The following is a 1,021,239-nucleotide window of genomic DNA, read 5'->3' as shown; positions in this document are numbered from 1 at the left end:
TGTGTGTTTTAAAAAGATATTCTCGGGTTAAAAAAAAATCCCTGCATATAGACAACTAACACATCAAGGAGAACTAACTAAGTAACTTAATTAACTAACTACTAACACATCAAGGAGAGGAGAGCTGGTCTTGTGGTAGCAAGCATGACTTGTCCTCTTGGCTAAGCAGAGGCTGCCCTGGTTGCATATGAATGGGAGACTTCATGGAGGAGAGGTCCATCAATGGCTACTAGTCGGAGGGCTGTGGGCCACCTCCAGTCTCAAAAGGCAGGATGGCTCTGAGAACCAGTTGCAGAGGAGTAATGGCAGGTGAGAGGGCACGCCCTCAACTCCTGCCTGTGGCTTCCAGCAGCATCTGGAGGGCCACTGTGAGAAGCAGGATGCTGGACTAGATGGGTCTTGGGCCTGATCCAGCAGGACTGTTCTTATGACTACATGAGAGCACTGTAAGATATCCCCCCTAGGGGATGGACGGAGCTGCTCTCTGGGGAGAGCAACTAGGTTCCAAGTTCCCTCCCTGGCATCTCCAAGATAGGGCTGAAAGAGATTCCTGCCTGCAACCTTGGAGAAGCCATTGTCAGTCTATGAAGACAATATGGAGCTAGATAGACCAGTGGTCTGACTCAGTATATGGCAGCTTCCTATGTTCCTATATATGAGAAAGGTGTCACATATGCTATAATTGGCACATAAGGATGTTTTCCCCCAAATAAAAATCTTCAGAGAGGACATTGACCATTACTTAGCCAGCATACATAAAGACTAGTGTAAAACATTGAGAGAAGAAATCCATAATTTTTTTATTTCTTCTTTCTGCTCTTAGAAAGAAGAAATCAGGGGCGTAACTACCATTAGGCAAGGGGAGGCGGCTGCCTGGGGGCCCCCACGCCTCAAGGGGCCCCTCAGAGGCAAGTCGCATGTGAAGTGAGTGTGTGTGTATCAGCGAGGGGCCCATTTTAAAATTTTGTCTCTGGGCCCACTCCAGCCTCGTTACGCCCCTGGAAGAAATAAAATGGCATGATAACTGAAACTTCTACAATAACTGAGTTTTATATCTCTCAGAAGACTTTGGAGCAGGTGGATCAGTGTTACTTTATCAAGACAAACTTCCATTTGAGCAAGATCTATTTTTAAATGGAGGTCACACAAATTGATCAGGTTGGTAGTTCTTGGCAAAAATGAATTCAAAAAATCACAGTCTTACTTCTAGGAAGTACCTGTTAGCCATGGTGTATAAAGTTGTTTTGATTTCAGTGTAAGTATCAGAATTGTCTTTGCTAAAAGTATATTAACATTCTACCTCAGATTGAAAATCTTCGCTAAGAACCTAAAGGTAGTTCAACCACAATTTCAGATTGCTTACTCTATCTAGAGCAGGCGTTGATAGCCTTTCAGAAGTGGTGAGCCAAGTCTTCAGGTTTTGTGTGCCACAGATCCATAACATTTAGATTCTAACCCCCACTCCTCCTGCCTTCTGCCCCCCTGATATCCAGCATGTAGCCTCTGAAACTCACCCCTAGAGCTAGTGCTGTTGATTGGACAAGCAGTGTAAGTGCCACTCAAAATCATTTTGCACATTAATGTGTGCACGCAAAATGAGGAGCCTTTGTATTTTATTTATTTGTTTGTTTGATTTTATTTCGACACTGCCCTTCCAAAAATGGCTCAGCGCGGTTTACACAGAGAAATAATAAATAAATAAAATGGATCCCTGCCCCCAAAGGGCTCACAATCTAAAAATAAACATAAGATGGACACCAGCAACAGTCACTGGAGGCACTGTGCTGGGGGTTTATAGTGGCTGTACAAAAGCTTCTAGATTTGAAGCAGGAGATTGTAGAGCTGAGGACTATTCTTGCTGTCTGGAAACTCAATATTATGTAAACTCAGGTCTAGAGTAGTGCGCTTCTTAGAGACATCTCGTGGACCACTGTATGATACGGGATGCTGGACTAGATAGGTCTTGGGCCTAATCCAGCAGTGCTATCCTTATGCTGTCATGTTTTGTTTATATACTGGCCTGCATGTTAACTAAGGCAGTCTGAGTGGTACATGAGAAGTTCTAGTCTGCTGCTGAGTTCCCCACTAATGCACTGCTGCTCGTGCACATGGTGCTGTGTGTCGGATTTTGATGACATCTTTTTCTCTCCGATGCACTTTGTGCACTCGAATATATGCCCTTGAGGACATATTTTTGGGTGGTACCGAGTGCTTCTGGGGAAAGGGAAGCCGTCAAAGTTTGAACCCTCACCCCCACATGAGCACCAGTGTGTTAGTGGGGAATGCTTCATAAGTCGGTATGTCAGCCTTTGATTCTTGTTACTGTAGTTTTTAAAAAAGCTCACCATTCAAGTTTCAAAAAATATAGTTAGTATTATAAACTGGAAAAGCCCACACTGACAAATAAAGATTTAGGACTCTGATGATGAAAAGCCTCAGTTCTGAAAAACCATAGGAGAGCAGGTGGAATGCTTTAAGTAGTCAGTCACACAAAGTACCCAGATTCCACTTGTATTAAAAACAAAATCATTTCCCTTCACAGCATAACCTGAAGTAGCTAATAAAAAAAAAAGTCAAGCAACTGCACTGTTTTATCCACCATTGAAAATACGAGCATGTTCATTCAGTGTTTTCTTAATCACAGGAGCTTGCTGTCAAAACCAGACTAATGGAAGAGTAGATTTTATTTTACTAAGCTTTCAGTTACATTCTTCTCCTGATATTATAACCAACCCAGGTGAACTGTGTGCATTAAAGCTTTATATTTTACAATAAAAAGATTGCTCATCAAAACACCTGCCTCTTCAGCTTTTCTGTGGCATTTTGAAAAGATCTTCTGCTAAAGGATGCAGTCTATGTGGATATTGATCATTTGAGGGGCATATAAATATGTCTCACCCCAGTGTTACAGAACAGAGAATATTGAGGGCATATCTACACTGCACAACTACAATGGTTTTATACCAATGTAACTATCATGGCTTCACCAATAGAATCCTAGGAATTGTACTTTGGGAAGGGTTCTGAAAGTTCTCTGAAGGGTTAGAAGGGGCACTAAAGTGTGGAGAGATGGCTTCCTTGGTAAACAAGCAGAAATAGGTGGGCAAAGTCAATAGTGAGCTTGGGCACCCAGCAGTTTCCATCACAGTGAACATTCATCTCTTCAGAACACTATCTGTGTGGAGACCAGGAGGCAAGGCAGGCCTCCAAGGGTTGGGACTTTTTCCAATAGCATTTGTATCTGGGTACACTTTTTACAGTTACACAATACCTGATGAGGGCTTATGAGAGACAGCTTAACTGTGTAATTCTAGCCCTATTCAGATATTATGTTGTATGAGTGCACAAATGTCTGTATACTCATACATGTCTTTGTATGAATGACTGTACCTGTGTTCATTTTTAAAAGTGAACCTGAGCACAGGTCCCTCAAATGCATGGTACAGATAGGAAGTGTACTGCTGTGCTGGTGTTCAACATAATGCATTATCTTATGGGTGTTGAGAGCACAGTGTTTGAATAGGGCTACAGTCTTTATGGGACTGTAGGCCTATACTTTTAAATGGATACAAACTTGCCCAAGCTCTCAGGAACAGAGAGGCTATAAATCTAAATCAATAATCACAATGAACCTTTGTGTAAATGACTGCTTTAACTTGTTTTGTTATCTTGGCTTTGAAGATTTCTAATATTCTAATAGTAGTTTAAATCAGTTCCGCAACAGACCTGATAATTACTACTCATAAAAATGTATGCTGAGGAACAGTGTTAAGGGCCGTGAATGATCAGGGAACTGTTTCAGAAGGTTATCTGAAAGTGACAAAGGCAGATTTTTTGTTGTACTTCATGGTTCAATGTACTTTTGTCTACTTTTTATTATTTATTTATTATTTATTTATTTGGCTTATTTATTTCATCTTATTTATTATTGTAATTATTATTATTGTATTAGTGTAAACCGCCCTGAGCCATTTTTGGAAGGGTGAGATAGAAATTGAATAAATAAATAATAATACTTGGAACCAGTAGACATCAAAGCTTCAAACACTGAAGTAAAGCTGCAGACTTGGTTCCCCATGTGTCTAGCATTATCATCTTTCTGCCTATTAAATCCCGCATTTCAAAGCCATCTTTTCTGTAAGTATCCATTTAGTTCTAGAGAAAACTCAGTGGGCGATTGCATCAACTGTACAGAACACAGCCTAATGGCCCAAAATGTCAGGCTTTCTTTTCTAAGGATTATGGCTGGAACTTAGATGCCTACTGAAAAATTGGAGTAATTCCATTCCCTAAGCCCTACAGGCATCTCAAAAGAATAGTGGTCAGACACTTACATCTTAATCATGTGTCACTAAGCGCTCTTGTTTCCACAGTAAGCCTGGCAGAATGAGCTCTGTGCTTCGAGACTGCCAACTTAGCTGAGTTCTCATTTAGCTGTCCCTCAAGGGTCAGTTTCTGCCCAGCAAGGCCTTATGAAATCCTAAGCCTTAGAGCTTGCTCCTCAGACTGAGCAACTTCTGTCTTATGCAATGAAGTGTCTCCTTCCTATATTTGATTAATGTCTTGGCACTTGACTGGGACATGCATCTGTACAGAGGCGTAACTATAATAGGGCAAGGGGAGACAGTTGTCTGGGGGCCCACTGCCTTGGGGGGGCCCCCAGAGGCAAGTCACATGACTGACTCCCCCAGCTGCACACCCACCCGGGCTTCCTTCAGTTGTATTCATCCTCCGAAATTGATGTGAGTGTTAAGACCTGGAGCTACCAGAACAGCATGTCTTTCTCTAGTACTTAGGATGATGTTCTATTGCGGCACATAGGTTATACACACACACACACACATAGATAGATAGATATAGATATAACTATGCTTTTTGTTACTACTATTCAGCCTCATTTTAAGATTTCTTTGCTTCATGAGCTGAGCTTCAGTGAGAGGGCGACCATTTTAAAATCTTGTCTCTGGGCCCACTCCATCCTTGATACGCCCCTGCATCTGTACTTTTCAAAATGTGGGAACTTTAAGGCCTTGATGCCTTCTCTCTCCAATCTGGCTCTCATTGTAAATTGACTGAAAATAAATGGTACATAGATTCTTTGGGAATCATTTTTATACCTGTTTTGGCTGCTTTGATTCCTTGTCACTTTGTTTGTTTAAAACAAACAAACACGTGTAAACAATCAGATTTAGGCATGCATATACTTGCATTTTAAAGAGGTATGCTTAAACTTGGAAGCGCCATTTATTTCATGCTCATGTGCACACCCCTGAAGGAGACCCACTCCTGACCAAGACTATGAGACATGGGAAGGCTAACTCTTTGGGGGAGAAACCCAATTGTGTGTGTGTGTGTGTGAAATTTCTATACCGCCTTTCATTAAAGCAATCTCAAGGCGGTTCACACAAAAGTTAAAACAAGACTATAAAAATCACACCATTAAAATATTAAGCTAGAATATAAAAATACAGATCTGACTAAAAAGATAAACAAGCACAACATAACCATTAAAAATACAGAGCAGCAGCAATAGAAACAATTGTATAAAAGCCTGGATTTAAAAAGCCAAGATTTCACATGCTTTCTGAAAACTGTGATGGATGCTGAGGAGCAGATGGGCCAGGAGGGCATTCCAGAGTTTGTTTGTGGCATCCGCCACTTCAGGGGCAAATGAGAGTTTTGAGAAGGTGATTTTCAGAGGGAAAATGGCATGAGAGGAAAGAAGTAGTCTCCCTCTCCCTACACATCACAGTCCCACTCAGGATTGGGGTCCTCAGAGCTGCTTTTTGCTTAAAGATTGCAGCATTGACACTGTGTGAACATTGCACCACTATTACGCTTCCTTGTCTGCAAAGTATTCTTATTAAAAATATTTATATTCTGCTTTTCAACAAGTCATTAAATAAATAAAAAGAGGCTCCCTATCCTAAAAGGATCCACACCCTCAACCAAAAATAAACCACCAGCAGCTGCTGGAGGAATGCTGTCCTAGGATTGAAAGGGGCAGTCGCTCTCCCCCTGCTAAATATTTATTTAATGTATTTATTTTATTTAAAGTATTTCTATACCACCCAAAACTTGCATAAATATGAAGGAATCACCACTTTGAAAAGGTGCCTCTTTGCCCAGTTAGCATGTGTAGATTTAGTGCAGCTTTGGCATGAACACACATTTTGTCAATAGCTCATTTCTAGTTCTGGAACTGACAAATCTGTGTTGGAGACTCTTAGGGGGACTGAGGGAGCCCAAGATGAAATCACAATTTAAGAAGAAAACATGTGCTTTTAAAATTCAAGGAATGACTTGTTTTGTACTTCCTGTTCAGCTGAAAGGCTCGAAGAAAACAGTTGAGTGCCTTCTATGAGAAATCATGGTTGGCCAACATGATGTGCAGTTCTGATGGGGCCGGTAGAACTTGCAGTGCTGCTGCTACAGACCCAGAAGCAGATTTGCCAGAACCAGGAGGTAGCATTGGCAGCATTACTGTCTTTATTCCCATTCATGACAATGGGGCAATCTCTTGCTGTAGCTGCTAAATGATTTGAGAGCCATTTCCATCCTCGTGTGGATAAAAATAGTTCAAAATGGGAGGTTCTTAGAACACAATCTACACCCTTTTGTGCACCAAAGCCTATAGAACAAAGACAACTGTCTACTCTAACTTTGCCAGCCTTTTCTGCAAGGTGCAATTCCATGGACAGAAGTTTAAACAATATCATACCAAACTGGAATTATTTGGAAGCAGAGCTCATCCTACGTAAGCCCCTAGACCTTGGAGGAAAGGAAAGGTTGCGCCATCGAGTCGGTGTCAACTCGTGGCGACCACAGAGCCATGTGGTTTTCTTGGTAGAATACAGGAGAGGTTTACCATTGCCATCTCCCATGCAGTATGAGATTATGCCTTTCAGCGACTTCCTATGTCGCTGCTGCCCAATATAGGAGTTTCCCATATTCTGGGAAACACACCAGCAGGGATTTGAACCAACAGCCTCCTGCTCTCTAGGCAGGTTACTTCCCCGCTATGCCACTAGGTGCCAGAGACATTGGAACACAACAGTAAGTGTTTGATGGGGGAAAACCTACAGGTAGCTGTGCTGCCCATTAAAGCCAGATGTCTCTAAGAAGCAAATGATTTCTGAAGATGCAATCCTATGATTACTGACTTGGAAAGCGGGAAAGCCACCATTTTTACTGTCAGCCCATGGAACTCAATGGGACTTGCTTCCTAGTAAATAAGCACAGGCTTGAGCTTTAACCAGTAATAGTAATATACTTTATATAAACTTTGCTCTCTGCATTTTTCAGCTTGTTCACAATAATTGTTCTGCAGCGGGGAAATGACTTGTCTAGGAAGCAAGAGGTTGCTGGTTCGAAACCCCACTGGTATGTTTTGCAGAATATGGGAAACATCTATATCGGGGGGGCAGCGATATAGGAAGAGGCTGAAAGGCATCATCTCATACTGCCTGGGAGGAGGCAATGGTAAACCCCTCCTGTAGTCTACCAAAGAAAACCACAGGGCTCTGTGGGCACCAGGAGTCAACACTGACCTGAGGACACAACTTTACCTTTACTATAAATAAAATAATGGAGTGGAGAGAATGAACACTGACTTTACTGAACTATGGAGGAAAGTATGTCACCGCAGTTTGCAAGTCCCATAGTACTAATCCTCCCGCCACATTTGTTATGCTCTTTGAGTTCATTATAAACTCAAGAGTGCTTTCCGATGAGAATCTTTATTTTTTTAAAAAGCATTAACCTTTTTGTTATGACTATTCCTGTCCTGTGGCCGTTGCATATTTACTCCCCCCCTTTTCATATACAAAAAATTCTTTCTAAGTGAGTGACATTTCGGTCATGAGCCCTTTTGGGTCAGTTAACCATCTTCTATTTGCTTTTGCTACATACACCCCTTTGGAAACCTTTTGTTGAAAAGTGGTGTGTGTGCATGTGTATATATGTTTGTAGTAAATATGGTATAGATCAGTATTTCTCAGCCGCTGGTCTGTGGATCGGTGCTGGTCCATGAGGCATCACTAATAAAAATCACCCCCCCAAAAACAATTTCGGGTTGGCGGAGGCCACCAGCAGGAGCTTTCTGGAGCTCATTTCCAGATAGCCCTTGCTGCTGGATAATGTTCATTTCAAGGAAGCGAAATGAACGTTATGCAGCAGTGAGGGCTGTCAGGCTAAAAATGAGCTCTGGAGAGCTCGCCTGGGCTCCGTGGACCCTGGGCCCTGCCCCCTTTGCGCATGACATCACTGGGGGAAGGGGTGGCAGTGAGGGGGAGAACCCCTTTACTAATTGCTGGTTCAGGAAACTGCACAAAGACTGTACCAGTCCATGACTCCAAAATCGTTGAGAAACACTGGTATAGATGCATATACCAGTCTCTCAGAGAAGCAGTCTCTGCATGGTCCCTAAAACTTATCCCGTGGTCCCCATATAATCTGAATGTGAGGACTCCCAAGGGTGCAACTAGCCAGTGCAGTCTCAATCCCCTTTACCTGGTATTCAGTGAATGCTGGGAAATGCCTGAATACGGCTGTTTCTGTGAACACAGGCTTAAGGAACGTGCATCATTGTTTTTATATAATGTCATTGTGTAAACACATGGCTTCTCTATTATATCATTGTATATTTTTATTTGCTTGGTTATTTTTAGCCCAGTTTTCAATTTGAAATACAATTCAAGATACAAGTAATGAAAGAATGAACATGACGACAAAAAATGCTAAGAACAAAACACAGAACAGCAGAGTGAAGCAGCTAAAAATATTTTAAGAACATGGCAGCAGAGCAAGAATTAGTAAAATAAAAGAATGAACTAACATTCAGGCACTTCTAGGCACAAGAAATTTAGCTAGTGTTGGATAAATAAATGTCTGGACTTAATGAAACAGAAGTGAGGGGATCAGGCAGGTCTCCTAGAGGGTGGGCATACCATATGCAGGTTGTGACTTTCCCCTCATCTCGGAGGAGGGGGGCACCTGAAGGAGGATCTAAAATTCAGGTCACAATTCCAAAACAAGGTAGCGTGAAAAAACCCTCAGCTACCTCGGTCCCATGGTCACCTTAAGTGGCACAATGGGGAAATGTCTGACTAACAAGCAGAAGGTTGCTGGTTTGAATCCCATGCTGAAAGGCATCATCTCCTCATGGGAGATGACAATGATAAACCACTCCTGTATTCTACCAAAGAAAACCACAGGACACTATGGGCGCCAGGAGTCGAAATCGACCTTACCTTGGTCTCACCTTATATAGGGCTTTGAAGGTTAAATCCATCATTTTGCATTATGCCTGTGTCTGGCGGGGACCCCCGCCAGCCTTACCAGCTCCGATGTTCCCTCGGCAGCCAAGGCCATAGAGGCCCTAGGCAGGGTGGGTGGTCTGCCCAACGAGTGGTCAGCCGAAACGCTGCAAGACCAAGGAGCCGGGCTAGAGGGGCCGGGGGAAGGGCAGGGGTGAGTGAGGGAGGAGGCAGTGGCAGACAGAGGCACAGCTGAGGGGGATAAGGGTGAGAGTTTCCTGATATGAGAGCAGCTGCGTCCCTTTCTCGAGAAGGCAGATCTGGCCACAGTTACCCATGCCTTAGTCACGTCACGGCTAGATTACTGACACGCGCTCTACGTGGGGCTGCCCTTGAAGAATATCCGGAAACTGCAGCTAGTGCGGCCGCTAGGGTTCTATCTGGAGCTGCCCGGTGTGATCATATCACACCTATTTTGAAAGAGCTGCACTGGCTACCAATGTGTTTCCAGGTCTAATTCAAGGTGCTGCTTTTGACTTTTAAAGCCCTTAATGGTTTGGGCCCAGGATATCTGAGGGACCGCCTGCTCCCAAGGGTTGCTACCCTCTTGATGAGATCATCTGAGGGGGCTCTGCTCCGGGTGCAAGCAGTGAGGGAGGCTCTGTTGTCGTGGACACGGGACAGGGACTTCTCTGTTGCTGCCCCCAGACTTTGGAATGCTCTACCAGTGGCCATTCGCTCCTTGAACTCCATCACAGTTTTTAGAAAGCTTGTTAAATCTTGGCTTTTTATCCAGGCCTTTACATGATTGTTTTTATTGCTGCTTCTGTGTGTTTTACCCATGTATAGTTTTTATGTTTGTATTTTATATATTTTAAATCAGATTTATTTCATATTTATGGCTTAATATTTAATTGTCATTTTTATTGTATGTTTAACTTTTGTAAACTGCCTTGGGATTGTTTTTAATGAAAGGTGGTATATAAATTTAACAATAAAAATAAAATAAATATGACAGGGCGGAGGTCCAATCAGCGGGGGCGTGGGATTCATCAGTTGTCAGGTGGGATTTAAGGCAGGCTCAGCCAGTGATGAGGGGCAGTTGGAGGGCGAGTGGTGGAGGCCTCTGGAGAGAGATGGCCACAGTGACCCCAAGGAGCCTGGGAGAGGAGAACTCGGGTGACCCAAACCCCTTCCCCTCAAAAACTCTTGATGCCCTGCCTAGGGAAGGTGAGAAGGAGAAGTAAACAAGAGAACAGCCATGGCGTGGAGAGACCAGGGTCGTGACAGCCTGGAATAACAGATAGCTAGCAAAGCATATTCAAAACTGAGGGGTACGATTGGTACCAGCTACCAGGACCAAGGATGGAGACACCACATGCCCATTCCCCTCTTATCTCAATATGCCTGGGTCTTAATACTTAGAGGCGTAACAGTATTCGTTCACCTCCTGAAAACAGAAAAGAAGCGACTATTTCTGCATTTTTTAAGAGAAACTCTGGGACAAAACTATCCTGTGTATGTTTTCCATCTTTTGTCCTTTTTACCAGAACGCTGTTCTCTGCTGGTCTCCTGCTTTCTAGAACAATGGTTCCAGCCACTTTCCTGATTGCTATGTTCACACTTCAAGTAGTTTGGAAAGGTTTTACCAAGGGAAACTTTCAACACAGTAAATAAATTATGATCTTTTGAGTAGCATTTTCCACTCTGTTACTTCCATAGCATTCAATTTTTAAAAGTTCCCTCTTGTGGATTCGGATTATCACGTTCAAATACTCAATTACGCAAGAGGTGAAAAAGCAAAATGTGGTGCTGGAAATGGCCTGCGTTTCCAAAGTAAGTGTTTGAGCTTATTGCTGGTGTGTGAGACACAGCATTGCAGAGAATTTTGCTCTTTTGGTTCTGTGTCATGGTCTCACATGAATCCCCATCCTGCTTTGCCTCATTCATTGCTGTATCTGGTTTTATTTGTTCCGCTGGTGAGGAAGTTGTGAGCAAGGTCATCACCAGTGCTGAATAATGCAGCATGAACTTCTTCCAGCTGTATGCTTTGCCTAGGCTTAAGTATGCCCTTGTTACTATGACAACCCTCTCTAATATGAGACTACACAGCAAGATGTTTTGTGTGTTAGCAATAATACTTAATGCAAAGAAACTAAGAAGCACCAGGGATCTGGAGCAATTGCTATACAAAAATCATAAGACAACCAAGGCTGGATCAGGTCAAGAGTCCATCTCGCCCAGTGTCCTGTTTCACAGGTGGCCAGTCAGATGCCTCCGGGAAGCCAAGAAGCAAGGCTTGAAGACGAGTCTCCACCATGGTTTGTCCTTCAGCATGTACTGACACAATTGCTTCTGAACCTGGAGACTCCTTTCACAATTATTGCTAAAAACTGTTGGTAGCTCTATTTTTCATGAACTTTTCTAAATCTGCTTTTAAAGCCAAAGCCAATGACCATCCCCATATCAGATGTGGCAGTGTACTCCATATGTTATACACAACGTGAAGAAAAGAAATCTTACTAGGTTTTGTCACAAATAGGAAAAAGCTAAAGGCAGGGCATGTGCATTCTACAGTTCCTGAATCACAAGTTCAGGAATTGGTAAGCGGTACACAATTCAGCACTTGTGTGTATATAAAAATGTGCGTTTCTAACCTGACTGTGAAGGTAAATGTCAACGATTAACATTTAACTAATAGGCATAATGTATACGGTTTAGAGAACCCAAACCTGTCATGGCATAGAACAGACATTTGCACCTGCAGGAAGGAGGGGAACAGATACAGTTGTGAATATGGCTTTACTTAACCTTTCCCCAACCCATTTTTTCCAGTTTGCATCCAGGCATTATGCTTATGCTGGTGGAATCCCACCCCCCTTTAAAATGTTACAGTCTTACTATCAATGCTATTTTCTCCCTTTTTGATCAAGAGTTTAAATTAATTTGGAGTTTAGGCATTGTGGAGTGGGTGTACACTATTTATTAAGTGAACCATATAAGTGAATATGATACAGCACATGGTTGACATTTTGATCTCATTTGAATGGATGCGAATAGCAAATAATTGATGGTAGTTTGTCGACAGGATGTCAGGCACACCTGAGCAATTTGGCAGGTGACAACCCCACCCCCAGGTGAAGTTCAAAAAGCATGCTCTGATTGGCAAGATCCATGTTTAAATCCCTCCTCAGCCAAAAAGCTCACTGAGCAACCTTGGGCCTGTCACTGCTTGCCATCCTAACCTACCTCACATGACAACTGAAATTGAGAAAGGGACAGGGTTAACCTTATGCACTCCCCAAAGCACCTTGGAAGAAGGCTACCTTAAGGGGCCTTTATAAGGGCCAGAAAGCAGAAAAATATTTGGATAAATACAAATAGTTTAAGAAATGTTTAGAATAATGGTTGAACCTACCAACCCCAATATTCTACTTTCTCTGTATAATGGGAGACTAAACAAAAACAAGTAGCCACCTAATGGGGCAGTGGGGAAATGACTTGACTAGCAAGACAGAGGGTGCTGCTTCAAATCCCCGCTGGTATGTTTCCTAGACTTTGGGAAACACCTATATCGGGCAGCAGCGATATAGAAAGATGCTGAAAGGCATCATCTCATACTGCACAGGAGGAGGCAGGCAATGGTAAACCCCTCCTGTATTCTACCAAAGACAACCACATGGTTCTGTGGAGTTGACACCAACTTGATGGCACACTTTACCTTTAAACAACAACAACAACCCTACACATATACAAAAACAGATTTCTAGTTTTCCAGGTCTTTAGGAACCACTGAGCTTGGAGGATGAGAGATCTATTAGTTTCTAGACGTATATAATGGGTAATTAACTGTCAGACCTAGATAGCAGACAAACACATCCACTGTATGTTGTTCTAAACTGTTGAAGTCCAGATTAATTTCATAGCACAACAATCAAATTAATGCAATTTGGAATCTAAGGTCAAAATCAGAAACATACAGGAAATACAGATGCAATCTCTCCTTCAGTCTCTCAAACAGGTCCACTGTGCCTTTTCCCTTATAGCATCATTTCATGATACCTTTTCCTCCTGATAAGAATTCTTGACACTCCTCAGTGCACTTAGTGCTTACTTGACAGTTTATAGTAATCATATAATCACAAATAAATTGATTAGGTAGAATACACAAGGAGGGGAAATAAAACTAATTTTACATTTCCCTTTACTGCATGATTGCTTACTGCAGATCAGCCCAATCCCATGGTGAATACAGAGCTGTAAGCATCAAACATAGAAGATGTGAGGCACATCAGAAAACATGTGCAGCTACACTATACCACAGCTTTTAAATAAACAGTAGCAAATCACAAGTAGTCTAATGATCGTTCTTGTCCAAATACTTTTGCCTGTCAATTGTGACTGAGCAAATAGGGTTTCCATTACTAGTACAAAGATACCAGATTAGAGGAGGTTGAAGTTTGTTCTCTTCCTTGGTGCCAATAAGGTTGCCTTCTGAACATCTGATAATCCCAACACGCGTTTCTTGCATGTGCACTAATCTAAGTGTTACGTTCAGGATTGTGTAAGCAGCTTGATTATTGACCCCTGGACTTCCCATTATTTGCACCATTAACACTCACCCAGTGGTTATGTATTCCCCGAAGAGGCAGTTGTAATCATTCACTTCCAAAGATACCCCTCCTTACATTATATGTGTTTTTTTCTAAGTGACCTAGCCTTACAAAGGAATGAAGACTTTTAAAGATTGGACTCCTACATTCCTTTATTAGACTGATGTAAATTTCACCAGAAGAAAAGTTAACCCTCAAACCTTACTGTAGAAGGCCAGCCAGTGAGCTAAACTTCCTTTAGATCCTCACTGCATTTTTGTATGGCTTCCCTTTTTAAGGCTGCAGTCTCCTCTGCTCTATGAGCAAGCAGTCAACACTTAAGATTCAAATCAAGGCATCTGTCTTTTTAATTTTTAAACAGGAAGTAATCACTGTTGCACCCCTACACCTAAAACTACAAATACAGTTTACAAGTCCATATGAGTGCTGATAGACACTCTTCTGCAAGCAGTACTGTACAACTAACATAAAAATGTGTACTATCCCAGTGAGCAGGACGCAATAGCAGATGAGCCATTGGCCAGGATTTGTTTGGAAAAGCTTACGTACATTGGAGACTCTCATGAATGTTGCCATAGCAGCAACCTAGTGTGCGTGGGCTGACAGTAAATGTTCCCTACAGGAACACAAACTTGAGTTGGACTATTTAATAACCACATGCTTCCACTGCAAAGGAATTAAAACTTAAGAAATGGAGCAGTGAAAAATAAGCTGAAGGAAGTTTATGCACAGTGTATCTGGCAAACAAGAGAGACTCATGCAGAGGTTTTACCAGATGTCCTCTGACATAGCTATGCAACACACCTCCCTGTGCCCCAACAGTCACACTTCTTCTATCAATTCCCAGTTGGAGATCATCCATCAGGCCAACCAAGGCAGTCTTCCACCTGAAAAAAATAGCCTGCCCGAAAGCCAGTTTGAAATGGGTCTAGATAATCAGTTTCTTACAAGACCATCTGGAGGTGAGAGGCCACCACTCTCAATTACCTTGCCCAGCCATGGGAGGCTGGAGACAGGCATATTAACCCTGAGGGATCTAATGCAGGCTTCTTTAGAATAGGTCTAATAATTGCCGCCTTAAGACAAGGAGGCATCCTGCCCTCCTTTAGAGAAGCATTTATGATTTCTACCAGGCCTCCTACAACAGCCTCCCTGCTAGATAGAACAAGCCATGTTGGACAAGGGTCAAGAGGACAAGTGGTAGGCCTCACCGCTCCAAGCAGCTTGTCCACATCTTCAGGAATCACAAACTGAAATTGATCCAGTCGAACCACATAAGAGGAGTCGTTGGGCACCTCCAGCTCAGACAAATTTGCAAATAAATAAATTATAAGATCATCTTGTAGATAGCTGTAGCAATACTGTAGCAATGCCCACAGGACTGACTTTACTTCCTGAAACCACCTTTCACTATTTTCCACACCGTAAGTCTGAGGGTATGAGCATCTGGGTGTGTCAGAGAGCCCCAATTTTGCATTACAAAATGGGAATGACCTGGTAGGCAATGGTAAGTACTGTTGGATAGCCAGAACAGGTGAGTAAACCAGGGTCTCCTCAGCAGCAGGGTGTAACTAGTATGCAGGAGGCCTCGTCTTCTTTGATTTTTTGCAAGACTTGTGGCAGGAGCAGAATCAGGTGGGGAGGGAACATGTAGAGGAGGTGAGTGCCCCAATGGAGAGCAAAAGCATCTCCTGGGGAACTCTGATCAAGTTCCTGACAGAACATGCAACATTGTGTGTTTTGTGGGGGTCACGAAGAGGTCGAAGGATGATGAGCCCCATCTCCTGAAAATGTCCCATAGGGACCCTCCAGCTAGGGTCCATTCATAAATCCACTGGAGGCAGTCCTGCTTAGGGAATTTGCCAATGTGTTTTTCTTTCCTTTTATGTGTATGGACAAAAGTGTAAGGTTCCAATGAATAGCTCACTACCAAATAAGGAGGATGAGGTGTAGCAGGCCTCAGGGCCCCACACCACCTTGGCGGTTGAGGTATGCCTTTACTGTGGTATTGTTGGTTCTGATCTGAACCTTCGGGCCTCATATATGCTGGGTGAGACTTGAGGGCCCAGCATACACCAACAGTGTTTCTGGGGATATGCAGGAAATGTGTAGCTAGGTTGTGGATAGTCCAAATTCACTCCGCACTGAACAAGGTGGCCTGCTGAACTGAGTTGAAAATGGTTCCTAGGAATCATTTCCCTAGTCTAGGACATAGATAGGCAGTTGTGGCTTGTTCAGTTAATAATGTCATTTGCGGTATGGAGTCATTCTAGACTGCCGAAAGGAGTGGTCTGAAGAAAAGAACTGAGTTGCAGGGTGTAAAGAAGAGCGTTTGCCAGTCTTTCGCCTTTGCTGAATCTATATGATGATTGTGTGGATGTCATAGAATTAGCTGCATTTTTCAACTTCTGAATATGTTCCATGGCTTCATTGGTCTTGTCCCCAAAGAGTGCTTGACAATTAAAGGGCAGGTTCTCAATTCGGGTCCTTGTTTCAGAGGCCATGTTAGAAGAACACATCCAGGTATGGCAACATCGTTACTGCAGCATTACTGCAGCTGCCATAGAGTGAGCTGTGCAGTCTGTGGCATGAGGTGTGAAGCAGTTGTTGGAAAGTCTACATGCTTCCTTGTGGAAAGCCAAAGCAGATTTTTTTTAAGTCATTTGGAATGTAGTCTAGGAATTGTGCCTATTTTACCCATAAAAAGAAGTTATATCGGGCCATGCAGGCTTGGTAGTTAGCAATTTTGAGATGGAGCATAGAAATGGAGCAGATCCATCTCACGAGACAATCCAACTTTCCTCCCTCTCTGTCAGAAGATGCAGAGAGCACTCTGTTCTTAGGTTTGGATTGTGCTGCCTCTACTATAATGGAGTTAGGTGTAGGGTGTTTTTTGCAAAAGTTGGTTGTCCTCCACCTGGACTTTGTAGAAGTTTTCTAATTTCTTCAAGGTTGGTGGCAACATAGCTGGTCTCTCCCAAAAAGTCTTAATGTCCATTAAGGATAGGCTCATTGGTAGAAAAATAGAATGTCATGTCAAAGTCAACTGGGCTGAGTGCTGGATCTGGAGAAGGTTTTGGTGGCTCCTTAGTTTGGATGCCCAATGAGGTAGCCATTTGTATCACTTGTTCTGAGAATAATTTGAGGACTTTGCATGGAATTGGAAGTTTTGGATCTTCAATCCAGTCAGATGGTATTGAATCGGATACCAAATCCAGTGATGCCTCTTCCTCCATGCCATCATTTTCCGAGTCCGAACCTGGTTCGGAAGATACTGCTCCTTGAGAGCTACCTTCTGTGCCTTCCTCATGTGACTGGGGTTGTGAGTGCCATGGTCTCACATGAACCCCTGTCCTGCTTTGCCTCATTGTTGCTTAGCTGGTTTTATTTGTTCTGCTGGTGAAGAAGTTGTGAACAAGATCACCCATTCTGATAGGGAGTATGCATCTCTCTGTTGCTCCTGGTATCGAGATCTATGGTCATAGTCTGAGTATTTGGGCCTGGGCGAATCCCATTGATGTTCCTGTTCCTTGGGGTGGATGGGCTCCAGTTCATATTCTCTTTCCTGAACTGGTTAGGTCGATCCTGGAGTGGAACTTCCCGAGTCGTCTTGTTCTAAGACCATGTATTTTGGGGATGTAGTCTCCAGGGGCCTGTCCGGTGATGGAGAAGGCTTCAGATCCAATGTTATGGGCATTGGTACCAGCTCCTTTTTAGGGATTTGGGGCAGTTTCAAAGTTAGTTTAAGTCTGTGTATGGCTGTAGGAGCAACTAATGATTGACCTTAGACAGTCAATTTCTTCTTTTTAGGTCCTTGGTCTTATGTAGCCATTACCTTTTCTTTTTTCAGAGTGGTGGCACGCCACTCGTGAACAGCTCCTTGTTATAAGAAGCAAGGAGCTCGGTGTGAGAACCATCAGAGATGGGATTTTAACTGGTCCTGAATTTCATTTGGAAATCCAACTGAAGTGTTGGATTTCCTCATGCCCTCTGATGGTTCCATTGGGGTTTTATCTGGACAAGCAAGGAAAGTGGAGGATAGGCCAGGTACTGAGGCGGATGTTGATGAGGCCACCATAGCTGGAGATGCGGAGAGTGACATTTCCCACGATAAAGCCTGTAACTGAGATGCTTTGTTCCGACTGGCTTGTATGATAAAATTTTGATAGTGGAAGCAATTGTCCACAATATGTGCTTCTTCAAGGCAGACTAGACAGTGTTGATGCCCATCTGATGAAGGCTATTTAGCCCTTCACTGCATACATCTTAAAAAATATTTGTCACCATACAAACAAGAATAATTCCCGCCGACAAGAGGGTGTGTGGGGGAGTGTAGAAATAAAGTGCCAAACACCAAAGAGAGAAAACACAGAAGAGTAAAGAGAGTGGGGGGTGGGATTGAAATTAAATAAGGGGGTCACTTAGCCAAGGAAAGTTATCCCACTGGACGTAGTGAAGTGCAGCATGTGGCGGATAGTAAAGAACTGAAGGAATAACTGGGAATAGCCTCATTTTAGGCAGGGAATGGGGGCGTGGCTAACACCAAAAAGAGAATGCAGAGTAGCTTGGAAGGTTCCCGATCAGGCTCCAGCACGTGCTCAAAGTCCATTTGTGTGAAGTACAGGGACCACTAAAAAGAACTGGATTGTATTCGTTTGTAAGTCAATTAGCATAGCATTATAATCAGAAAAAGGATTGCCAGATCAAGAACTCCTAAGCAAGCAGCAGTTTAGAAGTAGGGTTAAAGTGGGGATAGCCATGCAGGAAGGGCCCACCCTTCAAAAATATGGGATGCCAGGCAATTCAGGCAGCAAATATGACTAGAATGAATAATCTGGTTAAATATAAAGCTTCTGCTTAAGCAAAAATAAAAATATTTGACTATAATGCAACCCTCTCATTCTTTATTAGTCTTATACAAAAAATAATTGCGTGTACAAAATTGAAATTTTTGTATAGTTTACAAGGATAGTTATTTACAGTAAGATACTACAGTTTTATGATATCAGTACTACTGAAATCAAGCATTTTCCTGAGTTAACAATGTAATGTATGAAGTCATATTGTATTAAAATATTTTACAATAAAGAAGTTATAATAAAGTACTGTCTCTATAACCAAATAATCAGTGCAAAGGGATGCTACTAAACCTCGTCATTCGAGGTTCAACACAAAATTAATGGTAATCATTTATTTACTACTAAAATATTCTAGTTTTTTACATAGTAGCAAAAATAAATACATTTCAAAGCAGCAAAATATAAATTATCCCCACCAAAGGTAACAGTTCAAGTAATCACATTAATAAAAGCAAGTATTCATGCATAATGTTTTTCTCTCAGAACTCAACAGGAAAAAAATAAAATTGGCATATGCCAACTGGGGTTCTCCTGTTGACTCTTTAGGCTGTAAAACAATGTATTTCTTCACCAGAGATCCCAAGATCTTGCAGAAACCTGAAATTTTAAAAAAGGAAGTGATGCACTGGAAAATATATTGGCAAAGCAGGAGCAGCAAAGATGAGCACAATTTGTGTTTCTTAGAATACTCTTGTTCTTTTGGCAATAAAACGCCATTAGTTTAGATTCTGCTCTAATTTTATATTAAACAGTATTAAAACAAAGAACTTTGCAGACATTTCCTTAAGATTTAGAAAGAAACAAAATGTGGAGAAATGTCTTCACACACGTTTAAGCTGGTCTTGTGGTAGCAAGCATGACTTGTCCCCTTAGCTAAGCAGGGTCCACCCTGGTTGCATATGAATGGGAGACTAGACGTGTGAGCACTGTAAGATATTCCCCTCAGGGGATGAAGCCGCTCTGGGAAGAGGAGAAGGTTCCAAGCTCCCTCCCTGGCATCTCCAAAAGAGGGCTGCGAGAGATTCCTGCCTGCAACCTTGGAGAAGCCGCTGCCAGTCTGGGTAGACAATACTGAGCTAGATAGACCAACAGTCTGACTCAGTACATGGCAGCTTCTTATGTTCCTATGCACTATCCGTATTGCATATCATTCACAGCCACCTAATGGTGCAGCGGGAAATAACATGACTAGCAAGACAGAAGTTACCAATTCGAATCCCCGCTGGTATATTTCCCAGACTATGGTAAACACCTATATCGGGCAGCAGCGATACAGAAAGATGCTGAATGGCATCATCTCATACTGTGTGGGATGAGGCAATGGTAAACCCCTCCTGTATTCTACTAACAACAACCACAGGGCTCTGTGGTCGCCAGGAGTCAACACCGACTCAATGGCACACTTTACCTTTATCCATATTATTCTCCACCACCATCACCACCACTACATTTTTGCCTAAAATTTTGTTCAGGATCAAGCTCAATTTATACATTGCATTAAAGATGTAGTAGTTGCCGGCAGGGGGTGGTGTGGTGTTTTTCCTTCATTGTGAAGGTTCCACATTGCACATGTGTGTTTTTAAAATTATTAATATTAAATATTTTTAAATGGCCAGGGCAACAATCACAGGCTCACTTATGCCTTGCACTTAACTCTGCCATGACATTTCTTTGGCATTCAGGCAACATGCTGTTCATACATGTGGGCTGAGACCCTGCCCTTACAAATCCGTGTTAAATAAATGCTGCAGCCTAATTTACCCTAGCTTGGAGCACATTAGTCTCTTCCATCTTTTTCCTATCTCACTCATTCATGATCTGCTCAAATGGGCTGAAGCTGCTATGTTTAATAGATACCTTTTCCCAAGAAATATCTTAAATATAAGTTGTGAAAGCCTACTGTAAAGGAATCACATTAAAGAATCTAACATCTAGACAATGTGAGGAGCTGCATCACTATTTCCCCCTTTCACTTACTGTATTCCTTGTTCCATGAAGGGTAATGGACCACAGATACAGATAAGTATCTTAGAATCACATTTACTTCTTTTCACAAACTCAGAGAGAAGGGAGGAAGAAATGTTTCCTTGTTTGCCTGTCCATTCTTTGTTTGGTTTCGAGAGAATAAACTCTACATCAAACCTGGAAAATAAAATACATAGATGTTCACATGCCTGTGTTTTATTGCTGATGTTTTGAAATCTACTACTAACACTACATTCAGGTTTACCCAGATGCCTACAGAAAGTCGGATTTAGACCATTAATTCAAGCTAAGTATTCCATATAACTAGCTTTTGGAGCAGACTATTAGTACAGCAACAACCTTTATTCTCAGGAAACTCCTGGCCTCATACTCTCAAATGCTCATTGTATAAACATACCTTGGCAACAGACTAATCACCTTTGCAGGGAGGAAAAGAACATGCCCACTCTCTCCTTCCTTCGTCTTCCTCCTGCATGCATGAGGCATTCCATGTGGACACCTAATTGACATAATCATTCCCTCTTTCGTTTAAGAGGATTAATTGTGTAATAACTGTGTAAATGAGGCCTCTGTTCACAGCACTGATGGAAAGAGGGTGTGGGCTTAATCATCCTCCATGCAAAGAAGTTCGTCAGCTGGGTTAAACACATGAACAGACCCTCATTTTGCCCCTGTAATATTCAGTCACCACAGCTGATTTTCAAGATGATCTCAACATTTGTGGCCAGTTATTCGAGAATGCCACAGACTTCAGGGAGACCCATGCTCACTGGCTGAAATGTCTTGCAGTATAATGTGGACAACGGAGACCTGCCTGTTCACCCATGCCCAACTGGAGGTTGCACTGGGAGCAGTGCAAGGAGCGTGCAACCTGTGATTGTGCAAGGGCAAGCAGCACCGGAACAGCCCTCCTGCACAGCAGCATTTGTGTTAGTGCTCTGCAGTGAGGCAGGCAGGTCTGCATTGCCCCCATGACACTGCAGGACATGCCAGCCATTGTCTCCATTGCATTTGGACAGTCTGAAAGTTGGCTACAGTGAATTCAAGCTTTCCCCTGCTCTGGATTTGAGAAAAAGGGTAAAATGTTATATACAAGCAACTCTGAACAATGAGGCTCACTGAGTTAACGGCAAAAAAACACAAACACAGACAAGTATAAGGTCTGTATTCCCTGTCAAAAAGTCAAGAAAAATACTCCTATTTTGTCATTAACGTCACACAGAAAAGCCATTTCCCCCCACAGTATGCAGTTTATGAGGCATCCAAGATGAAAGCAAAAATGTTTTTACACAGTTCATTCCGTAACAAAACTGAATTGTTTTTATATCAAACAGTGCTATGAAATTGGTCATGCAGAGCTGAACACTTAACTCTGAACTAGATGAAAAATTATAACATAGGCATTCCAACAGCAGCCAGAAGGACCTCATGAATAATCTGAATATTACACTTGGGAAATAAAGTAAACTTGGATGACTAGAAAAGAGGGACACAGCTCTTACCCAAGAATATAGTAAGGGGGTGGGGGACAAGCAAGCCATCCAAGGCATGCCCACTAGCATCTTATAAGTCTCACCACTGCAATTCAGGGACACAGAACACTATATAGGAGTGTGACTACTGAGTGATGGGGACAGAAGATTGAACAGCAGGACTGCAAGGCAGCATTTATGGTGTGGTATAAAAGGGAAATGAATGGATGAGTAAATGAAATAATTTAGGCAATTTATTCCCCACCACATCAACTGCCCTCTTACCTATTGGCACATAGGACACATATTGTTTAAAGCTCACCAGTATTTCCCAATGGGGCTGTATTTGTAAATTTAATCTTGCAGCATTAAAATACTGTTCCAGCACTGTTTATTCTACACTCTAGGATCAGTAGTTACTGATGTATGCTCCTCCCTACCACGTTTGTTATGTTCAGGCAGGCACTCATTGCAAGGGAGAAGAGGAACAAGTCTCCTCTCTGCTCTCCTCTCCTCTCCCTGCCCCAACCAAAAACAAAAGAAAAGACACAACTTGTGTTGCAGCCTCTGCCTGGCTACAAAAAGCTGGAAGGAAGAGTATTGTATCATGCAGAGTAGGAATGTTTCATTGTCTCATGCAACAATGTTTACCAAGAAATAATTGCACAAACTTATTTCACAAGTGAGTTTCTGCAAGTCAGTACCTTGCATCATTTAAGGCTAATTGCTTCAGCTGATTTCTCCAAAGTATGTCATCTTCTGTTTTGTTGAAGAACATCAGTTTCACTGAGCTTAAAAAGATAGCACAGCTTCAATATTTAATCACAGTTATCAGAGATACCATATAAATTATCAGAAATACCATATATTGAATTATGCAAATTTTAATAATCATGTCAGTTAATATACAATGAGGCTATTCCCACAATCAGCCGAAATCGGGCTAGGGGAGCCAAGTCTGATTTCGGCTGATCGTGGGAGACACCAGGCTTGCAGGCGAGCCTGGTTGCCTCCCGGTGGTTAACCCACCAAAGTAATCCTCCCCTTAAACCAGGTTTGCAGAGCGAGCACGCCGCAAACCTGGTTTTAAAAACTGTGAGTAGCCACGGTTACTCACAAGCAGCCTCCCGGCTCGAGGGTCTCCCCAGTATGCCTTGCGCACTCATGCAGGGCATACTGGAGCTTCCAGGGGCTGCGCGGCCCCCAAACTCCCCAGCCCCCACCAGCTCCATCACAGAGCCAGCAGTCATTTGGGCAGCTGATCCATCTGCCCAGGGCTCCCGCCCTGCTCGTCTGCAGGGAGAGCGGGCTTAGCCCGCTCTCCCCGCTTCCCTTCCCAAACCGAGTCTCACTGATTGTGAGACCCGGCTCCTTGTCTTTTTTTCCACCAACAGAAAAAGGTACTCAACATTTAATTCTGGTGGTGTCAAGACAGTGATGAAAATTATTATGAATTTCCTATAGCTTGTAGGCAGTTGTTTTTGTTCATGCTGATCATTTAAGCCCCTTTGCCTCCATAATCAAATTTATATCAATTATCTTCCCTGCAATCACCACGTGGTCTGCAATTCTAGATAGCAATGTGCATGGACCGGTCCAGAGGCCATTTTACAGGCCTCTGGACCAGTCCAATCTTGGAGTGGTTCAGCGGTTCGAGCACCAGGGTGGGGGGTTCCTTTAAGGGCGGGGGGAGGGTGTACTTACCCCTCCCGCTGCTTTTTCCCCGCCGGCGCACGGTATTTTTGTAAGCATTTTGGACAGCAGGATACCTCCCTGCTGCCCCTTCCCCCTCTCAGCAGCAAAAGGCTTCAGAAAGCCTTTTGCGCATGCGCACGTCGCATGTGTGCATCACGTCTCTGTAACGTGCGTGCAGCGGGAGGGGTAAGTACACCCTCCCCCTGCCCTTAAAGGAACCCCCACCCCAGTGCCAGACTGCAGCTCCGCCGTTCTGTGCACATCCCTAATTCTAGATTGGCATAATGTTAATTCAGAATGCTTTATTGTAAACAACAGCTGGTGCAGCAAGTCTTTGGAATGGGATGTTTAAAGGCTAAGGCTGCAATCCTATGTGCACTCACTTGGGAGTAAGTGCCATTTAACACAGAAGTGAGTAATCGTGCTTTGGCTTTAGATATAACATCAACTGGTGTTATAACTTCTGGTAATAAAGGTACCTGAGACTACTGCTACTCGTCAAAACATAGTTTAGCAGTTTAACCATTGGTGTAAATCCTGTTCCCGCAGCCAATAAGAAGAGATCTTCTACATCTTCAGCTTGCATCTTTATGAAGTTACCTTCAGGATTACTCAAAGAAATATACTCCCCTAACAGAAGAAAACAAAATAGTGCAATAAACCTTGAAGCAAGGGGGATAAAAGTGTTTTGAACATCCATCAAAATAAACACATTTGTATTCGTTCACATTTTATAGAATCAGAGCAGCAACCAGAGCAGAAGCTGAGCAATCTGACTTCTGCCTAAGCAACAGGGGAAGGGCTGATTTTCAACATTTCTCCTTTCCCTCTGCAGCCCAGAAAATCAGCTTTAGAGGCCCCCCACCAACTCTCAGGAATATATTCTTGGGGGATGGGGACACGACTGTAGGGGGAAAAGGGGGAATTGCCCAAATCTGCCACTCTCTGCATTGCACAAGCAGAGGCTTTCTGCTCATGCAGCTTTTACTTTGGATGCTTACTCATAAGTGGTATAAACTATCATTCTTTATGAAAACACTAAAAATAAACATTTTTTTGTAAACAGATAGTGGCTTGATTTTAAACCATCTTACAATGCTTACCATTTTTATTTTGCTGAAGTTCTATATATGCTATTAACACATTTTAACAATTCAAAGAGAAAGTATCAACACAAGATTAATGGCACAAAAAAGCCTTGGGATGTCCTGGAAGGAAAAAACAAACACTTACCTATTTCTATAGAATCAAGTACTGGTGTGAATAGTCCACTAGGGTAGATTTTGATCATAAAAAATATATGCATCTTATCATTGTGAGAGGGATCTTTAAATGTCGATACTAAGGAAGATGACACAGGTGTATATGGCTTCACTATCTCTGTGCCTAAGAAAAGGAAAAAATGAAATGTTAAGCATCTGTTCTCGAACTTGGGTCCCCAGATATTGGTGGACTACAACTTCCATCATTCCCAGCCCCAATGGCAAAAGGCATGCAAATCAAAGGCCATTGGGGCTGGGGGTGAAGGGAGTTGTAGTCTAGCAAGATCTGGGGACCCAAGTTTGAGAACCCCTGGGTTACACCAAGTTTAGATAGTGCTGGCCAGAAACTAAAGATTTATAATAATTGCCCCACAATCAGTCCTGAAGAGGTGAGGAATGCTGCTACTTTGATGATCCCTTACACCCCTTTGAGGAAGGGGTGTAAGGCACACCTTAACATAATGAAAAGCTTCCTACTTGGTGTACAGGCAAACCTGATTACCCATGTGGGTAAGTATTCCATTCCTCACCTACTACCACAGGTAATGAGGCATTATGCCTATGGGAAACGGGATTATGTTCCAGAATGGAGGGGAAATGTTGGAACACAACTTTAAAAACAACACCACAAAATTGTTCACTGTTCTATGCTCCGCGAGGGTCTGCGTGTGCAGGAATGCTGAAAATGCCCCCCCCAAAAAACTGCAAAAAATAATGGAGGGGGGAATCCATTTTTTAAAAAGAAATAAGCCACAAAATGGCTCCTATAGACAAAATGGCAGCCAGAAGTGACCTCCATGGACACTTCCAGGCCTCTAGGAACCGTGGATGCAGATAATGAAAATGGGTACCAATTAGACACCTGTGGATATGCGAAACTGCGGATGGTGAGTCTGCAAATAGTGGGGTTTCCCTGTACTGCTCATTGTGGGTGAAGGTAAAAGTGTCTCCCCTTTCCTAGAAAGAAACAGAAGAGCCTACATATATGAACTTGTGTGTGTTATAAGGGGCTGAACAAAAATATCTTTAAGATCAACCACATCAAGGACGTCATTGAGAGTGTCTACTTTTTCTAGATCTGCCTCTATTGCATGGTGCTATTGTCTGAAGTTTCACCAGACATATTTATTTATATTTATATTTATATTTATATTTATATTTATATTTAGAGAGAGAGAGAGAGAGAGAGCGCAGCTGCACTAAATTTCAACAGTGTTTTACTCATCCTGGTGCCTATAGCACATTGCTATTTTCATTTTGACTGTCATGCTCCCAAAACCTACAATATAATCTTATCTTATGTGTCATCTTATCAGAACAGCAGCCAGGATCCAAGGGATATACAGCAGCCTTCCACACATGCACCAAAGATTTTCAGGCCTATTTTCATCTCCACTCTGTGTCCCACACAGAAGCCTAAACTTGGAAAAGTCTCTGGATTGACATTCAAATGTGTGTGTGTGTGGGGGGGGGGGAATTAATGACTCTCTGGAGCATATGCAAAAGTGTCTGAGACACACACAAGGGACTCATTTGGGACTCTGACAATTATAAACATGTCTGACTTTCCTGGTTTTCACTTGTTTTTTCAGACTTATCTGGAATGTGTTTTGCATTTATACAGGCTCTCTTTTACCAGAAGACAAACTGCTGTCCCTTCAAAACATTCATCGCTGACAGCCTCTCTCTAACTGGAACATTCCAACAGAAGCTCCCTAGATCAACTGATAATACAAATCTGTTGTCCTTATAAAGCCAATAACTTTCCAGAACAACTTTATGTTGGGACATTCCACCACACCTGACTCCACAAGCTGCTACTCTCCTCATACAAATGTATGCAGTCTTTAAAGATGTTAGCCCGATCTATATAATATTTTTAAATGGACCTCTAAGATGAAGTTTACATTGCATATCTATCCATGAAAATAGGATACCAACTTTCCTCATATACAGAATATGTGACATTTGACTGCCATTTCTCCTTATAAGTACTTTTATTTAGCTGAATCCAGGAGTTCCCTTCCTCAGACAGAAGTCCTTCCATTGGGAAGGATTACAACGTTTGTATCCAACCCATTATAATTTTGACTTGTTCTAACAGAGCCTTATCTAATGCAGGGACGGAATTAGATAAGGCAGCCAGGGATGGGCTGAGGTTGGATTTCTGTGGTGAGAAAAACCTCCCTGAAACAGGAAGGTGCCGCCCCAACCCCCACAACAGCTAAAGTTGGTGATCATTAGGCCCTACTCCTGAAAAATACATTCTTGGATCCAGCCACCCTGAACAACTTTTGACCAGTCTCTAAGTTGCCATTTCTGGGCAAGGTGTTGGAACATGTGGTAGAGTTCATCCTGGCAGTTCTTCTGTAAGAATGCTTGTGGATGATAGTCACTACACCACTGTTCCCCTCTTAAGGCGTGCGCACATGCGCACGCTCACAAGTTTTTGGATGTCCGCTCAGTTCATTTTCAGTCCTGCTCAGGTTGAATCAGGAAGGCCCCATTCGGAATTCAATGCCCTGATACTGCTGCCCAGAACAAAACTCATTCCGCAGAGAGATGGGGGAAAAATTAGAGGGACCACTGCACTTCCCAAGTGTCACATCCATCCTGTGGCAGTTTCATTGGCTGCTACCTTGCTTCCAGGTCAGATTCGAAGTGCTGGTTTTGAGCTTTAAAAGCCTACATGGCTTGGGACTAAGAGATCTATTAGACCACATTCACCCATATCTGCCAGAGTCCTTAGATTATCATCTTAGGCCCTGGTCTCAACCCTGCCACAGACATAACAATCTCCCTCCTTGATTAGTTTTTTAAAGTATCTGAAAATACTTTTTTTTTAAAGAAGCATTTTAAAATTTGTTTTAGTTCAGATTCTGGTTTTAATTTCAGAAACCGTTTTAGTCTTGTCTGCTATTTTATCTTGCTGATTTGTTTTTATATTTTATTACAATTTTACTGTTTTAATGATAGCCACCCAAAGATAGTGCTGGAGAGGCAAAATAGAAATATTTTAAATAAATAAAAATAAATACATCCAGAAATGCAATATTTGCTTTAAAATCTAAGAGTGAACACAATTACTAGCTCTTCAAAAGTTATATAATAGGAACTATTACTTTTGAAAGTAATTACTTTTACTATTACTTTAGAGCAGACACAGTTTGAGGAGGTGAGCAAGCTTTTCTAAACAGAAGATCTGGCCTTTCCCGCCTTCAAACTAACTAACAGGAGGAGGGGAGATTTTGAGGGGCTAGTTTCTCTTTAAGGGATCTCTCTCTCTCTCTCTCTCTCTCTCTCTCTCTCTCTCTCTGTGTTATTTGCCAGGGCTAGCAAAATCCAGTGTTTTTGTTTGTCCCTGCCTGGAGGGGATGGAGTCAGCTACGGCTGTGGGAGGCCTCACATTCCTTTGACATTCATTTGACCCACATCCTGTGCCTCAGTTGGAAGCCTACTCTCTACATAAGAGCTGAAGGCCAGAGAGCATAGTGAACAGAGCATAGCGAACAGGATGTTGGAGTTTTGTAGGAGTTTAGTGGGAAGTGTGCAGGGGAGCCTGGAACAAGCCCCTGTGATCACAAAAAGCCCAGTGGAGAAGAGCACATAAGTACAAATCACTCCCTCATATTCTTGAGAAAGAAAGGCTGTTTGGACAGTTAAATAGCTGACCATTACAGCTGAGACCTATCCTTCTAAAAAAACTATAAATCCTGTAAACAGCCAAAAAAAAAAAAACAGTATGAAGATAGAAAGTCAGCAGGGGAGGGGGCACTTCCCAGTGTATTGCACAAAGTGCCACATGTATGACTATTTGCCCCATGGGCAGAAGTGTTTGCTCGGTGAAATGAGCTCTTTGCTCTCTGAGGTGGCGGGTCTGGAGAAACTCAGAGAGACAGAGAGGTACGCGGACGATGTCAGTAATCTAGGCACCCAGCAGGGGAGTCTAGGATGTAGCTCACAAAAGACCAGTCTGGGTTGCAGAGGCTAAAGCACACTCGGAATCTCTCTCTGGCTCAGGCTGTAGGCTGTCGACACTACAGATGACGTACGTTGTCTTCCAGCGGCTAACTGCAAGCTGTAGATGTGCTTTAAAGTCCAAGCTGATAATTCTCAGCTGGTAGGGATTCAAGGCTTATCAACCCTCTGCAAGAGGCGTTTACTTTTCCTGATGGATTCCAACTGCGCGAGCCATCTCGTGACCCGTCTTTGCTGTGGAGTCAGTGGGGGTTGCCTGAACAACTCATCCTCCAGTTCGTCAGTCCCTGTCTCTGCTGCCTCAGACTGCTGTGCCTGCTCTGATGCTTCAGCCATCTCTTGGTAACTGACAGTCAGGCTCTGCCCCTCAGGCACCCCTGCATAGGCTGGAGGGCAGTTAGCATCCCCTTCCTCCTCGCTATCTGAGACCGAGGGTGTGACAGACGAGACCTTCAGGGACGTAGTAGAAGCATCCCACTCCAGGGCTGATAGCTCCTCTGCTGTCAGGGAGAATGAAGGTCTCGAGCAAGGAGGACATCTGTCTGAGGAAGAGGGAAATGCTCCTTTAGAAGGGACCCCTTCAGTGGAAGATGAACCCATATCCTAAAACAGGGGGTACTCCTCTGGGGGGTGGGGGCCTCCTTTTAGTGGGTGAGTCGATCATTAGATGGATAGAGAGATGGGTTTGTGATCCGCGTGTTGACTGCACAGTGACTTGCCTGCCTGGTGCAAAGGTTGCGGACATCACACAGTGTATAGATAGGCAGTGCTGGAGAGGAGACAGCTGTTGTGGTGCACGTTGGCATCAATGATCTGGAGAAATGTAGTCGGGAGGTCCTGGAAGCCAAATTTAGGTTGATAGGTAGAGTATTGAAGTCCAGGACCTCCCAAGGTAGCATTCTCAGAAATGCTACCTGTTCCACATGCAGGTTCAATGAGACAGGTAGAGCTGAGGGGTTTCGATGCGTGGATGAGACGTTAGTGCCGGGAGGAGGGGTTTAGATTTGTTAGGAACTGGGATTTATTTTGGAGCAAGCAAGGACTGTACAAAAGGGATGGGCTGCACTTGAACCAAGATGGAACCAGACCGCTGGCGCTTAAAATCAAAAAGGTTGCAAAGCAGCTTTTAAAATGACGCCTGGGGAATAGCCAACAGGAGCTGGGAAGTATCTGGTGGGCAAATGTCATCCTTTAAAGTGTGAGGGGGCAAAGGATTCAGATCAAACAGAAGGGGGCAGAGCAGAACCACATAAAGAGCAGACAGAAGCCTGTGCCAACTGGTCAAAGAGTCAAAAGAAAGATAGCATACACCAGGTGGGAGATTCAGAGTATAGGTGCTTATATGCCACTGCCAGAAGACTCCGAGCCAAGATGGGTGAGCTGGAGTGCTTGGTTGCTAATGCACAAATAGATATAGTGGGCATAACAGAAACATGGTGGAACAGTGAGAACCAGCAGGACACCGTTATCCCTGGATATAAACTCTATAGAAAGGGCAGGGACAGGCACCTTGGAGGTGGAGTAGCACTATACAGTGGTCCCTCTACTTACGAAATTAATCCGTTCTGAATGCACATTTGTAAGTCGAAAAGTTCGTAAGTCGAAAAGCGGTTTCCCATAGGAATGCATTGGGAACAGATTAATGCGTTCCGGAGCCTAGAAAAAAGACCCAGACCCCCAGTAAGGCTTGCAAACTGCACAGGAACATTTCTTTTCAAGAATAAACAGGCAGTAAACAGGCAGGCAAGTCAAGGAAACCGCATGTAAAATTCGTAAGTCGAGGAAACCCCATCTAAAAAATTGTAAGTCGAGGAAACCCCATCTAAAAATTTGTAAGTCGAAAAAACCGCATCTAAAACCGGATCTAAAACTGCCGTTTGTAACTCGAAAAATACTTATGTCAAGTAGTTTGTAAGTCGAGGGACCACTGTATGTTAAAGAAGGGATAGAATCTAACAAGCTGGAAAACCTAGGTGGACTGGAATCCTCCACAAAAAAACTGTGGGTGACAATACAAGGCCTGAAAGGAAACATACTACTGGGGATGTGCTATTGCCCTCTGGATCAAAATGCTGACAGTGACTGGGAGTTGCAGGAGGAAATCAGGGAGGCATCAAGGAGAGGCAGGGCTGTAATAATGAATGACCTCGATTACCCACACATAGACTGGGTAAATTCACAGTCAGGTAATGACAGAGAGGTCAAATTTTAAGATACGCTGAATGACTGTGCCCTAGAGCAGCTGGTCTTGGAACCAACCAGAGAGAAGACGACCTTGGACTTAATCCTGAATGGCATCCAGGACCTGGTGCGTTATGTCAGTGTCATCGACCCTTTAGGGAACAGTGGCCATAGTGCGATCAAATTCAGCATACAAGCAAGGAGAGAATCACCAAGGAAGTCTAACACAGACATTTTGAAGGTCAGAAGAGGAAACATCTACAAAATGAGGAGTATGGTGAAAAGAAAACTGAAAGGGAAAATCAGGAGAGTCACTTCGCTCCAGAATGGAGTTTACTCAAAACTGCAATACCAGAAGCCCAGTTAGATAGTATACCCCAAAGGAGGAAAGGTACCACTAAGTCCAGAAGGATGCCAGCATAGGATAACGGGACAAGTACATGTATGGATTGCTAACTGGCTGAAAGACAGGAAACAGAGGGTAGGTATAAATGGAGAGTTTTCACAATGGAGGGAAGTAAGAAGTGGGGTCCCCCAAGGATCTGTACTGGGACCAGTGCTTTTTAATTTATTCATGAATGATCTACAAGTAGGGGTAAGCAGCAAGGTGGCCAAATTTGCAGATGATACCAAACTCTTTGGGGTAGTGAAATCCCAAACGGATTGTGAGCAGCTCCAAAAGGATCTCTCCAAACTGGGGGAGTGGGCAACAAAGTGTCAAATGCAGTTTAATGTTGGCAAGTGTAAAGTGATGCAATAGGGATGAAAAACCCCAACTTCAAGTATACGTTGATGGGATCTCGGCTGTCAGTGACTGACCAGGGGTGGTATCTTGGGGTCGTGGTGGACAGCTCGTTGAAAGTGTCGACAAAATGTGCGGCAACTGTGAAAAAGGCCAATTCTATGCTAGAGATCATTAGGAAGGGGATTGAAAATGAAACGGCTAATATTATAATGCCCTTATACAAAACTATGGTGTGACCACACTTGGGAGTACTGCGTACAATTCTGGTCACCACATCTAAAAAGGACATTGTAGATCTGGAAAAGGTGCAGAAGAGGGCAACCAAGATGATCAGGGGCCTAGAGCGCCTTTCTTATGAGGCAAGGCTACAACACCTGGGGCTTTTTAATTTAGAAAAAAGACGACTGCGGGGAGACATGATAGAGGGCTATAAAATCATGCATGATGTGAGAAAGTTGATCGAGAGAAATTCTTCTCCCTCTCACATAACCCTAGAACTAGGGGTCATCCCATGAAACCGATTGCCCGGAAATCTAGGACCAACAAACGGAAGTACTTTTTCACACAACACATAATCCACTTGTGGAATTCTCTGCCATAAGATGTGGTGACAGCCAACAACCTGGATGGCCTTAAGAGGGGTTTGGATAACTTCAAGTAGGAGAGGTCTATCATCGGCTACTAGTCGGAGGACTATAGGCCACCTCCAGCCTCAAAGGCAGTGTTCCTCTGAGTACCAGTTCCGGGGAAGTAACAGCAGGAGAGAGCGCATGCCCAAAACTCCTGCCTGTGGCTTCCAGCGGCAGCTGGTGGGCCACTGTGTGAAACAGGATGCTGGACTAGATGGGCCTTTGGCCTGATCCAGCAGAGCTGTTCTTATGTAAAGTATTTCCCGCAAAATATTTAATTTACTGTTAGCTGTTCGCCTACCTCATTTAATCGAAAACCTGTTTTTTAATTAACTTTTAAGGAGGACTAAAGATTTATCTTCCCATGACAACTAGCAGAAAGACAACAATGTTGTGGATTTACAGCAATCCAAATGATGAATAAATTTGTCCCCCTATGAATGTGCATACATCAGTACAATGGAACTGTCATGATAAAAGGCAGTTTTAAGCATTGCTTTTCATTGGGCTTATTCTCTTTGCACACAACGCCAATCAGCTGGACAAGTGTGCACTAGCGATGTGCACAAAACTGCTTTTGTTTTCTTTCAAGCGCAATACGAAATGCAAAACAGCCCAAACATTTCATCAAAACAGTGGTCGAGCTGGCTGTTTTGACCAAACTCAATTTCCCCCTCCAGTGTTTCAGACTTATGGAACAATGGGGAAACTCAAAACACCCCATTGTTCCCCATGGGTAGATGCTAGGCACACCAAAGTGGGCTGGGTGATAGGGCATGATGGGTGATACCTACCACCCAACCAACAAAAGAAATGGGCAAGTGAGTGGTTTTTTAAAAGTATTTAAACTTTCCCCAAAAGGCTCATAGGATTCTATGGGGGTTATGGAGACAGGTTAAAAATAATTTTGTTAATGCCCACTTGCCCATTTCTTTTGTGGGTAGGTAGTACCCATCATGCCATACCACCCAACCCACTGGTGTACCTAGGACATACCCATGGGGAACAATGGGGTGTTTTAAGTTCCCCATTGTTCCCTATGCCTGAAACAAGCAGAGTGAACAAGGTTTGCAACCCTGCCTTAAAAACACTGCAGAACAGATGCACACAGTCCCTCCCAACACAGAACACCACATTTTGCCAAACACACAGTACAAAAACGGCCAAAAAAGAATCACTGACGCAGAATCCACTGCCAGAGCTGCAGTATCATCATTGGCACTGGTTGCCCTCTCACACACAATAATGACTCCTTACTTCAGCATTGCAACAGCTGCCCAGCAGCACCTTTAGCAGCCAGTAAGTATAGCCATAAGCTCAACTAGAACAACGTATTCAGCCACAATTTGACCAAGTACACCTTACAATGCAGAATGAAGAGCAGACCAGAGCAGTGAGTAAAGCACAAGTTACTCTCAAGGCCAGACATGGAGCTCATCTCAACCACCACCAAGAAATGTTACACACACACGCACACGCACACACCCTGAGCTCCCATTGTCCACTTCTCATCATAACACCATCTCACAAACAGACCAAAACACAACTCAAGGAAGGCACCCATTTTCTGCTTTTGTCAGTCTGAGATCCAGAAAAACCAGATAGTTAATATATAGCAGCAATAGGACAGCATATTATACTCAGTGCTGAGAAAATAAAACCACAAAACCATGCCTTCCTTGATTCCTTCCTTCCCTCTTGATGTAGCCTCTTCAAGGGCACACTAAGGGCTCTCTCTGCCTCCCCTCCCCAGGCCCTGTGAAAACATATGAAATTCCCTTTTTTGTTCCTCCTCCTCCACCAAGCCAATGGGGACACAGTTGCCCATGACAACACTTGATTTGTATGATAAAAAGCCAACCAAGAAGCAAGCCAATCAGAAAACAGAGCCAAAAAACCAATTAGCAAGGTGTGGGGTGGGGAAGCCCACCAGAATGACATTCAAATTAGGGTCAATTCAATTTAAACTTGAAGCTTGCCTTTTATTCTAAGGGCGATTCGAGTTCGGATCACTCGAACTGGCCTGATTCGAGCTCAAATCAGTTTGATTCTAATTTATTTGTACAGCTCTACCACCTGCCACCCAACCAAGGATATGCAAATTGTTTTGAGGTAGAATCAATTTTAATCTGATTCGACCTCAAAACGAATCTGCACTGGCACCCCTGGCCAAAAGCAGAACTTGAATCAAATTTCCCCAGATTCTATTCAAATAAATTCAAGATTCCTTTAGTAATTGCCATTTCATCATGTCCCATTATTACGCACGAGAAATAATAGGGCTGCTTTGAATCCCCATTATTACAAAATAATGCAACCTATAATAATACTAATACAAAATAACTTAAAACTAAAACATTCTTTTAAAAATAAACCTTTTGCCTGGTTGCTTTGCGGTTTTAGTGGTAGGCAGCACCCATGGTGCCCTGCCATCCAACCCACCTTGCTGCCCCTAGCCTATTAAAATCGAATTTGAATCAACTGGAATCTAATCGAAATCGAATTGTATCTACAATTGTATTTTCTGATTCAAGGGCAGCAGATTCAAGTTCTAACTGAATCAGACTGATTTGATTCAAACGTGAATCTAATTGCAAAAATAGTTTCGTGCACATCCCTATACCCAACCCTCCATTTCTATTATTATTATTATTATTATTATTATTATTATTATTATTATTTAATAATAATTTGATTTCTATACTGCCCTTCCAAAAATGACTCAGGGGGGTTTACACAGAGAAATAATAAATAAATAAATAAGATGGATCCCTGTTCCCAAAGGACTCACAATCTAAAAGCAACATGACACCAGCAACAGTCACTGGAGGTACTGTGCTGGGGCTGGATAGGGCCAGTTACTCTGATTAACTGGCCCCCTGCTAAATAAAGAGAATCACCATGTTAAAAGATGCCTCTTTGCCAAGTTAGCAGGGGTTTGGTGGGTTGGATGGTAGGTAGCACCCATTGTGCCCTACCAACACAACCCACTTTGGTGTCTCTAGGAGTTATCCATGTGGAGCAATGAGGTGTTTTGAGTTTCCTCATTGTTCCCTATGGCTGGAACAAGCTGAACTCAGAGTACACTGCAATGCAGTTTTGCATTTAAATTTGCAATGCATTTTGAAACCCTGCCTTGAAAAACACTGAAGAAGCACACAGTAAAAGGGAATCTGCTCCTCCCAACACAGAACAGATATTTCAAACACAGTCTAAAGATGGCCAAAAAAAAAAAGAAAAAGAAAAAGAATCACTGACCCAGAATCCACTGCCAGCCACAGTGCCTGCACTACAGTAACATCATTGGCACAAGTTGCTCTCTCACACACAATTATGACTCTTCATGTTACTTCCTAGCATTGCAACAGCTGCCACAGCAGCAGCCGTCACAAAAAGCATAGCCTTAAGCTCAACCAGAGCAATGTCATCCACATTTTGACTGAGTACACCTTGCAGTGCAGATTGCAGAGCAGACCAGAGCAGTAAGTGAAGCACAAGTAAGTCTCAAGGCTGGACATGGATGGAGATTGCTTGCACTCCCTCCCTCCCCCTCTCTCACACACTCACACACACCTGCCACTGTCCATTTCTCACCACAACACTATCTAAAACAAAACACAACACAACTCAAGGAAGGTAGGCACCCAAGTTTTGCCTTTGGCAATCTAAGATCCAGTAAATCCAGTTAGTTATAGCAGCAATAGCACAGCATATTAGTGCAAAGAAAACTACAACAATCATACCTCCCCTCCTGATATAGCCTTTTCAATAGAGGCATAAGGGCTCTCTCTGCCTCTGAGTCCCTTTGAAAACATTTTACAATTCCCTCCTTTTGTGTCCCCCCCACACTCCTCCCAGCCAATGGGGGCACAGTCACTCATGACAACGCTTGATTTCTATTACAACAAGCCAACCAAGAAGCAAGGCGATTGCAAGCCAATTGGAAGCCACTGAAGAAAACCAATCAGCAAGGGAAACACAGGTCTCCAAAATGGTGCTCGAAATTTCAAAACATTTTGATTGAAAGGGGGTTGTTCTGCACCAAGCTCAAAAAAGGCCCTTTTTTAGAGGGTTCAAGCTCAAAACAGCCCATGTAGTCGAAACATTTCACCATCGAAACTTTCCACAAATCCCTAAAAATCCCACTTTGGTTCACAAAGTAATCTTAAAGAAAGTATTTTTTAAAAAAATTGAAATCCACAATTTACATTCTCCTTTCAAAGCGGGAAGCACTTAAGGGTTAGCTGCTCATTTAGAGTGCAACTAGAGATGTTCTTAAAAGAAGGAACACAGTATCAACGTGTACAGCCACTTTTGCACGTTTTCATTTGGAAAAATCAGAACTGGGGCTGACAAGTACTAGAAGGAATAAGATTGTGTTTTACAATATTACCTGAAATTGTTTGTTTAAGATAAATGTGGTGTCCAACTGGAACCTGAAGGTGAGTTCCTGGTAGTAACATTAAACAAAAGAGTCTAGTATCATGAGTGACATTTGCCTTTGATATCAATTTGCATTTTCTGTAGTACAGACCTTAAAAGTACAGAAACAGAACGATTAATTCATTTCATACAACTCAAGGTTTGCACTCCTAAACAATTATAAATGACATTTTATCTACATAGACCACACTTATAAAACATATTTAACCATTTATTAAACGTATAACCTGCCCTTCAGATTAAACCCCACCCTCCACCGGGTATCTTAAATAAAATATAGAATAGAATAAAACGCCATTTAAAAACATTAAAACAGAAAGTCATTAAAAATAGCATGAAACCAGCAAAATCTAGGTCTATACAAATGAGAACATTTTCACTTGGTATCAGAAAGAGTGAGCAGCATCGAGACTAAGAATGCACTTGAGAAAATATGTTTCCCTTATGCAAGCAGGAGTGTGTGTGTGTGTGTGTGTGTGTGTGTGTGTGTGTGTGTGTGTGTGTGTGTGTAAAATCCCACCCACCCCCGGTCCCACAACCCTCAGAGACATTTTCAGAGGGGGCAAGGGGGCAGCATAGGGAAGGCGAGAATGGATAAAAGAAAAAGAAAATGCCCCCCACCCCGCCTTGCAGAAAGAGAATGAACTTCCCAAACAGATTGTATGTCTGGATGCTAACAGTATAAAGAAAGTGTCAGGCGATTCCTAAAGTCCATAGTCATAACATGAATAGCATCTTATTATTCTCTATCATTAAGAGTCTTAAAACCATGTTAATAGAAGAATATACTTCTGTGTCAACTATATGCTGTGTCAATGATATGCAGAATACTAATATAAGAGACATTAATCACAGTGTTAAAATGTAACAAGTTTCTTATACTTTGACTTTTGTAGAAGCACTGTCCAATAGGCTGATAACACAGCAGTTAGAACTGAACGAGCTGCTCATCACTCAGTTTACAGCATGGATCCTCTCCTTTCTAAGAGGGAGTGGTCAGAAGCAGTTCTTTGGCTAAAGCTCTAGAAGTTTTATTTATTTATTATTTATTTATTGTTGCATTTATACACCGCCTTTCATTAAAAACAATCACAAGGCGGTTTACAAAAGTTAAAAAACATACAATAAAATGACAATAAAAGTATTAAGCTAAAAATATAAAAACAAACCAAATTTAAAATCTATAAAATACAAGCATAAAAATGATACACAGATAAAAACACACAGAAGCCACAATAAAAACAATTCTGTAAAAGCCTGGATAAAAAGCCAAGATTTAACAAGCTTTCTAAAAGCTGTAATGGAGTCCGAGGTTTCCAAATTTGTTTCCAAATTTGGCTCTATACAAGCTCACATTCAAGGGCTACAAAGAAAAATGTGAGTTTCTGAATGCAAGTTATACAAATCTGAAACATTTTGGTTTTTTGTAGCTTAGCTTTGTACTCCACATAACGTTTCTTAAAAGGTGGGAAGAAAGAACTATACAGAGTTTTTAGCATCATACAAAAGGCAACAAATTTTGCTGGTTTCATGGACGGGGAAACACACACCTCTATGCAAAACACCTCTATGCAAAACTGCTTCTGTCAAAACTAATAGATCTTTACAACTGGCTGTTTATTGCCTTGACACAGAGTGAATACTATTTTAGTGTCTGAAAGGCAAGTTCAGGAGGAAAGGAAGGGTATTACCTCTGTCTGTGCATTTGACAAAGGAGTTATGACCCTCCAGTGGTTGCCCAAGGTTTTTCCAAGAGAGAGTTTCTTTCTTCTTCAGGACAAACTCCACCTTTCCCACTTTTTCAGAGACCTGTACTAAAAATATATGTAGTGTTGTTCTATACTTAATATGCACAAGATATTGCACAAGAATACAATTACAGCATTTGCAATCCACCAGCAATGCTGTTTGGCAATCTCTGTTGAGTTTAATGCAGCGTGCAAGACCCATGGAAGTCTCACTTCAGTTTTTTACTTTTTTGTAATAATTATTATTTTAAAAGTCTTTAAAAAATATCCCAGGACATGAGCTGTATGCATATGATGCAGCAATCTTGCTGAAGCTAAAAAAGTTTGGTCTGATCAGTACCTGCATGGAACCTGTGAATACAGTATTCCAAATACAGTGCTGGACTGTATTCCAAGAATATAGTCTTGTATTCTTGGAATACAAGACTGTATGGATCTTGTATTCTAAGATAGCTTTAAAAGGAAACTCTGTGTGTGCTGTCTTGAGTTCCATGATGGAAAAAGGTGAGATATAAAGTTAAAATGTGAGGAAAAATCTGATACCAGACTTAAATATAGGAAAATAAGTGACTAAACAATAGAGTACAATGCCCATTTAACTAGACATTTTTGGAATACATTATATAGCAAAAGCCGTCAAATATTTATTATCTATACAAACAAGGATGATAGAGACTGTCTTTGTTATGAGACATAATACACAACCCACCCACCCCCCACCCACCCCCAAAAAACCACCTGTGGAACTGAGAACTCCAAAGTGGCTTTTAACTTGGCTTTTCTTGAGCAGAAGTCCCTGATGAGGCATGACAAACTGCTTTGAAATGAGGGGAGTTTCAAAATTAATTTGTAATAAGGCATGGGAGTCTACAGAAAAACGTTCAGCTGAGCTAGCACAAACTGCTCCTACAAGCTGAAGCAGCTCTTTGGAACTGCAGACAGTATTTTAACATAATAATAGAAAGAACTCAAAATAATAATGAAACAAAAAGGCATCAGGTCATTAAAGATTCCTGCAAAAATATGAACGCATTACAAAGAATAAAGTGACTAACAACAGATCTAGAAGCTTTGTAAAGCGGTGGTTCAATATGACTTGTCCAGTTCTAAAGTTTAGCAACAACAAATCATTTTCATTCTGGTAACTGAACAGTACTTGACTTGCATAAACTTCTATCCCTATAAGCATGTATATGTATTCTGTGGATCATGTACAGTACACTGTTATACTCCCAAGTGCTGTATCAGCAAATAAATCTATAGGTTTGATATATCCATTGCTTTACACAAAAAATTAATTTGATGTATCAGCAGACAAACATTTGAGGGAGGAGAACATTCTACCATACAAGTTCCTCATATAAATCCCTAAAATAGGCAGTTATGCATGAAGTATCTGCCATTAAATTATACATGAAATTAGCTGACAATTATGCATTAAGAATTAGTAACCAGCATGACACAGAACACAAGACATACATTATAAACAGTTTTGGAGCATGGAATATTTATATTGCTAATCCAATAAGATTGTATCAGCTATTGACCATGCTAACTAGAGGGAATATAAAACCATGTCTGTACCATAAAAAGATGAAATGTACTTACTTACCAATCATATCCTCATGAACTGCACAACTCAGTTCTAAAATGGAAATACATGCGTAAGTTGAATAGCATCCAGACTAACAGTGCAAGCAGAAGCAGCTTTCTCCACCTCTCCTCTTCGCAGCCCCTGAACTCCCCAGAAAGCCAATCCAGGTCCAATGACCCTCGACAACAATGCAGGATGCATCATCAGAGGCTGCAGGAGAAGGCAAGGGGATCTCAAGAAGTCATGCAGAGACACCTTTAGAGAAGCGAGTGGCTTCTCGGTGGGCTTTGAGAGGAGGGGGGCAGGAAAACTGCTTTCACTAGTGCCGTTAGCCTAGATGCTACCAAATGATTACTGTCAATAGTTTATAAGTATGCCCATTAGTATGACGATGACAAAGAACAGATTCTATACATGAAAGTTTGAACGGCTGCCACATGTAAACTAAATTAAAGTGTTCTGTACATTGGAAACCAATACAGTTCAAATGCTCCATTCTAACAACTAACAAATAAGCTCATTTTACTGCTACATGAATAAGCCAGGGGTTTGGGCAATCCTTTATCCTGCTTATTTATTTAACATATTTATTTAACATGCTATTAAACTACTTGCCCTTGGCATGCTGAGATTCCCTCCCTCCCAGTTTGTGAGCAAACTGCAGATTGCCATCACATGAAAACTAAACAAACTATGACTTGTGCCAACCAGTTTGCCAGAAAACCAGAAGTTCATATGATTTGGTGCCATGTGTGAGGGAAGATCAGGTGCATGATCCAAAAGCACAAATTCACAGAGACCCAAGTTTTGGGCAGTATAAAAATATAAAAAAATATAAAAATAAATTCATGGATTCGGGTTACACTTAAACCAAGTCATAGACTTATGTCGGGATTAAAAGATCTGATGTGCATACAAAACTGGAGCACTGATAATGACGTGTTAATGTCAAAATATCTGGTTTTACAGAAACCTTTTGGATTAATTTCCTTTTTATATATGCAATAAAAAGGGTATTTAAAGGAGTATTATTGCAGGTTTGTCACCATGAGTATTTCATCGCCACTATACCAGCAGCTTCATTCATTTGTTTTCTGCACAGCTGTCCCTAGAGCTGGCCCGAGACATTTGTGCATCAGAAACAAATATTCCAAATGATGCCCCTCTGCCCATTGTGTTTCTAGTCAGTAAAATATATTAGGTTCCGTTTCTGACCATTTGCCACCTGATAATGGTGCTCAAAATCCATTGTTTGAGGTAGCCTTCTTACTAGGCCCAGCTGTTCTCACTGCTGAGGAGAGGTTGCTTTTTAAAAGCAACGCTGGTCTCTCTCGATAGAAATGGGACCCACTGCAAGAACAAAGCTCCAACTGCACATTTTGCATCTTTTCAATCCTGGTCTTAAAAATTTAAATGCTGTATGCAGGAATATGGTATAGTAGACCACAGTTGAGGAAGACCACTGAAGTCGGGGGCATCCCACATGCCACTGAAGTCAATGGAAAAATATGTATATGTCTTTTTAAAAAAATCTTGCACTAAAATTATTTGACAGTAAAGATCTTACCAACATGTATAAGATATGAGTAGTCTTTCACAATGATCTCTCCTCGCAGTCTATCTTCTTGAAGATCTGCTATCACCAACTCAGAGTTCATACTCTTATAATACAGAGAAAAATTGAGCTATTTCAAGGAAGTTGTTATAACTGAGGGATTGTTTTTAGTATCATCTATGTAAGCAACATAAGTGTACATGGCACAATTTGTAATAACAAACAGCTCCTGCTGTGAAGAGCTTACAACTGAAAATCTGACACAGGGGAGGAAACAGGGGGAGGGCAGGACCACAGAGGTGAACCGTGGACCATGGAGGAGTGCAAGTTGATTTCAATTTCATGTAATTTGCTGATTTCAGCAGGGGATGAGGGATTGTGCCAAAGAAGTGGATTGTAAGGGACAGAGAAAGTGGAGGTATCCAAACACAAGAGAAAAGAAGGATTTGTTTAAGGGAACAGAAAACCTTTCAATAGTTGGTGGCAGTAGAACCAAAAGGACTATCTAACTGCAAATTGTATGCTGTACACTGCCTTGAGCCAGCAACAAAAGGTGGTCTATAAATTTAAAAATAAAATATGTTGGGAAATGAATTCAGAGACAGAGTAGGGCAAGACCATGGAAAACCTTGGAGATAAGGATGAGAAATTTGTGCTCGATGTAGACGCAGACAAGAAATTAACTGTAAATATACAAGCAGGAGTGCCACAAATATACAAGTATGCTAGATTCACAGGGGGAAAACAAGCCTGTAGGATTTGATTAGTTAATATCAAATACATTTACCTTTTGTTTAGTGTACATGACCACTGTAACTGAACCATCTGTCTGGAACCAATCATAACTGAAACACATTGAGAAAGCTATAAATGTTTAGAAACAGACAAGGCATATAAATAGCTCATCATACACATGCTGAAGAAATATGCCTGGATCACTGTACACAGAAAAATGAAGTGGTAGAAGAGATTGTACCAATTCTGACTGCAGGTGGGAGATGACATTTTTGAACGTTTATCCACATACTTCATATTTGTTAAGTTAAGAACACTAGCGCACTAGAGAGAGAGGATCTGCCCCTGTGGTGATGGGGAAGTTGAAACAAGCGAACAGGGTTAGCAAACAGGACGTAGGAGTTTTGCAGGAGTTTAGCGGGAAGTGTGCAGGGGAGCCTGGAACAAGCCCCTGCGATCACAAGGATCACAAGGAGCCTGGTGGAGAAGAGAACGTGAGTACATATCCCTCCCTCATTTCCCTCATATTCTTGGGAAAGGCTGTTTAGACAGTTAAATAGTTGGCCATTACAGCTGAGACCTATCCTAATAAACTATCTAATAAACGGACAATAAGCTCCCTAAATACTGTAAACAGCCAACAAAAACAGTATGAAGATAGGTCAGCAGGGGAAGGGGCACTTCCCAGTGTATTGCACAGAATGCCACATGTATGACTATTTGCCCCATGGGCAGAATAGCAATAGCAATAGCAATAGCACTTACATTTATATACCGCTCTATAGCTGGAGCTCTCTAAGCGGTTTTACAATGATTTAGCATATTGCCCCCAACATTCTGGGTACTCAGAAGTCGTGGGTGTGTGCTTGGTGCAAGGAGCTCCTGGCTCTCAGGGAACAAATCCGTTCCCTTGAGACCAAGGTGGATGATCTGGAGAAGCTCAGAGAGGCATGTGGACGAGACCTTCAGGGATGTGATAGAGGCATCCCACTCCAGGGCTGGTAGCTCCTCTGCTGTCAGGGAGAATAAAGGTCTTGGGCAAGGAGGACATCGGTCTGAGGAAGAGGGAAATGCTCCTTTAGAAGGGAACCCTTCCGTGGATGATGAGCCCATATCCTCTCGCACAGGGGATACTCCTCTGGGGGGTGGGGGCCTCCTTTTAGTTGGTGATTCGATCATTAGAGGGATAGAGAGATGGGTTTGTGACCCGCGTGTTGACCGCACGGTGACTTGCCTGCCTGGTGTGAAGGTTGCGGACATTATGCAGCGTCTAGATAGGCTCCTAGGCAGTGCTGGGGAGGAGACAGCTGTTGTGGTGCACGTCGGCACCAACGATGTGGGGAAATGCAGTCGGGAGGTCCTGGAAGCCAAATTTAGGCTGATGGGGGTCCTGGACTTCAAAATGCTACCTAAGGTAGCATTCTCAGAAATGCTACCTGTTCCACGCGCAAGTACAGTGAGACAGGCAGAGCTGAGGGGTTTCAATGTGTGGATGAGACGTTGGTGCCGGGAGGAGGGATTTAGATTTGTTAGGCACTGGGACACATTTTGGGACAAGCAAGGCCTGTACAAAAGGGATGGGCTGTACTTGAACCAAGATGGAACCAGACTGCTAGCGCTTAAAATCAAAAAGGTTGCAGAGCAGCTTTTGAAATGACACCTGGGGAACAGCCGATGGGAGCTGGGCAGTATCCCGTTTGGCAAAAGCCATTCTTTAAAGTGTGAGGCTGCAAAGAATACAGATAAAACAGAAGGGGACAGAGCAGAACCGCATAAAGAACAGACGGGAGCCTGTGCCAGCAGGTCAAAGAGTCAAAAGAATAGCATACATCAGGGGAGAGATACAGCATATAGGTGCTTATATGCCAATGCCAGAAGCCTCCGAGCCAAGATGGGTGAGCTGGAGTGCTTGGTTGCTAACGCAGAAATAGACATAGTGGGCATAAAAGAAACATGGTGGAACAGTGAGAACCAGTAGGACACGGTTATCCCTGGGTATAAACTCTATAGAAAGGACAGGGAGGGGCGCCTTGGAGAAGGGGTAGCACTGTATGTTAAAGAAGGGATAGAATCTAACAAGCTAGAAAACCTAGGTGGACTCGAGTCCTCCACAGAAACCCTGTGGGTGACTATACAAGGCCAGAAAGGGAACGTGCTACTAGGGACGTGCTATCGCCCTCCGGATCATAATGCCGACAGTGACTGGGAGTTGCAGGAGGAAATCAGGGAGGCGTCAAGGAGAGGCAGGGCTGTAATTATGGGTGATTTCAATTACCCACACATTGACTGGGTAAATTCACATTCCAGTCAGGACAAAGAGGTCAAATTTCTAGATATGCTAAATGACTGTTCCCTAGAACAGTTGGTCATGGAACCAACCGGAGAGAAGGTGACCTTGGATCTAATTCTGAGTGACACCCAGGACCTGGTGCGTGTCATCGACCCTTTAGGGAACAGTGACCACAGTGCCATCAAATTCAGCATACATGCGGGGAGAGAATCACCAAGGATGTTTAACACAGACATTTTGAATTTCAGAAGAGGAAACTTCTCCAAAATGAGGAGTATGGTGAAAAGAAAGCTGAGGGGGAAAATCAGGAGAGTCACTTCACTCCAGAGTGCATGGAGTTTACTCAAAACCACAATACTAGAAGCCCAGTTAGATTGTATACCCAAAAGGAGGAAAGGTTCCACTAAGTCCAGGAGGATGCCTGCATGGCTAACGGGTACCGTCAAGGAAGCCATAAAAGGGAAGAAGACTTCCTTCCGAAATTGGAAGGCCTGTCCAAATGAAGAGACCAGAAAGGAACACAAACTCTGGCAAAAGAAATGCAAGGTGACAATAAGGGAGGCAAAAAGAGAGTTTGAGGAACATTTAGCCAAAAGTATCAAGGGGAATAACAAAAACTTCTTTAAGTACATCAGAAGCAGGAAACCTGCCAGGGAGGCAGTTGGACCATTAGACAATGAGGGAGTGAAAGGGATTATTAAGGAGGATATGGAGGTTGCAGAGAAGCCGAATGAGTTCTTTGCATCTGTCTTCACGGCAGAGGATACTGAGCATATACCTGTTCCTGAACCAGGCTTTTTAGGGATGGAGGCTAGAGAGCTGAGTCAGAAGTGACAAGGGATGATGTTCTAAACTGTCTAGAAAAACTGAAAGCTAACAAATCACCAGGGCCAGATGGCATCCATCCAAGAGTCCTCAAAGAACTCAAATGCGAAATTGCCGACCTCCTTGCTAAAATATTTAACTTATCCCTGCATTCGGGCTCTGTACAAGAGGACTGGAGAGTAGCAAATGTAACACCGATTTTCAAGAAGGGATCCAGGGGCCATCCGGGAAATTACAGGCCGGTTAGCCTAACGTCTGTTCCAGGCAAATTGATGGAAAGCATCCTCAAGGATAAAATTGTAAAGCACCTGGAAGAACAGGCCCTGCTGGGAGTAAGCCAGCATGGCTTCCGCAAAGGTAAATCTTGCCTCACCAACCTTTTGGACTTCTTTGAGAGTGTCGACGAGTGTGTGGATCAAGGTGATCCAGTTGACATAGTCTACCTGGACTTCCAAAAAGCTTTTGACAAAGTTCCTCATCAAAGACTCCTGAGGAAACTTAGCAGTCATGGGATAAGGGGACAAGTACATGACCCCAACTTCAAGTATATGCTGATGGGATCCGAGCTGTCGGTGACAGACCAGGAGAGGGATCTTGGGGTCGTGGTGGACAGTTCGTTGAAAGTGTCAACTCAATGTGCGGCAGCTGTGAAAAAGGCAAATTCAATGCTAGGGATCATTAGAAAGGGGATTGAAAATAAAACGGCTAACATTATAATGCCCTTATACAAAACTATGGTGCGACCACACTTGGAGTACTGCATACAATTCTGATCACCACATCTTTAAAAGGACATTGTTGAACTGGAGATGGTACAGAAGAGGGCAACCAAGATGATCAGGGGCCTAGAGCACCTTTCTTATAAGGCAAGACGACAACACCTGGGGCTTTTTAGTTTAGAAAAAAGACATCTGCGGGGAGACATGATAGAGGTCTATAAAATCATGCATGGTGTGGAGAAAGTGCAGAGAGAGAAATTCTTTTCCCTCTCACACAACACTAGAACCAGGGGTCACTCCATGAAATTGATTGCAAGGAGGTCTAGGACCAACAAACGGAAGTACTTTTTCACACAACACGTGATCCACTTGTGGAACTCTCTGCCACAGGATGTGGTGACAGCCAACAACCTGGATGGCTTTAAGAGGGGTTTGGATGACTTCATGGAGGAGAGTTCTATCAATGGCTACTAGTCGGAGGGCTGTGGGCTACCTCCAACCTCAAAGGCAGGATGCCTCTGAGTACCAGTTGCAGGGGAGTAATGGCAGGAGAGAGGGCACGCCCTCAACTCCTGTCTGTGGCTTCCAGCGGCATCTGGTGGGCCACTGTGCAAAACAGGGTGCTGGACTAGATGGGCCTTGGGCCTGATCCAGCAAGGCTGTTCTTTTGTTTTGCTTTATTGCTCATTTTATAGGGACTTATGTTTAGAACTAATATCTCCACTGCTGTCTCGTTTCCCAGGAAATTCGCCTAGCCAACAAGTGGCTTTCCTGCTTGAGGACAGCATACCTGCCATTACTCGGAAAGTGGCGGGCTTTTGTGCAGCAGCTCGAAGATTGCATCAGTTTTTAATTAACAGTTCTAGTGCTGCTCTATAACCTTTCAGTTATAACATTGTTGATGGGTTAGACTGTTGACTACTTTTATTATTATTATTATTATTATTATTTATATTTTAATTGTATTTCCCCCCCTTGTTGTGCTGGCCATAGACCGTAATAAACTTTGATTGATTGATTGAGAGAAAGGATCTATCCCAGCTCACTCGTCACCGTGCTAGTTTTGAGATTATAGAACATTTTTACACATGGGGGGGGGGGCGGCATTCAAAAATGTATTGGCCCACCTGCAGTCTAAAGTGACATATGTAGTCCATTTTACCACCTCAGAATCCTCCCATCTCATTCTGCTGCATGTATAGGCCAGGCTTGTGAAAAGAGTTCTTTAAAATATTGTACTAAACCACTCCTGGTGACATGGACCTGAGCTAAAGTCTGGCAATTGAATGAAAAATGCAGCTTAATGTCTTCTGCGTCATCATCTTAGTTTACCTTAGACTCAGAGGCTTCATCACAAGATGTATTGAGTTACTTTGTTTTAATTTACCATTTGCAAGTCATTTAATTTAGTTGTCCATCTCCTCCTCACTCTCACTATCTTTATATTATAAAGTAATTAATATGTCTAGACATTCTTGCATTGCCATTAAACCATCAGAGAACAGGCTGTAATAATGGATCACAGCATTCTAGCTGTTTATGGGAATTCTCTAGGCAAGCCACCAAGTTGCTACCAGTGGTGATTGGGACCGATGCAGCCTTATGATGGCTTTTTCAGTCAGAAGCAGAATCAACGTATATCTGAAGATAAAACATAACATTCTGTTTGACTCTCCTGTTGAGATACTTGAAGACCATTGCTACACTAATGTGAAAAACAAAATTACTATCAAATGACTTTGTCAAATAGTTTATTTAAAAGTATGACCACATTACACATAGCTAATAAAATTGTGTTCAATCCTTATATAAAGATGTACATAAAGAGTGACAGAAAAACGGTAAGAAACTGAAATATAGTACCTGGGAATGACCTCTTTAGAAATTTCCAAGACTTTATTTTTAGGAAGCATACCTACAAAAAGTGAAAAATGTATATACATATGAGTTAACAGTTTGCTTTTTAGATTTATTATATGTTACAGCAGACATACAAATTTTAAATGGCTATGGTATTAGTTTTTTGCTTTTATACCAACACTGGGTATATCAGAACTATTGGAATTCTCTCTCTTTCTAAAGGAAAATATCCTACATTTTGAACTTACCACACTAGTTTCCCAACTTTTAAATAGACCATATGTAATAGTGTATGCAGTGTCACTATTCCCCAGTTCTCATATATTTGCTTAAGTTTCTGAAAACTAGTTTTAACTAGCCTAAGTATCAGCTCAGCATCTTTGCAGCTGGCCCCTGGGATTGCAGCCAACTAGTTACTGTCTTCATAACCTTTCAGTTCAGTTTTATTGTGGCTGTGCAGTAGTGGACAATGCATCTGACTGATCTGGGAGACCTGGGTTCAAATACCTGCTTAATAATGAAGCTCACTGGGCAACCCTACTCTCAGTCAAACGTATATCAATGTTGTAATGATAAGAGAAGGGGGAAATTATGTATGCTGTCCTGAGGAAGAGCAGGACAAAAATCTAACCACCACTACCATTTGGTTCAGGTAACATACACTGGCTGGCATCCTGAACGACAAAGAACATGTTTTAGTAGGGTCTGTGGGGGTGCAGTGGGAGCCCTTGTGAAACTCCTGCACTCCTCTTGCACACAAGCTGCTGTGCAAGAGCACTAATATTTCTAAGCACTACCTGTGCTCCAGAAGTGCTCAATAACAGCCTTTGTAACATTCCTTTGGGCACAAAAGCCTTTGTACTATGTGTTCAGACATGGCTGCTTGTCTCAATTAGAGACTTCATCCACTTGATCTCACAGTAGTCCTGTTTTCACATACAACAAGAAACTATGCTAGGTAAGTCTCACTTCAGTACAATTCAGAGAAGTGTGACACTATCCTCCAAGTTGGGTTTTATGGTGGTGTTTGGTGCAGGGCACAAAAAGGTGTCCAGAAATCACAATTTTACACCTCTATTACTAACAATCTGCTCATACTAGTGCCCATCTCCACCACAGCATATCAACTATAGTATATTTGGTTCAGGGACATTTGCCAGGAAAAGGACCATACTCCACTGTTTCAGCATAAGTCATTATTTACAATGCCGCAGCATAAGCCTTTTCATAGGATTTCTGTAGACGGCTACAATCTCTGGTGGTAAACTCCTCTGAAATAAGTGGAACTTCTTTGCAGAAAACAATTTAAAGGATCAATGTGAATGCTGAATACACTGAATTCAATTACATGCAGGCTATGATGATATCCCCTGCAAGAGTTACAATGGCAGCAATAACTACAGTGCCAACATAAAAGAGAGAATATTGTTATGAGCATCACACCTACACATCTGCACCACACCTACAGCATCACACCTACACATCTGTATTGGCTTTCAGTTTGTTTCTGGGTACAATTCAAGATGCTGATTATTCTAAATAAAATTAGAATAAAATAAAAATTCTAAATGATTTGGATCCAAGATACCTAAAAGGACTGCCTACTTCCATACGTGTTTGCCCATCCATTAAGATCTTCCTAGGAGGCTCTGCCCTGGGTCTGAGCACATAGGGCAGGGCCTTTTCTGTTGTGTACCCCAGCTCTGGAACTGCCTTCCTTAGGAAGCTTGACTGGCGACTTCATTTTCCAATTTTAGCAGCATGTAAACATACGGCTGTTCTGTAGGGCTTTCACCTCTGGCAAGGGCAGAGGGAGAGCTTTTGTCATGGCTCCATTTTAATCTGACAGACAACTATGTTTTCTGTTTTATTTTGCAATTTGTATTGTGTATTTTTATTACAGTTCGCATTGCTTTGCAAGACACCTTGACTGCAAATATGCAGAAAACTGGTGCACAAACAGAAAAACAAAGTAAAACATACTACAATAGGTACAAAATGAAAAACCACACTCATACAATTAGCCACCTGATGACTATTAGGCATGCCTTCTCAGTTCTTCCATCTAAATATAGTTCTGGTTAGTTAAAAACATGCTCTTCACAAAAGTGACATTCAAAAGTGTTGACCTTAAGAGTCTTCGATACTATCAGACAAACCAAATATAAACAGTAAATAATGAGTTGAACAAAACAAAAGCAATGCAAAGCAAAAATGGAACACTAAAATATAAATAGTTAATAGTCAGCTTCTTTGTTCCATTACTGTATGGGAGTGTGTGTGTTCTAACAAGTCTAAATGCAGCCAAATTCTACATTTTAATGGAAAATATTCCATTTTTAACCATTGCTCTTAGGATGGTAGATGGATATTGTCCAAGATGTCCTGTGGCCCATTTTGTTTAATTTTAGTTTGCTACTAATAAAGAAAGATTGTGCCATCGAGTCAGTGTCCAGTCTAAATTCCTTAGGGATATCTTTTCAACCCCCTGCTGTGTGTCAAATGCTAAGCTGCATTTGGAACTGGGCTTGTCAAGCTTGGAGTCCTGTGCCTGGACTTATATTTTCAACATTTGGTTGAAACTGATTTATTCACCTTCTGGTCTAGCTCCCCTAATTTTGAAGGATGAATATCCCTCTGATTGGATGCACCTAATTACTGAAAAGTTAAAATCATATGGGTTGTCAATGGAGTATCTTCTCCTTCTGGGCTACATTAACGCTGAAGTGGTCCTTATTTTATTTATTTGTTTGTTTGTTTGTTTGATTGATTGATTTATATACCGCCCTTCCGAAATGGCTCAGGGCGGTTTACAATTAAAACAGAAAACATTAAAAACAATTAAAACAGAGATACAAATATAAATATCAATTCAAAACAACTTAAAAAACAATTAAACTAACAAAACAATTAAAACCCTGAAAACCAGGTATTAAAACAACTAAAACTGATTAAAAACCCTGAAAGGCCAGGCCAAACAGATAGGTTTTAAGGGCTCTCTTGAAGGACAGTAAAGAATCAAGATTACGAATTTCCGCCGGACATTAAGCAGCACATTATTGATATGGGACACCAGACAGACTTAGGTCAGGCACCAAGCTTCGCGAGACTTGGAGCTACCAAGCCCTCACAAAAACCAGCTAAATACCTGTATGACCTGATATATCCAGCACACAGAAGAGCCCTGACATTGGCTCAGCTAGAAGTGCTGCCTTCTGTGGTAGCAGAGGGTAGGTTTAGGAGAGTTCCCTATATGGAGAGACTGTGTCCTTGTGGAAATTGAAATATTGAGACAGCTAGCCATGTGCTTTTGCATTGTTCTTTCTATCATGAGCTGCATTCCAAATATATTACCCCTCTCATTCTTAGATACCCTGATAATTCAGATGAATTTTAGATAAACTTATTTCTTTCTGATAAACACTCTAAGGTCTCATACACAGTAGCCAAATTCTGTATGGCTGCAATTAAGATCCGCACATGGTGTGCCAGAAATGGTCAATTTTAATCATCCCCCCCCCTTTTCTTTCTTTTTAATTTTGTTTTATCCTATACTATTTTATCTCAATTTTCTATGTGATAGATTCTACATGTGCATATGAATATATGTGTTTATACTGATATCTACCTTCAAGGTTTCTTTTATTTGATCTGGATTGTATATTTGATCAAAGATCGCAATAAAATGGAACCTATAACAATACACAGCACTTACAAAAAAAACAAACCAACCCATTCTAAAACGACTTTCCCGAGGAAGAGGTATTTAAAGTGGCCTTTAGTTACAAGCTGCAAATGCTATTCAGAGAGTTTTGTTAATTGATTATAATGTATGTCTTGCTTGTTTACAGAGAATACAAATATTTATTATTTTTATTCTATATTTACTGTTCTAAGAGTTCCAACATTGTATCTTATTTACAGAAGCCATAAAATTTCACAACTGGAAATTAATGGAACAGGTCTTTCAATTAACAGAAGGTGATCCAGACCTAGTTTACTGCAAGAAGTTTATCTCTAAAGGCAGTCAGTGTCAGAACTGTTCAGTTGTTGGAAGGCTAGTGCACTGTTTGGGTATGTTTTTTCAATATCTCTCTCTTAATAGGTGATGTTTTAGTTTCTTAATAAATGTTTATTTTTTTGAACTAAACCTACTGTCTCCAGATAATTTATAGAGAGATTTATACAATTATAAATGGCCTGAAAAATAGAAAATTGTTTATTTTTCAAGTTCCAAATTTAGGAACATTCAATAGAACCCACCAGTTGCACAGGATAAACAAACATCTTCACACAATACATTAGTGAAAATGAATTATTTGTGATGGACGCTAAACTCAGGAATCTTTATCTTTCCTTTCCTTCCTATGTAGGATGAATATGGGAGTGGGAGTTATGATTAAGAGGGTGGAATCCAATAATAATGGAGAACTGAATATGTTGTAAGTGAGAAGTGTTCAATAAACCTACTACTAATAAAAATAGATTGAACAAATCCATTCAGTAGCCATTAGCTTTGGATTTCGTTGATTTTTTTCTGCTACAGGTTGGCAGTTACTGTATGTTTTTATTTATATCCAAAGTTTAAAATAAAAACATAATCAAAAATGTTTTATATGAAAGTAGGCACCCTGATCTCTGTTGTTGAGGCAGGGGCTAAGATACATTCTCAGAGCTACTTCACTCATAAGGCTGGCTCATTGATTTTAATGGCATGGGCAGACAAATGCTCACCCCTCTGTGAACACAGCTGTCTCTTACATTTGAAGGAAAGGGGCAGCCCCCACCTGCCATGCTCTTTGGGTACATAATACACAGGAAGCTATGAATCAGGCACATCCTTTGATCTGACCACATCCTTTGAAAAGTCTTCATTCCTGTGTAAAGGGTGCATTCACATATCATTGGTTTAGTAGGAAATTAAGGTGCACATTAGGATATTTCTGTATGTAGGTTAAGTGTCCAACTACAACATTAATTTTAAATGTTTTATCCATTCATGCTCATGTAGTTCCTAACATGATAAGACAAAAGCAAAGGGATTTCAATCTTTTCCATTATGAACAACCAACTAGAAGGTCAGCCTATCCCTTAAGTGTAAAGCTAGCTTTTTCCTATACAGAGTTACTTTCCATTAGATATTATTTAGATAGATAAACTTTATTACAGTCTTTGACCAGTACAAATGCATGAATATTTAAACTTGTTTATTGCTTCAGGGAAGGAACTCATCTAATCAGACCTAATCAACAACATTAGCACAATTGTAAAGATAATAAAATTAGGAGAGACAAGATACCATAGGAGAAGCAAAATCATACTGTTCTGAGTTCTGAAAACATTATGTGAAGGACACATATTCTAGCAATTAGGAAAGCTGTAAAAATTAGGCAACAGGATGATTATACAGTATGGTGGACAAATGGGTACACTTGGCCAGAGCAAAATGTGTTCACTTCCCCGCACCTTATTTGCCTGATTCTAAATTTTGTATATCCTACTGTATCTAATAAGTATCAAGGCAGCAAACAAAATGATGACAGCACATCACTAAACACATGGAAACCCTGTAAAAATACAGCAGTTCTCTGAAGGTAGGGGCACAGCAGGTAGACCTGCTGAAGCTAAAAAAAGATGCTGCATGCTATAATACCACTTAAGCACCAAGTAGCATTGTTTCTAACCAAACAAATGGTAGTTTGTTCAGTTGTGTGAAATGATCCACTTGGGGTGGGGGAGAAATGGCATGAATGAAGCGGGGGAAAGAATAACATCTAAGACTCTAGACTCTTGGTGATAAGGCACAGAAGATCCAACTTTGCTTCTTTACCTGAAACTTTCAGCAAGATACAATTATCCATGAGCTAAAATGATAGAAGACTAGGAGTTTTATTTTTTTTAAAGGCAGCCAGTCAATCCCATAGGAAACAATCAATTTGTAGCCATTCTATTGGGTAGGAATGGATTACCAAAATAAATAAATAATAATAATCCCTGATTACAGTCTAAATTAAGTTGTGGCTAGAAACATAGGAAGCTGCCATATACTGAGTCAGACCATAGGTCCATCTAGCTCAGTATTGTCTACACAAACTGGCAGTGGCTTCTCCAAGGTTGCAGGCAGGAATCTCTCTCAGCCCTATCTTGGAGATGCCAGGGAGGGAACTTGGAACCTAGATGCTCTTCCCAGAGCGGTTCCATTCCCTAAGAGGAATATCTTACAGTGCTCACACATGTAGTCTCGCATTCATATGCAACCATTCATATGTAACCCCTGCTAACTTGACAAAGAGGCACCTTTTAACATGGTGATTCTCTTTATTTAGCAGGGAGAGAGTAACTGGCCCGATCCACCCCCAGCACAGTACCTCCAGTGACTGCTGCTGGTGTCTGTCTTATGTTTATTTTTAGATTGTGAGCCGTTTGGGGACAGGGATCCATCTTATTTATTTGTTATTTCTCTGTGTAAACCGCCCTGAGCCATTTTTGGAAGAGCGGTATAGAAACTGAATTATTATTAATAAAATAATAACAACAACAACAACAACCAGAGTAGACCCTGCTTAGCTAAGGGGACAAGTCATGCTTGTTACTACAAGACCAGCTCTCCTCATGCTACTAGATTAAGCAGCATGAACTTCCAGTTAGACATTAGCACCAGCTTTAGCAGAACCGAGATGTTTTTTGTAAATTATTCAGATCTATCCTGCAAGTTGTTCTGAAGTTTGCCACATATAGATCAACCTGTGGTGTATAGATGAAAAAAGAAAATGGCTACAATTACTAGGATTTCTTCTGCAGCAAGCAACAATGAAGAACCCTATTGGCTAGAAACTTGAACACAGATACAGAATCATCATCACATTGTCTCATTTATGCACATAAACACCACATTTCTGATAGTTTGCTTCATGTGGGTTTCCCCACTAGAAAATCAATCTATGTGGACCTCAGTATCAAAGTGGCATTTAAGGAAGATGATGTGAAAACAGATAGGCAAAAAAAAGGGAAGTCAAGAATATTGTCATTAAGATGAGGAGTGAAGGGACTGAGATGTGAAAAAAAGGTCAAAGGTGAGATCTCTCTCTAGCTATACTGGTATTTTTAGAATGAGGAATGAAGGGACTGAGCTAAAGCAAGAAGAGGCTATGACAGAATTAGCCCCTTTATCAAGAAGTTAACATCTACAGATTGGCAGTTGTAATTTTCTGGAGTTCTGACAGCTACTATTGCAGAACCACAAGATAAGTTTTCTAGCATGTTAATCACTGCAGAAGTCTTGGCTGCTAATGCTGGTGACATTTCACTTCTCCTGCAGCAGGGATGATGTGAGAATTTGATACAGGAATTATCAGTTGTATGACTATCCCTGCTTGAGTTCAAGCAAGCAGGATCAAGACAGTCATAGTTCACTTCCAGCAGACTCACCCTACCTTGATTCTGCCTGCTCACCCACTACGTACTTGGCAGCATGGGACTTGGTTCTCTTACTTAAGCTGCCTAAAGCTCTCTGCAAATAACTTTCTACTGTGCATCAGCTAGCTCTCTGCTTGTGGCACATGGAAGATTTTGTGGCTGGAAGTGAAGAGTCCTGCATTTGGTCAAGTAATCAAAGTAGGACTTCCAAGACTGAATTGTACATCTCTTATTTATTTTTATTTTATTTTATATTTATTTTATTTTAATTAAAAATATTTTTTTAAAAGAGAACAGAGATTTTGGATACCGTTAGCATTAAGACTTACCATTTAAGACTCTCTCTTCTTCAGATACAGTGGGGCAAGTCTCTGCAAGTATTCAAGAAAAGTGCCGTGATCATGATGACAGAAAACCCCCACTGTTATGATACAATATGGAAACATTCAGGCAAAAATAATATTTACTATACATAGGAAGCAAATAAGGGTTAATGAAATAAAATAGAGAAAGTACTAGTAGGTATGCAAAAAATCAGTATTAAAGGAATGGAGGGCTGGATCAGCAAGGCCCCTCCCCCCTGCAGCCCCCTTGCCTCATTCCATCCCCCCACCCCACCACTGGAAGGTACCCTAATCCTTAATCTTTTTGGGAAGTACAGGGGACTGCTGTGGGGGAAAGGAATGAGTTGTTTTGTCCACAAAACTAAATACTGCAAGCAGGTGTGATGGCACAAAGTGCTTTGGACTGGAGGACTAGAGAAGGATTCGCAAACTATATTAGAGAAGGGGTAGAATCCAAACAACTAGAATGCCTAAGAGGACTGAAGTTCTCCATAGAATCATTACAGGTGACAACACAAGGACTGAAAGGAAATGTGTTACTAGGGACATGCTATTGCCCTCCAGATCAAAACACTGAGAGTGACCTGGAGTTGGAGAAGCAAATCTTACTTAGCAATCATGGGATAAGGGGACAGGTTCATGTGTGGATCAGTAACTGGTTGAAGGACAGGAAACAGTAGGAAAAAACAGACAGTTTTCACAATGGAGGGAAGTAAGAAGTGGGGTCCCACAGGGATCTGTACTGGGACCAGAGTTATTTAACTTTTTCATAAATGATCTAGAAGTTGGGGTAAGCAGTAAAGTGGCCAAATTATCAGACGACACTAAACTATTTAAGGTTGTGAAATCCAAAACAGATTATAAAGAGCTCCACAAGGATCTCTCCAAACTAGGTGAGTAGGCGAAAAAATGGCGAGGTTCAATGTAAGCAAGTGTAAAATGATGGATATTGGGGCAAAAAAAGCCCCTCAATTTCACATATACACTGATGGGATCTGAGCTGTCAATGACTGACCAGGAGAGAGATCTTGAGGTCATGGTGGACAGCTCTTTGAAAGTGTCAACTCAGTGCGTGGCTGCTGTGAAAACGGCAAATTCCATGTTAGGGAGCATTAATAAGGGGATTGATAATAAAAATGCTAATATTATAATGCCCTTATAAAAATCTATAGTATGCCACATTTGGAGTACTACACACAGTTCTGGTAACTGTATCTTAAGGAAGACATAAAACCAGAGAAGATCCAGAAGAGGGCAACCAAGATGAGCAAGGGCCTGAAGCACCTTCCTTATGAGGCAGGGCTACAACATCTGGGGCTTTTTAGTTTGGAAAAGAGGCAACTATGGGGAGACATGATATAGGTACATAAAATTATGCATGGACTAGAGAAAGTGCAGAGAAAGTGGACTAGAGAAAGTGGAGCCAGCGTGGTGTAGTGGTTAGAGTGCTGGACTAGGACCAGGGAGACCTGAGTTCAAATCCCCATTTAGCCATGATACTAGCTGGGTGACTCTGGGCCAGTCACTTCTCTCTCAGCCTAACCTACTTCACAGGGTTGTTGTGAGAAGAAACCTAAGTATGTAGTACACCGCTCTGGGCTCCTTGGAGGAAGAGCGGGATATAAATGTAAACAAACAAATAAATTCATGGAGGACAAGTCTATCAATGGCTACTAGTCAGGTGGCCATGGGCCACCTTAAGCCTCAGAAGCATGATACCTCTCGATACCAGTTGCAGGGGAGCAACAGCAAGAGAGAGGACATGCCTTCACCTCTTGCCTGTGGGCTTCTCAGGGGCATCTGGGTGGCCACCGTGTGAATGCTGGACAAAATAGGCCTTGGGCTTGATACAGCAGGATTATGTTTTACTCCTACTGAGTGCACATAAGCTCTTGAACATGTGCAATGTAAATCTCTTTAATGTATTCCCAATCTATTTAGCACAAATTATATTAGCTATTTTTTTCTTGAGTCCAATGTACGGTTTGAAATTGCAACTGTTTTTGAAATGAAGGTGGAGGAGATAAATAGCTGAATTAGAAGGAATGATCTTTCTAAAAGGCAAGAAAACCCGTAACTAATAATAGGTATCTTAAATGAAATGCAGGTGTATATAAGCAGCTGACTGATGCAAGTCGAAACTGGAGAAGCTATTTCATATCATTAGAACGTGACAAATACATTAAAGCAGGGTTCTGAACCATGCCAATTACATTAAATATAAATTCCACATTCCTGGTTTGAAGGCGGGCTAAATAAAACCTATTTTCTTACTGAGCAAAAGAGTTTAAAAATAAGGTTATATGCTGCAAGAACCGAGGAGTGGGGGAAAGGCAGCTCTTAGCTTCTCACAGTGAGCAAGAAGTCACTGAGTCAGAAGACTGCACGGAAGTGCTCTGGAGCAAGCAGGAGATTCATCGTAGAGCACTTATTTTTTCAGCTTTAGACCATGCGTCACTCACAACCTGAAATTCATCTCAGGAAGCCAGTTCTTTTATGTTCTTTTAGTCACATAAAAGTGATATACCTCAACCAAGACAATTCCGTGTTGAAAATGTTTTGTTGTACTTAAAGAGTGCCACACTATTTAGCTTCTGCTATTTCTATGCAGTGAGAAAGCTACTCAGTCTTGTAATGTTCATAGTATAGATTCCAGTAATACCAAAAGCACCTAATATCATCATCATTATCCAGTCCCCTGGGTTCAATCTGTTGAGCTGACGAGGCAGGCAGAGAGGAACCTACAACAGTGCCTTTTAAATGAACTCCTCACAGAGCGGATGCTGTTAAGCATTAAAACATCTGCCAATGCTAACAAAAAGCTTGTTACTTAATATCCATTTTTAAAGAGAACCCGCACCTAGTTGCAAAGTCGATATAATGATCAACCATCTGGTTTTACATATCAAGAGCAATATAGTAAGCACTGTTGCAGAAGCAAATCTCATGAGATTTTTTGCACCATGAGGAATTCAACCCCTCTAGTTACCATAACTTTATCATTTTAAAATGATGTATTCATTTATCATTTTAACCTGAGGTATTACTTTCAACCATATTGGAGCTGTAACTTGTTTATGGTGTACAATTCAGAGTTAGTATAAGCAGTTGTATGATCAAGTTCATAGAACTTTATGTGGTGGGGTTGGGGAGATTGTGAACCACTCAGGGATTTTTTTGGTAAAGTACAGTATAGAAATATACTAAATAAAACATTTTAGGACAACCAAACTTGACCAGAACCTCCACATTACCTTCTAAAAAAGACCTTCTAAAAAAGAGCTTCCAATTGATTAAATTTGTAGCACACACCCCAGTTTTGGATGGATGTTTTAGCCCTATGATTCATGACCAAGTATTTGTGGCATGAACACATTACCCATGTGTGTCCATTTTACAATTAGAATGACGTTAACCTTGGTACTCAATTGAGATAGTAGGCGGCAATAATGATGTAGGAAACTAACGGCGTTAGTATACTCCTTGAAGGAAGAAGGCATTAAAATGTAATAAATATAAACACCTTTAGAATTAGGGTGTTACTGAAGTTCAAAAAAAAAAACACTAGATCAAATGAAGAAGTATGATTTCTAGTAAGTAAAATATCTAAAGCAGTATCCCTTCTAAGGTGAACGCATGTTCGTGCACATAAACGTTTTTTGATGTCTGCTCAGTTCATTTTAGATCCCGCTCAGGTTGAATCAGGAAGGCCCCAGAACAAACTCATTCTGTGCACAGATGGAAAAAAATTAGAGGGAACATGATCTGAAGCTCAAGATAGCACTGGTTGTTCAGCCTTTCTGCACTGTCTGCACAGCTTTTAGTCATAGGACATTAATGGCTATCTTTAAAGAGGAAACAGTAATCTCCAAATGTGCACTGTAGGCAAGGGCAGCTGGCCAGTAAGGATGCGGGGGGGCTATACCCACCCACCCTCCCTCCCACAAACAAAAACAAACACAGGATTCAGCCGAATGTTAGACTTCCCAGCAGCCAGAGAACTCTTTCAAGCAGGAAACCTTCTCTAGCCCCTCCTCCCCATGCCTGTAATTTCCTGGCTGTACAATTGAAAATTGCTCTGAGATTTTATATAGGGCGGCATATAAATGCAATCAATCAAATCAATCAATAAAATTTAAAAAACAAGACAGCTGCTAAACAAGCTGCTCCAGCTTCTGAAACCTAGTGTGCTGCTCCTGACATCGCCCACTCAAGGAAGTAAAAATCAGTTGAAAATATAGCCCCTGAAGGCAAAAGGAACTGTCTTTTTCTACCCCAATTTCTACAGCCTTTTGGGGCAGGGCCAGGGCCAGGCCTAGCAATCAGACTGGCTGGAGAAGCTTGATGATCAGGCTGTTCCAGCCAGTAAGCTCAAAACAGGAAATTAGGGGGAGGAGGGATTGGAGCTCTCTGCTTCAGAGAGTTCACTAGCTATTCTAAGTCCAATCTTCCTGCGTTTGTTTTTGTTGGGGGGGGCAGGCGGGGGGGAGGGAGGGAGAGAGAGAGAGAGAAGGGGGGGATTGGATGGCAAGGCTTGGCAACAGAGAGAGAGAGAAGGGAATTGTTCAGCGTCTTGGTGAGAGAAAAAGAAAGGCTTGGAGAAAGAGAAATTAGGTATGGCAACGGTTGGAGAGAGAGAGAAGAGTGGCTTGGTGTTTGAGGGGGTGTTTTGTCTACCACCATTTGTATTTCCTTTATAAATAAAGTTTCTAATGGAGATAGCCATTAGAACTTTGGAAAGGTGAAATATACATATTTTAAATAAATTGATATTGCCAAGGCAAAGAGCAATGGTGGCAGGGAGCAGATTTGTTGCATATCACTATTTAAGAATAAAGATTGTAATTTGCAGTTATGCAGTCCCAAGAGAATTATAGTCGGCCTTAATTGTCTGTGTGTATATATACACACGTGTACACACACACACACCATTTTAAAAGACAAAGTGCTTTTTCTAAAAAGCCATTCTATACAGTCCAAGGCTACCTCCACATCTAGAGCCAAGAATGCTTATGAATGACAAAAACCCTTAGCCATAAGGACAAAATAAAGACATCTTTGGCTATGAGTTATCCTGGGATAAAATGTTTGAAAATGACACCCCAGTTTACTGAGAACATTGAGAATTGATTCAAGTACTGTTGGTCTGTTGACTATTGAATTGGTTCAGACTGCATTGGTTTTATTGTTTAATTAACTGTACCTTGCAGTTACATTGTTGTGAAGAATTTAATGCTGTGAACTGCTTTATAGATCAGATAACTGAAAAGTGCCAAAGTATAGTTGGTAAATAAAGATACCCGTAAAAACTTAGCTGCCATGTTTTGTGTTTTGGCAATTGCAGTCAAAGCTGGAGGTAGCCTTACTAAATCAACTAGCTGAAAAAACATTAAACAAAACATCCCACAATGGGATGCAACCATTGTCCTGGCCCACATCCCATTTCATCCAATACCTACAGCACATAAGATTGGCAGCAAATCTACCAGTCTATTTACAATCAGAGTTTAACAAGGCAAACTAGTACCAGACACCAGGGAGGTGGAAATCAAGGGCTCTTCCTGCAGCACACACAATATTAATATCTTATTAGGCACAAATCAAGAGCCATTATAGGCTATAAACAACATGCAACAGCCTGAACTACAATATCTATTGGGGGGGGGGATATGAACACTCAAAGGGAAAGATAAAAATGATGATGCATTGCAAAGATTGGGTTTAGCATATGGCCATGTCGATTCTTGAATGGGCCATGTCGATTCTTGAACAGCTGCCAGATGAGCCAAGGATTTTGCAAGTGCCTTGCCCCCACTGTGCCCAACTGGTCTCAGATCTTGTTGAGACTACCGTGTTCACCTTCACTTTCTATTTCTCCTTTACAGATCAAGCAAAAATCCACTCTGGTGCAGCGATAGCCAAGCTGAAGGCTGCTTGACCCAAAAATGAATCAGACAACCTCAAGTGTTCAACTTTATCTCCAGAACACCTTGAGTGGGGCTTTCATTGTTCTAAAGAATGTTTGAAGGGATCTATTTCCCCTCAGCCACCTTGTCCTGGTTCCCAACACAGAAAAGGCTTGCCTGGAGGACCAGGATGGGTAGCAGGCGTTGGCTCCAGTGTGTTCTCTTTAAAGCTAGTGGGGCAGACTGGGACTTGCCACCACTGGAGCATGCATGCCAGAATTGAAAGAGAGCCTTCCAACAGCTTCCCTTTCTTTCCTAGAATGTTGTTTAATGTTCACTCTTGGCAGAATTAAGGCAACTAGCTGAACCTGTACATACCATCTGCGCCCTTAGTTCATCCTGCTTCCCCTTATTGCTACATCTTCAATTTTCAGGATTAATCTCAGTTCAGAGATTTCTCTCTTTCCATTTCAAGGTTTTAACACATTTCTACAGGATTACACTGGCATTTAAAGTTGCCTTAACTAACTCTTCTACACCTCTAATATGGCCAAGTGAAAGAAATTAGCTGCTCCCAATGGCCTTAAAGGTCCCCCCCCCGTATCATCCTGCACCTTGCAAATCTCACTGAAGATTTAATTGAATTTACAGCTAGAGCCATTTTCCATTTGCTGCTGCAGTCTTATGTAGCTGCCACCATCTTAGAAGGAGGTCAGCAGTATGGATGCCAGGTTTAGCAACTCATTTCAAATAAATGTTTAATAATATTGCAACATCACTTGGGGCTCAGGCTTCTGAGAACCACATCTGGGTACCAAAGGGTTCAGAAACAGTTGTTGTGTACATCTATCTTCTATGTATATAATTCTCCTAAACGTACCTGTCGCTAATCCCATGCATGGCAGCTCTTGAGAGAGTTTGCGAGCAGCTGCCTGGGGGATAGCGACAGGGAGAAAATGGCAGCAGTGGCCTGCTGGCTGGGAGGGAAAGCTCCTGCAGCCCAGCCTGGGCGGGAAGGAAAGCGCCAGCCATGCCAGCCGGTAAGGAAAACCGCAAGGCAGGGAGGGAAAGGAAAGCCAAACACAGAACAGACTGGGGCTGAAGGGGGGGGGGAGGAGAACGGACTGGGGATGTAGCAAGGTGGGGGGGGGGATGACAGGGAGAACTAGGAGCACAGATCATCTGCGCAGGTTCATCTAGTTAACTTAATTCTGCCAAGAGTTAAACAAGGAGAAAGCCCTAAGCAGTCATTTAGTGGGTTTTGAGATTGGCATTAAGGATTCAAGGATCTAATTCATCTTGGACAATACTAATGGCCAATTCACACATTACACATTCTAAGTGTTCTCAGTGTACACCTATACATACAAAATGTAATGCGATAAACATGTTTGTAAATCCAGTTATCATGCCGAGAGCTAGGATCGGCTACAACTCCCCATCATGTATACGCTTTGTGGCAAACACAATTTTGTCCTATACAATACAAAACACTGATCACAATGGGTTCAGAGTTATATTTTTCAATCTTGGGCTTTGGGGACCACATCTGGATACCAAAGGGTTCCGAAACATCTGTTCTGAAACTTCCTACAAGGTATTAATTATAGCTCCTCTGATTGTATTGATATATAGGACATACCTTTGAAAGAAGCAACAGGCTTGAGTGCCATTCTTCCAACCAGACACTCTTTCAACATAGATTCGTAATTGACCCAGCGATGAACCTGCATGTAAAGAAACAGCACTTTATTTATTACATTTCTATACTGCCACATACCAATGTCTTGTGGTGGTTTACAAAACAATTAAACACAGTTATATTTTTTTTCATCAATTAAAAAGTGGCAGAACAATAAAAACCTTTAAGCTGCTGAAGAGATGAAATCTATGCCACTACATTACACTCTAAGTCCTTTGAAGACACTGGCTGACATACTACGCAAGTTTATACAGGCAGCTGGAGCACCCCGGACCCCATGGGAGTGTGAGCACCGGTGATGGGGCTGCACTGCAGGGCAGCAGAACTCTGTTGCAAGTGCTCCGTGATGCAGCCGCACAACTTAAGACCCATTACTTCCAATGCAATACAATGAGTGTCACACAACTGCATTCGTGCATTGCTTATGACAGAGCACTGCTGCCATGCAGTACAGCCCCATTAGTGGTGATGACACACACACACACAGAGGTTTGAGCAGTGCTCCAATCAGGAGGCAATATGGTCTTGTGGAAACAAGCATGAATTGCCCCCTTTGCTAAGCAGGCTCGATCCTGGTTTGCATTTGAATGAATAGACTATGTGTGTGTGTGCACTGTAAAGATATTCCCCTCAAGGGATGGGGCCGCTCTGGGAAGAGTAAAAGGTTGCAACAAGTTCCCTCCCTGGCATCGTCAAGATAAGGCTGAGAAAGATTCCTGCCTACAACGTTAGAGAATACAGTCTGGGTAGACAATACTGAGCAAGTCGGACAAGTTGTCTGACTTGCTATAAGGCACCTTCCTATGTTCCTAACCACCCACCTTCCCTTGTGCAGTATGTCAGCCAGTGAGTAATATCCAGGCATTACTTACTCAGTCATCATGACGAAACACCACTTAAATCAGAGACAAGTCAGTCATGAACTAACTGAGGTCACATTAATTTCAATAAGACTTAAGCATGACTAATAGTTTTAACATTGTGTTCAATTTTTAAATTTAATGTTTTAACATTATAATTGTTTTTTAATTTATATTTTATTGTGAACCACCCAGAGATATAAGTACTGGGTGGTATTCAAGTGTGTTAAAAAATAAATAAGTAAAAGTCTGGATGTTGCCCAGCGACACCTCAGTATATCAATATTGCTTCTGCACAACCAGACATGTAACCCACTCACTACATCTAAGCCAACCAACTGTATTAAAAAGCATATTTTATTATCTCTTTTTGGGAGATATCGTTATATTTCTCTTTGGTTCATAAAAAGCAAATCTTGCGTTTCTGGGGTGAACTTACCCATTATCCAAAAAGCATTGATGTTTCTGGAATTATTGACTTAAAATTGCAGATTTTTTGTTTTTAAATACACAGGCTAAAAATAGGGACAAGATAAACATGTAGACTTGAAGCTAAGTTTCCAACTCAAGTGAATACTGTGTTGAATTTTTACTCATGTCATCAACACACAAGTATGCAATATAAAGTTAATTAAATGCTTCAAAAATAAAACTAAACTACTAGAATAATTTAATTTTGTTCTCATGTTATGACTGAAGGTTAATCCTATTATCCATAGTAATGTAACACACAAACAGAAAATGGAATAGCAATTTTGTTCCTCAGGCAGTACAATTTTTAGATTAAGTTTTTTATTAACCGAGTACCTCCTGCATGGTTTTTACCTGATCAAACAGATCTGTGCCATCAGTTCCTGCTGCTTTCATTAATTCATCCTCACCACCAGGATGATATTCCATATATGGTGTGACATTATATACAAGACCTGCAAAGTAAAGTAGTAATTATTTTTAAGAGTCAAATTAAAATATGCAGACTTTCCTTCAAATAAAATATTGCTAAACCTATATAAACTGGCCCTTTTAATAATACAGGTTAAAATAATAGCTGTATGATTAAACAGATTATATTCCACAAATAAGATGATAATGTTATATTAGGAAGTAGCAGGTAAAGCCAGAGTTAGGCAGAGTATTAAAGAAATGCAAGATTTTATATTTTGGCGATTAAGCCCTGTTGATAATTTGGTTTTACTGTTGCCTGATACTGGATTTTATTGGTTTTACTATTGTTGTAAGGTGCCTTGAAACTACTTGTGGCAAAAGATAGGATATAAGTTCTACAAATTCTTTTGACAAGCCAAAGATACAGGCTTTTGAGGTGCCTGTAAGATCAAGATGTTAAATACTGTTTAATCCGTTTTATGTTGTTGTAAACCATCCAGAGACAGACATTTGGGGCAGTCTACAAATCTGGAAAATAAAATAAAAAGTTGTTCTAATAAGAACTAATCAGCCTACTTTTCTTTCACTGTCCCTACAACTGGACTAAATCTGGTCCAGATCAGTTAGGCAGTTCACAAGTTAGCCCACTTATGCTTCAAATGTCCGCCATCTTGAATTGGGGTGGATGACATCACAAACAATGCATTTGAGGTGTCCCTATGTGTCTCTACAACTGTATGAAATTTGGTCCAAAGCGATTCCCACTTACACCTCAAAAATGTTCATGGGTATGCAATCTTGAATCAGTGTGGATAACATTACAAACTACACCCTTGAGCCATCACTATGTGTCCTTACAGCTGTAGCAAATTGGGTTTAAATCCGTTAGGTGGTTCACAAGTTTGCCCACTTGTGCCTCAAACATTTACACTTCTGCCATCTTGAACTGGGGTGGATGACATCATCACAAACTATACCATTGAGGTGTCCCTGTGTGTCACTCACTACATCTGTACCAAATTTAGTTCAAATCAGTCAGATGGTCCACAAGTTAACCCACCTGCTCCTCAAACGTTCATGTGCCCACCATCTTGAACTGATGATGCCATCATCACAAACTACATCATTTATTTCTTTTATTCTATTCAGTACATTTATATACTGCCCTATCCAAACAGCTCAGGGCACTTCACAGCAGCAAAGATAAAACCAATGAATTAATCATTTAAAAACAATCATTACAAAACAAAATTTAAAACTGTTTAAAACCATTAACAATTAAAACATTTACAAGTTTTAAAACCCTGGAAGGTCAGATCAAACAGGCTGGTTTTAAACGCTCTTGAAGGCCAACAATGAACTGAAGCTACAAATTTCTGCTGGGAGTGCATTCCACAGCCGAAGAGCAGCTACAGAAAAGGCTCACCACCGAGTCACCACCAGATGTACTGGTGGTAACTGGAGACAGACCTCTTCAGATGACCTTAATGTGCAGTGGAGATCATGCAGAAGGAGTTGCTCTCCAAGGTAACCCAGACCCCTTGAGGCGTCCCCATATGTCTCTCACTACAATTGTGCCAAATTTGGTTCAAATCGGCTAGACAGTCCACAAGTTATCCCACCTGTATCTCAAACAATGACGTGTCCGTCATCTTGAATTGGGGTGGATAATATCCTCACAAACTACGCTGTTGAGGTGTCTCAATGTGTCCCTACAACTGTACCCGATTTGGTTCAAATTGGTCCAGACATTGTGAAGTTGATGGTGTGGGACGCACACACATGCGCACGCACACACAGAGAATGTCAGGTCATCTCATAAGCCTACTGGGAAGTAGGCCAACCAACATTTGTGGGTTGTAATACAAAATATAAGCCGCTCAATCCAGAGCCAAATATACACTTATTCATATGAATGTGGAGGTTCTGCACTCAATTCAGAGGAGACAGCTTCATGTGTATGGACAAAATGAATGGGTAAGCATTTACACATGGAATAGTTCTAGGTATACACTGGCACTCCTACTGGAAACCAGGAAACATACGTAACATACTGTCCAATCCACTACTGAATTAGCATGATCGAGGCAAGATATTTTTTCACAACTGTCAGGATGAAAGACTCAAGGTAGAGCATCTGTGGGCTATACCCTCAGCAAATACAATGCCCAGTCAGTGTCTTTCCTCCCTCTGCAGGATTCCCTCCATGGTGGCAACACTTGTTTCTCAAAAGGCAATCAGGGAAATTACAGGCTGGTTAGCCTAACATCCATTCAAGGCAAATTGATGGAAAGCATCCTCAAGGATAAAATTGTAAAGCACCTAGATGTCACGTTCTCGATCTCAGACAGCGAGGAGGAAGGGGAAGCTGTCAACTTTTCAGCCAATGCCAGGGTGTCTGAGGGGCAGAGCCCGGCTGTCAGTTTCCAAGAAACAGCTGAGGCAGATGATTCAGAGCAGGCACAACAACCTGAGACAGCAGAAACTGTGACGGACCAATCAGAAGAGGAGCTATGCAAGCAACCTCCACTGACTCCACAACAGAGGAGTATTACAAGGCAAAGAACTCAGCTTGAAACTATCAGGAGGAGTAAATGCCTCTTGCAGAGGGCTGATAAGCCTTGAATTCCTGCCAGCTGGGAGCTCTCGGCTTGTACTATAAATTATGTCACCAGCTTTCTATTCACTGCTGGAAAGCAATGTTTGTCAACTTCCGTGTCGACAGCTTGCAGCCAGGCCCGATAACGAAGAACTGTGTCCGAGCCGTATCTTGTTTCTGCAGCTCCGTCTGATACTGTGAACTTCTCTGCCAGGTGGCCAGATACTGACACTAGAAGAACAGGCCCTGCTGGGAGTGAGCCAGCATGGCTTCCACAAAGGTAAATCTTGCCTCACCAAGCTTTTGGACTTCTTTGAGAGTGTCAACGAGTATGTGGATCAAGGTGATCCAGTTGACATAGTATACCTGGACTTCCAAAAAACCTTTGACAAAGTTCCTCATCAAAGACTCCTGAGGAAACCTAGCAGCCATGGGATAAGGGGACAAGTACATGTGGGGATTGCTAACTGGCTGAAAGACAGGAAACAGGGTAGGTATAAATGGAGAGTTTTCACAATGGAGGGAAGTAAGAAGTGGGGTCCCCCAGGGATCTGTACTGGGACTGGTGCTTTTTAATTTATTCATAAATGATCTAGAAGCAGGGGTAAGCAGCGAGGTGGCCAAATTTGCAGATGATACCAAACTCTTCCGGGTAGTGAAATCCAAAACGGATTGTGAGCAGCTCCAAAAGGATCTCTCCAAACTTGGGTTGTGGGCGACAAAATGGCAAATGCATTTCAATGTTAGCAAGTGTAAAGTGATGTACATTGGGACAAAAAACCTCAAATTCAAGTATATGCTGATGGGATCCGAGCTGTCGGTGACAGACCAGGAGAGGGATCTTGGGGTCGTGGTGGACAGTTCGCTGAAAGTGTAGACTCAATGTGCGGCAGCTGTGAAAAAGGCAAATTCAATGCTAGGGATCATTAGAAAGGGGACTGAAAATAAAACGGCTAATATTATAATGCCCTTATACAAAATGATGGTGCGACCACACGGAGTACTGCGTACAATTCTGATCACCACATCTAAAAAGGACTTTGTAGATCTGGAAAAGGTGCAGAAGAGGGCAACCAAGATGATCAGGGGCCTAGAGCGCCTTTCTTATGAGGCAAGGCTACAACACCTGGGGCTTTTTAATTTAGAAAAAAGACGACTGCGGGGAGACATGATAGAGGGCTATAAAATCATGCATGATGTGGAGAAAGTTGATCGAGAGAAATTCTTCTCCCTCTCACATAACCCAAGAACCAGGGGTCACTCCATGAAATTGATTGCCAGGAGGTCTAGGACCAACAAACGGAAGTACTTTTTCACACAACACGTGATCCACTTGTGGAACTCTCTGCCACAGGACGTGGTGACAGCCAACAACCTGGATGGCTTAAAGAGGGGTTTGGATAACTTCATGGAGGAGAGGTCCATCAATGGCTACTAGTCGGAGGGCTGTGGGCCACCTCCAGTCTCAAATGCAGGATGGCTCTGAGAACCAGTTGCAAGGGAATAATGGCAGGAGAGAGGGCACGCCCTCAACTCCTATCTGTGGCTTCCAGCAGCATCTGGTGGGCCACTGTGAGAAACAGGATGCTGGACTAGATGGGTCTTGGGCCTGATCCAGCAGGGCTGTTCTTATGTTCACTCTAGAGAAAGATAAGTTCACCCAGATCGGCTGCAGCTACTCCATCTAGTGCACATTTCACATGCTGCCTAGAGCAGTTCAGTTCAGGGTTTCCTTCCTCCCACTCCCCACCCTAACCTTTGCTACCCAGTCACAGTGTCTAGGTCCAGGTGCTGAGAAGACTCTTGTGCCTTCTCAGCCACCATGGCTGAGTGGAAACTCAATGGGGGGACTAAGTCCACCCTTAGTTCCCCCCAAAGTATAGAATATTTATCTAAAATACTCCATGGCACAATACAACCATGCCTTTGACATATGTGTATCTGGAAATGCTTCTCATCTGATGTGTGCCAAGAATGCCATCTAGCGTAACTTACTGAATGCTGCATATGAAGAAATTTAGACAGATTTGGAGTATTATATGCTGCTTCTATCAGCAATTTCACATATGCACTATCTAGTCATTTCTACTCTGCAGGGTACTCCCAAGCAGTCAAGTGGAACATAGGAAGATGCCATATACTGAGTGAGACCGTTGGTCCATCTTGCTCAGTTTTGTTAACACAGAGTGGCACCAGCTTCTCCAAGGTTGTAGGCAGGAATCTCTCTCAGCCCTATCTTGGAGATGCCAGGGAGGGAACCTGGAACTTTCTGCTCTTCCCAGAGTGGCTCCATCTCCTAAGGGGAATGTCTTACTGCGCTCACATGTAGTCTCCCATTCATATGCAACCAGGGCAGACACTGCTTAGCAAAGGGGACAAGTCATGCTTGCTACCACAAGACCAGCTCTCCTCCCTGCATATAAGTGAAGTTATATCATCATCACTCTTCCACTTTACAGCATCACTGAAAAGCAGAAGCTGAAAATGTTACTGTACTTTACCTCTCTGAATGATACGAGCACCACACAGAGACCAACAAGCAAAAATAATACATACCTTGAAACACACTAATTTAGATCATATGACTCAGAGCAAACACATAATACATTGTGCAAATTAGAGAATATGTGCAACTGTTATTAAAATATGCTTCTGGCTATCATTTATACGAAGTTTAATGAAGTTTAAAACCCAAATGCCACAGTAGGGCAATACCTTTATTAGGTACCTTTATCAACTGAAATGCTACAGAATAGTAAGTGTTCAAGTTCTATAGAACTCTTCTTCAGAACTGATATTAAGCAAAAGAAAGGTGGAGTGGGGAGAAAAAGAAAGTGCTAGGCACGATGAAAAAGCCTGAAAGTCAGCAGTTGTAAGTGCCAGAAATGCCCTGTAGATGTAACTGATTAGATTGTACTAAAGACAGAATAGATTTCAGGTTATACAAAAGGCTACTGGGACAAACCATGGCTGTTTCACCATGTTTCTGAGAACACAATAGCTAGCAATTGCTTAGATCTATAAATTCCAGATACTAGTATCAATCAATCAATCAATCAATCAGGGTTGACAATCACCTTCAAGTCCTGCTTGTGGGTTTTCAGAGGCATTTGACTTGCTACTGCTAGAATCAGAATGCTGCATCTTGGTTTGATCTAACGTTGTTGCACATACTGTGCAGTTCGAGTGTTCCAAGCTCAGAGCAGAATGTCCTTCAAATGAAGGGCCTGTTCAGAGCTCGGAGTAGAATGCCCTTCAAATGAAGGGCCTGTTCAGAGCTTGAAGAGAACGACTCCAATCCAAGTCGGAACATTCCAAATGTTCTTGCCACCATTTTGAACTCCAAAATGGTGCTCTCCTGGACTCTGTGCATGCATGACAGCCATTTGTGTGGTCAGCACCACCACACAAATGGCTGCCAAATGTGTGCAGAAGCCAGGAGAGTGCCATTTGGGAGTCCAAAATGGCGCATGGAACCTTCTGACTTGGAATGCAGTTGTTCCATTGGAACAACCGACTGTTCTGACAGAACATTACAGGCATTTGTGTTCCGTTCGGAACGGAATGGCTTTCCATGCACATCCCCACTTCTTAAACCAAAAGTCTTACAGAGTGAAAATATAAAACAGGATTGCATTTTAGTAGAACTAGAGAAGAAAACAATGGGATAAGTTGCTTTATTAGCTATAAATTATCCATGAAATGCAGTTGCATGTAACCCATACCTCTGTTTAAGAATTTTATATCACCCATATTCTTCTTTAAAAGCACTACAGTAGAGTACACAAAGCATGTAAGGATCCTGAAGTATCATATGACAACAGGAGCTCAAACATAAGCTGCAACCTAATTTTTTTAAAGTAGAAATCCCCAAAATATAGCATTTGGAGCCAATTAAGGTGCAGTGTAGAAAATACTAAAAAAAAAAAGTAACATCTAATTACTGGGTGCTCTCTCCCTCTCATTGCTTAAAAAGTCCAGTACTTGTTGCAAAGTGGGTGCACTACTCTCTGCCATAGGGCTTGAGTACAGTGTCTGATCCTTTGGTACTGAGCTCACCTATTGCATAGGAGTCCTGATCAGGAAGAGAGCTTTGAGGAGAAAGGACAACTCAGAATATTTGTTTGTTTGTTTGTTTGTTTGTTTGTTTGTTTGTTTGTTTGTTTGTTTGTTTGGGTAGAGTAAAATCGAGTTTGCAATGTGTAGGATATATGTTTTGAATTACTATAGCAATGGTTGACTTGTATAGTTAATGAATCGTGCTGATTGGTGAGCGGGAAGTCAATATTTACTTAAATAACAATTAACAATTTTAAAACATTTTAAAACAACAATTAAACAATTACAGTGATTAAAAACTTCAAAATTGGGTTTTGAATTTTAAAATAAACCAGATATTAAAACCCCAAAATTTAGTAAGCTGAGAAAGCTTGGGTGAGAAGATGGGTTTCCAGGTGTTTTTTTGAAAATTGCCAGAGATAGGGAGGATCATATCTCAGCAGGGAGTACATTCCACAATCTCAGGGTAGTGACTGAGAAGGCCCGTCTCTGTGTAGCCACCAAACGGGTTGGCGGTAACTGGAGACAGACCTCCTCAGATGACCTCAATAGGCGGTGGGGCTCATAATGAAGAAGACGCTCTCTTAGATACCCAGGACCTAAGCCGTTTAGGGCTTTCATAACTAGCACTTTGTATTTTGTCCGGAAACCTATTGGCAGCCAGTGTAACAGTAAAGAAGTAACATGATCTCTCCGAGATGACAAAGAGACCAACCTGGCTTCTGTGTTTTAAACCAACTGAAGTTTCCGGACTACGCACAAAGGTAGCCCCACGTAGAGCGCATTACAAGAGTCAAGTCTGGAGGTTACCAACAGATGTACCACAGTTTTGAGGTCATTGATCTCGAGAAACTGGCGTAGCTGGCGTATCAGCCGGAGCTGATAGAAAGCACCCCTGGCCACCGCCTCAACCTGAAAAACCAGGGAGAGGTGTGAATCCAGAAGTACTCCCAGACTGCGAACCTGTTCCTTTTGGGGAAGTGTGACCCCCATCTAGAACAGGCAGATCAAAATCGTTTCTAGAGTTCTGACCTCGCACAATAAGTACCTCCGTCTTATCTGGATTCAGCTTCAGTTTATTCTCCCTCATTCAGCCCATTACTGCTTCCAGTCAGGCATTTAGGGAGGATATGCCAGCTCCTGAAGAAGCTGACATGGAGAAGCAGATCTGGGTATCATCAACATACTGGTAACACCTAGCTCCAAATCCCCTGATGATCTCTTCCAGCAGTTTCATCTAGAATGTTAAAAAGCATTGGAGAAGGTATGGACCCTTGAGGGACACCATACTTAAGCTCAGATTTTGAAGAGCAACAGTCTCCAATCGACACCATCTGGAATCTATCTGAGATGTAGGAGCAGAACCACTAAAAACAGTGCCTCCCACCCCCAACCCCCTCAGACGTTCCAGAAGGATACGATGGTCGATAGTATCGAAAGCCGCCAAGAGATCTAAAAGGACCAACAGAGTCACACTTCCTCTGACAATTCCCAATTGGAGATCATCCATCAGGCCGACCAAGGCGGTCTCCACCCCATAGCCCGCCCGAAAGCCAGATTGAAATGGGTCTAGATAATCAGTTTCGGCCACCACCCTCTCAATTACTTTGCCCAGACATGGGAGGTTGGAAACAGGCCTATAATTGCTCAACTCTGAGGGATCTAATGCAGGCTTCTTTAGAAGTGGTCTAATGATTGCCTCCTTAAGACAAGCAGGCATACTGCCTTCCCTCAGAGAAGCATTTATGATTGCCACCAGGCTGTTTACAACAACCTCCCTGCTAGATCAAACAAGCCATGTTGGACAAGGGTCAAGAGAACAAGTGGTAGGCCTCACCACTCCAAGCAGCTTGTCCACATCCTCAGGAGCCACAAACTGAAACCGATCCAGTCGAATCACATAAGAGGAGTCGTTGGGCACCTCCAGCTCAGACATCAAATTAATTGTGGAGTCTTCACAATTAGGTCGGCCCAAATCCAAGAGATTTTATCTGCGAAAAACTCTTTAAACACATCACAGCGGGTAACTGATGACTCCAAATTCTGGTTCGGGGGGGGGGGGGAAGCAGATACTAATCCCCTGACAACCCTGAACAGCTCTACTGGACGTGAACTTGCAGAGGCAATACAGGCAGAAAAGAACCGCCTCTTTGCCACACGCATTGCCTGAGCATAGAACTTTAGATGTGCTCTATGTTGCAATCTGTCAGATTCGAATCAAGTCTTCCTCCACTTGCGCTCCAGTCGCCCACCTTGCCGCTTCAGCCCCCGTAGATCTTCCGAATACCAAGGGGCCAAATTTGAAGCGGGTCGGAGGGAACGCTTGGGAGCAATCGTGTCTACTGTCTTGGTGAGCAAGCAATATCAAATAATTATTTTTGTCCAATTCACAAAAAAAAGTTCAGTCTGATATTTAGTTCAGGTTCTGTTCTCCCTCATTTCAAGCACATTGAAAGTAAAAACATTTGTTGCTCATGCAATTCCTGCTGCCCTCCCCTCCTGCATGTGACAAAGGAGGAGAGGGAAGAGCACAAGAATGCAGCTTTACAAGGCTCATTCACAAAACACTAAGCCATGGTTTAGCATCACATCCAAACCATATCTATGTCTCAATACGATCACAAACACCTACCACAATTCAGTGCACAAAGTATCACCAAAACTGGACAAAATGCACATAAACACCATCAACAGAAGGACAACACACCTCTTATACATATCCAGCAGTCATCCTTCTTATTATGTTTGGAAAGCTCTTCCTCAGTCACTTCTATTAATCTTCCTTTTAGACCAGTGAGATCTTTCCCACTTTTAGTTAACCGAATCCAGTCCATAAGACTTCGCCCTGGTTTTAAAGGTACCTAAAAAGGGATGAGAGGAGACAGAGAAATACATTAAACTAGCAAACCAAAAAAGCAAATAATAAGTCTGAAGTCTTGGCACCCTCTATGGCAGGGCTATACAACTTTGGCTCTTCAGTTGTTTTTGGACTACTGCTCCCATAATCCCCAGCCACAGTGGCCAATAGTCAGGAAGGGCCAAAGTTGAGCAGCCCTGCTTTATGGTAATAGCAAACATCCTCTTCAGTGTTGTTTTTACTAAAAAGTAATAAAACTATAGGCACAGCACAAAATAGGTAACCTGAAGTGGAGGACGGGAGTGATTCAAGAAATTTAGCATGTAAGCCACCCCAATACCTGGTATCAGATTCCCTGCAGTAAAAGGGAAATTTTTGTGAAGTCAAATATTCCAATCAAATCCTGATATCAAAACACAGACTCCTAACTAACTGCAAAAACATCTTAGCAGGAACTTTTGTAAAACATGTAATTAGGGATGTGCACAAACCATGGTTCAAGAACATTTTGGGAGCGGGGCCTGGGCATTTTAAGAAAGAAGAGAGCAGATCTTTTCCTGCTCAACGCCACCCTATGCAGCTTCCTGCTGGAACAGTGTGCGTCCCTAGAAGCCCCGTGCAGCATCAGCACGTACATAGCACCCGTTGCTGACCCACATTGTGTGCTGACCATGCAGATGACACCTGTGCATGTGCAGATGCCATGTGCATGCTGACGCCATGCGGGGCTTCTAGGGATGTGTGCCGCCCCAACAGGAAGCTGCATGTGGCAGCAGAGGGTAGGTAAGGATCTGCTCTCCTCTTTCTTCAAGCTCCCTTCTACTCCCAAAATGTGCTCTAAATCTAAATCTCTTTATTTCGGTCAGCGACGAGCATGAGATTAAAACAAATGTAGAAGAGAAGACAATCAAACTTCTACTACAAACAATAAAACCAAATAAAATTTTATAAGTCCTCCTCAGCAAAGATCAAGGTACTGAAAATACTACTAAAAATACATAATTAAAAATAAAAGGAGGCAGCAGTATTTCATACTTATGAGACTATTACACACAAATCAAAACTCAAACAGTTGCCTTCTCGACTCCTAAATCTGAGAGGGGTTAAACAATTCAGGAGCTTGGGAAAATTTTGTTGTTAGGTTTACTGATGATATACAGGTGATACCAATACCTGCAGTTAGCCACATTATAGCTTCATCATCATCAATTTTATTACGGCCATTGGCCAGCAGAGCATTATAGCTACAAAAGTTGCTCTGGCCTTAAATCCATCACCTATTCTCCCTCTATTAAACTCTTACGCAAACGGAGAGCTGCACTACAAAATTTAGCTACCTGTCTGGTGGTGCAGGAACTACTTCCTTCCAACAGCCTACCAATCATCTGAGGAGAATCAAGACCTGGGCATTTAGCTAACAAAGGGTAAATGAGACGCAGGTCTCTATAGAACAAACATTCCAATAGCACGTGGGTGACGGTTTCCACTTTACCCTCCCCACATGTGCAGAGCCTCTCCCCATAGGGAATCCCTCTATATCTGCCCTCTAAGAGGGCTGAAGGCAGGGCATTGCATCTTGCCAGGGTAAAAACTCTTCTAAGTGGGGGCAGCTCCAATACAGTGAGATAGGATGCTGGGGCCAAACTATATCTGACTGATTCCTGGCTCTGAAAGTCAGGTACCCTTGCTATATCTGTTTGTCTCTCAATATCCTCAATTCTCTGTTTAATGAGCTTCCTGGCTGTCTCCAAACTTTGCAAAAGCAAGGCAGGCTGATCGAGGCCCAAAGTGGTCATCTTTTGGTTCAGAGCACACTTCCAGGTCAACAGATAGGAATCCTCTAACACTAAGTGGCTCAGCCCTGTGTCCGAGGAAAAAACTCAGCCAATAAAACAGCGCCATTTGCCAGCATCTGGCCTCAACTCTAATGAGATCCGCCTCCAGTCTGAGCCTCGCATTAGAGGTACACTTGGGTGTCTGAAATACTGCTCTCAAGAATTTAGACTGCACCACTTCTAGGGGGGACAGATCTGGGTAAGGACCCAATTGGGCACCATACAGTAACTGTGCCAATGATTTTGCTTGAAAAGGTTTTAAGGCCGTGGGGATAAAATACTCTCCCCTGGTTCTATAGAACTGCAAAATAGCTCGAGCACTGTTTTGGGCAGCAGGGGCTACATGAGAGGCATGGGCCCGTCTTGATCCCGATGAGTGAACAGCTACCCCCAAGTAAAAATGTGCTCAAACAACGGTTTGGGCACATCCCTACACATTACCCTCTTTATTGTACCAACTTAACACAAAACCCCTCTAACAAGTAATATAATATAAATAATACTTTTTTTTTGTCTTGACACATTGGCATTTTAAAGGCAGAAGTGTATAAGACAATAAGCATCTGATGTATACTCTAAATACAAACAAATGTTTTTGAAAAGAAATACTTTTGTGTGCCAGATGCCTCTGTCAAATGAAATGCAGTTTAAAGATACTAGGATGCTTCACAAATGTCTATATACACAGGTATTAATATTGAAACATTTGATGTATTCACCTCTGAACACACACAGAACAGTTTTATCTTGCTGCTATTGACACATTGTAATACACATCCTTTTAAATAATACCAGTAGAAAGTGTAGAGCCGACACAAACTAGGAAGCAAACACATCAAATATAAGGTTGGTTATTCTAAGAACTGCAATAAAAGCCTCCACTGAGTTTAGAGTAGCAGATATGAGGGGTACTTTCATGTCAGTAAATGCCTTAAGGGGTTAATTGCAGTTCTACCATGCATCAAGTACAAAAGTTCTTCTTATCGTTTGTGAGGGAAAACTGATAAATCACTAAAATGGTCCTAGAGCATCTGCTACACCGCAACCATCCATGCATCAATTGCCATGTCTATGCAAGCTAAGCACTATGTGTACAAGTAAGGCTTAGGTTTTGCTTCTATTTGAAGTCAAACTAAAACAAGCTGTAGTAAAACCTACAAAAATACATTTTAAAATATACATATACCTGTGGTGATGTGATTTTAAATTACTGTTCCTTTAACACGGGGGGGGGGGGGTTGAGCATGAGAACCAGCTGAAAGGGATCAGTGTATCTAATGTATAAAAGAGAACAGAGAGCAATGAGAGAGTAGTCTTGTTTTGGCTTGACTGACTGCTTGATCAGGTCCTGATGGCTGTACTATCTTAAGAGACTGATTACAATAAAGGACTTGGTAGACCCTATCTCTTGTGTGTCCTGGATACAACAAATTGGCAATGAAGCGGGATGGCTTGTTTTGCAATGAATCCACCAGTGCCTTTTCTTCAGAACTCAGGTGAGCCACCTGTTGTGTTTCCTGTCTGGATTTGGATGTTTGAGAATTATATTTTGGCAATAAGGAATGAAGAGATTCCCAAAGCAGGAAAATGTGCTTTACTCCTCTACGGCTTGGGAACAAAAGGTCAACGCATATTCTATACCTTGCCACTTGCAGATGATAAACATGAGACAGAACTTTCAGCTTTAAAGAAATTTTGTGCCAAGAGTAAATGTGGTAGCTAATCATTATAAATTTCATCAGTGGGAACAGAAGTGGAGAATCTATACTACTGCTTTAAGAGACTTGGTGGGCTCCTGTAACTTTGGAATAATGGCAGATGAAATGATTAGAGACCAACTGATTGAGAAAACATCTGTGCTATGTACTCAAGAATGTTTGCTGCTAGAGATTTGACCTTGGAAATCTATAGTGATTGCAACACAACTGGAGACAGCTGTGGCAGAAGCTAAAACTATGAACTTGGATAAAGGAAATGGAGTACACGCTGTGGATTCTACATATAGGAGCCATATGACGAAGTCGTGAAGAAAAGAGTAACAGATTGGTGCAACAAAACCAAGGTCAGAAAGCTTGCTTTCACCGTGGGTCATTGCAGCATTTGGCAAATAGAGGATATCCTGCTAGGATGGTTCAGTGTAAAAAGATGGGACATTTTGCTGAAGTATACCGTAGTAATCAGTATAGTCAGCAGGTATAAGTAGTTTCAGTTCCAGATGTGTTCATTTTTAATGTGGATAACCTTAGTCCTGCTTGTTTGGCAGAAAAAAGTATGTGCAGTATTAATGTTTTGGTTACAACTGTGGGGATATTGAAGAATATGGATTTAATGTTGGATACAGGATCAGCTATGTCTATATTGCCAGAGTCATTGTGTGTTCAATATTTTGGAGATATACCATTTAATAAACCTAAATTAGTTGGTATGCTATTTAAACCAGTGAAGGGATGTTTACCTGTAAGGATAGCATTTGGCCCATTTAGTACTGTAGCAGAGTTTTATATTGCTTAGGAACATAGGAAGCTGCCATATACCAAGTCAGACCATTGGTCTATCTAGCTCAGTATTGTCTACACAGACTGGCAGTGGCTTCTCCAAGGTTGCAGGCAGGAATCTCTCTCAGCCCTATCTTGGAGATGCCAGGGAAGGAACTTGGAGCCTAGATGCTCTTCCCAGAGCAGCTCCATCCCCTAAGAGGAATATCTTAGTGTTCACACTTCTAGTCTCCCTTTCGTATGCAACCAGGGCAGATCCTGCTTAGCTCAAGGAGACAAGTCATGCCTGCTACCACAAGACCAGCTCTCTTCCCAGTAGTATTCTTGTAGTATTCCTATTCTTGGGAGAGAGACTTGCTGCATTAAACTTGTAGGTAATAGATGGAAAGGTAGTGCCTCTCTAGTTAAACAGCTGCAAAGACCTATCTATTGCAACTACAGGGGAGGAGCAGTATCAGAGTGGGTTGTGCTAAGGGGTATTCATAAACTCAAAATGAAACAGAATGTGGCACATATATAAAACAACAATTACTATTTATGCGCAGGGAAGCAATATCAGAAGAACTTAAGGAAAGGAGGACAAACGATATTATTGAAGAGGTAGAGTCCTCAGAATGGGTTCCACCAATAGTAGTGACAAAGGATGGTGGTATCTGTCTTTGTGTGAACTTAAAGAGAGCCTCATAAGGCCATTGTAATTAATAGGCATCCGCTCCCCAATATAGAGGAAATTTTCTCAGAATTATGAAGGGCAAAGATGTGTTCAACCCTTGATTTACAAAGTGCATATCAAGTTCTGTTGCATGAGGATAGCAGAGATCTTACATTTATTACTCATGATGGACTCTTCTGGCTTAAATGTGTTCCTTATGGGCTTGCCTCAGCACCTAGTGCTTTCCAGAAAATGATGTCTATTTTGAAAACAGAAGGGGGCATGATGTTTGGATGACATAATTGTATTTGGGGAAACAGTGGAAGAACATGAAAATTGAGGTCAGTTTTGGATTGCATTAAGGCAGCAGGGTTGAGGCTTAATTTGGAAAAATATAAATAGATAACTCTTCTTCTTGGGACATACCATTTCAGTACAGGGATTGAAGCCTAAGAGTGATCATGTGGCAGCAAACCTAGAGGCACCTTCCCCAAGGGATATGCAGACTTTGTGTTCCTTTTTGGGTCTGACCTCGCGGTATGCTAAACTCATTCCAAATAATGCATCTGTAGTAGAGCCTCTTTGAGAGTTAAGGGAAACTGAAAGTTTGAATTGGACAGTAGCAGCACAGACAAGTTTTGAGAATGTTAAGAGGTTAATTGTTGATAGCCCTGTGTTGATATTGATCTGATGTCACCTATAATTATAACAAATGCATCTGATTATGGGCTGGGTGCTATACTTACAGAGGTACATGAAAGAAATGTTGAGAACTGTTGCATTTGCATCAAGAACACTTACTGATGCAGAAAGGAAATTCAACTGTTGAAAAGGAAACCGTTGCATGTGTGTGGGCTGTTGAAAAATGGAGAACCTACCTGTGGGGTCAGATGTTTAAGCTTTGTACTGATCATAAACCATTAACAGCCTTATTGACCACAAAAGGAATGGGACAAGCAGGTAGACTTATTGCTAGGTGGTCTGCAGAATTGCTTGTTTTTACTTATGACATGGAATATAGACCAGGGAACAGACAGAATTTCAGAGATCTTACAAGTCACACAACACTACTAGCAAAGATTAATGGTCAGTGCTAACAGTATTTACCTGAATCCCAAGACTAGTTTCCCCCAAGTTCTTTTTTAAATAGAAATCAGGAGGTCATCTTAAATTCAGAGTCCTGTTCCTTTCAAGTAAATTCAGGTATAACCTGTATTTAACCTCTACTCTTCAAGGGAATCGTCTCAAATTCAGTCTTCAGTTTAGAGAAATACAGTACTTAATTTTGTAGCCTGTTCAGCTGTCATGCAAAACCACAATTAAATCTTGGTTACTCGCAATGTCCCCAAGACTTGGAATGGGAGCCCCTCTCCCTGTGAGCCTGACAAATGTACCATTCTGACCATGATTGGAAATGAATCAAGATCTGACACCGGAGCTGAACAATCTTGATTTATTCTTATGTATCATATCTTAATACTCCCCGATATGCACATCTCTGTAGTAACAAATAACATTGAGATATATCTGAACCCAAAGTTTGAAGCAGGTTTGAGAGATTTTAGGAAATTTTGTTTCAGAATACATCGAGATCAGTTGGTTTGGATGTCAGAATTGATATTAGTTGGTTTCTAATCATTATCTGAACTAGAATTATTCTAAGCCTCACTGAAGAAGCATGCTCAGCCAAGGCTTGGGGATATAGCATGCAGCCAAGATTTAACCATGGCCCTGTATAACATTCTAACTAGCCCACTATGTTGCACAGAACTTAATGTAATATTTGTCCACATTACCTGCAAGGGCCCCACAATTCCCCCAATCTACTACATGGCTGAGCAAGAATCAAACAACAGATTGGCAACATTGGCATGTGACTTACAGCATTGATTTCAAACTGTAGTTCGTGTAACTCTTAAGGCTTTCCGGGAGGTACTTCATAGGTCCCTGCAGGTCAGCCTCTTTCTGTTCCAGGCCTTTCTTTTGTCTGTTGCTTAACTGCTTTTGTGGTTACACAAACACAGTACCCTCTCTTGCACTAGTTTTGGCAAGTTGTTCTGTCTCACTATTGCTGTTACTAATTAGGCATATTTCTACATTAATGTGGAAAATGTCAGCCCCTTATAGGATAGTATAGACAAAAATGCAAGTAAAAAAAGAATTATGCCAAGACTTTGGAGGTATGCCATTTGTAGTTGTCTGAAGTCTTGAGAGGGATACACTACCTAATGTTCAGGAATCACATGCTTACAGCAATCAGATATAGTAGGCTAGCTCAGTGATACTAGGTTAATAGTCCAGAATCACATTGTTTAAAATAACAGATCTAAATACTTACCCTCTTCACCTTCCCGTACTTGTCATTATTATGTATTCAACTGCACACAGGAAGTGCAAGTATCTGACAACTTCTTTACCACTTCCTTATAGCAGTTTAAATATCCTTAAGCATGTGAAAGAACCAAGGGCCACTAAGCCTTTGCAGACTGATTGCCCTGAAGAACCAACAGAACTTGCTTCCCAGAAAGAGTTGTGTGGCCCTCTTTTAGAAACTAACTGCACAACATTTCCAAAACCTGAAGAAGAGGAAGTAGTGAAACCCATTTTGGGTAACATACCAAAAGACAGAGAAGATCAGCTCAATTACTCTCCATCAACAATTACCTCTTCTCGTCAAGGACTGCTCTTTTCCTCCCCTACCTCAGGCAGGATTCCTGCCCCTTTCAAACAGCTGCAGCCTGCACGAAGAGCAGACATTACAGGTGCAGCTTCCCCATATTATCATCATCTACACTTTATATCCCGCTCTTCCTCCAAAGAGCCCTGAGCGGTGTACTGCTACATGCTTAAGTTTCTCCTCACAACAACCCTGTGAAGTAGGTTAGGCTGAGAGAGAAGTGACTGGCTCAGAGTCACCCAGCTAGAATCACAGCTGAATGGGGATCTGAACTCGGGTTCTCCCCGGTCCTAGCCCAGCACTCTAACCACTACACCACGCTGGCTCCCACATCACTGCATCTCCAGGCCAAAAAAGGCTCTCTGCCTGATGAATCTCTGTCTGCCACGCAGCAGGGAGCTCAAGACACAGAGCCCTCTCCAGACACGAACACCAGCCAGTGGCTTTCTCTTAACTCAGCATCTGCCCGACCCATCGCACTGCCAGCCTCCCGTGGGGCACAGTATCCCCGCCCCAAACAACTGCCCCCCCGCCCCACTCACTGAGGGCAGGATCCGAAGAAGCAACCGACGCTAATCCCCGCTCCGTACCTTGCTACGTCCTGCCACGGCCACCCTCTGCTGAGAGCCGGGGGCAGGAAAGGCCTGAGATGGGATGTTCAACATCCTGCCTTCACAGACAGAGAAACTATCTCTTCCTCCGTCCTCACAATATTCTGCAGGCAAAGGAAAGCCGCCGCCGCTAGTCGTAGCTCTGCCTGCCGGCCGCTTACGGGTCCGGCCTTGGTGGAGGAGTCAGAGCGGGGTTTGTGCGCAAGCGCGAAGCTGGAGGGGCGAAGGAGAACGGACGGCGAGCTGTAGTTTGTCTCTCGGACGTGGGCGACGTCGCAGGGCGCGCGCGCGCTCCTGTACTTGCGCACCACCCGCTGTCGTTGATTGACGGAGAGAAACGCGGCACCGCAGGGAGCTGTCATGCAGGTTGTCCTGAAGCGAGCGAGGCTGGCAGACATTGTGCTTCGCTCGCGAGACGCAAAGGACCACGTGGCGCAGGGCGCGCACTTTGTTTTCTCATCGGCCTGCCTCTGTTGTTGTTGCTGCTGCTGCTGCTGTGCACATTGCTTCTGTATTTATTTTAAATATATTCTGCTTTTTCAAGGGGAGGAGGGCGGGGAGGAAGCCTTATCACATAAAAGCAATACAAACCGAGTTAAGAACACCCGGAATAAACAGTGCTTTGCAACCTTGTGAGCTGCAATCCTACAGGGAGTTACATGGGGCGGGAGGAAAATCTCTTTGAACACAGTGGGGCTTCCTTCTGGTTAAACATGTATAGGATCGCACTGTTAATTATTAACATTTAATGGCAAATTAATTTTCGTGCAGTAGCCTGCCTGATCCTATTTACCGTATAGAAGATGAGTCCGAATTTAAGATGATTCCTTTAAAAAAATGAGACTAAATAAATGCAGGCTATATATTTACCTGAAAGGAACAGGACTCAGAATTAAAGATCTCCTGATTTCTAGCATAAAGGTACATGGGGGAGAAACCTAGTCTTGGATTCCGTTAAATACAGTATCTGTATTTGTTTGGAAGAAAGTAAGGTAAAGTGCCATTGAATCGGTGTCGACTCCTGGCGACCACATTGCCCTGTGGTTGTCTTTGGTAGAATAGAGGAGGCATTTACCATTGCCATCTCCTGCGCAGTATGAGATGAAAGTACTGACAGGTTTTCAGGGACAAACTTCAAGACTATGCATGTCTACTCAGAAGTAAATCCCACATAATTCAGTGGAGCCTAGTAGCCTACTCCCTAGCAAGTGTGTTTAGGATTTGCAGCCTTAGTCTACAATCTTAGACTTCGTGGTTTAAATTCAAGCTTCATTGAATTGATTTAGTACTTCTGAGCAAATGATTGAGCTGCAGGGCTACAATACATATCCACATTTATATTTACATTGTGGGAAATGTAGCTCAGTCATATGTGTATTTGCTCAGAATTGTCACGAGACTTATTCCTGATTGTGTAAAGATACATGGCTGCTCAACTGAATTCGATGCTTCCAAGTAACTGTGCATACTTATGCACACTCATCTGATGTAGAAAGACAGCTCTTTGCAATTCTTAACTACTTTGGAGAATACCAAATTTAGCTGTCCATGAGGGGGATCTCAGAAATGGAGATAACTTTAGTTTCTGTCACTTAATGATGATGGGACTCATGGTGGTATCATGGCTCAGTTTGGTTTCTATTACATGCTATGGCTAATGGACCATCAATCGGGTGCTGCAGGGTATGGTAATAGCCACTAACTTAGATAGCTTTAACTGAGATTGGACAAATTCATGGAGGTCTGTCACCAGCTATTAGTCTATGTGGAACTCTCATGTTCAAATTTAGTATACCTCTGAATACCAGTTTATTTATTATTTATTTATTTAACACATTTGTATACCACCCAAAACGCAAGTCTCTGCAGCATTACTGGCCAGCCTCCAGTAACATGGAAGCAGCAGTGCAGGCCATCAACTCTGCTTGAGGGCTTTCCAAAGGGATTTAGCTGGCCACTGTGTGAAACAGAATGCTGCATTTGATTGACCTTTCCTCTGATCCAGCAAAGATATTCTGATGACCTAGAATTAATATCCAGGTTTTTCCTACTTCTGTTCTATTGGACATCATTGCTGGTGTCAGGCACTTCATACTCCCCACTTTGATTTGGGTCTCAAAGACCAAGGAAAAGTGTGGGTGCATGGGAGGCAAGTTGGAAGCGAGCACAATTGGTGACACTGCCCAACATAGGAAACTGCCATATACTGAGTCAGACCATTGGTCTTTCTAGCTCAGTGTTGTCTTCACAGACTGGCAGCGGCTTCTCCAAGGTTGCAGGCAGGAATCTCTCTCAGCCCTATCTTGGAGAAGCCAGAGAGGGAACTTGACACCTTCTGCTCTTCCCAGAGAGGCTTCATACCCTGAGGGGAATATCTTGCAGTGCTCACACATCAAGTCTCCCATTCATATGTAACCAGGGCAGACCCTGCTTAGCTATGGGGACAAGTCATGTTTGCTACCACAAGACCAGCTCTCCTCTCCCAGTAACATCATTACTGATCATGTGGCATGTCTGTTAAGGCATCAAGCCTTAGGTTCCAATTTCCTGGCTTTGTGGAGCCTGAGCCAAAATGAAACAGCCTTAACCCTGGTCTGAAATTGGCAGGGTTTTTTTAAACTATTTATATTTTTAAAATAAAGGCTACCACATATTTTTCTGCTTCTGTTTTCTGCCTCCTAAGGGACCTCCCTCCCACCACCCCATTCTGTTCCAACTGGCTCTAGTTGGAAGCAAAATGGACTGGAACCAAATAACTGCTATTCTTTAGCTTTTCAAAGTGAGACCAGTCATGTTTCTCTGTCCTGCAGCTCTTGGCGCAAGATTTTTATTTTATTCATTTATTTATTTTGCACAGAGCATGGCCTAACCTTATTAAATCTCCATACACCTCCCTCCTTCCAATTAGAAACTACAGGTCTTGGGCTTTTATACTATACAACAAGTATTTGTATACCGCTTTTCAATCAGTGTTCCCAAAGCGGTTTACGTAGAGAAATAAAAATAAATAAGGGTGGATCCCTGTGTCCTCAAAGGCCTCACAATCTAAAAAGAAACATAAGACAGACCAGCAACAGCCTTGCTGTTTATAACCGTGAGGAGGGATGCTGTGCTGGGGCTGGACAGGGCCAGTTGTTCTCCTCTCAGTTAATACATGGATAGCATACACTGAACACTTCACAGATTGCAATAGAACTTGGTGGTGAAAGCTATTTAATAACTGGCCTAGAAGTTATTAACTTAGTTTAAGTCTGCAATCCTAGGCAGTCTCTTCACTAAACAGTGGAACTTCCTTTTGAGTAAGATGTGCTTAGGACTGAGACTGCAGATCTGTCCCCTTAACAACATTGTGAATCTCCCTATTTCACTTGAGACAGGGATGCAATTCTCAGTCACTTTAGCCCAAAGGAATCCCTTTAAGGTTAATTGGTTGCTTTACAGTAAGTAAGTAGCCATACAGTCTGAACAGTATCAGAATTCACACAATCCATTATCGGTAACAATTCTGAGAGGGTTCATACATTATGCATTTCCGAACTACCGAGTGTTCTTGCAATGTAAGTTTCCTAAATAGGAAGCAGGAAGATCATTGCATGTAAAAGTCGAACACTCGTGTATTTTACTGCATGTATACACATGGGAAAGCTAAATGGGCTGCAGATTACCGTTGTATGTGGAAGCCAAATCCTCAGACCTGTTCCACCATAAGCTCATGCAGCAGCACCCATGTGTATGAAGTGTGAATCGGCTCTAAATTATCACAGTGTTTATTAAAGCTAAATTTTACAAAAACCTAATTTGAGTCCAAGGTCTAACCCCTTTACAATACAGCCTTGTATGTGTTTACTCAGAAGTAAATCCCATTATGTTCAATGTGATTAGAGCAGTCCAAGACATTTTGCTGCCAGAGGCGAAGGATAATATGGCAGGCCTGTGCTCAACATCCTCAGGTCATCCTGCTGAGGCAGGAGCAGTGGCATGTAAGCGCTCTCAGACTATGCCACCAAGCAGGCAGTAGTAGCAACAGTCTTCCTCTCATGTTTGGGTGGTGTAAGAAGAGGTGAGGAGGGAAAATGTGGTTGCAGCAGATGGCAGGGAAACCTGGAGGTAACACCCATGGGGGTGGGGGGATTTATTGCCCCCCAGTACCCCTCCTAGTGCCTGTGTCTGAGATAATCACCTCACCCTGTCTCCTACCCCTGAATGGGATTCTCTTCCATGCAAGTGCATGTAAGATGGCAGCCTTAGGAACTTACATGTCTCTTCCCTCATGGTTTATGTATGACCTCTGGATTGTATTCATAAATATTATCATTTGTAACTTGGAAAATGTTACTCAAAGCTGAGGCCCTACACACATTTCCATGGAAGTCAGTTCTGCTGAAATCAATAGAGCTTCCTTCAAAATAAATATGTTCAAAATCAGGGATAGGAAACAAAACTTTAGTGTTTTTTCTTCTTCTTGCAGAAAGAAAATAAACCTCCACATTCCAAAATGCAATGGCTCTAATTCTGCCAGCTATTCATCTAGCTACCTCTGCAGCTGCATCCATGAATTTTATGACACTGCTGGTATAGCAAAGTTACTTCAGAAGTCCATATTTGAGTGTTATGCCTCCCACATTAAAAGAAATGCTATGGGCATAATAAAAATACAAAATACTTCAAGATTTTATTTATCATATTCATATACTGCCATATATATATATGATAGATATCTATTATTTAATTAAGAATAACTTACATATAAATTAGATTAAAATGCTATGATAGCATGTGGATATTCATATTAAATTAATAAGTACAAACAGTGGTATTAGCACTCAGTACAACTATAGATCCAGTTCTGTTCCTGAATCTTGCTCCAGTTCATCAGTGTCGTCCTCACTCTCTGAATCTTCATAAAAGGAAATTGTGGCTTGAACAGGAAAGTTCCTCAGAAGTGCTTCAGCTTCTTGATACAAGTAGTCAAAGCACCTTGATTTAGGCCAGAATAACCTAAAACAAATGTACAACATGTTTTGTATTAAATATTTAAAGGATGATTCCATCAATTACCCTGGAATTAATTTCAGTTAAGGATGTGCAAGAACCAGAATCTGAGCACAGGTTTGGCACCGCGGGGAGGGGAGTGGCGGCCAGGAGCTTTAAGAAAGAGAACAGGTCCCTACCTGTTCTCTGCCACCCCAAGCAGCTTCCTGCTGGGGCAGTGTATGTGTGTTCCAAGTACCCATGTGTGGCGTCAGTGTGCACATGGCATCAGCGCATGTGCGGGCACCATTTGTGTGGTCAGTAACACTATGCTGACCATGCAAATGGTGCCCGCACATACACGGATGCCATGTGCATGCTTGCGCACCGCCTGGGTACATGGGGTGGTGGAGAACAGGTAAGGACCTGCTCTCCTCTCTCTTAAAGCTCCCACTTGCTGCTCCCCTCGCTGTGGCGCCAAACCCGTGCTTGAACCTCGGTTCATGCACATCCTTAACTTCAGTTTGATTAACCCACAGTTAAGAATCACTGAATTATTCCTTTAGGTTTTAGACATATACAACAAAGTAACAAAACCACAGGCAAGTCAGGATATCTTATTATGTTATGCAAAGAAGCTCCTCTAAGTCAATGCATATTTAGGTTTGCTGAAATATTTTCTTTATGCTCTCAAGACTAATGGATTGTTTTCAGTTTGTTGACAGAAGCATGAGAGCAATTCTGCATTCACATCCTGCCTCAGAATCTTTCACAAAATATTCTGGACTAATATGTGAAATGCTGATGTTCAGATCTCACACCAAAACCATTAAAACACAAAGACTGACATTAGCATCCAAGAACTACAATTAGTATTGGAGACCTTTTGACAATACACTCTATCACATGTTAACAGAGAGCAGAGCTGTTTCCCAATCAGTTGCAGCTCCAGCCCTTCTTCCAAGATCAGAAACTGTTTTTAGAACTTGGAGGTTAAAAACAAAAACCAGCTTGCACCACAATGGAGCGTGCTGCTGTCCAGAAAAGGACACCAAATGACCATAAAACTGCACAGTAACATGCAAATACATATACTGGAGGCAGAATTATATATTCCCTTGGCAACAAATATTTGTATAGCAATTTCAAGTGTATTATTTTGTTGTAATAACTATCAAGTTAAGTAAAGAGTATCCCCATATTTTTCATTTGGGGGACTGAGACTGAGAACGACTGGCTTGAATATGGTTATTTACTGTAGTGAACTTATAGCAGAGATGAGATTCAAATCAGGCGATCCCATAACTTAGCCTCTTATAGTCACTACGCTGCATCAGCTCTCCACACATTCTCAAATCCACACTTACAGAGAATGGGTAGGAACTGCAAATATGAATTGCCATGAAGGAAAATTCAGCGTTTGGAAATTCGTAATATGCACTTCTGTCCTTATGTTCCATTAACTAAAGCTGCAAAATTAGAGCTCAAAATGAAAATCAGATACATTGATGTCCAAACTTAATTAGCATTTTGCACCTAAGGTTTCCCCATAAGAGAATATATTAAATGATAATTCTAACAATAGAGAAATACTCTATAAAAACTTCAAATCAGTAGTAATATTTGTGCATACACATTTTGGATGCTATTGTTATGCATAGACAGGAGTTAACTGCATGCTTAAGGATAGAGCCTGTTGCCAAAATGAAGTAGTTTGAACCCTGATTCTACAGGGGACGTCTAGTTGGTTCACCACTTGTAAGACGACAGCCTTGTTCCACTATGGAAAATTCCCTGTCCTTGACTAAAATACTTAAAACAGACATTCTACATAACCAGATTCCCAATATACTGTAAAACTGGTAATCACTCAAATATGACTGTTGTACAAGGTCAAGCAATTATCTTGAATTACAAATATATCAAATATGGTTTAAGGGCATTGGATGGAAAATTCGAGCTATGATCCTGAATGCACTTGGGCACATACATAAAGGTTATGCCATTGAAATGGTGTTGACTCCTGGCGACCACAGAGCCATATGATTTTCTTGGTAGAATACAGGAGTGGTTTACCATTGCCTCTGCCCTCACAGTATGAGATTTTTCCTTTCAGCACCTTCCTATATTGCTGCAGCTGGATTTAGGAGTTTCCCATATTCTGGGAAACACACCAGTGGGGATTCGAAACAACAGCCTCCTGCTCTCTAGGTAGGTTGCTTCCACGATATACATATATAATGCTGCACCATTAGGTGGCTTGGGCACATATATACCCCACAGAAATCACCAGGATGCACATAAGTTAGCTTAGTCCTTGAGACTCTGCCATGATTTTCACTTTATTTTTATGTCTCCATAGGATGCTTCTCCATTCCCAGGGAGGGAGGAACAACTGTGGTAAGTTATTTTGAAGGTGGGAGGAGAGATGTAATGTGGTATAGCATTTCCCACAATATATCTCTGATGCCATGCAGGCTGTGCAGTCCAATTATCAAGTACGGAAAATGACCAGATAAAAGACCTGAAAAAAACCTTCCATGGGGGCTTAGTTCAATTACTATAGCTCAACATAATAAACTTCATAGGGACCCTGCTCCTTAGTAGAATGGTGGGCACATGCTTTTCTTTGCCCCCGGGAAAGCCGGTGCACAATACAAGTGACAGCTTCATGGATAAGCAGGCCAGAGACATAGGTTTATACTGCAACTCCCTGAGATCTAAAAAGAATGTCTAGGAAAGATACTTAGGAAATATTTAAAGAAATAATTTAACGTACTAAAGTTATAGAAAACACAATCACAAGACACATGGAAGGCTTGATAAATAAACACATCAGAAACAAGTTTCCCAGACACCAAAACTCTTCTTCAAGCTTCAGTGGGGCAAGATGAGGATGATGAAGGGAGAAGACAATGAGAAAATCATACTGAATAACCTATATAACGTGTTTTGTTATATGTTGATCTTTCTCGCAAAAATGGGAACTCAAGGCAGTGTTTGTAGTATTTAAAATCTTCTAGCATTTCAAATGTTATTTCAAATGAAGATACTGCCTCTTTCTCTTAGAATTGCCACTTCCTTTCTGGCAGAACTCCTGCTCATTTAACTGCTGCCTGGCAGGCAAAAATCAAGCAGGCAGAAAACTCCCTCTTTTAAAATACCAGAAGCATTTTCACCTATTGAATTTCTGCCCACCAAGGCAGTTGTTAATGGTACAGGGATGCTGCTAGGAAAAAGCAGAGAGAATAACTGCTGGATAATAACAATTAGGATAACCGGATAATAATAATTTTACTGATATTATAAGCAATATTCAAGTTTCCCTCTTACCTGACTGGGTGTGTATACTGTGTGAGTTTTGCAGAATCTTCTGTAGTCTCAAGAGGGTTGCACAACTAGGAGTTTGAGCAAGAGACAATGGTAAAATAAAATATATTAACCATATAGATTAAAACATTTTTACAGGTAATGTCAAAAATGCCCCAAGTCTGGAATTAATCACTTGTGAATACTAATAATGTAGGACATACAGAGAAAACCTGAAGAGAACCAATCTCACATCAACTATACAGAACAGTCAATCTAGGCTTTACACTCGAATAACACATGTGAATGCAGAAACTGAATTAGGCATTCCTGCTGAAAACAATTTTGGTCTGTTGTGACAGTCAAAAACAAATATCGCAGATGGCTCCTTTGAAAAGCAGGAAGGTAGCCCGCAATTGCTCAAGTGGTAATATCCCGATACACTGCCTTGGATGTGGCTGGAGGGGAGAGCTGATCATCATTTCTTTAGGTACTATTTTAACAAGTAGTTACTATTTTATTATTATTATTATTATTATTTTATTATTATTATTATTCATATTTTATATCCCGCACTTCCTCCAAGGAACCCAGAGCGGTGTACTACATACTTAAGTTGATCCTGACAACAACCCTGTGAAGTAGGTTAGGCTGAGAGAGAAGTGACTGGCCCAGAGTCACCTAGCAAGTCTCATGGCTGAATGGGGATTTGAACTCGGGTCTCCGCGGTCCTAATCCAGCACTCTAACCACTACACCACGCTGGCTCTGTAACAACTCTCTCTTGCGGACATGCAAGAAACCTGGAAGTTGGGGACCCTCCTCAGCCAGCACAACCCCACGTGGGATTGTTGTCGCTTTCGCCATACTCACCGCGCTGTAGTTTTGCTTGCGTTGTATTTCTGCCTCTTTTAAGGTGGGCATCCAAGGTCTCCAGAATCCTTCGGACCTGCAGAATCAAGCAATAGTGCCGTTTTAGTTTAGCTGAGCGGGCTCGATTTTTCCCGCGCGACCAGAGAGGGAGAGATCAGCGACAGATAAAGAGGGGCAAACAACAAGCCCCAACGCGTCTGATTTCAGGCGCAGGCTGCTAGTTACGGCGGCCGCGTGGTGGACGTGCTGGAGAAGAAAGCCCAGGTACCGTTGTTGTGCTGCTTTGCTGCAGACCCGGGAGTTCCGAGCTCCAAGTGGAGGAGAGCTGCAGAGGCAGAGCGGTGAACTCTCCATGCTCTTCTGTCCCTTGCAGCACGCAGCTCGGTCTGAGTGCTGCTGCATGCAGATGCTTTGCAGTTCTCTCCGGGACTGGGCTATGGATCGGCTGTTGCCCAGGGGTCTTTATATTCCTTTCCTCATTGTTTAAAAGCCTCCCAGCCGCCTTATCTCAATTTGCTGGAGAAGTAAACAAAAAGGCTGCGCGTGAAAGCCGCATCAGGGTAAACAAGGAGCGTGGACGCGTGCAAGCTCCAAATGGCCCAGGGAGAGATTTGGCAAGAAAGTGTTAATCACACTTGAGCAGACACATGGCGGTTGTCATTAAGCGGGGAAGCACACGCTTAATTTGGCCTCCTCTGGCTGCAAAGTGTCCACCGTGAGAAAGAGCCAGGGAGTCTCCATCGTTTGTGTATCTGGGTCCTGCCCGCCTCGCTTTTTGTTTATTTCTTTCTCTTGCTGGGAAGAAGGGCCACTTCCTCTGCTGCGAAAGTAATACCACTCTGTTTGTACGAATGTATTTTTTCAAATATTGATTCCACCGATCGTCTCCAAAATGGCAAACAAGAGTCAAAGACGATAAAATGAAACAATTCAGATAACAATGTATACCTGTTAGAAATACAGCTGCAAGATTACGAATCAGCAAGGAATCCAGCCAGGCAAAAACTGCCAAAGGTCCGCTAATTTTTACCAACAGGGTTTTACTTGGCATCTAAACTCTAACAAAGCCCCAAACAAATTGGGGGTGGGGGGGGAGGATTCCATGATGCCACAAAAAAGAAGAAGCAATCTAATCCTTTCCCTCATCTCAGGACGGGGTTCTGGAGAAGGGCCTCCAAAGCAGATCTGAGTGAATGGACAGGCTCTTTCCAAACAAGACCATCCTTTAAGTACTCTGGGTCCATGCTGTTTAGGGCCCTAAAAACTAATGCCAGCACTTTGAATAAATACTTGAATCAAATCAGAACCAGAATCCAGAACTGGTTCAGTTGTGTGTTTTTTATGAACTAAAATTGAACCTGAGCCTAAAATCTCCTGATTGCCTTGAATCTGAACTTAATTCCTAAACACAAAAAGTCATAACCAGTTCAAAGTATGCAATGTAACTTAATCTGGCACCCAGCTTTCAGTTGTACTATTCATTTTATATTTCTTTTCTTGCTCTGTTCATATTTTTTCAAGCCAAATCATTACTATTGCATTTATGCTATAGATTTATATTGCAAGCAAAACAGTTTGATATTATTCTGCATTAAATGTTCAAAGTGTATGAACTGGTTACTGAACCACTTCTTAAACTTGATATCTGAACTGGAGAGCTAAAAAACAAACAAACAAAACTTTATGAACTGGACTGGAAATGACCCATCTTTTTAATGCTTCAACTCCAGAGTTTAAACTGCACTCAAAAACACACTGGACACCAATGCAGGTTTTGCAGAATAGGGGCAATGCGTACATTGCAGGCTGACCCAATGAACAGTCTTACTGTTGCATTTTAGAGCAATTGAAGTATCCAAATGGCCTTCAAAGACAGCCTCACATGCAATGTGCATTACATTCATCTAATTTTGATATGACCAGAGTACAGATAACTGTGACAAAGTAATTCCTCCCCAAGAATAATTGCAGCTGGCATATACTGTACTATCATGGAAGCCACTACTTGGGCCTCTAGATACAAAGCTGAATCTAAACCCACCCCCAAGCTGTGAACCTGTCTCTTTGGGAGAGTGAACCTGGAGCCTACCAGCACCTCCATCATGTCTAGATTAAGCTTCATTTTGTTAGCTTTTGTCCTGTCTATTACTGACTCCAGACACCTGTTCAGTACATCTACTGTGCCATCTGACTCACAGCAGTGGAATGAAAACTAGTGGGGCAGGATTCCCTTGGTAAACACCTGTACACATATATGCCTGTACACATGAAGCAATTGCCACATGGTTGTCACTAGCTTCCATTATTGTAAATCATTCTCTCAGCTGCTAAAATTTCCAGCACCTCTTTCCACCTGTACTTCAAGTAGCAGTGGGAGCAGTGTTCATGGGAGCACAGTGATTCCTGTCCAGAAAGGCAATTTAGGATACCCTGGTAAATGGTACTAAAAGCTACTGAAAGGTAGGAGAAAACAGGATCACATTCCTTTCCCCTCTTCTGAGACTCCTGATGCCTTAGAGTCAAGCAAGGAGATAGTAGTAGGCACTCTTCCAGTCTCTCTATCTGCATCTTTACTGTAATAACTAAAACTTATCCAAGCTGCAGCAGCAGCAAACAAATTCCAATAATATTTAGGTATATGTTCTGTATGACAAGTAGAATCTGGATCGGCACAGATACTCAAAATTTTATTTTCCAAGAACATAAGTCACTGCAGGCTACCAAGGAGCCAATGCAGTTATTAAAATTTGCATAAAAATCAAGTGGGTTTTTTTTTAAATCTCTTGAAACAGCTCTGTTAGATGGCTCTGCATAGGCATGATAGTAGCAAAGAAAGAATTATGTGTAAAGCAACCCACAGATCAGGGATGATCACTAGTACTAACATTCAAGCATTCCTTATTCCAAAATTACTTAGGACATTTGCAAAAGTGATGCTTGTTATGTCTGGAATTACAAACACTTCATATGAGTGCATGTTAAAAACCATGGGAGGAAAGCCAGCTCCACATGGAAATGGAAATAGAAAGCAATGAAAATGAGGGGGGAAATTGAATGTCATTTTTATTTATTGTTAGATTTATATACCGCCTATCATTAAAAACAATCCCAAAGCAGTTAATACAATGATTGACACTTTTTCTGTGTGGAAAAACAAAACCTCAGTTGTCTTAAAAATTAGTTTTTCTTATATCCAGGATTTAAACCATCTTCAAGAATACAAAGGAAAAGAAAATGATAAGAAAATCATGATTATTATTTTTTAACTTAAAAAAACCTCTTTGGAATTAGAGCAAGTTCTTCATCCTCTGTGGTAGGATTATTTTGAACTGCACAGGGTGTTTGGTGGGGCGGGGGATGGATTATTGTTAATCTTATCAATAATACTTCCATGCATCGAGTGCTTCAATAGTCTAATTTTCTCCTCACAAACAATTTGTGAAGTAAGTTGGGTTAAAAGATAATTATGGCTTTTTCAATGCTTTCTAGTGAGCTTCATAAGTGAACCCAGGTCTTCTAACTTTAAAAGCAGTATTCTATTCATAGTGAAAGCCCAGGTCAGTCATGACCAATGGGACTTTAGTTAGTCATGACTAATTTGTCTTCTTGATCGTGACTAACTATTCTGCCTGACTGCCGTTTACATGCAAATGTGTAAATGGTGATTCTGCCTGATTCCTACTTCCCTTATGGCTTCCAGCAAAGGAGAATACGGGAAAGATTTGCTTAAGCTTTGTTCTGGTTGTTCAAGTCTGGATCCAACCCTAGAGATTATGGGAACCTGTGTGTTTTGATTAAGTGCTGCCAGGTAGCTGGACTGAGTAACTTCCAGATTATGTATTTATTTCCAAAATAAGGGAGAACAACCATATGTCTTATCCCACAGCCCACTGTGTGTTTCATATCTATCAGAAGCTGATCCAAGCCTGGATAAAACACCCTAAACGTAATCTTCAGATTCTACGAAGCGCAGACCACTGGGGCACTTCCAACATGTCCTCCTATTTACCATCAAATCTGGTGAAGAGTTCTGTAGAATTCAAAAGCTTGCTGTTCCATGCAGTGGGACTCTGAATTTGGACCTAATAAAAGTATTCCCTCCCCCTTGGATTCTGATTTATTAGAAGCCCTATTCGCACATTATGTTCAGCACTCATACAATCTGTGTACAGTGTACATGGGGACAGATCTGCACAAGGTATATTTATTCACGTCATGCTGAATGTGGGTACAGCAGGACACTTTGGTATAGCTGGTCTTGTGGTAGCAAACATGACTCGTCCCCTTAGCTAAGCAGGGTCTGCCCTGGTTGCATTTGAATGGGAGACTTGATGTGTGAGCGCTGCAAGATATTCCCCTCAGGGGATGGAGCCACTCTGGGAAGAGCATCAGAAGGTTCCAAGTTCCCTCCCTGGCAGCATCACCAAGATAGGGCTGAGAGAGATTCCTGCCTGCAACCTTGGAGAAGCCGCTGGCAGTCTGTGAAGACAATACTGAGCTAGATGGACCTGTGACCTGACTCAGTACCGCCATTCACACAAAAGCCAGTATGTGTGCACAGAGATCTGAATGTAACTACAGCACAATGTCTGAATAGGGCTAGGGTCATTGATCTTACAAATCTTAAAATATGTTTCTCTGAATGGAGTGATGGAAACTTCAAGTCACCATCACATAATAAGGGCTATGGTGAACTGCACATCTGCCTCTTGTACTGCAAGTCTATATTCTCTCCTTTATACTGACATGCTATGGTCCAGAGCCAGATTCCTATATGATATTACAGGGAAATGGCATGGGAGCCAGAGCAGTAGTGTGAAAGGGGAAATAGAACTGGTTCAGTAGTTACCTTATGAATATTGCTAAAATTAAAAAGTAGAGTATCTATATCATAAACAAGGAGCTTCCCTGTTGCTGGGCCTCTGACACAAAAGAATCAGGAACAGGCAGCTTCTCGCTGATGTGGCTCAGAGTGCCTGAAAATTATTTCCTGCAGAAAATTCTTTCTTTCATTCTTTTCTTGGCTGCAGGAATCTTTACATCCAGTGCCCCCCAGATTGCATGGAGAGTGACCATGCCAGGACCAAATAATGGATGCTGATTTAGCTACTTGCACATTGGCATCTAAAGCTGCCAACCATGAGATTAGAGTATAAAGCTTTAGTCCAAAGCTCAACTATTTGGAAGAAAATTGCACAGGAATAAAGTGTTTTCCACCAGGGTGCCAATTACATAGATGTAGCTTGTGTTATTTATGATGCATTTGGCTCCAATTTCCCACATTTATTGGGTCACTAGGAATATTTAATCGGTTAGGGGTGGTTCATGCAGCCTTTGAATTGGAGCTGTTGATTAGCTGCAGGAGAGTTTATGAGTTAAGCACATAGTAAAACAAAATAGTACTCAAGGCAAAGAGCGAAAACTCCATACTAACAGAATATTAACAGTGTTTCAAGTATTTAATCGGCAAAATGGCATTCTATAATAATATTTGGACTTCAACAGATTGTGAAGGGCAGTTCTAAACATGTTTACTCAGAGGTAAGTCCCACTGAGCACAATGGGGCTTGTTCTCTGGTGTGATTAGGATTGCAGTGTAATAATATTTATGAGAACAATAACAGTGTTTGAGTGATAAAGTCATCACTTCCATTATTTAAAGCAGATTAGACATTGCATATAACAACACAGTCCACATGAAGCATTTAGTATCACAGAGTTGGAAGGGACCTTGGAGGTCTTCTCGTCTAGTCCCCTGTTCAGTGCAAGAATCTGCTACAGCAAGAGGGGGCATCAGGTTGCTTGGGAGCTACTGGTAACTCCCAATATTCTGGTAACTCCAGATATTCCCCTCAGGGGATGGTGTAACTAGCAGTGCTTTTCTGCCGGCTCCCAGGAGCCCCTCATTTGTGTTTGAGTCTCCAGGCTTGGAGATCTCACTCTTGACATGCTCAGGAGCCTCACAGCCAGAGGCGTAACTATAGGGGGGGCAGGGGGGACACGTGCCCCGGGCGCCATCTTTTTTGGTCACATGGGGGGCGCCACCATGACAAAAAAAAAATTTTTTTTAATTTTTTTGTTAATACAAATGTTTCCTGCTCAGTGCAGCAGCACTGCAGCAGTCAAGGGAGCGCGTCGGCGCCCCCTCCCCCATGAGCGGTCCCTTCCGCGCTGCCCGCGCCCCCCCCATTGCTTTGCTGGCGCCTGGCGGCCAGTCAGTGGCCTGGCTTAGCGGCGGCGGTGGGCGCTTGTGAGGAAAAACCTAAGTATAATGTAGTATGTTGGGGGCGTGGGGGGGGCGCCATTTCAATGCTTGCCCCGGGCGCCATTTTCCCTAGTTACGCCTCTGCTCACAGCAGCATGGGCTCTCCATTTTTGGCACATGGGGACAGGTCACTTAGATGACAGTGGGCCTGTCATCCCTAGATTTGGCTCCTAACAAGCAAATTAGAAAAGGGAGCAGATGCATACCCTCCCTATGTTGGGACACCCTAAGTAGACCCCAGAAGTTAAGTAAAGTGGGTGAACTTCCAGCCAAGGCCACTCTGCACTCAGAGTGAACCTGCCTCACCCTCCCCTCCTTTCGCAAAGGATAGCAGCAAGCTAATGCACCGGTTAACTCAGGAAGAACACAGATAAGGCTCGTGGAGGTAACTCTCCCCCTTCACAAAAGAGTTGGAGTCAGCGATAAGAACCTCAAGATGCACCCATTAAAAGTACTGATTGGATTATTGGACTATCCGTCCATGCAGATTTCCTCTTCTCACGTCCTTGCAATCTATTTTCATGACAATCAGCCTTGGCTTGCCTCGGCAATTCCCACATTGTTACACTCGGGAAGAGCGATCAGCAACAATGGAATCCTTGCTGGTTTTACCCAACATACCCATTCAATAGAAAAAGTCAACTGGAATGTTCACCCAGGACATGTTTTGGACAAACCCCAATTCCATGTTCCAGTGTGCTCTATGCGTACCATCTACTTTGGAGTCACCAGCTGCTGCTTGGGCAATTTATTATTCACAGGCCACCACGCTAGGCTGTGTTCTGTTCTTCGTCCCACTCCCCAGATCGGCTTTCTTGCCTAGCCTGATCTGCCCAGTCTTCCTTGCTAACATAGGATGCTGGTTCCACAGAGGAAGCACCGTTGCAGATTCACCTCTATCAACTAACCCCTCCAGCCTCCAGGCCCCTGCCTCTGATTGAGCTGTCCCTGAGGAACAAGGTCCTTCGGTTGTTCCAGGAGCCCTGAGGTTTCTTCATCCAGATCAGGTGATATGAGTGTTTCCCCCTCACTGGGCCCATCTCTATCCCTATTCATTTTTCCTAAATCCAGCCACCTCCCTCTCTAAAAGCCACTTTCTTGTGCCCGCTTGGGAATTTGTACAATTAGGACTTTAAGCTAAAACACCTCATTGCAGTTAAAAGTATTTTAAATAGTAATATTGCTTTAACCACACATTTCTTTCTGCTGTATGCCTCCCTCCAATAAAGACTTTCTGTTGATTTTGAAACAAGTCTTGCCTCAGTTCAATCATTTCCTGGGTCCACAACTTTGCACAAATCTAATCTGACGTGGCATTGTCCTTTCTAAGATAATTTCCCCACACAAGCCCGAACACACATTTAGAGGTGTTCACCAATCATTAACAATGGGGCTGCTCTGGGAAGAGCACCGGCATGCTTGCATGCAGAAGGTTCCAAGTTCCCTCCCTGGCATCTCCAAGATAGGGCTGAGAGAGACTCCTGTCTGCAACCTTGGAGAAGCCGCTGCCAGTCTGTATAGACAATACTGAGCTAGATGGACCAATGGTCTGATTCAGTATAAGGCAGCTTCCTGTCTCCCCAGCTTATCTGAAGTAGCTGTTCAGGTGTTTGAACTTCTGTTCTCCCTCCCTCCCTTTCCAGCTATTCATGCAAATCTGATAGGCTGGCTGAGTGGAGGCACGACTGCGCCATTTTTAATCTCTCTTTGAGTGCTCAGGGTTGCTTTTACTCTTTCTCTGATCCATTCATCTCAATTTCTCCTCCCCACAAAGCAGACAATCTTGTTCCCCTTCTGTCCTGTGGCAAACGTGTCCTGGAACTCAGGGATTTTGGTGTTAAAAAAATCCCTTCATCAGTAGATGTCAATTTCTGTACCAACTGCCATTTTGTGACTGACTCTGCTTCCTGAAGCTGCCATTTCAAGCTCATCTGTTTCTGAGCATATCTCAAAGTACTGGCATTGACTTTTAAAACCCTATGGACTTGGGACCTAGGTATCTAAAAGACTTGCCCCAATACTAAAGTCATTTTCTGAAGTCCTTCTCTGGTGTCCCCTTTTAGCAAGTAGTGGGTGAGAACTGGAGAAAGAGCCTTTTCAGTGGAGATCTCTATCTATGAAAAGTCTCTGCAGGGAGACTTTGCTGGCACCTAATGTTATGTCCTTTCCCCACTAGGCAAAGACCCTTTTATTTAAACTTGTCTTAAATTGGTTTTAACTTGTTTGACATGCTGTTTACTACACTGCTGATTTAAATTGTGCTTTTGTAACATTTCACTGATTTTTGCCTATTTTTTATTATGTTCATGATAATTAGAAGCTTCCTTGAGGATGGCCACACTGAAGAACAGGTTATGATTATGTTAAAACGAACAAACAAATATGTCAGGAAATCTAGTTTCTAAGCAACTTTTAGGTGCATGAAGGAATTAGACATTTAAGCCGTCATTCTAACATTACCTTTTATATTTTTAGATGAGAACTCTGTGAAAGCATGTATTGGGGAAAATACACTTATTATGTATGGGGGGAAATACACTTATGCACTTATGATATATAAGTGCATATGGTGTGCATACATTATGATGAATGTCCAAAATGTGATCATTATTGACATTTATGTGTTGGTGCTGAAAATCCCAGATATGTTTTGTGAAACTCCAAAGATACATATCCCTGTTTTCCAGACATGCACCAGTGAATGCTAACAATTACATATTAGTTGGGATGGAATTTGTTTCGATACATAGTCTCATTGTCATCATTTATTTTACAATACTATGCAGTGACACACAAGAATAGGCAATGAGATCTGGGCAGAGTGTGTTATTCCAAAGGAGGACTGTGCTCACAAATGGCTCAGGGTGAGATTTGGCAGGATGGTGCTAATAGCACTTTGACATGGGAATATCTGGATGGAAAACACTCCACTGTTTCATATTGACCTCGGAGTGCACAACACTAGAACACAGCCCTTGATTGCCATTGCAACAAGCTGCATTTTGTGTTGTGTATGTCAATTTGTCTATGTCTAACACAATTCATTTAGATACACAAAGGGCTCAATGTGTGTGTTACAGATCTTTTGCCGCCAGCGTCCTGCTCTGCTTCACTGAGGATGGCAGGAAAACAGCCGAGGTAATTGGTTTATCACCTCTTCATCACTCATGATGACCCTCTGAGGTTGAGAACCTTTTATTACTGAAGACTCCACGGTCTTGATAACTGGTCGTTTTCAGCTCGAGGCCAATTTACAAAAGCTTTTTCTGTTGTTCTAAAGGAAAAAAGAAAAGTCGGTATGAGTTAAATCATCCAATATATTTTGCTGATTCACAATCTAGATATAGTGATGCATTCACATTCATGGCTGCTACAAATGTGACATCCAACATGGAAGGCACTTCCATGTAGGAAATAGCATTAATGTGTGAACCAGACAATTGTTCATAAAGTTATTCTCATGACTCCTGGGGGGAAAAAACATATAGATCTGTGATTCTCACATTATGTTTGTTCATGAAATGACATCCCAAAGGAACAGCTCTCAAATACAGCAAAATATTTTGTGTGAACCAGACCTTGGCAAACAAAATGAGATTGGACTGGATTCTATCTTAGCACTCCATAAATAAAAAACCCTTCTGTTCATGGAAGGAGACTTGCATTGACATAAGGACTGCTTCTGCTTACAGAAGTACTCCTTCTGTGAGTGTAACTCTCCTTCCGTGAACAGAAGGAGCTAAGTTAGGATCCAACCCAATGAGTACAACTGAAAAAGTGAATTTAATTTACATCTTCAGAAAACACAATGAGCTGGGTCTCACGATCCGTGAGACCCAGTTTGGGGCAGTGAGTGGGGAGAGGGAGCCCTCTCCCGATTGCCGGCTCTGTGACGGAGCCAGCGGGGGCTGGGCGGAGTGGGGGCCATGTGGCCCCCACAAGCCCCAGTGTGCCCTGCGCAAGTGCGCAGGGCATACTGGGGAGACCCCCGGAGACAGGAAGCGACTTTTCGCCTCCCCTCCGGGGGGTCTACTCATGAGTAGGCGAGGCGCGAACCCGCACTGTGGCTACTCACGATACTAAAAATCAGGTTTGCGGACTACTTGCTCCGCAAACCTGGATTTTACCAGGGGTTCTTGAGCGGGTTACCCACTCTAGAACCACTGGGCTCGCAGCCGAGCCTGGTGGTTCTTACGATTAACAAAAATCGGGCTAGGCTCTCCTAGCCCGATTTTTGTTAATCGTGAGAATAGCCCCAGTGTTTTCAGCAGTTTTAAACTATTACTACTAACAATAGTACAGTAATCTCATTAGTCTGCATTTGTGTCTGTCTGCATTTCCCACTGGCTCATCTGGTGGCCACTCAGGGATGGGCCTTCTTTGCTGCTTCCCTGAGGCTTTGGAATGTACTCCCTACTGAAATAAGAGCCTCCCCATCTCTGACAGCTTTAAAAAAAGTCTTTAAAGATGCATCTGTTCACCCAGGCTTTTAATTAATATTGTTTTCATGGTTTTAATGCTCTTTTAAAACATTGTTTTTTAAAAAATTAAATTGTTGTTATGGTTTAAACTTTTTGTTTTTGTTTTAACTAACGTTTTACTTTCTGTTTTTATTTTGTTGTAAACCACCCCGAGACGTAAGGTTTGGGCAGTATAAAAATATGATAAATAAATTAGAAATGATAAGCCAAATGGAAACTTTCCTAAAGAACATCAGTTTTCAGGGTGTGTGTGTGTGTTTTTAGTAGAGAAACAGTAGAGGACTGTGCATGGGTGTAGTGTCAATTGGACAAGGGGGGAACAAATGTCCCCAGACCCAAAGGGTCAGGGGGCCCACAAGGCTCTCCCTGTCTTGGGGATGGGGTGTGTGTCCTGCCACTGCCACCTCTTCCGCCTGGCGCTATATGAGTCTGGGCCCCTCCTCCTTGATCCTTTCTCCCCAGTGACTCCCCCTTTCCCACTCCTCCTTCTCCTCATCCGGGCACCCACTTCCGCCAGCCCTTTCCTTTCGCCTTCAGGAGCTGCGGCTCTCCCTCTCTTCTCTCCCCACTTCCGGGTCCTCCTTCCTTTTCTCCTCCAGCTGAGTTAAGGGCAGGGGCATTGCCACCAGAGCAGCATGCGGATGCATGGGCAGGGTGCTCTTGTCCTTCCCGGGGTGAGAGTAGCTGTCTTGCTTCTTCCCCCCATCCCCGTGGCAGAACAAGGCATGCATATGGCAAACAGGCCAGCCAAGGAGCTCATGCCAGCTGCCCTGACAGGCTGGGGTCAAGGCGGCAGCTGAGAGGGAGAGAAGGAGGGAGATGTGCCCTGCTGGGCTTGGCTGCTGCCGCTAACTGAGCAGGATCCATCACACTTTGCTAATTGCCCCACCCCTTTGCATCTGACATCAGATGCAGGGCGCGTGGCTTGGGGCACTGGAGCATGTACATGCTTTGTGTGCACAACGGAGGCCCCCTGCCAGCACTTTCCCCCTGCCCTGCCCCACCCCCGAAGCTTGCTACGCCCCTGGGAGCATGGTATACTTAACTCTTTCCATGTCTGCCACTTCACCATTCAGCATTGACCACCCCCACCCCCCGTTACATTTCTTCTCACAGATTTCCTGATGAGTTTGCAAACACCTTTGCAAACACACATTTTTAACTGTGTGGGTGGAAAGCCAGTCTAGGACACTGGGACAATGGAGACAGCTCCATTGTTCCAGGGACAAGATTGGCAGCAAGATTAAAAGGCATTCTGTTGTTTATATTCAATATTAATTGCAAAATGATGGGCATGATCCAGCCAGACTTAAGCACTTGGAAATCCTGCTGATTTCATTACATACACTGCACTCTTCTGTTGAGATCAATGGGAAACCACAGTGCCTATCTTCATCAGGATGTTTTGATCTTACAGAGCTAGATGAGCCTTGGTGTTCTTCACACAGCAGGCTTTACCATGGATTTACTGCGAGGCTTTACTGCGAACCCAAAGTTGTCCCAAAAAGTCAATGCAAAAAAGTTGCTTTTTAAAATCCTGATTATAAATCGGACTACACTCTAAGGTGCAGTGAAAACCCCGAATTGTGTGTGAAGTGCTCCCCGATAGCTTGCAGGGACTTCGAGGTAAATATGCCTGATATGTGAACACATACTCCTTCCATTCCAGAGGAGATGCGAGATAAAGGACTTTAAAAGTCCTGTGTGAAAAATGCCTTTGATTTTTCTTAATTTTCCAAATTTCAGTGAAAATTTGTTGCACTTGCTATAAATCTGACTTCCTGGAATTAGGTACGTTGCTCACCTCAAGGCTTGTAACATAGGTATACGCTTTAGAATTACTCAAGGGGAAACTCCCAGTTGACTGACAATTCCTCCAAACATCTACCTCCAAATGATTCTGATGCTCATTTGCAGCTGAAGATGAAGCAAGTCCTTTTCTCAAAGGTGAATATCCCTTTGTCAGAGATCTGTTAAAGATTGAACAGTGGTCAAACAACGAAGGGGGAGAGGATGACGATGCAAGTCCCGCCCGGGGGATTTCTACCTGGCCCTGGCAGGGACTGGGGGAATCCCTGCCTGATGACAGCATAATTGTGCGAGGCTGGGGGAGGCTGTTGCAAGATCTCTACCCGAGATCTTGTGTGGCATCGAGATCTTGCAAGACCTGCCCCAAGTGTTAGGGGCAGAGGCGTAACTATGGGGGGGGCAGGGGGGGCACGTGCCCCGGGCACCATCTTTTCTGGTCATGTGGGGGGCGCCGCCATGACCAATTAAAAAAAATTTTTTTTAAATTTTTTGTTAATACAAATATTTCCTGCTCAGTGCAGCAGCGCTGCAGCAGTCAAGGGAGCGCGTCGGTGCCCCCTTCCCCACAAGCGGTCCCTTCCGCGCTGCCTGCGCCCCCCCATTGCTTTGCTGGCGCCTGGCGGCCAGTCAGTGGCCTGGCTTGGCGGTGGCGGCGGGCGCTTGTGAGGAAAAACCTAAGTATAATGTAGTATGTTAGGGGGGCGGCAGGGGGGGCGCGGTGGGGGGGCGCCATTTCAGTGCTTGCCCCGGGCGCCGTTTTCCCTAGTTACGCCTCTGGTTAGGGGCTATATAAGGGAGGACTGGCCAATGAGGAGGAGCCAGTCCAGGAGGGCAGAGGCGTAACTATAGGGGGGGCAGGGGGGGCACATGCCCCGGGCGCCATCTTTTCTGGTCACGTGGGGGGCGCCGCCATGACCAATTTTTTTAATTTTTTAAAAAATTTTTTTGTTAATACAAATATTTCCTGCTCAGTGCAGCAGCGCTGCAGCAGTCAAGGGAGCGCGTCGGTGTCCCCTTCCCCACGAGCGGTCCCTTCCGCGCTGCCTGCGCCCCCCCCCATTGCTTTGCTGGCGCCTGGCGGCCAGTCAGTGGCCTGGCTTGGCGGCGGCGGGCGCTTGTGAGGAAAAACCTAAGTATAATGTAGTATGTTGGGGGGGTGGCAGGGGGGCGCGTGGGGGGCGCCATTTCAGTGCTTGCCCCGGGCGCCGTTTTCCCTAGTTACGCCTCTGCAGGAGGGCTCACTCTGGAAGGAGACCAGGGATTGTGATGGAGCCTTGTGGGGAGCACCTCCTGCCAGGGGCTTGTGAATGAAACAAGCCTTGGGGGAAAAGGAATAACACTCCCCATCGGCCATAAACTTTGTCCTGGCCCCACTGACGCTAGATCATAGAATGGCCTGGCACACACACCTGAGGCAGGGCAAGAAGGGGAGTTCCAGCAGGATGTATGCCATGCACAGCTTGCAGAGATGTTGTGTGCACACCAGCAGCAGGATGAAGGGGGTGCCTGGACACCACAGAGGCCACATGGGGGCCATCACTGTGTCTACAACGGATTCTCCCTCCTCCCACCTGGGGGGCACCCACCTAGCCATGCAACAGCAGCTCAACACAATTGCTGTCTCCATGCACACAGGCAAGTAATGCTGCTGTGGAGGAGAGCGGGGGTGCACTCACTAATTCAAAGTTTCTTTCTAGTAGGAAAGTGTAAGATTTGGGTGGATGTTGAGAGGTTCTTGTTACAAAGGCATAATAGAAACTCCTATTTTGCATTTAGATTCTGTTTTTAAAATGGTCATGTATAGCACAGCAGGAAATATCTGTGGTAGAGCTTTTCTCTCTGTTGGGTTTAAAAAAAAACTTGCAGAGAATATTTCTTTAACCTAGCACATCATGAAAAAAATGTGGTTTCTCTGACCTACAGCCTGAAGTGGTACCTGCCTGGCCCACACATGGTGCAGGAGGAAGGGTCACTTTACATGGGCCCAGAAGTCCAGGGGGAAGCCTGAGCTGGAAGCCCTTTACCATGACAAAAACAATTGAGGCTAATAATGTGAATGATGCTTGGGGTTGTTTATGCAAATGTGTTTCCCTGTGGGTCAGTTCTGACAATACAGCCCCTGCACACGCTGTTATGATAGGGACACACTCTGAGTGCACCCATCGGGATGTCCTCTGTAGACTTCCCAATATACCCCTTTATTGTGCTCCAGATACTTGTTTAAGCAAGCATGAACAGCCCTGCCACAAACAATAAAAGAACGTGCCAGGAGGGCACCAGGAAGTCACCAGAGTTACACCAGCTTCTTGATATTTATTTCTCTGAGATGTACCAGTGGCTAATCCCATGTGTGGCAGCTCTCGCGAGAGTTTGGAGAGCTGCTGGAAAGCCATGGGGCCAGAGAAAGAATATGGTGGTGGTGGTGGATGGCCAAAGAAAATGGAAGCTGGTGGGTGGGTGGCCGCGACTGGCAGCAGGCTGGAGGGCGGGCGGGCGGGCAGCCAGAAAGCGGGTGGGCGGCACAAAAGAAGGATATAAGAGTGGGTGGCGGCTAGGGAAGAAGAAGAAGAAGAAGGCAGCTGCGGGCAGGCTGGGGGAGAAGATGGGCGGGGTGGGCAGGCAAAAAATGGTGGGGGAGAAGGTGGTGGTAGCGATGGCAAACTAGGGGCTCAGATGCTCTTTGCACAATTAGCTAGTTTACGATATTATTTCTGATTTTCACTTGAAAGTATGCACAGCAGCATGAAACCTTTTCAGGGTTAAGGGCCCGAAAAATCTACCCAACAGCCAGTAAAAAAATCCCAAGAGCTTTCTGCAATTAGTTTCCAACCGCTGTGCATGATTGTTTACAATGCAACCACTGTAAAAGGTATCCCAGGTTGTCTGACAGGAAAGGCAATCTAAAGAGAAGTCAGGAACAAGTCTAGTAGGAGACATCCTCCAGGACGTTTTTCAAACCCAGCATTTAGCCCGCATCTCCTCTGGAGTGGAGGTGTGCATTCAGAGGCCAGATTTAGCCTGAAGTCCCTGCAAGCTTTCAGGTAGCACTTCACACACAATTTGTGTTTTTCATTGTGCATTAGAGTGTAGGCTGGTTCATATCCAGGGTAAAAAAAATCCACTTTTTGTGTCAGTTTTGGGGGGCAACTTTGAACTCGCAGTAAAGCCTGACAGAAAAACTGCAGTAAAGCCTGCTGTCTGGGAAAGCTCCACGAAGAGTTAAGAAACATCCCAAAGTCTTCATTTCCCCTCTGTCCTCCCAGAAACTAGGAGGAGCTGTAGTATGGACAAGTTTGTTATTCAAGTGGAGTCTGAAACTGAGATGCTGCCTGGGCCAATGTCAACGCCACGCTTAGCACAGTTATTTCCTATGGGATTTTTTTAAAAGCCAGTCATATAATTCCTGATGTTGACTGTGAATTTTCTGTTAACTCAAATTTTACATAGCCTGTTATACAAGTCTCTCTGCACAGAGGAGGGGCAACTGTCTTTCCCTCCCCACTCACTGTTGAGGGTTGTTAATTTTGTAAAACAGCAGAGCACTAAGGAATGAGCACACACTCCAGTTACAGAGTAGGTAGCAGAGGATGGTTTAGTTGTTGCAGCTATTTAGATAAAGCACATGGAGATCCTTGTATGACTAAACACTTAATATTTATTGGTTTAATACACTTAGATAGGAAAGACTTGTATCTAATCTAAAGGACTACTTAATGGATAGGTAAAGACAGAGAGAGATGTTTCCATCTGCTCTCTAGGGGGAAAGGAAGGATTGTGACTCAGCACAGGAAGTGCGGAAGAGAGGGGTCATAGAGTAGAGACAGGTAGAACAGTTAGGGAAACCCTTAGTGGTCATTAGGATAGCTGGTGTAAAAGGTTGATGCACTGGAACTCCATCTCCTACTCTCACATCCTCCGCCAGCAGTGAAAGGGTGGGTAGGTGTGGGGGGGCTCAACGTGTGTGGGGTGTGTGTGGAGTGGCTCAACTTGTGTGTGCCCTGGTAACAACAACAACAACAACAAAAAAGCCCATCTAGAAATGTGGCTGCACACCTCATAAGGTTGGCTGGCTGCAGGGCTGCTGGGGTACTATCTCTGAAGATTCCTCAAATTTAAAACCCGCCCAACCATCTACAAATAGAAACAACCACATCAAGGATTATGGTTCTCTTTTCTTCTTGTACGGTGTGTTCCTGTCTTCAGAGCATTCAAAATGGGACTGCGCTACACACTTGCAGTCTGACCTTTCGCCATCTATTTTACTGCTCCACTGTTCTACCACCAAACTGAAAAGTTCAACATGACATATTCCCCCCTCCCCCCGCTTATTCTCTGATCAAACAATATAGAACTTTAATCTTTTCTCCCTACTGTTAAATTTCAGCAATAGCTCTCACCACTTGCAGTATGACACATTTTGAGACCCTTGCCATTTAAAGGGACTAAAAATAAAAACTCTTTATAGAAAACTGCTAAAAACTATCCTCAGAAGTATTTGAGTGAGATGGGAAGAACGGAATTCTTATTCTTTGGCTATTAGGAAAGGTATCTGGAAAAAGAGTTACCCAAAAAAAACCCACAATGAGCATAATGTTTTATTATCTATTATTCTGTTACATTCCAAAATCTAAAATTAAAACCAAAATCAATAGTACGATTTTTGCTTTTTAAATATATTTTTGTATCTAACATAGATTTTGACTAATGATATCACAACCAATATGCTTTAGAGGGCAGTTTATTCTTCCCCCCCCTTTACATATATCATAATATGAATGCAATAGACTCACATTAGTAACCTCCACTGAAAGTGGGCACTTTGTAGCAGACCCTATCATTTTCTGGGAAATCTCATGAAGAAACTAATGAAGCTGGACTATGTGGAATAGATTTAAATTGATTGGCACCTCAGTTGTAACACATCACTTATCAATGGCACTTACTTCCAGGAGAGTTTGCTTAGCATCAAGTGATGGGCCTGAACCTGATCAAGAGAAAATCCCCTGGCTTCATTAATTTGTAAATTAGGTTGTAAAGTCTGTCATTGACTTGTCTCACACTAACAGCCAGAGGTGGTAATTCAATTGCTTATTCTATGGGGCTTCCCTCCTTGACTATGGAACAACATTATTTATTATATTTATATACCGCCTGATATTCTATCTAGAGAAGGAGGCTGAAGAAAGGATCTGACTGCTTTCCCCAGAGCAGGTCTTCTGATTCTTACATCAGAAAAATGTTGCCCACACCCCATTTATATTGTAAATAGTTGATTGTAATTTGTAGGCAGGGACTGACATTCACAATGAAGTCAAATCTCTCTTCTGCTAATGAACCACAGGACTCTTCATATAAGCCCTACAGTTAATAATATAGCTATCCTTCTGGAATCTTACTAGAGATATGTAAGACCAGTGCTCAGTTATTCTGGCTGCCCAGTGTGTATACAGAATGAGGGACAACTGCATAATCTTCATCCCAGTATTAATATTTAGCATATTCTGTGTTGTGAATGCTTGGGGCAGGCGGGGAGGGGCATTAGTCTTCTTTTGCTCTCCAAGAGCAGTGTTGCATTTCTTTATTCTTAAACCTCGCCAACCTTTTAAGTGATTCCTGGGGATTCCTGTCTTTTCAAGTTGAGGTACATGCTGAATATATATGATCCACATGCATTGTTTAAAAAGATCAAGAGAAATGAGCATTGTGGAAACTCGAGCAGTAATCCCAGTACTCTCTCTCTCATTTGTCTGTGACAAATGCATTATTCTTTGCATTATACATGATCCAGTTCAAAATCCCCCCCCCCCCGTACTGGTGAAAGGAATAGTATTTACAGATCAAACTCCCTCTATCAAATGGAAATATATATTTTAAGAGAGGTTTTTTTTCATGCAGTTCATACATAACATGAGGGCTCTTGTCACTGCTTATCTCTCCATGCCAGAAAATGATGAAGCATTAATGGAAAACCCAAAATAAAACAAGAAAAGCATGAACGCTTTATTCCCTGAAGCAACATTTCCCTCACGTTCAGCAACAACACTTTCTGATGCAAATGTATCTACATTACAACCTCATGTAAAGCTTTTCTCACTTGATTACTGAATAACTAGGAACTCTAAAGCACTAAATGTCTAGGGATGGACTCTCAGGAATGGGCTAGGTAAGGCCTCTAGAGGCAGCAATACCCTTTAGTTACATATACAGGACATAAGGTTGGCAGGGTAGGTAGCTTTTCTGATCTAATGCATCTTTGTTTCTCTGGCAAAGTAATGGCACAGTGGAATAGTTATGATGGTCTAGTTAAGAATACACAGTTCATATGCTCGAAAACCAATTTCAAGCACCTAGAGTGTTGTGTACTTCTTAAAATGTCTTGAGAAACTCACAATTTCCCCCCTGTTCTTTCAGATGAGCAATCCCATTAACTGTAATTAAAGTCTTCTTTACATTTACGTTTCTATTTAGGTTAGGCTACTTCTTAATTAAGACCTCTTAAAAATATTTCTTCTCTGTACTGGGGGCATTGTGTTATTAATTATACACATTGGATTTGTGGTTGGTTTTCCCCACTAGTATTATATAACATTCTTGAGATTCCTTAACAGGAGAGAGAAGTTATATATGACTGCTTTGCCACACTGAAAATGGGTTAACTCTACATCCTGTAGGATTACAACATTTAATTTAGGCTAACTTAATTAAAAAGACAGGCTCAGGTACTTTGGGCCCCACCAGGTAGATTTTGTTAATGTAACACAATAGTTTAATGTATCCACTTATATCATCTTCTAACAGCTAGGCAACAGAGACTGTATGATGGCCCACCAACAGGATTTTCTCAGCTAGTACACAATATGCATTAATACCACCCTATATTCAAGTTCCTTTTCATTTTAAAAAGATTGTCCAGGGACTCTGCATTATTAGTACTGCCTTCCTACAGCCACTAGGTGTTAAAGCAACTGGCCGGATGATCATGCTCATATTTTATCCATATAGCCATCTCATAAAGCAGAACATTCACTGATAAATGTCAATTATAAGTAGTAAGGCTTCCAAACTGAATTATTATTTGATATAATATTATTATTTGATGATGATGATGATGATGATGATGATGATGATGATGATGTGTGGTCGGGATCATGCAAAAAAGGTGTTCTCCCAGGTAACTTGGTCCTAAGGCATTCAGGGCTTTAAAGGTCATCACCAGCACTTTGTATTTTGCCCAAAAACCTATTGGCAGCCAATGCAGTTGTTTTAAAACAGGCATAATGTGTTATCTCTAATAAATCCTGCAGACCAATCTAGCCACTGCATTTTGGTCCAACTGAAGTTTCTGAACTACATATAAAGGCAACTCCTTGTAGCACACATTGTAGAAGTTAGACTTAGAGGTTTCTAGACAGTGCAACACAGTTCTGAGATCATTATCTTCAAGGAACAGATGCAGCTTTTGTATCAACCAAAGTTGATAGAAAGTGCTTCTGGCCTTCATAGCCTCAACCTGAGAAATCAAGAAGCACTCCAAGCTATTTACCTGTTCTGTCAAGAAGCACTCCCAAGCTATTTACCTGTTCCTTCAGTGGGGAGTGCAACCCCATCCAGAACAGGAAGATCTATTACATCCCTTGAAGTATAACCCCTTACCAGTATTCCCTCTAACAAGGATTCCCAGATGTTGTTGACTACAACTCCCAGAATCCCCAGCTAAAATGGCTTTTGCTTGGGAATTAAGGGAGTTGTAGTCCACAACATCTGGGGATCCCTTACCACAAGTACCTCTGTCTTGTTTGGATTCAATTTCAATTTATTATCCTCCATCCAGTTCATTACTTTCGGCAGACATTTAGGAGGGTTATGCCATTTCTTGATGATGATGTCATGGAGAAATAGATTTGGGTGTCATCAGCATACTGTTGACACCTTGTTCCAAATCTCCTGATGATCTCACTCAGTGGTTTCATGTAGATGTTAAAAAGCATCGGAGACAATATGGAACCCTGAGGGACACCATACAATAGCTCTCGTTTCAGAGAGCAACTGTCTCCAAGCGACAGCATCTGAAATCCACCAAAGAGATAGGAATAGAACCATACCACCTATTCCCAAATCCCCCAAACGATCCAGAAGGATACCATGATTGATAGTATAGAGAGCTGCAGAGAGGTCCAAAAGACCCAACAGTCACACTCCCTCTATCCATTCCTTGGTAGAGATCATCCATCAGTCTGACCAAGGCTGTCTCCACCCCATTGAAAGAGATTGTGCTGTCGAGTCAGTGTCGACTCGTGGCGACCACAGAGCCATGTGGTTTTCTCGGTAGAATACAGGAGTAGTTTACCATTGCCTTTCCCCACACAGCATGAGATGATGCCTTTGCCATTGTCACTGAAGTGAATATCCGCATGCAGCACCTTCCTCTATCGCAGCTGCCTAGGGTTGCCAACACTGCCTTGGCTGAAATCGGGACGAGACTCGGAGGAGGCTGAGGGGGGCTGGGGACATGGCCACCTATGGGTGGGGCTTGTTGTTTTACTTTTAAGGCCACCACTGAGTGTTGGCAGAGCGGGACGGTGATGAGAGCTCTCCCACCTCCCCAACGATGTGAAATGAATGGCTGCTGCTGTTGAGCTGCTCTGGCTGGGACAGGGGCAGACTCACTGGGAGGGATGGGTGCACTGCAGCTGAAGAAGACTGAAAGCAAAGCACTCACTTCACCAGTGAGTGACTGACTGACTGACCGAGGGAGGGAGGGACCGAGTTGGAGAGAAGGCGGCGAAAGACTGCCTTCCTCAGCCCTGCCTTCCTCCAAATGAAGCAGACAGGCCGATTGCAGGCTTCCGTAATATAATTGCAGACTATAATTACCCATCACTGAGCGCTCTAGGGCAAGCTTCTTAAGTAGAGGTCTCACAATTGCCCCATTCAAACATGGATACATCCTGCCTTCCCTCAGGAGGCATTAATGATGTCAACTAGGCCACCTCTAACAACCTTCCTGCTAGATGTTATAAGCCACGTTGAGCTTATAAAGGACAAGTGGTAGGCCAAACATCTTCAAGGAGCATGTCCACATCCTCAGGAGTCACGGATTGAAATTGATCCATTCTAATTTAACTAGGGAGGTTACTGGACACCTCTGCAAATGACCTCGCCATCCCCATGGAGTCCAAGTTGGCTCGAATGCGAGAAGTTTTATCCACGAAAAAGTTGTTAAAAGCATCACAGTGGGATGATGAAAAATCCAAATCTAAGTTCAGAGATGAGGGAACATAAGTCAATCCCCTCACAACTCTGAACAACTCCGTGGGACATGAACTTGTGGATGCAATACGTGCAGAATAGAATTGCTTCTTCGCTGCACGTATTGCCACAGAATAAGCCTTCAAAAGAGTTTTATGTCATATCTTATCGGATTCAAGTCAAGGTCTTCCTCTACTTGTGCTCTACTCTCTCCTTCTCCCTCACTGCTTCAGCTCCTGTAGCTGTTCAGTGTACCATTGAGCCCGTTTTGAAGCTGAACAGAGAAGATGCTTAGGGGCAATAGTGTCTGCTGCCCTGGAAGCTCCTTGTTACAGGGTTCCACCAGGGCATCAACAGAATCACTGGCAGAACTAACTCTAAAACCCTCCAAGGCCTCTTGGAATCCTATAGGATCCAATAGCATTCTTGGGCAGACCATCCTAATAAGGAGGACCATCCTAATATAGAAAGGCTATCCCAGCTTTCTGTAAACAAACAAACAAACAAACAAACAATCAGAGCAGCTAACAACCCCTCCTCACTAAAAATCAAGAAATACATAATAAATAGTAATAAAACTAGAACACGGGCATAATCCAAACAATCCAAGCAGCAGCAGTCTCAGCTTGATTTAAGGAAGTTCCCATCGCTCTGTTTCAGTCGTGGGCCTCCTGGAAGACAAGCAGAGATGCAGCCAGGTGGACCTCGCCTAAGAGGTGGTTCCTGATTCCAGGCAGGGCCAGCCTCCCCTTTCAAACCCCTGCACTATGACTCAGATGCTGCAAAAGGAAGGGGACAGTACAGGACCTGGACAACGTGGGGCATCCTTTGCTGGTGCCAGGCACTTCCATCCATCTTGATGTGGGCCTCAAAGACCAAGGAAAAGTGTAGGTGCATGGAGTGCAAGTTGTAAGTGAGCACAATTTGTGACATTGCACAACATGTTTCCTGATCACGTGGCAGGTCTGTTAAAGCATCAGCCTTCAGTAGTTTGTTTCCAGTTTCCTGTCTTTGTGGAGCTTGAGCCAGATTGAGAAAGCCTTAACTGTGGTTTTAAACCAGCAGGGTTTGTTTGTTTTTAATCATTGAAGGTTTGTGAAAAGGAAATGTATGTTTGTGTTTCTGCGTGTTGAAAGGCTTTTGTTTCTCTCTTTCTCTCTGTGTGTTCTTTTTTTGCACATCTGTGCATGTATTTCCAGATGTTTGTGTGTGTGCTTGTGTTGCATGTGTGTACATTTGTATGCAGGTATGCTTATTTGCATTTTTTATGAATGTTTCTTTTCCTTTGTGAGTGTTTGTATGCATTTGTTTGTGTTATATACATGTTTTTATGAGTGTGCACATGTTTGCATGTCCATATGTTTGTGTTGTGTGAGTATGCATGTGTTTGTTTCTGTGTTTGTGTGGTGTGTGTCTGTTCAAATGGCTGATTTCTGTGATGTGCATCTGTTTGAGTGACTGTGTATGTGGAGCATGCATCTCTTTTGTGGCATGCTTCTGTGTGCAGTCTGTTGCATGAATTTGGCCATTTTGTATTTGTGTTGCCTATGTGTTTGTGCATGTGTGATGTGTAGTGTTTGTGTTGTGTGCATGCATTTGTGCATGTTGCATTTGTATGTTGCATGTTTGTGTGGTTTTGTGTGTTGCATGTTTGGGCACATTCAACATGTTGCACATTTGGGTGCGTTTGTGCATGGTGTGTGTTCATGTGTTTGTCACATGTATCTGTATTTATTCATTTGTGTGGAGTCTGTTATATGTGTTTGTGTGTTGAGGATGTGTTTGTGTGTTATCCATGCATTTGTGCATTTGTGTGTGTTGAACTTATGTTTGTGTCGTGTGCATGTATTTGTGAATTTGTGTTGCCTGCATGTGTTTGTGCATTGTGTGTTTGTGCACTGTGTGCTTGGCATGTGCATGTTATGTGTTGCATGTCAAAACTGAAATAAATGTGTGTGGCATATTGATATTTGCATGGCATGCACTTGTGTTTCTGTTGCCTGCATTTGTTTGTGATTTTGTATTTGTATCATATTTGTATTGTGTGTGTGCGTATTTGTGTGTTGTGTACATATTTGTGTGTTGGGTGCTTATGTCTTTGTGTTCCATGTCTTTGTTTGTGTATTTGTGTTGTGTGCATGCATTTGTGTGTGCATGTTGCATACATATGTTTGTGCATTTGTGCACCTATTGCATGTGTTGCACACTTGTGTCTTTGCGTGTGTTGCACATTTGTTTTGACAACACATTTGTGTTGTCAAGGCAGAAACCTTCTTTTGGGGGGGGCTACTTGCGTTAAATAAAGGGGCATGTCTGTGCCTCTTTAATTAACCTTGATTCAGCAATTATCCAAGGTATGCAGCAGGAGTTTTGCACACATTAATCAGCTGTTGTATGCACAGAAAATTACACTGAATCCTAGTGTACAAACAAAAAAGAACAATCTGCCTGGATGGGTCAGTGAAGCCTTGAACTATATATGCATGTGCAATCATGGTCGTGTGCATGCCAATAGGCTGAGAACAAGAAAGGCAATCTTCAAAATGGTGCTGGCAGGAGATTTTATTTTAAAAATGAATAACATTTAGAACAGCACTACTGGATCAGGCCCAAGGCCCATCTAGTCCAGCATCCTGTTTCACACAGTGGCCCACTAGATGCTGCTGGAAGCCTACAGGCAGGAGTTGAGGATATGCTCTCTCTCCTGCAGTTACTCCCCTGCAACTGGTACTCAGAGGCATCCTGCCTTTGAGGCTGGAGGTGGCCTATAGCCCTCTGACTAGTAGCCCTTGATAGACCTCTCCTCCATGAAGTTATCCAAACCCCCCTTAAAGGCTTCCAGATTATTGTCTGTCACCACATCTTGTGGCAGAGAGTTCCACAAGTTGATTATGTATTGTGTGAAAAAATACTTCCGTTTGTTGGTCCTAGACCTCCTAGCAATCAATTTCATGGAGTGACCCCTGGTTCTAATTCAATGAACATTCTTCAAGGCCATTGTTATGTTTCAAAAAAGTGCTGCTTCTGAATTGTAGTGCCCAACACTTCCCGCCCTCCCACCCCTTTTGCTTTTTTATCTTTTTTGGTTTCAACCTTTTCCTTTCACATGTTCATGCCAGTGCATTGCATGTAACAAAACCCCTGGCATCTCTGCAGAGGAAAAGTGAGCAAATGCCTTCCTATGCCTCTATCATTCCATATCTACATTTTTTGTCTGTGTTGCTACGTGGAGATTTTTTCCTGTGTAGCACATACAAAGGTTTGTTGCACATGAGGCTATTTAGAGCATAATCTGTTTTAGAAGCCTATAAATGGAAATGATCACTACTGTCATTTAGCATCTCCCATATGACATTAGTAGAGATGTTAACAAAGCTATTGTGTAGATATGCATTGTGGCCTCTTTTATCTAAAGCCAAGAATCTTGGCTTTACATTTGAGATTGAAAACAGTGATTATAATTTTGATTATGAAAGGAAAAAATTTAGAAAGGCAGCATTTTCTACTTGTTATTTTGTCATGAAGGAGAAAAATGTATTATTGCAGAGGAAAAGGAGCAATTGGAATAAGTGCAGCTCAGACAAAAAGCCCTAGAGAATTCTGAGTGATAGCCAATCAAATATTTCTTATGTCTAAGAACTCTGACAACATTTAAAAAGTCCTTAAAGACTTCCTTTTTCACCCAAGGTTTTTAACTTGATTGTGGTTTTAAATTGCTTTCATGTTTTTGTTTTTGTCTTAATTTGTTGTAAACCTCTCAGAGACGGAAGTTTAGAGCAGTCTACAAATTAGATAGATAGATAGATAGATAGATAGATAGATAGATAGATAGATGCACTGACCATTCTAAGCATCAAGGGGCAATTTTCTTCCAGGAAAATATATCGGTGTCATGGCCTGACTATAGTTGACTAAGCCGTTTAGATCCTCAGAGATTTAAATAATCCATCCTAATAAATCTAGTTGATGTGTTGTAAATAGGAAAAATGGACCTAGTAATAAATGACTATAGTCTAGGGAGCTTCCAAGGTAGCATTAACCATGAGATAAATGCTGCTATGAATCACCAGGGAAAGGAGCAGGAAAATAAAGACCCAGTTTGACTGGCATTACAGCTGTAATGAGTAATCACTATGTGTCCACGGAGAAACCAGAGCACAAAATGCGGCTCAACTGAAAGACACCCCCAAGCACAGCAGCCTCCTACACCGTTTGTCCTGTAATAGCTAGATGCAGAATTGTTTTCTAGGGCAGTGTTCTTCACTGTAAGGCCCAGGAGCCAGGGGCCGGTCCCCAATTGTTTACTGGGCCTGTGCAAAGTTTTGGCTGAAAATGAATGCTCTGCACAGTCCCACTAGCACCACAAGGAGGCAACGACTCCTGCCCTGCAGTGCTGTACTTTGCCCAACGATGGAATAAGACTGGCAAAGAGAATGGGCGGAAAGGAGAAGATGCACATTAGGAGCTGGGCATCTTCCACACAGTGTTTTTGGCTCGCATCTCCTCCGGAATGCGGCGTGTGTGTTCACGTATCGGCCAGATTTACCCCAAAGTCCTGCGAGCTATCAGGGAGCACTTCACACACTAATCGGGTTTTCCATTGCAAGTTAGAGTGTGTAGCCCAATTTATATCCAAGGTTTAATGAATCAATTTTTTGCGTCGGCTTTTTGAGGCAACGTTGAACTTGCAGTAAAGCCTGCTGTGTGAAAAATACCCTGGGGAGGTTGAACTGAACCTAATGATTTGAAATAACTGGAGCTGCAGGCCTTTAATCTTCTAAACATATTGATGTAGCCTCTCTTTACACTAGTATTTTCTCCCCCTGAAGAACTTTGTTCAAAACACATCAGAAATATATTTGTTGTTCCTGAAATGGATGAAATTTTGGAGAGCTGTTGTTATTTATTTCCACTTTTCAACAACAGCAGCAGCAGCAGCAGCAGCAGCAGCAGCAGCAAAACAACAACAAGAGTTCTCAAAGTGGTTTACATAGCAAAAGGAATTTAAAAATGGTTCACTGTACCTAAGGCACTCACAATGTAAAAAGAATTAAATCAATTTAATTGGGTATTGCATTAATTTAATAACTGCATATTAAATCCAATCTTGTTGGGTATTGCCAACAAGATGGAGAGAAGGGGTATTATGTAAACAACCTCAGGGGGAGAGAGAGAGAGAGAGAGAGAGAGAGAGAGAGAGATCCGCTCTCCTGGAAATTGATGCTGAGACCTGGAGACTCCAGGCCAATCTTGGAGGCAAAGTAAGCTTACAACTACAGGTATGAGCCCCTGGTAGCGCAGTGGTAAAACTGCCGCCCTGTAACCAGAAGGTTACAAGTTCAATCCTGACCAGGGGCTCAAGGTTGACTCAGCCTTCCATCCTTCCAAGGTCGGTAAAATGAGTACCCAGAATGTTGGGGGCAATATGCTAAATCATTGTAAACCGCTTAGAGAGCTTCCAGCTATAGAGCGGTATATAAATGTAAGTGCTATTGCTATTGCTATTGCTATTGCTATAAGGGCTTTCAGTTCAGGTGACTTGATTTGCAAGTGGCTTTTAGCCCCAACATTTCTTAATTTGATAAATTAAGCATTTTGGAAGACCTAACTAAAGTAAGGTAAAGTGTGCCGTCAAGTCGATTTTGACTCCTGGTGTCCACAGAGTCCTGTGGTTGTCTTTGGTAGAATACAGGAGGGGTTTACCATTGCCTCCTCCTGCACAGTCTGAGATGATGCCTTTCAGCATCTTCCTATATCGCTGCTGCCCAATATAGTAGTAGCGGGGATCTGAACCGGCAGCTTTCTGCTTGTTAGTCAAGCATTTCCCCACTGCGCCCCTTAAAGTGGACTAAGACCTAACTACTTGGCTGTAAATCTTACTGGGTGGTCCTGGCAAGCCATTATGCTGCAGTCTAACTTATTTCTCAGGTACTGTTATGAGAATTAAGGACCTAATCATAGAAAATAACACTTTGTAAATAGGAAGTTGCCATTACAAATAGGTAATATCGAGGGCAAATTGATTAGTGTAGGTACATAAATGAAGTAAAATAATATGGACAAGACAAGAAGTCTTCTATTTTCCAGGGCTAGCCCTCTAATGAGGTGCAACAAGGTGGCAGATTTATGGGTGTGTGTGTGTACTCAAAATTGTGATTTCATTGTGTGTTTTAAATGAGGAAAACAATTGTGGAGTAATTCTCCCCCACCCTCTTTTTTTGGGGGGGGTAAAGGAACTGGTGGCATGTACTCCTGCAGGGGCGTAACTATAATAGGGCAAGGGGAGACAGTTGTCTGGGGGCCCACTGCCTTGGGGGGGGCCCCCAGAGGCAAGTCACATGACTGACTCCCCCAGCCACATACCTGCTCAGGCTTCCTTTAGTTGTATTCATCCTCCAAAATTGATGTGAGTGTTAAGACCTGGAGCTACCAGAACAGCATGTCTTTCTCTAGTACCATTAAATGGCTTGTATCGTCCACAATTTACAAAACCTTTTAAAAAAATGTTCTATTATGGCACATAGGAGAGAGAGAGAGAGAGATAAAAATAAAATTTTACTATGCTTTTTGTTACCACTGTTCAGCCTCATTTAAGATTTCTTTACTTCATGAGCTGAGCTTCAGTGGGGGGGGGGGGCGCATTTTAAAATCTTGTCTCTGGGCCCACTCCAACCTTGCTATGCTCCTGTTTTCCTGTGCATCTTAAGTGAGGAAAAATTCTGGGTTAATATTACTTTATTTATACTGGTGGCTTCAAAAGAGTTGTGATAACAATGATATTATTACAAAGAAAACTGTGCTTATCAAAATGGTGATGCAGTGCAGTGTTTCAAAAGCACATATATTCAATTTTAACTATTCAGCTCTATAGCAAACAGGAGGTGGCTTTTCTCATGGATATTTGGTGCCATCTATAGTTTGAAAATGAAACAGCATCTCCTTTGGCATTCATTCTACACAACCACCCTATCTTTTTTCTTACAAATCATATGTCTGTCAAGAAAAACAGCACTAAACTAGATCAAAACATAGATAATCAGGTCTTGTTTTAGGACACTGAACTTCATGCACTTGTACTAGTAGATAGTGGGGACACACTTCCAAATTAGTCAGTCTTTCTTTCTAATATTTATACCCCGCCCCATCAAGTACAACATCATTGTGCAGCCAGTATTAAACCCTCTGTTTCTTTCTTCAGGTTGTCATACTTAAGCCATTGCCAGGTCTTGGTGATGTCTGATTTTCCAGTTATATTGTGCAAATATTGACCATGCAGTGGCTTATTTTTCCATTTTTCTGCTCGGTACTTGACTTCTTCTTTCTTGTAGGCCTGCTTTCTTTCATTGGTGTTGAATAGTATCGCATTATTGACCATTTGAAGTGCATCTTCTTCACTGTCCCTGATATATTCTTCAAGGCCTCTTTTCTCCTCCTCTACTGTTTGATGGACTTGCAGCATTCCTCTTCCACCTGAGCTGCGAGGGAGGTATAGCCTATCGACATCACTGCGGGGGTGCAGAGCATGATTGATGGTCATGATTTTCCTGGTCTTACGATCTAGCGTCTCTAGCTCTGCCTGGGTCCAGTCTATTATTCCTGCTGTGTATCTGATAACAGGCAAAGCCCAGGTGTTTATGGCGTGTATGGTGTTCCCGCCATTGAGTTTGGACTTGAGGATTGTTCTAACTCTCCTGATGTATTCACCTCCTATTTTTCTTTTAACTTCAGTGTGTGCGATGTTATCAGCTTGGAGAATGCCCAAGTATTTGTAATGTTCTTTCTCTTCCAGGTTCTTGATCTTGCTTCCATTGGGCAGTTCTATTCCTTCTGTTTTTCTTATTTTTCCTCTGTTCATTATTAAGGTAGCACGCTTGCCAGCATGCTGTAGTGGTTAGAGTGCTGGACTAGGACCGGGGAGACCCGAGTTCGAATCCCCATTCAGCCATGATACTTGCTGGGTGACTCTGGGCCAGTCACTTCTCTCTCAGCCTAACCTACTTCACAGGGTTGTTGTGAGGAGAAACCTAAGTATGTAGTACACCGCTTTGGGCTCCTTGGAGGAAGAGCAGGATATAAAATGTAAAATAAATAAATAAAAATAAATAAAATATAAATAGTCCAAACTCCATTGCTATATCGCTACTGAATATACAGACAGTGTTTAGCAGTGATTAGATTTCTGACTGGGACTTTCCATACAACTTCAGATCATCCATGTACAGCAGATGGTTGATTTTACTGGATGTTTTAGATGTTTGGTATCCGAGGCCTGTTTTGTTTAGTATTTGTGAAAGTGGGGTCATGGCGATTACAAACAACAGAGGGGATGGTGAGTCCCCTTGGAAAATGCCTCTTCTAATGCTAACCTGTCCAAGTGTCTCACCATTGATTGTTGACTGTGTACTCCACATGCTCATTGCTTTTTTATAATAAATATCTGAATGTTTTTGCTGACACCAGTTGTTTCTAAACATTTTAGTATCCATGTGTGAGGCAATGAATCGAAGGCTTTCTTGTAGTCAATCCATGCAACACTTAGATTGGTTTTTCTTCTCTTGCAGTTCTCTAAAATCATTTTGTCAATCAGCAGCTGGTCTTTTGTGCCTCTGGTGTTCGGGCAATTTCCTTTCTGTTCAACTGGAAGCTGTTTGTTAGTTAATACGTGTTGCATCACTTCATCTGCTATTATTCCAGTTAATAATTTGAACATGGTTGGCAGGCAGGTTATCGGTCTAGAATTACTTGGAACTGCACCTTTTGCTGGGTCTTTCATGATGAGATGAGTTTTCCCAGTTGTCAGCCATTGTTCAATATCACCTCCTTGCAAAATGTGATTGAAATGTTTTGATAGTTGTTTATGAAGGCTTGTTAGGTGTTTAAGCCAAAAGCCATGCAGTTCATCGTCGCCTGGCACAGTCCAATTGTTAATTTTCTTTGCTCTTTCACTTATTAATTCTGTGTTGTTATTATATATTACATTTGTTGGTTACATTTTTCGACCTCTTTCATCCAGCCTGCTTTTTTATTATAATCTATTGGATTGTCCCATATTTCCCCCCAGAATTGCACTGTTTCTTCTTTATTTGGTGTTTCTACGTTTCTTGCATTTTCTCTTTCTATGCTTTGGTAGAAATGTCTCTGATTCGACTGGAATTGGAGATTCTGCCTGTGTTGTGTGATTCTGGCTTAGTATCTGCTAATCTTCTTTGACAGTGCTGTTATTTGCTGCTTTATTATTTCCAGGACTTCTCTAATTTTCCTTGAATCTAGGTGGTATTTTTGGATCAAATACTGTTTAGTGTTTTCATTCTTCAGCTTCTTGTCTTTCATATCTTTCAATTTACTAGCATCTGATCTAAGCCTGGAGACTTTATTTTCTAATCTAATCTTCCATTTAGGTGATGTACAGTACTACTTTCTTTTTTTACAGGTTCACTGATCTTATATCCGAGCTCTTGTGTTGTTATTGTTGCTGCACTGTACATTAATTAGTTTGTTTCTTGCAAATTATTGGTTGTTATTTCTGCAGGTGCAGCATTGACATCTTTTTATGCCTGAGCAAGTTGTTTTTTGGCAAGTGTTTTTAGAGCTGGAAGTCAAACCCTGGTGGTTGTTTGGTTCATGTGCTCAGTTATTTTTTGCTTTAGTTCTTGTTGCTTTTCTTTTAAATGGCATTTGGGTTTTTGAGGTGAAGGAAAAGGGGAGGTTGCCTGGTTTTGATTTTGAAACAGTTCAGCGACAGTGGCATCCTCTATTTGCACCCAGACCCAAGGAGACACGGACACAACATGCGTTTGGAGGAATTGGCCACTTTATTAGGGGTAACAAGTTTTAATAGTGCCCGCAGGGCATGGCAGCTGGGATTGGCATTCAAAACAGCAACAGTGAGGTCCCTAATGGGTCGGCCCACCACGTGGCCGCCCGCCCTAAAAGCCCATGGTGCAGACACCTTGGATCCAGGTGGCCCGCCTTCCAGAAGGGGGCGCCCTTCGTTGCCGACCTAAGGTCAGGTCTCTGCAATTAATGCCACCCGCCCGACGCTGTCAAGCCATACGGAAAGATGTCATTTGCAGAGAGGTAGGAGCAAGGCAGCATCCCTGATCTGTCAAGCCTCAAGGGATCCGCCCCTCCTTCTTACAGCTAAAAGCTTACCTAAGGTGCCGCACCTCTTTAGCAGTTCACCACCGCACTGTACCCGCCACGGCGGGCGTCAGCCTAGCTTGATGCCCCGCCACCCCATAAGCCTACCAGAACAGTAGCCAATTCCAGCCGCAGGTCGCCCAGGAAGAACCTCATGCCCAGGGGGGACAAGTGCACACCGTCACCCCTGAACAACAGGGGGAGCGAGAACACAATGTCATTGTGCGGAATGCAGCCGCCCCCTCTTGAGGCCAAGAAACGCGCCATCGCTGCATTCACCCCTCGCCTGGCCCTATCCACCTTGTTCTGCTTGACCGCCCCCCTCCAGACTCTCCGCTGGGTGATGTCAGACCAAATGACAACCAGCCCGGGGCACCAAGAGAAGACGACTGCCAGGTCCTGGACAATCTGTCTCGAAAGCGAAATGCCAGACTGGCTCACTAGGTCGTTGCCCCCAAAATGCAGCAGCAGGATATCCGGTGCAGGATTCACCTCGAGGAACTCGCGCAGCATCGGCAGGAACTGGGCCCTCCGCATACCCCGCCGACCAAGCCACTCCACCATGGCCCAGTGCCCCAGACCAAGCTGGGTTCCGGGGTCGGCGCCCTGCACCCACTTGTGCACCCAGAAAATGAAGGAATGGCCCAGTATGAGGACTCTGACGCGCTGCTTGGCCGCCCGCGGCCCTGTCGACTGAGGCCCTGTGCGAAGGGAGAAAGCATGGTGAGTGACACGCAGCAAAGGTTAGTGATGCCAATGAGGGGGCAAGCTCGGCCGGAATGGGGATTGAGGGGCTGGGAGATGTCGGGGTGGGTGGGCGCCTGCTCCAGCCTACCGCACATATCTGCGGTAGGCCACAGACCGCCACATGCCCAGCCGCCGGATCTCCGGGCCCAAGTAACCCATGCGTGCAGCGAAGGAGGCTGCCCCGATGCGAAATGAGTGGAAGGCCAAGTTCTGTGTGGGCACACCAGCCGCCACGAAAGCCCTCCGCATCACTGCCCAGAATTGGAATTGGGTCACATGGCGCCCTTCAGCATGGACAAAGAGGCACCCCATGGCCGCTCCCCTGGCGGCTGTGTAGGCCGCCAGCGCCCGAACGGGGCACAAGCCCGGATCGTCTGCGGCATGCAGTGCGACCCTCTGACCCCTGCCCCTCTGATCCGTTTTCGAGGAACGAAGGTGGAGCACCACCTGGGAAGCGCCCATGTAGAGGTCGCTAAATTGAAGCACCCTGCCCGTCAGGCCGCGCCTGCCCCTGGGGAACATCTCGCCCACCCTAAAGGCTCCAAAGAATGCCACCAAGGCTGCCGCCCGGAACAAGACCTCCTCATAAGGGGATGAACAGACCCCATCTAGCTGCAGCAGGGCCTGCTGCAACGCCTCAGGCGTGACCGGCCTGCATCAGTCCGGCTGCGCGGGCGTCTCCCTCGCCCAGCCTTCCAGCATGCGCCAGACCCTAAAGTCCCCAGAATGGTCGGGGAGCCCCTGGCCTTTAGAAAGAAGGCCAGCGTGGCAAGGTGGCCAGCCAAGGTGCTTACCGCCAGCCCCCTGGCACGAAGGTGCACCAGATATTGCATAAGCTGCTCCGGCGGCGCAGGCCAGACATGCTGCAGTCCTACCTGTGATCTAAACTGCAGAAAAGCCCTAACCCTTTTGTCGTAGGCTACACGTGTCCTGGGCACTATGGAAGCTTGGATGGCCCTAAACGCCTCTATACTCCAAGGTTCCACAACCATTCGGGCACCTGCTCGGGCTCCTCGGCGGCTCCGGGGGCCAGCTTCCGGAAGTGCTGCATCTGGAAGCGAGACAGGGCGTCTGCCACTTCGTTCTGCACCCCAGGAACATGTTGGGCAGTGAAGAGTGTGTTATGGCACAAGCAGGTCAAAACCAGGGCTTGCACCAACCCCATCACCCTCTGCGACTTGGAGGTTTGGTTGTTAATGATCTGGACCACGACCAGGTTGTCACACCAGAACCACACCACTGAGTCCTTGAAGGACTCCACCCAAATGTGCACCGCCACCACTATGGGGAAGAGCTCCAGGAACGTGAGATCCCTTGTGATTCCCCGTTCTGTCCAGCTGCTCGGCCAGCGCTCTGCACACCAGCGCCCTCGCAGGTACAGGCCAAAGCCGAGGCCGCCCGCAGCATCGGACTGCACCTGGAAGTCATCTTCAAGAAGCTGGGAGGACCTCCAGAATGACACCCCGTTGAAGGAATCAAGGAACGTAAGCCAGAGTCCCATGTCCTCCCTCATAGCGGCCGTCACCCTGATGAGGAAGTAGGGCCGAGTGCATCCGACCGTGGTGTCACACAGGCGCCTTCGAAAGGGGCGACCGGGGGCCACCACCCTGCAGGCGAAGTTAAGGTGGCCCACCAGCAACTGCAACATGCGTAACGTAACCTTCTTGGCCCCACTACATTCCTTGAGCAGCTCCCTCATGGTACGGAGTTTATCCTCGGGGAGGCGTGAAAGCTGCCCCACCGTGTCCAGCTCTATCCCCAGAAATGTGAGCTTCATGGTCGGCCCCTCAGTCTTGTCCCTTGCCAGGGGCACCCCCAAGTCACTACGGAGAGCCCTGAATGTGCACAGTAAGTGCAGGCATTGGCCAGAGCCCTCCCTCCCCGCGAAAATAAATTTGTTTAGATAGTGAGCGGAGGTGCTGAGCCGCGCCCGCCAGTGCAATGCCCACTCCAGCATAGTGCTGAAGGCTTCGAAGGCCGCACAGGAGACCGAGCACCCCATGGGGAGAGCTCTGTCGATGTAGAACCCCCCATTAAATGTGAAGCCCAATAGATTGAAGTCATCAGGGTGCACGGGCAGCAGGCGGAAAGCGGATTCGATATCGCACTTTGCCATTAGGGCCCGCAGCCCGCAACCCCTGATCATGGCCACGGCCTCATCAAAAGATGTGTACCGGACTGAGCAGAGCTCGGCCGGAATGCCATCGTTAACCGAGTCACCCCTTGGGTAGGACAGGTGGTGGATAAACCTGTACTCACCTGGCGCCTTCTTCGGAACCACACCCAATGGGGATACCCGCAATGTTGGTAGTGGAAGCCTGGTGAAGGGACCCAGTACCCTACCTAGCGTCACTTCCTTGGCAATCTTTTTAGCTACTATGTGTTCCATTCCCTCCACAGATTTTAAGTTACGGGCAAAGCTATGGACCCGCCTAGATTGGCATGGTATCCTAAAGCCTACCACAAAACCATCCTCTATATAGCGTGCGCGCTCCCTATCGGGGTAGTCACACAGCAGCCCCCGGAGCACCGGGATTTTAATTGGGCTGGGGCCCTTTTCCCGCACCAGCCCCGTGGGCAGCTGCTGGGTCCTTCCCCCCGGGCTTTGGTATCCCCCCTGCCCCTAAGGGCTTTGGTCCTCTGGCAGTAGAGGCCAGCGTGTCACCCACTGCAGAAGCCGCAGTCATGCCGGTACTTGCATGGGGAGCGCACGCATTTCTCATTCTTATTAAACTCCCAGCACACCAAGGGACCTTGAACCCCCTGGGCGCCCGCAGCCAAGGCTGCTGACGCTACAGGAGTCTTGGAAATGAGGTGCCTGCTGTCAGCGCGCTCGCCTAGCAAAGGCCTGGCGGGCGTCATGATCTGGAGCCATAGCGTGGGGTGCTGCCTCTCCCAAGATATCCCAGCATTGTTGGAGGCGCGCTCCTGAAACGCCTGGTCGTAGCGCTCCCAGGCATTACCCGCAAAGTCCATGAAGGCCCTGTGGATAATATCAAAGAACTTAATGAGCGTGGGGCCCCTCTCGGGATATTTTTGCATTATCATGCCCATGTAGATTGTGTACCCCGAGACCCAATTGGCCCAATTATGTTTGACGGGCTTCTTCCTTGTCCTCTCCTTGTCCTTCCCCTGGGCCCCGTCCCTATCCAATGGCTCGGGTTCCTTGAAAAGCAACTGGAATATATCGATGCACTCGCCCTTCCAAATCCGTTCTTTGACCGCTGGCACAAGGTGGTCTCCTAAAGGGACTGGCCCATCCCCAGTGTGCCAAGCGGTGCCGAACTGTGCCAGCCCCCCGTTGGGGGGCCAATGCTGGGCCCCCGCCCTGCCAGACCTGATTACAGGTGGCGTGAGGAGACGCCCAGTTGACCGGCCCGGGGTACCAACCATAAGACCCGTAGGGGGCATTATAAGGCAAACCCCAAGGCCAAGCCCCTTGTGGGGACTCACCATCGTCATCTCTGCCGTCCCCGCAGTCCTCACCGTCGCCTGGCCCTGGCTCCGCCTGGTGTGGCCTGCTCCCCACCGGTTCCAACAGAGATGGTCCAGCTGCCGCCTCCAACGCTGCTAAACGTTCAGCAAAACCTTGCATCAGTTTGGCCTTCTTGTTTGCCCTGGATGCCTTTTTTGTATGTGGGGGCACCCCCGAAGGCCCCCCACCTGAATCATCCCCCCCCTGGGGTGGCGCGCTGCTTCTCAAGGGCCTGAAGTCGCGTGCTAAGTGCCCTGATGGCCCCCAGCTCAAGGTCGCCCTCTTCGTCGGAGGACTGAACGGGGATGTTAGGCCTCTTGGCCGGCCGCGTGGATTTGCCGCCCTTCTTTGCTGGGGCCTTCCCGCCCTTCTTAACTGGGGCTTTCTTTGGGCCCATGGCAGTGAAGGCCTGGCACGGAAGAAAGGCCTCTGCTTACTCGCAGAAGTAAGGCCCGGGCTGGCGGGTCCAGCGCATGCGTTCTGCCAGCTCGCTGCTGCTGGCCCTGCCTCTGGAGCTGCGTTGTGGCGAATGGGAGCTGTCTCCCAGGTGCCACGTGCTCCTAGAGGTGGGGCTGAGGGCAAACAAGTCACGCCGCCTAGAGAGGCAGCGATCGGCTGGCTTCGCACACCTCCTCCTCCACCTGCGCCTGAGTTTCAGTTGGTGGTAATTCTTCTTCCATATCTTGAGCTTGTGTTGCTCTTTGCAGTTCTTCCAGCTCAACTTCTGTGAATACTTTATTTCTTATTATGAATCTTCCCTGGTCTGCTAGCCTTTGTTCTGTTATTTCTGTATCTGGATGCTTCTCTTTCCAAATTTGGTACATTCTTTTAAAATAACCTCTTCTAGTTGGACTAGACTTGTAATTGTTGTAAATTCTCTGTGGTGAGAGAATCCCTTTCTCATTATAGCAGAGTGCACAGAGGCACAACACAGCGGATTTAGTTAGGCATGTGTGTATGCTGAGAGTAAAGTAACTTGGAGCCAATTCATAGTTTCAAATCAATATAAAAGGCATTTATTAAGGAACTCCATTCTAGATAGGAAAGTGAGGAGTTAGGATCTCTAATCTATCTATCTATCTGGATGCAGATGGATTCAGCATCCTCTCTGCACATATGGTGCAGGGAGAGAGGCTTGCCATGTTGCAAGGTAGAAGGGCAGGTAGGGAAGAGAGAGAGAAAAGGAAGTTAGTCCCTGAGATTAGCAATCTACATATCAAAGGGATAGCATCAGAGCAGTGGAGAAGTGATGACCAATGTGTTGACCCTCTAGCCCTCTGACTTACTAGTCTGTCCTCCACTGTCTGAGACAAAGAGACAGCACAAAGTCCTTTAACTTCCAACAGTAATAGCAGATCATTATTTCCTTGTTGGCATTTTTCGTATATTTTTTCTGGTTAAGCGACGTTTCTTCCAGTAACCTTGCAGTCTCCAGCCCTGGTTGCTCAACTGAAGATCCTGAGTCCTGTAGCCCACTTGCCACCAGATCTCCAGGGACTCCAGCACCTGGCACGGTCCTTGTTGACCCGGGCGACGACTGATCTGGTATAGATTTATTAAAGTTACGTCTCACCATATTGTTGATGGGAGAGGCACTCTTCATCTGGCTCCTCTGGTGAGACCTGTCCAGTATGGTTGGAACTCTAGCATAGCTGTCACCTTCCTCAGAGCACGCAAGCCCCACAACCATGCCAAGGTAATGCCTCACTGGGGGATTATTATTATTATTATTATTATTATTATTATTATTATTATTATTATTATTAATTTCTATACTACCCTTCCAAAAATGGCACAGGGCAGTTTACACAGAGAAATAATGCATAAATAAGATGGATCCCTGTCCCCAAATGGCTCACAATCTAAAAGAAACATAAGATAGACACCAGCAACCGTCACTGGAGGTACTGTGCTGGGGGTGGATATGGCCAGTTACTCTCCCCCTGCTAAATAAAGAGAATCACCAGGGGTTTTTGATTGTGTGAATGACCTCAACAGCTTTTTAACCACAAGACACTACAGGGTAGAAAGGAGAAAAGAGACATTTTCAGAGTATATTTTAGCCAAAGTGCATTTTGCAATCACATTATGGAAAGCATAAATGTAACATAGCATTTGATTGTGAGAACACTTTTAAATAGCACATTAATGTCAAAACATTTGTTTGGCTGGCTTTCCAAAGAACTGGGTTTTAATCCTTTTATCCTACAAGGAGGACCTTGCCTTTCCCAACATCACAATTGAACTTTATGCATATCAAAGATAGGGGTGGGGTGAGGTTATTTTATTTGTCACCTTTATATACCACCCTATATAAAATCTCAGGGTGGTTTACAATCAAAACAAAAAGCAAACAGGAAGTAAAACCTAAAAATCATGTAAAACAGATTAAAATTACCATAAATAAAACTTTAAAACATAATAAACTAACCTGAGAAAACAGGTGTGTTTTCAAAAACAATCAGAGATAGGGAGATCCTGATTTTATTTGGGAGTGTGTTCCAGAGCCCCGGGGCAACCCTAGTGAAGGCCCAGTTTTGGGTCGCCAGATTCGCCATCAGGGGAACTGCGACCAGACCTCCCCTGATGAGTAACTGTGACCAGACCTCCCCTGATGATCTTAATAGGCAGCGGGGTACATTTATTTATTTGATTGATTGATTCATTGATTGATTTCTATACCGCCCTTCCAAAAATGGCTCAGGGCGGTTTACACAGAGAAATAACAAATAAATAAGATGGAACCCTGTCCCCAAAGGGCTCACAATCTAAAAAGAAACACAAGACAGACACCAGCAACAGTCACTGGAGGTACTGTGCTGGGGGTGCATAGGGCCTACATGAAGAAGAAGGTGCTTTCTTAGATACCCTTGGGGTCCAAGCCATTCAAGGCTCTACAGGTAATAACCAGCACTTTCTATTTTGCCCAGAAACTAATTGGCAGCCAGTGTAGTTCTTTTAAAACAGGAGTAATATGGACTCTACAAGTGGCCACAGAGACCAACTTGGCTGCCACATTCTGCACCATCTGCTGTACATACAAAGGCAACCCAATGTAGAGCACATTGCAGTAGTCAAGCCTGGATGTTACCCGCATATGCACCACTGTTCTAAGGTCATTTGTCTCAAGAAATGGGCATAGCTGGCATATCAGACAAAGCTGATAAAAAGCATTTCTGGCCACTGCCTCAACCTGAGATATCAGGGAAAGGTTTGGGTCCAGAAGTACAGAAGTTCAAAGCGATGTACCTGATCTTTCAGGGGGAGTGTAACCCCATCCAGAATAGACAGATCTAAACCACTTCCTAAGCTCTGGTCTCCCACAATTGGGTGGGTGCCCATCAGGGATGCACCCCAGCTGAAAGTAGTCAGTGCCACTATTCCCTCTAAGGTGTGCATGCGCGCACCAACCCTCAGGCCCCTGCACAGCAATTTCTGGCAGGCGCGCAGTCTTTGTTGCACCTGCCACTGCCGCCCAACTGCTGGGCACCCCGTTTCCCCCTCTGCCTGGCAGGGTCACAGCTACTGCCACCTCCTCTTCCCTCCCCCACCCCAGCCGGGCCTCCTCCTCCAGTTCTGGCTGCAGATCTCATGAGACTTCTGGCAGACGGAGCTGGAGGAGGACAGGAGGCGATGGCAGCTCACAGAGAGACCAGAGTCGGGGGAAGAGGCTGGGAGGTGGCAGAAGTTCCCCCCCTGGCAGCCCAGAGAGACTGGAGCTGGTGGCGGGGGGTGGGGGCAGGTTTTTGTTGCTGGTTATTTTTAGCCCCCGTGAAAGCCTTTTAAAAGCAGCAAGGTGGGATGTAATTTTAAGATATGAATAAACTAGAATTCTATAACTATATTATAAGACTGTCAGTGGATGGGACAGCAGGCAGTTTATTTAAACTGTTTGGTAATAACTTCTCTATGGGAACTGAGATTCCGAGGTCAAGACTCAGTTCTAGTAATCTGATGGATCTTCCTCATGGTGATAGAATTAGGAATCATCTTCATCTTCATCATCTGTGGTAATCTTTCTCAAATCCCAATATGCATCCAGCGAGCACTCCTGATCTCTGAAGGTCTCTTCACTGCCTTCTCCTTTGATCTCTCTTCCCTTACTTCCAATTGTATTTCTGCTAGTGAAATTTGCCCCTCATTTGCGCTTGCCCTAAGGTTTGCTGCCCTCCTGAGTAAGCCCACCTATTCCCCTTGCTGCCTCTTGTTCTTGCAATTCCCTCCCAAAATCACCTCCATGGAGTTAGTTAGTTAATTAATTAATCAATTAATTAATTATTCCACCGTTATACTGCCTCTCTGTCTCTTAAAATCCATCCTCAGAAGTTCACCTTTTTCTGAGAAACCCTGGCTAACAATTGCCAAGCACAATCAACCAAGTCTAACTCTGAATACAGAACATGCAACTGCATTTGCTCATATTTATCTCTTACAACAGTTGCTTCTCCCAAGTCCCATCCTTCCTAGTTCCACTGCCAAGTTTTATATCTCCTTTTTCTCCCCCTTCAGCTGTAAAATACAACAAACATTGATTACACTATATGCATAATAAAAGAATAGTAAAACAATAGCAGCTGTACAATTGGTTGTACTGGTTATATGAAGAAAGAAAGAAAATCTATGATCTCAGTTCCCATACTGAATAAATATATAGGATCAATTTCTTGAACAATTCCTACTGCCAGTCTGCATAGTCTCAGCTGCCAGCCAGAGATTTATTCTCCACACATAGAAAATATGCAGATAGGGCAGAGGCGTATCTAGGGAAAATAGCGCCTAGGGCAAGCACTGAAATTGCGCCCCCTGTCCAAACATCTGACACCCATCTCTGAGATAACTTTACTATAATATCAGCTGAAAAACATAAGCCAAGCTCGTTAATCTTTTAAAATTTCAAAAACTATTTAGCAGTGAACGTAGCCAGACCAAAAAATGCTGGGAAACTACAAATTTCAGTATGCTGGGGCTCATGAAATACCCAAATACTATTTGGAGGTGTACTTGGAAAACTAAACAGAAGTGCCTATCTAATTCTCTACTATGCATTGTAACATCACTATTACATAAGTTTTTAAAATAAATGGAGAATTTGGCTTTTCCCAGATACTCTGAAAATAATTAAAGGATATGCAGAGTAAACTGTGTCACTGCTTGAAAATACATTCTAGTATTTTAGAAAGACAGTTAAAATGAGAGAAAGAGAGCAAGAAACTCCCAGTGGGCCTTAATACTAAGGATTTCACACTGATTCAAAGACGAACTCACCATTAATAGCCATATTATTAAGACTCCACATTTAACTCACTTATCATAAGAAGCAAAGTAAGTAAGAGCAAATGAATACAACTCTAGCTCATATGCTTCAGCTCAGTTTCCACAAGCCCTGATTCTCTGTACATAGTGCCAAACTGAATATGTGTACAGTGACTTATATTAAATTAATTTTTTTAACCTCTAGCCCCTTCGGGGCGCTTCCTATAGGCTGTGGGAGCGGGGCATCTGCAAAGGTTACCCCTCCCACCGCTGGCCTCTAGGGCCTTGCAGAGACCATTTGAGCATGTGCTGTGGCCATTTAAATTTTTTTTTTTAAAAAAAAAAGGCTGCTAGAAACAAAATGGCCATCGTGCATGCTCAAATGGCCTCTGTGAGGCCTGGCATGGCCTAGGGCCTCACAGAGGTCATATGAGCATGTGCTGTGGCCATTTTGTTTTTGGTGGCCTTTTTTTTTTTTTAATTAATTTTAAGAATTTGCGCCCCCCTTCAAGTGGTGCCCAGGGCAAGTGCCCTGCCTGCCCTACCCTAGATACGCCCCTGAGAGAGGGAACATTCCTTAATACCCATTCAATTCTACCAGATAAATTTAATCATTATGTATTCTTTCACTTACTCCTCTGTAACTGCAGCATCAGCTTTTCCAGCTCCAATAATGTTCACACTTATCATTGCCTTTTTACCACTTTGACCGGAGAGACCAGAGCTGGGGGCCTGGGGGCAGGGAAAAAACTTTGCACGCCATGCTTTGTGCAGCACAATGATTATTAACTGGTGTGTGTGTGTGTGTGTGTGTGTGTGTGTGTGTGTGTGAGAGAGAGAGAGAGAGAGAGAGAGAGAGAGAGAGAGAGAGAGAGAGAGAGTTATGTGCTCACACTGCCTTGATACTGCCGCCCAGAACAAAACTCTTTCCATTCACTGATAATAAAAATTAGAGGGAACACTGGTCAGTGCTGCCACACAGTCAGATAAACAGGGTTAAGGGAGGGCTCACTTTGGTAACATCAAAATTGGAACACTGCAATGCGCTCTATGTGAGGCTGCCCTTGAAGACAGTTCGGAAACTTCAGCTGGTTTAGAATGCTGCTGAAAGGATGCTCATGGGCACGAGTCGCTTCATGAGTGTCACACCCATCCTGTGGCAGCTTCATTGGTTACCAGTCTGCTTCCAGGCTAGATTCAAGGTGTTGGTCTTGACCTTTAAAGCTAAACATGGCTTGGGGCTGGGGTACTTGGTCCACATTTGCCCATATGAATCTGCCAGGGCCCTATGCTCATTGTTTCAGGGCACTATCAGAGATCTGGCTGGTGGGGACTAGAGACAGAGCCTTTTTGATTGTAGCCCTCAGCTTTGGAACACCCTCCCTGAAGAGCTTCATTATGCTCCCTCCTTTAGTTTTTTTTTTTTTTTTTTTAAAAAACCTACTAATCACATCTTTTTTAAAAGCCTTTTAATGTCACATCTTTGGTTATATCTGATAGGTTCTTTAGGTTTTATCATTCTCAATTTTAGCCTTTTAAATAACTTTTAATTTGAAACTTCTAAAACAGCAACGGTAATTCTGATCGTGGGTTTAGCCTGGACTTTTAACTTGTTTACTTTATTTAGTTAATTTTATTAGTTTTATTTTATATTGTATCTATTTTATTGTTGTGAGCTGCCCTGAGCAGTAGTGTATTGGAGGGGTGAGGTATAAATATTTTAAATATGAATATAATATCTATATCTCAATTTCCTCATAGATGTAAATATTTTAAAGACACAGGTATGTGCACACTTAACTGAAAGTGTGTTTATGCATTTTGTGGACTGTTCCAATTTACAAAGTAATAGCATGAGAAGCTGTCCTCAGGCTTTAACAAAGATTTGTTTATATAGGATCAACCTACGTGCAATTAACAAAATTAAATGCCCCTCCCTCATCACCAAAGTCCCAATCCAGATTGGGGATCCCTTGAGGCTGCGATTTAACAATGCAAACCTGCAGAGTCAAATGATTTGGCCCTGGGTGGGGGTGGGGGTGGTGTTAAATAGTAGTCCTAGGAGACCCTGAATTGGATTGGGACTTTAGTGGTGGTGGAGGGAAGGGAGATTTAATCCTTTACCCCTGCTGCAGTCCCAACCTAGTTTGGGGCCCCCATAATTACTGCTTGCCCTGGGAGAGAAGCTGTCTTATGGAAACATTTCATGGCCTACTTCTTGATGGAGTTACTATGGCTGAAGCCTCCCCTACATGCATTTGCCTGCCCACCCCAAAAGCACATTTGCAGATATGTAATATTTGAACATGACTTTATTCCAATAAACTAGTCCATAGCCAACAGCTTTTCTGCTGGCAAAGCATCTAAATTCAGCTTCGTAGACATGCCAGCATGTGAATTGAAAGCAATAGTCAACTGTACTGAAGTGGAAGAATCTATCATTTCACTTGGCTCTCTGACAAATATGCAGTCATTACTGATGTCTGGAATTATCCAGTTTATTAGTCCTGTTTGTCTTCACTGATGACTGCCTTCTTCTGAAGCAGTGAGATAGTGGCTCTCGAGTCCTGTAAGTATTTCTTTTAAATGAGTGACAGATGCAAATTATTTATAATAATTTCCCTCTTTTTCTGAAATTTTGGGGGAAATGTATTTCTCTTCATAATCAGATGTGTACTGCCAGTAGTGATCTGAATATCATACTCCAGAGTTACTTGTCACAAATGTACTATAATTAGAACAGGCTACGCAGATGTCTTCCAACACAGCTGAATGGTTCTGACTTCAGAAATAAGTTAGCATGATACATCCAGCCCCTCCTGCTACGGCTATTTTATTATGCCATAATATTGAGCACTGCTAAGATAACAGTCATTCATTTATAATCTTTCCCCAGGTATTAGGAGTCAGCCTTGCAGCTATGTTTCAGAGGCCTCTGGCCATATTTTTTGCAGTTTCAAAAGAGGAATATGAGTTAATTGTGGTTAACCAAAGGCAGAAGTCATGGGTGTGTGCTTGGTGCAAGGAGCTCCGGGCTTTCAGGGAACAAGTTCATCCCCTCAAGACCAAGGTGGCGGATCTGGAGAAGCTCAGAGAGACAGAGAGGCATGTGGACGAGACCTTCAGGGACGTGGTAGAGGCATCCCACTCCAGCTGATAGCAACTCTGCTGTCAGGGAGAATGAAGGTCTCGGGGAAGGAGAATATTGGTCTGAGGAAGAGGGAAATGCTCCTTTAGAAGGGAACCCTTCAGTAGAAGATGAGCCCATATCCTCACACAGGGGATACTCCTTTGGGGGGTGGGGGCCTCCTTGTAGAGGGCAATTCGATCATTAGAGGCATAGAGAGATGGGTTTGTGACCCTCATGTTGACTGCATGGTGACCTGCCTGCCTGGTGCGCAGGTTGTGGACATCACACAGCGTTTAGATCAGGCCTACTCAACTTAGGCCCCCCAGCTGTTTTTGAACTACAGTTCCCATAATCCCCAGCCACAGTGGCCAATAGCTAGGGATTATGGGAATTGTAGGCCAACATCTGCAGGAGGGCCGAAGTTGAGCAGCCCTGGTCTAGATAGACTGTCAGGCAGTGCTGGGTAGGAGACAGCTGTCGTGGTGCATGTCGGTACCAACGATGTGGGGAAACGTAGTAGGGAGGTCCTGGAAGCCAAATTTAGGCTGACAGGTAGCATATTGAAGTCCAGAACCCCCATTTCTGATAATGCTACCTGTTCCACGCACAAGTTCAGTGAGACAGGCAGAGCTGAAGGGTTTCAATGTGTGGATGAGACGTTGGTGCCGGGAGGAGGGGTTTAGATTTGTTAGGCACTGGGATACATTTTGGGGCAAGCAAGGCCTGTACAAAAGGGACAGGCTGCACTTGAACTAAGATGGAACCAGACTGCTGGTGCTAAAAATCAAAAAGGTTGCAAATCAGCTTTTAAAATGACTCCTGGGGAATAGCCGACAGGAGCTGAACAGTATCCAGTTCGACAAATGCCATCCTTTAAAATGCAAGGGTGCAAAGGATTCAGATAAAACAGAAGGGGACAGAGCAGAACCACATAAAGAGCAGACAGAAGGCTGTGTTAGCTGGTCAAAGTGTCAAAAGAAAGATAGCATACACCAGGTGAGAGATTCAGTGTATAGGTGCTTATATGCCAATGCCAGAAGCCTCTGAGCCAAGATGGGTGAGCTAGAGTGCTTGGTTGCTAGCGAAGAAATAGATATAGTGGGCATAACAGAAACATGGTGGAACAGTGAGAACCAGCGGGACCAGGGGTGTAGCAATAATTGAGTGAAATTGCTTTGAGGTGGGGTGATTTTTATTAGTGATGCCTCACGGACCGGTACCCAACACCTTGCAGACCAGCACCAGTCCGCCAACCAGTGGTTGAGAAACACTGCTCTAGAACAGTTGGTCTTGGAACCAACCAGAGAGAAGGTGACCTTGGACTTAAACCTCACTGGCACCCAGGACCAGGTGCGTGATGTCAGTGTCATCGACCCTTTAGGGAACAGTGACCATAGTGCGATCAAATTCAGCATACATGTGGGGAGAGAATCACCAAGGAAGTCTAACACAGACACTTTGAATTTCAGAAGAGGAAACTTTTACAAAATGAGAAGTATGGTGAAAAGAAAGCTAAAAGGGAAAATCAGGAGTCACTTTGCTGCAGAATGCATGGGGTTTACTCAAAACCGCCATACTAGAAACCCAGTTAGAATGTACAGTATACCCAAAATGAGGAAAGGTACCACTAATTCCAGGAGGATGCCAGCAAATGAGTGGATTCATGGTTTGTCATTGAAAATCTCATATGCTGCCAGAGAATCTACAGTCAGAAACAACAAAAACCATGGGGGTGGTTGGCACCCTCTGTGCACTACACCACCATTTGCTCTGGGCCACTCCAGCACCCCCCAAGTGCAGTTATGGGGCTGCTGAAACTTCCATTATTCCCTACGGAGAAAAACCTTAAAGACGCATAAACTTTAACAAATCAGAAAAATAAACCCCAGCCCTTTGCCCAATTCCTTTGAAATAATTCTGGAAGCTTCCTTGCCCCCATTGGGCATGACTACCCACCACACTCCACTCTAGGCCACCCCTTTCCCCCCGAAGTGAAGCAATACATTTGCTAGGAATCCCATTATTCCCTATGGGAGGAATAAAAAAATGAAGAAGAAAAATCACAAATAATCGCAGGAGTCTCCGATTGCTTTGCTGTTTGGTGAGTGGTAGGCACCCCTGAGTGCCTACCACCCAGCCCAGTTTTTTGCCCTAGGTACTCCTCATAGGGAATAATGGACAATAATATTAAAAATTACAAAAAATCATTAAAATCGTAGGAGTGTCCGATTGCTTAGGGGTTTGGGTGGTAGTTGGCACCCATGGGTGCCTATCACCCAACTCAGTTTTGGAGGCTCAAACCGGTTCAAAACTAACGAGGCTCAGTTCAGTTTGAATTCGAACTGGCAGGTCAAACCCAATGCCTGGTTCAGTCCAAATTGAAACCGTCGAACTGAACCAGTTCAAATTCAAACCGGTTTGCACATCCCTATTCTTATGTTCTTAACCAACAATCACAGATATGCTCCTGATCACTTCCAGGTTGGCCAAAATGGCTTCCAGTAAGGGTTGCCAACTAGAGATGGTGAGAAGTTAGCAGTAGTTGACCTGGGCGATGACTGATCCGGTATAGATTTATTAAAGTTACGTCTCACCATATTGTTGATGGGAGAGGTACTCTTTGTCTGGCTCCTCTGGTGAGACCTGTCCAGTATGGTTGGTCCTCTGGCATAGCTCTCACCTTCCTCAGAGCACGCAAGCCCCACAACCACGCCAAGGTAGTGCCTCACTGAGGTATATTTATTTAATTATTATTACTTCTTGTTTGCACAGTCAGACAGGTGTTATTGACTGGTTTGTTTTATCCAGACATCGAGTCCTTCCCAAGGACCTGGGATGGCTGAATTTTATTGTCAATGTTGTTGCTGTGGTTATCGATGTCGTCGCAGAATATAGGCTGTTCCCAGTAAAGCTGCTTTTTGTAATTGGCTGATGGTCATTTCTGTGACCCCTATGGTGTTGAGGTGCTCTTCAAGGTCTTTTGGAACTGCACCCAGGGCGCCAATTACCACTGGGATTATTTTGGTCTTTTTCTGCCACAGCCTTTCAATTTCAGTTTGTAGATCTTTGTATCTGGTGATTTTTTCTATTTCTTTTTCTTCTATTCTGCTATCCCCTGGTATTGCTATGTTGATTATTTTCACTTGTTTTTCTTTCTTGTTGACCACAGTTATATCTGGTGTATTGTGTGGCATATGTTTGTCTGTTTGTAGTCAGAAGTCCCATAATATTTTTACATCTTCATTTTCTTCAACTTTTTCAATTTTATGGTCCCACCAATTCTTGGCTACAGGTAGCTTGTATTTTTTGCAGATGTTCCAGTGTATCATCACTGCTACCTTGTCATGCCTTTGTTTGTAGTCAGTCTGTGCAATCTTTTTACAACAGCTGATTAGGTGGTCCACTGTTTCATCTGCTTCTTTACAAAGGCGGCACTTGCTGTTTGTTGTGGATTTTTCAACTTTTGCTCTTATTGCATTTGTTCTTAGTGTCTGTTCTTGTGCAGCCAGTATTAAACCCTCTGTTTCTTTCTTCAAGTTGCCATTCTTAAGCCATTGCCAGGTCTTGGTGATGTCTGATTTTCCACTTATATTGTGCAAATATTGACCATGTAGGGGCTTATTTCTCCATTTTTCTGCTCGGTTCTTGACATGTTCTTTCTTGTAGGTCTGCTTTGTTTCATTGGTGTTGAATAGTTTCTCGTTCTTGACCATTTGAAGTGCATCTTCTTCACTGTCCCTGATATATTCTTCAAGGCCTCTTTTCTCCTCCTCCACTGTTTGATGGACTTGCAGCATTCCTCTTCCACCTGAGCTGCGAAGGAGGTATAGCCTATCGACATCACTGCAGGGCTGCAGAGCATGATTGATGGTCATGATTTTCCTGGTCTTACGATCTAGCGTCTCTAGCTCTGCCTGGGTCCAGTCTATTATTCCTGCACTGTATCTGATAACAGGTATAGCCCAGGTGTTTATGGCTTATATGGTGTTCCTGCCATTGAGTTTGGACTTGAGGATTTTTCTAACTCTCCTGATGTATTCACTTCCAATTTTTCTTTTAACTTCAGTGTGTGCGATGTTATCAGCCTGGAGAATGCCCAAGTGTTTGTAATGTTCTTTCTCTTCCAGGTTCTTGATGTTGCTTCCATTGGGTAGTTCTATTACTTCTGTTTTTGTTATTTTCCCTCTGTTCATTATTAATGCACCACACTTGTCTAGTCCAAACTCCATTGCTATATCGCTACTGAATATACGGACAGTGTTTAGCAGTGATTCAATTTCTGACTGGGACTTTCCATACAACTTCAGATTGTCCATGTACAGCAGATGGTTGATTTGACTTGATGTTTTAGATGTTTGGTATCTGAGGCCTGTTTTGTTTAGTATTTGTGAAAGTGGGGTCATGGCGATTACAAACAACAGAGGGGATGGTGAGTCCCCTTGGAAAATGCCTCTTCTAATGCTAACCTGTCCAAGTATCTCGCCATTGATTGTTAACTGTGTACTCCACATGCTCATTGCTTTTTAAATAAATATCTGAATGTTTTTGCTGACACCAGTTGTTTGTAAACATTTTAGTATCCATGTGTGAGGCAATGAATCGAAGGCTTTCTTGTAGTCAATCCATGCAACACTTAGATTTGTTTTTCTTCTCTTGCAATTTTCTAAAATCATTTTGTCAATCAGCAGCTGGTCTTTTGTGCCTCTGGTGTTGTTGTTGTTGTTGTTAATTCAATTTCTATACTGCCCTTCCAAAAATGGCTCAGGGCAGTTTACACAGAGAAATAACAAACAAATAAGATGGAACCCTGTCCCCAGACGGCTCACAATCTAAAAAGAAACATAAGACAGATACCAGCAACAGTCACTGGAGGTACTGTGCTGGGGGTAGATATGGCCAGTTACTCTCCCCCTGCTAAATAAAGAGAATCATCACATTAAAAGGTGCCTCTTTCCCAAGTTAGCGGGGGTGCTAACTTGGGGTTAGCAGGTGTTAGCAGGGGTGTAGTTGTAGAGATCAGCAAGAGAGTGAGAGACCATGCATGCACCACTGCACCTGCACGCAAAGAGGCTGGCTTGGTAGATAGCTGGTTGTCCTGCCTCGAGCCAAGAGGTGATGTTACTGACCTGGTTCGAGAGAACAGGCTGGGTGACCTGTGGGGGGTGCAGTTGGGGAGAACAGAGGACTGTGTGTGTGGTATACCTAACCAGGAGGTGAATTTACGGTTAAGAAGCAAGGGCCTTGAGAACTCAGCATCTAGACAGCAGACAAATAACTCACCTGGTCATCAGCCTTACAGTGGTGAGTTATATTTATTCTCAAATTATCCAATTTTTATCAAAATATGTGTATATAATACCAACAAACATATGCAAATTTTATGCAAAGTGGATACCTTTTGGAGACTCTTTTGGTGAAAAGCATGCTCTATTTCCACTTTTTTCACCATCTGGAGCTGGCAACCCTCTTTCCAATTCCTACATCCTATGGCCTTGCAATTTTTAGAGTTCTGTGGTGAAAACAAATGACCCGTGCTTGGTGCCTCAGCGTTTGTTACAGGATGGGTTACTGTTCAGATCTGTTCTGAACCCCTCATGTACCACAGGAGATCTATCAGGAAACCACAAAAGTAATGGTCTTCCCCGACAACCTATAGATCACAACCATACGTTACAATATTATACCATAGAATACTTAGTGTAAATGTTAGGGGTGTGCAATTCGGATTTTCTGTGTTTCGATTTGTAACCGAATCGAAACAACCCTGATTCGATTTGGATCTGAATCTGACCCATCCGAATCACCCCAAATTCGATTCGGATCCGAATCGCGGCTGATCCAAATCGAATCGATTCGGGTTTCAGATCTGTCCTATTAATTTCCCCAGATTCCCAGCTTTCATTTTTTAAAAAAGCTAAGCTCTAGCCCTTAAAGAAGTGGAGTTATGGAGCAAAATGTGTGGTCACTATTTTTCAAGTGTTCGGATTCTTTGGTGTATAATAACTTTCACTCAATGAATCCTTTTGAGGATTCATTACACACCTTCATTTCTTCTATTCATTTTGACTGTCTTTTAGACAGTGCCAATTGTCAACTGCCCTGTGCCAACTACACCCCACTCCCACCCACAAGGCAGTGAGGTACTACTCAGTTTAAGTTAAGTGCCTAATGGGTGGAGGCTACCACCAAATTGCAGAGGGATTGGACAAAGGGCTGATTTTTGGTGAATTGTTGAAGGTTTAGTGTCTTTGAGGCAGATTTGGGGCATAAAGTGGGATCTGGGGTGGAAGAGTGTGGTGAGGTGGTAGTGCCTAATGGGTGGAGGCTACCACCCAAATTATTATTATTATTATTTATTATGTTTACATTTATATCCCGCTCTTCCTCCAAGGAGCCCAGAGCGGTGTACTACATACTTGAGTTTCTCTTTCACAACAACCCTGTGAAGTAGGTTAGGCTGAGAGAGAAGTGACTGGCCCAGAGTCACCCAGCTAGTTTCATGGCTGAATGGGGATTTGAACTTGGGTCTCCCTGGTCCTAGTCCAGCACTCTAACCACTACACCACGCTGGCTCTCTAATTGCAGAGGGATTGGGTGAAGGGCTAGTTTTTGGTGAATAGTTGAAGGTTTAGTGTCTTTGAGGCAGATTTGGGGCATAAAGTGGGATCTGGGGTGGAAGAGTGTGGTGAGGTGGTAGTGCTTAATGGGTGGGGGCTACCACCCAAATTGCAGAGGGATTGGGCAAAGGGCTGGTTTTTGGTGAATAGTTGAAGTTTACTCATCTTTAAGGTTTTTCCCTATAAGGTATAATGGAGGTTTCAGCAGCCCCATAAGTGCACGTGGAGGGCACTGGGGTGGCCCAGAGTGAGTGGTGGTGTAGTGCACATAGGGTGCCAGCCACTCCCATGGGGTTGCTAACCCATGGGGTACAGGGTTCTGTTGTTTCTGAGGTGGTCTGAGTGTAGATTCTATGGTAGCAAATGAGAGTGGATTCATGGTTTGTATTGAAAATCTCATTTGCTACCAGAGAATCTACACTCAGAACACCTCAGAAACAACAGAACCCTGAACCCCATGGGCTAGAAACCCATGGGGGTGGCTGGCACCCTCTGTTCACTACACCACCACTCACTCTGGGCCACCCCAGCACCCCCCAAGTGCAGTTATGGGGCTGCTGAAACCTACATGATTTCCTATGGAAAACTTCAACAATTCACCAAAACCCAGCCCTTTGCCCAATCCCTCTGCAATTTGGGTGGTAGCCTCCACCCATTAGGCACTTAACTTAAACTGAGTAGTACCTCACTGCCTTGCGGGTGGGAATGGGGTGTAGTTGGCACATGGCAGCTGACAATTGGCACTGTCTAAAAGACAGTTAAAATGAATAGAAGAAATGAAGGTGTGTAATGAATCCTCATAAGGATTCATTGAGTGAAAGTTATTATACACCAAGGAATCCGAACACTTGAAAAATAGTGACCACACATTTTGCTCCATAACTCCACTTCTTTAAGGGCTAGAGCCTAGCTTTTTTTTTAGATGAAAGCTGGGAATCTGGGAAAATTAATAGGACAGATCTGAAACCCGAATCGATTCGAATCGAATCATCCACGATTCGATTTGTACCCAAATGTAGCCAACGGACCATAGGGGTGATCCGTTTTGTCTCCGAATCACCCAAATCAGCTAGATTCGGGTAAAAATTGATTTGTATCTGAATCGATCCGCACATCCCGAGTAAATGTGCATTAGTTTTATATTTGATTAGCCATTGTAACAATCAGGCCTTTCCTTTCCTGTAAAGGCTTTCCTTTCCTGTAAAGAGTGAACTGGAAGTGAATCCTCTCCAGACTGACAGGCAGTGGCCTCTGGGGATCAGCCACTCAGCACACGTTGGCTGGGTCCTAGATGGCCTGGCAGCAGGAAGTGAAGGGGGTCTTTGTTCTCAGAAGGAGCCAGGAGAGCGATGAGAGAAGATGGGGAGTGGGCTTCGTGAGCACCAGCCATGAAATCTAGCCACCTCATGGCCAACAGCCAGCCTGAAGACTACTCTCAGGGAAGGATATCTGCTGATCCTTGAGAAACAGGATTGCAGGAAACTTGAATTATCTCCTGGAGTTTGGGATGCATTCAAGAGAAAAGGAAGCCAAGGGCTTTGGCTTCGGGGAAAGGTTTAGCTAGGGAACTGTGTGTTAGGTAGCTTGCATTAGATTTCTTTTGATTTTGTGCTTTTGCAAATCCTTACAACTGATTTATTGAGTTTTATCTGTAACGTAACAAATAGGAACTGAGCCTGAGCCCTTTTTATCCAACCAGGGCTCTGTAAAAGTCTCTGTATCCTGTAAAGGTGCTTCTAAAAGTTTCTTGCACCTGGGGGTGCTTTTAAAATTATCCTTGCAAGTGGGTAGCCACGATTTAAAAGTGTGCCATTCCAAACACCAGCTGGAGTGATCCTTGGAAGTAATCTTGTAAGGTACTGAGTATTTCTTTTTACCTGTAATTTAAAGCTGAGAGAACCTCAGACTGAAGCAGTCTGTAGTATTTTGAATAAAGCTTTTCTTGTTCTTTGCATTTTACCTGTCTCTGAGTGGATTTCTAACTCAGGAAAAGGGGTTTTATTCTCGTGTAAACATGCCTCAATGTTGATTGCTCAGCAATTCACACTACCAAGTTTGCTCTTCATGTGTAGACTGCACGTGGAAGGTTTTCTGTATTTTCCCATTGGTAAAAGGAGGAGAGTTTCCCTGGAATTTTGCCCACACCAAAGTGGATGCGGTGGCAGCAATTAATAAGAAATGATTAAGTTTTAAAGGAACAGCCTTTGCTGAGCAAACATGGAGGGAATGAAACAGCATTTTTCTTTCCCCCACGTGGTCTTGCCTTGAGACAGCTGGGCTTAAATCTGCTATTTGCTACAGCCATATTAGTCAAATGTTATGAAATACTTATAAAAAAAAATAAGGAGCACTCAGAGACTAACTTAAAAGTTCATAACATGGTTTACTGTACATAAGCTTTTGTGGGTGACAACATCTGATAAGGTGAGTTGTCAACCATGAAAGCCTATTCAACATTTCACCATCTTATGATCTTTAGTGCAAATCGTCGTTAATGGAGGCAACTGTAATGTTCATTATAGGATATAGCTATGGGGTTTGGATATAAAGAATGGTAAATATGGAGTGATATGCTCTTTAGACTAGACACTTCCTAATCTACTGCAGGGAAAACCTAATTATAGCAGGAACTTCCATGATGGAGTTGGAGGTCATGCTTTAGCGTGCTAAAGATTGTGTGTGTGTGTGTGTGTGTGTGTGTGTGTCTTCCTTAAGACTACACAAGACATCTAGAAGCATTCTTACACCTCAGTCTAGAGCTCATTTATTTGGAAGTAAATCAGTGATACTTACCATCAAATAAATGAAACTTGAATTTGCCTATGTTGGCCAATTCATACATCAAAAATGAAACATTCCTAAAATAGCAGTCCCAAGGAAAATGAACACATATAGAGCTAAACAACAGGGTCAAGAAGCAGCCATTTGATCACCTACCACTCACCCAGCTAATCCTTCAGTGCATATTGAAAGACTACCTGGACAAGCCACAGAGCGAAAGATGCCATCATCATTTGCTGAGGAATTTGTTTTGGTCTTGTGAATTATCCTTAGACTGATACACAAAGACTGTTGGGAATTATCTCTGGTAAGAGAAACCCTTTTTCATTATAGCAGAGTGCACAGAGGCACAACACAGCAGAATTTGGTTAGGCATGTGTGTATGCTGAGAGTAAAATAACTCAGAGCCAGTTCATAGTTTCAAATCAATATAAGGAGTATTTATTATAGAACTCAATTCTAGATAGTAATGTGAAGAGATAGAATCTCTAATCTATCTATCTAGCTGGATACAGATGGATTCTGCATCTCTGCACACATGGTACAAGGGAGAGGAGCTTGCATGTTACAAGGTAGAAGGAAGGGAAGAAAAGGGAGAGAGGGAGTGACAAGGCAGGAAGGAAGGAAGTCCTTGAGATTAGCAATCTACATTCCAAAGGGATAGTGTCAAAGCAGTAGAGAAGGGATGACCAATGTCTTGACCCTCTAGCCCTCTGACTCACTAGTCTGTCCTCCACTGTCTTTGAGAGAAGAGACAGCGCAAAGTCCTTCACTTCCAACAAAGAGTTTAGGAGGGACAAAAAGGGTAAAGGGACTAGAGAAGCTAATGTTATATTGGGTTTTGTACCTTTGCAGCTTTCATGGTGGGAGGCATGCACAACATGAAAGAGGTAGGTTGGTCTGTTGGATTGGTCATTGTCTGGATTTTGGCCAGTAACTTTCCAAGCAGTTACTTGTGGTGCTACACTGACTGGCCAAAACCAGAACATGAGGTATTACACTGAAAGGCTCTTCCAAAGATGTCCTATACAATGTCAAAGCCTTAGGCTATCTTCCAATTTTGAGCCAGTAAGGAAACCTGGGTGTGAAACCCACACACCAAGAATATCATCAGATCTATACTAAGATATGGCCCATGGGTTTGCCATCTGTGCGATTCCCTTATTCTGTCCAAGTATGCATGCAAAAGGTCCCAGGTTCAATCCCTGGCATCTCCAGGTAGGACTGTGAAAGACTGCTGCCTGAAACCATGTTGCCAGTCAGTGTAGACAATACTGAGCTACATGGACAATGGTCCAACTTGGTATAAGGCGGCTTCCTATGTACTGAAAAGACACAAGTGTATGGAGTAAGTGTAAATATGTTATCATATGGGGTGAAACCATTCACCTGCGGAGTCTGTGCATCTCTTTCCTACTGAGGCAGTCCTCCCCTGAGCTAAGATCCCAAAGCCAGATTCCCAGCTGATGCAAGTTGAATAGTTTTTTTTACCAGTTCCAGTAAGATAATTTACCCCAGTCTGGGATTTGACTCATTGTGTCTTCTTATATACAAGATGCATCCCCACAAGAGGGACTCCCTAACCACTAACAAAACAAACAATGCTCTTAAGGAATGCATGTGGTTTGAACTATTTCCTAAGCAATGTATCAGTTATAGATATTTCCCATTTAACCAGGGTATCACTTATTTTAAAAAAACAACAACCAAGGGGTCTTGTGGTAACTTAAAGACTTAACATTAATTTTAGCATTATATAATACTAAACACTCCTGCTAACTTGGCAAAGAGGCACCTTTTAACATGGTGGTTCTCTTTATTTAGCAGGGGGAGAGTAACTGGCCCTATCCACCTCCAGCACAGTACCTCCAGTGACTGTTGCTGGTGTCTATCTTATGTTTCTTTTTAGAATGTGAGCCATTTGGGGACAGGGATCCGTCTTATTTATGTATTATTTCTCTGTGTAAACCGCCCTGAACCATTTTTTGTAGGGCGGTATAGAAATTGAATAATATAATATAATATAATATAATATAATATAATATAATATAATATAATATAATATAATATAATATAATATAATATAAGGCTTAGTTACACAAGGGACATACATGCACTCCCTACCCCGACCAGTTTTAGCATACTGTCATTTGCCCACACTCTCCCTGAACACATTCACTTTCAGAGTCTCATCTGTGACCTCAAGGCAACAGACCGTTTGTGACTGTGGAATAGTTAGTCTCGAATCCCACTGTTGCTTCTCACAAGCAACTGTTATAAGATCTGCAAGATACTTAGTAAGCTTTAGGGAGAGAAGAGAAGAAGTCAGAGGAAAAATGACAAATCTGAAATGATTTCATTGCTGGTAATTAATCCACTTATCATACCACCTTTGTTCTGACAACAAAGTCAGATTGCTGCTTAAATGTGTGTCAGATCAGTGGGACAGCATTGTACAATGACAGCTGGCCTAAATAGAACATTTCAATTGCCTGTTTGCATCACACTGGTAAATAATGAAACTGTTAATTGTACTTTCAGCATCATAGTCAGGTTGGGGTAGTGGGTGCTTCTCATCACCTGGGACATTGGTTTGCCCCACCTACTGTGTCTGTGTGTATCTGTCTTTGTGTGTGTGGTGGAGGGGAATGAGAATTAAAATTAGTGATATGACAGCTTTTATTTAAATAAGAGGAGCTGTTTTTTTAGAATGTAAACATTTCTGGTTAAACAAAAATCAGAGGTAGAGATGCTCCTTAAGAGTGCTAGCACTCCAGTTTCCACCCACCTCTGCTCAATTGCAAAGGGTGGATTTTTCAATATCACTATCACCTTCATCAACTTCAAAAGATTCTGAATTTTTCCCCCTTTAATTTCTATTACTGTGGCAGGATGCTTAAGCCTTAAAGGAGTAACTTACATAAATAATTTATTTAATGTTGATACCAAGCTCATCTTTCTGATACTTTCTAAAAGGAAATAAAATAAGCCTGAAAATGTCATTGTTGTTGGATAAAGAACTCTAGGGCAACCACACATCACACAGAAATAATATGGCCCAGATGCTACTGCAGTCATATACCTGTACCTTGAATTGCAGATAGGCGAATTTTGCCTATTTTAAAAAATCGTGGATAAAGAAACTGGGCCCTTGTGACCCAACTGTGGATACGCAAAACCACAGGTGCCAGGACCACGAATAACGAGGGTCACCTGTACTGAGCTACCCTCATACTCAGAGAACAAAAATTAATTTGAGAGCCAGCGTGGTGTAGTGGTTAGAGTGCTGGACTAGGACCGGGGAGACCCGAGTTCAAATCCCCATTCAGCCATAATACTTGCTGAGTGACTCTGGGCCAGTCACTTATCTCTCAGCCTAACCTACCTCACAGGGTTGTTGTGAGGAGAAACTTAAGTATGTAGTACACTGCTCTGGGCTCCTTAGAGGAAAAACGGGATATAAAATGTAATAAAAATAAATAAATAATAATAATAAATTAAAGACCAGTTTTGCATAATAAAGGAATCTCAACTTACATAAATAATGGAGGAAAGGAATCCCAACATTAAGATTTTAGTGATGCCTACATAATAGAATCACCTACCAAATTGTATTTAGCTGTTGGTTAGTATTTAGATGCTTTATTTTTTTAACCTACGTTTCAAAAGCCGTGTGTTCTGCGTTTCTTAACTTCTGCATTTACAGACCAAATACACAGCCAGGGTTGATATGACTTAAATCATGATTTAAATCACTTCACAGGACTCAATTTTAATGACTTAAATCACAATTTAAAAACTAGTCAGGAAGATCCTATTTAATTATCATTTTCTAGTAGAAATACATTATTGTTGTCTAATCTAATATAACCTTAATACATATTCAGGGATAGATGTAGGTTTCATTTTTAAAAGGTGCACACATCTCAAAATACGGATATGAGGGATGCTGAATGCTGTTTCATTCAGACAACTACACCCTGCATTTCTTTGTTGCACTGTTTGCATTTCGCACACATGCCTGTTTTATCCACAAGCACAGGAACTTCATTAAAATATTCCCAAATGAGGACTCTTTTAGGGCCTGCTGCCTTGATAAGTGTTTCCCTTTCATAGGGAAACACCTATCCTTCCCTTCTGAAGGATACACTCAGAAAAAGGTTTCCTCAAAACTGCATGGATATGTTCTGTTCACTATTGGGTTCACTTTCTATTCTCCTCCCCTGTCCAGACTCCTCCTCCTTGCTCAGATCTGCACCATCCCCCAAATCCTCTATTCATTCATTGGCTTTCTTTAGCCCAATTCATACATTATGCTGTATGAATGTATTATTTATTTATTTATTTAAAATATTTATACCCCACCCCTCCAGTGCACTACTGCTCAGGGCGGGTCACAACAATAGGATAAATACAAGTTACAATAAAAGTAATAAAATTAACTAAATTAAACAAAAAGGTTGTCAGATTAAAAACTACAACCATTATTAGGTTCAAATTAAAGGTTATTTTAATTTAACCCCTGCCAATTTGGCAAAGAGGCACCTTTTAATGTGGTAAGTATAGAAATTGAATAAATAATAATAATAATAATAATATAGCAAATCCTTTCAAATGAGGACTACAACTGACACACAATAACTGCGGGGAGTAACTTTCAGTTACATATTGGTTCTTTTCACAATTCTCTTCTTATCACTTGTAGCTTATCACTGTATGCAGAGGTTATTGATTGGTGATTTTTTTTTAAAAGCCCACATGTGTTGCAACCATTGTTATCCCATTGGTATTTAACTTTATGGATTAAAAAAAACAACAACCACCACCATTGGACAGTGTGTTGACCTCAATTCTGCTGCTGATGCTTAATTAATACAGATCTTTAAACAATATGCATTCCCTTCCCCTGAGGAATAAAGCTTCCTTCTGAGGAAGAGTACCCTTGGATCAATTCTAAGAAGCCAGAATTGTTTACTTTGTGTAAAGTGTTCAGCTTCATAAACCATCTTAATTGTTATTATGTCTGGTTAGGCCTATAATATATGGGACATTTTCCAAATATTTAAAATTAACAAAAACCCAGATGTTGTGGAGTTCAGTATTATTAAGAATATATGTAATGATTTAAGTGTTAGTATCTTTAACTGGTATTGAATCTTAGAAGGAGCCAGAGTTCAGGTTATTAAGTTGTTCAGTTGACAGTAAACTTTTGACTGCCAGGCATACTGTTGTTACTTTTAACAAACATTTTGCTTGCAAGTATTTCTAGTACATTACAACCACAGTCGATCACACAGACACACACACACAGACATACACACTTAATTTTTTTTTAAGTTCCCAAAGCAGTTTACATAGCAAAAGGAAGGAGAAGATCATTCACTGTTCCAAAGGGAGACATCAACAGCCATATGGAGGGATGCTAGGCTGGGATGAGAAGGGACAGTTGCTCTCCCCCTGCTAAATATAAGAGAGACACCACTTTTAAAAGTGTCCTTGCGCCCAGTTAGCAGGGGACAAGTATCTGAAAAACTGTTACAGGCTTCTTTCTATGAAAGCCATAATGGAATAGTAGTTGAAGTAAAGCATGCAATAAAATACAAGAAGATGCAGCCTTTATTATCTTGTTAGTAATGGTTTCATTAAAAGGGCAGGAAACGCCTTCATGATCTTCAGTTCAAGTAATGCTGTGCCTTACCTGCCTTTACACTGGTTCCAAGGTGTGGCCAGAAAACGTACAATACAGCTGGAGCTAAGCAGATCTCAGAGAACCTTGGGGGGGGGGGCGGGGGGGGGAAGTGTGAGATACAAATGAACTACTAGACAACCGCATCATAGCTGGGGAAGAAGTATTCAACTGTCCTGAGCTCAGTATCGTAATGCTGCTGCATCTGCCCCACTCTCTTTCTTGCTTACTGGCTTGTGGGATGTGAACCAAGATTCCCACGGGATTTTTGGTCAGGTGCAGGAGACAAAGAATGAACATGAAGAAGAACAGTGTGGACCTGTCAGGGAGGAAATGTGAACCCAGTGGAAATGATGCTCTTAAGGGTACAGACCCCCACTTTTGATAAGATCTGACAACCCTAAATTTTAGTCAAGCCATCTAATATAGTTAACAAAGTAGATGTCATACCTGCCTCTCCAGTCACCTTTTTGGGACTAAACATATGCAAAAATCACACAAATGAGCACAGGTGAAAGTTATTCTAAACACAGATGAGACTTCTTATTCCATGTATATGCATCCAATAAAAGTGTGGGTTTAAAACACAGACACACTTCCATTCTCTTCTACAGATTGCTCAGCTATTTAGTAGTTTGAGGACTGCATACATGATAGCCAAAGTGTTACTATATTCTTTAATTTCAAATGGGTGGATATAATAGTGATAATCAAAAGCAATAGTTATTGAAATCTAGTATTAAAAATATACTGAAATCTATTATAAAACATACACATCTGGAAAAACATGTGAAGCCAGATGGACCGTTATTCCATTCTTCCATTACTCCATTCTGCAATTCTGTTTCCATAACTGTGGAGAGATCTTGAGCTCTTGGCAGTCATGGCTATCCCTGTGCGAGAGATCAATAAGAACCATTTGCCATGTTCCAGTAGGAGTATAAAAAGAAAAAAAAAACACAAGTAAGCAAAGTCAGTCTTTGCTTGCTAAAGCTATATGTGTTTTGGGCTTGGCATCCTTTGCTGAAACTAATGGGGACACTAACATTTGCCAGAGGTGTGTGTACATGTCTGATCTCCTGTTGCAATGATAGTGATCTGGATTATGAGCTAAAACGTTCGATATTCTTTAAGGAAAAGCACCCAAAGGTGACACTGGCAACTTAGAAGAAAGTTAGAATACAATATTCATATGTGTGAGATTTCCATAATATGAGTTACCGTATTTTATGGACTATAAGACTCACTTTTTTCCTCGAAAAATATCCGCCAAAATTCAGGTGCGTCTTATATGTTTTAACAGTTTAATATGTTAAAACTCTGAAAAACTGGATTAAAATTAAGGTGCGTCTTATAGTCCGTAGCGTCTTATAGTCCGTAAAATACGGTATATTTTCGAGAGCTTTTGGGGCATGGACAGAAATATAATCATCCTGACCATGTGGCTGTCTACACATACCAATTGCTAATTACGAAGAAAGCTGTATTGCTGTAATACATACACCAGTGACACCACGGAGTATTATAATCGGATTGCAGCAAATATCTCTAAAATGGTTGGATGAAAAATAGGAAGATTGTCACCCTCCAGTTGGAATCGGAACTGGGCAGCAATGCTATGTAAATAGGGGCAGAGGAATGCAGGCAGGCAGGTAAGCAAGGGAGCAGTGGATGTTCGAGCACTGCCGCCCTCCCTCAACCAGTAAGAGGAAGAGCTCTACTTCAAGGCCTGCCTTGGCTGAGGAAGGAAGTCATTCCTAGATTGGGTTTCAGTATTCTTTCCCTTCCCACTTAAACATTATTACTCCTGTTGCTACTGGCAAGAAGGTGAAAAGCTGGGCCATTTTAGAGAGGAGATGGTGAGGAGGGCTGTCCTACCTCACAGCAATAGCAAAGGGTCAAGGGTCTGCACTATGGAAGGGAGGACTCTTTACTACTACAGTGCCACCTGGCCTTCTTCTGCAGTCTAGCCTGTGACTCACTTTCTACCACTAGAACTAATCTACTGCTATGATGGAAAGTAATTTTTTTTGTCTTGTTTTAGATAGCCATTAGTCTATTGTAAGAGAAACTGGTAGCACTATGTAAACTAACTGTCAAATTGTTTTAATGATATAGTAGCCCATGAGTGCTTCTACCAATTCCAAAGGATTGGACTTTTTGAAGAGCAGCTACTCTCGGGTCTGTGATGCTGTGTCCCTATAGATTAGAACAACCACTGACTGGCTTCTTGGTGTTATTGCTCTTGCTATCAGTCATTGTCTTCAGGACAATCCTGTTTGTCCTTTGTATTTGGTGCACAACATCTAGTACAGGGTTTCTTAACCTTAGGCCCCCAGATGTTGTTGGACTACAACTCCCATAATCCCCAAGCAAAATCCATTGCAGCTGAGATTCTGGGAGTTGTAGTCCAACAACATCTGGGGGCCCAAGGTTAAGAAACTCTGATCTAGTATATTACATTGGTGGATATGCAGGTAGAGGTGTCATGATTTGGTCAATGGTGCCACTGTGTACACAATTGATATTTTTGTTGATTAAACGGCATAGCTGGCATTTAGGTTGGTGACATGGTCTTGTGCATTTTAAGATGGATGAGAAAGGTTTGAGGTTTATAAGTAGGAATTTCAGGTTTGGAGGTTGTCTTTATAACAACAATGGTGTCGGAGGTTGTCTTTATAACAACAATGGTGTCTTTCCTATGGCTTCATTAAGACATGGTTTCACGGATTGTTTTCATGGATGGAATCAGTGAAATCTTTTATTGTGTGTTTTAAAACTCCAAGTTGTGAGCTGTAGGTTATCACTAATGGAGTTCCATTTTGTTGTGTCGTTCTTTCTGCAAGCTGAAGTAGTAGCTTCCTTGATATTGACCTGGCCTTTGAAATGTGGCTCTCAACTGTGCTAGGATTGTAATTTATATTAATAAAAGCTTTTAGGTTGTCCAAGCAATTGTCATGATCTAGTGGAACTGAGTGTATACAGTTTTGTACTATATGGGTTGACTACATGGAATAGATATAGAGTCTGAGTGGAAGCTGCTTGAATGTAGGTTAAGTATAATGGCTAGTAGGTTTCCTTATAATGGGGGTGTAAATAAACACTTTGGGGGAAACTATTGGGCTTGGGACACCACAAACAAGATTCAAAGACAACTTTTGTCCCACTTGATTACGTTCCTAAGTGCACCAGCTTATCCCACTCCCATACAAGTCACCATCTTCAATATGGAACAAAATAAGACTGCAAAATGGGATATAGTGATGTGGGAGAGAGAGCCCTATAACCAATTTGAGTCACCAGTGTCACAGGTGGGGGCATAGTTTGTCCCCTTTCCCAGCTGTGTTTCTGAATGAAGTCCTCTTATTTTAGGTCTACAGGACGACTACATTAGAAACAGCTGGGGAGGGCACAAAGTGTGTCTTCACCTGTGACACTGGTTTCCCAAGTGGGTGTGTGAAAGTCATTGGTGTATTTGGAGCAAGGATGAATAGCAACTCATCCTTCCTTGCTCCACACACACTTAGGAGAGCTGGTCTTATGGTAGCAAGCATGAATTGTCCCATTTGCTAAGCAGGGTATGCCCTGTTTTGCATTTGAATGGGAGACTACATGTGAGCACTGTAAGGGGATGGGGCCACTCTGGGAAGAGCACCTGTATGCAGAAGGTCCCAAGTTCCCTCCCTGGCATCTCCAGATAAGGCTGAAAGAGACTCCTGCCTGCAACCTTGGAGAAGCTGCTGCCAGTCTTGGTAGACAATGCTGAGCTAGATGGACCAAAGGTCTGACTCAGTGTAAGGCAGCTTCCTGTGTTCCACACCTAAACACGAGGGACCCAGTTTAGGTCTGTGGGAGGGGGTCCATACCTCACTCCTAAGTTTGACAATTGAGACCCCAGTGTCAAGGGGTCAAAATGACTTCCTTGCCAACACTGTCCCCAGTTGCTCCCAACTACTTCCCCCCACCTATAAATAAAATGGCTGCCATCCACTTCCATGAACGAAAAATCAAGGATGGCAATAAAGCTGCAATCCATGGCACTTACCTGAGAGTAAGCCCTACAATGGAACTTACTTTTGAGGAAATATGCATGAAATTGTGCTGTATGTATTGTGCTGTGGTAGTGGAAGAACTTGCCTCTCCTTCTGGAAACTGCATCCTTGATGCTCCTTAGCAGTCTTTACAATAGATCTGACTTCTTTACACTCTGCTGCCCATCAGAATGGCCAACATTTACCTAGTTTTAAAGAATTGCCACAATGTAACTGCAACTGTAAAATGACTCCTACTTTACTGTAACTGTAGTCCATCAGAAACAATACACAAGCTATAAATCCTGAAACACATACTCTAGAAAGCTGAAGAAAGTAATTTCAGGAGTATATTTACAAGTATGGTTCCAAAGCAACATATTTCTGAATTATCCATACATCATCATTTAGGGATGATACAATAAAAAGTGGTTTGAAAATCACTCAGAGTCAGCAAGATTAAAGCAGTGTAACTAATCCCAGGTTGATTCAGGTCTACTTAATTGTAGGACTAATTAGATGTATCAGCATCTGACATGCTGCACTCCCACCACCATTCTCATGACTTATGAATTCTCAGTGTTGCTCACTTCATTATTGTGGTGGAGAAATTTTTCTGAATAAAGCAATTGCAATTATTGACTTTTTAGAACAGGGTAATTTCAGTTTAGCTATAATTGCAGCTGCTTACAAAAAGCAAAGGCTTTAGAAGACAAAGAAAAAATCTAGCACTATCATGACACAATTTGAAAAACAGCTTAAGAGGCTCAAAGACACCCAACACAGTGGGACCTGCTTCAAAATAAACATGCCCAGGACTGGGCTTGCTAGATACATTTGATGGGGTTTAAGCAAGTCTAGTTTTGCAACTTTAATGGCAAATCCTAAACATGTTTAAAGTAAAGTTGTGCCATCGTGTCGGTGTTTACTTTGAAATAAATCCCACCAAGTTCAATGAATTGGGACCTACTCCATAATAAATGTGTTTAGAATTGTAGCTTTAATATAGAAAATAAGAAACATTTGTGAATATGCCCCTGCTAACTTGGCAAAGAGGCACCTTTTAACATGGGGATTCTCTTTTATTTAGCAGGGGGAGAGTAACTGGCCCTATCCACCCCTAGCAACTGTTGCTGGTGTCTGTCTTGTATTTCTTTTTAGATTGTGAGCCCTTTGGGGACAGGGATCCATCTTATTTATATATTATTTCTCTGTGTAAACTGCCCTGAGCCATTTTTGGAAGGGTGGTATAGAAATAGAATAAATAAATAATAACAATAATATACTTATGGAAAATGTCCACCTATATACAGCTAATAATATTTTGGTAATTAGAATATTAAAAAGCTGAACATAATCAGCAAAAGATTGAAAGAACCAAGTGACAAACAAAAAATCAGTTCACATTAAAAAAAGTTTAAACACACTGTAAGTGTTTATTATTTTAAAAATTACAATCAGAATAGAAAACAAAATTTAGCTTTACACATAGATTTAAAGTAAACGCTTTAAGACAAATAAGACGCACCAAACAATGAAAACTGCTCAAACAAAAGGTGGGGGAAAGGCTATGGGAAAGAAAAGGGGAGAAAATAGTGTCGCCCACTATGGACTCAGCAGCCAAACCCGGTTAACAGCAACATCCAAAGGTGCCCCTCGCGTGCTTGAGCACACCGTTCCTCCTTCCATAACCAGCACGTACGGGAACGGAATCCCGCTGCTGGTTGAGGGGTGTCCCCTTTAAGAGGACCAGGGGCTTTCTCCGCTTCTTACGGCCCCCTAGAGGGCTGTCCAGTTCGTCCGCTGCGAGTCACCTGACTGAAGAAGCCACAGACCTGCGAGGCCCCGTGAGGAACGAGCAAGAAGAGAAGAGCGCGAGGTGTGTGTGTGTGCGTGCGCGCGCGGCGGGGGGTTGTGTATTCCACGCATCTCTGCAGCCTAGTCCTCACACCACAGGGGAGGCTTGTGGCCGCACTGGGGATTAGGCTGCCGGGCGGGCAGGCAGGCAGGCAGGCGGGGATTAGGCTAGAAATAGTGGCAGCTCCTGGGCGTGGAGCGTTCCCATAGAGCCCTCGTCGCCTCAGCGCATCTCTTCCCTTCCGCCACCCCTCCCTGTACCTGAGTGCGCCCTCGGCGCGCCTTCCCGCGTTCTGGAGCAAGGCGGCCGGGGCAACCGGGGGAGGGGGGGCTCGGCGCAGCTGCAAGCAGGAGGACAGGCGGGCGGGGGGTGAGAGAGAGATTGCGCTTGCGGGGGGAGGAGAGACGGTGGCTGGCCTCCTCGCGAGCAGAAGGCAGCAGCGCCAGCGCCGAGAGGGGGAGAGGAAGAGGCGCGGCAGCCGCCAGAAGGACGCGGACGCACTGACAGGTCTGCTGCTAGTGCCGCCTTGGGCACTGGAACGCTTCCTAGGCACCTCGGGGGCTCCTGGGGGGGAGAGAGAGCAGGGAGGCCCGGCTGGGCGTTTGGTAATCCTCAGCATCCATTCCGGGGGCGGGGAGCGGTGATATGAAAGAATAACACAGCGTAGCAAGCCGTCCCTGGTATCGCTTTCTCTCCATCGGAAAGGGAGAGAATTGCATTGCAGGGAGGGCGAGGAGACGAAGAAGGTGAAGAGAGCTTTGGCGAGGGTAGGGCATAAGGCCGGCTGAGGGGCTGCTGCTGGGGTATCGGATGCCGGCACGGGGTGGGGTTGTCTAGTGGAAACAGGCGGCCTGCGGTGGCCTTCTGGAGGAGCTGGTTGAGGATGGCAGCGAGGCAGCGAGAGGGCATAACATGGCGCAATGATATGATAATCTCCCACCCGAGAGAGAAACGTAGGGAGGAAGGCGCGAGAGAATCCCTCTGCTGCAGTAGGAGCAGCAGTATTGCGAAGAAGCGGTGCGGTGGCGGTGGAGAGGCCGTGTGCGGGAGACTGGCGGTTTAATTCATTCTCGGAGCCCTCTTGAGGATCTTCCTCTATAAGCAAGGCCTGGGCTGTAAGATCCTATGCGAAGGAGAGAGAGAGGCTTCTCTTCTCCCCGCCCCCCATCAACAAGGGAGATGAGATAGGTAGCCTCTGGCTTGCAGTAATCACTGTCATATTGATCCAGGGGTGCAGTTTACAGGCAAGGAGGAGGGGGAAATGATTCCTACCTCCACCCTTCCTGTGGTGTTTGTGTGTTGGCTTGTTTGTCTTCCCCCTGTCTAAAATACCCTGCCTTGCCCTGGGCACCTTTTCATAGATGCAGTGCAAACACTTACACAACAGAAGAGGGAGGGAGGGAGGAAGGAGTCCAGGATTTAGGACCAGGATTTAGAATTAGGCTGTCACTGGTTAAACCTCTAAAGAATATTCTCTCCTTCCTTTTCTTTCTCTCTTTCAAAAAAAATAAAAATCACCTCCCTTCAATTGTTTCTCCCCCTTGCGGAAGTGGCAGCAGTCCTAGAATTAGTCGAAGATGTCGGGTCAGACGCTGACAGATCGCATCGCAGCTGCTCAGTACAGCGTTACAGGATCAGCTGTAGCTAGAGCCGTCTGCAAAGCAACCACACATGAAGTGATGGGACCCAAGAAAAAACACCTGGACTGTAAGCATCCCATTATATAAGTGGTTTGTGTGTGGCATTCAGAGAGTTGTAGAAACCTAAAGATCCTCTGAGTAATCCTCAGTGGGGTGTTCAAGAAAACGTAACTTTTAATTGTATGTTGTTTTCTGAGTGTATTGTATTGCTTCGGTCACTTATTTTTCTTCATTTTGACCTTGAGATTTGATTCTAGATGCATATATCATAAGGATCAGAAGGCCAAAGAATGCTGGGAAGCAATGAAGTATAATACTACAGGCAATAAGTCATACTGATGATTGATACTATAGTGGATGATGGTGGACCCTGACTCACCACTGTAATGAGAAGATTAAATATTCAGAAAGATTAGTTTGATCATGCAAAATGCATTGTATATTGGTTGTAACGTCTAGATTGAATGAAGCTTGGAGTATTGGCATAGAAAAATAGAGAATTTAAGGTTGTGGAAGAAAGGTATATGACTTCTTTCCACTCATACTTGCATCTTAATTGATTCCTTGATAGTTACGATACGATACGATAAATCTTTATTGTCATTATCCTGTATAGTTTCCTGTATACACAGTTTTAAAAAATGTGTAGGACACATTAAGAGATTGATATTCATGAGATGGACTCGACTAAGCAAAATTTCTACAGTGTTGGTTACAGTGTTCCCTCTAACAGGGATTTCCAGATGTTGTTGACTACAACTCCCAGCATTCCCAGCTGCAGTGGCCTTTGGTTGGGGATTATGGGAGTTGTAGTCAATAACATCTGGGAGTCCCTGTTAGAGGGAACACTGGTTGGTTACAGTATTTTGTAACCTGCTTCCACACTTATCGGGCAGCAGCAGTTATAGGAAGATGCAGAAAGGTATCATCTCATACTGGCAATGGTAAACCCTTTGTACCAAAGAAAATCACTGTGGGCACCAGGATTTGAAATCGACTTGATGGCACCTTTAACACACTTTACCATCTCCTTTGACTCTTGGTGGTGGTTCATCCTATGCTTTAAGTAGTGGTCAAAATGTCTAACCCATATAGTCTTGATATTGTGAACCGCCCAAAGACTTTTTTGTGTGGGCAGTATATAAATGTACCAAATATATATTTTTTAAATGCTGTGAACTGTTCACAGCAAAGTAGAAAGCAAAATGTAGAAAATGCTATGCAGCCAACCATTCCCACAGCATCCCTTCTGCTCTGCAACCACCTGCCCCCTAAATTACTCATGCAAAGTAGGCACTAATCAATGTGTGATGAAGGCAGGAATGCCATAATGACATCATGGAACCCTATTCACACTTCGCCCTGCACAGTTCAAAGCATACCCAGGAAAAGGTCCACATCACTTTCTTGATCGGAGTTTCCCATGGCCCCGGTTAAGGAGACAACAACTGATGTCTGCAGCCCCAAGCTCTAGAACTCTTCTAAGTCCAGAGTGCAAATCCCCAGGCAGCTCACAATTAGCTGGCGGTCACCTGCAAAGAACCCTCTTGACAGGGACAAACATGAAAGGAAGAAGTTCCATTCTGTTCAAAGCAACCATGCCACTCGGTAGCCCTGTAAGTTGAAGGCCTACTTGTAGGCTGTGTGTTCTCTAGGGCAAGAGTCTGAGTCTTGTGACAGTACCAAAGATTCCAGATAGTGGTTGAAATAGTGCTCAGAACACAAATATGTTGGCATCTGAATGAGAACAAGCTCTTAACAAAGGGACACATGGATAAGGAAGAGTGCATCATAACAGTAAAGACAGAGGAGGTAACACTGATCTTGCAGTTAGCACAGTGGAAAAGAGCAATGCAGAGTCTGTGGATTTATGTGTGGCCACCACAAGTCAAAGCCTACCTGACAGGGTAGACTGCTGTCAGGATATCCTGACAGCAACGATAATGGTAGAGGAACAGGGAGAGACAGCTGGACTAGAACCCAATCTTCCCAAGAGTAACTTCTTAAGCTTTTATCCACAAAAGAGAAATTCATGAAGGGGCAATTCTAGTCCCCCCAGAGCCAAACCGCGGCCTGTACTCAGGAATCGCAGTCATATAGCCATTGCTGAAAGGGCCCTGATGTAGGACAGAGGAATGGCCCAGGCTCCGCATACAAGAGGCCTCAAGTTAAATAGGGCTACAGGCTTCTAGGAAAACGGGTAGGGAAAAGTCATACCTATTTGCACCAGAGGCAGTTGAGTGAAAGAGCCAATCAGAATGACTGGTGCATGGATCAATTACCTCCTTCAGGTAACTGCATGATACATTCTTGTCCCTGGATATGTTTCATTTTACTTGACCCCTTTCATAGTATCCAGCTATGCTTTTTCCATGTCTGTTGGGTTGATTGGCAGTGTCTGTTGGTTATTCCCCATGAATATCCTGTAATCTCTTTTCCTCCATCCATGCCCTCTTCTGCATGGCAGCTATATTGCTAGGTTTATTATCGTAGCAGCAGTAATAGCATGGAGGGGAAATCGGAAGGACCTTGAGCTGTTGAGTTATACCTCCTCACTCTTGCTGGTATTCCAGTGACGACACTGTGGACAAAATTAATATGCTAAGTCCTGGTGTGGTGGTGGTGGAGAGCCCATTGAGCTCCTCTCACTATGACATCTGAGATGACCGATAATTGTAGGGAGAGCTTCTGTATCTGCTAGCCATCAAGAAAACATAAAATCTTTGCAGCCACAGCTTCTGTTGAACTTGGTGATAGGGTGAGTATTGGTAATAGAATGAGTTTTGACAGCATCACAGAAACATATTCTTTTTCATCATACACATCTGAAAGGCACAGGAGCCCAGGGAGGGAAAAGATGACAACCCCATAGGGGAACAGCTATTTTCGCACTGGTCATTGCTGCCATGTCTACTGTAGACCTTGCTTCTGGTCTGTATGGCACGGTGGGGGAAACATCCTTATCTCTGAACATTGAGTAGTTGGTTCTTTTCCCCTTCTGAGGTAGGGATGTCCATGGAACTGGGGGTTGCATTTCAAGGGTGGGGGAGAGTGCACTTACCTCTCCCTCCACTCCCCACCCCCGCTGGCACTCTTGGTTTTTTAAGGCTCCATCATACGCAGCATACCTCCCTGCCACCCCATCCCCTCCTTGCCCGGAAGTACCAGTTGCGCGTGCACACACATTGCGTGTGTGCCCGCCCAGTGTGCGCACGCATGAACATGATGTGCACGGGCATGTGCCTGGCATTTATCTCAAGAAATGGTATAACAAATAGATCCTGTAAATGGATGCTTGCTTGCGATTGGCAAGTGTATATCAGATGCTTTCCCCTTCTGTATACCCCAAGCACACTTCCTGTCCTTACATCAGTATTCCACCTAATGCCAGTGTTTGGAGACTTTTTGGGGGGTAGGGGGACGAGTTGGTAGTGTTAAAACAATATTGGTTCATCCAATGTAGGGAGTTGCACTGGAACTCTGCCTCTGGTTGTGTGTTACTTGATCTGATTCTGCAAGGAAGGAAGACTCCTAAAACCAGCAGTTGCAATAAAGAGAAGTGTTCTGTTCACCAACAATGCTGTAATTTTGGATACAAGTAGTAGCTTTCCTCTTTACTCTGACTGGAAGTAATTCTCAAAGACAGGAAGAATTTAGGCAGAAATCTTTCCTGTCATCTGTTCTGGTCCTCTCAGTGGTGGGATTAAACCTGATACTTTCTGCATGCATATGCTACACTACCACGCTATGGCCCTTCTCCAGTGCTACTCGGAACTTTCCTGAGTTGGTGGGTTTGTAGCCAACATGGCCCTTGATTTATCTGCACAAAGTGTACTTTATTAGGGCTGTGTATCGGAATATGCTGTGCCAGTGAATCTGCACTGCCCCCCACCTTTGGTACAGCACAGAAGCAGCTGCTCCTGCTGCAGCCATCTCTGTGCAGTTCCTCGTATCTCTGGTGCTGGGTTGCCTCTTCTACAGGAATGGGAGCCTACAGGCCCAGTTGGGGAGGTGTGTGGGCATCTGGGAACAGTGGCTCATTCTAGTACTATTCCCACAGAGAGGGCTGTAGTAGGAGTGGCCACCTCCATGTGGCACTGGGAGGAGTGCTGCAAGTTCATAGGTATCTGAGGTGTGACCATCAGTGAGGTGTTCCCTTTGCTCAGCTGTGTGTTGACCCTTGTCCCTACAGCCCAGGTTGCAGAGTTGGCATTCCTGGAACCTTGCAACAGATTGTAGGTAAAGTTTCTGAGATTAGACAAGTATTGTGAATCTGCCATGCCTACTTTGTATGACATACTCCCTCTGGTGACAGATGCTCGGCAAGAGTTCCAAGTTATGCACTTGTGGTTCTTCAGACATGGGGCTAGAGCAATCTACTCCATGACTGCTTGTTTATACGTGGTCTGTATGGAGCTTATATGTTCTTTGTTGGGTGCCATGATAGACTCCTAGGTTAACTGGAATTCCATCCAATGGCGGAAGTGGCATAGAGCAGGGTTTCTTAACCTTGGGCCCCCAGTTGTTTTTGGACTACAACTCCCATAATCCTCAGACACAAAGGCCATGTCTGGGAATGATGGGAGTTGTAGTCCAGCAACATCTGAGGGCCCAAGGTTAAGAAACCATGGCATAGAGGGAGGAAACAGTGTGGGGGAAGAGGTTGGTCATTTGGGGCTCTCCATTGACTCCACCAGGGATGTATTTACTTATGCCTCCTGTTTTGCTGGCATAAAACATCACTGTTTTTCCTCACCAGTCATGCTCCCAGTGTCATCCAGATTCTTCCATGTGCTGGCAGAATCCTAGGGTAAATTAACTATGCTAGGGTGGCATTTTCTTTTGCTGATGCAGCAGAATTTAGTGGTGGTTTTCTACTGTACCCACCAAACAGACATAACTGGAAATGGAGTTGTGCTGTTAATCTTGTTTCACAGCGGTGTTGGCTATAGCTCTGAACTGAAAAAAGCTGCATAGTTTAGTAATTAGCCTGACATCATTTTTTACAAGTCTAGATCTGGAAATAAGTTGTCACTGCATCCTCGTTTATTGCTTAGAGAGAAGAGGTGATGTTCAGGTTGTGTTCTGACAGTCTTATTGACAATGATTGATGTCTTCAGCCTTAGCCTTTTTGATATATCTTCTTGCCAATGTCAGACCAGTATATTTCATGGTAACTATTTTACACTGGGAAGCTGAAGGAAAAGAGTACTTTCATGTTTTAAACAACTCTAGTTATGGTGGAATATTCTCCTTCAAGGTTAACATTAATGCAATCGCTTGTACTTTATTTGTGTGTTTTTCAGAAAATAATTCTAACCTAAAAAGCTTAAATGATTTTAAACTGGTTTTGTTTTTAATGAGTTATTTTGTGTTCATCTGTTCTATATTTGTGAACCACCTAGAGCCATCTGGGTGAGATGGTGTAAAAATCTAATAAACAATAAAATAAATGGAACATTTTATTTATCGTATTTTTATACCAGCTGATATGTACATCTCTAGGCGGTGCACAAAATATAAAATACAATATAAAACAGAGTAAAAACAGTTAAAATTTCATATTGATTTAAGTGCCATCAAGTCAGTGTCGACTCTTAGCGACCACATAGATGCTGTCTTCAACTTGGCCTTTAAGGTCTCTCAGTGGTGCATTCATTGCTTTCGTAATCGAGTCCATCCACCTTGCTGCTGGTCATCCTCTTCTTCTCTTTCCTTCAACTTTTCCCAGCATTATAGACTTCTCAAGGGAGCTGGATCTTTGCATAATGTGTCCAAAGTATGATAGTTTGAGCCTCAAGTGAAAACTCTGGATTGATTTGTTCTATGATCCACTTGTTTGTTTTCCTGGCTGTCCATGGTATCCTCAAAAGTCTTCTCCAACACCAAAGTTCAAAAGCATCAGTGCTTTTTCTATCTTGCTTCTTCAAAGTCTAGCTTTTGCATTCATAGAGTGTCATGGGAAAAACCATTGTCTGAACGATTCTAATTTGTAGGTATAGACACATCATGGCATTTAAATATCCTTTCCAAGGCCTTCATTGCAACCCTACCAAGAGCTAGTCTGTGGCGTATTTCTTGACTGCTGGATCCTTTACTGTTGATGGTCAATCCTAAAAGGCAGAAGCTATCCACCACTTCAATGTCTTCATTGTCAATTCTGAGGCTAGTGGCTGTACCCGTTGTCATTAGTTTAGTCTTCTAAATTTCACATAGTAAGGTAAAAACAGTCTGATAAAATATAAACAAATTAAACAGTTTAAAATTAATTTCAGTTAAAAGCTTGCAAAAACAGGTGCATCTTGAGGTTCTTAATAAAAGCAAACTGAGGTGGAGATGCTCTTCTTTCAACAAGGAACATATTCCAAAGCCCTGGGGCAGCCACAGAGAAGGTCCGGTCCTGAGTTGCCAGCAAACGAGCCGGTGGCAACCATAACTTACAGTTTTAATTGTAGTTAGTACTGGTGAAGGTGAATAAACAAAACGGATGCACAAGTAATAGATTGTGCACTACTGGGACCTCTGTAGAAATTCTCTTGATATTCCCGCTTCCTTTCTGTAGAGCAAGGACAAGAGAGCAGAGTAAATAAACTATGGAAGTTAATGTTTTATGAATGGCTTATTTTGGTGTCCTGGAACAGGAAATTGTGTTAATGTAGAGCCAAGTCACAAATCTGGCACTTGGATAAGGCTATCCAGAACATGGAGAGGACAGCTGGTCTTGTGATTGTAAACATGAATTGTCCTCTTTGCAAAGCAGGGTCCACCCTGGATTTCATTTTAATGGGAGAATACATGTGAACACTGCAAGATATTCCCCTTAGGGGATGGGGCCGCTTTGGGAGGGGCATCTTCTCCACATAGGACTGAGAGAGACTTCAGTTTTGTTTTGTAATTTGTCTCATTCTATATGTGTGTATTGGATGCTTAACTGTTGTGGTGGTGTGAGCTGCACAAAGAACAACTTGTTATGGGGAAGCTAACAAAGTTTTATTATTATTAGTGGTTTGAACCGGTATTCAAATCCTTTTCCAAGTGGTGAGGAGCGGTTCCATCTGCATATGAAGGTCAATTTATTTCCCAGTGAACAAGAAGAGGAAGAGCAGTAGAGATTAGTAGGCAGAGCCTAGGAGTTGTAGTTTGGTGATGGAATAGAAACGTCCCATCCACAGATTGCTGTTATCTAACAGCAATAAGGACTGAGGCTGCAACTGTCTACAAACCTTCCATTTCCTTACCATTCATCCTAAACGGGGTAAGTTAGTTTACCAGTTATGCAGTCTGAGGGTGCTTCTGGATACAAGCCTCTCCCTGGTGTCCCAGGTCGAGGCAGTGGCCAGAGGTGCCTTTTATCAGCTTCGGCTGGTATGCCAGCTTTGTCCATTTCTTGAGATAAATGACCTTGGAGCAGTGGTACATATGCTTGTAACCTCCAGGCTGGATTACTGCAATGCACTCTACGTGGGGCTGCCTTTGTATATAGTTCCGGAAACTGTAGTTGGTTCAGAATGCGGCAGCCAGGTTGGTCTCCGGGGCATCTTGGAGAGACCATATTACTCCTGTATTGAAAAAGCTACACTGGCTGCCAGTATGTTTCCAGGCAAAATACAAGGTGCTGGTTATAACCTATAAAGCCCTAAACAGCTTGGGCCCTGGGTAATTCAGAGAACATCTTCTTTGTTATGAACCCCACCACCCATTGAGATCATCAGGAGAGGTCTGTCTGCAGTTGCCACTGGCTTGTCTGGTGGCTACTCGGACATAGGCCTTCTCCGCTGCAGCCCCGAAATTTTGGAATGTGCTTCCTGCTGAAATGAGCATACCCATCTTTGACAATTATAAAAAAAATCTTTAAAGACACCTCTGTTCACCCAGGCTTTTAATTAAATACTGTTTTAATAGTTTTAACATTGTTTTAAGACATTGTTTAAAATTTTAAATTGTAATGTTAACTTTTTATGCTGTCGCTTATTTTAACTGTTTTATTTTTTTTCTGTTGTCACTTATTTTGTTTTGTTGTAAACTGCCAAGAGACGCATGTTTGGGGCAGTATAAAAATATGTTAAATAAACAGACAGGGAAGATAGAACCCTAATGAGTTTGGAGGAGAGGAGGTGGATACTTGAGGCCTGATTATTAATCACTTTACTTGAGGTCTTCTCTTTAGGCTAGGCCTAAAGCTTTGTAGCTTATAATCACTTTACTTGAGGCCTTCCTTAGGTGAGCCTCACCACTTGGCTCAGGATGGCTTACATTAAAATTAAGCGTGCTGGCATGCCATTGCATGCTGGTGGTGTTCTGGGGCAGCTGGGAGATGCCCCACTGGTGCACAGTTAATCCTGTGGGGAGTGCTTGGATTGTGGCAATGGCGGCGAGAAGAGGATGGACCTGCAGGTATGGACCTGCACTCCTTCACTTTAAAGGGGTTGTGTAAGCCTTCGATTTTAAAGGGATTGTGTCCATGATTTGGCCGCCAAATTGAGTTTCCGCATATCCCTAATCCCAGGTCACCACCAGAAGCACCAGAACAGGCCCCTCCTGATGATCTTAATGAGTGGTGGGGATCTTGTAGAGAAAGTAACTCTTTCAGGTAACCTGGATCCAAGCCATTCAAGGCTTTACAGTTAATAACCAGCACTTTGTACTTTCCCCAGAAACATATTGGTAGCTGGTGGTGCAACTGTTTAAGAGTAGGCATAATGTTGTCTCCAGAATATCCCAGAGATCAATCTGGCTGCTGCATTTTTGAATAAATGAAGTTTCCAAACTACATACAAAAGCAGCCCTACATATAACGCATTGCAGTCATTCAGCCTGACTGTTACCAGTTAGCATAGCACTGTTTTCAGGACATTCTCCCCAAGGAACGGGAGGAGTTGTTGAATCGATCACATCTGGTAGAAAGATCTCCTGGCCACAGCCTCAACCCGCAGTGCCAGGGTGAGAACTGGGTCCAAGAGCACTCTCAAACTTCAAACCTGTCCTTTCTGGGGGAGTGTAACCTCATCCAGAACAGGAAGTTCAATCCCGTCTTACAGACTGCAACACCCAACAATGAGCACTGCCACCTCCATCTTGCTTGGATTCAGCTATTATCCCTCATCCAGCCCTTTACTGCCTGTAGGTAGATGTTTAAGGGGCTAACACCATTTCCTGATATTGATGACAAAGAGAAATAGATTTGGGTGTCATCAGCATATTGATAATACCCTGCACCAAATCCCCTGATGACCTCACCCAGCGGTTTCATGTAGATGTTAAAAAGCATTGGTGACAGAATGCTTTTTAAACTTAGAATTGAAACTTAGGTTTGCATGCAAAGTAATGTTAGATTTTTGAAAAAGTACTAGGAAGGAGGGCCTAGGGAAGAATAATCATTTCTAACTGTCCACAGAACAGTCATCATGTTTGTAGTGTGAATATAGAGCAAAGGGCATGAAAACACCATGAATGAACAGCGTAAATATTTTTCCTTGGGTTAATGGTTATTTTTGAACTCATTTTGTAGATTAATATTTCATGCAAAATAATATTCATCCCATTTGCTTGCAGTGTATTCAGAACTGTTACCAGATAATTTGCTGTAACAGGATGGAAGCTCTTGAACCTGAACTGAACCCCAAATTTTAATGCCATAAAGTATTGGATATTGGTGCTGAAAGTACAAAATGTAGTATGAGGGGCCTAACTTAATAGTTTTTCCAGATTGTCTACCAGATAATAGGAAAGCAGGAAAGATCAAATTAAGGTGGTTAAGGAAATACTTCACTCTAAAAAAATAGTGGTCTGAACAGACTTCCTTAGAGGCTATGTTTGCAATAGGAACTGTATGATAGGCCCCTGCTCACTTGGCAGGTACCTTTTAACATAGTGATTCTCTTTGTTTAACAGAGGAAGAGTAACTGGCACTATCCTTAAATCCTGGGATTTAACACTTCTCAACTGTGTGGCATTTTAACCTGCCTATGAGTTTGAAGAGGATGATAATCTTCCTAGATTGTGATGACAAAATTTGTAGGCTTATTGCTTCCAGAGAATAATTCCTGATAGTGTAATCCTATGCATATCTTCTCAGACATGTTTTGCTGTATTCAGAGGGCTTGTGCTCAAGTAATGTGCATAGGATTTCTTCTTGGGTCTGGGATAAACTTTGGGAAATTAAGATCCAATTTCTCTTTTGGTTACTTGGGAAGAACATTTTACTTGTACGATAAATACTGAAGTAAAGTACCATTGATTATTTGACAACAAGGGCTTCCTTTTGAGGTTTGAGAAGAGTTGCAACAATGTCACTCAGAAATTTGAGGTCCAACTCCCAGGAAGAAAAGCTGACTGGAGAATTGCAGTAAAACTTGTTTTGAAAACTAAAGATTGTTGTGGTACTATAATTGCATTTAGAAACTAAAAGTTACTTTTTGGGTTTTGGTATGGTTGTGTTGACTTGCTTGCACAATGACTTGCTTGCACAAACTAATGACTCTGGTTGTGTTAAAATCATGCTAGCAAAATAATGCTCAGGATCATCCAATGCAGATTAGAGCCCTACGTGGAAAAGGAAATGACTCATGTCTAAGCTGGTTTAATAAAAGGCAGAGGAACAAGAGACATCATTGCTGATGCACGCTGGATAATTGAGAAAGCCAAAGAATACCAGAAAAAAGTCAATATTTGCTTCATTGACTACAGAAAAGCCTTCAGTTGCATCAACCATATCAAGTTGTAGAATATCCTTAGGAAAATGGGCATCCCAGAACATCTCATTGTTCTCATGAGAAACCTATACACAAGACAGGAAGCCACAGTCCAGATGGAACATGGTGAAACAGAGTGGTTCCAGATCAGCAAAGGAATAAGATAAGGCTGTCTACTTTCCTCCTTTATTCAATTTATATGCTGAACATATACTGAGAGAAGCTGGATTGGAAGAAAATGAGTGTGGTTTTAAAGTTGGAGGAAGAAACATCAATAACCTGCACTACGCCTATTATACGACTCTGATAGCTGAGAATGTGGATGATCTGCAAGTTCTAGTAATGAAAGTCAAGGAGCACAGTGAAAAAATGGGACTACAACTAAGTGTAAAGAAGACTAAACTAATGACAACAGGTACAGCAACCAGCCTCAGAAATGACAATGATGACTTTGAAGTGGTGGATAGCTTCTTCTTCTTCTTCTTTCTTTATTTACACAGTCACAGGTGTTATTGACTGGTTTGTTTTATCCAGACATCGAGTCGTTCCCAAGGACCTGGGATGGCTTAATTTTATTATCAGTGTTGTTGCTGTTATTATAAATATCATCGCAGAATATAGGCTGTTCCCAGTAAAGTTGCTTTTTGTAACTGGCTGATGGTGATTTCTGTGGCCCCTGTGGTGTTGAGGTGCTCTTCAAGTTGTTTTGGAATTGCACCTAGGGTGCCAATTACCATTGGGATTAATTTGGTCTTCTTCTGCCACAGCCTTTCAATTTCAATTTGTAGATCTTTGTATTTGGTGATTTTTTCTATTTCTTTTTCTTCTATTCTGCTATCCCCTGGTATTGCTATGTTGATTATTTTAACTTGTTTTTCTTTCTTCTCGACTACAGTTATATCTGGTGTATTGTGTGGCAGATGTTTGTCTGTTTGTAGTCGGAAGTCCCATATTATTTTTGCATCTTCATTTTCCACAACTTTTTCAATTTTATGGTCCCACCAATTTTTGGCTACAAGTAGCTTGTATTTTTTGCAGATGTTCCAGTGTATCATCTCTGCTACCTTGTCATGCCTTTGTTTGTAGTCAGTCTGTGCGATCTTTTTACAACAGCTGATTAGGTGGTCCACGGTTTCATCTGCTTCTTTACAAAGGCGGCACTTGCTGTTTGTGGTTTATTTTTTGACTTTTGCTCTTATTGCATTTGTTCTTAGTGCCTGTTCTTGTGCAGCCAGTATTAAACCCTCTGTTTCTTTCTTCAAGTTGCCATTCTTAAGCCATTGCCAGGTCTTGGTGATGTCTGATTTTCCACTTATATTGTGCAAATATTGACCATGCAGTGGCTTATTTTTCCATTTTTCTGCTCAGTTCTTGACTTGTTCTTTCTTGTAGGCCTGCTTTGTTTCATTGGTGTTGAATAGTTTCTTGTTATTGACCATTTGAAGTACATCTTCTTCACTGTCCTTTATATATTCTTCAAGACCTCTTTTCTCCTCCTCTACTATTTGATGGACTTGCAGCATTCCTCATCCACCTGAGCTGCGAAGGAGGTATAGCCTGTCTACATCACTGCGGGGGTGTAGAGCATGATTGATGGTCATGATTTTCCTGGTTTTACGATCTAGCGTCTCTAGCTCTGCCTTGGTCCAGTCTATTATTCCTGCAGTGTATCTGATAACAGGTATAGCCCAGGTGTTTATGGCTTGTATGGTGTTCCTGCCATTGAGTTTGGACTTGAGGATTTTTCTAACTCTCCTGATGTATTCACTTCCAATTTTTCTTTTAACTTCAGTGTGTGCATTATCAGCCTGGAGAATGCCCAGTATTTGTGATGTTCTTTCTCTTCCAGGTTCTTGATGTTGCTTCCATTGGGCAGTTCTATTCCTTCTGTTTTTCTTATTTTTCCTCTGTTCATTATTGATGCAGCAGACTTGTCTAGTCCAAACTCCATTGCTATATCGCTACTGAATATTATTATTATTATTATTATTATTATTATTATTATTAAATTTCTATATGGCCCTTCCAAAAATGGCTCAGGGCAGTTTACACAGAGAAATAATAAATAAATAAGATGGATCCCTGTCCCCAAAGGGCTCACAGTATAAAAAGAAACATAAGATAGACACCAGCAACAGCCACTGGAGGGATGCTGTGCTGGAGGTGGATAGGGTCAATTACTCTTCTCCTGCTAAATAAAGAGAATCACCATGTTAAAAGGTGCCTCCTTGCCAAGTTAGCAGGGATCGACTATCAACAGTAAAGGATCCAGCACCAGCAGTCAAGAAATACGCCACAGACTAGCATTTGGTAGGGTTGCTATGAAGGCTTTGGAAAGGATATTTAGATGTCGTGATGTGTCTATACCTACAAAGATTAGTATCATTCGGACAATGGCTTTTCCCATGACACTCTATGGATGTGAAAGCTGGACTTTGAAGAAGCAAGATAGAAAAAGCACTGATGCTTTTGAACTTTGGTGCTGGAGAAGACTTTTGAGGATACCATGGACAGCCAGGAAAACAAACAAATGGATCATAGAACAAATCAATCCAGAATTTTCACTCAAGGCACAAATGAGCAGGTTCAAACTATCATACTTCAGACACATTATGCAAAGATCCAGCTCCCTTGAGAAGTCCATAATGCTGGGAAAAGTTGAAGGAAAGAGAAGAAGAGGATGACCAGCAGCAAGATGGATGGACTCGATCATGACAGCAATGAATGCACCACTGAGAGACCTTAAAGGCCAAGTTGAAGTCAGATCATCCTGGAGAGAATCTATCTAGGTGGTCGCTAAGAGTCGACACTGACATGGCGGCACTTAATCAATCAATCAATCAATCAATCAATCAATCAATTACTTTTTTGCAGTCCGGTGCTGTACGCTTGTTAAACATATTTGAAATGTTTCATTTTATATATGCTATAGTAGCCTGCACTTAAAAGTTGGGGTCCAATAACAGTTCATGATACAAAGTCAACGGAAAGATTCATGTGCTTAGATTTAGACTAATTAATAAATAAGCAATTTGAATTTGTGGATCTGAAAATTTAAAATAGGCATGTACAAAAAGACCTAATATGCTGAGGGATACATAGTTGAGTCGTGCAAATAAGCCCTCAAAAGCTAGGGTCCCACAACCTTTTTTTTACTAACTTGTATTCCAAAGTATGCCCACTCTTAAGGGTTTTTAAAAAATGAAGTGTCACTGCTTGGCTGCCTAAAGATAACTTTTACTTGCCACAAGTAGATGGGGGAAATGACTTTATAAGCCTACATGGTTGCTGAGGTGCTTATGAGTAGGTGATACCCAGCATCTACATTCACTATTAGTCTAGCTGAGTTAGAGATGGAGATACAAGGGGGAAATGACCATATGGTGGAAATTTATTTATTTTATTTATTAGAAACGTTTGATATACCGCCCACTCTGAAGACTCTGGGTGGTGCACAAAACATGCAAACAAGGCAACATTAAAAATTACATTCTAAATTAAAGACAAAAGTAACTAACAAAAAACAAATAGGTAAACTACAGGGCAAAAGCCTGGTGAAAAAGAAAAGTCTTCAGTAGAGATTTGAAGATCAGTAAGGAAGGGGCTAAACGAATCTGGAAGGGAAGAGAGTTCCAAAGAAGTGGGGCAGCAACCGAAAAGGCCCTTTTGTGGGTCTGAGACCCCCAAATCTCTCGGAAATCAGGGACCGACCAGAGGGCCATCTGAGATGATCTAACCGGATGGGATGTAACTGGATGGAAGAGGCGGGCCTGTAGGTAGACAGGCGCCAGGCCCCGCAAGGCTTTGAAGGTCAGAACCAGGATCTTAAATTGAACACGGAAGCAAATAGGCAACCACTGTAATGACTGCAGGAGAGGTGTTACCCTGTCATATTTTCTGGCACCCATGAATAGGTGAGCCACTGCATTCTCGACCCCTTGTAGCTTCCTGATCATCCTCAAAGGTAACCCTAGATAGAGAGCGTTACAGTAATCTAAGTGGGAGATAACAAGGGCATGGGTCACTGTCATTAATGCTTGCTGATCAAAGTAAGGGCATAATTGGCGAACCAGATGAAGCTGGGCAAAAGCACTTCTGGTCACAGCCTCCACCTGCTGTTCAAGCAAGAGGTGTGAGTCCAAAAGGACTCCCAAATCCCGAACAAGCTCCTTTGGGGGCAGCACCACCCCATCTAAAACAAGGTTCACATCCAGCTGTTGGCCGGTACGAGGGCTGAATAAAAGTAGTTCAGTCTTAGTGGGATTCAGTCTGATCTTGTTTTGATTCATCCAGACTTTAACAGCTTCCAGGCATTGAGTAAGCACAGAAACAGCATCCCCCAGAATGGTCTGGGATGGTGATATACAGCTGAGTATCATCAGCATATTGATGAAATCTCACCCCAAACTGGGAAATGACCTGACCCAGCAGCTTCATATAGATGTTAAAAAGGACAGGGGCAAGAACTGAATCCTGGGGAACTCCATAAGGGAGTGGCCATGGGTCAGAGCACCTGTCCTCAAGTCATACTGACTGGACATGCCCGCTAAGGTAAGAACGGAACCACTGTAAGACAGTGCCTCCAATACCCACCCACACAGGCAGTTGAGAAGGATAGAATGATCAATAGTGTCAAAAGCCGCTGAGAGATCTAAAAGGACCAAGAGAGGGACATTACCTTCGTCAAGGTCCCGAAGAAGGTCATCTACCAGAGCAACCAGTGCTGTCTCTGTGCTATGCTGGGGCCTGAAACTCGACTGATAAGAATTGAGATAGCTAGTTTCTTCCAAGACCCTCTCGAGCTGGGCACATACAACCCTCTCTAACACCTTCGCTAAAAAAGGGAGGTTGGAAATTGGTCTATAGTTGTCAAGGACCTCAGGGTCCAGGGAGGATTTCTTCAAGTGAGAGTTGAAGAAAACTATTGCCTCTTTAAGGGCTGCTGGCATGAAACCCTCATGTAGCGAGGAGTTAACCAACTCCCGTAACCAGGAATTAACATTCCTACCAGCTATTCTAACCAGCCAGGAAGGGCAAGGGTCCAAGCAACATGTTGCTGCACCCATACCCGAAAGAACTGTGTCCATATCCTCGACCAACTCAGAGGTGTCCCATGTTCCATCACAAGGTGGAATCTCCTCTATCTGATCGGATCCTATAGAAGTAGAGTCCAGCTCTAGCTGAAGGCGGGTGACTTTATCAGCAAAGAATTGAGCAAATTTATCACAGCAGCCAGATTGAACATCTACCGGATCCACTCTCCTAAGAAGGCAGTGGGTAATCCGGAATAAGGCCGCTGGACGAGAGTCAGTTGATGCAATAAGAGCGGAGAAATAGTGAGATTTTGCCGTTCTTATCATCCTAGAATATTCCCGAATATGAGCAAGTAATCTCATTCGGTCATCTTCGGCATCAGTTTTCCTCCAGCAATGTTCCAAGCGTCTTCTGGTCTGCTTCATCTCCCTAAGCTCCGCATAGAACCAAGGGAGCTGGGATCCACGAAACTTAAGAGGACACTTGGGAGCAATTTAATTTAACACGGAAGGAAATGGCAGTTGTGTGCACATTATTAGTGCTTACATTAATTAATGTGGTTATTGGTGCAACCATTGATCACAGTTTTGTATCAGAGCACTTCTATTGATATAATCCAAGGTATCTATTTCTTTTGATATCAGCTTCATATAATCTAAGAATGAAGAAATGAAAGGCATAGTTGTAAGAAAGCTGTTTCTGTTCTACACTGGGATTTGCACTTTAGTGCCACAGTGCAGATTAGAGGTTTAAATCTGGACCATGCAAACCAACACAGCTCCTTTCTCGGTGTATAAGGTCACTTATTATGGTATATGAATCCTGGAGAAAACACATGCACATGCTGTGGAAGCAACCATTTATTTGGCTCCAGACTCTCTTCTCCTTATGAAATGGTACTTGGAGGTCAGTCAGTGGTATCTCAGTGTGTGGGACTAGAGAGATTTTATCTTGCTGAACTTGGAAGAGCTAATGACCTGATAAATGATTTGTCACTATGGATCTCCATTGTGAAATCATTTGGACCATATAAAAATGACTGGAGATAAAAATGATGCTTAAATCTTTATCTTCTTTGTGTCAGCCCAGAGCCGTGATTGCTTGATGATGCCCTCTTCTCTTTTTCTCTTCTTTTTTCCTCTTCAATATCAAACCTGTAGAGAATTGCTTTGGGAAAACTGTTCCTTTCTCTCAGTCCTTCCTGAAACTGCTGGAAGAGAGATATATCCTAGCAGGAGTGTAGCTATAGTTGAAAAGGGGGAAGAAAGGTCCTTGGGCGCCTGAGGTGGAGGAGCACCAGCTGGGTGACAGTTCACTCTTTTTTCTCTTCCCTTTCCACCTTCCCAAGATGAATAGCTGCTGGCAATTCATCTTTATTTCAAAGGATATGAGTCCTTTCCAGAAGGGGAGCAGGGAGGAGTGTCAATCAGTATCCTTTGCTCTCGACTGGCTGGCTAGTGCTCAGGTTCAGCCCATCTCTCCCTCAGCCTGACTGACAGGAAGAAAAAGTGACAGAGGGGCACAGGAGTAGGGGCTCAGCTTCTTGTCCCAGGGATCTCCTCCAGCCTTGCTGTGCCCCTGTATCCTAATATGTGCTGTTGACCCTGTCAGGTCTTACACATTATATGAGAAGCATATTGGTCAAGGAGTCTGCCACCACTGATAGATGGTACATTCACATGCATTGACTGTAAGAGCCCCTGGTGGCGCAGTGGTAAAACTGCCGCCCTGTAACCAGAAGGTTACAAGTTCGATCCTGACCAGGGGCTCAAGGTTGACTCAGCCTTCCATCCTTCCGAGGTTGGTAAAATGAGTACCCAGAATGTTGGGGGGCAATATGCTAAATCATTGTAAACCGCTTAGAGAGCTTCCAGCTATAGAGCGGTATATAAATGTAAGTGCTATTGCTATTGAAAGCTCTATCTGTTACAGATGATCTGTTTAATAGAATCAAGCTATTGCATAATAGCTGCAAAGACTGCATAACACACAGCCATGTATAGGCTTTAAAACTGTACTGCAGGATTTTTTTCTGCAAAAGGGAGTCCGACTTTTTTTCCTGGAACCATTGTATGTCCAAAAGTATGCAAGAGAAGCCCTTTTCTATATATTTATTGTTTTTATATGTATTTGTATTTATATTTATCCTTCATCCCAAGACCCAAGGGCAGAACAACAAAATAAAAATATATCATGAAAATGAAGCAAATAAGGTTTGGCTGTGTCCCTTTCTCGAGAAGGCAGATCTGGCCACGGTTACCCATGCCTTAGTCACGTCACGGCTGGATTACTGTAATACACTCTACGTGGGGCTGCACTTGAAGAATATCCGGAAACTGCAGCTTGTACAAAATGTGGCCGCTAGGGTTTTCTCTGGACCTGCCAGGTGCGATCATATCACACCTATTTTGAAAGAGTTGCACTGGCTGCCAGTGTGTTTCTGGGTCAAATTCAAGGTGCTGGTTTTGACCTTTAAAGCCCTTAACTGTTTGGGCCCGGGATACCTGAGGGACCACCTGCTCCCAAGGGTTGCTGCCAGCTTGACAAGATCATCTGAGGGGTCTCTGCTCCAGGTGCCGACAATGAGGGAGGCTTGGTTGTCTTGCACACGAGACAGGGCCTTCTCAGTTGCTGCCCCCAGACTTTAGAATGCTCTCCCAGTGGTCATTCGCTCCTCAGACTCATCACGGTTTTTAGAAAGCTTTTAAATCTTGGCTTTTTATCCAGGCCTTTACATGATTGTTTTATTGCTGCTTCTGTGTGTTTTTATCCATGTACATTTTTTGTGTTTGTACTATATATTGTATATTTTAAATCAGATCAGATTTGTTTTCATATTTTTAGCTTAATACTTTTAACTGTCATTTTTTATTATATGTTTTTTAACTTTTGTAAACCGCCTTGGGATTGTTTTTAATGAAAGGCGGTATATTAATTTAACAACAACAAAAAGTTGTAAAAGAGCAAAGTACAGCTCATTGACCAAAAGCTTGGATAAAAAGTGCTGAGAACAATTTCTCATTGCCAGGGCTGATGTTTCAAAAGGGCTTACTTGTGGTCCTGGAGACCACCTCTGTGCCCTTAAGCTTTGTGCAGAAGTTGTGGAACAGGTCTCCGAGTCCACCAGTTAGGATGAGGCCTATGGAGGGCAGCTTGCCAAGGGTCCCCTGAAAGCTGGAGCTGGCCTTGCTAGTTGTTGTTAAAATTGGAGTGTGACAACAGGCTTGTGCATAAAGGTGACTGTTGACATGAGCAAACATTGTTTAAGGCAAGTGGAGACAACCAGGCAGAAACAGTCAGTTGCACCAAAGTTGTCTACAGCTGTCAGCCAGCCGTAATTTGGAGGAAAGACTATGACTATCTATGTCCTAGATGCCTTTGAAATGTGTTTACGAGTGAATTGCCACAGTATACAGCATTTTATGACTCGAAACCTGTATTGACTACTGCTGTTCTTCTGAGCACAATGCATGGTGCTAGTTTCTGCCTTTAAAGCCCTAAATGATATAAACACTGTATATGTGGAGGAACACAGTTTTTCCAACCCCTCTGTTCCATTCTCTATGGCCATGGCCCAGTTCTAGGTCTTTCTGGATGGTATGGATTCTCAATATTCCTTTCAATCTGGTTTCAAGCTTGGTTTTAGAACAGAGACTTCATTGGTCACCTTGGTGACTGACACTCGGCCTGAACTAGATGGAGGGATCTCTTCTCTATCGGTTTTGTACTTCTTGGTAGCTTTCTGTACAATCAGTCATAGTAATGGTTTGAACTGCCTGGACTGCAAGGGCATTAGCAGGCACCAAGGACATAGCAAGCTAGGCAGTGGTCCAGGGATAGAGCCCCACTGCCCTCTTTTCTCCCCACAGCCCCCACCACCATGGGGGCTTCCCACTTTTGTCCCCCCACCCTTGCTTCATTGTCTCTATGCCCCTGGCAGGCACTGCTCTGTGGTGGTTCCAGTCCTTACAGAATAATAACTCACAAAGTAAGGAACTACCACTTGAAACTACTACATGCAATTGCTGGAAGAAGTTGTTGAGGGCTTGTACTGAAGGGGTGCTTGGTTTTTTTGGTGTGGTTTTTGTTTCAGTGGTCTTTTGGTGGGTTTTTTGTGAGTTGATGGAAAATGACTTGGGTACCTTGAGCATTCCTTTAGTAGAGGTGAAATGGTGGCATATAGATAATTTTAATAAAACCTTGCCTCAGTGAAGCCCTGAAATCAGATTACCTTAGTCACACAGATGGTGAGTGTGCATGTGCAGTGGCCTAAAAAATGGCTGCCGCCAGCTCAAAAAGGCCCCGAATGGGCCAAAAATTGTCCAAACCAGGCCATTTTGAGACCGGGAGGATGGGGAACCACCAGAGACCCCCTGCAGTCACAGCAGGGCTCCCAGAGGTGGTGAGTGTTTTTTTAAAAGTAATTACGCTGGAACCATAAAATGGGCCCTGAGCCGTGTGTGTGTGTGTTTAAGCTCAACTTTGAGCTGAACAAGGCCCAGTCCAGCTCAAGCACAAGCCGTCGAGCCGGACCAGTTCGATGGCGAACCAGCTTGAGGGTGAGCTGATTCGCACATCCCTAGCTGGAGGTGGTCTATAGCACCAGACGAGTAGTCATTAATAGATCTGTCCTCTATGAATTTGTCTAAGCCCCTATTAAAGCCATCCAAGATAGTGGCCATCACCACATCCCATGGCAGAGAATTCCATAGATTAATTATGTGCTGTATGTACTTCTTTTTATTGGTCCTAAATTTCCCAACCTTCAATTTCATGGGATGACCCCTGGTTCTAGTGTTGTGAGAGAGGGAGAAAAATTCCTCAGTCAGCTCACTCTACTCCATGCATAATTTTATATATCTCTATCATATCTCCCCCTAGTTGCCTCTCTTCCAAACTTAAAAGCCTCAGATGCTATAGCCAGGGGTGTAGCAAGGTTGGAGTGGGCCCAGAGACAAGGTTTTAAAATGGGCCCCTCGCTTACTGAAGTTATATATATATATATAACGTATGTGCCACAATAGAACATCATCCTAAATTATTTTTTTAAGGTTTTGTAAATTGTGGATGATGCAAGTCATTTCATGGTACTAGAGAAAATCATGCTGTTCTGGTAGCTCCAGGTCTTAACACTCACATCAGTTTCGGAGAATGAATACAACTGAAGGAAGCCTGGGCAGGTGCGCAGCTGGGGGAGTCAGTCATGTGACTTGACTCTGGGGGGGGGGCCCCAGGCAACTGTCTCCCCTTGCCCTATTATAGTTACGCCCCTGGCTATAGCCTTGATTAATAAGGAAGGTGCTCCAGGCCCCTGTCATTCTGGTTGCCCTCTTCTGCACCTTTTCCAGTTCTACAATATCCTTCTTAAGATATGGTGACTAGAACTGCACACAGTACTCAAATGTGACCACACCATAGATTTGTATAAGGTCATTATTATAATAGGATTTTTATTTTCAATCCCCTTCCTAATGATCCCGAGCATGGAATCTGCCTTTTTCACTGCTGCCATGCACTGAGTCGATACTTTCAACAAACTGTCCACCATGACCCTGAGATCTCTCTCCTGGGTGAGACACTGACAACTCAGACCCCTTTGGTGTATATGTGAAGCTGAGGTTTTTTTGACCCAATATACATCATGTTACACTTGCTTATTACAAACCATATTTGCCATTTTGTCACCCACTCACCCAGTTTGGAGCTTCTCACAATCTGTTTGGTTTTCACTACCCTCTCTGTGTTCTCTGCAACTGTGTTCTCTGCAAATTTGACCACTTCGCTGCTTACCCCAAATTCTTGATAATTTATGAATAAGTTAAAGAGTACTGCTCCCAGTACAGATCCCTGGAGGATCCCACTTCTTATTTATTTAACACATTTTTATACCACCCAAAATGCAAGTTGTCTGGGCGATTTACAAGAAGACAATAAACAACCAATAAAAAGATTAAAACATTTCAACAGTTAAAATTCAAAACATTAAAAATATTAAAACACAATTAAAACAATATTAATTCAAAGCCTGGGTGAACAATTGCATCTTGCCTGCCTTTTTAAAAGTTGTAAGAGATGGGGAGGCTCTTATATCAGCAGGAAGTGTGTTCCAAAGCCTCGAGGCAGCAATGGACAAGACCTGTCTCCGAGTAGCCACCACACAAGCCGGTAGCAACTGCAGACAAACCTCTACAGATGATCTCAATGGGCAATGTGGTTCATAGCAAAGAAGACGTTCTCTTAAATGCCCAGGGCCCAAGCTGTTTAGGGCTTTATAGGTTATAACCAAAATATTGTACTTTGCCTGGAAACTTATCGGCAGCTAGTGTAGATCTTTTAAGATAGGAGTGATATGGTCTCTCCTAGATGACCCAGAGACCAACCTGGTTGCCACATTCTGGACTAACTGCAGTTTCCGGACTACGTACAAAGGCAGCCCCACATGGAGCGCACTGCAGTAATCAAGTCTGGAGGTAGCCAGCAGATGTACTACTGTTCTGAGGACATTTATCTCAAGAAATGGACACAGCTGGCGTATCAGCCGAAGCTGATCAAAGGCAGCTCTGGCCACTGCCTCAACCTGAGACACCAGGAAGAGTTTTGTGTCCAGAAGCACCCCTAGACTGTGTATTGTTCCTTCTGGGGAAGTGTGACCCCCATCCAGAACTGGCCTCCATTGTGAAAACTGTCCATTTATTCCTACCCTGTTTCCTGTCCTTCAACCAGTTCCCAATCTACACAGTAACCTGTTCCCTTATCCCATGACTGCTAAGTTTACTCAAGGGCCTTTGGTTGGGAACTTTGTCGAAAAGCTTTTTGGAAGTACAAATATACTATGTCAACCATCACCTTTATGCACAAGCCTGTTGTCACAGTCAGATAACTCCAAAAGGTTAGTGAGGCAGAATTTCCCTTGCAGAAGCCATACTGGTCTCCTTCAGCAAGGCCTATTCTTCTATATGTTTAACAATTTTGTCCCTAAGTGTGCTTTCCATCAATTTACCTGGCACAGAAGTTAAGCTAACCAGCCTGCAGTTTCCTGGATCCCCCCTGAATCCCTTTTGACAATGGGAGTTACATTAGTTACTTTCCAGTCCTCTGGGACAGAGCCTGATTGTAGGGACAAGTTATATATTTTTGCTAGGAGATCAGCATTTTCACATTTGAGTTCCTTCAGAACTCTTGGGTGGATGTCGTCTGACCCTGGTGCTTTGTTAATTTTTAGTTTTTCAGGACAGTTGAAAAAGAACATCCTCTCTTGTCACTTCAAATTGCCCAATTCTTGAGTCTCCAAGCCTGAGAAACTTGGTTCTGGAGTGGGGATATGGTCAGTATCCTCCTCCAGGAAGACACATGCAAAGAACTCATTCAGCTTCTCTGCAGTCTCCTTTTCTTAACAGTCCCTTTCACGCCCTCATCATCTAAGGATCCAACCGCTTCTGGCAGGTTTTCTGCTTCTGATATATTTAAAGAAGCTTTTGTTATTCCCCTTGACACCTCTAGCTATATGCTCCTCAAATTCTCTTTTTGCATTCCTTCTTCTCCCCTTGCTTCTCTTTTGCCAGAGTTTATGTTCCTTCCTGTTCTTTCTTTGGGCAGGACTTCCAATTTTGAAAGGAGGTCTTCTTTCCTTTTGTAACTCCCCTGACTCTACTTGTTAGCCATGCTGGCATCCTCCTGAACTTGGTTGTACCTTTCCTCCTTCTTGGTATACATTCCGAGCTTCTATGATTGCGGTTTTAAATAGGTTTTATGCTTTCTGGAATGATTTATCACCAAGTGAGTACCTCATGCTTTGATAGAGCTGTGCTTGCACTACCACTTCTCAGTGGTGTGTAGCTGTGCTCTTCACAACTCAGAGGGAGATAAAGCAGCTACTATACATTGTGGTGGACTTCAGGCTTGGCAGGGCCTTGGGAAAGGGCAGGAGTTGTCAGTCGGAGTGAACTACCATGCCTTGAATGAGTGGCAAGCTTTTAGACATCACACCTTTTAAAATTTTCAACCATTGTTGACCCCATAGATCAGAAAGGGATGAATGAAACACTTGAACACACCAGCTTTTAGAAACTTTTCACGTTTTTATGTGTTTGGAATATTGGTGCAGGTATTTGCGTTTATCATTGAGTCAACTGCTTTTAGAAGTGAGGTGATGATGGCAGCCTACAATATAAATCATAGGCCACTGTACAATTGCCACTGTACATATGAAACTGCTGAGACAATGTGTCCATCTTGCCTCGTACTGCTGGACTACTTGAGTGGATCTTCTGAACTTACAGAAACTGGAACAATGGGAGAAAAATCGTCAATGAAATAACAAAGCATGGGTGTAGATCTATAACCTGGCCACTGGCTGTTTTAATTTGGGAAACTTAGCTGTTCTGCCCTTGGAGCATCTGGATTGTTTCTCAGGCAAGCATCTTGTTTATGCCCTTAGATCTTGCCACAGGTTACTTTCAGCTCCTCTTAAAGCATGCCCTAATCTTCAGGCAAAGGAAAAAACAATTATAATACCATTAAATAACTAATTTATTCAGTAAAGTTTAAGGCTGTTGTCTGCATATGGAATGTGTTAACAATCTTAATCAAAAATAGAATAAAAACAAATGCTAAAGCTATAAATGAAAGTACTGTTGGTTCATGATTCTGGAACTGCTAGAATAAATATGGTATACTACTTCCAGAAATGTTCCTAAACAATACTTAGGAGAATATTTTAGCTGCATAAATGCCCAAAGCAAACATTCTCCAGACAGGAAAATTATCAGCAGAATATATACTTGTGCAAACTGTAGGTCCCCCCCCCCTTTTTTTTGCTAGAGTTTTTACTAGGTGTCCAAGCAAATAGTGTGTTATACTGGGTTCTGTGATGTGTTCTGTACAGGTGTTTAAAAAAGCAGACTGTGAATAGCAAGTAGTATTTAAGTTCTCTGCAAGTAGGTATCTGAGCCTTGAGGACTCTCCTTCTTCCTTCTCTACTGCTATTTGCCCCCAGCTCTACTACCATTGACCTATTCAAGGTGCTCTGAGAACCCTGTAGCATTGTGGCAGCTGAAGGTGCCCTCCTTCCTTCTGGCTTTAAAGGATTCCAGTCACTTCAAAATGTTTCTTAGATACTTGGTGAGCTCTCCCAATAACTGGTAAACCAGTTGCTTTTTTAAGAATTCAGAACTTAATGCAATGGACAGCTCCTGTTGGTGGCTTAATGAAAGATCACTTTTTCTCCAAAGGCTGCAAGCCTGCATAATAAGCTACAAATGCAACCATCCAGAGAGTCCTTACTTAATCTTCTGATGGTAGCTTGATCAAATTTAGAGTAGGTGGCATAATATTTCATCTTGGCTGTCCAAGAAACTGCAGCAGAACAGGATGTCTCTTAAAGGAACTAAAATTGCCCCTTGACATTGTGTAATTCAGCAATCCATGGGAATAAGATGACCAATATTTGGAGAATCAAATAGCAGCAAACAGGATCTTTATCTACTGCTTATTGACTTAGGAAGAAAAAATATAAATATTTCACAGCATGGTCTTTTGATTTGAAGAAAATAAAAAGCCAGCATTCACAAACATATAGTTTGTGCTAGGCATTTCACTATTTTAGCTCATACATAAGTCTGCAATTGTTAAAGCATGTACACAGTTTCAGAAGGCATTTGTACTTCTCAAACTGCAGTAGTTTGCTGAAGCAGTAAAATACTTGCACTGCCAATAAAGTGTGTAGTAAACCAGTTCCACTCTATGTCCACACTTGAGATCAAATACATCACTGCTGAAATTATTGCTGGAGTAAGCTATGTGAAAGAGTGGATGCGGATGCAAAGCAACTCTGATATAGTTTGCTTCATAAAAACAAATATGAAATATGCATTCTTAACAAACTTGAGTTGACTGAAGACACTCTTGTCTTGCCTGTACCTAAGGTTGTACATTGTCAAAACATGTAGTTTTGTAGCTATGCTGTGCAATTGCTCACACCTAACATAATGTGTTTGGTTTGGTCTGTATCTCATCTAACAGTGAACATTGTCTGGTATACCTATGAGGTAAAAAGCTGATACATTATAGCATAATGGCTAAGAGACTGAGCTACAAATCAAAAAGTCCCTAATTTTAATTTCACTTCTACCATGAATTCATCAGGTGTCCTTAGACAAGTCACTCTTCTTGGCCTCATCTGTAGTATAGAGATAATAGTCACTTTATAGGTGGGTTGTAAGGATTACAACAAAATACATGTGATGCACTTTGAATTCTGCTTCTTCAGCTTTGTTATAATTTCAGATATGTGATAGTCAAGTTCATATGATTGAATAAATCAGTTTGTTGGATCATAAACCAGCCAACATCATATGCACCAACCTTGAGTCATCTTCTTTTGCTTGTTCATTGGCATCCTTTTAAAAATGTGGTGCCAAAATACAACACTCTTAAAATGAGGTCTAACGAACAAGAACGTACTATTAGTCCCAGTATTCATGCATATGGTACTCAAGGTAGTGCAAGCCTGAGTGCTGATTGTAACCGCATTTTACAGCACATTGCTGGCTGACTTAAATTATGATTAAAGCTCATAGGCTCTTCTGACTACATTCAAATATTGCCATGAGTGAGAAAAGATACTCCTTGTTGCAAGGTGGTTTTTAAAACTTGGTCTGTAAATTAGTTGCTGTAAAACTAGTTGCTTGGTTAAGTACCTAGAAACTGGGCAGCACTTCTTCTAAGACAACATTGTTTTTATTCTAAAACCTTCAGGTGAAAGTCTCCATCTTAGAAGTGGTGTATATTCTCTCCTTCTCCCCTCAGCAAGAGAAAATGCCTCTTAAGATGTTATTTCCTGCAACACAAACTCATCATCTAAAATTAAACTATGCTTTTCTTTAAACTAAATTAGCATTTGAATAAAATCAAAACTTTTATCAACTATGATTAAGTCTTTTTTACAAGCTTGACCATTGCATAATGGCTCATAATGTGGCTAAATTCTCAAAATTGAAATGGTTTGATTCCATGCTTTTGTATGAAATAGAATCCAGATTGTTAGTTATGACTAAGCACCCTTGAAATTGATAAGTCATGACTAACAGAAGTCCTGTTAATTTTAATGAGACTCTCCCTAACTTAGTTTGAATCTTACCCATGGCTTTCACCTTTAGTAATTTGGATAATTTCCACTAGCAATTCTGTAGTATGGGTTGGTTCTTGGGGCCAAACTAAGTATTCAGGCAGAGGGCTCACACACTTTGGCTGGCCTTGGTGGATCCCCCCAAATGTGCAGTAGCCTAGATAATACTCTTCCCTCAACAGTAGGGGTGTGTGTGGTCCCTTACCTTGTACCATGTCTGAAAACACGTGTTCATGGTTTCCTTCTCCAGCTTGGAAGGTTGATGAGGGTTTTAGTGTGATTTGAAAAAGAGACTGTTGTCGTTGTAACTCAGAGCTGGAAGATTTGCTCATGCACTTGCTGGGTGCTTTCAGTGGCCACATAGTTCTTTCTCCTCTTTCTTTGGCATACCACTTTGCTTTGTATTTGAACCTGACGGGTGCTCCAAGTTTAGGGTGCCTCTGCCACCTCTTTGTGCTCCAAACTCAGGGGGCCTTTGGGACACCCCTCTGCCTCCCTCCTCCAACTCTGAACTAGCAGGGAGAAGCAGAGGCATGTCAGTAGGTGTAGAGGCAAGCTCACATATCTCCACCTCTGTCTCCCAGCATGGAAGCAGATACTTGTTTTGGTACTGCACACAGAGCAAATCTCCCCTAAGTATGGGGAGATTACAATCTCTCCCATCCCCACCTACTAACCCCACAGCTCTAGAACTGGAATAAAACCTTGGGCTTGCCATGACCAACAAAGGTTGGCATGCATAGTGAGTGAAATGGGAGTCCTGTGTTCTGGGTCAGTGGTATTTAAACAAACACACTAGCCCATAGGTAGGTCATTTTGGTTCTCCAGCAGCTGGTAAACAACATCTCCCGTAATCTGCAGCTGCAGTGTATTGTGACTGGGGATAATGATGATGATAAAAAATAAAAAGAATCAACTTTATTTGTTAGCCTCTCCATAGCAAATTGGGCAGCACATAACACATGAAATCACCACTAATAATAATAATAATAATAATAATAATACAAAACTGCCTAGAGTCTTCAGTAGTGGATGGTATACAAATATGTTAAATACAAAACAACTTGAACACTTCATAAGAATCAGTTTTTAAAATCAAAATTTAAAAGGCCTATGTGAACAAAAAGGTTTTTACTTGGTGTCTAAACGAACAAAGTGATGAAGCCAAGCATATCTCACTGGGAGACTATTCCATAAACAGAGTGCAACCACCAAAAATGGAACATAGGAAGCTGCCATATACTGAGTCAGACCATTGGTCTATCTAGCTCAGTATTGTCTTCAGACTGGCAGCAGCTTCTCCAAGGTTGCAGGCAGGACTCTCTCTCAGCCCTATCTTGGAGAAGCCAGGGAGGGAACTTTGAGACCTTCTGCTCTTCCCAGAGCGGCTCCATCCCCTGAGGAGAATATCTTTCAGTGCTCACACTTCTAGTCTCCCTTTCATATGCAACCAGGGCGGACCCTGCTTAGCTAAGGGGACAAGTCATGCTTGCTACCACAAGATCAGCTCTCCTCTCCAGTAGCCAGCCACCTCACCTTGTTTGGCCGGGGCAATCTGAGCATAGTACAGGGCACTCTGAGCAGGGCCTCTGAAGAAGATCTTAAAGCCAGAGTCGAAAGATAGATGGGGCAATGATGAGAGTTGTAGTTGGGCAATGATGAGAGTTGTAGTTAAGCAACGGCTGGAGAGCCAAGTTTGCCAACCCCTGCACTAGCCTGTAAAGTGTGGATGGGGTTGCTTCTTACCAAAAAGCAGTGGGAGCAGGCAGCAAAACCTGATTTACATTGCTGTGCGTCACAGCTTTGATCTCCAAAAGGGGTGTTTAAATTATGAAAAACATCCCATCCCCACACACCTGTCCCACTCTGTGCTCTGTGTATTCTCCCCCAAAAGTATGTGGGTTAATCTGTTAGTCTTATTACCCTTATACTGAAATGTAACTTAACAAAACTGAAATATTTCAAGTAGATGTCCCCATAAATTATCGTTCTTAAAACTTGCATTAGTAGCTCCAATGAAATACTGTAAAAGAACAGGATGGCATATAAATGTTTGAAAATGCACAGGCATAGCACAGGGCTAACTGGTCTACTGTTCTTTACTAAGAAGACTCTGCTTTGTTTTATCTGAGGAGAGAGTAAGTACGTGAAAGCTGACGTCAGAATTGGAGTGAAGCTATGGGTCTCATCTGCATTTCTGCAGATCTACTTTTGTGAGGCTAAAGCCAAGTAGTTTGCATAGTTGGTGCCTGTGGATAAGCTTCTTTACTAAATCCAACCTAGCGGAAGACTATAGAAAGAATAAATATCACCAAAATTCCAAGCATTGGTGAAAATATGCCCCCCCCCCCCGCTAAATGCTTCTTCGACATGCACTGCAGAAGATTGAAAAAGGGCGAAGAAGATGGCTGTATATTGAGCAGCACTCTGTAGAGGTCAGCTGAGGTAAATCAAAGCTATGCTTCAGCATTTAAAACTTTTAGATGCTCTGGCAGCTACTAGCTGCATAGAGGCTTGAAAATTCCCATGTTGCCTGTTTTTAGACTTCTTCTCTAGCTGAGCGAGATGAAGAGGAGAGGAAATGAGGACAGTGTATGTATCGGATATTTGAGCACAGCAACGCACATTAGACTCATTCCAACAACTGTTTTGTTGTTTACCGCTTGCTAGAATGAGTTGGGACAGAAATGCTTAGACTCGTGAAAGAGTCCTCGGAGAAATTGCACTTATCTCTGCTTACTGGTTCATCTGGCTAAGGACTGTTCAGGCCTCTGTGTTGGTAAACAGTCAAATTTGCAACTCTGGCTCCTGGGCCTGAGCAAGACTGAGCAAACATGTTTGCAGGGACAAGTATTTGGTGCCTGGAGGAAGTTGGTCTTCCTTTGGGTCAAACAGCAAAATCACGCAAATTTAGCTGCTGCTCTGGGTGCAGTAACTTGAAGAGGTTGGGCACTCACCCTGAATCATTCAGTCTATTTATCGCTGCTGGATCTTTCTAGATCAGGCTAAACACAAAATTCAAGTTTAAAGTTTTATTGTTATAAGGTATAGGTCAGACAGGAAAGAATATCAAAAGGTATATACTTACTAATCAAGACGAAATTACCAGAAATACAAATAGCTGAGAAGCAAAACGGATCAGAAATTGTGAGATCGCACACTAGTTACACAGATCCAAATTATGCTGTTTTTTTGAGATTATGCTACTTTTTACTGAAATGTGACTTTTTCCTGACTCTGAAGGTGGTGGTAGATATTCTGCCTCAACCATATTTTCAAATCCCAGCTGCTGGCTATCTTGAAGAGCAAGGCTAGGAGGATGTATCTGGAGTTAAGGGGAAGAAAGATTACTGTGTTAGGGGAGGAAAAATTACTGGTTAGGGGAGGAAAAATTACTGTGAATTTGTGTTGGTAATAGAGAATTATTTTATTTTCTAAAATGCATGACATAACTCAAAGGATCTTCATGGTGACTTGCAAAACAATCCATACAGAATAATGTTTAAATCTAATGTTGAAAATACAGCATAACATGAGGTGGGCAAACTTGGCCCTTCAGCTGTTGTTGAACTTCAACTCCCATCCATAATCATTTGTGGCTGGGGATGATGGGAGTTGTAGTTCAGCAGCTAGAGGGCCAGGTTTCCTTGCCCCTGGCATAATGTATATGGATGACCTGATTCTATGAATCAATGAAAACTGGTAGTGTTTGATCACTGCGCTTAGGAGTGAAACCGTAAAGTGGTGGATGATAGTGAAGGGATGGTGGCTGGAATACGTTTGGGGTAATCAGTACATGTGTCTGTGTACTTTTTTCTTTATTTTGTATTAACAAAGGTCATGAAGGTATTAATAAAACTAATAGTTTTTTTAAATCCATCAATCAGCTTTATTTCAGTCTCAGACCAGCATAAGAGCAATAAGAACATATAGTAAGTGATGTACTAGAAGCCTAGAGGTGACACATTACAAGCATTTGTTTTGGAATCGTGATAACTATAAAAGACTATAAAAATCAGAAGTAGAAGTAAAATTTAGAGTAAAGCTATGTGTGTGCAGTACAAAAAGCAAGTCCGCAAACTAAATGACCCTTAATTGCCAAGATCTAAATGCTGTACTAAACAGTAATTAACAGTAGTGAACAGTAGTATATAATGCTAAATGGTAGTTGTTAATGGTTAAAAGTGGGTAAAGTAAAGTGTGCCGTCGAGTAGGTGTCAATTCCACAGAGCCCTGAGGTTGTCTTTGGTAGAATACAGGAGGGGTTTATGGGTACAAATGTTTAAAAGGTCATCAGGCATAAAAGATAAAAGCAAAAATGCCTTTAAAAGTTATAAGATATAAAGCATAAAAAGATATATAAAATCATACAAGGGCAACTATAGGCATAGAGTTTTGCCAATTTAAGGCAAGGTAAGAAGCCGAGAAGCTGTAGGACTGTAAAACTGTAGGAATGCAGGGCTGCCGTGAACCGCTCTGTGGCAGCAGTCCGAGAACATGCCGAAGTTAGTCCTTAAAAATGGGCGCTGGGCACGAGCTAGAGGTAATAATCCACCAGATTTTAATCGCTGCTGCCTAAAACCTGGCAACACAGGTTTTCTGGCAACACAGGTCTCCTGGCAACCGCCCAGAGACAAAAGTTTGGGCGGTATATAAATGTGATAGATAGATAGATATAGATAAAAAGAAACACAGTAAGTGATGGCGGGGTTGTTATCAGAAAGCAGTAGAGAGGTGTAAAATTGGTCCGCATGATCTGGATACTTATGTAATAACAGTAGAATGAAGGTAGAGCGAATATCCCTGTAATACAAGCACTGAAGGAGGACATGTACTGTTGTTTCTACTTGCCCAGAGTGGGATCTTCCTATGTTGTTCCTCCAGCATGGCTGAGGGGAGAACATGGCATCGCACCAGCATGAAAGCCTCCCTGTTCTTTGTTAAGTATGCAACAGGAGAGGCAGAATACTTGAGCCCTTCACTGATAAATTCAGGGCCCTGCCTATATCAGATTGACGCTCTATGTCTGCAGTGCACTGTCTGATGAGAGTTTTGGCCTGATCGTATCCCATGTTTAGAAGAGGGGAGGATAGGCCCAGGGATAGTATTTTAGTCATGGTTGACCATTTCCAGCTAGCTTGGAAGTCATCACTCAAGGTTAGGTGGGCAAGGCCAAAAGGACAGAAAGATAATCTAAGCCAATAGCTGATGATGGTAAACCAGACCCTGGCTTCCACTTCCATCATGCCTGTCTTCAGTCGTAGGGTGGTGTTAGACACATCTTAGAACTTGAAGGTCTGATCTTGGGAACTTTGATGGCACAAGCTCCAAAGCTGGAGAAGGGACCCAGCTGGGCTCTGTAGAGAGGCTGTGCTAGCGGCTTGGTCTCAAAAAAGTTTGAATAGAGATGTGTACGGAACAGGGCAGGGGAACGTTTGAAGGCGGGGTGTGTGTTGTCTTTAAGGGCGGGGGAGGGTGTGCATAGCCCTCCCTCTGCTTTCCCCCCACCAGCATTTGGTTTTTTGAAAGTCCATCAGGGTGGCAGTGTACCTCCCTGCTGCCCCATTGCCCCCTTGACCAGAAGAACCCAGAAGTACCTGATGTGCTTGTGTGCATTGGGTGTGTGCACATACGCGCCCGACACACACAGTCATGTCAGGTACTTCCAGTCAAGGGGGCAACAGGGTGGCAGTGAGGTTTGCTGCTGCCCTGATGGACTTTCAAAAAACCGAGTGCCGGCAGAGGGAGGGGTAAGTGCACCCTCGCCTGCCCTTAAAGACAGACACCCCCCCGCCCGTCTTTGAACTGATGGAACTGCCTGTCTTTTGGAGGCTCATAAAAGGCCTGCAAACTGGTTCCGTGCACATCCCTAAGTCTGAGCGTTGTGGGTATACCACGGCCACCTCTTGTCCAAAGAAACTTAAGGATGGCAGAAGTACTCCTCTGTGCATTTAAAGCAACATAGTCCCCGTGTGCCTTCCCAGTGCTGGTGGAGTGAAGGACTACCCTCAGGTATTTAAAGCAAGGAACCTGTTCAATCTTGTGCCCATCTATGGATCTTGGGCCTTTTGGCAAAGACCATAATTTTTGTTTTATGATGATTAAGTTCCAGCAGATCTTCCTTGCAATACTGTGCTAAAGCCCTCAGTGCTTGTTTAAGGCCAATGGGAGTCCTTGAGAGTATTGCTGCACCATCTGCATATAGCAGGGTGGAAACATGGACTCTTGAAAGTTTTGGGGGGTCGAAATTTAGGTTATTGAGGTAGAATTCCCCAAAGTACAATCAACTTTATTTTTTTTAAACAAACATTTAAACCAAAACTTGTCTCTGGAATTCTTATTACTATAAGGACAATCTGTTGAGGAGGCAGATTTAAAGAGAAAATGAAAGGAAAGGGATTGAGAAACGGTATTAAATTAAAATTTAAGAAGGTATTGATTACCAACTGCTTAATATGTATGGTGATTATTGTTGTGTGATAATTCATGTTTCTATTTTTCAGCGTGTTATGTTTTTTGTCCATTTAATTCTTTTTAAAATGCAATGTAAAACAACAAAGCCAGCAGTAAAAGCAAGAATATTTGCAGATAACATAAAAAGCAGCATCAGATTAAAGAATAAAATCGTGGGCAAATAGAAAGGTCTTGGCCTACCACTGAAAATTTATCAGGGTGGGCATTATATGGGCATTCCTGGGGAGAGCAATCCAGACTTGCAGTGTGTGAAGGAATGAGGCCTGAACCTCCTCTTAGTGCATTACAGATTTTTGTACTGCATATGTATTTGCTTACTCCCTATTTTCTGTGTTAAAAAACTGTGCAAGGGGCAAAAGGTCATTGCTCTTGTTCTACAGTTTGGTTTGGGGGTAAAAAGTTTTACTGTTTACATTTTGGAGGGAAGAAAGGGTTTGATTTGACTGGGTATGTTTTAAAAATGGAGGGAACTTGTTTGTGTTGATTGGTTTGTTTAGAAAAATTGTAGGTGTGGGTGGAAGGGAATAAAAGGAGGCTTGCCTTCATTTAGTTAGTTAAAGTTTAAGTTAAAGCTGAGTAGGAGTAAGACCCAGAGAAATATAACTGGAACAGTGAAGAGAGAAACAGACTGCAGGAGAAAGCTTGGCAGGGGCAGTTGGTGGCAGGGAGCTTGAAGTGACTGAACTGGAATCACTGCAGCATAGGAGAGGCAGAAACTACTAGGTGGTGGTAGTGAAGGAGACCAGCTTACTGCAGGGAAAGAGGGAGGCTCTGGGAGAAGCTATCCGTCACTTTCCTTTTGAGACTGTTGCAGAGCCTAGTTTGTATAGGCTATTGGTGGTCTTTGCTTTTGTTATGCTTTTGCTCACCCTGAATTTCTTTCCTCTTTTTACTTATTGTTACTGAATGTTTTTGGAACTAAGAAGGTTTCCTACTTAGTAAACTTTTCTGTGGCTTTTTAAAAACTTTTGATAGTGTCTGTCAATTCTTTTTCCCACCCCACACCTACTTGCCTACATTACCACCCTACCTTTTTGTAAAGCTGAGAGGCAGAGGCTCCAGTGACTGGATGGTAGAACCGGTCAAAAGAACTTTACTTGGAGGCAGCGTGTTCTGTGTGCAGAGCCCAGTAGTGATGTGCCCGGACCAGTCCAGAGGCCATTCTATAGGCCTCCGGACCGGTCCGGGGACAGGCGGTTCAGGTTTGGAAGGATAAGGGTGGGGGGGTTCCATTAAGGGCGGGGGAGGGTTTACTTACCCCTCCCGCCGCTTTCCAACTCTGGCGGCTGTATTTACTATAGCAATCTGGGTGGCAGGGTACCTCCCTGCCGCCCCTTCTCCCAATTGCTTGCAAAAGGCTTTAAAAAGCCTTTTGCGCTGTAGCAATCGGGGCGGCAGGATACCTCCCTGCCGCCCCTTTCCCCGCTTGACTGCAGCCTTTTGCAGTCAAGTGGGGAAAGGGGCGGCAGGGAGGTATCCTGCCACCCCGATTGCTATAGTAAATACAGCCGCCAGAGTTGGAAAGCGGTGGGAGGGGTAAGTAAACCCTCCCCCGCCCTTAATGGAACCTCCCACCCCAGTGCCGGACTGCAGCTCCGCGGTTCCGTGCACACCCCTAAAGCCCACTGCTACCTACCTGAGCGTTGGTAGTGAGGGCAACCAGAGAAGAGTCTCTGATGATGATGTCCCCAAATTGTTTGCTCTGTCTCTCTTTAAAGCAAGCAAAAAAGAGGGGAGAAAAATCCAACCATGACTGAGATGAAAATATATAAAAATCATATGTAGCAAACTAACAATTGAAAAAATATTTTTAACAATAGAAAATATGTATTAATATACAGTAGACCAATAGTGAGGTAGTCTCTTATTTCTTACATTGATAAGAAAATAAATAATAGAACCAAGCGGAACAATTCAAAATGCCGCACAAATGATAACATATACAATAATAATCAAAAGCATCTGAAGGAGATATTACTCAACAGGGCAAAAATGGGGCTGCTGGATAAAGTAGGCAGGGCTCTCAACTGGCTGACAAACATGGCTCAAACCACATGAAAAAGGCATCAGAAACATGACTGCCAGACAATATCGTGAATGTTGTAGTTTCAATGCCATCCGTGCAGGAGTAAAAGTTGAAAGTTACACAGATAAGTCCAGCCGAGTGTGGCCTCAGTGGAATGTGGGTAACATCAATCACAGACTGAGCGCCCACGTGCCCTTGTGGATGAATGTAGACTTCACGTGTCGTAGGGCTCTTCCGGATAAAGCCGTTTCGCGAAGACAATACTGGGAGGCTCTATTCAGTCTGAGGAATGACGCGTTGGTATTAATGATGTTAAAGGAGGCTGATGAAGCTATCTTCACGAAACTGCTTTATCCAGAAGTTCTGTTTGGTTCAATTATTTTCTTATCAGTGTAAGAAATAAGATGATACCTCATTATTGGTCTACTGTATATCAATCCATATTTTCTATTGTTAAAATATATGTTTTCAATTGTTTGCTACATATGATTTTTATATATTTTCATCTCAGTCACGGTTGGGGTTTTTTCTCCTCTCTTTTTTGCTAGGTTTCATTTCCGTGAGTGCCCTTGTTTTTGTTTTGGTTTCATCTCTTTAAAGCAAGCAAAGTGTCTGTGATAGCCCACCCATTTTGCTTACAGATGTATAGCTGAGTCCCAACACATGTACTTTTCCACACTGCGCATAATAAATCTATGGAATTCTCTGCCACGGGATGTGGTGATGGCCACTAACTTAGATGGTCTTAAAAGGGGCTTAGACAAATTCATAAGAGGATAGGTCTATCGCTAGTTTGGTGGCTATAGGCCACCTCCAGCCTTGGAGGCATGATGCCTCTGAATATCAGTTACAGGGGAGTAGCAGTAGGAGAGAGGGCTTGCCCTCAGCTCTTGCTTGTGGGCTTCCCAGAGGCATCTGGTGGGCCACTGTGTGAGACAGGATGCTGGACTAGATAGGCCTTTGGCCTGATCCAGCAGGCCTTTTCTTGGGTTCTTTCTTGTGAGGTGGAAAGTGTCTCTGGTGGGATGGCTTTGTGTGTGTTCATGAATTTACTTTTTGTCACATTCTAGTTACTTTTTATAGTTGGTGATGCTGTGATGTCAAGACCTGACAGTACACAGAGCTCCCAACTGTTTCCTCTTTGAAGTATTAATGAACGCCTTTCCCTGTTAATGCAATTGAACTAAATGAATAGATTGCAAAATAAGTACTTGCTTGATTTCTTATTTTTTGGCAGCACACATTCAGTTGGGTAAATATTGCCTTAATAGAATTGCTGACAAATGAGGGCCTGCCTAACTGATGTCAGACAACTGTGTCAAGTAGGAAGTAGTACTCTGGCCTCTTAGAGCAACTCCTCCTTCATTCTGCCTGACATAGTTAGAAATCTGCCAAACAGCAGCACTGTGGCTTCACAGAGAGGAATATTATTTGGATGTACTGATGTTGTTGTGTCAGTGTCTGTAGCATTTTAGACTTCTTGTTGCTGTATTTGTCTCTGCAAAAAGGCCTTTCTCAGAATCTGTACTTCAAAATATCACACTTAAAACTGCAAGAGATATTACACTGCTTGTTTTGAAGTGCCATTCAAGGAAATGTTAATCTCTTGTTAGGATGTCACCATGTACTGTAATAAATTCATTGGATTCTGGTTTGGTTAGAGCCCTATAGTTCATAAATACATTTATGAAGTGTTCACACAAATCTAGTGCCATGGTTAAGACGTTGGACCATACTGTGACTTAGAAACTAAACTGTCTCATACTAAAATGACAGTAGGTAGAGCACTGAAAGAGTGTGTTGACTACTTTCTTTGATTCTAATGTGAAACAGTGTTGTTGCTGATTTGCCACCCCATATTGATTGCTGTGCTTATTATGTTAATGAAGAGGACTGTAACCATGGGTGGGGAAATACAAAATCCCTTCTCTAGCTGTGAGGAATCCTAGGTAGGCTGCTCAACCACCATCCACTTTTTAATAAGAGCTGATTCCCCTTCCAAGGGGATATTCTGGAGAGTAAAGTAGAAAACCTCTCTCTACAAGAAAGGCTTGAGCACTCTTAGGCCTTTAGGAGCATGTGGTTAGAGCAGGACCCAATGAGTGACACTCCATAACAAGGATTTATTAATAACTGGATGATAAGGAAAACTACAGAGGCATCAACAATTGCTGCTTCCATTCAAGTAACATCCTTCCCCAGGAACTGCAAGAACCATGTAGTCAGCTCCAAGTACTTAAACAAAAAAAGTTTTGCCCTTTGCCCCCTAAAGTTTAGTGGTGGCAGCTGGCTGCAGGGAGGGTGGGGGTGAGGAAGTGAGAGTGCTCCTCTCTCCTCCCCAGTGCCTGACTGAACACATGGGCTCTGCTATCCATAGCTCTGGGAGGAGAGGGAACTGGGGGCCTGTGTCTCACAGTCAGGCAGCCCATCCATGCAGCTGGCTACACCTTTCTAGACAACTGATCTCCAGCCTCTAGAAGCAGCATCCTGCCGGAGACGTCCAAAGGGGGTGGGTACCTCGCTGCCGGTCAAAAAGAGAGGCAGCCGGAGGACTGGATCCGTTCTGTGGAAGGGTGAGAAAAGCAGGGGGAGGGAGGGGGAAAGAGCGAACATCCGGGGTTAATGGGGCTGGATTTGCCCCTATTGTAGGCGGTGGGGAGGGGTACATGAAGGAAGGCTGCTCCATTGGTCACCAAATCACCCTTAAGCCCGCTGCAATGTTTCCTAAGTCCACCCGTGCAAACTGCTCCAGGATATAATGCAATCCTTCTTGAATAGCTATTGAGAAGCATCGGTTGTACACTTCAGTCCTCTGATGCTATCCCATGATACAACTCTATGACCTGGCAAAGACCCCAAGTTTTCAACATAGCGCCCAAACTGGAGAACTGAGATGTTACCGAATCAGTATATGCAAAACAAGGGGCACTTTGGAGTTGTGGCATCAGGAGTAAAAAGGGATATCACTAACCTTCTATGGAAGCGCGGAGGGACATCCTCTTATCATCAGTGGGATTGTCCTGCGGTGGGATAAGGGACGTGTTGCAGATAAGGGACGTGTTGCATTTTAAATTGCAGGTGAGCCCTTAGAACAGATCTGGCAACTCTGCCTAGGAGATGGTCAAATGGGGGCAGGGAAGGCAAGGTTTAAAAGTAATTGAGGTTGGCAGAAGAGAAGTGTGGAAAGGTGTGTAAGTGCACTTTGACAATCCACTCTCGCAGCAGAAGGTGGCTTATGTTCTGAGAGTGAATAACAACAGATTTTATGTTTTGATCTTGCTGCCCAGTTACCCTAAGAAAGGAAAAAGTGCTCACAAGGATCCTTCTTAAAATGGCCACCAAATGCTCTCCTTAGGATCAAGATATTATCCTCGAATAATTCACCTGGTTGGGAGGAGCCTCCTGTCACTTTAATTAATCCCGTGTCTACAAGGACAGAAGTTGAAAGGGAAGGGGAAATGGAAGCATAAAGAAGTAGGTGAGTTGGATGGGTGACATTACCTAGAGCTGTTGAGTGGAAGACAGGCGGGAAAAGCTGGGTCGGTGTCTGCTATCCTTAGCAATCTGGACTATGGATAGCAGAGCCCATGTGTACAGTCAGCACTGGGGAGGAGGGAGGAGCTCATTGCTGCCCAGCCCACATAGCGTCAGTGGGCTTTTCACAAGGTAAAAAATGGGCACTCTCCCTTCCTCACCCCTCACCCTCCTTGCAGCCAGCTGCCACCGCTGAACTTTAGAGAGCAAAGGGGGAAACTTTCCCCTCGCCCGGTCACCCCTCCCCTCAGCTGCAGCCGCTGCCGCAGCTTCTTTCTTTCTTCTTCTTCAGATAAAAGGTGGGAAAGCTCCTCTTGCCCCTCCCCTCAGCTACAGCCGCTCTTCAAATTTTGCCGCCGTAGGCAGATGACTCTTCTGCCTATGCCTTAATCTGCATTTGCCAGCCCCTGCCCCTCACCACCACCACCACCACCACACTCTCTATCCTGTCTTGCATGTTGGCAGCAAAGATAGGACTGGGAATTCTCAGGTTTTTCAATTGAAGTGTAGTTCTGCAGCAAGTACACAAGAGGGGGGAAATCTTGGGAGTGCCTAAAGACTGTAGGAATAATAATTTGTATTTATTTTGGATACAGATGCTTAGTTTTGTTTTGTTTATACAGATTAATGTCGTTCTAGCACAATGAGAGAAGCTGGACATAGAAAAGTTTGTGAAGTTGTGATGCTCAGATGTTGCGCAACTGCAGGGCACATACAGAATTGTGCAATCTATTGCAGCAAAAAGTTTTCAAAGCAGTTTACATTAATAAAAAGAAAAAAACTACATTAGCAGAGTTGCTGATGGGGCTATAAAGCTGAGCTCTCTAGCTCAGGCTCGTAAATATCTACTCTTCTGCTAGTCTCTAGCACATAATATCAAACTAGTCAGAAAGGCTTTTGGAAATGGGAAGAACATTGGTTTCCTACTTTATGTTCTTTAAGGTGTTCTGTATTCACTAAGTGACTGACCTGAGCAGATGGGCTAATATCTTCTACTTACTTGAAAGCTGTTCTATTCTATTATGAGAATGAAGGATGTGTAAACTGATCATTGTAACTGCTGGTTTTATAGAATATACATACTGATTTATGTTTAGAAGCAACATGGTCCTAATGTGTAATCCTGGTCCCATGTATGTCTCCTAAGATTGAGTGTGTACAATCCTGCCCCCGCTTCAGATGCTAGGGGAGAAAAGACTCTACTTCCAATTCTAGTTTGGAACAAACCAAGACTTGCTGTGACATTTGAATGCAGTGCATCTTGGCTTGTTCCAGAGTTTGTAAACAAGCTATGCTCCTAACTTGACTGCAGTGCAGACTGTTTGGAACAAATCAGGATTCATCAAGTTAGAGTGACTGACAAATTCTGCACGGCAAATTCACACGGCAAATTCTGGCTTCGGGGTGGGGTGGGGGTGATGATGTGATGGGAATGCATTTGTCTGAGGCTAGGAGATGTTACACTGTGCCAGGATTAAATCATGGTTCTCTGTAACATCTGAAACTGGCCAAGGTTTTTATGAACATCCTTTGCACAACTGTAGTAACTGGATTTATTTTGACTACAACTATGACTATGAATATGTACATACTGCTTTTCAACAAAAGTTACTGAAGTGGTTTACATTTAAAAAAATTTTTTTTATAAATTATATAAAAAATTATTTTATAAATTCCCATATACTATTATGACATTTGCAAATTAAAATATTCCTTTTGTTATCTGCATTGCTGTCATTTACTGCTGTATATGTTGAATATTCCTTCCCTTTTCCTGTCATACTTAACCTAATCCAAACAGCATTTCATGTAAACTTGACTTAAAAACAAAATCTGTATTTTAGTTAGAGCCGATCTTGGATATTAAATATAACCACTACGTGAATGTGGTGATCCATTTGTATCTACAGTAGTGTTGGGATAAAAAATAAAATTGTTCTAAAGGCCAAGTATAATAGTGATATTGGTCATTAAGTTATAGTGGCTGCAATGTTAGGCTCTTCAAACATGTTCTCTGTTTTTCTGTAACGAATATCCCTCCCAATAGATCTGATCCAGGCCACGAACGAGACAAATGTCAACATTCCTCAAATGGCTGATACGCTCTTTGAGCGAGCAACAAACAGTAGTTGGGTGGTTGTATTCAAAGCCTTAGTAACAACACATCATCTAATGGTTCATGGCAACGAGGTAAGTGTGGACTGCAGTATTCTCGGAGCAGACCAACCTTCAACTACTAGAAAAGTAGCTTTAATCTGAAAATGGCTTTCCTTATGTAATGAATGAAATAGTCATTTTTTCCTTGCAAAAATAGACTTTTTTCCTTGGTTTCTGGAGGACATTCTAACTTCTTGGGATAGTGTCTTTCCTTGGATCAAGATGCAGGGTTAAGTTCTTGCACAGGCTTCCCTGCCTTCCCAGAGCAACCCTACTGGGGAGAAGAGAAGTGAGATCTCTGTTCAGCTCCTTGTAGCTATTCATTTTGAAGTAGCTCACCTTTTGTGTTTTGTCTTCCCCTTCTACAAGACCTGTCTGTGTTGCTTCTGCCTGGCACATTCTAGTTGGCATTGGCAATAGGACCCTTTTATGTTCAGGAGGCAGGATTGCAATTACCTTGCTGCGTCTCCAGCTTCACTTCTTTTCTAAGGTTAGGTTGGTAGAGTGAAAGCCCAGCCAGCCCTCAAGGCACTTTCTAATGAAGGCTTAAGCCAGTGATGTCAGCAACACTAGCTTCTGGCAACGTTTCCTCTTCACTGACCCACAAAGCAACTGCCTAACATTGAAAGGTCTGTCATGAGGGGCTAAGTATTCCAGAGTTCCCAGGCATTCCCTTCACCTTCTCAGATCTCAGTAGCAATAGGGTCCACCTGAGGTCCTCTGATGGGAGGAATCTCTAGTGGTCAAAGAAGTGCTGGGAATGTTCTCCAAGTGTAGGGCCTTCCATCATAGCCAGTTCTGATTCAGGCCTATACATAAGAGATTGCATAAGGAATGGAAAATATGGTACAAGTGCTATAGCCACTCCCTACTAAATTGAGAGTGTTTGGTTCTCAAAAAAAGAAAAGAAAAAGAAAAAAAGAATGTGAGCGTTATCCTGGGTCTCTAGTGACTAAACAAACGTCACAAATGTAAACACTTCAGGATGGACACATTGAGATCAATAAAACTACTTTCTGACCCTCATTGATGCCTTAGAGAAAGATCTCCGCTTCTTATACAGCCACCTGTCCTTCCAATAGAGAGCATTGCCACCCATGTAACCTTGCACTGATGCTCAGAGTATTCACCAGTATCCTTGGTAGCATATCTGAACCTGTAGCTATATCTTAATGACGTTCTCATACATACCCTGTCCAAGAAGCAAGGGCAGAAGAACATTCTCAACAGGCTTTTGAGACAAGGGATTTGTTGTTAACTTGGATAGATTCTGACACGATGCGTGGAAAACTTGAAAGTGACTTTCGTCATAATGCAGCACAAGATTATTTATTATTAACAATATGTATATATCACTCACTATTGAACAAAAAAGCATTCTCAAAGCAGTTTACATAGAAAGTGGAAAGAGAAAGTGTTCCTTGTCCTGAAAGGAACAAAAAGAAACCTAAAAGGAACAAGGGAGACACCAGCAACAACCATTGTAGGAACACAATACTGGGATGATGAGAAACGGTTAATCTCTCCCTGCTTAAATATAAGAGCCACTGCTTTAAAGGTACCTCTTTGTCCAGTTAGTAGACATTAATCAGCAAACTAGTGGGTTAGAGACTAACTTCTCACTAATCTTTCTGATCTGCCACTTTGGTGTTACATCTACATATAGACAAAATGTTAGTTGTATATCAGGCTTTGGAGTTCAGAATATTTTGTTCAACCCTGGCCTGTGTATTTTCCACAAGGACAAAGGGGTGCTTGGAGCTCACCCCATTTATATTATATACAAGGTGCAGAAGGTACTTTTGCTGAAGCTGGTTTGCTAACAGGAGGGAACTGGCCCAAGCTGGACAAATGGAGGGGCTCTTTATTTCTACTTGAATAGGGCAGTGGTATTGGGATATAAACAAGGCCTCATATTCCCATTCATGACCATTTCCTAGCTAAAAATCTGCCAACCATTTCCAGATGGCTCATGGATTGTAATATTCTGGCCTATGAATGTCTGAGAGAACTGCTTCCTGCAGAGATTATGTGGGCAGCAGCCACCTCTGCATTGCTTTGATGAAGATATCCCCTTAAGGAGACTTGCAGAGCTGCAATATGGGTGTTTGTCTATATGTTTGCCAAACACTATAATAGCTATGTATTTTCCTTTGCTGATGCTATCTTTGGAAAGAGTGTTGCAAAGGATATTGGTGCCATATAACTCCTAGTGAATCTAACAAGCCATCCTGGAGTGGCACTGCTTTCGTATTATGTTGAAGTATTTAGTATGCACTCTGGGAGCCAGGGGACAAAAGGAAATTTCTTTATCATGAATTCTTGGGGTTTTTTCATGTTTAGTTAAAGGGATTTTTCATTGTCGTTAAGGGGATTCCTCTTATTTTTTTCCAGTTTGCACTGGGATGTCTGGAAAGCCGCTTTCCTTTAAGTTAATACAAGAGGTTGATGTTGCTGCTTATCCAAAAGGAGGCACTATACTGAAGGTTTTAGAATGCTCTCTGGAAACCATATAAACCAGGGATTCATGGAATGAAATGCCCTTATCAGGAGATCTAGTATATGACAACTGTCTGGGTGTCTCTCTCCCTGACATGGCTGGGTCTCAGTACCTTTACCCAAGCACTTTTCCAGAATAAGTTTATAGTGCTAATAATATACAAGGAACGAATTAAAGGGAACCAGAATTCCAAAGAAATCCTGTCTCTGCAAGACCAAATCGTAAGGACCATATGTGATTATCCTTTATTTTGATATTTAAATAAATTTAATTCCTTGCCTATATCTATAGAAGAAGAAGATGAAGATGATGATCTTGGTACAATGTGCATTTTATGCAAACCATGTTTTCCTATGCTGTGTTGTACTCCAGTACATGCTAACTTAAACTTTCTGGACGTTATGTGTGTTTGACTATGGATGCCAAACTTTAACTCTGCTCTAATTTCCCTTGCCTATATAGCTACTTACATTTTGTTGTGGATTACTTTCATATTATTTTGCAGTTGAGCCAGTACTTTTCTGGGTCAGTGGTGGGCTAGTTAGGTTGGGTAGTACCAACAGTTGCCTGCACAGTGTTGGCAAAATGTAAGGTTATATCCACATTATTAGTGGTATATGGACTGTGTCACAGATATTTATGGTAAAGGTGTAAATAACCTTTCCCTATGCCAGTGTTGCTCAAGGTGACATATTTTAGTCTGTCTTTGAAGGATGCTTTCATAATGCAAACAAAAATTATTTTCTGTGCAGTCCATATGTAAAATGCTATATTTTACTGTTTTATAGGTTAGAATTCACACTGGGGGAAAATATAGAGTGGGGAGGAGGGATGCCAACTTCTGGGGCATTTTAAAATCTGCTTTTAAATTTGTATTGTTAAAACACAAAACATGGATGGTCTGAATATGTTGCCTTAAAAAACAACCATGGAAGAATGCAATACAAATCCTGGTTTTATGAATTGGGCCATCTGCACTCCAGGGAGAATTATTCAAATTGGCAAGAGCTGTGTAAGCCATGGCATTTAATTACATAATTCAATTTCTTGTGGTCTTTCACTTAAAGGAAACTTGCTTGTGGGTCAGTCATGAAATAGCAATTCAATTATGTTGAAGAACTAATAGAACTAATCTTACACTGTTCCTCCCCACAGAGGTTTATTCAGTATTTGGCATCTAGAAACACACTATTCAATCTCAGCAATTTTTTGGACAAAAGTGGATCACATGGTAAGAACCATTTTTGAATAAAGTTCTAGTCTCTGTGCAAAGTGTTCTACTTGGACAGAAACATGATTTTGATTCTCCTTTGGATTATGGTGTTACCACCTGGATCAAGGCATTTATTAAAGATTTATACAATACTGCCCAAACCTATTCCCTAATGGTTTGCATTTCTGTGTGTTTTTCCAAATATACACTCCACGTAGTCTTTACAAGGTGAACTGCTTATCTCGTTGCCATCCTTTTTATTTCAAAAAAGATGCTCTAAAAATAGGCAGATACTTGGAAAATGAAGCCATTTTAAATACTGTACTATATTTACCTGAATCCAGGTAAATTCCCCCCAAGTGCTTTGATGTTAGAAACTGGGAGGGGGGTCTCTTCCTTTCTGGTAAATAGAGATACAACCTATATTTAACCTGTATTTTAAAAGCGAGGGGTCTTCTATTAGGGTAAACATAAAGTTGAGGTAGTATCAATAATTCTTTAGGGACTGGTTCTGACAATATGCCTGACTGGCCACCCAGTCACATGAGGAGGAGTATGTGTGCTCTCTTCCCCTCCCCTGGCCCAGCGTATAGTTTAGTCCCTGGATTGTCACAAGGGAGGAAGTTGATCCAAACTGCCCTTAATTGCACAGTTAAAATACTACAGTTACTTCAGATAGGTCTCACCTCCCATGTGACCCAGGCCCAGAATAGCTCACTGGGGGCGGGGGAGGCATGCTGCACATGTTCCTTCTTGCAAAACTGGGCAGATGGTATCACTGCATTTGAACTAGCCACAAGAGGGCTGAAGATAAGTTTGAAGAATAGATGAACTCTTGATGAAATGTGGCCTATACAGTTTGTGTTGTTTGATTCCTTCAGCTTTAAGGTGGGGCTAAAGTTTTGATTTAAAACTTTAAAAAGTTTTGATTTAAAACTTTAAAACGTCACCAGAGCCCCTGGTGGCGCAGTGGTAAAAACACTGCCGCCCTGTAACCAGAAGGTTACAAGTTCGATCCTGACCAGGGGCTCAAGGTTGACTCAGCCTTCCATCCTTCCGAGGTTGGTAAAATGAGTACCCAGAATGTTGGGGGCAATATGCTAAAATCATTGTAAACCGCTTAGAGAGCTCCGGCTATAGAGCGGTATATAAATGTAAGTGCTATTGCTAAGTGCTATATTTAAGACCATAGGTTTTAGTAGGTAGGCTAATATATTTGTCACGTGGTGAACTTGAGATCCAAGGATATGCATATTTGATGCTATTCTGCTTCTGGTGTGTGATAATGTAATAGGAATGAAAAAATATTAAAGAGAAATATTAGTTTCTGCTAACAATGAGTGGCAGTCCTTGCTTTGTGGCTTGTGATAGATCTTGCATCAAAATCCTCAAAGCCAACTATATTGGATTTTGCTACTTCAAATTTAATCGAAGGCCAGCTGATCATCTGCTGTTCCCCTAGTTAATGGGCAGCCTTGATTGTGTGTGTGTTAATTCCTGCATGGTAGTGTTCTGAAGCCTTCCACCACACATGTGATTGGGATGAAATGACTGCTGCCTCTTTACAGAAGTTCCTTTTTACATAACAGAAAGGAAAAAAGAAATGGGAAAGGGAGATAATGTTCTAAACTACAGTAATGTCCTGAAAATTTCATTATTGTAACCCGCCCCCCAAGGCGTTAGAATAAAAGGACTATACATTTTCAGCATTTAAACACTGACTTCGCACAACTAAAAATACACTATTTTTAGGCTTCTCTCATTTTCTTGAATTATTTGCGGCAACTTCCCAGTCTAACCGTACTTCATGAACACATAATTGTCTTGTATCTTGTAAATTTCTCGTAGGAACCATAGAAGCGGAGCACTTGGCCATGGTCTTCAGTCAGGTGTCGCTGTACACAAAATATGAAAGTAAAGCAAGATCTCCCCACCCACCCACCGCGCGTGCGCGCGCGCACACACACACACACACACACACACTCAGTCTGACTTATTTTCTTAGTTTCTCTTGTCTAAAACTTTCTGAATAATTTGGTAAAAAATCTCAGGCTTTTTCAAACCAGAGTGCAAAAAACCAAAAAAAGTCAAGGTTTTACAGTAAACCTTTTGAGGTACCAGGGTATTACTTACATTAGAGGTTCAAAAATTCTTGAAATTTCTAATTGTGAAATAGCAGCTGGAAAAAACTTTTCCAGATAGCAGTACCACATTCCAAGTGCAAGATGCCTAGGAAATTTTCTGCCTTGTTGGAAACTCAGTCTCTAGCAAGCTGCCTCAGCATTTTGATTTGCCTCTCCCTTCCCCCGCATCCTTATATTAATATTGCACAATTTTGTAAAACATGTAAGCAGTTTTTCACACTACAAAACAGCAATCCAGGCAGCATCTCTTTAGATCTTTTTTCAGGATATCCCCATAAATCACTTGATCCAATTGACATTCAATATGTCAAATTTGGCTTCAGTCCAAGTACTTCCACCTTTTTTGTGGCTTGGGCTCCCTATAACAGTTTGGTATAATTACCTTGCTGCATCTGCAGTCTGTTAATCACATAACTTGAAAATAATGGCAAAATGTAGAATGACTTGGTAATAGAATGAGCAAGATGAGTAGGACAGTAATGCAAATGAATAAGCATGATTGTGCCTATGTGGCTTATAATTGATATAACCACCTCCTATGTAACAGTGTCAGTTTAACACTAACTTAAGCATGGTGCCTAGGCATTAAAAAAAATTCCTCCCACCCACACATGTAAAAACAACATCACTCTGTTATAGATAGATATAGTAGCTTCCTATTGGAAAGGCATGTGCAGAGATACAGCAATTCTTTGCAAAGGCTTATAGTTCTAATGTATGAGAACTCTAGAGAATATTGTTGAAATCCACTAGGCTTTCATCATTAATAAACGAAAGGATCTTCTTAAATGTAACCTTGCAAGCTTTGTTAATTTAATATGTGTTTAAAAAAAAAACACAATTATCCAACAAATTCGGCTGTTTTTCCCCCCTTTTCAGGATATGATATGTCCACCTTTATCAGGCGCTACAGTAGATACTTGAATGAAAAAGCATTTTCCTACAGACAAATGGCATTTGATTTTGCAAGAGTGAAGAAAGGGTAAGTGGCCCTTGTCTAATGCAGTTATTGCATGACTCCAGTACAATAACCTGTAGATGTAAATTATTACTAATTAATTATTATTACTGTAAATTGTAAATTATTACTATGTAAATTATTACTAACCACAGGGAGGTACCACATTTGTCTCTGTAAATAAACCTTATATCCAAGAGGAAGCATTGTTAACGAGCTTGTCGGTATGGGGACAAGGGCTTACTGATGGCCTCCATTGGCACTGTAACAATGTACAACATCCACAGTTTTGTGACTTGGACAAGTCTTTAAAGGACTGAGGCAAGCCGGAGGCAGTGAGGAAGATTTGGAGGGGCTAGCTGAGAGGTCAAGGACTCATCTGAATCTCTGTGGCTTGAGCTGGGAGACTTGCTGAGCTGGCCATGCCTCCTCGCTTTGGCCTGAACCAGCAGAGAAGACTGGCTGCTGGAATTCCTTCTGCCAGCTTGAGCCATGGTCCTGATTGCCCTGATGAGCTGCAGCTGCACGCAGGCCAGTTTCATCAGCCAGGCTCCAGAGTCCCTGTCAGAGGTGGGGTCTGGGGAACTGGGTTTAAAAGGACTGAGGCAAGCCAGAGGCGCATCCACCAAAGGGGGCCAGCCTTTGGTGTGGGACTGAGGTCTGAGGGGAAGTTATGCTCAAGGTCCTCCAGTTTTAGTTGTTTTTTTTTGCTTTTTAATTATTTGTGCCAGGCTGCTCACAGGGATGTGTCTGGGCTCTCTTGTTAATGGTGGAGCAGGGGGTGCGCTCGATGGGACTGAGGCAGCTATTTCAGTAGTGGTGGTGAATAGAGGACTGGGCAGGAAAGGGAGTCCAGTAATTACTGTTTTTCCTTCTGGCTGCCTTGTCAGCTCTTAGGTGTCAGGGAGTATTTCCAACTACCCACTGAATACTAGGTTGGTTCAAAATAAGATGGAAATAATCCATAAGTTTATTGTAGATGAAGGAGTCATCCTGGCTTGTATAACTGAGACCTGATTGAGGGAACCTAGTGATCCTGTGTGGGCCAAGCTTCTTCCCCCTGGGTACTCGGTTGCTTAGCATGTTGGGGAAAATGGGTGAGGGGTTGGCGTGGCTGTGGTCCATAAGAATAACATCTTCCTTAGCAGAATCCAGGTGAGAAAATTGACTTATACTGAGTGTGGGATTCAGGTTGGGGACTCAGAATAGATTGGGGATTCTATTGGTGTACCATCTACCCTGCTGCCTAACAGACTCCCTAGCTGAGCTGATGGAACTGGTTGCTGTTAGTGTTGGAGTTGCCCAGACTTTTGGTGCTGGATGGTTTCAGCATCCACTTTTGGACTGGCTTGTCTGGTACTGCTCAAGGGTTCATAGTGGTCGTGACAACTTATGGGCCTATCCCAATTAGTCCTAGGACCTACGCATGTTGTTGGTCACACACTGTATTTGGTCTTTTGCTTGGATCAGGTGGGTGTTCTGTAGGTGGGATCTTCTGTAGTTTACCTATTGTTATGGATGGACCACTTCCTGGTTAAGGTTGGTCTTTGTCACGTCTGACCCTGCAGGGGTAGTGGACCGATTAGAATGGTCCGCCCAAGACAGCTGTTGGATCCAGTAGAATTCCACAGGGCCTTGGAGGGTTTTGGAGTTGGTTCTGCTGGTGATTCTGTCAATGTCCTACCAGGGCAGTAGACACGATTGCTCCTAAATGCCCACTTGGACCTGCTTCAAAATTAGCTCTATGATATATGGAAGAGCTACAGGAGCTAAAGCGGCAAGGTTGATAACTGGGGCACAAATAGAGAACTTCTCTTGAATTCAATAAAATACAGCATAAAGCCCATTGAAAGCCTATGTTGTGGCAATAAGTGCAGCAAGGAAGCTATTTCTAGCACCCGCAGCACAGTACCTCCAGTGACTGTTGCTGGTGTCTATCTTATGTTTCATTTTAGTTTGTGAGCCTTTTGGGGACAGAGATCCATCTTATTTATTTATTTCTCTGTGTAAACTACTTTGGAAACATTTGTTGAAAAGCATTATATAAATATTGGTTTTGTTTTGCGTGTATTGTGTCTGCAAGTTCTTGTCCAGCAGAGCTGTTTCGGATTGTTAGGGGTTTAATTCAAGCTCCTTCTGTTTCTGGAAACAATATCTTAGATGTATTCAATATCTGTGATGCAGTCAAAGACTTCTTTGCAGATAAAATATCTCAAATTTGGGCTGATCTGGATTCCAGTATTTCTGCAGAGCCAGTTAGGGAGTTGTTGAGTAATCCCTCTTGTAAGAGTAGGTTGGATCAGTTTCAGTTTGTGACTTGTGAGGATGTGGACAAGTTGCTTGATGCAGTACGGCCTACCACTTGTTCTTTAGATACTTTCCAACATGACTGATTTCATCTTGCAGGGAGGTTGTTGGAGCTGGCCTAATTGATACCATTAACCTAGTTGATATCACTGAGGATGTCTCTTTGTTTAAAGGAGGCAGTGGTTACATTCAGAGGTGCATCTATGTAATTTTGGAGCCTGGACCTAAGGGCCACTGGAGCCCTCCCCGCCGCAAGCTAAGTATCCTCCCCCTATTCTTAGCCCATATATTTATTTCCTCGTTCTCCCCTCTGTCTCTAAAGCACCTGACGCAGGTCATAAACACACACTTGACCACCCGGTGCAGTGTGGCCAGCGGCAACCACACCACCCAAGACAGACTAAAGAGGATTTGGGGCCTCCAGGGCAGAGGTGTATCTAGGGAAAATAGCGCCTAGGGCAAGCACTGAAATTGCGCCCCCTGTCCAAACATCTGACACCTATCTTTCAGATACTTTTACCATAATATCAGCTCAAATATACAAGTCAATCTCGTTAATCTTTTAATATTTCAAAAACTATTTAGCAGTGGATGTAGCCAGACCAAAAAATGCTCGGAAACTACAAATTTCAGTATGCTGGGGCTCATGAAATACCCAAATACTATGTGGAGGTGTACTTGGAAAACTAAACAGAAGTGCCTGTCTAATTCTCTACTGTGCATTGTAGCATCCCTATTACATAAGTTTTAAAAATAAATGGAGAATTTGACTTTTCCCAGATACTAGGGCCTTGCAGAGGCCATTTGAGCATGCGTGGTGGCCATTGTGTTTTCAGTGGTCATTTTTTTAAAAAAAAATCATTTAAAAAAATGGCGCCCCCTTCAAGAGGTGCCCGGGGCACGTGCCCTGCCTGCCCCACCCTAGATACGCCCCTGCTCCAGGGTGTGTGGAGGCCCTGGACTTCAGGTCCGGTCCGGGGTAAGAGCTCCACTGGTTACACTCCTTCTTAAGAAGCCTGCTTTGGATCATTGGTGATCCAATCTACAACTTCCCATGATAGGGTCAAATTTTATTTTTTTAATTTTTTAATTTATTAAATTTATATACCGCCTTTCATTAAAACAATCCCAAGGCGGTTTACAGCAAAAATTTAAACACAAGATGGTAAAAAAGACACAATTAAAATATTAAGTGAAAAATATTAAACAAATCTGATTAAAAATTTAAAACAAAAGCATAAGAGCAATACAGAGTATAAAGAGCAGCAGCAGAGACTCAAATAAATGCCTGGTCAAAAAGCCAAGATTTTACACTCTTTCTAAAAGCTGTGATGGAGATCGAGGAGTGAATAGCCACTGGGAGAGCATTCCAGAGTGTCTCAAATGATTGAGAGAGTGGTGGCTGAGCAGCTCCAAGCAGTCTTGGAGGAAACAGATTATCTAAACCCATTTCATACTGGCTCTAGAGCAGGCTATGGGGTTGAGACTCCCTTGGTCATCCTGATAGATGACCTTCACCAGGGAATTGTCAGAGGGAGTATAATTCTGCTGGTTCTTTTGGCTTTCTCAGCAGGTTTCGATACCGTTGACAATAGTATCCTTCTGAATTGCCTGATGGATTTGGAGATAGGAGGCACTATTTTAAGTGGTTCAGCTCCTATGTCTTGGGTAGATTTCAGATGGTGACGCTTAGTGACACTTGTTGTTCTAAATGGGAGCTCCTGTATGGAGTCACTCAGGGTGCCATTCTATCACCAATGCTTTTTAACAACTATATGAAACCGCAGGGTGAAGTCATCAGGGGATTTGGTGTGGAATGTTATCAAAATGCTGATGACACCCAAATCTATTTCTCCTTGTCATCAATATCAGAAAATGGTGTTAGTCCCTTAAATGCCTGCCTACAGGCAGTAATGGGTTAGATAAGGGATAATAAACTGAAGCTGAATCCAAGCGAGATGGAAGTGTTCGTTTCTGGGGGTCATAATCTGCAAGATGGGATTGAACTTCCTGTTCTTCATGAGGGAACACTCGCCAAGAAAGAACAGGATTGTATCTTGGGAGTGCTTTTGGACCTGGGTTTTTCCCTTGGACCTCAGGATGAGGCTGTGGTAAGGAGCACTTTTTACCAGCTGTGATTGATTCAATAACTACCTGTTCCTTGATGAGATGACCTGAAAATAGTGGTACGCTAGTTGGTAACCTCCAGGTTGGACTACTGCAATATGCTCTATGTAGAGTAGAGCTCCTTTGTATGTAGCTTGGAAACATCATTTAGTCTAAAATAAGGCAGCCAGATTGGTCTCTGGGGTATCCCAACCACATAATGCCTGTTCTTAAACAGTTGCACTGGCTGCCGATATGTTTCTGGAAAAAGTACAAAGTGCTGGTTATTGCCTTTAAAGCCCTGAATGGCTTAGGGCTGGGTTACCTGAAAGAGCAACTTTCTCAACAAGATCCCCATCACTCATTAAGATCATCAGGAAGGGTTCATCTTTGGGTGCCACCAGTTGATCTGGCGGCGACCTGGGATTAGGCCTTCTCATCTGTTGCCCCTAGGCGGTGCTTCCCATGTACATGAGAAGATTATCTTCCTTGGGAGGCCTTCAAGAGAGCCTTAGACTCATCTTTTTATCCTGGCTTTTAATGATATTTAATTTTAGTTGTAATTTTAATCTGGTTTATTTTATTTTGTTTGTGTTTGATTTTAATGTAAACTGCCCTGAGCCATTTTAGGAAGGGTGATACATAAATCAAATAAATAAAAACAAAATAATGTAGAGGGTATTCTAGTATATGCTAGTAGTATTTCAAGTAGTATTCTAGTAGTATTTCAATAATGGCTTGTTTTGAACAAAATTTATGTTCTAAACACATAAGCTATGATGAAAACCAACTTTATATTGATGTATTCAGCAAACAAGTTCATTGCATGAGAAGTAAAATGCACTTAGAAAAAGGAACAAACACTATTGCATAAATTATAAAATTAATAATGTTGCAGTTAATTTCCAAATACACTTGGACATTGGGAATACAATAGTCGTCCCATTGGAGACAGAGCCATCCTTATCTAGAACTTTCTATGTTGCACCTTGCTGTGTTCTCTTAGCAGCAGCTAGATATTTTCTGAACCACCCTTACTCTAAAGCATTATTTGCATGTTATGTCTACACTCGTACAATGATTGTACAGTATACACAGGTACAGATCTTTGAGCTGATTCATATTCACTCACTAAATGGGTTCTGCACCTGCACAGTAATCCTCACAGAAGAATTCCAAAGCTCCATGAGGTGCTCTTCGGCTCTGCCAAATCGTGCATGTGACATGACAATTATTTTTGGTGGGATAGCACCTTCTTTCTCAACCACCACACCATTTGCATCGTGAAGGATTCACTTAGTTTATACTCGGCTCTTTTGAAAAAAGGTTTACTAGTTTACTCTGGCTTCGACCTATGGACTTTCTTGGTTTATTATTTGAATCTTGTCTTAATTCTGTTTCTTATCAGTGAAATTGCTGGCTTTCTGACAACAGACTGCTCCTGATTTCTCTTTCGTCTAACCTGTTGGCTTCTGTTTTAATGGACCTCCTTAAAAAAAATAAATTCATCCATGGTAAGGAAATGCTACCCTCCTCTGATAGGCACAAGTGTTTGATGTACAGTGGTCCCTCGACTTACGAACTACTCGACATAAGTATTTTTCGAGTTACAAACGGCAGTTTTAGATCCGGTTTTAGATGCGGTTTTTTCGACTTACAAATTTTTAGATGGGGTTTCCTCGACTTACTCATTTTACATGCGGTTTCCTTGACTTGCCTGCCTGTTTACTGCCTGTTTATTCTTGAAAAGAAATGTTCCTGTGCAGTTTGCAAGCCTTACTGGGGGTCTGGGTCTTTTTTCTAGGCTCCGGAACGCATTAATCCATTCCCAATGCATTCCTATGGGAAACCGCTTTTCGACTTACGAACTTTTTGACTTACAAATGTGCATTCGGAACGGATTAATTTCGTAAGTAGAGGGACCACTGTACCTGGGAGAAAAACACAATTTGCATCCTGGAAAATCTGTTTTGGCTTTTTCAGAGCAAAAAAGAAAAAGCATGGAGCTCATTGTATGAAAATGTACCGAGACCCCCAACTTGAATGCATAGAGCACCACTTCCATTGTATTCGACAGCATTGATGTCAACTGATTGATGACCCTTGGGATCACTGGAGGACTCCATGAGTTTGGTTACTTGGGCACCTCCATCTGAAGAAGCTCACTCATTTTTAAAGAAACCGGGAGCAGTTAGCAAAGATGACGGCTATCAACACCCACAAAAAATGAAAACATCAAAAAAGGAAACTCTCCAGATTTGTCAGGCTCTAAACATTGCCAGTTGTCAACATATCTTTGACATCGGGGAAGGCTTCGACATTGAACATGTCTCCGCAAATTCCTTCCCTGTCCATTGTGCAAGGAGGTCATTGGAGTTGCAAGACACTAAGAGCTAATATGCACTAAAAGGATATCATATAATAAACACAGAAATATAAACCAGTAAAGTAGTAGCCAGGAAGTTGCGGGTTGTAGGGCTGCTACACTAACTCAGTAGCTGTGGCTGTCCTCTGGTTCATACAGGTGGGCTCTGGGCACGCATGGGAGGTCATCATCTGCTGGATATTAATCGGTGTCGCACAGAACCTGGCGACACTGTAGGTGGCAGCAGGGTTGCTATCGGACAGCAGCAAAGAGATGTAAAACTGGTCCGTCCACCCAGGATAGCCATGTAATAGTGGTAAGATGAGGGAGGCACGGATGTCCCTGTAGAACAGGCACTGCAGAAGAATGTGTCCTGTTGTTTCTACTGCCCTGAGCCGCAGGGGCACTTGCACGCTGAGATTGGGATCTTCCTATAGTGACCTTCAAGCACAGCTGAGGGAAGCACATGGCAGTGCACCAGTGTAATGGCCCTCCTGTGCTTTAGGACTTCCAATTGCGTTAGGTATTAGGGGTGTGTCCGAACCGGTCTGGAGGCCATTCTAAAGGCCTCCGAACTGTCCAGACCGGTTCGGACCTGGCCGGTCCGGGTCCGGGTGGGGGGTCTTCCTTTAAGGGCGGGAGGGTTTGCTTACCTCTCCCGCCTCTTTGCCCCCTCCAGCGCCCGTATTCTACTGTGTAATTGGGGCGCTGGAAACCAGCCGCCCCCCCCCGAGAGCGGATTAGGGCCAAAAGTAAACTACTGCCGTCCCGCCCTCCCACCCGCTGCCCCCCCCCGAGTGATCACCACATTGTTTTCCAAAAAAGAGAGGAGCTCGCGAACAGAGCTCCTCTCTCGGCAAGGTCTCGGGCCCAACTGGGGCCTTGGGTGCGCGTGTAGACCGGGCCTCCGGCGGAAGTTCCATCAGGTGTCCTATCCCGCGCGAGCACCCAAGGCCCCAGTTGGGCCCGATACTTTGCTGATAGAGAAGCTCTGATCACGAGCTCCTCTCTTTTTTGGAAAACAATGTGGTGAGCACTTGGGGGGGGCGGTGGGTGGGAGGGAGGGAGGGCGGGATGGCAGTAGTTTACTTTTGGCCCTAATCCGCTCGCGGGAGGGGCGGCGGGGGCAGCTGGTTTCCAGCGCCCCAATTACACAGTAGAATATGGGCGCTGGAGGGGGCAAAGAGGTGGGAGGAGTAAGCAAGCCCTCCCCGCCCTAAAAGGAAGGCTCCCCTTCGGTGCCTGTCCGGACTGCTCCGGACCATGCACATCCCTATTAGGTATGGCAAGGGAGAGCTGACATAACCGAGTCCTTCACTGACAGTCTTGCCTATGTCAGATTGTTGCTCTATATCCGTAATACATTGCTTGATGAGTGCCTTGGCCGGGTCATACCCCAAGTTAACTAAGTGAAGCGGGGATAGGCCCAGGGACTTTATTTTATTCATAGCTGTCCATTTCAAACTGGATTGGAAGTCATCACATAGCGCTAGTGGGGCTAGGCCTGAGGGGGAAAGGGAGAGCTTTAGCCAGTAGTTCAGTATGGTCATCCATACCCTTGTCTCCACTTTCATCAGGCCTGTCTCAGGATAGCATTAGATATACATCTTGGTACTTGAAGAACTGCTGCATTCCAGAGTGGAAAAGTTGGGGAAGGGGCCAAGCTGGGCACTGTAGAGTAACTGTGCTATCGACTTGGCTTCATACAGTTTTAGCGCTGCGGGTATATAGTGGCTCCATACTCCCCATGTGTCTTTCTAGAGCCAGAGGAATGCAGGACTATCGCCAGATATTTAAAGCAAGGGACCTGTTCTATCATGTGCCCTTCTATAAACCAGGAGAGGGTTTGAGGCCTTTTGGCAAAGGCCATTATCTTGGTTTTGTGATAATCAAGCTCCATCAAATCTTCCTCGCAATACTGGGCCAATCCCTTCAGTGCTTGTTTAAGGCCAATTGGGGTCCTTGAGAGTATGTAGTATCACTGCATCATCCGTGTATAATAGGTAGAATGTGGGCTCCTTTCAAAATACTGAGGGCGCTTATCATATCTCCTGGAAAGGGGAAACAAAAGACCTCAACTGCTACTCACCAGATTGAACCTGACTTGGAAATTGCCCACTTATCACCAGCACCAGAGAAGCCACCTTGAAAACAAAAATAACGCTCTAATGGTGAATATGATTCTACCTCTTCTTCTGAGAGAGATTCAATCCAAACAGAGAACCCCTCAGACCCTTCCACAGATAAAACTGTACAAACCCGCCATCCAATTCACCTATGGAGAGGATCAAGTCATACAGGATACAGGTGGCAGACATGGCAAAAGCATTGGGTCTAGAATTAAAAACAGCAGCACAGGGAGTCAAATATCTTGTGTGTGACCTGAAGATCTTTTTTGTCACAACTGGCATCCCTGCCTATGCTACCAGTCTTAGTCAAATCAGCGAAAACATCTTGAGATGCACCATCGGCCTCTGCCTCTACATCTAAAAAGGCTATAAAGCCTGTATAGAAGAGTTATGCCCCTTTTAAAGCAACCTCCGCCAAATTCACTGTTGGTTGACTGTGCTGTTAGTAGCAAGTCTGGAAATAAGCACTCAGCCCCAGTGGATAACGAAGGATGGAAGTTAGCTGCCATGCAGTTCCACCTTGTACTTATCCATGAAAATTGCCAACTGCATGGCCAAGTACCACTACTTGGTATGGGAAAATAGGAAAGAAGACTTGAAAGATGTGCCAGAGGAGTTTAGGGAAAAATTTTAAATGGCCTTGAGCAAATCTGTGGACGTAACCAGGCAACACCAAAGTACAGCAAAGCACCTGACAAACAGTTGTGCCATTGCAGCTGCTGTATCCCTTAGGAGGCATGCTGGCTTAGGTCAACATCCCTACAACCTGATATGAAAAACAAAATAGAAAATCTTCCATTTGAGGAAGAAGGTCGCTTCAGCACACTGACCGAGACCATGGGAAAGATGAAATAATCACATTACATGGCAAGAACCTTCACTTCCAACCCTCAGCAACGATCATACTCACAAAGATACAAAATCTATGGCAGACAAAGATACCAGTTTTGTCAGTTTCAAACAAACTGACAGGAGAGATTACAAAAGGTAATTCAAATACAATTGGGGGTGGGGGGAACCATACAACCAAAGACGACAACAAAGGGCAAGATCGATCAAAGCAGACTCTTTGATGCTTTAACTTGGGAAATACATCAAGTACTCTCCCCTTCTCCCATCCAGTGCACACCTTTTCCCCATTCTTGGTGTCTCATTACATCAGATGCCTGGGTGTTGAGCATTATAACTATTGGTTGCGCCATGAATTTACCAACTTCCCTGGCTGTTTTTTTTCCAGGGATAAAATACATTCGCTTTACTCTTGCCTTAGAAGAAGAAGTACCTCCTTTACTGAAAAAAAGGGTGATAGAACCAGTTCCCCTGAAATACAGGGAGAAGGTCTTCTACTCAGGATAGTTCTGAATTCCCAGATAGGATGGAGACCTCTGTCCCATTATGGACTTAAGACAACTAAACAAATAATGAATCTGAGAATTCAGGGATGGTATCCTTAAAAGCATGCTTTCCCCTACTAGCAAGGGAAGAATAGTTTTTGATGCTAGACCTAAAAGACCTACTTCCATGTGGCAATAAGGCTGAGACACAGAAAATATCTGAGATTCACTCTAGGTCCTAGAATTTTCCAGTACACGATTCTCCCAACAGTGCACCGTGTCTTTACAAAGTGTGTAAGTGCAATAATAGCACATCCTGAGGGCACAGGGCATATCCATTTTTCCTTACCGAGACGGCTGACTAGTGACATGCAAGGACTCCCTGATCTCTCATGTTCAGTACATCCTAGATCTCCTCCTAGTAAAACTAAGACTCAAAATGAACTGGGAAAAATCAATCCTCAAACTGCAAATGTGAATTTAGTTCAAAGGAGCAGTCTTTGGACTCAAAGACAAATAGGGCATTCTTCCTGGAAGACTGGAGGCAGTTGAGTGTATAGCTGACACTCATCCCAAAACAAAGGGCATACACCATGCAAAGTCTGTAAGGTTTGATGGCCTCTTAGACAGCCACTGTCATCCACACAAGGCTCAAGATATGCCAGCTCCAGAGATGATTTCTATTGTTTAGACGGAATTTAGACAACAAGAACACCTGACTGACCTGTGATACAGTCCCAACAGTGGTGGAACAAACTAGACTCTCTTTCTCTGTGGGTGTGCCTTTTGAACTGGCAACCCCATAGTTGACAGTGACAACAGATGTTTCCTTAAAAAGATGGGGAGCCCACTGTACGGGATTTCACGCCCAGGACAAATGGATGCTGCAGTATCAGTCTGTACATATAAACTTTCTGGAATTGCTAGTGGTGTTGCATGCCCTGAATATGTTCTACCCTTGGTAAGTCAAGTAGTGCAAATTCTGCTGGACATCATCACAGTGATTCGTACCTCATTCACCAAGCAGGAACAGTCTTTCAATTTTTCTGCAATCTAGCACTACAGTTGTGGGAGTGGAGGATATACCACCGTGTGCAGCCCATCAGCCTACACATGAAGGGTGTAGACAACACCTTGGCAGATGCCATGAACAGAGACGTGAACGTCTCCCAGTAGCATGAGTGGGAAATAAAGGAGTGGATTCTGTACAACATCTTTCAAAAATCAGGTACCCTACAAATGGACCTGTTAGCCACACAAGACAACAAAAAGTGCAAACTCTACTTTCCAGGGCAGGCATAGGGAAGGACTCGATGGGAAATGCCTTCCAGATGCCATGGAAGAAACACCTTTACAACCTGTTTCTTCCCTTTTCTATGCTCTCCAAAAGTTTGATCTTGTGAGCAAATACTTGTAGGAAGCGTCTCAGTGCATTCTACTCACCCCATGGTGGCCCAGACAGCTGTGGTTTCCAATCCTGCTGCGTCTGTCATGAGGTTACCATCTTGGTCTTCCACACTGCCAAAATCTCCAATCACAGAGTTCAGGCCACATCTTGATCACAACCTGCAGGTGCTGAACCTCACTGCCTAGAAGCTCAACTATTGGACAGTATCTTCCTGAATAAAAGGAAAAGGTCAACCAAGAGGAACTATAAATTCAAATGAAAGAGGTTCACACACCATGCTACTAGCAAAGGCTTTGAACACTACAATGCTTTCATCTGTCAAATCCCACTAAACTTAACAAGTCTAAAGAAATTGGGGCTTTCCAATACTTCCATCAAGGTCCACATGACTACTCTCTCTACAAGACATCCTAGGTGGGATGAATGTATTGAATTATCCCATCCTGACTTTAAAAGATTCCTTAAGGGGATCAACAGCCCCTAGTTGGGAGCACTAGTAAGGGAGCCAATTGAACTATGGAGTCTTTCTTTAGTCCTGTCTACACTAACAGAGCCTCCATTCAAATCTGAAATCTCCTCTCTCAAGTTTCTTTTAAAGACTGTGTTCTTGATGGCCGCTACACCAGTGAGGAGAGTCAACAAAATTAACTCCTCTCAGGGCTGACTTCCCTTTACATTAAATCCTATGCAGACAAGGTTGTCCTTAGAACAGATCAATTTTTCAGACCCCGAATAGTCTCTGAATTCTATCTAAACGAGGGCATAGTCTTTCCCTCCTTCATGAACCCTTCTCCTCCTCTGGAGAAATCCATGTACTCATTGAACACTAGAATCTCCCTTTTCTGAATGATTTCATTCTGTCCATATAACAGACAGTCCAATAAACTATTTATCTTGTATAATGGAAGGAACAAGGGACAACCAATCTCGAGGTAGAGAATATCACACTGGCTAGTGGAATCAATCTTCACATGCTACAACAAGCAAGGTGTCAAGCCTCTTTCCAGAGCAAAAGCACACACTAACAGAGCTATGGCCATGTTGGCAGCCCACATGTTGGACATAAGCATGACAGACATCTGCAAAGTAGCTACGTGGTCCTCAGATCTTCCCTTTGTGAAACATTATGCTGTGGACATCCACTCAGCAGCGGAGGCCAGCTTGGGTTGGGTGGTTCTTTAAAAGGTGCTGTAACCATATCCCACCCACCACCACTCACTAATTACACATTTTGTGAGGGAACATGGATCACCTCAAAGATAAACAGGTTGCTTACCTGTGACAGGTGATCTTTCTGGTAATCCATGTTCACTCACACCACCTGGCTGACCTACCCTGCTGCTAGGATGCTTCCACAGTAATGACAACTTAACTGACTTGACCAATCAACATTTTTTTTTTTACACTAATCACAGTGGCCGATCAGGAACTGAGGAGAAAGTGCTCTCCCACCAAAAACAATGGTCACACTATGCATGCAATTCAGTGGAGACAGAGAGCGCCTCATGGAGCTTTAGAATTCTTCCGTGGAGGTTACTGCACAGAACCCATTTTGTGAATGAACCTGAATCACCAGAAAGATCGTCTGTGTTTATTCGCATATTATGTTAAACACTGGTATAGTGTTACGTTTCCTGTCTGTACCATGCACTTGTGGGGCCTGTTCCCAGTTTCGCTTCTTAAATGAATGCTTGTACAGTCATTCACACACAAACATGTACAAGTCTACAGACATCTGTACACTCATACAAAATAATGTCTGAATAGCGATGTCGTTTGTATTGGTTAGTTGCGAGCCATTGGAGTGCCTTCTGTCTCAGCTGTTCTAAATGTCTTTAGAACAGTTCTAAATGTCTTTAGAACAGTTCTAAATGTCTAGCTCAGCTGTTCTAAATATCTCAGTCAGGGCTGCACAACTTCGGCCCTGTGGTGATGGTGGTTTAAGTAAAAATCTAATCATTTCTAGATTTTGGTCAGTGTGACTGGGGATGATGGTACTTGTAGTTCAACAATAGATGGAGGACTGAAGTTGTGCAGCCCTGATTTAAGGGTACAAGTATCCCAGGATATTTACCCTGGAATAATTGTTGTAGCTCCTGTCTTAAGTTTGTTAAATGCTCAAGCTGTTAATTAAAATGGAAAGTCATCTGAAATAAAGAAATGGAAAAGAGGGCAAGAATATGTGCTTTAAACCTCCTTTATACAGTGCTAGGGCAATCTTTTTAATATTTTAGTAAATGGTAGACTTATTAATAACTTACCCTTCAGGATATTGGCTTCTATAGAAACCATATTTGCTGATTAACTTCATAAGGGAAAATAGAGGTAGATTTTAAAACCTCTAATCTGAAGCGCAGGGCAGATTTCCAGAGTTGGATTCTATACTGGACTGTGCCTTTGCATCCTAGCCACAGATATATAAAATCAACAGCATTTTCCAAGCCTGAAAGCAAAAAGTAAGATATATAACTTTTTTTTTAAAAAGTGATACCTGTTGGTTAATCAACTTTGTAGGTGTTTTGGTATTGGAAAGTAGAGGCTTGCTTAATGCCTACCAGAAGCATGCACTCCTTAAAATTGCTGTTTGAAATATCAGGGCTACTGTAGATGCACACTAGGAACACTGTGTCTCTATATTTGCTTGCAGTCCAGTCAAGGCAACAGCTATACTTTCTGCTTTTGGAATGTTGGCCAGCATAGTATGGAACATCATGATCCACTCGAACCAGGGAGACTTAAGTCCCAGAGTGGTGTGGGGTCAACTGCTCTACTTTATTCAGTGGAGTCCTAGAATCTTAACCTGAAAATGGGTTAATACAGGCCCCACCAAGAATACCTAAAATAAGCGTTGTGAACCATTTTTGATAAATAATTAGTTGGTCAGCCACACAGTGCAAATCTGTTTTCTTTTAACCTGGAAGATTATTTGTATTGCTTCTCACCTGCTATTGGTCCATGAAGCAGCTGGAATTGACTTCGGGAACACAGCCTGTTCTTTTGAAATTGTAGGAAGCTTGAAACCTGATGCTATGCAGATTTACTTAGAAGTAATCCCCACTGTGTTCAGTGGAGTTTGCTTGGAAGTAAGTGTGCACAGGATTGCAGCCTTGAATGAAATACAAAATTTGTTGGCCCTTTGGATGGTGGGCCTTGTCCTAACTAAACTTTTCCTAAAATGAAATGTTGACATGAATTGGCATGTAAATCTTGATTCTGACACTCTGATTATACCCAAAGTTACTATTAACTAATGCTCTCTGCATGGTGAGCTTTGGTGTGCATTTTGGGTGTTACTTTTTCCCCCTTTTTGCAGGGCTGATGGTGTAATGAGGACGATGGTTCCAGACAAATTATTGAAGAGCATGCCAATATTACAGGGACAAATAGATGCACTTCTTGAATTTGATGTATGTATTTACCTTTATTTATTGTGATAAAAACACAATGAGACTTCTCACTAATAGGGCTGTGTGAACCAGCTCACCCTTGAGCCAGCTGGACATCAAACTTGTCCAGCTCAAGGTCAAGCAGAAAGTTCTTGAGCTGGTTTGGGTGTTCTACAATTTCTTTAAAAAAACAAAAAACACACACAACATTTTTTCCCAGCAGCCTCAAGGGGTGCTGCCATGGCTACAGGGGGAGGTTCTCCATCAGTTTCCCCTTCCCCCCCCCCAGTCACCCCTAGGCCATTTCAACCCATCTTCAGGCCATTTTGGCTGTTTCTGACATGGTGGTAGTCATTTTGGAAGCTGCCGTGATTGCGCCCTGGCCATTTATGTGGCCCGGGTCATGTCCTACTCATGCAAATGGCCAGGGTGCGTGTGCAGTGGCCTACAAAATGGTTGCCGCCACATCAGAAAGGGCCGGAAATGGGGGCAACAAGGGGGAGGCTGGCAGGGGGAGGGAGAATTGACAGAGACTCCCCCTGAGGCCTCCAGCAGCACCCCCGGAGGGCTTCAGAGGTGGTAAATCCACCATAAAAAAAGAAAAACACCTCCCTGGCAACCTGGTCCTGTGGTAGCAAGCATGACTTGTCCCCTTAGCTAAGCAAGGTACACCCTGGTTGCATATGAATGGGAGACTAGATGTACAAGCACTGTAAGATATTCCCCTCAGATGATGGAGCCGCTCTGGGAAGAGCATCTAGGTTCCAGGTTCCTTCCTGGGCATCTCCAAGATAGGGCTAAGAGAGAGTCCTGCCTGTAACCTTGGAGAAGTTGCTGCCAGTCTGTGTAGTCAATATTGAGCTAGGTGGACCTATGGTCCGACTCCGTATATGGCAGCTTCCTATGTTGTTGTGCCCTAACCCAAATCAGCTTGAATTCAAGCCAAGATGGACCCCTAGTTTGGGGCTGCAAAAAATGAACTTTCCCCATTTGGTTCAAGCCCAGTTTGGACCCAACCCAGGAAAACCGGTTTTGTGCAAATCCCTACTTTCTCTACATTGCAGTAGAGAAACAAATGCCATTATTTATTTTTTTTAGATCGCAGTAGATACACAAATGGCATCAAGTTATTAGTTTGCACCAACTTATTTCCTTCCTTATTAGTTTGTCCAGGTTTCAGAAAGCCACAGTGAAGACCATTTTGCACTCTATTAAAGTTTCAGAATTTGGTTCTCCAGTCCATTTGCAGTGTATTCAAAAATCACAATTTGCAGTGTGCCCAACAATTGTTGAAGATCCTTGATGGCTAACACTAACACCATCTGGTTTTCCTTCTGCAATTCTGTCTCTTTTTCCTTATAGGAGGAGAAAGGGTAGAACGTGGATATTGGCGGGAACTAAATGTGAGAGTACCATCTTCAGCTGTCCCCATCTCTGGGGAAGATTATGAATATGACAAGTATTTTTATACCGCCTTTCAACAAAAGTTCCCAAAGTGATTTGATTGATTGATTAAGTGTTAAGTTGGTGTTGACTCTTAGCAACCACATAGATTCTCTCCAGGATGATCTGTCTTCAACTTGGCCTTTAAGGGGTCTCAGTGGTGCATTTATTACTGTTGTAATTGAGTCTATCCACCTTGCTGGTGGTCATCCTCTTCTTCTATTCCCTTCAACTTTTCCCAGCATTATGGACTTCTCAAGAGAGCTGGGTTTTTTGCATAATGTCTCCAGAGTATGATAGTTTTAGCCTGGTCATTTGTACCTCAAGTGAAAATTCTGGATCGATTTGTTCTATGGTCCATTTGTTTGTTTTACTGACTGTCCTCAAAAGTCTTCTCTAGCACCAAAGTTCAAAAGCGTCAATACTTTTTCTATATTGCTTCTTCAAATTCCAGCTTTTGCATCCGTAGTGTGTCATGGGACACTCATTCTGATCTTTGAGGGTATAGACACATCACGGCATCTAAATATCCATTCTAAGGCCTTCATTGTGCCCCTGCCAAGTGCTGCTCTGTGGCATACTTTTTGACTGGATCCTTTACTGTTGATGGTCGATCTTAAAAGGCAGAAGCTATCCACCACTTCAGTGTCTTCAGTGTCAATTCTGAGGCTGGTTGCTGTACCCATTGTCATTAGTTTAGTCTTCTTTACATTTAGTCATAGCCCCTTTTTTCCACTGTGCTCCTTGACTTTCACTACTAGAGCTTGCAGATAATCCTCACTCTCAGCTATCAGAGTGGTGTCATCAGCGTGGCGCAGGTTATTGATGTTTCTACTTCCAACTTTAAAACCACACTCATCTTCTAATCCATCTTCTCTCAGTACATGATCAGCATATAAGTTGAATAAATAAAGAGAAAAGGTTTACATAGAAATGAATGAACGAATAAATAAAATGGCTACCTATCTCCAAAGGGCTCACAATCTAAAAAAGAAACATAAGAGAGACACCAATAATAGCCACTGGAGGGATGTTGTGCTGGGGCTAGATAGGGCCAGTTGCTCTCCCTCTGCTAAATAGAGTCTTCACTTTTAAAATGTGCCTCTTTGCTCAGTTAGCAGATGGGAAAGAGGAGGGACTGATGTGCTTCTACTTAGGTTTACTGTGGATTTTCCTACATTTTAAAGGAAATAGTTTGCTTGTCCCATTTTATATCGGTTTATATGCATGAATAGCCTTAAATGTTCTATTTCAAGTATACCTTTTGTTGTAAACCTCCCAGAGACGTAAGTTTTGGGCGGTATAAAAATATGTTAATAAATAAATAAATAAAAATACCAGAGCTGTATACATTGTTAATAGTCAGAGTATTTAACTTTGGAAAGCTGGCTGATAAACTGTGGGCTCTAATTTGTATGTAGGTTCATCCAAATGAACTCACAAATGGTGTCATAAATGCCGCATTTATGCTGCTCTTCAAAGATCTCATCAAACTCTTTGCGTGCTACAATGATGGGGTTATTAACTTATTAGGTAAGTAAAGCAATTTTTTAAAATTGTATGTTTATTAAAAGGGATGAAATAGTTATATAGGCTAATTTTTTTAGACTGGAAGAAAATATTATGATTTCTATACCCATGGGACTGATTGGACTCTCAAATCTGTGTTGTAGCTTATAATTGCTGTAGCAAATACTACTTGGCCACGTAAATATCATTTGAAAACACCTTTGAAAATTTGGCTAATGAACAGCACCTTTGAAACTTCAGCTAATGAAGGGTAATAAAACTTAGATCAACTGTGGTTGTGCATTTTGATCGGCTCTAGATGGCCTTTGAGTGAGTTCAAGTTAAATGCTGGGTTTATTCGGTTACTACTTGCTCAAGAGTACCGTCAACGCTGTAATAGTAGATATGAGTTCCCAGCCCTGCAACTGTTCTCTCTCCATCTCATATGTCTAAACAGGCCCACAGGCTTGTGTTGAGAGGATCTGCTATTGCCACGGCATATACATGATTTCACCTTCATTGTACTCTGTGGTGTTTACCAGCATTGTCATAATTATCCATGCAGATGAGAATTCCCAGTTTACAAATAAAGAAGGCATCTAAAAGGTGGAGAAAATTCCCCTTATTAGAGCAAAACCACATAGTTAAAGGGTAACTTTTTGTGTTGAGCAACCTTTAGTATTTGATGTTTGTAAAACATTAATTAGTATTATCACTGACCCAGTGTGATTCAATGCCCCTTCCTGAACTTTTAATCCACCCACTGTGTTAAGTCTTGAAGCCCAGACTTGGCAACACATTTTTATAAAGATGATGCTGTAGTTAGTCATGTTGAACCAACTACTTCATGCATAAGACTAAAACACACTCCCCACCCACCCCTGTGGTGATTTTTGCAACTGGTGTCTTTTATTTACTGTCTTTTTCTTTTATTGTGCATAATTTTTCTGTGAGTCTGCATTGTGCCCTCTGCTTTGTCTGACGTATGGTTGGAACACTAAATTTTTTTTACTACTAAAAACAGTCTTAATGTTTTGAGGTTTAATATTTTACATTGTATTGCTTATAGAGAAATTTTTTGAAATGAAGAAGGGACAATGTAAAGATGCTCTTGAAATTTACAAACGGTTTCTGACTAGAATGACAAGAGTATCAGAATTTCTTAAAGTTGCAGAGGTAAGTGAAGTTTCCATGGTGAATAACATAAACATGAAATGTTCATTGCTCTCTAGACATATAGTCTCTCCAGCACTCAATACCTGCTAGCATTAGGGACGTGCCTGAATCATTGGGGCACCTCATTAGTAAGGCTCCAAAAAAATGCGAGCGGCTGCATTCAGAACGTTTTGATGGGGGTGGTGAGCAGTAGCTTTAAGAATGAGGCACACAGGTCCTTACCTGCTCCGCCACTCCCCCACTGCTCTTTCAGTCATGGCGCTGTCCTTCCCAAAAGGCTGCATGCAGCTGAATTGCCACCACGGCCATGTGTTTGGTGCCACCACGATGCAACCATGCGCAACCTTTTGGGAAGGCCAGCAGCACAACCAGAACAGCGGTGGGGTGACAGCAGAGCAGGTAAGGACCTGTGTGCCTCATTCTTGGCGCTGCAGTTCTCCCCCAACCAACCCTGTGGCTGCCCAGAACTATTGGTGCACATCCCTAGTTAGCATGATAGTTAGGCAAGCTTAAGGGTGCAATACAGAAAGATGTCCAAGCAACTCCTGGCTTTTTAAAGGTCTCCAACTGATTTTTTTAAAAGGTTGCAAAGATGAGAAAATGTTGTACCCATGGACAAACCATTTGTCAGTTATTCCCGTCATCAGCCTGCTATCGAATCCTAAGAATTTATTTCTGCATGGAGAATTATCAGAAGGTGGTTTTGTGAGGAGGCACTGGGGCTTGCAGAGGGAATAGGAGGAGATGTGCAACAATTTTATTAATTTATTTATTTTGATCTTAATTTATTAAAAATTTCATTCTGCCTTTCATTGAAACAATCTCAAGGGAGTTTACAAAACTTTTAAAACAACATGTAAAAATTACACAACAGACATATTAAAATGGAATATCAAAATAAAAATCTAATTAAAAGTTTAAAAACATACACAATAGAACGATGAAATAAAAAGCAGCAACAACAAAAAACACTGCTCATCTAAAAGCCTGGGTAAAAAGACAAGATTTTACTAGCTTTATAAAAACTGTGATGGAGACTGAGGAGCGGATGCTCACCAGAACAGCATTCCAAAGTCTGGGGACAATAACTGAGAAGACCTGTCCTGCGTGCGTGACAGCTGAGCCTTCCTCATTGTCAGCACACTCCCTCATTGTTGGCTCTCTCATTGTTAGCCCAATAGTTGCTCCCCTTGCATGAATTAAGAAATCATTGGTACCTATCCCAGTGGCTTGCATCCAAAGAACAATGCCTAAGGGAACCTGCGTTTTGCTTACACAACAGGGCTGCCCTACTCCATTCCCTTGCACCTGCTGAAAAGCTTCTCCAAAGGGTGGTGGCGGCCCAAACAGTGTGGAGTGCAGTGCTGGGAATTACATAGAAGTGTGGCAGGGGCATGTACTGCTAGGAATCTAGATTCTTCCCCCCTCACTTTGTATGAACATCTTCTGTTTGTGTGTGCTGGGGGTGGAGCACTTTGGATCCAAGACAATTAAATCTGAATTGCCTAAATTGTCAAAAGATTAGAAACAAGTAGCATGTATTGGTAAAAATCTTAAGCTTGCTACAAAAGACCTGCTGTTTCCACCATGTGAAACATGGCCTTATGTGGGCCATATATTACAATCTTTCTAAAACCAACCTATAGCAGACCAAACTGGTCTAAGTTTTCAGCCCAAAGCATGAAAATAACACCCCAAGAAGGGCCTCAAGAGAAAGGTACCAGTGGTGGAGTAAAAGCTTTGGGTCTAGTTTACTGAACTGCTTTCAGTCTTATGAGGCGCTTTCCAGATTAAACCCTACAACACAGTCACTATGGATCTGCAGAGTGTGTTTCCGTACTTCCTGTGTTGTGAAACCGCAGTCCTTGTGCTGACAACAAGGTGCCATTCACATTTCCAATGCCTCCTTTTGGATTTTATCTTTGTGATATAGTGCTACAACATTGCAAGTCAGTTGCAGAAAAATAGCCATATTGTCCCATTGTAGGAGTTTGATTTTCTGGGGATTACGATCCTGCCAAGCTGAAGCATTTTACCCCATTGCAGCATGTAATCTGGAAAGCGCTTGGGTGTGTACTGGGGAGTAATATCCAAATAGCTCTCTACAATTAACCTGATCTGTGTCGGGAAGAATATGCCATATGTGGTGATGTGGTATATATATGGAATATGCCATATGTGGTGATTCTTCTTGAAATAGATTTTTAGATCATCTGTACGTTAGAAAATAATATATACAAATGGAGCTTGTAAATTAAAATTACATTGCCATTCAAATGGCAATGGTTGTCTTAAATGTTAAGCTACTTTTTTCAGGACTAGTAAAACCTTCAAATCGATTGCTGAATGTGTCTCTTTGTCCTTCTCTCTTTCTCTTTCTCTCCCCGCCCCCAACACAGCAAGTTGGAATTGACAAAGGAGACATTCCTGATCTCACACAAGTAAGTTCCTAAGTTGTGTTTAGCCTGATGTTAATGGTAGCAAAAATGACTTGGTTCATTAGCATGCAACCTAATGGCAGTTCTCTTACAAAATGTTAAAGCCAAGATGTGCATCTTGAAAATAGCAACGATTTTGAGAGAGATTGAGCCATCATTTTTCTTCCCAGAAGAAAACTTCATTTTTTCAGGCCACATTTAATTAAGAGACACCTAATGAAAAGACTGCCCATTTCTTCTGCCTTCCAGAGGTGCAGATTGATCCCACAAGTTGAGAGTGTAAGTAATGCATCTGGAAGAGGGAAATTCTTAAGTACTGATCCATGCTTTGACCTAGTCCATAACTTCACATCTGCTAGGTTAATTTTTGTCTCCAGACAAGAGACAAGTTTAGGGCTGCCATAATATGACGAAAGATTGGGTAGGGGAGTAAATTGCCAAAAGCCTGAGAACCGGTGTAGCCTAGTGGTCAAAAAGAAGAGCTGAAAGTCCCCATTTCAAATCTCTGCTTACTGGATGGCCTTAGACGTTTATGTCTTTCATTTCCCTTCTGCAATATGGGAATAATATTGGCCTACCTTACAGGCTGCTGTAAGAATTATGAGAAAGCATATGTGAACCACTTTAAAGGCCTAGGAAGTATGTTCCTATAGAAGTACAAAATAATTTTAGGTGGAGTTTTTACATAAATTAATCTAGGGATAAAACACTTGTAAAATATTATTGTGGCATCCCTATCCTTCAGTATAATCATTAACACTCTTGCAAATTAATGAGACTGCTTTTCCTTGAATTGCACAGTAGCATGACATCCATTCAAGAAAGAAAGCTCAGTGAGTTAGAAATACTGTGATGTAATGGCATCCTGATATAATGTTTGCCTGTCTCAGTGCCTGCAAAATAGCACTGAAGTTAAAGGCAAACGGAATAGCCTCTGTAAAGAGATGTTATAAACTATTTGTATGATAAAAGCTCTTCAGCAGCAATTAATTATTCTTTGTTTCCTTGAAAGTTCAGACTCCATGAAAAATGAAGGGTGCTTGATTACCAAAATCCAGCTTGAGTAATACTTTGCATTTAAATGTTTATTTGTATATAGCCTTTGAATCTCTTTGAAAGTAATTGAACTTCTAAAGACTTGTGTAGAATTCTAGGGAAGGGATACTGAATATGGATTTAATATGGAACAATAAACTTTCTCTCACTTGGTCATAGACCTAGGAGTTGTTGCCAGAGATGGGCCAATTAAAATCTTCAGTTCTAAGCTTCTGCAGACTGCCTTCTAGTCCTTTTGAAACTGCACTAATAAAAGCTGTAACAAAGTTGTATCATAGAGCACAGAACTCTTGGGCTGTTGTTTCACCTCACCCCTGCCTTTAAGGCTTATATTGGGAGAAATCTTACAAGTTGTGTATCTTTGGTACCCAGTAGTTGGTGGTGCCTACACTAGGCCTATTCAGACTTTTTTTTTTTTTTTAAAGGACAGTGTACTCATGTGCAGCATCCAGAAATTCTGCCTCCAGCACAGATACACTAAGAAGCCTTGCCCCACCATGCACTCTTGATGGTTACTGTGTTGGTCAGTCATGGAAACATTTGCTGTCATGCCTATGGTGTTGAGCAGTAATTGTGAAGAGCACGTGTGAGGCTTTTCCGTGCGTGAGCACTGGGGGTGGGACTTCAGGATGTGCTCTTCAGACAAACACAATAACTCTAAAGAGCATATGTTTGGGGGGGTACTTCTGGGTGGTGTACACAAGCACACTATCCTTTATACACACAGACACAGACACACACACACACCACCCAGTCTGAATAGCGCTAGTATAGAATCCCCAAGATGGATGGGTTGGGGACAAGTATGGGAAGCACTATATCAGCTACTGCTCTGTGTAATTAAAACGGATGTGTACACGGTACAATGAGGTGAGAGTTAGCCATATAAAGCACTTATTTCTAGGGTTGGAGAGGGGGTCAACTCAAAGGAAAATGGTGTAAACTGACCAAAGTTAGTGTCATTTTGTGGGAAAATGTCTGAAAATCGATTATTTATGTATGTTCAAACTGCTCCTTGGCCAGGAAGTCTGAAATATTTAACACAAATATAACATGCATTGATGACACAAACCATCTTAAGGATAGTAAAGAGAAATAAGTTACACTAAATGTGTATGAGTCCTAAAGAAGGCGTGCAAGTCTTTATTTTCCTCCAATTAGCAAGGTTTTTAAAAATAATCTAACAAGGAGGGAGTGAGCCCTGTGTAAATCACAGATAGTTAAACCTGACTCCATCACCATAAAAGTGCCTAAAGCTTTTCGTAATAGTAAGTGCTACAAAGAAAAATCCAAATTATTGTAAGCAAAGTGTTTTCGTGACCCAACTTGCCACAATACTTTCATTCATTACTTGCAATCTTGGCAAATATGTAATAATGGAATCAGCGTGCTTAATGCACTGACCAGAAAGTGGTCAGTCTTCTATATTTGACCACCAGTCACAAGACCATTATTGGTATCTGCCCTAAACTACAGTAGGTCTACTTGTAAGTATACTTTATATGTATTTGTTCAGGATAGTAGTGTCTTTCTCAGTTGTTCCTGGGAGTATAAATTTTAGGCCTGTGCAATTATTCAGCTTCAAAAGGTCAAAGCCAAATAAATCACACATCACCCCCGGCTCAACGTTGCGACAATGATTCCCATTTCACATCTCTACATAGAGCAGCCCTATGCATAGTGCCAGTGAGGGCCCTTAAAGGGAAATGGAGGTGAGGGAAGCCTCAGCAGCACCTGAGAAGGTGTGCATGGAGTGTGGGGAAGTGTACTCCTTCTCAGCACTTTCCCCATAGAGCTCTATGGGGAAAATACAGACATGGAATATGAGATGTTCTCATATTTACGTGTGTGTCTACTTGAAAACTTGCTCATGGCTACAATCATGGAAAAGTAGTAACATAATTCCATTGCCCTTGGAATTGCCCAACTGCATAGTTTTGGCACCTGTTACGTTTTTTACACTTTTCTGCCTGCAGATGAGAGAACTAATTGAATAATCCCCAACCTGCTTTCCCTGATCTAATGTTTTCCTGAAGGATTTTTGGCCCTACACACCTGGGTGACTACCTTGTCTGCTTGTATCAGATTATCAAGGTTTCCAATAGTGTTTAAAAATAGCTTACGTGTTTTTATTGCAATTAAAAACAATGGAATGTCTTTTGTATTACTATTCATGAAAATTATTTGGTTCTGAGGTACATATGTAGTCCCTAAATTATTGCTGCTTTCTTATACCATAGCAACACTGATTTCGTGTTTCTGACCTTTTCATAGCATTTTCAGATTGTCAATTTATGTGTGATTGAAGGAGCTAGTAATCCATATGGCTGCCTCTTTCAATATCTTATTGCTGAAAATAAGAGATGAAAATTCATATTTGCAACTTCTGGCATCAATTAGTAGTGCAGCAAATTTTCTTTTGTTTCTAGTTCTGGTGGTTTCTGGGCAGTGTTGTGTAAATACTTTGACTGTGAATTGTATTTGCATCTTCTTCCTCTCTCTCTCTTGCATCCACATACATACATGTGTCTTGGTCTGGCAGTTTTTGTTGTTGAATAGTCCCCTTGCTGTGGGAGGAAAATGCATGTGGAAAAGCCAATCAAGCATAAATTGAGATGAGGCCAAGTTTAAAGATGATTGGCAAGCCTTCTGACCAAGAGACAAGGTGGATAAGAATTGATTTTTTAAAAATGAAAGTTAAAAAAAATCAGTTGTGACACTTAATACCTTGATTTAAAATGACACATGAACCTCATAATCTCTAAAAATGGCTTCCTTGGTTTTCTGTCAAACACATTGGGCAGCATTCAGACTAAGCAATCGCTTAGCTCCTTCTGCTTATTCAGGGCTTCATCTTGATCCTGACCATGGAGTTAAAGTTGCTTGTCTTTGTGAAATATCAAGTTGGGGCCAAAAATATGTGATTCTTGAGGTGAAGCATCTAGACAGACATGATGGTCATGTATTTTATGTTCAAAAATACTCACACATTTACAGTGTCAATTAGAACAGCATGGATATTTATTTTCAGTCATTTTCAGTCAGTTCTGCTTCTGGAAAGTTCTGGGCATTTGGTCTTCAAGGTAGTAATTTTGTTTAGTGTGCTCCCAATACAAAAGGTATATGGGCTGCATAACCAGAGGTTTTGAGGCTCTTAGTACTAAGGCTTGATTTTAGTTGCAGACAATATGATTTTAATTTTACAGCAACCACTAAGTATATGTGTTAAGAGAAAGTTGGAAGCCCCTTTTATTGGTGATTCAGATTATTCTATCCTGTGTAAAGAGGGATCGTGATTTTCCATTTAGGATTCTGAAGTTGCTCCTGAATCCACGACTACATCTTAAGTTTAGAGCAGTAGCAAAAGAAGTTATGGTTGAGGATCCATATTTGCCAACCATCACTGATATTGTGCATAACCGTATACATAGTGTGAGGCTTGACACTATGCATTCCTTGTGGGCTGTTCTTAAAAACTGTCTAGGGGATGTTGCAACTAGTGAAAGTTGGTTTAACACTGTTATCCTTTCTGCCCATTTTAAAATACTTATGCACCACAAGTGGAAACTATCTGAAGTAATGCAGGAAAAGTTATGGACAAGTACATATGAACAATTGAAGCCATCTGGCACATACAGGGTCAAATTATTGGTCCATAGAGCCCAGTACAGTGTATTCTATTGGCTCTTCTCCCATCAACTCTATTAGGCTTTTTAAAAATAACTTGGACTTGCTGTAAATTCAAGATACTACACATCTCTGCCCTCCACTTCCCCGGTCCTTTCTCATGCACTTAAAAAAAAAGTATTAATCTCAGAAAAACATTATGGGGAAGCCAGGGCCAGTAGCTCTGCTTCATGTGTTACAGATTAGAAGCAAGAGCACGCTTAACTTCTAGTGCACAAGCACTTCAGTTTTAATGCAAGCAGCAATAGAGGTTGAGGCCACTGCTTTTAAGCTAAGGTGGCTTTGAATGAAACAACCAGTCTATTAAGTTGTAGAATACTCTTTTTAGGGTGAAAGATGTTGGTATTGGAAGGACTCTTAAGGCTTTCGAATTCTATGCCTATTGTTAGTTTAGTCCTAGCTGCAAGCTTTGCACATTGCTACAGATAATTATGCTTTAATCAGAGTGTAAATCTGTTTTATATGTGGAAAAACCTAGGTGTTGCTGACCAGAGTTCTCTGTGATCTGAAAAACAGTGATGATAACGAAAAGTCTCCTTTTAAAGACTATACAATTGATGAACCGGTAATCTTGATAAAATATAGCTTGCATCTACTTCTGTACCTCTGAAGGTTTCCTCTTTGGTCACTGACTTGGTTGAAATCTACTTATCTCAGCACTATTTTTATCCTGGAGTAGCTAAGGACACTGATGATTCTTACTGTACTTCCTTTCCTTTCTTATTGTAACAACAGCAGATGCATGTTGGGGATTTTTTTTTTTTTTAAGGCTACAAAACATGTAAATAAATGACGCTGAGGAAAACTAACAAATTGCAGAATTCTGTATCCAACTTCTTTCAAATTCTTGAAACAACTTTGAATGTAAAAGATTACCTTTTTAGGCCCTAAACCCCCAATTACTGACCTGAGGAAAAAAATCATTCTGTAGGTATCATATATTACTTCTGGGGAATGCTTGGACCTCTATTATAAATGTAGTGTTTGACTACTTAAGATAACTGCTCTCTTTTTGCTCTCACGCCCCTATAATGTGATACATTAGACAATACATGACATCTCACTGTCCCTGCCTCAGTTCACTGGCCAATGAGTGGCTGAGGGGTGCGGGACATGGCATGGCAACATCACTTCCTGTGTTGTATTAGTGTTTATATGGACAAGAGAGCAGTAGTCTCGTATTCCTTCTAATGTATAGCTCTGCCTCGATATTACGATATTATTACTCCACTTGTGTAGAAGAGAGGGGAGAAATTGGCTTAGCTAATTAGGTTGAATGCACACTCTCTCGAAGCATGTAAATACCTTCTTGGGTTTTGTTTTATTGTAAACTTTGATCTGTGAATGCCTGTGCTGTTGTTAGTTTCTTAAATGCATGATGAGCAAACTTTTGATTTCTGATAAATAAAAAATAAATGTAGTTTAACCAAATAATACAGTTTCAATAGAGCATGGAAGTGGTGTTCCTTTCTCACAATGGTGTGGTATTTAGGTTATGGCATGAGCATGCATATTATGAATTATTTTAAAGAAAAGGTGGAGTTCATCTTGCATTTCAAAAGTTTCTGTGTAGTTTGTATTTTTTAAAATATAATTCTACAGGTGTGGTTTGTTTTTCTTACCTTTCTTAGGCTCCTAGTAGTCTTATGGAGACTCTTGAACAGCATCTAAACACTTTGGAAGGAAAGAAAGGCAATAGGTATGCAGAAAACTTAGATGTGTCCTAGGTAGAACCTTACTAATATGGGTGCTAGCACCTAAATGCACTTATGCTGGTTTAGACTTGTAACCAAAACAATCACCTGCTTCATCTGCTTATAAGCACTGAGGCGACCTCTAACAGTCTAGCAAATAGTTAAGGCCATCCAGGCTCCTGACTGCGCATAAGCCTCACCATTTCTCATGCCTCCTCTCCAGTTCTCACAGCCACCATTCATACATAGTCTATACAGTTCTTCGCAAATTTGAGAGCAAGTCTCAATGAGTTCAACAGCACCTACCTCTGAATAACCGTGGTTAGGATCAGGTTGCAGATTTGCTTTAAGAATCACTTCTGGAAAGTTCAGGCTCCTTCTATTTGGCATCCCAAAAGATCACATTAATATTTTAGGTCTTTATATATATATGTATAACATATGTTCGGAAGTTATTTAGAACTTTATTACCTTAGTATTTTAATCTTGGCTATCCACTTAATACTATAGGACAAAATAATACTAAGTTGTCATTAATGCATTTTTCTTTGCATATGCTTCCCCCACTTATGTGCATGGTGATCTTGCAACAGTGAGGGGTAAGTAAATGCACTCACTAGTGTTTATGCTTGAATATATTTTAATATTGCTTTTTAGTGAATGGAGAGGTCTTTTTTAGTTTTGCTTCTGTGAGTGCTAGTTACTTGTCAGTATTGTGCAGCCTGCATTTGTGTGCATAAAATGAAATCCCTTTGAATTACTATTGTGAAAAAGTCTCAATTAGAATGTTTCCAGTTGCATTGTTTGAAAATTGCTTTTGCATGCTAAAAGAATTATATAGGTGTTTACCTCATCTCTAAAGAGGCTGCAAAAGAGGGATCTCTTATTTAGCTGAATAAAACATAGTGTCAAGGAAACTATGAACAATGTTGAGGAAAGAAGTAACTTCCTACAGTAATACACATTCACTGCTCTTTTGTAATGGCTACATAAAACTCCTTACGCAGAAATACTTGGAGTTAGCATGGAAGGAAAATAGGTTTTCCGTTGGAGCTTTAGTTGATTGATAGACAAAATCTAATTGAGATTGTGAATTGAGGACACATCTTGTATGAAACTATTTTGATTATGATGTGTTGTAATAATGAAATAGAATGTCAAATGGTATTTTTTCCATTGGACAGTGGTAGCTTTTTGTTAACTAAAAGTTACCTTATAGTTCAGTATCTCAAAAAGGCAATCTTGTTTTTGGTTTTGGGTTATTGAAATTTGATTAATCATCTTTCAACTGATTATTTAATCAACTAAATTCTTCAGTGAGTTGGTAGTTCTAGTTTCAATTAGTTGGACCAATTTGACAGGACTGCTTGGGTGAAACTTTTGTAGGAATCTGGCAGAAAGCTAAAATGAACTCCAGTGAGATTAATAGTTTCTCATGGGGGTTTCACACCTCTAGTTTACTGAATAAAGTTTTAGAATTTCTGTCCTGAAGCCACATGTTTTCAGTGTCAGCTTTAGAAATGTTACTACGCGGTAGTATTAAGCTGTATGACAGCCTTGGCTTAAGTTTTGTATTTCCCAAGTATGATTGGAACACAAGAAGCTGCCTTGGGAAGTTTTGTTATCACTGTTGGATATTTTTCTGTACTAACAACGTTAGTTGTTTTTTGTCCTTAGCACACGTGTGGCCCTATTTTTCTTTTGTGATTTTGTACTGAGATGGATCAAATGGTCTGTCTAGCACAGTACTGCCTATTTTGTCTGGCAATAATTCTCAAGTCTCTGACAGAGGCCATTTATGTGTGCTACCTAGGATTCTTTTAATTGGAGGCTGAGTATGGGACCTTCAACCATACAAAGCATGTGTTCAACTACTGAGCAATGTCTCCCTGTATTGCATGGATTGGTTAACACTTATTTTGGAGGTCAGTTGCAATATCTAAAGTTTTACAGATTTAAAAGTCCATTGATTCCAAGCTTTGGTCCCCAGGGAAGAGGTTGAGAATATTCAAATCTCTCTAATTATTATTCTTTGCTGTAGAATGCAGGCTTGTTGAAGACATTTCCAAAGTGTATTTAATTTTTAAAAAAGTCTTAATTCTTCTAGCTCTGGCGCACCTTCACCCTTGAGCAAGGTAAAGATTTAATATTTTATGCTGCTAGATAAAATAAGTGCATAGAAGTTAAAGAAGTTAAAGATTTTTAAAAAGAAATGTATTTTTAATTGATGTATTAGTTTTCTATGTGGAGGAGTGTTTTTTATGTGGAGGAACATTCCAAACCTGTAGCTAGTATTCACCTGCTATAATCTTATGTTTTCCGTTCAAATACTTCATCTCCCATGTTCTTTCATTCAACTAGCTTTATCTACTGGTAACACTATCCTTTGTAAGTCATGTAGAAAATGGTAAAATCTAAATGTTTTACAGTTCATGAAATTGGTGTTCAGACATTATTTATGGGGCACCTTTAGTACTGTGTAAAGGTAAAGTGTGCCATTAAGTCAATTTCGACTCCTGGCGCCCACAGAGCCCTGTGGTTGTCTTTGGTAGAATACAGGACAGGTTTATTTTATTTATTTATTTATTTAAAATATTTCTATGCTGCCCAAAACTTGCACGTCTAGGTGGTTTACAATTAAAATCATTTAAAACATTAAATCAATTAACAATTAAAATCATTTAAAAGATTAAAAACATTTAAAACCCAATATTAAAATTAATTAAAACTATAAATCTAATTAAAAGCCTGGGTGAATAAATGTGTCTTCAGTGCCTTTTTAAAAGTTGCCAGAGATGGGGAGGCTCTTATTTCAACAGGGAGCGCATTCCAAAGTACAGGGGCTGCAATGGAGAAGGCCTGTTCTTGAGTAGCTGCCAGATGAGTTGGCGACAGCCACAGGCGAACCTCTCCAGATGATCTTAGCAGGTGGAAGGGCTCATGGCGAAGAAGATGTTCCCTTAAATACCCAGGGCCTAAGCTGTTTAGGGCTTTATAGGTAATGACCAGCATCTTGTATTTTGCCCAGAAACATATCGGTAGCCAGTGCAATTCCTTCAACACAGGAGAAATATGGTCTCTCCTAGATGACCCATGGCTGCCATGTTCTGAACCATCTGCAGTTTCCAGACTATGTACAAAGGCAGCCCCACATAGAGCGCATTGCAGTAATCCACTCTTGAGGTTACCAGCAGATGTACCACTGTTTTGAGGTCATTCATCTCTAGGAACGGACTCAGCTGGCATATCAACCAGAGCTGATAAAAAGCACCTCTGGCCACCACCTCAATCTGGGACACCAGGGAGAGGTTCAGATCCAGAAGCACCCCCAGACTGCATACCTGTTCCTTCCAGGGGAGCATGACCCCATCCAGAACCGGCAGATCAAAATTGTCTCCCGAGTTTTGACCCCACACAATAAGGACCACCATCTTATCTGGATTCAGCCTCAGTTTGTTATCCCTCATCCAGCCAATTACTGCCTCCAGGCAGGCATTTAGAGAGGTTATGCCTTCCCCTGGTGATGTTGACATAGAGAAATAGATTTGGGTGTCATCAGCATATTGATAATACCCTACACCAAATCCTCTGATGATCTCTCCCAGCAGTTTCATGTAGATGTTAAACATTGGAGACAATATGGAGGCCTGAGGGGCACCATATGAACCTTCAGATTTTGAAGAACACCAGTCTCCAAGAGATACCATCTGGAATCTGCTCGTGAGGTAGGAATGGAACCACTGCAAAGCAGTGCCTCCCACTCCCAATCCCCTCAGACATTCTAGAAGGATACTATGGTCAATAGTATCAAAAGCTGCCGAGAGATCCAAGAAGACCAACAGAGTCACACTCCCTCTGTCAATTCCGAATTGGAGATAATCCTTCAGACCAACCAAGGCAGTCTCCACCCCAAAGCCCATCCAAACGCCAGTTTGAAATGGGTCTATATAATCCGTTTCCTCCAAGACCGCCTGGAGCTGGGAGGCCACCACTTTCTCAGTCACCTTGCCCAACCATGGAAGGTTGGAGACAGGCCTGTAATTATTTAACTCTGAGTGATCCAAGGCAGGCTTCTTCAGTAGCTGTCTAATAATTGCCTCCTTAAGACAAGGAGGCATCTTGCCCTCCCCCAGAAAAGCTTTTATAATGCCTGCCCAGGCCCTCTACAACAGCCTCACTGCCAGATAGTATAAGTCATGTTGGGCAAGGATCAAGAGGGCAGTTTACCATGGCCTCCTCCTGCGCAGTGTGAGATGATGCCTTTCAGCATCTTCCTATATCACTGCTGCCTGATATAGTACCAGTGGGAATTCGAACTGGCAACCTTCTGCTTGTTAGTCAAGCATTTCCCCGCCGTGCCACTTAAGGTGACTTAGTGTTGTATATCAGTGGGTGTATACTGATTAGAGCAAGACTTTGGGTGAATTAGTGCAGTCATGTGGAGAATTGCAACAAGAACTTCCCAGTTTCTCCTTCTCATGTTGTGAATGTTCCAGCTGTGCTAACATCTCGGCTCACCATGTCCTGAAGAATATGTTCTGCTTGGGACATAAGTTTTAGATCCATTGTGTCTGACAGCATTCAAAGACTAAATGTCTTGTCCTCTAATCAGAGGACAAGAAATTGTTCCAAGACTCAAAATTGCCAATTCCCTTAAAACTCCCTGCATACACATGTGTGCAGTGCTATTTAATGTAAGCATTGCCTTGTTTCCTTTGTGTAGGACTTTCAAGTTCTGCATTATGAACATGGGGGGGAAATGTCTGCATATTCCTGCAGGGATCCAGTGGAGTCTAGTTTCCTTTGCCTGTTGTGAAGCTGTTTTTGTTTTTTCTCTCAAAGTGTCATGCTTTAAAACCAAACTGAGTACTTAGTGTCAGGGAGCACTACTCTGACACAAATCTGCACCCACCCACTTGAGGATATAAACGCTTTTTTCAAATTTGGCAACTGAAGAAAAAGCCCTTTAATAGTAGATTCCTACAGCAAAGAGGAACACCCTTACCTTAAAGCTATACTGATGAGATCAATTCCAAGGTGGATGCTGGCGGACTGCCAATTTCTGTCATGGCAAAGAAATCCGAGATCTTGCTTAGCTGCTGATCCCCAGATAATATTGAGCTGTTGTGAACTAGAGATCTAAAACTGAAGAGAAGAGCTCCAAGCAGCCTTTTAACTTACTGTCAATACAGTAACTTCTTTATCTTTCTGATTTGGAGCTCTGTGTTTTAAACAGCCTGCATTCGTGTGCTCTTTTGTGTTCTGGCCAAAGTAATTAAGCAGTTTAAACATTACAAGGCTTCTCAGCAGCTTTGGAGTATATTAATTTGATGTGTGGGATATTGCCACTTTTTCAGGGTACAGGGAGAATGAGGTGTTATGACATCGCAACCCCATGTGTCAAAATGCAAGTTGTGGTAAATTGCTAGAAAGTAGAATGGTGATGATTTTATGGCAGGTGGGATGGGTGGGGGGGAGTGCTGCATGTTTCTCCTTCCGACATTTCTCCCCTCCCAAAACCAGTTCTTGCCGGCTCACTTTCTTCTAGTGAGCTCTAAAGTCAGGCGTAGTTGTCACAGGGGAACAAAAATTAGAGAAAACCACGTATAAAGAAAGGGTTTGGCTCACACAGGCCTCCTTGTTTTGAAAATATCCTCATCTTGGTGGGAAAATACTAGAGATGCTTAAGTGCATAGTAACGGGGGGAGGGGAGGGGAATAGCCAACTAATGGTGCAGCAGGAAATGACTTGACTAGCAAGCCAAATGTTGACCGTTTGAATCTTCGCTGGTATGTTTCCCAGACTATGAGAAACACCTATATCGAGAAGCAGCCATATAGGAAGATCCTAAAAGGCATCATTTCATACTGCGCAGGAGGAGGCAATGGTAAAGCCCTCTTGTATTCTACCAAAGACAACCACAGGGCTCTGTGGTCGCCAGGAATCACCACCAACCTGACGGCACACTTTACCTTTAACAGAAGGGGGGGAAAGTAGACTTGCTTTGCAAACTTAGGATTTATCTCTGATGTAATTATGAGTGTTTTTTGTCCAGTCTTCTCCGGCCACAACTGTTACGTCTCCTAATTCCACCCCATCAAAAACTATTGATACATCTCCTCCAGTTGATCTCTTTGCAACATCCTCTACAGGAGCTCCGGTCAGGTTAGTTTGACAGTAAATACATTTTTTTTCCTTTAGAAATACTTGTGTTAAATAATATTTCAAGAGGAAAAGTTGTCTTTTCTGTGGATAGTGTGTGTTGCTGTTTTTCTTTCATACCATTTGGAAGAGGATCTGGAAGACAAACTTCGAAATGACCTCTTTAATGCATAAAATATATTAAAATAACTTACAAATTTTGCACAAAGCATGCAGGCTAAACCAAAGCAGAGGAAACACTGGCAAAGTGTAAAAAACCACTGAAACATTTGCTCTGTTTTTGTTTTGTTTTAGCTTAGATGTTTTGTACAAAATTTGTAAGTTTTATTATCTTTTACGCATTAAAGAGGTCATTTTGAAGTTTGTCTTCAGAGCAGTGCAATGCATATTTAATAGTTAGTATATCTTCTTATTGGAAGGACCTGCAAGAGCTCAGGCAATGGTAGACATTCTTCTTAGAAAGGGTGCTACAAGTCAAACCCCAAATATGGGTGTGAACAGCTCTGTATAAATATGCAACCCCTTGTTCTTTCTTATGTCCTATTGCATCTAGTTTTGTGAGAACTGGCTGGGTGGGCAGGCAGGGAAGGCAAGTAGCCAGGTCCTCTTCCAGGTGTGCCATCTAGCCTGTGCCACTTCTAGGAACCATGCTACAGATTGATCACCCAGAGAGCACAAAATTGCAGCCTTACCAAGACACATACGGTACTTCTGTATGCCTTCATCATGTTCTAGATTGTCTCGCTGCAATCGAGTTACAACTTTGTACTGTCTTTCGCAGTCATCTCTATGGTGGTTATCTTAGACTTTTCTGTCCTGTTTTCATAATAGTGCTTCCAAACCCTCCAGTGATCTTCTAGATCTTCAGCCAGACTTCACATCTACTACTGCACAAGCAGCTCCAGCAGCTTCTGCTGGAGCAACTTCATGGGGAGGTAAAATCTCTTTTTAAAACTTTTGTAATAAACTTGACCTCCCCCCCCCACCCCAGGAAACCATTGAATAACTTAGAGTTAGCATTACTAACCCTTGAGATTTCTAGTTGATTTAGTCTTGCTAGTAATGGCAATCCTATAGGCTTTCTGTATCAGTTTATCTTTCTTAGAATGCGGTGTAGTAGCATAGACTACCCATAGCTATGTTGTTGAAAATAATGAATTTGTTAACTAGAAGAGATTGTAGAGTATTTAGGCTACATGTATTTGCTACATGTGGCAGAATTATCTTTGAAACTAGCCAACACAAGGGCTACTGAGGTGTTTTTTTTTTTTTTTAATGTAGTTGTCGGAATATTAGGCAGCATTGCTTTTCTGACTTCTGTGATGAACATCATTAATTTGCTGCATTATTGCTACTTTGGTACATGCCATGAAAAAATAGCCTGCAAAGCAACTGTGTTATCCATTTGGGTCTGGTCTTATGACATGTGAAAATATCAGCAGTAGCCAGTGAAGTCTATAGTCTGTTAAGGATGTTGTAAAATAATTTATCTTTAAGAAATATTGAAGTTTCTCATAATTACCAGAAAGCTCAGTTTTTAAGTAAAATATCTGAGATTCTCACTCTGAATACAGCATCAAAGTTTTCCTTTTACTGTGAATGCAGCTTCAGAGACGAACATATCTTAAAGCTGTTGTTCTGGCAAGCACACCATGATCTAGACCAGGGATTCTCAAACTTGGGTCCTCAGGTGTTATTGGACTTCAACTCCCATAATCCCCAGCCTCAGTGGCCTTTGGTTGGGGATTATCGGAGTTGAAGTCCAATAACACCTGAGGACCCAAGTTTGAGAATCACTGATCTAGACTATGGCTGAATCAAAGTGGTTTCTCCATTTCTGTTAATCAGCCTCCCCATTAGAATGATAAAATGCTGATCCAGAAATGTGTTCTCATTTTACAAATGACTTGCCCTATAAGAACAGCACCATATCCCTACTGTGTTGAGCTTTAATTATCTTCTATAGAAGGAATATGACATTTAAAACTCTTAATGCCTTAAATTGTCATTAAATATGCAGTACTCTGGAACCACAGTGGAGACTGTGAGCACTCTGAAAACTTTCTGACACTTACTGAGAATATTAAAGCTTAGAATATATAACATAGTAAGTGGGGGGGAAGCAAGTTTTGGTTGTCATTTTAAATAGTATTGGTTAAAAAAATCACTTAATATTACAGCCATTTAGAGTGAGTGTGTGTGTGTGTGTTCATTGCATAATCACTGTTTGGGTTATATATACTTTTTTAAAAAAAAACTAATTGTGGATTTTGAGAGGTGGTGTTTTTTTCTATTAAAAATGCCTGTAGTTTGTCAAATTGCAACACAGTTGTCTAGCTTTAGATGTTTGGATACCTGAAACAAAATATATATTTTTCCATTATGAAAGATCCCTATAGCAGAGCTGTACGTATTATGACCCAGCAAGCCTGATACAGATGTGCACCAGATGTGTTGTGGCCTGGTAGTAGTTCAATCTCTTGTCCTGCGTTTTGCTGCCCAGGGCCCAAACCATTAAGGGCTTTAAAGGTAATAACCAGTACCTTGAATTGGATGGGGAAACAAACTGGCAATCAGTGCAGCTCTTTCAAAATAGGTGTAATGTGCTCCAAGTGAATGGTTGCAGAAAGAACCCAAGCAACTGCATTCTGCACCGACTGAAGTTACCAAATATTCTTCAAGGGCAGCCCTACATAAAGTGCATTGCAGTAATCCAGCCACAAAGTGATTAAGGCATGGGTGACGTGGCCAGATCTGCTGCCTTGAGAAAGGGGCGCAACTGGCACACTAGCCAAAGCTGTGTAAAAGCACCCTGGCTAATGTCCCCACTTTAGCATCCGAAAGAGTCAGAGTGCGAATTCGACAAATATTTATCTACCACTTCTAAACAAAAGTTCCCGTAGCAGTTTACATATTTATTAATAAAATAAATAAATATGTAAAATGGCTCCATGTCCCCAAAGGGCTCACAATCTAAAAAAGAAACCTATGATAGACAACAGCCACCGGAGGGATGCTGTGCTGGAGATGGAGTAGAGTCCAGCAGTACCCCCAAGCTGTGCATTTGTTCTTTCAAGGGGAGTACAACGCCATCCAGAGCTGTCCCTTTCTGACTTCCCTACCATCCCAATTAACTTTCCTACTGATGAACGGCAGCTTGATCTTGTCTGGATTTAACCTCAGTTTGCTAGCCCACATCCAGCCAATCACTGCCTCCAGCCCACAGTTCAGTACATCTACTGCCTCCCTAGGATCTGATGTTGGAGAGAGGTAGAGCTGAATGTCACTTACATATTAATGACACTTCAGTCTAAGGATGTGCACGAAACAATCAGAGTAGCGAATTGCAGCACATCCCCCGCACCTTTAACAGGGAGGAGAGCAGGTCCATACCTGCTCGCCACTACAGGAAGTATGGTGTTGCGCCCCACAGCTATCATTGTGTGCCAGTGGGGCATCTACCAGCTGCCTTTGTGCAGTGCTGGCACACAAAGGAGTCAGACAGAATTCCCCAGCATCACCTTCAGGAATCTCTCCCCAAGAAAGGACCGGAACCTTTCCAGTGCACCACCCCCGATCCCTAATACCTGAGAGGTGGTCCAGAAGGATATTGTAGTTGATGGTATTGATCTCTGCTGAGAGATCCAGCAGAACCAACAGGGATGTACTCCCCCTGTCTAGTTCCTGGAGTAGGTCATCCACCTGGGCGACAAAGGAAGTTTCAGTACATGATGAACTATGTTCTACTCGCTGGTTTGCAAGCTGTGAAACAGTCTCTGCATGCTCCTTTTCCACAGCAGTGAACACCCTTTGCTGTGATGTCTAGTTTGCCTTTTTTCCTTGCTGTGCTTATTAGAACCACTTGTAAGAGAAAAGGAAAGAAAAGCAAATCACTGCTGATACCTATTACCCTTTTTTACCCTGTTGTTTTGTACCAAATGAATTTTCTTGTAAAGAACTCTTCTCATCAGTTAGTCTATGTACATTTTTGAGTGTCTGCTGTTTAGGAAGATAGACAATTGTGAAATATTATCACTTCTGAAACCCGAGATAGGAAGGCATTGCATGCCAGGTGGATATGAAAATGGTAGTTGTGCTCACCTGCACATGTTGTCATGTGCTGCCGCCAGCATTTTAAAAAGAAAAATTGTACCCATCTGCTATCATGGTAGCACAAGTGTCACGTCATAGACATTCCTGGTCAGAGGATGTATCTGTCTCTTCCGTTCTCTCAAGACCTGTTGAAAGGTTGTTCCTGAATAGAATATCAAAGGAAGATTTTGCTCTCTAGCATGGGTATTGCTTGCCTTTCGCCAGAAGTTTGGCCTTATCCAAGTATGGTGCAAAAAAAAATATTCAGTATATCCTCATATGTCTGAATTGCTTAATAGTATATTTAGAGCACTTCCAGACAGCCAGAAGAAAGGTTGTGTTGGTTAAACTCTTATACTACCACCAACCCTCATTCAGCACTGGTAGAAAGGTATTCCATCTTCCTGCAGTGAATTGAGTGGGATGCTGCAGCTTTTTAGGACTAGTTGTAGGTTTGAGTGGGCATTATTAGAATTTAGATGTATCACACTTGTCTGTCGTCTCTTGGTTTCATGAATTTTATTTGAATAAGAAGAAGAAATTGAGGTGCTACACAAAGAATGACTACTCCGAAGAACCTTATAGAATAGTTGGTGTTTGTGGTATGCTTCTTCATTTTGTGTGTTGCACCATACATTCTGATCAAAATAATCATGCAGATTTTTGCAGTATTTCAAGCTGTGCCTGGGGAAAGCCACAAATCACTCCCAGAAATGCAAGCAGCCCTTTGGTGTCATAGGTTCATACTAAATAGTACTGAACCCAAGACATTTCAGTAACTATTATTCCAGTATCCAGTATCAAAAGGAATGCTTCTTGCTTTTTCAACATCAGTATATGTGCATATGCAGTTGGGTAGCCCTTTAAAAAGTTCAATCTCCCTTAAGATGTGAACTTGTCCAAACCAGAAGTTTCTTTGAATCTGATAAATAAATTTTACTTTTTAAATTCTAATGCACTAAAGTCCATTACATGTAGTGACTGGTTTTGAGGAAGGTGATCTGTACTGAGATACATAGGGAGGAGCCCATGGATGCTTAATGTTATGCCATAGATAGCATAACATGTAATTTGGCCCTAGAAAAAGTAGCTGCATTAGAAATCAAGGAAAATGTAGGAAGAGACTCCCCCACCCATGCCCTCCTCCATGTAATGTACGGGGTAATGTGTGGGGTAGGTTGTTTGGTATCAAGCTGTTGATGTGGGCTTAGGGGAAATTGATGTGTTAGTAAGAGAGAAGTAGCTGCCATGGCTACAGAGAAATAATCGTCATGTAGGGCAAATGTGTGAGATCTGCTTTTCATGTGTTTGTAAACTGGTAATATGATTACTGTAAAAGTATGATGTAAAAATCTCAAGGCTGTCACTTTAATATAGTAGTCTCATTTTACAATTATACGTTCCAGTGCTGTAATTATTTGAAGTTAATCTAAAATGAAGCTATAGATGAACGTGTTCTATTAATACTTGCTTAATCTGTGGACTGGGACCAAACTAGATGTGACCATTAGCATGATATTTGGCTGTGTGGATATGTAGCCCAAAGTTTGGACTGAGAAGGAAATTTTAACCCTTTGCCCTTACTACAGTCCTAATCCAGATCAGAATCTCTTGCAGCTGCTGTTCAAACACAGCCAAGCAATTTTCTGTACCTCATGTATAGTTTGGCGTTTAGTGGATCATTGTATTTATATTGCATGCTCTCTCATCTTGTTTATACAGTAGAGATCCATCGTTCATTTTCTATCTAAAATTATTGACTAATGGCAAATTTCAGGCAATCTTCAGTTTACTCAAAGTAAAATTCTCAAGTAGATTGAACCTAAAAGCAGAAATTAAAAATTCTGTTTGCTTCAACAATATTGTTAGTGGAGATCCTGTATGAACTGATGTTTCTATAGAACTGACATAACTCTGCTCTCATAGTTGTCAACTTGGTCTATACAAACTGGAGTCCTATCTGGTTTGCATATTTAAACCCATAACGTATGGATGCGTAACTAGTAGTAGTTGAGCCATTTCAGATATCTATTTGGGTGATAAAGGGAGAGGTGGGTTTTTGTTAGAGAAGGGTAAAGATTAAAGCAATTTTGTATCAATTGGTAGTCTTTACACTTGTTGCACTTGAATTACTCGGAACTGCATGATATTCATTCAGTAAGGTTAGCTTCCAATTTGTCTTGGTAACTATGCTAGTGCTCTTTGAATGCATTGTGGTAGGGTGAAGTGTTAAATCTCCCCTTCCAGAATTGGTGAAAAAGAAACATTGGTCTTACCTGTGAAAGGGTTCTTTTTCACCGTAATCAGAGCCCGTCCTTTACCATAGGGTTGTGTACCCATCATGCCTTGGGAACAGACCAGAGGTTACTACAGCAAAACTTGGGTTAGCAGTAGGTGGAGCCCCAAAGCCCCATTTCCAGACTGTCACACGGAAGTTGTCATGGAAAGTAGAGAAAGCTATAGGAGAGAAAAATTGTTATGGGAGAGAAAAGCACAGTTGTAGCAAGGAACGAAGATAACTGGGAGGCCTGGAAGCCAGAAACGCCGTGCTTGTTGGTTCAATCTCCCTGAAACAGAGCTACCAAGTATAATCCAGAATCAGAGGGGAACTCTAGGTGGTGTGAGAGAGAAAATTGAAGGGAGTGTAATATCGCAGGTGGGTCAAATGGACTCCAATTACAGCAAAAAAAGAACCCTTCACAGGTAAGACCAATGTTTCTTTTCCGCCATTAATCAGAGCCCATCTTTTACCATAGGGACATACTAAAGCCTACCACCCATAGATCAGGGAAGAAAGCGGATATTATACCGCCTGTTGTAGGATCATCGGAATTCCATACTGGGAAGAGATACTACTCATGACTAAGGAACATAACGGGGAGAACCAAGACAAAAAAATTGTAATACCATGATTGGGAGCAATAGAAGCATATTTTGTATCAATTCAGGTGTGACAGAGAATGTTTGAGAGATATTAGACTATTCCAGAATAGGATAAGGATTACGAAGTCTCAAGTTACCTCTCAGAAGGTAGACACCCTTCTGATGAGGGGAGAGGCGATGCAAAAGTGTATTGTAAGCGAACGGGTAGAAAATGTGTGTCTGTTCCCATTAGGACGCATTATCCGGGCCAGCATATGAGAATGACTGAGGGCTGTGGAAAAGCAGAGTTGCGTACAAATACAGTCAGTGTTATATGACAAGTGGAAATGGTTTGATCGTGGCTGCAACTCTAGGGGAGAATAGATATCTAGAATTGGACCCTATAAATACAGAGCAAGTCTAACCACAGGGTGCCATTACATGTGACTACTTGGTACTAGCAACTAGCATATTTGAATATATGCCTGAGCTTGAGAAGGGGATATATTAAAGACTTCAGGGGTACAGCCATGAATATATATGCTGCATACAGATGTGACTGTTGCCTTAGTGCTGAAGCTGTGAGGACTACCTTTTGTAAGAGAGAGGAGAAGAAGTCACAGCTTCCCATACAGTTTAGTCAGTCAGTCAGTCCTTTATTACGGTCTTGGACCAGTGCCCATACAGTTTATTCACAGTGATGTTTGTGGACCATTGGCAGAAAACAGAGGTTTTAGTCGCCACCTAGTCACAGAAATAGATGATTATACAAGATTTGCTTAATATGTTTATACTCTGCGATAGAATAATCCAATGTTTCCAAAGTTACAGTAGTCTATCCCGGGGATCGCACCTGAGTCCACGCCCCCATACACACTCGATAGAATGGTGTGGCATAGAGGAGAAATCACTCTTACTAGAAATGGCCAGATGCATGTTGCAAGGTGCAGGTGTGGCAAGTAAGTTTGGGGAGAAGCAGTAATGACTACTAGCTATTAACAAAACCGATTGCTAATCAAAGCAGGGGGAAAGACACCATCTGGACTGATGTTTTGAGAGAAGCCTAGCATACAGCATGCCATAGGGTTTGGATGTGAAGTACATGTATATGTATCACAAGGAATAAGAAACAAGTTGGATTGTAAAAGAAAGGAATACACTGTGGTTATGTACTGGGGAAATAAGGGTACAGAAATCCTACATTGATGAAACTGGTATTACTGAAAATGTGCACGGTTGTTTACTTTGGAGAGAGATGAGAGCCAACCAAGGGGAAGTACCAGAAGTTGGGCCATGGATCCAGATGGGTGAGGGAGCAGGTGAGAGGATTCTCATACACCTCATGGTAGCTGGGGAAAACCAAGGCAGAACCAAAACTGGATTGTGAAAGTGTAGCACAGTCTGAATGAGAAGTGAGGTGTTCACAGAAGTCCAGCAAGGAAGACTCCACCCGGAGGACTTTCACCGATGACCGAAGTGAAGAGTTACAAGAAATTTGCACGTGGCAAGATATTGAACAGATGTTGACCCCCAACGCTGAGAATGGGGGAAGCTGTAGAAGAAGAAATTGAATCCCTGCTCAAGAAAACAAAACATGGATACTTGTGGAACTAGCTACCAGAAGAAAGACTGTAGGATGCAAGTGCACCTTCAACATCAAACCAGATGTAGGACAGATTTATATGCAGCAACCACCAGGCTTTGAAGGGCCTGGACAGGAGAGGCTTGAGTGTAAGCTTCAAAAGAGTGTCTATGGCTAGAGCAAGCTGCTAGCACATGGAATGAAAAGTTAACCCCAACAGCTGCTCAAGGAGGGGTTCACACAAGGGCAAGCTGACTCTGGCCTATATGAAAGATTCAGAGACAATAAATGGACCTACATCCTGATTTATGTTGCCAGAAGCAGAAATCCAAGGAGTTTCAAGAACGTCTGGGGTTGCCAGATGCGAAGGAAGTCGGTACACCAAGGAATACAAATTTCCCGAAGAAAGATGGAGATAGTGAACGTTTGCCAATCAACCGCCAGTGTAGAAGGGCAGTTGGCAAACTTTGTTATATATAACTTCAGGAACTTTGAAGAGGAGAGCTGGTCTTGTGGTAGCAAGCATGACTTGTCCCCATAGCTAAGCAGGGTCTGCCCTGGTTGCATATGAATGGGAGACTTGATGTGTGAGCACTGTAAGTTATTCCCCTCAGGGGATGAGGCCACTCTGGGAAGAGCAGAAGGTTTCAAGTTCCCTCCCTGGCTTCTCCAAGATAGGGCTGAGAGAGATTCCTGCCTGCAACCTTGGATAAGCCGCTGCCAGTCTGTGAAGACAATATTGAGCTAGATAGACCAATGGTCTAACTCAGTATATGGCAGTTTCCTATGTTCCTAACAAGGCCAAAAATTGCTGCAGTGGTGGGCCTCCTAAGGGAAAAAAAGGTAAGTGTACCAACCAAAGACTGGAGCTGCATTAAAGTGGTTGGGGAGATATCTGAATGGTACTGCACCTACGCATTGGATATTCGAGTAAGCCGCAACCCCAGTCTAGTGGGATACATGGACACAGATTGGGCTGAAGACAATGCTGAACATAGGACTTCCAGTGGACACTTGCGTATCAGTGGAGACTGAGCCTTAAGTTGGACTAGCCGGCAGTTGGCACTTATTGTGCTCTCAACCATCAAAGCAGAGTACATATCAGCCAGCAAAGCATGCCAGGAAGCTGTATGGTTACACAAGGAATTGATGGTCATTGGAATTGAAGAACCCAGCCTACTGGAATGTTTGAAGAAAACCAAGTTGCATGCAATTCTTACTTATAGAGAAAGGAAGTCTCGAACAAAGCACTTTGATGGAAAACACCAGTATGTTCAGATTGCACCAGAGCAAGGAGTAGTCAAGTAGAGGTACTGCTGCACTGAAGGGATGGTGGCAGATGGATTGACAAAAATACATCATGCTATTGGTTGCAGATGCTTCATAAGAGGACGTGAAGGATGATTAAAGGAGGAGTTAGGGATAATTCCCAGGTGACCTTGACCTTGCACCGGTAACCCCAGTGGTGGAGCATGACCGCCGGCAGCCCCGCTCACCCCGCCCCATGCGTCTGACATCAGACACTGGGCTAGCCATGGTGTGGTCTGTCTCTTGAACGGAGCTGCAAGGCTCCATTCGGCAGCAGATGAAGTCCAGCTCCTGAAGGGGCTGCACAGCCCCTTTGGGAGCTAAACGAAGGCTGGCGCTGCATTTGTACCGCTAGCCTTAGTTTAGCTCCCAAAGGGGCTGCGTGGCCGCTTCAGGAGCTACTTAGTCTGTTGCTGCATTTGCAGCACAGCCAGGCGCGGCTCTTAGGGCAGGGAAGAGCTGCGCATGAATGCAGCGGCCATTTAACTACCGAACGGGGGCCACATGGCCCCTGCTCGGGAGCTAAACCAGCACCCCCGCATCTGATGTCAGATGCGGGGGGCGTGTCAGGGCCGCGAGGCACAGCCCCTGATTGGGCACAGCCTGCGTTCTTTGAACCCATTCACCCAATGGTAGTTCCTCCCCTGGGTCACCCCCAGTGACTACTAGGGCATTGGGATTAGGAGAGATAGTGTGTTTTCTTCTTTCTTATTTATCTCTGCTGCTTTGACTGTTCCATTGATAGAGTGTACTCAGGAGCTTCCGGGGGGGGGGGGTGACTTCTTTCATCCTCTACCCAGAAACCCTCTAGCTTTTTCCTCTGAGCACCATTCTGCCATTGATCTTTTTGACCATAATGTAGCCAGGAAGTAGATAAAGGTCTTTTCCCACCATCAATTACTTCTGACCAAAGTAGATTATCTTAATCTCCATTCTCAACAGTTGTAAGCTGTGTTGCCTGAGACACTGAAAACTTCTGCTGTAATGGGAGCGAGGTGGGCTTCTGAAATAAGCAGGAATAGAAGAAACAACCCCCAACCAGGTTATGGGTCCTTTTAGCTAGTATGGAGAATATTACTCCATACTCAGTGATATTATGATAGTATGGAGAATATCACTCCATACTCAGCACTCACGTGAAGTCACCCATTCAAATGCAGAACACGGCAGACTCTGCTTAACTTTTTTTACGATTTCGACTATAATCTCCCTGTGTCCAGCCCCTGGTTGTTAGATGGGGCTTCTAGGTTGGATATCGCACAATTTGTTCTCATGGCTCCAGCCAAGTGAACCTTAAGTTTGTCGCTTGGAAGCAGAAAGAGAAGTCGGTGGTGGGAGATCTCTACCTGGGAGATCTCTCTACTGAATCGATAGTGATCAAATGGCACGTTAGGTTGGATAGGAAGAGGGATGTCCTGCTGGGCTCGAGTGGGGGGGGGTGTTGTGAAGGGAAGTCTCTTGAGAGGGCATTCCTCTGTGGAGGAGGAAGAGAAAGGTTTCAAGTGCCTTTAAAGTGCATGGGAGGATCTTGGAGAAAAAATGGCCCCGTTCAGGCAAGCCCTCTATACGAGACTGGAGAAGTGTGGGAGGGCAGGGGGCGGAAGATACTCTAGGACCTTTTGGGCATTTCTCTTCTGAGAGAAGTGGGGGTGCCAAGGGGAGGGAAAGGCAAAAAGTGTATAGCATGCCTCCGCAATAAACGTCCCCAAGCCCTTTAGATGTGTCATTCAAGAGAGGATGATCACCCATGGAGTTGACCCCAGCTCTGCATTACTCACAGTTCTCAGAAGGAACAAAGGATCCTGCCAGTGGAGGAAGAAGAGGGTAGATTATTTGGCTGTCGTCCTTGCGTCGGAGAGCTTGGCGTTGCTGGCTGGGCTGCATTTGGAAATGGTGGAACCAGTTCCCCTCCCCCAAAGAGTTCCAGACTTCAAGGTTGCAGTCAAGGAAATTGTGCCTGTCCAAGCCGCCTCTGTTTTTGACCCATCATGAGAGGATGGTATGCAGCGTGCCTGATGCTGAAGGCAGACTACCTTTGTTTTTCTTCTTCTTTGGTTTAGCTCAGCGGGTGGGGCTGTGTTGAGCAGGCCTGGTTTAGCTGGAAGGTAGTGCCGAGTCTTGGATCAAGTGTTTATTCTCTCTCCTTGCCTTTTGCCAGCTGAATTGCGGGCTCAGCAGCAGCCACAGTAGCAGCGGAGCCGGAAAGGAAAGCACCTTCATTAACTGGGAAAGCGTGGTGGCTCCGCATTTTTTCGGTAGAGCTTGAGTTTGAGCTGTAAGTGGGGCTTCTGAAAAAGGGGACCCCCTCTGATAATGAGCCCATGAGGGCTTCTGTATGTAGGATCCATGAAAACTAAAGGGGGCGCCCAAATAAAATTAAGGAACTAATGCAAATAGAATATCCAAAGTTCGAATTAGGAACGAAAAGAGTGTTTGGAAATCGATAAAAGTGAAGTAAACAGGCCTGAAATGGGCATTCAGTTTGAAGAGCACTCTCTGCGTGCTCTTCTCTGAAGTAAGACAGGAAAGGAACTGGGGCTTTGGGGCTCCACCTACTGCTAACCAAAAGTTCTGCTGTGATAACTTCCTGTCTGTTCCTGAGGCATATTGGGTACACAACCCTATGGTAAAGGATGGGCTCCGATTAATGGCAGGAAAATTAATTAAAATAATGTCACATGAAATGCTAGCTTCATAAATATACGATATCTCTCTTGTACTCACCCACCATTCTTTAACTAGGGTTAAATAAAGCTGTTATAGAAATTGGTTCAGAAAAGCTCTAGGCACTTAAGAAATCTTTGTTTTTAGGAGCTTTGGAAAAGGAAAGCAGACTACATCATGTAAACCTCTATGCAAGGTACCTGTGGCATATCTGGAATTAGAGCAGCATCCTGTTGGTTGAAACTAGCTCACGTTGACAGAGAATGACTTCTGGATAGCATGCATGTGGCAGTTCTGTTAACTTTCTTGTTTCTTTACATTGCTATCTTCTAATGGACAATGTTGCAGACCTCTTGGGCGAGGGTGAGTAATACTTGATTTCTAAACCAGTTCCTCCAATTGAGAATTGTTAATATAACACTAGCTTAGTCTCTCTCTCTTTCTGCTCTTTTGCAATTTAGTGTTAGTTGGGTTTTTTCTCTTCTCTTCTGCTCACTTTTTCAATTTGATCTTCGTATATGGACACATATAGACAGTTTGGCTGCGCTTTCCAGCGTTACCTCTGAGCCACAGATCTCAGACCCATTTGCAACAGAAGCCACCCCAGCTGCTCCTGCTGCAACTACTGAAATAGCAACTGCTTCTGCTACAACTACAACTGTTACTGCTTCTACTGCTGCTGAAGTGGATCTTTTTGGAGGTTAGTTTGGCCACTTAGCTTCTCTCTCTAGTTCCTCAACTCAAAAACGAGGGGAGAAAATATTGTTAAAACCCACCAGCTCTCTTAATCTCACTGCAGAGTTGACTAAATGTAATGCTTATATCTAGAACCTTTAGTAAAGGCCAATTTGTATGTTAAGCTTTCAGGGGACAGGGTTTCTCCTGAAGTATTGTTTGCAACATACATGCTAATTTTTGGTTGGTTTCCACTGAAGGATTCTAAATCTGTTTTGGAGCACAAATGATGGCTGAGAGGTTCACATGCATTAAAGCATTGAACACTTCATGGGATAAAGATGGGTCACAGAAGCAATAAGATTTTTGAATTATGAAGTGTTAAGAACCAATTTGCCATAGGGCAAGTCTACCAGGAAGTATAATTGAGTTAATGAAAATGTGTACCTTATTGTACAGTGGCTTACGAGTTATAACTCTCCAGTGAGACATAGTGTAATTTCATTTAGGTAATGTAGCTTGTTTGGTAAGGCACAGCAGCCTACCAAATGGAGGATAAGAATATTAACACTTGTAGATCAGTGTAGTTGGCACATATTCTTTTGAAACGGGAGTCCACCCCAACTGTTGTAACTGCAAGGCATTCATAGATAATGGAGCTGAATAATCAATAATTACAGTGCATCCCATATTTGAAACATCCTGTATTCTTTGTCTCTGACCAGGACTGTGGGCTTAGATGGTTTATTTTGCCTTAGTTCATAGCTCTGTTAACCTCAAGTCAGAATTAATCGTGTGTGTGACTTTCAGTTGGAAGGTAAAGATATTACCATTGAAACTTTCCAATTTTTTCCATGTGTGTGTGTGTACAGTTAACTCTTTCTTGCTGTTCTGCATAGACAATGGGAGGCACTTGTAGTTGTGAAATATCCTGTTTTTAAATCTTGAAGAATAAGATTGTTGAATTGTAGCAAGGTATGTTTTGGGAATAGTGAAGCGAAGGAAACTGTTATGTTGAGATTTTATAGTGTAATGCTTTGAAGAGTTTGAAGAATATTATACTGTGGAAGATGAGCCTGAAATGCTGTACGTTACTGCATTTGACTCCTGCAGAAGATTGTAGGCAGCTTCTCCAGTGGATTTGAAACAGAAGCTTTAAAACTTCAGGATGTGTGTACACAACAGACTTGAACTGATTTTACTGTCTCTGTATCCCTTTGAAAACTCATAGTTAATACATAATAATAATTATTATTATTTAAAACAACAACAATAAACAACTTTATTTGTTAGCCGCCCCATAACAAGTTGTGGTGGCAAAGTACTGTTGATGCTTTTAAGAATCACTGACAGACTTCTCACTTGTTCACCAAACTACAGTCCCCAGGGTTCTTTGGGGGCAGACATGATAGTTACATTAGTTAAACAAAAGCCAAAAGCTATTATGTTTGTGTTGTAAATCGTGCTTCCTCTAAAATATGATCCTAGGATCTGAAGCAGTCTGGCTTGTGCCACCTTGATTAAAAGTTTTAAACAGAGGCTGATGCCTATCTGTTCAGGAATGCTTTGGCAGATTCCTATACAAAACAGGCAGCTGAGACCTCCAAGGTATTGTCCAACTCTTAAAATCTATTACTTCAGCTGCAGCTGACACCACCAGTCCTGCAGTGCCAGTGATTATCCCCTACTTCTGACAGGACCTTGTAAGTTCCAGACACAAGTCCTTCCACTGCAAGGAAGGTTGAGTTGGGGGGCAACTCTACGTTGCAGCACCCAAAATGCTTGTGGAATTTTGCCCAATTTTCTAAGCTAGATTCCGCAGTGTAGCAGCTGACCTACTGTGAAAGAGTACATTAGCCTAGTAGTGTTGTATTTGCACAAATGCAAAATTCATGCAAATTGCATTACACAAGAATAAGCCCCGTATTTCCAGTGGGTGTACTCTTGTGTAGTGTTTGTGCAAATGCAAAATTACTAGGCTGATATACTCTTGCACTGTATGTCAGCCAGTATCTTTTACTAAAAGTACGGTTTTTGGGACCACCAATTTCCAAAAAGTAAGTGTTGAGCCATTGAAACGTAGCTCATTAGAGTTAGGATAGTTCAGGTAAGCAAAGCTATAAAATTCTATCTTTTAAGCTTCCTGTCTAATTCATCATATCTGAACTTGTTTGATAATTCAGAAAAGTTCTCAAATCGTTATTGGACAACTGCCATACAGTTTTCTGAACGTGTGTCTAAAACAAAGCTTCACTTAAGAGAATATACAACTTCAGCACAATGATAACTTGGGCAGAACTTGCCATTTCCTGTTGCTCTTCCCTTGTTCTTTTGCTTCTCAGTAGATCTAAAACCAGCTTCAGCTTGTTCTGTTGTGGTTCAGATGCATGTCAATGTGAGCTTTTTAGAATAGCTGGCATCATAGCATAAGTTAACAGCATGTAAAGCTTTGTGTGTTAGAGAAATAGTGACTTATCATCTTGTATTTTTCCCTGTAAGGGCTGCATGGCTTCCAGAAATAGGGTAGTCAGGTTTCCATCTGAAGAACCGCCCTGCCTTCCAACAACTCCACAGCTATGGCTAGTTTTGTTCCACTTCACTTGTCTCTTTGCCCACCCTCCCTTCAGACTGTTGGAGCTAACAGGGCTATGGTATTGCCAAACCTCAGGCTATACTGTATTTCTGATGTTTGGCAACATCAGAAATGCAGAAACTGCAAGGTTACTCCCCATGCCAGTGGTCTCGGTTCCTGGAGAGAGGCAGCAATAGCAAGGGCAGCAGCCATGTAATAGGCCGTTTCCAACTGTTCTCTAGGTTTCAGATGTTTCCAAGCTGAAGCAACAAGATAGTGGTTCAGTGAGAAATATTCCTAAGAGTGAAGTACAATATATTGACCACTGCTGTGAAAAGCTCAGTAGCTCATCTGCTGTTTCTGCTTCCAAATTTTCATTGTATGTGTTGAAAAATTAATGTTAAATGCATGGGGATTTTCTTCCAGAAGTCAATGGGGAAAGAAATCTAAAATCAGTGGTGAATTCCAAGGTCAATCTGATATAGATCTGTAAATATGGTTGAGTTTGTGTTCTTGGCATTTTTGCCAAGCTCCATCTAAATTTGCTCAAACTACATAGTTGCCAAACCAATCACATCATGTAAATTGATCCTCAGTTTGGACCAAGACTTTAAACTGAAAAACATGTCAAATAAGTCCTTTGCTCTGTCATTCAGCCTATGACAGCAGAAGTAGGGATGCTTAGAAAGGCTGCCTGAGCAATGCTGCTTCACACCACACTGCTGCACCACATGGGGGAATTATCCGTTGGGGAGGGATCATTCCTACTGATATGGATGCTCTAAAGAATTGCTCTGTGTGCTCTCTCTATAGAGGTGCCTAGACCTATATACAGATGCATTGCCTAGAGCATCTTCCATATCTGTCCCACTAGTCTATGACCAAAATACATTGCTGACATCCTGACTAATGAAACACCCACACTTCTAGGGGGTGGGGGTACAACAGGAGCCCTTACACAACTCCCCCGCCCCACTGTGTGAGCACAGTTTTGCAGGAGCCTTTAGACTCTAGAACACACCCTGTCTGCACAACTCTGCTCATGCAGTGGGGCAGCATGAGGGCTTCTGCTGTGCCCTTAGAAGAGTGAGCATTTTGATGTCAGTCACTCAATTCTATCCAGTTTCTCTTGCTCTGCTGCCACCTACCTTGGTGCTCATGATTCCACCCCATCATCTTGAGAAACTAGAGAATCAGCAATATTTCTAAAACAAAACTGAACACAAACTATAAAATGCCATAGAAACACTGTACCTCACATTGATTTAATCCTGCTGTTGCAAGTCAGTTTTGCATTAGTAATTTTTCATAATTTTAGAAAGGAGTTTCTTAAGAGGTGCCTTGTGTGTCTTGGTTGTAGTTGTGTTCCAAAAATTTTAGGAACTGCCCAAAGTATAAAGAGTTTCTATGTATAAAAGTCGGACTGAATAGAAACGTGTAATGTCCTTGTTGCAACTGGTTTATCCTCATAACTTCGTAGAGTTCTTTAGTTTGGCTTTTCCTTTTCTCTTATTTGAAAGTTACATGAGCATGCTGTTCAAAGCCCTTATACAACTAGTATCTTGTCGTCATTTACTACTCTGTATATCTTGCCTTGAACCTCAGGCTCTCTATGTAAATCATAAGGAGCATTGGTTGGTTAAAGAAATGCCATTTTCTGCCGCCGCGCCTGCATGATGAAGTGGGGGGCAGAGTTGTGTCCCCATCACCTGAAGCAGGCACGGGGGCTGCCATCTTGGTTCCCCCTCCACGTGGCCGCAACTGGCCAATCAAGGGAGGGAGGCAGGCCGATCGAGCCAGACCGCCTCCATTCAGAGCAGTTGCCCTGCAGCCTGGCATTTACTATTCTGTATACCTTGCCTGAAACCTCAGGCTCTCTATGTAAATCATAAGGCGCATTGGTTGGTTAAATAAACTTTTGTTTATGACTTCAATTTAAAATTTGTTTGTGTCTGCAAAAAAGCAGATCCAAAATACTCCCTTTCAATTTGTATAAGGGAAATTTGTATGCCATTTAACCTGGTTCTTTTACTATATTTTCTTCTTTTTTTAATCCTTCTTAATTTCTGTTCTAAAACTGCACTCAAGATGCCTTTGCAGCTTCTCCTGGTGAAGCCCCTGCAGCACCTGAAGGGGCGGCAGCACCAGCTACCCCAACCCCTGTAGCAGCAGCTCTTGATGCATGCTCAGGAAATGGTGGGTTCCATCTCGTTAGCTAGTCTGTCATTTTTGTGTGTGTATTTTACTATTAAAATAAACTTCATGGCAGTCTGTTTGTCTGTCTTAATATCTCCACGTGTTTGGGTGGTATTTCTGTCAAAAAAACCCAGTTTGAAATACCACAGCATGTGTCAAGAAAACTTTGTTTTTGTTTTTAAAATGCAATAGTGGGAAGATTTAACTGCATATTGTGCATTAGTGAGTTTGAGACTGATTTTTCTATAGCTGCTTTCCATCCCTCTGATGGTGTTACTAAAACTTCAAAAGCCCTTTCCTCAACCTAATAAAACATCTTAATTTAAAGGAAAGAGGAGAGTTGTAGCTTATCCATTAGAGAAGCTGAGAATTAGATTAGCTAGCAATCTCTCTTTGTGTGTGTGTGTGGTTTTAATCCACTGTGTGTGTGATTTCTCTCAATTTCCTTTCCTGCTGATCCCATGTATATATTCTGCCCTTTCCTTTTTACAAGACCCCTTTGCCCCATCTGAAGGCAGTGCAGAGGCTGCTCCTGAGCTGGACCTCTTTGCTATGAAGTCAACTGAAACCAGCGTTCCTGTAGTTACCCCTACAACTAGTGCAGCCACTCCAGTTCCCGCAACTACTCCTACTCCAGCTGCTGCCGCGGCCCCTGCAGCCCCTGCTACAACTGCTACCACTACTGCCACTACCACTACTGCCACCACGTCTGCTACTACCACTACTGCCACCACCTCTGCTCCTACTCCTGCTCTAGATATCTTTGGTGGTAATTTTTAACTCTTTTTAAAACATAAATTTAAAAAATGAGTTCTGGTTCCTTGGTGAATTACTACCAGGTATACAGCATATGTAAACCATCTTTTGCATGTATACTGCGTATGACAATTACTCTTGAAAGAAAACAAAATCTACAAAATTGAACTGCAAAAACTGCAGTGTCTTGTTTCCTAGAAATGAGTTAAAGACACCTGTGTTCTTGATCTTAGATTTGTTTGAATCTGCACCTGCTGATGCCCCTGCAGCACCTAAGCCAGATGCTACTCCTAGCATAGACCTGTTCGGTACAGGTAAAGAACAGTATTATCCTTTCCCCTCAACAACCCTAATTCCTTCTGCTTTTGATTGCTTTTCTATTTGACTGGCAGTTTTTAAAAAGTGTAAAACATATTCTCTCTGTCGTAAAATCTTCATTTGCTTTCTACTTTGGTTTTTCTTTGACTTGTGGAAGATGCTTTTTCTTCTCCACCCACTGGAGCTTCTCCTGTGCCTGAGAGTTCGCTCACTGGTGATCTCTTATCTGGTGAGTGCTTCTTACTTGGACATTTTCTCCACATTATTTATCACAACCCATCTACTACATTTTGATTGAAAATTTCCATTACTACTTTTATCAGCTTCAATACTGAGCTGATCTTTTGAATTTCTGTCATGAATAAGTTGAGCCAATTCACACAAGAAGATTGTTTAGATACTGAAGGACTGTATTTATAGGAGATCTCAATGTGGTTGAATCCTTACCCCTTCTTCCCAAGGACTCTGTGTGGCTTTGAGCATGGAGCTATCTCTTAACTTCATCTAAAGAATATGAAATACTGACAGCCACCCTCTGCAAAGTGGGCAAAGGCAAGAGAGGTTTTTTTAAACTTCTGTAAAGCTGAGATCATAAGCACACTAATTAGATGCTAGGTCCCATTAGGACTAGCTTCTGAGTGGACATTCTTCTGATCATGCTACATGAATTTATAGATGGTAAATTCTATATCTACTTTGCAGATATAGATTTTTTTATTATTATTATTTTCAAGGGCTGTATGCAGAATGTTCCCTTTAAACAAAAGCACATTCTGGATCAGTGGGCAGATTACATGGGCCAGACAGTAATACAAAATGTTTCCATGGGCAGATATCTCTTTTTGCTCCCTACCATTACCTATCAATCAATTCCTTTATTACGATCACAGACCTGCACAGCCTACCATTACAGTATGTACATTTGTCCCATATCTGGAAATCTTGTTTGAATTGGCCTGAAATGTAACACTTAATTGTTGTCAGTCAATAATCCTGAATCTATGTTCAAGTTCCACAGATGTTTTATTTTGCTTATGTTGGGAAGTCAGTGTGACTTTATGATGTGAAACTTAGTATTTATTGAGTACCTCTTCCGGAAGTAAGGCAGCACTAAATACATCTTGATTTGGCTATCTTGGTGCAGTGGTATTGCATAAATGAACGGTGTGCTTAAAAACTGGGGAAAGCAAAGATGGGAATGACTCCCCCATTCTCACAACTAGTATCTAGAGCAGGGCTGCACAACCGCAGCCTTCCAGCTGTTGTTGGACTCGCATCATCACTGACGATTGCTCACGATGGCTGGGGGGTTATGGAAGTTGTCTAACTACTGGCATGCTGAAGTTGTTCAGCCCTGATCTAAGGTGATTCTAGCTGGAAGCATAAATCCTTTCTCCATTACCCTTTTTCTGTTTTCCTGTCCTGGGAAACATCTGGAAGCAAGGAGTATATCTGAGTCACAGCTAAGGTCTTGTATTTGGATCATGTGGAGAAACATTTCTTCCTATCTAGCTCTTGAGCAATCTGCAGATGTAATACATCATGACTTGGTTAAACATAATGCTATGAGCTCTTTTTCCCTCCCCACCCCACCTGGAGAAAGAAGGCTGATATATTAATTATGTCAAAACAGATTTGAGCTTATTGGAATTTGAGATAAATGCTATAACTTCAGCAATACCGGCTTGATGCATATTTTAGTTAATGCATCAAGCGATATTAACTGAAATGGAGTAGAAGTGCGAAACAGAGTCTTGTAGCTCCTTAAAGACTTAATCAATGTATATTTTTTAGAACCTACTTCAGCAGATGCCTACCTGCTGCTGGTAGAGAGATAATGTATTGGGGTGTGTGTACATACATGTGCTTGCACATGCAGACACACACACACCCAATTGCAGATGGTGAGGCCAAAAGGCCATTAAATGCATGAGGTACAGCTATGACATGTCTGTGCAAAGCTCAAATATGCAAGAAAAGCAGAAATGCTATCTGTGTTAAGCTGTCTGCTTGCAGTATGCATCTTTTATAGTAGACTGCAGACAACTGAATTTTGGATACTGCAAGAAAAATGTAGAAAAGGTGTGTATACTGCTATTTCAAATGTCAATGTGTCTAGTGTACTCATGGATTCAAGGTAGTTGGCTCTCATCACTCCTGGTTTGCTGATACTAAATATTGTCATGCTTACTGCAGTGGATGCATTTGCAGCACCATCGCCCCTGCCCACTGCCTCCCCAGCTAAAGTGGATTCTTCAGGTGTGATTGACCTGTTTGGTGGTGGGTATTGCTCACTCTTGCCATTAGAGAACTTCCCATTCCATTTCAGTTTCATCTCTCCTTGTTTATAGCCATTAAAATGTCTTCACATTTTTGTTCACACAGTATAGCTGAATATATATATTAACTACTTATTAGAAAGCTTTCTTTCTTTCTTTTTTGCATTCTATCATCTTTCCTCATTATTTTCATCAACATTCCATGCATGAAGTAGCTCTTGCTCGAGTAACTGAACAATTACATTCTTGCACTGCAGGGTATAATTAGAGTGATTTACAGTGATGCTTTTGTGTGGTATACTTGTTTGTCTTACCAGCTGCCTAATGTCTTGACCAGCAGTTGGTAAAGGATAGAAGTAGGAAACTAATAAATGCACATTAAGTGGGGGTGTGACAGTTTGATTTCACTTGAAATCTGATATACAGGGGTAAGCGTCTTGGGCAGCATTTGTCCATCTGTGTAAACTGCATTTACACTGACACTATTACAACATTACAAGAATGTATACTGTTTTTAAACGCTTAAAATTTGGTGATGGCTGCATTGTGGTTAAGCCTGAGTTAACTTGTATTGGTTTCTACAATACTAAAACATTAATTATTGCTTGTAGTAATGCACTGGATTTTAAAAAGATGTTAAAATAACACAAAATAATAGATGAGTACATTCATAAGATTGGGGGCATGCTATCATATGAGAAATATGGGTTGCAATACAACTAAAATATTTCTGGATGTGGGCAGAATTTTAGTATACATTATACAAGCATTTGTTTACAGATAGTTGTAGATTTAAGATTCTGTATTTGGCAGCATGTTTGCTAGAGTAATGTCCATTCAGAATATCAAAGGTGAAACTTTTATGCACTCTTTCCCCTCTAAAACATTGACATACACTAGGGCAAGAATTTTGGTGCTTAGGCAACATTTGATTTTGGTGCCTCCTCCAGCCGAGAAGTGTGAAGCCTCAGCTTTAACTTGAGCCGTGCAGACTGCTCATTTAGGACAGGGGAGATCAAAGCAACGCACGGCTGGCTTTCCTTGCTCACTGTTTCTCACCACCACCACCACACTCTCCCCCTCCCCCCCGCTCCAGGGAGAAGAACAAATGAGCACTCCCAGCAAGTCAGCCATGGAGAGGGGAAAGGAGGCATGTAGCACCCCCATCCCTCTAAGAAATGGTGCTGTAGACAATCGCCTAGGTCTGTCTATTGGAGTGGGCTGGCCCTGGCATACACAGTGTATCTTTAGCCTCTCTGAATAAATGGGTATGGGAGCATCCCTATATATAGCCAGGCCTTCATCTGCAGTCTGTTAGCAAGAGTGATTTGCTTCTTCAGATCCAGAAGTATGATAGGGGCTTTCCCATTCGGTATGGTGCTACTTTTCTGGATCAAGATGCATAGTACCTTTTGAATTACACAAGGGAACTTGAGTTGACCCTTTACCAAGGGGTAACTTAACATGGTGTGTGTAAACCACTTGGTAAGCTGTTTTCCCTGTATTGTCCTGTCAAGTAATAAGACAAATAATTACAATTTTCCTGCTTCCCTGGGTTTTTTAATTGGGTGAAGAAAAGTGTTAAGTTTTTCTCAAAGTTGTGCCCTCGAGCTGGTGTCGACTTCTGCTGACCACAGAGCCCTGTGGTTTTCTTTGTTAGAATACAGGAGGGGTTTACCATTGCCTCCTCCCGTGCAGTGTGAGGTGATGCCTTTCAGCACCTTCCTATATCACTGCTGCCCGATAGAGGAGTTGTCCATAGTCTGGGAAACACACCAGCAGGAATTTGAACTGGCAACCTCTTGCTCACTAGGCAAGTCATTTCTCCGCCACGTCATTAGGTGGCTTAAGTTTTTCTTACCACTTAGGATATTAGATGACCAGCTTACTCAGCAGTTACATACACACTGTGGTACATTGCCACTTTGATAAATGGTTTTGTGTTTTGGGCCCGCCCTTGTGCTTCCTTCTGGAAGGGTCGTATGTGCTCGGACTACTACTGTGCTTAAAGCTGTCCTTTGTTTTGTATAGTTAATCATTCCTTGACAGTTATGATGAATGAAGTTTGTTATAGTTCATCAGTTGAATGTTTCCCTCCCAAATGATGAATGAATATATTCATTGTTAAACCCTTCTGCTTTTATTGCTGCCTCATGGAAAAAACTGTAGACGCTTTTGGAAGTAGTGTTCCTGAACCCCAGCCTGCAACGCAAGCTGCGTCTAGCTCCTCTGCTTCTGCTGATCTATTGGCCGGTAATGAACAATTGTGTGCCGTTTTAAATAGCTGCTTCTTTCATAGTTGCCGCTTCATGTTAAACAATATTTCTGTACTCTGAGCACAGATATTGGGCAGCTGTTAATTAAAGCAGATGGTCCCCCACATCATTTGCTGTACTAGCCGTGTGCAAGCCAATAGCATGCTCCTACTGCTGTTCAGTGATTCAGGGTGCAGAAGATTATCTACTGACGATAATGTACGCTTATATACGCTTATTATATACTTGTGACGCTTCCTCAAAACTGAAATTGCTTCAGCCTTGGTATATTCAATATGTACGAGAAACGAATATATAGAGAAGCTATTCTATGTTAAGAAGAGTGCCTGCATCGTGGTTAGTGTGAGAGACTAGAGACAGGGTGAATGTGACTTCAAACATCCAACCATCATCTTTTAGCCTAGCCTACCTCTCAGGGCTATTGTGAGGATGAAATGATATGAGAACCTTGAACATGTGCTCCTCAGAGTAGGAAAACAATGAAAAGAATAAAATAGAAAAATGCGTGGGATAATTCGAGGAATACTTAAATACATTTTGGGAAATGGAACTGAAGGCTCTGGTAATTATTTTCTCACACCATGGAAGCATTTTCTATACCAAGACATCTCTAGCAAGGAACTGGAATAAGCAAAGTGCATTATGCCAAAGCTGCTTGTAAGATGAGAAATATGTTTGATCAAGCTATTTGGTGTGATCAGCCAGAAGAATCTTTTGTCATGAGTGTTCTCTATCTGGTCCTCTAAGATTTGCTGTGGGAAATAGATTCTCACATCGAATAAAATGTCTATATAGTTGAAAATCAAATTTCTGTTAATTATTTGTCTTTTTTTTTTTGTCCAAAGTAAATTTGATTGGACTTGAGAAACAACAAAACACAGGCAAAGGCTTTGATCTCTGTAGTGATCCACGGTCCCTCACATGGGTTGGGGTGTCTTCTGTGCCTGCACAGTAGTCCCACGGAAGAATCTATCGCTCTGATAGGCGCTCTCTGGCAATCCAAGGCGTGAGGGCAGGTGCCAGTAAAATAGGCAGGAGAGCACCTCCCTCTTCAGTGCCTTCTCCTCCGCCACTTGTGCTGCCTTGTGAAGGGTCTGCTCCTTTCCCCCTCATTCCTGTGGTAAAGTAAAATAAAAAATTTCTCTCTATTATTTTGGCTGGACTCAGACTGCCTTATCAACTACTCTGTTTTTTGTCTGTTTGCCAACGTTTTTTGACTCAGACCAGTTGACTGTTCCTTCAAAACCTTTTTCCCTTTGCGACCTCAGACTGTTTTAAGGACTCTCTCTGCCTGCCCCTCGGTTTTTGACAAGTTTTTCACAGTTTTGGACTCAGATTTGCTCGACTATGAACACGTGTTTTCCTAAAACCTTTAAGCGCTGCAAAGCTTGCAGGGGCACCATGTCATCCTCAGACAGGCATGAGGACTACCTCATTTGCCTGGGTGACAGGCACAACACCAGTGCCTGTAAGGGGTGCCTTTCTTTTAAAAAGAAAACCCACCTGAATAGCAATAGCAATAACACTTACATTTATATACCGCTCTATAGCTGGAAGCTCTCTAAGCGGTTTACAATGATTTAGCATATTGCGCCCCAACATTCTGGGTACTCATTTTACCGACCTCGGGATAGAAGGCTGAGTCAACCTTGAGCCCCTGGTCAGGATCGAACTTGTAACCTTCTGGTTACAGGGCGGCAGTTTTACCACTACGCCACCAGGGGCTCCTAGAGAGTTGAACCTTCCTGTCCTCTTTTGTTCAAGCACCCAGCTCCCAACTCGCTTGTCGTCTGTGCGCTTCAGTCAAAATGATAGTGCAAACATTCCACCCCAGGGGATGAGGAGGGCCGGAAATTAGATTCTGCTGTGAAAAGATTCTATTTTGCCTCTTGCCTCGCACTGAAAATAGCCAATTATATGGCATGTATGTGAAAGTGCTAACAGTCCTTCTGGGGCTCTCTCAAGGATGATGCTGACAACCTTTCTGAACCTTTTTGGGCTGAGTTCATGTCCACTCTTGCAAAGTCAGCAGTCCTGATGCGGCAGCATCTTAGCATGGCTAGACATTTGACCAAAACTGAGTCCAAGGTGTTAGCTGGCACAATTGCCCTATGTTGTTATGCCTGGCTGTGGTCCACTCCACTAGAGCTTAATATGAAGGACAAAATTGAGAACTTGGCCTTGAATGGTGAAGGTCTTTTTTCTAAAGATACTGATGATATAATGGAAAAAGATAAGTCTTGGTATACTACCAAGACATTCGCACCATCGCAACAGTCCTCATTCCGTTATGGCTATAAACCACGTTACCAGCCTAGACCTGCTTAGGACAAAAGCAATTTCAGACATGGCTCTAGACCATATTCCAGATGGCCTTTCCAACAACGTCAATGGAACCAACAAAAGCCTAAGCAGGAGGACCAGCCTGAACAGGCTTTTTAACTTAGAGGTCCTGGAAGTATCAGTTTTCCCCAACCTTGATTCTATCCACCTTGCCCCTTTCCTAGCTTCGTATAACATTCAATGCCTGGGTGTTATGCATAGTGGCCTCTGGCTATGCCATAGAATTCGAAACCCTCCCTGCTTATTCGAGAATAAAATACACCTGACCAACTCTTACCCTACTCCTAGAAGAGCAGAAGCATCTGTCCTTCTCTAGAAGGGGGCCATAGAAACTTTTCCACATGATTCTGTATACTCCGGCTTCTACTCCAGATACTTCTAGTTTCCTAAACATGATGGGGATCTCCTTCCAATACTGGACCTGAGGAAACGGAACAGGTTTGTGAGAACCGGCAAATTCTGCATGATTTCCCTACAGTCTGTCCTGCCTCTCCTATTGGAGGAAGAGTGGTTTATGTCCCTTGACCTCAAGGACGCCTATTTCCGTATCAACCATAAGGCCTTGCCACCACCAATTCTTAGGCTTCTGCCTAGTCTCGAATGCCTACTAGTATAAAGTCCTCCCATTTGGTCTGTGTGCTGCTCCCAGAGTCTTCACCAAATGTATGGCCGCAGTGATTACTCTTTTACGCATGCAGGGTGTATCTATTTTTCCATTTCTCGATGACAGGCTTATCATTGCAAAAGATGAATCCATTCTTTTATACAATCTACAGCTTACTCTCTCTCCTGGCAGATCTTGGGCTCGGTGTCAACCACAAGAAGTCGGTCCTGATCACTCAGCTCTCAATACAGTATATTGGCGCTGTGTTGGCTGAAGACTCAAGGAATGCTTACTTGCCCAGGGAGCCCCTCCCGGCCATCTGTGCTCTAGTCACGACATTCCAAGCCATCCCCAAGGAGAGGGCCTGCTTGATGCAGTGCTTTCTGTGCCTGATGGCTTCCTGTACCACAACAGTGGCCAATGCTCGCCTGAAGATGAGGAGATTTCAATTGTGGTTTCTCTCCATCTTCCACCCGAACCTGGGCTCCCAAACAAAGTGGTTAGTCATAGCTTCGGGTGCCCTCCATTCATTAGACTAGTGGGCTATGTCTGGTTCAGTTTCTCGTGGTGTACCACAACCAGTGTCCCCACAACCACTGTTACTACTGATGCCTCTTTTCAAGGTTGTAGGTTGCATTGTGGTTTTCTACATTCCAGGGTCTTTGGAACTCCCAGCAACATGAGCTCCATATTAACTTCTTGGAGCTCATGGTAGTTTTCTTGGCCTTTAAAGCCTTCCTACATGTCCTTCAAGGCCAGGTGGTCCAGGTCCTCCTTGATAACACCACAACCATTGCTTGTTTAAACCACCAAGGGGGAACGGGTTCTAGATCCCTGAACATCCTGGCCATACAGATTTGGGATTGGTGCCTGTTGCATGACATTCGCTTGGTCTCCTTACACATAAAAAGGGTAGATAACAGCTTGGCTGACTCTCTGAGTAAGGACACTTCTTTCTCCTCTTTGCATGAGTGGGAGTTGAACGAATCGGTGCTCCTCAAAAAAATTGTTGATTCATGGGGTTTACCAAGCATTGATCTTTTTGCTATGGAACACAACATGAAATGTGCTTTATTCTGTTCCAGAGCATGTGTCAGCAGGAACTCCCTATGAGATTCCTTTCAGATTCAATGGACAGACAGGCTGTTTTACCACTCCCCCCTCCCCTGCCTTCCCTTTAATGTCCAGAGTGGTGGGGAAAATCCTTCAGGAAAAGAGCCAGTGCATCCTAGTTTGCCCTTGGAGGGCCAGGCAGCCTTGGTTCCCGGCTCTCCTCGGCCTCTCAAAGGGCTACCACCGTCGTCATCCCTGAGGAAGAACCTTTTGATAAGGGACAGAGGCCTCATCCTACACCATGCCCTTCGCACGCTCTCATTGACAGCGTAGAAGCTGATCTATTAGATGGAATCTTGCTTTTAATGAAAGGAAACGCTCCACTAGATGAGAGTATTCCTGCAAATGGAAGCACTTCCTGACCTATGCGTCCTCCAAAGGCTTCGACCCTTTTCAAGCCTCTATTAGGCAAATCTTGATATACCTAACTTCTCTTGAAGAATCGGGTCTGTCAAATACCTCTTTAAAGGTCCACCTCTCAGCCATATCAGCTTGGCACCCAGCTTGGGATAGCAAGTCAGTATTCACCCATCTAGACTCGAAACACTTCTTGAAAGGTATTAATAATCTGTATCCCCTGGTGAGGAAACCAGTCGAACCATGGAACCTATCACTAGTATTGTCTACCCTCACAGAGGCCCCATTTGAACCTCTCCTTACATCCATGTTGACGTTGTTGTCCTTAGACTGCCTTCCTGTTTGCTATCACCTCTGCATGGAGAGTCAGTGAACTCTCTCCTTTACAAGCCGACTACACCAATACACAAAATTTTATCCAGACAAAGTAGTGCTGCGCCCTGACCCTTCTTTTCACCCAAAGATTATCTCAGACTTTCACATCAATCAGGATATTATCCCTCCTGCTTTCTTTCTTAACCCGCGAGCGTGGTGTAGTGGCTAGAGTGCTGGACTAGGACCGGGGAGACTCGAGTTCAAATCCCCATTCAGCTGTGATACTAGCTGGGTGACTCTGGGCCAGTCACATATCTCTCAGCCTAACCTACTTCACAGGGTTGTCGAGAGGAGAAACTTAAGTATGTAGTACACCACTCTGGGCTCCTTGGAGGAAGAGCGGGATATAAAATGTAAAATAATAATAATAATTAATACTACTACACCATTGGAATGCCCCATGCATGCCTTGGATGTCTGCAGGTGTCTCCTATACTTTATGGATTGCACTAAATCTTTTCGGCATTTCAACAAGTTATTCGTCTCTTACTCTGGCCTCCAAAAGGGCTCCGCCATCTCTAGACAGAGACTTTCGAACTGTATGGTGCAGCTTATCGTTTTCTGCTATAAGAAACAGGGCACTGAGCCCCGAGCAGAGTCGGGACTCACACTACTAGAGCAAAGACTACTTCAGCAGCCCCTATTTCTGGCATCAGCATGACTGACACTTGCAAAGCCACTACCTGGTCTTCGGACTTACCTTTTGTAAAGCATTATACAATGGACCTGTGTTCTGCTGCTGAGGTGAACTTTGGTCAGGCCGTTCTAAAAAAAAAAAAGGTGCTCTAACATTCTAGCACCCACCTCCAATTCCGGAGCTAGTCACTCACCCAGTTGTGAGAGACCATAGATCCCTACAGAGATAAACAGGTTGCTTACCTGTAACAGATGTTCTCTGTGGGGCTCCATGGCCATTCACAACACCCGCCCGACCATCCCCTTTGATAGGCTGTATCCACGTTGTATTGCTCACCTGTATTGTCCTGTAGTTTTTTCCTTTTCTATATGTCATCAAAACCAGTTAGGGAGGCGCTCTCCCCCCTATTTTACTAGCACCTGCCCTCACGCCTTGGATTGCAGGAAAGCACCTATTGGAGCTATAGATTCTTCTGTGGGACTACTGCGCAGGCACAGATTGAAGACCCCACCCACCCCCAGATGTGAGTTACCATGGATCCCCACAGAAATAATCTGTCACAGGTAAGCAACCTGTTTTTGTTTTTTGTTTTTGCTTTGTTTCAAGTGTTGGCGAAAATATAATTTGAAACATAAACCAATCTCATCCTTAAAATATTGTGTTTGGTCCAAACTCAAGGACTAGAAACATAAGAACCTTTAAAAAAAATTCTGACAACAGGACCGTGCACCCTTCACCATACTATTCCTTACATGGAACAGACACACGCCTTAAACAGAATGCAAGCTAGCATGTATAACTTGTATAAGATTTTCAGCTTCTTAGAGGAAGGGTTGGGTTCCCTTTTCCTCTAGTATGGGTCAAAGAAAAAGACTGGAAATTTTTGGCTAGTCTGATATCATCATCATCATCAGTCTGATATGAACTTGTGGTAATTGTAAAGATCATGAAATATGAGCTAGCTGCCCCTGTTCATAAGTTTAATTTGGCTATGAACTAACAGGGTGGTCATAGACAGGCCAATATCCTGCAGCATTTGTGCCCTCCTTCCTCATTTGCAGTGTGAGTACAACAACACTGCCTGCATTTTTCCTTCAAGGGACCTGTAAAGATTACAAAGGGTGAGTGCAGGTGTGACCTTTAACTATAGTTTAGGGGTTGGTTGCATGATGGTGTGCTCCATCCCCCTGGAATTCCCCCGGCCTAGTCTACATAGTCCAGTGTTGTATCAGATCGATGTGAGCCCTATCTAAGTGTGCTCCTAAACTCCCGTTTGAAGTTGTCTGATTCCTATCCTATGTCATGTTTAGTAGTTACATCTTCATGAGATCTGAAGGAGTAGCTTAGGAAGGAAGCCTAGAATAGCAGCCCCATAACAGCTCTGTCTACATCAAGGGTATGCCAAAGTAAAGTAGGGATTTGACTTCTCTTTCTAGCATTTCCTTATACAGAAGGGGAGTGGCTTGGCCTTGCATGTTTTATTGTGTGTCAGGGCCTTGACTTGAGATCTGGGGATTGAAGTAAGAAGCATTTAGGAGTTTGCTGTATTAATTTTTGGCCAGTCTCTTTCTGTTGCCTTTTTCAAGTGTTAAGTGAAAACCTAGAAGAGCAATTTAGGAAGACGTTAATTAAGAAAACCGGCATTCTGAAAAGCAGGCACATTCTAAGTATTTTATTGTAGGCTTTACAACTCAACTCTTTAAACTTGCTTTTCTTAAATGTGTACCAAGCCAGACGTAAATGATGAATGTAAATTCATTCATATACATACATACATATATATATATATATATATATATATATATATATATATATATATATATATATATTCCCCTAAACTGAAAAGCATCCTTGGAATAGAAAAGCTCCTATTAGTAATGGATTTGTGGGTGAAGAGGGATGCTTACCCTTTCTGTAGTGGTAGATTTTTCAATCAGCACCACCCTCTTCCCCAAATTGTTTTCTCTTGCAGAGAAAAGTACTAAGCATTCCTTCCTCACCCATTGCTGCTCTCATCAAATTTTCAGCCTGACTTTCATTAAAAAAATAACATAACAACCAGGAGAGAAAGCTATGCACATCTGTAACTTTCTCCAAAGCATGGTTTGAGGGTACATGATAAACCAACCTCACTGAAATGGAGCAGGTGTGGAGTCTGGTACTACTTACCTGGCAGCCTACCTAGAACTTCGTGTATGCCATCGTGTGTTCTGTTGAAGGAAGGCTGGACAGGGCGCTTTCCAGACTAGCTGCTCATTAGCAGCAAAATGTCTCCATTTGGACAAGTCGCATTCAGGATGTAAACAGCAGGGGGAGCACTCTCGCAGCAACTAACAACCTGAAAAAAACAGCAACTTTTCCACGCCGGATATGCGACATCCTTGCTCTATATCGCAGCGATTAAATTATCAACAAGGCATTTGAAAGGTGAACGGCACTCTACTGTCGGCGTAGGGACTGCGGTGTCACAACACAGGAAGTGTGGAAGCATACTTCCAAGATTTGTCCTGACCCCATTGTAGGGTCTAGTCTGGAAAGCGCCCAGAAGTGTAATAAAAAGTACCTTGTGAAATGTCGAATTTGACTTCATTTCACACAAATTTCTGACCCTGAACAGTTCCCAGTCTTTTATCTAAAATATTTTGTAACTAAGGGTATATTTTCTCTTATCTCTTTCTTTTTTAAATGTTAGGACTTGATCATGAGAAGCATACATTTCATTTTAGCCTTTTAGACTTTAGCTGAGATGCAAAACTGTCACTAGTGTTTAAAAAAAAGTTTTACTGACATTAGTACTTGTACATCTTGCCAACACAGACTTTTCTGTAGTTGCTCAGTAGAGCAAAACTTCAGCAAAATCTGGAGTTATTTAGGACTGGGATTCTTAGACAGGATTATATTGAGCTTCCACAACTCAAGAAGTGAAAAGGATTGTTGTGCCATCACATGCACTTCTGATTCTCCCAAAACCTGGGCAAGAGTGTATTGCTAGGACAACTGATTCCACTTCAGTGATAGTTGTGACAGCTGACTGAGGGAAATCCCAGGCTTATCACTGCTGAATTGGAGGGATTTGTTTAAATTTGGGTCTGCATCTTTTTCTGGACTGATCAGTATGTATATATGCTTGGAATATGCTGTGGCTGGGATGTGGAAGGCCTTGTGCTTTTCCAAGTTACCAAGAATGCTCTTCAGTCCTTTAGTGGGGTTTTTTGTCATATATCTTACCTATTTCTCCTTTTTTCCACATGTTAAAGGCTTTGGAGGTTCCTTTATTGCTCCTTCTCCATCACCTTCTCCTGTTACAGCCGCTCAGTCTAATATACTGCAGCCCAACTTTGAAGCAGCTTTTGGAGCATCTCCTTCACCCTCACCTGGTGGCAGTTCCTTTGATCCTTCTGGTGAGTGAAGTGTTTCTTATGCTTTTCCAGGGGAAAAAAATGCTTCCTTCATTTTGGAAAGGATATTCAAGTATTCCTTACAGGTGTAAATATCTTCTTGCCTTGTTGGCTCTTGAAATGGGCAAATCTTCAGTGTGCTAGTTCTAATGTAAAACTTGGATAGTATCTCCTGTTCAGTTACCTTTTGTACAGCTTCAGCACAGATCAAATTGAAGCACACACAGCTTCTTTGCATGTGCTTTATATGCATGTTATTTAAATGAAACTTTAGATTGCAGACACTTTTTACTATATATTCAGTATATGGATGTGTGTCTTGCTATTGTCACTGAGCCTTTGCTAAGCGTGCATGGCACCAAAAGTTAAATTTTAATAGAGTTCCAGGGTGTTCTTCCCTTGACATGAAGCTTAACCTTTCATCACTGCTCTGTCGTTTTTGTTTGTATCTCTTTCATTCTATACTTCCATGCTGGGGCCTTGCTACAAATTTGCAAATTGGGTGAGTTCTGCAACAGAATAAGTCAGCAACAACAACAACAAATATTTAGTATTGCTTTGCTTTATTTGTTTGCTTGCCAGAGCATAGTGCAACTCTGCTTATTGACATTTAGTATGCACGTCCTATTGTGAATAAGTGTATTTACCATGTAACACTGGTTGAGTTAAGAAATTGCTACCAATAGAGGGGTGGTATTAGCTGGTTTATTAGAATGGAAAGTTGTGTTTAAAAATATTATTAATGAAGGCTAAGGTTTACATTTTAGCCTCAGGAATTCTTATCCCAAAGTACCTTCTCTTGCTTTCTTATCCTTCCTCATGTTGAGCAGATCTTGTTTTCTTAAGGGCATTTTTCACACCCAGCTTTTAGTTCACATCTCCTCCGAAATAGAGGAGATTCCGGTAGCATCGTAATATATAAATCAATCCTTATCTTGTATAAGTGTACAAGTTGCACAACCTTTGCACTTATAAAAGTATGTGTGTCTGATTTCATGGTAATGAAACTTAATGTTGAAAATGCAGGGTATGCTACATATTAAGAGAATGTTCAGTATAATTGAGTTTGGTCATCTAGGCATTTGTTGTCTTGTTGCAGAATTCATTAGAATATGTTATGTTTCGGATTACTGTGCATACTAGTGTGCTAGCCAAATAGCATGCATGCCTTCCATTGGCATTACATTGACATCAGAACTATGTGATGGTACTAAGATCTGTAGTGATTGTATGTGTTCATGGTTTGACCACTAAATATTTGTTGCCTCAGAATTACTTTTATGAAAGACTAGTAGTATAAACTACTGCTCTGCTTAAATTTTCAGTGTTTGATGGCTTAGGTGACCTTCTTATGCCAACTATGATGCCATCTGGTCAACCTCTGTCTGCTTCAGGCGCAGCTGCTGCTTCTGTTTCAGCTGGAACCAAAGGCATTGGAAGTGATCTTGATTCCTCTCTTGCAAACTTAGTAGGAAGTAAGTTAGCAAAACTGCTGCCTTTGAAAGTTAATTTTTGGTGACAGCGTTGCACTAGTCAGTTGACCTGGGTTTAAACTGCTTTTGCTCAATATGCATCGCCTTCAGATACCTGTTGTCTCCTTGATAACAATTGCAGAATGTTGTGTCTCTTCCCCTATAGGAAGACACTGTGATTAAGCTTTCATTTACAAAGCAACAGGAAATTCCTGTCCTCACCATAAACTCTAGCACTTAAGGGCAAGGATTTTTTTAAAAAAAATATATTGCTTTGTTTGCTTCCACCATGCCACCAGTTAAGTATGTAAATACTTTTAAACATTTCACTGTAAGCAGGCAATGCTGTTGTACATAAATGACATAGTTCCAGAAGTGGTCTTTAAAGAAGGGCAACAGATTCCATCTTTCTAGTTATGCCTTATATGTTAGAGTAAGTAGAGTTAGTTAGCTGAAAGTAATAAGTATTGTGAGGAGGACAGATCAGAAAGGGTTATGAATGGCATGTCTGTGTTGCATCCATGATGGAATAGTGTGGAAACCTTGTTGACATACTGGTGATTGTGCATGATTTTTCATTTTATCATTTTTGACAGCTGAATAAAATGCTTCTTAAACTGCTACTTAGTGAACTCTGAGTAGGGATGTGCACCGAACTGGTCCCAGAGGCCCTTTATGGGCCTCCGAACCAGTTTGAAGAACCGGTGGTTCCGCCGGTCACTCACACGACATGCATGCGTGATGTGCGCAGTGGGCGCATGCGCAGATTATACTTCTGCTTTTCTGGCCAACAACGGGGGAAAGGGACTGCAGGGAGGTATGCTGCCGCCCCATGGATTTTGGCAAATTAACAGAGCGCCAGTGGGGGGAGAAGCGGCGGGAGGGGTAAGTGCACCCTCTCCCGCCCTTAAAGAGCCACCCCCCCCATCCCTGCGTCAGACTGCAGCTCTGCAGTTCCGTGCACACCGCTAACTCTGAGGAACCTAGTGGAGTCAGTGGGCTCAAACACCGTCATTAGTAAGTGTTTCCACATGTGTTCAGGCATCTTGAGGTCTTATAGCAAGAACTGCTGGAATAAACCAATGTTGATAGAATACGTTTGTGAGAAGGGTAATTAACATATTAAGTAATTTCAAAACTTTTTTATGTTCATCTTTGCAGATCTTGGCATTTCTGGTACCACAACAAAGAAGTAAGTCGCTCATGAAACCAACATTTCACATAGTAACATATTTTCCAATTGCTCATTTTGTCTGCTACTGCTTCAAGCCTTATTGTACTCTCCTTCCCTATAGTCTTAACTTAAAGCATTTCTTAAGTATTCAAATTCATTGTTTGGAAAATGATATTAAAATAGCCTTGTGAACAAAATGCTTAATACGGAACTTACTTTATTTTTCCTTGTACAACCAAATGATGTGGAGTACTACTGATATTTCTCTCCAATATTTGGATGCATATGAAAGCATATGCATTTTTTTCACTTGCAGAATGAAGATTAAGGATCACACTATTCAGGTTGATCTGCAGTCAGTAGGAGTCATAAATCTAAGCATAGATTTGCCCCTTTAATAGCAGCATTCTGTATCATTATGGACTGTCTGTTTTTAGGGGAGACCTTCAGTGGAATGCAGGAGAGAAGAAATTAACAGGAGGAGCCAACTGGCAACCAAAAGTAGCACCTGCAACGTGGTCAACTGGTGTTCCTCCAAGTGGCCCAATGGTATGTACTGTTACTGGATGCTTCATATTTGTGAAAAATTGCATATAGAATGCTGGCTGGTGATATATTGGGAATCTCCTTTTGCAGCAGCAAATTCTGCCATATGTATGAGTTTTCTCAACCACAGAAAATCAATATTGCTAACTGGCCTGTTTGTTTCAATATCCAAAATCTGTTTTCATAATGTTAGGAAATGTCTCTCTCATCCTGTCCATTGTTTAAATGTTATCTTATCATTGTACTAGCAGCATAACACTTCCTAAGAGCTTGGCATATTTTTGAGTTTATGCCTAGTGCAGCAGTTAGTACAATCCCTCCTAAGAACAAATACAGAGTTCTTATTTGTAACACTTTCACTAGGGCATTTTCCAGATTACACACTGCAACGTAATCACAACGTGTCTGCTAAGTGCTCCTCCATATTGCCCGTTTTTCCACATCAGTGTCGCTGCGTTGTCAGCAGCGTGTCATTCACATTTCCCATGTCTGCATTTGAATTATAATGATGCGTTTTTGCCCTACAACATTGTAAAAGCATTGCAGGAAAGTAGCTGTGTTTTTCCTTGGTAGGGAGGCTCGCAAAGGACTTTATGCATTGCAGCGTGTGGCAGTATGGATGGTTTTTCCCATTCCCTTTTAAAATTACCTTTTCTGCTTCTTCCATCCGGGGGGTGTGGGGAAATGTTGAGCTTACAGGACGGTGGGTGAAGGTGGTGGGTGCTGCATAAGGCAGGGAGGGCGATAGTCTCTCTTCCCTTCCACCTCCACTGGAGGTGGGGGAGGTGGCCGGCGCTGCTTACGGCAGCAATGGGAATAGTCTCCCTTCCATTCCCCAATTTTTTGCTCTAGCTGTCCCTCTCCTAACCCTCTATGACTCCTTCCTTAATTTTTTTTTTTAAATTTGTATACACGGGTTTTTGTGCAAAGATGCAAGCCCATTCCTCAATGCTTTTAGCTGCTGATCCTGAAAGCATCTGCTGTTGTTTTCCGGACACATCAACCTTATTTCTTGGTAGGCAGCTGGGTCAGTCAGGGTCTCCATTCTGTTATAACAAATAAAAGTTCTGTAAAACCAGGCTGATTGAAGATGGGCTAAGCAACTCTAATGTAGTGGTGTGCAATGTATGTAGTGACATATGTGATTAATTTTATTTAACTCCAGCCCGCTGATTGCGCGGGAACAGGGAGACATGGTAAGGGGAATGGGAAGAGGCACTATGGAGGCAGACTGTTGGTCCATCTGACACCATCATAACACGCAATGGCTTGCGCAAAGAAGAAAAGATTGAACTGTGTTTCCCCCTGCTGGCGGATTTGCACAAGAGCACCTTAAACAACAACAAAAAACTCCCCTTGTCGCATCAGTGGCTCCGCCCCCCCACCCACAGCCATATTGGCCCAAACTGGAGGAGGGGGGACATAAAATGCAATTCTAGTGGAGTATGGACACACACCCCATTTGGAAAACCTGATGCAGAGTTTGGATATGAATGGGCAACACCATGTAACGATGCATAGAGGAATGGATCAAGAAGCGCTGTACTTGCCGTTTCGGTCCACTGCCTCATAGAGTTGCACTTTGCAACACTTTAACCGGTGCAAATCTCATAATGTGGAAGACACCCAGATGTTCCATTTTAAAGGAAAAAATTATGGGCTGGATTGTAAGGAAAGTGAGTCTTTCCCTCAAGTAATCTTCCTTCCCTCCCTACTACAGTTCCCTGAGTGCCCCCCAATTCCAAATAAACTGTTTCTGAGGGTCAGGAGACCCTCAAAGGACCGCCTGGGGCTACATCCCATCATGACATGGGGTGTAGCACAGGGCATCATAGTAGAATGGGGGGAATTTCCCTAAACTGAGTGTGAGCACCTTCTCTTAGTGGACCTTCAGTCACAAAAGGTACCTGTGCCCACTTTCCAAGTATTCCTCCCTCCCACTGCAGCCTCCTGCAGCACATCATCACTGGTCCTGAGGATCCCTGAAGCTTAGGAGCATGCCTTCAGGGTGTGCAGGGAACTGTAGTGGAGGCGAAGGGAAGGTAACTTACGGGAGAGCTATTGCAATGCTAGACTTGGAAAAGAATATTTGCCATGGCATTTAATAGAATGGAGAGAATAATACTCTGAAATATTCTCTTAAATCATAATTAATGCATTGGCAAATATTCTTTTCATACTCGTGCTGCGCAGTTTAAAACCCAGAGGCCCACATGTTTCACAGCCAGATGAGAATGGAAGAAGGGCTGTGCCCTCACAGACTGCCCTGCAACCTCCAGGGACATATTTCTGCAAGCAAAAAGGGCTTTGGGGAGGAGGGGAGAGAAGCAAAAATCACTTATCCATCCTCTTCCTTCCATGCTCAACTTCAGAAGGCAGTTTTGCTGCAGGTGCGCTGCAGTCTCTCTGTAAGGGCACAGCCCTTAAGAACATAAGAACAGCCCTGCTGGATCAGGCACAAGGCCCATCTAGTCCAGCATCCTATTTTACACAGTGACCCACCAGATACCTCTGGGGAGCATACAGGCAAGAGGTATGCGCATGCCCTCTCTCCTGCTGTTGCTTCCCTGCAACTGGTATTGAGAGGCATCATGCCTCTGAGGCTGGAGGGTGGCCCACAGCCACCAGACTAGTAGCCACTGATAGACCTGTTCTCCATGAATTTGTCTAAGCCCCTTTTAAAGCCATTCAAGCTGGTGGCCATTCCCACATCCCATGGCAAATAATTCCATAGATTAATTATGTGCTGTGTGAAAAAGTACTTCCTCTTGTCAGTCCTAAATTGCCCAACCTTCAGTTTCATGGGGTAATCCCTGGATCTAGTGTTGTGAGAAAAAATTATCTGTGTCCAACCTCTCCACTCCATGCATAATTTAATACACCTCAATCATGTCTCTCCTTAGTTGCCTCTTTTCTAAAGTAAAGAGTCCCAGAAGCTGTAGCCTTGCCTCGTAAGGAAGGTGCTCCAGGTCCCTGATCATCTTGGTTGCCCTCTTCTGCACCTTTTCCAATTCTACAATATCCTTCTTAAGATATGGTGACAAAAGCTGTACACAGTACCCCAGATGTGGGCCACACCAGAGATTTGTATAGGAGCATTATAATGCTTGCATTTTTATTTTCAGTTCCCCTCCTAATGATTCCTAGCATGGAATTCGCCTTTTTTAGAGCTGCCGTGCACTGAGATGACACTTTCAATGAGCTGTCCACCATGACCCCAAGATCTCTTTCCTGGTCAGTCACCAACAGCTCAGATCCCATTAGCACATATGTGAAATTGGGTTTTTTTGCCCCAATTTGCATCACTTTACACTTGCTTACATTGAACCACATTTGCCATTTTGGCACCCCCTCGCCCAGTTTGGAGAGATCTTTTTTGGAGTTCCTCTCTTTGGAGTCCTCATTTCTGCCACTCTTCTGTGGTTTTGGAATGTGCAGGCCACTGTGTATCTTTTCAATACTGCAGATGCTTTGTCTAGTATTGGTGATCTTTCAGCCTAATGAGAAGCAATTTGCTGAATATATTCCTTGTAACCTGAGGTTTTTTTCTCACCAGAAAGATTGGACAATTGTTCTTTATGTAAGTGGCCTTTCATTATAAAGTCTTACTAACCAAAAGACTTGGCTACTAAACTAAAGAAAAAGGAAACTGTTGTGTATTTTAAGCCGGCTATAAAGACAGGATACACATACATCAGTGCTGCTGGTTCTTGCATGTTTTGATTCAAGCAACTTCATAATCTCTCTTAAACCCCATTCAGCTTGAAACCTATTATTCAAGGGTACCCTTCATTTTTAGCAAAGGTAAAGGGAGGACCTAGAATACTACTTTACTTCATTGTAAATCTATTCTTTAAAATGTTAACCCTTCCAAGAAGGAATCACAGCATTAAACTGGATAAGTTAAATGAGGTTTATAATAATCGAAACTCTTTTAGACAGGGAAGAGTTCATTAGTCTTTATATGTGTGTAGTACATAATAATATATGTAGTGCTGGAAAGCTCAAAGAAACTACACTGAGTGCAGCTTAACATCAAATAATAATTTAAAGGTTGTAGTATATCTTAACCAAAAGTTTTGCATTGATTAGAAGGCTTTAATTCTGGGGTTCACAGCATATACTATTCCAGCAGATAGATTCATACTTTATAGAAGTAGTTGACTAATTTGAATCAAGCTTAAGAAGAAATCTTCCAGCTTGGATTTGAAACAGGGACTTCTTTCCTTGTACCATGCAAAGCTTCATGCACATTTATGGCACTGTATAAATGCAATTTAAAGTTGTATTAAAAATGTTGCCATAACCTTTGGTCATTGTGGAATTGTATGACTAGGACAGCAGTCTGATGCTTAGTTATCACAAATGTTTACTATGAGCATTAGAGGAATGTACTCTGGACAATTTTGTCTTTTTCTTTTTTGGAGACTATACCTGCTCCCAGTTTCTGATACCATAAGGCCCCATCTCCTGCTGACAAGACTCGATGAGTATGTGTTATGGAGGAGTGTAGTAGATGTCTGCGCAGCATACAGGGGCATATTCGCTTCTCTTGAGGGATCGATCCAACCAGAAGCCTGCCATAATGGCAGGCATTTTGCAAGGTTATATACAACCTATAATTTAATTGCTGCATTCAGAGGCACCCTTAGCCCTTCTCAAGTAGGGAGTGCACACAGAATGGGAAGTAGAACTGAAGTGGTTGTCCCCAGTCCCAACCTTCATGCATTCATTAGAAGGTCTGAATAGAAATCAGCACCAATAAATTGTTGTGATATGTTTGAGAGAAACTGACAGTTAACACACAGAGGTGCTGCTCTGTTAATTTCTCTCGCATTGTTCCCTTGCATGTGCTCAGTTTAACTAAAAAATACTAGGTTTGATCTAGTGATTGTAGGTCACAATTGAGGACTTCTATACACAGAGACTGCCCCATTGACCTCATCATTGCCCCTTTAGAGGATGTTCCACACAACAAGAATATGCATGAGGAGCTTGTTTTGAAATGAATGGGGCAGTGTCATCGTGTAAAGAGCTCTGAATGAATCTTGTCACACTGCAGAATTCTTTATTTTGGCAGCTAGGTGGGAATGAATTTCACTAAAAGTAGTGGAAATTGCTGCCAAGTAAATGTGTTGGGCTCAAGCTATGAGAAGACCTGTGAATAAGAGAATACATGAAGTAGTTTCAAAGGTAGAAATTGGTGCACAGAAGATATCAAGGAATATTTAATGGCCTGCATTAATTAGTTACTTACTATAAGAGGGTTTAACATAACTAATCATGGGTGCTAGATTGCATTAATGCTGGATTCAGCAAATGGCAAAATGGACTTCTGTACTGAGTGTTGCCCATTTTAGTGAATGGTAACTTGATCTTGAAATACAATGAGGTGTATCGAGAGGGGGAGTTGTGTGTGTAGTTCTACAGGTTTGCATTTGGTAGAAACACTAACTAGCCGGTGGCTGTCTTCATTGTCATTCTGGTTTCTAGACAGGATCTGTGCCTCCTGCAGGTGCTACCCCTTCTACATCCGGTGCCCCTCCTGCACAGACTGGCTCAGGGTTTGGAATGGTGAGCAAAAAACGCTAAACGTTTCATAAGTCTGTTTTTCTTTCAAAGGCATGAACTAACAAAGCAATATGGGTTGTATCCAAACCCCACCATCCACTTGTGGTTTTCACCATTTCCCCTTCCCTGTCCAGTGTCTGCGCTACTCAGATCTGCTCCCGTGTGTTACCGGCCCCCAGGAGAAGATATTTGAGAATATTTTTCCTGGCGGTAGGAAGCTGGAGAGGGAAGGGCAAGAATTGTGCAAATTGCCACCCCCACCGGTGCAAGTGCAAAATAATGGAAGGCAGGGTTCAGACACAACCCAGTCACAAGAAGGGTTGGTACTACCTGTCACATCTCCCATTGACCTTCCTTGCATCCTTTTTGTGTTACTTATAATGAAGATTTTCTGTCCTTTCTATAACTTAAAACTTCTGCTCTTCCTGATGCAGGATAGTGAAGTTACCTTGTTACTTGTTCGGGATAACCAAAGTTGCATATATATTATTTTGCATGTTATACGGGGCAGAGAGTTGATTATCCCTGCTAAATGGGTGAAGAGGCAAAGTGATATTTCTCTTAAATTTAGCAAGGGGAGAGCAGCTGCCCCTGTTTATCCTAGGACAGTATCTTTTTCAATGACTGTTTGCTGGTGTCCCCCTTTGTGTCTTATTGTCTTATTAGATTGTGAATCCTTTAGCGACAGGAACCATTATTTTATTTATTTTGCTATATGAACTACTTTTAGAACTTTCTTTGTTGAAAAGTGGTTTATAAATGTTCAGAGTTATTACTGAGATAATAAACCTCTGTCCTACCCATTGGTGGTCCACCTCAGTTTTTTTATCTGCCCAGGCTTCTGGGATTTCACCAAGCATTTCCAAAACCTGAAGCTTATCTTTGGAGCTTTGTGGACTATAAATGTGGTTGTGCTGGTGGTTGTTGTTTTAAAAGGCAGGGCGGGGGAGAGCTGATACTCTCTGGAAGTTGGATTATGTTCCCAAAGCTAAATTCTGAGCTTGTGTGTTGGGATTGCAGAATACACGCTGCACTACGTATGGCATTCTCTGAGGATTTACCTGCTGATGGCATAGGATATACAACTTACCTGAAGAGTAGCTAGAAATTGACTTACTTATTCTGTCGTTGAACTCTAGCACAAAAATCAGATTGTGCATACCCAAGAGAATGCAGTATAATGGCACTTCTGTTGTCAGTGCCTTGTCAGGAACCCAGTCAGGTGATTTTGTCTTGCCAATCCTGCAGACACCACTGATTGGTTTCCAATACTTTCCAGCAACCTTCCGGAGCAGGTGTTCCAATGATGCCACAGCAGCCAGTTATGTATGGGCAGCCTATGATGAGGCCACCATTTGGAGCAGCTGCAGGAGCTGGTGCACAAGTAAGTGTTAGCCATTTCTCTAGTCTGGCTTATGGAGAACTGGTATGAAGTGTGTGCATGCACCCCTTGTTTTTGATATTGGGTATTTTATTTTCTCAGTTGTGGGGTGGGTTTTTTGCAAAATTTGTGGGGGAAACATGGGGGAAGCTCCTTCTCATGCTTTGCTGCTCCCCCCACAATGTGCTGTGCCTCCAGAGTGTCCAAAAATCAGCCTAAAATTGCTGGTTTGGTGTGTGTGTTTTTTAATGGGAGCTATTTTGTTGCTCCGAGAAACAAAATGGCGGCCAGAAATGATCTCCTGCCACTTCCGACCCGTAGATACGGGAGGTCAACATATTTGCGGGGCGGTTAACGTATGTCAAGGTTGGGTGTCTTTTTCCCAACCACGGATACTCGAATCCACAGATATCGCGTCGGCGTATAAGGTTTGCCTATGTTTACATATAACTTATTAGTTCAGATCAAAGTGGTTTTTTATATCAATTTGTTCTTATTATTGTTTTTAATTTTCTCCAGTGTGGCCAGTCACTATTGCAATATGTTGTCAACACGCTAAGTAAAATAGAGAGTAACACTTTTGGGGCATTCAAATGAATGCACTGGTTGGGGGATGGGAGCACACAGACTAGCTATGCTCCCTGACACCAGCAGCACACTAAATGGCCATACTTGCTGTTTTCCCAGGGCTCAGTAGTGATTAGAGTGTTGGACTAGTACCAGGGAGACCTGAGTTCAAATCCCCTTTCAGCCATAAACCTCACTGGATGACTCTGGGCCATTTACTAATCTCTCAACCTAACATACCTCACAGGGTTGTTGTGAGGATGAGCATAACCATGTACATGCTCTGGAGGAAGAATGGGATATAAATGTGTGTCTTTTAAAAAAAATTCTACTATAAGAACAAATATTTATATTCCGCTTTACAACAAAAGTTCTCAAAGTGGTTTACTTAAAAAATAAGAGAGTTTATTGTTAAATTTATATGCCACCTTTCATTAAAACAATCTCAAGGTGGTTCACGCAAGTTAAACCAGGACTATAAAAATTACCCAATTAAAATAGAGATCTGATTAAAATATTAAAACTAAGCACAATATAACCATAAAAAATACAAAGCAGCAGCAACAGAAACAATCATAGTTCCTAGTTAGCTTCTTCAGGCAGTTGCTGAACACAGGGAAAGCAGGGATGAGGCCGCAGAGCTTCTAGCTATCAGGGGTCCTGGCTAGCTAACATGCTCCCATCCCCCACTCCATGCATCTGTTTGGACACTTGGAGAGGCCTAGGATCTTACTGGAGCGAGACTGGTCTAAGCAGACTAGTCTTCTCAGGCAGGGAGTTTTGTGAAGCAGATACCAAAACAGAAAAGACCCTCCTTTCCTCTAGGATTAAATTTTCCATAAGGGAACACTAAGGCACGGTCTGAATGCCTAATCTTAATGACTGAGGGGAGTTTAAGCTATAGGAAATCCTTCCTTCTGATAAAAAGCACTAACCTTGCATAAACCTAACTAGTTCAGTGTGTGCGATCTTTGGATATGTTTGATTCATGTGTACCTTAAATAGTTGGATCTGCAGTACAGACTGTAAAGTGGGTGGGAACAATATTCATTCACAGAATATCCAAGGCATCTTCTCCTTGTTGTAGAGTGCAAATGTTTTATTTGCTCATCCATATGCTCATGCTGTTTCTCTGATTAACTCTTACTCTTCTTTGCTTGTGGAAAATAAGCTCTCTCCAAGCCCTACACCTGCCACACAGAGTCCCAAGAAACCTCCATCAAAAGACCCATTAGCGGATCTTAACATCAAGGATTTCTTATGAACTACTTAAGGTATGGATTACTTCTTACACCCTTGATTTGAAATATAGACAAACCTACTTACTAGCATTCCCTTTTGACACTTTTACAGGTGACTTGAACTCCTCTTAGTCTGACATACCTTAGTGCTGCACTGAATCTTCGTGGGGTTTGATTTTCATTGCAAAAGTAATTTCAGGGTGTGTGTGAGCACTGTAATGTTCCATGCTTTCATACACTTTTCACACTTTGGTTTGCAGCCATTGCTCCTCTGATATGTTGTGGGGGATGGAACAGGTAAGAAAGAGATTCCTGTGGCCAAGACCATTGGAGCAATGTTCCCTCGCATTGGGATGCATATACAAGTTCATATCTCCTTGAAAGTTCATATCTCCTTGCTTTATTTCTCTGCACTGCATTACTTTTCAGTGAGGTGTATATTTGGATCTACATTCCAGTGCAAGGGTGCTTTAGCAGTGGGGATGTGTTCCATGCCCACTCCCATTCCCTAACACACACATCTGCCACTTTGTGAATTATTTTGCACCTTTTTGTTTACAGACGGGAAAAAAATCCAGAAAATTGAAGCTCATTTCCCAAAGGGTGAAAATGTATATCAAATGGGCTGACTCAGCACTGTCTTGCCCATACTCTGTCGTTACTAAGCCTAATTACATAGTCTTGGAATCCTCAAATCCTCTTTTCTCAGTTTATCCTTGCCTGCATTCCATTCCATTTGTTACATTTCAGATGGTGAGCCCCTTGGGGCAGGGACTTGTCTTCTCTTTCTTTGGAAACTGTCATGCACGCAGATGGTGCTATATAAGTTAATAACAAAACAACAACAACCCTGTCTCATTCAGTTAATGTATTATGGAAGGTAGAAGGGTCACTTTTAAACTAAATGTGAATTATAGACAACGTAGTTTGCCTTTACACTTTCATACACAAGAAATGCATGGCAGGTGTAAATGTCACTTTTAAGTATTGATGACACCCTAAAAAGTGGGATTTTAAAGTGTTCCATTTGATGACTCAAAGCTTTGTCAGAGTGCTTTGAGTACTTGTCACAAACACTCAAAATCCCAGTTGAGTCACTGCTCCCCATTATTGGCTATCCTTTTTTCCAACCAAAATGGCTTTTTCTTGGTGAAGAGGAGGAGGTAGTGAGATTATTAACACTGTTAATCAAGAAAAACAGATTTCTTTTTAATGTGGCTAGGTAGCCAAAACCTCTAAACGACTAGAGTACAAGTGGAGAAGGTCTTGGCTTGAATCTGACAAATTACAGCACAGAACACAATTGAAGACCTATGCTCTGGCAATTCGTGTGGCAAAGAAGGGATGCTTTGCTGTGTATATTGTGTCCGCAGGTTCACATCCAGGCCCCTTTATACAGGCCCCTTCTGCTCTGGTTTTGGAACTATCAGTTAGCTGCTGCAAAGCTTTTAAGGAGCTTTTTGTGGACAAAATCTCTTGTATTCGGGCCAACCTGGATTCCATTGTTGGTGCAGAGTCTTCAGCAGGGCTATCCAGTAACTCCTCTTGTGCAGCTTTATTGGATCCGTTTCAGTTTGTGACTCCTGAGGATGTGAACAAGCTGCTTGGAACTGTGCATCCTACCACCTGTTCTCTTGACTCTTGCCCAGCATGATTTATATTATCAAGCAGGGAGATTGTTGGAGAGGGTCCCCAGCATCCCTTGCACAGCTTTGTAACGCAAATGGCATTGGCGCATGAGTCAACTCCATTTGCGTGCTGAGGCCATGCAAGGGGTGCTGGGAGAAGTATCCTGTCGCCATGGCAGGGTGTTGTAATGGAGAGGGATGTTTCTCCTAGAACAGCACCGTGGTGGAGGCTCACCGGAGGAGCAGGTAGGACCTGCCTGCCTCCTTTTAAAGGAACTCTTTGCCCCGTGCCGAATCGTTTTGGCTGCGGGGAGCCAAATCATTTTGGTGCCTCTTCAAATGCTGCTGCCAGATTGGTCTCTGGGATGTCCCGTAGATACCATATTACTCCGATTCGAAAAGATCTGTGCTGTCTCTCAAAAGGTTTCGGGGCAAAATACAAAGTACTGGTTATTTCCTATAACACCCTTAACCGCTTGAGCCCATGTTATTTAAGATAACACCTTCTTCATTATGAACCCTGCCCAGATCTTCAGGGGAGGTTCATCTGATGGTGTCGCCAGCTCTTCTGGTGTGACTCAAAGGCGTGCCTTCTCTGTAGTTGCCCAGGACTGTGGAATGCACTTCCTGCTGAGATTAGAGCTGTTCCATCCCTGTTGCTATTAGGAAACAACTAAAGACACACATCTTCAGCCAAGGCTTTTAGTTAGTTGGTGTGTTTATTGATATTTTAATCTGGTTTTATGTTTTAACTGTTAAATTCCTGGTTTGTTTTGTTCTTGGTTTGTTCTATGCAGTAAACTGCCTAGAGACTTCAGTAGTGGGCGGTATAGAAATTTATTAAATAAATAAATATTTGGCTGACATCCTAACTAATGAAGCACTTGTGTAAGAAGCAGAGTTGTGTGCAAAAAGATGGCATAATTGTGCTAAAAACCAGGAATTTACTAAACTGTGCTGCTGTGCAAAAGTTCCCTTTAAAACAAATGAGGCATACCACAGGTTGTGCAGCCATTGCACAAGCTCAAACACTCTTACGGTTGTGCCACACTGGTCTGGAACACAAGCTCCAGACTTGATGCAACTGCTATGCACTAGTGCCTCCTCCTTTCACAAATGCTTTGTTAGGATGTCAGCCAAAGATGGAGGCAGAGCTCTCTTACCAAGGATTCTCTGGCAAGGGTCACCCTTTTCTCCGGTTCTCACAGTGATTCATTGGCTTAGCGCTTACTGTACACACCAGGAAAAAACATTTCTGGAGTGTGTGTGTGTGCTTTCCCCCTCCAAATCTGACTTTGCTTCAGTTATGCAATTTCGTTTTGATCTGTTCTGCTAGTTAAAAGTACTTTGCTTTCAACGTGGTGTTCTACCGCATTGTGTAGGTTTGATGGTTTCAAGGTATCCTTAAAAACGAGATATTATATAGGAAACATGGACCTAGTTAGGTGCTTACTGGACCAAAGAACCTGCAGAGTGGTTTCTGTGTCACTCTAGACCAGACTCCTAACACCATATGTGATGAGATTACCTGTGTGTTCAGAGCTCAAATCATGCCATTCTCCCTGGCTAAAAACTGAGCCTGTCACACGTTATGTTCAGCACCTGTATTATCTGTGTAGAGTGCCCAGAGGTACAGTTGTACATGTTATGCTGTATGCAGATGAAGCAGTACTTTTCCTATCTGCACTATGCATTTCAGGGACCTGTACCCAGGTTCACTTTTAAAATGAATACAGGTTCATTTACAATCATTCACACACACACAAACATGTGCATGGTGCCTTGTGGTATGGGGAAGGGAATTTTGGAGCCAGAGTATGTGTCACACTTCTGGACATACTCTATGTCCAAGAAAAATAACTTCAAATATTTGTGACTTTCTTGATTTAATCTGCAACCTGGAGCCTTTACAGATAGGGCTGTTACCCCAAATCTCCTCTGGGAGAGAGTGTGTACGTTCACACACTGGCCAGACTTACCCCGAAGTCCATTTGAGATCTTTGGAAGCACCCCACACACAAATCGGGCTTTCTCTTCTGATTTCTAGCTTGTCCTGCTGTATTTCCAGGTTTTTAAAATGCTGGTTTTAAGCGGGTTTTTCTGAAAATGCTGGAACAAATAGGGAGAGGCATGGACGTAGAATCATTAACATGATAAGAGGGGAAAACTCTTTAGGAATGCAGATATAGCTCTCTAGAAATGCAAATCAAGCTGGCTTGCCTAGCTGCAAAAAGTGGAGAAACCAGTTTTCAGGAAGCAAACTCTTTAAGTTCTAGTTACAAAAGTAAAACCTCTGTTTCCTCAAGCTGACTTGTTTGAACAATATTAGTCTGCTTGCTTAAGGTTTTTGCTGCTTAGAACACCACATATGTGTTAGAAAAAAGGGAAGAGATCTTTTAGTGTATATAAATGTTTCCAGTCTAGTCTACCACAGGCGGTTTTGAGGGCAACATTGTGTTCCTACCCATGGAGTTGGTTCGTTGGTTCTCTCTCTCTCTCTCCCTCCCCCCCCCACCCCCCACCATTGGCTAGAAGGACAACACGGAGGCATGCAATGTGAACCTGCACCAAAAGAATACCAGGGGAGGGCCTGCTTCCATCATGTAATTTGAAGTGGCTTCACTCAACATTTACCCCAAGAGCTGGAAGCTATGTGTGGGAAAGCTCCCGGAGCTTTCCCACACAGAACTCCCAGTTCTCGGAGTAACCGATGAGGGAAGCCACAAATGAAACTGGCAGCATTAGGGAAGCCGATGAGGGAAGCCACAAATGAAACTGGCAGCATTAGGGAAGCAGCTCCCCACCCACCTACTGCAAGTTTTCTTTTGTGTAGGTTCACACTTGGCTCGCTTCTGCATTTTGCTTATGGCCAATGGCTTCCTAGAGGAGGTGGGATGCCACGCCTCCCTTTTCCCTAAGGGTTTAGTGATTAAAGCACCCTCTGTGATCTGACTCTGTTGAAGTACACACACACACACACACACACACACACAATTCTCACTCTCACTCTTCTGCTTAATTGGTTTGTGGATCAGACTGCCTGTTAGCCATCAGATTTGGCTTTCTATTCTGCCCACCACCACCCCGCCCGCCACGACCCCAGTGCATGCACGCATACACACAGAAGTCCCCAGCATGTGTCAGCCCTCCTGTAGCATTGCCTTTGCTTTTGTAGCCTCATCCCAGCTTGGGTGGCATGCTCATTTCTGCAAAAGACTGCAAATCCTCCTCCCAGATCACCCCCCTCCAAAAACTTTGAAAGGGCAAAAAGCCTGAGAACTAGGTTTTGAATTCTGGCTCAGGGTTGAAGGCAAGGCCGCTAGGCAGCTTTGTTTTTGCAATCCATAGGCATGATTTGCTCTTATCATGTAAATGTAAAGACTGATGTCAGTGCTTTGCATCGGGTTTTCCACTGAAAACCAGCATTTTAAAAACTTGGAAATAAACCAGGATGAGCTGAAATCCAGCAGGAAAAGCCCAATTTGTGTGTGGGGTGCTTCCAAAGATATTGAACTGACCTCAGCGGGAACCTGGCTGTAGTCAGAACACAAAGTCTGACTCCCGGAGAAGATTTGGGGTAAAGCTCCTGGAGAAACCGGTTGTTGAACAGCTGAGGAATTGGCCTTTTTCAGCCCCAGCACAGTGGCTATTGCTGGTGTCTACCTTGTGTTTCTTTTTAGATTGTGAGCCTGTTGGAAACAGGAAATGTTCTCTTTTTTTAATAAGTAACTGGCTTTGAGAACCTTTCTGGTGAAAAGCAGTGTAAACATAACAGTAATAAATAAGTGAAAATGAATTTCTTCCTAGTGCTTCTTCAAAAGCTTTGGAACATAGGAAGCTGCCTTATACCAAGTCAGACACTTAGTCCATCTAGCTCAGTATTGTCTATTGACTGGCAGTGGCTCTCCAAGGTTCCAGGCAGGAGTCTCTCCCAGCCCTACCGAGGATGTTCCCAGACTGCGATTTCACTTTGCTTAACCACGGAAGGGCAAGTGTGCGTTCACACATCATCATCCAGCTTTAAGTTAAAGTCCCTGCGAGCTATTGGGGAGCACTCCATACACAATTTGGGTTTTTCATTGTGCATTGCCTTATTTATGACTGGGGCAGTGTTCACTCTAACAGGGAATTCCAGATGTCCATAATTTCCAGCCAAAGGCCAAATCTGGGGATGCTGGGAGTTGTAGTCAACAGCATCTTGAATTCCCTGTTTAATTTTTTTAATCCACTTTTTGCATTGTTCTTTGGGCAAACTCGAAATATTCATACCCCTCAGTACTTCACCCCTCTTAATCCCATGGTAAAGCCTGCTGTCTGGGAAAACTCCTGGAGATGCCAGGCATTGTACCTGAGACCTTCTGCATGCAAGTCTGACTCAGGATATGGCAGCTTCCTATGTTCCTCTGCCACTGAGCTAGGGACCCATCCCCTAAGAAGAATGTCTTAAAGCAGACGTGTTGTAGTGGGTAGCTAGGGGTTAACAGGGCCTGGAAATGCACAGGAGCCGTATGATTGGTAGCCAGGCCCAGCCTGAGCCCAATCAAACCCAAAAGGGGGGTTTCCCCTCTCTTTTTGGGAGGCGGGGTCAGTGGCTTAGTTAAGTTTGGAGCTACTTTCTGGTTTGGGGGGTTAGTCAGTTGGAAGCTGAAGAGAGAGGAGCCAGAAAAAGCCATCCTTTAAATTGTGAGGCTGCAAAGAATTCAGATAAAACAGAAGGGGACAGAGCAGAACAGCATAAAGAGCAGACGGGAGCCTGTGCCAGCAGGTCAAAGAGTCAAAAGAATAGCATACATCAGGGGAGAGATTCAGCATATAGGTGCTTATATGCCAATGCCAGAAGCCTCCGAGCCATAATGGGTGAGCTGGAGTGCTTGGTTGCTAACGCAGAAATAGACATAGTGGGCATAACAGAAACATGGTGGAACAGTGAGAACCAGTAGGACACGGTTATCCCTGGGTATAAACTCTATAGAAAGGACAGGGAGGGGTGCCTTGGAGGAGGGGTAGCACTGTATGTTAAAGAAGGGATAGACTCTAACAAGCTAGAAAACCTAGGTGGACTGGAGTCCTCCACAGAAACCCTGTGAGTGACTATACAAGGCCGGAAAGGGAACGTGCTACTGTGGACGTGCTATCGCCCTCCGGATCATAATGCCGACAGTGACTGGGAGTTGCAGGAGGAAATCAGGGAGGCGTCAAGGAGAGGCAGGGCTGTAATTATGGGCGATTTCAATTACCCACACATAGACTGGGTAAATTCACATTCCAGTCAGGACAAAGAGGTCAAATTTCTAGATACGCTAAATGACTGTGCCCTAGAACAGTTGGTCATGGAACTGACCAGAGAGAAGGCGACCTTGGATCTAATTCTGAGTGACGCCCAGGACCTGGTGCGTGACGTCAGTATCCTCGACCCTTTAGGGAACAGTGACCACAGTGCCATCAAATTCAGCATACATGCGGGGAGAGAATCACCAAGGATGTCTAACACAGACATTTTGAATTTCAGAAGAGGAAACTTCTCCAAAATGAGGAGTATGGTGAAAAGAAAGCTGAGGGGGGAAATTAGGACAGTCACTTCACTCCAGAGTGCATGGAGTTTACTCAAAACCACAATACTAGAAGCCCAGTTAGATTGTATACCCCAAAAGGAGGAAAGGTTCCACTAAGTCCAGGAGGATGCCAGCATGGCTAACGGGTACCATCAAGGAAGCCATAAAAGGGAAGAAGACTTCCTTCCAAAATTGGAAGGCCTGTCCAAATGAAGAGAACAGAAAGGAACACAAACTCTGGCAGAAGAAATGCAAGGTGACAATAAGGGAGGCAAAAAGAGAGTTTGAGGAACATTTAGCCAAAAGTATCAAGGGGAATAACAAAAACTTCTTTAAGTACATCAGAAGCAGGAAACCTGCCAGGGAGGCAGTTGGACCATTAGACAATGAAGGAGTGAAAGGGATTATTAAGGAGGATATGGAGGTTGCAGAGAAGCTGAATGAGTTCTTTGCATCTGTCTTCACGGCAGAGGATACTGAGCATATACCTGCTCCTGAACCAGGCTTTTTAGGATGGAGGCTAGAGAGCTGAGTCAGATGGAAGTGACAAGGGATGATGTTCTAAACTGTCTGGAAAAACTGAAAGCTAACAAATCACCAGGGCCGGATGGCATCCATCCAAGAGTCCTCAAAGAACTCAAATGTGAAATTGCCGACCTCCTTGCTAAAATATTTAACTTATCCGTGCATTCGGGCTCTGTACCAGGGGACTGGAGAGTAGCAAATGTAACACCGATTTTCAAGAAGGGATCCAGGGGCCATCCGGGAAATTACAGGCCGGTTAGCCTAACGTCCGTTCCAGGCAAATTGATGGAAAGTAGCCTCAAGGATAAAATTGTAAAGTACCTAGAAGAACAGGCCCTGCTGGGAGTGAGCCAGCATGGCTTCCGCAAAGGTAAATCTTGCCTCACCAACCTTTTGGACTTCTTTGAGAGTGTCAACGAGTGTGTGGATCAAGGTGATCCAGTTGACATAGTCTACCTGGACTTCCAAAAAGCTTTTGACAAAGTTCCTCATCAAAGACTCCTGAGGAAACTTAGCGGTCATGGGATAAGGGGACAAGTACATGTGTGGATTGCTAACTGGTTGAAAGACAGGAAACAGAGGGTAGGTATAAATGGAGAGTTTTCACAATGGAGGGAAGTAAGAAGTGGGGTCCCCCAGGGATCTGTACTGGGTCCGGTGCTTTTTAATTTATTCATAAATGATCTAGAAGCAGGGGTAAGCAGCAATGTGGCCAGATTTGCAGATGATACCAAACTCTTCCGGGTAGTGAAATCCAAAACGGATTGTGAGCAGCTCCAAAAGGATCTCTCCAAACTGGGGGAGTGGGCGACAAAATGGCAAATGCGGTTCAATGTTAGCAAGTGTAAAGTGATACACATTGGGACGAAAAACCCCAACTTCAAGTATATGCTGATGGGATTCGAGCTGTCGGTGACTGACCAGGAGAGGGATCTTGGGGTTGTGGTTGACAGCCCGTTGAAAGTGTCGACTCAATGTGCGGCAGCTGTGAAAAAGGCCAATTCAATGCTAGGGATCATTAGAAAGGGGATTGAAAATAAAACGGCTAACATTATAATGCCCTTATACAAAACTATGGTGCGACCACACTTGGAGTACTGAGTACAATTCTGGTCACCACATCTTTAAAAGGACATTGTTGAACTGGGGGCAACCAAGATGATCAGGGGCCTAGAGCACCTTTCTTATGAGGCAAGATGACAACACCTGGGGCTTTTTAGTTTAGAAAAAAGACGACTGCGGGGAGACCTGATAGAGGTCTATAAAATCATGCATGATGTGGAGAAAGTGGAGAGAGAGAAATTCTTTTCCCTCTCACACAACACTAGAACCAGGGATCACTCCATGAAATTGATTGCCAGAAGGTCTAGGACCAACAAACGGAAGTACTTTTTCACACAACGTGTGATCCACTTGTGGAACTCTCTGCCACAGGATGTGGTGACAGCCAACAACCTGGATGGCTTTAAGAGGGGTTTGGATGACATCATGGAGGAGAGGTCTATCAATGGCTACTAGTCGGAGGGCTGTGGGCCACCTCCAGCCTCAAAGGCAGGATGCCTCTGAGTACCAGTTGCAGGGGAGTAATGGCAGGAGAGAGGACACACCCTCAACTCCTGCCTGTGGCTTCCAGCGGCATCTGGTGGGCCACTGTGCGACACAGGATGCTGGACTAGATGGGCCGTGGGCCTGATCCAGCAGGGCTGTTCTTATGTTCTTATGTTCATAAAAGGTTGGAGTCATGCTCTCTCCTCCAGATCCTCAGTGGGAGCCCTGGGCAGAGAAAGCGGCAGCCTAAGAAATTTTTTTAAGAAGGACTGCCATGTAAGAAAAGCAGTAGTAGGAAACGTTCTTGGATAGACATTGCTTTAGGTTGTTTTTCTCAGTGTTATTTCTAGTGTGCCTGTGAATCCTACAGACTGATTTGTTTTTCCTATTACCAACCGTTATGTCTTTCTCAGCAATCAAATGGCATTATTAATTAAAGAATTAAACATTCTTCTTGAAGAGTGGTTTGGGATGCTCTGTGGCTGTGGGAAAGGGGAGGAAGTTCCCCAGCACCACGTTAAGGAGCCTTGGAGCCTGGGGGGGGGGGGTCACCAATTGCACCTGCCCTGTGAGAGCGTTCTCTTGATTCTAGTTGGATGGTGGGTGGTCTGGGTCTCCTGGTCTATCCAGTACTGGATACCCAAGGGAAGGGGAGGGGAGGCAAAAACCTTGCCCTAAAGGAGAGTAGGTGATGGCAGCAAGCAATACTAGTCTGGAGGGTCAGTCCTCCAGTCACCCTGTAACCAGGGAGGGTCTACCCAGTGAGTCTGGGGCGGGGGTGGGCACTCTGCTGCACATGGGCTCATATGTACTACTACAAATATATACTACTACCACTACCACCAATATTTATCTATTGCTTTTCAACCAAAGTTTTCAAACCCTAACCCCCAAGAGACGCACGTTTTGGGCAGTATAGAAATGTAATAAATAAATAAAGCATAGAAAGAAATGATGGTGAATGAATGAAGATGGCTCCCTGTCTCCAAAGGGCTAACAATCTAAAAAGAAACACAAGGCAGACACCAGCAACAGCTGTTGGAGGGATGCTGCATTGGGGCTGTATAAGGCCAGTTGCTTTCTCCCTGCTAGAAATAAGAGAATCGCCACTTTAAATGGTGCCTCTTTGCTCAGTTAGCAGGGGTGTAGGACAAGTAGTCACCCATCCAAATGCAAACTAAGGTGAACAAAGGGGACAGTTAAGCAAAGGGGACAGTTAAGCAAAGGGGACAGTTCATGCTTGCTACTGCAAAATTGGCACTCCACCCCAAAGTTTACTCAGAAAATGAAATTCAAATGCTCGTGGCTGGATCTTTCTAACACACTTTTTTTTTTAATCTTCTCAGTTGCAGTTTTCTGACAAGCTAACTGAAGATGCAAGTCTGGAGTCTACAAATAAGAGTTTTGTTGCTCAGAGTTTCCAAGTGAGCCACCACTACCAAACCCAGTACTTATTCAGACTTCTCTCCTACTTCCAAAACGTGTAGCACAGCTGTGAAAGTGAACATTAGGAATGTGTATTACCTTAGTTGTTTACCCCTTTTCTCTCTCTCTCTTTCAGTTTGTGTACTTGGGTTATTATTTATGTGTTTTACAACTTAAACAATGGATGTATGTTTCTGATGCCTTCTTAGTGCTTTTCTGGACCTATCTAATAGGGGCAGATTATGCAGCTGTTGTGTGGTGAGCCATTTGGAGCGATGTGTCTGTGTTTCTGGAGGTCTCGATGTAAATAACTTTGGCAACCCCTCTACATTTTCCCCTTAAAATCCAGTTTCTCTTATATAATGGTTATACAAAATAATAGTGTGATAATATCAGGTAGTAAGAAAAGCACTCTCAATCCTACAAAACCTTCTTTGTGTGGAATACATCCCCCCCCCCAAAAAAAAAAACCAACCCGCAGGATTCTCAATTTGTTGTGGGAAATGTTTTATTTTTGTGGCACTGTACATGTTAAGAATATTATTTAAGGTAATATAAAAGAAAACTCCCGTTAACACTTCCCCTTTCAAGTTGCTGTGTGAAGAATTTTTTTAAAAAGGAATATCACTTTTCTTTTGAAAATACTTAAGGGGTTTTGTTTTCATTTAAAATCAGATTATTTATCAATTTTTGTTTAAATGCACTGAAAATAAGTAGAGGGTAAGATTTTCTTGCCGTGTAGTTGAGCAATCAATCATAGCTGTGCAGACATCTTAAGGGTCGTCAGATGAACTAGGTCACTTTTCAGTGTATCTGTAGTAAAATCATGACAAACTAAAGGGTTTTTTAAACTTTTGTTGATCTTTTACGTACATCTGTTAGTTTGATGCTTATCTGTGTATGCCTCAGACTGGTCTTTTCCATCCCCATGCAGCACGGTGTATTTTCCATACTGTCTGTGATTACAGGTCACACTAAACTGACAAACTGCACCCTTTACTGTAAGCAAAAAAAAATTGTGTTCCTTTTTAATGTTTTAGTTTGTTCTCTCATACTGTTTGTGCTGATGGCTTGGCTTAAGATTTTTGACTCCTTAAGGTCACTGTTGATCAGTGTTACAAGTGGCTTGGCAGCTCTTTGTAAAAGCATATTAGGTTGGAAAGATGTTCACCTAAGTCTTTCAAATTAACTATTTAATCAATATATGGTACCATTTTAAAAAGAAAAAGTGGTTGTATCTGAATTTATTGTTGGGACAACATACACTGTAATGATGGAGTAAGAGAGAGAGAGATTTCAAAATGGCTTTTCTTTGTATTTTGGTTTGAGACAAACCCAGTGCATGTATACCCTCTGAGATGCAATAAAACACCTTGATCGAAGTAAACTCAAACACTCAATTTGTTGCATTCATTATTTGTTGTATTAATTATTCAGAGATAGCAACTTGGGTTAAGCAAAGCTGGCTGCAACTTACTGTTTGATTTGTCTTGTTTAAAGAGCTGGGGAATTTCCAGATGGGGCTTTTAGCTCACTTCGGAATGGAGGGCGTGCATTCACATATTGGCCAGATTTACCCTGAAGTCCATGTGAGCTATTGGGGAGCACTCCACACACAATTTGGGCATTGGCACATAGCCTGACTTATGTCTAGGATAAAAAAAAAATCCACTTTTTTGTTGTTTTTTTGGGGGGGAAATTCAACTCACAGTAAACCTGTCCTAAAGCCTGCTGTCTGAAAATGTTCCTGTAAGATCTTGCCATTTCTTTTTCAGTCGAGTCTTATAAAATGTACTCCAAATGAATTGGCTGGTATTTTAATTCTCACCTGGCTAGTTGTAAAATCTCTAGATTGTTGGGGAAGGAGTTAACAGCCTGAGAATATGCAAAGGCCATCAAATATGAGAAATACCATATTTATCTGAATCCAAGACTGTTCTTTCAAAGTTCTTTGATTATAAATTGGTTGGCGGGGCAGGGTTGTCATCTTAAATTTAAAGTAAAGGTAGAGTGTGCCGTCGAATTGATTTCGATTCTGGTGCCCACAGAGCCCTCTGGTTTTCTTTCGGTAAAATACAGGAAGGGTTTGCCATTGCCTGCTCCCGCGCAGTTTGAAATGATGCCTTCCAGCATTTTCCTATATTGCTGCTGCCCGATATAGGTGTTTCCCATAGTCTGGGAAACATACCAGCGGAGATTCGAACTGGCAACCTTCTGCTTGTTAGACAAGCATTTTCCCACTGAGCCACTTAAGGTGACCATCTTAAATCCAGTCATCCTCTATTCAGGTAAATATGGTAGTCTGTGAAGCTATGTATTGCAAATGTTAGGTAGCAAATGGGCAGTCTATAGAGTTGGCTTGCATTATGTTTTTAAACTAGTTTTAAAAAGCAAACTGATATCAAACTGAGGATCAGCACTCAGTTTGCTCTCACCGCACTCAGCACTTCTGGAGCACAAGCAGCACTCGAAAGTATTGCTCCTTTTATGCGAGAATATGAGCGTAAAGTTATGCAAGAGCCCTGGCACATCTCTGCAGACAGACACCCCTAACATATGCTTTGTTGGTCAGGATGTCAGCCATTGAATTATTTTAACTCTGAATTGAATGGAGATCTCAAGTTATTTTACAGAGCACTTTTATTGGCATTTAAAAAGCAGAAACCAAGTTTTGGCTGTTAAATGTTACTACTTGCCCTCTACTTCCCCTCTCACTCTTCTCAAACCAATTATTTGTTCCTACAAGTACATTGTTCTGTAGTATAATTGCATCTGATCATGCTTTCTATTAAACAGTACTGAAATTCGGTTTATTCTGGTGGGAATTTAATATTTAGAACAAAACATCAGAAACAATTTTTCTGTTAGATCAGATTACTCAATGTATAACTTAAGTAGAATTAATTGGCATTATTTCCAGTTAAGTGATTGACACACAACTATTTTTTTCAAACATATGTTTGATTAGCTACATTGTATGATTTCACCCATTTAAAAGCCTGCTTTAGAAGATGGCCAATGATGACACACATTAACATTCCAACTAAAGGTAGAGTGTGTCGTCAAGTTGATTTCGACTCCGGGTGCCCACAGAGCCCTGTGGTTTTCTTGGTAGAATACAGGAATGATTTACCATTGCCTCTTCCCACACAATATGAGATGATGCCTTTCAGCATCTTCCTATATTGCTGCTGCCCAATATAGTACCAGCGGGGATTTAAACCAGCAACTTTCTGCTTGTTAGTCAAGTGTGTCCCTGCTGCGCCACTTAAGATGAACAACATTCCAACTAGCTTCCAGTATAGGGGACATGGCTGATGTGATAGGAATCAATGGTACAGGTTTGGAAGTAACTTTTTGTATAGACGGTTAAGAGATAACTGCAGTTTTGTTAATGTATGGACTTGCTATGGATTATAAGCTTGGATTCACATCTTATCAACACTCATGTGATTGGATGGGGCGATTGGCAAACGTGTGGAGCTAGCTTGATCATACAGTTTGAGCGATTTGAGGACCTGAGATTTAAATCGGAGCCATGAGAACTCCAAATGCTCTAAATTAAATGTGTTCAAGAGTAAGTTCTCTTTATTTCAGTGAAGCTTAACTTCCTATGCATGCTTATGACTGCAGCCTTAATCCTGATACTTCTTAATGGAATGATATGATTGCTCAGCTGAGTAAAAGCCAAAGGTAGGAAATAGTATTGTATTCTTGTAGGTTCTTGTCTAATGCCCTTGGTCAAGTTCAGACATGTCCAGTTTGCATTATCTGGAATAACTGCAAAAGCTCAAAATTGGAATTTCTTGGCACACACTTAGATTAATCTTGAGAGCCCTTTAGATGCCAAAAATCTGTTATCCAGTTGTATCTGAGGCTGCCCTCTGCTGGACATCCAGTTAAAAATTTTTTTTAATACAGTTGAGAGAGACCGTACTCTGTCTATATGTCCATGCTAGCTTTCATCACAAGCGATGTACTAGAATGATAGGTCCTAGTGCCAGTAGGTGGCAGCCTGCAACGTGCTTTGAAATTTAACTAGTGATCAACACAGACTAGCAGTTTGATCCTGGACATATTAACTTGTAAGTAATCCATATTGTGTACAATGGGGGTCCAAGTAAGTGTGAATAGAGAGCAGCTTCAATTTTTATGCCTTAGGATCAGAACACTCAATGATGCCAGTGCATAGAATTCAAATCTGTCTGCAATGTTTTAAGGTAATATAAAGCTAAAGTGTGCCTTTGAGTCTATTTCAACTCCTGGGGCCCACAAAGCCCTGTGATTTCCTTTGGTAGAATACAGGAGGGGTTTACCATTGCGTCCTCCCACACAGTATGAGATGATGCCTTTCAGCATATTTCTATATATCACTGCTGCCCAGTATAGGTGTTTCACCAGTGGGGATTCGAACCGGCAACCTTCTGCTTGTTAAGCATTTCCCTGATGTGCCACTTAAGGTGATAGAAGTGCTTTATTTGGATGTTCCATTTCCATATGAAAGTGTGCCAGGTCAAACCATACAAATTTCAGCAGGTCTCATGTGCCACAATAAAACTACCTACCTGTACACACCGAGCAGGAATTTGGATGTACCATAGCACACTTGCATAATACAGCAGTGACCTGCTATAAAACAAGAGATAAAAACTTGTGTAGTACTTTACAAGTAAACTCCTAGGGAGCTGATTGGCATCATGGAAGAGCACTAACTCCTAGCACAAATTATGCACTTAATCCAAACCTGGTGAGTGGTATTAAATGCTGCAAGAGCAACAGGGAGGGAGGTATTTTCTCTCCCCCTTGGAGTGCCAGATCATCCACTAAATATGTACCGATGCTCTAATCCAGGGTGTGCATGCATGCACAGGAGTGGGTTTCTTTGTGCCTATATCTCTAGCAGAGGCACTGTGCATGCAAGCAGGTGTTGTACATACAGTCCCCTCTCCCTAATTTAGCTACATACAGCCGCACTAAGCAAATGAATAGTGATGAAAAGCAGATGTTTGGGGAGGGGGATGATTTATTTCACCTTCATTCTCTTTTCTCTCCTGCTACTGAAGAGTATAGTCTGCATTTTTCTGACCTGGACTACATGCAGCATTTAGTTTATCAGGACCTTCAGGTCTCACTAGAAAGTATCTTATTGGGTTATAACTGAACTTCCTTAATTGGCTAAAGTTTCAGTCAAAGTTGTAAACCAAAATAATACTGTGTTGTGCAATCTTTGCCATTTCCCAAGCAGGAACAGTACCAGATCTGATCTGCATGTAAAGTTTTTATATGGCTCTACAGCACATTGGATTTTTCACCAAACAGCTTCAAAGTGGCAGGAGTTCATGTCGCTTAGCAGTTTGCATACATCTCAGAATCTTTGGGATCTTTAAGTCATTTTGCTCCATGATTTAATATCATGGTTTACTTTTATCCTACCCTGTAATTTTAGTGCGGTTTTCAATTTTTTTTTGTTTTCCTGGCTTTGCCAACAACAGCTGAAAGCTGGATTAGGTTTGTTCTGAGGTATTTTTAAAAGCTGTCAAGGAACACATGGAATTTGCCAACATATTACTTACCAGCTTATAATTGTCAGTCTTTTTTAGGATGGGGTGTGTTTGCTGAAAGATGGGCACCTCAAATATAGTCCTCTGTGTCCTATGTACATTTGATGTTCAAAGAGGATAGCAATGAGTAACACAAGTTCTTCTATATTATATTGGGTGAATTTAAGGGTAAATTAAAGTAATTAAACTAAAAGTGGCTTTCTTTTGATAATTGACCTGGGATAGTCATGCAATGCAACTTGTCCCATCTGGACAGAAATAAGCAGGTGCTTTCTCCACATCCTCTTTCTTTGTATTTGTTAAATATTGTGTGTGTGTTCATCATTTATTACTAGGCATTGCTATAATGCTATTTGGGCAGCTTACATCTAGCAAAATAAACCACACATTTATTTCCAGAACAAGCAATGACTAGCCACTTAAAAGTAATCAGTTCTCCTTTTAATTCTTTATGGTAGGAAAAAAACATTCCAGACATGTGATAGGATACTGCAATAAAGTAGCTATACAAATAATCAACTACGCGTTAAAATTGGAAGGCACTAAATAATGAGGCCAGCAGTGAGGCCAAATAATGTGGAAAGCAGCCATGCGGGCATGTCAACTGTGCCACTAAGGTAACAATCAAGCAGCAGATTATTGGGACTGCAATAGGTGGCCATGCCCCCCGCCCCACCATCTCACCTGCCTCCCACTTCCCTTGCTTGAGCATGAGGGCAGCATTTGGCATTTGTGCCTGAGCCACAAAGATGTCCACCACTGGGTAACATAAGAACCAGCCCTAAATTCTATGAAAACTAATAGGTCAAGGTGGATTCATAACAACAACAAATACTTATATACCACTTTTCAACAAAAGTTTCCAAAGGGGTTTAGACAGAGAAATAAATAAGATGGATCCCTGTCCCCAAAGGGCTCACAATCTAAAAAGAAATGTAAGATAGACACCAGCAACAGTCACTGGATGTACTATGCTGGGGGTGGATAGGGCCATAAAATCCTGTAGGAACAGCTAAATGTGGGTACTGAAGCAGTTTTCATGCTTAGATCGCACCCATTTTGTTTAACATCTACATAAACTCAGTGGTCTCCTGCTTGTCTTTCCCCTCTATTCATCCCCTGAAACTAGCAAATAGGACTATACCGATATTATTATATGCAGATGATATAGTCATCATGTCACAGAAGCCTATAGGACTAAAACGTGCCCTTAGACGCTTTACATCCTTCTGCACTAGCGAGCTAATTGAAATAAATTACTGCAAAACAAAGGTAATAGTTTTTGCTAAGCGCTCAAGGCTACATAATTGGCTTATGAACGGATATAAAATCGAATAGGTGAACTCTTTTAAATAGTTGGGTATAATCTTTCACTCATCGGGTTCTAGGAATGCCCATTTTAATTCAATGAGGCAGACTGCTCAACTTGTCATAAACAAAATTAAATCTTATCACTCCGTGCAAGGGGCATTATTTATTCCTGCTACAATTAGGCTTTTTACTGCCAAAGTGTATCCCTTTTATATGGTGCTCAACTGGGGCCTATTAACAACTTTGCACCTTTAGAAGCCATACAAGCTGAGTTTATTAGACACATACTGCAAGTCCCTCACTGTGTGCCAAACGCAGTAATCAGACGTGAGGTGGGACTTATTAGGCTTGAGACATGTTATTGGCATTGTATGATTCTGTTCTGGCTAAAATTGGTTCTTGTTGAAGGGGAATTGGCCTCCTTAATGATGGGTGGCCACAAATTTAAACTTATTACGGACTTTCCCCAGTTGAATTAATTGACCTAGGACTAGATCAGGCCATAAAGGTGGAAATAAACAACGCATTTTAGATATAGAACTACAGGATGAATTGGCTGGCCTCGAGTGGTGTGTGTGTGTGTGTGATTGTGTGTGTGTGTGTGTGTATGCATATGTGTTGGAACCAAACTATCAACTTTAAACCAGCGGAATATTTGAGTGAGGTATCTCTGTCTAAATTTAGACGTGCTCTTACTCTAGCATGTCGCAATGCATTACCTATGGTGGTTCTTGATGGCAGGTTTGGAGGGATACCTTTTTCCTCCCGACTGTGTGCCCTTGTGGCACTGGGGCCATAGAAATCACTTCACATGTTCTCCTATACTGTGTTTTCTATAAGGATATTCGCTTAAGTTTAATTTCCCCTCTATTGGAAAACCTCCCTGGATGTCACAATGACTTTTATTTAAATTTTTTAGTAGCAAACACCAATAAGGAGATCATTTGCAGAATGGCTAAGTTTTCTTATATTGTTTGTAAAATTCATTCTGAGTCTATGTAACTGTAGTCTTTTACTGGTCAATGATAGAAATAAAAATTTAGCTATCGTGCTTAGACCACTGTGAAGACCATAGGCTTTCATTGGATCTAAGCAGAGAGCTCACCTACATGAGGAAAAAAGGACTGTATCAGACTCTGAAACCACTTGCTGGATTGCAAGTTCATTAGCATTTTGGGATTCATAGTTCATTCATACTGTGATATTCCTAGCTGCAACAACCGAGTGGATAGGTCCCATTAAAGCTTCACTAGGATATTATTTAACTTCCCTGTCAGACATGCACACAACTAAAGCTACCCAAAACCTAGTCAGAACCCAGCCCTATGGCCCTACCCATTGCAAAATACTATGTCTCCTTTCCCAAGTTGTAGTCCTAGCTGCATCTATGAATCTGTTATATTGCAAAGCAGCCAGATCTGTGCTCTGTGCATAGTAGCAGTTGAATATAGAATTAAGTATTGGGGTCCCAGTCCCAGGGCAAGAGAGCACTCTGGTTGGCAGCACTATTTTGGACCTAGAATGGAGGAAGCTCTTTCCTCTCCTGCAGCATTCTCTTCCCTGACCCTAGGTGGCTGCCCTCTACTTCCCACAAAACATGTACATGTGTTATGGAAGGACCATAACACAAACCAGGTCCATTCTGATTCAGTTTTTGTTCATCCCAATTCCAATGCCAGTATGGCTCAAATTGGACCTAATGGTACATGGGTCATTTGGTTCACAGCCCTTCTACGTTTTCGGGAGGGGAGGGAAGAAGATACCTTGTAGCACAGCAGAATGAAAAATTCCTATTTTCTGTATTTTAAAAAATGTACTAAGTCAGAAAGGAGTGTTGGAACACTCCTGATGGCACCGTTCTCTTTTCCTCACCACCATCCAATAATTCCCCATCTATTGCATTAGCCTGAATCACTACAGGTAGAAGGTAAATGGCAGCATCTATGTCTGTCTTTGCATTGTTGTGGACCATTGCAAGCTAAGGGGCATTGTGGAGGACGAATGTGGAAGCTGCCAGGACAGAGCTGCGGAGAGGAGATCTGAGGCTCTCTTACACTTTAAAAACAGTAGGCCACCTCCCACGCCCAACACTACAAAAACAAAATGGTTGGGGAACTTTGTTCAAAGCCAGTGTGGTTTTAATGAGTGACAAAGTGGATTGAAACAATGAACATGAATAGTACATTAAAGAAAAGTCTTGCACACTTTTAATTATGTGGGTTTTTGGCTCTCAGAAAAGGGCAGCTCCAACCATTTGGGTTGTGCTGCCATTCTCCTTATAAGGTCTTTGTGTGTGTTTGTCTCTCTCTCTCTCTCTCTCTTTTAAGGTTCAGGTGTATGTAATAGTCATACATCTTTCTGTAATGGTACTATGGATTCAGAATAGCAGGTTGGAGTTTGAAATGGGAGTGGTTGCACTTTGGAGAAATGTTCACTCCCAAGTGAATTTTTTCAATATGATTTTATGAGGATTTTTGGCATTTTTTCAATATGCGATTTTTGTTGCATTTTATCCATGTAGTCAACATTGGAACATTAGGGCCATGGTATTAGTTACACCACACTTTTGCTATTGTTAGTTCACCACATCAATACTTCGTGTTCTGAATTGTCGACTTCGATGATCTATGTTCTAATAGAGCCTATATTGTTGATATGCCAGATGAGCTTGCTTCAGTATTATAAATACATTAGTTTCCCTTTCTTTTGTTGCTTTTTAAATCTTTTTAGATAATGTTATTTTGAGCAAGCTTAACTGCTTGGGTACATTCCTTGAAAGTACTTGTTGAATCAAAATAGAATTCTGCTCATAGGAAAAGGAGCCCATGACTATAAATCCAATCCTTGGTCTTTGGCTTCTGTACACTCTTGTATCACTTAACATATATTCTTTATAAAATTACATTGTCAACCAGGATGTCCGTGGTTCCAGGCTCCAGCTGCAAAGAGAGCCTCCAAATTTAGTTGAAAGAGTAGGCTCGAAAATGAAGCTGGCCTCCAGTTCTGCAGATGTTGCTCTGCCAGCTTGCAGCTGCTGAAAAGGAATCTCCACTGTGGTCTTGACACAGGCAAAGTACATGGCTGCGCCCAGCTGTTAGGAAGCCATGTCATTTCAGTCCCAAGCAGCACGCTGCCACTGATGTGGTTAGAGGAGCAGACGCAGGGCCCACTTAAACTTAGCAAACTCCTATGCACTTACACTGTTGTCTCCACCTTGCATGTTAAAATTAAAGGCTGGCTTTTTTCTGTTTGGGATAAGTGTTTTTACTACCTCAATACAGATGTAAGGCTGCCTGAAAAGTCTGTGGGTTCATGCACTCCTCCCTTATGCTAAAAAACAGAAAGAAATATTGGGATTACTCTTATTGAGCCAAATTCCATTGGTGGAAGAGTAGAGAAGCCAGAGCACAGTATCCCGGAGGTGGCATGAGTCACAGCACAAGACACATCCTTCACTGGCAGCTGTTTTGCCCCTTCCCACCAGCCCTTATAGCCCACTGGCCAATTCCCCAGCTAACTTAATGACTGCACTATAACTGATCCCAAGACATTGAGAAGTTCAAACAGGTTCTTCATTGGGCCTGCATGAATGTAGTGCTGCCAGATTGCTGAACCATGATTTGGTTATTTGGAGTAAGCCTCATAGATTTGTACCACTGTTGCTCCTCTCCTGTTGCATGGGCATTCTGTCCTCTTTCAGCTTTGGAGATAACAATCGTTAGCATGAGTTCTGCGCTGATATAGCTGCTACCCTGCTTCTGATTATGACAGGTATAGGAAACTGCATTTAATTTATTTATTTATTTGATTGATTGAGTGAGTGAGTGATTTCTATACCGCCCTTCCAAAAACGGCTCAGGGCGGTTTACACAGAGAAATAACAAATAAATAAGATGGCTCCCTGTCAGAGGCGTATCTAGGGAAAATAGCGCCTAGGGCAAACACTGAAATTGCACCCCCTGTCCAAGCATCTGACACCCATCTTTCAGATAACTTTACCATAATATCAGCTGAAAAATACAAGTCAAGCTTGTTAATCTTTTAATATTTCAAAAACTATTTAGCAGTGGACTTAGCCAGACCAAAAAATGCTGGAAAACTACAAATTTCAGTATGTGGGGGCTCATGAAATACTCAAATACTATGTGGAGATGTACTTGGAAAACTAAACAGAAGTGCCTGTCTAATTCTCTACTATGCATTGTAGCATCACCATTACATAAGTTTTAAAAATAAATGGAGAATTTGACTTTTCCCAGATACTCTGTAAATAATTAAAGGATATGCAGAGTAAACTGTGTCACTGCTTGGAATATATTCTAGTCTTTCAGAAAGACAGTTAAAATGAGAGAAAGAGAGCAAGAAACTCCCAGTGGGCCTTAATATTAAGGGTTTCACACTGATTCAAAGACAAACTCACCATTAATAGCCATATTATTAAGACATCACATTTAACTCACTTATCACAAGAAGCAAAGTAAGAGGAAATGAATACAATCCTAGCTCTTAAGCGTCAGTTCAGTATTCACAAGCCCTGATTCTCTGTACATAGTGCCAATCTGAATATGTGTACAGTGTCTTGTATTATATTTTTATTATTATTATTTTTACCCGTAGCCCCTTTGGGGGGCTTCCTAAAGGCTGGGGGGGGGTTGCAAAGATTCCTCCTCACCCTGCTGGCCTCGCAGGGACCATTTGAGCATGTGCAGTGGCCGTTTTTTAAAATAATCTTTTTTTTTTAAAGGCCACTGAAAACAAAATGGCCACCGTGCATGCTCAAATGGCCTCTGCAAGGCTTGGCATGACCTAGAGCCTCACAGAGGCCATTTGCGCATGCACAGTGGCCATTTTGTTTTTGGCAGCCATTTTTTTAAAAAAATTAATTTTACAAAATGGCGCCCCCCTTCAAGTGGCGCCCGGGGCAAGTGCCCTGCCTGCCCTACCCCTAGATATGCCCCTGCCCTTTTCTTGTCAGACTCTGCAAATCTCACATCAGATTTTCTGTCAGAGAACCTGTTTCATCATGTGTGTCTGAAGGAGGCACTTTGTTACTATGTTTGCTCATGCACATGTATGCTTCACACGTGTCTCTATGTCCGGGTTAACTTGGGGAAAATTAGCTCAAACCCAGATTTGTAAGTGTGAATAACAAATGGGCCACAGTCTGGATACAGGCAAAAGCCAATATCAAGGTACCCCAGAGGAGCAAGACTTGAAGGGAAGGCTTTTGAAACCCAAGTTCATTGATACAGCAGACGCACAATGTAAACAGTTGTATTTGGCAACCTTGGCAACTGTTGTAGTTTTGCAGAGAGTAAAGGAAGTGCCCAGTGACTCTATGAGGGAAGGGGGGAGAGTCAATGACTGCTCTGAATGCCTAGCAGCTGGCAGGCATTAGAATGGGAACAGAGGAAGAGGAAACGGAGGTGGGGCGTGCAAAAGGAATGGCGGGGGGAGAGAACTGCTTCAGCAGCCCATATACTAACATTAAGAGCAGCTGAATATCTGTCCATATCTGCTGATTAGTGTGTGATGCCAAAAAGTGGTGACTTCCTCCAGGGACAGCTTTGGAGGGCCCCAGCCACAAAGGTTCTGCCAAAGTTGAGGGTGAAGGAGAAATGAGAGATGCTAGCCTGACCCCATCTTCCAATATCTGTGGCATACCTAGAAAAGGGGAGCACTGAGTTTCCCAGCTAGTCGGGCAGAGAGGTTAGCCTGGAATAAGCCCACATAGGGAATGGCCCAGGCTCAAAGGGCACAATTGCGCCAAATCTACAGAACTGATTTGCAACTTGAACCTGATTGTTTCCCAGGTTGTTTTTGTTGGGAGTAATTACTTACATAGCAGAGTATTTCAGGAACTAACTCACTCCCATGACAACAGAAGTTAACAGGGTCTCGGGGGAAACAGCTTGTAAATGATAGGCATGGAGACTCATGCAAGGTTAAACTAATCTACTTTATTCAGAAGTACATGATGATAGGAAAAGGCCTATATCTAACCACTGGCTACATGGTGGTCAAAGAGAGACCTATAGAAGCATGGTGCTCAGAGAGAGAGCTAGAAGCATAGGAAGTCACTCTCAGGAAGTTCCTGAGTACATTCTACCCATAGAGGGGTCAGAGGCAGCAATAAACAGGAAAGAGAAGGCGACCCGGACTATTTCCCAATGCCCTAGTGGTCATTAGGGTTACTGGTGCAAAAGATCGATGCCATCTGGAGCTGGATCTCCAACGGTTTTAGTGGTCCCCAGAGGCTCTTTAACTTTCAAGTGTATTTTGCTATGTCAAGAACTCTGGTTTATTAAGAATGCACAGGATTCAAAGAGAGAGGTGTGCTACTTTTTTGTTAGGCAGCTTCTGCACTAGTTCAGCCTCTGTGTGATACTGCTGCCTGATTCAAACAGAAGCCAGGCTTTCCCTCTTGACATCAAATGTCTGTCCATACACGGCTGCTTTTGCTTCTCGAAGAAGCCAGAGTTTCCCAAAGAGGAGAGGAGGAGGCTATCTGCTTAAAAAAACACCATTGTAAATGTAAATGTAGCATATACATTTACAGTGCTTATGCTATGATAAATTGTCATTCTTTAAAGTGCCACAAGACTATTTGTTGTGTTTGCTATGACAAGTACTTCTGGAATTTGTTCCTACATTTACTTCCTTGTTAGGCTGTGATGAGCAGTGTTCCTTCTAAGACATGCACATGTGCACACGCTCACACATTTTTTGTTGGGGGTTGTTGTTAATTTTTAGCTCCAGTAGGTAAACAGCAGAGCACTAGGGAAGAGCACACACTCCAGTTACAGAGTAGTTAGCACAGAGTTAACAGACTATTGTTGCAGCTATTTCAAGAAGACACATGGAGATTATTGTAGAACTAAACACTAAGTATTTATTGGTGAAGTGGGGGAAATGCTTGACTAACAAGCAGAAGGTTGCCGGTTTGAATCCGTGCTGCTACTACATCGGGCAGCAGCGGTACAGGAAGATCCTGAAAGGCATCATCAATGGTAAATCCCTCTTGTATTCTACCAAAGAGAACCAAAGGGCTCTGTGGGTGCCAGGAGTCGAAATCAGCTTTGCAGCACACTTTACCTTTACCTTTTCACACTTTGGATAGGAAAGACCTAATCGTAATCTAAATAACTACATAATCTAATCTACATAATCTAAAGAACTACATAAGAGCCAGCGTGGTGTAGTGGTTAGAGTGCTGGACTAGGACCGGGGAGACCCGAGTTCAAATCCCCATTCAGCCATGAAACTAGCTGGGTGACTCTGGGCCAGTCACTTCTCTCTCAGCCTAACCTACTTCACAGGGTTGTTGTGAGGAGAAACTTAAGTATGTAGTACACCGCTTTGGGCTCCTTGGAGGAAGAGCGGGATAGAAATGTAAATAGATAAATAAAAATAAATAAATAATAAATAATGAACAGGTAAGGAGGGAGAAAGATGTTTCCATCTAAAAGGGGAAAAAAGGATTGTGAGGCTCAACAGGAAAAACCTGAAGAGTCATGTCACACAACGCATAATCCACTTGTGGAATTCTCTGCCACAAGATGTGGTGACAGCCAACAACCTGGATGGCTTTAAGAGGGGTTTGGATAACTTCATGGAGGAGAGGTCTATCATCGGCTACTAGCCGGAGGGCTAAAGGCCACCTCCAGCCTCAAAGGCAGGATGCCTCTGAGTATCAGTTGAAGGGGAGAAACAGCAGGAGAGGGCACGCCCTCAACTACTGCCTGTGGCTCCAAGTGGCATCTGGTGGGCCACTGTGTGAAACAGGATGCTGGACTAGATGGGCCTTGGGCCTGATCCAGCAGGGCTCTTCTTATGTCCTTAGGGTAGAGTAGAGACAGCTAGAACAGCTAGGGAGGCCCTTGCTCACTATCTCTATTCCCAGTGCCCCTAGTGGTCATTAGGATAGAATACCATCTCCAACGTTTTTGGATGGCCACTCAGTTAATTTTAGATCCCGCTCAGGTTGAATCAGGAAGGCCTCAATCTGAATGCATGTGTGCACACACTGCCTTGATACTGCTGCCCAGAACAAAACTTTTATTTTTAAACACAGATGAAAAATATTAGCAAGAACACTGGTGATAAGTAGTGGTTTACAAGTGGGGCTGGTTCTGTTCCTGCCTGGGGTTTCTATGAAATGCTAACCGCATCTGGTGTGATGAAACTGAGCTGCTGTGACCTGAATGCTGCTTGTGCCCTACTTAATCCCGTTTTCCTGTAACTTCCGCATCATACCAGTTAGGAGGCCCAATTTCAGTTTCTGTGGCTGTAAAAGAGAATCTGGGACTCTAATTTGTGTCTTTGACTTTCCCATGTAGTCAAAGAAGCAATAGGCTTTTCAGACGCATTGATATACCATAGAGTAGACTGTATTCCTCTAGATGTTTGTATAGTCATGATTTTTTCCAAGCAAGTATTCTAGCTGGTGTATTCCTGAATTTGTTCTGCATATGTTTTTGTTTCTCATAAAGCGTAAGTAGTCCATTGATGTAGGCGCTTGTGCCAGAAGTTCAGCTCTATAGTATTAGCAAACCTGCTGCTGAGATCCAATTTGGACAGTACATCTGATAGGGAATGAAGTCAAGACACACAGGAATGTTGGTTAAACTGCTATTTGCTGACATGAGTCAAGTGACAGCACTTTTGGTTTTCAAAGGCAGGTTCTAATAAGTCTGGAATCCCTATGTTACTAACTAAAAACATTCCCAAACTAGTCCTCTCTCCTTTCACTCAAATAAGATGGATGTAAGACAATTAGACTTGGGCATTTTGTGTTAAATGTAATTCATTTTATGTTCTAGCTTTTTCAAATGATGGATTTCTTAAAGAGAGAGAGAGATCGAGAGATCACAGATAATATGATAGCTCATTCCTGAATATACTTAATAGGAATGCCTAGTAAGTCCCTTTTATACTTTGTTTCCTTACTTGCTTTCTAGTAAACATGTTTTAAAGATCAAGCTTCAGAAGTAGCTTTTGAGCCTTGTGAACTCTTGTACTGTTTGGTTATGAAGTGCGCCCATTGCCTGTTCATATGGGCTTTGTCTGTGGAGATATACCTGCCTTTCAAGCAAAAGTGTTTTACTATATCTTTTGAGGCTCTTCCAAATCACATCAGACAACATAGCTGGAAAAACGCTGCAGGACGCAGGAATGAGATAATGGATTGGGGGTGCTTAGTTTAGTTGTCTTGTCGGGCTAGAATGTTTGAAAGTAAAAAGGTGGAAGAAACATGAAAGCTGCTGGATCTGTCCACCTGTAACAATAACTTGGAATGACTCAAAGGGTTTATTTGATTTTCATTTCCTTCCTGAAGAACTCAGGGCTTAGCTCCAGATCAAGAACAAAAGAGCAGCCTGGCTGGGTCAGTCCAAGGGTCCCTCTGATCCAGCATCCTCTTAGCAACAGAGGCAGTGAACAGAGGCTTCCTCTGGGATGTCCATGAAGGCAATAATCTCTCCTATGGTTTGTCCCCCAGTAATTGTTAATTTGGGGGATTCTCTCCTCCTGAATCTGGGCACTCTTACTAAACTGTCATGGCAAAGAACCATGGCGAGAGGGGTTTCTAGGAGCAGAGGCAATCATTTGGAGGTGACTTGAACCAAAATAAGTTTCTGCCAGAGTGCTGCTGTGTTTCATCTTCTGCTTAGCAAATACACACAGGTCTCTCCGGCTCAGACCCAGAACTTCTTGCGTCTCAGGAACAGGGGCACCCTGCTAATGAGGCAAGGTGAGTCAAGCAACGTATTGCTGGAAGTGGCAGGCAGGCTGCTTCTGAGGACCTGCCACAGCCCTTTTTCTTGTGATGTGCCACCTACTACTGCTGCCCTTTCCGCCTCTTCCATATCGTGCTCTTTGCTTGTTCAGAACCAGCCGGCGGGAAGTTGGAGCAGCAGAACGTGATGAGACTCGCTTCCTGCTGCTCAAACTTCCTGCTTTCTGTTTTTTGAATAGGCAGAGGGTGGTATGCAGTGAGGAGGAGGAGGAGCAGTGGCTATTAACAGTGCCCCCAGGTAGGGAGAAATAAATTTATTTATTTATTTATTTATTATTTATTTATTTATTTATTTTATTTGAAGCATTTAATATACTGCCCACTCCAAAGACACAATGACATGTAAATAAGGTAACATTAAAAATTACAATTAAAAATTACATTAAAAATTGCAAACTAAAATAAATACTGGAAAGGAAATAAAGTAAACTACAGGGCAAATGCCCAGTGGAAAAGAAAGTTCTTCAATAAGGATGTAAAGACTGATAAAGAGGGGGCTAGACGAATCTGAAGGGGAGGAGAATTCCAAAGAAGTGGGGCAGCAACCAAAAAAGCCCTTTCGTGGGTCCTAGAACTCCGAACCTCTGGATAATCAGGGACCAACAAAAGGGCCATCTGAAATGATCTAACAGGATGGGATGTAACTGGATGGGAGAGGCAATTCTGTAGGTAAACAGGCGCCAAGCCCCGTAAGGCTTTGAAGGTAAGAACCAGGACCTTGAATTGAATTCGGAAGTGGATGGATATCCAGTGCAGTGACTGCAGGAGAGGTATTACCCTATCATATCTTTTGGCACCCATAAGTAGGCGAGCTGCTGCATTCTGGACCCGCTGAAGCTTCCCGGTTGTCTTCAAAGGTAGCCCTTTGTTAGCAGTGTGTGTGGGGAAGGAGAAATGGCAGCAGTCTGTCATGACACTGAAGTTTGCATCTCTGCCTTCCTCCGCATTGCTGAGTGATATATTGCCACTCAGCCTGAGATGGGCTGGTACTTTTCTTTTAATTTACAAACATATGTAAGAGAGCCCCTGGTGGCGCAGTGGTAAAACTGCTGCCCTGTAACCAGAAGGTTACAAGATCGATCCTGACCAGGGGCTCAAGGTTGACTCAGCCTTCCATCCTTCTGAGGTCGGTAAAATGAGTACCCAGAATGTTGGGGGCAATATGCTAAATCATTGTAAACCGCTTAGAGAGCTCCGGCTATAGAGCAGTATATAAATGTAAGTGCTATTGCTATATGTGCCAAGCAAAGCAGTTGGAGAGAAGGTAGAAACCGCTGCGTGATTTTTGGGGTGGGATGGTTTTATTTCACTTCCAAACTGAGAGGCACTTGACCGTCCAAGTTTGGAATGGGAGGGAATGATGATATTGGCTTATGCTTTATGAACAAATTCTTCCCCATTTCACATAAAGGCAGTGCTGGGCTGACATACATTTACATTCTGACTTGCAAATATTGTACTTATTGGATGTTCTCTCCCTTCCGCTCTTTGTTTTTTAGGAATAATTTAGTAGTTCTTCTTGAAGAAAAACAAAATTGTCCTCTTCAAGTGAAAGCTGGAAGGGCAATTAATAATAATAATGTAGTCAAGAAGAAAGAAAAACAAGTTAAAATAATTGACATAGCAATACCAATCCCTTGCTAACTGGGCAAAGAGGCACCTTTTAACATGGTGATTCTCTTTATTTAGCAGGGAGAGAGTAACTGGCCCTATCCACCCCCAGCACAGTACCTCCAGTGACTGTTGCTGGTGTCTGTCTTGTGTTTCCTTTTAGACTGTGAGCCCTTTGGGGACAGGGAGCCATCTTATTTATTTATTATTTCTCTGTGTAAACCGCCCTGAGCCATTTTGGAAGAGCGGTATAGAAATTGAATTAATAATTAATTAATTAATTAATTAATTAGAACAAATTGATCCATGTGCTTTGTTTTTGTTGTATAATGCAGTTTTTCTACACCGCCCATTAATGTCTTAAACACCTGCATATATATTCACATATATATTCGCCTATTCACTAGGCGAAGAGAAAGGAAAGGTTCCCATTTCCAAAGTCAGCCAGGTGAATGCTTCCCATCTTACAATGAAGTCAACATAGTGCAGCAAAATGGGGAGCACCAGCCTGGTTGTCTCAGTAGTGGGGAATGTGGCCCGTGCCCTGCCATACTGTGCTGCAGGGCTTAACTGCAGCATCATGTAGCTAGATCAGAAGTGTTGGCCTGGCTGACTTGGCCTCAGAGTCGCATTCCCTTCCACTGTAATGTGTGTGGATATTTTCATACCCTGTTACGACTCTCCACGAAAACATACCAGAATGAGAGAGCTTTGGGGGCCAATTAGAGAAGTTTTGGCAGAGATGGAACTGAATCCCATTTCTGTATGTCTCACAAAGGACCAGTCAATGTAATGGTCTGTACTTAATGTCTGCAACAGAAGTTGCTGGGAGCCATTTATTTTTATAGGAGACAATAGAATCTCTACAGTTGAAAACACAATGCAGTCAGGGATAAAAATCCTACCCTTCCTCCAGCCACTAGATTGCAGTATGTTGAGCAGCTGATGCCCTGATGTGGAGCTTGGATAAATTCTGGTTGGAAACTCAAATTTAATCCAGATAAACTGCCCTGATCCATTTTTGGAAGGGCAGTATAGAAATTGAATTATTATTATTATTATTATTATTATTATTATTATTATTATTATTAATAATAACTAGCTGAACCTGCACAGAGCTTCTGTGCGGTAGTTTACTTACTTTTTGGAGTTGTGTTGTGAGAATTTGGCTGGTTGTTGAGTTGTGTCTTTATTTTCCAATTTGTCTTCCTTGTCTCTTTGCAGTTCTTTCTGAGCATCAGTGCACTTTGTTTTTGGATTCTTTGAGGGAGGTTGGTGTTTCAAGTATTTGGTTAGGTTTTTTTTCTTGTCCCTGCTGTTTTGTGGGTTTTTCTCTCTCCCCCCTCTTAGCAGGGTCAGGTAGTAGCTAGATATTATTTGTTTTTGTGGGGAGTGTGGCTACTGTAGACCCTCTAATTTTCATTTTTTTATTATTTTTAATTTTGGTGGTGGTGGTAAGACTGCCTACCCTTGTCTCTCACAGTCCAGTGTTTTGGTTTCAATCTACCTCGCCTCTTGCCCCAGTGTTGTCCTTAAAAGCCCGTCCCCCGTTTGTCTTTTTTTTTGTCTTGCCTTCCACCCACCCACCTTCTGCCCCAGTGTCTCGCCTTCCATCCCACCTTCTGCCCCAGTGTCTCACCTTCCATCCCCCCAACTTTTGCTCCAGTGTCTCGCCTTCCATCCCCTCACCTATTGCCCCAGTGTCTCGCCTTCCATCCCCCCATCTTCTGCCCCACTGTCTCACCTGCCATCCCCCCGCCTTCTGCCCCACTGTCTCGCCTGCCATCTCCCTCACCTCTTTCCCCAGTGTTGTCTCTAAAAGCCCCCAGGTTTTTGTGTTTGTTTCTTTGAATGTTTTTATGGAATCACACAGAACATCTTTCTCCTCCCTAGCTCTTACCCCAGTGTTTGTCCTAGAAGTCCTTGGGGGTTTTGTTTTTGTTTTTAGTGTTGCGTGTGGCTACTGTTGGACCTATGTTTTTCAAGGTAGTACTTGGGCGGGGTAGGGGGAGATCTGGTGTTTGTTTCTCCTCACAGTCTGGCTCTCTGTAGCTTCCCACCCCCCGCAGCCCTTTAGTTTTCTCCCCCGCCACTTATTCTGCCCTCTTTTACTATACCATGGTCCCTTTTTATTTTCTTTATCAATCTGTACATTTTCAGCATGTTTCCTCAAATGTCCCTCAGTCTCCGATAAGCATTGAGTCTTGCCTGTCAACCATCTCCTCTGTCACGTGTCCCCGCTTGCCCCTACATCCGGGCCCCCTGCAATCTTTGGCCTCCCAGACATGCCCGCCGATGCTGCCTCTTGCCTGTGAGGCCGCTGGCCAGGCGCGTCGCCACCGCCGCTTCAGGCCCGCCGCTGCCGCTTGGCTCCACGGCCGCCGGGCCCGCCTGCCACCTCTGGCTTCCTCGGCCATGCCTGTGGGGCCACCAGCCAGGCCAGCTGCCGCTGCCGCTTGCCTGAACGGCCGCTAAACCCTCCACCACCACAGCCGCTTGCCCCCGTGGCTGGGACCACCTGCTGCTTGTCTCCCCGGCCATGGCTGCCTCTCCTGCGCATAGCCGCCGCTGCCTTGCCTCAGCAGCCACCTGGCCAGCCAATTCTCCTGGGTGCGCCTTAGCCAATCAGGTGCCTTCGCAGCCCAGCTAATCAGCTGGGCTGCCGGGACGCACGTTCTAAAGGCACACCCAGGAGAATTAGATAATACACCTAACAAGCCGTCATAAACAACTATCAAAACAGTTCAATCACATTTTGCAAGGAGGTGATATTGAACAATGGCTAACAACTGGGAAAACTCATCTCATCATGAAAGACCCAGTAAAAGGTGCAGTTCCAAGTAACTATAGACCGATAACCTGCCTGCCAAGCATGCTCAAATTATTAACTGGAATAATAGCAGATGAAGTGATGCAACACTTATTAACTAACAAACAGCTTCCAGTTGAACAGAAAGGAATTGCCCGAACACCAGAGGCACAAAAGACCAGCTGCTGATTGACAAAATGATTTTAGAAAATTGCAAGAGAAGAAAAACCAATCTAAGTGTTGCATGGACTGACTACAAAAAGCCTTCGACTCGTTACCTCACACATGGATACTAAAATGTTTAGAAACAACTGGTGTCAGCAAAAACATTCAGATATTCATTTTAAAAGCAATGAGCATGTGGAGTACACAGTTAACAATCAATGGTGAGACACTTGGACAGGTTAGCATTAGAAGAGGCATTTTCCAAGGGGACTCACTATCCCCACTGTTGTTTGTAATTGCCATGACCTCACTTTCACAAATACTAAACAAAACAGGCCTCGGATACCAAACATCTAAAACATCAAGTAAAATCAACCATCTGCTGTACATGGACATAAGAACATAAGAACAGCCCTGCTGGATCAGGCCCAAGGCCCATCTAGTCCAGCATCCTGTTTCGCACAGTGGCCCACCAGATGCCACTGGAAGCCACAGACAAGAGTTGAGGGCGTACCTGAAGTTGTATGGAAAGTCCCAGTCAGAAATTGAATCACTGCTAAACACTGTCCGTATATTCAGTAGCGATATAGCAATGGTGTTTGGACTAGACAAGTGTGCTGCATTAATAATGAACAGAGGAAAAATAACAAAAATGAACTGCCCAATGGAAGCAACATAAGGAACCTGGAAGAGAAAGAACATTACAAATACTTGGGCATTCTCCAGGCTGATAACATTGCACACGCTAAAGTTAAAAGAAAAATTGGAAGTGAATACATCAGGAGATTTAGAACAATCCTAAAGTCCAAACTCAATGGCAGGAACACCATACAAGCCATAAACACCTGGGCTATGCCTGTTATCAGATACAGTGCAGGAATAATAGACTAGACCCAGGCAGAGCTAGAGACGCTGGATCGTAAGACCAGGAAAATCATGACCATCAATCATGCTCTGCAGCCCCGCAGTGATGTAGATAGGCTATACCTCCCTCGCAGCTCAGGTGGAAGAGGAATTCTGCAAGTCCATCAAACAGTAGAGGAGGAGAAAAGAGGCCTTGAGGAATACATAAAGGACAGTGAAGAAGATGCACTTCAAATGGTCAATAACAAGAAACTATTCAACACCAATGAAAGAAAGCAGGCCTACAAGAAAGAACAAGTAAAGAACCGAGCAGAAAAATGGAAAAATAAGCCATTGCATGGTCAATATTTGCACAATATAAGTGGAAAATCAGACATCACCAAGACCTGGCAATGGCTTAAGAATAGCAACTTGAAGAAAGAAACAGAAGGTTTAATACTGGCTGCGCAAGAACAGGCACTAAGAACAAATGCAATAAGAGCAAAAGTAGAAAAGTCAACAACAAACAGCAAGTGCCGCCTTTGTAAAGAAGCAGATGAAACTGTGGACCACCTAATCAGCTGTTGTAAAAAGATCGCACAGATGGACTACAAACAAAGGCATGACAAGGTAGCAGGGATGATACACTGGAACATCTGCAAAAAATACAAGCTACCTGTAGCCACAAATTGGTGGGACAATAAAATTGAAAAAGTTGAATAAGATGTAAACATATTATGGGACTTCCGACTACAAACAGACAAACATCTGCCACACAATACACCAGATATAACTGTAGTCGAGAAGAAAGAAAAACAAGTTAAAATAATCGACACAGCAATACCAGGGGATAGCAGAATAGAAGAAAAAGAAATAGAAAAAATCACCAAATACAAAGATCTACAAATTGAAATTGAAAGGCTGTGGCAGGAAAAGACCCAAATAATCCCAGTGGTAATTGGCGCCTTGGGTGCAGTTCCAAAAGACCTTGAAGAGCACCTCAACACCATAGGGGCCACAGAAATCACCATCAGCCAATTACAAAAAGCAGCTTTACTGGGAACAGGCTATATTCTGCGACGATATCTATAACAGCAACAACATTGACAATAAAATTCAGCCATCCCAGGTCCTTGGGAAGGATTCAATGTCTGGATAAAGCAAACCAGTCAATAACAGCTGTCTGACTGTGTAAATTAATAATAACAAATAAATAAAATGGAGGCACTCTGGATCAGGAAAACCGTTAATCCAAGTAGTTAAGCAAATCTGGTTCAAATCTACTATAACAACAAAAAATATTTAGATGCAGTCATGCTCCCTTGAAAAGACCAAGTTTGCATCTTGGAGGTTCTCCTGGAACCCACACTGTCCCTGGAGGCCTAGGTGGTGATAATGTCAGGGAATGTCTTTTACCAGCTTCAGCTGGTTCACTAGCTGGAGAAACTGGATCTGACCTCAGTCACTCATGCTTTGGTTACATCCAAATTGGACTACTGCAATGTGATCTATGTGCAGTGTGGCCTTTGAAAGACTATTCAGAAGCCTCAATTAGTTCCAAATACTGCTGGAAGGATTCTTGTGAACATGTTACACCTATTCTGTGGCATCTTAATTGGCTGCCGGTTTGTTTCTGGGCCAGTTTCAAAGTGCTGGTTTTGACCTTGAAAGCCCTACGTGGCTTGGCTTTTATCTGTCAAAATGGCATTCGCCCATTTGAATCTGCCAGGGTCCTTCACTCTTCCTTGCTGGTACTGCTCTGAGCCCCGCCACTGTCACAGATGTGACTGTTGGGACCAGGGGCAGGAGCTTTTCAGTTGTGGCTCCTTGACCCTCCCCAAAGAGCTTGGCCAATCTTCCTCCTTGACAAGATTTAAAAGGAGCTTGTAAATCCTCCTCTGAGAAGTGTTTTGCTCTGGTTTTAATAAATTTCCCAGTTTACAACATTTTACCTCTAACAGCAGTGTGTTGGAGGGGTGAGGTAACATTTTTCTAAACAAATAAACAATGCAGCCCCTTTTGTTTGGCCATATGATGAACGGCTGCCATTTTAATGCCTGGTTTAGGATTTAGCTGCTTCCGTCCTGTATACCAAATTTTCTCCTTTTGTTCCTTTTCACTCCTCAAAACTAACTCCAGATGGGGGATAGGCTTCAGTAAATAATCTAAACCTGCCTTTGGCAAGTGCCTTCTACAAAAGTTTTCATAAGGTTTATGTAAATCTAGACAAATAAACCAGCTAGTTTGCAGCCACTCCTCCTGCCTATTGTGGAAGGCGCCAGTTTGGTTTCTAAGCTCAAACTCACACTATCCCACCCCCACCCTTGCCACCAATCTCCATTTCCTCGACACCTATTTTTCATTGCTTCCTCTCACCCCCAGTATCTGGGTTCAGCTATAGGCATGAGATACACAGGATAAGAGATGGAAGTTTTTAATGCACCAGATAGCTAATTAACATTCATTTTTAAAAAGTTATTTATTGACTAATGATAAACCATAGAAGATACACATGTTCTGGTAAAGGTTCTAGACTGTAATAAAGCAATGTGCCTATAGATAAATGCATGTCTAGCACTAAGGGGAGGGCTGGCATAAATCAGGGTGGTCTGATTCCGTGCCAGTCCCACAACAAATGGAATATATTAGCATTGGACAGACATTGAACCTAGGACAGGGGTTCCCGACCGAGGATCTTAGTACCCCTAGGGATACCTAAAAGGCTCCCGGAGGGTCCTCGGAGCTTTCCTGCCTCCTCATGCTGCAGCCAGCTACATGCTGAAGCTCAGAATACCCCTCCCCTAAAGCCTGACTCACAGGCTTCAGAAAATGAGCACTGGGTGCTCCCATTGAAGTTAATTTCAGTAAGACTGCTTATGACTCGAGTAACTGAGTCAGTGATGGTAGTAGTCTGTCCTCCTAACTAGTAAGCTTACGTGTGTGTGTGTGTGTGTGTGTGTGTGTGTGTGTGTGTGTGTGTGTGTACACGCACACATTTAAATGTTATAGTTATGAGATGGACTACTCCAGTCACTGGCTTACATCCATATTAAGTTACTCATAAGCAGTGGTACTGAAATTAATGGGACAATTTTACTTGTTAATTTCAATGGGAGTACTTGTGAGTAACTTCATCTGGATGTAAGCCGGTGACTGGAGTAGCCTGTACACTTGTTGAAAAACTTTTGAGAACCCGTGACCTAGGATGGTTGCTTTTTTTTTTTGCTGTTGCCATCAGTAATTATGTGTAAAAAGCTGCATATCAGAGTGCCACGTTTACTGTGTGATGCTCTGAAATCTAGTCTCTACTCTAATTTGGTTCAAGAGTAAATGATTTAAAGGGCATGTTTTCAGCAGCTTCTGAAAGTTTGTGCATTATTCTGTTTGGCAGTTTAAGTCAATAACACTCTAATCCATTCAGGCAATGCCCTGATTACTATTACTGTGTAAACCCATGCAGACCACAGTTCGCTCCATTCTCAATTAATTCACCACACACACACAAATCTCTGAAGCAAGCAAATCCTTCATGAAGTTTTACTAGAGCTGGTCTCTTATAATGGGTAAAAGAGTGCAGATGCCCCCATGTTGAATTTCATTCAACTCAGCCATAGGGGGTCACTGAGTGGCCCATAACTCCACTACCCCTCAGCCTCAGTCCTTCCCACTCCCCACACCCACATTGTGATGTGGAATAATAATACCAACCCAGCTAGTAGGTTAAAATGATGCAGACCAGGGATTCTCAATATTGGGTCCCCAGATGTTATTGGACCAACTCCCATAATCCCCAGCCCCAGTGGCCTTTAGTTGGGGATTTTGAGAGCTGAAGTCCAATAACATCTGGGGACCCAACATTGAGAATCCCTGATATGGACTATTGAGATGGGGGTGTTATTTGGGGAGGATTCTCTCCCTCGGTGGTAGATTATAGAAGGTTCTAGGTCCAATCCTGGCATCTCCAGTAGATCTAATAAAGAGTCCTGACTGAAGCCCCGGAGAACCATTGCTAGTCACTGGATAATACTGAGCTAGATGAACCAATAAGGCAACTTGTGATGTGATGTGATGTGAACTCACAAAAAATAAGTGTACAAATTCAACGGATGATTGTTCCCTAGACTAACACCCCCTGAAGTTGTAGTAGAGCTGTGTAGTGTTGTAAGTTAAGAGAATTAAGATGTCCCGCATGTGAACATGCAATCTGTCCAATTCTAGCAGTGGGGGGAAACCAGAAACAGTAATCGGTAGTTTACTCCCCTCCAACCTCCCCCTGCGCTCATTTTAATTGTGCTGTGCTATGCACAATATGGATTGTACATGCAACAGACTTTTCTTTACCATTGGGAAATATCCAATGTCCGCACATGCTAGTTCTCCTGGGCCATTGACATAGTCACCCTTAGACAAGGGGGGGGGATGTCCCTGGGCCACCTGGGTCTGGAAGTCACCCTAGTGCCCCTTCACCCTCCCCCAGAGTACCTCCTCATGCCCTTCCTGCACCCAGCTGGCAAACAATATACTTGACAGCTGGGTGCAGGAGGCACAACCCCTTGCCCATTCCCAGGCAGCACTCAGTTTGCCAGCAGAGTGCTTTATTTCTCTCCCTTGCTTGGAAAGAAATAATGAATGAAGCACCAGCTGAAGGGGAGGGCTGAGTGTCCCCCCTCCTGGTGTGTTCCCCCTTCCTTCCTTCCTTCCTTCCTTCCTTCCTTCCTTCCTTCCTTGCAAGGGGGGGATGTCTCTGGAATGCCGGGGTCTCATCCATAGCCCTGGTAGCCCAGGGACATCCCCTTCTTGGAAGGAAGGAGGAAGGGGGGGGGACTCTCGGGTCTGGCCACACCCCCTGCACCACCATGTGGCTGATGTTGGTGCAAGGAGTGCACATGGGCAGTGGGTGCTGGCCCACAGGGCAATCACAGGGCAATCAGCATATCCTTTAGTTGTATGAGAAGGGTGTTAATCTGAATCACTGCTCTTCACACTATAGGGTTTTGGAGCACACGCAGGGGGGTGATTAAGATTAACTCACCTCTCATGTGATTAAAGGACGTACTGAGATCGCATTGGCATGTCTGCTGGTTACAACAGGGCAGGTGCATTTTTGGCGTGGCCCCAACATTGTGTGCGCAGGCCTGTGTTGATCTGAATCAGCCTATTGTCAAATAGATGAAGCTGCCTTCTACTAAGTCAGTCCATTGGTCTATCTCAGGCAGAAGTGTCTGACTGACTGACCCTGGCTTTCTAGGGTTTCAGATAAGGCTTTTTCCCAGCCCTGCCAGGAAGTATTGAGGATTGAACCTAGGACCTTCTTGCATGTACAGTTTGTGCAGTACCACTGAGCTATAGCCTCTCCTGAACATTAATTTATTGGGTATGTATATCATAACCTTGTAGGTTATGTAGCTTTATTTTGTTGAGCTTGTTTGTAAACTGTGCTGTTCTGTGACTGTAATAAGGGAATTGCTTGCTTTCTTGCTTGCTTGCTTATGTAGGAATATTATACTGCATATCTGCATCCCGTCAAATACAGACCCATTAGTTTGTTCAATACCATCAACAAACTCTATGTGAGACATCTATACGGGAAACTTAGAGATTGGCTGGAACAGGAAAATCTCCTTGCTGAGGAACAAGCAGGTCTTAGGGAAGGGCGCTCCACCATCGATCAGTGCCTAGTCCTACAGCACCTCATAGAGAAATATTCCTCCTGCAGGATGACCTCCCTTTATGCTGCCTTCATTGACCTCAAGGCAGCATTCCATTCTATTTCACGTGTTAAACTATGGGAGAAATTGGAGACCTCCTCCATTGACCAGCGTCTGCTATATTTTCTCCGCACCCTGCATATAGACACCTCACTCAAGGTAAGATGTAGTCCACAAGGCCACCTCACAAGGGCTGTTCTAACTCAGAAGGGCGTCAAAGATGTATCTTGGCCCCACTTCTGTTTCACTTCTACATTAATTCTATGGTGGGCCAGCTTAGCAATCCTGACTTTCACCCTCCAAAACTTGCAGGGAGACACATTGCCATATTGTGTTATGTGGATGATGCAGCCATCCTCTCAAGGACCCCCATCGGCCTTAGAAGAGTACTGAGGGCCTTATTGCTGCACTGTAAGAAGGATTGCCTCAAAATTAACTATCATAAAACTAAAATTATGGCCTTTGCCAGGAGGCCCAAGATCTACTCTTGGAGGATCGAAGGTCATAAGATTGAGCAAGTTGCCCATTTTAAGTATTTGGGAGTAGTTTTCCACTCTGGTGGCTCTAGAAAAGCCCATGGGAAACATGTGGCTTTAAATGCCCAGAGAAGCTCCTCTGCCATTCTTCAATACCTACGGACAAGAGGAGGCCATTATCTACATAGAGGCTCAACTCCTCTATGGTGCTCAGTTGGGCCCCTTTCCCAACAATGCAACTCTGGAACAGGTACAATCTAAATTCCTGAGGGCAGTGCTCCGTGTTCCAAGATGTGTCGCCAATGCCACTCTGTGACTAGAGACAGCCCTGATTAAGATTGAGGCCAGGGTGTGGGTGACCACTCTTTGTTACTGGCTCAGATTATCCTCTTGCCCAATTGGCCTTGCCCCCTTAACCCAACACGACGACTACCATTCTAGTTGGATACAGACAATTGAGGCCAAAATGGCTATGCTGGGCCACTCCACCCTGACCCTGCTCAGCATGGGCTATGATCAGGCAAAAGCAAACATCAAGCAGAGCATTACAGACATTGAGCACCAAACTGATCTCAGCAGTGACCCAAAATTGTATATCAGTGACGGGCTTAGATATTCTGCTTCTCCTGCAGCATATCTCAATCAACTGGAGGTCCCAAACCACAGAAGGGCATTCACCTTGGCTCGCTGCCATGGCCTCCCCTCAGCAGTGCTCGAAGGCCACTATAGAAGGATCTCATTTGCAGACCGTCTATGCCCCTGTGGCTCAGGGCAGATTGAAACTACCGAGCATGTCCTCCTATACTGCTCGTTCTATAGAGACATTCGTGCCTCTCTCATTCTTCCACTGTTAAGCAAGTTCCTGGGATGCCCAAGACAGTTCTACAGTTCCCTGCTACTCTCTGACGTTAAGCCTACCATAACTTATAGCGTTGCCAGATACTGTGCGGCTGCGATCGGCATCTGCTGGCGGATGATGGGCTTTGAACCTTTTTAGCCCTGATTTGATTCTGTAATTGTTCACGTCTCCCTTTTTACTCCTTTTAATGGTCTTAACGGTCAATATAATTTTTACTCTGACTTTCTTAGCTCCATTATATTATTTTTAAAAACTCTACTATCTTATTCCCCTTTTAATGTCTTTTATGCATTTTTATGACTTTTAAATGTAGTAATATTATATTATTATTATTATCATCATCATCATTATCACCATATGCATTTACATTTTTAGTATTTTAGTACTTTTAGGTCTTTTAGAATCTGCTTTTTTAACACCCTCATACATTTTAAGTACTATTAGTTCTTTTAATGCTAATATGCATCATCACATATGTAACTTCAGCTGATGATCTATACAATTAAAGTTTGTGTCACTCAGCCTATAATTCCAGCATGGTTTTTGCTGTGACAATTTGCTGTTGTTGAATAGTAACAATCTGATGTTATATTTTGCATACAATTATGCTAGGAAGATGTCTTTAAATTAAGCAATGGTAGAAGTGGAAGACAGATTAGTACTTGTTTAAGGGTGGGGTAAACCAGAGGTCTCCAGAACTGAAAATGGGTCATGTAACAGAGAGAGTTAGTAACAGAATATATTCCAAGAGTGCAGTGGTTCTGCAACAATTTATATTAGGCACAGATTTAACTTTCAAAGGGAAAGATTTTACTCACATTTTTTCATATACCTTTAGTGGATGCCACTGTATTTTTTTTAAGTAGGGAAGGACAGTAGCTCAGTGCTAGGGCACATGATTTGCATTGGAAGGCCCTAGAAGCAATCCTTGGCATCTCCAGTTTAAAATATTTCCAGTACCAGCCCTGGGAAAGATCTCTGCCACTAACCCACAAACCCACTAACAGAGAAGACAATACTAGAGACCAATGACCTTGTTCAGCATAAACAGCTTCATATATGGATCACTTTTCATTAGGGCTAAACCCAAAGGTCCGTCCCCCCACCCCCCGCAACTCACTTGCTTGCTTGCTATGAATAGGATCTCCCACTTTGATAGTTTGAAGCGGGGTTAATTCTACCTATTACAGATGGCAACAGAACTTCCTGCTGCTACAAGGCACCACTTTTGTTAAAGATAGCAAAGTAAGAGCAGGAAGCATTACTTTCATTCTGATTTGGCTTTGGATGTATTAACGTAACCAAATCTCATTGGCTAAACAGTGTAGACATCAAACCAAAGGGGCTTGAGGGTAGAAACCATTGCCCCAACTCTGAGTTGGCTTCATTACACCATGCAATTGATGGGATTTGGTTATAATGTCTGAAGTCAAATTAGAGTGGGCATTGCAATGGATAAAAGGTGCACAGCAAGAGTGGAGAACTGCAGTCACTGCCACCAAGACTGAACATTTTGCAAAGGGGCTTCATGAAGCTCCACCACCACCACCACCACCAAGTCCATCTTTCAAACAGAAAATGTTTGATGGAGAACTTTTGGCTGAGCCTTACTTTTGACCAAGTTACAGGTTTTTATCAAGTGAGAATAAACAGTGGCAATAGTTATCTACACTCCCTTGACCTTTCTAGAATGAGTGCCTTGGTGTGGAATGCATTTGCACTTGTGATATTTTTGAGAAATGCCCGAAGTGAGTAAAGTTCAAATTTGTAGATGATGGGTTTCATTTTTTCATTATGAACCTTCAAAGGTTCAACCTCAGTCACTAGTGGGTTAATGGTTTACTCTTGGCTTAATGAAGGACTCCAGGGGCCACCTCATCCACTTACCACCCAACTTTCAGTTGTGAAGACTTCATCAGCTTGTTTGTGTTCATTCAGTGCTTGTGCGATCTGTCCTTTCCATTTGGTGGCAGCAGCTCATCAGATGAAAACAAAGCCAGGCCTTCCATGGGTTTCAGCCTCAAAGGCATGTCTTGCTATTGCCACCAACTGTGTGTATACATACGTGCAACTTCAATCTTTAGAGACTTGCATGATGTGCAGCATTATGGCTCTGCAATGCTGCACCCTAGGACTGCTGTGGACTTGAAAGCAAGCCCTGGTGCTGTTCTGAAGCAGTGGGTGGGGAAGCAGCATTTCCACAGGTTTCTTCATTGGGAGGTGGCTATATGCCATCTCCAGCCTCAGAGGCAGGATGCCTCTGAATACCAGTTGCAGGGGAGCAACAGCAAGAAGAGAGGGCATGTCCTTGCCTCTTGCCTGTAGGCTTCTCGGAGGCATCCGGTGGGCCACCATGTGAACCAGGATGCTGGACTAGATGGGCCTTGGGCCTGATCCAGTAGGGCTGTTCTTATGTGACAATGATAAACCTGCAGAAATGCTGCTTTCTCATCTGTTGCTTCAGATGAGTGCTGGGGCTTACTTTGAAGTCGACAGTAGTCCCAGGGCGCTGTGCTGCAGAGCTGTCATGCTACACATGGTTGAAAGCCACCACATTATCACCAGCTGTCACACCCTGAGGACTTGGTTTGCACTCCTGCATTCTTTGTTCTTCCTGGAAAGCAGGATACAGAAATGTTGGATCTTGATTCTGGTGAGATTCCAAAGCGTTGCTGCTCAGTTGTCGCTCATGGCTCTCACTGCAGCTGTGGGATGCAATGTAGTTGTCAGACCTACAGCATACCAGTGCTATGTAGGCCCTACTGCCATCCAAAGTGGCACTTATTCCTTACAAGAAGCCTATCCTATGGAACTCCTTTTGCATATTCCTTGTGAATGAAAGCTGTTTCATTGTGCAACTCCCTTGTGCGACTTCTGCATTTGTGCAACATGCGCTCTAGATCAACTTGCATTTGGAAGATGCAGCAGTGCCTGCGGTACAGAAAACATCCATGGAATGCTGCACAGTATAAGAGCCATGGCAGTTACCAGTTTAAAACTGCCCATATCATGTAACCAGAGTTGCCTTGAGTTAGTTAAACCATGGGATAGACTTCTTTAGTAATACTTTAGATCTTAGAAGTGTAAGAAAAAGATGAAAGAAGTGGCAATATAACAGAGCAGTTTAAAATAATTTTATCATTGAAGTAATGATTTACTGTGATTAATTCTGTTAAAAATAAATATTTATGCTATGTAACTATTGCTATAAATTTTAAATATTTTCCCCACTTTTCTTTTTACTGTCCTGATTTTGAAAACGAGGTGCACTGTTTCGGTTACCTTCATCTGAGTATTTGCCTTCTTTCAGAATGAGGAAATACATATGTCTGTGTGCACATTTAATATGTAACATTAATAAATATATATTTACACAATCAATTTAAAATGAGAATGTTGTATAAGTGCTGTGAAACTTCATCATAAATTTTAATTGTGCTTGGGATATTTCAGAAGCATATTTCAACAACAAATAATAAAAATGTCTTTGCAAGTCAGTGTCAGATTTAATATTGTCAAACAGTCATATACAAAAATGGAATTTTAAAGCGTACTTCATTCACACATAACAGAGATGCTTTTAAAGCTCTAGCAATATAAGTAAATATACACATATTTAAAAATCTTCTTTCACACTGGTAAGAAAAGACATGTTCATCAACGCAAGTTAAAAACTGAATTAGTATCGTAGGCTATTAAAACCAAACATAATGGCCTGGAATATGCATAAATATGTAATATTACATATTAAATATTATCCTGACAATCTTGTTTGTCACAAAGCGCTTTTACTTACATGAATACATTTCAAGCAGGAAGGTCAGCTGATATCTTTAAAAAAGCAATTGAAATGTGTAGAACTTTAATACACTCACTTTAAAAGCATGCTTTTCTAGTAAAAGTTGTTCAAAAACTGAAATGAACCCAAGAGGTTTATTGCTCTATAATAAGGCACCTCACATATTTACACGAGTTAACCGACATTTTCTGTAGACATTGTAACATGACTTTGCAAAGGAAGATCTGCTTTGGTGTCCCTCTAACATTTGATGTCAAGATTGGAGAATCTTGACATAATCATCCATTTCATAACTCTATGGGAGGACAAGCTAGGTATTGTCTTGTAAATCCCAGGACAAGCTAGTCATTTTTTTCTAGTGATTTGCTCCCCTTATGGTAAAGGCCTCTGCATCTACTTCCAAGGAGGGGTCAGCTTTATGTATTTCTGTTTTGAGAAAACAGAGCTGCCCCCTTCTCCACTAAGTGGGGACAGTTCTCACCTTCAAGAGTGCATATAGGCTATGATTACAGAACAATCCTATTAAGCATTGGTAAATTTAGTTGTGCATTGTTTTAAAAGTTTGAGTTAATAGTTGCTACTGTGGTCTCTTGATAAAAGTTACATCACTTGTAAAAAATTTTTAAAAGCAGTGATTGTTCAAAATAGCCATTGGTTAAGTCAAACATGCATTTAATTGCCCTGTTTTTGCATATCTTTTCAAACTAGATTTACAGATGTTAAATCATATGCATATGGTTCCTTCATTTCCCCCAAACGGAGGACATACTACATTCATTAAGAGCCACTTTACTGTTTTAAAATGCCAGGAAATGGAATTTGTGGGTTTTACATGTGACCTAAGCTAAGCTAACTTGGCTGAAGCATCTCGGTGTGAACAAAGAGGTATTATCTACAGTAATTACGATGGGAGACCTTTTATTTCTTGATGTATCCCAGTGTATCATGATTCTGATTGTCCTGCAGATATTGTACAATAACGAACATGCAACCTGTGTAATAGAAATACACTCATTGGAACAGAACCCTGAGAAAAGTAAATAAATTGAAGCAAAAAAAAAAATCACACATTTTAATAGTACCAGTTACAAGAGAAAATGTTTCTTTTTTAAAAATGCAGGCAGAAACAGAAGGAGCTTAAATTCCCCCCCAAATGAAAGACTCTATTTTACCACAATTTAAAAACAATAAATACAATTTGGAGTTTTAAGTGCACGTCATGCCTATGGTCAATTTAAACAACTGAGTTGAAAATGTCTGGTAAATGCTGTGTAAATGTCCTCGAACTTCAATATATTGAAAGGTAATTGCTGGTTTCAAATTAAAATAATATCCGACCCACGCCTATGTGTGTTCAACAGTTCTGGTTGCAGGTCTTCACTTTGTGGCTCTGTTAGGTCCTAGGTGATCTTGTATTAGCTGCTATCATCCTTGTGTACAGTTCTCACTGTTGCCATGTATCCAGAGGCATATCTGGGCATATTTGAGAGGAGTAATTCGAACTGCTACATTGTAATCCTGCTGCTCTCCATTGACATCCACCCACTGATGGCCGGAATAAACAGCAATGATTTTCCGCTTCCACTTCTTCTTGTTTGGCTCTTTAAGGCGGAGATAGATTCCAGATCCGGTAGAGCCAGACTCCGCATCACAATACTGGTAGAAAAGATCACTGGATTCATCAGATATACTACAGAAACGGTAGACCAGTTGGCCAGATCGATCAGCATCATACCCAGAGAAGTGGATCATGCTTCCAGGCATCATTTTGCTAGTTGGACTAATGCCCAGTTCCATGTACTTCTTCTTGTGAGGGCGCTTGAGCTCCAGAATGGCATAATCATAATCCATGGCAACATCTCCAGTTACACCTCTCAACCAGCCTTTGGGGATTTGAGTACTTTTAACTCTGGTCCACTGGAAAGAAGGTTTACGCTCAGATTTCCTCTCATTTAACCCAGATGCCTTTTGTTTTCTGCCAGCCCTACGGCGGGATCCTTGCTTCAGCTGTTTGGCATCCGCATGGTGATCCTCGACTTCCGATATCTCCCTCTTACTCCTCCTGGTGCCCCTGTGTCTCCTGCCACTGCCTTTGGATTTCAGCCTCAGCAACCCTACTCTCAGCTTCCGGCTGCCTTTGATGTAATCTTGACCATCATGCACACAGTGAGCAGCAGTGAGCACGTGCTTTGGGGAAACCAGAATCCCACTGCAACCTGTGGAGATCTTTACGGCTGTGTTAAAAGGGTAGTTGGTCAGAAATCGTGTGTCTGAAATGCTGAATCTGCTGTCAGTGCCATAGACCTGTCTCTTTCTTCTTGACAACACCTTTGTGGTGAAATTTGCAGCGGGGTCAACTTCCATTCCCAGGACATTCACTTCAGTCAGGGTCCGTGTACCATTCTCAAAGACAGTCTCATAGGAGAGCAGCTCCTTCAGGTCAGACAAGTGGGGCGTGGGCAGTCTCCTTTGGCATTCAATGCCACATACGCCACTTAGTTCTAATTTGGCATTTGCTAGGAATTTAGGGCTGTCGAGAGAGACAGTTTTTTCCTTCACAAGCCGTGGTACTTTTTTTAACTGCCAGCTGGAATCTTGTTCTACGTCTGCTTCGTTAATGAGAGTCAATGCAGGAGTGGAAAATAGGAGCAACAACAAAACGTGGCCCATAATGTCTTTGTTTTCTATGAAAGAGAGAGAGAGAAAGAAAGAAAAGAAAAAGTGTCTGTTTAAATACTGCAAAGTTATGCATGCAAGTTTCCATTTAAAAAATGACACAAGCAAGATGATATTTTTGTGTTATGATGAAACACTGCAGTAGTAGCAGCACTCCTGGAGAGACAGTAAACAGAATAGAACAAGACACTTGTACAACCAACAGTGATTTTCTGTTTTTAGATCTTTGCTATTTTAGTCTGCATTTAATTATATAAATATTTAACCACAAGATTCATTCGGCTGTGAAAAGCTAGGAAAAGTCATGAAAATATTTTTCTCTCTGTTCACTCTGCTTTTAACCACAAGGTGGCCTAGTCTTTGGCACAATGGTAAATCTAGGATTAGGTAAAATAAACACTGTGAATATGACTGCAGTAATACATTTAAGAAACAATGCAGAATACTTTAGGAAAAAAACACCTTACTGAAGGTGGCAGAGTTGAGCCAAAGCTACCAATTAAGCTGCAAGAAATGCTACACGGCATTTCTACCTCTGCAAGGACCTAACTTGATGAAACTGAAAATCCACAATTGGATTGTCCATATTTAAGCAATCACAGGTGCCCCCTCAAACACAAGTGGAAAGGGAGTGTGGCACATCAGGATGACGACGAACTCTTCTCCCACTGTGTGGCATGTCTTCTCTAATGGGGAAAATAACACCTTGAAATGTGTGTGATGCACACCAGGAAAATAGTACAGAAGAAATAATTGAACCTTCCATCCCATAATGCCACAGTCCTGATTCAATTTGGTAACCCCTGAAAATGCTTAAAATATATATTTAAAGAGATATGTCAAGGGACATAGGAAGCTGCCATATACTGAGTGAGACCATAGGTCCATCTAGCTCAGTACTGTGACCGGTAGGAGCTCTCCAGGGTTTCAGGCAGAACACTTTCCCAGCCCTACCTGGAGATGCCAGGGACTGAACCTGGGACCTCATGTGCCCCATCCAGTTACATCCTACAGCCCCATCCAATTACAGATCTTCACTTCTTGTCTAGTTCAGTGTATTGGTTGGAGTCTTGAAGTAGGACTAGAGAGAACTGAGTTCAAATCCTCATTCAGCCATGAAACTCACTGGGTGACTCTGGGTCAGTCATTTATCTCTCAGCTTAACCTATCTTACAGGGTTGTTGAGAGGATAAATATAACCATGTACACCACTCTGGACTCCTTGGAGGAAGAGTGGGATATAAAGGTATAAATAAATAAGATTAAAAAATAGATAAACTTAGGACTGACAATTAACCAGAGAGAGAAAATAAGCCTGACATTTTGTCTGTTAGTTTGCTTTTTGCTTTTAGACCAGTTGCCAGAAAAACCAGGGATTAATTGAAGGTATTCAAATGACCGTTCAGGAGGGCGGGCAGAGGGTAAGGCTGTGAAGACTATCCTTTGGACATTGCTGTCACGCTCCCAGATGAGCAGCGCTGCGCCAGGCAGTGCAGAGCTCCAGAGGCCAGGAAGACACTTCCTGGCCTCCAGGTATCCCACAATGCACCACGCACTGAGCACAGAACATTGTGGGATTCCCACAAGGAATGGGTGTTCTAGGCACCCATCTCTGTATCTCCTCAGGCTATGTGCAGCCCGAGGAGGGAGACAACCATGGAGCCCGGGCTAAGGGATCGTTTGCTCCCTTAATCCCAACTAGAAGCCGGGCTAAAACACCAGGCTAGGCAGTGCTGCCCCACTGGAATTGGGGACAATTCCGGCGGTTCTCATGCACAGCCTATCCCAGGCTGGGCTTCCCTAGCCTGGGATAGGCTGCGAGTGAGAACATCCTCATTTTGTCCTCTTGCTCAGCTATTTTAAAAATTTAAAAAATTATTTTGGCTCTATACCTTAGGTAAATATATCTTAGTTTTTGCACTGTGTTTCATCCCAGACTGGAGTCCATTCCTTTACTGGCGATTGTACCTTATCCAGAAGGCTTCATCTCCAGGCCCCACCAGAAACACCCATTATACATATTGTTTGTTTGTTTATTTCGGCCCAAGGCCAGCATATCATTATACATATGGGCTTGGGTTCTATCCTTTCTTAAATCTTGTGATAGAGCTACTATGTTGATATCAAATATTATGGGTACCTGGATGTGCTCTGACAATACATTTGTATAAATTTGATACTTTTGATGGAATCCTGAGGTCAGAATGGATGTTCTGCTTTTGGAAAGCAACATATGGTGAATCCTATATAATAAAACCCTAAGGTACCTGTGTCTGTGTCTCGGTACCTCTGTCCGTGTCTCTTGCAGGTGTTCTGCGCATGCGTGGCGCGCGCGGACGCAGCAACGGAAACTACGCACACAACTGCGTGCGTGCGTAGTTACGGTCTCTGCGTCGTAGGTCCGCGTAGCAACCCATTAAACCTGCAAACATTTCTACACAACTCTTCTAGCGCCCGTTAATGTAACGGGCTTAATGACTAGTGATTTAATATTTATCCCTTACTGGAGGAACAGGGCAATTTTCAACATTTCTGACCTCTTGTCAGGATGTATAGAGCTCATAGAGAGTATACTGTATTCAGTTGAAACAGTGCCTAAAATCTATATGTAGTCCCACTGTTTGTAGCTGAATCCAGCCTGTTCCTTTCTCGAATTCAGTTTTTTTAAACTTTCCCAAGATTTCTCTTCAACAGTTGTACTGGCTTCTGGTATGTTTCCTGGGTTATCACCTTTAAAGCCCTGAATGACTTAGGCCTGGGTTCCTTGAAAGAATGTCTTTCGCTGCAAGATCCCCATCTCTCAGTAAGATCATCAGGAGAGGTCCGTCTTTGGATGCCACCAGTTCATCTTGTGGCCACCTGGGATTGGGTCTTCTCAGTTGTCGCCCCTAGGTTGTGGAACGTGCTCCCCATGAGTAAAAGAAATTAGCATCTTTGGAGGCCTTCAAGAGAGCCCTGAAGACCCGTTTCAGCCTGGCTTTTAATATTTGTTTTTTAATGGTTTTTAAAATGAGTTTTATATTAATTTTAACTGCTTTTATTTTATGTTTATGTTAAAAAATTAAATGTTATGTTAAATTTGTTTCTGTGTTAACCGCCATGAGCCATTCTGGGATGGGCAGTATATAAATGAAATGAAATATTCTACAATAACTTATAGTTTTTCTAAAAGCCAAGCTGCACTTAACTTGAATGTCATTTGTCACTAGTGGTATATGGAATTAAGAACTCTTGTCTACTTTATACTTCCTAAACATCAGATGTTCGCATTCACAAAGCTGCACTGGTAGCTAAGAGTCAAATTAGATTAGGTGTTCTGCTCCCTGAAAGCATTTTTCGTTTCCTGATGGAGCCCCTGCACACAGCAAAGCACAAGTGTCTCATGCTTCAAGGAGCAGGCACACCACACACACATCTCCCCTCCACACTACAAAAGGGGCTAGATAACCAATAAAACTGGGATAGTCAGAAATTAAATTACTTTAACATCCCATGGCAAATCTACAAATTAATTATGGAATTAAGGCAGACCTTCTGCATCTTAGTAGACTGAAAAACATCACCTCTCACCAGCTAAGCCCATGCTTTAAAATATTTACAGCAGCGCTGGCTGCCGTTTAGAGAGCGGAGCTTCATAAATTCAGGGGTATGGAAGCTTCAGACATGTGTTGAAATGGCAGCACCTCTAATTATACCTTCAAAGTCAGGCATTTAAGGACATGCATATGGTTAGACTCTGCCTGTTAGCTATTGTAATTAAAGTGTAGATCAGGATAAATATGTCTCTGTTTTGGCATTACATATTGAAGTTCAAAGAAGGCTGAGTCGACATTACTGGAAAAAATTATTGTACAGCTGGAATTAAAGACTAGAGAAAAGGTGTAAAAGAGACTTGGAATAATAGATGTTCTAAAAGTTAAATGCAATAATGGCTATTATCCAATTAAGCTGGAGTGTCTGGTTTGAAGGGCATGGTTTATTTTTTTAAACAACCTGGGCCATCTGCCTGCAATGCCAAATGTAAAACTGCAGCAGAGCAGTTGATATCTAGAATGATCTAGAAGCTGGGGTAAGCAGTGAAATAGCAATAGCAATAGCACCTACATTTATATACCGCTTTATAGCCAAAGCTCTCTAAGCGGTTTACAATGATTTAGCATATTGCCCCCCAACATTCTGGGTACTCATTTTACCGACCTCGGAAGGATGGAAGGCTGAGTCAACCTTGAGCCCCTGGTCAGGATCGAACTTGTAACCTTCTGGTTACAGGGCAGCAGTTTTACCACTGCGCCACCAGGGGCTGTGGCAAAGTTTGCAGATTACACTAAACTATTTAAAGTATGAAATCCAATACAGATTGTGAGGAGCTCCAAAAGGATCTATCCAAACTGGTGAGTGGGTAACAAAATGGCACAAGTGGATCAATGTTAGCAAATGTAAAGTTCTGGGATCTGAACTGTCAGTGATTGACCAGGACAGAGATCTTGGGGTTGTGTTGGACAGCTCATTGAAAGTGTCACTGAAAGTGCACTCAGTGCACGGCAGTGGTGAAAAAGGCAAAGTCCATGCTCGGGATCATTAGGAAGGGAGTTGAAAATAAAAATGCTAATATTATTATGTCCTTATACAAATCTATGGTGCGGCCACATTTGAAGTACTGTGTACAGTTCTGGTCATGGTATAAAGGAAGACATTGTAGAACTGGAAAAGGTGCAGAAGAGGGCAACCACAATGATCAGGGGCCTAGAGCACCTTCCTTGTGAGGCAAGCCTACAGCATATCGGGCTTTTTAGTTTGGAAAAGAGGTGTCTACAGTTTATAGTGATGTGTTTAGAAAACCAAAGAAACTCCATGTTTGCCCAGAAGACCTCATTCTAACTTAAAGTAACCCCAGCCCAGCTCAGGGACATCACTGCCTCTCATGATTAACGTCATTATCTCTCTCCAGCTAAATTGTATCTATGAAACTTGCTAAGACAGCTAAGCTTCCCACTGTAAGAAAACAGGATTTAACCAAATAAGGAGTAATCACCAGATGAACAATGAATCATTCGCATGCGTACTAGATACTTAGACCACCATTTTATTGCCACGTATACTGTGTCCAGGGTGTCAGCATCATTTAGATTGTCTGTATAAATGTAAGATGCACCTGTAACCAAACTGTAATCAGTTTAAGAGCGTGAGCCTATTGATTACCTGTTGCTGACTGCAGAGCAATAAACCTCAATTAATAATTCCCAAACCCTGTGTCTGACTGACTGGCTAAGCGGACCCAGGAACAAGCCCCATCCACATCAGTAGGATTATGTAGTGAAAGTAGAGAGAGTTGACAGAGATAAATTTCTCTCTCACACACACATCACTAGAACCAGGGGTCATCCCATGAAACTGATTGCCAGGAAATTTAGGACCAACAAAAGGAAGAACTTTTTCACACTGCAAATAATTAATCTTTGGAATTCTCTGCCATGGAATGTGGTGATGGCCACTAGCTTGCACTGCTTTAAAAGGGGCTTAGACATATTCATGGAGGACAGGTCTCAATGGCTACTAATCTGATGCAGTGGCGCTCTTACCCCTGGACTCTGGGGCCAAAGTCCAGGGCCTCCACACCCCCTGGGGTCCCCAAATCCTCATCAGTCTGTCCTGGGTGGTGTGGGAGCCATTGACCCACATTGTGCTGGGTGGCCAAGAATGATTGTGTCCTGTGCCGGGTACTTTAGAGACAGAGTGGGGAGTGGTATGGGCATATGTTATGTGTTGAAATGTTTCTGCTAATTCATATTTTATATAAATATGTTTTATATTTGCATAAATATTGTTTTATATTCTTACAGTCTTGTGAGTTCAGCTGCTGTGTGTGTCCTCAAGAACCCATGTGTTAAAAATACTGCATGTGTCACGGAGTGTATGTGTGAGTAGGGGTGTGTGTGTGTGTGTGTGTGTGTGTGTGTGTGTGTGTGTGTGTGTAAGGGGATGATGCTTTACTTGCAGCAGGCTGGTGGGGTGGCGGTGGCTCCAAAGGCCTTTGGGTCCAGGCACAAAAATCACTTAGGTGCACTTCTGGTCTGGTCTGGCGGCTGTAGACTACTTCTGGCCTTGGAGGCAAGATGCCTCTAAATACCAGATGCAGGGAAGCAACCGCAAGAGAGTGGGGTATGCCTTCAACTCTTGCCTGTGGGCTTCACTGTGTGAAACTAGATGCTGGACTAGATAGGCCTTGGACCTGATCCAGCAGGGCTGTTCTTATGATATCAAAAACATTTTAGAAATGTATCTGTGTAGCAAATCATAGGATATTCATTTACTCGTTTTGTGAATCAGGTTCCCCACAACTTCAGTGCATATATAATCTGATTGGAGAGCAATCCACGTGCGGATACAGGTCTCTTCAGGTGGGCCTTTCCTGCCAATGACCCAAGAGGCAACTGTGCAAATGGGAACACCCACATTCAGTAATTTTTTCAATGAAATTACACCACTAGAGAGAAGGAGAAGCTTTAGTGCTCCCTGCCTGTTCCATATTAGACTGGCTCTGTAAGGGAAGTTCAGATAAAAACCAAGGGGAAGAGCCCATCTTAACAGAGTTTTCTTGCCAGTTTAATGGGAAGTGTGGGTGAAACCAGGAACCACATTCAGTTTCAGAAACCGCTTTCTCTTGCCCTACCTGTGACTCACGGGCTGTGAGCAAGGATCAGTGCAGAACGTGACAGGGAGTCGAAGTTGTAGGCAATAAGTTGCATGCAAGTCAGTTGCAGCAAAAAAAAACTAAACACCACAGTAGACTGTGTTACACTCCAGTCCAGAAAGAGTCAAGAAAATCAAACTTTTATTGATCAGGATAGCCCCAACAGAGACCTAAAGGAGATGAACCACCTTACTCACGGATTTAATATAACTATACTTTGGAGTTGCTGACTTATTTTATTACTGCTCCTTTAAGAGAAGCCAAGTGGCATTCTGGGAGAAGTGCAGCTCTTCTTCTCTTCTTTCCCCAGAATTAAAGGGGCAGTAACATGTCAGTGACAGAGACAATAAGTGAACTCTAAATTAACAGAAGATTCAGGCAGACTCTAATTAAATGATAAGCTGCATATAGAATCACTCAGAGGGATGATATGGGCAGGATATTTTATTATAGCCTAACTGAATAGACTTTAAACAATATATCTTTGACTGACCTGAAATACTGACATGGGAGCTGCTACTTCCATGCTGTTTGGCACCAGCAAACCCTTAGTGCAGTTACCATCTTACATCTTTGCCCTGCCCTTCAAGACAAATATGGAGAAACTGGAATAACCCAACACAGAAGAGCAATAAAGGCAGGCAGAGAACTGAATCTATGATACAAGAGAAAACTGAAGGAATCGGAACTCAGAGAAGAGCAAACTGAGAACAGACTTGATAATAATATGGTAAAAGCTTCCGTAATGAGTGCAAGACCCAGTCACTTCTTGCAGAGGTTAGTTCAGTGTTATCTGGGTTTTTTTCAGCCCTATCTCAAGATAGTAGGGGACCTTCTCCATGCAAAGTGTGTGTTAGAGGAGAGCTGGTCTTGTGGTAGCAAGCATGACTTGTCCCCTTAGCTAAGCAGGGTCCACCCTGGTTGCATATGAATGGGAGACTAGAAGTGTTTGCACTGTAAGATCAATCCATCTCTTAGGGGATGGAGCTGCTCTGGGAAGAGCAGACAGTTCCAAGTTCCCTCCCTGGCAATTCCAACCTAGGGCCGAGAGAGATTCCTGCCTGCAACCTTGGAGAAGCCGCTGCCAGTCTGTGTAGACAATACTGAGACAGATAGAGCTATAGTCTGACAGTACATGGCAGCTTCCTATGATCCTATGGACTAGCTGAGCTTATCCTACCCAGCTCTCAGAAGCCTCCCTGTTTAACTGCATCTCCAGACTTGGAGATCGCACTTTTGCTATGCTCCGGAGCTGCACCGTAATGTGAGCTCCCAGTTTATGTTATACATGAGGTCACTTAGTTGGCAGTGGACTGGTTGCCCCTAGATTTGGGCTGCAAGTAACACAAATTGCAAAGGGGATTAGCTTCACTCCTTCGCTCCCTTTGTCAGGGCCCGGTTACGCAGACTCCAGAATGTGGATGATCTGCAAGCTCTAGTAATAAAAGTCAAGGAGCACAGTGAAAAAATGGGACTACGACTAAATATAAAGAGGACTAAATGACAACGGGCATTGTAACCAGCCTCAAAATAGATAATGAAGACACTGAAGTGATGGATAGCTTCTGCCTTTTAGGATCGACCATCAACAGTAAAGGATCCGGCAGTCAAGAAATATGCCACGGATTAGCATTTGTTAGGGTTGCAATGAAGGCCTTGGAAAGGATATTTAGATGCTGTGACGTGTCTATACCTACAAAGATAAGAATCGTTCGGACAATGGTTTCCCCCATGACACACTATGGATGCGAAAGCTGGACTTTGAGGAAGCAAGACAGAAAAAGTATTGACTAGGCTTGTGCTCGAAACGTTTCGGAGGCCATTATGAAGGTCTCCGAAACATTTTGGCGCTGGGGGCTGTTTTGGCATTTTGGCACCGGCGGGGGTAGCACTTTAAGGGCGGGGGAGGGTGTATTCACTCCTCCCGCCACATTTCCCACGCCGGCGCGCTGTTGTTTTTAAGCCTCTCAGGGTGGCAGCGTTCCTCCCTACCGCCCTGTTTCCCCCGTCGGCCGGAAGTGGCGAGCGTGCGTGTGCCCATCGTGCACGCGCGCGCCTGCCCTTCTGCCGTGTGTGCGCGCACACACACAACGGGTGCATTCGCACTTGCGACTTCTGGCCGACGGGGGAAATGGGGCGGCAGGGAGGAACGCTGCCGCCCTGAGGGGCTTAAAAACAACAGTGCGCCGATGGGGGAAATGCAGCGCGAGGGGTAAGTACACCCTCCCCCGCCCTTAAACTGCTACCCCCGCCGGCGCTGAAGATTTTCGTGCACATCCCTAGTATTGATGCTTTTGAACTTTGGTGCTGGAGAAGACTTTTGAGGATACCATGGACAGCCAGGAAAACAAACAAATGGATCACAGAACAAATCAATCCAGAATTTTCACTCAAGGTACAAATGACCAGGCTCAAACTATCATACCTCAGACACATTGTGCAAAGATCCAGCTCCCTTGAGAAGTCCATAATGCTGGGAAAAGATGAAGGAAAGAGAAGTAGAGGACGACCAGCAGCAAGGTGGATGGACTTGATTAAGACAGCAATGAATGCACCACTGAGAGACCTTAAGGGCCAAGTTGAACTCAGATCATCCTGGAGAGAATCTATCTATGTGGTTGCTAAGTTGACACTGACTTGACGGCACTTAATCAATCAATCAACTCCATGACCCAGTGTGCTCTTCCATATATATCACTGGAGACTCCAATTGCAGAACATCTCAACAAGTGTGTTCCCTTTTCCATCCTATTGGGGACTCCACTGCTACAAGTATTTCCCTTCTCCATTTGGGCAACTTGAGCTGAAATCACTACTGGATCAGTCCGTGTGCCCTTCCAGCTAGTGTCCCTAGCAGGCATAGGGAGCTAAGTCTACCAAGACACCTATCTCATGAGCATCTATCTCTTCACTAACCCCACTAACTCCTTCAACTCTCCTGCTCTCCACTTCATCTCCCTGGAATGGTGCTAGTCTCTAGCTGCCTGGGTCAGATCTTTGTGAGGACAGGTGATATAGCCTCTTGCCTGTCTCCTTCAGGGCTGAATCTATTCCTTTCTCTTATTTCTGAAACCTTATCCCTCTATCTTAAAGTAACTCCAACTCAGGGGCGTAACTATAATAGGGCAAGGGGAGACAGTTGTCTGGGGGTCTACTGCCTTGGGGGCCCCCCAGAGGCAAGTCACATGACTGACTCCCCCAGCTGCGCACCCTCCCAGGCTTCCTTCAGTTGTATTCATCCTCCGAAATTGATGTGAATGTTAAGACCTGGAGCTACCAGAACAGCAGGTCTTTCTCTAGTATCATTAAATGACTTGCATCGTCCACAATTTACAAAACCTTAAAAAAAAAATTTTTAGGATGGTGTTCTATTGCATGCTTTTTGTTACCACTATTCAGCCTCATTTAAGATTTCTTTACTGCATGAGCTGAGCTTCAGTGAGGGGGGGCCCATTTTAAAATCTTGTCTCTGGGCCCACTCCAACCTTGCTATGTCCCTGCTCCAACTCACCTGGGAATTTACACATAATTTGAAATTTTAAGCTAAATAGTCTGTTTTTAAACATATTTGAATTGCTTTTATGTTAGGGCCACCTAGTAACTTAGTCTTACTACTTTTATTATTTTTCTTTCAAGAAACTCCTTTTTGTTAATTAAAGCCTCTCTCTCAGGCCGATATTCTTGAGTTCAGATGCTTGCACAAATTAAAATTGCCTGGAACTGCCTCCCCTTTTGAGATAAATTCCCCACATTCGCCCGAACTGGGGGTGCTTACCAATCACCCCCCGAGGCAGTTTCATCAACACGTGGGCTTTAACACTCAGCTTCTATAGTCTCTCTAGTTCTGTGGGTCAGCTGAGACCCTTACAAATGCAACAGAGTAGTCTACACATTCCAGAAATTCATAGGAACATAGCAGTTCCAACATGTGCCATTGCGATCATGAAGGCTGCTGCCACCCAGAAGCAGCAGCAGGATCTGGGAAATGCCAGGTCAGATGCTACTTCCTCCATTCAGCAGTATCCCTGCGGAGAGTCGGGCTGCTCCACGTGGAACAGTTTGTAAACTTCTGAGCTGGCCTTATGTCTTTCCACCAGAGAGCTCCTTTACGACTGGAGGTATTAATAGCTTCTCTTGCCACAGAAGATGTCTACAGTAAAACAAGCAAAGTGTTGTGGCTCTTTGAAGCCATCCCTAACACAGCCACAAAGACCACATCAGCTTCTTGAATTACATTTTGGTTTGTTGTTAAATATATGTTCCCTACTACAGCAAACTCAGAAAGGGAGCTTATAATTAACCTCTGTCTATTTGGCATGTGTGATGCAATGGAGATCAGATGATGTTCCATCAAAAATGGGACATAAACCAACTCAGAGACTGGTATGCTATTAGTGCTAGTAAATATTTAGTAATTTACTGTTATCAAATACTTAAAGCTATCTATGGAGCCTCGGAGACTTATAGTCTGAGCATCATCTGGAAACTCTGCAAGACATTTCTATTCCCTCTAGGCTTGAGGATGGAGTGAAGTTAAACTAAGAGCAGGCTGCAAGCACTTATTAGTTTAACTTAAGCAATTCAACTGATGTCAACCATAATGACATTTTTTAGAATTATTTTTCAATCTATTTCAACTGAAGCCTGGATGAATTATGAAATAAACAACATAGCTTTCCAACTCTGTTTTGATTTTCCTTGCAGCTTAAACAGTTGCACATATGCTTGTGATGCAGCCACTAGGTGGCAGAAAAATCTAGACATCTAATAATGTTTTTAATCATTACAACCCTTAAAAGGTTGCATCTCTATGCTTGTTTTTTAATGCAAACAGTGCTTCATTTAGAATCTGAAGTTCAAGAATGCTGCACTGGCATATAGACCAGTAGAGCATGTAGCCATAGCTCAGTGATGGAGGACATGCTCTGCATGCACAGGCCCCCAGATACAGACCCTGGTACCTCCAGTGAGACAAGACTGGGAAATCCCCTTGCCTGGGGGCTTGGAGAACTGCCAGCTGTAGTTAACAGACCATAGGAGAGCCAACAAACTGAAGCTCAAGACAGAGGTACTGCTGGTGGGGTGTTCATCTGCCTGGGGAAACTGTGTCAACTCTGTTCTTGACAGGTGCACTCTCTCCTAAAGGATCAAGTTCACATTTTGGGTTTTCTCCTAGATCCAGTGTTGTCACTGGAGTCCTAGGTCTCTGTGTCATGGAACACCTTTCACCAGCGGCGGCTGAGGCTTGTGAGGCTTGGGCTGTAACCCTTCCGAGGCAGGAACATCATGGTTAACCATGTTCTAAGAACCACCAGAATAGAACACTGTTAATGCTCAACGGCGCAACTTTACTTTTTGATGTGTTGTACAAAACTAGTAATAATAATAACAGACAATACTGGTCTCAGTGGGGCCAGTTATCGGATTCAGGGAAGTGCAGCGTCTGTTTCTTGTTTCCATATATTTTCTCGTTGCTGTTCCATTTGCCTCTTATTGTAAGCCATTTGTCACACTCCAGGGGTGGGGGGGAGGTGTGTTCCTGGCCCTTTTTGACTCCAAAATCCTGGGGTGAGAAGAGAACAGCCAAGTTCAGGCTCAGGGTAAGCCAGGGGAGGAGGTTACTTCATCACCTTAGTCCTCCTCTTGGCTCATTACGTCCAGCTGGTTCCCTCTCCAGGGAAACTCTGGCTCCCACACTCAAGTGCAGCCCTCATCATTGGCTGCCTTGGCTTTAAATGCCCTAGTACAGAGCTGACAGGGCTCAAAGCCTACTCCAGGCCCCTCCCCTCCATGGAATCACTTCCTGACTCTCCCAACAGGGTGGACCCACCAGAGCTGTTCCCTGCAGTTCTCCCTGCTTTGCCTGCTCAACCCCGCCGGGACACGACAGGTCTGGAACCATCTCACCCCCTCTCCCTCTGGGGGAAGACAGAAGCCCCAAAGGAGGGACACTGCACTCCCCACATGCCCCGCCAGACTCCATGGGGCTGGGCAGGCAACCAGGTAACGCGGAATCCTGACACCATCCTTGGCAGGAAAGTTACCATTTTTCCTTTCCATAAAGTACTTAATACACATGTGTGTGATATAAGCAATTACGAAAAACCTGTCTTTGATATTTCGAACAGACAATGCTACTATAGGGTCACCCCGCATAATACTTTCCCTGTAGTTGATTTTGAATTTCCAAACACTACCACCTCAAGTTCAATGAAACAGCTTTCTGAGGGCAGATCTCTTCTGCCACAAATGTCTGAATGAACTGCACAGTGTAAGGGTAGGGAAAACCCTGCACTCAGCCAAATGAGTTGCATGCACGATGCTCACTCAGTCCAAAAACCCACATGGTGAGCATAGGTGATGTACATCAAACATCACCTCTGAGTCCAGGCACTCACTACGCCTGCCCACAATAGTTTGCTAGTGCCACCAAGTTCAGTGGGGGCTTGATGACTGCAGTTCTGGAATGGAAGGCATATAACTAAAATCTTGCACACATTTCACCAATACATTAAAAACATTGGTTTCAAAGAGATTTAAATGTGCATTATTATTGGCTGACATCCTCTGGAGCCCTCCCTGACACCATGAGACACCACATCTAGTTTGACCCTTAACTGCATTAAAATCTTCAACTTGATTCACTCTTGAATCAACCATGTGAGGGCTCCCCCCACTGCCCCCAGTAAAGCCACTCTAGCATATCTGACTTGTTATAAATGCATCCCCCATCAATTCCCATGCCTAAAAGTCCAACCTCAATTCCATGCAACCCAACTTTTTCATGTAATTCAAATCTTCCCAATTGCCCAAAAGGAACAATTTGTAACCTTTATGCCATCCAGAATATATTCAAAAAATTCAGAACTTGACCAGCCTCCTTCCATAGTGAGTCTGAGAATATAACGATTTCCCCCTGCAACTTTGTTACCTGCCTACTTACCCCACTGCGATCCCCAAAAGGCCAGTCAACAGTTGACACAAGGAAATTGAGTTGCATGCACTAGAGCTCTGGTATAAAGTTAAGTTAGGTGTGCCGTCAAGTTGGTGTTGACTCCTGGCGACCACAGAGCCATGCGGTTTTCTTGGTAGAATACAGAAGGGGTTTACCATTGCCTCCTCCCACACAGTATGAGATGGTGCCTTTCAGCATCTTCCTATATCACTGCTGCCCGATATAGGTGTTTCCCATACTCTGGGAAACATACCAGCGGGGATTCGAACTGGCAACCTCTGGCTTGCTAGTCATATCATTTTCCCACTGCCTTTGTGGCCGAGGATGATGGGAGTTGTAGTCTGAGAACATCTGGGGGCCCAAGGTTAAGAAACCCTGTTTTAGTCTGTATGTGTTGTTTTGGCCATTGGCCGTAAATAGATACTTTATTTATTTATATATACTAGATCTATCTATCTAGTCTGTATATGTAATTCTAGTACTTCTTCTAGGTCCTTTGTAGGTGATGTCTAGCATCTCACAGGCTTTCAAGGAAGTTACATTTCTCCCCTCCCCTTAAGTTCCAAGTATGATAGATCTGTGTGAGGCTAAAATGGTGGGTCACAGTCACCAGTGAGCCACAGGAGCTTTGTCCATGGGTTGTCAGTATCTTGTGGGAGAATCTACAGAGAGGGTAAAGGGGAGAAGACTGCTACTGGACCTTGATGATGCAATTGACAAATGGCTCCCAAAGGAAGACAGATTTCCACTACTGCGTCTCCAAAAAAGCTCAACATCACTGCAAGGAGAGAAAGAGTTACTGTTGGCAAAGAAATTGTTTTTTCTGTTGCTGGTGATGGCTTGATTGAGTTCTTAAGGTTAATGCTGTCAGCACTAATCCCCTTACACCTGGCAATGTAAGAAGACCTGTGGAGTCTTTAAGGCAATTTGTCTTCAAAAACTACTCCACCTTGGCCCACTATGAATAACAAAAGGATATATTTTCTGTAGAGTGATAAATTCTTTATGATCCCAGTGCAGTGACTCATTTGTAGATAATTATCAGCTTTGCCTATTACAAAAAGGACACAACACGCCACAAACGAACTTTCTTTTGAGTACTGTGTGACTTCAAGAACAACATAACCTTATCCCAAGCATCACCACCTAAGCAGCACAGACATAAATATTATCTAGCAAGAAAGCTGAAATGGTTGGAAATTGGCTTTAACAACTTGAATGATTCATTTTGCTTTATACTAAGCAAAAGATCAAGAAACCACAACTCTTTTCAACGAAGGGCTCTGAGGAAGTGCATAGCCTCAAGTTAAGGGGTCCCCCTCTCAACTAATCAAAATCATTATCATTTTTATTTAAGTGTAACCACTTTTTAGGGCTTACTTGAAAGGAGGGGGCTCCTTTCAACTTTTCCTCCTCTTTCTATTGAGCTCATTTCATTTATTTAAACAAGGCTTCTGAGGCTGAAAATCAAATAAGTAACTTTAGTAAAGAGACTTTTGTGATTCCAGCACACAGCTTGTCAGTACCAGAAGAGGCAATCTGGATAAAATTAGTGTCAGTTTTCCAAAAAGGAAAAGGCATGGTAGTGCAAAAACTTTGTGGCCGGTTCTGAATTTAAAAGGGGATTGTTCCAAAGTAGCAAAACCTCTTGCAGTGACAAAACTACAGAATTTCAGCATAGTTTCAAATCAAACTTTGCTAGATGTGCAATACCAAGGGTGTAAAGAACAAAAGTCTCCCCACAAACCCCATATCATAAGTGAGTATATATACAACCCATTCAAGCCTGCTTCTTTCTTCAGACTAAATGCATTTATTTTTAGTTTACACTCTTCTGCTCTTAGCAGTCATAAAGATGCTCTCCGTTCTTAGAATGCTGTCCAGCACCTCTTAGACATAACAGAAAGATGTCAAGTCCAGAGTGACTAGTCATATTCATGTCAAATTCTGTTGAGTTTTAGAAGGGTGGTTTCAAGTCTGCCTGGGAGCTACGGAGGTCAAAAGCTCGATCCTATGCATGTTTACTCGCAATTCCAACCCCAGAAAGCACGCATGGGATTGCAGCCTCAATATTTTGCAGATTTGCAACTTCATAGCACACGTTTTGATCCACTAAAGGCAAAGAGAGCTTTTTACAAAATACATCAATGCATTTCGTTATTAACGTCAATAAAATCCAGGCGTCAATAAAGCTCAGGCTGCAAACTGAATTTCATCTGAATCAGTGGAAACAACATGCATGCCTAACGAAGAAACTGTGCAATCCTAAACTAGTTTACTCCGAAGTAAGACCCACTGACTTAGTCCAGTCAGTGGGTAAGTAAGCTTAGGATTGCAGCGTTAGAAGAAACAAGGCAGGGTTCGTGTCTCCAGACAAGCAATTCGCCGCCGTCGGTTTTGAGGTGTTAAAGAGCAGCAACTACTCGTCCCTGAAAGTTTGGGTCATCATACCTCATGCAATTGATCCACCGCCTCTGCGCTGCGCCAGCTAAGCCTGGAGTGGTCCAGTGTTAAAAATCCTTGTCTTGGATGCCTTTAAATCAGCCAGACGCCCAATGCGTGAGGAATGAGAGAGTCTCGCAGTTCAGCCTGACAGAGCTAGAGGGCGGTGGCGGCAGCGGCAACGGCAACCTCTGAGGCTTGCAGAAAGGCTACTGCAGCAGGCGCAGGGAGAGCCGCCAGGGTCTTTCCCCAGCCGGGTGGGCGGGGAAGGGACGCGCGCGCGCCAAAGAAAAGGAGGGGGAAGAAAGGCCGCCCCGAGGAAGGCGAGAGGTGCGGCAGACGCTGCTGCGGTCGGGGGCTGCCTGCCCTGGGGGGAGACTGGACTCATGGGGTACATTCCTGTCATAGCGACCAGTTGCTAGGGCAGGAAAGGCGAGTCCCGCCTTTTGCCGCGTCCGTGGGGAGCTCATGCTCGTTCCATGTGCATTTCGCCTGCGAAATGGGATGGGGGAGGGGCTAATTTAATTACACCCCCCCGCGCGCCCCAATGTCTAATTTTGTGTGAGGCCAAGGTTCATATGAAGAGTCAGCGCTCCGCTCTTGGCTGCGCTGAAGATTTACATTGAAAGAAGCAGCAGCAGCAGCAGCGGGCGGCATCTAGACTAAGTTACTCATGACTAAGTCGTAGTAGCCCTGTTGAATTAATGGCACTTAAGTTAGTAATTTGTCTCATTGATTTCAATGATGTTTAGTCCCGAGGACTGATGACTAGTCCCCATGACTAGTTTGGATGCTGTGCAGTGATTTCTTGTGACTTTTTTTTTTTTTTAAAGTGGCGGTATTATGAACAAGTGGGGCTGCCGACCATAAAAAACCTAGCCTTCCTTGTGCCGTTAACAGCAACTTAATCTGTAGCGATCAACAAGCTAAGTTGTTACGCTACTGATGTCTGTAGACTCAAGCTGCTGTGAAAGGCAGAGCCTGGTATAAGGCATGCATTTTGAAAGCAAAGGATTTGTGCTTTTGGCATGCATAAGTACAGAAGCCTATTGCCTTGCTTGTGTTGTAACAATAATAACTTATTATGCACAACTAGTGAATTGGTTATAATAGCTACTTCGAAGGATCCCTAAGTCATCTAATGGTGCAACGAGGAAGTAACTTGCCTAGGAAGCAAGAGGTTGCCGGTTCGAGTCCCCACTGGTATGGGAAACAGACAGCAGCAATTTAGTAAGATGCCCCACTGGTATGGGAAGCAGGCAGCAGCAATTTAGTGAGATGCTGAAAGGCATCATCTCATACTGTGCGGAAGATGGCAATGGTAAACCCCTCCTACCAAAGAAAACAGGGCTCTGTGGTCGCCGGGAGTCAACACCGACTCAATGGCACAACTTTAAGGATCCCTAGCAAGTACTTTCCCTCCACTCCCTTTCCCTCAATTGAACGACTGGAGATTTGGAGGGAGCCATTAGGACTTTATTTCAGTGAAAGTCTTCACAAGCTATTTTTTAATATCAGAGACCAAACTCAGCCTTGGACAGAGATGGGAATGAAGAGTGCTTTTTCCTCACTACCCGCAGTCCACAAATGGGTACCTACATAACATGTGAAAAATGGCAAACTGGCTAGCATATTCATTGCAGGTGCTGTTCAATATGACTGTTTGAGTCCGAATGCCGCCTTGAAAACAAATGCTTTACTTGGACTGCTGCAGATGAATTCTAACCACGTCTGTAGTTATTCTTGATTCCAAACCCACCCACCTGCCCCCATTCCTGGGATATTGGCTGACATTCAGACTAACCCTGCACCAACTTGCCAGAGTTTTTTTTTTTTGTAAGGGCAGGGAGATTTTTAGCAATCCCACTTTTCTTCTGAAACCACCTCAGCCTCCTGAAACTGTGTCCCTGAGGGTCTCCCAACCCAGCCTAGGGTTAGTCTGGATGCCAGCTAATGTTTTATCCCATATTAACAGCTCTATGCATGACACAAATAAATACACTTTTTAAATGTGTTGTGTATGGGGAGCCAGCGTGGTGTAGTGGCTAGAGTGCTGGACTAGGACCGGGGAGACCGGAGGTCAAATCCCCATTCAGCCATGAAACTAGCTGGGTGACTCTGGGCCAGTCCCTTCTCTCTCAGCCTAACCTACTTCACAGGGTTGTTGTGAGGAGAAACTTAAGTATGCAGTACACCACTCTGGGCTCCTTGGAGGAAGAGCGGGATATGAAATGTAAATATATATATATAATGACCTCAAATAACCATTTGCTAGCTTTCTTATGTCTAATGCATAAAGAGCCTGGAACCCTTTAATCAGTAAGTTCCACCCCTTGCCCTTTATTTTGCATATCCTAGGGCTGAGCCCTAGCACTGAGTAGGGTTCTGCCACTGAGCCCTGGTTCAAATTAAGCCTTGCTTATGTATATTATATTACAATTATGTCCCATCTTTTTTTCATCATGAAACTCAAGGTGGTACATATGGGGTTCCCAGGTGGTCATGCATCCAGGCAGTAACCAGACCTCGATCTGCTTATCTTCAGCAAAGTAGCTGTATAATGTGTGCTCAGATCATGCTGTGGTACCTGTGGCTGCTGTTTTATTTTAAATATATTCCCCACCCAAACACAATGTTTTATCAGTGTTGATTGTGTTTTCACAACACGCCCTAGGTTGATTTTATTCTCATATTCAGTTTCAGGTCAATTTCATATGAGTCTTCAAGGAAGCCTGAGCCACTTTTGTTTCTGTTGTCCAAGAAGGCAGTGAGGTCATTCACACAATCAAAAACTGTTCTACCCGGGTTTGGGAGCTGTGTGTGCTCTCCAAGTTTTTGGTTTTGTGGAAGCAAGATAAGAGGGAAACCTGGGTAGAAGTGATTGTGTGAAAGCAAGGTAGGAGAAAAAGCTACCCAGGTTGGGAGCTCACTCGGCCACCAAGCCCAGTCAGAACACAGTTTTTGATTGTGTGTATGACCTCAATATGTGTCAAGCAACAAAACATTTGCTATAAAGAGATTCCAAACTAAACAGAAAGAGAAAAGCAAACATGTTAAATAAGTGGTTGTGTTTTGGAAGTATCTGTGGTTGTGGTTACTGAAATGTTTTTAGTTAATTTTTTTTACTGGTGATACAAGTTTTTAATGAGTCATTCTTTCAGGTCCAGATAAGATCTTATACTTGTATTTGAGACTAATAAGATTCATGTAAATTTCTATTAAAAGTGATTGTGAATTGATAACAAAATATACATATCGCCTTTACAGAAGCACATGTACAGATTTCTCCATTCAGGAGGGCTATACTGTATACCAGACACATGGAAGAGGTGTTTGCTTGGTTTGTGATCTGGTTAATTGCCAAAGCTACAGAGTGGGGCAATTATCTGGGAACTGAAGAGTAAGGCTGGAGCAGGGTACTGGAGCAGGGCTGGCATCAGGAATTGGAGAGGAAGGCTGAAGCAGCAACTGGAACAAGAGTGGAGGCAGGGACTTGAGGGATAGGATTTCCAGGGAGCTTCCCTGGGTAAGCTGTTGTACTGTGAGGGTCTGGATGCAAGTGAAGAGTTGATACAGGAGCAGGAAGCAACTCCCCTTCCTGGAGTTAATTTGCCTACGCTGGATTCCTTCTCCTCTTGAACATAACTACTGGAAGGGAGGGCAGCTTAGATCTGGTTGCATTGTTGTTCTTGGGGTCCCCAGGGGTGCCTGGGGGCCTGGACTGGGATACAGGTTGGGGGGGCAGGTGGGAGGGGGAGAGCATTGGATCCTTCAACTTCTCAAGTTGTTCCTGTGTTGATGGCATTGGCTCTGGTTGTTCCTTCAGGAGTGATCATTGTCATTGCCATACCTCCTCCTGAGGATGCTTAGATTCTGTTAAAAGTGTGTGTGTGGGTGGGAGGGGGGTGTTGTCAGAGGAAGGTCGCATTGCATATGTGGGTAAGATCCATTTGGTTCTAAGAAGCCATGCCAGTTACTGGTTTTATCTTATCTTGGATATGCTCTTAGTGTCGGTAATCAGATATCTGGGTTACAGCTTCCAATGAGGTTGCTTGCAGAGATGGTGTTCACCTTGTTATGGATTCTGATTCAGTTGATTCCTGCTCTAGTCTCCTTTTGAAAATTTTATGTTGAAGAATGGCCACTTTTAAGGTCTGCAGCAGCAAGTTAAAAATCTGAACATCTCCAAAGGCCTTAATTGAGGCAAAGATTCTTTGAAATAACTTTGCTGTGTTGGTTAACATTGCTAGGAAGTTGTTGTCACCTGTTACTGCTATTGTGAACACTCACCAGCTGACATCCAAACTAATGAAAGTGCTGGTATAGTGATGCTGACTGTGTGCTATGGAGGGGAGGCAATATTTTTAAGTGGTTAGTTTGACTGCTTCGACCAACCTCTGTAGGGGTGGTGGACCAATTAGAATGGTCCACCCCCAAAAGCTTAAGGATCCACTCAGTTTCCAGGCAGCCCTTGGGGAATTTCCAGTGTCCAGAACTGGTGACTCTGTCGAGGCCCTGGTGAACCTCTGGAATGTGGAGACAGCCCGGGCTATTGACATGGTTGCACCTGAATGCTTTCTCTGGCTTGGTGGACCACTGGGCCTTGTTCTGCTCCTTGGTTATCATTGGAGCTTAGGGCAATGAAACAACTCAGACCGTGGCTAGAATGATGCTGGAGGAAGACCCGGAATGAATCTGAGTGAATATGGGCTAGAGTCCATTTTAGGGACTAATCTGTGGCAGTGGGAGAAATGTTTTCTCTCTGCCTCCATTGCATCTGCCCAGTGTAGGCCAGTGGAGCTGTTTTGTGTGGCAAAGTCACTGCTTCACACAGGCTTCCGTGTTACTGGGAATAACTATCAGCAGCCTGCTGTGACCAGTTTGCTTGTCACTTTTCAGATAAAGTTGCTCACATTTGGACTCCAGGATTTTGGCAGTTCCAGGAGACGGTCGGATTGTGATGGATTTGGTCAGATTATGTTGGATTCTTTTCAGTTAGTGCAGCCTGAAGAAGTGGACAAGATTCTAGGACAGTGTGCCAGCAACATCATACGCTCTGGACCCTTGCCCTTCATGGCTAGTAAAATCTGCCAGGGATGGAACAGGTAGGGGGTTGAAACAATTTATTAATGCTTCACTAAGAGAGAAGAAGATGCCATTGAGCCTCAAGCAGGCGGTGGTAAGACCACTATTTAAAAAGCCCGTCGTTTCTTGGGGGAAGGTTCCAAGTGGTGCTGGGAGACTTCTGCTCGACTCTCTGGCCTCTGGCCTTTGGAGTCCCACAAGGCTCAGTATGGTCCCCCATGCTGTTTAACATCTACATGAAATCTCTGGGAGAGCTCATCAGGAGGTCTGAACTGAAGTGACATCAGTATGCAGATGACACTCGGCTCTACCTTTCTCTGACATCAGATCCTAGGGCAGCAGTGGATGTAGTGATATGGGGGCTGGAGACAGTGATGGGGCTGGATGTGGGCAGGCAAACAGGTTAAATCCAGATAGGGTGATTCAACCAGCTCTGGATAGAGTTGTACTCCTCTTGAAAGAGGAAGTGGGCAGCTTGGGGGTGTTGCTGGACTTGACTCTGCTTTTAAAGAGCCCCTGGTGGCGCAGTGGTAAAACTGCTGCCCTGTAACTAGAAGGTTACAAGTTCAATCCTGACCAGGGGCTCAAGGTTGACTCAGCCTTCCATCCTTCCGAGGTTGGTAAAATGAGTACCCAGAATGTTGGGGGCAATATGCTAAATCATTGTAAACCGCTTAGAGAGCTCCGGCTATAGAGCGGTATATAAATGTAAGTGCTATTGCTATTGCTATTGTTATTGCTATTGCTAAATGGTCAGGTGGAGATGATGGCCAGGGTTGCCTTTGCACAGCTTTGCCTAAGGTGCCAGCTGTGTCCCTTTCTTGAGAAAGCAGATCTGGTCATGGTTACCTATGCTTTAGTCACATCATGTTTGGAGTACTGCAATGTGCTTTATGGGGCTGCCCCTGTAGAATATTTGGAAACTTCAGTTGGTGCAGAATGCAGCTGCTGGGGTTCTCTCTCGCTTGGAGCATATAACACCTATTTTGAAAGAGCTGCGCTGGCTGTTAATATGTTCCCGTATCCAATTCAGGGTGCTGGTTATTACCTTTAAAGCCTTTAATGGTTTGGAACCTGGATACCTGAAGGACTGCCTGCTCCCAAGGGTTTCTACCTGCCCACCAAGTCAACAGAGGGGCCTTTGCTTCATGTGCTGACGTTGAGACAGGCTAAATTGTTGTGCACACGAGACAGGGACTTCCCTGTTGTTGTCCCCAGGCTCTGGAATGTTCTCCCAGTGAACATCTGCTATTTGATATCTGTGGCTGTTTTTAAAAAAACAATTAAATATCTTTTTATTTGTTCAGCCCTTTGGGGCTGCCAGGTCTCTCAGCTCTCCTGCTTCTATTTGTCTTTTTTAATGGTTGGGGTGTGTGTGTGTGTGTGTGTGTGAGCGCTTTTACTGTTTAACTGCTTTTGTGGGTTTAAATGTGATTTTTATGGTGTTTTATTGTATTTTAACTTTTGTAAACCTCCTTGGGATGCCTTATGAATTGCCAGGGCCAGATGGCATCCACCCAAGAATTCTAATCTGAAGGAACTCAAATGTGAAATTGCTGCTCTCCTAGTAAAAATATGTAACTTGTCCCTACATTCAGGGTCTATTCAAGAGGACTGGAGGGTAGTTCAAAAAGGGGAGAACCGGGAAATTACAGATTGGTTAGTTTAACTTCTGTGCTGGATAAATGGATGGAAAGCATACTTAAGGACAAAATAGTTAAACATATAGAAGAACAGGCCTTGCTGAAAGAGAACCAACATGGCTTCTGCAGGGGCAAGTCTTGCTTCACTAACGTTTTGGGGTTATTTGAGAGTGTCAACAGGCATATGGATAAAAGTGATACGGTTCCCCACCAAAGGCTCTGGAGTAAACTTAGTAGTCATGGGATAAGGGAACAGGTTCATGTGTGGATTGGTAATTGGGCAAAGATGCACCTTTTTAACGTGGCAATTCTCTTTATTTAGCAGGGGAAGAATTACATGCCCTATCTACCCCCAGCACAGTACCTCCAGTGACTGCTGCTGGTGTCTATCTTACATTTCTTTTTAGATTGTGAGCCCTATGGGGACAGGGATCCATCATATTTATTTATTATTTTTCTATGTAAACCGCTTTGGAAATTTTTGTTGAAAAACGGTATATAAATATTTGTTGTTGTAACTGGTTGAAGGACAGGAAACAGAGGGTAGGGATCAATGGACAGTTTTCAGAGTGAAGGGAGGTAAGAAGTGGGGTAAGCAATGAAGTGGGCAAATTTGCAGATGGCATTAAACTATTTAGGGTAGTGAAATCCAAAACAGATTGTGAAAAGGTTCAAAACGATATCTCCAAACTGGGCGAGAGGGTGACAAAATGGCAAATGCGGTTCGATGTAAGCAAGTGTAAAGTGTTGCATATTGGGGCAACAAAACAAAAGAAGCTTCACATATACACTGATGGGGTTTGACTGACCAGGAGAGGGATCTTGGGTTTGTGGTGGGCAGCTCGTTGAAAGTGTCGACACAGTGTGTGGCAGCTGTGAAAAAGGCTAGTTCCATGAAAGGGATAATTAGGAAGGGGACTGAAAATTAAATAAATATTATAATGCCCTTATACAAATCTGTGGTGTGGTCACATTTGGAGTACTTTCTGCAGTTCTGGTCACCATATCTTAAGAAGGACACTGCAGAACTGGAAAGGTGCAGAAGAGGGCAACCAAGATGATCAGGGGCCTAGAGCACCTCCCTTATGAGGCAAGGCTACAGCATCTGGGGCTTTTCAGTGTGGAAAAGCGGCGACTACAGGGGAACATGATAGAGGTATATGAAATTATGCATGGTGTAGAGAGAGTGGACAGAGATAAATTTTTCTCCCTCTCTCACAATGCTAACACCAGGGGGTAATCGAATGAAAGAGAAAGCTGGGAAATTTAGGACTGACAAAAGCAAGTACTTTTTCACACAACACATAATTCATCTATGGAATTCTCTGCCATGGGGTGTGGTCAGGGGCAGAGCCACCATTGGGCGAATGGGTTCAAAGAACTTGAGCCAGCACCAACCAGGGCTGCAAGTGCGGCCCCAGACACGCCCCCCTGCATCTGACGTCAGACACGGGGGATGTGGTCTCCCTCCCAAATGGGGCCGTGAGGCCCCGTTTGGAGCCGAAATTGGCCCGCATTGCATTGGGCATCGCAGCCAGAGTGACTCTCCCTGCCTTAAAGGTAGATACAGCGGGACCAATCAATCTCCCTCCCAAATGGGGTTGTGTGGCCCAAATTATGTGAGTGATTGGCCTGCGCTGCATTGGCAGCACAGCCGGAACAGCCCTCTCTGCCTTTAAGGCAGGGAGAGTCACTGCGGCCCACGCTGCCCAACATAGTGCGCGCTGATCTCCCTTCCAAACGGGGCTGTGTGGCCCCATTTGGGAGGGAGACCATGGCCCCCGTGTCTGATATCAGACGTGGGGGTGTAGCTATCTGGGCCTCTGCATCACATACGGGGCGGAGTCATGGCGGCAGCCGCACACAGGCCGCCACCAGCCTCCCTACGTTCCTACCCTTTTTCTCCCGAAAGTAAGACCTAGCAGTAATTTCTGATGTACCGCTAATTGCCCTAGTGCATTTTTGGGGGCTAAAATTAATATAAGACACTGTCTTATTTTCGGGGAAACACGGTAGATGTGGTGATGGCCACTAGCTTGAATGGCTTTAAAAGGGGCTTACACAAATTCATGGAGGACAGGTCTATCAGTGGCTACTAATCTGCTGGCTATAGGCCACCTCCAGCCTCAGAGGCAAGATGCCTCTAAATACCAGTTTCAGGGGAGCAACAGCAAGAGAGAGGGCAAGCTCTTGCCTGTGGGCTTCTCAGAGGTATCTGGTGGGCCTCCATGTTTAAATGGATGATAGACTAGATAGGGCTTTGGCCTGATCCTGTTCTTATGTTCTTATGAAAGCGGGTATAAAAATTGAAGAATAAATACATAAAATAAATATTTGTCAAACTTCCCTTCCTTTTGAAGATAACGGTGGCTCCTAAAATATGCCCCTTGGGGTCATGCAGTCCTCAGGGGCATATTTCCAGGATTTACTGTTGACTCCATTAGGGCTTTTTTTTTTTTTTTTTTTAAAGGCAGAATCACTGATTATTTGGCTTCCTGGCAACAATCTCCAAACTTAACTTCATAGAAGTCTTATTAATGTCAGTGGGGCTTCTGTAAAGGAATTTGTTTGTGAATCAAAGCATAAGTCGTTTTAACACTATGTCCTGTTTTTAAAAAATGTAAATATGATATAGGATTTCCTTTCCTTTGATCATCTTATATATGTTTTCGTCAGATAATCGCATGTGTCTTTTGAATGGAATCCATTGTGGTCCCATATGACTGACTGAAAATGGTTGGAAAAGTATATTTCATTCTTCCTTCCACATGCTTTATTTTGAAGCAATTCATATATTTCATAGTACACATCTACGTAGGTAAGGCAATACAAACCAATCTTGTTCATTTATGCAGTTGAGCTATGCTATTTTTAACCCACCTAAGGAAATATCCCTTTACCCTTGCTGCTCAATGTATGATTAAATGGTGTGTAGAACAGCAAAGGACAGCAAAATAATATATTAAAAAGAGGATTTATGCCAAAAGATTTGCTCATAACTGCCTGTGGCGCTAACAGGATACCCAATCCAAACTTGAGACAGATACAGGTGAAACTCGGAAAATTAGAATATCGTGCAAAAGTCCATTAATTTCAGTAATGCAAATTAAAAGGTGAAACTGATAGATGAGACAGACGCATTACATGCAAAGCGAGATAAGTCAAGCCTTAATTTGTTATAATTGTGATGATCATGGCGTACAGCTCATGAAAACCCCAAATCCACAATCCCAGAAAATTAGAATATTACATGGAACCAAGAAGACAAGGATTGTAGAATAGAACAATATCGGACCTCTGAAAAGTAGAAGCATGCATATGTATTCAGTACTTGGTTTGGGCCCCTTTTGCAGCAATTACTGCCTCAATGCGGCGTGGCATGGATGCTATCAGCCTGTGGCACTGATGAGGTGTTATGGAAGACCAGGATGCTTCATTAGCGGCCTTCAGCTCTTCTGCATTGTTTGGTCTCATGTCTCTCATCCTTCTCTTGGCAGTGCCCCATAGATTCTCTATGGGGTCAGGTCAGGGGAGTTTGCTGGCCAATCAAGCACAGTACACTGTATACTTTTCAGAGGTCCGATATTGTTCTATTCTACAATCCTTGTCTTTTTGGTTCCATGTAATATTCTAATTTTCTGGGATTGTGGATTTGGGGTTTTCATGAGCTGTACGCCATGATCATCACAATTATAACAAATTAAGGCTTGACTTATCTCGCTTGGCATGTAATGCGTCTGTCTCATATATCAGTTTCACCTTTTAATGTGCATTACTGAAATTAATGGACTTTTGCACGATATTCTAATTTTCCGAGTTTCACCTGTAAATATATTATAGTTACAAAATTTGAAATTTTCATCATTCCTCTCATCCTCTCCATATTTCGACTAACAAATATGTCATAACAAGATATTTAAGTAACAGCATTAGCTTGAAAAGAGTTTGTTTGGGGGGTTAGGATTGTATACAAATGCAATTAATGAATACAATATTGATAAAATATAAAATGAATATTATAAAGTATTTATTTGAAGCTAAATGCTCCATCTGCCTCTTCATATAGAAAGCTAGGACACCAGAGTTAGAAAGCAGCTTTACTTTCAGGTAAATGCACCAATCTGCTTAGGATCTGCTTAGGAAATGCACCAATCTGCAAGCTATACATATGGGTAAGCTCATCAACTTGCTATTTTAAGTGGAGTCTGGTGTACCTAACAAATTTACTCATGAATAGGTATGCCAACTTGCTACCAGGCAGGGGCATAACTACCATTAGACAAGGGGAGACAGTTGTCTTGGGGCCCCACTGCCTCAAGCCCCCCCCCCAGAGGCACATCACATGACTCCCTGCCTGCTCGTGGTGCACCCCTTATGAATTAATATTGAGTCACTTGGAGATCGGCAGTATCAGAGAGTAAAAAAAGGGTTATCTTTCCCCCCAGCCCTATTGGTTCTCCTGGCATCTTGTGCTCTTCCCCTGCTTGGAATTTGTATGGAACTGCAGAGCCGAGGAAGCTGGCTGTTGGGCTGGTATTTTTATATGGCGGGGGAATCTTTTATGGGGGGGGGATTCTTGTTGCACCCCCTGTAATTTCCTGCTGGATCCACCCCTGTGAACTAGATTCAATGTGAACTAGATATTCACCATATTCATAATAGGGATGTGAGTGTGAGTGCACTATATATTGTGAAGTGTGTGTGTGTGTGTGTGTGTATATATATATATATATATATATATATATATATATATATATATATACACACACACACACATACACACACACACACACACACACACACACACACACATACGAGGGGCCCATTTTAAAAGCTTGTCTCTGGGCCCACTCCAACCTTACTACGCCCTTGCTACCAGGCCTGGCCCAACTGGCGTGTGTCAGTTTCCTCTCATCCCTGGTCATTTCACCCACCTCAGTCATGCCATTTGCTCCTACCCCACCGACCCTGATCATTCCTGACAGCCACCACTCCTCCTCCCATTCACTCCATTCTGAAGGTGAAGTTGTGCCACCGAGTTGGTGTTGGCTCCTGGCGACCTCAGAGCCCTGTGGTTGTCTTTGGTAGAATACAGGAGGGGTTTACCCTTGCCATCCATGTGGTATGAGAGGCTGCCTTTTCAACCATGTCAAAGGGCAGGGGACAGAGCAGAAGTGTGGCAGAGTAGAGTGGTAGGCTAGATAGCTCTGCCGCCTTTTGAAGAAGCAGAGAGCGGGATGAGATGAGGAAGAGCAGCAACAGCTGCTGAAGTACCACCCTTAGGTAGGGGTGGGGCAGGGCAGCTGTTGAGGAAGTCACCGGAGGTGGCCCAACTTCGCTAATCTGCAGTCTAAGGCAACCCTCTACCCATGCCTTATCACTGTGCTGGCCCTGCATGCTGCTTTGAACAGAACACTGTTGCAACTGCGTACAAAACTCAAAATGTTTGGCCAGTCATTTTGAGAATATTGAGGGGACAGATCTTTTAAATGAGTTGAAACCCAGAAGTAGAACCCTGACCAATAACTCTAGTTGGGTCTAGGTATGGACTTCATCAGCTATTCCTGGCTACATCTTAAAATGTATCTTAAGAGAAAGAAACACCTTTACTTCAGAATAGTTACTGTGGAAGTTAATGGGACCCCTCCAGGATATGTGGTTTTAATGCTGAAACCTTCATAAAGAGTAAATAGTTGCCTTGATTTCACTGTTTTTAGATCAAATTAAACTTGGATGGATCAGTCTCTTAAAGTTCAAGGCAGAAGTTTGAAAATCATATTGTGGACCACCCCGTGCACAATCAATGTTTCCCGTGAGGTTGGTTAATGTTTATAATTTCCCTCATAATTTCTTTATAGCTCTAAATAAGGAGGCACAGACATAGATTAAATTAATTCCAGTACATAGGAGAAGGTTGTTCACACACATTCCTTTCCCTCCCACGTGCATAATGAAGAAGGAAAGAATATCCCAACTCTACATTCTGTACAACTTCATGCTGTAGTTTTTATTAAAGCTATATAGATACAGGCCAAAGCCAGTGGAGTTCAATCAGCATGTGTCTGATTGCTCTGGCTTAATAGGTTTGTGGACAAAAGCATTTTAAGATTGAGCATTGCAGTCTTACACTGTGAGTGCAATGATCCAATGTAGCCAACTGCATGCCATAAATCAGGGCTGCACAACTCAAATGCCCCAGTGGGCCGGAACCATTCACAACTTGGCGTGCAGGGGCCGAGGTCAGTTTTTAGCACATTGTTGTTATTATATTTAAATTAAAAATATTATTAGTTACCTGTGGATCTGTTCCCCCTGTCAATGGACCCATTGTTTTAAACAGGGATAGTGGCCAGAAAATGGGTCCTGTCCCTGTTCAATCAGTGGGGCCCCTGGAGTGCATGCCAGCCCAAAACAAATGCCAAGTCCTCTCTTCTTCATAAGCTGTTGTTGCTTTCATGGGAGTAAGCCTCACTGGGTACACCATGGAACATATTTCTGAGGAAATATGCATAGGATGGTACTATAAGGCAGTTTCCAGCTCCTATGTTGCTGCAGGATACCTGAGGGCCAGTAAAACAGTCCTTGTGGGCTGAATCCGGCCCCCAGGTCTTATGTTCTGCAGGCCAGCTGTAAATAATGACTCACTGGAGAGGGCTATCTTCAAAAAAACAAATCTATAGGGAAGGCACTGAAGTCATAAATAATAACTAATATTATTGTTTGTTATTTTTTAAAATTGTGTATACATTGTTCTCCAGAAAAACATCCATAGCAATATACAGAGACCAAAAATACATATTAGGCTTGTTCACACAACCCTTTTGAGGAGGGTAGGCGCCCAGGCGAGACTGAATGCAAGGTATGTGCTGCTCATACTGGTGTGTGCTGCTGATGCAACACATGATCATCATCACAGCTGGGCTCTACAAACCCAGCAAGCAGACAACCAGGGCTGCTGGGGGCTCCAATGCTGCATTTGTCAGCTCCAAGCCTCACGCCTCCATGGAAGGCCCTCCAAGGGCCTGTATGCCTTACCAGCATGATTTGCGCTGCCAGGCTTTACAGACAGGCAGAGGGGCACTTAGGTAATTTTGGAGCCTGGACCTAAAGGCCTTTGGAGGCCCCCTCCCCTGCAAATTAAGCATCATTATGCTCTGCTGGGCAACTACATCACCCAGGACAGACTAAAGAAGATTTGGGGACTCCCAGGGGCTGTGGAGGCCCTGGACTTCAGCCCCAAAGTTCAAGGGTAAGAGCTCCACTGCAGCCAGGGCTTTTACCTTTCCGGATTTGAGTGTGCCAGTCCGCATATTAGCTGCATTTACCCCGACATCTCTGCAGGCTATCAGGGACCAGTACAGAAAGGACTGTGCCCCCCCCCCCGAATTACTGTTAAGAATTACTGCACATTCTTGCTTGGCCTGAATAATGTCTGGGGTAAAAACATCCTCTATTTGTGGCAGCCTTTTTTTTTTAGACTGAGCTTTCTGGAATTCCCTACAGCTTATTCTGAGATGTGTGGAGGGGCCATTGTAGTAATTTTTCAAAACTTTTTTCAAAACTCAATAAAGGGGAGTTTGCTAGCTGTGTTGGGTATGGTCAGGTCTGCTCAGAGTGATTTGCAATTGAGAGTGCTGGGAGCAGGGGTGGGGATGACACGGAGTTCAGTTCGGGTGCCAGCTATCATTACTTTCCATCTCCCAAGCACTGAGCAAAACGCCCTCTGAATCCAACCAGAAGCCAAGCGAGGGGGCTAGAAAGAGGGGAAAACCTCCCCCTCCCTCCTCAGCTGCCGCCACTGGGCCCTTGCAGAACAAGAAGAGGTGGGGAGATAAATTAACAATGATAATCCGGGCCAGGAGGAGGACTGGCTCCTCTTCTGTCTCCTCCTCAGTGTAGCGAACATATAGAGCTGGGGAGGAGAGCGGCTGAAGTTAATCCCTTAAGTTGCCTCTGTCTTCATAAACACCTCGCACACTGACCAACCTTGAGAGGGAGGAAGGAAGGGAGCGAGTGGAGGGGAGGGAGGAGAAGGGGGGCCTCCTTGGCTGTGGCTGGGTTCTTCTCTTCCCCTGCAGTCACAGCCTCCCTCTGCGTATGCGATTGGGGCGGGGCAGGGAGGGGATCACTTGGCCACGGTGAGTCGGTACTGAGGTGAGGGGAAGGGGTGGGGGGAGAGAGAAGGAGCCTGCGTGAATGTGAGTGTTACTCTCGCTCCTTCTGTCAAACTACCAAAACAAAAACGAAAAACCCCGGGTCTCTTGGCTGTGATTGGTTGGATAAAAAACCTGGAGCAAGCAGTGGGAACGTGCACAGAAAAAGATCTGCAGGGATTTGGAGAAGAGCCGGCCCTAAGTGAACTGTCCATTGAATCCCGTGAATTAAAAATCTGTGAATCTGCTGCTAAGCAGATTTGCTCTTCAGATACCCCGTGGCATGAAGCCATGTGTGAATAACTCCCTGCAGTCTGGAAAAGCTTCATGACATCAGTGGCTGCCCTCCCAATGGCCACAAAGAAGCAGAATGCAGACTCAGCCCTGTGGAAGCTACTTTGGCTTCAGAAGCATAGTATGTGCTTTGGAGGCTAGCAGGTCCTTGGCCAAAAGCCGCTCTGGGCCCAGATCTCTGTTGCCAGATTTGGCTTTTTTAAAGCCAAATTTTGGGTTATGGCCCATTTAACTCATGAGTATACCCCTTAGGTTCTGGCCACCCTGGGCCCCAGATGTCTGTGTTGCCATATAGGTGTGGGCAGGGCATGTGTCCGATTGCCCAGATAGGAGCAGGTTTTCACAATAAAACAGATTAAAAGGGCTCTCCTCTCCTCCACCTCATTAAAAACCTGAGTACAAAAGCTGCGTAGCCCTGTTAGGAGCAACCTGGGCTGGAGGGAAATATGTTGGTTCTGACAATCATGCAAATTTGGGTAGTCCACCTCTCACCCTGATTTTAATGGTTGTGTGAAGCAGCTTATCAAATATAAATGCAGTGAAAAACCATCAAGCACAAACTTTGTCCATATGTCTCCGTATTATCTCCCCCCACCCCCGCATAGCTGACTAGTTCTGTGCAACCATCTTCTGAGTGCTCAACCATCATTTGTTAGGTGGGAGAGAAAAGAGATGGGGCTTCTTGCACTGAGACTAGATGCTTCTTCTCCCACCTTATCTGTGACACCTCATCAGTGCTGTGAGAAATTTCATTCGGAAGCCTGTCATGGCACACATCAATATGGGCACCAAATCTGCAAAACAGAACAAAAATCTGACATTTGTGCTGGGAACATCACTGATTTGGTTTGGTTTTAATTTCTAATTTCTGGGCATTAGCACTTGCCCTTATTTAAAAGCCAAAATAAACACTCCCTTTAAGATACTTGTCTGTGCTGAATAGAAATAGCTAGAAGTCCTCACTTCTTCCTCACGTCATACTCTGTGGAAACTACCCTTCTTACCCTACGAAAAATTTGAGCCATGTACATTTTTACCCTCATGAGTCTTTGCATTAAGAACTGAGACTGTGGTGCCAAACAGCTGGCTGTGGAGCAATCCTTCTTTGTTGTTTTGCCAGAAGTGCTGAATCATAGCTGTGATAACAAATAAAGCATGTCTGGAAAATTATCACATCACATTTCAGAGCCTTAATACAGAATTGGATATATTTTGCATCACGTAAAAGCTCTCCATAAATTCTCTAGCAGTGGTGTTTTGGGGCCGCAGTGTGAGGAATTTTTGTGTACAGTTCTCTGTTAGTGAAGGTTCTGTGGTCATATAACTATCCTGCCTGTTCAATAGCGCCCCCATCACTTCCCCCCATCGGCCCATATATTGCAGCTACTTATGATGACCATGAGTTCAGTTTGTATATGAAGTGGTAGGCTTAATTTATTAATACTTTATTTGCAGATTTTAGAGTCTAGCATTATTTATCTTTTTAGAGCATGCCCATGCAGTATCTAGAGAATATATGGCTATTGAATAGAATAATGTATACGCTTGATTTGTGTGTATATGTGTATATATTATATATATGTGTGTGTGTGTGTGTGTATATATATAGAGAGAGAGAGAGAGAGAGAGAAAATAATCATTTTATTATTATTTATTTAATGTTTACAATTATTTTACCCCACCATTCTAAATTATAAGCATGGTGCTAACACATTAATAAAAATAACAATAATATATTAAAACATGACAGTCAACTACAGAAAATAGTGTATAAGCAGGGAAATAGTGTAGAAGCAGGTATAAGCACATTCATTAATAGTCCACAAATGTCTGTTGAAATAAGATTATTTTTGCTGCCAGCCTATAAATGAGCAGCAATGGACCCAGGCATCCCAAGGCCTGATATCTGGTACTCCGTCCTCTGCCCTTTTTTCAAGCAGCGGAGGGCCCCAGAGAAGGGTCTCAGATGTTCTTGGGCAGGTTCATATGGGAATAGGTCATATTTGATAGATGTTCTACATACTGCTAATTTTCATTTATTTTAATCACATATTTTTCTGAGCCCCCCCCCCCTTTGGTTGTATCTTTTATTTGCAAATAGTTGTGGTGCTCCTGAGGAAGATATTTTGTTGGAATACATTGATCTCTATGTTATATTTAATTAAATTATTTCCTGAGCTTACTGGAATATCTTTTTTGTGCCTTGGGCTTTAAAAGGCACCCCAGTTAATTAAAAAAGTATTTTACTTATGAAACAGGTGCTTACTACCTGTTCTTAACCAAAGGTATTGAAACTGGACACTCAGACAAAGAATGTGCTACAGCAATGTCAGGGATGCAACTGTGTGCTACAGAAATGTCAGCATCATGAGAAAGCATGATGGACACTGCTGATAATATTGGATGCAATCTTGCACATAGATTGCTTAAAGTCCTTGGAAGTCAATGGGATGTAAGCAGCCTAACTCTGCGCAGGATTATGAAAATTGTGAAGAAGCCTCCCTGTGAGGTTAAAATTTATAAATGTATAAAGCAATGGCTGAAAAAAACTGGAAGTAGAGCCAAAGTACTACTGGTTTCAGTGATCCATATGTGCCGCATCATTAGAATGGCAAGGAGTTGCGATTTTGCAAGAGGTTCAGCCAGAGTGCTGCAGGGCAGCCCAATGTGCACAGAAAGGGGGTGGGGGAGACTGGATTCAACTGATCTCCCCTCCATTTAAAAGTACGATTTGACTTCCATAAATATATCCCTGAGGGCTGTGTAACCTTTCTTTTGCCCTCATATCACTGTACAACATATGGTCCACTACGTTTACTTTCTGTTGTGATGCCTGGTCTTGTGGTGCCTGATCTGGGCTCAAGTAAGTTGTCAGTTTTGTAGGTCATTAGGTGTATTGAATTAAAAAAGTATAATGGATGCTTTACCTGCAAAAATTATTTTGCAAGGAATAGAATAGTTTCCACTGGATTATTCAATGCCAGTCTTCATTATAGAGCAGTGGTAACAACAGTATCAATTTAATAACAAATCTGCATGGAAATCATGCAAGTAAATAATATTGCTACTGTATTTAACTGAATCCAAGACTAGGGTTTTTCCAAGTTTTTGATGTTAGAAATTGGGGTTGTTGTTTTTGTTTGTGTCATATTTAGAGTCAATGCATTTTTGCACACTATAAGTATATGTGGAGATTTTTATAGTGACTGCCCAGCAGACCGAAACAGGTTTTTTTAACTTAGCTTTGCTATTAATCATATCAATTTTGTAAAAGCTTTTCTACCATTAATGTCATATTTCCCAAACTCTTTCTTTTAGCAATAGCAATAGCACTTACATTTATATACCGCTCTATAGCTGGAAGCTCTCTAAGCGGTTTACAGTGATTTAGCATATTACCCCCCAACATTCTGGGTACTCATTTTACCGACCTCAGAAGGATGGAAGGCTGAGTCAACCTTGAGCCCCTTGGTCAGGATCGAACTTGTAACCTTCTGGTTACAGGGCGGCAGTTTTACCACTGCGCCACCAGGGGCTCCCTGGTGTTCATATTGGCATCATTGGCATCTTCACATATTGCTTTTTAAACTGCATACATAACCTGCACCTAAACATTTAGAGCATAAATGAAATAAACATGTTTGTTTACATCATATAGGTACATTCACCGGGGTGGGGGTGGAGGGCGCGGGGGCGGGCAGGAATTACTGCTGGGTGTAATCTAAGAGCCAATATATACTTGGGCATGAAAAGAACGTATGTTCAAATGGTAAAATATATACATAGAACTGGGTTTCTCTCAAGTATACGTGGAAAGTGTGAGAGAGGGATCCATTCCTGATTGTCTCCTCAGTATTTTGATTGTGTGCATTCTTAAATAACATGATGATGTCATGTGTATTTTTCCTTTTAAATGTAGGCAGTTAAAAAAAAATCTGAATTCATAATGTAGAGTTTAAATCTACTCTAAATGCATGAAGCAGCCCACATCTCTCCCACCTCTACACAATGCTCCTTTATTCCTCCAAGCACCCATTTACACACAGATTATGAGTCCAATGGCATTTGCACATCTTGGCTGTTATGCACAACCAAACTTCTGTGGATTGCTTTAGCTTTTCTTGAAAGCAGGTTAGCTTTGATCTCAGGTACTACATAAGGATTAATTCATAGTTTTCTTCTTCAAAGCTCAAGTTATCAAAGACCAGGTTACCAGAACTTTGAGAACGTTCTGATACCTTTACATTTTATGGTGGGGTGCTGTCACAGAGAACTAAAGGAGATACTCTTTTACCAGTGATGCTTATGCTGTGTAATTTGGTGATGATACCCCTGGCTAACACACACCAGTTTTTAACTCACAGGTGACATTTAACAGACAACTGGGTATTTTGCATAGTTTTATAAAGTGCCACCTCCTGCTTTCCTGTGTATAACAAAGTGTTCCTTAACTATGTCTCAAATGAAATGGATCCTATATGCCCTTCTAAAAGTCAGTGGGAAAACAGAATGATTTAAATGGATACATCAACATGGCCCAGTAACAGTGTGTTTTGCATTTCTTTGCTTCACTTTGCTTTGTTAGGCAGCCAAGCAGCTCCTTCATAAAATCTGAACGTTTCACTAAATTGGCCAAGTTTGCCAAAAAAAGTATCGGAACTGGAACTTCTTTAACTTTAAGTGAAAACTATGTGTGAAATATTTAATGGGGCTGGAATATAAGAACACATCAAAACATTCAGGCTATCAAGGGGAATCGGGTTTCTGTAAAGCTGAAATATCAAGGCATAATTCTGTGTAATTGGACCACTGACTACTATTAATGGCTGGAACAATATGTCTCTTTATAATCACAGTGTTACACCTTATTGCTGAAAATGCTGTTGATAAAGTGGTATCATTAGGAAATTAAATCATCTGCAGGTGTTTCCTGGAAAACTGCTGTTTTAGAAATACTGCCAAGGCAAAGCAATAGGAAGTATGTATTATTTAGAATCTGATAGATGTATCTGTCAGTACCCATCTAGATATTCTATTGTACTCTGAATGTGTAGGAGCTGCTTGGCTTTATAAAGCTGCATTAAAGTCACATGAAGTATTGTAAACTATCGATCATGCATTATACACTGCTCTAAGTCTTCAACTAGACACACTTTAAATCCAAGATAGTCTCCAAATATCCCCCTGCATTGGTATTCTGGGGCACATTAATATATTTTTGAGATGGGGCCGTGGTAACTCGATGGTAGAGTATTTGCTTTGCATGTAGAAGGTCCCATGTTCAATTTCTGATGTCTTCAGGTAGAGCTGGGAAAGACTCCTGTCTGAAACCTTGGAGTGCTGCTGCCAGTCAGTGTAGACAATGGAGCTTTTCTCATGCGCACCCTAACCCAGGCTAGGGAAGCCCAGCCTGGGTTAGGCTGCACGTGAGAACCACCGGGATCAGACCCCATCCTGGCGGGGCAGCACTGCCAGGCTCAGCTTTGAAACCCGGATCTTAGCCGGGGGCTCCAGGATCGTGTGTTCACTGGGGCTATGTTTATCCCCAGCAGAAACAGAGACAGACACCTAGAGTGCCCATCTCCTAGGGGACTCCCCCAATGCACTGTGCGTGTTGCTTGGTGCATTGTGAGAACTCTAGAGGCTGGGATGCTTTGTCCCGGCCTCCAGAGCTCTGTGCTGCAGGCATGTAATGCAGATTGGTCTGCGCTCTCAGCAAAACACCAATGCTTGTCTGGGGAGAAGATGTGTTGGACCAGCCTTCCCCGCCCACCACCCTGCCTACCTGGATGTGTGAATGACCTCAATAGCTTACAATACTGAGACAATTGTCTGACTTGATATAAGGCGACTTTCTTTGATCTTATTATGTTCCTTGTCTGCATAGTGATTATTAAGACTACATCATCTTAATAAAGGCATTATTTTACCCTGTGCATTTTGGACCAACAATAAATGCTTGGTTTTGATCCTCATTGGAGGGTAGTGTGTTTATGTGTAAACCCCAGGCAGAACAGGGGCTTTGTGTCAGATTAAATGGCTGGCAGGCCCCAGTGTGGGCTTCTTACTGCTACCTTAAGTTCCCTCTGCACGTTTTGCAGAATTACTCACCTAACAATAACAAGGATGTGTGAGGAACAAAGAGGATCTCAGTGTCCTACATTCTCCAGGAGCATGGGTCAAACTACATCACATGCAACTCTGTGAAGACTAACTGGGCAGCCACTGCAGGATAGATAGCTCAGAGTCTGAAGCGAGGGCCAAACAGGGAATCAGGAGTGGGGGAAACAGTCAAGAAAGCAGGATCAGGATGCCACTGAAAGTCAGTGTCAAGGCCACAAGTAGAAGCTGAGCACACAAACTGGGAATTGCAGGCATAACATACCAGGCCTAAGAAGACCTTATGTATGTATGTATGTATGTATGTATGTATGTATGTATTTAACTAACACATTTTTATACCGCCCAAAACTTAACGTCTCTGGGCGGTTTGCAACAAAATTAAGAAGTAAAACATTAATTAAAAACAAAACAAAAAATTTTAAACCAAGAAATTTAAAACACAATTCAAAATTTTAAAACAATATTCTAAAAACAACCTTAAAACAATCAAAACAATATCAGTTAAAAGCCTGGGTGAGCAAATGCGTCTTTAAAGACTTTTTAAAAGTTGTCAGAGATAGGGAGGCTCTTATTTCACTAGGGAGCGCATTCCAAAGCCTCGCAGCAGCAACGGAGAAGGCCCGTCCCTGAGTAGCCACCAGACGAGCTGGTGACAAATGCAGATGGACCTCTCCTGATGATCTCAATGGGTGGTGGGGCTCATAACGAAGAAAACGTTCTCTTAAATACCCAGGGCCCTAGCTGTTTAGGGCTTTATAGGTTATGACCAACACTTTGTATTTTGCCCGGAAACATATCGGCAGCCAGTGTAACTCCTTCAGTACGGGAGTAATATGTTCTCTCCTAGATGACCCAGAGACCAGCCTGGCTGTTGCATTCTGGACCAACTGTGGTTTCTGGGCTACGTACAAGGGCAGCCCCACATAGAGTGCATTGCAGTAATCCAGTCTGGAGATTACCAGCAGATGTACCACTGTTTTGAGGTTGTCTGTCTCAAGAAACGGACGCAGCTGGCATGTCAGCCGAAGCTGATAGAAGGCCTTGAAGAAACAGTTTGAATTCAAACAGGAAGCCTTTATATATTTGCTGTTCAGGAAGGATCCAGTGGTCAGTCTGGTTGGGCGGGTGGGCTAGTCCAGGGCAGACCAAGTCCAGGGCCTGAGAGCTTTGTTTTGGTAATGCTGTTGCAGGTTAGAGGTCTTGCCACATGGGGCAACTGTGTACAAAGTCTATGAGTTTCCACCTCAACATAGACAGGTCCTAAGATCCTTCTCCTTCTTTATTCAGTTGAACATATACTGAGAGAAGCTGGACTGGAAGAAGATGAGCGTGGTTTTGTTTTGTTTGCTTATTCATTCATTCAATTTCTATACCGCCCTTCCAAAAATGGCTCAGAGCAGTTTTAAAGTTGGAAGAAGAAACATCAATAACCTGTGCTACACTGATGACACTACTCATAGCTGAGAATGTAGATGATCTGCAAGCTCTAGTAATGAAAGTCAAGGAGCACAGTGAAAAATGAGACTACGACTAAATGTAAAGAAGACTAAATTAATGACAACAGGCACAGCAACCAGCCTCAGAATTGAAATCAATGAAAACATTGAAGTGGTAGATAGCTTCTGCCTTTTAGGATCAACCATCAACAGTAAAGGATTCAGCAGTCAAGAAATATGCTGCAGACTAGCACTTGGTAGGGTAGCAATGAAGGCCTTGGAAATGATATTTAGATGCCGTGATGTGTCTACACCTACAAAGATTAGAATAGTTCAGACAGTGGTTTTTCATGTGACACTCTATGGATACGAAAGCTGGACTTGGAAGAAGCAAGATAGAAAAAGCATTGACGCTTTTGAACTTTGGTGCTGGAGAAGACTTTTGAGGGACAGCCAGGAAAACAAACAAATGGATCATAGAACAAATCAATCCAGAATTTTCACTCGAGGCACAAATGACCAGGCTCAAACTATCATACTTTGGAAACATTATGCAAAGATCCAGCTCCCTTGAGAAGTCCATAATGCTGGGAAACATTGAAGGAAAGAGAAGAAGAGGGCGACCAGCAGCAAGGTGGATGGACTCGATTACGACAGCAATGAATGCACCACTGAGAGACCTTAAAGGCCAAGCTGAAGACAGATCATCCCAGACAGATAATCCTGGAGAGAATCCATCTATGTGGTCGCTCAGAGTCGATACCGACTTGATAGCACTTAATCAGTCAATCAATCAAGACTGTATTCCACCCCCACCTCCACCGCTACTGTATTACCCTCCCACAGTATGACAAATACAGTCATACTGTATCTGCCCTGCCCCCCCCCAATGGCTGGAGCAGAAAAATGACTAGAAAATAAGCAGTCCCTCCCACCCCCATATAGCATTCTACTATACTATGAGGCTTTTCTCATGACCAGCCTAACCCTACCTGGGCTGCCCCAAGCAGGGTTAGGCTGATCTTGAGAGGTGGTGGGATCCTCGTGGATCCCTCCGCTCCTCTCCTGCCTAACCCTCTTAATAAACCTGGCTACCCGGAATTGTGTGATTCCTTGAGCTGTGTGCAGTTTGAGGAATCGCAGAGATGGGTGCATAGAGCGCCCGTCAGAGGGGGGAAATCCCCAATGCAACGCACGTGCTGTGCATTGCATTGAGGGATGCCTGGAGGCCAGAACAAGAAGTTCCAGCCCCAGATCACTCCACCCTGCTCTGTGCTTCACGAAGCTGCATGGAGCAGGGCTGTCTATGTGGGCGCGCGGGAGGCATGCCAAAGCCAACCTACTTGGTCATCTGGGGGGAAGGTAAGTGGAAAGGAGCCTTTGCCCCATGCCCTCTCCGCCTGTCCAGGGCGATTGTGGGAATTGCCCCAATATGTTTTATTTGGTCTTGGCAGTATTTCTAACTCTGCGGTTTTTCTCTGAAACACCTGCCAAGTAGTTTAATTGCCTAATTATACCACAGTATCAAAGTAATTTCCAGTTCTACTGCAACTATAACATATTGTTCCAGCAATTAATAGTAATCAGTGGTGACATGACATAGCATGTCATGTCAAACTGCCCCGAGCCATTTCTGGAAGGGCGGTCTAGAAATCGAGTAAATAAATAAATAATAAATATCACCCATACTAGTTTTGCACTATACAACCTCTTGCACACAACCTCTTATACAAGCCCATGGCTCACAAATTTTTCAGTGTAACACGGTTGGTTCCAAGCTGCCCATGCTGCTGCAGGCTTGTGAGGAAATGCTGGCAGTCTTGCACTTTTGCACAAGAGTGCAAATACTTAAAAGTAGTGCACCAGCACACCAGGAGTGTTGCTTAGATTGTTTCCAATTCCAGTAGTGCTCCTGGAGTGTGGGCACACTTACTTTAAGTATTTGCACTCTTGTGCCAAAGTGCAAGACTACTGGCAGTTCCCTAGGAACCTGCAGCAGCATGGGCAGCTCGGAATGCCCGCTGTACCGCCTACATGTGGAACATGTAGGCCTGTATATGCGCCAATGGAGAACTCCTTGCACAACTTGCATTTGTTTGGTTTCTTTTCTGCTAGTGGTAGCACCACTTCGTGGAGCATTGCAAATGCAAAAGGTCCTCCCATAAGCATCACTGTGTATGCTATCCAGAGAATTATGCTTTGGTACTTCAGTTTTGAAGAAGAATGATCGCCTACATAGTCTGACTGCATTCCTTTATTCTCTGGGTTAAGAAACAAAATCTTAATGTTGGGGCTCAGGGCTAGAAGGGCATTGTGGGAATGGGGAAGGGTGGCTGCAGATGCTGGTCAGAGAGGCTGACCAGAAGCCACGACATCTGGGGGGAGGAACTGGCAAGCAGCATAGCCGCAAGGCAACATGGTGGGGGAAACGGGGGCTGCCAGTGCCCGATGCTTTCACTAGAAGAGCATAGCCTGAGTGGTGGAGGAGGAGGGACCTCCTGGCTGGAACCTCTCCCTGACCATCCTGAGGCACAAAGGCTACAGGAAGGCAAGAAAAGAGCAGAACCAGCAGCTCAACCCCCGAAGAAGTCCCACATGTCAGAGAAGAAACACATACCATATCCCATTTGGTTTGCTCTGCAGTCCCATGACTGAAGTGCGCGCTGTATGTTCCATCCCCTTTCAAACTGTTGTGGACTTCATTGTTTAGGAAGCAGTAGACCAGAGACTAGAATATTTTCTGAGAGATGATGAAGGGATGTAATATTTTGTTCTAAGTTCTCTTTTTATTCTCTCCCAGGAGAGTTTATCCTCCCTTGAAGAATGACAGCTCTGGCTCACATTAAAAATATTAATAAGGCATTCCCCAAAGAAAATAGGGACTAAATAGGGACAGTGATTGACCAGCACCAGATGCCAAATAGTAGGGACTGTCTGGTAAACAGGGACAATAGGAGTATATAGAAAGTGCTGATACCAACCCTAAACTTGGCAAGTTGCCACTTTGAACTGAACCCAGGATCTGCTTTTCCAATTAATAACTGAGTACGTTATTTAGAATTCAGATCCAATGTCGAAATAATTGCTGGAGAAGAATGTTAGATTCTGTGCCAGACTTTGTGCTGAGTGTATGAATGTAAGTTATTCTTTGTTCTAAATAACACTCTAGAAAGACATTACGTCACAATCTAGAAAGGGGTTATGTCATAGCAATTTTGAATGTGTTGTTTAGAATAAGACAAGTGAAACTCCCGGCAGGATAAACTGTATAACTGTTGGGTGTTTTCTTAAAGCACTTATTTTTGAGCTACCAGCTTGAGGAAATACAATTTGCTATAATTAAAATACTGCTCTAAGGCTGCAAACTGAAGCATATTTCCTTGGAAATAAGTCCTCAAGGGAAACAAAATCAATGGAAATTACTTCTCAGTAAACGCAGTTGGGATTGAGTTATACAAAACCTGCAAAGAGGAATTCTAGTTCAGAACCTGCCTAAGACATTTTGCTCTCTAAAGCCTCTGCAGTCCAAGAGAAGCATCCCAGGATCCTTTGCATGGTCACAACAATACTGGAGTTTTCAGGTTGTGCATAGCCACACATGGTGCAAAAACTGTCCCTGAATTCTTTACAACATTGCAAAGGAATCCTGTTTGCATTTCCTCTTGGATTTGGATGCTGCTTCATTGATGCCCCTAAAAAATTGTTGCCTCACACAACAACAAAAGCTGTTTGTACAATTGATTGATTTTGGTCCGGTTTTGAATTTTGCTTCTTGATTGCTACAGCTCAGAATTAATCTTTGCCATTTCTTTGTACCTGCCACTTAAGTTACCTGGTGGGCATCAGCACAGCAGAAAAAAATATTTTGGATTTCAAGTATAACAACATAAGTTACCAAAACAAACCAACAAAAAACCACCCACCAGCAAACATAAAGGTCATAAATTCATTCTATGCCATTAGTGTGTATGTTTGCCATTGGTTTTTTTTAATGGAGCTTGTATAGACACATAGTGAATGTTGCATACACATTGACCCTAAAAATCTTTATAGTGTATCCTTTGCGGAAAAGCTCTGGAATGTGTTGCAGCCAAAAGCTGTAAATGAGACTCTCTGTTCTCATAACCACTTAAACTAGTGCACATGCAGTTAGCTTAAATAATGCTATATTGCAAAGATATTGGCTATTCAAGTACTTTCCAAGAAGGTTAACTGTTGCTTTTGCTATGCTGTAGTCATTCAAGTGAACAGATTTGAAAATAGTTTCAGCTTGTGCTTGCATTAAAAACATATATGTTTTGTAAATCAGAAATATTTCTAGTTTTAGCTTTTTCAGTTAAGCGGTCCATATTACTTGCCTAACCTATAATAGTTATAGTAGATACTGCTGTAACTTTAATTTCTTTTAAATGGGATGTAATTTCTTCCACATTGTTCTAACCTTGTAAGGGTTACATTATTGTGCTTCATTATCACATTATTGTGCTTCATTATTATACCATTGCAGTGTTTTTGCATGAATAAGAGATTGTTATTAGGTCAATTTCATAGAGGTCTAACACATTTTTGCTACTTGTCTGGTGGTGTTCTCTCAGTGCTGGAGAACAAACATTTACAATCTGAACATTTTTAAACACGCACACATTAACCAAGACCAGATTTATTTTATTTTGGTGAGACTGCATCAAGCTACCAAGAGCAGAAAGAAATCTTGCTAAGCAGCTGTGAACTTTTTTTCCTGCCAGGGTAAAGTTAGGAACAAACAGCAAAGTGGATTCTATTTTTAGAAGTTATCCATATTCAGATTTAGGAAAGGAACAATGGTCACTATTCCTTGGCTTACATTTTTTCCTACAAATGCTCAAAGTCAGCAGCACAAATACGTAAGGTAAAGGTAAAGTGCCGTCGAATCGATATTGACTCCTGGCGCCCACAGAGCCCTGTGGTTTTCTTTTGAAATCTCAATGGGAGGAATTCCAGCAGAATGGGAGGATCCCAGCAGACTACAGGGGATCTCTGAGGTCCCATTTTCTGAGAGCGAACGAGCAACTATTTATTTATTTATTTATTTATTTATTTATTTATTTATTTAATTTATACCCTGCCCATCTCTGTTATATTTATACCCCGCCCATCTCTGGTGGCTAACAACAATTAAAATACATAAAAAAGTTAAAACAGGCACATATAAAAGTTAAAACATTTTATCATATGTGGTGGAGCTGTGACAAAGCCCAACTGTTCTGGAAGCAAATTCATAAGAAAATCGAACAAATCTTAGAGATTAAGCTTCCTTTTCTCCCAGAAATATTTCTTCTCAGTATGACTAAATCTTACATTTCTTCTAAACTTAATGAGTTATTCCTATATATGATTACCGCAGCAAGCATTATATTCGCCACAAACTGGCGGGTACCTGTGATTCCCTCTCTAAATGACTGGTTTTTGAAGCTATGGGATTATGCATCAATTTCGAAAATCTCAGTTTGTACAAGAAGAGTCTCTCTTCTGAGTCATTTATGTCTGTTTGGTAGCCTTTTATAAATTACAACATCCAACAAGGTATCCATTTGTTCCAATGTCGGGATTTGATTTATGATCTTCTGTGTACACAAGGTAAACACGGCATAAAATATTGCAGAAAGGGGTGTTTTGCCGTTTGTTAACTCGGCTTTTTAATAGAAATGACTCTTTTTTTACTCAATAGAATTGGTTGCTGTTGTTTTTTAATCATTCTTGTCTGTAATTATGGAATGTTAGGTTGCTTTTTTATTCAGTTTTATGTTCTTTTGTGTACACAATTTAAAAATGGCATAAAACATTGCAGAAAAGGATGTTATTCTGTTCATTAACTTGGCATTTTTAAAGAAATGATTTTTTAATAAAAAATAAATGATTTTTATAGAAATGATTCTTTTTTACTCAATAGAACTGGCTTTTTATCATATCTGTAATTATGAAATGTTAAGTTGTTTCTTTATTTAGTTATCAAACTATGGGCGGTGAAAAGCATGGGAAGAGGTTGTTGTTTCTTTTCCTTTTTTAAAATTTGTATTGCTTGATATTTTTGAACACTATTGTTGTATCTCTCCTTTATCTACTTTTTATTTTGAAAATTAAAATTCTATTTTACAAAAAGTTAAAACAGTTAAATATGTAACACATATAAAAGTTAATATAATACAATAATCTAAAAACCATAAAATTAACAGTATTTTTTAATTAAAAAATTGAGGAGGCTTGGGTAAAAAGAAGGGTTTTCAAATGTTTTTTTAAAATAGCCAGAGATGAGGAGGATCGTAACTCAGCAGGGAGCACATTCCACAGTCTCGGGGCAGTAACCGAGAAGGCCCGTCTCTGTGACCACCAAATGAACTGGTGGTAACTGGAGACGGACCTCCTCAGATGACCTCAATGGGCGGTGGGGTTTGTTGCAAAGAAGACGCTCTCTTAAATACCCAGGACCTAAGCCATTTAGGGCTTTATAAGTTATAACTAGCACTTTGTATTTTGCCCGGAAACCTATCGGCAGCCAGTGTAACTCCATCAGCAAAGGAGTAACATGGTCTCTCTGAGATGACCCAGAGACTAACCTGGCTGCCTCATTCTGAACCAGCTGAAGTTTCTCGACTATGTACAAAGGCAGCCCCAAGTAGAGCACATTACAGAAGTCAAGTCTGGAGGTTACCAACAAATGTACCACAGTTTTGAGGTCATTGATCTTGAGAAACGGGCGCAGCTGGCGTATCAGCCGGAGCTGATAGAAAGGAACCCTGACCACTGCCTCAACCTGAGAAACCAAGGAGAGGTGTGGATCCAGGAGTACTCCCAGACTTCTAACCTGTTCCTTTTGGGGAAGTGTGACCCCATCCAGAACAGGCAGATCAAAATCGTCTCTGAAGTTCTAACCCCGCACAATAAGTACCTCCGCCTTATCTGGCTTCAGCTTCAGTTTATTCTCCCTCATACAGCCCATTACTGCTTCTAGGCAGGCATTTAGGGAGGATATGCCAGCTCCTTAAGAAGTTGACATGGAGAAGTAGATCTGGGTGTCATCAGCATACTGGTAACACCCAGCTCCAAATCCCCTGATGATCTCTCCCAGGGGTTTCATGTAGATGTTAAAAAGCATTGGAGAAGGTATGGACCCTTGAGGGACACCATAAAGCTCAGATTTTGAAGAGCAACAATCTCCAGTCAACACCATCTGGAACTTGTCCAAGAGGTAGGAGCGGAACCACTGTAAAACAGTGCCTCCCACACCCAACACTCTCAGACGCTTCAGAAGGATACTATGGTCGATAGTATCGAAAGCCGCCGAGAGGTCCAAAAGGACGAACAGAGTCACACTTCCTCTGTCATTTGCCAGTTGGAGATCATCCATCAGGCAGACCAAGGCAGTCTCTACCCCATAGCCCGCCCAAAAGCCAGATTGAAATGGGTCTAGATAATCAGTTTCCTCCAAGACCGCCTGGAGCTGAGAGGCCACCACCCTCTCAATTACCTTGCCCAGCCATGGGAGGTTGGACACAGGCCTATAATTGCTGAACTCCGAGGGATCTAATGCAGGCTTCTTTAGAAGAGGACTAATGATTGCCTCCTTAAGACAAGGAGGCATCCTGCCCTCCCTCAGAGAAGCATTTGTGATTTCCACCAGGCTGTTTACAACAACCTCCCTGCTAGATCGAACAAGCCATGTTGGACAAGGGTCAAGAGAACAAGTGGTAGGCTCACCGCTCCAAGCAGCTTGTCCATATCCTCAGGAGACACAAACTGAAACCAATCCAGTCGAATCACATAAGAGCAGTCGTTGGGCACCTCCAGCTCATACATGAAATTAATTGTGGTCTCCATCTAGGTCGTCCCGAATCGGAGAGATTTTATCTGTGAAAAACTCTTTAAACACATCACAGCTGGTAACTGATGACTCCAAATTCTGGTTCAAGGGAGTGGGGGTGGGGCAGATACTAGTCCCCTCAGAACCCTGAACAACTCCGCTGGACGTGAACTCGCAGAGGCAATACAGGCAGAAAAGAACCACCTCTTTGCTGCATGTATTGCCTGAGCATAGGTTGCAATCTGTCAGATTCGAGTCGAGTCTTCCTCCACTTGCGCTCCAGTCGCCTACCTTGCCCAGCCATGGGAGGTTGGAAACAGGCCTATAATTGCTCAACTCTGAGGGATCTAGTGTAGGCTTCTTTAGAAGAGGTCTAATGATTGCCTCCTTAAGACAAGGGGGCATCTTGCCCTCCTTCAGAGAAGCATTTATGATTTCTACCAGGCCGCCTACAACAGCCTCCCTGCTAGATAGAATAAGCCATGTTGGACAAGGGTCAAGAGAATAAGTGGTAGGCCTCACCAATCCAAGCAGCTTGTCCACATCCTCAGGAGTCACAAACTGAAATTGATCTAGTCAAATCATATAAGAGGAATTGTTGGACACCTCCATTTCAGACATCAAATTAATTGTGGAGTCTCCATCTATGTCGGCCCGAATCCGAGAGATTTTGTCTGCGAAAAATTCATTAAACACATCACAGCTGGTAACTGATGCCTCCAAATTCTGGTTCAAGGGAGCGGGGGCAGATACTAGTACCCTCACAACCCTGAACAACTCTACCAGACGTGAACTCACAGAAGCAATACAGGTAGAAAAGAATTGCTTCTTTGCCGCACGTATTGCCTGAACATAGATCTTTAAGTGTGCTCTATGTCATAATCTGTCAGATTCGAGTCGAGTCTTTCTCCACTTGCGCCACAGTTGCCTACCTTGCCTCTCCTGTCCCCGTAGATCTTCCATATACCAAGGGGCCAATTTTGAAGCGGGTCAGAGGGGATGTTTAGGAGCTATCGTGTCTACTGCCCCGGTGAGCAAGTTGTTCCAATTCTCAACCAGGGCATCAATAGGATCACCGGCAAAACCAACATTAAATCCTTCCAAGGCTTCTTGGAATCTTAATGGATCCAATAACCTCTTCGGGCGCACCATTCTAATAGGCCCCTTGCCCTTGCGGAGGTGGGAAGTGGTTGTGATCCCAACCTTAACCAGATGGTGGTCCATCCATTACAATGGGGAAATCACAGGAGCCCCCACCCACGGAACACCACCCTGATCAGAGTAAAAGACCAAATCAAGCGTGTGACCTGCAGTGTGCGTCGGTCCAGAGACCACTTGCAATAGGTCCATATTTGTCATAGCCGCTATGAACTCCTGAGCTGCCCTGGACAGATTGGTCCCAAAATGAACATTGAAGTCCCCCAGCACCAAAAGTCTGGGAGACTCCAACGCAAGTCCCGCAACCAAGTCTGTGAGCTCAGTAAGGGACTCAGTTGGGCAGCGGGGCGATCGGTACACCAACAGAAGTCCAAATATATCCCTGGTCCCCAAACTTAAGTACACACATTCAGTATGTTCCGATACCCTAAAAGGGACCCTGGTAAGGGAAATGTCATCTTTATAGACCACAGCCACTCCACCTCCCCACCCATGTCCCCTCACCTGCTCCTCTACAGAATATCCTGGAGGGATAAGCTGGGACCAAACTGGACCACTATCTTCCCCCAACCAAGTCTCAGTAATACATACCAGGTCGGCCTCTTCATCCATAATCAAATCTCGGATGCGCTTTGGCTTAGTTTGGACTGACCTGGCATTGCAGAGAAGCAAGGTGAGGCTATGTGGGTTGTTGGCAATGCTCCCCAAGGTCAAGGAGCTGGCAAAATTAATGTCAAAATCGGGTTCAAATCTGCAAAGTTTTGAGTGTTTGAGACCCAACGTTGCTTTGCATGTTAAGCCCAGGGAGAGCAGGTTTCCAGCAGACCAAGGAGATTGTGATGGGTCGCCAGGGATGTCTAAAGCTGCCAGCCTATTTTCTGGGTACAATTCAAGGTGCTGATTATTACCTTTAAAGCCTAAATGGCTTGGGCCCTGGGTACCTTAGGGACCTTCTGATCTCAGCTGAATCTACCCATTTGACTAGATAGGCTGGGAGGGCTCTGCTCCACATGCCTACACTTGCTGAGGCCCGTTTGTTAAGCATGTGAGACAGGGGCTTCTCAGTTATCGCCCCCAGACTGTGGAACTCATTGTCAGCTGAGACTTGCATGGCTCCCTCTCTCCCAGCTTTTAGGAGGAAAGTGAAGACTGCCCTTTTAATTCAGGCTTTTGGCCAATGAGGTGTCCCTTGCTCTTTTATTAAAATTTCAGCTACATTTGTCCTGTTTATATATATTGAATTGTTTTTATATTGTTTACCACCCTGGTTAGGATGAAGGGCTGTATATAAATACTAGCTTAACCTGTGCAGAGCATCTGTGTGCTAGTACTTGATTGCTCCCCTCACTCCCTGCCATATCCCCCCTCATCTCAGAGATCTCTCCATCCTCTCCTGAGCCACACTTCTGCACCTCCTCCATCATCCGGTTGCTTCCCTTCCCTTCCCTTCCTCCCTCCCTCCCCCCCCTCTCTCTCTATATATATACATACACACACACACACAGAGTAGATATATAGAGAGATAGAAATCAAATCAATGAATGAATGAATAAATAAATATCAAGAGATTCCTCTCCTTTACAATCAAGAACATCTTCTAACCAGTAACAGTTGCATTCCACCTGACCTTAACCATTAGAGCTCCTCCTCCCTATCTGCATATGGAATCCCCACTGCCCAATTGCCATGGTGCTTCTGCTCTCACAGGCTCATCCTCCCTATCTGCATATGGAATCTCCACTGCCCAATCAGCACAGTGCTTCTGCTCACGAACTCTTGTGAGAACTGCCACACACAGGATTAGCCACTGGTATGGCTTAGAGAATTATATATATAGATAAATAAACAAGGCTAGGGCTTTCCCCCTGGTTAGTTCTGGGCATATCTTAAATAGAGCACCAAACATTCAGGGTTGGTGGGATGTGACTGCCCCTACTTCAGAAAATAAACACAATGATTTAATATCCTCAAACATTTCGCAGAAGAAAACAAAGGTTCTCCTGAGTACTTATAATACCCTAATCTTATGATAAGGATCATTGCCTGAGAGCATCTTAGTCTTTACATGGCAACAAAGACTCTTCGCCACCTGTTTTATGTTAAATTAGCAAGAAACGAGGTCTTGAGAGCTCGTCTTGTGGTAGCAAGCATGACTTGTCCCCTTAGCTAAGCAAAGTCCGCCCTGGTTGCATATGAAAGGGAGACTAGAAATGTGAGCACTGTAAGATATTCCCCTTAAGGGATGGAGCCACTCTGGAAAGAGCATCTAGGTACCAAGTTCCCTCCCCGGCATCTCCAAGATAGGGCTGAGAGAGATTCCTGCCTGCAGCCTTGGAGAAGCCCTTGCTGCCAGTCTGTGTAGACAATACTGAATGAGATGGACCTATGGTCTTACTCAGCATATGCCAGCTTCCTATGTTCCTATGTCTCTTGGAGGTAGGTGAGAGGCTTGGATTTTGATAACTCGTCTCCCCAGCGTGGGCTGGGAGATTTATTACAGCCTCCTATCCACGCGTGCCCCGGACTGGACAGCCAGAAGGCTGGCTCTGCTCAGCTTTTGCTTTGCTGCCTTTGTTAGCATTGTGGTCTTTCTTTTCTGCTGCCTGATAATCTACAACTGCAGGCATTAATTACATCAGCCCTGTCTCGGAGTGTCTTGTAAGAGGAGAGACTGGGTTTCTGGGGCTTATAAGGAAAGAGGACATGGCCGGAGGCAGGCAGCCGCTGAAGGGGTCCGTGGACCAGCCTTTGGTGCTAGGCCTTTAGTTTGGGACAGGTCTGTGGTGGAGTATATTCGTTTATGGCTGTTTTAGAAGCTGAAGTGTTGAGAGAGCTTCTGTTGTTGAATCTTAGGTGAAATTAGGCTTGTCTGGAGATGGGGAAGGAGTGTTCATTGACTGCAGGGTGGCTATTCCAATGGTGGCAGGGAACAGAAGAAGTAATGGCAGGTCAGCAATGTTGAGGGTTGTACTTTTTATCCCCCAGTTAATTAGCAGAGTACTAAAGAAGTTACACACTCCAGTTACAGAGTAGAATGCAGAGTTTAGTTGTTGCAGCTATTTAGAGAAGACACATGAAGATTCTTGTAGAACTAAATACTAAGTATTTATTGGTGAAGTACACTTTGGATAGGAAAAACCTAACCCTAGATCTATATACATAATGAATAGGTTGGGGGGGGGGAAGAGATAGATATGTTTCCATCTGCTCTCTAAGAAGAAAGGAAGGGATTCTGACTCTCACAGGAAATACCTGAAGAGTCATATCAGGGGTCATAGAGTAGAGACAAGTAGAACAGCTAGGGAGACCCTTACTCACTTTATCTACTCCCAGTGACCCTAGTGGTCATTAGGGTAGTTAGTGCAAAAGGTTGATGCACTGGAACTCCAACAAGCAGGCCATTACAGGGGAAAGGGAAATAATAAACCGAACCACTGTTTCCCCTTCCAGCTGTCCAGCCAGCTCTTTGATCTTGGGGAGCAGTGCCAACTATCCACATAATCTCATCTTGTTCATTTGTAATGCCAGGTCAGTCCAGAATAAATCAGAAATCATCAATGATCTGATTATGGATGAAGGGGCCGACCTGGTATATATCATAGAGACTTGGTTGGGGGAGGCTGGTGGCCCAGTTTGGTCCAGCTTCTCCCTGCAGGGTACTTGATTGAGAAGCAGGTGAGAGGATGTAGGTGGGGAGGTGGAATGACTGTGGGCTATAAGAATATCTCCCTTACCAGGATCCCTGTCAAAGTATCTGACTATTTTGAATGTGTGTACTTAAGTTTGGGGACCAGGGATAGACTGATATTTCTGTTGGTGTACCACTCCCCCCACTTCCCCACAGAGTCCCTAACTGAGCTGATGGATTTGGTCTCGGGCTTGGCGTTGGAGTGTCCCAGGCTTATGGTGGTGGAAGACTTCAGTGTTCACTTTGGGACCAATTTGTCTGGGGCAGCTCAGGAGTTCATAGTGGCCATGACAACTATGGGCCTATCCCAGGTGGTCTCCAGCTGATGCATGTTGCTGGTGATGTGCGTGATCTGGTTTTTTACTCTAATCAGGGTCATGCTCCATAAGTGGAGACCCTTGTGATTTCCTCATTGTCATGGATGGAACACCATCTGGTTAAGGTTGGACTCACAATCACATCCCACCTCAGCAGGAGTGAGGGCCTATTAGAAAAGGTTATTGGATCCAATATCCTTAAGTTCTTTAGTTCTCAGTTTTTAGCTTTTTATTAATAACTTTTAATTTGAAACTTTTAAAAATTGTAATTTTAAATGTGGTTTTAAACTGGTCATTTAAGTTGTTTAAATTTATTAGTCTTTTACTTTACATTTTATCTGTTTTGTATCTCTTTTGTTGATGTTGTTAGCTGCCCCAAGTAGTGTACTGGGGGCATGGGAACAATAAATATTTCAAATAAATAAATAAGCCTTGGAAAGATTTAGTGTTGGCTCTGCCATTGATTCTTTTGATGCCCTGGTGGAGAACTGGAACAGCAAACTCACCAGGGCTGTAGATATGATCGGTCCTAAGTGTCCTCCACTTTGAAACTGACCCCTTCGTATACAGAAGAACTATTGGGGCTGAAGGAGCAAGGTAGACAACTGGAGTGCAAGTGGAGAAAGACTTGACTCATATCCAACAGATTACAAGATAGAGCGCATTTGAAGATCTATGCTTAGGCAATATGTGTGGCAAAGGAACAGATCTTTTCTGCCCGTGTTGCAACTGAAACATGGATGTGCGGAGTTGTTTAGGGTTGTGAGGGGGCTAGTACTTTCCTCATTTTAATCAGAATTTGGGACCATTAATTACCCACTGTGACATTTTTAATGAGTTATTTGCGGATAAAATCTCTTGTACTCAGGCCGACTTAGATTCAGACTCCACAGTTATTGCAGAGTCTAATGTGGCGGTGTGCAGCATCTCCACTTATGTGGTTATGCTGGATCAGGTTCAATCTGTGACCTGATTATGTGGACAAGCTGCTTAGAATGGTGTGGCCTACCACCTGTTTTTATGACTCTTGTCTGACATGGCTTATACTATGTCAGATTGTTGTAGATGGGGTTGTAGTAGTGGGATTGTTGTAGAGGGCCTGTTAGATATTATAAATGCAGGTTGCCTTCCTGTCTTAAGGAGGCATTCATTAGACCTCTTCTGAAGAAGCCTACACTGGATCCTTCAGAGTTAAGTAACCATAGACCTGTCTCCAACCTTCCATGGTTGGACAAGGTAATTGAGAGGTGGTTACCTCCCAGCTCCAGACAATCTCGGAGGAAACTGATTATCTAGACCCATTTCAAACTGGTTTTTGGGTGGGCTATGGGGTTCCGCTCTTACTTCTGGGGAAGATTCCAGATGGTGTCGCTCGGGGACTATTGTTCAAAAACTGAACTTTCGTATGGTGTCCCTCAGGTCTCTGTATTGTCTCCAATGCTGTTTAACATGTACATGAAACCGCTGGGAGACATCATCAGGGGATTTGGTACAGAACATTATCAATATACTGGTGACACCCAAATCTATTTCTCCATGTCAACATCATCAGGAAAAGGCATAACTTCCCTAAATGCCTGCCTGGAGGCAGAAATGGGCTGGATGAGGGATAACAAACTGAGACTGAATCCAGATAAGATGGAGGTACTTATTGTCCAGGGTTGGAACTCAGGAGGCTATTTTGACCTGCTGGTTCTGGATGGGGTCACAATTGCCCAGAAGGAACAGTTACGCGATTTGGGAATGCTTCTGGATCCAGGCCTCTCCCTGGTGCCTCAACGACCTCAGAACACTGGTATATATGCTGGTCACCTCCAGACTTGATTACTGCAATGCGCTCTATGTCAAGATGCCTTCATACATAGTCCAGAAACTGCAGTTAGTCCAGAATGTGGCAGCCAGGTTGGTCTCTGGGTCATCTCAGAGAAACCATATTACTCCTATATTAAAAGAACTACACTGGCTACCAATACATTTCTGGGCAAAATACAAGGTATTGGTTATATCCTATAAGGCCGCAAACAGCTTAGGCCTGGGGTATTTAAGAGAATGTTTTCTTCATTGTGCACCCCATCACCCAGTGAGATCATCCAGAGAAGTTTTTTGCAGTTGCCACCAGCTCATCTGGTGGCTATACAGGAATGGGCCTTGTCTCTGTTGCTGGCCTGAGACTCTGAGATGTGCTCCCTGCTGAAATAAGAACTTCCCCACCTCTGACAACTTTTAACAAGTCTTTAAGGACACATTTTTCACCCAAGCTTTTTAACTAGACAGTAGTTTTAAATCTGTTTAAAGGTTTTATTTCAGTTTTAACTTTTTTAATGTTGTTGTAACCTTCCCAGAGATGGAATTTTGGGTGGTGTACAAAATAGGTGATAGATATCAGTTTACTTTGTAAAAAATTTTTAAAGCTTGTTTAATAGAATGTTAATCTCACGATGGATCTGGATGTATTTATAATAAAATAGCTGCAATGGTGACATTCAACAATATTTATTAAGCGGATTAATGGTTTTTAGATGAGGCAGAATAGAATAGAGCTAGCACACATGTGTCCACACTTGTATTTACAGGAATATGCACGGGAGCCAACAAGATGCATCAGTGAGCCAGTCAAGAGATTTAATTTCTATAGATGCAACATCTTTCCAAATGGCAAAATAGGGACAGGTTTTTCTCCAGAGTCAGTTACCAAAGAACAGGGACTATAATAACTGGAGCACATTATTCCAGAAGTGTTTTGTTTTCTAGGCAATGACACAATGAGTCTCAAAATAATCTTCTAATGAGTTATGATATATAGCGGAAATGTTACAAAAGGCAAAGTTTGGAGAAACAAGATTTATATGAGTATGGATTAAGTATGAGCATGGATTATGCTTATCTTATTATTCATTTCTTTAAAATGTCTGTTCCATCTGTAAATCCTTAAATGCCTCTCACAGCAGTTTATATAAACCTCAGTTCAACTACAGTTTAAAGCCAACCCAGTAGACAAACTCAACCAAGAAAATAAAAAAGTGTGTACATACATATTTAGAAATACTAAGCAGTGGGTAATTCTTGGCTATACTAAATTTGATACAGAAGAAAGGAATGATTTCTATCATCGAGACCGCAGCAGCTGGTCCATAATGCTCTAGGGGAGAAAGCAACATCATGAAGTTGCCTGCTTCCCTGGAGCATTTTGGGCTGGCTGCCAGGGAAGAAGGCAATGTTTTTACATGATATTGCTTCCTTCCCTGGGGCATTATGGGCAGGCTGCTGGGGAGGAGGGAAGAGTTTTTAAGCTCTGCTGCTGATTGAGGCAGGGGCTTTTTCAAGCAAGAAGAAAGCAGCCCACTGTGCTGCTGGCGGGTAAGGCCTCAAAATATCAACTTAATTCAATGTGGGCATTGATGCAATCAGATTTGATCCAATCGAATCACTGAAGTAATACACAGCCCTACTGAACACTCACCCCACTGACTTTGAGTTCTAGAATCATGCGTGAGATGATATTCTGAGACCTAAAGAACTGTAGTGTGCTTTTTGTTATTTCTTCTCAATTAACTCCATAGAACTAGGGCAGTAGGATTAAAAATGTTGCATGTTTTTTTGAATTACCTGAGTATAAACAAAATGGTATACAAATATTCTTAATAAAGTAATAATAATAAACAAAAGAATACCACTGTCACTCACTTCACCTCAGTCATGGAGGACAAAGGCATTTCCTTGCATTTGATTAACTCAAATAGTTTCACCTTGTAAATGCCGCCCATACTGCAAATATGCCTCAGTGAAGAATGTTGGTTGAGCAACAAGTATTTAAAGGAAATAAAGGTTGTGCACTAAGCATATTTTTCCACACAGATTTGCATGAAAGATTTACACATAGACAAACACAGGGCAGCTCTAAAGGTTTCCACACCCTGTATCTTGGCCAACCTCAGAATTGTTTCTTTTAGAAACCCATTAATCTTTCTCCTGGGCCTCTTAGAAGCATTTGGAGTAATCTCAATAAGTGTTAGTCTGTTTTCTGAATTGGGGCCTTAGCTGTGATATTTCAAAAGTGTTATGGAGAAGTTGAAACTGTATTTGAAATGAAAGGATTTCAAATCAAGTTCACTCATTACATTGGACCACTTTTTTCATTTGCAGATACAGTATAACCAATTTTCATGCATAGTGTAAAATATGAGATGGAAAAACATGGTTCTCAATTGAGGCAAGAGATGCTGCCATTTGTGAGGTACATTTTGGAGCCTCACAGGTGTTGGTGCAGTTGATATCCATAAGTTACTCCTAGCTTATACATTACATTGCTCAAGTTTGTAATGTTGCTTACCTGAGCATGGTAGAACGCTTTGATGAGTGAATCAGTATGTGAACCAGTCTTTGTCCCTTATATCTTTCAGTGCATGGCTTGCCCGATAAAATTGTCTAAGAACATGTGCGCCTGTTTAAGAGTAGTTATCAAGTGCCACAAGTGCAGTATTCCAGGAAGTTTGGTGTCTCCAAGACATCTGATCCAAACCAGGCTAGCAGGCTGTGTTGTGGCAGCTGCATATGGCAATGGAGGCAGCTCATAATCTCACTGCAGTGCAGAGAAACATGTCCATATAGTCTTTTAGATGAGTCAGATAATAAATGCCCTTGTCTTTCCAAGCACACCACATGACTGGCGTTCTTGCAGTCTTAATATGAGGGTTTCCCCATAGGATCCCTTGTGTGCATGTCGCTCAAACTGAAACTTCCACCATGCTGAGATAATGGGTACTCACTTGCTAGGATGTTTCAGGTATTTGGACCCAAAAGCAGTAAATCTTTTAGATTTAAGGGATTGCATTTCTAGTTCTAGTTTGATATTTTACTGCATCATGGATTCTGAAAGTTCTTAATACAATAATATGACTGGACTACCAAATAAGCATTATAGCACTTACATTTATATACCGCTTTATAGCCGGAGCTCTCTAAGCCGTTTACAATGATTTAGCATATTGCCCCCAACATTCTGGGTACTCATTTTACCGACCTCAGAAGGATTGAAGGCTGAGTCAACCTTGAGCCCCTGGTCAGGATAGAACTTGTAACCTTCTAACTTTATGACACACAAATTGAGAAGGTTAAATTATCCTTTATCTGTTGGGGTTGCATGCTTCCTAAGGCAACACAAGGTCCCCCACCCCACAAGGTCCATAAGAAGAGATCTTCTCTTTTACACTCTCTTGGGTTTCAGAGACCTGTTTGACACATTGGCTCAAGAGCTACAAATAGGAAACTACACCCATAGGACTCTTGGTGTGCCCAGAGCAAGCTTTCTTGACTGGCAGCTCTCATGCCAAACTGCTCTTTAAACTAGATGTGGGAGCTACTAATGGGGAAATGCTGGAAGTAATTTGAGCATATGGTGCAAGAATGTGCCTCTGGGTTGCACACAGTATCTGAATGTTCTATCTGAAATTCTGGGTGTATCCTCCAAAGGGCAGAACACAGGGAGGAAGGGAACATGATTAGGATTTAGTGGGGTTGTTCCTCCTTATTTCTCTGAGATATAAGAAGAAATTGTAACAATCACTACCCTGGAATTAATTATTTCAAGTTTGTGAAAGAGTTCAAATAGGACTGGTTTTGCAAGAACAAATTGTTGGGTTCAGATAAGTTCCTATTTCATTCTTGCATTATCATATTTATGTTCCTGGATATTGCAACAGATATAATCTTCCAAGTACAGTTCAGATTGTATAGGCCTTCTCCCCCGCAAAAAATATTGAATCTTCAAATCTCATATTGTTTGATAAATATTTAACACAGATAGATAAATAACCCCCAATAATGTAGCATATGTACTACTATGCATATTTGCTCATTGAAATCAATAGGCTTACATGCATCTCATCTAATTCTGTGGATTGTGGCCAATATGTGACCAGAGTTAAGAGAAAGCAACCACATAGATATACATAAAATAATATCTCAGAGACCTCTTCTGATAGAGTCCCTTCCATCTCACATCATCTGGTCAGGCCTTGCATTGGGTGTCATCTCTGCACAAAGTGCTTCTCCTAGAAGCAGGACCTTTATGTTTGTTGTCCCAGGCCTGTGGAATAATGTCCCTCCTGAGGTGGGTAGGGCTTTCTGGAGGGCACAAGGAGCTATTTTTGGAGAGGATGCAGGATGCATCTTTTCTGCTCAGCTTTTAGCATGGCAAGTTCATTTTCCTTAGGTTTTGTTTTGTTTTTGGTGCTTTTTTGCATTTTTCGTTTTGTATTCTTATATGCAGGACCGTCCTTAGGGCAAGGTGACTAGGGCAATTACCCTGAGCCCCATGCTGGCACAGGCCCAGCTCAGCCCAGCCAGAGCCCATCTTTTGCATGGATGTGCAGCTTGAAAGACTCCCAGGCAAGCTGCTAGAGTTCCTTCTCTCTCCGCCTCTCAGCTGTTCGGTGGGTGAGCGGGGCTTTCAGAGAGGGATTCATGCAGGCCTCGCCGAAACCTGAAGCTCATGAAGTAAGGAAGGACTGCCTCCTTCCTAGGCATGCAGAGTATGGCTGCCCTTTGCGTATCACAGCGTATCACAGCGCTGGCTGCCCTTGCGTATCACAGCTCTCTGCAGACTCTCTGCCCAGCCCAGCCCAGCCTTTGCCTGCTTGATAATGGAGGTATGATGTGATTTCCTTTTTGTGGTTATCCCCACCCCACCTTGAATATTTAGGAATTGGCTTGTCATCAGGCTTTGGTATTGAGCAGAGATGTAGGGTAGGGTGGGAGGAATATGTATATTTAAATTGAAGTGGATTGGACAAATTGTTGGTTTTTAATTTTAATTTTATTTTTAAAACATCGAAAAAGTCCTATAAGTGGCTTGTTTCATGGCAGAAAATTTAAAAAATGTCTGGAACTGAAGCCCCTGCTTAGAACATCATTCTACCTCCATATGGAAGAATCTGCCCTTTGCCTTCATAAAAAGGGTAAAACACTCCACTTTCTGCCCCAGCCTTTAGATCACCTGGAATGACTTGGCATAGGGTTTTGGCATTGAGCAGAGATGTAGGGCAGGGTGAAAGGAATATGTATATTTAAATTGAAGTGGATTGGACAAATTGTTGGGTTTTAGATATTTTTTTGAATTTAAAAAGACCCATCAAAAGTCCTATAAGTGGCTTGTTTTATGGCAGGAAATTACAAAAACTTCTGGAACAAACAATAATCTATCTATCTATCTATCTATCTATCTATCTATCTATCTATCTATCTATCTAATGCACTATGTTCAAGTTGATTTGCAACCCAGAAGGTCTGAGAACTGTGAAGCATGTGTTGTGCTTTTTATTTTTATTTATTTAGAAATGCATTATATGTCCAAGCTGGTGGGACATGTTCAAAAACCTCCCTCACACTATTTACACTGTATGTCATCAATCAGTATGATTCTGTAATGATATGAAATGTCAAGGAGAGCCTGCACATGCTGATTTGCCCCCAGCCCCACACACCCCTAGGGACGGCCCTGCTTATATGTAAGCTGTCTTGAGCTTTGGAAAGGAGAGTAACAAACTATTAAATAAATTCCAGCCCCCCATTTCTTTCTCTGAATCACACTACACTTCCAGTGGGGAGGAGCCAATAGGACCAATTGATGGTGAAAGTCTTGCCTCCCGGATTCCTGGTACTGTAATAGTTTTGACAACCGACCTGAATACTGGCTAGGCCTGTTCCTGTGCCTTTAAACATCAGCATGGTCTGAAGAAATCAGGAGGTGAAGTTTTTCACAGCATGGAGAATAAGCATTATAGCAATAGCAATAGCACTTACAATTATATACCGCTCTATAGCCGGAGCTCTCTAAGTGGTTTACAATGATTTAGCATATTGCCCCCAACATTCTGGGTACTCTGGGTACAATTATCATGAGGTAATATCTGAAAAACAAGCTGCTGGTTAAAGGAACAGGATCAGTAAAGAACTTATCAACTCCAGTTGGGGAAGGACTCCACATCTCCAATCCTATGCACATAGAGCTTTGTTGGACTAGCAATAGAAACCGAGGCACGTTTCCTCAGAAGCAAGGCCCTTTTTCAATGGGACAGGACTACAGTAAAGTAATCTGATTAAATATATATAGGGTTGGGCTGCATAAAACAAATGTAAGCATCAGATTAAGTTTCAAAAGTATAAAACAAACTCATTTTAAAAGGAAATGGAATAAAACACAAGGGAACACAAGAAAGAAGAAGAGGAATAACCTTTTCTGAACAAACACAAATGCAACAAGCTCAGCATTCTGACCCCACAGTATTAAGAGTCCAGCTCAGAGAGCATCATGAGCCCAGGCATTTGATACATTTGTTTCTGAAGAGTAGGCCAGTTTATTCAGTTTGTATTTACACAGGTTTCTTCTTTGGGGAAATGAAAAGAACAATTCTTTCCTGTGCCTGGAGGCTTTTCAGACAGCAGGCTTTACTGCGGGTTAACCGCAAGGCTTTACTGAGAGTTTGGGGTATAACGGGTACTCGGTTGCAAAAAGAGGATTTTTTTTACCCAGACATAAATTGGGCTAGATTCCAATATGGAGGGAAAAACCTGAATTGTGTGCGAAATGCTCTCTGAAATACTGCATGGACTTCAGGGTAAATCTGGCCGATATTTGAATGCACACCCTCCCACCACCAATATTTGAACACACACCCTTAATTTTAAGAGGTTATATTAAAACCCGAAGAGATGCTCAAACCCACTTTTTAGAATCATGTATGAAAACATTTTCACTGAAGAGAAACCCCCAGTAACGCTTTTTGTGGCATCATAATCAGTGACATTTCATCCTGGAAAACACTGCAGTTCTATGTATACGTGTTTGAAACAGGTAAATGAAGCTTGCTCCTGAATACAAATGATTGCATTCCTAATTCCTACTTTGGTACAGGCTTTGGAACAAACAAATGTTAAAATTGAAGCAGTATTATTGAATGTATTGTCTCCATCCCTTAGGCCCCGTTCAGCCGATATTTGAACACAATACTGTATACCCCATTCAGCATATTTCCCAGCTTCAGTCATACCAGTGCTTTTAAGATGCCTTCATAATTTCATCACTAGATGAAATTAACTTCCTTAACTTTTAACTAATTAGCTTCATTAACTTCCCCTAAATTTGCCACCCTTGGCTTTGATTGGTCTCAACTGCTGCACAGGGGTGAGGATTCTAACTGCTATGTATGCATTTCTTGGAAAGTATTCCTTAGGTGCAATATGAAGCAATCCAGTTGAAATTCTTTTATCTCTTATATTATCCCTGTGGTAAAGCATGGCCTGGGTCCATATTCCACTAAGCATTTCAGGTGGATATTCACCAAGAAAAAGAACTGGAAGAGAGATTAGATTACCTTTGGATGTGCACAATTAACGGAACAGAGGTCACGGCCGAACAGAGGCCTCAAACAAGTAAAACAACATAGTATTACAGACAGTATTTTCTCTCGAGGAAAAAGAAGCAGGAGGGGGAGGACGTTGTCTAAGAGACAGCTTGCTGCCATGGGCATTTTCCTAGTTCATTGTACATATCATTAGGCAATCTCAATGTATATTTATTTAAAATATATATTTATTTAAAATATTTCTATACCACCCCAAACTTGCATCTCTGAGTGGTTAACAATTAAAATAATTTAAAACATCAACTTAATTATCAATTAAAATCATTTGAAACATTAAAAAAATTAAAACAATATTAGAATTTTTAAAACTATAAATCTAATTAAAAGCCTGGGTGAATAAATGTGTCTTCAGTGACTTTTTAAATGTTGACAGAGATGGGGAGGCTCTTATTTCAACAGGGAGTGCATTCTAAAGTCCAGGGGCAGCAATGGAGAAGGCCCATTCCCAAGTAGGCGCCAAACAAGTTGGCAGCAACCACAGATGAACCTCTCCATATGTAATAGGCAGAGGGGCTCATGGCGAAGAAGACGTTCTCTTAAATACCCAGGGCCTACGCTGTTTTGGGCTTTATAGGTAATAACCAGCACCTTGTATCTTGCCCGCAAACATATCGGCAGCCAGTGTAGTTTTTTCAACGCAGGAGTAATATGGTCTCTCCTAGATGACCCAGAGACCAACCTGGCAGCTGCATTCTAGACCAACTGCAGTTTCCGGACTATGTACAAAGGCAGCCCCACACAGAGTACATTGCAGTAATCTAGCCTAGAGGTTACCAGCATATGTATCACTGTTTTGATGTTGTTCATCTAAAGAAACGGATGCAGCTGGTGTATCAGCCAAAGTCGATAAAAAGCAGCTCTGGCCACCGCCTCAACCTGGGACACCAGGGAGAGGTTCAGATCCAGAAGCACCCCCAGACTGCATACCTGTTCCTTCCAGGAGATTGTGACCCCATCCAGAACTGGCAGATCAAAATCATCTCCCGAGTCCCGACCCCGCACAATATGTACCTGCGTCTTATCTGGATTCAGCCTCAGTTTGTTATCCCTCATCCAGCCCATTACTGCCTCAAGACAGGAATTTAGGGAGGTTATGCCTTCTCCCGATGAAGTTGACAAGAAATAGATTTGGGTGTCATCAGCATACTGATAACACCCTGCACAAAATCTCCTGATGATCTCTCCCAGCGGTTTCATGTACATGTAAAACAGCATTGGAGACAATACAGAGCTCTGAGGGACACCATATGAAAGTTCAGTTTTTGAAGAACAGTACCCAAGGGACACCAAGTGGAGTCTGCCCGTGAGGTAGAAGGGGAACCACAGTGCCTCCCACCCCCAGTCCCCTCAGATGTTCCTGAAGGATAAGAGTATCGAAAGCCACTGAGAGATCCAAAAGGACCAACAGAGTCACACTCCCTCTGTCAATTCCCAATTGAAGATCATCCATCAGGCCGACCAAGGCAGTCTCCACTCCATAGCCTGCCCAAAAGCCAGTTTGAAATGGATCTAGATAATCAGTTTCCTCCAAGACCACCTCGAGCTAGGAGGCCACCACCTTCTCAATCACAATGCCCAGCCATGGAAGGTTGGAGACAGGCGTGTAATTATTTAACTCTAAGTTATCCAAGGCAGGCTTCTTCAGAAGTGGTCTAATGATTGTCTCCTTAAGACAAGGAAGTATCCTGCCTTCCCTCAGAGAAGCTCAGTTTTGGGCTTTATAGGAAGGCTGCTTGTGGCGGTGGGCCCGCCACCGAAGGGGCAACACCAATGGGGGTCACCCCTTTGGGGGAGCCACTTCAGGGGAGAACGAGGATGAGGGCTAGAGGGCTTCTGTTTAATTAGTTTTAAGCTGTTTTAGACTTGGTTTGAAGTTGCTGTAATGTGTTTGGGTTCGTTTGAAGATGGGGGGACAGGTGGTGCCTTCGTTGACTATGGGGCAGCCATCCCGGTGGTGGTGGGGAATAGAAGAAGTAATGTTGGCAGGTCAGCAGGCCGTTACAGGGGAAGGGTAGTCAGAAATTTAATAGCTGTCTCCCCTTCCAGCTGTCCTGCCAGCTTTTTGACCTCGGGGAGCACTGCCAACAACCCACATACCTTTCCCCTGCTCCTCTGTAATGCCAGGTCAGTCCAAAATAAATCTGAACTCATCCATGATTTCATCATGGATGAAGGGGCCAACCTGGTATGCATTAACGAGACTTGGTTGGGGGAGGCTAGTGGTCCAGTTTGGTCCCAGCTACTCCCTCCAGGATATTCTGTAGAGAAGCAGGTGAGGGGACGTGGGCGGGGAGGTGGAGTGGCTGTGGTCTATAAGGATAACATCTCCCTTACCAGGGTCCCTGTTAGGGTATCGGACCATATTTAATGTGTGTACTTGAGTTTGGGGACCAGGGATAGATTTGGACTTCTGTTGGTGTACCGATCACCCCACTGCCCAGCGGAATCCCTTACTGAGCTCATGGACTTGGTTGCGGAACTCGCATTGGAGTCTCCCAGACTCTTGGTGCTGGGAGACTTCAATGTTCACTTTGGGACCAATCTGTCCGGGGTAGATCAGGAGTTCATAGCAGCCATGACCACTATGGGCCTATTGCAAATGGTCTCTGGACCGGTGCATATTGCAGGTCACACACTTGATCTGGTATTTTACTCTGATCAGGGTGGTGTTCCGTGGGTGGGGACTTCTGTGATTTCCCCATTGTAATGGATGGACCACCATCTGGTTAAGGTTGGGATCACAACCACTTCCCACCTCCGCAAGGGCTAGGGGCCTATTAGAATGGTACACCCGAAGAGGTTATTGGATCCATTAAGATTCCAAGAAGCCTTGGAAGGATTTAATGTTGGTTTTGCCGGTTATCCTGTTGATGCCCTGGTTGAGAATTGGAACAACTTGCTCACCGGGGCAGTAGACACGATAGCTCCTAAGCATCCCCTCTGACCCGCTTCAAAATTGGCCCCTTGGTATATGGAAGATCTACAGGGACAGAAGAGGCAAGGTAGGCAACTGGGGCGCAAGTGGAGAAAGACTCGACTCGAATCTGACAGATTATGACATAGAGCACACTTAAAGATCTATGTTCAGGCAATACGTGCGGCAAAGAAGCAATTCTTTTCTGCCCTTATTGGTTCTGTGAGTTCACGTCTGGTAGAGTTGTTCAGGGTTGTGAGGGTACTAGTATCTGCCCCCGCTCCCTTGAACCAGAATTTAGAAGCATCAGTTACCAGCTGTGATGTGTTTAATGAATTTTTCGCAGACAAAATCTCTCGGATTTGGGCCGACCTAGATGGAGACTCCACAATTAGTTTGATGTCTGAAATGGAGGTGTCCAACAATTCCTCTTATATGTTTCGACTAGATCAATTTCAGTTTGTGACTCTTGAGGATGTAGACAAGCTGCTTGGATTGGTGAGGCCTACCACTTGTTCTCTTGACCCTTGTCCAACATGGCTTATTCTATCTAGCAGGGAGGCTGTTGTAGGCGGCCTGGTAGAAATCATAAATGCTGCTCTGAGGGAGGGCAGGATGCCCCCTTGTCTTAAGGAGGCTGAAACGGCAAGGTAGGCAACTGGAGCGCAAGTGGAGGAAGACTCGACTCGAATCTGACAGATTGCAACCTATTCTCAGGCAATACATGCAGCAAAGAGGTGGTTCTTTTCTGCCTGTATAGCCTCTGCAAGTTCACATCCAGCGGAGTTGTTCAGGGTTCTGAGGGGACTAGTATCTGCCCCCCCACTCCCTTGAACCAGAATTTGGAGTCATCAGTTACCCGCTGTGATGTGTTTAAAGAGTTTTTCACAGATAAAATCTCTCCGATTCGGGCCGGCCTAGATGGAGACCACAATTAATTTCATGTCTAGCTGGAGGTGCCCAACGACTGCTCTTATGTGATTCAACTGGAATGGTTTCACTTTGTGACTCCTGAGGATGTGGACAAGCTGCTTGGAGCGGTGAGCCTACCACTTGTTCTCTTGACCCTTGTCCAACATGGCTTGTTTGATCTAGCAGGGAGGTTGTTGTAAACAGCCTGGTGGAAATCATAAATGCTTCTCTGAGGGAGGGCAGGATGCCTCCTTGTCTTAAGGAGGCAATCATTAGTCCTCTTCTAAAGAAGCCTGCATTAGATCCCTCGGAGTTCAGCAATTATAGGCCTGTGTCCAACCTCCCATGGCTGGGCAAGGTAATTGAGAGGGTGGTGGCCTCTCAGCTCCAGGCCGTCTTGGAGGAAACTGATTATCTAGACCCATTTCAATCTGGCTTTCGAGCGGGCTATGGGGTGGAGACTGCCTTGGTCAGCCTGATGGAGGATCTCCAACTTGCAAGTGACAGAGGAAGTGTGACTCTGTTGGTCCTTTTGGATCTCTTGGCGGCTTTCAATACTATCGACCATAGTATCCTTCTGGAATGTCTGAGGGTGTTGGGGTGGGAGGCACAGTTTTACAGTGGTTCCGCTTCTACCTCTCGGATAGATTCCAGATGGTGTCGATTGGAGACTGTTGCTCTTCAGAATCTGAGTTTAAGTATGGTGTCCCTCAAGGCTCCGTACTTTCTCCAATGCTTTTTGACATCTACATGAAACCGCTGGGAGAGATTATCAGGGGATTTGGAGCTAGGTGTTACCAGTATGCTGATGACACCCAGATCTACTTCTCCATGTCAACTTCTTAAGGAGCTGGCATATCTTCCCTAAATGCCTGCCTGGAAGCAGTAATGGGCTGTATGAGGGAGAATAAACTGAAGCTGAGTCCAGATTAGATGGAGGTACTTATTGTGTGGGGTTAGAACTTTAGAGACAATTTTGATCTGCCTGTTCTGGATGGGGTCACACTTCCCCAAAAGGAACAGGTTAGAAGTCTGGGAGTACTTCTGGATTCACACCTCTCCCTGTTTTCTCAGGTTGAGGCGGTGGCCGGGGTGCTTTCTATCAGCTCCGGCTGATACGCCAGCTGCGCCTGTTTCTCGAGATCAATGACCTCAAAACTGTGGTACATCTGCTGGTAACCTCCAAACCATGTAATGCGCTCTATGTGGGGCTGCCTTTGTGTGTAGTCCAGAAACTTCAGTTGGTTCAGAACACGGCAGCCAGGTTAGTCTCTGGGTCATCTCAGAGAGACCATGTTACTCCTTTACTGATGGAGTTACACTGGCTGCCAATAGGTTTCCGGACAAAATACAAAGTGCTAGTTATAACTTACAAAGCCCTAAACGGCTTAGGCCCTGGGTATCTAAGAGAGTGTCTTCTTCGTTATGAGCCCCATCGCCCATTGAGGTCATCTGAGGAGGTCCGTCTCCAGTTACTGCCAACTCGTTTGGTGGTTATACAGAGACGGGCCTTCTCGGTCGCTGCCCTGAGATTGTGGAATGCGCTCCCTGCTGAGATACGATCCTCCCCATCTCTGGCAATTTTCAAAAAACACCTGAAAACCCATCTTTTCACCCAAGCTTTCTCAGCTTCCTAAATTTTTTGGGTTTTCATTTCTGGTTTATTTTAAAATTCAAAACCCGATTAGGCGTTTTTAAATCACTGTAATGGTTTGTTGTTTTAAAATGTTTTTAAATTGTTAATTGTTATATTGTTTTTAAATTTGTTTTAGCTCTTTACTGTTTTAGTGGTTTGTTTTAATTGTAAATCACCCTGAGCCATTTTGGAAGGGCGGTATACAAATCAAATAAATAATAATAATAATAATAATAATAATAATAATAATTATTATTATTATTATTATTATTATTATTAATGATCTCTACCAGGCCCTCTACAACAGCCTCCCTGCCAGATATTTAAGGCATGTTGGACAAGGATCAAGAAGGCAGGTGGTAGGCCGCACCATTCCAAGCAACTTGTCCACATCCTCAGGGATCACAAACTGAAAGTGATCCAGGATCATCACATAAGAGGAGCTGCTGGACACCTCAACATCAGACTCTGTAACAATTGTGGAATTTGAATATAAGTTGGCCCGAATATGAGAGATTTTGTCCACAAAAAATTCATTAAATAGGTCACATCGAGTAATTGTTGATTCAAAGTACTGATTCAAGGGGAGCACATTGGCCTCTTAACGACACTGAACAACTCTGCAGGACGTGAATACGAATGGAAAAGAATAGCTTCTTTGCTGCACGTATCGCCTGAGCATAGATCTTCAAATGCTCTCTATGTAATAATCTGTCAGATTCAAGTCGAGTCTTTCTCCACTTGAGCTCTAGTCGTCTACCTTGCCGCTTCAGCCTCATAGTTCTTCCATATACCAAGGGGCCGGTTTCGAAGTGGGTCAGAGAGGACGCTCAGGAGTGATCGTGTGTCCACTGCCCTAGTGAGTTGATTATTCCAATTCACCAGAGTGTCGACAGTGTAACCAGCAGAGCCAACACTAAATCCCTCCAAGGCTTCTTGGGACCCTACTAGATCCAGTAACCACCTTGGGTGGACCATCCTGATGGGCCCTCTGCCCCTGCGGAGGTGAGACGTGGTTGTGAGTCCAACCTTAACCAGATTATAGTCCATCCATGACAAGGGGAAATCACCGGAGTCCCCACCCATGGAACACCACCCTGTTCAGAGTGAAAGTCCAGATCAAGCATGTGACCAGCAATATGCATTTGTCCCAAGACCACTTGGTATAGGCCCATGGTTATCATGGCCGCTATGAACTCCTGAGCCACCCTGGACAGATTGGTCCCAAAGTGAACCTTGAAGCCCCTGAGCACCACAAGCCTGGGAGACTCCAACACCAAGACCAAGACCGAGTCCAGCAGCTCAGTTGGGGACTCCATTGGGCAGCGGCGTGATTGGTACACCAACAGAAGTCCCAGTCTATCCCTGGTCCCCAAACTTAGGTAAAGGTAAAGTGTGCCGTCGAGTCGGTGTCGACTCCTGGCAACACAGAGCCCTGTGGTTGTTTTGGGTAGAATACAAGAGGGGTTTGCCATTGCCTCCTCCCATGCAGTATGAGGTGATGACTTTCAGCATCTTCCTATATCACTGTTGCCCGATATAGGTACCAGCGGAGATTCAAACCGGCAACCTCATGCTTGCTTGGCAAGTCATTTCCTGCTGCACCATTAGGTGGCACACACATTCAATATGGTCAGACACTTCAACAGGGAACTTGGCAAGGGAAATATTGTTCTTATAGACCACAGCCACTCCACCTTCCCGCCCATGTCCCCTCCCCTGCTCTTCAACAGAGTACCACTCATATACAACAGAGTATATGAGTGATATTAGTGGTTAAAAGAGGATCCCTGAGCCTTTTCAGCAGATGCCACTGTAGAACATAGGGTCAAGCTCCATGTTGACATTTGCGAAAAGCAGAGCACTGGATTCCTTACAGTAAGTGACCCTAGTCACTTCCCACAGTAAAGCCAGTCAACTGCATTAGCCAGCTATGTAGCAGTGTCACTTTTATCACACATCTGGAACTCTGTATAAAATTCAGGAAAAAGGTGAATATGGAAAAATATTCCTTACCATGGGAAACCAATAAGTTATCATGGGGTAAATGAATGTCTTTAACCACTTACTGTTTCCTAATTAAATGCAGTAGAGGGAGATAAAAAGTAAGAAGCACTTATATGCTGAAGCCAGGGATTTTTTTTAAAAAATCTGTTAATTAATACACCAGACATTGTAATGTCTGTTCATATTAACTCAGTGAAGGACAAAAAGACAATGGAGAAAAAGATATTTTGAGCATCTTTCATAATATTGAGAACAAGGGAAGTAGTTATAAAACTTGGCAATTATCTCTTTGGAGGGGCTGCGAAAGAAACACAAGCACACACATATTTTCTAGTTAGACTTGCCAACTTTAAACCAACAGTTGTAGCTGTGTCTTTAGCAGTAGCCTGATCTGCAGATATTGATGTCTGTTGATAATATGCTGACAGTGTTCATCTTTATGCTTTGAAAAGCTTCACGCCGATTTCTTCAGATCAAACTGCACAGAAGCAGGCCAGTTTTTCTGGTCAGTTGGCAACCTTATAAACTAGCTGCGGGCAGCTTTGAACAGGTGTTTCAAAAGAAGGTGAACAAGATTGACAGCATAATGGTTTGGCAAAGAAAGGCTTCAGAATCCTGACTAAGCAGCCTCAGGATTGCATAAGAATGACCTTTAGCTATGAGTTATTTAGACTCCTTGAAACTATTTCATGAAATCATATCACAATATATTTGCCTTTTCAGAAACCATAGGGAGATCTGTGTCCAGTCCTAAGATCATATAATTTAGAAGTTCACACACAACTTAAAGCAATATGCTGTACTTATAAATGCTATTTAAGATTGGAATGTAGATTATGCTTTTATTGAAATACCTCAAGACTAGCCCAAGAACAGGGGAGGTAAAATATTAAACACTAGCTGACCTGGCGCAGAGCATTTGCGCCTCTAGTTCTCCCTGTCTCTCCCCGCAACCCTTCAGTTGTTCTCCCCCCTCCCTTCAGCCTTAGTTCATTCAGGTCCCAATTCATTCAGGCCCCTCCCTTCAGCCCCAGTTTGTTCTCCCCCTCCCTTCATCCCCAGTTCATTCTCCCTCCCCTTCTTTCAGCCCCAGTTTGTTCTCCCCTGATGGCTGGCCTGGCCACCACTTCCTCTCGCCGTCCGGCAGTTGGCCTGGCTGCCACTTCCTCTTGCTGCTGCTTGTCTTCCTCTCCTCTCCTCTTCCCTTCACTCACAAAATCTCGCGAGAGCTGTCACGCATGGGATTAGCAATGGGTATGCCTTAGAGAAATGTAGGTAGATAGATAGATAGATAGATTCTTCTGCTCTACAATCAAGAACATCTTCCGACCAGTAACAGTTGCATTCCAACTTACTTTAACCATCACAGGCTCCTCTAGGTAGATAGGCTCCTAGATAGGCTAGATAGGCTCCTCCTATCTGCATATGGAATCTCCAGTGTCCAGTCACCATGGTGGTTAGATAAGATCAGATCAGATCAGATCAGATAAGATAAGATAAGATGCTGCCATATACTGAATCAGACCACTGGTCTATCTAGCTTAGTATTGTCTTCACAGACTGGCAGCGGCTTTTCCAAGGTTGCAGACAGGAATCTCTCTCAGCCCTATCTTGGAGAAGCCAGGGAGGGAACTTGAAACCTTCTGCTCTTCCTAGAGCGGCTCCATCCCGGTTCTGCTTGCGAACTCGCGCAAGATCTGCCATGCATGGGATTAGCCATGGGTACGCCTTAGAGAATTTTTATTTTTATCTATATCTATATCTATATCTATATCTATATCTATATCTATATCTATATCTATATCTATATCTATATATATATATTAGTCTTCAAACTGCTCTAAGTTTTTTGTTCTTGATAGAAACAAGTGCAAACCATTGTGTATTTCAGGTAAAACCTTTCAGGTAGATAGAGAACTTTAAACGACTGACTTCATTACAAGTTTTTGTTTCAGTAAGTATAAGAATACAGCTTTACTGACATAAGGCTACCTGGAAAAGAGAAAAGGCATTTAACACAGTTCAAGATAAAAGGTCTAAGATGATTATGTTGAACTGCAAAGTACAAATATACTTTGGGCTGGTTTGAATTTACATTTCCAGCCCATGCAATTAAAAGGGAGGTGTGCTGAGCATGTGCTTTTCACAGTGTCTTCCATGAACATCCCAACATGCTCCTGGAACGTTCCTTTCCTGTGAATGGGGAGTGACTTGTATGAACTACCCCACTAAATGTGCTCCAAATACAAGTTTATACGAATATCTAGAAGGTGTGTAGAGCAGCAGTTCAGATGATCTACCTCCTATGCAATAAAGGAATGTACTACAGGAACATTGGGTTGTCCATGAAAGATGTCACAATGGAAGTACTCTTGGCACATTCCCCTTTTAATCATGTGGGCCAGGTATTTTTTTGGGGGAGGGCATATTTTCTAAACTGCCCCATGCTTTCAACATCTGGCAAAGATCTGGTATAGATGTAACAGCATCTATATACAGTATATATACAGAAATAACAGCATCTCTCTCTATATATTTATCTAAGGTATACCTGTTTCTAATCCCATGTGTCGCAGCTCTCACAAGAGTTAGCGAGCAAGCTGCCGGCAGGGGCAGAGTAAAGTGGTTGCAGCAGCAGACAGGCTTGCGGGTGAGAGGGAAAAGAAAAAGGTGCGTGTGGGGGGGTGGGAGAAAATGGTGGTGGGTGGGCGGGAAAGAAAGTGGCGGCGGATGGGGAATGAAAACAGCAGTGGTGGTGGGGCTGAGAACAGAGGGGAAACTGAGAGGGAGGGGAGACGGAGGGGGTAGGACTAGAGGCGTAGATGCTCTGTGCCCAGCCCACCTTGTGTGTGTGTGTGTGTGTGTGTGTGTGTGTGTGTGTGTGTGTGTGAACTTAGTGGTGCAAGATGTATCAGGAAATATTAATAGGTGTAGAAATTTTTTGAGTGGAATAGCTGACCTTATCACCTTTGTCAGAAGTTTATGACAAACTTTATATTAAGTCATCAAATAGACAACCTTTTGACCTCTGCTGTTTTTTGTTTTTTAAAAAATCATATTTAAGTGATTATGATAGAACGTAGTCTTGCTCCTTCATGACATACTTGTCTCTTGCACAATTAGGTGAGAGCCAGTAAGCTTTTCACTCTGTGGGAAACTGGCTCCATATTAATATTAAATTACACAGTGCTGTGCAGCCACCTGTTAACAGTAGCTCTCCTGAGGAAGATTAGCTTTTATTACTAGTATATAATATAATGGAATTGACACTGTGGGATTAATAATATAGATGTCGGTTCTTCAGAGGAAACCTGTGCGGGCAAATGTCTGGACCTATTAGCAGCTCAGGTGAACACAAAAGAGGCTGCTCATGTAGCAATGGCCTGGTCATGCAGATGTATTTGTACAGAACTGCTGAGGTAATATTGTCTGAAAACATTGTCATAAAACAGAATGTAATAGCACTTGGTTTTATTATACTCCAGAAGGCTAAAGTCTGTACAATGTGCTGATGCAACAAAGCCTTGCCAGTATACAAAAACTGAGTGCAAGCACAAGCGGGGTTGCTGCTTGTCATAAGACTGGCAGCATGGGGGAAAACACAGTCCCCATGTGGCTTACCCGTGTCTGTCTGGCTCACTGTCTCAGCTTGCCTATCATTTGCAAAAGCACTACTGTCACTGGGGCAAACAACTACCAAAAAGCACTTTTATCCTCTCAGCTGCTGTATTGTTGTAACTGTTTTCTTAGGAAAACTGTTTTGTTATGTATTTGGTAAACATGGAAACCTCGACAGTGGCACACTCAGTCCCTCAGTACTGTCATTGCTTTCTGTTATGCAGGCTAGCAAAACATGGGATTAATCTCTGCTCCTTCAATGGAAAGAGACTTCATCATAGTATTGTTTTGAAAATGTGGAACAACTATTGAACTTCCATAAATCTATTTGATGCCATAATAAATTCCACATTAGGTGTGAACAAAATTCAGCTAGTAATTATGAAGTACATTCCTATGTAAACCATTTTGAAAACGTTCTTGTTGAAAAGTGGTGTACAACCATATTCATAATAATACATTGTTTAGGCTTAAGTACAGAGTGAAACCATTCTTCATTCACTCTGATATAAAAATTCAAGACAAAAAGCACTTTGTTTTTTATAGGCTGATCAAATAGCTCAGAAATTTTTACTTAGATAATTTATATACTCATTTTCAAAAACAACAAAAAGTTCTCAAAGCAGTTTACATAGTCAGGGGAATAGGAAGATCCTGGCTACATACTTGCAACATGTCCCTATGTTTCTCGTTCATTTGAATGGGAAAATATGGACATGTTGGCAGGTATAAGGCTATTCCAAAGGGTTGCATAATCTAAAAGTAAACACCAGGGAGACATCAACAGCCACTGGAGGGATACTGTGCTGAGGTTGAACAGGGACAGTTATACACCCTCTGCTAAATATAAGAGAGCCACCTCTTGAAAAGGTGCCTCTTTGTACAGTTAGCATGGATTAAGTCACACTGACTTAATTCACGTATGCATATGTCAGCTCTCCTATGCAACTCACAATAACAACAACAACAACTTTCAACTAAGTATACATAGGAGCCACCTAATGGCGCAGCAGGAAATGACTTGCCTAGCAAGCATGAGGTCGCTGGTTTGAATCTCCTCTGGTACCTATATACGATACAGGAAGATGCTGAAAGGCATAATCTCAAACTGCGTGGGAGGAGGCAATGGTAAATCCCTCCTGTATTCTACCAAAGACAACCACAGAGCTCTGTGGTCTCCAGGAGTCAACATTGACTTGACGGCACACTTTACCTTTACTTTTATACATAGGACTGCAGCCCTAACCATATTTATTTGGAATTTTTTTTGGGGGGGGGGCAATACTATGCATGTTTTCTCAGTTGCACGTCCCATGTGTTCAATGGAGTTTACCCCTGAACATACTTGTACATACTGTAGGATTGCAGCTTAATTTCCATGATATTAGTGGTAATAACCTTCAAGTAAATATGCTTAGGGCTTATTATTTGAACGGATGTACTACGGCTCTGTGGTCGCCAGGAATCGACACCGACTTGACGGCACACCTTATATTTACCACTCTTCATCCTGAGAGCTGATGGTGGTGAACGACAAACTAAAAACAAGTCTATTTACGGCCCTAGTATCCAGGACAAAAGGAAGTGCAAGCATAGTCCTTCAGATTATCAGATAAATCATGACAACTGAAGATGTAACGATGGGAACTATAGGGAAGCAAAGCAAAGCAAGGACGTGCATGGACATGAAAATGAATGGAGGGCCTCAAAGTAGCATTGCTCAATCTTCTAGAGTCAGACTGATACTGTTTGTTACTAGGGTTGCCTACTTTATCTATCTATCTATCTATCTATCTATCTATCTATCTATCTATCTATCTATTTATTTATTTTATTGGTAGCTTTGTTCTGGTGTCTTTAACAGTTGCCTGGCACAAAAAAATTAAGCAGCTAAAACGTACCTGGCATGGAAATAGAGCAAAGGAGGGGGAATGCATCACTTGCTTATTTTCTTTGTTATAGGCTGCTCTTAAAAACACAGCTGCAGGTACAGTCAAGATGGTAGTTTTATTTTTTATTCTATCATATGCCCAATCAGATTCCATTCACCTTAAAAAGCATTTTATTTGTTCAACACTCATGCAAGCAGTTAGTCAATAAGCTGTGGAGGAATGTTGGTGAAATACACTGATAACGGCATATATGTGTGCCTTGGTTGCAATCTCCTCCTTCCCTTCCCCTAATACAGTGAAATGGTATATCCATATCCAGAATATCATTTCACTTAATCTGCTCCAGTATCACCACACCCAGTGGTAGCTTCTGTGCTAACAGCTGGTAGCTTCTTAAGCAATATCGTATGAGCAGCACTGTAGAGATGGTGTGACATCATGAAACTCTTTTGTTAGAGAACACAGGCTCGGACTGGCCCACAGGGCAACAGGGCATATTCCCGGTGCGCCCTACCCGCACGGCGCCCCTGCGCCCCAACTCCCACCATTAATTACCTATTCTGCTCAAAACTCAGCGCCCTCCCCAAACACATTCCACTGCCCTCTCAGTGCCCCCAGTCCAGCCCTGAGAGAACATGAGATTTCTCCGTTGTGGGTGTTTGAAACACAGGATAATTCCTGACACCAGCAGACTCATGGGTAAACAGGGATAGTGCTGATCCTGCTAGTCCAAATAGCAATGAAGACTAGCAGGATCAGCAGGATCCAAAGCAAGCAACTGTTGCATATATCCTTCCTTGACTTTTTTAAAGCTTCAGAAGAGCATGTCTGAGTACCAGCACAAATGTGTACAGTAATACTTTAATTACAAAATCCAACCAAACAGCTGATAAAGGTTTCACCCAACCTTGTCAGTTTTATCAAAGAGCAGAGGGGATAGTGAAGGCTGTGAGGTATGGTAAAATGATTCCTGTAGGACTGTATCTGAATCTAATCACAGGTTAGCACAGGCCAGCATCCAGCAGTTGGTGAAGTGTCTTTTCCTACCTGAAAAGAGTGTGGTGTGAGAGAAGCATAACTTATGAACAATGGTAATGTGCATTAAGTGGGGAGGGGAGGTACTAAGTAATAAGGAACAGTAAAATGCATGACAGATTTTTTGCTTTTATCCCTATATCAGGAAAATCTCAGTGTCTGCATTGCAGTGTTGTGGTAGAGGCATAAGAGCAGGGCCAGTGAAAACAAAACAAAAGGTAGCAACCCTTATTATGTTGTATTCCAGCCTTAAAAAAAAAAATCTGACAGAAAGATTGTGCTTTTAACTGCTGCAGATAGCAATTTAACCAGGGGAGACTTCATGGTCTGTACTGGGGAATACTTCAACTGTTAAATGTATCCTATCAAACAGCTATTTAAAGCATGAGGCTCCTGTCAGGAAAGGTGGCTATTAGCAACCCTAACAGCCCTTCTTCCCTGCCTCCTATTTCTCACACTCAAAGCACCCTTTCCTCAGGTCAAATTGTTTCTTGTGCCTTTGGTCATAAAATCGAAACTATCTTACCAATCTGCGTGAACATTTGCTGACATCAACTAGGTAAGAAGTGATACCACGCCTCCAAATCTGGTGCAGATATGCAGCACTTTAAAAAAAACACTGACCCTTAAATTATAGAAATCAACTGTTGTCTCTTTTTTTGCCATCAGATAGCTCCCCCACCCTCCTTTTGGCCTTTTAAACTGTTTTTAAATATTCAGGTATATGCTGAAGCATAATCCTGTGTTTTGTTTTGTTTTTAGGTGGGGGGGGATGCATCTTGTATCAATGGCAATCCTGAGTTGTTAGCTTCTCAAGTCCCCATAATAACAGGTAAAATCAACTCAGGGTGCAGGCCAGCACTTATGTCTACTGAGGGTTCTGAAGCCAGAGTTGGGAGGGGCAAGTCCTCGAAAGTGACTTCCTGGTTCTGAATGTAACTCCTTGGCAGGGGTGTAGGTAGGGGGAGAGGAGGCCGTGTTCATCCCTTTCTCTGACGGCCCCCCAGAGTGAGGGAGATAATGAAGAAAATAGGGATTGGTGGAGCTGGAGGGCCCTCAGGAGCTGGGGGCCATATTCTTTGAGCCCTTTTGCTCAATTATAGCTACGCCCCTGCTCCTTGGTAAGGAGAGTCTAGGAGCACTCAGACACTTCTGTGGTGAAATGTTCCCTCCACTCTCCTAGTTCTTTTGTGAGCTTTTGCTTTCTCCCTCCACAGAGGTGTTGGCAGCGGGGGCGTAACTACCATTAGGCAAGGGGAGGCGGCTGCCTGGGGGCCCCCACGCCTCGAGGGGCCCCCCAGAGGCAAGTCACATGTGAAGTGTGTGTGTGTGTGTGTGTATCAGTGAGGGGCCCATTTTAAAATTTTGTCTCTGGGCCCACTCCAGCCTCGTTATGTCCCTGGTTGGCAGGGTAGCGGGGTATACAAAGCTGCATGAAGTGGCAAGGTGCCTTGTCAGGGAATGTGAGACGCTGGCAAATGGGCTTTAGAAGGGAATGGGATGCAAGGCAACAGCAGAGAGGTGGTGATGGGCCTTGCAAGGGCACATGAGGCTGCAGCAGCAAGGTGGCAGGCAAACGACTTGTGAGGACATGTGAAGCAGCAATGGAGGGGCAAATGGACTTATGAGGGAATATGATGTGTGGTGGCAGGGACAGGGAGGCCTTGCGAGGGCACACACACAAAGTGGGCTGCCTTTGTACGAGGCTCTACATTAGAGGTATACATATGAGCAACGAGAATGCTGCCTTTGAAAATTAATGTTGTACATCCCAAGGTATATTGCCTGTGAATATGGAGGCTCCCCTTAGCCCGCATCAGCAAGAGTCACTGTTCTGCTTCTCTTTCCCCACAGTGCCCTTTCAGATTTTCCTTTCTAAAAAGCCTCAACACTGAGTAATACAAAGACCCGCAGATTAAGATGAGTTAAGAAGATGCTTTACGTTTTCACCCATAGTCTAGAAAGCACGCTCTTCTTAACTCCTGCACCCTTGTACAGGCTTTGTGCAGTCTCGTATATTACGGTGGCTTTTAAAGGAGGCTCCATGCTTTGCCTTGATATTTCAGCTGGACACAGGGCGGAGGAAGGAAGGATGCATCCAGGCCAGAAATTCAACAGCTGCAAGTAGCTGCCTGAGGAATTGTTTGAATGCTCGCCTGCCAAACACCACCACCACCACCTCCTTGCAAGTAGAACGCTGTCTCGCGCCGCCCCTGTCGTCTATCACGCGTGTGTTGTATGTAAACTGACCCAAAGTGTGGCAACCTGGCGAACGGGTGAGGAGGATTTTTACCATACACTAGACTAGATGCGGATCGTGTCTGTGGTGAAAAGGTCGTCTGCATGGGCTCGCTCGCTGGCTGACGACCTCCCCCCCGCGGGGAATGCCTGACACCCCCCCCCCACACACACACCGCCCTTTCGCGCCTCAGGCAGCTTCTGCTCCGGAGTGACTCAGCAGCTCTTGTGCCCTGCTGACCTCTGCAAGGAGGCGGCTTGTCAGGGCGCCTCTTCTCCTTCCTCCTCCTCCCTCCTCCTCCCCACAGTGATCTCCCAAGAGGCGGCCGCGGCAGGAGCAACCGCAACCGGCGCCGTCGCCCGACTCGAGCCCATCCAACCGGCCTGTCCCCTCAGTCTCACCGCTGAGGCCAATGATGGGAGAAGCCACGGCCAGGGGTCCCCCCCGTGGGGAAAGTGACCACCAGCCCCCCCTGTTGACCATGAAGAGGGGCTACGAAGTGCTTCGCTACCCGCACCTCAATAAGGTACGGGCGGAGGGCGGGCGAAGACTGGCCTGGGAGTTATGCGGGGGGTGGGTGGGGGTCTGTCGTGGAGTCGCAGCGGGGCTGGCTGGGGGGCAGGGACGAGTTCAGCAGACTGCTGCAGGGCACTTTTAAGTGCATCGCCTCCAGAGGAGTTACTCGCAAGCAAACCCCATTCGGTTCCGTGGGACGGTCTCCCTAAAGTGCTTCAGCCTTCGCAGCGTCAGTGCTCCCCTGTGGAGTTTTCTTTTCCATACATACACACACTTTCTCACTCTCACTGTAACTGAGCCGGGTGGCATTTTCGGTCTTGGCTCCTCCCCAGCTCTCGCCCTTGCTGTCAGCGGTATGGAAAGCAAGTGGGAGGAAAGAAGAAGAAAGCAAAGCAAAACACTGGCATGCATGCACACACTCCCTTGCCTAGTAGTCTGAACCGAAACTCGGTTTAGTGTCTTAGTCAGAAGCTCCTTCCTTTATCCCCTAACTCTCCAATAACTTTCCTCCCCCCACCCCACCCCCAACAGTTAAAACCATAATGACTGCAGACTGGATGTCTTTGGGTCAGTGTGTGTGGGGGTGTGAGAGAAAAACAGACTGTTGACAACACAGGGTTGCCAGCTGGCCAGGAAGAAACTGGCCCAGCCTGCACCTCTGCTTGTCATAGAAGTTTGGTATGTAGGGAGTGAAATGTTATCACTGGTGACTTAACAGAAGTTTTCCTCTGCAGCCAGCTGACCAATCGGTACAAAAGTTAGCAACTTTAGGCAAGAGGGGTTAAAGTGTTCAGACTGAGGAATCTGTTCACTTCACATGCACCTGACCCCCTTTCTGCAGCCAAGCTCCTGGGGCCACTGAACACAACGTGATTTTCTCATGGAGAGCAACCCTTTGGCTCTCATCAGCCCTTTGTTCTTGGCAGCATAATCTGATGGTTTCAGCAAAATAAATAAGTGCATCTGTCGTGATCAAGTGGTGACACTGCCTTCCCAGAGTCAGGGCAAACTATTTATCAGTTAAAACCCTATGTTATTTCTCTCCAGAATCTACTTTCTTCTAGGCAGCATTCTTCACAGTGGTCTCAGGTTCCCCAGCCTATTGGATATGAATGGTCATAGTTGGCGGGTAAGGCTCCAAAGAAAAATTTTAAAAGGAAAAACATGATTTTTTTAAAAAAGTATTAGACGTGGTAGGAGGCAGCATGAGTTCCTTGAAGATAGATCATGTTCAGCTAATATGATAAAAGCTTTTTTTTTAAATGAGGAAAGTGGCTATATGGGGTTTTAATAAAACATTTGGAACAGTACCACATAGGAAATTATGACTCAGACAGGAAAAGAGGGACATAATGGATATGCTGTAAAATATGGAAAAGGGTAGAAGAGAAATCTTCAGGTTGAAAGAATTCAGAGCAGATAATGTAGTTTCGGGGCCTTTAACGCAATATTTTTTACTGTGACCTCAAAACAGTGGGGGACAGCATTGTGTTAATGGCATTTGTGGATGGTGCCAAGTTAGGAGAGTGAACTTAATAACATTGTACAGTAGAATTATGGAAATGAAATCCTGTCCCACTCTGTGTTTTTCATAATCATTTTTGTTGGACAGTAAATATCAAGCTCATACTTGGTGTTTTCCCTGGAACTACTTGTTGGCACACTTTACCTTTACAGTATTTTGCTGTTGGGGAAACTGATTTCCCTTACCATAAGCATTCTTAATATAATTGTAGGTGCAAATTGCCATTTCAGAGGCAAATTGCTGCTTCGGGGGTGGGGGTTAGATTTCCAGCATGAAAATAATGTATGGGGGGGTGAGACTCTCCTTGTAATGCATCACATACCCAGAGCCCCCCACATCTAATTTTCCAGTCCAATTTCACATTAAGCCTGCTATCTAAAGATGTATTTAATGGTATAGTGTAGTTTAGCCCCTGGTGGCGGGGCGGGGGGGGGGTGGCGGTGAAGGGAAGGCATTCTAAAGTACTTTTGTATGTACCCTTAAATAGATGTTTAGGCTGAATTAGACTTATTTGAAGATGATTTTTAACAGTAATTTGCTAATATTAAGATATATGGCAAAACTGAAACAATACTATATTGCTATGGCAAAGGACTGAGTTCAAAAATCCAGGATTAATCTCTGTACTGCACTCATAGAAACAAACATCATGAAAAATAGTCTAATTAGGATTTATTTTTGAAGGAAATCCTGTAATTTCTGTTCTGGTGCTCAGTTTAGGATTATTTGGGTTTAAGGAGAGTTTTGCTTTGTTTCAGGTCTGCCGGCTATATGGGATAAGGGAAGGAATTATTCTTCAGGTCTAGTGACCCAGGATAGTTTCTGCCTTTTCCATCAGTGTGAAATTTAGCTTGGATTGGGTTGGTGTGTGCCTCATGGTAGTAATGGTAGCCTTTTGGTTCCTTCAAGCAGTATGGTTTTATGATTCTAGTTTCTGCTGGCTAATCTTTCATTAGAATAATGCCATGTAGAGAAAAGTTTGGGTGATAAAGCAAAAAGCTATCTCCAGTGACTGATAGCTTCTACATCATAGAGCAAATTCATGTAAACATCTGCAGAAACTGATCCCTTTGGGATCATGAATTCATTGGCAATAAGACACCTGCCCCAAGTTTGATTTGATAAAATTTGATAATTTTCTTTGATAAAAAGTTTGCCCTTTGAGGTTCAATTGACTTGAACCTAAAAAGAAGAAATGTGGATTTGTGGCCCAGCACAATTTTTTTGTGGGGGGCGGGGGGGAAGCTCAGTTATACTTGATGAAGTGATTTAGCTTTCTTTCAGTTAATCAGAAGTTGTTTTGGTTTTATTGGAACATTTTTATTTCCAATAACACTTTGAAGAAACAGCCTCAAGGTGCAGTGCAAAAAGTGTTTTCAGGTTGTAAACCAATTACTGTAAGTAGGCAAGGAAGGGCCAAGTGATACCCAGAAAATGCTCCTTTCCTAAAGCTGCTTTGTGGTACAATGAACTGAATTCATGTGCACACATGTGCATGCACACATGCACAGAGGTGCACCTAGGTAGTTTTGGAGCCTGGACCTAAAGGCCTTTGGAGGACCCCCTGCTGCAAGTTAAGCATCATTTTCTAATACATAGGTTCCTGAGGGCACAAACCACAGCACTCCGGACAGACTAAAGAGGATTTGGGGGCTCCCAGGGGGTGTGGAGGCCCTGGACTTTGGCCTCAAAGTCCAGGGGTAAGAGTGCCTCTGCGCATGCACTCACACACTTCTGGGTCTAACATGTACTTTGGCCCTGTATGAGGGTTTTTAAAAAACAGTTGGTTAGAAGTAGAAACCAGTAGAAAACTGATGAAAACCTGGCCTTTTCATTATTTTCTCCTGTGAAAGCACCAACATCCACTTAAAAAGTGTTAAGTCCCTTGCCTCCAGAAGTAAATTAAATGAACCGATATGCAGTATAATAAAGGCAGCCACTATGTGTAGTAGTCATTCCTTGGACCTCACCCAACCAACTGTATACCTTGTGAAAAGCACCTCAGCAGAGTTTCTATGTTGGGGTGGAAGATATTTATTGACGTACTGCGGCCAGGTTTCACTCTTATTTGGACATAATTTGCGAAACATATGCAAAAATCATTTTTCAAAGAGCAGTTGAATTTTATTGAGATTGGATATCTCAAAATTAAGGACATACTTGCTTTTTCTGTGGTTTGGCAACAAAAGATGAAGGAAAAGTTTTGAATTCAAAAACAACTCTAATGATCTTGTCAAAATTGATTTGTGTGTCTGTGATATATTGTTGCAACACTACTGTAGACAAGAGCAACTATCAGAGGACACACGAGTTAGATAAAAACATCAAAAATTAACTATAATAATTCTAAAGTACCTGGGAATCTTGGCAGCCCTTTAGAAATTGGTGGTACTCTCAACAGAGCTTCTTGCTGAACAAGTATCAGGCATTTTATGAGGCAGAATTTACTAGTTCTCATGTTGACTTAAAGGCATTTTTGTATCATATTTATGTATACACAGCTTCGAGGTGGGTGCATTCCATCAGCTGTAATTTTAATATGTTAAAACTTGCAAGGGTTGTTTTTCTCTACATGGAAATTAATGCTCACATCAACACAAAATGGGCCTGTCATTAGGTGAATATGAAGTTTATTGTAAACCACAGTTTTACACATAGGCGAGTGCCACCAACCCTCTGGTGAGCAGGATAGCCAGCACCACACAGATGTCCTTGCTAAAGATTTCATTTCTACTACCATTTTTGAGATGGCAAGACACAGTAGGAATCTTTCTGAGCGGTAGGAGAGGGCCCACTGTTTCTTATCATCTCCATATTCTAGTGCAAGAGACAGAAGACCTGCTCTCTACTAAGTCCTCTGTCTGCATGCCAGAAAGGGATTTGAGGGAAGAGAGGGAATTGGTGGCCCCTGCAAATGATGGCTGTCTAGTGAACTAGGCCTAGATTTGTGGATCCCTGGCCTCAAGTCTATGTCATAGATTTAAACTTGTTAAAGTGGCATGTTATAGCTCCCCACTCCTATCCGCTTGCAAGGAATCTTGTGAATTGTGGTCCCCTGAAGGGCCAAAGGACATTTACAGAATTTCAGCATCTGGTAAAACCACAGCACCTGAAACAAGGTATGGCTTGTACTTTACATCTCTTTAAGGCTGTTATGTTTAAATGTGTCCCAAAATTAGCAGCACCCTCCCAAAAAAAGAACTCCAAAGAATAGATCCGTCCTGACTTTCCCTGGTGTGTCTTCAGGCTAGCTTTGGATATTACAGTACAGTGGGGATGTGGAAGCATGAGAGACTCTTGTGCATTCACTTTGCTTCTGGAAATGATGGAATCATAGTAGAATCTGCACACTTTCCTGATATAAGACGTATAAGTTACACCATATTTGAACTTGCACATCTTATATGGATGATGTGAAAGATTCTCTCCAAATGCTTCCCAAAAGCAAAGGAAGTGCATTTATTCACTTGTTGCTAGATCCAAATCGCATGTGAAGTGGGGCCAGGAAGCAGAGTAGCATCTGTTTGTGTTCCACTTTTATGGTGAAATTGTGCATGCAACACAATTGCTTGGAAGTTAGCAGAAAGCTGCGTATCTGTTGTAAAGTGCCCACTGGAGCATGGGCAGCTTACAATGAAGAAGCGTGTACATATGTGTGTTCTTAGCCCTTCTGTGTTGAGTTGTGGCTTTTCCTTTGACATGTGCTCCTCAGCTACTTGGGGCTACAAGGAGCAACAGACCCATGTTTGTGAAATCATAATGGGTCTTGATTCCTGACAAACATAAAAGCATTTGTGGTGTGTGTGTGTGTGTGTGTGAGAGAGAGAGAAAGAGAGAGAGAGAGAGAGAGAGAGAGAATATTTTTGTTTTTCCCTTTGATGTAGAAAAGTTGCCAGGAGCATGACCTTGATATAAATATAAGTGTTTGGAATGGGGTGGTAAAGTAATTCCTTTTTTGTTTGTCTGCAGTATTTCCTAATGTCTATACCCTGGCTGTCAGTGTAGATAATACTGAGCTAGATGGACCAATGGTCTGACTTGGTATAAGGCAGCTTCCTATGTTCCTAATAAAAGTGAAGCAAACCATTGGTTTTGTGTTTCAGATTGTTTCAAACTTTACTTTTTTAAGATGGAAGATGCAGATGCCCATATTATTCTTTAGAACATTTATATGCTGCTTTTCAACAACAATACAATTCTCAAAGTGATTTACAAAGCAAAGAAATGAAAAAATGGTCCCCAGTCCCAAAGGGGGTCTCAGGTTTTTTTAAAACAAAAAAACCTCTTATGATGTTACAAATGTAAGGAGAAAAGAGTAACTACCTCCATCATGTCTAACATCTTAAAATACAGCTGTGCTTATCTGTGTCTTAAAGGTAACTGAAGAGTGGCCCTTGATTGAACTAAATGGTGGTTGGTTGGATGGTCAGAAGGACTTTTTCCCCTTTTGCTTAATCTAAGACAGCTAGTATGACAATCCCAGGTCTAGACAGAATGTCAGTGTGTAAATCAAAAGCTCTGCAGAGTGGTGTCTAATCTTCTTAACTACTTAGTAAAATACCTATTTTTACAAGGGAAATCTAAATTTTTAGATATCATGGCTAAATGCTTTTCCAACCAAGAAGGGAATATGACTTATTAAACTAGAACACACCCAAGACTAACTCTACTTCCTTGTAGGAACAACAGGAAAGTGTAGTGCCACTACTTTAATAAAATGCAATTGAAGCAGTATTGTAGCTTCCTGTTTTCCTTGGAGGCGAGTTGTTTAGGTGCTGCTTGTTTTCTTGTGTGTCTTGAAAATCTTTTGTTCACATTCATCATTCCATAGAGAGCAGCAATACCAGGGAGAAACTTTGGAAGATGGAACTATACATATTTTGTTTTTACTTCTAAGAAACAGGGAAAAGGAGAAAAAGATAAAAAGCAAAAAGTGTCCAAAAGCTCCAGGGTTTCTTATAGAATATATAACTACTTTCCCTTTTAAAAGAGTTATCTTCCTGAACACAGCTAAAGACCATTTTGAATAGGAAACTGCAGCTTTGTTTCAGCTGTTAATTTTGCTGCTTGTCGTTTAATATAGATCTATGCACATACAATAAATTGAATGGAACTTTCTAACTTCACTTACAAGAGTGTGAGCCTGGGGCTCCTGAATATTGGATATAGCAGCACTTGCTATGTGGAAGTTTCAAAATATAATTTACAGATGATGGAAGTTCCTACATCTGAAATCCAAGAGCTCCCATCCCATTCTTAGAGTACAAATAAACCACTTCTGTGAGTGGAAAAAATTATAAACAATTTGTAAATCGGCACTAGTTTCTTAGGCTAAAGCCATAGTAACCTGCATCCAGTGTGATTGATTGATTGATTAATTAAGTGCCATCAAGTCAGTGTCGACTCTTAGTGACCACATAGATGGATTCTCTCCAGGATGATCTGTCTGGGATGATCTGTCTTCAACTTGGCCTTTACGGTCTCTCAGTGGTGCATTCATTGCTGTTGTAATCGAGTCCATCCACCTTGCTGCTGGTCGTCCTCTGATTCTCTTTCCTTCAACTTTCCCCAGCATTATGGACTTCTCAAGGGAGCTGGATCTTTGCATAATGTGTCTGAAGTATGATAGTTTGAACCTGGTCATTTGTGCCTTGGGTGAAAATTCTGGATTGATTTGTTCTATGATCCATTTGTTTGTTTTCCTGGCAGTCCATGGTATCCTCAAAAGTCTTTCTCCAGCACCAAAGTTCAAAACCATCAATACATTTTCTATCTTGCTTCTTCAAAGTCCAGCTTTCGCATCCATAGAATGTCACGGAAAAAACCATTGTCCAAGTGATTCTGTAGGTATAGACACGTCACAGCCTCTAAATGTCCTTTCCAAGGCCTTCATTTCTACCCTACCAAGTTCTAGTCTGTGGCATATTTCTTGACTGCTGGATCCTTTACTGTTGACGGTCGATCTTAAAAGGCAGAAGCTATCCACCACATCATTGTCTTCATTATCTATTCTGAGGCTGGTTGCTGTACCCGTTGTCATTAGTTTAGTCTTCTTTACATTTAGTCGTAGTCCCATTTTTTCACTGTGCTCCTTGACTTTCCTTACTAGAGCTTGCAGATAATCCGCATTCTGCATTCTCAGCTATCACAGTGGTGTCATCAACATAGCGCAGGTTATTGATGTTTCTTCCTCCAGCTTTAAAACCACGCTCATCTTCTTCCAATCCAGCTTCTCTCAGTATATGTTCAGCATATAAATTGAATAAATAAGGAGAAAGTATACAGCCTTGTCTTACTCCTTTGCCGATCTGGAAGCAGTCTGTTTCACCATGTTCTATCTGGACTGTGGCTTCCTGCCTTGTGTATCCAGTGTAGTGCTAGCTTAATGCTGTTGTACTAGTGCAAATACATAGGACATGGATGTTGTGCAAAGAAAGGATGTCTGTTCCAGACTAGTCTTCGCGCTACCAGGAGATGTTGACAAGTTGCACAATGCGTTGTACAAGTTGTTCAATGTAGTGGAATCTTGTATTTATTTACTTATTATATTTCTTTACTCTCTGATATATACATCTCTAGGAGGTGTAAAGTAAAGTGTGCCGTTGAGTCAATTTCGACTCCTGGTGCCCACAGATCCCTGTGGTTTTCTTTGGTAGAATACAGGAGGGGTTTACCATTGCCTCCTCCTGCACAGTATGAGATGATGCCTTTCAGTATCTTCCTATATCGCTGCTGCCCAATATAGTACCCCCGGGGATTCGAACCGGCAGCCTTCTGCTTGTTAGTCAAGCATTTCCCCGCTGTGCCACAATCCAAATTAAAAACAATTAAAACACTTTCACAATTCTTTCAGAATCGGTAATATATGGTCCCTTTGGGTTTTCCCCAGAGACCAACCTGGCTGCCGCATTCTGTACCAACTGTAGTGTCTGAGCCATGTACTGTACAAAGGCAGCCCCAGTCAAGCCTGGAGGTTACCAGCATATGTACCACTGTTTTAAGGTGTGTTTTAAGGAGCCCACCACTGTGGTGGCACAGTGGGGAAGCAGCTTGCCTAGGGAGCAAGAGGCTGTTAGTCTGAATCCCTGCCGGTGTGCTTCCCAGGCTGTGCCTAGTAAATATATATATTTGTAGTCACCTATATCGGGCAGCAGTGATACAGGAAGGTGCTGGAGGCAGATGCTCACTTTAGGGATGTGCATGAACAGGTTTTGGAGGCTCTTTTATGGGCCTCCAAACTGGTTTGAATGTTGCCCAGCTTGGGGGTTCAATGGCGGGGGGTGGCTTTAAGGGCGGGGGAGGATGCACTCCCCCCCGCATTTCCCCTGCTGGCGCACGTCTTGCTAAAAGCCCGTTGGGATGGCACTGTAACTCCCTGCTGTCCCACTCTGACATTATCCAGAAGTACCTGGAAGTAGCAGCTGTGACTGCATGCGTCGTGGAATTCCATACAGTAACTCTTGCTTTGCAGAGCAACAGTCTCCAAGTGACACCATCTGAAACCTACCTGAGAGGTAGGAACAGAACCACTACATAACAGTGCCACCTAATCCCACATCCCTCAGGTGACCCAGAAGGATACCATAGTTGATGGTATTGAAAGCCGTCGAGAGATTCAAAATGATCAACAGAGTCACATTCCCTCTGTCAATACCTAATTGGAGACCATCTGTTATGTTGACCATGGCAGTCTCAACCCCATAGAACACCTGAAAGCCAGTTTGAAATAGTCTTGGAGAAGGTTTTGTATGTGTTCTGGAGGTGATTTTCTCCTAATGGTTGTGTAACATTGCGGAAAACCATTAACTTGCACAGCTCTGCAGACTTCTTAAGTGTGCACAACTTCAGAACAAATGAACAGCCCTGCTGGATCAGGCCCAAGGCCCATCTAGTCCAGCATCCTGTTTCATACAGTGGCCCACCAGTTGCCGCTGGAAGCCTGCAAGGCAGGAGTTGAGGGCATGCCCTCTCTCCTGCTGTTACTCCCCTGTAACTGGTACTCAGAGGCATCCTGCCTTTGAGGCTGGAGGTGGCCTATAGCCCTCCGCCTAGTAGCCGTTGATAGACCTCTCCTCCATGAAGTTACCCAAACCCCTCTTAAAGCCATCCAGGTTGTTGGCTGTCACCACATCTTGTGGCAGAGAATTCCACAAGTTTATTATGCGTTGTGTGAAAAAATACTTCTGTTTGCTGGTCCTAAATTTCCCAGCAATCAATTTCATGGGATGACCCACTTTCTCCACACCATGCATGATTTTATAGACTTCTGTCATGTCTCCCCGCAGTCATTTCCCCCCTAAACTAAATAGCCCCAGGTGTTGTAGCCTTGCCTCATAAGAAAGGTGCTCTAAGCCACTGATCATCTTGGTTGCCCTCTTCTGCACTTTTTCCAGTTCTACAGTGTCTTCTTTTAGATGTGGTGATCTGAATTGTACGCAGTACTCCGTGTGTGGCCGCACCATAGTTTTGTATAAGGGCATTATAATATTAGCAGTTTTATTTTCAATCCCCTTCCTAATGATCCCTAGCATGGAATTGGCCTTTTTTACAGCTGCTGCACATTGAGTCGACACTTTCAACAAGCTATCCACCATGACCCCAAGATCCCTCTCCTGGTCAGTCACCAACAGCTCAGATCCCATCAATGTATACTTGAAGTTGGGGCTTTTCATCCCAATGTGCATCACCTTACACTTGCCAACATTGAAGTGCATTTTCCATTTTGTCACCCACTCATCCAGTTTGGAGAGATCGTTTTGGAGCTCCTCACAATCCGTTTTGGATTTCACTACCCGGAAGAGTTTGGTATCATCTGCAAGTTTGGCCACCTCGCTGCTTACCCTGCTTCTAGATCATTTATGAATCAATTAAAAAGCACCGGTCCCAGTACAGATCCCTGGGGGACCCCACTTCTTACTTTCCTCCATTGTAAAAATGCTCCATTTATCTCTAGCCTCTTTTTCCTGTCCTTCAACCAGTTAGCAATCTACACATGTGACTGATTGATTAATTAAGTGTTGTAAAATTGGTGTTGACTCTTAGCGACCACATAGATTCTCTCCAGGATGATCTGTCTGTTTTCAACCTGTCCTTTAAGGCATCTCATTGGTGCATTCATTGCTGTCGTAATCGAGTCCATCCACCTTGCTGCTGGTCGTCCTCTTCTTCTCTTTCCTTCAACTTCTCCCGGCATTATGGACTTCTCAAGGGAGCTGGATCTTCGCATAATGTGTCTGAAGTGTCCACGCTTGTCCTCTTATCCTATGACCGCTAAGTTTCCTCAGGAGTCTTTGATGAGGAACTTTGTCGAAAGCTTTTTGGAAGTCCAGGTATACTATATCTACTGGATCACCTTTATCCACACACTTGTTGACACTCTCAAAGAACTCCAAAAGGTTTGTGAGGCAAGATTTACCTTTGCAGCAGCCATGCTGGTTCTCTCCCAGCAGGGCTTGTTCTATGTGCTTTACAATTTAATCTTTGAGGATGCTTTCCATCAGTTCACAATCCTTTCTCCTTTTGAGTAAATGCAGGTATAACCTGTATTTAACTTCTACCTTTTAAGGGGTTATCTTAAATTCAGAGTTGTCTTTGATTCAGGTAAAGATGGTACTGTTGTATGCATCTTTGATTAGGGCTCTAAGTATGTACAACTGTATGTGAATAGGGCTTTATTTATAATATCAAATGAATGTATGTGCCTCTGAGGAATTACTGGTTGTAATTCTGTTCCCCCGACCTGTTCATTAAACATAGATACAGTATGCTATCTGGAAAGGACTAGTGTGATAGCTCTGGACCACTGCTAGGGATGGCGCTTGCTTAAAAATTAGTGGGGTGGGGCCCCGTCTGTTCCTTATACCGGAAGTGATCCGATATGCGAACAAGCATGATGTGCATGTGTCCGATATGCGAGCAAGCATGATGTGCATGCGTCCGATATGCAAGCAAGCACGATGTGTGTGCATGCGCCTGATGTGCACATGTGCACTCGCTACTTCTGGTCACTTTTGGTCCGAGGAGCAGACTGGGCAGTAGGGAGGTTTCGCCCCACTGGACCTGTCTTTTAAGTGAGTGCCGGTGGGGGAAATGCGGCGAAGTGGGGTAAGTGCACCCCCCCACCCTTAAAGTTATCCCCCACCTTCAAACTGGCCCCTGCCAGTTCCGTGCATATCCCTAACCACCGCTGGTCCAGGAGACTTGGAGGGAGACTGATGGGAGTTGTGGGAGAATGGCAGGGGAGCCGCTGTTGTCTTCCTACCATGGACGCCGTAGGCGTGATTCGTAAGAACTTCTATTTATTCTCCTGAGTCCCCTCTATGGTTTGGGAAGCCCCCCCCCGCCCCTTTACCAGTATTACCCTGCCCCTTCTCCGGATTCCCCTTTGCTGGTAGGGCTTCGAGCTGATTTCTGGCCAGCCGGCCTGGTTCAGCTTGACCTTGAACCTTAGAATTGAATCGGTTTGAGTGCAAACTGGCTTGATTTCAAGCCGGTTTGTACATCCCTAGAGCTTGAGTCAGATTGAGATAGCCTTAACTCTGGTCCTAATCTAGCAGGTTTTTTGACCATTGAATATATTTATAAGTAGTAGCTGTCACGTGTTAGAATAGAACTCCTGCACTGTGGGTCATAAATGGGTGAAGACCAAGTGTAATATCCGAGAACTGTGTCCAGATTATATAAAACATAGAGCAATTCAGCAGCCTCAGGGCTGTTTGAGATGCAGCCATTTGGAATCTAGGTCAGCGTGCAATCACATGAATACGTTCCTGGCCACTTTGGTAATATTGTTTCAAATATGTGGAAATAAATGAGAGAAACCAAAGCTTATTCCAAGTCTACAGTTCTCAACATTGTCACAATACTGCCCCCCTCTAGCTTGTACCATTTGAAGGGCCAGCCTCCCACTGCCACATACATAAAAATCATGATGGTCACTAAATATTAAAAATTGTAGTGCATCACTACAACTGTACAATTTGAATGATCATCTGTAATTCATATTCCATGCTTGACTTTTCTTATTCAACCTGACGGCAACACTCAGCCAAAGGCTGAAAGAGCATGACTTCTCTCAGACCACCCAAAGTATCTATGACTATAACCCCTCCTAACTTGGCAAAGAGGCACCTTTTAATGTGGTGATTCTCTTTATTAAGGAGGGGGAGAATAACTGGCCCTATCCACCCCCAGCACAGTACCTCCAGTGACTGTTGCTGGTGTCTATCTTATGTTTCTTTTTAGATTGTGAGCCCTTTGGGGACAGGGTTCCATCTTATTTATTTGTTTATTTCTCTCTGCAAACCGCCCTGAGCCATTTTTGGTAGGGTGGTATAGAAATCAAAATAATAATAATAATAATAATAATAATAATAATAATAATAATAATAATAATAATAATAATAACTGACTATGGTTGAATTTCAACTCTGGGTCAAGTCCAGATTGCTGTTACGGTAGCAGGACTGCACTGACTTCTACTATATTAGTATATATTTTGTGGCCTTTCCTCTGCACAAGCTTCAGAAACCCTGGGCATACAGGCCTCAGAAGGGTGGGTAGGGGGTTCTAAGCACCCTGTTCCTCCTCAGTCTGCCAGGGAAAGGGAATGCCTTGCTGCTCCCTGGGAACCCCTACAGCCAGCTACCCTCCATCTCCATTGTCCTCCTCATTACTAGCTTCAAGCCCATTATATATGTTCTCAGGTTCAGCCGCCACCCCTCTTAGCTCCTCCCCTGCCTTCCATTCCTAGCCTCTTGTATTCTGCCTGTTAGCCCTTAAAGGGGCTGCTTTATAGGACTCAATTTCCTCTCCCTGCATCATCCCCCAGGGTCTCTGCAGAGCGGAGGGACCTGCTAGCTCCTGGCTGCAGCCAGGCAACGGCTTGTTGGGCCATTCTGGCCCAGTCAAGGGTGGCCGACCTCCCAGCTTCCCCTGCCTCCCAGCATGGTTGCTGTTGGTTTCGTGCATGGCCAGGCAATCCCTAGCTGTTGATCTTCTCACTGCCCAGTCAGTTGAATGCCCCACTCTGCTGGGCATTAGGGAAGAGTCCCAACAATGTTATAAGGAGACAGACTCCTCTTAATGAATCATGCTCGGGACCTGTCTGTGTGCAAAGTCAGTGACTTGTTTTCTGTTTTTCTACTTAAACCTCTATATAATGTCTGGTGTGGTTGGAAGAGAAAGGGAAAGATTGATTATCATCTTGGATGCAAAAAGTAAAATAAGTACAGAGATGAACATGCATAATTAGAAGAAACCAACGCATTAATGTTGCCCCTACCAAGTACACTTCTTATAAAAGTGTTTTGGAGAACTGATGAAAGAGCCACTGTGACACAGACTTCATGTATTGCAAGATCCCACAAATATCTATTGAAGGAGTTTATTTTGTCTTTCTATATCTTGACCCAAGTGGTGGGGGGTTAGTATGTTGAGACATATACACAAGGTGGACAACTTGGTTTCTATCAAGAAATTTCATAAGCTGTTAGGGAAAGACAATAAAACACCAAATGTCTCTCTATAGATGTAAAAGTTCAAGCTACTGGAGATGCTTTTAATATTCGTTCAGTACTTTGTGTCCTAACACCAGAAGGCATACTAGGAGAATGCTGTTAAGCAAGGACTTAATCTGGTCTGAAAGAACAGATGATAAATCCAATTAGTACCCTTCTCTCAGATTAGAAATGCTGCATGATTACAACACCTTGTTGTTTTGTTGTTTGCTTGTATGTTCCTGTTACTCTAGATTTCTAGTTTTACATCAGAAAGTAAATGAATTTTTGTCTGAAATTTTATTTTCCTAGTTTAATATAAGTTTCATTCATTAAGGTTCTATGATGATCCTACAGTGATTCAGAAACATCACGGCATTAATTTGAGAGGGAGGTTCACTGTATCTGTGTACAGAGATAATGGTTCATCATGGTTAGTGTAAATATCATTTGTTGCTCTGGCCCTTTATAAGATTCCAAATATACAGTGAAACAGTGGTTTAGCTTGTCAAGCTAAGCTGTGCTCCCCAGAGAGCATGTATAACCTGCTGGATTTAATTGTGGAAGAGCAAGCTGACCTGGTATGTATGTTTGATAGAGACCTGGTTGGGGGAAGCTAGTGGCCCAGTTTGGTCCCAGCTTCTTCCAGCTGGGTATGCTGTCATTGAGCAGAGTATGGGGATGTAGGCAGGGAGGTGGTATGACTGTGGTGTATAGGAATAATAACTCCCTTACCAAGATCCCAGTCAGGGAAACTGCCCATATTGAGTGTGTACACTTAAGTCCAGGGACCAGGGATAGCCTGGAACTTCTGTTGGTGTACCATTCACCCCACTACCCAACAGAGTCCCTAATTATTATTCTTGTTCACACAGTCAGACAGGTGTTATTGACTGGTTTGTTTTATCCAGACATCGAGTCCTTCCCAAGGACCTGGGATGGCTGAAGTTTATCATCAATACTGTTGGTTATTATAGATATCGTTGCAAAATATAGGCTGTTGGCCTTCAGGAGAGCCCTTAAAACCTATCTGTTTGGCCTGGCCTTCCAGGGTTTTTAATTTGTTGTAAATTGTTTTTAACTGCTGTAAGTGTTCAGCCTGGTTCTTTATGCTGTTTTTATAGTTTTGATTTTAACTGTTAATTGATTTTAATTGTTTTTATTTTGTTGTAAACCGTCTTGAGCCTTTTTTGGAAAGGCGATATATAAATCAAATAAACACATGATAAATTTTGTCAGGTGCAGCTCAGGAGTTCATGGAGGCCATGACAACTATGGGCCTATCCCAAGTAGTCTTGGGACCTACATACATCGCTAGTCACATGCTTGATTTGGTCTTTTGCTCTGATCAGGGTGGTCTATGGATGGGGATTCCTGTGATCTCTCCATTGTCATGGACGGGCCATCACGTAAGATCCAGCTTGCAGCCACAATCCACTTCTGTAGGGGTGAAGGACTTATTAAGATGGTCTGCCCAAGAAAGTTATTAGGTCCAATAGGATTCTAAGAAGCCTTGAAAGGGTTTGTAGTTGGTTCAGGCAGCGGTTTTGTTGTTGACCTGGTTGAGACCTGGAATAGGAAACTCACTAGTGCAGAAGACGCAGTTGCATTTAAGCATCTTCTCTGACTCGCTTCAGAACTAGCTCCATGGTATATGGAAGAACTGTGGGAGTTGAAGTGGCAAGGTAGAACACTAAAGCACAAGTGGAGAAAGACTCGACTTGAATGCAACAAGTTACAACATATAGCACATTTAAAGATCTATACTCTGGCAATATGGACAGTGAGGAAATAATTCTTTGCTGCTCTTATTGCACCTGCAAGTTTCTATCTGGCTGAGTTATCTAAGGTTGTGAAGGAACTAATTCAGGTGCCTTCTTCAATGAATTCTAACTTGTATCCTTCAGTGACCTGCTGTGACATTTTAAATGAGCTTTTCTCAAATAAAATCTCTCACATTTGGGTTGACCTGGATACTTGTATGATGGCAGAGTTTGGTGGGGAAGTGTCCAGAAACTCCTCTTTCATGGTTAGATTGGATCAGTTTCAATTTGTGACTCCTGATAATGTGGACAAGTTGCTTGGAGCCATGCTACCTACTACCTGTTTTCTCAACCCTTGCCCAACATTGCTTATTTCACATTGTGGGGAGGCTATTAGTGATTACCTTGCTAACATCATAAATGGATCTCTGAGGAGGGCAGGATGTGTCCTTGCCCAGAGTTGGGCAATTATAGGCCAGTCTCTAGCCTTCCATGGTTGGGCAAGGTGATTGAGAGGGTGGTGGCCTTCTAGCTCCAGGCAATCTTGGAGTGAACAGATTATCTTGACACATTTCAAATCGGCTTTCAGGCAGGCTGAGACTGCCTTGGTTGGCCTGAAGGATGATCTCCAATTGGGAATTGACAGACAAAGTGTGACTCTGATGGTCCTCTTGGATCTCTCAGTGGCTTTTGATACTATTGACTATGGTATCCTTCTGGATCATCTGCAGGGGTTGGGAGTAGAGATGTGCACGGACCGCAGAGGTGCGGTCCGACGCTGGGGGGAGGGTGACTCTTTAAGGGTGGGGGGGGGTGTTTGTACTTATCCCTCCTGCTGCTTTTCTCCCTCTGGCGTTCCATTTTCAAGTAAAATCTTTGGGGCAGCAGCGGTCCTCCCTGCCGCCCCTGCCGCCTTGTTGTTGGTAAATGCGGAAGTAACTTCCACGCATGCAGGTAAGTACAACCCCCCCACCCTTAAAGAGCCACACACACCCTGGCGCTGGACTGCTGGACCGGGCCACCTGTGAACCGGCTCGCAGGCCTCCAACATGGCATGAGGACCGGTCAATGCACATCCCTAGTTGGGAGTGGGAGGCACTGTTTTGCAGTAATTCCACTCCTCTCTCTCGGGGAGATTCCAGACAGTGTCAATTGGAGACAACTACTCCTTTAAATGGGAGGTTTTATATGGCACTCCCGCAGGGCTCTATACTGTCTCCTGTGCTTTTTAGCATCTACATGAAACGGCTGAGGGAGATCATCAGGAAATTTAGTTCTAGGTGTTACCAGTATGCTGACAAAACCCAAATCTGTTTCTCCATGTTATATTTATCAGGGAATAGCATAACTTGCATAAATACCTGTCTGCATGCGATAATGGGCTGGATGACTACCTCTCAGGCAGATTTCAGATGGTGCCCTTTGAGGACTGTTCTTCAAAATCTGAACTTCGATATGGTGTCCCTCAAGGCTTTGTATTGTCTCCGATGTTGTTTAATATTTACATGAAACTGCTGGAGAGATCATCCGGAGATTTGGTGCAGGGTGTTATCAGTATGCTGATGACACCCAAATCTTTTTCTCCATGTCAGTATCATCAGGAGAAGGCATAACCTCCTTAAATGCCTGCCTGGAGGCGGTGATGGGCTGGATGAGAGATAACAAGCTGAGACTAAATCCAGATAAGACAGAGGTACTTATTGTGCGGGGTCGGGACTCAGGAGATGATTTTGATCTGCCAGTTCTGGGTAGGGTCATACTTCCCCAGAAGGAACAGGTGCACAGTCTGGGGATGCTTCTGGACACAAACCTCTCCCTGGTGTCCCAGGTTGAGGCAGTGGCCAGAGGTGCCTTTTATCAGTTTTGGATGATATGCCAGCTGCACCCGTTACTTGAGATAAATTACCTCAGAACAGTAGTACATCTGCTGGTCACCTCCAGATTTGACTACTGAAATGCGCTCTGTGTTCAGTTGCCTTTATACGTAGTCTGTAAACTGCAGTTGGTCCAGAATGTGGCAGCCAGGTTGATCTCTGGGTCATCTTGGAGAGACCATATCACTCCTACCTTAAAAGATGTACACTGGTTGCCAATAAGTTTCCAGGCAAAATATAAGGTGTTGGTTATAACCTATAAATCCCTAAACAGCTTGGGCCCTGGGTATTTAAGAGAACGTCTTCTTAGCTGTGAACCACACCGCCTATTGAGATCATCAGGAGAGGTTCATCTGCAGTTGCCACCAGCTCATCTTGTGGCTACTCGGGGACGGGCCTTCTCCATTGCTACCCTGAGGCTTTGTAACATGCTCCTTGCTGAAATAAGAGCCTCCCCATCTCTTTTAAACTTTAACAAAGGCAGTCAAGACACATTTGTTTACCAGGGCTTTTTCTGAGCAATGGGGAAGGCATCCTAACTTGACGGGTTGTCAGCCTTCTCATGCTTCAAGACAGGGCCAATCAGATTTCAGATCTGTATATACTATGCTGCGCCAGCCACACCCAACCCAGTTCCGGTCCTGTCTCGCTTCAAGACGGTCCACGAGTTGCCCAGTCTCTTCTAGCTTCTAGCTGCCTTAGCTGTTTTGCCTTGGTTATCCTCTATCTTTTTCCGCTGTTCCCCCTTATCTTCCCTGTTTGTTTGTTTTTTTAAGTTATTTCCCTCTTCTTTCTGTTCCCCTTTTTGGTTTGTGTCTCCCCACTTGTTCCGCTTATGGAGCTTTCACATTGCGGCGACATAGTGAAGGGCGCCCTTTCAGAGGGCCCTCTCTCAGTGGCTATGTTAGCACCTGCCTCTGTGGTGTCTGGGACTGCTGCTGTGTGCACTGCTGGGCTTTCTGAGGGAACGATTGCTAAAAGCTCTGAGATGGTTCTGTGCCTAGAGCTTGTTCCGCCTCAAAAAGCGGCAAAGAAGACCAAACACTTAAAGGACCCAGACGTGGCCTAAAAGAAAAAGAAATGCAAGCTGGCCTCCGGCGGGGCTCCACTTTGTGAGAGGCTTCAGCTATAGGCAGTACGGGCACAGCTATCACCAACGAAAGTCTCTGAGATTCCCGCCAAAACCACGGCGGCCATTATGGTCTCTCCTCAGCCCGTGCTTGTTTCGAAGGCTTCGCTTTCAGTCTTGCCGCTCACTGCTTCTGCACTCCTACAGGGGGTGTGCTCAGAAACGCCTGAGACTATTACCAGCCCTAACAATGAGGCTTTGTCAGCCGGTGAGTTGCAGTGGTTGGAGGACTTTGTTAAAAAAAAACTCCAATGTTTGTCCCTGATGTCTCCTTTGTTGGAACAGTTGGGTTCTTCAGGGCAGGTAGCTGCCGTGGCTCCCCCACCCCCTGGGTGTGAGGGGGCTGCCTTGCGGCGGCGGGGGGCGGGGGGAGTGGCATCTGAAGCTCTGGCTAAGCTCTCTAGGTGCCCTTCTTTTTCTTCTCCCGATTCGAGCCCTCAGAAGGGCTATTCCAAAGAGCAAGCAGTCTCAGTTTTCCCTCCCCCGTAAAAGGAGGCTCCATAAAAGAAAAAGAGTGCCACTGTCAGATGAGGGCATTACGGCACCTAAACATCTTCTAGTGGCTCCTCTGCCAGCAGCAGCCTCTTCTGTTGTTGCTGCTGTGCCTCCACCTCATTGCTCTGCTGCTGTTTCTTCTGACACAGAGTCGTCTGAGTCAGAAAAGGAAGAAGGGGAATTCTCTGATGAACAAAACCCTCCTCCAGAGAAGCCCAGCTCTTCTCGTTTGTTTTCCTTGTCAGAGTTCAAGGTTTTATTGGCCAAAGTGAAAAGCATTATCAAGGATGTGTCCCCAGAATCAGGGGTTCCTTCCACATCAGGTTTGGATCAAGAGGTTTTCCCCTCTACCTCGGCTTCATCAGCCACGATTCCTTTTCCCACTCTCTTCAAGGATGTAATGTTAGCAGAATGGGGGGTGCCTGTTACCACTAAACCTGTTTTGACTTTTCCTAAGAAATTATATACTCTGCTGCCTGACATTATATCTTTGTTAGCTATTCCCATTGTAGATGCTCCTGTGGTGCAATTGGTGTCGTGTGTGTTGCTGAATAAGGAAGGCGATGAGTGTTTTTTTTTTAAGTCACCCGAGGAGAAGTAGGCGGATCATCTTCTCCGAAAAGGTCATGAGGCCTTGGCCACTGTCATTAGAGCAGCAACTACCAATTCAGTCTTTACTAGGGATTCCATTCTTTGGGCGAAAAAAACTGATAAGATTGGTGCCTCCAGAAAATGTTAAACTTCGGCAAGGTCTTTATAAATTGGCCAGGGCATCCGCTCTTATGGTTGACTCAAGCCTTGATTGTCTGCAACATGCCTCCCATGCCATGGCAGCAGGGGTGGTGGTCAGGAGAGGCTTATGGCTGAGACATTGGAAAGTAGACATGAAGTCAAACTGCTACTCCCTTTTTAGGAGGGAAGTTATTCGGAGAGCCTTTAGATCCGATTTTACCCGTGACAAAAAGAAGGCCATGCCTATAGGGTGAGGGGAAACTTGCAGGGGGTTTAGGGGTAAATCTTCATTTCAGAGTTCCTTTCATTCCTACAGGAATTCACCCTGTGCAGGTTATGCTGGCTTCAGGGGCACTGACAGAGACGAAGACAACCTAGGCTTGGCATTCAGAGGGTCCTGGAGACCATCCTGGTCTGGCAGGAACAGGGGACAGAAAAAGAACTTATTGGGTTCCTTCGCCAATAGCGCAGGTTCCAGGAATCGTAAGCAATGACTCCGTCCTGGTTGGGGGCTGTCTCCTGGACTTTGCCAGGACCTGGGTGCTGATCACCACCGATCAGTGGGTTATTTGTACGGTTACCCAGGGTTATTCAATAGATTTTGTGTCTGTTCCTCACGATTTTCTTTTCGTAACTCCTGTCTCCAGACAATGTTCAAAAAGGCTGCTGATGGAGCAGGCTATTCTTCATCTGGTACAGATTCGGGCCGTAGAGCCGGATCCTACGTTGAAATCATGGCAAGGCGTGTTTTCTTTGCTCTTCTTAGTAACAAAGAAGGACGACACCGGGCGTGCGATTCTCGACCTGAAATGTCTAAACTGCTTTGTGAGGAAGCGGACCTCAGGATGGAGTCGTTAAAGTCCATCAGGAGATTGGTCCACCCGGGGAATTGGCTTTCATCTATAGACTTGTCAGAGGCTTATCTGCACGTCCCAATTCACCCGAGGTATCATCATTTTCTGAGGTTTGCTTACAATCAACAGCAGTTCCAATACAGAGCATTGCCTTTCGGCCTGTCATTTGTGCCCCGAGTATTTACAAAACTGATGGTAGCTGTCATCATGCATGCCTGGGAATTCAGGCCTATCCATATTTGGACAATGTGTTGATCAGATCAGTGTCCTACCATCAAGCAATCAGCGATGTCACCTGCACGGTCCACATTCTGGAGGCAGGGGCGTATATAGGGTGGGGCAGGCAGGGCACGTGCCCCAGGCGCCACTTGAAGGAGGCACCATTTTTTAAAATGAAAAAAAAAAAAATCAAAAATTGGCTGCCAAAAACAAAATGGCCACCGTACATGCTCAAATGGCCTCTGTGAGGCCCTGGGCCATGCCAGGCCTCACAGAGGCCAATTGAGCATGAGCGGTGGCCATTTTGTTTTTAAAAATTATTTTTTAAAATGGCCATTGCACATGCTCAGATGGTCCCTGCGAGGCCCTCAGCCTGGGCTGCAGTGGTGAATTAAGAGGCCAGCGGGAGGGGAGGGGGAACCTTTGCAGACCCCCCATGGCCTTTAGGAAGCCCCCCAAAGGGGTTACAGGTTAAAAAAATTTTTAATTTAATATAAGTTACCGTACACATATTCAGTTTGGCACTATGTACAGAGAATCTGGGCTTGTGAATACTGAGCTGAAGCTTATGAGTTAGGCTTGTATTCATTTGCTCTTAATTTGCTTCTTGTGATAAGTGAGTTAAATGTGATGTCTTAATAATATGGCTATTAATGGTGAGTTTGTCTTTGAATCAGTGTGAAATCCTTAGTATTAAGGCCCACTGGGAGTTTCTTGCTCTCTTTCTCTCATTTTAAACTGTCTTTCTGAAATACTAGACTATATTCTAAGCAGTGACACAGTTTACTCTGCATATCCTTTAATTGTTTTCAAAGTATCTGGGAAAAGTCAAATTCTCCATTTATTTTTAAAACTTATGTAATAGTGATGCTACAATGCATAGTAGGGAATTAGAGAGGCATTTCTGTTTAGTTTTCCAAGTATACCTCCACATAGTATTTAGGTATTTCATGAGCCCCAGTATACTGAAATTTTGTAGTTTTCCAGAATTTTTTGGTCTGGCTACGTTCACTGCTAAATAGTTTTTGAAATATTAAAAGATTAACGAGCTTGACTTGTATTTTTGAGCTGATATTATGGTAAAGTTATCTGAAAGATGGGTGTCAGATGTTTGGACAGGGGGCGCAATTTCAGTGCTTTCCCTAGGCGCTATTTTCCCTAGATACGCCTCTGTCTGGAGGAAAACGGTTTCGTTATCAACTGTTTGAAGAGTCATCTTCAACTATCTCGCATTCTGCAACATTTGGGAGTGCTTTTCAATACAGAGTTGGCGTTAGTATATCTACCAGTAGAGCATCAGAACATGCTCAGAGAGACTATCGCTCCTTGGATGATGAAGAAGAAAGGGGACGTCATGTCCCTAGCTCAAATTTTGGGACACATGATTGCCTGCCTGGACTGTACTCCCTGGGCCAGATGGCATTCAAGACCTCTCCAATGGTTTCTTCTTAACAATTAGCGATCATGGAAAAGCAGCATTGGAAGGTTACTCTTCCATCCAAGGTCAGGGAATCTTTTCGATGGTGGCTTTCTCCAGCACTGGAGAGGGGTATTCCTCTCAATACTCCTCTAAAAGTTGTGGTTACAACAGATGCGAGCCTATCTGGTTGGGGGGCACACTCTCGATCACCATGTTCAAGGAATATGGCTGGAAGAGGATCTCCAGTTCAATATCAACTGGCTAGAATTGAAGGCCATACTCCTGGCTCTGTTACAGTTCCAGGGGCTAATTCAAAACTGTCATGTCTTGGTCAGAACGGACAATGTGGCGGCCAAGGCCCATATACACCATCAAGGTGGCACGAGGTCGCAAGTGCTTATGCAGGAGACGGATCGCTTTCTGGCCTTGGCAAAGCTGAACCTGAAGTCCATAGCGGCCAAACACCTGAGCGGGGAAGATAATCTCCAGGCAGACTTGCTAAGTCGCCAGTGGATAGACCTGGCGCAGTGGTCGCTGCTGCTGGCAGTGTTCTATCAGATTGTACACAGGCATGATCCTCCTCAACTGGATCTTTTTGCAACCATGCACAATACCAAGTTCCCGAGGTTCTTTGCCAGGCATCACTGCAGTCAGGCAGAAGAGATGGATGTTCTAGTGTCTCCCTGGCCTCCAGGGTTGCTGTTAGGTCTGGGGGTGCGGAAGATTGTAGCGGAAAGGGCGGAGGTCATACTCATTGCTCCATATTGGCCACGCAGACCTTGGTTCTCGGAGCTGGGGTCCATGTTGGTTCAACCTCCGTGGCCACTTCCTCTCAGGAAAGACCTGCTTTCCCAGGGTCCTCTCCTGGACCCGGATCTTGGCTGGCTGAGATTTTACGCCTGGAGGTTGAGCGCAAGCTCTTAGTGGATAAATGGTATTCTTCTTGGGTTCAAGATACCTTCCTGGCATCCAGGAGGGCATCTGCCTCTCGCATATATCAACTTACCTAGGCTGCCTTATGTTCTTGGACAGCAAAGCACGACATCCTTCCGACTTCTGTTGGAGTGTCAGAAGTTTTGGGGTTTCTGCAGTCTGGTTTAGAGAGGGGTCTTCGTCTGAACAACTTAAGATGCCAGGTCTTTGCTCTATTGTCTGTTTTGGACCTCAGGGATTCTGATACTTCATCTTTGCATCCCCATATTAGTTGTTTTATGGAGGGAGCAAGTAATTTGGCTCCTCCTATCCACAGGTTTCCTACTTGGGATTTAAATAAGGTTTTAAATACCTTGACCAAGGCTCCATTTGAACCTCTCAGTTCTATTTATTTGAGGTATTTGTTGTTCAAGGTTTTATTCTTAGTGGTGATAACCTCTTCTAGGAGGGTCTCAGAGTTGGCTGCTCTCTCAGTGAGAGATTAGTTGTGTATTTTTTGAAGAGTCAGTTGTTTTAAAGTTAGATCCTACCTTCTTGCTGAAGGTCAATTCTATTTTCCACAGAAGCCAGGAAGTTGTGTTACCTTCGTTCTGTTCCAAGCCCACACATCCTAAGGAATGTGTCTGGCATAAGTTGGATGTGTGAAGGGCTTTAAGAAATTATACCCGCCAAACTCAGTCTTTTAGGAAAACGGACTCTCTCTTTGTTTCTTTTCAAGCAGGCTCCCTCGGGACCAAAGCTTCTAAATTGTTTTTGGCCTTGTGGCTTAGGGCTACTATAGCCTTGGCTTATGAGACATTGAACCTACCTGTGCCCAGAGGTATCACGGCGCATTCAACGAGAAGTGCGGCTGCATCGGCAGCTTTCTCAGCAAGAGCTCTTCTGGAGGAGATTTGTAAAGCGGCCACATGGAGTTCTATTTCTCCGTTTGTGAGACACTATAAGATTCCTTCCTTCTATGATCCACAGGCAGTGGTTGGAAGGACAGTTCTGCAGAGGGTGGTCTAGGCATCCGCCCCTCGCCCTTGATTTCATTCAGCTTGGGTACGTCCCGTCAAGTTAGGATGCCCTCCCCATTGCTCGGAAAAAGAAACATTGGTAGACTTACTGTGAATTGTTCTTTTTCGAGGTATGGGAAGGGCATATGGCCCTCCTGAGGATGCTGGGAAGGGAGTGGTATTCCTTGGGTGGCTAGGTTATTCCCAGGGTTCAAGATTGTGCTATCCTTGTTCTTTCTCTTCCTTTGAAGGTCTCTGGATTTTCCCTGGTTGACCTTTCTTCTGTTCTTGTTCATTCTGTTTCTCTGGTGGTTGAAAGCCAGAGTTTTTTCTCCAGTGTGGGGCTACAGGTTTTTCGCTCGCAGTACCAGAACTGGGTTGGGTGTGGCTGGCACAGCATAGTATATACAGATCTGAAATCTGATTGGCCCTGTCTTGAAGCATGAGAAGGCTGACAACCTGTCAAGTTAGGATGCCCTCCCCATACTTTGAAAAAGAACAATTCACGGTAAGTCTACCAATGTTTCTTTTAATTAGATAGATACTGTTTTAATAGTTTGATGATTTTAATAGTTTTAACGTTGTTATAAATTTTAAATTTTTGTAATGTTTTAACCTTTTAACTTGTTGTTTTTATTGTTTTGTTGTAAACCGCCCAGAGACTTGAGTTTTGGGCGGTATAAAAATATGTTAAATAAATAAAATGAATAAATGAGGGAGAACAAATTGAAATTGAATCCAAGCAAGATGGAGATACTTTTTGTGAGGGGGTCATAATTCAGGGGATGGGTTAGATCTGCCTGCTCATACTTCCTCAGAAGGAACAGGTACGTAGTCTTGCAGTACTTCTTGATGCAGGCCTCTCTCTGGTTTCTCAGGTTGAGGCAGTGGCCAGAGGTGCTTTTTATCAACTTATACTCCAGCTATGGCCATTATTGGAGGAGAACAACCTGGATACAGCGGTACATTTGCTGGGATCCTCTAGACTTGACTATTACAATGCGCTCTGCATGGAGAGGTCCACTTGCTATGGCCCCCAGCTCGTCTGGTGGCAACTTGGGATTAAGCCTTTTCTATAGCTGCCCCAAGGCTCTGGAATGAACTCCATGTTGTAAGAGCGTCCTCATTTCAGGAAAGTTTTAAAAGAGTGCTCAAGACACATTTATTTCATTAAGCCTTTGATCAGATGTTAGGTTTTTTAATTATTACTGTTACTGCTTTTTAATTGGTTGCTTTAATGTTTTTTAATTTTGAGCTGTTTAAATCTTGGTTTTAATTCTGGTTTCATTGTTTATTTGTAAACTGCCACGAGACATTTGTATGAGGCAGTACATACATGTAATTAATAAACCATAATATAAGAAAGTGATAAAGGGTACTAGTTTCAATTCCTGGTACTTCTAGGTAGGGCTGAGAGACTTGCCTGAAACCTTGGAGAGCCATTGCCAATCATTGTAAACTGAGCTAGATGGCCCAGTGGTATGACTTGATATAAGGCAGCTTCCTTTGTTCTTGTGTTTTTATGTACTACTGACATCTTGCAAGAGGAGGCTGGAAAGGCAGGGACATGGCCATGGCCTTGGCCATGGTTTTGCTTAGTTCAAATGTAACATTTAACCATAGTTAATGCAAACTATGGTTTCCCAAATCATGGCTGAGGTATTCAGACGTAATACTTAACAAAGTAAAGGCAAGATACACCTTGGTTGTGTTAAAGAGTTCTGCATAGTTCCTCTACCTCAGTTTGGCATTACATGAGCAATCCTTGGGCTCTCTCTCTCTCTCTCTCTCTCTCTCTCTCTCTCTCTCTCTCCCTCTCCATTCTGCTCCAGTCTATCAAAGCAACTCTTAGATTGCCTTTACATCCAAGCCAACAACCTATGGTTTGTTTTTGCCCTCCAGTCCAGAACTATAATCTAAAAATTGATAATGGTTTGTCATCTTGGTTTGCAGGGCAAGCACAACCCATAGTTTGTTGGTTTGGATTTAACAGCAAACTGTGTGTTACTGCAAAACAGAAAGTGCAGGAGAGTGGGAGAGGGAGAAGGGAGCATGGAAGTCCAATGTTTGCCTATGTAATGCCAAGCCAAGGTTTGCCCTTATGTCTGAACCAAGCTTGTATGCAATCCCAGTCATGCAAATCCCTGTAGTATATCTACTACCATCAAAGAGACTGGTGAGCATATTTTTGCACCATCTTACAATTCGACACAAGATACTATGTGTGGAGAAAAGCTAAAAAAGTGAGAGGCAGCAAGCAAAGAGTTTGTTATATGCTGTCATTGAGGTAGAGGAAAAAGAGATGTGGGTTTGATCTCGTTTGTGTGACTCCTATAAAAGCAGAATTATAGACCATGAACAAACCTGCCACCAGACCTCCAGTGTTCTTCATTGTAAGGACCGGAAGCCAGTGGTGGCTCCCATCAACTCTAAGTAAGGCTTCCTGGATTAATTGTTTATTAGGCCTGTGCAAAGCTTTAACCAAAGCCAAATACTCTGCACAGTCCCCCAAGCAACATGCAGAGGAAACCATTCCCACTGTGTAGTGCTGCCCTTTGTCCTGCATTGGAGGATCTCCTTTAAGGGAAGTGGAGCTCTTTTGTGCCCCTGCACCATCATTGCAGGCATGCTGGGAAGTGTAGCTGTTCCCAGTGCTTTCCCCATAGAACTCTTTAGAGAGGGCTCTGTCTCTCTTAAAGGACCCTCCCAGTGCTGAGAAAGGAGCATACCGTGAGGTCGGCACAATGGGAAATGCCTCTTACATTGAAGATTTTTTGCCAAAGTGGCCTCCTCTTGAAAAGTGGTGAAGATCACTGACTTAGTTGATGTTAGGAGTGTTATGTTGGCCATTGCTGTGGCTTTTAGGATTTGAAAAGTGGCTGTGTAGTTATCCTTATCCTTCAGTCCTAGCATATTTTCAGTATGCTTGTAAAATTGTGTTAGAAGTTTCCACATTGATTGATAATGCAGAAGTTCATTGCTGATCTATTTCATATAGGCCTTAGTTTCTGATTATCCAGTCACTATGACCTAAGAAAAAAATAGGGATGTGCTTGAAACATGATTTGGCCTCCGAACAGCAGCACATCCTCCGCATCTTTACCAGAGAGGAGAGAAGGTCCATACCTGCTCCTCCTCTGCTCACCACCACAGGAAGCTTGGCGGCATTCCCTCAGCAATGATTGTGCACCGGCAAGGCGTCTCCCAGCTGCCCTTGTGCGACACTGGCATGTACATGGCCTCTGTGCATGCAGAGCCATCCCGCTGGCACACGATCATAGTTGGGAGGAGTGCTGCTGAACTTCATGTGGCGGGGAGTGGAGGAAGAGCAGGTATGGACCTGCTATCCTCTCTGGTAAAGGTGCAGGGAATGTGCTCTGATTCGGTGGCTGAATCATGTTTTGAGCACATCCCTAATAATAATAATAATAATCCCAGCAGTTATAAAGCAGATATGCTTAACTTAGTGAATCAGCTGATTGATTTCAACACTAAAGCATTGCACATGGAGGTTATTAGTGTGAACATAAGAACATAAAGCAGATTTGGCTTTAAAAAGATGTCTGGAACTGATCCATGAGGATCTCCTGAGGGATGTCTGCAGATAAACTTTTCTCTCTCCATATGTGCTGGACTCACTGTTTACTAGCTGGATGAGATCCGAGAAGTTGAAGAGAAGGAATTTTAATTTCTTTTGTTACCTTTAGTGCAGTTTCTGGATGTGTACTTAGTAGAGCTATGCCCTTTAAAAAATGTTGAAGTTATATTTAAAATGAGCACTTTTGGAAAATAGATAAAGTAAGCAATTGACATGGTTTGGTTTTGACATGGTTTTAGTAAGCCTACTAAAATCTCTACAAGACACCTCTTTTGTATTACCTTGGAGTTACACATTCAGTATTGCAGTTCTTGCTTTTAAATTATAGTGCATAGTAGTATGTAAATAATTATCAACGAATGTGAATCTGCCACTTGTAAATAGCCTATTACTCAAATCTGGACCCTAGAATAAGGTTTCAAATTTAACTGACTAGTTGTACTACAACTAGGTGGCCTTATGCTGGCTCTGTTGCATATGTAGTCCAGAAATATAGTTATTTAAATTCTTCACAATGACACACATTAGCAACTACTTCCAACTAGGAGAACTGTAAACCATAACTTTACAAAGTTTAAACATAAAATTGACAATATTAAGTATGACAGGAAACAGAGTTTCATTTACAAATTCTTGACAATTAAATGTTTTCAGGCCACCAAAGTAAATGCTGCATTTTTTAGATTTATAAAGTACATTTCCCTCCACAAGGAGTATAATATTTTCCTAAATTAGGATAGTTAATAGTGTAAGTTTTGCATTGCATTTTGACTCAACATCTGGAACCTGATTACACATGTAAGCCTCATAACCCCAAGTGTAATGTTATCGAGAATATGATGTTTTCATTTTGGTAATTTAAAAAATTGCCCAATGTAGGTAGACAATTTTCTTCCTGAGCATAACTTTTGGATAGAACAGTGTGATAGAACATGGGAATTGTACACATTTATTCCTTACTGCAAAAAGGAATAAATAGGTACATGGCCTTGATAGGCAGTTTTTTCTGCTTTGTTCAATAAAACAAGATCCAGGTGTTGTGATCTACACATTCTCTTATTTAGAGGAAGACATGTTTTATCTTACAGGAAGCAATCTACCACGGTTCATTTTTGTGGGGACAGTCACAGGGCTCAACAGATCTCCTTGCCATGTTGCCATTGGCAACAGCTTTTCACCCTCTGGAAGGCTCACCTCTTGAACTTTCTGTGACTTGCAGATAATGGAGAGAAGAGGAGGTGTGTGTCTTGCTTTGCAGAAGACAGAAACAGCATCAAAGACTTACGCTGTTGATATATTTTGCAAAAGTGCTATACAAAAAGTCCCCTCTCCTCTCCAGAGTCCTCTGACATTTACAGAGGATTTGAGGGGAAGTGGCAGGACCAGGGGTGGAGCCACAATTGAGTGGATAGGTTCGAAGAACCCAGCCGCGAGCCACGGAAGTGCCACATGAGCCCTCCAGAGTTCATTCCAAACCAGCGTTGGTTGGCTGGGTGCATTTATTTCCCTTTTTCTCCCTCGCTGGAGAGAGAAAATGCTCTCTGGGAATGAGCTCTTCCCAATATTGGATGGGAAAGAGCTCTAGAGGGCTCACATGGGCCCTCCAGAGGTCGATTCATGCCCTTTTTTCACATGATGTCATGTGCAAAAGGGGCATAGCCTGGTCTTTGGAGGGCCCATGTGAGCCCTCCAGAGCACTGGCTGGCTGGGTGCATTTTTTCCCATTTCTTTCCATCCAGTGACGGAGAGAAAAGGAAATAAATCCACCCAGGCAGCAAATGCTGATTGGGAATGTGCTCTGGAGGGGCTCTCACAGGTCCTCCAACAATTGGGCCATGCCCACGTGCATGAGATGTCACTGGCGCACACGGTGTATGCACTGCAAGGCCGCCAGGCATGGGGCAAATCCCGTGCTTCCGTTCCCTGGCTCCGCCACTGGGCAGGATCTTGTTTTACTTCACTTGGGGCTTAGTGAGGCAGTGATCACTTAGTACTTAATGCTAAGTGAGGCAGATAATTCTCCACAGTCTTCTGGCATGCAAAGAACTCTGGCAAGAGTGATCAATGGGACTATAAAAAATGACCAGCTAGTAAATCAAGTCAAAAGTTGTGGACCCCTGTGTAGAGTTTCCCCTGAAGCATTGCCATCAGGAATGTACCCTTAATGGCCTTGTTAACACACTGAATGTAACATATAGCCTAGACAGAGTAGTGGCTTCTGGTGGCAGTAGGGGACAGAGATCCTGTCTTGCTTGGACCATTGTCTATTGTGCATGATAGATCAGTTGGAGCACAATGGAGTCAATTGGATTTCATAAATCTCCGCATAATTTGTTTCTTCACTTCATTATCTACTCTGTCAGGAGTTGGTTGGAGAGAGGTGAGCACCTAAACACAGTATATTGTAGTTGTGTCCTTACAGATCTGCCTAATATAGTAACGATAATTTCCTTGGCTCATAATAAGTCCCCCCACCCCCGCCTCCCAGAAACATATCAGTATTGCTCTAATGTCTGTAGTAGTTGCTACTGTGCTTCTGGGTACTGGACAGTATTTTGATTTCAACCTGTGAAATAATAAATGGTTTAAGTCTAACTTGTGCTGTGCTTCTTTCTGTAAGACATCATGAGATCTCTAAGCTTTTTTTGCTTGGGTTGCCCTGCTGAGGTTCCACAGGTCACCAGGTATGATCTGCTGTGAGCCACAGAAGCCAGACTGGCTTTCTCAACATGAATGGGCTCCTAATTGTAGAATTCCTTTTGGGTCAAGGCTTGTCTGAGCTCAAACCTTCAGGCATTTAAAAAATGTTATAGGTATTTCAGCAGAGAGACATTTTATAGGTAAGGATAAGGATCTAGGGCAAGGGTAGGCAGAGCTTGGCTCTCCAGCTAAACTACAACTCACATCATCCTCACAGCTGGAGAGCCAAGGTTGCCTACCCCTACTCTAGGAGCCTGATTAGGGCTCTGCCACCCACACAAGCAGCAAGGTGGTGAGCCCAGCAGTGATCGGAAGGGGGCGGGGTAAGGAAGCTGGGACTGCCAGGTATTCCACTGTGTGAACAGCACAGTGCATTGGGAAAGCTCGGCACTGCCTAGCCAGTCCTTCCCTTGGCTCTGTGACAAAGATGCTTCTTGCAGACCAGGAGCAGCTGCTGGCAGTGCGGAGCTTCGCACAGCCACTGAGTGAGGTAGGAGACATCTGCTTGTCCTCCTACCTCACTTTAAGCCTGGGTAGTGGATCAGGATGGGATTGGGGGCAATCCTTGTGGAATATGGCTGATGTATCTTTCTTTTTAGGCCTTGCCAGACCCCAGAATCTGTATTCTGTTCCAAGACTTAGATCATATAAAACAATAATGATATTATATGTCAGGTGCCTTATCGCTGGACTTCAGCACACCCCTATAAACTTGGGATTAAAGGCATGGCTTTTTTGTCAAAGGGTGTGACTACCTGACAGACTTAAGCCTCAGCACCTTTCTTTTACAAACTACTACTAAACATAACATTAACATATGGCATCCCCAATTTAACTGCATGCTATGCTGTACTGATCAGTGAAATAACATAGTATGCATTGGTCTCAATTGGAGGTTTCAGAATGTTAACATTTGCACAGATTACTCAGTTTCTTTAGGATGGAAAGATAAATCAGAAGGCTACTATATATTCTTTAATGTTACTAAAATTAACATTTAATCAGACATAGATGCATTTCTAGATAGCAGCTTTACCACCAGTTATAATCTGCAATACAGTTCACTGCTGCTTAGGTAGGGCTTTGTACCAGTTTTGTTTTGTTTTGTTTTGTTTTTTAGATATGGGGTGGATACTTCTGTATATGTATTTTAAAAATTGTGATAAGACATCATAGATGAATCTGGTTTACAATAGAAATTAATTTGCAATGCCCTACACTTTTCAGACAACTCAGGAGTCAGGTTAGTTAGTAATATATTTTCACAAATGTGTACACACAGGAGTGATCATCCCACACCTCCAGAATTTAACATGCACTTATCTCTTCAGTGACTGAACTGCTGAATGAATAAACAAATCAGATAAAAATTAATAAACTCAGATAGTACCTGAAATATTTCCTGAGAGACAAATCTGCTGTTTATATAGGTTATTCACAGAGGCAATAAAAACAGAACATTCATGTGCCAGCTTTATGACACCATTTTAAAGTGTACACGCACAGTGTCTTATTCTTCATCATTTGTACAAATACTGGCCGATGTTCAGACTAACAAAGCATCTGTGCCAGTCCTATAGGAGAAACACTAGTGCTTCTGAAGAGTTCCAGGCTAATGCTGCACTGGTGCTTGTGCAGAGGGGATGCAAATTTTGACAACTGCTTCCCCAAGACACATTCTGTGCCTGCGCCCCCCCTCCCCAATGTCCCTGAGGGCTGCATATATTTTGGGGTGCTTCTGTGCTTCTGGGGGAAATTTATACTCCCTTTGCTGTACTAGCAGTGGAGCGGAGTTAGTTGAACTCTTCAGAAGCATTGGTGCTTCATAAGTCTGGATGTCAGCCACTTTTTCTACTCCTGTGAGTTTTAATGAAAGTTTAAGAAGCTTTACTAAATATTGAGTTAGGCACACAAGTACAAAATAGCCCCCATATATATAATTATACAGTTAGCTATCAAGGCATCTTATAAATCTATGGGCTTTTTGCTCAGAAGGGACCACTAAAGTCTTTTACCATAATTTTGTTCTTTAGGCAACTTATATTTTTGTCATTACTATATACAGCCTACTCATTTGTCTTTCAATAAAGACTATCATTTTGGAAACATTGAAATAAAGCATATCCCTTTGGAAATATTTATAAGCTGGATATGGACAGAGGAGGCATTAATTCTGTCATTTCCCTTGGTAGATGGATCCACTGGGGAAGGAGAGTTCTCACTGGGTTTTCATCTAATAATGATTAATTACTCTGTACATTGGTATAAGGGATAGTTCTTGATCGTGGGCCTATTGTCCTCCGCACATTGGATGTCTGTGTCTGCATAGACAGGACCTCGGAACCTTCTAGTTCTGTAAGAGATAAGCTTTTTGGCAGTAGCCCTGCCCCCTTGGTGACACACACATAGCCCCTCACAGATTACCTCCCTCATTCTTCTTCTGATCGCCGCAATAGCGACTTCAGGAGACCTTTTGCCCCACTTCATGTGAAGAGAGCTGTCAAACACCAACAAACAAACCTCCTTACCCTTTTTCTTTAATTTAGTTTTTTGTTTATTCTATCTGTCTATCCTCTCATTTTTCAGTCATTCTTATTTTATGTCTTTGTTTAAGTTCCCCTCCCTCCCCCTGCTCAAGGTTTTTCTCTTCAGAGATCCTGAGGCTGTATGTGGCTGCTAGAGTCTCTTTTAAGAGCCGCCTTACTTGCTCTGTGAAACTCTCCATTTCAGACAGGCAGGAGGAGTGCTTAGCATGCCTTGGAGAGCCACCAAACTGACTTCTGTGCTATTTGCCAAGGATTTACTAGACAGGCCCGATGCAAACACACTTCCCGCCTCTGTGCTTTGCTGTGGGAGAGAGCCTTATGTGCTACATTGGCCCTTCAAGGCATTCGCACTAGCCAGCTATCCCAGCAGTGCTGTACCAGCTCTGGTATGCTGTGCTCTCAGGAATCCAAGCAGCAGATGCAGAATGAATCACAGGCAGCACCAGTACTGAAGATGGGCCCTCCGCTCCCTCTCTTAAAGTGGCAGGCGCTGCTGACACCAAAGGCTTCCTCTCTGGGCTTAAGCCTACTAAACAAGGGAAGCTGGTGAAGAAGCAACATGGTAAGAGTGAGCATCCCAGGGTTTGGAGAGAGGGAAAGGAAGAGGACTTTTTGCTTGCCTGGACCTCGCTAGAGAGCCTTTTCAAAATGTTACGCTTATGACAGCCACAGACCACATTATGAATATATGTGGGTAGAATCCAGGTCTGTGGTATATCACCATGGGCACAGTTATTGGGGATCTGAAAAGAGAGACAGGGCTTACCACTACAGTTGTAGCGCAAGGTACCATAGGTCCAAATCCAGCTGGGAGGAGAGCTGGTCTTGTAGCAACAGGCATGGTTTGTCCCCTTTGCTGGGTGGGTCCACCCTGGTTTGAATGTGAATGGTCATTACTTATGTGAATATAACACTTTATTTCCCGCTCTCCTTCAATAGGAAAAATAAGGCACCCAAACCTGAGACAAAAAAGACAGCAAGGGTTTACTAAAAAAAAAAAGACAGCCAGTCACAAAGCATGGAGTGCCACCACAACCAGTCTAGGCTGTGCCAGATACAAAGGATGATGCCCCATGGGTGTTTTATCTTCCTCAGACTCTGAGGATGATGCTGTGTCCTGTGTAAATAAGGACCCAGACCAATCCCCAGAATCCCCAACTGATCCTCTGGATGCAGATAAGAACCAGTCCCCTCCTGAGGATTATAGACCATACTCCGAACAGGTCTAGCATATGGCGTCAGCTTTGGGCAGTAACTGAAACATGATACTGTAGATCCTGTGTTTAGCCTTATTCAGGCTGCTTCTGCAGCATCACTACTCTTACCACTTTTGCCCACTTCAACTTAAAAGAAATTAGAAAACTTCTATAGAGTACACCAAAGTGATGTGCCCTACCTGTTTTTGCATCCCAAACCTAATTAAATAGTTGAGTTGAGTCTTCTCAGCAAGGGGTGAAATAGAAGTTATTATCTACCCCATCAGATCCCGATGGCAAAAGGCTAGATTCATTTGGTAAACGGATATATGTAATTGCAAGCCTTCAGGTACACATACCAAACTATTAGGGCTGTATAGCTAAGTATACCTACCTTCTCTTTAAAAAACTTGAACCTTTCATCTGACAGCTTCAACAGGACCAAAAGGATGCAGCTATGACCTTTTTATCTATAGTCTTACAGACCACCAAACAACAACTGTACTCTGCCTGCCACGAGGCAGACTTCGGTTCATAGGATCATAGGAAGCTGCCGTATACTGAGTTAGACAATTGGTCCATTTCGCTCAGTATTGTCTACACAGACTGGAAGTGGCTTCTCAAAGGCTGAAGGCAGGAATCTCTCTCAGCCCTATCTTGGAGATGCCAGGGAGGGAACTGGAAACCTAGATGCTTTCCCCAGCGCAGCTCCATCCCTTAAGGGGAAAATCTTACAATGCTCACACATGTAATCTCCCATTCATATGCAACTAGGGCAGACCCTGCTTAGCTAAGGGGACAGGCCATGCTTGCTAACACAAGACCAGCTCTCCTCCCAGCTCTAGGGCAGTGGCGGCAGCAGTGGCACTATGGAGACAAGCGTGGCCTTATCAGAAAAGTCCAGTTAAGCAATACCCTTGGACCTAACACTCTCAACATAGATAATCCAACTAGCCATTCCACTGTCATGATCTCAGAAGGAACAGGTATTAACCTTACAGTTCCCTTTGCAAGTCAACTATGCCATCACAGAAAACCACTCCTAAGTCCAAGCCAGCCTATGATAAAGGGGCCTGACACAATGAATGGCTCAAGATTCCTCCCTTTCTCAGAAGCATGGTAGGCAATTACTATGGACCCGTGGGTGATGACTATAATTTGACTGGGATTTGCAGTAGAGTTTCACATGCTTCCACCCTGTTGGGGAACACGTTGTACACCATCTACCCCTGTCCTACAACAGAAAGTTCAATCCCTTATCAAGAAAGGCGCCTTTCAAGCAGTGTGCACCAACATAGCCAGGGTTTTTTACTCAAGGTACTTTGTGATCCCGAAATGAGGTGGAGGCCTGAGGCCCATTCTAGATTTTTGCGGCCTCAACAGTTTTATTTTCTCCTGTCAGTTCCGTATGACCACTCTCACCCAGATCGTAAAGCTTCTGTTTTCACAATGACTGGTTTGTGGCAATAGACTTTAAAGATGCCTATTTTCATATGTCTATTTGGCCGCACCACAGACAGTAACTATGCTTCTGTACTGGGAAGAGAATTTACCAATACACGGTCCTGCCCTTTGGTCTGTCAACCGCAGCTAGAGTCTTTCCCAGTGCATAGCGGTGGTGGTGGCACACCTCTGCCAACAGGCCATCTGTCTATTCCCTTTTTAGATGACTGGCCCTTCGTGGCCAGAACCAAAGAGGCTGCATCAACATATCTATCCCACACTGAACCTTTTAGGTGAACTAGGATTATGCGTCAACATTGGCTCCCTCAAGGACCATAGAGTTTTGGGGCACCATTCTAGATTCCCAGGAGATTTTTGCATCCTTACCTTCCTGCAGGATAGCAGATATCAGGGCCATGGTCCACAAGATCTTAACATCACACACTCATCCAGTGCAGTCCATACAAGAGATGCTGGGGTTCATGGCATCCACTACCAGTATCCTATCTCTAGCACATCTTCAGATGAGGCGGCCACTGCTAACAGGCTATTCAGTGTAGGCTATGACAGACAATGTGATCATGATGTCATATCTGAACCAAGAGGGAGGAACACACTTTTCTGCATTGTCACACTTAGCCATCAGTATCTGGATGTGGTGCCTCCATCATCAGATCTGGTCTTCTGCAATACACATTGCAAGAAAGGGAAATATATGGGCAGACTCCTTGAGTCAGACACAACAAACACATCCCATAAATGGACATTGGACCACTCAATGGTGCAAGGCCTCTTCAACAGATGGGATCATCCACACATAGACATTTTTTGCCACCGAGGAAAACAATACACATAGTTCTGCAGCTGAGCGGGCCAAGGACGCGACTCCTTGGGAGATGTGCTTCCATCTTGGAGCAAGGAACTGATATAGATGTTTCCTCCATTACCACTCATACCAACAGTTCTACAGAAGATCTGAGAGGAAGCAGCAGATTGCATCTTCATCACTCCCTGGTGGCCTTAACAAGCCTGGTTCTCCACTCTGCTAGCCATGGCCAAAGGTCAGGCATCTGCCTCTAACCAGCCATCCAACCTATCTTGCCAGAGATCAAGAATCAGTACTGCATCCAGACGTGAAGAGACTTCATTTCACAGCCTGGAGGATCACCGGCCAGTGATCTGAGACCAGGAGGTCCAAGGTGTCATCTCCGCTGCCAGGAAACCTTTGACGCAATGCTCTTACAGGGCAAAATGGACATAGTTTACCATTTTTGTGGCCTTCAAAGGGGTAAACCCCAAAGAGGCCACATTGGACTTCTTTCATACCTGTTACTTTAAAAAAAAGTTAAATCTTGATGTTCTGTCATTTAAAGTTCATCTTGCTGCCGTTGCAGTCCACACTCCTCATGTACATATTTTCTCATTGGACCCTCTTAGAAAATTTTTTTAAGGGACTTCTCTGCTTGTATCCCCCAGCTCCAAGATTAGCCCCTCCATGGGATCTCAAGCTGGTTCTCTCTATGCTCATGCTAAAACCATTCAAGCCAATGGCTACATGCCCGCTGAAATACTTGGCCATTAAAACATTCCTCTTAGCAATTACTTCTGCCCTTTGAGTATCATTGCTCAGGGCTCTTAGGACCCCCTACCACCACCCTTCAAATCCTTCCAACAGAATAAGGTCCTATTCAGGCTGGACATTCAATACTTACCTAAAGTGGTATCTCAATACCATATAAGGGGGAGAAAATAGATTTTAAAAAATTGTTTCTTAGGTCATCTGCCTTCTGGTCTTCTTCACCTCTCTGTCTTCAGATGAAGAACATGTGTGGCATACCCTGGATGTGAAACATGCATTGCCCTTTTATCTTCATTGTACTCTACCATTCCATTAGTCCACTTCTTGTTCGTCTGCTATGTTGGGAGAAACAAAGGAAAACAAGTCTCCTGCCAGAGATTGTCAGCCTGGATCACATCTGCCATCAAACAAGCCTACCCAATTGCTAAGAAGCCACTACCGCCCTCCATTAGAAAGCATTCTGCAAGTGCAGTGATGACTTCTATGGCTTATCTCCATGGAATACAATGAGATGCCATCTGTCGGGCAGCAATGTGGAAAGGACCATTGTCCTTGGTGCACCACTGTGCTTTGGACACCAGGTTAAGAGCCCATTCACAGTTTGGAGCAGCAATCCTCTACACAGTTCTTCAGTAGATGCTTGCTTCTCCCACCATCCTGGTGAATAGTTCGCTAATCTCCAAAGTGTGGAGGACAATAGGATCACTAACAAGAAAGCCAGGTTGCTTACCTGTAACAGTAGTTCTTGTAGTGGCCCATTGTCCTTCACACAACCCTCCCTCCTCCCTGCTGTAGCGTTCACCTATCTGTTATGTATGATCGTGGCAGTCAAGGACTCAGGGAGGTAATCTTTGAGGGGCTATAAGTGTGTCATCAAGGGGATGGGGCTACTGCCAAAAAGCTTATCTCTTACAGCTCTAGAAGGTTCCGAGGACCTGTCTACGCAGGCCCAGACATCCAAAGTGTGAAGGACAATGGACCACTACAAGAACTACTGTTACAGGTAAGCAACCTGACTTTACTAGTCATTTTTAAAGATTATCTGCAATTTGAAAAACATGTATTTGTAACACGTGTAATAAAGATGTCTTGGAATTGTGTTCATATGCTGATATGTTTTGGGGGGCGAGAAGTTAAATGCTTTCTTTTGGTATTGCTGTTGGAAAATATTGCATAGTTTCCATAGTCTGTAACATTTTGCTGTCTAAGTGCATCTCAGCAACAGCAGATTTGTCTTTTAGTAAATATTTCATGTACTATCTGAATACTATCTTTTTAACCCTAGCTAGTCAACTCTATATTGAAAGTAATCTGTTGGTATTTTAAATTCAAACTTATTTCAAAGTACTCTTGGTGAATTAACTTTGATAAATTGAGGTCTTGGGTATAGTCTTTTTGGGACAATATACAGATCTCACTAAGGGCTTGTACAGACAATTTAATTTTTGAAGAAGATCAAAGAGGAGCATTGATGATTGGAAATGCAGATGTCTTCCCTTGAGATTGCCCTTGATTGCTCAGTAAACCAGTTTTGACAGCATTCAAATAGCAAATCATGATTTCTGGCAAACTTGATACCCTCTAACCCCAGAGCATACACCTCCAGGTTTTCCAGTGCAGCAAGACTTGGTGACAATAGAAGTATGGGTACCTCTCCCTGCATTTTTCAAAAAGGAAAGAAAAACTTATTTGTACAAGCCCCAAGATTCATATCCCCTGAAGTTCCTACATATTTGGAGATCTCATAGTCCTGGCTGATGATATTTTGCTACTTAAAGTGAAGCAACAGATTCCTTTCTCCTTTCTATTTTTTCCCATATGAAAATTACATCCACAATTCTTTCATTTCAAATCTCTCTCCTTTCCTTCTCTTTCTGATAGCAATGGAAGAGGAAAAGTAGTAAGGTGCCATTTTGACTTCCTTCCTCTTCATGCCTTTGGGGGCAGGGAGCAGGCGGGCTGTAGATAGATAGATAAACTTTATTACAGTCTTTGACCAGTACAGAAGCAAGAAGGGGGATCACAAAATCAGGTCCATACAATAATATAGCAACAATAACTTTATGAATATACAGTAGTATAGTAGATTACTCCAGTAGATTACTCATTAGATGCCATCATATATTCATTGCTATTACACAAAACCTAGCCACGTTATGAGTAATATGGGCTTGATGGTCTGCTAAGAGAAATAAAATATATGCTTCATCTCCTCTGCCTGGTAGGTCCTTAATCAGGGGTAAAATGAATCATTCATGCAAATCCCTATAAAAATTACAGTATAATAAAACATGACCCACATCTTCTATGGCCTGTGTACTACATGGACAGTAATGTTCAGAATAAGGTATGCTGGCCTTGGGCCGAAATAAACAAAAACAAACAAACAGAATAAGGAAACCCACCATACCTACCATATAAAACTGCTGAAGGCAATACATCAAAGCAAGCCAGTGCAAATGCTCTACGACAGGCTTCCCCAACCTGCGGCCCTCCAGATGTTGCCGAACGACAATTCCCAGCCACAACAAGTTGTAGCTGGGGATGATGGGAATTGTCGTTCGGCAACATCTGGAGGGCCGCAGGTTGGGGAAGCCTGTTCTATGATATTTGGACGTTATTAGGGCTTGAAAATAATCAGCTGGCTTGGTGCTAAAAGCATGTCTCCATGATTTAAGTCGTTTTGGGGCCTTACTGGAGGCGGGCTGTACCACTCCTGGGAACTGGCCCTGATGCCAGATTTCAGTGCAATCTGCATATTGTCCCCAAAAGACTATACCTGAGGCCTCAATTTATCAGGTCTGCTGCCTGAAGTGACCTGCTTCACTCTGCTTCATGGTAGGGCCAGCTCTGTATCCTCATGGATACATGATGTATCACACTGTTGTAGTTAAAACAACAAAGTTTTGTGGCAGCACTTTTAAGGCTAAGAGTTTTATTATGGCAAAATCTTTCACTGATTTGAGCACACTTCATGAGATGGTCCTTGGCAGATTATTTGTATTTATATTTAAAATACATATCTATGCCCAGGGAGGAAAAGGTACCAGTGTATTTCTTTGTACCCATACATATATGGAATTGTCGTGTTCTTTATGAATCTGTCCCTGACCAGAAAGTGTGGGTTTTTGAGAAAATTTTGAATTCAAAACTTTACTAGAATATTTTCCCAAGCAAATTTCCCCTCATTTACATATACTTTACCCTATTTTCCCCCTACAATTATTATTCACGTTTCTCTGATGCCCAAAATAGATTGTGATTTGATTTGGCATGTTATTTGACAGTAAAGAAACACCTCCACTATATTAATTTTCCTTCTCTAAAGTTTTCAAGTAGCCAAGGAGAAATGTTAGAGATGTGAAAGTTTCCACACTAAAATAAAGAATGGGAAAAATTTCCACCACACATTTCTCCCCATGACCTTCACTTCTCTGAAGAGGCTGCCCTCCATGTTCTCCCTCTATCCACGATATAGGTAGTATCTACAAGGATAGAACCATCTCAGCTGTGAAGCTATAGAATGCTTTTTCTAAAAAAGTACATCTCTCCCCCCATTTTCTGGCTGCTTTCCGAAGGGTAGTGAAACAATGTTATTTATTTTTTAATTACATTTTTATATTTCCCTATCTAGTAATTCTGGGCAACTGTTTAGGTAAGCTTTCTAGATCTTTTAAAGTGACTTCACTTATCTGTTTCTGTAATGCACACTGTGCAATCAGTTTATATTGTCACTTTATAAACTTCCTTGAGTGCACTCCTGTACAGAAAGGTGGAATATAAATTAATACATTATTTTAATGTATCTGCCAGTATTTCATGCCAGAGTATTTCTGGCAAAGGGGGATCATGTCACAATACATCTGTTTGTCTTTATGGTGCTACAATACCTGTTGCAACAGATGACCACTGCTACAGCTATGTAGTTTATTTGTGTTGTACTTGATGTGCACAAGTAACAACTGCTGGCAGAGTCAAGGCTTTTGTTAACTTGTATGTCTGCAATCCTATGAATAGACAATTTATAGAATAAAGAGACATTTTTAGCCTAACTTTGATCTTTCTGTATCATCTTTTCTGACTGAAAAGTGGTTTGGAAATTAACATTCATAAAAATCCAAGTCTTGTTTTCTTCTTTTTTTAAAAAAAAACTATTTATGTTGAAAATAGCTGCATTCCCACTCCTGAAGTAATGATTGACTCATAATAAAGAATGCTAGATGGAGAAAGATTTGTGGTAAGTTAAATATTTCCATTCTACTTTCCAAAAAATACTGTTAAGATACTTTACAGCTCATAAGAACATAAGAACAGCCCTGCTGGATCAGGCCCAAGGTCAATCTAGTCCAGCATCCTGTTTCACACAGTGGCCCACTAGATGCCGCCGGAAGCCACAGGCAGGAGTTGAGGGCATGCCCTCTCTCCTGCTGTTACTCCCCTGCAACTAGTACTCTGAGGCATCCTGCCTTTGAGGCTGGAGGTGGCCCACAGCTTTCCGACTAGTAGCCATTGATAGACCTCTCCTCCATGAAGTTATCCAAACCCTTCTTAAAAGCCATCCAGGTTGTTGGCCGTCACCACATCTTATGGCAGAGAATTTCTCAAGTGGATTATGCGTTGTGTGAAAAAGTACTTCCGTTTGTTGGTCCTAGATTTCCCAGAAATCAATTTCATGGGATGATCCCTGGTTCTAGTGTTGTGTGAGCGGGAGAAGAATTTCTCTCTATCCACTTCCTCCACACCATGCATGACTTTATAGACTTCTATCATGTCTCCCTTCAGTCGTCTTTTTTTCTAAACTAAAAAGCTCCAGGTGTTGTAATCTTGCCTCATAAGAAAGGTTCTGTAGGTCCCTGATCATCTTGGTTGCCCTCTTCTGCACCTTTTCCAGTTCAACAATGTCCTCTTTAAGATGTGGTGACCAGAATTGTATGCAGTACTCCAAGTGTGGTCGCACCATAGTTTTGTATAAGAGCATTATTATAATAGCCGTTTTATTTTCAACCCCCTTCCTAATGATCCCTAGCATGGAACTGGCCTTTTTCACAGCTGCCACACATTGAGTCGACACTTTCAACAAGGTATCCACCATGACCCCAAGATCCCTCTCCTGGTCAGTCACCGACAGCTCAGATCCCATCAGCGTATACTTGAAGTTAGGGTTTTTCGTCCCAATGTGCATCACCTTACACTTGTCAACATTGAACTGCATTTGCCACTTTGTCGCTCACTCCCCCAGTTTGGAGAGATCCCTTTGGAGCTCCTCACAATCCGTTTTGGATTTCACAATCCATTTTGGTTTTCTACCTGGAAGAGTTTGGTATCATCTGCAAATTTGGCCACCTCGCTGCTTACCCCTGCTTCTGGATCATTTATGAATAAATTAAAAAGCACCAGTCCCACTACAGATCCCTGGGGGACCCCACTTCTTCTCTCCATTGTGAAAACTCTCCATTTATCCCTAGCCTCTTTTTCCTGTCTTTTAACCAGTTAGCAATCCACACATGTACTTGTCCCCTTATCCCATGACTGCTAAGTTTCCTCAGGAGTCTTAGAGGAACTTTGTCAAAAGCTTTTTGGAAGTCCAGGTATACTATGTCAACTGGATCACCTTGATCCACACAATTGCTGATACTCTCAAAGAACTCCAAAAGGTTGGTGAGGCAAGATTTACCTTTGCGGAAGCCATGCTGATTCACTCCCAGCAGGACCTGTTCTTTTATGTGCTTTACAATTTTATCCTTGAGGATGCTTTCCATCAATTTTCCTGGAACTGATGTTAAGCTAACTGGCCTGTCATGCCCCTGGATCCCTTTTAAAAAATCGCTGTTACATTTGCTACTCTCCAGTCCTCTGGTACAGAGCCCGATTTCAGGGATACAAGGAGGTTGGCAATTTCTTTGAGTTCTTTGAGGACTCTTGGATGGATGCCATCTGGCCCTGGTGATTTGTTAGTTTTTGTCATCTCTTGTCACTTCTATCTGACTCAGTTCTTTAGCCTTCATTCCTAAAAAGCCTGGTTCAGGAACAGGTATATGCTCAGTATCCTCTGCCATGAAGACGGATGCAAAAAACTCATTTTTTCAAAACTCAAAAAAGCTCCATTCTCGTGTTACTATATTTACCCGAATTGAAGACAGCCCTGAATTTAAGACAACCCCTTAAAAAGTAGAAGTTAAATACAGATTATATCTGCATTTACTGAAAAGGAACAGGACTCTGAATTTAAGATGACCTCCTATTTCTAATATTTAATAAAACCTGGGGGAAAACCTAGTCTTGGATGCTTGCTGTTTCCCTCCTTCTGCCTGTATAATAGGTTGATGCTATTGGACAATGGTTGGTGCTCTGACCTGAACATTGTACTGGTTGGCTTTCCTTGTGGCACTGACATAACATCACTGTAAAGGCTGCATAGTAACTTGTTTTGTGACATCCTGGTAGAGTAACTATCATTTCATCCTAATTACACAGTTCCTTATCACTGGTGCTCTTTTGTCAAGTATGTGGGTCATAATAAAACTCATAATATAATTTAACGGGTTGGAAAGTATGTACATGACAGTTACAACATTATTGTGGTTAGTATGAAGATTATACTAAGCTTTATATTTTTTATTTTTTTATTTTTTATAGGCCAAAAGAATTTCATGACTGTGGGTCATTAAGGCTTGCCAATATTTTGCATATCTAGTATTACATTAGAGGGGGACAGAAACTTCCTGATTGCAACTACAGCCTCTCTAAGAACCTATAGTCTCTCTCTTTCCCTTCTTGTCCTGAGTTAAGCAGTAATATAAAGTAAGGGTAAAGTGTGCCTTCAAGTCTATTTCGACTCCTGGTGCCCACAGAACCCTGTGGTTTTCTTTTGGTAGGATACAGGAAGGGTTTACCATTGCCTCCTCCCGCGCAGTATGCAATGATGCCTTTCAGCATCTTCCTATATTACTTCTGCCCGATATAGTACCAGCGGGTATGTGAACCAGCAACCTTCTGCTTGTTAGTCAAGCATTTCCCCGCTGCACCATTAGGTTGCTTTAAGCAGTAATATACTTTGTGTCAATTACAGCTGGTTAGTAAGACCCCTTTGTGTAGAATAGGGTTTTTTTGGTTGAAAACTGCATAGTTCCTTCAGATCAGAATGAAATTAAAGGAATACTTTCCCTTGACCTATCAGTTGAAAATCATTATGTTTGAGTAATCGTACACAAATTACATTATGTAGAACCAAAATTATTTTTCACTGTATCTTTTTAGTCAAAACATTTAGTACTCTGAAATGTTAGGTTTCTCCTGCTTGTCTTAATGTCATGCCTCTTCACTTCTCTTCTCAGATATACTACAAGCTATTCACTTTTCCCACTTTAATCTGAGCACTGTGGTAGTGTAGCAAATCCAAGCATAGTAAGCAGTTTGAAAAGTGAAGGCTGTTCTTCCACATCATATTATTATAAAAGCATATTTTATCCTCTCCTGTACTATTTGTCCAATATATGAATGTTGTTCATACAAGAAAGTGCAAAATAATATAATGTAAAATTTAATGCACAACTTTTCCATTTAAAGTGTTACCTTTTTAGCCTACTTTCCATTAGATTTATGAGATCACCCGGCATTCTGTGTGTGCGTCCGTATATTCCCTACTATCAACTTCACAACTCCTGGACCAATATGAATCAAATTGGGTACAGTTGTAGAGACACATAGGGGCACTCAACAGCATAGTTTGTGATTATGTGATCGACCTCGTTCCAAGATGATGGACACAGAAACTTTTGAGGCGCAACTGGGCTAACCTGTGAACCGCTTAACCAATTTGAACCAAATTTGATACAGCTGTAGGGACACATAGGGATGCCCAAATGGTGTGGTGTGTGATGATATAATCCACTCCAATTCAAGATGGTGGCCATGTGAACATCCAAGGCACAAGCAGGCTAATTTGTGGACTAATTGATTTAAACCAAATTGCATACAGTTGCAGTGAGTGACACACAGGGACACCTCAACGGCATAGTTTGTGATGATGCCATCCACCCCAATCCAAGATGACAGTGAGTCACAGCGACACCTCAACGACGTAGTTTGTGATGATGTCATCCACCCCAATCCAAGATGGTGGGCGTGTAAACTTTGGAGGTGCAAGTGGGCTAACTTGTGAACTGCTTAACCGATTTGAACCAAATCTGCTACAGCTGTAGGGACACCTCAGCGGCATAGATTGTGACAATGTCATCCAACCCAATTCAAGATGGCGAACATGTAAACCTTTGAGGCACAAGTGTAATAACTTGTGGACAGTCTGATTTGAACCAAATTTGCTACAACTGTATGGACACATAAAGATGTCCCAATGGTGTAGTTTGTGATGATGTCATCCACCTTGATCCAAGATGGTGGATGTGTGCACCTTTGAGGTGCAAGTGCACTAATTTGAGGACTGTCTAACCCATTTGAACCAAATTTGATACAGTTGTAGTGAGTGACACCTCAATGGTATAGTTTGTAATAATGTCATCCACCCTGATCCAAGTTGGTGGATGCATGAACATTTGAGATGTAAGAGATCTACCTTGTGAACCTTGATTTGAACCAAATTTAGTCCAGTTGTAGAGACAGTGAAAGTAGGCTGATTAGTTCTTACTAGAACAACTTGTTGTTTTATAAGCTGATACTGTGTAAGCAAACATTGATTCTAAAGGTAAAGTGTGTCGTCAAGTCGATGTCGACTCCTGGCGACCACAGAGGCCTTTGGTTTTTCTTTGGTAGAATACAGGAGGGGGATTGCCATCTCCCGTGTAGTATGAGATGATGCCTTTCAGCATCTTCCTATATCGCTGCTGCCCAATATAGGTGTTTCCCATAGAAACGGGGATTTGAACTGGCAACCTCTGGCTTGCTATTCAAGTCATTTCTCATATATAAAACAGCTTAAAGAAGATACTTTCAGTGCTGATTTTGCTTTCTTCAGATCTTGTAGATCTATTCCTTATACCACATTCTCCCACAGATAACAAAAAGAAATCAAGGACATTTATTTTTATGCTCATTTAAATTATTTTTCTAAAGATGCATGAAGAAGAAGAACATTGATATGGGGTGTGAAAAGTTTCTTTTTCTAGATATAATAGATGTTTTGTCTGTGAAATCCAAGTTCAGTGGAATTAATACTTTACTCTTCAAAAAACTATCGGGGTTTTTTAAAATATCAGTTCAGCTATATCTTCCTCTTTTTCTCGTTTTCAACCTTAACCAACCATCACTCATAGAAAAACCTGATTGTTTTGAATGTCGGAATAATATTGCACTTAGGAAATGGTATCTCATAAAAGAAGACCAATTAACTTGTGGCTGTGGATAACACTTTAATCATGTTATGTTTGTAAGCGATTTTGTGTAGTTTAGACTTGCAGATTCCTAGTGTTACATAATGTAAATTAATACTGTAGAGTCTTTGAATAGTTGGATAATAGTTGAATAATCCATATTTGTTTATCAACACAAATTCACAAATATGTTTTGTTGAGCTAAAAAAAAAAATTCTCACTTGTATACAGTGTAGGTGGCTTAGAATGCACAATGTCCACATGTTGGTCAGTTTCTTATGCATCAGTTCTTAAAAAGAGAACCCAAGCTCTCTCTCAGAAGAAAAACAGTAAGTTAACTGTGCATCTTTTCAGCATGTTCAGTCTGGATAGGATCCTTGGATCACTGAATTTGTCCATATTCTTATTTGACCTTTGCCCTTCTGGCTGATTTTAGCTGCCTGGTGGTGGGACCATGTTGCTGCGAGGAAAGTTAACAGATCGTTAGCAGAGGTTGTGGTACCATTCAGTCTTAAAATGGCAGTTGTCCTGGAGGCTTTACAGACAGGGTTTCTACCCTGAATCTCCTTCAGGGGAGAGAGTGTGAGTTCACACACTACCCAAATTTACCCTGAAGTCCCTTCAAGATCTTTAGACCCACTCCACACACAAGTCAGGCTTTCTCTTGTGAATTCTAGCTCATGTCGAGGTATTTCCACATTTTTAAAATACTGTTTTTTAAGTTACTTTTTCTGAAAACTCTGCAGCAAATAGGGAGAGGTACTGACATAGAATCATTAACATAAGAGAGATACTGCATTTGAAATGCAGATGTTTGAAATGTTTGAAATGCACCCCCCATTGGCTTGAAGGAAAACACAGAGGCATGCCATGTGAACTTGTAAAAAAAACAAAACCAAGAGCAGAGGGGAGGGGCTGCTTTCCTCAATGCCACAAGTGTGATTTGATGTGGCTTTGCTCAACATTTACCCCGCAGCATGAAGCCATGTGTGAATAACAACCTGGTGACATTTTGTATTGTCCAATACTGGTTGTTAAGGATGTTATTTATATATGTTTTAATTTTTTTGGTTATAGAAAGATGTAAAATATAAGATAGCTGTCTGGCCCGGGTGCAGAGCATCTGCACCTCTAGTTCTTCCCCCTCCCTTTCGGCACTCCCCCTGTTTTCTTCCCCACTGCTGCCGCTGCTTTCTCCCCACCCTCAGGCTGGGGAGAGAGAGCGGGGCCCAGTTAGTAGTTAGTTGATAGTTGGTTGGCAGTTAAGAAGGTTGAGAGAGGGTTAGCTGGAGGCTTGGGGACTAGAGGAGTACTAAAAGGACCAGGGCTTCTCAAATGAAGAGTGACGTGGGGGCTTAGGTAGAGGTAGGGATAAATATGCTCTCTAGACTTGGAAAGCCCATTGCCTATTCAAGGAAACACCTGAGAGTCCTGGTGCAGGGTGTCAAGGTCTGGCCCACAGCCAGGGACGTTCACGACTTGGCTGCGTTCAATGACGTGCGTTGAATCTCAGCAATGAGTAGGAGTCTGGTGCTGTAATTTATGGAGCAAGCCAAGAGCTCCCAGCTGGTAGGAATTTACGGCTTGTCAGCCCTCAGCGATAGACGTTTGCTCCTCCTAACAGCTTCTAATTGCGTCCTGCGTTTTGAACACCTGCGTTGTTGTGGTGTCAACGGTGTTTCAATGCCTAGTTCTCCCTCCGATTGGTCTCTCACACTTTCTGCTGACTCAGGCTGCTGTGCCTGTTCTAAACCATCAGCTGGATCTATCACAGCTGTCTCAGGAACGCTGACAGTCGGGCTCTGCCCCTCAGATACTCCTGACTCAGCCGGAAAGCTGGCAGCCTCCCCTTCCTCCTCGCTGTCGGAGCTCAAGGGCATGACACAGGGGACATGTTGGAAACAAAGTAACCAAGCAAGGCACCCTGACCCTGAAAGGAAAAAAAACATAAGGAAGGAATCAACTATTTATTATCTTTAAAACATCAGCATTGCTGTAAATTATGTCACATGCTTATGTATAAACCCTGAAACCACTACGCTTATTTACTGTTAATACTTGAAACCATGTTCTTTAAGAACTTGTGCAACAATAACTAAATAAGCTTAAGTTAAATAAAACCAGTTATTTCAGTGTGAACGAGGTGCAAAACCATTTTATTCCCTCTCCCACACCACCAGAAGTTATATACCACTCTACAAAGCAGCAGATTAGAGGGAGAAATGTGATTTTGGTCAGATCATTTTAAAACAGGCCTGAGTGGTGGCAGCAGGGATATCTGATCCCCACTATCGAAGGTGTTGGTTTAGACTTTTAAAACCTTCTACAGCTTAGAGCAAAGGTCCCTGAAAGAACATTGTCTTCTGCTTGAATCTGCCTGTTCTAAAAGTTCCTTTAACTCACTTGTGCCTCCCACCACCTTCTGAAGTTCACTTGGCAAGAACATGTGAGCCTTCTTGGTGACAGCCCCCTGTCTTTGGACTTCCCTGCCACCTTCCCTGGCAATTTTAAAAAAGAATTTGAATGAGATTTTGTTTCCAGAGACCTTCCCCAATACCCTCTGGGGTTGGTTTTTTTTTTTTTTAAAGGTTTATTGTTTCTTTTTCTCTGTTTCTTGTATTTATGTTTTTCTGTGTTTATGTCCTCTCTCTCTCTCTCTCTTTGGTTTTTATGCTGCTTTAATGTTGTTTGCTGTTTCTATTTCTAATCTTTATTGTGTATATTGTTTTCTTTTAGTTTTTGTTAGCTTCCTTGAGTCTGTAAAGAAAGGCGGAGTATAAAATTTTAAAGAAATATAATTACTACCAGTAGAGTAACCAGGAAACCAATAGTAGTTTAGCCATCCATCAATATATATATATATTTTAAGAGAAGATGAACACACACACGCTCTCTCAGAAGAAAAAGGAATTAAATGTCTGATGATGTGAAATTCACCGTACTCATAAAAAATGTGAAGGTGTGAAAATGAAGAATGTGTAGGCCAAGCAAGAAGGTGTTTTAGTTCCATATACAATAAGGGGAGTTAAAACTTTTTGTGGGGCTTGCTAAAGGCAATGAATACTTCACATATGAACTCTAGTGATATGTGGAAAATGTGTTCACCTGTGAGATAAAATTAATAACACTTTTGTAATGGTGTGAACTTTTGTAATGCTGTGAGTGAAAAATATGCTTTCTAAAAAGAAATCAAATGCTCTTTGGGGGTTTTCAAAACTTGTTAAATATCGAATAGCTACATTTTTCATACTATTTCACTGTTTCACATTTATTCACATTTAGTGTTGATGCAAACTGTCCAATTTTTAATCCAGTTGCACAGAAATTCTTCTGTATAACTCAAAAGATTGCACACCTTCACCCCAATAGAATACAACATATCACCCTCTATATTTGGTTATTGCTTGTGCTTAAGAAGTAGAGTGAATGTTGCATATGCGGACTTTACTTTGATAAAATCTTCAATTTTCTGTGCTAAATTGGGGCCGTTTCAGTAGCATCCATTCAAATGTCAGTTACACATGCATACTATAAATTTATCTGGGTAAATGTCAGGGTAGGTGTTCTGTGCTGCTTATGTTGGTAACTTACCCAGAACTGTGTCTGCTAATATAATGTAATCCACCAGAAAACCTTGGTAGTCCTTTGTAAATAAGCTGTGTTCCTACGCAGCTGGAGCTAAAATTTTATATCTGTTTTCAAAAGACTAGAAATGTTATGATCCTTATGACTGCTCAGCTGGAGCACTTGTGGGTGAGAGAGATATACTGGCAGACTCAAGTGACCCACAGATATTCATAAAAATCTGAACGGGGGGGGGACCTGAATGGGGGACTCAGTGGAGTGGAATCTTTGTGGACTCAGAGGGTACTTAACAGACAGCCAAGTGGGTGGAGCTAATGGAACTCAGTGGTGAGGAGAAGGAAAAGAAAGCTTGAACAAAAAGAGCAGGAAATTTCTCAGCTTGAATAATATCCCAGAACTGAAGCTGCGGAATTAATCTGTTATTTATTGTTGGTTTGGATGCATGCCCACGCGCACGCACACACACACACACCCCATCACAATAAACAAACAGCATATACCATAAGATACAACCCATTCTACAATCTCTTTCCTTACCTACAATCTCAGCAAATATTGATGAAAACATTAAATTGACCTCTCACCAGCCATTTACTATTGAAACTTTAGGCATGGATGAAAAGGAGCTGGAATGGAGCACCAGTCCCCCTGCAATACACCTCCCCAGAAAACAGAAAAAATTTAAATGTGCATATGAAGGAAGACCTAAGCAGGGACTCCTATCTGTGTTGCTAAAACATGTTTTTTCCCCCACCATTCTCAGCCACAGGCTCCAGTAACACATGCACATCAGGGATATTCTACAACATTTTTTTGTGGGTCCATACTTGTAATAATTATTGCTAGACTGCAGAAGCATCTGTATATTTAATACTTGTAGATATGCCCGTTGTGATGTGGAGAATGCATCCCGGCACACAGCTGATTGGCTGAGCCGCGGAGGCTTGGCAGCAGCCTGGCTGGGCAGCAGTCGGCACTCGGCACCACTCGTGACTCGAGAGCAGTGGACCGTTTGGGGAAGCCAGCAGCAAGGCAGCTGGCTGCTTAGGGAAGTGTGTGGGTGGCTGGCGGTGGATGCCAGGTCGGGAGAGGAACGGGGAGGGAGGGCAAGAAGCAAGACTGGAGCAGGAGGTAGGGGAGGGAGGGCAGGAAGAGAAACTGGGGAATGAGGTGGGCAGAGGGAAAGCAGGAAGAGAGAGACTGGGGCAAGAGGCAGGAAAGGGGGGCAGGAGATGGGGGAGGGAGGGTGGGAAGAGAGACTGGGGCAGGAGGCGGGGGAGGGAGGGCGGGAAGAGAGACTGGGGAAGGAGGCAGGGTGAGGGGGCAGGAAGAGAGACTGGGGAAGGAGGTGGGGGAGGGCAGGAAGAGAGACTGGGGAAGGAGGCAGGGGAGGGAGGGCAGGAAGAGAGACTGGGGAAGGAGGCTGGGAGGGAGAGCAGGAAGAGAGACTGGGGAAGGAGGTGGGGGGAGGGAGGGCAGGAAGAGAGACTGGGGAAGGAGGCAAGGGGAGGGGGGCAGGAAGAGAGACTGGGGAAGGAGATGGAGGAGGGAAGGCAGGAAGAGAGACTGGGGAAGGAGGCGGGGGAGGGAGGGCAGGAAGAGGGACTGGGGCAGGAGGGGGGAGGGGGGCAGGAGGGGGGAGGGAAGGCGGCAAGAGGGACTGGGGAAGGAGGTGTGGAGGCAGGGCAGGAAGAGAGACTGGGGCAGGAGGTGGGGGGGAAGGGAGGGCAGGAAGAGAGATGGGCAGGAGGTGGGGCGAGTGTAGAAGAAACAACCAACCAATCAAATTCTCCCAACTAAACCCCTAAAAGTAAGTAAACTACCTCATAGATGCTCTGTGCGGGTTCAGCTAGTTCTCGCAGTTTTTCAACAGTTCTCTTGTCATGCTAGAACTTCCATTTAGCAGTAAATGTACTTCAGGGTTATATTATGTTGGCATATTTATTTTGCAGAATGATGAATTCCAACAAGTTTGGATGAACAATTTCCTATATTAAGAGGAAGAAATAACATATATATTTTGGAAGAATACCTGCATGACATCAACTCATATTTTATACCATGGGAGCATGTATTTAGAGATGTGTGTGCTGCACAGTGAAGTTCTCTTTAGCTAACATTTTAAAAAGCTAATATTTTTTGCACTGAACACATATTTTTTCAATACAGGGCCTGGCTTTCACCTTGGAAGAGAGACAAAAGTTGAATATTCATGGATTACTTCCTCCTTGCTTTCTTAGTCAAGATGTCCAAGTTTTAAGGGTTCTCAGAAACTTTGAAAGACAAGCATCTGACCTGGACAGGTAAAGTTCTGAAAGTCTTGCTTGTTTTTTAACTTAGGATTTCAGGCAAAATATACCAGATGTTATGGTTCAGCTGTTGTTTAATAAAGATGTTGTAGCCTTCTAACCTACGTTTTCTATGTTGTCTTTGATTCCAGAGCTATTTGCATGCAGCTGTAAATTCACACTCTCTGCTTGCTCACAGATTCTCTCCTTGGCATTTCCCGACTATGAGATTTGCAATGCTTAAAGTGTTGCAAAGTGTAACGGAATGAGGCAGCGGTTTGAAACTGTGAGCACAGCAATTCTTAGGCAGTATTATATGCAATGTGACAAGGTTTTACCTGTCCATATTGCCCATCACTGCAACAGTTTTTCCAGGCAGGAAGCTTCCATATTCCATCCACTCCCCCTCCACCGCCAATTTTGGGCCAATGGGGTTGCGAAGGAAGAGGGAGACTGATGATGCAACTGCAATTTTTAAAAAATTCAGTGCACTTGCATAAATCCACCAGCAGGGGGAAGCACTGTTCCGTAACAGTGCCTTTTGTCATTGCAGGCTTGCGCAATGCAAACAAAGATTTAAAAAAAAAATGTGGAGAAGGAGGGAGGAGGCAGAGGGGAGGCGAGTGCTTCTCCAGTGAGGGAGAGCAAACTGAAGATGCGGGGTGGGGGAGTGGGCTGCCCGGGAGGAGGCCTGTGCCCCTCCCCCCAAGAACGGTGGCTCTTCTGGGAATGGCAGTCGCAGGCTTTCCCTAACCTGGGCTGTCACTGCCACGGGCTCCAGAAAAGTAGCGGCTTTGCAAGGGGAAGATGGGGTGCGAAAGGGAGGGAGGGCAGTCTCCCCGCCCAAGGAGCCCTCTGGAAAGAGAGCAAAATCAGTCTGGTAAAATTATTTCATGGATGGATGGATTGGAGACGGGCTCTAAAATCAACGAATCCTCACAATTGCTATTGCAGTTGGGATGGCACAGAAGTCATTGGGCTTCTTCTTCAGAAAGGTTCGAGGGAACATGCTTTTGGCAGGGAAAGGGGTGGTAGGGAGCCTCCTGCCCACTACCCCCACTGTAAGCAGTGCACACCCCTCTCCTTTCCCCCCACCACAAAATAATAATAAATAAAATTATTATGAAAATAACTGTCCACACTGCATATTCCTGTGACACTTTTGCCACGTTATAGGGCAATTATGAAACAATTAAATCCGAAACAGGGCATGGGAAATATGAGCGGTACCCTGCTGACATCGTAACGACACAAATGTTGGAGCATGGGCAAAATGGAGGGGCATTTAGTGGATGAACACGTAACAAAACTGTTAGAGCGTGTAATCTGGAAAATGCCCTTGCTCTCTAGAGCAAGGATTCTCAACGTTGGGTCCCCACATGTTATTGGACTTCACCTCCCATAACCCCCAACCAAAGGCCACTGGGGCTGGGGATTGTGGGAGCTGAAGTCCAGTAACATCTGGGGACCCAATGTTGAGAATCCCTGCTCTAGAGCATGGCTGCATGAGTCATGGGGCACATATTCACTAGTGAATAGGTATATATGAGACCTCTCCAGTGCTCCCTCTAAGGCATGTGCATGCTCACACATTTTTTGATGTCAGCTCAGTTAATTTTAGATCCCGCTCAGGTTGAAACAGGAAGGCCTCATTCTGAATGCATGTGTCCCCACACTGCCTTGATATTGCTGCCCAGAACAAAACTCATTCCGCTCACAGATGAAAAAATTTAGAGAGAACACTGGATCCTTCCCTTCCTCTCAGAACTTTCCCACCGCACACAGTCCATATTCCCATCTTGCTTGGGAGAGAAGCCACAGTGACTGCTCCTATTAAGTGTTTCAGGCTTCATTTAACTGACATATTTTTAACCATTACCTTTATGTGTAGAAGATGAATGATTTGGAGGAACAAGATCAGTTAAAGGAAATGTTTGCTCTCTCCACAGTTACAAAGACAGTCTTTCATCTTTGCTGTTCAGCACAACACCTGAGCTCACACAGAAGTAAACTAAAACAGTTTATATTACCAAGATTCCAAATTGGTCTGATGAGGCCTATATACAGGAATTTTATTTGTAATACATGACAACCACCAGTGTCCTTATGTCAATCAATGTGATGATGATGCAGTTTTTCAGAAAGCACACTTAACAGTTTGAGGAGTTTGAAATGAGCAAGAATTAAAGCAATACAACATGAAGAGAGAGAGGCTTTGCACATGAGGGGATTTCCCAAATAATGTGCTGATAATCTCCCTCTGAATGTGGAAGCCACTGCAAGAATGGGATTTTGTATGTACAATCCCTCACTCCCCAAACCAATAAGTATATGGCAGCTAAGTCTAAACTTTGAAAATTCTATTAATAATTGTTCACTGTTCATGTTTAGCCACTCAAATGGAAATCACCATTTTATTTATATTCTCAAAATACCTAATTATGCTGTAAAATGACTGCAATGGTATGTCTGGAGGTGTTTTGTATGTTGCTCGTATAAATGTAATAAGTATGGAACTGCGAAAGGTGCTGTGGCTTGTGCAGGGGTGCATATCCCACCATGATGGTGTTTCTTGTCATTGTACTGATTTCAGTGGAATGCACATATGCATGTGCATCCAAGCATGCATTCCAGCACCTTCTTAAGATTCTGAAGCCCAGTAGCTAAATGTGCATTTCGGGGGCCCTTCCTTCTTTTCTTTGCTAGAGTATTCTTTCTGTGTTGATATGTCCTACTCTATGTACGAGGCTTGTGGCAATTCCTTTCCCCCCATTGGCCTGACACTTTCCATTGAAATGGCACATTCTGTGTGTACCTGCTCGGGCCCAAGGATCATTATCTCAAGCTCTGCTCTGCATTCTGGTCTGTGGCAGGTCCATTGCAGGGACCAGGGACATAGCCTTTTCAGCCGTGGCACTGCATCTGTGGAATTTCTTACACTAGGGAATATGACTGGCCTCCACACTTGTTCAGGCTGGCTTCTATGTAAATGGTTTTTAAAAACTAAAATTTTAATTGAAATGTTTTGTGCTGATTTTATGGTGTTTTATTCTGCTGCCTTTGTCTCTCTTGTTTTGTTGGTTTTCATTTGCTATCATATTTTGGTTTTATTTTGCTATATATTGCTTTGAATAAAGTATTATTATTTTTTTTAAAAAATATATAGTTGAAAGCAATGTAGCACAAAAAGAAAGCGAATGACCTGGATTAAACATTTATTTTATTTATTATTTAACATATTTATATACCACCCCAATCTCAAGTTTCTGGGCAGTTTACAACAAAACAATTAAAACAACAAATAAAAAGGTTAAAACATTACAACAATTTAAAACTTTGAACAACGTTAAAACTATAAAAATCATCAAACCATTAAAACAATATCTAATTAAAAGCCTGGGTGAACAAGTGTGTCTTGACTGCTTTTTAAAAGTTGTAAGAGATGGGTATGCTCTTATTTCAGCAGGGAGCGCATTCCAAAGCCTCAGGGCAGCAATGGAGAAGGCTCGTCCCCGAGTAGCCACCAGATGAGCTGGTGGCTACTGCAGATGAATCTCTCCTGATGATCTCAATGGGCGGTGTGGTTAATAGCGAAAAAGACATTCTCTTAAATACCTATGGCCCAAGCTGTTTAGGGTTTTATAGGTTATAACCAACACCTTGTATTTTGCCTGGAAACTTATAGGCAACCAGTGTAGATCTTTTAAGATAGGTGTGATATGGTCTATCCAAGATGACCCAGAGACCAACCTGGCTGCCACATTGTGGACCAACTGCAGTTTCCAGACTACGTATACAGGCAGCCCCACATAGAGTGCACTGCAGTAATCAAGTCTGGAGGTGACCAGCAGATGTGCTGCTGTTCTGAGGTCATTTATCTCAAGAAACGGACGTAGCTGGCATATCAGCTGAAGCTGATAAAAGGCAGCTCTGGCCACTGCCTCAACCTGGGACACCAGGGAGAGGTTTGTGTCCAGATGCATCTCCAGACTGCATACCTATTCCTTCTGGGGAAGTGTGACCCCATCCAGAACTGGCAGATCAAAATCATCTCCTGGGTTCCAACCCCTGCACAATAAGTACTAGGGGTGTGCAATTCGGATTTTCGGTGTTTCGATTCAAATCCAAATCGAAACACCCCCAATTCGTTTTTGGGTCCGAATCTGACCCATCCAAATCAACCCAGATTCAATATGGATCTGAATTAATCCGAATCTGAATCGATTCAGATCAAGAAAATGGGTCCCAGGGCCAAAAGAGTGGGGTGGGGTGGTAGTGCCTAATAGGTGGAAGCTACCACCCAAATTGCAGAGGGATTGGGCAAAGGGCTGATTTTTGGTGAATTATTGAAGTTTACGCGTCTTTAAGGTTTTCCCCCCATAAAGTATAATGGAGGGTGTATCGCTTCACGTCGGGGGGAAAGGGGTGGCCTAGAGCGGTGTGGGGTTGATGATAGTGCCCAAGGTGGGCATGGAAGCTACCAGAATTTTTAAAAGGGATTTGGGCAGCGGGCTGATTTTTGGTGATTTGTTGAAGTTTACACATCTTTCAGGTTTTTCCTCATAAGGTATAATGGAGGTTTCAGCAGCCCCATAACTGCACTTGGGAGGTACTGGGGTGGCCCAGAGTGAGTGGTGGTGTAGTGCACATAGGGTGCCAACCACCCGCCATGTGTTTCTAACCCATGGGGTACAGGGTTTTGTTATTTCTGAGGTGTTCTGAGTGTGGATTCTCTGATAGCAAATGAGAGTTGATTCATGGTTTGTATTGAAAATCTCATTTGCTGTCAGAGAATCTACACTCAGAACACCTCAGAAACAACAGAACCCTGTACCCCATGGGTTAGAAACCCATGGGGGTAGTTGGCACCCTACACCACCACTCGCTCTGGGCCACCTCAGCAACCCCCCCCCCCCAGTGCAGTTATGGGGCTGCTGAAACCTCCATTATACCTTGTGAGGAAAAACCTTAAAGATGTGTGAACTTCAACAAATCACCAAAAATCAGCCCTCTGCCCAAATCATTTGAAAAAATTTGGCCACGCCGAACCTCTGTTGTTATTTTGTTTAATTTCAGCCGCCACACAGCCGAGGGTGGGGTTGGGGTCAGATAAGCAGTCCTTCTCTCCCATGCCCAGCGGTGGCCAGAGCAACGCTGGGCCTGTCCGTTCAGGCCCAGCTTCTCTTGCTAACTGCGAGACGCGCCTGCGCAGTTGAGAGAGATTGCCGCAAGCCGAGGGGGAGGAGAGAAGGACTTCTCATGTGACTCCCTCTGGCAGCCACTCCTCAGCTGCGCAGCGGCTGAAATTAAAAAAACAACGGAGGTTCGGCGAGGTGGGAGTGGGGAGGCTGCATGAGCTCCCCCGCCCGCAGCCATCTGGAGGCCCTCCCGCACCTTGGAGGCCACAGACCAGGTTTCCGAGGTCTGGGGGTTAGAGTGTTTCTGATTCTGGATCCAGTTCTATGTGGGGTGAAAGTAGGACTCTGAGAATGTGCACTTAAGATCAGCTTAGAGATTGGCTGTCATCTGCTAACTGAGCAAAGATGCACCTTTTAAAAAGTGGTGATTCTCTTATATTTAGCAGGGGGAGAGTAACTGACCCTAACCAGCCCCAGCACAGCATCCCCTCAATGGCTGTTGCTGGTATCTGCCTTATGTTCCTTTTTAGATTGTGAGCCCTTTGGGAACAGGGAACATCCTATTTATGTATTATTTATTTTTCTATGTAAACTGCTTTGAGAACTTTGGTTAAAGAACGGTATATGAATATACATAGTAGTCCACCATCTGGAATCTACCCGAGAGCTAGAACGAGTAGTAGGTCGCACCGCCCCAAGCAGCTTGTCCACATCCTCAGGAGTCACAGATTGAAACTGATCCAATCTAGACCCATTTCAAACTGGCTTTAGTGCTGGCTATGAGGTTGAGACAGCCTTGGTTGGCTTGATGGATGATCTCTACCAGGGAACTGACAGAGGGAGTGTGACTCTGCTGGTTCCTCTGGATCTCTTTGCAGCATTTGATACCATCGGCCATGGTATCCTTCTGGATCACTTGGGGGAGTTGGGGATAGGGGGCACTGCTTTGCAGTGGTTCCACTCCTATCTCTTGGGTAGATTCCAGATGGTGGAACTTGGTGACAGTTGTTCCACAAAACAGGAGCTGTTATATGGAGTTCTTCAGGGCTCCATTCTGTCACCAGTGCTTTTTAATATCTACATGAGAACCGCTGGGTGAGGTCATCAGGAGTTTTGGTGCTGGGTGTTATCAGTATGCTGACGACACCCAAGTCTACTTCTCCTTTTCATCTTCATCATCAGGAAATGGCATTCATTCCCTAAATGCCTGCCTACAGGCAGTAATGGGCTGGATGAGGGATAACAAATTGAAACAGAATCTAAGCAAGATGGAGGTACTCATTGTAGGGGCTCGGAATTTGAGGGATGAGTTAGAGCTTCCTGTGCTGGATGGGGTTACACTCCCCTGAAGGTGTAGGTACTCAGCTTGGGAGTACTCCTGGACCCTGGCTTCACCCTGGTATTTCAGGTGGAGGCTATGGCCAGGAGTGCTTTCTATAAGACTGATTCAGCAGCTGCATCCATTGCTTAGAGGATGACCTCAAAATAGTGGTACATCAGCTGGTAACCTCCAGGCTTGACTATTGCAATGCACTCTACGTGGGGCTGCCTTTGTACATAGTTCGATAACCAGTTAGTTCAAAATGTGGCAGCCAGATTGGTCTCTTGTGCAAGCCGGAGAGACCATATTATGCCTATTTTAAAACACTTGCACTGGCTGACGTTTCTGGGCAAAATACAAAGTGCTGGTTATTACTTTTAAAGCTTAGGTCCGGGTTACCTCAGAGAGCACCTTCTCCAGCACATCTAGTAGAGACTCAGAGGCAGACCTTCTCTGTAGCTGCTCCTGGGCTGTGGAATGCACACCTGGCAGAAATCTGTAATCTGAGTTCATTACTGGCCTTAAGGAGAGCCCTTAGCACCTATATGTTTGGCCTGGCCTTCCAGGGTTTTTTAACTGTAAATGTTTGGCCTGGTTTTCCAGGGTTTTAAAACTGTTTTTAATGTTTTAATTGTTAATTGTTTTTATATTGTTTTTATAGTTCTTGATTTTAACTGTTAATTGATTTCATTTGTTTTTATTTTAATGTAAATGCCCTGAGCCATTTTTGGAAGGGCAGTATAGAAATCAAATTTTAAAAAAATTGCAGTAGCAGCAGGTGGTGGTTCTTTTCTTGCCTTGTAGCTTTATGAAGTAAGAAGATAAGAGAACCCAGGCAATAACTGCCCCAGCAGCTACTGCTGGCATAGAGTCCTCTGGCTTATTGGTTCTGTAGAGCCAGTGGGCAAGAAGACCCATAGCCCATATTGGCTTGGTTCCCTTCAGACTTTGTACATTTGGTTTGAACTTATGCTTCTACTCTGATTGCTGCCGCCAACATTTGCTGCATTTTGAGGGCAGCCCACACACATGCAGCCCCTGGTTCCTACATTTTTTTGGGTAGGTTTTGGGAGCCGTGTGTGTGTTCTTTAAACCCACAGTTTTCCTACATACCCCCTTGGTATGCAAGATACCCCTTTTAGTCTGGCCTTTCACTCAATTTTTCTGTCTGCCAATTCTGCATACAGGGCTCTCACTTTACTAATAAAGAATTATAGTTTCTCAGTTCCAGAATTGTAAATCATTTAAATTGTGGACATGTGGGAAGATTGTGGGGAGGGCTGCTTGCAGTTGCCGCTGGATTATCTGGTGGCGAGTCGGGGCTGGGCCTACTCTGTGGCTGCCCCAGAGCTTTGGAATGCACTCCCTGTCAAAACAAGAGCTTCTCCATCTTTGATTGCTTTTAAAAACACCCTTAAGACACTTGTTTTATCAAGATTTTAATTAAAATTAATTTTAAACTGTTTAATTGTTGTAATACTGTAAAATTATTTTAACTGTTTCACTCTGTGAATTGTTTTTAATTGTTTTTATTCTGTGAACGTGTTTTAATTGTTTTAATTGTAATTTAGATTGTGTACACGGCCTAAAGATGATAATAAAATAATGTTTTGTTATATTTTTAGCACAAGCAATATTTGATGACAAGATATGGGATAATACCCCAAGGGTTTCTCCACCCCCCTGCATGTATACATATAGCTCTTTAAAGGGTCTTTCCTCAGAGATCTTTCAGCAGTCTTTTCCACATACCATTTGCAGAAGATCACTTTTTCAGAATCTGCTGTCCAGGGTTGCTTCAAATAAATGGATAGAAGAATGAAAGATCAATTTGAGGTTTAAATAGAAGCATCTGGCTTTGGAGAATGAAGAAATAAAAAGAAAATGGGCAACTGTTCAGAAAAAGACTATGTTTCAGTCCTCTGGCTGCCATGCATGCCTGAGCTGTCTGGCATGGGCTCCATTAGGTTATGCATAATACATTCTCCACCTGTCACTTTCCTATGGAAATGAAATGTGTATCTCGAAAAGGTTCAGTCTAGCAAAACTGTATATCATTCAGGACCAAGGATTATGAGCTTGATTATTTTAGAGAAGAAAACTCTTATGGAATTCAAGAACTGAAGAGACAGAAATGGAGCAGAGGGATGTGAAGGTATTCTCTGGACACAGAATAATGTACATCTGGCAAACAACTTTGAAAATACCTGAAAAGAATCAATATGCAAAAACTTCATTTTTCCATTTGACAAATAAGATGTTTATAATTTGAAATTATATACAGCAATTATATATTTTTATTATCCGACATACTGGCCAGGATCCAGAGCATTGCATGGTAAGCGTCTGCATATACAGTGAGACTGGAGAGCTCCCTTATAACTGCAGCCCCCCAGTACTGTCAACAATCCACTCCTAGTTTTCTGGGATCCCTAGGGAGCATCTTCTGATGCCTTATGAGGAAGTATAATAGAGACAAAACATTATGGGCACCCCAGTGTGCCCACTGAAGTGTTTGGGTGTGTATGTGTGGATCTTTGCAATCGTATACTATCACTTTTTCAAACCATCTCAATTCTGTTTGAAACTGAGAGAATGAAAGAGGAGGAAAAAATGGCAATATGCTCCTTGGACTGTGAGGGGAAGAGAATAAAAACAAAATACAGATAGAAGACAGCAAACAAAACCTTTACCTACAGTGAAATCCTCTCTTTACTCAGAAGTGCCACTGAACTGAATGGGACCAAATGTGAACACTGCATCCAAAGGGGATGGGGCTGCTCTGGGAAGAGCACCTGCGTGCTTGCATGCAGAAGGTCCCAAGTTCCTTCCCCGGCATCTTCAAGATAGGGCTGAAAGAGACTTGGAGAAGCCGCTGCCAGTCTGTGTAGACAACAATACTGAGCTAGATGGACCAAAGGTCTGACTTGACATAAGGTAGATTTCTATGTTTGTATGGATTTAATCCCCAATACATATGCACAGGTGGTAGGCATGTACAAAATATGGTTTGCTAGATCTGCATTAAAATTTCTGTACAATATAGGGTTATGTTCCATTTTCTGAAGATCATTTATGCATTTATGCAGGTCATTTGGGCAGAGACCTCGCATTTTGGGCGGTATAAAAATGTGGCAAATAAATAAATAAATAAGATGTTTTTCTATCTGTCCTGTAACCAAAGAGTCAAGGAAAATAAAATAATACATACGACAAAGTCAAATTTGCTATCTATCTATCTATCTATCTATCTATCTATCTATCTATCTATCTATCTATCTATCTATCTATCTGAGGCTGATGATTTAAGTGTTTTAGTACTGAAAAATTCTTTTTTCCAGGTAAAAAAAGAGCTTTAATGAAGAACGCAACAACCAGTTTTATATTTAACTTACTTTTATGGCTACATATGGGTCTTGGTCTAATTTTATAATTCTTCTTCTTCTTCTTTTTTTACAGATACATCCTGTTAATGAGCCTTCAGGATCGAAATGAAAAACTTTTCTATAAAGTGCTGATTTCTGACATTGAAAGATTTATGCCTATTGTTTATACTCCCACTGTGGGTCTGGCGTGCCAACAATATGGTATAGCATTTCGGAGGCCAAGGTATGTAAGGTTATACTTCACATACAAGTAATTGTATCTTTCCCCCCCTTGGCAGGTTTCTGCTGGTCTCCTCACCCCCACATAGCTGAATGTAACCCAAAACTGGAATAATTAGGATAATTCAAACTACACTTAGTACACTTTTAGTCTAGCTAAACTGTAATTTGTATTGCATTGCAAAACAATACTTCAGTGTTTGCAGCATTGATGCATTTTGTAATCTTGCTTGATTGAACTGGACTTGCCTGAAAGACCAATACTGCAGATTAATAAAAATACAACCAAAAAATTCCTTCCCAAGCTTTATTTTATTTACCTTGTTTAAAAGTAATGGCACTGTAAATGGCAAAGGTGGAATAAAGCTGTAGAGAAAAATGTGAGATTGATAATGTTTTATACTTTCTTTTTCTCTAAAAAGGTCAAAACAGAACAAAAATTACTTTAAGATGTTCCTCTTGGCAACATCAGTCTGTGCAGTTCACATTTGTTTTTCTTCCAGTTGTTTTAGTAGCCAACTTTTATTTCATTTTATCAGCGCTTTCTCACAGTATATTTGTACAGTATCAGAGTTTACAGTAATTCCCTTGGTTCTCTTTTAAGAGGCTATAAACTCCATTATTGAAATGTTTGAGCATTTCAGTTATTAATATTAACAAGTCATTATATTCATACTTCAGTTTAAAGGGAAAGATCTGCTGCTATTATAAATCAGTAATCAGCTGTGAAATCAGCAAATCCACAGTGACATCATTATCCCTTTATAGATGTTGCTCAGACTACTTTTTGACAATTATCATTGTAGATACCCTAATGCTAGGAAAATAGGTGGGGTGGACGACTACCCTATAAAGATCCCATTTAGTTCTGCTGCTCTCCACTTTTGGCTGTGATATTACAGTGATTAAAAGTTTTGATTTTGTGTAAGTTATTACTGCTGGTTCCGTTTGTATGTTTATTAGGAATGCAATGCCATTTGGATGGATGAGTGAAGGGACCATGAAGACTTTCTGGGAGCACATTCTATACTCTGCTTTTGAGATGAAGGAAATGTGATGAGTTGTGGCTCATATGAAATTACATCTGGCGGCTGTCAAAGTGTATAGCCAGATTCAAAAAAATCTGGCCCAGCTGCTGGTGGAAGTAGCCAGTTTTCTTAAAGAGTGGTCATTTTTATATTCTAACATGCTCATGTGCAAAGTAATTGGCCATTCAGTCACCTAGTAGGAGGGGAGGAGGAAGGAGCTCGCTGATGCCACCCAGACAGTGGGCTTAGAGGTAAAAAGGGGGGCACACTCCTCCTCCCCCCACCCTCCCCGCAGCCAGCTGACACCACCACTGCCACCACACCCCATCCCACCGCCAGCTGTCTTTAGTGGGCGAAAGGGGGAACTTTCCTCTTGCCCGGTCACCCTCCCACCCCCGAGCTACTGCCACTGCTGCGGCTTTTAAAAATATTAAAGTAAAAGGGGGAACTTTCCCCTCTCTGGAGTTAATGCCGACGCCACCACAGTTTTTAAAAAAAGTAAAGGGGGGAACTTTCCCCTCACCCCCACTCCCTGGAGCTTCTGCCAGTGCCGCTTCTGCCACCGAGAGCCAGCGTGGTGTAGTGGTTAGAGTGCTGGACTAGGACTGGGGAGACCCGGGTTCAACTCCCCATTCAGCCATGAAACTAGCTTGGTGACTCTGGGCCAGTCACTTCTCTCTCAGCCTAACCTACTTCACAGGGTTGTTGTGAGGAGAAATTTAAGTATGTAGTTCACCGCTTTGGGCTCCTTGGAGGAAGAGCGGAATATAAAATGTAAGTAAATAATAATAATTCTCAGATTTTGCCACCATAGGCAGACGCATCCTCTACCTCTGTGTTAATCCACGCCTGGCCTCCAGAGGCCACTGTGTTACACATGTGATGCTTGGAGGATTCCCCCAGGAGACTGGCACTCTAGGCACCCATATCTGTGTCTACTGGAGCTAAACATAGCCCTAGCAAACAAACAATCCTGGAGCCCAGGTTAAGGGTTTGCTCGAGCCCTTAACCCTGGCTGAGAGCTGGGCTCAAAATCGGGTCTATGCAGCGCTGCCCCACTGAGATCGGGCCAATCCTGGTGGTTCTCACACACAGCCTAAGCCAGGCTGGGCTTCCCTAGTCTGGATTATGGTGCGTGTGAGAATAGCCTCTTTTTACATGTCTAGGGAAGGCAGTGCTTTGGGCCAGACTGCTCTGCTTGTAGCTTAGGGTGAACATAGATGAGATATTAGAGATCCATGACCAACCAGCCATGTGGTGGTGGAGAGTGAAGTTGGATTGGTACTGCAGCTATGGCGGTGGAGGTTTTAATGCCCTTTTTCCTGATATAAATCCCTCTCTTCAAGGATTCTATTTGCCCAGTTAGGATATACCTCTGCTGCATACAACAGGTTTGTAGGGTTTGACTTGTACTGTGGGAAATGGCGTGGGCACAAAGAGTTAAAACTGCTGTCTATGAGCACTACATTTTTGATCAAATTGCCCCCCTCCTTTTTACTTTTTTCATATATTTAAGGGGAAATCCAGACATGTATTTTCAATATCTCATCTAGTTTGGCTTCTTCTTATCTGCAGAGAAAAGTTAGAGAAGACTTCATTTTGGGGCAACCCTATCCATCCGTGATCTGATGTCACTAGAGTGGATTATGAATGTCAAATATGATAGATAGATAAACTATAAGAGGCAAAGGTGCTTGCTTTCTCCAGAGACTCATCTTGTGTGGAAGCATGATTGGCAGCCTTGCAGCCTTGCCCGTAAGGTTTCAATGGTGCATTGTGTTGTGATGCATTCATGCTGGAGTTCCTAACAAACATGTGGATGAGGTTGCATATATAGAACCCATAGAAAATATGGGATGGTTACAAATGTGTCACTGACCATTTAATTTTACCGAAAGCTTTTGACACGTTACAATCTATAGTTAGCTTTTGCTCCACAATCAAAAGAACTATTTTATTTTGAAACAACTGCAGGTAGCTATGTTAATTGATTGGACAATAATTAAAAAACCAAAACAAGATGATAACTATGCTGGAACTAAAATGTCACGAACTAATCAGCATGCTTTTGATACTTCTTTAGGCATGATATTATAAAAATAAAAGGCAGGAGAGAAGTAGTGAAATTTAAGAACATAAGAAGAGCCCTGCTAGATCAGGCCCAAGGCCCATCTAGTCCAAAATTGTGTTTCAGACAGTGGTCCACCTGATGCCGCTGGAAGCCTACAGGCAGGAGTTGAGGGCATACCTGCACAGGGGTGTAGCAAGGTTGGAGTGGGCCCAGAGACAAGATTTTAAAATGGCCCCCCCCCCAAGTCCAGGGCCTCCGCACACCCCAGGCCCCCAAGGATTTAAGTCTGATATTCCAAAATAAGTATGCTGCCTGCAAATACATTTCACTGAATACACACACACACACGTCACAATATATAGTGATATACATTGAGTACTATACATTTGTATTACTTTTAATGCCTAGAACACACTAGAAAGATGAATTATTAAAATGGGCCCCTCACTGCAGATTAGCAAAGGAGACTTTCAACCATGCAGGGTGAACCTATGTTTGTTTTCTCAGAATTCTGAACAAATTCAGTCAAGTTTGATTGCAGGAGGTTTTTCACAGGAGGCTTTTAAAGCCCTTTAAGACACATCTCCTCTGGAATGGAGGTGCTGCATTCACATGTTGGCCAGATTTACCCTGAAGTCCCTGCAAGTTATTGGGGAGCAGTTCACACACAAGAAAAATAAAATAAAAGCACCACACATGCTTCACAGTTCTCACTCAGACCTTCTGGGTTGCAAAACAACTTGAACATAAGTGCATTTATAAATGAATGAATGAATAAATAAAATTAATAAAATACTGTTCCAGAAGTTTTTGCAATTTTCTGCCATGAAACAAGCCACGTATAGGACTTTTTAGATAGTTTTTTAAAGTCAGCAAATTTTCCAAGCTGTTTCAAAATAAATATTCAGAGACTTCTCGGTCCCTCCCCCCCCCATATCCAAGCCCTATGGCAAGCAGATCCCTATATATTGGGGGGGGGCGGGAAAGGTAACCACAAAAAGGAGTTCACACTCTACCTGGCAAATGCTGGTCTGGGTTGGGCAGGGCAGCAAGGGGTCTTCTGCTGCAGAGAACACTCTGGCTGCCTCCTCCTTCCTGGCTGGCTTGGGCCCTACTCAAGTTCAGGCTTCACTGCGGCCTACACGGAGGCCCCCGTGGAAGCCCCGCCCACCCGCCGATCAGCTGAGAGCCGGGAGAAAAGGAGCTCTTTGCAGCTTGCCTGCTGCTTCCATTGCGGGCCAGCAGAACAAGCAGGAGAGACGGCGAAGAGGGCAAGTGGCTGAGGGGCCTTGGGGCTGGGCAGGGGGCAATGGGGAGTCACATGAAGTGCCTCTGGGGTGCCCCTCCAGGCAGTGGGGCCCCCAGACAACTGTCTCCCCTTGCCCTATCATTGTTACGCGCCTGCTCCTGCAACTGGTATGCAGAGGCATCCTGCCTCGGAGGCTGGAGGTGGCCTATAGCCACCTTGTTGTTCTTTCTCCCTCTTTTTGTGGTCAAGCTCTCATTGAGACATTGTTGACTACTTTGCAATATTTTATTCTGGTTGTGCTCTTCATCAAACTATTTAGCCCCCTTCTATACGATACCATTGCAATAAGCTCCACTTCTAGCATTTATGGTGTTCCCAAGGATACTAGGCATAGGGTAAGTTGATCTCACATCAATGGCATATTAGCTGATCTCAATTTTTCCTACTGTTTTAAAATATTTTTTAAAATCTGATTTGAAGGGGAAAAAATCTCCATTATACCTAAAATTGCAATATAGACCATTTTCGTTCTATATTTATGTTTCAGTAATATGGTATCAGAAATGATGAAATGACATTGTTATATAGCCAACAAGCTCTATAACGTTGCTGAGGTATTTCTGGTATTAGAATCTCAGTAGATTCATAAAGTTTTATAGACCTTTGCATTAGTAACATATCTGATAGTTAAGTGAATGTCTACTTCCCCTATGTTTCAGTTTAAAATGATTATGTAAAAACCCAGTAATAAACATAGGTATTTTCCCCCTCTATGCATAATTACAGTTGTTCAAACACCACATATCATGCACTGTGTTTGAGCTGGATTTTCCAGACCCAAAAAGGACAAGAAATTTTGGAAACAAGTGTAATTTTACACTAGACTTCCATTATTTTACCTTCTCATGTTTCTTAAGCCATTAAAAAAAGTTCACATTTGTGAATCTTTCCAATACTTATATTGTGGTTAATCTGAGACTTGGTATGTATATGTTGTAAGTCAGGGCTCATGAAAAATTTAAATCTGTTAATGGAGAAACCATTTTTCACATTTAGAGGGCATGATCTTTCTCTACAAAGTTGAAGCACCTGCACATAATGTCCATAAGGCATAACAGAGTCATGTTCTCCCTCCTGCCATATAATCAGTGCATGCCAACATTATTTATTTATTTATTTATTTTGTACATTTATATACCGCCCCATACAAAAATGTCCCTGGGCAGTTCACAATATAAAACCATTAAAACATTAACATAATTAATTAGATACTGTTTTAATCGTTTGATTTTTAATAGTTTTCATCTTTTAAATTTTTAATTGTTGTAATGTTTTAATCTTTTTGTTTTATTGTTTTGTTGTAAACCACCCAGAGACTTGTGTTTTGGGTGGTATACAAATATGGTAGGTAGGTAAGTAAGTAAATAAATAAAAAACAGTGTAAAATATAATAAAAACTATAAAATCAAAGCTTTAAAATTATAAACTAAAAAGCCTGACTGAACAGGTATGTTTTTAGAGTCTTCTTAAAAACATTCAGAGAAGTGGGAAACTCTAATTTTGTTAGGAAGCACATTCCAGAGTCCCGGACCTCACCAGATGATCTTAACAGGCAGTGGGGTTGATGAAGAAGAAGGCACTCTCTTAAATACCTAGGACTCAAGCTGTTTAGGGCTTTATAGGTAATAGCCAGTACTTTGTTTTTCGCCTGGAAACTTATTGGCAGCCAGTATAGTTCTTTTAAAATGGGTGTAATATGATCTCCTCAGGCAACCCCGGAGACCAACCTGGCTGCTGCATTCTGTACCATCTGCAGTTTCCAAACTACATTCAAAGGCAGCCCAACATAGAGCACATTGCAGTAGTCAAGCCTGGATTTTACCAGCATATGGACCACTGTTTTAAGGTTGTTTATCTCCAGAAATGGACATAGCTGGCGAATCAGCCAAAGCTGATAGAAAGCACTCCTGGCCACTGCCTCAACCTGAGAAATCAGGGAGAGGTCTGGGTCCAGAAGTACTCCCAGACTACGTACCTGCTCTTTTTGGGGGAGTGCAGCCCCCTCCCAGAAAAGGCAGATCTAAACCACTTCCTAAGTCTCGACCTCCTACAATGAGAACCTCCATCTTGCTTGGATTCAGCCTCAGTTTATTCTCCCTCATCCAGCGCATTACCTCCTCCAGGCAGGCATTTAGGGAAGTTAGGCTATTTCCTGATGGTTGACATGGAGAAATAGATTTGGGTGTCATCAGCATACTGATAACACCCTGCACCAAATCCCCTGATGAGCTCAGCGGTTTCATGTAGATGTTAAAAAGCCTTGCGGGACTCCATACAGAAGCTCTTGTTTTGAAGAGCAACAGTCTCCAAGCAACACCATCTGGAGCCTACCCGAGAGATAGGAGCGGAACTACTGCAAAGCCATGCCTCCCACTTCCAACCCCTTCAGGTGCCCAAGAAGGATATCATGGTCGATTGTATCGAAAGCTGCTGAGAGATCCAAAAGGACCAACAGAGTCACATTCCCCCTGTCGATTCCTAATTGGAGATCATCCAACAGGCTGACCAAGGCCATCTCAATCCAAAAGCCCACCCGAAATCCAGTTTGAAATGGGTCAAGATAATTTGCTTCCTCCAGTACAGCCTGGAGCTGAGACGCCACCACCCTCTTGCCCAACCATGGGAGATTGGAGACAGGCGTATAATTGCCTGATTCTGAGGGATCCAATGTAGGACTCTTTAAGAGTGATCTAATAATTGCCTCCTTGAGACAAGGAGGCATCCTGCCCTCCCTCAGAGAAGTATTGATGATCTTAACAAGGCCGTCTCCAATAACCTCACTGCTAGATCAGGTAAGTCATGTTGGGCAAGGGTTGAGAGAACAAGTGGTAAGGTGCAATGTCCCAAGTATCTTGTCCACATCCTCGGGAATCACAAATTGAAATTGATCCAATCTAACCACACAAGAGGAGCTGCTGGACACCTCCGAAATAGATTCTGTAGCATCTAGTTCAGCTCGAATACAAGAGATTTTATTCCCTATTAAATCATGTGGGCTGGAAAAGAATTGTCAAAATTTGCCCTTTGATTGTATCCCTTGTCCATATTTTTGCATTTGTCAGTAAAGTGCCTATATGATTTTGTAGTAAATATATCTTTTGAACCTTGGTGCTGGAGAAGACTTTTGAGGAACAGCCAGGAAAACAAACAAATGGATCATAGAACAAATCAATCTAGAATTTTCACTCGAGGCACAAATGACCAGGCTCAAACTATCATACTTCAGACACATTATGCGAAAATCCAGCTCCCTTGAGAAGTCCATAATGCTGGGGAAAGTTTTATTTATTTATTTATTTTATACCCTGCCCAAACTTATGTCTCTGGGCAGCTGGGCAGTTGAAGGCAAGTGGAAGAAGAGGACAACCAGCAGCAAGGTGGATGGACTCGATTATGACAGCAATGAATGCACCACTGAGAGACCTTAAAAGCCAAGTAGAAGACAGATCATCCTGGAGAGAATCTATCTATGTGTTCGCTAAGAGTCGACACCAACTTGACGGCACTCAATCAATCGATCGATCGATCAATCAGTATCTTAAGATGAATAGATTCCTGGTGACTTCTGCAGACAGATGCGTGCACGCATACTGGTTCAGGTGCTTGAAGGGGAATTCCCATAGTCCTGTATTTCATCTGGACTGAAATAAATGATTTGATTAGTATTTCAGCTTTTGTATGGTGGCTTAGCTTGTTCTGTGCTAGAGTATAGGGATGTGCAAACTAATTGGGGGTTTGGTTTGGGGGTTGGTTGTTTCAGGGTTGAAACAACCCTCCCCCGGTTCTGTCCTGACTGGGACTGAACCCCTTCCCGCCAGTTCACAAATTTCATTTTTAAAATTTAAAAAACCATTATTTACCTCTAGCCCCCTTAGGGGGCTTCCTAAAGGCCGGGGGTGGGGGCTGTCCATGAAGGTTCCCCCTCCCCCCACTAGCCTCAGTAATCACCGCTGTGACTCGTTTTACTGTACTTTCTGGCCTGTTCAGGCCTCCGTAAGTACTCATAGTGGCCATTTTTCCTGCCACTGTGCATGCCCAAATGGTCTCTGTGAGGCCCTGGGCCATGTCAGGCCTCGAAGAGGCCATTTGCACACATTTGGTGGCAGGCAAAATGGCCAACGTGCCTACTTATGGTAAAGTGGGCCGCGGCGGTGATTACCGAGGCCAGCGGCGGGAGGGGGAACCTTCGCATACACACACCCCGCGGCCTTTAGGAAGCCCCCCCCCAAGGGGCTAGAAGTAAAAAAAATTTGTTTAAATTAAAAATAATAATTAACGACCTCCCGCCCCGGACCGAACCTGGGGGGAGGTGGTTCGATGGGGGGCTGGACCAAACTGGTCTGGTCAGGTTCGAGTGCCGTTTGCACTCGAACCAAACTGGACCAGCTGTTTCTGTGCACACCCCTACTGGAGTACTGGCCACTAGTATGAGATAGGCTTTGTGTCTTGCGGTTAGTGTGATATATAACATACTGCTGGTTATTGACTGTAATAAAGTTTTTCATTCATTCATTATTTTAAAAAATGTATAAGGTATGCTTTCAGACTTCTCATGGTGTCTTGGACTATTTGTGATCCAAATTTCGTCTTGGTATTTATAGTGGAAATACCTTTAAAATGTTGATACCTGAGTGAGGTTCAACATCTCTCCACTTCCCCTTCCATGAAGTATTTACTGCGTGATTGTGTATCCATGTATTTTTAAGTTGCATTTTATCAACTTCCTTTTCATTTTCACATCAATGCTCTCATTGATGATCATTAGGTAGGCATTACATGATACAGCAGAAGGTCAGTATCTATAAAATTTCTCATAACTCACAAGTTCAGCAGTGCAAACTGTTTGTTCCTGGCGTACAATGCACTCCCTCTGTTTCTGTGTGTGGTCGTCTATAGACTTCCCGCAGCTGTTGATTCCAGCATCCTGATTATCTGTAATGCCATGATTGGGGTGGGTGGGTAGGGGGAGTTCTCCGATTACAAGCTACCTTAGTCCATCATGAAATCTTATGAACTCTGTTTCTTACTGGTGAACTTGATCCTTCATAGAACAACCTAGATATCATTGAAACACAAATAACTGTTTTCCTTCAAATTAAAGTTCTACATGTTCCATGTAAAGAAGATTAAAGCCAGTTAAATCAGCAAAGTGTATGTTAGCACTTTGCAAACAACATATTCTTTGTGTCTGTCAGTGATAACCTAATAGCCACCTCTCTCTGCTTTCCAACTTTCTCTGCTTTCCAACAAAAAGGTCAGCTTAGTTAAAATATAGTCCTTTGGTTTTCAGAAATAAAACCATAAAATTTCCTGTTTACCTGGAAATGTTACATTTATGCGTGTGTGTGTGTGTGTGTGTGTGTGTGTGTATCAGCTAGTCTAAAAGACTTTTCTGACAACTCATGAAGAGCATTCTGCTTTGCAAAGTGATAGATGAAGAACACTTCTGTGCTAGTGTGTTGCTACTTTAGATGGATGAAATTGGATCTTTGTGTGGCTAAAGACTAGGGGCCAGGGTGGGTTCAGTTGTTACTTCTTTTTTTCCACTTGTTGTTCCTGAGTTCATGTTCAGGTAATGTGATATATGAGCTACGACTTCGTTGACATTGGCTCTGTTGATCTCTGAGATCTTATGGAAGTTTGACAGTGATTGCATTCATAGTGCCTAGGTTGCAGTATGTTTCCTCACCCAAGTGCTCACTTGAGAACAGCTATATGCAGATATATGGAGTATATCTAAATGAATCCTAGATGCCTACACTTTAAGCTAAGTTTCTGGAGACATTTCCAGGCTAATGTCAGGTAAAATGGCCCTCCTCTGTCTATTTATTTAATGGGAATTATTTAGACAAATTCTTGCTGGGAGGGGTGAAGAGGAAATAGATTTTCTTTTTAATTCTGAGGGGGAAGGTTTTGATCAATTATGGGCAAGATCAACAATACCTATAGATGAGCCTTTCCTAATGGTATGAGTATTGTTTCTGATTTGCTGGATTCTTCTGTCTTTGTTCCTATGAGGATAAACAGGACAGCACATTGGCCCACTGAATGCTCTGTGACACCTGATGCTGCAGCAAAGCTGAGACTAAACAGGTGTAATCTTAGTGGTATCCTGCTTCTTCAGTGGCACATTTCTTTTGTATTTCAGTGTTATGGATAGGAGACCACCAGGAATCTTACGTAAAAGCAGGTTATAATAAGTAAATATTAAAAAGCAATATACCCTGAGAATTAAAACCTGATTTAGTGCCACTCATGTACATCATATTTTACAAAGAATGAGAATACAGATGCCTGTCCTAAGGAACGTTAAGTCTAAAACTTGACAAGGGAGACCGCAGAGGAAGGGGATAGAAATGGAGCCAGGGTTTGCTTTATAAGAAGCTGTATGATTGATTCATCTTTTATATCTCTGGGGAAGTTTTCCATTCAGAATGCCAAGGTAGTCCAAGTGCCTCCAATGCCCCTTTCAAACAGAGCCCAGGACCTTAGAAAGCAGCCTCCACCCCAGCGATACCACCTTTAGATTGATTAGTCCTTTCTCACAATTCATGAGAAAGGGCTCGGGGTGCTCAGGTAGCAAGCCTTGAAAAGCATACCTCCCCCACAGATGATCCCTCTGTCCATGCTGGGCATGGAGAACGTGCACCCAGATGTGCAGCTGCCTTCTTTGGCAGTGTGGAGGGTTGAGGACCGAGACGCGTCACCCCAGCCCTCCTGTAATGCACCACACAAGTGTGATGAGCTTTGTGCGGATTCTCCCAGCACTGGTCGGGAGGCTGCTGCTGTGTCAGCACCATGTGAAGCCTTGCGGCATCAACACACAGTCATTTCCCTTGGGCTCAGGGTGTGCTTGCGCCCTTTACCCTTGCTAACAGGCAGGGCTCTTCGGCAGGTTTGCCATCGCTTCGCTTCTTTAGCCCTGTTTTGCTCGCGCGTGAAAACAGCCTCAATGTGAGTTAAACCTTCCCCTCTGTAGCCACCTTTGCTCTACAGATAGCTGCAAACATTCTGCCAGAGGAAAATAGCATAGTCCTAATAATTATTCTAGTGAAAGGGATTATGTTACCTATCTTCCATCTTGATATTATCTTCTTGATATTCCAGTAAAGCTTCATTGTCTATAAAGTATGACTTTTACAAGGTTAACTGGTTCAGACTACAGGGACACAAACTTTTGCTTCAGTATTATGAAGTAAGTTATCAGCAATTGTGTCGCTTTATTGAATTTCTTCTTGCAAATAGTTATTGGCTGGGGTGAATCCCCCCCCCACACACATACATTTTTAAATATAATTGCGAAGGAAACTTTCAATAAGCTTCTGAGGCTTTTCTCACATCCAGCCTAACCCAGGCTAGGGATAGCCAGCCTGGGTTAGGCTGCGCTTGAGAATCGCCAGGAATGGGCCTGATCCTGGCGGGCCAGCGCTGCCTAGCCTAGCTTTTTAGCCTGGCTGTTACCCAAGGTTAAGGGAGCGAGCGCTGTCTTAACCTGGGCTATTGGATTGTGTGTTCACTGATGTTTAGCCCCAGAGGACACAGAGATGGGTGTCTAGAATGTCCATCTCCGGGGGAAAACCCCCAATGCATTGTTCATGTTGCGTGATACATTGTGGGGTTCCTGGAGGCTGTGACGCATTGTCCCAGTCTCTGGAGCTGCATGTTCAGCCATGAGCATTCCTAGACAGTGACTTTACTTTACTTCACCCCTGAGAAGGTGGGTGTGCATTTGCATATTGGCCAGAATTACGCCAAAGTCCATGCAATATATTAGAGAGCACCCATACATGATTTGAGTTTTCCCCTCCATATTGGAGCTTAGCCCATTCTATGTCTGGGGTTAAAAAAAAAAGAATCTCCTTTTTGTGTCAGTTTTTTTGGGTTGTCTAAGATTTGCTCTAGGATACCCCTCTCTTGCGTTTAAGGCTAGCCCATGTTTAAGCTCACTGTGTGAGAATTCTCCAGGCAGCACTGCTCATCTCTGCTTTGCTCCTCAGCAGCGGTGTAGGCATGGCTGTGCTCCAGCCATGACCGACCAAGCCTGAGAAGTAGAAATGCGCGGTGCACCATGCTTGGGATGGGCAGTGTTGCTGCTGCTGCTGCAGGTGGTGGGAAAGGCGAGGCGAGTAGGGATATGCACAAACCAGTTCAGCACTTCCTTGGGGAAGCACCAAATTTGGCTTGAGCACCTGCAGCTGAACTGGTTTGGTGGAGTGGGGAGCAGTTCCCCTAAGAAGTAGGTCCTTACCTGCTCCACTGCCACCCTGCCACTTTCCTGCGCATGACTTTGATGTCTATTGAAAATTATTAGTACAGTATCAAGCAAATTCTGTTCTTTTTAAAGTTTGTCCTAGATCATCTCACCTTTATTACTTTTGATTAGGTGTCAGGTTTCCTATTTGAGATTAACCCTCTGTGCATGCTGCCATTTTTGGGGGAAAAAACTAATTGCAGAGCAAAGTCCAAGATGGGCTTCATTAGGGTATTTGGTGTGCACCATTATGTACTACATAGCTGCTGTATATGTGTGCCATAGTTCAAGGTGTTTAAAAGAACTCTGTTAATGAGGAATCTGATCTAAAATATGTGAAAAGTGAAAAAACTATCTTTAATAAAGAACTTAATTTAAATTCTTTAATATGCATGGGACAATTCTTATTGCTTATCAAGGGGTGATCTTTGCCATAAATTTATTATTATTATTATTTTTAAAAAGCTTCTATAAAATATCAACTCTTTCAGGTACTCTTTTTCTTAAGCTGCACTTTTAGGTGTGGGAAAGTTCAGTGGAAATTTTAGTTAGTATGCCAAAAATAACTTCTTTGCACAGCCTGTGGAACACCCAGGTGTTTCAGGTTTATTAGCAAGCTCAGTGTGTGGAGAATGAGGAAAAATCATGGCCAAGTATTCCATTGCTAAGTTTTGGAAACTCCTGAAGAGTGAGGAGACTGAAATGTTAGGATTGTGTTTCAATTTGTAATGGGGAAAGTAACCAAGCTCTTTCCTTGGGCCAGACTCCAATAAGTAATTAGAAATCACCAAAAAAACCTCCAACGCATCATGATTTGAATTTGAAACTGATGATGACGACAGAGGAGGATGTTGTAGCCAGTTATTTGTTTGCTTCCATGTTATCCTTTTATTCTATACAAGTTTGATTAATGGTCTTGAGCACATCATTACAAGTAGAACTCTTATATACCCTACCCCCGTCCAGAACTCCTGTAGTTAGGGGCATCCCAAACATTTGAGAGAGGAGAGGAGAGCTGGTCTTGTGGTAGCAAGCATGACTTGTCCCCATAGCTAAGCAGGGTATGCCCTGGTTGCATATGAATGGGAGACTTGATGTGTGAGCTCTGCAAGATATTCCTCTCAGGGGATGAAGCTGCCCTGGGAAGAGCAGAAGTTTTCAAGTTCCCTCCCTGGCTTCTCCAAGATAGGGCTGAGAGAGATTCCTGCCTGCAACCTTGGAGAAGCTGCTGCCAGTCTGTGAAGACAATACTGAGCTAGATAGACCAATGGTCTGACTCAGTATATGGCAGTTTCCTATGTTTCCTATGTTCCTATCTCTGTGGATGTGATTACAGTCCACCAAAAACACTCTGCTTATGGGTTTTCTGTTATAATCCTGTCTTCTGTTTTCTTACCTTTTAAATAGGTATATATAGATATAAATGACAGGTGTGGTGCTTGGTAAAATTTGCAAAATAGTGAGGGACATCCAAACCTTTGCTGCTGTGCTGCACCTTGGATGTAAGCACCTTTTGTTTTTCAGAAGGAGAGTTGCAACCACACAGCCAGTCCTTTTGCAAACTGAAGTGGTCCTTGCATGAGTGCAGCTCTCTCTTGGTGCTCTCAATGGTGCTCCACTGTGCCAAAGACTTGGATGTCACCCATGAAATTTGACTTTGTTTCTTACTATATTTATTTGCTGTAAACTGTTATAAAACTATGCTTATCAGGACAGATCTTTTAAAAATGTTCATAACTACACCACAACTATAAGAGTCTACATAGATATAGGGAGATGTTAGATAATTTATTTGGAAAAGCATGAAACTCAGACTATCATTTTCTCTAATAAATTAGAGTTGATTTTCTTTATTGACATTAAGCCAGATAAAGTCCAGATGTTTAGCTCTTTCAAATGTTACCTTAGGACTTCATCCAATTCTGCCTCCCACCCCCCCACCGTCGCCCCCCAAATCTCCATAGCCAGCTTTTGACAATCCTCTGTTAGGTTAATAATTCACTAAGGTATTTTAATTAGATCATAATTAAAATGTATGGTTTGCAACAGCCAACATAAAAGTTAACAATAAAATGAACTCAGAATATCCCATTTCTTGGATTTTCTTCTTGCTCATTTATAAGGAGAGCATTTATGGTTGGTGGAAAAGGGAATTATACAAAATGAGCAGGACTGCAAAACGTTTATTATTTATCAATGGCTAAGTCAGATTCTAGAAGACTGAGTGTTGTCTTCTAATTAAAAATGCCTAGGCAGGAGCAGTGGTTGATGGATGGCATCTGGGATCAATTTTAGCAATTTTGCTGTGAGCTGGAAAAAAATAATGAAGAATTTCTAGAACTGAAATAAAAAGACAAATGTAGACAAAAGCAACATACACCTTGGCCTCAAAAGGTAGCTCTGACAGTATCTGCATATTATACTGATACCACATATCTGCAAGACCACATTGTCATGGGGTATGTTGTGGTGCTGGCATAGTAATGGAGATGCCCAGTTCTTTCAACTTACTTGACACAGCAAGTATTAAGCATAGGACTGGCCATGTGATTATTCATTTCTATAGCATTTTAAATATGCAAGGAAAGGTACACTTTATTCTACAAACCCAAGATAGACAGGGATTAGCCAGCACTAAGCGGTATCTTTAGCTGTTGCTGTGCTGCAGTTCCTCCTTAATCCCTCTGCTTCCTTCTGGCTGAGGTGGATCAGGTCAAATAGCAGAGGCAGGAGGAAAGAGCTGTGATGCTGGGCAGGGTCTGCATATGTTTGGGTACCACCAACAATGGGGCTGTTAAATCATCTTATTTCATAAAAATATTAAATTATTGTTTTAAATGTTTTGATTGAGAACAACCTTGGGACCTTCAAGGTCAAAAGACCGGTGGGGGCGGGATTTAAATAAATAAATTAGTCACACTTTAAAAGCTGTTAAAAACAAGAAAACAACACTTATCATTTCTCACTCTTTGCTCTATTTTTAATCAGTACTCTATATGTCCTTTGTCACAACTTTGTCCCCTATGCCCCTTGATACAAGACATGCTCTATTAATGGTCACAAGGCTACAAGTTGTTAGGGATGTGAATGGAACCAGTTTGGTCCTCCCTTCCTGGAGTGCTGAACAGGTTCCATCCAATGGCATTCGTACCGGTTTGGAGGGCGGGGGGGGGGGTTGCTTTAAGAAGGCGCTGCCTACCTGTCAGCCCCTGCCCTGCTGCTCCCCCCCACCACTGGCATTCTCTGGAAAAGCAGGGGTGTTGGGCTGCAGTGTTCCTGCTTGCAGTCCCAGAAGCATCACCACACTCATGGCTGACACGAATGCGTACACATGCACGCCCCGACCATGAGAGTGGTGAGGCTGCTGGGGCTGCAGGCAGGAACACTGCAGCCCAGCGCCCCTGATTTTCTGGAGAGTGCCTTCAGGGGGGAAGCGGAGGGGCGGGGGCTGACAGGGAGGCAGTGCCTTCCCTGTCATTTAAAGCAACAACACCCCCACCCCCTCCCTGCCTTCCCGGCAGTGCATGGGCCAGTTCCATACACATCCCTACAAGTTATACATGAGTTTGGATGCTGCCTCTAGACTAATGTGCTGCTTTTAGTGCTGAAAACCCCACACCCAGTTTAAGAGTTGCAGCTAAAAGTCTATTGCTGTAGGGGAAGCTGGGGCACAGTTTTCAGGCTCAGAAACCCCTATGAGGTATTGCTCAGTTGTTTCTGAAAAATAATGGTGTATTCTCTGGGTACAGATTTTACCTGCAAGTTGGTGCTGTACCAGTTATGTATTAAATTCCTTCCTTCCTTCCTTCCTTCCTTCCTTCCATTTATATACCACCCTTCCAAAAATGGCTCAGGGCGGTTTACACAGCGAAATAATAAATCAGTAAGATGGATCCCTGTCCCCAAAGGGCTCACAATCTAAAAAGGAACATAAGACAGACACCAGCAACAGTCACTGGAGGTACTGTGCTGGGGGTGGATAGGGCCAGTTACTCTCCCTCTGCTAAATAAAGAGAATCACCATGTTAAAAAGGTGCTTCTTAGCCAAGTTAGCAGGGATAACCCCCAAGTTGAGGTGGGGGTGAGGAATGAAGTTATCTTGCTCTAAAACTTTTTCCCCCCAATGTGATTTTGGATAAGACAGATGACTAAAATAAAAGATATTACAAAAATGCATTATCATTTGACTTTCAGGCTTGAACCCAATCAGATTTGTCAAGCGTGGGGAAAAAACCATAGCAAACCAAATTCCCCATGCCTCACTTTCAACCTCAATTCAGCCTGTTAGGATGCAGCCTGTTAGGAACAGCTCTACTCTAAGCCAGCCAAATTTTCATCTTTTGTGGGATGTTATCGATTTTCATTGCTATCTGCTCATACTAGATTTTAGCTGTGCACTGTACTATCAGCAGAATGCAGTTCATAAGAAGAGCCCTGCTGGATCAGGCCCAAGGTCCATCTAGTCCAGCATCCTGTTTCACACAGTAGTTCACAAGATGCCCCAGGGAAGCAGCCCACAGGCAAGAGCTGAGAACATGTCCTCTCTCCTGCTGTTACTCCCCTGCAACTGGTATTTAGAGGCATCCTGTCTCTGAGACTGGAGGTGGCCTATAGCCCTCAGAACAGTAGCCATTGATAAACCTGTCTTCCATGAATTTATCTAAACCCCTCTTAAAGACATCTAGGCTGTTGGCTGTCCATATCTTGTGGCTGAGAATTCCATAAGTTAATTATGCATTATGTGAAACAGTACTTCCTTTTGTCCTCTCTGTATACTTGGTCACTCCTATTTTGCCTACTACTGACATGGTCAGTGTTTCTTTTTTGTAAAGTTTAGTCTCTGTGTAGCCTGAAGTTTGAAATATGGCCTCCAATGTTAACTAGCAAAAGGCCTTGGCAATGAAGCAGGTTGAATAGCAATGGACCTTCAACTATTGTTGGTATCTGAGAATGAAAATTCCTGCTTCTGTATACTTAAAGTTGGGGTACAACAGCATTCCACAAGGCATATTAAGTATCTGATAACATAGCCTCAGCAATTGGTAAGCTTCTCACCCTTTGGTTTCATCTGATGTTTTTTCATTCATTTCTGATGACAAGGAAATACATGGAATACATGAGCAGGACTTTGAACAGTTGCTGCTGGTACAGTTGTACTAGCTGTTTGTATCTTAAATCTGTTGATTAAGAGGTTGACAGGTTACCTGCTTTGCAACTGATTAATCATTGATTTTATTGGAATGGAATGGAATCTTTATTACGGCCATTGACCAGACAGAAACCACTGATAGTATTATGGCATTTATGAAGTCTGCTTGATTTCAGTAGAACTTGGTACATTTTTCATAATCAGTGTTGGAGGATTCCGTATGAAAGACCGTGGAGTTGGATGTATTTGAGGTAACCAGGAACTTGCACATGAGTGCAATGAAGCATTGCAAGTATTTGGTTGTGAACTCACTGAAGACTGCTTAAGTGATTCAATTTGAACATGTTTCAAATGCTGAAAGATTGAATCTTTCAGAGATATATAGATGGATAGATAGGACACCCTGGTTAACCTTTCATGTGTTTCAGTGGTAGTATCCACATATGTTTGCATAAATGTGTGTTATTTTGATTACCATTATGACAGGAGGTGTGTGCTTTCCCCCATATACTGTTCCCTTTAGCTGTGTAAAGTGGTTTATTGCTCATATTGCTCCGGCAAAAGAAGCAAAAGAATCTAGTTCAAAGGAATATTTTGCTTGAGTAATTCATCAGCAGCAAAATTGCTTTCTGTTACATCCCCCCCGCACTTGCCTGTGGAATCATTCTGTTATCCCCATTCAGCCTTTTGATAGTGCCCCTAGCACTATCCAAGACTATCCACTGAAGTCCTCAGCAGTACACAGAGTTCTGGATTCAGCTGTCAGCACATTCTCAGACCTTCACTCCAGAGGTTTCCCAGGTTCTCAGCAGATTGGAGGATTTCCAGTGAGTCTCTGTAGCAAAGAAAAGCTGTAGCATTCTGGGCCAAACTCCAAGTCCTGTCAGCACTGGTTTCTGCAGTCTCTTTTAATAGTCTCCATTGTCCTTCTTGGAAGGGAAAGCATCAGGGTTCCTTGAAGGCAAACTCCTTCCCTGTTTCCTTCTTTGAGCTAATATGGTCCAAGGCAGTCCTTCACTCTCATTTGGACTGTAGTTGCTTCATTTCCTCCATCTCCAGCTGACCCCAGTCAGCTTTCATTTGATGTCTGTCTATGGAATTCAGATATTTCCACTAGAAACTGCTTATATGAGACTTTTAAGTTCTGAAGAGCTAGACCAGTTGATTGAATGGTTATTTTTGCTGGGTTCCCCCCCCCCCCGCCCTTCTATTGTCAAGTCTAACATTTTGAAACGGATTGGGTTTTCCAACATTCCTACTAGGGGTTGATATACTTCCTCTGTCTTGCTTATTGTCACTAATGTGCAAACAAAATATATGGACTATTCTAAACCTCCCTCACAATGATGCTGATGGATTAGATACTATAAAAATTAAGGATCAATTGTTATTGTTTGGCATCTAAATTTTGATATCACTGCAGTGATGTGATAACTTGAAGCAATGCATGAAACAAAAACTGCCACATAAGGCTGTGTTTGGCCTTGTAACTCAACTTCTATTTCCAACAACAGCAAATATGTTTTTGCCTGGAAATAATGAGATATCTTTCATTTCTTTTTTTCTTTTGGTATGGTATCTTAGAATAAATGTATATCACAACTCACTAGCTAACTAATGGTGTGATCTAGAGCTAACTAATTATTTGATCCTTTCAGAATGACGTAACAATGCAAATAATACTTTCACCAGACTATTATTTGGAAGACATTTTTCTTTCGTCTTCCCTAAAGAGCAAATCTTGGGAGACAATGAGCACATTTTGTTTGTTTTTCTGCTTCTCTGGCCATCAGCCAACTTCTGGATGGCGATGACTTTTTCTGAAATGGTTAGGATGTGCTACTTTTAACAGTAATTTTTGTGTGTGGATTGGAACAGTATAGTTGTTATCCTTTCTTGTATATGTCATATCAAACTTACAGGTGATGGTCTCAGTTATTCTTGTGGCCAATCCTAAACATTTTTACTCAGAACTAAATTCAGTTCAGTGGAATGTTTCTCAATACATATCCTTAGGATTGTAGCCTGGCAGCTGTATGCTAAGCATATTTGCTGTCACATGTTAATTGTTTGCTTGGGTTTCTGACGGCTTATCCATTCTTTTCTGTTGCATCATGGAGCTTGGGTGCATTTTGTAATATCTCGATGTAGAGCCTTGTGGAACTAGTCAATACCATGTTACTTCCTGCAATAGTACTACTGCCCCTCTGAGTTATTCGCACATGGCTTCATGCTGCGGGGTAAATATTGAGCAAAGCCACTTTAAATTAAACTTGCGGCATAGAGGGAAGCAGCCCCTCCCCTCTGCTTTCGGGTTTTATTTTGGTGCAGGTTCACATTGCATGCCTCTGTATTTTCCTTCTAGCCCATGGAGTGGGGGGGCCCTAGAGATTTCTAAAGCCTATATCTGCATGCCTAAAGGCTGTATCCCTCTTGTCATGTTAATGATTCTACGTCAGTGCATCTCCCCATTTGCTCCGGTGTTTTCAGAAAAACTCGCTTAAAACCAGCATTTAAAAAACCCATAAATACATCGAGATAAGCTAGAATTCAGAAGACAAAGCCCAATTTGTGTGTGGAGTGCTTCCAAGGATCTGGAGCGAGATCCGTCGATACCCATAAGAATGGGTTCTGCGCCTGCACAGGAGTCATGCGGTAGCCATGCCTGAGCTTGTCGAAGCGCCGAAGCGTTCTATATAAGGCGTGCCTTTGGTGCGAAGTCCCTCAGTTCTTTTCCGACCGCCTTTGCGTTTTGACCTCAGTCTGCCGCCTCAGTTGTCGGAAAGTTCCTCTCTTCTTAAGAAAAGTTCATCCTTAATTTGACTGATCTACCGGATTTAGACTATGGACTGGAAAGCGACTTTGTTTGGTTTTGACTCGGAACGGATTCTCGGTACTCCCTGGCTAATTGACACGGACAGGCTAGCGACGATCCCCAGACTTCGACCTAGAACGGACTTGACTACGCGATTGAAAATGGCTGAGGAGAAAAAATCTTTTAAGTGGTGTGAAGGCTGCAGGGTGAAACTCCCCTCAAAGACCTTCACGACCTTTGTCTGTTGTGCCTCGGTGAAGAGCACAATGTCTCCTCTTGCAAGATCTGCTTATCTTTCTCGAAACAGATGAGAAAAAAACGGGCTCTTCGCCTTTGGGCGGCTGTTTATGACGATGTTTTGAGCCCTTTGACTCCGGGTACACCCCGTCCTTCGACGTCGACTTCAACTTCTAGAATACCTCTGAGATCGGAATCGACTTCTCCATCGACATCGAGCCGCCACCACCAGAAGTCGTCTTCTCATAGCACGGGGAATGAGTCTTCGAGATCTTTGAGGTCTCCGTCGACATCAAAAAAACATTCGGCAACGGAGAAGTTTCCTCTACCGACGCATAAATCGAAACCATCGGCTTTGATGTCGAAGCCATCGAAACCGGTATCGACACTGGGCAGTTCATCGTCGTCTTCCCCGTCGAGGCATGCCCTTCGCTTGAAAGAGAAACCTCGATCTCCCTCTGAACGGCAAGCTGTAGATCTGCCATCATCTCCACCGCGCAAACGCCATAGGTCCCGGATTTAACCTCGACTCGTACTCCGTCGCCACCCAGGGGACAATATTCAATGCCGGCGGCTCCATCGGTGTCAACGGCTCCATCAGTGTCGACGGCTCCAGAACATATAGCTGCCTCAACATCGACAGTTCTCGTTATGGAACCTTGTCCTTCGGCATCAACATCGATCTCGATGCCGATAGCTCGGGCTCTCTCACCGGCCCCAGCCCCACTAGCCTCTGCTTCACCATCGACACCGGCTGCTGGACTGGTTGCCTCAGTGCTGCATACCCCAGTCCTTGCCTCACAGGAGGCACCTCGGTATTCAGCTCCTGCCTTCGAAATCATCGACGTCAATGCCGAAGATACTCTGCCATCAGCTACTCGCTCACTCCTTTCGCTGTTGGACTCGACGTCGAGTAAACGTTCCACCTCTACTTTCAGAGGGTTTATGCCTACAGACTCAGCGTCATCTCGGCCCATGCTTCTCGACTCAACAGTGCAGTCCTCTTTACCTGCATCCGTTAGCCAAGTGCAATCTCCACTATCTTGGCATACCTGTAGCTACATCCAAGCTCCCATGGGCATAACATCACCTGGAGAGCCATATGCCTCTGATGACAATAGAGTTTTACAACCTGTGAGACCCTCTTTCGATACCACAGCTACTCAGACATGCTATCCAGAGATGGCTCACCATGCCTCCCAAACGTCGTCATTGAGTACTCGTTCGACCTCTACTAAATGGATGCTCCCCCGCAGACATCTGTAAGCACTGAAGGAACACAAACCACTGTACCAACAAATGGGGACAGACCTCCACCTTGCTCCCCTTCTGAGCACTATGGATCATCTGACTTTGAATCCAGTTCCAAAGAGGACAGTAATATCGTGGACCCACCAGTGGATGTAGCTCCCCCCACGTATGTGTCTCCAAATGATGAACTTAAGGCGTACCATAAGCTCATTCGTGTTATGGTTGATGCCCTAGGACTGGACATTCGCTCTCACCTAGCGACGATAGACGATCCAGTTTATAATTTTATGCTCCAATCTCAATCTACTGCTCCTGTGGCGTTGCCTATGCTGCCAGTGATCACAAGGGCCGCTAAATGTACCTGGGAGGTACTTCACACCTCCACACCAACTTCAAAGAAACTTGAGAGCCTTTACCGGGTACAAGATAAGGACAATGAATACTTGTTAAAACACCCGGCATCCAATTCTTTAGTTATCGACTGCGCCTCTTCTTCCAAGGTGGGTAAACGCCACACTGTACCTCCTGACAAAGAAGGAAGAAAATTGGACCTTCTAGGCAGGAGAGTGTATTCAACTTCTTGTCTCTCCATAAAGGTGGCTAACTATGTGGCCTGCACAACCAAATACACCCATGGCCTCTGGGAACTCCTAGAAAAAGACCTGGAAGTTTTACCCATTCATGAATTCTGAACCAAATTCCGTCAGACTTTAGAAGGTTCGGGGGATTTAACTCGTCGCCAACTTAGCATTGCCAAGCACATGGTGGAAAGTGAATCCAGGGCTATGACAGCAGCTATCACTCTACGAAGGGATGCTTGGTTGAGGTCCACTAACCTCCAAATGGACATGAAGGAAAAAATTGAAGGCCTTCCTTTTGATGGTTCGGGTCTCTTTAGTGACACCACGGATGCCACCATGGAACAGTTAAAGAAGTTAAAATTCACAGCTAAGACTTTTACCACTGCTTCTTCATCTTCTGGACAAACATCCAAATTCCGGCCCAGTTATGGAAAATATCGACCTCCGTATCGAGGCCAGGATCGCCGGGACTTCAGGAAACCGCATGCCTCTTATCAAAAACGTACCTACCAACAAAGACAAAAGACATCTCAGGCCCAGCGTTCCAAGACGCACGACAACCAGAAGCATCTTTGAAATCTGGGATCGCCCACTGACACCTCCTCTCTCCTCTTTCCCGCCAGCGGGGGTATGGTCTTCAACCTCGACGGATCTTCCGACCGTTTCATTCCAGCCTTCCATCAGACTGGCCAGCCATGCCCCCGCATGGCACCATATAACATCAGACAGATGGGTCCTGAAGATTGTGAGCTCAGGCTATGCACTCGAATTCAAAACCACTCCTCGATTCACAGGGTTGAGACTCACTCCTTCGTCGTATCTTCGATGGGAAGAGGTGAAGGAACTTCTTCAGAAGGGGGCTATAGCCCCGGTGTCGTGGGCAAACAGGCAAGACAGATTCTACTCCCATTACTTCCAAATTCCCAAATGGGATGGGGGCATCCGGCCCATCATGGATCTCCGTCGCCTGAACAAATTCATTTGCGTCAGAAAATTCCGCATGATGGCGTTACAGCACATCCTACCTCTCCTCCAAGGAGAGCAATGGCTTGCAACGCTGGACCTCAAGGACGCTTATTTTCATATAAGTATTCGACCATGTCATCGAAAGTATCTACGCTTCACCGTCGGGCAGGAAGTGTACCAATACAATGTATTGCCCTCCGGACTGTCTACCGCACCGAGGGTTTTTACAAAATGCATGGCTGTGGTAATTGCTCACCTGCATACCAAAGGGATCACTATTTATCTGTACCTAGATGACTGGCTTCTGACGGCAAAGACCAGAGAAGAGTTACTTTTGCATATCCGTTATGTAATAAATCTTCTCCACGACCTAGGCATTCAGATCAATTGGAAAAAGTCACATCTGCAACCGGTTCCGGTGATCTCCTATATTGGGGCGATTCTGGACACCAGGGTACAAAGAGCATTCTTACCAGAGGACAGATTCATGTGCATTCGAGACCTGGTGCTCCTCTTCCAACAGCAACCCACCCAACCAGCTCACTCCATCCAACGCCTGTTGGGACTGATGGCTTCGTGCAATGCGGTAATACACTTCACACGCCTAAAAATGCGGAAACTCTAACTATGATTCCTCTCTGTCTTTCACCTATGCACACACAGCCAGGAGAAACGCTTGCTGATCCCCCAACAGGTGCTTCGTTCACTATCCTTGTGGACTCGATGAGACAACCTCCTCAGTGGGATCCCTTTTCAGACTCCTTCACCCACTGTCTGGTTGACCACAGATGTGTCCCTACAAGGTTGGGGTGCTCACTGCAAGAGCCACAAGATCCAGGGCAGATGGTCCCCTCAACGAGCCCAACTGCACATAAATTTCTTAGAACTTCTAGCTGCCTTTCTGGCACTACAAGCCTTTCTACCAATTTTATGAGGCCAGGTTGTTCAAGTCCAGCTCGACAACACTACTGCACAGGCCTACATCAACCGACAGGGCGGGACAGTGTCTCGGAGCTTGTGTGCCCTCAGTGTCCAATTATGGCACTGGTGCATCCAAAACCATATTTGCCAAGTAGCAGTTCACATCAAAGGCCTGGAGAACACGTTAGCAGATGACCTCAGTAGGGTCTTCACGTAAAAATTATCAGAGCAAGTGGTGCTGTTTTCAGATATACGCAAGGTCAAGGGGTTTCTGCCCAAACAGGCTTCAGTCCGAGAGGTCTTGCGTTACCTAACAGCACTAAAGACACAAGGTCTTGCCAATGTCTCCCTTAAAGTTCATCTGGCTGCCCTACCTGCACAACACCCGGGCAGTGATGGAAAAACTTTGTTCTCCCATCCGTTGAGTAAGGCCTTTTTAAAGGGACTTTCGCATGTGTACCCGCCAATTAGGCCTCCAGTAGAACCTTGGAGCTTATCTCTGGTTCTTTCTTCCCTTACCTAACCTCCTTTCGAGCCCATGGCCACATCTTCGTTGAAACTAGTCTCCTGGAAGACTGCTTTCTTGATAGCTATTACTATAGCTAGACGTGTCAGTGAGCTCACAGCTCTCAGGGTGGACTCGCCTTACACTATCTTTTATCCTAACAAGGTCCGGATGTGCCTGGATCCTTCTTATTTACCTAAGGTGGTGTCCTCCTTCCACCTCAACCAAGATATCATCCTGCCTACGTTTTTTAGGCATCCTTTGACTGCCTTGGAAAGATCATTGCACGCTATAGATGTGCGGCGTGCTCTGTTATTCTATATGTCCCGAACACAAGATTTTAGGGATTCCAAGCTCCTCTTCGTATCTTACCAGGGCTCCTCCAAAGGGTCTCCAATCTCCAGACAATGATTGTCAAGAGGTTAGTGCAGGTGATATTGTTCACGTATAAACTGCAGAACAAAACACCTCCTGAGGCTATAAGGGCCCATTCTACTAGGTCCCACGCTTCATCAGCTGCACACCTGGCAGGGGTTACTTTCACGGACATCTGCAAAGCAGCCACTTGGTCCTCTGAGTCCCCTTTTATCAAACACTATGCCATAGATGTACGTTCTGCAGCAGAGGCTTCATTCGGGAGAAACATCTTAAAAAGGGTGTTGCCATAACTTCTACTGCTCCCCTCCTCCTTATGGAGCTTGCTAAACACCCATTCTTATGGGTATCGACGGATCTCGCTCCAGATAAACAGGTTGCTTACCTGTAACTGATGATCTGGTAGGCATCCGTCGATATCCATAAGACCCTCCCGACCTCCCCTCTGCAGTAGTACTGCCTTTATGTGCATTCAGGTGTGCAGCCCTTTGCATTGACCTTTTGAAGTATTTACCTGGGATGAACTTACCTTCTTCATCTGGATGGTCGTTCTCCACGGCGGTCGTCCAAGAACTGAGGGACTTCGCACCAAAGCTGCGCCTTATATAGAACACTCAGCGTGGGGGCGTGGCTTCGGTGCTTCGACAAGCTCAGGCATGGCTACCGCGTGACTCCTGCGCAGGCGCAGAACCCATTCTTATGGATATCGACGGATCCCTACCAGATCATCAGTTACAGGTAAGCAACCTGTTTATCTTGAATGGACTTCTGGGTAAGTTTGGCTGGTGTGTGAATGTGCACACTCTCTTCTGGAGGACATATGGGGTAACTTTAAATGCCAGAGAGTTCTAAAGAAATTTCAAAAGCATGGATGTTCTGGTTCTTCCTAGTGCCATTTTTTGTCTTAGGACTGATTGTTTGAGGAAGCAAATGCAATTACCATCTTTCTGATAGAATGAGCAAATTACTGATCTGCTGATAAACACAAATAGCAACAAATGGTAACAACTACATCTTACTGTTATGGATCACATAGAATTTTTTTTAATGGCATGCAGATTATTACTGATTGATTGGAAATTAATTTAGGGTAAAAAGCCATGAATAAGTTGTGTGACTTTTATGAATTTACAATTCAAATAGAAGGTGATGATGATTCATTGAGGAATACATCATCACTCATTCATCATCACCTTGTATGTCAATGGTTCTTAATGTGGGGTCCGCCAGATGTTGCTGAACTACAACTCCCAGAATCCCCAGCCATAATTTATTGTGGCTGGGGATGCTGGGAGTTGTAGTTCGGCAACATCTGGTGGACCCCACATTAAGAACAACTGTTGTATGTGAATTGTAAATTCATAAAAGTTACCTAATTGATTTATGTTTTTTAAAATACTCAATCTGAAAAGGCTTCTCTTGGATAGGATTACTTGTTAGCAGGGGAATTGGAGATTGCTTTAAAGACTAACCCAAGGTAAAACTTTCTATGACTCCTTTGGGATTCTCTTCTTTCCCAAGAGCTGCCAAAATCTGATTTGTTAATCCAGAGGGCAGAACAACAGTGTAAATCTTCCTTCCAGTGGCATAGAGTAGTAGTCTGACAATAATGTTTTTCAGAAAATCTAAGTTAGATGTCAGTAATGGAAATGCATTTTAATGAGAAGAATTTGTGGTGTGTGTGGCGGGGAGGGCAAATGTACACTGAACTTCTTCTTTTAGTTTATCCTTGATACAACACATTTAAAAGTGTTGAAGCAATTTCTAATGTTATAGCAGTGTCTGATGCTTGAAAAGATTGACTCCTCCAACCCCTCCCCCCACAAAAGTCCTTCATTTGGAACATAGCAACATAGGAAGCTACCATATACTGAGTCAGACCGTTGGTCTATCTAGCTCAGTATTGTCTTCACAGACTGGCAGCGGCTTCTCCAAGGTTGCAGGCAGGAATCTCTCTCAGCCCTATCTTGGAGAAGCCAGGGAGGGAACTTGAAACCTTCTGCTCTTCCCAGGGCGGCTTCATCCCCTGAGGGGAATATCTTGCAGTGCTCACACATCAAGTCTCCAATTCAGGAGCAACCAGGGTAGACCCTGCTTAGCTATGGCGACAAGTCATGCTTGCTACCACAAGACCAGCTCAGAGGACTATCACTTATTTTCCCTTGTCTGACGCCAGTGAGCCCTACCTGAGGTCACAGTTTATAAGTCATACAATATTATTCACAATTCTAAATCCTGCTCTCTTTTTTAAACCAGTAAGTATTTTGTTCTCAGAACTATATGTCTAAAAGATGTATTTTAAAATTCTACAGTTCTTAGTTAAAGTTCTTTCTTCTGTCAGCCAAAATTTCTTGATGAACATTTATGGCTGTTGTGCTCTGTGAACTTTTGTAAGCCAATGAAATTATTGTTCCACCTACCATTTTTTAAATCCTCTGGTAGATGGAGTATAGTCACCTTTTGTTTTTTTATAGGTAGGCTGGCCACATTGCTTTACTTTTTTCTCATAAGAAAGATTACCTGTTATTATGAAGACTGCAAATATTTATGTATTTATTTTAAATAATAAATTCCTGAAGCTTTGCTTTTCTACTTATTTAAATTTTATTTTTTTACCCTTGAAACAGGAGTGCCAGAAACAGGGCACAGTATTTCAGATATAACCTCACTGGTGTGTTGGCTATGTGAATATTTTCATATTACCAGTCTACATGAAACATTTTTGATTATGACAGGTTTGATCTTAAGAAAATATTAGGAATTAACACCATGTAGTAAATACCTCACATTATGATGGTGATGGAATATCTTGATTACTGTGACTCAGTTATTGTTTTATAGAAAATAGTGGCTGATATCCTGACTACAAAAGTGTCCACAATTCAAGCAGCTGCGGAGAGTCAGTAAGAACAAGCATGCTGCTCCATTGAGTTCTGAATTATAAGCAGAAATGCACAAGAGCACTAATATTTCAGAGCGCTCTCCCACACTCCCCAAAGATCTCTGTAGAAGCAAAAACCTGTCCCTGCCTTACGACACATGTTTCCATTTCTATAGAGTGCTTCAGGAGTACAGGAGAGTGCTCTGGAAGGCTAGCACTCATGGCTTTTTCATGGCTGCTTCCTTGGAGGCCTCTTGCCTGAGTCAAGCCTACATGCTCTAGGGAACGTGCAGAGTTGTTTGTTCCAGCTAGGGACAGCTTCAGTCATGTATGTTGTAAGGCTCAGATTCTAAACTTCTTTTGTAACTAAGATTATTAACCTCCTGACTTAGCAACATCAAAAGCCAGGATGATGGCAAATTGCATTTGCCTTTTTGAACTTTTTCTTTTTTTCTTTTTGATTGCCTGTAAACAGTTCCTTTGACTTTTACATAATAAACATTTTACTGGGTTTACTATAAAACTAATCTGCACTGGGAAATCCTACTCATGCTGCTGCTTATGTCATTTTGCTATGGCAAGGCTCTGGGTTTGGTGGTTGTTTTTTGTTTTGTTTTTTGTTTTAGGTTTTGGGGTGAAAGAGGGAATTCCTGTATTAACACTCTGGACTGTTCCTCATGTGCTCTGAAGGTCCAGACTATTTTTAAGTGTCCGACTGGTAACACTGTGTGGTTACAGCAAAAAACTGGAGGGAATCTGGGAGTATATTGGGCATCCAGCTGCACATCCATGGCCCCCTTCCTTCCTCCTAATGCAGTACTTCATAACACCAAGAGATTAACTGTGTCAAACTGCTTCCCCTTGAGAAATGGGTTAACTGACTGCTGAGGGAGCCAAAGAGTTTCAGCGTTTTCTTTTGTGGAAACTATTAAGCAGCTTTACCTGTCAGAAGCAGAAGGGGTCATTCAAGCTGAGAATTTCCCCACTCTTTTTGCTGAAGCTGCTGTCACCACTGAGTTCTGCCCACCTGCTTATTTGTATGAGCTTACTAAACAAGAGTAGTGTGCATTGGAATATGTGCATTTCATGAAGTTATACTTAAAAATGTTAATGAATGTATAAAATGAGTACAGTACATTGTAAAAGCTGTTATTATAATGTACTGTGTGTGTGTTGTCCAGCCATGGAACTGGATTAGATGCTGTTTAGTAAGTCACATCTGTATATAGAGTATGGAATAGCAAGAAACTGTGTTAAAATTATTATTTATTCAAGCTTTTTACTGTGCTGTAGAATTCGGGGGGAAACATATGGCCATATATGCAATATACCCCTTATATTTCCCCTTTTATTTAAACATCATATTCTGTGTGGAAGAAGGTGTTCATTATTTCCCCTATGCACAATTCCTGTGATATGTTTGCCTATTGGATAAAGTTATTCCTCAAAATACTAGATTAATTGAATTCATGGTATTTCTTGTCATAGTACAGTAGTTTCCTTGTGTGTTATGGCAGTATAAAATTGGCTAAATTCTGTTTGTCAGGTTACAAGTCTTTTTGACCTCAGTCAGTGCTTAATGTTGACAAAAAGTCTCCAAAGCTGAATTCAATATTTTTGCTTGCAGATTACATTGCCAGGAAAATAACATGAGAACAGGTTATGCTTCAGTATTCTATGCATTAAACATTTATAATCAATGCCTATTTTAACACTTCTGAAAAAACAGAGCTTTTTTTCTTTCATAGTAACTAAGGGCAAGCTTGGGGAGGAAAATAAGAACATAAGAAACGTCCTAGGGATAATGCCAAAGGCCCATCTAGACCAGTATCCTGCTTCATGCAGTTGTCAGCTAGATGCATCTGGGAAGCCTGCAAGCAAGGAACAGAGGGCAACCGCCCCCTCCCACTGGTGTTCCTTAGCATCTGGTGTTTAGAGGCATGCCTTCTCTGATCCTGATGGAAGTAGAGAATTGTCAAAGCTAGTAGCCATTGATAACCCTATCCTTCATGAATTTGTCTAATCCCCTTTTCCTTTCACCATCCCCACTACTTCCCACTTTCCTTTCTTAAACTTTAATTTTATCAGTCAAAATAAGATACATATACAATCAATCTAATATATAAACATTCACAACATTGCAGAACTGTATAACTCCTAAATTCTTAACACCCACACACATACTGGAGAAAAGCAATGTGCGACCACTTTTTGCCTGGGTGCTGGTGAGTGGGGGCAAGGGGGAGCCATGGGTACATTTGTGCTCCCTTGTTCTACAGTGGCTGTGCCATTGACTTTATTTTCTCTGTAAGCATAACCCACTGTATTTTCCTATACTAATTCTCTGCACTTGGTCGTAGGCTTAATGTCCAATGTTTAGCTATTAACTAAAGCAAGTACCTGCCATCCTTCTGTTTGCTTTTATTTACCGAGCTTCTCAAATTCATTAAGAGTAGGCATTGTGGTTTATGATCTAAGTAATCTTCTGTCATTTCAAATATACCTTGTATTACATTTAGCTGAAAAATTTGAACTGCTTTACACTCCCACCATATATGGAAAAGTCCTGGTAAGTGTGACTGGCATTTCCTACAGTCTCTTGATGCTATCCAGTACATAAGATTGGTACTAACTGGTGTATAAAACAAACATACCAACATAACCTACCTAATTTTATTTATCTATCTATCTATCTATCTATCTATCTATCTATCTATCTATCTATCTATCTAATTTGTACACTGCCCCAAACTTTAGTCTCTGGGCTAATTTAAAACCAAACAACATAATGTAACCTCCCTCACAGGGTTGTTGTGAGGAATATTATTATTATTATTATTATTATTATTATTATTATTATTAGAGACAGCGTGGTGTAGTGGTTAGAGTGCTGGACTAGGACCGGGGAGACCCGAGTTCAAATCTCCATTGAGCCATGAAACTAGCTGGGTGACTCTGGGCCAGTCACTTCTCTCTCAGCCTAACCTACTTCACAGGGTTGTTGTGAAAGAGGAACTCAAGTATGTAGTACACCGCTCTGGGCTCCTTGGAGGAAGAGCGGGATATAAATGTAAAAAAATAATAATAATAATAATACCTGTTCAAGCTTGCACACAGTCACATTGTCCCCCTACAAGATTTCCGCCATTGTTTGGTTAGGCTACCTCATTAGGCAGGGGTGGGAGATCTGGTGTTTTTGGTTAATCCGTTCCTTGATCCAGCTTTTGAATGGTGCTTTAGTTACATTTATTCCAGTCCTGGAATAGAGGAGGGACTAACAAGCAGCCAGCAACAAGAGCACTGAAAGCAGACTGCACTTGTCCCTCTGTAAATAATATATATTCCAATAAACCATTAATATTCCTGATTCTGCTCTACTGCCTTGTCCTTGCATAGCACAGCTCTTTCCTATGGATTTTACAGGAGCCAAGTTTTGCCTTCCCTGCATCAGTACCCCCAAGTACCCCCTTGACTTTACTGCGTGGAGCAAATGGCACCTATTCACTGATAGGGGAGAAATGGAAGAGGTGTGGTTAGAGACATCCAGGGGTGCAGCAAAGTTGGAGTAGCCCTGGGACAAAAAGTGAAGATGAGCCCCTACCCCCAAATTCTCCCTTGTGAAGGGGACAGCAAAGAGCAAGTTGTCACCCAGCTGGTGAGTTTCCCTCCTTCAGGACCTAGGAACATTTGTTCCCCCTTGTTCAAGGTGTTATCGCTACACCTCTGGAGACATCATTGTAGTGATGTCACAATCTATTCTTTGCTTCTGGTGAGTGCAGTCATTGAAAACGAAGCCTGAAAATTGAAAATCGAAAATCTAGCTTGTGTATTTGAATATAACCCTGTCCAGGATCCTGTATGTTGCTTACACTAAAGGCAAACTAAATATCAGAATATTTGGAACATATGCACTGTGTGTGTCGTATTGTATTGTGCTCTACATAAACACATAAAAGTACAGAAAATTAAAAAAAAATTAAAGCTCATGTCTAAAAGGGTAACTTATAATCAAATTGTTGTCTTGCAGAGGGCTCTTCATCACCCCCCATGATTGTGGACACATTGCAACATTGCTAAAATCATGGCCTGAGCCTGTCATCAAGGTAGGTTTGTCTTGAGTTGCATAGTAATACAGACTTGGTATCATGTCTCTCTGTGATTGAAATGTTTCAATAAGCTGCTACTTGGACTGCAGTTTAGATTAGAGCATGATTATATAAATCAGAAAGTGAACTACACGATAAGCAGCAGGTCGTGTTATAGACTGCAGGTGTGGGTATCAAACTGTATTCCTTCCCCATGCAAAAATGTTCCTTGCATATGGCGAACTAGCAAATCAAGGAGTTGGCTAGGTTAGAAACTCTATCCTAACACACACAGACACACTTGTTTTCTACATGAAGGATTTGCTTTTTTTTTTTTTTTAATATTTAGGAACATTCAAACATGTAATCTCTCACCTGGGTGCTTTCCAGACTGCAAGCTTGAGCATGGGAGGAAGTGGTGTGAAGTCCAACAGCTAACCCTAACTGGCTTCAAAGCAAATCACGCTTTGAAGCCAGTTAGGATTAGCTGTCAGATTTTACACCTCTTCCTCCTGTGCTAAGGCTTTGAGGGGAGAGAGCGAGAGAAAGGAGATAAAGCAACCCTCCACCCCTGGATCTGCACACAGGGCCCTTGCGAGAGAGCGAGAGAGGAGGAGAAGGAGGGGGCAAATGATGTGACAGCTTTCTCTCCCATCCTCTCCCCCCCACTTCCCCTCTTGGTGGATTTGCGCAAGAGCACTGGGTTCTTGACAAAAAATGAAAATAAAAAGTGGCCAATTGCAGTTGAAGGAGGTAGCTCTGGTACCATTGCACAAGAGCAGCTTCAGGGAATTTTTTTTAAAAAGCCGATTGCAGAGGCTGGTTGCTTTGCACAAGAACAGTGGGATTCTTTTTTAAAGGCTGATTTCAAAAGCTGAGAGGCAGAGATGAATATATATCCACTGATAAGCCCCTCCACATGACACCTCAGGAAAAAAACAGAGCAAGCCTACAAACTGTTCTCTACTATTTTCTCACACAGATACTACACTTTATACTTGAAACATCAAGATAAGATCGAAATACAGGCTGTGGTTGTGCAAGCAGCACCTTGCTGTTCCCATATGCAAAACAGTGTCAAAACCCAGATCGTACAAACACACACCAAGCCTTTATGTAGCAAAGCAATTTTAAGTTGCTGTCTGGAAAGCACCCTTTAGCCTGAAAGAGTACAACTCAGCAAGAGCTTTATCATGTGATCCTGCTGCTGATTGAGTAGTCATCTCGTTTTGCTTTTTAGAGAAAAAAAAATACTTTAAAACCCCCAGTTCTTATTCAAGCATTTCAATAGTATGTAGATAGACACATTTTTCATTCAAAATGTGAAATTCTTGAGTGTTTTCAAATATAGTCAGCCCTATGCCATTGCTACATTCAGTCCATTTTGAATGGATTATGTTCAGTCTGTTCTGAGAAACTCTGATTAAAGCACCCGTTCACTTCCCTATTAGTTGAGTCCTATAATGTGTTGTGTCATAAGATATGTGGTTGTGTGAGATCATAACATAGGAAGCTGCCTTGTACAATAGCATTTATCCTTTTCTCAAAGCCTTCTGTGTTCTTTCAGGGATTTTATGAAATGTGTTTATGAAAGTATGCAGGCTTGAAAGGGCAGGTGGATACTCAGTTGCTGCACTACTGCCAGAGATAACACATCCTTCCCTGTTCTCTCTCTGTGAGCTGGGTCGTGACAACAGCCAATAAGTCTTGTGCCTCTCCCCAGGGTACAGATATTTCCTTGTTAAGGCAGAGTAGAATAGGGAAGAAAGTTGTAATCCCTATGGAATGCAGACTTAATACCTTATTTTTAAATAACAAATGATGCATTCCCAAAGGATAAACACAGAGAAAGTCAGTTAATAGACGTGGAAGCTGTAATAAAACAGAATGGAAGTACAATGAAAAATTGCTGATTTACTAGGATCATTTCCAGTTGGCAATTAATTCCAACATGAACACCAGTTTCTACAAGAGATTTTCTGATGCTCCTCCAGATGACATCAAAGGTTGTCACACTTTTTCTTAGGGCCAACTGCTGAAAACCCACCAATTTTTGAGTACTTTAAAGTAGTATTGAAAAGGGATGGGTTTTCAGTGGATTTTTCATGGATTGGATTCAGATGGCACTAAGGAGTAGTGTGATTTCTCTTGACGTCATGTGGATCCCATGGAAAATATCTTCTAGAAATTTGTTTTCATGTTAGAAATAAATTCCTATCTGCGAATCCTCCAGTCTAGAATAAAGTTCTTCGATTCCTGAGCCTTGCCAACCACAACTTCTGATGTGCTAAATGCTTGTTAAGAAATTGTCTGCCAGACAGCAGCTGAGTTGTTTGCATGTTTAATAAGATTTGACTGAGATTTAAGCTCTTTTAATTGTTTGTACCATCTTGTATGGTGTTCAATTTTGGCTAAGGGAACTCCCCTGATTTTTTAACAACCTGATCCCAAGACTTGCTTTGTCAGTTGATGAGTCCTTAAGTTGGTGAATAGGGCAGTACAATGTCAGGCATATTGCAACAATACATTAGTCAGATAGAATGCATTAGGATCAGGGGCCCGGACTTCCTTCTATTTCAGCCACAGTAACTTAGCCAGTGGAATAATTAAATAAAATAGATTCAGTGAAAATAAGGAATGCTGTGTTTAAGCAACTAAACTACTTGGTTAAAAACATAGTTAAACTGATAAGGTACTCCTAATTAATCGAGCAGCAGATTGAAAATTTTAAACATTGTTTTTAATATAAAAACTGAAGTTGGCAAGGTCATCTATAAAGGCATTTCCTTCTACATTGAGGGAATGTATTTTCTAAGATATTGCATGCTGTGACAAGGACATATCCATTTTAGAAGCAAAGGAAATGTTTTTCCCCTTTACAACTATTGTTTATGCAAACCTAACTGATAAATTAATCAGCTAAAACTCACACAATCAACTAAGATTTTGTTAATTCGGTAACTACTATAGTGAAAATGCAATACACTGTAATAGTTGTAGTAGAATTCTTTACTGGTACTGAAGGTAAAACACTGACAGTTTTACAGTGCTTATGATGCTCTCCCTCTAGGCTATTGTGGTGACTGACGGAGAACGTATTCTTGGCCTTGGAGACCTTGGTTGTTACGGAATGGGCATCCCAGTGGGTAAACTAGCACTTTACACAGCATGCGGAGGAATGAAGCCCCAGGAGTGTCTGCCTGTTATGCTTGATGTGGGAACTGACAATGAGGTAAATGTTGTTCCATGCTGTCATGAACATTGACATATTTCAAGGGAGGAAAAGACACACTTGAAAAGGAAGGAGTATTTGCCTATTCAACTAGAAGATGTGCTGAGAATTCCTGCTTCCAAGCAAGAAATGGAAGCTATTCACACACACACAGGCAAAACAGGACTAAGGAAGCCCAGCCTGGTTTTGCCTGCACAAGTGTACCCCTGGGATTGGGCCGGATTTGACTCGGTGGCAAACCTGCCTCTGGAGCCACCGTCTTAAACAAGATTAGGAGAACAAGTGCTCTCCTAACCCCATTTTCCTGATCGTCTCCAGCCCCGGCACAAGGAGCTGGGGCTAGCAGACTGCGGGGCTCCCAATCAGCTTCAGGAAGCGGGGATTGTGTGGTGCACTTGCATGGTGCATTATGGGAGTTATGGGGGTGCGAGGTGACGCATCCCAGCACCCCAACCCTCCATGCTGCTGGTAGTAGGCAGCAGTTGTCTGGGCAGGCGATCTGCCCACAAAAGGAGGAGCCCATGATCATCTGCAGGGAGGTAAGGTTTTTAAGGCTTCCTCCCTGCTAGCCCTCTTGTCCTTTCTCACGGATTACCTTCTGTGCTGATCCTGCCCCTCCCCCCACAATGCCCCTGAAGCAACTATTAGAACTCAAAAGGTTACATTATATCACCTGACACCTTGAGGGTTAAATCGCCACTTGGGGAGGATGTTTGGCAGGAAAGTGGTGCAGAAGCCAAGGGATATCTGCATATCATGGTCCTGATCCAAATCAGGGGCCTGCATGGCTGCAGCTTTAGAATAAAAAACAAGCTCCTAACTGAACAAGGATAGTTTTGACATATCTAATTTAGACTTAAGTTACTCTTAAGATAAGGTTGTAGAGCTGTAGCCTACATGTAAAACATTCCTTGCATCGTTTTCTGGGAAAGGACTGCATTAGAAAAAGGGGTTGGGCCTAGCTCTTGTCTCTAGTCTAGAAAGATGGTGCCTTGTGTGAGTGATGCAATATCATCACTAGATTCTGTGTTCTTGTGCCTTTGCATAACAGAGCATAGGTCTGGGCTCCTACAATGAAAATAAATTTATTATTGTTACTGATCTTTTCAATGCACACATAATCTTATGTGGATCCTATTAGGAAATAGTGGTTTGAATTCTAAGAACTGCAAATAGAGTTTTGCGCAGAGAACAGGACTTTACTGCTTCTCCTTTTGTGCACCTCAGTGAGCTGCTATGGAATCTCAGGGAGCCCTCTAGAACAGACTATGAGGAATTTTCTTTGGATCTAGGCATGAGCCCAAAAATTTGGAGTTGGACAATGGACATTTGACAAAATTACTGGACTTAGTGATGGACACTGGGGAGAGGGAGGATAAATGGATTTCTCTTTGTCACCTTTACAAGGGAAAGTAGTATTTACCTTAATAGTTAAGGCGGTGGAGACATTGGAGGCATCAGTGGGGGCTCCCCCAACCCCCAGCATCCCAAATGACAGTCTGGGCTGGGTGCAGCCCATTTGGGGCTTCTGCACACACACAGAGGCCATTTACCGTGCAGTCGGCCCAGACTGTCATTTGGGAAGCTGATGCGGGGGTGGTGGTGGTTGGAGGAGCTCCTGCCGCCTCCTCCAATGTTTTGCCAGGGCGGCAGTGGACATCCCTGCCACCTTAATTATTAAGGTAAATACTACTTTCCCTCACCACCACCCCCATTTAGTGTATGGAATTCCCTTTACTTGTAAAAGGGAATCCTTGGCTGATTCCCCTTTACAGGTATACCCCCTGAGCAGGCCCACAAGCCAGCTCGGACCAGCTTGATGGCTGAACCAGACTGGACCCAGTTCATCCAAGCTCGAGCTTAGACTGGACCGGAAAAACCGGCTCCGTGCACATCTCACCTTTTATAGTACAGCGGGAAGCATATGGGAAAGCACATAGGGAAAGTCAGTGGAAATCAAAATCTGCTCACATAAGCAGAATAGCTGTTCTTGCTCCAGTTCTTCTGGATCCAAGCCATTGTGTATATTGTTGTTTAAGAATGTATGTCTTTATTAAAAGGATTCCAATAGAAAAATCTGTTTTTATGGTTGTTTAAAACTAATTTTTTAAAGATTCAGCATAGATTTCATCAAATAAATATGAAACATCTTGGCCCACTATGATTAGGAATGCCCAAGCACATGGCAGTTTATCTAAAATAACTGCTGTACATTATTGCAGAGCAAAACTTGTGGAAATGATTTGTATAAGTTTGTTCGAATATCTTCAGCTGCACGGGAAGAATGCAGTGAAATGGGGATGTGATGAAAATGTTTTGGATGGTTTAAAACTATGTAGTAATGAAAATAATGCAAAAGCATCAAATACTTTTCTAAGTAGATCTATTACTGTAATTGCCCCAGAAAATGAGAAAGTACAAAATTACATACAGAATGGGTAAAAGAGAAGGAACAGATCAGCTCAGTATGTTAGCTTCCTGCAAGTTGAAGCAAGTTTCAGAAGGGACTCTAATAAGGCTAGTTGGGAATTTACTTATGGAAACTATTTTGATAAAAAAAACAAGTTGTTCTGGTAAGAACTAATATGTCTACTTTCCTTTCATTATAATCTTAATTCATAATGACCATCCTCGCATGTTAGCCCACTTCAGCCTTAAATGTTCACAACGTGTCTGCCATTCTGAATTGGGGTGGATGACATCATCACAAACTATGCCGTTGAGGTGTCCCTTTGTGTCACTCATGCCAACTGCACCAAATTTGATCCAAATCAGTTGTTGTTGTTATTATTATTATTATTACATTTTATATCCTGCTCTTCCTCCAAGGAGCCCAGAGCGGTTTACTACATACTTAAGTTTCTCCTCACAACCACCCTGTGAATAATGTTGAAGCAAGGTTAGGCTGGTTAGGTTGAGAGAGAAGTGACTCGCCCAGAGTCACTCAGCAAGTCTCATGGCTGAATGGGGATTTGAACTCGGGTCTCCCCAGACCTAGTCCAGCACTCTAACCACTACACCACGGTGCCTCTCAATTAGGCGGTCCACAAGTTAGACCACGCCCCCACCATCTTGAATTGGGCTGGGTGGCATCATTACAAATTATGTCCTTGAGCCGTCCCTATGTGTCCCTTCAGTTGAAGCAAATTTGGTTCAAATCAGCTGGGCAGTTCACAAATTAGTCCATTTGTGCCTCAAATGTTTACATGTCCACCATCTTGAATCAGGGTGGATGATATCATCACACACTACGCCATTGAGATGTCTCTATGTGTCCCTACAACTGTACCCAATTTGGTTCATATTGGTCTAGGCATTGTGAAGTTGATAGTGGGGGATGCACACGCACATAGACACACACACACACACACACTTAAAAAACGTCAGCTAAAAATAGAGGGTTTTACTGAAATTTGATGCTGTCATCTTTTTATACTGTCAAGTGGAGCTTCCAGTAGCAGACATGTTGGGAACTGTTTAGTTCCTGGTCAAAGGGCTACAAATTCTTTAAGGGCAGAGTCTTGTCATAGAGCTCAGATCTATATATCATTAGATCTTCCCAAGTCAAAGGCAAGCCTGTACTGTTCCCCTGGGTCCGGTTCATACATAATACCAAAGCAGAGTTAAACAGCCCCACCCTTCCTGTTACTAGTGTAGCTATGGAGTTGCCTGGCAACAGGGACACTGCCATGCCCCATTGCAAGCTTGTCATCCTTTCAAGTGGCACAGTCACACAGGGGCATTCCCTATTTCCACTCTGTCCCTGTTGCAGAGTGTGTTCTGTCGGCATGATTTACAGTAGTGATGTGCGAAACGTTTCGGATACCAAATGTTTTGTACCCAAAACAGCCTGTTTCAGGTGTTTTGTAGACAAAACAAAACACCCATTTTCCAGATCCAAAAGTTTTGTGTACAAAACAAAACGTCCCTGTCTCGGCTACAAAACGTTTTGTTGTTTCGGACCTCCATTTTGTGGTGATCTCTGAGTCAGTCTCCATTTTGTGTTTGACATCTCTTTGAATTTCCCACCCTTCCAGCCTTCTGATCGGTGACCTAAATCATGGGCTGACCTGCTGACAATTCCCTCCTTGTTCCCCATTGGCTCTTTTTCTTCTTGCCACTCTTTACTGACCCCACATTGGCCAGGGGAAGGATTGCTAACCCATGGGGTGCTGGGTTCTGTTGATTCTGTGGTGTTCTGAGTGTAGATTTTCTGTTAGCATATGAGAGTGGATTCTTGTTTTTCACTGAAAATCTCAGGTGCTACCAGAGAATCTACAATGAGCACCTCAGAGACAACAGAACCCAGTACCCCACGGGTTTGTGGGTATGGGGGTGGTTGGCACCCTATGTGCACTACACAACCCCTCACTCTGGGCAACCCCAGTGCCCCCCAAGTGGAATTATGGGGCTGCTGAAACCTAAACCTCCATTATTCCCTATGGGAGAAATCTTAGACACGTAAACTTAATCAAATCACAAAAGATCAGCCCTTTGCCCAATTTCTTTGAAATAATCCTGGAAGTTTCCTTGCCCCCATTGGGCACTACCACCCACCACACTCCGCTCTGGGTCATCCCTTTCCCCTTGATTTGAAGCGATACATTTGCTGGAATCTCCATTATTCCCTATGGGAAAATTCTTAAAGATGTGTAAACTTAAAAAATTCAGCCCTTTGCCTAATTCCTTTGAAGTTTGGCTGCTAGCTTCCACCCATTGGATGCTACCACCACCACCCACTCTTTTTGCCCCGGGACTTTTTAAAAATCCAAATAGATTCAGATTCAGAAAATTCGGCTACAAAACAAAACAGGGCTGATTCGGATTCAGAAAATTTGGCTACAAAACAAAACGGGGGTGTTTCGATTCAGATACAAATCCAAACAAGAAAATTTCAAAATGCACACCCCTAATTTACAGTTTAAAGTTGAAACCGTGGGTTCTCCAACCTCCAGTTTCGTTTTATGTATGAACTGGGCCCTGGTGTTATTTAGCAGGCTAGAGACAAAAGGTTCCTGCATAGGAACTTCCAGCCAGGGCTGGACATACTGTGAAGTGAAGTGAGTTTGGGTGGCAGATTACATAGTGGGATTGTTTTTCTGCCTCCAATGTCTACCTTTGGGTATTCCAGCCCAAAGTGGTGTGGGTGGAAAGAGAGTGGCATGTGACTTTGTCCTTCATATGTACAAATGACCAAAGCCGGCACTCTGTCTTGCAATTTGGGTTTAGAATTGAAACATCAGATTAGAAGTATTTCTGTGCAGATGCAGATCTGAGCCAAGATGCCATTGTGTATTTTTCAAGTCACCTCCCAGACTTGAGGAAAATATTAAAACAAGGGGCAGGATTTTAGTCATCTCTCGTCTATCGAAGGTTTGCTAATCATGGATTTGAGTATCTGCTATTAGAAAATTGTCACCACCCTCACCAACTGCAACCTGAGTATTCACGGTCTGGCGCCATTTTTTTGAATTTTGGGTGGTTTGGGGGGCCAATTTCTGGGATCATTCTGAGGGTCAGAGGGTCATTTCTGAGGGCCGGGGAGTGTTTTGGGAGGTTTGAGGGCAATTTGGGGGGTCATTTGGAGGGGTCAGGGGGTCTTTTCTGGGGGTCAGGGGGATTTCTCCCTTGTGTGTGTGTATTTTTGGGCACTTTCCCTCTCACAATTCCCCTAACCCCTTGTTTCCCATTAAAGTCTATGTCTCGCCTACCGCAGATTCACCAACCATGAGGGTTTCCAGGAACTGAACCCTCGTGTTTGGCGAGGGACTACTGTACTTATGACTAAGTCATGACTAACTTATCAAATTTATTTCAGTGGTATTTACTAATGATTAATGTAGTCTGGATCCTGCCCAAGAGACTTCAATTATAATGCACCAATCTTCTCCCTATCATAAGGGATCATAAAGAAATGGATGTGTATTATTAAAGCCCAGTGTTCAAGAGGAATTGCTTCAGACATTGCATTACATGCTGTTTTTTATTTTTTTGAACTTCAAATGGAGAATTCTATGCATCACATATTTCATCTAGATATCTCCAGTCCATACACATGAGGGATTGTACTGAAGTTTGTTGCTTCTTTTCTGGACTCCATAGATCAAGCTTGAGTTTGAACTTGAAATATAGAATGCTGTCCTGAATGGATTCAACAACTTTCATTCTGATAATTCAGTCTTAAAAGCATGTACAGGAGGACCTCATTATCCGTGGATTCATTATCCGCGGATTCGCATATCCGTGGTCGAGTAAAAGACACCCGGCCTCGGCATACGTGGGAAGAAAAAAAAAATACACCAACCTCGAGTGGTCATCAGAGATCATTTCATGGAGGTCATGGAGGTCATTTCCAGCTACCATTTTGTTGATCGGAGCCACAAAATGGGTCCTGTTTTAAAAACAAAAATCGCTATTTTGGGTTAATTTGGGGGCATTCCGGGGGCACAGCACAATGCGGGGGGAGCAGCAAAGCATGGTAAGGAGCTTTCCCCCATGCCCCCCCATTTGGCTGAAAATTGGCATTTTTTTCTCATTTCCCAGCGACCAGGAACGTAACCCCCAATTCCCCATTGACTCAATGCCTCAATATTCGCAGTTTCCATATCCGTGGTACAACTGCGGAACGGAACCCCCGCGAATACTGAAGTCCTCCTGCATCACATTGTTGCTTATTTTCTGTTGTCCTCTCTCCTTTGAGAATTGATATGGGAGTCAAACTAGTATTGAAACATGAAACACAGAATTGTGTCACAAACACACATACCTGTCAGCATGTCCCTATTTTCCCATTCACTCATTCATGTTGGCAAGTATGTTTTCACAGCTGTATATACATAGCCCTTCTTCCAACATATGGTATGCATTCCTGTAAATATAGAATCCATTAGAAAACTAAGGTACTTCCCAGGGGTGTAGCTATAACTGAGCGGATGGGTTCAAAGAACCCAGGGGCCCCAGCTCCTGAGGGCCTTCCAGGTCCACCCTTCCCTATTCTCTTCATTATCTCCCTCACTCCGAGGGGCCGCCCAGGAGAGGGGTGAACACAGGCCCTTTCTTCTCTTGCTACACCCCTGGGCACTTCTTTAATTTTTTCAAAAGTTAGGAGGTACTTGATAATGAAAAGGTTGAGAAACACCGTTGTTTTAGAAAATCAGTTTTGTCAGGAGGGTGATTTGGAGCAAAAAACAGTGGGAAGGGAGTACTTAATTCCTTCCCTGTCTGTGACTTTTCCACTCCACATCATTCCCCCAAATTGCTTTCCTTATGCTCAGTTCAATATATGTGGTTGCCTGCAATTTGAATTCTGTGGGTGGGGAGAATCTGGGAAGGGAAATTATGTGGAAGGAGTGGCCGAAAAAGGGGTAAGCATCCTATTCCCGCATATCCCTGTTATGTAGTGGTTTTTATGGGTAGCTATTTTAATTTGAACTTTTATGTTTTACATTGTTTTAAAATGTCTTGGTTTGTTTTAATATAAACCACCTAGAGACTTCGATAGTGGGTAGTATACAAATGTTCTAAATAAACAATTTTTTCTGCTCTGAATTCCCTCCCCGCAATACTGCCTTTCTAACAATAAAAAAGGAAGATGCTGGAGCTTTAATACTGTGTTGGTAGTCTATTAATTTTAACTTTCTAAGGAACTGAGAAAGTGTTCTAGGTGGCTGATTTCTTTATATAATGTGTTTATTATTTAAGTTTATTGTTATTTAAATTCCACAGATTTCTTACTATGTATGTCCAGAATGAATTCTTACATTGAATTAGGATATAGTGTTAATAAATCTAAAAGAGAAATCTTTCCAGGAAAAAACAAGTTTTAAAACAATTTAAAAATTTTGAAGGCTGTGATCCAGCATGCAAAATAGCACATGGAAAAACCAGTCCACATATTAGCTGAAATGAGTGTTATTACTCATTTGTGCAGCAGGGAAATATGATGTCTATATGTTTCTCTGCTGTGTTTTCCATTTGTTAACTTCGTTTTCTTCTGTGATTCAAACAAACAAACAAACAAACAAACAAACAAACAAATATAAAAGCTGATATTTATTAATAATCTACAGGTGCTCATCCAATATTTCATTTACTACATTGTTTGAAATGAGACAAATGAAACAGCCCTAGTTTCTCTTCCTTTGTGAGACCAGCTGCCCTCTCTCAAATGATTGTTTTAATCTTGTATCTGTATGCATCTCTGACCCAACAGATTTTGAAAGAAAGGACTAGTATAGGTGTGGATGGGCACATCACTTTCAAGGCACTTATTTTGTAGTTATGTTGGTCTTCAGATAGGCCTGTTAATCAGTTTAAAGAGAACACTTGTGTTTAACTGAGTTATTGGATGCGGCTGCCTGAGGTATTTTATATTGAGGGGCCCTTAAAATGATAAACAGCAGAAGGCTGCTGTAGTATGAGGTGTCACTGGCCCATTTCCATGCACAGATGCTGTGGTTTTCTGAGGATGGGGAGCAGGATCCAAATGCAAGGCTTCCTAAACGAAGAACCAGACACACGCCGCTTCTAGCTTTTTCAAGCTGCCCTGTATGCCTTTAGTTGTTGTTTAAAAACGTCATACTTAGCCATTCTCCTCCCTTCGTTAAAAACTTTAAAATGATTTTGGTATCAAACATGCAAAAAAAGGTGGCAAATATAAAAGTATGTCAAAATTAATTTCATCTGTTAAGTTCTGAATTAAGTCACACATTCCAGTATGCTACAGATAGGTTCCCAGTTTCAAAATAAAACGCTTTGGTTATTAGTACCTTCTCTTCTATCTGAGTTGGCTTAGCTGGAAAATAATATATCCGAGATCCTTTGCACCAGTGCTATTCTGTGAGCCCATTTGTTCCACTTTATATGAAACAAATGAAACATAGCAATAGCACTTACATTTATATACCGCTCTATAGCCGGAGCTCTCTAAGCGGTTTACAATGATTTAGCATATTGCCCCCAACATTCTGGGTACTCATTTTACCGACCTCGGAAGGATGGAAGGCTGAGTCAACCTTGAGCCCCTGGTTAGGATCAAACTTGTAACCTTCTGGTTACAGGGTGGCAGTTTTACCACTACGCCACCAGGGGCTCCATAAATGACAAAGGCTCAGTTCAGACAATTATCTAAACCAGGGTTTCTCAACGTGTGGGTCCCCAGATGTTATTGGACTTCAACTCCCATAATCCCCAGCCCCAGTGGCCTTTGGTTGGGAATTATGGGAGTTGAAGTCCAATCACATCTGGGGACCCACACATTGAGAATCCCTGAATAAACTGTCCTGAGGGTTACAAGTTCCTCTGTGCATGTGAGAGAAGAAAAGAGGAGGAGCTCCTACTTTCACTTTAAGAACAAACTGCAGTTCCCCATTGTGTGTAAGAATGAGGAACTTTGTTAATTTATTAATTAACAATTAAATTTGTTAATTAACAAATTGCTAGAAAGTTATAACAGACCTGGAACAAACATGTAGTTTGTTCTAATGCTCCAGTTTGTTAACAGATCCCTCAAGTTTGTATGAAGCAGTGAGCTGTTGCTTGTACTTCTCCTCCTCGTGGACAGAGAAGGAGAGGTGAAACATGCAAACTCAAGGCCAGTGTTTTTCGATCTTCTGGTGCCTGAGGCACAGCTAGACCCAAAACTGCGTCATGGTGGCACCAACCGCCCTGAGCCACTTTAGGAAGGGCGGTATAAAAATAGAATGAATGAATACATACACACATACATACATACACATTATTTATTTAGAGGAGAGTTGGTCTTGTGGTAACAAGCATGACATGTCCCCTTAGCTAAGCAGGATCCACCCTGGTTGCATATGAAAAGGAGACTAGAAGTGTGAGCACTGTAAGATATTCCCCTTAGGGTATGGAGCTGCTCTGGGAAAGCAGAAGGTTTCAAATCACCTCCCTGTTTTTTCCAAGGTAGGACTGAAAGAGATTCCTGCCTGCAACCTTGGAGAAGCTACTGCCAGTCTGTGAAGGCAATACTGAGTGAGATAGACTAATGGTCTGACTCAGTATATGGCAGCTTCCTATGTTCCTATAGTTTATTTATTTGCAGCTGACTTGGTCCTTTATGGGAAGGGGATGCCTCAGTTCAAAGATGGGGGGTTTCAACTTGCTGCATTTGGCACTTATTCATTCTCTTATGTACCCTCCATGGTGCATAAGAAGCGAATCGGCTGCAAGTACGGGGATTTAAACCCCTGTGCTTGGAACTGTCTCTCTCCTTTATACACTGGAGTCACGTGCTTAGAGGAGCAAAGATTTCTCCATGTGCAGGTTGCTTAAAGTCCCTATGCTTGGAGTAGACTTCGCTGTACTGTGCATGCAACTGGCTGGCTACTAGGGATGTGTGAATTGATTCGGGTACAAATGTATTTGGACCCAAATCTAGCTGATTCAGGCAATTTGAAGACAGAACAAATCGCCCCTGTGGTCCATTGGCTAGATTCAGGACCAAATTGAATTTGAATTGCTTCAAGATTCGGATTCCTCCTATCATTTCTCCTAGATTCCCAGCTTTCATTTGAGAGGGGGGCGGAAAGCTACGCTCTTGCCCTTATAGAAGTGGAGTTGTGGAGCAAAATGTGTGATCACTATTTTTCAAGTGTTTGGATTCTTTGGTGTATAATCATAACTTTTCCTCAATGAATTCCTATGAGGATTCATTACACACCTTCATGTCTTCTATTCATTTTGACTGTCTTTGGACAGTGCCAACTCTCAACTGCCATGTGCCAACTACACCCCTCCCCACCTGAAAGGCAGTGGGGTACTACTCAATTTATGATCTAGGAATTGTTTCAAGTGTTTAGACTCTTTGGAGTCTAATAACCTTTCCTCATAATGAATCCCTGTGAAGATTCATTACACACCAAAGACTCTAAACACCTCAAAAATTCCTAAAATATAAACTGAATACCCAGTGGCTTGTGATTTGGGGGTTAGTTGGTACATGGGATGCCACTAACTCCCTACACCTACCCGCAAAGCAGTGGGGTCAAAATGGATAGAAGAAATGAAGATGTGTAATGAAGACACCAAAGAATCTAAAAACTCAAAAAAGGTATGTGTGGGTGTGTAGTTCACATGGCAGTTGACAGTTGGCACTGTCCAATGAGAGTCAAAATGAACAGAAGAAATGAAGGTGTGCAATGAGTCCTCATAGGGATTCATTATGAAGAAAGGTTATTAGACACCAAAGAATCCAAACACTTGAAAAATAGTGACCGCACATTTTGCTGCATAACTCCACTTCTACAAGGGCTAGAATTTGGCTTTAAAAAAAAAAATTAAAGCTGGAGATCCATGTTAGGGTTAGGATAGGGTGACTTCAAATCCCCATTATTTCCTATTGCAGAAATAAAATAAGTAAAAACAAAATCATTAAAAATCAACCAAGTGCCCCACTGCCTTGAAATTTGGGTGGAAGGTGTTACCCATGTACATACCCACCACCCAAATTTGGTGCCCCTAGGACTTTATAAGTGGTTCAAATCAATCCGAATAAAACCAAATCCAAATCGAATCTGGAGTGGACAAATTCAGACACAAAACAGAGGGGTGATTTGATTTGGGCACAAATAAAATTAAAAAACCAATTCATGCACATGCCTATCAGCCACATGGCACACCAGCTAGTATCCTGCAGCACACTAGTTGGAAATGCCTGGGCTGGTTTAGCCTATTAGAACTGGGCTAAAGAGGCTTGTTACTTTTTTGTATCTAGTTTTGTGGCAGAAGATTAATGTATTAGCCAAAGAGTACAAATAGTTATTGCATCACTATGATCCAGGAGACTTCTACATTTTTAAACTACTGCTGCTACTATTAGACTTACCAGTACTAGATAGATGGATAGATAGATAGATAGTATTCAAAGTGCTTCACATATATTTTCTCAGTAATTAGTACAATGGTTATGTAAGTTAAGCCAATATTTTCCTCATACTGAAGATGGAGGGGGTTGAGGGTGAGAAGATAATGGCTTGGGTAAAGCATCTAATGAAGTGATGAGTGAGGTAAGATTTTAACTTGATATTCCCAGGTTATGCTTTTAGCTGCTGTGCCACATCAGAGCTCAGTAGCACCATTTCTTCACTATATAGGCTGGTCTACTCATGCTGCAGAATGAGATGGTGGAGTACTGAAAAGTGTACCACTTCAGATTGCAACTGGATGATAACATTTTTGAATGTTGCCCTATGTCAAAAATGTCCTGCAAGCAAAGTGCTACAACCTTTATGATTGCTGGACAAGTGTTCTATTTTCAGGAAGTGCCTTTGTTTTTAATGTCAAGGAGCATTAAAAACTGTAATTGCTCACCTGCTGTCTGAGTGGTGTAGCCATTTCTCCCACCCCATTCTCACCTTATCCTCTTGCCTGTTTTGACTAATCCATCTCTTTCTGACTATTTCTTTATATTGATCACATGCCAGAATAGTAACGAACATTCATAGGAATCTCTTTCATTTGCACTGTCTACATTAGCTAACACTACTTGCTGTAACACAGAAGACCTTTGACTGACCTGTTTACGCTGATAGTTTGGCAGAAGATTATTTTCAGTAAACTGACAGATTTTACAAATTATTTTTAATGTTTATTAATCTCTTACTTAATGTGAAATTGCAGTCTTTTTGAAAGTGTAAAACATTCACAACTGTAATGCAGTAAATGGTTATTTCTGTCTTTCATTTTAGCTCAGGGGTATCAGGGACTTAGAAGTTTAGTGGTAAATCTACATTAAACAACTTGAGCATATATCAATTCCATGTTAACTCTACCATAACAGCTAGTCTTTTATTAGCAAAAATGTAGCACTGAAAACAGTCTTTGACTGAGTACTTGTTGGCCTTAAAAAAAATTTTTTTTTAAGCATCAAAGTCCGTTCTATGAATTCATAGCTTTCAACTTCTCAACTACTGTAAGTCTAATGTAACTTGGAGTGCACTGTTACTAAAGTAAATGAAAAGTAATCAAATACAAAAGGGAAAATAACCGCAACTGCAGATCTCCAGATGCAAAAGTCAGATAGGAAGAGTACTTGTGATTTTAACCTGACATTAAAGCAAATTCTGCTTTAAAGGAACAGAATATATTATGTGTTCATAGATTATAGGATGTAAAATCCATATTTTAAAATATCAGAATTTTAGAAAGCGCCCCCCCCAAAGTAATGTCATGAAGGCTTCCCTCAAAGTTGGAGATCTCATTGTGGCAAGTCACTGAAGGGTGCCAAAACTGCCACCTCCATGTAGTGCCAAAACTTCCAAAACACACCTCCATGTAGTGGTGGCTTCAGGTGGGAGCTGTAAAATTTATGTGACAGTTCCCACTTGGAGCCACCACTACATGGAGGTGTATTTGGCAGTAGCTGAACAGTGTGTTTTGTTCTTGAACCAGCTCAGTGGTCTAGGAGCAATGGCAGTATTGTGGAGGCCAAAGGGAAGAAGCAGAAGCTCAATAAGCTTGATAAGACACTCAAGCTGCCTATTGGGGGGGGGACCCCCAAAACATGACTTGCTGGCTGGTTTATTGTGCCATGGGGTGGCACAGCACCCATGCCCACCAAAACTTGATTAATTTACTTGGCTGGGTGAGTAGAGGCACTGGCACTCCCCAAGAATTGGCAGCTTAGGCAACTGCCTATGTCTTTCTAGTGGATGGGCCCAGCCCTGCATTCTGGGGGGTGGATAGTAACAGTTGCTCTCTCCCTGCTAAATACTGTATAAGAGAATCATCACTTTGAAAGGTGCCTCTTTGCTCAGTTAGCAGACTCAACATCTTCCCATCTGGAGAGGAAGGGGGCAAGCATACAACCCAATCCAAACTCATGACTGCATGGACCTGAGCATGCATTGTAGCTGCTGGGAGCAGACTCCTCCATACAGTTTACATACAGATGAAACAGTAAAATAAAATACCTGGTTAATTGGCAGCTCTAGCTTCATAAGAGTTGTGCGGAATAAATTTAACAACTTGGGTCTGGATTCAGAGACCCACTGCAAAAACAATTGCACTGATGTGTATGGTACTGACTTGTAATGTCAGTAACAGCTGACATTATGTAATAATGTATACCTGTATATGTGGGTATAGTTCAAATTTGTTGTGAAACTGCTCATTAAAGTAAACCTGAATTTAATATGCCCTGCTTTTTCCAGGCTAGCTATTGTTTCTGTACGCTGATCAGGGGGGGAAATCTTTTAAAAGGCTAAGCTAGATACAGACCTTTATTGTGGTACAGTATTTTATTTCAAAACCACATTTCCTGCTCAGTTTTACCGAATGTGTCTCAACCAGAATCTTAACTTTTGGCAGCTCAGTTTTCCCACATGTTTCTTGATCTGCATTTCAAATATCTGCCTGAGAGCAAAGCTATTTTTTTTTCTGGGATACTTTTTCTTCTGCTTATGTGGAGCACATGTGTGCTTCTATTTTTTCTGCAATATTACATAAAGATGTTACTGATCTGCACTGGTGAACCTCTGGCCGACATTGAGAGTAATAAAGTGCGGGTTCAGCGGTGCTGCGCTGGTGCCAGAGGGAGGAATGTTTGTTGATGTTTTCTCCTTCCCTCTGAAGCAAACGATGACTCCTGAAAATACGTCCCTGAGGGCTGCGTGGCCCTCATTTTCAGGAGTCACAATGGGCTTCAGAGGGGAGGGAAGACCAATGAAAATCACTCCTCCCCGTAGCACCAGCGCAGCACTAGCTGTGACAGTGCTTCATTAGTCTAATGTCAGGCAGTGTGTTTTGAGTACAAGGATTGGCATGGCACAGTGACTGGAATGTTAAATGTGGGACATTAGGGTTCAAATACCCAGTGAGCCATAAAGCTCCATGGGTGGAATTGGGTAACTCACGATCTCTTATCCTAAGGCTTTAAGGATGTGCTGATAGAAACACTAAATAGTTGTAGCTGTACTTGACTACTTGTTTTTAATTGAGCAAGGTCAATGAAAATGTAAATGTCTATAGCACCAGTTTCCATTTTTAGTAAGAAGAATGCCCAACAGAACCCCCTCAAATTTTGGAAAAAGCGAAAAAACAAAAAATAATTTCAGAATTCTTAAGCCTATACAAAGATACTTTTTTGCTTTTTTTTATCTGTACATGGGATGTAATTAGAGGAAGTTTGCAAATGTTTATGCACATGTATATGCACACACTGATGGGGTTCATCAATCACTTGATTCTGAGAAGTAAATTCCTGCAAATAATTTGGTCACCCAGGCAAGGCTGGTCGGCGGGCCCAATCTGTGTACCTATAATAGAATCTCAGTGTGAGCTGGTGACATCTTTGTCCTGTGGTACTAAGTGGCTTCTGTACAGACTATGACCTTGATGGGGTAGATCAGGCACTCATGACATCCCTGTCCCCATGAAGATTTATGTAATAGAGGGAAAGGTGCAAACTTTACTCTGATACAAACGCCAATACAGTGGTTGAAGTACAGGGCCATTTGGGGCCTCTGCACAGGCTGTGTCTATATCATATGATTAGAAAACTCTCCCTTGCCCCTGTGGCTAGATGTCTCCAGTGGGCATAGTGCTTTGTACCTAAACTGCATTATGTAGGCCACAGTCTTTGTAAAAAATGGGATGCTTCCCCACATGCATGCTTCATTCCCTACAAGAGCATACTTCGTAGTTTAATTAGAAATGTAGCAGGATTGCAAATGAAACATGGATGTTTCTGTACAGCTGTGTGCAGAAATGTACACATTTTGAATTGGACCATTCTTTGTGTTTACTGTTCCAATTTACTAGAACCCCAACGCATCAACCCCAGATTTAGGTATTGAGCTAGTGAATGGTGATATAAAATTGGGAAGGTGGATGGATAGGTGGATGTCGAGCTTTGGAAGTTGTGCCTGTGCTAAGCCAAAGCTTTGGAATGGGTGTTGGAAAGAGAGTTAGCGTCATATCACTACAACACTGAAACATATTGGCAGCTTTCATGAGAACTTTCAAAGGGAACTTGTGTTCTCAAGTTTTCCACAGAAACAGCGAGAGTACTCATGTTGCTTAAATTACTTTGGCAAAACTATATAGGCAACATACAGTAAACGTTGGAAGTCACCACTGCTAAATTAAAGTCCAAGTACTTATCAAAGTACTTCTATCTGGCAGGAATTTCAGCTGGACTGTAAGCTGTCCATCCTGAAAAACACATCATCCCATTGGTTATAAAAACAATTTAGGATTAGGACTACTGAACTCAATGGGACTGCTATTCATTAAATGTTTATAATTTAAAGCTAAATTTAAAGCCTAAAACCAGAATGTTGTCAACACTTTAGAGAGACTAAATGAGTACATTTCATAAATGTTTTACTGGTGGTTTGTAAAGCTTGGCTTTTAATGTCTTTTCTTCTTTTTCTGAGTAAGGAATTTCCAACCTATGCTTTAGCAAATAAAATGTGTGAAAAGAGGAACTAATATTCTGGGTTCTGTTTAAGCATCAGTTTTAAATGACAGTGTCCTTCAAGAGGGGGGCGAAGAGGTTTGGTTTCAACCGAACCTGGAGAAGAGTGGGGTTTCAAATGTACACCTCTATGGTGCTGACTGTTTTAGTGGGAAGGAAAAGACCAGCAAAGCTACCTGATACAGTGGTAGTGGGCAACGTAAGAATGAACACCAGGGGACCATTAATAAAGTATATAACATTTTAAAAGATGTTTTAAAAAATTAACTCTTTGTTATTTTTGTGTTGGTACCCTCCACGAAAACCGAAGAACCCACAATTGTCTCTGAAATAACTTGAAACTGACAAATGTAATTGGCACCCATCATTGTTTAGTCTGCATTTAACAAAAATCAGACTTTGCTTTAGAGTTTTGATGCAACATAATATTTCAAATAATAACACAAATGAAAATGGCATGGGCAAAAATGATGGGACCCTTAACCTAATATTTTGTTGCACAACCTTTAGAGGCAATAACTGCAAACAAGTGATTCCTTTAGCTCTCAATGAGACTTCTGCACCTGTCAACAGGTAGTTTGGCCCACTCTTCCTGAGCAAACTGCTCCAACTGTGTCAGATTTGAAAGGTGCCTTCTCCAGACTGCATGTTTCAGCTCTTTCCATAAATGTTCGATAGGATTCAAATCAGGGCTCATAGAAGGCCACTTCAGAATAGTCCAATGTTTTGTCCTTAGCCATTCTTGGGTGCTTTTAGCTGTGTGTTTTGGGTTATTATCCTGTTGGAGGATCCATGACCTGTGACTGAGACAGAGCTTTCTGACACTGGGCAGTACATTTCGCTCCAGAATGTCTCCATAGTCTTGAGATTTCATTGTTCCCTGCACAGACTCAAGGCACCCTGTGCCAGACGCAGCAAAGCAGCCCCAAAACATAACTGAGCCTCCTCCATGTTTCACAGTAGGTATGGTGTTCTTTTCTTTGAATCACTCTAATCCAATTATTTATGATCCTTTCTAGGGGTACCAAGAAATGTGTGCAGGCCACTTTCGAATATTTTTGTAGAATAAGCAATACTTTATCTCTTTTCACACTTGCTTTGCTTTACTCGATGGCATATCAAAAGCATGCAGGTATACACGGGACAATTGCTTTTCATTTAATTGCTTTTCAGGAGGCATAAAACACTTTTTCAATGAGCTGTAAGGGTACCAACAAATTTGTCCATGTGTGTATTCCTCCACTTCTACCAGTTCTTGGGTCATTCAGAACTTAGTGGCTCTATCTTTACTCATTCTGGTTAACCTTGTGATCTGTGTGATCCGAGCACTTGCTCCCTACAGCCCACTTGACCATGTCTATTATTTCTGTTCCTTGCTTTCCTTGTAACATCAAACAATCAACTTTTTTTGGAACCCTGGCATGTTAGGGTAAGAGATATATGTACAGAAATACTTTTTTGAAAGGATTATTATTAGTTTTTGCATTCAGTGTTTACATTGTTGTTGTGGCATCAATCATGATGGCAGAGATAAAGCGTAGAACTCCAGAAGTCTGAATAGAGATCAGTCCAAAGATATGGACTTGTGGGATTTTAAAAGTACTTCTGTACAAAGATACAAAAGAGGAATAGGTACTGAGAAATTTCCACCATCAAGGTGTACACCTCATCATCGCTATGTTGACATGCATTTCCTTATTACTTCTTTTTAGAGTCAAACTGGATGTGATAGTAGTGTGTTTAAACTGAAATCTGACACCTTGAAAGCATTTCTAATAGATCAGATGGCTTTTAATGCCCTTTTGTGCCACTGCCTAGGTTGCATTTGAGGTGGTGACCCAATTGCATTAACCTGGTTATGCTACTGAGAAGCTTCATTGCTCAAACAATAAATAACTTCATATTGGCACTTAATCTTTCTTACTGTTCCTTAACTTGACCTTCTCCTCCAGACCTCCCTCCTTACAAATGCCTTTAACTGATTAACTCAAAGGTAGTAGGCATAGTACAGCTTTCTGTACCTGCTTCCCCCTAGGCTTATTTTGTCATTTATGTGTTTTAGAGTGGTTGTCCTGATGTTGGTGGTTGCAAACTGACTAGGAAACCCCAACTCATACAGTGAGAGTCATTAAATTAAGGAAAATGAAATGCTGAGGAAAGCTAGCAAACAGAAATATTCTGATGACCTATGAGATACTATTCTAATTATTTCTTTAAAAATGTATGGAGATTATTTTCTTCTTTGGCATCAAGCTAGCTTTACTTTAACTCGAATGGATTTACTTTCAGATATTGTTGACTGTTGAAAATGCCTCCAGCCATCCTGTTCTTTAAAACTGCTTTGCTTCCGCCCCCGCCCCCCCCGCCCCCCAGCACTTATCAGTTCAGTAATGGAATCATATTTTGACCATTCTTGGCTCTGGTGCCTATTGTCAAGATTCATTGGCCAAACGATCTGTGTGTTTCAGTTCAAAGCACACAATATATTTTCAATTATTCAACTTTAGACAACAGCAACGGATAGAGAGCCTTTGTTATAGCTAGCCTAAAGTCTCATTCTGAAATAGTAGCTGCTACTTGGCTGCAGCTTTAGCTCTTTGACAAGCAAATTTATTAGAGACAAGCTATGGAAGGCTCACAGTCAAAAAACCTAACCTTGTACCTGAGCCAGACATCCTGCGCTGACTGGAGCATGAGATATTGTCATGAATGCAGAGATGGTGAACTGGGACAGAATGCATTGTCCCTTCTTGTAATGTCTGTTAAGAGTAAAATAGTTGTATATTTTGTTAAATAGTGATATGTGCCAGATCAGCCTTTGGGTCATTTTCTGAAATGGGGATAACCAAGATGCCTTATCCATCTATAATCCTGGAGAAACGAGCCAATTCTCAGAAGAAATCCTTATCACAAATGGCTGAAAATACACATCTGAATTTCCACTAGCAATCTTGGAATGAAGAAGTCTGCTGAATTCGTTTAAAAAACAGTTGTTTTAGGAACAGCTCTAAGCCTTGAAAAGTGATATCAAGAAACCTTTGGGGACAGAAATCATTCTAGTGGTGTTTAGTTTCTGTGCCTCTCAGATGTGTACCCTTGTACCACATGTCAATTTACTGAGGGAATAATAAGAGGAAACTGAGCTTAAATTCACATCCTGTAATTTTCATTACATCCAGTATGTCTGTTAGTTGACAGGGACATGGGCAAAATCTGAGTGAACAATAAGCTAAAGGACTCCCTGAGGCCATTCAACTCCTTTTGAGCCATCCCTCAGTTCTTTGTAGACATACTTGGTAGTGTACAAACTAGTAGTATTTTGGGAGGCAATTTTCACAATCGTCATGGTGTGCAGGTAGGTGGGGGTAGGGAAGGCAGGGTAAGCCTTACCTTCCCCTCAGTTGATCAAGAGGGAGGTGGTGGGAGTACGCTCCGCTCTGTGAAGCTCCATGGAGCCCTGCTCTGTCAAGCTCCGTGAAGCATGGAGCAGGGCAGAGGGATCCAGGGCCAGAACTTGTTCCAGCCTCCAGGCATCCCACAATGCAATGCATGGCACACATGTTGCCTTGGGGGATTCCCCCGTCAGACAGGTGCTCTATGTGCCCATTTCTATGACTCCTCAGGCTGAATTCAGCCCGAGGAGACATACAATGCCCAGCAGCCAGCTTAAGGGTGCAAGTGCCCCCTTAACATCAGCTAACAACTGGGTCTGCCTGTTTGTTTGTTTGTTTGTTTATTCGATTTCTATACCACCCTTCCAAAAATGGCTCAGGGTGGTTTACACAGAGAAATAATACATAAAAATAAGATGGATCCCTGTCCCCAAAGGGCTCACAATCTAAAAAGAAACGCAAGATAGACACCAGCAACAGTCACTGGAAGTACTGTGCTGGGGGTGGATAGGGCCAGTTACTCCCCCCTGATAAATACAAGAGACACTATGTTAAAAGGTGCCTCTTTGCCAAGTTAGCAGGAGCGTTTAGAGGGTTAGGCAGGCGGGGAGTGGAGGGATCCGTGAGTTCCTTCCGCTTCTCACAAACAGCCTAACCTAGATTGGGCTGCCCCACGCTGGGTTGGACGGATTGTGAGAACAGGCTCTAAGTCTTAAAAACAGACCTAAAACTAGGTCTTAGAAACACTGAAGGTAAATATAGGCAATACATCAAAAAGTAAAAGACACATGGAAATGAAATGAGCTAGATGGGTCTATCTAACCCCTAAACTTTGGCTTAGCTATCATTGGACCAAGGCACAACACTTGGTTGTTTTCTAGCTGTCAGACCCACTGCAAGATCAGGAATTGTCCTCGTAGTCTGAAGGCATAGATATCTGAAGCACGTGGGTAGCCCCAGGTGGAACTTATCTCCCATTTCCTAAATCTTTTCCCACATGGTTCAGGTATCTCTTGCAATGGGTCTGACTGCTAGAAAACAACTAAGTGTTGTGCCTTGGTCCAATGATAGCTAAGCCAAACAAGCCTAAGGCAAACAGACAAATGACTTAATTTGTTCTTCCAACTTATAAAAGAAAAAATATATATACAATTGGGTCATAGTATGACTTCCCACCCTTGTGATGTAGCCCAATAGTTGCTCTGTGAATCATATTGACATCAGGATAGGTAGTAGGCCTGATCATGATGCCAACAGATAACAGGCTTTTAAAAAAGCATATAGTGTGAATTCCAAGCACAATGGCGATGGAGTGAAGGTGGTGGTGGTGGAATCTGAATAGATCATTAATCAGCTACATTCCTTTTTTCTGGAAAGTTGAAAACAAAAGAACTGATATTTTTTTCATGACATTTACAGAAAGCAGCTTTAGCAGTCTGCCAGTGTCTGCAAGTTTGCCAAACCATTTTAAATAAAGTTTGTAGACCTTTTAGGATGTGGTTTTGGAATGTCTCTGATGTGGCATTTTAAAAATGGCTTCAGTATGGGCATATCAACAAAGATACTACGACGACTACTAAAAGACATAGGATTAGTTTCATTTATTAGAGGTTCATCTAATGTCATACTATAAATTGCAAAAAGGGAATGTTAGTACTGGGGTCTGTACCTTAGTGAGCCACCGAAGGGCACTATCAGGAAGCAACCTGCCTAGAGATTTCCAACAGCAGGAGGCTGTTGGTTCAAATCCCCACTGGTGTGTTTCCCAGAATATGGGAAACTCCAGCATCGGGCAGCAACTATATAGGAAGGTGCTGAAAGGCATAATCTCATACTGCGCAGGAGAAGGCCCCTCAGGGGATGAAGCCGCTCTGGGAAGAGCAGAAGGTTTCAAGTTCCCTCCCTGGCTTCTCCAAGATAAGGCTGAGAGAGATTCCTGCCTGCAACCTTGGAGAAGCTGCTGCCAGTCTGTGAAGACAATACTGAGCTAGATAGACCAATGGTCTGACTCAGTATATGGCAGCTTCCTATGTTCCTATGTTCCTAAGGCAATGGTAAACCACTCCTGTATTCTACCAAGAAAACTACATGGCTGTGTGGTCACTAGGGATGTGCAAACTGGTTCGACGTTCGTTCAATGTCAAGCCGGTTCGGTTCGATGGTCCAGGGTTGAACCAAACCTTCCCCTGTTCGGTCTGACCCCGGACTGAACACCCCCCAACTGTTTTTAAAAAATTATAATTTTTTTTAACCTTATCCTCCTTGGGGAAATTGCTGGAGGCAGTGGTGGGGTGGGGGCCATGGAGGTTCCAACTGCCCTGCCGGCTTTCTATATAGCCCTCCTCCCACCGGTTTGACCAGTTTTTGAGCTTCTCCCCTCGGTGTGGCGGCCATTTTGGAGGCTGCGCGATTGGCCTCTGCATGACCCGGGCCATGCAGAGGCCAATCGCGCAGGCGTGCGGCTTCCAAAATGGCCGCCGCACCGAGCAGGGAAGGCTGGAAAATGGCCGAACTGGCTGGAGGGGGGCATATAGAAAGTCAGCGGGGGGAGGGGGAACCTCTGTGGACACCCCCCCCCGCTGCCTCCAGCAGCTCCCCCGAGGGGGATAAGGTAATTTTTTTTAAAAAAAACCACTCACAAAGCCCTCGCAAACCGAACCGGGGGGGGGGGCGTGTTGAGGGGGTGCCAGACCAAACTGGGCCAGACTAGCCCTTCTCTTGGCATGGAAGGATACAAACCCCAGCCTTATCGGGATCAGGCAGGCTACAGAAAGAGCTCAGTCAACTGGTACCTGCTACAGCCCGAAGGAGATTCTGAGGAAAAGCCCTGGAGATCGGATGACTCCTGGGCTAGGGATTACTCCCCAGAAGACAGGGGTCAGGAATATATTTCCTTGCCTCACCACCACATTAAATAGTACCCTTATGAGGACTTTGAAGATGAATTATCAGACTCGGATGAAGGTAGTGGCAGAGATTTTGACAGCGATGAGGGAGATTTTCATCGTTATGGCTCTGGTCAGAGTGTGAAGAGTTATGGCTCGGAAGATCTGCATGGGGCGCAGCACAGGGCTAGATTGCACAGGTCCAGATCAAGGTATCCACATCTGTCATGCCCTTCCAGGCGCTACCATTCAGGGAGAAGATCTTCATCTTCAGTGGAGATGCTGCCACTCTTTATTTAGCAGGGAGTGGGGGAGTAACTGGCCCTATCCACCTCCAGCACAGTACCTCCAGTGACTGTTGCTGATGTCTATCTTGTGTTTCTTTTTAGATTGTGTGCCCTTTGGGGGACAGGGATCCATCTTATTTTTATGTATTATTTCTCTGTGTAAACCTCCCTGAGCCATTTTTGGAAGGGCGGTATAGAAATTGAATTGAATATATGATAATTCCAGATAATTCCAGGCACCAAAGAAATAGTTCCTCTACCTACCATGGGCCTTGCTGCTATTCATCTCAAGGTCATGTGTTTCCTACACAGTTGGCACTTCCTACGAACCAAGTCCTTCTTGAAATTACTCTTAATTTGTGGGACAAACCATCACTAGTGCCTCCTACTTTTAGGAAGCTGGATAATCTCTATGGTTGAAAAGAAAGGACTGCACCTTTCTACGGAAGCACCACACCCCAAACTCGATTTAGGCAGTGCAGTCTAAATCCAAGGACAAGTTGCTGTCTACCCCTATGGACAGAGAGAGTCATAGGTTGGATTCCATGGGGAAGCGCCCGTACTCAAGCTGTACCCTACAAATTAAGATTGCAAACAATCAGGCATGTATGTAAGGCTTACCCAACATTTGGAGAATCTCTCACAGACTGAGAAGAACATAATCCTTTCTTTACAATGTGAAGAATGTGAAGGTTTTGCTTTCAGTAAACAATTTCTACACATTTCTTGGCATTTCACTGATTGTGCAGCTAGGGCACTGGCAGGGACGATTTTGCTGCACAGACATGTGTGGCTACACTCTTCAGACTTGAACCCAGAAGCAAGAACTCATATTGAGGACCTGCCTTTTGATGGCCTAGCCTTATTTGGAGCCAAGACTGATGAGATGATGGAACGGGTTCATAAGATGAGGAACATGGCTATGTCCATGAGTTTGTACTCACCTTCTACTGAAACACCTATATCGGGCAGCAGCAATATATGAAGATGCTGAATGGCATCATCTCATACTGCACAGGAGGAGGCAATGGTAAACCCCTCCTGTATTCTACCAAAGAAAACCACATGGCTCTGTGGTCGCCAGGAGTCAACACTGACTTGATGGCACAACTTTACTTTATCTCAAGGTTTAATAAGTGTTATCGCCTGCAGAAGTATTTTACTTCGTGCTCCTCCTTGTCTCAAGGGTACGGCCGGCCTTTTCATCAGCCCAGTACAACCTGCAGCATAAGAAGTGAGCTTTCTCAGGCTTCAAGCCCCCTCAACAAAAGTCCAAGCCTACCTTTCGAAAAAGAGCATGACTCTTGCTGGACAAGGACACGTTTGAGACCTTACCTGGAACAGTCGGGATGCTTCACATCAGGAACATAGGAAGCTGCCATATACTGAGTTAGACCATAGGTCCATGTAGCTCAGTATTGTCTACACAGACTGGCAGCGGCTTCTCCAAGGTTGCAGGCAGGAGTCCCTCTCAGCCCTATCTTGGAGATGCCAGGGAGGGAACTTGGAACTTTCTGCTCTTCCCAGAGCAGCCCCATCCCCTAAGGGGAATATCTTACAGTGCTCACACATCAGATCTCCCATTCATATGCAACCAGGGAAGACCCTGCTTAGCTAAGGGGACAGGTCATGCTTGCTACCACAAGACCAGCTCTCCTCTCCATGAATGACTGGGTCCTCACCATCAGATGACTGGGTCCTCACCATCATTCATCTAGGATATGCCATAGAATTCATGGAACAACCGCAGGATTCTGGGAGAAGAATCATACCCTGGAACGCCACCCTTCAAGGGAAAATCGAAGTTCTCCCTCAAAGGGGGGCTATAGGACCGGTCGCTTCCCATGTAGAGAACAGTCTATTCTCTCCGTGCTTTACCATACCGAAGCGGGATGGAGGTCTGCGACCCATTTTGGACCTGAGATTCCTCAATTCCCACATGCAGAACAAATGCATCAGGATGCTCACTATTACAGAAATTATGGCACTCCTGCCAAAAGGGATGTGGTTCGTATCCCTAGATCTGGAGGATGCCTACTATCATATTTCCATCTGTCCTCATCATGGACGATATCTACGTTTTCAGGTCAGTGCAAACATGTTCCAATTCAAGCCCATGCCCTTCAGACTATCCTCAGCCCGAGGGTATTCACAAAGTGCATGATGACTGTTGTGGGACACTTACAAGATAGAGGAATCTAGATTTTTCCATATTTAGACAATTGGATGCTGGCAGCTATGTCACCAGATCTTCTTCAAAAGGACCTTGCAGAAATGGTCACACTTTTGCGATGCTTGGGTCTAAATGTAAATTACAAAAAGTCACAATTGACTTTGATGCTCAGGATAAAGTTATTGGTTGTTATGTTAGACTCGGTCAAGGGTATGGTGAGCCTACTGGGGGACTGTATGCAGCAAATCAAAGATCTCGCCCTCCAACTGCGCAAGTCTACTACCCATACGGCACACCAGATTCAACATATGTTAGGACTAATGGCATCGACCACCACCATCTTCCCTACAGCCAGGCTGCATATGAGAGCTTTGCAGTGTTGGTTCCTGGATATTTTTCACCCAATGAGACATCACAATTCCAGGCTCCTGGACCTCCCAAGACATATTCATTGTGCCCTTGCTTGGTGGACTTCAGATCAGAACCTTTTTCAATCTGCTCCTTTTAAGGGCATCAATCCTCAGGTGCGTATAACAACTGACGCCTACGAAGAGGGTTGGGGTACTCATCTCCCAGGACTTCACCTGAATGGGCATTGGTCCAGGACAGAAGCAAGACATCACATCAATTAAGTAGAGCTTCTGGCGGTATTCAGAGCTCTGAAGGGCTTCCTTCTAGAAGTGAGAGGCCAACACATTCAGATTATAATGGACAATACCACTGCAAAGGCCTGTATAGATCGACTGGGTAGGATAGGCTCACGGATCCTGCTTACCCTGGCACTGGAACTATGGCACTGGGCATTGCGATACCATATTCACCTATCTCAGTGTATATCAAGGGACTGAGAAACACACTTGTGGACAGCTTAAGCAGAAGGCAGTCACTTTTGCACGAGTGGAGAATGCAGACAGATGTTCTTCAAGACATCTTTTGAATTTGGGGAAAACTTCATATAGGCTTGTTTGCGAGCGAGGACAATTTTTAATGCCCTCTATACTACTCCAGGGTGGGAGTAGGAAAGAACTCATTGGGAGATGCTCAAGGTTGGGCATCTTCCCAGCATTCCCCACGCAAGTATACTATATCGATCATAGTATCCTTCTGGAGTGTCTGACAGGGTTGTGGGTGGGAGGCAATGCTTTGCAGTGGTGTCAAGGTCTGGCCAGCTGCTAAGGAAGTTCACAAAGCAAGCAGAGCTGCTGAACTCGGATACGGCTTGGCTGAACGCTGTCGGCAAGGATGATTTACGAACGTTGATTCTCAGCAATGAGTAGGAGGCTGGAGATGTTATTTATAGAGCAAGCCAAGAGCTCCCAGCTGGTAGGAATTCACGGCTTGTCAGCCTTCAGCAAAAGGCGTTTGCTCCTCCTAACAGCCTCTAATTGCGTTCTGCGTCTCATGATTCTGTGCTGTTGGGGAGTCATTGGTGTTTCACTAGATAGCTCTCCTTCACATTGGTCCCCCCACGCCTTCTGCTGACTCAGGTTGCCGTGCCTGCTCTAAATCATTATTTGGAGCTACCACAGCCGTCTCATGAACGCTGACAGCCGGGCTCTGCCCCTCAGACATTCCTGAATCGGCTGGGAAGTTGACAGTTTCCCCTTCCTCCTCGCTGTTGGAGCTCGAGGGCGTGACAAGTGGTTCCTCTCTTACGTCTTGGGAAGATTCCAGGTGGTGTCCCTCGGGGACTGTTGTTATTCAAAAACTGAACTTTGGTATGGTGTCCCTCAGGGCTCCGTATTGTATCAGGTGTTGTTTAACATCTACATGAAACTGCTGGGAGAGATAATCAGGAGATTTCGTGCAGGGTGTTATCTTTATGCTGATGACACCCAAATCTTTTTCTCCATGTCAACATAATTGGGGGAAGCATAACCTCTCTAAATGCCTGCCTGGAGGCAGTGATGGGCTGGATGACAGGTAACAAGCTGAGACTGAATCCAGACAAGACGGAGGTAATTATTTTGTGGGGCCAGAATTCGGGAGATGATTTTGATCTGCCAGTTCTGGATGGGGCCACACTCTCCCAGAAGGAACAGGTACACAGTCTGGGGTTGCTCCTGGACATGAACCTCTCCCTGGTTTCCAGGTTGAGGCAGTGGCCAGAGGTGAACATAGGAACAGCCCTGCTGGATCAGGCACAAGGCCCATCTAGTCCAGCATCCTGTTTCACACAGTGGCCCACCACATGCCTCTGGGGAGCACACAGGCAAGAGGTATGTGCATGCCCTCTCTCCTGCTGTTGCTCCCCTGCAACTGGTATTGAGAGGCATTGTGCCTCGGAGGCTGGAGATAGCCCATAGCCACCAGACTAGTAGCCATTGATAGACCTGTCCACCATGAATCAGTCTAAGCCCCTTTTAAAGCCAGCCAAGCTGGTGGCCATCACCATATCCCATGGCAAGGAATTCCATAGATTAATTATGTGCTTTGTGAAAAAGTAATTTCACAAAAATTTCCCAACCTTCAGTTTTATTGGGTTACCCTTGGTTCTAGTGTTGTTGTTGTTGTTGTTATTATTTACATTTTATATCCCACGCTTCCTCCAAGGAGCCCAGAGCGGTGTACTACATACTTAAGTTTCTCCTCACAACAACCCTGTGAAGTAGGTTAGGCTGAGAGAGAAGTGACTGGCCCAGAGTCCCCCAGCAAGTATCATGGCTGAATGTGGATTTGAACTCGGGTCTCCCCGGTCCTAGTCCGGCACTCTAACCACTACAACACGCTGGTGTTCTGAGAGAGGGAGAAAAATTTCTGTCTACTCTCTCCACTCAATGCATAATTTTGTATACTCCCCTTAATCACCTCTTTTCCAGGGTAAAGAGCCCCAGATGCTGTAGCCTAGCCTCATAAGGAAGGTGCCCCAGGCCCCTGAGGTGAGGACAAAGTTTCCCAGTCTCCGGGAACTCCATAATGCACAGCGCAATGAGCGTGGTCCATTGGATAATTTCTCCAGTAGATGGATGTGCTTGGCACCCGTCTCTGTGTCTGCTTGGGCTGCAAGCAGCTTGAGCTTTCACACGGACCACTAATGCTGGGGTTAGAGCACATTCGCGCCCTTAACCTCAGCTGAAGGCCGGAGTAGAAATCAGGGCTTGGAGGGAGGGCAGCACCAGGAGCGGCCTTGCTCCCGATGCTGCACATAGCTAGGCTAGGCTGCTCATGTGAATAGCCTTTTCATCTGAGTTCTTTATACAGGGCATGCTGCTCTATTTAAATGTATCTATGTACTGGCTCTGGGTGGAGTCACAGTTTGTTTGTTTGCTCCTCACTTGTTGCTTTGAAATCAAACGGAGAGCTTCTGCATAAGAGACTTTTAGTCTGTTTATTGTGTTCTTTGCTTATGTTTAGTTAGCAATAAATATCAAACTCTTGTTTCTCAGTTAAAAGTTGGCTTGTTGTTCAATTACTTATAGATAAGTAATTATTCTGCAACAGGTGGTGGGAAACAGGACAATTTTCATTGATCCCCGGAAGCATTCTTTAACAACCCCGAGGGGGCTGATTTTTGAGACTGCAAACATGTGAGTGTGTGTGTTCCTACACACACACACACACACACACACACACACACACACACACACAAGCTTTATGTACCCGGCGTTGCTCAGGCTTATGGTGCATGTTTCTCTTTGATATTGCATCCATACGTTGTATATTCATCCATCTGTCTATGTGAGGTGGTTGTCGGGGTTCCTAGGTGCCGATAGCTCAAAGGGTGTGGGGATGCATTGGGGAATTCACTTTTAGGATAACAAAGATGATTCTAAATAGTTTGTGGAACTACCTTTTTTAAGGTAAGGATATGCTTTTTAAATAGTTTGGCAGATTAAGATGAATATGGGTAGAACGTAGGATGCCAATGTGGAAAACTATTTTGATGCTAGTTTAAAGTACATATTTGGCAAAGAAAATGGGAGATTTTACTGAACTAACCCACACGTTAACCATTACATTAATTTAGTTTTTTTTAATTGTTTGGAATATTTTTGCAAACCAATTTTGAGTTTCAGATTTAATGTTTTCTCCATACACATCTCTGTGTTTACAGTCATTTGTTCATTTCCTTTGAACCATGCTCCACATATGCCACTTTCTGTGTTTCAAATCCACAACTTGCTCACTGAATCTGAAGAAATTAATTCAGTAATAATGAAACCATTCAATAATGGTTTTTGTTTATAATTCAAGGAAAGGTGTCTTATTTACAGATTAAGCTGCAGAAAGATTAAGGTAAACTTCCATATATTATATTGGATTTTGCTACTGGTAGCATAAACTAGTCAGGGAAGCATTTTCTGATGCTACTAGTCCTAATTTCACTGCTTGTCTCTGAACAGGAATTATTATCCAACTAGTACTGCACCATTTATCCCAGGAAACCAAACTTTTAAACTAGAAACCTCATGTGGATCCCTGTCAGCCATGTGAATGGGCAAGGGTGGTCACAGACTGAAGCACACTACAGATTAAGGCTGTGGGAAATGGAAGTACAGAGGCAGTGCATACAACAATCATAGCCAATTTGAAGTATTCTCATGTGGATGAGGTAGCCCCTGTCCATTGGAAAAATGTCTGAGAGAGCCCAAGTGTTATCAAATTTAGAATAGTCCTTCCTTTTTAGATGGTGGCTTCTTGATTTTTCAACTTGTAGGATGACCGTAGGGTGGATGATGTATACATAAAGGCAGAGGCCACAATCCATCACAGAATTGAGCATGTCCACTGGAACCAGTGGGCTTAAGTGTGCCTAATTCTATGCTAAATTGTAGGCAGGGATTGACATACTTCGCAGTGTTAGGCACATGGTAGAGCCTAACATTGGCGCAGAGGTTTCTTTTGCAACATTTACACAGTTGCACAATAAACCTTGTGCAAACAGAGTTGTATGACACTAGCTGAAGTGTTGCACATCTCTGCTTGTGTAATTTTTGCGTGTTCACAACTGCAAAAATGTTATGTTCCATCACTTGTCTAATGTTGTGCAGTGTGTCAACCAGGATGTTCAGTGAGAACTGCTAGCCTGTTCTGCTTATGACTGATCTGCCTGGTCTGCCCAGCCCTTGTTTTCACTAGAACTTTCTTTCCCTGGACCCTGCAACTTTCTGTTTTCCTTCACTAACTGTGTCCTGGTATCAGAGTGTCCACCTTTTCAGTTAACTTTCTTTCCCCTGAAGTGGGATTTTAAAATTGGACATTTGTAACTTAGTGGTGGCATTGCTTCTTCAATGAGTTTTTTCCTCATCTCTGTGGGAGCCCACAGCAGGGATGATGCTTTTGGCTTCTCTCAATGGGCCACTGGCTTCTTCAGAGATCATTCTTCCTGTCGGCCCACCCCTTAAGAATATGTGCTATATGGAATGGCAGAGGCTGCGGGGAATGTAAGTGAAGAAAATAAAAACCATGAGTAAAATTAATCTGATGTAGTGAATATAATATATACTCTGTGGAAATACTGTTATAAAAGCAAAGGTTAAAATGTCAAGAGTCATAACTTTCAGTTCTTCGTTGCTTTAGTAAGCCTTTGAACTAGAAGGCAAACTATAAACTTAGAGGTTATTAAACTGAAGGTTAATTTAAAATATAAAAAAACTAGCTGGGAATAGTAGCATTAAATATGATGGGTTGCATTTATAATCAGAAATCATATTCTGTAAAGAAGCTGAAGCATGAAATAATTCCATCCTAGTTTTTCTAATGTTATCTGTGTTTTAAGACGATAGTGTGTTAATAGTGATATTTAAGCCAGCTGTTTATTAAAAGCTATAATAATATTCAAAGTATATTTTAAAGTAACATGAAGCTAGCAAATGTTGACACAGATTGCTTTCAGACATGAACACAAACAAGCAGACACAATTCTCCCTCCCCCACCTCAGTTTAGAAGCATATTATTCTGGTTTACTGCAAACCATAGATTGCTGTTTTGTCTGGTTTGTGCAAGACATAGTTTGTAGGGCTGTGTGAAGCTTTGGGGTCTGTTCGTGTTTGACTTGCTTTGACCCCCTTTGGCCAGAAGCAAAACACAGTCTGTGGAAGCTGAAGTGAAGCAAACTGGGCCAAACCCTTCAGCCCCTCAAAGCTTCACTTAATCCCTCCACCCCTTAAGATGTTTACCAGGACCAGCAGGGGTGAGGAAAAAAGAGTTCTCATCTTTCTCTTTGCTCCCTGCCAAAAGAGAGCAAGCAGCAATGTTTCATGGCTTGCCATTAAAAAGGACACCTTTTAATCTTTCCCCAAGGAGTCCTGGAAAATTGCCCTGAGGTTCCTGGAATTTGTAGTCTTTTCTAAGGCACATGCTATTAACCAGGATTCCATAGGTTTTTAAAGTGGCCTCTGAAGCTTAACTGCCCAGAGACAAAAGTTTGGGGTGGTGTACAAATTTGACAGATAAATAAATAAATAAATAAATAAATAAAGAAAGAAAGAAAGAAAGAAAGAAAGAAAGAAAGAAAGAAAGAAAGAGCTCTTTTTAATGACAGAGTGTGGAATGTGGATTGTTGCTCCTTCACAGCAGGGAGTGAAGAGAAAGACCAGCCTTTTCTCCTCTCCTTGCCCTAACCAGTCCTGTTAAGTAGTTTGAGGGATGGGAGTGAAGCCTTGCTTAGGAAGGGGCCTGCTTTGAAGCAAAGCAGGCCCCTTCAAAGTGGGGCTGAAGTGGGCCAAGACAAATCAGAGACCCTTTGGAAGCTCTGAGTGGCCCCTGAAGCTAAGCAGCCCTGCTTTGCATAAACCTAATAGTTTGCCCTCAAAATGGGATTGCAAACCACTATTTGATCCTGGTTTCTTGGAAAATGTTGGTGTCATGGCTCCGAGTCAGAGGAGGAGTGGGAGGACTTGGTTGGGCGGCTCAGAAGCACAGCAGGAGGACTTGGCTGTGAGAACCACTTCTGAAGCTGAGCTGGAACGGCAGCAGACTGGGGAATCTGGACAGCAGGCAGAGATGAGGGCTGAGGAGACTGATCAGGGTGGTAATATGTCATTGTTGAAACAAGAGGCTGCTGGTTATTGCTTCTAATTAAATTATTTTTTTCCAAAGTAAGGGTGGGGAAAGAGAAATTGTAACTGTTTTAGATCATGGTTGAATTATCAGTTGAGAAAAAAGAATTTCCTTGGAACATGCTGTAAATTAGAAGATTTTGCTAACATACATTTCCAAGTGGCCACACCTTGACTCCAGCTGCACTGCTTAGATAGGAAACATATCACTGACAGTCAAGTGACATGTTTCTGATCTAAGTAGTGTTTCCGAGACTGCTGCTTGAAGTATTTGTAATCTTGCACAATGCAAGACCCTCAGTGCTTTTTTAGACACCTGCACCTGCTCAGGTGGATCAGCACTGCCCTTATTACATAGTCCAACCTGTAAGCTGTTTAAAACTGGAAATACAGTTAAAAACAGGTTCAAAATGCTTCTCGGAAAAAGAGTTTTCAAGCTCTTTTAAAAACTCACTGAAGTGGTAGATCGGTGAAACTCCTCTGGGAGGGCATTCCAACTGTGGGAAGCCGCTCCCAAAATGGTCCTGTCCCTTGGGGCTGAGAGCAGGGCCTGTGAAGGACCCTGGAAGATTCATGTGGGCGAATGCAGTCTGACAGATACCATGTAGGACTTTGAATCTGGTTTAGAAGCAAGCTAGTAACTAATGAAGCTGCAGTACCATAGGTATAATGCTTGTTTGGCAACTAGGATCCACAATGGCATTCTGAACTATATGTTTAGGATACTTTAGCTCTGGATTTCCTACACTGAGAGCAGGGTTGGCTTACATGTCCTACAAGGGCCTCTCCAGTTCTATGATTCTGAGAAGAGAATGGCTGAAAGTAGTCATTGCATTTATAGTCATTGATTGATTGATTGATTCATTCATTTGATTTATATACCACCCTTCCAAAAATGGCTTAAGGCAGTTATAGTTCACCTATATATGCATACATTGGTCAAGATTTTTACTGTTTAGCTGAGTAACTAATTCTGGCAATTTAGCCGAGTACAGTTATTCAAAAGATCAGTACACGTCATCTGGCTATGAAGTGTTTTGAAATATTTGTTTAACATTGCTTGACAGTTGTTAAACTAAGTTAATGAAAAATGATATTATGAGGTTTAGGCACCATTCTGCATACTTCTGTACAACAAAATAGTTTTTGGATGAAACAACTATATTATGCAAGATGCAATATGACACAACTAATTTGGCTGTTAAGAGTACTAACTGGGATTGGATTCTAGGAATACAGGTGTACCTCATTACTTACAGTCCTGACACCTGCGATTCCATGTATCTGCAGTTGGGCAATTGACACCCTACCTTGGTAAACATGGTAAATAAAAAGGTTTAAAACTGTATCCACAGTTTCTAGGTGGCAGTAAATGACCTCCAAGGTCATTTCTAGCGACCATTTTGTGGTGCAGAGCCATTTTGTGGCTCTTTTTTGAAGCGAAAAAAAGTTTTCCTGCACATTTTCATGGAGAAATGGTAGAATTGCAGCTTTTAGGGGGCATTGCTGGACAGCTGGAGACCCTCAGAACATGGTATGGCACTTTCAATTATTTCTTCAGGTTTTAGTAGTTTTAAGCCTTTTTAGTCTCTAGGAACCAATTCCCAATGCCTGTGCTTTGGTATCCACGGTTTTGCTATTTGTGGCTTCAGCCGAGAATGGAACCCACACAGATAATGAGGTCCACCTGTATATCTCACCTATACTTAAATAACTATTCTGGCTACTGAATTATTTCCCAGCATAATTCATAGATGTTGTAAATCCTTTAAATCCTTGATATGACTTGGGACCTGGGTACTGAAAGGAATGTCTGGTCCCTATACACTGATAGTTTTTGGAGCCCCTCTTCTGTGTACTCGTATCATCTGGCCGGTGATAAGCGATGAAACTATTTCAGTTGTCGCACCCCATCTATGGCACTTACTCTCTAGAGAGGCTCCCTTAATACCTGCGCTGTTATCTTTAATGCACCAGGCAAAGACTTAAAAAACAAAACAAAACAAAACATCTTCCAGGCTTCTTAGTTTTTAACTGCTAGTTGTAACTGCTGTCATTATTTTGTTGTATGTTTGTTTATTTGTTTATTTCTATGCCACCTTTCATAAAACCTATCCCAAGGTAGTTTACAAAAGTTAATACAATAAAATCTCATAAAATCACATTAAAACTAGCTGACCCCGCACAGAGCATCTTTGCAGTTGTGTACTGAGTCTGTGACATCCCCCACAGCTCGCTCTCCCCCTGCAGCTCACTCGCTCGCTTACTCTCCCCCTGCAGCTCACTCGCTCGCTTACTCTCCCCCCCGCAGCTCACTCTACACCCGCAGCTCGCTCGCTCGCTCTCCCCCCGTAGCTCGCTCTCCCCCCCCCGCAGCTCGCTTGCTTGCCCCCGCAGCTCTCCCCATTGGGTGGGCCAGGGTCAGGCCATCCCACCACTGCCTCCCACCTTCTCCTCCCGGCTGGTAGGGCTTTGTCCACCATCTGCCCACCTCCTCACCACCGCCATCATTTCTCCCTGCCACCATCTCCTCTTCCTGGCCAGCGGGGCTTCGCCCGCCGTCCACCCACCTCTTCTGGGCGGAGGGGCTTCGCCTGCCGGCCCTCCACTTCTGCATCCTGACCGCTGCCATTATTTCTCTCCGCTTCAATGCTGGAACTCTTGCAAGCTCTAGAGCATCTGCGCATTAGTAATTGATTGCTCTCCTCACCTCAGAGTCTCCCCACCCTCACCTGGTCTGCACTCTTGCTCCTCCTCCATCCCATTGCTTCAATCCTTCTCACCCTTCTTGGTCATGGCTGCTGCTGCCTATTGGCCAAGCTGCAGCCCCCTATCCCCAGAGACCTCCCCACCCTCACCCGAGCCCTGCTCCTGCTCCTCCCTTCAGGAGCAACAGCAGTGGTTGACTGGGCCATTCTTCGCTGCTGCCACCACCATGGCCGCTCGTTCCCCTCAGGCCACTGACAGGCCCAGGCCCATCCCTTGCCTGCCTGCCTCCCTCCCTCTTACAATGGCCTCAGTAGCCCCAAACAGCAGCAGTAGTTGCCTGGACCCTTCCTTGCTGCCAGTGCCGCCATGGCCACTCATTCCTCTCAGGCTGCTGACAAGCTCAGGCCCGTCCCTTGCCCTTCCTTCTGTCTCTCTCCCCCTCCCTTCTTTTTCTCTTTCTCTCTCCTCCACTCGCTCTTCTCCACTCTTTCTTCCCCCTCCCTTCATGTTTTTTCTTCCTTCCTCGCTGAGTTAACAGATTTTGTTCATTTACACAACGGCAACCTCCTTCTCCTGAAGGGGCTCTTTCCTCCCTCTTTTTCTCCCTTTTTGCAGACCCCTGCCTACTATCCTTTTATATCCAGAACATCTTCCGACCAGTAACAGCTGCATTCCAACTGACCTTAGCCATCACAGGCCCCTCCTCCTTATCTGCATAGGGAATCCCCACTGCCCAATCACCATGGTGCTTCTGCTCTCACAGGCTCCTTCTCCCTATCTGCATATGGAATCCCCACTGCCCAATCAGGTGCATATAGATATTATTATAAATGAAAACCATAAAAATATACCAAAATGTAACAGTGATATTTTATAATTGTAAATTATGTGTGTTTAATTTGTTAAATATTTTGAATGTGCCTTTTATCAGCTTTGGCTGATACGCCAACTGCATCGGTTTCTTGAGATAAATGACCTCAGAACAGTAGTACATCTGCTGGTCACCTCCAGACTTGAATACTGCAATGTGCTCTATGTGGGGCTGCCTTTGTACGTAGTCCAGAAACTGCAGTTGATCCAGAATGCCGCAGCCAGGTTGGTCTCTGGGTCATCACTCCTATCTTAAAAGATCTAGACTGGTTGCCGATAAGTTTCGGGGCAAAATACGAGGTCTTGATGATAACCTATAAAGCCCTAAATAGCTTGGGCCCTGGATATTTAAGAGAACGCCCTATTTGCCATGAACCACACCGCCTGTTGAGATCATCTGGAGAGGTATGTCTGCATCTGCTGATCTTAACCATCACAGGTTCCTCTTCCATATCTGCATATGGAATGCCCACTGCCCAATCACCATGGTGTTTTTGCTTGTGAACTCTTGTGTGTGCTACCATACACGGGATTAGCCACGGTTATGCTTAGAGAATTATATATAGAGATTGTTTTAATTGTGTTTTAAATCATTTTAACGTTGTTCTAAGTTTTAAATTGTTGTAATATTTTAACCTTTTTATTTCTTATTTTTATTGTTTTGTTGTAAACCACCCAGAGACTTGTGTTTTGAGCAGTATACATATGTGTTAAATAAATAAATAAATAAAATAAAGTGTTATATAAACATCTATCAGTTCTGATCCAGTGCAAGCAATTATCACATTGTGCATCCAATTACTGTGCCAGCCTGGATCAAATCTACAATGCACTGTTATCGGATTGTAACATCGGCCCATTGGATATAGTGGTCCATAGGAAGTAATGGGAAATCATTGAAATTTATCACTGTAAGTCAGAATCAGATCAAACTTTCAAGCATGGTAGATCTTTCTTAGAGTGGATGGCAGGTCCTTCTTAGGGCTTGCTTACCATCCCTATTTCATGCTGAGGTTTCAGAGAAGCAGGCAAGCCTTTCCCCCACCTTTTTACACTCTTGCTTTGAATGAATGAATGAGAGTATGTGTGTGTGTATTTTCAGATGAGGTCAACAATATTCAGTTGTGGCCTCCCTTGGCCAAAATAAGCCCTGAAGTTGGTGGGCATCTAACAGTCTTGAGCAGCCAAATCTCTGATGATAACAGAGTAACAGAGCATTACAGCAAACATAGTGAGAGCATTTGCATCCTTGCTGTTTACTTGGATGCAGTGTTCTCTCTAATTTTTTTCATCTGTGTGTGGAACGAGTTTTGTTCTGGGTGGCAGTGTCAAGGCAGTGTGTGCGCACATGCATTCAGAATGGGGCCTCACTGATTCAACCTGAGTGGGATCTAAAATTGACTGAGCAGACCTCAAAAAACATGTGAGAACACACACATGCACATGCCTTAGAGGGAACACTCCTTGGATGCTTGGAATTAAGTCCCTCCTGGGAGGACTTTTTCTTTCAAGGGTGCTTGAGAAGGAGGAAGCAGGCAGGGCATTGGAGGTGTGTGGTTTTGGAGGAGCAACATTTGTGCCAAGGACACGGATTATGCGCAAAAGCGCCCAAGTCTCAAGCAGGCAGTAGCTTCTCTGGTAGCAAATGCGAGTGGATTCATTGTTTGTCATTGAAAATGAATCCACTTGTCTCATTTGCTTCCAGAGAATCTACTCTCAGAACACATCAGAAACAACAAAACACAGTGCCCCATAGGCTTGTGGGTTTGGGGGTGGTTGGCACCCTATGTGCACTACACCACCACTCGCTCTGGGCCACCCCGGTGCACCCCAAGTAGAGTTATGAGGCTGCTGAAACCCCTGTTATTCTTTAGGGAGGAAAAACTTAAAGATGAAAAAACTTTAAAAATTCTTTAAAAATCTCCCCTTTCACCAATTTATTTGAAATCTGGATGATCCACTCTTATGCCCCCAAAACCCCCTTTGTGCCCCAAATCTGTCTCAAAGACATGCCAACTTCAAAAATCATTTAAAAACCACCCCTTTGCCCAATTTCTTTGAAATCTGGGTGGTAGCTTCCTTGCACCCATTGGGCACTACCATCCACCACAACCTGCTCTGGGCCACCCTGGTACCCCCCACATGGAGCTATAATGTTGCTGAAATCTCCATTATTCCCTATGGGGAAAAACTTAAAGATGCGTAAACTGCAAAAATTCTTTTAAAATCACCCCTTTGCCCAATTTCTTTGAAATTTGGGTGGTAGCTTCCACCCATTAGGCACTACCACCCACCCCACTCTTTTGGCCCCAGGACCCTTTTTTAAAATCAGAATTTATTCAGATTTGGAAAATTTGGGTACAAATTGAATCTAGGGTGATGGGTGTGTGTGTTAAGATTCAGACCCAAAATAAATCGGAGGTGTTTAGATCCGGATACAAATTGAAATGAAAAAATCAATTCGTACACACCCTTACTGCCAGGTCTCTCAGTTCTCCTGCTTCCATTTGTCTCTCTTTATGGTTGCTGGGTTTGTTTGTTTGTTTGTTTGTTTGGTTTGGTTTGTTTTTGTATGTATGTGGTTTTGACTGTTTAATTGATTTTAAGGTTTTAAATGTGATTTTTAGGAGTTTTATTGTATTTTAACTTTTGTAACCCGGTGCCATGGGATGCCTTATGAAAGGTGGTATAAAAACTGAATAATAAAATAAATAATCCTTGAAATACTCTTTACTAAACCACAACTATTCATATCCAAAGCCTAAAGCTCTAAGTTAGTTTGACGTGGGAAGGGATGTGCCTGCTTAACCTTTTTTATTTTTTCAGTGGATATTGCATGTATTGGGATTTGTAAATTATAAGGTATGACATAAATGCAAAACCAACATTTATGCTCAAAAAAGAATGTAATATGTACTCTGTAATTGCATCTTGATTTTATCCCCTCCCTACATCACTACTGGAAAGCACTTTATGATCTGTGAAATTTGACATTATGATTTTGTGAATTTGTTTAGGAGTGACGGGGAAATCCTCATAAGATGCTATTCACACACACACACACTCACACACAGTTTCTTCATTTTTAGCCTACTTTCCAGTAGGCTTATGAGATCACCCAGCATTCTGTGTGTGTGTGTCCCCTATTAACTTCTCAGCACCTGGACCAATATGAACCAAATCAGGTACAGTTGTAGGGACACCTCAGTAACGTAGTTTGTGACAAACAAGGATGCCCAAATGGTGTGGGGTGTGGTGATGTCATCCACTCCAATTCAAGATGGTGGACACGTGAACATCTGAGGTGCAAGCAAGCTAATTTATGGACTGTCCAACCAGTTTAAACCAAATTAGGTACAGTTGCAGTGAGTGACACACAGGAACACCTCAGTGGTGCAGTTTGTGATGATGTCATCTGCTCTGATCCAAGATGATGGACGCGTAAACTTTTGAGGCACAAGTGGGTGAACTTGTGAACCACCTAACTGATTTGAACCAAATTTGCTGCAGCTGTAAGGACACATAGGGAAGTCCAAATGGCACAGTTTGTGATGATGTCAACTACCCCAACCCAAGATGGCGGACACATGAACATTTGAGGCACAAGTGGGCTAACTTGTGGACTGTTTAACTGATTTGAACCAAATTAAGTACAGTTGTAGTGAGTGACACACAGGGACACCTCAATGGTGCTGTTTGTAATGATGACATCCACCCCAATCCAAGATGGTGGAAACATGAACATTTGAGGCACAAGAGATCTAACTTGTGGACCTCGATTTGCACCAAATGTAGTCCAGTTGTAGAGACAGTGAAAGGAAAGTAGGCTGATTAGTTCTTACTAGAACAGCTTGTTCTGTCTTGGTTTACACATACAAATAGACTAATTTATGTGAATTAACTGATATTTTAAGAAAATGACAGATTGCTGGGCATCCACACTCTTTATATGCAAATACAGTATTTCCCATTCTCATGGTAATATCTAAACTAAAATCATATAGATTTTATTTTATACTGGTTTAGCTGTTATAGCTTCTCATAGACAATCCTGGGAATTCTAGTTTGGTGAGAATTCTTTGTTACAGATCTCTTTCCTCATCCTTCTCTGGGTTCATTGGAGAGAGAGTGTGTCTATAAACTGGTTTCAGTTTCCAGGATGGATATACACATGTGCTTTCTGGATTAGAATAAGTGAAATGATAACTTGTCACAATTTACTCTCTTTCCCCCCCTTTTAACAGGAGTTGCTAAAAGATCCTTTGTATATTGGACTGAAACACAAACGAATCAGAGGCCAAGCTTATGATGACCTTCTTGATGAATTTATGCAAGCGGTGACTTCCCGGTAACTGGATTTATTTGTGCAGTTTACATGTTAGAACGTTTTGAACATGTTTTACATTTTTCAAACATTTATAAAATGCAATTGATACTATGAGTCAATTTATTTATAATGTTGTGCTGTCATGAATTTCATTGTATACAGTAGCAACAAGAAGTTGATGGTAATTGACTGTTCTTATTATATTAGGAAAAATCTATGTTTAAAAGTGCTTCAACTATTTAAACAAATAATTAAAAAAAATATTTGTTTAAAAATGCTTAGTTAACTTTGAAGGAAACCAGAATAAGATCAGGCAGCCTGGTGAATTCCACTGCTGTGGTACTTGGAGACTTATTTATTATGTCTTATGGCCAGGCCCTGTTAAAAATAACTAACCAACAAATAAGAAATAACAACATAACTAACAAGAGCCACTTCACATGTTGCAAAGTTGTAACATGGAACACACTTTTTGAGTAGGAATTGCCAGGAAAACCCACATGTCAGATCTGATATGTGTATGTGCTTTGTTTTTGACTGTGTATTAGAAATGTACAAATAGATTCAACTGTAGTAGAAATGTACAAATGGATTGAACTCTAATCTATTCGAGCGCGAATCAAATCACCCCTAAAAAGAAGGGCCTGATACAAGGTCAAATCGTTTCAATTTGTGAATGCCATTTTGTCTCTGTTTTTTGCTTGCTGATTGGTTTTCTGGCACTGGCTTCCAATTGGCTTAGGATCTCCTTGCTTCTTGGTTGGCTTGTCAAATCAGTGCCCCCATTGGCAGGAGCAGGGAGGGAGGAGGGAGCAGGGAGGGAGGAGACCAAAGGAGGGGTTTTCAAAAGTTATTTAAGGGGCTGCTTGGAGTCAGTGAGGCTTTTGTGCCTCAGCAGAGAAGGATCAGAGAGAGACTGCAGTAGCTCTGAGAGGAGAGCAGTGACTGGTGCTGGTGGTCTAGGCCCAGTAAGTGAGAGACAGATAGTGCCTGCTAGGCTTATCTGACTCTTGCTCTAGTTTTTTGGTTTTTTTAAATCCTTTTCGTTTGCAGTGCCAACAATCTCTCTCTATATTTCCCTTAACTGTACCCGTCGCTAATCCCATGTGTGGCAGCTCTTGTGAGAGTTCGTGAGTGATCTGCCGAGGGGAGAAGCAAACGGACAGAAATGGACGACTGCCAAGAGAGTGGTGCCGGGGAGAAGAAAGTGGTGCCGGGGGAAGGGGGGGAGAAAGCGGCACCAGGAAAGCGGTGCCCGGGGGTTGAAGAAAGTGGTGGCGGGCGGCGGGGGGCGGGGGCGGAAGAAGCAGTTGGCCAGGCAGGCAGCCAGATGGGAAAAAAATTGGAGGGGGGAGAGCTGAGAACGAGGGGCTGAGAACTAGAGACACATATGTTCTGTGCTCGGCCCAGCTGGATGCTTTTATTTTCTTTTAAGTGGCTTGAACTTGGTGTGTGTTCATGGTCACCAAAAATGCCACCAACATAACTAGGGCAGCCAAGCAGGCTCAGTTTGTGTTCATCTGTTGTGTGGCGCACACTGTGGGGATGTGTTAGATATTTGAGAGGCTGCCGCTAGGCAAGACATCCCTGCTGTAGGCACTGGGTGCCATCCTGCTGCTCCCATGGCTGCCCTTGAGGAGAGGTGCCACAAGATAGCAGCTTTCTTCCACCTTTCTTCCATTTCCTTCTGCAAAAAGGGTAGGCAAATGCTCAAGGAGAGGTAGCTTGAGCTCCACCTCCACCTCTACCTGATCCCTCAGGATGTTCCAACCTGGTGGAACTCCACTGTTCTCTTGTTCCAGCGCCTGCAGGAGCAAGACGCAGACATCCACACCCTGGCAAGGAAGCGTGTCTTGGAAGTGTGTGACCTATACAACCTGGACTGGGCACTCCTTTCCGAGGTTGTCTTGGCACCCGAACCATTCTTTGTTGTCAAAAACAGCTTGTGTGCTAAGACAGCGATGCTGAGCTAGGCTTGGGTGAGCTCCAGACCACGCTGACCACTGAGGAAACAATCGCCTTGGCAGGTTGGCTGAGGCCTAGAGTGTTGGATCGGCTGAGCACACCCTTGGGTGCATCGGCAGTGCATATTTTGACCTGTCTATGTGACCCATGGATGAAGGGCAAAAACAGTCACCCCTGCCCAGCTGCCCAGGTGGAGGGACCTCCTGGTTGCAGAGGTTAGGCAATAATAAGTAGCTGAACAGACTCGCCTTATACAATACTGCTATAGCTTAATTGACACAGACTACTCTGTGTTGTTGCAGCTGTGCACATGCATTAGCTTGAGACCTAATTAACATCCCAAATTAACGTCCCTAAATACTTTGAATATATACTGTAGTCATTATTGCAAACATTTATATCCTGCCATTTGGTAAGTAAAACAACACCAGAGCAACTTACAATACATAATATGGGTGTCTGTCACTTGATCACTGTACACAATGAGTCCCAGCTGAACAAGTGAGCTGACTTAATTGAAAAACTTTGCCTTTATAAAGACATTGAATGACCTATTTGTGAAGTTAAAATTAAGGAATGAAAATGCATATGTGTGAACCAAGCTATAATATGACCTGGGGAATGCATTCCATTCTTGAATACAGTTTAACTCACTGATTTGAGGACAATCTAAAGTTATGAAATCAAATTGCCTATAGGTCCAAAACAAAAGCTGAGGGGTGGGGGCTGGGTTTGCTTTTAGTAGTACTAGAGACTTAAAAATAAACCCCAGACATATCGTATTGAGATTTTATAATTGTTAATTCCTATTAATGAACTGCTACAAAGAGGCTGGCAGAAGCATGAGAGACATCTAGTAGTACCAATCTCGCTCCTCTCACCTTGAGGCATGTTTATTAATTTGCAGCCTCAACATGATAATGTGTGATAAATATAGAGCAGTATAGACTAAGCTTGCCTATAAAGGGTACATTTAGTAAAACCAGATGGCTTTATCAAGCACTTACAACATGCAGTATTGTTGATGCATTGTGTTCCAGTGGAAGGCGCCTGGCCCCTACTGAGCCTACCATGACTCTCTATAGTGTTGTAATCAAAGCTCAGACCTCAGGGATACCTTCAGGAACAGCAGGAAGGGGGAGGGAGGAATCCTGGAAACTACAAAGAGGTGCCTCTGCTAGTGGTTCAATTTGCAGTTTCCAGGATTCTCCCCTCCCCCTGCAGCCTGCCCCCGCCCCCATCACAACCCATGCCATTGCTGAAGGTCTCCTGGCCTTCAGCTATGGCTAACTGGGGTAGCGTGTAGCACAGGGTAGGCTCAGAAGTGAGGAGAGGAATGGGGAAGGTGCCTTCTGCTGGCATAGATTTTCCTGGAGATACTGTGGATGCGAATCATTGAGGCTGTTTTCATGCGCAGCCAAGACTGAGCTCAGCCAAGCCCGGTCTCGGTTGTGTGTGAGAACTGCTGGCAGCTGTTCAGCTCCCAGCGGCTCAGCAGCAGCAAATCCACTTAGGGAGCCCACCATTTAGCCAAGGTTAAGGGTGTGAGGGTGCCCTTAACTTGGGCTAAGTGTTCATGTGTCGATGCCGCATGGTGCTGACACAGGAGCAGCCTCCCGGCCAGCACTGAGAAGATCCCCACAATGCCCTGCACACTCACACATGCATTATGGGATTGGGCTGGGACGATGCATCCTGGCCCCCGACCCTCTGTGTTGCCTGGACCAGCTGAAGATCGTCTGGACGCGCGGGGAGTGTGCTCAGCAATTGAGGAGCAGTTGTCTGTGGGGAAGGTAAGTTTAAGCAGCTTTCCCCGCTGCCTGCCCTCAAGCCCTTCTCACTAATCGTAAGAAAGGGCTCGTTGTAGCTAATCTTTCATTAAAGGACAAAACATCAAGGTAGGGCAGGACTGCAAAATTAATCATATGATAGCTGAACTTAAGATCTGGTACGGGATCCGTTGATATGCATTAGAATGGGTTCTGCGCCTGCGCGGAAGCCTCTCGGTGTCGAGTTTTACAGCTCCTTCCAGGCACCTGCGCCCTGCCCCACGTGACCACGTGGCTATTTAAGGCGGGAGGAAGCGCAGGCTGCTCAGTTCCTTGGAGACCGCCATGGAAATCACTTGGTTTCTACGGCTCCTTCGCGACTGAATCCTTGGAAAAAATTCTCAGTTTTGATTCACTGGCTTTGATATTGGACTGTTTGACTATTCTACTACTACTACTATCATTTTGACCCGGACTGAAATTACCTTGGCCTTCTTGTTCCACTGTTTGGCGAAAGATCGGACTGATTTCTGGCTTTTGACTTCGGCTTGTGAGTACCATGGAATCCCCTGTAGGAAAACGTAATTTTAAATGCTGCACAGAGTGCAAAGCTAAATTGCCCTCACAGGATCGTCACAATTTATGTCTCTTGTGCCTTGGCGAGGCCCACAAGACTGCAGCGTGCAAAATTTGCCTATCATTTTCGAAGCAAACTCGGAGAAATCGCGAGTTGCGTTTGAGGGCTGCTCTATATGATGATGTCCTATCGGGGCCCTCTTCAAAATCTCCTCAGCCGCATAGCTCGAAGGACCTGGGTCCGGCCCAGTCTAAAACTTCGAAGCTTCATCCCAAGAAATCCCCTAAGTCCTTGAAAAGGCCAGGAGAAAAGATGGCGTCTGCAACTGCTCCCGCCAAAAAATCACGGCACCGAGCTTTGTCGGAATTGACACCGTCGCCGACCGCAGCGCAAGAGGTTGTGTTTGTCTCGGAATTGACGAGTACGGCGCCGAAAAAATCTACGCCACAACCTTCGCCACCTACAGAATCGACTTCGATATCGAGGTCTCCGGCTGAACCCCTGTCGATATCGAAGCCTGCTGCTAGCTCGACATCGACACCGCCTTCCATACCGACTACTGCTGAGCCACGGTCGACATCGAGACCGGCTGCTAGTTCGACATCGACACCACCGTCCATGCCGACAGTTACTGAGCCACGGTCGACATCGAGACCTGCTGCTACCTCGACGTCGACACAACCGTCCATACCGGTTACGTTAGATCCAATTGCCCAATGTCTTTCGACATCGACTCCAAACATCTTGATGCCGATGGAAGAATTCGCTCTGCCTTCTCAAGCTGCAAGTGTTTCGATACCGACTACAAGAGACCTACAACCGGCGCCGACACCAATTCGCTCGCTGTCGATATCGAGAGAAGAAATTCAAACTTCAGCACTAAATACCCCGGTGAATGTCACAACCGTGACTCCACGGTTTCGAGCACCCATGACTTTTACTATGTTAGAGACGGCAGAGGTTGATGCTCCACAATTAGACCCACTGATTAAAATGCTGGACTCTACTGCTACCACTCCCGCTACTTATCAGGGAAATACAACCTTCAAAGTTGGGACCACGGTACTAACAGCTGGGCAACTTGCCTCGCCAACTCCATGGCACACTTGTGGATTCAGCCATCAAGTATCGCCCTCAACAGAATCGGCCTTGCCAGGGACTGTTTCTCCTGGAGCGGGTTATGACTTCCAAGAGCACCGGACATGGAGGTCTTCCATGACAACTGCTCTACCTCTCAACAGAACATTTTCAACCGTGGGGACACAGACGAAAGTCAACACCACCTCCGTGCAAACCCAAACAAATGTTCAAAGATTCCTTGATGCGGATGCACAAACTGACCCTGCTCCTACCACACACCCGAGAAAAGCTGTATCACCATCTCGCCATTCTATTTCAGACGCAGAATCTGGTGAAAGTCACCATGGATCATCTGACTTTGAGTCCGATGGAGAAACTATTGAAGCGGACCCATCTCCTGATGTGGCTACTCCATCCCATGTGTCGCCAATGGAGGAATTAAAGGCCTACCACTGCCATGTTAAACGTATGGCGAGTGCACTGGGGTTGGATCTTAGTTCACAATTGAAGACAATAGACGATCCTGCCTACAATTTCATGCGTAGATCACAGTCGGCTGAACCCGTGGCGCTTCCCCTGCTACCGATAATTTCAAACGCTGCACAGTGTGCTTGGGAAGTCCCTCACACCTCCACCCCAACGTCTAAAAGACTGGAAGGACTCTACCAAGTTCAGGAAAGAGATAACACCTACCTCTTTAAACACCCAGTCCCTAATTCGTTGGTCATCGACTGTGCCACGTCCTCCAAATCTACTCGACGTCATACTACCCCTGCAGATAAAGAAGGCAGGAAGTTAAATGTGATGGGAAGAAAATTGTATTCTACTTCCTGTTTGTCGGTCAAAGTAGCGAACTATCTAGCCTGTATGTCTAAGTACAGTTACTGTATTTGGGAAGATCTAGAAAAAGATCTGGATTCCATGACATTGGATGAAATAAAACTGAGGTTCCGGAAAACGTTACAAAGGGCAGGGGACCTTACCTGCCAACAGCTGAGTACTGCTAAGCACCTGGCAGAATCTGAATCCCGCTCCATCACAACTGCCGTTACCTTACGTCGACACGCCTGGCTGAGATCGGCAAACCTGCAACAGGACATGAAGGACAAAATTGAGGGTCTGCCTTTTGACGGCAAAGGTCTCTTCTCCGAGGAAACTGACGCCACCATGGAGAAGATGAAGAAGTCAAAATTTACTGCTAAAACCTTCACTTCTACGGTTTCACAATCCACGTCTTATGGGAATAGACAACGTACCTCGTATAGACGGGGTTCATCGTATAGACAGCAGGACCGTAGAGACTTCCGGAAAACTTACCATCAGTTTTCTAAGAGACCAACCCAACAAAAAGGGAAATTTGCGTCCAGCCAACGTAACAAACAATCGGACGGAAACAAACAGCGTCTTTGAAGTTCAAGTCAGCCCATCGTCCACAATGGTACTTCCCTATTCTCCTGCTCCCAGAACACCAACGAGCAATGGAGTCTGGTCTACAACATCCCACAACCGGACCCACTAGCCGCCAATACAATCAGGCTGGCAAGTCATGCAAACGCATGGCGCAACATAACATCAGATCGTTGGGTCCTAAAGATCATTCAATCAGGTTATGCAATCGAATTCAAAACCATACCAAAATTCAGGAGAATTCGGTTCACACGCGCTTCACCAGCTCTTCGAGAGGAGTTGGAAGAACTCCTACTCAAGAAAGCAGTAGTACCGGTACGATGGGCAAACCGCCGGGAGGGATTCTACTCTCGGTACTTCCAAATTCCAAAGAAGGACGGAGGTATTCGGCCCATCATGGACTTGCGACATCTGAACAAGTTCATTCATGTGAAAAAGTATCGGATGACGACGTTGCAGGACGTCCTACCTCTTCTACATCTGGAAAGGTGGTTTGTAACGGATTTGAAGGATGCCTATTTTCACATTGGGATCCGACCTTCGTATCAAAAGTATCTACAGTTTACAGTGGGGACCTCACTGTTCCAATACAGGGTGCTGCCATTCGGCCTTTGCACAGCTCCCCGTGTCTTTACAAAGTGTATGGCAGTGGTAGTCGCCCATCTGCGGACAAGGGGTCTGAAGCTGTATCCGTATCTGGACGATTGGCTTCTATCCTCGAGGAGCAGAGAGGAGTTACTATCACAGATAACATACATGCTGAAGCTTCTCCGGGACTTGGGCATACAGGTAAACTGGAAAAAGTTGAAGCTAACGCCAGCAAAGTCCATTTCTTACATTGGAGCTCAGCTCAATGCCACATTGGGAAGGGCGTTCCTGCCAGAGGATCGGTTTCAAAGCATAACATCCCTAGTCAGGACTTTCCAGTCCACGCGACAACAAACCGCTTGGCATGTACAACGGCTGTTGGGCCTGATGGCGTCATGCAGAACAACTGTCCGTTATACTCGCCTCAAAATGAGGAAATTGCAACTGTGGTTCCTGTCCTCCTTCAGTCTACTCAGAGACAGCCCCGAGAGACTGCTGACGATTCCACTGCCTATCCTGAGGTCACTCTCTTGGTGGACCCAGCGATCGAATCTGCAAAGGGGAATTCCGTTCCACGTCCAACTCCCATCTGTATGGGTCACAACCGATGCCTCTCTCCGCGGATGGGGGGGTCACTGCAATGCCGCTACTACACAGGGCCTTTGGACGTGGAGCCAGAGTCTCCTGCACATAAACTTCTTAGAGCTGCTAGCTGTATTCCAAACCATGAAGGCCTTTCTCCCCATGTTACGGGGCAGGGTAGTCCAGTTGCAATTGGACAACACCACAGCTATAGCCTACCTCAACAGGCAAGGGGGGACAATCTCCAGATCCCTCTGTGCTCTGAGCATCCAGATCTGGCACTGGTGCATCAGGAACAGCATAACGCCAGTTGCAATTCACATAAAGGGCTCCGACAACGTGTTAGCAGACGATCTCAGCCGCTCGTTCACCAGGGAACGTCACGAGTGGGAACTGAACGACCAGTATCTTCAACAGATCTTCAGCCAATGGGGTCCACCGGAAATAGACCTGTTTGCCACTTCAGAAAATGCGAAGTGCAGACGCTTCTGCTCCAGGGCGGGACACGACCCGGACTCTCTGGGGGACGCGTTCCAGATAGACTGGTCAATGGAACGATGCTACATGTTCCCTCCATTGCCACTATTGAGCAGAATCGTAGCCAATCTCCTGCATACCCCTGTGAAGTGCATCCTGATTGCCCCATGGTGGCCACGCCAGCCATGGTTTCCGCATTTACTCAGACTGAGCTCTCATACTTACAAAAGGCTACCAAATCGCCCAGACCTGCTGATTCAGGAACGCGGTCGGGTATTACACCCAGAAGTACTAACGCTTCAACTGACAGCATGGTGGATAAACTTTTGAAGAAAATCTTGCTGAACGTCCGGAAGCCATCCACTAGAAAAAACTATGCTAGCAAGTGGAGGCGTTTTTTGACTTATGCAGAAACACATGGATTTCGGCCACGGCAGGCGTCCATACGACAAGTTCTACTGTATCTAACGGACCTTAAGGAATCAGGTCTCTCTAATGTGTCCATACGAGTACACTTGGCTGCCCTTACAGCAAAACATCCTGGGTGGGATGGCAAGACACTTTTCTCCCACCCGGCATGTAAAAATTTCCTAAAAGGACTGTCCAATCTTTACCCTCCTACACGCAAACCTATTGAACCTTGGAGCATATCTTTAGTGCTCTCTGCGCTGACAGAACCGCCGTTTGAACCAATGAACACGGCTACTCTTCATCATGTCTCCTTGAAGACATCCTTTTTAGTAGCTATCACAACGGCCCGGAGGGTTAGCGAACTGACTGCGCTACGCATGGATGTCCCATATACCCGGTTTTATTATTAATTCATTAGATGTCCGCAGAGCACTGCTCTACTATCTGTCAAGAACTAAACCATTCAGAAAGTCAAAGAAGCTACTGATATCGTATAGAGGGTCTTCTAAGGGCCAAGCGCTGTCTAGGCAGCGATTGTCTCACTGGCTAGTGGATGCGATCCGCGTCACCTATTCAATTCAAGGCGTGCCGGCTCCAAAGACTATTAAAGCACATTCCACCAGAGCATATGGCACTTCTGCAGCATTTCTATCTGGAGTACCCTTCACGGAGATCTGCAAGGCAGCTACATGGTCTTCTGAAGAACCATTTGTAAAACATTATGCCATTGACCTACGGTCCGCTGCGGAGGCGAACTTTGGGAGAGGCGTTCTCAAAAGGGTGTTGCAATGAGGCACTGCTCCCTCCTCCTTCTGGAGCTTACTAAACACCCATTCTAATGCATATCAACGGATCCCGTACCAGATAAACAGGTTGCTCACCTGTAACTGATGATCTGGTAGAGATCCGTTGATATCCATTAGACCCTCCCGAACCTCCCCTCTGCAGTGCACCATAGGTTGTTACAGTGAATCTTCATGAATCTACGACTGCTTCGGCGGTCTCCAAGGAACTGAGCAGCCTGCGCTTCCTCCCGCCTTAAATAGCCACGTGGTCACGTGGGGCGGGGCGCAGGCGCCTGGAAGGAGCTGTAAAACTCGACACCGAGAGGCTTCCGCGCAGGCGCAGAACCCATTCTAATGGATATCAACGGATCTCTACCAGATCATCAGTTACAGGTGAGCAACCTGTTTTTTTCTCTCTTTTGCTTCTCTTGAATCAGATTACCTGCAACTGTGTGTGTCTGACTGTTTTTAAACACAAAGCAGTCTCTAAGGTGAAAACAGCTGGGGAGTGGGGAATTTTGAGTAAACAAATGATCCAAAGGGAAGGGGTTAAATAAGCCTTCTCGGGCTGTTCATCCACTTGAAGGCTGCTTTGGTTTTTTTTTTGGTTTTTTTTGTTTTTTAATTAACAAAATTTTGAAGAAAAGATACATATGGTTGTGAATAATGTGATGTGATTTTCACTAGTTATAATACAATGTAAATTGCTTTCTCATATGCCTACTCTTCAGTGAGACTGTATTACTACTTTTAAATTACTGTATTGACTTATTACTCTATCACATCTGATTTTCAAGTTTTACATCTGTTTTAACTATTTAGAATTTAGTTGCACTGATTTTATTGGCATATAATCAGTGCAAAGCCATTTTCCGTTCAGTATTATTGGCTCTGATGCATTACTTGAAAGATCAAGGTGCTGGTTTCTATTATTTGCAACAGACTAGGTGACACAGGTTTGTAGCAGATTACATTCAAAATAAATATTTTCATCAAATAAAGATGAAAATATTTTTCATGTAATAAAGAAAGTGCATGTGAAGAACTAAGCACTGACTGAGCCTTTCAATCATAGGCCATAGCAGATATAAATCTACGTTAAGTATAAAAATGTCTCAAATGCACATTTCGCTGCTTCATCTTCTCACTTCCCCTTTGCAATGGCATGGGGTTCTTTCTATAGTGAAAGCAACCAGCAAGCTGGTTCATTCTTGTCTTCCTGGAATGTTGTCACCCCTTTGGCCCTGGTTAGTTCCTGGTTAGTTGCTGCAGCCAAAAGTTCTGCTTTAAGATAACTGCCTCTGGTTTCCTAGTCCTAAGGCCGTAGTTGGCTGGACCAACAGTCTGCTGGTACCTGCCCACTCCCCTCCCCCACTCCCCCAGTTAGGGCTCATCATGAGACTCTTTATATGGAGGTGAGGCAACCCATCCCCTCAGGCACAAGGCTGTGGGCTGGCCCAGTATGGTTGAAAATCAGGTTATAATTAAATGTCTGTGCAAGCAGTATATAAAATTAATGTGAGGTGTGAGATCTGTTCCCAAGCTCAGAATCAGGACATGAGCTGGAAACTCAAAGCTAACACTGAAGGTTCTGGAATGGGAACCACCCCAAAGTGTCAAACTTGGAATCAGGGTGCAAGTACATGAGAGAAAGCAACGAATTAGCCACCCTATAGAGGCTTTCTCTCTTTCTGACTCCAGGTTTGGGTGAGAATGTATTTTTCAAAATATATTTTTAGCTTTCTAGTTGCAGTGCCGTGGTTGAACACATTTTCACCCATGCTTTGTCGTATTCTTCCCCTAAGATAAATTTACTTAAACTTTACCTCTTTATCCATAGATATCAGGGCTGATTTGATTTAAATCATGGTTAAAATCATGATTAAATGACTTCACAGAACAACTCAATTTTAATGATTTAAATCACAATTTAAATTACTAGTCCAGATTCAGATTCTATTTAATCATTTTCTATAAAAGTATAGTCTTCTTGTCTAATATAATCTTAACTAGCCAACCCGCACAGAGCATCTGTATGCTCTTTGGGGCTGGCTGTTTCCCCCTCCCTCCTGCCCTACTCTCCCTCCCTTCTGCCCCACACTCCTGCCACTCTTCCCCTCCCTTCTCTCCCACCCACTCTCTTGCCCCCTCCCCTCCCTCCTGCCTCACTCGCTCTTGCCCATCCTCCCCCTCCCATCCCTCTTTCTCACCCTCCTGCCCCAGTCTCTCCTGCCCTCCCCCTGCTCCTCTCTCCTGCCCTCCCCCTCTCCCCGTCCCACTCTCTCTTGCCCGCCCTCCCCTCCCCCTGTTCCTCTCTCCTGCCCTTCTCCTCTCCCCCTGCCCCACTCTCTCTTGCCCTCCCCCTATTCTCTTACTCTCCCCCGCCCCACTCTCTCTTGCCCTCCCTCCCCTCCCCCTGCTCCTCTCTCCTGCCCTTCTCCTCTCCCCCTGCCCCACTCTCTCTTGCCCTCCCCCTACTCTCTTACTCTCTCCCCTGCCCCACTCTTTCTTGCCCCCCTGGCCCACTTCCTCTTGCCCTCCGCTCCCCCTGCCCCTCTCTCTCTTGCCCTCCCCCTCACTCTCTTGCCCTCCCCCCCACTCTCTCCTCCCCCTTCCCTCCTCCCCCTGCATTTTATTTTACTCTACTTACTGGGTGGCGGCCAGCCAAAAAGGGCCCTGCCGCCACCGGCGCTCCTCCTCCCGGGCAGCAAACAGGGAAGTCCCGCCGCCCAATACTCTCCCACCCCAGCCTCCCACGGACGGTCCCCCCACCTGGCCATGAGCCACCTCTGTGGCCAAGCCCAGCACCTCCATGGCCTGGCCCGCCACCGGGCCGAGTGCTGCCTTTGCAGCTGCGCCTGCCGCGCCAAGTGCCACCTCCGTGGCCTGCTGAATGCACTGCCGCCGCTTGCCATTCTCTGCAGCCAGCCTCTTTGTGGCCAGCGACCTCTCCCCCCACCCCCACTTTCTGCCCCAGTCTCTGGGCGGGCATGGGCCCAGGCTGCCGGGCCGAGTGCCGCTGCTGCGGCCGGGCCCACTGCCGCCTCGCTGCCGCGGCCAGGCTGGACCTGCAGCCACCGTTGCCGGGCCCACCGCCGTGGCCTGGCTCACCACCGGCCAATTCTCCTGGGTGTGCCAGCCAATCAGGCGCCTATGCTGCCCAACCAATCAGCTGGGTGGCTGGGATGCACATTCGAAGGCACACCCAGGAGAAATGTATATATAGATACATATTTAGATACAGATGTAGGTTTTCATTTTTAGTTTGTCAGTACACACTATAATAGGTACACACTTCTCATAATGCTGTTTCATTCAGGCAACCAGGTCTTGCATTTCGTTGTTGCACTGTTTACATTTTGCACAAATGGCTTTCTTACCTACAAGTACAGAAACTTCATTAAAATATTCTCAAATCAGGTCTCTTTTAGGGCCTGCTGCTGTGATAGGTATTTTCCTTCTACAGTGGAGGGAAAGGTTTCCTCGGGACATGAATATGTTCTGTTCACTTTTGGTTTCACCTTCTATTCCCCTCCCCTCTCCATCCCCCTGTATTTATATCCAGACTCCTCCTCCTTGCTCAGATCCCAAATCCTCTATTCATTCATTGATCTTCTTTGTCTTTGCACTTGGTGGAGGGGTGTGGGGGAGCAAGCACTTGAGTATGTGTGCCAACTGCATGTATGCCACCTGCAGAATAGGACTAATCATATCTGTTATCTCTCCTCCCCATATATTGCTGCTCATAGAATATGTTCATATAATATAATTATGATTAATATTCATGATGATATATTTGACTAGGTTCTTTATGAATTGTTTTAAAATTAAAATTTAAAAATCCGATTTAAATTTTTTTTAAATGATTTTTTTTAAAAGGACCCTGATAGTAATCACATTGAAGGACAAATGTATAGTTCACCTTTTGATTTCTTTCTTCTTTTGCTTAAGGGCACATACATCCTGTATTTATCTGTGAAATAAAAATGTATTGATTTCAGAATGTTGGTTCATTTAACATTTTAATTAGAACACTACAGGACTTGCCATTAACATTCATTTACAGTCTTTTCCTTTTGGTGAGGAAATATATTGGCAAAAAATCAGATACATGTGGCTCTTACTGGAAACCATGAAGGAATGGCTGGGCTGCACAACCATTTCAATAGCAACTTATTCAATCGTATTGTATTCTAGGGTTCTTTCTTCAATCAGCTCTTGGACTCATTTGCAATGCACGGTTACTCTTGGTTCCATGTACTGGTTTTTATTCATGGAAATTAACCTGCAAGTCAGTCCTGTGATTATACTCACAGTGTAGAAAGAGCCTATACTTTTGTCTGCTCACAGATGAGATATCATGGATATAGTGAGAATTGCAAATGGGACAAAATTATGTAGGAGCATGAGCTCAGTAGAGTAGAGTAGACTGCATGGGTAAAGTAGACTGCATGGGGACCATTTTACAAGTCTAGTTTCAGTAGCCACCTGAAGTGGGAAACATCATAAAGTGGGGAACACCTTTTACTCCATCTGATGAAGTAGTTCTTGGATAGCTTATTTTTTAACATTTTTTTTTAGTCTATCAGGTGCCACAAGTTTCCATCTTTTCTATTTTTAACAGAATTACTCTGTGAAATTGATATGATATAACCATCTTATGGTACTCTTACAGGGTCAAAAAGATACCTTCTCTGTCACACCATAGAACTGGCTATTAGTAAGTGAGTAGGGAATTACCAAGTTAACAATAAGAGTAGGTGCAGCCCATATTTTGGACTGTCATGAATTGAGCGTGAGCTGTGGTGCGTTTTATTTTGTGTTATAAAATTTGTTCTCCGTTGCAGCAACTGTAACATGTCACATTATTATTTCTGACTTGCAGGGCTAGAAGTTTTCATTTTTTATTCTCTACATCTCTCAAAGAACTAAGCTATTTGTTGTTTTAGTCTTTATCCTTTAGCAACGAAGGAAGGCATCTATCATAAAAGAATGACAAGGAACATACATGGCAATTTGCAAAATGGCTAACACAGCAAGAAAATGCACAGAACGTATTCCTCAGAATGCCAAACATCCGCAAGCTGTGCATCTCGGGATGAACAGGCCTAACAGTTGTGGAATGTTTAGTCTTTGACAACTTTAGCTGTACTTTTTCTGTGCCTAGGGTGCACTCCAGATAGCGGTTTTAAAAGTGCAAGCAGATAAATGGTTATGGGTATAAACTGACTGCCTGGGTAGCTGGTACACTCTCTCAGCAAGAGTTCTAATCCCAGGGAAACAGCAGATGTTTGGTGCTGGGGTTCCTGTACATTTAAAAGTTGTGGTGAAGAAGGAATTTGGGCTCGAGGAACACCCTTTTTGTTATGCAAGGGTGGAGAAAGTGTCTGTCTTAGCTTCAGGGGAAGATGAGATTGGATGACTGTTGCCACGTCTCCAAAAACCAAATCAGGCATTGCTTGTTGCATTAAACACAGAGGCCATATTAGGTATCTGCCCAGGGCACAATATGAAAGGCACCGGTGTAGCACTAGAGGGCAGCTGCAGAACATCTTAAACCAATGGCTTTAGTGCTGGGCAACTGCTCAGAAGCTGTCTAAGTCATTCCTCAGCTGCCCTGCTGCACTACTCAGTCAGGGCTGTCTTTCGTGTTGCGCAGAAGCTCCAGCAAGTCCCTCACACCAGTATTCCTCTTTCCGAAATGTTGGCCAGGGGAACTTTAAAATTGCCCATTGTCAAGCAGTTGAAGATGAGCTGGGGGGGAGAGTATGTAATTAAAAAGAAAACAGAAGTTAGGAAGGATTTAAATTTCGTCTGGTGGCAGTCCTAGCAGTGGTGCTGAGCCATTCTAATAAGTCAGTTGGAAAATTACTTGACTGAGAAAAAATCATTTCATTTCTGAACTGCAAGAATTTAGTTATTTGACTAACCTTATTATCGGGCAATATTTGGCATGATAATATTCATGACACTTCTTACAAGATTCGTACATCTATCCCTGCTTTTGCATTTATAATCACTAAGCAGCATCCAGACCAAGTTATTCATTAGTACTACTCAGGAGTTACTCTACAGGACTACTTAATTTTAGTAGGATTACTCAGGAGTAGTCTGTCATGTACTATGATTTATGCAAAACTGTAAAGAAAATTAGATTGGAAGTGTTGGAAAATGGACTGTGGTGGTCATGCCTGCAGTACTTTTGAATTCCAGGCATCTGACACTTCATTGGACATTCACATTGAAGCCAACACTGTGTTAAGGCTATCTATGGCCCACTTAGTGGGTTTTGTGTTTAAATAAAGCCTTTGGATGATTTAATATGAAGTTGTTTAAATATCAAAATCTCTAACTCGCAAAATTGTATAGGCCCAGTACTTAATACACAGCACTGAATAAGGCTGCAGTCCTAAGCATACTTGATGGTTCATGACCCCCACTGAGTTCAGAGTGTCTTGTTTCTGAGTAAAGCCTACATAGCACATTTGGGCCTCAAAGTTCTTGTCTTAATTAGTTTGGAGCAGGTTTTCAGATAAGGGAATTTGGTTAACAGTGACCATAGTTATTGGTTGTGCAGGTATAATTATGCAACCAGGGGCGTAACAAGGCTGGAGTGGGCCCAGAGACAAAATTTTAAAATGAGCCCCTCGCTGATACACACACACAAGAAGGGAGGCAAGGAGGGAGGCAGGGAGGGAGGGTCGAGAGACAGAGAGAGAGATACTAGCCAGGTCGAAGGAAGAAATACGAAGGAAGGATCATAATGAAGGAAGCTCTGCGGGTTTTGGGGAGTCATGTGACTTGCCTCTGGGGGAGCCCTCGAGGCGTGGGGGCCCCCAGGCAGCTGCCTCCCCTTGCCTAATAGTAGTTACACCCCTGTATGCAACATGGTTAAGGGAAAGAATCAGGGACTTACGTAGAAAAGGAAAGGTATGAGTTTACAAGCCCATGTAAACACTGCTCTCGGTAACGTAACTATGGTTAATGAGAGAGGCAGTTTAACTTCTGAATGGGGTCAAATGTATGTGTGCTGTCTTTTCTGTCACCATTTTTAGCAGCAGCTAATAGATAATTTAATATGAAATGCTGAGAGAACACAAGAACTGAAAGGTGAAATGATTCATTTAAATTCTTATTAAAAATTAATTTGGGTTCCATGACAAAGATGCAGAGATTATGTCTGAATCCCCTATGGTTCATCCGATGTAATCCAAGGATTCAATTCAGCAATTAGAATAATTTCTAGTGCTATCATTTCATTGGCCTTAACAGAAGGAAATTCAATTATGGCTTTGTCTCCCACATGGTAATGCTATGCAGTTGACTTGCCCAAGAACAAAATATCATATTTAGTTGCCAAAGCCAGGCACTTAATTCTTTCAGATTTTTTTGTTTTGGAAATAATAGCAGAAATACTACTTAATTGATGTCTACACACACACACACACACACACACACACACACACACACACACACACACACCCTTCACTGGTGGATTATAACTTCAAAGTTATTTATTCTCCTGTTGCTAATTTTATCACCCTTTGAATGATAATTGCAGTGTGTGTGTGTATGGAAGAGATTGGAAAAGAGTGGGATTTCAATAAAAGGCAAGTAATTATGAGTAGAGGACATATGGAACTGCTTGGCAAAGCAAATCCATCTGGAAAAATCAAAGTATTCTTTTTAGAAACTAATCAGAGTACTACAAAATTTCAGCTGCTTCTTTACATTATAATTTCTGTGTCTGTGATCAGAACATTCCCTTTTCTGTCATAGTATAAGACAAGTAATAAAAAGCATTTTTTACTGTCTTTTTCAGAAAAACAAAGTTTTATGCTCATTTTCACAGAAACCTTGCTAAACTCAGTTTTAGAGCATGTAGTTCTTATTTTAAGGAACATTTCTTTTTTCATAATGCATCTACTGAGACTTGGATTTGAAGGGGAAAGGGGCTTCTTAACCCTTTCCTCATGTCATATTTGCACCCCCCATCTCCATTTACCCCTGCCTTGAAAAATTACAAGGGCCTCTAGCCTGTTGTTGAACTACAGCTCCCATCACCTCCAACTACAATTGTGGATGGGGAAGATGTGAGTTGTAGTTCAATAACAGCTGGAGGGCCAAAGTTTGCCTGTCCCTGCTTGTGTCCCAGCAGCAGTGGATCACTTCCAGAGACCAAGCATTCTCAACCCTCCTCCAAGGGGTCCCAATCCACGGTTTGGGAACCTAGGCACTAAAACTGAATTAAACCTTATAAACATAGTGGGAGTCTATGTTATTAAGAGATTATTTTAGTTCCCCTAAAGAAAATATGCAGCCCAAATTCATTGGACATAGAGAAAATAATATTTTAATAAATCCTGCAGTTTTGGGCACCTTTTTGGAGTAGAGCCAGCTTCTAGTTCTCTGATGCAGCCTTCAGCTCCTGCCTTCAGTCTAAGCCCTGTTCTTCAGCTTCTTGGTCCAGTAGCTTCAACCTTCTTTTCCGGCCTCCCATTTCAAAATTGTTCCAGACTGTATGCCTCTAGCCTAGCGCAACATGCTTCACCTCCCTGGGTACTGACACTGACACGCAGGGGCACAGGCATTGAAACCCAATTCACATGTGCATGCAGCACAGTGGTGGCTGTTTGAAATGTATTGTGTTGAAGCAACACCATATGAAGATATTTGCATGAAGTAGCCCTCTACAACAGCCAGTAGTTTTCACCAGCCAACAATGGAGCTGCCATCTCACAATCACTTTTGAAGAAGCTGTCATACTAGCTTGTATTGGTCTTAATTCACTTCTGGAAAGAAAAAGGTCCTTCTGCCTACTCCTTCCATAGCAAGAGTGCTTTCTTCCTCCAGGATCTTGAGCAGTCAAGTACACCTTGAGCCACCCATGCCAGTGTTGGGTGTTCTTTTGAGGGGGGAAACCCCTTGCTAGTATGGCTGTTCTTTGCATTTAAATGACTCAAGGCTGCTTCTCCACTGCAAAGTTTCAGAGAGTGGTATTAGAGTCGTCATACTGGTAAAGACTTAACATCTTTTGGTCTTATGCCAAACTGACTACTCAGCATTGGACTTATATTAAAGTGCTTGCCAGGAGACCACAGAAGCTGTAAATTATGGATGGAAAATATTTTTAAAGGACAGTATTTGCAGACTAAATTTACCAAGTGCAGCTGGTTTGCTATATTTTCCAAATCAGTTTTTAAAATATGATCCAGCTGCTTGCATTTTGCAATTAGCTGACATGCCGACATTATGTCAAAAGTCCTAAGCTGACTTCCTGACTTGCTATACACTGGGGACACTAGACATTAGTCTGGAGTTTGTGGTAAATTGTACTTGTACTGTTTTTCATATTGGAATACCAATAGATAGGTGCCTTATCAATATTTTCCTTTTGGGTTTGTAAACAAATTCCATGAGAAACTATGGAAGAGCCAAAGCAACAGCAGCTGTAATACTTTTTATATTTTTAAGATGTTTGTTAGGGTTGTAAATTGCCTTGGGGTCCTCGGACAAAAGATAAAAGGCTGCCATCCAGATTAACAAAGCACCAGTGCTATAGGAGAAACACTGGTGCTTCTGAAGAGTTCAGCTAACTCAGTTCCACTGTGTGTGTGTGTGTGTGTGTGTGTGTGTGTGTGTGTGTGTGTGTAAATGTCAACAGTCTGTGAGGCTCTACACATGATCCATGCGTAGAGCCTAACCGGGCTCTGTGGGGAGAGCGGGCTTAGCCTGCTCTCCCCACAGACAAGCAAGGAGCTTGCCCTGGGCGGCCAAATTGACCACCCACACGACTACCGGCTCTGTCATGGAGCCGGTAAGGGCAGTGGAGATTGGGGGCCTCCTGCCCCTGGGGAGTCCCAAAATGCCCTGCGTGAGTGCGCTGAGCATTCTGGGGAGACCCCCAAGGCCAGGAGGCTTGTTGGTGCCTCCCAGTCGGGGGTCTCCTCATGGTGACTCACGATCATCAAAATGGGGTTAGTGGAGCGCTCCCTCTGCTTATCTCATTTAAGAGGGGTAATTAAATGGGCTAACCGCTGGGAGCCGCACAGCTCCTGGCGGTTCTCATGACTGCTTGAAAGCGGACTGGGTTCCTTAGCCCACATTCAAGCAGTCGTGTGATTAGCCTCTGTGTGTAAATGTCAACATAGCGCTTCCTTCAGAAGAATTATGTAGCACCTGAAAATATGTCCCTGAGGTTGCTTTATCTCCTCAAGGACATATTTTCAGTTGGCACAGAGTACTTCCTGGAGAAGAGGAAGTTATCAGAATATCCCCAGTTCATGCAAGCACTGGTGCACCATTAGTCTGGAACTCTTCTGAAACACTGGTGCTTCGTTCATAGCACTACTGCTTCATTATTGTTTGTTTGTTTGATTGATTGATTGATTGATTGATTTCTATACCGCCCTTCCAAAAATGACTCAAGGCAGTTTGCACAGAGAAATAGTAAATAAATAAGATGGATCCCTGTCCCCAAAGGGTTCACAGTCTAAAAAGAAACATAAGAGAGACACCAGCAACAGTCACTGGAGGTACTGTGCTGGGGGTGGATAGGGCCAGTTAGTCTCCCCCCTGCTAAATAAAGAGAATCACCACATTAAAAGGTGCCTCTTTGCCAAGTTAGCAGGGTTAGTCTGGATATCAGCCAGTATTTACATCTAAAAATTAATAAAACCAATGAAGATATGTTGCATTGAAATGCCTAGTTCATTTTGTCATAAATTACCCTTCATTAAACTGTTTAGACTAGTTTATTTTCAGTGGCCTGGGACCCTTACATCACACATAGCCAATTCTCTTCATCCAGTGATGTAATTTGTCGGGTCTTTTTTATGGAGCATCAGATACATAAGACAAAACACCTCTCATGTTGGCTGACACCCTCCCCCCAATATGGAATAATGAAGCTATCAAAATTGTAAGATCCGTATGGTCATTTAGTCCACTTAATCACACTGAGGATACTTTGTACCTATACACTGGTGGAAGAGCAGGTCACATGAAAGAAAAATATACCCTAGGTTCAGCCTGCTTCTGATGAGCCACCAGCAGAAAGGACTGAACAGGAGACAGTACAGTTTGTTCCAGAAACATGAACATACACTATTTTTCAATGTAACCATTTCCTATCTCGACGTGTTCATTCCAGTGACTGATTTTCATCAAAGAAAAAAGCTTTTGGTAAAGAAGGAATATAGCCAATTATACATTGCATTTTGAATGTCTGCATGCACACATTCTCTATTGACCCATCTGTTAGGTTAGGAAGAAGATAATGTTGGCTATGTTCTGGGACTGGTATGATCCTGTAGTGGTGCATTTCCATGAAAACACAAGTACAGGGAGAAATGTGTGTCCTGCAGCAGACTTCTTCACGGCCCTTAAAGCCAGCAATTTGGTCAAAAAGACACAGTGCCCTAACAATAGGAGTTATTCTGCAACAGCACAATGCTTGCTCCCATGTTGCCAAAACAACACTGGAGTGCATCCAGGAGTTGAAATCAGAGACCCTACCACATCCACTATACAATCCTGATTTTGCACCTTCTGATTTTCATGTCTGGGGCACTTGAATGCACTAAGCGGGTGCAAGTTCAGGGATGATACAGATGTTCAAAGTGTTGCGCAGCATAACTGGCTGCGCTCTTTGCCAAAAACTTATTTTTCTGATGAAATAAAAAAGCTTGTCAGTTGCTGGAATAAATGTGTTGAGATACAAGGTAGTTACATTGAAAAACAGTGCAAGTTCATGTTTCTGGAATAAAGAGTTTTGACGTTTTATTTAAATTCTTCTTTATTGACTCCCCTTGGTATTTCTACTTGTATATGCACATTATGCCTGCTCAAGGGGTGAAATATGTATTTCTCTGTGCTTCATGAGCAACCATTTTGCATCTGGCTCTGCTCCTGATCCACAAATTTACATCTGACTCCAGATAGTGGAGTTTGAGGTTCTAGTAAAAAAGAAAATGGATCCTGTGAGCCTGAAATCTGCCCACTGGTGATATACAAGATTCAGAAGAAGGCTTAGTGTTAAATATGGCTAGCACATAAGTAGATATAATGTGAACATATGGTGAATTCTGACAAGGGAGGAGAGGAAATCTTGCTGAACATGGTTAAAAGGAAGCTGGGGAAGTGTGTTCCAATATCTGGCAACTGTTTTGTGGGGAGCCCATGTTAAATCTGCACTGTGGCCTGAATCGAGTTTTCCTTTGTACATATTCCTTTAACCAGCGATGCTGCATACACTGTGCTGGAGAGCCAGCATAGCATAGTGGTTAGAGGGTTGGACTAGGACTAGGAAGATCTAAGTTTGAATCCCCATTCAACCATGAAACTCACTGGGTGACTCTGGGCCAGTCATGTATCTCTCAGTCTAACCTACCTCACAGGGTTGTTGTGAGGATAAAAATAACCACGTACACAGCTCTGAGCTCCTTGGAGGAAAAGCGGGATAGAAGTGTAAAAATAAATAAATATTATTCTCAGTAGTTTCCCCTTCATCTAATGCCTATTACTCTGCAAGTAGAGAGCACAGTCTGAAAATAAGAGGCTATAGGATTCCATTAATGTAATGGTTAGGATATATTGATCATTAAGCTGGATTTATTTAAAGACAACGTGAATCCTGTGACAGGCTGGCCATCTAGGACTAGGGATGTGCACAGAACCAGTTTGGAGGCCCTTTGGGTCTCTGAACTGGTTCGGCTGTTGTGACGGCAGGGGGTGTCTAACTTTAAGAGTAGAGGAAGGTGCACTTACCCCTCGCGCCGCTTTCCCCCCACCAGCGTCCGTTTTTTCCAAAGCCCATTGGGGCGGCAGCATACCTCCCTGCCGCCCCGTTGCCCCCGTTGTCTGGATATGACTGGAAGTCTCCGACGCTCCTGCAACACACCTCCTGCAGGGAGGTACTCTGCCACCCTGATGGGTTTTTGAACAAAACAGATGCTGGCAGGGGAAAGTGGCGAGGGGAGTAAGTGCACCCTCCCCCGCTCTTAAAGCAGCACCCCACTGCCTTCGAGCCTCCCTCATGCGGTTCCCTATCTTGTGCACATCCCTGTCTAGGACTGGATGTAGAGTTGGGCACCTATGATTTTGTGACCAGTAAATTTTACAAGTTCATGCCTTATATCTGTTCTTCTGTTAATGTGATAGACACTGCAGTGGTGTCTAGAAGGCTGATTATAAGCTGATTATAAGCCGATTATAACTGAATTGGCATTACTTAGGGCAAGAACCAAGATTCTCCTTGTCATGTGCTAAAGAGCTGTGGATACTTGGAAAGGTTGAAATCACTGGTACCAAGCGGTTAATAAGCACTTGTCTAATACAGTCAAAAAGGTTATCCTCAGCAGATATTTTTGTTCAGTTGAGGCTTATTGGCAGAAGTGTTAAGTGAAGCAACAGTGGCTGTGTCAAATAACTATTTCACAGAACATATGGCATGATGAAATTGATTGACTGATGAAATAGATTCTATAAAATGAACATAGCCTATGCTCCAAATAAAATGACAAAGTTTGGTTTTATTTTTAAATTGTTCTGTCATAGCTGATTATGCAAACATATTTTAAAAGGGTATGAGCCTTTTGTTCAAGTTTTTTGTTTGAGTGGAAGCCTTATCCTGAGAACATGCGCTTTTAAGTTACTAAATGTAACTGGCACTATCCACCCCCAGCACAGTACCTCCAGTGACTGTTGCTGGTGTCTATCTTATGTTTCTTTTTAGATTGTGAGTCCTTTGGGGACAGGGTTCCATTTTATTTGTTTGTTATTCCTCTGTGTAAACCACCCTGAGCCATTTTTGGAAGGGCAGTATAGAAATCTAAATGATGATGATGATGATGATCATCATCATCATCATCATAAATTAATAAATAATCCCAGTAGTAATTGGCACCCTAGGTGCAATTCCAAAACAATTTGAAGAGCACCTCAACACTATAGGAGCCACAGACATCACCATCAGCCAATTACAAAAAGCAGCTTTACTTGGAACAGCCTATATTTTGCGACAGTATCTATAATAATAACAATATTGATAATAAAATTCAGCCATCCCAGGTCCTTGGGAAGGACTCGGTGTCTAGATAAAACAAACCAGCCAATAACACCTGTCTGACTGTGTAAACAATAAATAATAATAATAAATGTCATTTTTCTGTGGGGGAAATTATTTGTGTTGTAAGCCTGCAGCATTCATATGGAAAATGTGTGTTTACATATAGTATTCAATCTCTTTTTAAGGAGTTAGTAGACTGTGACACATTGGGAATAGTTGAAAGGAAAGGTTGTGCCATTGAGTCAACTCCTTGCGGCCACAGAGCCATGTGGTTTTCTTGGTAGAATTCAGGAGTGGTTTACCATTGCCTTCTCCTACACAGTATGAGACTATACCTTTCAGAACCTTCCTATATCACTGCTGCCCGATATAGGAGTTTCCCATATTCTGGGAAACACACCAGCGGGGCCTCGAACCACCAGCCTCCTGCTCTCTAGGCAGGTTGTTTCCCCGCTGTGTCACTAGGTGGCAGATATCTAAATGTGGGCCTTCAGTAGAGGGTAATACAACTTACATAACCAAGAAAGAGAGACCAGTATTTTCTATTGACAGTTCTCAGGGCACCCCCCACCCCAGCTTCAGTACTTTGATGAGATGGAGAATTTGCAAAAATTATTTCTACTGTTTATAAGGTTTTCCTTTAAACCAGGGAAGAGAGCTGGTCTTGTGGTAGCAAGCATGACTTGTCCCCTTCAGCTAAGCAGGATCCACCCTGGTTGCATATGAAAGGGAGACTAGAAGTGTGAGCGCTGTAAGATATTCCCCTTAGGGGATGGAGCCGCTCTGGGAAGAGCATCTGGGCTCCAAGTTCCTTCCCTGGCTTCTCCAAGATAGGGCTGAGAGAGATTCCTGCCTGCAACCTTGGAGAAGCCACTGCCAGTCTGGGTAGACAATACTGAGTGAGATGGACCTATGGTCTGACTCAGTATATGGCAGCTTCCTATGTTCCAGGGCTGCTCAACTTTGGCCCTCCTGCGTATGTTGGCCTATGTAGCAGATTTAACCCAGCCTTTGTCTCAAAGCTAGCCCACGTGTGTGTGGGGGGGGAGAAAAATGCTGAATCATTCCCTCCATGTTTGCTCAACAAAGGCTGTTCCTTTAAACTTAAACTGCTTCTTCAGTAGCGCTGCCACCACGCCCACTTTTTAACAGAGTTTATCCCCCCCTGGTGTGGGCAAAATTCCAGGGAAACTCTCCTTCTCTTTACCAATGGAAAAGTACAAAAACCTCTCCACATGCAGTTTCCATGTGGTGAGAAAACTTGGTAGTGAGTTGCTGAGTAATCAAACTTGAGATGTGTCTGCATCAGAGTAAACCCTTTTCCTGAGTTAAAAATCCACTCAGAGGCAGGTAAAATGCAAAGAACAAAAAGAGAAAAGCTTTATTCAAAATATTGCAGACTGATTCTGTGAGGCTTTCTCAGCTTCTAGTTACAAGTAAAAGAAATGTTCAGTAGTTGCAAGAATACTTCAAAAAGCAACTCAGTTGCAAGGAACAGGGATATATGAACCTTTGAAAGCCTCTTTAGGTTACAGAGACTTTTGCAGCACCCTGGATGGACTTGGGCATAGGTTTAGCATTTCTTACGTTACAGATAAACAAACTTAGAACAATTGTAAAGATTTGCAAAGCACACCAAAAAAAGGTAATCTAACGCAAGCTAACTGTTAACCATGAGGAAGCAAAACTCCCTTGCTGCTTACTAAGCCTTCTGCTCATCTTCTGCCTAGCTCCTTCTGAGATAAAGAAACCCTTCCCTTTCTCTCTCATGGCGCTCAAGGTCCCGCCCACAGTATGCTAAGTGGCTGATTCCTAGCCTGGGCAGGAATCCTAGCCTGGGCAGGACAGGGCACACTTCCGGTTCACCCTTTAGAGGAAAGGCAAGGCTGTTATCGGCTGATTGTTACAGTCTACAACACCCATAATCTCTGGCTATTGCTCACTGTGGCTGGGGATTATTGGAGTTGTAGTCCAAAAACAGCCGGGTGGGGGGCAAACATTGAGCAGGCCTGCTTAAACCCTTCAGGTTTTGTACATCCTCTATAATAAAACGCTTGGTGTCCGTCCGTGGACGGACACCAAGCGTGTGTCCGTGCCTCCCTGGCCTGTTCTGCGCATGCGCGGAGCGCATGCACAGAACAGAGCAAGGGAGACACGACCACCGGCACCCGGTGGCCATCTTGGGCAGCCAGAAGCGGCCGCCCCGAAGAAGCTGGGTGAGCGGCGCCGGGGGACACTGGCCGCCGCCGCCTTGGCCAGAGGACACCCGCGGCGGCAAGGGAGAGGCCCCAGGGAGCGGAGGGCCCGGCCGGATCTGCGGGCGGCGGCGGTGGGTGGCGGGCCCGCTGGAGCCACGGGCCGCAGCGGCGGTGGGTGGCGGGCCCGCTGGAGCCCTGGGTGGCCGCCCCGGCCGGAGACATGGGCCGCGGTGGGTGGCGGGAGGGGGAATGGCGGCGGAGGTCCAGACCCGCCCAGGGAGACGGAGGCCGGGACCGGGGGCCGAGCGAAGGCCGAAGAAAACTAAAAGCACAAATGCAGCCTCCGCCGCTGCCTCCGAAGTCCCACCCTCCCTCCCTCCCAACTTCCGAAACCACCTTACCCTGGCCCGTGACAGTTGAGCAAAGAAAGTCCTAAATTGAGGAGGGAGAGAGGAGCTCGCAAGCTGTGCTCCTCCCTCTGCAAAGGCTCTGCCCGAACTGGCGCTTGGGACTGAAAGGACGCATGTCTACTGTCTACTTATGAGTAGACAGTACATCCTTGCTTTGAGTAGTCCTCAATCATATGAGTAAACCTTACCCTTATTTGTGAGTAGGTATACTCTTGAGAAAGGATGCTGGTCTACTCAAAGGTAAGGGTGAAGTCTACTAATGAATAAGAATGTATCCCTACTCATGAGTAGACAGTTGGCCTTGCTGATAAAAAGACTCTCAATGTTGTCTGTGTGGGGTTCACTCATAAGAATGTAAGATCTACTTATGAGTAAGTAAGAAGTCTATTCATAACCAAGAATGCAATGAGTTTCGGAAGGATGTGCGTCTGCTCACAAGTAAGGGCATAGAGTGCATGTGTGAGTAGGAGTGAGGTCTACTCATGTGTAAAGGTGTGGGTGCATGGAGCCTGCTTTCTAAAGCAGCGTAACATACAAGATTGTACAAAGTCTTTTACAGCTTATATGGTGCAGAAGTTAAGATGGGAACCTTAAATTAGAATTTCCTTTTTTTTTAGAGCACAAGTGAAAATGGAAAGCCATCTTAACTCTCATCATAAACGGAAGGTTTTTGGATGTCTGAGTAAAATCAGTAAACAAATGAATGCTGGACATAGCCACTTGGAAAGAGTTAGTTACACACACACACACACACACACACACACACACACACACCATCTTCATACAAGATGAACTTGGTGAGAACATGTGCAGAGATCAGGAGCTCGGTTGGAGGGCCTACTTCTGACCAATGTTCAGCTGATTGCAGAAAGTTTATTTGGGTTCAACTCTACAAATGGCATGCTCTCTCCACACAACCCACAAAGAGGAGAGCTGCTCTTGTGGTAGCAAGCATGACTTGTCCCCTTAGCTAAGCAGGGTCCACCCTGGTTCCATATGAATGGAAGACTTGATGTGTGAGCACTGTAAGATCTTCCCCTTAGGGGACAGAGCTGCTCTGGGAAGAGCAGAGGGTTCCAAGTTCCCTCCCTGGCATCTCCAAGATAGGGCTGAGAGAGATTCCTGCCTGCAACCTTGGAGAAGCTGCTGCCAGTCTGTGTAGACAATACTGAGCAAGATGGACCTATGGTTTGACTCAGTATATGGCAGCTTCCTTTGTTCCTAACCCAGAACTCCATAGACGTAAAGTTCTGGATTGTAGGGGTGTGCAAACTGGCTCGATGCCGAGCCAGTTCAACGTAGAGCTGGTTCGGTTCTATGGTTCGGGGTTGAACCAAACCACCCCGTTTGGCCCGACCCCAGAACAAACACCCCTGGGGTTCGCTGACCTTTTTTGTTATAAATAAATATTTATTCCCTTATCCCACTTGGGGGAGTTCCTGGAGGTTGTATGTGTGTGTGTGTGTGTGTTCGTGGAGGTTCCCTCTCCCCCCTGCCGTCTCTTTTTATTGCCCCCTCTAGCCGGTTCAGCTGGCTCTTCGGCTGGTTTGAGCCCGGCCTCACAGAGGCCAAGTACGCAGGCACACGGCCTCCAAAATGGTCACTGCGCCGCCGGGAGAAGGCCAAATACGGGCTGAAGGGAGCAATAAAAAGAGCTGGTGGGGGTAAAGGGACCTCCACGGACCCCCCCCCCCCCGCTGCCTCCAAGAACTCCCCCGAGGGGGGTAAGGTTAAAAAAAATATCATAGTGGTGCCAGACCAAACTAGTGGGTGGTGGACCAAACTGGCCCAGTTGGGTTCAAGTTCTCTCCAGACTCAAACTGAACCGGGGCAGCCGGCTCTATGCACATCCCTACTGGACTGTATGGAGAAAGGTGTTTGTGTGTAGACTTCTTGCAGATGGTCAACTGAATGTGTGAACTCACTGCATGTATGCCATCTGAGGAGTGTTAATATCTTTGTCCTGGTTCAAAAAGTTTGATTATTTACTTCTTTTTCTGAATAGTTTCACTTCATATTTGAGCTTTTTTGCCCCCGTATCAGCCTAATGAGGATTATGTTAATTATATATAATGGGGAAAGTAAACTGTTGGATTGCTGTTGGATTGTCCAAGCTGTTGGCTTGTCTCCATTGCTGCTTCTTTGTATATTGTATGGTATTTTTATGTATGTATTTTTAAAAAACAATTAATTAGATCTGTTTTTATATTTTAGCATATTTTAATTGTTTAATTTTCATAGTCTTATATTAACTTTTTCTATGTGAACTGCCTTGTGATTATTTTAATGAAAGGTGGTATATAAATTTAACAATAAATAAAATAAAATAAAATGTTAAGTTTTTTTTTTTAGAGCTCGAGCTCATGCCTGTATTCATGCAGCTGAGGGTCAAAGTGAAAATGCTGTTCACATAGAAGTTGCTTGAGTGACTCTATTCTCTCCTTAATGTATTTTTGTTAACAGTGCTTTCAAACAGGAACTCTTAAAAGCTCTTTCTTCTGCCCTCAAATCATATTCTGTATTCTAATATGTTGTAAGTAATCAACAATAATAATAGTGACATCAGAATTGGGTAGTAAACAAGTTCACTGGCTCGTTTAAAAAAAATAAATGTTGATTCAGATGATAGGGAATATCACCTGCACTCCTGGGAGGGTGTCCTTACCTCCCCTGCACGCCCCGGCCACTTCTAGTATTACACTGACTGGGGTGGCGAGGGTAAGCATCTTACCTCCCCTGCACGCATCCCGGCCACTTCCAGTATTATACTGAGCAGGGCGGTGAGGGTATGCATCCGCCCTGCGCCAGTGATTTTGACAGCAGCACCAGTGGGGGAAACGCAGCGGGGGAGGTAAGGACACCCTCCCAGTGCCTTAAAGAAACCCACTCCCCACCTCCAAACTGGCTCAAACACCAGTCTTTCGAACTGGTTTGGTGGTCTGTGAATAGACCGCTGAACCAGTTCGTGCAGACCCCTCACAGGAGATAGTAGAAATGTAATGGAGAATGACAACTCAGCCATATTTCTTCCTCTTAACTTGGCATGATACTGAGCTGCTTTTAGATTAAAGCCTTAACTGATGTTAAAGATTAATATTAGAGTGGCTGATATGTCCCGCAGGGTAATGCGGGCAGTTCTGAACTGCCAATGCCATTGCAGGTGTCTAAAAAATATGCCCATGTAGCTGGGTAACAGAGTTGTTCCACTACTACTCATTGTGTGTTTGCATGTTGTGACACAACTTGCATTGCATTGAGAATAATACAAGTTGTGTCACAATGAGGCTATTCACATGACACAAGCTGCCTGGGTTACCCCAGGCAGCTCATGTTGTCTGGCATGCTGGGAGTCCTCTGGTCCTGGCTGCTCCAGACCTTCGGAGCTTGGCTTTGCTACCCAGCTCTTTACTGAGGTAAAGTGAACCGATGGTTCATTCTACCCTGTTAGGACTCCCGACTGGCCCACCACCATTTTAGGCATTGAGACAGGCAGAAGAAGTGACTGCACAGAGTGGAGTGGCTGCTATACTGAGAGCAGCCGCTCTGCTGCTTGGACACTGCCTTCTGGGTCCATAGAGAACCCAGCCTGGCTTTTACCTGCCATTGCGGGGCTCTGCTGCCCCGCACACGCATAGGTGTGCGAGCAGAGGAGGTTTGAGGAACTTCTAGCTTGTCTGCGGGGAGCCAGGTAGGAGCCTGCCTCCTCACCTGCCAATCCCACCATCTGGGGCAGTGGTCTGGACAACAACCTTATTGTGTGATTGTGCAATGACGGGTTATAGTAGACCACCCCTGTTGCAGTAGTTGGGCATGTGTTTCAGATGCCCACAGTGTTGTGGGCAATTTAGAACTGCCCGTGTTATGTGTGGGTCATGTCTGCTCCTGTCTTCGTATCATTTTCCCCGTAGATGTGGAAGTTCTGGAAGAAGAAGAATTACATCTGCTATACTGTGGTCTTTAATGTTTCACATTTTGTTACAGCAGCCACTCCCTATCTGGCCGGTAGTTTAGGATGTAACCCAATGTTACGTAAATCCAGAATGCTAATTTGATTCTATCTTCCATCCTCTCTTAAATGTAAGAAAGTGGAGTTATGCAAAAGCATCATGTCAGAGCAAAGTTAAGGTCAAATGCTTTGAAAGTAGTTCATTGAAATCTTCTTTTGCTTTTACTCCTGATTTGAACTGACCCCAAAATTATGCAGAAGTGAAAAACCGTAATTGGTTGAATATAAAGGACTCAGCAAGATGTTATCTTTGTAGCTCATTTTAGAGTGAAGTGATTAATATGTTGCATGTGAGAAAGACAAGGCCAGACTTCTTTCCACAGACATCTGTTTATAATTTAAATACTGTAAGATATATTTTAAAAAGCCCAAAACACTTTTGGGTGATTCTGACTCAGATTTGTAGCCACATACTTTGCTGTCCAAAGGATTGCTCCTACAATATTATTTATTCGGCTTGTATCATCCTAGTCTTGTGTTCAGTTGACAATTAAGGGTTTTTCCCCCCTTCATAAAAGCAATGAATAAAAAAAAGTGTAATGCAAAACATTCAGTTTCTGTTGTTTGATTTACCATATCTTTCCAGTAATCTTGCACTGGGCCACTTAAAGATCAAGCAAGAAAGTGTGTGTGTGTGTGTGTGTGTGTCTTTTTGTAAGTGTATGTCAGATGGACTATGTCTTGAGATGTAGTCATAAGTATTCCATATGTGGTTTCCCCCCTGAATTCATCTGTTTAGCTACATTTTCTTAGTTCTAGCTCTTCTTATCTCTAGATAGCTGCCATTTGGTCTCTAGATAAAAGTCTTTTGTCACCAGTGTTGGGCACTCCTTGGGAAATTGTGCTGCTAAAGAAAGACTTATGGAAGTTTTCTCATCTATTTTGCTGTGCTTGGAAATTTAGTCAGAGAAATATTGAGACATCATTCTAATGAAATGCTGGCTGCCAAAACTATTTAACACTGGCTGATATCCTAATAGTGCACTGGCAGAAAGCTATTGCATGTGTGCAAGGACGGTTCACAGATGAGTTCTACTACATCAAGAGTTTGCATTCCAGACTAGTGTGACACTCGCATAATGCTGTTGTGCTAGCTTAAGGGTGTAAAGGTTAAGTGTGCTGTTGAATCGGTGTCAATGCCTGGTGACCCAAGAGCCCTGTGATTGTCTTTGGTAGAATATAGGAGGGGTTTACCATTGCCATCTCCTGTGCAATATGAGATGATGCCTTTCAGCATCTTCCTATATCGCTGCTGCCCGATATAGGTGTTTCCCATAGTCTGGGGAACATACCAGTGGGGATTCCAACCAGCAACCTCTGGCTTGCTAATCAAGTCATTTCCCCACTGCGCCATTAGGTGTCTAGCTTAAGGGTGTAGAGCAAGGATGTTGCACAGATAAAGGAACACGTTATTGATTTCTATATTCCATGGTAATTCAGTATGGATTGCACTGAACTCCAAAGGAATCTGAAAGGAGCCATTTGGTTTGGTTTGGTTTGGTCTTCCTCCCAGATTCCTTTGCAAGTCAAATTTGCACTTTTAAATTCTTGGGAACTCAATGCAATCACAATGCACATTAAACTGTCAAGGCATATGAAAATAATGAGTCATGTGTGTGCCAATGCCATATGGAGACTGCAGGGAACAATGCAGCACAACCACACAGCCGTTTGGAGAGTGGGTGCCACCGCCGGAAGAGCGATGGAATGGAGACGAGCAGATATGTAGCTCCTTGCCTGCTTTTTAAGGGAACTTCTCCCTGCCCCACCGAGCCAGTTCAGTGCTTCCCAGAGGAGGCCCCAATCTGGTGCGTGTCACATTTTGTGTGTGTTAGGGGGGTTGTTTTGTTTTGGTTTTGGTGCTTAGGAAATAATTTAGTGCTTATTGGTTTTGTTGACTGTAGAATATCTATATGTTCTTCTAGTTTCACGCTGGGAATAGGGGGAATCAGTTTAGAACACTGAGATTCACCGATTAAAGATCTGATCTTCTCCCAGTATTTTTTGCGGGAAAGATCAGATCATTTCTGAGACAATTCAAAGTAAAGAAAGAGGAGCTTGCCTCTCCCTATGTAGAACTGTGCAATTTTGTTTGGTTTTTTAGGAAACCAGTAGTCTGTGCTAACTGAAAGTCTTTCAAATTCCTGGTCTGATAGTTTTCTGTTTTCTTATAAAATTATAGTAATACAAGGTAATTATTATTACTTGAATAGAATGCTAGAAATAGAATGATGTTTAAATGCTTTCTGGACGAAGGCTCAACAATTGCAGCAATATGAAATTGGCTGTATTCCTAGTTCTGCATTTAAGAGTAATAAAGCATGAGATACTGAGTGGAATTGCATGTCAGTAAAATTGTTCTACCTGAACAATGTTGGATGATTTTTGCATCTACTAGACTGAATGCACTTCCAAGATCTCATTAACTCAATTCCCAGGGACAAGCCTTCTGAACAGATAGATACAGTTACTATGTATCTTTCCAGACCACTGTAGGGAGGAGGCATTTTAATCAAGATGTTTCCTTACCAATGTCTTTGATAATTAGAATCTGTATTTGGAACAGTTCTATATCAAAGTTCGCTAAAATATCCCTTTTGCTCTGTAAACAAGGCAAAAGAGACAGGAAAATGTGCCTTAAAAACATTACAGAATAAAATACCTTGGGGAAACAAAAACTTGATATGCTTGCAGGGGTATTGTAAAACTTATCCAATATAGAGTAAATTATTTCACCTAATAGTATTAAGAATCTAATAGCAAATTAGATAACCTAATTAGTTCAGTAATAGGTTCACTGAACAATATTGTAGGAAAGTTCTAACTAGTATATAATTTTGCCTTTGGAAACAAAGGATATCAAATATCTTTCATCAAAGGGGGAAAAATCATTGTATTTTTAAAATCAAACAGAATTGGATACAGCAGTGTTTTGTAAAAAAGAATTCCATAATCATTTTATAACAGAGCTATCCCTCGTTTATTATTTTCTTGTATGCAATAACATTTTTTCACATTTTCATAGTAGAAAAGGAAGCTAGATTTCTAACTCTATCCTTGAACCTCATAATTGCATTACTTGGTACACTGTTGTCGCACATGTTTGCAATTAGACACACACTGAGGTATTTATTGTCCTGTATACAAACACTGGATTGATTAGTTTTGTTATTTAAGAGTTGTTATCATTGGCTAAAATGAATGTGCAATGTTAGACTTTTTGAGCTAGAAATGGCAAGCTAATCTGATTTCTCATGTAGTCCATACTAATTTAATTTTTTATTTTAAAAACATTGGGGTCATTCACATAGCCTACTGGGGGGGTAGGTGGGGGGAAGGCTTCCCATACCTTGCCCCCCCCCCCCCGATGATCCTTGTAAGCCTGGTAGGAGCACACTCTGTGCTCTCACATGATAAGCCCTTCTCCATGCAGTACGGAGCAGGGCAGATTGATCAGAATCATCCCACAATGCAGCACATGACATGTGCACTGCATTGGGGGATTCCCCCAAGAGATGGGCACTCTAGATGCCCATCGCTGTGTGCAGCCGGGCTGGAAGCAGCCTATGTTTGCACATGAGCAGGTAGCCAGGGATAAGGGAGTGGTCACTCCCATAACCTCAGCTAACAGCTGAGCTTAAAAGCTAGGCTAGGCGGCACTGGCCCATGGGGATCAGGCCTGATCCCGGTGGTTTCCACACTCTGCCTAACCCAGGCTGGGCGTCCCTAGCCCAGGTTAGGCTCCATGCGAGAACAGCCTCCTTATCTTGCTTCTCCCTCAAATTGCAGCCCAAAGCAGCTTATACTCTTAAAAACTAACTAACTAACTAACAACAACAACAACAAAAGCAATAATAATAATATGTAAAACAATTTGCAATGAGGAAGTCTAGGGAAATATTTTCCAACTTGTTATTCTGGCGCAGATGAAATATTCTCGAGGAGGATGTCTGTGGGCAATCTCTCCCTCCCATTTGAATATCCCTTGCCTAACCCTGCAGCTGGTTTCAAACTCTTGTTTAAATCTAGAGTTTGTAAAATATTGACTTGGCTTAATAACCAGCCATATTTGTGGTTGCCACTGACCCTGTCTCAATTCCTGTAGCATGTACAGAAAATTTGAACAAAAGCAGGAGTGTTTTCTCTGCCTTTGTTCTGGACTTCTGCAGAAGGCATGAATTTTTTCTTTACTATCTTCAGTAAAGGAAAAAAAATGCCTTCAATTCCTCCGTTTCTCTATGAACTGAAGAAAACTTGAAGGAAAGGAAGCATGTTGTGTTTGCTTTCGTACTGTGCTTTTTCAGAAAGCAGAAGCAGTGCCTTGATCTTTCTGAAGAAGCCCAATATGGAGGCAGAAAAAGATCATGCCTATAGCCAGAGCTAGCCTGGGAAGGAGGCTATAGAGAAGGATGCTATAGCTTCTGCCTCATAAGAACAGTTAGTCTTCCTCTTGACAGAAGAGCTGAAGCCTTCCCAAGCATTGACTGTGGACTTAGGGGCATAACTAGGGGAGAGGGGGCCCGTGTTCACCCCTCTCTTCGGCAGCCCCTCAGAGCGAGGGAATGAAGAAAATAGGGAGGGGTGGAGCTGGGGGCCCCTAAGGACCTGGGGAGCCTGGGTTCTTTGAACCCATTCGCTCAATTTAGCTACACCCCAGACTGCAGCTTCAGAACTCTCATCTGGATGCAAAAGCTACTTTATGTTTTGGCAGTCTCTGGGTGTGGTGTTGGTTCTTTTCTGCTTGAGCATGACAAACCATGGTTAAATGCTGAAGGACCTATTATAACATCTAAGAAATATTTCATGAATCACAAGCTGAGGGAAATAGGTTTTGATTTTCTAATCCATACTTTTAAAGCAAGCTTAATACTCAGAATCCTCTTCATACAAGATGCAGATATGGTTGGCCTAGGTCCAAAACTGGAGATATTGATTTTTATCCTGCTCTAGTATTTTCAAAAGTTTATTTTCATAAGAAAGTTGAAACTTAGTACTTTTCAAAGAACAATGGCCATTAATCTGGAACAGCAATCTCTCTATTAATCAATCAAATGTGAGGAGCTTCAGCTTCAAACAAGGAAAATATGAAGAACAACCAAGGTGAAACAAGGTAATTATATCATCATTTGATCCATATTAATTTTATATAGCATCTCTGAGACAACAATGAATCTCCTCTTCCAAATTTTGTCAGTATTGTCACCTTATCAGAATGGTGATTAACAAACGGAATAAATCTATTTTAAGAAATGATATTTCTAATTAGTTGATGTGTGAACCTCATCCAGTCTGGTTTAAAAATTAAGTAAGAAGAAAAGTAACTGTTTCCCTCTAACTTGGAACATTGTTTTTGCTCTCATTTCTAAGATTGGATCATGTTACATCCCCAGATATGTTACTGAGAGTGTGAAAGGGTCTGATCTTCCACAACTTACAGGAAATTTCCAACACACCTCTCCCTCCCTCTTGCCTCCTCCTCAACCTCCTTCTTCTCAATAACTTTTTATCATCGCTCCAGTGATGACAGCAGGAGATTGGAGAGATGTTTCTTTCTTCGCCCACTTCCATTCGCTGTTGCCTAGTGTGTAGTCATTTGCAGTGTGTCAGGCAAAGGGAGTGAATGGGAACTGACCCATGGTATAAGTGCTGGAAATATTACAGTACTCTGCCTTCTTTGCATTTAGTACATTATGTATAGAGAATGGAGAGACATGTTTCTGTCTCCTCCTCCCCTCTCTGGTGCCTACCTGATGCAGTAATCAGAATATGCCAAAAACAAAGAAGACTGAGAATTATAGTCTTTCCAGTACTATTGATCCATGACAGAAGCACTGGAAAGACTACAATTTCCAGGCCTCCTTCCTTCTGGCATGCTGTGATGGCTCCATGCCAGGTATGGGGTAGTGAGAAATGCCTCTCCACTCTTCTGCTGCTGCAGCTAGAGCCACAAGAAACGGAAGAGGAGGCTTGAATGCAAAGAGAGGGAGGCAGGCAGGGCTTAAGTTTCTCCCCAGCTCAGATTAATATCCAAGCTGGGGAAGGTTATTATTTTTAAATATTGCCATACTTCTCTTTCTTTGTAGGAAGAGCATGACAAAACAAGGTCAGCTGCTGAACTATCTGGAATAAAGCTTAGCAACATGACTATTCCTAATGTGGGATCACAATTGAAGCCTAGAAGTTATTCTTTTATATTTTGAGACACAATTCCAGTCCCCAGTTTTTTGTTTTAACTCGGCTTTAGATGTGATCATAACTTGTTCTGGCAGTCTCATGCTTAGGTCTGCCAAAACTTTAGTCTAGTCCAGCTCCTATATGCCAAGGAGCAGATAAGCCTATTTGTGAGGTCTACTGATAGTTCAGCACACAGGTTGATCAAAGCAGCTTTCTGTTTTGAAGTATCTTTTGCCTGTTAACATTAGAATTTTTACAGCAGTGTGATCAGTTGCTTTTTTAAAGCACTGTTGCAACTTATTTACAGTTGAGATACTTTAGAGTTTAGAATGGTGTGTGAAAAATTGATAATGCTATAATAATAGTTAACAATATCTATGGTCACTTTTAGGTTCCCACTGAGCAAGACATCTATCTACCATCTTTAATTTTCATTATATTGCAGAAGGACTTGATGAATCAAACCTCTGCCAAGGCCTTGAGTGGCTAGGGTACAGAGGTCTTGGAAATGTATGTAGTCCTGTAAATCTGGACTAGTTTTCTTTTTCTAAATAAAAGCATGTTTGTATCTGTTGCTATTGAGCACTTACTTATTTTGTTCAAGTGATAAGCTAATTGCACATGCTTCTCACATGGAAATTCCCAAAACCAAGCCTTCCCAATGTAAATATTATTATTTGAAAATCACAGTTATTTATCCAGAACATATGGTGCTTATTTCATTGGTTCCTTAAGCTAAAATTTGTTTCATTATAGCTCTACTAGCTTTCAGCATCACAGCCCTGTATTGTGACAGAATAATGCAATAATTATTATTATTCAATATCATCTTTAATAAAGTATCAAAATGTTTACTAGGAACTTATAAAAGGTTAAAAGATTCCTGCCTATTCCTACCTATTAAAAAAAGGAATAGGAGAGGGGAAGGAATAGAGTAGTAGATTGTGGAAATAATTCTCAATCTATAGTGGATGACAAAAACAAAAACAAAACACCGAGTAAATGCAATTTCCATTCTGTAATCATAGTCTCTAACTCTCCCAAATGAAAGACTGTATGAGGAGGAAAGTAGCCACCTAATAGTGCAGCAGGGAAATGCTTGGCTAACAAGCAGAAGGTTGCCGGTTCAAATCTCCACTGCTACTATATCAGGAAGCAATGATATAGAAAGATGCTGAAAGGCATCATCTTATACTGTGCAGGAGGAAGCATGGTAAACCCCTCCTGTATTCTACCAAAGAAAACCACAGGGCTCTGTGGGCGCCAGGAGTCGAAATCGACTTGACGGCACACTTTACCTTTTTACCATGAGGGGGAAATCCCTCTGTATGAAGGGAGAAATCTCACATCCTCCATTCTATCACATATGTAACTTAGCTTATTCTGTGCTACAGTAGTGGTTGCTACGGTAAGACAGACCTGCCTTGCATTTTGAGTTAAAGAGATATTCTGTTTTCAGGGAGTAATCTGGGTGTTTTGAACGTTTACATTACTATTACATTTGAAATCTCTATGTTGAAAATATCTTAATTTTGACACACAAACCCTCAAGAATGAATGTCGATTTTCTTGTATCCAGAGAAGTGTGAATTCTGCTTATACAACCAAGATTTCCTGTGTTCTCTTTACTTGTTCAGTCCTTTGTGTCACCTGAAACGCTGCTCCTGGGAATTGGAGACCTTCTGGAACAGCATGGGATGTGGCAGCTTAAGTCAATAATTGGGGAGCCCTCCTTACACAAGCTGAAGTATCTTCTGCTCATGGAAGGGGCTCCTTCAATCATGTCTAATATATATAATAAATACAAGAATTTTAGGAATAAAAACCAAGGAGATAGTGAAAGCATCTTAGAGGAAGAGTGGTGAATATCTTCAATAAAGGCATTCTAGGCCTAGGGAGGAGCATAACTCACCACCAACTCCCAATGCTTTGCATGTAGGATGTCCCAAGTTCAGTCCTAGAGATTTCTTGTTGAAATGATCTTGGTAAAAAGATTTTGGGAGGTGATGGAGAGACTCTCTGAGTCAGTATAACACTGGTCTAGATGGACCAATGATCTGAATGCATATAAAGCAACTTCATTTTTCCTGAGAAGGACAGATATGTTTAATAGGGTAAAAGATCTAGGACAAAGACGGAGGTATGCATATGAACAAAGAGCTGGCACTGAAAGAAAATGGGAAATCAGAGGTAGGATAAGTAGAAGCCATATTACTGAGAATCTTTAAGTGTAAGAATAATAACAACCCCGCTCCAAATTTACTTGTTCCCTTTTGCTGGTGGGCAAAAATTGGGTCAGTTGGGCTCTCACTGGAGCTGAAGAAAGGAGGAAATAACTGCACCAGATGGGAAAACGGAGAACAGTGATGGTGACTAAGAAGCAGTGAGGATAAGGAAGTCCAGATGTTCTCTGACTCACTTTGCTCCCCAGACCCTGAGGCAGGAGGATTCAGACTGTTGGTAGCTGCTGATAGCAGCACTTTGTAAAGGAGAACATTATTGTTGCAGCATTGAAATTCCCCTTTCTAATGCCCCCTTTAATGAACTTGGGCTCAGAAGAAACAAAGGGGAAAGGATAGACCATGTTCAGCCCAATAAGCCACAGAGCTAGAAACAGTTAGCGGGAAAGGTCTGCCAAGAACAGGTACAGACATAACTGATGAGGAGGGTGCCATTTAAGCATTTCCTGCTCTCATAATGCTTGAACCTAGTCCTATGTATTGGGGAATATGATTGTGTGCTCCTCCCTGCCAACCAAAATTTCCACAGATTTGCATTTTTTGGGACAACAGACACAGCACAGATGGAGATAAATGGGACAGAGTGAATTCATGCTAAAGAGCTAGAAAAGCCTTAGATCTGGAGAAGCTTAGAAGAATGTTGGTGCATTCATGCTCAGTCAAACTGGTAACTATTTATGGCATGGTAAAACTGGGATACATCACCCCATTCTACACATGGGAAGTCTGAGAAACCGGAAAGATTAAGTGATCCATGCCATACAGCAAAAGAAGCAGAAAATAAGTTGCATATGGAAAAAACCTACAAATATTTATGTCTGCAGTCTTTTTTCTTGTTACTTTTAGTTTTTTATTACAAGGAATAATTCATTATTATTTAACTGGGTCTTTTAACATTGACTAACATGTTCCACAGTATTAAGAAGGTGGAGCAAGAGCTGCACCCTTGCAGAGAGGCTGCTGCAGAGCTCAGCCAAAGGCGTAGTCCTCAGTTGAGTGCACACAGAAGGAAGTGCAATTTTGCTGCTCCCCCTCCCTCCAAGAATACTTGCTTCCAGAAGCATTGGAAATATGTCCCTGAGGGTTGCATGATTCTTTTAGATGGATGGGAGAGCAGTGTAAATCACTCCCTCTCTGTGCATACTTGGCTGTGGGACAAGCCTTTGGCTGAGCTCTGCAGCAGCCTCTCTACAAGGGCGCAGCTCTTGCTCCACCTTCCTAATACTGTGAAACATGTGGGTCAATGTTAAAATTGCTCTTGCTCTGCCCCCTAACACAGCGCAACATGTCAGCCATTGTTCTTTACAAACCACCAAAATATCACCCTTTAAAGATGATCAGTTGAGATTTGTTTCCCTTCTCATCTTCAAATAATAATGAAATTATAGAGTACGCCATATTCTTAGAAACGTTTTGGATTGACACTTCTGAGGAGCATTATGCTGTAAATATTTCACAGTCAAGGTGAAAGCTGTCAGCCATGGCATCTGAGATCTTTCCATCCCTTCATTGTAGTATGAGTAGGTGTTGGAAAGTGCAAATGTGCTGTTCCAGGCATCATGCTAACTTCATTATCTGGTGGCACAATTTTATTTAATGATGAGAACTGAAAAGCAGTGCAGAATGGAAAAGTAAATGAAGATATTTTGTTGAAATGGCCCAACAATTAAAGAACCAGATGAAGGCTTTGTGAAAATCACTTTTCATTTATTAATTTGAGCCAAGTCTTGAAAAGATACTTAAAGCCCTCATGTTGCACATGCATCTATCTCTATTGAAGGAAAAATAATTTGCTAAAGGACTTAATGTCATCTTGTTCTATTAACAATATAATGAAGCAGCACTTCTTATTGCTATGTTAGATCCATAGGAAAAGTCACCACAACGTTAGTAGATTGTAGACTTAGAATTTACTGAGCACCAATACTGAGGTTTATTAATTTCTTTAAAACATACTTGGAAGTAGAGCTGACTAGATCGTGTTAGATTAACTAAATTGTGCCTAGCTGACTAGATTGTCCCAAAACTGTCTTGGCAGTATTGCTTAATATAGGAAGATATGGATAAATGTATGCAAATATTTACTCGTCTGCTGAATGTTGTATGTTTGTGTATTTGTAATAAAATAGCATGCATTTATTTATCACATTACTTGGAACTTCTCCAAGCAGTTCAAGGAAGTATTTGATGCTGTTAGTTGTTTGTTTTTAATGGCTGACATGCAGACTAATGAAGCACCAGCACTTTTTGAGTACTGCTGCTGTTTTCCAGAGTAAATGAATGCAAAACAAAACCCGTGAACAACCTTGGACAGGTCGAAATGTGAAAAATGCAGTATACACATGTAAAGGGTGAAAAAATGCTCCAAATATAATCTGGTCCACAAACCGCAAAAGGCATCAACAATACAGAGATAATGTAAATACAGACAATGTGGGCTAATGAAAAGCTCCACAAACTAAAAGATATCGAACTTGACAGCAGCTGCTGTAATGCTCGTAGTGCCAAATTGCTTGAAGTAAATCCTCATAGGTGAGAGGTAATAGTCCTGAACAAGAAACTTGACAGACTTCCTAGGTAAAGGTCAGTTTCGAGATAGTCTTCATCAGAAGTACCAATAATCTTCTTTCTGGAAAAGCCTTGCCTCTTAGAGCAGCACAGTAACAAGTGCTGCAAGAACAATATCTTTTAGTTTGTGGAGCTTTTCATTAGCCCACATTGTCTGTATTTACATTATCTCTGTATTGTTGATGCCTTTTGTGGTTTGTGGACCAGATTATACTTGGAGTATTTTTTTTACTTATACTTTTTTTTGCTTATACTGCATTTTTCACATTTCGACCTTTCCAAGGTTGTTCACGGGTTTTGTTTTGCATTCTTTGACTTGTTATCCATGATTTCCTGTTCTTTATCTTTGTTTTTTCCAGAGTACCGCAGCATGCACGCTTGCTGGAGCAATTTTTGCTAATTTTGCCTTCCTGCAAGAACACTTGATGTGACCCAGAAGTAGGTCCCTGAGGGTTGTGCAGCCCTCAGAGATTTATTTCTGAATTGCATGAAGCACTTCTGGAAGAAAAGATTAGTGAAAAGCCCCTTCCCCACCCCCACCTGCAAAGAGTGTAGCCGAGTTAGTCTGGAATGCAGCGCTGTGCTTTGCTAGTCTGCGGGTCAGTCAGCATGTATAAATGGCATTTTCCCTTACTGTACTCTATGTTGTTTACATTAAAGTGTAAAAACAGCTTAACCATTTAAAACAGCAATATAGTAAAACAGTAACATTATTATATAAAATATGACTATATAGAGTGGTTTAAATTTTTTATTTTCATAACAACCCCATGACATAGGTTAGACTGCGAGATGTTGACTTCTTCAAGGCCATTGTCCAGAGGCTCGTGGAGGCACTGTTTTCTCTCATGTGCATGCACTCACAAGTTTTTGGATGTCCACTCAGTTCAATTTAGATCCCACTCAGGTTGAATCAAGAAGGCCCCACTCTGAATGCACATGCGCACACACTGCCTTGATACTGCCACCCAGAAGGGACCATTATCTGGAGGGCATTCCAACCATTGGGTTAGGCCCCTGCCCTGGAACAGCAGGCAGGGACAAACTGAAGAGACTCCCCCAGAGGGAGTGGCTGCCTTGCCTTCCCAGTCTGGCCCAGCCTAATGAGCAGGTAGGTAGTGTTTTGTGGGGCTCTTCACCGGACCCACGTCCTCAGTTAGAATTTAAAGATTTTTTCTCTTTTTTGGTGATACTTCTCTCTCTCTCACTCTCCCCTTCCCTTTCCGATTGGTCTAAGTCTGGGCCAGGACCTTACAAGGGGACAGGGGAGTATTTTCTATTTTATTTTTTTAGGCCACTTTGGTGGCTTGGATTTCAGCGTGGTCTCTTGAGACTTCCCAGCCAATGGAGCTTTGTTGTGTGGCTTGCTGCAGTTCCCTCGAAGCCCATGCCTAGCTAAGAACTGCAGCCTCCGCATGTCCAGGTAGGAAGGACCATCACCAGCCCTTCCTGGGCCATCCCACTGGGAAGGGCTCTGCAGTGCGTTCTCCTGGCTGACAAGGGAGCATGGTCTGCCCGATGCTGCAGCACATTCCTGCTTGTGCACTGGCTCTTGACTCTCCCAGGCGCCCAGGAATTGCAGTGATCTCACTGACCCTCCACAGTCCAGTCTGCAGGGCAGATTGTGGACTCAACATGAAATTATAGAGTACACCATATTATTGGAAACTTAACTTTTTGGATTGACACTTCTGCATTATGCCATAAATGTTTCACAGTCAAGGTAAAAGCTGTCAGCCATGGCCTCTGAGATCTTTCCATCTCTTCATTATAGCTGTTGAATGGAGTGTTGAATGGGGACACCAGGGGCATTCTGGATCTTAAATAGCTGAACAGATTCCTCAAGAAGAAACACTTCAGGATGGAGACTCTCAAATCCATCCTAGAATGAATTCATCAAGAAGACTTTCTGGCTTCGAATGACCTATCTGAGGGCTATCTGCATATTCCAATCAGGAAACAACACTGGAAGTTCCTTCAGTTCTGTTACGGCACAAGACACTTTCAATACCGGGCTCTTCAGTTTGAGTTGGCATCAGCTCCTCGGGACTTCATCAGGTTTCTGGTGGCAGTGATGGCATATCTGTGTAAGCAGGGCGTCTATCTTTTCCCATATTTGGACAACATTCTGGTGAGGTCTTTGTCCAAGGAGCGAGCCCTGAAGGACATCCAAACCATCCTGCTATGTCTATGGGAACACAGGTTTCTGGTCAGCCAGGAAAAGAATTCTCTTTCTCTGACACAAATCTTGGATCATTTGGGGGTGATGATAAATATCAGACTCCACTGGGCTTTCCTGACACAGGACAGGCAATGCCTAATCAGAGCCAAGGCTACAGTGGATCTTATGGAATTGGCCAGCTTACTGGGCATGATGGCTTCATTCCTGGATCTGGTGCCTTAGTCCCACCTCCATGCCAACCTCTCCAACATCTACTACGTTTCAGGAATAGATCACCCTAAGATCTCACTTCCTGATTCCAGTATTGAAGGAGGTTCATTTGTCCCTGGGCTACTGGCTGTGGAATGGGAGGCTCTTGGAGGGTGCACACCTTCAGTATCCATCTCGGCTGGTGATTACCATGGATGCCAGTCTGGTGGGATGGAGAGTGCACATGTGGGACAGAACTACATAAGGCCTTAAGTCAGTGGAGGAGGCCTAGCAGAGCACCAACTGTTCAGAGTTGAAGGCTATGAGACTAGCTCTGCTGGAGTTCAAATAATTGGTTAAGGGTCAACAAATACTAATCAGAAACGACAACATGACAACAAAAGCATACATAAAAAAAACAGGGAGGCACAAAGTCCGAGTCCCTACACCGAGAGGCTTGCATGATGTTTCTCTGGGCAAAGCAAGATTTGAGGTTGATCAGGGCAGAACATCTAGCAGGAGTCTCCAATGTTTTGGCAGATTGGCTCAGCAGGAACTCTTTGATGGAATCTGAGTGGTCATTAGTCCCACCTCATTCATAGTCCCGCCTCAGTCTCGCCTGAGTGGTCATTAGTCCTGTGTCATTCCAACAGGTGGTCATTTGGTTTGGACTGCCAAGGGTGGATCTGCTTGCCACAATCAACAACACACACCTGGAACTCTTCTTTGCACATCTGCTGTGTCCTTGGAGGATGGGGATGGATGCCCTGGCTCTTTGATGGCCAAGGGGTCTGCTTTATGCATTTCGGCCTGTTCCCCTCCTGTCCAGGCTCTTCAGAAGATATGGGAGGAGCCAGCAGAGGCGATACTGATTGCTCCTCATTGGCCTCTTTGGTTGTGGTTTCCAGACCTCATTCATCTAGAATCCAAGATGGTTGGTGGATTCCAGTGCACACAGACTCGTTGATTCAGGGTGTGGTGGTCCATTCTCAGCAAAATCATTTCCATCTCACAGCCTGGAGGCTTAGTGAGAAGGTCTCAGTGTGATGGGATATTCTGATGCTGTGCTCCACACACTGTTGTCCTTCAGGAACGCATCTACTAACATGGTTTACGGGGGAATCTGGCAGGTTTTTCAATCTTAATGCAGCTCCCATGATAGGTTGGCTGATGTGAGGGTCCACAATATTCTTTGTTTCCTGGAGTCTGGACTTGATAAAGGCAGCCAGGCTTGAGTACTAATAACCTCAGGTGACAGGTTGCTGCACTAAATTACATTTTGGATGCTCGGGGGCAGTTTTCTGTATCCATTCATCCCCATATTGGGCCTTTTCTCAAAGGACCTGCCTTGCTTAATGCTCCAGTGCTTCACAGGTTTCCTACCTGAAATTTAAATTGGGTTATCTTTGCTAGTATGTCTTCGCCTTTTGAGCCCATGGCTAAATGCAATCTTTACACACTGACATTTAAAGCTGTGTTTTTGGTTGCCATCACCTTGGCTCGTAGGGTGTCTGAGCTGAGTGCCTTGTCGGCTGATCCTGGATTGTGTATTTTCCACAAGGATAAGGCAGTGTTGCGCCCTGATTCTTCTTTTGTTCCAAAGGACAACTCTCTTTTTCACAGGTCTCAGGAATTGTCCTTGCTGACTCTGTGTCTGAAACCAGTGCACCCTCAGGAATACAAGTGGCATTCCTTGGATGTCAGAAGGGCACTTTGGTTCTATCTGGACTGGACTGCTGAGAAATGGAAACCCAAGTCACTTTTTGTATCTTTTCAGGATGGTTCCCTGGGAAAGAGGGTGTCGTCTGCGACTTTATCCAGGTGGCCCAGGGAATGTATATTGTTGGTGTACAAGAGTTTGAGGAAGGTTCTCCCTACAGGCGTCACGGCTCATTTCTTGCGGGGGACAGCTATTTCAGCAGCAACAAAGGGTAGTTTTCCCATGGCTGAAATTTGTAGGGTGGCTACCTGGGCCTCTGTTCATTCATCTTCTAAACATTGTAAGATAATTTTCCCCCTTATCTGATGCTGCCTTTGGCAGATGGGTTCTGCAGCATGTTCTTACTCAGTGATATGTGGTACCTTCCCCACACTGGGATGGCACTGCTTTTATATATCCCAATGGTTGGAATGCCCTCCAGGAGCCTAATGAGAAAGGGTAATTTCTTACCAGGAATTCCTGTTCTCTGAGACTCCCAGAGGGTATTTGGCCTGTCTGGTAAAAAGTACTCCCCCCCCCGTACTTTTTCTGTTTTTTCTGCACATGTGGGGGAAATAGATAGGGCCTCCTGAGGATGTTTGTCCTGTCTTCCCTCTATGTTTTCCTCTTGTTTCTTCTCTCACTGTTTTTGAGCCTAACCTGATGATTGGAATGCCCTCTGGGAGTCTTGGAGAACAGGAATTGACTGTAAGAAACTACCCTTCCCCCAGCTTCATGGCAGAATAGTGATTTGAACCCTAAACTCTCTTGTTCAAGTCCAGCACTCTTTCCATTGTACCACACTAGCTGATATATCTACTACATCTATGTACACAAATATACACATATTCATCTACAGGTAGATGAAGAGAGATAATAATGCTTAGCATATGTAGACTTCATTCTAGCAGTAGCGGCTGGTGTGGGCACCACGGGGGGGGCGTGGTGAGAGGCACCTTTAGGGGTGAATTAATAGGTGCTTTTCTCTGCTCTTGCCACATCTGAATGTTGCTCAGAGCAGCAGCGCGCCTCCCAGCACTCCCTGTGGTGGGGGATTGCCTCTGCTACTCACCTCGCCTCCTTAAAGCTGATCCTCCACTGACAGCCAGGTGAGTGGAAGAGGTGATATATTGCGCTTTTTATAGGGATATTCATTTACATCTTATTTCTCCCTTGTTAAAGAACTTTCCTGGCCACACTGATCAATTTTACTTAACTACCTGCTGTCCAATTTTAAAGAAACGGTTTCTGCCAGTGTGACCAAGTTTTGTTTTATTGTCTGTAAAACTCGCAAAGAACTTATTACCTAATTCAATGCTATTATGAATTGTTCATTTGATGCTGGTCAATGACCGAAATAAATAAAGAAGAAGAAGGGGGTCCTGGGCAGCACACTGCTGCTCTGAGCAACATTCAGGTGTGGCAAGAGCAGAGGAAAGCACCTATTAATTTACCCTTAAAGGTGCCTCTCAACGCGCCCCCCCCGTGGTGCCCACACCAGCCGCTACTGCTAAAATGAAGTCTATGTATGTTAAGCATTATTATCTCTCTTCATCTACCCGTACATGTATATGTGTATATTTGTGTACATAGATATAGTAAATATATCAGCTAGTGTGGTACAAAGGAAAGAGTGCTGGACTTGAACAAGTCCATTCAAATCAGTTGACATATCGTTATCTGTCCCACTTTGAAAAAAAGCAGCAAAAATTGCTAAATGAGCATATTGTCTAGAAATAGTGCTATCGTCATTCTATAATTCTTAAAAGATCACTCTTACAACTGTTACAAGTCTGCTTTCTCTATTTAATTTTTCTGAATTTCACCAACTTTAATCACTAGGCTAAAGCTATATCTAGGATTACAGTTACTAGTCAGCCAAATATATACTGGGTAGGACTTAACAGCAAGAGTGCTATTACTTAACTCATGGAATTTCTGTTAGCGGTCTCAGATATAGTAGGATATGAAAGGATAGTAGAGAGCTAGAAAACTACTGGAAATTAAAGTATGGAATGTTGACTTTGGATTCGTGACATCAAATGGTGTCTGCTATTCAGCTCCCAAGAATTATTGAATTTGCCTTGTGTTGTCATCCAGTTGTAAATTCTTCACTCTTTATAGAATCCTAAGGAAGTACAGTTGGGTAGTAAATCAGTCAGTTAAAGGGAAGCTTGGGATATGCACATACCATGTCTAAATGAAAATGTGTGGTGCCGGGTATTTATTTTATTATCATTTATAAGCTGCCTTTCCTGCGCTGAAAGTTACAAAAAACAATCTAAAACATTGTAACATCAAAGTATCAGCAACAAAAGTGACATAAAAAGAACAGTGGGTGATATCCAGACTAATGCTGTGCTGATGCAGCAAAGATGCACACATGCAAGGAAGTCATATAGCTGAGTGGATGCTCAAGGCTTGTGTTCCTGGTCTGCTTGAGAAAGTTGAGCTTGTGCAACAAGAACAGCCGATAGCTTTGCATCATTCCCTGCAACATATATGGAATGAGATTTCACAGCAGGAGGCACACTACAGGTTGTACTGGTGCACCCATTTGTACCAGCGCAACACTAGTCCAGAGCACAAGCTCTGGACTTAGCTGAACCAGCTGGTGCAACATTCTTACACTAGTGCAACAAGTTTGCACTAGCACAACAGTCATTTGGATGTCAGCTAGTGTGACAGCCACAAACAGTAAAGGTGGGGGGAACCCTACACTGCTGTACTGAATACCAGCCAGAAATGATGAGTTTTACACTCCTCCAAAAAGCAACCAAAGTAGAGGCATTGTAAATATTGGAAGGAATGCCACTGCACAGCCCCAGGGCAACAGACATAATAGGGCTGCTTCAACTGCTTTTCTCTCCATCATCTAAAGCAGGGTTTGACCAGATGAACAAAGTAAGCATGAGGGACAATTGTGGGAGATACACATGCATTGATATTTTGGTGCCACTGCCACCTAAAAGATATGCCACTGACTTATGATCAACTATGAAGGGCTAAATGAGGAATGAACCCAGGAGATCTGCAAGTGAATCTCCTGATGATCTCCTGAGGAGAGCTGCTCTTGTGGTAAAAAGCATGACTTGTCCCCTTAGCTAAGCACGGTCCACCCTGGTTGCATATGTGAAATGTGAGCACAGTTAAATATTCCCCTCAGGGGATGGGGCTGCTCTGGGAAGCCACTCTGGGAAGAGCAGAAGGTTTCAAGTTCCCTCCCTGGCTTCTCCAAGATAGGGCTGAGAGAGATTCCTGCCTGCAACCTTGGAGAAGCCACTGCCAGTCTGTGTAGACCAGGGTTTCTCAACGTGTGGGTCCCCAGATGTTATTGGACTTCAACTCCCATAATCCAGTGGCCATTGGTTGGGAATTATGGGAGCTGAAGTCCAATTACATCTGGGGACCCACACGTTGAGAATCCCTGGTGCAGACAATACTGAGCTAGATGGACCAAGGGTCTGACTAAGTATATGGCAGCTTCCTATGTTCCTAAGCTCCTGTGATATCTTTTCTTTTCCTAAAAGCCTAGGGGTGGGGTTAGATTGGGTCCGTGGAGCTGGAGGAGAGATGTGTACAGCCCTTTCCCCCATGTAGTTTTCCTGACTTAAGTAATTCCTGGTTGGTTGTTTTTTTGTTTTGCTAAAAGCTACTACCAACACAATTTAGATCAGAAGTAGCTCCCTTGTGCCATTTCCCCAATTTAAACAGCAAGATTTCTAATAGCCATGGGGAAAACAGAGGAACTCATCCTTCAGTTGTCATTGGATTCTTTGGGCAGGATCCAGATTCGTGTTGCATAATGTAAGAAAATATGTCCTTCTAAATAGCTTGCATTGCTCTGCAGTATTGCACAGCTGCTAGTGGGAAACCTTTTTCAGGAGATATATACGATTGTGCAACATGTTGTGCAGCAATTGCTCCATAATGGACTAGAGTTGGTGCAACACACCATCCTCTGCTGGTGCAAGAACCAGTTTAGAACAGAGGTTACTTTCTTTGTGTGACATTGGCTGCAATCTCACAATGCGTATGAACGGGATTAAAGAGATAACCATGACTGGTGAGCCCCGTATACCTCCACATATTATGAGGATAGGACATTATGAGGAATTTCTGTTCTGTCCTGGTTACATTACTGAAATTGACCAGCATTTAACTGGGATAGCTAACCAGAATTAAATGCCCCTTAACCTCAGTGATTTAACTGGGATAGCCTGGAAATTCCAGGGTCTCACAGTATGCTTAGTAGGAGTGAATGGGGCTCACTGATGTCAGTTAACTCTTTAACTGTGCTCATGCTCATCATGAGGACATGGTCAAGTAAGTCCTTAGGCTAGCAAAACAGTGTTAAACTAGCCCAACAATAGTGTGGATATTGCTGTTTGTCATTTTGCCATAACAGATTAACATAGTCTTGGGAGGCAAGCATTAAGAGGCATTTTCACAAGTGCTGCTTAAATCACTTCTCAAGCTCTCTCTTATATCAACATGTGATTGTATTTAATGTGAAACAGAAAGTGGAGAGAATCAGCTACAATTTGAATGTGTATTCTGTGCTACATCACACATCGTGTACAGACATGGTGATGGTGAGGCTATTCTCACAACACAAGCTGCCTGGGTTACCCCAGGCAGTTCGTGTCGTCTGGAGTGCTGGAAGCAGAGGGATCCCGGCTGCTCCAGAAGAGCATAGCCTGATTTTTTAACCTGGTATTTTCCTTGGTAGGAGCTCGTGTGAATGCTTGCCCCTGGGTAAAAAGGCTTCTGCCTGGCCTGTCACCATTTCTGGCAGGGAGCTGGTGGGGGGAGAGCTGCTGCAGTTGTGGCGCAGGGCACTCTGGGATGCGGGAGCAGGAAGTCCTCTTACTCCCAGCTTTTGCCTTCACCGCACTGCCACTTTTGTGGGTGCGCAGCCCAGCAAAGGCAAGACAGTGATGCTTGTCTGCCCTGCAGACCTCCCCAGCGACAGCGTAAGGTCTTGAGAACAACCTCAGTGTGGGAGCATTCATGGTTTGTCCATCACATAGAGTGCCTGCTCTGGGTAATGATATGTACCAGGCCCAGTCTCTCAGCTTTGATCCCCTTCTGTATAAGTAGAATAAAATTGACTTAAGTTGTTTATACCAAGAAAAAAAAATCCCTGTAGATTATTAACAAGAATGGCTAATCCTTTTAAGCCTCTCACTATAAGCAGTAATGGGATTTCATGCTTTTCAAATAGTTCTAGCTGAAGTGAGTGAGCTAAACCCATGATCCATTAAGTACAGCATCCTGTTCCTGCAGGGGCAGATACTAGATTCCCTCTGGAAGAAGGTGTACAAATATTTAAAAGAGCAACATTCTTAAAAGCTATTTCATATATGATTTCCCCCCTAATCCCTTCAGGTAGAGGTTGCCTTCTGCCATGAAGCATGGACGGGTTATGTTGTCTGATGAATATTTTTATTTATTCAGCTAAATGTACACACAACTTATTCACCTTAATGATTCCTTGTAGAAATGTCTTCTAGAAGATTTCTATAAAACAGTTCTTTTTATCAGTAACTCCTTAGCCTTGTTGACTCTCTCCTTATTTGTCTGCTCTGAAATAATGTATAAGTGTGTAAAAACACAGTCCAGGTACCCTCTTTCCTGCCAGTCTGATGGAATAGCACTTATGAATCTATCGCAGGGCTGAACAACTTCGGTCTCCAGCTGTTGTCAGACTACAACTCCCATCATCTCTAGCCACAGTGGCCAATAGTCAGGTGGGCTGAAGTTGTTCAGCCCTATTATAGATTCACAAGTGCTGTTTTGTCAGACAGGCAAGAAAGAGGGTACCTGGACTGTGTGTTTACACCTTAGCTGGAAAGATAGTGAAGTGTGAACTCTGTGAACAGAGCAGAAGGTATGCATTCTCTTGGTGCACTAGGAATCCCTCTGCATGACTGCGAGATGACAACGCCACTTTTTACATGTGAAATAATAATAATAATAATAATAATAATAATAATAATAATAATAATAATAATAATTCAATTTCTATACCGCCCTTCCAATAATGGCTCAGGGCAGTTTACAAAGAGAAATAACAAACAAATAAGATGGCTCCCTGTCCCCAAAGGGCTCACATTCTAAAAAGAAACACAAGACAGACACCAGCAACAGTCACTGGAAGTACTGTGCTGGGGGTGGATAGGGCCAGTTACTCTTCCCCTGCTAAATAAAGAGAATCACCACGGTAAAAGGTACCTCTTTGCCCAGTGTGAGATCTGTGCCCAGAAAAGTGTGATGGATGAAGACCATTTAACTGATCTACTGCATATCATAACAAATTTAGCAAAAGATTTAAAATATAGGGGACAAGGCTAGACCTGTAAGTTGAGATGAATAGGAAACATGCCATAGTACTAAAATGGGTTTACCACTATGGCACCTTTCCCACTCATCTCATCTCTAACCTGTCCACAGATCTATTTTCAGAACCATCTATTTTCACAGATACTTCAAAGAACAGAGTAATTTTTATTTCATTTGAACTGTTTTGACTATGTTTTTTACCAAATATACTATTGCTACCACAATCAAAGAATTGCAGAGTGAGAGGGCTACTGGGCAGGTGGCAGGGAAGCCTGCTCAAACTTATCTTCCCCACAGACAACTGCTCCTCCATTGCTGGGTGCACTCACTGAGAACCCAGACAACCCTCCACTGCCCCAGGCAGCGCGGAGGATCGGGGGCCAGGATGGGCCCCTGGAAATCCCACAATACACCATGCAAACATGCAGTGCATTGTGGGGATCCCCGCAGGGACAGGCAGGCACCTGTTACTGCTGCAGCGCCCGCTAAAAGCAGCTGGCCCTGCACACGACCAAGGAAACGGAGCTAAGGGAGTGCTCCCTCCCTTAACCTGGTTTAAGAGGCTGGCTCCGCAAGCAGGTTTGCCGCCAAAGCACTGCTGGGATCAGGCACGATCTCGGCAATTCTCACAGGCAGTCAAGCCCAGGCTTGGCTGCCTCAGCCAGGTCTTGGCTACGTGTGTGAGCAGCCTCAAGATCTCCTAGTATACGGATGTTAAAAAAACCCAACAAACTTAAATATCACCGATAGTGCCTGACATCCTGACTAATGGAGTGTGACTCTCAGCAACATGATTCTGATCTTGTAGGAGATTTAGGTGCAGGGGGGATTTGTATTTTATTTAATGTCAATATTGGAATTTTCATTTTTGTTTCAACTAATTTGAGAAGTTATTTTAACAGTTTAGTTACTTGATTTGGAGGCATTTAAGGCCTGTGTGTTTGTGTTGAAGAGCCTCAGAACAGAACTTCTCTTGTCACTGAGGAAGATCTGGTGAACGTGGGAATGCGTCTGGCAGAATCCCTGTTTCTTGTTTTTCAGGTCTTCTGCTTTTGGAAGACAGGAGCCACAGGACTTGCACTCCTTTATTTTTACCCCCATTTATTTTGAGGATTTTATTGAATAGCTTTTCCCTGTTTATTATTGTTTAGATATGTGCTGCTGTTCAAGATTCTGTATTGTAATATAGGCAATACCAAATATAATAACAACATGTACGTAGATATAATAGTAACATTTAGTTCTCATATTAGTAATAAACTACTGTATATATTTAGAAGAATTGATGTTGTCTTACCGTTTTCTGTTAAGCTTTTAAAAAATGCAATCTACCTGTACATAATAATGGTTTGTACATATATACAACATTACATAACACATATTTATACTCTCAGAAATGATTTAGAAACACAAAACTATTATGCCACACTTGTAAGTAGTGGATATACTTGTAAGAAAGCCTGCTGCAATTCAGTGCAGATGACTAACGATGACCTATGATAGGTGGTGAAATATAGAAGACTGGCTGCTCCTTTGGCCTGCACATGGAGCCATTTTAAACCCAGTAGGAAGCCGATTCAGTAACACAGAGTTTACTATGAAAACTGATCCCATTACTATGTATGTTGGAGCGATGCTAAAAATATATTATGAATGCAAGTATTGTGGCAAATTAGGTGATGAAACTTGTCTTTGCTTACAGTGATTTGGATTTCTCTTTGCAGTGGTTATTCTTTTTTTTTTTAAGCACTTTTATGATGATTGAATCAACTATTTACGCTGGTACATTATGCTCACCTCTCCTTGCTCAATTTTTTAAAATTTGCAAATTGAAGAAAAGTAAAGCCTGAAGTGTTTTTACACACACTTGGTATAACTTATTTTTCTTTATTATCCATATTTTAATCAGTTGGTTTTTGTTGAACACTGAATTTTTATTAGCTATGTCAGACTTTCTGGCCAATTATAAAGCATGAATTATTGATCTTCAGATTTCTCTATAAAATGAAACCTACTTTGATCTGTTTATACCATATTTAATGTTTTACCTCTAAGTCCCTCTTCTCGTGGATTTGCCCAGTATATTATTGCTTTGATTTTAAATTGATGTCCTTGTTCTTTCCACACATTCTATCACATATGTTTCTATCATATTTTCACTTGAGCTAGTCAACTTAATCAGTTAACTTGGTTCTTAGCTAGCAAATTGTGCTCTGCTATCTGAAAATTAGCAGTACACTTTCCTGTGCAAATTGTAAGACAGATGACCAACATGTTATATAATGAATGGAATTTAATTCATTGTCGCCATTTTAAATGTATGACCTGTTTGTATCCCCAGGTTTGGAAGAAACTGCCTCATTCAGTTTGAGGATTTTGCTAATGCAAATGCATTCAGACTCCTGAATAAATATCGTGACCAGTACTGCACTTTCAATGATGACATTCAAGGTAAAGATGAGATACGTATACTGTGTTGCTTAGAGAAAAGACACTATCAACTTAATCATTTTGTGTATAAAGATACATATACACCCTTCTAATTAAGTTACTGAACAGTGGTTGAGCAAACTGAGCAGACGATGTCACACAAATAAAGTAATCTCTCTTCTAAACTAGTTCTTGCACCAGCAGAAGATGTTGCACGAACTCTAGTCCAATATGGGGCACTAGCTGATTGCTGCACAAGCTGCACAATCTGATCTATATCTTGAAATTATTGCCACTCTGCCCCTCTTGTTGATCATTAGGTGCTGAAGGAGATTGTTGGTCTGTGCCTGGCAAAAGAACTGATTAAGCTTTCAAGGCACGAATAATTTTAAATACAAGTCAAGCATATATACTGGCTGACATGACAAGCAGACCTACATCGACATTAGGGATCCTGCTGTGCAACTTGAAAGGCAGCCCCAATGACTCCTCAGGGCAGCACACAGTGCTGCTTCCTGCATGGCTGTCCAACGTGTTAGTCACTATTATTCTCTCTCTCTCTCTCTCTCTCTCTCTCAAATGCTTGCAAGAATGATTGGCTGTAAGTTGTGTTGTTGTTCTAGGACAAAAAATGTCAGCTGAATAGACCGAACTAATAGTAACCCTTGTTCCAATGTTATTCCAGCTTTCATTAACACTTCTTGCTGATACAAGTTTTGCTTGCATGAGATCTGTCTGTCAGGAATTAATCTGGAAGCAACCACAACCTCCCCCTCCCCACCCAATTCTGCTGGTTTTATGTTATGCTAATAAAAATTACTTACTATTAATAGAGGATAGTTTAATTAAATCATCTGGATTTTTAAAAATAACCTAGTATATAATTTTTATGGCATGTATTAAATTCTTTGGCTTGTCTGCTGAATTGTTCTTGTGATTTCCCAGGCTCTTGTCTCTTAACTCATTTTCAGCATTTCCTACATCTGTCTTTCAAAGTTAGACTAAATCATGGACAGCTGTGTTCACTGACAACATTACAGGGTAGTGACTTGACCAACCACATATTACATTAAAAATATAATCTCCCCTTGCATGTTCTTGGTTTTAATACAGGAGCTACCAGGGCGTTTTTCACACAGGGCTTTTAGCTCGCATCTCCTCCGGAATGGAGGATGTGCGTTCAGATATCGGCCAGATTTCCTCCATAGTCCCTGTGAGCTATTGGGTAGCATGTCACACACAATTTGGGGTTTTCACTACATGTTGAGAGTGTGGCCCGATTTATGTCTGGGGTAAAAAAAAATGCCATTTTTTGCATCGGGTTTTGGGGGCAACTTCCAACCTGCGGTAAAGCCTGCTGTGTGAAAAACTCCTAGAAGGGATCAGGATTGGGAACTTGGTGTATGGGAGGGGCAACATTTCCCCTGCATCATTGTCCTAACAAAAATCTCCCCACAAACTGCTATTTGTCCCCAGAGGGAAGCTGCCATTGGCACCAGTGTGATGGTGAGGAAGACGTATGAGAAATCTGACTAAACACACACTACCCATTTTGGCATCTACTCTGTGGCTGTGATGGTGACAAAGAACTTTTACTTATCTGTCACCATTGCATTGGTTGTCTAGGGCACTTTCCAGATTAGACCCTGCAATGGAGTCACGTCGTATCTCAGCGAGTCTGGAAAGCGCCTAGCAGAGCTGTTCTAGCTGTTGTCTAGCAGAGCTTTCCTGAGCAGTGAAAAGCCTGTTATGTCTTGGCCCTCAGTTGGGGAGAGGGAGGTGCCCCAGTGGCTCACTGTGAGTAGTTGCTTGCATCAGCTCCAGCAGACTCCACTTTAAGAACAGGTTTTAGAAATGTGAATGTTTTAATGGCTATGTTTCAGCTTGTTCAACCTGGGTATGGACAGAATTCTTGGAGGTCTGAAGCCAGCCACTTACCCTCTTGACCCTTGCCGTTCTTGGTTTTTAAGGCAGCTAGATTGGGACAGACCAGTGGAGTGGTGGGAGCTGTGAATGCTTCCTGACAGAGACTGTGAGGTACCAACTGTATTAAAAGATGTTCTGGTAAAACCTTTGAATTCTAAGCATTACCTAATCTAAGCATTACTGTCCTGGTTCAAATTCATCATTCTTGATCAAGGTGGGTGAGTGGATGGCGGCAGCTCAACTGCAGGTTTTCTTGGATAATGCACAGTCTTTCCTGATCTGGATTCTAGCTCAGTTTTAGGATAGAAGCAGCCTAAAGGGAATAATAGAAACCAGACAGGGAAACTGACCCTGTTTATTCTGTTGGACCTCTCAGCAGCTTTTAGTGCTATTGACTGTGGTATTCTTCTGGGTCATCTATTAGGCAGGTCCTAGAAGATGGTGTTGGGAGACTACCGTTCATTGTTTTGGCCTCTGAAGTCTCACAGGGTCCCACTTGTCTGCTGTGTTTTTTAACATCCGCATGAAACTGCTGGGAAAGCTTGCCTAGGGATGTGGAGTGTCATCAGAGATTAATGACATTCATCTCTATCTCTCCTTTGTGTCGGAGCCCAAGGAGGTTTTGTACGTCTTGAACCAACACTTGAGTGTAGAAATGGACTTGATGTGGGCCTACAAGCTGAGACTCAATACAGAAGCACAAGGGATGCTGCTGGTGGTCAGTAGGAGAGCCAATCTAGAGTTAGCCTATTGTCAGTGGGGTTGCTCTCCCCTTAAAGAATCTGGTTTGTAGTTTGGGGGTGATCCTGAAGCCACCTTTATTTCTGGGTAAACTGGTAGAGTGTTACATATAGTTCAGTGCTGTACTGAACCTGGTCACATCCAGATTAGATTGCTGCAACACATGTACATGGGGCTTTTTCTGAAAAGTGCTGGGAATCGTTATCTGATATAAACTGTGGCAGCCAGGGTTTTGTCTGGGCCTTGTTTTTCAGAAGATATAGCTTAAATACAGTATTGGTCAATCTGCATTGGTTACCAGTTCATTTCACAGCACCATTCAAACTGTTAGTTATTGCCAATAGAGCCATAAACCATTGGGATCAGGATATTTGAAGGGCCACTTTCTCCCACATGAGCCTGCCTTGAAACTATAAGGCTATTTACACGAGTATGCAAAACTGGATTAAGGGAGCTCAGCCCTCTCCCTTGCACTCTTGTGTGAAGCACCAGGCTCAGGCTTGATCCGGGTGGCTACATGGTGGCAAACCCACCAAAGTATCCTCCTGCTAAAATGAGGTTAAGGGAGCAAGTGCTCCCTTGACCTCATTTTTGTTATTGTGTGTCTGCTTGCAGCCATGGTGGGCACACTCAGGGAGGAGGGGGGATCCCAATAATGCGATGCGGTGCCCCTCCGGCAGGAGCTGGTGCTCAGCAGCTTTTAGTGCTAGGACAGGGAAGGGTCAGCTAATGTCTGCGGGTAGGGTAAGTAAAACCCGCTCTCCCCGCAGACCTCCACAGAGCTCTTCTCACTGATTGTGAGAAGAGGTCCTATGATTATCATCAGACCCTGATTTGCATTCCATTACCATCTGAGATCCAGTCAGGGACATTTAACCCTCAGATGCCTCTTGGTCTGGCACCTCCCAGCACACCCTCTTCCCCTTGCCTAGTCCACCAGTCATAATGCTACCCTGCCTTTCAGTTTGAATTAGTGCTGGAAATTTGGAGAATATTTCAGGGTTTCTCACAAGAAGAAATTTTAGAGAGTTTTCTCAGGTGGTTTTCCCACAATACTAAGTAATACAAAGTCACTAATTTTGGAGAAGATTGATAAAACAAAACAACAACAACAAAACAAACCCAACCCTACCAAAACTACTTTGGCATCCCAGAGAGCATGGTGCCTCTAGGCCCAGCCTATGGTGCCTATTGGAAATCCATCCCTGGATCCAGTTTGCTGGGGTGCAGGACAGGGTCCTTTAAGTTGCAGCACCCAAGTTGAGGAATTCCCTGCCTCGAGAAGCCCAATTTGCCCCTCTTTATTGGCACTTTAGTGTGGTACCAAAACCTTTTTGTTTCACTTTGTTTTTAATTGGTTTAGTTTCTTTCTCTCTCCCTCCCCCCATTCTGTGATTTCCATATCAGGCTTCTGGTTTTTAGTTTGGCTCCCTGTTTAATTTTATTGTTGTAACAGATGTTTGTGAGCTGCTTTGAGAGCCCATGAGGTGCTAAAAAGCAGGATGTTAGTATTTTACATCATGGGAAATGAACATTGTAGTCACCAGGGCAATTGGCAAACTATTTCTTGATTAGTTAGTCCACTGATTATACTTTAGTTACTCCAGATTTACAGCTTGTAGATTTAGGATTTTACCCAGTAATAAAAAGTAGCTCTATCATGGCATAAAAAGAAAAAGCAGCATTCCTATCTCCATTATGAGGATCTCTCTGATCTTGTCAAGAGAAACGTTCAATGTTTCTGTTTCCTTTGCTTTCACCCTGTGCAGAAGAGAGGAGACAATGGAGAAGCGGCAAGGGGAAGTGGGTGCTTAACCTTTTCCCCATTCCAAATTGCCCACCACAAGCAGTTTTTCTGTTTCTGAAGTTCCAGGTGCCTGTTTGCAAGGGGAAATATGATAACAATTGTGGCAGAACCCACAGCATTGTGAAGAGCAGACTGTTCCTTGTTCTTTGACATACAGTTAAATGAGTTTGAAAGCAATTTCCAAGTGTGCTTGCTGTGAGAGTCGAGGCCAGTATCAGATGCTTCATATTAAGTATATGACAAATTAAGGAGTAGTTACGGAGTGAGCCACCCCGTCTGACGGTCTGGCATTTACTAAGGACATTCTGACATTTTGTTCTGTGTGGGAAGGAGTATGTTGGTCCCTGGAGGATTAAGCAGAATTCAGCATTCTTCTATTGTGCATGGGATGGAACTCTGTGGCTGAGTCCGTCCCACTCTTTCATCAAAGCTAGTTAAAATTCACTGAGGTAAATAGAAGGCATCTGTGGAGAAGAGCCCAAAGGTCATGCCAGCTTATTTAAAAGGCCTATTTTATACTAAGCGTTGCACTTGCATTGCAGTCTACATGTAATGGGGATGTAAGAGAAGAGTCTTGCTGCTTCTTTTATAACGAGGGGCAATGTTCTCTGGGGGTAGAAAATGCATCGTCTTCCAAATGCTGGCTGACATCCTGACTAATGAAGTGCAAGTGCGACGTGAGAAGTGCTGCTGCTGAGTAAAGCAGCGCTGGCATTTGTATGAGGTGTGTGCGCGAATTTTGATGGCATCCCCCCCACCCCCGGAAGCCCTCTGTGCCACCTGAAAATGTCCCTGAGAACTGCGTGACCCTCAGGGACAGCTTTTCAGGTGACACAGAGGGCTTTCAGGAGAAGGGGATCCTCCTCCCTGCCACACACCAGTACTGCATTTAGTCAAACCTGTCAGCAGCACTGGCAATTCTCTCATAGCAGTCACACTTCATTAGGCAGTGATATTTGTGCTTTCACACTCGACTTACATTTGCAATTGAGTTGCAGTTTGGAAGGGTGCATCTAATTTTTCCAGCAGCTATATACTGTGTCATCCTTACTGGGAAAATACATTACCCCCATGACAGAACTACCACTTAAAGGGGGCAGGGAGTTTAAATTCACAGCACTACTGAGTAGTAACTGCACAGTTGCTGCACTTAAAAAAAAAAATCATCTGCTAAATCTTTAGTGTTAAGCTTTATCTATGCTAATATCTTACTGCATGTCACTGCCAGACTGCGGTATGTATAACATTAAACTGATCTGTCGTGTTAGCATTGAAAACACCTGGGAATGTTCCCTTTCCCTAGATGTGATATCTGCAAATGTGGGAATTCTGTGCTGAAGAATTCTAAAGTTTACAAAAGAGCAAATTTCCCTGCTGCACAGTTAAAACATATATGGACAGCAACATTGCAGATTGGATTTTGCTTTTTGATGGAGCCTATGTGTGGCCTTATTCCCTCCTTTGCCCTCTCATTTCCTTGGCCTGTTCTTCATCGTGAAAAGTCAAGGCTTGTGTCCAGAAGCCTCATTTCTTCCTCCTTTTGGTTCATAGAATTCTTATATATTGTGCAATTGCATAACCCCATTTATGGATTCATTACTGTGTTCATACTTTTAATGTGGACACAAGCCTTGTGGGAATAATATGTAACCAGTAATGTATTGATCAGATCAGATGACGTACATTTTTGGAGACAGCTTATTTTGAAAGCATTTGTATTCAATTACAGGTTACTTCATTCTTTAATTCTTATCAAAACAGTGTGTTTCCCTCATTGTTCTTACAAAAAGGTATAGTTTCACAATGGAATAACTTACTTTATAGGTTGATCATGCTGAAACTTTATCTTGTGTACAATAACATTCCATTTATGTTTCCAGTATATGTACCCCCTAGCACTCTTGATAGCAATTATGCCCACTAAATAACATTTTCCTACGCAGTAGGCTCACTTGAATGCATTACAAGAATTCTATAGTCTGTGTAAGGCAACTTCCACACATATAATGCCCTGAAGAAACCTCTTCTGATTTCAACACATGTACTATTGAAAGCTATTAAACTGGGTCTTTTTAGAATAAGCATAATATCAAACATATATTATTTCAGTTTGTCATTTAAGTTGAAGACCTAGTTATATATATTTATACAAAAATTAGCTTTAGCCAAAATAAGGTATGGTTTATTTGAACATTTATTTTTTTTAAACTAAGTTACAGCCAAAAATATTGGCTGACATCCAGACCAACCCTGTGCCAATGTGCCAAGTTTTTCAGCTGCATGGAGAAGGTGTGATTTTCCACAATCCCCACTTTCCTCTGCAGATTACTGTGCCTCCCAAAACTATGTCCCTGATTACAAGACCCTCAGGAACATAGTTTTGGGAGGTGCAAGAGGCTGCAGAGGGAAGCGGGGATTGCTGAAAACTGTGCCTCCCCACACAATGGAAAGCTCTAGCGTGTCAGTACAGGGTTAGCCTGGATGTTGGCCAACATTTGTTCTCAAGTCTAAAATGCTACTTCCTCACAATAGCGATTCTCACTGTCATGAACTACAGAGAATACATGTTGCTACAAAGTACCTGGATGTTCAGATATATGACCACAAGTAAATAAAGATAACATTTCCCAAAAGGATAGGGAGTGCTGTAGAGAAAGGGCCTTCGACCTTTTTGTTTTTGTTTATAATGTTCATAATGTTTAGTTTTTATTCATAATGAGTGCAGTATGAGTACTTGTGCTGCAGTTTAATAACAGCGGAGAACAGAACCATGAAAGACTACTTTGGTTTTTAAAAAGTTTACAAAGGAGTGAGAGAGAAGTTGTTGCTGATCGTTAGTGATGACACAAGTTTATTTCAAGTTTATTCAAATAAATTCATGTTGTATTTCAGGAACAGCATCTGTCGCTGTTGCGGGTCTCCTTGCTGCTCTCCGTATTACTAACAACAAATTGTCAGATCACACAATACTGTTCCAGGGGGCAGGAGAGGTATGGCATTTCAGTACATCTACCGTGCAATTCTTTTGCTGTTTCCTACCCACCCACCCTCAGGTGAATACACATGTATGTTTGGGCCAGAACATGGAACCCCAAAGGTAGACTTACCATCTATCAAATGCCAATATTTTTTGCACTTATATTGTATACAATATATTGTAGCACTTCATAAGCCCAATGAAGTGGAAACCCAATGGGTGGATGACCCATCAGTAAACAATGTAGAGGGTACAGTAATTGGTGACATAATTTCCTTCATCATAGTGGCTGAAAATGACTGTGAAAAGTCATGTTGCACTCATGGACCATAGTCTACTCAAACTCTGGGCAAAAGTGCCCGAGTCAGATTATTCTGATATGGCTCAGTAAAGCCCTGTTTTCTCCCTGCAGCACACACACACACACACACACACACACACACACACACACACACACACGGACAGCTGGCAGGATTTTAGAGCCTCTCCAGTTTCCATCCAGTGCTTAAGCTTTGTACCCTGCAAGATATAACTTGCATATGTAAGTGGGGAGAGGTGAGAAACAGGGCTCTGCAAATTCACATGTGTGTTGTGCCTGTAGTGCAATTGGATTGTGCTTGTGGTGTCTAGGAGCATACTTTATTCACTCTGTTGTTGGTGCCAAATTGTACTGCTACAGCTTCAACCAGGAGAACTGAAGACTTGCTCTTTAAAAAGTAATTGCTTCCATCTCAGGAATCTGATTGATTCACTGGTTATGCTGAAAGTAAATTTTTTGCCATTCATGGTTAAGTGTAATCTTGGATGTTGTGCTTGGGCAGTATTTGGGTCTGGTATTATTGGGCAGCTGCCAAGGCCCCCAGAGCCCTCAGAAGGATCCACTGCTGATCCCTGAGATCACCTCTGTGCTCATAGGCTTTGTGTAGTGATGTCAGATTAATTCTTTTGGGGCCCATCCTGATAGTCTTCTTGCAGCCTCCTTCAGATCAGCATCTTCTGAAGCACTCTATCTACCCCCACCCCCTTTCTCTCTGATTTTGATTGGGTTTTTTTAATGAACAAAAACTAAATGGGAGTTGGAAACTAAATGACTTTCTTCCTTTAAAGCCTACCATAATATGTACATAGAGACCACATACTTATCAGCCAATAGACTGGCAGCTTTAAGTTCTCAGAGGCTGTTTATGTCTACTTCTGTTGTAGTCTTTGATATTATATTCAACCTTTGGAGTTTTTGGAGACTGCAGCTTATATTTCACATCATCTTTTTTAGGATTTGGAAGAGGAGGTCCATTAGGTGCAATGTAACAGTTGCTCTAGAATATCTGTTTGAAGAAATGTATTTCTTGCCTATTCCAGGTTTCTGTCATTGTTCCAGCATGTCTCTGAGAGATACCCTGTTCATAGGATATAGGCTCAGAGAGCCTGCAAGTAGTATCTAAATGAAAAAGACATGGAAAATGTTGTGCTCCAGAAGGTTTTTGTTTTGTCGTGTGTGTGTGTGTGTGTGTGTGTGTGTGTGTGTGTGTGTGTGTGTGTTTGCAGTGAATCTTGCTGGAGAGGACTAATAGAATGAGAGGACTAGTAGAATAGTAAGATTGTTTTGGTTGAAAAGTAGGAACTAACAATCTGAGTTATGAGTAAATAATTTCCTTGTTCAAATCTTAGCTGTGAACTGGTGGCATTAGGCACTGCACAGTCTCTGTAGTATGTATGTATGTATGTATGTATGTATGTATGTATTTGATTTCTATACTGCCCTTCAAAAAATGGCTCATGGAGGTTTATACAGAGAAATAATAAATAAATAAGATGGATCCCGGTCCCCAAAGGGCTCACAATCTAAAAAGATACATCAGATAGACACCAGCAACAGTCACTGGAGGTACTGTGCTGTGGGTGGACAGGGCCAGTTACTCTCCCCTGCTAAATAAAGAGAAACACCATGTTAAAATGTGCCTCTTTGCCAAGTTAGCAGGGGATAATATGTTAGTATGAGGATAATACTGATATCCAAGTTAGTATGAGGATAATACTGACCTCAGTGTCAGAAGTGTTCCTGAAATAATGTATGTAAGATTCTTAAGAACTTAAGAAAGCACTATCGACTAAGAGGTTGTTATAATAATAATTACTACTACTAGTAGTAGTAGTAGTAGTAGTAGTACTAGTTGACCCAGGCGCAGAGCATCTTTGCCTCTAGTTCTCCTCAGCCTCCCCCCTTCTCTTCCCTCTTCCCCATTCCAATGTTTTTTTCTCTGGCAGGCTGTCTGGCCAGCCACTTTTCCTGGCCGTCCACCGCTTTTTCTCTCCTCCTGCCACTTTCTTCCCTCCTCTCCCCTCCACTGCTGCCATTTTTGCTCTCTCTCCTCACCCCCCTGGCCACCGCTGCCGCTGCTTTCTCTGCCCACCCACCTACCTGCCTGTTCACTGGCCTGTCTGTTGGCCTTATGTTCCCCGCCACCGTCACTTTCCTCTCTCCCTCTCCTGGCTCGTGAACTCTCGCAAGAGCTGCCACACATCGGATTAGCGACGGGTATGTCTAATAGAATTAGATAGATAGATAGATAGATAATGACTGTGTAAACAAATAATAATAATATAATGAGATCTATGACTAGATCTCCTCAGTTTCTCTCTCTCTTTTTTTTAAAAGAGTGATATTTTCTAATCAAAAGTACCCCACCCCCAAAGCTGCTGTTTGCCCCATTCAGGTAAAAATATAGGTACCTGAGAGCAAATGGGCACTCCTACAGCTACTTTTCATAAATATTGGGAAATGAAGTCTCAGATGTTCTGCCTCTCATGAAGTTTGGTCCCAAAACTATTTGGCAGGAGTGTTGCCTTAACCATGTTCTACCTCAGCCAAAACAGCTTCATTAGCTACAGATAGTGGGAGTCTTCCTCAAGGATTACAGGGAAGTTCAGTGCAGATGAACTGGTGCATGAAATGTATGCCTTGACATTGTCAGATTTGAAAAGTATGAAGCTGTACAAAAATAAGACTAGAATGTTGTGCCAGAGAGGATGGATGCTAAATGAGCCCATACAGAAAACGTCAGCTCCAGCACTTATAGATGTGTCACGGCCATCTAAGAAACATAAACAATAGAAAGGCAAGATTCACAGAAGTTCCGTCAGAACTGATATATCACTCTCTCTCGACTATTCAAAAGAATCCTTGTAATGCTGCAGTGGGAAACACATAATGTAATTATGCTTAAATCACTTTATTTTCTAAGGTGAGGCAAGACCAAATTCTACTCTGAGCTACACAGAATGAAGGTGAAAAGCCCAGGTACACCCAAGAGAAAGCTTCAGCCATTTTTCATTCCTCTGTGTCTTGACAAACATATCATTGTAACAAAGTTGTTGACTGCATTCATATTTCATATTTGTATTCGTATGTATAAAGCCTATTATACGTATACAAAAGACCCATAAGATGTGAATTGGCCCACAGTGTAGAAGAGATGATCTCCTGGGTTCTGTGTGAGGAGATCTTCTGTAGTGAATAAACCTGCTCCTTGAACCTAATGGCTTAGTGGGGAAATGCTTGACTATCAAGCAAGAGGTTGCTGGTTCGAATTCCTGCTGGTACACCTATTTCGGGCAGAAGCAGCAATATAGGGAGAGGCTGAAAGGCATCATCTCATACTGTGCAGGAGGAGGCAATGGTAAACCCCTCCTGTATTCTACCAAAGACAACCACAGGTCTCTGTGGTCACCAGGAGTCGAAACCGACTTGATGGCACACTTCGTCTTTACCTTTTGAACCTAAAGGCATCTGAGACATTTAGGCAACTGCCCCAAACCAGCAGAGTATCTAGGGGAAATAGTGCCTAGGGCAAGCACTGAAATTGTGCCCCCTGTCCAAACATCTGACACCCATCTTTCAGATAACTTTACCATAATATCAGCTCAAAAATACAAGTCAAGCTCATTAATCTTTTAATATTTCAAAAACTATTTAGCAGTGGATGTAGCCAGACCAAAAAATGCTGGGAAACTACAAATTTCAGTATGCTGGGGCTCCTGAAATACCCAAATACTATGTGGAGGTGTACTTGGAAAACTAAACAGAAGTGCCTGTCTAATTCTCTACTATGCATTGTAGCATCGCTTATACATAAGTTTTAAAAATAAATGGAGAATTTGACTTTTCCCAGATACTCTGAAAATAATTAAAGGATATGCAAAGTAAACTGTGTCACTGCTTGGAATATATTCTAGTATTTCAGAAAGACAGTTAAAATGAGAGAAAGAGAGCAAGAAACTCCCAGTGGGCCTTAATACTAAGGATTTCACACTGATTCAAGGACAAACTCACCATTAATAGCTATATTATTGATTATATTATATCACATTTAACTCACTTAACACAAGAAGCAAAGTAAGAGCAAATGAATACAATCCTAGCTCATAAGCTTCAGCTTAGTATTCACAAGCCCTGATTCTCTGTACACAGTGCCAAACTAAATATGTGTACAGGGACTTATATTTTTATTTATTTTTTTTACCTGTAGCCCCTTTGGGGGGCTTCCTAAAGGCCATGGGGGGGGGTCTGCAAAGGTTCCCCCTCCCCCCGCTGTCCTCTAGGGCCTCACAGGGACCATTTGAGCAAGTGCGGTGGCGTTTTAAAAAATAATTTTAAAAAATGACCACTGAAAACAAAATGGCCACCATGCAGAGGCCATTTGAGCATGCACAGTGGCAAATTTTGTTTTTGGTGGCCTTTTAAAAAATTTAATGTTTTTAAACATTTTATAATATTTTATATTTTGCAGCAACATGCCCAAATTGCCCCCCACCCTGCTCCCTCAGTGGCCATTTAAAAAATAATTTAATTTCAAAAAATGGTGCCCCCCTTCAAGTGGCGCCCAGGGCACGTGCCTTGCCTGCCCCACCCTAGATATGCCCCTGCAAACCAGACATTGGGGCTATTCACACAGCTGTGGGTGCATGTGGCCAGGCGAGCAGGGGGAAAGGCAGGGTTCAACCTACCTTCCCCCAGATGACCACTCTGAGCCCCTGTGGCACACAAGCCGTGCATCCACATGACCAGCACTGCCAGGAGCAACACAGATGACTATTTGTGCTGCTCCTGGCAGTGTGGGTAAACAGAGGCCAAGACTCATCCTGGCCTCCAAGAATCCCACAGTGTGCCAAGCAGGCCCATAGCTAGCCTCAAAGTTTTTTGGGGGGGAGGGGGGATCCCAGAAGTCGGGGGGGGGGAGTTATATGGCTCTTTAAAAACAATTTGCAGCCTGGGATATTTATATTGAAGTAGTGTAAAAGTCAACAGAAATTGCAGTTTTCTGAATCAATATGTAATAAATGCAATAAAAGTCCACATTTCACAATAAAATTTCACTCCCCACTCTGCCTCTCAAGAGTCCAAATGTGCACTTTTGCCTTTAATAAATATTTAGCTATAAAAAGATAACACAGAAAACTGCCTTGCCCTGCACCAGGACAGGGGTCCACTTAAGAGTCTTGCCTGCTGGTCTGCAAGTTGACTGGCAGCAGCTCTCCTGTCTTATGCCCACAATTAGCAAGCACATGGCAAACCAGACTCAGAAATAAAACAGCAGCAAAAACCACAACACAGAAACAATTTGCACACACTCAATAATATATTCTCCACTGAATTTAGGTTTGAATTTACCAAAGGCAGCATATGAAAAATGAACATAGCAGCTCTGGAAACTCCACTGTTTACTATGTCCATTCAACATGATTTACTTCACATGTGCATGTGAATTTACTTCACCTGCACATGTGCAGGAATCAGGATTGGGCATGTGCAGGAATTTTTCAGCTCTGCCCTGCCTTGAGGGGGGAATACCTTACAAATATAAAATGGGTCAACAATGCATGCCAGCAAAAAGACCCACTCAAATCAACCAAAAAAGTCCCCATTTTCTCAATAGCTGGAGCATGCTGCATTCTGATTGCACCAATGAGCAATCAATAAATGGATTTTAAACTTTTATACTGAAAAGAGCTGAAAAGCAATTGTTATCTTTAAAAACATCTTTCTTTCACTTTGGGAGAGCAGAGCAGAGCTTGCTTTAGGTCCCACCCATATCCCTCTTATATCCCTCTTATATCGTTTTATTCCAACTCACTGGTCTCACCCCCCACATCAGACTTACTCCCTGCAGTGCTGCTTGCCAGGTTCAGGGTACAGAAAGTCACATTTTGCTGCAGAGTGCAGAGAATCGAACTCTCACACAGAACTATGGGGGTGAGACACACAGCAGCTCTCCCCCACCAGTCGCTTCTAATTCTCTTCCCTGCCTGCTCCCTGGAGGATGGCAAAATAGCTGATAACAACTTGAGTCTCATCAAGCAGGCAATCAGCATTGTGATCTGTCTCTTTCCAAGATCAGGGAAGCAATTAGGCAAGCAATTAGCAAACAATGGACCTTCTACAGCAGCTTTGTTCAGCTAAGAAGCAGCACTGAAAGAACCGCCAGCCACCTGGGGAGGAAAGATTATTGGGGGGGGGCTCGTACGCGCCATGCCACTAGCTGGCTACAGGCCTGGCGCCCTGCACAGTACACTAGGGGATTCCCACAGGGGACAGGTACACTAGGCACCCGTCTCTGTGTCAGTGTGAGCTGCAAGCAGCTCGCTCTGACACACAATCCCAGGAGCTGGGTTAAGAGTGTGTTTGCGCCCTTAACCTCAGCTAAGAGTTGGGCTTCGGTGATGGGTTTAATATTGCAGCACTGCTGGGATCCAACAGCCTCATTATCTCTGTCTTTAGATAGGGTTTTGTTTTTTGATCAGTTGAAAGAGTTGTAGAGCATATCATTCCTGGAGCTGAAAATCATTCAGGAATTTGAGACTGACGGTCTGGGGAAAGACAAGTTTGGTTTGCAAAATCCACATATTAGAAGCATTTTCTAATCCATATTAGAAGCATCTTCTAATCCACATATTGTTAGCATCTTCAGCTTTTTCTCTAGAAGAGGAAAGGACAGTAAATACACAGAATGTGAGGGCCTTGTCACATAAGTGGTTCATCTTATTTATTTATTAAATTCAAATCCTGCCTTTCCATAAAATGTACATTCAAAGTGGCTTGAATGTGCACCATGCATGGCCCCACTGGCAATTTTATCTCATTTGACACCACAGAGTAGCCAAGCTCTGGCAACATAGTTCATGAACATATCCAATTTGCAACAGTTTAGAAATCGTAGCAGGTAACAAATCATTCATGGTAATATTTTCATTGTTTTTCACAAGCCACTCTGAATAGTCCATTATTGTCAATCTGATTTAAAATATGTATCTCGTCATTTTTGCTGTGATGTTTTAAGTGTCATATAAGATTAAATTGATTTATACTTGCATAAAATGAAACATCTTGCAGCCCATGCCCTCCAAACTGTGTGATAGAGGCCTAAAGGAAGACTAGAAGTGACTTTTCCAAATCAGCTGGTAAAGCAATTAGAGGACCTGGTATAACTTCTCCTGTACTACTCTCTCTTTCCTGCTTTCTTTTTATCTATTTTCCTAGTGTTTATTTAGGCTATAGGAGGATTCTCTGATTTGTGCAGATATTTGCATTCAACACCATTATAGACTGGAGGAGGATCCTAAGGATGAAGCAATGGAAGAACGCTTGTACAATGTGCAAACACCACCACATTTATGTTGTGCCAATGCAGCTCTCATAAGTGCTATGTTATTAAATGACAATAATTATATGAAGCAGATCCAGCTGTTTGTTATTAATTCCCACTGAAATTAATCATGACTAATTTATATTATTATTTCGATAAATACATTTATTGAATAAACTTATCAGATTTATTTCAGTAAATGACTTAGGCTGGATCCTGCCCTTGGGATCCACTAATATCATATGCAAACATGCACCTGACCATTCAACATACATATTACATGGACATAGTGTACTTTGGAAATATATTCTGTGTTCATTATTCTACACTGCTATATTACACTGTTTTATCCCCCCCCCTTTTTTAGAAATGTCAATCATTGTTTATCTCCCTGTGTTGTGTATTCATCAGTGCTTTGTTTTTCTTAAATTCTTTTATCAATATTTCACTTGTGAAAAATGAAGGAAACTATTAATAAAAACAAATACTATTTACACAATAAAGAGTATGAGAAAATTGTTCCCTGTCCCAAAAGGGCGCATAACTTTTTAAAAGATGTAATAAGTATATCATCTTTTTAAGTGATTGGCATGGTATTCATAATACTGGGTACTGCACCTGTGCAGGACCTTGCGGGATAAAACTCCATAGCTCATGGATACCTCTCCCTCTCTACCCAAAAGAGATACACCATATAATTTGTATTTTTCCTTTCATATACTCATTTCTTCCCCTTGTGTTTCTTAGGCAGCTTTGGGGATAGCCAATCTAATTATTATGGCCATGGAAAAGGAAGGGACGCCTAAAGATGAAGCTGCCCAAAAGATATGGATGGTTGATTCCAAAGGATTGATAGTGAAGGTAATACAAATTGATCTTTATTGTACATGTAAAAAGGATGTAATTCTCTACAATATTGTAGAGAAGGATAATATTGCAGAGGAGAATAAGGAAACTGAAGAGAAGCTGAATGAATTCTTTGCATCTGTCTTCACGGTGGAGGATACTGACCATATACCCTCTCCAAAATTGAGCTTTTCAGGTTTAGCAGCTGAGGTACTGGGCCAATTTGAAGTGACAAAGGAAGATGTTCTAAACTGTGTTGAAAAACTAAAAATTAACAAATCACCAGGGCCAGATGGCATCCACAAAAGAGTTCTGAAGGAAGTCAAATGTGAAATTGCCGGTCTCCTAGCAAAAATATATAACTTGTCCCTACAATCAGGCTCTGTACCAGAGGACTGGAAAGTAGCCAATGTGACTCCGATTTTCAAAAAGGGATCCAGGGGGGATCTGGGAAATTACAGGCCCATTAGCTTAACTTTGGTGCTGGGTAAATTGATGGAAAGCATACTTAAGGACAAAATGGTTAAGCATATAAAAGAAAAGGCCTTGCTGAAGGAGAACTAGCATGGCTTCTGCAAAGGAAAGTCTTGCCTCACTAACCTTTTGGAGTTCTTAGAGAGTGTCAACAGGCATGTGGATAAAGGTGATCCAGTTGACATAGTATACTTGGACTTCCAAAAGCTTTTGATAAAGTTCCTCACCAGAGGCTCTTCAGTAAACTTAGCAGTCATGGAATAAGGGGACAGGTTCATATGTGGATCGGTAACTGGTTGAAGGACAGGAAACAGAGAATAGGAATAAATGGACAGTTTTTACAATGGAGGTAGGTAGGAAGTGGGGTCCCCCAGGGATTGGTACTGGGACCAGTGCTCTTTAACTTGTTCATAAACAATCTAGAAGTTGGGGTGACCAGCGAAGTGGTCAAATTTGCAGATGACACTAAACTATTTAGGGTAGTGAAATCCACAATGGATTGTGAGAAACTCCAAAAAAATCTCTCCAAACTGGGGGAGTGAGCGACAAAATGGCAAATGCAGTTCAATGTAAACAAGTGTAAAGTGATGCACATCAGGGCAAAAAACACCAGCTTCACATATACACTGATGGGATCTGAGCTGTCGGTAGCTGTCCAGGAGAGACATCCTACAGCTCATTGAAAGTGCTGCCTCAGTGCGCGGCAGCTGTGAAAAAGGCTAATTCCATGCTAGGAATCATTAGGAAGGGGATTGAAAATAAAAATGTTAATATTATAATGCCCTTATACAAATCTATGGTGCGGACATATTTGGAGTACTGCGTACAGCTTTGGTCACCGTATCTTAGGAAGGATATTGTAGAACTGGAAAAGGTGCAGAAGAGGGCATCCAAAATGATCAGGGGCCTCTAGCACTTTCCTTATGAGGCTAGGCTACAGCATCTGGGGCTCTTTACCTTGGAAAAGAGGTGACTAAGGGGAGACATGATCGGGTGTATAAAATTATTCATGGAGTGGACAGGGTGGACAGGGTGGACAGAGTAAAATTTCTCTCTCATACACACAAAACTGGAACCAGGGGTCACCTCATGAAACCTAAGGTTGGAAAATTTGGAACCAACAAGAGGAAGTGCTTTTTCACACAGTGCATAATTAATCTGTGGAATTCTTTGCCATGGGATGTGATGATGGCCACTAGGTTGGCTGGCTTTAAAAGGGGCTTAGACAGATTCATGGAGGACAGGTCTATCAATGGCTACTAGTCTGGTGGCTGTGGGCCACCTCCAGCCTCAGAGGCACGAAGTCTCTCAATACCAGTTGCAGGGGAGCAACAGCAGGAGAGAGGGCATGCACATACTGCTTGCCTGTAGGCTCACCAGAGGCATCTGGTGGGCCACTATGTGAAACAGGATGCTGGACTAGAAGGGCCTTGTGCCTGATCCAGCAGGACTGTTCTTATGGTCTTAGGGTTGAAGCAAAAAACAGCCATAATCTTGCATCCAGTTAGATGTTCTTAGGTCCCAGAAGTGTCTCTTTTTTATTCCTTGTACTTACATGTGTAAGACTTGGATACATGACCCAGTAAAACTGCCATTTGGATCAGTGGTTTTCAGAAAGAGAGTTATTCCCATGATTTACTTTGATGTTTCTGTTGGAGAAATTAACTGCTAGTGCTTTTGGTATTATTTGGATTTTTTTTGCTGGTCATTTAAAATCAAGATGAAGAGAGATGTTTAACTTTGCTGTATCTTCCATGAAAATGTCACTGTATGCAAGTGCGTTAAGCACCATAAATCACCTTATGTTTACAGTGAACATAAAGTTATTTATGGAAATGAGAAAAGAAATGCTGATATTAAAATATTTTCCTGCTGATATTTTCCTTAATGTATGCCAGACTTCTACACGAACTTCAGCTGTGTTGCCTCAAATAACTCTATTACATAGACAGAGAGGAGACCAAGTTCTACATGCTGTGATATCAGCAGTGGTTAGAAATTCAAAGCTGCTGAGAGATGTCATCAGATGTTCTTACCTCATTGCTTCTACATGCCAGAACTGAGCGGGGGGGGGGATCTGAATGCTAAAATAAAGCTAAATGTTTTCTAAAAGATGGTGTTTTATTTATTTGTAGCTACTTAATATTAAGCAAAAATTACGATAATGCAATTCACTTAGTCACCTTCTCTATATTGTTTGCATTCAGAATCTTTATGCTAAGTTTTAATGGAAAAAAGACAAGCACAGACTTGCTGCTGGATTCTCATGCTTTCCTTACAAAGCTGAGTACCAGTTCATGCAATCAATTGGTGTCTTCCACTACAGCCATGTATGCAGGAGTGATAACAGCTGCTGGGTGGCCCCGTGAGACTTGATTTGAGGTGGGATGTGCTTTCACATGGTGCTGTGAAGATGCAGGAACTGTGATCTGCAGATCTGAGGAACCGTGTCTGCAGATTTGCTGCTGTTGGCTTCACTTGATCATTGTCACCGTCTGAATTGACTTCACTCAATCACAGTAACATGTAGCAAACTGATCCACTACATAATACAAACCCTCAGAAATGGTGGCCCCACAAGTTGTGTAGCCTGACGCGACATGGCCCACATGCCTGACAGTACCTATCAGTCTGTGCTGCTGCAGGCTGTGCTAGCGGTCTTGCACTTTTGCTCATGAGCACCAATATTTCACATACCGTGCCTGCACTCTAAAATCACTACTTATATTGGAAACACACAGCTGATGGTCAAGTGATGTTCCAGAGTTTGGGTGCTTAGTGTGTTAGTGTTAGTGAAGCACAAAGCTGCCAGTGCTTCACTAGGAGCCTGCCACAGTGCAGGCAGAGCGACACCGTCTGCATTAGGCTGTGCAACCTGTGGGCTTATCAGTGAATTACAGTGGAATAGAATGAAGGAATGGCAATTTTTAAAAAGTAACTAAAGCATGAACCAAGGTGCCAAACTGGGAGATTTGTTTTGTATTAGGCTAATTAAAAATGATGAATTTTAACTGTTCATGGATGAATGGAGGACTGTGGGCTAAACAGACAGAGGGAGAGAGAGAATGCGTAACTGCATGATGTACACAGTTGAAACACTTGGGCAATTTTTCTATTTAAAATACTTTGTTTTGAAATAAATAGGGAATATATTTGCTAACTAGAAAACAAACATTTTTTGTTTGTGTAAGCTAGTTGCATGACACTGCTGATGGGGGCAGTTTAAAACTGTGTTACATATTACTTTACATTTAAAATTCCAGTGACACCTGCTGGAGTGTTTAAAAACAACCATGTCCTTCACCCAGTCATACTGGTAATCATGAGCATGACAAAAAGTGACCAAAGGTACTGTGGTCTAGGGAGGATGTGAATTTTCCATTTTGGCCACAAAGGAAACTAGTTGCAAGTAGCAGCCTAGCAGAGGAAAGGAAGAGCCCATCTGCTTCCCCTTCCGTGCCGTGAGAGACTGAGTGTGTGCTTTTGGCTCCTTCTGCTATTACCGGCCTGCTTCTGCTTCCACTGTGAGGCTGTTGCGTGCTGCCTCTGGGTAACACCTGTGGGAAGTGTGTGCAGGACTTGGGCCAGGAGTGGGTGACTCAGCAGTTCCTAGGGTCAGCTGCCTACCTCTGGGCCTTTATAGGAACGCTGCCTGTGGCGGTGGGCCCACCACTGAAGGGGGAACTGCAAAGGGGGTCACCTCTTTGGGGAGCCAATTGGGGGGATAATGAGGGCAAGAGTCAAGCTGTTTGGCTCAGGATCCCTCGTCGGTGTGTAAAGGTGGGTGGGTATTTTAATTCGGCTTCTGTTTGCAATCCTGGGTGAGTTGAGCTTTAAAGTGTCTGGGTCTGTCTGGAGAAGGGGAAAAGGGCTGAATCCACTGATTGTGGGGCAGCTATTCCAGTGGTGGTGGGGAACAGAAGAAGTAACGTTGACAGGTCAGCAGGCTGTTGCAGGGGAAGGGAAATAAGAAACTTAATTGCTGTTTCCCCTTCTGGCTGTCCTGCCAGCTCTTTGACCTTGGAAAGCAATGCAAGCCACCACAGAGCCTTGTCTTGCTCCTTTGTAATGCCGGGTTGGTCCAGAATAAACCTGAAATCATCCATGATCTGATTCTGGATGACAGGGCTGATCTGGTATGTATTACGGAGATAATACCCGTCTGGTCCCACCTTCTCCCTTCAGGGTACTCTGTTGATGAGCAGGGGAGGGGATGTGGGTGGGGAAGTGGAGTGGCTGTGGGTTATAAGAACAATATCTCCCTTGCCAAGATGCCTGTTGAAGTGTCTGACCATATTGAATGTGTGTACCTAGTTTGGGGACCAGGGATAGACTGGGACTTCTGTTGGTTTACCAATTGCCCTGCTGTCCAATGGAGTCCCTAACTGAGGTGATGGACTTGGTCTCGGGCTGGGCGTTGGAGTCTCCCAGGCTTGTGGTGCTGGGGGACTTCAATGTCTACTTTGGGACCAATTTCTCCAGGGTGACACAGGAGTTCATAGCGTCCATGACAATTATGGGCCTATCCCAAGTTGTCTCAGGACCAACGCATATTGCTCGTCACATGCTTGATCTGGTCTTTCACTCTGAACAGGGTGGTGTTCCATGGGTGGGGACTCCTGTGATTTCCCCATTGTCATGGATGGAGCATCATCTGGTTAAGGTTGGACTCGTGACCATGTCCCAACTCCACAGGGGCAGGAGGCCCATTGGGATGGTGCGCTCAAGAAGATTCTGGATCCAATAGGATTCCAAGAAGCCTTGGAGGGATTTAGTATTGGCTCTGCTGGTGATCCTGTCGACACTCTGGAGGAGGATTGGAATAATCAACTCACCATGGCAGTGGACACGATCGCTCCTAGGTGTCCTCTCTGACCCACTTCAAAACTGGCCCCTTGCTTTATGGAAGAACTACAGGTGCTGAAGTGGCGAGGTAGACGACTAGAGTGCAAGTGGAGAAAGACTTGACTTGAATCCAACAGATTACTAAATAGAGTGCATTTGAAGATGTATGCTCAGGTGATACGTGCAGCAAATAAGTGATTTTTCCCCCTCCCGTATTGTGCCCACAAGTTCACGTCTGGTGGAGTTGTTTAGGGTTGTGAAGGGGCTAATGTGTGCCCCTTCCCCCCTTCCCTCTTGAATTGGTACTTGGAACCAACAATTACTCGTTGTGATGTTTTTAATGAGTTTTTTGTGTACAAAATCTCTCGTATTCAGGCCAACTTAGATTCAAATTCGGTTTTAAATTTTAATGTTGATTCTAAATGATTTTAAGGTTAATGATTTTAATGTTTAAATGATTTTAATTGTTTAATTGATTTAGTTCTGATTTTAATTGTTTTGTTTTTATGTTGATGTAAACCGCCTTGAACCATTTTTGGAAGGCTGGTATATAAATCAAATAAATTAAATAAAATAAGTATATCGGAATAGTTCTGTGGTAGCATTTGTACAAAAATGCTTAAAACCTTTGTAAGTACATGAGGACATATTAACACCCACCTTAAAATCTTGTAATTCAGTCCATAAATAATTCTTTAGCAGAGGGGGATAAATGATGGTGATTACTCCATAAATCAAGGGTGAGTCAAGAGAAGCTGGCATACTATAGCATAGAGCAAGATATTTATTGCTTGCCATGTGACAAAACTACACAACGTCTTGTGGGCTCCCTGGAACCATTTACTGTTACTGATAATAAATTGCCTTCCATTATATAAATACCAAAAGTTGTGGTTACTGACCAAGGGGAGAAAAGGAGAAAGAGAACAAATGCAGTGAGGTAATTTGCACCATGGCACAAACCTGGCAACTTGTGTATATGTGGGTTTCTATACTGAAAATGTAATTGCATTGGGACTGTTTTTAAAAGTCCATTTCTCTGAATTGCATTAGTGGAGTTATACAGATCCACGGATTGAAGGCATGCATTACAGAATCTTTCCAGCTTGAGGAAAAGTGAACTGTGCTTCTTTCAGTTGATTGAATCATGGCATATAACTGAACATTATTTATTCACTTTTAATCATGGTGGGACTAGGGCAGTTTTCTATGGCTTTGCCCCCTTGAGGAGTGGGCCCTCACTGACAGAAGTTTGTTGGGATGAAAGTGGAGGGACAAAACATATCAGTTTTGGAGGCAGGAAAAACAATGATCTGTTCCCACTGTCACAGTGCATTGCAGCCATGGGAGAATGGGCCCTCTTGAGTGCCAAATACCAGCTCTGTTGCTACCTTTAGGCCTGAACTGCAGGATCTAAGAACCCTCCAAAAGAACTTGGCTCTGTATGGGTAAATTAGAAGAATCAGCCAGCTAGGAGAAAGAGTTTTTACTTTGTGAGAAAGGTGTAGTAATGGGGGAGGTGGGATTTGTGATGGATTTTTGAGATGTACAAGTTTGAGAAGTGTATTGTAAAATGTTAGGATTGGATCATGGTAAACTCTGTACATCATGGGAATGCTTCTTGCCTGATAAGTACTCTTAATAGAAGATCTCCTCTGGGACATGTACAAAGTTGTGCAGCACATTGTGCAATCTTATACACAATGTATCAACATTTCCTGCTAGCTCAAGAACTGGACTGGAACAGCTGTTCTTTGTGCAATGTCATTGTGTTATGTCAGTGTGTTAGCACACACTTTTGAATGTAGGCCACTGGGATTAACTTCAGAATAAATTTATATATCATTGGGCTATGATTGCCGTAATTGGAGGAAGCATCATGTGCTTTCAAATCATGGCTTTCATATGTATGACATGTGGCAGGCATGGTCAAGTTGACTAAGTTTGCTAAGGTGAGAGAAAGTAGATAGGCAAGCTTTTGAAGAAATTTTTTAGAATGAAGCCTAATACAAGTCTCTGTTTTTAATAAATTTATCCTCTTCTTTATCTTAGGGCCGTGCTTCATTAACGACTGAGAAGAAACGGTTTGCCCATCAGCATGATGAGAAGAAAAATCTAGAAGACATTGTTAATGACCTAAAGCCAACTGTCCTTATAGGTAACATTTATAGCTATCCATCCAACCATCTCAATTTCATTTTATTATTTGTTTACACACTGTGAATGTCTGTACAAAAATAGATTGTGAGTGAGCCAACTGTGGTCTTCCAGCTGTGATCTACAAAAACACCCAGGTTGATATGTTAGTAGTTGTCAAATAGCTTTGTCCTGTTGCCTGAAACCAAGTGAAGCAGAAGATGTTTTGTATTGTACTGTGTAATGCACAACACTGGGAAGAAATCCTAAAGTTGGGTACAAGTGAGCATACCTTATTAACCAACTCCATGGGGTATCTTGGTCCCCTCTGTTCACTGCCCAAAGCAAGATGGTCTGTAACTCTACCCTTTCTTTCCTCTTCTAAATTTTATACCAAAAGCTGCATTTAGAATCAAATCTACAAATGTGCACATGCCTTTTATAGTTCTGCCATGGAAGGAGCACAAGAAATATTACTCTGCTATATATTAACTATATACTAAAATAGTTAATGTATAAAACTATATATTAATAAATTATTATTATATATTAGCTGCATGACACAACAGTGTTCATAAAAGCCATTTTTCCTGCTTGCTTTCCCTCTTCCTTCCTGCAGCCCTCTGAAAAGCCATTCCTGGGGTCTAGAGAACCTTAGCAACAGTGTGAGGTGATGGTGTCTCCATCTGGTTTCTGTACATTCCTGCCTTCTCCTGCTGTCACCTGTGCCACTTCACTTGTTTACACTCAGCGTAGCCACCTAATGGCGCAGCGGGGAAATGCTTGACTAACAAGCAGAAAGTTGCCGGTTCAGATCCCCGCTGGTACTATATCAGGCAGCAGTGATATAGGAAGATAATGAAAGGCATCATCTCATACTTCCTGTATTCTACCAAAAGAAAACCACAGGGCTCTGTGGGCGCCAGGAGTCGAAATCAACTTGACGGCTTGACCTTTCACCCTTGACCTCAGGAATGGCTTTTCAGAGGGGGCAAGCAGGGGCAAATGGCTTGCAGTTATGCAACACCTACACATGCTCTGGATGCTACCCTCTGTATTCTGTGCTGTATGATCATGGCATTCAGTAGTGAATATGACATTGAAACATCTTTTTCAAGCACACAGTGTTTACCTATGTGTGCTGTATAAGCAAGAAAGATTGATCAAATATGAGATTGTTTTTTCTTATTTGCATGATTGATATTTTAAACCTTCTCCTTACATAGCTGAGATCACTAAGTTGTCTGATATTTTCCCAAGGCTTTCATTAAACCCAGTCTCAGCAAATGCCATATATGGAGACTTACTAGACATTGCTCAGGAAGAGGACTTGTTATTGTTGGACTGAGAACAGAAATGATTATTTTAATAAGACAATAAAAGTAGCCATAAAATATCACTGAAATTATCTTTTCTAATTTATTTTACCATCCGGCTGGAAATGGTTGTCATCTTACCGTTAACTGCCTTAAAGCAAAATTCACGTAAACAGTGAAATGAGAGCAAGTGAGACAATACTTTTTTGTTTGGGGACCAATTAACCTTTTTAAAAATGCTGAAAGCAAGCCTTTGAATCATACATTCTTTATGAGACCTAAAACGTCAGAGCAACAGATAAAAATAAAGGAAGATTACATGTTCAAGCTGGTGGTAATTTGGTTGGTTTACAGTTTTTAGGACTTACTCATCTACTCAAAGGATTTAATATATCTTCATTTAATTTCATTATAGTTGTGATCATTTCAGATCTTGAAGCTTCTAATTCTGGGCATAGTCCACTGCAAACATCTCCTGCATTAGCCTGTTTAAATGAATGTAAACTGCACAAATGTGCCGTATCCATGCTTATCAGTGCAATTGGTTTAGGAGATGTCCTGGAGGATTGTGCCCTTTTATCTACAAATGATCTATCCAAACAAGTAATTTCATTCAAGGTTTTTGTTATGGATTAATGTCATGCGTAGAATAGTGAGAAATTTGGAAAGTACATTGTAAATAAATGCAGTATTTCATGAAAATATAGTAGAGGTAAATTGAAATTAAAATGAAATAACTTGAAAGAGACTTTGACATAACAACTACAAATATTTGTGTCATCGCAATTGCCTGAAACTGCCAACTGGTTCAGTGTTGCTGCAAGTTTCTGGGACAACACTGTTTGCGAAGTTGTTCTGGTGTTGGCTTGTTCCATCCCTAAGCACTTTAAATTCTGGCAAAGGAAATCTAAGGATGGAGCTGTTCGCCACCTGAGATTTCTGCACAGTGTTGGAGATGACAAAAGTTAATATCCTTAACAGCTGAAATTCCAAAGTAAATCTTATAAATTCAGTGTGTCCGAAATCTCCCAGAATGTTTCCTGTACAACAGAAGAAACAGAATGCATTTCTTTTGACTGCTAAGTGTGATGATTTCCATGCCTTCGAAGTGTGAGAGTTAGATTACTGCCTTAAGTGAAGCATTTCAATGAAACTGAAGAGAGAAATTCAAAAAGCTTGGTGGTGATTTATAGAAATCTGCCTTTCATTAGGAGAGGTATGACAGATACCTCTGCAGAGCTGTTTCCTCCAAACGGATGTGCCACTTCATTTTTTTATGTTCTCAGGATGAAATTACAGGTTCATAGGCATAGGTTCCATTGGACAAGGGGGGACAAAAGTCCCCTGGCCCACAGGGTCTGAGGGGCCTCCAAAGGGCCCCCAAGGCTAGTTTCCCCCTAGTCACCGTCTTCTGCTTTGTAAAAATATTGTTAAACCGCCACTGCATGGCGGTAGCAGAGGCGGGGTGCGGCATTCCAGCAGTGCTCATAGCAGTGAGGGGGGAGGCGGAGGCAAAGGCAGAGAGCTCCTTCCATAGGCCAGCCTACCGCTCAAATGACAGGTTGGGCCATTTTCCGCCCTTTTCGGGCCTCTGCCATTTGAGCAGCAGATGGACCTGCCACCATGATGGTGGCAGAGATGGTGGCAAGAGCCCCTTCCATGGTCCCACCTGCCACCCAAATGACAGGTTGGGTCATTTTCGGGCCATTTTGAGACTCTCTGCATGCACGTGCGCAGAGAGCCTCGAAATGGGCCCAAAATGGCCCATGTCATTTGGGCGGTAGGCGGGCCCATGGAAGGGGCTCTTGCTGCTGCCTCCCCACCTCACTGCTGCGAGCGCTACTGGAGTGCTGCACCTCGTTTCATTTTGGGCCTCTGTGTACAGCCTGGGGCATGGCTTGGGGCACAGCTTGGGGCACAAGTTGGAAGCTCCCTGGCTGCACTTTTGTCCCCTGGCCACCAGTAAGGTCTCTACATGCCTGTACAGGTTCTATGTTTCTACTTGAATGACATAGGGATCCCACACAAAAAGGCATCCCTGTGACAAATCCCCCCATTTCCACTGTGGCAAAACCTGTCCATGTTGTGACAGTGTTGTGACATAGGGAGAGGAGAGCTGGTATTGTGGTAGCAAGCATGACTTGTCCCCTTAGCTAAGAAGGGTCTGCACTGGTTGCATATGAAAGGGAGATGTGATGTATGTGCACTCTAAGATATTCCCTTCAGGGGACGGAGCCACTCTTGAAAGAGCAGAAGGTTTCAAGTTCACTCTCTGACTTCTCCAAGATAGGGCTGAGAGAGACTCCTGCCTGCAACCTTGGAGAAACCTCTGCCACTCTGTGTAGACAGTACTGAGTTAGCTGGACCAATGGTCTGACTCAGTATATGGCAGCTTCCTTTGTTCCTGTGACAGAGGAAAGATGGCCTTTACCCCATGCCATTTCAAAGTGTATAATCCCGAAGCATGATGAAAATGATGGACCAATGGTCTTACTTGGTATATGGAAGCTTCCTATGTTCCTATTGTTGTGCCGTGTGTTTCCTCATGTCTGCTCCATATAACTGGTTTGGGTGAACACAAAATGTACCATGTGATGGTATCAGGACATGACAAGTGGGCTGTATTTAGGCAGCAAAATGATGCTACCCATAACATGTAATTCAGTCCTTGGTGTACCTTCTTGACTTCAATAAAGAGCCACTGTGGTGTAGTGGTTAGAGTGCTGGACTAGGACTGGGGAGACCCGAGTCCAAATCCCCATTCAGCCATGAAACTAGCTGGGTGATTCTGGGCCAGTCACTTCTCTCTCAGCCTAACCTACTTCACAGGGTTGTTGTGAAAGAGAAACTCAAGTATGTAGTACACCGCTCTGGGCTCCTTGGAGGAAGAGTGGGATATAAATGTAATAATAATAATAACGCACTACCTTGGCATGGTTGTGGGGCTTGCGTGCTCTGAGGAAGGTGAGAGCTATGCCAGAGGTCCAACCATACTGGACAGGTCTCACCAGAGGAGCCAGACAAAGAGTGCCTCTCCCATCAACAATATGGTGAGACGTAACTTTAATAAATCTATACTGGATCGGTCGTCGCCCGGGTCAACAAGGACCACGCCAGGTGCTGGAGTCCCTGGACATCTGGTGGCAAGTGGGCTACAGGACTCAGGATCTTCAGTTGAGCAACCAGGACTGGAGACTGCAAGGTTACTGGAAGAAACGTCGCCTAACCGGAAAAAGTATATGAAAAATGCCAACAACGAAATAATGATCTGCTATTACAAGTCTAGTCCAACTAGAAGAGGTTATTTAAAAAGAATGTACCAAATTTCGAAAGAGAAGCATCCAGATACAGAAATCACAGAACAAAGGCTAGCAGACCAGAGAAGATTCATAATAAGAAATAAAGTATTCACAGGAGTTGAGCTGGAAGAACTGCAAAGAGCAACACAGGCTCAAGATATGGAAGAAGAATTACCACCAACTGAAGAAGTTGCTCAGGTGCAGGTGGGGGAGGTGTTGGAAATAGAGGATGCCACTGTTGCTGAACTGTTTCAAAATCAAAACCAGGCAACCTCCCTTGTGCCTTCACCTCAAAAACCCGAATGCCTTTTAACAGAAAAGCAACAAGAACTAAAGCAAAAAATAACTGAGCACATGAACCAAACAACCACCAGGGTTCGACTTCCAGCTCTAAAAACAGTTGCCAAAAAACAACTTGCTCAGGCATTAAAAGATGTCAGTGCTGTACTTGCAGAAATAACAACCAATAATTTGCAAGAAACAAACCAACTAATGTACAGTGCAGCAACAATAACAACACAAGAGCTCGGATATAAGATCAATGGACCTGTAAAAAAAGAAAGTAGTACATCACCTAAATGGAAGATTAGATTAGAAAATAAAATCGCCAGACTTAGATCAGATGCTAGTAAATTGAAAGATATGAAAGACAAGAAGCTGAAGAATGAAAACACCAAACAATATCTGATCCAAAAATACCACCTAGATTCAAGGAAAATTAGAGAAGTCCTGGAAATAATAAAGCAGCAAATAACAGCAGTGTCAAAGAAGATTAGCAGATACGAAGCAACGTACACAACACAGGCAGAATCTCCAATTCCAGTCAAATCAGAGACGTTTCTACCAAAGCATAGAAAGAGAAACTGCAAGAAACATAGAAACACCAAATAAAGAAGAAACAGTGCAGTTCTGGGGGAAATTATGGGACAATCCAATAGATTATAATAAAAAAGCAGGCTGGATGAAAGAGGTCAAAAAATGTAACCAACAAATGCAAGATCTAATAATAACACCAGAATTAATAAGTGAAAGAGCAAAGAAAATTAAAAATTGGACTGCTCCAGTCGACGATGAACTGCATGGCTTGTGGCTTAAACATCTATTAAGCCTTCATAAACAACTATCAAAACAGTTCAATCACATTTTGCAAGGCGGTGAAATTGAACAATGGCTAACAACTGGGAAAACTCATCTCCTAATGAAAGACCCAGCAAAAGGTGCAGTTCCAAGTAATTATAGACCGATAACCTGCCTGCCGACCATGTTCAAATTATGAACTGGAATAATAGCAGATCAAGTGATGCAACACTTATTAACTAACAAATAGCTTTCAGTTGAACAGAAAGGAAATTGCCCGAACACCAGAGGCACAAAAGACCAGCTGCTGATTGACAAAATGATTTTAGAAAATTGCAAGAGAAGAAAAACAAATCTAAGTGTTGCATGGATTGACTACAAGAAAGCCTTCGATTCATTGCTTCACACATGGATACTAAAATGTTTAGAAACAACTGTTGTCAGCAAAAAATTCAGATATTTATTTTTAAAAAAGCAATGAGCATGTGGAGTACACAGTTAACAATCGATGGCGAGATACTTGGACAGGTTAGCATTAGAAGAGGCATTTTCCAAGGGGACTCACTATCCCCACTGTTGTTTGTAATTGCCATGACCTCACTTTCACAAATACTAAACAAAACAGGCCTCAGATACCAAACATCTAAAACATCAAGTAAAATCAACCATCTGCTGTACATGGATGATCTGAAGTTGTATGGAAAGTCCCAGTCAGAAATCGAATCACTGCTAAACACTGTCCGTATATTAGTAGCGATATAGCAATGGAGTTTGGACTAGACAAGTGTGCTGCATTAATAATGAACAGAGGAAAAATAAGAAAAACAGAAGGAATAGAACTGCCCAATGGAAGCAACATCAAGAACCTGGAAGAGAAAGAACATTACAAATACTTAGGCATTCTCCAGGCTGATAACATTGCACACACTGAAGTTAAAAGAAAAATTGGAAGTGAATACATCAGGAGAGTTAGAAAAATCCTCAAGTCCAAACTCAATGGCAGGAACACCATACAAGCCATAAACACCTGGGCTATACCTGTTATCAGATACAGTGCAGGAACAATAGACTGGACCCAGGCAGAGCTAGAGACGCTAGATCGTAAGACCAGGAAAATCATGACCATCAATCATGCTCTGCAGCTCCGCAGTGTTGTAGATAGGCTATACCTCCCTCGCAGCTCAGGTGGAAGAGGAATGCTGCAAGTCCATCAAACAGTAGAGGAGGAGAAAAGAGGCCTTGAAGAATATATCAAGGACAGTGAAGAAGATGCACTTCAAATGGTCAATAACGAGAAACTATTCACCAATGAAACCAAGCAGGCCTACAAGAAAGAACAAGTCAAGAACCGAGCAGAAAAATGGAAAAATAAGCCACTGCATGGTCATAGGAACATAGGACCATATACTGAGTCAGACCATTGGTCTATCTAGCTTAGTATTGTCTTCACAGACTGGCAGCGGCTTCTCCAAGGTTGCAGGCAGGAATCCCTCTCAGCCCTATCTTGGAGAAGCCAGAGAGGGAACTTGAAACCTTCTGCTCTTCCCAGAGCGGCTTCATCCCCTGAGGGGAATATCTTGCAGTGCTCACACATCAAGTCTCCCATTCAGATGCAACCAGGGCAGACCCTGCTTAGCTATGGGGACAAGGCATGCTTGCTACCACAAGACCAGCTCTCCTCTCCAGACCAGCTCTCCTCTCCAGAGAGGTCAATATTTGCACAATATAAGTGGAAAATCAGACACCTGTAACCGATCTGGTAGGGATCCGTTGATATCCATTAGACCCTCCCGAACCTCCCATCTGCAGTGGACCGTAGGCCTATACAGTAGAACTTACCAACTATTTAGAGCCAGTGTGGTGTAGTGGTTAGAGTGCTGGACTAGGACTGGGGAGACCCGAGTTCAAATCCCCATTCAGCCATGAAACTAGCTGGGTGACTCTGGGCCAGTCACTTCTCTCTCAGCCTAACCTACTTCACAGGGTTGTTGTGAAAGAGAAAATCAAGAATGTAGTACACTGCTCTGGGCTCTTTGGAGGAAGAGCGGGGTATAAATGTAAAATAATAATAATAATAATAATAATAATAATAATAATAAGCCAGTATTAAACCCTCTGTTTCTTTCTTCAAGTTGCCATTCTTAAGCCATCACCAAGACCTGGCAATGGCTTAAGAATGGCAACTTAAAGAAAGAAACAGAGGGTTTAATACTGGCTGCACAAGAACAGGCACTAAGAACAAATGCAATAAGAGGCAAAAGTCGAAAAGTCAACAACAAACAGCAAGTGCAACCTTTGTAAAGAAGCAGATGAAACAGTGGACCACCTAATCAGCTGTTGTAAAAAGATCGCACAGACTGACTACAAACAAAGGCATGACAAGGTAGCAGGGATGATACACTGGAACATCTGCAAAAAATACAAGCTACCTGTAGCCAAACATTGGTGGGACCATAAAATTGAAAAAGTGGTAGAAAATGAAGATGCAAAAATATTATGGGACATCCGACTACAAACAGACAAACATCTGCCACACAATACACCAGATATAACTGTAGTCGAGAAGAAAGAAAAACAAGTTAAAATAATCGACATAGCAATACCAGGGGATAGCAGAATAGAAGAAAAAGAAATAGAAAAAAATCACAAAATACAAAGATCTACAAATTGAAATTGAAAGGCTGTGGCAGAAGAAGACCAAAATAATCCCAGTGGTAATTGGCACCCTAGGTGCAATTCCAAAACAACTTAAAGAGCACCTCAGCACCATAGGGGCCACAGAAATCACCATCAGCCAATTACAAAAAGCAACTTTACTGGGAACAGCCTATATTTTGCGACGATATCTATAATAACCAACAGTATTGATGATAAAATTCAGCCATCCCAGGTCCTTGGGAAGGACTCGATGTCTGGATAAAAACAAACCAGTCAATTACACCTGTCTGACTGTGTAAACAAGAAATAATAATAAAAAAATTAAATTTAAATACAGCACAAGTACTAAATGTTTTAGCATTATTCTCTCAATAGTAATATATCTGGGGGGTTTTAAAGACTGAAGCAGAGAAGAAAAAGTACTCTAGTGGAGCTCTACAGTAAAAATAAAGTGGGCATTGTTTTGTGACATCTTTGTAGAACAATGTTTTTAGAGTCAGTAATCTTGGGGTAGAGGGGAAAGATTTCATTTCCTACAACAGTCAATTGTATTTTTGTCTTGCATAGGAGTTGCTGCTATTGGTGGGGCTTTTACAAAAAATATTCTCAAGGATATGGCTTCTTTCAACAAGCGGCCAATTATTTTTGCTCTCAGTAACCCAACCAGCAAAGCAGAATGTTCTGCGGAAGACTGCTACCATCTAACGGAGGTAAGTAAAGACAGCTAATGTATACATACTCAATAATTTGAAATTTTATCTCGGCAATCAAATGAAATGATCAAAATGTTGGTTTGTGTTTTTCAAAAGATGTCTAAGCCCTCATCCTTTGCTGACAGAATGTCAAAAGTAGGACTTGTTTGTGAATGCCTCATTCAATATTTCTCAAACATAATTAAAAAACATTTCTCAAATGTAATTACTGTGAATTATATGTGAGCACCATATTGGGGAGCCACCAGATTGTCCCTCTTCAGAGAGCCAGAGTGGCCAGCATCTATGTTTCTGGTATTGTAATAATCAAGAGCAGGTAGCATGGGCTGGTTTGGTTTTTATTGGATAATTGATTGACTGGAGACACCAAGTATGAAATGCATGTTAAAGCATGAGATACTACGGGATTCTAAGCAAACTACTAAAAAGCATAATATTTATATGGCTGATAATAGGGCCCAACTGTACCTTTTATCGACTGAATTACTGGACACGGTGTGAATGGAAAACTGTAATTAATGACACCTGAACAATAATAACTATTCAATGTTATTGCACAGATTCCTTGTTTTAATGTAGATAAAATTACTGGCCCACATTTTGTGCAGAAATTGGCCCGTGCTACTGTGGGCATCTAAGGAAGCACTGGCAGTCTTGCCAAAGAGCACAAGTGCGCAAATACTTGTTGTGCACCCACACTTTTGGAGTATAACTTACTTTGCACACTTGCACAAGACTGCCAAGGCTTGCTTAGGTGTCTGTAGCAGCACCGGCTAATCAGAAATACTGGCATAACACTGCAATGTTTAGGCTGCTCAGTGTTGATTGGTATGAAAATGGGGAATACTTAACAGAGAACTTTGAATTTGCTTTTAATTGGTCAGTTGGCTTGGAGCAAGTCATGGGAATAAAGAAATTCCCATTCAATACTACTGCATATGAATTTCAGACTGTTTACTTTCTTCTTTGGGTCCCACATGTTCTTGAATTTCTCTTCTGATGCAGGATAGTTTTATAGTTCTATAAATGGAAACAAACATTTAGCATGCTCTTCCTGCCTATTGAAAAGTCCACATTAGAAGGCAATGCAGAATAAAACAGGAATGCAAATATTTTTAAATTCATCTGGTAACCAGAAATAAAGATATTCTGAACTATCTAAGCTTCCACCAAAATATATAAAGCAGCCCATTATAATTCTTCATGACACCAAGCTAAACCACATTCCTTTGAATAACTGGAGAGCATAGATATTTGTATCTTATATGCATATTTGAACTTTTCTAAATTAAACAAGGATCCGTTGATTTAAAAGTTAGATTTAATCATTAAATCATTTTAAGTTAAGGATGATAAGCAAACTGTATAGGGCTTTCGTTCCCACCCAGGTACTTCTACACACACTGGGCTGTTTCAGTATTTGTTGCACTCAGATCTCAGCAGACCTTAGTTTAGAAGAGCTTGCAGATGTGTATTTTTTCATACCACTTTTTATCCTAGCAGATGCAAGTTGTAGCCATAAACAGTATTAGAAATCTTTCGTGACCACCACGACAAATGTTTGTGGCCCTCCCTTGTAAATGTAAAGAAAAATGAAAGTGGAATCATTTTCTTTACATTCAGCAGAAGGCTCAGCAACAGTTTTAGTGGCTCAGTGTTGTGAACATGTTTTTCTGTGGGTGGCGGAAGCTAATTCACATTGAAAGTATACATTTCAGTCTTTCCTAAAATGAAAAATAAGAGGATGGAAACTGCATGAAATCACTGTAGTTCCTTTCCATTGTCACATATCCTGCTAGGATATGTGACAACATTGCATACAAACTAGTGGGCTATGTGATCAGGTTTATGTGGAAGACAGAGGTGTTGCTACTGTTTGCACATTGGTTTGGTACTTGCATTGGCACTAGAAATGCATCAAAGAGATGTTTATTTCATAGTGAAAAATACTAAATACATACTGAAAAATACTAAATGTATTGTGTGTCTCTTCACACTTTTCCCAATCATTCCATTATTTGTTCATTTATATACTACTTTTCCACAAATACTCAAAGCAAAGTGGGGGCGGGGTCATTAGAAAATATACAACATTCATGATACAACTAAAGCCAAATAATACAGCAGTAAATGTCAGCAGTAGAGCAGCACAACATACTTGCCAAACAAATTTTTGCAGAACAAGAAAATGTTTGCTAGCTGATGGAACTTCATCAGTGAGAGGGCAAAATAGGTCTCCAGTGGGAAAGCAGTCTCACAATTTAGGGCTCACCCCTAAGTAGGCCTTGTCCTGTGTCACTGCCAATCATATTTTTGACAATGGTGAGATATGTGGCAATGGTCCCAGGGGCGTAACTACCATTAGGCAGGGGGAGGCAGTCGTCTCGGGGCCCCACTGCCTGGAGGGCCCCCCCAGAGACACCTCACATGACTCCCCATTGCCCCCTGCCCAGCCCTAAGGCCCCTCAGCCACTTGCCCTGTTTGCCCTCTCTCCTGCTTGTCGTCCTGGTCGGCAATCAAAGCAGCAGGCAAGCTGCTTTTCTCCCCGCCTCTCAGCTGATCGGCGGGTGGGCGGGGCTTCCAGGGAGGCCTCCGTGTAGGCCTCAGTGAAGCCTGAACTCGAGTAGGCCGGCAAGCCCCAGGAAGGAGGCTGGCAGTCAGAGTGGCCACTACAGTTCTCTGCAGCAGACCCTCTGCCCAGGCCAGACAGCTCAGCCTTTGCCAGGTAGAATGTGAATTCCTTTTTGTGGTTACACCCCCCACCCCATATAGGGATCTGCTTGCCATAGGGCTTTGATGGGGGAGGGGGAGACTGAGAAGTCTCTGAATATTTAATTTAAAACTGATTGGAAAATTTGCTGGCTTAAAAAACAACTCTAAAAAGTCCTATAAGTGGCTTGTTTCATGGCAGGAAATTACAAAAACGTCTGGAACAAATTTATTTATGTATTAATTAATTAATTAATTCATAAATACACTTATGTTCAAGTTGTTTTGCAACCCAGGTCTGAGTGAGAACTGAGACATGAGTGAGAACTGTGACGCATGTGTTGTGCTTTTATTCCCCCCCCCCCTTAGGTTAAATCTGGCCAACATGTGAATGCAGCACCTCCATTCCAGAGGAGATGTGTGTTAAAGGGCTTTAAAAGCCTCCTGTGAAAAACCTCCTGGAATAAAACTTTACTGAATTTGTTCAGAATTCTGAGAAAACAGACATAGGCTCACCCTGCATGGTTGAAAGTCTTCTTTGCTAATCTGCAGCGAGGGGCCCATTTTAATAATTAGTGTTTCTAGTGTGTTCTAGGCATTAAAAGTAGCACAAATATATAGTATTCAATGTATATCACTATATATTGTGAAGTGTGTGTGTGTATTCAGTGAAATGTATTTCTAGGCAGCATACTTATTTTGAAATATCAGACTTAAATCCTTGGAAGCCTGGGGTGTGTGGAGGCCCTGGACTTGGGGGGGGGTGCATTTTAAAATCTCGTCTAAGGGCCCACTCCAACCTTGCTACACCCCTGTATGGTCCTGCTGAAGATCAGGTGGCTTCATATGGGATGAGTAAGACATTAAACCATTTTGGTTTGAAGCTGTTTAGGACTTTAAAGGTAATGACCTGCACCTGGAAACTAATTTGGAATCTGTGCAGCTTTAAAAGTAAAAGGGATACATGGTTCCTGTATCAGGCTCACTGTTCCCTGTAAGGCGTGCACATGTGTGCGCGCTCATACGTTTTTGGATGTCCGCTCAGTTTATTTTAGATCCCGCTCAGGTTGAAACAGAATGGCCCCATTTTGAATGCAGGTGCGTACACACTGCCTTGATACTGCTGCCCAGAACAAAACTCATTCCGCACAGAGATGAAAAAAATTAGAGGGACCACTAATCAGGCTCCTAAAGCAAGTCTAGCTGCTGCACTTTGGATGAGCTGCCATTTCTAATGTCAGCTCGCATAGAGCAATTACAATATTCAAGTCAAGGTGTGACCCAAGGAATGGGTGATAATGGCCAGATATGCAAGCTCCCAGAAAGGTTGCACCTGGCACACCAATCAAAGCTGGGCATAAGCATTCCTGACCATGGCCAATACCTGGACATCTAGAAGCAAGGCTGAGTCCAGGATTACCCGCAGTCTGCCAACGTGATCCTTCAGAGAGAGTAACTCCATCCAGAATAGGTTTACATACTTTCTGAAAGTGCTGGACTACATCCTGACTAATGCCACATGTGCACCAAAGGATGCCTGACAGCATCGGTAGCCCCCCGGTAGATGCTTGCACATGGTGGGGGGAGTTATTTTTGTTGGAGTTCCCTCCCCCCAGAAATGCTCTTTGCAACCCAGAACAAAACGTTCTGGTAGGAACTAATCTGTCTACTTTCCTTTCACTATAATAATGTTAATTGATAATTACCATTTTCACAAGTTAGGCCACTTGTGCCTCAAAAGTTCACGCATCCACCATCTTGAATTGGGGTGGATGACATCACAAGCTACGTCACCGAGGTGTCCCAATGTGTCCCTACAACTGTACCAAATTGCGTCCAAATTGGTTAGCCCACTTGGATCTCAAATGGTTACACATCCACCATCTTGAATTGGGGTGGATGACATCATCACAAACTATGCTGTTGAGGTATCCCTCTGTGTCACTAAAACTGTACCAGATTTGGTCCTAATTGGCCCAGGCATTGCAAAGTGTGTACATGTACGTACACACACACACACACACACACACACACACACACACACACGATCTCATAAGTTTACTTTTCTTAAGGAAAGTAGGCTAAAAATGTCCCTGATGGTCACATAGCCCTCAGAAATATTTTTCCAGGTTGCAAACAGTGCATCTGGGGAAAAGGAAGTTCAGTGAAAATTACCCCCTTCCCGCATGTGTGAGCATCCGTGCTTCCGAAGTGGGGATGCTACCACTGTGGTCAGGCATCCTTTCACTTCACAGATACAGCATTAATCAGAATATCAGCCACTGACTTCTAGATGTAGACATATGATCTGATTCATCCAAGTCTTTTTCCATCTAACATTTTCAAAACCTCTTTGTTTCAGGGACGTGGCATTTTTGCAAGTGGAAGCCCTTTCAATCCTGTCACTCTTCCGGATGGACGCAAATTTGTCCCTGGACAGGGTAACAATGCCTATGTGTTTCCAGGAGTTGCTCTTGGAGTCGTTGCATGTGGAATGAAACATATAAGTGAAGAAATTTTCCTCACTACTGCAGAGGTACTAGTTGTTTCTTGTATACTGTCCCGCTCTATGAGGAGAGGTGGTCGCTTTGGTCCCTTTTCCTGAGTCAGGCCCAAGTATTGACAGCCAGGGTCCGCCTCATAGTAGACCAGGGGAGGGGGTAGCTCAGCCACCTTGGTCCTCGTCTTGGCTTTCTGCTTCTGGCCATGTCCCTCTCCAGGAGAACTTGGGCCCCCTTTCCCAAGAACAGCCCTCATCACTAGCTGCCTTGGCACTAAATGATTCAGTGCAGATCTGACAGGGCTCAGATCCCACTCTAAGCCCCAGCCACACCCTGGTCTCGTTTCCGCCTTCATGTCTCTGCTGACCATGCAGTCCTGCTGCATTGCGTCGGGCAGCTCTCTCTTTCCTGGACACCCAGCTGTGCCTGGTCCCAGAGGACCCCCACTAGCATTTTGGGGGGGAAGGAGGAAGCCCCAGAATATGCCCTCTCATGCATCCCATTGAATCCCATGGGGCCATACAGGTGACCAGGTCATTTTATTTATTTATTTATTTACATTTATATCCCACTTTTTCCTCCGAGGAGCTCAGAGCAGTGTAGAGCTCAAGACCCTCAAGACCCTCCTGTTCTATCAGGCTTTTAATTAGAATTAATTCTAATAATTTTAATAATTTTTTAAAAAAACTTGTTTTAATAATTTTATCCTATTGACTTTATTGTCATGTATTTTAATTTGTGACTTTTAAATATTTTAAATTTTGTACACCGCCGATATAAAAATATGATAAATAAATAAATAAATAAATACATAATTATGTTTATCCTCACAACAACCCTGTGAGGTAAGTTAGGCTGAGAGATACATGACTGGCCCAGAGTCACCCACTGAGTTTCATGGTTGAATGGGGATTCGAACTTGGGTCTTCCCAGTCCTAGTCCAACACTCTAACCATTATGCTATGCTGGCTCTCAACATATGAGGCATCCCGACATATATTGAAATGAATATACAGGTGGACCTCATTATCCATGAAGTTCCATTCCTGCCAGTTTCTGCGGATAATGAGATCTTAAATCAATGGCAATTGGGGGCGTTGGGGGGGAATAAAAAGGCAGAAATTGTAGAAATGACGTATTGTTCCATGCTCTTCAGGTCTCCCATCTGTCCAGCAATGCCTCCCCAAACAACCAATTTTTTTATTATTTATTCTATTTCTATACCGCTCTTCCAAAAATGGCTTAGGGAGGTTTACACAGAGAAATAATAAATAAATAAGATGGATCCCTGTCCCCAAAGGGCTCACAATCTAAAAAGAAACACAAGACAGGCACCCACAACAGTCGCTGGAGGTACTGTGCTGGGGGTGGATAGGGCCAGTTATCCTGCTAAATAAAAGAGAATCACCACGTTAAAAGGTGCCTCTTTGCCAAGTTAGCAGGGGATGATGATTGTGCTGATTTCCCTGAAAAATTGTGAAAAGATATTTTTTTTAAAGGAAGAACCACAAAATGGCTTTGATCAGCAAAATGGTGGCCGGAAATTACCTCAGAGATCATTTCCGGCCACCTAGGAACCACGGATAGCTGGATTTTAACCCTTTTATATATACTGAGGCTGGGTATACTGAGGCTGCATGTGGCCTGACCATGGATACGCAAAAACGCGAGTGCCAGGACTGCGGATAATGAGGTTCAGCTGTAATCTCTTTGTATATGTTTAATAGATATTGCCTGCAAGAAACATAGGGCTTCTCTCACCCTTATTTTGGCCAGTTGCTAACAGCAATGCAATTATGTCACATCTAGCCTTACACAATTTCTCCAGATTGGATTGTTTTGCTATAATACAGACACCATTATTGGTGTGTATAACATACATCTTCTATAGGAAGCTTACTGACCAGCGTCCCTACTTCCTTGCTATTATTGAGAATCTTTATATAAAAAATCACCCATAAGGAACAGCTTAATGAAGGTGTGGGATAAGTACAAAAAAGGATAAGATCAACATTGTCGCCGGTAGCTTCAATATTAAATATATATTTTCACGGAGAAGAACATACAAAACAATTTGATCAATGGAGAGTGTACGATTTGCAGTCTTACGGCGAGAAGATCAAAAATTAAATCCTTTCCATGTTTAAGTCAAGAGTGGAAAGAAACTCCTTCCTGGTTACCATACTTACAGATTAACAGCATAATTCAGGAAGAAGTACGGAATCAAGGTGGGAAATTAAGAGATTTGACAGAATTTGAAATTTTAATAACAAAGAACTCAGAACACATGCTAGGCCTTATATATAAACTTCTATTGAAGTAAGAATCTGAACAGATGAAGGATTCTGTGGTAAAATGGATGCAGAACTTAAACAGAACAATAGAGATGCAACAGTGAGAATTTAAATGGAAGGTGAATATAAAATTTATAGTGAATAGTACTTTAAGGGAAAATTGGTATAAAATATACCTGCACTGGTATATTACTCCAGCAATGATTTTAAAAATGGACAATAACTATCCTGGAAATTGTTGGAAATGAATGGAGCAGACAGGTACTTTTTATCATGTGTGATGGATATGTAAAAAAGCTCAAAATTTTTGGAAAACAATACATGATGCAGCAATTTTTTGCATATTTTGGAAAATTTCAGAATACCAAGATGCAGCAAATTTTGCATATTAACTTCCCTTTTCTTCCGGAAATTTTCATGTAAGATTTTACTAAACTGCATATTCCTGCAAGACATACTGAACTTTCTTTATATGTGATAATGGCGGCAAGAATCCATTATGCTTCCTGTTGGAAAACAGATTTGATTCCAACTTTAGATGACTGGCATCTCAAACTTTGGGAATATGCATAAATGGCCAAAATAACTGCATATATTAAAAATAAATCTGAGGATTTTTTCTTTCAAGTTTGGGAACCATTTATTCAATATAATATATCGCAGGGATTGGTACCTCATCCAAGATATGGCTTTTCTTTGTAGAGGAAATTAATGCAGACAGCAAGAATATCATTGTTGTTTCAGTTCTGTACTCTAGAGAGATATGTTGGCTGAAGGAATTAAGATTGATGTATATAGACTACAGGTGAAACTCGGAAAATTAGAATATCGTGCAAAAGTCCATTAATTTCAGTAATGCAAATTAAAAGGTGAAACTGATATATGAGACAGACGCATTACATGCAAAGCGAGATAAGTCAAGCCTTAATTTGTTATAATTGTGATGATCATGGCGTACAGCTCATGAAAACCCCAAATCCACAATCCCAGAAAATTAGAATATTACATGGAACCAATAAGACAAGGATTGAAGAATAGAACAATATTGGACCTCTGAAAAGTATACAGTGTACTGTGCTTGATTGGCCAGCAAACCTGCCTGACCTGACCCCATAGAGAATCTATGGGGCATTGCCAAGAGAAGGATGAGAGACATGAGACCAAACAATGCAGAATTGCTGAAGGCCGCTAATGAAGCATCCTGGTCTTCCATAACACCTCATCAGTGCCACAGGCTGATAGCATCCATGCCACGCCGCATTGAGGCAGTAATTGCTGCAAAAGGGGCGCAAACCAAGTACTGAATACATATGCATGCTTATACTTTTCAGAGGTCCGATATTGTTCTATTCTTCAATCCTTGTCTTCTTGGTTCCATGTAATATTCTAATTTTCTGAGATTGTGGATTTGGGGTTTTCATGAGCTGTACGCCATGATCATCACAATTATAACAAATTAAGGCTTGACTTATCTTGCTTTGCATGTAATGCGTCTGTCTCATATATCAGTTTCACCTTTTAATTTGCATTACTGAAATTAATGGACTTTTGCACGATATTCTAATTTTCCGAGTTTCACCTGTATATTGAGAATCTTTGTAATTGTTGGGTTTGATTATTCTGTTTCTTGTTTCCTTTTTTCTTTTCTGTTTCTTATTTCTCTTTGTTTATATCTTTTTAAAACAACAAAACAATATTAAAAGAGAGAGAGAGAGAGAGAAACTCTATATGTAATTCTCTAAGGCGTACCCGTGGCTAATCTTATTTGTGGCAGCTCTCGCGAGAGTTCGCGAGCAGAAGCACAGTGGTGATTGGGCAGTGGATATTCCATATGCAGATAGGGAGGAGGAACCTGTGAGAGCAGAAGCACCATGGTGATTGGGCAGTGGGGGATTCCATATGCAGATAGAGAGGAGGAGAGTGTGATGGTTAAGGACAGTTGGAATGCAGCTGTTACTGGTCGGAAGATGTTCTCGATTGTAGAAGAAAGGAATCTGTAAATATAAGGATAGTGGGCAGGGGTCTGCAAAAAGAGGGGTTGTGAGGGAGGAAACAGCCCCTTCGGGAGAAGGAGGCTGCCGTTGTGTGATTTAGATTAGGAAACAAGATGAACAAGATCTGTTAACTCAGGAAGGGAGGGAGAGAAAGAAAGAAATGAAGGAAGGAAGGAGTGGGAGGGGAAGAAAGACAGAGGGGAAGAGGAAGTGGAGAGAGAGAGAAATAAGGGAGGGGAGGAGAGAAAAAATCCCCCAAACCAAACCAGGATAATAGTGCAAAGCAGTTTACCAAAGCCAAGCTCATATGAGAACAGATACTTCAAATCAGAAATTCAACAAAACCTCTCTGGTTTTATTTACAGCCCCATTTTGAAGGTGCAACAACAGATAAACCTAGTGAACCAAAGTGCCACATGTTTCATTTTGTGGAGGAACTCTTTATCCTGCCTTGAAATTCTATCCAGGATTTGATAGATGATCCTGAAACACTAGCCGATATCCCAACAAAGTGCTTGCTCTTTGGGGGCAGCAGAGGGGTGATGGGAGCCTTCACACAATTCCCCATATCTCCCTGTCCAAGCACAGTTGTGCAAGAGCCTTTCAACTCCTGAGTGCTCCCTGCTCTCAGGAGCCCTTCTGGAGAGCAGGGAGCCCTCCAGGACTGAAAGGTTCTTGTGCAACTGTGCTTGTGCACGGGGAATTGCACAAGAGCTCCTGTTGTGCCCCTGCAGCCCCTAGAACCCCAAGTGCTTCAATAGTCAGTTTAGCCACAGAAACCAATAAACCCCTTGGAATGCTTGGTGTGTAAAGTAGTGGGACAAGAATTCACCAGAAAAGAAATCTGATTAAATAAACCAGAGTTTAAACAAGAGACTTCTTCCATTCCAAGGAACAAATGAGCATTGACCATAGCTATTGTTATACTTTGGTTCATCTAGCATCCAGTCATTATTCTGTCATAGAGTTGTTGACATCTTGTTTGCAACATGAATTATAGCAGATTGCTCCTTTAAAAAGAAAGCTTCATATAAGAGGCCAATTAGAAAAAAGATGGTGATAGGAAGGGACAATATTTGCAAACAGCATGATAACTCCATCAGATACTTCTCTGCTAGTAATTCGTCTTCTTGCTGGAATAAATGACATTTTATTCTGGGCTTCTCACCAATATGAACAGTTGGTATCTTAGAAGCCCACAGAGCTTTTAGAAACACACTGATCTCTTTCAAAAAGGCCTCTTACAAAGACAGCTGGAAAAAACATTCTTCATTACTGGGTCTTGATTTTTTCCTCTTAAGGGAGACTGAAGACAGTGAATCATATTCAAGAACTACTACAGAAGGCATATATAAAACAATGTAATATATATTCCCCAGCAGTCAATAGCAGAACCTCACTCTCAGTCTGCCTTAGTTAACAGATTGTCTTGACAGTATTGAACATATTGTCTTGACAGAGAGGAGAGCTGATCTTGTGGTAGCAAGCATGACTTGTCCCCCTAGCTAAGCAAGGTCCACCCTGGTTGCATTTGAATAGGAGACCACAAGTGAGCACTGTAAGATATTCCCCTCAGGGGATGGAGCCCGAGCCTCTGGGAAGAGCAGAAGGTTCCAAGTTCCCTCTCTGGTTTCTCCAAGATACGGCTGAGAGAGATTCCTGCCTGCAACCTTGGAGAAGCCGCTGGCAGTCTGTGAAGACAATGCTGAGCTAGATGGACCTATGGTCTGACTCAGCCTATGGCAGCTTCCTTTGTTCCTGTGACAGAGGAAAGGTGGCCTTTACCCCTATGCCATTTCAAAGTGTATACTCCCGAAGCATGCTGAAAATCATCTAGAAGAGAACTGGTAGAAATAGTCAGCTATTCTGACTATTCCTCCTCCCTCCCTCCCTCCCTCCCTCCCTCCCTTCTTTCTTTCTTTCTTTCTTTCTTTCTTTCATCCTTTCTTTCTTTCATCCTTTCTTTCTTTCTTTCTTTCTCTCTCTCTCTCTCTTTCTCCTCCTCCAAAAACAGCAACAAAGGCACAAGAGTTACCTGTCAGAAATTCCACCAGTAATCATCTTAAACTAGGTGTTTAAAATTTGCCAACAACATGTCCTTCCTCAGGGAACCATTCAGACTTTGCATTTGCAAAAAAAAAAAAAAGCAAAAAGGCCCAGGCTTTTCCCAGTGGCTTTTACAATCCAAGATGGGCAATGATCCTTGCAAAGGAACTTGGTTAATTTTGTGATCCTTGCTAAAACCTTCCCCTGTAATTTCAGTTGGACATGACATACTTTATTCACTGTCCTAGACAGCCATGCCTATTTTAAAACATATGCCTTTTTAATTCTAGATCTAGTTTATTTAGTTTGGTGAGGCAATTTATGTATAGTTTGTAAAATGCTTTGGAAACTTCCTAAATGAAAGGTGGGGCGTGCATTGGACTGAGAAGCTTCTCAAATATTGGTCTTGAGAAGAAGTTAGCAATAATTGCTTTCCTTTTCAGGCAAATTTAGCAGCAAAAAATAACATATGAACAGCCCTGCTGGATCAGGCCCAAGGCCCATCTAGTCCAACATCCTGTTTCACGCAGTGGTCCACCAGATGCTGCTGGAAGCCTACAGGCAGGAGTTGAGGGCATGCCCTCTCTCCTGCTGTTACTCCCTTGCAACTGGTATTCAGAGGCATCCTACCTTTGAGGCCGGAGGTGGCCTATAGCCCTCCGACTAGTAGCCATTGATAGACCTCTCCTCCATGAAGTTATCCAAACCCCTCTTAAAGCCATCCATGTTGTTGGCTGACACCACATCTTGTGGCAGAGAATTCCACAAGTTTATTATGCGTTGTGTGAAAAAGTACTTCTGTTCGTTGGTCCTCAATTTCCTGGCAATCAATTTCATGGGATGACCCCTGGTTCTAGTGAGGAAACAACAGACACAGATAATCTCCTATGGCAGAGGTTTCCTGCTGATATCTATGTTCAGTGAGGATTTTGCCACATAGCTTTTTAGCCAAGTGTTCTAAGGCTGTAAGTGTTGGGAGGAGAGCTGGTCTTGTGGTAGCAAGCATGACTTGTCCCCTTAGCTAAGCAGGGTCTGCCCTGGTTGCATATGAATGGGAGACTACATGTGTGAGCACTGTAAGATATTTCACTTGGGGAATGGGGCCACCCTGGGAAGAACATTTGCATGCAAAAGGTTCCCAGTTCCCTCCCTGGCATCTCCAAGATAGGTCTGAGAGAGATTCCTGCCTGCAACCTTGGAGAAGCTGTTGCCAGTCTGTGTAGACAATCCGGTGTAGACAAAGATAGATGGATTAATAATCTGACTCAGTATATGGCATCATCCTATGTTTCTATGCTGTTGTAATTATTCCAAGCAGAGGCATATCTAGGGAAAATAGTGCCTAGGGCAAGCACTGAAATTGCACCCCCTGTCCAAACATCTGACACCCATCTTTCAGATAACATTACCATAATTTCAGTATGCTGGGGCTGATGAAATACCCAAATACTATGTGGAGGTGTACTTGGAAAACTAAACAGAAGTGCCTGTCTAATTCTCTACTATGCATTGTAGCATCACTATTACATAAGTTTTAAAAATAAATGGAGAATTTGACTTTTCCCAGATACTTTGAAAATAATTAAAGGATATGCAGAGTAAACTGTGTCACTGCTTGAAAATACATTCTAGTATTTTAGAAAGACAGTTAAAATTAGAGAAAGAGAGCAAGAAACTCCCAGTGGCCTTAATACTAAGGATTTCACACTGATTCGAAGACAAACTCGCCATTAATAGCCATATTATTAAGATATCACATTTAACTCACTTATCACAAGAAGTAAACTAAGGGCAAATGAATACAATCCTAGCTCATAAGCTTCAGCTCATTACTCACAAGCCCTGATTCTCTGTATATATTGCCAAACTGAATATGTGTACACATATTAAATTAAAAAATATTTTTTACCTGTAGCCCCTTTGTGGGGGGCTTCCTAAAGGCCATGGGGGGCCTGCAAAGGTTCCCTCTCCTACTGCTGGCCTCTAGGGCCTCACAGGGACCATTTGAGCATGTGCGGTGGTGTCATAAATGTTAGCTCGGCTAACCCAACAGGATTTACAACCCCCTTCAGCACTCCCCCTGTGAGTTAACAGAAAGCAGTACGAAACTGCACGTAGGAAAACAAAAGGCTCACAAAGAAAATTAGTAAATGAATCAAGTCCCCTGAACTGAACTAGGTACCCACCTCTAACAATAACTGAGTAATAACTGAAAAGAAAACACAAAGCAAGAAATGAAAAGAACAGAGGACACCAGAACAAGGAATTAACAGAACAAAGCAGGAAAGCACAAACAAGGGCAAACTGGACTTGGAAAAGTTGGGAATTCAAAATAGAACACGGTCTGCGGTCAGCGAATGTTGCTAACAGCATCCGAGCCATTCACAGACTGTAAAATACATATGGCTCAAGAGAACCAGCAGCCAATCAGGCTTTCCTGAGTCAGCACTTCTGCTTCCTCTCTTGTGATCTCCTGCGCCTGCGTGACTCCCACTGAGCTTTCCTCTTGAGACATCTTCTCAAGACAGGTGAAATCCCAGCCTCCTCCTCCTCAGGATTCATGTCTGGCAGCTGTCCCAGATCCTCAGCTCCACAGTCTGGTCTCCTGCCAAATCCTGTTGCTGTGTCTCTGAGCCCTCACTAGCAGGCGAATCCTCTCATTCCTGCTCTGACTCTTCTGAGTCAGAAGTCTGAGCCATGACAGGTGGCCTTTAAAAAAAAAAAATTTTTTTTTAATGGCTGCTGAAAACAAAATGGCCACCACACATGCTCAAATGGCCTCTGTGAGGCCTGGCATGGCCTAGGGCCTCACAGAGGCCATTTGAGCATGCATGGTGGTCATTTTGTTTTCGATGGCCATTTTAAAATTATTAATTTTTAAAAATGGCGCCCCCCTTCAAATGGTGTCCGGGGCACGTGCCCTGCCTGCCCTACCATAGATACACCCCTGATTCCAAGACTAATAGACAATCCTACTAAAGCCATAAGAGTACTTCCATCTGCTCTCAATCATGCTGTAAAAGAGTGTGTGAAGGAAACACACTCCAGCGTGGTGTAGTGGTTAGAGTGCTGGACTAGGACCGGGGAGAACCAAGTTCAAATCCCCATTCAGCCATGATACTATCTGGGTGACTCTGGGCCAGTCACTTCTCTCTCAGCCTAACCTACTTCACAGGGTTGTTGTGAGGAGAAACTCAAGTATGTAGTACACCGCTCTGGGCTCCTTGGAGGAAGAGCGGGATATAAACAAACAAACAAACACCACCACATTCACATCTTGAATGGGTTTGAGAAGTCATGTCTGACCTCTGAAGAAGCAAGTACTTCCTTCCTCTTTAACTTGAAGAATTTGTTGTAATAGCCACCAGCTTAGGTAACTTTTTAAAAAGGCTTTGACAAATTTGTGGAAGTTGGGTTTATCAGTAACAAACTAAATGAAGCCTATATGTTTATTGCTGGATACTGGGGGGAAACCAAGGCATAGCTATTACACCATACTCATCTGTAAGCTACCCAGGAATACAAAGTTGTGCAACGCATTGTGCAGCCTGTCATTTCTGCTGCTAGTGCAAAAATTAGTCTGGAACAGATGCACCTTTCCTGGTGCAACATCCTTGTGCATTAGCGCAACATCATTACACTAGTGCAATATTAGTCTGGATGTAGGCCACTGACAATGATTCTTAGGCTTCTGGAAGATTATGTGGAACAACTGTAGATAAAGTTACCTTCATGTCCAAAATAGTCCTTAATTCAACTTTATTCAGGAGAATAATAAGGTTCCAAAAACATAACTTCTTGTCATGCTTGCTTAGGCCACTGGATTCTGTAGCCCTGTGTAGCGATGGGAAAAGATTTGAACATTGGAATTTAGATACATATTTGTAACTATAGGCCTCTTAATCTATCACCTTTCCAGTTAAAGCTGATAAAAGGAACAGGTTTAGTCATTGTAAGAACTGCAACGTCTGTTTTCAGGTGTCCATCCTTCCATGCCAAGTAAAGTAGAGTTCAGCTTTGATTTTGGGAGGATAAATCTAGGGCACTGTAAGCTGTAATGCTATAATTGGAAGCAATTTCACTGCGATGACAGGTGGCATTCTTCTAAGCCTGACCGAGCAGAACTAACATGTCAGAGAATTATGAGCTAATGAATTGTCCTTGCAACTGTACATGCTATGGTTAAGTCACTTCACAGATAATCCTATTAACTTTTCATTATAGAAAAATATATTGTCAAATAGCCAATGTGCTCACTCTTGGATGGTATCCATAAAATGCTTCTTGATAGTTTTTCCTTATTACAAACATCACAATAACATGTTTATAAATAAAAGCATGGTTCCATTTACCGTGATGTGTGTCTCTTTGAAAACTCTGCTCCTGAATGGCACACTAAGAGTAGAAGGGCACCTCATATCATTTATATTTGTGCTCATCTCATTTTAAAGTATTGGCCTTTCTTTGGGCGCTGAGTACTTGAACATTCCAGCCAGCATCAAGTCCCATAAAAATAGCCCTGTGAGTTGAAGGAAGGATGCTTCGGCTTCTTTTTCTTGAACTGCAGACTGGTGTGCTGCATGCTAAATGGTTGTGGGAGCTGAGGGGAATTTCAAAAGCAGATGGTGACGTGATATGGAGGAATCAGCTAATAAAAGGGAGGAACAACCAACCAAAAGTGGATTCCAGTGACCTAGTGTCAGCTCTTTGCACGAGCCTAAGTTGTTCTTAATATCCTGTCTTTAAGCTGCTGCTGCTGCTTCTTTCTTCATATACTGATCATAATGCAAGAAAAGTGGAGAAAATCTCTATTAGTTTCAGATATTCTCATTAGTCAACTCTGTTGCAGAGCAGACAGCATTCCTATGCCGAATTTTATTTATACTGCTGGGTGTTTTGCACACAGAGCTTTTAGCTCGCACCTCCTCCAGAATGGAGCATGTGCATTCACATATTGGTCAGATTTCTCCCAAAGTCCCTGCGAGCTTTTGGGGAGCGCTTCACACACAATCTGAGTTTTTCATTGCACATTATTGTGTGGCCTGATTTATATCCGGGGCTTTGTGCCATTTGGCGGAGGGTGGGGGCATCTTTGAACTTGCAGTAAAGTCCGCTGTGTGAAAAAAGCCCTGGTGATTTTGCCATATGTGGCATCTAAGCAGAACTTAACCAGAGTTTAGTATAGCTAAAGTACAGCATGAATGCTTTCTTACCAGATGTAACCATGCTTTTTGGCCTATAAGGACTAATGTGTCTCAGGAAAAACAATAAAATGCCAAGATTTACATCTCCTTTTAACTACTCCAGCTCCCTCATGTGGATTCCGAATTACAAAAATAGTTGCATTATGATGAAATTAAAATAACTGCAAATAGTTTATTCAGAGTTTTTCCAACTTTAAAAAGATGTGAAATCTTCCTTGAAGGTTATTCATCTATAGCTGCCATACTGGCTAATATTTTCTCTGATTAATAAAAATAACAAAAATAAACTAACTCCTAGTCTGTTGTGTGGATAGTGATGGGCTAAGCTATGATGCAGAAAATCTCTTAAAAAGAAATGTGCAGATATAAATTAGAAAATGAATTGACAATGAATGCAAATCAGGATCACATAAAACTACTAGGTAGGACCAAAGCTATAAGAATACAACTTTAAATTAAAAAAAAGATTATTAGCAATTACCTTTTCACAGATTGTGGCAAGGTCTTGCTGCAGCTCTTCTCTTCCCACTCTCAGTTCCTGGCTTTTTTCTTTTTCTTTTTTTTTTGGCATGGTCATATATAATGTGCCATCATCACATGCCCTGGGGTTCAATTCCCATCAGAGGCAAAATGGCTCCTCCAGTGGAGTCATCAGCTTGCTCCCAAAGTGTTCTTTAGGATTCCTTGCACATGGATTATCAGAAAAATAGGTGAGAGCTTTCCCCTTGCATGGCCTTGTTCAGCAGAAGTGGTCAAGCAGTGGATGCTGAGGTCTGGGAGATTCCAAAGTCAATGTGTGTCTGTTTGTGCACATCTTTGTTGTTGTTGTTAATGATTTACCATAGAACGTACAGTGTCCAAAGTGCTTTGCTATTGGTATCTTATTAGTGCCGCTATTCAGAGTCTTATTTAAGAAATAACACACACAATGAAATCTAGCCACTATTAAACTGTTCTTTAAACATGACATGATTACTGTTGCATTATGTATTAGAAATCCAAGACCACTTGATTCTTTCAGGAACATCCTTTCTAGATGCCTCAGATTTTGAGGCCCTTAGCATTTTAATAGGTTCCAATATGCATGCCCATGACATGATTACTGGGATAACTGAAGGACTCTGAGCACTCAGCAAAATAGCCACATGAATACTAAGTCAAGACTGTATAACTTAGGCCCTCAACAGTTGTTGGATTACGACTCCCGTAACTTCCAGCCAAAGTCAGGGATGATGGGAGTTGCATCCCAACAACACGGGAGGGCTAAATTTGTGCAGCCCTGTGCTCAGTAACATTATGCTGTTTCCATTGTGTGTTTCCTCCGTCATTTCAGAATAAATATAATGACTTGTATCTTTGTATCGCTTTATATGTCTTTGGAAGAGAGCTGGTCTTGTGGTAGCAAGCATGACTTGTCCCCTTAGCTAAGCAGGGTCTGCCCTGGTTGCATATGAATGGGAGACTAAAAGTGTGAGCACTGTAAGATACTCCCCTTAGGGGAAGGAGCTGCTCTGGAAAGAACATCTAGGTCCCAAGTTCCTTCCCTGGCATCTCCAAGAAAGGGCTGAGAGAGATTCCTGCCTGCAACCTTGGAGAAGCCACTGCCAGTCTGTGTAGACAATACTGAGCGAGATGGACCTATGGTCTAATTCAGTATATGGCAGCTTCCTATGTTATTTACAGAGAGGAGAGCTGACCTTGTGTTAGCAAGCATGACTTGTCCCCTGAGCTAAGCAGGGTCTGCCCTGGTTGTAAATAAATGGGAGACTTGGTGTGTGAGCACTGTAAGATAGTCCCCTTAGGAGATGGGGCTGTTCTGGGAAGAGCAGAGATGGACCTGTGGTCTGACTCAGTATATGGCAGCTTCCTATGTTCCTATGTCCCTGGACTCAGGGAGTATATTTCTTGTTAGATCTGTACCTTGGATCCAAACTTTCCACTGTACTCCCACAAGTTCCTTCCATTCACAGAAAGAGAGTTTGCTCTCATTAAGGACACTTTCTGCTAGTGGGAGGACCCCTTCTGTACGTGCAACTCTCCCATGAATGGTAGGAGCTTCTCTGAGCACAGTAGTAAACTGGATCCAAGCTGTGTCCTTTCATTATAAGACCTGTAACAGAGGTGGAGCCCTTAGAACCATAAGCCAACTCAGGGCCTACACTGGATTCAGTTTGGGTTCTCTAGACACTACAGGAGCGGGGTGGGGGTGGGGGCAAGGGCAGCATCCATTTCAGACCAGGTGCTCTCCTAAAACACAAAGTGACTCCCAGGACACAAGAAGTGACCACTGCTTCTGATGAAGAGTTACCATACCTGAAATGTTTTAGGTGTAATATATATATATTTTTAATGGAGTGTTTTTAAAAACAGAGTTATTTTTAAAGTGCCTTGAGAAACTTATTGAAGAGTAGTATATAAATGCCCTAAACAAATAAATAACACAATTTGTTCAACACCTTTTGCGATTTGCCTCATAGGAACATAGGAAGCTGCCTTCTACCAAGTCAGACCATTGGTCCATCTGGCTCAGTATTGAACCCCATCTGCTCTCCACACTGCTTGTGTGGTCAGCCTCATTGTCAGAGGCTTCTCCAATGTTGCGGGCCTCTTTGAGGGTGTGTTTGGTTTTTTGGTGGTCTTCTAATTTCATCCCCTCACAATGCGCCTGGTAAATATTTGTTAGCTGTTAGGCCTTGTGCCATATCAACCACAGGTGTATGTTTATTTGTTTTTTAAGGGTAAAAGGCGGGGCTTAGATTGTGAGGCTTTTGGAGTGATGACCATGGTTCTGCTTGGCTTCTCCTGTGCTCCATTCCATCATAGAAGGTGGAGGTAGCTATGAGAAGTGTAGAGGTGCATTCACTTGCACACATTTGAGTGGCGGGGAAAGCCACCCTCTCAAAGACATAGATCCACCCTTGGGATGCAAGGTTTCCAAGAACGGATTTGATCACATGAGAGCCTACAAGTAAATGTTTTACATTTTGTTCCTAGGTTATAGCTCAGCTGGTTTCACAGGAGCATTTAAAGGAGGGACGTTTGTATCCACCATTATCTTTGATTCGAGATGTCTCTTTGAAAATTGCTGTGAAAGTAAGTTCATTCCTCAGTTTTTGATTTAAGAATACACTTACTGCACTCAAAAGTACTATTTCGTCTTTCAAACCTTTCGAAAAGTGCTTCAGCTCTCATTTATACTAGCACCGATACCCAAAATGGCTGAATATATATTTGTTTTTTTGGGTGGTGCAGGGAGGCATGTTCGAGAGCAGGATGAACCCTGACAAAATTTGGTGGGTGGGAGATGGAATTTTCAAAAACGTTCATGTTTTGGATGACTTGCCAGTGGTGGCAACGGTGGTGTGTGTTCTTGTTTTTTTCAGAAGGTGTGGTCCTCTGTGGGCAGTGGAAGCAACACTCAAAGCACTGCTGCTGGTCCTGGAAGCTGACTCCTGTTGCCCGCCCCCCATGCTTCATAGTGTTGTTCCCTGGTGCATTTGAGGAAAAAAAATGGTGGCCAGGAACAGCAGTAGCTCTTTAGGCTCTGCTGTTGCCACTGACCACAGAAATGCAGCGTTTTCCATAAAAGTAGAAATCCACACCACCACTGGAAAATGTTGTGACCGTGACCGTCCCTTTTTTGCCACTTGTTAAAGGGGTAGTGAAAATGGGAAAGAGGTTTGAGCCAGCACTAATTTACACATAAATATACTTTAACAGTGGCAGCATAGTGACTTAACAGAAGAGTCTACCCAAAAGGCTTCTTTGCTGCATACATTGTGCCACCTGCTGGCCACTTTCATGAAGTAAGCTTAAAAATGGGTTTTTGCCCAGACAAGGTTTCTTTCCCCAAAACAAAACTATGCTCACTGGTAAAAAGAGAGCTCATACATTTTATGGGACATGGCAACTGCAGAAGAGCAATTGGGATATCCTCTTTTACTCTCTAGGTCTTTCCCCCCTTTTATCTCCCCAACGCCTGCCCATTCTCATATTGATTGCTGGGGAAGGCATATAGATAATCTCATGGAAAAACCAGACTTTGAGGGAAAATAATGTTGCCAGAAAGGTTCTGATCATGAATTGGTTCTCTCACGTTTATCAGTCTCAACTGCATGTGAAGTTAGTTGTCATATTCTTCAGGCTGTTAAATAGATGTATTTTATGGGTGTCAAGACATCTTTTTAGGCTTCTTAAGTCGGAATCCAACATCCTTTGTGTGGCCAAACCTTTCAAAATGCCTCTAGAACGCTTCTGTTTCATCTCATTGAGCAAAATTTTGATATTTTAAAATCATCTGCAATATTCAATGCAACTAAGGATCTTCCTTTTGCACCAAATGTAACAAATGGTTAAGATACACATAAGAACACTAATGATTGACTGAGGCTTTCTATACATGGAAAAAGGAGGCTTTTTTCCTTTTAAAAAATCCTGAAATAGATTTGATTAATGCTACATTTGCAGGAATTTATTCTTGCAAGTGAGAAAAGGAATGTGTATCAAAATATGTAATGAGCTTTTCAGAAGTTAGATTATGTTCCTAGGCTAACAGTAAAGCTAATGAATAAATAACAAAACTTGCCTCTATACAGTATTTTTAATCCAAGTTACTTGTGATGTACCAAGAATAAGAACTTTATGCACATTTAGCAGTGATTCCAATTTATTTTGAATTCCAATTTCAAAGCAAACAACACTATGATGCTGGGTCATTGGGTCAAGCCTGCAGGATGTTATCACAGATATTGAAGAATAGCTGCCTGACAGGATTGCTGATTCCCTTTAAAACTGATCATACTTTTTTCTGTTGAAAAAGCAAATATGAAATGTGGCATTTGTTTTTTAGTCTTTCCAGAATCATTCTGGCTGTAATTGAGTATGTTTTAGTAAATAATGCTTTATCCAGGTATAGAAAATGCCATCCTTTCGTACCCATCTGTAGCATGAAATGTACTGTAGTAGTAAAGTAAAGTGTGCAATTGAGTCTGGTGACCACAGAGCCCTGTAGTTGTCTTTGGTAGAATACAGGAGGGGTTTACCATTGCCATCTCCCACGCAGTATGAATGATGCCTTTCAGCATCTTCCTGTATTGCTGCTGCCCGATATAGGTGTTTCCCATAGTCTGGGAAACATACAAGCAGGGATTCGAACCGGCAGCCTCTGACTTGCTAGTCAGGTCGTTTCCCCGCTGTGCCATTAGGTGGCTGACCTCTAATTAGGTAGAGGTAAGTACTATAAAATGTACTTACTGGCCGAGATTCAGAACAGCGTAATGTGGGCAGTGCAAATCCACTCCCTTGCCACTTCTGCTCAAATGCTGGGGGAAATCATGGTTTGTTAAAGCACAGCTCTGTAGCTTGTCTGAACCTGAAACCGTTGCTTATAAATCAGGATGTGAAAGCCGAGCTGAATCTCAGTTTCACTTTGTATAGCTCTGGGTTTTGATGAACCATGAAGCTGTAGTTTAACACTCCACTAATACAATGTTGGAGCTCCACAATGGAGCTCAGCAGACAAGGGGAGGGGGAAGAGGGAGCAGGTGGGCTCTCAGAAACACTTAAGGCTGCATTCGTAAACCAAAAAGTATTTATAAATTACCTCTTCCAGAAAACTTGCTTTACTTCATTAAAAAAATAGATTATAATTTCATTGATACCAAATCTAATGAGAATCTGGTGGCTGATATTAAATGTTGAACTTCCATCATTATATACTGCACTTCATCTCAGGCGGATGTGAAATTCTAACAATATGGGACTTGTCTTGTTCTCTCAGATTGCAGAGCAAGCCTACAAGGACAACACAGCCACTTTCTATCCTGAGCCAGAAGACAAGGAAGCATTCATCCAATCACAGATTTATAGCACTGACTATGAAAGCTTTCTGACAGACTCTTACACCTGGCCTAAAGAAGCCATGAAAATACAGACTGGAAAGTTTTAACACAAAAGAAGTATTTCAACAATATTGAAAGCACTCATATATTTGCTTATAGTTCTCTTTTGTTAAGTCATCTGTTGTCAAAACTCAGGATACATTTGTTCTCCTTTTAAAAAGCACTGTAAGCTAATTAATTAAGCTAAAATAGTACAGTTATATAAGAATAAAAATTTGTTTAGGCACTCTTTCTGGCATTTTTAAAATAAGCTAGGCTGTGTTCATTATTGACAAATATGTAGAAATGTACTTTGACATCTGTGTGAAATTATGGTTCTGTATTACTCTTGCTACAGTCTTGAAGCATTATTGCAACCAAGTGACACAACAATGTATTGTCAACAAAAGCATTTAAAATATGGTTTAGTATATCTGTTAATATTTTATTAAGGGAAAGGAAATAGAAATAGTATGATAAACAGCTAAATAAATGCCTCTGACCAGAAGTTATCTGATATCAGAATGTTCCAAATCAAAAGTGGCTTTGGTTCTCTCTCAAGTAGAAATGAGAAACTTAATCAGCTAGCAGTGTGTATGTTGATCCCAGATATCGTCGCCAGCTTGACAGGGGAGGGTCGGCGCTGCTGTTGCTGTTAGATCTCACAGCAGCATTCAATACCATGGACCATGATATTCTGGTCCACCATGTAGCTGATGCTGGGATTCGAGGTGTTGCCTTGTGGCTGCGTTCCTTCCTACAAGACCGGGGATATAGGGTGGCAATGGGTGATGAGAGGTCTTCACGTCATGTATTAACATGTGGCATCCCTCAGGACACCATAGCCCAGCTGACCAGGTATTTGGAGGCAATTGCAGACTGGCTGAGGCAAAGTCACGTACGGCTTAATCTGAAGTTCTATGGCTGGGCCTGAAGAGGTAAGGGGGCAGTTTTCAATAACTGACCCTTGATAGTGCTTGTTTGATACCTCAGCCTACTGTGAAGAGCATGGGAGTGATTCTTGATGCCTCTTTGAATATGGAGGCTCAGATCATGGAGGTAGCTCGAAAGGCCTTCTTTCATGCCAAATATGGCGGCTTGCCCCCTATCTGTTCCCTCCGGACTTGGCCACTGTGATCCATGCGACAATCACTTCCAGGTTAGGTTATTGCAACTCGCTTTATGTGGGGCTGCCACTGCGCCTAACTTGGAGATTGCAACTGGTGCAGAATGCAGCAGCCAGAGTCCTTACTAAGGCGCCTTGGCGAGCACATGTGACACCTTTGCTCCCTCAGTTGCACTAGTTGCCGGTTGAGTCCCAAGTTAAGTTTAAGGTATTAACCTTAACATTTAAAACCCTACACGGTATGGGCCCTCCATACCTCCAAGAGCGCCTGGTTCGATATGTCCCTTGCCGGGTCCTGAGATCAGCCACAAGTAATGCCTTGGTGATCCCAAGCCCTAGGGATATTAAATTGCAATCAACAAGAGCCAAAGTCTTCTCAGTGGTGGCCCCGACTCTATGGAACGGTCTCACGAATAATATCAGAGCTCTCCATGATTTGTTGGCCTTTCGCAAGGCATGTAAGACTGAAATGTTCCGCCAGGTGTTTGGTTGCTGAGATAGCTGGTCGTAGAATGATCTTGTAATCCTCTGTTATTATGTCATGAGGAATGAGTATTGTATGGGGTTGTGGTTTATGAAATGGTGTTGTGTATGTTTGCTTGTAAGCAGCCCTGAGTCCTATGGGAGTAGGGCGACATATAAATCTAACTAAAACTAACTAAATAGGTAAGCTGACAGACAGAGACAGCAAGGCTGGGAACGGACATAGATGTTCCTTAATAACTACTCATACTTTACTGTATGAATCTTTGCAGTATCACAAAGCAAATATTTTCAGAGTAATATAGAAAATACGGAGTAGTAGATCAGCGGGATTGTGAACCTACTCAGGCCCTCCTCCCTACTAAACCTATCCTCAGCCCCCCTAAATGCCATTTCTGAAGTTCTCCTGTTCCTTAGCCTGACTTTTTTGGGGTGTGTGTGTGTGTGTGTGCTCAGGTTAAGGACAAAGCTTTCCATTGGCACACGTGCTAGCATTACTGTGGATGCTACCCACTGGTGTCCCCCCCCCCGACTTTCCCCCTCTTTTCCCCCTTTCCCCCCTTTTGAATGAAGGAAAACAAAATAGTTTTCCCTTTAACAAATTAATTTAATTAAATTTGCTTGCTTTTGAAAATGGAAGATCCTGTATGGAGGTGCATCCATGGCCTAGGGGCTTGCTATATTAGCTATGTTTGTCAAATAGAATTGTAGCTTGTTTTAAACTCAATCACTTGCGTCTTTATTACAACTGATAATGCTAAAGAAGTATTTTCAGTTTCCTTGTACTGAACATCTATATCCACACCAGAGAGAGAAAATTAAAATAGAAGTTTCAAAATGCACCTCTGCCTCTGGTCAGCAAAGGTGTGAGGTTTCCTCTCCCACTGTCTCTCTCCTCACAAACGTTATGTAAAATGCTCTTGGCTAACTCTTATTGGGCACATACAATGTTATCACAGAACCTAATGAGAGCCATTTTCTTAATTTGTAGAAATTCAAAACACATTTAGTTCCACAGACCCAGGAAAGGCCCTTGTATTAAAGGCTTTCAAAAGAGATCTGTTCTGAAGAAAACTTAGTCAATCTGGGCTTCGTTATTAGTTTGCAAAACATCCCCTTGTAAATATTGGTGGTGTTTGGATTTCATGTGTGGTTTTCAACTTCTGCTACTCATAACTTAGCCAATTTTTGGACACATTAATTTTAAAAAACCTGACACACTTGTTCAGCAGGCAATTCTGAGCTTTAAAATGCTTGTTGTAGCACAAATATTGCAAAGGGAAAGCTTTGTGAAACCACAGAAGTTTGGATGAAATAACATAATAGAATGCTATTTTACCTCTCCACTCATAACTGACATCCTCAACCTTAGCTACATCACTGCTTTCTTCAGGTAATCAGTTGTAATTGTAAACCACAAGTTTTGGGTGGAATAGAAATGTTAAATAAATAAAATAAATAAATCAAGGAATAGCTCTAACCCAATGCAGATCTTTGGGGGATCCCACTGCTTACTTTCTCTGTTGTGAGAATTTTGTTTTATTCCTGCTCTCTGGTTATTTTTTCATTACCAATCCATGAGGATCTAACTTATCTCAGCATCACAAGCTTTATTTGGGAGCCTTTGGTGAGAGATTTTGTTAAAACATTTTTGGTCTAAGTCAATTTGGAACTCAGTTTAGTTCTTAGTACTTATTCTTAACAAATGAGTGTTCATAGGACATTTGTAATACAGTAACAAATGAGTGTTCATAGGACATTTGTAATACAGTATACATCTATTCAACAATACTGTATTTGTTAGATATAATTAGTTATAGCTATTTGTTTTCTATAACTGTTATATCAGATTTTTTAAAGTTCATTGTTCTCAAAGCAAAATAATCTAGTTTCCTTCTTGTTCCAATTCAATCAAACATGAGCAGTTTGACAGAAGAGTAATGAAACCACTTACTCTATTCATAAGGAACATATTAAACTGCAGTGAATGGAGCCTTTGATGATTTAATGTTTTCTAGGCAGGCTTTTCTAGGCAGGTAAACTAACAGCCATCTGCCACATATATCATGCTGCTAACACTTATGAATATTCTCTTTTTCTATATAAATTTATACATTTTCAAGTTGTTCATGCTAAGGCCTGCCAAACATACACAAGAACAAACCCCACAAGATTTCCTCCCAAACAGGATTTTACTGTAGTAGTAATAATTAGCAAAGGAAACAGTTTTTGATGCAGGAGTTCACACACATTAAAAATGCAAACAGGACCTCTATTACTGCATAAAATGCTCTCTGAAATACTACAGAATCCGTATTCAGTAATCTATAAAATGGGGCCTGCGTCTTCCTTCTGCAGTTGACTCTTGATCTCCAGAGAGACAAAGGCTGACATCCAGACTAATAAGTTCCAATGCAGTTAATGCTACGCACACATTTTGGGGAGGGGTGATCTTTGCCAATCTGCCCTTCCCTTGGAAGCCCACTGTGACTCCTTAAGGGATCACAGCAAATTTTCAAGTCACAGCTCTATCACTTCATTCGTCTGGATGTCAGCCAGAGAAAACAGGTAAGATGAAGCATATTCTTTCGTTTCTCTTGGTGTACAGTATGCAGGCTTTTGAGTAATAAAGAATCCTTCATAAGGCAGAATGGAAGTGGAGGTATGCCTGCAACCCTATGCATTTTTAACTAAGAAATCGAATTAATAGAAATTGAATTTATTATTATTATTATTAGTATTATTATTAATAAGAGGAAGCACCACTGAGCACAGTGAGACTTGGGCCCTCTTGACAGATGCTGCTAGCAGTGTGAGAGCCACTTCCACATGGTACAGTCACGCCTTTGTGGGGTGCATATGGATAATAACCATGTAGAGATCCACATAGGTCTATCCGGTCTGACCCAAACACAGCCATGTAGCGAGCCAAATGGGTCTATCCTACCTGATCAGTACACTCCTGCTCAGTGAGCTGCAAGTACATGGGACAGACATGACTGTGTTATATTCTCTTTCACACACACACACACACCCTCTGCAATGTAGTAGTGCATGCTGTTGAGAGTAAATGCTTATTTAAATATGCATCAGAGCAGACCTGCAGTCCTTTTAGCCTTTCAAACCCATGTAAAATGTATCAGAATAGCTGATGGCCCAAACTCAAAGGACACTGCACTTGCAGGTTTCATCAGTGATGTAACTTTTCTACCTTAAGGGAACACATTCACCACTGACTTGTTTCCCCACAAGCTTTGCAAATTGTGGGTGTTTCTGGGCATGGCACATACTCAATTGAGCACTAGCCAGACTTGAGTGACAGAATCCCAGGGCCTCCATGAGCACATCTGTTCTAGGGATGGATGACTAGGATATCTCTCGGATGAATGACTAGGATATCTATATAATACAATTTGAAAAGCATTGACTGAGAGATTGATAGGTGTAACATACCCCATTGATCCTATTCGATCCTTAGGGGTCTTTGATAATAATCTTGTATTAGTGATAAGTCTGCTCTTGAATTATTCTAATTATTGTTAACAGGAAGTTTCAGACAATAGAAATAGGTGTCTTATCATAATTCCAACACACACTTCCATGAGGGGATCTCACAGGGTTTTGTTTTTTTTCTTCAAGCCCTACTACAGTACTCCTGTTCAATATATAAATGAAGTACCGGAAGAGAGTGTGCAGAATATGTGAAGAACTCAGGCTGAGGAAACAAGAGATAAAGTTCCAAGGTTAACAAACTAAAACTGAACAAGTTGCCAGATCTGCATGAAATATAACAGAGCTCTTAAAGAATTCCCATATGAAATTGTTGATTTTTTAAAATAATAGCCTGAAATTACTGAAGACCTGGAAAGCAGCCACTATAATGCCATTAAAAAAAAAATCTGATCTGGCAGAAGGAAGCGGAATTACAGGGTGGTAAGGCTAATGGCTGTTCTAGGTAAATTGGTGGGAAACAGTACTGACATAAAATACTGGGCACACTCACATGACCTACCAGGCAGGAGGGGTGGGAGTCTCCCCAAACCTTGCCCCCCCCCCGACAATCTTTCATTGCTTGGTAGGAGCACGCTCTGTGCTCCCACATGATCACCCCCGCTCCATGTAGCATGAAGCAGGGCTGATTGCTCTGAGGCTGGGACTCATCCCATCCGCTGTGAAGCCCATAATGCCGTTCGCGGCACATTTCCCCAAGAGACGGGTGCTCTAGGTGCCCATCTGTGTGCAACCAGGCTGGAAGCAGCCCATGGTCCCACTTAAGCATGTGGCTGGCAGTAAGGGAGCACTTGCTCCCTTAACCTCGGCTAACAGCCAGGCTAGACGGCACTGGCCTGCCGGGTTTGGGCCCGATCCTTGCAGTTCTCACGCACAGCCTAACCTAGGCTGGGTGTCCCTAGCCCGGGTTAGGCTGCCTGCAAGAACAGCCTCATTAAGTACACAGAAGCTCAAGCCTTGCTGAGGAAGGATCAGTTTAACTTCCAAAGGCTGAGAAGGCAGAACTTCCTTTTGCAGGAGTTCTTTGAGAGTGCCAATCAACATACAGATGGGGTGAGATAGGTCCACATTCATGGAAGATGCCTCACAATGGCTATTAGCCATGATAGCTAAACAGAGCATCCACAGGAGGTATGTCAGTAAATAAGTGGGGGGCACAGATGGAGATGCCAAGTGCCTTCTGGCCCTGATTGTAGGCTACCTATAAACGTCTGACTACCCACTGTAAGAAACAAAATGCTAGATTATGTGGTCCTTTCAGACGAACCAGCAGAGCCTGTATGATGTCATTCAGTCTTAGTAGTTATTCACTGTGTCTGTTTAGAAGTAAGTCTACTGGAAGAGGGTCTAAGCAGGAGAATAGTAGTAAGAATTGGGCTTGCAGGTGGTGGAAGGAACGAACAGTAACACTGCTATAGAGGGTTTCAGCACCATTGGAAGTTACGTCACGGCTGGCTTACTGTAATGCATTCTACGTGGGGCTGCCCTTGAAGAATATCCGGAAACTGCAGCAAGTGCAAAACAGGGCAGTAGTGTTCTTTCTATCTGGAGCTGCCTGGTGGAAGCACATCACACCCATTCCGAAAGAGTTGCACTGGCTGCCAGTTCGTTTCCTGGTCCAATTCAAGGTGTTGGTTCAAGGGACCGCCTGCTCCCAAGGGTTGCTGCCTGCTTGATGAGGTCATCTGAGGGGGCTCTGCTCCAGGTGCTGACAATGAGGGAGGCTAGGTTGTCATGCACTTGGGACAGGGCCTTCTCTGTTGCTGCCCCCAGACTCTGGAATGCTCTCCCGGTGGATAGTCTCCATCAGAGTTTTTAGAAAGCATGTCAAATCGTGGCTTTTTACCCAGGCTTTTATATGATTGTCTCCACTGCTGCTTCTTGTATTTTGTACTGTTTTTATGCTAGTGTTTTAATTTAATTTAATTTTTTTTAAATCAGTTCTGTTTTTGTATTTTTAGCTCAATATTTTAATGTGTCTCTTTTATAATCTTGTTTTTAAATTTTACTGTGAGCTGCCTTGGGATTTTCTTAATGAAAGGCGGGGTATAAATTTAACAATAAATAAATAAAATTGGCCATTCTGGAGCCATTGCAATGCCTAGAACTTTACTAGTTTATTTTGTACTTATGAATGGTGCTCATAATCTGGCCAGACAACTGTGTGCAGAATTACCCTAAATTACTGCTCAGAAGCTGTAGCTTAGTGTAGAATGCAGGAAGTGAAGCATCAAGACACCTCTCAGTGGTGATCTACATGGTAGATAGTCACTGCCACTGGTACATCGTCTTTGCACAATTTAGGGCTGGGAAGCAAAATGATGGCTTTGAAGAGCTGTAGCTTGATGGAAGATATTATACTTTACATGATGGGGTTGCCGGTTGACTCTCCTCAAGCTTCACTTACAGCACCATATTATGTACATTTACTCAGAAGCAGGTCCCACTGACTTCAATGGAACGTACTCCAAGATAAATGCGCATAGGCTTGCAACATGAATGGTGCTGGGAAATACACGTGAGGTCTTAGATATTTGTTTAAGGTCCTCTGCTTCTCAGGATTCACTAAACTGTACTAGATGTACTATTAAGCTGATGTAGTCAGTTCCATATTCTCTTGCATTGCCATAAAACAAATGAATTTTGCTCTAAATGAAATTCTAAACTTTGATGTACAAATTGTTCACGTACCAATCAAAGATTCTGTGCGTGCTCTCTGAAACGGCTTGCCACATTCTTTTCTCAGTTTTATTGTGGCAGAGCCATGAATGGGTTTAGTTCCTATTAACAAAGACAGCAGAACTAAAAACAACTTGTTAGTTGTCAGAACATCTGCCTTCAACGCCAAACAAGATCTGAAATATATGTTCACTGTGATGCTCCTTGAGGAATTCTAGGAACTGACCAAGATTCATGTGATAGTCGTTCCTCAATCCATAGTCACCATGGGCTTGAAACTGTAAATCTTCAAAAGTATTAAAGAGGCGTAGGTTCTCTCCATTTCCCTCAGCCTCTCCACTCTCAACATGCTTGCAGGAAATGTGTTTCCAGTTGGGGTATCTAATAGCATGCCAAAACTCTTTGCAGTTCTCTTCAACACCCTCCACACAAATGATCCCAGGTTTCCCAGTTAGGCAGAAACCTGTCAGATTTAATCTCTCTGCACAGTCAAAAATCTTTTTCCTGAGCTCTTGCCGGTATATGTGATGGCTGTAAATCCACATTCGATTAAATAATGTTTTAACTACTTTTTCTTTTGGCCCCCTTTCAGGGGTGAGTTTGCTGTTTTGTAAATAGGGTGTGCTGTTCTCTCGTACCCACTGCACAGCAGCACAGATGCAAAGGTCACCTGACTCCAGAGAAGCCATGTGAGAAGTGAGATCGTGGTTGAGCTGCAATTGCTGCTGTCTGTCTAGAGCACTTGATCTCGCAAAAAGCTGTGGTGCTGCATGAGGGTAATCACGGGGCAAGGATACGTGCAAATCTACTCTCACCTACGAATAAAAAAAGACACATCACAAAATCTAGGTTACCAGTTGCTGTACCAGGACTGGGTAGTCGAACCATTTTCAGATTATACACCAATTTCTAAATACATTTAGATTTCAGTAAAAGTTAATACCAGTTCATACAATTGTTTACGACTTCCAAGGAATCAGGCTCATGCATGCCTGGGATCACCTAAAAGATGTATCATGTGACCCAGAAGCACATACCTTCAACAGTACATGCAGCTGCAGAGGAAATGCGGGAAATGAAAAAAACCATTCCTCACAATTGTGTGTACGAGTGTGTGACCAGGTACATCCATGCAATATATCCTCCACAAGTGAACCTCAGCAGCATTCAAACTCAGCTTGTTGCCTACAAGGGTGAAGCAACTAGCTGGAGGCCACAGCTGCTGTGAACAGATCTTAATTTTCTGCAACTCCTCCCATCCAGAGATCTGCAAGAGTAGTGCTCAGGGACTTCCCCTCTGCTGAAGAGCGATTCGTGAGACGCAACAGAGGGGATCTCTGCCCTGAGTCTCTGCACCAAAGGAGAAATAGCAAGCCCCTCGGATGCTGCTGTCCTGTCAGATCTTGGAATCGGAGGGAGAACTACCCATGCAAGCGGGATGAGAGTCATGAATGTACACTTGTAAAGTAGCCTTTTGTCTGTTAAGTAGGGGCAAGCAGTACCTTCTCTCTGCCTATGGATTAAGGGACTAGTTAGCAATGACAGCTTAGAAAAGTAGAGCTGCAGAGGAGTCAGCTACCAGGTTACTGTAGTAGGCCTATCCCTTTTGTTTTTGAATATATCAAATCTGACTCCCTCTTGAGTTCATTTAAATAGAAGTTCCACAATTTCTGCTGCTTTCCTGTCTTCAGCGCCATTGCTTTCCCCTACGGTTCCCCGCCTTGTCACTATTTGCTCCTCTATAGATCTGTTTTAACTGCAGTTACAAAATGGGAATTTGTGCATTCACCCCCAAGCTGCAACTGTACCTCAGCAAGCATTATTAATTTAAAAAAACAGACTAGTGCAAAGTCACGCACTCCAGTTCTCCTACAGGAGCTACCAATTCGTGCACAGAGAGATTCCAGTGGTGATTGAGCAGTGGAGGCAGTCACTGGTATAACACCACTCAGTGATATTACAACATATTAACAACTGCAACACTGTATTAACTGTGTTTCCTTCACTGTGGGATCATCTCTGCTTCACAGACTACTGCTCTAGTGTTTTTGGATTACAGATCTAAGTTCAGAGAAGGGTGAAAGTTCTTATTCTTAGAGCACATGGGGAATAGAAAATGTAGTGTGTCGCAAGCAGCCCCTTCGGGCTACAGTCCTACACATTTTTACTAGGGAGTAAGCCCCACTGGACACAGACTTACTTCCAAGTAAGCATGTAAAGGATTGCACTGCACACTTGTGTTTAAATAGGTTCTGAAATTTACACCTGGTAGAAAGAGAGAAACAAAATAGAATATGGACCAGTAGTGAGCGAACTATATAGAGGCTGTTCTCACATGCAACCTAACCTGGGTTACAGACACCCAGCCTGGGTTAAGCTGAATGTGAGAACTGCCAGGATCAGGCCTTATCTTGGCAGGCCAGCGCCGCCTAGTCTGGCTTTTCAGCCTGGATATTAGCCAAGGTTAAGGGGGCAAGCACTCCCTTCTCCCCAGCTACCTGCTTCCAGCCCAGCCACAAACAGAGATGGACGCCTAGAGTGCCCGTCTCTTGGGGGAGTCCTACAATGCAGCACGCATGTCACTTGTGACACAGTGCGCGTAAATTGTGGGATTAACGGAGGCCGGGACAATGCGTCCTGGCCTCAGATCAAGCCACCCTGCTCCGTGCTGCACAGAGCACGGCTGAACGTGTGGGAGCATGGAGTGCATTCCCACCAGACTGACAAAGGTTGTCTGGGGGGGAAGGCAAGGTTTGGGAGGACTTCCCCCCACCCAACTGCCCGGTAGGTCATGTGACTGGCCCCACAGTATATATCGGCTAAAGCTGATCTCTTTTTGAAGGCTGGCATGCTTACAGATGTTTAGGCTCAAACTTTAGTGTTACTAGTATTCACTAGAACAGGGATTCTCAACGTGTGGGTCCCCAGATGTAATTGGACTTCAACTCCCATAATTCCCAGCCAAAGACCACTGGGGCTGGGGATTATGGGAGTTGAAGTCCAATAACATCTGGGGACCCACACGTTGAGAAACCCTGCACTAGAAGAAAAGAAAACATCCCAACCCAAAACAGATGCTCTCACCTTTGGGGAATCAATAGTCACAGCAACTGAATATTCAATTTTGTGTGGAAGATCTTCGCTTGTATTGTTTAGATACTTCCGAACATCACAGAGGATGTTTTCATCTTGAAGAGTTATTTCTCCTTTATTGGGAAACATGGAAAAAAGCATTTCTAATTCTGCCACTTGAAGCTCGATACCTTCTTTTATTGGGTCTGACATCGTTACAGATGTGAAACCGACCACCTGAATACAGGAGAAATCAAAACAATAAGGTAATCCTTGTGGCCAATCATTCCAAAAGATACTACAGAGCACATTGATAAAGTTGTCTGACTGCACAGAATGAAATAATTTTGATCAAATGAAACACCCCTTTAACTCCCCCCCACCCCGTGAATAACAATTAAGCTTATAACTCTCAAATAGAGTTATGTTTCGGGCCTAAGAGATTGAAAGAGCCTAAGATATTCAAAGAGATTGTTTTTGGAAGTAAAATCAATGCCATGCACAAATGTGTCTGATTTCAACATTGCAGATACATGAAAAACACCAGCAAGATAAACACGTGGAAGTAACTGATGGCCTAGGCTGCTACAATTCATCCATGCCTTCCTCGAATTTTTTTGATGGAAAAATATTTTAAATTTTTTTTGATATTTAAAAACCAGTTCCCACCATGAACATCCTATCCATGTCAAGCATCCTGGGAATTCTGCTTGCATAGAGAATGTAACACCATTGTACTTGAGAGGTGTTTTCCTGCTTTCTCCTCCCCCACAATGGATTGCCCTTGCCTCACAGCTAGTGGTTGCTTGTGCCCAGCAACTACTGCCTTCTACAAGGGCAGGGTGAATCCTGACCACTGAGCCCTACTGCTTTGCCTCCAAAATCCACAAAAGGAGCTAATGCCTGAAAGGCTATGGCTAAAAGTCAATGCCCAAGAGTACTGACCTTTGGGCTGATACTCAGGGAAGACCACAAGTAGGACAATCTTGAGGGGAAGGCAGACAAGATGAGTTTCTTCTTAAGATAAGCCATCAGATATCACCTAGGAGACCACCTGGAACAGTCCTTCCTGCACCTCCTCAGACACTACTCAAGTGCCTTAAGGGGGAGGCAGAAGTCCAGAGAACCCCAGTCCAGGAAGCTTATGCCATGAACTCCAATGATCGCCTATGACCTGAGAAATATTTGCTATTTTATTGCTTTGTCTTTTGCTTAATTTGTATTTGAATTTTAAATACCTTGAATCCTAGGCAGAAAAGAACTATATCATGATCGGGTTGTCACTCTCATCCTAAAGACTTGCTTTCAAGCAAGGTTGTAATCCTTCACACACATCCATTGAAAGAAGCCCAACAGCATGTTTACGAAAGCAGCGTCATGCATTGCTGCCAGCATGTTCACAACTATGAATTTGTATTATGTACTACGAATATGAATAAGAATGTCGAGGAATAGCTGGGTCAATCTGTTACAGAACGTAAGTTTTATGTTATGTCACCTTAAGAACTAGTAGATTGTGGCAGTGGCATAAGAAGCTCTGAAAGGGCCTCTATGCAAGAATTGAACATGGGCCCATCAGGTAATTCCCCCATAGGGATCAATGGAAAACTCAAAAAAATTAATAACTCTGACAATTATCAGCACTCTCTCCAAACTAGAACCTCCAGGATAGGACTGGTATAAAACACATATATGCTTGTAGTGTAGGTAGGTGTGCACCAGCTGCATCTCTCCCCAGTGCTGTGGGATGACACTTTGCCTCCACCTCTGCAGGTGGCTATTATGACATCATCTGTGGTTTCTCTATTATGATGCACTCATGGTCTCCTTGGCGATGGCTAAAGATCAGGCTCAGTGGTATGGCGGCTGCAGGAGAAGAAGCCTCATCTCACAGGGGTAGTTTGATTCTCCTCCTCCTATCCCAAGAATAAATGGTTAATCGAAGCTGGATGGTTAATCGAAGCTGGATCATCATGGTAAAGCAGCTGTGCTCTTTTAAAATGTAAAAATGAGTGGTCAGGCTGCCAGATAAGAAGGATCTTACAGGAATGTGTAATGGGCAATCCAGAAGCTAAGGCAAGTATTTCAGCATCTCTAGATGCCAATTTCTTTTGCTTCCTTTCTTTGTTTTGCTCTGGAAATAACCTTTGCCAAGGCTTAATTCTAGAGATAGTAGGGGGGAAAGATATTACGATGTCTGGAGAAGTATCTTCACCCTGGAAATAGACAAACTTGAAGAGGAAACTACAGACAAATGGACAATAAGTCAACCTTCGTTTTGGCGAAGCATCTGGAAAAGCTAAAAAACAACAAAGTTTCTGCCACGTTTAGGGAAATAAAATCCTAACAAAAATCCTGTCACAAGCAAAGGAATGATGCAAGGTAAGGAACATAACTTGTTGCACTGTTTTGGAAAAAGGGAAGTGAAAAACTTCAGATAGTAACATAACCACACGGAAGTAGGTGCTTTGTTGCTAAAGAAAGCATCTATTTGGTTTCTTACCTACAAAATGAGAGGCAAAACCAAAACAATGTCCCTTATTAGTAGGAAATGGCTTGGCTTGAAATGCATGCTTTTCAATCAGTTTAAGAAATCAACCTCACAAAAAATCCAAAGATACACATCAGGAAAGAGGAAAGGTAAAAGATCACAAGTGTGGTCACCACCAATATGGAGGTAAGTCCTTAAGAGGCAAGTCCTTTCTTGCCAAAGAAAATGGCTACTTGGTTTCTTTTCCGGCCCACTGGCCTTTTCAATCCATTCACAGAAGAAATCTGTCATGGTTAAATATTAATCTGTTCATTTTGATTGCTGTTTTGAAGACTGAAAGGTAATTTTCTAGGGTTTTTTTTTACAATCATCTGCAATCTATCTGTTCTCTCAAGAGAAAAAGATACTTCTCCAAAGTAAGTAATGTCTTGCATGGGTACAGATCTGTGGGGAGAACTGGATGGGGTGTGTGTGTGCAAACTTTATTTGCAGGAAACTGCTTGGCTTGAAAAGCATAAAGCAATTCATGGCTTCCCAAAAGCTTAAGAAAGCAACAAACTTCTAAAAATAAATCCTGGTGTGAGGTAAGGAACATCAAAATTGTTGGGTGTGCTTCAGGACATGTGAACCGTTACCAACATGCAAAGAGACCCACAGGAAGTCAGTCCTTTATTGCTGATGGAAGAGGCTGCTGGGTTGCATTCCTAGCCCATTGGCCTTTTCTGACCAATCACTAAAAACATCTATCATGCTTAAACACTGAGCTGATCATTTGGTTTACTATTCTGCAAACTGAAAAAAGAGTTTTCAAGGAACTGCAATCTATTCATTCTCTCAAGAGAGAGAGAGATACTTCTACAAATAAATGAAGAGGACACCTTTGTCTTGCAAATACACAGACTTGACTTCCAAGGAGAGGGGGGTGGATGGGGGTGAATTCTTTTTATTTATTATTATTTATTAGATTTATATACCGCCCATCCAAAATGGCTCAGGGTGATTTACAACAGAATAAAAACAATTAAAATGAGTTAACAATTAAAATCAAAACTATAAAAACAGAATAAAACCTATTAAACATTCAAACAGCTAAAAACCCTGGAAAACCAGGGCAAACATTTAAAAGAATTTAAAACAGTTTTCAGCAGTTTAAAAACCCTGGAAGGCCCGGCCAAACAGATAGGTTTTAAGGGCTCTCCTGAAAGACAGTAATGAACTCAAATTACGGATTTCTGCCGTAATTTTTTTCTCCATTTTTGGAGGAATGGCTTGAAAGGGGTAAAGCAATTCATGGTTTCCCACAAGCTCAAGAAAGCAACAAACTCATCACAAAAAGTCTTGACACAAGGTAACCAATACCCAAATTGTTGCTTTGTTTCAGGAAGAAGGAAATGTGAAACATTACTAACATGGAAAAAGACCCTTAAGAAAAGGGTTGCCAGCATGGTGTAGTGGTTAGAGTGCTGGACCAGGACGGGGGAGACCCAAGTTCAAATCCCCATTCAGCCATAAAACTAGCTGGGTGACTCTGGGCCAGTCACTTCTCTCTCAGCCTAACCTACTTCACAGGGTTGTTGTGAAAGAGAAACTCAAGCATGTAGTACACTGCTCTGGGCTCTTTGGAGGAAGAGCACGATATTAATGTAATAATAATAATAATAATATTCTGGCTTTCCCAATCTCGGTGCCTAATTTGCATATTATATAAACATAATTTTTGAGCAGGATCGTGACTGCACACTTTGTTGCCGCAGTGCACTGGCGGAACAGGGATGGCGGCGAGAACTCCTCCCACCTCCCCAACTAGGTGAAGTTGACAGGCACACAGGCTGCTGCTCAGGGTGGGCAGTGAATGCAAGTCCTGCCCCTAGGTGGCCCCTCCCCCGATTTTGGCCAACACAATGTTGCCTGCCCAAGACCAGGTGTAGTAACACTTTATCTTACTTGACACCACCTCCTTTCCTATGCATCTGAACATGCTCAAAAGCATTGGAGCACGCTCAGAATGGTCAAATGAAGCTCCTTTCTGTCTTCTGCTCACAGCCCCTATCAAATTCTCATTCCTTCTTAAAATATCAAAGAAAGGAAATCCAAGTTCTGCAGAAAGGCATCAGATATTGTATGTTATTTTGCATCAAAATAACTCTGAAACATTAAAGAAGAAGAAGAAGAAAAGGAATGACTGCAATAGAGTATTCCAAACGACAAATCTGAAGGGCTGTGAAATTCCCCGAGAGCTGGCAGGAAGAGAGCATGCTCAGTATCTCCAGTTGAAGCCACTGCCCTTACCCTGAAAAGAAAATCTTTTTTTTAAAACGGTAGTTAAAAGAGAAGGAGAAATGCCTGTTTATTTTTATGCAACTTGTTATTCAAGGGTACGAGTGTCTGATAGATTTCAAAGTATGGGCAACGGAGTGGCTACAGTCAGGGAGACTGAGCATAAGCAAACTCAGAAGAACTGATAGGGGTAGGGAATAACGGCACTCTAGTTATTCGCTCTAGGAGGAAGCAGAAAACCTGACGAGGTAGGAGATGATACTCCAGCGCAGGGATTCTCAAGGCTGGGTCTCCAGATATTATTGGACTTCAACTCCCATGATCCCCAGCGGCCTTTGCTTGGGGATTAAGTCCAATAATAAAGGAGGCGTTGCCAAGCAAGAGAAACTGCTACTACGCCTGCCTACTCTTACCTTTCCAGTTTTAAAATATTCCGCTTTTCCTCCAAGGAGCCCAGAGCGGTATACTACATACTTGAGTTTCTCTTTCACAACAACCCTGTGAAGTAGGTTAGGCTGAAAGAGAAGTGACTGGCCCAGAGTCATCCAGCTAATTTCATGGCTGAATGGGAATTTGAACTCGGGTCTCCCCATCCTAGTCCAGGCACTACCTCACGCTGGCTCTCTTACCTTAGTGAGGACGACCCCCGTTTCTTTCTTCCCCACACGTGCGCACACGTGAGAGCCCCGCCACTCCCGTCCTCTTACGCCGGTACGCCCTCCTCCGACCCTTCTCCAATCTCCCCTGCCGCCCCCCTGCTGCACTCTTCCTCCCTGGAGCGGCTTCTGCTCCTGGGCGACTGAGCCGCACAATATGCCTGGCTCGCTCACTCACTCACTCTCGGAGTGGCGGAGCGGGTCTACCTTGTCCTAGGGAGCGCACACAGACAGCGCCCGTGCCGGTTACCAGGCGGGAGACCAGCAGCAGCTAAGATCCCTGCCGGAAACTCCTATACTGGCCGACTAGGTCGTGGTCGGGCGTACGAGAAACAAACGACCAAAGAAGGGCGGGGCCGCCCATGAGCTTCCAGCGCTTCTGAAGCCGTGGCTGCCCGCAGAGGCGCAGCCAAAGAGTTAAATACATTAAAGCCCCGCCGCGCCGACAGAAATTCGAGATCGTGGTTGAGGACTAGGCTCGAGGCCACATTTTCAGCTTGAAAAGCCGGCCTGCCAAGACGCCGCTTGCCCACCTCCCTCCTAAGCCCGGTTTGGGTGAATGAGGCTTTTCTCTTGTCAACCAGGCAGCGATGTGATCGTCATCATGAGCACCAAACTAAAAGTAGGTCACAATGTTGTGCTGCAAACAGAGACTGTCCATCCCGGCTCCACCCACCTTCCCCGGCTGAGACGTGCCAGCGGGTGGGTCAGCGAGCGAACATAGGCTATTCCAAAGCGACAGCGGGGAAGGCGGCTACAACAGCATGAATGGGCTCCGTGCATAGAACGCTGGAACACGCCCGTTCCATCTCCCAGGCCGATTGGCTCTGGGATTGGTGCGGCTGCGAACTGAAAGGGCGCGCGCGCGCGCGCGCACACACTAGCTTTGCAGAACCCGGAAGGGAGTGTGGAAGGCTTGTGAGGTGAGAAGTAGCCACGTCCGCTTCTTGAGCAGCTGGGCTGGACAAATAGGTGGGTCTCTCGGGGTGGTTTTTTTTTTTTTTTTAAATTTAATTTTATGCTCTACGGTAGCAAGCAGAATATGTTATGTTTTTAAGCCTCACTGAGTGTCACTGTGGACTGTGCTGGGGGGGGGATTCTCTTTTTCTCAGCTTTTAGTTAATAAAGTTGCTCTTATGAATTGTCTGTTTATAATATATTTCCCAGCAAGATTAACCTACTGAGGACTCTTTCCAGACTCAAATGACCCCTTTGCAAAGGCAGAGGCGGCACTCTGGATTACCGTTGTTTGCACAGTCCCGACTAGTGTGGCTGTACGGACTGCATGGCGTGTGTGGGAGGGTTGGAAAAGGGGTGTGTTGGGCAAAGTCACAGCTGCAGCACCTTGATCGGTGCCACTAGAACTCCCGTTTAAATGTCTATGTGAGTTTCTTAGTGCTTGGTTTTGTGGCTCTGTAACCACCTTGCCAATCAGAATAAGTTGTGCTGAATCTTCTTAAGTGAATACTGATTGCATGGAGAGTATAGCAATGTTCTTCCCAACATACATGTGCCTTGGAGACAAATCAATTGGAAATGGGAGTATTTCTGTCTCAGTAGAACATGTGACTGCTACAAAGTGAAGTAATAGATATACTGAGGGTACTCCTGGAGTACAGATAGACACAAGGAAGAGAGTAAAAATAAAAGTGTGAATTGAGAGTCCATTCCATGATATTCTGGACTGGTCTAAGGGCTTATTTACATAGTTCAGTGTGGTTATTGCTGGGTAAATAATTTGACTTCCAAATTGCTTATCTATCTATACATATATTTATCTTAGGCGTACCTGTCGCTAATCCCATGTGTGGTAGCTCTTGTGAGAGTTCCGAGAGTTCCGGAGCAAGCTTCTGGCAGGGGAAGAGGAAAGCGGTGGTGCCGGAGGCGAGGCGGGAAACGAAATAGTGGTGTGTGTGTGTGTGTAGAAAATGACAGTGGTGGCAGCATTTGGGAGGAGAAAACGGCGCAGGGGGAGAAAATGGCATCAGCGGACAGGGGAAACTAGAGGCGCAGATGCTCTGCACTCAGCCCAGCTAATTTTTCTCTAATTCAGTAATAGGTTCAGATGTAAATGAGGCCCAGTCTCTCTCCCCTTTTTGGTAGCATTATGTCTAATGCTAATAAGTGTGTTACTTTATTTTTCCTCTTTCAGAAATGGATGCTGATGTGATAACAAACTTCATAAAACTGCATTCCCACCTTCCAAAGACTTTCCTTCGATATGGAACAGCTGGATTCCGTTCCAAAGCAGAGCACATCTACCACACAATATTTCGTGTAGGTTTGGTGGCAGTGTTGAGGTCCAAGCAGACTAAATCCACAATTGGAGTTATGATTACAGCCTCCCACAATCCTGAAGTAAGAGATTAAATATTTCAAATAAGAGGGAAGGGGTTGAGTTACAAATTAATAGGGGCAAATGTGTCTATTTGTAGAGCTCTGGAACCCATTGGGTTGTCTGTGTCCTATCTTCTGCTGTAAATCAAGGTAGTTTGTACTCTTTGGATTTTTCCGTCAGTGCCTTCAAAACAGGAGACCACATAACCTTTCTAGGCAGCCTGTTCTGTTGCAGAACTGACCTTATTTTTAGGGTGCAAGCCAGAGAAGTGTAGGTTCCATTGAAATAGTGAGATTTAATGTTCATGCAGAAGAGTTTTCCTAACGTTTAGCCTAAATCTTGTTTTTTTACAAGCACCCATACTTACAAACAAAGCTCTATAACATATTAAATTAATGAAGTCCCCAAATTAATTAAACTGCATTAAACGCCAACCCGCACATATAAACAAGCAGAGCAGGAGCATAACAAGGCTGGAGTGGGCCCAAAGACAAAATTTTAAAATGGGCCCCTAGCTGATAACACACACACAAGGAGGGAGGCAGAGAGTGAGGGTCGAGAGACAGAGAGAGAGATGCTAGCCAGGTTGAAGGAAGAAATACGAAGGAAGGATCATAATGAAGGCAGCTCTGCGGGTGTTGGAGAGTCATGTGACTTGCCTCTGGGGGGCCCCTCGAGGCGTGGGGGCCCCTCGAGGCGTGGGGGCCCCTCGAGGCGTGGGGGCCCCTCGAGGCGTGGGGGGCCCCCAGGCAGCCGCCTCCCCTTGCCTAATGGTAGTTATGCCCCGAAGCAGTGGTGTATCTAGGGGAAATAGCACCTAGGGCAAGCACTGAAATGTCCAAACATCTGACACTCAACTTTCAGATAACTTTACCATAATATCAGCTGAAAAATAAAAGTCAAGCTCGTTAATCTTTTAATATTTCAAAAGCTACTTAGCAGTGGACATAACCAGACCAAAAAATGCTGGAAAACTACAAATTTCAGTATGCTGGGCCTTATGAAATACCCAAATACTATGTGGAGGTGTACTTGGAAAACTAAACAGAAGTGCCTGTCTAATTTGACCTTTCCCAAATACTCTGAAAATAATTAAAGGATATGCAGAGTAAACTGTGTCACTGCTAGGAATATATTCTTGTATTTCAGAAAGACAGTTTAAAATGAGAGAAAGAGAGCAAGAAACTCCCAGTGGGCCTTAATACTAAGGATTTCACACTGATTCAAAGACAAACTCACCATTAATAGCCATATTATTAAGACGTCACTTTTAACTCACTTATCACAAGAAGCAAAGTAAGAGCAAATGAATACAATCCTAGCTCATAAGCTTCAGCTCAGTATTCACAAGCCCTGATTCTCCGTACATAGTGCCAAACTGAATATGTGTACAGTGACTTATATTAATTTTATTTTATTTTTTAACCTGTAGCCCCTTTGAGGGGGGGGCTTCCTAAAGGCTGGGGGGCGGTCTGCAAAGGTTCCCTCTTCCCCTGCTGGCCTCTAGGGCCTCACAGGGACCATTTGAGCATGTATGGTGGCCATTTTATATATATATATGACCACTGAAAACAAAATGGCCACTGCACATGCTCAAATGGCCTCTGCAAATCCTGGCCGGGCCTCACAGAGGCCATTTGAGCATGCGCGGTGGCCATTTTGTTTTTGGTGGCCATTTTAAAAAAAACACCTAATTTTAATAAATGGCACCTCCTTTCAAGTGGCACCCGGGGCACATGCCCTACCTGCCCTATCCTAGATACGCCCGCGCAAACAAGGCATCCCTCTTTGGAGTGAAATGCATTTTGAGTTACAAATGGATATTGCATATAGCTCTTGTTTGTAACTCATTCCAAACAGGCTTTTGGAATACAACCCGTTTGCAAGTTGGGAACTTCCTGTATTTTAAACATCCTTTTTAATCACACCCCTTTTTAAATTTGTAATGTTTGATTACAAACATTAGCCAGCGTGGTGTAGTGGTTAGAGTGCTGGACTAGGACCAGGGAGACCCGAGGTCAAATCCCCATTCAGCCATGATACTTGCTGGGTGACTAGGCTGGTCACTTCTCTCTCAGCCTAACCTATTTCCCAGGGTTGTTGTGAGGAGAAACTTTAGTACACCGCTCTGGGCTCCTTGGAGGAAGAACGGGATATAAAATATAAAAAAAATATAAATATAAAATATATCTTTGGGCTACGTGTGCTTTACTTCTTCAGCCTTCCCCACCTGTACTTTTTCTCCCCCTCCCCCATGTTTCTCAGAAACCTGTTATTTATACAAACCCACACACCAAAAGCCCTTACTGCCATATCTTCTCTTATCTCAAGGAAGACAATGGTGTGAAGCTGATTGATCCTTTGGGTGAAATGTTGGCACCTGCTTGGGAAGAACATGCCACACGCTTGGCCCTTGCTGAAGAGGACGAATTGCAGAGTGTGGTCTCTGACATCTGCCAGAAGGAAGTAGTGAACCTTCAACATGATGCCTTCATTGTTATTGGCAGAGACACCAGGTAGCTATAAACCTGATGTTCATCTTGAGGGAGAATAGGTAACTGATACATTTAATAATGACTATACATATCAAAAGGGCTTCTTGACAAGGCTCCCATTTACTTTATATGTGAAGTGTTAGATTTCCTTAGTTCATGTAGAATCTAGCTGCCTAGTACATTTCTGATTGCATGGCTTCTGTCATTCACTTCTTCATTGGGCTTACTTCAGCAGGCTAAAGATTGTGGCCTCTGTGATACATTCTATGTGGATTAATGTGTTTAATTGGAAAAGGCTTGTTTTTTCAACAAATGTAACCTTATATCTTCTCTTTGCTTCCAGACCTAGCAGTGAGAAGCTTGCCAAGTCATTAATCGACTGTGTGACTGTTCTTGGAGGTCAATACTATGGTATGTCCGTCACTTTTCTTTTCATAATAGTGGCATGTAAAGGGATAAGCTAAAAAAAAACACCCCAAAACACTGCTTCAGTTAAAGTATATTTTTATTTCTCTCTCCCTCTCTGTGCACATCCTTTTCTACACCTTTAGCTGGGCATATGTATTAATGGTCTGAAATACACCTGAACAGCATTGATCTTTAACTACTGTGATCTTATTTCACTAGACTATGGCTTGGTAACAACACCACAGCTGCATTACATGACCTGCTGTCGAAATACTCATGAGAACTATGGGGTTGCAACAGTGGAAGGCTACTATCAAAAGCTGTCCAAAGCCTTTGTGGAGCTTACAAAGCAGGTGGAAAAAATTCTTTCATCACTGTTGGAAATGTCTTGACTTTCTTGCCTAAGTATACTTCTTTAAAAGTCTCTGTGAGATATGCTCCCTTAAGGAAGCTTTCCTTTCTTCCATTGAGCTCGTCAGGAGAGGTGCTACTCCATGTACCAACTATGGGAAGCTACAGCAGAACAGGCAAGGAGCAGGGCTGCTGGAAAAGTAACTTTCATTCAGTTGGAACTTCCTTTTAAAAGAAGTTTGCTGTTGGCCAGCCTTAGGAACATAAGAAGCTGCCATATACTGAGTCAGACCACTGGTCCATCTAGCTCAGTATTGTCTCCATAGACTGGCAGCGGCTTCTCCAAAGTTACAGGCAGGAGTCTCTATCAGCCATGTCTTGGGGATGCGAGGGAGGGAACTTGGAACCTTCTGCATGCAGATGCTCTTCTCAGAGCAACCCCATCCCCTAAGGGGAATATTTTACAGTGCTCACAAGTGTGTCCCATTCAAATGCAAACCAGGTGGGACCCTGCTTAACAAAAGGGACAGTTCATTCTTGCTACCACAAGACCAGCTCTCCTCCTTGTTTGCCTTGAGGAGATGAGCTCAATTTTTTTTTTTTTTTTAGCAAGTGTAGGAATTAAAGGTGATCTGCATTTGCACAGCCTGCAGATGTGATCTGCAGATGTGATCTGTGGGTAGTAATTGTGGTCCTGCATGGAGGAATGAAATATGATTTGTTGCATTTTGATGCGTTAGCATTATAGAATAGGAAGCTGCCTTGAGCTTATAGCAATAGCAATAGCAATAGCACTTACATTTATATACCGCTCTATAGCCGGAGCTCTCTAAGCGGTTTACAATGATTTAGCATATTGCCCCCAACATTCTGGGTACTCATTTTACCGACCTCGGAAGGATGGAAGGCTGAGTCAACCTTGAGCCCCTGGTCAGGATCGAACTTGTAACCTTCTGGTTACAGGGCGGCAGTTTTTTTTTACCACTGCGCCACCAGGGGCTCTGAAGAAGGGCGGAATGGAAGCCCTGTGGGAATCAGTGCGACTATATATATGGTTAGGAATTTGCATCAGCATTGACAACTGAATTGGTTCATTAATTGGTTTAGTATATCTCTTTTTGTCAATTGGATGAAAATAGGGCAGCACAAAATAACCCAACAGAGGCAGGCAGAATGGCATTTGAGGCCAAGCAATGTGGTGTTAAAGTTTACAGGCTTAACTCTTCCTATAAAAATACAAACTAACTATGGTGTCATACACAGGGTGGGATCATGGGCTGTAGAGGGGAGATTTAACTCTCTACCCAGTTGCTGTCTTGATCTGGATTGTACCATGTGGCAACTGCTATTTGACAAGGGGGGGGAGGAAAACCTCCCATTTCCCTGTCAATATAAGCATTCTGGATCAGGATTGTGGTGGGTGGGAGGGATGGTAGGGTGGTTAAAGTTCCCTCTACTTCCTGCCATGTTCCCAATTTGTCTACTATTTTCCGAGGAAAGTTTAGGCCCATCGGTGCTAATGGACTTAGTGTGACCTGCAGTCTGGGTCTCATGAAAATGAAGGTCACCGACTTGTATTGACTTGTAGACTTCCTCGAGCAAACAAATCTTAACACTCTTGTTCCAATGGCTGAGACAGGGCTGCAGAACGGTGGCGCTCCAGCTATTGTTGGACTACCACTCCCACCATTCCCAGTCATAGCAACCAGTTGTTTGGGAGGATGGGAGTTGCAGTCCTATAGGTAAAAACACATTGGGCATTTTGTAAACCTTAATAAGTTTCCATTATTTTCCTCACAGAAGGGAACAGATGATAGGGATGGCACCATACTGATGGAGACAGGACAGAAAGATGGACGGTGTGGGAACAACGTATTGCTGAGACAAGTCCTGGCATGTGTTGAGGTGGAAGCCTCTTCCTCAGGAAAAAATATACATGAATCAAAATGGAGGGCTTCTCTCCAACGTTTTATTCATGTATATTTTCATGTATAGAGGCTTCCTCCTTGAAACGCATTGGGATTTATCTCATCAATAAATTACTAGCTGGGCTGGGCGCAGAGCATCTGTGCCTCTAGTTTGACACAGCCGTTTTCTCTCCCCACCCTTGTGGGCCCACCTCCTTCTCTGGCCCACTGCTGCACTTCCTCCCGGCAGCCGGCCTGCCAGCTACCCGCCCGGCCGCCATTATTGTTTCCTTCCCTGTCGCTATCCTGGCAGCTGCTTGTGAACTTTCGCCTGAGGTGCCATGCATGGGATTAGCAACGGGTACGTTTAGGAGAATTAAATATATAGATAGGTTTTCGACATCTCTCTTTCTGTCCTCACACACCAGTTTGAGATGTGTGTGTTTTGGCTCTTTGAGACTTGGGTGTTCTGGTTGTCAGAACACTCTCAGCATTGCTTGTGGGTAACTGGGTTAGAGCTTAGAAACAGCTTTTTAAGACCCACACTTTTGATTTCTTACCTGCAGGCTACCAGCCAAAGGGATGGTCATATGTGTCTGAAGATAGACTGTGCGAATGGTATTGGAGCTCTGAAACTCAAGGAAATGAAACGCTATTTTCCAGCATGCCTTGTAATGCACATAGACAAAGATGGAACCAAAGGGAGACTCAATCACCTATGTGGTGCTGATTTTGTAAAAGTTCATCAGAAGCCTCCTGTTGGTATGCAGTTAGACGTTTCTAACTTCTTAAAATGCATCTCCTTTCTTAAAAACAACTCTGTCCGAATGACAGATGGGAGAAAATAGGATTTAGAGGCAAACCCAAAAGGCTGTGGCATTAACACTAGAAGGGCCACTCTTCCCCCCCACCCCCACACCTTCTAATGTATTACATCTCAAAAGTCAACTCTAGGTTAACTCCAGTTGCCCTTGAACTTGGGAGAGATGGGTTATTAGCATGATTGGATGGTGACCCAGATTTCACTGGTTGGATGCCTCTCCCAGATGGAGCTCATCTTGTCTTGCTTGGAAAACATAAGCTCATTTCCTTCAGAAGAAGCAGAAACTGCTGAGAGTGAATAGCTCAGAAAATGAGGCTGGTTAGACAGAGTTTCATGTGGCAAAATTGTATTCAATAAGTCTTCTCCCCTTTTCTTTTTCTCTAAAAGTGATGGGAAGCTCGTCACTGCAGAATCATTAATAATGATTATTAATCATTAATAATGGTGGAGTCTCTGCAAGCTTTGTAAAAGCAAGGATGTGGTTTGGGGATGCACAGAATGAATATGCTCACCCTACTCTTCAATTGGCAGGGCACTGTAAGGCAGGTTTTTTTTTCCTGTTTTCAACATGAACTTTTTGCCTGCTTCTCTTAAACAGTGTCTGGCAGTTCATGAAGCAGGCAAAATGTTGAAGTTGAAGAAAATTGAAGAAACTGACAGAGATGCTGGATTCCTTGGAGTTGAGCAGATTGCAGTCCATTTGTAACAAAAATTAAATTTCAAAAAACCATTAAAAAAACATTTAAATAACATTTAAAAGTAAACTATTTCATTTGGACTAATTGTCTGAATAAACTATAGTTCTAAATGCAATATGCCAAACATGGTCAATGTTATGAACAAAGCAGGTTATACATAATAAATGCTCCTAAAGAGACAATGTGACTTTAGATATGTAAAGGGTGCTTTAAAAAAAGTACTGCATATATTTCAATTTCCCCCCAAATGTCTGCTTCCCTCCCCAAAATCCAGAAAACCCCCAGTTTTTTCGTTACTTCAAAATTTCAAGAATTTTTACATCTCTAGTCCTTTTGCCTGGAATGGGGGCAGTGCACATCAAGATTTGTATCCATTAATGACAATTTCATGCTGCATACCTGAAGTTTCCTTTCCGCAGTAATTCTTCCTCTGTTTTATGCAGCTCATGGTCCCAGGCCTATATACTTCGTTTTCTGTTCCTTGAGAAACATGTCTTAAGCATGGGGAACTTGGTACCTAGTGTAGCAAGGAAGACTAACAAAATAGACAAAGAATTTCTAGCATTATCTGCTATCCCGTGGGTTGGTCTTGTATGTAGAGCACAGAACCTCTAGACTGTAATAGAAACATTCGTTCTGAATAATTTTCTCATCCCACTTCAAGGGCTGGAAATGAAGCCTAATGAAAGATGCTGCTCGTTTGATGGTGATGCCGACCGAATTGTGTACTATTATAATGATGCTGCTGGCCGTTTTCATCTTCTGGATGGAGACAAAATAGCAATTCTGATCGGCAGTTTCCTGAAAGAACTTCTGGTCAGGGTAAGTGGATTCCCCATGATTATGGGTATTGTTTTGGCTTGCTGTATGGTTAAAGAATAGATCATGCTGATATGAGCAAATACTCGGGTATGCTTGGCTCACTGATACACGAAAGGAGAAATACAAATGAAATGCTATCGAGAACCACCTATTGAAATCTCCCAGTGTTTGGGGAGAAAATAAACACTACTACTGTTGCAGGTTAATAGTGTGAATGAATAAATAATAAAACTCCTTTAACCATCCCACATAGGACTTGGTTTCCAGACCCTTCGCCATCTTTGTTGTCCTCCTCAGTACCTGTTCCTGTTTATCAGCATCCTTGAAATACAGGCCCCAGAATTAGCTAGTGCAGAATAGAGTGGAAAAACAGGTTGCTTACCTGTAACTGATGATCTGGTAGAGATCCGTCGATATCCATAAGAATGGGTTCTGCGCCTGCGCAGGAGTCACGCGGTAGCCATGCCTGAGCTTGTCGAAGCGCCGAAGCCACGCCCTCACGCTGAGCGTTCTATATAAGGCGTGTCTTTGGCGCGAAGTCCCTCAGTTCTTGGACGACCGCCGTGGAGGACGACCATCCAGAAGACGAAGGTGAGTTCATCCAAGGTAAGTGCTCAATAAAGGACGTTGCAAAGGGCTGCACACCGCAATGCACATAAAGGTAGTCCTACTGCAGAGGGGAGGTCGGGAGGGTCTTATGGATATCGACGGATCTCTACCAGATCATCAGTTACAGGTAAGCAACCTGTTTATCTGGATCGAGATCCGTCGATACCCATAAGAATGGGTGTCTAGCGAGCTCCAAAAAAGGAGGAGGGGAGCAGTAGGAATCAAGGCAGCACCCTTTTTAAGATGCTTCACCCAAATGAAGCCTCTGCAGCAGAACGTACATCTATGGCATAGTGTTTGATAAACGGGGACTCAGAGGACCATGTAGCTGCTTTGCAGATGTCCGTGAAAGAAACCCCCGCTAGGTGTGCAGCTGAGGAAGCATGGGCCCTAATGGAGTGGGCCCGTATAGCTTCTGGAGGTGCTTTGTTTTGTAGCTTGTATGTGAACAATATCACCTGCACCAACCCTCTCGACAGTCGTTGTCTGGAGACTGGGGAGCCTTTGGAAGAGCCCTGGTACGACACGAAGAGACGTTTGGAGACTCTAAAGTCTTGTGTTCTGGACATATAGAACAGCAGAGCACGGCGCACATCCATAGTGTGCAAGGATCTCTCTAAGGAAGTGGAAGGAAGTCTGAAAAACGTAGGCAGGATGATATCCTGATTGAGGTGGAAGGAAGACACTACTTTAGGTAAAAAAGAAGGATCCAGACGCATTCGGACTTTGTCTGGATAAAAGATAGTATAAGGGGAGTCTACCCTGAGTGCTGTGAGTTCACTGACACGTCTAGCGGTAGTAATTGCTATCAGAAAAGCAGTCTTCCAGGAGACTAGTTTTAACGAACATATGGCCATGGGCTCGAAAGGAGGCTGAGTGAGGGATGAAAGAACCAGAGATAGGCTCCATGGTTCTACAGGAGGCTTAACTGGCGGGTACACATTCGAGAGACCTTTTAGAAAGGCCTTACTCAACGGATGGGAAAACAAAGTCTTTCCATCACTGCCCAGGTGTTGTGCGGAGAGGGCAGCCAGATGGACCTTAAGGGAGACATTTGCAAGACCTTGAGTTTTTAGTATCGTTAGGTAACGTAAGACTTCCTTGATCGAAGCCTGCTTGGGTAAAAACCCTCTTGACCTTGCATATATTTTAAAACGGTGCCATTTGCTCTGATAATTCTTACGAGTGGATGCCTTCCGTTGGTTGAGCAGAATTCGTTTTAGGAGAGTATCCGCCAGGCGGTCAGATGAAGAGTGAGTACGTCCGGGTGCAAGATCTGGCCGTCGTCTTGTGTCAGCAGATCTAGGCGCCGAGGTAAGTGGTGGTAACAGTTCTTGGACAGTCTGCGTAGCCACGGAAACCAAGGTTGTCTTGGCCACCACGGGGTAATCAAGATCCCGTTGGTCGGTTGAGACAGCAGACGTGCCACTACCCAGGGTATCAGTGGGAGTGGGGGAAACATGTACGGAGTCTCTTCGGACCAGTTCAGCTGAAAGGCATCCCCTAGAGAACGAGCATCGTGGCCCGCTCTCGAGCAGTAACGGGAACATTTTGTATTCGTGGAACAAGCAGAGATCTATGGAGGGAAACATCCATTGGTCGAAGAGCGGGGTCAAGACTTCTGAATGTAGTTCCCATTCGTGTTGGTGATCTTTCAAAAAGACCCGACTGAGGTTGTCCGCTAATACATTCTCCAGGCCTTTGATGTGTACTGCTGTAGGGGCAATCTGGTGTTGGATGCACCAGTGCCACAGCTGGACGCTGAGGGCACACAGGCTCCGAGACACCGTTCCGCCCTGACGGTTGATGTATGCTTGTGCAGTTGTGTTGTCGAGCTGGACTTGAACAATCTGGCCTTGTATGATTGGAAGAAAAGCTCGCAGAGCCAGAAAAACTGCTAGTAGCTCTAGGAAATTTATGTGTAGTAGGGCTTGTTGAGGAGACCACCTGCCTTGGATCTTGTGCCCGTTGTCTTGTGCCTGTCGAATACACCTTCCTGCCTAAAAGGTCTAGTTTTCTGCCCTCTTTATCTGGAGGAACTGTATGGCGTCTACCTGACTTGGAAGAAGTGGCGCAATCAATAACAAGAGAATTGGGCGCCGGGTGCTTCAACAAATATTCATTGTCCTTATCTTGTACTCGGTAGAGGCTCTCAAGTTTCTTGGAAGTTGGCGTGGAGGTGTGGAGTACCTCCCAAGCACATTTAGCAGCTCTAGTGATCACTGGTAACATAGGGAGTGCCACCGGAGCGGTAGATTGAGACTGAAGCATAAAGTTGTATACCGGATCGTCTGTTGTTGCCAAAGGAGAGCGAATGTCTAGCCCCAGGGAATCCGCCATCGCACGAATGTGCCTGTGGTAAGCTTTTAGCTCATCATTTGGAGATACATACGTGGGTGGAGCCACATCCACTGGAGGATCCACAATATTACTGTCCTCATCAGAATCCGACTCAAAATCGGACGAACAATAATGTTCAGAGGGGGAGCAAGGAGACGGTTCATTTACATTAGTTTGAGCAATGGTTTGTGTCTCTTCAGTGCTGACAGATGAGTGTGGCAGGGCATCTGTTTGAATGGAGGCAGATCTCGTGCTCATAGGAAAAGTCTGTGAAGCACGGTGAAATAGTTCTGGGCACTGCGTCTGGGTAGATACAGTAGACACAGAATGCAGTGGCAATCGTTGAGACCCGGTGTCATCAAACACATATGGTTCTCCAGGTGAAGCTGTACCCATGGGATCCTGGGGGTATTCACAGGTGTGCCATGTTAGCGGGGAGCGCCCTTGGCTGGCGGATTGAGGTCTGGAGGAGTGTGCTGTGGAGTCTGAAGGTTGAGATGGGCCTGCATCTGTTGGCAAGAAACCCTTAAAGGTAGAGGTTGTCCATCTACTCGACCTCGAGTCTAATAGCGAGAGCAGTGAGCGAGTCGCTGATGGTAGAATATCCTCGGCATCGACGTCTATGATCTCGAAAGCAGGAGGTGGGCAGCGTGGCGTCACCTGAGAAGTAAGGACCGGGGTGTGCAGTACAGTAGCAAGAAGACCGACCGACGGTGTAGATGGCGAAGCCGAGGCCAGCGGGGTCGGAGCTGGTGATAGAGCTCGAGCAATCGGCATCGAAATCGACGTCGAGGCAAGCACCGGTTGAACAGCAGGAGTCAATATCGAGGCAACTGTCGATGCTGAAGGAGCCGTCGACATCGAAGGATTTGTCGGCATCGACCGAGCTGTCGACATCGAGGGAGTAGGTAGCGCCGACTGATCAGTCGACATCGGTGGCGCTGTAGTGGTCGATGGAATCCCCGATGTCGATGGTAAAGCCGACGACTTCGATGATTGCGAAGATTGTACTCTTGGTGGAGATGGAGTACGAGGAAGCAGGTCTGGGGATCTTCGACGTTTTCTAGGTGGAGAACCATGCCGATCTGTGTTTCGACGCCCAGAAGGAGAGTCGGTACGCCCTCTTGAACGAAGATCCGGTCTCGACGGGGAAGACGAAGAAGATGTACACGGCGTCGATGTTGACTTTCCCGGTTTCGATGTCGAAGTCGACAACTTGGATACACGCGAAGGAGCTGGAGATTCCTTCGACTTAGAATGTTTCTTCGGCATCGAAGTAGGCTTCGAAGAATCAACTTTCTTCGATACTGAGGAAGACTTTCGGTGACGGCTCGACATTGATGGAGGTGCCGACTCCGCCCTCGGGGGTAATTTTGAAGACGAGGTCGATGTCGAGGGACGAGGAGTACCCAGAGTGGAGGGGCTCAGAACCTCGTCATAAATAGCGGCCCGAAGGCGTAGCGCTCGGTTTTTTCTCGTTTGCTTTGAGAAAGAGAGGCAAATCTTGCAGGAGACGACATTATGTTCCTCACCGAGGCATAATAAGCAAAGGTCATGAAGGTCCTTGGAGGGGAGTTTCGCCCTGCAGCCTTCACACCATTTAAAAGATCTTTTCTCCTCAGTCATATTCACGCTCGTAGTTGAGTCCGTTCCGAGGTCGAAGAGCCGGGATCGTCGTTAGTCAGTCCGCGTCGAGAACCAGGAAAAACCGAGAAGCCAGTCCGAGTCAAAATCCAAACAAAGGTCGCTTTCCAGTCTGTCGTCAAAACCAAAAATCAATCAGTAAAAGATGAACTTGTTCTTAATATAGAGAGGAACTTTTCCAACAGCTGAGGCGGCAGACGGAGGTCCAAATGCAAAGGTGGTCGGAAAAGAACTGAGGGACTTCGCGCCAAAGACACGCCTTATATAGAACGCTCAGCGTGGGGGCGTGGCTTCGGTGCTTCGACAAGCTCAGGCATGGCTACTGCGTGACTCCTGCGCAGGCGCAGAACCCATTCTTATGGGTATCGACGGATCTCGATCCAGATCTTCTTGTGATCTTGCTACTGTGCTACTGTTAATGCAGTCTCAGATTGCATTCGCGTTTTTAGCAGTTGCATTAGACTGCTGGCTTACATTCAACTTGGTGTCCACTAAGACACACAGGTCCCTTTCACATCTGCTGCTGCCAAGGCAGATCTTCCCCCATCATGGAGTTGTACATTTGATTTCTTTTGCCCAAGTGCAGGAAGACTTTGTTTCTGAACTTTACCTTGATTTTGGTCTAATATTAAAGCCTGTCCAGATCAGCTTGAATCTCGATTCTGTCTTCTAGTATTAGCTACCTTCCCCAGCTGTGTCACTTACAAATTTGATAAGCAATTCCCTCTACTGCTTCCTCTGCCATATATAAAATAATAGTGTGCATAAGCTTAAATGTATAAGCACACAGGTTTTTTAAATTTCCTGCAGTATGTTTTAAGATATCTGTGAATGTTTCTATTCCTTGACTTCCTTAGATGGGGCAGACCTTAACGATGGCAGTGGTACAAACAGCATATGCCAATGGGAGTTCCACTGGTTATTTGGAAGCAACCTTGAAGGTATTGTGCTAACCCTTGCATGTTGCCACCTCCCTTGTTTCCACGCTTTAAAAAATAACTTAAAATGGCTCATCCCAATCAAAAGGCTACTCAAGATACTGAAGAAATTGATCTTTAATTGGCAAAAATAAGCCTCTTGGTGTTAAAGGATTTGTATACAGTGTTGGTTGAAGAGGTGGGAAGAAAGAAACTACTGAACTTTTTCTACAGTGATAATATCCCAATAGAATTCAATTCAAATAATACTCACATGATGTCGCTCAAGCTGGTCTTTCTTTGGGCTGCTGTGCTGAGGCAGCAGACCTTTTGGTCCTGCATCATGTTTCTAGCTTGGGGACAGGCTGGGGGCTGGGGTCAGGGTGTGGAGTTGGCCTCCTAGTATTGGGACTTGACCAGCAGATGCAGATTTGACAACGCAAGAGTCTCTGTGTTCAGTGTCACCTGGGCCAGTCATTGGCCTAAGAGCACAGAGCTCTGCTGCTGCTCCCTAGCGATAAGGGCAAGTGTGTGTCAAAGTGGCAAAGAAAGGATGTCTCTGTGCCGTTGGCCAAGCACAAAGTTCCATGCAAACTGCTCATGCTGCAAAACCACATTTGTAGCCTCTGGCCCCCACATGTGTTCAGCTTGCTTGCTTATTTCACTAGTCGCAATAGAAAAATTATTTGGGTTTGGGGTGTGTAAGTGGGCAAATAACACCACTTAGTTCACTTTCTTAGCACCTTGGCATAGATCAAGCAGCAGGTTTTGTGTCCTGATAAGCTCCACCCTATCACCAGTTTGCTTCCCCACGCAGAATGGCAACATTTAATTGCATGTTTCATGTCAACTACTGGTTGTAGGTTCTAAGGCTAAAATGATAGGCCTGCTCTGGATGGCTTGTTTGGCTTTTCTGTTCCAGTTGCCTGTCTGCTGTGCCAAAACAGGAGTGAAGCACTTGCATCACAAGGCCAAGGAATTCGACATTGGCGTTTACTTTGAAGCAAACGGTCATGGCACTGTAAGTATTTGGGGCTCATACTCTTATCTCTTTCTGTCCTTCATTGTCGGCTCATCTATTAGGAAAGAGCACCCTTAATGTTTCCTGTTGTTTCTCCCTTCATTCCTTGCACTTCAAGAGGATGCTTTCCTGTATCAAGTCTATCCCAAGCGGCTTTATTTTGGTTGATAAGAGTTATTCTGGGATAATAACCTTAGAATTTATTTCTAATTTGTCTGCCAGTTTAAGAGGTGAGCTGGAGGCTGGATAAGACCTTTGGCGAGAACCATTGCGTTTGGGGATAAGGAAGTACATCAGCCTACTGGTTTTGAGGAACAGACAGTGGAAGACCGTTGGGTACCTCATGCGCCACTTGCAGAGGTATCTGGCTGGTTGCTCCTGAAAACAGAAGCTGGACTGCATGGCGCTTTGGTCTTATCAAGCAGGGAAGCTCTTGAATAGTTGGGACAGGACCTCCTCTTTATCGTGAGATGTGAAGAGAACATAATGGCTGACATATTGTAAGGGTACGTCAGTCCAGCAATGTGATGTGTACACACATTGCACAAGGGATGTACAAGAGAGTCCACTGGAAAGAATGGGCTTATTCTTATGTACTGTCATTCATGCAGTTTCTCTGTTTGTGCAGTCTGTGTGCATGCAGCATTAAGAGGCTGATGTACTCCTTTATGGTTATGTCAGCTACTATGCTTCCTTGCTGCTGTATGCACAGCTAACACAGTTTTGCAGTAAAGGTGGTTGGGACTTTTTAGACCAGCAGTATTGTGTTGACAGGCACAACGATGCAGTTGGAGGAGCCTCATCTTCCCTTGCAGCACCTTGTTAATTGGTGGTGGTGGTGACCATGTTTCACCTGTTCAGGTTATTTTATGTGCTGCTCTGTCTTCCAGGTATTGTTTAGTAAAGCTGCAGAAGAGAAAATAAGACACCAGGCAAAAGAAGAAAAAGACAACCGAAAAAGAGAAGCTGCAACGATGTTTGAAAATACTATTGACTTGATAAATCAAGTAAGAATGTAAATGTCAACTTTACTTTAGTCTGTCTGAAACATATGGCCAGTCACAAACCAGGAAGCTTTCAGCCTCCACGAGATTTGGTTGGAGAAGAGTATTAAAATATCTACTCTTAACTAAGCCATCTTCTCACTATTCAAAGCACTTGAGCTCCATTTCATTGATAGGTATTTTTGTAAAGGCAGTACTTAAAACATAAGTCTGCTGCATACTTAAATTAGTCTTACAGCAGCCTTTCTCTTCTTATTAACGAGCCAAGGAGAGAGAATTGGGAAGAACTCCTTAACTGGCAGTTCTTGAGTCCCTGCGTTTGAGAATCTAGATTAGCAGCTGATAACGAGGCTGCTTCTGCCGTACTGTTTTGCTTCCCTGACTTTCTTTTTTGTGGACTAGACAGTTGGTGATGCCATCTCAGACATGTTATTGATTGAAGCCATCTTGGCTTTGAAGAACTTCACGATACAACAGTGGGATGCCATGTACACGGATCTTCCTAACCGACAACTTAAAGTGAAGGTTAGTCTGGAGGTCAACGCTGGACAGAATTGTTGTAGGTTACAGCATCAGGTCTTCCCAGCAATCCACTAACTCATTTGCTTCCTTGTCAGTGTAACCACAGAAGTCCATGTTGTAGTACAGATGAGTTGTGCAACCACATACACTGCAGAACGTGTTGACCCAGCACAAACTGGAGCTGTGAGAAGTTCCTGATGTCTGGGCCACTCATTGCTTGAGTGCTCTGGTATTGGTGGTGGTTGCCACCACGTTTGCTTGTGTAGCTGTTAGAGCTTGATCTGGGAGGACTGTCACTTCTTTGGACAAGCAAGGATCGAGGAATAACTCAGTAGTTTGTGATCATCCACAAGATGCAGAGATGGACAAAAATGTGGATGATGTCTAAGAGCATGAGTGAAGTCCAGTGTATGCCAAAAATCATGAAATTTAAGTGGGAAATCCTGCAAGACTGACAGCATCCTTTTACTGAAGGCTCCCTAACATTAAGCCCGGCTCTGAATCTTAGTTATTTCTTGCTGACCAGCCCCACCTCTTGAAATACGACATCCCTCCATCCTGCTGTCTTTGCAAAATCTACAAGTCCAGTCAGAACTTAAAGAAAACCGACTGTATCACTTGAACTTGCAGGTTGCTGACAGACGAATAATTGAGACTACAGATGAAGAAAGGCGAGTAGTTACACCCCCAAAGCTGCAAGAGAGAATTGATGAGCTCACCAAGAACTATAAACTGGCTCGAGCTTTTGTTCGACCATCTGGAACAGAAGATGCAGTCAGAGTCTATGCTGAAGCAGACACACAGGTCAGAACTGTGCCCATATGTAACCTTAGTGCAGCCTGGTTAGAACAAACTAAGTGAAGGCAGTAGATACGTTAACTCCCTCTTCTCGTTCTGTTGTCTTGCAACTCTTTCTCGATTTCTATTTGTAGGGGTTCAGTAATTGGCAGCCTTTGGGCTCAATTCAGCCCCCTGAAGGCTACCATAAGCCCCTCCCCCCCACATTGCCAATCTAAACCTTCTCCTCCTCTTAGAAATACATGAAGGTAATTCTTTTGCTTGCACATTTTTCTTTCTATCCTGTCTCCCTTAAAGGTAGAAGCAGATGAGGGCAGTAGGAAGAGATCTTGTGTGTTTCTGCTTTCAACTCCACCCCTACCTTGCTTGAAAAATGTACAGAAGAGTGCTAAGAAACCTCTGCTCACTCCTTAGCTACTCAATTCTTGACTTCCTAAGCCATTTGTATGATGAGTGCAGAAGGAAAAATCTTTCCCTTCTTTTCTAAGACAGATATAGGCACCCACACAGCAGATGAAATGATCATAGATGTTTTTCAGTAGGAGTGTGTGTGCATCTGTCTATAAGTGCAACAAGTACATGTGTCCTGTTGCTGAATACCTCTGAGTAATGAGAAGCAGAAAGCATCTCTGGTGATCCTTGAGTGAGAGAGATTTCATTATCCTCTAGCTGTATGAGGCTAGTCTAATTATTGTGACCTGCTCTGTAGTCACCCAAAGGAACAAAATCTAAGTAAAATAAGGGACCAATCACTGTAAAGATACTTGGTTTCTGGGTATAGAGGACCTTCACACTGACTTTTCAGGATTATCTGTAATGCCTCAAAGTTGCCACATAATTCAATCTATGAATTTGTATGCAGAAGAAAGTCTCATTAACTTTAGTAGTGCTTACTTTCTAGTAACTGGACAGGATTCAAGCCTCAACCAACTCTCTGTTCTCATCTCCAGGAGAATGCTGATGAACTTGCACATGAAGTCAGCCTGGCTGTCTACCACTTAGCTGGAGGAGTTGGGGCAGAGCCAATGCCTGTAGCTTGACAGAAGCACTCTTCATAACCCAACCCTGTAGTCCGGCGGAAGCCAGTTCTTAAATCAACCCCTCTTGCTTTATTACTACTTTACTTTTGTCAAAGAATCATTACAAGGTGCAATTCAAATTACTTTTGATTATTAAACCTCTCCTTTAACAGGTGTTGCGCTCTTATTTGTGAAAGTGTACCAGATCACTCTGCTGCATTTGACTTGCCTGTTCAGAGAAAAGAATTGAATTGGACAAGCTATAGATTGGACCAATGCAAAAAAATGAGGGATTGCACGACTAATAAGTAACCAGATCAATGCACACCGTGCAAAGACAATAAATCAATGGTTACTAATGACAATGGTAACACTTCCAAACTGTACACCACATTCACAACTCTTATCCATGAGACAAGCTAACCATATGTATTAATATAGCAAAACTCAAAGAACTACAGTATTGTGAAAATATCCATTATTATTTGAATGTACACAGTGACATAACTTCAAAAGATCGTGATATATGGATCACATCAATCATATCGATTTGTTCCTTCAGCGAGATGTAGGAGGATAAAGTTAACTCCAAAAAATATTCTTGGAAGGAATTGAAGCTTTGGGGCTCTGATGAAGAATGTTCAAAATGGGCTGGACAATTTCCCAGGTTAGCCCATCAGTTTTTGTTTCAGACAGATACTCCTGCACAGATCTGCTGATTAGAATTTGCATTTAGAATTCCTGCAGTTTTTTCTACAAGCAACAAGATTTCTCTACACCACTTGATCATCTGGATTTTAAGAACTCACGTCTATTCTGTACCATTGGTACTAATTGTGCTTTTTGTGCTTATTTAGCTATGATTGATGTGATCCATATATCACGATCTTCTGAAGTTATGTCACTGTGTACATTCAAATAATAATGGATATTTTCACAATACTGTAGTTCTTTGAGTTTTGCTATATTAATACATATGGTTAGCTTGTCTCATGGATAAGAGTTGTGAATGTGGTGTACAGTTTGGAAGTGTTACCATTGTCATTAGTAACAATAGATTGGACCAATAGCTGATGTTTGAGTGAAGCTCATGTTGCTGCTTATTTCTGAAGCTCTCAGTGGAACAATGTTGTTTCCTCTCCAGGGGGCAAATCAATGCCCTTTGCCAGAAAAGCAGTGGAGGGTGCTGCTCCACCAGAAAGCAAGAGCAGCCATCTGAGCCAGCCTCCTTGGGACTATTATTCATATCCCTAAACCAAATATTGTTGGAGCTTAACACTGCTACTACTGTGCTGTTAGAAAAGTGTTTCCCCCCAAAATGTAGAAGAGAAGAAATTAGATAGAAAATAGACTTACTAGAAAAAAATGTGCAACTTGTATTGTAGATTTTCTTAAAGACAGAACTTAGGATGACAAACAAAAAGTACCATAAATATTAGGCACCATACTCAATATGGGCCCACAATATTTAAACTTGATTCAGGAGACATCCAGAACTTATTTACAGGTATTTAAATTAAATACATCCTGAAGTATACATTACAAAGTATGAAAAAGGGAAACTATACACTCTGGAAAGATGGAGTGGTCTCATTTGAAGTTACATTACATTTAAGATGAATGTTTTGTCCTTTATGCCTTATGTCTTTATGACTCCTTCCAGAAAGTCCTTCTCAACCATCTCTTCAATTTTTTGTCTTGCTTTGCTGGAGAATGTCTTTTGGTTCTCCATTTTGATGTCCTTGTTGGGGAAAGAGTTGGGGTAAAGCATAGGGCTCCCTGAATGTCCAACACTCCTGCTGGTGACTTTGCTGTTAAAAACTTGGCTCAGGACGTTGAAGAAAGGCAGAAGCTGCTCAATACTACGGACAGCACAGATGGTCAGGAGCAAGTGACCAGGTTCCCAGTTCAAGGTTTTCCCTGAGCTGTCGTCTTCTGGATTTTTCTGTAAATATAAGAAAAAACAAAGTTACAAGAGAAGGCCCTGCCATCTCTGTTTCAGAAGTGTGATTACATGGCTTAACTTACTTTCTCCAGTTACTAAAGTGCAATGTTCTTTTTAACTGACTCATCAAAGGAAGCACAACAGTGTCTTTGGTTTCAATCCTTCACATAATTTCCCACAACTTCAACCTCATTTTGTTTAATAGGGCCAAAGCCTGAAGTAAGTTCAGGTCTCCTCATCCCAATACTGACTCTGCAAGAGAGATTTTACATGAACTGTGATGCTTGCCTTTGAGTCCGACACACCAGTGGTGAAGAAAAGTAGTTTCTCAGTACAGGTTATAGAAATAAGCAGAGCTACTCTACTGCCAGAATGAGAGAACTCTGTTACCCTAGGGCCACCCATCACAATTGATATATTTGTCACACAGGATCGGTAGACACCTCATCTTCATATCCTGTTGCAGCAGGGAAACAAGTCTGTAAACATGCTGTGCATGCATTTTCTAGGGCTTTTCTGCAGAAATTTAAATACTGGGAATTACACATAGCTTAGAAATACCTTTGCTCTTTTTCGCAGTAATTTTGCTAATCGCACCACATATGGTTTGAATTCCCTTTGATGTGTGCCTTGCCTTCGCACCTCCAACCCTGAATCATCTGATGCTTCTGGAATAAAGGCCCACCGATACCTGTTAAAGAAAAGCAGGGCAAATTAACCACTGAAATCTCTTCTGCGTGTTCCACAAGCTCATGGGCAAAAACACCAGCTGACATACTGCACAGCAACTTGCAGATCCCTTTGATTTTGAGCCATTCATTAGCTCATCAGCATTTTTAGCGATGGCGGGGCCTGCTCTATGCTGCCACCACCATACTACATCATCAGAGCTGTAATCTACTCCCATCATTCTCAGTGGGAGTAGCTGTGATGACATAATGTAGCTGTGGCCTGGAGCAGCTGCCCACCATTTACTAGCAATGGGCTGATGAGTGGCTCAGAAGAAAGCAACCGTGGCTCCCTCTTGGCTCCACTGCTTGCTGTGCAGTATGTTGGCCACCATTCCCACTGGCCTGAGGATGGTGTACCTTTTAAGTGATGAGATACACACAGACAGATTATTCATAACTCTTCTCTAGGAGGGAACAACATAGGAACATACTAAGCTGCCTTATCCTGAGTCAGACCATTGGTCGGTCTAGCTCAATATTGTCTATAATGACTGGCAGTGGCTCTCCAAGGTTTCGGAGAGGATCTTCTGCATACAAAGGATGTGCTCTTTGACTGAGTTATATAGCCACTCCCCAGTAGGGATGTGCACAAACTGCAGTTCAAGCACATTTTGGGAAATTCGAAGGGGAACTTTAAGAAAAAAGAGAGCACTCTTTGCCTCCTCTTTCTTTTTTCTGCTCTCTGCCACTCCATTCAGCTTACTGCTGGGGCAGCAAGCTTCTTAATAAATGCCCGTGCAGCACATGGTGTCCATGCATGTGCGGGTGCCATTTGTGTAGTCAGCAACACCATGCTGAACATGCAAGGGGCACCTGTGTATCTGCCGATGCCCGCTAAGATAAGGACAGGACCTGCTCTCCTTTTTTTTAAAGTTCCCCTTCAAATCTCCTAAAATGTGCTCAAGCTGCAGTTCATGCACATCCCTACTCCCCAGGAACAAGCAAGCTCTGTCACAGTGCCTAAACAAATTCCCCTGAGGAGCAGCATCACTCTAAACACAGTGGCTTTCTTACACAGAGGTATGCCTACAGCACATTTTAGCTAGACTTATTACTTACATTTGAAACTGAGGAAGATTTTCAGAGGGCAATGCCAGGGCTAAATCCAGAAATTTGCAAGCAGACAAATAAAGGTTTAACCATCTCTGACTGTTGTAGGATGTAGAGAATCCATTGCCTCCTGTGTATGTCGTTTCCAAACCAGCAACAGATGGGCCTGAAGTTCTATAATTAAAATGCAATTTCCAGGTTATTCTCCATCAAGGAAATACATCAATGCAGACTTAGAGAATGCAGTGGCAGACATGCTGCACAATGGAACGACAGTGTGCTGGGCCTGCTGTGCATGTAAGAGGCAGGCACAGGGGCACCTAGGTAATTTTGGGGCCTGGACCTAAAGGCTGCAAGTTAAGCATCATCTACACACACACACACACACACACACACACACACACACACACACACACACACACACACACAGAGTATTTTTAACACATCGGTTCTTGAGGGCACAAAGAGCAACTGAACTCAAGAATGTAAGAATATGAAACATGTTTATGCAAACATGCATTAGCAGAAACATTTCAACATGCAACTTAACATATTCCCATCCCGCACATTTCTTTCTCCACTCCCCCGTCTCTAAAGCAGAGGTCACGCTCAGCTGCCCAGCACAGGTCACAGTCATGCTCGGCCACCTGCCACAGCGGCATGGCGTGGTGACCACACCACCCGAGACAGACTCAAGAGGACTTGGGGGGCCCGGGGGGTGGTGGAGGCCCCAGACTTCAGGGGCCAAAGTCCAGAGGTAAGAGCACCTCTGCCCGGGGGTGCTGTAGAGGCAGGTGGCTCCATGATGACTTGCAACAGCAAGTGGCCACTTCTGCAGTGCGACTTCCATTGGAAACAAGGAAAGTTGCACGATCCAAGCGCCCACGTGCTGCTTCAAGTCCTTGCGGAACTGCCCAAACTCTGACAGGTGCAGAGCTCAGTGGACTCTGACAAAAAGAATGCCACTGTTGAGCCTTCGATATTCAGTGCAGCACTGAATCAACAGTGAACGATCTGTATACCATCTGCATGACTGTGCCCATGGGAGAAGGAAAAGAAGCAGGTGGCTTCATTTCTTGGCTTTTGTAGTGTTATGCAAAAGCAGCAATCACTGACTACATTTCAGTTCATTTACTTATTTGGTATATATTACTTTTAAAAGACGGGTTTGTTTGAGATGTTTGAGGCAACTTGTTTAACTTGATTTTTGTGAGAAGATGCATTTGAATTGAGAAATAATTAAGCATTTGCTGTAGGTTAACGTGGATGAATACATTTTGTACTGTTGCTTATTATTAGCACATGTTATGTTCCTATCTTCAGAGACAGATTGAAAAAAGATTCTTCTAAATGAGGTGTCGAATAGAGATCTTCTAAATGAGAAGTAGAATATATTCTACTCCTGTAGAATAGATCAGAACAATGGCATTTCAGCTACTAAGCAACCGAATGAAAGAGCAAAGAGAAGTGGTCTTACCTTGAGATATCTTCATCAGCGGTGAGCTCTTGTTCCATCAATAAAAATACCTGGACCTGAAGATCAAGACACCACAGGATAGAATGACTTTTTATAAGTGGACATAAAGGATCCAACTTTCAGTAAATTTTTAGTTCCTGAAGGCAAAGGGACAACAGCTAAGGCCAGTTTGCAAGAATCAACCAAGGAGCGGAAGAAAAGCACTGGGAAGGCAATTATCCCACATCAAGCACAGCTAACCTTCAAAAATTCAAACAAGGTGACCACACCTAGGCAGACAGATTTGCTGAAGGCCATCAGTGACTCTTGGGAGACAAGAGCCATAAAGCACTTTAAATTTTGCGAATGCTGCAAACTATCATTTCATTTCTTACTATGCTATTTATAATCCAGTGCTTATTGCTCAGCAAAAGAATCTGCAAACTACCTTAAACAGTCTTCCTGTTTTGTAAACATAAGTTGATTGTTTTAAAAAGAGTCCACAATATAAAGCCAGTCTAGTGATTTTACTTGACACAAATGTTATATGGGGCCAAGCCACCACCAAACAGTGATCTGGATCAGGGGTGTAGCAAGGTTGGAGTGGGCCCCAGAGACAAGATTTTAAAATGCCTCCCCCCACTGAAGCCCAGCCCATGAAGTAAAGAAATCTTAAATGAGGCTGAATAGTGGTAACAAAAAGCATAATAAAATTTATATATATAAAACCGATGTGCCACAATAGATCATCCTAAATTATTTTTAAAAGGTTTTGTAAATTGTGGACAATGCAAGTCATTTAATGGTACTAGAGAAAGACATGCTGTTCTTGTAGCTCCAGGTCTTAACACTCACATCCATTTCGGAGGATGAATACAACTGAAGGAAGGGGGGAGTCAGTCATGTGACTTGGCTCTGGGGGCCCCCCAAGGCAGTGGGCCCCCAGACAACTGTCTCCCCTTGCCCTATTACACTTACGCCCCTGATCTGGATGGACAGCCTCTTTCTTCAGGCTTCATGTCACCAATTAAGATCAGCAGCAGATGACATCTAGCTTTAGGAATCTATTGCCAATGGAATGCACAAGCTGAGTTGTACAAGGAGACAGGATGAAGGAGAAGGATGGTTCATATATGAAGTTAAGGTGCTCTCAATCACTATTTTCCCCCCCAGAACAAAAAGAAAACCCTCTGCTTAATTTAATTGAAAGTCAAAGGTGATAGTTGGAATTAGAAGTGGGCAGAAGGCTATATTTATTGATTTAAATCTTATGTTTGATTCTAATTGCACCTTTTCTCTTTCTTTTTAAACTGCTCACATTGGCTAAGATGATGCACACTTCTGATGTCTCCATTAGAACTTGCATCGCTGCTGCTGCAGACCCAGGAACAGTGCCGCCGCAGAGAATTGGCAGCAGCGCTTCCACCGCCACCATATTTATTCCTCTACACTGGTGGCGCTACCGCCAGTTCTCTGCAGACCCACTGCTTCTTGTGGTCTGCAGCAGCAGCGCCACAAGTTCGAATGGAGACATTAGAACTGCGCAGCACTGCAGCAATTTTCTTTTGGGTGACCGAAAAGAAAGGAGAGGCTTCCAGAAAAACAGGTTGCTTACCTGTAACTGATGATCTGGTAGAGATCCGTCGATATCCATAAGAATGGGTTCTGCACCTGTGCAGGAGCCGCACGGTATCTATGCCTGAGCTTGTCGAAGTGCCTAAGCCACGCCCCCACGCTGCTGCGTGCTATATAAGGCGCGGCTGAGGCGCGTAGTCCCTCAGTTCTTGGACGACTGCCATGGAGGACGATCATCATCTTGCAGGTAAGTTCATCCATGACAAAAGTGAGAAGATCTGAAGAGGAGAAGGCCGCACACCTGTACGCACACAGACCCAGCACTACTGCAGAGGGTAGGTTGGGAGGGTCTTATGGATATCGACGGATCTCTACCAGATCAGCAGTTACAGGTAAGCAACCTGTTTATCTGGTTCGAGATCCGTCGATGCCCATAAGAATGGGTGTTTAGCAAGCTCCATTAGGAGGAGGGAGCAGTAGTAGCTAAAACAACACCTGTTTCAACACACTTCTCCCAAAGGTAGCCTCCGCAGCAGAGCGTACGTCTATGGAGTAGTGCTTTACAAAGGGAGATTCTGAAGACCAGGTAGCGGCCTTGCAGATGTCCTTGAATGAGATCCCAGAAAGGTGTGCAGCAGAGGAAGCCTGAGCCCTGATGGAGTGGGCTTTAATGGCCTCAGGAGGTGTTTTGCCTTGCAGATGATAAGCTTGCAGAATCAGTTCCACCAACCATCTGGACAATCTTTGTCTTGAGACAGGAGAACCTTTGTTCGGTCCCGTATAGGATATGAATAGGCGAGTAGACAGCCTGAAGGGTTTCGTGCGGTCCAGGTAGTATAGGAGGGCACGGCATACATCCATAGCATGCAATGTCCATTCAAGAGCAGAAGTAGGGTTCCCGAAGAAGGTAGGTAAGATGATATCTTGGTTTAAGTGGAAGTTAGATACAACTTTTGGCAAAAACGCAGGGTCGAGACGCATGCGGATCTTGTCTGGATGAAATATTGTATAGGGGGAGTTTACCCTGAGAGCTGTCAGTTCACTTACACGTCTTGCTGACGTGACTGCAATCAGGAAGGCTGTTTTCCAAGAAAGTAAATTCAGGGAAGAGGTAGCCATGGGTTTGAAAGGAACCTGAGTCACCGATGACAGAACTAATGATAGCCTCCATGGTTCCACCGGGGTCTTGATTGCAGGGTAGACTCGTGACAGGCCTTCCATGAAGGTTTTGCTCAGTGGGTGTGAGAACAATGTACTCCCATCACTTCCCGGGTGGTATGAGGACAAGGCAGCTAGATGGACCTTCAGGGACACATTAGCAAGGCCTTTCGCCTTCAAAGATGTAAGGTAACGTAGAACTTCACGGACGGAAGCTCGCTTAGGAAGGAATCCCTTGGTGCGTGCATGAGATCTAAAACGGTCCCACTTGCGCTTGTAGTTTTGGCGCGTAGATTCCTTGCGCTGATTAAGCAGAATATGAGCTAGTAGACTATCCTCCATACAGTTAGATGAAGGGTTTGTACGTCTGGATGTAGAATGAGACCTCCGTCCTGAGTGAGGAGATCCTGATAGCGAGGCAGGTGCTTGTAGCAGTTCTTTGCCAGTCTGCATACTTGTGGAAACCAAGACTGTCTTGGCCACCAAGGGGTCACTAGGATGCAGCTTGTCGGGTTGGAAAGAAGGCGAGCTACTACTCTGGGTATTAATGGCAATGGGGGAAACATGTAAGGTGTTTCCAGGGACCAATCCAACTGAAAGGCATCCCTGAGCGAAAGGTTGTCGTGGCCCGCTCTTGAGCAGAAGCAGTCGCATTTCGCATTCTCTGAACAAGCAAAGAGGTCCACTGTAGGCCTCATCCACTGATTGAAGAAAGGAGTTATCACATCTGTCCGGATTTCCCATTCGTGTTGACGGTCTTGCAAGAAGACCCTGCTGAGGTCGTCCACCAGGGTGTTGTCCAGTCCCTTGATGTGTACAGCTACGGGGTGAATATGGTGCAGAATACACCAATGCCACATCTGCACACTGAGAGCGCACAGGCTGCGTGAGACCGCCCCCCCCCCGGCAATTTATATAATATTGAGCTGTTGTGTTGTCGAGGTGGATTTGGACAACCTTCCCCTGAAGGACAGGTAGGAAGGACTGTAAAGCCTGGAAAACTGCCAGAAGCTCCAGGAAGTTGATGTGCAATTTGGCTTGTTGAGGGGACCACTTTCCTTGAATCTTGTGGTTGCTGCAATGGGCCCCCCAGCCCTGGAGTGAGGCATCCGTTGCCATCCAAACTGAAGGTGAGGGGGATTGGAAGGGCACTCCCTCAAGTAAGTTCTTGCGGTTGGTCCACCAGGTGAGTGACCGAAGTACTCCCGACGGAAGTAGAAGGCGCTTTGATTGACTGTCCCTGATGGGATGAAATACTGAGAGAAACCAGAGTTGAAGCTTTCTCATTTTGAGTCTCGCATAATAAATTACCGTATTGCAGGATGCCATTAGACCCAATAAATGTTGAATTACGCGGGCTGGTTGTAGAGGATGCTTCTGGATCTGGGAGATGAGATTCTGAGTGCAGGTGAATCTGTCCTCCGGAAGGAATGCTCTTTGTTGCACCGTGTGTAGGAATGCTCCTATATAGGAGATCACGGGTGCTGGTTGCAGATGCGATTTCTTCCAGTTTATTTGAATACCCAAGTCGTGAAGCAGGTTCACCACATATTGGATGTGCGAAACTAACTCGTCTTTGTGTCTTGCAGTCAGGAGCCAGTCGTCCAGGTACGGATAGATTGATACGCCCCTGGTCCATAGATGTGCAATCACTACTGCCATACATTTTGTAAAAACCCTTGGGGCGGTGGACAACCCGAAGGGCAATACATTGTATTGGAACACTTTGTCGCCGACAGTGAATCGTAGATATTTGCGATGACATGGGCGTATGTTGATATGAAAATAGGCGTCCCTGAGATCCAATGTTGCAAGCCACTTTCCCCCCTGAAGTAGCGGGAGGATCTGTTGCAACATCATCATACAGAATTTTGACGTGGATGAACTTGTTCAGGCAACAGAGGTCCATGATGGGACGGATACCCCCATCTCTTTTGGGGATCTGAAAGTAGTGTGAATAGAACCCCGTTTGCGTGTCTGCCCATGACACTGGGGCAATAGCCCCTTTCTCCAGCAATTCCCTCACTTCCTGAAGCAGCAGCTCCGAAGTGGGAGTGACGCTTATCCCCGTAAAGCGTGGTAGAGACCTGAATTCGATCGCAAAGTCAGAGGTTATGATCTTCAGGACCCACCTGTCCGATGTTATGTTGTGCCATGTGGGGGCATGGCTTGCCAGTCTGATCAATGGCTGGGACCGAAGGTTGTAGAAATCCGTCAGGGCTGATGGAGGAGCCCCCACAGGCAGGAAGGGGGGGATGTGTGGAGATAGGAGGGGGACAGGTGTCAATGGGTGATCCACAACCTCAAAGATGCTTTTGAGTATCCTGTGGCTTCGCTCGCTGGGATTGAGGAGCCTTTTTCTTTTGGTAGAACGGGCGACGCTGGTAGGAGGAGTATGGCTTCCTGAAATCACGTCTGTCTTGAGATTTGTAGGAGGACCGGAACTTTCCATAGTTGTTTCGGGAGAAAGAGGACGATGTAGAGGTCGAGGGATGCGAAGTAAAAGTCTTAGCAGTAAACTTTGATTTTTTTAGCTGCTCCATAGTAGAATCAGTTGTTTCACTAAAGAGACCGGTGCCATCAAAGGGCAGTCCCTCTATTTTGTCCCTCATGTCCATCTGGAGGCCTGTAGATCTTAGCCAGGTATGTCTCCTCAAGGTTATTGCTGCAGTCATTGCCCATGATTCACTCTCAGCCAAATGTTTGGCAATACTGAGCTGTCTGCGTGTCAGATCTCCTGAATTCTCTAGGGCATGGCGGAACTTTATCTTAAAATCCTCAAAGGAGAGGCAGTCCAAATCATTTTCTAGTTGTTCCCAGAGACCATGGGTATACTTGGCCGTGCAGGCTGCATAGTTTGCCACCTTAATTGAAAGGCAGGAAGTTGAGTAGACTTTCCTTCCTAGCAAGTCCAGCTTCCTGCCCTCCTTGTCTGGAGGAACCGTGTATCTCTTCCAGACTTGGATGCCGCAGCACAATCGATTACCAGAGAATTAGGTGCTGGGTGTTTAAGAAGATAGCCATTGTCCTTGTCTTGAATTCTGTAGAGGTTTTCCAGTTTCTTTGATGTTGGGGTAGAGGTGTGTAATACCTCCCAAGCGCATTTTGCAGCTCTCGTAATCACCGGCAACATTGGTAGGGCTACTGGGGCAGTCAATTGAGATTTTAACATACAATTATATACCGGGTCATCAATGGTGGCCAACTGTGAGCGGATATCCAAGCCAAGAGCATCAGCCATGGCCCGAATCTGTTTGTGGTACGCCTTCATTTCATCATTTGGTGAAACATAGGTTACCGGTGCCACGTCTGTTGGTGGTTCCACGATCGAGCTAGCGTCCTCTGGATTGGACTCAAACTCAGAGGAGCCGTAATGTTCCGAAGGGGACGCGGGCGGCGGTTGGGCATCTTCAGTGTGAGAACTGGTTTGAGTGGCAGAAGTAGTCAGGAGTGTCAGGTGTTTTGTTTGTGTGGATGCAGAGGCAGACTGGACCATTGAAGTCTGTGTGGCACGTTGGATCACTGTGGAGTGGTATGTCTGAGTGGCCACCGTTCTGAAAGTGGTAAAGGGATGAGCAGGTGTAACTGGTCTCCAGGGTAGGTCACTGTCATCTCTATAAGGACCAGCTGGAGAAGAGACTCCCAAAGAAGGGTGGCGGTACCCACAAGAATGCCAAGGTGTTTGAGGAGGTAAGCAGCTGGGGGATGATGGAGCAGGAAGTCGTGACGAAGGAGCTGTTACTTCCTGAGCATCTATGCCAACTGATGGGAAGCTGGTGAATGTCGAGCGGCCACTCGATGTCGAGTCCAAGAGTGATAGAAGAGATCGAGTTGCGGCTGGCAGAGATTCTTCCGCATCGGCATCGACGACCTGGAATGGTGCTCGATATCGAGCAGTGACTTGTGTCGAAGTCGAGAGGAGCGGAGTGTGCAATGCCAATGGCATGAGAACCGAAGCCTGTGGTGTCGAAGGCGAGGCTGACGAGGCTAAGGGAGTTGGAGCTGGAGAGAGAGCCCTTGCTGTCGGCATCGAAGCCTGAGAAGAACGAGGAAGATTTGAAACTTGCTCGGTGTCGAACGAAACCGATGTAGGTTGAAAGACAGTCTCTGGGGGTGGCTCGGTATCGATCACCAACGTTGTCGACGTGTCGGTAACGGGAGGTTGAAGCGATGGAGCATCGACGTAGATAATTACCGGTGTCGAGGGAGCAGGCAATACATGCGAGTCCAACGTCTGTGTTGTGGAGTTGGTTGACGCGCACACCGATATGAATGGTTGAGCCGTAGAAGGAGACGGTGTATGGCCTCGCGGGCTCTCCCGGGTCTTTCGACGTTTAGTGTCGGTTGGGGTGGAGTGGTCTCCATGCCGATGCTTGGAAGCCTTGTCGTGCTCCTTAGAATGATGGGAGGGCTTCGAGGTAGAAGAGGAGTTCTTCGTTGAAGACTTTTCAGATGTGGAACGTCTCTCCGATGTCGAGGAGCTTTTCGACGTCGACACAGTTTTGGCGGGAACCGTGTCAGAGGGCTTCCCTGTGTTCGATGTCGAAAAAAGTCTTGGCGCCTTTGGCGCTGGTGTTGCTTGCGCCTTAGACGTTGAAGGCCGAGGTGTGCCAGGCGTAGAAGGGCTCAAAACATCATCATAAATCGCCGCACGGAGGCGAAGAGCCCGATTTTTCCGTGTCTGTTTTGAAAAGGACAGATAGATTTTACAGGAGGAGACGTTATGTTCCTCACCAAGGCACAAGAGGCAGAGGTCGTGGAGGTCTTTGGAAGGCAACTTAGCCCTGCAACCCTCACACCATTTGAATGATTTCTTTTCGTCAGCCATAGTCAAGGTCAAAGCGGTACCGCGTCTGTTCACCAGAAGTCACTGAATCCAGTCCAAGTCAGAGCCAGAGAATCACCGTATGCTGTTCCGTAATCAGAATCAACAAAGTCCGAAATTCCAGTCCGTGGTCAGAGGATAGTAAGGATGAGCGAAAGAGGTACTACGTACGACGAAGAGGCACAGACCGCAGGTCTAGAACACAAGGCGGTCGGAAAAGAACTGAGGGACTACGCACCTCAGCCGCGCCTTATATAGCATGCACCAGCGTGGGGCGCTTTGACTCAGGCATAGATACCGTGCGGCTCCTGCGCAGAACCCATTCTTATGGGCATCGACGGATCTCGAACCAGATCACTACTGGAAAATGTGCATCTAAGAACCGATTAATAGAGGGATTGAGAATTCAAAACCTCCCTCCTACCCTGCTCTGCAAACAGTGGAATCTCCAACTTTTTAGAATTTGCTTGGGAACCATGAGAACCAGCTCATTTCCCCCCATCAAAGGGCACAAGTTGAGACTGACAGAATCTGCCAAAGCCTATACTCAGCAATTCACAGCTGTTTAAAACACCTAGTAGACCTTGTAATAATAACAAATACACTGGCAAATGAATAGCAAGGAAGAAGGCAAAGGGGAGGGCAGGAAGACAGTGGAAGGGATGGGTGGGACCCTAGCAAAGAGGCCGCTGAACAAATTTACATTGACAAAGGATAAACTGATATAGTGTGTTACTTCTATAGTTGATGGATGGGTTCAAACCACTGTTGACTGTTGGGCAGAATTAGTAGCTTTAGAGATTACAGTCAGCTGTGCCAAAGGTTAGTTGTTTAACACTTAAGCACTTGGAAGTGGAAATGCAACATTAAGTCAGAGCAAGCAGTGAAAATTTACATTGGGAAGGCTCCCAGTGCAAGTAGACCTGATAAAAGTAGGCAAATACAAGTAGATGCGAGTAGCAGAAGTGTGTAAGACAAAAAGTGAAGCAAGTACGAAGAGTACTTGCACATCAAATAGAAAGACAAAAATGACAAATGTTCTCTGTGGCTTAAATGTGTATCACACATTACACAGAACTGTGGATTGGGAAACTCTGCAGTGAAGTTCTCATTCAGCTTATCCACTGGATTCAAGAGATCTGATGGAAGAGCTTATGCAGACATCTGGGAATTCTTTACTCTTTCCGGAAACGTTGCCCTACAGATGCTTCCAGTCAGGAATGCCAACTGCCACTCACCAACTCAGTGATCATGGTTGGCCAAAGTGAGGTAAGATGCTGTGGAGACATTCTGAGAAGCAGGACCCTGAAGAACAGGAACACCTGGGAGTGCAGGGTGGGCACCTGAGGCAGGCGCAGACTTTCTACCAGCCTTTCTGAAACGGAAAATCAACAAGGATCTGTCAGTTCAAAAATGCTTCATTCATTCTTTCCATCACTATATTATTGTTAGATGTTACACTTTGGCAATGATACAAGCAAGCAAGTCATCTAGAGAACTGGGCTTTGTTTTAAACAACATGCGGATGACACTCAGCTCTAGCTCTCCTTATCACCTGATCTTAGGGAGGCAGTGGATAACCTGAATCAGGGGCTGGAGGCCGTGATGGGCTGGATGTGGGCTAGTAAACTAAGATTGAATTCAGAGAAGGAGATGGTGGTGAAGGAATTCAGAGGAGGAGGTCATGTAGGAGAGCCAATCGGGATGAAGGGATCTGACTGGTTCTGGATGGGGTTGCACTCCCCTTGAAAGAGCAAGTGCGCAGCTTGGGAGTACTGCTGGTCCTGGCTCTGCTTTTGGAAGTGGTGGCCAGGGGTGCCTTTGCATGGCTTCGGCTAGTGAACCAACTGCGTCACTTTCTCGAGAAGGCAGATCTGGCCACAGTTACCAACGCCTTAGTCACATCTACTGTAATGCATTCTATATGGGGCTGCCCTTGAAGAATATTCAGAAACTGCAGCTAGTGCAAAATGCAGCAGCTAGGATTTTACCTGGGGCTTCCCGCTGGGATCATATCACACCCATTTTGAAAGAGCTACATTGGCTGCCAATTTGTTTCAGGGTCCAATTCAAGGTCCTGGTTTTGACCTTCAAAGCCCTTACTGGTTCTGGATATCTGAGGGACTGCCTGCTCCCAACGGTTTCTACCCACTTGACAAGGTCATCGGAGGGGGCTCTGCTCCATGTGCCAACAATGAGAGAGGCTTGGTTGTTGCAGATGGGACAGGGCCTTCTCAGTTATTGCCCCCAGATTTTGGAATGCTCTCCCAGTAGGCATCCACACCTCAATCTCCATCACAGTTTTTAGAAAGCAAGTGATATCTTGGCTTTATACCCAGGCTCTTATATGAGTGTTGTTTTTGTTGCTGCTGCTCTGTATTTTAAGGTCTCATGTATATTTTTAAAACTTTTAATTATATTGGTATTGGTAGATTGTATTCCAGTTTCATATTATTGTGTAACTGTTTTATAGTTTTATATTGTTTATATGTTTTGTAAACCACCTTGAGATTGTTTTAATGAAAGGCAGTATAAAAACCTAACAATAAATAAAATAAACAAAAAAAATTAACATCACAAATGACTTTCTAAGTAACAGGCTACCATTAAGAGTTCAATTTCATTTTATGCCAAGGTGATGCAAAAATAGGTACTTAAAAACACAATGGTATTGGGGTAATTTGTTTTCATTCTTTTATCAAGTGGTTTGACTTCTAACAGTATAAAACAACAAGACAAGTAATGCAGTATTGATCACTGGATCAGTAAAGAGCCAGCATCTCAAACACAAACATATTTCAAACCAGCTCTGCCCTGTTCCTTGCAAACCACAAATAGGTCAGTCAGAGGAAAAACACTTCAAAGTCTAGTTTAAAGAGGTAGATGAAAAGATGGAGTTGCCTCACAGAAGAACAAACAAAAATCAGTCCAGAAACTTAAGATTATATTAGGAATGGCCTCCAAAAATGAATAGCCATTTTCTAGCCAAGTGAGCCCTTAGATCCAATAAAACCTGAACATCTAGTTTAGACCCTCAGGTGTTGTTGTGGGTCTGAAAGCAAATCAACTGCCCAAAGGTCACTTTTGCTATTGGCTCCATGACTCTGGGGCCAAAGTCTGCAGTTCTAGGGAGTTACAAATCACACAGCTGGCTGCTTTAGGACAATGGGGAAAGTGTGGATTTTACATTCTGAACCCCCTAAGCAACATTTAATATAATAAATGGCAGAAGTTAGACATCTACACCAGGGATTTTTGCTTGACATCTTCCTGGTGCAGGCCAGTTCAGCCATCTCACAGCTTTTTGACAGAAATGCAATAGACTCCTATTGCTGCTTATATAGTGGGTATCAGAAATGCCAGTGTTTGCTTAAAATAAAAGCTAGAGGAGCATATACAATTAAAACTAATGCACACAGAAGTTTAACTACTAGTTTAAATGAAAACCGGGAGGAAGCCATGAGCTCCAAAGGGCCAATAGTGTTTTACAGGATGCACATAATTCCCACTGCCTCCCAAAGGGATAATATGATTTCTTATGTACCTTGTATATCTGGAAGGTATTTCTGGTATTGGTCCACTTCACTGCTGAAAATGGCAAACGCCAGCCTCTTCAGCAACATGGCACGCTGCTCCAGCTCTACATCCCGATTAGCAAACAGATTGAGCGAACTGCTCTGAGCTACAGCCACACGTGCTATCAAAGGAATCACACAACAGGGCAGATACTTTTACTAACGATTCTCTTCTCCCCTTTGCACATGCATCTCGGAGACAGTGGGATCATCTAGAGCTGCTAGGGCAAGCCCTGTTTGTCTCCTCCCAGGTTCAGGGATCACCCCACTTCTCCTGCAGCCACCCATCCAACATCCCATGCCGTTGCAAAATGTTTCTCACGCCTAAGGAATAGTTTGCGGAGAGGTTGGTTGGAGAGATGCACACTCAGAGGGCTGCAGCACGGAGGAGGGAGTGGAGACAATGGCTAATGCCAGTGTTCTTGCACTAGTTCTGCTTGGATGCAACTCGGTATATGCTGCAAGGATCCAACTTAAAAAACAAATATTTAGGAGTAAATTGCAGAATCTGTTTGCATTTTATTCGGGGGAGAAAAAACTACTTGGAGTAGTACAGCTGCTTTAGCAATTCCTTTAGTCAAACATTCTTGGTCTATACTATTCTAGGATTTAGCACTTTCGCTGAACACATGTTCCGTTTACTGATGTTTAATACATTTTAAAAAATGAATACAACACATTCTTGCTGTGTGAAGAATACCCTTTCATGGATCTCAAAGCAGATAAATCAGACACCAACAATAAGTTTTCGTTTTCCATCTTCAAAATAAGTTAGGGGGGATAAGTAAGGAAAATTCTTAATTGACAAATTATGCATTAGACTTTGGAAAAGGGAATCAAAAGAAAGCCACCAATTCCTGCCCCTCTCCTCAACTCATGGCACAAGCCATCAAAGGGTGCCATTGTGCTGACACAACTTTCCCACTGCTTCGCATCAGTACAGTCAGCTGTACAACCAAGAGCCATCACAGTCGATCCATGCAGAGTTGGTTTGAATTGGACTATTATGTTATCAACAGAATAACCAACCCTGTCACTTCTAAAATGACTAAAATTACTGGAATGAATTCCAAATATGCAAACATGGGTAGATCTTATGAGTAAAAGCAAAGACTCACTCATCAAATCTCTAAATGTAGTTTTGTCATGAGTCATCAAATTATCCATAATTGTTCTCCAACTAAAAGGAGGAAAAACATAGTAATAAACATTAGAAAAGCATGTTCTGATTTTATGTTCTAGAGAAAATACTGTTATGATTTAAATCTTATTTGCCAGGTATTAAGAGCAAATGGAAAGAATACATACTGATTAACACAGGAAGCATCCATCTGAAAGAAACTGGAATCCATAAAGAGGTCAAATGCTTCCTTTTTCCATGCTCTCCTAGTGTATTGATATCCACTCAGACTGCTCAAGAGCTGAACACAGGCTCGATAACTGGGGGCATTATGGGCACTGGAAAAAACAACAACCACCAATGTGAAAAGATCTAAAATAATGGACTTAAACATTCCTGCCAAGTGGTGGTGGTGAATCTGAAACCAACAAGTATAAATTGATTCCAAACTAGCTGGGCCAGGCACAGAGCATTTGCACCTCTAGTTTGTTGCCTGTCGCCGTGCTCCCCACCCCCAGATGTCATCATTTTGTGCCTGCTCATTGCTGCTTCCTTCTGCCCCGCCCGTTGCTGCCTCCTTCTCCCCCCACCCACCCGTTTCCACCTCATTCTTCCCCTGTCCCCGCCGCTTCCTTCTGCCCCCCACCCTTCCTTCTTCTCCCCGCACGCCCGTTGCCGCCTCCTTCCACCCGCCACCACCGCCATTTTCTTGGCGCTGTACCACCCACACCCACCAGTCTCTGCCACCATTTTTTCCTCCTACCCATCCTGTGGCTAGCCTATCCAGCAGCTTTTTGAACTCTCACAAGAGCTGCCATACATGGGATTAGCCGTGGGTATGCCTTAGAGAATTACATATATAGAAGATGATTCTGGCCAGAATTCTAAGGGTTATGTGCACACTGGGTTCTTCCAGGTCTCCCACCCACTGCCCCTTACAAGTCATTCCTGAAGGTCAGGAAACTAGCCAGAGCAGAAACAACATGGTGCAAGGAGATGGAATTGGGAGTCAGAGTTGTCAGTTCCCTTCTGCACATGTACAAAGCAACATCTGTTTATTCACAGTGCTCTTTAGATCTCAGGTTGCATCCTTAGAAGACTAATTATGATTAAGGTTCCAAGGGAAGCATTTAGATTTTAATTTGTCAGAAATGTGCCATATTCATTCAAGCAGCTCCACGAAAGCCTGTTTAGCACAGCTTGGGAAATGTATCTCTTGCTATAATCAGCATGCTAATTACTGAATGAAAAAAGAACATAGCCACCTTATTTTCAAGGAAGCAGAAGATAAGTGGTTTAAAGAAGTCGCGCTTCTCCTGTCTTTAAAAAAAAGTCGACTTGTTCCAAGTACACATGGAATTTCCTTACCTTCAAGAACTTCTTTGTCCATTACAGTGAAGCAGGCTGTAAGCATGCAGGGAAATGGCACATGCTGGCCTGCCATCTCCACTGAAATAAATGGAGGATGAGCAAAAGGCAGCTTGAGCAAGACCTTTTTCCTGCCCCTTCTCTGCACTGCCATGGGAGGAGAGCTGGTCTTGTGGGAGCAAGCATGACTTGTCCCCTTAGCAAAGCACAGTCTGCCCTGTTTGCATATGGAAGCGAGACTAGAAATGTGAGTGCTATAAGATATTCCCCTCAGGGGATGAAGCCGCTCTGGGAAGAGCATCTAGGTTCCAGGTTCCCTCCCTGGCATCTCCAAGATAGGGCTGAGAGAGATTCCTGCCTGCAACCTCGGAGAAGCCGCTGCCAGTCTGTGAAGACAATACTGAGCTAGATAGACCTATGGTGTGACTCCGCATATGGCAGCTTCCTATGTTCCTAATCCCCTGAGCCCCTCCAGAGAGCTGCTCCTGGGTATTAAGGGACCTCAGGAATGGTGTGGATGAGGTGCGGGGGGGGGGGCCTCCAGTGAAGAATGAATCCAGGGAAATTCGCATTTGACCTGGACATTTAAAATAAAAATGCTGCAAACTGCAGGGTATGTTTATCTGAAAACTGTGATAAACATAGGGAAAGTCTCCAAACAATCTAGCTTGGAAAAAGCCACAGTATTAGAAAGTGGCAGATTTTTCCCTGTTTAGCTAAAAGCAGCTACTGTATACCTCTGAAACTAAATGAGAAATATCTGAAATGAACAAACCAAATTGAAAAATATGGTCAGTTGATGTCAGAGAACAATTTTGGACAAGCTTTTATAACCTAAGGATATTCTGGGTTTTCTTTATCACAGCTAACAAATGAACATTAAAATAGTCAGCTTTTTATTCTAAATCTCCAGGTCCAACACTAATACCACTGACCTAACTGTACTCCTTTTTGTACTGGGGTGCACTGATATGAATTCATTTTGTAAAAGTAGCCAGTAAAATAAATTATACAGGATATAGCATATATCCTGATACCATTTACATCCTATAAATGATACATTACAATTACGCTAAAGTTGAACATGTAACTGCAGAGGTACCTGTGATTGCGAAGGTAAGGCACAACGTAGTGCATTATATTTACAAGCAGTGGAATAACTCTTTCTTTTTCATCACTATAGAAAACCATGTCCAGAAGATGAGCCAAAACCTGCAAAAGGGAAAAGCATATAAATATTAGTTATTTTTCTAACAAGCATGATTTTCAAACAGCCCCGGAGTGCTCCTTGAAGGATTTTAAAATGTTTAGCTCAGAGGTTCCCAACCTGTGGTCCTCCAGATATTACAATTTTAATTGTAAACAGCCCAGAGACGCAAGTTTGGGGCAGTATAGAAGTATTTTAAATAATACATTTACATATTTGCTTAATTAAAAATGCTTTAAAGGGTATGATGATTATTTTTTTAAGAGTCAGAAATAAAACATTATTTGACGGTGTCTCTTCCACATATCCATACCTTGTCTAAATGCATAACATCCAAGCACATAACAAAGCAGATTTGACTTCATCCTCCTGTCAGTGGGAGGCAATGGCTGATATTCTGTGCAGTCGTCCGTCAAGGCAGCCCCAGTGGCTGCTGCAGAAGGCCTTTAAAACATGTTCAAGTGTTTCCGCCATGCGGCTGCCTGGAGGTAGTTTGGAGGCAGCCCTATCCGTACACTGTCATTGATACAAGTGGCACAGCACCTACAATGGATGCTTCACATCAATAGGAGACTGCACAGAATGTCAGCCAATAACTATACCTACTGAATGCATAATATTAGCACTGATCTTGATCCAAAGCGCCAACTTTCAGAAAGTTAGTCTTTTACTGCTTACAGAAAGAAGTAAGAGTCCAGTGGCACCCAGGAATATTGATTGTAGCATACATTCTCATGGGCTAGATGCATAAAGTATTAGCTGGCAGATATTAAGTCTATATCTATATAGACATACATGCACAAATGTGTGTAGATTAAAAACCAAATGTAAATAGTAGGGACATATGTCCATGGAATGCAAGAGGTTCCGTCTGGGACAATTCTGTATACAGAAGGTAAGCACAGTGGTCAATACCCAGACTAACTCTCTGCTGACCTGCGAGGGTTTTCCATTGCATGAGGAGAGATGGACAATTTTGGGGAAATCTCCAATTCCCTTTGCAATGTGCTGTTCTGAAACTGCATCCTGGAACAGGGATGAAAACTTGGAATGTTTCAAAGAAGAATGGGAACCATTCTTACTTTACTTAAAGAACTATTTTCCCAATATGGACCTTTCAGCAGGGTTTGAAATTTAGTAACAACAGCAGGTTGGGCAGGGTAAAATCGAGTTTGCAGTGTGGAGTATATATGTTTTGAATTATTATAGCAATGGTAGATTTGTATAGCTAATATGAACCGCACAGACTGGTAAGCGGGAAGTCAATATTTACTTAAATTTAATTGGATTGTTAAGGTATTGTAAAACTAATACAATTTTAAAATGCAGAGAGAGAGAGAGAGAGAGAGAGAGAGAGAGAGAGAGAGAGAGAGAGAGAGAGAGAGACTGAATCCTGGAACTATCACCAGCCCTTGGGGACGCAGTTTCAGCATAGCATAGTGGTTAGAGTATTGGACCAGGACTGGGAAAATGCAAGTTTGAATCCCTATTCAACCATGAAACTCAGTGGGTGAATCTGGGCCAGTCATGCATCTCTCAGCCTAACCTACCTCACGGGGTTGTTGTGAGAATAAAAATAAGCATGTACACTGCTCTGAACTCCTCGGAGGAAAAGCGGGATATAAATGTAAAAATGAAATGAAATGAAATAAAATGAGGCATAGGTGACTGCAGAGGAAAGAGAGGATTGCGAAAAATCAGTACTAATGGAAAACTCGAGCACATTGGCTGAGGGCTAGTCTGGAAGTCTGCCAGTGACCTTTCACAACAGCAGAGGAGGTACTGACTATGGGAGGTCGGGACCTGAGAGGTTTAGATCTGTCTGTTCTGGATGGGATTACATTCCTCCTGAAAGATCAGGTATGTAGCTTGGGAGTACTCCTGGATCAAACACTCTCTCTGGTTTTTCAGGTTGAGGCAGTGGCCAGGAGCGATACGCCAGCTATGCCCATTTCTGGAGGTGAATGACCATAAAATAGTGGCACATGTGCTGGTAACCTCCAGGCTCAACTATTGTAGTGTACTCTATGAAAGGCTGCCTTTGTATGTAGTCCGGAAACTACAATTGGAACAGAATGCACCAGCCAGACTGGTCTCTGGGACAACCTGAAGGATCATATAACACCAATTTTAAAAGAACTGTACTGGCTGCCGATATGTTTCCGATCAAAATACAAAGTGCTGGCTATTACCTATAAAGCCCTCCTTGGCTTGGGTCCAGGGTATTTAAGGGAGTGCCTTGTTTGTCAAGAACACTGTCGCCTATTAAGATAATCTGGAGAGGTCTGGTTACAGTTGCCACCGGCTTTTTTGGTGGCGACCCACGACTGAGCCTTCTCTGTGGTTGCCCTGGGGCTTTGGAATATGCTCCCTGTCAAACTAAGCCCATCTCCACCTCTGATTGCTTTTGGGAAGACCCTCAAGACACACCTGTTTTCTCAGGCTTTTAATTGAAATTAATTTTGAACTGCTTAATTGTTTTTATCCCATAAAATTGTTTTAACTTTTTTATTCCGTGAGTTTTAATTGTTTTACTCTGATTTATATTTGTTGTGTTTTAAATTGTGTATACTGCCTAGAGATACACATATCAGGCGATATAGAAATATGATAAACAAACAAACAGCAGTTACTTGTGACAATCCAATATTCCTAGTTTTACCAAGTCAACTGACAATTGTAAGCATAGGCTCCAATACATAAAATCTTAGCCAACACTGAGCATGAGGATATGAAAATCTTATAATCAAATCTTTGGAGTAAGATATCTATTGATGTTCATGTGCAATAAATGTTTCTGAACAGCATACTATATTATGCTTTATTTGTCAGAATGATTTCACTCATGCCCAAAGGAAGTAAAGTATATCCAAAAGTATACACAGCGATATCCGCTAGATCACATTTCTTTATAAAAACAAACCAGTACTGACAAGAGAAAAGCAGCACAAATTCCTGTCCCCCCCACCACAAAAAACCCAAACAAAAACACAGCTGGAGTGCAGATCAGAGAAGACAGTCTCATCTCTGTGGAATTGCTTTGGTTCTAGTCCTGAACATCCATTTGCTGTCACAACTATAGAAAAAACTAAAACTATAATGAAGTCATTTTGCTTAATTTTCTGTCTGTCCTTATACACTGTAAACACATGGATGAAATCTACTCAAAGGAATAACTTACCTCAGATAGCAGTGTTAGGGCATGAACACTATAAACTGATGGAGTTATGCTTGATGTTTCCATAGTTGGAAATAACATATCTAAATTCAAAAATCAAAACAAAAATGAAGAAAAAAAATCTATTTGAAATGTGCACATTTCTTGTCAGTTATGTTAAGCCACATTTTACAAGGGTTTTCAGGTTTGCAGTTCATCAAGCAACTGGAAGATTTATTTCTACCAAATTTGTTAAAAACTGGAAATGTTTAGACAAGGGATATTTAATGAAATAGAAATGTGACATATCTGTAGTCCAGCAAGTATATTGTTTTAATATCATAAAATCTCACTGTTTCAAGTTGAACTAAAAGTTGTATAATGGTTTTGCTTAAAACAGATGCTTACAGTCAGCTGAAATTATATATATATATATATTCTAAAAACAAACAGGAATATTGATATATTCCATTCACGATGGGTAGCTTCTAGACTAATTTATCCTTTCAAAATGCTGTCCCTGAGGGTTGGGGGATCCACTCAATTTTTGCGGATCCTCTCTTTCCTTCTGTGGCCACACGCCCCCTGAAAATCTGCTTGAGGGTCCCCCAACTCTCAGAGACATATTTTAAGGGGGCACAGGGGCAGCAGAAGGGAGATTGGCAAAAACAGCCCCTCCCCTTTGAGCAAGCAGAACTTTTTCCATTTGTGGAAGTACTTGTTTGGCTGCTACCCAGTGGTTCTGATCCAACATGGTGCACATGAAGCAGCAGTGGCTGTGTGTGCGGAACCCTTTCTAAAGAGCAAAAACACTACCAATTGGCTGTTTGACAGGGAAGGGAAAGACTAACGAAAAGGGGCTTGGGGTGGACACAGCCCCAGATGCTGGATTAAGGAGGGGAACTTTCACAAGCAGATATTTAGGCAGGATGCAAAGGGAAGGGAGGTGAGCAAAAATTGCCCCTCCCCGCCTTGTATGACCGGAATATCTTCCATTTGTGGAATCAGTTCTTAGGATGCAACCTAATTAAAACAATTTCTAATGCTGATTACATATTCTAGATGGAGGGGAAAAGATCACCTTCAACATCAGACTCCAAGTTGTTTCCATCAACCATGATCTTGGGGGAAGGCTTAACCTCCAAATTTCGCCTTAGCCATGTAGTCTGCTCCAGGGATGAGCCAGCAATTGCTCCAATGGCATCTACTATTTTGTGGGTTACATCCTGAGAAGGAAATTAGGAACATCCAATAGAAAGATGCTTGTGTGTATGAAAAGAATAAATAAATGTTTCTTGCAATACAACTTGAAAAGTTTTCTACAAGGGCTATTCATTGCAAGATTGTAATATCATTGAGTGAAATGTCATAACGGCCTGGTTGGTGGCATTCAGAGCCCTCACTACCACTACTACTACTACTAAAAAAAAAAAAGAGTACTGTTTAAAAATATAAAAACAGAATGGTGCAAAGATTAATAAGATCAGAAATTCCCAGGAGGAAACCTGTGCAATTATAAAATGGAAAATGATTCTAAATATATTGAAGAATTTATGTCAAAATTAATACACTAAAATTCTGCCGAAAAATTTGGGTGTGGCCAACATGCACATATTGGCCAAATTTACCCTGAAGTCCCTGCGAGCTATCAGAGAGCACTTCACACACAATTTGGGTTTTTCATTGTGCATTAGAGTATAGCCCGATTTATATCTGGGTAAAGAGATTCACTTTTTGCATGGTTTTTGGAGGGCAACTTTGAACTCACAGTAAAGCCTCAATTTGCTTTCTGAACACATAACCCTAAGAAGATTATGAAGTGGCATAGAACTATTATAAAAAAAATCAATAAATTAAGTTTGGTGTGTGTTGTTTCTCCAGAATCAGGCCCTTGTAGATCAATTACAGTACTCTAGCCATGATTCTAAACAACAACAGAAATCAGTACCCATTACAAAGAAGAATACAACCACAAATGAAGCTAGAGCCATTGCTTAGTTCTGCTTATTGCTAAATTACTCAAATGAATTTGACATATATTAAGTTCAAAATTATTTTAGAAGAGTATGAAAACTGTTGAAAGGCTTTGAAAATGGAAGTTGTGATGCAGTAACATGAAAGAGAGCCACTGCTTCATCTGGATAACAGGGCATTCTTCAGTGGGGACGGAAACAAGCAGAAACAAATTTAGTTGCTGTAGCGGGGGAAAAATCAAAGCTGAACAGAACAGAAACTGGGTAGTAGAAACAATGCCATGATCCAGGTACTGCAAGCACAACTGGGGTTATGGACAGCGGACAGAAATGGAGAAAGAGATAAATGAGGAAGAATATGCTTTTATTTCAGTTACACAGGCTTAGTTCGGTAAGATATCGGAACTAGAAGTTTTTGCATACAAGAGCTTCTAGCACAGATATGGTATTGCAGGGGGGGGGAGTTGCAAAGCGTGGACTTCCAATGTTATTTTTTAAAAATAGTACAAATTTATGCATAAGTAACACAATATAGTTCCTTACCTGAAGATCTCTCTGGTCCTTCTTATTATCTAGACTTGGGTTTTTCATAATAAACTCATTCAAAATGCTATGAAAACAGAAGAAAGGAAACTTTCTTATAAAATGGTGTAGAAATTAGGGAGAACAAACATTTTAAGATTGAAGGGACAATGGTCAACATTCACAGAAGCATCGAAGAGCTTCTGCATGCACAACATAATGTGTCCAGTTTCTATTCTGATTACAGGTCACATGTGTCATTGGAAGCCACTCTAGAGGACCCTCCAACCAAGGGGTGGGAGTAGCATTTAATAAGCAGGGAGGACTGAATAAAGCTCTGAAGGATGTAACCCATTGGATTCCAACCAAAACAGTTATTAAATTTATTGAATACATGAACTTCTCATACCAGCAAATACCTCAGTTGTGGTGTCAGCTACTACTTCTAGCACAATGTAATCAAACATGATTTTGTGCTTGTGAATGTGGATGGATGCTGTTGCTGCTGCTACTACTAGAAGCAGATAAGCTTGCACAAGGATTTAGGACTATGTTGCCAATGTTGTGTAGATGACAATACAAGATTTGTCTGTTAACAGTTATATACCGTATTCTATTCATGGAATCCTTTAGCTCATTTCATTCTCAATTAATTAAAAGCCAATATTAAAGCCAAAATTGTATTTAATAATAAAAAGGATACTTGATTGCAGTAAAACCCTGCAGTAAAAAGAGAAACACTTTTTAACTATTTGATGCACCACTGACATAGTGGCAAGTTAATAAAGATTAAGGGCTGAGTCCTGTGTCATAGTGTGGAATGGAAAATGCCTTTTCAGAAAGCTGCTTTGTAATTGCTTTGTAGAAAGTGTGTTTGCAAGTCAGTGCCTCTGTGGGATGGGAAAGTACAGACCAAAAGAAAGTGTTCAGTCAGCTATCTGCCCAGAGCAGAATAAGTGGGGGTTTGCAGCAGCGGGGAGAGATAGGCTCCCCTGCATAGTAACTGTATTGTTCTAGGAATGTGAAGGCTTCTCCTATTAATTAATTATCTCTCTGCTGTGAAATAGAAACTTAGAGCGCAAAGTCCAGCCTCTATGCAAGCATATGTACAAATGTAATGAACTGATTGGTTCTTTGGGGCTGAATGTTGACGCCTAATTGTGTAGTAATGAAAAATTATAAAAACTTGTGACCCAGGCAGCTGTGCGCGTCTCTCTGACTAGCAGTTAAGCTCAGAGAGGAGCCACCAGCGCTGGGTTAAAATAAATGGTGATTATTGCTTCCTTCAATCATCCTTGTTTGTTTTGGTTTGTGGTAACTGGGCCTCCCAGGTAACAATAGGCCCCACAGATCTATTCTCTGGGCTCATGTGTTCTGATGAGAACACTGTCATGTCCACAAGCTTAGAGAGGAGATGTGTCTTTTGATAAAAATTGTTGCCCTGAAAAAGATTATTGGCTCAAAACATGTAACTCTTCTTTATTTTAGCACTGTTGCACCATATTGGATTTTTTCCAGTTTGCCATTTTTAAAGCTTTATACTCATACTTAGCCCTCATTCAGAAATCCATGCAATTTAAAAGTGCTTAATTATGGCCGGATCTTGTCCTAAGCCAATACAGTTAGTGCAGTCGACACTTGTTCACTGTAAGTTATATTAAGGCTGTGTTGATTATTTTTTCTACAGCAAATTACAGGGGTTGAATCATACATGATATTTATTGGCTTTCAGTCTCTTAACAGATTATGCAAAAGAGACCAAAATCCTGCAAAATGAAGGAGAAACATTATTTGATGACAGAAGATCAACATTTCTTGCAGTATCATATGGGTACTTCCTATTGATCATCAAGGCTGGTTTAAGAAACTGATTAATTTTTCATTTTAAAAATCCTGACATTTTTCAAAAGAAAAAGAAAAAACCTCACATCGCTCATGTAAACCAAATGGCTCACCCAAGAATGAGAAATTGCCCTGGAGCTGGAAGGCCAAGCTGTATGGAATCCTTCAGAAGAAGCAAAAGTGAGGCCCAGCTGTCTACTATGTTGGACACGGGAATTCTGTAAGAAAGAGAGAGTTGCAAGGGGAAACAATTTGTTTCTCTTGAATGTATTCTGATGGTTTTCATAGGCTGCATTTGCATGTAACACGAAACCACAGTTTCCCAGAGATGGAAGTTTGGGGCAGTACACAAATGTGATAGATAGATAGATAGGGTTAGAGATTTGAATTTGTGAATTTCTGAATGCATGCTAACATGGATTTGCAGCAAAAGTGACCTGCGGTTTGCCTTGCCAAATTCCAGTTTGAACCTTCGGTTTGTAGTGAGTTTTGCTGCCACAACCTGAGGTTTTTCACAGTGCTAGTGGTATGTCCGAACGTGGATGCCATAATAACCACGTTTTTGTGCAGTTTCTGGAACCACAATCATAGAGAAGGTGGCCCAGGCCCACCTGGGATTTTGGCTACTCCATGCTGTGGTGTTTCTCGCTGCACCTCTCCAAGCCTTGCCCCATCTCCGATCCAATAAAGCAGTTGCCTGGCAACAGGGATGCTGGCCTGTCAAGTGGGAAAGCCACATGAGGGCATGCCTTCTTTCCACTCTGTCCTTTGTTCCCCCCTCCTGACAGTCAGGAGAGAAAGGGGACAGGATGGCAAGATGGGCACTATGTGCTTACCTCTCTGAAAATGAAGTGATCAAGATGTAAGTTCATAAGTACATGCAGTCACGGTGACAACATAAACAGGGCAACGCTATTAGATCGCTGGGACGCTAACATATGGCAGGGCGGTGATACCTGGGGTCAGGTTTAAAGGGCAGCCCCAACCAGGAATTCTTGAATGAGTCTGCTCTAATTTTTGCACAGTGATGTTGGGGAAGGGAGCCCCAGCCCCTTCCCCTTGGAGGAATGTGCACAGCCCTAGGTTTACTCATGAGAAGGGCTGGGCAGAAGGATCAGCATTACCTCCAGTGAAAGGAGCAATTAGACATATGTAATGACAATGGATGAGGAGAGCTGGTCTTGTGGTAGCAAGCATGACTTGTCCCTTTAGCTAAGCAGGGTCTGCCCTGGTTGCATATGAATGGGAGACTAGAAGTGTGAGCACTGCAAGATATTCCCCTTAGGGGATGGAGCTGCTCTGGGAAGAGCAGAAGATTCCAAATTCGCTCCCTGGCATCTCCACGATAGGGCTGAGAGAGACTCCTGCCTGCAACCTTGGAGAAGCCGCTGCCAGTCTGTGAAGACAATACTGAGCTAGATAGACCAATGGTCTGACTCAGTATATGGCAGCTTCCTATGTTCCTATGAGTGAGAATACCACTCACTCATGAGAGTGTAAGGCCATGGAGATACTGTTCACAACTCATGAGAGGAACCATCTGTAGGGACAGGGGTGTTGGGCAGAATAGCAAATAATGTGCAATGACATCCCTTCTCCTACGGACCATTCTTTCATGAGAACATTAGGCCATGGAGACATGCATGCGGGCTGGATGGCAGATGCAGCCCAGCCTAGTTGCTCTATACAAGCAAGCTGTGGGGACAGGAACCCTGGCAACAGCTCTTCCTGTCTTAGCGACTGCCATAAAGCATGCCCTCTGCCAGCCCATCCACCCATTTGAACATGCCCATCTTTATTTTTGCCTGGAATGACTATCCCACTCTACTGGGGTCACAGACAACCAGGGCTCCCCTTTCCCATGATTCCCCGTGGCAGCAGATCTGCATTTAAATTGTGTGCTCAGCATCCCCCCCATGCCAGAAAATGTGCTTGTGCGAGACTTTTGTTGCAGAGCTTTTATGAGGGCAGAGGTGCAATCGCTGTCAGAAAAAGGGCTTGCATGACATGGCATTTAAAGGGATTTAAATGCTCTTCCTCTACTGGGCGGTTGGGAGTGGGGTGGCGGCGGCGGACCACTCCAAAGAGGCATGATTGCACTTAGCATGCCCCATTGAAGATTGTGGCCAAGGGCTGCCACCCTGGAGACCTTCTGATGCCTTGCCCACAGTGCTATAGAGCTTGCTGGAATGCGGCTTCAGTGAACCAGGAAAGGGGAGGTGTTCTCCTGCTCTGAATACGGAAGTTGCTGGATTGTGGTTGAATGAATATCTGCAACGCATTTCATGGTTAGAAAAATTAACTGCAGGTTTGGCAACCTCTGGTTTCACATTACGTGCAAATGCAGCCATAGACATACTTCTTCATACTGTAGTTTAGAGTCAAATAAATGGGATAATGCTGGGATCTAAAACCGGTATTTTCTCTCAGTCAGTTAAAATATTCAGATAACAGTTAAGATGCAAGGATAAATACAGTTTACTCACCTGTCACTGATGGTGAGCTGTTGTATTCATAATGAATGGGTTCTGTGCCTGCACAGGAACCTCGCAGATAGATTGACTAGCTCCTTGTGACGCCCTCTCTGCCCTGCACTTGCTCAGTGCTTCCATTATTTTTGGCAGCTGGGTCTTCCTCTTACTCAGTTTCTTGCTGACCGCCACCTGCTGATGATCTCTTAGTGTCCTTGTAAAGTATGCTTTAAGCTACTGTTGCGGGGAGGTTCGAGTGGGTCTTATGAATACAACGGATCACTACCAGATCACCAGTTACAGCTGAGCAACCGGTTTATCTGGATTGCGATCTGTTGCATTCATAATGTATGAGTGAGTAGTCAGTTTCCCATCCAGTGGTGAGCACTGTAGCCCCTGAATCTATGGCAGCACCTGCTTTAGCACACGCCTCCTGAAGCCTGCTTCTTTGCCAGTCGCAGCTCAATGGTGTAATGCTTTATGAATGGCTGCTGAGAGGACCATGTTGCAGCTTTACAGCTATCAACCACTGATATTCCTGATAGATGAGCTGCAGAAAATGCATAAGCCCTTGTGGAATGAGCCCAAATGGTACATGGGGGATCCTTCCCCTGTTTTTTGGCTATCACAATCAGTTGCACTAACCATTGCACAAGTCTTTGCTCCTATATCAGTCGCCCTTTGGTCTTTCCCTTGTATGCAATGAATAATCTGTTTTTCTCATGTCTTGTGGCTTCCATCAGCTACTCTCAGCATTTGCAAACGCTGCAGAATGTTAATGGAGCATCACTTGCTATTGATCTGGAGTAAATAGAAATGGGTTTTGAACCCCCTGCATGATCCTCAGATTGCCTCAGAGAAGACCTTAGTCGTATTGGGTTCAATGCTGTAGGCAATACCCTTACTGGTGACATTGATGGTGTTTTTAGTACCGAGAGGGGCCTTCGGTATCGTGTTCGACGTTGAGTCCTCCACTCAAAAAACTATGAAAAGTGGATCCCAATGGTGTGCTATTTGACAATTTTAACATTGCCAACAGTGTAGTTGCAGTCTTGGGGTCTAAGGAGACATCATCGTCCTGTTCTGCAGTTTCTTCTTCACATAGTCTCCTCTGTCATAGTTACGCTGTGGTGTAACTGTGGACGGAGATTGCATCGGCCTATGTGCCAGGGATAGCAGTAAAATCCTTATTTTATCTGTTTCAGACACTGGCAGAAGTTTGTTCTCTGGTGTCAACCTCAACACCCTTGCTGTAGCGCCCCTGTTTGATACTGTTGTCGGTACTGAGGACTACTGTTGTCGGTACTGAGGTATCTCTGACACTGCTCTGGACGGTGAAGGCAAGTTGTTTGACATCAATGTCTGGGCTTCTTGCAAAGAAGTCGGTGAAGGAGTACTCCCTTTAGAATCCATTTAGCTATGGAGTTTCTTTTGTGGGGAAGCCTCTTCTCCTTCCCTAGAAGAGTGTCTGCACCTTTTATGCCTGTGGTGTTTCTTCGACACTGTTTCAGGATGTTTAAATTCTGGTTTTTTGGTGGTTTTAGACTGCAGATTTGCAGGCTCAACCTGTGGCGTTTCTTTTGCACTCAATACCAATCCTGATGTCAACAGGTAAGCCAGTCTTGGCATCATATAATGCCGCACGAAGTTGAAACGCTCGATTCTTCAGAGCATGTTTGGAGAACAAGCAACAAATTTTACATGTCAATGGGTTATGTTGTTCTCCTAAGCACAGTAAACATGTGCCGTGGTTGTCCGTAGACGGCAACTCTGCTCGGCATTCAACACAGCATTTGAATGTTGTTTTTGTTGTAGATTTTGACACCATTTTGAATTAGTGTCACACTGCTCCAGCAAGCCTGCTGCATGGCCTTGAATTTCCCCTTCACCTAGTTTTAGTCTAATAAGTGAATGAATTATCATTTTAGCAGTCCAAAGGTTGATAACCAACAAAATCCAGTAGTAATTTTCTCTTTGATCATAAATAATCTATTTGCACTGAGGAGCTAGAGAACGAGGAGTTGATGCTTAGGCGGTCAGATAGAAACTGATGCCCCAACTGCCAAAAATAACTGAAGCACAGAACATGTGCAGGGCAGACGGGGCGTCACAAGCAGCTAGTCGATCTACCTGTGAGGTTTCTGCGCAGGTGCAGAACCCATTCATTATGAATGCAATAGATCACGATCCAGATCATACAGATCTCTGGAGGAAATCTGCTGCCAAAAGTCATAGGGTTGAACCTAAAATTACGCTCTCAATAGGAGTTCTACCACTAGCAGAGTTTTGCAAATGCTGCAGAAGAGCTAGTGCAAGACCAAGCAGAAGAAAGAGCTTGCAGAGCACAGGATCTGTACTGTCCCTACAGTGCAAAACCGTCGTGATATTATGCTTATCAACAATACATGGTGGGGATGTATTGTTTCTCTTGCCTTGACAACACTTCCTTTACAGAACACAATGTTATGTAAGCCTTGTACAAGTGGAAGGGCTCTGGACTTCTTTTTCCTTTTTCTTTGAGCAAGCATCTTGCACCAACTCTAAAACAACTCTTCTGCAGGCACTTCTCTGTGCACAGAAGGGCACCTTTGGATACAACACATAGAAATTCTGCTGAGTTTCAAACCAGCTTGAGAACCTAATTTCACTGCCAAAAGAGACTTTTCAAATCCGATTTCAATGTTGACTACAACGCTCAAAACCAATCAGCTTTAATGGAACTTGTATATTCACTGAATACAGCCTTTAAATAATACACTAGAGGTTCTGGACACAGAGCATCTACAGGTGAAACTCGGAAAATTAGAATATTGTGCAAAAGTCCATTAATTTCAGTAATGCAAATTAAAAGGTGAAGCTGATATATGAGACAGACGCATTACATGCAAAGCGAGATAAGTCAAGCCTTAATTTGTTATAATTGTGATGATCATGGCGTACAGCTCATGAAAACCCCAAATCCACAATCTCAGAAAATTAGAATATTACATGGAACCAAGAAGACAAGGATTGAAGAATAGAACAATATCGGACCTCTGAAAAGTATAAGCATGCATATGTATTCAGTACTTGGTTGGGGCCCCTTTTGCAGCAATTACTGCCTCAATGCGGCGTGGCATGGATGCTATCAGCCTGTGGCACTGATGAGGTATTATGGAAGACCAGGATGCTTCATTAGCGGCCTTCAGCAATTCTGCATTGTTTGGTCTCATGTCTCTCATCCTTCTCTTGGCAATGCCCCATAGATTCTCTATGGGGTCAGGTCAGGCGAGTTTGCTGGCCAATCAAGCACAGTACACTGTATACTTTTCAGAGGTCCGATATTGTTCTGTTCTTCAATCCTTGTCTTCTTGGTTCCATGTAATATTCTAATTTTCTGAGATTGTGGATTTGGGGTTTTCATGAGCTGTACGCTATGATCGTCACAATTATAACAAATTAAGGCTTGACTTATCTCGCTTTGCATGTAATGCGTCTGTCTCATATATCAGTTTCACCTTTTAATTTGCATTACTGAAATTAATGGACTTTTGCACGATATTCTAATTTTCCAAGTTTCACCTATACACCTCTAGTTGGGACCAGCCATTCCCCCCTCCCCCCAACATGCCACTGCTGCCTTACCCTGGGGGGCTAGGGCCAGGCCGTCCTGCTGCCCTCTTGCCCTCCTCCTCAGGGCTGTGCCACCGCCTCCCTCCACCTCGTTGTCCTCCTTGGGGCGGCGGGGCTTTGCCCGCCACCCCAACCGCCTCCTGGCAGATGCCTTCCCAACTGGCTCCTGGCGTGCACCCCTCCCTCCCTTGCACGTGTCGCCCCCCCCCCCCCGGCCCACTACTGGTCACGGCTGCAGCGGGGCGGAGCTTGCCACATCCCCATGCATCCCCTCTACAGGAATCAATTATATAGATTATTTGATGAAACTGAATAAGCAATTATCTATAATTTCTTACCTCTGAATGTATGCAAAGAAAAACTGCAACATGCAGACTTCCAATGAGAGATGCTTCTGGAAAAAGTTAAACAAACAAACAAAATATACAAAGCTAGTGTCATAAAGGAGAAAGGGCTTCTTTCCCCCGCAATCAAGATAATAAGAACAGCCTTGTTTCATCAGGCCCAAGGCCTATCTAGTCCAACATCCTGCTTCTGAGAAGCCCACAGGAAAGAGGTGAGGGCATGCTCTCTCTCTTGCTGTTGCTCCCCTGCAACTGGTATTTACAGGCATCTTGCCTCTGAGGCTGGAGGTGGCCTACAGCCACCAGACTAGTAGACATTGATAGACCTGTCCTCTGTGAATTTGTCTAAGCCCCTTTTAAAGCCATCCAAGCTAGTGGCCATCACAACACCCCATGGCAGAGAATTCCGTAGATCAATTATGCACTGTGTAAAAAAGTATCTTTATATATATTTCGCTAAGGCATAACCGTGGCTAATCCCGTGTGTGGCAGCTCTTGTGAGAGTTTGTGAGCTGAAGCACATGACTGGGCAGTGGGGATTCCATATGCCGATAGGGAGGAGAAGCCTGTGATGGTGAAGGTCAGTTGGAATGCAACTGATAGTGGGCAGGGGTCTGCGAAGAGAGGGGTTGTGGGGGGGAAAGAGCCCCTTCAGGAGAAGGAAGCTGCCACTGTGTGAATTAGATGAGGAAACAAGATGAACAAGACCTGTTAACTCAGGGAGGGAGGGACAGAGAGAAAAATAGAGAGAGAGAGAGAGAGAGAGAGAGAGAGAGAGAGAGAGAGAGAGAGGGGGGAAAAGACAGAGGGGAAGCGCGAGCAGAGGAGAGAGAAAGAGAAAGAGAGAGAGAGAGAAGGGTGAGGGATGGGCCCAGGCCTGTCAGTGGCCTGAGAGGAACGGGTGGCCATGGCAGTGAGGAAGGGCCTGGTCAGCTGCTGCTGCTCCTGCAGGGAGGAGCAGGAGTGGGGTGAGGGTGGGGAGGTCTCTGGGGTTAGGGGGCTGTGGCCTGGCCAATCGGCATCGGCAATGCCGCAGCCACGACCAAGAAGGGTGAAGGGGATGGAAGCAATGGGAAGGAGGAGGAGCAGGAGCATGGTTCTGGTGAGGCTGGAGAGTTCTCTGAGGTGAGGGGACTGAGGCGGCAGGAGAGGGGAGCAACCAAGTACTAGTGCGCAGATTCTTTGTGCGAGTTAAGCTAGTTTCCTTTTGTTGCTCCTAATTTTCCTGCCTTCATGGGATGACCCCTGGTTCTAGTGTTGTGAGAAGGAGAAAAAAAATATCTCTCTCCACTCTCTCTACTTTATGCATAGTTTTACACCCTTCTATCATGTCTACCCGTAGTCAACTCGTTTATAAGCTAAAATGCCCCAGATGCCATAGCCTTGCCTCATAAAGAAAGTACTCCAGGTCCCTGATCATCTCGGCTGTCCTCTTCTGCACCTTTTCAAGTTCTACAATGTCCTCCTTAAGATATGGTGTCCAAAACGTTATGCAGTACTCCAAATGTGGCTGCACCATAGATTTGTATAAGGGCATAATAATATTACAATTTTTATGTTCCTGGTCATTCACCAATACCTAGGATCCCATCACTGTATATGTGAAGTTGAGGGGTTTTGCCCCAATATGCATCACTTTACACTTGCTTACATTGAACTGCAACTGCCATTTTGTCACCTATTCACCCAGTTTGGAGAGATTTTTTTGGAGCTCCTCACAATCTGTTGTGGATTTCACTACCCTAAATAGTTTAGTGTTATCTGCAGATTTGGCAATTCACTGCTTACCCCAACTTTTTTTTTATTTTTACATTTTATATCCCGCTCTTCCTCCAAGGAGCCCAGAGTGGTGTACTACATACTTAAGTTTTCTCCTCACAACAACCCTGTGAAGTAGTTTAGGCTGAGAGAGAAGTGACTGGCCCAGAGTCACCCAGCTAGTATCATGGCTCTCAATCATTTATGAACAAATTAAAGAACACTGGTCCCAGGACAGATCTCTGGGTGACCCCACTTCTTACTTCCCTCCATTGTGAAAACAGTTTATTTATTCCTACCCTCTGTTTCCTGTCCTTCAGTCAGTTACCAACCCACACATGAACCTGTCCCCTCATCCCATGACGGCTAAGTTTACTCAAGAGCCTTTGGTGGGGAACTTTGTCAAAAGTCTTTTGGAAGTACAAGTATACTATATCAACTGGATCACCTTTATCCACATGCCTGTTTACACTCTCTATGAAGTGTGCGGAACTGGTTCTATTCAAACCTGGTCCAAACAGAATCGGGCCAGTTTGACTGGTTCAGACTCGAATCAGATTGGACCACCACAAAGGGTGCCAGTCCAAACTTGTACCAGTTCCGGTACTAATGGAACTGGTTCAGAAGCCATGCTTGTAAAAAGGGAATTTGGTGAGGTTTCCCCTTTGCAAGCAAAGGGGAAATCCTGCCTATCTTTACAATATTCCTAACAGGGGGCGGCAAGAGAGAACCTCGTCAGCAGCGGCATAGTGGTGGCAGTGTGGCTCCTCTGAACTCTGGACCGGATCTCGTGTAAATTTGCATCGCCATGCAAATGGCCTCTATACATGCGTGGAGGCCAGAGCCAGGCCGTTCTGGAGTGCCAGGCCTGGTCCAGAGTTCAGAGGAGCTGTGCTGCCGTGACCAAGGAAGAGGTGCCCTCTCGCTGACCCCATTAGGAATATTTTAAAGGCAGGCAAGGTTCCCCCCTTTGCTTGTAAAGGGGAATCCTCACCAGATTCCCCTTTACAAACATGGCCCTTGAGCTGAACCAAACTGGTTCAACCCGGTTCGACCCTCAGAATGAACCAGGGGCCAGTGGGCCAGTTCACATTCAGCTCAAATTTGAACCAAACCACTGGAATCAGTCCCATGTATACCCCTACCCCTCAGCTCTGCCTGTCTTGCTAGCCCTGTGTGTGGAACAGGTAGCACTTCAGAGAACGCTAGCCTGGAAGTCCTGGACTTAAATATGCTGCCTAGCAGTCTAAATTTAGCTTCCAGGACCTCCCGACTGCATTTCCCAACATCGTTGGTGCTGTCATGCACCATGACAGCTGACTGCTGCCCAGCATTTCCTAACAGCCTATCTAGACATTGTGTGACATCTGCAACCTTTGCATCAGGCTGGCAAGTCTATATGCAGGTCACAAACCCATCCCTATGTGCCTCTAACGAGCAAATCAACTACTACTAGGAGGCTCCAAACCCCTGGAAGAGTATCCTATGTGTGAGAAAAAGTGGGTGTATCACCCAAGGAAGGGGTCCTTTCTAAGGGAGCATGCCCCTCTTCCTCAGACTGATGCCCTCCTTCCCTGAGACCTTCATTCTCCATGATAGTAGAGGAGCTGTCAGCCTGGGAGTGGGATGCCTCTATCACATCCCTGAGGGTCTCATCCACATACTTCTTTGCCTGCCTGAGCATCTCCAGGTCAGCCACTTAGGCAGGCATCCCCAAACTGCGGCCCTCCAGATGTTGCTGAACTACAACTCCCAGCATCCCTAGACACAATTTTTTGTGGCTGGGTATGCTGGAAGCTGTAGTTCAGCAACATCTGGAGGGCCGCAGTTTGGGGATGCTTGCACTTAGGCTTCAAGGGAATGAACTTGTTCCCTGATCCAAAAGTGAATGTCAATTCAAGAAGCAAAAAATTAAGCAAATCTTGCTAAAATAAACTGTGATTACTTAATAGGGCAATTTCAGGGCTGCTAGTCCAGTGGCACAATATTTAAGCATGGTAACAGGATTTTTCTTAAAGTATTTTCCTTATGATCCACCTTTAACTGAAGCCAGAAATGCTATTTATGGTAATAATGGTGCTTAGAACTCAGTCAGCTTGCATGAAGGTTATTATTATTCCTGGCATATAAGGAAGAGAATCAATGTGGAATTTATAGTATATTGGCCACTAACAGATTGAGCCTTTTACTAGGTTCTGCATAAACGTCTAAGATAGGGATGCTCATAGCAAAATGTTAATATCTTAATTCTGAACTTCCAGAGACAGCACAGCACTGCACCTTAACCACTTTCCCATTTTTAATCCAAAACCCTCAAATCCAAATAAAGTAATTTCTATAAATCCACAACTGGCTTGGAGTCTAAATTCAAAGCATGAAGCAAGCACCTTAAAGTTCACCTTAAACCCACAGCAATACTGCTGCTACTTTACCTTATCCTTGGCAATTGCTGGTGGTTGCTTTAAAACTTCTTTCACTGTTTGCATAACAGTCTCTGTTCTCATAACACTGATAGAACGAACCAGTTCCACTAGAAGGAGCTGTTCTTCGCTGGCAGTAGGAATGACCTGAAAAAGTATATCACGTGCTACTGTTTAGTCCAGCAGAGCCAAGTCTTGACTATTTCAAAAATATCAATGAGATTTGGCAGGTTATATGTCACATTGTCTCTATAAACACAGTCCAATGTAACCAATACAGACAAATCACCACTGTGAGCTCAGTAATTCCTGGTTAAAATATTCAAAGTCACTAGCTGCATTTTCAGCAGCTTAAGAATTATCTGGAAAGGGGGGAAAAAGCAGCCTGGATCATCAGTTATTCCAATGTACAGTAAGTACATTTTATCACATATAACAATACTTTAAGAACATAAGGGCCTATTTAGTGCAGCAACCTGTTTCCCACTGATGCCATGGCAGTCGGAGAAGCAGGGTATGCTCTCACTGTTGCTCTCAGCAGCTGGCATTCAGTGGCAGACATCCTCTGTGCCTGGAGGTTCCATACAGCCATCATGGCTAGCAGCCATTGATAGACTTGTCCTCCATGAATGTGTCTCATATTCCCTTTTACAGTGATCATCATATCATGTAACAACTTCCATGAATTAAATTATGAACTCCATGAAGAAGTTCTACTTTTTCTCTGTCCCATACCATTCAGTTTCACTGGAAGACCGAAGCTGTAGTACTATGAGAGGGGGCAGGTTCACACGATTGCCACCAAGTCCGGAAGCTGGGATCCAGAGGTTCCTGGCAACTACACGTTCCCAGCAGGAATGCCGTGCAAACCTGCCAATTAGAATCACTCCTAACCTGTCAGTGATTCTACTGATGTTCTCCACCCACTTGGAAACAAGACTTGGAAGTTGGCTATAAAATGCCGGTAGAGTCTTGGGTGAATGGGTCAAGAACCACCAGAGAAATAATCTTTTCACGATCCACTTTCTCCACACCATGTATAATTTTATAAAACAGAATCATGTCCTTGCTTAGTCACCATTTCTAAACTAAAAAGTTTCAAACATTATAGCCCTTCCCCAAAAAGAAGGTACCCCAACCCCTGATTATTTTAGCTGAGGACAGAAAAGAATTAGAGTTCTCCAGAATACCGAATAATATGAAGGAATCAAACTTCTAGCCAGACCCTAAGAACTCTACCTCCAGTAAATGCTTGGACTGGCAAGCCCTAATGAAACTGACTAAAATGGAGATGCTCTTATTACTTCTGTGTGCCTGAGAATGGATAGGCAAAACATTTGGCTGCCTAAGCAGTCATTCATAGGGATCCAGGTAGCACCCGAGTCTCTAGCATGTCCGTCCAATGATACTCACTGGACTGACAGGCTCCTCACAATGCCTGCCCCCATTTACTGGTGATGAAAACATCAACCTTAAATTTTAAAAAAACTTAAATTAACAAATAGAGCACATTAAAAAAATATATGATGGAGATCTCCTAAACCAAACTTTATTCCAACAGCTACTTTGTCTAACATACCTTAGCCCTTGATGCATTTTTGTTTTGTCTCCTTTCATTCCATACAAATGCAATCGCTGCCATAAAATGAACACCATGGTTCATGGAGATTGGGCCCAACAAGTCAAGAATTTGCTGTCTCAGATTCTAGAACACATAAAATAATACGCCAGTTCTCAAAACATGCATTCAAGGTATTATATCACTGTTAGCTCATGTAACTATGGTTTGGTGTGATGCAGTGGCGGCTCATTGCCAGCCGGTGCTGGACATGAACGGCAACAAGCTGCCCTGCCCTCCTCCCCTGTCCCCTCAGGCAGAGGCCAGTGCTGATGCTGCCCCTCCCATGCCCAGATTCTTCCCTCTCCCTTCTTGCCACCAGCCTCAGCTAGGGCACACCCCATGGGAGGCAGTGTGGAGTGTTGAAATACATGGCCCACAGGGAAATCGACACTTGAGTTTTATTCTCTGGAAGAACACTTGTGAGGGTTTCTGGAAAAGTTGACTCTTGACGACCAGTGCTAACATTAAAAATGCCATTATCAACAAAGGAATGCAGATGCCATCTTCCATTCGATTAGAGCAGGGACAGGCAACCTTGGCTCTCCAGCTGTTGTTGAACTACAACTCCCATCATCCCCAGTCACAAGGTATTGTGGTTAGTTACTTTTTTGTAAGTTACTTTTTGTAAGTATTTGGATTTCATCATAATATATTTTCCTTCAGCTAACATTAATTCTTGAATTAATTCTCCATTATCTAGATTTAAGAGCTGGAGCTGCATAGAGGTAGTGGTGGTCTAAAATGAAATGGGAAATGCAGGTTATATTTCTCCCTTGGAATGTATACATGTATGTTCCAGACTTATTGACTAAGCTGGGCATGGAAGACATTACATGAGGAGTCGGGTTTGTTTTGCTAATTTACAGGATTAACTACTGAAAAATGTTGGGGCTGATATAAGACTGCTGAGGACTCCAAGATTTCCGCCCCAACCTAACAGTTTGGTCTTGCACATTTAACATTCAGCTTAACTCTAGCAATTCTTCAGGTACTGTGTTATTGAAGTTGCTCGCAAAAAAATTTGTAAATCACATTGAAAAGACATGTTAACTTCTAATTTGGCAGAGTGTCTCTCTCTCTCTCTCTCTCTCTCACACACACACACACACGATCCCTGATGCCCTGACCTTTGTTGATCCAAGATTAATAATGGTAACGGAGGCAGCAGCTGCAGCAGCTGGTTTTTCTGAAGAGTCTGCTTGTTGCAAGATGCTCCACAGAAGCGTCACAGATGACATGATCATGTGAAGAATAGACAAGATCCCACTGCGTGCTTCCAACATATACTTCTGATTCACATTAACTAGAAGCTGGCGCCAATAAAGAAGAAAAATATCAATCACACGCCTTGACAGAAATTACAGTGCAGTTGCAATGCAACCTGTCTACAATGAATTTGTCTAAGCCCCTTTTAATAACCTACTCGAATGACTTGGAGCAAATTACAAAGCTGAATATAAAACCAATTCATTGCCTCAGGAGCACAGAATAAAAACTAAGCATTTTCTGTCTTGTCCCTTGTATCTTCCCCACCTCCCTTATTCAATGATTAATAATTTACACAGCACTTTCTTTGGGCAAAGGGCTTTATCATTTACATGTACTTTCTACTCATACATAGCAAGCCAGTGAAGTAGGTGACCATCATTGCTATGTCAAGGGCACCTAGGCTGAGAAAGAGTGACTTGCTCAAGTCTGTAGATGAAGAGTCAAAGCAACTAATATTTAAGTTCTATCCCATGGGTCACATCTCTGCTTCTTTTGCTCTTTGCAAGTCTTTGAAACTGGGACACGTGCCCTTCCATGCGACTTCATTTACACAGTGTATACCAAACTGCCTTGAATTTATGGAAGAAGGTGAAAGAGTTCAAGCTTCAGAGAGGCTACAATTCTGCATCATTAAAATTTATGGGAACTTTGTTATTGACTTCAATAGTAGTAGGACTGCACCCAAAATGAGCACTGCTGTGAACCAAATGTGGGGAACAATCCAAATGCACAGGTGTATTGGCTGTTACTAGAAGATGTCAAAAAACAGCCCCCTCAATTATCTTACAGAGAGACACACATTTTAATTTTTAAAGGTACAATTCCACTCAATATACAAAGCGGTTTCTTTCCCAGTTTTAAAAAAGCCTAAGTTGGTCAAAAATCTGAATTGTTTGAACACGGCCAAATCTTTGAACAATCTTACCTGATGATATTGTGCAGATGGGTCAAGTAAGCAGTAATGAATAATGGTTGTAATGCCTTCCAAAAGGGTAAGCACCATATCTGGTGGAGTAACTGAAGCCATCCAAAGGGGCCTAAAATACATCATATTTGACACAGTTTTGCAAACAAGAAGTCAAACATAAAAAAACAAAAAACAAAGGGAGGGGCGGAGAGAGAGAGAGAGGAAAAAAGTGAGATACATGCCTACTGTTAGACAACCCTGTTTCGTATTTGTATTGCTGAATCAGATTATCCAGGTTCCTGCAAAGCTGGAGGGTCACAGAAACCACCACTCTTTGTAGCACTTTCCCCATGTAAGGCAGAGAAGCAGTGATTAGGCTTATCCACTGGGGATGCATTTTACAAGCACAGTGCTGGTGTAATGCTCTTATCACGGCACAGAGAAACATGCCTTGGGAGGTTATTGGCTGAGAGTGCAAGTACTGAAGGGAAGTCATTGGCTGCTGGGGGTTGATGTGTTCCAAGTCAGTGATGACAAACTCATAGCCTGCCTCGTTCTCCTCGGGCACAGTCATTACTCTATGCTCCAGAACAATCAATCTCTGAAGGACTTTTAGGAGCTGGGACTGCAGGGAGCTGCCGTTGTCAACTTCATCTTCGGAAAAGTTAATGAGGCTGTCTTCAGAGAAGCCTTCCTCAACGGCCACTATGTTTTTGCCAGCGACTTTCTCACTGTGCCACTTCTGGGCGCTGAAGATGGAGGAGAGCAAACAGTGCAGGACCACCTTCTGGACCTTGCATTTGGAGAGCATGTCTGAAATAAAGCTGGGGAAGCCTTTCGTGGAACTTTCCACCACTTTGGCCAACTCAGCAAAGAGAAGAATCAGGATTTCAATGCTCATCATTTGCATATTACGATTTCCTATCAGATCTTGGGGGGAGACGTTTACATGGGTTGGATAGTGGCTCCGCATGTAGTATAAACATAAGGAAATCAGGATCTCTATGTACATGGAGCTTCGAAAATTATGGTTTGAGTCCACGGGGATATGGCTATAGAAATCTTTACCCATAACAGATATGCGATGTCTAGCCAAAAGATTCTGAAGTAAGGAAAGCTGAGGAGTATAGGCATTGTTCACACTAGTGGTAGAGATTGCATTCACAAAGGCAGAAGGGTTTGTTTTCAAGATGGCTTTAATGGCAGAAAAAGCATACAGAGTCCTTGAGGAGTCATACACCTGAAGGTACAGCAACACATGCTGGTATAAAGGATGGATATTGAAATGGGGAGACTTCCGCATTCCTGGTGACCCTGCGTCACTTTCAATTTCTGAGATCTCTCCCTCTCCACAGCTGTACCAGTTTTCCAAGTCAAGGCCATCACTGAAGAAAACACTGGTTTGTTTAAGTCTCTCGGCTTGAGCTTTCTTCTTCTCTTCATCCTTCCTTTTGGCTATTTTGACTTTGGGCTTTGCTCCTGGCTGCTTACCAGCCTCTTTCACAATGGTTTCTTTCTCTGACATTTTTTCAGGCACTTTCCCCTTGAAGCTGAACTGGATGCTACTATGACTTCTCTGCCTAGACTTTGTTTCTGTTGATATGGAAGCTGGGTCACTGGAATTCTGCTGGCTTAATGAGATGCAAGGTGAAGAGTTGTTTCTGGAGATTTCATTGGAAAGACTTTCAAGTCCCACCTCAGTTGAGACAGATAACAACTGAGAACTGTCATTACTAAGCAAACTGCTCTGGCTATCCTGAATGTTTGGATCTCCAGCTTCAGTCACCTCTTCAGAGGAATCCGAAGCATTTAATTTAGTTGAGGTATCTTCTGGGAACAGGAAGTGTTTAACTGGTTCAGTATCTTTGCCAAGCCCACTCACAACCTTGCATATCAAGTCAATGACCACTTGCTGGACTATTTCATCTGTTGAATCACCACTTAAATGCTGAGAACTGTCTGGTGCAGTCATATTTTCTGCCTCCACCTCATAGCTTAGGCTGTCCCCAATAGATGACTGAGAACATCCGGAGTCCGAACTCTGCAGTATTTCAATCTGATGGTCAGGAAGATCAAAATCAGATGCAGCCAGAGGAATAGTTTCACTGCTGGTACTCAGTAGGGAAATTCTGTCACTTAAAGGGTTGACGGTAAGACTGAAGTTCTCCATTTCATCCATAGCAAGTTGCTTTTCATTGTTTTCTTTAGCTGCAATGTCTTGTTCTTGACTTGCTGGCATGTGGACAAATGCTTAAACAACAAAAAAAAAGTTTGCAGATATGAATCTTTTCCTACTTGCACTTATCTTCAACTCAGTACAAATACTCTACTGCAAACAGAAAGGCTGCAAGGAGAACGAATACACTACCCCAGTACTGAAATTGTGGGAAAGTCTTGGGCAGCACCCAAGCTCTAGAGGCGGTACTGGAGCTCTGCAAAGCTTTTTAATCACAGCCCATCTAGGTTATAAAAATGAATGGTTTTCTAATGTGTGCAAGGAAAACCAGACACATCTTGAAAAAATGCTGTAGATCTATAAAACAGAACTGGGCATTAATTAAATGCTACCACTGGCCCTTTGCTAGTTTTCATGGATCAAGAAGATTAGTTTATGCCTGAAGTTAGTTCTCACTATTCTTCTTTGTGTGGAGTTCATAGGGTGCCAATAAATTAATTTTATTTAACGTTAGAGCAAAATTGATTAATAAGGAATGGAAATCAATCCAAACCTGAATGAAATAAAAACAGCAGATTATGTAAGTAAGCCCTGATGAAGATGTGATCATCAATAATCTGGTATAACAAATGATTAACTGGTCAGTCCTCAACATGTTTACTTGGACCAAATTCTGCCTAGTTTCCAGTAAGCAAACTTAAAATGGCCAAGAGTCATAAACCACAAAACCTAAAAATTAGATAAGTTAAGACTTATTTGTGAACAAATGGCCAATCCACACAATAAGGGCAAAATAAAAGTTTAGAAAAGGTATCATCTGCTTAGAGGGCAGGCAGCAGTCCCAGATGGTTAGATCTCTATCTTTCCCATCATAGCTAGCGCTTTGAAAGGCAATTAGTCAACATAAAATGCATCTATATTAGGTTAATACTAGTAACATTTGTCAGTTGTTGACTGTTAAACATCTAGGAGATGAGAACACACAGATGTGTGTATGCATCTTTCTGCAGATTCCAGATGCATGACTTTACACAGTTGCTGCTTTCAATGTAATGTTGTTAAGAAGTTCAGCACATGGAGGAAGCACTGCATAAGTAGTGGTATTATTATTACTGAGTCTGGTGGCAATGATCCATCTAACATAGGGCTGCACAACCTATGGCCCGCGGGCTGGATCTGGCTCGTGGGCACATTTTTCCTAGCCCGCGGTGGAGCAAGCAGGTGAGCAACAGGAGTGGAGGTGAGGCAGCATGCTACTGTGGGGGCGAGGGCTCCACTGCACATTGCCAGCTGCCTCTCCCTGCTACTCACCCTGGCTCCCGAGCCCCTCTGCTTCCACCGGGGATGGGAGCTTTCTGGGAATAAGGGCATGCATGTGCCCTGTGTTTCCATCAGGACGCATGTGCACCCTCATTCCCGGCAGGCTCCCAGTCCAGATCGAAGCAGAGGGGCTCTGGAGCCAGGGTGAGCAGTGGGGGGAGGAGGCTGATGGCAGTGCCCTTGTCTGCCTCACCAACACTCCTGCCAGGGTTCCAAGGCCCACACTGCTTCCATTTGGTCCAGGAGGGCAGCTTCAGCCCACTGGGACATTTGAGTTGTGCAGCCATGATCTAACCCAATAGATTATCTCTAATCTAGCTGATTCAAGAAGAGTTTACTTGGACAGGATATTACTAGAGCACTCTGCTTTCAATCATGTCTTTACAGACTTCAGGCAATCCCCTAGTAAGACTAGTAATGACATGCACAACTTTGGTCCAAACTATTGATTCATGAATATGCCTCTTATAAGGTATATTTTGTGATATGACTTTATAAGAAAGAATATTATTACAAAGGTGTAACATTAAGTAGTCATGTGAAATTAGTTTTAACACAATAGTTACCATTGCCACAGTTAAATTTCTGCATATAATGCTTTTCATGCTCATCTTCAGGATAAAAGGGGGATTTATTCCAGTAGCATTCAGCTTGTACCCGCTGAACAGAAATACGCTGAGTTTTTGGATGGAGAAGCAGCAGAAGCAAAGGTTCAAGAACTCTTGCAATGTCATGCCTTTGGAGTACTTGATTTAACCAGGCTTGACCCACTGACCAGGTAGAACCATCCAAACTGTTCAGACTGTCTAGCATGATAAATAAGGACCTGAGTAAGAAAAATTCAAATTAGAATGAATTTAATATGCACAAGAGGCCAATAAAAATTGTAACCAACAAAACAGGTCATACTGGCCAAGTTCTTTAGCCTGGAAGAACTGGTCCTCCCTGGCCAAAGTGCTCAGAGCCAATCCTGCCTTATCATCTACAGTCCAGGAGCAATGACCTGGCAACCATCCCATCTAGTGCTAAATAAGGAGGCTCATCAAAGGGGCCAATGATAAATGAAGCCCTTAATCCTCTCATTTCACACAGGTGGTCGCAGGTCAGAACCTTGGCAGGGCCAGTGGCACTTTGTGGAGTTAAGCCATTCGAGGAGTGGGGAGAACCAGACCAGCTTCTTCCAACCTGGTGTAGAAGTGGTGGTGGTGACGAGATGCTGCCCAAGGGCTGCTGAGTTGGTCACTCCTAATTTATAGCATATGTCTAAAACATCGGGACACAGAGCTACATAACCACTACAAACAAATAAAAAATATATGCAATCTATGCACTCGCAGCCCTTAAACATTTAAAAAACAAATTTAGACTCAAATGTTTTCCATATTTTCTATGCGTCTAACACAAAATCTTTGACTACCACATAAAGAGACATTTGAACAATCAGCCATACTGCAGTCCATTGAATTGCCAGGGCTTATTATTAAATCATTGACTGACTGTTTTAACATTACAATTAACCTACACTAAACACTAAGCAATTTCAAGAACTATTTTACAAGTGAATGCCCAAGTCATTATTATTGCCAATCCTGATCGCACAAAATCGGCTTTATCATATGACATATCATACCAGTTTCTCTATTAGGATACATAGATACCTAACATTCAAAGAGGAGCTGCTGACTTTTGTCCTGCAGGTTGAGCAAAGCTGCCTCTCACCTGTGCAATTTATATTTATGACACACATACATGCCAGCAAACTGAATGCTGGTTCAGTCATCAGTTTTGCTTTCTCCCCCTCATTGATCGGGGGGGGGGGGGGGAGAGAAAATTTGCCAGACCCAGAATAAAAAAACAACTGCCCTAAAAAACGGAAAGAAATGCTGTGTATGTTTTAAATTAATTATTCATTTGTCAAAAGCACAATCAATGTAAAGAATTCCAGAAGTGCTCTTGGGAGGGAAGAAATGGAAAGTGGGTTTGTGAGTTTAGATGCACTAACCAATCAGCCTTGTTCTCAATGGGCTTCTGCTGCATTCTCATAGAACCAGTTTTGCCTGCCCTTGACCTATTTCTTTGAATAGAACATCGTGAATGCACTTCGAAAGTGGCTCAGCCTCTCAAATAAAGTTACACCTGAATGCATCCTTAGACTCTTCCCACCAAAATTTGCTTTTCTTAATAGGACAAGCAGGAGGATACCATTTCCAAGAAGTCTACACTGCAAGATGACACGGTGTCATCTTATCTTTCCTGCATCTCACACTGAAAAAAATCAATAGGTGAGAAACTTTATAACAAGCATTAACTTTATTTAAATGCAGAAACTGTAAGTTGCATGTTTGAGCACTTTGCAGCATTTATATAGAGAAAATTAAAATAAGATATTTTTGTATGTATCAAGTCTAACCAACCTGTCAAATGAACGACCATATGAAGAAGACTTGTTAATATGTAGGTCTCTGGTGAGATGCCAGAGCACTGAAAACTTTGCATGAGCTTCCATCCTGATTTTCTGAAGGAATAAGAGGACAGATTAATTCAAGCTAGATATAATCAGTTCCTCTGAGAAGCTGGTTAAAAATAAAGAAAAAAAATTAGTTCAGGAGCTTAGGAATCATGTATGAAAATAGTATAATTAATCATTATGCTTGTGTGTAAATCAGATGCGGGCAAAATTCAGGTTTGCAGGATTCTCTTTGATGTTTACTAGGACCCTGAGGCCCACCAACTACAGCAGGTGCCAAACAGGGCCTCAGATGGGAAGACACACACTTAGGTTTAAGGAATGGTGGCTGACATCCTGACAAACAAAGTGCTGGAGGAATAACATCATGCTAGTGCAAAGCCATTGCACTAGCTGCTTGCCCTAAGTCTGGGGCTTGTGTTTTGCTACTGCAAGGATGCTTGTGCTTGAACAACTGTGACATGTCTCATTTGTTCGGCAGGGAACTTTGGAGCAAATCCTTGCTATTAGCACAACTACGTGATCTTGCACAACTTTGCTCATTATGCAAGCGCTTCGTTAGTCAGGATGTCGGCCAGTATACCTCTAAGCACTAGGCTTTGGAAAAAAGGGATTTCTGATGTTGGAAATCCCCACTCCCACCACCAGGAGGGAGACAAATGTGGGGCAAGTGCCCCACGTACTCTAGTGATGGTGGTGGCTTTTAAAGTGCGCGCCCAGCATTGGTGCTGAGGAAGCTGGGCAGTGCAGTGATCTTCGGGAGTGGGGAGGAAGTGACACCAGACAGCATAGAAAGCCCACACGCCTGCTGGGAGGACGCATGGACTTCTGGGTCCGTTAGTTCCGCTCAACCCACCACCACTACCACCACTGGAGTACCTGGTGCACTTGCTCCGCATTCGGCTGCCTCCTGGTGGTTGGGGTAGGGATTTCCAATATCAGAAATCCCTCTCCCCTCCCCAACATGCACAGGCCTACTAAGTGCATTCTCAGCACTGGAATTCCACCCCACCCCCAATACCACTGAACTGTGCTCACACCTTTCAGAACTTAGTGTGTAGTCCTTTCACACAAAAATCCACTCTGCGTTGGATTTAGAGCCTAATTTAGAGGGGTAAATAGTGCGTTGGATTTAGAGCCTAATTTAGAGGACGAAATAGTGCCTTTTTGTTGTTGCTATTGCTATTGTTAAACAATTAAGAACCAGAGTAGATCCCAATTCAACTTCCCTGGATTTAAATCATAAATGAAATCATGGACTAGCTTTTGATCCCCAATGATTATTTTTGAACCTTTTAATTTTGCCAAGTTTTGGGTACCCCCAACAAAAGATTATATCAGATTTACTGTTAATCTGGTTTACCATTTACAACATCATCCATTGAAAATGTCTGCCAGAAAACCATCAAATAAAGTGACAAAACAATCTCTCTATAATTCTCTAAGGCATACCCGTGGCTAATCCTGTGCGTGGCAGCTCTCGTGAGAGTTCGTGAGCAGACACACTGATTGGGCAGTGGGGATTCCATATGCAGATATGGAGGAGGAGCCTGTGAGAGCAGAAGCACCATGATGTTTGGGCAGTGGGAATTCCATATGCAGATGGGGGGAGGAACCTGTGATGGTTAAGGTCAGTTGGAATGCAACTGTTACTGGTTGGAAGATGTTCTTGATTTTAGAGGAGAGGAATATATCTATATAAACGGATAGTGGGCAGGGTCTGCGAAGAGGAGGGTCGTGAGGGAGGCAAGAGCCTCTTCAGGAGAAGGAGGCTGCTGTTGTGTGAATTAGATGAGGAAACAAGATGGACAAGATCTGTTAACTCAGGAAGGAAGGGGGAGAAAGAGAGAGACATAAAGAAAAAAGAAGGGAGGGGAAGAGAGAAAGAAGGAAGGGCGAAGGACGGACCCGAGCCTGTCAGTGGCCTGAGGGGAATGAGTGCCCATGGCAGTGGCGGCAGTGAGGAAGGGCCAAGTCAATCGTTGCTGCTGCTGCTGCTCTGTGAGGAGGAACAGGAGCAGGGCTCGGGTGAGGAGATCTCTGGGGATAGGTGGCTGCAGCTTGGCCAATAGGTGCCAGCAATGCTGCAGCTTCAACTAAGAGGGGTGAGGGGGATGGAGTAAAGGGATGGAGGAGTGACCAAGAAGGGTGAGGGGGATGGAAGCAATGGGATGGAGGAGGAGGAGCAGGAGTGTGGCTGGGTGTGAGGGGGGAGAGATCTCTGAGGTGAGAGGGACTGTGGCTGGGTGTGAGGGGAGCAATCAAGTACTAGCATGCAGATGCTCTGTGCGGGTTAAGCTAGTTTAGAATGAATACATGAAATAATCTGACAGGGTCATTGTATTGCATATATTTCATTGTACAGTATTGTACATATTTCTGTTGGGTTATTTAGAAATGGCACATGATTTTCAAAGCACAAGATTATGAAAATTTGAGCTACCAAAATATATGAACTACTATTATGGGATGGGAACAATAAAAAGCACATATGTTCTTCACAATAAAAGAAACAGAAAATATAAGGGAGACAGAAGAACAGTGGTTAGATTTACATAACACAGGTCTGCAAACTCTTTCATTGGGGATGTTAAGTGAAATCTGAGATCAGCCACTGTAGCATTTAGAAAGAAAAAAGCAGAAGGGTGAAAACTAAATTCCCCAGGGAAACTTGAATAAGAAGAGAAGAGAAATAACAGAGCAAAGTCACAACATTCTTGAAGTCATTAAAGGGGAACGAAAGAAAAGGGATCAACTAACATTGTCAGAAAGAGCATTTTCACAAGACAACACTGACTGTGTAGAAAGATATTTGATTAGGGTCTCAGAATGACAGAAAGGTTAGGGAACCATTTCCAAAGGCAGGAAAGGAAAATTTAAAAATGGAGAATAAATAGAGAAGTCTTAGATTTCAGAAACAGTAGTAAGAGGAAGTATATATAGCAAAAGATCAATGGGAGAAAGGCTCCCAAGTTAAAAAAAAAACAAAAAACAGTCGAGCTAATAGTATAGCACTTCAAGATTTAAATTGAAGAGGTCATAAGCTAGGATCTGCTAAGAAAGGAGGACGAGTTTAGCAAAAGGTTATCCCATTAAGCTTTAGACACGTTGTCTATGGAAGTCAAAGATTAGAATATTTTCTGTCCAGACACTCAGGGCCAACTAGATGTGATGATAACATGAGTCACTGTCTAGTTTTAGAGCATTTCTTTATCTTAAAATATCAGCCATGAGGGGCCAGATCCATATTGGGACCATGTAATGAAAGCAAAGCAAGTTTCATTCCATATCATTTTCCTGCAAAAAATTGCAATAACTGTTTTTATTTTGCGAGATTGTTTTTATTGTTTTAAATTTTGTACACTACCTAGAGATGTACATATCAGGAGCTATAAATATATGATAAATAAATAATTAATAAATGACACCTTTGGGGCCCCATAGCAGCCATGGGCAGACGTGATTTTTTATGAAAAAACAGAGTGGAATTAAAGGGTTAAATACTTTTTAGCACTTCACTGCAGTCCCAATCCAGTAGAAGCCCTTATGTAGCTACTTCCGAATTAAAAAGAACCCCCAGCCTCCGCATTCTGTCTAAACCAGGCAATTGCACTTTTAACATTGTATCTAATTTGGCTCTTATTACTTTATTTGAAGGATAAGATTCTCACACTTAATGCAAATTAGGGCTTCTAAAGGAATGCAACAGAATTACAGTTGAGTCATAAAACAGCTAAAATAAAGACATAAACAGGTTGCTCACCTGTAACTGATGATCTGGTAGGGATCCGTTGATATCCATTAGAATGGGTTCTGTGCCTGCGCAGAAGCCTCTCAGTGTCGAGTTCCACAGCTCCTTTTCGGCGCTTGCGCCCCGCCCCACATGACCACGTGGCTATTTAAGGCGGGAGGAAGAGCAGGGACCTCAGTTCCTTGGAGACCGCCGAAGCAGTCATATTATTATTATTTCTTGTTTACACAGTCAGACAGGTGTTACTGACTGGTTTTTTTTATCCAGACATCGAGTCCTTCCCAAGGACCTAGGATGGCTGAATTTTATTGTCAATGGTTATAGATATCGTCGCAGAATATAGGCTGTTCCCAGTAAAGTTGCTTTTTGTAATTGGCTGGTGGTGATTTCTGTGACCCCTATGGTGTTGAGGTGCTCTTCAAGTTGTTTTGGAACTGCACCCAGGGTGCCAATTACCACTGGGATTATTTTGGTCTTTTTCTGCCACAGCCTTTCAATTTCAATTTGTAGATCTTTGTATTTTGTGATTTTTTTCTATTTCTTTTTCTTCGATTCTGCTATCCCCTGGTATTGCTATGTTGATTATTTTAACTTGTTTTTCTTTCTCCTCAACTGCAGTTATATCTGGTGTATTGTGTGGCAGATGTTTGTCTGTTTGAAGTTGGAAGTCATTATTATAATTATTATTTACATTTATACCCTGCTCTTCCTCCAAAGAGCCCAGAGCAGTGTACTACATACTTGAGTTTCTCTTTCACAACAACCCTGTGAAGTAGATTAGGCTGAGAGACAAGTGACTAGCCCAGAGTCACCCAGCTAGTTTCATGGCTGAATGGGGATTTGAACTCTGGTCTCCCCAGTCCTAGTCCAGCACTCTAACCACTACACCACACTGGCTCTAAACAGTTGGTAAGTTCTACTGCTAACTGGGCAAAGAGGCACCTTTTACCGTGGTGAATCTCTTTATTTAGCAGGGGGAGAGTAACTGGCCCTATCCACCCCTAGCACAGTGCTGGTGTGTGTCTTATGTTTCTTTTTAGAATGTGAGCCCTTTGGGGACAGGGAGCCATCTTATTTGTTATTTCTCTTTGTAAACTGCCCTGAGCCATTTTTGGAAGGGCGGTATAGAAATCAAATTACTACTACTACTACTACTACTACTACTACTACTACTGTATAGGCCTATGGTCCACTGCAGAGGGGTGGTTCGGGAGGGTCTAATGGATATCAACGGATCCCTACCAGATCAGTTACAGGTGATCAACCTGTTTATCTGGTACGTGATCCGTTGAATCCATTAGAATGGGTGTTTAGTTAGCTCCAAAAGGAGGGGGGAGCAGTGAGTTATTGTAACACCCTTTTAAGGATACCTCTCCCAAAGTTCGCCTCTGCAGCACACCACAGGTCAATAGCGTAGTGCTTCACAAATGGTTCTTCAGAAGACCAAGTAGCAGCCTCGCAAATATCTGGGAAGGATATCCCTGACAGAAAGGCCGCAGAAGTGCCATAAGCCCTAGTGGAATGAGCTTTGACAGATTTTGGTGCTGGCACTCCTTGTACTGAGTAGGCTAGGCGAATGGTCTCTACCAGCCAATGTGATATTTGTTGTCTGGACAGTGCCTGTCCCATAGTACTACCCTTGTATGATACAAGTAACTTTTTTGTTTTTCGGAATAGTTTTGTTCTTGAGAGATAATAGAGTCGTGCCCTGCGGACGTCTAAAAAGTGTAGAGCTTTCTCCAAAGGCATGGACGGTGATCTGAAGAAGGTGGGTAGTACAATGTCCAGATTGACATGGAAGTTTGACACTACCTTGGGCATGAAGGTGAAGTCCGGGGGTAAGAGAACCTTGTCCAGGTAGAACTGAGCGTAAGGCACATCCATACGGAGTGCAGTCAGTTCACTCACCCTGCAAGAAGTGGTGATTGCCACCAAAAAAGCCGCTTTCAAGGAGATATGTTTAAGTGTTGCAGAGTGCATTGGTTAGAACAGTGATTCCATTAACGTGGTAAGGACCAGAGAAATGCTCCATGGTCCTATCGGCTTGCATATAGGAGCATAAAGATTTGTGAGGCCTCTCAAGAAACTCTTACAAGAAGGATGAGAGAACAATGTTTTTCCATCCCAGCCAGGGTGTTTAGCAGAGAGAGCTGCTAGGTGGACCCGTATGGACACATTAGATAGTTCCGATGCCTTCAGGTTCGTCATACAGAGCAAGACCTCATGTATGCTGGCCTGTTTAGGACGGAAATCGTGTTCCTTAGTGTAGGACGCGAACCGTTTCCACTTGTTGGTGTAGTTCCATCTCGTAGAAGGTTTACGCTCGTTCAGCAGGATCTTTTGTAGGAGTCGATCTGCCATGCTGTCAGTTGCAGTGTGAGAACTTCAGGATGTAGAACCCGACCGCCCTCTTGAATTAGTAGATCTGGGCAGTTTGGAAGTCTCTGGTAGGTATGCGAAGTCAGTTTGAGCAAATGAGGAAACCATGCTTGGTGTGGCCACCAAGGTGTGATCAGGGTGCACCTCACACGGCTGCCCAGGAGTCAAGCTACTACTCTGTTCATGATTGGTAAGGGGGGGAACATGTAAGTGTGATGAAGCGACCAGTCCGGTTGGAACGCATCCCCCATTGAACGTGGATAGTGTCCCGCTCTCGAGCAGAATAGCCTGCATTTTGCATTCTGTGCTGAAGCGAACAAGTCGACTTCCATAGGTCGAAGATAATTTGGAGGTAACAGTCGTTCAGTTCCCATTCATTACGGTCCATGGAGAAAGAGCGGCTGAGACCATCTGCCAGTACATTGTCTGGCCCCTTGATGTGGATTGCCACGGGGTTATACTATTCTTGATGCACCAATGCCAAATCTGGATGCTCAGTGCACAGAGCGATCTGGAGACAATGCCCCCCACCTGTTGAGGTAGGCTATCGCAGTGGTGTTGTCCAATTGTAACTGAACCACTCGCCCTTGTAGCATCGGGAGGAAGGCCTTCATGGCTTGAAAAACCGCCAATAGCTCCAGAAAATTTATGTGAAGTTGGCATTAATTGCGGGTCCAGAGACCCTGAGTTGTGGCAGCATTGCAATGTCCACCCCACCCCTGGAGAGAGGCATTTGTCATGACCCAAACAGATGGAGGTTGTGTCTGAAAGGGCATCCCTCTGAGTAGGTTGGTGCTTTGAGTCCATCAGGAGAGAGAGTGAAGGATCTGCAGTGGTACTAGTAGACGCTTCCTGGGGCTGTCCCTGAGTAGATTGAAAGACGACAGGAACCACAATTGCAGTTTTCTCATTTTCAAGCGCATGTAGCGCACAGTTGATTTGCAAGAGGCCATCAGCCCCAGTAGACGTGGGATGTGGCACACTGTTTGAGACAGTGTGGTTTGAAATTCTTGAACTAACAATGCAATGGTCTGATAGCGATCTTCTGGTAGAAACGCCCTCCCCAGTGTGGCATTGAGTACTGCTCCAATGTACTATGCTTGATACCGGTGTCAGGTTGGATTTCTTCCAGTTGACCTGTATCCCGAGGTTCTGGAGAAGCTGCAACATGTACTTTATCTGTGAAAGTAACTCTTCTTTGTCTCTGGATGATAGAAGCCAATTGTCAAGATAAGGATACAGTTTCTGCCCCTTCGTTCTCAAGTGGGCTACCACCACCACCACGCACTTGGTAAACACACGGGGGGCAGTGCAGAGTCCGAACAGTAGAACCTGGTACTGGTAAAGTGAGGTCTCCACAGTGAACTGTAGATACTTCTGAAAGGAAGGCAGGATTCCTATGTGAAAGTATGCATCCTTTAAGTCTAACGTCACAAGCCACCTCTCTTGGTGGAGAAGAGGTAGGATGTCCTGTAATGTCATCATTCGATACTTTTTCACATGGATGAAGTTGCTTAGATGTCTTAAGTCCATGATCAGCCGAATCCCACCATCGCTCTTTGGTATCTGAAAATAACGGGAGTAAAAGCCCTCTCGTCGATTTGCCCATCACACTGGAACTATTGCTTTCTTGTGCATGAGCTCTTGGACTTCCTGAAGCAAGGCTGGTGTTGCTTTTGTGAAGCGTATGCCCCTGAAAGATGGCTGGGTCTTAAACTCTATCGCGTAGCCAAATGTGACTATCTTCAAGACCCACTGATCTGATGTTATGTTGCGCCATGCTTTCGTATGACTTGCCAACCTAATGGTGTTGGTGGCTAGTGGGGCTGGCTACGAGATGTTGTAGGCTGGAACTAAGGCCTCCCTGATGTTCTGGGAGTGAAAGCAAAGTGGGGTTCCAAGTAATTGTGATGGGCTGTTCTGCGTTTCAAAGCCGCTGCTTGTTTCCCTCTATCTGTTTGTTGCACTGGTTTGAGGAAAATCTCCCCTTCTGTTGCGTTGTCTGTTTGCTGAAGGGTTGATAAGACTTACGGAAGTCCCTCCGGTCTTGTTGTCGATATGTGGATCTGGGCCTGTAAGAGGGACGCTGTTTATTACCGTAGGATGCGGCCTGTGAGGTAGCAGATGTAAAGGTTTTAGCAGTGGAAATTTAGACTTTTTCATCTTTTCCATGGTAGTGTCGGTCTCCTCTAAAAATAGCCCTTTCCCATCAAATGGGAGGCCTTCTATTTTATCTTTCATGTCTTGTTGCAGGGCAGCCGACCGCAACCAGGCATGATGACGTAAAGTGATGGCCGTAGTGATGGAACGGGACTCTGATTCCGCCAAGTGCTTCACCGTGCTTAACTGCTGACAGGTAAGGTCACCTGCTTGTTGTAATGTTTTACGGAATCGAAGCTTTAGCTCTTCCGGGGATAACGTATTTAGGTCCTTCTCCAGAGCTTCTCAAATGCAATAACTGTATTTAGCCATGCAAGCCGAGTAATTGGCTACTTTGACTGATAGACAAGATGTGGAATATAATTTTCTGCCCATCACAGCAAGTTTCCTGCCTTGCAAGTCTGCAGGGGTAGTATGTCTCCTTCCTGACTTGGAGGTGGTAGCACAATCAATAACCAATGAGTTCGGGACAGGATGTTTAAACAGGTAAGTATTGTCCTGTTCCTGCACTCTATAAAGACCCTCAAGTCTTTTTGAAGTAGGTGTAGAAGTGTGTGGTACTTGCCATGCGCATTGCGCTGCATTGGAGATGATGGGCAATAGGGGAAGCGCGATTGGTTGTGCGGATTGAAACTGTTGCATGAAGTTGTAAACTGGGTCATCTATAGTTTTGAGTTGGGAGGTAAGATCCAGTCCCAAAGCATTTTTTGCCATCCGTTTCACGTGGGCGTGACAGGCTTTTAACTCTTCTGTCGGTGAAACATGGGTTAGTGTAGGTAGCAACAGCAATAGCAATAGCACTTACATTTATATACCGCTCTATAGCCGGAGCTCTCTAAGCAGTTTACAATGATTTAGCATATTGCCCCCAACATTCTGGGTACTCATTTTACCAACCTCGGAAGGATGGAAGGCTGAGTCAACCTTGAGCCCCTGGTCAGGATCGAACTTGTAACCTTCTGGTTACAGGGCGGCAGTTTTACCACTGCGCCACCAGGGGTACATCCGGTGACAGATCCAATTCCAATGTTTCAGCATCTGATTCAAAATCAGAAGACCCATGGTGGCTATCCTCTGAATCAGGATCCAAAGAAGTATCGTCGTCGTGGTGAAGTGCCTTGAAGTTGTTTGAGTCTGCACAGATGCCCTTTGAATCTGTGTCTGCGTGCAAATGGCAAAGACCTTTGGAGGAGGTGGAGCATCCCTAGCGGGAAGAGTGTGGATGGAAAGCGTAGCGGGGGTACCCGGCGGACCTCGAATAGATGCAATTTTACCCCTCCATGTGCGGTCTTCTTGGAAGTCATAAGCAGTCTCCGGTGAGGTGGCACCTGGCAAAGCCGTTTCCCTTGACAGGGAAACTGGGTGGCTGAAGCCGCAAATGTGCCAAGGTGTTGTGGTGGTGAGCTGGGCGGCGGTTAGCATCCACGGAGTGGTATTGGCAGCATCATCCTCTGAATGCGAGAACCCATGAAAAGTTGAAGGGGTATTTGCTGTCGAATCCAACATCCTTAGAAGGGGATCCAATGGCGGAGCCTCAGTCTCCTCAATATTAGCTCCCTCCAGTGTAAAAGTCATAGGAGCACGGAACCTTGGTGTCACTGTGGTAATGTTAGTTGGAGTGTTCAACAAGGAGGGTTGATTGTCATCCTTCGATTTTGAGAGGGAACGGATAGGAGTCGGTGCAGGCACTAGATCTCTAGTGGTTGGTATCAAGAGCGTTGATGTCGTGACCGAGGTCAATGACGCTTGTTGTTCTGTCAGAGCTCCTTTTAATGTCTCCATTGACATTGATACTGTCGATGCCAAGCGTGATGCTTGCATCGATGTCGAAGCTCCCTTCAATGTCTCCATCGACATCGATACCGTCGATGCCAAGCGTGATGCCTGCATCGATGTTGAAGTTGTTGCTGCCTGTATGTTCGATGTCGAAGCGCTTCCCTCCAGCACAGCTGTCGACACTGATCGGTGTGTCGGAGTCGATGACTTTTGAGTTGGCTTTTGGGGCGGCGGCGCTTTCGATGCCAAGACGAAGACGATGTCCTGTGCCAATCTTGGCAACGGAGTCAATTCCGACTGAGTCCATGTCCATGCTTTTTTGGAGGGACTGCCAGTAGCTGTCATCTTTTCACCCGGCCCCTTCGAAGTCTTAGGGACCTTCATGGGGGGGGGGCATTGAAGTTTTAGACTGGGCGCTGCCAAAACATCGTCATAAATGGAGGTCAGTAAACGGAGTTCCCAATTTCTTCTAGTTTGTATAGAGAAAGATTGACAAATCTTACAGGCCGAAATAACGTGGGCCTCGTCCAGACACAGGAAACACAAGTTGTGGCGGTCTTGTGAGGGCAATTTTGAATTGCATTTAGTGCAGCATTTAAAGGTTTTCTTCCCTTTCGGGGCATCCATAGCACTCACTGTCCAAGGTCAATACAGCCAGGAAATCAGTCCGATCGTTCGTCAAGTCGAGGTGGAATTAACAGAGGCAGAAACAGGAACAGTCCAAGTCAAAACCGAAAGCAGATAATCCAAATCAGCAGCCAAAGAATAGTCAGTAAACAGTCCATAGTCAGAATTAGCAGTAGAAGTAGAAATTAGCCAAGGAACCAACACGAAGGAGCTGCAGAACCAAGTGATCTCTACGGCGGTCGCAAAGGAACTGAGGTGCCTGCGCTTCCTCCCGCCTTAAATAGCCACGTGGTCTTGTGGGGCGGGGCGCAGGCGCAGAAAAGGAGCTGTGGAACTCGACACAAAGAGGCTTCCGCGCAGGCACAGAACCCATTCTAATGGATTCAACGGATCATGTACCAGATCTAACGATACATATAACATATAGCATTGTCTTGCCTGAGCATAGAATGGGAAAGCAAAAATAAGAAAGCACAAAGCTGATTAAGAAGCTGAACAAAGAAAGCAGCAGAGCAAATTGGAGGAAGAGCAAACCTGGCTGCAAAGTATTACTGTGGAAAAGAAATGGGGAGATTAAAGGGATGAATTATTCTAATAAGGAACTACCATAAACAAGGAAAATGGTCTGTATTAGATGAGACCTGTATTAGAACTGTATTGCTCTTCACCACCAATATGAGCTTCCCAAAACAGAGGTGGAGCCACCATTGGGGGAATGGGTTCAAAGAACCCAGACCGCTGCCCCTCAGGGGCCGGACCTTGTGGTCCCAGACACACACCCCGCATCTGACTTTTAAAGGCAGGGAGAGCCACTCCTGGCCATGCTGCCAATGTAGCGCGGGCGGATTTCGCTCCCAAATGCGGCCCCGTGGCCCCATTTATGAGTTAGATCAGCCCGTGTTCTGTAGGCAGCACAGCCAGAGCAGCTCTCCCTGCCTTTAAAAGGGTTGATCTTACTCCCAAACGGGGCTGCGCAGCCCCATTTGGGAGTTAAATCATGCCCCTGTGTCTGAAGTTAGATGCAGGAGGCGGGGCTAGGGGGGCCGCAACAGCAGCTGAACCAGGGCCACTGCTGGCCTCCCTCCGCACCTGTCCCAAAACATTTTACCCGCAAAATCTGCAATGGGAATGCAGGAGGCCCTGTATTGGATTCTCATTATTTGTGTGAGTTTCCGGTCTCCAAGAATGCCCCCAAAATCCTCTTATTTTTTGTTTAAAATCTTTAAAAATTAAAAAAAGCCAGAAAATGGCTCTATGCTTCAAAATGGTGGTTGGAAATGACATTGGAAGTAATTTCTGGCCACTCAGGAGCTGCGGATAGGTGGAAATTGCCTATGTTTCATACCGCAGATAAAGAAACTGGGTCTCTAAGACCCATCCATGGATACGTGTAACCGTGATCCATGAAACCACAGAAAACGAGGGTCTCCTGTATACAATTATAAAATACATTCACTGATACTGACAGTTCCCAATTATAGTTTACCTCTAAAAGAACCCAATAAATGTGAAGAGAGATTTACCTTATCCCTGTGGGTCAGCTGCTGACTTATAACATCCTCACAAATGCTAGACGATGGTACTAGGTTGTGCAATTGGAAAAAAAGCTCCACACTCTTCTGGTGATGTTGAGGAGTTCCATCGCCCAACTGCTCCCACAGAGTCAAAGCCACATGCTTTGGAAAAGAACATAGGAAAACAAATTAGCAATGTAAATAGTAAGTATATACGTTCCAGGTTTGCAAAAGATGGAAAGAAAGTTCACAAACTTCTAACAACCTGCAACTTTTTCATGAACTGAAAATACTATTATTTTCTAGATAATTAATGTTCATTAATCCATATAAAGTTACTTTTAAGATAAGAATCCCACTTTGTCCCCACAATTCTATAACCATAATGACTGAATGAAAATTATTTTTAATGTGTAGTGATCAGCCATCCCTCCCCCTAAAGAGTTAAAAGGGAGTGAACTCTTGTCTTGACTGACATGCCGGTGAACTCCAGGCAAGCCAATCAGTACACCAGGTGGGTGGGACCTAGAGAGCGGTTGCGGGGAACTCTGGGAACAAGAAGGACAGGCCTTTGTTAGAGGAGAGAAGGACACATGTGGCCATGGAGGATGGCTGCAGCTCTTGAAAGATAAAACTTCAGAGGCTTGAATCTCATCTGGAGTTTGGTGAGTTCAAGGGAAAAATAAGCTTTGGCTTTAGGAAGTTTAGTCTAGGGAAAAGCTTGTTTAGTCAGACCTTGCATTAGAATTTCTGTTTCTTTGTTGTGCCCTTTTGTATATCCCTGATACTGTTATATTATTGTTTACCTGTAACATAATTAAACTAAGAAACACTAGCTGATGCCCAATACACTTAGGGCATTGCAAAAGACTATAAACATTTAAATGTGCATTAAGACAAATTATTTCTGTAATCCTACTAAGATACTTAACTGTATTTAAGAAAACTAGAAAGCCTCAGACAGAAGCTATCTGTAGTAACTGAATAAAACTTTTTTAGTTATTTTCTTTTTACACGCCTCTCTGAGTTGGTTTTTAACTCAAAAAAAGAGCAGGGGGAGGAGGTTTACTCTGGTGCAAGCACGTCCTCAGATGTTCAGCAACTACCAGTTTTTCCTCATCCTGTGTAGGCATACACATGGAAGGATTTACCTTTTTGTATTTGCCTTATACCTAGTGTCAGAGGGACCTTGGATTAAAGCACACAGTCCAATGCTCTGGTTCCCTACAAGTTTTCGGGTGCTTGGTGGCAGCTTTTTGAACCTACAGATATTACAGAAAAGTTTTAGGAGAAGCCTGGCCAGGCAGCTTGGCAGGGATGGTTCAGCATTTCTTTCCCTCATGTGAGCTTGCTCTGAGACAAAAGTTTTATTCCATTACAAGGCATTTCAAAAGAAATTTGATGCTCTTCTTTGCTCTGCCACAAACGGCAATGCAATGCTAAGCAAGGTCTCAGCTAGTTTAACACATGGTTGGACATGCCTATTTGATTGCTTGGAAATACACACATTCCCCTCAAACATTATAACAGAGCAATTAAGCTTGACATATACATTCAGAACATCATCCTGCATGCTGGATTTGAAAACCATCCTAGTCCACCCTTTTACGAAGGGTGAAAGAAAAAGATCTAACATGCATTTGAGATCAGTCAGAAACTCAGCTTGTACTAGGGATGTCCATGAACCTGTTTGGAGGCCCTTTTACAGGCCTCCGAACAGGTTCGAACACCGGCGGTTTGAGGGGTTCGAAGGCGGGGGTGCGACAACTTTAAGGGCGGGGAAGGATGCACCTGCTTGAAAACTGGTCCAGCAGAGTGGCAGCATACCTCCCTGCCACCCCATCCATTCTTCGAACCGGAAGTAGCCCGCACACGTCGGGCACAAATGCGATGTGCATGTGCAAACTACTTCTGCCTACTTCTGGTCCAAAGAGTGGACGGGGCAGCAGGGAGGGACGCTGCTGCCCCATTTTACTGGTTTTCAAGCAAGCGTCAGCAGGGGGAAAGTGGAGGGAGGGATAAGTGCACCCTCCCCTGCTCTTAAAGTTGTCCCACCCCCACTTTCGAACTGGTTCCTTACACATCCCTAACTTGTACTTGGGTGGGGGGAGGGGAGACTACAGAATAGGCTTGTGCACATCCCAGAATGTTGGGTTCTTATCTGACCCAATCTGACAGTGAATCTGTTGGGAGGAGCCATGACAACCCCTCCCAACTGTCAAACTGTGTGGGTCACGTCAGGGCCAATTGGAACTCCAACATATCTGTTGGACCTCCTTGCCTTTCCTCTCCTCCTTCCCCTGGCCTGGGGTGTGTGTGGGGGGGGGGTGGGGCGGGGGCAGGGAATAGGCTGTCTTGCTTCTACTACTACTAAAAATTTTATATATCTCTTTTCAACAAAAATGCTCAAAGCAATTTACTTCGAAAATAATAAATAAATGATCAGCTCACAATTTCAAACACACAAAACCATAAGGTAGACACCAGCAACCACCACTGGAGTGATGCTGTGCTGGGGTGTGATAGGTAGAGTTGCTTTCCCCATGCTAAATATAAGATAATCACTACTTTAAAAGATGCTTCTTTGCTGAGTTAGCAAGCTAGCTTCCTCTTGGCTCCAGAAGGAGCAATTAACTATTTGCTTGCGGCTTGGTTTTTAAAAGTGTATTTCCCCTTTAGATGTCCTAGTAGAAGCCTGGGTAATCAGGCACCTTAAAGGTGCCTGAGTAATCCTAGAAGCACTGGGGCTGCTCAGGCACCTAGTAGGACAGCTTTTCTTTTGCCACCCTGAGTGGCCCTGAGGGTTCTATTCCCTCCAGACTGAAGTGAGGTGGTCTGCTCCTTGTCTATTCCCAGGTCCCAAGCAAAGGAGAAGGAGAGGGCAGAACAGAGAGACATCGGACAGACATGTCGGAGTTCTGACAGAGTTCCAGAACAGCAGTCGGGGGCTCCAACAGCTGGAGGCTCCCTGCTATCGTCGTGGAACTCTCTGCAACAACACCTGACAGAGGGTATGTTGGCTCCAACATGCCTGCAAACTGACACAGCTGCACAGCCCTAGTATGGAAGAAAGAAGTAGTAAGTCTGTACAATTATGAAGGCAGTGGGAGGAAGGAGGGAGCAGAGTCATTAACATAAACATAAAAATTTCGTGCACAAGACATGAGACAAATAGCACTGGATTACAGCAAAATAAAGGGACAATGAAAATGGATGGCAGAACTTTGTCATTTACAGTATGAGACTTTGCAGTAAACATATACTGCTATGTTTCTTGCAGCAGATCAAAAACTATTCTACTGAATCACAGTCTCCTGAATTAATTTACTTGCGAACTACTAACTGTAGTTTTAATATTTAATGTACAGCTCCCTTTGCCGTCTTGTCTTTCCATCAACTTCTTCAGAATTCATCCAGTTATCTCCCCTTAATTGTTTTCTCAAAGGAATCAACTTTTAAATCTTGACTACAGGGAAATTAAAAAGAGAAAGTAACAAAATTGCTCCATTTAATCTGGAATAACAATAACTCAGGAGGCAAGTTTGGGATGTAATCCAGACCAAGTTAGGCTCATTTTAAGTACAGTCCAAGAATCAATGGAATACTTTATACAATAGAATACTCTTTTATAGATGGAGTACTTAAAAACAACAACATAAGATCCAGGGAAGCAAAACAAAGCAGCTATAATTTAGAGAGCAGATATATCTTTTCGATGCTAGAAGCACAGCCTGCTTAAACTAGTGCATGTTTCTTAGCATTAGAGAAACTAATTCTTACTATTAGAGATCCTTATACTGTACCTTAAAAAAATCTGTCTTTTCAGCCATGTATCGGAGGTTGCCTTGAGTAAGAGGAGGTCTGATGACAACAGCCACCCTTCCCTGGTTTGGACTAAGAGGTGGCGCCGTTTCTACACTATTCAGATTTTCTCCAGTGACAACAGCAATTGACTGGGTCAACCCAACTAAGTCCATTATTAAAGAAATAGTGGCACCTTGGATACTAAAATCATTTGCTTGTCTGCAAGCGCTCATAAGAGTCTGGAGCCACAAAGGAGGCTGCTCTTGCTCACAATCTGAAATGGAAAGAACAATGTTTCTGTTAAAGCAATTGCAGCTGAATTTTATTAAACCCCACCCCCACCCCCATATCTGATACCTCAGTGACATCAAGCTGCTGGAACTCTCCTACAATTTCTGCACTACATAAAATCAAATGGCTCATGTTCTAAAAAAGATAGGAGGAATGTGGAAAGAAGAAAAATATTGGCTCCAAGCCAGAGTCAATGTACATATTTGAGAAGTACCAATCAGTGGCAGCTAGTCAGTAAGGGTGGCGGTGGCAGTGTGTGTGTGTGTGCTGTACCACCCTCCACCAAAAAAGGACAGAAGAGAAAAACAAAACAGTATGTGGGTAGTTAATTTTTTTTTTTTTACAGTGTCCAGTCAACCAGGGGAGAATAGAGGCAGCTGATGTGTTGGGAGGCAGGAAACCTCCTGCTGCCTCCTCTGGCTGCTGCAGCTTCCCTCCCTGCTCTGCTACTGCATGGGAAAGCCTGCTAATCAAGGCTATTCTCTCACCTCGTTGCTTTGGGCGCCCTGCATCACCACTTCCCTGAATTAGACAATCAACATTTAGCAGAAAAGATCAAAAAGTGACAAAGTATTCCCTCTTCTTCACTTAGAAAAGGCGGGCTGGTTTTGACAATTCTCAGATGTGATTGTCACTGGAATGTATCTGCTCCAGTGCTGGGCTATGATTAATTCTACTAGGTGCAGAGAGTTGAACCTCAAGTTGGCTGTCAGAAGTCATAGGCTTGTAACCTCACACAAACAGAATACAGAAGTGCTTCAGAACAGGTCGCTAAGGTTAAAAGGAAGAGGTCTTGGGAAGGGAATTTTGTAGCACATAGGACAAGCAACATGAAAAAAGAAACTGCAGCTGGTTATTCAAGAGCCAGCTGCAGTTCACAAAGGTTCAAGGGAACAGAAGGCAAAGTTACTAAAAGAGAGGAAATGAATGTTCTCTCTTTAAGACTAATAAAGCTATACCACCTCCACCACCCCCTAGTGAAGAGACTAGAATTGCAAGCTTGGTGTGCATCGACGAAGATCTCACAGGTATAGGATGTGTGGGGAGATAAGATGGGTATTAAGTAATTATATTTGGGTCTTAATCTGAGTATTAAATAATAAGCACTGATGTTAAAAATTGATAGGAAATTATCTACAAATAGTAATGGCATTTCACACAAAAAGTGTCAGACTGATCTAAAAATGTGGGTATTCTATTAAATGTATGTTTGATACAATCTAATGTCACAGTGAACTCCAATGGACACTAATGTTGCCAAGTTCAAGATGGTGTAGCAGAATTCTGTCTAATAGTTTGCCCAAGTCAGGTCCCAGCTTCACTCTCAGCCTATCTTTTCACTATAAAACATTCTAACATTAAAATAACTAAATAAATAAAAAAGGAACAAAAGGTCTGAGTTTGTGCTTAGGCAGAAGAGTAGGAAACAAGAAAGATAATGAAGTAACACACATTCTGCTTTACAAAAAGCATTTTAAAGTAAAATCTGATAGAAAACATGGTGTGGGAGTGATAAAAATGGAAACTCACCAACATCTGTCTTTTCAGCATGTATTTCGGATGTGTGGTTTCCCTCTGCAATGTAAATGGGAAAACTTGAACATTCAAGGAAGAGCTGACAGGCAGCAATAAAGGCAGAGAGGTATTCTTTTGGTGGTGTCTTCCTAGTTGCTTTTTTCCCTTTAGCTGCATCTCCTTGTGACTCACGAGTGCATTGTGGAGTCTCTCCTTTCCCTTTAATGAGGTCTTCCTGAAGCTCTGCTACCAAAGGCCGAGACAAGGAATTGCTTGGAATGATATACAGGTTGATAAATCTGGTTAAAAACTGCTGGACATACTCCAAACAGCACTGCATTGCAGTCTTTTGAACGTTTGTTGTCTTCCCACCTCGAGATCCTGTCATCTTGGAAGAAGGCTGCACAATGGTTTCCTCAGAACCCACCGTTGAGGCGGTCTCCGTCTCTGAGGAGGCACTACCTATAATGGGAATGCCAGCCATTCCAGAACCCCCACTCAATATCCGGTCAATGTCATCAGCTGTATCAGCCTGATACTGTACAAACTCAGTAAAGCCGCTTTCCGACGATCGACTGCTTGGAGGATTTTCACCGTCTTCAAACACATCACTGGGATTTTCTCCAGGAACCAGCGGCATCTAGTTGAGACAAAGGGTTAGGGAGCAGCAGTATATGGCTGCCGCACATGTGCAAATGACCTCTGCGAGGCCCTGGGTCATGCCAGGGCTTACAGGGGTCATTAACGCATGCACAACGGTGGCCAAAATGGCCGCTGCTACACACTACAGAGGCCCGAATGTTCCAAAAATGATCAATTTCCAGGGCCACGGTGGTGACTTGAGGCCGGCGGGGGGAAGGGGAACTCTCATGAACCCCCCCCCCGGTGGGCTACGGGAAGCCCCCTGAAGGGGCTAAAGGTACTTTACATTTATTTTAATTTTTTTAAAAAAATTCATGAACGTCTCTGGAGGTTTGGTTCTGGTCCGAATGGAACCGGGGGTGGTGGTGGTGGGTTGGTTTGATCCCGAACCCTCAAACCTCTGGATCGAACCTCCAGACCGGTCCGCACATCCCTATACTGATATAGTCAAAGAGATTTTTGTTATTCCCCTTGACACTTCTAGCTACATGCTCCTCAAACTCTTTTTGCATCCCTTACTGTCTCCTTGCATTTCTTTTGCCAGAGTTTATGTTCCTTCTTGTTCTCTTCATTTGGGCAGGACTTCCATTTTTTGAAGGAAGTCTTCTTCCCTTTTATAGCTTCCCTGACTATTTGTTACCATGCTGGCGTCCTTCTGAACTTGGTGGTAGCTTTTCTCCTTCTTGGTATATATTCCAACTGTGCTTCTAGTATTGTGGTTTTAGTAAGTTCCATGCTTTCTGGAGTGATTTGACCCTCCTGACTTTCCCTTTCAACTTCCTTCTTATCAGTCCCCTCATTTTTGAGAAGTTTCCTCTTCTGAAGTCCAACACATCGGTGTCCAACACATCTGTGTTGGACTTCCTTGACAATTATCCACTTGCATATATGCTGAATTGGATCACACTATGGTCACTGCTACCCAATGATTTTGCAACTCTGACATTTTGCACCAGGTCCTAGGCACCACTCAGGATTAAATCCAAGGTTGCCATCTCTCTGGTTGGTTCCGTGACTAACTGTTCTAAGCACAGTCATTTAGCATGTCTAGAAATGTGGCCTCTCTTTCATTAACTGAATGTGAATTTACCCAGTCTATGTGTGGGTAGTTGAAGTCACCCATTATTATTGCCCTGTCTCTCTGACATATCTCTTATTTGTTTCTCCAACTCGAGGTCACTCTCAGCGGTTTGATCCAGAGGGGATAGCATGTCCCTAGTAACACATTTCCTTTCAGTCCTCTTAATGTTACCCATAATGATTCTGTGGAGGACTCTGGTCCACCTAGGTTTTCTAGCTTATTGGAATCTATCCCTTTTTTGATATACAGAGCCACTCCCCCAATTCTCCCCTCCCTGTCCTTTCTATAGAGTTTATATCCAGGAATAATCGTGTCCCACTGGTTGTCACCATTCCACCAGGTTTCAGTTACACCCACTATATCTTTGTTTTCATTAGTAACCAAGTATTCCATCTCACTCATCTTGGCTTGGAGGCTTCTGGCATTGGTATATAGACACCTATACACTGAGTCCCTCACCTGGTGTTGGCATGTGCTATCCCCCTTACCATCATTTGGCCTATTTGGCAAGCTGTCATGTGTTTCCTTCTGCTCAACCTGTGGCTCTACTCAGTCTCCTTCTGGTTTATCCAAAGCAGGCATCCTCAAACTGCGGCCCTCCAGATGTTGCTGAACTACAACTCCCAGAATGCCTAGACACAATTTTTTGTGGCTGGGTATGCTGGAAGTTGTAGTTCAGCAACATCTGGAGGGCCGCAGTTTGGGAATGCCTGATCCAAAGCATGTTCACCCTCACACCTTAGGGGATCTTGTTGGCCGAAGCAGATACCACCCAGTTCTTGTCGGCAATCCCTCAGGTGTCATTTTAAAAGCTACTCTGCAACCTTCTTGGTTTTAAGCACCAGCAGTCTGGTTCCGTCTTGGTTCAAGTAGAGTCCGTCCCTTTTGTAAAGGCTTCACTCTCCCCAGAATGTATCCCAGTGCCTAACAAATCTAAACCCCTCCTCTCGGCACCACTGTATCATCCACACATTGAGACCCCCAGCTCCACCTGTCTCACTGTCCCTGTATATGGAACAGGTAGCACTTCAGAGAACACTACCCTGGGTGTCCTGGACTTCAGTACATTACCTAGCAGCCTAAATTTGGCTTCCAGGACCTCCTGACGGCATTTCCCATCATCACTGGTGCCAACGTGCACTACGACAGCTGACTCCTCCCAGCACTGCCTAACAGCCTACCTAGACGCAGCGTGATGTCCGCAACCTTCGCACCAGGCAGGCAAGTCACCGTGCGGTCTACACGCAGGTCACAGACCCATCTCTCCATGCCCCTAATGATTGAATCACGCACTACTAGGAGCCCTACACCCCTTTCTTCTATAAATATACCTTCTATAATATAAAGTCTGCAAGCTGCATATGGACTCTGTCCATTCTTGAACTAGGTCACTGATCTTAGCCTAACTGAATGGAAGTGAAGCTCACAGCAACCATTTCAAAAGATTAACCTGCTACCTTTCAACAAAAGAAGAAGAATATTTGCCAAATTACCTTTTTATCTTCCCATTCTTTGATGGTGCTGCTGTGCCTACTTGGAAGCTGCAGTGCACCATCAGTGCCAGCAGATAACAGTGGGGGTTGAACCTTGCTAAGAATCTTGGAGCAGAGTCTCAAGGAATCTGTTAATTCAGAGAGGTGTAAAGTCTGAAGGTGGCTTGTCAATGCAGAGACCATCCTGAGTAACAGCTGAGGCAGGTGTTCCGTTTGTATTTCAATATAGGTCTCCTAGTAACAACATATATAAAGAAATTGCATTGAGATTAATTTTTTAAAAATAATGTATCATTTTAGGTAGTTCCATTAATAATCAAAAATTTTAAAAAGAAAGTCACAATTAAAACTGTTTAAAATCATAATAAAAAGTGTATTTTCATAGTATTAAATCTTGCTTATTCAGTCACAATATGCAGGAAATAGGCATGCTGCGGAGAGGTATCCATGCATGTGTATGGATGGAGATATGAGAGAGAGAGAGAGAGAGAGAGAGAGAGAGAGAGAGAGAGAGAGAAACTGGCTGCAACTGCATTTCAGCACAGAAGAGAAAGAGGTGAACAGTCCCTAGAGAATGTGAGGAGTGGGGACTACAGTCTCCTCTGTGTTGGATCCACATTCTATATAGCTCTAACAACTAATGCTCTGAGGGAACTACATTTTCTGAAATCAATATATTGTGATTTGAATGCTGGGAAAATGCAATATGACTGCAGCAGAACCAAAACAATGAAAAGATGTGTTCACTGTGTGGTGCATATGAGAAACAAACATTCACTTAAAAAATGGTTGGGTAGAAATATGCTTATGTTACTAACCAATCAAGCTCATTCCAGAATAATGCAAACAATAAAATATTTGTATGTTTCCTGCTCCTAATTTTATCCAGATGTATTACTGTCAGAAATGTGTCAAGGATCACTTAATTAAAAGGGGGAAATAGTCTGAATGCCATACCTGACAAAGCACTCTCATACTTCTAGTAGGCTTTGAAATGAGAAAGCAAAGAATTTGAAGACAGATAAAGGGAAAAAAGCATTTTCAAGAACCTTCATTAAGATATATAAATGTTTACAACCATATTGTGGCATGCATAAAAACTACTATCATATAACAAATATATTTTACTGTCAACCAGTTAATAGGGAAAACAAATAGGGAAAACAAATGACAAGGAAAGAGGCAGACGCCTGCATCCAAATAAACAGATGGATCTATATGTGATAAAATTCCATTCTAAACACTCAGTCCCTATCTTATTACTCTTTAGAAGGAATACTTATCCATTTACATCTAACTCGGTCAAAGCCAGGGGCAGAGCTACTATTGTGCAAATGGGTTCAAAGAACCAGTGGGAAGGGCTGCCAAAGCCTGCAGGGGGGCATGGCTCGGGCTCCTGTAGAGCCTCGAGCGAACTCCCTCTGCCCACCGGCCAAGCTTTGGTGAGCCCCGAGCGAGCTGGCCTCTGTCATTTCAGGCAGTGTCTGTTGCCTGAAAGCCTCTATTTCCCTTTCTCTTCCTCCATCGAGGGAGAGAAAGGGAAACAGATGCTTTCAGGCAGCAAGTGCTGCCTGAAGTGACAGGGGTGAACTCACTCATGTTCTTCGGAGCTCGAGGCCATGACCACTTTGCACGTGATGTTATGTGCAAAGGGGGTGTGGCCTCGAGCTCCAGAGAGCATGAGCGAGTTCTCCCCTGTCATTTCAGGCAGTGCTTGCTGCCTGAAAGGACCTATTTCCTTTTCTCTCCCTTGACAGAGGCTTTCAGGCAGCAAACGCTGTCTGAAATGACAGTGGACAGCTCGCTCGGGTCTTGCGGAGCCCAGGCAGTGTGTGTGGGGAGTTTCCTCGGGGCTCTTCTGGATTCCAAGCCATGCCCCGTGTGCATGACATGCACACAGGACATTGCCAGGGGGCCGCCAGGTGGGACTGGACACAGGTCACCATTTAGCTGGCTCCGTGCCTGGTTAAAGTCAAAATATTAATCCCATTCTACCCACTCCCCAGTGCAGGGTCTATTATAAAAATTGAGGAATAGCAATAGTATAAGTTCTATTTTTCTGTAATCAATCAGCAAAGTTAATCTTACCAAAGATACTATATCCAACAAAAAATCAACTAATAGGCAGAAATTGGTAAGGGGGAGTTCAGCAGGCTCACTACCACCTCCAGTCTGTAGTCGGGCATGTAGTGTCCTCCTGTAAATTCAAAGTACAATTTATTCTTTCATAGCAGAGAGATTATGTAAAAAATATTTTAAAAAATTAATATTAAATATAAACAGTCTGTGTAATTTAAGGCTATTCCCTACAAATTAATTGATGGAAGAAGCATTGGAGCCACCTGTGTTTCAGCTGAGATAGAACACTTACAAATCTTCCGGGTCAGATTCCAAGTCCAAGGAGCTGTAATGCTTGGATGCTGAGCTGCTGGGTGAAACTGGAATGGTCTGAGTCTCTACAGAGGACAACTGCGCTAGGGGCAGTGGCCCCGTCTGTGTGGCGATGGAGCGCATTGAAGGGACTAAGGTTTGAACAGGCTTTTGAATTGTGGGTTGAGGGTGTGTCTGTGAAGACGTAGAGTTGTAACAAGTTGTCGGTGGTAACGTAGACACTGTCAAAGTTGAAGGAAGTGGACTGTAAGGCTTCCAAGGCTTTGGTCTGTCAGAGTAAGAGTATGGTGCACCCGGAGAAGATATCCCCAGCACAGGAGCTGAGTCGTCGGCTGTAGATGGAGGGTAATGTGCGAATCCACAGGTGTGCCATGGAAGCGAACCACACAAATGCTCAGCCGAGAGGGAAGCTGATCGCGGAGTCGCAGTGGAAGGTGCTTCAGTCTCAGTCAGTAGAAACCCCTTGAAGGAGGTCATCGAAGGGGTGCTGGAGGAGGAGTCCAAAATGGAAAGTATCGTGTGCGCTGCTGAAGGGTCAAAGCCAGTATTTGCAGCATCACCAGAGTCATCATCGACCTCGAAGGTTGGCAGTGGAGCTTGAAGACTGGGAGTCATATGTTGAAGACTGGGAGTCACTGAGAGTCGAAGTCAACATTACTGGTTGAAGCATCATCGGAGTCGAATGTGCCGACGAGGAGACAGGGGTCGGTGCCGATGAGAGAGAACGTGTTCTCGACACTGAGTACTTTGGCGTCGAAGGTTGGTCAAGTGGACATTGAGGAGTTGTCGTCAGCGGCGAGCAGTCACCACTGAGGGCCGCATGGGATATTGATGGAAGAACTGATGTCAAGGGAGGCTGTTGAAGTTTAGTGGGAGACGGTGGACGGTCACGCATCAGGTTGATAAGCCAGCGATGCTTCTCAGATGGCATCGAAAGGAGTTCATCACCGTGGCACTTGATAGATTTAAATGACGTTGATATTGAGTAGGTGTCACGATCGCAGCGGGTGCTGCTGGAGGTCAAGGAATGCTTATGCTGCTTCGAGGTCAACACCGAAGACTTCGATGATGTGGCCGACATCGAAGATTTCTGCTGGACCAACTGTGTTGAGGTGGGTGCCTTCAATCCATGTTTAGTCGAGATCGATGGAGGCACCGAACTAGACGGCTTTGAGCGGTGCATTCGACACCAAAGACGAAGCTGAGGCAGACTTTGGCGGCATCTTAGATGAAAACGGGTGTGGTGTCCCAGGTAAATCGAGGGATTTAAGACTTCGTCATATATCGCTGCCCGTAGTCGAAGTGCACTGTTCTTGCAAGTCTGCTTTGAGAGGCAGATCTTACGGGCCAATACATTGTGCTCCTCTCCCAAGCAGATTAGGCACAAATCATGGAGGTCCTTAGAGGGGAGTTTGGTTCTACAGCCCTCACACCTCTTGAAGGACTTCTTTTCCTCAGCCATTTTGCGATGAAGGGGTAGTCAATTCCATTCTGAGGTCAATACGCCAATTGTTTTCCGTCAGCCAAGTCCAAGTCAACACACCAAACAATACTTGTCAGCCAGGCAAAAAGGGTCATACACAAATAACACAAAAAAGGATTTTCCGTAATTTTAAAAAAAAATATTTTTTTTAAAAGAAGAAATCAACAAAATCAACAAAATACACGAGGAACTTTCCCAATGAAGGAGCAGCAGACCAAGGTCCAATAGCTAAGGCGGTCGAAAAAGAATTGAGGAATGTGGCGTCCAGCCGCCCTTAAATAGCATGCTGCACACGTGAGGGCAGGGCTTGGACACCTCGACAAGTTGTGGTATGGCTACCATGTGGTCTCCGCGCAGGCACAGAACCCATTCTTACGGATCTTGATCCAGATATTAATGATACCGGTTTCCTTTTAATTGCTATCGAACTAAATTTCTTCCCTCACAGACAAGTGGTAACTTTGATGTACCACTACATCAAGTGGTAACTTTTTTCTGTGAATGGGCCATGACAGACCTTAAGTATCACTTTCATATGTATCACTTTACATTGGAGTCAGTTCATTTGCAAGTCCTTAAGCACTGAGTAATCAAGCAACTTACAGATATGTGCAAAACGGCTCCTTTTCCCCAAAGACAGGACTACGATTCAGAAAATTTGAAATTATACAAGGATTTTCAGAAATCAGTGCATTCCCCCAACAGGACATCCAAATTGCAAAATACGTCAGTGAAAAATAACTTACCTACAACACTCTTCAAACCAACGGGCAATGTAATCCCACATATAGTAAGGCTCGAAGGAATTAAACAGAAGATTGGCAGTTTTAATCAGCTCTGCAGTTTTCTTATTTTCCCTCAGTTTGCTAAAAGAAATATGTAACAGCAGTTGTCAGTGTAGAAACATCTAGCCATTTGCAGCCTCACCTCAAACCTTTGTTTGAGTTTCCAGACAGCAATCGCCCCTCCCCGCATTATCACATCCTTCTGCCATCTCTTTTCCTCTACTGTCTTCTCCCCTTTGCTTTTTGCTGTTATTTCCACGAAATTTCTTGCCTCAACTAAATCAAGAAACATATAGAATAGGCAAGATAAAAAGTTTGCTGCTGCTTGAACTGTCTGCCACAAGTTTCCTCAGGCAAAGGAATACTCTTCAGCTGCATCCTTATCTGTGCAGCTCTTCAGCTGGAGCTGCTCTGAGTGGACTACGAAGAATAAAAGAAAAGCATGCCCATTGCTTATAAATGTCTGTGAACACCGCCTTTCAGCAAAAATGTTTCCATGGCTAACTATAGGAGAAATTTTTGTTGAAGCCACGTGATACTAGAGGAGATGTTGAACATGTCATTCTGTCTCCAGCTTTTCTTCTTCTTCCAAGAGCAGCTGTGGGAGCCCCCAGTCTGGATTGGGACCATGACAGAAATGGGAGGGAAAGTAAACCCTTTCCCTATGCACAATGGCCCCATCTTAAATGGCCTAATATTGACACTAATTTATTTATTTTTATTTAGTACATTTATATACTGCTCCATACAAAAAAGTCCCTGGGCAGTTCAAAATATAAAAACAATTAAAACATTAATATAATCAAAACAATTTAAAAATACAATAAAACTCTAAAACCGAAGCTTTAAAACTATAAACTAAAAGCCTGACTAAACACGTATGTTTCCAGGTCCTTCTTAAAAACATTCAGAGAAGGGGAAACTCTAATTTCATTAGGCAGCACGTTCCAGAGTCCCAGGGCAACTCTAGAAAAAGCCCAGTTTCGAGTTGCCACCAATTGAGCCCCAGATGATCTTAACAGGCGGTGGGGTTGATGAAGAAGAAGGTGCTCTCTTAAATACCCCAGACCCAAGCTATTTAGAACTTTATAGGTAATAACTAGCACTTTGTATTTTGCCCATAAACATATCAGCAGCCAGTGTCATTCTTTTAAAATGGGTCTAATATGATCTCTTTGGGCAAGCCCAGAGACCAACCTGGCTGCTACATTCTGTACTAATTGCAGTTTATGAACTACATACAAAGGCAGCCCAATGTAGATTGCATTGCAGTAGTCAAGTTTGGATGTTACCAGCATATGAACCACTGTTTTAAGATTGTTTATCTCCAGAAATGGACGTAGCTGGTGAATCAGCTGAAGCTGATAAAAAGCACTCAGGGAATCTGCCTCAACCTGAGAAATCAGGGAGAGATCTGGATCTAGAAGTACTCCCAGACTATGTACCTGCTCTTTCCAGGGGAGTGCAACCCATTCCAGAACCAGCAGAACAAAACCACTTCCTAAGTCTTGACCTCCCACAATGAGTACCTCTGTCTTGCTTGGATTCAGCCTCAGTTTGTTCTCCCTCATCCAGCCCATTACCGCCTCCAGGCAGGCATTTAGGGAAGTTAGGCCATTTCCTGACATGGAAATAGATTTGGGTTGCCCCATGCCATAAAGCTGACATGGAGAAATAGATTTCGGTGTCATCAGCATACTGATAACACCCTGCACCAAATCCTGATGATCTCTCCCAGTGGTTTCATGCAGATGTTAAAAGAAGAATTGGAGACAGTGTGGAGCCTTGCAGGACTCCATACTGGAGCTCTTGTTTTGAAGAGCAACTGTCTCCAAGTGACACCATCTGGAACCTACCTGAGAGGTAGGAGCGGAACCACTGCAAAGCCATGTTTCCCACTGCCAACCCCTTCAGGCACCCCAGAAGGATACCATGGTCGATGACATCAAAAGTCACCGAGAGATTCAAAAGGACCAACAGAGTCACACTCCCCCTGTCAATTTCTAATTGGAGATCATCCAACAGGCTGATCAAGGCTGTCTCAACCCCACAGCCTGCCTGAAAGCCAGATAATCCACTTCCTCCAAGACAGCCTGGAGCTGAGAGGTCACCACCAAGGTCTTGATCACCTTGCCCAAACATGGGAGGTTGAAGACATGCCTATAACTGCCCAATTCTGAGCGATCCAATGCAGGCCTCTTCAAGAGTGGTCTAATAATTGCCTCCTTGAGACAAGGAAGCATCCTGCCCTCCCTCAAAGAAGCATTAATGATCTTAACAAGGCCCTCTCCAATAACCTCGCTACTAGATTGTATAAGCCATGTTGGGCAAGGGTCGAGAAAACAGGTGGTGAGGCGCAGTGTCCCAAGTATCTTGACCATATCCTTAGGAGTCACAAACTGAAACTGCTGGACACCTCCACAATAGAGTCTAACTGTAACTGTAGAGTCTAGTGCAGCTCGAATATGAGATATTTTATCTGTAAAAAACTCATTAAAAATGTCACAACGGGTAACTGAGGGATCCAAATATTCAGAGGAGGAGGGTCATGTACTAGCCCCCTCACAGCCCTAGAGAACTCCACTGGGCATGAGCTTGCAAAAGTAATGTGGGCAGAAAAGAACTGTTTCTTTGCTGCACGCATTGCCAGAGCACAGATCTTCAAATACGCTCTCTGTTGTAGTCTATCAAATTCGAACAGTCTTTCTCCACTTACGCTTGAGCCGTCTACCTTGCCACTCTTCCGTATACCGAGGGGCTAATTTGGAAGTAGGTCAGAGAGGGTGCTTAGGAGCAAACATATTTATTGCCGTAGCAATCATGTCTGTTGCCCTAGTAAGTTCATTATTCCAAGTCTGAACCAGGGCATCAACAGAATTGCTGGCAGAACAAATCTTAAAACCTTCTAAGGCTTCTTGGAATCTTATGGTATCCAATAGCCTTTTGGAGCGGACCATCCTAATAGGTCTTTCACCCCTGTGAGTCCAGCCTTAACCAGATGGTGGTCCATCCATGACAATGGGGAAATCACAAGAGTCCCCACCCATGGAACACATTCCTGATCAGAGCAAAAAACCAAATTGAGAGTGTGACCAGCAATGTGCGTTGGTCCCGAGAACACCTGGGATAGGCTCATAGTTGTCTAATAGCAGCTTCCCTGACAGGGAGGGCCTTGGGGAAGGGGTAGAAGAAGGGGGATTGTCCCAAGTCCCCATGTCTGGAGGGGCCCCATCTATTTATTATTACATTTATAATCTGCTCTTCCTCAGAGCAGTGTACATGATTATGTTTATCCTACCAACACCCCCGTGATACCTCAGGGTTAGGCTGAGAGATGCATGACTGGCCCAGAGTCACCCAGTGATTTTCATGGCTGAGTGGGGATTTGAACTTGGGTCTCCCTGGTCCTAGTCCAACACTCTAACCACTACACCACACTGTTCAATACCTGAAATGATCAGATTGATCATACACTGTCATATACAGTCATATCTCTGTACGGGGTCCAGCTTCTTCCACCTCCACTGTTTCAACAGTTACTACATCCCTTACTTCATCCCACATGGCTTATTAGGAAGCAAACCCTTAGGAACCTCTTTTTAGTGATATATAATTATTATCACATTTCATTGTCTTACAAAATGAAATCTTCTTTGCTAGCAATTTCAAGCATCAATAGAGAGTTGTTTCTCTAAAAATACAATTTAGGTCCAAGAAGTTACCTTAGGTTAGCCAGAAAGATTTCACTCACACAGCGGGAATTTTTAATCCCCCACCCATCACCACCAGTTTACTCCTCTCCTATAACATATCACATTGATTTTGCAGCTTCTTGGAGTTCCTTTGCCATGCGTTATGAGAGGCGACTGCTCAAGAAACAGAAGTCTAAATAAAAGTATCTTTTGGGTATTAACTGAAATTAATGAATTAACTGAAAGCTAGTTGAACAGATCTTTGAAGCTTAGCTACAAGATGCAGTTTCGCTCCTTTTAATCACCTGCTTAGCTGTGTATGGTCCTTGCTGAAGGAAGACTCCACCTGAAGATCCAGTTCTGCTTTGCACTGTGTGTGTAATGTCCTAAATACTTCAATGAGTACATCCTCTAATATTACAGGTCCTAAAAAGAAGAAGAGAAAGAGCTACAATGATCCTGATTTGTAAGAATTCTTCACTGGCTAGGATCTGAATTGGTCCCAACTCACTACCACTTTCTATTTAATCCAATTGTGCAAATAGATAACATACAAAACACACTTGCTTTTCTTTTTTTCTTTTTTCTTTTGCATTTTTATATTGGAAATCTATAGCTTCTGCATAGCTAGAATATTTGCAGGGATTTGTTAAGTTTTATTTAACATATATTATTATGATAGAAATATCATCAATAAAAATATTTTGAGTGTCTCTTCTTAGATAGAATGATCAACTCTACACCTCAGTTCAACTGTAAATGTGTGAGAGAGAAGCCAAATAGCTTTCAGACCAGGTCTCAGTGTGCCTTTTGAAAGCAGTCTGCATATCTGGGTTTTGCTACACTGAGAACCAGGCTCTCATAGGATCTTCCAAGACACTACACATTTGTGCTAGCACCAGTTGAGTGCACTGCTAGACCCCATCCTCAGATAATGGAAGGGAGCAAAAAGGGAACCATCCAGGTTACCACTTAGCCCCCTCTAGCAATGGAGAGGGCAAGCATACAGACTCCACACATTGGCACACACATTATTTTTAATAAGTAGGGAAGGTTTCATGAAACTGCTGCAGGGAATGGGGTAACCTATTTATGCTTGCAGCTTGTTTGTTAGGGCCAAAGTGGACATGATTTTAACTGTGTCTTTGAATCCTGTAGTTGGGATTTGTGACACCTTTAATAAAACCAAAAGGAGCTGTGGGGTGAGCATCTGGACTAGGACTACAGCATAGAGAAGGGGGATAACCTTCCCTCCCCTGCCATTTTCTTTCTGAAAACCAACCCTTTCCTAGTAGCAGCAGTAGATGTGCTAGTTGGGCAAATATTGCAGTTAAATGGAAGACAGGCCCATCAGTGGCTACTGGTCTTGCTGGCTATAGCATGCCTCTAAATACCTGTTGCAGGGAAGCAACAGCAGGAGACGAGGCATGCTTTCATCTTCTGTTCGTGGGCTTCCCAGGGGCAGCTGATGGGCCACTGTGAGAAACAGGATGCTAGACTAGATAGGCCTTGGGCCTGATCCAGCAGGACTCTTTTTTATGTTCTTAGAGGGCTGGGAAGATATATTCACAACAGATGTGGTATTTGGAGGAAAGATTACCTCCCCCATTATGCATGATGAATAACTATGTGCTTGTTTCACAGACAGATGGACATTTAGAAAGACCCATAGACACAACTGCAAGGTTACGATGCACTCATCTAGGTAAACAATTGTACATTTATTTACATTACTGAATCCAAGGAAGTGCTGAATATAGTAAAACAGTTTTGTAAGTTGTTATCTAGGAATATGTTAAGGAGCTCTGAAAACTGTTGGAAAGAATGACATCAGTGGTATCACTGTCGCTAACTCCAGGAGATTTTTTTTCATGCTGCCAACACTAACACAATTCCTATAGTTGCATGAATTTCATCAAATCTTAATGTGACCACACTGCCATTAAAGATTTAGGCTGTGATCTTAATCTGATGAGCATCAGAGCCAGCCTGTTTAAGATTGCAAGCTACTTTGAACCACATTTGAAGGGGATGAAGCCCATTTATTCCTAGTGGCTGTTTTCCCCTGATACCAACAAAGCAGCCTTCCCCATCCACCCCTCCAGTGCATTCAGAGGTACATCTAGGTAATTTTGTAGCCTGGACCTAAAGGTCTTTGGGGGCTCTGCCACTGCTGCCGCCACAAGATAAGCTGCAATGCACTATATTTTACACCAGAGCATGCTCAGGGAAAGCTGGAAACTTTTAAAAAAATATTTAAGAAGAAAATCTGAATAAGATATTCCCCACTAACCTGCAGATACCACTGTTTGCATGGACAATCCTGCAACTTCAATTAGCTGGATGCACCCCACTCCCCCATCACTCACTGTTACCTGTTGCTGTTCTCTGGATGGGACTGGTCTGGTGGTGGCTGACTGTTGGTGTATGTGTGTGTGTGCGGTGGCAAGCAAGGGAGGCACATGCTGGCTGACTCACTACAGGCGCTCGCCTGGCGCTACTGGTTTCCTCTGCCTCTCCCTCTCCACTCACGTCTGTAGTCCCCACTCAGGGTGTGTGTGTGTGTGTGTGTGTGTGTGTGTGTGTGTGTGTGTGTGTTTTAGTCTGTTTTTCTCTATCCATGTCTCTCTCTTGGAGGCTGCTGCTAGTGTTGCTGCTCCTAGTTGGAGGAGCTCCCTCGCAGCAGCCTCTACTCATGCTGTCTCACGTGGACTTCAGTGACTGAGCAGTTGCGGGAAGGGAGCACAACACACACACACACACACACACCCCACTGTGCAACAGGAGATCGGGTAGGCGGATGGGCAGGCAGGCTGCAAGCCTGCATGATCAGCGGGTGGGCAGGCTGCAGCACAGGCTGGCAGTGCAGCCACCCCCAGGTGATAGAGGACCAGACGTCAACCTGGAAATCCTGTCCAAAGGGTGCCACTGAGTGCATTGTCAATATACTGCAGTAATGGTTGACTTTTAGGACAGGGCAAGTAGGGTACAGCTACAAAGAGCTTCTTCATTTGCTGGGGACAAGACTACTAGTGCTGTAGCAATTACAGCGCAAGGTTCAAAGTCATGTGGGTGGTGGGAAAAGAGAAAAGAGAGGAAAAAAGAACATTTTTAGAAAAAGATTCGCATTCAAGATGTCTGTCAACTTACAATGCTTGCTTTTTTCAAGGAGTTATCTGGAATCCCTGGTTTGTTTTTTACCTGCTACCACCACTAGGGAGAATTATGCCTTATACAACAGAGTATCAAATACATACACATACACCAAAGAAAATTCATATAGCTACCTAGCTCAGGCTTATCCAGTAAACTGATAAGAATTCGAAAAGGCTTTAGGTCCTGCATCAATGTACTCTCCTTTCCATGCCCATTGACTTGCAAAATTCCCACCATTGCCTGTAAAAAATGAAACTTTAGCGTCTAAAAGAAAGAGAGAGAACTTAGGCTACAATGAAAACAGTGCCAATGAGATACCATTCACAGTGGTAGGTCCCATTCCTACAGGTTAGTGATGTGCATGGATCAGTTCGGAGGCCATTCTACAGGCCTCTGGACCGGTCTGGACATGGGCGGTTCGGGCAGATTGGGGTGGGGGTTCCTTTAAGGGCAGGGGGAGGGTTTACTTACCCCTCCTGCCGCTTTCCCCCCTCCGGCACACGTATTTTAGTCAGTAATTGGGGCGGCAGGATACCTCCCTGCCTCTCCTTCCCCCCCTTCGCTGCAAAAGGCTTCAGGAAGCCTTTTGCAGGTGCGCACGTCGCGTGTGCGCTTCATGTCTCCGTGACGTGTGTGCGCGCACACGGCCACACACGAACACACATGTCGCGGAGACGTGAAGCGCGCACAACGTGCGCATGCGCAAAAGGCTTCCTGAAGCTTTTTGCAGCTGAGCGGGGGAAGAGGCAGCAGGGAGGTATCCTGCCACCCCAATTACTGACTAAAATACGTGTGCCGGAGGGGGGAAAGTGGAGGGAGGGGTAAGTAAACCCTCCCCCTGCCCTTAAAGTAACCCCCACCCCAGTGCCAGACCGCAGCTCCGCGGTTCCGTGCACACCTCTACTACAGGTAGCACTCTTAGCTTTAAGCTCTGGTTCCATCCATAGAATATACACTGCAAGTAATAGCCAACTGTCTGCCCATTAATATGTTGAATAAAGGGTAGTACAGCATGCTCTCTATCAAGCTATTTTGGCAAGGACAAACAGTGAATCCACAGAGCAGTCACTCTATGCTAACTATAATGGGAACGGTCTTCCTCCAAGTGGATTTGTAGGATATACCATAGTCAAGAACTAGGGCAGTGTAAGGGAAGAACTAGGGCACAGAAAGTACTTGAATCAAGAAAAAGAATGTGTTTGCATGCACTCACACATGCACATTTAGATTCCTCAAGCAGTAATTTAAGGAACTTTTCTCTAACCATTTTCCTGTCTGTTCTCAAAATCAAGTTCAGTTCTACAGACAAGACAAATTTTCCCCCCAGGGATTGGATAGTTTAATACAAAGGCATGTAGGAGCCAAAATCTATATGATAATACAAAAAAAACAAAACAAAACAAACAAACAAACAAACAAAACCAAACACAACCCACTAAAACACTAGAAGAGGAAAGAAAGAAGACCGAGGACATTTTTAAAAGATTTTCTCCAATGACAAGAAGTTCTTTTTAATTTATTCCTAACAAATAAATATTCTAATATTCCAGTGTTATTAGCTAAAGAGTGGAAATAACACACAAGAGAGTGCTCTAGTTCCTTGTGTTACCAAAAGAAACAGATATTTGCAAATGTGTGATCTAAAGGGGAAACATAATATTGTGTACAACATAATGAAGTACTATATGAATGTGGATTGATCAGTAGTGTACCCAATTTCTGCTTTGGTTCACAGCCTGCAAATCAGGTGACATCTTTGCAGTGGGCAGAGTACTCTTGTAGTTCGCCTACACAACTTGGGACTTCCCAAGCCAAATGCAGCCCATTAGCCAGAGATGGCAGTCCACCAAAGGCAGGACAAACCTGGTTTTCCTGCCTGCTTTGAACTGCAAAGTTGGGGCAGCAGAAGTTACCAAGCACTTGGTGAGCCACAATACAGGTGGGCTGTGTTTGGGTTGGTGAGTCAAAACTTGTGTAGACCTCAAGTAGGAAAAGAAGTACACACCATGAGCAGCACTGCACTTTGCTTTAGGAGCTAGTCCATACTGCAAAACATAAACATGGTCTTATGCACTGCCCCTAAGCAATAGGAATAAGTGCTCTATGGTCTGCAGGGCAGGATGTCATATAACATATAGTATAACCTTCACCCCCACCCAAAAAACCCACACACAAAAACAAAAAATAAAACCCAACACACACAACATATTAAAAGCATGACTACCTGAACTAGCATTTCCTTAGAAAATGTATTGAAGTAGTATGTAGCATGTTCTTCAGGATTACTATGCCTTGTGCTTCTAGGCCCTATAATGGCACCATTGTGATCAAAACCTTCAAAGAAAGAAGATTAAATACAAATTAACACTTTGCTTAACTAACTTGGTGAAAAACAACAAACAGTGAGAACAGCAGCTTAGTTCCAATAACTTACCATTTTGCCGTCCAATTATCGTTGGCAAGAGGAAAGACCATTTTAAATTAAATTTAATAAAAGGCAAATAGTTACATTATGAGCAAAACATCAAGCTGCTTTCACTGCTATAGGAATCCTGGTATTCTGAATGATGAATGCTGAACTTTATTTTTTCGTCAGAAAAAGAAACTTTTAAACAGCACAAGCTTTAAGATCAAAACTATATTCAACTAATAACAATTTATATAGCATTGTTGAATGTTCCAAGTACTCCATACACAATTATTTACATAAGGCAGTCAAAGTTGTTGTTGTTATTGTTATTACTATTAATTCGATTTCTATACCACCCTTCCAAAAAAGCTCAGGGTGGTTTACAAAGAGAAATAACAAACAAATAAATAAGATGGCTCCCTGTCCCCAAAGGGTTCACATTCTAAAAAGAAACATAAGACAAACACCAGCAACAGTCACTGGAAGTACTGTGCTGGGGGTGGATAGGGCCAGTTACTCTCCCCTTGCTAAATAAAGAGAATCACCACGGTAAAAGGTGCCTCTTTGCCCAGTTAGCAGGGGCAAAATATTATTATGTATATGTAAAATGTATATTATTCCCCCTTTAGCAATGGGGAGCCGAAATTGGCTAGACTAAGGTCTCCTTCCAAGTTTATGGCTGAGACAAAATTTGAACCAGGGATTTTCTGATCCGCAGCTCAGTCTCTGAGAACTAGTATTAATACACTATACTACTTCTTAGTCTACAAACCGAGTGCCTAAATGTAATGAAAACATTGCTGTTGATGTGAAAATAGCTAACTCGGATTGCTTTTCTGTATATAATGGCCAGATGGACTGATGATCAGCCTCTGGCTACTATATAAAGTCACTAATCAGTCAAATCTGGCTACTATATACAGAAAAATCAGGCTACTATATACAGAAAAATCAATCTGACTTGGATTTTATTTTCAAATCTAAAGGAATATTATCCAATCTAAGGCTAGATTATACATTGACACTATCCCCTTAATGTATATATTATATCTTGCTGTTACTTTAGATATATCATTATTATTTCTTGCTTATCACATTTAATGAGAAGTTCATGTTGGCATACATATTTATCTTTCCCCACACTGTATCCTCACAATAACCCTGTGAATTAGGCTGAGAGATAGTGAGCTTCATGGCTGCATTCAGATTTGACCATGGGTTTCTCCAGTATTAGTCCACCACACTAACCACTATACCACACCGGTTCTTTAAATTATTGAACTTGACTTGTATAATATATGTGGAAAATTTATTTTATTGCATTTATGTATTTATGTCCAACTACATGGTCTTACAAAGGTCCTCAGCAGGGCTTACAACCATTGACATTAGCAGGCTAAAAACAGGTTGCTCACCTGTAACTGATGATCTGGTAGTGATCCGTTGACATCCATTAGAATGGGTTCTGCGCCTGCGCTGAAGCCTGTTGGTGTGGAGTACCACAGCTCCTCTCGGAACTTGCACCCTGCCCCATGTGACCACTTGGCTATTTAAGGAGGGAGGAAGTGCCAGAACTTCAGTTCCTCGGAGACCACTGAAGCAGTCGAACATGTTTGGAGCAATAGGTGAGTTCTACGAAGAAGACTTGAGCACTATTGCGAGGAAAAGTTCGGGAGGGTCTAATGGATGTCAGTGGATCACCACCGGATCATCAGTTACAGGTGAGCAACCTGTTTATCTGGGGCGTGATCCATTGAATCCATTAGAATGGGTGTTTCGTTAGCTCCTAAAGGAGGAGGGCGCCTTTTGAGAACCCCTCTCCCAAAATTCGCCTCCACTGCAGAGCACAAGTCAATGGCATAGTGCTTTACGAAAGGCTGTTCTGAGGACCAGGTTGCAGCCCTACAAATGTCCCTGAAATGATATGATAGATAAATGAGCTACTGAGACACTATAAGCTCTGGCTGAATGTGCCTTGATAGACAGGAGGCTGTAGTTTTTAAACTTATACAGGTGAAACTCGGAAAATTAGAATATCGTGCAAAAGTCCATTAATTTCAGTAATGCAAATTAAAAGGTGAAACTGATATATGAGACAGATGCATTACATGCAAAGCAAGATAAGTCAAGCCTTAATTGGTTATAATTGTGATGATCATGGCATACAGCTCATGAAAACCCCAAATCCACAATCCCAGAAAATTAGAATATTACATGGAACCAAGAAGACAAGGATTGAAGAATAGAACAATATCGGACCTCTGAAAAGTATAGTGTACTGTGCTTGATTGGCCAGCAAACTCGCCTGACCTGACCCCATAGAGAATCTATGGGGCATTGCCAAGAGAAGGATGAGAGACATGAGACCAAACAATGCAGAATTGCTGAAGCCTGCTAATGAAGCATCCTGGTCTTCCATAACACCTCATCAGTGCCACAGGCTGATAGCATCCATGCCACGCCGCATTGAGGCAGTAATTGCTGCAAAAGGGGCCCAAACCAAGTACTGAATACATATGCATGCTTATACTTTTCAGAGGTCTCTGTCTTTTGATGCCAGAGCCAGTCGTCTAAGTATGGATAAATTGCCAGCCCCTTGGTCTGGAGGTGCACCACCACCACTGCCATACACATTGTGAAAACATGAGGGGTGGTGCAGAGGCCAAATGGCAGCACCTGATATTAGTAAATCGGCGTCCCCACTGTGAATCTTAGATACTTTTAGTATGAAGGCCTGATCCCTATGTGAAAATAAGCATCTTGCATGTCTAACATTGCAAGCCACCGCTCCTGATGGCAGGATATCTTGCAATGTCATCATCTGATACATCTTCACAAGGATGAACTTGTTCAGATGTCTCAAGTCCATTATTGGCCAAATTCCACCATCCCTTTGGGGGATTTGAAAGTAGCAGGAATAGAACCCTTTCCATGTCTGTGCCCATCGAAGGGGGACAATCGCTTTTTTGCTCAGCAGCTTCTGTACCTCCTTTTGTAGGGCAGGAGTCGCTTTCATGAAATGTAGACCTCTGAAAGTTGGTTGTGCCTTGAACTCTATAGCATAACCTGAAGAGACAATCTTCAACACCCATCGGTCTGATGTTATGTGGTGCCATGCTTGGGCATGACTTGCCAATCTGATGTTGTTGATGGCTGAAGGTGTTGTTTGTGCCTGATAGATGTTGCAGGCAGTCATACTCAGCACTATGGTGTTGGGGAAGGCTGATGTTAGCAATACATCCATTGTTGGCAGGTGTGCTGGGCTGTTGATATCAAAGGTGCTGCTTCTGGGCCTCCACCTGTTTATTATGCTGGCCCTGGTTGTTCTTGTTTTTTTGTGGATAGTGTCTCTTAGAATAAGGTTGGCAAGTTTTCTGGAAATCCCTGCGGTCTGCTATCTGAAGCTGAAGCGTGGACGGATGTAAGGCTTGGATTTGGTTGTATAAGCAGGAGAAGTTGAAGTTAAAGTCTTTGCAGTGAACTTTGATTTTTTTTTTTAGCATCTCCATTGTAGCACCTGTCTGTTCCAAGAACAGATCTTTCTTATCGAATGGGAGGACTCTGACTCCGCCAGGTGTTTTGAGGTACTCAATTTCTGACAAGTCAAGTCTGTGGACTTTTGTAACATCTTCTTGAAGCAAGCCTTAAACTCTTCTGGCAAGAGAGAATCCAAATCCTGTCCCAAGGTGTCCCAAAGGCTATAATGCAGGCTGAATAGTTGGCTATTTTCACTGATAAGCATGCCATCGAATATATCTTTCTGCCTAGCTCATCTAAGTTCCTTCCCTCTTTATCCGCAGGAGTTGTGTGACGCCTACCCGACCTAGAAGACATAACACAGCCTATTATGAAGCAGTTTGGTACAGAATGTTTCAGCAGGTAAGTGTTATCCTGTTCTTGCACATTATATAGGCCTTCTAGTCTTTTAGAGGTTGGAGTGGAAGAATGTGGAACTTACCAAGATCATTGAGCTGCCTTGGAAATTACTGGCAAGAGAGGCAAGAAGACAGGCTGTGCAGACAAGGACTTTGCCATAAAATTGAATACTGGGTCATCAATTGTGGAGAACTGTGATTTTAGAGCAAGAACCAGTGCTGCAGCCATCTCCTTGAGATGGACATGATAAGCCTTCATTTCCTCAGTAGGAGATACATGTGAAGGCGTTGCCACATCAAGTGAAGGGTCAGCGTCGGTAGACTCTGTGTTGGATTCAAAATCTGATGAACTGTGGTGACTCTCACCTGAAGGTGCAGGGGAGGAATACAGCTGATGCTCCCTTGAGGGAGATGTTAGAGGCCTAGGAATTGCAGGCTCCCAAGGGCCCACCTGGATAGCTGTACATAAAATTTGCTTTTCCTTGGCTTGGACCTGTTTTGCAACCTGTACAGATTTTGGTGAGGGAGGAGATTCTGCTAGAGTCTGTGTGGCTCCAGCTACTGTCATCATGACTTTGCTTGGTACTAGAGGAGGAACATCCCCACCAGCCAGTGTGCATACTGGAAGAGTCTGAGAATAAGCTCTGACCGGAGGATGGTTTTTATTGAACCCTGAAGATCTCCACAAACTATCTTCGTCATAGTCGTAAGCCACTCCTGGAGAAGACTGGCCAAAGACGCTTGCCAAGCAGGTAAAATGCCATGAGAGAATCCACACGTGTGCCACGAAGATGAGGTGGCCAGCTGTGCTGTCATTAATGCATAGGGCACTTGTGGATTTGTATGAGCTGCTGTTGAATAGGTAGTATCTAGAGGCAGAGAACGCGCCTCTCCTGCTCCACCAAATGTGGAAAACCCTACAAGTTGAAGGGGTGTTGGAGTCCAACATAGATAGAAGGGATTGTGTCATGCTGGGATCCAATGCGCTCACTTCCTCAGCACCAGGAGAGTCATCCTTTTAAACCTTGAAAGTAACTGGCACTCGGCACTGAGGGGTTACAGTATCTGTTAAAACTAGTGTGTTCAATTTGCCTTTGGGGTCAATGGGGACTTCAATGGCATCACAGCAGGAGACAAAGAAACCACTCTCGATATCAGTGCAGACTTAGTCACCGGTGGGGATAGAGGCTTCCGCCTTGATGATCTTGATGCCGAGAGTGATGCAGCAGACAAAGCTTGTTGACGCTGCTGCCACAAGTTCCTTCGATGTCGATGTGTGGACATGGATGCTACTTGTTGATGTCAAGGATGGATCTTTCAACGTTGACGCTGGTACCAAAGCTATTTGCTTTGGCATTGATTGTCTCAATGTCAACGCAGTCAGAGTTGATGGTCTTGAAATCGACACAAAAACTACTTCTTGTGCCCAAGTCTGAGACAGACTTGCTTTCAATGTCAATGCTTTCTTTTTGGCATGCTCCAATACATCTGCCATTTGGTCTCCATGCTGTTTTGGTGCCTTTGGAGACTTAAATGTAGTTGACAAGGGTTTAGACTGGGTCGAAGCCTCAGCACTCAAGCCATCCTTATTAGAAGATGGATGAGTTCCCTCTTTAAACAGACCAGAGGAACTTAATACATCATCGTAAAGTGCAGCCCTCAAATGAAGCTCCCGTTTGTGTAGCGTTTGACTTGAAAAGGACAGACCTTACCAGCAGAGATGTTGTGGGCTCCCCCTCCCCCCACCCAACACAGCAAACCTAAGTAATGGCTGTCTTGTGAGGGTAACTTTGCTTTGCATTTAGAGCAACATTTAAAAGTCTTTTTATCCATTTTCTTTTCTAAACATTTAGGGTTATCCATTGCCGTTCTGTTTTCAAAACCAAAATATCAGTCAGTCAGATCTTTCACCTCAAATAGTCCATTACACAAAATACGTAATCCAAAACAGTCCAAAGGTCAAAATAGCCGATAAAACATTTTTTTAAAATATAGAACTTACTAAGATCAAAGAACCAGAACAATGAGCTGCAGTGACCGAGGAACTGATTGCTACAGCGACCACAAAGGTACTCCACACTGACAGGCTTCAGCACAGGCGCAGAACCCATTCTAATGGATTCTGCGGATCATGACCCAGATCATATGCAGATATCAAAGAAAACAGTAGCAGCTGATTAAAACCATTGTCTGCAGCGGTTAAAACCATGTAATGGGGGGAAAAACAACAAGTCCATACATCTCTCTCACTCTCCAAAATGCCTTCTGAAATAAAATAGTCTTCACTACTTTCAGGAGGGGAGGACAGACTTAGCCAAGTTTCCCTAGGGATGTAATTCCAGAGGGAGGGTGATGCTACTGAGAAGGCCTTGTTTCTTTTTCCTGCAAATCTGATCTCAGAGAAGGGAAGGAAGTCGAAGCAAGACCTCTTCTGAGGATCCCACTGGTAGGGGATGCTGGTAAGAGAGAGGCATTTCCCTTATATATGGTAATCTCAGTCAAGGTTTAGAATTTCAAGGATTAAACCCAGCACTTGGACTAGTGTTCAGAAAGAAACTGGGAGCTTGTGGAGGTGTGGTTTTTTTTTTTAGCACTGATGCAATATGCTCCCTTTGTACCCTTTCCTGTAATTAGATAATGGCTGCATTTTGAACTAATTGAAGATTCCAGACAGTCTTCAAAAGGCAGCTCACATAGACCGTGTAACTATAGTCCAACCTGAAGGTTACTAAGACAAGTTATCACAATGGCCATCTTATCCTTCAACTAGGCAGCAGCTAGTACACCAGTCAAAGCTGATAAAAAACACTCTGGCTACAGTCGCTATCTGGGAATCCTGGAACAATACTGAGACCACCAAACTAAACTCTTTTTCAAGCCAAGTGGGGCCTCAGCCAGAGCAACCATCATTTAACATCATCATCTTGTCTGGACTGAGCTTGACAAGGATAAACAATGCTGAATACCATCTTCATCATTTCATCCCAAATCTTCAGTTAGTTCCATGTGGATATCAAAAGAATGGGGGATAATAGAGAATTCTGAAGAACCCCACTGGACAAATCCCAAGTCTAGGGCAACAGTCCTGAAATTCTATAGCTTTTAATCTCTAAAGTGATAGGAATTTATTTGGGCTGTGTTTCATTTTTCCATTTTGGTGCAGAGACGTTGCTTATTCTGGTATCGTTACGATTTTATAAAAACATAAACAGTAATAATAACTGATTCAGCAGCTTTTCTGCATCAGCATGGGAAAATGAAACAGCCCAAATTGCATGTTAAGTTTTTTTAATGTTAACCAAAAAGCAGATTATAAATTTGAAACAGATATATATTAAAAGATAATCCAGCACTTACCTAGAAGCCATGCATAAAGCCTTCGATTGAGTGACATGTCTCTGCGCAGGACTACATGAAGAGATGCTGACAGAATTCTGATCATATCTGGGCGTGTTGCCTAAAATCAGGAATCTTACATTTATACAACAGATAGCAACTAGTGTCACATTCAAAGCTTTGGTTATAGAGGGGTGGGGTGTGGGGTGGGGAACTGATATACTCCCAGTACCTTAGAACTGAACTCCTGCTTATTGGGCAAAGAGACACCTTTTAAAATGGTGGCTTTCTTACATTTAGCAGGGGATGGCAACTGTCCCTATTCAACCAACCACAATCTCTCTCTCAGCAGCTTTTGTTGATGTCTCCCTTGTGTTTCTTTTTAGATTGTGAGCCCTTTGGGGACAGAAACCCATTCTCTTTTTCCTTATGCTATATAAACTAGGCTGAGAATTTTTTTGGTTGAAAAGCAGTATATAAATATTCCAATTAAATCATCATAAAGTGTGGTTAGAGATCCGGAGACTAATAAAGAGGGGTTTCTATTTCTGTCACCCCTGTTCTGAAGTGGCATGTGCCTCTCAGGCACCAGCAAACAATGATCACATCTTTCTTGCAGCCCACCACCTTGTTAAACCCATTTTAAATTGGTGAAGTATGTACTGGAAGAAACCCCATTAAAATGCAAGAAAAATAACCACCAGGGGACAATGTTTTCTTTTTAATATTCAGTTTTACAAATCCTATGTAAAGTTCAATTACCATAGAAACAGAAAGACTGATCCAAGATATCAGCTGTTGTCTAAGCTAGTATTACTGAAACAATGCCTAAAGATAAATGCTAAGCTCTTTCTAACACAAATCTAAGAATGTCTGAAAGGTACTTCTGTATACACTGTTATATGCTCTGATGAAACTATTCAATAGGGACTGATAGCATAATTTGTGTTTCTGATGCCCGTTAATTGATGTCAAACGTAATACCAAATAATGCTAATAAATGGGTTTTCAAGTCCGCGTTTAGATGTGTAACTGACACTTATGGGTGATTTTACTACAGTATCTGTATCTTGAAATCCAACATCTAGCTTTCTTACCCCTACTTAAACTCAGGTGTTTGGTCCGCTTACTGGGTTGAAAGTCCAATAGCCAATATACGTATAGGATATAATGGAACCATTCTGACATTATATAAGTTTGTGAGAGCTCATATTTGGGATAAAGATCCAGGTGGTGTGAAGAAATAGCATACAGCTATAAGTGCTTTTAGTAACTCAGATGTGGCAGAATATGAAATCCCTTTCTCACTTATGGAGATAAAGCACAAAACTCAGCCTAGAACTAAGTCCATTTCAGTAATATAGTTAACAATAAACCTGTACCTAGTGCTAGGTAAACAAAGCTGTCTTTCTGTGCCCTCATGATCTAGAATACCTTGCCCAGGAATTGCTTCTCTAATAATAACCAGGCCATCCCTACAGTATGGCAAATCGGGGCAACTGTCCCAAGTTTAGAGATATCCCAGATGGCAGATGCCTCAGGCTGCAAAGTCTCCAAGGAATCCTGGCTGTCTGCTGCCTTGTTTCCTAGAATAGGCTGGTGCTGCTGGCTGACTAGGTTGCACTTGCTATCCCAATTGGGGCACGGCCAGGAGCATTACAAGAAGTTGTCAAGTTCCAGGAATGCAGAGGAGGGGCTAAGGGATCCTCTATAATAACATCCAGCAAGGGCTTTGGTGCAGCAGCAGCTCTGAAGCTGTTTGCCTGTGTGAGACAGGCGGTGTGTTTGCTCACCTCACCAGCCACCAGCCCCAGGGCTGACACCACCCCCTTCCCCCTCACCATGCTTTCTTGCCACTGCTTTTGTTGTAGCAGTAGTAGTGGGTTCTGCCAGCCACTTTCCAACAGCCAACTCACTTGCCCATCTCTAGTACTACAAATTATAGGTTCCTTTCCTCCATCCCCTCATCCTTTACTCTGTGGAATGCATGAATGGAGAAAAAACAGATTGTTCACAATAACAAAGGCTAAACCAATTAGGCCAAAATCCAGCAGAACCAAACCTAAGCGTGCAAGCTTGAGCAGACAGGACTGGAACTGGGGTTGGTGCCCTCCGACGGGAGGAAGCACAGTTAATTGATTTTTGGCCTGTCTTGAGCATGCACAGTTGATCATACCCATACTGATGAGCTCCAGCCGGGGAGGGGAGACAGGTTGTTCACCTGTAACTTTTGATCTTTTGTTGGTCTGGTATCATTCACAACATGGGCTCTGTGCCTGTGCAGTTGCTTCCGCAGAAAGATTCATTAGTCCTTGAAGCGCTCTTTAGCCACACCCTTCATATGCCCAGCGTGCTCGGTATCTTTGGCATCAGAGTGCTGTTTCCTTCAGCTCCTGGACGGCCATTGTGAAATTGAAGTTTCGTCAGAAGAGAAAAGTAAGGAAAGAAGGTAAGAGTATCTGCTGAGCAGGGAAGCTGGGTGGCTGTTGTTAATGATACCAGACCACCAAAAGATCAAAAGTTACAGGTGATCAACCTGTTTATCTTTGTGGTGGTACAGTATCATTACCACCATGGTGATTAGCTAGCTTCCAAAAGAAAGGAAGCAGGATTTTAAGAACCTTCTTAAGGACTGCGCGCCCCAAACCAGCCTCAGCTGCAGAGTGGATTTCAAGGGTGCAGTGCTTAATAAAGGGCTGGTCAGAAGACCAGGTAGCAGCCTTGTGGATTCAGCAAAGCTAACTCCGGAGAGGTGAGCAGCTGAAGTGGCCATTGCCCTTGTAGCGTGAGCCTTGATAGCAGAAGGTAAAGTGAGTCCTTGTTTCTCGTAACAGAGCAGGATAGTTTGAACCAACTGCTCAGACAATTTGTGTCTGGAGACGGGCTGGCCTTTAGCGGGACCTTCCAAATTCACAAACAGTCTGTTGGAATGCCAAAGTCTTTAGTGTGGGCCATGTAAAACAAAAGGGCTCTCTGAATGTCCAAGGAACACAAGGAATGTTCAGGGGAGACATTGGGTTAGAGAAAAAGGTGGGCAAGAATGTCTTGATTAATATGGAAGTACAACACTGTCTTAGGTAAGAATGCAAGGTTGGTGCACATCGCTACCTTATTAGGATAAAAGGTAAAAGGGATGCCAGCCCTCAAAGCGGTGAGTTCACTCACCCTCTTAGCAGTTTTGATGGCGATGAGGAACACAGTTTTGAAGATGAGTAATTTGAGGGGGCCCAAAGTCAAGGATTCAAAGGGGTCTTCCGTGAGTGAAGAGAGGACCAAGGTGGGCCCCCTGAGACAGATGGAAGAGAAGAGGAAACCAGGGTTACCTCGGCCACCATGGGGTGAGTAGAATGCATTTTGCCCCAAACCCTGGATAAGTCCAGGAAGGATAGAGAAGTTTGCCTGTCCAAGGAATCTGGAATTCGTCTCCCAGAGACCCTATGCCCACTGCAGCTCTGTAACAATAAGCGGGCATTTTTCATTCTCTTGGGTGGCAAAGAGATTCACTTGGTGATTTGGTGGTAAATGTACCAATCCCAAATTTGAATGGCAAGATTGCATAGGGACCTAGAGATGGTGCTCCCTTGATGGTTTAGGTATGGTATGGCTGTGGTATTGTCCAAAATCATTGGAGCCACTTTGTCCCCACTTTAAGAGGAAGGAATGACTTTAGGGCCAGGAAGACTGCCATAAATTCTAGGCAACTGCTATGTAGAGAAGCCTGTTGGTAATTTCAAAGGCCTTGATCGTGAAAGTCTACACAGTGAGCACCTCAGCTTGTCAAAGAGATGTCTGTTGTGAAGAAAATTATAGGCTTAGGTGGTTGGAAGGGTTGACCCATGTTGAAATTCTTTGATAGGGTCTACCAGTGGAGAGAGTCCAAGACAGGCCTAGGAATAATTAGTTGTAGGCGCTGGTTGTCTACGTTCACCTTGAATACAGACAGCAGCCGTTGCTGGAGGTGATGCATATACAGTCTGGCATAGTTCATTGCTGATGTTCAGGAAGCCATTAGGTCCAAGAGGAACTGTATGGATTGCACGGTCTGGGTTGGACTAGAGAGGAAGGAGTCGATAATGTTCTGAATTGCTAACTGGCATTCTTGAGAACGAACACACATTTGAGGTTTGCATCGACGACAGCTCCTATGTAAGCAAAGGAACATTGAGGAGACAGGTTGGACTTCCAGTTGACCTGGATGCCCAGGGTGTCAAATACAGAGAGAAGAGAACCTCAGCAACATGGTCCAACAGGAGATGCCTATTGTACGAGGTGAGTAGCCAATAGTCTAAAAAAGGGAAGATGAATATCCCCTGAGTGCGCAGATGGGAGATGATCGCACTCACGCATTTTGTGAACACGAGGATCTGTCGACAAATCAAAAGGAAATATGGTGTACTGAAATATTTGGTCCCCCACAGTGAAGTGTAGATATTTTCTGTGACATGGGTGGATGGCGATGTGAAAATAAGTGTCCTTCAGATCTTGAGTGGCAAACCATTCCTGTCTGGATAGCAGGGGGAAGAGTCGTTGCAATGTCAGCATCTAAAACTTCCTGGTGTGTACGAAATCATTCAGGGAGTGTAGGTCCAGAACCAGACACAGGCCACCATCTCTTTTCGGAACTTGAAAGTATTGGGAGTAAAACCCTGCCCACTGGGATTCTGGTGAGACTGGTTCTATCACTCCTTTGGATACGAATTCTTGTACCTCCTTTAAAAGTGTAGGAGTATATTTTATTCCAAGGAAGGGAGGTATGGTGACAAACTCTATGGCGTAGCCGGTGGAGATGATATTTAGCACCCAGGCGACGAAGGTGATAATATGCCAGGGTGCTAAGTAGTGGGTAAGCTGGACAGAGGAAGCAGCGAGACCAACGGTAAAGATCACGGAGGAGTAAAAGATTTTGTTGAGAGGTGTCCGGGCTTGAAAGTTTGTTTAGTGCACTAAGAATATGGGTGCTTCTGGCTTTGAGGAACAGAACGATGGAAATCTCTGTGTTCAGATCTATTGAAGAAGACTCTAGGCCTGTCAGGTCTGAGGAAGCACTGAGAATAGGTGTGTGGTATAGTCGCAGAAGTGAAAGTCTTGGCAGTAAATCTAGACTTTTTCATGCACTCTATGATGTTGTTAGTTTCGGAACTAAAAAGACTTATCATCGAAGGGCAAGTCTTTAATTTTATCCCGCATGTCCTTTTGTAGGGAGGACGAGCAGAGCCAGGTGTGTCTGCACAGTGAAACAGCACTGGCCTATGTATGGGACTCATTTTCGGTGAGAAATTTAGCCGTACTGAGTGACTGGCAGGTTATGTCAGTGGACTTGGAGATTACAATAAAACAAACAAATACAAATAAACTTTGTTTGTTAGTCACCCCATAACAAATTGTTCTCCTGAGAAGCTCCTTAAATCAAGTGCAGGAACATTCTGCAAATCAGTTTTGAAGCTCTTCCAGATGGAATAATGGCATTTGACCATACAGGCTATACTTTATTAGTTGGAGATCTTCATCCAGAGGGAGGAAGAGGTGTAGATTTTGCGTTCCACAGAATCCAACTTCCTGCCTTCCTTATCGACAGGAGCCAAATGTTTCCTTCCAGATTTAGAGGAGAGTGCTCAATCCACCACCAATTTACAATCCTCCTCTTGCATCCTATAAAAATACTCCAGTCTTCGAGAAGTAGATGCTGAAGAAGAAGGAGCCTCCAAAGCAGATTTTGCAGAACTGACCAAGACCGGCAGCATAGGCAATGCTGCAGGTGTTGAAGAAGAGGCAGATGACATGAAAGTGTAGACTGGATTGTTGACAGTCTTAGTAGCCAACTTGAGCTCCAGCCCAAGAACCTTAGCCATCTCAGAGACCTGTATTCTATAAGATTTGTTATCAATAGGAGAGTCTGAGGGGTTATTAGAAACATTGTCATCAGGTGACAATGACAACTCCTGGACAGAGTTTCTGTGACTGTAGAGTCATCATCAGAATCAGAGGTTTAAACAATCCTTGCCTGAGAGCCATTTCTCAGAGACAGAGGGAACATCCTGAGGGGATGGTAGGGTGCTCAGGTGGAAGAAGAGTATGGTATGGAGTCATAGGTGTAGGAAACGGAGCTGCAGGTTAAGACGATGGAGGTTGAGGAACAGGAGGAGGATCCATGGGGCCCTTGAAAGGAGAGGAGCCAGAGGAGAGCTCCAATAATCTAGTTTCCTACAGTAAGGAGAATAAATTGGTAATGAAAAGTTTTGGTGTTCCTTCCATTGAGATGTGGGATGAGAAGGAGAGCAAGCAGGAGTAGTTTTGGCAGGAGAAGTTGATGGAGTCTTAGGCACTTTAAGTATTCCAGCGTCGGACTCATCCTCGATTGTGAGTCCGTGAAGTGAATAACCTTTGAAGGTGGAACCAGTAGTGAGAGGAGAATCCAGGATGGAATCTGGCATCGGTGGGAAGTCTCTTCATTGACGTCAACAGAAAGCTGGTACCAAAGGCCGGCGATGTCAAAGATGAAGAAGGAGGTCAAGTAGGTCTGAAGGAGGTGGTCAAGGAGGTCTGTTGACAACGGAGGGCAGCAGCAGCAGAGGTGGATGCAGAGAAGAATTAACTGTAGAAACCAGTGTTGAATTTGGAGCAGTGAATGATGTCTATATTGGAATCACCAGGAAACCCAATGTTGATGGCAGAGTGGATGAAGACCTTTCAACAACCTCAGGAGAAGACTAGGATGAGTGGAATCAAATGACTTGGATGGCAGAAGGCATCGGTGGTACCAATGAGGGCAGAAGTCACTAAAGGCTTCATCAATGAGGGGTGTGGCTTGACAACCGTTGATGCCAGTGTTAAGGCGATGTCAAGACAGGGACTGAAAGCAGTACAGTTGAAGATGGAGCTGGTTTGGTCAAGGGCAGCATCAACATATATGCCAAAAATTACACTTGGCATTTTGGGAAGGATCCAGAGTTGCTCTCCTTATGCTTCCTCTTTGTGGTGCTTATGGTAGGACTCTTTAGGGAGATCCCACGGTTTCTTAAAAGCACCAAAGGAAGACTCGTGGGGAGTTTTGGGAGCTGAACTCGGCTTTGAAAGTGCTGACGTTGACTATGTCTACGGCATCAGGGTCGGTGGGCGCAGGGTGGCTGGTACTCCCAACTTCTCTGTATCTGTTTTGAAAATGAGAAACATATCTTACAGGACTGAAAAATGTGGTAGTCTCCCAGGCAAAGAAGGCACAAGTTCCAATTGGACGAGGGTAGAGTGCTGCGGCACGAGAAACACTATTTGAATGTTTTTCTTGAGTCCATTAGTCCAGAGGCAAACAAATCCAAAATGTAGGGCAAGAGTGAGGTCAGAGAAACAGTCCAAAATTTAATAAAGCTGAATAATCAAAACAATACAACCTTTAAAAAAATATATATTCCAGGAATCGTGGTAGAAGGAGTGAATCACGGAGGAAGCACACACTAAGGCAGATGGAAGGAACCGAAGGAAACAGCACTCTGGCACCAAAGATACCAAGCATACTCCACGCACTAAGTGTGTGGCAACAAAGCACTTCAAGCAGCTAGTGAATCCTTTCGCAGGAGCAACTGTGGAAGCTCAGAGCCCATGTTGGGAATGATACCGGACCATCACAAAGATCAAAGCATTATAAGTGGTGTGCTGGGGACAGGTGAATGAGTCTCTGCTGCTGGAGCAACCAGTGGTGATGACACTGATGGATCCCAAGCTAGCGAGAATCAGTTTGCATGCTCTACTGCTACAGCAAGAACAGCAGCAGGGAAGGGCGCACCAAGAGGGGGATGCCAGTGATGGGGGAGAGTGGAGAGCATCAGGGAACGAGTAAGAGGGGTGATGTTAGTGGGCTCTGGCCCAGGGGGCTGGTAACCACCAATCCTGATCCTACCTCTATAGCACAGCTGGCTAGCCAGTAGGTTGCTTGGCTGCTGGAAGCACTTTATGGGATATATTTACTTAGCCCCTGGTGGCGCAGTGGTAAAACTGCCGCCCTGTAACCAGAAGGTTACAAGTTCGATCCTGACCAGGGGCTCAAGGTTGACTCAGCCTTCCATCCTTCCGAGGTTAGTAAAATGAGTACCCAGAATGTTGGGGGGCAATATGATAAATCATTGTAAACCACTTAGAGAGCTTCCAGCTATAGAGTGGTATATAAATGTAAGTGCTATTGCTATTGCTTATATATAAATGTTAAAGAGCCCCATACACTCTGATTTTCCCTGGGAACTGCAGCCCCCTAGGGATAGCACTGTCACTCTCATGACTGATTGTAATTTGGTTTATTAACTTTGTTTCAGTTGTACCAAAAATCTTTGATAAAATTAAAAATATAAAGTAAATGACAAAAAAAAGGTTGACTGACATTTGTACACATTGCTAGCATGTATATACAACAGAGAATTTCACTGAATATGAATTCATTGTTCATTAGCATTTTACCTGACTCATGTGAAATGGAAAACAGAACAGGATCAGGTCCAGTGTGCTCCTCTGAACTAATACACTGGAATCCTGCACTGAAGTGCTTACTGCTTCTACCTGGAATAAAATTGCCATGAAGAACAGACAGAATGAGTTATGCTACTTTGCTTACTTTACAAAAAGCTACACACATGTACACAAATGTATCAATTCCATTGACTCCTTTTAACTGTGGTCCAATTCAGATGATACTTTCCTTTGAACTTCTGCCTATGCACGGTGGAGGAAGCGAGACATTACCCTCCTTCCCTGCCCAGTGGGCATCCTTTTCCCACCAACACTGAGATGTGAGTATAAGTGTACGTGCATAAGTGTCATGACAGATAGAAACTACAAGATCTGGGCATTGGCTTTTACACACATACTTCCTTTTTAAATATAATGGCCACGCAAGGATGTTCAGTGGGGAACAGGCAGATCAGTGGGCAAGGAGGGAAGGCATGCTCATTTCCTCCATCATTTTTAAGGAGGAAGACAGGCAAACAATATCATCAGGCAAAGTAATATCAAAGCAATATATAAAAGAGACAGAACAGAAATAGTATGAAATGCGTGGAAATAAGGTTATGAAACACATGGAAGATATAGATAATATCAGATACTCAGACTTATAGTGCCATAATTTCTCAAACAATAAACATTAGAATACGCTTTATAACAGTTTGTCCCCCTACTATATTCCACATTCATATGTATTTCTACACATCTGGCAGCAGCTATACTGCAACCGGTTTATATGTTAATGTTCTTTTAGGCAATCAAACATTTGGTAGTATCCAGACTGTGTGTGAGTGGAAGCTTGCTGTGAAAGGGAGCTTTCCCACTCCCTCCTCTCCACACCAGTCCCTTTTTACTTCTTCGGGGCAGGTGACTGCAGAGGAAGGTGGGAATTGCTGAAAGCCAGAGGCTCCTTCTGCAAGCAGACTCCTATCTCATGTTGTTCCCAAGGATTCCTCAACCCCCAGAAGTGGCTTTCAGGGGGTACATGAGGCTGTTGTGCAAAGTAGTGGGAAAGCTCCCTTGTACAAATTCCCTTCCAATCACTTATGGTCTGGATACAACCCACCACCTTTTAACAACAATATTTTTTTTCAAATGTCAGTATAATAAACTCCCAAGTTGCTTGAAAATGATAAAGGATTACTTGGCTCATTTGACTAAACGTATTGGGCATAATTCAGTCAAAGTAGGTACTTCTAAGCTCCACTGTAAGCAATATTTAAGCAAATGCCTAGTTCTTTCATTGAAATGACTGGGGTTTAAAAGTGCTTAGCTTTAACTGAATTGTGCCCTTTGATTAAGCCTGATGAGCAAAGTAATTTGTCCAGTTTCCTTTTTATTTAAATTTACATAAATAAATATAAATTTATTTATATTTATATCAGCATTTTAAAAAATAGAAATTGTATAATACAGATTTTGTTTATATTTATATCAGCATTTTAAAAATAAAAATCGTATAATACAGATTTTGTTTTCTGAAGCAATATCTAACAGACAGACCCTTTGCAATGAAGTTGCTGCCATAAGCTAGATAAGACACATTTCTCTTCCCTATTTCAAAAGGTTATGAAGACCAATAACAGGAGCTGGGTAATTACACAAATCAACCTTTACGGATTCTTACCATTAATTCAATATCACTGCCTATTATATAGAGCTGGTCTTCCATGGAAAGCTTCCTGTTTAGATGGGAGAGGACGTACGTAATTCCAGGCAACCGGACTGCAGGGCTGGTAAGAAGACTACCCCACAGCGCGCTGTAGAAAGCTGATTGGTCCACTGCGGCAGCTACCTTCTCCAGCAGAGTGTTGGTTCTGCAGCACAAGCAGCAGGAGTTAAGCAGAGAAACGCAAGGCTCAGAGAGAACAGGAGAGTCTCTGCCTCCTACAAACTGACTGGGTACACCTCACTTGCACCAATTAAAAAACCAAGGCCCACAAAACACCAACTTCCTCTGAAGCAAACGAAAATATTTGAACCCAGGGGCTGGGATTTAAAGAGATGTTTGGGCTGATTAGGGAAGCTTGTATTATAGCCTAGTAGCATTTGTTTACTTTTCTGCCTTTGAATAGCTGATTTCCATAACTATGACAGAAGGGAACTGCAAGAGCAGTTTGCTAGCATTGGGAGGAGGGCTGCTAATGTTTGAGAACAACAATTTTAAGCCCCCCTTGGACTTACAAAATTACTTTCATATTTCTTTAGATCCAGACAAGCACTGCTAGGTTCTTTGCCTGGTATCTTGACAACATGTATTACCCTTCACAAAGTTGGAGTGTAATGTCAGTAGTTTTCAAAGCCTGTTTTTTTTTTTTTTAAAGCAATACATCACAGCAGTAAACTCGTAGTCTAGTATATTTTGTCAGACAAGATTTAATAATGGTACTACTGCATTTACCTTCAGCCTTACCTCTCATAATACTCTGACCCCTCCTCCAAGCCAGGAAGTATCCCAGTTAACAGCCCTTGTAGGCCTGGTTTCAGCGTTTTGCCCATAGGAAGATAATATACTTCATACAGACTGAGTAATGCTGGTTTGACAGACATAGCAGCATTGGCGAGAAGAGGAAACAACCCAGAGCTGTAAAACAAGAACAAAAACATTTAGATATTGGAGGCCGATGTGACAGAAGTGCAAGGATTTTACACACACACACCCCTACCTTTCACCTCACAGACACCATTAATAATTAACATAACGGTTGCCTGATCCATGTATATTCAACAAAACAAAAACAAAAACACACCAGAGTGCTTGTAGTTGGTATAGCACCTTTTACTGTATCAATGTGAGTAGCTTTAAGGTACTGTGGGTGACTTTTCCCCTTTTCTCCATTCCCTCATTACAGAAGTTTGAAGCAGAGGCGATTCCTCTCTAAGGGCTGAGAAGCCACCGCTCCCTCACCCTTTCAAGAACACACAGATACCTTTTTAAACTTGAAAAAACATTACCCAGGTCGTTAATGCTCCTTCGAATGCTCTCTAAGCAATAGGATGTGTATTTGACCAATTGGAAAGCCCAGGAGGCAGGCACCAACTTTGAATAGGCAAGCATAGAACAGTGCCATTTTGGCTGAGTGAAGGAGCAAGTAGCACATTCTGTCTGTCTGATCAGCTGAGAGAGTAAGCAAGTAAGTAGGCTCCGTGAACCCCAAGCTTCCAACCCATGTGCTCTTTTCCCTTCTTTCTTCTTCACTGACCGGGGCTCTCAGGGCACACATGGCTGGGCTCTGGACTCTTTCCATCCCTGCTCTGCTAGGAGGGAAAGGCTTCTGCAGAGCCCAGGAGAACGGTGCGGAGCCTGGCAGGCACAGCTGGGAGAGAGAATTATCTCCTGGCTGTTCCTGCCTGCGTCTGGGTTGACCAGAGCTCCCAGTGCGCACATGGCCAGGCTGGGGCTCTGTGCTCTTTCCCTCCCTGTTCTGCAAGGAGGGAAAGGCTGCTGCAGCCGCCAGTCTGAGTCCAGCAGCTCCCACCTGCACCAGCAAGCCTAGAGTCAGTCAGGCAGCAGACTGGTTGAGGCAGGGTCCACTCCAGACCACAGCAGCAACAGGCAGCAGTAACCAGGGAGGGACTGAAAAAGAACCACCAGTAAAATGAACATTAGCTCTCCTCTCCTGTGGGTGGCTGTGCTCTCTCAGTCATTCATGGAGCGATTCCTCTCTCTTTTTGGAGGGGGGGGGATGGTGGAGACTTGTGACTCCTGACAAAGAAAAATAAACCTGCCAAGAACGGCTCTTTTCTTTCACTCCACCTCCTCTTAAGGGGAGAAGTAAATGCTCTTGTTCTCTGTGTCAAGATTGTATCCAGCGTCCTGGCCCTTGCCCCCGCTTTTGTGTTGAGAGCCAAGTGAGTCAGATAAACTTGCTACGGATCACCCCCCCCCGCCGCTGCACACAACCCTTTCTTGGTGGTATAAGCCCTCTGTGATTGAAGTTTTGTAGTCAAGAGTTAAAAACAGCACAACACAATAGTTACTCTTCCCTCTATGCCTTTCTAACATTTTCTCGCTTTTTTGTTGTTCTTGGGACTTTCTAATTTAGTAGGCTTTGGCAGTGCTCACTGAACTCTCCCCACCCCGGGACTTTGGGCAAACCCACTGAAGCTTCTACCCACTCACTAAGTTTGCAGGATGATTATAGGGGTTTGTGTGACAGATTTCCACCGCCATGCTTGAGCTGCTCTGTGTGCATGTTTCTGAGAGATTTGCCATGTGGTGACTTATTGTGGGTGCGAGTGCTAGATGGACTGTTGGCTTTAATCTGGTCTGTGGTTTTTAAAAAAACTATATTTATATACTGCTTTTCAACAACAAAAAGTTATGTGTTGAAATGTTTCTGCTAATGCATATATGTATAGTCTTGTACATCTTTACGTTCTTGCAAATTCAGTGGCTTAAATACTGGAGGGGGTAGGGGGTAAAGAAAAATATGGGATGGGAAATATGTTAAGTTGCATGTTGAAATGTTTCTGCTAATGCATATTGGCAGAAATACACTTGTTTTATATTATTACATTATAATATTCAGTTCAGTTGCTGCTTGGCCCTCAAGAACCTCAGGAAGGTCTTCAGGTCCAAAGGCATCTGGCCATGCTTGATTTTTTGCATGTTTCTTTTTGGAAACAATCTGTGTGAAATCTGCGTAATTTGGACTTCCAAGAAACAAGCACCTTGTCCTCTCCATCTCATGACTTTGGACACTTATTCCTATGGATTGAATAATGACTCTTAAAGCAGCTTTGCAATTACATATTGTACTATATTGCAATTTTTCATGGTTTTTGGTGAATTACTTATTGATTATTTGCCAGGAACCTAACGCCCCCCAATTCTAATTGACTTAAGGTTCCATTATCCATGGTTTAGTTATCTACAGCTGTAGCCAAGAACGGAATCCCCACGGACAGCAAGGGCTACCTGTAGGTACTTTGTCACACTTAAACCATATTCTCATGGTCAACAGAATTCAAGTAAGATGACACCAGTTTAAGGGATTTGAGGACCATATGGTTTATACACACATGATAGGAGTAATTTTTCTCAAGGTCCTTAAAATGTCTTATTAAAACTATCCTATCAGCCTCTTTTGAATGACATTTTGATACTAGAATGCAGTTTGTGCAGCCATCGCTTTCTCCCTAGGCTTCCTAAGGAGCTTTGGTTGAGGCACCTCAAAAACATCATGGGAGGCTGCGGGAGGTAAGGGGGGGGAGCACTGGAAATCAGGCAGAGCACCACTAGCAGACCAGGTGCTTCCATCCAGCTCTCTCCCCATCCTCTGCAGCCACCTGCACCCTGTTCGCAGCATTGGCAAAGGTTTCTTGACAAGGGCTCTTTGAGAAACTCAGAGGGCTACCTGGGTAAGGTGATGGTTGCACAGAATCTGTATTCCACGTTATGTTGCTCTGTATGTGAGCAAATGAAACTTAGCCAGTTTGTAAAATTGTCTTTTACATTCACTTGCAGTGATCTTTTCTTGTATCCATTATTTTCTGTTATCTTTTGAAACATGCAAACACACATTTACAGTGTAAAAACATAATGTACAGTGTAAAAACATAATGAAGCAACATATTTTAATTTCAAAAAGGCTGAAAGGTGTCTGTCACTAATAAATATGTTATTGACACTTCATTAAAATGAAAAAAATTTCTATTAAAGTAAATACTTGCTTCCATCTGATTAAACTGGACTTCTGTGTAGAACACCCTCTAGAAGTGCATATAAACAGCAGAAGTCCGGCATAACCAAGAAATGGGAGATAAAAACATGGTCAGGACAGGTTTCACGTTGGCTTATTTGACATTTGTAACCAAATTCTAGGGTGTTTTCAAAGATTTCCACTTGCATTGATCTCAGGATTTTTATTTTATTACCTGTGTGTGGATGTTTTCATGTATGTGCATTTTTTTTAATCCAACCATTTCATTCATTCATTTCATTCATTGAAATGAAATCCATTCATTTCAGTGCTTTAATCTGATACCCAGTTCATCTACCTACAACTATAGGAAATTCCCTATCAGCTCATTCAAATAATAGCTTTGATTTTAATCTTGATTTAGACTTCCAAAGAAAATATCTTAACTATCCTTTTACTGAAAACAAAAAATAGTGATGCTGGAAAAGGTCACTGAAAGTGAGTATAAAAAGGACATTACTAACAAAAGCTTATGCATGTCTGCTCAGGAGGAAATTCCACTAAGTTACAACCAGGAAACTGGGCACAAAATTGTTGCCAACATTGTTTTATTTTGACATTCCTCTTATTTCACTCTTATGTATCAAAATAAGACTATCCAAACAACTAGTCGTAGCACAGAATGCTAGCACTAATGCTCATCCCTGGATTATGACAAAAACTGGGATTGTATATCAAACAATATTTTGGCTGTTTTCCTTTCTGTGTTTCAAAAGAACACCCTGCACTGAACTTCTGACCTCTCTTCTAACACATATAGCAGGGTTTTTTTTTTTACACCTGTTACACAGAACTGTTGTTTCTGCAGCCATTTTAAACAAACAAATTTATTTCCTGAAAACAACAGGAAAGGTAAGTTTAAAAAGAATATCTATTTATCTGCTTCTGGTTTTCATCTGTCTTTCTACCCAAGAGAATTAAATTCATTTGCCCTTCATGTTCTGCTGAATCAGCAGTGCCAGTTCATACTGTTAAACATCTTCTCGAAATGATATACACCCAAATGTATAGAAATGTCAGTATAAATGAGATTGTACACATCATGAGCTGGCAGCCATTGCTGTGATCACTGGATGAAAACAAGTGGAGTCATAATTATGGAGACAGCTGCTGGCTCACACTATCTGTGCTGATGTGATCAAACAACTGTAAACATAACTGCATGAAGATGTTTAGAATTCTGACCAGGTCCTTGGCACATTCAGTAAAATGAATGGTAGTTACAATGTCTCTGTCTACTTATATGGAGATGGTACCATTCACCATGAGATGGTACAAAAGGATAAATGAATTGGCCTTCCCTCTAAGCAGTTGCCCCATAGTGAATTATTCTATATATGGACTATAACATCTCTGAACAATTTTTAATTGTTTTAAAATTTTAAACATTAAAAATGGTATCATCTGTATAGAGAGTCAGAAACTAATCTCTTTCAGGTCCACTGAAAGATGAGTTTCCCCCACCACCCACGTGTAACAACAAATATTTATATACCACTGTTCAACAAAGGGTTCCAAAGCAGTTTACATAGAGAAATAATAAATAAATAAGATGGATCCCTGTCCCCAAAGGGCTCACAATCTAAAAAGAAACATGACAGACACCAGCAACAGTCACTGGAGGTACTGTGCTGGGGGTGGATAGGGCCAGTTACTCTTCCCCCCACCCCGGCTAAATAAAGAGAATCACCATTTTTTAAAAGTGCCTCTTTTCCCATTTAGCAGGGTTATACACATATGTATTTATAAACACATACATATTTATCGGAAACTAATAGGAAAAAATGCAGTTGAGGCTAACATTAAAAGAACAATGCAAATGTAATTAACTTTACCTGTACAGGAAGAGATCTTTGGCCAGACGCTTGGGCCCAATGATCTTGAAGATAATCTCATAGGTCTCAAGTGCCTTCCGGTGTACGCCACCTGGTAAGGCAGGGTGAAGGCATTGTGCAAGGCGCTTTCCTATGGTCAGCTTTTTTGGTACGACTTGGTACTTTGCATTGTTTTGTAGAACCTGATAGGAAACATAAAGTCTATTTCAAAAGTTCTCAGCAACCAAATTCAAACAAACAGAAGTTTATAGAATGTAACAATTTGCATTCAGGTATTCTGAGGGTGCAAGTTATGACATATTAGGGAAACCTAGTTCTACAAATTCCGGATTTAGCAAAATTGACCTGTTTTTCCATGACATGAAACAAAGTTAATACAATCACAAAATCCATGCACATTAGGCCAAAATATTTTATAGTGTCTATGTGTGAGTCTGTATTTGTATGCGTGTTGCACATGAATCTACACACACATATTGTAATTCATCATGTGGCATAAATCAACACTCCAGCTATCGGAACAGGTAGAGTTGGAACCCGTCCTTAAGAAGAAATCTCTCATTTATAGAAATGCAAATTTAGTACTTGCCCTTTGATCAGGTGAGCTAAAAGAATCCCAGCAGAAAAATAGTTTGGCCTGGTTCACATGCTGTCAAACCATGACTTTGTGGTATATAACACGCCCTGTGCTCATGTCTCCCTCTTATCCCCCTTCTCCTCTGTGTGTACATGTCACTTTAAGTACTTGAACTTTCATGGAAACCATAGTTACAGTTACATTCAGACTGGAAAACTATGCTACACAATAACCTGATTTTAAAATGATCTGCCAGACTACTCTTTCAATAGGTCAGGAAAAAACCACCTAGATTCTAAATAGTTATACTAGACTAAATCCATTTCAATCCCTCCTGAAAACCTTTGTGGATTTTCCTATGATCCTTCTGAAGGCATCTCCATCATACCTTGTTTAGCTTTCCAAGTGATGAGATTAGATCGGCCCATTCGCTGGAGTATTCAAAGCTTTTCAGAGCCTTGTCAACAGCTGCTACATAGTTCCTGTACTTGGAATCACTCAGTAGCTCCAGCTCCTCTGCATTCATCCTCCCACAGAGTCCCACTAGAGACCAGCTTGCGTCTCATGAAAAGTCATTAGCTGAAAGAGAGAACAGCAGCTTGAATTTCCTAAAACTGTAACTTTAACTACTGCTGGATGCATCAAGCAAAGCGCTTATGGCCTATGGCTATTTTAGACACAGGCACCATGCAGTCTGTAAAAATATCATCAAGGAACAAAATCTATAGAAGCAGCTTATTTCTTTGTGAAAGCTTAAAAATAAATCGTATACTTATTCAAAACTCCAGTTGGAAAAAATGATCTGCCATCTGTCTGAAGAGCAGGGCCAGTATCAGTGGTTGGCCAACTCGGGCAGTGGCTAAGGGCCCATCACATGGACAATCAAGGGGCACTTGGGCATTCCCCAGGACCCTGATAATAGTAGCCACAAGGACTGAGAACCACTCCAAGCTGCTGCCTCTACCACCAAGGTACGTCTCCTCCAAACACTTGTGGAGGCTTACTTTAGCAGTGGCAACAGCTCAGAATGCTCTTTGGCAGGGGTCATCTTCCTTTACTCATAATGCAATGCCCCTCTATTGTATACAACAACCGGGACATAGGTTTAAAAAAAAAAAAAAGGCAGCCATCACTTCAGCTTCCCCTCCTCCCCACTATGGGGCCCTGCAAAGGCTTTTGGTCAAGGGACTCCATGAACCTGGCACCAGCACTGATGAAGAAAACATCATTCAGTTTGCTATGTCAGACCTACACAACATGTGATTCACCAAAATCAACACAGCCCATGAGCCATCTATCATGGCCTGTCCTGTGTTTAAGAAACCCTTGTTTTTCCAGTCTCCTCCAAGAACAAGGAGAGGAGAGCCGGTCTTGTGGTAGCAAGCATGACTTGTCCCCATAGCTAAGCAGGGTCTGCCCTGGTTGATTATGAATGGCAGCCTTGATGTGTGAGCACTGCAAGATCTTCCCCTCAGGGGATGAAGCTGCTCTGAGAAGAGCAGAAGGTGTCAAGTTCCCTCCCTGGCTTCTCCAAGATAGGGCTGAGAGAGATTCCTGCCTGCAACTTTGGAGAAGCCGCTGCCAGTCTGTGAAGACAATACTGAGCTAGATGGACCAATGGTCTGACTCAGTATATGGCAGTTTCCTATGTTTCCTAACAAGTGGTTTATCAAATCACTGGTGGGCTATTATAAGTGCCTTGTGAATAGTATTTGCTGTGATGGGCCACAATTTGTAGATAAGCCCAAACGTTGGGCATATAAATTGCCCAAAACATATGTGCATTCACAATTTAAGCTTGAGTCTTGTTCATGGTTCTGACAGCAAATTCTTCAACTGTATAAACCAAGTTAGAAGTCCCCAAGTTTTACTTTTCTTTCCCCCACCCCCAAGACAACCATTCCCCCATGAGCCATACAACCTAGAACAGTGGTTTCAAGCTGGGGCTAGGGTTTCAAAAGGTGTGCAAGTGATCCATGTGCACACTGGGGCTTTTCTAGCGCACCTTTCAACTGCAGCATCTCTCCTTCTGAAAAGTTGCTCCTGAGAATTACGGGGCACTCATAACAGCCTGTGTTGTGGTGTGCAGAAATGAGCAAGGCTCCTACACACGTGCAGCAGAATTGCTCTCAATTTGTGTGTGGCGCTCTTTGGATCCCAGTTTGTGCTCTGGGTGGGAGTTTTGCAGAAGCTCATCAGGCGCTGTCACACCAGTGTGTGCAGGGTGTCAGTAATGGGCGAGGGAGCATCACCGAGTACTTAAAGTTGTATAATACAGAATAATAACATTGAGGCACAATAAAAGATTAACAGATTGCCTATCGTGATGTCAACACAAAGTAATCTGAAGGAGCTGTCAGTGGCATAATGACCCATGACAACAAATAAGACAGATTACCTCAAAAATAACAAACAGGTGTATTCCATTCTACAAAATGGAGTACAAATAATGAAATAAATGGAGAACAAACAATGCATTTTATTTTAAAGCCATTTTTAATGAATGAGCAAATAATACATCACATGGCAACTTGTGAATTATAGACGGTCATAGGATAAACAGCAACCTAGGCGAGGAGTGCCTTTGGTGCTCCCCCTCCCCCAGGTAGTGGTATCAATATCACCAAGCTATGGAGCTTGTAAAGTAGCGTAACCTAGTAGTGTGAGCGGCCTTACTGAGTTCCCAGGCTTTCCCAGCTAAGTCTATGAAAAGAGCCTAGGCTACCCCTCCATAATATGCTACTTTTCTGTGAGTGTCCTCCTGCTCCAATTCTGTATCCAACCAAAGTCTCACAGGCCTTCTCTCTGCAGGTCTTATTTGTCATTCTTAGTGCCTTCTTTCCCCCAGGAAGAGTTCCATTTTGGGGTCCAAAATGGCATGCAAAATATTCTGAGTTCAGGGATGTTCCATCGGAACAACCGGCTCAACCGGTTCTTATGATGGAACAATCTGGGGCATTTGTGTTCCATTCCAAACTAAAAATCCCGAAAGTTGTTTGTCTCCTTGAGAGGCAGCTTTTAATGGCACTGTGAGGAGCTTCCTTCCATGACCAACCAGGCCCAACCACAGCCAAGCCAAACGCTGTGCACACCACTTACTTTGTGTTTGGGTCTGGGAGCTTAGAAACCAGGATGGAGGCTCCCTCCTGAGCAACCACAGCAACAACAGTGCAGAGAGATGCCAGGAGGGGGATGGGACAGAGGATACTGAGGAGGAGGAGGAGGAGGAGGAGGAGGAGGAGGAAAGCAAGACAGAGACCAGCTAGGAGGCAGGCCCTTCCTAATTCCACCCAGGAAGCTACAGTGTCCCCCAAGAACTGGACCTAAGAGACCGCCTGGGTCTCTGGTCAATACTGTTCTTTCCTGCAATGCACAGCTTCAGAAAAGCACTGAACACTTCCTGCAAGACACCATGAGATCACATAAGTTGACTGCAAGTTCCAAAAGGCTTGGCTACTATCCAGTGTGAACGAAATATGTGCCTTAGACTTTGGCCCAGAATAATCTGTAATATGCAGTCATTCCATGGCAGATATGCTGAACTCCCTCAGCGTATAAGTCAACATAGAAAAGGTTCCTGAAAGTTACTGACTTAGTGGGATCATGTGGTACTCTTTAGATTTTCTTTAATTTCTATCCAGCCCCTTAGCTCAGTATTGTCTACACAAACTGGCAGTGGCTTCTTCAAGGTTGCAGGCAGGAATCTCTCTCAGAGACTGTGAGGTCATTCACACAATCAAAAACTGTGTTCTTCCCAGGTTTGGGAGCTGTGAGTGCTCCCAATTTTTGGTTGTGTAGAAGCAAGATAGGAGGAAAACCTGGGTAGCTTTTCCTTCCTACTTCCTGCTTCCACACAATCACTTCTGCTCAGGTTTACATCTTACCATGCTTCCAAACAATCGAAAACTGGGAGCACACACAGCTCCCAAACCTGGGTAGAACACAGTGGGACCATTCACACGACCTACTGGGTGGGTGGAAAGGCTTCCCAAACCTTGCCTTCTCCCCAGACGATAATTGCTTTCCTAGTGGGAGCATACTCTGCATTCCCTCACGGTCAGCCCTGATCTGTGCAGCCCAGAGCAGAGCAGATCGCTCTGAGGGCAGGACTCATTGTCCCAGCCTCCAGGAATCACACAATGCACCATGCACCACACGTGATGCACTGGGGGATTCCCCCAACAGACTGGTGCTCTAGGCACCTGTGTCTGTGTGCAGGTGGGCAGGAAGCAGCCCAGCTCACACACAAGCAGCAAACCTGGGTTAAGGAAGTGTTCACTCCCTTAACCTCAGGTAACAGTCAGGCTAAAAGGCCGGGCTAGGCGGTGCTGGCTCATCAGGATTGATACCAATCCTGGAGGTTCTTTCACGCAGCCTAACCCAAGCTGGCCTGGGCATCCCTAGCCTGGGTTAGGCTGTGCATGAGAACAGCCTTAGTTTTTGATTGTGTGAATGACCTTTTTCTTTGACTTTCCTTTTAAACATGCTTCATGGTTAGAATCAAAATCCTGAGAAAATGACTACCCAATGTCCTCTAAGCAATATTTCTCAAATGCTTCAGCACATGATGTAAATCTAAGTGAGCAAGACAGGAGTGAATGGCATCTAGTCTCTTGTGGTCACCAAATTTGGTTACTCTTGGATATCCTTAAACTGATGCATGTTAACTAGGTTGTGTGTGGTCTAATAATAATAAGCTCTTTGATTCAGATGTTCCCCTTGCTTCTTCCATATGAATCCAATTGATTCAATAAATGCAGTAGCAGGACAGATTTTACATTCAGTGTTTCTAGCTTCAGAACAAGGCTTTCTAAGATGTGGCTTGTGAACAGGAGATCAGGCATTGTATAGGTGCTTCCCTACTACTTCTGGAGGAGGAGGAAGAAGAGGAGGAGTGGCACATGTCCAACCAGGAGAGGAAAAGCAGCAGCATTTTTATTGTGCATACAGTAGGCAGGGAAGAGTCTGAACCTGATAACTTCACCAACAGATTTGCCTAGTAGGGATGTGCACAAACCATTTGGCACCTCCTTAGGGAAGCACCGAACTGGCTTGGGTGCCCGCAGCCAAACCGGTTTGGTGGGACAGGGAGTAGTTCCCTTTAAGAGCAGATCCTTACCTGCTCCTGCACTGCCCCACCACTTTTCCAGGCATGGCACTCACTCTACAAAAGGCAGTGCTGTAGCCACTTGCAACCTTTGGTAGAGTGAGCACCATACCTGGGAAAGCGGTGGGGTGGTGCAGGAGCAGGTAAGGACCTGCTTACTTGCTTTTAAAGGGAGCCACTCCCCGCCCCACCTGTGGCTGCCCGAGCCCATTTGGGCTCATCCCTAATACTTAGCAGATACATCTGTAACCAAAATAGCACTCTTAAAACAGATGCTCCAAAAACCAGTTTTACAAACCGGTGATACCACTCAGATTTAGCACTAGGAAAGTGTGAAACATGTAGATAGAGAACAAGAAGTTGCAGACATATACTGAAAACTGGAAAATACCTGGCAAAGGTGAAAGATCTGCTAAAACAAAACAAAACAAAACAAAACACTAAGAGTGCACTAACTGGATGAACTGGCAATTTGGGATGGCTTTCGAAGAATGCCTTGATGGGGGCTACTCTGAATTACTATGTGTGGCTGCTGAATGAGTTGTTTTGTGAATTTTATTATTTAATGAGTTTATACTATTTTATTGTATTTTATATCAATTGCCTTGAGCCTGGGAAAGGTGGATTAGAAATACTTTAGTTATTTTAAAGCACTACCTACTTGGCTCACATATTGATTTTGTGGCAAAAGACTGATGCTTATTAAATTACCTTTTCTGTAATCATAGTCACAGTTCTTAATATGCTTCTTAGGGAGCAAGCACTATTAAACAGGACAGTCATGTTTCTCGGCAATCACAAAGTATGAGAGCAGAATTCAAGAACATTTGCTTTCTCCCAACTTGAATATAGCTTCCAGGCTCTGAGGAGGTAACAAATACTTCTGCCCCCTCCTCCCACAAACTGTATTCAGAGTTGGCAAAAGGGGTAGCACTCGATATTTCCTCCCCTTCCTCTTTCTTTCTCTCTGAACTACACTGGAGGTGGGGGGAGTACAAGGAGTTGCAGAAACATATTGCCCCTCTCCACAACCCTGGAGCAGCCTCTGGGATCAAGGAGGGGCATTGCTGTCCTCCACATTGGCTTCCTGACCATAGTGGGTACGCTATCCAGTGTCAGAAGGTTCAAGCAAGTTTTACCCCCAATATGACTCTAAACAGTATCTGAAGGAGGGCCCTGTCAGTGGAAGCTTCTTCCATTCACAAAAGGAGCTTTCACTGACAAAGCACCACTCTCTGAAAGGTTTAGATGCCACCCACTTTCCCCAAGAGCAGAACTTTAATTCTTATGGGGAGTGTGGCAAGTAATGACAGCTCTTCACATATAAAAGCAAGTCACGGGTTTAGGGTCCACCAGGGTGGAATGGTGTAAACCTTATCTCTCCTCTGATTATCTAAGTTTCTGAGGTAAGAAGCAGGCTTTGCCCTCTCCTCTGAACCCCATTTACCTTTTCCTGTTGAAAACAATGGGAACCAAATCAGCCCCTGTCTGCAGAGCCTTTCCCTGGGTACAGCTTCCAGGTCTCTCTCTCTCTCTCTCTCTCTCTCTCTCTCTCTCTCTCTCTCTCTCTCTCTCACACACACACACACACACACACACACACACACACACACACACACAGAATTACGGCAAAAACTGCAATATTATAGTTGGACAAAAAGAGAAGGGCTAAGCACATTTGGACCATATGTTATCTGCTGCTGAACGGACTGTATAATAGCTGTATGATGTGATTTAAACTAAATAGTCTATATAGAAATTGTGCAAATTGTTGTTAGGCCCCAATACTTCAAAATTTCATCTTTTAAGAAAGTAATGACTATAATTTCCTGAAATGAAACCACGAACGAAAGTATCATGCAGAAATTGTTCCTCCAGTTCTCCTCTCAGGAGTTACATAAGACCATTCAACAAAAGAAAGATCTGTGTGAAGAAGGTTTATCATACCTAGAGAGATACATTAAAAATAACATTGGCTGTGCACCTTTTCCCCACATTTTGAGTATGGAAGATAAACTACACAGTATTATCTTCTTTATGAGTTGCCTGCTGAAAAATGTTTTCACTGTCACCTCACCAAAGGCCTTGGAAAATTAATTTTTCTGCCTGTCATTTCAAACACTACACTGGAAAATCCAGTTTTCTTTCTGTAATGTAATTTCCACTGACCTCTAGGCCTATGACTGATCAATCTCTACCAAGGCAGTTTTGTCCCCTGGATGTAGTCTTTGAACAAAAGTGATTCAAAGCACCATCATTTCTCTAAATGAATTTCATAAGATTTCTTAGAAGTTCTGTTCAATTGGCAACATCCAGACTAAGTTAGTTGTAATTAATTCGCATTCAAATTAATGAGACTTAAGTTAGTCATGACTAACTTACCTCATTCATTTCAATGGTGCTTAGTCATGATCAACTAGTCTGGATGTTGCCCAGTGATACTAAATCGCTGATAAAGAAAAACCCAGAAAGAATTCATTTATTTATATACCACTCTTCATCCTAAGACCCCAGGGCAGCTAACAACAAGATAAAAACAATAAAAACAGAACAAAAACAGTAAAAAGTTTAAAAACAGCAAAGGACAGTTCATTGGCCAAAAGCTTGGATAAAAAGGACAGTCTTCATTTTGCAAGTTTAGATGACAAGTTTAGATGGCAAATATTGTACCTCTTTGCACAGAAAGATAATAATGGTAAGAGTCATGAGGCTGCAAAAATGATCCTTCCATTTTAGGGCAGCATCCCAACATAAGCTGTTCAAGAGCAATAGTTGAACTTTTTCCTGGTCTGATACAGCCCAATAATCCACACATAGAAGCTCATCATTAGCCCAATCTAAGCAATAACTTGGTAGTCTCTTACATCGTATATAAAGCACATTTATTCTGCACAAGACACAAAACTAGCTGTTTTTGCTTTTGTCCTTTGGGACATCTACCACATCTTGGTCCCTCTGAGACAAAACTTTCATAAAGTTTACCAATACAGTTTTTTATCTGTTCCTCCTTACCACGATTTTATGTCAAATTATTGTTTTTGCCAGACACAGAGGTCATTCTCATGACCCGCTCTGCCCAGGCAGAGCTAGATGTGAGAACTGCCAGGATCAGTCCTGATCCCAGCACTCCTCAGCCAGGTAAAACCAGCTAAACGTGACAGGGCTAAAAGTGAGGGGGGAGGAAGCGTGTGCACCCTCCTCCCTCACCACCCGGTTGCATGGAAGCCATAGAGCCGAGGGAAGGAGCACCCGGTAGTGGGGAAATCCCCCAATGCACTGTGCTCCTCGCGTAGTGCATTGTGGGATGGAGGAAGACCCAGCCAGTCCTCCCGCCACTGTTCCCTGTAAGGCATGCGCATGTGTGCGTGCTCACAAGTTTTCTGATGTCCGCTCAGTTAATTTTAGATCCCACTCAGGTTGAATTAGGAAGGCCCCACTCTGAATGCATGTGTGCAAACACTGCCTTGATACTCACGCCCAGAAAAAACCTCATTCCGCACAGAGATGAAAAAAAAAGTTAGAGGGACCACTGCCCCCCACCCACCCTCACTGCTCCTGGAGCACTTGCACACTGATTGTGTGGTGCTTCAGAGCCCAGGAATGGCTGTGATTATGTGGGGGAAGGCACACAGACTCCTGCCTTCCTCCCCAGCCCCAGGTTGTGGATCATATGAATGACACTCCAATCTACAGTAATGCAAAAGTATACAGTGACCAATTCTTCAGGCTGGTTTAAGGCAAGTTGCTTTGAATCAGGGGTTCCAAACCTTGGGTCCCCAGATGTTGGACTACAACACCCATTATCTTCAGCCACAGTGGCCAAATGGGAATGATGCAAGTTGTAGTCCAACAACATCTGGGGTCCTCAGGTTCGAAACCTCTGCTTTAAACTCTGGTTCATTGACGATGTACAAATCCTCACTGTGACACTATGGCTTTCACAATCTATTAATAAACTGCTGACCGCTAACAGAGCATGCAGATAGGCACAGAGCCTTTGCAAGCTCTCATTAAGGAGGGAGAATTTGGCGTTGTTGGAAGGGACCACAAAGCACACCCCCAAAATGCTTGTGGTGGGTCGTGTGTCCACCCCCCCCATCAACTTTGCAATGTCCCTCCCATCAACTCCACAATATGAACCAAATTGGGTATACTTGTAGGGAAACAAAGGGACACCTCAACGGCATAGTTTGTGATAATGTAATCCTCCCTGATTCAAGATGGCAGATGTGTAAACATTTGAGGTGCAAGTGGGCTAACTTGTGTACTGCCTAACCAATTTGAACCAAATTGGGCACAGCTGTAGGGACACATAGGGATGCCTCAAAGGCATAGTTTGTGATGATGTCATCCACTCTGATTCAAGATGACAGACACGTGAACATTTGAGGTGGAATGGGCTAACTTGTGGACCATAGGGATGGGCCTGGACTGTTCCGGACCTGGGTGGTTCGGTCCGGGGGTGGGGGGTAGCTTTAAGAACGGCGGGAGGGTTTACTTACCCCTCCCGCCGCTTTCCCGCTCTGGCGCCGTAATGTATTGAGTAATTGGGGCGGCAGGATACCTCCTTGACGCCCCTTCCTCGATCTTGCTCTGCAAAAACTCCCAGTAATCCTTTGCGCGCGCGCACGTCAGTGACGTGAAGCGCGTGCACAATGTGCGCACGCGCATAGGATTACTGGGAGTTTTTGCAGAGCAAGATCGGGGAAGGGGCGGCAGGGAGGTATCCTGCCGCCCCAATTACTCAATACATTATGGCGCCAGAGCGGGAAAGCGGCAGGAGGGGTAAGTAAACCCTCCCGCCGCTCTTAAAGCTACCCCCCACCCCAGTGCCGGACCGCAGTGTGGCGGTTCCGTGCACACCCCTAGTGGACCATCTAACTGATTTGAACCAATTTTGGTACAGTTGTAGTGAGTGACACATACGGACACCTCAATTATGTAGTTTGTAATTATGTCATCCACCCCAATTCAAAATGGCAGACGCATGAACGTTTGAGGTGCAAGTGGGCTAATTTTTGAACTGCCTAACCAATCTGGATGAAATTTAGTCCAGTGGTAAGGATAGGGAAAGGAAAGTAGGCAACTTAGTTCTTACCAAAACAACTTGTTATTACAGGTTCCAGTTATAATTCTATTTTCAAATGCCAGAATAATCTTCTGCAAACCTATCAATTTTCTGGGCATCAAGTATATTAGCCTTTTGTCTGAAAGAAAGCAGAAAAGTTCTCAAAAAGCAGACCTCAAAGAACCTTCCAGGATGTCATTGTCTAAAGCATCTATATCTATGACTTATTTCATCTAAACAAATATAAAAGAACAATCTGTAGTATTTGTATATCTTTAAAATATTTCTAACACATTGTATCAGTAATTCTTACAATAGCCCTGTAAGGTAGGTTAGAATTATTATCCCAAAATAGCAAATACAAGGTTTAAGTTGAGAGGGAATGGCTTACCTAAGACATTTGATTTGAACCAGAGAGATTTTCCATATCATAGTCACCATGCTTAGCTATCATCCTACAGTAGCTAATGGTTAGCTAGCCACCAAAATCCATTTGCCCAAATACAGCAAAGCACACCCACATTTTCCCCCAAAACAATAATTTGGTCTCTTTCCTTTATACTTTAAACATCAGCTGAAGACAAACAATGTACATTCTTCATATGAAAATAGAAACAGCGTGAAAACAAAAGAGCTTTTCAGAAAATAAGAACAAGAGAATGAACAATGGACATCCTATATTGGTAGGATGATTTTTCTAGCAATGAATATGAATGGCTAACATTCTAGTATGACTTTAGCAAGTCTTTAAAGGTAAGAGCTGAATGCCTATCTAGCTCACTATCAACAAAGCTGCAGATTTTAGAACACACTCATTTATTCTAATTACTGTTAAGTATCTCTCAAATAATTTTGCTATTGTGTGTCCTGATTTGTGGATAATTCCCACTCCTCATTACACCTTGTGCTCTGTCAAATATAATTATTTCTGCAAATTAGGAAATATTTAAGTTTTCTATCAACTCTGTCCTGTAAGATACAAGTAAGGGTAAGGTTTTGCTGCATGTATAGCTTAAGGACAGTTCTAAAGGATTATGCCAAATCCTTCGATAAGTATCACATATATATGCAGCCCTAATTTATAACACACTTAAGTTTCTAGAGTCCTCAGGGCAGATCTTGAACAGAGCAAGGGCTGAAGGGCCATATGCAAAGAATTATCTACCCCCACCCCCACCCCACCACCCCGAAAAGCAATAGCAATTCTTTACAAAAACTCTAGAAACTTAACTATACTAGCTTTCAATTCTGATGACAGAGAACCATGACCTCCTCTAGGATATTTGTTCTCCTTTTAGTATACCAGAGTTGAAACATTAACTAAACTGAAAGGAACAATTGAAGATAAAGATTTCCCCCCCTTTCTCCTTTGGAAACCAATTCCCTTGTTTATTTTTCCCTTTCTCTGTCCTGTCATATTAACAAGCTTTCAGTATTAGACTAGCTTGTTTGGTTCATTCAGCAGCTCTACTCTGGGATTCACTTGGTGTGTCACAGCTTTAACGGAACTGACAAGCAGCATTTTAAAACAGTTCATATTCTCTTTCAAGATTTGCTTTTGGTCTTTGGTGACAAAGAACAAATTGGTTGGGATGATGTTTCTGGCACTACCAATCAAATTTCAAATCTCATCATTTTGCACTTTATTCTAGGAAATCACAAAATATCTAATAGTGTAATCATGCCTACTATCTGATATATAGTAAAAAGTATCAGTATTCTGTAACTCATTCATATGCACAAGGATTTTAAAGTGACTTTTTAAAAAACTGGGCAATCCTATGCATATTTACTCAGAAATAAATCCCATAATGTAATATTTACTTACATTCTCCCAAATACTCATGTGTAATGACCTTAGGGAAGAAACCTTTATTTATTAACTATTATTATTATTATTGCTACAGCCAAGTGAGAGATTTACACTAATACTCTTCAAAACCTACAAGTCCAATCCTTTTACTTGTGCTAGCGCTTTCTTTTTCTCAGCTAGCACTTTCCTTTTCTCACAAGTTTAAAAAAAACTCTTTAAAAATGATATAAACATAGATATCCCAATGTGTTGCTGATAAGACACTTCACATAATGTGCTATTAATCTAGCATCCAGCAAGCTTGTGGCTTAGGTTTTATTATTTCCATTTTCTGCATACAAGATGAAGACACAGGCCATCTAGACCCACTGTCCATCCATCCACTATCCAGAAAAAAATACATTAAATCAAGAAGGGGGAGGGGGAGGAGTTTCTTCCATGGTGGTGCTCAGTGGGGTGAACTAGGAGAAAAATGTGCAAATGTGATCACCTGCCAACAGCATCTGTATTTTACAAGAGCTAGACAAGACTGTCTCTACTTAAGGAAACACATGGATACAAGTCAGAGCCTGCAGTGATCAGCCACCCCTCCCCAAAGAGTTAACTGGCTGCCAATAGGTTACACTGGCTGCCAATAGGTTTCTGGGCAAAATACAAAGTGCTAGTCATAACTTATAAAGCCCTAAACGGCTTAGGCCCTGGGTATTTAAGAGAGCGTCTTCTTCGCTATGAGCCCCACCGGCTGCTGAGGTCACTTGAGGAGGTCCGTCTCCAGTTGCTACCAACTCATTTGGTGGCTACACAGAGACGGGCCTTCTCGGCTGCTGCCCCAAGACTGTGGAATGCGCTCCCTGCTGAGATACGATCCTCCCCATCTCTGGCAATTTTCAGAAAACACCTGAAAACACATCTCTTCAACCAGGCATTCTCAGCTTTTTAAAACTTGTTTTTAAATGGTTTTGATTATTTAATTGTTGTTTTATGATGTTTTTAATTGTTAATCATTGTTTTATGTTTTATAATTTTTGTTTAATTATTAATTGATTTTAATGGTGTTTTAATGTAAACCGCCCTGAGCCTTTTGGAAGGGCGGTATAAAAGTTTTAATAATAAATAAATAATAAATAATAATAATAAACTGGAAGGGAACCCTGTACTGACTGACAGGCTGGTGAACTCCAGAGGTCAGCCAATCAGCACACCAGGTGGGTGGAACCTAGAGAGCCATTGGGAGGAAGGAGAATTTCTTTGTTAGAAGAAGCAGGCTGGGGGTGTGGAGAAGAACACACGTGGCCAGGGAGAATGGCTACCGGAGGATGACTGCAGCTCTGGAAAGATAGAACTGCAGGGGCTTGATTCTCAACCAAGGTTTTGGTGAGTTCAAGACAAAGGAAGCCAAGGCTTCCGGAAGTTAGTCTAGGGGAAAAGTTTGTTTAGTCAGACTGTGCGTTAGACTTTCAGTATCTTTTGTATGTGTTTGGTATATCCCTGATACTGTTCCAAGTGTGTTTTTACTTTTGCATACATACATGTTCTTTGCAGCTGGGTAACCATGATTTTTAAAGTGTGCCACCCCAAAATAATCTCGGGTGCTTTTTGAAGTATTCTTGTAACCTGAGTATTTTTACCTGTAACTAAAAGCTGAGAAAACCTCAGACAGAAGCAGTCTGTAGCATTTGAATAAAACTGTTTCCCTTTTGTTCTTTTCTATTACAAGCCTCTCCGAGTGGGGTTTTTAACTCGGGAGAAAGGGGGGATTGAGAGGGGGTCTCACTTTGGTGAACACACACCTGAGACATTCAGCAATCTACCAGTTTTCTCACCACGTGTAGGCTTGCATGTGGAGGATTTTTGTACACTTTTCCAATAACAGGAGAGTTTTCCCTGGGATTTCCACTCAAGCTTTGTCGACAACTGGGTGGTGGTAGCAGCCTTTAGAACTTACCAAAAATTACAGGAAAGTTTAATAAGAAGCCTTGCTTGGAAAGCATAGAGGGGATGATTCATGTGGGCTTGCTCTGAGACAAAGGCTTTAATCCACTACAGAGCCAAAGCAGGTTTACTCAGCAGTAATTCTGTCAGAGTTCAATAGTACTTACATCCAAGGTGAAAAGGTAAAGGGAAAAGTAGGAATGCAACCTTAACACAGAAACCTCGGAAACCAGAGAGGGATAACAAATAAGCTTGTAGCATCTTAACCCTCACCAGCTGTTATGGGGTATTTCTGTACCCCTAGAGGCTCAAAACATTAATTGTTGGCTCTTGATTCTAAAATTTTTTTAGAATTCTAAAATCAATTTAGGACATTGTATCAGCAAGGACAGAAAAGTAACTAAGTATGAAGATCAAACAAGAGAACAGGAGGAGAAGAGCAAAGCATAATGGATGTTCCTTCAAGAGTAAATACTTCTGTGTACCTCACTGCCATGGTTGCCAAGGCTGGCCAATGTGGAGTACAGAGTTACTCCAACATTTGCATGTGGATCACAAAACTTATGCTGAAATATACAGGTGCTATAAGACTTTGTGGCAACAGACTTAATGTGGCTACCCTCTGGAAGTTCTAATATTAATGTTTCTATACTTAAAACAAATTCCAAGAGAGAAACAAGAAGCTGCAGAATTGAAGTACACAAAATTTGACACTTTCTCTAAAATAAGGATAATCTTAGATTTATCAATGTAAAACTGATTTACCGATGTAAATCATAGCTATTTTTTAATATTAATTATCTGATGTTACTCCCTTTTACCAGGATGTGTTCCTTATGCATTTGCTTATCAGGATAGGTTTCTTTTGCTCAGACCTTGAATATATTAATCCCCTCAATATGCTCAATGCATCTCATGAAATCATAGCATCTCCCCTCCCACCCAAAACATCCACTATAGTTGGATAAGTTCTCAACTGTACTGTGTGATCTGAAGGTCAGTGCTACTGAAGAACTGGAAATTTAACAAAAAGAGTGTTCATTCCAGGATCGTCCCTTTTGGAGAAAAAACCCTTAACGTATGCAAAATCAGAAACAAAAGACTTTAATCCTAAACATATCTACTAGGAGATAAACATCACAATGGATTTGCTTTCAAGTAAACATATTTAGGATAACACTGTAAAGATTTTACTCTGGTTTCAGTAAGAGAAATAGCTACCCTTTTGGCAACAACAGTGAGAGCTAGGAATGCCTTTTTCACCCCCTGAAGAACAGCATGTTCAGTAAAAAGAAAAAGGAAGCAACTAGTTCACAATACAAGAGGAAAGAAGGGCTACAGGTTTTTTACACAAACCTAACCCAGATTAACAACTACTAGATGGGTCTGTAGCAATGATCACTCATCTAGACTAAAATACCCAAATTACACTAACTCAGAATAAGTTGAAAGGAAAGAAAATATTAATCTCTTTAACACTCTTTAGTGAAAATATGTCCCTCCTGTCAAAGGAAAGATGTAAACGAAGAATTATTCTGTGTTGCCTTAAATGTATCTTATAGTACAGAATAAAGTTGGTGCTGCAGCTCAACTGCAGAAAATTTAAAGGGGGCATGAACTATATGAAGAAGCCAAACCAATGACTGAAAGGAGAAAACACAAAATGCCACCTACACAAGATCACATTATTTATACTCAAGATAAATCAGTCTAGAATAGCCACCAACTATTTGTTCTTCACTTGCAAAAACTAAGGATTAGATGGATTAATATCCTTTAGCAGGTTTTACATACTCTGTGACACTAACTAGCAGGATGTTTAAAGAATTATGGGCAGGATCCAAACCAAGCTAGTTATGACTAAGTCCCATAACAATTAATGGGAGCCGTGATCAACCAGCCCCATTTATGTCAAAGGTGCTTAATCATGACATACTTAGTTTGGACCCTGCCCAGTCAAAGAATCTTTGTAACCCTTTTTAGTGCATGAATCTGAGACTGTAAGTACAAAACCACCGGTCCGGTGGCAGATATTTCAAAACAATCAGCAGTACCAGAAACAATCAGTAAATGTTGAGTGTGCAACAGACAGATTCACAAAACACTCTGCAACACTGGATGGGGGGGGCGGGAAAAGAGAGGGAGAGAGAGAGATTCTGCCTCTGTTCACAAAAGTGGAAGAAAAGAGGGTAAAGATGACCCCCTCCTGACACGCAGCTGAGAGAGGCGAGTGAGAGAGGAAGGAGCGTGCCACAATGCACTAACAACAACGATTTGAAAGCCCCCCCCCCTTCTGTGCCCTCGTCCATCTACGTTGAGCCTCCGGGATGAGGAGGGCTACCAAGGGTAGGGGTGGGGGACTAGGAGGGCGGGCGGCCAGGAGTCTCTCTGACCTTTCTTTCTCGTTTCGCCAGAAATAAAGATCAAGAGGCACCTCCGTCTCCCGCTGAAGCCCCCTCTGGGAAGGTGGAGGGAGCTTTAACAGCAGGATCCCAGAGGTGAAATCGGAGGGATTCCCCCCACCTCCCGACCTTGTCCTAGCCCGACGCCAGCGCTTGAGGACTCCTGAATGCCGCAGGATGGTCGGAGAGGGAGGGGGAGAGGCACGGGGGGAGCGGGTTACCTTGGCGTCCCGAGCCGGAAGACCTCCGCCGCCTAAACACACCGGAGAGGGCACTGACAGCTCCCAGCATGCAGAGCGACTTCCTGCCACCTCCTCCTCCCCCCCCCGCCTCCCGTTCTCTTCGCCTTGAGCTTTAGCGACCCCTGCCGGACGTGGGCCGAACAGCGTATTCTCTCCTATGCCTTGATGGAAGCTCAGGCCCTCAGGCTCGCCCCAGTGGTTTTCTCTTATAGGACAGAGCATTTTTTATTCACCGCCGCCTCCTGATGCTCACCGGCAGACGGATCCTCAGAGAAAACAAGAGACCCCCGCACTGTTCTTTGTGTATATTCCAGGGTGGCCAACCTGAGGCCCTCCAGCTGCTGTAGGACTACAACGCCCATCATCCCATCCCCATGCCACAGTTGATTGGAATGCAGCCGTAATTTAGCACAACAGTTGGGAGAGTCTCAGGTTGGCCACCCCTGGTATATGCGTTGCATAAGGATCGTCTTGCTGCTGCGTGCCATTAAAGCTGAGCCCAGCTTTCTGTTTACAGCCACCTCTTGCTGGGAAACTCAGAAGAAGCAGGGCATGAAGATGAGAGCCATCCCGTTGCCCCTAGTTTCAGGTGATCAGAGATTATACTACTTCTAAGCATGGAGGTTCGACTATATAGTGCTTAACAGCCACGGACTATCAGCTAATATTGTTCATTTCTCAATTGAATTAAAGCTGAAACCCATACCATACCATCCATGCCCACGTGGCAGCAGAACAGCATTCACACGCAAATAGGATATTGATCCTAAAAGTCATGGTCTAAAAAAAGCGAGGTTCACATGCGAACTCCCAGAATCGCGGCGAATTCGAAAGAGCGATAAGCTGATTTGGAGCGGGACGCCCAAGGGAGTTCGGAATCGGCCACAGGCTGACCCGTGAAGACGAGGCTACTAGCCTCGTTCCGTTGCTAGCCAGCTGAACTGCTCGGCTGCGGAGCGACCGGCAAGGCAGAGGGCGCTGTGTCAGAGGCTGGGAGGCAGCGGGAACTTTCGCTTTGCCGGCGGAGTCCGACGAGCTAAACGCTTCCTAGGCTGAGCCTAGCGCTTCCCCTCCCCACGTGGGTTCATTCTCTGGGCAGTTCTGAATCTGACCGCGGGTCTTTGTCTCCTTCGTGGGTTCGGGATCTCCAGTCTAGCCGCTGCTTTCATGGATGTCGGGATCTTCTTGGAGATTAGGCAGAGGATGCAGAGCGGGCTGCTGATCATCCGGTATTTATTTGTTTATTGTACTGCATCACTCTTTCCATCCGATTCCTCGGCTCTTTCCAAACTCCTTTCCCATTCTGGGAGCTTTCGTCTGGGGCTTACCAGCCCCTAAACTGAAAAAGCAAGAGGCTTTAAACATCTCTTGAATGGATTTGAGGTTGGGGTTGTAATAAAAGATGAGAGATCTGATAATCTTTGCTTTTATCACGCAAATTTCCGAGAAACTGAGTTGTATGCCAGGAAAAGAACTTTTTGTTCACTCAAGCTTTTTAAATTAGATTTTTAAAACTGAATTTTTTAAAAAACAAGTTTTTAAATTGCTTTGTACTGTATTTTGTTTTGTTTTTTTGGTGTGTTGTGATCTGATGTGTGTTATGTGCTTTTAGTCTACTTTCCAGTAGGCTTATGAGATCACCCTACATTCTGTGTGTGTGTGTCCGTGTGTGTGTCCCCATCAACTTTGCAACGCCTGGACCAATATGAACCAAATCGGGTAGAGTTGTAGGGACACATAGGGGCACCTCAATGGCATAGTTTGTGATGATGTCATCCACCCCGATCCAAGATGGCGGCAGCGTAAACTTTTGAGGCACAAGTGGGCTAACTTGTGAACCACCTAACCGATTTGAACCAAATTTGCTACAGCTCAGCTGTAGGGCACATAGGGATGCCCAAATGGTGTGGTGTGTGATGATGTCACCCACTCCAATTCAAGATGGTGTCTGTGTGAACATCCGAGGCGCAAGCAGGCTAATTTGTGGACTGTCTAACTGATTTAAACCAAATTGCATACAGTTGCAGTGAGTGACACACAGGGACACCTCAATGGTATCGTTTGTGATGATGCCATCCACCCCGATCTAAGATGGCAGACGCATACACTTTGGAGGTGCAAGTGGGCTAACTTGTGAACCGCTTAAACGATTTGGACCAAATTTGCTACAGCTGTAGGGATACATAGGGACACCTCAACGGCATAGATTGTGACAGTGTCATCCAACCCAATTCAAGATGGCGGACATGTAAACTTTTGAGGCACGTGCAATAAATTGTGGACAGTCTAACTGATTTGAACCAAATTTGCTACAGCTGTATGGAAACATAGAGATGTCCTAATGGTGCAGTTTGTGATGATGCCATCCACCTTGATCCAAGATGGTGGGCGTGTGAACATTTGAGGCTCAAGTGCACTAATTAGAGGACTGTCTAACCCATTTGAACAATATTTGATACAGTTATCGTGAGTGACATACAGGGACACCTCAATGGTATAGTTTGTAATAATGTCATCTACCTTGATCGAAGATGGTGGATGCATGAATGTGGTGGATGCAAGAAATCTAACTTGTGAACCTTGATTTGAACCAAATTTAGTCCAGTTGTAGAGACAGTGAAAGGAAAATAGGCTGATTAGTTCTTACTAGAACGACTTGTTATTGGATGCTTTAATGTTGTGTTGAGAACAATTTGTTTTGGGGTGGCCAACAAATATTATTATTATTAGACAGTCCACACAATTTAAAACACAATAAATATAAAACAGTAAAAACAATTTCACAGAATAAAAAGTTAAAACAATCTCACGAGATAAAAACAATTAAACAGTTTAAAATTAATTTAAATTAAGAGCCTGTGGAAACAGGTGTGTCCTGAGGGTCTTCCTAAAAGCAGGGAAGCATATTCATATTATTTTGACAGGAAGCATATTCCTCTGAGACAGGGCAGCCACAGAGAAGGCCTGGTCTCAAGTTCCCACCAAACAAGCCAGCAGCAAGTATAATCGGACCTCTCCATATGCTCTTAATAGACCATAGGGTTCGTGACAGAGAAGGCACTCTCTGCAGTTCCCCCTTAACCAGGGTGGGGGAGGAGAGAGATAAAAACCTCCATCCTAAACATAACTGATGCAAAATATTTTTAAGAGAGGACACACACAACTCTCAAGCACATCAAATCCTCTCTGTGACCATTTTGTTGGGCATCGTGCTGTAGTTCAGTGGTAGAATATCTGCTTTGTATGCAAACAACAGCAACAACCCGGCTTCAATCCCTGGAATTTCAGGTAGGGCAGGGGAAAGACTCCCAAGAGAGTTGCTGCCAGTCAGTATAGGGATTACTGAGCTTGATGGACCAAATGGTCTGACTCAGTTGAAGGCAGATTCCCAAGTTCCATTTGAAACCCCGTCCTGTAAAACTGTTGCTTCCTGTTTTGCATAAAAGAGGCTTGCTCAAATATTTTCTGAAAAGGTACATATGGGCTCAGAATGCTGACTGTATCTCATGCAATAAAGGCCGTCTAACTTTATCCCACAATACATTTGTTAGTCTTTAAAGGGCCATGAGAGGTTTTGTCCAGATCTCTGTACACTATACCTGTACTCAGTGTGAGTGCAGAGACTTCAGCTCAATTCTAAACATGTTATATTATCGGTATTTCATGTAAATTGCTGCACAGTTTATATTGGGATTTATGTGTATATATACATTGTGCATAGGCAGCCCTGTTTCTGTTCAAAGTTACCTGTAAAGGTAAAGAGAAGTCCATTTATCCTCCCCCTGCCTAATGCCCATCACAAAGTCCAGCTATTTTGTCAAGTGTCCATTGACTGGCCCCTAAATTTTTGGACTGCACTAAAGTCTAATTTCAGGAGAACTTTCACAGTTAGGATTAGTGTATGTGACTTTGATGGCAGATTGCATACCAATCTCTTTTTAAAAGGATTGATATTGCCATTTAATTGCCTCTCTCTTGTTTTGTTCATATCAGTACATTCACAGCAGTTGTTTTGATGCACATTCCTGTGCCTCACAACTTCTGTTTTAAAACCAAACTGATACTTCCTATCCAAGAAATTTTGCTTGTGATTCAGTTTATGCCAATCAACATCTGTCTCCATTCTGTCATGTTGTTTCAGTACAACAGGCGATTTCTTCAAAGTAGCTGTTAGTGGTTGCTTCTCAGTGGCTATTTTCAGATTTTCCCAATCCTAGCAATTGGTAAGCTATCATTGCAAAGCTCACCTAATGGAAGACAAATGGTATCTTTTCACTATTATCTTTAGTGAGTTAAAAACAGCCAGCTGGCCCGTGGATATTACTGTGATGCCATCTTCGGTAGAGATAAAAAGTGGTAAAGACGGCAAGACTATCAAGCTTCCACCAGAGGTCAGGATTGTTCCTTCCTCCTGTCGAGGACTGCAATACGTGCCTGGGGATGGCTTACACGTGAGATTGCTAGTTCAGGCAGGTTTAAATACAAGTAAGGCTATCTTTTCTTACCTATTTTAAATGGCTTACATTTTGATGAAGCTTGAAAAATAACGTGTTTTAATACTAAAAAAATTCAGCCATCAGCAAAACTGAAGCTTTCTGGAGATGTACAAAGGCCATCCAAATATAATTTTGCTATTGATTGATAAGTAGAAAAATGAAATCTTGTCCATATATGAGCCCCTGGTGGCGCAGTGGTAAAACTGTCGCCCTGTAACCAGAAGGTTACAAGTTCGATCCTGACCAGGGGCTCAAGGTTGACTCAGCCTTCCATCCTTCCGAGGTCGGTAAAATGAGTACCCAGAATGTTGGGGGCAATATGCTAAATCATTGTAAACCGCTTAGAGAGCTTTGGCTATAGAGCGGTATATAAATGTAAGTGCTATTGCTATTGCTATATCCCATTGGCCATCCTATATCCAGTGAGCTGGTGTAGTGTAATTGCCGTGCAAGCCCAAAAGTTCCTGATTCAGATCTCACTTCAGTGAGATGAATACACTATTCGGTCAGCCACAACTCTCCCTGTGCAACAGTATTCTTATAATATCAGCCTCCTGCAGGAATGTTATATCATTACTGAGTAAGTGCTTTGAATCCTTGAAATATGCTATATATGTGTCATTTCCCCCCTCGGAAATCCTGTCTTCTGGTGTGAATGTGATGGTAATATGAATTGCTTGCTAATGTTTAGATTCATGTGGATTGTGTTCTCTGACATGATTTCAGAATTGGTTTCGACTGTGAGTGACAGCCTTAAATCCAAGAAGAGTTGCACCTTTTACTGTCAGTCTTGTGGTGAGATTGTCATAAATGATCGGTAAGTGCTAGCACTGTTTTAACTTCCTTGTGGGTTTGCATGTTGCTGTAGAAGGTTTGAATACTTCCTAGGTAAAGCATCAGTTCTGGTTGGTATGAAACCTGTTTCATTTATATCCTGCTTGTCTCCAATATAATTCTACTCAAAGAGGTGTACAATCAGAATTAAAAAAGAAGATTACAATTTTTTTGGATGGACATACCAGAATATAATACTGACTAAAAAGAATTTGACTAACTTAAAGTCTGGGGAAATAGTGGGAAACACTATACAACATCCTTCTGGGGTTCTGTGGCTCCCACCTATAAGACCCATATCCTGTTCTCCACTGGGCCAGCCTCCTGTTCCTCTCCTCACTTTAGAGGGATCACTCCATATCTAACACATCCCCCACATCCCAGCCAAAAGTTACATAGCATTTATCCATGCTGTGTTCCCAAGGGGAGATGTTTTTGGCATCACTCCTTCCTCCAAAAAGACTTACAACTTCTACTGTCAGTCTTGTGGTGAGAGTGCAATAAATGATTTGGAAATGCTGCAAGGTTGTACAATATTCCTGTGGCTCTTGACCAGGCCAGAAAGCAAAACATGTAGCTATGGCAGTATTCTTGAATGAAGGCTTAGTACATTATGGCTGGTTAGGGCTTCCTTGCAGAGAATAAGAGAGATAGTAACTAATTCCTGTGTAAAGGTAAAGTGTGCCGTCAAGTCGATTTTGACTCCTGGTGCCCACAGAGCCCTGTAGTTTTCTTTCTGAGTAGTACCATCCATTATGAGTAATGTATTTTAACCCCCTCCTCACCTCACTGTCTCCCCACCCTTTTGCTAATAATTGAGTCTGCTGAAGAGTTCTGTTAAACTGGAAAACTAGCTTACAGTTTTGTTTTTAATTGGCCATAACAAAAGATATTATACTCTTCCTGTTTGGATATTTATTAATGAGCCAGCATAGCTTGTGTTTGCATTGGTTTGTCTGCTACCTGTGTTTTTCCATGGGTCTTTAGGTTTCTCTGCAGCAGAGAGGTGGTTTTGTTTTGTTCTTCCTTTTGTTTCCCACATTTCTCGGGGTGGGAGGCCGTGATAGGTTTCCCTTGATTTTGGAAGCTACAGAGAACTTGCCGTGGTGATATGAGTGGGAGGGAAACAACCAGCAGCCCAGAAAGCCTCCTGTTTATGCTGGGGCATAGGATTGTAAAAACTGTGCTGTAATTAAGCACCTGAGAAGCTGGTGGGTTGGCTTCTTTTATGAGTAACAAATGGGAAAAGCTTTTTCATTGTATTGTTCATGCCATTCAGTAGCTTTTGAAGAACTGAGCAAAGTGGCATTTAAATTAATTTCCCTCAGCTAACTTTTCCAGCATTGACCCTTTCCCGTTAATCCAAAATATCACTGCACACTTGCTTTATAGGTGCACTGAAAAATGAAATGCAGAAGGTGTCATCAGTTTAAGCTTGAATTTATTGCATTACATTTTGCATCAGGCATTAATTTCCTAGTATACACCAAAGATTTTTATTATCATGCTAGGAATATGTATTGGTTTTACGTTCTAGCAAAATTACAGAACTGAACTTGTGTGTATATATGTGTGTATGATTATGAAAACTGGTTTGGATAGTCGTCTTATAAAAATAAAACAGGCTTATTGAACTAGATATTGAGGTAATTAAACAAAAGAAATTGACATTTAATGCTGATCATCTCTTACCAGACTCAGTCCATATAACATGAAGAGTCCTATATATGAAGCCATTTTCCATGTGCATTTGTTTTGAAAATAGTCTTAAACGACCCAAAGGCTTCCCTTGAAGAATCTGGCCCTCTTGTTGTTCCTCGTTGGAGGTACCTCCTCCAAGGCTTCATTTCCTCTGAAACATTGTACCACAGCATTTGCTGTGGCCCCTGATAAAACCACTATTTAAAATCAGTATTTTCACCTTTAGGGTATGATTCAAGCCTCCATATGGGTACATATATGCTGTACAACTATTTTCTTTTTTTCCTGAGCTGCCTAGCTTTGCTTTCCGAACATTCATCTGTGAGGTAAAGTGGTTAAGACAATTGTGGTGAGGGTTTTTTAGCTGCTGGAGGAGAGGCATTTCCCCCCCTTTTACCAGATCAGTGCGTTGGAGGTGGTGTTTCAGAAACTAGCTATACAGAAATAATTAAGGCTAAGCCATAAACCTAGAAGTGGTAATCCTTTTATATGGAGTTTAAATGGATACTTGTCCATTGCATTTTTAGCTTTGAACAAAGCTGATTATTAGTGCAAAGGAGAAAGCATCATTCTGTGAGTATCATTGCATAATTTTTGACATGGATAGTTACTACACATTTAAAAAATATTTGTTTTCTCCTTGCCACAGTGAAAACATAGAGGTCAAGCCATCAGTAGTAGATTGCACTCTCCTCAGTTATTTCAAGGAAGCTTGCTTGGAGAAAACAGAAATTAAAGAAGGTTGTACAAAAGCAGTCCCTAGTGGAATAGACCTGTGATAAAGGTTTTCAGTTTTATAAATGAAACTTAACACATTAAAACTGAGGGAGCTGTCTTCATTAGAAATCAGTTATAACATAAGTTAATGTGCTTTTGTATTTTCCGGTTCTTCACTCACTGGGGTATGTGTACAGAAATTTCTAAACTTTACTGCAACTGAGCCTAGATACAAGTGATGTTGTAACAACCTACCCTTTTATTTTCCTTAGGGTATTTCTCAGAGTTCTTTCCCTTCCCAGTGAGAACTGGAATGATTTAGTCGAGGAATGGTGTTGCCATCCCAATCCTTTCAACAGCAGCATGTTTTGCCCTCAAAATGAAGACTGTTTTCTTGGACACAGTTACTTCCTGGTTAATTCAGGAAGTGTGTCAACTGCATCAGAGTCTGAAACCCTTCACTCAGAGACTCGTTCTGGAAGTAATGGCCCTGCCTTGGTGAGTACACTGGACAAGAAACAAAGAGTGTGCTAGGGATGTGCCTGGAACCGTTCCAGAAGCGGCAAGGGTGTTCCTTTAAGGGGTGGGGGCTGAACTTACCCCTCCCACCACATTTCCCCCGCCGGCGCTCCATCGGATCGAAGCCCCTCAGGGTGGCAGCGTACCTCCTTGCCACCCCGTTGCCCTCATTGGCTGGAAGTGGCTGGAAGTACCAGACACGCATGTGCCCATTGCGTGTGCGTGCCCATCTGCTGTGCACACACGTGTGCATGCACGCCCGGTACTTCTGGCCGACGAGGGCAATGGGGTGGCAGGGAGGTACGCTGCCGCCCCGAGGGGCTTTGATCCAACGGAGCACCAGCGGGGGGAATGCAGCGGGAGGGGTAAGTGCACCCTCCCTTGTCCTTAAGGGAACACCCCTGCCACCTCTGAAAGTCGAAACGGCCCCGGTAGCCAAAACGTTTTGGAGGCCTCTATAATGGACTCTGAAACGTTTGGGCTCAAGCCTAGAGTGTGCTCCAGTTGTACACTCCCCTCAGATTTCTAGGATTGATAGAGCACATGCTTTACATACAGAAAGGCCTAAATGTCTTCCCTGTCTTCTCCAGTTAGAAGGATTTCAGATACAAGGGCTGGGAGAATACATCAGCCTCTTGGAGACTGTCTGCCAGCCAGAGGAGATGATGGCCTAGATCAGGGCTGCACAACTTTGGCCTCCTGCCGATGTGGGACTACAACTCCCATCATCCCTGACTCTTGGCCACCATGGTTGAGGATAATGGGATTTGTAGTACAATAGCTAGAAGGTTGAAGTTTTGTAGCCCTGATCCTAACACTATAAGGCAGCTTCATATGCTCATATACCCTAATATCACATATAGCCACATGCCATCCACATGCTCAGCAGTTGTTTTAAAGGACATATTTTGCCTTTTGAGAGGACCTTCAGAATCAAGTTGTGCCTATATACCTTAGAAACACCATCTTTTTCTGAATTTGGAGATAGGAGTGGAGTTAGACTAATACTAGGTTTCAGTCGAACTAACAAAGGGCCTTATGAGAGAATTAAAACAAAGGAAATGACAAGAGGCCTGTTTTGGTGTGTGGGGTGTGTGTGTGTGTGTGTGTGTGTGTGTGTGTGTGCGCGCACGTTCCCTATTTACCTTAAGTGATTATCTGTGTTTCCTTGCCTTTGGAAATCTCTTTCCAGCTCCTAGGAAAGTTGATGTATATTGTCATCACTTGGTAATTGCAACATCAAGCAATAACATGATATGTGAAACAACCATTCCAGAAAAAGCATTATAGTGAGATCTTTCCTTTCACTTCAAACAATGCTTTTTAATGGAGCAATTTACCCATTTTGCTGAGGCTCAACAAGTTATGTCATTGAATAATAAGCTATTGATGCACTTTTGTGTGTGTAGTGAATTAGCCCTTACAATAACTGATACCACCTTCTCTGTCTCTCTCTCTGTCTCTCTCTCTCTCTCTCTGGCACCAGCATGGCAGCTACACTCCAAATGGTCATATAACATAATTTTCAAACACCCTGGGGTCACACAGCATCCTCACAGTTATCTCTAGGAGAAAATGTTTTCTTCAAGATAATATCAAGGGCCTTTTGGAGGAGAAGCACAAAAAGATATTAAGAGACTAAAGATCGCCAGCAGCTGAAAGCTGGCACATAAGATACATTGATTTAATCTGTGTGGCAGAAAGTATTCCAACTTGGTGTTCAAATCAGCAAAAACACTGCATGACTCTCCTGGCATTACATGAACTTTTAAGCAGCGGCGGGGGGTGGGGGGGACAACGACACATTGTGTAGCTGTTGCCACAGCAGTGTTTGCGTGGAATGCTACACACAAGCATACAGGCTCCAAATTAGGGATGTGCACAAACAGTTCATGCATCCCCTGGGGTGGCGCGGTGGGGTGTGTGTGCCTTGAAATGAGTAGGTAAGGTGCTCCTTATCTGTTCTCGCCCTCCTTGCCACTTTCCCCCTGCCAGTGCCCGATTTTGAAAGAGACGTATGGAGCTGTAGCCTTCCTTCCTGCAGCCCTGATTGGCGTTGGCACCATTTGCATGGTATGCTGGCCATGCAAATGGCCGGTGCACGTGTGTGCCGGCCATGTTAATGCAAAAGCTGATTGGGGCTGCAAGAAGGAACGCAGCAGCCCTACATGTCTCTTTCAAAATTGAGCACTGTTGGGAGGAAAATGGCGGGGAGGGGGAGAGCAAGTAAGGTGTGGCTTACCTTTTTTTTAAAGCCTGCCCCCCACCTGTTGAGCCAGCTCAAACGCTGGTGTTCAAACAGATTTGGGAAGCACCAGACCTGTTCATGCACATCCCTACTCCAAATTTCAGATGGTCAAAAACTACTTTCCCAAATAAAACAATACATCTGCTTTATAGCTTTAATTTGGGGAAGGTTTTAGTAGGAAGTTTCATTAAGAGGAAGTTCGTGGAGGATAGGTCCGTTTAGCTTATCATAGCTAAATGAAACCTCCAAGGTCAAAGACAGTGTATTTCTAAATGCCATTGACTGGGGACAAAAGAATATTGCTGTAATGCTCTTTTGTGAATTTCTGAGAACCATCTTGTTAGCTACTTTTTGGAAACAGGATCCTGTAATAGATGGACCTTTGACCTGATCTAATAAGACTCTTCTTATGTTCTTAAGTTTAATTGTGCTGACAAGTTTCAACATAGAATTATGCAAAAAATATGCACATCTACAAAATATACAGCATTCTCCAGTCTTGACGCAGAACCTGAGTTAACTTTGGTGTAAAATTTTGTTTTTACATGCCCTGGGCATATTAAATCTATGCTGCAGAAGTAAAGAAATTAAGTATATATGTTACATGTGTTATTGACTTAGAGGTGCTTGTCTGATTTGGGAAGTTATGTATGTACACATTCATAGCTTGTCTCTCCTAGGAATCTGGACTGCATAAGATTGTATATCAACCTAGTGTTGTTTCCTAACTGTTTTGTCATTTAGAAGTTTGTCTCAGTGGGGATCCTGTAGAGTCTGTCTGGCAGAGAGAGAGAGGAAAAGGAGATGAAGGAAATGGAGTTGTTTCTTAATAAAGTTCCCAGTTAAACGTATATAAGTTTATTTGTGTTTATAAGGGAAGCAGATATAAAACACCTAGGTAATGGTCTTCAACTCCATATCCAAAATGTCTTAAATGTTAAAGACAGCCATCTCCTGAAGGACCACTTTCAGTTTTGTGCACAGGCATACTTTACTATTTTATGCTTCTGCAAGCTCACTGTGAATTGCGGGCAATCTGTGTAAATACATTTAGGAGCTTACCAGTGCTCTTGTAGTGCCCATTTAGACCGGAAACATATTGCTTGGTTGTCAACAAGACTGCCCGAACTTTGCAGCAAGTCTGCAGCAGCGGGAGAGTCCTGAGTTTGGCTGACATCCAGAACAGCCTATGTTCTGTAGTGTGACAGAACAATTTCTGTCTGTCACAGCAGCTAAGAAGCAGGTGCAGTAATTCTGAATGGTAGATAGTGTTTTGTGGAGCAGTGATAATCTTCCTCAGTGTGGAAACATCAGTTGGAAACTGAAATGAAACCATTAGTTCTCAGGGACAAAATGTGTCCCAACAGATGTAATTCTTTGTTTAGACTGTGGCACAATTTATTTAAACCTTAACATCAAGGTTTGCATACTTTTCCTGGAATGATGACACTGTGGTAGTGCCTAGATTTTGGAATGTCTTTCCTAGGAAGGTCTGCCAGGCTCCTACTCTGCTTGCACTTAGAAAGCCATTTAAGAAGACATATTTGTGCTGACAGGCTTTTAATCTTTGATGTTAGTTGCTGTGCTCTGTATGATGCTGCTATTTGTGTTTTGCTTTCCTGATGCTCTACTTTAAAAAATGATTTTAATGCTTACCTTCTATGAATGGTTTGTTTTAATCAAGTTCTTAGCAACCTTGTATATAATAAATAGAAAAGCAAAATATAAATATATAAGTACATTTAAGGGATATTTCTTTGCCCTATAGAATTCAAAGGCAAATATTGTAATTTGCAAGCGCTGCAAGACATTGTTGGGAGAAACTATGTCCTCAGGTAAGTTTTACACAAACAAATTCTTTTTAGGCCTCTGTAGTCATCCACAGCTAGACGTTTTTAAAAGTTGCAGAGAAAAATGATTTATCCCCAAGATGGTAGGCCATCCTTCATCAATGGGTTGTGTTTCAGGCATACTTGAAGCAGACAGGAAGTAGTTAAATTTTTTAGTCTTGTTTACGGCGCCAGAGGGCACCAAACGCCAGTTCCATTGCTGTCTTGCTCGAGGCAGCAACTCTTACAGAGAGGTCAGCGTTTTTTCCTATTATTCAGCTAAGACTTTTATTCATTCTTTCCCTTCTCCTGCCTTTACTTCCCCCCCTTACCCCTCCCACAATGTGAAGAATGGGAAGGGAGCCATACAATTTGGATTCAACCTAAAGCCTGTCTGGAGTACCTTTTCCCAGTTTTTCATTCGGCTGATTGGCAAATTCGAACATTTAGTTTTTTCTTTCTCCCGGCGGGCTTTTCTTTTCCTCCCCTATGGATCCTTCCCTCACAGGGGACATGCTCCGGGAACCCCTTTCTGAGGGGGCCCCATCCGAGAGCAGGGGTGTTTTTCAGAAAGAATGCCTGACGGAGCTACCGCTCCGGGCTTGATTGGCTTCTCCTTATGAGCCTCCCCGCACCCCTTCCACCGCAGTGGGGACGATTTCATCTGAGGCTTTGCCAGGTAAGAAGGCACTTAAAAGGAAAAAGCGCCTCAAAGAACCAATGCCAAAGCTGAAGAAGGCAAAAAAGAAACCCACATCACCATCCTTTCTGAGACGCAGCGAGCAGTTGATTGTACAGGCAGTTTGTGCCGAAAAACCTCCGTGGCTCCTACCCCCTACTCCCGAGGAGACCAGGGAGATGCTGCAGGGAAATATTGACATCAGAGGTGCAACCCCTGCTTCACTGATCCTGGGAGGCACTGAGCCGCTGCTCCCACCCATGCCCATCATTCCCAAAGTAATCAAGAATATGCTCTCGGAAAGGGCAGAAGTCATCCTGATAGCTCCTCACTGTTCAAGACGCCCGTGGTTCTCCGACCTGATGTCCCTGGCCATCTGTCCTCCTCTCTTACTTCCCCAGTGACTGGACCTGCTGTCCCAAGGACCTATTCTACATTCCAACCCCGACTGGCTCTGCCTGCGCGCCTGGAGGTTGAGCGTGAATCCCTAGCTCGCAGAGGATACTCACCAGATGTACAAAACACCATTCTGGACTCCCATCACCCTTTGACAAACAGAACCTAGCAGACCACATGGGCCACCTTCTCCCACTGGGCATGCAGGCAATACCTAGACACACTCAAGGTGGGAGCTTCCAAGGTCCTATCCTTCTTACAGGTGGGTATTGCCCTCAACCTAAGGCCAAACACCTTGAAGCTCCAGGCCTCAGCCCTGGCATCTGCCCTAGATCTGTCCTCCTCGCGGTTTGCACCTCTTCACCCACACATCTCCAGGTTCCTCAGGGGAGCATCCAATCTGGCACCACCTCCTTTCCCTTATGGAGTCTAAATAAAGTCCTCAGTGCCCTCACTGGCGCTCCCTTTGAACTTCTGGCATCGGTACCCCTCAAGCTTCTCTCCTATAAAGTACTCTTAGTGGCCATTACCTTTGCCCACAGGGTCTCCAAATTTGTGGCTCTCTTTGCCCGAAAGGAGCGCTGTACCTTTCTACCAGATACAGTCATTCTCAAGGTCAACCCTACTCTCCCCAAGGTCAATTCTACTTTCCATAGAGCCCAGGAACTTGTCCTGCCGTCCTTCTCCCCTACCCACCTTAGGGAAAAGATTTGGCACACCCTGGTTGTCCGCCGGGCTCTGCGGATTTACCTCTGTCGATTGGATGCCCTGTTTGTGAACATTCATCCAGCTTCGCAGGGTGCTAAGACATCCAAGTTAGCATTGTCTACATGGCTTCGCCGCTGCATAGCACTTGCATATGAAGGCTCCAATCTCTTGGTCCTGGGTAACATCACGGCACACCCTACTCACAGTGCATTGACCTTGGCCTTCCTGACCTCCAGTGTTCCCTCTAACAGGGATTCCCGGTTGTTGTCGACTATAACTCCCAGAATCCCCAGCTGTAATGGCTTTACCTTAGGGATTATGGGAGTTGTGGTCAACAACATCTGGAAATCCCTGTTAGAGGGAATACTGCTGACCCTCTCAGGCTACCTTTGGAATATGGTCCTGCAACAAGTGGTCTGATGACATCCGCTCCTTCCCTACAAACTCAGTTTGGGAACGTCCCAATGATGAAGGATGGCCTACGATCTCGGGGGGGGGGGGGAGGAACATTGGTTCTTACCGTGAAGGGTTCTTTCCCCATCAGAGATCGTAGGACATCTGACCCATCCTCAGATGTATATATGTTGTTCTTATGCACGCAAGGGAATGGGCCCAGTTTGTTGGGTAGCCACAGCTCCCAGGGCATACAGTTTCTAGGACACCCTCTTCCTGTCATTATTTCTGGCACTTGTTCTTCTACAATGTATGTGATGTGATTGTTTCTCACGTTTTGGCTACCATAGCCACTGTCATTGTCTCTTTGCTCTCTTCGCAAATGAAGTCATGGAAATGGCATTTGGCATCCTCTGGTGCTGGAAACAGGGCTAAAAAAATTAACTACTTCCGCCAACAGATGGCCTACGATCTCTGGGGGGAAAAACACTTCACGGTAAGAACCTATGTTCCTTTTACCAATAGGGCTGCTACCTTTTTTTTTTTTTTTTTTAAAGAGCCCTTTCCCACAGTAGTCTGACACTCAGAAATTTAGTGGGTAAAATATTCTCATAACTTTATTTATTGAATTTTATATTCTAACTTTCTGCCTTAACCAAGGTGGTATGCTATATTAAAACAGAAGATTTAAAAAACAGTGTTGTTTCAGTTTATTGGTGATCTTTTTTAATATTTCCATTTAAAGCTACACTCAAGAATGGGACCAGTATTTTTTTTTAAGTGGCAACAACTTGATTTACCCATAATAAAACAAAATATGTGTCATATCATTACACTGCTGAGTTTCCTCACAAGAAGAAGCTAATGGAGCAGGCACAGAGGAACTCTCTGCATGATGCCATCACAGGGCCATTCATTTATTTCTGCCCACATGCTCACTGAATGTATGAGTGGGAAGCCAAACTCTGCCTACTGTCCATATGTTTAACTGAGTGTGCAGTGGTTCTGCATGCATAGCTTCCACCACGCAGTTTAGAACCCTGGAAGAGCACTATGTGTTAACCGCCTGTTCATATTAATATTAAATATATGGATTCTGGGGATGTGGCTGTTGCGCACAGTAACTCTGGAGGTGAGACCAGTGGGCACAGTTTCACTTTCCCCCTATGTGTTTACTGAATGTCTGTTTGTTCCCTCCATGGAAAGGAAATGAGTCAACTGCTACTGCTTCACATTTTTTTGCCTCACTAAATGTTACAAGGAGAGAGAAAAGGAGGAGACACAGGGCTCGTAACATGTAATTTCTGCTTCAGTGAGCAAAAGAGAGGGCTCCTTCTGGTTCCTGTCTCATTTTTGTATCGATTCTTTGTCCTATTTACATGACAAATAAGACTGCATTTACATATTTTATTATGCATTTTTTTAAAAAATTATTTATTCAATTTCTATACCACCCTTCCAAAAATGGTTCAGGGCAGTTTACATTAAAACAAAACTATTAAAATAAATTAACAGTTAAAAACAGATGGTGCATAAAACACCATAAAATAATTAACAATTAAAACATTCAATGCAGTTTAAATACCCTGTCTACTTAATATGGCACAGGAAACCTTTGAGGCTAATGTTCGAGGAAAGTACTGCAGATGTTAAAACCACAATATTCAAAGCTTAAACCTACCCCCACAAAATGGCTTAGGTTTCTGAGAAGCAGTGCTCAGGCTGCTCCAAAGGATTTAAAATTTAAATTCCTAGCTGCATGTGCCCTTTCTCATTGTAGGCCATTTTAATTATGAGGTAGTTTTGGTTGAGGATGTAATAGTTAAAGGGGTTTCCTAAGCAGAAAACCCAGCAAAAGACCAAAACTACCTCCACGTGTTAACTAATTAGTGTACAAGGAAGTTGCTTGTGAAAAGGCAAAACTGAGGAAGATAAATCAGCAAAATTCCAGGGTCACCTGTATAGAAAAATTGAATGCATTTTTTTCTCTTTTTCTCTTTTGCTTCTAGGTGTCACAAAATACTATTTCACTGAATTGCTTGTTCAATCATCTGAAGATAGTTTCAACATGATACCAAGGTATTAAAGAAAAGAAAAAATTATAATGGTCTGAACATTAAAATGGCACTGGTCATTTAAGTATCTAAATTTGTACTCCGCTTTTTCTCTCAACATATCATGAAATTAATCTTCTGCAAAAATATTTGGTTTTCCCTTGAGCATTTTACAGTTGTGAAACAGAGTTAATTCAGTGGTCACTAAGTGTTTTTATGGTTTTCTCTGGTAGCTCATATAGGATGTAAAGTTATTGTTGCATTCGTGAATCAATTACTGACATCATCTTGAACCTTGTGAACCATTAAGTTTGATTATTTATATGACTGATTTAAGGGGTGCCAGTGACAGGCAATGGTCAACAAACAACTGCAAGTTTAAAGGCATCAGTTCTAATTCAGTGGGAATAAATGAATACACTATTCCATGGATCGAAAGCCCAGATCAGCAGCCGCGACAGTATCAGATTGTGTTCTCATAATCTGTTCAGGGGATGAATGAAAAAGCAAAACCTGATTCCTGCCATCTACTTCCTTCTCTCTAAACAGATGTGATTGGTGGAATTAAAACACATTTTGAGTCTATGCATGCTTGCACTGCTCTTAGGTTTAACTTTCAGTCCAGGAAAAATTGTGCACCATGCTCCTTCTGCATATGTGTTTCTTCCTCTTGGATCAGGAAAACTGGTCCTTATGGGGCTGGAACCCACATTTTCAGGAAGTGTGTGGAATTATGATGGTTTGACCCTCATTATTCTGTACCACTCAGTATAATATGGATTGCAAAGCCAAATTCACAATCTTATGGAACCATTAGTATTTTCCTGACTGGCACTCCAAATATTCATGCTGGCTTTGCCCTTAAAAGCCATCTTAACATCCTTGCCCTGTCCTTGTAACATCACTGTTTGTGAAGTGCTTACAACACTATTAATAATCCTCAACCTGAGCATTCATTTACTGTTGTAGCAAATCTTAGGGTTAATCAGTGGCAAATTATGCAAACTTAATGTTGCTTTAATTAATTTCTGCCATGAATCATATAATTGCCAATTACAAGCTGTTATCTAACCATCTTTTTCTGGCCTCTGCAGTTCTCAGCTTTAATTAAAGCTTTCTACTTTTTAAAATTGGAAGATGGCTTTCAAATAAAACATTTCAGACCATCTAGCCTAGAGCTTAGGCAAATGCACATATGCTGTGGTTGCCACAGAATGCAGCATGCTGTGAGCACCTTGTGTCATCATTATGATAATACAGCAAATTAGTTTTATGGAAGTGAAAAAGATTTACCAGCACATGCTGTTGTGCAGGCACCATTCCTGGAGCCAGAACTCCAGCATTGGAAGAGAAAAGGAATACATAGGGGGGTCATCATTAGACCATAGTTACAGGATTTAGTGAAGGACCAAAAGTACTGTTGGGGAGGGGAGTCTTCCTTTCGAACTATGGACGCTCGTGTGCCCGCACACAGCAGGTTTACACTTACATGATGTTGGATCTTGTTTTCCTTAATCTGAAGCACTTTGCTTTGGACTGTAGATCAGATATAGCTATTTATATTAGAGTAGAGAGAAAACAATTTTAGTTACTGTGGAAGACGAATGAGAATGTGAGAAGATGTATTACTCTGCTTAAAGAACTCAAATTATTTCTGGATTATAGTACCACTTATGGTACTCCCCTCCCATCCCCAGCTGCCACCACAGAGCAACTAGGGACCATCATGCTCTGAAGGGAGGAGAGAAGAAGAGACACAGGCTGGGGAGCTACCGCCATCCAGCTCCCATGTCCCAGCTGAGGTGGCCTCTCCATTCCCCAACTGCCACCACAAAGCGACCAGGGACCATCTTGCTCTATGGGGAGGAGAGGAGAAAGAAGTGAGCCTAAAGAGCTCAGCATGTACAGATGTAACATTCTGTTTGATGTATGGTAATAACAATTACCATACATTTGATGTATGCTTGATGTAGGATAATAAAAATACTGTAATAAAAAGCTTTATTGACGCTTTTATTATAAAATGCTATTTGCAGTTTTGCGGTTCACCTGATCAGTGTATATGAAATAGGGATGTGCAGATCGATTTGAATTAGAATCAATTCGAATCAAATCTGGGTGATTCGAGTGATTCAAATTTCAATTGAATCACCTCTTAAAAGGGCAATTTGATTTGAATTTTGATTGGAGAGTCATTTGGCACCTTTAAAACCCATTCAAGCAATCTGGTTGGTTTTAAAAGGCACCAAAATAGGGTTGAATTAATTCACATCAAATTTGAATTGACATTTTGCACCAAATTCAAATTTGATTGGAATTCAAAATGAATTTTCAGAATACAATTTGAAACAAACTTAGAAATTTGTTTCGTGCACATCTCTAATGAAGATTTTCATTTTCTAAAGTGAAAGTGAAGACTGCCCTTTTTATTCAGGCTTTTGGTCACTGAGCTGCCCCTTGCTCTTTTATATTTTTAGCTGCATTTGTTCTGTTTTTATATCTTTATTGAATTGTTTTTATCATGTTATTAACCACCCTGGGGTCTCAGGATGAAGGGTGGTATATAAATATAAAAAGAAAACAAATATATAAATACTAATAATAAATAATGCATTTAAATAATGTATGTTTTTGAAGCGCTAACCCTTACCACTAATATGCCCTGGGTGAAGCACAGCTTGATGCCCCCCCCCAGCTTTCTCTCTTGAATATATAATAATAATTTTTAAAAAATTAAACTTTGTTAGCTGCCCCATAACAAATTGTTCTCTGGGCGGCTCACAACATACCAGTAAAACATCCAGAAAAAAAAGATAAAACACATCAAATCACCACACACACACACACACACACACACACACACACACACACACACACACCCCAAAAGGCCTGAGTGAACAGAAGGGTATTTATCTGGTGTCTAAAAGAACAAAGTGATTGTGCAAGACAAGCCTCACTGGGGAGGCTGTTCCATAAATGGGGCGCAAACAACGAAAAGGCTCTCTCCCTAGTAGCCACCCACCTCACCTCCTTTGGCAGGGGAAATCCAAAGACTATCTTTTGGCAGACCTCGTTTGGCAGGACCTCCAAAGAAGATCATGGAGCTATTCTGACGATCAGCAAAAATCGGGCTAGCCTCTGCTAGCCCAATATTTGCCGATCATCAGAACCAGTGGGCTCAGCTGCGAGCCTGGTGATTTTGGAGCGGGTAACCTGCTCAAGAACCCCTGCCCCCAAACCAGGTTTGCGGAGCGAGTGCTCTGCAAACCTGGTTTTTAGAAACGCGAGTAGCCATGGTGTGGCTTCGTGCTGCGCCTACTCACGAGTAGACAACCGAAGGGGAGGCGAAAAGCCGCCTCCCAGCTCCGGGGGTCTCCCCAGTATTCCCTGTGTGCTCACGCAGGGGATACTGGGGCTTCCGGGGGCCATGCAGCCCCCAAGCTCCCCAGCCCCTGCCGGCTCCGTCACAGAGCCGGCAATTGTGTGGGCGGCCGATCCAGCCGCCCAGGGATCCCTCGCTGCTCGTGAGCGGGGAGAGTGGGCTTAGACCCAAACCGGGTCTCACGGATCGTGAGACCCGGTCCCTTAAGTGCTAAGTCAGGACATATTGGGCAAGGCGCTCTCATAGGTAACCTGGTCCCAAGCCATTTAGGGCTTTAAAGGTTAAAACCAGCACTTTGAATTGGGTCTGGATACGGACTGGGAGCCAGTGCAACTAGCAGCACTATCATCATGCTTGTACTCATCATTCTTTTTTCCTATCTTTTTTTTTACTTCTTTTACTGTGGATGCCACCAGGAAATGCAAACTTCTTGTCATTTTAACATACGGGTTGGCCTGAGATTGTGCTTCACATACTCATTTGTCTTGCAGACAATGGTTGTTGTGAACACCTTGTATGAAAATGTCTTATTTTTCAAAACAGGTCTCACTTTATACAGAATGTTGTAGCCCAGTGCTTACTAGAACTTGCTACTACTAGAAGCACATTTAGATTCAGCATACAAGGAGTTGATGGGACAGTCTACATATTGGTAAGTTACATCTTTCTGGTTTCTGGCGCAAATATCTCTGGTGACTTGACCCCAAAACTTTCCATCCTGTTTGATCACTTTAGCCCACCACCCTTGTTAAACAGGCTTGTTCTCTCTTTCCAACATTAGGTGTATTGTAGTAAACCTTGCATATTGCACTTGACGTTATTGCCACAATCTCATTTCTAGTACAGTAAGGATTTCCCTGTTGTTCGCTAGGATATGTCTTGAATATGCAGACATTTGTCTCCTACTGTAGGAAAACAGGACTTGGTTGCATGAACAATTCACTAGATTGAGGGAGCTGCATCATAAACTTGCAGATTCTGGATTTTCTAGTGGTGTTTTGCTTGATTTTCAAGTGTCAGGAGTAAGTTGCTTCATCCTAGAAAGAAACTTTATATCAGCTGGATTCACTTTTTAAAATAATTTGTATGTTGTCCTTTATCCACAGATGTGGCTACTGAACTCTGACACACTGTTGGTGGAATCTCTGGGAAGCTTGGCCTCCAGTAATGTTTTTACATTGTTTGACCATGGTATGTCGCTTGACTGGCGGTTTTCAGAGATTAAGAATACTATCAAAGTTCTTTACCATTCCTGCATTAAAAGCAGAAATAAGGAGTAAGTACCAGCCATGCACATACCGTTCATACAATACTGAAGCAAATTAAATTACTAGTATTTTTCTAGCACAGAATGCAGATTCTTCAGCTTCTATTCAACTGTGAAACCTGCTTGAGAAATATCTTATTTCAGCTCACTTTAAAATATGGACAAAGAAAGTATATCACTGCCAACATATTGTTTGGTGGAATCCATAATAAAAGCATTTTATCATATTGAATACTATTGATGCATTTTATTAATGATTGCAGAAGAGTGTAGTTATGTCAGTAATTACATGGCAAGCCAGGGTTCCAGACCTTGGGTCCCCAGATGTTGTTGGACTACAGCTCCCATCATTCTTGGCCATTGTGGCTGGGGCTGATGGGGATTGTAGTCCAGCAACATCTCAGGACCCAGTGTTGGGAACCTCTAGCTGAAGGAACAGGCCTTCTCTAGTGTTCTGTTTTTGTTTTCCTATCTATTGATCTCCAGATTCAGGTTTAGTCTTTTCTGTACACTGTATAAACATTGGGAAGGTTATAAATATTTGTTTTCATGTGCCTGTATAAATATCTGTTTTCACAATGCCCATATGCATTGTGTTTTAGAATTCAGAGATACCCCTCCCATAAAGCTAGAACAAGTGAAATTATCACTTGTTTGGCAAAGTAGTACTTCAAGCTCCTGGAAGTACACTTTAAAAAAAAGTGTGTGTGTGTGGTTTTTTTTAATTTTGTTGTAGCCACCGGTGTCTGGTGAAGCTTGTGGGTTAAGTGTTTTTTAAAATTTTAGTCCCCAAATAATGCATTCATTAATTTCTTATAATGCCCTCGGATTGTGTTTGACTCTGCTGCCTCACAAAAATAGCATACTAGTGCTTGTCTGTTATACAACCTCCTTGGAGATCTGCTTTCCTTTCATTGGCAAAGAGTAGGTAAGACCTGCCAGTCTGAACAGAGAAGAGGTCCGGTGCTAGTCCTGCCTCTTCGAGGTCAGACTCTGAGTCAGACTGAGTCACTAGTTGAGGCTGGGGTCATGACAGTAGTTGAGTTTAAATAATGGGCATCCAAATTATGGAGTTAATAGTTCACTCAGTTCTTAACATTGTGCACTCTTTTTTTTTAAAGTTAGAATACAGGAGCACTAAGTTGGTATTTCTGGGAACTAGGTTCAGTTTTGTTGGGTTTCAATTTTCTCTGCATTGTTCTTGGTTTAATTGAACATGTTTGTGTTCTTTGGCCTGGCAGAGAGATTTCTGTTCCTTAATGTGTCAAAAAACCAATTTACATGCTAATCGTTTTTGAAATTCCGAAAGCAGCAGATGCAAAGTGCAGTGGAGAACTGCAAGCCTTTTCAACTTGCTGGTAGCTGGCAAGACTATTTGCTGAAAGCAAAACTCTCCCCCCCATACTCCAGGCAAAATAGTTCACTGCTTTCTTGTCCCTTTAAGAGAAGTTATTGAGAGGTGTATGCAGAATATGCAGCCCCAAAACTGTTGCTGAGTCCTCCCACATCCCACAATGCACCACACGAGCAGTGGAAAGGCAGCCCTCAGCACAGCAACAGGGCCCCTCACCCTGGCCTTTAAAATCTCACAACTTTATGGTAATATGAGCCAGCGTGGTGTAGTGGTTAGAGTGCTGGACTAGGACCGGGGAGACCCAAGTTCAGATCCCCATTCAGCCATGAAGCTCACTGGGTGACTCTGGGGGCCAGTCACTTCTCTCTCAGCCTAACCTACTTCACAGGGTTGTTGTGAGGAGAAACTCAAGTGTGTAGTACACTGCTTTGGGCTCCTTGGAAGAAGAGCGGGATATAAATGTAAATAAATAAATAAAATCATGACCACCAAACCCTCAAGCATTTTTAAAAGCTGTTGCGGCACAGATGACCAGAAGATGAGGTAGGATGGGCTCTGTGTATCTCCTACCTCACTTTTAGCCTGGGTATGTATGTATTTATTTTTACAAGTATATCCCGCTCTTCCTCCAAGTAGCCCGTACATGGTTCTGTTTATCACCACAACAACCCTGTGAGGTAGGTTAGGCTGAGAGATATGTGACTGGCCCAGAGTCACCCAGTGAGCTTCATGGCTGAATGGGGATTTGAACTCAGGACTTCCCGGTCCTAGTCTAGCACTCTAACCACTATGCCATGCTGGTTCTGGGCTACCCAGGCTCAGTGCTGCTGGGTTGAGAGCATCCCTGATGACCAGAGATTTCGGGGTTAACCTACCCAAGAATCTCTCATCGTGAGAACTTCCTCACTGTCTTGTAGTGCCTAAAGTGATACTTAGATTTGGGCAACCCAGGTCCACATCCTGACTCACCCATGAAGCTCCCGGGGTGACCTTGGTCCATTCACTCTCTCTAAGGTTTAACCAACATCACAAGGTTAAAACAAGTTCAGGTTGAACTTATTACCAACTTCTTCAGATAATTGTTACTGTCTCATGTTTGGACAGGAACCCAGGCCCACATCCAGACTAGCACTGTGATGGCACAACAGTATTTTCTGTTGCATGGGGGAGGATCCAGCAATTAGGGATGTGCACGAACCAGTTCAAATGCTTTCCCCCTCCAGTGCTGCTTCAAAAACTGCTGGTGCGAGGCAGCTGTATACCTTCTTGCTGTCCCAGTCAGTGTAAAACCGGAAGTGGTGTGGGGCTCCCAGGTGTACACGGAACCAGTTCCGTGCATACCCCTACCAGCAATTGCCTCTTCTCTTTGCGGCTTTCTGTGCCTTTTAAAAATATGTCTCTGAAGATCCACCAACCCTAGGAGACAGATTTTCAGGAGGCACACGAGGCTGTAGAGGGAATAGGGGGATTGCCGGAAATTGTGCCCGTTCTCACACAATGAAAAATGTTGTTGCGCTGGTGCACTGTTAATCTAGATGTTGGACAATGACACAAACAAACTTTGGCAACTCTGTTTTTTTTTACTTTTGCTTTTGAGTGACATTACTTGAGATGCATTTAATCCATTCCTGTCAACTGCTTTGGGCTGTGTATTTCTAGCAGAAAATTATATTTGTAAGACCTCAGGCATGAAAAGTGAACAGGTACTTCAGTCTGATATGGATTTATTTGTGATCTTGTAACTTTTGCTGTTAAAAGTGGAGAAACATAAGTTAGCATACAAGTTGCTTGTGGATGGTTTAGAACATTTTTCCTTTCATTCATCCACAGAGAGAAATTAAAAATGTGATAGTATATAAAACTATACTTTGTTCCTCTTCCATTGAGCATTGTATTTTGATGGCGCTCATATGTCCTCAGTCTACTCCTACTCTGATCAGCTTTAGGTAATGAATATTCCAAGCTATGCAAAGAAACCAACGTGACAGAACGCATGGCCTCACCAAGGGTCTCTATTTACTCTAATGCAGCCAGGAGTTCACTCCACTGGGGTGCCGTCGAGTCAGTGTCAACTCCTGGCGACCACAGAGCCCTGTGGTTGTCTTTGGTAGAATACAGGAGTTTACCATTGCCATCTCCCATGCAGTATGAGGTGATGCCTTTCAGCATCTTCCTATGTCGCTGCTTCCCTATATAGGTACCAGTGGGGATTCGGACCAGTAACCTCTGGCTTGCTAATCAAGTCATTTCTCCACTGCACCATTAAGTGGCTTTCACCCCACTACTGTTGGGGAATACACTACTGTTGGCGAATACCTAGCGTCCCTAACTTGTCTGTCCAGTATCTGTTTCAACTGAAGACTCAGAGATTGCTCTTGTTTCTCATTATCCTTGGTGATCTTAGGCCACCATCTCCAACAGCTGCTCTCCGATGGCTGACATGCTGAATTACTGAGCACTGGTTGTAGGGGAGAAAGTGCCGGTGCTGCTAATGACTAGTGCAGCATGGACATCTGCATGGGTGCAGGGATGGGGTATTTTGTACCACATCCTCTCCCTCAGAAGTGATCTGGGCTAAGTGAAAATATGTCCCTGGGGGCTGGGTGTCCCTTGGGGACACATTTTTGCATTGCACAGAATTCTTCCAAGGGAAGAGGGCGTCATCGAAAATTGTGCCTCCCTCATATAATCACCAAAGCTGTATTAGAACGTTAGCTAGAATGTCTTAGGATGTTAGCCAGAATGTTTTAGAAATCAGTGCCAGAACTTGTCCCCAGTAGCCTTTCTTGGGATATTGTGTATATATGGGATATTGATTGTGAACGGCCTAGAGCCTTTAGAGTTAGGCGGTATATTAAATAAATAAATAAATAAATAAATTCTCCTTGCAAAATAGGTTTAGTGAACCACATTTATTTATGGATTGTTCTGAGCATTTAATGGATTCCACTGACTTGGTGCAGACAAAGATAAGGAGGAATCATGCCTACTGGCCCTTCAGCAACCTCTGCACACCCAGCGGAAAGTGTGAAAAGAACCCTTCCTGCATATCATTATGCATGCATAGATCTGCCATGCTATCAGGAACCTGCTATGTATGCTCAGAAGTCCCAGTTGCATGAAAGAGCCTCTGCGCCTGGAGACCCCTTTTCTACTGTCTGTGAATGCATAGAAGTTAGAAGCCAGGGCCAGCAGGCACCATTCCCCCTCCATCAATTCAGGGTACTAGGAATGCTTTTGGTTAAAGAACAGGATATAGATCTAACAAACAAACAAATACAGAAATTAAACTTCACTGGAAATAAAGCTATCCCTTTTTGTTTTCTGAGTTTTACTTATTTATAAGTTCAGGTGTTTAGTTTCAGCAGAAGAATTGCATCCTGTGCCCACAGTCTATTCTCTGGACAATGATTTACTTCTCCTATTTCTGCCTTTTAAAAGTGTCTTAGCCCTTCCCCCCACTCCAGGAACCTAACCCCCCAATTCCCATTGCCTCAAGGAGGGTATTCTCACAATCAGTGGAAAGCGGGCTAAGAGAGCTTAGCCCGCTTTTCCCAAACCACTGGGCTTGCAGGCGAGCCCAGTTTTCCCAAAGCAGGAAACCTACTTAAATACCCCTCTCCTTAAACGGGGTTAGTGGAGCGAGCACTCCGCTAACCCAGTTTTTTAAATTGTGTATTGCCATGGCGGGGCTCCGCGCCATGGCAACACACGACCCCCCTGACCGGGAGGCTGCCAGCTCAGGGGTCTCTTCAGCATGCCCTGCACACTCGCACGGGGCATTCTGGAACTTACGGGGGCCACGCGGCCCGATCCCCGCAGCCGGCGGTGGCTCCGTGATGGAGCCAGCAGTTGTGTGGGTGGCTGATCCGGCTGCCCAAGGCTACAGTAGTGATCTTCTGCGTAGAGAGCAGGCTAAGCCTGCTCTCCCCACAAACCCTCTAGAGGTTCTTCACACTGATCGTGTGAAGAGCCTCAAGGTCTTGTTATCTGCAGTTTCATTATCTACGGTTGTAGCTGAGAATGGAACCCCTGTGGATAATAAACCCCTGAGGCCACTTGCCCTCCAATGAAGTGTTTATTTATTTATTTGAAATATTTATACCCTGCCCCTCTATTACAGTACTTCTCAGGGTGGCTCACAACATTAATTAAATAGATAAAATGTAAAATAAAAGATTAATAAAGTTAAACAAGTTAGAAGACCAGGCTAGAAGTTCTTACCGGAACTTCTTGTTCTGAACTGATTGGGGTACTAGAGGGCAGAATAAACATGCATTTTAAGGACTGTCTCAAGATTTGCATGAAATATAATGTTACTGTGGAATATGCATCTGATCTGGAAGTTCTGTGATTGGACCATCAGATATCCTTTTCAAAAAGTAGCTATGAAGGGAAGGGGTCCAAATTAGCCAGGCACAAACTGATTTTTGAGGTGATCCATGTTTCCTCCCAGCCTGGGTTCTGCTCCTGCACAGTAAACCCGGCTGAAGATTATCAAGCTCCAAGTGAGGATCTTCAGCTCCACCAACTCGTGCGTGTGGTGCGTCCATTATTTTTGGTGGGAGAGCACCTTTCTCCTCAGTTCCTTCTCAACGACTATGCTGTATGGTCTGGAAGGTTGTTTCTCCATTGCTCCTGATTCCTCAATTGTTTTTCTCTGGTATCTGGAGCTTTAGACTGTCTTTTCGGTTCTTCTTTCTCTTGTTTCATATTATTATTGGCTGGACTCATTCTGTTCTTTGGACTACTTTTTGGCTTTCATCTTCAACTTGTTTACTGTTGTGAAAGAATGAGGCCTAGACCCCTTGGGTTTCTGAAAAGAAGTCCCTTTATTGTATCATGTATTAATATTCCCAAACCTCTTCTTGTAAATAAGCCCTGATAAATGAATTGTGTTATATTATATTCATAAGAACTCTGCAGTATTGCAAATAGGATTTCTGTGTTTGCAAATGCCTGTGCATGGAGAAGGATGGCCAGGTCAAAAGTTCATTCTTGGTTTTCTGTAGTTCCACTTTTGGATTAGCATTTTGACAGTTGGTTTTTAGAAGGAAAGGAGATTTCAAGAAATGGAGGGCATTTTTGTTTGTTCGAATTGAATGGCTTAAAAAACTATTGGGCCATAGAAACGGTATATATTGGGAGTGTTTTGTGTATACTGTATATTGGGAGTGATGATAGAGAGTCCTGGAAGTCAGTCTGCTGGAGGGAGAAACCCAACTGAAATCATTAAGAAGGAAAAGAAGAGCCAAGCTGGATTGAGCCCCAGACCTGTGCTGTAATCAGAACCATCCACCCAGCAAGCCAGAAGCTGACAAGAAAGCACAGAGGACTCTGCGTAGGGACCAGTATAGAGTCAGGTAGTAGATGCATTTTTCCAGTTTTTATTTTCCCTGACCTGCTCTGTTAATAACTGTTTTGATTGTGTTTGTGCTTTTTTGCTGCAAAAGTAATTACTGAACCAATTTTTCTTAAAAAAATTAGCTGCTTGTTGAGTGTCTCCACCCCACACCTATCAGCCTTTCCACACTACTGAGGATTTTTTAAAGGGCTGTTGTAGTGAATCCAGCCATACCAAAAGTCCACTTGGTGGCAGCAGTGAAAAGGGTAGGAGGAATAGATGGCTGTTCCTCTACAACTGTCTTCTCCAGCATCGGTGTGGTCTGTATATTGTTTTCTACTAATCTTGGTGTGCTACCCTTCTATGATGGACATTAAGAAAACATTCAATAAGTGTGCTTCTTATGACTGCACCCTTCCCTCCTCGGACAAGCATGATGACTTTGTCTTGAAGAAGTTTACAACATCAAGGCCTGAAAGATCTGTCTGCCTTTTTACGACAAATAAAGTAAAGTCGGGAACTCTGAAAAGTCAGCTGCCCTCTATGTGACAGCTCTCCAACCCCCGACACCGATGCTGTGAATATGCCACCAATCTGCCAGCAGCATCATTGATATCAACACTGGCAGGAGATCCTTGGGCTCAAGAGCAGAGTCGGTCTCGAGGGCTGGTCCGTCACCCTAAAGGAAACTCTGACTTCAAAAAACCCTCTACTGCTACTGAGGACTTTCACCATCAACACCACAAAAAGCAGAAGTGAGAACATATTGGTTTGCCATCTCCAGCCCAGAGAGCTCTTGGCCCTCGACATTGATCTTGTCTCACACACCATCCCCATTGACAGGTCAGCAAGAGTATAAGGTGGTCAGCCTTAGACCGTCTACTTCTCAGCTTCCGATATAAAGCCCATTGCCAGCACTGACATCTACTCTGTCTATCATTTCACCAACTTTGCTCATCCCAGGTCATCACCCATCGAAGTCAGCAGTTCCACACTATGTTGTGAAAACTGTTTGCATTGCTACAGCGACTTTGACTTCAACTGTATAGATACATACTAAGGCTCTATCGCCATCACCGCTTCTTGCGGTGTTTTCAGGGCTCCTCCCCTATTCACATAAGAACTGACCTGTTGCATCAGGCCCAAGGCCTATCTAGTCCAGCATCCTGTTTCACATCGTGACCCACCAGATGCCTCTGGGAAGCCCATAGGCAAGAGGTATGTGCATGCCCTCTCTCCTGCTGTTGCTCCCCTGCAACTGGTATTGAGAGGCATCATGCCTCTGAGGCTGGAGGTGGCCCATAGCCGCCAGACTAGTAGCCATTGATAGACCAGTCCTCCATGAGTTTATCTAAGCCTCTTTTAAAGCCATCCAAGCTGGTGGCCATCACCACATCCCATAGCAAAGAATTCCATAGATTAATTATGTGTGAAAAAGTACTTCCACTTGTCAGTCCTAAATTTCCCGACCTTCAGTTTCATGGGGTGACCCCTGGTTCGTGTGTGTGTGTGTGTGTGTGTGTGTGTGTGTGTGAGAGAGAGAGAGAGAGAGAGAGAGATATTTCTCTGTCTGCCCACTGCACTCCATGCATAATTTTATACACCTAGATCATGTCTCCCCTTAGTTGCCTCTTTTCCAAGGTAAAAAGCCCCAGATTCTGTAGCCTAGCCTCATAAGAAAGGTGCTCCAGGCTCCTTTACTCAGTACTCCAGATATGGTCGCACCATAGATTTGTATAAGGGCATAATAATATTAGCAGTTTTATTTTCAATCCCCTTCCTAATGACTCTTAGCATGAAATTAGCCTTTTTCACAGCTGCTGTGCACTGAATCGACACTTTCAATGAGCTGTCCACCATGACCCCAAGATCTGTCTCCTGGTCATTCACCAACAGCTCATATCCCATCAGCGTATATGTGAAGTTGGGGCTTCTTGCCCCAATATGCATCACTTTACACTTTCTTTCATCGAACCTCATTTGCTATTTTTTCTCCCATTCTCCCAGTTTGGATTGATCTTTTTGGAGCTCTTCACAATATGTTTTTGATTTCGCTACCCTAAATGGTTTATTTTCATCTGCAAATTTAGCCATTCCGCTGCTTACCCCAACTTCTAGATCATTTATGAACAAGTTTAAAAGCACTGGTCCCAGTACCGATCCCTGGGGGACCCCACTTCCTACCCATGGGCATCATACCATTGAGCAGGCTGTCGTAAATCTGTTAGCTCGGCTAACCCAACAGGATTTACAACCCCCTTCAGCATTCCTCCTGTGCGTTAACAGAAAGTAGCAGCAAAGCTGCACAAAGGAAAACAAAAAGGCTCACAAAGAAAATAGTAAATGAATCAAGTCCCCTGAACTGAACTAGGTACCTCCCTCTAACAATAACTGAGTAATAATTGAAAGGAAAACAACAGAGCAAGGAATGAAAAAGAACAAAGGACACCAGAGCAAGGAATTAACGGAACAAGAACACAGAACAGGAAAGAACAGAACAAGGGCAAACTGGAACTCGGAAAAGTTGAGAATTCAAAATAGAACACGGTGCACGGTCAATGAAAGTTGCTAACAGCATCGGTGGAAATCACAGACTGCTTGATATATATTTCAAGAGAACCAGCAGCCAATCAGGCTTCCCTGAGTCAGCACTTCTGCTTCCTCTCTTGTGATCTCCTGCACCTGCGTGCCTCCCACTGAGCTTTCCTTTTGAGATGTCTTCTCAAGACAGGTGAAATCCCAGCCTCCTCCTGATCAGCCTGCTTCTGATCAGGATTCATGTCTGGCAGTTGTTCCGATTCCTCAGCTCCAGAGTCTGGTCTCCCTGCTAAATCCTGTTGCTGTGCCTCTGAGCCCTCACTAGCAGGCGAATCCTCCCATTCCTCCTCTGACTCTTCTGAGTCAGAAGTCTGAGCCATGACACAGGCCTTGGAGTCTTCTAATAATAGTACTCTGTTTGCATCTACGTTCAGTGGTTTCCATCCTCATGGGCTCGATCATGATGATGACTCTGATCTTACTCCAGGCTCAAAGACTCCTTCTGCTTCTCCAGCAAAGGTTTCCTTGAGGGGAGCATTTCTATGAATTATGCTTCACTCACTTGTCCAAAAGACTACTAGAGTTCCCTGGGTGCCCTGGATCTAAGCTATATCAGCTATATCGTCTACCCAACAGTGGTTCTACTCCTAAAGATTCAAGAACTTCAGCCAGGAAAAGGACCACTACAATCCTCCTGATTGCAAGGATTTTAGGAATGATTCAAATTATACTCCTAAGCAACCATTTTTCCCTAAAGAAAGACATCAGCAAAGAGCTCATCCTTAGGACAACTCCAAGCAGGGGCGTAACTATAATAGGGCAAGGGAAGACAGTTGTCTGGAGGCCCACTGCCTGGGGGGGCCCTCAGAGGTAAGTCACATGACTGACTCCCCCAGCCGCGCAGCCGCCCGGGCTTCCTTCAGTTGTATTCATCCTCCGAAATTGATGTGAGTATTAAGACCTGGAGCTACCAGAACAGCATGTCTTTCTTTTTGTTACCACTATTCAGCCTCATTTAAGATTTCTTTACTTCATGAGCTGAGCTTCAGCGGGGGGCGGGGAGCATTTTAAAATCTTGTCTCTGGGCCCACTCCAACCTTGCTACGTCCCTGATTCCAAGTAGTCCGTTTGACGGCTCGGGCAAGGAAGTATCTCATCAACAAATCCTCACTCTTATTTGCCTCCCTCCCCATTCCCCAGAATGGCATCACATAACATCCGGTGCCTGAGTGTTATCCATCATCACAACCGGCTATGCCATCAAAATTTTAAGCCGTCCCATTTACAAAGGAATCAGATACACCCACTCAACTCCAATACTTGTGGATGAAGTCCTATTGCTGCTCCAGAAGGGGGCTATAGAACCAGTCCCCTTGGAGGATTGGGGGAGGGTTTTTTTACTCAATATACTTCCAGATGCCCCAAAGAGATAGGGTTTTCACCCCATCTGGATCTCGGTCACCTGAACAAATTCTTAAAGACAAGGAAGTTCCAGATGTTCTTCTTGAGTAGCATTCTTCCCCTACTCACGGGGGAGAAGTGTTTTGTGATGCTGGATGCCCGTTTTTACATAAGGATTTGCCCCAAACACAGGAATTTTCTAAGGTTTACAATGGGACAGCAATGCTTCAAATACACTGTACTGCCATTCAGCATCTCCGCTGCACCCCGAGTCTTCATGAAGTTTGTCAGCACCATCATAGCACACCTGATGATGTAGGGCATAGCAATTTTTGCCTCTTCCGATAGTTGGCTAATGCCTTTGGACTGCAGAGAGAAACTGCTTTCCTATGTCTGTTACACTCTTGACCTGCTATCCCATCTGGGGGTTATGGTGAACTTAAAGAAATCAGTTTTCTCCCCTCAGTCCAGGATCCAATTCATAAGAGCTGCCCTGGACTCACATGCAAAAAAGGAATACCTACCAGGTGACAGGAAAGCAGCCATCATAGCTCTAACCACTGCTTTCCTTTGCAGTCTGTTGCAACGTACTCATGTTGGTCTCCTTTTTTTCAAAATTATGGTGCATGAAAACACCATTTCCCCAACCATAGTTTTCCTCAGAGAACTGAAGGAGAGGAGAGCTGGTCTTGTGGTAGCAAGCATGACTTGTCCCCATAGCTAAGCAGAATCCACCCTGGTTGCATCTGAATGGGAGACTTGATGTGTGAGCGCTGCAAGATATTCCCCTCAGGGGATGAAGCCGCTCTGGGAAGAGCAGAAGGTTTCAAGTTCCCTCCCTGGCTTCTCCAAAATAGGGCTGAGAGAGATTCCTGCCTGCAACCTTGGAGAAGCCACTGCCAGTCTGTGAAGACAATACTGAGCTAGATAGACCAATGGTCTGACTCAGTATATGGCAGTTTCCTATGTTCCTGTGTTCCTCCCCTTGATTACCTTGTGAGAGATATGTATGAAGCATATAGGATAGCCTCACCAGTGGCTGGTCACTACCCGTTGATGCCCAGTTCAAGTATGCCGAAGAACCTTGCCATATGGACATTCTTTCATACAGCGAAGGAATCTGGGAAATCCAGTAATATTTCATTGTCTTCACTATACCAACTTTGCCACAGTGAAGGTGCTTCCAGAGACAATTTTTGCAGTGCTGTACACTGTAAAACTTAATGACAAATGTTACATTGATTGCTCATTTTTATTGAGATAACTTATTAAGAAGGGAGTGTGGGATTTTGTTTTCTTGGTATTTGGAAATCTCCCAGCAATTAATAAGCACTTTTGTCATTCAATAAGATATTATGTCGGATTTCAAATATTCTTAATCCATTGAAAGGCATTGCTGATCTCCCAAAACATTATCTATTCAAAAGACAGATTTAGATTCTCTAATGAGAGTTCTGATACTTTTTGTTCTGCTTGCTTCTGCAGTACAGAAGCAGTACAAGTCAGTTTTGTCCAAATCCTCTTTTTATATTGTCAGAAATAGTCCTGCACCAGTAGTAGGAATTGTAAGACAGGACATCTCTTGGGTACCAGTGAGATAAGAAGTTGTTTAGTAATATAGCAGCCAGAAATGAAAATTATTTTAATTTCCATTGCAAATACTGTGCCAGCAAGGACAGGATTAGGATATAATGACTGTATTCCAGGAGACGGGAGTGCTGTCAAAATACACAAGGGCAATTAAAAGTTAACTGTCAGGGTTCCATATAGAAGATGGCAGCTGTCCAGAATTTCACATATCCCATATCAGCTCCTTTACTGCAATAGATAGCTAGCCTTAGATACAAACTCTGCTGTTTTGGTTTTTTGTTGCCGCCCCTCCCCCCCACACACACACTTTAAAAAATAAATAAAGATTAGTAAGTTTGGCCATTGGGTATCTTTAATAGATTTTTTTTAAGGAATATGGGAGAATAATATAGTACTAATGGGTTTCTTATATTCTTTAGAAAAGTGGAGCTATCTAAATCTGATTTCTCCAAAATTATAGATTTTTTAAAAAAAACTTAGGACTTAAAAAAACAATCATGCTTTAGAAGTTAGTCAAGCTTATCAGGTGGAAGTAATGATAGTCCACATGAATTATGGATTGCAGGGTATTTGAAGCCATAACCTTTCCCTCCAGCTTCTCTCTGTTGACTGGGCCATTTGCAAGTTGCTGTTCCTTGCTATGGAACTGTGAACCCTACCCTGCCATTATAACTTGTCATGGGATGAAAGAGGTCAGGGAAAGGCACCTATTCTTGTCAGGGGTTGCTTGCACTCTCCTAGCTTGCCTAAGGACATAAAACTGAGTACAGAAATACTATTAAAAGGAGGCTCTCTGCACATTCCTAACAATCTGCGTCCACCTTCACGGTGTAACTCTCACACAGCCTCTCAGTCTTGCCCCTCTTTGCTTGCATTTTCATTTGCTATTGCCACTGCCTCTTCCGGTTAGAAAAAGCTAGCAAAGTATTCCGTGACCGTGTGCCTGAGCTTTCCTCAGGCAGAAGTGGAGGGCAAGGCAGCAGTAGCAAGATCAATGGGCTGCTATACTCTTCTGACAATTCCATTGTGAAGACAAGCTCTGAATATAGCTGAAGAATGTGTAATGAGCCCTGGTTTTTAGGTTATGTCTGCCTCCAGCCTAAGAATTGCCTTTCTAGATCAGCCAAAAGCACTTCAAGCTTAGCATTCTGTTTCCAGCAGTGGCCAACCAGATATCCTTGAAAAGTCTTGAAGCAGGGTATGATGGTGATGGTGTCACTAGCATCTGAACTTCAGAGCTTATACTAGCCCTTATGCTGACTGATAGATCTATCATCTGTGAATTGTCTTAGTGAGGGGTTTGTTTTTTTTTAAAAAACAAGCTGGTGACTGTTACCACATGTGGTGGTAAATCTCCACTTCTTTATGTCTTTCTGGAATCTTTTGCAAATAGCAAATTTGAGCTGGTGAGTGGGCAGCCTCTGTGCTTTGACATTTCTGTTGCTAGCTTGTAGTGGCATGAAGTTAAATTATGCCTCAAGGGATGAATCCTCTTGGCAGAATGAGAGAGGAATTCAAGTAAGGCAAAATTCGGAGTACAGATGCTTTCAAATGGAATACTTATTCCAACTCTACTCTGTTCTGTGAATGCTACCACAGCAGTGGCTGCTCTTCCCTTCGTTGTGTTCACTACCATCTTATCTTATTTATTTATTATTTCTCTCTGTAAACCACTTTGGAAACTTTTGTTGAAAAGTGGCATATAAATATTGGTTGTTCTTGAAAAGATAACCACTTCTCTAGAAAATAGAGCAAACTAGCTGAACCAGGCGCAGACCATCTGCGCCTCTAGTCCCCCTGGCTTTCTCCTCCCCCCCCAAGCCCATCCGCCAGTCACCGCTTTCTCCCGCCCACCCGCCCGCTGCTGCTTGTCAGAGCACTATGGGGAATGTCGGTCAGTTTTCAGTAGTGTCTATGTCTTTTTCTTCCGAGTTGATATAAGGTTAGTCAAAACATTATTCTCCAATACGTGGATTTATTAACTCCATACATCAGCTGGGAAAGCATTCACGTGTGTATGTCCCAACCTGCAACCTGAAGGTTTTGCCATTTGAATATAAACTGGTCCTTTTTCTGGCATCTTGTTATCCATTGGGATGAATGCTATAGGATGGGAGAAATCTCATCCTAAATCCACCAGTCTGTAAAACTGTTGGGGCTTAATTGCCTCAGAGATTTAGAAAATATTATAGTGTACATATACAGCTAAGCTCCCTGATAGCTGGACATTGCCTTTGTTATTTTGTTTACTTAAAAATGAGATTATTATGCCTGAAAATAATCTGTCATTAGCCACACTCAGCAATGGTTTATCATAATTGGCTGTTTTACATCCATTTCAAATAGCTTGGCACATGAATTTCGACAATCTCTTCCCTGAAGCTACATTAGTCAGCGTGAGCTCAAACTGCTAGGTCGACATTTTCTCTTCTCCAAACTCATATGCAAGTGTAAAAATTTTATGAGGTGACTTTAACGAGGCCCACTGGGATTTGGGATTATTTATCTTAAGCTCTTATTAAAGACAAAACCTTTTTTTTCTATGTTTAGCCAGGTAAAGTAAAGCTCCTTTTTTCCCAGAGGCTGCAGTGTTGTTGGAGAGTAAATAAGATTTGATGGAGAGGATCAGAAATCAAGGAGAGAAAGGTTTTTTTAAAAAAAATTCTCCAGTGTATTTTGCCAAGATAAGTGTTAACTGTGACAACGCATCCCAGAATTCTAAAGGCATATCTCTAGATTAGAGAGGCTTGTAAAAGAGCAAACTGTTTTTTCTATCAAGGAATAGTGAGTCCAATAAGCGAAAAGTGATTCACGTTGAGAAAAATTACCCCCATTAAGCTTATACAGCATTGGATACTGAACTAGCTACTGCTGCTCAAGAAAGTAATGTTGGTCTCATGATAGCAACCCTGAAAAGGCCATCTCTTTGGGTTGCCAAGAAAGGCAGAGCTACAAAGAAAATATTAGGGGTTACCCCCCCACACACACACACAAGAAAATGGTAGAAAGGATATAGACATCATCCCAATGCTGCTATATAAACCGCCCGGAGCCATTTTTAGAAGGGTGGTATATAAATCAAATAAATAAAATGATGCTGTATGGTTTCTCTTTGACTGTATTTACATGTAAAGCAGAACCGGAATTTAAGGGGCCAGAGGTTGCCAAACTGTTACATCTGAATGCTTGCAACTCCAGTTCTGCAGTGCGAGCAACCCAAGGTTTTCTCTCTGGAACTCAGAGCCATGTGAAATTTGATCCCTCGGGTTGTAGTGAGTTTTGTTGCCCCAATCCAAGGCTCAACGCAGCCTGTGTAGCATCCAAACTTGGAAATGCAGACTGCGTTCCCTTCAACCGGAGTCGAGGGAGAAAGCTCCTCCCTCTCTCTGGCCATGATTGACTGTGTGGGCTGTCCTTCATGCAAGAAGGAAGCCCACAAAGCCAGTTCCACCTGCTCTCTGCAGTGTTGCTGACTGCAGGTTCCCTGCACTCCATTAAGTCCAGGTTTGGACAGAAGAGTGGGGGTGGGGAGCAGAACAGCAGGCCCATTGGACCTGCAGTTACATGCTTAGGCCGGCACACTGGACAACACATTACATGCAAATAGGGCAATTGAGTTCTGGGTGCAGTACTGGTCATCCAATGGTTCAGGTCAGATGTCATGCCAAGCCATGGTTAAGGAAACTTAGCCACTGAGGTGGGTCTCACGATCAGTGAGACCTACTTTTGCCGATACTGCGGGGAGAGCGGGCTAAGTTACTGTTCCCCCCCGGTGGTGCCCGCACCAGCTGCCGCTGAAACATCATTGTGCCTTCATCTCATACTGCTCTTGTTCCCACTTACCTGAAGATGATGGCTGCCTTCAAACATCACGTCAAGCTGGAGGTAAACTCACCTCTGGTTTTCCACCCATGTTGTCCAAATATTGAGCACCACAGTTCCCAGACCAAACTGCGGTTCCGATTTTACCCCCAAACTTGGGACTGAACCCTTGGTTTGTAGTGAGTTCCACTCATCCAGCTGAGGGCTCGTTCCCTGCACTGCGTCACCTGGATTCTGAATTAACTCCAAACTGGAGTTAAGGGAGGAAGCTCCTCCCGCAGTCTTCTCTCCCTTTAGCTGGTGTGGGCTGAACTTCCAGTGTCGGAGAAAGCCCGTGCAGCCGGTTGCGCCCCCTTTGCTAGCTCCCAGACTTCTGATTGTGGTCATCTGGGAGCACATGGTGTATGTGGGAAGGTGATGGAGGCAAACTGCCGGTCTATTGGACCCGCGGTTTACTGTTGTGTCGGAAGGGGGCCTCCGTGAACATTGTCCCTTAAGGATATTTCCCAGCTAATATGAACGTTTCCATTCATTATGCTGCATAGCGGAATTACTGAAACCTCAAGTAAGTAATATCAGAATTTCTTCAAAAATATGTATTGGCTAACTTATAGTAAGCAAATATATTCATCAGGATCAATTAAAATGCCACAAAGTACTGAGTAAACCTTCTGAGCTCCCTGTCTTCAGCTTGGATGTCAAACAAAAAAGAGAGAGGTGGTTTTAAAAAACGTTTTAACCTAGTAGTAGTAGTTTTCCAGCTTTTTTAATATAAAGATTGCTGCATTTTTATTTCTTCCTGTTCTCTGCCTTGTAAGGCACCATTGTATTCTGCTTAGTACTGGAGACATATCCAAATAACTGCTTGCTTTTGTTGTTCCCAAAGGAGAAGAGCTTTTGTTTGTTTGTCCCACTAGCAGCTGGAATTCTGTCACATCTACCCTACTAAATCTTCAAAACACCTCTTGCACTTTCCTTAACAGGTTGTTGAGAATTGCAGGCGTTGGGCTTTGATTCTTGCCCAGCGTTTCCCTGTTTCCTCCTCTTCCTCCACCTCTGTACTCCATTATTTACTTAACATCCACCCTGAAGAAGAATTCTGGGGAACCCAAAAGCTTGATTATCACCATTTTAGTTGCGTCTAATAAACGTATTCTCCTGTTACTTTTGAATAACAGGAGGTTTCATCTGACAGGCATGCAGTAAGAAATAACTGTTCAGATGTGAAGCTGAAAGCTTCTGGTTAGCAGGCAAAGAGGGGAAATCCATACTGCTTCATTGCTGGAAATCCTGGAGTATAAGCTTCTCCCAAGTGTTAGCTTCTTTTCATCCAGGGCTGATGGCTTTTTTGTGGTGGTTTATTTATTTTTTAAGTGTCTCTGCCAGTGTTCCCTCTGACAGGGATTCCCAGATGTTGTTGACTACAGCTCCCATAATCCCCAAGCAAAGGTTGTTGCAGCTAGGGATGTTGGGAGTTGTAGTCAACAACATCTGGGAATCACTGTTCCCAGACTGGTCTCTACCATAATTAGGCCCTATTGATCAGTGTTTTCATGTTACATACTTGGAGGGTGTATAATAAACTTCTGTTGAAAGAAATGATATGCTTCAGTACAGATCACTTTATAGGTGACATATATGCAGGGCAGTGGAGCCAGCTGCCAGACTGTGAAGAGTACAAGAGCACAGATGCTATGTAATCAAATATTCTAGCGCAGAGGTTCTCAAACTTGGGTCCCCAGATGTTGCTGGACTACAACTCCCATCATCTCCAGCCACAATGGTCAAAGGCATTGCCTAACTTGTCCCTTTGATTTCAGTGGAACTACTTTGAGTAATTTTCATCAGATTAATTTTGAGTAATTTTGGCTGAGGATGATGAGAGATGTAGACCCAAGTTTGAGAACCCCTGCTCTAGCATATGAACCCATATAACATTCAGGACTTTTACTGAAATATATGTGGCTTGGAAGCAAATGAGAACCATTCTTCCTTTATCTGTGCATGAGAGCCTTTCTCTCTGTCACTGGCTCCAAGGATTCAATTGGTGGAAGGATGCAGCAGTTTCTGTTGCTTCCATTAGTGTGAGGCTCTTTGTCCCCAGAAGATTACCAGGTAGAGTTGTTTCATGTTGTTTCAACCCCTGCTAACTTGGCAAAGAGGCACCTCTTAACGTGGTGATTCTCTTTATTTAGCAGGGGGAGAGTAACTGGCCCTCTCCACCTCCAGCACAGTACCTCCAGTGACTGTTGCTGGTGTCTATCTTGTGTTTCTGTTTAGATTGTGAGCCATTTGGGGACAGGGATACATCTTGTTTGTTTGTTTGTTTGTTTGTTTGTTTGTTTGTTTGTTTGTTTGTTTGTTATTCCTCTGTGCAAACCAGCCTGAGCCATTTTTGGAAGAGTGGTATAGAAATCAATCAATCAATCATGGTGGTGGCGGCAGCAGTAACTCCTTACGACAGGGGAATGGGCACCAGGCTGGTTGCATATTCCCCCCACCTGCCATATTAACATATCTGACTCTCCCACTCTTGAGGCAGGGCCATGGCTAGTATCTGTCTTGACAGTCAAATGGCTTGAGGGTATTATACATGCATAGCTATAGGGAGAGTTTAGGCTGGTCAGTGGTTCCCACGCACAGCATTTTTCAGCAGACTGAGAGAGTTTCTGTCAGGGTATCCACACACTGAGGATGTTACTTTTTAAATAGTGCTTTTCCTATGTGCGTGAAGTGCCTCACGACCACGTGTCTTTTCTAGTGATCATTGCACCATTCTTGTAATATAGGCTAATATATCAGTTTTCATAATAGACTGAATCCTGAGGTTGAAAATTGTGGCTTCTCTGTGGCCCTCCTACACACATGTAGCGGGCCGGTTCTCATGTCGTGTGGAACCTACTTGCCGTCTTGGTTACCCAGTTGTCTGCTGTCATGTGAATGCACCCTATGGCAACAACTGCATGTTTCCTCAGAAACCTAGATGTATAACCCAAAATTGAAGTTGGCTTGTCAGCCTGGTAAGGTTCTAGCTTGGGTTCATGCTGTGTCTAAACTCATGCTCTGGTTCATTCCAGGCAAGCCAGCTCCCTTTGTGATTGGCACCAATGGCTCTGAAGCGGATGATGTAGGCAAAGCTTGCCAGCTGAAGGGCAGCACAAGGCAGGCTGGGATAGCATCTGGGGCCTTGCTGGGCAACACAGACTGGGGGTGCACCTTTGGCTTCCAACAAACTGAGATGTGTGAGTCTCTGCCGCACCAATTTAAAGTTCTAGCTGCAACCTGGCCTGCTTGAACCACAGGTTCCATGCTACATTGCAGGTCCCATGCAATTAGGTGAACCTGCCCAAAGGCTTAGCTGCAATTTGAATACTCAAGAGTTCTTAGCATCTGCATCAGACACCAGTGTGCCAGTCACCATTTTTATCATCTGCAAAATTATTGCAGTGCCTCAATACTACTTGTTGTTTATATTTTAATGTGTTTTTACCTGTATGCTTTATTTTACAGCTTTTTGTTCTATTTTGTAAGCCGCCCAGTGAACAATTTCTTATGGGGTGGCTATATAAATCAAGTTTGTTTGTTTATGTATATTAACACAAGCCCTTAATTAATGAGCCCCACCACCCATTGAGATCATCTGGAGAGGTTTGTCTGCGGTTGCCACTGGCTCATCTGGTGGCTACGCAGGGACGAGCCTTCTCTGTTGCTGTCCCAAGACTTTGGAATGTGCTCCCTGCTGAAATAAGAGTCTCCCCATCTCTGACAACTAAGAAGTCTCTAAAGACTTGTTTTTTTACCCAAGCTTTTAAACTGGACTGTGGTTTTAAATTGTGTAAATAAGTTTTGATTTTAATCTGGTTTATGTTGTTAACCACTCAGAGGTGGAAGTTTGGGGCGGTATACAAATTTGAAAAATAAATAAATAAAAATATTGGAAATGCAATTCTACCCTCCAGACAGAAATCATACAAACTATTGTCAAACATCCTTTACTGTAGAGTAGGACCCCTTGTTAAACTCTACCATGCTTCTAACTAACCTACAGTTGATCAAGTAGCAAACAACATATCGAAATACATGCTTTTCTTTGCAGTGGTTGCAGTGTACAGTAATTGGTTTGTCACTCTTTCTCGTCTTACCACCCAGAGGCTATCATGGTGAAAATTACTGAGAGTAATCTCACTGAAATTAAAAAGACAAGTTAGACGTTGCCTAACTTGTCCTCTTAATTTCAACGGGGCTACTTTGAGTAATTTTCCTCATCATGTCCACCACTATCTTTCTGTCTCTCATTAATATACGAGTTTTATGAAACTACAGTGGAAATACAAAAGTTCAATGAGCAGAGCAATTAAAATGAAAGAGAACCCCTTTTAAAGCTCTGTTCAAGCCATTTTTCTGAAATCTATTTGGGTCTCCTTTAATGAGAGGCTCTCTGACTCACTGCTGAGAGAGCTGTAGATTGTGCTGTGGACCTATATAAGCAACTTTTGCATGGAACTGGTATTAATGAGAAACAACAGCCAGCTTCTGTCAGTGCTCAGCAGAAGTCGCACCTCTGCACTTTGATTCCCTAGGGAATCCACACATGACAACCAACCGCTAAATAAAATATAACATTTACCCAGTCTATACTAGGTAAAGATCTGCAAAGAGGAGGAACTATGTATAAACCAATTCCATTAGGGTGGTTTGTTAGTCTTTTATAGCAACAGCAAAGACCAGCTTGTGGAGATGAGAACTGATAATTCTGTAAGAGTTCAACTTTGTTTTGCTTCTGTGCTGCCCCATTTTGCAGGCTAAAGCTGTACTGCAAGATTTTCTCACTTATATCTCTGTGATATTTAGTTTGCATTGCTCTAGGTCAGGGGTGGGCAAATGTGGCCCTTCAGCTGTTGTTGAACTACAACTCCCATCATTCCCAGTCACAAGTTGCCCACCCAGTCTAGGTGCATTTGCCTTTCATTATCTGCATTTACCGCTTTCCCCCATATCTCAAGCTCATCTTTCATGTTTCCCGTAGCCACTCAACAGGATGTTGTATTGCTCTAAGCCAGTGATCTTCACTGTTTTTTAAGTGGAGACCTCTTTGGCAAAACATCAAGAACTGGCTTCAGTGTGAGAGCCATTTCCCACTGTGCTGACTGTGCAAAGTCAGCACTTTTCTCAGTGCTGGAAGGCCCCTTTAAGAGAGATGGAGCCTTTTCTTAAGAGCTCTATGAAGAAAAGTACTTCCCAGCACACCATGCACACCTTTCAAGATGGTCCAGAGGCTCTACAGAGCTCCATTTCCATTAAAGGAACCCAACCAGTGCTGGGCAAAGCACTGGTGGGAATGGTCGTTTCTGCACAGTGCCAGTGGAAACATGAATAAATTCCTGAGTAAATTCCGCCTTGGGGAGCCAAGGATTAATATGCTCACCATGTCTCCGTAAGCGATTATGATGGCACATGCAGATTCTGTGCCCGCCTATCCTGCCCCTCCACAGAGTGCCTCTGGCTTTAGTCCTCCAGTCATCTTCCTTGCAGGCTGTGTGGCTTGTCTCTCTGTGAGGTCCAGGTAGCACCTCATATTCTCAGTTCAATGCATTTCACCAGGGCTTTGATCATGGTGGGTTGACAGGGTTCCCTAGCATAGAGTGCCTCCTCACAGGGGTTTCTTCCCCAACCTCAGGCCTCTCTATATAGCCTTTCCACTTTCTCCTCCACTTTCCTTTCCACACCTTTGGATCTCCTTTTATCTCCACTAGACCTTCAGCTTTCACTGCCCCTAACTGTGCCAAGGTGGCTGATCCTACTTCCATGTCATGCCATGAATCAACCATTGGCCATGGATGGCATCCGCTCTGAGCACTGGAAGGGATGGTGGCACCTTCATGCCCAACTTTGAGCTTCCTGGGCACTACTGGAAACTCTATTCTGGACTAGATGGGCCTTTGGTCTGGTCCAGCTAAGCAGTTGTAATGATGTTAAGTTACTAGGTAATCAATAGCAGGTTTTAACAGATAAAAGCTATATCAATCACACTAGGTTGCCTAGGTTAGCCTGCTTATAAGCCAAGTAGAGTACTGTTTTCTGGGGCTTTGAACCCTCTTGGTATAGTAATGAAATAATGGGGCTTCTTATTGTTTTCCAGTCTTGTTGCTGCATGGGAAAATGATACTGGAGTACATCCTCTAACATTTCCATCAAAAACTTGTTTGGAACTGCTGCTGCTATTGTCTCAGAGCAATGCTTCTCTGCCACCTTCACTTCGCTGGATGAACTCTTTTCAGGTAAAGAAGTGATCATTCTCTTATGCAAATTACATAGGAGAGTAAACTTTAGCATCTAGTTTATTGTCCCAAACCAAAGTTTATTGCAGGTTTGACACAGCAGCATTACAAAAATGATTAAAAATATAAAAGGCTGCTAAGGCTTCACAGCCAAAACCCCTCTCTCTTTTGAAACAAACAAACACACAAACAAACAAACAAAACCCAGAACTCCTCTCTGCTGTATACTTGTGAATATTACCAGCCGCTACAGTGAATTGAGCAATCTATTTTGTGATAATTTTAGATGATAGAAATTATTCTAGTGTAACTATAATAGCCTTTCCATTAATAGCCTTTCCTAATAGATTTTAGAAATTAGAATCCCTGGAGGGAAAAAGAAAAGCTCCATATGAAAGGAGTTCTCTCTAGCGATGAGCAAAACATGCCAGCGTTGAAATGTTTCAAGTCAAAACAGGCCATTTAGAGTATCTTGAGTGCAAAACAAAATGCCCTTTAATTAAAGGGCCTGTTTTGAACTCAGAGCAAAACAACCCCATTTTGCGTTGAAACATTTTGACATTTCGAGCACTGTCTTGGAGGCCTGTTTTTCCATTGCTGATTGGTTTTCTAGCACTAGCTTCCGATTGGCTTGCGATCTCCTTGCTGCTTGGTTGGCTAGTTATCATACAAATCAAGTGTTGTCATGGGCAACTGCGCCCGCATTGGCCGGGGGGGGATAAAAGAGGGAGTTGCTCTAGTTGACTTGTCCCCTTAAGCTAAGCAGGGTCTGCCTTGGTTGCTCCTGAATGGGAGACTTGATGTGTGAGCACTGCAAGATCTTCCCCTCAGGGGATGAAGCTGCTCTGGGAAGAGCAGAAGGTTTCAAGTTCCCTCCCTGGCTTCTCCAAGATAGGGCTGAGAGAGATTCCTGCCTGCAACCCTGGAGAAGCCGCTGCCAGTCTGTGAAGACAATACTGAGCTAGATAGACCAATGGTCTGACTCAGTATATGGCAGTTTCCTATGTTCCTATGAAGTAAGGAGTCATAATTGTTTGTGAGAGAGCAGTTTGTGCCAGTGATGTTACTGCAGCACAGGCACTGTGGCTGGGTCAGTGATTTTGTGTGTGGCCATTTTTGGACTGTATTTTAAATGTGTGGTCTGTAGTGGGAGGGGCAGGTTCCCTTTTAATGTGTGCTTCTTCACTGTTTTTCAAGGCAGGGTTGCAAAATACATTGCAAATTGCAATGCAAAACTTGTGTGCAGTGCACTCTGTGAATGAAGCTTTTTCAGGCCATAGGGAACAATGGGGAAACTTGAAACACTCCGTTGGTGTCCCTAGGAGCTACCTATGGGGAAGAAAGTGGGGTATAGGATCTCTATGGGGAAGAAAGTGGGATATTTCTTCCCCATAGGAGCTACCTATGGGAAAGAAAGGGCATGATGGGTACTACCTACCACTCAACCCACGAAAGAAATGGGGAAATTAACAAATTATAAACCTTTCCCCCCAACCCCCATATGATCCTATGGGGGTTTGGGGGAAAGATTGAAAATGTATTTTTAAAATCACCCGCTTGCCCATTTCTTTCCTACTCCATTCTTAGAAGTGGCTGCTTGCCTATAACTGCATTGCATTGCACTGTAGGAACAGCTTTGAAGACTGCCTGAAAATTCAAAATACTGTACAGCTGCTAGCCTGCTAATGCGGATGGTTTGTTGAGAAACACATCTTGCTGGTATTTCAAGAGCTGTATCGTGCCAGTCCATTTCTGTGTGCAGTTAAGTGTGCTGCCTTACCTGTAAAGTTCTTCATATCTTAGGATCCACTGTCTTTAGGGACACCTACTTCCATAGCTACACACTTCAGATCATCTTTGGAGGTCCTTCAGGTATCCCTGTCATCTGAGGTGAGGCAGGTGGCAAATGGGAAGAGGGGTGGAGCCACCATTGGGCTACCGGGTTCAAAGAACCTGGGCCTCCGCCCCCAGCGGCCCCGAGTGCAGCCCCAGACACACACCCCGCATTTGGCATCAGACGTAGGGGGCATTATTTCGCTCCCAAATGGGGCTTCACGGCCTCGTTTGGGACCGAAATCGGCCCGCACTGCATTGGCAGTGCCGGCCGGAGTGACCCTCCTTGCCTTTAAAGGCAGGGAGAGCCACTCCTGGCCTCGCTGCCAAAATAGCGGGGCTGATCTCCCTCCCAAACAGGGTTGTGCAGCCTCCCTCCATGCCTAATTGGGAAGAAGGTCTTCTTGGTGGTGTTGCCCTATCTGTGGAATTCTGTCCCCAGCAAGACCTGCCTCGTGCCTCCTTTGATATCATTCTGGCACCGGGTGAAGACCTTATTTTCTCAGACGTTTTAATAATCTTATTGCCTTGCATTGTATTTAGCCCAGCTAAGGATGATAATGTTATCTTATTCATTTTATAGAAGTGGCAGAGACAGTCAAATCTAAAATTTAAATTATTATTAAGTCATGTTCAAAACATCTTATAAATTAACTTCCTTAACTTATTAATTGCTAATTCTTCCTGATATTCTTCTCTCATCCCACTTATAGCACATTCTTTTCTCTCTCTAGCCCTATTCAGATATTACGTTTTATTTGTGTCTGTACATATCTACATGTTTTTGTGTGAATGACTGTACAAGCAGTCATTTTAAAAGGTGAACCTAAATACTGTACTTTCATGCCCAGGAACCTGCCCACAGCAAGTGCCCAGAACTCTTTAGAGCCCGCAGTTTTGAGCGGCTCTTGTTAAAAATAAATTAGAAAGCCCACACACAGCTGCTCCCCACACCCTCCCTTACCTTGCCACCGCCTGTACCTTATATACCCCCTATGCTAGCTGCTTTGGGGAGGGCTGGGTGGGGCTGTCCTGTGTCCTTGGAGCAAGTGAGGGTACAGGACGCACTCCAGGTGCAGGGCTGGGGGCAAGTGGGACTCCTCGTCAGCCACACTCCATCAGAGAAGGAGGGGAGGAAAGCTGTAAATATTTCATTCCATGCTTGGGGGGTAGCGGAGAGGAAGTCAGCCACCCTCCGCTGCCACTCCCCCCCCCGCCCCGCGCTGCTTACTGGTAGTATCCAACATGCTGCAGCTTCACCGTTAAGGAGTTCCATTTGCCTCCCTTCTGATTTGAGGGATGAGAGAGGCGACCAAACCTCCTAGCGCTGCATGAACTGGATACAAAATGAGAGGTGTGCCTGCGCCAAATGCCTAATCCGGACACAAGCGTGTCTTTTATTTAGTATCCGAAAGCATGGGGAAGCAGCCTGAGATGACAGAGGCGAAACTGCTTCTAGGATAAGCTCCTACGATATGATCTGCTCTGTTTGGTTTTTCTGCTCTTTTGAATCATTTATTTTTAGCTATTATTGTTGGGGGTTTTAAAAAGTGTTTTCCTTCTTATTGAAATTAGTCTTGGGCTGTGGGTGGCCCTGGACTTTTAAATGCTTTTTATCGGACTGTTATTGCTAAGCAACCTGAGCCAATCTCAGGTAGCCTTAGAGCACCTGGTTTATGCTACAAGAAAATGCGGAGGAAGAAAAGATCAAGGAACTGACTATTCTGGGAAAGCCCCGGAGGAATGGAACTTGGCACTTATTGTTCCTCTCTTTAAAAGGAGGGGGGTGAAATAAAATCCTGCAAATTACCATCCAATAAGTCTGCTAAGTGTGGTTGGAAAACTCTACATCAGACATTTATGTGGAAAGCCTAGAGAGTAGATGGACAATGAGGAGATAGTTACTGAAGAACAGGCAGGGTTCAGAGAAGGATGCTCTACGGTAGATCACTGCTTGATTCTGCAACATCTTATTGACAAATACTGTGGCCTTGTATCATATGTGGATTTAAAGTGGCCTTTGATTTGATAGCTAGGGACAGACTATGGAGGAAATTAGAAGTCTCTTTCATAGATGGTTGTCTTTTGGCCCTTATACATATGCTACATGATAACTGGCTTATGGTGAGATACAGTACCCAGGGCCATTTAAAGCAGAGTATACCCATTCCGTGGGGAGTGAGACAGGGTTGTATTTTGGCCCCTCTCCTCTTCATTTTTTAGATAGAAATTCATTGACACACTCTTTATTGGAGTCAGATTTCCATCCTCCAAAATTAGGCCAGCAACCAGTTCCAGCGCTGCTGGATGCGGATGATACAGCAGTTCTCTCCTTTACAGAGATAGGCTTGTATAGAGCCCTTCGAAAATTTGCTACATACTGCCGAGAGGAAAAAAACAGAAATTAACTCTCTGAAGATCAAGATCATGGTGCTTCAGAAGAAATTTTTGCAGCATACATGGCAAATCGATGGCCAAGACATAGAACAAGTCACGCTCTATAAGTATTTGGATGTGGTTTTCCAGTGTAATGGTTTTTGGAGAACACATCTGCTCCACGTTACACAAGAGGCACAAAAGAGTGCAATGGCTCTCATTAGATTCCCCCCCTTCCCGGGAAGCGAGGTCGTTACATCCCTGATGCAATTTGGGTCTTCAAAGGGAAAATATTAGCCCAACTACTATACGGTGCCCAGCTGAGTAATTACAAGGATTTCCACTCCCTAGAGTTGGTACAAACCAAATTCATTAGAACAATCCTTGGGGTGCCAAGAGGGACGCCCAGTGCAGCGTTAAGGCTGGAACTGGGGTTAGTACCAATTGAAGCACCATTGAGTTGCAAAGATCTATTATTTTAAACTACAGGTAAATCTTGGTCGAGCAGGTGGTCATGAAGGATAACTTTGCATCTGTTTAGAAAGAGGGAGTTGAGAGGAAATTAGAAAGTTATAGGCTATGTATCCCATTGTTGGTCTCCTTAGGGATCTTAAAAGCCAAGGGAATAATTAGGCAGTGGATATGGTACATAGCGACTCAGGAAGACAGGACCCAAGTCAGACATTTACCTTTCTTAGGTAATGTAACTCACCCTCCTAGACCAGCTAAATATTGACATGAGTAACAGAATAGAGCTTGTTCTGGCCAAATCGAGAAGGGCATTTGCCTTGGCGTGCTTGAATGTGCTACCCTCAGCTCTCTTAGAGAGAGCTGGAATACTATCTCAGTGTTCCTTTTTCTCAACAGTTATGCTCTTGTCAGTCAGGAGCGGTTGAGATGATTGATAATATGTTGTGCTACTGTTTGTTTATAGAGATATTCGACTAGCACTTTTGTCACCTATTTTGTCTAGATTTCCAGGTGAGTTGTCGGCTTTTACGTGTCTCTCCTTTTGTCCGACAGTGATATTAATGTTTCCACAAAGGTGGCAAAATTTGCTGCATTGCAAGCTGTGGTCAATGACTGAAATAAAGATTCCATTCCAATTAGTATCTAGTTCACACGGCGAGAAGAGTGGCGATGGAACTCCTTAGCACTGCAGTTGCAGCGTGTTAGATAATACCTGTAATCAGTGGGTGGGGGGTGGCTGACTTCCTCTCCGCTACCCCCCAGTCAACAAAACACAGAGTTTGGGTGTATTTCTGTGAAAGGACGGCATGGAATGAAATATTTACAGCTTTAGCCCCCTCCCTCTCTGCTGCCCTGAAGTACTTTGGAGAGGGAGGAAAATAGAAAGAAATCAGGTAATGGCGGATTTGGTATAAATATATACCATGCTCCTGGATACCCTGCAGGGAGCAGCTGAGCTTTGAAGTGGCCATGAAAGAGATGGTTGACAGGGAGTTGCTAGACAGCCCATACCCTCCTTTTCTTTTTTGTAAAATACTGTAGAACCTGTGGGTTCTTGGTGCGAAAATATGGTGCGTCCCCCTCATATGCTTGGTACAGATAGGAAGGATACTACTGTATATCTACAGTATTCTGCATATGTGAATAACTGTATGTGCATGCACTGTACAGAGATGCTTCAGACGTTACAGAACTGTCTGTGAGTAGAGCATCTCAATAACCTGTTTTGGAACACTGCTGGTTGGTTGGACACTTGCCTCCAACTGAACAGATTGGTGGCAGCTTACATCTAGTTTGCATCACTCAAAAGCTCTGGAGGTGACAGCCCACTAGTCCTGTGGTGGTCTTTTTAACTCTGGACTAGAATTGTTGTCTCAGTGTTGTCCTAGGAATGGCTGGTAGGAGAATGCCTCAGCCCTCTTTTCCACTGGGGGAAACAGTACTGGTGCAGTAGACAGTAAGGCAAGATGATTGGCTTCCCTTAATTATTTGAAGGGCTCATTACAACTTCACTAAATCAGCCTCTTTCAGCTGAACATTGCTGTCTGACTTGAGTGCTGCATATCACAAATTTCTCTTGATCTGGGGTATTGGAAGTTTTCAAGTGGGCAGCAGACGTTTGCCATGCACTTAAGGAGAGTTGCTAATTGTGGAAATGAGTATAAAAATGTTTGTTACTCCACTATCTTTTTTCTGAATAATACACTTTCATCATATTGCTTGCCTGCAGAACAAGATTGTCTCATAACATCACTGAATGCTGTGTTGGTACCAGCTATGCAAAAAGAATTCCATATACCAGCCTCTAGTATGTGATTAACATTACTGTTTATCTGATTTGAGAGGAATGTGTTTAGTGTTCTGAGGATAGATAAGATCTCTCTAGTCTATTTGGGGATTAAGATGTGAATAAAATTGTCATCGTCATCATCTTCTTCTCCTCTGGGGGTGGAGGGGTATCGATGTGTCTGTGTAATAAGACATTGTAATAGTTTATTTCTTTGGGCCTTATCTGGAAACAAAAAGGAATTTAGGAATGAACAGAACACTTATATATGAAAACTAGTAGGCTTCTATGGACAAGAATGTTCCCTGCTATGATTACATCTAACCACTGCCCCTGTAGTAGGGGTGTGAATGGTTCAGTCCTGAACTAGTTAGCCTTGAACTGGGGTGGTTCGGTGGCTCAATCACAAATCAAACTGGGGGTAGTTTGGTCTGCGACTGAACTGAACCAAGCCCAGTTGAGGCGGACTGGTTCAGCGTTGAATGGGCTGTAGAGGTGATGGTGAGAGGGGTCTTTAAAGGGTCCTACCCAGCTGGCGCAGCTGCCAGCACTGCTGCTTGACCCCCTGACGCAGCCTATGACACAAGCTTGCACTACGATGCTCCATTTAGCACGCCGCCTGTGCAACAGCAGCACGGTTGCAGCCTCCACGAATATGAAGAGTTCATTTGGGTGGCCATGCAATTTGCATGGCCACACAAATAGCCTCCACGCATGCGCAGATGCCATACAAATGACCTCCCTGCATCTGTGGAGGCCAGAAGCGCACAACCACCGCGCGGGTGGCATGCTAAAAGGGGCATTGCAGTGCACGCTTAGGCTATGGGCTGCGCTGAGGGGGCCGAGTGGCAGTGCTGGAAACCACACCAGCTGGGTAAAACCCTTTAAATGCCTCTCTTGCTGCCCCTTACAGCTTCCCGGGACCCTCCACCCCTTTACTTTTAAAGGGGAATCCTCACTGGATTCCCTTTTACAAATATTAGCTGTTTGAACTAGCAAACTGGTTCAGTCAAATGGACCGGCCAGTCAGTTTGACCAAGCCGGTTTGGCAACACCTGGTTTGGTTCGAACTTGGACCGAACCACGATTTTTGGCTCATGCACACCCCTACCCTGTGAGCCTTTATTGCTAAAGTGTTTTTAATTAATAACTGTAGCCTTATCTGTTTTGTTGTTGTGTTTGAATATCTTCACTGCCTTCAGCATTTCTTGGAAAGGTGATATATATTAGGGTTGTGCACAGACTGATTTTTACAGTTTGGTTCGAATCCAGGCAGAATTTGAATGGAACCACTGACCAGCCAGTACGGTACTGGCTAGTCCAGTCCAGTCCGTTTGGTTGAACCAACTGGCCAGGCCAGTCCATTCGGTAGAATCACCCAGCCAGTCCAGTCTGTTTGGTCAAGCCGGCGTGCAAATTAGCCTTTGTGCATGTCGGAATCACGCTGCCACTGCTTGAGCAGGCAAGGTACTGTGGGGGAGTGCTGTGGTTTTTGGGAGCCACTACCACCAGACTGGCAAGCACCTACTCTTAAAGGTGCCCTCTTGCCACTCACCCCCGCCCCCGGCCATCCTTAGAAGCCTTTTAAAGGCAGGATGCTCCTTTGCTTGTAAAGGCGAATCTTCACTGGATTTATAAGCATAGCCCATTAGACTGCTGAACTGGGTCAAACCGGTCCACAACAGACCGAGCTCAATTCCAGTTTGATCATGGACCAGACTTCCCCTCCTAGAAGCCAGTTCGGTTCACAGTCAAACTGTCAAACTGGCCTGGTTCGTTGAGGACCAGTTCATTACGGACCAGTTTGTGTCCACCCCTAATACATAGGTTCTATAGCACGAGTAAATGCAGAGGAGAGATTTTTTTTGTTTTGTTCTGGTGAAAATACTTCTGAAAGAAATATAATGCTACGTTTAGGATCATCCAGAAATTCTTGCATGGCCTCTAGCTTAAAAAACCCAACACAAACCTGTGTGTCTTCAAGCTGTAAACCAGGTCTGCCATTCTATTTTCCAATTGCTTTTGAAACACCTATGACTTTCAACAGCAACTAGAAGTCTATACCCAAATAATTGTCTACAAATCCATATGTAAAATCAGTCTCCTCTATTTGGTTCCCTGTCTTCTCCATTCTTTTCTTTAAGTGTCCTTCTCTTTCAACCTTGCTTGTTCCTGTTTTTCAGTTTGCTGCCTCTATATTCTTCCTTCACCTTTGCTTCCATAATTCCTTGGGATCGCTTTCCAGCCGTTGGCCTGCCTCAAAAAGCTATTTTGAAACCTAGGGTCTATGTGTAATTTCAGTTAAATTGACAACATTCCTTTTCCTTACAAAAACTGGACTGGAAACATTCTGATGGCTATGTTCCCTGAGCACTTGGAATATTCATGAACATTTGATGTCATCAAACCAGCTTAGCCAGGCAGTGCCGGAGGCTTCACTGTCATAAATACAATATGCAACTACTGTAACTCTATGCAAGTTCAATGCCACATTAAATATACAGAACTAGTTGTGTGGTTCTTGAGATTCTGACCATATTTTCACTGATTCTAAAACTGCTTTTTTTTTTGCCACCACTTTTTAAAATTATAATACCATCCAGAACCAGAGCATCCTCAACAGATGGCTATCCAGCCCTGCTTGAAGATCTCCAGTGAGATAGGACCACTCACTAGATATTTTGTGTCATGGTCACTGCTTTTGTTAAGAAGCTTCTCCTAATGTTCAGTCAAAATCTACCCTCCTTTAACTTCAGTCCATTAGATCTAGCCTTGGTCTCAAGGGTAGCAGAAAGCAAATCTCTGCCCTTGTAGCATCATTTTGAATCATGGAGGTTGAGTGGTTTATCCATCAAACACTGTAGAGGCTTTTTTTCGCCTACTTTCCAGTAGATTATGAGATCATAAGTCTTGTGTGTCTGCCCCCACCCCCTGCCATCAACTTCGCAATGCCTGGACCAATATGAACCAAATTTGTTACAGCTGTAGGGACACATAGGGGCACCTCAATGGTGTAGTTTGTGATGGTTGCATCCACCCTGATTCAAAATGGTGGGTGTGTGAACATTTGAGGCATAATTGGACTAACTTGTGAACTGCCTAACCCGTTTAAACCAATTTGCTATATTTGTAGTGAGTGACACAGGGACACCTCAGTGACGTCGTTTGTAATGATGGCATCCACCCTGATTGAAGATGGTGCACGTGTAAACGTTTGAGGTGCAAGTGGGCTAACTTGTGGACTGCCTAACTGATTTGAACCAAATTTCATACAGTTGTAGTGAGTGACACACAGGGACACCTCAATGGCATGGTTTGTAATGATGTCAACCACCCTGATTGAAGATGGCGGGCACATGAATGTTTGAAGTACGAGTGGGAAGTGATTTGGACCAAATTTTGTAGGGACACATAGAGACACCTCAGAGGCATAGTTTGTGATGATGTCATCCACCCCAGTTAAAGATGGTGGATGCATGAATGTTTGAAGCACAGGTGGGCTAACTTATGAGCTGCCTAACTGATCTGGACCAAATTTAGTCCATTTGTAGTGATAGTGAAAGGAAAGTAGGCAGATTAACTTGTTTTTTAACGTGGGGAAACAGTGAGTTGTTCTTTCCAGACCACAGCTGTTTGCTCAAGTGTAAGATGGAAATCACTGAGCTGGAATGGGGGTGTATGTGCTTCCTCCACAGATATCTCCATGTGGTTGTTCCCAGTCCAGCTAAAACTTTCAGACCATTTTCATGACAAGTGAAAAAATAACTTTCAGAAAAGATAAAATGGTCTGTTTCCTCCACCCCTTAAAAGAGATGCGATATCTTTAAAAGAAGGAGGATCTAGTACAATGCACTTCTAATACAACAGTTATTCTGGCTGCAACAATGTTTGCCATAATCTAATATATAAAGTGAAAGTTACCCTTTGACTGTACTGGCTTCATATTTCTTGCCTGGAAGAGCAAACATATGTGGAAGTTCACAGACGTGTTAACTGGAAAAGAGATTGGGAGATTATAGTATTTAAAACACAGTTCCCCTCCCCCAATTTCATGCACCTATAAAAGAAAATAACTATGGTTTATTTAACTCCGACAACCCCTGTTTCGCTTTGCAGCCTTTAGAGTTTATGTCTGACAGATATTAAAGTACAGTGCTTGCTTTTTTCCACAACAGCAGCACTGAGAGAAATATGTTAGACAGCCTCATGTATCATCATAAAGATTCAGTGTCTTAGATGTTGTGTGGTTTGGGGAAGTGATGGTCGAGTTTTGCTTTGTTTTGTTTCCTCTCCTGCATTCCTACAGTAGATACAAAAAGAGTCAAGAAAAGTTTAGCAAAATACCAGCCAAAATAGCAGATCGTAGAATTTTAGAGTTGGAGGAGACCTCTGAGGTCTTCTTTTAGAGTTGAAAGAGACCCCCTACTCAGTGAAGGAAACTTCTATGGAATCCCTGACAGATGTTCAGTCTCTGTTTGTAAGCCTCCTATCAAAGGAATGTCATCACTGTGCAAAGCAAAGGGTTCCACTGTCAAAAAGCTCTTACTGTTAGGAAATTCCTCATAACGTTATGCCTGAATCTACTTCTTTGTAATTTCAGCCTGATTTCTAGTCCTGCTCTTAGGAGCAACAGAGAAGAAGTCCACTCCACCTCCTGTGTGACAGCCCTTCAGATATATTAGGGTGGCCATTGTATCTCCCATACACATACACATACACATACAGATCTCCTTTAACTGTTCCTCAGTGGACTTGGTTTCCGCTTGCTTCAAAGCATATTTTAGAGCATATTTTTGTATTTACAAATTTGTGCTCTAAGCACAAACCCTAAGCTTCATTGGACCACAATCTTATGTTGAGGAACTGAGCAGACTGATAAATTTGTTTGTTTCATTGTTATACTGCCTTTCATAAGACATCCCAACGCGGTTTACAAAAGTTAAAATACTGTGAAACGCCATTAAAATCACATTAAAAACCTTAAAATCAGTTAAACAATAACAAGTTGTTCTAGTAGGAACTAATCAGCCTACTTTCCTTTCACTGTCTCTGCAACTGGACTAAATTTGGTTCAAATCAAGGTTCACAAGTTAGATCTCTTGCACCTCAAATGTTCATGCATCCACCATCTTGGATCAGGGTGGATGACATTATTACAAACTATACCATTGAGGTGTCCCTGTGTGTCACTCACTACAACTGTATCAAATTTGGTCCTCAAATTAGTGCATTTGCACCTCAAAAGTTCATATGTCCACCATCTTGGATCAAGGTGGATGACATCATCACAAACTACACCATTGGAACATCTCTATGTGTCCATACAGCTGTAGCAAATTTGGTTCAAATAACTTAGACTGTTCAAAGTTATTGCACTTGCACCTCAAAAGTTTACGTGTCTGCCATCTTGAACTGGGTTGGATGACATTGTCACAATCTATGCCATTGAGGTGTCCATATGTGTCCCTACAACTGTAGCAAATTTTGTTCAAATCAGTTAAGCGGTTCACAAGTTAGCCCACTTGCACCTCAAATGTTTACCTGTACGCCATCTTGAATTGGTTTGGATGACATTGTCACAATCTATGCTGTTTATGTGTCCCTACAGCTGTAGCAAATTTGGATCACATTGGTTAAGCAGTTCACAAGTTAGCCCACTTGTGCCTCAAAAGTTTACGCTGCCACCATCTTGGATCGGGGTGGATGACATCATCACAAACTATGCTATTGAGGTGCCCCTTGTGTCCCTACAACTCTACCTGATTTGGTTCATATTGGTTCAGGCGTTGCGAAGTTGATAGCGGGGGACACACGGACACACACACAGAATGCCATGTGATCTCATAAGCCTACTGGAAAGTAGGCTAAAAACCTTAACACACACAACCCCTCCCCACACACATACAGATACATTCACACCATAAAAAATACATTTAGAAGTAAGAAAGCTGGGAGACCCAGCAGCTCTAAGGGATAAAAGCCCGAACAAATAAAAAGGTCTAGTTATTTTTTAATAGCAGTCTCAGATGGTGGTGTTGGTTCATAAACCAACTTGGTGTTGGCCAACAAAACTTATAGGTTTATACTTATTTTATGTATTTTGAATAAAAGAGTGTTGCTCTTGGTTGCCCTTTAATACATTTCCCCCCACCCCCAACTCTGGGATATCCTTTTGGTGATGGCATAATCAGAGCTGTACATATATCATGGGTACAAAGCGTTTCTGTTCAGGGAGGGAGAAAGGTTTTCCTCGGTATACACTTCCTTCAGGAGATAATCTGTAATATCACTGAAAGCCTTATTGGGGCAGGAGGGGGTGTGGGTAGGAGGAAAAAGTCTAGCGCAACCTGAGGCTCTTCAACTCTTGTAGGACTACAACTCCCATAATCACACCAACTGGGTATGATGGGAGTTGTAGGCCAAAAATAGCTGGAGAGCCTAAGATTGGCCGCCTAGCTTATCCTTTTTCTTCCCAACCACAAGAGCTGAGAGTCCTGGTTCAGTGGAGATTGAGAGGCAGTGACTGTAGATGTGGTGCTGCACACTCAACATACCAAACATTGAGATTAGTGCCTCTGAGCATATGTAGATTGTATTTCCATTATGACTAGAATTAACAGGTGGGGGCATTTAACTCAGCGAAAGGTCAGAGTTGCCAGCTTCTTTCTCTGTAGAAAATTAATACTGTAATTTCTGGGAAATCACTTGTAGTTTATTTCTTTAAAATAAGCATTTTCCTTCAAGGTCCCGAATACCAAAATATATCCATGAATTTCACACACCCAGAAAAGGAGTATGAGATGGCTTTAATGACATGCATACATGATTTTATTATCAATATTTATAGTCAAGCTTATGTCTATATACAGAGACGCATCTCACCCCGCTATGATCTGCAGGCATACAGCCTTACTGGACTGCAATGGTATTTCATCATTGGGCAAATGCTTTTGAAGCTTCTTGAGGTTTGGGCCAGGCGTGACTCCCTCTCTTTCTCCCTCTTGGGGAGTTATTTGTGTTAATAGATGAAACTACTTTCCTGTATTGCCAGACTTGCTTGGCAGCCCATTCAGAGCAAGTTTATTCAAGAAGTTATCTGGTTTCAGGAAAGCCAAATGGTACTGACATCCCTTCAAAGAGGATAGGTACAAAATTACCGGACTTGCAGCACATTTTGAGATGTGGTTGTGAAACAGAAAAGCAATTTGGATGTGATGAAGTGTACTGGGATGGAGAAGAGAGATTATTAAGCTTGTCTTATATTTGCCAATTGAAGTGCAAGAGGTGTTTTTTGAGTGTGTCCTGGCTTTTTTCTTCAAGGCCTTAAAGTGATGTCTCCAGTCAGCTAATATAAACTTGCCTGCACTCAATGATGAAATCAGAGCCTTTCATGTCATTGTTATCCAAGATGAAGATAGCACCTTGTTCCAATCAGACCAGCCCAATCAGGGTTGTCTCTGATTAGACACAGGAAAGTAATACTTGAAAACAGTTCTGCTGCTACAATGGCAGCATCCATTGAGAGAGAGAGAGAGAGAGAGAGAGAGAGAATTTCACAATAGCAATAGCAATAGCACTTACATTTATATACCGCTCTATAGCCGAAGCTCTCTAAGCGGTTTACAATGATTTAGCATATTGCCCCCAACATTCTGGACCTTGCCCCCAACATTCTAGACCTTGCTAGAGACCAAGGGGCAGGTTATATGGGGCTAGTGTTGAAGCCCCCATCATGCCTGCCTTAAGCTCTCACCTGGTATAGGAGGAGGAGGAAAGAGGCTGCAATATTGCCATTGCTAACATTGGCAAACCCCTGCTAACTTGGCAAAGAGACACCTTTTAACGTGGTGATTCTCTTTATTTAGCAGGGAGAGACTAACTGGCCCTATCCACCCCCAGCACAGCATCCCTCCAGTGGCTGTTGCTGGTATCTGCTTTATGTTTCCTTTTAGAATGTGAGCCCTTTGAGGACAGGGTTCCATCTTATTTGTTTGTTATTTCTCTGTGTAAACAGCCCTGAGCCATTTTTGGAAGGGCGGTATAGAAATCAGTCAGATAGATAGATAGATGTATACTGGGGTCCTGAAAACCTACTTCCTGAGCAGGGTTCATATGGGCCAGAGAGAGGAGACAAAGTTGCCTGTTGCTGCCATCACAGTTCATTGTTTTTGGTTCTCCAAAGCCAGTTAGGAGCTGGCACCAGAATTCTCAGTGTCAGCAGACCAACACCATCTCAGTATGTTATTATTAAGTGTTTATCACAGGGCTTGACAAATGCCAGGTGCCAGGGAGCCACGGCGCCTAAAAACTTAACTGTGGTGCCTAAACTAGAATATTCAGAGATAGGTTTTTTTAAGATTAAAATCTTTATTTGTCCCAGGGAGCCCTGTTGCTGTTTTAAGTTAGCCAGCGTGGTGTAGTAGTTAGAGTGCTGGACTAGGACCAGGGAGACCCGAATTCAAATCCCCATTCAGCCATGAAACTAGCTGGGTGACTCTGGGTCAGTCACACCTCTCTCAGTCTAGCCTACTTCACAGGGTTGTTGTGAGGAGAAACCTAAGTATGTAGTACAGCGCTCTGGGCTCCTTGGAGGAAGAGCGGGATATAAAATGTAATAAATTAATGAAATAAATAAGTTACATTACTTGAAAAGGGGATAAATAGAAGCCCATTTGTCCTCCCTCCCCCAGTTTCTGCCACTAAATGGCTATGCAGCAAGATCAAGTCCGACCCCAGTGCTGCCCTTGTGGGTAGCCCGATGTTTAACCCCGGCCTTTAGCCAGGGTCATGTGTATGCTTGGGCTGCATACAGCCCAAGCATACACAGTCGAGCACCTGACTCCTGAGGAAATCCCCCCAATGGTGCATTTTGGGATTCCTGGAAGCCGAGACTTGTCCCAGCCTCCAGCGATCCGTGCTACTGGGAGCAGTGTGGATTGTGTGGGCAATCAAACCATATTGATTGTTCATATCATCTGGGGGGAAGGTGGGTCCATCCTTGCCTGCCTGCTAACCCTGTCAGTCGTATGAAGAGCCTTTAAGTCTGGTAAATTTGTCAAGTGTCCATGTCTGGCTCCTAAATGTTTGGGCTGGCTCCTGGGTTCAAAGAAAACTTGTCAAGGCCTTAACAAGGCCTGACTTAACATTGTTTAAGCATTAAACAAAGGATCAGGCAGGTCCTTGCTTGAACAACTTAAGATCTTCATGAAAAGGAAGAAGGGAAGAGGAAAGCAAACACATTCTGGGTCCAAGTAGGCTTGCACACCAGCTTAACAGCTGCCAGTGGCTTTGGATGCCTAATAAGAAACAGAAACCTCCAGCACTGGGATTTGATTTGAGCCAGTCTAGATTCCCACTCTACAAGCAAATGATAAATGGGGGGTGACCAGGGGCCTTTGTCCAATGCTGTGATATCTGCTGCTGCCAGAAAGAAAAAAGTTTAAGATGAACCTAAAAAATGACAACACACTCGACTTTCATGAGTGGTCAATTTTTCTCTTATTAATTGGGAATTGTGGCAGAATTGAGTAAAGTATTTGTCTGTGAACCCCTTGCACTCTCATATTAATGTATTGATAATATATATGTCATGTGTAAGATGAACCTCCATGTATAGAGGCAGTTTATTGTAGATTGTCAGGTTCCGGGAGCAGACAACAGAGGAGAACTGCTGCCTTCATCCTTGCAATATCGAATTTATATTCATAGATATTAAATATTTCCATAGATATTTGGCTAATCTGTTAGAAAAAGTATACTGGACTCAGTGAACTCTTGCTGTGATGCAGGAGGCAGTTTTGATTGCTTCCCACCTCAGATGAAATCCAGCAGACCCTGTGACCACATCTCTGTTTAGTTTACACTAGAATAAAATGCAGAAAACTATTCTCCCTCTCCTATATTATGTCTAAACCACTGCCTTATTTTTTGGTGGCCCCATTTCACTTTCCAGCCAATAGGCACTCAGCCACCTGAATTTTCTTTTAGGACAGACATTGCTTGACTTGATGGAAGCAAAAAAGGAAAAGCTGGTTATGAGTTGGCTTGTGGATTTGTGTGTCAAGGAGGTTCCTTTACATAGGAACATAGGAAACTGCCATATACTGAGTCAGACCATTGGTCTATCTAGTTCAGTATTGTCTTCTCAGACTGGCAGTGGCTTCTCCAAGGTTGCAGGCAGGAATCTTTCTCAGCCCTTGGAGAAGCCAGGGAGGGAACTTGGAACCTTCTGCTGTTCCCAGAGCGGCTTCATCCCCTGAGGGGAATATCTTGCAGTGCTCACACATCAAGTCTCCCATTCATATGCAACCAGGGCAGACCCTGCTTAGCTCTGGGGACAAGTCATGCTTGCTACCACAAGACCAGCTCTCCTCTCTTACATAGTTTGCCCCTACTGACTAGGCAAAGAAGCACCTTTTAAACATAGTGATTATCTTTATTTAGCAGGGGGAGAGCAACTGGCCTTATCCACCCCCAGCACAGTAAACCTCCAGTAACTGTTGCTGGTGTCTATCTTGTGTTTCTCTTTCATATTGTGAGCCCTTTGGGGACAGGGAGCCATTTTATTTATTTCTATGTAAATGGGAACTTTTGCTGAAAAGCAGTATATTCATCGTATTGGTATTCATATTTGTAACCTTTAATGTGATGCATATTAATGCACATAACAGGCAAAGTGATACTGTAACTCCATTTTAATCTTCTGAACTGTGAAACTGTCTTTTAAAAATACTCATGTGGGTCGACTGTTCTCCCCCCGCCCTTCCCTTTAAAAGGAGAAGAAAAGCCCGAGAAAGGAATAGGTTCCATCTCTGTATAACTATGTGAAATCAATGATGTGCTTTGGAAGTTTGGGTAAAGAGACCTGCTGAACACACTGAAAATAACTTCTGCTTCAAGTCACATCCCACCCCCGCCACAGTCGCTAAATGCAAATTCAGCGGTATCCCCCGCCCAGACACAAAATGGTCGCTAGTGACTTCTTCAATTAATCTCAATTTCTGCTCCTTCTGGGCATCCTGGGGATATATTCCACTAGGAGATGTTTCACCTATTTAAAAGAATTATAGATACTATTCTCTATAGAATTATCTTTTTAATAAATGTTTTCCATTTATTAACACTACAGCTAGAATACAGTACGGTACAGAGAGGGGAAGTGAGTGTTTTGGTACTCTAAGAAAGTATAGCTTGATTCAATTCACCTATTATATGGCACACACAGATTGCCTGTCCTATTGGTTTATCACATTTACATGCCGCCGTTCACTCAAAGTGTTAACAGACAGCCTGCTTGCCCCGCTTTTCTGTGGTTCAGTATGGGAGCGAAAGGCGTAGGGGCAGAGCCAGCAGTGAGACTTGGCATTTAACACTTGAGAAATCTAAAGGTCATTCACATGACCCCAGTCCCTTCTGTCTAGGGAGGGCTGGGGGGAAGGCAGAATTATACCTACCTCCCCCCACACGATCACAGCAATCCTTGTGCTGCGCTGCTTGGCTGCGCATGTTATTGCTGCTGCCATGTGTAGCGTGGCAGTGCAGCAACGCAGCTGGCCTCCAGAAACCCCACAATGCACCAAACAAGAAGTGTGGTGCATTGGGGGATTTCTCCAGCTCTGCGTCTGCGCAGGCTCCAGGCAGACACATGACCGGGATCCCAGGTGGAAGGGTGTGGCTGCGCCCTTCTACCTGGGTGATAGCCCAGGGGAAACCCTTGGGCTACCTGGCGGGGCAGCTCCAGGATCAGGCTCTATTCCGGCACTCCACACGAGCAGCCCTACCCGAGTAGGGCTCTGCAAGACCAGGTAGGGCTGCTTACATGAACAGCCTCGTAATCTTGCAAAGCATTAAAGGCCCACAGGATAGAGTAAAAGCCTAACCAGTGGGAAATCCACCTGGGAAAGAGAGGCTTCCCACTGCTGAGTAAGTTGTGTGGAAGAGGACGAAAGAAATGTTAATGCCCTAAGTGCATTCAGGAGCCGCCTCCTACTCAGAGCACTTCAAAAACCTAAATCAACTACTAGAAGAACTTCTTCTGAGTATGCATATCAGAAATCATAGTTTCGCACCAAATGGGCACCTCTTCCAGCTTCTGTCACCTGGAAGAGCTCCACCCTTCAAAAGTCCGCCCCCCTCCCCATTGGAGCTACCTCCATTCCTAAACCCTATAGAAGGTCCTGTCCCCTGTTGGTTGTTGGTTGGCCAAGAGTGGGTCAAGTGATCTGAGCCTAGTGGCTGGTCTTTTAGCCTCAATCCTTTTATTCTGCAGACTAGGACAGCACTGAAGCTAGTGTCAGTGCTATATAAAAGTTTAATGAATGAGCCCCTGGTGGCGCAGTGGTAAAACTGCCGCCCTGTAACCAGAAGGTTACAAGTTCGATCCTGACCAAGGGCTCAAGGTTGACTCAGCCTTCCATCCTTCCGAGGTCGGTAAAATGAGTACCCAGAATGTTGGGGGCAATATGCTAAAATCATTGTAAACCGCTTAGAGAGCTCCGGCTATAGAGCGGTATATAAATGTAAGTGCTATTGCTATTGCTAATAATAATATGGTTCTGTGTTAAAATTGATGTTATGGAATGCATCCATATAGGAAAATTAGTATCTGGAAGAAGAAGCCTAGCCCAGCCTTCTCTTTCACCTGCTAGCTGCAGGGATTTGCAAGAGTATTCAAGCGTAGTCTGAAGTGTTCTGTCCAGATACAGCCTGATCACCTCAGTGAGAATTGGACGCCAGGGCAGGTGGGGCCTGCTCTGCAAGCCTGTCGCCACAGGCTGTCTCCTGGGACATGGCAAATATTTACAAGTTGTATCTTTTCACATCCCACTTAATCTCTCCTTCCCAAGTACATTTCCAAGCCCATCCTACCCGTCATACACCCAGCTGCAGCCCATTTTCCCCCAGCCGCCTCTCACACACTCAGTCAGCTCGCTTTTCCTTTCCCACCCACTATAGAGCTTCTCCTCTCTGCTGCCACACCAAGACTTGCTTTATCCCACTCTCACCTATTTAACTTCTTTCCCTTCTCTGTGTTAGGATGGGTGGCACAATTTTAACTTGCCTAAGGTGACAAAATACCTTAAGCTGGCCCTACTTGTCAGATTTCTTCTCTCCAAACGATTTTCCTCCCAGCTATAGACTTAATTACTTGGTTTCCATTGCACTCCCTGCTCTGGTCTAACTAGCAGCAGTTCTCTCGGGTGCCAGGAGTCTCACAGCTCTCTTCCCAGATCTTGTTTTTTAACTGGAAATTTTAGGGCTTGAGCCTGCACCCTTTGACTGTGCTCTGCCACCCCAGTAAGGCCCCTTCCTGGGCAGTAGTAACACCAGCTCTTTGAGTTCTGCAGCTATTGATCCTAATGCAGAGCAGTGTTCCCTCCCTCTAACAGGGCTTCCCAGATGTTGTTGACTACAACTCCCAGAATTCCCAGCTGCAATGGCTTTTGCTTGGGGATTCTGGGAGTTGCAGTCGACAACATCTGGGAACCCCTGTTAGAGGGAACACTGGTGCAGAGCTGCCAGTTTACAGGAAAATGTACATTAAACTCCTTGGTCTTCCCCACTCCTCAGTTTAGGGACTTCAGTGAGCAGCATGTGGCAGTCAGGTGTTGCTCACGGTCTTTGGACTCAAATGCTTTCCCCCCCACCCAAAGTACACGTCTCCTCCCCCCCCACCCCCGTTGCTCCAACTGGGTAACACCCCCCACCGCTTTTGCTTCCTCCTAGCAGGACATGCCTTTTCGCCCTCCCTCCACCTCTGGGGCATGTGCCATATGGGTCTCACCCATCGTTACTGCTGCTGAAGTGGCTGGCTCCTCCATCCCACCCTCCTCCTGGAAGAGGAAGTGGAGAGTGGTGGAGTGATTCTCTAGCTCACTTTGGGGATGGGCTTATATGTAGCTTGGTAGAAGAGCATCTGCCTTGCATGCCGAAGGTCTGAAGTTTAATCCCTGGAGCTTTCCCAGACAGCAGGCTTTACTGTGAGTTTTCTGGGAGGCTTTACTGCAAGTTCGAAGTTGCCCTCCAAAACCAACGCAAGAAGTGGATTTTTTTTTTTACCCCGGATATAAATCGGGCTACGATGAACAATCAGGCTACAATGAAAAACCTAAATTGTGTGTGAAGTGCTCCCTCATAGCTCGCAGGGACTTTGGCATCAATTTGGCCTATATGTAAATGCACACCTCCATTCCAGAGGAGATGCAAACTAAAAGCTGGGTGTGAAAAAGGTCCAGGTGTTTCCAGGTAGGTCTGGAAAAGACTCCCGCCTGAAACCTTGGAGAGCCACTGCCGGTCAGTGTGGACAATACTGCGCTAGATGGACCAACGGTCTGACTTGGTATAAGGTATGTTCCTATTAGGAATGTGCACGGAACTGTGGTGGGGTGGTTCGAAGGTGGTGGGGGTTTAAGAGCAAGGGCTTCAAGAGCAGGGGGTGCACTTACCCCTCCTGCCGCTTTCCCCCCTCCCCCGGCGTCGTCTTTTTTAAGCAGCCCATCGAGGTGGTAGCGTATCTCCTTGCCACCCTGTTGCCCTCCTTTTCCGGATATGACTGGAAGTTGCTGATGCACCTGCGTGCGCCGGCACGGGCGTGCCTGCGGACATGATGTGTGCATGTTCGTGCTGCGCGTCAGCAACTTCCAGTCATATCCAGAAAAGGGGTGATGGGCTGCTTAAAAAACCAACGCCAGGGGAAAGGGGAAAGCGGCGGGAGGGGTAAGTGCCTTTAAGAGCGGAGGGGGGCTGCACTTACCCCTTTGCCACTTTCCCCCCTCCCCGCTCTTAAAGGGAAACCCCCACTGCCTTTGAACCGGCGGAACTGCTGGTTCTGTGCACATCCCTAATTCCTATGAGATGAGGAGCCTCTGCAGTGGTAGGGGGTGGATGGTGCCTGGACAGAGAGGGAGAGCCGAGGTGAGCCAGGACAGGGTGATGGCAGAGGAGAAGTGGTAGGCAGGCAAACAGGTGGAGTGGTGCCCACAACAATGAAGAGGTGGGCCCCAGTGCCCTTGGCCTGAAGCGGTTGCCTCACTTTCTCTCATGGAAGGGTTGGCCCTTGTGGCAATGTGAAGATTGCTGTTAACAGACTGTCAGTAAAGACATTAAATGAGAACTTTAAGACATTTCAAGGCAGTGCTGAAAGTTGGCATCTGATGGCTTTTAAAAAAAAGAATTAAAAGAATCTAGTAGCTGGTTAAAGCAGGTTTGTTTTCATCTTTCCTTTTGAATATACTTCAGACAGTGTAAGTGATTTAACATCTTCAGTCTACTATGAAAAGGAATGAGATGCTTATAGTTCGGTTCTTGATTATCTTTGCAGTTATTATGATGGTGTAATATTTTATGCTTGGCTAAGTATAGATTTTGAATAAAAGACTTTAATTACACTGAATAAATGTTGGAGAAACTTCTCCAGTTACATTTCATTAACGCTTCATGCTTCTAGCGATGAACTAATTTAATTTCACTCCTGCTGCTCAAGGTCTGGTTTTCCCCCATGTTTTTTTTATTGAAAATGTAGCTCAGAACATAAACAGAAAGGAAATGATACATCTCCAACTACTTGCGCACGTTCAATGCTGGGTGCTTCTTTAGTACCAGTATACCAATGAAGTGTGTGTGAAACGTATTTCAGTGACTTTAGATAAAGTAGAATCAGCTAGATCTCTGAGGATTCATAGCATTTTAATGATAGCAGGCTTCCTTATGTTAATTTAAAATGCCTATACCTCATTCAGTAGAATGATAACATGTTCTCCACCCTCACCTCCCATTTGTTTTCTCTGCCATTTGTTTGGTCACACCAGTTGTCTGCCCACTTCTGGTCCAATCTCCTTTACTTTCCTTTATAATTGAAATCTAGATGTCCAGTCAATAGGATCCTAAATATAAGGGGAAGGGGTGTTTTCTACAGTCGCAGTAAGTTTGAGTGTATTTGGACGGGGAGAGGGGAATAATAACACTGTATCTGAAATTCAATGAGAATATTTCCGCCCTTTATTGAGCTTAAAACCTATCTGCCAAGCTTTGGTTCTGTGAAGGGAGAGAAAGTGAAGCAGCTTCCCAGTCTCTTCTTCACATGGCCTTGGACAAGACTGTCTGTTTCAGTTCCCTCAGGAGCTGCCTGCCTACAGAAATGCCCATGCTCTGCCATCCCTGTCTGTGAGAGAGGCTGTGGCCTGAGCTATACATGTAGCAGAATGTGCTGGTAAAATGGACTGTGAGTGGGCAGTGCCAATTTATAATGGTTGCCCATGTAAAAGGTTCCCTGATCTATTTATTTTTAAAGCTAGTCCAGACCTTTCCCTAATGTGGTAGTGTTCTACTTTCTGTGTGTGTGTGTGTGTGTGTGTGTGTGTGTGTGTGTGTGTGCGCGCACACACACACACACACGCGCACGCGCATTTAAGGTAGGGGAGCATTTTAAAAATGTAATTCTCTCCCTCCAGCCTGAAGTAGTACAGTTCATTCTCTCACCATTCTTCTGCTACAGGGCCAAATAAATGGAGGAATGAGGTGGTAGAATGGACTGCATCAGTTCAGACTTTTGAATGTTACCCCATCTTAAAAGAAAAACAAAAAACAACCACTGCCCCCTGCAAATAGGAAATTAGCGCATCTTCGACAAATAGCCCTGCTGCTGCTGTGCTAAGCCCTATTCACACATTATGCTCAATGCATGTACCATCTGTGCATGGTGTATGCATGTACAGTTGCTCACACATTATGTTCAACAGATGTGCAGTAATACCTTTCCTATCTGTACCCTGCCTTTGAGAGGGCCTTTACCTAGCTTCACTTTTTAAATGAACACATGTACAGTAATTCACTGAAAGATGTGCACATGTATACAGACACCTGTATGCCCATACAGTGTAATATCTGAGGAGGGCAGGGTTCTAGTTTTCTGTTTACAGAGAGTTCTTAACATAAAAGGAACATTCAAAAGTGGGATCTCTACCTCTTGTCTGAAATGCTAGCTACATCCCATTCTACCACCTCATTCCCACTTCAATCGTGTGCGTGTGCGTTTGTGTGTGTGTAGACTAGGCCAGAGGACATGATGAGTTAGGTCAGACAGAAGAGTCGGACTGTGGGAGGCCCTGGATTCAATTCCAGTTTCTACTACTGACTCATTGTGCAGTCATGGGCGGGTTTCCTGGGCTCAATTTCCTTTAAAATGGGAAGAACAGTGACATACTGTATTTTTCGGACCATAAGACGCACTTTTTTCCCCCATAAAGTGGGGGGGAAATGAGGGTGCGTCTTATGGTCCGAATGCTGTCGCCCGCCCGCCCGTATTAGGGGCCGAATCGGCCCAAGCTACTGCCGCCGCGGCCCCCGCCTGCCCGCCCGCCCGGATTAGGGGCCCAGTCGGCCCAAGGTACTGCCGCTGCCGCCAACCGCCCACCCACCCTCCCAGCTGCCCGAGTCCTCACCACCTTCAGGGACCTGCAATTGGAGAAGGAGAGAGGAGCTCGCAAACAGAGCTCCTCTCTCTGCAAAGCCTCAGCCCGAACTGGCGCTTTGGGCGCAAAGGACGCCTGGGAGTTCCGAAGAGCGTCGGAACTCCCAGGCGTCCTTTGTGCCCAAAGCGCCAGTTTGAACCGAGGCTTTGCAGAGAGAGGAGCTCTGTTTGCGAGCTCCTCTCTCCTTCTCCAATTGAAGGTCCCTGAAGGTGGTGAGGACTCGGGCAGCTGGGAGGGCGGGTGGGTGGCAGTAGCTTGGGCCGATTCGGCCCCTAATCCGGGGGTGCGTCTTATGGTCAGGTGCATCTTATGGTCCGAAAAATACGGTACATTGAAGAGATGTTGTGAATTGAATAACTGTTGGTGAAAGCAGCATTGTTTCTGAGGCATTGTTCATTATTTTCTATTTCTGAGGTAGTGATAGCAGAAATGAGACCAGAAACGTATTAAGACCCAATATGCAAGCTTTGCATTGCTATAATAAATGAGAACAATTTGTCCCTAAAAGCCATCTTTTTTTTTCTTTTTTCTTTTTGCTTCAAGTTTATTTTGGAAATGTTTCCTGTGACCTACTTGAGTAGGTATGAAAAATGATTTTGCCATCTCTTTATGACAGGGCAAGCTCAGGAAAGGATTTCAGAGCCTCTTGGCAGAGGTGGCTCTAATAGGAGGAGGCTGTTAATTAATCTCAGGCTGCTAATGCCTTGCCTGTATTTGTGTCTCTAGCAAGTTTCTACCCTTGCTGATTATAGGTAGTTTTTAAGGGAATCAATTTCTCCACCTCCAAGATTAAACTAATGTAGAACAGGGTACATTTAGAGATCTTTCCAAGTTTGCACACATGAACTAGAGAAACAATTGAGCATATCCTATACATGAAAAAGAATTAAGAGAATCTCAGCATATACTTCTGGGGCAGAAGTTACTGTGATGTGATATAATTCTTACTGTGTGTCGCCCTTGTATTCTTTGGTTCGGTTCGGTTCTGTTTATTTACGGTTGCTGACCAGAAAAATATACACATACAGCTCCAACAGTAAAAATCCAGGGATTTGTAAACCTTATAAAATCTAACTATGCAGATACACTCTTACTTCAAAGTCTAATGGCAACAAGACAAAACTTATCAACTGCATAAGTAATTTTGTCATCGCTCTTAGATAAAAAGTAGCTAACATAGAATTCATCCGGGCAGCCAGGATAATTTGCTAGGGGGAGTACTGTTAATTCATACCAAATGTCCCTGTAGAAACTACAGTATAATAACACATGGGATAGTGTCCTGATAGCTCCTGACTTGCAAGGACAAAACCACTCCATGTAAGGGACTTTTAAACTCCTGCCTTTAAACACAGTAGACGGTAACACGTCAAAGCATGCTAGTCTGAAGGCTGTATAGTATTTTAGTGCTGTACACTTATCCTAAGTAATCAACAGGTTTCATATTCAATCGTTGGTTACCCACCATTAATCTCCCTGATATAAAACTTCTATCGGATTGCCATGCTACATCACAAATTCTTTGGGAGAGCGCCAGGCTAGCTTGATCAAGATTCATAGCCAACAGTTTTCCCATAGGAAAGCAATTTCCTTTTAAGTTCCATATCCCTGTTGGAAGTGAACTTATCCGCTAACATAAGCGGTAACAATCCTGTGGGATTAAAGTTAATTTTAAGCCAAAATTTAATTATTAAAAGCCAGATTTTAGACTCAGCGTTTGTCAAGCCTGCCTCCACTCTCAAAGCTGCGTTAGAAACTTGAAATAGCTTTCTAAGAAATTTAGATTGCACGGCTTCTAAGGCTTGGATTTTAGGATAAAGGCCTAGCTGTGCTCCATAGAGCAAATGAGCCAGCACCTCAAACCAGAATAGATTTATGGCTGCAGGAATAAAAAGTCTGCTTCTTGAGTAGAAAAACACCAATATTGCCGAATATGACCTTTGAGCATTTTGAATGACATATTCTTGGTGGATTCGGTGACTAACGATGGCATGAAATATAATACCTAAGTACTTATTACACATGACCTGCTCAAGCTTATGCCTGTCAATAGAGCAACATAAGAACTTGGGGTGCTTGGTAACCTCATAATCTGTGTTTTAGAGTAGTTAATCTCTAGAGCATGATCTTTACAATAAGAAGTGATGGAATTAAGCACTCTTCTCAGGCCAATAGGGGTCTGTGATAGTATTGCAGCAGCATCTGCATGCAAAAGCACTACTACAGGTGTGGAGGCTAGTATTGGAGAATTAAAGTCTGAATATCATAGAGGCAACTATAGATTTATATAAAAATTCAATAATAACGGAACCAGGATACCTTCTTGCTTCACGCCTGTACTTGTTGTAATGTCTTTAGAAAGATAACCTGCCATAGTCTTTGGTTATGGCCTGGAGCAAGTCACTTTGACTCGTGAATGAGCCTTGGGGTTGCAGGCTCTCTCTTCCTTTCTCTCACCTCCCCAATTTCCTCTCTTGTGGCAACTGACAGTCTTCTGATACATCCAAACCAGGCAAGCTGTGGTTTGCCTGCAAACCAGAATAGCAAGCCATGGTTTCATTGTGTTTTCATTTCTGGTTTGCAGCAACCTATGAACCTTTTCAGATATTACTCTCCCCACATTCACCAAATGTAGGGACAGGGAAGCAAAAGTGCACCAGTTAATCACACTAGTTGGCTACAGCTCCGGGCCTCCATGCATTTGGCTGTTGTCTGCAGAAGCTGACCACAGGAACTGTTCCTCCTTGCATTGTGAAACCTTGGAACCAGCTGCATACCTCACCAATTTTACCACCTTAAATCAGAGGAGAGCCTTTTCGCTGGCGCAGTTTAATGCCTTGCCTTCTGCCATTTTTGATGGCAGATTTAAGGGGATACAGCTAAGGAACTGATTATGTCCATGTGGTTCGGGTGACATTGAGTCTGTCTTACATGTTCTTTTACATTGCGCCTATTATAGGGGCATTTGTACTATCTGGATCGAACCATTTTTTTAAAATAGGCCTGGTCAATCAGAAGAGTATTACATCTCCTATCTCTTGGCAGATCAACATGCAGTTGTTAAAGTGGGGGCAGCAAGATTCTGTGCAGCAGCCTGTAAACTGAGATGGGAACAACTGAGTAGTTGTAACTGAGATTTTTGCTTAACCTGATGTGTTGTTATCTAGTTTTACTGTTTTGATTTTGTTTTGTTTTATGCTGATTTATATTTTGGTGTGTATGTTGACTGGTCATTGACTGTAATAAATTATTACTTACTGAAACCTTGGAAGTTCAGGGTTCCATGCTGAATGGAGGAACTCCCCCCATCTTCTGTGCTGTCCTCTGTAGACAAATGCCCAACATGTGGAGACCTGGGACTCTTTCAAGCCTGTTTGAGTGCTACAGCAAAAAGCCAAGGTGCCACCTTTCCCCTTTGATACATGGCCACAGAAAAAGCTTTCTGCATGATCACATGTTCCTAGGGCAGCCGAAACAGAAGGCAGGAGAGGAATGCAAAGCAGAAACGCTGGTAACTATGGGGGACCCAGTGGAGCATTAGTTAATCTCGTCTTTCCAAACCACTCATACACACATGCCCTGAGGCAGAATCTTCTTTTGTCTACTGCAGTTTAAATCACTTCATTTAGAAATTATGTAGTGCTACGTTTGCTTCATTAGCTGAGGGTTGCAGTTCTTTGCAGTAATTGCCGTCCTGAAAACCCAAACAGCAGCTGGTGTTGACTAGGAAAATCTGGGATTCTGTGGGGGGCTTTTTGAAGTCTTTTCCCTTTTAGAAATCATTAATTGCTATAGATCACAGGTGCCAAGTTATGTCTGTTTGTCCTATGGTTTGGTGTGTGTCATTCTTAGCAGTCCCAGTGCCCAGCCTTAAGACATTTCACACACACACAAAGTCAAAGTAACACTGCTCTGCTGTTCCTTTTAAAAAATATTATGCAAAGGCGGAGACTAGGGATGTGCAAGTTATGGTATACTGTATACAGTATGGTATACTGAACAACTACAGGAGCTAAAGCAGCAACGGAGAAGGCTAGAGCATAAGTGGAGGAAGACTCGACTTGAATCCAATAAGACACTACACAAAGCCCATTTGAAGCCTTATTCTGTGGCAATATGTGCAGCGAAGAAGCGATTTTATTCTGCATGTATTGTGTCCTCAAGTTCAGCGATGTGAGGGGATTGACTCAGATTCCCTCTTCTCTGAACATAGATCTGAATTTTTCATTATCCTGCTTGATGCTTTTAACAACTTTTTTGAGGATGAAATCTCTCGCATTCAAGCCAATTGGACTCCATAGTTATGGCTGGGTCAACTGCAGAGGTGTCAAGTATCTCCTCTGGTTCAATTAGAATGGATCAGTTTCAATTTGTGACTCCTGAGGATGTGGACAAACTCCTTGGAGGTGTTCGGCCAACCACTTGTCCTTGGGATCCATGCCCAAGGTGGCTTATAACATCTAGCAGGGAAGTTGTTAGAGATGGCCGAGTTGATATCATAAACGCCTCACTGAGGGAGGGCAGGATGCCTCCATGTTTGAAGGAGGCAATTGTGAGACCCTTGCGTAAGAAGCCTGCCCTAGAGCCCTCAGTGATGGATGATTATAGGCCAGTCTCCAACCCCCCTTGGGTGGGAAAGGTAATTGAGAGGGTGGTGGCTGATCAACTCCAGGCAGTTTGGGATGATACTGATTATCTAGATCCATTTCAAACTGGCTTTAGGGCCGGCTATGGAGTGGAGACAGCTGGTCGGCCTGATGGATGATCTCTGCCAAGGAATGGCAGAGATCATCCATCCAGTATGACTCTTGGGTTGTTTTTTTAACCTTTCTGAAGCTATTGACCATGTTATCCTTCTGAATCACTTGGGAGATTTGCAGGGGCGGATTAAGCTTTTTGCCACCAGTAGGCAGCCAAAGATTTGCCACTCCAGTAGCAAGGATTCCCCTTCCCTTTGCAAATAAAAGGGCTTGGTGGGGAGTTGAGTTAAATATATATTTTTAACCTTTAAAACTGCCACAGCACAGTGGCAGCATGGCGGCGGGATGGCTTTGGCAGCAAAGAGGGCGGCAAGAGAGCTCCTGACACGGGCCTGCCTGCTTCCCAAATGACAGAGATCGGGCTGATTTGGGGCCTTTGCGTAGGTGTGCAGAGGCCTAAAATTGGCCTGATCTCTCATTTGGGAGGCAGGCTGGCCTGTATCAGGAGCACTCTTGCCGCCCTCTCTGCCGCCAATGCCATCCTGCACTGCCACACCATCATAATTTGGGAGGCAGGCGGGTTAACAAGGAGCTCTCACAGCTGCGCTGCTGCTGTGTGGCAGCAGTTTTAAAGGTTTAAAAAAAGATTTAACTCAATTCATCCTACCCAAGCCCTTTTACTTGCAAAGGGAGCTCTCGCCATCGTGCCACTGCTGTGTTGTGGCAGTTTTTAAAAGTTAAAAAAAAAAGATTTAACTTTCCCCTGCCCCCCAAGATCTGCTGGCGTAGATAATCAAGAACAGAAAAATAAAGCTGCCTGTAGCTGCAGAGCATGCCCCACTGCCCTTCAGGCTCCCTAGTTCCTTCCTGCCCAAACAAGCTCAACTAGTTTTCACGTCATCGCTGTCCCGTCCGTCCATCCCGCCCAGGCGTGCATCACACACACACCCCTCAGTCACTCAGGCACACCAATTTTTATTTGTTTATGAAATTTGCCACTGCCGCCTCTACTGTCTCTCCTTTAATCCGCCAGTGGAGATTTGGGAATAGGTGGCACTGCTTTGCAGTGATTCTGTTCCTATCTCTCTAGTAGATTTCAGATGGTATCGCTTGTATAGGAGAAGAATGGCAGTTCAGTCCCCAAATAGCAAAGCAAAACCAGTTTGGTGAGAAAGCAGCAAAGCAAGAGGTCTTGAGACAGTTCTTTAGTATTGAAGAAATTCCAGGATTTGTTTAAAGAAAATGTTACAAACGAACGTAAAAAAGTCTGCAGCTTAATTTCAGCTGTAGCTCATGGCTGAAGAGAGAGACCAAAACAAACAGCCATCTCTGGAGAGACAAAATGGAGACTAATACTGAAGGAACAAAGAGGGTAGGAGTCCAGCATTTTTATCCATGACCCTAACCCTGCCCCCAGTGGTTACTCTGAGACATTGCAGCTGAGAGCTGATGCTGCCAGGGTCCTAGCTCCAACACTCCTCCTCATCGGCTCGTGCTGCTGTCTGTAAGTCCCAGCTTCTCTCTCAAGATTTTGAAACACTCCCTGGGCAATGGCTTAGTTAGCACATCTGCTACCATTTGTTCACTTGGACAATACATCAATTTTATAAGTCTCTTTTCTTGTGCATCCCACACATAATGATATTTTGTTTCAATGTGTTTTGTTCTGTCCTTGAACATCTCAGTGGGTTTTGGTTCATCTAAGTTGAAATCTGACATTAGCTTGCACAGCCATGCCACCTCTTGACATGCTTGAGTAGCAGATACATATTCTGCCTCTGTAGATGAGAGAGCAACTATTGATAGCTTGCAGCTACACCAACTGACTGCTCCACCACCATAAAAGAATACATAACCACTGGTTGACTTCAGTCACCTGATGCTAAGGACGCAGTGGATATCCTGAATCGGGGGCTGAAGGCAGTGATGGGTTGGATGTGGGCTAACAGACTGAGATTGAATCTGGGTGAGACAGAGGTACCTTTGGTCAGAAGGAGAGCCAGTTGGGATGAGGAAATTCTCCCAGTTCTGAATGGGGTTGCACTCCCCTTGAAAGAGCAAGTTTGCAGCTTGGGGGGTACTGCTGACTTGGCCCTGCTTTGGGGAGCTCAGGTGGAGGTCATGGCCAGGGGTGCCTTTGCACACTTCGGCTAGTGCACCAGTTGCGTCCCTTTCTCAAGAAGGAAGATCTGGCCACTGTTATCCACAACTTAGTCACGTCCCTGCTGGATTATTGTAATGCGTTCTACATGGGGCTGTCCTTGAAGAATATTCGGAAACTGCAGCTAGTGTAAAATGAGGCAGTTAGGATGTTTTCCAGAGCTGCCCGCTGGGATCATATTACCCCTATTTTGAAAGAGCTACATTGGCTGCCAATCTGTTTCTGGGTCCAATTCAAGGTGTTGGTTTTAACCTTTAAAGCCCTAAACAATTTGGGCCCTGGATACCTGAGGGATTGCCTCCTCCCAAGAGTTCCTTCCTGCTTGACAAGGTCATCAGAACGGGCCCTGCTCCATGTGCCGACAATGAGGGAGGCTCGCCTGTCGTGTATGTGGGACAGGGCCTTCTCAGTCATTGCCCCTAGACTTTGGAATACTCTCCTGGTAAGCCTCTGCTCTCCAGACTCCATCACAATTTTCAGAAAGCAAATAAAATCTTGACTTTTTACCCAGGCTTTTAAATGAGTGTTTTGTTTGCTGCTGCTTTGTATCTTATGGTTATATTGTACATGTTTTTTAAACTTTTAATTAGATTTGTATTTTTATATTCCATTTTAATTCTGTAATTTTTATGGTTTTATATTGTTTGTTTTGTAAAGTGCCTTGAGATTATTTTAATGAAAGGCAGTTTAGAAATTTAAAAATACATACATACATACATTTTCTGTGCGTCTTTCTCAATCATGCTCTGAAGAATATACAGGAGAATGATTCATAAGCTGACTATAAAGGATATACATGTATGCAATATGAAGTGGAGTTTACTGAACCATTAACTGTGGTATTTTAAATCCATTGTTCATTTCTCCATAAAACTTGCAAGCTTTATATTAGGAATGTTCTAGTAATCTGACAGGTTTGGTTTCTTTGCCAAAGAAAAACTACCTCTTGCATTGTAGTTCTGATAGTGTGGGTAATTATCCTGAATCTTTCTTGTGTCTAATTCTATCTGATTTAGTTTCCATTGGGGGAAAATTCCATGATAAACACTTGGATATACAAAGTGTAATCTCATCAGAAGGGAAAACCAATAGCTGGACATGGAAACTCTTGTACAAGTTAGTAGGGAGTTAAGAATCCAAATGTACATCCAAATATTAGGCAATGAAGTCAGAGGTGCTCTTACCCCTGGACTTCGGGGCCGAAGTCCAGGGCCTCCGGACCCCCTGAGGGCCCCCAAATCCTCTTTTCTATGTCCTGGGCAGTGTGGCTGCCATACTGTACCACTGGCCTGTGCTGTGCCAGGCGGCCAAGTTTGATTGTGACCTGCACTGGGTGCTTTAGAATCAAAGGGGGGAGTGGAGGAAATAAATATGTGGGATGGGAATATGTTAAGTTGCATGTTGAAATGTTTCTCTAATGCACGTTTGCATAAATTTACCTCTTTTGTATTCTTACATTCTTGTGAGTTCAGTTGCTGTTTATGCCCTCAAGAACCCACATGTTAAATATACTGCGTGTGTCACGGTGTGTGTCTGTTTAGGGGGATGATGCTTACCTTGCAGGGTGAGGGAGTGGGTGGGCCTCCAAAGGCCTTTTGGTCCAGGCTCCAAAATTACCTAGGTGCACCTCTGAATGAAGTAGCTATATAGTACCCACATTTGGATATGTGTCCTGATATGCGTTTGACTTATGTACCTAAAAGCAAAGATATCCAAGACACTCTGCGGAGTATCTGTAGATATCCAAGATCATGGGATTTAAAAAACCAGAAAGCCCCTTGGAAATTAAATGATAAAAATTTCTCACATCTCTACTTTGAATTAATAGTTTCCACTTCAGGAGTCCTTAAAAAAATGTGTTAAGATTTTCTCATCCAGCTTGAGAATTAAAGTCAACATCAACGTGTATTTGTCCTTGGATCTCATGCCTGCCTTCCCTTCTAGAAGAGCTTAGTCAGGTCTTGACATGTATATGTTACATTAGCCAAAGGGTGGGGAGGGTGGGGGGGCAGCTTAAAGTAAATTTATGCAGCCATTGATCTTCAGATGAATACCATTCTTATTTTTGCATTTTCCTCTGTTTCATATCAGCTGCCATTGGGAATATTACCGAATGAATACTCCTAAATAGATTTCATAAGAGAGTGTCATAGTTTATAGCCTTTTAAAAAGATGCATAATATGAAACTTCCTTAGTCTGAGTTAAACCATTGGTCCATCTCAACCGGTCTTGTCATCTCTGAGTGGCAGAAGCTTCCTTGGGAAAGGGCAGTGGCAGCCCTGCCACTTAAGATCCTTTCAACTGCATTCCCTGGCATGCAAATCCTGTGCTCAACCACTATCCTACCCAAGTCCCTAAAGCAGTTCTTTTTGTCCACTCTCACATACCCTCTGCTCCTAATTGAAGGCCAGAGTTTATGTGATCCTAACAGATTTGAAGTAGTAAAGAGCTTAAGAGATGAGCTACTAGGTGAAATCTCAAGATTTCAGTTGGGTCAACTTATAGGTGTCCCTACGATCAAATTAGCCTTTACATGGGAGATGTGGGTCTCCTTTTTGGTTATGTATTTATTTGCTTCATTTTATATACTACTTTCCCCCCACAGAATTTAAAGTGCTTGTACATTCATTTCTTAGGTGGTCTCCCTTTCAGGAGCTGACCAGACCTAGACCTTCCAATCATACCCTGCAACCATTATTATGTTTGAAAGGAAACATAAGAGCAGAAGAATGGTGGTCCCTGTATTTTACTGGTGGGTGAAAATGCAGGTGGGGGTGGGGTTTTGAGCAGACAACTTTCAGAGGATAAAGGGTTAAGCAGGTCCCCGTTCTCCCCCCACCCCACCCCCCTGCAATCCCTCTTCTTCAGTTTAAATGGACATGCTTTGAGGCTGCTCTTTGTTAATGAAATCAGTCAGACTATTATGTACACTCCCTGTGTATCTCCTGCTTTGGTCCTTAATCCAGAAACAAGAGAGCCACTCAAATCTGATTTTAAAAGATAGGGAAATATTAAAAGGGGGTATAGAAATCTAGTTTTATTTTTAGAAAATAGCCATATGCACTATGCTTTATAGCTCTTTTACAGGGTCTTTCCCCCACTTTCACAGCTCTTCCCAGAGCAATGCAAAAAAAGAAGAAGAAGAAGAAGTCCTTAACAAGAAGGAAGAAAATGTCCTATATGGCCATTTTCTAAAACTAAAATTAGTCTTCTGAAGCACCTTTGGATGGCCTTAGGCAAGTTGCTATTTCTTCTCCTCAGCCATGTACTCTCCCTGTTGTATTCTATCTAGTAATCTTTTATGTTTTGTTGTTGAGAAGTTTCTCTCTGTGGGGATCCTGTGGAGGGGGGGAGTCAAAAAGGGAGGGAAAGGAGAAGATGGGAGTTGTTTCTTAACAAACACTTAGTTAAATCTATGTAAGATTACTTTGTGTTTATGGGGGAAGCAGCCGGGTTCGAACCGAATCACCCCCGAAGAGCCCCGAATAATTTCGGATCCAAAACTAATCACCCCTGTTTCAGATCTGAAATATTTGGATGTTTTGGACCTCCATTTTGTGGCCTTCTTCCCCCCCCTCCATTTTGAGCAATGATGTCTATTTGAATTTCCCGCCTTTTTGCCTCCAATTGACTTCAATGCAAAAAGGTCTGATGTGGCGTCTGCTCGAATTTAGGATCCCAGGGGCAAAATAGTGGGGTGGGGTGGTAGTGCCTAATGGGTGGAGGCTACCACTCCAATTGCAGAGGGATTGGGCAAAGGGCTGGTTTTTGGTGAATTTTTGAAGTTTTAGTGACTTTGGGGCAGATTGGGGGCATAACGTGGGATCTGGGCCAAAAAAGTGGGGTGGGGTGGTAGTGCCTAATGGGTAGAAGCTACCACCCCAATTGCAGAGTGATTGGGCAGAGGGCTGTTTTTTGGTGAATTTCTGAAGTTTACGCGTCTTTAAGGTTTCCCCCCATTAGGTATAATGAAGGGTGTATCGCTTCATGTCAGGGGGAAAGGGGTGGCCTAGAGCGGTGTGGGGTTGGTGGTAGTGCCGGGTAAGGGCAAGGAAGCTACCTGAATTTTTTCAAAGGATTTGGGCAGAGGGCTGATTTTTGGTGAATTGTTGAAGTTTACGCGTCTTTAAGGTTTTTCCTCATAAGGTAATTTATGGAGCTTTCAGCAGCCCCATAAGTGCACTTGGAGGGTGCTGGGGTGGCCCAGAGCGAGTGGTGGTGTAATACACATAGGGTGCCAACCACCCCCATGCGTTGCTAACCCATGGGGTACAGGGTTCTGTTGTTTCTGAGGTATTCTGAGTGTGGATTCTATGATCGCAAATTAGAGTGGATTCATGGTGTCTCATTGAAAATCTCATTTTCAGGGTAATTACAGGGTAATTTCAAGCCCAGGCACAGAGGGAGCCAAGCAGCAGCACGTGTTCTGCCGCCACCACGGAGCCCCCCATCCCCACCCCTGCATCTGATGTATGATGCAGGGTGCATTTAGCCACACTCCCTGCATTATATGTCAGATGCAGGGAGCGTGTCTTCGCTCCCAAATGGGGCTGTGTGGCCACGTTTGGGATCGAAATCGGCCAGTACTGCATTTGCAGTGTGGCCAGGAGCGGCCCTCCCTGCCTTTAAAAAGCAGGGAGAGTTGCTCCAGCTGCGTTGCAAATGCAGCACTGGCCAATTTTGCTTGCAAACCCCCGTTTGCTGTGCGGCTCCATTTGGGAGCGAAATCATGGCCCCTCAGCTGACGTCAGACGTGGGGGGGGGCGTGTCTGGAGCTGTAAGGCACGGCCCCTGATTGGTGGCAGCCCAGGTTCTTTGAACCTGTTCACCCAATAGTAGCTCCGCCCCTGTTCAAGTCTGTTGCTTAAAAGGGGCCATATCATGGGGCCATATAATGACAAATGTTAAGCTTGCAATAGATTGGGAATTAGATACTGAGCCGGGTCTCACGATCCGTGAGACCCGGTTTCTTCGGGTGAGCAGGGAGAGCGGCTAAGCCTGCTCTCCCCACTCACAAGTGGAGAGGGAGCCCTGGGCGGCAGGACTGGCTCCCCACACAGTTGCCGGCTCCAAGACGGAGCCGGTGGGGGCTTGGGAGCTCGGGGTCCGCACGGCCCCCACAAGCCCCAGTATGCCCTGCGCGAGTGCACAGGACATACTGAGGAGACCCCCAAGCCGGGAGGTGGCGTTTCGCCTCCCAGCCGGGGGTCTACTTGTGAATAGGCACGGCGCGAAAGCGTGCCGCAGCAACTCACAATTGTAAAAAGCAGGTTTGCGGAGTGCTTGCTCCGCAAACCTGCTTTTTACCAGGGGTTCCAGAGTGGGTTAGCTGCTCCAGAACCACCGGGCTCGGCTGCGAGCCCGGTGGTTCTGACGATCAGCAAAAATCGGGCTAGTGGAGGCTAGCCCGATTTTTGCTGATTGTCAGAATAGCCCCACTATTTTATGAAGATTTTGTTGTGAACTATAAGTGCTTTCATTTCCATTTCTGTATCTCTTTGTTGACTGCCCCTAATTCTGAGTGGCCACATGGACAGAATCCTATAAAAGAGAAAGAGGTTGCTCCTGTTCACAAGTCACAGGCCCTTCTAATCAACCTTGTTTCTGTCTTGTGTGTGGATTCAAATTATATTCTCAGCCACTTCTAATAAACTATAGACTTGTGTTAAAATAAGCAGTAAAATGTGGGGATATAAGAGAGACCTACTTCTTCTTTTGAGCTATTTATATCCCCCCACAACCCCCAGGGACATAATTTTGGAAGAGACATTTGGCTGCAGAAAGAGTTGGGTGCAAAAAGAGTTGGCTGCAATCCACAGTTGGGTTGCTAAAAATCGCACCTCCACCTGCACATGAAAGAAACCCCTGGAATGCCCATGCAGTGTTAGTCTGGCTTTTGGCCTGTGCCGTAAAACTAGCTCAGCAGTCACAGCATTCAAACTTTATAGCAGTCCAAAGAAATGTTCAATAAGAAGCACCATCAAAATTGCAGCCAAGTAGCAGTTTTTTCTTGCAGTCTAAATGCATTCAGAAACCTTTGCCAGAAATTAAGCAAAGTCTGGGAGTTGCCATCAAGAAGCAACCAACAGTAATAACATCCAGTAAAAATAATCATACACAGCGGCCAACATCCAGGCTAACCCAGTGATCTTCAGTATTTTTAGAGTGGGGCCTGCAGCCACTGAGAGGGCTCGTTCCATGGGGAGAGGTCAGCGAGGGCAGTGCATGAGGCGGGGAGGGGGGAGTGATGCAATCTGGTGATGGTGGAGGTGAGGGGGAGAGAACCTGTGTAAGTGCCGTGGTGCCCCAGAGAGAGAGCACAGGAGGAGGAGGAGGAGAGAGTGTGCATGAGTGCCATACATGAGTGCTGTGACCACTGGGCCAGAGAGAGAGAAAGAGAGAGCGCAAGCAAGCACAGAAGAAGGAAGAGTGGGGAGAGAAAGTGCTCCCGTGTGAGTGCCATGGCCGTGGGACCAGAGAGAAATTGCACACAGGAGGAGGAAGTGGGGGAGAGAAAGAGAAAGCATGCACAGCAGCAGGGGAGCAATCAAGAGTGTGTGTGGGTTTGTAAATGTAGTGGCAGAGGAGACTAGAGGTGGTGGGGAGAAGAGACATGGGGGGCTGCCACTGCAATCTGTCTGGGCCACAAGTGGCCTAAGGGCCATGCAATGAAGAACAGTGGACTAACCTGTGCCCATGTGCCTGGGTCTTCCATTGCATGAGATGGGTAATGGTAAGCACATTCCTTATACCTCCTTACTAGAGGGATGTACAGCAAGGCCCTTTTGTTGACAACAACATGTAGACAGATTCATTCAAAAGGTCACAGTCCACCAGATATCAAGGTTGCTGACTTTAAAGGTTTGGCAGAGTGTTTCCAAACAGGCCACTTAGATGCAACTGTTCTGGTTTCTTAGTGGCAATGGCAGGAAATTTAAAAGTTGGGGGACATTTCTTAATGAAATGCCCATTCAACCCCTTCCTCCTTTCCTTCTCTCATTTGGAAGTCAGCACATCTTTGGGAGAAGTACAAATACAGTTTCCCTAGCCAATTGTTCACAGGCTGCCTTGGAAGCTTCATTGGGTTTTTTTGGTGCTTTGGCGGGCGGGGGTGGGGGGGGAGTGACTAATGTCAAGTCTTCATGTGTCTCATCCTGAATTGTTTGTCCTTTTTTTTAGGTAAGAGGGCAATGTTGAAAACTAAATCCATTTCTTTTTATCTCGTTCAAGCCAGACACTCTATTTGCCACAACCGTTCAAAACTTTGGTTTCTCCTTTGACTTTGAGCGTTTTTTCTCCTTCTCATTCATTTCCTGTATCTAAAAATCTCTGTTGCCTACTCTGTAGCATAGTTATTTATACACTGAATTGGAGGGCTTGGTTTTTTTAAAAAACCACATAGCCTAAAGTTGAGCATAAAGTTTTCTCTTCCATCTTTTCTGAAGCACAAACTGTAATGGCTATGTTTTGCAAAGTTTTGTCAATTGCCATTAAAGCAGATTTCATCTTCGAAGTTTTATGTTCTGTTTGCACCAGCCTTATTTCCCCCTCTCCTCAAAGAACTCTGGCTATTCATCTTTGCTGCTAAAATGCCAAGTTATTCTTGCCACCCAGCAGCATCTGACAATACAGTTGCTCTCTTTGTTGATCATATATATGATATGAATCCTTGCCAGAAGGCCAAACAGCACATTACATCAGCACATCACTGGCCTTTGTCCTCTTCCTGCCATCCCCTCAAATAGCTGCGAGGTGTGAGATCTGTATTGCCCCACCACCACCACCGCAGCTACTATGGGGTGTGTGTGTGTGAGGGGGAGGAATCCAAGTATGCAAAGGCCAGTGATGTGCTCCTTGTAACATGCAGTTGAGCCCGAATATTCTGCGTCTGATGACAAGAAGTGTAGAAGGCCAGGATTATGCATGCTGTGGCAAGCATTACTATGTTATTTTGAAAGCTGGAGTCTGTGGCTTTTTTGTGATAGTCAAAACCCAGCAAGCTGCAGATCTCCTTACAGCTACGAAATATTGAACTCCAGTGATGAAAACATCCAGGGATGGATGGCTACTAGAATACTAGAAATTTGCATGATGAGAGGGGCCCTTGACTCAGTGGTAGTGCACATACTTAACATGCAATCCTTGGCATCTCCAGTGCAAACATTGAGAGTGCAAAGCCAAAAAGGACCTCTGCCTGAGACTGTACATCGCCACTGCCAAAGTAGACAATCCTGGGTCACATGGACCAGCAGTAGAAGGCAGTTTCGTTTATTTATATTCAGGCAAAAGATTCCACTCACAGCCCTCACTGAGCTGCTGTTACTGGTCTTGCGGAAAACATGCAGGGCAGCATCCAGACTAGTTAGCTATGACTAAGTACCACTGAAATCAAAGAAACAAATCACGACAAACAGATCCCATTAATTTCAACAGGACTTTCAATGGGTCTGAATGCTGCCTGTAATCACTGGTGGGCAATCTCACCTCACAATTGCTTCAAGCCATATACACGCATAAAAAGAAAATATAACAGATGAAGGCAACACAGAATAGGCAGAAGACTTTAGGGAATAAATATAATGCTAAAGCAATTCTTGCTATTCTTGCTATCTTCCACAAGGGTTCTCTCTCTGTCTTGTCTTGTTCAGCATGCCTAGCCTCTTGATCAGTAATGTCTGAGGTTTTAAAAATGAAAACTGTAAGCTAATATCCTTCAGACCTCTCCCTCTCAAGGCCCACATCATTCCTGCTACAGGCCTAGATCCAGTACTCATGCACACAAGTCCAGAGACATTAGTTTCAGGCAGTAATACACATATGTTAAATTAATAAAAATTAACTTACATTACATTAAATAAAAATAAATATCATTCATATCAGGGCTGCTGTTAAGCATGGACGTAGGGGCCCAGATCCATGTGCCCACTCTCCAAGAGGGTCCCATGATTTTCCCCAAGGGAAAAGTGGTACCCTTTTATATCTCTGGAACGGCTTGTCCTAGAGTTCTGAAATTTGGCACCCAGATGTAGGACAGTTTATCAAGAACATAAGAACAGCCCTGCTGGATCAGGTCCAAGGCCCATCTAGTCCAACATCCTGTTTCACACAGTGGCCCACCAGATGCCACTGGAAGCCTACAGACAGGAGTTGAGGGCATGCCCCTAACCCTGCAACTGGTACTCAGAGGTGTCCTGCCTTTGAGGCTGGAGGTAGCCTATAGCCCTCCGACTAGTAGCCGTTGATAGACCTCTCCTCCATGAAGTGATCCAAACCCTTCTTAGAGCCATCTAGGTTGTTGGCTGTCACCACATCTTGTGGCAGAGAATTCCACAAGTTTTTTATGCGTTGTGTGAAAAAGTACTTCCTTCTGTTTGTCCTAAATTTCTTGGCAGTCAGTTTCATGGGATGACCACTGGTTCTATTGTTATGAAAGAAGGAGAAAAATTTCTCTCTATCCACTTTCTCCACACCATGCATGATTTTATAGACCTCTATCATGTCTCCCAGCACTCATTTTTTTCTCTAAACTAAATAGCCCCAGGTGCTGTAGCCTTGCCTCATAAGAAAGGTGATCTAGGCCCCTGATAATCTTGGTTGCCCGCTTCTGCACCTTTTCCAGTTCTACAATGTCCTTTTCTATCTGTCTATCTATCTATCTATCTATCTATCTATCTATCTATCTATCTATCTATCATATTTTTATACCGCCTGATATGTATATCTCTAGGTGACCAGATGTGACCAGAATTTAGATGTAGTGACCAGAATTGTATGCAGTACTCCAGGTGTGGCTGCACCATAGTTTTGTATAAGGGCATTATAATATTAGCAGTTTTATTTTCAATCCCCTTCCTAATGATCCCTAGCATGGAATTGCCCTTTTTCACAGCTCCCACACTTTGAGTCGACACTTTCAACAAGCTGTCCACTACTTTCAATGAGCTGTCCACCAAGATCCCTCTCCTGGTCAGTCACCAACAGCTCAGATCCTATCAACATATACTTGAAGTTGGGGGTTTTCATCCCAATGTGCATCTCTTTACACTTGCCAACATTAAACCACATTTAATAATAATAAATAATAATAATAATTCAATTTCTATACCGCCCTTCCAAAAATGGCTCAGGGCGGTTTACAAAGAAAGGTTTACAAACAAATAAGATGGCTCCCTGTCCCCAAAGGGCTCACATTCTAAAAAGAAACACAAGACACACACCAGCAACAGGCACTGGAAGTACTGTGCTGGGGGTGGATAGGGCCAATTACTCTCCCCCTGCTAAATAAAGAGAATCACCACGGTAAAAGGTGCCTCTTTGCCCAGTTAGCAGGGGTAACATTTGCCATTTTGTTGCCCACTCACCCAGTTTGGAGAGATCCTTTTGGAGCTCCTCACAATCCGTTTTGGATTTCACTACACGGAAGAGTTTGGTATCATCTGCAAATTTGACCACCTCGCTGCTTACCCCTACTTCTACATCATTTATGAATAAATTAAAAAGCACCGGTCCCAGTAGAGATCCCTGGGGGACCCCACTTCCTACTTCCCTCCATTGTGAAAACTCTCCATTTATACCTACCCTCTATTTCCTGTCTTTCAAACAGTTAGCAATCCACACATGTATTTGTCCCCTTATCCCATGACCGCTAAGTTTCCTCAGGAGTCTTTGATGAGGAACTTTGTTGAAAGCTTTTTGGAAGTCCAGGTATACTATGTCAACTGGATCACCTGTATCCACACTTGTTGACCCTCTCAAAGAATTCCAAAAGGTTTGTGAGACAAGGTTTACCTTTGCAGAAGCCATGCTGGTTCTCTCCCAGCAGGGCCTGTTCTTCTATGTGCTTTACAATTTTATCCTTGAGGATGCTTTCCAGCAATTTGCCTGTAACAGACTGCAATATCTTATTGAAAAGTACATTTCTTTGGGTAAATGATAACTTTTTGCTGCATTTCTTGACTTCCGTTCAGCCTTTGGTTCTATTTCTAGAAATTTACTGTGGGCAAAATTGACTAACACAATGATCGATAAGTGGCTTTTACTATTACTTTATAAATTACATAAGAACTTTTCTCTTTGTGTGTGTTTGAACTCTACTGGTCACTTATCTAAAGTACTTCCAACTACAAATGGTGTAAGACAAGGGTGTATACTTGCACCTTTTTTGTTAAACTTTTATATAAATGATTTAATTAAACGTTTACAGAAATTGGCTATTTTTGCCCCTATGTTAGCAAACAGAAGGCTGCCATTATTGATGTATGCTGATGATGCGGTGATTCTTTCCCAAACTAGATTAGGCCTTAAGAGAGCTCTGGTGGCTCTGGTTATACATTGTCAGGAGGCCATCAATTATTCCAAAACAAAAATAGTTTGCTTTAACAATACTGCTAAGAGTTTTAGATGGACCATTGCGGGACATCAAGTTGAGCAAGTAAAGCAAATTAAATATCTTAGAGTGATATTTCAATATAACAACAGGCAACACACCCATGCTAGAATGGTTTCTGATGTGGCTCAATGAAGCGCGGTAGTTATTTTGAGATTTCACCATGTGCAGAGTGGCAGATGTATTCCTGCTTCCATTAAACTGTTCCTCGCTAAAACTGTACCGCAACATTTGTATGGAGCAGTTGGGCCCCTTTGATAGGGGGTTCAGTCCGGCTTTATAAGAGCGCTTTTTGGTACACCTAGATGCACCCCTAATGTGGTGCTACGACAGGAGGCTGAGTTGTGGAGGATTGAGACCAGGGCATCGTTGCAGATTATTTTCTACTGGCTGAAGCGTCACCTCTGGCCCGTGGGACTTGTGCCTGGGTTTCTTTTGGCTACACTATGGCCTATTTGGTGGTGACGATTACGGATAAACTTTCTCATATTGGCCTGGGTCCTGAGTTTTTATTAGAAACTGACCTAGTGAATGCTAAAAAATTAGTACATCAACTCTAAATTATATGGAGCTTCAGAACAAGTTGGCTTGTTTGCCGGCATTTTATAATCAGTTTAAGGCCAGGGTGGGTTTTCCCCCGGCTTTATATTTGTCCGCCATAACTGTCAGAAAGTTCCGCTGGGCTTTTTCAAGAGCACATTTTAATGTTTAAAGCTTTCCCTTCAGCTATATTAACAGGGAGATTTCAACATCTACCCCTGAAGGCTCGTTTGTGACCTTATGGTTCAGGCAAACCTGAATCAATCACTCATATTTTATTACACTGTAGATTCTATAGTAATATTATATATCATTTGATTTTGGTGCTTCTTTCTAGTTTTCAAAAGTCAACTGGATGATTTGCTGGTGAAGTTTTTACTCAAAGATAATGCACTCTGCATCTCTCATGTTATAGCAAAATTTTGTTACGTTGCAATTAGAATCCGTAGTTCATTGATGCTAAAGTTAATGGTTGAGTTAATGCTGAATGTTGAAATAATGTTTATTGTTTGTGTTGTTTTGTTTTGGCCATCATCCGTAAATAAAGTATCTATCTAACCGGCCTGTAATTTCCAGGATTGCCCCTGGATCCCTTTTTTGAAAATCGGTGTTACATTGGCTACTTTCCAGTCCTCTGGTACAGAGTCCGATTTCAGGGATAAGTTATATATTTTAGCAAAGAGGTCGGCAATTTCACATTTGAGTTCTTTGAGGATTCTTGGATGGATGCCATCCGGCCCTGGTGATTTGCTAGTTTTCAGTTTTTCCAGACAGTAGAACATCATCTCTTGTCACTTCTGTCTGACTCAGTTCTTTAGCATCCATCCCCAAAAAGCCTGGTTCAGGAACAGGTATATGCTTGGTATCCTCTGCTGTGAAGACGGATGCAAAGAACTCATTCAGCTTCTCTGCAACTTCCATATCCTCCTTAATAATTCCTTTCACTCCCTCATCGTCTAATGGTCCAACCGCCTCCCTGGCAGGTTTCCTGCATCTGATGTATTTAAAGAAGTTTTTGTTATTCCCCTTGATTCTCTTAGCTAAATGTTCCTCAATCTCTCTTTTCACCTCCGTTATTGTCACCTTGCATTTCTTTTGCCGGAGTTTGTGTTCCTTTCTGTTTTCTTCATTTGGACCGGCCTTCCAATTTCAGAAGGAAGTCTTCTTCCCTTTTATGGCTTCCTTGACTTTACCTGTTAGCCATGAGATATCCTCCTGGACTTAGTGGTATCTCTCCTCCTTTTGGGTATACAATCTAACTGGGCTTCTAGTATTGTGGTTTTGAGTAAACACCATGCATTCTGGAGCAAAGTGACTCTTGATTTCCCTTTCAGCTTTCTTTTCATCATACTCTTCATTTTGGAGATGCTTTCTCTTCTGAAATTCAAAGTATCTGTTTTAGACTTCCTTGCTGATTCTCTCCCTGCATGTATGCTGAATTTTATCGCACTACGGTCACTGTTCCCTAAAGGGTCGATGACACTGACATCATGCACCAGGTCCTGGGTGCCACTCAGGATTAAGTCTAAGGTCACTTTCTCTCTGGTGGGTTCCAAGACCAACTGTTCTAGGGCACAGTCATTCAACGTATCTAGAAATTTGACCTCTTTGTCATTACCCATGAATTTACCCAGTATATGTGTGGGTAATTGAAGTCACCCATTATTACTGCCCTGCCTCTCCTTGACACCTCCCTGATTTCCTGCTGCAACTCCCAATCATTGTCAGCATTTTGATCCAGAGGGCAATAGCACATCCCCACTAGCACATTCCCTTTCAGGCCTTGTATTGTCAGCCACAGGGCTTCTGTGGAGGACTCTGGTCCTTCTAGGTTTTCTACCTTGTTAGATTCTATACCTTCTTTAACATACAGTGCTACTCCACCTCCAAGGTGCCCCTCCCCGTCCTTTCTATAGAGTTTATATCCAGGGATAACAGTGTCCCACTGGTTCTCACTGTGGTTATGCCCACTATATCTATTTCTGCATTAGCAACCAAGTACTCCAGCTCACCCATCTTAGCTTGGAGGCTTCTGGCATTAGCATATAAGCACATATACACTGAATCTCTTACCTGATATATGCTATCTTTCTTTTGACTCTTTGACCAGCTAGCACAGCCTTCTGTCTGCTCTTTATGTGGTTCTGCTCTGTCCTGTTCTGTTTTATTTTAATCCTTTGCACCCTCGTACTTTAAAGTATGGCATTTGCTGAACCGGATAGTGCCCAGCTCCTGTCGGCCATTCCCTAGGCATCATTTTAAAAGCTGCTCTGCAACGTTTTTTATTTTAAGTGCCAGCCATCTGGTTCCATCTTGGTTCAAGTGCAGCCTGTCCCTTTTGTACAAGCCTTGCTTTCCCCAAAATGTATCCCACTGCCTAACAAATCTAAACTCCTCCTCCTGGCACCAGTGTCTCACCCACGCATTGAAACCCCTCAGCTCTGCCTGTCTCACTGAACCTGTGTGTGGAACAGGTAGCATTTCTGAGAATGCTACTTGGGGGTCCTGGACTTCAATATGCTACCTATTAGCCTAAATTGGCTTCCAGGACCTCCCGACTACATTTCCCCACATTGTTGGTGCCGACATACACCACGACAGCTCTCTCCTCCCCAGCACTGCCTAAGAGCCTATCTAGATGCTGCATGATGTCCACAACCTTCGCACCAGACAGGCAAGTGATCGTGTGGTCAACATGCAGATCACAAAACCATTCCTCTATACCTCTAATGATTGCATCACCCACTACAGTGAGGCCCCCACCCCCCAGAGGAGTATCCCCTGTGCAAGAGAATATGGGCTCATCGTCCACGGAAGGAGTTCCTTCTAGAAGAGCATTTCCCTCTTCCTCAGACTGATGTCCTCCTTGCCTGAGACCTTCATTCTCCCTGACAGCAGAGGAGCTATCAGTCTTGGAGTGGGATGCCTCTACCGCGTCCCTGAAGGTCTCGTCCACATGCCTCTCTGAGCTTCTCCAGATCTGCCACCTTGGTCTCAAGGGAACAAACTTGTTCCCGGAACACAGGTCTCTGTGTGTTGATTTTGAAGCAGATCAGTTGATACATTGATTTTTAAGACTTTTTTTGAATTTAAAACAAAACTTCAAAAAAAAAAGTCCTATAAGTGGCTTGTTTCATGGCAGAAAATTACAAAAACTTCTGGAACTGAAAGCATCCCCTTGGACCATCATTCCACCCCCATGTCAAAGAACTTTATTTATTTATTCATTCATTCATTCATCCATCCAACGATTCATTCAGTTTCTATACCGCCCTTCCAAAAATGGCTTGGGGTCGTTTACACAGAGAAATAATAAATAAATGAGTTGGATCCCTGTCCCCTAAAGGGCTCACAACCTAAAAAGAAACACAAGATAGACACCAGCAACAGTCACTGAAGGTAATGTGCTGAGGTGGATAGGGCTTCCCTTTGCCTTCATTAAAAAAAAAAAATGACATGCCCCCCCTTTGCCCAACCCTTTACAAGCCATTTCTAGAATGACTGTGCTTAGAGTAGTGAAACCGGGCACACATGTAGTCCAAGATGGCAGTACTCTGTGTATTTTTATTTCAAGGAAATTGGCCAATCCTGTGATTTTTAATGATCTTTTCCCCACTGCAGTAAAGCTACTAGAAAGAGTTATTTCTATCCATAAAGTAATTCACATCTAGTGAAAATGGAGCTTACATCTGAATAAACAATTTATTTTTATTTTTACAAGTGCACTATGCTCAAGTTGGTTTTTGATCCAAAAGGTCTGCATGAGGATGGTGGAGCAAGGGACATGTATAGTGATTTTAAGTTATTTTCCTTACGAATGTACTGTACGTCCAAGTTGGGTTTGTGTTTGAATTGTGGAACAAGGGACATGTGCCGTGTGCAAGTTAGTTCGTGAATGGTCAAGAATCTATGTTAATCCATTGGAGCTTGCGTAGTTGTGTGTGTTGTTTGTTTGGCAAATGAACTCTGGCCCAGTTCTGTGGGTTTGTGGTGAATGATCAAGAAGATGTATGGGGTTATGTGGGTTTGTGATGAAATTTATATATACTGAGAAGATACTTATTGGGTGGGTGGTGACAGCGGCAGCTATAAGCTCATTAGGTCCAAGGTCTAAACTTACCTAGCTGCATCTCTGATTCATGTTAATCACACTTTTCCAGACATTTAATAGTTCTTGTTCTCCTTCTGATATCAACATAGGACTTAAACTTTGCTTTGTGTGTATTTGTTTCTTAGTGGTTTCTACAGGAGGGGAAAGTGAATTACTGTCTACTAAGGGTTTGCTAGCCAAACTTTTGTTGGATGTGCAAAATATTATACTTTTGGTGTTTGTGTTTTGCTCCAGTATAATCATGGTAAATTATAGCTACAGCAAACCATTTCTCTCTTTTAGTAAGCATCTGGGTATTTTAGGAGCCATAGGAAAAGAATAACACTGTCATAACATTGTCTTTTGAATAGGTCATGAAGAATGATACAGTGCTATGAACTGAAGAATCCTGTTTTATGATGATAGAGAGAAGAAACCTTACTGTATTGGAATATATTTTATTAAGCTGATAGTTTGAGTGACATTTCCTCCCTTGCCCACTTGTTTAGTGTTGGACTTTGAGTTAGAGCTTTTTCGTGCATGCTAAGATTTTCTTTTAAGTGGACACCTAGAAATTTATCCTATGAATGAGTAATGTGTGGAAACACAGTTATCATACAGCTAAATTCATCAGAGTTAGGATTGGCTACAGCTTCGTTTTGAATGCTCACTTGGTAGCAAGTGTGTGGAATCACCCCTTCTTATGCTGTTGTGATGGGTTAGTAATGTGTTTGTGAATTTTATGGATTAAATCATCACCGTCTCAGCATTTATTGGGATTTATCCCATATTCTTAGCTTGAAATGTGGTTCACCTTACTATGGGCAGTATCACCAACATTTTGGATTTGCTGGAGTTTTCTTATTATCTGAGCAAAGAATTCAGTTAGCATCCCCTTTTGCTCTTCTTCACAATTTATGGAACTACTTAAAAATACCCAGGACATGTGGTGCTTCCCAGCATGCCTCTGTGGCAATTAGAATAACATTGGCATAGGTGTTATAAACCTTCAGTGATAAAGGGCAGTATTAGGTCTCTAACTGTTGTGCAGATGACACATCCCTGTTCCAAAGATCCCGACAGGGGAAGGGGGGGGGAAGAGGTCAGTCTTTGTGTAATGAGGCTTTTCGTGCTACATTGCTGCAGCCCTAGAACTATTCTCCTGATTCCGCCCCCCCCCCGTATCTTCAGTAATCTCTTAAAATTGCAATTCATTATCTTGCCCCCTGTGCCTTTCCATGGCATTATGTATTTATTTGGATTTATTGCCTGCCTCATTGAGAACACTTGCAGCTGGTTCTGAACATAAAACCCTGTATGAAAGAGTGGAAATATATTATATTAAAATATGAGGTTAAAATTCCTGCCTTCCGCTAACCCGAACCTGAGCCTATAAACTTGGCCCAACAGGTCAGTCTTAACAGTGCTTCTGAAAAAGCTTGTTAAGAGGCAGGGGGCTTCATTCTGGAACAGATGAAATTGCCAAACCGTTTTCAAAGGCATCCTTGTCCAGGTTCTGTACGACCACAGTTTCCCCGCAAAATGTTGTCAATAGGATATAGATTTGTAGTTTTTCAATTCATAAAATTATCTCTACACCGCCTAGAGATGCATATATCAGGCAGTATAGAAATATGATAGATAGATAGATAGATAGATAGATAGATAGAAGACCACTAACTAAAAGACCAAGTAAGTGAATCTGCCCATAACTGAAATCTTATTATTTTAATTACTGAATTGTAAGCCACCTTGCATCTCTAGAGAAGGGCTGCTCAACTTTGGCCCTCCTGTAGATGTTAGCCTACAACTCCGATAATCCCTGGCTATTGGCCACTGTGGCTGGGGATTATAGGAGTTGTAGTCAAAAAACAGCCGGAGGGCTCTACACACACACACACACACACACACACACACACACACACACACACACATCTTCAGAGGCCCTTCCCCAAGTAGCTAATAAGAAGGCCTTTTCTCTGATTGTACCCAGGATGAGGAGCTCCCTCCTCAGACTCCTTTTCTTGCTGGTCTCATTATTCTCTTTTTTACTCCAGCAAAGTCCATCCTGTTTCCCAGACTATGAGCTGCAGTGAGGATACATTGGCTTGGACTCCTGTTATCTATATTTTTATTGCTGCTTTTATTGCTGCTTTTATACTCTGGAATAATTTTTGTTTTACCATTGAGTGTTTTTATCAAATTGTTTGTAGCTGCATTTTGTTAACTGCCTTGTGATCTTTTACAGTGGCAAGGTAAAGTATACACGTATCAAATAAATAACGTTCTGCCAAAATATTACAGCATCCATATTGCTACGGTTTAAGGTAGAATTCAGTCTTCTGCTCTGCTTGCAAAAGCTCATTTAGGCTTCTTCTGCATGATCTGAATTGAGCTAGGTAGTCCAGGTTCTTCAAGACTTAGTAAGCTCCAAAGTGGAGCTTTTATTAGTCCAAAGTGCTCGGTGCCCGTTGCAGTGTATGAAATGTGCACTGCCACACAGCTCATGCCATTTGTATGTAAAATGAAAACTTTTATATATAATATATTTTATTTTTAAAAAATTCTTAAATTGCACCCAGCTCATTGTCATAGCTTTGTGCAGAGCAGTATAGTCAGAGCAGGCTAAAGAAAACATCTTTATTTCTCTTTTATTTGAGAAGATGATGGCTTGATTTGGGAGCATATTTTTCTCATGTAAGTAATGAGAGGATTTCTATGCACTGTTGGCTTTGCAAGAGGTTATGAAGAAAGTGGTTTGGTTTGGTTGGCTGGCTGGTTCCCCCACACCCCAACTTATTGTGCTGAGGCTAACCTTTTGGCTGAATGTTGTTTCCCTCGCAGGTTGCATTTCTGAAGATGTGAAGAAGCCTGGCCTAGTTCTTTTGGAAATTCATCTCAAGTTAACCTTCAGCTACGAAGTGCTGCAGAGATAAGATCTCCAGCGGGGATGTCTTTCGGAAAGTGGTGCTGAGACTCCAAAGCAAAAATTATGTTAATTGTCTGTTTAACTTGCTGTTTGTTGACTTTGGAGTTTTGAACAGGTCAAGAAATGTGACAGAGTCAAGTTGCTCAAGCAGGGAGGCCAATTCCTGCAGGGCAGGAGTTCAGAGAACAACTTAATTTGGGATGTTGGGAAGCTGAGATCACTGTAATTCCCCAAAGGAGAAGTCAATTATCTTCTGCAGCAACTTCAGCTTAAAAGATGAGCTGATACAGGCTCATTTGTCCTTTCTGGGAAATACAAAACAGGCAGCCAGGTCTGGGCATTTGATCCTGCAGTTTAGCTATTCAGTTCAGTTCAGTTTATTACGATCTTTGATCAGATAAACAGATTACAACTCAGACCCAGATAAAAAGAACCTTGAGGGTAAATTTTAATACAGATATATAAGAATACATATATAGAAGCTATTACATGAGAGTAAAATAATATGAGACAACCTAAAAAACCTAAATTAATTGTTTCCATGTGCGGATCTTAATTGCAGCCGTACAAAACCTGGCTACCTGCTGCGAAACATCAGTGTGAATGTCAGAAAGAAGTAAATTTATGTAAAACTCATCAGAGTAATTTGGATATCTAAAAACAAACGGGTTAATATACCTAAAATGTAGGTCACAATAAAAGGAGGAGTAAAGGAGCACATGGCCAACTGTCTCAACATCCCCATTCCCACAGGTGCACGATCTCTCCAGGTAGGAGACTCTCCTGAACCTACCGTCCATTACCACAGAGGGCAGCACATCCAGCCAAGCCCGTGTCAGGGCTCTTCTATGCATTGGGTATGTCAGGTTAAACAAATATTTGGCTGGTTTTTGTAAAGATTTAACAGCTCCAAACCTTGTGTAGCTTGATGCCCAGCTTAGGTCAACTTGGTGTTCCAGATCAATGATATGCTGCTTGAGGATCACCTTGGTGTTATCCAGGGGCATAACTACTATTAGGCAAGGGGAGGCGGCTGCCTGGGGGCCCCCACGCCTCAAGGCCCCCCCCAGAGGCAAGTCACATGACTATATATTGTGAAGTGTGTGTGTGTATCAGTGAGGGGCCCATTTTAAAATTTTGTCTCTGGGCCCACTCCAGCCTTGTTACGCCCCTGGTGTTATCATAACCAAGAGGGAGTAGATATTCCATTGAAAACCCAAATAATTTAAATTTTTTGGTGATTAGATAAATCCAATCAGAGGGATATTCATCCTTAAAAATTAAGAGAGCTAGGCTACAAGGAAAATAGATCAGCTTCAACCAAAAGTTGAAGATATAGGTCCAGGCACAGGTCTCCAAACTTAACAGTCCGCTTCCAGGCGCAACTTTGCATTAGACACTCAACAGGGGGTTGAGAAAATAGCCCTAAGAAATTTAGATTGGACCCTCTCAAGTGGCCCAAAGTCACTATTTATACAAATTTGGGAGCCATGAAGACACTGTGGAATTACCTTAGTTTGAAAGACCTTAATGGCACCTGGAACATCTCTACCCTGAGGAAAAGAAAAATCTCAAAATTGCAGAAGTTGATCTCTGTGCATTTGTTACTATGGATTTGGTTTGCTCTTTCCAGCTACCTGTCCCCTGGAAGATGACCCCCAAGTATTTATATTGTGTTGTCTGTGCTACACTAACCCCATTAATTTGCCATTTATATATATAATGGGTTTCCTGGCCAACATTAAGACCTTTGATGGGTGAAAGTCCAGATTAGAGAGTCTGTCCACCATGTCATTAATATAGTAATTAAACAGTAGTGAGGCTAATATACAGCCCTGGCGGACCCCACTCTTTGCATTAATGGAGCTTGTTAAATGACCTTGTAGGCTGCAGTGTACTCTTAGGTGTGAGCCTGGATAGAGGTTTTTTATTAGCATAGGCAACCTTTGGTCAATTGAAGAATTTGTTTATTTCCCCCACAGTTTATAATGAAGAATGTGATCAAAGGCTGCTTTAAAATAAAATAAAAAGTGGCATATAATGCACCCCTCAGCTTGTTCTTGTACTTATTTATTAGATGTCTCAGATAATTTAGCTGGGGAAAACATTATTGGGAGCTTTATAACAAATTGAGAATCCTAACCCATATAGAAGAACCTAATTAGTTTCAGCTACAATTCTCGCAACAAGTCTTGCAAGGCAATATTGGTTAATAATTGGTTCCCATGTACCCCACTCGATATCTCACCACTTGGTGACTCACAGCTAAATGTGCAAACCAACTCCATTAAACAAAACATTGTGCTTGAGGTGATGGACAAGTGATGAAGTTGTGGCAGAGTGTGACATGCTGGATATCATTATTTTAAATATTTATCTACCTCTTTTCAACAAAAGTTTTCAAAGCAGTTTACATAACAAAAGGAATGAGAAAGCAGTTCCCTTTCCCAGAAGAGGCCACAGTCTCCAAAAAGAAATGCAAGGGAGACCCCAACAACAGCCACTGGGGGGGATGCTGTGCTGTGATGAACAGGGATAGTTGCTGTCCCCCTGCTTAAATACAAGAGAGCCACCACTATCAAAGGTGCCTCAGTCCAATTAGCTGGGGCAAGCAGTCGGTGTCCTCTGTGTTGGGCTCTCTGAGAGTTGTGGAAGTAAGGGGAGAGTAACACAACAACTGAGGGTGTGAAAAAGACTCCCCTGGTACTTGACTATTCACAAAACTATACATGGTGTTAGGAGAAGCTTGTATGCCACTGAGCTCTGGAACCCTGTGTGAGCCCATGGTGCCTGACCTTGTTTTCAAAACGGAATGCCTTTTTCTTTTCCTTCACCCACCAAAAGTGGTCTCAATGAATGCATCACAGTTGTACAAACAGTTACTTGAAGAAACAGAAAGGTTTCAGTATACTTTGGGCCTTGTAAACCAGGCATAGCATTTGCTTGATTGATTGATTGAGTGCCATCAAGCTGGTGTCGACTCTTAGCGACCACATAGATAGATTCTCTCCAAGATAATCTGTCTTCAACTTGGCCTTGGGATGGCACAACATATTACACGACAATTCCGTGTCAACACAGTTTCTGAAGGCATGAAGACCCATCTAAGGTGTCGACTGTATGTATCCTCTGGCTCAGTTGCATGTAGTCAACAGTGGGTTAATGACCATGCAAATTGCATGGGTGATTGCTCTGGACAGAGGCGTATCTGGGGAAAATCGTGCCTAGGGCAAACACGGAAATTGCGCCCCTGTCTAAACATCTGACACCCATCTTTTAGATAACTTTACCATAATATCAGCTCAAAAATACAAGTTCAGACACTTTCAGGAGAAACAGGTTGTAAGCAACACACACATGCATACACACACACATACAACCACACATGTGGCACATATGTGCCAGTCGCTTTCCCAAGGAAACGCAGTACATCCATGTGCTGGGCATGCCTCCATAGAGCTAAGCAGTGAAAGCAAATGCTCTGCCACCTCAGCACACCTCACTACAGGTTGCTGCCTCCAAGAAATTCAGGGATGACTTTTTTCTGTCCAAACAGCTTTTGCCTTAAACGGAGATGGCTGCAATGGGAAATCCTAGGGGGCCCAAACAATCTGAAATTATCCAGCAGCTTACAATAGGCTTGGATCCAGTAGCCTGATCAGGAAGAAGGTGGAAGTTGCAACTAGCCACAGAACAGCAAAACAGTGTGATATCCAGTTTGTTTGTTTTAAACATCATACAAGTTAAAGGCAGGCACTTTCCAAGTTTGAAATCCCACAAAGCTTATAATCAGATTGGTTGACAATATGCAGATAAAGATAGAGCTCTGTATAGAGAATTAAACAGCATGCGAGTGAATATTTCTATTTTATTCCTTGCCTCTCCTCCACACCCTTCAGTCTTGCCAGCGTGCAAGGTATTAAACCAACATTGTTTTTTTCAGGGATGTTTTGTCCACTTACTTTTGTGCCATTTCTATCTGTTTTTTAAATGCTCAGGTCCCTTTCCAACAACTTTGCATTCTGACTCCCTAGATCAGGGAAAAATCTAGGCTTGGGTCTTGCAGAGGCCATTTGAGCATGTGTGGCAGCCATTTTTGTTTTCAGCAGCCTTTGTTTTTAATTTTAAAAAATGGCCACCGCACATGCTCCAATGGTCCCTGCGAGGTCCTATGTCTTGCCAGGCCTCACAGAGGCCTTCTGAGCATGTGCGGTGACCTCCAAAATGGCCACCACACTGATCTTTGTAGACCCAAACAGGCCTGAAAATAAGCCCGAGACAGGCTGCAGCAGTGATTTAAGAGGCCAGCGGGGCGAGAGGGAACCTTTGCAGGCACCCCCACCGTGGCCCTTAGGAAGCCCCCCGAAGAGGCTACAGGTAATTTTTTTAATTTAAAAAAATCTGCGAATTGCCGGGGGGGGCAGTATGGCACTGGCACCCCCCCAGTAGCACCTAGGGCATGTGCCCTGGCTGCCCCCACCTAGTTTCGCCTATGCTCATGGAGATGATGCACATGTAACCCCTGTAAAAGTGCCGCTGGTGAAAAAAGAACAATGTACAACCAGATACTAACTAGGAGTGTGCATGGACCGGTCCAGGGCCAAGCAAAAGGCCTCCAGACTAGTCCGGAATTCGGCTGGTTCAGCGGGGGGGGGGGGGAGTGTGGCTTTAAGGGTGGGGGGGTAGTACTTAACCCCCCGCCCGCCGCTCTTCCCCTCCGGTGCTGGACTTTTCTAAAATGTTTTTGTGGTGGCAGAGTTCCTCCCTGCCGCCCCTGCCCCTGTCATTGTCTTCCAAGTTTACAAGCAGTAAAAGCTAGCGTCATGCATGCGCCCAGCACGTGTGCGCCCGTTGTCGCCGCCAGCACGCGCGCCACATACGTCACAATGACGTTTGTGGTGCGCGCCGGTGACTGCGGCGGGCATGCGCCGCAATGGGCACATGAGTGGTGCCAGCTTTTACTGCTTGTAAACTTGGAAGACGGCAGGGGCAGGGGCAGCAGGGAGGAACTCTGCCGCCCCAAAAATGTTTTAGAAAAGTCCAGCGCCAGAGGGGGAAGAGCGGCCGGGGGTGGGGGTAAGTACTACCCCCCCGCCCTTAAAGCCACACTCCGCCCAGTGCCGGACCACGCCTCCATGGTTCCGTGCACATCCCTAATCCTAACCAATTGCAGAGATGAAGAAAGAGGTAGGGCACAAAGATGTGGGTAAAATGGCATAGATGGAATGCCTGGCCACAACTTTATTAAGCAGATCAGTAAGTACTGTTTAGAGGCAACAATCTACTTAGAAGACATTCCCATTACTTCCCTGCAAATTTAAAAGTGTTAAGGACCACCCACCACATACATAATTCCATTAAGATATGTGCAGAATTTAATGTACAAAAATTGTGGCTTGGCATTGAATTCCATGGAAACTTTTTCTGAAGTTGTATTTTGAGCCCAGCACAGAGGTGAGCATACACATCAGTTCCATTGCACAGTCAATGTGGGCTGCTTTCTCAGATTACCAGACTTGCCCTTTAATAGACTTTGATTTATGTGGCCCTAATAAGAGCAGAGCAGGCAAAGGCCTTTATTTGAGCTTCGAAAAGAAAGCAGATATGGGACAATTTACAGCTTGTGCTTAGCTGCAAAAAAAGACCTTTTGCCAAATGGCTAAGGAAATATACCTCGGGCTGACGATAAAGCACTAAATTAGAAGAGCTTCTACATAAAAAGGAATAAATGGCATCTTAAAGGGAAAACTTGATCTTTTGTTATAGCTCATTTTTACTAATTATTAAAATCCTATTTGGAGATTTGTGATTTACAAACATAGCTTGACTGTTACGAGTTCTGTTGCTCAATTTGCAAAGAAAAATGTCCATTTCTATCCTGCAAATTGACTTGTAGCAGACCTGACATTTGGACAGTTCTTTTTTTACTCAGCCACACAAATGATAGGGAATCTCCCCAAATTGCCATCTCTTGTGATGCAGGAGAGAGTCTCAAAATGACACTTCAAGAGAAAATAAATGGTTAATATTAATTATGAGGCATTTTCCTAGGATGCCCATACAGTCCTTTCTTGTTGCTCTTGTCGATATCTTCATGGTGACTGCCCCAATGTTGCCCCCTTCATTTTCAGCATTCAGCCAGTTGGAATAGGCTCCCAAATCTTTCTTCTGGATCGTCTCCTTTGATGTGCACCAGGTGCCCCACAAACAAGCTGGCCTTCTTGAATACTCCCTCCCGCTTGTTCTTGTTATGTCGGGTGCGGCTCAATACCGTGCCCCTGATAAGTTCTGTGTGGTAGGTTTTGAGCAAGTATTGGGCTGTCTGATGGAGTGGACAGTGGACAACTCAGGTTGCAGCTTCTAACGCACTTGTGGGATCAGCTGCTGCCTACTGGATTTTTCTGCCTTGGACACCCGTCTTTCTTCGTCAAGGTGCAGCAGGATGCTTACCATCTCATTGATGGCTTCTTCTGCAGTCTCTGTATTGCCTGTACTGTACTGGCAGTGGCTTTAGAATGTTAGATGGGAATCTTTCTCCGCTTTGCCTAGAGGTACCAGAAATTGAATCTGGACCTTCTGCAATCAAAGCAGATGCTCTACGACTAAGCTACACCTTTCCCAAATGGCTGTGGCCCCATTTTTGCCCCATTCCAAGTACAGTCCATAAGGAGGCCCCCACACAACTGTCCATATCGCATATGAAGAAGAACTGTAGGTACAATTAGGTGCGGCACACACACCCACTCCAATTCAGCAGCAAGGGCTGTGCATACAGTTCTCTTTAAAAATTCCCAACAACTGGCTCTCAAGAGTTGTGTGGGGCTAGATTCAGCCACAGTCCTTGCTCTCCTTTCTCTGCAACAGCTGGTTGATGGGATTTTAGCTCTTAAATGCAACAGCTGGTTGATGGGATTTTAGCTCTTAAATACCTGCTAACTGGGCAAAGAGGCACCTTTTACCATGGTGATTCACTTTATTTAGCAGGGGGAGGGTAACTGGCCCTATCCACCCCCAGCACAGTACTTCCAGTGACTGTTGCTGGTGTGTGTCTTATGTTTCTTTTTAGAATGTGAGCCCTTTGGGGACAGGGAGCCATCTTATTTATTTATTGTTTCTCTTTGTAAACCGCCCTGAGCTATTTTTGGAAGGGCAGTATAGAAATTGAAATAATAATAATAATAATAATAATAATAATAATAATAATAATAATAATAATAAATAGAGCTTTGCATATGCTTAACTGGAATGGAGCATTTGTAGGTGCTGTTTCTCACATTGTGTTATTGTTGTGAGGGGAACAACTATAGTTTCTTAACCTGCTGCAGTCAATGTTTTGTCAACTACATATAGGTTCCAAATGAATTAACATACATAATTCAGTCATTTGCCATGCAAAGTACTACTTAGATACAGTATTATGTTCTGTTTTAGTTATCGCATGGTAAGGGTTTGGAACACATGGCATGAGGCGTGAATGGATGACTTGGGCACGTTTGGCTTAGAGGAAATACCATTAAAGAGAGTTGTGTCTTCAGTTATCTAAAGGGCTGCCATAAAGAAAAGGAAGAGCAACATTGTATCAGGGTATTGTAAGAATGATTGGGCAATAGAAGAGTGGTGAGTGAAGATATGGAATCATCTTCTCTAGATGTGTTCTTTTAAAGAGGGACAATAGGATGAGCATGTATGTGAGAAAATATCAATAAAGCAGACAGCTGATTCAGAAATATTTTAATATTACTTTTTGAATTTATTTTTTAAAAAACCAAAATGCAGACAGGCCTATAGAATCCTATTAAAATGGACTGTGATAAAGCAAGAGGTGTCTAATGTGCCCTAAAACAAGGCTGGACAAACTTTAGGCTTGCATGGTTTACTTTGTTTTTTTGAATTAGAACCAGGCTCAAAGTGGTGAGGGTGATAGGGATAGATGTGCACTTAGAACTGGAGAACAGAGTGTTTCTGAGTATATCCTCGGAGCCCGGGAAATTTTCAGTAGTAGAACTGCGCTCACAGTCCTATCATACCCCAATCCAGTTGTGTTTTTCCCATTTTGTTCAGCAGCTTAATTTTGAGTGGGGATGGAACCTTTTTTCTTGCTGTTATTAAACTATTGGAAATCAGAATTCCTTTCAGATCTATTTCAAATCACCCAGAGATCTGTCAATAGATCTAGGTTCGCCTTCTGCACACCCTCATCTTATGAAATTGATTTAGCCTTTTAAAAGGGGTGAAATCATATGGCTGCCTGATTCAAAGATATTTTTGAGACGTTTTTAAGTTATATCTGAAAACTATTTCTGTACTTCCCTATCTCTCCTTTAACACAAACCAAGTACTTTCTCACTATATCTATAGATCAGTGCTACCATTTGTATCTTTGTTGTAATGTCCAACCATGTGTCCCATATCCCTATCTGTATTTTCTGGTCTCTCTTGCAGTGGTGCTGTCCCAAACTTTCCATTCTTAAAAGCAAAGTTTTGGGCTGCAGATATTAAACTTACTGTGGTAAGTTCTGTTGAACTTACTTCTGAGTAAACATGCATAGGATTACACTGTTATCTGCAGGATAAAAGTGGGGGGAATCTAAGTTCATGGCAAAATTCCCTGTCTCTTCATTCTATATGATTGATGTTGAGATGATAGAACTAAATGGGCCAGAAAAAGAAAGCTCTGATGATGATTTCTTCCTTATTTGCTTTTCGCAGTATGACAAATGTCACTGATTTTCATCAGTTTCCCTATCTCATTAAATCTCCATATTTCAACAGGAACAGGTGTATCCTTCTCTCTGCTGCGATTTTAATCATGAAGTTGCCCATTCTTTATGCTGCATCAGGGTCCATGAGGGATATTTCATAAGAACAACTGGGTAATACCTCTACACTGCAGAGTTTGCTTTGTTCTCTGTGGTGGCCACATTATTTTACAGCCAACCACTAAACAGAAGGCATATCTTCCCAACTTCTGATCACAATCTACTATCAGTTTGGGCATATAAAGTGCAGAACTTGATCTCCTGGGAGTATCAGTTTGCTCTAAAACATAAGTTTCCAGCCCTCATGACTGTGGAGAAACATACTCAAAGTATACTGCATCTCTGTACCGCATAGCTCCCTTGTTCCCATAATGCCAATTGTTGTTGCGGATATAGGCTATATCAGAAGTTGGCAAGATATGCTTTCCTTTTAGTGGTTGACTGTAAAGTACAGTGGCCACCATTGGGAACAAAGTTAACTCTGGAGTGCAGCACAGGATGAAGTCGATCCCTTCATCTTATCTGGCCTACAGAAAGAAAGTCAGAGCTCATGTTTCGAGGCTGCAGCAAAATGTACCAGAGGCTATTGCTGCTGGGGATGCTGGCAGTTGTAGTGAACAACATCTGGGAATCCCTGATAGAGGGAACACTGGTGGCAACTGAAGGTGGACCCCCCCCCCGAAACTGATTTGATCCACTGAAATTGTTATTGTATCATGCTTTTCAAGAATCTCTACTGTGTTTTGATGTCTCAGATAATTTGTGAGAAAGGAAAACTATGTCAATATTTATGCAGACAAGTTCCCTGTCAATTTATAAGCAAACAAGTTTTTCCTCATCCATTACGACTTCAGCTTTGTCTTTTTGCTCTCCGTCATCTTGTGCTGAAGGCCACATTCGAACATAACATGAAACCGGAAGTGACGGGGCCTCCAGTTTCATTTCTGCATGTCCGAATGCAGGCATCTGCAGTTACAGCAGAAAATGGACCCTTGGTTTCCCTCCCCAGTCAGCTATTTGTACTTTCACTTTGTAGTGAAGTTTGCTGCCTGGACCTCTGTTTCTGCCTGAACGTGGCACCACAGTCTGGTTGCTTTGCAACTGGAGTTACGGGAGTAAGCTCCTCCATCTCTCTGGCTCCTATTGGCTGCTGAGGTTGTCCTTCAGTCAAGAAGGAAGCCCCAGCAGCCAGTTCCCCCTCCTCTCTGCTGTCTCACTGACGGCAGAGAGGGAACTCCAGTACATCTGAATTTGGACAGGATTGTGGGGGGAGGGGCACGGAATACATATAACAAATAATTCTATGTTATGTGTGAATGGAGCCTAAATATCTCTTTGAGCTTTAAATAAAGCACTGAACCTTGGCAATCTTTTATTTTTCCCAAACCACTGTTGCTTGTTTTTTTCAGAAGCTGCTGACATAGGCCCAGTTCAGTCACCTTTATGTGCAGCCTTGCATTCATGTGATGGAGGAGAGGGCGAGCCCCCTCCTGTTCACCATCACACACCAGAGAGCATCACACATGATACAGACATTTCATTTGGAAATGGAATCCATGTGATTTCCTCACTCCTTTTCAAGGGAGATGAACTCAGAGAATTAGGCACCTATGAAGAACACCTGCATCATCCCGAATTTCATCTGTGTGGTAGAACAGAGGGGGCCACATGCTTCAGTCTGTGTGATCTATATTTTAAAAGGAGATGAATTATGATAATCAAGCATCCATGAGGAGTGAAAGGGAGGTGGAAATACCTGCCCTCCGCCACGGGAATGAAACACTGCCATGGGAATGAAACATAAATCTGGCTAAACCAGATTGTGCAGATACATATAGCTGCAAAGCATTTACATCTCTAAGGCTTACCAAAACACACTAAATGGAGGTAAGCCCCATTGAACACAGTGGGCTTTATTTCATTTGGATATGCATAGGTTTGCTCTGAAACACATCTTATTTTTATTTATTTATGCCCAAAGCTACTACCTCAATATGTGCAGAAACTTCTGCACTCCGGATGTTCAGTGCTGGCATCATGACGCTGCATGCCAAAGCATGGAGTAAGATACTTTAAATGTCATGGTGTGAGGTCCACCATGAACAGGTGCTTTTTGATGGCTTTCATTTGAGAATGCAGTGTTTAAATCAGTTGTAAAGCAAGTTCCAACATCACTGAAGAAGCTTCAGTCTGAAGGTGAGTACAGACATCACATGGAAGCATAGCTTATTTTAACTAAGTTTTATTTAACAGACTGGAATTGGCATCACAGACAATACTCAATTTTTGGTTTCTTTCACCATATTGTGGTTTGTTCAGGTTCCATCCCTTCTTTTTGCCTCCCATGTCTGAACCCGCCCTGAAACTTCAGGGAGCATCAGAAGTTGCCTCTGGAAAAGAACACATATTAGGGCCTATTATATGGCTGTGATGGCAGCAAAGAAATCCTATTTTTCCACCATCATTGCATTTGTTTAATGTCATTCAGGGGAACTTTTTTGAGTGGCTCGGGATCTCCTATGTGAGGGTCCCAAAGACCGTCAAACAGGACCTGTGGCAGGCTGCTGTAATCAATTTGCATTACATTTTGCGGACAAAATCGTTCTTATCTGTTCTGACTTGGGTATTAAGGTTTTTGCGGCACCTGTTACCAGACAAGCTGTGCTTCGGGTTAGTGCAGAAAGCACCCCTCTATGTGCATGGGACTAGGCATGGTCCGGCGCCGGTGGGGGTCTCCCTTTAAGGGTGGAGGGGTTGCACTTACCCCTCCCACTGCTTTTCCCTGGCCAGCGCTCTGTTTTAGTGAAAAGTTTTTGGGGCAGCAGCATTCATCCCTGCCTCCCTTGCCCCCATTATTGTCCAGAAATACCGGAAGTAACGAGTGCGTGTGCGCCCACCCACCACACTTGTCATGTGTGATGTGCACGGCACGTGGCAGCAGGCACACGTGCACTCATTACTTCCAGTATTTCCGGACAATCATGGGGGCAGGGGCAGCAGGGAGGAACACTGCTGCCCCAAAAACTTTTCGCTAAAACAGAGCGCCAGTGGGGGGAAAGCAGTGGGAGGGGTAAGTGCAACCCCCCCCTTAAAGGGAGACACACACACACACACACGCCGCCAGACCAGCCCAAGTTCAAACCAGTTTGAAGGCCTCTATAATGGCTTCCGGACCAGTACGTGCACATGGGACTGTGGGACCAAAGTCTCCATTTTGGATGTTTCAGTTCATGGGCTCATGGACATTTCACCTTCCTGGGTTAAGCAAGATCCACAACTGGTTGCTTAGCATGAGAAAAGCATGGGGCAATGTGCCCCCAGGTCAGCATAACAAAGACTGAAGCCACAAAAGAGAAGGCACAAACTGGTGAGCAGATTAGACTAGGTGAACCAATTAAGGAAAAAAACCTTCCTTCCACCAGAGATAATGGTAAATCACTCTTTGAGTGTTGCACAAGATAAGCAGTGCATTTCCTAACCCACCTTCTGAATTAACAAATTACCTGTCAAGGACTCTGGAAAATCAGCGCATCAAAACTGGAAATGTATAATTGTATGCACTTTAAGCTAGATCACTTTCAGCAAGATTTTCGCTTTGAACATTAGCAAAGATTTTATTGTCTTGCCTAAATAAACCTTTACCTTCCTGTACAAGGATCTGTTCTGTCCCCTATGCTGTTTTACTTCTACATAAAACCTCTGGAGAGGTAATCCAATATGCTGATGACACCCAAATCTACCTATCTTTTAAACCAGGGAGGCAGTAGCAGTGGCGTAATGGGGGGAAACGGCACCCATGGCAAGCTCTGGCCCTGAAACTGCGCCCCCCGCCCCCCCCGGCCCCCACATACCTGCACCGGCGCCCCAGGCGGCAGATCGCCGGCAGTGGTGGCGATTCGGCGGTGGCGGGTGGTGGCGAGTCGCCCGCCGAGTGCGGCGGCGGTGGCGGCCAGACAGCAGGCCTCGGCGTCGCTCTGCTGCACTCCTCGGCAGGCGATCCACCGCCGCTCGGGCCACTACAGCTGAATCGCCACCAGCCACCGCCGCATTCGGCGGGCGACCCGCCACCGCCTGCCACCAGCACCGCTGAATCGCCGCCTCTGCACTCGGCGGGCGACCCACCGCCACACTTGGCGGGCGATCCGGGGGGGGTTGGGGGATGCCACTTTCCCCCCCATGTGACCCGCCGGGGTGGCGCCCAGGGCACGTGCCCTGCCTGCCCCCCCTATCGTTACGCCCCTGGGCAGTAGATGGTCTGAACCAGAGCCTGGAGGCTGTTCTGGACTGGAAGGGAGGGCGGGGGGGACAAGCTGAAACTTAATCCAGATAAGATGGAAATGCTCTGGGTTTGTAAAACTGATCATCTGAGTAGTGAGGAAAAACTGGCCTTAGATGGGTCACATTCCCTCTGAAAGACAAAGTCCACAGCTTGGGGGTGTTTCTGGACCCAACTCTGACCTTGGAAGCACAGGTGGCAGCGGTGTGCAGAGGTGCTTTTTACCAGCTGTGGCTGGCATACCAGCTGCAACCCTACTTGGAGAAGTCGGACATGACCTCAGTCACTCATGCTTTGGTAACATCCAGAGTTTGGGTAACAACCTACTGCAATGCACTCTACATGGGGCTGACCTTGTAGATGGTTTGGAAGCTTCAGCTGGTCCAGAATGCTGCTGTAAGGATGCTTGTGAGCGCAAGTCACTTCATGATGTCACACTCATCCTGTGGCAGCTTCATTGGTTACCAGTCTGCTTCTAGGCTAGATTCAAGGTGCTGGTCTTGACCGTTACATGGCTTGGGGCCCAAGTACCGTCAGACCACTTTCACCCATATGAACCTGCCAGGGCCCTCTGTTCAGCATCTCAGGCTCTGCCACTAACAGAGATCCAGTTGGCGAGGACTAGAGACAGGGCCTTTTGGGTTGTGGTCCCTTGGCTTTGGAACCAAAGGACCAAAGAGCTATGAAGAGCTTTGCCATGCTATCTCCCTCAGTGTTTTTTTTAATAAACCATTTAAAACACATCTTTCTAAAGGGGCTTTTAACTGTTTTATCTGCTGCTTATATCTGGTAGGTTCATTAGTTTTTATAGTTCTCAGTTTATATTATTAATTATATTATTTCTATTATTTATTAATAACTTTTAATTTGCAACTTTTTCTTTAAAAATGTAATTTTTAAAATGTGGTTTTAGCCTGGTCTTTTAACTTATTTAATTACATCTCTGCGGCACTCAAGTTATTTGAAGCCAAGTCACTGGTACAGCTCCAATCCAAATTTTTAAGAGCTGCCCTCCAAGTCCCATGATGTGTTTTGAATGCCACTCCAATTAGAGACAGGAATGATGAAGGTGGAGGTAGAGTATGGTTGGCCATGCTTACCTACGGGGTAAAACTAGTCCTCTTTCCTCATGGACTTGCCACCCCTGACTCTCCAGTACTCCTTCCTATCCTCTTTGGAAAAGAGCTATTTAGGGGTTGTCATGCTCTCCCGTCAGCCATTCTAGAAGGCAGGTACAAGAGGATCCCCCTTGCGGAGAGACTATGTCCTTGCAACACAGGGCAGGTTGAAATCACAGCACATGTTCTCTTCTTCTGCCCTTTCTATAGAGATAGCTGCGCAAACCTCATCTCACCAGTACTCCACAGGCATCCTGGTCGCTCAAGTAAATTTTATACCTTGCTGCTGCTCTCAGATGGACTCCACCATCACACACAATACTGCACAGTTCTGTGCTGCGGCATGCAAAATCCATAGGGCTCTGACAGCTTCTGCCTAGACTAGAGGGACTGTGGGCTGAACCTACAAAAATCCAGTTTCAACCTCTGTTCTCTCATAATTTTTTGCAAACCCCTTTTAATTGCTTATTTTTAATTTTTTCTATGTACTTTTAAATATCCTAACTATTTTTAACTATTTTTCAGTGCTGTATTTTTATATATTGAGCCCTTCAGGCCTACTGCTTACTCGGCTGTAGACTTCCTTAGCAATTTACACATTATATATTTAAATTCTTACATTTACCTTCACCCTACTACTACCCCACACATTTGTCGTTCCATAACAGTAGTTTTATATTTCATATTGTATCTCCTACTCCTGCTTGTATCCTTCTCTCTCTCTTTGTAAAATTGTTTTTATGCTGGTTTAAGACCGAAATAAAGATTGATTGATTGATTGATAACTTGTTTAACTTTATTAGTCTTTTATTTTACATTGTATCTATTTTATTAATGTTGTGAGCCACCCTGAGCAGTAGTGTACTGGAGGGGTGTAAGTATTCTAATAAATAAATAAATTAAAATAAAATAATAGTGTATTAAATTGTTTCATTGGCTGCAAAGGACACTTTAAATACTGACAACAAATGGTACTTCTCTGAAGATAAACTTCCCTTAAAAAAAACACCAAAAAACCAATGTGTGTCTGAGTCTTTACCTCCAGTCACAATTGCTTGGATTTTGAATGTCTTTCTGAACTGACTTTGTGCCAGATCAAGCCTGCAAGGAGATGATATTATGTCTCACCCCTAAATTGCAATACCCTTTGTATTTGTGTAGGGGGTTGAAGCTTCATTTATCAAGGATGAATAGTGGTTATGCACAACCAACCCACTATAACGAAGTTAATTCTTCTGCTCTGTAGTCTTTGGCGCAACATTTTAAAAAAGCGATACCTAAATAATCCATGGGTGTCTTTTAACTGTTTTATATGTTCTGTTTAATTATTCTGTTGTTTCTAAATTCTCTGAAAAAATATTTAGCTGTTCCTTCTGATGATGTGTGAGAGAGATCTTTGAGACGAACAATAACAGCTTCATCTGTTACTAATCACAAGGGAATTGTCTGGTATTTAAAGCAAACTATAAGCCTGCCCAGATTTATTTCATTTTAAGTGACGATTTGAATTTTATTGCTAAGAAGAGTCTGGACATGAAAAACAACAACACAAAAATTGTCTGCTTTATTATCATTTAATAATAATAAATTTATTTGCATCTGCTTTGGGCTGAAGTGTATGTACTTCTGGTATAGATTCTAATATGGAGACTGTACTACTGCAGAGAAGCAATGAACAGTAACTGAATGTAAGTTCTGACCATATCATTGATAAATAAGATTCAGGAGGCTAGAGGCAAACATGATGAGAGGAGAGCTGGTCTTGTGATAGCAAGCATGAATTGTCCCTTTTGCAAAGCAGGGTCTACCCTGGTTTGCATTTGAATGGGATACTACATGTGAGCACTGTAAGATATTCCCCTCAGGGGATGGAGCCGCTCTGGGAAGAACATCTAGGTTCCCGGTTCCCTCCCTGGCATCTCCAAGATAGGGCTGAGAGAGATTCCTGCCTGCAACCTTGGAGAAGCTGCTGCCAGTCTGTGTAGACAAATTTGAGCTAGATGAACCAAGGGTCTGACTTGGTAGAAGGCAGCTTCCTATGTTCCTATTCAGCAAGACTTGCATGAAAAGCTTTAATGCTTTGCGGGGGGTGGGGGTGGGGGGAGGAGTCAGCCTAAACTATAGTGGCTGTTTGGTAGGGAAGCAGAGCCATTAACAAATTCAGGATTTTGTTTAACAAGGAATGGCAGCTAAAACAGGAGGCAATAATTTCCATTTTGGGGAATTATTATTGCATACTGAGGACACCACAAAAGACAAATCTTCCACTCCCACCCTACTTGAGCACATTTTAGCTTCAAGATTAAGACACACCTTAAGACACACCTGTTTTTTCAGACTTTTAATTAAAACTAATTTTATACTGTTTGTTTTGTTCTGGGAAATTGTTTTTATTCTGTGAAAGTGTTTTAGTTCTTTTTAATATTGTATTTTGGATTATGTACACCGCCTAGAGATACATATATTAGGCGGTATATCAATATGATAGTTAGGTAAATAAATAAAATAAGATTCATGTTTTCATAGCCACCATTGAAAGCACCATATGGCTACTGTATCCTCAGAAATGCTTCCCCACCCCATTCTTTTTGCCCCCTTTTGCCTGGAATAGCTTTCAAGGACACCTTCATGATGCTACCTCTCTCTCTCTTTTCTCAAACCCACTCTTTTCCATGAAGCCTCTGGTATAGCTGTTTAGTCTTTCGTTCCCTGTTGAAACTAGTTATGCAGCAATGATTTCAAATGATATCAGGTGTGTGTTACCTGCTCTCAACACGAATTTTATTGTGACACTTTTCATATGTACTTCAAGTCTGGTTGCAATTCATTATGACCTGTTTTGATCTGATGTCCTGCTTTTGTGCCTGCATAGCCAAGCATTCATCATCAGGGTATCTCTTGTGCAATTAATAGAAAAACAGCCTGATGGCATCTTTTCTTCATGTGGAAACTTGGGCCAGTCCTGTATTCTCCAAAGGCAGGGCACGTACATAGGGTGACCTTTAGAAAAACTAATGCAAACAGTTAGGATATGCAAGGCTGAGGAGAGTTGTATTATAGTTACAGACCATTTGGAAACAACAAAATTAACTCCTGAAAAACAACATTTTTTTGAAGGTTGTTATCCTCTGCAAAGTGTATTTACAAGTATATCCCACCCAACCCCCCAGGTTCATGAACTCCAATGTAGTCTCAGTCAGACTCATGTTATGCATGTACTAGGGTGAGGGGGTTATTCCTGCTGACCCAATCCTGCTGGCCAACTGGAACACCCTGGTTGGTAAGTCGATGAGTAGAGCCAAAGAGAAGATGTGACTCATGAGTGGTGTGTTGGGGAAGATAGGAACATTGTATGGTTGCTTGGGCTCTGTACTGCCTTTTTCTGCCTCCACGCTACAATTCCCAGCGTCTGTGCAAACACACACATATGCAAAATTATACCCCAAAAATTAGAACCGCAAAAACAGCAGCAAAAGATTTGAGTAATCACAATTTGAGTGATCGCAGTTTGTGATCTAATTTTGAGGGGAAAACAATGGCAGGATTGTGTGTTCCAAACTGAAACTAAGCCTAAGTATATGTCACGGAACTGAACAAATATTCTTTGGAACCATCTATTATCCACTGTGATGTGTTTAATGATTTCTTTGTGGATAAAATCTCTCGTATTCAGGCCGACTTGGATTTAGACCCCACAATTACTGCAGCATCTGAATCGGAGGTGTCCAGCAACTCCTCTTATGTGGTTAGGCTGGATCAGTTTCAGTTTGTGACTTGTGAGGATGTGGACAAGCTGCTTGGAGCGATGCGGCCCCCCACCTGTTCTCTTGACCCTTGCGCGACGTGGTTTATACTATCTGGCAGGGAGGTTGTTGTAGAAAGCCTGGTAGAGATCATAAATGCTTCCCTGAGGGAGGGCAGGATGCCTCCTTGTCTTGAAGACGGGCCTTCTCGGTTGTTGCCCTGAGATTGTGGAATGCGCTCCCTGCTGAGTTGCGAGCCTCCCCATCTCTGGCTATTTTAAAAAAAACTTTTGAAAACCCTCTTTTTTTACCCAAGCTTTCTCAGGTTTTTAATTAAAAAAAAAAACTGTTTAATTTTATGGTTTTTCAATTATTGTATTGTTTTAACTTTTATAAGTGTTGTTATATATTGAACTGTTTTAACTTTTATATGTGTTTTAATTGTTGTTGGCCGCCCAGAGACATAAGTTTGGGTGGGGTATAAATTTGATTAAACAAACAAACAAACAAACCACTTCTGAAGAAGCCTGCCCTGGTTTCCTCATAGTTGAGCAACTATAGGCCTTTCTCCAACCTTCCGTGGCTGGGCAAGGTAATTGAGAGGGTGGTGGCCTCCCAACTCCAGGCAGTCTTGGATGAAACTGATTATCTAGACCCGTTTCTGACTGGCTTTTGGGTGGGCTATGGGGTGGAGACTGTCTTGGTCGGCCTGATGGATGATCTCCAATTGGGAATTGACAGGGGAAGTGTGACTCTGTTGGTCCTTTTGGACCTCTTGGTGGCCTTCGATACTATCGACCATAGTATCCTTCTGGAGTGTCTGAGGGGGTTGGTGGTGGGAGGCACTGCTCTGCTGTGGTTCTGTTCTTATCTCTCGGGCAGATTCCAGATGGTGTCTCTCAGGGACTGTTGTTGTTCAAAAACTGAACTTCGGTATGGTGTCCCTCAGGGCTCCATACTGTCTCTGGTGTTGTTTAACATCTACATGAAACCGCTGGGAGAGATCATCAGGAGATTTGGTGCGGGGTGTTATGCTGATGACACCCAAATCTATTTTTCCATGTCAATGTCATCGAGAGAAGGCATAACCTCCCTAAATGCCTGCCTGGAGGCAGTGATGGGCTGGATAAGAGGTAACAAATTGAGACTGAATCCAGATAAGATGGAGGTACTTATTGTGCGGGGTCAGAACTCGGGAGATGATTTTGATTTACTTGTTCTGGATGGTGTCACACTTCCCCAGAAGGAACAGGTATGCAGTCTGGGGGTGCTTCTAGACACAAAACTCTCCCTGGTGTCCCAGGTTGAGGCAGTGGCCACAGGTGCCCTTTATCAGCTTTGGCTGATATGCCAGCTGTGCCCATTTCTTGAGATAAATGACCTCAGAACAGTAGTACATCTGCTGGTCACCTCCAGACTTGACTACTGAAATGTACTCTATGTGGGGCTACCTTTGTACGTAGTCGAGAAACTGCAGCTAGTCCAGAATGCGGTGGCCAGATTGGTCTCTGGGTCATCTCAGAGAGACCATATCACCCCTGTCTTAAAACATCTACACTGGCTGCCAGTAAGTTTCTGGGCAGAGTACAAGGTTTTGGTTATAACCTATAAAGCCCTAAATAGCTTGGGCCCTGGGTATTTAAGAGAACGTCTTCTTCGCTATGAACCACACCACACATTGAGATCATCTGTAGAGGTTCGTCTGCAGTTGCCACCGGCTCGTCTGGTGGCTACTCAGGGACGAGCCTTCTCCATTGCTGCCCCGAGGCTTTGGAACACACTTCCTGCTGAAATAAGAGCCTCCCCATCTCTTACAACTTTTAAAAGGGCAGTCAAGACAAATTTGTTCACCCAGTCTTTTAATTAGATACTTTTAATTAGATACTGTTTTAATTGTGTTTTATTTGTGTTTTAATAGTTTTAACTGTTTAATTTTAATTTTTGAGTTTTAATCTTTTATTGGCTGTTTTTGTTGTTTTGTAAACTGCCCAGAGAACTTGTGTTTTGGGCGGTATAAAAATGTATTTAATAAATAAATAAATAAATAAATAAATAATAAAAGTGACCTTTATTTGGGGCACTCTGCATGGAGCTGGTGGAATCTAACCAAAGTAAACTGGCCAAGTAGTTTGTTGTCACCAGCCATTTCTCTCTCACCCTGATGGACCTTAATCTCCACTTGAGTCTGCCCATCAGCAGCTGTAGAAATTGAAAATACCTATATTTATATAAAGTGATCTTGACAAGACAAGCCTTGCAAAGCTAGGAATTATGAAAAACATTTGAAGCCAACTGGCTGGCTGTGAGTTCAAGCTGAACACAGGAGTTTCTATTTAATAGGGCAGTACTCTGAACTGTGTGAATTCTGATTATTCAAGCATCTGCACCCAGCCTTAGGGATTTCTTTTTTTAATTAAGAAATGCAACTTGCAATAATATGCTATGCGTACCAGTGATTCACATTTAGCTCTGAAGTCATTAGGAGTGCTAAAATACCAGATGCTGGACGAAGCTGTATCTCAGTGCACTACCTTATCAGGAGTAGCCCTTCCTTTGGCCTTTGGAATGCCCTCCCAGAGGTACTTTGTCAGTCTCCCTCCTTGATTAGTTTTTTAAAGAACCTGAAAACTCTTATTTTAAATTTTAAAATTGATTTTAATTCACTTTCCAGTTTTAATCCTGTCTGCCATTTTATCCTGCTGTTGTTTTGTTTTTATACTGGATTATAAAAATGCCAAAAACATTTTTAAAAGCCATGGTAAAGTTCTCTACCATGCTCCACAGGTCCCCTGCAGTTCTGCATTGCCCCACAAGAGTTAAAAAACCAGCCAAAAATCATTTTGCCTTATTATTTTTTTTTTTGGCAAAATGAGACTCAAAATGGCTCTTCTCCTCAAAATGGTGGCCAGAAATGACCTCCAAGGTAATTTCCAGCCACCCCAACCTGCGGATGCATGGATTTACCGCATATACTGAGGTTGGGTGTCCCAACCACGGATATTTGAATCCATGGAAGCAAGATCCATGAATATCGAGGTTTTCCTGCATGCTCTTTCACCTCTCTTAACAAGATACACAGGATCTCCAGATTGTGCCCTAGCAACTCTTGAGGAAGAACCGATAGATAGATAGATAGATAGATAGATAGATAGATAGATTATCTATCTATCTATCTATCTATCTATCTATCTATCTATCTATCTATCTATCATATTTGTATACTGCCTGATATGTGTATCTTTAGGTGGTATACACAATTTAAAACAACAAATATAAAACAGAGTAAAAACTATTTAAAAAATTTCACAGAATAAAAGTTAAATTTATGAACCTCCTTGATTTCTAGAATCTGCCCTGCTGGGATCCAAGGAACAGTGAAGGGGTGTGTGACTTAGCACTATTCCCAGGGGTGGAGCCACTATTGGGCAAACAGGTTCAAAGAACCCGGGCCACGCCTAATCAGCGGTCATACCTCGCAGCCCCGACACACACCCTTGTCTGACATCAGATATGGAGGTGCTGGTTTAGCTCCCGAGTGGGGGCCACGTGGCCACCGTTCGGGAGTTAAATGGCCGCTGCATTTGCAGTGCAGCCAGGAGTGGCTCTTGCCTGCACTATGAACGCAGCATCAGCCCAAGTCTAGCTCCTGAAGGGGCCACATGCCGGCCAGACTCCAACATGGCTCCGTTCGGGAGCCAGATCACGCCCCCCCATCTGACATCAGATGCTGGGGGCGGCTAGCCCCCACGTCTGACGTCAAACGAGGGAGGCAGGGTGAGCAGGGACTGCATTACAGAGCAGAAATAAGGAAAATACAGCTGCAACATATACACTCTAGTGGACCATAAAGTGGTTTTCAAAAGAGCTTGGGTAAGCTGGAAGAACTCTGGATTTGGGGTCATGTCTCCCATGCAATGCTTTCCCAAAAGTCAGAAACAGCCTTCTGTGAGTAGCGTTTCAGTAGTAGAAGGATACTTGTGACCCAGAAATAATATTCAATGTTCAAAACACCCTCAGTCTGTAATAGAAAAGCTTTCCCCAGACTTGGGGACATTGCTGGCACATGCCTTCCTGAAGGAACCAGTACAGCAATCTAGCTAACTAGGAAATATAAGAACCAGACACATTTGGAGTACTAGGTACAGTTCTGGGCACTGTATTTTAAGAAGGGCATTGTAGAACTGGAAAAGGGACAGAAGAGGGCAACCAAGATGATCAGGGACCAGAAGCACCTGAGGCTAGGCTATAGCATTTGGGGCTTTTTAGTTTGGAAAAGAGGTGATTACAGGGGAACATGATAGAGGTATATGAAATTATGCATTGAGTAGAGAGAGTGGACAGAGATAAATTGTTCTCCCTCTTTCACAACACTAGAACCAGGGGTCATCTCATGAAACTGGAGGCCAGGAAATTTAGGACCAACAAAAGGAAGTACATCTATGGAATTCCCACAGCACATAATTAATCTATGGAATTCCCTGCCATGGGATGTTGTGATGGCCACTAGCTTGGATGACTTTAAAAGAGGCTTAGACAAATTCATGGAGGACAGGTCTATTAATGGCTACTGGTCTGGTGGCTATAGGCCATCTCCAGTCTCAGATGCCTCTAAATACCAGTTGCAGGGAGCAACAGCAATAGTTGCCTGTGGGCTTGCCAGAGGTATCTGGTGGGCCACTGTGTGAAACAGGATGCTGGACTAGATGGGCCTTAGGCCTGATCCAGCAGGGCTGTTTTTATGTTCTCATGTTAACCTAGTTGCAGAGTTAAAGGATTATCCGAAAACAATTACAACTGAGGGCCATGTTGTCCAAAAACAATGTTCTTCAGTTTATTTCAGATTTCCTCCAGAAATCAGTTCAGATTCTATTATACAACTTTTCCAAATGCCATTTGTAATTTTGAATGGTAATGTGGGATGAACAGACACAGTAGAAAACATAAGAACATAAGAACAGCCCTGCTGGATCAGGCCCAAGGCCCATCTAGTCCAGCATCCTGTTTCACACAGTGGCCCACCAAATGCCTTTGGAAGCCTTTAGGCAGGAGTTGAGGGCATGGCCTCCCTCCTGCTGTTACTCCCCTGAGACGAAAGCCAAACAATGTGCTCAGACATCACAAATGTAGAGTAGAGCTGGTTTAATCCAATACAGAAGAACCTGGATTGAAGACCAATCCCATAACTACTGAAATGGTGACTGAGGGTGTATAGGCAAGGATCGGTTGTTTATAGGAACATAGGCAGCTGCCATATACTGAGTCAGACCCTTGGTCCACCTAGCTCAGTATTGTCTACACAGACTGGCAGCGGCTTTTCCAAGGTTGCAGGCAGGAGTCTTAGGCCTGTCTTGGAGATGCCAGGGAAGGCACTTGGAACCTTCTGCATGCAAGCGGGCAGATGCTCTTCCCAGAGCAGCTCTATCCCCTAAGAGGAATTTTTTACAGTGCTCACATGTAGTCTCCCATTCAAATGCGAACAGGGTGGACCCTGTTTAACAAAGTGGACACTTCATGCTTGGTACCACAAGACCAGCTCTCCTCCCTTGCCCCTTAGAATATTAAGCGGGGGCAGGGGGTGTATCAACAATTTGCCTATTAACCTATGCTCATGCCATAAATTTGGATCCAGAAGCCCATTTGAGGGGCTAATCTACTAATATGCATTGCTGTCCACTTCTGATAACTATCTCCTTAATCATTTCAGCTAGCTACTAGGAAAATGCTCCAGGGGCTAGCTTAAAGCTTCCCCTTAATGATGATTTTTTTTGGGGGGGGGAGAACTTTAAAAAAAACAACCCCACCACCTTTAAAAATCCTCTTCATAAATTAATTTCCTTTCTAAATAGTGAAAGTATTTAGGTAGTTGTGGGTAGTGGTGTGCATGGAATTGGCAACTGCCAGTTAGGGATGTGCATGGTCCGGAGCAGTCCGGACCGGCACCAAAGGGGGGCCTTCCTTTTAGGGCGGGGAGGGCTTGCTTACCCCTCCCGCCCCTTTGCCCCCGCCAGAGGCCGTATTTCACAGAGTAATGGGGGCGCTGGAAACTAGCGATCGGAGGCCCGGTCTACCCGGCCTTTTCCCGGCGGGTAGACCGGGCCTCTGGCGATCGGTGTCCTTTGCGGCGCGCGCATATGCGCGCGCAAAGTCTCAGTAGCCTCCAGGACTTCAAAGCGAGAGGAGCTCTGTTTGGTAGCTCCTCTCTTTGTTTACAACAGCATCGGGTGAGGACTCGGGCGGGCGGGTGGGCGGCTGGGATGGAGGGAGGGAGGGCTGGCGGGCGGCAGTGGTAGTGGTAGCGGTAGCTTTTGCCTTAATCTGCTCGCGGTGGGGGGGGGCGGGGGCGGCTGGTTTCCAGCGCCCCCATTACTCTGTGAAATACGGCCTCTGGCAGGGGCAAAGAGGCGGGAGGGGTAAAGCAATCCCTCCCCGCCCTTAAAGAAATACCCCCCACCCGGACCCGGACCAGCCAGGTCCGAACCGGTCCGGCAGTTCGGAGGCCTTTAGAATGGCCTCCGGACTGGTTCGGACACACCCCTACTGCCAGTTCGAAAGTGGGAGGATACCTTTAAGGATCTCCCCCCTGCCCTGTTTCCCCCACTGGCACTGTCCATTAAAATGGTCCCACAGGACAGCAGCATACCTCCGTGCCACCCCAGCATGTCGTGGACCACAAGTAGCCAGAGGTGTATGCTGTGCGTGTGCATGTTGTGATGTGCAAGTGCACGACTCAGTTGCTTGCACGCATGTCACGACGTGCGCACACACAGTGGGCACATCAGGCCACGATGTACTGAGGCTGCAAGGAGGTATGTTGCTGCCCCACAGGACCGTTTTGATGGACAGCACCAGCGGGGAAAATGTGGCCGGGGGAGGAGTAGGAGCACCCTCCCTGATCCTTAAATGTATCACCCCCCTTTGAACCGGCGGACATTCGAACCAGTTCAGAGGTCCATAAAAGGGCCTCCGAACCGGTTCTGTGCACATCCCTAGTTGTGGGGAAATGACTGACAGGTGATGAATTCTTGATTACTGTAAAACAGGAAAGATTAGTCAGGCTTTAATATTATGTATGTCTTTTCCATTCATATATTCATGGAAAGCTTCTGAAATCTGGAAACTGAAGGGTGGTCAGAAGAGTACTGCTCAGTTATCTGTATGCAGTGTTTACCACTTTATACATGAAACCTCTGAAACATAAAAGTTAGCTCTCAATAATATTTTTGGAACTCACATATCTGATGTCCTAATTCAATGCAGTTGCAGTTCAGTGTATTTTTAGTAGTATGTTACATGATGTTTGTGTTGCGACCTTCAAAGACACGTTTTTATGAGTTTGTCTCTAGTGGTTTAGCATGATAAATGATGTTATGCATGCTAATTGAGTCCATACATCTCCTTAATATCATACTGTTTCTGGAATTTCTCTAACTTGGAAATCCATGAATCAGCTATTACTCATACTGTGCACTGCACACAGTGCTCCTCCACACAACCATTTCTCATTTCAGCAAGTTTCTAATAGTTTATGTTTATGAATATTTCAAAGAAGTAAAATATAATAGTTTTCATTGCAATTTTACATTGTAATGTTATGTTGTTTCTTCCTTTGATGTATGCCAGTTGTATTAGCTAATTTATAAAATGAGACATTGGGTGGATTTCGACGACTAAATAAACCATGGTTTATTCATTTATGAATGCGACCCAAGAACTGCATGCTCCCTTTACCTTCTTTGTGCTGGGAATTCTCTCTGGTAAGAGAAACCCTTTTTCATTATAGCAGAGTGCACAGAGGCACAACACAGCGGAATTTAGTTAGGCATGTGTGTATGCTGAGAGTAAAGTAACTTGGAGCCAGTCCATAGTTTCAAATCAATATAAGTAGTATTTATTAGAGAACTCCATTCTAGATAGGAAAGTGAGGAGATAGAATCTCTAATCTATCTATCTAGCTGGATGCAGTTGGATTCTGCATCTCTGCACACAAGGTGCAGGGGAGAGGAGCTTGCATGTTGCAAGGTAGAAGGAAGGCAAGAAGAAGGGAAGAGGAAGGAAGGAAGTCCCTAAGATTAGCAATCTACATATCAAAGTGTCAGAGCAGTAGAGAAGTGTCAGAGCAGTAGAGAAGGGATGACCAATGTCTTGACCCTCTAGCCCTCTGACTCACTAGTCTGTCCTCTTATGTCATTGAGACAAGAGACACCGTATAGTCCTTCACTTCCAACACTTTGTGCACATGCTGGGGAAATCCTGGTTTCCTGAAATCCCACACCTCCACAGCTCATCTGAACTTAGAGCCATACTTTAACTGTGGTTTATAAACCACAACTAAGTCAGCATTTGAAACCAAAGACTGAATTTTGGGCTGAATTCCTGGTTTACCCCTAATTCACAAACCACAGTTGAAGCACAGATCTGAGTCTGAGCAAGTCATGCAGCTGTGGTTTAACAGACCCCTATTGTGACATCACGAATGGACACCAAGAAAGTAATAGAAGTGGAGAGGAGGGAACAGACAGGCTTGGTCTGCTTTCACGGCTGAAAAATGATTTATTCAGCTGTTGTTCACATGGCCCATGTAGCTGGCAGTGGGGAGGGCAGACAGAGAGGCAGGCTCCTTCCTGCCTCCCAGCACACAAGCGGTGCTGTTCTGAAGGCTCTGCCAGTTGCACAGCACATGAGTGGACCGCAGCGAGCAGCAGAGCTGGGAGCCAGAGGAGGAGGTCCTCCAGCATAAGAACAGCCCTGCTGGATCAGGCCCACGGCCCATCTAGTCCAGCATCCTGTTTCACACAGTGGCCCACCAGATGCCCCTTAGAAGCCCACAGGCAAGAGCTGAGGGCAAGCCCTCTCTCCTGCCATTACTCCCCTGCAACTGGTACTCAGAGGCACCCTGCCCTTGAGGCTGGAGGTGACCCACAGCCCTCTGACTAGTAGCCATTGATAGACCTCTCCTCCATGAAGTTATCCAAACCCCTCTTAAAGCCATCCAGGCTCTTGGCTGTCACCACATCTTGTGGCAGAGAGTTCCACAAGTGGATCACGCGTTGTGTGAAAAAGTACCACCGTTTGTTGGTACTAGATTTCCTGGCAATCAATTTCATGGGATGACTCCTGGTTCTAGCGTTATATGAGAGAGAGAAGAATTTCTCTCTATCCACTTTCTCCACTCCATGCATGATTTTATAGACCTCTATCATGTCTCCCCGCAGTTGTCTTTTTTCTAAACTAAAAAGCCCCAGGTGTTGTAGTCTTGCCTCGTAAGAAAGGTGCTCTAGGCCCCTGATCATCTTGGTTGCCCTCTTCTGTACCTTCTCCAGTTCAACAATGTCCTTTTTAAGATGTGGTGACCAGAATTGTATGCAGTACTCCAAGTGTGGTCGCACCATAGTTTTGTATAAGCCGTTTTATTTTCAGTCCCCTTTCTAATGATCCCTAGCATGGAATTGGCCTTTTTCACAGCTGCCGCACATTGAATAGACACTTTCAACAAGCTGTCCACCACAACCCCAAGATCCCTCTCCTGGTCCGTCACTGACAGCTCGGATCCCATTAGCGTATACTTGAAGTTGGGGTTTTTCGTCCCAATGTGCATCACTTTACACTTGCTAACATTGAACCGCATTTGCAATTTTGTCGCCCACTCCCCCAGGTTGGAGAGATCCTTTTAGAGCTACTGCTAGGAGTGTGGTGCATTGTGGGATGCCCCCATGCTCTTGGGCTGCAGGCATGACTGGGGACTAGGAAGGAAGGGCATGTGCACACCCTTCTACCACAGTAAAGGCCTGGGGGTGGGGGCATGTGCTACCCGGCAAGGCAGTGCCAGGATCAGGCCTGGTCCTGGCTCTCCACATGAGCCGCCCTACCCAGTGGGGGTAACACTGAAACTGGAGTCAGTGTACTTTACACCCTAAACTCCAAACTGACAACCACCTCTTGCACAGCTCATCTTCAGTGACTTGCTGCACACAGTCCTATGAAGGGCTTGGTTATGTGTGTCTATGTGGAGAAAGAGAGAGCTAATGCCATGGGGTGGGGGGTTTGCGGTTGAGAGAAAATACCGATGGGTTTGTTTATGTGAAGGAGGAGGGGGAATGCCTGCATTCTGTGTGGCGGAGGAGAGCACATCTGTGCACCTGTATTTTGGCCAGCAGGGGTGGGGGGCCGGGCAGGAGAGAATGCCTTTGTATTTGTGTGTCTATGGAGAGGGAATCAGGGAAAGAGAGAATATGACGGTGTATTGGGACATGGAGTGAATGCTTGTGTGTTGGGAATAGAGAAGAATGCCTTGTGTTTGTGTGCTTATAACCCTCTTCAGACCTTTTAAAAAAGAGGTGTCCTTGGGTCCACCATCCAAAGCAAGTCTGGAAGTCCTCCCTCTGTTCCCAGTTTCTCTCTCACTCCTCCTCTCACACTGCAAGAGGTGTGAAGAGGTGAATGCCATGCTTTGATTAACCATGGAAGGGCAAGTGTGTGTCCACATATTGTCTAGCTTTAAGTTGAAGCCTCTGCGAGCCAGTGGGGAGCACCCCATGCATGATTTCGGTTTTTAATTGCTCATTGGGGCTTAGCCCAATTTATGTCCAAAGTTTAAAAAATCCACTTTTTGCATCATTTTTAAAGGCAAATTTGAAATATCCTTAAGGCACAATACTTCACTTCTCTCTTACTCCCGTGGTAGAGCCTGCTGTCTGGGAAAGCTCCTGGTGAATTTGGACTCTAAGATAAGAATCCTTGGGCTATTAATCTGGGAACTTTTAAACATTTTTAAGACATATAACTATTGCTTTTTAGAAGGTTGGGATTACTTTTAGTTGGGATTACTTTTAGTAATGGTTGGGATTACTTTAAAAATTGGGATTACTTTTAGAATTAGTTATGATGTATGGTATTTGCCATATGTCATTGTGTTAAAATTTAGAATTTTCATACTGTTTTAATGTGCTATATTTAAGATAAGTATTTATATGTCATGTTTAAATGCTGATAAGTGTCAGCATTTTCTTTCTTTTTATTAAGAAAAGAAAAATTACAGAAAAGAAGATAAAAATTACACGAATGCAGCAAATAACATCTCACATATGTCTTATGCATCAACCCAGATTTCAACTCTCTGTCATATCAATACCCTATTCTATTTGCTCTCATTTTGGTTTGGTCTATTGACCTCCAATTAGAAGTGTCTAAGTAAAATATTTAGACATAATATCTAAATATATAAATAGGGATCATAGTTAATCAATGTTAAAATTAAAAATGATTTGCTCACAAATTATTTGCAGAGAAAATCCAAATCTCGTATGGGGTATCCGACCCTGTAGCGATATAACATATCGCTGCATATAACATATAAATGATTCCCAAGTAAGTTCAAATTTATCATCTGGTTTATTCTTTATGTATGAGGGAATCCTTACTATTGATGCATATTCCCAAAGTTTAAGTTGCCATTCCTCTGACGAGACTAAGTGTGTTTTCCAGTAAGAAGCATAAAGGATCCTAGTGGCAGTTATCATATATAAAGAAAGCTCTGTATGTTCTACCAGTATAGAAGTCTTGGTGATATTTAACATGAAAATGTCTGCTAGGGAACGAAAATTTGTGTTTAAAATTTGTTGCCTCCTTCGGTTGTCTTCTAAAATTTCTGAGCTTTACTGCATGTCCATCACATATGATAAAAAGTTCCCAGCTGATTCATGCATTTCCAGCAGCTTCTGGGATACTTACTGTCCATCTTTGCAATCATCTTTGGAGTGATATACCAACGAAAGTACATTTTGTACCAATTTTTTCTAAATGTGCTGTTTGCTGTAAATTTGATGTCCACTTTCCATTGGTGCTCCTGCTGTTGCATATTGACTGTTCTGTTCACAGATTCTGCATCCATTTAATCATACAGTCTTTGACCTGTTCCTTGAAGTCGTACTTCATTAACAACTTTTATATAAGACCCAATAAGTGTTTGGCATTTTTAGTTCTTAATACTTCAAATTCTGTCAAATCTCTGAGTTTGCCACCTTGCTTTTGTATTTCTTTCTGTACTATGCTGCTTATCTGCAGATACTGAAACCACAAAGGTTCACTCATCCATTCTGAGGAACGAATCTGAATAGATTTCATTTTTGTATTCCCAATAATTAAGCTTTGTAAATTATAGCCAACAATCTTGTAAATTATACATCAACTCTCTTGTAAAGTATATGCCAGCAGTTTCTAGGTAGGTTCCATCCCGGGAAGGAGGGAACCTTCTTTCAGAATGTCCTGTCTGTTTGGTAGAACCCTTTTCGATCTTTTTGGTTGTGGATCAAATTCTTCCAGTCCACCTTTTTTTGCTGCCACTTGTTTTGCAATCAGGGCAAGAATATGTGTTGTGCTCTATGGCAGCTGACAGCTGCCATTTTTTCCTATCACACAGAGCATATTTTGCAGTATTACTTCCCTTTATTTAAATTCAACCTCAAAACCTTATTTATTTACTTACTTACTTACTTACTTACTTACATTTATATCCCGCTCTTCCTCCAAGGAGCTCCGACTGGTGTATATGCTTATTTTTAACCTCACAACAAACTTGTGAGGTAGATTAGGCTGAGAGATACATGAGGGGGAAGAAGAAAGAAGGGAACAGCTTGGGTGGGGCACTGACTGTCCTGTCTTTGCCTCTGCCCCACCTTTCCTCAGGTGTGTAGGACCTCCTTGGGCTGTCGCTGCTGCTGTGGCTGGGCCCTGCTCCCAAATAGGGCAGGCTGGCCCAAGGGCTCTTGTCCTTGTGTCTCTCAGCCATGGGGCCAGCTGCCTGGGGCCCAGAAGACCTTTCTCCTTGCAGCCCAGAAGACCTTTCTTCCTGCAACCAAGAAGCTAGCAAGAGATTGCATAAGTCTGGTTCTGGTTTTTATTAAGCCAAGAAGCTGTGGTGGGTTAGTCTGGGGAGAGGTGTCTGGGAGAGCGAAAAAGTGGGTATGGAGTGGGGGCAGCAATATCACAGGTAGTGGGCAGAGGGAGGTATGGCAGTGGGAGTTGGGCAGGCCGTTACAGGGGAAAACGGTCCAGGCAATTGAGGCCTGTTCCTTTTTCCGGCCTTTCTCCCAACCCTCTGACCCTAGGGAGCTCTGAGAACACTCCCTTGAGGATTAGGGTGCTGCTGCTGAATGCCAGGTCAGTTAGTGCAAAAACCTCTCTCATCCACGATTTGATTGTGGATGAGCGTGCTGACCTGGTATGCGTGACGGAGACCTGGTTGGATGGGCTGGGCGGGGTTGGTCTCTCTCAGCTCTGTCCTCCAGGTTTCCAGATCGTGCAGCAGCCCCGCCTCGAGGGTCGGGGAGGAGGCGTTGCGGTCATCTTTCGAGAGACCCTCCCCGTTTCCAGGTGCCCGGTCAGGCAATCTCAGAATTTCGAGTGTTTGTCCTTGAGGGTGGGCCTCCGAGATAGGCTGGGGATTCTGCTGGTGTACCGACCACCCCGCTGCACTTCAGTCTCCCTACCTGAGCTGGCGGGGGTGGTCTCGGAGGTGGCCTTGGGTTCCCCCAGGCTTATTGTTTTGGGGGATTTCAATGTGATTCAACGCTGAGGCCCCCCAGTGGGTGCGGCTCAGGATTTCATGGCCTCCATGGCAACCATGGGCCTGTCTCAATTGATATCGAGCTCTACCCACATGGCAGGACACACTCTGGATCTGGTTTTTGCCGACCTGGAAATAAATGATCTGGAGGTGGGGGAATTTGAGATCACTCCCTTGTCATGGACAGATCATCATCTGGTGGGGTTTAGTTTGACTGCTCCGTCTGCCCTCTGCAGGGGTGGTGGGCCGATTAGGATGGTCCGCCCCCGGAGGCTTATGGATCCGCTTGGATTCCAGACGGCCCTCGGGGAGTTTCCAGTGTCCAGAGCTGGTGACCCTGTCGAGGCCCTGTTTGATCTCTGGAATGGAGAGACGGCCCGGGCTGTTGACACGGTTGTTTCTAAATGCCCTCTCCGGCTTGGTGGAGCCCGATCTGCTCCTTGGTTTTCCTCGGAGCTTAGGGCGATGAAGCAACTCGGACGATGGCTGGAACGATGCTGGAGGTAGAGTCATGACGAATCCAACCGAACACGGGCTAGAGCCCATTTTAGGGACTACTCTGTGGCGGTGGGGGCAGCGAAGAAATGCTTTTTCTCCGCTTCCATTGCGTCTGCTCAGTGCAGACAAACAGAGCTGTTTCATGTGGTAAAAACCTTGCTCCACACATCCTCCCAGACAATGGGGGAGGAGTCATCTACAGCTCTTTGTGATCAGTTTGCCTGTCACTTTGCAGATAAAGTCGCTCGCATCCGTGCTGACCTGGACTCAAGAGTTTTGGCAGTTCCGGCAGACGTGCCTCTGGTACCATCTGGTTCCGTTGTGTTGGATTCTTTTCGGTTGGTGCAGCCTGAGGATGTGGACAAGATCCTGGGCAGTGTGCGGGCAACTTCATGCGCTCTTGACCCTTGCCCTTCATGGCTAATAAAAGCTGCCAGGGAGGGGACAGGCAGATGGCTGGAGGTGATCATTAATGCTTCATTAAGGGCAGGCAGGATGCCATCGTGCCTCAAGGAGGCGGTGGTAAGACCACTATTTAAAAAGCCCTCCCTTGATCCCTCCAACCTGGATAACTATAGACCTGTGTCTAACCTTCCCTTTTGGGGCAAGGTGATGGAGCGTGTGGTGGTGTCCCAGCTGCAGAGGGTCTTGGATGATACGGATTACCTGGACATTTTCCAATCTGGCTTCCGCCTTGGGTATGGGACTGAGACTGCCTTGGTCACTCTAGTGGATGACCTATGCTGGGAACTAGACAGGGGGAGTGCGTCCCTGTTGGTTCTGCTGGACCTCTCGGCGGTGTTCGATACCATCGACCATGGTATCCTTCTGGGCCGCCTCTCGAGTATGGGAATCAGAGGCACTGCGTTGCAGTAGTTTCTGTCCTTTCTTGGGGGGAGGGTCCAGAAGGTGGTGCTGGGGGACTACTGCTCCGCCCTGTGGCCATTGGCCTGTGGGGTCCCGCAGGGATCGGTCTTGTCCCCCATGCTGTTTAACATCTACATGAAGCCGCTGGGAGAGGTCATCCGGGGACTTGGACTGAGTTGTCAGCAATATGCAGATGACACTCAGCTCTCTCTCCTTGTCATCTGATCCTAGGGAGGCAGTGGGTGTCCTGAATCGGGGGCTGGAGGCCATGATGGGTTGGATGTGGGCTAACAAACTGAAATTGAATCCAGGTAAGACGGAGGTACTGTTGGTCAGTAGGAGAGCCAATCGGGATGAGGAGATTTTACCAGTTCTGGATGGGGTTGCACTCCCCTTGAAGGAGCTAGTACGCAGCTTGGGGGTACTACTGGACCCGGCTCTGCTTTTGGAAGCTCAGGTGGAGGTGGTGGCCAGGGGTGCCTTTGTACGGCTTCGGCTAGTGCGCCAGCTGCGTCCCTTTCTCGAGAAGGCAGATCTGGCCACGGTTACCCATGCCTTAGTCACGAAGCGGCTGGATTACTGTAATGCACTCTATGTGGGGCTGCCCTTGAAGAATATCTGGAAACTGCAGCTAGTGCAAAACGTAGCAGCTAGGGTTTTATCCGGAGCTGCCCGTTGGGAGCACATCACCCCCATTCCGAAAGAATTGCACTGGCTGCCGGTTCATTTCCAGGTCCAATTCAAGGTGCTGGTTTTGACCTTTAAAGCCCTAAACGGTTTGGGCCCGGGGTATTTGAGGGACCGTCTGCTCCCAAGGGTTGCTGCCTGCTTGACGAGGACATCTGAGGGGGCCCTGCTCTAGGTGCCGACAATGAGAGACGCCTGGCTGTCGTGCACTCGGGACAGGGCCTTGTCTGTTGCTGCTCCCAGACTTTGGAATGCTCTCCCAATGGCCATTCGCTCCTTGGACTCCATCACAGCTTTCAGAAAGCTTGTTAAAACTTGGCTTTTTATCCAGGCTTTTACATAATCGTTTTTACTGCTGCTTCTGTGTGTTTTTACCTGTTATACTGTTTTTATGCTTGTATTTTATAGATTTTAAATTTGGTTTGTTTATATATTTTTAGCTTAATATTTTTATTGTCTTTTTATTGTATGTTTTAACTTTTGTAAACTGCCTTGGGATTGTCTTTTAACGAAAGGCGGTATATAAATGCAACAATAAATAAATAACTAAATAACTAAATAAATGACTGGCCCAAAGTCACCCAGAGAGTTTCATGGTTGAATGAGGATTTGAACTCGGGTCTTCCCGGTCCTAGTCCAACACTCTAACAACTACGCTATGCTGGTTCACAAAGGGTTTTCACTAAACTAGGAAAGGCAAGACCTTTGTACTTTAGCTGAATCGTTGAGAGAATTTAAGTCATGTCCAGAAACTGTGAACTATCAAAGTGTGAGAGGTGGGGTAAAGTTGCACACACTCCCATGCTGATTGTGGATTTTGCCACAGAGCCTACGAGCAATCTATCCTGCAATTTTAACCAGCGACAGATTGTGCGGACAACATACAGCTTGTTAACATGCAAACTCTATGCTCATTGTGCAGAAGATGTGAACAGGGCCTGCCAGTCTGATCTTCCTGTTCCCCTTCCCCTCTTCACTGAATCCAATTTCATTCTTGACACTGCTTCCACTCCTGTTACCACCAGCCTTTATGTATCGCTGAGCTTGGCAAGAGAATACAATCCTAGCATTGGTTGTATTAGCACACAAGAGCATCACTGTCTTTTGTTTCTCCATTTTGCAGTGCATTCTGCCAAGGACCAGTCATAACGACAATAGTGCCAGCTGCTGTCTGACCGTGTATACAAGACCCGCCGTTGAAACCGCTCAGAAGCGTACGTCACTTTGTGAGGCTACTAAAATGTTAGACAGAGAGCTGACAGCACAGCAAGAGTGTCACATAAGCCTATGTTAGGAGTTTGCAAAGGGAGTGGGGTCTGCTACGGGGCTCATGTGAAATGCCAGTGGAATGCAAAGTTTGTGCAGCTGTTGCCTCCTTTCTTGTCACCCTCCAGTGCAGAAATGGAAAGAGGAAAGATTGTGCCATCGAGTCGGTGTTGACTCCTGGCGACCACAGAGCCATGTGGTTTCCTTGGTAGAATACAGGAGGGGTTTACCATTGCCTCCTCCCGCTCAATATGAGATGATGCCTTTGCCGTTGTCCCTGAAGTGAGCATCTGCCTCCAGCACCTTCCTGTATCGCTGCTGCCCTATATAGGTGACTACAAACATATATTTACTAGGCACAGTCTGGGAAGCACACCGGCAGGGATTCGAACTAACAGCCTCTTGCTCCCTAGGCAAGCTGCTTCCCCGCTGTGCCACCACTTCACCATAAAACCTTGCTGAGGGTTGAGGGGACCTTGGCAGTGCTGTGGGCTGTGGTGGGGTGGCTGCAGGGGAAGGGGGCCGAGCCCAGAAATCAGGTGGTGGAGCTCTACTGGCAGAGCAAGTCTTTTCGCCCAGATTGCTCCCCTCCCCCTGCAGCGGCCTCTGCATTGCTGAGGGCCCCTTGGCAAGGGCTTTTGGGGAGGCTCGGGGGGGGGGGGGCTGGGGCTGGGCAGGAAGATCCACACAGGAAGTTGTGTGGATCCTGCTCGATGTGTCAGTCAGTTACAATCTCTCTTGTCGCCCATGCACCTCTGTGTGTGTGTGTGCATTAAAATATTATAGAATTTTAAAGGCTGATTATATTCCAGTACAGGACAAAGGGCAGAAAGCAAACAGATATGCCAAAGAGAGAGGTGGAAGCCATGTTCCAACCCACTTGCCCCTGTGGTTGGGGAATGCATGAGGGCTCCCTCGGATTGTGTGCACTAGCCGTGCCCCCTGACAAAAATGCATCCTCACCCAGCAACTGCATGCTTGATGTTTGTCTACACAGGGCAGAACTGAACTCTTCCAGAACCCTGTTGAATCAGCCTTCCAAACTGTGTGGAAGAAACCCCCCCCCCCATGTCCAGCTTTGCCTTCTCCATGCAAACACTAAAGGCTAACAAAGAGCCGCCTGATAAAGTGACGACTCTCTTACATTTAGTGGTGGAGGGGAGCAACTGCCCCAATCCAGTCCCAGTACAGCATCCCTCCTGTGGTTGCAGCTAGTGTCGACTGTATTTTTCTTCTTGGACTGTGAGTCCTTTTGGGACAGGGAACCATCTTATTTCTTTTCTTTCTTTTTTTGGGGTGTGAACTTTCGAGAACTTTTTTGGGTTGAAAAGCGGTATAACAACAACAACAACAATAATAATGAATTATAATAATATAATAAATAAAAATAATGCACAATTGCTGTGCTCATTAGTATCAGCAGCATGAATAAGGGGCACAGTCCTTCGGTCTCTTACACATTTCCAACCAAGGGGACAGATTTTTCAGAACAGAGCAGATGCAATATTGAAATGAAAAGTAAACTGAGAACCTGGCCGGCTTTAAAATTCTCAGGTGACATCCAAACATTTATTACAAAGACACTTTTAAGCACACAATCTCATAGTCACGCAAGGTGGTTCTATGCATATTTACTCAGAAGTAAGTTAGACTACAGCCTAACTTCATAATTCTCATGACTATTAGTCAGAATATGCTGCTTTATCTACAATTTTGTATCTACAAGCACAACTAGCCTGTCTCTTGTAGCAGGTCTCTTGCTACAAGAATCGGGACAGTATTCAGAAGCTGAGCTCATTATCCACCGGTGTGAGATCCCTTTCTTGACCTGTCCTGCTTCTACAGCTAATAGAACTGTCAGCTCTGCTGTCACTCTCACATCATCTCTACCAGAAACCTATTAGAAGCTTTGGAGGAAACACAGGAAATGGGGCATTCCAAGGGCACAAAACTTGCTACAAAGAAATGGATTTTTAATCTGAATTCCTATGCAAAGTGAATTGGTCATGAATTCAGGTTTTTAATAGGAGTACCTAGAATTAGAATGCTTAATTTTACATCTGTGGCTAGAAATGCTGGCAAGGTTTTTCTTTTCTTTTCATTAAATGTTGTAATTAACTGACATCACTTCAGTATTCAGTGGCTGACATGACAGGGAAATTTACTCAATGGGATAGTCGTCCCATTGAAATTAAAAGGACAAGTTAGGGACTACTTTGATTAATCTTTTGCCAGTCTGGGCCCTGGGTATTTAAGGGAATGTCTTCTTCGGTATGGACCCCACCGCCCACTAAGATCTGCTGGAGAGGTCCGTCTGCATCTGCTACCGCTCGTCTGGTGGCCACTCGGGGACGGGCCTTTTCCGCTGCTGCCCCGAGGCTTTGGAATGCGCTCCCTAGTGAAATAAGAGCTTCCCCAACTCTGACAGCTTTTTAAAAGTCTTTAAAAACACATCTCTTCACCCAGGCTTTTAATTAATGTTGTTTTAATGGTTTTAACGCTGTTTTAAAATATTATTTTAAAATTTTAAAATTGTTGTAATGTGTGTGTTTCCCCCCTCTCCATTTTTGTCTTAACGAATGTTTTACTTTGTTTTTATCCTGTTGTAAACCGCCCAGAGATGTAAGTTTTGGGTGGTATAAAAATGTTTTAATAAATAAATAAAATAAATAAGTCAGGCGGTATTCCTAGAAAGTTCGACAATAAGTGTATTTATTATGTAAAAATTTCTGATTGGCCTGCTGTGCTTTTTCTTCAGATTTTTGCTATATTCAACTTTCTATTAAATATATATAACTTATTAAACAAATTATTAAAAGTCAAGATTTCAGCCCAATCCTAGAAATAAGTCCTATGAAGCTTACTGGAACTTCCTGGTAAGTATGTTTGATGTGCACTGCAAGTCAATGCCAGTTTACTCAGAAGTAAGTCCCATTTTGACTCTTAGGATGCCTTCAGACATAGCCTGAAACCTCAGGTAGACGAACCTGTGGTTAATCTGTGAACCCAGGAATCATCCCACAGACGATCGTCCAGCTGCGGTTTCACAGCCTCTGGTTTCTGGAAAGAGGGACCCACTGAGGCTGTATCCCAGCAAGTTCCGTACCGCTCGTGTCACCAGACTGTGGGCAAGGCATCGGATGTCATTAGAGAGGCAACCATTGGCCACAATTTTTGAGTGGGTGTGCCTGGTGCGGCTGTTCATTTTCGGCATTGATTGCCTGCCCTCGGCAGGGAAAAGACATTTTAACCCTTTCCTCACACCACTTGCACTGTTGCCCTTTCAAGACCCTTACAGTCCTACAGTCTCACACAAGCACAATTTACTGGTACCAGAGGATGGTGAGGGGCACTAGTTTTTCTATTACTTTGGGAAGAGATAATGATGACTTCCTAGGAGGGAATATGTATACAAGGGCAGGAGAAGGATCCTGGGGTTTGGTCCACTGTGGTAAAAGATGCTTTTGGACTTGCAGACCCAGGCCAAGCAATCCAGGAAGCCCCAACACACTCCTGGCCTGTGCTGGCTGGGAATTAGGCCTCTCAAGAGAGGGCCAGTCCACTGGGGAGGACCAGAGGCTTCATGAGCTTCGAGTCTCCATTGGACTACACTCTCATGAGGTAGGCCATCCAACTCTGGGGTGCCCTGCTGATGTCTTCCAGTATCTCTGGTTAATAATAGAACTCATACACTGAACCTTCCCATCTCCACTCAGCCCTTCTAGACTTCCAAGCAGTCCAGTCTGCTCCATGTGTCCAAGCAGTTTCAGATGCGTAGAGTTGGGAAAGACCAAAGATGGATCCCACATACATAGCCAGACAGGCTAGATGGTGACTGGCATTGTAGTGTATGTAAATCAGCCACCACGGGGCATCCCGGAGCAGGGCACCCACTGTTTTCAGTGACCCCTGGCAAGTCTTGTGCCCAAGAGGGGCAAAAGAAATACATGGATATGTGTTGCAGGGAGCCCAGAATGTCAGGGGTGGGCACTTGGACTCCTGGCTTGCAGCAATTGCCGGGACCAGGAAAGGTGTTGCTAGGGTACCCTTCCCTGGGGCTTGCAGGGACCTAGTAACCAGGCTGGGCAGCACATGCGTTTCTCTGGCCCACATGCGTTTCTCCATGGCCTATCACTCTTATGAGAAAGCAGTCCTTGGTAGAAGGGAACGTACATCTATTGCATGTTTTATCATCACACTGAGCTTTCAAACTCATCCATGCCCAGCATCACCCAGGTTGGCTCTTCTCATGAATTATGGCCAAGATGCATGCTTGCACCCCAGGGGAAGGGGTTGCGCCTCGCTTCCCGTATAAACTTGTACAAAAAGTAGAACAGAAAAACTTAAGAATTCTAGGGGCTATCTTTGAACTCAAACTTTGAGTTTTCCCTTGATGGTAGATTTTCCTTTGCTGATGCGTAGGGTACTGTACCAGTCTAGGGCACCTCTAAGCTTGGGGGCCAAGGCTGAGCATTTAGATACACATAAAGAGATGTGCAGACTTCAGGGGACCACTCCATACAGTTGTCAGGAGCAGTACCATCCACAGGAAATATAATAATATAGACACTGTCCAGGCATCCAGGGAAGTCAATACCCTGCTGACTTACCAGACTCCACATGCAACACCTTAGAAAGGATGCCTTGCTGGGCAGCCACACTTGCTCAGGTGTGTTATTAATGAAAGGATCCTCTTGCATATGCCCCTTCTGCTTCCCCAGATGGAAGCTGTCAAAATGTCTTAAATTGAACCTGCCGTTAAAGGTCCTGCATGGCAGGCAAGGTGCCAAGGTGTGCATTGCAGGTTGCTGAAGTAATCTAAGCAAATGGACAGATGCAAACAGGAGATTTGTGGGGATACATGTTGTCCCTTTCTTTCTTTGACCACAACAGGAAGGTTTTCCTGTCTTGGATTTCCTTGGGTTTATGCATGGGGCCAGCACATTGGTATGTCTGCCAAGTGATGTGGTAGCACTCCCCTGGCATGTGTGACTTTTTTTTTTGTAACAGTCAAGTTGCCCAGTTCATGGTGTCAATGGGGCTCCATGCATTTGTGCACATATTTCTGCAGTCCTTAATAGCTGGAGACCTCTTCTGCTTTGTCTGTCTTCTCATCCCATCCTTTTTGTGCAGATTGTCAAGGCGGGGGTGGAGCATAAAACACAGTGGAAAACAGGCTTTCTCCACTGTGCTTCTCTTACTTTAAATGCATTAAAGCTTTGGATGGGGCGACATGGCGTCTCTGTTGCCAAGCAACAGCAGGAGTAGAAAGGAGACAGCCCGGGTTGGGCCATTGGCTCCAAGAAGTGGCCAGTGAGAAATGTGGCCATCCTAGAACTGACACATTTTTGGGCTGCTCTAAGCCAGCTTCTCAATGATAGCAGGAGGAGCTTGCGCACGAAACCTGGTTACAGTGGTGGCAGAATTCAGATGACACGATGCCGGCTTCAAAACTGAGGTTTCAGCGGCAAAACCCATTACAAACTGAAGGTTCAAATTATGATTTGGAGTTGAAAACTGACCCGAGATTGGGTGACAAAACTGCAGTTCCAGAACCGCCCTGAGACCTTGGGTTGGGGCGGTATAAAAATGCGCTAAATTAAATAAATAAATAAATAAATTTGGATGACCACAGAGTTGAACCTCTGGCACGCTTGCCTCTAGTTTGGTGTTCTGTCCAAAGACTTGCCTTCTAATCCTGGTTATCTGCTTAGCTTTGACTCCTGGCTTCAGTGCTGACTCTCCACTTGCTTGTGGCCCTGGTTCCTGTTCCCTGCCCCTGCTCCACCCTGGTTCCCTGATCGGCCCCACCTTCAGAAACTATCCCATGGTGGCTACCGTCACATAGTAGCTCTCTAGCATTTCAGACAGGGGTCTTTTCCAGCCATGCCTGAAGATGTCAGGGATTGGATCTGGGACCTTCTGCATGCAGAGCAGGTGAGCTCTCATCACTTAACTCTGCCCTCATCACTTAAATAATTGTGTCAGGAGTTCTATTACTAAATCTTGAAGTTGCTTGTAAATGTTCAGCAGGAAATAAGTTTTGTCATGGGGAAGGGTGAGTGTGTGTATAAAATATTAATAAAACAACATGAACTTCTTTAGCTTTTATGACAGAATATAAATATAAATGTTGTTTTTGAGATTCTGAAAACTGGAGGGGCAACCTTAGTCCAAGGGGTTTTCTAGTTGTAAACAGCATTTTGCTAAACAGAACACATCCCTTATTAATATCTGTAGGGTCTATGATCTTCTTGTGTTCATGTCAATTATCTGTGCTATAACACTATAATATTGCCTATTTGATTTTCCAGCCAACATGCAGTTTGCTTTATTTCCCTTTTCATGCAATATATTGTTGAAGGTATCTGTTTCTTTGCTCCCCCCCCCTCTTTTTAAAGAAAAATATAATCTTGCAGAAATTATACATAGTGGCTGACATGATGCTCAGTCTACCCGTTCTGTAATAGTCCATGCATCCACAGCTGCTATGATCTTCAAAGGCAGCCTTGACCTTGTTTTGAATCTGTGATTGTGGAAGCTGCACTCCCACAAGTTCCCTCATTGTTGCAAATGGGGAAATCTCCAGAAATGCAGTGTATAAAACAAAACAGTGTTCAAAACAGCATCGGGACTGCCTTGGTAGTCTGCAGCAGCCCCAGGACAGACCATTACAGAGGTGGTAAGCTGCGTGTCATGTCAGCCAGCAACATTTACATTACATCAAGTCCATATATCATCAGATGTATTATTTACAGAAAACAACTTAATAAGGAGATTTTAGGAAATCATAGCACTAGACATTTAGTGCTATGGATCAGATTTTAATACACTTTTTATTTCTGTCCACTTTTTCCTCATAGTTGCTTCTATTTTACTTGTTTCAAGTGTTTAGAGTTTAGAAACTTTTGAAGTTCAAGGTTTTGAAAATGCACTTATTGGATCTGACTCCTGAAGACAATTTAGTTCTATAAGTAATGCTGTCCTCAGCATTGCTTTGCTGTATGCAGTTTGGTCCTCTAGGTAATGCTGTTGTCAGCAGTGCTTTACGCAGCTTTGGGAAGTGCAAAGCTGAAAAGCAGCTTATTAATGGAAAGAAGTAAATCACTGTTAAAATTATGGGGGGAGCACTTCAACATGGTTTCCAAAACACAGAGTGAGAAGCTACAGCCATTTTGGAAATATCTCTCTCAGCCAATTGCTTCCTGTTGTTTGTTTATTTGTTTGTTCAATTTTTAGACCGCCCTTAAAAATAGCTCAGGGCAGTTCACAAACATCAAAGACCCTTTAAAACAATTTAAGAGCACTGGAAGGCCAGGCCGAACAGATCTTTAGGGCTCTCCTAAATTCCAATAAAGAATTCAAATTACGGATTTCTGCAGGGAGCGCATTCCACAGTCCAGGAGCGGCTACAGAGAAGGCCTGCCTCTGGGTCGCCACCAGATGAGCTGGTGGCAACTGGAGCCAGACCTCCTCAGATGATCTTAGTATGCGGTGGGAATCAGACCGAAGAAGGCGCTCTCTAAGGTAACTTGGACTTAAGCCGTTCAGGGCTTTAAAGGTAATAACCAGGACTTTGTATTTTGCTCGGAAACATATCGGCAGCCAGTGCAGCTGGCATCCTCCGGCAAGGCAACATATTAATCATTGGATGATAGGTAACCTCTAGGCAGTGACAAATATTTTTGATGGAAATGCTGGTGGAATGGCCCTTAAATGACACCCTGGAATGTGTGCACCCTGCTGTCCTCTAACTGCCTGCCTGTGGGGCTGCTGTAATGACAAGAGTGACACTTGCGTAATAGTTCCTGGGTGTGAAATATCCTTGCTTAGCCAGCATATGACACCTATATCAGTAATGTCACCTTGTAGACCTTCCTAGGGAGGTTTTTATGCATTCCAGTGATACTCAGCATAAAAAAGGATACTGAGACACTTACAACTTGAGCTTATTAAAGTGACTCTAATGTGTAGCAAACAGTGGTTTGCGCATAAAAATGGCATTGAAGTTTGACAGAAAGAAATGTCACAGAAAATAAACAGGCATAAGGATATACTGAAGAACTCAGATTTTAAGCTTCTTTAGTGACCTTAAGACCAGTCTGAGGAGGACCATGCTTTTTCACGAGGCTTGGTGAGGTTTTGGCCTTAGGTGGCAGGTGAAGTGGCATCCTCCCAACATCTCAGGTGCATTCTACCTTCAGTTCCACTTCTCCCACACTCCTCCCCACCCCCAACCCACTAGGGTGCACCAGCCACACCACTCTTGCCGAAATGGCTCCTCTATCACCACGCTCCATCCTCCTCTTTCCTAAAGAGAGGAAGGGGTCTGTTGACAGCCCCCTTTTGCCCCAGACTCCCATCAAAGCCTGCAGTGGTTGACTCTGAATCATGGGAATGTGGCTTCAGGGCCCCTGACAGGAGTGGGTGGGTTGGGAAGACCTGATGGGATCTCACGAAGTTCTGTTGACCGCTGAGAGAACATCGAGATGCTCTTGCAGGACTGCCAATAGTGTGCAGGACTCTTAAATTGGTTGGGAATAATGCCAAGGAAGGTGAAGGTCGTAGTCAAGACTGGGTCTCATGGGAGCAGAGGTGGCTGCTCAGGAAGCGAACCTGGAGGAGAAGGACATGGGTGTTTGATAACCTCTTCCCTCCATGATAAGGCATTTGTGGAGCAAACAAATGTCATGACCCCAGCAGAATGCCAGGGACAGAACCCTAGTCATCCAAGGAATGGGTCCCTTCTAAAGGACTATTTCTTCCTTCCTTGGAATGATATTCCCCTCCCATTCACCTCGATTTTTATTCTCTGTGACAGCAGAAGAGAAGTCAGCCTGGGATTGGGATCCCCATATTACATCCCTGAATGTCTTGTCCACATACCTCTCTGGCTCTTTCAGCTTCTTCAGGCCAGCTATCTTGACTTCAAGGGAACAAACTTGCTCCTTGACAGCCAGAAACTCCGTGCATAGCGCACATACCCAAGACTTCTGCCCAACAGAAGATCTGAGGCAGTGTGCGGCAACATAATCCGCTCTGCACCCTTGCCTTCAGGCTTAGTAAAATCTGTCAGGGAAGGAACAGGTAAGTGGCTGGAGCCAATTATTAATGCTTCGTTAAAAGAGGGTAAGATGCCATCGGGCCTCAAGCAAGCAGCGGTAAGACACTTTAAAAAGCCCTCCCTTGATTCTCTCAACCATGATAACTATTGGCCTGTGTCAAATCTTTCCTTTTTAAGCAAGGTGAGAGTGTGTGATAACTGTGCAGCTAGCTGCAAAGGGTCGTGGATGATATGGATTTATCTAGGCCCTTTTCAATCTGGCTTTCACCCTGGGTTTGGGACTGAAACTGCCTTGGTTGCCTGGTGGATGACTTACACTGGGGACTAGAGAGGGGGAGCACATACCACTGAGTATTTTACATCAACCATGGTATCTTTCTGGACTGCCTCTCAGGTATAAGGATCAGGGCTGGTGCATTGGAGTGGTTCTCATGCTTTCTTGGGGGGAGGTTCCAGAAGGTGATGCTGGGGGACTTCTGCTCAACTTGCCTCTGGCCTATGGGGTTTCTCAAGGATAAGTATTGTTTAGCATCTACATGAAACTGCTGGGAGAGGTCATCAGGAGGTTTGTACTGGTGCCATCAAAATGCAGATGACACTCAGCTCTACCTTTCCCCGACATCAGATCCTAGGGAAACAGTGAATGTACTGGCTGGAGGAGGTGATGGACTGGATGTGGGCTAGCAAACAGGTTAAATGCAGACAAGATGGAGATGCTACTGGTCAGTTAAAAAGTGAATCTGGATAGGGTGATTCAGCCAGTTCTGGATGGGGTTGTTCTCCCCTTGAAAGAGCAAGTGGGCAGCTTGGGGTTGTTGCTGGACCCAACTGCTTTTGGATGCTCAGATGGAGGTAGTGGCCAGGGGTGCCTTTGCACAGCTTCAGCCAGTGCACCAGGTACGGCCCTTTCTCGAGAAAACAGATTTGGCCATGGTTATCCATGCCTTAGTCATGTCACGGCTGGATTACTGCAATGCACTTTATGCGGGGGTGCCCTTTAAGAATATTCAGAAACTTCAGTTGGTGCAGAATGCAGCTGCTGGGGTTCTCTCTGGAGCTGCTTGCTTGGAGCATATAACACCTATTTTGAAAGAGTTGCACTGGCTGCCAATTTGTTTCCGGATCCAATTCAAGGTGCTGGCTATTACTTTTAAAGCCCTTAATGGTTTGGGTCTTGGATATGTAAAGGGCCACCTGCTCCCAAGCGTTTCTGCCCACCCAACAAGGTTGCCAGAGGGGCCTTTGCTCTGTATGCCGATATTGAGAGAGGCTAAATTGTTGGGCATGCAGGACAGGAACTTCTTTGTTGTTGCCCCAGGCCCTGGAATGCTCTCCCAGTGACTTCTGTTCTTTGGCATCTGTGGCTGCTTTTAAAAAACAACAACAACTAAAGACCTTTGCATTTGTTCAGGCTTTTACCCCTTAGGGGCTGCCAGGTCTCTCAGCTTTCCTGCTTCTGTTTTCTCTTTTTAATGCTGTGTGTGTGTGTGTGTGTGTGTGTGTGTGATGGCTTTTCTTGCTTAACTGATTTTAAGGTTTTAAATGTGATTTTTATGGAGTTTTATTGTATTTTGGGATTCTTATGGGGTGTCTTATGAAAGGCAGTATAAAAACTGAACAAATAAATTGTGCAAATAAACAGATAAATTGAACAAATAAAACAGGCCGATAGTCATACATGTGATACTCTGGGCCAGTTCTTCTCATGATCAAATCCATGTCAGGTAACCATTAAAACCTAGATGCATGCAGTGTGCATGCTTCCAATTTCTGGTTGTGTGATCCTAGAAATTTTCAGTGGCATTGGGTTGGCCGTTCACCAACCTGACTTTTATCTGACATTGATAGCTGGAGTTCAAATCTTAGATCATTTACCCATGTTGGGTAAATGTCGGGCTGGCACACTGCCCACTCAACACAGATGGAAATTTCTGGGCTCACACAACCAGAAACTGGGAGTACGTGTGCTGTGTGAATCTGAGATTTAATGGTTACCTGACATGGATCTGATCATGAGAACCAGCCCTCTGTGTAATGTGCTGGGTAGAACCCACTCCCCTTCTGACTTTCTGCCTTCATAACTAGTTACTGTTTGTTCATTTTGGATTGTCTTAGAGCTTGTTTACTTGAAAAATTAAAGCTTAAGTTTTTAAGGGACTATTGGGGGAGTGGGGATTATTATCCTGGCCTCCCTTTCCTTGTTACTAAACTCACACAGGTGCTTAACTCACCTGGCTGATTTCTGTAATCCTTGATACTCCATCACTGGGGCTTCCTTATGTTCATAGACCCAGCTCCCTCCCACACTTTACTTTAATAATTACTTTACTTTAATAAGAACTTTACAATTACTTTAATTACTTTAATATGTATGAGAAAATTCTAGGCTTAGACTTCTGCACAAAACCAGCTGCAGTCCTTTTTTGATTTGTATTGCTTAAGGCTCAGGTGCTTCAAGTGGGGCATAGACATGGGAAAACGTGAAGCATGAAAGCAAAATTACTCACTTGATCATGTGGATTACAGAAATTTGTTTTAATAGAATGCATATATATCTGACGAAGAGCCGATGCTTGGGTGAATTGATAATCATGTTAGCAGTATGGGCTAAGTCAAGATAACCGGAGGGGGGAAGAATGCATTATGGATGCTTTCCAGCGACGATTACATTTTTCATTTCAAATTCCAGCACGTTTGTTCTGCTCGAAAGGCCATTGCGAGAAGTTTTGGTTACCACTAATTGATTTTAACCTCAGCAGTCTATTGAAAGCCACAGATGTTAACTGCTCATTGAGGCACTCAAATTTCCTAGGATTCTCACAAAAGGTTCAGGGTAATTTGCGAGATATCTCTTGTAAGACCAGGGATTACATAAAACCAATACCACAGAGATTTGTTGCATGGAAATCATTAATGTTAGGCATGTAAGCCTGTTAAATGAAATGAACCTTTTATATTTGTTCTAGAGCTTCTGAACCTCCTCACAAGAATGAAGAAACCATGGGATATTAAGTTGGAACAAAGGGGGAGCTGAAACTCCTTCTCTTTCTTTCAGACAAGGCAAAAAGATTGCTATTAAACTACTTCTATGAACATGACCAATACAGATAATTTGTTTGCTGAGAAAGTAGTTAAAGAAATATTGTAAAAACCTCGGAACTCAACATGTCCATTTCAAGTAAATATCACCGTATATAAAAGAGTATAGTAATCAAAGATATTCCAGTGACATTTTCAAACTCAACAACAATCCTGCAAATAGTATACCTGAAAAGGGAATGCCTGTTTGATTTACATCTGCTTCCAGATTCACACAAACCTGCCATAAGGATGCTCTTGTTTTTAAATTAGAGCATAAACATTTTACCTTGCATGATATAAACTAATTATAGTTAAATATATGTAGAAGCTCCCCTGAGTCATTTAAATATTCTGTTAGATTTTCTTCAGATTTCTATACATGTTTTGCCAGAACAGACCTTCCATATTTGTTTCTAATTTCACTGTAGGTAAAATCTGGCTGCAGTTAAGCAATGTGTGAGCACACCCCACACCCACCAAAAATCTTTTTTAAACTTGCCCCTTCAACTATCACAGTGATGATTCACCTATATGGGATTGTCCAATTTCACTTTAAAGGTAAAGTGTGCCGTTGAGTCGGTGTTGATTCCTGGTGACTACAGAGCTCTTTTATTACTTGCTTTATGTGAAATTCATTTGCGACTCTAGTAATGTCCATAGGTATAAAAGATTTCTACATCAAATTGTGTTATTAAAAACAAAAAAGAGTGACATTTTCCATCTGACCCCATTGACATACACTACAATATCTTTATTACAGTACTTGACCAGATTTCAGTATTATAAACAGAGTTGACATCCAATGCAGTTGGTACAGTCTGCCAGACATCACAGCTGCATTTAGGTAGAGGAAGTTTACCCATCAGGGACATCCTTACCTAACTGATGGAGCGGGGCGGGCTTCGCCATTCTGTGACAGATCTTCTATGCAATGGCACAAAATCTAGTGACACAAGAAGTAACAAATACAGTCTTATCTGCAAGAAGATAGGTTACATCAAAATCCATTGGTCTTCCCTGAAGGTTCTCTAAAAGAGGTAAAATCAGTTTGCTACATGGTGCTGTAAAATTTACAATGAAGTAAAATATGGGTTGGGAATGTCTTCATCTGGCAACAAAAAGCTAAAGAGAGGAGCAAAGCATACCTCCCTTGGGAACACGTTCTATCACCCGGGTGCAGCCTCAAAGAAGGCTCTGTCTCGCTTCCTGTCAGACACACATCAGATGCTGATGGGGTGTGGAGGAGAGTCTTTCTAGCATGTCTTACTAGCCAGACAAATTCAGTTTAGTGAACTTTTGGTTGTCTTTTATGGCTGAGATGCAGATATTCCGGAAAATAATTTTCATTCATTCATTCATTCAATTTCAATTTCAATTTCATTCATTCAATTTCTATACCGCCCTTCCAAAAATGGCTCAGGGCAGTTTACGCAGAGAAATAATAAATAAATAAGATGGATCCCAGTCCCCAAAGTGCTCACAATCTAAAAAGAAACACAAGGTAGACACCAGCAACAGTCACTGGAGGTATTGTGCTGGGGGTGGATAGGGTGAGTTACTCTCCCCCTGCTAAATAAAGAGAATCACCACATTAAAAGGTGCCTCTTTGCCAAGTTAGCAGTTTTGCACCTGAATGACATAGAGCAGTTAGTACGAATACTCACTTGACTTCCTGCATGCTTTCAGAAAGCATGGCACTTAGGGACTCATTACATGAGCTTGCAAATGTCCACAATGTGCAGGGGTACACTAAGTTTCATAGGCTAACATGATGCACAGCATTAAGACTTGTCCCCTTAGCTAAGCAGGGTCCACCCTGGTTCCATATGAATGGGAGACTACATGTGTGAGCACTGTAAGATACTCTCCTTAGCGGATGGATCTGCTCTGGGAAGATAATTTGCATACTTGCATGCAGAAAGTTCCAAGTTCCCTACCTGGCATCTCCAAGTTAGGACTGAGGGACTCCTGACTGCAACCTTGGAGAAGCCGCTGCCAGTCTGTGTAGATGATGCTGAGCTAGATGGACCAAAGGTCTGACTCAGTATATGGCAGCTTCCTATGTTCCTATTACAGCTCTGTAACACTGCACTCTGGGTCTGCTGTGGACTTCAAAGGCAGCCACGACACTGCCCTGAATGAGCCGTTCTGAAAGCAGTGCTTCCACAGTCTCCACCATGATTGCAAATGGGGGAAATGGCAGAAGCACTGCTTCTGGAACTACTTGTTTAGAGTAGCGTCAGGGCTACCTTTGAAGTCCACTCTACAGCAATCCCAGCACACAAGAGTAATATTGCACATCATGCTAGCCAATGTGTGCATAGTACGGCATGTGTACTATCCCTCACATAACCACTTTCACAGTGAGAGCTTTCTGTCAGTGCAAGCAAGCAGTTTTCAAATCAAGTCTGGCAGCAGCAAGTATAGGGATCCTAACTTTATTGAGAACGTTGCTTTTCTTTTGAGGAAAGCTCCTCTATTACATTCAAACAGTTTAACCAGCTCTAACTGTTAATGAGAACCAGGCCCATTGAAACCTCTTGGCATGCAGGTGTCACTCCAGTTCACATGGTTCTTTATGAGAGCACTTCTTTTCATTCAACTGCTAACATTTTTCGTTTGTAAGAAGCCTCGCCAGAAAGGATTTAACTTGCCTAGTTAATAATATGTGGTCATGGTTGAATGGAAGAACAGGAAGAGTTATATGGCCCATCTGAGGAGGAAAGATTGTTAGTTGTCGCCAACTCCTTAAAACAGTGGCAGCACGTGGCATCTCTGTTTAATGAATATGGGCAAACTTATAGCCCCTGCCCCTGGTGGCGCAGTGGTAAAACTGCCGCCCTGTAACCAGAAGGTTACAAGTTCGATCCTGACCAGGGGCTCAAGGTTGACTCAGCCTTCCATCCTTCCGAGGTCGGTAAAATGAGTACCCAGAATGTTGGGGGCAATATGCTAAATCATTGTAAACCGCTTAGAGAGCTCCGGCTATAAAAGCGGTATATAAAAAAATGTAAGTGTAAGTAAGTGCTATAGTTGCTGGGAATTCATAATTAGCTGCACTGCCGGGTTTGTTTTGGTTGGTATGCACTTCAGAGAGGCAAGAGATGCTGTCCGTTGCTAGGTAATGGGGGTGAGTGGGGCAGTCTAACATCTAAGCAGCTTCCTCCAATATGATCTCCAGCGACTGACAGTGCCAGCTTCAATGTTCCACAAAACAGATGCTGCAGTATTTGGTGCAACTTTTTCCCAAAAGTTCTACATTTGTCTACAGTCATCAAAATACTGACAGTGGGTTTTTTGTTTTGTTTTATAAAGCTCCAGCAACTGGCTTTTATTAAAAATGCACAGAAGGAACAGACTGTCCGAAAAGCAAGAGCAATACACAATTCAAGAATGGAGAAAAAAACCCTCAAGCTTGTACCATTGTAATGATCAAAGTTGGGGAGTATGTGTGCAAAATCCCTCCTCTAGCTGTGAGGAATCCCAGGTAGGCTGCCACCATCCACTTTTTTTTTAATATATAAGCAGATTCATCCCTCAAAGGGAATTTTCTGGGAGAATAAAGCGGAAAACTCCTCCCTGCAAGAAAGGCTTAAGCAGTCTTAGGCCTTCAAGAGTGTGTGACTAGGGCAGGACCTAATAAGGAGCGACACTCTACAGTGGGTATAGGAAATAATCACCCCCTTTGATAGACCTTAAATTCTGGTTCCCTTACATCCTGAAATGAAAACACAAAGAAAATTCCCTTCACCAGCTGTACTTATCCAATGCAACCTATAACATCCAACTGAAAAACATCACAATTACAGTCCAGAAAAAGTGTCAGAAATAAAAAACAAGAATTACTGAGATTGAAAAAGGATCACCCCCCCCCCCCAATGTCAATATTTTGTTGAACCACCTTTAGCTTTAATAACAGCCTTGAGTCTGTTGGGATACTTCTCTATCAACCTTGCACATCTAGACGGAGCAATATTTGCCCACTCCTCCATACAGAACTGTTCAAGTTCGGTCACATTGGATGGTAGGTGTTGGTGGACTGCTATCTTCAAATCTCTCCACAGATTTCCTATGGGATTTAGGTTTGGGCTCTGACTGGGCCACATGAGGACGTTCACTTTTTTCTCCTTCAGCCACTGTGTGGTCAATTTTGCTGTGTGCTTCGGATTGTTGTCATGTTGAAAGGTGAATCTTCTGCCCATCCTCAACTGTCTGGCAGAGGGTAGCAGGTTTTCTTCCAGAATCTGACGGTATTTTGCCCCATCCATTTTTCCTTCTACCCTAACGAGAGCCCCAGTCCCTGAGGCAGAGAAACACCCCCACAACAGGATGCTGCCACCTCCATGCTTTACTGTAGGTATGGTGTGTTGTGGATGGTGAGCTGCGTTGGATTTACACCAGGTGTACTGTTTGGTGTTGAGGCCAAATAGTTCAATCTTGGTCTCATCTGACCATAAGACCTTTTTCCATTTGGCATCAGAATCTTCAAGGTGCCTTCTGGCAAAGCTCAAACAAGCTTTAATGTGGCCTTTCTTGAGAAGTGGCTTTCTCCTTGCGACCCTCCCGAATAAGCCACATCTGTGGAGCGCTCATGAAATTGTTGTCACATGCACAGAACAACCACTCTTTGCCATGAAGTCCTTTAACTCCTTCAGAGTGGCCATTGGCCTCTTGGTAATCTCTCTTACCAGTTTCCTCCTTGCTCTTCCATCCAGTTTGGAGGGCCGACCGGATCCAGGGAGGATAGCAGTCCACCAACACCTACCATCCAATGTGACTGAACTTGAACAGTTCTGTATGGAGGAGTGGGCAAATATTGCTCCGTCTAGATGTGCAAGGTTGATAGAGAAGTATCCCAACAGACTCAAGGCTGTTATTAAAGCAAAAGGTGGTTCAACAAAATATTGAGATTGGGGGGGGTGATCCTTTTTCAATCTCAGTAATTCTTGTTTTTTATTTCTGACACTTTTTCTGGACTGTAATTGTGATGTTTTTCAGTTGGATGTTATAGGTTGCATTGGATAAGTACAGCTGGTGAAGGGAATTTTCTTTGTGTTTTCATTTCAGGATGTAAGGGAACCAGAATTTAAGGTCTATCAAAGGGGGTGATTCTTTCCTATACCCACTGTATAACAACAACAAAGATTTATTAGACTGGCACAATAGCAACAGTATAGTTAAGATGGAGACTGTTTTCAACGTTCCACCACTATAAGCCCGGAATATAAGCCCGGTCCCTGGTCTCAGAGAAGTCTGTAGTACTAGGGCCCGTGGAAGGGCTTTCTCTGTTGCTGCCCCTTCACTTTGGAATTCTCTCCACCCCCTGGCCCCCAGATTCAGTCTGCCTCCTCCCTTTCAGCCTTGAAAGACATTTCTTTTCCGCCAGGCATTTGCCCTTAAATTCTTGGATGTTGTTCTTGTTTTGTACACTGCCCTGAGTCTGTGGATTGAGCAGTATATGAAATCCCTAAACAAACAAACAAACAAACAAACAAACAAACAAACAAACAAACAAACAAAATATTTGATTGCTTGTAAAATCAAAACCATTTGTCCAATTTGCCTGGCCGTCAGCACACATTCACTAGGTGACAAGAGACACCTCCCCTTCAAGTTTGGTGAAGATTCGTTGGAAAATGGCTTAGAAAATGGCAGTTTGAATTTTTTATCTTTTGAACAGTGGTTTAAAGGGTTGGCGACATTTTTTCAGACTGAGGAACTGGTATTTAAATGATTTTGTAGTCCATTTGCATAGTTTCGGCCTTTCAACTACATGCCAGAAAAGTGCCTTTTGTATATCCCTCTGGGACCCAATTGATGGTTATTTCACAATTGATCCTCAAAGTTGCATTTTAAGAGGCAGAAAAATGCATCTTGCCTGCTAAAAGAGTCTATGCAGTTGGACTTTTGAAGCTGTGGTGCCCACAACATTGCCCACATCCAGTATGGTGGTCTTGCAGCATGCAATGTTGTCAAAAATGCAGCCGGCTTTCCATTTAGATTGGAAGTTGCAAGATTGGATGGAGAATGAAGAGATTTGGGGTGACAAACAGACTGGTTTTAGAATGGGGCATTCAACCATGGACCATGCCCTGGTGTTACACCATCTGACTGAGAAATCTAGCAACAAACCTAATTCCTTGTGGCCTTTGTAGATTTTAAAGCAGCCTATGATTCAATCTTGAGGATAAGCCTCTGGGAAAAACTCAGGGACGCTAATATCGATAGGTGTTTACTTTTTCTCATCCAGAAACTTTACGAGAACGCCAGTGTAAGAGTGAGATGTAACCCTCAAGGCTCTCTTTCACATCTAATAACTACCAGCAAAGTAGTTAAGCAAGGATGTATTTTGGCACCCTCCCTGTTCAATCTTAACATAAATACCTTAGCTAATAATATCTCCGATCCAGCGTTACATCCCCCAACTATTGCGGGCGCAGCTATCCCAATCCTGCGGTATACAGATGATGCTGACATCATCTCATGAACTCCAGTGAGCCTTAGGAGAGAGCTTAGGTTCCTGGCCACTTATTGCAAGGACAATCACCTGGTAATTAATTTCCAGATATCCAAAGTGATGGCCTTTGCCAAGAGGCTTAAGAGACTTAATTGGCATATCGAAGGTCATCGTCTAGAACAGGTCAATAGTTTTAAATATTTGGGTGTGGTTTTTCATGCCACTGGGTCATGGAAGGGTCACATGGACTACGTTTCCCACTAGCCACAAATGAACACATAAGCAACAGCAAGATCCTTTCACTCCAAAGGTGGAGAGCTTGTCCCTGCAGTGTTAAAGCTATTTGCTGCTAAATCATTGGCCCAACTCTTATATGGTGCACAATTGAGCCCCTACCCGAATTATAGGCCACTGGAGGTTATCCAATCTCAGTTTATTAGAGCAGTATTTAGGACCCCTTGATGTATTTTCAATGCAGCATTGAGGTTGGAAACGAGCCTACAAAGAATGGAAACAAAAGCATGGATTTCAATCCTTAATTATTGGCTCAAGATCCATTTCTCCCCTCTGGGGCTGATCCCTCTTATTCTGGCTGATAGGTTTCAATCCACCTGGACACAAGTGCTATTGGGCAAATTGTCATCACTTGGCTTTTCTACTGAATATTTGTCATTATTAGATTGCGATCAAGCCAAGGAAATCCTCAAACAGAGGATCTCGGACATTGAACACCAGAATGATTTAAGCTCCATTTCAGAGACCAGAAGAGGGCGCCTTGATGACTTAAACCAGGCAGCTGCTAGTTACCTACTATCACTTTCCCTACCAAGCCATCACAGGGTGTTTCTCAGAGCAAGATATGATGCCTTACCATCAGTAGTTCCATCTGGAAGGTTTTTGAAAATTCCTTTTGCCAGTTGGATTTGCCCTTGTGGCTCAGGTGAGGTTGAATCTGGCCACCAAGTGCTGTTGTTCTGTTCTTTTTATATTGATAGTCGGCGCAGTTTCATTTCTCCTCTGCTATCACATTTTCCCGGCTGAACCGCTGACTTTTATGCCACATTCCTTCTTGCAGATAAGAAACCTTTTATCACCTACAATGTTGCCAAATTTTGTGAGGCTGCTGTTAAGATCCACTGACAGCTAACTTCTAGCCCTACTTTCTAGACGGTGCTATAAGAGGCTTCTATCTTGGTGTACTTTGTATGATTGAATTCTTATCAGAATGTAGTATTATGTGTTTATTTGTACATCTGATCAATGATCGCAATAAAGGAATTCATTCATTCACTGTGGGAAGAGGAGCGTGGAGTGGCATCCTTTTTAAAAAAGGAGAGCAGGTCTTTACCTGCTATCCATAGCCTCATGCAGCTTCCTGCTGTGGTGGCGATTGGCCCAAGTATCTGCGTACATGCACATGGCGTCTGTGCATGAGAGGGCACCATTTGTGTGGGCAGCATGGTATTGCTGACCATGCAAATGTTGCCTGCACATGCACAGCAGTCATCTGAACCCTGGGGGCAGGTCAACCAGCAGAGAATGCCAGCTATACACCACTATATATTTCTGTGGCTGTCAGAGATTCTGGAAATCCCCCTTTGGCAGAAACGTTTCCTATCTTTGTAGTAGATATTTATGTTAATAATGAGATAACTGTTTTGTAGAAAATGTGCTCCATTAAATATATATATGATATAGATTTAATGTATTGCTGAAGGCCTGAGGAAGAAGAAGCCAGTTAAAGGCTGAGGAGAACTGTGGCTGCTGGAGACAATTGCTAGACTGTGGGCTGCTTGCTAGAAGTGGAACAGGAATACATTATTAGTATAAAATATGTGTTTTTCTCATTTATTTATTTTTAAAGAAACAATCTAGTTCCTTATTAAACCCCATATGCCTAACTGCAAAAAAGCAACAACATAGTTCCCACTGCATAAAACGTGTCCAGTTGCCTTTTAGAATAACTCTCCCTACAGTGAATCAGACTGTTGATCCACCTAACTCATTATTGTCAACACTAACTGGCACTGGCACTATGGTTTCAGGGACCCTATAGTTTCGTGGGCCCGGGGCAAAAGATTCATTTGGGATCCCTTAAAGGTATGAAAGGAAGGAATGTTTAAAATATGAAATGATTATTGTGGAAACACTGCACTAAGAATGTGTACGAATCAATTTTTTAAATTTGATTTGTGCCTGAATTGAATCAACCCTGATTTGTTTTGTGTCTGAATCTGTCCCCCTGAATCACCCCAGATTAGATTTGGATTTTATTTTATTTTATTTGGATTGATTAAGGACACTTATAAAGGCCCTAGGGGCACCAGATTTGGGTGTTGGGTACTTCCCCATGGGTGCTACCTACCAGCCAAAAATCAAGGCAGTGGGTCATTTGGTTGATTTTTAATGATTTCTTCTAGTTTTTACTGATTTTGTATATTCCTGCCATAGGAAATAATGGGGATTCGAAGTTGCCCTATTCTAACCCTAACATGGATCCCCAACTTATAATTTATTTATTTTTTAAAATCTAAGCTCTAGCCCTTGTGGAAGTTGAGTTCTGGAGCAAAATGTGCGGTCATTATTTTCAAGTGTTTGGATTATTTGGTGTTTAATAACTTTTCCTCATAATGAATCCCTATAAGGAGTCATTGCACACTTTTATTTCTTCTGATCACATTGACTGTCATTGGACAGTGCCAACTGTCAACTGCCATGTGTCAACTACACCCCCCACCTCACCACACACATGCTGAGGTACTCAGTTCATTTGTATTTATTTTTTAGGATTTTTTAAAAGTGTTTAGATTCTTTGGTGTCTTCATTACACACCTTCATTTCTTCTGTTCATTTTGATCCCACTGCTTTGTGGGTGGTGAATTAGTGGCATTCCATGTGCCAACTACCTCCCAACCTGAAAACCACTGGGTACTCAGTTTATATTTTAGGAATTTTTGAAGTGTTTAGACTCTTTGGTGTGTAATTAATCCTCATAGGGATTCATTACGAGGAAAGGTTATTAGAAATCAAAGTGTCTAAACATTTGAAAAAATTCCTAGAATATAAACTGAGTAGTACCTCACTGCCTTGCGGGTGGGAGGAGGGTGTAGTTGGCACATGGCAGTTGAAAGTTGGCACTGTCCAAAGACAGGCAAAATAAATAGAAGAAATTAAGCTGTGTAATGAATCCTCATAAGGATTCATTGAGGAAAGTTATTCTACACTAAAGAATCCAAACACTTGAAAAATAGTGACCATACATTTTGCCCCACAACTCCACTTCTACAAGGGCTATAGCTTAGCTTTTTTTTTCTTTTTCTTTTTTAAAGAAAGCTGGGAATAGGAGAAATCTGAATCTCGATTTGATTTGAATCTGGTGTGATTCAATTTGGACCCAAATCTAGTCAATGGACCACAGGGGTGATTTGTTTAGTCTCCAAATTGCCCAAATCAGCTAGATTTGGGTACAAATCAATTTGTACTCGAATCGATTCACACATCCCTACTTAGCACTAATCCTAAAAGTGTCCAGAATTCTGAAATTATCACAGAAGCCCACTGAGCATGAATCTCTGATAGCCCTTAATTTACACATTTAAACGGCCAGTGGCAGCTCCCACTCTGGGATCAATGTCTCTGCTTGTTTGAGCTTGATTTCTTGTTTGCGCTTGATTTCTTGTTTGTGCTTTGATTTCTCCTGCACCAAATGGCTGCCCTGCTAACTTTTGCAAGTGCACAGAACATGTCAGCATGAACTAAGGGACAGATTTCAAATCTTCCATAACTTTTAAAAAAGTTAAAATTAGCCCTTTTAAAAATTGTTAAAGTTAAACATTGACCACTGAAAAATTAGTTAATTCCTATGACTGCCTGGTAAACACAAGTGACCATGGGGATATGCTGTCTCTTGAAGAGACATAGACATCTTCTGTTGAAGAGACATATTCTCTTGAAGAGAATAGAAAACACTAGAGAACCAATATTTCATGAACTACAATAAGTTATTTTATCTTCTAATAAAAAATCCCTTCCTTTTATGAATGCAAAACAAGTTATAATAAAAACATTTTTAAGGGGTTATTAAAGCCCATGTTATTATTAACTCTTCACCCCTTAAGAAATGTACAAGATTTTGGACAGCCCTAAAGTGTGGTGCCTTGGGTCTTGAGTGGGGTACAAATATTTTAAATAACTAAAATAATAATAAATCACACAATGTCATAGTACTGAATATATTTATAAATCTGGCTTTCTCCACAAACCATGAGGCAGATCACTGATATTTGTTTTGCATTTCCTGATTTCTTGTAAATGAAATGCACTTTTATTTGCTGCTGAGCAATAGCAGAGCACGCATATAACTCAAAACTGAATTAATTAAATGTGTGTATTGTTTTTTTCCTTTAATCATTTTAACTTCATGTACAATGAGCTAGATGTACAATGAGCCCACTTGTCTCCTGAGAAAGAGAATGGCAGCATTAAAGCCAACCAGGAGGAAATAATTTCTCATATCTCTGTGACCACACAGTGAAAATATTATCATACAGCTCATTTAATGAAATAGTGCTGAGGAGATGGGCGGGGGGTGGGAAGCTATAAAAGCTAGTCTAACATATCTAACATCTGTTTCCTTAGTAAATGAAAACGTGAAGCAGTAATTCTCTATTTTAGGATATAGTTTCTCAGCACAGTACAGAAATCTAAATACATAGCAAATGTATCTCAGGCAGATTATATGAGTTGAGCAACCACTTTCAATATATTGGAGCAAGACTCCAAATTGCAGATTGCAGATTTTTATATATTGCAGATTTTTTAGAACAGAGAACTACTTGGTTTTAGTGTAGACAGAAAGGCACACCTATATTAATAATCAATCAATCTTTATTATGGTCTTTGATCAGCATAAGGTAAAACATGACAACAATGGTGTTAAGAAAAGTCAAAGCCTATGAAGACAGTAACTGTAAAATTAATGTAAAAATCTTATTGTTGCCAGAGTATAAAATGAGCATAGAGCTAAAATCTATGAGAAGCATTTTTAAAAGTGAGAATTAGAGTTTTGATAAAAATAGGTGCATTATTTATTTATTTATTTAACATATTTATATACCGTCCACTATTGAAGTCTCTAGGCATTTACAGCAATAAAACTAACCAAACATTTTAAACAATTAAAACATATTAAAATATCCTATTACAATACCCATAAAAACTACCAAATAGCTTAAAAGCTTGGCTGAAAAGATGTGTCTTTAGTTGTTTCCTAAAAGCCATCAGGGATGGAGCAGCTCAAATCTCAGCAGCAAGTGTGTTCCACAGCTCTGGAACACAGCGAAGGCTCTCCTTTGAGTTGTCACCAGATGAGCTGGGCTCAAGCCATTAAGGGAATTATAGCTAATAACTAGCACTTTGAATTTTTCCTGCAAACCTATTGGTAGCCAGTGTAGTTCTTTTAAAATCAAAGTAATATGGTCTCTTCAGGATGTCCCAGAGACCAATCTGGCAGCAGCATTCTGCACCAATGGCAGGTTCTGGGCTATGCACAAAGGCAGCTCCCCACTGAGTGCATTGCAGTAGTCAAGCCTGGAGGTTACCAGCATGTGCACCACTGCCTTAAGGTCACTCACTTCCAGGAAAGGGTGCAGTTGGTGAACCAGCTGAAGCTGATAGAAAGCATTCCTGGCTACCAGCTCCACCTGAGACATCAGAGAGAGGGTTGGGTCCAGAAGTACTCCCAAACGGAGAACTTGTTCCTTTTGGGGGGGAATGTAACTCCATCCAGAACAGGCAGATCTATCCCATTTCCCAAACTGCAGCTTCCTACAATGAGCACTTCCGTCTTGTTTGGATTCAGTTTAGTTTGTTATCCCTCATCCACCCCATTACTGCCTGGAGGCAGGCATTTAGGGAAGTTATGCCATTGCCTGATGAAGCTGACATGGAGAAATAGATTTGGGTGTCATCAGTGTACTGATAGCACCCTGCACCAAATCCCCTGTTGATCTCTCCCAGCGGTTTCATGTAGACGTTAAAAAGCATTGGAGACAGGATGGAGCCCTGAGGGACACCATACAAAAGCTCTCACTTCATAGAGCAGCAGTCTTCAAGTAACACCTTCTGATATCTATCTGAGAGGTATGAACGGAACCACTGCAAAGCACTGACCTCTGTGCCCAGTCCCCTCAGGTGATCCAGAAGGATACCATTGTCAATGGTATCGAAAGCCTCTGAGAGATCCAAAAGGACCAACAGAGTCACACTCCCTCTGTCAATTCCTCTTTGGAGATCATCCATCAGGCTGACCACGGCAGTCTCCACCCCATAACCTGCCCAAAATCTAGTTTAAACAAAGAAGCATCCTAGCTTCCCTCAGAGAAGCATTTATGATCTTGACCAGGCATTTATGATCTTTTAATTTTTTGATAATAAAAGCTATGTTGGACAAGGGTCAAGAGAACAGGTGGTAGGATGCACAGTTCCAAGCATCTTGTTCATGGAGTCACAAACTGAAACTGATCCAATTTAAGTGAGCCACACAAGAGGAGGAGTTACTGGACAGATCCACTAAAGACTTTGCACCAACAATGGAATCCAGGTTGGCTCGAAAACAAGAGATTTCAACCAGAAAAGCCTCATTAAAAGTGGCAGCTAACTGATTACTCCAAAGCCAGAGCAGAAGGGACCTGTATAAATCCCCTCACCACCTTTGACAATTCCACTGGATGCCAATCTGCAGACACAATACATGTAGCAAAGAATTGCTTTTTTGCCACACGTATTGCCAGAGCATAGGTCTTCAACTGTGCTCTGTGCTGCAATCTGTCAGATTTGAGTCAAGTCCTTCTCCATTTGTATGCTAGTCATCTACCTGGTCGCTTCAGCTCTCATAGTTCTTCTGTATACCATGGAGCTAATTTAGAAGCGGGTCGGAGAGGACGCTTAGGAACGAGTCTATCACCCTAGTGAGCTCAATATCACATTTAATTAATTGATTGATTGATTGATTGATTGATTGATTAATATCCTGCTTTTCCACCAAGGAGCCCACAGCGGTGCACATGGTTATGTTTATCCTCACAACAACCCTGTGTTGTAGGTTAGGCTGAGAGATACATGACTGACCCAGGATCACCCAAGGAGCTTCATGGCTGGATGAGGATTTGAACTTGGGTCTTCCTGGTCATAGTCCAACACTCTAACCACTATACCATGCTGGATCTCCACCAGGTGACAACAAGATCACTGGCAGAGCCAACATTAAAATTCTCCAAGGTTTCTTGGAATCCTATTGGATCCAATAGCCTCCTTGGGCGGACCATCCTAATAGGCCCTTCACAGATGCAGAGGTGACTAGTGGCTGCAGACTGAACCTTCACCGAGATAGCTTCATCCACTCATGGAGTGATCATGTCTTCTGAGTGGAAAGTGACCCTCAGTGCTGATCATGTGCTTATGGAACTTAAGCTTTACATAGCTATTGGATGGCCACGTGAAAACAAGGTACCTGAACATCTTCAACCATACATGCACATAGCAAGTGAGCTGTCCCTTCTCTATGAGCTGGTGCTGAGGACTGATCATTTGTTGGTCCCAAACTCCTTATAAGCAAAAGTGAGAAAAATTGCCTGTGAAGGTCACTTGGGCATGAGCTTGACTAAAAGGGGAACCAGAAAGCTTTTGGTGGCCAGATATGGACAAGCATGTGGAAGATGTAATCAGGTACTGTATGGCTTGTGCTATAGCTGACAAATTGCAGAAGACATTTACCTCCCCTTGACTCCAGTAGAGTATGCCAATGGTCCCTGTAAAAACTTGCTCTGGTTATAATGGGGGCTTTTGATAACCAACCTGCAAAACAAATATTTGCTATAGAGATGATGGATTACTGTTAGGGATGTGAACAAAGCATTTTGGCACCTCTGTTTCAAGGTGCTGAAACGCTTTGTGCTTCTGCCACCAAATTTTTTCGGTGGGGGTGAGTGATCCCTTTAGGATGAGGAAAAAAGGTCTTACCTGCTCCTCCATGGCCCCTCTGCCACCTCCACCATCCCAGCATGGTGCTGTCAGGATTAAACACCCACCACTCAGTTGCAGGGCTACTCCCAGCAGGGTGTGGGGCAGCGTCAGCATGGAAATGGGGTCTTAGCATGTGCAGATGCTATCTTGAGTGGTCAGCAACACCATGCTGACCACTCAAGATGGCATCCATGCATGGTTAGACATCGTTTCTGTGCCGATGCCACCCCACACACTGCTGGGAGCAGCCCAGCAGCTGAGTGTCAAGGCATTTAACACTGACAGCACTGCACTGGGGCAGTGGGGTGGAAGTAGTGTGCACAAAACCAGCTTGAGTGGTTCGGTTTGAACTTGAACCAAACTTGAACCAGAGCAGGCAGGTTCAGTTTTGGCATTGCTCGAACCCTGCTGGTTCAGTTCAAATTCGAACCAACTTATTGAACTACTCATTCTACTATAGGAAAATCACCATTTGAACTGCTGAGAGGATGCAAAGCTACCTCCAAACTTACCCCATGGCAACAACTGATAGAGCTTTCTGTGCTATCTCAGGATGCAGAGGTTCATGATTGGGTAAGGGAGGCGCAACAAAAATATAAACTGTATGTAGAGCAGAAATGTGGCGGGGGTGGGGACTGAACATTTCAGGTGGGGGACTTTGAGTATGGCTGCCTTATAAAGTGAGAAAGGGATGTTACCAATATTCTGTACCAAAATCTGAGGAGATGTTTTCATATTGGATGGAAAGAAATGGAACAGTTTGAGACTCTCAAGCATGCAATCTGTGAGATAAGAGGGAAGCAGGTCTGATCTCAAGAGAGGAACTGGAGCAGAATTAGATCTTGCCTCTATATTTGACCTCACAGATGAGGCTGATGAAAGTGATGGAGAATCCTTGGTACCAGGAGAATAAACAGCTCTGGTGCCAGAGAACCCAAGACTGAGAAGTGTTTGTGAAAGCAGACCACCTAGAAGACTTCAAATCTTTATCACTAAATTTTAAATCAATTCAATTTTGGTTGTTTTAAAGGGTAGGGGTGTGCACAGAACCGTCTGGCCTGGTTTGGTACGAGGCCAGACTGGCCTCGAACGGAACTGGGCCAGTTTGGTCCAGCCCCCCATTGAACCCCCCCCGTCCGGTCTGATCCTGGACCGGTCAACGATTTTTAAAAAATCAATAAGATTATAAGTACCTTTAGCCCCTTCGGGGGGCTTGCTGAAGCTGCGGGGTGTGTGTGTTCTGCACGGGTTCCCTCTCCCCCCATCGGCCTGCCTCATCACTGCCAGGGCTCACCACAGCCGGGTAACTGTAGCCATTTTGGCCATTTTGGGCCTCCATATGAGCGCGCAACCCCCCAAATGGTGGCCGTGCACTCGTATGGCGGCCTGAAAGGGCCGAAATGGTTACAGTTACCTGGCCGCGGCGGGCTGCGGCAGTGATGACGAAGGCTGGAGGGGGGAGAGGGAACCTGCGTGGATCCCCCCCCCGCGGCTTCAGCAAGCCCCCCGAAGGGGCTAAAGTTACTTGTAATCTTATTTAATTTTTTTTAAAAAAATTGCGGATTAGCCGGACCAGACCCAGAGGTCCGGTTCCAGTCCGACGGAACCGGGGGTGGTGGTTCGGTTTGACTCTGAACCACCGGACTGGGACCACCGGACCGGTCTGTACATCCCTAGGTAGGGGTGTGTTGTATTCTGCCCAGTAATCTTTGTATTTAGTTGTTTGGATGTTTGTCCCAGTGGGGATCCTGTAGAGAGTGTTAGGGAGGAGTCAGAAAGGAAAAGGTAGGGAGAGGAGAAGGAGAAAATAGAATTGTTGCTGAATACACCTTTATATAACATAAGATTACTTTGTGTGTTTGAGAGTAGCAGCTATAAAACACAGAGCTACTGTTAAAGAACAGACAATATATGATCTTACTTTGCAGCCAGTCTTGGTTAGTGGCCTAAAGATTCCAGCCAAGCTTCAAAAGCACCCCCACTTCCAACGCAATGCAGTAGTCTGGAGGTTAACAGGGCACAGATAATTGTGGGGTTGGCCAAATAGGGCTTATAAACATTCCAAGAAGTCTTCATTCCTCCCACAGCCACTAGTTTAAATACAATATCCCAGGCTCTCTGTGGCTAGGATCAGAACAATGCATTTAGCAGGGGTATTTCTGGCTCCAGATAAAGAAATAGGTTAGGGAGATTCATGCTCTCGGACTCGAAGCTTAACACCGAACCAAAAGGTTACCACTGTTGGCCACTACTGACAGCTATGTTAATCTGTAGTAGCAAAACTACAGTCTTATGGAACTTTAGAGATGGACACATTTATTGTACACTAAATAAATCGTACAGTTATTGAACACATTTCCATTGAATACTGACCGTGCATCTGATGTCCACGAAAGCTTATGCTATAATACATTTGCTATTCTTTAAGGTACCTCAAGATTTTTCGGTGTTTTCACTTTCAGTCATGTAAAGAGCAGCTTCAGCTTGCATATTGAAATATTCTCCAGAGGACTTTTGTGTTGCCTTAATTGGCTTGCAAAAGGACATCATTAAGCTGTTGCCCTAGCTATTGCATTAAATCTGGAGATTGCATTTTAGGTTAGTTTTGTGCAACCTCAAGCATGTTTGTGCAACAGTTGCAGAACCCATGACATGCCTCTCTCTCTCTCTCTTTTTAAAAGGGAACTTCTCTGCTACAGCACAATTTTGCAAATCCCCATTTTCGGCACAACTATGCAGCCTTCATGTACTTTTTCATGATGCCACTACTTCGTTAGTTAGCATAGCAGCCATTCACCTTTTTCTCCCCCACCGTGTTTTCATTAATGTGACTACTTATTCATTTTTATTGTTGTTGTTTTTAAAAAAATGTTGAATGTTTTTATATGATTTCATACTTTTGGAGAATATCTTGGAGACTTTTAATTGAAAGCTAGGTTATAAATATTTAAATAAAATAAAGACTGCAACTGCAATTGGAACCCCAGTTTAAAAAACATTTAAAAGTTTACAGATTCTAAATATTTGTTTAAAACTAGAAACTTGTGAATCATGAGTCAGTGAAGAACCAATTAAAAATAATAATTATGATGGCTGACATGATGCACAGTTTTTAGGAATATGGAGTGTGTCTGCACCAATAGCTCCACCTGTCACTCAGTGTCCAGAAGAACTGCACATCGTGTCAGCCAATTAAGAAAACCAAACCCATTTGATTCTAACCTCAGTATCAGCTGAAGTGTAGATAGGCTAGGTTGGACCTGGATTATGCAGGAGTGAATTTTCAGATCATGATCTTGTATTCACAGAAAGGTTTGGAACTTCTCTCTCAGCCCTTCAGGCACTACAGTACTATGCTGTACAGTTGATGTAGTCTGATAATGATTCACTGAGCAGACCAAAGACTGAAATTACTTCCTCTATCCCCAGTTTTTGACACAACTAAAGGGAGGGATTGGGCCACATATATGAATTCAGCCAATGCTAGTTTAGTTTAGCTGTCTGGTTTACTTCTCTTAAGCAAGTGTAGGGGTTGATCAATAACAACGACCTCTTTGAAGTGCACTGCTCACTGGCTTTTTAATAAAAATGCAAACATTGAGGTTTTTAGAAACTGAAAAGTTGAGGGAAATTGGAAAGAAAATATCTTGCTATTTTACTCAGCAGGAAACTTCCAGACAGGAGCTCCTGCTATCTTAATTGGGCTATGTGATCAACCAGAATGGATGCCTTTGAAAAGTGTTTGGAAACTGCATCTGATGTAGAATGCTGTATCTCCATTGTTGACTGGAGCCTGTTATTCAGAGACTGCTACTCCATCGATAGGTGGACCTCGTTATCTGCAGGGGTTCTATTCCTGCCAATTTCTGCAGATAACAAAACCATGGCTAATGAGACCTTGAGGCTCTCCACACAAGCAACGTGGAGAGCTGTAAAGGGTTTTGCGAGGAGAGTGGGTTTGACTCGCTATCCCCACAGACAATCAGGCAGCTGGCCCTGGGCAGCCAGATTGGCCGCCCACATGATTGCTGGCTCCGTCATGGCCCCTGGAAGTCCCAGAATGCCCTGTGCAAGTGCACGGGGCATTCTGAGGAGCCCCATGACACTGGGAGGCTTGCTGATGCTGCGCCATCAGGGGTCTCCTTGTGAGTCGCTGTGGCACAGAACCGCACCATGGTGACACATAACACACAGAGAACACACTCTGCTAACCTCATTTAGGGGGGGGCAATTACACGGGCTTGCTGCCGGGAGCCACATGGCTTCTGTTGCAGCACACGAACCACAGAAGCCAGGCTGGGCTCCATTAGCCTGGTTTCTGCAGATTGTGAGAATAGACTCTTTAAGTCAATGGCAATTGCAGGGTTAGGTTCCTAGAGGGCACAAAAAAGGCAAAAAGGCAAAAAAAAAAAAAAAAAGCAGAAATAAGTGAAATAAAGTACTGTGTTATGCTCTCCTGGTGTCCACCTGTCCAGCAATGTCCCCCCCTCCAAATTCCACCAATTTCCCACAAAAGGTCGTCGATATGCAGATTTTGACCCTTTTTGTTCCCGCATATACTGAGGTCAGGTCTCCATAGCCTGGACCAGATGTGCCAGGACCGTGGGTGCCGGGATCGCAGATGACGAGATCCACCTGTACCTGCATTGGCTTCTAATGTTTTTCTCAGCCCAATATAAAGTGCTGGTTAATAACTTTAATTCCCCAAGGATGCAGAACTACCTGCTCTTGTATGAACCTGCTCACTCATTGGAGTCTGCTGGGGAGGCCTTGCTCTGCATCCTGCCTCTGTCTGAGGTGTGGTACGTGGTTGAGGCAAGGCATCCTGACTTGGGAACTCCCTCCCCTAGAAGGCCCATCTAGCTCCCTTCCTTTTAATCTTTAATAGATTAAGAGATTGTTCGGGGAGGCCTTCAATATAGATCACTTTTTGTACTCCTTGAATGAGGGTTTTTATCTGGCTGTACTGTCATTTTGTCTGTTTCTCTTTTTAGGGTGGTGTTCTTTTACTGTATTTTTAAAAACATGATTGTACATCTCTTTGGGAGTTTTGCTGAAAAGTGGTTTCTAAATTAAAAAAAATTAAAATAAATAAATTTGAACATATCTGATTACAACATCTGAGCAAATAGACCTCCATGATACCTTCATGGACAGCACATCATCTACTTCAGATTGTCCTAAAAGCAATGAATTCCTTCATCACAACCTTCAACAGCATTCTTTTCCCTATCTAGAACGAGTCCTTGGTGAGTGAGATTCCTGGGAAGCACATCAGGTGGCTGTATATGTGTGTCACTTTATCTGGATTGCACCCAGTTTGTGCAACAGCCCTTCTGCTTGTGAAGGCTGAAAACAGAATTATTTTCATAACTTCCTTACATATAATAAGATACTACCAACAACAACAAAAATGCATGGTGCACAACATGGTCTGCATGTGATATTCACATGATATTTGGAACTTTTAAGAGATTAAAGTAATGCTCTGATTTGTGCTGCATCCAGTATCTCAAATAGGTTGGAGGGCATTCTGTAGGAACAGTCTTCTAGAGATTTGCTGGCCTGCTTGGAAGAACCATTTAATTTTAGCTTTGCTTTATAGATCCATTGTTTTCCCTGGGGCAAGAGAAATCTATCCAAAAAAGGCAACGTAGACTCAGAGGCAAAGTTCAAAGAACTGACTTTTGTCATAGCTAACAGGATGAAAGATTTGCTAGGATGTTCAGATCAACAGCTAAACAAGGGTGAAATTTCCTCATTAAAATAGAGCTACAGTGAAACTTTAAACCTTGCTCTGACCATCTAACAAAGAGGCCGCCTTTGCACAAAATAGTAAACCAGAGGCAGATGTGCCCAAAGTTAAAAATCATGATAGTACAAACGCAGAAAACCCTGGTTTTGTCACACAACTGTGGGTCAGTTTTAGTCCCAAATCTGAATTGTCAGCTTAGGTCTGTAGTGAATTTTGCTGCCGAGACCTCAGGTTTGAAGACAGTGTCATGTTGTCTGCATCCCTCCACCATGTTCCAACTGCGATAAAGGGAAAGAAGTGCCTCCCCCTCTCCTACTGAATTGGTTGTTGCGGCTGTCTTTCTTGCCACATGTGCAGCCAGCCCCTCCCCCTTTACAGTCTCCCAGACTGCATATTGGATCGTCTGGGAGTTGGGAATGGAGCCAAACTGTAAGTCTGTTGGACCCGCGGTTTGCCATTATGTGCGAAGCTGACTAATGTTTATAACTATTTCACACTAAATACTAAGGGCAGACTTACATAATTTTTTTAAAATTGGAAGCAATTAGATTTAATTTCAAATATAGGTAGTTGGAACTCCTAAACATTTTTAGTCATGTGTCCTTTGGTGAAGGAAACTTTTACAATCATACATTGCTGACTATGTCTTATGTGCTGCTATTCAAATCAGTATTTCCTACTCATGAGAATGGACAGAACCTTTAGCTTGTGCTTATAAGCAGTCCGTAATATTTATTTAGATTCTGGAGATAATGGTGCCAAAGATTTTCACTCTGTGCTATTGATGGTTATATCAAACCAGTATTAGAAAATAATTGTACACTTGCCCCTGCTGCCTTGATCTTCATGTCCCCTTGTTCCTGTGCCTTCCCACGTTCCTTTACTCATTACGCACCATCTCCATGAATAGCCATCCGTCTTTCCCTCAGTATTGAGTCCCCCTTCCTCATGTCTCAGTTTCCTTTTCTTGCTGGCCTCAACTCATTACCCTTCCTCTCAGCATTCTGTTCATCCATTCTTGCTTCAGATTCCACTGCCTGCTCTGTCCCCACTCCCTTTATCAGCTATGGCTCCTAACTCCTCTAGCTCTAGCTCAGAGGACCTTTTGCCAGTCAGTTTCCCAGTTCTCACTCTCCCATATTCCCATTTTAGCTTGGCTTCTTCCCTCAGACAAGAAGCACAAAGTCTCTCTGTACATAAAACTCATGTAACTTTTTCCTCAGCTCAAACTACCTTCTATTTCCCTCAGAGATTCTGCACTGTTATGTGAACATGGATTAATCTGCCTCCTCAGCAGTTATAATTTATGATGTCATACAGGGCTGCTCAACTTCGGCTCTCCTGCAGATGTTGGCCTAAAACTCCCATAATCCCTGGCTATTGGCCACTGTGGCTGGGGATTATGGGAGTAGTCGTCCCAAAACAGCTGGGGGGCCTAAGTTGATCAGGCCTGGAATATGTCCCACTTGTGTGTGAATGTCAATATTTACCAATATTCACCAAATTGTAGACAGTCACTGTAACATATAAAATTACTACATTATTATTAGTGGCAGTGGTTGCTCTTTTTTGCCACCCTGAAATGTCTTCAAAATGATGAGATTAATATTTAGGATGTCATGCAAATCTCCAGAGGAGGGAGAGAATAACTTGAGTTGTATAGAGTCCTTTTAATAATGGCAGATGAGGCAGTGATGGAAATGTCAAGGCCTTTCCCTAATGCTGATGAAGCACTACTATTTAGAATGCCACATTAAGCTTGACTCATTAGTCATATCTTCATATCCCTTATAAAAATCTTGGTGATGTCATTACAAATTCCTTCTGCTTTTATTTTAAAAAATTAAATAAAATAGTTGGGGACTCCTTAGATATACTTATCTTGCCTTTGGCTTAAGCAATGGAAGTATTTCATATTGCTATTATTTGTCATGTGCTGCCCGGAGATTTGCGTTTGGGTAGTACACAAATATGTTACATAAATAAAAAATGTGCATAGCATATCAGGGTATCTTTTACGTACATTGTTTGGTAATTGTAAGGTATGATATAGCCTTACTAATCACAGAGTATCAGTTTGAAGACCTCTTTGGACATTTTTTAAGTGAGAAGGATAAGAGACCAATCAGTTAGCCTTCCTTGGTAATTTGGTAATCACTTACTGTTAATCAACTTCACATCTTACTCATAATCACAAGACATCATCAAAGTTTCCTATTTACACCTGTTTATTAGAAAACTGCCAAAGGTGTACTTTTTCTGTGTTTTATACCTGTCACCAGTCCCTCTTGAAATGTATAATTATCTAGAACCATGTGTCATATTGATTGAACTCTTGTTGATTCTACTTGTACCTGTTCACATAACCTTGATATCTAAAGAATAAGTGGCATACCAGTCTTCAGACTTGATCCATTAATAAGAATATGCACAAAACTGGCAAAGCCAGTTTGGCAAATTGTGTGGTTATGCATATGGCCTCTGTGCATGCATAAAAGCCATTTCAGTGATCTCCGTGGCTGCGCAGAGGCCTGAACTGGGCCCGAACCAGACCCAAACTGGCCTGGACTACTCAGGGGAAGGCAGGTGGGGGTGGAGGGGAGCCTCTGGTGGTGGTACTTTAAGGTACTTTCTTACTCCTCTCCCGCTTGCTATACTTTTAGGGAAGCCCCACTGCCCCCACCCTTTACTGTTAAGGGGAATCCTCACCAGATTCCCTTTACCAGTAGAGTTCCAAGCCAGCTTGGTTTGAACTGGGCCCTGTTCAGGTTGAACTCAGACCTGGTTCGACCTCGAACCGTTTGAATCAGCTTGCACACCCCTATTCATTAGCACACTTTATTTAGGTATATGAACGCACACAGCTGCCTTATATTGAGTCAGAACATTAACTATTGCCTACTTTGAGTGGCAAAAGCTCTACAAGGTCTCAAACAGTATTCTTTTCAGACATTCCAAAAAACAAACAAAAAATAGAGGCTCTGCATTCTCACACAGTGCTCCCACAGCACACCCAGAAGTCCCACCCCAGAATGCTGATGCACAGAGAAGCATCACCCTCCCTGCACTCACCACATTTAACATTGTTTGACTGAAGAGGCAGGTGCTGTAAGAGTAATGGTGCTTGCTTCAATAATCATGGAAATGGTTGACTGTTTGATCTCTTTGACCAGCTAGCACATCCTTCTGTCGGTTTATCGGCTTCTACTCTGTCCCCTTCTGGTTTATCTGAATCAAAACCCCTCCTCTGGTACCACCATCTCATCCATGCATTGAGACCCCTCAGCTCCTCTGGCCCTGCACATGGAACAGGTAGCATTTCTGAGAATGTTACTTTGGGGGTCCTGGACTGCAATATGCTACCTAGCAACCTAAATTTGGCTTCCAGGACCTCCTGACTGCATTTCCCTACATTGTTGGTGCCAATGTGCACCATGACAGCTGACTCCTCCCCAGCACTGCCTAACAGCCTATTTGGATGCTGTGTGGTGTCTGCAACCTTTGCACCAGGCAGGCAAGTCACTGTGCAGTCTACACATGGGTCACAGCCCAATCTCTCTATACCCCTAATGATTGAATTGCCCACTACTAGGAGGCCCCCACCCACCGGAGGAGGATATGGGCTCATCATCCATGGAAGGGGTCCCTTCTAAGGGAGCATTTCCCTTTTCCTCAGAGTGATGTCCTCCTGCCCCGAGACCTCCATTCTCCCTGACGGTAGAGAAGCCATCAGCCTGGGAGTGGGATGCCTCTATAATGTCCCTGAAGGTCTCCTCCTCATATCTCTCTGAGCTTCTCCAGATCAGCCACCTTGGCTTTGAGGGAACAAACTTGTTCCGAGAGCCATGAGCTCCTTGTACCGAGAACTGCTCAGATACGTAAGTTTTTGGGCAGTATAAAAATATGTTAAATAAATAAATAAATAAATAAATACACCCACAACTTCGGCCCATCGAGCTGATAATCATGTAACACTCTGTGCAATTCACTGTGAAAAGTGCCCCCTCCCCTGCTGGCTTTCTATCTTCATGACTTGTTTTGTTGGCTGTTTAGAGTAGTTGGAGACGTTTATTCAAAAGTCCATACTAATGCACAGGGCTTTTGGAGGGAGGAGATAAAAGCAAAAATAGCTGTCCCCTCTCCCGCTGTTCCTGGTCCACTGTCGATGTTTGAGGCACAAGTGGGAAACAATTTGCACCAAATTCGGTAAAGTTGTAGGGACACATAGGAGCACCTCAATGGCATAGTTTGTGATGATGCCATCCGCCCCAATTCACGATTCAGATGCATGAACATTTGAGGTGCAAGTGAGCTAACTTGTGAACTGCCTAAATGATTTGGACCACATTTAGTCCAACTGTAGGGATAGTGAAAGGAAAGGCAGATTTGTTCTTACCCAAACAACTTGTTTTTTTTAATCCAATAAGGACATTGACCATCACAACATTTTTAAAATAAAGAATTCTAAAGGGGAATTTGACATTTTGTGAAAAAATGTCATTTTGTTCATTTTACTCTTGAAGAACATTACCTATATCCAGTCCTTCTTGTGAATAATGAGTCCTCTATATAATGAGAATAAATGAACAGCTCTATTTCTGTGTGCCTCTGTCTGGACATTCACTTAGTTGTATTCATGCTGTTTAGCTGAGTGCAGTGATATTTTCTTTATGCATTACAAGTAATAAGAGGCATAAAAGTACCTAGGCCTTTCACTGTAATAACTATATATGAGCACTGTCTTAAGAACTTGCCTACTTACTTTGTAGGAAATGCTGCTTATAGATAAGATCCTGACTGCTTCCTGAAAATGTAGAGTATACTTACTTTTTATAAAAGAAAAGTGACCTACATTTTACTTCCATAGATACCATAAAGTGTATTAAAATGAATAAGAAGTAACATTTCCACAAAGCCATCCATATGAGAATAAAATGTTTCAGAAATATGGAGAACAAGTGGAATATGTAGTAAAAAAGGAATAAAAATACAGAATAAGTGGTACACCTGGAGCCTGTAAAAAGGAACATAAATAGTTCAAGAACCACAGCATAAACCATTCCTTGTTCAGACCATCTTAGACAATCAGAAGATCTTGCTTACTACTGTTATTATTAGAGATGTGCAAAACGTTTTGATATGGAAATGTTTTGACTTGAAAAGGGGTTGTTTCGAATGTTTTGAGCTCGAAACAAAAAATCCTCTAAATAAACTTCTTTAAATCCATCAGAAGCAGGAAACCTGCCAGGGAGGTTGGACTGTTAGATGATGAGGGAGTGAAAGGGATTATTAAGGAGGATATGGGGATTACAGAGAAGCTGAATGGGTTCTTTATATGTCTTCATAACCGAGGATACTGTGCCTGAACTGAGATTCTCAGGGACAGAGTCTAAAGAACTGAGTCAGATAGAGGTGATGAGAGATGATGTTCTGTACTGTCTGGAAAATTTAAAAATTAACAAATCACCAGGGCCAAGCAGGCTCTGTACCAGCGGACTGGAAAGTAGCCAATGTAACACAACCTTTTGAAAAGGGATCTAGGGGGATCTAAGAAATTACAGGCCAGTTAGTTTAACGTCTGTTCCAGGCAAATTGATGGAAAGCATTCTCAAGGATAAAATTGTTACATATTTGGAAGAACAGGTCCTGCTGAAGAAGAACCAGCATGCAGGGGTGGATTAAGCTTTTTGCCGCCCATAGGCAAAAAGGCTTTTGCCACCCTTTTATCTTAAAACAAAAAAGGTTGCCCACAGATAGGGGCAGCAAAATTTGAGGAGGGGCAAAAATTGCTGCTCCTCAAATTTTGCCACCGTAGGCAAATGCCTACTCTGCCTCTCCATTAATTCACCACTGCCAGCATAGTTTACGCAAAGGAAAATCTTGCCTCACCAGCCTTTTGGAGTTCTTTGAGAGTTTCAACAAGAATGTGGATAAAAGTGATCCAGTTGACATAGTAGACTTGGACTGTCAAAAAGCTTTCGACAAAGTTCCTCATCAAGGGCTCTTGAGAAAACTTAGCAGTCATGGGATCAGGGGACAGATGCATGTGTGGATTGGTAACTGGTTGAAGGAAAGGAAAGAGAGGGTAAGTGTAAATTGAGGGGATTTATACCCTCTAAATGGAGGGAAGAAAGAAGTGGGGGGGCCCCAGGGAACTGTCCTGTGCTTTTCAATTTATTCATACATGATCTAGAAGTTGAGGTAAGCAGCAAGGTGGCTACATTTGCAGATGACACCAAACTATTTAGGGTAATGCAATTTACAACAAATTGTGAGGGGCTCCAAAAGGATCTCTCCAAACTGGGGAAAAGGACAACAAAATGGCAAATGCAGATCAATGTTAGCAAGTACAAAGTGATGCATATTGGGGCAACCCCCCCCCCCAGCAGCTTCATATATATTCTGATGGGGTCTGAGCTGTTGGTGACTGACTGACTGACTGTTGGTGACTGATCATTGAAATGATCTCAATATGCAGGAACTTGACTCAATATGCAGGAACTGTGAAAAAGACCAATTCCATTACTGGACTCATTTGGAAGGGAATTGAAAATAAAAGGGCTAATATTATAATGCCCTTATAGAAAACTATTGTGCGGCCACACTTGGAGTACTGCGTACAATTCTGGACACCATACCTCAAAAAGGACATTATTGGAGAAGGGAAAGAAGAGGGCACTGATCAATGGTCATAGGCCTAGAGCACCTTCCTTATGAAGCAAGGCTACAACACTTGGGGCTTTTTAGTTTAGAAAAAAGATGACTGAGGGGAGACATGATAGAGGTCTATAAAGTTATGCATGGTATGGAGAAAGTAGATAGAGATATTTCCCCCCCCCCCTCCATCTCTCATAACAATAGAACCAGGGGTCATCCCATGAAACTGACTGCCAAGAAATATAGGACCGACAGAAGGAAGTACTTTTTTACACAATGCATAATTAACCTATGGAATTCTCTGCCATAATATGTGTTACAGCCAACAACCTGGATGGTTTTAAGAAGGGCTTAGATAAATTCATGAGGACAGGTCTGTCAATGGCTACTAGTCTGAGGGCTATAGTTCATCTCCAGCCTGAGGCAAGATGTCTCTAAATACCAGTTGGAGGGGAACAACAGCAGGAGAGGACATGCCCTCAGCTCTTGCCTATGGGCTTCCCAGTGGCAACTGGTTTTTATGTTCCAGAGGGCCTGTTTTGAGCTCGGAACAAAACAACCCTGTTTTGATTGAAGCATTTTGAGCACCATTTTGGGACCCTTGCTGTTTTTCCCTTGCTGATTGGTTTTCTGGCACTAGCTTTCAATTGGTTTGCAATCTCCTTGCTTCATGGTTGACTTGTTATCATACAAATCAAGTGCTGTCAATGTCATGGGCAGCTGTGACCCCATTGACTAGGGGGAGGGAGGGCAGAACACAAAAGGAGAACATTTCAAAATGTATTCAAAGGGATGGGGAGGCAGAGAAAACCCTTATAGCATGCCTCTCTTGAAGAGGATACATCAGGAGAGGAGGAAGGTAGGTTTGATTTTGTGGCTTTCTTTTCTCAGTGCTGAATATAATATGTTGTGCTATTGCTGCTATATTTGTCTGGTTTTGCTGGATCTCAGATTGACAAAGGCAGAACTTGGGTGTCTGTTTTCCTTACATTGTGGTTTGTTTTGTTTGTGAGATAGTGCTGTGGCAAGAAATGGACAGTGGCAGCTCTTTCTCTCTGTATGTAATATTTCGTGGTGATTACTGTGATGAGCTCCATGTCTGGCCTTGAGACTAACTTGTGCTTCACTCACTGCTCTGCACTGCAATCTGCATTGCAAAGCATACTCAGTCAAAATGTGGCTGAAGTTGCTCTAGTTGAGCGTATGGTTATGTTTGCTGCTAAGGATGCTGCTGTGGCAGCTGTTGCAATGCTAGGTAGTAAAACAAAGAGTCATAATTGTTTGTGACAGAGCAACTTGTGCCAATGATCTTACTGCAGTGCAGGCACTGTGGCTGGCAGTTGATTCTGTGTCAGTTATTATTTTTTATAATTTTGGACGGTGTTTGAAATGTGTGTGCTGTGTTCGGAGGGACAGATTCCCTTTTACTGTGTGCTTCTTCAGTGTTTTTCAAGGCAGGGTTGCAAAATGCATTGCAAATTGCAATGTAAAACGTGTGTGTGCTAGGGATGTGCGCTTCGTTTCGGATACAGAACAGGCCATTTCGTCCCGGTTTCGGATACAAAACGTTTTGTTGTTTCGGCTGTTTTGGTACTCCATTTTGCAATTGCAAAAAGTCTTTCTCCTTCAGTCTCCATTTTGAGTTTTGACATCTGTTTGAATTTCCAGCCCTTCCAGCCCACAGATTGGTCAGCGAAAGCATGGGCTGATCTGTTGGCAATTGCCTCCTTATTCCTTTTAAGCAAATTTAAGGGTAAATTTTACCCTCATTGGCTAGTGGATCAGTGTGCATTTACTCTCATTGGCCAGTGGGGCAGTGTGCATTTCATTGTTGTTGTTTCACACTGTTGTGTGTAGATCAATTGCATTTCAGGCAGGGGGGATGTGGATGTGCATGACCTTTGGAAATCTGCTTGATTTTCTTCCAAAGCTCTGCTGTTGTTGATGTGTGATGTTGATGTTATTTGGGGTGGATTCGGGGCAGAAATGGGGCTTTGGGGGCAGAAGAGTGGTTCAGGTGGTAGTGCCCCAATGGGTGCCTGCTGCCATCCAGATTCCAAAGGAATTGGGGGAAGGGCTTATTTTTAAAGAATTTTTGAAGTTGACATGTCTTTGGGGCAGAAAGGGGGCCTGAGGGGCAAAACAGTGGGTTGGGTGGCAGTGCCCCAAGGGGTGCCTGCCAAAACCCAGATTCCAAAGGAATAAGGCAAAGGGCTGATTTCTTAGGAATTGTTGAAGTGTACGCTTCTTTGCCTTATTCCTTTGGAATCTGGGTTGTCCCCCTGGGGAATAATGGAGGTTTCAGCTGACCCCTAACTCCACCTGGGGGGCACAGGGGTGGCTGGGAGTGAGTGGTGGTGTAGTGCACATAGGGTGCCAACCACCCCATGGGTTGCTAACCCATGTGTTGCTAACCGATTCCTCTGAAACTTGGGTGGTAGTTTCCACCCATCGGGCACTACCACCCCCACCCACTAGTTTTCCCCCAAGGCCATTTTTTAAAATCCAAAACATTTTGGATTCGGATTTTGCAATTTCAAACAAAGAACAAAATTGGGGTGTTTCGGATTGGCTGATTTCGAACAAAGAACAAAATGGGGGTGTTTCGGATTCGGGCCAGAAACAAAACAGGAAAACAAAACAAAACGCACATCCCTAGTGTGTGCATTCTGTGGGTGCAGCTTGTTCTGGCATGTTTAACCTTGTGCAAGATTTGTGCACTCTGCTTGTTCTGGATATAGGGAACAATGGGGAACTCAAATACCCCATTGGTTCCCATGGGTAACTCCTAGGGACACCAAAGTGGGTTGTGTGGTAGAGCATGATGGGTACTACTTACCATCCAACCCACAAATGAGATGAGCAAGTGGGCAATTTTAAGCAAATGTTTAACCTTTCCCCAATACCCCCATTTGATCCTAGGAGAGGTTGGGGGAAAAGGCTTGCCCATTCCTTTTGTGGGTTGGGTGGTAGGTAGCACCCATCATGTCTTACCACCCAACCCACTTTGGTGTCCCTAGGAGCTACCCATAGGAATAAAGGAGTGTCAAGTTTCCACATAGTTCCGCATAGCCGAAACACTTGAAACATTTTGAGTTCGTTCTGTTGAAACAAATGGTTGGACTGGTTGTTTCAAAACAAAACACAAAATCAATTTTGTGCACATTCCTAGGTATTATCCTATTGATGGTGTTAATTGGCAAAATGTTAACATGTTAACCACTTTGGCTGAAAATTCCCACCTCTTGTGAATGGGACAGGGTGTGGAGCAGCTTTTCAAAATGCCCTTCCCCACCAAGGGGGCACCTCAATTCCTGGCATGCGAGGTTCAGGCCAGACATGCTGCCTCTCACCAGGCACTTTCTCTATTGTGTGTGTGTCACCTTAGGACAGCAAGAGTCTGCTCTGTTAGTGGAAGTGGGAATTGAGCTGTGCATGGGGACCTGGTCATGAGTTAGCTATTAGATGGCCCACACAGCCAGTAGTGTGGGGAAGAAATAGTATGGGAAAGGTAAGAATAACACTGAGAAAAACAGGCCTGCTAAGATGCTTGGGATAACAGCACTGCACCTTGGACGGGGCGAGGAAGCTACACTGGCTTCCTGTGACAGGCCAATCCATACTCTGCTCCATGTGCAAAAGGAGGTTATGGGACTGTAGCCATTATCATTCACTGCCCGACTAAAATCAATTGAGCACAAAACTGCTTGATTTTTGGTTGGATCGTACTTATAATGAAGGTTCAGGTTTTTGTTCTGCATTTAAAGCTTTCTGGACATTCAGAATAGCACGATCCCAAAAAGTGTACAAAAAAAGTATGCAAGTTTAATTGTTCATTCAGCAATTAAATCACAAGGGTCCCGGAGCTGACCTGATAAAATACCACATGTGTATGCTTGGACTGTAGATGTAATTGTAATTACAGAGTAAGGATGTTAACAGACTGTAAGGCTATTCACACGGCCGAGAGGGCAGGTGTGAGGGAAGGCAGGGTCCAACTCACCTCCCCCCCTGCCAGAAGATCAAGGAAATGCAGCCAGGAGTGCAGCTCATGCTTCCAGTTGATTCGCGCTCCTCCAAGCAGCGCGGATCTCTGGAGGCCAGGACAATGCATCCTGGCCTCTAGGTATTCCACAATGCACCATGCAATCAGTGCGGTGCACTGGGGATACCCCTGTGGGACAGGCCCTCTAGGCACCTGTCTCTGTGTGTGCTGTGTGCAGTCTGAGCACACACATGACCCTGTACCTGGGGTAAAAGGCCTACCCATGCCCTTTAACCCAGGTAAATGCTTGGGTACAAAACACGGGCTTGTGGGGAAGGCCGGGCTTGATCCCGGCGCTGCACACCTGCAGCCCTACCCAGGTAGGGTTTCCCTGACTTGGGTAGAGCTGCTTGTGTGCATAGCCTTATTTTCTTTGCTCTGAAGTTGAAATAAAAATTAGTTAACTTTCAGTTGATTTCAAAGTGGAAAACTCCAAGGGAGAGCCAGCATCAGACAGTGGTGGAAATGCACACACACTTAATTCTTCCATGCCTTGTCACGACCACCCTAGTTTCATTGCATCTCCTGCAGGCTATCTTCTATCTCAGGGGTGCCTAACTTTGTGTCTTCAAATGTTGCTGGACTACACTTACAAAGGCCACTGTGGCTGCGGATGATGTTCTAGCTCTTGGGGAAAATCCAAAGGCGGTGGGTTTGGCAGGCAGGTTACTCACCCGGTCTACTGTCATCTGAGATAAAAGCATCCATTTGTAATGCTTCTCTGATAAGTACTTCCTAACTTTATTTGTTAGGGAATTGTCCTTCTTTAATTTTCCTTTGCTGGAACCAAAGATGAAACATTGTGGTTATCTGTCTTTGGGTTTGTTTATGATTTTCTACACTTCCCCACTTTCTAAGCTTGCTTTGAACATAGCATTTGTTTTGGTTAAACAAAATTGTTCTTCTGTACTACTGACTTCATGGGGATTTCTTGCAGACCTGCATTTTATCATTATTATTGTTTAATTGCTGTATGAAAATGCTGGGAAGAAATGCTGGGAGATCCAGCGTGGTGTAGTGGTTAGAGTGCTGGACTAGGACCGGGGAGACCTGAGTTCAAATCCCCATTCAGCCATGATACTTGCTAGGTGATTCTGGGCCAGTCACCTCTCTCTCAGCCTAACCTACTTCACAGGGTTGTTGCCAGGAACAACTTAAGTATGTAGTACACCGCTCTGGGCTCCTTGGAGGAAGAGCGGGATATAAATGTAAAAATAAATAAACAAACAAATAAATAAATAATAATAATTTATGATGTTCATAAATTAGACAGCTTTGGCAAAAATCAGAGGATGTCACTGGAGTGCCTGGGACCTCCTAAATACAGACCATTTATGTGAATAGTGAACTGAGGTGGCTGAGTGCCTGTCAGTCTGGAAACTGGATGGGGCCATCCAAAAATACAAAAGTGGTTTCTGTATCATCAGGGGCCCCTCCACGTATGCAAAAACATGTATGTAAAAGCATGTAGGGACATTATATATCTAACGTCTCCCACCCCTGGGGGAAAAAGGGCTCTGTGAGTTTTCAGGACCTAATGGAAGTTTGAGAGCATGAGCAGCTGAGAGAAAGAATGGCACAATATAGAATATCTGCCTTAAAGTTTCTTGAGAGAACATAAAGATGAAGGATGACAACAATGGAAATATAAGACCTGGAGGAATGGGCCAATTTAAAATGAACTAGTTCAGGTCAGAATAAATCTGTTTGTTCTGAACAACTTTGAACAAGTCCAAATAAATTTGTTTTAGGCAGACTCAGTCCGAATTGAGCATGGGGAAGTGTGACTACCTCTAATTGGTTCATCATCTCTTTCTGTTCTTCCAGAATTTTTCCTATTTTCCTGAGACACTTTTACTGAGACTTAAATTGCTGCATGAAATCCAACCCCCACCCACCCCACAAACTTCAGATGGTGAACATTTAATCTGCTACTGGCAAAAAGATTTATTCCTTCTCCTCTAGATTGCCAAGAGAGGCAGAGCTTAAATATTATGGTGACTACTGCTCTATAAATAACTTTGATAGATAAATTACAAACTACTGAACACTTGAGCTGCTCTGAGATATTCTCTCCACTCGAGGACAGTTGCAACAAAAACATATGCTGCAACTAGAACAATAGAAGCTGTTAAAGAACCCTCAACGGCTTGCACTGAGAACAGCAATAAGTTGATGGCTAAAAAGAGCCCTCCAGAGAAGTTTTCATTCCAAATTTCAAGTGATCTGTGCCATTTGGCAAGTGTATAGACTAACATTGTCTTTCTCCAAGAGGGGTAACTGGTACTGATTAGAGGCACATGCTGGAAACATTTCATGTGTGCCATTTAACACACTTTTTAGCCTCTTTCCAGCACTTGGGTGTTTTCCGGAGTACGTGCACAACAGTTTCACAATGTGTCCGCTAAGTGTGTATTGCCTGTGAAATGACACGGCTGTTTTTGCGGTATCAGCAGGGTGCCATTCATATTTCCCATGCCTTGTTTCAGATTTTACTGATGCGATGTAGCCCTACAATGTTGTAAATGAGTTTCTGGAAAGTAGATGTATTTTTCTGTTGTAGGAGGCTTGCCCCGTTTTTTATGTGTTGCAGTGCGGTCAGGTGTGGACGGTTCACTTGCAGTGCAACAATTTGCTGATTTTTACAGCCCCTTTCTGCTCATCCCTGAAATAATGTTGCCACTCATGTAAAATGATTTTTTTAATTTAAAAAAATCCCACACGAGTTCTTGCGCAAGGGTGCGAGGGTGCAAGCCGCAAAGGTGCAACTTGATTCTCATTGGCTTTGGATTTTGATCACATTTGCTCATGTTTTTCATAAGCCTTTTTTTAAAAAGACACATTCACGTTGTGGATTTGCTGGCTCATTTGGCATTCAGATTGAGGATCTGCTGATATGTAATGCCAAATAATATATATATTTTAATATATTGTCACCTCCCGATTTTTCATTTCTGCTTTCGGCCCTAGGTTTCGGTTACATTTGTCTCTGGAATTTGATATATAAAGCCAATCTTTTTTCATCTATCTATCTATCTATCTATCTATCTATCTATCTATCTATCTATCTATCTATCTATTTCCACTCCATTTCATTTCTGTTTTTGACCCTGGCTTTTGATCCCATTTGTCTCACACCCCACCTGTCTGGTGCTTCTGCCTGCGCAAAGGAGAAAGTTGCTGCCCCTGCCCCTATACGCACCTTTGTGCAAGTGTACCGAGACTTTAAAAATAATAGTTCATCACATCAGTGCCCCCCGCCCCCCTCCACAACCCCATTGGCCCGAAATTGAGGAGGAGGAGGGGCCAGTGAATGCGATCCAGGTGGAATATGGACACCACCTACTTGGAAAATCCGCTGTAGTAGCAGGCAATACAGATGGCAAAAGTCCTGTCATGATGCATAGAAAATGGCTCGAGAACCAGTGTGCTCGTGTTTTCAAACCACTACCTCATCCCATTGCACTTTGCAAACCTTTAACCATTGCAAATCCCGTAGTCCAGAAAATGCCCTGGTGTGAATGTGTGAGTGAACAAAACAACTAGGAATTTGTAGTGGGTAAAAGAACCAACAGAAATGAGAAAAGCAAACCACCCACCACATATAATATTCTATAGATCCTGATCTGGTATGAACATAGAAACCACAATTTTATTTTCACTATGTAAATTGCAAACATGTGAAGTCACAATAATAAAAACACTAATCAAATGAAATTCCATAAAATAATTATACTGCCATTCCTACAACATGTAAGTAAAAATGTGCACTGCAATTGTACGTATTGGAGCTTGCCAAAAGTCTGTGCTCTTATTGTTGGAATTCCTCTGAAGAGTGTGTAGTCAAAGTTCTTCCTTTATGCCAGCCAAACGCATTTCAATCCTCCTGATCTTCCTCAGTGGCTTTTGGAGCAACCCTTGTATAGCTTCTTCCTCCACTACAGCAATGGCATTCTCCAAGTAAAAAAGTACTTTTAAATTGCAGGTCTGTATCCTTTATCTTCTTCAGAGAGGCAAGCATGTGAATGTGTGAGAGACAGAAATGCAGATTTAAATATGCTTTTATAAGGTTTTAAAACTGATATATGGTCATGCAGGAAAGTGGTAAAACTGCCGCCCTGTAACCAGAAGGTTGCAAGTTCGATCCTGACCAGGGGCTCAAGGTTGACTCAGCCTTCCATCCTTCCGAGGTCGGTAAAATGAGTACCCAGAATGTTGGGGGCAATATGCTAAATCATTGTAAACCGCTTAGAGAGCTCCGGCTATAGAGCGGTATATAAATGTAAGTGCTATTGCTATTGCTATTATATTTTAACCTCTCCTTCCAAAAGAGAAGTGTCCTTTTGACCCCCACTGGCAGCAGCAGTAACTTCCCAACTGTCAGGCGGCTGCCTACAAACAGTGGCCAACAACCAGACTAACCCTGGCACATAGCTGTATGGGAGGGGCACGATTTTTTTGGCTGTGGAACCCTAGGGACATATTTCAGGAAGCAAAAATAGCACATTTGGAGGTGGGGGGTCAACAAAAATCTCTCCTGATCCATACGCACTTGGCTGCACAATGAGTCTGTAGCTGAGCTTGAGGATCCCTTGCTGCAAGGGCCTGCTCCCCTCCTAACGCGATACTAGGAATGAAAGTAACTGGGACAAAACTAAGTAATTTATTCTAACTTCTATGTATAACTTGTGGCATAGCCACCACTGGGCACCACTGTCCCTGGGCCATGAGGGTGCAGGGACTGTTAGGGGACCCTGCCCTTAGGCACTGCCTCACCTCCAGTGCTGCTGCAGCTGCCACCATCATTGAATACTTCATGTACCCCTCCCTGCTGCCGCTGTGCACCACACACACAGCTCTATGTGCTGCCGCCAGACACCACCCCACGCCCTTCTGCTGCTACATGAGTAGGACCCATCTATCTGGCCAGCACTTTCTTCACTGTCCCTACAGGGTGCTTCTTTCCTCTCTGTCACTTGCTTGTGACACCATGTGGGGATGAAAGAAGCAGCCTGTAGCTGCTGAGTTTTCTACTAAGTGTAGGGGATTTAAATGGATACTGCCAGTTTTCAAGATGGAACCTCTCAACCTGAATGATTGTTACTCTTCCCAGATTTTTTGAATTGGACAAGCTTCTTATTTGGCATCACTGGACAAGACCAGCACATCAGGATGAAGTAGGACTGTAAGAATCACCTGCACTTTCAATCAAACGTTGTGCACACCTAAACTGTTGTGATTCAACATTGCTTGGGTGTTTTGCCTTTACTTTCTGAAGCAGAGCAACAAGCAACCATTCATTAGAAACAGTTGAGCTACTGGTTTCCTTCACACAAACAAACACCCCTCTCGCATCTCCCAGCATGTGAAATGTTCTCTCTTCCTTTGGTGCTTCTGGCTCTTTCAGTCTCACCCTTGAGTCACTCTCCTAACTTACAAGAGTCTCTGTGCTTGTAATTCATTCCCCCTCCTCTTACAGAAAAATCCCAATAAGAGAGTTGGCCTATTTACCACATTTTGCTTAGTAGTGCACATCTGAGGTTTTGTTTGCCATTGAAAATCGGTTTGTAAATAATAAGGCAAAACATCAAGCTAAAAACATATTAAAACAGGCATAAAAACAATACAACAGGTAGACTGGAGAGCATTCCAGAGTCTAGGAGCAGCAACAGAGAAGGCCCTGTCCCGAGTGCACGACAGCCGGGCCTCTCTCATTGTCGGCACCCGGAGCAGGGCCCCCTCAGATGTCCTCGTCAAGCGGGCAGCAACCCTTGGGAGCAGGTGGTCCCTCAAATACCCCGGGCCCAAACCATTTAGGGCTTTAAAGGTCAAAACCAGCACCTTGAATTGGACCCGGAAACGAACCGGTAGCCAGTGCACCTGTTTTAAAATGGGGGTGATATGTTCCCAACGTGCAGCTCCGGATAAAACCCTTGCTGCTACGTTTTGCACTAGCTGCAGTTTCTGGATATTCTTCAAGGGCAGCCCTACGTAGAGCGCGTTACAGTAATCCAGCCGTGACGTGACTAAGGCATGGGTAACCGTGGCCAGATCTGCCTTCTCGAGAAAGGGACGCAGCTGGCGCACCAGCCGAAGCCGTGCAAAGGCACCCCTGGCCACCGCCTCCACCTGAGCTTCCAAAAGCAGAGCCGGGTCCAGTAGTACCCCCAAGCTGCGTACTTGCTCCTTCAAGGGGAGTGCAACCCCATCCAGAACCGGTAGAATCTCCTCATCCCGATTGGCTCTCCTACTGACCAACAGTACCTCCGTCTTATCCAGATTCAATTTCAGTTTGTTAGCCCACATCCAACCCATCACGGCCTCCAGCCCCCGATTCAGGACATCCACCGCCTCCCTAGGATCAGATGACAAGGAGAGATAGAGCTGAGTGTCATCCGCATATTGCTGACAACTCAGTCCAAGTCCCCGGATGACCTCTCCCAGCGGCTTCATGTAGATGTTAAACAGCATGGGGGACAAGACTGATCCCTGCGGGACCCCACAGGCCAACGGCCATGGGGCCGAGCAGTAGTCCCCCAGCACCACCTTCTGGACCCTCCCCCCAAGAAAGGACCGGAACCACTGCAATGCAGTGCCTTCGATTCCCATACTCGAGAGGCGGCCCAGAAGGATACCATGGTCGATGGTATCGAACGCCGCCGAGAGGTCCAGCAGAACCAACAGGGACGCACTCCCCCTGTCTAGTTCCCGGCGTAGGTCATCCACTAGAGCGATCAAGGCAGTCTCAGTCCCATACCCGGGGCGGAAGCCAGATTGAAAAGGGTCTAGATAATCCGTATCATCTAAGACCCTCTGCAGCTGGGACGCCACCACACGCTCTATCACCTTGCCCAAAAAGGGGAGGTTAGACACAGGTCTATAGTTGTCCAGGTTGGAGGGATCAAGGAAGGGCTTTTTTAATAGAGGTCTTACCACCGCCTCCTTGAGGGACGATGGCATCCTGATTCCATCATAATATGTATAGTATTCATAATAATAATGCTTTTGTGTAGCCCAAGGTGGTGTGCTCATTTAAAAGTACTTTATTCATCAGTTTTGTACTCCTCCCAGTTAAATGAAATAATTAGAAGCACTTCTGCCAGTTGCAATTTAGATATTTTTCTAGTGCACTGGAGGAGGCCTGGAGGAGGTACCACAAGGCAGGTTGCTAAGCAACTGTAAGTGCAGACCTCCTCTGGCCCGCTTCTCACAGAGTGGTCCACAGCAGTGTTCCCTGTAATAGGGATTCCCAGCTGTTGTGGACTACAACTCCCATAATCCCCAGCTACAATCATCACAATTATAACAAATTAAGGCCTGACTTATCTCGCTTTGCATGTAATGTGTCTGTCTCATATATCAGTTTCACCTTTTAATTTGCATTACTGAAATTAATGGACTTTTGCACAATATTCTAATTTTCCAAGTTTCACCTGAATATACTCTTCTATATACTTCACAAACTGTGCCTCTCCAGCTGATTTTCTTCCAGCTGGTGTGAATTAAGAACATAAGAACATAAGAAAAGCCCTTCTAGATCAGGCCCAAGGCCCATCTAGTCCAACATACTGTTTCACACAGTGGCCCACCAGATGCCTATGGGGAGCCCACAGGCAAGAGGTATGTGCATGCCCTCTCTCCTGCAGTTGCTCCCATGCAACTGGTACTAGGAGTGTGCATGGTTTGGTTCAGGCACTGTATTAAAGACCTCTGGACCGGTTCGGAAGGGCGGGGGCATGTAGCTTTAAGGGGTGTGTGGTAGCACTCCCCCCGCCGCCACTCTTCCCCCTCCGGCGCCGGTGCATTTAAAAATCTTCTTGGGGGGGCAGAGTTCCTCCTTGCTGCCCCTGCCCCCGTCGTTGTCCTTCACAGCTTTCAACGAAGAAGAGCATACATCATGGCGCGCGCGCCAGTGGCGGAGACGAGCGTGCGTGCCGCGCAGGGCGCATGCGCACCGCTAGCTCTTCTTCGTTGAAAGCTGTGAAGGACAACGACGGGGGAAGGGGCGGCAGGGAGGAACTCTGCCGCCCCAAGAAGATTTTTAAACGCACCAGCGCTGGAGGGGGAAGAGCAGCGGGGGGGGGGGGAAGTACTACCCCCCCTTAAAACTACATGCCCCCCAGTGCCGGACCACGCCTCCGTGGTTCCGTGCACATCCCTAACTGGTACTAAGAGGCATCGTGCCTCTGAGGATGGAGATGGCCCACAGCCACCAGACTAGTAGCCATTGATAGACCTGTCCACCATGAATCAATCTAAGCCCCTTTTAAAGCCATCCAAGCTGGTGGCCATCACCACATCCCATTACAAAGAATTCCATAGATTAATTATGCGCTGTGTGAAAAAGTAATTCCTCTTGTCGGTCCTAGATTTCCCGACCTTCAGTTTCATGGAATGACCCCTGGTTTTAGTGTTGTGAGAGAGGGAGAAAAATTTCTCTCTGTCCACCCTCTCTACTATGCATAATTTTATACAATTTGATCATGTCTCCCCTTAGTCACCTCTTTTCCAAGGTAAAGAGCCCCTATCTGGACTCTCTGTCATTACCTGAATGTGAATTTACCCAGTCTATGTGTGGGTAGTTGAAGTCACCCATTATTACTGCCCTGTCTCTCTTTGACGCCTCTCTTATTTGTTTCTCCAACTGCAGGTCACTCTCAGTGCTTTGAACCGGAGGGTGATAGCATGTCCCTAGTAACACATTTCCTTTGAGTCCTTGTAATGTTACCCATAATGATTCTGTGGAGGACTCTGGTCCATCTAGATTTTCTGGCTTATTGGAATCTATCTCTTTTTTGATATACAGTGCCACTCCTCCTCCAACTCTCCCCCACCCTCGTCCCTTCTATAGAGTTTATATCCAGAAATAATCATGTCCCACTGGTTCTCACCATTCCACCAGGTTTCTGTTACACTCACTGTATCTATGTTTTCATTAGTAACCAAATACTCCAGCTTACCCATCTTGGCTCGGAGGCTTCTGGCATTCCAGTTCTGGAGTTTTCACACTTGAGTTCCTTTATAGGAATATGGTTGCTATCTAGTTCTAACACGGTAATCTGCCATTGTTATATCTTATTTGGCCCTTATTCAGACTTGAGCCCCCAGATGTTGGACTGCATCTCCCATAATCCCCAGCCTGGGAACTCAAGTATGAGAACCCTTGTTCTAAATGGATCAGGAGTGGTGCATGTGTGTGCATGCGTGTGTATGTGCACATAAAATTTCTCATTGCAACGATTTGTATGCCTGTGTCTCTGGGCAAGCACCATATCTTTTAGAGCAATAAAATGGAAACTAGAATCTAACCACCTATCTACAGAAGAGCATTTCCCCCCTTATCTAACTAAGGTCCCTGCCCCTTCAATAATATATTTTAATGGGTGTGGAGTTTTAATAACAATCCTGCTCCCCCACCCCCACACTTTTTCTGAGTCTTTTTTTTTGGTCTTGGTTCAGTCTCAATGTTTCATTCTGTGTAAGAGAGTCTTAGGTTTTAATTGCCCTAAATTATCCACCAGGTTATTCTGCCAGAGTAAATTATTCAAATGTGCTACTTATATCTCACTTAATTAAACTTAATGAAAAATTGCTTAATCTCTTGGCTGGTTGGTCAGTGAATGACGGTTTTGGGGTTTTCATTCTGCATATTGAGATTCTTGACTATAACCAATTGTAGTTCCTAGTGTGAGATTCCTATCTAGCCTTGGGGTGTCGTTTGAGGTGGAGTACACTGACTGGCTATTTTAGTATCAAGTACATTTATCTTAAAGCATTTCATAAAAAGCTTTAAAGTCTACTGAACACAAACCACTATACTTATGCACTCTGAATTCTAGTTTCAGGGATTGCCTTGCCAGATGGACTGTCTTAGAGGCCAAGACTGACCTGGCCATTTCCTGATGCTGTCCCTTCTGGACAGACTTTAGGAATCCTGGAAGTGAAACATTTTGAGTGCAGCAGCTTCAGTTTCTAAACCTTAGAGATACAAAAGCCCAGAGATGAACTTACTGGTTGATATTCTGAGCAGGGTTCGAAGTACATAACAAGAGCTACATCCATGGAAGACTCTGCAACAGAGTTCAGCCCAGCTGTTGCCAAGCAGGTAGCACACATGGAAGGGGAGTGATTTTCAGTCCTCTCTCCTCCCTTCACAAGTACTTTTGGATTTCAAAAATATGTTCCCGAGGGCTGTGCAGTCCTCAGGGACATATTTCTGAAGTCAAAACATCAAATTCTATACCCCTCGGTGTGCCTGTTCAGCAGCATGCTGGGTGGAGCTTCATAGCACTCTTCCATGGACACAGCTCCTGTTACGTACTTCTAATACTGCTCCGAATGTTGGCCACTTATTTTTACATAAGGGTTTATCTAACTGTTTCCTCAGCTGATTAATCTGGTGAATGTATTCATTTGTTTCTAAGATTCAACACAGTTTTATTGTCATGGAATAAAACATTATGCAATTATGAGTGATGTATTTTTCTACAGTGGTGTTTATCCATATGAGACAGGGTCATATTCTGTTCTACTTTTTCCCATTTTTCTTCAAAATGGAAATGGGCTTGCTCTCTAGATCTAAATTAGATCTATGGAGTGGAAAATGGCACATGAAACTCAAATGCCTTTTTTAAAAAAAGTACATTCATTAATAAGGATTATATGCCCATCTAATATTTTTATGGCACTGCTATACATTATTATTGAGCATGACTTGCTTTTCAGTAAGGAAACAAATAAGCAATGGATGCATTGACAGAGTATACTTGCCTCATGCCTACATTGGTGATTCTAGGTGCTTGCTCGTGCTGGCTAAATGGTGGATTCGAATAGTATGTGTGTACATGTTGAGGGATGTTAGGAACAATAGAACCACCAAATGACTGCCAAGTTGCAAAATAGTGTCTTACTCAATGAAACTAGCAATGTCTTTAATGCAATCGCTTTGCCCAGCTACAGCTGACTTGGTGTGCATTTGGAGTTCAGGTGAACACAGAGTGCTACAAAAGAAGATTTTCCCCCATTCACTGGGGATTATTCTATAGGGCACAGTGACCATTCCAGCCATTGAAATGAATGAATCCCATTGTTGTGGTGAGTGCCATCTCCACACTGGAGTCTCTAAAGGCCCACAAGCAAATATCTAAAGGCCCACAAGCAAGTCATTGTTCTGTTGAACTAAAGGCTGCATAATTCCAAAACAACACTGGACAAAAACTAAAACAGGTATTTGTGTGCAATACAAAGCCATTGATAAAAAAACAGAAAGAATCTGAGAGAAATGTATGGAATATTTGAACCATGCTGTAATTCCAAGAAAAGTGTCTCCATATACTATATTAAAAGAAAATCAGCTGTGCTAGTGTTATGCAGGAGAGTTGATTTTACCAATCTCCCCTTCTCTCTGAAGCCCACTGTCCTTCCAAAAATATGTCCCAGAGGGTTGGGCAATTCTCAGGGACATATTTTTGGGAGGCACAGTGGCCTACATAGGGAAGGGGAGGTCAGCTTCTCCATTGTAGCATCAGCAAAGCATTAGTCTGGATGTCAGCCAACAAGAGCAACAGAGTCATTGAGTGAGAACTAGCAGGAAGTTAACTAAGTATAGTTAAGTGTGCCATCGAGTTGGTGTCGACTCCTGGCAACCACAGAGCCATGTGGTTGTCTTTGGTAGAATACAGGAGGGGTTTAGCACTGCCATCTCCCGCGCAGTATGTGATTATGCTTTTCAGCATCTTCCTATATCACTGCTGCCCTATATAGGTGTTTCCCATAGTCTGGAAAACATACCACAGGGGATTCGAACAGGCAACCTCTGGCTTGCTAGTCAAGTCATTTCCCCGCTGCACCATTAGATGGCTAGGTAGTTAGCTAGTGTACCTAAAAGGTAAAAGACTGTGCTTTTCATGACAGGTATGATAAAATAGGCAGGATTTTAATGGAATCCAGCTCTAAAGAGATGTAGGAGAAGCTACAGCAAAAAGAAAAATCATTAATGTTGTCTGAGCCTTTGAGATGTCCCATGAACAAATTAAGAGACTGCAGAACATCAGGCACTGTTCATGATAAGAGACAAGCTGCCCACAGACAGCAAAGCAGAACTGTGGCAGAAATTCACAATGGTAAAAGGGAAGATGAATAAGTTTGGAGGTACAGAAGAAATCACATAAACTTGAAAAAAATGCACAGCACAGGGGAGATTTGCCACAACTCTAAAGGAAAGAATTTTCACAGGTATTTACTGCACTTCATAGAAATATGAAGAAAAACAAATTACATGACAAGGAAAACATTCAAAAGTATATTATAGCACCAGTAAACTATGCCTATCATTGTGAAGCCTCCAGAGGGAACGTTCCTGGCCTCAATCGGTAGGTTTAAGTGAAAATTTAAGCTGAATCCAATTTCATTTGCCTTTATCAGGATCCTAGCTACCTAATGGCGCAGTGGGGAAGTAACTTGCCTAGGGAGCAAGATGTTGCCGGTTCGAATCCACGCTGGTATCCACTTTGGGAAACACCTATATTGGGCAGCAGCTGTATAAGAAGATGCTGAAAGGCATCATCTCATACTGCATGGGAGATGGCAATGGTAAACCCCTCCTGTATTCTACCAAAGACAACCACAGGGCTCTGTGGGCGCCAGGAGTTGAAACTGATTTGATGGCACAACTTTACTTTATCAGAATCCTAGATAAATATTTTTATTTTCAGCCTACTTTCCTTAAGGGAAGTAAGCTTATCAGGGGCCTAGCACGGTTGGAGTGGGCCCAGAGACAAGATTTTAAAATGCCCCCCAATCACTGAAACTCAGCTCATGAAGTAAAGAAATCTTAAATGAGACTGAACAGTGGTAACAAAAAGCATAGTAAAATTTATGTGCCACAATAGAACATCCTACATTATTTTTTAAAAGGTTTTCTAAATTGTGGACGATGCAAGTCATTTAATGGTACTAGAGAAAGACATGCTGTTGTGGTAGCTCCAGGTCTTAACACTCACATCAATTTCAGAGGATGAATATAGCTGAAGGAAGCCTGGGCGGGTATGTGGCTGGGGGAGTCAGTCATGTGACTTGCCTCTTGGGGGCCCCCAAGGCAGTGGGCCCCCAGACAACTGTCTCCCCTTGCCCTATTATAGTTACGCCCCTGAAGCTTATTGGATCACCCAGCATTGTGTGTGTGTCCTTATCAACTTCGCAATACATGGACCGATTTGAACCAAATTTGGTACAATTGTAGGGACATGTAGGGACACCTCAATGGCACAGTTTGTGATGATGTCATTCACTCCAAGTCAAGATGGCAGGTTCATGAATGTTTGAGACAGAAGTGGGCTAACTTGTGAAACATCTAACTGATTTGGACCAAATTTGGTACAGTTGTAGGGACACAAAGGGACTCCTGAATGGCATAGTTTGTGATGATGTCATCCACTCCAAGTCAAGATGGTGGATGGGTGAACATTTGAGGTACAAGTGAGAACTGATTTAGATCCAATTTAGTATAGTTGTAGTGAAACATAGGGACACCTCAATGGCATAGTTTGTGTCACCCACCCCAATTCAAGATGGCAGAGAGATGCACGAATGTTTAAGCCAGGAGTGGGCTAACTTGTGAGGATGGTAATTATAATTTAAGATTATAGTGAAAGCAAAGTAGACAGATTAGTTCGTGTTGATGCAATGTTTCATGGGTACTATATATATATATATATATATATATATATATATATCAGCATATCATGTGGTTTGTCATCTTTAAACTGTTTAAAGCTACATAAACACTTTATTCATGTGAGTGCATTTTTCAACATAAAGGATAAAGCATGCTAGAAAAAAGCTCAAAATATTGTGATAATGCACCTCACATGAGAAGATATGTTAATTCATGTAAACAATGATAACTTCCTTCTACAGTATTATTAACATGTTGTAGCTTCATAGAAAACATGGTGGATTTCCACACAGTCACCACAACAGAGAAAGATTTAGAATTGCCTGAATCACTTGACCTTATTCTAAGTTGTACAGTTTTGGTGGGAAGGGCAAACTGCAAGAGGAAGCCTCTTTCTAGTGTCAGTTTACAAGGACAAGGTGAGGAATACAATGAAGCTTGTTTGGATACAAGAACAGGCAAAGGTAAGAAAGCAGTTTACATTTAACATATGGATGTGCAGATCAACCTCCTATCTGAACATATGTTAACAGTGAATGGTAGCAGACAAGGTGGTTTTAGAAATGACAGACTAATCCACATTGACAGGGAGCCTATTTAGTGTGAGTGGCAGATATACCCTGAGGTGTTAGTACAATAATGCTGTACATCCTCTGGAGATTTATAGAGCAGAAACTTAGATATTTGGTATGTCAGCTGTTGAACATGATGAAGACTGTGAGAATGGTGGTTCTAGCACTCATTGCTCTAATGGTGGTGGGAGGGAGAAAACCCTGAAAAACATTTTAGCATAAAAAGTAGGGATGTACATGGAACTGGTTTGGCCGGTTCGGTTCTAGGTCTAGCTGAACCAAGTCTGGTCTGGTTCGGCCACCAAACCAGGCTAAACCGGTTCGCAGACCAGTTCAGGGATATACTTGTAACGGGGAATCTGGTGAGGATTCCTCTTTTCAAGTAAAGAGGGGCATTTCCTATAATAAGACCGAAGGTGGCAGGGAGAGAAAGAGTACTTCGTACTTTATCTGCAGCAGTGGAGGTGGTGGAGACATTGGAGGTGGCGGGAGCAGTAGCAGGCGCTCCTCCAAACCTCCTGACAAGTCTCCTGAAGGACAGCCCGGGAGTGGAGGCCTGAACCGGGTCAAAGCCAGCCTGCGCTGTCCTTCAGGAGGTCAGCGGGCGGTTTGGAGGAGCCCCGCTGCCACTCCCTGACACCTCCGATGTCTCTGCCACCTCCACCACCACAGTTAAAGTATGAAGTACCCTTTCTTTCACCCCCTCCCTGGCCTTACTATAGGGAATGCCCCTCTTTACTTGTAAAGGAGAATCCTAGCCAGAATCCCCTTTACATTTGTATATTTCAGAACCAGTTCAGACCGGTTCTTTTAGAGCCAGGGCTGGTCCAGTTTGAACTCAGACCAATATCCCCATTTAGGGGACCACTCCAGTTCTAACTTGGACTGGCCGAACCAGGCCAGTTTTATTCAAACCGCAGTTTGATTCAAGCCAGCTCACACAACCCGAATAAAAAGCTGTGTAGATCTGTAAATAGAAAGATCTCGTTTTAATGGGGTCCTGTTTTTAGTTACTTTACTTATTTTATTAATGTTATGTTGTTGATTGTTTTATCATTTTTCTGACCCGCCTCGAGCAGCATTGCACTGGAAAGGTAGGATAAAAATATTTTAAATGAAATAAATAATCAAATAAATAGGGAAGAAGGTATTCATTGAATGAAGATCTGCAGCAGTAATTTGATTTTTTTAAAATTTGATTTTAAAGTGGACATGAGGGATGACATTTTATTTTCTATTTAAATACGTCTTGGGTTATTCAGCCAAGGCTGGACATATAATACATGTGGAATCCTAAATTATCTTTTACTCTCTATACCTCTTGGCAAGCTCTCGAATGGTCAAATTCTTCTTCAGACTTGATCTATATAATTGGTTTGTCAGGCCACATAGCATAAATGTGCTCAGATGGTTGCTTGGCATCATCAAATTTATGTTCATCTTTGCCTGGTCCAGATTACAAACACATCCTTGGTTTGACTACTCTATTAATTTTTACAGTGCCTAGGGAGCCAGAACTGAGAGCAGGAGAGACATTTTCATGGACGCAGACCAAAATCTGATGAAATATGGATCCTTATTCGTCTAAAGCAGGCTAGAAAATTGGCTGATATGAAGAAACAGTATTGCTTTACTTAAAGTCAATGACCTTGATAAAGAGGATTGCAAGAACAATAGAGACCCAGCAACCTCTCTTAACAGAGTTTATCTCCTCAGCATAGTGGCTGATATTCTAACTAATGAAGCACTTGTGTAATGACAAAGTTGCGCCAGCACAAGAAGATCACATTGTTGCACTAAAACCTGGGAATCTGTGGGACTATGTTATAGCACTCTTGTGCAACAGTTCCCATTACAATTAAGAAGGCATGCAACAGGTTGCGCAACTGTTGCACAAATGCTAGCATCCTTTCAGCCACACAACATTAGTCTAGAATGATCCAGGCTTAGTGCAAATAGCTAGCACAAGTGTCCTCCATCAAGCACTTCATTAGACAGGATGCAACACAGAATGTTGGCTATTGTCAGGCACTGCTTGGATTAGGGAGGAAAACTGTAGATCCTGTACACCAGTGCTCCATGTGGCAGATCACTGAACTACTACAGCCTACCACAGGGCTCTTGGGTCCTAGATTCACCCTGTCCAGCCAGGTTGACCATTCAATCCTCCTAGAACAGAAAGATTATAAGGTTTCTGTTGGGATCAGAATTTGCCTCATTTTCACAGTTTCTTTCATTCTTGATCTACAATTCCTGCTTGTCTGCTTGAATTTGACCCTTGACTTCAGCTCTGATTCTTGTCTTGCTTTTTGAGCCTGGTTAGTTTCTTGTCTTTGACTCTTGGCTACATCTCTGACTCCCACCTTGCTCCTTGATTCTCAATCCTGGTTTGCCCCCTTGTTGCAAATGTGTTGAGCATTCCCTGCTGGTTATGACTTAGGACTTGAACCATTTCCCAGTAAGCTGCTCATGATCCAGTTCTAACATAGGGAAGAAGGCTGGTGCTTTTTGAGGGCACAACAGAGGGCAAGCTCTGCCCTTGCAGATCTATGAATGAGCTTTGGAACCCAACATGGATCTAAGGCTGCAACTTGCAAAGAATTCCTCCCACACCCTCCAGAAGCAACCAGTTGTTGATTTGTTGTGTGCAGTTGACGCATGGAGACCTGCTTCAAGATGCTTGCCCCTGATAATATGATACAGAAACTTATAATAATACTAAATATATCTCTTCACAGTATTTGGCTACTGCTCATGTTATGCATGTGGTGGGACATGTTTGTGCAGTTGTGCAAGAGAGCTGTTGCACGCTCACAAAAACTGTGCAGTTATTTGGCAGTGAAGCCATTACATATAATGACTTCATTGTTGTCAACTCCTTGCACAATTTTTGTGCGTGTGCAACTGCACAAATGTTACATTCCACTGCATGCATAACATTGCACAGTATGTCAGTAGGTCTAAAAAATTCTTAATATCTGAGTTGGCAATAGAATAACTTCATGACAACTCCGAATGCTCCCCGCCACCAGGTATGCTTTTAAATCTAATAATCATGTCCCCATCACTGCCTTTGACCCTTGTTCTGTTTTAAATACAGACGTCCCTCACCAACTGCAAGGGTTCCATTCCCAGAAAACCTTGTGCTTGGTATATTCATGGTAGACAAGCCATTGAAACCAATGGCAAATAGGGGGTTAGGGGAATCGTGGTTGAGGAAAGACTGAAAAAATGGCAAAAAACAGATAGAATCACCCCTGACCCTCGAAAATCACCCCTGACCCCTGGAAATGTTCTCCTGAACCCCGGAAATGACCCCCTGACCCCGAAACTCCCCCTCCAAACCACCATTTTTAAAAACAAAATCTCACCAAACTGTGGATACTTGGGTCGCAGTTGGTGAGGGTGTTCACAATTTCCCAGTTGCAGATACTCAAATCCACGACTGGGAAAACCGTGATTGGTGAGAGATGACTGTACGCTTTCCCACCATTTGTGATTACTGAGCAATTCTGCTCATTTTCAGGTTAATTTGGTTTCTGCTTAGTCACACGAAATTTGTTCATAGCTTGATAACATAGCTAATTTTGCAGGGTATGCAAAATCTTTTACAAAGCGAATAGAAAGCATTTAAGTATGCTTCTATAAGGGAATGCAAAATAGGAAGCTGTGGTCAACGTCAAAGATAAAAAGAAACCTTGCTTGTGAAGATCAGTGGATAGATGAATATATGTCCTCAAATTAATTTTTAAAAGAAAAGATAACGATGCTCTATAGACAAGTAGGGAAATGGCCAGAATGGAGAATGTTTTCCATACAACTGCTTCTAGTGTTAATGACTGTTTCCATACAGTTAATGTATATTTCCAAAGGTCATAATGTGTTATGCACAGTATTCAATATACAATGTCCAAACTAGCGCCAATCATTTGTAGAACAAATCAGACATACAGATTTTTTTTTTAATTGGCTCATACCATCTTATCTAAAGTCAAGGTAAGGAAATCTCATTGTAATTGCAAATTAAATGCTAAATACATATTTTGATCTATGCACTTTACTAAACAAAGAGAAGCGGAAAAATGGAATATAGGACATTAGCCTGAATGACAAATTATGGAGAGAGTTGGGGTTTATATAAGCCATAATGAAGGATTTGAAATTTTTATAATTTATTTGGAAAGTAGAAAGTTAGCAAGGTTTAAACAATGATGTCTATTCCTATTGGTTGACAGCCTTACATTATTGCCATCTACTAGTCTAATTAGCTATGAATATTCAAGTAGCCTTATTATACCAGTCAGCTATTAGTATTTTATTTCTTCACTAATTACTTTCTATTTTGGCATCAGTGATTTGAAAAATGGGGAATGTTTCTTAAAGCAAATGACTGTGGATTCCTAGCTATTCTTGCAGTCATAACCATGTTAAAGGCTAACTCTTAATTCTTCCTCTCAACTTTATCTTTTATATAATTTAAACTAAAGGATTTGTACTTAAATTGTAGCCTAGCATGTGCATGGCTGGAGAAGTCCATTGGATTCACCTGCAAATCTTGGAACCTTTTGATATTTTTACCTTAGTAGGTAGAAAATATAAGTATTTTTTTATTTTATGGCTGATATTAATATATACTAAAATAATTAGCATTTCATGGTCACTATGTGAAGGATGAAAGTTTACCATTTGTTTACATTGACTGTAACCTTTATCTCCTGGAATATGGCTGATTGGAGGTCGAGAGTTAAAAATAGTTCATTTATTAGTTATTGTCCGGGGTTTGATTTTTCTGTTTATACAAGAAACTTGGCTTGATAAGGATCTCATTTAGATGGGTTCTCCTCTTTTTCCTTAAAGGCTGTTACATTGATTAAAATCTGCTGGTGCTACAGAGCAGGGGCGATGTTTGTTAGTCTCCCCTTCCCTCTGAAGCCCACTGTGAATCCTCAAAATATATTCCTGAAGATTTTGTGACCCTCAGGGACATATTGGAGAGTGGCACGGAGAGGGAAGGGGTGAACATCCCCCCCCCGCTCCTGTGTGCTTTGCGCATTCTCTGCACCAGTGCTTCATTAGTCTGGATGTCAGCCATTATATAGATGTTGCAAAGGTGAAAGAGGAGAGTGCATCTTACCAATCCTCTCTTGATGGTGCAGTTGTGTTCATGGGAAAGGATTCCAGTGGGGCTCAGTGAGGCTCTTGAAGTCCCCTCACCATTCTCCAGGCAGGAAACATAATGGCAGGCATACATGTATTCAATGTAGCATGTGAAAAGTGCTTTACGAGTACTCTACACACATAAATGTTGTGTACATATGCTTGCATTAACAGTTAATGCTTGCAAATATTATTGAATCCATATAGAGTTTTCTTTTCTTTTGTGTGCATAAGCTCAGTAGTTGAAATGAAGTTTATATAAACTACTCTAGAGACCTGCAGGTTGAAAAGTGGAGTTCATATTGAATGAATAAGATATGAAGAAAAATGTACTAAAAAGTTTCAATCATATATTTAGATGCAGTTGGCTAAAACACCTAAATAAACAAATCAAATGCACCATACCTAAGAGCTGCACGTTTCACACTTCTATTTTTCAATATGCAGTATATTCCTTATGCCCCTGGCTACTCTAAAATAGGTAATTTACATCCTCTGCTGTTGCAGAAATCCCTTTGTTGCAGAAAAATTTCATATCCTTTGAGTTGCATTGTATGGGTTTTCAAAAGGAGAAGAAAAAGTTTCAAAAATCAAAGAAGAATAAATCACATTCCCTTAGTGCAAGTTTCAAAGCAACAATGACATTTTAAAAAAATACCTATTGAGCATTATTATTGCTCATTTCTAATTTGGTGTCAGACTGACTTTTGTTGTCAGGATTCCTCCACTGTTTTTGTTTTTTCACTTCTGCTTGCGTGTAGCCATTTTTGGTTTCTCTCTTTGTTCCTTTTTAATAGAATGGTTATTTTCTCAGATAATTTGAATAAAATCCTTTCCATGAACTGAATAATGGGGACAAAATGTCTTGGGTGCTATTATCACTGTTGTCACATGGATTATGTGGATTTGCATTATGACTGCCAGATGTAGCTGTTTCAAGGTAAAAAGCCATCTCAGCAGGCTGCTCGGTAGTTACTTGTTTATTAACCAGAGAACACATTGCATGGGAGATCTGTGATGTGGGCTCCCAATTTATCTTTTACCATTGAGGGTGATCATTTTTATTAGAGCAATAGATAAACAAGGGTTGATAGCCAGACTAAATTACTCCCGAGTAGCCCTATGGAAATTAAGCTGCCCTTTAGAGTAACTCCTGAGTAGTAATATTGAATAATTTAGTCTGTATGTGTTTAACCCTTTCCCCTTACACTTTGTCCCAGTCAAAATCCTCCTCCCAACTGCTGTTTGCCATTTGGGAGGGGGAAGGCAGGTAACAGTATTATTCCCTCAGGGCAAAAAGGAGCTGGGAAAAATAATAAGAAAAATGGCAAAGGGAGGATTAAAGTCCCCCCAAACACTGCTGCTACAAAAAAAAAAAAAAAAGGCAACTGTATTTCAACTACACACACACTCGCGCGCACACATGCACACAATCAGAGAGCTTCCTTCCAGCATGACATGTTTGGCCCTTAGAATGCAAACCACCATCAGACACTTCGAGCTTTGTAGACCAGTGCCTTTTTCAGTGCAAAACAATATACTAGCTTCACCAAGTCACCTAACCAATTGTCTTTGTGTATTCTAACATTAAAAAAACAAACCTATTGAGCATTATTATTGCTCATTTCTAATTTGGTGTCAGACTGACTTTTGTTGTCAGGATTTGATTCTATTCTATATAGTCCTCATATTTCAGGAGCAGTGTTCCCTCTAATTTTTTTTCATCTGTGTGCAGAATGAGTTTTGTTCTGGGCAGCAGTATCAAGGCAGTGTGTGCACACATTCATTCAGAGTGGGGCCTTCCTGATTCAACTTGATCTGGGATCTAAAATTAACTGAGCAGACATCAAAGAACTTGTGAGCGCATGGGCATGTGCATGCCTTAGAGTGCACTGTTCAAGAAAATATATGGTATTCAAGTGATACATTTTTCTTTGGAAGCAAAAGAGGAGATTGATTAGGAATTTGGAATTTCTAGACTTCAAGATTTTGATATGATGTCAGATGCGATCCCTAGTGAACTCTCTGACCAAAAGAGTCAGGTTACAACATTTCAAACCAAACAAAAGAGCAAAGTCTGTTGGCTGTGTAGGAAGCCAGGCAAATTTGAAAGTGAATTGTCCTCAGAACAAAGGCCCTGGCCACAGCAGAGCCGCTGAAAGAAATTTCAAGAAGGATGACTCATCACCCAGAATCTTTCCAAACTAGAAAAATGGAGCTAAGAGGGACTAAAAGAAAAGAGCAGAGAAGGGGTATTGAATAAACTCAGAATTTTTTTTTGCAACTATTGAATCTTCTGAAAGTTATGTTGAAAGTAATTTGCAAAAATGACTATAGGGATCTAGTTAGGAACATAGGAAGCTGCCATATACTGAGTCATTACCGTAGGTCAATCTAGCTCAGTATTGTCTACACAGACTGGCAGTGGCTTCTCCAAGGTTGCAGGCAGGAATCTCTCAGCCCTATCTTGGAGAAGCCAGGGAGGGAACTTGGAACCTTTAGCTCTTCTCAGAGCAGCTCCATTGCCAGAGGGGAATATCTTGCAGTGCTCACACTTCTAGTCTCCCATTCATATGCAACCAGGGTGGACCCTGCTTAGCTAAGGGGACAAGTCATGTTTGCTACCACAAGACCAGCAACTACAAATCTGATTATAGACAAGAAACTGTTTAGTGGATTGGACTTGAATTATAAAACCCCAATATCTTTGGCTGATGGCAGAAATATCATGGCAGAGGGAAAGCAAAAATCAGATGCACTGTTCCAAGGGAAAGAACATAATCCTGAGAATGGAGGAGGCTCTTTATATCCCTTCACTGGAAAGCAGTGCAGCTTGACATATTGGTTAAAATGGGGCAGTGACAAAGACAGATTTAAAAGATGTTAACAATACTTTACCTCACAGGAAAGTTGAGCTGGCATTAAGAATTGTTCAGTATTTTGTAAATTAGAAATGCTATACAAATTATGCTGGATCATAGCAGTAAAAACGTTAGATACCTATCAGACCTGAAGGATAATAGAAGTTGGATAAATGAAAATATTTACATTCAAGTGAGCACAGATTAACTAAACATGAAAGCAGAATAAATAAAGATAGTTTTATGCCCATTGGGATAGAGAAGTAACACCAGGAATGAGATAAGCCATTTATGGCTCTGTTTCATCAGCTTCTAGCTAAAATCAAACAAACATAAGCCAGCTTTCTATGGTAGCTTTGAATATTTGGCTCAACATTCACAGTAAATATCCCTTTGTCTCAGGGATATTAGCATTTTGAAACAGTCTGCTGATGGAAAAAAGAGAGGGAGAGGTATCCATATTAAGATTGTCTCAGAAGATGCATGGCAGTCTCATCAGCAGTACAGCATCTGTTGCTCCTAGTAAGTTCACTTTAATGTTTATTTCCCCCCTGAGGTTCTAATGACGTTCATTTTAGATGAGACACAGATTGAACTCATGGCCTTTTAAAAGAATCAGCTATGAATGAAGGCTATGGGGGAGATGAAAGTCCAATGAACGAAGAGTGGAACAACTTTGATGATTGGGAAGACTGTCAGGTGCATCAGGCCTCTTTAAAATACATACTTTGCAAGTACCGTATTTTACGGACTATAAGACGCACCTTAATTTTAATCCAGTTTTTCAGAGTTTTAACATACAGGTATTAAACTGTTAAAACATATAAGATGCACCTGAATTTGGGTGGATATTTTTCAAGGAAAAAAGTGAGTCTTATAGTCCATAAAATACGGTAGTCTCTGAGACAATTCACACGAGCAGCAGAACCCAGGCTAAGGGAGCCAAGCCTGGTTTCTGCTGCTCGTGTGCAGCAACGGGAGCTGCATGTGGCTCCCGGCGGCAAGCCCACCTAAATGCCTTCCCCCTTAAGTGAGGTTAAGAGAGCAAGCACTCCATTATCCCCCAATTTTTTTGGTTGTGTGTCTGGTGTGGCTGCTTGGCGGACACACTCAGGGAGGGGGGGAGAGGGGACCCCAGAAATGTATCATGTGATGGCGCTTCCCTCTGCCCAGCCCCCGGAGCTGCTGGATGAGCCACGGCTTGGTGCAGGAGAGCCCGAGTAATGTTGCCACTTGTCTGGGTGGGTGATTCGCCTGCCCAGCAATGGGCCAGTGATCCTCTGCAGGGAGAGTGGCTCAAACCCACCCTCCCCACAAACCCCCTTATGACTCTTCACACTAATCGTGTGAAGAGCTTCTCTGTGTGGCAAGTCACCACATAGGAAGGCAGAGGATTCCTCTCCTCTGCCGAGAACATACTGTATTTATTCAGGTACAATAGTACCAGTATAGTTAAAATAAGTAATTGTTTCACCATTCTACAATTATAAGCCCTGAATATTCTATTCTATATAGTTAGTCACTTGCTAATTGAGCAAAGAGGCACCTTTTTAAAGTGGTGATTCTCTTTATTTAGCAGGGGGAGATCATCTGGCCCCATTCATCCCCAGCATAGGATCCCTCCAATGGCTGTTGCTGCTGTCTATCTTATATTTCTTTTTTAGATTGTGAGCCCTTTGGGGACAGGGAGCCTTTTATTTTATTTTTAATATATATTTATTTATATGCAAACTACTTTGGGAACTTTAATTGAAAAGTAGTATATAAATATTCATCATATTTGTATTGCTGATTATCTAAATTTTCTGTCCAATCTGCCTGAAAGTTTGTGGACTAAGCAACAAACAACATTACCCCACCAAATCAGGTGCAGATCTGATGTAAAATGGCTGAGATGAAGCCTTTTACAATTTGACCCTCAACTCTAGAAAATACCTGTTGGCTACTTTTTCTGTCACCAGATACAATTTATTTAATGCCCCTTTAAATGTTTTTAAATGGGTTTTTTTAAACCAGAAATATGCTGAAGCAAAATCCTGTGGGTTGTTTTTTTAAATCCAGTTTTTCTGAGTTATTAGCCTTTGAAGTCCCTATAATAACTGGGAAAATCAACTAAAGGTGCAGACCAGTGATTTTGCCCACTGAGGGTTCTGAAGTCAGAGTTGGGAGGGGCAAGTCCTAGCAAGTTCTGGATTCCACCCTAGCCCGATCTTGTAAAAGAATAAGGCAGAGTGTAGATGCTTTGAACCTAATTTGCAAAGCCAACTTAATAGATGAGACCGGGGCATAGCTAGGGGAGAGGGGGCCCGTGTTCATCCCTCTCTCTGATGGCCCCCCAGAGTGAGGGAGATAATGAAGAAAATAGAGAGGGATGGAGCTGGAGGGCCCTCAGGAGCTGGGGGCCCGTGTTCTTTGAACCCTTTCGTTCAATTATAGCTATGCCCCTGGATGAGACTGTTCAAAGTCTTTACTGCTTACATGGCATGGGAGTTAAGGTGACTACCTTCACTTGCTATTTCCACACTTTTAAAACGTGAAAATTGTAGACATCTCTAAATACTCATCTTAACTATATCTGTCACAGTCATGAAGTTCTTGGAAAGTGTGTGTGTGTGTGCGTGTATGTGTAAAAGACTGATGTCACTGCACTGCTTATAAAAAAGAAAACCTTCACTCTCATAAGACGCAGCCCAGCTGCAAGCAGGACCTCATCACAGAAAGCACTTGGTGCTTTCCAAAAGGAGACAAAAAGTGATTAATTGCATATGTTAAAACAATTTTGCAGTCGATTGCTGTGGTATTCCACAGCCAGGTCTTTTCAATCTCCTATTTTAGCACATGGAAGCTTATCCTCTGGTACTGTTCATTTTCTTAAACGCTTGCAACATATCTTCTCTTGATGTGCATTGCTTCCTTTTTGTCCCTGTTTTATTTGAGTAAATGGGAAAATGCCTCACCTTTCCAAGAGAGGTGCTACATAATAACCAAATCCTTTGGGAGGGAACTATTCTAAAAAGTTTGAAGGCATAGCAGGGTTAAGCTAGATATTACTAAGCACGTTTCTGGGGCGAGAGTTCTTTTTTTATTTTATTCTGCACATAGCTGGATTAAGACCATGGTTTAAAAACAACAACAAACACCCCCCCCCCAACCCTGCTCCTGCCATAGTCTTGAACTGAACTGGCCTCCCCACAACTACTGTTGCTCCAAAAAAAAGAAAGCTCCCGTTAGTGTCAAATTGATAGTCTGCATAGAAACCTAGCATCCAAATTTAAAAAAAAGAGAGAAGTGAATTGAAATTAGAATTTCCAGAATATTCTTTTGATTCAGTCCTGTTAGACCAGGTGGCCAGCCTGACGCTCTCCAGCCTGAAGCAAAATTGTAGCTGGGGATCATGGGAGTTGTAGTCCAATAATAGCTAGAGAGCTTCAAGTTGGCCACTTCTTGTTCAAAGGATATTTCATGTTTGAAATAATATAAATGTATGTTGGCTGTGGTGTTTTTGGTTAACCAATTCCTTGATCCAGGCCAGCTTTTGAATGGGGCTTCCAGTCCTGAGTAGAGGCGGGGTTAGCAAACAACCAGCAGCAAGAGCACTGAAAAGCAGTTTGCACTTGCCTCTCTGTACATAATATGTATTTCATTAATCTGTTAATATTCCTGATTCCATTCCACTGCCTTGTCCTTGCATACCACAACTCTTCCCCTTGGATTCTACACTGGCCTCAGTACAGAGGGCCTTGTGGTCCAGAAGAGCTTCAGCATTCCTCTCTTCCAGAAGCATCCAACTACAGTATTTGATATCATCCAACTGGGGGAAGACTTCAGAAGTGGCCTCCAACTCACAGCATGAAGAGCTGCAGGAAAAAGTGCATGAAAGCATGCAATCATTGGCATGCACGTGCTTGAGCATATCTAAAATAGAAGTCTGGATTGCCGTCAGTTTTGCGCTTTTTGAGAAATGCTGAACATGTGGATGGTTTCCCCACTGACTAATAAACTACTGTACGTTATAGGGTAAGAAATGAAGGCACCCATCTCTAGCGATGCAGATTTAGGTGGAACATTAGGAAAAACTTCCTAACTGTACAAACATGTGCAGGACAGTTTCACTTGGGATTAGAAGTGCTGTAGTCATTACTGTAGTGTACTAATACGAATATGAATATTAATACCAATATCTTTATGCCTCTAAGAAGTGAGAACAAAAACAAGATGTTTTCAGCTGTTCTTTTAGCAGAATTTCTTTTGCTGCATGCCTGTCGACTATAATGTCCCAGCAAAAAGCACTGATTCCAGTCCTGTTGTTGAAAAGATGCTGCATTTTGACATGTTCTGAAGGGCATTTAGCTAAACACCAGCAAGGCAAATATTAAAGTTCTAATTCTCCAGCAACCTAGGTCCTGAGGCTTATGTTTTGAGGCTCTGCAAACATATTTTGTAATCCCAGGTAACTTCAGATCTTCTGAACCGACATAAGTCCAGAAGCCTGAACTGATTGTTTCTTGCTCCAGAGAGAGCTGCCCACACTATGCACAGATGGGGAAGGGTAAGATGGAGACCTAGAAATGAGATTACAAATGCACAAACAGGTTTCTATGGATGGCAACATCATAAAGAAGGCAATTCTCTAAACACATTCTTCCCATTTGCTTCTAATTACAGCTAACTACAAGGTTAGTTCTGCTCTTTAGGTGCACTTTAATTGCTCTCCTCAATGTTGACTTTCTGCATTATGATCTCTTTACACACACTGGAGGAAATAGACATTTAATTAAGCAGAAGGCACTCAATAAATCTTAACTGTTACTCTCCAGATCTAAGGCTAGCTGTTTTGAGAAGAAGAAGAAAAGAAGGCCTTTCGAACCGTTAACGCTTCATGTGCCTTGAGGCTTCTGTGAGAGGCAAAACACTGACGCTCCTCTCACAATCATTGAGAAGGGCTTCCTTGAGGTCTGTGGGGAGAGTGAGTGGGTCTTCCTGACCCTCCCTGCAGATGATCCCTTACCATTCCCTGGGTGGGCGGATTGCCCTCCTAGATGAGCGGCGGCTCTACTGTGGGCCGCCCATGCCTTGCCCAGCAGCTCTGGGGGTCGGGGTCAGGGAAGCGCCGTTGTGTGGTGCCCCACCCCCTGAGCCCCAGTAATGCATCGTGCAAGTATGCGGTGCATTTCTGGGAGCACCACCCTGAGTGCCTGCCACAGCTACAATCAACTGCAGCTGACACACGATCATTTAACCCAGTGTTTGGGCATGCTTGCGCCCAAAAGCTGGGTTAAGCTGAGGGCTACCTAAGATGGCTCACTGCCGCACCGCCACTGGGAGCTGCATGGCTCCTGGCAGTTCTCACGAGCAGGAAAACACTGGGCTGGGCTTCCCTAGCCTGGTTTTTGCTGCTTGTGAGAATAGCTTCACTGTTTCACACCCATACAAATCACAAAAGTAAACCTGATTCCTGGTAAGGATGAAAATAAACAAGGGGGACCTTCCAGTGCTATTAACACTAGATGAAGAACATCCTGAAGCAAACCCAACTAGAAAGAGTTTAGCCTGTTCTGCCCCACATATTTTCTTCTATGGGGAAAGATAGAAGATGGAGGGAGAAAAACTACCAAACAGGGATAGAAAAAGTAGGTTGCAGATGGAAGACTCCAACAGAATCTTGTGCTCCAGCACTCATTGAGGGTGTAGAAGTGACTGTCTGGTAAATTGTAATGAGCTGTGCTGGGTGCTTTCCAGACTAGAGCCTACAATGGGGTCAGGTCATATCTCGGAAGTGTGCTCCCACACTTCCTGTGTCATTGCGGGAAAAGGTCCTCTGGAGCCTTGCCCTCCTGTTTGATTCAGCCACTTGCGTCCATCCTTCTATCACATGGATAGAGAATGCCAGAACCAAAGAGGATTAGACAGAGTTACTGAAATTATACTTGTTGCCTGACTGAATGAAGTCAAATGCAGCAAGGATGCATGCTCAAAATAGGTTTTTTATTTTGGGATCACGAAAGACGATGTACAAGCCTGAGAGTGTGGCTGATACTGTGCATTGAAGCTGTTCAGTTGACCAGTTTATATAGGTTTCAAGCAAACAAGCATATCTGTAAAGTAATTAATACATGTCATTGGTAATTAAACATATGCATTCCAGAGGTGCCATTTAGAGCCTGGGAAGATGAGTTACGACTTGGCCTTTCTGATAACCTTACTCCTTATAGGTATCTGGTGCCAGGAGGTTTATTTTTGCTTGAGTGAGGGATTTGGCTAATGGACTAGTTGCATACCTATGTTATCTATCTCCTGACAGGTTCTGGCATTTGTTATTTCTGGCCTCCTATCACATTCTTGAGAGGGGGCCCACATTCCTGGTTTGAACACTTTTCCTGACTCAAACAATTTTCTTTATTTCAAGCCTAGTGGCTCTTTGTGCTGTCCAGCAGCCCAAACTTTGAATCAACATAGGAACATAGGAAACTGCCATATATTGAGCCAGACCATTGGTCTATCTAGCTCAGTATTGTCTTCACAGACTGGCAGCGGCTTCTCCAAGGTTGCAGACAGGAATCTCTCTCAGCCCTATCTTGGAGAAGCCATACACTTATACACTTATTTACTTATATACTTATTTGTAGGCCTGGATTAAACAATTCCATATCATCGTGACACTGCAGTCCCTACGCAGACAGCAGGGTGCTGGTCACCTTTCCAATGTCTTGTTGCGAATTTAATCACTGTGATACAGAGCAATGACATCATATATCCGGCGTGAAAAAGTTGCTGTTTCTTCGAGTTGTTAGTTGCTGCAAGACTGCTTCCCTTGCTGTTTGCGATCCGAATGCGACTTGCCCGAGTGGAGGCATTTTGCTGCTGTTCCAGCAGCTAGACTGGAAAGCGCCCTGGAGCCTATTTACAGTACTTGCACATGGAATTGGTTTTAAACTTTGTATTCCAGAAATACTTGTAACATTCTGCTTTGGGGGAGGGGGGAATATCTGTGCCACAAGGAAATCTGAGACATGGGAAGTGGACCCACATCCATGCAAAAGTGTTTTTCATAACAGGAGAGAGGGGCTATGCATTTTATAACAACTAGAGGCCGGTGGCAAATCCATCTAGGGAGTCTGCCTTTTAAATGGGGTTAAGAGATCAAGGGCCCCCTTGGCTGTGTTTACTTTACCGTGTGTTAGCACTGGCGCTTTCAATGGATGCTGATACACTGATGGGTGTCCGCCTATCGCAGGATGTACCCCACAATACATCATGCACTTGTGAGGTGTATTGTAGGATTTCCTGGGGCCGGGATGACATGTCCTGGCCCCCGCGCCTCTGCACTCTCTAGGGCAGTGGCGGACCGTCTGGGCACTCAGTGAGTGTGCCCAGTTTTCAGCGATCATCTGTGGGGAAGGCAGGCCTCTGCAGCTTTGCCCTCTGCCTACCTACCACCTGGCCGATCGTGAGAATGACCTCCTAGTCTAATTCCAATTTGGGTTCTGATTGTTAGGTGTTTTGAGATGGAAGAATACTGAATCAGGGCATCTTTTACACACAAACCATATAGGCACTACAGGCTTAATTTATTAGTTCCAACAGAGTAGTAGGGTATATTGACCCTGCAACCTTTTATTGATTTTATACTACCTAGTATGAAGATATGTCATCCCATAATTAAGATCATTCTGCTTTTGTGTTTCATCAGGTAAGACAGAGGACAGTCTTCAATAGCTGCCACAGGATTGTGGAATAGCCGAGTAGAAGAAGCCCATTTGAACATGTCTTTGCTGGAATGCAGAAGGGGCACTAGGGCGCATTTCCTCATCGGTGTTTTCGGATAACTGTCTTACCAAGAATTGCTCCAGAATTATTTTAGGTAAGTTTTTTTGTATTTTATATTATTATTCCTTTCCCCCTACATTTTTCTCTCTGGACTTTAACCATAATGAAGATGTCTTATGTGAGGAGTTAAAAAATATTGTGAGGTATCTTGCGTATAGGAGAGCTGAGAAAGACACATTTTAAGTGCATAAATAACAATATCCTGCAAATACATTTAATATGCCTGCTATGCCTACTTTGCTACCTTTAAGGTATTATGTGAAGGCTGCAATCCTGTGCAGTGTTACTAGTTAGTAAGGGCCATTGAACATAAGGGGACTTACTTCCAAGTAAACATGCATAGGATTTCACTGTAAGTCTGTTCTGTTTCCACAGGCTTTTGATGGGATATAACCTGGAATTGCTTTGCCACTTTGACCTGCTCCTTATTTTGTTGCTGTTGGATTTTGTATGCTTTTACATTTTACTTTGTTTAAAGTTTGTTTTCCGGAGACTGATATACTGCACAAAATTCTGTCTGCATTTTAATGAAGTATATGCACAATTGTGCAAGTGTGCACTTTCACAAACATGTGGAATTTTGCAAACAAATTGCAAGGTTTACAGCTTTTGGAAATAATGACTATCCATCATGAACAACATTCACGCAATTTCACACATTTGCACAAGAACACTCTTGTGCTGTTGCATACACAGTTCGTTAAAATGCAGACGGAATTTTGTGCAGTATGTCAGCCAGGGTTTTATTCTTGTTTTATTTAATGTTGGTGGTATGTGCTGCTATGAACATCCACAGATGGGGAAGAATTTTTAAAATGAATAATGAAATGGTTGTGGTTTGTGTGCAGACAATCATGGGAATTGGTGAGTGTGCTGAGATTGTCCATTAAAGATCCTTAGTTCCCTTCAGAGCACAGCAGTTCTAAGAGTTTCCTTGAAAGTGGGAGTAATAATTCAATTTAAATCTGTGGTGTCAATATGCTCGGGGTGTGTGGCATAACAATTGCTGCTGTGCAAAACCAAAAAGCACGGTTGCTTCTTCTTGTGTTAAGTATTTCTACCAGCTTAGAGTGTATTGCTACCATCGCTGGGAGAAGCAGCTGTCTGGAACTGCCCTTCGGTTCAATATAGTGTCAGGAAAACATCTTTATATACCCTGTGGATTCATGCTGGAGATGTATGCAGTTCATTCCTGATAATAGGCCTCTTCTGGATACAATAATAGTAAGAGAATTTGTCAAATATGGAATTTGTTCTTAGACTGGAAGTAACAGCATTATATGTGGAAAATGCATTTGTCTTGCTGGCACTAGTGCTTATAATATTGATGTACTGAGCCTGAAACTGTTCAGTATTCAGATCATTTTTTTTTATAAAGATAAGCAAATTAAGCCTCAGAATGGCTGAAGCGGAGTTAGTATGTATTATGTATCGTTTTTTCATGGTAAAAATGAACCATGGTTTTGTTTATTGTTTTAAAATTATTGATTCCAGAAGTGAAAGAGTGCCTTCAGACAAATGTCTGGGACTGGTGTGATGTTCCAATGTAGGCTGGAGCCAGAAGTTATGGGAAATGTGCGGCTGCGGTTAAAAACAGTAGCCTTGCACCTCCTCTTCTTCCTGCACTCTCCCTGGCAACATCTAGTAAAACAAAATGCTTAACTCAGTGTTGTCACGCTGTTGTTTTCACACTCCAGCCAATCAAGTGGAGTAGAGGCTGGGAAACCTGGAGCATGATCATGTCACACCTTTTGCTCTATGAAATGCGACTGATGAGGGGAGTGGGGAAGAGGCAGGCTGCTGTTTTAAACAGCAGCAACACTAGCGTCTAGTTCTGCCCACAGGGTATCAATCAGACCAACAAGTCATGGTGTGACAGAAACTGCAGCCAAGATTGCCAACCAATTGCCAAGAGTTCTGTAGCATTGCCAACCGATTAAAGAATTCATGTATCACCTGTCTTTTAATTGCTGAATCCATTAAAAATAAATACCATTTGCAGGGGATCAACAACAGGAGAGTGGGCATGTCCTCACCTCTTGCCTGTGGGCTTCTCAGAGGCATCTGGTGAGCTACTGTGTGAAACAGGATGCTGCTGGACTAGATAGGCCTTGGGCCTGATCCAGCAGCAGGGGCGTATCTAGGGTAGGGCAGGCAGGTCACGTGCCCCGGGCACCACTTGAAGGGGGGCGCCATTTAAAAAAATTAAAAATAAAAGGCCACAAAAAACAAAATGGCCACTGCACATGCTCAAATGACCTCTGTGAGGCCCTAGGCCATGCCAGGCCTCACAGAGGCCATTTGAGCATGCACGGTGGCCATTTTGTTTTCAGCAGCCATTTAAAAAAAAAAAAATATATATATATATATATATATATATTTTAAAAATGACCACCGCACATGCTCAAATGATCCCTGTGAGGCCCTAGAGGCCAGCGGGGGGAGGGGGAACCTTTACAGACCCCCCAAGGCCTTTCAGAAGCCCCCCGAAGAGGCTACAGTTAAAATGTTTTTTAAAAAATTAATATAACTCACTGTACACATATTCAGGTTGGCACTATGTATAGAGACTTTCTTGCTCTCTTTCTCTCATTTTAACTACTTTCTGAAATACTAGAATATATTCCAAGCAGTGACACAGTTTACTCTGCATATCCTTTAAGTATTTTCAGAGTATCTG

General features: G+C 43.2%; 9 protein-coding genes and 4 long non-coding RNA genes across 48 annotated transcripts; 5 read left to right on the top strand and 8 right to left on the bottom strand.

Annotated features, from left to right (window-relative positions):
* Positions 1–18,759: 18,759 nt before the first annotated feature.
* Positions 18,760–83,710, bottom strand: LOC128341074 (cytochrome b5 reductase 4). 3 transcript variants are annotated; one of them, XM_053287139.1, is made up of 16 exons: positions 83,324–83,710; positions 74,925–75,078; positions 65,500–65,600; positions 63,755–63,839; positions 56,192–56,233; positions 48,450–48,501; positions 42,805–42,862; positions 42,030–42,123; positions 40,481–40,513; positions 38,812–38,934; positions 37,071–37,127; positions 25,116–25,268; positions 24,362–24,512; positions 22,892–22,978; positions 20,707–20,871; positions 18,760–19,326 (listed from the first exon to the last, which is right to left on the bottom strand). In XM_053287139.1, the coding sequence occupies exons 1-16, from the start codon at positions 83,396–83,398 to the stop codon at positions 19,272–19,274; spliced, it is 1,485 nt and encodes a 494-aa protein (XP_053143114.1). In that variant the 5' UTR covers positions 83,399–83,710; the 3' UTR covers positions 18,760–19,271. The 3 variants fall into 3 exon arrangements, with proteins under 3 accessions (XP_053143114.1, XP_053143112.1, XP_053143113.1); XM_053287137.1 differs by having other exon boundaries at positions 37,071–37,211; positions 83,324–83,705; XM_053287138.1 differs by lacking the exon at positions 56,192–56,233 and having other exon boundaries at positions 37,071–37,211; positions 83,324–83,707.
* Positions 78,239–94,105, top strand: LOC128341077 (uncharacterized). The gene is made up of 4 exons (XR_008314191.1): positions 78,239–78,971; positions 90,432–90,526; positions 90,678–90,715; positions 92,540–94,105. It is a non-coding gene; the product is annotated as an uncharacterized LOC128341077 (long non-coding RNA).
* RIPPLY2 (ripply transcriptional repressor 2) lies at positions 87,992–92,990 on the bottom strand. The gene is made up of 4 exons (XM_053287146.1): positions 92,765–92,990; positions 92,497–92,572; positions 91,649–91,713; positions 87,992–88,342 (listed from the first exon to the last, which is right to left on the bottom strand). The coding sequence occupies exons 1-4, from the start codon at positions 92,896–92,898 to the stop codon at positions 88,177–88,179; spliced, it is 441 nt and encodes a 146-aa protein (XP_053143121.1). The 5' UTR covers positions 92,899–92,990; the 3' UTR covers positions 87,992–88,176.
* A 7,248-nt stretch (positions 94,106–101,353) lies between the features above and the next one.
* LOC128350906 (uncharacterized) lies at positions 101,354–109,926 on the bottom strand. The gene is made up of 3 exons (XR_008319511.1): positions 109,842–109,926; positions 105,047–105,212; positions 101,354–102,035 (listed from the first exon to the last, which is right to left on the bottom strand). It is a non-coding gene; the product is annotated as an uncharacterized LOC128350906 (long non-coding RNA).
* A 48,442-nt stretch (positions 109,927–158,368) lies between these two features.
* Positions 158,369–298,144, top strand: SNAP91 (synaptosome associated protein 91). Its single transcript, XM_053287136.1, has 30 exons — positions 158,369–158,525; positions 159,575–159,725; positions 200,590–200,732; positions 204,355–204,430; positions 207,436–207,538; positions 222,477–222,570; positions 225,414–225,525; positions 226,571–226,677; positions 229,077–229,118; positions 234,337–234,423; positions 235,490–235,557; positions 237,660–237,687; positions 241,608–241,717; positions 242,546–242,649; positions 254,571–254,585; positions 254,755–254,922; positions 259,558–259,665; positions 260,159–260,434; positions 260,655–260,735; positions 260,897–260,968; positions 262,936–263,019; positions 265,188–265,271; positions 273,981–274,124; positions 275,447–275,596; positions 276,755–276,785; positions 277,205–277,316; positions 282,807–282,887; positions 284,164–284,268; positions 286,004–286,106; positions 296,673–298,144. The coding sequence occupies exons 2-29, from the start codon at positions 159,596–159,598 to the stop codon at positions 286,094–286,096; spliced, it is 2,808 nt and encodes a 935-aa protein (XP_053143111.1). The 5' UTR covers positions 158,369–158,525; positions 159,575–159,595; the 3' UTR covers positions 286,097–286,106; positions 296,673–298,144.
* A 31,230-nt stretch (positions 298,145–329,374) lies between these two features.
* On the bottom strand, positions 329,375–348,971 carry PRSS35 (serine protease 35). 2 transcript variants are annotated; one of them, XR_008314173.1, is made up of 3 exons: positions 348,463–348,971; positions 346,712–346,789; positions 344,384–344,619 (listed from the first exon to the last, which is right to left on the bottom strand). XR_008314173.1 is itself a non-coding variant. In XM_053287124.1 (2 exons), exon 2 carries the CDS (start codon positions 332,357–332,359, stop codon positions 331,115–331,117), a length of 1,245 nt encoding a protein of 414 aa, XP_053143099.1. In that variant the 5' UTR covers positions 332,360–332,373; positions 348,463–348,961; the 3' UTR covers positions 329,375–331,114. The 2 variants fall into 2 exon arrangements, 1 of the variants encoding a protein (XP_053143099.1); XM_053287124.1 differs by lacking the exons at positions 344,384–344,619; positions 346,712–346,789 and adding an exon at positions 329,375–332,373 and having other exon boundaries at positions 348,463–348,961.
* On the top strand, positions 348,681–658,655 carry ME1 (malic enzyme 1). 7 transcript variants are annotated; one of them, XM_053287111.1, is made up of 16 exons: positions 360,955–360,998; positions 408,386–408,455; positions 409,690–410,388; positions 462,960–463,093; positions 472,997–473,146; positions 505,510–505,585; positions 508,638–508,799; positions 548,800–548,903; positions 602,944–603,053; positions 610,399–610,496; positions 618,871–618,984; positions 626,341–626,446; positions 635,342–635,484; positions 640,560–640,733; positions 655,231–655,329; positions 658,016–658,655. In XM_053287111.1, the coding sequence occupies exons 3-16, from the start codon at positions 410,275–410,277 to the stop codon at positions 658,181–658,183; spliced, it is 1,752 nt and encodes a 583-aa protein (XP_053143086.1). In that variant the 5' UTR covers positions 360,955–360,998; positions 408,386–408,455; positions 409,690–410,274; the 3' UTR covers positions 658,184–658,655. The 7 variants fall into 7 exon arrangements, with proteins under 7 accessions (XP_053143089.1, XP_053143090.1, XP_053143087.1 ...); XM_053287118.1 differs by having other exon boundaries at positions 360,962–360,998; positions 409,690–409,899; XM_053287114.1 differs by lacking the exons at positions 408,386–408,455; positions 409,690–410,388 and adding an exon at positions 348,681–348,783 and having other exon boundaries at positions 360,899–360,998.
* On the bottom strand, positions 457,225–472,415 carry LOC128341063 (uncharacterized). Its single transcript, XR_008314182.1, has 4 exons — positions 472,235–472,415; positions 471,290–471,333; positions 462,614–462,778; positions 457,225–459,135 (listed from the first exon to the last, which is right to left on the bottom strand). It is a non-coding gene; the product is annotated as an uncharacterized LOC128341063 (long non-coding RNA).
* LOC128341061 (uncharacterized) lies at positions 514,945–653,040 on the bottom strand. 8 transcript variants are annotated; one of them, XR_008314177.1, is made up of 4 exons: positions 652,718–653,040; positions 650,761–650,866; positions 562,446–562,496; positions 514,945–515,190 (listed from the first exon to the last, which is right to left on the bottom strand). It is a non-coding gene; the product is annotated as an uncharacterized LOC128341061 (long non-coding RNA). The 8 variants fall into 8 exon arrangements; XR_008314178.1 differs by lacking the exon at positions 562,446–562,496 and having other exon boundaries at positions 515,162–515,211; positions 652,718–653,037; XR_008314174.1 differs by lacking the exon at positions 514,945–515,190 and having other exon boundaries at positions 562,268–562,496; positions 652,718–653,037.
* Positions 658,656–663,870: 5,215 nt separating the features above from the next.
* On the bottom strand, positions 663,871–675,212 carry RWDD2A (RWD domain containing 2A). 6 transcript variants are annotated; one of them, XM_053287128.1, is made up of 3 exons: positions 675,086–675,212; positions 668,998–669,222; positions 663,871–666,728 (listed from the first exon to the last, which is right to left on the bottom strand). In XM_053287128.1, exons 2-3 carry the CDS (start codon positions 669,196–669,198, stop codon positions 666,051–666,053), a joined length of 879 nt encoding a protein of 292 aa, XP_053143103.1. In that variant the 5' UTR covers positions 669,199–669,222; positions 675,086–675,212; the 3' UTR covers positions 663,871–666,050. The 6 variants fall into 6 exon arrangements, with proteins under 6 accessions (XP_053143103.1, XP_053143101.1, XP_053143104.1 ...); XM_053287126.1 differs by lacking the exon at positions 675,086–675,212 and adding an exon at positions 674,383–674,766; XM_053287129.1 differs by lacking the exon at positions 675,086–675,212 and adding an exon at positions 674,617–674,766.
* PGM3 (phosphoglucomutase 3) lies at positions 670,930–694,299 on the top strand. Of its 4 annotated transcripts, none has more exons than XM_053287120.1 (13): positions 670,930–671,061; positions 676,562–676,767; positions 679,079–679,263; positions 679,586–679,653; positions 679,870–680,003; positions 682,475–682,670; positions 684,094–684,251; positions 689,702–689,785; positions 690,684–690,782; positions 691,673–691,789; positions 692,189–692,311; positions 692,939–693,112; positions 694,057–694,299. In XM_053287120.1, exons 2-13 carry the CDS (start codon positions 676,564–676,566, stop codon positions 694,144–694,146), a joined length of 1,632 nt encoding a protein of 543 aa, XP_053143095.1. In that variant the 5' UTR covers positions 670,930–671,061; positions 676,562–676,563; the 3' UTR covers positions 694,147–694,299. The 4 variants fall into 4 exon arrangements, with proteins under 4 accessions (XP_053143095.1, XP_053143097.1, XP_053143096.1 ...); XM_053287122.1 differs by lacking the exon at positions 670,930–671,061 and adding an exon at positions 674,897–675,031; XM_053287121.1 differs by lacking the exon at positions 670,930–671,061 and adding an exon at positions 675,106–675,332.
* A 1,178-nt stretch (positions 694,300–695,477) lies between these two features.
* Positions 695,478–818,244, bottom strand: DOP1A (DOP1 leucine zipper like protein A). 10 transcript variants are annotated; one of them, XM_053287099.1, is made up of 39 exons: positions 818,032–818,244; positions 810,962–811,070; positions 801,145–801,335; positions 800,180–800,361; positions 795,053–795,223; positions 794,267–794,456; positions 792,598–792,696; positions 784,177–784,276; positions 776,759–776,868; positions 774,666–774,774; positions 771,684–771,804; positions 767,648–767,767; positions 765,116–765,224; positions 763,985–764,014; positions 763,028–763,261; positions 759,827–760,451; positions 758,005–758,279; positions 754,211–754,363; positions 741,942–742,042; positions 740,094–740,353; positions 736,274–738,281; positions 736,050–736,161; positions 734,983–735,165; positions 733,814–733,939; positions 732,247–732,381; positions 728,051–728,106; positions 721,743–721,847; positions 719,809–719,875; positions 718,374–718,518; positions 717,317–717,396; positions 714,031–714,140; positions 711,749–711,898; positions 711,559–711,620; positions 710,410–710,562; positions 708,104–708,240; positions 699,329–699,384; positions 697,861–698,025; positions 696,632–696,761; positions 695,478–696,070 (listed from the first exon to the last, which is right to left on the bottom strand). In XM_053287099.1, the coding sequence occupies exons 3-39, from the start codon at positions 801,280–801,282 to the stop codon at positions 695,765–695,767; spliced, it is 7,413 nt and encodes a 2,470-aa protein (XP_053143074.1). In that variant the 5' UTR covers positions 801,283–801,335; positions 810,962–811,070; positions 818,032–818,244; the 3' UTR covers positions 695,478–695,764. The 10 variants fall into 10 exon arrangements, with proteins under 10 accessions (XP_053143074.1, XP_053143073.1, XP_053143077.1 ...); XM_053287098.1 differs by lacking the exon at positions 818,032–818,244 and adding an exon at positions 817,300–817,347; XM_053287102.1 differs by lacking the exon at positions 818,032–818,244 and adding an exon at positions 817,300–817,347 and having other exon boundaries at positions 776,759–776,841.
* UBE3D (ubiquitin protein ligase E3D) lies at positions 817,514–954,428 on the top strand. Of its 3 annotated transcripts, none has more exons than XM_053287109.1 (11): positions 817,514–818,549; positions 821,609–821,805; positions 822,543–822,633; positions 825,341–825,566; positions 829,604–829,670; positions 833,850–833,919; positions 837,820–837,928; positions 838,383–838,552; positions 860,732–860,870; positions 945,244–945,334; positions 954,290–954,428. In XM_053287109.1, exons 1-11 carry the CDS (start codon positions 818,488–818,490, stop codon positions 954,310–954,312), a joined length of 1,245 nt encoding a protein of 414 aa, XP_053143084.1. In that variant the 5' UTR covers positions 817,514–818,487; the 3' UTR covers positions 954,313–954,428. The 3 variants fall into 3 exon arrangements, 2 of the variants coding, with proteins under 2 accessions (XP_053143084.1, XP_053143085.1); XR_008314172.1 differs by lacking the exons at positions 945,244–945,334; positions 954,290–954,428 and adding exons at positions 867,280–867,357; positions 910,527–912,656 and having other exon boundaries at positions 817,515–818,549; XM_053287110.1 differs by lacking the exons at positions 945,244–945,334; positions 954,290–954,428 and adding an exon at positions 910,527–912,656 and having other exon boundaries at positions 817,516–818,549.
* Positions 954,429–1,021,239: the final 66,811 nt, after the last annotated feature.

Source organism: Hemicordylus capensis, chromosome 1 (assembly GCF_027244095.1).
Source record: "Hemicordylus capensis ecotype Gifberg chromosome 1, rHemCap1.1.pri, whole genome shotgun sequence".
NCBI lineage: Eukaryota > Metazoa > Chordata > Lepidosauria > Squamata > Cordylidae > Hemicordylus > Hemicordylus capensis.
Note: the sequence above shows the minus strand (reverse complement) of the source record. Positions and strands in the feature narration are given on the sequence as shown.

Excerpts from the sequence above, each read along its gene's own strand:
- LOC128341074 (XM_053287137.1), bottom strand. The coding sequence starts at position 83,398 with ATGTTGAACATCCCATCTCAGGCCTTTCCTGCCCCCGGCTCTCAGCAG. Across the intron at positions 38,935-40,480 it reads AGTTCATGAGGATATGATTG|TACAGGTCTCTGAAAAAGTG; the intron begins GTAAGTAAGTAC and ends ATATATTTTTAG. Across the intron at positions 20,872-22,891 it reads TTAGCCTTAAATGATGCAAG|GTTTGATGTAGAGTTTATTC; the intron begins GTACTGACTTGC and ends TTTATTTTCCAG.
- RIPPLY2 (XM_053287146.1), bottom strand. The coding sequence starts at position 92,898 with ATGCAGCAGCACTCAGACCGAGCTGCGTGCTGCAAGGGACAGAAGAGC. Across the intron at positions 91,714-92,496 it reads GCAAGCAAAACTACAGCGCG|TTGTGCAACCCTCTTGAGAC; the intron begins GTGAGTATGGCG and ends TCAAACTCCTAG. Across the intron at positions 88,343-91,648 it reads CAGTATACACACCCAGTCAG|GTTATTCTGGCCTAAATCAA; the intron begins GTAAGAGGGAAA and ends CATTTGTTTTAG.
- SNAP91 (XM_053287136.1), top strand. The coding sequence starts at position 159,596 with ATGTCGGGTCAGACGCTGACAGATCGCATCGCAGCTGCTCAGTACAGC. Across the intron at positions 207,539-222,476 it reads TTTGCAAGAGTGAAGAAAGG|GGCTGATGGTGTAATGAGGA; the intron begins GTAAGTGGCCCT and ends CCCTTTTTGCAG. Across the intron at positions 241,718-242,545 it reads TCTACAGGAGCTCCGGTCAG|TGCTTCCAAACCCTCCAGTG; the intron begins GTTAGTTTGACA and ends TTTTCATAATAG.
- PRSS35 (XM_053287124.1), bottom strand. The coding sequence starts at position 332,359 with ATGGGCCACGTTTTGTTGTTGCTCCTATTTTCCACTCCTGCATTGACT.
- ME1 (XM_053287112.1), top strand. The coding sequence starts at position 410,275 with ATGATGGGAGAAGCCACGGCCAGGGGTCCCCCCCGTGGGGAAAGTGAC. Across the intron at positions 463,094-472,996 it reads CAAGCATCTGACCTGGACAG|ATACATCCTGTTAATGAGCC; the intron begins GTAAAGTTCTGA and ends CTTTTTTTACAG. Across the intron at positions 603,054-610,398 it reads TTTCAATGATGACATTCAAG|GAACAGCATCTGTCGCTGTT; the intron begins GTAAAGATGAGA and ends GTTGTATTTCAG.
- RWDD2A (XM_053287125.1), bottom strand. The coding sequence starts at position 670,017 with ATGGCTTATCTTAAGAAGAAACTCATCTTGTCTGCCTTCCCCTCAAGA. Across the intron at positions 669,223-669,930 it reads CCCTGAGTATCAGCCCAAAG|GTGGTCGGTTTCACATCTGT; the intron begins GTCAGTACTCTT and ends TCCTGTATTCAG. Across the intron at positions 666,729-668,997 it reads TGACTATTGATTCCCCAAAG|GTGAGAGTAGATTTGCACGT; the intron begins GTGAGAGCATCT and ends TTTTATTCGTAG.
- PGM3 (XM_053287120.1), top strand. The coding sequence starts at position 676,564 with ATGGATGCTGATGTGATAACAAACTTCATAAAACTGCATTCCCACCTT. Across the intron at positions 679,654-679,869 it reads TCTTGGAGGTCAATACTATG|ACTATGGCTTGGTAACAACA; the intron begins GTATGTCCGTCA and ends TTATTTCACTAG. Across the intron at positions 693,113-694,056 it reads ATGCTGAAGCAGACACACAG|GAGAATGCTGATGAACTTGC; the intron begins GTCAGAACTGTG and ends TCTCATCTCCAG.
- DOP1A (XM_053287099.1), bottom strand. The coding sequence starts at position 801,282 with ATGAATGCAGAGGAGCTGGAGCTACTGAGTGATTCCAAGTACAGGAAC. Across the intron at positions 765,225-767,647 it reads TGGTTTGAAGAGTGTTGTAG|GAGGACACTACATGCCCGAC; the intron begins GTAAGTTATTTT and ends TTGAATTTACAG. Across the intron at positions 710,563-711,558 it reads TACATTTAGAGATTTGATGA|CACGTGTGGCTGTAGCTCAG; the intron begins GTGAGTCTTTGC and ends TTCCTTTGATAG.
- UBE3D (XM_053287109.1), top strand. The coding sequence starts at position 818,488 with ATGGATGTCGGGATCTTCTTGGAGATTAGGCAGAGGATGCAGAGCGGG. Across the intron at positions 829,671-833,849 it reads GGGAGAAACTATGTCCTCAG|GTGTCACAAAATACTATTTC; the intron begins GTAAGTTTTACA and ends TTTTGCTTCTAG. Across the intron at positions 860,871-945,243 it reads GCTGGATGAACTCTTTTCAG|TGCATTCTGCCAAGGACCAG; the intron begins GTAAAGAAGTGA and ends TCCATTTTGCAG.